Source organism: Bombus huntii, chromosome 10, assembly GCF_024542735.1.
Source record: "Bombus huntii isolate Logan2020A chromosome 10, iyBomHunt1.1, whole genome shotgun sequence".
NCBI classification, from domain to species: domain Eukaryota; kingdom Metazoa; phylum Arthropoda; class Insecta; order Hymenoptera; family Apidae; genus Bombus; species Bombus huntii.
Window position 1 is genome coordinate 11,287,947 of NC_066247.1, and position 1,153,433 is coordinate 12,441,379.

General features: G+C 35.4%; 61 protein-coding genes and 7 long non-coding RNA genes across 181 annotated transcripts in view; 32 read left to right on the forward strand and 36 right to left on the reverse strand.

Moving 5' to 3' along the window:
- Positions 1-355,612: 355,612 nt before the first annotated feature.
- LOC126870662 (dynein axonemal heavy chain 8) lies at positions 355,613-374,278 on the reverse strand. The gene is made up of 50 exons (XM_050628576.1): positions 373,858-374,278; positions 372,331-372,480; positions 372,076-372,239; positions 371,682-371,936; positions 371,355-371,595; positions 370,886-371,085; positions 370,629-370,800; positions 370,254-370,399; positions 369,841-369,979; positions 369,532-369,762; positions 369,258-369,463; positions 368,815-369,035; positions 368,329-368,614; positions 368,090-368,228; positions 367,788-368,008; positions 367,496-367,679; positions 367,296-367,436; positions 366,646-366,993; positions 366,304-366,517; positions 365,714-365,850; positions 365,442-365,640; positions 365,234-365,352; positions 364,828-365,164; positions 364,085-364,355; positions 363,808-364,008; positions 363,464-363,709; positions 362,871-363,189; positions 362,311-362,537; positions 362,022-362,244; positions 361,778-361,954; positions 361,535-361,702; positions 361,248-361,463; positions 361,029-361,166; positions 360,566-360,862; positions 360,339-360,494; positions 359,927-360,082; positions 359,722-359,857; positions 359,479-359,630; positions 359,160-359,413; positions 358,616-359,044; positions 358,258-358,534; positions 357,989-358,175; positions 357,666-357,927; positions 357,369-357,608; positions 357,126-357,293; positions 356,919-357,060; positions 356,666-356,855; positions 356,486-356,607; positions 356,261-356,422; positions 355,613-356,203 (listed from the first exon to the last, which is right to left on the reverse strand). Exons 1-50 carry the CDS (start codon positions 374,029-374,031, stop codon positions 356,078-356,080), a joined length of 10,266 nt encoding a protein of 3,421 aa, XP_050484533.1. The 5' UTR covers positions 374,032-374,278; the 3' UTR covers positions 355,613-356,077.
- Positions 374,279-376,419: 2,141 nt separating this feature from the next.
- LOC126870668 (dynein axonemal heavy chain 8-like) lies at positions 376,420-378,685 on the reverse strand. The gene is made up of 4 exons (XM_050628589.1): positions 378,429-378,685; positions 378,099-378,321; positions 377,852-378,003; positions 376,420-377,777 (listed from the first exon to the last, which is right to left on the reverse strand). Exons 1-4 carry the CDS (start codon positions 378,558-378,560, stop codon positions 377,550-377,552), a joined length of 735 nt encoding a protein of 244 aa, XP_050484546.1. The 5' UTR covers positions 378,561-378,685; the 3' UTR covers positions 376,420-377,549.
- Positions 378,686-378,919: 234 nt separating this feature from the next.
- LOC126870661 (intermembrane lipid transfer protein VPS13B) lies at positions 378,920-394,331 on the forward strand. Of its 2 annotated transcripts, none has more exons than XM_050628574.1 (32): positions 378,920-379,147; positions 379,460-379,749; positions 379,824-380,001; positions 380,078-380,156; positions 380,233-380,408; positions 380,482-380,585; positions 380,666-380,915; positions 380,997-381,184; positions 381,260-381,469; positions 381,547-381,685; positions 381,756-381,873; positions 381,984-382,126; positions 382,195-382,367; positions 382,454-382,630; positions 382,736-383,024; positions 383,093-383,255; positions 383,315-383,699; positions 383,827-383,962; positions 384,038-384,205; positions 384,282-384,505; positions 384,594-384,813; positions 384,876-385,080; positions 385,151-385,328; positions 385,384-387,504; positions 387,585-387,680; positions 387,773-391,334; positions 391,414-391,818; positions 391,904-392,080; positions 392,144-392,314; positions 392,384-392,577; positions 392,649-392,987; positions 393,078-394,331. In XM_050628574.1, the coding sequence occupies exons 2-32, from the start codon at positions 379,663-379,665 to the stop codon at positions 393,306-393,308; spliced, it is 11,286 nt and encodes a 3,761-aa protein (XP_050484531.1). In that variant the 5' UTR covers positions 378,920-379,147; positions 379,460-379,662; the 3' UTR covers positions 393,309-394,331. The 2 variants fall into 2 exon arrangements, with proteins under 2 accessions (XP_050484531.1, XP_050484532.1); XM_050628575.1 differs by having other exon boundaries at positions 383,836-383,962.
- Positions 394,332-395,147: 816 nt separating this feature from the next.
- LOC126870666 (H/ACA ribonucleoprotein complex subunit 2-like protein) lies at positions 395,148-396,407 on the forward strand. Its single transcript, XM_050628587.1, has 3 exons — positions 395,148-395,861; positions 395,941-396,013; positions 396,112-396,407. The coding sequence occupies exons 1-3, from the start codon at positions 395,693-395,695 to the stop codon at positions 396,341-396,343; spliced, it is 474 nt and encodes a 157-aa protein (XP_050484544.1). The 5' UTR covers positions 395,148-395,692; the 3' UTR covers positions 396,344-396,407.
- Positions 396,321-398,423, reverse strand: LOC126870664 (RING finger protein 37). Its single transcript, XM_050628583.1, has 2 exons — positions 397,804-398,423; positions 396,321-397,726 (listed from the first exon to the last, which is right to left on the reverse strand). Exons 1-2 carry the CDS (start codon positions 398,421-398,423, stop codon positions 396,859-396,861), a joined length of 1,488 nt encoding a protein of 495 aa, XP_050484540.1. The 3' UTR covers positions 396,321-396,858.
- A 22-nt stretch (positions 398,424-398,445) lies between these two features.
- Positions 398,446-399,416, forward strand: LOC126870667 (H/ACA ribonucleoprotein complex subunit 2-like protein). Its single transcript, XM_050628588.1, has 3 exons — positions 398,446-398,870; positions 398,950-399,022; positions 399,121-399,416. The coding sequence occupies exons 1-3, from the start codon at positions 398,702-398,704 to the stop codon at positions 399,350-399,352; spliced, it is 474 nt and encodes a 157-aa protein (XP_050484545.1). The 5' UTR covers positions 398,446-398,701; the 3' UTR covers positions 399,353-399,416.
- LOC126870663 (rho-related BTB domain-containing protein 1) lies at positions 399,264-420,015 on the reverse strand. 6 transcript variants are annotated; one of them, XM_050628577.1, is made up of 15 exons: positions 419,287-420,015; positions 410,026-410,389; positions 409,380-409,483; positions 408,730-408,927; positions 407,180-407,387; positions 406,824-407,066; positions 406,651-406,736; positions 406,190-406,316; positions 405,939-406,073; positions 405,451-405,474; positions 404,833-404,983; positions 404,591-404,721; positions 404,274-404,516; positions 404,042-404,190; positions 399,264-403,771 (listed from the first exon to the last, which is right to left on the reverse strand). In XM_050628577.1, the coding sequence occupies exons 2-15, from the start codon at positions 410,203-410,205 to the stop codon at positions 403,537-403,539; spliced, it is 2,214 nt and encodes a 737-aa protein (XP_050484534.1). In that variant the 5' UTR covers positions 410,206-410,389; positions 419,287-420,015; the 3' UTR covers positions 399,264-403,536. The 6 variants fall into 6 exon arrangements, with proteins under 6 accessions (XP_050484534.1, XP_050484537.1, XP_050484536.1 ...); XM_050628580.1 differs by lacking the exon at positions 419,287-420,015 and adding an exon at positions 416,658-417,580; XM_050628579.1 differs by lacking the exon at positions 419,287-420,015 and adding an exon at positions 416,077-416,217.
- LOC126870669 (uncharacterized) lies at positions 410,396-416,582 on the forward strand. 3 transcript variants are annotated; one of them, XR_007691387.1, is made up of 4 exons: positions 410,396-411,186; positions 412,198-415,379; positions 415,590-416,250; positions 416,376-416,582. It is a non-coding gene; the product is annotated as an uncharacterized LOC126870669 (long non-coding RNA). The 3 variants fall into 3 exon arrangements; XR_007691389.1 differs by having other exon boundaries at positions 412,475-415,379; XR_007691388.1 differs by lacking the exon at positions 410,396-411,186 and having other exon boundaries at positions 412,247-412,389; positions 412,475-415,379.
- A 140-nt stretch (positions 420,016-420,155) lies between the features above and the next one.
- On the reverse strand, positions 420,156-426,135 carry LOC126870665 (alpha-tocopherol transfer protein-like). 2 transcript variants are annotated; one of them, XM_050628585.1, is made up of 8 exons: positions 424,987-426,135; positions 424,829-424,892; positions 422,217-422,361; positions 421,875-422,034; positions 421,608-421,788; positions 421,279-421,464; positions 421,087-421,192; positions 420,156-420,824 (listed from the first exon to the last, which is right to left on the reverse strand). In XM_050628585.1, exons 3-8 carry the CDS (start codon positions 422,353-422,355, stop codon positions 420,664-420,666), a joined length of 933 nt encoding a protein of 310 aa, XP_050484542.1. In that variant the 5' UTR covers positions 422,356-422,361; positions 424,829-424,892; positions 424,987-426,135; the 3' UTR covers positions 420,156-420,663. The 2 variants fall into 2 exon arrangements, with proteins under 2 accessions (XP_050484542.1, XP_050484543.1); XM_050628586.1 differs by lacking the exon at positions 424,829-424,892.
- Positions 426,136-426,400: 265 nt separating this feature from the next.
- Positions 426,401-427,206, reverse strand: LOC126870565 (AAC-rich mRNA clone AAC11 protein-like). The gene is made up of 2 exons (XM_050628382.1): positions 426,932-427,206; positions 426,401-426,686 (listed from the first exon to the last, which is right to left on the reverse strand). Exons 1-2 carry the CDS (start codon positions 427,204-427,206, stop codon positions 426,401-426,403), a joined length of 561 nt encoding a protein of 186 aa, XP_050484339.1.
- A 3,841-nt stretch (positions 427,207-431,047) lies between these two features.
- On the reverse strand, positions 431,048-433,786 carry LOC126870020 (uncharacterized). The gene is made up of 2 exons (XM_050627316.1): positions 433,431-433,786; positions 431,048-433,024 (listed from the first exon to the last, which is right to left on the reverse strand). The coding sequence occupies exons 1-2, from the start codon at positions 433,784-433,786 to the stop codon at positions 432,667-432,669; spliced, it is 714 nt and encodes a 237-aa protein (XP_050483273.1). The 3' UTR covers positions 431,048-432,666.
- Positions 433,787-434,153: 367 nt separating this feature from the next.
- LOC126870019 (uncharacterized) lies at positions 434,154-436,475 on the forward strand. The gene has a single exon (XM_050627315.1). It carries the CDS (start codon positions 434,175-434,177, stop codon positions 434,931-434,933), a length of 759 nt encoding a protein of 252 aa, XP_050483272.1. The 5' UTR covers positions 434,154-434,174; the 3' UTR covers positions 434,934-436,475.
- A 1,980-nt stretch (positions 436,476-438,455) lies between these two features.
- LOC126870566 (zinc finger protein 713-like) lies at positions 438,456-440,000 on the reverse strand. Its single transcript, XM_050628383.1, has 2 exons — positions 439,307-440,000; positions 438,456-438,733 (listed from the first exon to the last, which is right to left on the reverse strand). Exons 1-2 carry the CDS (start codon positions 439,998-440,000, stop codon positions 438,456-438,458), a joined length of 972 nt encoding a protein of 323 aa, XP_050484340.1.
- A 7,941-nt stretch (positions 440,001-447,941) lies between these two features.
- LOC126870381 (zinc finger protein 717) lies at positions 447,942-452,099 on the reverse strand. 5 transcript variants are annotated; one of them, XR_007691311.1, is made up of 6 exons: positions 451,576-452,099; positions 451,336-451,493; positions 451,125-451,264; positions 450,280-451,052; positions 449,603-450,198; positions 447,942-449,517 (listed from the first exon to the last, which is right to left on the reverse strand). XR_007691311.1 is itself a non-coding variant. In XM_050628042.1 (6 exons), exons 1-6 carry the CDS (start codon positions 451,668-451,670, stop codon positions 449,504-449,506), a joined length of 1,287 nt encoding a protein of 428 aa, XP_050483999.1. In that variant the 5' UTR covers positions 451,671-452,099; the 3' UTR covers positions 447,942-449,503. The 5 variants fall into 5 exon arrangements, 4 of the variants coding, with proteins under 4 accessions (XP_050483999.1, XP_050483998.1, XP_050483997.1 ...); XM_050628042.1 differs by having other exon boundaries at positions 450,092-450,198; XM_050628041.1 differs by having other exon boundaries at positions 449,886-450,198.
- Positions 452,100-452,248: 149 nt separating this feature from the next.
- Positions 452,249-454,855, reverse strand: LOC126870379 (uncharacterized). Of its 2 annotated transcripts, none has more exons than XM_050628037.1 (8): positions 454,485-454,855; positions 454,112-454,409; positions 453,886-454,039; positions 453,654-453,796; positions 453,368-453,564; positions 452,901-453,285; positions 452,626-452,844; positions 452,249-452,547 (listed from the first exon to the last, which is right to left on the reverse strand). In XM_050628037.1, the coding sequence occupies exons 1-8, from the start codon at positions 454,569-454,571 to the stop codon at positions 452,387-452,389; spliced, it is 1,644 nt and encodes a 547-aa protein (XP_050483994.1). In that variant the 5' UTR covers positions 454,572-454,855; the 3' UTR covers positions 452,249-452,386. The 2 variants fall into 2 exon arrangements, with proteins under 2 accessions (XP_050483994.1, XP_050483995.1); XM_050628038.1 differs by having other exon boundaries at positions 454,112-454,381; positions 454,485-454,853.
- Positions 454,856-454,946: 91 nt separating this feature from the next.
- On the forward strand, positions 454,947-462,610 carry LOC126870376 (poly [ADP-ribose] polymerase tankyrase). Of its 3 annotated transcripts, none has more exons than XM_050628030.1 (12): positions 454,947-455,615; positions 456,204-456,406; positions 456,493-456,818; positions 456,907-457,160; positions 457,238-457,571; positions 457,676-457,806; positions 457,883-458,111; positions 458,192-458,577; positions 458,653-459,105; positions 459,212-459,738; positions 459,825-460,174; positions 460,272-462,610. In XM_050628030.1, exons 1-12 carry the CDS (start codon positions 455,423-455,425, stop codon positions 460,510-460,512), a joined length of 3,627 nt encoding a protein of 1,208 aa, XP_050483987.1. In that variant the 5' UTR covers positions 454,947-455,422; the 3' UTR covers positions 460,513-462,610. The 3 variants fall into 3 exon arrangements, with proteins under 3 accessions (XP_050483987.1, XP_050483988.1, XP_050483989.1); XM_050628031.1 differs by having other exon boundaries at positions 458,653-458,859; XM_050628032.1 differs by lacking the exons at positions 457,238-457,571; positions 457,676-457,806 and having other exon boundaries at positions 454,948-455,615.
- A 12,239-nt stretch (positions 462,611-474,849) lies between these two features.
- On the forward strand, positions 474,850-476,649 carry LOC126870567 (protein phosphatase 1 regulatory subunit 3C-B). Its single transcript, XM_050628384.1, has 3 exons — positions 474,850-475,080; positions 475,825-476,337; positions 476,608-476,649. Exons 1-3 carry the CDS (start codon positions 474,850-474,852, stop codon positions 476,647-476,649), a joined length of 786 nt encoding a protein of 261 aa, XP_050484341.1.
- A 255-nt stretch (positions 476,650-476,904) lies between these two features.
- Positions 476,905-491,737, forward strand: LOC126870387 (serine protease snake-like). Its single transcript, XM_050628053.1, has 7 exons — positions 476,905-477,253; positions 486,951-487,208; positions 488,287-488,550; positions 488,655-488,919; positions 489,261-489,526; positions 489,685-489,839; positions 491,527-491,737. Exons 2-7 carry the CDS (start codon positions 487,127-487,129, stop codon positions 491,695-491,697), a joined length of 1,203 nt encoding a protein of 400 aa, XP_050484010.1. The 5' UTR covers positions 476,905-477,253; positions 486,951-487,126; the 3' UTR covers positions 491,698-491,737.
- A 140-nt stretch (positions 491,738-491,877) lies between these two features.
- Positions 491,878-495,195, forward strand: LOC126870389 (uncharacterized). Its single transcript, XM_050628056.1, has 5 exons — positions 491,878-492,958; positions 493,056-493,252; positions 493,546-493,690; positions 493,760-494,006; positions 494,076-495,195. Exons 2-5 carry the CDS (start codon positions 493,234-493,236, stop codon positions 494,727-494,729), a joined length of 1,065 nt encoding a protein of 354 aa, XP_050484013.1. The 5' UTR covers positions 491,878-492,958; positions 493,056-493,233; the 3' UTR covers positions 494,730-495,195.
- On the reverse strand, positions 494,937-496,995 carry LOC126870388 (interleukin enhancer-binding factor 2). 2 transcript variants are annotated; one of them, XM_050628054.1, is made up of 4 exons: positions 496,851-496,995; positions 496,257-496,563; positions 495,615-496,179; positions 494,937-495,470 (listed from the first exon to the last, which is right to left on the reverse strand). In XM_050628054.1, the coding sequence occupies exons 2-4, from the start codon at positions 496,554-496,556 to the stop codon at positions 495,184-495,186; spliced, it is 1,152 nt and encodes a 383-aa protein (XP_050484011.1). In that variant the 5' UTR covers positions 496,557-496,563; positions 496,851-496,995; the 3' UTR covers positions 494,937-495,183. The 2 variants fall into 2 exon arrangements, with proteins under 2 accessions (XP_050484011.1, XP_050484012.1); XM_050628055.1 differs by lacking the exon at positions 496,851-496,995 and having other exon boundaries at positions 496,257-496,580.
- Positions 496,996-497,054: 59 nt separating this feature from the next.
- On the forward strand, positions 497,055-506,418 carry LOC126870375 (uncharacterized). Of its 4 annotated transcripts, none has more exons than XM_050628027.1 (11): positions 497,055-497,196; positions 497,655-497,717; positions 497,780-498,291; positions 498,379-498,446; positions 498,523-498,751; positions 498,822-498,947; positions 499,049-500,832; positions 500,899-503,925; positions 504,009-504,135; positions 505,790-505,935; positions 506,012-506,418. In XM_050628027.1, the coding sequence occupies exons 2-11, from the start codon at positions 497,656-497,658 to the stop codon at positions 506,213-506,215; spliced, it is 6,285 nt and encodes a 2,094-aa protein (XP_050483984.1). In that variant the 5' UTR covers positions 497,055-497,196; position 497,655; the 3' UTR covers positions 506,216-506,418. The 4 variants fall into 4 exon arrangements, with proteins under 4 accessions (XP_050483984.1, XP_050483983.1, XP_050483982.1 ...); XM_050628026.1 differs by having other exon boundaries at positions 497,064-497,219; XM_050628025.1 differs by having other exon boundaries at positions 497,068-497,717.
- On the forward strand, positions 506,312-509,730 carry LOC126870378 (ralA-binding protein 1). 2 transcript variants are annotated; one of them, XM_050628036.1, is made up of 9 exons: positions 506,312-506,460; positions 506,665-506,803; positions 507,346-507,615; positions 507,712-507,973; positions 508,051-508,231; positions 508,310-508,624; positions 508,710-509,064; positions 509,130-509,383; positions 509,448-509,730. In XM_050628036.1, exons 2-9 carry the CDS (start codon positions 506,785-506,787, stop codon positions 509,547-509,549), a joined length of 1,758 nt encoding a protein of 585 aa, XP_050483993.1. In that variant the 5' UTR covers positions 506,312-506,460; positions 506,665-506,784; the 3' UTR covers positions 509,550-509,730. The 2 variants fall into 2 exon arrangements, with proteins under 2 accessions (XP_050483993.1, XP_050483992.1); XM_050628035.1 differs by having other exon boundaries at positions 507,365-507,615.
- Positions 509,731-509,986: 256 nt separating this feature from the next.
- Positions 509,987-512,703, reverse strand: LOC126870382 (V-type proton ATPase subunit B). The gene is made up of 4 exons (XM_050628043.1): positions 512,533-512,703; positions 511,617-512,083; positions 510,848-511,513; positions 509,987-510,773 (listed from the first exon to the last, which is right to left on the reverse strand). Exons 1-4 carry the CDS (start codon positions 512,618-512,620, stop codon positions 510,507-510,509), a joined length of 1,488 nt encoding a protein of 495 aa, XP_050484000.1. The 5' UTR covers positions 512,621-512,703; the 3' UTR covers positions 509,987-510,506.
- Positions 512,704-513,503: 800 nt separating this feature from the next.
- On the forward strand, positions 513,504-518,681 carry LOC126870383 (4-hydroxybutyrate coenzyme A transferase-like). 3 transcript variants are annotated; one of them, XM_050628045.1, is made up of 7 exons: positions 513,817-513,963; positions 515,794-515,881; positions 516,612-516,764; positions 516,875-517,114; positions 517,195-517,599; positions 517,671-517,937; positions 518,006-518,681. In XM_050628045.1, the coding sequence occupies exons 2-7, from the start codon at positions 515,842-515,844 to the stop codon at positions 518,188-518,190; spliced, it is 1,290 nt and encodes a 429-aa protein (XP_050484002.1). In that variant the 5' UTR covers positions 513,817-513,963; positions 515,794-515,841; the 3' UTR covers positions 518,191-518,681. The 3 variants fall into 3 exon arrangements, with proteins under 3 accessions (XP_050484001.1, XP_050484002.1, XP_050484003.1); XM_050628044.1 differs by lacking the exon at positions 515,794-515,881 and having other exon boundaries at positions 513,504-513,963; XM_050628046.1 differs by lacking the exons at positions 513,817-513,963; positions 515,794-515,881 and adding an exon at positions 516,375-516,523.
- LOC126870391 (uncharacterized) lies at positions 515,768-516,348 on the reverse strand. The gene is made up of 2 exons (XR_007691317.1): positions 516,272-516,348; positions 515,768-516,161 (listed from the first exon to the last, which is right to left on the reverse strand). It is a non-coding gene; the product is annotated as an uncharacterized LOC126870391 (long non-coding RNA).
- A 134-nt stretch (positions 518,682-518,815) lies between the features above and the next one.
- On the forward strand, positions 518,816-521,115 carry LOC126870385 (4-hydroxybutyrate coenzyme A transferase-like). Its single transcript, XM_050628051.1, has 6 exons — positions 518,816-519,157; positions 519,256-519,408; positions 519,488-519,727; positions 519,800-520,204; positions 520,291-520,557; positions 520,698-521,115. The coding sequence occupies exons 1-6, from the start codon at positions 518,989-518,991 to the stop codon at positions 520,886-520,888; spliced, it is 1,425 nt and encodes a 474-aa protein (XP_050484008.1). The 5' UTR covers positions 518,816-518,988; the 3' UTR covers positions 520,889-521,115.
- LOC126870384 (TGF-beta-activated kinase 1 and MAP3K7-binding protein 1-like) lies at positions 521,094-523,236 on the reverse strand. 4 transcript variants are annotated; one of them, XM_050628047.1, is made up of 7 exons: positions 523,069-523,236; positions 522,919-522,998; positions 522,608-522,845; positions 522,382-522,514; positions 522,069-522,309; positions 521,735-521,991; positions 521,094-521,670 (listed from the first exon to the last, which is right to left on the reverse strand). In XM_050628047.1, exons 1-7 carry the CDS (start codon positions 523,098-523,100, stop codon positions 521,221-521,223), a joined length of 1,431 nt encoding a protein of 476 aa, XP_050484004.1. In that variant the 5' UTR covers positions 523,101-523,236; the 3' UTR covers positions 521,094-521,220. The 4 variants fall into 4 exon arrangements, with proteins under 4 accessions (XP_050484004.1, XP_050484007.1, XP_050484006.1 ...); XM_050628050.1 differs by having other exon boundaries at positions 522,935-522,993; positions 523,069-523,217; XM_050628049.1 differs by having other exon boundaries at positions 522,919-522,993; positions 523,069-523,217.
- A 38-nt stretch (positions 523,237-523,274) lies between these two features.
- Positions 523,275-525,983, forward strand: LOC126870386 (uncharacterized). Its single transcript, XM_050628052.1, has 5 exons — positions 523,275-523,775; positions 523,895-524,211; positions 524,430-524,804; positions 524,867-525,079; positions 525,152-525,983. Exons 2-5 carry the CDS (start codon positions 523,901-523,903, stop codon positions 525,666-525,668), a joined length of 1,416 nt encoding a protein of 471 aa, XP_050484009.1. The 5' UTR covers positions 523,275-523,775; positions 523,895-523,900; the 3' UTR covers positions 525,669-525,983.
- Positions 525,984-526,089: 106 nt separating this feature from the next.
- LOC126870390 (mediator of RNA polymerase II transcription subunit 28-like) lies at positions 526,090-530,928 on the forward strand. Its single transcript, XM_050628058.1, has 4 exons — positions 526,090-526,508; positions 526,622-526,976; positions 527,039-527,217; positions 528,983-530,928. Exons 1-4 carry the CDS (start codon positions 526,449-526,451, stop codon positions 529,199-529,201), a joined length of 813 nt encoding a protein of 270 aa, XP_050484015.1. The 5' UTR covers positions 526,090-526,448; the 3' UTR covers positions 529,202-530,928.
- On the reverse strand, positions 529,652-538,763 carry LOC126870377 (E3 ubiquitin-protein ligase COP1-like). 2 transcript variants are annotated; one of them, XM_050628034.1, is made up of 8 exons: positions 538,581-538,740; positions 538,098-538,213; positions 532,997-533,160; positions 532,725-532,899; positions 532,322-532,646; positions 531,999-532,267; positions 531,739-531,917; positions 529,652-531,662 (listed from the first exon to the last, which is right to left on the reverse strand). In XM_050628034.1, the coding sequence occupies exons 1-8, from the start codon at positions 538,662-538,664 to the stop codon at positions 531,436-531,438; spliced, it is 1,539 nt and encodes a 512-aa protein (XP_050483991.1). In that variant the 5' UTR covers positions 538,665-538,740; the 3' UTR covers positions 529,652-531,435. The 2 variants fall into 2 exon arrangements, with proteins under 2 accessions (XP_050483991.1, XP_050483990.1); XM_050628033.1 differs by lacking the exons at positions 529,652-531,662; positions 531,739-531,917; positions 531,999-532,267; ... (1 more) ...; positions 532,725-532,899; positions 532,997-533,160 and adding an exon at positions 534,686-537,544 and having other exon boundaries at positions 538,581-538,763.
- A 2,202-nt stretch (positions 538,764-540,965) lies between these two features.
- On the forward strand, positions 540,966-543,361 carry LOC126870364 (F-box/LRR-repeat protein 7). Of its 2 annotated transcripts, XM_050628012.1 has the most exons (4): positions 540,966-541,122; positions 541,209-541,330; positions 541,668-542,140; positions 542,228-543,361. In XM_050628012.1, exons 3-4 carry the CDS (start codon positions 541,681-541,683, stop codon positions 542,995-542,997), a joined length of 1,230 nt encoding a protein of 409 aa, XP_050483969.1. In that variant the 5' UTR covers positions 540,966-541,122; positions 541,209-541,330; positions 541,668-541,680; the 3' UTR covers positions 542,998-543,361. The 2 variants fall into 2 exon arrangements, with proteins under 2 accessions (XP_050483969.1, XP_050483968.1); XM_050628011.1 differs by having other exon boundaries at positions 540,967-541,122; positions 541,668-543,361.
- A 40-nt stretch (positions 543,362-543,401) lies between these two features.
- LOC126870369 (rhomboid-related protein 4-like) lies at positions 543,402-545,159 on the forward strand. Its single transcript, XM_050628019.1, has 2 exons — positions 543,402-544,035; positions 544,125-545,159. The coding sequence occupies exons 1-2, from the start codon at positions 543,913-543,915 to the stop codon at positions 544,743-544,745; spliced, it is 744 nt and encodes a 247-aa protein (XP_050483976.1). The 5' UTR covers positions 543,402-543,912; the 3' UTR covers positions 544,746-545,159.
- Positions 545,086-554,216, reverse strand: LOC126870354 (anaphase-promoting complex subunit 1). 3 transcript variants are annotated; one of them, XM_050627971.1, is made up of 21 exons: positions 553,178-554,216; positions 552,880-553,023; positions 552,488-552,805; positions 552,342-552,412; positions 552,149-552,261; positions 551,804-552,070; positions 551,325-551,718; positions 551,047-551,236; positions 550,562-550,967; positions 549,509-550,492; positions 549,188-549,438; positions 548,847-549,105; positions 548,273-548,776; positions 547,997-548,201; positions 547,613-547,933; positions 547,303-547,531; positions 547,012-547,217; positions 546,599-546,938; positions 545,775-546,423; positions 545,582-545,710; positions 545,086-545,507 (listed from the first exon to the last, which is right to left on the reverse strand). In XM_050627971.1, exons 1-21 carry the CDS (start codon positions 553,199-553,201, stop codon positions 545,422-545,424), a joined length of 6,090 nt encoding a protein of 2,029 aa, XP_050483928.1. In that variant the 5' UTR covers positions 553,202-554,216; the 3' UTR covers positions 545,086-545,421. The 3 variants fall into 3 exon arrangements, with proteins under 3 accessions (XP_050483928.1, XP_050483929.1, XP_050483930.1); XM_050627972.1 differs by lacking the exons at positions 552,149-552,261; positions 552,880-553,023; positions 553,178-554,216 and having other exon boundaries at positions 552,488-552,652; XM_050627973.1 differs by lacking the exons at positions 552,149-552,261; positions 552,342-552,412; positions 552,488-552,805; positions 552,880-553,023; positions 553,178-554,216 and having other exon boundaries at positions 551,325-551,404; positions 551,487-551,718; positions 551,804-551,952.
- Positions 554,217-554,363: 147 nt separating this feature from the next.
- On the reverse strand, positions 554,364-557,469 carry LOC126870367 (actin-related protein 1). Of its 2 annotated transcripts, none has more exons than XM_050628015.1 (7): positions 557,305-557,469; positions 556,916-556,980; positions 555,795-556,121; positions 555,397-555,706; positions 555,092-555,265; positions 554,924-554,986; positions 554,364-554,849 (listed from the first exon to the last, which is right to left on the reverse strand). In XM_050628015.1, the coding sequence occupies exons 1-7, from the start codon at positions 557,350-557,352 to the stop codon at positions 554,706-554,708; spliced, it is 1,131 nt and encodes a 376-aa protein (XP_050483972.1). In that variant the 5' UTR covers positions 557,353-557,469; the 3' UTR covers positions 554,364-554,705. The 2 variants fall into 2 exon arrangements, with proteins under 2 accessions (XP_050483972.1, XP_050483973.1); XM_050628016.1 differs by lacking the exon at positions 557,305-557,469 and adding an exon at positions 557,056-557,240.
- A 357-nt stretch (positions 557,470-557,826) lies between these two features.
- Positions 557,827-564,085, reverse strand: LOC126870356 (uncharacterized). 3 transcript variants are annotated; one of them, XM_050627978.1, is made up of 5 exons: positions 563,948-564,085; positions 561,266-561,382; positions 560,697-560,898; positions 560,383-560,573; positions 557,827-560,307 (listed from the first exon to the last, which is right to left on the reverse strand). In XM_050627978.1, the coding sequence occupies exons 2-5, from the start codon at positions 561,292-561,294 to the stop codon at positions 558,261-558,263; spliced, it is 2,469 nt and encodes an 822-aa protein (XP_050483935.1). In that variant the 5' UTR covers positions 561,295-561,382; positions 563,948-564,085; the 3' UTR covers positions 557,827-558,260. The 3 variants fall into 3 exon arrangements, with proteins under 3 accessions (XP_050483935.1, XP_050483936.1, XP_050483937.1); XM_050627979.1 differs by lacking the exon at positions 563,948-564,085 and having other exon boundaries at positions 561,007-561,382; XM_050627980.1 differs by lacking the exons at positions 561,266-561,382; positions 563,948-564,085 and having other exon boundaries at positions 560,383-560,542; positions 560,697-560,844.
- LOC126870363 (O-phosphoseryl-tRNA(Sec) selenium transferase) lies at positions 561,396-567,838 on the reverse strand. Of its 3 annotated transcripts, none has more exons than XM_050628010.1 (6): positions 567,690-567,838; positions 566,196-566,384; positions 565,820-566,093; positions 565,347-565,722; positions 564,766-565,262; positions 561,396-564,683 (listed from the first exon to the last, which is right to left on the reverse strand). In XM_050628010.1, the coding sequence occupies exons 2-6, from the start codon at positions 566,307-566,309 to the stop codon at positions 564,418-564,420; spliced, it is 1,527 nt and encodes a 508-aa protein (XP_050483967.1). In that variant the 5' UTR covers positions 566,310-566,384; positions 567,690-567,838; the 3' UTR covers positions 561,396-564,417. The 3 variants fall into 3 exon arrangements, with proteins under 3 accessions (XP_050483967.1, XP_050483965.1, XP_050483966.1); XM_050628008.1 differs by lacking the exon at positions 567,690-567,838 and adding an exon at positions 567,542-567,689; XM_050628009.1 differs by lacking the exon at positions 567,690-567,838 and adding an exon at positions 567,236-567,384.
- On the forward strand, positions 567,385-584,517 carry LOC126870360 (cytosolic purine 5'-nucleotidase). Of its 15 annotated transcripts, none has more exons than XM_050628004.1 (11): positions 577,301-577,770; positions 579,001-579,257; positions 579,358-579,484; positions 581,613-581,686; positions 581,810-582,023; positions 582,275-582,698; positions 582,773-582,929; positions 583,080-583,320; positions 583,395-583,632; positions 583,717-583,833; positions 583,930-584,517. In XM_050628004.1, the coding sequence occupies exons 3-11, from the start codon at positions 579,408-579,410 to the stop codon at positions 584,095-584,097; spliced, it is 1,710 nt and encodes a 569-aa protein (XP_050483961.1). In that variant the 5' UTR covers positions 577,301-577,770; positions 579,001-579,257; positions 579,358-579,407; the 3' UTR covers positions 584,098-584,517. The 15 variants fall into 15 exon arrangements, with proteins under 15 accessions (XP_050483948.1, XP_050483949.1, XP_050483955.1 ...); XM_050628005.1 differs by having other exon boundaries at positions 579,176-579,257; XM_050627991.1 differs by lacking the exons at positions 577,301-577,770; positions 579,001-579,257; positions 579,358-579,484 and adding exons at positions 567,385-567,666; positions 569,799-569,911.
- LOC126870372 (uncharacterized) lies at positions 571,951-572,836 on the reverse strand. Its single transcript, XR_007691309.1, has 4 exons — positions 572,720-572,836; positions 572,466-572,687; positions 572,166-572,364; positions 571,951-572,084 (listed from the first exon to the last, which is right to left on the reverse strand). It is a non-coding gene; the product is annotated as an uncharacterized LOC126870372 (long non-coding RNA).
- LOC126870374 (uncharacterized) lies at positions 574,223-575,294 on the forward strand. Its single transcript, XR_007691310.1, has 2 exons — positions 574,223-574,356; positions 574,566-575,294. It is a non-coding gene; the product is annotated as an uncharacterized LOC126870374 (long non-coding RNA).
- A 1,522-nt stretch (positions 584,518-586,039) lies between the features above and the next one.
- LOC126870370 (protein FRA10AC1) lies at positions 586,040-587,797 on the reverse strand. Its single transcript, XM_050628020.1, has 4 exons — positions 587,446-587,797; positions 586,988-587,153; positions 586,755-586,914; positions 586,040-586,683 (listed from the first exon to the last, which is right to left on the reverse strand). The coding sequence occupies exons 1-4, from the start codon at positions 587,550-587,552 to the stop codon at positions 586,385-586,387; spliced, it is 732 nt and encodes a 243-aa protein (XP_050483977.1). The 5' UTR covers positions 587,553-587,797; the 3' UTR covers positions 586,040-586,384.
- Positions 587,798-587,924: 127 nt separating this feature from the next.
- Positions 587,925-589,475, forward strand: LOC126870368 (hydroxymethylglutaryl-CoA lyase, mitochondrial). Its single transcript, XM_050628018.1, has one exon. It carries the CDS (start codon positions 588,187-588,189, stop codon positions 589,168-589,170), a length of 984 nt encoding a protein of 327 aa, XP_050483975.1. The 5' UTR covers positions 587,925-588,186; the 3' UTR covers positions 589,171-589,475.
- Positions 589,272-594,154, reverse strand: LOC126870359 (armadillo-like helical domain-containing protein 3). Of its 2 annotated transcripts, none has more exons than XM_050627990.1 (11): positions 594,007-594,154; positions 593,188-593,373; positions 591,788-592,073; positions 591,511-591,644; positions 591,216-591,426; positions 590,850-591,144; positions 590,548-590,765; positions 590,245-590,477; positions 590,051-590,177; positions 589,664-589,938; positions 589,272-589,600 (listed from the first exon to the last, which is right to left on the reverse strand). In XM_050627990.1, exons 2-11 carry the CDS (start codon positions 593,338-593,340, stop codon positions 589,508-589,510), a joined length of 2,025 nt encoding a protein of 674 aa, XP_050483947.1. In that variant the 5' UTR covers positions 593,341-593,373; positions 594,007-594,154; the 3' UTR covers positions 589,272-589,507. The 2 variants fall into 2 exon arrangements, with proteins under 2 accessions (XP_050483947.1, XP_050483946.1); XM_050627989.1 differs by lacking the exon at positions 594,007-594,154 and adding an exon at positions 593,691-593,905.
- Positions 591,979-593,191, forward strand: LOC126870371 (uncharacterized). 4 transcript variants are annotated; one of them, XM_050628021.1, is made up of 4 exons: positions 591,979-592,095; positions 592,180-592,375; positions 592,449-592,620; positions 592,706-593,191. In XM_050628021.1, exons 2-4 carry the CDS (start codon positions 592,343-592,345, stop codon positions 592,978-592,980), a joined length of 480 nt encoding a protein of 159 aa, XP_050483978.1. In that variant the 5' UTR covers positions 591,979-592,095; positions 592,180-592,342; the 3' UTR covers positions 592,981-593,191. The 4 variants fall into 4 exon arrangements, with proteins under 4 accessions (XP_050483978.1, XP_050483979.1, XP_050483981.1 ...); XM_050628022.1 differs by having other exon boundaries at positions 591,997-592,140; positions 592,297-592,375; XM_050628024.1 differs by having other exon boundaries at positions 592,081-592,375; positions 592,706-592,950; positions 593,016-593,191.
- On the forward strand, positions 594,101-596,570 carry LOC126870362 (sulfite oxidase, mitochondrial). The gene is made up of 7 exons (XM_050628007.1): positions 594,101-594,248; positions 594,412-595,038; positions 595,111-595,297; positions 595,380-595,505; positions 595,596-595,788; positions 595,861-596,061; positions 596,142-596,570. The coding sequence occupies exons 1-7, from the start codon at positions 594,208-594,210 to the stop codon at positions 596,444-596,446; spliced, it is 1,680 nt and encodes a 559-aa protein (XP_050483964.1). The 5' UTR covers positions 594,101-594,207; the 3' UTR covers positions 596,447-596,570.
- LOC126870366 (probable proline--tRNA ligase, mitochondrial) lies at positions 596,479-598,469 on the reverse strand. Of its 2 annotated transcripts, none has more exons than XM_050628014.1 (6): positions 598,323-598,469; positions 597,802-598,053; positions 597,453-597,714; positions 597,217-597,398; positions 596,937-597,149; positions 596,479-596,875 (listed from the first exon to the last, which is right to left on the reverse strand). In XM_050628014.1, exons 2-6 carry the CDS (start codon positions 598,009-598,011, stop codon positions 596,591-596,593), a joined length of 1,152 nt encoding a protein of 383 aa, XP_050483971.1. In that variant the 5' UTR covers positions 598,012-598,053; positions 598,323-598,469; the 3' UTR covers positions 596,479-596,590. The 2 variants fall into 2 exon arrangements, with proteins under 2 accessions (XP_050483971.1, XP_050483970.1); XM_050628013.1 differs by lacking the exon at positions 598,323-598,469 and adding an exon at positions 598,142-598,290.
- Positions 598,470-598,665: 196 nt separating this feature from the next.
- LOC126870355 (coiled-coil domain-containing protein 186) lies at positions 598,666-605,734 on the forward strand. 3 transcript variants are annotated; one of them, XM_050627977.1, is made up of 10 exons: positions 598,666-598,808; positions 598,937-599,140; positions 599,276-600,641; positions 600,721-600,991; positions 601,073-601,476; positions 601,559-602,097; positions 602,196-602,461; positions 602,827-602,850; positions 602,957-603,106; positions 603,177-605,734. In XM_050627977.1, the coding sequence occupies exons 1-10, from the start codon at positions 598,685-598,687 to the stop codon at positions 603,249-603,251; spliced, it is 3,423 nt and encodes a 1,140-aa protein (XP_050483934.1). In that variant the 5' UTR covers positions 598,666-598,684; the 3' UTR covers positions 603,252-605,734. The 3 variants fall into 3 exon arrangements, with proteins under 3 accessions (XP_050483934.1, XP_050483932.1, XP_050483933.1); XM_050627975.1 differs by having other exon boundaries at positions 598,937-600,641; XM_050627976.1 differs by lacking the exon at positions 602,827-602,850 and having other exon boundaries at positions 598,937-600,641.
- A 3,129-nt stretch (positions 605,735-608,863) lies between these two features.
- Positions 608,864-650,520, reverse strand: LOC126870357 (E3 ubiquitin-protein ligase RNF38). Of its 7 annotated transcripts, XM_050627983.1 has the most exons (11): positions 650,171-650,520; positions 625,121-625,293; positions 622,603-623,171; positions 619,343-619,544; positions 619,177-619,264; positions 618,459-618,544; positions 617,781-618,365; positions 617,246-617,446; positions 616,842-617,140; positions 616,186-616,489; positions 608,864-615,941 (listed from the first exon to the last, which is right to left on the reverse strand). In XM_050627983.1, exons 3-11 carry the CDS (start codon positions 622,836-622,838, stop codon positions 615,867-615,869), a joined length of 2,076 nt encoding a protein of 691 aa, XP_050483940.1. In that variant the 5' UTR covers positions 622,839-623,171; positions 625,121-625,293; positions 650,171-650,520; the 3' UTR covers positions 608,864-615,866. The 7 variants fall into 7 exon arrangements, with proteins under 7 accessions (XP_050483940.1, XP_050483941.1, XP_050483938.1 ...); XM_050627984.1 differs by lacking the exon at positions 625,121-625,293; XM_050627981.1 differs by having other exon boundaries at positions 622,603-625,293.
- A 1,094-nt stretch (positions 650,521-651,614) lies between these two features.
- Positions 651,615-657,393, forward strand: LOC126870671 (proline-rich nuclear receptor coactivator 2-like). Its single transcript, XM_050628593.1, has 2 exons — positions 651,615-652,524; positions 653,564-657,393. Exon 2 carries the CDS (start codon positions 653,619-653,621, stop codon positions 654,021-654,023), a length of 405 nt encoding a protein of 134 aa, XP_050484550.1. The 5' UTR covers positions 651,615-652,524; positions 653,564-653,618; the 3' UTR covers positions 654,024-657,393.
- Positions 657,394-668,845: 11,452 nt separating this feature from the next.
- On the reverse strand, positions 668,846-672,260 carry LOC126870670 (cytoplasmic dynein 2 intermediate chain 2-like). Of its 2 annotated transcripts, XM_050628592.1 has the most exons (10): positions 671,887-672,260; positions 671,651-671,767; positions 670,822-670,906; positions 670,546-670,758; positions 670,245-670,479; positions 669,960-670,161; positions 669,688-669,887; positions 669,473-669,615; positions 669,196-669,398; positions 668,846-669,078 (listed from the first exon to the last, which is right to left on the reverse strand). In XM_050628592.1, the coding sequence occupies exons 2-10, from the start codon at positions 671,668-671,670 to the stop codon at positions 669,009-669,011; spliced, it is 1,371 nt and encodes a 456-aa protein (XP_050484549.1). In that variant the 5' UTR covers positions 671,671-671,767; positions 671,887-672,260; the 3' UTR covers positions 668,846-669,008. The 2 variants fall into 2 exon arrangements, with proteins under 2 accessions (XP_050484549.1, XP_050484548.1); XM_050628591.1 differs by lacking the exons at positions 671,651-671,767; positions 671,887-672,260 and adding an exon at positions 670,987-671,430.
- A 594-nt stretch (positions 672,261-672,854) lies between these two features.
- Positions 672,855-688,636, forward strand: LOC126870672 (uncharacterized). 4 transcript variants are annotated; one of them, XR_007691391.1, is made up of 7 exons: positions 672,855-674,343; positions 674,417-674,709; positions 674,778-681,446; positions 681,531-681,752; positions 681,942-682,160; positions 682,714-688,008; positions 688,286-688,636. It is a non-coding gene; the product is annotated as an uncharacterized LOC126870672 (long non-coding RNA). The 4 variants fall into 4 exon arrangements; XR_007691392.1 differs by lacking the exon at positions 681,942-682,160 and having other exon boundaries at positions 672,856-674,343; positions 688,286-688,635; XR_007691393.1 differs by lacking the exons at positions 681,531-681,752; positions 681,942-682,160 and having other exon boundaries at positions 672,857-674,343; positions 674,778-681,483; positions 682,714-686,479; positions 686,581-688,008; positions 688,286-688,635.
- Positions 688,637-691,829: 3,193 nt separating this feature from the next.
- LOC126870151 (protein atonal-like) lies at positions 691,830-692,666 on the forward strand. Its single transcript, XM_050627615.1, has one exon. It carries the CDS (start codon positions 691,830-691,832, stop codon positions 692,664-692,666), a length of 837 nt encoding a protein of 278 aa, XP_050483572.1.
- Positions 692,667-697,864: 5,198 nt separating this feature from the next.
- On the reverse strand, positions 697,865-707,815 carry LOC126870679 (uncharacterized). Of its 4 annotated transcripts, none has more exons than XM_050628607.1 (12): positions 706,058-707,815; positions 705,684-705,841; positions 705,072-705,350; positions 704,761-704,917; positions 702,710-703,421; positions 702,241-702,473; positions 701,979-702,167; positions 701,125-701,686; positions 700,969-701,042; positions 700,798-700,877; positions 700,253-700,496; positions 697,865-700,110 (listed from the first exon to the last, which is right to left on the reverse strand). In XM_050628607.1, exons 1-12 carry the CDS (start codon positions 707,034-707,036, stop codon positions 698,168-698,170), a joined length of 5,610 nt encoding a protein of 1,869 aa, XP_050484564.1. In that variant the 5' UTR covers positions 707,037-707,815; the 3' UTR covers positions 697,865-698,167. The 4 variants fall into 4 exon arrangements, with proteins under 4 accessions (XP_050484564.1, XP_050484563.1, XP_050484566.1 ...); XM_050628606.1 differs by having other exon boundaries at positions 701,979-702,179; XM_050628609.1 differs by lacking the exon at positions 700,798-700,877 and having other exon boundaries at positions 700,253-700,531.
- A 266-nt stretch (positions 707,816-708,081) lies between these two features.
- Positions 708,082-711,352, reverse strand: LOC126870682 (putative metabolite transport protein YncC). The gene is made up of 8 exons (XM_050628612.1): positions 709,958-711,352; positions 709,711-709,832; positions 709,407-709,645; positions 709,039-709,220; positions 708,713-708,957; positions 708,474-708,633; positions 708,258-708,373; positions 708,082-708,200 (listed from the first exon to the last, which is right to left on the reverse strand). The coding sequence occupies exons 1-8, from the start codon at positions 710,140-710,142 to the stop codon at positions 708,142-708,144; spliced, it is 1,308 nt and encodes a 435-aa protein (XP_050484569.1). The 5' UTR covers positions 710,143-711,352; the 3' UTR covers positions 708,082-708,141.
- A 540-nt stretch (positions 711,353-711,892) lies between these two features.
- LOC126870685 (peroxiredoxin 1-like) lies at positions 711,893-714,296 on the reverse strand. Its single transcript, XM_050628628.1, has 4 exons — positions 714,148-714,296; positions 712,701-712,850; positions 712,303-712,611; positions 711,893-712,216 (listed from the first exon to the last, which is right to left on the reverse strand). Exons 2-4 carry the CDS (start codon positions 712,832-712,834, stop codon positions 712,072-712,074), a joined length of 588 nt encoding a protein of 195 aa, XP_050484585.1. The 5' UTR covers positions 712,835-712,850; positions 714,148-714,296; the 3' UTR covers positions 711,893-712,071.
- LOC126870683 (metaxin-1) lies at positions 714,292-723,140 on the forward strand. 20 transcript variants are annotated; one of them, XR_007691402.1, is made up of 7 exons: positions 715,467-715,785; positions 716,162-716,403; positions 716,495-716,660; positions 717,005-717,382; positions 717,464-717,485; positions 718,245-718,332; positions 718,400-718,733. XR_007691402.1 is itself a non-coding variant. In XM_050628613.1 (6 exons), exons 2-6 carry the CDS (start codon positions 715,708-715,710, stop codon positions 719,791-719,793), a joined length of 930 nt encoding a protein of 309 aa, XP_050484570.1. In that variant the 5' UTR covers positions 714,292-714,359; positions 715,634-715,707; the 3' UTR covers positions 719,794-719,976. The 20 variants fall into 20 exon arrangements, 14 of the variants coding, with proteins under 14 accessions (XP_050484570.1, XP_050484571.1, XP_050484573.1 ...); XR_007691401.1 differs by having other exon boundaries at positions 718,245-718,328; XM_050628613.1 differs by lacking the exons at positions 717,464-717,485; positions 718,245-718,332; positions 718,400-718,733 and adding exons at positions 714,292-714,359; positions 719,728-719,976 and having other exon boundaries at positions 715,634-715,785.
- On the reverse strand, positions 719,834-725,049 carry LOC126870681 (vacuolar protein sorting-associated protein 45). The gene is made up of 8 exons (XM_050628611.1): positions 724,745-725,049; positions 722,540-722,738; positions 721,926-722,075; positions 721,364-721,743; positions 720,899-721,171; positions 720,631-720,795; positions 720,321-720,550; positions 719,834-720,181 (listed from the first exon to the last, which is right to left on the reverse strand). The coding sequence occupies exons 1-8, from the start codon at positions 724,835-724,837 to the stop codon at positions 719,983-719,985; spliced, it is 1,689 nt and encodes a 562-aa protein (XP_050484568.1). The 5' UTR covers positions 724,838-725,049; the 3' UTR covers positions 719,834-719,982.
- Positions 725,050-725,617: 568 nt separating this feature from the next.
- Positions 725,618-737,745, forward strand: LOC126870453 (zinc transporter 1). Of its 5 annotated transcripts, none has more exons than XM_050628196.1 (10): positions 725,618-725,993; positions 729,715-729,909; positions 731,131-731,211; positions 734,548-734,738; positions 734,968-735,190; positions 735,252-735,513; positions 735,638-735,755; positions 736,019-736,234; positions 736,456-736,566; positions 736,632-737,057. In XM_050628196.1, exons 3-10 carry the CDS (start codon positions 731,139-731,141, stop codon positions 736,821-736,823), a joined length of 1,386 nt encoding a protein of 461 aa, XP_050484153.1. In that variant the 5' UTR covers positions 725,618-725,993; positions 729,715-729,909; positions 731,131-731,138; the 3' UTR covers positions 736,824-737,057. The 5 variants fall into 5 exon arrangements, with proteins under 5 accessions (XP_050484153.1, XP_050484152.1, XP_050484154.1 ...); XM_050628195.1 differs by lacking the exon at positions 736,632-737,057 and adding an exon at positions 737,288-737,745 and having other exon boundaries at positions 725,621-725,993; XM_050628197.1 differs by lacking the exons at positions 731,131-731,211; positions 736,632-737,057 and adding an exon at positions 737,288-737,745 and having other exon boundaries at positions 725,622-725,993.
- On the reverse strand, positions 727,891-729,502 carry LOC126870458 (uncharacterized). The gene is made up of 2 exons (XR_007691339.1): positions 728,429-729,502; positions 727,891-728,247 (listed from the first exon to the last, which is right to left on the reverse strand). It is a non-coding gene; the product is annotated as an uncharacterized LOC126870458 (long non-coding RNA).
- Positions 737,746-752,120: 14,375 nt separating the features above from the next.
- On the reverse strand, positions 752,121-946,667 carry LOC126870451 (uncharacterized). The gene is made up of 7 exons (XM_050628194.1): positions 946,176-946,667; positions 934,932-935,166; positions 798,034-798,347; positions 797,336-797,515; positions 766,452-766,624; positions 757,128-757,492; positions 752,121-756,323 (listed from the first exon to the last, which is right to left on the reverse strand). The coding sequence occupies exons 2-7, from the start codon at positions 935,164-935,166 to the stop codon at positions 756,112-756,114; spliced, it is 1,479 nt and encodes a 492-aa protein (XP_050484151.1). The 5' UTR covers positions 946,176-946,667; the 3' UTR covers positions 752,121-756,111.
- Positions 946,668-976,828: 30,161 nt separating this feature from the next.
- LOC126870568 (erythroid differentiation-related factor 1) lies at positions 976,829-981,442 on the reverse strand (the record flags this gene model as incomplete). The annotated part of the gene is made up of 8 exons (XM_050628385.1): positions 976,829-977,287; positions 977,369-977,660; positions 977,736-978,054; positions 978,116-978,492; positions 978,568-978,744; positions 978,820-979,617; positions 979,703-981,155; positions 981,392-981,442. Coding segments are annotated over 8 exons (3,609 nt in total), but the record flags the coding sequence as incomplete, so codon positions are not given.
- An 842-nt stretch (positions 981,443-982,284) lies between these two features.
- Positions 982,285-984,087, forward strand: LOC126870454 (arrestin homolog). Its single transcript, XM_050628201.1, has one exon. It carries the CDS (start codon positions 982,354-982,356, stop codon positions 983,488-983,490), a length of 1,137 nt encoding a protein of 378 aa, XP_050484158.1. The 5' UTR covers positions 982,285-982,353; the 3' UTR covers positions 983,491-984,087.
- A 1,639-nt stretch (positions 984,088-985,726) lies between these two features.
- On the forward strand, positions 985,727-1,060,736 carry LOC126870449 (uncharacterized). 17 transcript variants are annotated; one of them, XM_050628174.1, is made up of 22 exons: positions 985,732-986,008; positions 1,023,700-1,023,776; positions 1,023,834-1,025,591; positions 1,033,254-1,033,448; positions 1,035,367-1,035,477; positions 1,036,338-1,036,427; positions 1,036,684-1,036,770; positions 1,038,198-1,038,296; positions 1,040,480-1,040,548; positions 1,041,606-1,041,701; positions 1,042,541-1,042,775; positions 1,043,887-1,043,958; positions 1,044,753-1,044,915; positions 1,045,889-1,045,998; positions 1,046,928-1,047,103; positions 1,048,072-1,048,285; positions 1,048,572-1,048,693; positions 1,049,522-1,049,698; positions 1,053,501-1,053,815; positions 1,054,312-1,054,572; positions 1,059,713-1,059,846; positions 1,060,114-1,060,736. In XM_050628174.1, the coding sequence occupies exons 2-22, from the start codon at positions 1,023,741-1,023,743 to the stop codon at positions 1,060,295-1,060,297; spliced, it is 4,704 nt and encodes a 1,567-aa protein (XP_050484131.1). In that variant the 5' UTR covers positions 985,732-986,008; positions 1,023,700-1,023,740; the 3' UTR covers positions 1,060,298-1,060,736. The 17 variants fall into 17 exon arrangements, with proteins under 17 accessions (XP_050484139.1, XP_050484128.1, XP_050484140.1 ...); XM_050628173.1 differs by having other exon boundaries at positions 985,733-986,384; XM_050628170.1 differs by adding an exon at positions 986,079-986,384 and having other exon boundaries at positions 985,733-986,008; positions 1,023,700-1,025,591.
- Positions 999,959-1,067,505, reverse strand: LOC126870459 (uncharacterized). Of its 2 annotated transcripts, none has more exons than XR_007691341.1 (3): positions 1,067,369-1,067,505; positions 1,067,206-1,067,310; positions 999,959-1,002,815 (listed from the first exon to the last, which is right to left on the reverse strand). It is a non-coding gene; the product is annotated as an uncharacterized LOC126870459 (long non-coding RNA). The 2 variants fall into 2 exon arrangements; XR_007691340.1 differs by lacking the exon at positions 999,959-1,002,815 and adding an exon at positions 1,036,434-1,036,609.
- LOC126870456 (copper homeostasis protein cutC homolog) lies at positions 1,060,949-1,064,991 on the forward strand. Its single transcript, XM_050628203.1, has 3 exons — positions 1,060,949-1,061,833; positions 1,063,484-1,063,565; positions 1,063,845-1,064,991. The coding sequence occupies exon 3, from the start codon at positions 1,063,845-1,063,847 to the stop codon at positions 1,064,562-1,064,564; it is 720 nt and encodes a 239-aa protein (XP_050484160.1). The 5' UTR covers positions 1,060,949-1,061,833; positions 1,063,484-1,063,565; the 3' UTR covers positions 1,064,565-1,064,991.
- Positions 1,067,506-1,067,624: 119 nt separating the features above from the next.
- On the forward strand, positions 1,067,625-1,118,711 carry LOC126870450 (ABC transporter G family member 20). 5 transcript variants are annotated; one of them, XM_050628189.1, is made up of 15 exons: positions 1,067,625-1,068,108; positions 1,072,481-1,072,674; positions 1,104,265-1,104,507; positions 1,105,972-1,106,286; positions 1,106,821-1,106,928; positions 1,112,572-1,112,665; positions 1,114,298-1,114,465; positions 1,114,618-1,114,752; positions 1,114,850-1,114,995; positions 1,115,088-1,115,295; positions 1,115,385-1,115,562; positions 1,115,777-1,115,963; positions 1,116,035-1,116,300; positions 1,116,718-1,116,804; positions 1,117,468-1,118,711. In XM_050628189.1, the coding sequence occupies exons 2-15, from the start codon at positions 1,072,601-1,072,603 to the stop codon at positions 1,117,680-1,117,682; spliced, it is 2,424 nt and encodes an 807-aa protein (XP_050484146.1). In that variant the 5' UTR covers positions 1,067,625-1,068,108; positions 1,072,481-1,072,600; the 3' UTR covers positions 1,117,683-1,118,711. The 5 variants fall into 5 exon arrangements, with proteins under 5 accessions (XP_050484146.1, XP_050484149.1, XP_050484147.1 ...); XM_050628192.1 differs by lacking the exon at positions 1,067,625-1,068,108 and adding an exon at positions 1,068,140-1,068,448; XM_050628190.1 differs by lacking the exon at positions 1,067,625-1,068,108 and adding an exon at positions 1,068,479-1,068,496.
- Positions 1,118,631-1,120,706, reverse strand: LOC126870455 (retinol-binding protein pinta-like). Its single transcript, XM_050628202.1, has 5 exons — positions 1,120,378-1,120,706; positions 1,120,126-1,120,285; positions 1,119,512-1,119,617; positions 1,118,948-1,119,317; positions 1,118,631-1,118,868 (listed from the first exon to the last, which is right to left on the reverse strand). Exons 1-5 carry the CDS (start codon positions 1,120,529-1,120,531, stop codon positions 1,118,789-1,118,791), a joined length of 870 nt encoding a protein of 289 aa, XP_050484159.1. The 5' UTR covers positions 1,120,532-1,120,706; the 3' UTR covers positions 1,118,631-1,118,788.
- LOC126870457 (uncharacterized) lies at positions 1,120,578-1,124,135 on the reverse strand. Its single transcript, XM_050628204.1, has 3 exons — positions 1,122,171-1,124,135; positions 1,121,390-1,121,842; positions 1,120,578-1,121,297 (listed from the first exon to the last, which is right to left on the reverse strand). Exons 1-3 carry the CDS (start codon positions 1,122,249-1,122,251, stop codon positions 1,121,223-1,121,225), a joined length of 609 nt encoding a protein of 202 aa, XP_050484161.1. The 5' UTR covers positions 1,122,252-1,124,135; the 3' UTR covers positions 1,120,578-1,121,222.
- An 8,946-nt stretch (positions 1,124,136-1,133,081) lies between these two features.
- Positions 1,133,082-1,153,433, reverse strand: part of LOC126870659 (BCL2/adenovirus E1B 19 kDa protein-interacting protein 3) — a 22,200-nt gene continuing 1,848 nt past the window's right edge. The window contains exons 2-6 of the mRNA XM_050628571.1: positions 1,146,428-1,146,593; positions 1,144,837-1,144,924; positions 1,135,425-1,135,501; positions 1,134,895-1,135,050; positions 1,133,082-1,134,798 (exon numbers count right to left, since the gene is read on the reverse strand). Coding sequence (XP_050484528.1) covers positions 1,134,747-1,134,798; positions 1,134,895-1,135,050; positions 1,135,425-1,135,501; positions 1,144,837-1,144,924; positions 1,146,428-1,146,593 — 539 coding nt within the window. The 3' untranslated portion in view covers positions 1,133,082-1,134,746. The remainder of the gene's footprint in view (positions 1,134,799-1,134,894; positions 1,135,051-1,135,424; positions 1,135,502-1,144,836; positions 1,144,925-1,146,427; positions 1,146,594-1,153,433) is intronic.

Consider the following 1,153,433-nt stretch of genomic DNA (forward strand, 5'->3'; position numbering starts at 1 on the left):
AACGTATTACGTTATATGGTATAACGTTATAACGTATTACGTTATATGGTATAACGTTATAACGTATTACGTTATATGGTATAACGTTATAACGTATTATGTTATATGGTATAACGCTATAACGTATTACGTTATATGATATAACGTCATATGGTATAACGTTATAACGTATTACGATATATGGTATAACGTTATAACGTATTACGTTATGTGGTATAACGTTATAACGTATTACGTTATATGGTATTACGTCATATGGTATAACGTTATAACGTATTACGTTATATGGTATAACGTTATAACGTATTACGTTATATGGAATAACGTCATATGGTATAACGTTATAACGTATTACGTTATATGGTATAACGTTATAACGTATTACGTTATATGGTATAACGTTATAACGTATTACGTTATATGGTATAACGTTATAACGTATTATGTTATATGGTATAACGTTATAACGTATTACGTTATATGGTACAACGTCATATGGTATAACGTTATAACGTATTACGTTATTTGGTATAACGTTATAACGTATTACGTTATATGGTATAACGTTATAACGTATTACGTTATTTGGTATAACGTTATAACGTATTACGTTATATGGTATAACGTTATAACGTATTACGTTATATGGTATAACGTTATAACGTATTACGTTATATGGTACAACGTCATATGGTATAACGTTATAACGTATTACGTTATTTGGTATAACGTTATAACGTATTACGTTATATGGTATAACGTTATAACGTATTACGTTATATGGTATAACGTTATAACGTATTACGTTATATGGTATAACGTTATAACGTATTATGTTATATGGTATAACGCTATAACGTATTACGTTATATGATATAACGTCATATGGTATAACGTTATAACGTATTACGATATATGGTATAACGTTATAACGTATTACGTTATGTGGTATAACGTTATAACGTATTACGTTATATGGTATTACGTCATATGGTATAACGTTATAACGTATTACGTTATATGGTATAACGTTATAACGTATTACGTTATATGGAATAACGTCATATGGTATAACGTTATAACGTATTACGTTATATGATATAACGTCATATGGTATAACGTTATAACGTATTACGTTATATGGTATAACGTTATAACGTATTACGTTATATGGTATAACGTTGTAACGTATTACGTTATATGGTATAACGTTATAACGTATTACGTTATATGGTATTACGTCATATGGTATAACGTTATAACGTATTACGTTATTTGGTATAACGTTATAACGTATTACGTTATATGGTATAACGTTATAACGTATTACGTTATATGGTATAACGTTATAACTTATTACGTTATACGGTATAACGTTATAACGTATTACGTTATATGGTATTACGTCATATGGTATAACGTTATAACGTATTACGTTATTTGGTATAACGTTATAACGTATTACGTTATATGGTATAACGTTATAACGTATTACGTTATATGGTATAACGTTATAACATATCATGTTATATGGTATAACGTTATAACGTATTACGTTATATGGTATAACGCTATAACGTATTACGTTATATGGTATAACGCTATAACGTATTACGTTATAAGGTATAACGTTATAACGTATTACGTTATATGGTATTACGTCATATGGTATAACGTTATAACGTATTACTTTATATGGTATAACGCTATAACGTATTACGTTATATGGTATAACGTTATAACGTATTACGTTATATGGTATAACGTTATAACGTATTACGTTATATGGTATAACGTTATAACGTATTACGTTATATGGTATAACGTTATAACGTATTACGTTATATGGTATAACGCTATAACGTATTACGTTATATGGTATAACGCTATAACGTATTACGTTATAAGGTATAACGTTATAACGTATTACGTTATATGGTATTACGTCATATGGTATAACGTTATAACGTATTACTTTATATGGTATAACGCTATAACGTATTACGTTATATGGTATAACGTTATAACGTATTATGTTATATGGTATAACGCTATAACGTATTACGTTATATGATATAACGTCATATGGTATAACGTTATAACGTATTACGATATATGGTATAACGTTATAACGTATTACGTTATGTGGTATAACGTTATAACGTATTACGTTATATGGTATTACGTCATATGGTATAACGTTATAACGTATTACGTTATATGGTATAACGTTATAACGTATTACGTTATATGGAATAACGTCATATGGTATAACGTTATAACGTATTACGTTATATGGTATAACGTTATAACGTATTACGTTATATGGTATAACGTTATAACGTATTACGTTATATGGTATAACGTTATAACGTATTACGTTATATGGTATAACGTTATAACGTATTACGTTATTTGGTATAACGTTATAACGTATTACGTTATATGGTATAACGTTATAACGTATTACGTTATTTGGTATAACGTTATAACGTATTACGTTATATGGTATAACGTTATAACGTATTACGTTATATGGTATAACGTTATAACGTATTACGTTATATGGTACAACGTCATATGGTATAACGTTATAACGTATTACGTTATTTGGTATAACGTTATAACGTATTACGTTATATGGTATAACGTTATAACGTATTACGTTATATGGTATAACGTTATAACGTATTACGTTATATGGTATAACGTTATAACGTATTATGTTATATGGTATAACGCTATAACGTATTACGTTATATGATATAACGTCATATGGTATAACGTTATAACGTATTACGATATATGGTATAACGTTATAACGTATTACGTTATGTGGTATAACGTTATAACGTATTACGTTATATGGTATTACGTCATATGGTATAACGTTATAACGTATTACGTTATATGGTATAACGTTATAACGTATTACGTTATATGGAATAACGTCATATGGTATAACGTTATAACGTATTACGTTATATGATATAACGTCATATGGTATAACGTTATAACGTATTACGTTATATGGTATAACGTTATAACGTATTACGTTATATGGTATAACGTTGTAACGTATTACGTTATATGGTATAACGTTATAACGTATTACGTTATATGGTATTACGTCATATGGTATAACGTTATAACGTATTACGTTATTTGGTATAACGTTATAACGTATTACGTTATATGGTATAACGTTATAACGTATTACGTTATATGGTATAACGTTATAACTTATTACGTTATACGGTATAACGTTATAACGTATTACGTTATATGGTATTACGTCATATGGTATAACGTTATAACGTATTACGTTATTTGGTATAACGTTATAACGTATTACGTTATATGGTATAACGTTATAACGTATTACGTTATATGGTATAACGTTATAACATATCATGTTATATGGTATAACGTTATAACGTATTACGTTATATGGTATAACGCTATAACGTATTACGTTATATGGTATAACGCTATAACGTATTACGTTATAAGGTATAACGTTATAACGTATTACGTTATATGGTATTACGTCATATGGTATAACGTTATAACGTATTACTTTATATGGTATAACGCTATAACGTATTACGTTATATGGTATAACGTTATAACGTATTACGTTATATGGTATAACGTTATAACGTATTACGTTATATGGTATAACGTTATAACGTATTACGTTATATGGTATAACGTTATAACGTATTACGTTATATGGTATAACGCTATAACGTATTACGTTATATGGTATAACGCTATAACGTATTACGTTATAAGGTATAACGTTATAACGTATTACGTTATATGGTATTACGTCATATGGTATAACGTTATAACGTATTACTTTATATGGTATAACGCTATAACGTATTACGTTATATGGTATAACGTTATAACGTATTATGTTATATGGTATAACGCTATAACGTATTACGTTATATGATATAACGTCATATGGTATAACGTTATAACGTATTACGATATATGGTATAACGTTATAACGTATTACGTTATGTGGTATAACGTTATAACGTATTACGTTATATGGTATAACGTCATATGGTATAACGTTATAACGTATTACGTTATTTGGTATAACGTTATAACGTATTACGTTATATGGTATAACGTTATAACGTATTACGTTATATGGTATAACGTTATAACGTATTACGTTATATGGTATAACGTTATAACGTATTATGTTATATGGTATAACGCTATAACGTATTACGTTATATGATATAACGTCATATGGTATAACGTTATAACGTATTACGTTATATGGTATAACGTTATAACGTATTACGTTATGTGGTATAACGTTATAACGTATTACGTTATATGGTATTACGTCATATGGTATAACGTTATAGAGTATTACGTTATTTTTTATAACGTTATAACGTATTAAGTTATATGGTATAACGTTATAACGTATTACGTTATATGGTTTTACGTCATATGGTATAACGTTATAACGTATTACGTTATTTGGTATAACGTTATAACGTATTACGTTATACGGTATAACGTTATAACGTATTACGTTATATGGTATTACGTCATATGGTATAACGTTATAACGTATTACGTTATTTGGTATAACGTTATAACGTATTACGTTATATGGTATAACGTTATAACGTATTACGTTATATGGTAAAACGCTATAACGTATTACGTTATATGATATAACGTCATATGGTATAACGTTATAACGTATTACGTTATATGGTATAACGTTATAACGTATTACGTCATGTGGTATTACGTCATATGGTATAACGTGATTACGTATTACGTTATTTGGTATAACGTTATAACGTATTAGGTTATATGGTATAACGTTATAACGTATTACGTTATTTGGTATAACGTTATAACGTATTACGTTATATGGTATAACGTTATAACGTATTACGTTATATGGTATAACGCTATAACGTATTACGTTATATGATTTAACGTCATATGGTATAACGTTATAACGTATTACGTTATATGGTATAACGTTATAACGTATTACGTCATATGGTATTACGTCATATGGTATAACGTTATTACGTATTACGTTATTTGGTATAACGTTATAACGTATTACGTTATATGGTATAACGTTATAACGTATTACGTTATATGGTATAACGTTATAACGTATTACGTTATATGGTATAACGTTATAACGTATTACGTTATATGGTATAACGTTATAACGTATTACTTTATTTGGTATAACGTTATAACGTATTACGTTATATGGTATAACGTTATAACGTATTACGTTATTTGGTATAACGTTATAACGTATTACGTTATATGGTATAACGTTATAACGTATTACGTTATATGGTATAACGTTATAACGTATTACGTTATATGGTACAACGTCATATGGTATAACGTTATAACGTATTACGTTATTTGGTATAACGTTATAACGTATTACGTTATATGGTATAACGTTATAACGTATTACGTTATATGGTATAACGTTATAACGTATTACGTTATATGGTATAACGTTATAACGTATTATGTTATATGGTATAACGCTATAACGTATTACGTTATATGATATAACGTCATATGGTATAACGTTATAACGTATTACGATATATGGTATAACGTTATAACGTATTACGTTATGTGGTATAACGTTATAACGTATTACGTTATATGGTATTACGTCATATGGTATAACGTTATAACGTATTACGTTATATGGTATAACGTTATAACGTATTACGTTATATGGAATAACGTCATATGGTATAACGTTATAACGTATTACGTTATATGATATAACGTCATATGGTATAACGTTATAACGTATTACGTTATATGGTATAACGTTATAACGTATTACGTTATATGGTATAACGTTGTAACGTATTACGTTATATGGTATAACGTTATAACGTATTACGTTATATGGTATTACGTCATATGGTATAACGTTATAACGTATTACGTTATTTGGTATAACGTTATAACGTATTACGTTATATGGTATAACGTTATAACGTATTACGTTATATGGTATAACGTTATAACTTATTACGTTATACGGTATAACGTTATAACGTATTACGTTATATGGTATTACGTCATATGGTATAACGTTATAACGTATTACGTTATTTGGTATAACGTTATAACGTATTACGTTATATGGTATAACGTTATAACGTATTACGTTATATGGTATAACGTTATAACATATCATGTTATATGGTATAACGTTATAACGTATTACGTTATATGGTATAACGCTATAACGTATTACGTTATATGGTATAACGCTATAACGTATTACGTTATAAGGTATAACGTTATAACGTATTACGTTATATGGTATTACGTCATATGGTATAACGTTATAACGTATTACTTTATATGGTATAACGCTATAACGTATTACGTTATATGGTATAACGTTATAACGTATTACGTTATATGGTATAACGTTATAACGTATTACGTTATATGGTATAACGTTATAACGTATTACGTTATATGGTATAACGTTATAACGTATTACGTTATATGGTATAACGCTATAACGTATTACGTTATATGGTATAACGCTATAACGTATTACGTTATAAGGTATAACGTTATAACGTATTACGTTATATGGTATTACGTCATATGGTATAACGTTATAACGTATTACTTTATATGGTATAACGCTATAACGTATTACGTTATATGGTATAACGTTATAACGTATTATGTTATATGGTATAACGCTATAACGTATTACGTTATATGATATAACGTCATATGGTATAACGTTATAACGTATTACGATATATGGTATAACGTTATAACGTATTACGTTATGTGGTATAACGTTATAACGTATTACGTTATATGGTATTACGTCATATGGTATAACGTTATAACGTATTACGTTATATGGTATAACGTTATAACGTATTACGTTATATGGAATAACGTCATATGGTATAACGTTATAACGTATTACGTTATATGATATAACGTCATATGGTATAACGTTATAACGTATTACGTTATATGGTATAACGTTATAACGTATTACGTTATATGGTATAACGTTGTAACGTATTACGTTATATGGTATAACGTTATAACGTATTACGTTATATGGTATTACGTCATATGGTATAACGTTATAACGTATTACGTTATCTGGTATAACGTTATAACGTATTACGTTATATGGTATAACGTTATAACGTATTACGTTATATGGTATAACGTTATAACGTATTACGTTATATGGTATTACGTCATATGGTATAACGTTATAACGTATTACGTTATTTGGTATAACGTTATAACGTATTACGTTATATGGTATAACGTTATAACGTATTACGTTATATGGTATAACGTTTTAACATATCATGTTATATGGTATAACGTTATAACGTATTACGTTATATGGTATAACGCTATAACGTATTACGTTATATGGTATAACGCTATAACGTATTACGTTATAAGGTATAACGTTATAACGTATTACGTTATATGGTATTACGTCATATGGTATAACGTTATAACGTATTACTTTATATGGTATAACGCTATAACGTATTACGTTATATGGTATAACGTTATAACGTATTACGTTATATGGTATAACGTTATAACGTATTACGTTATATGGTATAACGTTATAACGTATTACGTTATATGGTATAACGTTATAACGTATTACGTTATATGGTATAACGTTATAACGTATTACGTTATAAGGTATAAAGTTATAACGTATTACGTTATATGGTATTACGTCATATGGTATAACGTTATATGGTATAACGCTATAACGTATTACGTTATAAGGTATAACGTTATAACGTATTACGTTATATGGTATTACGTCATATGGTATAACGTTATAACGTATTACTTTATATGGTATAACGCTATAACGTATTACGTTATATGGTATAACGTTATAATGTATTACGTTATATGGTATAACGTTATAACGTATTACGTTATATGGTATAACGTTATAACGTATTACGTTATATGGTATAACGTTATAACGTATTACGTTATATGGTATAACGCTATAACGTATTACGTTATATGGTATAACGCTATAACGTATTACGTTATAAGGTATAACGTTATAACGTATTACGTTATATGGTATTACGTCATATGGTATAACGTTATAACGTATTACTTTATATGGTATAACGCTATAACGTATTACGTTATATGGTATAACGTTATAACGTATTACGTTATATGGTATAACGTTATAACGTATTACGTTATTTGGTATAACGTTATAACGTATTACGTTATATGGTATAACGTTATAACGTATTACGTTATATGGTATAACGTTATAACGTATTACGTTATATGGTATAACGTTATAACGTATTATGTTATATGGTATAACGCTATAACGTATTACGTTATATGATATAACGTCATATGGTATAACGTTATAACGTATTACGATATATGGTATAACGTTATAACGTATTACGTTATGTGGTATAACGTTATAACGTATTACGTTATATGGTATTACGTCATATGGTATAACGTTATAACGTATTACGTTATATGGTATAACGTTATAACGTATTACGTTATATGGAATAACGTCATATGGTATAACGTTATAACGTATTACGTTATATGATATAACGTCATATGGTATAACGTTATAACGTATTACGTTATATGGTATAACGTTATAACGTATTACGTTATATGGTATAACGTTGTAACGTATTACGTTATATGGTATAACGTTATAACGTATTACGTTATATGGTATTACGTCATATGGTATAACGTTATAACGTATTACGTTATTTGGTATAACGTTATAACGTATTACGTTATATGGTATAACGTTATAACGTATTACGTTATATGGTATAACGTTATAACGTATTACGTTATATGGTATTACGTCATATGGTATAACGTTATAACGTATTACGTTATTTGGTATAACGTTATAACGTATTACGTTATATGGTATAACGTTATAACGTATTACGTTATATGGTATAACGTTTTAACATATCATGTTATATGGTATAACGTTATAACGTATTACGTTATATGGTATAACGCTATAACGTATTACGTTATATGGTATAACGCTATAACGTATTACGTTATAAGGTATAACGTTATAACGTATTACGTTATATGGTATTACGTCATATGGTATAACGTTATAACGTATTACTTTATATGGTATAACGCTATAACGTATTACGTTATATGGTATAACGTTATAACGTATTACGTTATATGGTATAACGTTATAACGTATTACGTTATATGGTATAACGTTATAACGTATTACGTTATATGGTATAACGTTATAACGTATTACGTTATATGGTATAACGTTATAACGTATTACGTTATAAGGTATAAAGTTATAACGTATTACGTTATATGGTATTACGTCATATGGTATAACGTTATAACGTATTACGTTATATGGTATAACGCTATAACGTATTACGTTATATGGTATAACGTTATAACGTATTACGTTATATGGTATAACGTTATAACGTATTACGTTATATGGTATAACGTTATAACGTATTACGTTATATGGTATAACGTTATAACGTATAACGTTATATGATATAACGTCATATCATATAACGTTACAACGTAATACGTCATATGGTATATCGTTATAACATATCATGTTATATGGTATAACGTTATAACGTATACGTTATATGGTATAACGCTATAACGTATTACGTTATATGATATAACGTCATATGGTATAGCGTTATAACGTATTACGTTATATGGTATAACGTTATAACGTATTACCTTATATGGTATAACGTTATAACGTATTACGTTATATGGTATAACGTTATAACGTATTACGTTATATGGTATAACGTTATAACGTATAACGTTATATGATATAACGTCATATCATATAACGTTACAACGTAATACGTCATATGGTATATCGTTATAACATATCATGTTATATGGTATAACGTTATAACGTATTACGTTATATGGTATAACATTATAACGTACTACGTTGTATGGTATAACGTTATGACGTATTACGTTATATGGAATAACGTCATATGGTATAACGTTATAACGTATAACGTTATATGATATAACGTCATATCATATAACGTTACAACGTAATACGTCATATGGTATATCGTTATAACATATCATGTTATATGGTATAACGTTATAACGTATTACGTTATATGGTATAACGCTATAACGTATTACGTTATATGATATAACGTCATTTGGTATAACGTTATAACGTATTACGTTATATGGTATAACGTTATAACGTATTACGATATATGGTAAAACGTTATAACGTATTACGTTATATGGTATAACGTTATAACGTATTACGTTATATGGTATAACGTTATAACGTATTACGTTATATGGTATAACGTTATAACGTATTACGTTATATGGTATTACGTCATATGGTATAACGTTATAACGTATTACGTTATTTGGTATAACGTTATAACGTATTACGTTATATGGTATAACATTATAACGTACTACGTTGTATGGTATAACGTTATGACGTATTACGTTATATGGAATAACGTCATATGGTATAACGTTATATGATATAACGTCATATCATATAACGTTACAACGTAATACGTCATATGGTATATCGTTATAACATATCATGTTATATGGTATAACGTTATAACGTATTACGTTATATGGTATAACGCTATAACGTATTACGTTATATGATATAACGTCATTTGGTATAACGTTATAACGTATTACGTTATATGGTATAACGTTATAACGTATTACCTTATATGGTATAACGTTATAACGTATAACGTTATATGATATAACGTCATATCATATAACGTTACAACGTAATACGTCATATGGTATATCGTTATAACATATCATGTTATATGGTATAACGTTATAACGTATTACGTTATATGGTATAACATTATAACGTACTACGTTGTATGGTATAACGTTATGACGTATTACGTTATATGGAATAACGTCATATGGTATAACGTTATATGATATAACGTCATATCATATAACGTTACAACGTAATACGTCATATGGTATATCGTTATAACATATCATGTTATATGGTATAACGTTATAACGTATTACGTTATATGGTATAACGTTATAACGTATTACGTTATATGGTATAACGTTATAACGTATTACGTTATATGGTATAACGTTATAACGTATTACGTTATATGGTATAACGTTATAACGTATAACGTTATATGATATAACGTCATATCATATAACGTTACAACGTAATACGTCATATGGTATATCGTTATAACATATCATGTTATATGGTATAACGTTATAACGTATACGTTATATGGTATAACGCTATAACGTATTACGTTATATGATATAACGTCATATGGTATAGCGTTATAACGTATTACGTTATATGGTATAACGTTATAACGTATTACCTTATATGGTATAACGTTATAACGTATTACGTTATATGGTATAACGTTATAACGTATTACGTTATATGGTATAACGTTATAACGTATAACGTTATATGATATAACGTCATATCATATAACGTTACAACGTAATACGTCATATGGTATATCGTTATAACATATCATGTTATATGGTATAACGTTATAACGTATTACGTTATATGGTATAACATTATAACGTACTACGTTGTATGGTATAACGTTATGACGTATTACGTTATATGGAATAACGTCATATGGTATAACGTTATAACGTATAACGTTATATGATATAACGTCATATCATATAACGTTACAACGTAATACGTCATATGGTATATCGTTATAACATATCATGTTATATGGTATAACGTTATAACGTATTACGTTATATGGTATAACGCTATAACGTATTACGTTATATGATATAACGTCATTTGGTATAACGTTATAACGTATTACGTTATATGGTATAACGTTATAACGTATTACGATATATGGTAAAACGTTATAACGTATTACGTTATATGGTATAACGTTATAACGTATTACGTTATATGGTATAACGTTATAACGTATTACGTTATATGGTATAACGTTATAACGTATTACGTTATATGGTATTACGTCATATGGTATAACGTTATAACGTATTACGTTATTTGGTATAACGTTATAACGTATTACGTTATATGGTATAACATTATAACGTACTACGTTGTATGGTATAACGTTATGACGTATTACGTTATATGGAATAACGTCATATGGTATAACGTTATATGATATAACGTCATATCATATAACGTTACAACGTAATACGTCATATGGTATATCGTTATAACATATCATGTTATATGGTATAACGTTATAACGTATTACGTTATATGGTATAACGCTATAACGTATTACGTTATATGATATAACGTCATTTGGTATAACGTTATAACGTATTACGTTATATGGTATAACGTTATAACGTATTACGATATATGGTAAAACGTTATAACGTATTACGTTATATGGTATAACGTTATAACGTATTACGTTATATGGTATTACGTCATATGGTATAACGTTATAACGTATTACGTTATTTGGTATAACGTTATAACGTATTACGTTATATGGTATAACGCTATAACGTATTACGTTATATGATATAACGTCATATGGTATAACGTTATAACGTAATACGTCATATGGTATATCGTTATAACATATCATGTTATATGGTATAACGGTATAACGTATTACGTTATATGGTAAAACGTTATAACGTATTACGTTATATGGTATAACGTTATTACGTATTATGTTATATGTTATAACGTTATAACGTATTACGTTATATGGTATGACGTTATAACGTATTACGTTATATGGTATAACGTTATTACGTATTACGTTATTTGTTATAACGTTATAACATATTACGTTATATGGTATGACGTTATAACGTATTACGTTATATGGTATAACGTTATAACGTATTACCTTATATGGTATAACGTTATAACGTATTACGTTATATGGTATAGCGTTATAACGTATTACTTTATATGGTATTACGCTATAACGTATTACGTTATATGATATAACGTCATATGGTATAACGTTATAACGTATTACGTTATGTGGTATAACGTTATAACGTATTACGTTATATGGTATAACGTTATAACGTATTACGTTATATGGTATACCGTTATAACGTATTACGTTATATGGTATTACGTCATATGGTATAACGTTATAACGTATTACGTTATTTGGTATAACGTTATAACGTATTACGTTATATGGTATAACATTATAACGTACTACGTTGTATGGTATAACGTTATGACGTATTACGTTATATGGAATAACGTCATATGGTATAACGTTATATGATATAACGTCATATCATATAACGTTACAACGTAATACGTCATATGGTATATCGTTATAACATATCATGTTATATGGTATAACGTTATAACGTATTACGTTATATGGTATAACGCTATAACGTATTACGTTATATGATATAACGTCATTTGGTATAACGTTATAACGTATTACGTTATATGGTATAACGTTATAACGTATTACGATATATGGTAAAACGTTATAACGTATTACGTTATATGGTATAACGTTATAACGTATTACGTTATATGGTATTACGTCATATGGTATAACGTTATAACGTATTACGTTATTTGGTATAACGTTATAACGTATTACGTTATATGGTATAACGCTATAACGTATTACGTTATATGATATAACGTCATATGGTATAACGTTATAACGTAATACGTCATATGGTATATCGTTATAACATATCATGTTATATGGTATAACGGTATAACGTATTACGTTATATGGTAAAACGTTATAACGTATTACGTTATATGGTATAACGTTATTACGTATTATGTTATATGTTATAACGTTATAACGTATTACGTTATATGGTATGACGTTATAACGTATTACGTTATATGGTATAACGTTATTACGTATTACGTTATTTGTTATAACGTTATAACATATTACGTTATATGGTATGACGTTATAACGTATTACGTTATATGGTATAACGTTATAACGTATTACCTTATATGGTATAACGTTATAACGTATTACGTTATATGGTATAGCGTTATAACGTATTACTTTATATGGTATTACGCTATAACGTATTACGTTATATGATATAACGTCATATGGTATAACGTTATAACGTATTACGTTATGTGGTATAACGTTATAACGTATTACGTTATATGGTATAACGTTATAACGTATTACGTTATATGGTATACCGTTATAACGTATTACGTTATATGGTATAAAGTTATAACGTATTACGTTATATGGTATTACGTCATATGGTATAACGTTATAACGTATTACGTTATATGGTATAACGCTATAACGTATTACGTTATATGGTATAACGTTATAACGTATTACGTTATATGGTATAACGTTATAACGTATTACGTTATATGGTATATCGCTATAACGTATTACGCTATATGGTATTACGCTATAACGTATTACGTTATATGATATAACGTCATATGGTCTAACGTTATAACGTATTACGTTATGTGGTATAACGTTATAACGTATTACGTTATATGGTATAACGTTATAACGTATTACGTTATATGGTATAACGTTATAACGTATTACGTTATATGGTATAAAGTTATAACTTATTACGTTATATGGTATTACGTCATATGGTATAACGTTATAACGTATTACGTTATATGGTATAACGCTATAACGTATTACGTTATATGATATAACGTCATATGGTATAACGTTATAACGTATTACGTTATATGGTATAACGTTATAACGTATTACGTTCTATGGTATAACGTTATAACGTATTACGTTATATGGTATAACGTTATAACGTATTACGTTATATGGTATATCGTTATAACGTATTACGTTATATGGTATTACGTCATATGGTATAACGTTATAACGTATTACGTTATTTGGTATAACGTTATAACGTATTACGTTATATGGCATAACGTTATAACGTATAACGTTATATGATATAACGTCATATCATATAACGTTATCACGTAATACGTCATATGGTATATCGTTATAACATATCATGTTATATGGTATAACGTTATAACGTATTACGTTATATGGTATAACGTTATAACATATTACGTTATATGGTATAACGTTATAACGTATTACGTTATATGGTATTACGTCATATGGTATAACGTTATTACGTATTACGTTATATGGTATAACGTTATAACGTATTACGTTATATGGTATTACGTCATATGGTATAACGTTATTACGTATTACGTTATATGGTATAACGTTATAACGTATTACGTTATATGGTATAACGTTATTACGTATTACGTTATATGGTATAACGTTATAACGTATTACGTTATATGGTATAAGGTTATTACGTCTTACGTTATATGTTATAACGTTATAACGTATTACGTTATATGGTATTACGTCATATGGTATAACGTTATTACGTATTACGTTATATGGTATAACGTTATAACGTATTACGTTATATGGTATTACGTTATTTGGTATAACGTTATAGCGTATTACGTTATATGGTATAACGTTATAACGTACTACGTTATATGGAGTAACGTCATATGGTATAACGTTATAACGTATTACGTTATATGATATAACGTCATATCATATAACGTTATAACGTAATACGTCATATGGTATATCGTTATAACATATCATGTTATATGGAATAACGTTATAACGAATTACGTTATATGGTATAACGTTATAACGTATTACGTTATATGGTATAACGTTATAACGTATTACGTTATATGGTGTAACGTTATAACGTATTACGTTATATGGTATAACGTTATAACGTATTACGTTATATGGTATAACGTTATAACGTGTTACGTTATATGGTATAACGTTATAACGTATAACGTTATATGATATAACGTCATATCATATAACGTTACAACGTAATACGTCATATGGTATATCGTTATAACATATCATGTTATATGGTATAACGTTATAACGTATTACGTTATATGGTATAACGCTATAACGTATTACGTTATATGATATAACGTCATATGGTATAACGTTATAACGTAATACGTCATATGGTATATCGTTATAACATATCATGTTATATGGTATAACGTTATAACGTATTACGTTATATGGTAAAACGTTATAACGTATTACGTTATATGGTATAACGTTATTACGTATTACGTTATTTGTTATAACGTTATAACGTATTACGTTATATGGTATGACGTTATAACGTATTACGTTATATGGTATAACGTTATAATGTATTACGTTATATGGTATAACGTTATAACGTATTACGTTATATGGTATATCGCTATAACGTATTACGCTATATGGTATTACGCTATAACGTATTACGTTATATGATATAACGTCATATGGTATAACGTTATAACGTATTACGTTATGTGGTATAACGTTATAACGTATTACGTTATATGGTATAACGTTATAACGTATTACGTTATATGGTATAACGTTATAACGTATTACGTTATATGGTATAAAGTTATAACTTATTACGTTATATGGTATTACGTCATATGGTATAACGTTATAACGTATTACGTTATATGGTATAACGCTATAACGTATTACGTTATATGGTATAACGTTATAACGTATTACGTTATATGGTATAACGTTATAACGTATTACGTTATATGGTATAACGTTATAACGTATTACGTTATATGGTATAACGTTATAACGTATTACGTTATATGGTATTACGTCATATGGTATAACGTTATAACGTATTATGTTATTTGGTATAACGTTATAACGTATTACGTTATATGGTATAACATTATAATGTACTACGTTGTATGGTATAACGTTATAACGTATAACGTTATATGATATAACGTCATATCATATAACGTTACAACGTAATACGTCATATGGTATATCGTTATAACATATCATGTTATATGGTATAACGTTATAATGTATTACGTTATATGGTATAACGCTATAACGTACTACGTTATATGATATAACGTCATATGGTATAACGTTATAACGTATTACGTTATATGGTATAACGTTATAACGTATTACGTTATATGGTATAACGTTATAACGTATTACGTTATATGGTATAACGTTATAACGTATTACGTTATATGGTATAACGTTATAACATATTACGTTATATGGTATAACGTTATAACGTATTACGTTATATGGTATTACGTCATATGGTATAACGTTATAACGTATTACGTTATTTGGTATAACGTTATAACGTATTACGTTATATGGTATAACGTTATAACGTATTACGTTATATGGTGTAACGATATAACGTATTACGTTATATGGTATAACGTTATAACGTATTACGTTATATGGCATAACGTTATAACGTATAACGTTATATGATATAACGTCATATCATATAACGTTATATGGTAATACGTCATATGGTATATCGTTATAACATATCATGTTATATGGTATAACGTTATAACGTATTACGTTATATGGTATAACGTTATAACGTATTACGTTATATGGTATTACGTCATATGGTATAACGTTATAACGTATTACGTTATTTGGTATAACGTTATAACGTATTACGTCATATGGTATAACGTTATAACGTATTACGTTATATGGTATAACGCTATAACGTATTACGTTATATGGTATAACGTTATAACGTATTTGTTATATGGTATAACGTTATAACGTATTACGTTATATGGTATAACGTTATAACGTGTTACGTTATATGGTATAACGTTATAACGTATAACGTTATATGATATAACGTCATATCATATAACGTTACAACGTAATACGTCATATGGTATATCGTTATAACATATCATGTTATATGGTATAACGTTATAACGTATTACGTTATATGGTATAACGCTATAACGTATTACGTTATGTGATATAACGTCAAATGGTATAACGTTATAACGTAATACGTCATATGGTATATCGTTATAACATATCATGTTATATGGTATAACGTTATAAAGTATTACGTTATATGGTAAAACGTTATAACGTATTACGTTATATGGTATAACGTTATTACGTATTACGTTATTTGTTATAACGTTATAACGTATTACGTTATATGGTATGACGTTATAACGTATTACGTTATATGGTATAACGTTATAACGTATTACGTTATATGGTATAACGTTATAACGTATTACGTTATATGGTATATCGCTATAACGTATTACGTTATATGGTATTACGCTATAACGTATTACGTTATATGATATAACGTCATATGGTATAACGTTATAACGTATTACGTTATGTGGTATAACGTTATAACGTATTACGTTATATGGTATAACGTTATAACGTATTACGTTATATGGTATAACGTTATAACGTATTACGTTATATGGTATAAAGTTATAACTTATTACGTTATATGGTATTACGTCATATGGTATAACGTTATAACGTATTACGTTATATGGTATAACGCTATAACGTATTACGTTATATGGTATAACGTTATAACGTATTACGTTATATGGTATAACGTTATAACGTATTACGTTATATGGTATAACGTTATAACGTATTACGTTATATGGTATTACGTCATATGGTATAACGTTATAACGTATTACGTTATTTGGTATAACGTTATAACGTATTACGTTATATGGTATAACATTATAATGTACTACGTTGTATGGTATAACGTTATAACGTATTACGTTATATGGAATAACGTCATATGGTATAACGTTATAACGTATAACGTTATATGATATAACGTCATATCATATAACGTTACAACGTAATACGTCATATGGTATATCGTTATAACATATCATGTTATATGGTATAACGTTATAATGTATTACGTTATTTGGTATAACGTTATAACGTATTACGTTATATGGCATAACGTTATAACGTATAACGTTATATGATATAACGTCATATCATATAACGTTATCACGTAATACGTCATATGGTATATCGTTATAACATATCATGTTATATGGTATAACGTTATAACGTATTACGTTATATGGTATAAGGTTATTACGTCTTACGTTATATGTTATAACGTTATAACGTATTACGTTATATGGTATGACGTTATAACGTATTACGTTATATGGTATAACGTTATAACGTATTACGTTATATGACATAACGTCATAACGTATTACGTTATATGGTATTACGTCATATGGTATAACGTTATAACGTATTACGTTATTTGGTATAACGTTATAGCGTATTACGTTATATGGTATAATGTTATAACGTACTACGTTATATGGAGTAACGTCATATGGTATAACGTTATAACGTATTACGTTATATGATATAACGTCATATCATATAACGTTATAACGTAATACGTCATATGGTATACCGTTATAACATATCATGTTATATGGAATAACGTTATAACGTATTACGTTATATGGTATAACGTTATAACGTATTACGTTATATGGTATAACGTTATAACGTATTACGTTATATGGTGTAACGTTATAACGTATTACGTTATATGGTATAACGTTATAACGTATTACGTTATATGGCATAACGTTATAACGTATAACGTTATATGATATAACGTCATATCATATAACGTTATATCGTAATACTTCATATGGTATATCGTTATAACATATCATGTTATATGGTATAACGTTATAACGTATTACGTTATATGGTATAACGTTATAACGTATTACGTTATATGGTATTACGTCATATGGTATAACGTTATAACGTATTACGTTATTTGGTATAACGTTATAACGTATTACGTTATATGGTATAACGCTATAACGTATTACGTTATATGATATAACGTCATATGGTATAACGTTATAACTTATTACGTTATATGGTATAACGTTATAACGTATTACGTTATATGGTATAACGTTATAACGTATTACGTTATATGGTATAACGTTATAACGTATTACGTTATATGGCATAACGTTATAACGTATAACGTTATATGATATAACGTCATATCATATAACGTTATATCGTAATACGTCATATGGTATATCGTTATAACATATCATAACGTATTACGTTATATGATATTACGTCATATGGTATAACGCTATAACGTATTACGTTATATGATATAACGTCATATGGTATAACGTTATAACGTATTACGTTATATGGCATGACGTTATAACGTATAACGTTATATGATATAACGTCATATCATATAACGTTATATCGTAATACGTCATATGGTATATCGTTATAACATATCATGTTATATGGTATAACGTTATAACGTATTACGTTATATGGTATAACGTTATTACGTATTACGTTATATGGTATAACGTTATTACGTATTACGTTATATGTTATAACGTTATAACGTATTACGTTATATGGTATGACGTTATAACGTATTACGTCATATGGTATAACGTTATAACGTATTACGTTATATGATATAACGTCATATCATATAACGTTATAACGAAATACGTCATATGGTATATCGTTATAACATATCATGTTATATGGTATAACGTTATAACGTATTACGTTATATGGTATAACGTTATAACGTATTACGTTATATGATATAACGTCATATCATATAACGTTATATCGTAATACGTCATATGGTATATCGTTATAACATATCATGTTATATGGTATAACGTTATAACGTATTACGTTATATGGTATAACGTTATTACGTATTACGTTATATGGTATAACGTTATTACGTATTACGTTATATGTTATAACGTTATAACGTATTACGTTATATGGTATGACGTTATAACGTATTACGTCATATGGTATAACGTTATAACGTATTACGTTATATGATATAACGTCATATCATATAACGTTATAACGAAATACGTCATATGGTATATCGTTATAACATATCATGTTATATGGTATAACGTTATAACGTATTACGTTATATGGTATAACGTTATAACGTATTACGTTATATGGTATAACGTTATAACGTATTACGTTATATGGTATTACGTCATATGGTATAACGTTATAACGTATTACGTTATATGGTATAACGTTATAACGTATTACGTTATATGGTATAACGTTATAACGTATTACGTTATATGGTATAACGTTATAACGTATTACGTTATATGGTATAACGCTATAACGTATTACGTTATATGATATAACGTCATATGGTATAACGTTATAACGTATTACTTTATATGGTATAACGTTATAACGTATTACGTTATATGGTATAACGTTATAACGTATTACGTTATATGGTATAACGTTATAACGTATTACGTTATATGGTATAACGTTATAACGTATTACGTTATATGGTATAACGTTATAACGTATGACGTTATATGATATAACGTCATATCATATAACGTTATAACGTAGTACGTCATATGGTATATCGTTATAACATATCATGTTATATGGTATAACGCTATAACGTATTACGTTATATGGTATAACGTTATAACGTATTACGTTATATGGTATAACGTTATAACGTATTACGTTATATGGTATAACGTTATAACGTATTACGTTATATGGTATAACGTTATAACGTATTACGTTATATGGTATAACGCTATAACGTATTACGTTATATGATATAACGTCATATGGTATAACGTTATAACGTATTACGTTATATGGTATAACGTTATAACGTATTACGTTATATGGTATAACGTTATAACGTATTACGTTATATGGAATTACGTCATATGGTATAACGTTATAACATATTACGTTATTTGGTATAACGTTATAACGTATTACGTTACATGGTATAACATTATAACGTATAACGTTATATGGTATAACGTTATTACGTATTACGTTATATGGTATAACGTTATAACGTATTACGTTATATCGTATAACATTATAACGTATTACGTTATATGGTATAACGTTATAACGTATTACGTTATATGGTATTACGTCATATGGTATAACGTTATTACGTATTACGTTATATGGTATAACGTTATAACGTATTACGTTATATGACATAACGTTATAACGTATTACGTTATATGGTATTACGTCATATGGTATAACGTTATAACGTATTACGTTATTTGGTATAACGTTATAGCGTATTACGTTATATGGTATAACGTTATAACGTACTACGTTATGTGGAGTAACGTCATATGGTATAACGTTATAACGTATTACGTTATATGATATAACGTCATATCATTTAACGTTATAACGTAATACGTCATATGGTATATCGTTATAACATATCATGTTATATATTATAACGTTATAACGTATTACGTTATATGGTATAACGTTATAACGCATTACGTTATATGGTATAACGTTATAACGTATTACGTTATATGGTATTACGCTATAACGTATTACGTTATATGATATAACGTCATATGGTATAACGTTATAACGTATGACGTTATATGGTATAACGTTATAACGTATTACGTTATATGGTATAACGTTATAACGTATTACATTATATGGTATAACGTTATAACGTATTACGTTATATGGTATTACGTCATATGGTATAACGTTATAACGTATTACGTTATATGGCATAACATTATAACGTACTACGTTATATGGTATAACGTTATAACGTATTACGTTATAAGGAATAACGTCATATGGTATAACGTTATAACGTATAACGTTATATGATATAACGTCATATCATATAACGTTACAACGTAATACGTCATATGGTATATCGTTATAACATATCATGTTATATGGTATAACGTTATAACGTATTACGTTATATGGTATAACGTTATAACGTATTACGTTATATGGTATAACGCTATTACGTATTACGTTATATGGTATAACGTTATAACGTATTACGTTATATGGTATAATGTTATAACGTATTACGTTATATGGTATTACGTCATATGGTATAACGTTATTACGTATTACGTTATATGGTATAACGTTATAACGTATTACGTTATAAGGTATAACGTTATTACGTATTACGTTATATGGGATAACATTATAACGTAATACGTTATATGGTATAACGTTACTACGTATTGCGTTATATGGTATAACGTTATAACGTATTACGTTATATGGTATAACGTTATAACGTATTACGTTATATGACATAACGTCATATGGTATATCGTTATAACATATCATGTTATATGGTATAACGTTATAACGTATTACGTTATATGGTATAACGTTATAACGTATTACGTCATATGGTATAACGTTATAACGTATTACGTTATATGGTATTACGTCATATGGTATAACGTTATAACGTATAACGTTATAGCGTATTACGTTATATGGTATAACGTTATAACGTACTACGTTATGTGGAGTAACGTCATATGGTATAACGTTATAACGTATTACGTTATATGATATAACGTCATATCATTTAACGTTATAACGTAATACGTCATATGGTATATCGTTATAACATATCATGTTATATGGTATAACGTTATAACGTATTACCTTATATGGTATAACGTTATAACGTATTACGTTATAAGGTATAACGTTATTACGTATTACGTTATATGGGATAACATTATAACGTAATACGTTATATGGTATAACGTTACTACGTATTGCGTTATATGGTATAACGTTATAACGTATTACGTTATATGGTATAACGTTATAACGTATTACGTTATATGACATAACGTCATATGGTATATCGTTATAACATATCATGTTATATGGTATAACGTTATAACGTATTACGTTATATGGTATAACGTTATAACGTATTACGTTATATGGTATAACGTTATAACGCATTACGTTATATGGTATAACGTTATAACGTATTACGTTATATGGTATAACGTTATAACGTATTACGTTATATGGTATAACGTTAAAACGTATTACGTTATATGGTATAACGTTATAACGTATTACGTTATATGGTATAACGTTATAACGTATTACGTTAAATGGTATTACGTCATATGGTATAACGTTATAACATATTACGTTATTTGGTATAACGTTATAACGTATTACGTTATATGGCATAACATTATAACGTACTACGTTATATGGTATAACGTTATAACGTATTACGTTATATGGAATAACGTCATATGGTATAACGTTATAACGTATAACGTTATATGATATAACGTCATATCATATAACGTTACAACGTAATACGTCATATGGTATATCGTTATAACATATCATGTTATATGGTATAACGTTATAACGTATTACGTTATATGGTATAACGTTATAACGTATTACGTTATATGGTATAACGCTATTACGTATTACGTTATATTATATAACGTCATATGGTATAGCGTTATAACGTATTACGTTATATGGTATTACGTCATATGGTATAACGTTATAACGTATTACGTTATATGGTATAACGTTGTAACGTATTACGTTATATGGTATAACGTTGTAACGTATTACGTTATATGGTATAACGTTATAACGTATTACGTTATATGGTACAACGTTATAACGTATTACGTTATATGGTATAACGTTATAACGTATTACGTTATATGGTATAACGTTACAACGTATTACGTTATATGGTATAACGTTATAACGTATTACGTTATATGGTATTACGTCATATGGTATAACGTTATAACGTATTACGTTATTTGGTATAACGTTATAACGTATTACGTTATATGGTATAACGTTATAACGTATTACGTTATATGGTACAACGTTATAACGTATTACGTTATATGGTATAACGTTATAACGTATTACGTTATATGGTATAACGTTACAACGTATTACGTTATATGGTATAACGTTATAACGTATTACGTTATATGGTATTACGTCATATGGTATAACGTTATAACGTATTACGTTATATGGTATAACGTTATAACGTATTACGTTATATGGTATTACGTCATATGGTATAACGTTATAACGTATTACGTTATTTGGTATAACGTTATAACGTATTACGATATATGGTATAACGTTATAACGTATTACGTTATATGGTATAACGTTATAATGTATTACGTTATAACGGATTACGTTATATGGTATAACGTTATAACGTATTACGTTATATGGTATAACGTTATAACGTATTACGTTATATGGTATAACGTTATAACGTATTACGTTATATGGTATTACGTCATATGGTATAACGTTATAACGTATTACGTTATTTGGTATAACGTTATAACGTATTACGTTATATGGTATAACGTTATAACGTATTACGTTATATGGTATAACGTTATTACGTATTACGTTATATGTTATAACGTTATAACGTATTACGTTATATGGTATGACGTTATAACGTATTACGTTATATGGTATAACGTTATAACGTATTACGATATATGATATAACGTCATATCACATAACGTTATAACGTAATACGTCATATGGTATATCGTTATAACATATCATGTTATATGGTATAACGTTATAACGTATTACGTTATATGGTATAACGTTATAACGTATTACGTTATATGGTATAACGTTATAATGTATTACGTTATATGGTATAACGTTATAACGTATTGCGTTATAAGGTATTACGCTATAACGTATTACGTTATATGATATAACGTCATATGGTATAACGTTATAACGTATTACGTTATATGGTATAACGTTATAACGTATTACGTTATATGGTATAACGTTACAACGTATTACGTTATATGGTATAACGTTATAACATATTACGTTATATGGTATTACGTCATATGGTATAACGTTATAACGTATTACGTTATATGGTATAACGTTATAACGTATTACGTTATATGGTATAACCTTATAACGTATTACGTTATATGGTATAACGTTATAACGTATTACGTTATATGGTATAACGCTATAACGTGTTACGTTATATGGTATTACGTCATATGGTATAACGTTATTACGTATTACGTTATATGGTATAAAGTTATAACGTATTACGTTATAAGCTATAACGTTATTACGTATTACGTTATATGGTATATCATTATAACGTATTACGTTATATGGTATAACGTTATAACGTATTACGTTATATGGTATAGCGCTATAACGTATTACGTTATATGATATAACGTCATATGGTATAACGTTATAACGTATTACGTTATATGGTATAACGTTATAACGTATTACGTTATATGGTATAACGTTATAACGTATTACGTTATATGGTATAGCTCTATAACGTATTACGTTATATGGTATAACGTTATAACGTATTACCTTATTTGGTATAACGTTATAGCGTATTACGTTATACGGTATAACGCTATAACGTATTACGTTATATGATATAACGTCATATGGTATAACGTTATAACGTATTACGTTATATGGTATAACATTATAACGTATTACGTCATATGGTATAACGTTATAACGTATTACGTTATTTGGTATAACGTTATAACGTATTACGTTATATGGAATAACGTTATAACGTATAACGTTATATGATATAACGTCATATGGTATAACGTTATAACGTATTACGTTATATGGTATAACGTTATATCGTATTACGTTATATGGTATAACGTTATAACATATTACGTTATATGGTATAACGCTATAACGTATTACGTTATATGATATAACGTCATATGGTATAACGTTATAACGTATTACGTTATATCTTATAACGTTATAACGTATTACGTTATATGGTATAACGTTATAACGTATTACGTTATATGGTATAACGTTATAACGTATTACGTTATATGGTATTACGCTATAATGTATTACGTTATATGATATAACGTCATATGGTATAACGTTATAACGTATTACGTTATATGGTATAACGTTATAACGTATTACGTTATATGGTATAACGTTATAACGTATTACGATATATGGTATAACGTTATAACGTATTACGTTATATGGTATTACGTCATATGGTATAACGTTATAACGTATTACGTTATATGGTATAACGTTATAACGTATTACGTTATATGGTATAACGTTATAACGTATTACGTTATATGGTATAACGTTATAACGTATTACGTTATATGGTATAACGCTACAACGTATTACGTTATATGGTATAACGTTATAACGTATTACGTTATATGGTATAACGCTATAACTTATTACGTTATATGATATAACGTCATATGGTACAACGTTATAACGTATTACGTTATATGGTATAACGTTATAACGTATTACGTCATATGGTATAACGTTATAACGTATTACGTTATATGACATAACGTCATATGGTATATCGTTATAACATATCATGTTATATGGTATAACGTTATAACGTATTACGTTATATGGTATAACGTTATAACGTATTACGTCATATGGTATAACGTTATAACGTATTACGTTATATGGTATTACGTCATATGGTATAACGTTATAACGTATTACGTTATTTGGTATAACGTTATAACGTATTACGTTATTTGGTATAACGTTATAATGTATTACGTTATATGGTATAACGTTATAACGTATTACGTTATATGGTATAACGTTATAATGTATTACGTTATATGGTATAACGTTATAACGTATTACGTTATATGGTATAACGTTATAACGTATTACGTTATATGGTATAATGTTATAACGTATTACGTTATATGGTATTACGTCATATGGTATAACGTTATTACGTATTACGTTATATGGTATAACGTTATAACGTATTACGTTATAAGGTATAACGTTATTACGTATTACGTTATATGGGATAACATTATAACGTAATACGTTATATGGTATAACGTTACTACGTATTGCGTTATATGGTATAACGTTATAACGTATTACGTTATATGGTATAACGTTATAACGTATTACGTTATATGACATAACGTCATATGGTATATCGTTATAACATATCATGTTATATGGTATAACGTTATAACGTATTACGTTATATGGTATAACGTTATAACGTATTACGTCATATGGTATAACGTTATAACGTATTACGTTATATGGTATTACGTCATATGGTATAACGTTATAACGTATAACGTTATAGCGTATTACGTTATATGGTATAACGTTATAACGTACTACGTTATGTGGAGTAACGTCATATGGTATAACGTTATAACGTATTACGTTATATGATATAACGTCATATCATTTAACGTTATAACGTAATACGTCATATGGTATATCGTTATAACATATCATGTTATATGGTATAACGTTATAACGTATTACGTTATATGGTATAACGTTATAACGCATTACGTTATATGGTATAACGTTATAACGTATTACGTTATATGGTATTACGCTATAACGTATTACGTTATATGATATAACGTCATATGGTATAACGTTATAACGTATGACGTTATATGGTATAACGTTATAACGTATTACGTTATATGGTATAACGTTATAACCCATTACGTTATATGGTATAACGTTATAACGTATTACGTTATATGGTATAACGTTATAACGTATTACGTTATATGGTATAACGTTAAAACGTATTACGTTATATGGTATAACGTTATAACGTATTACGTTATATGGTATAACGTTATAACGTATTACGTTAAATGGTATTACGTCATATGGTATAACGTTATAACATATTACGTTATTTGGTATAACGTTATAACGTATTACGTTATATGGCATAACATTATAACGTACTACGTTATATGGTATAACGTTATAACGTATTACGTTATATGGAATAACGTCATATGGTATAACGTTATAACGTATAACGTTATATGATATAACGTCATATCATATAACGTTACAACGTAATACGTCATATGGTATATCGTTATAACATATCAAGTTATATGGTATAACGTTATAACGTATTACGTTATATGGTATAACGTTATAACGTATTACGTTATATGGTATAACGCTATTACGTATTACGTTATATGATATAACGTCATATGGTATAGCGTTATAACGTATTACGTTATATGGCATTACGTCATATGGTATAACGTTATAACGTATTACGTTATATGGTATAACGTTGTAACGTATTACGTTATATGGTATAACGTTGTAACGTATTACGTTATATGGTATTACGTCATATGGTATAACGTTATAACGTATTACGTTATATGGTATAACGTTATAACGTATTACGTTATATGGTATTACGTCATATGGTATAACGTTATAACGTATTACGTTATTTGGTATAACGTTATAACGTATTACGTTATATGGTATAACGTTATAACGTATTACGTTATATGGTATAACGTTATAATGTATTACGTTATAACGGATTACGTTATATGGTATAACGTTATAACGTATTACGTTATATGGTATAACGTTATAACGTATTACGTTATATGGTATAACGTTATAACGTATTACGTTATATGGTATTACGTCATATGGTATAACGTTATAACGTATTACGTTATTTGGTATAACGTTATAACGTATTACGTTATATGGTATAACGTTATAACGTATTACGTTATATGGTATAACGCTATTACGTATTACGTTATATGATATAACGTCATATGGTATAGCGTTATAACGTATTACGTTATATGGTATTACGTCATATGGTATAACGTTATAACGTATTACGTTATATGGTATGACGTTGTAACGTATTACGTTATATGGTATAACGTTGTAACGTATTACGTTATATGGTATTACGTTATATGGTATAACATTATAACCTATTGCGTTATATGGTATAACGTTATAACGTATTACGTTATATGGTATTACGTCATATGGTATAACGTTATTACGTATTACGTTATATGGTATAACGTTATAACGTATTACGTTATATGGTATAGCGTTATTACGTATTACGTTATATGGTATAACATTATAACGTATTACGTTATATGGTATAACGTTATTACGTATTACGTTATATGGTATAACGTTATAACGTATTACGTTATATGGTATAACATTATAACCTATTACGTTATATGGTATAACGTTATAACGTATTACGTTATATGGTATTACGTCATATGGTATAACGTTATTAAGTATTACGCTATATGGTATAACGTTATAACGTATTACGTTATATGGTATAACGTTATTACGTATTACGTTGTATGGTATAACGTTATAACGTATTACGTTATATGGTATAACGTTATTACGTATTACGTTATATGTTATAACGTTATAACGTATTACGTTATATGGAATGACGTTATAACGTATTACGTTATATGGTATAACGTTATAACGTATAACGTTATAGCGTATTACGTTATATGGTATAACGTTATAACGTACTACGTTATGTGGAGTAACGTCATATGGTATAACGTTATAACGTATTACGTTATATGATATAACGTCATATCATTTAACGTTATAACGTAATACGTCATATGGTATATCGTTATAACATATCATGTTATATGGTATAACGTTATAACGTATTACGTTATATGGTATAACGTTATAACGCATTACGTTATATGGTATAACGTTATAACGTATTACGTTATATGGTATTACGCTATAACGTATTACGTTATATGATATAACGTCATATGGTATAACGTTATAACGTATGACGTTATATGGTATAACGTTATAACGTATTACGTTATATGGTATAACGTTATAACCCATTACGTTATATGGTATAACGTTATAACGTATTACGTTATATGGTATAACGTTATAACGTATTACGTTATATGGTATAACGTTAAAACGTATTACGTTATATGGTATAACGTTATAACGTATTACGTTATATGGTATAACGTTATAACGTATTACGTTAAATGGTATTACGTCATATGGTATAACGTTATAACATATTACGTTATTTGGTATAACGTTATAACGTATTACGTTATATGGCATAACATTATAACGTACTACGTTATATGGTATAACGTTATAACGTATTACGTTATATGGAATAACGTCATATGGTATAACGTTATAACGTATAACGTTATATGATATAACGTCATATCATATAACGTTACAACGTAATACGTCATATGGTATATCGTTATAACATATCAAGTTATATGGTATAACGTTATAACGTATTACGTTATATGGTATAACGTTATAACGTATTACGTTATATGGTATAACGCTATTACGTATTACGTTATATGATATAACGTCATATGGTATAGCGTTATAACGTATTACGTTATATGGCATTACGTCATATGGTATAACGTTATAACGTATTACGTTATATGGTATAACGTTGTAACGTATTACGTTATATGGTATAACGTTGTAACGTATTACGTTATATGGTATTACGTCATATGGTATAACGTTATAACGTATTACGTTATATGGTATAACGTTATAACGTATTACGTTATATGGTATTACGTCATATGGTATAACGTTATAACGTATTACGTTATTTGGTATAACGTTATAACGTATTACGTTATATGGTATAACGTTATAACGTATTACGTTATATGGTATAACGTTATAATGTATTACGTTATAACGGATTACGTTATATGGTATAACGTTATAACGTATTACGTTATATGGTATAACGTTATAACGTATTACGTTATATGGTATAACGTTATAACGTATTACGTTATATGGTATTACGTCATATGGTATAACGTTATAACGTATTACGTTATTTGGTATAACGTTATAACGTATTACGTTATATGGTATAACGTTATAACGTATTACGTTATATGGTATAACGCTATTACGTATTACGTTATATGATATAACGTCATATGGTATAGCGTTATAACGTATTACGTTATATGGTATTACGTCATATGGTATAACGTTATAACGTATTACGTTATATGGTATGACGTTGTAACGTATTACGTTATATGGTATAACGTTGTAACGTATTACGTTATATGGTATTACGTTATATGGTATAACATTATAACCTATTGCGTTATATGGTATAACGTTATAACGTATTACGTTATATGGTATTACGTCATATGGTATAACGTTATTACGTATTACGTTATATGGTATAACGTTATAACGTATTACGTTATATGGTATAGCGTTATTACGTATTACGTTATATGGTATAACATTATAACGTATTACGTTATATGGTATAACGTTATTACGTATTACGTTATATGGTATAACGTTATAACGTATTACGTTATATGGTATAACATTATAACCTATTACGTTATATGGTATAACGTTATAACGTATTACGTTATATGGTATTACGTCATATGGTATAACGTTATTAAGTATTACGCTATATGGTATAACGTTATAACGTATTACGTTATATGGTATAACGTTATTACGTATTACGTTGTATGGTATAACGTTATAACGTATTACGTTATATGGTATAACGTTATTACGTATTACGTTATATGTTATAACGTTATAACGTATTACGTTATATGGAATGACGTTATAACGTATTACGTTATATGGTATAACGTTATAACGTATTACGTTATATGACATAGCGTTATAACGTATTCAGTTATATGGTATTACGTCATATGGTATAACGTTATAACATATTACGTTATTTGGTATAACGTTATAACGTATTACGTTATATGGTATAACATTATAACGTATTACGTTATATGGTATAACGTTATTACGTATTACGTTATATGGTATAACGTTATAACGTATTACGTTATATGGAATAACGTTATAACCTATTACGTTATATGGTATAACGTTATAACGTATTACGTTATATGGTATTACGTCATATGGTATAACGTTATTAAGTATTACGTTATATGGTATAACGTTATAACGTATTTCGTTATATGGTATAACGTTATTACGTATTACGTTATATGGTATAACGTTATAACGTATTACGTTATATGGTATAACGTTATAACGTATTACGTTATATGGTATAACATTATAACCTATTGCGTTATATGGTACAACGTTATAACGTATTACGTTATATGGTATTACGTCATATGGTATAACGTTATTACGTATTACGTTATATGGTATAACGTTATAACGTATTACGTTATATGGTATAACGTTATAACGTACTACGTTATATGGAGTAACGTCATATGGTATAACGTTATAACGTATTACGTTATATGGTATGACGTTATAACGTATTACGTTATATGGTATAACGTTATAACGTATTACGTTATATGACATAACGTTATAACGTATTACGTTATATGGTATTACGTCATATGGTATAACGTTATAACGTATTACGTTATATGGTATAACATTATAACCTATTGCGTTATATGGTATAACGTTATAACGTATTACGTTATATGGTATTACGTCATATGGTATAACGTTATTACGTATTACGTTATATGGTATAACGTTATAACGTATTACGTTATAAGGTATAACGTTATTACGTATTACGTTATATGGTATAACATTATAACGTATTACGTTATATGGTATAACGTTATTACGTATTACGTTATATGGTATAACGTTATAACGTATTACGTTATATGGTATAACATTATAACCTATTACGTTATATGGTATAACGTTATAACGTATTACGTTATATGGTATTACGTCATATGGTATAACGTTATTAAGTATTACGCTATATGGTATAACGTTATAACGTATTACGTTATATGGTATTACGTCATATGGTATAACGTTATAACGTATTACGTTATTTGGTATAACGTTATAACGTATTACGTTATATGGTATAACGTTATAACGTATTACGTTATATGGTATAACGTTATAACGTAGTACGTTATATGGTATAACGCTATAACGTATTACGTTATATGATATAACGTCATATGGTATAACGTTATAAGGTATTACGTTATATGGTATAACGTTATAACGTATTACGTTATATGGTATAACCAAATAACGTATTACGTTATATGGTATAACGTTATAACGTATTACGTTATATGGTATAACGTTATAACGTGTTACATTATATGGTATTACGTCATATGGTATAAAGTTATAACGTATTACGTTATATGGTATAACGTTATAACGTATAACGTTATATGGTATAAAGTTATAACGTATTACGTTATATGGTATAACGCTATAACGTATTACGTTATATGGTATTACGTCATATGGTATAACGTTATAACGTATTACGTTATTTGGTATAACGTTATAACGTATTACGTTATATGGTATAACGTTATAACGTATTACGTTATATGGTATAACGTTATAACGTATTACGTTATATGGTATAACGTTATAACGTATTACGTTATATGGTATAACATTATAACCTATTGCGTTATATGGTACAACGTTATAACGTATTACGATATATGGTATTGAGTCATATGGTATAACGTTATTACGTATTACGTTATATGGTATAACGTTATAACGTATTACGTTATATGGTATAACGTTATAACGTACTACGTTATATGGAGTAACGTTATATGGTATAACGTTATAACGTATTACGTTATATGGTATGACGTTATAACGTATTACGTTATATGGTATGACGTTATAACGTATTACGTTATATGGTATAACGTTATAACGTATTACGTTATATGATATAACGTCATATGGTATAACGTTATAAGGTATTACGTTATATGGTATAACGTTATAACGTATTACGTTATATGGTATAACCAAATAACGTATTACGTTATATGGTATAACGTTATAACGTATTACGTTATATGGTATTACGTCATATGGTATAACGTTATAACGTATTACGTTATATGGTATAACGTTATAACGTAGTACGTTATATGGTATAACGCTATAACGTATTACGTTATATGATATAACGTCATATGGTATAACGTTATAAGGTATTACGTTATATGGTATAACGTTATAACGTATTACGTTATATGGTATAACCAAATAACGTATTACGTTATATGGTATAACGTTATAACGTATTACGTTATATGGTATAACGTTATAACGTGTTACATTATATGGTATTACGTCATATGGTATAAAGTTATAACGTATTACGTTATATGGTATAACGTTATAACGTATAACGTTATATGGTATAAAGTTATAACGTATTACGTTATATGGTATAACGCTATAACGTATTACGTTATATGGTATTACGTCATATGGTATAACGTTATAACGTATTACGTTATTTGGTATAACGTTATAACGTATTACGTTATATGGTATAACGTTATAACGTATTACGTTATATGGTATAACGTTATAACGTATTACGTTATATGGTATAACGTTATAACGTATTACGTTATATGGTATAACATTATAACCTATTGCGTTATATGGTACAACGTTATAACGTATTACGTTATATGGTATTACGTCATATGGTATAACGTTATTACGTATTACGTTATATGGTATAACGTTATAACGTATTACGTTATATGGTATAACGTTATAACGTACTACGTTATATGGAGTAACGTCATATGGTATAACGTTATAACGTATTACGTTATATGGTATGACGTTATAACGTATTACGTTATATGGTATAACGTTATAACGTATTACGTTATATGACATAACGTTATAACGTATTACGCTATATGGTATTACGTCATATGGTATAACGTTATAACGTATTACGTTATATGGTATAACATTATAACCTATTGCGTTATATGGTATAACGTTATAACGTATTACGTTATATGGTATTACGTCATATGGTATAACGTTATTACGTATTACGTTATATGGTATAACGTTATAACGTATTACGTTATATGGTATAATGTTATTACGTATTACGTTATATGGTATAACATTATAACGTATTACGTTATATGGTATAACGTTATTACGTATTACGTTATATGGTATAACGTTATAACGTATTACGTTATATGGTATAACATTATAACCTATTACGTTATATGGTATAACGTTATAACGTATTACGTTATATGACATAGCGTTATAACGTATTCAGTTATATGGTATTACGTCATATGGTATAACGTTATAACATATTACGTTATTTGGTATAACGTTATAACGTATTACGTTATATGGTATAACATTATAACGTATTACGTTATATGGTATAACGTTATTACGTATTACGTTATATGGTATAACGTTATAACGTATTACGTTATATGGAATAACGTTATAACCTATTACGTTATATGGTATAACGTTATAACGTATTACGTTATATGGTATTACGTCATATGGTATAACGTTATTAAGTATTACGTTATATGGTATAACGTTATAACGTATTTCGTTATATGGTATAACGTTATTACGTATTACGTTATATGGTATAACGTTATAACGTATTACGTTATATGGTTTAACGTTATTACGTATTACGTTATATGTTATAACGTTATAACGTATTACGTTATATGGTATGACGTTATAACGTATTACGTTATATGGTATAACGTTATAACGTATTACGTTATATGACATAACGTTATAACGTATTTAGTTATATGGTATTACGTCATATGGTATAACGTTATAACGTATTACGTTATATGATATTACGTCATATGGTATAACGTTATAACGTATTACGATATTTGGTATAACGTTATAACGTATTACGTTATATGACATAACGTTATAACGTATTTAGTTATATGGTATTACGTCATATGGTATAACGTTATAACGTATTACATTATATGATAATACGTCATATGGTATAACGTTATAACGTATTACGTTATATGGCATAACGTTATAACGTATTACGTTATATGGTATTACGTCGTATGGTATAACGTTATTACGTATTACGTTATATGGTATATCGTTATAACGTAATACGTCATATGGTATATCGTTATAACATATCATGTTATATGGTATAACGTTATAACGTATTACGTTATATGGTATAACGTTATAACGTATTACGTTATATGGTATAACGTTATAACGTATAACGTTATATGGTATAACGTTATAACGTATTACGTTATATGGTATTACGTCATATGGTATAACGTTATAACGTATTACGTTATTTGGTATAACGTTATAACGTATTACGTTATATGGTATAACGTTATAACGTATTACGTTATATGGTATAACGTTATAACGTAGTACGTTATATGGTATAACGCTATAACGTATTACGTTATATGATATAACGTCATATGGTATAACGTTATAAGGTATTACGTTATATGGTATAACGTTATAACGTATTACGTTATATGGTATAACCTTATAACGTATTACGTTATATGGTATAACGTTATAACGTATTACGTTATATGGTATAACGTTATAACGTGTTACATTATATGGTATTACGTCATATGGTATAACGTTATTACGTATTACGTTATATGGTATAAAGTTATAACGTATTACGTTATAAGCTATAACCTTATTACGTATTACGTTATATGGTATAACATTATAACGTATTACGTTATATGGTATAACGTTATAACGTATTACGTTATATGGTATAGCGCTATAACGTATTACGTTATATGATATAACGTCATATGGTATAACGTTATAACGTATTACGTTATATGGTATTACGTTATAACGTATTACGTTATATGGTATAACGTTATAACGTATTACGTTATATGGTATAACGTTATAACGTATTACGTTATATGGTATAACGTTATAACGTATTACGTTATATGGTATAACGTTATAACGTATTACGTTATAAGGTATTACGTCATATGGTATAACGTTATAACGTATTACGATATTTGGTATAACGTTATAACGTATTACGTTATATGGTATAACGTTATAACGTATTAGGTTATATGGTATAACGTTATTACGTATTACGTTATATGGTATAACATTATAACGTATTACGTTATATGGTATAACGTTATTACGTATTACGTTATATGGTATAACGTTATAACGTATTACGTTATATGGTATAACATTATAACCTATTACGTTATATGGTATAACGTTATAACGTATTACGTTATATGGTATTACGTCATATGGTATAACGTTATTAAGTATTACGTTATATGGTATAACGTTATAACGTATTACGTTATATGGTATAACGTTATTACGTATTACGTTATATGGTATAACGTTATAACGTATTACGTTATATGGTATAACGTTATTACGTATTACGTTATATGTTATAACGTTATAACGTATTACGTTATATGGAATGACGTTATAACGTATTACGTTATATGGTATAACGTTATAACGTATTACGTTATATGGAATAACGTTATAACCTATTACGTTATATGGTATAACGTTATAACGTATTACGTTATATGGTATTACGTCATATGGTATAACGTTATTAAGTATTACGTTATATGGTATAACGTTATAACGTATTTCGTTATATGGTATAACGTTATTACGTATTACGTTATATGGTATAACGTTATAACGTATTACGTTATATGGTATAACGTTATTACGTATTACGTCATATGGTATAACGTTATAACATATTACGTTATTTGGTATAACGTTATAACGTATTACGTTATATGGTATAACATTATAACGTATTACGTTATATGGTATAACGTTATTACGTATTACGTTATATGGTATAACGTTATAACGTATTACGTTATATGGAATAACGTTATAACCTATTACGTTATATGGTATAACGTTATAACGTATTACGTTATATGGTATTACGTCATATGGTATAACGTTATTAAGTATTACGTTATATGGTATAACGTTATAACGTATTTCGTTATATGGTATAACGTTATTACGTATTACGTTATATGGTATAACGTTATAACGTATTACGTTATATGGTTTAACGTTATTACGTATTACGTTATATGTTATAACGTTATAACGTATTACGTTATATGGTATGACGTTATAACGTATTACGTTATATGGTATAACGTTATAACGTATTACGTTATATGACATAACGTTATAACGTATTTAGTTATATGGTATTACGTCATATGGTATAACGTTATAACGTATTACGTTATATGATATTACGTCATATGGTATAACGTTATAACGTATTACGATATTTGGTATAACGTTATAACGTATTACGTTATATGACATAACGTTATAACGTATTTAGTTATATGGTATTACGTCATATGGTATAACGTTATAACGTATTACATTATATGATAATACGTCATATGGTATAACGTTATAACGTATTACGTTATATGGCATAACGTTATAACGTATTACGTTATATGGTATTACGTCGTATGGTATAACGTTATTACGTATTACGTTATATGGTATATCGTTATAACGTAATACGTCATATGGTATATCGTTATAACATATCATGTTATATGGTATAACGTTATAACGTATTACGTTATATGGTATAACGTTATAACGTATTACGTTATATGGTATAACGTTATAACGTATTACGTTATATGGTATAACGTTATAACGTATTACGTTATATGGTATTACGTCATATGGTATAACGTTATAACGTATTACGTTATTTGGTATAACGTTATAACGTATTACGTTATATGGTATAACGTTATAACGTATTACGTTATATGGTATAACGTTATAACGTAGTACGTTATATGGTATAACGCTATAACGTATTACGTTATATGATATAACGTCATATGGTATAACGTTATAAGGTATTACGTTATATGGTATAACGTTATAACGTATTACGTTATATGGTATAACCTTATAACGTATTACGTTATATGGTATAACGTTATAACGTATTACGTTATATGGTATAACGTTATAACGTGTTACATTATATGGTATTACGTCATATGGTATAACGTTATTACGTATTACGTTATATGGTATAAAGTTATAACGTATTACGTTATAAGCTATAACCTTATTACGTATTACGTTATATGGTATAACATTATAACGTATTACGTTATATGGTATAACGTTATAACGTATTACGTTATATGGTATAGCGCTATAACGTATTACGTTATATGATATAACGTCATATGGTATAACGTTATAACGTATTACGTTATATGGTATTACGTTATAACGTATTACGTTATATGGTATAACGTTATAACGTATTACGTTATATGGTATAACGTTATAACGTATTACGTTATAAGGTATAACGTTATAACGTATTACGTTATATGGTATAACGTTATAACGTATTACGTTATATGGTATAACGTTATAACGTATTACGTTATAAGGTATTACGTCATATGGTATAACGTTATAACGTATTACGATATTTGGTATAACGTTATAACGTATTACGTTATATGGTATGACGTTATAACGTATTAGGTTATATGGTATAACGTTATTACGTATTACGTTATATGGTATAACATTATAACGTATTACGTTATATGGTATAACGTTATTACGTATTACGTTATATGGTATAACGTTATAACGTATTACGTTATATGGTATAACATTATAACCTATTACGTTATATGGTATAACGTTATAACGTATTACGTTATATGGTATTACGTCATATGGTATAACGTTATTAAGTATTACGTTATATGGTATAACGTTATAACGTATTACGTTATATGGTATAACGTTATTACGTATTACGTTATATGGTATAACGTTATAACGTATTACGTTATATGGTATAACGTTATTACGTATTACGTTATATGTTATAACGTTATAACGTATTACGTTATATGGAATGACGTTATACCGTATTACGTTATATGGTATAACGTTATAACGTATTACGTTATATGACATAGCGTTATAACGTATTCAGTTATATGGTATTACGTCATATGGTATAACGTTATAACATATTACGTTATTTGGTATAACGTTATAACGTATTACGTTATATGGTATAACATTATAACGTATTACGTTATATGGTATAACGTTATTACGTATTACGTTATATGGTATAACGTTATAACGTATTACGTTATATGGAATAACGTTATAACCTATTACGTTATATGGTATAACGTTATAACGTATTACGTTATATGGTATTACGTCATATGGTATAACGTTATTAAGTATTACGTTATATGGTATAACGTTATAACGTATTTCGTTATATGGTATAACGTTATTACGTATTACGTTATATGGTATAACGTTATAACGTATTACGTTATATGGTATAACGTTATAACGTATTACGTTATATGGTATAACGTTATAACGTATTACGTTATATGGTATAACGTTATAACGTATTACGTTATAAGGTATTACGTCATATGGTATAACGTTATAACGTATTACGATATTTGGTATAACGTTATAACGTATTACGTTATATGGTATAACGTTATAACGTATTACGTTATATGGTATAACGTTATTACGTATTACGTTATATGGTATAACATTATAACGTATTACGTTATATGGTATAACGTTATTACGTATTACGTTATATGGTATAACGTTATAACGTATTACGTTATATGGTATAACATTATAACCTATTACGTTATATGGTATAACGTTATAACGTATTACGTTATATGGTATTACGTCATATGGTATAACGTTATTAAGTATTACGTTATATGGTATAACGTTATAACGTATTACGTTATATGGTATAACGTTATTACGTATTACGTTATATGGTATAACGTTATAACGTATTACGTTATATGGTATTACGTCATATGGTATAACGTTATTACGTATTACGTTATATGGTATAACGTTATAACGTATTACGTTATATGGTATAACGTTATTACGTATTACGTTATATGGTATAACATTATAACGTATTACGTTATATGGTATAACGTTATTACGTATTACGTTATATGGTATAACGTTATAACGTATTACGTTATATGGTATAACATTATAACCTATTACGATATATGGTATAACGTTATAACGTATTACGTTATATGGTATTACGTCATATGGTATAACGTTATTAAGTATTACGTTATATGGTATAACGTTATAACGTATTACGTTATATGGTATAACGTTATTACGTATTACGTTATATGGTATAACGTTATAACGTATTACGTTATATGGTATAACGTTATTACGTATTACGTTATATGTTATAACGTTATAACGTATTACGTTATATGGAATGACGTTATAACGTATTACGTTATATGGTATAACGTTATAACGTATTACGTTGTATGACATAGCGTTATAACGTATTCAGTTATATGGTATTACGTCATATGGTATAACGTTATAACATATTACGTTATTTGGTATAACGTTATAACGTATTACGTTATATGGTATAACATTATAACGTATTACGTTATATGGTATAACGTTATTACGTATTACGTTATATGGTATAACGTTATAACGTATTACGTTATATGGAATAACGTTATAACCTATTACGTTATATGGTATAACGTTATAACGTATTACGTTATATGGTATTACGTCATATGGTATAACGTTATTAAGTATTACGTTATATGGTATAACGTTATAACGTATTTCGTTATATGGTATAACGTTATTACGTATTACGTTATATGGTATAACGTTATAACGTATTACGTTATATGGTATAACGTTATTACGTATTACGTTATATGTTATAACGTTATAACGTATTACGTTATATGGTATGACGTTATAACGTATTACGTTATATGGTATAACGTTATAACGTATTACGTTATATGACATAACGTTATAACGTATTTAGTTATATGGTATTACGTCATATGGTATAACGTTATAACGTATTACGTTATATGATATTACGTCATATGGTATAACGTTATAACGTATTACGATATTTGGTATAACGTTATAACGTATTACGTTATATGACATAACGTTATAACGTATTTAGTTATATGGTATTACGTCATATGGTATAACGTTATAACGTATTACGTTATATGATATTACGTCATATGGTATAACGTTATAACGTATTATGTTATATGGCATAACGTTATAACGTATTACGTTATATGGTATTACGTCGTATGGTATAACGTTATTACGTATTACGTTATATGGTATATCGTTATAACGTAATACGTTATATGATATAACGTCATATGGTATAACGTTATAAGGTATTACGTTATATGGTATATCGTTATAACATATCATGTTACATGGTATAACGTTATAACGTATTACGTTATATGGTATAACGTTATAACGTATTACGTTATATGGTATAACGTTATAACGTATTACGTTATATGGTATAACGTTATAACGTATTACGTCATATGGTATAACGTTATTACGTATTACGTTATATGGTATAAAGTTATAACGTATTACGTTATAAGCTATAACCTTATTACGTATTACGTTATATGGTATAACATTATAACGTATTACGTTATATGGTATAACGTTATAACGTATTACGTTATATGGTATAGCGCTATAACGTATTACGTTATATGATATAACGTCATATGGTATAACGTTATAACGTATTACGTTATATGGTATTACGTTATAACGTATTACGTTATATGGTATAACGTTATAACGTATTACGTTATATGGTATAACGTTATAACGTATTACGTTATATGGTATAACGTTATTACGTATTACGTTATATGGTATAACATTATAACGTATTACGTTATATGGTATAACGTTATTACGTATTACGTTATATGGTATAACGTTATAACGTATTACGTTATATGGTATAACATTATAACCTATTACGTTATATGGTATAACGTTATAACGTATTACGTTATATGGTATTACGTCATATGGTATAACGTTATTAAGTATTACGTTATATGGTATAACGTTATAACGTATTACGTTATATGGTATAACGTTATTACGTATTACGTTATATGGTATAACGTTATAACGTATTACGTTATATGGTATAACGTTATTACGTATTACGTTATATGTTATAACGTTATAACGTATTACGTTATATGGAATGACGTTATAACGTATTACGTTATATGGTATAACGTTATAACGTATTACGTTATATGACATAGCGTTATAACGTATTCAGTTATATGGTATTACGTCATATGGTATAACGTTATAACATATTACGTTATTTGGTATAACGTTATAACGTATTACGTTATATGGTATAACATTATAACGTATTACGTTATATGGTATAACGTTATTACGTATTACGTTATATGGTATAACGTTATAACGTATTACGTTATATGGAATAACGTTATAACCTATTACGTTATATGGTATAACGTTATAACGTATTACGTTATATGGTATTACGTCATATGGTATAACGTTATTAAGTATTACGTTATATGGTATAACGTTATAACGTATTTCGTTATATGGTATAACGTTATTACGTATTACGTTATATGGTATAACGTTATAACGTATTACGTTATATGGTATAACGTTATAACGTATTACGTTATATGGTATAACGTTATAACGTATTACGTTATATGGTATAACGTTATAACGTATTACGTTATAAGGTATTACGTCATATGGTATAACGTTATAACGTATTACGATATTTGGTATAACGTTATAACGTATTACGTTATATGGTATAACGTTATAACGTATTACGTTATATGGTATAACGTTATTACGTATTACGTTATATGGTATAACGTTATTACGTATTACGTTATATGTTATAACGTTATAACGTATTACGTTATATGGTATGACGTTATAACGTATTACGTTATATGGTATAACGTTATAACGTATTACGTTATATGACATAACGTTATAACGTATTTAGTTATATGGTATTACGTCATATGGTATAACGTTATAACGTATTACGTTATATGATATTACGTCATATGGTATAACGTTATAACGTATTACGATATTTGGTATAACGTTATAACGTATTACGTTATATGACATAACGTTATAACGTATTTAGTTATATGGTATTACGTCATATGGTATAACGTTATAACGTATTACGTTATATGATATTACGTCATATGGTATAACGTTATAACGTATTATGTTATATGGCATAACGTTATAACGTATTACGTTATATGGTATTACGTCGTATGGTATAACGTTATTACGTATTACGTTATATGGTATATCGTTATAACGTAATACGTTATATGATATAACGTCATATGGTATAACGTTATAAGGTATTACGTTATATGGTATATCGTTATAACATATCATGTTACATGGTATAACGTTATAACGTATTACGTTATATGGTATAACGTTATAACGTATTACGTTATATGGTATAACGTTATAACGTATTACGTTATATGGTATAACGTTATAACGTATTACGTCATATGGTATAACGTTATTACGTATTACGTTATATGGTATAAAGTTATAACGTATTACGTTATAAGCTATAACCTTATTACGTATTACGTTATATGGTATAACATTATAACGTATTACGTTATATGGTATAACGTTATAACGTATTACGTTATATGGTATAGCGCTATAACGTATTACGTTATATGATATAACGTCATATGGTATAACGTTATAACGTATTACGTTATATGGTATTACGTTATAACGTATTACGTTATATGGTATAACGTTATAACGTATTACGTTATATGGTATAACGTTATAACGTATTACGTTATATGGTATAACGTTATTACGTATTACGTTATATGGTATAACATTATAACGTATTACGTTATATGGTATAACGTTATTACGTATTACGTTATATGGTATAACGTTATAACGTATTACGTTATATGGTATAACATTATAACCTATTACGTTATATGGTATAACGTTATAACGTATTACGTTATATGGTATTACGTCATATGGTATAACGTTATTAAGTATTACGTTATATGGTATAACGTTATAACGTATTACGTTATATGGTATAACGTTATTACGTATTACGTTATATGGTATAACGTTATAACGTATTACGTTATATGGTATAACGTTATTACGTATTACGTTATATGTTATAACGTTATAACGTATTACGTTATATGGAATGACGTTATAACGTATTACGTTATATGGTATAACGTTATAACGTATTACGTTATATGACATAGCGTTATAACGTATTCAGTTATATGGTATTACGTCATATGGTATAACGTTATAACATATTACGTTATTTGGTATAACGTTATAACGTATTACGTTATATGGTATAACATTATAACGTATTACGTTATATGGTATAACGTTATTACGTATTACGTTATATGGTATAACGTTATAACGTATTACGTTATATGGAATAACGTTATAACCTATTACGTTATATGGTATAACGTTATAACGTATTACGTTATATGGTATTACGTCATATGGTATAACGTTATTAAGTATTACGTTATATGGTATAACGTTATAACGTATTTCGTTATATGGTATAACGTTATTACGTATTACGTTATATGGTATAACGTTATAACGTATTACGTTATATGGTATAACGTTATAACGTATTACGTTATATGGTATAACGTTATAACGTATTACGTTATATGGTATAACGTTATAACGTATTACGTTATAAGGTATTACGTCATATGGTATAACGTTATAACGTATTACGATATTTGGTATAACGTTATAACGTATTACGTTATATGGTATAACGTTATAACGTATTACGTTATATGGTATAACGTTATTACGTATTACGTTATATGGTATAACATTATAACGTATTACGTTATATGGTATAACGTTATTACGTATTACGTTATATGGTATAACGTTATAACGTATTACGTTATATGGTATAACATTATAACCTATTACGTTATATGGTATAACGTTATAACGTATTACGTTATATGGTATTACGTCATATGGTATAACGTTATTAAGTATTACGTTATATGGTATAACGTTATAACGTATTACGTTATATGGTATAACGTTATTACGTATTACGTTATATGGTATAACGTTATAACGTATTACGTTATATGGTATTACGTCATATGGTATAACGTTATAACATATTACGTTATTTGGTATAACGTTATAACGTATTACGTTATATGGTATAACATTATAACGTATTACGTTATATGGTATAACGTTATTACGTATTACGTTATATGGTATAACGTTATAACGTATTACGTTATATGGAATAACGTTATAACCTATTACGTTATATGGTATAACGTTATAACGTATTACGTTATATGGTATTACGTCATATGGTATAACGTTATTAAGTATTACGTTATATGGTATAACGTTATAACGTATTTCGTTATATGGTATAACGTTATTACGTATTACGTTATATGGTATAACGTTATAACGTATTACGTTATATGGTATAACGTTATTACGTATTACGTTATATGTTATAACGTTATAACGTATTACGTTATATGGTATGACGTTATAACGTATTACGTTATATGGTATAACGTTATAACGTATTACGTTATATGACATAACGTTATAACGTATTTAGTTATATGGTATTACGTCATATGGTATAACGTTATAACGTATTACGTTATATGATATTACGTCATATGGTATAACGTTATAACGTATTACGATATTTGGTATAACGTTATAACGTATTACGTTATATGACATAACGTTATAACGTATTTAGTTATATGGTATTACGTCATATGGTATAACGTTATAACGTATTACGTTATATGATATTACGTCATATGGTATAACGTTATAACGTATTATGTTATATGGCATAACGTTATAACGTATTACGTTATATGGTATTACGTCGTATGGTATAACGTTATTACGTATTACGTTATATGGTATATCGTTATAACGTAATACGTTATATGATATAACGTCATATGGTATAACGTTATAAGGTATTACGTTATATGGTATATCGTTATAACATATCATGTTACATGGTATAACGTTATAACGTATTACGTTATATGGTATAACGTTATAACGTATTACGTTATATGGTATAACGTTATAACGTATTACGTTATATGGTATAACGTTATTACGTATTACGTTATATGGTATAACATTATAACGTATTACGTTATATGGTATAACGTTATTACGTATTACGTTATATGGTATAACGTTATAACGTATTACGTTATATGGTATAACATTATAACCTATTACGTTATATGGTATAACGTTATAACGTATTACGTTATATGGTATTACGTCATATGGTATAACGTTATTAAGTATTACGTTATATGGTATAACGTTATAACGTATTACGTTATATGGTATAACGTTATTACGTATTACGTTATATGGTATAACGTTATAACGTATTACGTTATATGGTATAACGTTATTACGTATTACGTTATATGTTATAACGTTATAACGTATTACGTTATATGGAATGACGTTATAACGTATTACGTTATATGGTATAACGTTATAACGTATTACGTTATATGACATAGCGTTATAACGTATTCAGTTATATGGTATTACGTCATATGGTATAACGTTATAACATATTACGTTATTTGGTATAACGTTATAACGTATTACGTTATATGGTATAACATTATAACGTATTACGTTATATGGTATAACGTTATTACGTATTACGTTATATGGTATAACGTTATAACGTATTACGTTATATGGAATAACGTTATAACCTATTACGTTATATGGTATAACGTTATAACGTATTACGTTATATGGTATTACGTCATATGGTATAACGTTATTAAGTATTACGTTATATGGTATAACGTTATAACGTATTTCGTTATATGGTATAACGTTATTACGTATTACGTTATATGGTATAACGTTATAACGTATTACGTTATATGGTATAACGTTATAACGTATTACGTTATATGGTATAACGTTATAACGTATTACGTTATATGGTATAACGTTATAACGTATTACGTTATAAGGTATTACGTCATATGGTATAACGTTATAACGTATTACGATATTTGGTATAACGTTATAACGTATTACGTTATATGGTATAACGTTATAACGTATTACGTTATATGGTATAACGTTATTACGTATTACGTTATATGGTATAACATTATAACGTATTACGTTATATGGTATAACGTTATTACGTATTACGTTATATGGTATAACGTTATAACGTATTACGTTATATGGTATAACATTATAACCTATTACGTTATATGGTATAACGTTATAACGTATTACGTTATATGGTATTACGTCATATGGTATAACGTTATTAAGTATTACGTTATATGGTATAACGTTATAACGTATTACGTTATATGGTATAACGTTATTACGTATTACGTTATATGGTATAACGTTATAACGTATTACGTTATATGGTATTACGTCATATGGTATAACGTTATAACATATTACGTTATTTGGTATAACGTTATAACGTATTACGTTATATGGTATAACATTATAACGTATTACGTTATATGGTATAACGTTATTACGTATTACGTTATATGGTATAACGTTATAACGTATTACGTTATATGGAATAACGTTATAACCTATTACGTTATATGGTATAACGTTATAACGTATTACGTTATATGGTATTACGTCATATGGTATAACGTTATTAAGTATTACGTTATATGGTATAACGTTATAACGTATTTCGTTATATGGTATAACGTTATTACGTATTACGTTATATGGTATAACGTTATAACGTATTACGTTATATGGTATAACGTTATTACGTATTACGTTATATGTTATAACGTTATAACGTATTACGTTATATGGTATGACGTTATAACGTATTACGTTATATGGTATAACGTTATAACGTATTACGTTATATGACATAACGTTATAACGTATTTAGTTATATGGTATTACGTCATATGGTATAACGTTATAACGTATTACGTTATATGATATTACGTCATATGGTATAACGTTATAACGTATTACGATATTTGGTATAACGTTATAACGTATTACGTTATATGACATAACGTTATAACGTATTTAGTTATATGGTATTACGTCATATGGTATAACGTTATAACGTATTACGTTATATGATATTACGTCATATGGTATAACGTTATAACGTATTATGTTATATGGCATAACGTTATAACGTATTACGTTATATGGTATTACGTCGTATGGTATAACGTTATTACGTATTACGTTATATGGTATATCGTTATAACGTAATACGTTATATGATATAACGTCATATGGTATAACGTTATAAGGTATTACGTTATATGGTATATCGTTATAACATATCATGTTACATGGTATAACGTTATAACGTATTACGTTATATGGTATAACGTTATAACGTATTACGTTATATGGTATAACGTTATAACGTATTACGTTATATGGTATAACGTTATAACGTATTACGTTATATGGTATAACGTTATAACGTATTACGTTATATGGTATTACGTTATAACGTATTACGTTATATGGTATAACGTTATAACGTATTACGTTATATGGTATAACGTTATAACGTATTACGTTATATGGTATAACGTTATAACGTATTACGTTGTATGGTATAACGTTATAACGTATTACGTTATATGGTATAACGTTATAACGTATTACGTTATAAGGTATTACGTTATTTGGTATAACGTTATAACGTATTACGTTATATGGCATAACGTTATTACGTATTACGTTATATGGTATAACGTTATTACGTATTACGTTATATGGTATAACGTTATAACGTATTACGTTATATGGCATAACGTTATTACGTATTACGTTATATGGTATAACATTATAACGTATTACGTTATATGGTATAACGTTATAACGTATTACGTTATATGGTATTACGTCATATGGTATAACGTTATTAAGTATTACGTTATATGGTATAACGTTATAACGTATTACGTTATATGGTATAACGTTATTACGTATTACGTTATATGGTATAACGTTATTACGTATTACGTTATATGGTATAACGTTATAACGTATTACGTTATATGGCATAACGTTATTACGTATTACGTTATATGGTATAACGTTATAACGTATTACGTTATATGGTATAACATTATAACCTATTACGATATATGGTATAACGTTATAACGTATTACGTTATATGGTATTACGTCATATGGTATAACGTTATTAAGTATTACGTTATATGGTATAACGTTATAACGTATTACGTTATATGGTATAACGTTATTACGTATTACGTTATATGGTATAACGTTATAACGTATTACGTTATATGGTATTACGTCATATGGTATAACGTTATTACGTATTACGTTATATGGTATAACGTTATAACGTATTACGTTATATGGTATAACGTTATTACGTATTACGTTATATGGTATAACATTATAACGTATTACGTTATATGGTATAACGTTATTACGTATTACGTTATATGGTATAACGTTATAACGTATTACGTTATATGGTATAACATTATAACCTATTACGTTATATGGTATAACGTTATAACGTATTACGTTATATGGTATTACGTCATATGGTATAACGTTATTAAGTATTACGTTATATGGTATAACGTTATAACGTATTACGTTATATGGTATAACGTTATTACGTATTACGTTATATGGTATAACGTTATAACGTATTACGTTATATGGTATAACGTTATTACGTATTACGTTATATGTTATAACGTTATAACGTATTACGTTATATGGAATGACGTTATAACGTATTACGTTATATGGTATAACGTTATAACGTATTACGTTATATGACATAGCGTTATAACGTATTCAGTTATATGGTATTACGTCATATGGTATAACGTTATAACATATTACGTTATTTGGTATAACGTTATAACGTATCACGTTATATGGTATAACATTATAACGTATTACGTTATATGGTATAACGTTATTACGTATTACGTTATATGGTATAACGTCATAACGTATTACGTTATATGGAATAACGTTATAACCTATTACGTTATATGGTATAACGTTATAACGTATTACGTTATATGGTATTACGTCATATGGTATAACGTTATTAAGTATTACGTTATATGGTATAACGTTATAACGTATTTCGTTATATGGTGTAACGTTATTACGTATTACGTTATATGGTATAACGTTATAACGTATTACGTTATATGGTATAACGTTATTACGTATTACGTTATATGTTATAACGTTATAACGTATTACGTTATATGGTATGACGTTATAACGTATTACGTTATATGGTATAACGTTATAACGTATTACGTTATATGACATAACGTTATAACGTATTTAGTTATATGGTATTACGTCATATGGTATAACGTTATAACGTATTACGTTATATGATATTACGTCATATGGTATAACGTTATAACGTATTACGTTATATGGCATAACGTTATAACGTATTACGTTATATGGTATAACGTTATTACGTATTACGTTATATGTTATAACGTTATAACGTATTACGTTATATGGTATGACGTTATAACGTATTACGTTATATGGTATAACGTTATAACGTATTACGTTATATGACATAACGTTATAACGTATTTAGTTATATGGTATTACGTCATATGGTATAACGTTATAACGTATTACGTTATATGATATTACGTCATATGGTATAACGTTATAACGTATTACGATATTTGGTATAACGTTATAACGTATTACGTTATATGACATAACGTTATAACGTATTTAGTTATATGGTATTACGTCATATGGTATAACGTTATAACGTATTACGTTATATGATATTACGTCATATGGTATAACGTTATAACGTATTACGTTATATGGCATAACGTTATAACGTATTACGTTATATGGTATTACGTCGTATGGTATAACGTTATTACGTATTACGTTATATGGTATATCGTTATAACGTAATACGTTATATGATATAACGTCATATGGTATAACGTTATAAGGTATTACGTTATATGGTATATCGTTATAACATATCATGTTACATGGTATAACGTTATAACGTATTACGTTATATGGTATAACGTTATAACGTATTACGTTATATGGTATAACGTTATAACGTATTACGTTATATGGTATAACGTTATAACGTATTACGTTATATGGTATTACGTCATATGGTATAACGTTATAACGTATTACGTTATTTGGTATAACGTTAAAACGTATTACGTTATATGGTATAACGTTATAACGTATTACGTTATATGGTATAACGTTATAACGTAGTACGTTATATGGTATAACGCTATAACGTATTACGTTATATGATATAACGTCATATGGTATAACGTTATAAGGTATTACGTTATATGGTATAACGTTATAACGTATTACGTTATATGGTATAACCTTATAACGTATTACGTTATATGGTATAACGTTATAACGTATTACGTTATATGGTATAACGTTATAACGTGTTACATTATATGGTATTACGTCATATGGTATAACGTTATTACGTATTACGTTATATGGTATAAAGTTATAACGTATTACGTTATAAGCTATAACCTTATTACGTATTACGTTATATGGTATAACATTATAACGTATTACGTTATATGGTATAACGTTATAACGTATTACGTTATATGGTATAGCGCTATAACGTATTACGTTATATGATATAACGTCATATGGTATAACGTTATAACGTATTTCGTTATATGGTATTACGTTATAACGTATTACGTTATATGGTATAACGTTATAACGTATTACGTTATATGGTATAACGTTATAACGTATTACGTTATATGGTATAACGTTATAACGTATTACGTTATATGGTATAACGTTATAACGTATTACGTTATATGGTATAACGTTATAACGTATTACGTTATAAGGTATTACGTCATATGGTATAACGTTATAACGTATTACGATATTTGGTATAACGTTATAACGTATTACGTTATATGGTATAACGTTATAACGTACTACGTTATATGGTATAACGTTATAACGTATTACGTTATATGGAATAACGTCATATGGTATAACGTTATAACGTATAACGTTATATGATATAACGTCATACCATATAACGTTATAACGTAATTCGTCATATGGTATATCGTTATAACATATCATGTTATATGGTATAACGTTATAACGTATTACGTTATATGGTATAACGTTATAACGTATTACGTTATATGGTATAACATTATAACCTATTGCGTTATATGGTATAACGTTATAACGTATTACGTTATATGGTATTACGTCATATGGTATAACGTTATTACGTATTACGTTATATGGTATAACGTTATAACGTATTACGTTATATGGTATAACGTTATTACGTATTACGTTATATGGTATAACGTTATAACTTATTACGTTATATGGTATAACGTTATTACGTATTACGTTATATGTTATAACGTTATAACGAATTACGTTATATGGTATGACGTTATAACGCATTACGTTATATGGTATAACGTTATAACGTATTACGTTATATGACATAACGTTATAACGTATTACGTTATATGGTATTACGTCATATGGTATAACGTTATAACGTATTACGTTATTTGGTATAACGTTGTAGCGTATTACGTTATATGGTATAACGTTATAACGTACTACGTTATATGGAGTAACGTCATATGGTATAACGTTATAACGTATTACGTTATATGATATAACGTCATATCATATATCGTTATAACGTAATACGTCATATGGTATATCGTTATAACATATAATGTTATATGGTATAACGTTATAACGTATTACGTTATATGGTATAACGTTATAACGTATTACCTTATTTGGTATAACGTTATAGCGTATTACGTTATACGGTATAACGCTATAACGTATTACGTTATATGATATAACGTCATATGGTATAACGTTATAACGTATTACGTTATATGGTATAACATTATAACGTATTACGTCATATGGTATAACGTTATAACGTATTACGTTATTTGGTATAACGTTATAACGTATTACGTTATATGGCATAACGTTATAACGTATAACGTTATATGATATAACGTCATATGGTATAACGTTATAACGTATTACGTTATATGGTATAACGTTATAACGTATTACGTTATATGGTATAACGTTATAACATATTACGTTATATGGTATAACGCTATAACGTATTACGTTATATGATATAACGTCATATGGTATAACGTTATAACGTATTACGTTATATGGTATAACGTTATAACGTATTACGTTATATGGTATAACGTTATAACGTATTACGTTATATGGTATAACGTTACAGCGTATTACGTTATATGGTATAACGTTATAACGTATTACGTTATATGGTATAACGTTATAGCGTATTACGTTATATGGTATAACGGTATAACGTACTACGTTATATGGAGTAACGTCATATGGTATAACGTTATAACGTATTACGTTATATGATATAACGTCATATCATATAACGTCATATCATATAACGTTATAACGTAATACGTCATATGGTATATCGTTATAATTATATCATGTTATATCGTATAACGTTATAACGTATTACGTTATATGGTATAAGGTTATAACGTATTACGTTATATGGTATAACGTTATAACGTATTACGTTATATGGTATAACGTTATAACGTATTACGATATATGGTATAACGTTATAACGTATCACGTTATATGGTATTACGTCATATGGTATAACGTTATAACGTATTACGTTATATGGTATAACGTTATAACGTATTACGTTATATGGTATAACGTTATAACGTATTACGTTATATGGTATAACGTTATAACGTATTACGTTATATGGTATAACGTTGTAACGTATTTCGTTATTTGGTATAACGTTATAACGTATTACGTTATATGGTATTACGTCATATGGTATAACGTTATAACATATTAAGTTATTTGGTATAACGTTATAACGTATTACGTTATATGGTATAACATTATAACGTATTACGTTATATGGTATAACGTTATTACGTATTACGTTATATGGTATAACGTTATAACGTATTACGATATATGGTATAACATTATAACCTATTACGTTATATGGTATAACGTTATAACGTATTACGTTATATGGTATTACGTCATATGGTATAACGTTATTAAGTATTACGTTATATGGTATAACGTTATAACGTATTACGTTATATGGTATAACGTTATTACGTATTACGTTATATGGTATAACGTTATAACGTATTACGTTATATGGTATAACGTTATTACGTATTACGTTATATGTTATAACGTTATAACGTATTACGTTATATGGAATGACGTTATAACGTATTACGTTTTATGGTATAACGTTATAACGTATTACGTTATATGACATAACGTTATAACGTATTTAGTTATATGGTATTAGGTCATATGGTATAACGTTATAACGTATTACGTTATATGGAATGACGTTATAACGTATTACGTTATATGGTATAACGTTATTACGTATTACGTTATATGGTATAACGTTATAACGTATTACGTTATATGGTATAACGTTATTACGTATTACGTTATATGTTATAACGTTATAACGTATTACGTTATATGGTATGACGTTATAACGTATTACGTTATATGGTATAACGTTATTACGTATTACGTTATATGGTATAACGTTATTACGTATTACGTTATATGTTATAACGTTATAACGTATTACGTTATATGGTATAACGCTATAACGTATTACGTTATATGGTATAACGTTATTACGTATTACGTTATATGGTATAACGTTATAACGTATTACGTTATATGGTATAACATTATAACCTATTACCTTATATGGTATAACGCTATAACGTATTACGTTATATGATATAACGTCATATGGTATAACGCTATGACGTATTACGTTATATGGTATAACGTTATTACGTATTACGTTATATGTTATAACGTTTTAACGTATTACGTTATATGGTATGACGTTATAACGTATTACGTTATATGGTATAACGTTATAACGTATTACGTTATATGATATAACGTCATATGGTATAACGTTATAACGTATTACGTTATATGGTATAACGTTATAACGTATTACGTTATATGGTATAACGTTATAACGTATTACGTTATATGGTATAACGTTATAACGTATTACGTTATATGGTATAACGTTATAACGTATTACGTTATATGGTATAACGTTATAACGTATTACGCTATATGGTATAACGCTATAACGTATTACGTTATATGATATAACGTCATATGGTATAACGCTATGACGTATTACGTTATATGGTATAACGTTATAACGTATAACGTTATATGATATAACGTTATAACGTATTACGTTATATGGAATAACGTCATATGGTATAACGTTATAACGTATAACGTTATATGATATAACGTCATACCATATAACGTTATAACGTAATACGTCATATGGTATATCGTTATAACATATCATGTTATATGGTATAACGTTATAACGTATTACGTTATATGGTATAACGTTATAACGTATTACGTTATATGGTATAACATTATAACCTATTACGTTATATGGTATAACGTAATAACGTATTACGTTATATGGTATTACGTCGTATGGTATAACGTTATTACGTATTACGTTATATGTTATAACGTTATAACGTATTACGTTATATGGTATAACGTTATAACGTATTACGTTATATGGTATAACGTTATTACGTATTACGTTATATGTTATAACGTTATAACGTATTACGTTATATGGTATGACGTTATAACGTATTACGTTATATGGTATAACGTTATTACGTATTACGTTATATGGTATAACGTTATAACGTATTACGTTATATGGTATAACATTATAACCTATTACCTTATATGGTATAACGTTATAACGTATTACGTTATATGGTATTACGTCATATGGTATAACGTTATTACGTATTAAGTTATATGGTATAACGTTATAACGTACTACGTTATATGGAGTAACGTCATATGGTATAACGTTATAACGTATTACGTTATATGATATAACGTTATAACGTATTACGTTATATGACATAACGTTATAACGTATTACGTTATATGGTATTACGTCATATGGTATAACGTTATAACGTATTACGTTATTTGGTATAACGTTATTACGTATTACGTTATATGGTATAACGTTATAACGTATTACGTTATATGGTATAACGTTATTACGTATTACGTTATATGGTATAACGTTATAACGTATTACGTTATATGGTATAACATTATAACCTATAACGTTATATGGTATAACGTTATAACGTATTACGTTATATGGTATAACGTTATTACGTATTACGTTATATGGTATAACGTTATAACGTATTACGTTATATGGTATAACGTTATAACGTATTACGTTATATGGTATAACGTTATAACGTATTACGTTATATGGTATAACGTTATAACGTATTACGTTATATGGTATAACGTTATAACGTATTACGCTATATGGTATAACGCTATAACGTATTACGTTATATGATATAACGTCATATGGTATAACGCTATGACGTATTACGTTATATGGTATAACGTTATAACGTATAACGTTATATGATATAACGTTATAACGTATTACGTTATATGGAATAACGTCATATGGTATAACGTTATAGCGTATTACGTTATATGGTATAACGGTATAACGTACTACGTTATATGGAGTAACGTCATATGGTATAACGTTATAACGTATTACGTTATATGATATAACGTCATATCATATAACGTCATATCATATAACGTTATAACGTAATACGTCATATGGTATATCGTTATAATTATATCATGTTATATGGTATAACGTTATAACGTATTACGTTATATGGTATAAGGTTATAACGTATTACGTTATATGGTATAACGTTATAACGTATTACGTTATATGGTATAACGTTATAACGTATTACGATATATGGTATAACGTTATAACGTATTACGTTATATGGTATTACGTCATATGGTATAACGTTATAACGTATTACGTTATATGGTATAACGTTATAACGTATTACGTTATATGGTATAACGTCATATGGTATAACGTTATAACATATTAAGTTATTTGGTATAACGTTATAACGTATTACGTTATATGGTATAACATTATAACGTATTACGTTATATGGTATAACGTTATTACGTATTACGTTATATGGTATAACGTTATAACGTATTACGATATATGGTATAACATTATAACCTATTACGTTATATGGTATAACGTTATAACGTATTACGTTATATGGTATTACGTCATATGGTATAACGTTATAACGTATTACGTTATATGGTATAACGTTATTACGTATTACGTTATATGGTATAACGTTATAACGTATTACGTTATATGGTATAACGTTATTACGTATTACGTTATATGTTATAACGTTATAACGTATTACGTTATATGGAATGACGTTATAACGTATTACGTTTTATGGTATAACGTTATAACGTATTACCTTATATGACATAACGTTATAACGTATTTAGTTATATGGTATTAGGTCATATGGTATAACGTTATAACGTATTACGTTATATGGAACGACGTTATAACGTATTACGTTATATGGTATAACGTTATTACGTATTACGTTATATGGTATAACGTTATAACGTATTACGTTATATGGTATAACGTTATTACGTATTACGTTATATGTTATAACGTTATAACGTATTACGTTATATGGTATGACGTTATAACGTATTACGTTATATGGTATAACGTTATTACGTATTACGTTATATGGTATAACGTTATAACGTATTACGTTATATGGTATAACATTATAACCTATTACCTTATATGGTATAACGTTATAACGTATTACGTTATATGGTATTACGTCATATGGTATAACGTTATTACGTATTACGTTATATGGTATAACGTTATAACGTACTACGTTATATGGAGTAACGTCATATGGTATAACGTTATAACGTATTACGTTATATGATATAACGTCATATCATATAACGTTATAACGTAATACGTCATATGGTATATCGTTATAACATATCGTGTTATATGGTATAACTTTATTACGTATTACGTTATATGTTATAACGTTATAACGTATTACGTTATATGGTATGACGTTATAACGTATTACGTTATATGGTATAACGTTATTACGTATTACGTTATATGGTATAACGTTATAACGTATTACGTTATATGGTATAACGTTATAACGTATTGCGTTATATGGGATAACGCTATTACGTATTACGTTATATGTTATAACGTTATAACGTATTACGTTATATGGTATGACGTTATAACGTATTACGTTATATGGTATAACGTTATAACGTATTACGCTATATGGTATTACGTCATATGGTATAACGTTATTACGTATTACGTTATATGGTATAACGTTATAACGTATTACGTTATATGGTATAACGTTATTACGTATTACGTTATATGGTGTAACGTTATAACGTATTACGTTATATGGTATAACGTTATTACGTATTACGTTATATGTTATAACGTTATAACGTATTACGTTATATGGTATGACGTTATAACGTATTACGTTATATGGTATAACGTTATAACGTATTACGCTATATGGTATAACGTTATAACGTATTACGTTATATGGTATAACGTTATAACGTATTACGTTATATGGTATAACGTTATAACGTATTACGCTATATGGTATAACGCTATAACGTATTACGTTATATGATATAACGTCATATGGTATAACGTTATAACGTATAACGTTATATGATATAACGTTATAACGTATTACGTTATATGGTATGACGTTATAACGTATTACGTTATATGGTATAACGTTATTACGTATTACGTTATATGGTATAACGTTATAACGTATTACGTTATATGGTATAACGTTATAACGTATTACGTTATATGGGATAACGCTATTACGTATTACGTTATATGTTATAACGTTATAACGTATTACGTTATATGGTATGACGTTATAACGTATTACGTTATATGGTATAACGTTATAACGTATTACGCTATATGGTATTACGTCATATGGTATAACGTTATTACGTATTACGTTATATGGTATAACGTTATAACGTATTACGTTATATGGTATAACGTTATTACGTATTACGTTATATGGTGTAACGTTATAACGTATTACGTTATATGGTATAACGTTATAACGTATTACGTTATATGGTATAACGTTATAACGTATTACGTTATATGGTATAACGTTATAACGTATTACGTTATATGGTATAACGTTATAACGTATTACGTTATATGGTATAACGTTATAACGTATTACGCTATATGGTATAACGCTATAACGTATTACGTTATATGATATAACGTCATATGGTATAACGTTATAACGTATAACGTTATATGATATAACGTTATAACGTATTACGTTATATGGAATAACGTCATATGGTATAACGTTATAACGTATAACGTTATATGATATAACGTCATACCATATAACGTTATAACGTAATACGTCATATGGTATATCGTTATAACATATCATGTTATATGGTATAACGTTATAACGTATTACGTTATATGGTACAACGTTATAACGTATTACGTTATATGGTATAACGTTATAACGTATTACGTTATATGGTATAACGTTATAACGTATTACGCTATATGGTATAACGTTATAACGTATTACGTTATATGGTATAACGTTATAACGTATTACGTTATATGGTATAACGTTATAACGTATTACGTTATATGGTATAACGTTATAACGTATTACGTTATATGGTATAACGTTATAACGTATTACGCTATATGGTATAACGCTATAACGTATTACGTTATATGATATAACGTCATATGGTATAACGCTATGACGTATTACGTTATATGGTATAACGTTATAACGTATAACGTTATATGATATAACGTTATAACGTATTACGTTATATGGAATAACGTCATATGGTATAACGTTATAACGTATAACGTTATATGATATAACGTCATACCATATAACGTTATAACGTAATACGTCATATGGTATATCGTTATAACATATCATGTTATATGGTATAACGTTATAACGTATTACGTTATATGGTATAACGTTATAACGTATTACGTTATATGGTATAACATTATAACCTATTACGTTATATGGTATAACGTTATAACGTATTACGTTATATGGTATTACGTCGTATGGTATAACGTTATTACGTATTACGTTATATGTTATAACGTTATAACGTATTACGTTATATGGTATAACGTTATAACGTATTACGTTATATGGTATAACGTTATTACGTATTACGTTATATGTTATAACGTTATAACGTATTACGTTATATGGTATGACGTTATAACGAATTACGTTATATGGTATAACGTTATTACGTATTACGTTATATGGTATAACGTTATAACGTATTACGTTATATGGTATAACGTTATAACGTATTACGTTATATGGGATAACGCTATTACGTATTACGTTATATGTTATAACGTTATAACGTATTACGTTATATGGTATGACGTTATAACGTATTACGTTATATGGTATAACGTTATAACGTATTACGTTATATGGTATAACGTTATAACGTATTACGTTATATGGTATGACGTTATAACGAATTACGTTATATGGTATAACGTTATTACGTATTACGTTATATGGTATAACGTTATAACGTATTACGTTATATGGTATAACGTTATAACGTATTACGTTATATGGGATAACGCTATTACGTATTACGTTATATGTTATAACGTTATAACGTATTACGTTATATGGTATGACGTTATAACGTATTACGTTATATGGTATAACGTTATAACGTATTACGTTATATGATATAACGTCATATGGTATAACGTTATAACGTATTACGTTATATGGTATAACGTTATAACGTATTACGTTATATGGTATAACGTTATAACGTATTACGTTATATGGTATAACGTTATAACGTATTACGTTATATGGTATAACGTTATAACGTATTACGTTATATGGTATAACGTTATAACGTATTACGCTATATGGTATAACGCTATAACGTATTACGTTATATGATATAACGTCATATGGTATAACGCTATGACGTATTACGTTATATGGTATAACGTTATAACGTATAACGTTATATGATATAACGTTATAACGTATTACGTTATATGGAATAACGTCATATGGTATAACGTTATAACGTATAACGTTATATGATATAACGTCATACCATATAACGTTATAACGTAATACGTCATATGGTATATCGTTATAACATATCATGTTATATGGTATAACGTTATAACGTATTACGTTATATGGTATAACGTTATAACGTATTACGTTATATGGTATAACATTATAACCTATTACGTTATATGGTATAACGTTATAACGTATTACGTTATATGGTATTACGTCGTATGGTATAACGTTATTACGTATTACGTTATATGTTATAACGTTATAACGTATTACGTTATATGGTATAACGTTATAACGTATTACGTTATATGGTATAACGTTATTACGTATTACGTTATATGTTATAACGTTATAACGTATTACGTTATATGGTATGACGTTATAACGTATTACGTTATATGGTATAACGTTATTACGTATTACGTTATATGGTATAACGTTATAACGTATTACGTTATATGGTATAACATTATAACCTATTACCTTATATGGTATAACGTTATAACGTATTACGTTATATGGTATTACGTCATATGGTATAACGTTATTACGTATTAAGTTATATGGTATAACGTTATAACGTACTACGTTATATCGAGTAACGTCATATGGTATAACGTTATAACGTATTACGTTATATGATATAACGTTATAACGTATTACGTTATATGACATAACGTTATAACGTATTACGTTATATGGTATTACGTCATATGGTATAACGTTATAACGTATTACGTTATTTGGTATAACGTTATTACGTATTACGTTATATGGTATAACGTTATAACGTATTACGTTATATGGTATAACGTTATTACGTATTACGTTATATGGTATAACGTTATAACGTATTACGTTATATGGTATAACATTATAACCTATAACGTTATATGGTATAACGTTATAACGTATTACGTTATATGGTATAACGTTATTACGTATTACGTTATATGGTATAACGTTATAACGTATTACGTTATATGGTATAACGTTATTACGTATTACGTTATATGTTATAACGTTATAACGTATTACGTTATATGGTATGACGTTATAACGTATTACGTTATATGGTATAACGTTATTACGTATTACGTTATATGGTATAACGTTATAACGTATTACTTTATATGGTATAACATTATAACCTATTCCCTTATATGGTATAACGTTATAACGTATTACGTTATATGGTATTACGTCATATGGTATAACGTTATTACGTATTACGCTATATGGTATAACGTTATAACGTACTACGTTATATGGAGTAACGTCATATGGTATAACGTTATAACGTATTACGTTATATGATATAACGTCATATCATATAACGTTATAACGTGATACGTCATATGGTATATCGTTATAACATATCATGTTATATGGTATAACGTTATTACGTATTACGTTATATGTTATAGCGTTATAACGTATTACGTTATATGGTATGACGTTATAACGAATTACGTTATATGGTATAACGTTATTACGTATTACGTTATATGGTATAACGTTATAACGTATTACGTTATATGGTATAACGTTATAACGTATTACGTTATATGGGATAACGCTATTACGTATTACGTTATATGTTATAACGTTATAACGTATTACGTTATATGGTATGACGTTATAACGTATTACGTTATATGGTATAACGTTATAACGTATTACGCTATATGGTGTTACGCCATATGGTATAACGTTATTACGTATTACGTTATATGGTATAACGTTATAACGTATTACGTTATATGGTATAACGTTATTACGTATTACTTTATATGGTGTAACGTTATAACGTATTACGTTATATGGTATAACGTTATTACGTATTACGTTATATGTTATAACGTTATAACGTATTACGTTATATGGTATGACGTTATAACGTATTACGTTATATGGTATAACGTTATAACGTATTACGCTATATGGTATAACGTTATAACGTATTACGTTATATGGTATAACGTTATAACGTATTACGTTATATGGTATAACGTTATAACGTATTACGCTATATGGTATAACGCTATAACGTATTACGTTATATGATATAACGTCATATGGTATAACGTTATAACGTATAACGTTATATGATATAACGTTATAACGTATTACGTTATATGGTATGACGTTATAACGTATTACGTTATATGGTATAACGTTATTACGTATTACGTTATATGGTATAACGTTATAACGTTTTACGTTATATGGTATAACGTTATAACGTATTACGTTATATGGGATAACGCTATTACGTATTACGTTATATGTTATAACGTTATAACGTATTACGTTATATGGTATGACGTTATAACGTATTACGTTATATGGTATAACGTTATAACGTATTACGCTATATGGTATTACGTCATATGGTATAACGTTATTACGTATTACGTTATATGGTATAACGTTATAACGTATTACGTTATATGGTATAACGTTATTACGTATTACGTTATATGGTGTAACGTTATAACGTATTACGTTATATGGTATAACGTTATAACGTATTACGTTATATGGTATAACGTTATAACGTATTACGTTATATGGTATAACGTTATAACGTATTACGTTATATGGTATAACGTTATAACGTATTACGTTATATGGTATAACGTTATAACGTATTACGCTATATGGTATAACGCTATAACGTATTACGTTATATGATATAACGTCATATGGTATAACGTTATAACGTATAACGTTATATGATATAACGTTATAACGTATTACGTTATATGGAATAACGTCATATGGTATAACGTTATAACGTATTACGTTATATGGTATAACGTTATAACGTATTACGTTATATGGTATAACGTTATAACGTATTACGTTATATGGTATAACGTTATAACGTATTACGTTATATGGTATAACGTTATAACGTATAACGTTATATGGTATAACGTTATAACGTATTACGTTATATTGTATAACGCTATAACGTATTACGTTAAATGATATAACGTCATATGGTATAACGTTATAACGTATTACGTTATATGGTATAACGTTATAACGTATTACGCTATATGGTATATCGCCATAACGTATTACGCTATATGGTATAACGTTATAACGTATTACGTTATATGGTATAACGTTATAACGTATTACGTTATATGGTATAACGTTATAACGTATTACGTTATATGGTATAACGTTATAACGTATTACGCTATATGGTATATCGCCATAACGTATTACGTTATATGGCATAACGTTATAACGTATTACGTTATATGGTATAACGTTATAACGTATTACGTTATATGGTATAACGTTATAACGTATTACGTTATATGGTATAACGTTATAACGTATAACGTTATATGGTATAACGTTATAACGTATTACGTTATATGGTATAACGTTATAACGTATTACGTTATATGGTATAACGTTATAACGTATTACGTTATATGGTATTACGTCATATGGTATAACGTTATAACATATTACATTATTTGGTATAACGTTATAACGTATTACGTTATATGGTATAACATTATAACGTACTACGTTATATGGTATAACGTTATAACGTATTACGTTATATGGAATAACGTCATATGGTATAACGTTATAACGTATAACGTTATATGATATAACGTCATATCATATAACGTTACAACGTAATACCTCATATGGTATATCGTTATAATATATCATGTTATATGGTATAACGTTATAACGTATTACGTTATATGGTATAACGTTATAGCGTATTACGTTATATGGTATAACGCTATAACGTATTACGTTATATGTTATAACGTCATATGGTATAACGTTATAACGTATTACGTTATATGGTATAACGTTATAACGTATTACGTTATTTGGTATAACGCTATAACGTATTACGTTATATGGTATAACGTTATAACGTATTACGTTATATGGTATAACGTTATAACGTATTACGTTATATGGTATAACGTTATAACGTATTACGTTATATGGTACAACGTTATAACGTATTACGTTATATGGTATAACGTTATAACGTATTACGTTATATGGTATAACGTTATAACGTATTACGTTATATGGTATAACGTTATAACGTATTACGTTATATGGTATTACGTCATATGGTATAACGTTATAACGTATTACGTTATTTGGTATAACGTTATAACGTATTACGTTATATGGTATAACGTTATAACGTATTACGTGATATGGTATAACGTTATTATGTATTACGTTATATGGTATAACGTTATAACGTATTACGTTATATGGTATAAGGTTATAACGTATTACGTTATATGACATAACGTCATATGGTATAACGTTATAACCTATTACGTTATATGGTATAACGTTATAACGTATTACGTTATATGGTATAACGTTATAACGTATTACGTTATATGGTATAACGTTATAACGTATTACGTTATATGGTATAACGTTATAACGTATTACGTTATATGGTATAACGTTATAACGTATTACGTTATGTGGTATAACGTTATTACGTATTACGTTATATGGTATAACGTTATAACGTATTACGTTATATGGTATAACGTTATTACGTATTACGTTATATGGTATAACGTTATTATGTATTACGTTATATGGTATAACGTTATAACGTATTACGTTATATGGTATAAGGTTATAACGTATTACGTTATATGACATAACGTCATATGGTATAACGTTATAACCTATTACGTTATATGGTATAACGTTATAACGTATTACGTTATATGGTATAACGTTGTAACGTATTACGTTATATGGTATAACGTTATAACGTATTACGTTATATGGTATAACGCTATAACGTATTACGTTATATGGTATAACGTCATTACGTATTCCGTTATATGGTATAACGTTATAACGTATTACGTTATATGGTATAACGTTATTACGTATTACGTTATATGGTATTACGTCATATGGTATAACGTTATAACGTATTACGTTATTTGGTATAACGTTATAACGTATTACGTTATATGGTATAACGTTATAATGTATTACGTTATATGGTATAACGTTATTATGTATTACGTTATATGGTATAACCTTATAAAGTATTACGTTATATGGTATAACGTTATAACGTATTACGTTATATGGTATAACGTTAAAACGTATTACGTTATATGGTATTACGTCATATGGTATAACGTTATTACGTATTACGTTATATGGTATAACGTTATAACGTATTACGTTATATGGTATAACGTTATAACGTATTACGTTATATGGTATAACGTTATAACGTATTACGTTATATGGTATTACGTCATATGGTATAACGTTATAACGTATTACGTTATTTGGTATAACGTTATAACGTATTACGTTATATGGTATAACGTTATAATGTATTACGTTATATGGTATAACGTTATTATGTATTACGTTATATGGTATAACCTTATAAAGTATTACGTTATATGGTATAACGTTATAACGTATTACGTTATATGGTATAACGTTAAAACGTATTACGTTATATGGTATTACGTCATATGGTATAACGTTATTACGTATTACGTTATATGGTACAAAGTTATAACGTATTACGTTATAAGGTATAACGTTATTACGTATTACGTTATATGGTATAACGTTATAACGTATTACGTTATATGGTATAACGTTATAACGTATTACGTTATATGGTATAGCGCTATAACGTATTACGTTATATGATATAACGTCATATGGTATAACGTTATAACGTACTACGTTATATGGTATAACGTTATAACGTATTACGTTATATGGTATAACGTTATGACGTATTACGTTATATGGTATAACGTTATAACGTATTACGTTATATGGCATAACGCTATAACGTATTACGTTATATGATATAACGTCATATGGTATAACGTTATAACGTATTACGTTATATGGTATAACGTTATAGCGTATAACGTTATATGGTATAACGTTATAACGTATTACGTTATATGGTATAACGCTATAACGTATTACGTTATATGATATAACGTCATATGGTATAACGTTATAACGTATTACGTTATATGGTATAACGTTATAACGTATTACGTTATATGGTATAACGTTATAACGTATTACGTTATATGGTATAACGTTATAACGTATTACGTTATGTGGTATAACGTTATTACGTATTACGTTATATGGTATAACGTTATAACGTATTACGTTATATGGTATAACGTTATTACGTATTACGTTATATGGTATAACGTTATTATGTATTACGTTATATGGTATAACGTTATAACGTATTACGTTATATGGTATAAGGTTATAACGTATTACGTTATATGACATAACGTCATATGGTATAACGTTATAACCTATTACGTTATATGGTATAACGTTATAACGTATTACGTTATATGGTATAACGTTGTAACGTATTACGTTATATGGTATAACGTTATAACGTATTACGTTATATGGTATAACGTTATAACGTATTACGTTATATGGTATAACGTCATTACGTATTCCGTTATATGGTATAACGTTATAACGTATTACGTTATATGGTATAACGTTATTACGTATTACGTTATATGGTATTACGTCATATGGTATAACGTTATAACGTATTACGTTATTTGGTATAACGTTATAACGTATTACGTTATATGGTATAACGTTATAATGTATTACGTTATATGGTATAACGTTATTATGTATTACGTTATATGGTATAACCTTATAAAGTATTACGTTATATGGTATAACGTTATAACGTATTACGTTATATGGTATAACGTTAAAACGTATTACGTTATATGGTATTACGTCATATGGTATAACGTTATTACGTATTACGTTATATGGTATAACGTTATAACGTATTACGTTATATGGTATAACGTTATAACGTATTACGTTATATGGTATAACGTTATAACGTATTACGTTATATGGTATTACGTCATATGGTATAACGTTATAACGTATTACGTTATTTGGTATAACGTTATAACGTATTACGTTATATGGTATAACGTTATAATGTATTACGTTATATGGTATAACGTTATTATGTATTACGTTATATGGTATAACCTTATAAAGTATTACGTTATATGGTATAACGTTATAACGTATTACGTTATATGGTATAACGTTAAAACGTATTACGTTATATGGTATTACGTCATATGGTATAACGTTATTACGTATTACGTTATATGGTACAAAGTTATAACGTATTACGTTATAAGGTATAACGTTATTACGTATTACGTTATATGGTATAACGTTATAACGTATTACGTTATATGGTATAACGTTATAACGTATTACGTTATATGGTATAGCGCTATAACGTATTACGTTACATGATATAACGTCATATGGTATAACGTTATAACGTATTACGTCATATGGTATAACGTTATAACGTATTACGTTATATGGTATAACGCTATAACGTATTACGTTACATGATATAACGTCATATGGTATAACGTTATAACGTATTACGTTATATGGTATAACGTTATAACATATTACGTTATATGATATAACGTCATATGGTATAACGTTATAACGTATTACGTTATATGGTATAACGTTATAACGTATTACGTTATATGGTATAACGTTATAACGTATTACGTTATATGGTATAACGTTATAACGTATTACGTTATATGGTATAACGTTATAACGTATTACGTTATATGGTATTACGTCATATGGTATAACGTTATAACATATTACGTTATTTGGTATAACGTTATAACGTATTACGTTATATGGTATAACATTATAACGTACTACGTTATATGGTATAACGTTATAACGTATTACGTTATATGGAATAACGTCATATGGTATAACGTTATAACGTATAACGTTATATGATATAACGTCATATCATATAACGTTACAACGTAATACCTCATATGGTATATCGTTATAATATATCATGTTATATGGTATAACGTTATAACGTATTACGTTATATGGTATAACGTTATAGCGTATTACGTTATATGGTATAACGCTATAACGTATTACGTTATATGTTATAACGTCATATGGTATAACGTTATAACGTATTACGTTATATGGTATAACGTTATAACGTATTACGTTATTTGGTATAACGCTATAACGTATTACGTTATATGGTATAACGTTATAACGTATTACGTTATATGGTATAACGTTATAACGTATTACGTTATATGGTACAACGTTATAACGTATTACGTTATATGGTACAACGTTATAACGTATTACGTTATATGGTACAACGTTATAACGTATTACGTTATATGGTATAACGTTATAACGTATTACGTTATATGGTATAACGTTATAACGTATTACGTTATATGGTATTACGTCATATGGTATAACGTTATAACGTATTACGTTATTTGGTATAACGTTATAACGTATTACGTTATATGGTATAACGTTATAACGTATTACGTGATATGGTATAACGTTATTATGTATTACGTTATATGGTATAACGTTATAACGTATTACGTTATATGGTATAAGGTTATAACGTATTACGTTATATGACATAACGTCATATGGTATAACGTTATAACCTATTACGTTATATGGTATAACGTTATAACGTATTACGTTATATGGTATAACGTTATAACGTATTACGTTATATGGTATAACGTTATAACGTATTACGTTATATGGTATAACGTTATAACGTATTACGTTATGTGGTATAACGTTATTACGTATTACGTTATATGGTATAACGTTATAACGTATTACGTTATATGGTATAACGTTATTACGTATTACGTTATATGGTATAACGTTATAACGTATTACGTTATGTGGTATAACGTTATTACGTATTACGTTATATGGTATAACGTTATAACGTATTACGTTATATGGTATAAGGTTATAACGTATTACGTTATATGACATAACGTCATATGGTATAACGTTATAACCTATTACGTTATATGGTATAACGTTATAACGTATTACGTTATATGGTATAACGTTGTAACGTATTACGTTATATGGTATAACGTTATAACGTATTACGTTATATGGTATAACGTTATAACGTATTACGTTATATGGTATAACGTCATTACGTATTCCGTTATATGGTATAACGTTATAACGTATTACGTTATATGGTATAACGTTATTACGTATTACGTTATATGGTATTACGTCATATGGTATAACGTTATAACGTATTACGTTATTTGGTATAACGTTATAACGTATTACGTTATATGGTATAACGTTATAATGTATTACGTTATATGGTATAACGTTATTATGTATTACGTTATATGGTATAACGTTATAACGTATTACGTTATATGGTATAACGTCATTACGTATTCCGTTATATGGTATAACGTTATAACGTATTACGTTATATGGTATAACGTTATTACGTATTACGTTATATGGTATTACGTCATATGGTATAACGTTATAACGTATTACGTTATTTGGTATAACGTTATAACGTATTACGTTATATGGTATAACGTTATAATGTATTACGTTATATGGTATAACGTTATTATGTATTACGTTATATGGTATAACCTTATAAAGTATTACGTTATATGGTATAACGTTATAACGTATTACGTTATATGGTATAACGTTAAAACGTATTACGTTATATGGTATTACGTCATATGGTATAACGTTATTACGTATTACGTTATATGGTATAACGTTATAACGTATTACGTTATATGGTATAACGTTATAACGTATTACGTTATATGGTATAACGTTATAACGTATTACGTTATATGGTATTACGTCATATGGTATAACGTTATAACGTATTACGTTATTTGGTATAACGTTATAACGTATTACGTTATATGGTATAACGTTATAATGTATTACGTTATATGGTGTAACGTTATTATGTATTACGTTATATGGTATAACCTTATAAAGTATTACGTTATATGGTATAACGTTATAACGTATTACGTTATATGGTATAACGTTAAAACGTATTACGTTATATGGTATTACGTCATATGGTATAACGTTATTACGTATTACGTTATATGGTACAAAGTTATAACGTATTACGTTATAAGGTATAACGTTATTACGTATTACGTTATATGGTATAACGTTATAACGTATTACGTTATATGGTATAACGTTATAACGTATTACGTTATATGGTATAGCGCTATAACGTATTACGTTACATGATATAACGTCATATGGTATAACGTTATAACGTATTACGTCATATGGTATAACGTTATAACGTATTACGTTATATGGTATAACGCTATAACGTATTACGTTACATGATATAACGTCATATGGTATAACGTTATAACGTATTACGTTATATGGTATAACGTTATAACATATTACGTTATATGATATAACGTCATATGGTATAACGTTATAACGTATTACGTTATATGGTATAACGTTATAACGTATTACGTTATATGGTATAACGTTATAACGTATTACGTTATATGGTATAACGTTATAACGTATTACGTTATATGGTATAACGTTATAACGTATTACGTTATATGGTATTACGTCATATGGTATAACGTTATAACATATTACGTTATTTGGTATAACGTTATAACGTATTACGTTATATGGTATAACATTATAACGTACTACGTTATATGGTATAACGTTATAACGTATTACGTTATATGGAATAACGTCATATGGTATAACGTTATAACGTATAACGTTATATGATATAACGTCATATCATATAACGTTACAACGTAATACCTCATATGGTATATCGTTATAATATATCATGTTATATGGTATAACGTTATAACGTATTACGTTATATGGTATAACGTTATAGCGTATTACGTTATATGGTATAACGCTATAACGTATTACGTTATATGTTATAACGTCATATGGTATAACGTTATAACGTATTACGTTATATGGTATAACGTTATAACGTATTACGTTATTTGGTATAACGCTATAACGTATTACGTTATATGGTATAACGTTATAACGTATTACGTTATATGGTATAACGTTATAACGTATTACGTTATATGGTACAACGTTATAACGTATTACGTTATATGGTACAACGTTATAACGTATTACGTTATATGGTACAACGTTATAACGTATTACGTTATATGGTATAACGTTATAACGTATTACGTTATATGGTATAACGTTATAACGTATTACGTTATATGGTATTACGTCATATGGTATAACGTTATAACGTATTACGTTATTTGGTATAACGTTATAACGTATTACGTTATATGGTATAACGTTATAACGTATTACGTGATATGGTATAACGTTATTATGTATTACGTTATATGGTATAACGTTATAACGTATTACGTTATATGGTATAAGGTTATAACGTATTACGTTATATGACATAACGTCATATGGTATAACGTTATAACCTATTACGTTATATGGTATAACGTTATAACGTATTACGTTATATGGTATAACGTTATAACGTATTACGTTATATGGTATAACGTTATAACGTATTACGTTATATGGTATAACGTTATAACGTATTACGTTATGTGGTATAACGTTATTACGTATTACGTTATATGGTATAACGTTATAACGTATTACGTTATATGGTATAACGTTATTACGTATTACGTTATATGGTATAACGTTATAACGTATTACGTTATGTGGTATAACGTTATTACGTATTACGTTATATGGTATAACGTTATAACGTATTACGTTATATGGTATAACGTTATAACGTATTACGTTATATGGTATTACGTCATATGGTATAACGTTATAACGTATTACGTTATTTGGTATAACGTTATAAAGTATTACGTTATATGGTATAACGTTATAATGTATTACGTTATATGGTATAACGTTATTATGTATTACGTTATATGGTATAACCTTATAAAGTATTACGTTATATGGTATAACGTTATAACGTATTACGTTATATGGTATAACGTTAAAACGTATTACGTTATATGGTATTACGTCATATGGTATAACGTTATTACGTATTACGTTATATGGTACAAAGTTATAACGTATTACGTTATAAGGTATAACGTTATTACGTATTACGTTATATGGTATAACGTTATAACGTATTACGTTATATGGTATAACGTTATAACGTATTACGTTATATGGTATAGCGCTATAACGTATTACGTTATATGATATAACGTCATATGGTATAACGTTATAACGTACTACGTTATATGGTATAACGTTATAACGTATTACGTTATATGGTATAACGTTATGACGTATTACGTTATATGATATAACGTTATAACGTATTACGTTATATGGCATAACGCTATAACGTATTACGTTATATGATATAAAGTCATATGGTATAACGTTATAACGTATTACGTTATATGGTATAACGTTATAACGTATAACGTTATATGGTATAACGTTATAACGTATTACGTTATATGGTATAACGCTATAACGTATTACGTTATATGATATAACGTCATATGGTATAACGTTATAACGTATTACGTTATATGGTATAACGTTATAACGTATTACGTTATATGGTATAACGTTATAACGTATTACGTTATATGGTATAACGTTATAACGTATTACGTTATATGGTATAACGTTATAACGTATTACGTTATATGGTATAACGTTATAACGTATTACGCTATATGGTATAACGCTATAACGTATTACGTTATATGGTATAACGTTATAATGTATTACGTTATATGGTATAACGCTATAACGTATTACGTTAAATGATATAACGTCATATGGTATAACGTTACAACATAATACGTCATATGGTATATCGTTATAACATATCATGTTATATGGCATAACGTTATAACGTATTACGTTATATGGTATAACGTTATAACGTATTACGTTATATGGTATAACGCTATAACGTATTACGTTATATGATATAACGTCATATGGTATAACGTTATAACGTATTACGTTATATGGTATAACGTTATAACATATTACGTTATATGATATAACGTCATATGGTATAACGTTATAACGTATTACGTTATATGGTATAACGTTATAACGTATTACGTTATATGGTATAACGTTATAACGTATTACGTTATATGGTATAACGTTATAACGTATTACGTTATATGGTATAACGTTATAACGTATTACGTTATATGGTATAACGTTATAACGTATTACGTTATATGGTATAACGTTATAACGTATTACGTTATATGGTATAACGTTATAACGTATAACGTTATATGGTATAACGTTATAACGTATTACGTTATATTGTATAACGCTATAACGTATTACGTTATATGATATAACGTCATATGGTATAACGTTATAACGTATTACGTTATATGGTATAACGTTATAACGTATTACGTTATATGGTATAACGTTATAACGTATTACGTTATATGGTATAACGTTATAACGTATTACGTTATATGGTATAACGTTATAACGTATTACGTTATATGGTATAACGTTATAACGTATTACGCTATATGGTATAACGTTATAACGTATTACGTTATATGGTATAACGTTATAACGTATTACGTTATATGGTATAACGTTATAACGTATTACGTTATATGGTATAACGTTATAACGTATTACGCTATATGGTATATCGCCATAACGTATTACGTTATATGGTATAACGTTATAATGTATTACGTTATATGGTATAACGCTATAACGTATTACGTTAAATGATATAACGTCAGATGGTATAACGTTATAACGTATTACGTTATATGGTATAACGTTATAACGTATTACGCTATATGGTATATCGCCATAACGTATTACGCTATATGGTATAACGTTATAACGTATTACGTTATATGGTATAACGTTATAACGTATTACGTTATATGGTATAACGTTATAACGTATTACGTTATATGGTATAACGTTATAACGTATTACGCTATATGGTATATCGCCATAACGTATTACGTTATATGGCATAACGTTATAACGTATTACGTTATATGGTATAACGTTATAACGTATTACGTTATATGGTATAACGTTATAACGTATTACGTTATATGGTATAACGTTATAACGTATTACGTTATATGGTATAACGTTATAACGTATTACGTTATATGGTATAACGTTATAACGTATTACGTTATATGGTATAACGTTATAACGTATTACGCTATATGGTATAACGTTATAACGTATTACGTTATATGGTATAACGTTATAACGTATTACGTTATATGGTATAACGTTATAACGTATTACGTTATATGGTATAACGTTATAACGTATTACGCTATATGGTATATCGCCATAACGTATTACGCTATATGGTATAACGTTATAACGCATTACGTTATATGGTATAACGTTATAACGTATTACGTTATATGGTATAACGTTATAACGTATTACGTTATATGGTATAACGTTATAACGTATTACGCTATATGGTATATCGCCATAACGTATTACGTTATATGGCATAACGTTATAACGTATTACGTTATATGGTATAACGTTATAACGTATTACGTTATATGGTATAACGTTATAACGTATTACGTTATATGGTATAACGTTATAACGTATTACGTTATTTGGTATAACGTTATAACGTATTACGTTATATGGTATAACGTTATAACGTATTACGTTATATGGTATAACGTTATAACGTATTACGTTATTTGGTATAACGTTATAACGTATTACGTTATATGGTATAACGTTATAACGTATTACGTTATATGGTATAACGTTATAACGTATTACGTTATATGGTATAACGTTATAACGTATTACGTTATATGGTATAACGTTATAACGTATTACGTTATATGGTATAACGCTATAACGTATTACGTTAAATGATATAACGTCATATGGTATAACGTTATAACGTATTACGTTATATGGTATAACGTTATAACGTATTACGTCATATGGTATAACGTTATAACGTATTACGTTATATGGTATAACGTTATAACGTATTACGTTATATGGTATAACGTTATAACGTATTACGTTATTTGGTATAACGTTATAACGTATTACGTTATATGGTATAACGTTATAACATATTACGTTATATGGTATAACGCTATAACGTATTACGTTATATGACATAACGTCATATGGTATAACGTTATAACGTATTAGGTTATATGGTATAACGTTATAACGTATTACGTTATATGGTATAACGTTATAACGTATTACGTTATATGGTATAACGTTATAACGTATTACGTTATAAGGTATAACGTTATTACGTATTACGTTATATGGTATAACGTTATAACGTATTACGTTATATGGTATAACGTTATAACATATTACGTTATATGGTATAGCGCTATAACGTATTACGTTATATTATATAACGTCATATGGTATAACGTTATAACGTATTACGTTATAACGTATTACGTTATTTGGTATAACGTTATAACGTATTACGTTATATGGTATAACGTTATAACGTATTACGTTATATGGTATAACGTTATAACGTATTACGTTATATGGTATAACGTTATAACGTATTACGTTATATGGTATAACGTTATAACGTATTACGTTATATGGTATAACGTCATAACGTATTACGTTATATGGTATAACGTTATAACGTATAACGTTATATGGTATAACGTTATAACGTATTACGTTATATGGTATAACGCTATAACGTATTACGTTATATGATATAACGTCATATGGTATAACGTTATAACGTATTACGTTATATGGTATAACGTTATAACGTATTACGTTATATGGTATAACGTTATAACGTATTACGTTATATGGTAAAACGTTATAACGTATTACGTTATATGGTATAACGTTATAACGTATTACGTTATATGGTATTAAGCTATAACGTATTACGTTATATGATATAACGTCATATGGTATAACGTTATAACGTATTACGTTATATGGTATAACGTTATAACGTATTACGTTATATGGTATAACGTTATAACGTATTACGTTATATGGCATAACGTTATAACGTATTACGTTATATGGTATTACGTCATATGGTATAACGTTATAACGTATTACATTATATGGTATAACGTTATAACGTATTACGTTATATGGTATAACGTTATAACGTATTACGTTATATGGTATAACGCTATAACGTATTACGTTATATGACATATCGTCATATGGTATAACGTTATAACGAATTACGTTATATGGTATAACGTTATAACGTATTACGTTATATGGTATAACGTTATAACGTATTACGTTATACGGTATAACGTTATAACTTATTACGTTATATGGTATTACGTCATATGGTATAACGTTATAACATATTACGTTATTTGGTATAACGTTATAACGTATTACGTTATATGGTATAACATTATAACGTACTACGTTATATGGTATAACGTTATAACGTATTACGTTATATGGAATAACGTCATATGGTATAACGTTATAACGTATAACGTTATATGATATAACGTCATATCATATAACGTTACAACGTAATACCTCATATGGTATATCGTTATAATATATCATGTTATATGGTATAACGTTATAACGTATTACGTTATATGGTATAACGTTATAGCGTATTACGTTATATGGTATAACGCTATAACGTATTACGTTATATGTTATAACGTCATATGGTATAACGTTATAACGTATTACGTTATATGGTATAACGTTATAACGTATTACGTTATTTGGTATAACGCTATAACTTATTACGTTATATGGTATAACGTTATAACGTATTACGTTATATGGTATAACGTTATAACGTATTACGTTATATGGTATAACGTTATAACGTATTACGTTATATGGTACAACGTTATAACGTATTACGTTATATGGTATAACGTTATAACGTATTACGTTATATGGTATTACGTCATATGGTATAACGTTATAACGTATTACGTTATTTGGTATAACGTTATAACGTATTACGTTATATGGTATAACGTTATAACGTATTACGTGATATGGTATAACGTTATTATGTATTACGTTATATGGTATAACGTTATAACGTATTACGTTATATGGTATAAGGTTATAACGTATTACGATATATGACATAACGTCATATGGTATAACGTTATATCCTATTACGTTATATGGTATAACGTTATAACGTATTACGTTATATGGTATAACGTTATAACGTATTACGTTATATGGTATAACGTTATAACGTATTACGTTATATGGTATAACGTTATAACGTATTACGTTATATGGTATAACGTTATAACGTATTACGTTATGTGGTATAACGTTATTACGTATTACGTTATATGGTATAACGTTATAACGTATTACGTTATATGGTATAACGTTATTACGTATTACGTTATATGGTATAACGTTATTATGTATTACGTTATATGGTATAACGTTATAACGTATTACGTTATATGGTATAAGGTTATAACGTATTACGTTATATGACATAACGTCATATGGTATAACGTTATAACCTATTACGTTATATGGTATAACGTTATAACGTATTACGTTATATGGTATAACGTTGTAACGTATTACGTTATATGGTATAACGTTACAACGTATTACGTTATATGGTATAACGTTATAACGTGTTACGTTATATGGTATAACGTCATTACGTATTCCGTTATATGGTATAACGTTATAACGTATTACGTTATATGGTATAACGTTATAACGTATTACGTTATATGGTATAACGTTATAACGTATTACGTTATATGGAATAACGTCATATGGTATAACGTTATAACGTAATACGTTATATGGTATAACGTTACTACGTATTACGTTATATGGTATAACGTTATAACGTATTACGTTATATGGTATAACGTTATAACGTATTACGTTATATGGTATAACGTTATAACGTATTACGTTATATGGAATAACGTCATATGGTATAACGTTATAACGTATTACGTTATATGATATAACGTCATATCATATAACGTTATAACGTAATACGTCATATGGTATATCGTTATAACATATCATGTTATATGGTATAACGTTATAACGTATTACGTTATATGGTATAACGTTATAACGTATTACGTTATATGGTATAACGTTATTACGTATTACGTTATATGTTATAACGTTATAACGTATTACGTTATATGGTATGACGTTATAACGTATTACGTTATGTGGTACAACGTTATAACGTATTACGTTATATGACATAACGTTATAACGTATTACGTTATATGGTATTACGTCATATGGTATAACGTTATAACGTATTACGTTATTTGGTATGACGTTATAACGTATTACGTTATATGGTATAACGTTATAACGTATTACGTTATATGGTATAACGTTATAACGTATTACGTTATATGGTATAACGTTATAACGTATTACGTTATATGGTATAACGTTATAACGTATTACGTTATATGGTATAACGTCATATGGTATAACGTTATAACGTATAACGTTATATGATATAACGTCATATCATATAACGTTACAACGTAATACGTCATATGGTGTATCGTTATAACATATCATATTATATGGTATAACGTTATAACGTATTACGTTATATGGTATAACGTTATAACGTATTACGTTATATGGTATAATGTTATAACGTATTACGTTATATGGTATTACGTCATATGGTATAACGTTATTACGTATTACGTTATATGGTATAACGTTATAACGTATTACGTTATATGATATAACGCTATAACGTATTACGTTATATGATATAACGTCATATGGTATAACGTTATAACGTATTACGTTATATGGTATAACGTTATAACGTATTACGTTATATGGTATAACGTTATAACGTATTACGTTATATGGTATAACGTTATAACGTATTACGTTATATGGTATAACGTTATAACGTATTACGTTATATGGTATAACGTTATAACGTATTACGCTATATGGTATAACGCTATAACGTATTACGTTATATGGTATAACGTTATAATGTATTACGTTATATGGTATAACGCTATAACGTATTACGTTAAATGATATAACGTCATATGGTATAACGTTATAACGTATTACGTTATATGGCATAACGTTATAACGTATTACGTTATATGGTATAACGTTATAACGTATTACGTTATATGGTATAACGTTATAACGTATTACGTTATATGGTATAACGTTATAGCGTATTACGTTATATGGTATAACGTTATTACGTATGACGTTATATGGTACAACGTTATAACGTATTACGTTATATGGTACAACGTTATAACGTATTACGTTATATGGTATAACGTTATAACGTATTACGTTATTTGGTATAACGTTATAACGTGTTACGTTATATGGTATAACGTCATTACGTATTCCGTTATATGGTATAACGTTATAACGTATTACGTTATATGGTATAACGTTATAACGTATTACGTTATATGGTATAACGTTATAACGTATTACGTTATATGGAATAACGTCATATGGTATAACGTTATAACGTAATACGTTATATGGTATAACGTTACTACGTATTACGTTATATGGTATAACGTTATAACGTATTACGTTATATGGTATAACGTTATAACGTATTACGTTATATGGTATAACGTTATAACGTATTACGTTATATGGAATAACGTCATATGGTATAACGTTATAACGTATTACGTTATATGATATAACGTCATATCATATAACGTTATAACGTAATACGTCATATGGTATATCGTTATAACATATCATGTTATATGGTATAACGTTATAACGTATTACGTTATATGGTATAACGTTATAACGTATTACGTTATATGGTATAACGTTATTACGTATTACGTTATATGTTATAACGTTATAACGTATTACGTTATATGGTATGACGTTATAACGTATTACGTTATGTGGTACAACGTTATAACGTATTACGTTATATGACATAACGTTATAACGTATTACGTTATATGGTATTACGTCATATGGTATAACGTTATAACGTATTACGTTATTTGGTATGACGTTATAACGTATTACGTTATATGGTATAACGTTATAACGTATTACGTTATATGGTATAACGTTATAACGTATTACGTTATATGGTATAACGTTATAACGTATTACGTTATATGGTATAACGTTATAACGTATTACGTTATATGGTATAACGTCATATGGTATAACGTTATAACGTATAACGTTATATGATATAACGTCATATCATATAACGTTACAACGTAATACGTCATATGGTGTATCGTTATAACATATCATATTATATGGTATAACGTTATAACGTATTACGTTATATGGTATAACGTTATAACGTATTACGTTATATGGTATAATGTTATAACGTATTACGTTATATGGTATTACGTCATATGGTATAACGTTATTACGTATTACGTTATATGGTATAACGTTATAACGTATTACGTTATATGATATAACGCTATAACGTATTACGTTATATGATATAACGTCATATGGTATAACGTTATAACGTATTACGTTATATGGTATAACGCTATAACGTATTACGTTATATGGTATAACGTTATAATGTATTACGTTATATGGTATAACGCTATAACGTATTACGTTAAATGATATAACGTCATATGGTATAACGTTATAACGTATTACGTTATATGGCATAACGTTATAACGTATTACGTTATATGGTATAACGTTATAACGTATTACGTTATATGGTATAACGTTATAACGTATTACGTTATATGGTATAACGTTATAGCGTATTACGTTATATGGTATAACGTTATAACGTATGACGTTATATGGTACAACGTTATAACGTATTACGTTATATGGTACAACGTTATAACGTATTACGTTATATGGTATAACGTTATAACGTATTACGTTATTTGGTATAACGTTATAACGTATTACGTTATATGGTATAACGTTATAACGTATTACGTTATATGGTATAACGCTATAACGTATTACGTTATATGACATAACGTCATATGGTATAACGTTATAACGTATTAGGTTATATGGTATAACGTTATAACGTATTACGTTATATGGTATAACGTTATAACGTATTACGTTATATGGTATAACGTTATAACGTATTACGTTATAAGGTATAACGTTATTACGTATTACGTTATATAGTATAACGTTATAACGTATTACGTTATATGGTATAACGTTATAACGTATTACGTTATATGGTATAGCGCTATAACGTACTACGTTATATGATATAACGTCATATGGTATAACGTTATAACGTATTACGTTATAACGTATTACGTTATTTGGTATAACGTTATAACGTATTACGTTATATGGTATAACGTTATAACGTATTACGTTATATGGTATAACGTTATAACGTATTACGTTATATGGTATAACGTTATAACGTATTACGTTATATGGTATAACGTTATAACGTATAACGTGATATGGTATAACGTTATAACGTATTACGTTATATGGTATAACGCTATAACGTATTACGTTATATGATATAACGTCATATGGTATAACGTTATAACGTATTACGTTATATGGTATAACGTTATAACGTATTACGTTATATGGTATAACGTTATGACGTATTACGTTATATGGTATAACGTTATAACGTATTACGTTATATGGTATAACGTTATTTCGTATTACGTTATATGTTATAACGTTATAACGTATTACGTTATTTGGTATAACGTTATTACGTATTACGTTATATGGTATAACGTTATAACGTATTACATTATATGGTATAACATTATAACCTATTACGTTATATGGTATAACGTTATAACGTATTACGTTATATGGTATTACGTCATATGGTATAACGTTATTACGTATTACGTTATATGGTATAACGTTATAACGTATTACGTTATATGGTATAACGTTTTTACGTATTACGTTATATGGTATAACGTTATAACGTATTACGTTATATGGTATAACGTTATTTCGTATTACGTTATATGTTATAACGTTTTAACGTATTACGTTATTTGGTATAACGTTATTACGTATTACGTTATATGGTATAACGTTATAACGTATTACATTATATGGTATAACATTATAACCTATTACGTTATATGGTATAACGTTATAACGTATTACGTTATATGGTATTACGTCATATCATATAACGTTACAACATAATACGTCATATGGTATATCGTTATAACATATCATGTTATATGGCATAACGTTATAACGTATTACGTTATATGGTATAACGTTATAACGTATTACGTTATGGTATAACGTTATAACGTATTACGTTATATGGTATTACGTCATATGGTATAACGTTATTACGTATTACGTTATATGGTATAACGCTATAACGTATTACGTTATATGGTATAACGTTATAACGTATTACGTTATATGGTATTAAGCTATAACGTATTACGATATATGATATAACGTCATATGGTATAACGTTATAACGTATTACGTTATATGGTATAACGTTATAACGTATTACGTTATATGGTATAACGTTATAACTTATTACGTTATATGGTATTACGTCATATGGTATAACGTTATAACATATTACGTTATTTGGTATAACGTTATAACGTATTACGTTATATGGTATAACATTATAACGTATTACGTTATATGGTATTACGTCATATGGTATAACGTTATTACGTATTACGTTATATGGTATAACGCTATAACGTATTACGTTATATGGTATAACGTTATAACGTATTACGTTATATGGTATAACGTTATAACGTATTACGTTATATGGTATAACGTTATAGCGTATTACGTTATATGGTATAACGCTATAACGTATTACGTTATATGTTATAACGTCATATGGTATAACGTTATAACGTATTACGTTATATGGTATAACGTTATAACGTATTACGTTATTTGGTATAACGCTATAACGTATTACGTTATATGGTATAACGTTATAACGTATTACGTTATATGGTATAACGTTATAACGTATTACGTTATATGGTATTACGTCATATGGTATAACGTTATAACGTATTACGTTATTTGGTATAACGTTATAACGTATTACGTAATATGGTATAACGTTATAACGTATTACGTGATATGGTATAACGTTATTATGTATTACGTTATATGGTATAACGTTATAACGTATTACGTTATATGGTATAAGGTTATAACGTATTACGTTATATGACATAACGTCATATGGTATAACGTTATAACCTATTACGTTATATGGTATAACGTTATAACGTATTACGTTATATGGTATAACGTTATAACGTATTACGTTATATGGTATAACGTTATAACGTATTACGTTATGTGGTATAACGTTATTACGTATTACGTTATATGGTATAACGTTATAACGTATTACGTTATATGGTATAACGTCATTACGTATTCCGTTATATGGTATAACGTTATAACGTATTACGTTATATGGTATAACGTTATTACGTATTACGTTATATGGTATAACGTTATAACGTATTACGTTATATGGTATAACGTTATAACGTATTACGTTATATGGAATAACGTCATATGGTATAACGTTATAACGTATTACGTTATATGATATAACGTCATATCATATAACGTTATAACGTAATACGTCATATGGTATACCGTTATAACATATCATGTTATATGGTATAACGTTATAACGTATTACGTTATATGGTATAACGTTATAACGTATTACGTTATATGGTATAACGTTATAACGTATTACGTTATATGGAATAACGTCATATGGTATAACGTTATAACGTATTACGTTATATGATATAACGTCATATCATATAACGTTATAACGTAATACGTCATATGGTATATCGTTATAACATATCATGTTATATGGTATAACGTTATAACGTATTACGTTATATGGTATAACGTTATAACGTATTACGTTATATGGTATAACGTTATTACGTATTACGTTATATGTTATAACGTTATAACGTATTACGTTATATGGTATGACGTTATAACGTATTACGTTATATGGTACAACGTTATAACGTATTACGTTATATGACATAACGTTATAACGTATTACGTTATATGGTATTACGTCATATGGTATAACGTTATAACGTATTACGTCATATGGTATAACGTTATAACGTATTACGTTATATGGTATAACGTTATAACGTATTACGTTATATGGTATAACGTTATAACGTATTACGTTATATGGTATAACGTTATAACGTATTACGTTATATGGTATAACGTTATAACGTATTACGTTATATGGTATAACGTTATAACGTATTACGTTATATGGTATAACGTCATATGGTATAACGTTATAACGTATAACGTTATATGATATAACGTCATATCATATAACGTTACAACGTAATACGTCATATGGTGTATCGTTATAACATATCATATTATATGGTATAACGCTATAACGTATTACGTTATATGGTATAACGTTATAACGTATTACGTTATATGGTATAATGTTATAACGTATTACGTTATATGGTATAACGTTATAACGTATTACGTTATATGGTATAACGTCATTACGTATTCCGTTATATGGTATAACGTTATAACGTATTACGTTATATGGTATAACGTTATTACGTATTACGTTATATGGTATAACGTTATAACGTATTACGTTATATGGTATAACGTTATAACGTATTACGTTATATGGAATAACGTCATATGGTATAACGTTATAACGTATTACGTTATATGATATAACGTCATATCATATAACGTTATAACGTAATACGTCATATGGTATACCGTTATAACATATCATGTTATATGGTATAACGTTATAACGTATTACGTTATATGGTATAACGTTATAACGTATTACGTTATATGGTATAACGTTATAACGTATTACGTTATATGGAATAACGTCATATGGTATTACGTTATAACGTATTACGTTATTTGGTATAACGTTATAACGTATTACGTTATATGGTATAACGTTATAACGTATTACGTGATATGGTATAACGTTATTATGTATTACGTTATATGGTATAACGTTATAACGTATTACGTTATATGGTATAAGGTTATAACGTATTACGTTATATGACATAACGTCATATGGTATAACGTTATAACCTATTACGTTATATGGTATAACGTTATAACGTATTACGTTATATGGTATAACGTTATAACGTATTACGTTATATGGTATAACGTTATAACGTATTACGTTATGTGGTATAACGTTATTACGTATTACGTTATATGGTATAACGTTATAACGTATTACGTTATATGGTATAACGTCATTACGTATTCCGTTATATGGTATAACGTTATAACGTATTACGTTATATGGTATAACGTTATTACGTATTACGTTATATGGTATAACGTTATAACGTATTACGTTATATGGTATAACGTTATAACGTATTACGTTATATGGAATAACGTCATATGGTATAACGTTATAACGTATTACGTTATATGATATAACGTCATATCATATAACGTTATAACGTAATACGTCATATGGTATACCGTTATAACATATCATGTTATATGGTATAACGTTATAACGTATTACGTTATATGGTATAACGTTATAACGTATTACGTTATATGGTATAACGTTATAACGTATTACGTTATATGGAATAACGTCATATGGTATAACGTTATAACGTAATACGTTATATGGTATAACGTTACTACGTATTACGTTATATGGTATAACGTTATAACGTATTACGTTATATGGTATAACGTTATAACGTATTACGTTATATGGTATAACGTTATAACGTATTACGTTATATGGAATAACGTCATATGGTATAACGTTATAACGTATTACGTTATATGATATAACGTCATATCATATAACGTTATAACGTAATACGTCATATGGTATATCGTTATAACATATCATGTTATATGGTATAACGTTATAACGTATTACGTTATATGGTATAACGTTATAACGTATTACGTTATATGGTATAACGTTATTACGTATTACGTTATATGTTATAACGTTATAACGTATTACGTTATATGGTATGACGTTATAACGTATTACGTTATATGGTACAACGTTATAACGTATTACGTTATATGACATAACGTTATAACGTATTACGTTATATGGTATTACGTCATATGGTATAACGTTATAACGTATTACGTTATATGGTATAACGTTATAACGTATTACGATATATGGTATAACGTTATAACGTATTACGTTATATGGTATAACGTTATAACGTATTACGTTATATGGTATAACGTTATAACGTATTACGTTATATGGTATAACGTTATAACGTATTACGTTATATGGTATAACGTCATATGGTATAACGTTATAACGTATAACGTTATATGATATAACGTCATATCATATAACGTTACAACGTAATACGTCATATGGTGTATCGTTATAACATATCATATTATATGGTATAACGTTATAACGTATTACGTTATATGGTATAACGTTATAACGTATTACGTTATATGGTATAATGTTATAACGTATTACGTTATATGGTATTACGTCATATGGTATAACGTTATTACGTATTACGTTATATGGTATAACGTTATAACGTATTACGTTATATGATATAACGCTATAACGTATTACGTTATATGATATAACGTCATATGGTATAACGTTATAACGTATTACGTTATATGGTATAACGTTATAACGTATTACGTTATATGGTATAACGTTATAACGTATTACGTTATATGGTATAACGTTATAACGTATTACGTTATATGGTATAACGTTATAACGTATTACGTTATATGGTATAACGTTATAACGTATTACGCTATATGGTATAACGCTATAACGTATTACGTTATATGGTATAACGTTATAATGTATTACGTTATATGGTATAACGCTATAACGTATTACGTTAAATGATATAACGTCATATGGTATAACGTTATAACGTATTACGTTATATGGCATAACGTTATAACGTATTACGTTATATGGTATAACGTTATAACGTATTACGTTATATGGTATAACGTTATAACGTATTACGTTATATGGTATAACGTTATAGCGTATTACGTTATATGGTATAACGTTATAACGTATTACGTTATATGGTACAACGTTATAACGTATTACGTTATATGGTATAACGTTATAACGTATTACGTTATATGGTATAACGTTATAACGTATTACGTTATTTGGTATAACGTTATAACGTATTACGTTATATGGTATAACGTTATAACGTATTACGTTATATGGTATAACGCTACAACGTATTACGTTATATGACATAACGTCATATGGTATAACGTTATAACGTATTAGGTTATATGGTATAACGTTATAACGTATTACGTTATATGGTATAACGTTATAACGTATTACGTTATATGGTATAACGTTATAACGTATTACGTTATAAGGTATAACGTTATTACGTATTACGTTATATGGTATAACGTTATAACGTATTACGTTATATGGTATAACGTTATAACGTATTACGTTATATGGTATAGCGCTATAACGTACTACGTTATATGATATAACGTCATATGGTATAACGTTATAACGTATTACGTTATAACGTATTACGTTATTTGGTATAACGTTATAACGTATTACGTTATATGGTATAACGTTATAACGTATTACGTTATATGGTATAACGTTATAACGTATTACGTTATATGGTATAACGTTATAACGTATTACGTTATATGGTATAACGTTATAACGTATAACGTGATATGGTATAACGTTATTTCGTATTACGTTATATGTTATAACGTTTTAACGTATTACGTTATTTGGTATAACGTTATTACGTATTACGTTATATGGTATAACGTTATAACGTATTACATTATATGGTATAACATTATAACCTATTACGTTATATGGTATAACGTTATAACGTATTACGTTATATGGTATTACGTCATATCATATAACGTTACAACATAATACGTCATATGGTATATCGTTATAACATATCATGTTATATGGCATAACGTTATAACGTATTACGTTATATGGTATAACGTTATAACGTATTACGTTATATGGTATAACGTTATAACGTATTACGTTATATGGTATTACGTCATATGGTATAACGTTATTACGTATTACGTTATATGGTATAACGCTATAACGTATTACGTTATATGGTATAACGTTATAACGTATTACGTTATATGGTATAACGTTATAACGTATTACGTTATATGGTATTACGTCATAAGGTATAACGTTATCACGTATTACGTTATTTGGTATAACGTTATAACGTATTACGTTATATGGTATAACGTTATAATGTATTACGTTATATGGTATAACGTTATTATGTATTACGTTATATGGTATAACATTATAAAGTATTACGTTATATGGTATAACGTTATAACGTATTACGTTATATGGTATAACGCTATAACGTATTACGTTATATGATATAACGTCATATGGTATAACGTTATAACGTATTACGTTATATGGTATAACGTTATAACGTATTACGTTATATGGTATAACGTTATAACGTATTACGTTATATGGTATTACGTCATATGGTATAACGTTATAACGTATTACGTTATTTGGTATAACGTTATAACGTATTACGTTATATGGTATAACGTTATAACGTATTACGTTATATGATATAACGCTATAACGTATTACGTTATATGATATAACGTCATATGGTATAACGTTATAACGTATTACGTTATATGGTATAACGTTATAACGTATTACGTTATATGGTATAACGTTATAACGTATTACGTTATATGGTATAACGTTATAACGTATTACGTTATATGGTATAACGTTATAACGTATTACGATATATGGTATAACGTTATAACGTATTACGCTATATGGTATAACGCTATAACGTATTACGTTATATGGTATAACGTTATAATGTATTACGTTATATGGTATAACGCTATAACGTATTACGTTAAATGATATAACGTCATATGGTATAACGTTATAACGTATTACGTTATATGGCATAACGTTATAACGTATTACGTTATATGGTATAACGTTATAACGTATTACGTTATATGGTATAACGTTATAACGTATTACGTTATATGGTATAACGTTATAGCGTATTACGTTATATGGTATAACGTTATAACGTATTACGTTATATGGTACAACGTTATAACGTATTACGTTATATGGTATAACGTTATAACGTATTACGTTATATGGTATAACGTTATAACGTATTACGTTATTTGGTATAACGTTATAACGTATTACGTTATATGGTATAACGTTATAACGTATTACGTTATATGGTATAACGCTATAACGTATTACGTTATCACGTATTACGTTATTTGGTATAACGTTATAACGTATTACGTTATATGGTATAACGTTATAATGTATTACGTTATATGGTATAACGTTATTATGTATTACGTTATATGGTATAACATTATAAAGTATTACGTTATATGGTATAACGTTATAACGTATTACGTTATATGGTATAACGTTATAACGTATTACGTTATATGGTATTACGTCATATGGTATAACGTTATTACGTATTACGTTATATGGTACAAAGTGATAACGTATTACGTTATAAGGTATAACGTTATTACGTATTACGTTATATGGTATAACGTTATAACGTATTACGTTATATGGCATAACGTTATAACGTATTACGTTATATGGTATAGCGCTATAACGTATTACGTTATATGATATAACGTCATATGTTATAACGTTATAACGTATTACGTTATATGGTATAACGTTATAACGTATTACGTTATTTGGTATAACGTTATAACGTATTACGTTATATGGTATAACGTTATAACGTATTACGTTATATGGTATAACGCTATAACGTATTACGTTATATGATATAACGTCATATGGTATAACGTTATAACGTATTACGTTATATGGTATAACGTTATAACGTATTACGTTATATGGTATAACGTTATAACGTATTACGTTATATGGTATTACGTCATATGGTATAACGTTATAACGTATTACGTTATTTGGTATAACGTTATAACGTATTACGTTATATGGTATAACGTTATAACGTATTACGTTATATGATATAACGCTATAACGTATTACGTTATATGATATAACGTCATATGGTATAACGTTATAACGTATTACGTTATATGGTATAACGTTATAACGTATTACGTTATATGGTATAACGTTATAACGTATTACGTTATATGGTATAACGTTATAACGTATTACGTTATATGGTATAACGTTATAACGTATTACGTTATATGGTATAACGTTATAACGTATTACGCTATATGGTATAACGCTATAACGTATTACGTTATATGGTATAACGTTATAATGTATTACGTTATATGGTATAACGCTATAACGTATTACGTTAAATGATATAACGTCATATGGTATAACGTTATAACGTATTACGTTATATGGCATAACGTTATAACGTATTACGTTATATGGTATAACGTTATAACGTATTACGTTATATGGTATAACGTTATAGCGTATTACGTTATATGGTATAACGTTATAACGTATTACGTTATATGGTACAACGTTATAAAGTATTACGTTATATGGTATAACGTTATAACGTATTACGTTATATGGTATAACGTTATAACGTATTACGTTATTTGGTATAACGTTATAACGTATTACGTTATATGGTATAACGTTATAACGTATTACGTTATATGGTATAACGCTATAACGTATTACGTTATATGACATAACGTCATATGGTATAACGTTATAACGTATTAGGTTATATGGTATAACGTTATAACGTATTACGTTATATGGTATAACGTTATAACGTATTACGTTATATGGTATAACGTTATAACGTATTACGTTATAAGGTATAACGTTATTACGTATTACGTTATATGGTATAACGTTATAACGTATTACGTTATATGGTATAACGTTATAACGTATTACGTTATATGGTATAGCGCTATAACGTACTACGTTATATGATATAACGTCATATGGTATAACGTTATAACGTATTACGTTATAACGTATTACGTTATTTGGTATAACGTTATAACGTATTACGTTATATGGTATAACGTTATAACGTATTACGTTATATGGTATAACGTTATAACGTATTACGTTATATGGTATAACGTTATAACGTATTACGTTATATGGTATAACGTTATAACGTATAACGTGATATGGTATAACGTTATAACGTATTACGTTATATGGTATAACGCTATAACGTATTACGTTATATGATATAACGTCATATGGTATAACGTTATAACGTATTACGTTATATGGTATAACGTTATAACGTATTACGTTATATGGTATAACGTTTTTACGTATTACGTTATATGGTATAACGTTATAACGTATTACGTTATATGGTATAACGTTATTTCGTATTACGTTATAACGTATTACGTTATATGGTATAACGTTATAGCGTATTACGTTATATGGTATAACGTTATAACGTATTACGTTATATGGTACAACGTTATAAAGTATTACGTTATATGGTATAACGTTATAACGTATTACGTTATATGGTATAACGTTATAACGTATTACGTTATATGGTATAGCGCTATAACGTACTACGTTATATGATATAACGTCATATGGTATAACGTTATAACGTATTACGTTATAACGTATTACGTTATTTGGTATAACGTTATAACGTATTACGTTATATGGTATAACGTTATAACGTATTACGTTATATGGTATAACGTTATAACGTATTACGTTATATGGTATAACGTTATAACGTATTACGTTATATGGTATAACGTTATAACGTATAACGTGATATGGTATAACATTATAACCTATTACGTTATATGGTATAACGTTATAACGTATTACGTTATATGGTATTACGTCATATGGTATAACGTTATTACGTATTACGTTATATGGTATAACGTTATAACGTATTACGTTATATGGTATAACGTTATAACGTATTACGTTATATGGTATTACGTCATATGGTATAACGTTATTACGTATTACGTTATATGGTATTACGTCATATGGTATAACGTTATAACGTATTACGTTATTTGGTATAACGCTATAGCGTATTACGTTATATGGTATAACGTTATAACGTACTACGTTATATGGAGTAACGTCATATGGTATAACGTTATAACGTATTACGTTATATGATATAACGTCATATCATATAACATTATAACGTAATACGTCATATGGTATATCGCTATAACATATCATGTTATATGGTATAACGTTATAACGTATTACGTTATATGGTAAAACGTTATAACGTATTACGTTATATGGTATAACGTTATAACGTATTTCGTTATATGACATAACGTTATAACGTATTACGTTATATGGTATTACGTCATATGGTATAACGTTATAACGTATTACGTTATTTGGTATAACGCAATAGCGTATTACGTTATATGGTATAACGTTATAACGTACTACGTTATATGGAGTAACGTCATATGGTATAACGTTATAACGTATTACGTTATATGATATAACGTCATATCATATAACGTTATAACGTAATACGTCATATGGTATATCGCTATAACATATCATGTTATATGGTATAACGTTATAACGTATTACGTTATATGGTAAAACGTTATAACGTATTACGTTATATGGTATAACGTTATAACGTATTACGTTATATGGTATTACGCTATAACGTATTACGTTATATGATATAACGTCATATGGTATAACGTTATAACGTATTACGTTATATGGTATAACGTTATAACGTATTACGTTATATGGTATAACGTTATAACGTATTACGTTATATGGTATTACGTCATATGGTATAACGTTATAACGTATTACGTTATATGGTATAACGTTATAACGTATTACGTTATATGGTATAACGTTATAACGTATTACATTATATGGTATAACGCTATAACGTATTACGTTATATGACATAACGTCATATGGTATAACGTTATAACGTATTACGTTATATGGTATAACGTTATAACGTATTACGTTATATGGTATAACGTTATAACGTATTACGTTATATGGTATAACGTTATAACGTATTACGTTATATGGTATTACGTCATATGGTATAACGTTATAACATATTACGTTATTTGGTATAACGTTATAACGTATTACGTTATATGGTATAACGTTATAACGTACTACGTTATATGGTATAACGTTATAACGTATTACGTTATATGGAATAACGTCATATGGTATAACGTTATAACGTATAACGTTATATGATATAACGTCATATCATATAACGTTACAACGTAATACCTCATATGGTATATCGTTATAACATATCATGTTATATGGTATAACGTTATAACGTATTACGTTATATAGTATAACGTTATAGCGTATTACGTTATATGGTATAACGCTATAACGTATTACGTTATATGTTATAACGTCATATGGTATAACGTTATAACGTATTACGTTATATGGTATAACGTTATAACGTATTACGTTATTTGGTATAACGCTATAACGTATTACGTTATATGGTATAACGTTATAACGTATTACGTTATATGGTATAACGTTATAACGTATTACGTTATATGGTATAACGTTATAACGTATTACGTTATATGGTATAACGTTATAACGTATTACGTTATATGGTATAACGTTATAACGTATTACGTTATATGGTATAACGTTATAACGTATTACGTTATATGGTATAACGTTATAACGTATTACGTGATATGGTATAACGTTATTATGTATTACGTTATATGGTATAACGTTATAACGTATTACGTTATATGGTATAAGGTTATAACGTATTACGTTATATGACATAACGTCATATGGTATAACGTTATAACCTATTACGTTATATGGTATAACGTTATAACGTATTACGTTATATGGTATAACGTTATAACGTATTACGTTATATGGTATAACGTTATAACGTATTACGTTATATGGTATAACGTTATAACGTATTACGTTATATGGTATAACGTTATAACGTATTACGTTATATGGTATAACGTTATTACGTATTACGTTATATGGTATAACGTTATAACGTATTACGTTATATGGTATAACGTTATTACGTATTACGTTATATGGTATAACGTTATAACGTATTACGTTATATGATATAACGTCATATCATATAACGTTATAACGTAATACGTCATATGGTATATCGTTATAACATATCATGTTATATGGTATAACGTTATAACGTATTACGTTATATGGTATAACGTTATAACGTATTACGTTATATGGTATAACGTTATAACGTATTACGTTATATGGAATAACGTCATATGGTATAACGTTATAACGTAATACGTTATATGGTATAACGTTACTACGTATTACGTTATATGGTATAACGTTATAACGTATTACGTTATATGGTATAACGTTGTAACGTATTACGTTATATGGTATAACGTTATAACGTATTACGTTATATGGAATAACGTCATATGGTATAACGTTATAACGTATTACGTTATATGATATAACGTCATATCATATAACGTTATAACGTAATACGTCATATGGTATATCGTTATAACATATCATGTTATATGGTATAACGTTATAACGTATTACGTTATATGGTATAACGTTATAACGTATTACGTTATATGGTATAACGTTATTACGTATTACGTTATATGTTATAACGTTATAACGTATTACGTTATATGGTATGACGTTATAACGTATTACGTTATATGGTACAACGTTATAACGTATTACGTTATATGACATAACGTTATAACGTATTACGTTATATGGTATTACGTCATATGGTATAACGTTATAACGTATTACGTTATTTGGTATAACGTTATAACGTATTACGTTATATGGTATAACGTTATAACGTATTACGTTATATGGTATAACGTTATAACGTATTACGTTATATGGTATAACGTTATAACGTATTACGTTATATGGTATAACGCTATAACGTATTACGTTATATGGTATAACGTCATATGGTATAACGTTATAACGTATAACGTTATATGATATAACGTCATATCATATAACGTTACAACGTAATACGTCATATGGTATATCGTTATAACATATCATGTTATATGGTATAACGTTATAACGTATTACGCTATATGGTATAACGTTATAACGTATTACGTTATATGGTATAATGTTATAACGTATTACGTTATATGGTATTACGTCATATGGTATAACGTTATTACGTATTACGTTATATGGTATAACGTTATAACGTATTACGTTATAAGGTATAACGTTATTACGTATTACGTTATATGGTATAACGTTATAACGTAATACGTTATATGGTATAACGTTACTACGTATTACGTTATATGGTATAACGTTATAACGTATTACGTTATATGGTATAACGTTATAACGTATTACGTTATATGACATAACGTCATATGGTATAACGTTATAACCTATTACGTTATATGGTATAACGTTATAACGTATTACGTTATATGGTATAACGTTATAACGTATTACGTTATATGGTATAACGTTATAACGTATTACGTTATATGGTATAACGTTATAACGTATTACGTTATATGGTATAACGTTATTACGTATTACGTTATAGGGTATAACGTTATAACGTATTACGTTATATGGTATAACGTTATTACGTATTACGTTATATGGTATAACGTTATAACGTATTACGTTATATGGTATAACGTTATAACGTATTACGTTATATGGAATAACGTCATATGGTATAACGTTATAACGTATTACGTTATATGATATAACGTCATATCATATAACGTTATAACGTAATACGTCATATGGTATATCGTTATAACCTATCATGTTATATGGTATAACGTTATAACGTATTACGTTATATGGTATAACGTTATAACGTATTACGTTATATGGTATAACGTTATAACGTATTACGTTATATGGAATAACGTCATATGGTATAACGTTATAACGTAATACGTTATATGGTATAACGTTACTACGTATTACGATATATGGTATAACGTTATAACGTATTACGTTATATGGTATAACGTTACTACGTATTACGATATATGGTATAACGTTATAACGTATTACGTTATATGGTATAACGTTATAACGTATTACGTTATATGGTATAACGTTATTACGTATTACGTTATATGTTATAACGTTATAACGTATTACGATATATGGTATGACGTTATAACGTATTACGTTATATGGTACAACGTTATAACGTATTACGTTATATGACATAACGTTATAACGTATTACGTTATATGGTATTACGCCATATGGTATAACGTTATAACGTATTACGTTATTTGGTATAACGTTATAACGTATTACGTTATATGGTATAACGTTATAACGTATTACGTTATATGGTATAACGTTATAACGTATTACGTTATATGGTATAACGTTATAACGTATTACGTTATATGGTATAACGTTATAACGTATTACGTTATATGGTATAACGTCATATGGTATAACGTTATAACGTATAACGTTATATGATATAACGTCATATCATATAACGTTACAACGTAATACGTCATATGGTATAGCGTTATAACATATCATGTTATATGGTATAACGTTATAACGTATTACGTTATATGGTATAACGTTATAACGTATTACGTTATATGGTATAATGTTATAACGTATTACGTTATATGGTATTACGTCATATGGTATAACGTTATTACGTATTACGTTATATGGTATAACGTTATAACGTATTACGTTATATGGTATAACGTTATAACGTATTACGTTATATGGTATAACGTTATAACGTATTACGTTATATGGTATAACGTTATAACGTATTACGTTATATGGTATAACGTTATAACGTATTACGCTATATGGTATAACGCTATAACGTATTACGTTATATGGTATAACGTTATAATGTATTACGTTATATGGTATAACGCTATAACGTATTACGTTAAATGATATAACGTCATATGGTATAACGTTACAACATAATACGTCATATGGTATATCGTTATAACATATCATGTTATATGGCATAACGTTATAACGTATTACGTTATATGGTATAACGTTATAACGTATTACGTTATATGGTATAACGCTATAACGTATTACGTTATATGATATAACGTCATATGGCATAACGTTATAACGTATTACGTTATATGGTATAACGTTATAACGTATTACGTTATATGATATAACGTCATATGGTATAACGTTATAACGTATTACGTTATATGGTATAACGTTATAACGTACTACGTTATATGGTATAACGTTATAACGTATTACGTTATATGGTATAACGTTATAACGTATTACGTTATATGGTATAACGTTATGACGTATTACGTTATATGGTATAACGTTATAACGTATTACGTTATATGGTATTACGTCATATGGTATAACGTTATAACGTAATACGTTATTTGGTATAACGTTAAAACGTATTACGTTATATGGTATAACGTTATAACGTATTACGTTATATGGTATAACGCTATAACGTATTACGTTATATGATATAACGTCATATGGTATAACGTTATAACGTATTACGTTATATGGTATAACGTTATAACGTATTACGTTATTTGGTATAACGTTATAACGTATTACGTTATATGGTATAACGTTATAACGTATTACGTTATATGGTATAACGTTATAACGTATTACGTTATATGGTATAACGTTATAACGTATTACGTTATATGGTATAACGTTATAACGTATTACGTTATATGGTATAACGCTATAACGTATTACGTTAAATGATATAACGTCATATGGTATAACGTTATAACGTATTACGTTATATGGTATAACGTTATAACGTATTACGTTATATGGTATAACGTTATAACGTATTACGTTATATGGTATAACGTTATAACGTATTACGTTATATGGTATAACGTTATAACGTATTACGTTATTTGGTATAACGTTATAACGTATTACCTTATATGGTATAACGTTATAACGTATTACGTTATATGGTATAACGTTATAACGTATTACGTTATATGGTATAACGTTATAACGTATTACGTTATATGGTATAACGTTATAACGTATTACGTTATATGGTATAACGTTATAACGTATTACGTTATATAGTATAACGCTATAACGTATTACGTTAAATGATATAACGTCATATGGCATAACGTTATAACGTATTACGTTATATGGTATAACGTTATAACGTATTACGTTATATGGTATAACGTTATAACGTATTACGTTATATGGTATAACGTTATAACGTATTACGTTATATGGTATTACGTCATATGGTATAACGTTATAACGTATTACGTTATTTGGTATAACGTTATAACGTATTACGTTATATGGTATAACGTTATAACGTATTACGTTATATGGTATAACGTTATAACGTATTACGTTATATGGTATTACGTCATATGGTATAACGTTATAACGTATTACGTTATTTGGTATAACGTTATAACGTATTACGTTATATGGTATAACGTAATAACGTATTACGTTATATGGTATAACGCTATAACGTATTACGTTATATGGTATAACGCTATAACGTATTACGTTATATGATGTAACGTCATATGGTATAACGTTATAACGTATTACGTTATAAGGTATACCGTTATAACGTACTACGTTATATGGTATAACGTTATAACGTATTACGTTATATGGTATTACGTCATATGGTATAACGTTATAACGTATTACGTTATATGGTATAACGTTATAACGTATTACGTTATACGGAATAACGTCATATGGTATAACGTTATAACGTATTACGTTATATGGTATAACGTTGTAACGTATTACGTTATATGGTATAACGTTATAACGTATTACGTTATATGGTATTACGTCATATGGTATAACGTTATAACGTATTACGTTATTTGGTATAACGTTATAACGTATTACGTTATATGGTATAACGTTATGACGTATTACGTTATATGGTATAACGTTATAACGTATTACGTTATATGGTATTACGTCATATGGTATAACGTTATAACGTATTACGTTATTTGGTATAACGTTATAACGTATTACGTTATATGGTATAACGTTATAACGTATTACGTTATATGGTATAACGCTATAACGTATTACGTTATATGGTATAACGCTATAACGTATTACGTTATATGATGTAACGTCATATGGTATAACGTTATAACGTATTACGTTATATGGTATACCGTTATAACGTACTACGTTATATGGTATAACGTTATAACGTATTACGTTATATGTTATTACGTCATTTGGTATAGCGTTATAACGTATTACGTTATATGGTATAACGTGATAACGTATTACGTTATACGGAATAACGTCATATGGTATAACGTTATAACGTATTACGCTATATGATATAACGTCATATGGTATAACGTTATAACGTATTACGTTATATGGTATAACGGTATAACGTATTACGTTATATGGTATAACGTTGTAACGTATTACGTTATATGGTATAACGTTATAACGTATTACGTTATATGGTATAACGTTATAACGTATTACGTTATATGGTATAACGCTATAACGTATTACGTTATATGATATAACGTCATATGGTATAACGATATAACGTATTACGTTATATGATATAACGTCATATGGTATAACGTTATAACGTATTACGTTATATGGTATAACGTTATAACGTATTACGTTATATGGTATAACGTTGTAACGTATTACGTTATATGGTATAACGTTATAACGTATTACGTTATATGGTATAACGTTATAACGTATTACGTTATATAGTATAACGCTATAACGTATTACGTTAAATGATATAACGTCATATGGCATAACGTTATAACGTATTACGTTATATGGTATAACGTTATAACGTATTACGTTATATGGTATAACGTTATAACGTATTACGTTATATGGTATAACGTTATAACGTATTACGTTATATGGTATTACGTCATATGGTATAACGTTATAACGTATTACGTTATTTGGTATAACGTTATAACGTATTACGTTATATGGTATAACGTTATAACGTATTACGTTATATGGTATAACGTTATAACGTATTACGTTATATGGTATTACGTCATATGGTATAACGTTATAACGTATTACGTTATTTGGTATAACGTTATAACGTATTACGTTATATGGTATAACGCTATAACGTATTACGTTATATGATGTAACGTCATATGGTATAACGTTATAACGTATTACGTTATAAGGTATACCGTTATAACGTACTACGTTATATGGTATAACGTTATAACGTATTACGTTATATGGTATTACGTCATATGGTATAACGTTATAACGTATTACGTTATATGGTATAACGTTATAACGTATTACGTTATACGGAATAACGTCATATGGTATAACGTTATAACGTATTACGTTATATGGTATAACGTTGTAACGTATTACGTTATATGGTATAACGTTATAACGTATTACGTTATATGGTATTACGTCATATGGTATAACGTTATAACGTATTACGTTATTTGGTATAACGTTATAACGTATTACGTTATATGGTATAACGTTATGACGTATTACGTTATATGGTATAACGTTATAACGTATTACGTTATATGGTATTACGTCATATGGTATAACGTTATAACGTATTACGTTATTTGGTATAACGTTATAACGTATTACGTTATATGGTATAACGTTATAACGTATTACGTTATATGGTATAACGCTATAACGTATTACGTTATATGGTATAACGCTATAACGTATTACGTTATATGATGTAACGTCATATGGTATAACGTTATAACGTATTACGTTATATGGTATACCGTTATAACGTACTACGTTATATGGTATAACGTTATAACGTATTACGTTATATGGTATTACGTCATTTGGTATAGCGTTATAACGTATTACGTTATATGGTATAACGTGATAACGTATTACGTTATACGGAATAACGTCATATGGTATAACGTTATAACGTATTACGCTATATGATATAACGTCATATGGTATAACGTTATAACGTATTACGTTATATGGTATAACGGTATAACGTATTACGTTATATGGTATAACGTTGTAACGTATTACGTTATATGGTATAACGTTATAACGTATTACGTTATATGGTATAACGTTATAACGTATTACGTTATATGGTATAACGCTATAACGTATTACGTTATATGATATAACGTCATATGGTATAACGATATAACGTATTACGTTATATGATATAACGTCATATGGTATAACGTTATAACGTATTACGTTATATGGTATAACGTTATAACGTATTACGTTATATGGTATAACGTTGTAACGTATTACGTTATATGGTATAACGTTATAACGTATTACGTTATATGGTATTACGTCATATGGTATAACGTTATAACGTATTACGTTATTTGGTATAACGTTATAACGTATTACGTTATATGGTATAACGTTATAACGTATTACGTTATATGGTATAACGTTATTACGTATTACGTTATATGGTATAACGTTATAACGTATTACGTTATATGGTATAACGTTATAACGTATTACGTTATATGGAATAACGTCATATGGTATAACGTTATAACGTATTACGTTATATGATATAACGTCATATCATATAACGTTATAACGTAATACGTCATATGGTATATCGTTATAACCTATCATGTTATATGGTATAACGTTATAACGTATTACGTTATATGGTATAACGTTATAACGTATTACGTTATATGGTATAACGTTATAACGTATTACGTTATATGGAATAACGTCATATGGTATAACGTTATAACGTAATACGTTATATGGTATAACGTTACTACGTATTACGATATATGGTATAACGTTATAACGTATTACGTTATATGGTATAACGTTACTACGTATTACGATATATGGTATAACGTTATAACGTATTACGTTATATGGTATAACGTTATAACGTATTACGTTATATGGTATAACGTTATTACGTATTACGTTATATGTTATAACGTTATAACGTATTACGATATATGGTATGACGTTATAACGTATTACGTTATATGGTACAACGTTATAACGTATTACGTTATATGACATAACGTTATAACGTATTACGTTATATGGTATTACGCCATATGGTATAACGTTATAACGTATTACGTTATTTGGTATAACGTTATAACGTATTACGTTATATGGTATAACGTTATAACGTATTACGTTATATGGTATAACGTTATAACGTATTACGTTATATGGTATAACGTTATAACGTATTACGTTATATGGTATAACGTTATAACGTATTACGTTATATGGTATAACGTTATAACGTATTACGTTATATGGTATAACGTTATAACGTATTACGTTATATGGTATAACGTTATAACGTATTACATTATATGGTATAACGCTATAACGTATTACGTTATATGATATAACGTCATATGGCATAACGTTATAACGTATTACGTTATATGGTATAACGTTATAACGTATTACGTTATATGATATAACGTCATATGGTATAACGTTATAACGTATTACGTTATATGGTATAACGTTATAACGTACTACGTTATATGGTATAACGCTATAACGTATTACGTTATATGGTATAACGTTATAACGTATTACGTTATATGGTATAACGTTATAACGTATTACGTTATATGGTATAACGTTATAACATATTACGTTATATGGTATAACGTTATAACGTATAACGTTATATGGTATAACGTTATAACGTATTACGTTATATGGTATAACGCTATAACGTATAACGTTATATGGTATTACGTCATATGGTATAACGTTATAACGTATTACGTTATTTGGTATAACGTTATAACGTATTACGTTATATGGTATAACGTTATAACGTATTACGTTATATGGTATAACGTTATAACGTATTACGTTATATGGTATAGCGCTATAACGTATTACGTTATATGATATAACGTCATATGGTATAACGTTATAACGTATTACGTTATATGGTATAACGTTATAACGTATTACGTTATATGGTATAACGTTATGACGTATTACGTTATATGGTATAACGTTATAACGTATTACGTTATATGGTATAACGTTATAACGTATTACGTTATATGGTATTACGTCATATGGTATAACGTTATTACGTATTACGTTATATGGTACAAAGTTATAACGTATTACGTTATAAGGTATAACGTTATTACGTATTACGTTATATGGTATAACGTTATAACGTATTACGTTATATGGTATAACGTTATAACGTATTACGTTATATGGTATAGCGCTATAACGTATTACGTTATATGATATAACGTCATATGTTATAACGTTATAACGTATTACGTTATATGGTATAACGTTATAACGTATTACGTTATATGGTATAACGTTATGACGTATTACGTTATATGGTATAACGTTATAACGTATTACGTTATATGGTATTACGTCATATGGTATAACGTTATAACGTAATACGTTATTTGGTATAACGTTATAACGTATTACGTTATATGGTATAACGTTATAACGTATTACGTTATATGGTATAACGCTATAACGTATTACGTTATATGATATAACGTCATATGGTATAACGTTATAACGTATTACGTTATATGGTATAACGTTATAACGTATTACGTTATTTGGTATAACGTTATAACGTATTACGTTATATGGTATAACGTTATAACGTATTACGTTATATGGTATAACGTTATAACGTATTACGTTATATGGTATAACGTTATAACGTATTACGTTATATGGTATAACGTTATAACGTATTACGTTATATGGTATAACGCTATAACGTATTACGTTAAATGATATAACGTCATATGGTATAACGTTATAACGTATTACGTTATATGGTATAACGTTATAACGTATTACGTTATATGGTATAACGTTATAACGTATTACGTTATATGGTATAACGTTATAACGTATTACGTTATATGGTATAACGTTATAACGTATTACGTTATATGGTATAACGTTATAACGTATTACGTTATTTGGTATAACGTTATAACGTATTACGTTATTTGGTATAACGTTATAACGTATTACCTTATATGGTATAACGTTATAACGTATTACGTTATATGGTATAACGTTATAACGTATTACGTTATATGGTATAACGTTATAACGTATTACGTTATATGGTATAACGTTATAACGTATTACGTTATATGGTATAACGCTATAACGTATTACGTTAAATGATATAACGTCATATGGTATAACGTTATAACGTATTACGTTATATGGTATAACGTTATAACGTATTACGTTATATGGTATAACGTTATAACGTATTACGTTATATGGTATTACGTCATATGGTATAACGTTATAACGTATTACGTTATTTGGTATAACGTTATAACGTATTACGTTATATGGTATAACGTAATAACGTATTACGTTATATGGTATAACGCTATAACGTATTACGTTATATGGTATAACGCTATAACGTATTACGTTATATGATGTAACGTCATATGGTATAACGTTATAACGTATTACGTTATAAGGTATACCGTTATAACGTACTACGTTATATGGTATAACGTTATAACGTATTACGTTATATGGTATTACGTCATATGGTATAACGTTATAACGTATTACGTTATATGGTATAACGTTATAACGTATTACGTTATACGGAATAACGTCATATGGTATAACGTTATAACGTATTACGTTATATGGTATAACGTTGTAACGTATTACGTTATATGGTATAACGTTATAACGTATTACGTTATATGGTATTACGTCATATGGTATAACGTTATAACGTATTACGTTATTTGGTATAACGTTATAACGTATTACGTTATATGGTATAACGTTATAACGTATTACGTTATATGGTATAACGTTATAACGTATTACGTTATATGGTATTACGTCATATGGTATAACGTTATAACGTATTACGTTATTTGGTATAACGTTATAACGTATTACGTTATATGGTATAACGTTATAACGTATTACGTTATATGGTATAACGCTATAACGTATTACGTTATATGGTATAACGCTATAACGTATTACGTTATATGATGTAACGTCATATGGTATAACGTTATAACGTATTACGTTATATGGTATACCGTTATAACGTACTACGTTATATGGTATAACGTTATAACGTATTACGTTATATGGTATTACGTCATATGGTATAACGTTATAACGTATTACGTTATATGGTATAACGTTATAACGTATTACGTTATACGGAATAACGTCATATGGTATAACGTTATAACGTATTACGCTATATGATATAACGTCATATGGTATAACGTTATAACGTATTACGTTATATGGTATAACGGTATAACGTATTACGTTATATGGTATAACGTTGTAACGTATTACGTTATATGGTATAACGTTATAACGTATTACGTTATATCGTATAACGTTATAACGTATTACGTTATATGGTATAACTTTATAACGTATTACGTTATATGGTATAACGCTATAACGTATTACGTTATATGATATAACGTCATATGGTATAACGATATAACGTATTACGTTATATGATATAACGTCATATGGTATAACGTTATAACGTATTACGTTATATGGTATAACGTTATAACGTATTACGTTATATGGTATAACGTTATAACGTATTACGTTATATGGTATAACGTTATTACGTATTACGTTATATGGTATAACGTTATAACGTATTACGTTATATGGTATAACGCTATAACGTATTACGTTATATGATATAACGTCATATGGTATAACGATATAACGTATTACGTTATATGATATAACGTCATATGGTATAACGTTATAACGTATTACGTTATATGGTATAACGTTATAACGTATTACGTTATATGGTATAACGTTGTAACGTATTACGTTATATGGTATAACGTTATAACGTATTACGTTATATGGTATTACGTCATATGGTATAACGTTATAACGTATTACGTTATTTGGTATAACGTTATAACGTATTACGTTATATGGTATAACGCTATAACGTATTACGTTAAATGATATAACGTCATATGGTATAACGTTATAACGTATTACGTTATATGGTATAACGTTATAACGTATTACGTTATATGGTATAACGTTATAACGTATTACGTTATATGGTATAACGTTATAACGTATTACGTTATATGGTATAACGTTATAACGTATTACGTTATTTGGTATAACGTTATAACGTATTACCTTATATGGTATAACGTTATAACGTATTACGTTATATGGTATAACGTTATAACGTATTACGTTATATGGTATAACGTTATAACGTATTACGTTATATGGTATAACGTTATAACGTATTACGTTATATGGTATAACGTTATAACGTATTACGTTATATAGTATAACGCTATAACGTATTACGTTAAATGATATAACGTCATATGGTATAACGTTATAACGTATTACGTTATATGGTATAACGTTATAACGTATTACGTTATATGGTATAACGTTATAACGTATTACGTTATATGGTATAACGTTATAACGTATTACGTTATATGGTATTACGTCATATGGTATAACGTTATAACGTATTACGTTATTTGGTATAACGTTATAACGTATTACGTTATATGGTATAACGTTATAACGTATTACGTTATATGGTATAACGTTATAACGTATTACGTTATATGGTATTACGTCATATGGTATAACGTTATAACGTATTACGTTATTTGGTATAACGTTATAACGTATTACGTTATATGGTATAACGTTATAACGTATTACGTTATATGGTATAACGTTATAACGTATTACGTTATATGGTATAACGCTATAACGTATTACGTTATATGATATAACGTCATATGGTATAACGATATAACGTATTACGTTATATGATATAACGTCATATGGTATAACGTTATAACGTATTACGTTATATGGTATAACGTTGTAACGTATTACGTTATATGGTATAACGTTGTAACGTATTACGTTATATGGTATTACGTCATATGGTATAACGTTATAACGTATTACGTTATTTGGTATAACGTTATAACGTATTACGTTATTTGGTATAACGTTATAACGTATTACGTTATATGGAATAACGTCATATGGTATAACGTTATAACGTATTACGTTATATGATATAACGTCATATCATATAACGTTATAACGTAATACGTCATATGGTATATCGTTATAACCTATCATGTTATATGGTATAACGTTATAACGTATTACGTTATATGGTATAACGTTATTACGTATTACGTTATATGGTATAACGTTATAACGTATTACGTTATATGGTATAACGTTATAACGTATTACGTTATATGGAATAACGTCATATGGTATAACGTTATAACGTATTACGTTATATGATATAACGTCATATCATATAACGTTATAACGTAATACGTCATATGGTATATCGTTATAACCTATCATGTTATATGGTATAACGTTATAACGTATTACGTTATATGGTATAACGTTATAACGTATTACGTTATATGGTATAACGTTATAACGTATTACGTTATATGGAATAACGTCATATGGTATAACGTTATAACGTAATACGTTATATGGTATAACGTTACTACGTATTACGATATATGGTATAACGTTATAACGTATTACGTTATATGGTATAACGTTACTACGTATTACGATATATGGTATAACGTTATAACGTATTACGTTATATGGTATAACGTTATAACGTATTACGTTATATGGTATAACGTTATTACGTATTACGTTATATGTTATAACGTTATAACGTATTACGATATATGGTATGACGTTATAACGTATTACGTTATATGGTACAACGTTATAACGTATTACGTTATATGACATAACGTTATAACGTATTACGTTATATGGTATTACGCCATATGGTATAACGTTATAACGTATTACGTTATTTGGTATAACGTTATAACGTATTACGTTATATGGTATAACGTTATAACGTATTACGTTATATGGTATAACGTTATAACGTATTACGTTATATGGTATAACGTTATAACGTATTACGTTATATGGTATAACGTTATAACGTATTACGTTATATGGTATAACGTCATATGGTATAACGTTATAACGTATAACGTTATATGATATAACGTCATATCATATAACGTTACAACGTAATACGTCATATGGTATAGCGTTATAACATATCATGTTATATGGTATAACGTTATAACGTATTACGTTATATGGTATAACGTTATAACGTATTTCGTTATATGGTATAACGTTATAACGTATAACGTTATATGGTATAACGTTATAACGTATTACGTTATATGGTATAACGCTATAACGTATTACGTTATATGCTATAACGTCATATGGTATAACGTTATAACGTATTACGTTATATGGTATAACGTTATAACGTATTACGTTATATGGTATAACGTTATAACGTATTACGTTATATGGTATAACGTTATAACGTATTACGTTATATGGTATAACGTTATAACGTATTACGTTATATGGTATAACGTTATAACGTATTACGTTATATGGTATAACGTTATAACGTATTACGTTATATGGTATAACGTTATAACGTATTACATTATATGGTATAACGCTATAACGTATTACGTTATATGATATAACGTCATATGGCATAACGTTATAACGTATTACGTTATATGGTATAACGTTATAACGTATTACGTTATATGATATAACGTCATATGGTATAACGTTATAACGTATTACGTTATATGGTATAACGTTATAACGTACTACGTTATATGGTATAACGTTATAACGTATTACGTTATATGGTATAACGTTATAACGTATTACGTTATATGGTATAACGTTATAACGTATTACGTTATATGGTATAACGTTATAACATATTACGTTATATGGTATAACGTTATAACGTATAACGTTATATGGTATAACGTTATAACGTATTACGTTATATGGTATAACGCTATAACGTATAACGTTATATGGTATTACGTCATATGGTATAACGTTATAACGTATTACGTTATTTGGTATAACGTTATAACGTATTACGTTATATGGTATAACGTTATAACGTATTACGTTATATGGTATAACGTTATAACGTATTACGTTATATGGTATAGCGCTATAACGTATTACGTTATATGATATAACGTCATATGGTATAACGTTATAACGTATTACGTTATATGGTATAACGTTATAACGTATTACGTTATATGGTATAACGTTATGACGTATTACGTTATATGGTATAACGTTATAACGTATTACGTTATATGGTATAACGTTATAACGTATTACGTTATATGGTATTACGTCATATGGTATAACGTTATTACGTATTACGTTATATGGTACAAAGTTATAACGTATTACGTTATAAGGTATAACGTTATTACGTATTACGTTATATGGTATAACGTTATAACGTATTACGTTATATGGTATAACGTTATAACGTATTACGTTATATGGTATAGCGCTATAACGTATTACGTTATATGATATAACGTCATATGTTATAACGTTATAACGTATTACGTTATATGGTATAACGTTATAACGTATTACGTTATATGGTATAACGTTATGACGTATTACGTTATATGGTATAACGTTATAACGTATTACGTTATATGGTATTACGTCATATGGTATAACGTTATAACGTAATACGTTATTTGGTATAACGTTATAACGTATTACGTTATATGGTATAACGTTATAACGTATTACGTTATATGGTATAACGCTATAACGTATTACGTTATATGATATAACGTCATATGGTATAACGTTATAACGTATTACGTTATATGGTATAACGTTATAACGTATTACGTTATTTGGTATAACGTTATAACGTATTACGTTATATGGTATAACGTTATAACGTATTACGTTATATGGTATAACGTTATAACGTATTACGTTATATGGTATAACGTTATAACGTATTACGTTATATGGTATAACGTTATAACGTATTACGTTATATGGTATAACGCTATAACGTATTACGTTAAATGATATAACGTCATATGGTATAACGTTATAACGTATTACGTTATATGGTATAACGTTATAACGTATTACGTTATATGGTATAACGTTATAACGTATTACGTTATATGGTATAACGTTATAACGTATTACGTTATATGGTATAACGTTATAACGTATTACGTTATATGGTATAACGTTATAACGTATTACGTTATTTGGTATAACGTTATAACGTATTACCTTATATGGTATAACGTTATAACGTATTACGTTATATGGTATAACGTTATAACGTATTACGTTATATGGTATAACGTTATAACGTATTACGTTATATGGTATAACGTTATAACGTATTACGTTATATGGTATAACGTTATAACGTATTACGTTATATAGTATAACGCTATAACGTATTACGTTAAATGATATAACGTCATATGGTATAACGTTATAACGTATTACGTTATATGGTATAACGTTATAACGTATTACGTTATATGGTATAACGTTATAACGTATTACGTTATATGGTATTACGTCATATGGTATAACGTTATAACGTATTACGTTATTTGGTATAACGTTATAACGTATTACGTTATATGGTATAACGCTATAACGTATTACGTTATATGGTATAACGCTATAACGTATTACGTTATATGATGTAACGTCATATGGTATAACGTTATAACGTATTACGTTATAAGGTATACCGTTATAACGTACTACGTTATATGGTATAACGTTATAACGTATTACGTTATATGGTATTACGTCATATGGTATAACGTTATAACGTATTACGTTATATGGTATAACGTTATAACGTATTACGTTATACGGAATAACGTCATATGGTATAACGTTATAACGTATTACGTTATATGGTATAACGTTGTAACGTATTACGTTATATGGTATAACGTTATAACGTATTACGTTATATGGTATTACGTCATATGGTATAACGTTATAACGTATTACGTTATTTGGTATAACGTTATAACGTATTACGTTATATGGTATAACGTTATAACGTATTACGTTATATGTTATAACGTTATAACGTATTACGTTATATGGTATTACGTCATATGGTATAACGTTATAACGTATTACGTTATTTGGTATAACGTTATAACGTATTACGTTATATGGTATAACGTTATAACGTATTACGTTATATGGTATAACGCTATAACGTATTACGTTATATGGTATAACGCTATAACGTATTACGTTATATGATGTAACGTCATATGGTATAACGTTATAACGTATTACGTTATATGGTATACCGTTATAACGTACTACGTTATATGGTATAACGTTATAACGTATTACGTTATATGGTATTACGTCATATGGTATAACGTTATAACGTATTACGTTATATGGTATAACGTTATAACGTATTACGTTATACGGAATAACGTCATATGGTATAACGTTATAACGTATTACGCTATATGATATAACGTCATATGGTATAACGTTATAACGTATTACGTTATATGGTATAACGGTATAACGTATTACGTTATATGGTATAACGTTGTAACGTATTACGTTATATGGTATAACGTTATAACGTATTACGTTATATCGTATAACGTTATAACGTATTACGTTATATGGTATAACTTTATAACGTATTACGTTATATGGTATAACGCTATAACGTATTACGTTATATGATATAACGTCATATGGTATAACGATATAACGTATTACGTTATATGATATAACGTCATATGGTATAACGTTATAACGTATTACGTTATATGGTATAACGTTATAACGTATTACGTTATATGGTATAACGTTATAACGTATTACGTTATATGGTATAACGTTATTACGTATTACGTTATATGGTATAACGTTATAACGTATTACGTTATATGGTATAACGCTATAACGTATTACGTTATATGATATAACGTCATATGGTATAACGATATAACGTATTACGTTATATGATATAACGTCATATGGTATAACGTTATTACGTATTACGTTATATGGTATAACGTTATAACGTATTACGTTATATGGTATAACGTTGTAACGTATTACGTTATATGGTATAACGTTATAACGTATTACGTTATATGGTATTACGTCATATGGTATAACGTTATAACGTATTACGTTATTTGGTATAACGTTATAACGTATTACGTTATATGGTATAACGTTATGACGTATTACGTTATATGGTATAACGTTATAACGTATTACGTTATATGGTATTACGTCATATGGTATAACGTTATAACGTATTACGTTATTTGGTATAACGTTATAACGTATTACGTTATATGGTATAACGTTATAACGTATTACGTTATATGGTATAACGCTATAACGTATTACGTTATATGGTATAACGCTATAACGTATTACGTTATATGATGTAACGTCATATGGTATAACGTTATAACGTATTACGTTATATGGTATACCGTTATAACGTACTACGTTATATGGTATAACGTTATAACGTATTACGTTATATGGTATTACGTCATTTGGTATAGCGTTATAACGTATTACGTTATATGGTATAACGTTATAACGTATTACGTTATACGGAATAACGTCATATGGTATAACGTTATAACGTATTACGCTATATGATATAACGTCATATGGTATAACGTTATAACGTATTACGTTATATGGTATAACGGTATAACGTATTACGTTATATGGTATAACGTTGTAACGTATTACGTTATATGGTATAACGTTATAACGTATTACGTTATATCGTATAACGTTATAACGTATTACGTTATATGGTATAACGTTATAACGTATTACGTTATATGGTATAACGCTATAACGTATTACGTTATATGATATAACGTCATATGGTATAACGATATAACGTATTACGTTATATGATATAACGTCATATGGTATAACGTTATAACGTATTACGTTATATGGTATAACGTTATAACGTATTACGTTATATGGTATAACGTTGTAACGTATTACGTTATATGGTATAACGTTATAACGTATTACGTTATATGGTATTACGTCATATGGTATAACGTTATAACGTATTACGTTATTTGGTATAACGTTATAACGTATTACGTTATATCGTATAACGTTATAACGTATTACGTTATATGGTATAACGTTATAACGTATTACGTTATATGGTATAACGCTATAACGTATTACGTTATATGATATAACGTCATATGGTATAACGATATAACGTATTACGTTATATGATATTACGTCATATGGTATAACGTTATAACGTATTACGTTATATGGTATAACGTTATAACGTATTACGTTATATGGTATAACGTTATAACGTATTACGTTATATGGTATAACGTTATTACGTATTACGTTATATGGTATAACGTTATAACGTATTACGTTATATGGTATAACGCTATAACGTATTACGTTATATGATATAACGTCATATGGTATAACGATATAACGTATTACGTTATATGATATAACGTCATATGGTATAACGTTATAACGTATTACGTTTTATGGTATAACGTTATAACGTATTACGTTATATGGTATAACGTTGTAACGTATTACGTTATATGGTATAACGTTATAACGTATTACGTTATATGGTATTACGTCATATGGTATAACGTTATAACGTATTACGTTATTTGGTATAACGTTATAACGTATTACGTTATATGGTATAACGTTATAACGTATTACGTTATATGGTATAACGTTATAACGTATTACGTTATATGGTATTACCTCATATGGTATAACGTTATAACGTATTACGTTATTTGGTATAACGTTATAACGTATTACGTTATATGGTATAACGTTATAACGTATTACGTTATATGGTATAACGCTATAACGTATTACGTTATATGGTATAACGCTATAACGTATTACGTTATATGATGTAACGTCATATGGTATAACGTTATAACGTATTACGTTATATGGTATACCGTTATAACGTACTACGTTATATGGTATAACGTTATAACGTATTACGTTATATGGTATTACGATATATGGTATAACGTTATAACGTATTACGTTATATGGTATAACGTTATAACGTATTACGTTATATGGTATAACGTTATTACGTATTACGTTATATGTTATAACGTTATAACGTATTACGATATATGGTATGACGTTATAACGTATTACGTTATATGGTACAACGTTATAACGTATTACGTTATATGACATAACGTTATAACGTATTACGTTATATGGTATTACGCCATATGGTATAACGTTATAACGTATTACGTTATTTGGTATAACGTTATAACGTATTACGTTATATGGTATAACGTTATAACGTATTACGTTATATGGTATAACGTTATAACGTATTACGTTATATGGTATAACGTTATAACGTATTACGTTATATGGTATAACGTTATAACGTATTACGTTATATGGTATAACGTCATATGGTATAACGTTATAACGTATAACGTTATATGATATAACGTCATATCATATAACGTTACAACGTAATACGTCATATGGTATAGCGTTATAACATATCATGTTATATGGTATAACGTTATAACGTATTACGTTATATGGTATAACGTTATAACGTATTTCGTTATATGGTATAACGTTATAACGTATAACGTTATATGGTATAACGTTATAACGTATTACGTTATATGGTATAACGCTATAACGTATTACGTTATATGCTATAACGTCATATGGTATAACGTTATAACGTATTACGTTATATGGTATAACGTTATAACGTATTACGTTATATGGTATAACGTTATAACGTATTACGTTATATGGTATAACGTTATAACGTATTACGTTATATGGTATAACGTTATAACGTATTACGTTATATGGTATAACGTTATAACGTATTACGTTATATGGTATAACGTTATAACGTATTACGTTATATGGTATAACGTTATAACGTATTACATTATATGGTATAACGCTATAACGTATTACGTTATATGATATAACGTCATATGGCATAACGTTATAACGTATTACGTTATATGGTATAACGTTATAACGTATTACGTTATATGATATAACGTCATATGGTATAACGTTATAACGTATTACGTTATATGGTATAACGTTATAACGTACTACGTTATATGGTATAACGTTATAACGTATTACGTTATATGGTATAACGTTATAACGTATTACGTTATATGGTATAACGTTATAACGTATTACGTTATATGGTATAACGTTATAACATATTACGTTATATGGTATAACGTTATAACGTATAACGTTATATGGTATAACGTTATAACGTATTACGTTATATGGTATAACGCTATAACGTATAACGTTATATGGTATTACGTCATATGGTATAACGTTATAACGTATTACGTTATTTGGTATAACGTTATAACGTATTACGTTATATGGTATAACGTTATAACGTATTACGTTATATGGTATAACGTTATAACGTATTACGTTATATGGTATAGCGCTATAACGTATTACGTTATATGATATAACGTCATATGGTATAACGTTATAACGTATTACGTTATATGGTATAACGTTATAACGTATTACGTTATATGGTATAACGTTATGACGTATTACGTTATATGGTATAACGTTATAACGTATTACGTTATATGGTATAACGTTATAACGTATTACGTTATGTGGTATTACGTCATATGGTATAACGTTATTACGTATTACGTTATATGGTACAAAGTTATAACGTATTACGTTATAAGGTATAACGTTATTACGTATTACGTTATATGGTATAACGTTATAACGTATTACGTTATATGGTATAACGTTATAACGTATTACGTTATATGGTATAGCGCTATAACGTATTACGTTATATGATATAACGTCATATGTTATAACGTTATAACGTATTACGTTATATGGTATAACGTTATAACGTATTACGTTATATGGTATAACGTTATGACGTATTACGTTATATGGTATAACGTTATAACGTATTACGTTATATGGTATTACGTCATATGGTATAACGTTATAACGTAATACGTTATTTGGTATAACGTTATAACGTATTACGTTATATGGTATAACGTTATAACGTATTACGTTATATGGTATAACGCTATAACGTATTACGTTATATGATATAACGTCATATGGTATAACGTTATAACGTATTACGTTATATGGTATAACGTTATAACGTATTACGTTATTTGGTATAACGTTATAACGTATTACGTTATATGGTATAACGTTATAACGTATTACGTTATATGGTATAACGTTATAACGTATTACGTTATATGGTATAACGTTATAACGTATTACGTTATATGGTATAACGTTATAACGTATTACGTTATTTGGTATAACGTTATAACGTATTACCTTATATGGTATAACGTTATAACGTATTACGTTATATGGTATAACGTTATAACGTATTACGTTATATGGTATAACGTTATAACGTATTACGTTATATGGTATAACGTTATAACGTATTACGTTATATGGTATAACGTTATAACGTATTACGTTATATAGTATAACGCTATAACGTATTACGTTAAATGATATAACGTCATATGGTATAACGTTATAACGTATTACGTTATATGGTATAACGTTATAACGTATTACGTTATATGGTATAACGTTATAACGTATTACGTTATATGGTATTACGTCATATGGTATAACGTTATAACGTATTACGTTATTTGGTATAACGTTATAACGTATTACGTTATATGGTATAACGTAATAACGTATTACGTTATATGGTATAACGCTATAACGTATTACGTTATATGGTATAACGCTATAACGTATTACGTTATATGATGTAACGTCATATGGTATAACGTTATAACGTATTACGTTATAAGGTATACCGTTATAACGTACTACGTTATATGGTATAACGTTATAACGTATTACGTTATATGGTATTACGTCATATGGTATAACGTTATAACGTATTACGTTATATGGTATGACGTTATAACGTATTACGTTATACGGAATAACGTCATATGGTATAACGTTATAACGTATTACGTTATATGGTATAACGTTGTAACGTATTACGTTATATGGTATAACGTTATAACGTATTACGTTATATGGTATTACGTCATATGGTATAACGTTATAACGTATTACGTTATTTGGTATAACGTTATAACGTATTACGTTATATGGTATAACGTTATAACGTATTACGTTATATGTTATAACGTTATAACGTATTACGTTATATGGTATTACGTCATATGGTATAACGTTATAACGTATTACGTTATTTGGTATAACGTTATAACGTATTACGTTATATGGTATAACGTTATAACGTATTACGTTATATGGTATAACGCTATAACGTATTACGTTATATGGTATAACGTTATGACGTATTACGTTATATGGTATAACGTTATAACGTATTACGTTATATGGTATTACGTCATATGGTATAACGTTATAACGTAATACGTTATTTGGTATAACGTTATAACGTATTACGTTATATGGTATAACGTTATAACGTATTACGTTATATGGTATAACGCTATAACGTATTACGTTATATGATATAACGTCATATGGTATAACGTTATAACGTATTACGTTATATGGTATTACGTCATATGGTATAACGTTATAACGTATTACGTTATTTGGTATAACGTTATAACGTATTACGTTATATGGTATAACGTTATAACGTATTACGTTATATGTTATAACGTTATAACGTATTACGTTATATGGTATTACGTCATATGGTATAACGTTATAACGTATTACGTTATTTGGTATAACGTTATAACGTATTACGTTATATGGTATAACGTTATAACGTATTACGTTATATGGTATAACGCTATAACGTATTACGTTATATGGTATAACGCTATAACGTATTACGTTATATGATGTAACGTCATATGGTATAACGTTATAACGTATTACGTTATATGGTATACCGTTATAACGTACTACGTTATATGGTATAACGTTATAACGTATTACGTTATATGGTATTACGTCATATGGTATAACGTTATAACGTATTACGTTATATGGTATAACGTTATAACGTATTACGTTATACGGAATAACGTCATATGGTATAACGTTATAACGTATTACGCTATATGATATAACGTCATATGGTATAACGTTATAACGTATTACGTTATATGGTATAACGGTATAACGTATTACGTTATATGGTATAACGTTGTAACGTATTACGTTATATGGTATAACGTTATAACGTATTACGTTATATCGTATAACGTTATAACGTATTACGTTATATGGTATAACTTTATAACGTATTACGTTATATGGTATAACGCTATAACGTATTACGTTATATGATATAACGTCATATGGTATAACGATATAACGTATTACGTTATATGATATAACGTCATATGGTATAACGTTATAACGTATTACGTTATATGGTATAACGTTATAACGTATTACGTTATATGGTATAACGTTATAACGTATTACGTTATATGGTATAACGTTATTACGTATTACGTTATATGGTATAACGTTATAACGTATTACGTTATATGGTATAACGCTATAACGTATTACGTTATATGATATAACGTCATATGGTATAACGATATAACGTATTACGTTATATGATATAACGTCATATGGTATAACGTTATTACGTATTACGTTATATGGTATAACGTTATAACGTATTACGTTATATGGTATAACGTTGTAACGTATTACGTTATATGGTATAACGTTATAACGTATTACGTTATATGGTATTACGTCATATGGTATAACGTTATAACGTATTACGTTATTTGGTATAACGTTATAACGTATTACGTTATATGGTATAACGTTATGACGTATTACGTTATATGGTATAACGTTATAACGTATTACGTTATATGGTATTACGTCATATGGTATAACGTTATAACGTATTACGTTATTTGGTATAACGTTATAACGTATTACGTTATATGGTATAACGTTATAACGTATTACGTTATATGGTATAACGCTATAACGTATTACGTTATATGGTATAACGCTATAACGTATTACGTTATATGATGTAACGTCATATGGTATAACGTTATAACGTATTACGTTATATGGTATACCGTTATAACGTACTACGTTATATGGTATAACGTTATAACGTATTACGTTATATGGTATTACGTCATTTGGTATAGCGTTATAACGTATTACGTTATATGGTATAACGTTATAACGTATTACGTTATACGGAATAACGTCATATGGTATAACGTTATAACGTATTACGCTATATGATATAACGTCATATGGTATAACGTTATAACGTATTACGTTATATGGTATAACGGTATAACGTATTACGTTATATGGTATAACGTTGTAACGTATTACGTTATATGGTATAACGTTATAACGTATTACGTTATATCGTATAACGTTATAACGTATTACGTTATATGGTATAACGTTATAACGTATTACGTTATATGGTATAACGCTATAACGTATTACGTTATATGATATAACGTCATATGGTATAACGATATAACGTATTACGTTATATGATATAACGTCATATGGTATAACGTTATAACGTATTACGTTATATGGTATAACGTTATAACGTATTACGTTATATGGTATAACGTTGTAACGTATTACGTTATATGGTATAACGTTATAACGTATTACGTTATATGGTATTACGTCATATGGTATAACGTTATAACGTATTACGTTATTTGGTATAACGTTATAACGTATTACGTTATATCGTATAACGTTATAACGTATTACGTTATATGGTATAACGTTATAACGTATTACGTTATATGGTATAACGCTATAACGTATTACGTTATATGATATAACGTCATATGGTATAACGATATAACGTATTACGTTATATGATATTACGTCATATGGTATAACGTTATAACGTATTACGTTATATGGTATAACGTTATAACGTATTACGTTATATGGTATAACGTTATAACGTATTACGTTATATGGTATAACGTTATTACGTATTACGTTATATGGTATAACGTTATAACGTATTACGTTATATGGTATAACGCTATAACGTATTACGTTATATGATATAACGTCATATGGTATAACGATATAACGTATTACGTTATATGATATAACGTCATATGGTATAACGTTATAACGTATTACGTTTTATGGTATAACGTTATAACGTATTACGTTATATGGTATAACGTTGTAACGTATTACGTTATATGGTATAACGTTATAACGTATTACGTTATATGGTATTACGTCATATGGTATAACGTTATAACGTATTACGTTATTTGGTATAACGTTATAACGTATTACGTTATATGGTATAACGTTATAACGTATTACGTTATATGGTATAACGTTATAACGTATTACGTTATATGGTATTACCTCATATGGTATAACGTTATAACGTATTACGTTATTTGGTATAACGTTATAACGTATTACGTTATATGGTATAACGTTATAACGTATTACGTTATATGGTATAACGCTATAACGTATTACGTTATATGGTATAACGCTATAACGTATTACGTTATATGATGTAACGTCATATGGTATAACGTTATAACGTATTACGTTATATGGTATACCGTTATAACGTACTACGTTATATGGTATAACGTTATAACGTATTACGTTATATGGTATTACGTCATATGGTATAACGTTATAACGTATTACGTTATATGGTATAACGTTATAACGTATTACGTTATACGGAATAACGTCATATGGTATAACGTTATAACGTATTACGTTATATGATATAACGTCATATGGTATAACGTTATAACGTATTACGTTATATGGTATAACGGTATAACGTATTACGTTATATGGTATAACGTTGTAACGTATTACGTTATATGGTATAACGTTATAACGTATTACGTTATATCGTATAACGTTATAACGTATTACGTTATATGGTATAACGTTATAACGTATTACGTTATATGGTATAACGCTATAACGTATTACGTTATATGATATAACGTCATATGGTATACCGTTATAACGTATTACGTTATATGGTATAACGTTATAACGTATTACGTTATATGGTATTACGTCATACGGTATAACGTTATAACGTATTACGTTATATGTTATAACGTTATAACGTATAACGTTATATGATATAACGTCATATCATATAACGTTATAACGTAATACGTCATACGATATATCGTTATAACATATCATGCTATATGGTATAACGTTATAACGTATTACGTTATATGGTATAACGTTATAACGTATTACGTTATATGGTATAACGTTATAACGTATTACGTTATATGGTATAACGTTATAACGTATTACGCTATATGGTATAACGCTATAACGTATTACGTTATATGATATAACGTCATATGGTATAACATTATAACGTATTACGTTATATGGTATAACGTTATAACGTATTACGTTATATGGTATAACGTTATAACGTATTACGTTATATGGTATTACGTCATATGGTATAACGTTATAACGTATTACGTTATTTGGTATAACGTTATAACGTATTACGTTATATGGTATAACGTTATAACGTATTACGTTATATGATATAACGTCATATGGTATAACGTTATAACGTATTACGTTATATGGTATTACGTCATATGGTATAACGTTATTACGTATTACGTTTTACGTAATAACGTTATAACGTTATTCGTTATATGGTATGACGTTATAACGTATTACGTTATATGGTATTACGTCATATGGTATAACGTTATAACGTATTACGTTGTTTGGTATAACGTTATAACTTATTACGTTATATGGTATGACGTTATAACGTATTACGTTATCTGGTATTACGTCATATGGTATAACGTTATAACGTATTACGTTATATGATATAACATCATATCATATAACGTTATAACGTAATACGTCATATGGTATATCGTTATAACATACCATGTTATATGGTATAACGTTATAACGTATTACGTTATATGTTATAACGTTATAACGTATTACGTTATATGGTATTACGTCATATGGTATAACGTTATAACGTATTACGTTATTTGGTATAACGTTATAACGTATTACGTTATATGGTATAACGTCATAACGTATTTCGTTATATGGGATAACGTCATAACGTATTACGTTATATGGTATAACGTCATAACGTATTACGTTATATGGTATAACGCCATAACGTATTACGTTATATGATATAACGTCATATGGTATAACGTTATAACGTATTACGTTATATGGTAGCACGTTATAACGTATTACGTTATATGGTATAACGTTATAACGTATTACGTTATATGGTATTGCGTCATATGGTATAACGTTATAACGTATTACGTTATTTGGTATAACGTTATAACGTATTACGTTATATGGTACAATGTTATAACGTATTACGTCATATGGTATTACGTCATATGGTATAACGTTATAACGTATTACGTTATGTGATATAACATCATATCATATAACGTTATAACGTAATACGTCATATGGTATATCGTTATAACATACCATGTTATATGGTATAACGTTATAACGTATTGCGTTATATGGTATAACGTTATAACGTATTACGTTATTTGGTATAACGTTATAACGTATTACGTCATAAGGTATAACGTTATAACGTATTACGTTATATGGTATAACGTTATAACGTATTACGTTATATGGTATAACGCTATAACGTATTACGTTATATGATATAACGTCATATGATATAACGTTATATCGTATTACGTTATATGTTATAACGTTATAACGTATTACGTTATATGGTATAACGTTATAACGTATTACGTTATATGGTATAACGTTATAACGTATTACGTTATATGGTATTGCGTCATATGGTATAACGTTATAACGTATTACGTTATATGGTAGCACGTTATAACGTATTACGTTATATGTTATAACGTTATAACGTATTACGTTATATGGTATAACGTTATAACGTATTACGTTATATGGTATTGCGTCATATGGTATAACGTTATAACGTATTACGTTATATGGTAGCACGTTATAACGTATTACGTTATATGTTATAACGTTATAACGTATTGCGTTATATGGTATAACGTTATAACGTATTACGTTATATGGTATTACGTCATATGGTATAACGTTATAACTATTACGTTATATGGTATAACGTTATAACGTATTACGTTATATGGTATAACGCTATAACGTATTACGTTATATGATATAACGTCATATGGTATAACGTTATAACGTATTACGTTATATGGTATAACGTTATAACGTATTACGTTATATGGTATAACGTTATAACGTATTACGTTATATGGTATTACATCATATGGTATAACGTTATAACGTATTACGTTATTTGGTATAACGTTATAACGTATTACGTTATATGGTATAACGTCATAACGTATTACGTTATATGGTATAACGTCATAACGTATTACGTTATATGGTATTACGTCATATGGTATAACGTTATAACGTATTACGTTATTTGGTATAACGTTATAACGTATTACGTTATATGGTATAACGTCATAACGTATTACGTTATATGGTATAACGTCATAACGTATTACGTTATATGGTATAACGTTATAACGTAATACGTCATATGGTATATCGTTGTAACGTATCATGTTATATGGTATAACGTTATAACGTATTACGTTATATGGTATAACGTTATAAAGTATTACGTTATGTGGTATAAAGTTATATCGTATTACGTTATATGGTATAACGTTATAACGTATTACGTAATATGGTATAACGTTATGACGTATTACGTTATATGGTGTAACGTTATAATGTATTACGTTATATGGTATTACGTCATATGGTATAACGTTATAACGTATTACGTTATTTGGTATAACGTTATAACGTATTACGTTATATGGTATAACGTTATAACGTATTACGTTATATGATATAACGTTATAACGTATTACGTTATAACGTATTACGTTATATGGTATAAGGTTATAACGTATTACGTTATATGGTATTACGTCATATGGTATAACGTTATAACGTATTACGTTATTTGGTATAACGTTATAACGTATTACGTCATAAGGTATAACGTTATAACGTATTACGTTATATGGTATAACGTTATAACGTATTACGTTATATGGTATAACGCTATAACGTATTACGTTATATGATATAACGTCATATGATATAACGTTATATCGTATTACGTTATATGTTATAACGTTATAACGTATTACGTTATATGGTATAACGTTATAACGTATTACGTTATATGGTATTACGTCATATGGTATAACGTTATAACGTATTACGTTATTTGGTATAACGTTATAACGTATTACGTTATATGGTATAACGTTATAACGTATTACGTCATATGGTATAACGTTATAACGTATTACGTCATATGGTATAACGTTATAACGTATAACGTTATATGGTATAACGTTATAACGTATTACGTTATATGGTATAACGTTATAACGTATTACGTTATATGGTATAACGTTATAACGTATTACGTTATATGGTATAACGTTATAACGTATTACGTTATATGGTATTACGTCATATGGTATAACGTTATAACGTATTACGATATTTGGTATAACGTTATAACGTATTACGTTATATGGTATAACGTTATAACGTACTACGTTATATGGTATAACGTTATAACGTATTACGTTATATGGAATAACGTCATATGGTATAACGTTATAACGTATTACGTTATATGATATAACGTCATATCATATAACGTTATAACGTAATACGTCATATGGTATATCGTTATAACATACCATGTTATATGGTATAACGTTATAACGTATTACGTTATATGGTATAACGTTATAGCGTATTACGTTATATGGTATACCGTTATAACGTATTACGTTATATGGTATAACGTTATAACGTATTACGTTATATGTTATAACGTTATAACGTATTACGTTATATGGTATAACGTTATAACGTATTACGTTCTATGGTATAACGTTATAACGTATTACGTTATATGGTATAACGTTATAACGTATTACGTTATATGGTATTACGTCATATGGTATAACGTTATAACGTATTACGATATTTGGTATAACGTTATAACGTATTACGTTATATGGTAAAACGTTATAACGTGCTACGTTAAATGGTATAACGTTATAACGTATTTCGTTATATGGAATAACGTCATATGGTATAACGTTATAACGTATTACGTTATATGATATAACATCATATCATATAACGTTATAACGTAATACGTCATATGGTATATCGTTATAACATACCATGTTATATGGTATAACGTTATAACGTATTACGTTATATGGTATAACGTTATAACGTATTACGTTATATGGTATAACGTTATAACGTATTACGTTATATGGTATGACGTTATAACGTATTACATTATATGGTATTACGTCATATGGTATATCGTTATAACGTATTTCGTTATATGGTATAACGTTATAACATATTACGTTATATGGTATAACGTTATAACGTATTACGTTATATGGTATTACGTCATATGGTATAACGTTATAACGTATTACGTTATTTGGTATAACGTTATAACGTATTACGTTATATGGTATAACGTTATAACGTATTACGTCATATGGTATAACGTTATAACGTATTACGTCATATGGTATAACGTTATAACGTATAACGTTATATGGTATAACGTTATAACGTATTACGTTATATGGTATTACGTCATATGGTATAACGTTATAACGTATTACGATATTTGGTATAACGTTATAACGTATTACGTTATATGGTATAACGTTATAACGTACTACGTTATATGGTATAACGTTATAACGTATTACGTTATATGGAATAACGTCATATGGTATAACGTTATAACGTATTACGTTATATGATATAACGTCATATCATATAACGTTATAACGTAATACGTCATATGGTATATCGTTATAACATACCATGTTATATGGTATAACGTTATAACGTATTACGTTATATGGTATAACGTTATAGCGTATTACGTTATATGGTATACCGTTATAACGTATTACGTTATATGGTATAACGTTATAACGTATTACGTTATATGTTATAACGTTATAACGTATTACGTTATATGGTATAACGTTATAACGTATTACGTTATATGGTATAACGTTATAACGTATTACGTTATATGGTATAACGTTATAACGTATTACGTTATATGGTATTACGTCATATGGTATAACGTTATAACGTATTACGATATTTGGTATAACGTTATAACGTATTACGTTATATGGTAAAACGTTATAACGTGCTACGTTAAATGGTATAACGTTATAACGTATTTCGTTATATGGAATAACGTCATATGGTATAACGTTATAACGTATTACGTTATATGATATAACATCATATCATATAACGTTATAACGTAATACGTCATATGGTATATCGTTATAACATACCATGTTATATGGTATAACGTTATAACGTATTACGTTATATGGTATAACGTTATAACGTATTACGTTATATGGTATAACGTTATAACGTATTACGTTATATGGTATAACGTTATAACGTATTACGTTATATGGTATTACGTCATATGGTATAACGTTATAACGTATTACGTTATTTGGTATAACGTTATAACGTATTACGTTATATGGTATAACGTCATAACGTATTACGTTATATGGTATAACGTCATAACGTATTACGTTATATGGTATTACGTCATATGGTATAACGTTATAACGTATTACGTTATATGGTATAACGTTATAACGTATTACGTTGTATGGTATAACGTTATAACGTATTACGTTATATGGTATTACGTCATATGGTATAACGTTATAACGTATTACGATATTTGGTATAACGTTATAAAGTATTACGTTATATGGTATAACGTTATAACGTACTACGTTATATGGTATAACGTTATAACGTATTACGTTATATGGAATAACGTCATATGGTATAACGTTATAACGTATTACGTTATATGGTATTACGTCATATGGTATAACGTTATAACTATTACGTTATATGGTATAACGTTATAACGTATTACGTTATATGGTATAACGCTATAACGTATTACGTTATATGATATAACGTCATATGGTATAACGTTATAACGTATTACGTTATATGGTATAACGTTATAACGTATTATGTTATATGGTATAACGTTATAACGTATTACGTTATATGGTATAACGTTGTAACGTATTACGTTATATGGTATTACATCATATGGTATAACGTTATAACGTATTACGTTATTTGGTATAACGTTATAACGTATTACGTTATATGGTATAACGTCATAACGTATTACGTTATATGGTATATCGTCATAACGTATTACGTTATATGGTATTACGTCATATGGTATAACGTTATAACGTATTACGTTATTTGGTATAACGTTATAACGTATTACGTTATATGGTATAACGTCATAACGTATTACGTTATATGGTATAGCGTTATAACGTATTACGTTATATGGTATTACGTCATATGGTATAACGTTATAACGTATTACGATATTTGGTATAACGTTATAAAGTATTACGTTATATGGTATAACGTTATAACGTACTACGTTATATGGTATAACGTTATAACGTATTACGTTATATGGAATAACGTCATATGGTATAACGTTATAACGTATTACGTTATATGGTATTACGTCATATGGTATAACGTTATAACTATTACGTTATATGGTATAACGTTATAACGTATTACGTTATATGGTATAACGCTATAACGTATTACGTTATATGATATAACGTCATATGGTATAACGTTATAACGTATTACGTTATATGGTATAACGTTATAACGTATTATGTTATATGGTATAACGTTATAACGTATTACGTTATATGGTATAACGTTGTAACGTATTACGTTATATGGTATTACATCATATGGTATAACGTTATAACGTATTACGTTATTTGGTATAACGTTATAACGTATTACGTTATATGGTATAACGTCATAACGTATTACGTTATATGGTATAACGTCATAACGTATTACGTTATATGGTATTACGTCATATGGTATAACGTTATAACGTATTACGTTATTTGGTATAACGTTATAACGTATTACGTTATATGGTATAACGTCATAACGTATTACGTTATATGGTATAACGCTATAACGTATTACGTTATATGATATAACGTCATATGGTATAACGTTATAACGTATTACGTTATATGGTATAACGTTATAACGTATTATGTTACATGGTATAACGTTATAACGTATTACGTTATATGGTATAACGTTGTAACGTATTACGTTATATGGTATTACATCATATGGTATAACGTTATAACGTATTACGTTATTTGGTATAACGTTATAACGTATTACGTTATATGGTATAACGTCATAACGTATTACTTTATATGGTATTACGTCATATGGTATAACGTTATAACGTATTACGTTATTTGGTATAATGTTATAACGTATTACGTTATATGGTATAACGTCATAACGTATTACGTTATATGGTATAACGTCATAACGTATTACGTTATGTGGTATAAAGTTATATCGTATTACGTTATATGGTATAACGTTATAACGTATTACGTTATATGGTATAACGTTATGACGTATTACGTTATATGGTGTAACGTTATAATGTATTACGTTATATGGTATTACGTCATATGGTATAACGTTATAACGTATTACGTTATTTGGTATAACGTTATAACGTATTACGTTATATGGTATAACGTTATAACGTATTACGTTATATGGTATAACGTTATAACGTATTACGTTATATGGTATAACGTTATAACGTATTACGTTATATGGTATTACGTCATATGGTATAACGTTATAACGTATTACGTTATTTGGTATAACGTTATAACGTATTACGTCATAAGGTATAACGTTATAACGTATTACGTTATATGGTATAACGTTATAACGTATTACGTTATATGGTATAACGCTATAACGTATTACGTTATATGATATAAAGTCATATGATATAACGTTATATCGTATTACGTTATATGTTATAACGTTATAACGTATTACGTTATATGGTATGACGTTATAACGTATTACATTATATGGTATTACGTCATATGGTATAATGTTATAACGTATTTCGTTATATGGTATAACGTTATAACATATTACGTTATATGGTATAACGTTATAACGTATTACGTTATATGGTATTACGTCATATGGTATAACGTTATAACGTATTACGTTATTTGGTATAACGTTATAACGTATTACGTTATATGGTATTACGTCATATGGTATAACGTTATAACGTATTACGTTATTTGGTATAACGTTATAACGTATTACGTTATATGGTATAACGTCATAACGTATTACGTTATATGGTATAACGTCATAACGTATTACGTTATATGGTATAACGTCATAACGTATTACGTTATATGGTATGACGTTATAACGTATTACGTTATATGGTATAACGTTATAACGTATTACGTTATATGGTATTACGTCATATGGTATAATGTTATAACGTATTTCGTTATATGGTATAACGTTATAACGTATTACGTTATATGGTATAACGTTATAACGTATTACGTTATATGGTATTACGTCATATGGTATAACGTTATAACGTATTACGTTATTTGGTATAACGTTATAACGTATTACGTTATATGGTATGACGTTATAACGTATTACATTATATGGTATTACGTCGTATGGTATAATGTTATAACGTATTTCGTTATATGGTATAACGTTATAACGTATTACGTTATATGGTATAACGTTATAACGTATTACGTTATATGGTATTACGTCATATGGTATAACGTTATAACTATTACGTTATATGGTATAACGTTATAACGTATTACGTTATATGGTATAACGCTATAACGTATTACGTTATATGATATAACGTCATATGGTATAACGTTATAACGTATTACGTTATATGGTATAACGTTATAACGTATTATGTTATATGGTATAACGTTATAACGTATTACGTTATATGGTATAACGTTGTAACGTATTACGTTATATGGTATTACATCATATGGTATAACGTTATAACGTATTACGTTATTTGGTATAACGTTATAACGTATTACGTTATATGGTATAACGTCATAACGTATTACGTTATATGGTATAACGTCATAACGTATTACGTTATATGGTATTACGTCATATGGTATAACGTTATAACGTATTACGTTATTTGGTATAACGTTATAACGTATTACGTTATATGGTATAACGTCATAACGTATTACGTTATATGGTATAACGCTATAACGTATTACGTTATATGATATAACGTCATATGGTATAACGTTATAACGTATTACGTTATATGGTATAACGTTATAACGTATTATGTTACATGGTATAACGTTATAACGTATTACGTTATATGGTATAACGTCATAACGTATTACGTTATGTGGTATAAAGTTATATCGTATTACGTTATATGGTATAACGTTATAACGTATTACGTTATATGGTATAACGTTATGACGTATTACGTTATATGGTGTAACGTTATAATGTATTACGTTATATGGTATTACGTCATATGGTATAACGTTATAACGTATTACGTTATTTGGTAAAACGTTATAACGTATTACGTTATATGGTATAACGTCATAACGTATTACTTTATATGGTATTACGTCATATGGTATAACGTTATAACGTATTACGTTATTTGGTATAACGTTATAACGTATTACGTTATATGGTATAACGTCATAACGTATTACGTTATATGGTATAACGTCATAACGTATTACGTTATGTGGTATAAAGTTATATCGTATTACGTTATATGGTATAACGTTATAACGTATTACGTTATATGGTATAACGTTATGACGTATTACGTTATATGGTGTAACGTTATAATGTATTACGTTATATGGTATTACGTCATATGGTATAACGTTATAACGTATTACGTTATTTGGTATAACGTTATAACGTATTACGTTATATGGTATAACGTTATAACGTATTACGTTATATGGTATAACGTTATAACGTATTACGTTATATGGTATAACGTTATAACGTATTACGTTATATGGTATTACGTCATATGGTATAACGTTATAACGTATTACGTTATTTGGTATAACGTTATAACGTATTACGTCATAAGGTATAACGTTATAACGTATTACGTTATATGGTATAACGTTATAACGTATTACGTTATATGGTATAACGCTATAACGTATTACGTTATATGATATAAAGTCATATGATATAACGTTATATCGTATTACGTTATATGTTATAACGTTATAACGTATTACGTTATATGGTATGACGTTATAACGTATTACATTATATGGTATTACGTCATATGGTATAATGTTATAACGTATTTCGTTATATGGTATAACGTTATAACATATTACGTTATATGGTATAACGTTATAACGTATTACGTTATATGGTATTACGTCATATGGTATAACGTTATAACGTATTACGTTATTTGGTATAACGTTATAACGTATTACGTTATATGGTATTACGTCATATGGTATAACGTTATAACGTATTACGTTATTTGGTATAACGTTATAACGTATTACGTTATATGGTATAACGTCATAACGTATTACGTTATATGGTATAACGTCATAACGTATTACGTTATATGGTATAACGTCATAACGTATTACGTTATATGGTATGACGTTATAACGTATTACGTTATATGGTATAACGTTATAACGTATTACGTTATATGGTATTACGTCATATGGTATAATGTTATAACGTATTTCGTTATATGGTATAACGTTATAACGTATTACGTTATATGGTATAACGTTATAACGTATTACGTTATATGGTATTACGTCATATGGTATAACGTTATAACGTATTACGTTATTTGGTATAACGTTATAACGTATTACGTTATATGGTATGACGTTATAACGTATTACATTATATGGTATTACGTCGTATGGTATAATGTTATAACGTATTTCGTTATATGGTATAACGTTATAACGTATTACGTTATATGGTATAACGTTATAACGTATTACGTTATATGGTATTACGTCATATGGTATAACGTTATAACTATTACGTTATATGGTATAACGTTATAACGTATTACGTTATATGGTATAACGCTATAACGTATTACGTTATATGATATAACGTCATATGGTATAACGTTATAACGTATTACGTTATATGGTATAACGTTATAACGTATTATGTTATATGGTATAACGTTATAACGTATTACGTTATATGGTATAACGTTGTAACGTATTACGTTATATGGTATTACATCATATGGTATAACGTTATAACGTATTACGTTATTTGGTATAACGTTATAACGTATTACGTTATATGGTATAACGTCATAACGTATTACGTTATATGGTATAACGTCATAACGTATTACGTTATATGGTATTACGTCATATGGTATAACGTTATAACGTATTACGTTATTTGGTATAACGTTATAACGTATTACGTTATATGGTATAACGTCATAACGTATTACGTTATATGGTATAACGCTATAACGTATTACGTTATATGATATAACGTCATATGGTATAACGTTATAACGTATTACGTTATATGGTATAACGTTATAACGTATTATGTTACATGGTATAACGTTATAACGTATTACGTTATATGGTATAACGTTATAACGTATTACGTTATATGGTATAACGTCATAACGTATTACGTTATATGGTATAACGTCATAACGTATTACGTTATGTGGTATAAAGTTATATCGTATTACGTTATATGGTATAACGTTATAACGTATTACGTTATTTGGTATAACGTTATAACGTATTACGTTATATGGTATAACGTCATAACGTATTACGTTATATGGTATAACGTCATAACGTATTACGTTATGTGGTATAAAGTTATATCGTATTACGTTATATGGTATAACGTTATAACGTATTACGTTATATGGTATAACGTTATGACGTATTACGTTATATGGTGTAACGTTATAATGTATTACGTTATATGGTATTACGTCATATGGTATAACGTTATAACGTATTACGTTATTTGGTAAAACGTTATAACGTATTACGTTATATGGTATAACGTCATAACGTATTACTTTATATGGTATTACGTCATATGGTATAACGTTATAACGTATTACGTTATTTGGTATAACGTTATAACGTATTACGTTATATGGTATAACGTCATAACGTATTACGTTATATGGTATAACGTCATAACGTATTACGTTATGTGGTATAAAGTTATATCGTATTACGTTATATGGTATAACGTTATAACGTATTACGTTATATGGTATAACGTTATGACGTATTACGTTATATGGTGTAACGTTATAATGTATTACGTTATATGGTATTACGTCATATGGTATAACGTTATAACGTATTACGTTATTTGGTATAACGTTATAACGTATTACGTTATATGGTATAACGTTATAACGTATTACGTTATATGGTATAACGTTATAACGTATTACGTTATATGGTATAACGTTATAACGTATTACGTTATATGGTATTACGTCATATGGTATAACGTTATAACGTATTACGTTATTTGGTATAACGTTATAACGTATTACGTCATAAGGTATAACGTTATAACGTATTACGTTATATGGTATAACGTTATAACGTATTACGTTATATGGTATAACGCTATAACGTATTACGTTATATGATATAAAGTCATATGATATAACGTTATATCGTATTACGTTATATGTTATAACGTTATAACGTATTACGTTATATGGTATAACGTTATAACGTATTACGTTATATGGTATAACGTTATAACGTATTACGTTATATGGTATTACGTCATATGGTATAACGTTATAACGTATTACGTTATTTGGTATAACGTTATAACGTATTACGTTATATGGTATGACGTTATAACGTATTACATTATATGGTATTACGTCATATGGTATAATGTTATAACGTATTTCGTTATATGGTATAACGTTATAACATATTACGTTATATGGTATAACGTTATAACGTATTACGTTATATGGTATTACGTCATATGGTATAACGTTATAACGTATTACGTTATTTGGTATAACGTTATAACGTATTACGTTATATGGTATTACGTCATATGGTATAACGTTATAACGTATTACGTTATTTGGTATAACGTTATAACGTATTACGTTATATGGTATAACGTCATAACGTATTACGTTATATGGTATAACGTCATAACGTATTACGTTATATGGTATAACGTCATAACGTATTACGTTATATGGTATGACGTTATAACGTATTACGTTATATGGTATAACGTTATAACGTATTACGTTATATGGTATTACGTCATATGGTATAATGTTATAACGTATTTCGTTATATGGTATAACGTTATAACGTATTACGTTATATGGTATAACGTTATAACGTATTACGTTATATGGTATTACGTCATATGGTATAACGTTATAACGTATTACGTTATTTGGTATAACGTTATAACGTATTACGTTATATGGTATGACGTTATAACGTATTACATTATATGGTATTACGTCATATGGTATAATGTTATAACGTATTTCGTTATATGGTATAACGTTATAACATATTACGTTATATGGTATAACGTTATAACGTATTACGTTATATGGTATTACGTCATATGGTATAACGTTATAACGTATTACGTTATTTGGTATAACGTTATAACGTATTACGTTATATGGTATTACGTCATATGGTATAACGTTATAACGTATTACGTTATTTGGTATAACGTTATAACGTATTACGTTATATGGTATGACGTTATAACGTATTACATTATATGGTATTACGTCATATGGTATAATGTTATAACGTATTTCGTTATATGGTATAACGTTATAACATATTACGTTATATGGTATAACGTTATAACGTATTACGTTATATGATATAACGTCATATGGTATAACGTTATAACGTATTACGTTATATGGTAGCACGTTATAACGTATTACGTTATATGGTATAACGTTATAACGTATTACGTTATATGGTATAACGTTATAACGTATTACGTTATATGGTATTACGTCATATGGTATAACGTTATAACGTATTACGTTATTTGGTATAACGTTATAACGTATTACGTTATATGGTATAACGTCATAAGTTATTACGTTATATGGTATAACGTCATAACGTATTACGTTATATGCTATTACGTCATATGGTATAACGTTATAACGTATTACGTTATTTGGTATAACGTTATAACGTATTACGTTATATGGTATAACGTCATAACGTATTACGTTATATGGTATAACGTCATAACGTATTACGTTATATGGTATAACGTTATAACGTATTACGTTATATGGTATTACGTCATATGGTATAACGTTATTACGTATTACGTTTTACGTAATAACGTTATAACGTTATTCGTTATATGGTATGACGTTATAACGTATTACGTTATATGGTATTACGTCATATGGTATAACGTTATAACGTATTACGTTATATGACATAACGTCATATGGTATAACGTTATAACGTATTACGTTATATGGTATAACGCTATAACGTATTACGTTATATGATATAAAGTCATATGATATAACGTTATATCGTATTACGTTATATGTTATAACGTTATAACGTATTACGTTATATGGTATAACGTTATAACGTATTACGTTATATGGTATAACGTTATAACGTATTACGTTATATGGTATTACGTCATATGGTATAACGTTATAACGTATTACGTTATTTGGTATAACGTTATAACGTATTACGTTATATGGTATGACGTTATAACGTATTACATTATATGGTATTACGTCATATGGTATAATGTTATAACGTATTTCGTTATATGGTATAACGTTATAACATATTACGTTATATGGTATAACGTTATAACGTATTACGTTATATGGTATTACGTCATATGGTATAACGTTATAACGTATTACGTTATTTGGTATAACGTTATAACGTATTACGTTATATGGTATTACGTCATATGGTATAACGTTATAACGTATTACGTTATTTGGTATAACGTTATAACGTATTACGTTATATGGTATAACGTCATAACGTATTACGTTATATGGTATAACGTCATAACGTATTACGTTATATGATATAACGTCATAACGTATTACGTTATATGGTATGACGTTATAACGTATTACGTTATATGGTATAACGTTATAACGTATTACGTTATATGGTATTACGTCATATGGTATAATGTTATAACGTATTTCGTTATATGGTATAACGTTATAACGTATTACGTTATATGGTATAACGTTATAACGTATTACGTTATATGGTATTACGTCATATGGTATAACGTTATAACGTATTACGTTATTTGGTATAACGTTATAACGTATTACGTTATATGGTATGACGTTATAACGTATTACATTATATGGTATTACGTCATATGGTATAATGTTATAACGTATTTCGTTATATGGTATAACGTTATAACATATTACGTTATATGGTATAACGTTATAACGTATTACGTTATATGGTATTACGTCATATGGTATAACGTTATAACGTATTACGTTATTTGGTATAACGTTATAACGTATTACGTTATATAGTATTACGTCATATGGTATAACGTTATAACGTATTACGTTATTTGGTATAACGTTATAACGTATTACGTTATATGGTATGACGTTATAACGTATTACATTATATGGTATTACGTCATATGGTATAATGTTATAACGTATTTCGTTATATGGTATAACGTTATAACATATTACGTTATATGGTATAACGTTATAACGTATTACGTTATATGATATAACGTCATATGGTATAACGTTATAACGTATTACGTTATATGGTAGCACGTTATAACGTATTACGTTATATGGTATAACGTTATAACGTATTACGTTATATGGTATTGCGTCATATGGTATAACGTTATAACGTATTACGTTATATGGTAGCACGTTATAACGTATTACGTTATATGTTATAACGTTATAACGTATTACGTTATATGGTATAACGTTATAACGTATTACGTTATATGGTATAACGTTATAACGTATTACGTTATATGGTATTACGTCATATGGTATAACGTTATAACGTATTACGTTATTTGGTATAACGTTATAACGTATTACGTTATATGGTATAACGTCATAACGTATTACGTTATATGGTATAACGTCATAACGTATTACGTTATATGGTATAACGTCATAACGTATTACGTTATATGGTATATCGTTATAACGTATTACGTTATATGGTATAACGTTATAACGTATTACGTTATATGGTATTACGTCATATGGTATAACGTTATATGGTATAACGTCATAACGTATTACGTTATATGCTATTACGTCATATGGTATAACGTTATAACGTATTACGTTATTTGGTATAACGTTATAACGTATTACGTTATATGGTATAACGTCATAACGTATTACGTTATATGGTATAACGTCATAACGTATTACGTTATATGGTATAACGTTATAACGTATTACGTTATATGGTATTACGTCATATGGTATAACGTTATAACGTATTACGATATTTGGTATAGAGTTATAAAGTATTACGTTATATGGTATAACATTATAACGTACTACGTTATATGGTATAACGTTATAACGTATTACGTTATATGGAATAACGTCATATGGTATAACGTTATAACGTATTACGTTATATGGTATTACGTCATATGGTATAACGTTATTACGTATTACGTTTTACGTAATAACGTTATAACGTTATTCGTTATATGGTATGACGTTATAACGTATTACGTTATATGGTATTACGTCATATGGTATAACGTTATAACGTATTACGTTATATGACATAACGTCATATGGTATAACGTTATAACGTATTACGTTATATGGTATAACGCTATAACGTATTACGTTATGTGATATAACGTCATATGGTATAACGTTATATCGTATTACGTAATATGTTATAACGTTATAACGTATTACGTTATATGGTATAACGTTATAACGTATTACGTTATATGGTATAATGTTATAACGTATTACGTTATATGGTATTACGTCATATGGTATAACGTTATAACGTATTACGTTATTTGGTATAACGTTATAACTTATTACGTTATACGGTATGACGTTATAACGTATTACGTTATCTGGTATTACGTCATATGGTATAACGTTATAACGTATTACGTTATATGATATAACATCATATCATATAACGTTATAACGTAATACGTCATATGGTATATCGTTATAACATACCATGTTATATGGTATAACGTTATAACGTATTACGTTATATGTTATAACGTTATAACGTATTACGTTATATGGTATTACGTCATATGGTATAACGTTATAACGTATTACGTTATTTGGTATAACGTTATAACGTATTACGTTATATGGTATAACGTCATAACGTATTACGTTATATGGTATAACGTCATAACGTATTACGTTATATGGTATAACGTCATAACGTATTACGTTATATGGTATAACGCTATAACGTATTACGTTATATGATATAACGTCATATGGTATAACGTTATAACGTATTACGTTACATGGTAGCACGTTATAACGTATTACGTCATATGGTATTACGTCATATGGTATAACGTTATAACGTATTACGTTATGTGATATAACATCATATCATATAACGTTATAACGTAATACGTCATATGGTATATCGTTATAACATACCATGTTATATGGTATAACGTTATAACGTATTGCGTTATATGGTATAACGTTATAACGTATTACGTTATATGGTATTACGTCATATGGTATAACGTTATAACTATTTCGTTATATGGTATAACGTTATAACGTATTACGTTATATGGTATAACGCTATAACGTATTACGTTATATGATATAACGTCATATGGTATAACGTTATAACGTATTACGTTATATGGTATAACGTTATAACGTATTACGTTATATGGTATAACGTTATAACGTATTACGTTATATGGTATAACGTTATAACGTATTACGTTATATGGTATTACATCATATGGTATAACGTTATAACGTATTACGTTATTTGGTATAACGTTATAACGTATTACGTTATATGGTATAACGTCATAACGTATTACGTTATATGGTATAACGTCATAACGTATTACGTTATATGGTATTACGTCATATGGTATAACGTTATAACGTATTACGTTATTTGGTATAACGTTATAACGTATTACGTTATATGGTATAACGTCATAACGTATTACGTTATATGGTATAACGTCATAACGTATTACGTTATATGGTATAACGTTATAACGTAATACGTCATATGGTATATCGTTGTAACATATCATGTTATATGGTATAACGTTATAACGTATTACGTTATATGGTATAACGTTATAACGTATTACGTTATGTGGTATAAAGTTATATCGTATTACGTTATATGGTATAACGTTATAACGTATTACGTTATATGGTATAACGTTATGACGTATTACGTTATATGGTGTAACGTTATAATGTATTACGTTATATGGTATTACGTCATATGGTATAACGTTATAACGTATTACGTTATTTGGTATAACGTTATAACGTATTACGTTATATGGTATAACGTTATAACGTATTACGTTATATGATATAACGTTATAACGTATTACGTTATAACGTATTACGTTATATGGTATAAGGTTATAACGTATTACGTTATATGGTATTACGTCATATGGTATAACGTTATAACGTATTACGTTATTTGGTATAACGTTATAACGTATTACGTCATAAGGTATAACGTTATAACGTATTACGTTATATGGTATAACGTTATAACGTATTACGTTATATGGTATAACGCTATAACGTATTACGTTATATGATATAACGTCATATGATATAACGTTATATCGTATTACGTTATATGTTATAACGTTATAACGTATTACGTTGTATGGTATAACGTTATAACGTATTACGTTATATGGTATAACGTTATAACGTATTACGTTATATGGTATTACGTCATATGGTATAACGTTATAACGTATTACGTTATATGGTATGACGTTATAACGTATTACATTATATGGTATTACGTCATATGGTATATCGTTATAACGTATTTCGTTATATGGTATAACGTTATAACATATTACGTTATATGGTATAACGTTATAACGTATTACGTTATATGGTATTACGTCATATGGTATAACGTTATAACGTATTACGTTATTTGGTATAACGTTATAACGTATTACGTTATATGGTATGACGTTATAACGTATTACATTATATGGTATTACGTCATATGGTATATCGTTATAACGTATTTCGTTATATGGTATAACGTTATAACATATTACGTTATATGGTATAACGTTATAACGTATTACGTTATATGGTATTACATCATATGGTATAACGTTATAACGTATTACGTTATTTGGTATAACGTTATAACGTATTACGTTATATGGTATTACGTCATATGGTATAACGTTATAACGTATTACGTTATTTGGTATAACGTTATAAGGTATTACGTTATATGGTATAACGTCATAACGTATTACGTTATATGGTATAACGTCATAACGTATTACGTTATATGGTATAACGTCATAACGTATTACGTTATATGGTATAACGCTATAACGTATTACGTTATATGATATAACGTCATATGGTATAACGTTATAACGTATTACGTTATATGGTAGCACGTTATAACGTATTACGTTATATGGTATAACGTTATAACGTATTACGTTATATGGTATTGCGTCATATGGTATAACGTTATAACGTATTACGTTATATGGTAGCACGTTATAACGTATTACGTTATATGTTATAACGTTATAACGTATTACGTTATATGGTATAACGTTATAACGTATTACGTTATATGGTATTACGTCATATGGTATAACGTTATAACGTATTACGTTATTTGGTATAACGTTATAACGTATTACGTTATATGGTATAACGTCATAACGTATTACGTTATATGGTATAACGTCATAACGTATTACGTTATATGGTATAACGCCATAACGTATTACGTTATATGGTATAACGTTATAACGTATTACGTTATAACGTATTACGTTATATGGTATAACGTTATAACGTATTACGTTATTTGGTATAACGTTATAACGTATTACGTCATAAGGTATAACGATATAACGTATTACGTTATATGGTATAACGTTATAACGTATTACGTTATATGGTATAACGCTATAACGTATTACGTTATATGATATAACGTCATATGATATAACGTTATATCGTATTACGTTATATGTTATAACGTTATAACGTATTACGTTATATGGTATAACGTTATAACGTATTACGTTATATGGTATAACGTTATAACGTATTACGTTATATGGTATTACGTCATATGGTATAACGTTATAACGTATTACGTTATTTGGTATAACGTTATAACGTATTACGTTATATGGTATGAAGTTATAACGTATTACATTATATGGTATTACGTCATATGGTATAACGTTATAACGTATTACGTTATATGACATAACGTCATATGGTATAACGTTATAACGTATTACGTTATATGGTATAACGCTATAACGTATTACGTTATGTGATATAACGTCATATGGTATAACGTTATATCGTATTACGTAATATGTTATAACGTTATAACGTATTACGTTATATGGTATAACGTTATAACGTATTACGTTATATGGTATAATGTTATAACGTATTACGTTATATGGTATTACGTCATATGGTATAACGTTATAACGTATTACGTTATTTGGTATAACGTTATAACGTATTACGTTATATGGTATGACGTTATAACGTATTACGTTATCTGGTATTACGTCATATGGTATAACGTTATAACGTATTACGTTATATGATATAACATCATATCATATAACGTTATAACGTAATACGTCATATGGTATATCGTTATAACATACCATGTTATATGGTATAACGTTATAACGTATTACGTTATATGTTATAACGTTATAACGTATTACGTTATATGGTATTACGTCATATGGTATAACGTTATAACGTATTACGTTATTTGGTATAACGTTATAACGTATTACGTTATATGGTATAACGTCATAACGTATTACGTTATATGGTATAACGTCATAACGTATTACGTTATATGGTATAACGTCATAACGTATTACGTTATATGGTATAACGCTATAACGTATTACGTTATATGATATAACGTCATATGGTATAACGTTATAACGTATTACGTTATATGGTAGCACGTTATAACGTATTACGTTATATGGTATAACGTTATAACGTATTACGTTATATGGTATTGCGTCATATGGTATAACGTTATAACGTATTACGTTATTTGGTATAACGTTATAACGTATTACGTTATATGGTACAATGTTATAACGTATTACGTCATATGGTATAACGTTATAACGTATTACGTTATATGGTATAACGTTATAACGTATTACGTTATATGGTATAACGTTATAACGTATTACGTTATATGGTATAACGTTATAACGTATTACGTTATATGGTAAAACGTTATAACGTATTACGTTATATGGTATTACGTCATATGGTATAACGTTATAACGTATTACGATATTTGGTATAACGTTATAACGTATTACGTTATATGGTATAACGTTATAACGTACTACGTTATATGGTATAACGTTATAACGTATTCCGTTATATGGAATAACGTCATATGGTATAACGTTATAACGTATTACGTTATATGGTATAACGTTATAACGTATTACGTTATATGGTATAACGTTATAACGTATTACGTTATATGGTATAACGTTATAACGTATTACGTTATATGGTATTACGTCATATGGTATAACGTTATAACGTATTACGATATTTGGTATAACGTTATAACGCATTACGTTATATGGTATAACGTTATAACGTATTACGTTATATGGTATTACGTCATATGGTATAACGTTATAACGTATTACGATATTTGGTATAACGTTATAACGTACTACGTTATATGGTATAACGTTATAACGTATTACGTCATATGGTATAACGTTATAACGTATTACGTTATATGGTATAACGTTATAACGTATTACGTTATATGGTATAACGTTATAACGTATTACGTTATATGGTATAACGTTATAACGTATTACGTTATATGGTATAACGTTATAACGTATTACGTTATATGGTATTACGTCATATGGTATAACGTTATAACGTATTACGATATTTGGTATAACGTTATAACGTATTACGTTATATGGTATAACGTTATAACGTACTACGTTATATGGTATAACGTTATAACGTATTACGTTATATGGAATAACGTCATATGGTATAACGTTATAACGTATTACGTTATATGATATAACGACATATCATATAACGTTATAACGTAATACGTCATATGGTATATCGTTATAACATACCATGTTATATGGTATAACGTTATAACGTATTACGTTATATGGTATAACGTTATAACGTATTACGTTATATGGTATACCGTTATAACGTATTACGTTATATGGTATAACGTTATAACGTATTACGTTATATGGTATAACGTTATAACGTATTACGTTATATGGTATAACGTTATAACGTATTACGTTATATGGTATAACGTTATAACGTATTACGTTATATGGTATAACGTTATAACGTATTACGTTATATGGTATTACGTCATATGGTATAACGTTATAACGTATTACGATATTTGGTATAACGTTATAACGTATTACGTTATATGGTAAAACGTTATAACGTGCTACGTTAAATGGTATAACGTTATAACGTATTACGTTATATGGAATAACGTCAAATGGTATAACGTTATAACGTATTACGTTATATGATATAACATCATATCATATAACGTTATAACGTAATACGTCATATGGTATATCGTTATAACATACCATGTTATATGGTATAACGTTATAACGTATTACGTTATATGGTATAACGTTATAACGTATTACGTTATATGGTATAACGTTATAACGTATTACGTTATATGGTATAACGTTATAACGTATTACGTTATATGGTATAACGTTATAACGTATTACGTTATATGGTATAACGTTATAACGTATTACGTTATATGGTATTACGTCATATGGTATAACGTTATAACGTATTACGTTATTTGGTATAACGTTATAACGTATTACGTTATATGGTATAACGTCATAACGTATTACGTTATATGGTATAACGTCATAACGTATTACGTTATATGGTATTACGTCATATGGTATAACGTTATAACGTATTACGTTATATGGTATAACGTTATAACGTATTACGTTATATGGTATAACGTTATAACGTATTACGTTATATGGTATAACGTTATAACGTATTACGTTATATGGTATTACGTCATATGGTATAACGTTATAACGTATTACGTTATTTGGTATAACGTTATAACGTATTACGTTATATGGTATAACGTTATAACGTATTACGTTATATGGTATAACGTTATAACGTATTACGTTATATGGTATAACGTTATAACGTATTACGTTATATGGTATTACGTCATATGGTATAACGTTATAACGTATTACGATATTTGGTATAACGTTATAACGTATTACGTTATATGGTATAACGTTATAACGTACTACGTTATATGGTATAACGTTATAACGTATTACGTTATATGGAATAACGTCATATGATATAACGTTATAACGCATTACGTTATATGATATAACGTTATAACGTATTACGTTATATGGTATTACGTCATATGGTATAACGTTATAACGTATTACGATATTTGGTATAACGTTATAACGTATTACGTTATATGGTATAACGTTATAACGTACTACGTTATATGGTATAACGTTATAACGTATTACGTTATATGGAATAACGTCATATGGTATAACGTTATAACGTATTACGTTATATGATATAACGTCATATCATATAACGTTATAACGTAATACGTCATATGGTATATCGTTATAACATACCATGTTATATGGTATAACGTTATAACGTATTACGTTATATGGTATAACGTTATAACGTATTACGTTATATGGTAGCACGTTATAACGTATTACGTTATATGGTATAACGTTATAACGTATTACGTTATATGGTATTACGTCATATGGTATAACGTTATAACGTATTACGTTATTTGGTATAACGTTATAACGTATGACGTTATATGGTATAACGTTATAACGTATTACGTTATATGGTATAACGTTATAACGTATTACGTTATATGGTATGACGTTATAACGTATTACGTTATATGGTATTACGTCATATGGTATAACGCTATAACGTATTACGTTATATGATATAACGTCATATGGTATAACGTTATAACGTATTACGTTATATGGTAGCACGTTATAACGTATTACGTTATATGGTATAACGTTATAACGTATTACGTTATATGGTATTACGTCATATGGTATAACGTTATAACGCATTACGTTATATGACATAACGTCATATGGTATAACGTTATAACGTATTACGTTATATGGTATAACGTTATAACGTATTACGTTATATGGTATAACGTTATAACGTATTACGTTATATGGTATAACGTTATAACGTATTACGTTATATGGTATAACGTTATAACGTATTACGTTATATGGTATTACGTCATATGGTATAACGTTATAACGTACTACGTTATATGGTATAACGTTATAACGTATTACGTTATATGGTATAACGTAATAACGTATTACGTTATATGGTATAAGGTCATAACGTATTACGTTATATGGTATAACGTTATAACGTATTACGTTATATGGTATAACGTTATAACGTATTACGTTATATGGTATTACGTCATATGGTATAACGTTATTACGTATTACGTTATATGTTATAACGTTATAACGTATTACGTTATATGGTATGACGTTATAACGTATTACGATATATGGTATTACGTCATATGGTATAACGTTATAACGTATTACGTTATATGACATAACGTCATATGGTATAACGTTATAACGTATTACGTTATATGGTATAACGTTATAACGTATTACGTTATATGGTATAACGTTATAACGTATTACGTTATATGGTATAACGTTATAACGTATTACGTTATATGTTATAACGTTATAACGTATTACGTTATATGGTATTACGTCATATGGTATAACGTTATAACGTACTACGTTATATGGTATAACGTTATAACGTATTACGTTATATGGAATAACGTCATATGATATAACGTTATAACGCATTACGTTATATGATATAACGTTATAACGTATTACGTTATATGGTATTACGTCATATGGTATAACGTTATAACGTATTACGATATTTGGTATAACGTTATAACGTATTACGTTATATGGTATAACGTTATAACGTACTACGTTATATGGTATAACGTTATAACGTATTACGTTATATGGAATAACGTCATATGGTATAACGTTATAACGTATTACGTTATATGATATAACGTCATATCATATAACGTTATAACGTAATACGTCATATGGTATATCGTTATAACATACCATGTTATATGGTATAACGTTATAACGTATTACGTTATATGGTATAACGTTATAACGTATTACGTTATATGGTATAACGTTATAACGTATTACGTTATATGGTATTACGTCATATGGTATAACGTTATAACGTATTACGTTATTTGGTATAACGTTATAACGTATTACGTTATATGGTATAACGTTATAACGTATTACGTTATATGGTATAGCGTTATAACCTATTACGTTATTTGGTATAACGCTATAACGTATTACGTTATATGGTATAACGCTATAACGTATTACGTTATATGATATAACGTCATATGGTATAACGTTATAACGTATTACGTTATTTGGTATAACGTTATAACGTATTACGTTATATGGTATAACGTTATAACGTATTACGTTATATGGTATAACGTTATAACGTATTACGTTATATGGTATAGCGTTATAACCTATTACGTTATATGGTATAACGCTATAACGTATTACGTTATATGGTATAACGCTATAACGTATTACGTTATATGATATAACGTCATATGGTATAACGTTATAACGTATTACGTTATATGTTATAACGTTATAACGTATTACGTTATATGGTATAACGTTATAACGTATTACGTTATATGGTATAACGTTATAACGTATTACGTTATATGGTATAACGTTATAACGTATTACGTTATATGGTAGCACGTTATAACGTATTACGTTATATGGTATAACGTTATAACGTATTACGTTATATGGTATTACGTCATATGGTATAACGTTATAACGTATTACGTTATTTGGTATAACGTTATAACGTATGACGTTATATGGTATAACGTTATAACGTATTACGTTATATGGTATAACGTTATAACGTATTACGTTATATGGTATGACGTTATAACGTATTACGTTATATGGTATTACGTCATATGGTATAACGCTATAACGTATTACGTTATATGATATAACGTCATATGGTATAACGTTATAACGTATTACGTTATATGGTAGCACGTTATAACGTATTACGTTATATGGTATAACGTTATAACGTATTACGTTATATGGTATTACGTCATATGGTATAACGTTATAACGCATTACGTTATTTGGTATAACGTTATAACGTATGACGTTATATGGTATAACGTTATAACGTATTACGTTATATGGTATAACGTTATAACGTATTACCTTATATGGTATAACGTTATAACGTATTACGTCATATGGTATAAGGTCATAACGTATTACGTTATATGGTATAACGTTATAACGTATTACGTTATATGGTATAACGTTATAACGTATTACGTTATATGGTATTACGTCATATGGTATAACGTTATAACGTATTACGTTATATGACATAACGTCATATGGTATAACGTTATAACGTATTACGTTATATGGTATAACGTTATAACGTATTACGTTATATGGTATAACGTTATAACGTATTACGTTATATGGTATTACGTCATATGGTATAACGTTATAACGTATAACGTTATATGATATAACGTCATATCATATAATGTTATAACGTAATACGTCATATGGTATATCGTTATAACATATCATGTTATATGGTATAACGTTATAACGTATTACGTTATATGACATAACGTCATATGGTATAACGTTATAACGTATTACGTTATATGGTATAACGTTATAATGTATTACGTTGTATGGTGTAACGTTATAACGTATTACGTTATATGGTATAACGTTATAACGTATTACGTTATATGGTATTACGTCATATGGTGTAACGTTATAACGTATTACGTTATATGGTATAACGTTATAACGTATTATGTTATATGATATAAGGTCATATGGTATAACGTTATAACGTATTACGTTATATGGTATAACGTTATAACGTATTACGTTATATGGTATAACGTTATAACGTATTACGTTATATGGTATAACGTTATAACGTATTACGTTATATGGTATAACGTCATATGGTATAACGTTATAACGTATTACGTTATATGGTATAACGTTATAACGTATTACGTTATATGACATAACGTCATATGGTATAACGTTATAACGTATTACGTTATATGGTATAACGTTATAACGTATTACGTTATATGGTATAACGTTATAACGTATTACGTTATATGGTATTACGTCATATGGTATAACGTTATAACGTATTACGTTATTTGGTATAACGTTATAACGTATTACGTTATATGATATAACGTCTCTATCATATAACGATATAACGTAATACGTCATATGGTATATCGTTATATCATATCATGATATATGGTATAACGTTATAACTTATTACGTTATATGGTATTACGATATAACGTATTACGTTATATGGTATAACGTTATTACGTATTACGTTATATGTTATAACGTTATAACGTATTAGGTTATACGGTATAACGTTATAACGTATTACGTTATATGATATAACGTTATAACGTATTACGTTATATGGTATTACGTCATATGGTATAACGTTATTACGTATTACGTTATATGTTATAACGTTATAACGTATTACATTATATGGTATGACGTTATAACGTATTACGTTATATGGTATAACGTCCTATGTTATAACGTTATAACGTATTACGTTATATGGTATAACGTCATATGGTATAACGTTATAACGTATTACGTTATATGATATAACGTCATATGGTATAACGTTATAACGTATTACGTTATAAAGTATAACGTTATAACGTATTACGTTATATGGTATAACGTTATAACGTATTACGTTATATGGTATAACGCTATAACGTATTACGTTATATGATATAACGTCATATGGTATAACGTTATAACGTATTACGTTATATGGTATAACGTTATAACGTATTATGTTATATGATATAAGGTCATATGGTATAACGTTATAACGTATTACGTTATATGGTATAACGTTATAACGTATTACGTTATATGGTATTACGTCATATGGTATAACGTCAAATGGTATAACGTCATATGGTATAACGTTATAACGTATTACGTTATATGGTATAACGTTATAACGTATTACGTTATATGGTATAACGTTATAACGTATTACGTTATATGGTATAACGTTATAATGTATTACGTCATATGGTATAACGTTATAACGTATTACGTTATATGGTATAACGTTATAAGGTGTTACGTTATATGGTATAACGTCATATGGTATAACGTCATATGGTATAACGTTATAACGTATTACGTTATATGGTATAACGTTATAACGTATTACGTTATATGACATAACGTCATATGGTATAACGTTATAACGTATTACGTTATATGGTATAACGTTATAACGTATTACGTTATATGGTATAACGTTATAACGTATTACGTTATATGGTATAACGTCATATGGTATAACGTTATAACGTATTACGTTATATGGTATAACGTTATAAAGTATTACGTTATATGACATAACGTCATATGGTATAACGTTATAACGTATTACGTTATATGGTATAACGTTATAACGTATTACGTTATATGGTATAACGTTATAACGTATTACGTTATATGGTATTACGTCATATGGTATATCGTTATAACGTATTACGTTATTTGGTATAACGTTATAACGTATTACGTTATATGATATAACGTCTCTATCATATAACGATATAACGTAATACGTCATATGGTATATCGTTATATCATATCATGATATATGGTATAACGTTATAACTTATTACGTTATATGGTATTACGATATAACGTATTACGTTATATGGTATAACGTTATTACGTATTACGTTATATGTTATAACGTTATAACGTATTAGGTTATACGGTATAACGTTATAACGTATTACGTTATATGATATAACGTTATAACGTATTACGTTATATGGTATTACGTCATATGGTATAACGTTATTACGTATTACGTTATATGTTATAACGTTATAACGTATTACATTATATGGTATGACGTTATAACGTATTACGTTATATGGTATAACGTCCTATGTTATAACGTTATAACGTATTACGTTATATGGTATAACGTCATATGGTATAACGTTATAACGTATTACGTTATATGATATAACGTCATATGGTATAACGTTATAACGTATTACGTTATAAAGTATAACGTTATAACGTATTACGTTATATGGTATAACGTTATAACGTATTACGTTATATGGTATAACGCTATAACGTATTACGTTATATGATATAACGTCATATGGTATAACGTTATAACGTATTACGTTATATGGTATAACGTTATAACGTATTATGTTATATGATATAAGGTCATATGGTATAACGTTATAACGTATTACGTTATATGGTATAACGTTATAACGTATTACGTTATATGGTATTACGTCATATGGTATAACGTCAAATGGTATAACGTCATATGGTATAACGTCATATGGTATAACGTTATAACGTATTACGTTATATGGTATAACGTTATAACGTATTACGTTATATGGTATAACGTTATAACGTATTACGTTATATGGTATAACGTTATAATGTATTACGTCATATGGTATAACGTTATAACGTATTACGTTATATGGTATAACGTTATAACGTGTTACGTTATATGGTATAACGTCATATGGTATAACGTCATATGGTATAACGTCATATGATATAACGTCATATGGTATAACGTTATAACGTATTACGTTATATGATATAACGTCATATGGTATAACGTTATAACGTATTACGTTATATGGTATAACGTTATAACGTATTACGTTATATGGTATAACGTTATTACATATTACGTTATATGTTATAACGTTATAACGTATTACGTTATATGGTATAACGTTATAACGTATTACGTTATATGGTATAACGTCATATGGTATAACGTCATATGGTATAACGTTATAACGTATTACGTTATATGATATAACGTCATATGGTATAATGTTATAACGTATTACGTTATATGGTATAACTTTATAACGTATTACGTTATATGGTATAACGTTATTACGTATTACGTTATATGTTATAACGTTATAACGTATTACGTTATATGGTATAACGTTATAACGTATTACGTTATATGGTATAACGTTATAACGTATTACGTTATATGGTATAACGTCATATGGTATAACGTTATAACGTATTACGTTATATAGTATTACGTCATATGGTATAACGTTATAACGTATTACTTTATATGGTGCAACGTTATAACGTTTTACGTTATATGCTATAACGTCCTATGGTATAACGTTATAACGTATTACGTTATATGCTATAACGTCCTATGGTATAACGTTATAACGTATTACGTTATATGGTATAACGTCATATGGTATAACGTTATAACGTATTACATTATATGATATAACATCATATGGAATAACGTTATAACGTATTACGTTATAAAGTATAACGTTATAACGTATTACGTTATATGGTATAACGTTATAACGTATTACGTTATATGGTGTAATGTTATAACGTTATAACGTATTACGTTATATGGTATAACGTTGTTACGTATTACGTTATATGTTATAACGTTATAACGTATTACGTTTTATGGTATAACGTCATATGGTAAAACGTTATAAGGTATTACGTTATATGGTATAACGTTATAACGTATTACGTTAGAAGGTACAACGTTATAACGTATTACGTTTTATGGTATAACGTCATATAGCATAACGTTATAACGTATTACGCTATATGGTACAACGTTATAACGTATTACGTTATATGGTCTAACGTTATAACGTATTACGATATATGGTATGACGTTATAACTTATTACGTTATATGGTACAACGTCATATGGTATAACGTTATAACGTATTACGTTATAACGTATAACGTCATATCGTATAACGTTATATCGTATTACGTCATATGGTATTACGTCATATGGTATAACGTTATAACGTATTACGTTATATGGTATAACGTTATAACGTATTACGTTATATGGTATTACGTCATATGGTATAACGTTAGAACGTATTACGTTATTTGGTATAACGTTATAACGTATTACGTTATATGGTATAACGTCATAGCGTATTACGTTATATGGTATAACGTCATAACGTATTACGTTATATGGTATAACGTTATAACGTATTACGTTATATGGTATTACGTCATATGGTATAACGCTATAACGTATTACGTTATATGGTAGCACGTTATAACGTATTACGTTATATGGTATAACGTTATAACGTATTACGTTATATGGTATTACGTCATATGGTATAACGTTATAACGTATTACGTTATTTGGTATAACGTTATAACGTATTACGTTATATGGTATAACGTTATAACGTATTACGTTATATGGTATAACGTCATAACGTATTACGTTATATGGTATAACGTCATAACGTATTCCGTTATATGGTATAACGTTATAACGTATTACGTTATATGGTATAACGTTATAACGTATTACGTTATATGGTATTACGTCATATGGTATAACGTTATTACGTATTACGTTATATGTTATAACGTCATATGGTATAACGTTATAACGTATTACGTTATATGGTAGCACGTTATAACGTATTACGTTATATGGTATAACGTTATAACGTATTACGTTATATGGTATAACGTTATAACGTATTACGTTATATGGTATTACGTCATATGGTATAACGTTATAACGTATTACGTTATTTGGTATAACGTTATAACGTATTACGTTATATGGTATAACGTTATAACGTATTACGTTATATGGTATAACGTCATAACGTATTACGTTATATGGTATAACGTCATAACGTATTACGTTATATGGTATAACGTCATAACGTATTCCGTTATATGGTATAACGTCATAACGTATTCCGTTATATGGTATAACGTTATAACGTATTACGTTATATGGTATAACGTTATAACGTATTACGTTATATGGTATTACGTCATATGGTATAACGTTATAACGTATTACGTTATATGGTATAACGTTATAACGTATTACGTTATATGGTATAACGTTATAACGTATTACGTTATATGGTATAACGTTGTAACGTATTACGTTATATGGTATAACGTTGTAACGTATTACGTTATATGGTATAACGTTATAACGTATTACGTTATATGGTATTACGTCATATGGTATAACGTTATAACGTATTACGTTATATGGTATAACGTTATAACGTATTACGTTATATGGTATAACGTTATAACGTATTACGTTATATGGTATAACGTTATAACGTATTACGTTATATGGTATAACGTTATAACGTATTACGTTATATGGTATAACGTTATAACGTATTACGTTATATGGTATTACGTCATATGGTATAACGTTATAACGTATTACGTTATTTGGTATAACGTTATAACGTATTACGTTATATGGTATGACGTTATAACGTATTACGTTATATGGTATTACGTCATATGGTATAACGTTATAACGTATTACATTATATGATATAACATCATATGGAATAACGTTATAACGTATTACGTTATAAAGTATAACGTTATAACGTATTACGTTATATGGTATAACGTTATAACGTATTACGTTATATGGTGTAATGTTATAACGTTATAACGTATTACGTTATATGGTATAACGTTGTTACGTATTACGTTATATGTTATAACGTTATAACGTATTACGTTTTATGGTATAACGTCATATGGTAAAACGTTATAAGGTATTACGTTATATGGTATAACGTTATAACGTATTACGTTAGAAGGTACAACGTTATAACGTATTACGTTTTATGGTATAACGTCATATAGCATAACGTTATAACGTATTACGCTATATGGTACAACGTTATAACGTATTACGTTATATGGTCTAACGTTATAACGTATTACGATATATGGTATGACGTTATAACTTATTACGTTATATGGTACAACGTCATATGGTATAACGTTATAACGTATTACGTTATAACGTATAACGTCATATCGTATAACGTTATATCGTATTACGTCATATGGTATTACGTCATATGGTATAACGTTATAACGTATTACGTTATATGGTATAACGTTATAACGTATTACGTTATATGGTATTACGTCATATGGTATAACGTTATAACGTATTACGTTATTTGGTATAACGTTATAACGTATTACGTTATATGGTATAACGTCATAGCGTATTACGTTATATGGTATAACGTCATAACGTATTACGTTATATGGTATAACGTTATAACGTATTACGTTATATGGTATTACGTCATATGGTATAACGCTATAACGTATTACGTTATATGGTAGCACGTTATAACGTATTACGTTATATGGTATAACGTTATAACGTATTACGTTATATGGTATTACGTCATATGGTATAACGTTATAACGTATTACGTTATTTGGTATAACGTTATAACGTATTACGTTATATGGTATAACGTTATAACGTATTACGTTATATGGTATAACGTCATAACGTATTACGTTATATGGTATAACGTCATAACGTATTCCGTTATATGGTATAACGTTATAACGTATTACGTTATATGGTATAACGTTATAACGTATTACGTTATATGGTATTACGTCATATGGTATAACGTTATTACGTATTACGTTATATGTTATAACGTCATATGGTATAACGTTATAACGTATTACGTTATATGGTAGCACGTTATAACGTATTACGTTATATGGTATAACGTTATAACGTATTACGTTATATGGTATAACGTTATAACGTATTACGTTATATGGTATTACGTCATATGGTATAACGTTATAACGTATTACGTTATTTGGTATAACGTTATAACGTATTACGTTATATGGTATAACGTTATAACGTATTACGTTATATGGTATAACGTCATAACGTATTACGTTATATGGTATAACGTCATAACGTATTACGTTATATGGTATAACGTCATAACGTATTCCGTTATATGGTATAACGTCATAACGTATTCCGTTATATGGTATAACGTTATAACGTATTACGTTATATGGTATAACGTTATAACGTATTACGTTATATGGTATTACGTCATATGGTATAACGTTATAACGTATTACGTTATATGGTATAACGTTATAACGTATTACGTTATATGGTATAACGTTATAACGTATTACGTTATATGGTATAACGTTGTAACGTATTACGTTATATGGTATAACGTTGTAACGTATTACGTTATATGGTATAACGTTATAACGTATTACGTTATATGGTATTACGTCATATGGTATAACGTTATAACGTATTACGTTATATGGTATAACGTTATAACGTATTACGTTATATGGTATAACGTTATAACGTATTACGTTATATGGTATAACGTTATAACGTATTACGTTATATGGTATAACGTTATAACGTATTACGTTATATGGTATAACGTTATAACGTATTACGTTATATGGTATTACGTCATATGGTATAACGTTATAACGTATTACGTTATTTGGTATAACGTTATAACGTATTACGTTATATGGTATGACGTTATAACGTATTACGTTATATGGTATTACGTCATATGGTATAACGTTATAACGTATTACGTTATATGGTATAACGTTATAACGTATTACGTTGTATGATATAACGTTGTAACGTATTACGTTATATGGTATAACGTTGTAACGTATTACGTTATATGGTATAACGTTGTAACGTATTACGTTATTTGGTATAACGTTATAACGTATTACGTTATATGGTATAACGTTATAACGTATTACGATATTTGGTATAACGTTATAACGTATTACGTTATTTGGTATAACGTTATAACGTATTACGTTATATGGTATGACGTTATAACGTATTACGTTATATGGTATTACGTCATATGGTATAACGTTATAACGTATTACGTTATATGGTATTAAGTTATAACGTATTACGTTGTATGGTATAACGTTATAACGTATTACGTTATATGGTATTACGTCATATGGTATAACGTTATAACGTATTGCGTTATTTGGTATAACGTTATAACGTATTACGTTATATGGTATAACGTTATAACGTATTACGTTATATGGTATAACGTTATAACGTATTACGTTATATGGTATAACGTCATAACGTATTACGTTATATGGTATAACGTTACAACGTATTACGTTATATGGTATAACGTCATAACGTATTACGTTATATGGTATAACGTCATAACGTATTACGTTATATGGTATAGCGTCATAACGTATTACGTTATATGGTATAACGTTATAACGTATTACGTTATATGGTATAACGTAATAACGTATTACGTTATATGGTATTACGTCATATGGTATAACGTTATGACGTATTACGTTATTTGGTATAACGTTATAACGTATTACGTTATATGGTATGACGTTATAACGTATTACGTTATCTGGTATTACGTCATATGGTATAGCGTTATAACGTATTTCGTTATATGGTATAACGTTATAACGTATTACGTTATATGGTATAACGTTATAACGTATTACGTTATATGGTATTACGTCATATGGTATAACGTTATAACGTATTACGTTATTTGGTATAACGTTATAACGTATTACGTTATATGGTATAACGTCATAAGGTATTACGTTATATGGTACAACGTCATAACGTATTACGTTATATGGTATAACGTTATAACGTATTACGTTATATGGTATAACGTTATAACGTATTACGTTATATGGTATTACGTCATATGGTATAACGTTATAACGTATTACGTTATATGGTAGCACGTTATAACGTATTACGTTATATGGTATAACGTTATAACGTATTACGTTATATGGTATTACGTCATATGGTATAACGTTATAACGTATTACGTTATATGGTATGACGTTATAACGTATTACGTTATATGGTATTACGTCATATGGTATAACGTTATAACGTATTACGTTATATGGCATAACGTTATAATGTATTACGTTATATGGTATAACGTTATAACGTATTACGTTATATGGTATTACGTCATATGGTATAACGTTATAACGTATTACGTTATATGGTATTACGTCATGTGGTATAACGTTATAACGTATTACGTTATTTGGTATAACGTTATAACGTATTACGTTATATGGTATAACGTTATAACGTATTACGATATTTGGTATAACGTTATAACGTATTACGTTATATGGTATAACGTTATAACGTACTACGTTATATGGTATAACGTTATAACGTATTACGTTATATGGAATAACGTTATAACGTACTACGTTATATGGTATAACGTTATAACGTATTACGTTATATGGAATAACGTCATATGGTATAACGTTATAACGTATTACGTTATATGATATAACGTCATATCATATAACGTTATAACGTAATACGTCATATGGTATATCGTTATAACATATCATGTTATATGGTATAACGCTATAACGTATTACGTTATATGGTATAACGTTATAACGTATTACGTTATATGGTATAACGTTATAACGTATTACGTTATATGGTATTACGTCATATGGTATAACGTTATAACGTATTACGTTATTTGGTATAACGTTATAACGTATTACGTTATATGATATAACGTCTCTATCATATAACGATATAACGTAATACGTCATATGGTATATCGTTATATCATATCATGTTGTATGGTATAACGTTATAACTTATTACGTTATATGGTATTACGATATAACGTATTACGTTATAGGGTATAACGTTATTACGTATTACGTTATATGTTATAACGTTATAACGTATTAGGTTATACGGTATAACGTTATAACGTATTACGTTATATGATATAACGTTATAACGTATTACGTTATATGGTATTACGTCATATGGTATAACGTTATTACGTATTACGTTATATGTTATAACGTTATAACGTATTACATTATATGGTATGACGTTATAACGTATTACGTTATATGGTATAACGTCCTATGTTATAACGTTATAACGTATTACGTTATATGGTATAACGTCATATGGTATAACGTTATAACGTATTACGTTATATGATATAACGTCATATGGTATAACGTTATAACGTATTACGTTATAAAGTATAACGTTATAACGTATTACGTTATATGGTATAACTTTATAACGTATTACGTTATATGGTATAACGCTATAACGTATTACGTTATATGATATAACGTCATATGGTATAACGTTATAACGTATTACGTTATATGGCATAACGTTATAACGTATTACGTTATATGATATAAGGTCATATGGTATAACGTTATAACGTATTACGTTATATGGTATAACGTTATAACGTATTACGTTATATGGTATTACGTCATATGGTATAACGTCATATGGTATAACGTCATATGGTATAACGTCATATGGTATAACGTTATAACGTATTACGTTATATGGTATAACGTTATAACGTATTACGTTATATGATATAACGTCATATGGTATAACGTTATAACGTATTACGTTATATGGTATAACGTTATAACGTATTACGTTATATGATATAAGGTCATATGGTATAACGTCATAACGTATTACGTTATATGGTATAACGTTATAACGTATTACGTTATATGGTATTACGTCATATGGTATAACGTCATATGGTATAACGTCATATGGTATAACGTCATATGGTATAACGTTATAACGTATTACGTTATATGGTATAACGTTATAACGTATTACGTTATATGGTATAACGTTATAACGTATTACGCTATATGGTATAACGTTATAATGTATTACGTCATATGGTATAACGTTATAACGTATTACGTTATATGGTATAACGTTATAACGTGTTACGTTATATGGTATAACGTCATATGGTATAACGTCATATGGTATAACGTCATATGGTATAACGTCATATGATATAACGTCATATGGTATAACGTTATAACGTATTACGTTATATGATATAACGTCATATGGTATAACGTTATAACGTATTACGTTATATGGTATAACGTTATAACGTATTACGTTATATGGTATAACGTTATTACATATTACGTTATATGTTATAACGTTATAACGTATTACGTTATATGGTATAACGTTATAACGTATTACGTTATATGGTATAACGTCATATGGTATAACGTCATATGGTATAACGTTATAACGTATTACGTTATATGATATAACGTCATATGGTATAATGTTATAACGTATTACGTTATATGGTATAACTTTATAACGTATTACGTTATATGGTATAACGTTATTACGTATTACGTTATATGTTATAACGTTATAACGTATTACGTTATATGGTATAACGTTATAACGTATTACGTTATATGGTATAACGTTATAACGTATTACGTTATATGGTATAACGTCATATGGTATAACGTTATAACGTATTACGTTATATAGTATTACGTCATATGGTATAACGTTATAACGTATTACTTTATATGGTGCAACGTTATAACGTTTTACGTTATATGCTATAACGTCCTATGGTATAACGTTATAAGGTATTACGTTATATGCTATAACGTCCTATGGTATAACGTTATAACGTATTACGTTATATGGTATAACGTCATATGGTATAACGTTATAACGTATTACATTATATGATATAACATCATATGGTATAACGTTATAACGTATTACGTTATAAAGTATAACGTTATAACGTATTACGTTATATGGTATAACGTTATAACGTATTACGTTTTATGGTATAACGTCATATAGCATAACGTTATAACGTATTACGCTATATGGTACAACGTTATAACGTATTACGTTATATGGTCTAACGTTATAACGTATTACGATATATGGTATGACGTTATAACTTATTACGTTATAAGGTACAACGTCATATGGTATAACGTTATAACGTATTACGTTATAACGTATAACGTCATATCGTATAACGTTATAACGTATTACGTCATATGGTATTACGTCATATGGTATAACGTTATAACGTATTACGTTATATGGTATAACGTTATAACGTATTACGTTATATGGTATTACGTCATATGGTATAACGTTATAACGTATTACGTTATTTCGTATAACGTTATAACGTATTACGTTATATGGTATAACGTCATAGCGTATTACGTTATATGGTATAACGTCATAACGTATTACGTTATATGGTATAACGTTATAACGTATTACGTTATATGGTATAACGTTATAACGTATTACGTTATATGGTATTACGTCATATGGTATAACGCTATAACGTATTACGTTATATGGTAGCACGTTATAACGTATTACGTTATATGGTATAAAGTTATAACGTATTACGTTATATGGTATTACGTCATATGGTATAACGTTATAACGTATTACGTTATTTGGTATAACGTTATAACGTATTACGTTATATGGTATAACGTTATAACGTATTACGTTATATGGTATAACGTCATAACGTATTACGTTATATGGTATAACGTCATAACGTATTCCGTTATATGGTATAGCGTTATAACGTATTACGTTATATGGTATAACGTTATAACGTATTACGTTATATGATATAACGTCATATCATATAACGTTATAACGTAATACGTCATATGGTATATCGTTATAACATATCATGTTATATGGTATAACGTTATAACGTATTACGTTATATGGTATAACGTTATAACGTATTACGTTATATGGTATAACGTTATAACGTATTACGTTATATGGTATTACGTCATATGGTATAACGTTATAACGTATTACGTTATTTGGTATAACGTTATAACGTATTACGTTATATGATATAACGTCTCTATCATATAACGATATAACGTAATACGTCATATGGTATATCGTTATATCATATCATGATGTATGGTATAACGTTATAACTTATTACGTTATATGGTATTACGATATAACGTATTACGTTATAGGGTATAACGTTATTACGTATTACGTTATATGTTATAACGTTATAACGTATTAGGTTATACGGTATAACGTTATAACGTATTACGTTATATGATATAACGTTATAACGTATTACGTTATATGGTATTACGTCATATGGTATAACGTTATTACGTATTACGTTATATGTTATAACGTTATAACGTATTACATTATATGGTATGACGTTATAACGTATTACGTTATATGGTATAACGTCTTATGTTATAACGTTATAACGTATTACGTTATATGGTATAACGTCATATGGTATAACGTTATAACGTATTACGTTATATGATATAACGTCATATGGTATAACGTTATAACGTATTACGTTATAAAGTATAACGTTATAACGTATTACGTTATATGGTATAACTTTATAACGTATTACGTTATATGGTATAACGCTATAACGTATTACGTTATATGATATAACGTCATATGGTATAACGTTATAACGTATTACGTTATATGGTATAACGTTATAACGTATTACGTTATATGATATAAGGTCATATGGTATAACGTTATAACGTATTACGTTATATGGTATAACGTTATAACGTATTACGTTATATGGTATTACGTCATATGGTATAACGTCATATGGTATAACGTCATATGGTATAACGTCATATGGTATAACGTTATAACGTATTACGTTATATGGTATAACGTTATAACGTATTACGTTATATGATATAACGTCATATGGTATAACGTTATAACGTATTACGTTATATGGTATAACGTTATAACGTATTACGTTATATGATATAAGGTCATATGGTATAACGTCATAACGTATTACGTTATATGGTATAACGTTATAACGTATTACGTTATATGGTATTACGTCATATGGTATAACGTCATATGGTATAACGTCATATGGTATAACGTCATATGGTATAACGTTATAACGTATTACGTTATATGGTATAACGTTATAACGTATTACGTTATATGGTATAACGTTATAACGTATTACGTTATATGGTATAACGTTATAATGTATTACGTCATATGGTATAACGTTATAACGTATTACGTTATATGGTATAACGTTATAACGTGTTACGTTATATGGTATAACGTCATATGGTATAACGTCATATGGTATAACGTCATATGGTATAACGTCATATGATATAACGTCATATGGTATAACGTTATAACGTATTACGTTATATGATATAACGTCATATGGTATAACGTTATAACGTATTACGTTATATGGTATAACGTTATAACGTATTACGTTATATGGTATAACGTTATTACATATTACGTTATATGTTATAACGTTATAACGTATTACGTTATATGGTATAACGTTATAACGTATTACGTTATATGGTATAACGTCATATGGTATAACGTTATAACGTATTACGTTATATGATATAACGTCATATGGTATAATGTTATAACGTATTACGTTATATGGTATAACTTTATAACGTATTACGTTATATGGTATAACGTTATTACGTATTACGTTATATGTTATAACGTTATAACGTATTACGTTATATGGTATAACGTTATAACGTATTACGTTATATGGTATAACGTTATAACGTATTACGTTATATGGTATAACGTCATATGGTATAACGTTATAACGTATTACGTTATATAGTATTACGTCATATGGTATAACGTTATAACGTATTACTTTATATGGTGCAACGTTATAACGTTTTACGTTATATGCTATAACGTCCTATGGTATAACGTTATAAGGTATTACGTTATATGCTATAACGTCCTATGGTATAACGTTATAACGTATTACGTTATATGGTATAACGTCATATGGTATAACGTTATAACGTATTACATTATATGATATAACATCATATGGTATAACGTTATAACGTATTACGTTATAAAGTATAACGTTATAACGTATTACGTTATATGGTATAACGTTATAACGTATTACGTTTTATGGTATAACGTCATATAGCATAACGTTATAACGTATTACGCTATATGGTACAACGTTATAACGTATTACGTTATATGGTCTAACGTTATAACGTATTACGATATATGGTATGACGTTATAACTTATTACGTTATAAGGTACAACGTCATATGGTATAACGTTATAACGTATTACGTTATAACGTATAACGTCATATCGTATAACGTTATAACGTATTACGTCATATGGTATTACGTCATATGGTATAACGTTATAACGTATTACGTTATATGGTATAACGTTATAACGTATTACGTTATATGGTATTACGTCATATGGTATAACGTTATAACGTATTACGTTATTTCGTATAACGTTATAACGTATTACGTTATATGGTATAACGTCAAAGCGTATTACGTTATATGGTATAACGTCATAACGTATTACGTTATATGGTATAACGTTATAACGTATTACGTTATATGGTATAACGTTATAACGTATTACGTTATATGGTATTACGTCATATGGTATAACGCTATAACGTATTACGTTATATGGTAGCACGTTATAACGTATTACGTTATATGGTATAAAGTTATAACGTATTACGTTATATGGTATTACGTCATATGGTATAACGTTATAACGTATTACGTTATTTGGTATAACGTTATAACGTATTACGTTATATGGTATAACGTTATAACGTATTACGTTATATGGTATAACGTCATAACGTATTACGTTATATGGTATAACGTCATAACGTATTCCGTTATATGGTATAACGTTATAACGTATTACGTTATATGGTATTACGTCATATGGTATAACGTTATAACGTATTACGTTATATGGTAGCACGTTATAACGTATTACGTTATATGGTATAACGTTATAACGTATTACGTTATATGGTATTACGTCATATGGTATAACGTTATAACGTATTACGTTATTTGGTATAACGTTATAACGTATTACGTTATATGGTATAACGTTATAACGTATTACGTTATATGGTATAACGTCATAACGTATTACGTTATATGGTATAACGTCATAACGTATTACGTTATATGGTATAACGTCATAACGTATTCCGTTATATGGTATAACGTCATAACGTATTCCGTTATATGGTATAACGTTATAACGTATTACGTTATATGGTATAACGTTATAACGTATTACGTTATATGGTATTACGTCATATGGTATAACGTTATAACGTATTACGTTATATGGTATAACGTTATAACGTATTACGTTATATGGTATAACGTTATAACGTATTACGTTATTTGGTATAACGTTATAACGTATTACGTCATATGGTATAACGTTATAACGTATTACGTTATATGGTATTACGTCATGTGGTATAACGTTATAACGTATTACGTTATTTGGTATAACGTTATAACGTATTACGTTATATGGTATAACGTTATAACGCATTACGATATTTGGTATAACGTTATAACGTATTACGTTATATGGTATAACGTTATAACGTACTACGTTATATGGTATAACGTTATAACGTATTACGTTATATGGAATAACGTCATATGGTATAACGTTATAACGTATTACGTTATATGATATAACGTCATATCATATAACGTTATAACGTAATACGTCATATGGTATATCGTTATAACATACCATGTTATATGGTATAACGTTATAACGTATTACGTTATATGGTATAACGTTATAACGTATTACGTTATATGGTATAACGTTATAACGTATTACGTTATATGGTATAACGTTATAACATATTACGTTATATGGTATTACGTCATATGGTATAACGTTATAACGTATTACGTTATTTGGTATAACGTTATAACGTATTACGTTATATGGTATAACGTTATAACGTATTACGATATTTGGTATAACGTTATAACGTATTACGTTATATGTTATAACGTTATAACGTATTACATTATATGGTATGACGTTATAACGTATTACGTTATATGGTATAACGTCCTATGTTATAACGTTATAACGTATTACGTTATATGATATAACGTCATATGGTATAACGTTATAACGTACTACGTTATATGGTATAACGTTATAACGTATTACGTTATATGGAATAACGTTATAACGTACTACGTTATATGGTATAACGTTATAACGTATTACGTTATATGGAATAACGTCATATGGTATAACGTTATAACGTATTACGTTATATGATATAACGTCATATCATATAACGTTATAACGTAATACGTCATATGGTATATCGTTATAACATATCATGTTATATGGTATAACGTTATAACGTATTACGTTATATGGTATAACGTTATAACGTATTACGTTATATGGTATTACGTCATATGGTATAACGTTATAACGTATTACGTTATTTGGTATAACGTTATAACGTATTACGTTATATGATATAACGTCTCTATCATATAACGATATAACGTAATACGTCATATGGTATATCGTTATATCATATCATGATGTATGGTATAACGTTATAACTTATTACGTTATATGGTATTACGATATAACGTATTACGTTATAGGGTATAACGTTATTACGTATTACGTTATATGTTATAACGTTATAACGTATTAGGTTATACGGTATAACGTTATAACGTATTACGTTATATGATATAACGTTATAACGTATTATGTTATATGGTATTACGTCATATGGTATAACGTTATTACGTATTACGTTATATGTTATAACGTTATAACGTATTACATTATATGGTATGACGTTATAACGTATTACGTTATATGGTATAACGTCCTATGTTATAACGTTATAACGTATTACGTTATATGGTATAACGTCATATGGTATAACGTTATAACGTATTACGTTATATGATATAACGTCATATGGTATAACGTTATAACGTATTACGTTATAAAGTATAACGTTATAACGTATTACGTTATATGGTATAACTTTATAACGTATTACGTTATATGGTATAACGCTATAACGTATTACGTTATATGATATAACGTCATATGGTATAACGTTATAACGTATTACGTTATATGGTATAACGTTATAACGTATTACGTTATATGATATAAGGTCATATGGTATAACGATATAACGTATTACGTTATATGGTATAACGTTATAACGTATTACGTTATATGGTATTACGTCATATGGTATAACGTCATATGGTATAACGTCATATGGTATAACGTCATATGGTATAACGTTATAACGTATTACGTTATATGGTATAACGTTATAACGTATTACGTTATATGATATAACGTCATATGGTATAACGTTATAACGTATTACGTTATATGGTATAACGTTATAACGTATTACGTTATATGATATAAGGTCATATGGTATAACGTCATAACGTATTACGTTATATGGTATAACGTTATAACGTATTACGTTATATGGTATTACGTCATATGGTATAACGTCATATGGTATAACGTCATATGGTATAACGTCATATGGTATAACGTTATAACGTATTACGTTATATGGTATAACGTTATAACGTATTACGTTATATGGTATAACGTTATAACGTATTACGTTATATGGTATAACGTTATAATGTATTACGTCATATGGTATAACGTTATAACGTATTACGTTATATGGTATAACGTTATAACGTGTTACGTTATATGGTATAACGTCATATGGTATAACGTCATATGGTATAACGTCATATGGTATAACGTCATATGATATAACGTCATATGGTATAACGTTATAACGTATTACGTTATATGATATAACGTCATATGGTATAACGTTATAACGTATTACGTTATATGGTATAACGTTATAACGTATTACGTTATATGGTATAACGTTATTACATATTACGTTATATGTTATAACGTTATAACGTATTACGTTATATGGTATAACGTTATAACGTATTACGTTATATGGTATAACGTCATATGGTATAACGTCATATGGTATAACGTTATAACGTATTACGTTATATGATATAACGTCATATGGTATAATGTTATAACGTATTACGTTATATGGTATAACTTTATAACGTATTACGTTATATGGTATAACGTTATTACGTATTACGTTATATGTTATAACGTTATAACGTATTACGTTATATGGTATAACGTTATAACGTATTACGTTATATGGTATAACGTTATAACGTATTACGTTATATGGTATAACGTCATATGGTATAACGTTATAACGTATTACGTTATATAGTATTACGTCATATGGTATAACGTTATAACGTATTACTTTATATGGTGCAACGTTATAACGTTTTACGTTATATGCTATAACGTCCTATGGTATAACGTTATAAGGTATTACGTTATATGCTATAACGTCAAATGGTATAACGTTATAACGTATTACGTTATATGGTATAACGTCATATGGTATAACGTTATAACGTATTACATTATATGATATAACATCATATGGTATAACGTTATAACGTATTACGTTATAAAGTATAACGTTATAACGTATTACGTTATATGGTATAACGTTATAACGTATTACGTTTTATGGTATAACGTCATATAGCATAACGTTATAACGTATTACGCTATATGGTACAACGTTATAACGTATTACGTTATATGGTCTAACGTTATAACGTATTACGATATATGGTATGACGTTATAACTTATTACGTTATAAGGTACAACGTCATATGGTATAACGTTATAACGTATTACGTTATAACGTATAACGTCATATCGTATAACGTTATAACGTATTACGTCATATGGTATTACGTCATATGGTATAACGTTATAACGTATTACGTTATATGGTATAACGTTATAACGTATTACGTTATATGGTATTACGTCATATGGTATAACGTTATAACGTATTACGTTATTTCGTATAACGTTATAACGTATTACGTTATATGGTATAACGTCATAGCGTATTACGTTATATGGTATAACGTCATAACGTATTACGTTATATGGTATAACGTTATAACGTATTACGTTATATGGTATAACGTTATAACGTATTACGTTATATGGTATTACGTCATATGGTATAACGCTATAACGTATTACGTTATATGGTAGCACGTTATAACGTATTACGTTATATGGTATAAAGTTATAACGTATTACGTTATATGGTATTACGTCATATGGTATAACGTTATAACGTATTACGTTATTTGGTATAACGTTATAACGTATTACGTTATATGGTATAACGTTATAACGTATTACGTTATATGGTATAACGTCATAACGTATTACGTTATATGGTATAACGTCATAACGTATTACGTTATATGGTATAACGTCATAACGTATTCCGTTATATGGTATAACGTCATAACGTATTCCGTTATATGGTATAACGTTATAACGTATTACGTTATATGGTATAACGTTATAACGTATTACGTTATATGGTATTACGTCATATGGTATAACGTTATAACGTATTACGTTATATGGTATAACGTTATAACGTATTACGTTATATGGTATAACGTTATAACGTATTACGTTATTTGGTATAACGTTATAACGTATTACGTCATATGGTATAACGTTACAACGTATTACGTTATATGGTATTACGTCATGTGGTATAACGTTATAACGTATTACGTTATTTGGTATAACGTTATAACGTATTACGTTATATGGTATAACGTTATAACGCATTACGATATTTGGTATAACGTTATAACGTATTACGTTATATGGTATAACGTTATAACGTACTACGTTATATGGTATAACGTTATAACGTATTACGTTATATGGAATAACGTCATATGGTATAACGTTATAACGTATTACGTTATATGATATAACGTCATATCATATAACGTTATAACGTAATACGTCATATGGTATATCGTTATAACATACCATGTTATATGGTATAACGTTATAACGTATTACGTTATATGGTATAACGTTATAACGTATTACGTTATATGGTATAACGTTATAACGTATTACGTTATATGGTATAACGTTATAACATATTACGTTATATGGTATTACGTCATATGGTATAACGTTATAACGTATTACGTTATTTGGTATAACGTTATAACGTATTACGTTATATGGTATAACGTTATAACGTATTACGATATTTGGTATAACGTTATAACGTATTACGTTATATGGTATAACGTTATAACGTACTACGTTATATGGTATAACGTTATAACGTATTACGTTATATGGAATAACGTCATATGGTATAACGTTATAACGTATTACGTTATATGATATAACGTCATATCATATAACGTTATAACGTAATACGTCATATGGTATATCGTTATAACATACCATGTTATATGGTATAACGTTATAACGTATTACGTTATATGATATAACGTTATAACGTATTACGTTATATGGTATAACGTTGTAACGTATTACGTTATATGGTATAACGTTGTAACGTATTACGTTATATGGTATAACGTTATAACGTATTACGTTATATGGTATAACGTTATAACGTATTACGTTATATGGTATTACGTCATATGGTATAACGTTATAACGTATTACGTTATTTGGTATAACGTTATAACGTATTACGTTATATGGTATGACGTTATAACGTATTACGTTATATGGTATTACGTCATATGGTATAACGTTATAACGTATTACGTTATATGGTATAACGTTATAACGTATTACGTTGTATGATATAACGTTGTAACGTATTACGTTATATGGTATAACGTTGTAACGTATTACGTTATATGGTATAACGTTGTAACGTATTACGTTATTTGGTATAACGTTATAACGTATTACGTTATATGGTATAACGTTATAACGTATTACGATATTTGGTATAACGTTATAACGTATTACGTTATATGGTATAACGTTATAACGTACTACGTTATATGGTATAACGTTATAACGTATTACGTTATATGGAATAACGTCATATGGTATAACGCTATAACGTATTACGTTATATGATATAACGTCATATGGTATAACGTTATATCGTATTACGTTATATGTTATAACGTTATAACGTATTACGTTATATGGTATAACGTTATAACGTATTACGTTATATGGTATAACGTTATAACGTATTACGTTATATGGTATAACGTTATAACGTACTACGTTATATGGTATAACGTTATAACGTATTACGTTATATGGAATAACGTCATATGGTATAACGTTATAACGTATTACGTCATATGGTATAACGTTATATCGTATTACGTTATATGTTATAACGTTATAACGTATTACGTTATATGGTATAACGTTATAACGTATTACGTTATATGGTATAACGTTATAACGTATTACGTTATATGGTATTACGTCATATGGTATAACGTTATAACGTATTACGTTATTTGGTATAACGTTATAACGTATTACGTTATATGGTATAACGTTATAACGTATTACGTTATATGGTATAACGTTATAACGTATTACGTTATATGGTATAACGTTACAACGTATTACGTTATATGGTATAACGTCATATCGTATTACGTTATATGGTATAACGTCATAACGTATTACGTTATATGGTATAACGTCATAACGTATTACGTTATATGGTATAACGTTATAACGTATTACGTTATATGGTATAACGTTATAACGTATTACGTTATATGGTATTACGTCATATGGTATAACGTTATAACGTATTACGTTATTTGGTATAACGTTATAACGTATTACGTTATATGGTATGACGTTATAACGTATTACGTTATCTGGTATTACGTCATATGGTATAGCGTTATAATGTATTACGTTATATGGTATAACGTTATAACGTATTACGTTATATGGTATAACGTTATAACGTATTACGTTATATGGTATTACGTCATATGGTATAACGTTATAACGTATTACGTTATTTGGTATAACGTTATAACGTATTACGTTATATGGTATAACGTCATAACGTATTACGTTATATGGTATAACGTCATAACGTATTACGTTATATGGTATAACGTTATAACGTATTACGTTATATGGTATAACGTTATAACGTATTACGTTATATGGTATTACGTCATATGGTATAACGTTATAACGTATTACGTTATATGGTAGCACGCTATAACGTATTACGTTATATGGTATAACGTTATAACGTATTACGTTATATGGTATTACGTCATATGGTATAACGTTATAACGTATTACGTTATTTGGTATAACGTTATAACGTATTACGTTATATGGTATAACGTTATAACGTATTACGTTATATGGTATGACGTCATAACGTATTACGTTATATGGTATAACGTCATAACGTATTCCGTTATATGGTATAACGTTATAACGTATTACGTTATATGGTATAACGTTATAACGTATTACGTTATATGGTATTACGTCATATGGTATAACGTTATTACGTATTACGTTATATGTTATAACGTTATAACGTATTACGTTATATGGTATGACGTTATAACGTATTACGTTATATGGTATTACGTCATATGGTATAACGTTATAACGTATTACGTTATTTGGTATAACGTTATAACGTATTACGTTATATGGTATTACGTTATATGGTATAACGTCATAACGTATTACGTTATATGGTATAACGTCATAACGTATTCCGTTATATGGTATAACGTCATAACGTATTCCGTTATATGGTATAACGTCATATGGTATAACGTTATAACGTATTACGTTATATGATATAACGTCATATCATATAACGTTATAACGTAATACGTCATATGGTATATCGTTATAACATACCATGTTATATGGTATAACGTTATAACGTATTACGTTATATGGTATAACGTTATAACGTATTACGTTATATGGTATAACGTTATAACGTATTACGTTATATGGTATAACGTTATAACATATTACGTTATATGGTATTACGTCATATGGTATAACGTTATAACGTATTACGTTATTTGGTATAACGTCATAACGTATTCCGTTATATGGTATAACGTTATAACGTATTACGTTATATGGTATAACGTTATAACGTATTACGTTATATGGTATTACGTCATATGGTATAACGTTATAACGTATTACGTTATATGGTATAACGTTATAACGTATTACGTTATATGGTATTACGTCATATGGTATAACGCTATAACGTATTACGTTATATGGTAGCACGTTATAACGTATTACGTTATATGGTATAACGTTATAACGTATTACGTTATATGGTATTACGTCATATGGTATAACGTTATAACGTATTACGTTATTTGGTATAACGTTATAACGTATTACGTTATATGGTATAACGTTATAACGTATTACGTTATATGGTATAACGTCATAACGTGTTACGTTATATGGTATAACGTCATAACGTATTCCGTTATATGGTATAACGTTATAACGTATTACGTTATATGGTATAACGTTATAACGTATTACGTTATATGGTATTACGTCATATGGTATAACGTTATTACGTATTACGTTATATGTTATAACGTTATAACGTATTACGTTATATGGTATTACGTCATATGGTATAACGTTATAACGTATTACGTTATATGGTAGCACGTTATAACGTATTACGTTATATGGTATAACGTTATAACGTACTACGTTATATGGTATAACGTTATAACGTATTACGTTATATGGAATAACGTCATATGGTATAACGTTATAACGTATTACGTTATACGATATAACGTCATATCATATAACGTTATAACGTAATACGTCATATGGTATATCGTTATAACATACCATGTTATATGGTGTAACGTTATAACGTATTACGTTATATGGTATAACGTTGTAACGTATTACGTTATATGGTATAACGTTATAACGTATAACGTTATATGGTATTACGTCATAACGTATTACGTTATATGGTATAACGTCATAACGTATTACGTTATATGGTATAACGTTATAACGTATTACGTTATATGGTATAACGTTATAACGTATTACGTTATATGGTATTACGTCATATGGTATAACGTTATAACGTATTACGTTATTTGGTATAACGTTATAACGTATTACGTTATATGGTATGACGTTATAACGTATTACGTTATCTGGTATTACGTCATATGGTATAGCGTTATAACGTATTTCGTTATATGGTATAACGTTATAACGTATTACGTTATATGGTATAACGTTATAACGTATTACGTTATATGGTATTACGTCATAATGTATAACGTTATAACGTATTACGTTATTTGGTATAACGTTATAACGTATTACGTTATATAGTATAACGTCATAACGTATTACGTTATATGGTATAACGTCATAACGTATTACGTTATATGGTATAACGTTATAACGTATTACGTTATATGGTATAACGTTATAACCTATTACGTTATATGGTATTACGTCATATGGTATAACGTTATAACTTATTACGTTATATGGTAGCACGTTATAACGTATTACGTTATATGGTATAACGTTATAACGTATTACGTTATATGGTATTACGTCATATGGTATAACGTTATAACGTATTACGTTATTTGGTATAACGTTATAACGTATTACGTTATATGGTATAACGTTATAACGTATTACGTTATATGGTATGACGTCATAACGTATTACGTTATATGGTATAACGTCATAACGTATTCCGTTATATGGTATAACGTTATAACGTATTACGTTATATGGTATAACGTTATAACGTATTGCGTTATATGGTATTACGTCATATGGTATAACGTTATTACGTATTACGTTATATGTTATAACGTTATAACGTATTACGTTATATGGTATGACGTTATAACGTATTACGTTATATGGTATAACGTCATAACGTATTACGTTATATGGTATAACGTTATAACGTATTACGTTGTATGGTATAACGTTATAACGTATTACGTTATATGGTATTACGTCATATGGTATAACGTTATAACGTATTACGTTATTTGGTATAACGTTATAACGTATTACGTTATATGGTATAACGTCATAACGTATTACGTTATATGGTATAACGTTATAACGTATTACGTTATATGGTATTACGTCATATGGTATAACGTTATTACGTATTACGTTATATGTTATAACGTTATAACGTATTACGTTATATGGTATGACGTTATAACGTATTACGTTATATGGTATAACGTCATAACGTATTACGTTATATGGTATAACGTTATAACGTATTACGTTGTATGGTATAACGTTATAACGTATTACGTTATATGGTATTACGTCATATGGTATAACGTTATAACGTATTACGTTATTTGGTATAACGTTATAACGTATTACGTTATATGGTATAACGTCATAACGTATTACGTTATATGGTATAACGTCATAACGTATTACGTCATATGGTATAACGTTATAACGTATTACGTTATATGGTATTACGTCATATGGTATAACGTTATTACGTATTGCGTTTTATGTAATAACGTTATAACGTAATTCGTTATATGGTATGACGTTATAACGTATTACGTTATATGGTATTACGTCATATGGTATAACGTTATAACGTATTACGTTATATGGTATAATTTTATAACGTATTACGTTATATGGTATTACGTCATATGGTATAACGTTATAACGTATTACGTTATTTGGTATAACGTTATAACGTATTACGTTATATGGTATGACGTTATAACGTATTACGTTATCTGGTATTACGTCATATGGTATAACGTTATAACGTATTTCGTTATATGGTATAACGTTATAACGTATTACGTTATATGGTATAACGTTATAACGTATTACGTTATATGGTATTACGTCATATGGTATAACGTTATAACGTATTACGTTATTTGGTATAACGTTATAACGTATTACGTTATATGGTATAACGTCATAACGTATTACGTTATATGGTATAACGTCATAACGTATTCCGTTATATGGTATAACGTTATAACGTATTCCGTTATATGGTATAACGTTATAACGTATTACGTTATATGGTATAACGTTATAACGTATTACGTTATATGGTATTACGTTATAACGTATTACGTTATTTGGTATAACGTTATAACGTATTACGCTATATGGTATAACGTTATAACGTACTACGTTATATGGTATAACGTTATAACGTATTACGTTATATGGAATAACGTCATATGGTATAACGTTATAACGTATTACGTTATATGATATAACGTCATATCATATAACGTTATAACGTAATACGTCATATGGTATATCGTTATAACATACTATGTTATATGGTATAACGTTATAACGTATTTTTTATATGGTATAACGTTATAACGTATTACGTTATATGGTATAACGTTATAACGTATTACGTTATATGGTATAACGTTATAACATATTACGTTATATGGTATTACGTCATATGGTATAACGTTATAACGTATTACGTTATTTGGTATAACGTTATAACGTATTACGTTATATGGTATAACGTTATAACGTATTACGATATTTGGTATAACGTTATAACGTATTACGTTATATGGTATAACGTTATAACGTACTACGTTATATGGTATAACTTTATAACGTATTACGTTATATGGAATAACGTCATATGGTATAACGTTACAACGTATTACGTTATATGATATAACGTCATATCATATAACGTTATAACGTAATACGTCATATGGTATATCGTTATAACATACCATGTTATATGGTATAACGTTATAACGTATTACGTTATATGGTATAACGTTGTAACGTATTACGTTATATGGTATAACGTTGTAACGTATTACGTTATATGGTATAACGGTGTAACGTATTACGTTATATGGTATAACGTTGTAACGTATTACGTTATATGGTATTACGTCATATGGTATAACGTTATAACGTATTACGTTATTTGGTATAACGTTATAACGTATTACGTTATATGGTATGACGTTATAACGTATTACGTTATATGGTATTACGTCATATGGTATAACGTTATAACGTATTACGTTATATGGTATAACGTTATAACGTATTACGTTGTATGGTATAACGTTGTAACGTATTACGTTATATGGTATAACGTTGTAACGTATTACGTTATATGGTATAACGTTGTAACGTATTACGTTATTTGGTATAACGTTATAACGTATTACGTTATATGGTATAACGTTATAACGTATTACGATATTTGGTATAACGTTATAACGTATTACGTTATATGGTATAACGTTATAACGTACTACGTTATATGGTATAACGTTATAACGTATTACGTTATATGGAATAACGTCATATGGTATAACGCTATAACGTATTACGTTATATGATATAACGTCATATGGTATAACGTTATATCGTATTACGTTATATGTTATAACGTTATAACGTATTACGTAATATGGTATAACGTTATAACGTATTACGTTATATGGTATAACGTTATAACGTATTACGTTATATGGTATTACGTCATATGGTATAACGTTATAACGTATTACGTTATTTGGTATAACGTTATAACGTATTACGTTATATGGTATTACGTCATATGGTATAACGTTATAACGTATTACGTTATATGGTATAACGTTATAACGTATTACGTTGTATGGTATAACGTTATAACGTATTACGTTATATGGTATTACGTCATATGGTATAACGTTATAACGTATTACGTTATTTGGTATAACGTTATAACGTATTACGTTATATGGCATAACGTTATAACGTATTACGTTATATGGTATAACGTTATATCGTATTACGTTATATGGTATAACGTTATAACGTATTACGTTATATGGTATAACGTTACAACGTATTACGTTATATGGTATAACGTCATAACGTATTACGTTATATGGTATAACGTCATAACGTATTACGTTATATGGTATAACGTTATAACGTATTACGTTATGTGGTATAACGTTATAACGTATTACGTTATATGGTATTACGTCATATGTTATAACGTTATAACGTATTACGTTATATGGTATAACGTTATAACGTATTACGTTATATGGTATAACGTTATAACGTATTACGTTATATGGTATTACGTCATATGGTATAACGTTATAACGTATTACGTTATTTGGTATAACGTTATAACGTATTACGTTATATGGTATGACGTTATAACGTATTACGTTATCTGGTATTACGTCATATGGTATAACGTTATAACGTATTTCGTTATATGGTATAACGTTATAACGTATTACGTTATATGGTATAACGTTATAACGTATTACGTTATATGGTATTACGTCATATGGTATAACGTTATAACGTATTACGTTATTTGGTATAACGTTATAACGTATTACGTTATATGGTATAACGTCATAACGTATTACGTTATATGGTATAACGTCATAACGTATTACGTTATATGGTATAACGTTATAACGTATTACGTTATATGGTATAACGTCATAACGTATTACGTTATATGGTATAACGTCATAACGTATTACGTTATATGGTATAACGTTATAACGTATTACGTTATATGGTATAACGTCATAACGTATTACGTTATATGGTATTACGTCATATGGTATAACGTTATAACGTATTACGTTACATGGTATTACGTCATGTGGTATAACGTTATAACGTATTACGTTATTTGGTATAACGTTATAACGTATTACGTTATATGGTATAACGTTATAACGTATTACGATATTTGGTATAACGTTATAACGTATTACGTTATATGGTATAACGTTATAACGTACTACGTTATATGGTATAACGTTATAACGTATTACGTTATATGGAATAACGTCATATGGTATAACGTTATAACGTATTACGTTATATGATATAACGTCATATCATATAACGTTATAACGCAATACGTCATATGGTATACCGTTATAACATACCATGTTATATGGTATAACGTTATAACGTATTACGTTATATGGTATAACGTTATAACGTATTACGTTATATGGTATAACGTTATAACGTATTACGTTATATGGTATAACGTTATAACGTATTACGTTATATGGTATAACGCTATAACGTATTACGTTATATGATATAACGTCATATGGTATAACGTTATATCGTATTACGTTATATGTTATAACGTTATAACGTATTACGTTATATGGTATAACGTTATAACGTATTACGTTATATGGTATAACGTTACAACGTATTACGTTATATGATATAACGTCATATCATATAACGTTATAACGCAATACGTCATATGGTATACCGTTATAACATACCATGTTATTTGGTATAACGTTATAACGTATTACGTTATATGCTATGACGTTATAACGTATTACGTTATATGGTATTACGTCATATGGTATAACGTTATAACGTATTACGTTATATGGTATAACGTCATAACGTATTACGTTATATGGTATAACGTTATAACGTATTACGTTATATGGTATTACGTCATATGGTATAACGTTATAACGTATTACGTTATTTGGTATAACGTTATAACGTATTACGTTATATGGTATAACGTTATAACGTATTACGTTATATGGTATAACGTTATATCGTATTACGTTATATGGTATAACGTTATAACGTATTACGTTATATGGTATAACGTTACAACGTATTACGTTATATGGTATAACGTCATAACGTATTACGTTATATGGTATAACGTCATAACGTATTACGTTATATGGTATAACGTTATAACGTATTACGTTATGTGGTATAACGTTATAACGTATTACGTTATATGGTATTACGTCATATGTTATAACGTTATAACGTATTACGTTATATGGTATAACGTTATAACGTATTACGTTATATGGTATAACGTTATAACGTATTACGTTATATGGTATTACGTCATATGGTATAACGTTATAACGTATTACGTTATTTGGTATAACGTTGTAACTTATTACGTTATATGGTATGACGTTATAACGTATTACGTTATTTGGTATAACGTTATAACGTATTACTTTATATGGTATGACGTTATAACGGATTACGTTATATGGTATTACGTCATATGGTATAACGTTATAACGTATTACGTTATATGGTATAACGTCATAACGTATTACGTTATATGGTATAACGTTATAACGTATTACGTTATATGGTATTACGTCATATGGTAGCACGTTATAACGTATTACGTTATATGGTATAACGTTATAACGTATTACGTTATATGGTATAACGTTATAACGTATTACGTTACATGGTATAACGTTATAACGTATTACGTTATATGGTATAACGTTATAACGTATTACGTTATATGGTATAACGTTATAACGTATTGCGTTATATGGTATAACGTTATAACGTATTACGTTATATGGTATAACGCTATAACGTATTACGTTATATGATATAACGTCATATGGTATAACGTTATATCGTATTACGTTATATGTTATAACGTTATAACGTATTACGTTATATGGTATAACGTTATAACGTATTACGTTATATGGTATAACGTTACAACGTATTACGTTATATGGTATTACGTCATATGGTATAACGTTATAACGTATTACGTTATTTGGTATAACGTTATAACGTATTACGTTATATGGTATAACGTTATAACGTATTACGTTATATGGTATAACGTTATAACGTATTACGTTATATGGTATAACGTTATATCGTATTACGTTATATGTTATAACGTTATATCGTATTACGTTATATGTTATAACGTTATAACGTATTACGTTATATGGTATAACGTTATAACGTATTACGTTATATGGTATAACGTTACAACGTATTACGTTATATGGTATTACGTCATATGGTATAACGTTATAACGTATTACGTTATTTGGTATAACGTTATAACGTATTACGTTATATGGTATGATGTTATAACGTATTACGTTATATGGTATTACGTCATATGGTATAACGTTATAACGTATTACGTTATATGGTATTACGTCATATGGTATAACGTTATAACGTATTACGTTATTTGGTATAACGTTATAACGTATTACGTTATATGGTATAACGTCATAACGTATTACGTTATATGGTATAACGTCATAACGGATTACGTTATATGGTATAACGTTATAACGTATTACGTTATATGGTATAACGTTATAACGTATTACGTTATATGGTATTACGTCATATGGTATAACGTTATAACGTATTACGTTATATGGTAGCACGTTATAACGTATTACGTTATATGGTATAACGTTATAACGTATTACGTTATATGCTATTACGTCATATGGTATAACGTTACAACGTATTACGTTATTTGGTATAACGTTATAACGTATTACGTTATATGGTATAACGTTATAACGTATTACGTAATATGGTATAACGTCATAACGTATTACGTTATATGGTATAACGTCATAACGTATTCCGTTATATGGTATAACGTTATAACGTATTACGTTATATGGTATAACGTTATAACGTATTACGTTATATGGTATTACGTCATATGGTATAACGTTATAACGTATTACGTTATATGGCATAACGTTATAACGTATTACGTTATATGGTATAACGTTATAACGTATTACGTTATATGGTATTACGTCATATGGTATAACGTTATAACGTATTACGTTATATGGTATTACGTCATGTGGTATAACGTTATAACGTATTACGTTATTTGGTATAACGTTATAACGTATTACGTTATATGGTATAACGTTATAACGTATTACGATATTTGGTATAACGTTATAACGTATTACGTTATATGGTATAACGTTATAACGTACTACGTTATATGGTATAACGTTATAACGTATTACGTTATATGGAATAACGTCATATGGTATAACGTTATAACGTATTACGTTATATGATATAACGTCATATCATATAACGTTATAACGTAATACGTCATATGGTATATCGTTATAACATACCATGTTATATGGTATAACGTTATAACGTATTACGTTATATGGTATAACGTTATAACGTATTACGTTATATGGTATAACGTTATAACGTATTACGTTATATGGTATAACGTTATAACATATTACGTTATATGGTATTACGTCATATGGTATAACGTTATAACGTATTACGTTATTTGGTATAACGTTATAACGTATTACGTTATATGGTATAACGTTATAACGTACTACGTTATATGGTATAACGTTATAACGTATTACGTTATATGGAATAACGTCATATGGTATAACGTTATAACGTATTACGTTATATGATATAACGTCATATCATATAACGTTATAACGCAATACGTCATATGGTATACCGTTATAACATACCATGTTATATGGTATAACGTTATAACGTATTACGTTATATGGTATAACGTTATAACGTATTACGTTATATGGTATAACGTTATAACGTATTACGTTATATGGTATAACGTTATAACGTATTACGTTATATGGTATAACGATATAACGTATTACGTTATATGATATAACGTCATATGGTATAACGTTATATCGTATTACGTTATATGTTATAACGTTATAACGTATTACGTTATATGGTATAACGTTATAACGTATTACGTTATATGGTATAACGTTACAACGTATTACGTTATATGATATAACGTCATATCATATAACGTTATAACGCAATACGTCATATGGTATACCGTTATAACATACCATGTTATTTGGTATAACGTTATAACGTATTACGTTATATGCTATGACGTTATAACGTATTACGTTATATGGTATTACGTCATATGGTATAACGTTATAACGTATTACGTTATATGGTATAACGTCATAACGTATTACGTTATATGGTATAACGTTATAACGTATTACGTTATATGGTATTACGTCATATGGTATAACGTTATAACGTATTACGTTATTTGGTATAACGTTATAACGTATTACGTTATATGGTATAACGTTATAACGTATTACGTTATATGGTATAACGTTATATCGTATTACGTTATATGGTATAACGTTATAACGTATTACGTTATATGGTATAACGTTACAACGTATTACGTTATATGGTATAACGTCATAACGTATTACGTTATATGGTATAACGTCATAACGTATTACGTTATATGGTATAACGTTATAACGTATTACGTTATGTGGTATAACGTTATAACGTATTACGTTATATGGTATTACGTCATATGTTATAACGTTATAACGTATTACGTTATATGGTATAACGTTATAACGTATTACGTTATATGGTATAACGTTATAACGTATTACGTTATATGGTATTACGTCATATGGTATAACGTTATAACGTATTACGTTATTTGGTATAACGTTGTAACTTATTACGTTATATGGTATGACGTTATAACGTATTACGTTATTTGGTATAACGTTATAACGTATTACGTTATATGGTATGACGTTATAACGGATTACGTTATATGGTATTACGTCATATGGTATAACGTTATAACGTATTACGTTATATGATATAACGTCATAACGTATTACGTTATATGGTATAACGTTATAACGTATTACGTTATATGGTATTACGTCATATGGTAGCACGTTATAACGTATTACGTTATATGGTATAACGTTATAACGTATTACGTTATATGGTATAACGTTATAACGTATTACGTTATATGGTATAACGTTATAACGTATTACGTTATATGGTATAACGTTATAACGTATTACGTTATATGGTATAACGTTATAACGTATTACGTTATATGGTATAACATTATAACGTATTACGTTATATGGTATAACGCTATAACGTATTACGTTATATGATATAACGTCATATGGTATAACGTTATATCGTATTACGTTATATGTTATAACGTTATAACGTATTACGTTATATGGTATAACGTTATAACGTATTACGTTATATGGTATAACGTTACAACGTATTACGTTATATGGTATTACGTCATATGGTATAACGTTATAACGTATTACGTTATTTGGTATAACGTTATAACGTATTACGTTATATGGTATAACGTTATAACGTATTACGTTATATGGTATAACGTTATAACGTATTACGTTATATGGTATAACGTTATATCGTATTACGTTATATGTTATAACGTTATATCGTATTACGTTATATGGTATAACGTTATAACGTATTACGTTATATGGTATAACGTTATAACGTATTACGTTATATGGTATAACGTTATAACGTATTACGTTATATGGTATAACGTCATAACGTATTACGTTATATGGTATAACGTCATAACGTATTACGTTATATGGTATAACGTTATAACGTATTACGTTATATGGTATAACGTTATAACGTATTACGTTATATGGTATAACGTCATAACGTATTACGTTATATGGTATAACGTTATAACGTATTACGTTATATGGTATTACGTCATATGGTATAACGTTATAACGTATTACGTTATTTGCTATAACGTTATAACGTATTACGTTATATGGTATAACGTTATAACGTATTACGTTATATGGTATAACGTTATAACGTATTACGTTATATGGTATAACGTTATAACGTATTACGTTATATGGTATAACGTTATAACGTATTACGTTATATGGTATAACGTCATAACGTATTACGTTATATGGTATAACGTCATAACGTATTACGTTATATGGTATAACGTTATAACGTATTACGTTATATGGTATAACGTTATAACGTATTACGTTATATGGTATTACGTCATATGGAATAACGTTATAACGTATTACGTTATTTGGTATAACGTTATAACGTATTACGTTATATGGTATAACGTTATAACGTACTACGTTATATGGTATAACGTTATAACGTATTACGTTATATGGAATAACGTCATATGGTATAACGTTATAACGTATTACGTTATATGATATAACGTCATATCATATAACGTTATAACGTAATACGTCATATGGTATATCGTTATAACATACTATGTTATATGGTATAACGTTATAACGTATTACGTTATATGGTATAACGTTATAACGTATTACGTTATATGGTATAACGTTATAACGTATTACGTTATATGGTATAACGTTATAACATATTACGTTATATGGTATTACGTCATATGGTATAACGTTATAACGTATTACGTTATTTGGTATAACGTTATAACGTATTACGTTATATGGTATAACGTTATAACGTATTACGATATTTGGTATAACGTTATAACGTATTACGTTATATGGTATAACGTTATAACGTACTACGTTATATGGTATAACGTTATAACGTATTACGTTATATGGAATAACGTCATATGGTATAACGTTATAACGTATTACGTTATATGATATAACGTCATATCATATAACGTTATAACGTAATACGTCATATGGTATATCGTTATAACATACCATGTTATATGGTATAACGTTATAACGTATTACGTTATATGGTATAACGTTATAACGTATTACGTTATATGGTATAACGTTGTAACGTATTACGTTATATGGTATAACGTTGTAACGTATTACGTTATATGGTATAACGTTGTAACGTATTACGTTATATGGTATAACGTTGTAACGTATTACGTTATATGGTATAACGTTGTAACGTATTACGTTATATGGTATAACGTTATAACGTATTACGTTATATGGTATAACGTTATAACGTATTACGTTATATGGTATTACGTCATATGGTATAACGTTATAACGTATTACGTTATTTGGTATAACGTTATAACGTATTACGTTATATGGTATGACGTTATAACGTATTACGTTATATGGTATTACGTCATATGGTATAACGTTATAACGTATTACGTTATATGGTATAACGTTATAACGTATTACGTTGTATGGTATAACGTTGTAACGTATTACGTTGTATGGTATAACGTTGTAACGTATTACGTTATATGGTATAACGTTGTAACGTATTACGTTATTTGGTATAACGTTATAACGTATTACGTTATATGGTATAACGTTATAACGTATTACGTTATATGGTATTACGTCATATGGTATAACGTTATAACGTATTACGTTATTTGGTATAACGTTATAACGTATTACGTTATATGGTATGACGTTATAACGTATTACGTTATATGGTATTACGTCATATGGTATAACGTTATAACGTATTACGTTATATGGTATTACGTCATATGGTATAACGTTATAACGTATTACGTTATTTGGTATAACGTTATAACGTATTACGTTATATGGTATAACGTCATAACGTATTACGTTATATGGTATAACGTCATAACGTATTACGTTATATGGTATAACGTTATAACGTATTACGTTATATGGTATAACGTTATAACGTATTACGTTATATGGTATTACGTCATATGGTATAACGTTATAACGTATTACGTTATATGGTAGCACGTTATAACGTATTACGTTATATGGTATAACGTTATAACGTATTACGTTATATGCTATTACGTCATATGGTATAACGTTACAACGTATTACGTTATTTGGTATAACGTTATAACGTATTACGTTATATGGTATAACGTTATAACGTATTACGTAATATGGTATAACGTCATAACGTATTACGTTATATGGTATAACGTCATAACGTATTCCGTTATATGGTATAACGTTATAACGTATTACGTTATATGGTATAACGTTATAACGTATTACGTTATATGGTATTACGTCATATGGTATAACGTTATAACGTATTACGTTATATGGCATAACGTTATAACGTATTACGTTATATGGTATAACGTTGTAACGTATTACGTTATATGGTATTACGTCATATGGTATAACGTTATAACGTATTACGTTATATGGTATTACGTCATGTGGTATAACGTTATAACGTATTACGTTATTTGGTATAACGTTATAACGTATTACGTTATATGGTATAACGTTATAACGTATTACGATATTTGGTATAACGTTATAACGTATTACGTTATATGGTATAACGTTATAACGTACTACGTTATATGGTATAACGTTATAACGTATTACGTTATATGGAATAACGTCATATGGTATAACGTTATAACGTATTACGTTATATGATATAACGTCATATCATATAACGTTATAACGTAATACGTCATATGGTATATCGTTATAACATACCATGTTATATGGTATAACGTTATAACGTATTACGTTATATGGTATAACGTTATAACGTATTACGTTATATGGTATAACGTTATAACGTATTACGTTATATGGTATAACGTTATAACGTATTACGTTATATGGTATTACGTCATATGGTATAACGTTATAACGTATTACGTTATTTGGTATAACGTTATAACGTATTACGTTATATGGTATAACGTTATAACGTACTACGTTATATGGTATAACGTTATAACGTATTACGTTATATGGAATAACGTCATATGGTATAACGTATTACGTTATATGATATAACGTCATATCATATAACGTTATAACGCAATACGTCATATGGTATACCGTTATAACATACCATGTTATATGGTATAACGTTATAACGTATTACGTTATATGGTATAACGTTATAACGTATTACGTTATATGGTATAACGTTATAACGTATTACGTTATATGGTATTACGTCATATGGTATAACGTTATAACGTATTACGTTATATGGCATAACGTTATAACGTATTACGTTATATGGTATAACGTTGTAACGTATTACGTTATATGGTATTACGTCATATGGTATAACGTTATAACGTATTACGTTATATGGTATTACGTCATGTGGTATAACGTTATAACGTATTACGTTATTTGGTATAACGTTATAACGTATTACGTTATATGGTATAACGTTATAACGTATTCCGTTATATGGTATAACGTTATAACGTATTACGTTATATGGTATAACGTTATAACGTATTACGTTATATGGTATTACGTCATATGGTATAACGTTATAACGTATTACGTTATATGGCATAACGTTATAACGTATTACGTTATATGGTATAACGTTGTAACGTATTACGTTATATGGTATTACGTCATATGGTATAACGTTATAACGTATTACGTTATATGGTATTACGTCATGTGGTATAACGTTATAACGTATTACGTTATTTGGTATAACGTTATAACGTATTACGTTATATGGTATAACGTTATAACGTATTACGATATTTGGTATAACGTTATAACGTATTACGTTATATGGTATAACGTTATAACGTACTACGTTATATGGTATAACGTTATAACGTATTACGTTATATGGAATAACGTCATATGGTATAACGTTATAACGTATTACGTTATATGATATAACGTCATATCATATAACGTTATAACGTAATACGTCATATGGTATATCGTTATAACATACCATGTTATATGGTATAACGTTATAACGTATTACGTTATATGGTATAACGTTATAACGTATTACGTTATATGGTATAACGTTATAACGTATTACGTTATATGGTATAACGTTATAACGTATTACGTTATATGGTATTACGTCATATGGTATAACGTTATAACGTATTACGTTATTTGGTATAACGTTATAACGTATTACGTTATATGGTATAACGTTATAACGTACTACGTTATATGGTATAACGTTATAACGTATTACGTTATATGGAATAACGTCATATGGTATAACGTTATAACGTATTACGTTATATGATATAACGTCATATCATATAACGTTATAACGCAATACGTCATATGGTATACCGTTATAACATACCATGTTATATGGTATAACGTTATAACGTATTACGTTATATGGTATAACGTTATAACGTATTACGTTATATGGTATAACGTTATAACGTATTACGTTATATGGTATAACGTTATAACGTATTACGTTATATGGTATAACGTTACAACGTATTACGTTATATGATATAACGTCATATCATATAACGTTATAACGCAATACGTCATATGGTATACCGTTATAACATACCATGTTATTTGGTATAACGTTATAACGTATTACGTTATATGCTATGACGTTATAACGTATTACGTTATATGGTATTACGTCATATGGTATAACGTTATAACGTATTACGTTATATGGTATAACGTCATAACGTATTACGTTATATGGTATAACGTTATAACGTATTACGTTATATGGTATTACGTCATATGGTATAACGTTATAACGTATTACGTTATTTGGTATAACGTTATAACGTATTACGTTATATGGTATAACGTTATAACGTATTACGTTATATGGTATAACGTTATATCGTATTACGTTATATGGTATAACGTTATAACGTATTACGTTATATGGTATAACGTTACAACGTATTACGTTATATGGTATAACGTCATAACGTATTACGTTATATGGTATAACGTCATAACGTATTACGTTATATGGTATAACGTTATAACGTATTACGTTATGTGGTATAACGTTATAACGTATTACGTTATATGGTATTACGTCATATGTTATAACGTTATAACGTATTACGTTATATGGTATAACGTTATAACGTATTACGTTATATGGTATAACGTTATAACGTATTACGTTATATGGTATTACGTCATATGGTATAACGTTATAACGTATTACGTTATTTGGTATAACGTTGTAACTTATTACGTTATATGGTATGACGTTATAACGTATTACGTTATTTGGTATAACGTTATAACGTATTACGTTATATGGTATGACGTTATAACGGATTACGTTATATGGTATTACGTCATATGGTATAACGTTATAACGTATTACGTTATATGGTATAACGTCATAACGTATTACGTTATATGGTATAACGTTATAACGTATTACGTTATATGGTATTACGTCATATGGTAGCACGTTATAACGTATTACGTTATATGGTATAACGTTATAACGTATTACGTTATATGGTATAACGTTATAACGTATTACGTTATATGGTATAACGTTATAACGTATTACGTTATATGGTATAACGTTATAACGTATTACGTTATATGGTATAACGTTATAACGTATTACGTTATATGGTATAACGTTATAACGTATTACGTTATATGGTATAACGCTATAACGTATTACGTTATATGATATAACGTCATATGGTATAACGTTATATCGTATTACGTTATATGTTATAACGTTATAACGTATTACGTTATATGGTATAACGTTATAACGTATTACGTTATATGGTATAACGTTACAACGTATTACGTTATATGGTATTACGTCATATGGTATAACGTTATAACGTATTACGTTATTTGGTATAACGTTATAACGTATTACGTTATATGGTATAACGTTATAACGTATTACGTTATATGGTATTACGTCATGTGGTATAACGTTATAACGTATTACGTTATTTGGTATAACGTTATAACGTATTACGTTATATGGTATAACGTTATAACGTATTCCGTTATATGGTATAACGTTATAACGTATTACGTTATATGGTATAACGTTATAACGTATTACGTTATATGGTATTACGTCATATGGTATAACGTTATAACGTATTACGTTATATGGCATAACGTTATAACGTATTACGTTATATGGTATAACGTTGTAACGTATTACGTTATATGGTATTACGTCATATGGTATAACGTTATAACGTATTACGTTATATGGTATTACGTCATGTGGTATAACGTTATAACGTATTACGTTATTTGGTATAACGTTATAACGTATTACGTTATATGGTATAACGTTATAACGTATTACGATATTTGGTATAACGTTATAACGTATTACGTTATATGGTATAACGTTATAACGTACTACGTTATATGGTATAACGTTATAACGTATTACGTTATATGGAATAACGTCATATGGTATAACGTTATAACGTATTACGTTATATGATATAACGTCATATCATATAACGTTATAACGTAATACGTCATATGGTATATCGTTATAACATACCATGTTATATGGTATAACGTTATAACGTATTACGTTATATGGTATAACGTTATAACGTATTACGTTATATGGTATAACGTTATAACGTATTACGTTATATGGTATAACGTTATAACGTATTACGTTATATGGTATTACGTCATATGGTATAACGTTATAACGTATTACGTTATTTGGTATAACGTTATAACGTATTACGTTATATGGTATAACGTTATAACGTACTACGTTATATGGTATAACGTTATAACGTATTACGTTATATGGAATAACGTCATATGGTATAACGTTATAACGTATTACGTTATATGATATAACGTCATATCATATAACGTTATAACGCAATACGTCATATGGTATACCGTTATAACATACCATGTTATATGGTATAACGTTATAACGTATTACGTTATATGGTATAACGTTATAACGTATTACGTTATATGGTATAACGTTATAACGTATTACGTTATATGGTATAACGTTATAACGTATTACGTTATATGGTATAACGTTACAACGTATTACGTTATATGATATAACGTCATATCATATAACGTTATAACGCAATACGTCATATGGTATACCGTTATAACATACCATGTTATTTGGTATAACGTTATAACGTATTACGTTATATGCTATGACGTTATAACGTATTACGTTATATGGTATTACGTCATATGGTATAACGTTATAACGTATTACGTTATATGGTATAACGTCATAACGTATTACGTTATATGGTATAACGTTATAACGTATTACGTTATATGGTATTACGTCATATGGTATAACGTTATAACGTATTACGTTATTTGGTATAACGTTATAACGTATTACGTTATATGGTATAACGTTATAACGTATTACGTTATATGGTATAACGTTATATCGTATTACGTTATATGGTATAACGTTATAACGTATTACGTTATATGGTATAACGTTACAACGTATTACGTTATATGGTATAACGTCATAACGTATTACGTTATATGGTATAACGTCATAACGTATTACGTTATATGGTATAACGTTATAACGTATTACGTTATGTGGTATAACGTTATAACGTATTACGTTATATGGTATTACGTCATATGTTATAACGTTATAACGTATTACGTTATATGGTATAACGTTATAACGTATTACGTTATATGGTATAACGTTATAACGTATTACGTTATATGGTATTACGTCATATGGTATAACGTTATAACGTATTACGTTATTTGGTATAACGTTGTAACTTATTACGTTATATGGTATGACGTTATAACGTATTACGTTATTTGGTATAACGTTATAACGTATTACGTTATATGGTATGACGTTATAACGGATTACGTTATATGGTATTACGTCATATGGTATAACGTTATAACGTATTACGTTATATGGTATAACGTCATAACGTATTACGTTATATGGTATAACGTTATAACGTATTACGTTATATGGTATTACGTCATATGGTAGCACGTTATAACGTATTACGTTATATGGTATAACGTTATAACGTATTACGTTATATGGTATAACGTTATAACGTATTACGTTATATGGTATAACGTTATAACGTATTACGTTATATGGTATAACGTTATAACGTATTACGTTATATGGTATAACGTTATAACGTATTACGTTATATGGTATAACGTTATAACGTATTACGTTATATGGTATAACGCTATAACGTATTACGTTATATGATATAACGTCATATGGTATAACGTTATATCGTATTACGTTATATGTTATAACGTTATAACGTATTACGTTATATGGTATAACGTTATAACGTATTACGTTATATGGTATAACGTTACAACGTATTACGTTATATGGTATTACGTCATATGGTATAACGTTATAACGTATTACGTTATTTGGTATAACGTTATAACGTATTACGTTATATGGTATAACGTTATAACGTATTACGTTATATGGTATAACGTTATAACGTATTACGTTATATGGTATAACGTTATATCGTATTACGTTATATGTTATAACGTTATATCGTATTACGTTATATGGTATAACGTTATAACGTATTACGTTATATGGTATAACGTTATAACGTATTACGTTATATGGTATAACGTTATAACGTATTACGTTATATGGTATAACGTCATAACGTATTACGTTATATGGTATAACGTCATAACGTATTACGTTATATGGTATAATGTTATAACGTATTACGTTATATGGTATAACGTTATAACGTATTACGTTATATGGTATAACGTCATAACGTATTACGTTATATGGAATAACGTTATAACGTATTACGTTATATGGTATTACGTCATATGGTATAACGTTATAACGTATTACGTTATTTGCTATAACGTTATAACGTATTACGTTATATGGTATAACGTTATAACGTATTACGTTATATGGTATAACGTTATAACGTATTACGTTATATGGTATAACGTTATAACGTATTACGTTATATGGTATAACGTTATAACGTATTACGTTATATGGTATAACGTCATAACGTATTACGTTATATGGTATAACGTCATAACGTATTACGTTATATGGTATAACGTTATAACGTATTACGTTATATGGTATAACGTTATAACGTATTACGTTATATGGTATAACGTTATAACGTATTACGTTATATGGTATTACGTCATATGGTAGCACGTTATAACGTATTACGTTATATGGTATAACGTTATAACGTATTACGTTATATGGTATAACGTTATAACGTATTACGTTATATGGTATAACGTTATAACGTATTACGTTATATGGTATAACGTTATAACGTATTACGTTATATGGTATAACGTTATAACGTATTACGTTATATGGTATAACATTATAACGTATTACGTTATATGGTATAACGCTATAACGTATTACGTTATATGATATAACGTCATATGGTATAACGTTATATCGTATTACGTTATATGTTATAACGTTATAACGTATTACGTTATATGGTATAACGTTATAACGTATTACGTTATATGGTATAACGTTACAACGTATTACGTTATATGGTATTACGTCATATGGTATAACGTTATAACGTATTACGTTATTTGGTATAACGTTATAACGTATTACGTTATATGGTATAACGTTATAAGGTATTACGTTATATGGTATAACGTTATAACGTATTACGTTATATGGTATAACGTTATAACGTATTACGTTATATGGTATAACGTTATATCGTATTACGTTATATGTTATAACGTTATATCGTATTACGTTATATGGTATAACGTTATAACGTATTACGTTATATGGTATAACGTTATAACGTATTACGTTATATGGTATAACGTTATAACGTATTACGTTATATGGTATAACGTCATAACGTATTACGTTATATGGTATAACGTTATAACGTATTACGTTATATGGTATAACGTTATAACGTATTACGTTATATGGTATAACGTTATATCGTATTACGTTATATGTTATAACGTTATATCGTATTACGTTATATGGTATAACGTTATAACGTATTACGTTATATTGTATAACGTTATAACGTATTACGTTATATGGTATTACGTCATATGGTATAACGTTATAACGTATTACGTTATTTGGTATAACGTTATAACGTATTACGTTATATGGTATGACGTTATAACGTATTACGTTATATGGTATTACGTCATATGGTATAACGTTATATCGTATTACGTTATATGTTATAACGTTATATCGTATTACGTTATATGTTATAACGTTATATCGTATTACGTTATATGGTATAACGTTATAACGTATTACGTTATATGGTATAACGTTATAACGTATTACGTTATATGGTATAACGTTATATCGTATTACGTTATATGTTATAACGTTATATCGTATTACGTTATATGGTATAACGTTATAACGTATTACGTTATATGGTATAACGTTATAACGTATTACGTTATATGGTATAACGTTATAACGTATTACGTTATATGGTATAACGTCATAACGTATTACGTTATATGGTATAACGTTATAACGTATTACGTTATATGGTATAACGTTATAACGTATTACGTTATATGGTATAACGTTATAACGTATTACGTTATATGGTATAACGTTATAACGTATTACGTTATATGGTATAACGTTATAACGTATTACGTTATATGGTATAACGTTATAACGTATTACGTTATATGGTATAACGTCATAACGTATTACGTTATATGGTATAACGTCATAACGTATTACGTTATATGGTATAACGTTATAACGTATTACGTTATATGGTATAACGTTATAACGTATTACGTTATATGGTATAACGTTATAACGTATTACGTTATATGGTATTACGTCATATGGTAGCACGTTATAACGTATTACGTTATATGGTATAACGTTATAACGTATTACGTTATATGGTATAACGTTATAACGTATTACGTTATATGGTATAACGTTATAACGTATTACGTTATATGGTATAACGTTATAACGTATTACGTTATATGGTATAACGTTATAACGTATTACGTTATATGGTATAACATTATAACGTATTACGTTATATGGTATAACGCTATAACGTATTACGTTATATGATATAACGTCATATGGTATAACGTTATATCGTATTACGTTATATGTTATAACGTTATAACGTATTACGTTATATGGTATAACGTTATAACGTATTACGTTATATGGTATAACGTTACAACGTATTACGTTATATGGTATTACGTCATATGGTATAACGTTATAACGTATTACGTTATTTGGTATAACGTTATAACGTATTACGTTATATGGTATAACGTTATAAGGTATTACGTTATATGGTATAACGTTATAACGTATTACGTTATATGGTATAACGTTATAACGTATTACGTTATATGGTATAACGTTATATCGTATTACGTTATATGTTATAACGTTATATCGTATTACGTTATATGGTATAACGTTATAACGTATTACGTTATATGGTATAACGTTATAACGTATTACGTTATATGGTATAACGTTATAACGTATTACGTTATATGGTATAACGTCATAACGTATTACGTTATATGGTATAACGTTATAACGTATTACGTTATATGGTATAACGTTATAACGTATTACGTTATATGGTATAACGTTATATCGTATTACGTTATATGTTATAACGTTATATCGTATTACGTTATATGGTATAACGTTATAACGTATTACGTTATATTGTATAACGTTATAACGTATTACGTTATATGGTATTACGTCATATGGTATAACGTTATAACGTATTACGTTATTTGGTATAACGTTATAACGTATTACGTTATATGGTATGACGTTATAACGTATTACGTTATATGGTATTACGTCATATGGTATAACGTTATAACGTATTACGTTATATGGTATAACGTTATAACGTATTACGTTATATGGTATAACGTTATAACGTATTACGTTGTATGGTATAACGTTATAACGTATTACGTTATATGGTATTACGTCATATGGTATAACGTTATAACGTATTACGTTATTTGGTATAACGTTATAACGTATTACGTTATATGGCATAACGTTATAACGTATTACGTTATATGGTATAACGTTATATCGTATTACGTTATATGGTATAACGTTATAACGTATTACGTTATATGGTATAACGTTACAACGTATTACGTTATATGGTATAACGTCATAACGTATTACGTTATATGGTATAACGTCATAACGTATTACGTTATATGGTATAACGTTATAACGTATTACGTTATGTGGTATAACGTTATAACGTATTACGTTATATGGTATTACGTCATATGTTATAAGGTTATAACGTATTACGTTATATGGTATAACGTTATAACGTATTACGTTATATGGTATAACGTTATAACGTATTACGTTATATGGTATTACGTCATATGGTATAACGTTATAACGTATTACGTTATTTGGTATAACGTTATAACGTATTACGTTATACGGTATGACGTTATAACGTATTACGTTATCTGATATTACGTCATATGGTATAACGTTATAACGTATTTCGTTATATGGTATAACGTTATAACGTATTACGTTATATGGTATAACGTTATAACGTATTACGTTATATGGTATTACGTCATATGGTATAACGTTATAACGTATTACGTTATTTGGTATAACGTTATAACGTATTACGTTATATGGTATAACGTCATAACGTATTACGTTATATGGTATAACGTCATAACGTATTACGTTATATGGTATAACGCTATAACGTATTACGTTATATGGTATAACGTTATAACGTATTACGTTATATGGTATTACGTCATATGGTATAACGTTATAACGTATTACGTTATATGGTAGCACGTTATAACGTATTACGTTATATGGTATAACGTTATAACGTATTACGTTATATGGTATAACGTTATAACGTATTACGTTATTTGGTATAACGTTATAACGTATTACGTTATATGGAATAACGTCATATGGTATAACGTTACAACGTATTACGTTATATGATATAACGTCATATCATATAACGTTATAACGTAATACGTCATATGGTATATCGTTATAACATACCATGTTATATGGTATAACGTTATAACGTATTACGTTATATGGTATAACGTTGTAACGTATTACGTTATATGGTATAACGTTGTAACGTATTACGTTATATGGTATAACGTTGTAACGTATTACGTTATATGGTATAACGTTGTAACGTATTACGTTATATGGTATTACGTCATATGGTATAACGTTATAACGTATTACGTTATTTGGTATAACGTTATAACGTATTACGTTATATGGTATGACGTTATAACGTATTACGTTATATGGTATTACGTCATATGGTATAACGTCATAACGTATTACGTTATATGGTATAACGTCATAACGTATTACGTTATATGGTATAACGTTATAACGTATTACGTTATATGGTATAACGTTATAACATATTACGTTATATGGTATTACGTCATATGGTATAACGTTATAACGTATTACGTTATTTGGTATAACGTTATAACGTATTACGTTATATGGTATAACGTTATAACGTACTACGTTATATGGTATAACGTTATAACGTATTACGTTATATGGAATAACGTCATATGGTATAACGTTATAACGTATTACGTTATATGATATAACGTCATATCATATAACGTTATAACGTAATACGTCATATGGTATATCGTTATAACATGCTATGTTATATGGTATAACGTTATAACGTATTTTTTATATGGTATAACGTTATAACGTATTACGTTATATGGTATAACGTTATAACGTATTACGTTATATGGTATAACGTTATAACATATTACGTTATATGGTATTACGTCATATGGTATAACGTTATAACGTATTACGTTATTTGGTATAACGTTATAACGTATTACGTTATATGGTATAACGTTATAACGTATTACGATATTTGGTATAACGTTATAACGTATTACGTTATATGGTATAACGTTATAACGTACTACGTTATATGGTATAACGTTATAACGTATTACGTTATATGGAATAACGTCATATGGTATAACGTTACAACGTATTACGTTATATGATATAACGTCATATCATATAACGTTATAACGTAATACGTCATATGGTATATCGTTATAACATACCATGTTATATGGTATAACGTTATAACGTATTACGTTATATGGTATAACGTTGTAACGTATTACGTTATATGGTATAACGTTGTAACGTATTACGTTATATGGTATAACGTTGTAACGTATTACGTTATATGGTATAACGTTATAACGTATTACGTTATATGGTATTACGTCATATGGTATAACGTTATAACGTATTACGTTATTTGGTATAACGTTATAACGTATTACGTTATATGGTATGACGTTATAACGTATTACGTTATATGGTATTACGTCATATGGTATAACGTTATAACGTATTACGTTATATGGTATAACGTTATAACGTATTACGTTGTATGGTATAACGTTATAACGTATTACGTTGTATGGTATAACGTTGTAACGTATTACGTTATATGGTATAACGTTGTAACGTATTACGTTATTTGGTATAACGTTATAACGTATTACGTTATATGGTATAACGTTATAACGTATTACGATATTTGGTATAACGTTATAACGTATTACGTTATATGGTATAACGTTATAACGTACTACGTTATATGGTATAACGTTATAACGTATTACGTTATATGGAATAACGTCATATGGTATAACGCTATAACGTATTACGTTATATGATATAACGTCATATGGTATAACGTTATATCGTATTACGTTATATGGTATAACGTCATAACGTATTACGTTATATGGTATAACGTCATAACGTATTACGTTATATGGTATAACGTTATAACGTATTACGTTATGTGGTATAACGTTATAACGTATTACGTTATATGGTATTACGTCATATGTTATAAGGTTATAACGTATTACGTTATATGGTATAACGTTATAACGTATTACGTTATATGGTATAACGTTATAACGTATTACGTTATATGGTATTACGTCATATGGTATAACGTTATAACGTATTACGTTATTTGGTATAACGTTATAACGTATTACGTTATATGGTATGACGTTATAACGTATTACGTTATCTGGTATTACGTCATATGGTATAACGTTATAACGTATTTCGTTATATGGTATAACGTTATAACGTATTACGTTATATGGTATAACGTTATAACGTATTACGTTATATGGTATTACGTCATATGGTATAACGTTATAACGTATTACGTCATTTGGTATAACGTTATAACGTATTACGTTATATGGTATAACGTCATAACGTATTACGTTATATGGTATAACGTCATAACGTATTACGTTATATGGTATAACGTTATAACGTATTACGTTATATGGTATAACGTTATAACGTATTACGTTATATGGTATTACGTCATATGGTATAACGTTATAACGTATTACGTTATATGGTAGCACGTTATAACGTATTACGTTATATGGTATAACGTTATAACGTATTACGTTATATGGTATAACGTTATAACGTATTACGTTATATGGTATAACGTTATAACGTATTACGTTATATGGTATAACGTTATAACGTATTACGTTATATGGTATAACGTTATAACGTATTACGTTATATGGTATTACGTCATATGGTATAACGTTATAACGTATTACGTTATTTGGTATAACGTTATAACGTATTACGTTATATGGTATAACGTTATAACGTATTACGTTATATGGTATAACGTCATAACGTATTACGTTATATGGTATAACGTCATAACGTATTACGTTATATGGTATAACGTTATAACGTATTACGTTATATGGTATAACGTTATAACGTATTACGTTATATGGTATAACGCTATAACGTATTACGTTATATGGTATTACGTCATATGGTATAACGTTATAACGTATTACGTTATTTGGTATAACGTTATAACGTATTACGTTATATGGTATGACGTTATAACGTATTACGTTATATGGTATAACGTTATAACATATTACGTTATATGGTATTACGTCATATGGTATAACGTTATAACGTATTACGTTATTTGGTATAACGTTATAACGTATTACGCTATATGGTATAACGTTATAACGTACTACGTTATATGGTATAACGTTATAACGTATTACGTTATATGGAATAACGTCATATGGTATAACGTTATAACGTATTACGTTATATGATATAACGTCATATCATATAACGTTATAACGTAATACGTCATATGGTATATCGTTATAACATACTATGTTATATGGTATTACGTCATATGGTATAACGTTATAACGTATTACGTTATTTGGTATAACGTTATAACGTATTACGCTATATGGTATAACGTTATAACGTACTACGTTATATGGTATAACGTTATAACGTATTACGTTATATGGAATAACGTCATATGGTATAACGTTATAACGTATTACGTTATATGATATAACGTCATATCATATAACGTTATAACGTAATACGTCATATGGTATATCGTTATAACATACTATGTTATATGGTATAACGTTATAACGTATTTTTTATATGGTATAACGTTATAACGTATTACGTTATATGGTATAACGTTATAACGTATTACGTTATATGGTATAACGTTATAACATATTACGTTATATGGTATTACGTCATATGGTATAACTTTATAACGTATTACGTTATTTGGTATAACGTTATAACGTATTACGTTATATGGTATAACGTTATAACGTATTACGATATTTGGTATAACGTTATAACGTATTACGTTATATGGTATAACGTTATAACGTACTACGTTATATGGTATAACTTTATAACGTATTACGTTATATGGAATAACGTCATATGGTATAACGTTACAACGTATTACGTTATATGATATAACGTCATATCATATAACGTTATAACGTAATACGTCATATGGTATATCGTTATAACATACCATGTTATATGGTATAACGTTATAACGTATTACGTTATATGGTATAACGTTGTAACGTATTACGTTATATGGTATAACGTTATAACGTATTACGTTGTATGGTATAACGTTGTAACGTATTACGTTATATGGTATAACGTTGTAACGTATTACGTTATTTGGTATAACGTTATAACGTATTACGTTATATGGTATAACGTTATAACGTATTACGATATTTGGTATAACGTTATAACGTATTACGTTATATGGTATAACGTTATAACGTACTACGTTATATGGTATAACGTTATAACGTATTACGTTATATGGAATAACGTCATATGGTATAACGCTATAACGTATTACGTTATATGATATAACGTCATATGGTATAACGTTATATCGTATTACGTTATATGGTATAACGTCATAACGTATTACGTTATATGGTATAACGTCATAACGTATTACGTTATATGGTATAACGTTATAACGTATTACGTTATGTGGTATAACGTTATAACGTATTACGTTATATGGTATTACGTCATATGTTATAAGGTTATAACGTATTACGTTATATGGTATAACGTTATAACGTATTACGTTATATGGTATAACGTTATAACGTATTACGTTATATGGTATTACGTCATATGGTATAACGTTATAACGTATTACGTTATTTGGTATAACGTTATAACGTATTACGTTATATGGTATAACGTTATAACGTATTACGTTATATGGTATTACGTCATATGGTATAACGTTATAACGTATTACGTTATATGGTATAACGTTATAACGTATTACGTTATATGGTATTACGTCATATGGTATAACGTTATAACGTATTACGTTATATGGTAGCACGTTATAACGTATTACGTTATATGGTGTTTCGATCATTCGCGGAGAGACGCGATCGCGAGATATCACGTCAACGAGAGTTGTAAGTTCTCGTTACGATTAAACAATCGACGCCACGAACTGATCGATTCCCTTATTTCGATTATGATAATAAGGGTAGTTTAATGAAATTTCACAAAATTAACACAACTAAATTAATGTTTATTGCAACAACTTATTAACTAGAAAGATATAAATGGAACAACAAAAAGAAAATGTGACTACGTAATGCGCGATATAAGATGTGTGTTGACCGTTTGGCTTCTCGAAATGTTCTGATTTTTTCTGGAAGGCGACCCCCACTACCTTCGGATCACGCCACATTCTTTTACGCCAGATAAAATAACGGCCACGAATCGACGTTTCTGGAGGTCGCCCTGCTTAATGAACCATGCGCTTGCCACTACAATGTTTGTTTTGCCGGGCAGCCGCGACGATCCGTCTGCGACATTATAGTGCCGCGACCGACAGTTAAGAATATAATCTATGGCAAGCCGCATGGCGTAACATATGGTATAACGTTATAACGTATTACGTTATATGGTATAACGTTATAACGTATTACGTTATATGGTATAACGTTATAACGTATTACGTTATATGGTATAACGTTATAACGTATTACGTTATATGGTATAACGTTATAACGTATTACGTTATATGGTATTACGTCATATGGTATAACGTTATAACGTATTACGTTATTTGGTATAACGTTATAACGTATTACGTTATATGGTATAACGTTATAACGTATTACGTTATATGGTATAACGTCATAACGTATTACGTTATATGGTATAACGTCATAACGTATTACGTTATATGGTATAACGTTATAACGTATTACGTTATATGGTATAACGTTATAACGTATTACGTTATATGGTATAACGCTATAACGTATTACGTTATATGGTATTACGTCATATGGTATAACGTTATAACGTATTACGTTATTTGGTATAACGTTATAACGTATTACGTTATATGGTATGACGTTATAACGTATTACGTTATATGGTATAACGTTATAACATATTACGTTATATGGTATTACGTCATATGGTATAACGTTATAACGTATTACGTTATTTGGTATAACGTTATAACGTATTACGCTATATGGTATGACGTTATAACGTATTACGTTATATGGTATTACGTCATATGGTATAACGTTATAACGTATTACGTTATATGGTATAACGTTATAACGTATTACGTTGTATGGTATAACGTTGTAACGTATTACGTTATATGGTATAACGTTGTAACGTATTACGTTATATGGTATAACGTTGTAACGTATTACGTTATTTGGTATAACGTTATAACGTATTACGTTATATGGTATAACGTTATAACGTATTACGATATTTGGTATAACGTTATAACGTATTACGTTATATGGTATAACGTTATAACGTACTACGTTATATGGTATAACGTTATAACGTATTACGTTATATGGAATAACGTCATATGGTATAACGCTATAACGTATTACGTTATATGATATAACGTCATATGGTATAACGTTATATCGTATTACGTTATATGTTATAACGTTATAACGTATTACGTAATATGGTATAACGTTATAACGTATTACGTTATATGGTATAACGTTATAACGTATTACGTTATATGGTATTACGTCATATGGTATAACGTTATAACGTATTACGTTATTTGGTATAACGTTATAACGTATTACGTTATATGGTATTACGTCATATGGTATAACGTTATAACGTATTACGTTATATGGTATAACGTTATAACGTATTACGTTGTATGGTATAACGTTATAACGTATTACGTTATATGGTATTACGTCATATGGTATAACGTTATAACGTATTACGTTATTTGGTATAACGTTATAACGTATTACGTTATATGGCATAACGTTATAACGTATTACGTTATATGGTATAACGTTATATCGTATTACGTTATATGGTATAACGTTATAACGTATTACGTTATATGGTATAACGTTACAACGTATTACGTTATATGGTATAACGTCATAACGTATTACGTTATATGGTATAACGTCATAACGTATTACGTTATATGGTATAACGTTATAACGTATTACGTTATGTGGTATAACGTTATAACGTATTACGTTATATGGTATTACGTCATATGTTATAACGTTATAACGTATTACGTTATATGGTATAACGTTATAACGTATTACGTTATATGGTATAACGTTATAACGTATTACGTTATATGGTATTACGTCATATGGTATAACGTTATAACGTATTACGTTATTTGGTATAACGTTATAACGTATTACGTTATATGGTATGACGTTATAACGTATTACGTTATCTGGTATTACGTCATATGGTATAACGTTATAACGTATTTCGTTATATGGTATAACGTTATAACGTATTACGTTATATGGTATAACGTTATAACGTATTACGTTATATGGTATTACGTCATATGGTATAACGTTATAACGTATTACGTTATTTGGTATAACGTTATAACGTATTACGTTATATGGTATAACGTCATAACGTATTACGTTATATGGTATAACGTCATAACGTATTACGTTATATGGTATAACGTTATAACGTATTACGTTATATGGTATAACGTCATAACGTATTACGTTATATGGTATAACGTCATAACGTATTACGTTATATGGTATAACGTTATAACGTATTACGTTATATGGTATAACGTCATAACGTATTACGTTATATGGTATTACGTCATATGGTATAACGTTATAACGTATTACGTTATATGGTATTACGTCATGTGGTATAACGTTATAACGTATTACGTTATATGGAATAACGTCATATGGTATAACGTTATAACGTATTACGTTATATGATATAACGTCATATCATATAACGTTATAACGCAATACGTCATATGGTATACCGTTATAACATACCATGTTATATGGTATAACGTTATAACGTATTACGTTATATGGTATAACGTTATAACGTATTACGTTATATGGTATAACGTTATAACGTATTACGTTATATGGTATAACGTTATAACGTATTACGTTATATGGTATAACGCTATAACGTATTACGTTATATGATATAACGTCATATGGTATAACGTTATATCGTATTACGTTATATGTTATAACGTTATAACGTATTACGTTATATGGTATAACGTTATAACGTATTACGTTATATGGTATAACGTTACAACGTATTACGTTATATGATATAACGTCATATCATATAACGTTATAACGCAATACGTCATATGGTATACCGTTATAACATACCATGTTATTTGGTATAACGTTATAACGTATTACGTTATATGCTATGACGTTATAACGTATTACGTTATATGGTATTACGTCATATGGTATAACGTTATAACGTATTACGTTATATGGTATAACGTCATAACGTATTACGTTATATGGTATAACGTTATAACGTATTACGTTATATGGTATTACGTCATATGGTATAACGTTATAACGTATTACGTTATTTGGTATAACGTTATAACGTATTACGTTATATGGTATAACGTTATAACGTATTACGTTATATGGTATAACGTTATATCGTATTACGTTATATGGTATAACGTTATAACGTATTACGTTATATGGTATAACGTTACAACGTATTACGTTATATGGTATAACGTCATAACGTATTACGTTATATGGTATAACGTCATAACGTATTACGTTATATGGTATAACGTTATAACGTATTACGTTATGTGGTATAACGTTATAACGTATTACGTTATATGGTATTACGTCATATGTTATAACGTTATAACGTATTACGTTATATGGTATAACGTTATAACGTATTACGTTATATGGTATAACGTTATAACGTATTACGTTATATGGTATTACGTCATATGGTATAACGTTATAACGTATTACGTTATTTGGTATAACGTTGTAACTTATTACGTTATATGGTATGACGTTATAACGTATTACGTTATTTGGTATAACGTTATAACGTATTACGTTATATGGTATGACGTTATAACGGATTACGTTATATGGTATTACGTCATATGGTATAACGTTATAACGTATTACGTTATATGGTATAACGTCATAACGTATTACGTTATATGGTATAACGTTATAACGTATTACGTTATATGGTATTACGTCATATGGTAGCACGTTATAACGTATTACGTTATATGGTATAACGTTATAACGTATTACGTTATATGGTATAACGTTATAACGTATTACGTTACATGGTATAACGTTATAACGTATTACGTTATATGGTATAACGTTATAACGTATTACGTTATATGGTATAACGTTATAACGTATTACGTTATATGGTATAACGTTATAACGTATTACGTTATATGGTATAACGCTATAACGTATTACGTTATATGATATAACGTCATATGGTATAACGTTATATCGTATTACGTTATATGTTATAACGTTATAACGTATTACGTTATATGGTATAACGTTATAACGTATTACGTTATATGGTATAACGTTACAACGTATTACGTTATATGGTATTACGTCATATGGTATAACGTTATAACGTATTACGTTATTTGGTATAACGTTATAACGTATTACGTTATATGGTATAACGTTATAACGTATTACGTTATATGGTATAACGTTATAACGTATTACGTTATATGGTATAACGTTATATCGTATTACGTTATATGTTATAACGTTATATCGTATTACGTTATATGTTATAACGTTATAACGTATTACGTTATATGGTATAACGTTATAACGTATTACGTTATATGGTATAACGTTACAACGTATTACGTTATATGGTATTACGTCATATGGTATAACGTTATAACGTATTACGTTATTTGGTATAACGTTATAACGTATTACGTTATATGGTATGATGTTATAACGTATTACGTTATATGGTATTACGTCATATGGTATAACGTTATAACGTATTACGTTATATGGTATTACGTCATATGGTATAACGTTATAACGTATTACGTTATTTGGTATAACGTTATAACGTATTACGTTATATGGTATAACGTCATAACGTATTACGTTATATGGTATAACGTCATAACGTATTACGTTATATGGTATAACGTTATAACGTATTACGTTATATGGTATAACGTTATAACGTATTACGTTATATGGTATTACGTCATATGGTATAACGTTATAACGTATTACGTTATATGGTAGCACGTTATAACGTATTACGTTATATGGTATAACGTTATAACGTATTACGTTATATGCTATTACGTCATATGGTATAACGTTACAACGTATTACGTTATTTGGTATAACGTTATAACGTATTACGTTATATGGTATAACGTTATAACGTATTACGTAATATGGTATAACGTCATAACGTATTACGTTATATGGTATAACGTCATAACGTATTCCGTTATATGGTATAACGTTATAACGTATTACGTTATATGGTATAACGTTATAACGTATTACGTTATATGGTATTACGTCATATGGTATAACGTTATAACGTATTACGTTATATGGCATAACGTTATAACGTATTACGTTATATGGTATAACGTTATAACGTATTACGTTATATGGTATTACGTCATATGGTATAACGTTATAACGTATTACGTTATATGGTATTACGTCATGTGGTATAACGTTATAACGTATTACGTTATTTGGTATAACGTTATAACGTATTACGTTATATGGTATAACGTTATAACGTATTACGATATTTGGTATAACGTTATAACGTATTACGTTATATGGTATAACGTTATAACGTACTACGTTATATGGTATAACGTTATAACGTATTACGTTATATGGAATAACGTCATATGGTATAACGTTATAACGTATTACGTTATATGATATAACGTCATATCATATAACGTTATAACGTAATACGTCATATGGTATATCGTTATAACATACCATGTTATATGGTATAACGTTATAACGTATTACGTTATATGGTATAACGTTATAACGTATTACGTTATATGGTATAACGTTATAACGTATTACGTTATATGGTATAACGTTATAACATATTACGTTATATGGTATTACGTCATATGGTATAACGTTATAACGTATTACGTTATTTGGTATAACGTTATAACGTATTACGTTATATGGTATAACGTTATAACGTACTACGTTATATGGTATAACGTTATAACGTATTACGTTATATGGAATAACGTCATATGGTATAACGTTATAACGTATTACGTTATATGATATAACGTCATATCATATAACGTTATAACGCAATACGTCATATGGTATACCGTTATAACATACCATGTTATATGGTATAACGTTATAACGTATTACGTTATATGGTATAACGTTATAACGTATTACGTTATATGGTATAACGTTATAACGTATTACGTTATATGGTATAACGTTATAACGTATTACGTTATATGGTATAACGCTATAACGTATTACGTTATATGATATAACGTCATATGGTATAACGTTATATCGTATTACGTTATATGTTATAACGTTATAACGTATTACGTTATATGGTATAACGTTATAACGTATTACGTTATATGGTATAACGTTACAACGTATTACGTTATATGATATAACGTCATATCATATAACGTTATAACGCAATACGTCATATGGTATACCGTTATAACATACCATGTTATTTGGTATAACGTTATAACGTATTACGTTATATGCTATGACGTTATAACGTATTACGTTATATGGTATTACGTCATATGGTATAACGTTATAACGTATTACGTTATATGGTATAACGTCATAACGTATTACGTTATATGGTATAACGTTATAACGTATTACGTTATATGGTATTACGTCATATGGTATAACGTTATAACGTATTACGTTATTTGGTATAACGTTATAACGTATTACGTTATATGGTATAACGTTATAACGTATTACGTTATATGGTATAACGTTATATCGTATTACGTTATATGGTATAACGTTATAACGTATTACGTTATATGGTATAACGTTACAACGTATTACGTTATATGGTATAACGTCATAACGTATTACGTTATATGGTATAACGTCATAACGTATTACGTTATATGGTATAACGTTATAACGTATTACGTTATGTGGTATAACGTTATAACGTATTACGTTATATGGTATTACGTCATATGTTATAACGTTATAACGTATTACGTTATATGGTATAACGTTATAACGTATTACGTTATATGGTATAACGTTATAACGTATTACGTTATATGGTATTACGTCATATGGTATAACGTTATAACGTATTACGTTATTTGGTATAACGTTGTAACTTATTACGTTATATGGTATGACGTTATAACGTATTACGTTATTTGGTATAACGTTATAACGTATTACGTTATATGGTATGACGTTATAACGGATTACGTTATATGGTATTACGTCATATGGTATAACGTTATAACGTATTACGTTATATGGTATAACGTCATAACGTATTACGTTATATGGTATAACGTTATAACGTATTACGTTATATGGTATTACGTCATATGGTAGCACGTTATAACGTATTACGTTATATGGTATAACGTTATAACGTATTACGTTATATGGTATAACGTTATAACGTATTACGTTATATGGTATAACGTTATAACGTATTACGTTATATGGTATAACGTTATAACGTATTACGTTATATGGTATAACGTTATAACGTATTACGTTATATGGTATAACATTATAACGTATTACGTTATATGGTATAACGCTATAACGTATTACGTTATATGATATAACGTCATATGGTATAACGTTATATCGTATTACGTTATATGTTATAACGTTATAACGTATTACGTTATATGGTATAACGTTATATCGTATTACGTTATATGTTATAACGTTATATCGTATTACGTTATATGGTATAACGTTATAACGTATTACGTTATATGGTATAACGTTATAACGTATTACGTTATATGGTATAACGTTATAACGTATTACGTTATATGGTATAACGTCATAACGTATTACGTTATATGGTATAACGTCATAACGTATTACGTTATATGGTATAACGTTATAACGTATTACGTTATATGGTATAACGTTATAACGTATTACGTTATATGGTATAACGTCATAACGTATTACGTTATATGGTATAACGTTATAACGTATTACGTTATATGGTATTACGTCATATGGTATAACGTTATAACGTATTACGTTATTTGCTATAACGCTATAACGTATTACGTTATATGGTATAACGTTATAACGTATTACGTTATATGGTATAACGTTATAACGTATTACGTTATATGGTATAACGTTATAACGTATTACGTTATATGGTATAACGTTATAACGTATTACGTTATATGGTATAACGTCATAACGTATTACGTTATATGGTATAACGTTATAACGTATTACGTTATATGGTATAACGTTATAACGTATTACGTTATATGGTATTACGTCATATGGAATAACGTTATAACGTATTACGTTATTTGGTATAACGTTATAACGTATTACGTTATATGGTATAACGTTATAACGTACTACGTTATATGGTATAACGTTATAACGTATTACGTTATATGGAATAACGTCATATGGTATAACGTTATAACGTATTACGTTATATGATATAACGTCATATCATATAACGTTATAACGTAATACGTCATATGGTATATCGTTATAACATACTATGTTATATGGTATAACGTTATAACGTATTACGTTATATGGTATAACGTTATAACGTATTACGTTATATGGTATAACGTTATAACGTATTACGTTATATGGTATAACGTTATAACATATTACGTTATATGGTATTACGTCATATGGTATAACGTTATAACGTATTACGTTATTTGGTATAACGTTATAACGTATTACGATATTTGGTATAACGTTATAACGTATTACGTTATATGGTATAACGTTATAACGTACTACGTTATATGGTATAACGTTATAACGTATTACGTTATATGGAATAACGTCATATGGTATAACGTTATAACGTATTACGTTATATGATATAACGTCATATCATATAACGTTATAACGTAATACGTCATATGGTATATCGTTATAACATACCATGTTATATGGTATAACGTTATAACGTATTACGTTATATGGTATAACGTTATAACGTATTACGTTATATGGTATAACGTTGTAACGTATTACGTTATATGGTATAACGTTGTAACGTATTACGTTATATGGTATAACGTTGTAACGTATTACGTTATATGGTATAACGTTGTAACGTATTACGTTATATGGTATAACGTTATAACGTATTACGTTATATGGTATAACGTTATAACGTATTACGTTATATGGTATTACGTCATATGGTATAACGTTATAACGTATTACGTTATTTGGTATAACGTTATAACGTATTACGTTATATGGTATGACGTTATAACGTATTACGTTATATGGTATTACGTCATATGGTATAACGTTATAACGTATTATGTTATATGGTATAACGTTATAACGTATTACGTTGTATGGTATAACGTTGTAACGTATTACGTTGTATGGTATAACGTTGTAACGTATTACGTTATATGGTATAACGTTGTAACGTATTACGTTATTTGGTATAACGTTATAACGTATTACGTTATATGGTATAACGTTATAACGTATTACGTTATATGGTATTACGTCATATGGTATAACGTTATAACGTATTACGTTATTTGGTATAACGTTATAACGTATTACGTTATATGGTATGACGTTATAACGTATTACGTTATATGGTATTACGTCATATGGTATAACGTTATAACGTATTACGTTATATGGTATTACGTCATATGGTATAACGTTATAACGTATTACGTTATTTGGTATAACGTTATAACGTATTACGTTATATGGTATAACGTCATAACGTATTACGTTATATGGTATAACGTCATAACGTATTACGTTATATGGTATAACGTTATAACGTATTACGTTATATGGTATAACGTTATAACGTATTACGTTATATGGTATTACGTCATATGGTATAACGTTATAACGTATTACGTTATATGGTAGCACGTTATAACGTATTACGTTATATGGTATAACGTTATAACGTATTACGTTATATGCTATTACGTCATATGGTATAACGTTACAACGTATTACGTTATTTGGTATAACGTTATAACGTATTACGTTATATGGTATAACGTTATAACGTATTACGTAATATGGTATAACGTCATAACGTATTACGTTATATGGTATAACGTCATAACGTATTCCGTTATATGGTATAACGTTATAACGTATTACGTTATATGGTATAACGTTATAACGTATTACGTTATATGGTATTACGTCATATGGTATAACGTTATAACGTATTACGTTATATGGCATAACGTTATAACGTATTACGTTATATGGTATAACGTTGTAACGTATTACGTTATATGGTATTACGTCATATGGTATAACGTTATAACGTATTACGTTATATGGTATTACGTCATGTGGTATAACGTTATAACGTATTACGTTATTTGGTATAACGTTATAACGTATTACGTTATATGGTATAACGTTATAACGTATTACGATATTTGGTATAACGTTATAACGTATTACGTTATATGGTACAACGTTATAACGTACTACGTTATATGGTATAACGTTATAACGTATTACGTTATATGGAATAACGTCATATGGTATAACGTTATAACGTATTACGTTATATGATATAACGTCATATCATATAACGTTATAACGTAATACGTCATATGGTATATCGTTATAACATACCATGTTATATGGTATAACGTTATAACGTATTACGTTATATGGTATAACGTTATAACGTATTACGTTATATGGTATAACGTTATAACGTATTACGTTATATGGTATAACGTTATAACATATTACGTTATATGGTATTACGTCATATGGTATAACGTTATAACGTATTACGTTATTTGGTATAACGTTATAACGTATTACGTTATATGGTATAACGTTATAACGTACTACGTTATATGGTATAACGTTATAACGTATTACGTTATATGGAATAACGTCATATGGTATAACGTTATAACGTATTACGTTATATGATATAACGTCATATCATATAACGTTATAACGCAATACGTCATATGGTATACCGTTATAACATACCATGTTATATGGTATAACGTTATAACGTATTACGTTATATGGTATAACGTTATAACGTATTACGTTATATGGTATAACGTTATAACGTATTACGTTATATGGTATAACGTTATAACGTATTACGTTATATGGTATAACGCTATAACGTATTACGTTATATGATATAACGTCATATGGTATAACGTTATATCGTATTACGTTATATGTTATAACGTTATAACGTATTACGTTATATGGTATAACGTTATAACGTATTACGTTATATGGTATAACGTTACAACGTATTACGTTATATGATATAACGTCATATCATATAACGTTATAACGCAATACGTCATATGGTATACCGTTATAACATACCATGTTATTTGGTATAACGTTATAACGTATTACGTTATATGCTATGACGTTATAACGTATTACGTTATATGGTATTACGTCATATGGTATAACGTTATAACGTATTACGTTATATGGTATAACGTCATAACGTATTACGTTATATGGTATAACGTTATAACGTATTACGTTATATGGTATTACGTCATATGGTATAACGTTATAACCTATTACGTTATTTGGTATAACGTTATAACGTATTACGTTATATGGTATAACGTTATAACGTATTACGTTATATGGTATAACGTTATATCGTATTACGTTATATGGTATAACGTTATAACGTATTACGTTATATGGTATAACGTTACAACGTATTACGTTATATGGTATAACGTCATGACGTATTACGTTATATGGTATAACGTCATAACGTATTACGTTATATGGTATAACGTTATAACGTATTACGTTATGTGGTATAACGTTATAACGTATTACGTTATATGGTATTACGTCATATGTTATAACGTTATAACGTATTACGTTATATGGTATAACGTTATAACGTATTACGTTATATGGTATAACGTTATAACGTATTACGTTATATGGTATTACGTCATATGGTATAACGTTATAACGTATTACGTTATTTGGTATAACGTTGTAACTTATTACGTTATATGGTATGACGTTATAACGTATTACGTTATATGGTATAACGTTATAACGTATTACGTTATATGGTATAACGTTATAACGTATTACGTTATATGGTATAACGTTATAACGTATTACGTTATATGGTATAACGTCATAACGTATTACGTTATATGGTATAACGTCATAACGTATTACGTTATATGGTATAACGTTATAACGTATTACGTTATATGGTATAACGTTATAACGTATTACGTTATATGGTATAACGTTATAACGTATTACGTTATATGGTATTACGTCATATGGTAGCACGTTATAACGTATTACGTTATATGGTATAACGTTATAACGTATTACGTTATATGGTATAACGTTATAACGTATTACGTTATATGGTATAACGTTATAACGTATTACGTTATATGGTATAACGTTATAACGTATTACGTTATATGGTATAACGTTATAACGTATTACGTTATATGGTATAACATTATAACGTATTACGTTATATGGTATAACGCTATAACGTATTACGTTATATGATATAACGTCATATGGTATAACGTTATATCGTATTACGTTATATGTTATAACGTTATAACGTATTACGTTATATGGTATAACGTTATAACGTATTACGTTATATGGTATAACGTTACAACGTATTACGTTATATGGTATTACGTCATATGGTATAACGTTATAACGTATTACGTTATTTGGTATAACGTTATAACGTATTACGTTATATGGTATAACGTTATAACGTATTACGTTATATGGTATAACGTTATAACGTATTACGTTATACGGTATAACGTTATATCGTATTACGTTATATGTTATAACGTTATATCGTATTACGTTATATGGTATAACGTTATAACGTATTACGTTATATGGTATAACGTTATAACGTATTACGTTATATGGTATAACGTTATAACGTATTACGTTATATGGTATAACGTCATAACGTATTACGTTATATGGTATAACGTCATAACGTATTACGTTATATGGTATAACGTTATAACGTATTACGTTATATGGTATAACGTTATAACGTATTACGTTATATGGTATAACGTCATAACGTATTACGTTATATGGTATAACGTTATAACGTATTACGTTATATGGTATTACGTCATATGGTATAACGTTATAACGTATTACGTTATTTGCTATAACGTTATAACGTATTACGTTATATGGTATAACGTTATAACGTATTACGTTATATGGTATAACGTTATAACGTATTACGTTATATGGTATAACGTTATAACGTATTACGTTATATGGTATAACGTTATAACGTATTACGTTATATGGTATAACGTCATAACGTATTACGTTATATGGTATAACGTCATAACGTATTACGTTATATGGTATAACGTTATAACGTATTACGTTATATGGTATAACGTTATAACGTATTACGTTATATGGTATTACGTCATATGGAATAACGTTATAACGTATTACGTTATTTGGTATAACGTTATAACGTATTACGTTATATGGTATAACGTTATAACGTACTACGTTATATGGTATAACGTTATAACGTATTACGTTATATGGAATAACGTCATATGGTATAACGTTATAACGTATTACGTTATATGATATAACGTCATATCATATAACGTTATAACGTAATACGTCATATGGTATATCGTTATAACATACTATGTTATATGGTATAACGTTATAACGTATTACGTTATATGGTATAACGTTATAACGTATTACGTTATATGGTATAACGTTATAACGTATTACGTTATATGGTATAACGTTATAACATATTACGTTATATGGTATTACGTCATATGGTATAACGTTATAACGTATTACGTTATTTGGTATAACGTTATAACGTATTACGTTATATGGTATAACGTTATAACGTATTACGATATTTGGTATAACGTTATAACGTATTACGTTATATGGTATAACGTTATAACGTACTACGTTATATGGTATAACGTTATACCGTATTACGTTATATGGAATAACGTCATATGGTATAACGTTATAACGTATTACGTTATATGATATAACGTCATATCATATAACGTTATAACGTAATACGTCATATGGTATATCGTTATAACATACCATGTTATATGGTATAACGTTATAACGTATTACGTTATATGGTATAACGTTATAACGTATTACGTTATATGGTATAACGTTGTAACGTATTACGTTATATGGTATAACGTTGTAACGTATTACGTTATATGGTATAACGTTGTAACGTATTACGTTATATGGTATAACGTTGTAACGTATTACGTTATATGGTATAACGTTATAACGTATTACGTTATATGGTATTACGTCATATGGTATAACGTTATAACGTATTACGTTATTTGGTATAACGTTATAACGTATTACGTTATATGGTATGACGTTATAACGTATTACGTTATATGGTATTACGTCATATGGTATAACGTTATAACGTATTACGTTATATGGTATAACGTTATAACGTATTACGTTGTATGGTATAACGTTGTAACGTATTACGTTGTATGGTATAACGTTGTAACGTATTACGTTATATGGTATAACGTTGTAACGTATTACGTTATTTGGTATAACGTTATAACGTATTACGCTATATGGTATAACGTTATAACGTATTACGATATTTGGTATAACGTTATAACGTATTACGTTATATGGTATAACGTTATAACGTACTACGTTATATGGTATAACGTTATAACGTATTACGTTATATGGAATAACGTCATATGGTATAACGCTATAACGTATTACGTTATATGATATAACGTCATATGGTATAACGTTATATCGTATTACGTTATATGTTATAACGTTATAACGTATTACGTTATATGGTATAACGTTATAACGTATTACGTTATATGGTATAACGTTATAACGTATTACGTTATATGGTATTACGTCATATGGTATAACGTTATAACGTATTACGTTATTTGGTATAACGTTATAACGTATTACGTTATATGGTATGACGTTATAATGTATTACGTTATATGGTATTACGTCATATGGTATAACGTTATAACGTATTACGTTATATGGTATAACGTTATAACGTATTACGTTATATGGTATAACGTTATAACGTATTACGTTATATGGTATAACGTTGTAACGTATTACGTTATATGGTATTACGTCATATGGTATAACGTTATAACGTATTACGTTATTTGGTATAACGTTATAACGTATTACGTTATATGGTATAACGTTATAACGTATTACGATATTTGGTATAACGTTATAACGTATTACGTTATATGGTATAACGTTATAACGTATTACGTTATATGGTATAACGTTATAACGTATTACGTTATATGGTATTACGTCATATGGTATAACGTTATAACGTATTACGTTATTTGGTATAACGTTGTAACTTATTACGTTATATGGTATGACGTTATAACGTATTACGTTATTTGGTATAACGTTATAACGTATTACGTTATATGGTATGACGTTATAACGGATTACGTTATATGGTATTACGTCATATGGTATAACGTTATAACGTATTACGTTATATGGTATAACGTCATAACGTATTACGTTATATGGTATAACGTTATAACGTATTACGTTATATGGTATTACGTCATATGGTATAACGTTATAACGTATTACGTTATTTGGTATAACGTTATAACGTATTACGTTATATGGTATAACGTTATAACGTATTACGTTATATGGTATAACGTTATATCGTATTACGTTATATGGTATAACGTTACAACGTATTACGGTATATGGTATAACGTTACAACGTATTACGTTATATGGTATAACGTCATAACGTATTACGTTATATGGTATAACGTCATAACGTATTACGTTATATGGTATAACGTTATAACGTATTACGGTATATGGTATAACGTTATAACGTATTACGTTATATGGTATTACGTCATATGGTATAACGTTATAACGTATTACGTTATATGGTAGCACGTTATAACGTATTACGTTATATGGTATAACGTTATAACGTATTACGTTATATGGTATAACGTTATAACGTATTACGTTATATGGTATAACGTTATAACGTATTACGTTATATGGTATAACGTTATAACGTATTACGTTATATGGTATAACGTTATAACGTATTACGTTATATGGTATAACGTTATAACGTATTACGTTATATGGTATAACGCTATAACGTATTACGTTATATGATATAACGTCATATGGTATAACGTTATATCGTATTACGTTATATGTTATAACGTTATAACGTATTACGTTATATGGTATAACGTTATAACGTATTACGTTATATGGTATAACGTTACAACGTATTACGTTATATGGTATTACGTCATATGGTATAACGTTATAACGTATTACGTTATTTGGTATAACGTTATAACGTATTACGTTATATGGTATAACGTTATAACGTATTACGTTATATGGTATAACGTTATAACGTATTACGTTATATGGTATAACGTTATATCGTATTACGTTATATGTTATAACGTTATATCGTATTACGTTATATGTTATAACGTTATAACGTATTACGTTATATGGTATAACGTTATAACGTATTACGTTATATGGTATAACGTTACAACGTATTACGTTATATGGTATTACGTCATATGGTATAACGTTATAACGTATTACGTTATTTGGTATAACGTTATAACGTATTACGTTATATGGTATGACGTTATAACGTATTACGTTATATGGTATTACGTCATATGGTATAACGTTATAACGTATTACGTTATATGGTATAACGTTATAACGTATTACGTTATATGGTATAACGTTATAACGTATTACGTTATATGGTATTACGTCATATGGTATAACGTTATAACGTATTACGTTATTTGCTATAACGTTATAACGTATTACGTTATATGGTATAACGTTATAACGTATTACGTTATATGGTATAACGTTATAACGTATTACGTTATATGGTATAACGTTATAACGTATTACGTTATATGGTATAACGTTATAACGTATTACGTTATATGGTATAACGTCATAACGTATTACGTTATATGGTATAACGTCATAACGTATTACGTTATATGGTATAACGTTATAACGTATTACGTTATATGGTATAACGTTATAACGTATTACGTTATATGGTATTACGTCATATGGTATAACGTTATAACGTATTACGGTATTTGGTATAACGTTATAACGTATTACGTTATATGGTATAACGTTATAACGTACTACGTTATATGGTATAACGTTATAACGTATTACGTTATATGGAATAACGTCATATGGTATAACGTTATAACGTATTACGTTATATGATATAACGTCATATCATATAACGTTATAACGTAATACGTCATATGGTATATCGTTATAACATACTATGTTATATGGTATAACGTTATAACGTATTTTTTATATGGTATAACGTTATAACGTATTACGTTATATGGTATAACGTTATAACGTATTACGTTATATGGTATAACGTTATAACATATTACGTTATATGGTATTACGTCATATGGTATAACGTTATAACGTATTACATTATTTGGTATAACGTTATAACGTATTACGTTATATGGTATAACGTTATAACGTATTACGATATTTGGTATAACGTTATAACGTATTACGTTATATGGTATAACGTTATAACGTACTACGTTATATGGTATAACGTTATAACGTATTACGTTATATGGAATAACGTCATATGGTATAACGTTATAACGTATTACGTTATATGATATAACGTCATATCATATAACGTTATAACGTAATACGTCATATGGTATATCGTTATAACATACCATGTTATATGGTATAACGTTATAACGTATTACGTTATATGGTATAACGTTATAACGTATTACGTTATATGGTATAACGTTGTAACGTATTACGTTATATGGTATAACGTTGTAACGTATTACGTTATATGGTATAACGTTGTAACGTATTACGTTATATGGTATAACGTTGTAACGTATTACGTTATATGGTATTACGTCATATGGTATAACGTTATAACGTATTACGTTATTTGGTATAACGTTATAACGTATTACGTTATATGGTATGACGTTATAACGTATTACGTTATATGGTATTACGTCATATGGTATAACGTTATAACGTATTACGTTATATGGTATAACGTTATAACGTATTACGTTGTATGGTATAACGTTGTAACGTATTACGTTGTATGGTATAACGTTGTAACGTATTACGTTATATGGTATAACGTTGTAACGTATTACGTTATTTGGTATAACGTTATAACGTATTACGCTATATGGTATAACGTTATAACGTATTACGATATTTGGTATAACGTTATAACGTACTACGTTATATGGTATAAAGTTATAACGTACTACGTTATATGGTATAACGTTATAACGTATTACGTTATATGGAATAACGTCATATGGTATAACGCTATAACGTATTACGTTATATGATATAACGTCATATGGTATAACGTTATATCGTATTACGTTATATGTTATAACGTTATAACGTATTACGTTATATGGTATAACGTTATAACGTATTACGTTATATGGTATAACGTTATAACGTATTACGTTATATGGTATTACGTCATATGGTATAACGTTATAACGTATTACGTTATTTGGTATAACGTTATAACGTATTACGTTATATGGTATGACGTTATAACGTATTACGTTATATGGTATTACGTCATATGGTATAACGTTATAACGTATTACGTTATATGGTATAACGTTATAACGTATTACGTTGTATGGTATAACGTTATAACGTATTACGTTATATGGTATTACGTCATATGGTATAACGTTATAACGTATTACGTTATTTGGTATAACGTTATAACGTATTACGTTATATGGTATAACGTTATAACGTATTACGTTATATGGTATAACGTTATATCGTATTACGTTATATGGTATAACGTTATAACGTATTACGTTATATGGTATAACGTTACAACGTATTACGTTATATGGTATAACGTCATAACGTATTACGTTATATGGTATAACGTTATAACGTATTACGTTATATGGTATTACGTCATATGGTATAACGTTATAACGTATTACGTTATTTGGTATAACGTTATAACGTATTACGTTATATGGTATAACGTTATAACGTATTACGTTATATGGTATAACGTTATATCGTATTACGTTATATGGTATAACGTTATAACGTATTACGTTATATGGTATAACGTTACAACGTATTACGTTATATGGTATAACGTCATAACGTATTACGTTATATGGTATAACGTTATAACGTATTACGTTATATGGTATAACGTTATATCGTATTACGTTATATGGTATAACGTTATAACGTATTACGTTATATGGTATAACGTTACAACGTATTACGTTATATGGTATAACGTCATAACGTATTACGTTATATGGTATAACGTTATAACGTATTACGTTATATGGTATTACGTCATATGGTATAACGTTATAACGTATTACGTTATTTGGTATAACGTTATAACGTATTACGTTATATGGTATAACGTTATAACGTATTACGTTATATGGTATAACGTTATATCGTATTACGTTATATGGTATAACGTTATAACGTATTACGTTATATGGTATAACGTTACAACGTATTACGTTATATGGTATAACGTCATAACGTATTACGTTATATGGTATAACGTTATAACGTATTACGTTATATGGTATTACGTCATATGGTATAACGTTATAACGTATTACGTTATATGGTAGCACGTTATAACGTATTACGTTATATGGTATAACGTTATAACGTATTACGTTATATGGTATAACGTTATAACGTATTACGTTATATGGTATAACGTTATAACGCATTACGTTATATGGTATAACGTTATAACGTATTACGTTATATGGTATAACGTTATAACGTATTACGTTATATGGTATAACGTTATAACGTATTACGTTATATGGTATAACGCTATAACGTATTACGTTATATGATATAACGTCATATGGTATAACGTTATATCGTATTACGTTATATGTTATAACGTTATAACGTATTACGTTATATGGTATAACGTTATAACGTATTACGTTATATGGTATAACGTTACAACGTATTACGTTATATGGTATTACGTCATATGGTATAACGTTATAACGTATTACGTTATTTGGTATAACGTTATAACGTATTACGTTATATGGTATAACGTTATAACGTATTACGTTATATGGTATAACGTTATAACGTATTACGTTATATGGTATAACGTTATATCGTATTACGTTATATGTTATAACGTTATATCGTATTACGTTATATGTTATAACGTTATAACGTATTACGTTATATGGTATAACGTTATAACGTATTACGTTATATGGTATAACGTTACAACGTATTACGTTATATGGTATTACGTCATATGGTATAACGTTATAACGTATTACGTTATTTGGTATAACGTTATAACGTATTACGTTATATGGTATGACGTTATAACGTATTACGTTATATGGTATTACGTCATATGGTATAACGTTATAACGTATTACGTTATATGGTATAACGTTATAACGTATTACGTTATATGGTATAACGTTATGACGTATTACGTTATATGGTATTACGTCATATGGTATAACGTTATAACGTATTACGTTATTTGCTATAACGTTATAACGTATTACGTTATATGGTATAACGTTATAACGTATTACGTTATATGGTATAACGTTATAACGTATTACGTTATATGGTATAACGTTATAACGTATTACGTTATATGGTATAACGTTATAACGTATTACGTTATATGGTATAACGTCATAACGTATTACGTTATATGGTATAACGTCATAACGTATTACGTTATATGGTATAACGTTATAACGTATTACGTTATATGGTATAACGTTATAACGTATTACGTTATATGGTATTACGTCATATGGTATAACGTTATAACGTATTACGTTATTTGGTATAACGTTATAACGTATTACGTTATATGGTATAACGTTATAACGTACTACGTTATATGGTATAACGTTATAACGTATTACGTTATATGGAATAACGTCATATGGTATAACGTTATAACGTATTACGTTATATGATATAACGTCATATCATATAACGTTATAACGTAATACGTCATATGGTATATCGTTATAACATACTATGTTATATGGTATAACGTTATAACGTATTTTTTATATGGTATAACGTTATAACGTATTACGTTATATGGTATAACGTTATAACGTATTACGTTATATGGTATAACGTTATAACATATTACGTTATATGGTATTACGTCATATGGTATAACGTTATAACGTATTACGTTATTTGGTATAACGTTATAACGTATTACGTTATATGGTATAACGTTATAACGTATTACGATATTTGGTATAACGTTATAACGTATTACGTTATATGGTATAACGTTATAACGTACTACGTTATATGGTATAACGTTATAACGTATTACGTTATATGGAATAACGTCATATGGTATAACGTTATAACGTATTACGTTATATGATATAACGTCATATCATATAACGTTATAACGTAATACGTCATATGGTATATCGTTATAACATACCATGTTATATGGTATAACGTTATAACGTATTACGTTTTATGGTATAACGTTGTAACGTATTACGTTATATGGTATAACGTTGTAACGTATTACGTTATATGGAATAACGTCATATGGTATAACGCTATAACGTATTACGTTATATGATATAACGTCATATGGTATAACGTTATATCGTATTACGTTATATGGTATAACGTTATAACGTATTACGTTGTATGGTATAACGTTGTAACGTATTACGTTGTATGGTATAACGTTGTAACGTATTACGTTATATGGTATAACGTTGTAACGTATTACGTTATTTGGTATAACGTTATAACGTATTACGCTATATGGTATAACGTTATAACGTATTACGATATTTGGTATAACGTTATAACGTATTACGTTATATGGTATAACGTTATAACGTACTACGTTATATGGTATAACGTTATAACGTATTACGTTATATGGAATAACGTCATATGGTATAACGCTATAACGTATTACGTTATATGATATAACGTCATATGGTATAACGTTATATCGTATTACGTTATATGTTATAACGTTATAACATATTACGTTATATGGTATAACGTTATAACGTATTACGTTATATGGTATAACGTTATAACGTATTACGTTATATGGTATTACGTCATATGGTATAACGTTATAACGTATTACGTTATTTGGTATAACGTTATAACGTATTACGTTATATGGTATGACGTTATAACGTATTACGTTATATGGTATTACGTCATATGGTATAACGTTATAACGTATTACGTTATATGGTATAACGTTATAACGTATTACGTTGTATGGTATAACGTCATAACGTATTACGTTATATGGTATTACGTCATATGGTATAACGTTATAACGTATTACGTTATTTGGTATAACGTTATAACGTATTACGTTATATGGTATAACGTTATAACGTATTACGTTATATGGTATAACGTTATATCGTATTACGTTATATGGTATAACGTTATAACGTATTACGTTATATGGTATAACGTTACAACGTATTACGTTATATGGTATAACGTCATAACGTATTACGTTATATGGTATAACGTCATAACGTATTACGTTATATGGTATAACGTTATAACGTATTACGTTATGTGGTATAACGTTATAACGTATTACGTTATATGGTATTACGTCATATGTTATAACGTTATAACGTATTACGTTATATGGTATAACGTTATAACGTATTACGTTATATGGTATAACGTTATAACGTATTACGTTATATGGTATTACGTCATATGGTATAACGTTATAACGTATTACGTTATTTGGTATAACGTTATAACGTATTACGTTATATGGTATGACGTTATAACGTATTACGTTATCTGGTATTACGTCATATGGTATAACGTTATAACGTATTTCGTTATATGGTATAACGTTATAACGTATTACGTTATATGGTATAACGTTATAACGTATTACGTTATATGGTATTACGTCATATGGTATAACGTTATAACGTATTACGTTATTTGGTATAACGTTATAACGTATTACCTTATATGGTATAACGTCATAACGTATTACGTTATATGGTATAACGTCATAACGTATTACGTTATATGGTATAACGTTATAACGTATTACGTTATATGGTATAACGTTATAAAGTATTACGTTATATGGTATTACGTCATATGGTATAACGTTATAACGTATTACGTTATATGGTAGCACGTTATAACGTATTACGTTATATGGTATAACGTTTTAACGTATTACGTTATATGCTATTACGTCATATGGTATAACGTTATAACGTATTACGTTATTTGGTATAACGTTATAACGTATTACGTTATATGGTATAACGTTATAACGTATTACGTTATATGGTATAACGTCATAACGTATTACGTTATATGGTATAACGTCATAACGTATTCCGTTATATGGTATAACGTTATAACGTATTACGTTATATGGTATAACGTTATAACGTATTACGTTATATGGTATTACGTCATATGGTATAACGTTATTACGTATTACGTTATATGTTATAACGTTATAACGTATTACGTTATATGGTATAACGTTATAACGTATTACGTTATATGGTATTACGTCATATGGTATAACGTTATAACGTATTACGTTATATGGAATAACGTCATATGGTATAACGTTATAACGTATTACGTTATATGATATAACGTCATATCATATAACGTTATAACGTAATACGTCATATGGTATATCGATATAACATACCATGTTATATGGTATAACGTTATAACGTATTACGTTATATGGTATAACGTTATAACGTATTACGTTATATGGTATAACGTTGTAACGTATTACGTTATATGGTATAACGTTGTAACGTATTACGTTATATGGTAGCACGTTATAACGTATTACGTTATATGGTATAACGTTATAACGTATTACGTTATATGGTATTGCGTCATATGGTATAACGTTATAACGTATTACGTTATTTGGCATAACGCTATAACGTATTACGTTATATGGTATAACGTTATAACGTATTACGTCATATGGTATAACGTTATAACGTATTACGTTATATGGTATAACGCTATAACGTATTACGTTATATGGTATAACGTTATAACGTATTACGTTATATGGTATAACGTTATAACGTATTACGTTATATGATATAACATCATATCATATAACGTTATAACGTAATACGTCATATGGTATATCGTTATAACATACCATGTCATATGGTATAACGTTATAACGTATTACGTTATATGGTATAACGTTATAACGTATTACGTTATATGGTATAACGTCATAACGTATTACGTTATATGGTATAACGTTATAACGTATACGTTATATGGTATTACGTCATATGGTATAACGTTATAACGTATTACGTTATTTGGTATAACGTTATAACGTATTACGTTATATGGTATAACGTCATAACGTATTACGTTATATGGTATAACGTCATAACGTATTACGTTATATGGTATTACGTCATAAGCTATAACGTTATAACGTATTACGTTATTTGGTATAACGTTATAACGTATTACGTTATATGGTATAACGTCATAAAGTATTACGTTATATGGTATAACGTCATAACGTATTACGTTATATGGTATAACGTTATAACGTATTACGTTATATGGTATTACGTCATATGGTATAACGTTATAACGTATTACGATATTTGGTATAACGTTATAAAGTATTACGTTATATGGTATAACGTTATAACGTACTACGTTATATGGTATAACGTTATAAAGTATTACGTTATATGGAATAACGTCATATGGTGTAACGTTATAACGTATTAAGTTATATGGTATTACGTCATATGGTATAACGTTATTACGTATTACGTTTTATGTAATAACGTTATAACGTAATTCGTTATATGGTATGACGTTATAACGTATTACGTTATATGGTATTACGTCATATGGTATAACGTTATAACGTATTACGTTATTTGGTATAACGTTATAACGTATTACGTTATATGGTATAACGTTATAACGTATTACGATATTTGGTATAACGTTATGACGTATTACGTTATATGGTATAACGTTATAACGTACTACGTTATATGGTATAACGTTATAACGTATAACGTTATATGGAATAACGTCATATGGTATAACGTTATAACGTATTACGTTATATGGTATTACGTCATATGGTATAACGTTATAACGTATTACGTTATTTGGTATAACGTTATAACGTATTACGTTATATGGTATAACGTTATAACGTACTACGTTATATGGCATAACGTTATAACGTATTACGTTATATGGAATAACGTCATATGGTATAACGTTATATCGTATTACGTTATATGATATAACGTCATATCATATAACGTTATAACGTAATACGTCATATGGTATATCGTTATAACATACCATGTTATATGGTATAACGTTATAACGTATTACGTTATATGGTATAACGTTATAACGTATTACGTTATATGGTATAACGTTGTAACGTATTACGTTATATGGTATAACGTTATAACGTATTACGTTATATGGTATTACGTCATATGGTATAACGTTATTACGTATTACGTTATATGTTATAACGTTATAACGTATTACGTTATATGGCATAACGTTATAACGTATTACGTTATATGGTATAACGTTATAACGTATTACGATATATGGTATTACGTCATATGGTATAACGTTATAAGGTATTACGTTATATGGTATTACGTCATATGGTATAACGTTATAACGTATTACGTTATTTGGTATAACGTTATAACGTATTACGTTATATGGTATAACGTTATAACGTATTACGATATTTGGTATAACGTTATAACGTATTACGTTATATGGTATAACGTTATAACGTACTACGTTATATGGTATAACGTTATAACGTATTACGTTATATGGAATAACGTCATATGGTATAACGTTATAACGTATTACGCTATATCGTATTACGTCATATGGTATAACGTTATTACGTATTACGTTTTATGTAATAACGTTATAACGTAATTCGTTATATGGTATGACGTTATAACGTATTACGTTATATGGTATTACGTCATATGGTATAACGTTATAACGTATTACGTTATTTGGTATAACGTTATAACGTATTACGTTATATGGTATAACGTTATAACGTATTACGATATTTGGTATAACGTTATAACGTATTACGTTATATGGTATAACGTTATAACGTACTACGTTATATGGTATAACGTTATAACGTATTACGTTATATGGAATAACGTCATATGGTATAACGTTATAACGTATTACGTTATATGGTATTACGTCATATGGTATAACGTTATAACGTATTACGTTATTTGGTATAAGGTTATAACGTATTACGTTATATGGTATAACGTTCTAACGTATTACGTTATATGGTATAGCGTTATAACGTATTACGTTATATGGTATAACGCTATAACGTATTACGTTATATGATATAACGTCATATGGTATAACGTTATAACGTATTACGTTATATGGTAGCACGTTATAACGTATTACGTTATATGGTATAACGTTATAACGTATTACGTTATATTGTATTGCGTCATATGGTATAACGTTATAACGTATTACGTTATTTGGTATAAGGTTATAACGTATTACGTTATATGGTATAACGTTCTAACGTATTACGTTATATGGTATAGCGTTATAACGTATTACGTTATATGGTATAACGCTATAACGTATTACGTTATATGATATAACATCATATGGTATAACGTTATAACGTATTACGTTATATGGTAGCACGTTATAACGTATTACGTTATATGGTATAACGTTATAACGTATTACGTTATATGGTATTGCGTCATATGGTATAACGTTATAACGTATTACGTTATTTGGTATAACGTTATAACGTATTACGTAATATGGTATAACGTTATAACGTATTACGTCATATGGTATAACGTTATAACGTATTACGTTATATGGTATAACGTTATAACGTATTACGTTATATGGTATAACGTTATAACGTATTACGTTATATGGTATAACGTTATAACGTATTACGTTATATGGTATTACGTCATATGGTATAACGTTATAACGTATTACGTTATTTGGTATAACGTTATAACGTATTACGTTATAAGGTATGACGTTATAACGTATTACGTTATATGGTATAACGTTATAACGTATTACGTTATATGGTATAGCGTTATAACGTATTACGTTATATGGTATAACGCTATAACGTATTACGTTATATGATATAACGTCATATGGTATAACGTTATAACGTATTACGTTATATGGTAGCACGTTATAACGTATTACGTTATATGGCATAACGTTATAACGTATTACGTTATATGGTATTGCGTCATATGGTATAACGTTATAACGTATTACGTTATTTGGTATAACGTTATAACGTATTACGTTATATGGTATAACGTTATAACGTATTACGTTATATGGTATAACGTCATAACGTATTACGTTATATGGTATAACGTCATAACGTATTACGTTATATGGTATAACGTCATAACGTATTACGTTATATGGTATAACGTTATAACGTATTACGTTATATGGTATAACGTTATAACGTATTACGTTATATGGTATTACGTCATATGGTATAACGTTATAACGTATTACGTTATATGGTATTACGTCATATGGTATAACGTTATAACGTATTACGTTATATGGTATAACGTTATAACGTATTACGTTATATCTTATTACGTCATATGGTATAACGTTATAACGTATTACGTTATATGGTATAACGTTATAACGTATTACGTTATATGGTATAACGTTATAACGTATTACGTTATATGGTATTACGTCATATGGTATAACGTTATAACGTATTACGATATTTGGTATAACGTTATAACGTATTACGTTATATGGTATATCGTTATAACATACCATGTCATATGGTATAACGTTATAACGTATTACGTTATATGGTATAACGTCATAACGTATTACGTTATATGGTATAACGTTATAACGTATACGTTATATGGTATTACGTCATATGGTATAACGTTATAACTTATTACGTTATTTGGTATAACGTTATAACGTATTACGTTATATGGTATAACGTTATAACGTATTACGTTATATGGTATTGCGTCATATGGTATAACGTTATAACGTATTACGTTATATGGTATATCGTTATAACATACCATGTCATATGGTATAATGTTATAACGTATTACGTTATATGGTATAACGCTATAACGTATTACGTTATATGATATAACGTCATATGGTATAACGTTATAACGTATTACGTTATATGGTAGCACGTTATAACGTATTACGTTATATGGTATAACGTTATAACGTATTACGTTATATGGTATTGCGTCATATGGTATAACGTTATAACGTATTACGTTATTTGGCATAACGTTATAACGTATTACGTTATATGGTATAACGTTATAACGTATTACGTCATATGGTATAACGTTATAACGTATTACGTTATATGGTATAACGCTATAACGTATTACGTTATATGGTATAACGTTATAACGTATTACGTTATATGGTATAACGTTATAACGTATTACGTTATATGATATAACATCATATCATATAACGTTATAACGTAATACGTCATATGGTATATCGTTATAACATACCATGTCATATGGTATAACGTTATAACGTATTACGTTATATGGTATAACGTTATAACGTATTACGTTATATGGTATAACGTCATAACGTATTACGTTATATGGTATAACGTTATAACGTATACGTTATATGGTATTACGTCATATGGTATAACGTTATAACGTATTACGTTATTTGGTATAACGTTATAACGTATTACGTTATATGGTATAACGTCATAACGTATTACGTTATATGGTATAACGTCATAACGTATTACGTTATATGGTATTACGTCATATGCTATAACGTTATAACGTATTACGTTATTTGGTATAACGTTATAACGTATTACGTTATATGGTATAACGTCATAAAGTATTACGTTATATGGTATAACGTCATAACGTATTACGTTATATGGTATAACGTTATAACGTATTACGTTATATGGTATTACGTCATATGGTATAACGTTATAACGTATTACGATATTTGGTATAACGTTATAAAGTATTACGTTATATGGTATAACGTTATAACGTACTACGTTATATGGTATAACGTTATAACGTATTACGTTATATGGAATAACGTCATATGGTATAACGTTATAACGTATTACGTTATATGGTATTACGTCATATGGTATAACGTTATTACGTATTACGTTTTATGTAATAACGTTATAACGTAATTCGTTATATGGTATGACGTTATAACGTATTACGTTATATGGTATTACGTCATGTGGTATAACGTTATAACGTATTACGTTATTTGGTATAACGTTATAACGTATTACGTTATATGGTATAACGTTATAACGTATTACGATATTTGGTATAACGTTATAACGTATTACGTTATATGGTATAACGTTATAACGTACTACGTTATATGGTATAACGTTATAACGTATTACGTTATATGGAATAACGTCATATCGTATAACGTTATAACGTATTACGTTATATGGTATTACGTCATATGGTATAACGTTATAACGTATTACGTTATTTGGTATAACGTTATAACGTATTACGTTATATGCTATAACGTTATAACGTATTACGATATTTGGTATAACGTTATAACGTATTACGTTATATGGTATAACGTTATAACGTACTACGTTATATGGCATAACGTTATAACGTATTACGTTATATGGAATAACGTCATATGGTATAACGTTATATCGTATTACGTTATATGATATAACGTCATATCATATAACGTTATAACGTAATACGTCATATGGTATATCGTTATAACATACCATGTTATATGGTATAACGTTATAACGTATTACGTTATATGGTATAACGTTATAACGTATTACGTTATATGGTATAACGTTGTAACGTATTACGTTATATGGTATAACGTTATAACGTATTACGTTATATGGTATTACGTCATATGGTATAACGTTATTACGTATTACGTTATATGTTATAACGTTATAACGTATTACGTTATATGGCATAACGTTATAACGTATTACGTTATATGGTATAACGTTATAACGTATTACGATATATGGTATTACGTCATATGGTATAACGTTATAAGGTATTACGTTATATGGTATTACGTCATATGGTATAACGTTATAACGTATTACGTTATTTGGTATAACGTTATAACGTATTACGTTATATGGTATAACGTTATAACGTATTACGATATTTGGTATAACGTTATAACGTATTACGTTATATGGTATAACGTTATAACGTACTACGTTATATGGTATAACGTTATAACGTATTACGTTATATGGAATAACGTCATATGGTATAACGTTATAACGTATTACGTTATATGGTATTACGTCATATGGTATAACGTTATTACGTATTACGTTTTATGTAATAACGTTATAACGTAATTCGTTATATGGTATGACGTTATAACGTATTACGTTATATGGTATTACGTCATATGGTATAACGTTATAACGTATTACGTTATTTGGTATAACGTTATAACGTATTGCGTTATATGGTATAACGTTATAACGTATTACGATATTTGGTATAACGTTATAACGTATTACGTTATATGGTATAACGTTATAACGTACTACGTTATATGGTATAACGTTATAACGTATTACGTTATATGGAATAACGTCATATGGTATAACGTTATAACGTATTACGTTATATGGTATTACGTCATATGGTATAACGTTATAACGTATTACGTTATTTGGTATAACGTTATAACGTATTACGTTATATGGTATAACGTTATATCGTACTACGTTATATGGTATAACGTTATAACGTATTACGTTATATGGAATAACGTCATATGGTATAACGTTATAACGTATTACGTTATATGGTATTACGTCATATGGTATAACGTTATAACGTATTACGTTATTTGGTATAACGTTATAACGTATTACGTTATATGGTATAACGTTATAACGTATTACGATATTTGGTATAACGTTATAACGTATTACGTTATATGGTATAACGTTATAACGTATTACGTTATATGGTAGCACGTTATAACGTATTACGTTATATGGTATAACGTTATAACGTATTACGTTATATGGTATTGCGTCATATGGTATAACGTTATAACGTATTACGTTATTTGGTATAACGTTATAACGTATTACGTTATATGGTATAACGTTATAACGTATTACGTCATATGGTATAACGTTATAACGTATTACGTTATATGGTATAACGCTATAACGTATTGCGTTATATGGTATAACGTTATAACGTATTACGTTATATGGTATAACGTTATAACGTATTACGTTATATGATATAACATCATATCATATAACGTTATAACGTAATACATCATATGGTATATCGTTATAACATACCATGTCATATGGTATAACGTTATAACGTATTACGTTATATGGTATAACGTTATAACGTATTACGTTATATGGTATAACGTCATAACGTATTACGTTATATGGTATAACGTTATAACGTATACGTTATATGGTATTACGTCATATGGTATAACGTTATAACGTATTACGTTATTTGGTATAACGTTATAACGTATTACGTTATATGGTATAACGTCATAACGTATTACGTTATATGGTATAACGTCATAACGTATTACGTTATATGGTATTACGTCATATGCTATAACGTTATAACGTATTACGTTATTTGGTATAACGTTATAACGTATTACGTTATATGGTATAACGTCATAAAGTATTACGTTATATGGTATAACGTCATAACGTATTACGTTATATGGTATAACGTTATAACGTATTACGTTATATGATATTACGTCATATGGTATAACGTTATAGCGTATTACGATATTTGGTATAACGTTATAAAGTATTACGTTATATGATATAACGTTATAACGTACTACGTTATATGGTATAACGTTATAACGTATTACGTTATATGGAATAACGTCATATGGTATAACGTTATAACGTATTACGTTATATGGTATTACGTCATATGGTATAACGTTATTACGTATTACGTTTCATGTAATAACGTTATAACGTAATTCGTTATATGGTATGACGTTATAACGTATTACGTTATATGGTATTACGTCATATGGTATAACGTTATAACGTATTACGTTATTTGGTATAACGTTATAACGTATTACGTTATATGGTATAACGTTATAACGTATTACGATATTTGGTATAACGTTATAACGTATTACGTTATATGGTATAACGTTATAACGTACTACGTTATATGGTATAACGTTATAACGTATTACGTTATATGGAATAACGTCATATGGTATAACGTTATAACGTATTACGTTATATGGTATTACGTCATATGGTATAACGTTATAACGTATTACGTTATTTGGTATAACGTTATAACGTATTACGTTATATGGTATAACGTTATAACGTATTACGATATTTGGTATAACGTTATAACGTATTACGTTATATGGAATAACGTTATAACGTACTACGTTATATGGCATAACGTTATAACGTATTACGTTATATGGAATAACGTCATATGGTATAACGTTATAACGTATTACGTTATATGATATAACGTCATATCATATAACGTTATAACGTAATACGTCATATGGTATATCGTTATAACATACCATGTTATATGGTATAACGTTATAACGTATTACGTTATATGGTATAACGTTATAACGTATTACGTTATATGGTATAACGTTGTAACGTATTACGTTATATGGTATAACGTTATAACGTATTACGTTATATGGTATTACGTCATATGGTATAACGTTATTACGTATTACGTTATATGTTATAACGTTATAACGTATTACGTTATATGGCATAACGTTATAACGTATTACGTTATATGGTATAACGTTATAACGTATTACGATATATGGTATTACGTCATATGGTATAACGTTATAACGTATTACGTTATATGGTATTACGTCATATGGTATAACGTTATAACGTATTACGTTATTTGGTATAACGTTATAACGTATTACGTTATATGGTATATCGTTATAACGTATTACGATATTTGGTATAACGTTATAACGTATTACGTTATATGGTATAACGTTATAACGTACTACGTTATATGGTATAACGTTATAACGTATTACGTTATATGGAATAACGTCATATGGTATAACGTTATAACGTATTACGTTATATGATATAACGTCATACCATATAACGTTATAACGTAATACGTCATATGGTATATCGTTATAACATACCATGTTATATGGTATAACGTTATAACGTATTACGTTATATAGTATAAGGTTATAACGTATTACGTTATATGGTATAACGTTATAACGTATTACGTTATATGGTATAACGTTATAACGTATTACGTTATATGGTATTACGTCATATGGTATAACGTTATAACGTATTACGTTATTTGGTATAACGTTATAACGTATTACGTTATATGGTATAACGTTATAACGTATTACGATATTTGGTATAACGTTATAACGTATTACGTTATATGGTATAACGTTATAACGTACTACGTTATATGGCATAACGTTATAACGTATTACGTTATATGGTATAACGTTATAACGTACTACGTTATATGGCATAACGTTATAACGTATTACGTTATATGGAACAACGTCATATGCTATAACGTTATAACGTATTACGTTATATGATATAACGTCATATCATATAACGTTATAACGTAATACGTCATATGGTATATCGTTATAACATACCATGTTATATGGTATAACGTTATAACGTATTACGTTATATGGTATAACGTTATAACGTATTACGTTATATGGTATAACGTTGTAACGTATTACGTTATTTGGAATAACGTTAATACGTATTACGTTATATGGTATGACGTTATAACGTATTTCGTTATATGGTATTACGTCATATGGTATAACGTTATAACGTATTTCGTTATATGGTATAACGTTATAACGTATTACGTTATATGGTATAACGTTATAACGTATTACGTTATATGGTATTACGTCATATGGTATAACGATATAACGTATTACGTTATTTGGTATAACGTTATAACGTATTACGTTAAATGGAATAACGTCATATGGTACAACGTTATAACGTATTACGTTATATGATATAACGTCATATCATATAACGTTATAACGTAATACGTCATATGGTATATCGTTATAACATACCATGTTATATGGTATAACGTTATAACGTATTACGTTATGTGGAATAACGTCATATGGTATAACGTTATAACGTATTACGTTATATGGTATTACGTCATATGGTATAACGTTATTACGTATTACGTTTCATGTAATAACGTTATAACGTAATTCGTTATATGGTATGACGTTATAACGTATTACGTTATATGGTATTACGTCATATGGTAGCACGTTATAACGTATTACGTTATATGGTATAACGTTATAACGTATTACGTTATATGGTATTGCGTCATATGGTATAACGTTATAACGTATTACGTTATTTGGTATAACGTTGAAACGTATTACGTTATATGGTATAACGTTATAACGTATTACGTCATATGATATAACGTTATAACTTATTACGTTATATGGTATAACGTTATAACGTATTACGTTATATGGTATAACGGTATAACGTATTACGTTATATGGTATAACGTTATAACGTATTACGTTATATGGTATTACGTCATATGGTATAACGTTATAACGTATTACATTATTTGGTATAACGTTATAACGTATTACGTTATATGGTATGACGTTATAACGTATTACGTTATATGGTATAACGTTATAACGTATTACGTTATATGGTATAGCGTTATAACGTATTACGTTATATGGTATAACGCTATAACGTATTACGTTATATGATATAACGTCATATGGTATAACGTTATAACGTATTACGTTATATGGTAGCACGTTATAACGTATTACGTTATATGGCATAACGTTATAACGTATTACGTTATATGGTATAAGGTTATAACGTATTACGTTATATGGTATAACGTTATAACGTATTACGTTATATGGTATAACGTTATAACGTATTACGTTATATGGTATTACGTCATATGGTATAACGTTATAACGTATTACGTTATTTGGTATAACGTTATAACGTATTACGTTATATGGTATAACGTTATAACGTATTACGATATTTGGTATAACGTTATAACGTATTACGTTATATGGTATAACGTTATAACGTACTACGTTATATGGCATAACGTTATAACGTATTACGTTATATGGAATAACGTCATATGGTATAACGTTATAACGTATTACGTTATATGATATAACGTCATATCATATAACGTTATAACGCAACACGTCATATGGTATAACGTTATAACATACCATGTTATATGGTATAACGTTATAACGTATTACGTTATATGGTATAACGTTATAACGTATTACGTTATATGGTATAACGTTGTAACGTATTACGTTATATGGTATTACGTCATATGGTATAACGTTATAACGTATTACGTTATTTGGTATAACGTTATAACGTATTACGTTATATGGTATAACGTTATAACGTATTACGTTATATGGTATTACGTCATATGGTATAACGTTATAACGTATTACGTTATTTGGTATAACGTTATAACGTATTACGTTATATGGTATAACGTTATAACGTATTACGATATATGGTATAACGTCATAACGTATTACGTTATATGGTATAACGTCATAACGTATTACGTTATATGGTATAACGTTATAACGTATTACGTTATATGGTATTACGTCATATGGTATAACGTTATAACGTATTACGTTATATGGCATAACGTTATAACGTATTACGTTATATGGTATAACGTTATAACGTATTACGTTATATGGTATTACGTCATATGGTATAACGTTATAACGTATTACGTTATATGGTATTACGTCATATGGTATAACGTTATAACGTATTACGTTATTTGGTATAACGTTATAACGTATTACGTTATATGGTATAACGTTATAACGTATTACGATATTTGGTATAACGTTATAACGTATTACGTTATATGGTATAACATTATAACGTACTACGTTATATGGTATAACGTTATAACGTATTACGTTATATGGAATAACGTCATATGGTATAACGTTATAACGTATTACGTTATATGATATAACGTCATATCATATAACGTTATAACGTAATACGTCATATGGTATATCGTTATAACATACCATGTTATATGGTATAACGTTATAACGTATTACGTTATATGGTATAAGGTTAGAACGTATTACGTTATATGGTATAACGTTATAACGTATTACGTTATATGGTATAACGTTATAACGTATTACGTTATATGGTATTACGTCATATGGTATAACGTTATAACGTATTACGTTATTTGGTATAACGTTATAACGTATTACGTTATATGGTATAACGTTATAACGTATTACGATATTTGGTATAACGTTATAACGTATTACGTTATATGGTATAACGTTATAACGTATTACGTTATATGGTATTACGTCATATGGTATAACATTATTACGTATTACGTTATATGTTATAACGTTATAACGTATTACGTTATATGGTATAACGTTATAACGTACTACGTTATATGGTATAACGTTATAACGTATTACGTTATATGGAATAACGTCATATGGTATAACGTTATAACGTATTACGTTATATGATATAACGTCATATCATATAACGTTATAACGTAATACGTCATATGGTATATCGTTATAACATACCATGTTATATGGTATAACGTTATAACGTATTACGTTATATGGTATAAGGTTAGAACGTATTACGTTATATGGTATAACGTTATAACTTATTACGTTATATGGTATAACGTTATAACGTATTACGTTATATGGTATTACGTCATATGGTATAACGTTATAACGTATTACGTTATTTGGTATAACGTTATAACGTATTACGTTAAATGGTATAACGTTATAACGTATTACGATATTTGGTATAACGTTATAACGTATTACGTTATATGGTATAACGTTATAACGTACTACGTTATATGGCATAACGTTATAACGTATTACGTTATATGGAATAACGTTATGTGGTATAAAGTTATAACGTATTACGTTATATGATATAACGTCATATCATATAACGTTATAACGTAATACGTCATATGGTATATCGTTATAACATACCATGTTATATGGTATAACGTTATAACGTATTACGTTATATGGTATAACGTTATAACGTATTACGTTATATGGCATAACGTTGTAACGTATTACGTTATATGGTATAACGTTATAACGTATTACGTTATATGGTATTACGTCATATGGTATAACGTTATTACGTATTACGTTATATGTTATAACGTTATAACGTATTACGTTATATGGCATAACGTTATAACGTATTACGTTATATGGTATAACGTTTTAACGTATTACGATATATGGTATTACGTCATATGGTATAACGTTATAACGTATTACGTTATATGGTATTACGTCATATGGTATAACGTTATAACGTATTACGTTATTTGGTATAACGTTATAACGTATTACGTTATATGGTATAACGTTATAACGTATTACGATATTTGGTATAACGTTATAACGTATTACGTTATATGGTATAACGTTATAACGTACTACGTTATATGGTATAACGTTATAACGTATTACGTTATATGGAATAACGTCATATGGTATAACGTTATAACGTATTACGTTATATGATATAACGTCATATCATATAACGTTATAACGTAATACGTCATATGGTATATCGTTATAACATACCATGTTATATGGTATAACGTTATAACGTATTACGTTATATGGTATAAGGTTATAACGTATTACGTTATATGGTATAACGTTATAACGTATTACGTTATATGGTATAACGTTGTAACGTATTACGTTATATGGTATTACGTCATATGGTATAACGTTATAACGTATTACGTTATTTGGTATAACGTTATAACGTATTACGTTATATGGTATAACGTTATAACGTATTACGATATTTGGTATAACGTTATAACGTATTACGTTATATGGTATAACGTTATAACGTACTACGTTATATGGCATAACGTTATAACGTATTACGTTATATGGAATAACGTCATATGGTATAACGTTATAACGTATTACGTTATATGATATAACGTCATATCATATAACGTTATAAAGTAATACGTCATATGGTATATCGTTATAACATACCATGTTATATGGTATAACGTTATAACGTATTACGTTATATGGTATAACGTTATAACGTATTACGTTATATGGTATAACGTTGTAACGTATTACGTTATATGGTATAACGTTATAACGTATTACGTTATATGGTATAACGTTATAACGTATTACGTTATATGGTATTACGTCATATGGTATAACGTTATAACGTGTTACGTTATTTGGTATAACGTTATAACGTATTACGTTATATGGTATAACGTTATAACGTATTACGTTATATGGTATTACGTCATATGGTATAACGTTATAACGTATTACGTTATTTGGTATAACGTTATAACGTATTACGTTATATGGTATAACGTTATAACGTATTACGTTATATGGTATTAAGTCATATGGTATAACGTTATAACGTATTACGTTATTTGGTATAACGTTATAACGTATTACGTTATATGGTATGACGTTATAACGTATTACGTTATATGGTATTACGTCATATGGTATAACGTTATAACGTATTTCGTTATATGGTATAACGTTATAACGTATTACGTTATATGGTATAACGTTATAACGTATTACGTTATATGGTATAACGTTATAACGTATTACGTTATATGGTATAACGTTATAACGTATTACGTTATATGGTATAGCGTTATAACCTATTACGTTATATGGTATAACGCTATAACGTATTACGTTATATGGTATAACGCTATAACGTATTACGTTATATGATATAACGTCATATGGTATAACGTTATAACGTATTACGTTATATGATATAACGTCATATCATATAACGTTATAACGTAATACGTCATATGGTATATCGTTATAACATACCATGTTATATGGTATAACGTTATAACGTATTACGTTATATGGTATAACGTTATAACGTATTACGTTATATGGTATTACGTCATATGGTATAACGTTATAACGTATTACGTTATTTGGTATAACGTTATAACGTATTACGTTATATGGTATAACGTTATAACGTATTACGTTATATGGTATAGCGTTATAACCTATTACGTTATATGGTATAACGCTATAACGTACTACGTTATATGGTATAACGCTATAACGTATTACGTTATATGATATAACGTCATATGGTATAACGTTATAACGTATTACGTTATTTGGTATAACGTTATAACGTATTACGTTATATGGTATAACGTTATAACGTATTACGTTATATGGTATAACGTTATAACGTATTACGTTATATGGTATAGCGTTATATCCTATTACGTTATATGGTATAACGCTATAACGTATTACGTTATATGGTATAACGCTATAACGTATTACGTTATATGATATAACGTCATATGGTATAACGTTATAACGTATTACGTTATATGGTATAACGTTATAACGTATTACGTTATATGGTATAACGTTATACCGTATTACGTTATATGGTATTACGTCATATGGTATAACGTTATAACGTATTACGTTATATGACATAACGTCTTATGGTATAACGTTATAACGTATTACGTTATATGGTATAACGCTATAACGTATTACGTTATATGACATAACGTCATATGCTATAACGTTATATCGTATTACGTCATATGGTATAACGTTATAACGTATTACGTTATATGGTATTACGTCATATGGTATAACGTTATAACGTATTACGTTATTTGGTATAACGTTATAACGTATTACGTTATATGGTATAACGTTATAACGTATTACGATATTTGGTATAACGTTATAACGTATTACGTTATATGGTATAACGTTATAACGTACTACGTTATATGGTATAACGTTATAACGTATTACGTTATATGGAATAACGTCATATGGTATAACGTTATAACGTATTACGTTATATGATATAACGTCATATCATATAACGTTATAACGTAATACGTCATATGGTATATCGTTATAACATACCATGTTATATGGTATAACGTTATAACGTATTACGTTATATGGTATAAGGTTATAACGTATTACGTTATATGGTATAACGTTATAACGTATTACGTTATATGGTATAACGTTGTAACGTATTACGTTATATGGTATTACGTCATATGGTATAACGTTATAACGTATTACGTTATTTGGTATAACGTTATAACGTATTACGTTATATGGTATAACGTTATAACGTATTACGATATTTGGTATAACGTTATAACGTATTACGTTATATGGTATAACGTTATAACGTACTACGTTATATGGCATAACGTTACAACGTATTACGTTATATGGAATAACGTCATATGGTATAACGTTATAACGTATTACGTTATATGATATAACGTCATATCATATAACGTTATAAAGTAATACGTCATATGGTATATCGTTATAACATACCATGTTATATGGTATAACGTTATAACGTATTACGTTATATGGTATAACGTTATAACGTATTACGTTATATGGTATAACGTTATAACGTATTACGTTATATGGTATAACGTTGTAACGTATTACGTTATATGGTATAACGTTGTAACGTATTACGTTATATGGTATAACGTTATAACGTATTACGTTATATGGTATTACGTCATATGGTATAACGTTATAACGTGTTACGTTATTTGGTATAACGTTATAACGTATTACGTTATATGGTATAACGTTATAACGTATTACGTTATATGGTATTACGTCATATGGTATAACGTTATAACGTATTACGTTATTTGGTATAACGTTATAACGTATTACGTTATATGGTATAACGTTATAACGTATTACGTTATACGGTATAACGTTATAACGTATTACGTTATATGGTATTAAGTCATATGGTATAACGTTATAACGTATTACGTTATTTGGTATAACGTTATAACGTATTACGTTATATGGTATAACGTTATAACGTATTACGTTATATGGTATTACGTCATATGGTATAACGTTATAACGTATTACGTTATTTGGTATAACGTTATAACGTATTACGTTAAATGGAATAACGTCATATGGTATAACGTTATAACGTATTACGTTATATGATATAACGTCATATCATATAACGTTATAACGTAATACGTCATATGGTATATCGTTATAACATACCATGTTATATGGTATAACGTTATAACGTATTACGTTATATGGTATAACGTTATAACGTATTACGTTATATGGTATTACGTCATATGGTATAACGTTATAACGTATTACGTTATTTTGTATAACGTTATAACGTATTACGTTATATGGTATAGCGTTATAACCTATTACGTTATATGGTATAACGCTATAACGTATTACGTTATATGGTATAACGTTATAACGTATTACGTTATATGATATAACGTCATATGGTATAACGTTATAACGTATTACGTTATTTGGTATAACGTTATAACGTATTACGTTATATGGTATAACGTTATAACGTATTACGTTATATGGTATAACGTTATAACGTATTACGTTATATGGTATAGCGTTATAACCTATTACGTTATATGGTATAACGCTATAACGTATTACGTTATATGGTATAACGCTATAACGTATTACGTTATATGATATAACGTCATATGGTATAACGTTATAACGTATTACGTTATATGGTATAACGTTATAACGTATTACGTTATATGGTATAACGTTATACCGTATTACGTTATATGGTATTACGTCATATGGTATAACGTTATAACGTATTACGTTATATGACATAACGTCATATGGTATAACGTAATAACGTATTACGTTATATGTTATAACGCTATAACGTATTACGTTATATGACATAACGTCATATGCTATAACGTTATATCGTATTACGTTATATGTTATAACGTTATAACGTATTACGTTATATGGTATAACGTTATAACGTATTACGTTATATGGTATAGCGTTATAACCTATTACGTTATATGGTATAACGCTATAACGTATTACGTTATATGGTATAACGCTATAACGTATTACGTTATATGATATAACGTCATATCATATAACGTTATAACGTAACACGTCATATGGTATATCGTTATAACATACCATGTTATATGGTATAACGTTATAACGTATTACGTTATATGGTATAACGTTATAACGTATTACGTTATATGGTATAACGTTGTAACGTATTACGTTATATGGTATAACGTTATAACGTATTACGTTATATGGTATTACGTCATATGGTATAACGTTATAACGTATTACGTTATTTGGTATAACGTTATAACGTATTACGTTATATGGTATAACGTTATAACGTATTACGTTATATGGTATTACGTCATATGGTATAACGTTATAACGTATTACGTTATATGACATAACGTCATATGGTATAACGTTATAACGTATTACGTTATATGGTATAACGCTATAACGTATTACGTTATATGACATAACGTCATATGCTATAACGTTATATCGTATTACGTTGTATGTTATAACGTTATAACGTATTACGTTATATGGTATAACGTTATAACGTATTACGTTATATGGTATAACGTTATAACGTATTACGTTATATGGTATAACGTTATAACGTACTATGTTATATGGCATAACGTTATAACGTATTACGTTATATGGTATTACGTCATATGGTATAACGTTATAACGTATTACGTTATTTGGTATAACGTTATAACGTATTACGTTATATGGTATTACGTCATACGGTATAACGTTATAACGTATTACGTTATTTGGTATAACGTTATAACGTATTACGTTATATGGTATAACGTTATAACGTATTACGTTATATGGTATAACGTCATAACGTATTACGTTATATGGTATAACGTCATAACGTATTACGTTATATGGTATAACGTTATAACGTATTACGTTATATGGTATAACGTTATAACGTATTACGTTATATGGTATTACGTCATATGGTATAACGTTATTACGTATTACGTTATATGTTATAACGTTATAACGTATTACGTTATATGGTATGACGTTATAACGTATTACGTTATATGGTATTACGTCATATGGTATAACGTTATAACGTATTACGTTATATGGCAAAACGTTATAACGTATTACGTTATATGGTATAACGTTATAACGTATTACGTTATATGGTATTACGTCATATGGTATAACGTTATAACGTATTACGTTATATGGTATTACGTCATATGGTATAACGTTATAACGTATTACGTTATTTGGTATAACGTTATAACGTATTACGTTATATGGTATAACGTTATAACGTATTACGATATTTGGTATAACGTTATAACGTATTACGTTATATGGTATAACGTTATAACGTACTACGTTATATGGTATAACGTTATAACGTATTACGTTATATGGAATAACGTCATATGGTATAACGTTATAACGTATTACGTTATATGATATAACGTCATATCATATAACGTTATAACGTAATACGTCATATGGTATATCGTTATAACATACCATGTTATATGGTATAACGTTATAACGTATTACGTTATATGGTATAAGGTTAGAACGTATTACGTTATATGGTATAACGTTATAACGTATTACGTTATATGGTATAACGTTATAACGTATTACGTTATATGGTATTACGTCATATGGTATAACGTTATAACGTATTACGTTATTTGGTATAACGTTATAACGTATTACGTTATATGGAATAACGTTATAACGTATTACGATATTTGGTATAACGTTATAACGTATTACGTTATATGGTATAACGTTATAACGTATTACGTTATTTGGTATAACGTTATAACGTATTACGTTATATGGTATGACGTTATAACGTATTACGTTATATGGTATTACGTCATATGGTATAACGTTATAACGTATTTCGTTATATGGTATAACGTTATAACGTATTACGTTATATGGTATAACGTTATAACGTATTACGTTATATGGTATTACGTCATATGGTATAACGTTATAACGTATTACGTTATTTGGTATAACGTTATAACGTATTACGTTAAATGGAATAACGTCATATGGTATAACGTTATAACGTATTACGTTATATGATATAACGTCATATCATATAACGTTATAACGTAATACGTCATATGGTATATCGTTATAACATACCATGTTATATGGTATAACGTTATAACGTATTACGTTATATGGTATAACGTTATAACGTATTACGTTATATGGTATTACGTCATATGGTATAACGTTATAACGTATTACGTTATTTGGTATAACGTTATAACGTATTACGTTATATGGTATAACGTTATAACGTATTACGTTATATGGTATATCGTTATAACGTATTACGTTATATGGTATTACGTCATATGGTATAAAATTATAACGTATTACGTTATTTGGTATAACGTTATAACGTATTACGCTATATGGTATAACGCTATAACGTATTACGTTATATGGTATAACGCTATAACGTATTACGTTATATGATATAACGTCATATGGTATAACGTTATAACGTATTACGTTATTTGGTATAACGTTATAACGTATTACGTTATATGGTATAACGTTATAACGTATTACGTTATATGGTATAACGTTATAACGTATTACGTTATATGGTATAGCGTTATAACCTATTACGTTATATGGTATAACGCTATAACGTATTACGTTATATGGTATAACGCTATAACGTATTACGTTATATGATATAACGTCATATGGTATAACGTTATAACGTATTACGTTATATGGTATAACGTTATAACGTATTACGTTATATGGTATAACGTCATATGGTATAACGTTATAACGTATTACGTTATATAGTATTACGTCATATGGTATAACGTTATAACGTATTACCTTATATGGTGCAACGTTATAACGTTTTACGTTATATGCTATAACGTCCTATGGTATAACGTTATAACGTATTACGTTATATGGTATAACGTTATAACGTATTACGTTATATGGTATAACGTTGTAACGTATTACGTTATATGGTATAACGTTATAACGTATTACGTTATATGGTATTACGTCATACGGTATAACGTTATTACGTATTACGTTATATGTTATAACGTTATAACGTATTACGTTATATGGCATAACGTTATAACGTATTACGTTATATGGTATAACGTTATAACGTATTACGTTATATGGAATAACGTCATATGGTATAACGTTATAACGTATTACGTTATATGATATAACGTCATATCATATAACGTTATAACGTAATACGTCATATGGTATATCGTTATAACATACCATGTTATATGGTATAACGTTATAACGTATTACGTTATATGGTATAACGTTATAACGTATTACGTTATATGGTATAACGTTGTAACGTATTACGTTATATGGTATAACGTTATAACGTATTACGTTATATGGTATAACGTTATAACGTATTACGTTATATGGTATTACGTCATATGGTATAACGTTATAACGTGTTACGTTATTTGGTATAACGTTATAACGTATTACGTTATATGGTATAACGTTATAACGTATTACGTTATATGGTATTACGTCATATGGTATAACGTTATAACGTATTACGTTATATGACATAACGTCATATGGTATAACGTTATATCGTATTACGTTATATGTTATAACGTTATAACGTATTACGTTATATGGTATGACGTTATAACGTATTACGTTATATGGTATTACGTCATATGGTATAACGTTATATCGTATTACGTTATATGTTATAACGTTATAACGTATTACGTTATATGGTATGACGTTATAACGTATTACGTTATATGGTATTACGTCATATGGTATAACGTTATAACGTATTTCGTTATATGGTATAACGTTATAACGTATTACGTTATATGGTATAACGTTATAACGTATTAAGTCATATGGTATAACGTTATAACGTATTACGTTATTTGGTATAACGTTATAACGTATTACGTTATATGGTATAACGTTATAACGTATTACGTTATATGGTATAACGTTATAACGTATTACGTTATATGGTATAGCGTTATAACCTATTACGTTATATGGTATAACGTTATAACGTATTACGTTATATGGTATTACGTCATATGGTATAACGTTATAACGTATTACGTTATTTGGTATAACGTTATAACGTATTACGTTAAATGGAATAACGTCATATGGTATAACGTTATAACGTATTACGTTATATGATATAACGTCATATCATATAACGTTATAACGTAATACGTCATATGGTATATCGTTATAACATACCATGTTATATGGTATAACGTTATAACGTATTACGTTATATGGTATAACGTTATAACGTATTACGTTATATGGTATTACGTCATATGGTATAACGTTATAACGTATTACGTTATTTGGTATAACGTTATAACGTATTACGTTATATGGTATAACGTTATAACGTATTACGTTATATGGTATAACGTTATAACGTATTACGTTATATGGTATTACGTCATATGGTATAACGTTATAACGTATTACGTTATTTGGTATAACGTTATAACGTATTACGTTATATGGTATAACGTTATAACGTATTACGTTATATGGTATAACGTTATAACGTATTACGTTATATGGTATAGCGTTATAACCTATTACGTTATATGGTATAACGCTATAACGTATTACGTTATATGGTATAACGCTATAACGTATTACGTTATATGATATAACGTCATATGGTACAACGTTATAACGTATTACGTTATTTGGTATAACGTTATAACGTATTACGTTATATGGTATAACGTTATAACGTATTACGTTATATGGTATAACGTTATAACGTATTACGTTATATGGTATAGCGTTATAACCTATTACGTTATATGGTATAACGCTATAACGTATTACGTTATATGGTATAACGCTATAACGTATTACGTTATATGATATAACGTCATATGGTATAACGTTATAACGTATTACGTTATATGGTATAACGTTATAACGTATTACGTTATATGGTATAACGTCATATGGTATAACGTTATAACGTATTACGTTATATAGTATTACGTCATATGGTATAACGTTATAACGTATTACCTCATATGGTGCAACGTTATAACGTTCTACGTTATATGCTATAACGTCCTATGGTATAACGTTATAACGTATTACGTTATATGCTATAACGTCCTATGGTATAACGTTATAACGTATTACGTTATATGGTATAACGTCATATGGTATAACGTTATAACGTATTACATTATATGATATAACATCATATGGTATAACGTTATAACGTATTACGTTATAAAGTATAACGTTATAACGTATTACGTTATATGGTATAACGTTATAACGTATTACGTTATATGGTGTAATGTTATAACGTTATAACGTATTACGTTATATGGTATAACGTTGTTACGTATTACGTTATATGTTATAACGTTATAACGTATTACGTTTTATGGTATAACGTTATATGGTAAAACGTTATAAGGTATTACGTTACATGGTATAACGTTATAACGTATTACGTTATATGGTATAACGTTATAACGTATTACGTTATATGGTATAACGTTGTAACGTATTACGTTATATGGTATAACGTTATAACGTATTACGTTATATGGTATTACGTCATATGGTATAACGTTATTACGTATTACGTTATATGTTATAACGTTATAACGTATTACGTTATATGGCATAACGTTATAACGTATTACGTTATATGGTATAACGTTATAACGTATTACGATATATGGTATTACGTCATATGGTATAACGTTATAACGTATTACGTTATATGGTATTACGTCATATGGTATAACGTTATAACGTATTACGTTATTTGGTATAACGTTATAACGTATTACGTTATATGGTATAACGTTATAACGTATTACGATATTTGTTATAACGTTATAACGTATTACGTTATATGGTATAACGTTATAACGTACTACGTTATATGGTATAACGTTATAACGTATTACGTTATATGGAATAACGTCATATGGTATAACGTTATAACGTATTACGTTATATGATATAACGTCATATCATATAACGTTATAACGTAATACGTCATATGGTATATCGTTATAACATACCATGTTATATGGTATAACGTTATAACGTATTACGTTATATGGTATAAGGTTATAACGTATTACGTTATATGGTATGACGTTATAACGTATTACGTTATATGGTATAACGTTATAACGTATTACGTTATATGGTATTACGTCATATGGTATAACGTTATAACGTATTACGTTATTTGGTATAACGTTATAACGTATTACGTTATATGGTATAACGTTATAACGTATTACGATATTTGGTATAACGTTATAACGTATTACGTTATATGGTATAACGTTATAACGTACTACGTTATATGGCATAACGTTATAACGTATTACGTTATATGGAATAACGTCATATGGTATAACGTTATAACGTATTACGTTATATGATATAACGTCATATCATATAACGTTATAACGTAATACGTCATATGGTATATCGTTATAACATACCATGTTATATGGTATAACGTTATAACGTATTACGTTATATGGTATAACGTTATAACGTATTACGTTATATGGTATAACGTTGTAACGTATTACGTTATATGGTATAACGTTGTAACGTATTACGTTATATGGTATAACGTTATAACGTATTACGTTATATGGTATAACGTTATAACGTATTACGTTATATGGTATAACGTTATAACGTATTACGTTATATGGTATTAAGTCATATGGTATAACGTTATAACGTATTACGTTATTTGGTATAACGTTGTAACGTATTACGTTATATGGTATAACGTTATAACGTATTACGTTATATGGTATAACGTTATAACGTATTACGTTACATGGTATAACGTTATAACGTATTACGTTATATGGTATAACGTTATAACGTATTACGTTATATGGTATTACGTCATATGGTATAACGTTATAACGTATTACATTATTTGGTATAACGTTATAACGTATTACGTTATATGGTATAACGTTATAACGTATTACGTTATATGGTATAACGTTATAACGTATTACGTTATATGGTATAGCGTTATAACCTATTACGTTATATGGTATAACGCTATAACGTATTACGTTATATGGTATAATGCTATAACGTATTACGTTATATGATATAACGTCATATGGTATAACGTTATAACGTATTACGTTATTTGGTATAACGTTATAACGTATTACGTTATATGGTATAACGTTATAACGTATTACGTTATATGGTATAACGTTATAGCGTATTACGTTATATGGTATAGCGTTATAACCTATTACGTTATATGGTATAACGCTATAACGTATTACGTTATATGGTATAACGCTATAACGTATTACGTTATATGATATAACGTCATATGGTATAACGTTATAACGTATTACGTTATATAGTATTACGTCATATGGTATAACGTTATAACGTATTACTTTATATGGTGCAACGTTATAACGTTTTACGTTATATGCTATAACGTCCTATGGTATAACGTTATAACGTATTACGTTATATGCTATAACGTCCTATGGTATAACGTTATAACTTATTACGTTATATGGTATAACGTCATATGGTATAACGTTATAACGTATTACATTATATGATATAACATCATATGGTATAACGTTATAACGTATTACGTTATAAAGTATAACGTTATAACGTATTACGTTATATGGTATAACGTTATAACGTATTACGTTATATGGTGTAATGTTATAACGTTATAACGTATTACGTTATATGGTATAACGTTGTTACGTATTACGTTATATGTTATAACGTTATAACGTATTACGTTTTATGGTATAACGTCATATGGTAAAACGTTATAAGGTATTACGTTATATGGTATAACGTTATAACGTATTACGTTAGAAGGTACAACGTTATAACGTATTACGTTTTATGGTATAACGTCATATAGCATAACGTTATAACGTATTACGCTATATGGTACAACGTTATAACGTATTACGTTATATGGTCTAACGTTATAACGTATTACGATATATGGTATGACATTATAACTTATTACGTTATATGGTACAACGTCATATGGTATAACGTTATAACGTATTACGTTATAACGTATAACGTCATATCGTATAACGTTATAACGTATTACGTCATATGGTATTACGTCATATGGTATAACGTTATAACGTATTACGTTATATGGTGTAACGTTATAACGTATTACGTTATATGGTATAACGTTATAACGTATTACGTTATATGGTATAACGTTATAACGTATTACGTTATATGGTATAACGTTATAACGTATTACGTTATATGGTATAACGTTATAACGTATTACGTTATATGGTATTACGTCATATGGTATAACGTTATAACGTATTACGTTATATGGCGTAACGTTATAACATATTACATTATATGCTATAACGTCCTATGGTATATCGTTATAATGTATTACGTTATATGCTATAACGTTATATGGTGTAACGTTATAACGTATTGCGTTTGATGGTATAACGTTATAACGTATTACGTTATATGGTATAACGTTATACCGTATTACGTTATATGGTATAACGTTATAACGTATTACGTTATGTAGTATAACGTTATAACGTATTGCGTTATATAGTGTAACGTTATAATGCACTACGTATATAGTGTAATGTTTTATTTCATAACTTTTTAACGTATTACTTTTTATAGTATTACGTTATATATAGGACAACGTTATAACGTATTACGTTATATAGCATGAATCTTGCTCCCTCGAATCTGCCATAAAACAGTAGCCACGACAACGTTTCTAGGATCAGTCTTTGGATTCTTCGACTCGTTTCGATCGTTGTCATAGCCTTCCCGAAACTAGGAGACCGCAGAAGACGTCCGATGGTGGCACGCCGCTAATTGTCGCTCGACTCTCCGAATCGGACAGTTGGCATTCCCTGGGTTGGCGTTCGTGAGTATCTTTGGGAGGGGAGTGAGATGGTTTGGCACGGGGAATTCCAGGAGAGTCTGGTTTGACCGGGCACGTCGACTTTGCGACGGCAACGAAGTCTCGATAATCCGTCCCGAGAGCGTTCGAGGTCGATCGAGACTGACGTTCCCGCGCTGGCATCCGTCGCCTGACTTTCCACTCCGGGGACACAATGCCGCTTTAATATCTTACGGGAGAGTCGAGTCCGCGTGTGACACTGACGCGAGACGACTCAGAGATCTCGAGAACGCTCGGTCGGTCGAAAGAACTGCTCGGAAATGAAATTTAATGGCGACTCTCTTGGCTGATTCGTTGAACCGATTTTCTCCGAAGGTAGAACGTGTCGTGGTGAATTTCGCCATTTTCGACTGACAGCTGATTTATTAATCATTGACAGGGTCTTTGCGATCTTTTAATAGAAACCATCGTTTCTATTTGCAGACGTTTGCTTATTTCATAGTGAATTTTGCTTCGTTTCGGGCTACCTAATTATTGGTCGCGATGATCGTTAGGTTCTTCGTCGGCACCGTTCGCAATTTAATCGTACAGGATTTTTCGTTATACGATCTATCGGTTTTATATTTTGAGCTGCAATTAGTCTACATGTACGACATCGTTCGTTCTGTAACATCGCTTGCGATCCTCGATCTGTCAGAGTCGTATCACCCTGAAGCAAACGCAAATCGCTTACCGGCGCGATCGAAGTAAAGAACGAGCCGCTCCCTTCGAAAATCGCTTACTCCAGAAACGAATCTATATCCTTATTCTGTGGACACCCAGTATGAATATGCCGGATAATCCGCAGTATCCGCGCAAACACTGCCGCCTATAATCTCTGCACATGTGAGCATTACACGCGTATGCATACCGGTAGCACGTGCACGCATAGCATGTTAATGCATCTAAATATTGGGACAGCCGAATCCTGGACCCATCGACCCAAACAAACGATGCGACAGAATTCGATCGCGCATTGCCAAGGTATCGCGATTTAGATTGCATTTTTATATTAGCTCAAGTTAGGTAAAGTAGCGTTACAACGAGAGGGATGCGAATCGCAAGGGAGAAGAATTTCGAGATAGACGATAGTGGAAGCTGGATCGGAGAAATTTTTCTTTTTTCTTTTTTAGAATGCTATAAAAACTATATTTTTTTCAACAACTACGCTTCGGCTTTGTTTCGTTCTTCAGCGAAGATAGTGAAGCGTGATGGGGAATGTCACTGCATCCAATTTATGCCTTAATTTTCTCGCTGTATGACGAAGTCCATTATAGCAGCAAGAAAGAAGGATAAAAGATCGAGACTATCTATATGTAGATGAAGAACGAAAGTCGAGCAGTCGGAAACGGACTCGGTAACCACGCTGATAGAAGTTTATGACACGGCTGATCAATGGAGTTTACTGATGGAATAAATCGACGAGAAAAGAACGAAGTGGGAGGTAAAGTTACGATCGGATTCTCCATATGCGAGCCGTTTGTTATTCGATGGCTGGTTGATATCGATTACGAAAGTTTCCATTGGAACGAACAAGTCGATTTCCTGATACCTTGCTTCTAAGATGATTTTCCTATCCGAGAATTGGTAAAGTGTGAGAAAGAGTCTTTGCCTACGAATCTTTAAACAAGAGATCCCTAGGACGGACAGTGAAATTGAAATGAAACGAGCACATCGTTCAGAATTTCACAGAGCATGAAAATATTATTATAAGAAATTCGTTAAATCTTCCAAGTTACGTAAACCTGTCTTCTCTTGAACTTAATTAATAATGCAATTAAAAAGATGATATTTTTAAAAACCGAAATATACGATCGGATCAAAATTCATAAAATTTTAATTCGAGCCGTTTTAATTTTCAGTTGGCCAATTAAAAGGCCACGGAAAAACTAATGTTTTCTTTCTAAACCTAATTCTATCGCAATTTAGGATAGTATTAACAGCGATTCTGATAAAGCAGGAGCGATATGCAATATTTATGAGCTTGCACTCGATACTATGATGAGTCACGGGCGATCGAGCATGGAAGCCGAGTCAGCTTTACAAATTTCCCGTATACTCGTTGAGTTTTCAATTCCTCTTTGCACGTGATCGGCCACAAATCTCGATGACTCGCCGATGCGTATAACTTGATGAATGCATTCTTTTTCCGCCATTATTTCACAACGCTCGCGCCCATTGTTATCACCGTTATGTATATAGAACGAACAAAAATGTGTGGTAATTCGTGGCCGAAGCAATCAATGAGACGACGAGGACTTTCGGCCCGGCTCAAAAATTCATTTCGATCGGTTTGATCGTGCCATTTATTCTTCTTTTATCGCCTCGTCATCCCGTCACCTCGCAGCTTCGTCACGATACATGGACGTATGTCGAAGCGTAGTGGTCGCGTTCGGCGTACGATTGATTTCAGGACAAATTTTACAGCACGGACCCGTGAATTTAACGTTCAACGATGAATATTTACAATATTTTATCGACCTGTGAAACCGTAAAGCAAGTAATAACAGTTCGTCGAAAATAAAAATAAAAATCGTAAGCGCCTGCGATCGACGTTGTTCAAAGATTACGAGCATTATAACGGTAGCGTCGCCGACAATACAGTCGTTTGAAAATCATACGAGTCTCTCGCAAGCCAAACTGACCAACTCTGCTTTCTCTTCTACGACTCTTTCTTCTAAATTACGATTGTTTAAAAATCACGGGTCACACACACACAAAATCACAGCTTGAAATATACATCCGCCTAATTCTTCGAACATATTTCTTTCTGAAATTAACCCGATTAACCCACTATCCTAAACCGATCAACTTTCGAGGCTCGTAATCGTTTCAAAACCGGAACGATGGCTGAAAACATAATTTTGCTTGGTATCGATCTCGCACAAAGGTAGGGTAATGTAATCCGTTCAATGCGTCGCCGAATCTGAATTGAATGCGAATAGAGAGAACGAAATGTATTCCGCACGGTTCGCCCCACGCGGATTTCGCGGGATAATGGTATCAAGACGAATTCAATGAAGAAAGCCTACCGTCTCCGTTATTAAGAAACCCACGGGATCCCCTCGACACAACAAATATCTAAACCCGAGGATTGCCTGGTTGACGATACGCGTTTCACGGATCGATGGAACGTGAAAAATAGATGTTCCGTGTAACCTTTTCACTGCTTCCATATCCAACGCTGAACCGAGTCCGTGCCGAATGCACCAAGATTTTCGTCGACAATGAATTAGGATTATCGAGGGTCGTAATGGAAATAGATACAAGACGCTGCTTGGATATCTCGAGATGTACAATGGGATCAAGGCTGCGAAACATGGACCGCTACATGGGAGGATGATGATCTTTGTTGTGGCAAGCAATATTGAAATTTCCAATAATTTTGTACTCGATTATTAGGAACCGGCGATACGGCTATTAATTGAGATTTTTCCTTTCGACCAAACAGTTTTACGATTAACACGTTTTCCGTGAAAATATTTAGAAGACAAAATGGTTTTTTTCCAAATTTTGTTCCTTTTATTTTTACGAAGCGTAACGTTCTCCTTTTTTTCATTTTTATCTTATTTATTCGGTTTTGTCCCGACGTGACATAAAACTGTCCGGAACAGAATGTCGGTGGCCCGTTATGTTTAATCGCATATTTATGCGTGCTACGTTTCACAGGGAAGAAGCGGAATTAATTTCAACGGGTGGTGACCGGTGTTGAAGAAAAACCGACGTGAAAAATAATTATTAAGGGAGCGAAACGTGGTTGAAATCTGTTTTGGACTCTCTATCTGAATTACAAAGAACGATGTTTCCCTCGTCGTAACCCTGCAACCTCTCCTTTTTCCTTCTTTTCTTCCATTTGCTGTGATGCTGTTTACGCACTGAATATAATTTTCATACCGGTAAACGTTTACTTGTAGCACCGTTTGGCGACAAGGTGAAACGAGCGTTTGAAGAAACCGAATAATTAACGAGAAAAGTTCGCGTACCTCTCGCGAGGAGACTTCTACGTCGAGTACTAAGTGTTTCTTTCCGAGGATTATAAATAAAGTTATTCGTATTTGTTCGATACTACATCTCGGATTTCCGAGGTTTAAGATAAACTTGGATATCGCGTAAAACTCGTATACCTATCCTAAACCCATCTGCGATTCTAACTGCGATCCTAATTTAACCCGCAGCCCAACCTAAATCTATTAAACCGAGAAATCCAGGTTAATTTCGCAGTCACCTGATAAAGAGGAGCAAGGGAACAAACACCGTTGGCGTCGTGTCGAGTCTCGTTCTCCCTTTCGTGGCATAAAACAAGGAATTACGTCATATGCATAAAGCGGAAGATTAAATCGAATTGATGGAAAATCGATATTACGAACGGGTGAAAGAGGGAAAAGAATGCGGCTGTGTCGAAACTGTTATCGTACAATGCCGCCTGTGTAGGGGAACAAGAAAAGCGGAAGCGCGATTCAATCGACCATCGAATATGAAGAGAAATGTATCGTGTCCTTTTAGTAAACCGAATTAACTAGATTTTTGCGGTAGTTTTAACGCGCCGAATGGATTATACGGGTGTTTCGCGTGTATTTCGTTTCGAGCCAACGACGAAGGATATAAAAGGAAACGGTGAATGACTTCTGCTGACGCTGACAAATTCATTGGATGCGTGTGCATACGTGTTTATTCTAGTCGGGGAACGGGTATTTCTCAAACAACAGCTAGACAGATTTGTTTGTCAAGATATTTATCTGAGATATCCTACTGTTTTCTCTTCGGGCTACTGATATCGTTCATAGGCTACTCAACGGTGAGACATCTGGATTTACGAGTTTGCAAAAGATGAATAATTGTCGAGAACTTATCGAATCGAATTAGCAAATAAGAAATAACAAGTAGAAACTGTAAACGTTGCTTATAAATTACTTATTCAGCGAATAAAACTTTTGACGCAGTTGTTGAAATAATACGTAACACGTTCTCCTCCACAACTGAGCGTGGACAACCTTCAAGGACAACAAGGAGTAAAAGCGCCATTACGCTACTACAGCAAAAATCCCTGCGTAATAAATACGTAAGAAAATAATGAAAAGTAGGTAGTCGAACGAACGACTGAATCCCGTATCAACCGTCATAACGGATAATACTCCGCACTTTGCCGTGTATTTAAATTTCTCTGAAACAACCTGCTCAATTATCGTGCCAATATGCGAAGACCAAACCTCTCGAGCACGTAATAAAAAAAAAAGAGGAGAAGACGGTATAATCGAATGGAAACGCAAGCATCGAACCGGAAATTCAAGCAGAAAGAACAGTGTCGCGTCGGATAAAACGTAACTAATTAATTAACGTAGCAGCTCGGCGTGACGATCAATTATATAACGTGCAGCGTGACTTTTCGTGGCAGACAATAAGCCGGTGGATACATCCCCGAGCCATGGGGACAAAAGCCAGCGACAAAAGAAGACGGTCTATCCACTCGCGACTTCCGCTATTTTCCAAGTGCAAATCCGAGAAAGGCAACGCGACGAATGAGCACGGATATAACGAAGAAAAATTAAACAATGAAATACAAGAACGCCGGTAAGTCTGACAGAAGCGGTCGTTGGAAAAAAAAGGGCTTGAGAAAAGGCAAAGGGAAGGAAAGAAAAGAAAATAACCGGAGGATAAAAGGAAGAAAGGAAGAAACTAGGATCATCCGGGACAGGAAAATAGAACGGGAGATGAAAAGACAATGGATGGGTTGGTCGGCAGGACTGTGATAAGAGAGACAGAAAGGGGTAAGAGAACAGCTAGGTCAGACCGCTTATAATTAACGTTAGTTTATTCGGAAACCATGCCGTTACGACAATGACCACGGAACTCGATAAACTCCTGCTGCGATTGTTTAACGAAGAATTTCGACGAACGAAGCTCGAGTTTCCACGCACCGGGTAGAACGTTAAATGTAACCTTTTCGGGCTGGATATGCATAGAGGCGCTTGAGAAAATCTAACGATGTCTTTCCGATTCACAACTTGAACGTCCCATTCCTGGGAAAGGAATAAAATTTGAAATAAAGCGACCACTCGACGAGCAATCTAGAGAAACTTAGATGATAGACAATGAAATTATAGATTGTGCGATAATTTTAAAAGTTAAAAAGCACGACTAACTTTGATTATCAAAATTTTGGCTTACGTTTGTTTCAACTGATGTTCCGCGTTACAAGGTACACACCGTGTCTGACTGTAGACGGACCATTATCATTAGCGCGCCTATCCCATTTTCTCCATTCGCACGTCCAATCCTATCTTGTTACATTTACCAGCTGTTATCGGGTGTTGTTTACGAACGTACAAATAACAACAGTGTATCCTTTTACAAAACTGGTATCCACTACGAAAAATCGTCCTTTTTTTTGTATTCGAAAGGAAACTTCACAAATTTTAACAAAAATTCAGCTCTACCTCTCTTTTCGAACTTCATCTCGCAAATATTTAGTTACGATCGCCCGCGCGTTCGAAGAATCAACGTACATTAACTCGAAAAATTACACCGACGCTATCGCATTTATTTATCATTCCTATAAAAATATCGACGACAACGAATTCGATCTTCCCAATCTTTCGTGTCGACGAGTGTTGCGACACTAGCGAAATGAAACGAGGGGACGAAACCCCGTGTGAAGGAAAGAATCCGTGTGAACCGACAGTATGAAAGAAATACTCGACGAGGGAGGGGTTACTTGAGGGCCGTTAGGGAATTGTCAAGCATCCTGGATATTGGCCCTAATAATGGGACATTCTCGTAAATGCTTGTTCGCGCTCGCCCCGAAAACCCTCCACGGCGTTTCTCTTCTTCTTTCCTTTGGCCCGTTCTTCGGTCGTGTAACACGACCATCCTTCTCAACCCGTCTCGTTAGATGCCTGACAGAGGATAAAGATATCTCCTGCTGACACAATTAAAGCGACACGTGTAGGCCGCGATTTTCATTCGTGTCGATGGTTCGACGTGGAAAACAAGCCAATTCGCGAGCGTAACGAGTGTCACGTTTATTATTTATGAAGAAACGAAGGCAGATAACTGACGCTCCGTAACGAGGGGCGTTTATGATGGTCGACGTGGATGTAAACTAAAACTTGACAAGTTCTTGTAAATTATTGCTGAAGCATTCGAGCCGTTTACCTTAAAATCTTCTTTAGCGAGTCCATAAACCACTTTTGTTCTCCTCTCTAAAATTCAAAAATCAAAGTCGATAGGAAACACGTGCATTGCGTTGATACAACTCACTCTGAAGTTAATAAGCCCAGGAGACTATAGTCTGTCGTCGTACCACGGTACACAACGATATTAAAATTGCAATTTAAAACGAAGCCAGGCGTCGTCGACCGAGAATCTGTTCCTAAACGACACCCATCGTGACAAGTCGAAACAAAATTTCGTACATCCGACCGTGCACATCGCTCGAGTATAGTTGGTGCTCCCTTAATTATTTAAACGACGAAGACGTTTTCGTCTGGAGCCGTTAAATGCTCGATAAATCGCGTTGTCACGCGTCACGGTAACGCTTGATCGTTCGCGGATGATTAACAATGGCGTAAATTTCGCAGGAATGCGAGCGAGCCCGAAGATAATCCCGAGCCGCGTAACGAACCAAGATCTCGTAGCCGGCAAATCGGATTTCCGCAAGAGATAGCGGAGTGGAGACAATTGGCGAAACGCTGTTCAAGTTAATATAACAGAATAAAGAGGTTTGGTTCTACGGCTTTACCGACGTTCGAGCACGAAATATAGTCAGATCGATGATTATTTTAATGGCAAACCTCGTTGTTCCAACGTTCTGTTCAATTATGGAACATGGTAATAATTGCACAAAAGGCAGGATTCTCTTTGTATCGAAATGTTTGAAAGATTTGTGGCAAAATTGAATAAAAACTTGAGGTGCCATTGCGTTTAATAATACATATACTTAACGATAGGGAAAGATGCGATGGAAGTTAGAAAATGATATTTTGTTTTATCAATGTCGGATGGTTAATCGCTGTATTTAATGCCTCGTCGTAAAGTTAAATCTCATTGAAAATATTCCGAGTTTAAAGTATAATATACACGTGTATAGGTATAATTGCATATCCAATTTCGAAAAGCTGTTTCACTCGATCAACGGTTTTTAAACTCCATGGCAAGTTCATCGTCCATATAATTAGAAGCAGGCGGATAATTAAACGTTAATAAAACCATAAACCTCGGTGATATGCAAAAATATGGAGCAAGCCTCGAGAAACACACTTGCATGGGAAAATACAGCCAATTAAGCAAAGATCATCGAGCAGGACTTTAATAGTAATCTATACGGTTTAACGCGTTAAAGACTAAACTGTGAAATAACGCGTGAAAGTTACGTAAACGTAACTTTATTGTGAAATCCGTGCAAATAAAGCAATACGCGCATCGTTTTATCATGAGTTATATTCGTCTGCATTTGAATGGGTAATTCGAAGAAATTGCTCGAATAAACCAGAATCGCAAAAATAAATTTTCGTGATTTAACTGTGATAGTTAACTTGAACGACACCTCGCAATGAAATCGTCGCAAAACGAAGGAACAAAAAATATTCGCACAATTTTCACGCTTGTCTAGCAGAAAATTCAAACACCTCTCCTATTATTTCGCAAACATCGTGTCGCTGACCAATTCTAGAAAAACAAAATAAAAAAAAAAACACGATATTGTAAGTAAACTGTACTACGCAAATTGTAGAACATTTCGTTTGAACCCGCTACAAACTGCAACCCCTCGGCCACTCGACGAACAAACGGTGTCACTTCTTGAAAATACGCACGGTGGTAACACAATGCGCGGCTCCCATCGACGCTCGACGATCTCTCGAAGCTCGAACGCCGCTTTGTTCGACGAATTAACGCGGGACTCGCGCTGCTACCTGCAACAAATTAAAACCAGTTCAAACGCGAGACGTGGTTGCTTGCAACGATGTGCGCGGCGGTTGGTCTTCGTTTCCTCGAGGAAACGACGAGACGCGAGAACCGTAGAGCTCGTGAACCGGTGTCTGCTGTGGCGCCGTGTCGAACCCATTAGCAGCCGTATTACGTATTCTCCTTGTAGGAAGCACGGCGATAAGCCTCGTTAACGTAACGATCGTAACTGCAAATAGTTTCCCGATAAAGACATCATGGATGGCTAATAACGAGGCGGTGAGAAACAGACGGGTGAGGAATTTAAAATGATACAGGCAGTTTTCGAAATCGAAGAAGAGTCGATTCCCCCTGTACGGCTAACATCGAAGATGTAGAGTGAAATTTTTTCACGCCGAGCTGGCGTTTGAGAAAAATTCCTAAACGCCATAAAACTCTCTAATCACGGAATTACGTTTCGATGTAGAATAATCTCCAAACTGCCACGGTAAAACTAATCTTTCAAGTATCGATCAGTAAATTTGCAACAAACCTTAAAGTCAGATTACAGATTCGATTTAGAGAGCTTGGCGTGGCGAAACTGGAATCGGGCACCGTGTCACCGATTCGTCCGGATTAAAGCGCGATCAACCGAACTGTTCGCGACACTTTCGCGATAAGTAATTAAGCGGAAACGACATTTTAACTAACGTTTCGCTAGGTACTCGAACGCTCGACGTTCGATTATACGGATCAGTCGATATACATCCAGGCTATTGCCGTGACAAGAAATAATTAACGGAATTATAAACGTAACTGCGGTGTATTATTGCATCTAGGCAGTCACTTATCGCAATCGTCCATCTCTGCTATCGTACGAACGTTAATACGGGACCGCCCACGAATTTCAGGTAATCCTCGCGTTGACGACAATCACGGTTATGACGATGATAATGATGATTCAACCACGATTATTTATGATTCGTTTCGTTTACAACCATTGACAAATATTTGTTCGTTCTGGTGCGAGATTCGCTCGATTTTCCGCATTTTGAATGACGATGATAAGGTGGATCTTTAATTAACGGTGTAATTATTTGAATAGGCGATCGGGGAAATCTACTATACGAAATAAAATAAAAAGGTGAAGTCAAGAAGAGAAACGACAGAAAAGTGAGCTAATTACCGAAATTCCTCGTCCATTCAATTTAATCTTCCTTGCTTTTTTTCGACAGGATTTCGATTAATCTAACCACGCGGACGATAAAAACCGAGCGTTACGACGGCGGCAATTATGTTCCGGCGCGTTATAATTAACGATCGCCTGCGAAACGATGAAACAGAATTTCCGCGAACGAGCGAGGATGAAACTCGGCCCTTCCGCGAAGGAGAACGCCAACGAATCGCATAAATTAAAATAGACCGACGTTCAGTTAACCGGTGGCTAAAGCACTCCCGTCGACCATTTCGCGTAATCTAAATTGTCTAATTAATCACCGACCGTAGGAGAAAGCTCGCTCGCGATCGACCGGCGACCTGCGTTCGATGCTAATGAAATTTTTGAAGCGAGCAACACGCTCGTCTAGCTAACTGTGAAACATCGACTAATTAAAACGATCGACGTAGGAAGAGTCTGCAACTAGCTGCGCCAGTAGCAACCTCTATTGCGCTTCAATGTGTTTTATGATAGTGCATACTGTTTCGCTGAGTCGCGGATATATCGCAATAAGACAATGTCAGATCGATATCCATGTACTTGCATTTTATATTGCCGAGTTAGATTATTTCAAGTTTATTTAACATGTATTATGAAATGTATTATGACTGGCTATACGAGTTTTCTATAGTACGTTGTCAAATACTTTTGTAGGTGTGTCTCTTCGTGATAATTAAATTGTTAAAAAGGCAGAAATATTTAATATATCAACGTAGGTTAATAGAGTGTATATTTCTGTGTTGATAAATCAAATAAGTTTGCATGAAAATGATGGTTGAAAATTAGTTAAGACGTTGAATATTAATTACGTACCCGATGAAATTGAGAGCATTGTAGAAAAGAAGAATGGAGGTCGATCAGTTTGGCCTCGTACAAAAGCACAAGAAGCAATGCCATTCCCAGACTATCGTTCAAGGAATCTCAAAGTGGCAAAAACATTTTGCTGCCGAACATTGTGTACGCGTAAACAAAGTGCGAAATCCGACGTGTCGCAAGGAATTCGAAGAATTCGACGAGGGTGACGCGAATCATCGAGAATATTGACTGGAAATCCCAAGCGTAATTGAAAGCTTTCGCGAGGACGTCGAAAACTGGGAAGTGTCGGAAAAAGTCTCGAAGAAATATTTTTCTTCCCCGCTCGTGGCGCTCGTATGGCGCGAGACACACGATTCTTCGTCGCTTTAAAACGCCGGGAATAGTGGCGAAACTCGGTAGACGGGGCAGCGACCAGAGGGTAGAAAAGAAAAGTAAAAAAAGAAGTCCATAAATAATCCGGACTGGTTTCGACAGTCGTACCCCGTGGCTCATTCGTTATCTGTATATCACATTCGGCACAGAACTGTTCATTAATAAAGGAAATATTTCGATGTCTACGTTATGTCACCGCCTTTCTCTCGCTATTCGCGAAGACAAAGGAAGTTTACGAGATAAAACCGATATACCGTTTACAAATGTTATACTATATGTAATGTATTGTATACGATAAATATTATTCGTCGGTACAATAAACAAATATCAATAGCTAATGTAAATTTTCGTTTAGTCGTTCCAAGTAAATATTTCATTATTTCAGTTGTATTCTTGATGGACACAAGGTAAATATCCTATTATTGAAATTTTCATTCACAATTGGTCAAATATTTCATTTCTGTCAAACAGATGTTTAACTGTATTAATGTAAATCGTTGGCATTAAGTAACGATAATTATTAAAATATTATGCTTCAACTATGTATAAAAATAAATGAAATTACCTTTTATTCTCGTATAAAAACTCTGCTCTATAATAACAAAAAGTTATTACTCGTAAGGGGACCGGGAATTCTTACGCAAATTCGTATTTTTAAAAGAGAAAGAAAGCTTACTTTAGAAACATTATGTTAGCATTAATTAAGATCGTCAACGTTTACTGTGTTCGAATTGCGTACCAACACGAAAATTCATCGACAGTGGTTGATATAGATGCTTACACCGAGCAGCAAGATTTTCCCACGTGAAAAGTGGCGGACGGAAAGAGTCACTCAGAAACGATGAATCATGATCGCTTTTTCCCCCGACAAGCGGGTTAGCGCGACAAAAAACGTGTCAAACGCAGTTCATTTCATAATTTCAAAAGCTTCCTCTCCTGGCTCCGAGGTGAGGCCGTTGACGCAGAGGCGTCTTCTACGAAGGATCCACGAACTTCCATCCTTTTTTCTTCAAAGAAAAATTTTCAGCTACTTTTCTAAGCACCTACCTTTCACGCTTCTCTCGACCCTCTTAACTATATATATAGTGCCTGATTAATACGTAAAAGTGTATCTAACGCAGAACTCCAAAAGTATTTACTTTCGTTCGGTATGCTTCTCGAAATATTTTCAATAATAATTTAGAATTAAAATATACCTATATACATATATATATGTATATAGGTATATTTTAATTATATATTTTAGGTATATTTTAATATATATATATATATATATATATATTAAAATATACCTATAATATATAAATATACCTAAAATATATAATTAAAATATAAATATACCTTTATATATATATAAAGAGAAACTTCATAATGAATTTTCCCTTGCAGTTAACAACAATCGAAATATGCATGCAAATACCAAATTCTGGATTGTTTCACATTTCCTTCGACCAGTTGATCGGCTACGAATTTTCCTGGCTCGCCAGGATTGAAAATACTGTGAACTAAAACACGGTAAACTACAAACAAAGCAGGATATGTACGAGGAAACAACGCAAACCATCCATAAGCGACTACGCGAAATAACGTTAAATTCAAAATCGAGGGGAGTTAGCGCCCTATTAAATTCTCATGAATTCCTCTACGCGGTTTTTCTATGGAAAAAAAAGCGACGAGGTAAAACAGAAAAGAAAAGAGAAACGCGCGCAGCAACGAAGTCCGGTTTCGTTTTCCCAGTGACCTCCGGTCGAAGAAACGCGCAAGTAGTAAACGAAGCTGGAATCTGTGAAACAGAAGAAGGAGGAAAGAATGTAGAAGAGAAGAACGTAGAAACCTGTCTCGAAAAAATAGAGTATTCTTCGAGAGTAGACCGATTCCATCTTCGCTATCTACTTCGCTGTGCCCGATGGAATTTTCAAAAGAGACTCGAAGTGTTCTCACCTTGAAACGTACGAGCAATTTTTGCCAGCGATACGGCCATAACGAGAATCGAGAGTAGGATACATTTTCGCACCGTCAGCTCGACAGATCGCCGCTTAAAAATTCGAAACACAACGATCGAGAAGGCGTTCCATCCGTTTCCGATATAGATCGCTCTTTGCATACGCGCTCTTCTGGAAAAGTCGCTCTATAGCGCTGCAGCTCTTGGCGAATAACACGCGCATACCACATGGGGCCACATACATGCTTCTCTCTTGGATGCCTCGATTCTTTTGTAAAATTTCCACGTAGCGCCGCTACGGAAACCGATAGCTGGTATTCGGATACCAATGAATGGCGTTGAAAAGGCAGGATGCTGCCTCTATGTTTGTGAAATTGCAGGGAACTCGGACGGATTTCAAATGCGGCCTTTCTAGAAAGTTTTTCTAACGGATATCGTATTATCTACACTTTGCTTAGAATATATTATCTATCCTTTACATTACACGATGTAATATATTTGCGTTACATTCTGTTACATCCATCTTATATCTATCTATTTGTTAGAATCCTTGGAATTATCTCGTTTAAATAAGCCTGCACATCTGAAACATCTGATTTAAACGACAATCATATAACATGGTAGAGACGTCGACGATTGTTCTACAATTTTCTTGAACTTCTTTAAGACCTTGGAACAGCGAAAAGATCGAATTTGCGTATAAACGATCAAATTCGATCGTAGAAAGTTAATATTAGGATTTTACCTCGGCTATGAACGTAGAAAGTATTGCCGCTATGAACGTTTCTAAGATGAAGAAGGAAGAATTAACGAGTCACAATTATTGTTACAGGTTGCATGGGATTTTCAACGTTTATTTATTTGTGCAATGTAATTTGTTGATTGTAGCCGGGGAGATGTTACAAAGTCGTGGTTCGTTAAGGGATTTATGTAATTATTTCCTCGGTGGAGATGATAAAACTGAATTCCAGCTTAAGAAATACCAGTGAAATTATAAAATATATGGAAAGTACGAAGGTTGCATTTGGGATGTGAAATCGAGAGGAACTTCTGTATTGGGAAATGGGGCCGCAGCATCTCCATCTCTACCATAGAGAACTCGCCGCCACCTATTTCAATACCTGTTCCCGTCGCGACGAGCTTCATGCACTGGGTGTTCCGTTTGTTCCAAAGATACAATACAATCTACACACTGCAGAAGCGAATCGCGTTAATAAACTTCACAATTTAATAATCATTTACGTAAAATCACATAGAAGATATTACGATCAATTGTATTCATTTTCCTTAATTTTTTCAAGTACTAAACGTGTTACAGGGTATGGAAAAAATGTGTTTTCGTTATCCGAAATTATGTAAAAACATCGTGTGAAATGGAAAAATGCTACGTACCTGATTTTAAGATAAAAGAAAGATATCGACACGAGCGAGACGCTGATCTCAAAAGAATTAAATATTAAAGGAAACCGAGCTATTTGTGGAGATATGAAAATTTGAAGTATTATTAATAATAAAGAAGTTGCTGGAACAAAGAACGGAAACAGGACACCCTGTAGAAATAGAAGAAAAGACCGGCTCGTTCGCGAGCCGGGAAGCGCGTGAGCTTCTTTCACGTGCTTTGATCCCTCGGTAAATTTCCAGCGGCGCAAGATGAAGAAACCAATGGAAAGGAATTGAAGAGGAGCCCCGTTGAAATTTGTGCCGGCCGGATAAGTACGCCTTAACCATTTCAGGGAAATTTCATATCCAGACCGATTCCTACTGCAGTCTACGTTGCGCGCTACTTCTATCTAGCTTTAATGAATATTTATGGACCAACCAATAGATCAAGATTAAAACTAGTAGAATTATTACCGCGATCGAAGTAGCGATATTTAAAGTTAAGATCGCAACGAATCACGCGCTTAACTCTAACTTTGGATACATATACCTAGGAACGTTTTATGAACGTGTTACGACGATGAATATTTCTTGTATTATCAGCACATCGTTAATTTCTATGCTTTAACAGCGTTCCACGTATCGTATCGTTATGACAAATCGACAAAAGTGGACAGATACTTATGAACGATAGTGTACATTCACCGAAGATGATGACAGAGAAGTGACGTTTATTTTGGTCTGCTATGTAGAAAATGTAATTATACTATAGCGATCCGTGGGCGATACGATTACTCGTTAACAACGATTGTAAACCCGAGTCGAGCGTACTCGTTCTAATGGAATTTACATTACGGATCGCGACTACTGAAAATGACGCGCCTGGATAAATGGATCGATCAACAAGTCAGCAACGATTTTGGTTATTAATCAACTAAATTGAATTTGTAGAGTCGATGATACGAAATATTTAATTAAATTAATATTTTATCGCGTTTCCTCCATTAATATTCCACGGTGCAGGCTAAACAAAAGGAGGTAGAGAGAATGCAGGTAGACAAAAGGATCTTATTATAAAGCTCCAGCAGGAAGAGGATTATTTGAAGATAACGCGTCAAGTAACTCAAAACTAGCTCGATATTTCTACAAATTTTAAGAATCGGTCATAAATCTTTAATGTCGAATAAAACAATATCTGCTGGAATTTTCGAACAAATGTAACACCGCCGGTGCACGCGTGTATTTAACGTAACAGCTGAAAAAATTAAAGATTTACGATGGAAGCCGAACAAGGTTGATGCGGACTGAAGTTAATTAAAGTTAAAAGACACTGGTAGCAGAATAAAAGTAAAGTCGAACGAAGGTAAAAAGAATTTCAACTTCAACTGTGGATGTTATTCTGACGAGGGTTGAGAACATGGTTGAAAGTACAGCGTTAGGGTTGAGATCTCGACGATGGTAGCGGTACATTATCAGCATATGAATTTCCATCTAAAAGTCACGCACACAAAGCAAAGGTTCGCATTTCAATGGCGTCCTTCTTGTAAAGATTTCTCGTTCCTAGCTTACGCATAATGCCTCCTTATTCTCAGCAGCCATTCCAAATTTTGCATAATCGGCTTTCTATAAGAATATTACTTTCCCCCGACCTCGCTAAGAATTTTCTTAATTTTAAGCAAAGTCCTCGCTCTCGAAAAATCTATCTCCTACAACTTCTTCGCGTCACCTCTTAACCTATACCGACATAAACTCATTTCCCTATTAAGTAAACTAATATCGTGGGAAGTACTTAAATAAAAGTATTCTTATATTGCGAGTTGTAGGAAGATTTTTCTGATCGATTATATATTCCATGATTATTAAACGAAAAGTCGTTGTACCTCGTCTCAATTGCCAAAAAAGAAACCTTGAACGAGCGTGTAATGCTATGGTCGACGCGTATCCAATGCGGGAAAAAGACCGAGAGACGTCGCCGCGCCGGTGCAGCTGCAGAGGCGTGAAAAAAAATTGATACTAACAAGATTACGAATTTTTAGCTGGCGATGAGAGTTCGTTCGTGTGCCGGTCACGCGCGAATTTAATTCTGGCACAGTTTCTGACCGGTCCGGGGATATTTTTGCAAAAATAAAATGAAATAAAGCCGGTGCTGCGCCAGGAAACCTACTGCGAACGTGGCGTCCAAGTGTGCACGCCGACAACCCTAATTGCGCTACGTGTCGGTTAGTGTGTGTCGAGCATTTAAGTCGCCACACTGCTCTATCCAATCGGCAACTTTTCGAATTACGTCGCCGTCCTGCCGTCGACGTACGAACAACTTTTCTAGAGATCGTCCCTCTTGACTCCGTGAGTCGATTTGCGCCTGTGGCTGCAACTTTTTGCCACGATCGATGACCAACTTTGTTTCAAGGCCTGACACGTTCAATTCGAGTTGTCGACGATCCGATTATTTTATTATTTTACTTCATCGATGCTAAGTTCCAACACCTGTGGGAGAAGAAAGTTTTTACGTATAACGATAGTTTTCTTACAGTTGGCTATAAATGTAACTTTGATAACGATGTGGTCCTCGATATAGATATCAAAAAACTGTTAAAAACTAATTTCCGCGTCGCCCTTTCAAAGCTTCCAAATTTTTATATTCTCCGTTTCCCATTTGACGGACATTTATGGGCAAGTTACACGCGCTTCGATTACATCAACGAAACCGAATCTTCAGGAACGATTCTTAAATATTTACAGCTGAACAGTATCCTAAGTAAATCTATAAAACAATAAATTCTGATAATCAATAAAATTACTAAATTAGTAATAATAATTAATTAGCTAGTGCACTTGCTTTAGATTAACGCAACCCGTTTTCATCTTATATTTCAACTTCGATCGCGGTTCGATAAACTAATTTCATAGTGTCTCTAAAAATGTCAAATAAGACGAATCGATCGAACGATTGTTCTTTCTTTGCAAAACGAATCCGAATAATGTGCTTTCAATGTACGTGCATTGACAACGGTAATTCGACCATACTCCGCAAACGATTAAAATGAAACGGCCACGATTTAAACGGACGACCTCGCAAATATTCCATCTTTATCGCGGAGTAAGATCGGAGTAACAAACCAGGTTTTCCTCATAGTCGGAATCACGTAGCGGCAATAATATCATACGATCTAATAAAGTTTCGCCTAACAACACGATTAAAGCTCGCGTCAGCGATCTTAATTCTCCAACGGGTTCACTTTCGTTTTCGCTACTACCGGAAGCTACTACCCCTTTTCCTTCCTTCCTTCCTTCCTTCCTTCCTTCCGCATCTTCTTTTTCTTTTTTTTTCCTCCCTCTCCAACTACGAAGAACACTTAATTTTATTCACCTCGACCCTCGGAACGCCTACTTGTCACGTACTACAGCGAGTAGAAGCCGGGGACCTACATTCTCCGAGTTGAACTCCCGAGGCGCTGGAACTTGCAAGTCCCCTTGCTCGGTGAATCGTGTCGCGTAAACGCGGCGCACGTACGGGAAAACACGGGATGCTTCGAATTTCGAGGCTACGGCTTTTCCGCGTACTTTCAAAGTTTCGATCGTAGATCGAACGCGTGCTGGATTCGTACAAGTTGGATTTTAATAAATTCGGCTATGCGCGTGTACGTGACGTATTTAGAAATTAAAGATTGCGGAACCTTTAGAATTTATAGTTGCGACCCCAACTAAAATTTGTCCAATACGATCTTCGAAGGATCGTCCTCGTTAGTAACTCAGATTCGCTCGATCTTCCAAAACGAAGTAACCCATAAGAAGGTCGCCAAACGTTAAAATATCTTTGGAACGTTCAATTACAGTTTGGAATATTGCAAAAGCTGCAACAAAGGAAAATTTGTTTCCTACAATTGTGAGAATTGACGATATTTGTGGGCGCGTGGGCCACTGACCGGAATATGACGCAGATATAGAACGCTGACGAACAACGGTTCCACGTCTCCCGTAACTGGCCAGTCTTTCGAATGGGCGCACGAGAAGATCGATTTAAGCCCGATAGCAATAATGAGGTAATAACGCCAGCGAGAGGCGGCGAAGTCTCGAGCAGATATTTCATGGATTTTCATAGAGAATCTCCGACGCCAATTTCGCCGTCGGATCTCGATTCTAAGGAGATCGAGGCACTTTTGGAGAGGCACAATTCTCTCTTCCTCTCTCTATCTCTCTCTGTCTCTCTGTTCCCTCCCCCTTGCGCCTCTCTATCTATTTCTTCCCCTTCGATTCTCCGCGCTTCTATCAAGAGAGATGCAACTATAAGGTGGCAATCGCATGATAATCAGTGTCGCGTCGTTATTGGAAATCCGATCTCCTTGCCAAATTGCACGCCAAATCGATTACGTGCACGGCACCGAATGTTGAATTTTCTTCACGTACCACGCGGCCCACGCAGCCACGTACTCTATTCCTTTCTATTCCGTGCCAGTGTTTACTAACGCGCACCCTGGGATTCTGGCACCTCTCGCGACGTCCTCAAGAGCGTCGGTACGAATGCGAAAAATTTGTCCACGGCTGCAGGGAAGGCAATAAAGCGTATTGGAAATCGAAGAGAGGAAACTGGATATTTAAAGGTATAGCGGTAACAGCGCAATGACCGATTACGCGTGTTGGGATTAACACAGAACTTCGTTCCTAAAGCGAACTGTTTACTTTTTAAGCGTAAGATTGGCGAGTAAATTGAGAGGAAAATTGTGGACGCCTAGTGACTCGTAAAATTATTTGAACATTTATTTATTATAGAAAACTTTTATGCGTGTACCGTGTGCGTTATATATAACATGTAGAAATTTCATTAACGGTATAACGATACGCGACTATCGCGATTATATTAATAAAGTTTGAACCAAAACCATTGAATTGTATGTAACTTTTACGTTTCGGCAAAATGTTCCAAAAGGTACAATTCAGTTATTTTGCTATGTATATTCCGTTTCTTCCTATACACTTTCGTTACCGGATTAGTAACTTTTTCATTCCAGTTCCGTAGAAAGTGGAGAACTGGCGGGTCTGATTTGCACACGAACTGCTCTACTCCTTCGTCGCTGTTGGAACGTTGCGCTCCTAATTCCTCTTTAAGTGGTCGTGATTTTGCGCAACTTCAATTCCTCCCGAATGATGAAAACTACGCTTCTATGACTCATATTAACTTCCGAGGAGATTTTGTCGCATTCCCAACCTAATCCTAATCTATGCAAAATTTCAGTGGTTTTTCTTTCAGTGGACCGCATTTCTTTCGCGTTCGTTGTATGATCTACCGAAGAAACGGTAAACAGAGTATCGCGTGAAGTGGAACGCGTTTCAGACACATCTATTCCAACTGTCACGCCGTTGCGTCTGAATAAGAGAGACTATGCAGATGCGCTACTCCGGTTAATATTTAAACGACCCTCGTGTTATCATAGAAAGTGTCTGCAAGTACTTTCGAGAGCCTGTGTACAGATTAAATAAATTAAATTTAATCGATTCGCTTAAATAAAAAGATTCTGAAAGAACAACCGAGATCTCAGGGTCTCCGTGAATTTTTCTCAACAGAAAATAGAATTTCTTCTCGCTTATAATGCGTGTTACGCGAGATTATGAGCGCACGTTGCGTGAAATTCGCAGGGTCCATTGATCGATCCCAGCCCACACGGATAAAATTACACGATGCCTCTGCTCGGAACGTAGATCGAACCATCGATTTTTACGGACGAGGCATGGAAATATCATTTCGTGTCGACCGGTTCCGCTCGCTCGTGTTTACGCGCCACTGGTCAAGGCTTTAAAGTGCCTGAGTTACGCGTTTCTCTTCTTTGCGAATCCACGTGGCGTGGAAAGAAGAAAAACTCGGATCGAGAAGAGGTCGGAAACCGGAAGAAGATCACTGGGACGAACGCGGGTGAAGACCTCTTTTACCTTAGTCGAGCATATATTATTCATACATACTTTGCATATATAGACGACCTGCAGAAGCTAGAGCTCGGTAAAAATTCCCGAGTTTAATCAGTTTTGATCGATGGAGAAACTGAATCCAACGACTGGAGGTTACGAGTAAAAACAAAAAATACTTTTATCTATGTGCGTGTGTGCGCGCGTGTAATTTATGGAGCATAGGGAACGCGATTTGCAGAAGGGAATAGAAGTTATTGGTCGGCATCAAGAGTTTTCAGAATTCTCGGTGGTACAGCGATATGCCTAGCGGTAGACCTAAGTAGTCTCGGAGACGTAGTATTTTAGGCGGTTGTTCGAGTTTAGGTGCCACTTTCCTGTACGATATTTCAGAGTCTCGTCTGAGTTAGGGACCATATTGTGACTCTAACGCTGAGAGACTCGCTCTAAGAATTCTCCAGATGCTGTGTACTCGTTGCGCCATAACATAACTACGATATCTGATGGAGAGTGTCTCCCGTGCCTGTTTCGACGACAATTTTCCACCCTTAAATATAAACGATTGCCGATAAACGAGCGTTTAAACGTAAAACAAATTCAAAAGCGTCGAACCGATGAATTGAAATACGCCTAATGCGTATCGCGTAAACTTCGTCGCGTTGCATTTTATTTAGGAAAAAAAAACCCTGACCTCGGTGTGAAAGACATAATCGACGTAAATGAAAATCAGCGGAATTAAAAAAGCAATTCCTCGTATCGAAAAATATAATCGATTTAACGTAAAACGAAACATCGGGAGTGCAATCGCCGATAAATTCACAGTCGGCAGCATCAAGTAGAAACAGGACGAAAATCGGGTTCGACGAGAGGATGAGAAACGTCGTCCGCGGAGCAACAATAAATATCGACGCTATTTCGAAATTGTCACCGTATCTTCGACAAAGAGGGAGAGAGTGGAGACAGGAGATCTTCGAGGATCCCGGACAAATACGTCGGATGAATCGATTTCGCCGGCAAGCGAACGCATTTAACACCGGTGCTTCCCGAAGAATGCTTATTTCCGGCGTGGAATGATCGCGAGTCAGCAATCGGGCAACCGTGGAGTCCAGGATAGATAAATCGACGGATCTTTTCGATAGTTTCGCTCCATGGGAAACCGTTGTAACCCCCTACCCTCGTGGAAGTGGGATCGCGAGCGCAGCTCGACGCTGCAACTTTACTGCGCCGCGCAGTGGCGGCGTGACGTAGCCATAAATAACGCCGAAATAGCGTGTCCAACGTCCGACCAATAAATCTAGATATAACCTCGGAGGATAAAATAAAGTTATGGGCACGGTTCATGCACTGATACAAACCGATAGTTTACCCTGCTTTGACTGCTGCAAGTAGTCGCTTCGAGCCGACTTTCGTCTTCCTTTCTTCTTGCATTCTCGCATTCTCTTCTCTTGCTCGTACGTACTATGCGAACAGATAAGAAGATAACCGAGGTTACGGTTACGTACATAGGTAACATCTAACCTCTTTGTCTCTACGGAATATTAAACCTTTCTGATCGGAATCCTCTCGAAATCGAAATAAAAAGGAACGCGCAAACAATTTCCTCGGAGCCACCCCTATTCAAATCAATCGCAGCCTAGTTGCTCTCCAAGTTGAACGAGACACACCCTTTTAACAAGGCGGCACGTCGCCGCATACCAGGAACATCAGAAAACGTTCAAAACCAGGCACCTTCGATAAAATCGTTAGCGGGTCGGCCTCGCTAACGGTCGCGCGTGTACAGCAAGCACGATTAAAGAATAAACCCTCGCTCCTATAGTAGAATAGCGTGCATTGAAAACTCGAAGCCTCTCGCACCCGCCAAGAGCTTGCTCCTCCATCCCATCCCCTCTCGTTCTCGTCCTACGCTCTTTGCTTCCGTTCCACACGCCCCTCTTTCACTCTTTTCTCTCGCAACCCCCTTGGTTCTGCCAAGCTCCGGCGCTAACAACAAGCACGAATCGACGTTCGCCGTGTTTTCATGTAAACACAAGACCTCTCGAAACGACTTTGAGACCGCTTGCGGGCCGGGGCAACAGCCGCGCGCGCGCCACCCTATCTACGTAAAAAAGCTACCCTCTCCACCTTCGTACATGGACACACCCACGTTTCGTACACAGTGGCATGTGTCACAGATTGTGTATCGCGAAGTTACGTGTCTGGGTATTCGCGAAATCGAGTTTATGCACGCGTGTCAACGTAATAATACGTTTTCGCGTACGGTAGACGCAACATGGTAAACGAGGCTGTCAACGTAAAGAACTCGTAAGGAATTCCACCGAATGTAGAAAATATAGCAATTGTCAGTTCTTGGGTGTACATTTTGATAAGTAAATAATATCGAGAATGAGGCAGCGTTATCCGCGAATTTTATTTCCGTCTGATACGTATACGCAAATTTATTGTCAAAGGATTGGAGAGACGCGATCTTGAAACGAGTACTAGAACTTGGAACAACAAGTATGTATGTTTCGTGGAAACAAATTACGAGAGACATTATTACAAATCTCGAGTTGCAAGCAATTTCAAGAAACTCTAAACTTCGCAATTATCCGACTGTAGCAGTCTTCCTTAATAAATATGAAATCACTTCAATCTCCTGGCAACTGGAAGGAACTTCTCCTTGTATCGTTACTTACGAAAGGGCGAAATTAATCTTCCAATAAAATAAAACCACGTAATCCGCTAATAGGGTCAATCGAGAAAGACTTCAATGAAAAAGTATCGGATAATTTTCATGTAGCAGGTGGAAGCGCAATAACGTGGACGTGTTTCGTGACCGATTAACCACGGCATGCATATTCATTTAAAGGGGACGTGTCAGGAGGCAGCGGAAGAATGTATCGAACATTTCGCGGATCCAATGAACAGTAACGCAACGTTACACATCTATGAATCTCCGTGTAAATCGTGTAAATCGGATCGTATAAACTATCGCGACTCGTGTATACGGCGCACGTGAAAACGATACGACCGTTTGCATTCCCTGGCAAAGGATACGGACGCAAGGACAATGGGCGTAACACAGATGTTTCGTAACTAATTAAAATGTGCTCGTTGCACAACGCGTCCCTGGAATAACCGAGAAATTGGAAAAATAGAAGCATCGCGATGATGAAACTCGTAAGAGAAAACAGCACGAAATTACGGTATTTAGGAAAATTTTTAAGTTTTAAGTCGTCACTTCGAATGATTAGACCACAGATTATTATGCAAATTCATATTTTTCGCGAAATCTCGCTAACCTAACCTAACTTACCTCGGCTCTCGGCAAGTGGAATCCAAGTAGTATTAGACTATACATAGCCAGACAGTCCATCGAAACTATGAACAAGAGAAACGTAAATAGCATTAGGCAGTGCGCAGTTAGACGGCATATATAAATTACTAGCAAACAAAATCCAAGTGGTTGTAGACCTTACCTAGTCAGATAATTTATATAAACTGTCAATAAACAGAATTCAAGCGGTATCAGGCTGTATATAGTCGGGCAGACTGTGCATTGCAGAATCAGCCAACGAAATTTAAGTAGCATAAGTCCGTGTATAATTAGACAACCTGCATAAACCGTTGATACAAACCATCTGTGTGTACCTAACCAAAATGTAATTGTAAGCATTATTAGGTCACGTATTCGCCCTTTAAATCTTATCTCCTTTATCACCTGCTTCAATATCTATTACTTAACTCTGCGCATAACTAAGCGAATATAATAAAATCGAAGGAAAAGAATAATGTGGTAAAAAAACAGCTTTAAAATCCTCGGAAGCAAGGCGACATTCATATCGATTTATCGTCCGCGATAAAACATCTCCACTAGGATATTCTCCGGTGTAGGATCGTTCACCGAGCCAATAAAATCTCGATAACGTAATCGACTGTTTGCAACATCAGGAGCAGAACTAACGATAGGAAGAAAAGAAAGAACAAAGGAACGGGGAATGCGAGTGGGAAGAAAAGGTTCTTTCTTCGCGACGATTTCGGGGGAACAAGGATCGAGGGGAGAGGAGAATGGAAGACTTTGTAGGGCAGTCTCTCTTCCTTCAGGGACTGTGCCCCTCGTAAAACGTCAAATTATCGAACGAAGTTCCAGTCGGTCTTTCGCGCTGAACAACCTTTCGTGGCCTCTCCTGGGACGCCATAGCTCCTCTTGTCGACGGTGTCCATCAGAGGCGATGGCCACGGGTCGAAAGGTCCCTTCTGGGACCGTGTCTCTTTGTACAGCCGATGTGTTTCGCTTGGCCGTTGTTACGTGACCGGAGACTTCGATAACGATTCGTGTAATCGATGTAAAAATTTGTTGCTCCTTGCTTGAAATTTGTAAGAGGCAATTTAGAAATTGAGCTGCTCGATGGCATCGAATTGGAGAGCAGTCGAATCGTTTCGTATAGATATTTATTTAAAACAACGCTTCTTCGAGTTTCTCCATTCGCGAGCACATTTTGCCCGGAAATATTGTACGCAAGCCCAGTTGTATACGTGCAAAGTTACGTAAAATAAATATGCAAATAAAACATTAATCGATAATAAATTAAACGAGTTTAATTTCAAACAATTCTTTGGTATATTTATAACTTTATCACTTATTGCTATTTACTCGGACAAAATTAAATTTGCATATCGACGAGATAAACGTATTTGTTTATTTTTGCGTAAAGAATTAATCTCTCGTCTGAATGTTCGTTGTAACAGTTTTTTAGAGTTCATCGATACTTTGATTCTGTAATTGTCGATGATGAAAACGCCGTTTCACAATAGAACCGTGGTATAAAGTGTCATGAGAATGTTTGAGATCGTTTTAGAAATCGTTGGGAATTTTTTCCTAATTGCAAGCAGAGCTTTAATTAATAACGCGATTAATTCTTAAGTCGATTAATAACACGCTGAATTCTTCTTGATCCTTTAATGACAGATTGTCATTTCTCATTTCGCTGGTACGTGGCAGTTGCAAAAATATTCACGACCCCATAATTCTGTTACGCGATCCCATATGAGGTGACGATTACATGACACGATGAATACATTTATTCTACTCGAATATTTTATCGGCGCAATAATTCTTCCTTATTCGTAACAGATTACTCTCTACTCGAACAATTTGTTATAGAAATAATGGAGCGTGTAACTCAACATTTTTATTAACTGTTCATTTTTAACTAGTTTTGCAATTTTAATTCGAACGAATTACTTTGTCCGCAATTGTTGTCATATAGAAATCGCGTATTGATAAACATAATTTTTTTCCAAGTATTAGCTTAGAGAGCAGATAGCAATCGGATTAAAATTTCGCGTTAAATAGTGAGTTAGAAATTGAGTTAGGATTACATTAAGTTACCGCTAGATTGTGTTATGCCAAGTTTAACTAGGGATCAGTTTTCAATTAGATCCATATCAAGCTTGGATTCGAATATATGAGATTGAGTTAGGTCTATATCACATGCAGATGAGGTTACAGTAACCTGTCCAATGTACCTAGGTGCTAAATTAAAGCGTCAAGTTGCGGCATCGATTATAGTAACAGCCCGGATTATATTACACGTATATAACGTTGCGCTCCCTTTTAAGCGGAGATTGAATCAAACAACGCGTTATGCGAATTGCAGCAATAAAGCGCAAGAGAACGAGGATACCGAAAAGGCCAACGAAAGAAGTAATGACGAGGTTACCAGGAAAGGTACTTGGACGATAAGAAAGCAACCTAGAGACGCTGATAGGAATGAATAACGGTATCGTAAAAAGAGGAAAAAGACAAGAGGGAATAAGAAAACAGAAAAACAAAAAGCTTAATAAAAGTCTGTGTAGTAAATCGCCATTCCTTTACGAAACTGATGCGTGGGAGATCTCTGAAAGGCGAGCATTTCTCAGCAACACAGAGAAGCAAAACAGAGAGAAATCGCTGTTTTAATTCGTTGTCTCCCTCGAAAGTCGACGAACTGTTTAAAATTAAATATATCAGAAAAACCGAAAACTAGGGCGATGTGTGCGAACTAGAAACTCGAATACGAAGCAATCGAGTTTCCGCTGTAATTAAAACGGAAAGGGGATTCGATCTCAAGTAAATCGTCCAGATCAATCTAGACGTATGCAAGAGTAATGCAAGTGCTGCGAGGAATAACTGGCGAAAGAATTTTTTTTATTTTGAAAGACCAGAAGGTCGCGGAGATGCTAGGCGCGGAAAGAAGGGAAGTGGTTAACGAAGCGGCTGATTTGATAACAAGTCCAGAATTCCACGAAGACCCTGTTGACCCAGAAACGTCGAATGCTTAAAGGGAAATATCGAATCGGAATGTAGCAGAGGATGAAAAATGCGCGCTTAATGCGTTGACGTCAACGTTCTCGGCCAACCATTCTTTATATCTGCGGCTGGAATGAACAGGTTCGCCTTTTCTCCCGAGATTTTTGCCCACGAAAAATGATACTTTTATCTTACAGACACGGATGATATTAAATTTCCTGCTACTCTTATTAGCAGATAATCGCTCGTAACAGTGAGCGAATGAAAAATGTGTAGAACGCATAACCAATCCTATCTTCATGTATTACGATAATCTTAATCGTCCGTTTAGACATAAATTAATTTAACGGAAATTTGCGTAAATCACGGTCTAATGATTTGTGCCCAGAAAGCTATCAATTTTGGTCGTTCGTTCGTAAAAATCCATATAAATTAATTGCTTGCGTTTTACAAATTTCGTAAGATCCACGTTGTCTTATCATCTATTCGTGTGAAATTGCGCTCGTTTCTTTCTCCTGGCCGAATAATTCGCCAGGCTGTTCGTTAGTTGCATCGTTCGTAACGACCTCCGTTTGTTCCATTTCACTGGACGGTAGGGGGAGAGAGGAGATTTTCAGGGTGGAAAAAAAGTCGCGGACTAGCGGTGTTTCGTTGAAGTGACGACATAAGAGGCACCTCGTGAACCTTACGATGTCACTAATTATACGAGCTCGTGTTCTACGCCAGATGAAGGGAAGAAAGAACGGTCGGGACAAAAATTTAATTACAACGGCCTTGTTTAGCGCCCAATCTTCTACCCTCGACTAACCACCGGGAGAAAAACGAAACTGCCTCGCCTCGTGACACGAAATACGGTTAATTTCTATCTAGTTTATTCGTCCACTAGTTTATCCATTTTTAATTTTGATTTCCAACAAAATAGTTTCAAACAGCCGAGTGCTGTCAGAATCCGCGTTTTAGAAACACAAGATAGCCGGAAGAAATAAGAAAAAATTCGGATAATGGCGAACGAGGACACGTCGAACAAGTGATCGGAAGGAGGCTTAACAGCTAATTCCGGTCGCCTAATTGCTAAATCGAGTTACTAATTCCCAGGCACGTCAGTTAGTTACAGCCATTCAGAGACTTCAATTGTTCCCAGCTGGCCGGAGAGTTTAATCGCGCGTAGTTACTCACTCAGTTACTTACAGACACTTCAGCTATTCGCGGGCTGCGAAATCGCTAGCAGTTAAAGCTACTTCGAAATCAATTTGTTACAAAGAGTCCCTCGCCAGACTTACAACCATCGGACACGATCGCGTATCCACTTTCGGGATAGATTTTCTATAATCCTGGCTTTAGAAACTAGAATCCATTTAACGTTAGAATTACTAACAAGTACTCGCAAGGAAATAATTCAGGCGTAATTCAGCCTGCAGTTTCGTAATTTATACAGAGCGCAGATCTCGAGCGGAAAGCGTACATAATATCACGCGTATCGATCGATATTATAATTAGGCAGTCGCGTGCTTTCGACGAATCAAACGGACAAACAGCGTTGATTCGATAGCCACATACTTGCTAAAGTTAAGAGCAAAGATTAGGATGCACTCACCGATACGCAGACTCTCTGTCGATCACTGTACCTGATGGACCTGACACGATGATTCTCTTCTTGCGTGTATACGTCTCATATCTGAAAAGAGAACTTGATTGAATAAAAAGTAACCGATTAACATCTGTAGAATCGATCCCACTTCGGAAGTAAGGATGGTGGAAACTTAATAGTTTCCTAACTTAATAGATTTAAGAAATAATAGATTTTAAGTAAATAGATTTTAAGTAAATTGGAATAAAAGGTCGTGTAACACAGAATGTGAGAAAAAGTGCAGAAAAGTCTGAAATAATATAATACATAGTCACCTTCTAAGATATTGGAAATTTTATGAGACAAAAGGTCAAACCACCACCACCCCTCGATTTTCAAGCACGAAACCAATAGATTTAAATCTGCGATATATCGTGCATATAACGCTTAATGCAACTTTTCTGAACGAAAGAGACTCACCCTCCGGGATTCCATTAATCGAAAGGAAACGCAACGAAAGTTTTCAGCCAGCTTGCAGCTATCGTTTTGCAGCCACGTGTACAAATCGTCGAACATGGTAGTGGAAAAATGACTGCGCAGCGTTTCATGAGCGTACGCTACAAAGTTTCTCAGGGAAAGGAGAGCATTGTTCGTCGACTTTATCGACACCGTTATAAACAAATTTCAAACGAGATTTCAGGACAGGAGGCGAGCATAGGATATAATCGTGTTCCGCGGGTAACTTTCTTAACGAGAGATTATTTACAAACGACCGCGAAACCAATGACGAAGCTTTTCACTCGCGCAATTTCCTCAATTCCCTTGCCCTTAATTGGCCTTTCGTTTTGCACCAAATTCAAGAATCTTGGGTCTTTAAGTAAGTTAAGTTGAGAAGGTATAAATTAGAATTCTGCGAGATTCTCAGGTACCCTTTAATGGGTTTGTTGAAAATTCTGCAGAATTTCTAGAGGATATGAAACATTGCTTGCATATGAGATCAGTCGTCTACGTCAAAATTTTCTGGAATTGTCGTTGTTCGAATATGAAGCGCTACGATGCTTTCTGGAATTTTATGAAAACTGATGTTTTACGAAGATATAAAGAGTTACGACAAAAAGCGTCAACCCCAAAACCCGTGAAAACAATTTATGCCCCTATTTACGCATCATTCGTTCAGTTGACGAAATTCTTACGTCTAAACCCTCTACTCTTTTGACATCGGGAGCCAGAACAACTAATAACCGCGTCCTTGAGGCTTAAAAAAATGTCCATCACTATCTAACATAAAATTCGATAAGCAAAGTTCTCAAATCTTCGGATTTTCAACGTCTTTTCAAAGATCTTTGCGTTTCCACTCGAAGTAAGACGCAGAGCGATAACTGTACTTTTTAACGAAGTTTAACCGCGATGGCTGTGCTACGAAGTGTGTTACCTCGAGCTTTACAATTGCACAGGCACCGGTTAGATAAATTTTCCACGCAACGTTGATACCTCTAACCTCGCATTAACGTATCACCCAAGGATTAGTCGTGTCCTCTTAATTCGGCGGTAGAGGAACGTACCAGGGGTTCGTAGGATACGAGGAAACTCTAAGCTTCGCCAGTTTGCGGTTAATAATAAACCTCCTGGCATTATGCCAACTGTAACGATGGTAGTCGCACGCACTCTAACGTCGCATCGTAAAGCACACCTTTACACGTACACACCCTACAAATTTACGAGCCTCCTAGGAAGGTGTGTTTGTTATTAAACAATAAACGGCCGGGTAAACCATCCAACTGGCGATTTATTTATTAATTTTTTTATTATCGTTGGTTCTTTATTTTTACTATCTTTTTTCTTCCTTTTTTACGAGGTAAATAATATGGAATGAATGGAGCTGCCGCGGTGAAAGATTTGTCAGGATGGGATTAACGAATGGAAACGAAAGATCACCGGTGATATGGTTTTGGATTTTCTGTTTGTACATGCGGTCCTCGTGGAAATTGATGATAACGTTCGAAACTATAGCTCGCCATTGTTTCATATTATTATCGTTGAAACTTACTATTATTAAACTACACCGATTAATTGGAAGATCGAGCCTTCCATGTTTGAACCGATCCTTCCTCTGGAAAATTAATCCACTATAGCGTCACTTTCATAACATTGATAATTGTTGTGTCATATCGTTTTAACCAACTACGCTCGTAACAATCGTAATGGAATTTCAAAATGTTCCGCGTAACTCGCATAAAAGATATCTGCGAGCATTGGAATAATTGCATGAACCTGCGTGTATCGTTACACGGTTCATTAAGATTTTGCTTGTATTTTATTCCGTCACCCGTGGCGGTAATTTATACGGCTTTAAAGAGTCGAAAGTCTGAAAAACGAAAAGACGAAGGAGGACAAAGACAGCGGCTGACACACGTCGCTTTATCTCAAGCGGTGAAACGTCTGCCGTGTGCGGTGTGCAGTCGCTTCAATTTCTCAAAGCTATAACGCGAGACCATCCTGTCGTGTTTCGGAAAGAGCGAAAGAAACGAGAGACGCAGGGAGAGAAAAGGGAAGTCTGGAAACGGTGTTAATTGCCGGACTTCATCGGCAGTTTAGCTGTCGGCGAAAACGTGGTCGTTTCCCCTCGCCGAAAACCGAGATAAATTCATGGATCTGGCTACGAGATGCTTTGACACGGCGCTTCATTGACACCGAAAGCTGTTTGCGTACCACGAGATCGTGCGCCTTTCTTTCAAACGTATCGTGCCGAACAAACGGTGAATTTTCGCTCCAAGCAACGCCGTTATCCAATGATAACGAAAGATCAAGGACTGATCGTGTAATTTTCGAATTAATTTTCCTGATTCGGTTTCGTTACTTCCGTTTGTCGCAAATACATTCTACGAGTCAAAGTTGGAAAGATAAGGGAAAGATTACAGCGTCTCATAGCGAGCTATAAGCGTTTGAAACGATAAGGTGTACATAAGAATAAAGTGGAAAGAGTTGTTGAGAAATAATTTGAAACGATTTGGAAGGAAATTCGGTAGTGCAGTTTCACGAGGTGGAAATGACAAGTGGAGAAAAATTGTTGGCTGTCGGACGCAGCTATAAAAGACTTCCGGTGTTTAAAATACAAATAGTCGCACGGGTGGCTTTATGAAACCGCGGTGGCGGCGGTGGCAATATCGTCGACGAGTCTCCTAACGAAATATTGTTTCCAACGGCGGAGCGGTTCCAGTTGTTTGTTTAGAATTACCGAACGGGAATAAGTAAATATCGAGCGAACCACTCCAATCACAGTTCGTCACGGTGTTTACGGTGTTCTGAATATTTGAATGAATCGTGACCAGGCAGAGAAACGGAAACCAGCTAGCGTAAATCACGTCTTGAGCAACTGATACCGCAAAACAACTCCATATACCCTGATAAACTGGCGATGAAGCTGGTAGAATAGGTAGTTGGTGGTCAGGTGCGACTATTCCACTTCGATCGCAGTCCGAATTGTCTACCCTTTCGATCGTGAAATATTGGTTAATCGATCGTACAAATCCGATAAAACAAGTTATATAGGCTCACGAGGATGTTCGAACATTTATAGAAACCTTCGACGAATATACTACACGTGTTATAGGAAACATTTCCGAAAGTTCATTTCTATTTCCTGGTAGCTTGAAAAATGCCACGGAAAAAGAAAGGGAGAAAGGCAATCGAACCCTGTCCCCATAATTATCGAACCGCAAGCTAAATGTCGCTAATCCCTTCTACACGGTGTCCTCGTCTAACCAGCTAGAATCGCTCGAGGACTCGTTGGTAATCAGCGTTTCAACCAGAGAGGCGAGCATTCGTGGTCTGTCCGCGTGGGAGAGCAGAAATCAGGAACAAAAGCTGTTAACAGGTCGAGGGCGATGAGAGAAGAGGACGCGGGCGCGTGTCGATGATCAGCCCCAGCCGAAGAGCTGATTTCTCTGAAACGTAGGTGTCGATGGATCCTGGTGAACAAAAGGGACCTAACGACAGACAGGTCGCACGCACATGCGTTAACGAGATGACACAATACAAAAATGGCGACAAGAACGACGCGACATAGCGGGACATCACGAGAGAGAGAGAGAGAGATGGGGTGGTTGCAACCCCTCTGTGATAGGAGTTGTGACGCGAGCCCGATACGAATTCGCTTTTCAACGAGCGCCAATATAAAGACGTGGGTCGCTTTCGCGTTTCTCGACACGAAGCTGGAGGCAGCTGTGGCTCTTTCTACGCGACGCACAAGCAGAAAACAGAACGGTAGCTCATTAGCGGTAACAGGCATCCGAGCAAGAGAGGAAGCTCGTTATCCATAGATACACAAACCTCGGCTACGTACGTACGAAGCTTCTTCGTAATATACGTAGCGTACGAGCCAACTTCGCTGTCTGCGAGCCTTCTGCCTGTCTGTTTCGTCCGACCCTCGTCCTCCTGTCGACGAGCTTCCTCTTCCTACTCGTTTTGCCCACGCAGCCTCGCTATCCAGCCTTCTTCTTTTTCCTTCCACGTCCACGAGTCTCTCCCGCCTCACAGTCACTGTCTTGCGTCTTTGTTCGCGTCGAAGAAGCGTGTCGTCAGAGATGTTTCAACTGAAAAGTCGTTTATATTTTCTGGGACGTAGGTGGCGTGATTTTCGAAGCTAAGTCGGAGATGTTAGATTGAAGAGTTGGCGCGATGAAAGTTCCGGTGGCTTTTGAGTTAGCTTGAAAATAGAGATTTCTAGTTTATAAACGACTCGATTGAAAGAGTTATTTTGATCGAAGCTCTATAACGTAATATATCGACTAGTTTTCATCGAAACTTTCTGACAACGCATATGCATTCTATCTTCTTCTTGTAAGATAGAGTTTCTTACACCCGAGTACTTTTCTCCTTGGTGCTTCACACACGAGATATCCCAAGTGGTCGTATCGAAAGGAAGAAACGCATATGTTGGCTTTGTAATTCAACAGGATATTTTTCTCTTGGCCAGGACGTGACCGTTCTTCCGCCCTTCTTGTCCGCGTCCATTCCCTCTACAAAGTAGATGTTAGCTCTCCTTTAATTCCCTCAACGATAGCCGTGCAATTTATTTCGATCGTTGGTACCGGCCACCTGGTCGAGTACTTCCTCCTGTTCGTCAATATCCTCGCCCGTAAATCGATTTGGACAGTCGAGCACGCGCTCGTCTCGTTATTTGCAACTATCGTCTAATTGTTCGGACAACGTCTTCGCGCCTATCTGTTAACTTTCCTTCGCGAAAATATCTTTACGAACCTATTACGAAATACCAGAGGAACGATCACTGCAAATTAGAAATCTAATCCACGCTATCCGATGTACGAGTTATGGGACCGGTCAGGTTGGTCAGTCGGTGCAAGAACGTTTTCATCGGATCAGCCGTGTATTTAGCAGGAAAACCATCGGGATCCGATCGAATGCGCCGCTGTCACAACCCTCTGACGTTACTCGGCGTAACCCGAGGAATGTTCGTTCCTAGTAATGCAATAACTGTGGCATCACGATGCCAGGATACCACGAACGGCTGACATTCAGATTGGTCGCCAGCCCCGACCAGTAAACTCGAAAGCATTCGCACGAATCGATAGATCGACTGCCGTGGAAAAACCAGTCGTCAATTAAAAATACTTCGATATGCACTTAGTATCTAGCTGTGTTACGTTGAAAAAACCGACGGAAAAATGGTGGGAATCGCAGGATCGAAATGTTCAACCAAAAAATAAAAGAGAACGTGAAAAATATTCCGAAACGATCATATCATGGAATTTCCACCCTGTTTTTAATTTGAACAAAACCGAAGATGGAAATATCTTTCACGCGTGGAAATTTAAATAGATTTATACGGATTGCTTGTGGATACCGTTTGGCCGTATAAGCTACGATACTCCTTAGATTTCTCCTTTGATTTACTCTTTAGATATATCCTCTAACACTACCTAGTTCTGTACTTGTCACTCAATCACGGGCGAAAAATCGCAGTGTCTCCGCTATAAATTTCATGCGTTTCCTGTTTCTTTATTTCTCCTTCCAGCTTTTTTCTTTCCTATTTAGTTTCTCGAATATATCACAGTCCCCTCGATGAGTTATACGTTCTGGGAAGAAGGGTTGGCCGTGACTCGAGAAAGTAGTCGAAAGACGGAAGGACTTTGGCCGCTTGCGAGCCCCTTAACTCTACTTTGCGACTTCTTTCCTTTATCGTCTGTACGCGGAATTTAACTCGAACGGATTTCAGGACCAGATCAGCTCGAGCGTGTGATCGTTGATATAAGGGCTAGCTCCGTACGCTGAATACTTTGTTTCAATGTCGAAACACGACGGCCAGACAAAAATACAGAAAGAGTTCGAGACTAGTGGTAAATAAACGTATTCGTCGTTTAGTTAAAACATAAGCGAAGATCTAACCGAGACGTCGCTAGAAAATATAACTCATCTTGAAATTTGAATAGAAATGCATGTAAAATTATTTATTTTATATCGTTCTTGAAACGTATCATTCCCGAAATTCGCATCAGCGATCGTTCTACCAACGAGTATTTTAAAAATCGAAATTTTCCCGTATCATGAAGCTTCGACATTTTAATCTTTATTAATGCTAAATATTCTGTTCGCTGCAATTCACGACAGATGACAGGAATCGATCTTCCTCTGCGACCTCAATTATGCCGCGTCACTGTACGTGAGAATTCCACTTAAGTGCAGGGGACTATCGTTGTAGGATCTTGCGCGTATTGACATGTCGGTTAACGATGGTGGTTAATCAAAGCGGCCCACCGCCATTGTGTCTGGCGACAGCGCGATTATGTCGCGTTTCGATAATTGCTGTCTTAGCTTATATCGTAACTAATTATCCTAATATCACGTTACACCGTTCTATACATTAGGTTCACTTCCGTTACCGCGTAACATCGTCTCACCAATAAGTCGACTAATCAATGATCCCGATTAATGGTTAAACTATGCTCTCCAATCGACGGCTAAATTCTATTCCCTGCTAACCGTTGTTGCTTTCCGTGACCGACACTCTCGTCTGCTATCGTCGTCCCTTGCATTATTCATAAAAGCTACCATATTAAATATTCATGTTCGTTCAATTTCCGATTTATTCCCCTCGCCTGATTATTCGCCCATCTGGTGCATTTTTGACGAGCTCCCGGCTCGGTTATATTTATTTTCCAGAGAGACGATTTTCAGTAATAGGAGGTCGTCTGTTTCTACGAATTTAAGGCTACAGATTTCATTTTTTTTTTTCTTCTCTTCGCGGCAACACCATTAAACGAAATTCTTTGGTTGATTTATGCGACTTTGAGGGCGGAGGTAGCGACGCGGAACGACTGTACGGCAAGCTGAAATTCTGTAAAGGTGCGACACGATTGTTTCGTTCCGTTACACTCGCAATTTCTCTACGCTTCGACGCCGTTCTAAGTACTTTACGGCAGCTTCTACATAAGGTCATCATCGCCTATCAAAGTCACATTTACTCAGTGCTTAAACCAAAATGCAACGGCGAGAAGTAAGAGCTGCAGGTAAAGCACAAAGGTAGCAAGCTCGTAATCTCTAGCACCGAGAAACGATTCCCGATAAAAGAGCATATTTCTCGTGAAAGGGCGACCGAATAAAATTTCGAATAAAAAATTTACGGGTCGAACGGCGTATCGCGATATTCGATCGCGAGTCGCGCCCCTTTCGAAAAAGAAAGAAGAAAAAGCAAAGAGAAAGGGGGGGGGGATCGATTCGAATCGGCGCTGTAAAACGCGGCGCTCTTTCACCCCGCAAGTTATACGATCCACCTCGTCTCTGTGGCGAACAAAAAGGGATGGAATAAAGAAAAGAAAGAAAAGGAAAATTAATTCGTGGACACTGTTGTAAAATCGAGTGGAACGTAAACTCTCGGTGGTTGAAGCGGTGTTCGCAGCCATCTGTGCTTTACGTTTCCTATGCACGAACGTTCTTAAAAAATTTCGATCGTGCATCGAACAACAACACCGCTTTCCTTAGTTAAGTCGTCTTATCTAGCATTTTCCATTCTTCGAAATATAACGCACGCGCTTCAAAAGCAAGACGCGACGCAAGACAAAATAATTCAGTGCCATACTAGAAATGGGAAGAGATTGAGTACCGCTTCGAATAAAAAAGATGGACGAACATGGAGCCGTAGCACGCCTCCACACACCATTTATGCCGAATACATATTTTAGCGGCAACCTGATTCCCGATTAATAGATTTCACCGATTGCAGCACCGATCAAAGCCGGAGTACGTTAATTAACTCGTTAATATTGATCAGCCGTTACCAAAATGCAACATCCTGTAATCTGTACGTCTCTAAACTTAAAATTCACTATGGGAGGAGGAGTTTTGAATAAATTCTATCTTGGAAACTTCGATGGATTATTGAACGAGTTGGAGCGTTTGTTTGAGAACATGGTTTCCAAAATTTCATTGCAGAGAGAAATTACCAGTGAAAGCAGAATTTATTTGAAATGTTCCACGTTAGTGACTTATTCATCGGACAGTTCTATTTCTGCGACTCCATGCAAAAACATAATCGTTAATTCACCACATGTACCATAGTCGTAATATATTCGATAGCATTGCCAATTACGTTGTTTCTATTAGTACCATTATCGATGATTTTGCCTGCATCGTAAGACACCGAGGAATAAATAAAATTCAATGGCAAAATTATTTTCAAATTTAGTGTCGCTGCAGGTTCGCTACTGACGTCACGCTATAGTAACAAACAGACGATGTCGCTAGGATCGCTAATATTCCTACGTCTATCTGCGATTAACCGAACGATCTCGTTTCGAAAATTCAATCTCTACCGCGTGATGAACGTCTCTGCCTCGGTTCGTCAGAGTTCGCAATTCCTGTAGCGAGAGAAAACGGAGCACGAAGTCAGAGTACAACTGGCCAAGATCCAGGGGCGAATTTCGTACGCCAGACTGGCGAGTCGCTACCCTGTCGTCGTACGGTGTATTGTTCGCGTCCTCGGCGACGATCGCACGCTGGTAGAGAGAAGAAGCCGGAGGAAGCTGTTGGTGGCACGGGAGCATAGATTATCCGCGGGCTGACAGGCAGTCCGGAAATTACTCGTTTCGACGCGACGAGCAGAGAATTCAAAGTCGGTCTCCTTCCTTATTTGTTTATTTCACGTGTCGTGAACTGGTTGTTGGCCGGTTGGGTCAACGCCAGCCACGGTATTGCTTCATAAATCCTCCCCGAGGAACCCGTGCATCATCTAACTCCGTGTCGCAAATAGCGTCGACCATGTACCAATAATCGGACGTGTCCCCGGCGATTTATAGTTGCACAGTGTCCATGTGCGAGTGAGTCTCGTCGATCGATTAACAGAATCGCGATTTCTACGAGAGACGTTATAAAAATTGGAACTTGGTTACAACTTGATATAAACAGGCTAGCGAAAGTATTCCAGTATTTGTAGACACCTTTTATGAAAATATTGGAATTGGTGATAGTAGTACATGTGATCATAGTAATATATATATATATATATATATGTCGGAGATGAAAGGGAAGCCGAAGCCTTTCCTTGGAAATTTTGGGAACATCCTCTAGTACTCTAGCCTAGATTTTATCATAGCTGTAATTGTTCGAGATTTGTGATAGCGAGATTGGGTTCGAGGTGACAATTGGTCGCCGAACGTAGCCACGGTCACGGGATGGACGGTCTGGAGTGGTTGTATGGGTTTTCCGAGAAATGTGGTTGTGGCGGCATGCGGCCTCGGGAGCGGGCCTAGCCACGTGTGATGTTGCCTCGGAGGTGCCGATACAATGGGACATACATTGTATTAATAATCAAACTCAAGGCAGAAACTGCCTAGCAACGGCGTTTGGAACTTCCTCGATGCTTCCAACGAGTGTGTATCAAACTTCAGGCAGAGACTCTATTATTCGTCAAACTTACTATTCATTAGACTTATTATTTGTTAAGCTTTGTGATTATCTTGTATATACGTGTAAATATAATCTCGGCTTTGTGAAACGATGGCTAATTCACGTGAAGAGTTGTTACGCGCCCAAAATTCCAATCATAACCCGACATATATATGATTGAAGGCATGGTTAGAGTTAGGTTAAAGTTAAGGTTAGAGTTAGGTTAAAGTTAAGGTTAGGGTTAGTGCTAGGATGATCCGCGTTGTCTGTCTACTTTTTCTCCGTCCGAAACTTCGCGTATTTTTGGATACGCGTTTGGCGGGAGCACCATTGCCTGGGGAAGTTGGCGATGTAACGGCATTTCCTTAGGGCCCGGACAGAGGATCGTGACGTGACCGATCGTAGTCGCCTGGTCTCGCGTCGTCGAACCCTTTGGGAAATCCAGGGTTTATAACACCAGCCATTTGCTATTGAGACCGTTGTGAAATACTCTAATGAATCGTGCCCCGAAGAAAGTTATTTGTTGGGAACTAGCGGTTTTCTCCAAAGTAGTTTTACTGCTTCTTGGATGACAATTTCTTCTTTGACGGCAGTACTAGTCACTACATAATTATAGTAGCTTATCGTTGCGAAGAAAAATCTATGGCTCGCTCGCGCGAACTTATGTCATGCGAATATATTAGCACGAAGCTGGACAGTTCGTGGAATTGGAAATGGGATTGAAAATGGGCCCAGGAAAAATGTAGGGGAAAATTATTTCAAACGTGACGGAATTACCATACTTGACACTCAATTCCGAGCGTATCCTTGAGGGAAATTTTACTTAGTTAAGTCGGCTTTGGGTTAGATTCGGGTTAGGTGGAACTAGAGATGGAAACACGAAGAAACGTGAATGGAAATGAAAACGAGACGATGACGTTCCACAAGGAAGAGAAAGGTCTAGGCTTTCTCCGGAAAGATTACCTCGAATCTTTTTTGCGTCGCTATCACGGAAAATCATCAGGAAAACATGAAACATTCGCTGACACAATTTGCAAAAATTTATAATAAAAAACATACAATAACTTTGAAATCTCTCATGTTCTCTTCTATTTTCATTTTTAATACGAATAAAGTCTATCCACCTTCTCGCCATAACAAGCTAAATTTACCGATTTATTAATATCATCGAATCGCTAACTAAAACGACAGAATTACGATGATCGAATCCCGGTGATTAACGTTATCTAAAATCATCATCGGCCAACCATCCTGAACGCACGGTAACATTAATACCTGACAGCGTTAACGAAGAACGGATAGAATCACCGGAATATCCTACGGATCGCGTTACTCAGCCAGGAACAATACTCGATCGGCGTAAACTCGCCATTATGCCAATTACAAACAGCTCTTGGTAACTAGATCGGAGATCGTGGAGTAATTCGAGATACCGCGTTTGCAAACCGATTACCGTCGCTATTCCAGGTGATTGATGCAATTCTAGATGTTTTCATGCTCGTTTTCGTTAAGCTGCGATGCACAGAATCAAACTACAACGACACCATCCGATTTTCATTGTCCTCGTTTCGTAGCAAACGTATCTTTGTATTTAAAAGCCAAAAAGAAAAAAAACCCTGAAAGATTATATCCTAAAATTTATATAATTCGAAGGAAGTACCTTTTATATGTTGCGTTTACAACTTGAATTCTGTTTGGAAATTTTAATAGGTTTGCACTAATCGTTTGTAGAAAGTGGACGATTACATTGAGTCTAATATTACTGCAGTTCTGCTTACCGATAGCGTCCATGGTGTGCCTGACTGTACAGCGTCTAATGCTACTTAAAGTCTACTTCTTGATGCCATTTATAGAGATGGTACCTGATTATACATACTTGATATTACTTAGGGTTGCTATGTACAGTGTTTTCTATGTGCCGATGATTTACATGACAACTGTCCAACTATAAACAGCCTAATACTACTTATAATATCGCACCTGCAAAATCGATCACAGGAAGATTGCAACGATTTCCTCTGGTTTTGATAGTTCTCGCTCGGTACGGAGGATATTCTCGTGTTGAAAAAACTAAAAAATATCGTCGATATGTCGGCGTTTGTTTTGTCATAGCTCGAGGACTATCGAGCTTTCGACAAACCTGTGACGATATACAGAATTGGATGTATGAAACGTCGATCCTTGTCATTTAGAAAAATCTTTCTGTAGTCGACAGGTCATAGTTTGTCGATGAAAGATAAAGAATAATTGACCTATAGATTCAAATTTAGTAAAGTGCCAGAGAACGATGGAAGACATGTTTGAAGACTACAGGGAAAGGCTATGACGAATCTAATTTCCTACTTTGCACAGAAAAGTAGTTTCAATTAAAAAAAGAATCAGTACCTTGTCAATCGTTTGCATGCTACTAAAATTCTCTTTTTATTCAGTTTCTCGACTAATAATTTCTTTGATCTCTCACGAAACTTTGTCAAGTTACCAGCTACTTTTACAACATTAACATCTTCCGACGTGATAGATAGTTTAATCACAGAGCAACGTTCAAATCAGAAAATCAACAAAGACGCACTTATGCCTTTTCCTGTGATCTTCGCTTTACAACGTGTCGTGTTCCTTCGTCGTCTCTGGGTAACGAGGCTTGAAATATGCAAATGATAAACGCAACAAACGACAAACACCGATCGTATAGCCTCGAACAAGTCAAACTTAAATACAAAAACGAAACTACGTAACTGTGGATTACGTTCCACTATAATTCCGTATTGGAGACTTTATCGGTAAGCCGAAAGAAGTAGCGTAATGACTGGTTGCTGAAAGAAACGATCGACATACGTCGAGTCGCTGTGGCGTTCGCATCTTTCAAGCCTCGTTACCAAAACACAAAGCGAAAACGGAACATAAAATATTCTTGCATCGTTCTAAAGCACCTATTGGTTTTAATTGTTTATTAACGAACCACTCTCCGTTTCGCAACGCTAAAAGGCAGTAGTAAAGGGACATACATAATAAGTTATGCCGTATAACGTAAACAGACACTCGTAAACAACAGAAATCGACGCAAAACCGTCTTTAAAGCTTTTCCATCCGCGTTCTTCATCCGCCTGGGCCGTATGTGTGGCGCAGCGAACGCAAACTATTCGTGAATAATTACTACGAGATAAAACGAATTGAAACGCTTTTTAATCAGAATTAAGTGGAGGGTGCGGCCATATTTACCGTGGGCCGAGTTGCGCGCGTTAATTAGACTTGATTAAATTCAGGATCAGCGGTTCTAATTTGTAACAAAAATACTGTCCGCCGTCTAGGCAGGGTTAATTAAGTAAACTAACGCGACACTACGACTAGAACGAAGCGTCGAGAATGCGTGCCATTCAAAACGTTGTCTATTTCGAATGCACGAATAGAGTACGGTATATAGGAGGTGCTTTTTAATAGAAAACTAAGGGAAAACGGACAATGAACGCGCGGACAGGGGAGGATAGTAGCTTCCTTCTGGCGCATAAATCTTCCTGGCTTAACTTTATCGGCGTCACGGAGCAGGCTTCCGCCAGGAAGAGGGTCGCGCCCTCTGAACAACCAGGCTAAATTAAAAGAAAGGATTCGAATGAGACCGCGGCCGGCGAAAGTAATCACTTTATCTGTAGCCGCCACTCTGCCCGGGTCTCGCTAATCTCGGTCCTCGTTTTAAGGCCGAATCGTCTGCCACGGGTCTACCTCCTCCATTTCCCGAATCTCGTTTCCATATTCGCCCATTCGACTACTCTTCGCAAATGTGTCATGAGACATCCAGTGCAGCCGAACATTCGGTCAAGACAAATGGACCGACTCGCTTCCGATTTTACAAACGTGCTTTACGGGGTAAACAGAATTTATGGGAATCTTTGGAGAGCGAGTAACCGAGAAAAAGTGGAGTTTCCACTGATTTTGGAGATTGGATCGAATCTTTGAATCTGTGATCTTTTCGTATTAACCGCTACGTTTTAAAAGAAACCAATTAATTTTAACGAGTATCGGTTAACTTTGAACTAAGCTGTATTTTGTTAAAAATAAGAATATAAGTCACGTTATCAAACAGCCCGTTGTTCGTTTAAGATTTAACAAATAACTCGGAAGATCGTCATACCCAAATGTCAAAGTAGCAACGAAGCACTCGGAGTATCTTTGACGATTCCTTTCAAATCCATTCCGTTTCGCCTAAAACTCTCCCGCGTTTTACCGTCAAACAGTGGTCTCTGACAAATTTCTCTCGTGCTTTCCTCCTGAAATCCGTTTCAAGTAACTGTTCGAAAGTAAAATAGTACCTGACGATATGGTAACGACACAGGTAGGTTTGCTTAATTCCCACACGAAGGCAAGACCGCCGAGAGAGCCTGGCGGACAATCGTTGGAACGACGTCGTAAACTTCTTTTTCCACGTGACTGTCGGTCATTACGGTGTAACGACACCGATCCTAGTTTGCAAATCATTCTTTCCGCCTCGATTCCACGGCGCAGTAAAATCCAGACACTCGCTGCGGCTGGCATATCAACTATTTGTTATCCTAGCGAAATAACGAGCTGATACGCGAGCTCGCATAAACACGACTCCGCGGCTGCGGCTGCGGCTGCGGCTGACAACGCGTTCCCGAGCTTTATCTGTCACTGCTATATACGCTACACTATTTTCAGTACACGTGTAATCGTTGCACACGAACAATTACGCGAGTGTTCCTCCAACTAAACACCATGTTTGTTAAACTTTCGTCGACTGGTTGTTCCATCGGAATACCGAATACTAGATTTCGATACTGCCTCTGTACTCGTACATGTGTACTGTACCGTTCACTCTGATCGTTTGCTGTAACGATATTTCAATTTGGCCACTGTGTGGGGATCAATGACGAATTGAAAATTCGTAAAATTAGAAGACTGCAAATTTTAATTGCCTGCTACAACACGTAGCAACGATGTATTTTACTATTTAACATATCCAACTTTGCTATCTAATGCTGTATAATATACTGGACAAGCTTAGGATTAGTATGAATATAGATATATATATATATATATATGTCGGAGATGAAAGGAAAACCGGAGCCTTCCCTTTGCAATTTTGAGGAAGCCTTCTAATGCTTTAGCCTAGATTTTATCATAACTGTAATTAAGCAATTGTCATTTGTAATTGTTTGATATTTGTGAAAAGCGAAAGTGGGTTCGAGGTGACAACTGGTCGCCGAACGTAGCCACGGTCACGGGATAAACGTTTTGCCTGACGAAGGTGTGGATCGGTTGTATTGTTCTCCCTAGAAATCACATAGAATTGTACTTTAGAGATGTCGATATAATGGGACACACGTTGTATTAGGAATCAATCTCCAGACAGAAACTGCCTAGCAACGGCGTTTGGATCTTTCTCGATGTTTCCAAAGAGTATACAATAAACTTTTGACAGAAATTGCCTAGCAACAACGATTGGAACCTTCTCGATGCCTCCAGCGAGCATATAACAAACAAATGCAGTCGTATAGCGAAAAAGATTTTCATCAGATATTCATTCGTGTGATCGCCTTGGTAAGTGATACATCGAGCAATTTACCGAGTGTCTCAGCAATCGTATTTTTGTGTTTAAAATTATTCTACGCATAGTAAAGAGTTATCCCGTTGACCGTGGATTCGTTTGAACCCCGGAACATTGTTAATAGCGTTAATTAAATTCATTATTCGTAAAACCTATCAATCGTTAATCTCATTATTCGTTAAATTTATTATTCGTAAGACATATTATTCGTTCCTCTTATTGTTCGTTAAACTTATTATTCTTTAATCTAATTATTAGTTAAACTTATCGTTTGTTAATCTTATCATTTATTAAACTCATTATTCATAATATTTTGTAAAATCTTGTTTATTCGCGTAAATATATTCTCTGTTTCGTAAAACAATGGCTAATTCAAACGAAGAATCATTACGCGCCTTAAATCCTAATGATAACCCGACATATATATATATGTCAGAGAAGAGTCAGGAACAGGGTTGTGGGCGTTTGATAGACCTCCCTTGGAGTTGGCCATCGTTGTGTGATAACGAAGACGCGGCCTGATGCTATGAGTAGGGACACTACCGACTCGACAATCAACAGCGGTGATGGGGCACTTGCGATGTGAGCGACGGCGGCCTTAGGTCCGGTAACGAATCCGCGGTCAACGGGAGGAGAGATAGACTGACACCGACTCGAACGTGTACTACTCACGGATCAAGCGGTGTTGGTCCCTTCGTCGATGAGATCTCCCGAAGGAATGAATGTTCGTCCCAACGTAACCACCGAGACAACCTCTGGTAGTGTATCTAGGTACGCCAGCTCCTCCGATCGGCGTCGCTGTCGATTGGTCGATTTGGGACAAAAGCTGCCTGTCCGTTTGCAAAAATCTTAATTGCCGAAAACCCAGGTTTTATAGCGGGTCTCCAGGTTGGCTGGGCTTGTGCTGTGTACGTGCCTCTATATCTGGTATTCATTGTCCGAAGGGACTGTTGGAATGTTTTACTGTCAAGTACCTCTATGGGTGTTTCTTTTAATGAGGGTTATACTGTAACTCCGCTCCTTTGTTGGACGGAACGCCCGTTGACCGCGGCTACGTTCGGCGACTGGTGGTCGCCTTAAGCCCAAGTTTATTATCACAAATCGGAAACAAGTACAATTGGGCAGGATGACGGCAAATTGTTTAATTACGACTGTAAACTTTAATTGCAATTTTACGGATTTTCCCGAAGTTCCAGAGGGACGGCTCCGGCGTCCTTTCGTCTCCGACATATAGATAGATAGTAGAATATATTATTTCTAGATGTTGTAAGAAGCAATTAAAATTTGCAGTCTTCCGATTCCACGAAAAAATAGTAACAACTTCTTATTTCCAGTTCATCAGCGTATATGTATATACCGTTACATACACTCGTTGTTTAAATAACACGGCACGGTTGATTGATCGATAATACAGTCGCTACCTCCGTGTAAATTTAACGTCATTTCGGAACGTCATCGAGGAACTCGATGAAGAGGACAAGAGATCGCAAGAAGCTGAAGCACAGCCGAGAAGAAATTGGAAGTCGATGTATCGTGACCTGATCGCAATTAAAGCTCGATCGAGGGACGTAAAAAGAGTCGTTGGGAACGCGTCCACTTTCACCGTGAACGGTGGTGGAATTCGAGCACATAAAGGCAAGGAGAGGGGCGGTGAAAAACAACTTGGCCGCGTAATTAAATTCTCGAATGGGCGGGGCGAAGTTGCGCTTTAAATTCGCCCGCGTCCTCATTTTCGCGTAATTATCGGAAGAACCGTGCGCCTTCCCGTAATTAATCCAGCAATAATCGTCCAGGAAATTCGTAAACATCGTATCGCGCGTTTATGCGAAACAAACGAAAAGCAAACGCTAATGACGTCGTCGCCCAGAGCATGAGCAATTTATTTTAAATTCCGACCAAATGGACGTTTCCATTCGTAACGACAATGAACGCGTTCTCCTTGTTTATTTCCCTTCGCGCTTAACTTAAATTTTTGTCTAGAATCTGTATATTTAATCGGCATAGCTATCGTTACCACAAACTCCGCCTCCAAACAACGAAACAAATTCATTTGACAAATTAAAGGCGGATATTCTAATTCTACGTCCGACGTTCGAAAATATGGAAAAGAATTCTCTGCCAAACGTAGTACGCTACAGATACCGGGAAAACGAGATTCACGCGGCAGATCGATCATTTGTCAGTTCGATCGAGCATAAACGCGCAAAGAGCCAACCCCTAGCCGCTCCTATATTTCTCGTTTCATTCCGAAAGAAGAAAAACAACAACTACCGATAATGATTCGATTAGCAACGACGGATGAAAGGAGAATAACAGTTTCTGGAATTTTGTAAGATTTGAAATGTAAAAAGTAGAATGTAGAAAGGGGACGAAGAAAAGGGAAAAGGTGGCGTGACATCATTTACGAAGGTCGACGTCACGTTGCAGGGTAAAGATTCTATAGAAAAGCTCGAGCGAGCTGTTGACACGCCAGCCTATTACGGACTGGCAGCTTTTATCCGACAAAAGAGGGCATTTAGGCGGTGAAATTGTAAATTCAATTTCCTGCAAACATCCGCCTCTGTCCCACCTAGTCGTGTATTTTTTACAAGACTGAATTATTTTTCTTTTCACCGGCAAATTTTCCAACGTCTTTTTCTTATACTACGCCAGCCTTCTCGTTGGCTTTGTTTCTTCCTTTTTCGCATTCATATCGATGTTTGTAAGGTTAATGTTGAGAATTTTGGATCTTAATAGCCGAAATAATGGTATAGAAACACTAAATTTACACTCAGAATTTATATTAGAATAATTATATATTTATTTGATAAACGATTTCAAACATATTCATCAATACACACTTGCACGCGTCTCAGAAGTTTCTTCCATACCGACTATTGTTAACCGACTGAACAGTTTACATTTCTTTGTTTTCGAGACGCCGCGCACACACATACTTCCACACACTGATATTCACATACAAGTATTACTATTACGCAGCTAACCTTGTCTAGCACATAAAATTATACATATCTCAATAGTTAAATTTTCGAATTTAATACAGCTGTTTTAGATCAAAGATTAAATAGTTATTTGGAGATACTATTTGGTTTTACAGAAGACTTTTTAGAAATATTTTGTAAAATCGGTAATATAAGAGCAACGGATAAGCGAAACGCAAATTTTCGACAAAATATTGTTACGCTATCGTACCAGATACTAGCAATTTTTCAACAAAACAAAAATCTTCCTCGTTACATCCAAACCACTCACACATCTCGAGCTTACCTCGAGGAAAAATATAAAACTGCGCGTCAAGCGTGCCTCGGTGCAACACAGAATGCTCTTCGACCAGATACGACTATTGTTCTTCGGAGTTCTTACTCCAACTCGTTCTGACCCAGTTCGCTAACAACGAGACAGCTTGTGTAGGCAGGGCTCGATTCTGGCCAGGTGCACCCACCGGTGTTAACTTTTTGTCCGACGCTCGAAATTTCCCGTATTCGAGAAAATGTAAAAACCGTTAGCTACCTGGAACCACCTTAGCCCGTAAAAGATCACGAAAGGGCTGATATGGACGTCCTTAAAGTTTTTGCTTGTTAATTTGCGAAACTGGGTCGTGCGAAACTAAAGCAATTTCGAATTTTCAAATTTAATCTTAAATTTACCGAAAAAATATTCATGAAAAAGTTTGCAGAGTGTTGGGAAAATAAATAGATATATAAAAGACACCACTATAGAGTAAAATTTCGAAATTTACTTTTTCCGTAAATTCCCAATAGTCGATATCTTGCCAAAAATTCGTATTATCACTGTCCGAATAAATTTCAAAAACATCCACAGTTACCTATACTCGCAAATTCTAATATCTCATACGAGAACATAAATCAATCAAAAATCATGCGCATCGTCCGCTCAATTACAAGTTCTCTTCCGATATTCACCTATTTGTTAAATAGACAGTACATTTATATTATATGTGTGAGAGTGAGGGAGCAAAGAGCGAGCAGACATGTATGCACCCCCTGCCTAGAGTGTATGTGAGCGTCGCAGGACGTCCAGGTCTGAATTGAGACAAAGGAGCGATTAGAAGAAAACGAATAAGCAAGCGAGTGTGTTGTCGAGTCCTGCAGAGAGTCCTTCCTACATGTAGAGCTAAATTTAGATAATTTGTAAATAAATTTTAACTTGTTGTTCTCTCCAAATCCTCTCTATACTTTAACGCCATTAAAGAGTCTCTTAAAACAAACATTCACGCTAGAAATTGCAATAATAATTTCCATCATCCTGAACGTTGTTCCATTCGTCCGATCGAGTTTCAAAATCTCCGGTCGTTTCTTCTTTCTCGTCGTACATAAACCGATAGGAAATGATAAGGAAACTGAGGGTAAATAGGATAAGCAAGACTTTGGAGATATTTTGCGCCATACTGTAAGTCGACGAAAATATCACGGCGGACGGTAGAGAGAAAATTTTCGAGATTTGGGAAGAATCGAAGACAAGACGAGACCCTCGCTGTGAAATTAAACGAGCGCTTTCGCAGGACGTAAATTGTTTACCAGAGGCTGCCAAGGGATTCCGTCGGAACTAACTCACCCCTGTTGCCAGGACGAAAATTCGCGCCTCTTGAATATATTCATGATTCCGCCCGGTTGAAATCACGAGGCCGACAGCGCCGCTTTAAAATCGCGTTCGAACGACCGAGTGACGAAGCGGACGCCGGCTGACTGCGAATTTTATGCACGATGGCTAGGCTGTCGGTGTTGGCCTGGCAACCTACGGGAATTTGTATTCCCGTGGGGAAAGGGCGAAGGTTGAGAGTCGTCTCGTGCGATGGTACAGGCGGGAAATTTGTTCGACCTACGTGGGGTGGCGAGCGGGTTGCTTTTGAATTTCGTTGGCTTTCGAACGGAGATTGATAAGGTTCCAGATACGATTAGGTTTCGAATATGTGATGTCAAATTTGAGGGCGGGTATCCAGGATTTTGTTAGGTCTACGAGAAGCGTCGAGGCGTTGCTTAGCATCGCAAATGCACCGAGTTTGAATTAGATTGACACCGAATTGCATTTCGTTTGGTAATAAGCTGCCGTACGTACGGAATACGTAATACCGAAGCGTGTAATCAGCCGAGTTACAATAAGCGGGAACGATCGGTGCAGAGTTACAAGTATAGCACGGCATTAGGTTCATCGAAAGATTTTGTAGTTTTTTTTTTCTTTTTCGCGCTTTCCACATCGAAATGTCTAACAACCCTCTGGTGCACGAGCTTTCTCGATTTACCGGCATTAAATTTGTTTGATAGAATAAGATAATAAATTTAATTAAATAATAATCAGTTAATATTTAAATTTACTTAGAACAGAATATAGAGCAACGGTAAGAATAAATGTGATCGCGTATATTTTATTAGATAGATAATTTATTATTGGAAGATATTCTGGCTTGAATATATAAAGTCGATAGCTAGAATAAGCAAACTATTAAACTTGTCGCTATGAATAATTTGTAGGTTAACGATTAAGTGGTTATATTAATCTTTAATATAACATCTATCATCGTTTATGATTGTCTTCCATAAATCTGACAATTTATTCTATCGCTACAAAATTTATTAAATTTCTTTTATTAAAATATTTTTGCAATACGCTTACTTCTATTCGCCTTGTAACTTTAAATAATCAAAAATAAATCATCCGACGTTCCAAACACGAGAATCTTTTTCGGAAATCCTTAACAAAAAGAAACTTCGAAAAAGATTGGCTTCTCCAAACTTGCTACCCCGTTACCAAATGCCAATTTCCAAAACGAATAGCTCTACGCAGTCGCAGTTAAAAAAAAAGAAAAGAAAAACAAAATAAATCTATTCGAACAAAGTTCTGGCCAAAATTCGAGATACTTCTTTACGACTGCGTGAGATCAACGTATTGAAACTGCAGCAGTGATCCGCACCACGAAACAAGATCTCCATTTATCGTCGTAAAACCGCGAAACGGATCAGCCTGCAGATTTTACGCGTTTCTGATGCGGTACCATATTCAATGATCATCATGCAATCTCCAACAGACACCAGGTCGTTCCTCGTAACAGCTTGAACCCCTTCTTCTTCTTCTTCTTCTTCTTCTGGTTAGGAGCAGTTCGCTGGAAGTTCTTACTTCCAGCTCGAGTCACGTCGAAAGAAGGACGGATTTTATGCATGTCGTCGTTCTGTTCGAGATTTCGTGACTTAAACCGTGAACAAGTTAGCGGCGGGCCGACGAAAACAAGCGACCGCCTGTAAACAGAAGTTGCAAAAATGGAACGTCCAAGTATTTCCACGCTTATCGTTCCCTTTCTAGCTATATGTACTCGCCTGCTGAATTCGTTACGACGCGATGTTGCAAAATACGAAAGGCCCTCCGTTTCTATTTTCTCGAAAACCACATACAGCGGTGACCTCCTTTGTTTTATCCTCTCACCTTTATCACGAAATTTCGAGGAATCGTGTTTTAACGATAAACGATACTTGGAGCCGTCGACTATCGACTTCCCAAACGTTGGCTCAAGCACGCTACCCAAGTCCTTACCGAATCGTCGGTCATAAATTACGGTAAAGCTAACTAACGACGAGCTATCTGCCATTATATCGGCACGAAAGTGCGTTGCCGCTAACATACATACCAGTATATTCGAAACTTATCCTTAGAATGCATTATTCGCGCGTCAAACAATTAATCAATTAATTAAATGCACGGAGAATTTGAAAAGAAATTGAGTAAGATTTGCTGAAACTAAAGGAAAGAGCATTTGTGTAAAATTTTTTGGGGGGAGACACTTGGACGAAAAGTTGTAAAAACTTTCCCCATCCCTATCCTTGATCTTTGGTATTGCCTGGGTTCCTCGGAGGACGCATAAATTTGTTTGCTACCAGAACGTGTAACTCCGGAGGTTCTACTAACGTTCCGCGGACGAAGACGATCGAAAACAAGCGAGTCAGACTGGCCGAAGAATCGAAAAGGAAAGATGCCAGCGAAAGCCTAACTTGTATCTCGTTTGACTTTCGTTTTAACGAACTCGACGGCTGACTGCTAGCTTAATTGCCCGTTTCTTGCAATCTGGAAAGGTTCTCGCGAACAGTCAGAGTGTCTAGGAAATTTGTAGGCCATCCATCGAAAGGCGTTCCCTCTTAAATGGAGCAAAAACGGAGGGTCTCGCACGAACGAAAGCAAACATCAATTCGCGCTGGCACTAGAACCCGAAGGCGAAACGAATCGCCATGAAAGTCGTAGGGAATAGAATTGTCTGGAGGGCTAGCGTCGTCCCTTCATCCTCTTGTCTAGACCTTCCGGCCGATGTTTCTACAGTCTTTGTCAAAACTGAATGACCGATATCGAAAATAATCGTGGAATCGTAATTTTATCCCTGCAAATTGCATGACAGACTCTTTTTACTACTTAAGAAAGTATATTGAAAATATTATATACGATTAGGTTATAACCATATTTTGGGAAGTGGAAATGACACGGTGGATGGAGATTTCTTAGAAATTTTGGGTGCAAGAACTATTCCGTTCTTTCTGAATCTTTATGAAGCTAATGAGATATTATTTGGAAATCGGATAAGCTAAGTTATTCCACTATTGCCTGACATTAAGCTCTCGCAAGATCACGACGTAGATTCAGCGTTAGGCTCCTTACAAACGGTTCAAAAGCTCTAATTAAGATAAGGCAAGTTACTACGTTATCGGCTATTAGATCTAGATTTCTCGTGAAATCGCGTTTGGCTATTAATCGTATGGGATGAATTAATTTATTAATCGGTAAATTTAGGGACTAACATACTGAACAATTGGAAGGAGACACGCTACATTATAAAATATTATAAAATAGTCTTTTGCGTAACACCTGAAAAATATTCATTCCCCAAAGAAATTAAACTTTTACTTCGACCTGTATCACAAAAATCAGTTGAAACTTTCTCTTAACGAAATTTTACTTTTCGCAAATGTTTTCCAAGATTGCTGAGCTTTCGTTTGTTCTAAGACACCCTGTACTCCCTACCGGATTCTTCCCCGTATTACTCACCCCTTGGCTCTAGACCCCAGGCCACTATTCCCAAAACTTCTTACATGACTTTTTCCGCCCTTTCATCGAGTTTCGTATATTTCGCTGATCAAGATAGGCGTGGCTTTGTTTTTCACCACGCTTATGTCCTTAGGAAACTCGATATTGTCTAGATAACGAGGTTATTCGATCTCTGGTGTCTTTATCGTCGATATGTCCATGTTTCCCTCGAAATGTGGCGGGATATAAATTAGCTGGATATCGTCGTGAGAATGTTATCGGTGATAAATTCATGAAACTCGATGATAGAAACGAGCGTAATCTATGGTCGGAGAAAAGATCGGAAGAGAGGAGGGAAATGGTCTGCAACGAAAATAATCGATCGAACGTAGAAACTGAACCTCTTGCGAGAATTCTAGAAATAAATTAAAACAGAGATTACTACGTAAATGGAACGATTTGTATCTAGTTATTATTACGTTAACGTTGTCTTTGCAATTGGATTCCGCTACGAAGAGAAAAACGGAGATGAGAAAAATTATGAAAACGAAGAATTCCACGACAACATCGATCGCAGATATCGAATTAACGAAAAGGTCTGAAGCTTATATTCTATTGCTACAATAAAGAGAACTAAGTGAGATCGATCGACTTCATTTTGGTTGGCAAAGTTTCGACGGGATATCAAAATCGACCGCTTACTGCCAGTCAGTCTTGCAACTCGACTATCGTAGATCTCGGCCATACCGGAATAACTTTGCACTTTCGTTACCGCCTTTTCTCTTATCGACCAAACATAAATTCTCTCATCCCCGGCGGAACAATAATAGCGACCGAACCGAGACCGCGTCACCGTTTCTACCACAGACACTCTAAACAGATTCGTATCTGCCGCTAAAAACGCAAACAGTCGTTTTTCATCGGAGAAACGTATTCCTCGAGAACCACCGCCCCCTTTTCTACCGTATATTTTACCAAACAGCAGAATCGATGATCCGACTTGCTCTGCAAATCGTTTGGATCTTATTCCGACCCTAACGCGTATCTTCTAGGCTTCTTCATGTTTATTTAACGTCTGTTCCATTCCTTTTCCTTCTATACGTTTGGTGACATTAATTCGCGATAGTTTTCATTGTATCTTTCAAAACGACGCTTTAATTGAAAAAAAGAAAAAGGATCTTAAGGTGCCTACCTACTGTCGTCTCACAACAGATTAATGAAAATTTAACAGAAGGCGAAGGGATCAACTTGAAGTATCATCCGCTCCAACTATTTTAAGTCTTCTTGCTCATCGGCTGTTCGCGCATTTAAATATTCTGCAGAATGCATCGTTCGAATCCATCCTTTCCTTTCTCTGCTTCTCGCGAAGATGCTACTTCTTCGAGGCGTAACTCGGCAGAATTCGCAAAGAGGCTCGCGATTTAGAATTTAGTTAAGCGACTAAGTGCTCACTTATGGAAACGCTATGTACACGAGGAGAATAGAGAAGAACGTAATTGCGAGGAGTACACGACTCGTAGATTAACGGATGAAAAGAAGGTATCGGGTCTTGGTAAACACAGCTGCCGGAGGAAAATTAATTTTTCTTGCAAGTCAAGAAAAAAAATTGAATTAACGGAGTTCGACGTTAAATAAGTATAAACTGCGATAGGTTCGATTCCTTTGCCTTCGATTATATAAATATAAAAATGTATAAACGTTGAACAATCAATTAATAACAGCACACGACTCTTCTCTTCCACTTCCTCGATCGAAAATACGTCAAGTAGGAGGAAGGAAATATCGTCGATGTATAAATGCACGAACCTCGTCGAATCATTGCTGTTTATCGCGGTGTCGATACTTCTCTACACACAGTGTCTCGTCGTAAATCGAAGAAAAGCGCCTTCGCGATATCCCGGTATTCGTTCGACTTCCGGCAGGCGTGCTAGTGTGTGCGTGCGTCGAGAAAATTACGCGTTCAATTTAGTAAAGTGGTGCCCTACTAGGTGCCTACGAATTACATGTTCCAAAGAAAAACAAAACGCCGATCGATAACGACCCTATATAGAAACGTTCTTCGAAATTCCTTAATTCAAGACGATACACTGTACGAAAGCGAGGAGAGCGGAAGGAAAAGGAGAGAATAAAAACAAAAAACAAAAAGAGACGTAAGTGGAGAGAAGCTGTTGAATGCTCGTTAATTGACACGATCCTGCTTCTACGGAGTGAGGAGACGAGAATTTTCCAGCGAAGACGAGTCGCCGACGATTTATTGCACAAGCGAAACAAATTTTACCCGGGCGAATCAGCCGTTCGATGGATTATTTCACCCCCTGGCAATTTCGAATGGATCGTGAACGAATAAAAAAAAGAAAACGCTGGAAAAAGAAGAAAAGGTAAAAGACAAAAAGAAGGACGGGGCAGAGGGAAAAAAGGGATGTACAATGGCTCAATCACAGCGACAGGAGAGTTATCGCGCCTGCAGAAGAGAAAATTAACCGTGATTTAATAGCGAGAATTTTCGGATTCACCGCCATCCTCGTGTAACTCGTTTCAAACGTTCTCTCCCTCTCTCTCTCTTTCTCTCTCTCTCTCTCTCTCCCTCTCTTTCTCCCTTTATCGCTGCTGCGCTCTGCTCTTTCGGTATCAAATTCAACGTGTCGCAGAGCGATTCGAGCGGAACACGCCGGGTAGCCTGATTTTCCTGATGAGTTCAGACGCCGTCGGTGAAATTAATTTCGCTTCATTTCGCGCCGGCTTGAAATTCGGTGGGAGAATAAACGACGCCAACGGGCCGAGCGTGGAAAAAATAAGAAGGGAAGTAGGAACAGAGATGCTTGAAGATATCCGGCGCGATCATCGAGCGTGCGTAAGACGTCTTTGAACGCGATTATTATACTGGATGGCGTTGGATTTATCGCATCGTCGAGCCCAACGATTTTATGAATTATCTTTTATCTTTCATTGGAACAATTCGATACAAAGATTCAGAAATAAAGTTCGAAGATATATCATCGTCATCGCTCTAACATTCCTAACGATAATTTCCAACATATTTACTCATTGGTAAACGTAAGTAATAAATTGCAAATAAATAATAAATAAACGTAATAGATCCGCAATTAGATAGGTCCAAGACTTGATATCGCTGTTCTCTTATCAAAGACAGCTCGTTCGAGAATCGCTTTTTCCCAACTTACGATCGCTTTACAATCGCATTCTCATTCGACGTTCGACGCTCTGAATTGCATGGTATTTTCCGCCGCTCAATACAGGAGCAAATGCGCGGCTTGTCGCCTTCCGGCGAAAGCGATTTCATCGCGCTACATCTAGAGGATGCGATTAAAAGTGTTCCGATCCTCGCGCTATGAATATTACTATTCTATGCTATTCGAATCTCCTGTATCTCTTTAATCGTACGAGAAACTCGTACTCTTCCTTGTTTTTCTCATAGAAACCTAAGTCTGTACCATACAGTTTACACCGTAAGACCTTTTCGAAGGATGCTCGTTTCAATGAGCACCGCGTGCTTCTAAAATTTGCCACCAACTATCTGAAACAGTATGTACAACTTATGGAGGAATATTTCGTATCGCGAAAGCCACGCTCTAATTGGTCCTTCAAATCCTGCCACAATAATCAATGGAAGATGGAGCGGAAGTTGTTAGGACCGCGTAGAAACGATGTTCGTTCCGTAGCTCAAAGCTTCGACCGCGCCGACGAAAGTTCTCTCATTCGGTCTACGTAGTTGCGAGTTTCAGTATCAAGCAATTTTCGAGATGTTCCATTCAGTTACACGATAGGAAATTCGTCCCGAGAAATTAAGAAAGTTAGCGACTCGTTTAACGATGGAGGACAACAAGCTTGGGGTAGCTACCCCTCGGATACGTCATGCTTCCTGTGATTCATTCCACGTTAATCTGTCAGTCGTGATACGATGACCTCGCCCACTCTCTTTCTACTATAGGATTCGTCGGTACAAGCGCGTGGGACGCATCTCAATCTCCAAATGGACGTATCTTGCAAGAAGTTTTATCATTTATTAATATTAATATAAACTAATTAAATTTTAATAACGACACGTCCGATTAAGTCATTGACTGTTTTTACTTCAACGGCGAATAAAACGTGTTACGTATAGCATCGTGCGTAAGTATTTTTGTATCTGCCCTTTTTATTTTATTTTAGGATATGACGTATATTTTATGAAAATATTTTTCACATAGTCGAACGATAACGTACAAAAAGCCTTGGTATTCACTTACTAATTAGTTAGGTGCAATTATTTAATTAGGCTATATGGAATCGTCTATCGTGCTGTGCTATTTTCATATTATATCGTGAAGACTCGTTGATATCGTGGAAATGAAATTGAGAAATTAAACAAGAGAACAACGCTTTTTGTACTCGGCCAAGGCATTTGTGGCCGTTTAATTGTTTTTCACGCTACTTGTACGTCAGTGTCTTCTAATAAAGCATCGCACGGTTCGAAAATGAAAATGCGAAACCTCGCGTAAATTGCATTTTGTAAAATTGTATAGAGAGAAAACAATCTCATGGTACGAAACCGTAGTTAATACTTACGTGATCCAAAGCACTGAAAACAGTGAGAATATTAAATTACACCCGCATTTTTCTCCTGTCCTGTTGAAAATATCACAGGTATAAAGTCAAACACAATCTACGGTATTTCTCGTATCCCTGGGCTGTGAACAACAAATTTTCCATTTATTTTTACAGCATGCTAACAATTTTGCAATTCTTTCGTTCTAAAAAAAAAAAGAAAAAAAAATACCCTGTAACCGTAAACGTTTATTCTTTGTACAACATTTCGCTTGAATATATAATGCGACACGAAATATTTAGACCACTGAAAGCAACTGGTCCGTACCGTTATGAATAAATTTGACAGTACTCGTTACGTTTTGGTGCAAAACGTACAAATAAACATGTATTCTCGCATAACGATATATTTAACCACGTGGATTCTGAATCTCTAAATTTTAGAAAACTGTATAGAACACATACAACGAACATACGACAAAGGATAAATCAAATATCCGGAATACACAAAGCACGCGATATAATATCTAAAAAACGAGACAAATCTCCGTTTAGACTGCATTTTCTCCGCTTACAATCGATAAAAATATCATAAAAGTCAGGATTCGCCCAATTTTTCATTTTTAATCTACCAATGAAAAAATCACAAATCACAAATGGATTACATCCGATTACGAGTCACGAATCAAGAAAAGAACAACACCGATAAAAACGATTTACGAAGCAAATCGTGTAGGCAAGCAAATCCCCGATCGACCCTGTCCTCGATCGTTTGTTTCACCGTGGTCGCCATCAAAATATCATCGTAGACGGCAGTTTTAAAAATATACAAGTGGTGATCCGTTAGCGGGCCGCGTGAACCAACTTTCCGAAGCTGGGCGAATTTTTCTGCAGCGAGGTATCAGCCACGTGAGAACCAGGCCAGACGATGTGAACACCTTTTTGCCAGCGCAAAATGATAACGTTCCTGTGGCTCTTTTCCGCTCTGTTGCCACGGAAACGGACGAGAAAAGAGGCTTCCTTCGGTCTACGAACCAACTGGAAGATGGGACGCAATTAAAAGCACGATTAGCCTCGTTTGAATCGTTGCGTTTTTATCCGGAGAAAGCACACGTTTCCGTGTACTAGCACGTGGCAATTATCGAAAAGTGATTTTTAAGATCTGTTTAAAAGAAGTTAGTTTTTTCTGCGCGAAAGACTGAACGGATGAAAAAACCGGTTCTTGGTTAATTACTGATTCAGATTGACTTTGAATAGCGAATGATACTTCGTTCCGTGTAACTCGTTTAAGAAATATTTTCTTTAGGTCGAACGTGGTAATTAGTTAGAGTTGTATAGATAAGAGGATGTAACATCAAACGACGTATATGTGAGTATTATCGAGTCATAAACCTCCAACTTTCTCACTGAAATTATCGTAAAATATAGATATTTCAATTAAATTTCTGTACATGTTGATCTTCTATGAATTAAAAAATATTTTGCGATATTGAATATACGTGCATGTGTTTTTTGAATTAAAGAGAATATTTACTTTGTGGCTATAATAGCCAATGAGTTAGAGACATAATAATAATACAAATTCTTTAATTACGTAGATCAGCGTTTATGATTTTCAAGATGACAAAAATTGTGCCGGAAAATTTCATAATATAATATATTCATCCTGTACCTCTGACCTATCGAATTATTCACGTTCAATAGGCGCAAAAAGCATCAATTACTCGAAACAAAACAATTCGAAGAAAAAAGAAAATTTGCAGCCTTATCGCGCATCGAGAGATCGGTTTTGCTCTGGCAATTAATTTCCACTTAGCCACGCTAGCTTTTAACCGGTTCCTCGTCCCGTTTTTACGGCATTAGCGCCATAGGGAACCGACATAAGTGGCCGTGTAAACGATTGCACCGAAGGGGGTGTGGAAACGGCAGATAATGACCCAGGCAACGTTACGCGGCGAGTTAATTGGCGAAAGTTCAACATTCATACGGAATAAAATAAAAGACTGGAGAAGAAGAATTTAAGAAGAGAAAAAGGTAGAAAGAGTGAATTACGGTAAATAGAAGGAATTAAGGTACGTGTCTCTATAATTATAATTGTCTTAGTCTCGATTTATTAGCCGTGCATGTAAATGTTATCTCGAAAGCGATAAACGTGAAATATCCTCCTCTAACGAAATCGTCCAAACATTCTTCATCCCAGACTCGTGTCAGTATGAAAACCTAACGAATAATTAGTAAAAAAATCGTTTTAAAAATTCCAATACTCCTGTAAGTACTCGCCCCATTAACCGTAAACCAAAGTCACAGAGTCGCATTCTCTGGCATTTCATGACTTTTCCTTCGTCCGTAGTTTTCAGAAGACAATAGACGTTACGTGTAAAGTATGCGTGGTCGTGGTAGGGGTAAAAGGCAAACTCGAAGCGAGGAGAAGATAGAAAACTAGAGGAGCGTGAAAAAAGGAGAAAATGGACCGAGTTAAAGATGGACGAGATCGTCGTAGGGTGGTCGAGAGGTGGAAGAAGACCCGAAGAAAGGCGAGGGGGACGTGGACGCGGAAGACGAAATAGGGTTTTCGTAGATAGTAAGTGGCGACTCTATTATTGCACTTACATTCTATTACCGAGGACCAGCACTCCGTAGTTGGCTAGCAACGGCAAGCGACGAGTGCACGAAGGGTCCGCTTGCTGCCAGCATGGATGGCTACCCTATTCCAAAGTTAAACTCCACCTTCCGCCATTACGAGTCGAGTAAAGCTGTTTATAGCGTTTAGCAGCAGATGCTGCACTCGTAACAGCTTGCAAATGAAAACGATCTCGCTTGCTCGCCCCCGAAAACCCGTTTGGTGCCGTCGTCGAAAGAGAAAGAAAGAAGAATAAGAGGAAAAGAAAGGGGATGGGCGAAACTCGGGACGAGTGAAACGCTACGCCTCATCGCGAATCTCGGATAGGTGCGATGACTTATGACTAGACAACGTTTTATTTATTTCAGTCGCTAGAAATATTGAACGTACAAGGAACTGTACGATACCAAAATTTTATTATCAGATTAGAGCTTTGATCTGTTAACTACGACACGTGTTCCGATAACGTGGTTTTATCGTAACTGTGAAACTAAAAGTTCTTTCCTTACCGTCAGCTTTGTTCCTAATTTTTCCTTTGCGCGTACACGGACTACGATTACAGTATCTCGACGCAAGGAAAAGTAGTTTCGAGTAATTGCCACGGATGTTTAACGCATGTTCGAAGCACACGCGGCCATTAGACCTGCAATATGGTATTGTTCGCGCATCTCGACCGTAAAGGCGTTGTTTACGCGACGATAACGACGCTAATCGTTGCGGATGATGGTCGAGACGTCTTCTCACGAAGGGGAGAAAATAAAAGAAACAGGTGTTCGTTAGCATGGTTCGATAAAAAAAAAAAGAAGGAAAAAGGGACGAAAGAAGAAAAAGTACCGCGAGTCTGTTATTAACGATCGTTAACGAAACAATCGTTAACGTGTCACACGAGCACGCCACTTTTCACCGGTTCACTTTTGTGAATTCAATGTCTCGTTAGACCGGAAACTCGAGTTCCTGGAGTGAAGAACTAATCCATTAACAAGGAAGCAAACTAGGTTCATCAAAGAAATTACAAACATAGGAGAAATTGATCGATGTATTCATGGTATTGGTACTTTTTATTAACTTTTGTATACTCTAACTTGGACATATTAAATTGATTTATCCCAGTTGCATGGCTCAACGATATTATATTTATAAATTATAACTTACTTAGGAAAGTCGTCAGTATCCAATAATTTAAAACAATGTCTGACTTACATGTGAAGTTTCAATAAAAATAGATGGATTCCACTAGTCGATTAATCGATCCGCAAACGAATTTGGAAAGACTCCTCACGATGATAAAGGACTCTTAAACTTCTTGGAGTAACTCGATCGAACCACTTGGAGAATAGTAGCTTGTCTCTTTTAATATCTGTCGTGTTCGAAATCGTTCTTGATTAAATTCAAGGAAGACAAGTAGAACGTACATTAATTCCTCTGATATGTAGATCAATTACTTTGTAGGTAGTTCGAGTATGGAACGATTACTTCATCTAGCTGTGACAGTAGTTGTTTAAAGAATGTCGTTTTCGCGGCAAAAACGAAACATTCTCGACGCTTTTGACGTGCTCGTCGATCAATGCATCTGAGTCCAAACTATCAGTTTCGTATCTTCCGAGCGTCTGTATCAAAGTACTTTAATCCTGTGTTCCTTATATATACTCAATGCATAAAATTCACAATGAAATTTCTTTCGATCTTTCAACGATGCAACAACCATAATTCCTAACGTCCAACGTTCACAAACCTAACCCTAACCACACTATGAGTTTTCCCAAATTTCCCCATAATTCATAATTAATTTAATTTAAGTCAAAGAGTAATTCCTTGCATTAAACGATACTTCAACGATAAAACGCTACAACAAGAATTCCGTGGCACGGTATGTCGAACGAAAGTTGAACGGAACAATCTAACGAGGCGATCCGCGTGTTTGTTCGCTGCAATTTTAACGACAACAATTGTACCGATAATACAGTGTCTGGCAATCTCGCGGGCGAGCGGTCGCGAGCTAGCCTGCATGATTTATCGGTCAGGAAATTGACAATTAGCTACGGACCGATCGATGCGGCCAGAGCTTTTGGCAAGAAGCGTGTGCTGGACGGCTCGCTGTAATTTAATACCGCGGATAGTCGAACCAGATTGAGACTGACATCGGAGGAACCACTGGTGACAATCGCGATCACAATTTCCATCGCCAGAGGCGAGGGAATCGAACGAAAAAGAAACGTTCGAACATGAAGAAAAATTTGTTTCGCTATGTTTATCATCTAAACAAAGATATACGCGATACATCCGTACATAGATTTGTACAATTTTTATAAAAAGGCATCATTTGACCATCTTGATTGTTTGTTCCAATAATTTAAATTGTCGCAACGATGATCAGAAATTCACGAGAATATCACAGACGAGCCAGATCTAGCGAACCTCGTCTCGTCGTAAGTATTTCTATTCTCCTTATTCACTTACCTACATCAACTTTAGCGATTTTCTGCTCATTCGACGACATTTCTAATGGTTCGGGTTTGTCGAAGGTTGGCTGGTAGTCGCATAAAGACTCTCTGCTTCTTGTCGCGAAGAGAAAGGGATATAATATCGCGCTATGACGTTGCTATAGCTCCGTTTTAACTGTTAGTTTTTCGCTACTTCGACAAGGTGCTCTCTAACCGGCTTCCCCGTTCTTTCTCCTCGATCCACCTCTGTTTCCAAGTCGACGTTTACGCGCGCACAAACTCATTCGCCGGTCGTCTTTTATATTACGAGCAGCTGCTTTATAACCGAACTTATTTGTCCTTCAGGGAAAACTCTTTTGTTCTACGTCCTTTGTCTCTCTGCTTTATTGACTTGTCTCCTTGTTGTCGCCCGCGACATTTTCGCCTTAATGGCGAACGGATAAAGATTAGACGTTGGTCCTGTTGAGACAACAATACTCCGTCGATACGGGCGGACGACCGACGCTATCGACGAACCGTTTACCACGACAACAAAGCCAAAAATGGAGCACCTGCTTTGTTTTTTAATAACGAGAAGCAACTTTGTTTCGTAAAGATCGCTCGCTCGATAGATGAGTAATTTTAGTGTAACAAGGATCGTTTTTCTCGGCGGAATTTGAACTTTTCGTTAGTCTTTGTTAATCCATCGTGCACTAGACGCGTGTCCTGCTGGAAGAGAGTAACGTAATGAGAATCGAAGCGCGTTTCAACGAACAAGCTACCGCGAATAAAGCGTTTTTACGAGCGTTCTATAAACTGTTAAGATTGGAAATTTAATATTACTTAATACTATACTATTAATACTATGCTACTTCGTTCTAAACGATACTTTACACGAAGAAGTACCAGAGAACCTGAACAAAAATGACACGCGTACAGTAATCGCGACTCCTATCATCTTCGAAACTCAATTACTAAAAACCAAAACGAGATACAGCATACGTTTACTGGACAAACGTGTTGTTCTGGATACGTTCTATCATCCGTATCGCTCGCCGCTTTCATGATTTCACCACATATCGAAGCTTGCCACACAAAAGCGCCATACCCTGTGCATCCCATATACAACGCTGATTAATTTTCGTTGTCGCGTTTCGAATTTTCGCGCTGCGCCCCTCGTAAATATCCATCGGCACAGGAGCTCGTGCTAGGTGTATTAAAAAACGCTTTCGTCGTAAATATCGCGCGCTTTCGAGCGCGTAGTCGTGTCTGTGAACGATAGAAAGAATAACGGTCGTGGCGTGCGGAGATGCCGGGTCCTCTCTCACCCACTTCCTCTTTCTCTCTCCTCCTCTATTCTTCTCGCTCCCTCTCGCGTGCAATGAAAAGTTGAGATTTCGAGTACGTTTGACGGGGAGATATTTTTCGGCCAGCCAAGAGATCAACGGAACGGATAGACGGTGGGAAAGGGACGGGGCGTGAAAGTTGGACGACTCGTTACAACTTTTTAATGGCAGTGAGATTAGTTTTTAAACGACTTTCCGCGTAGTTGGAGAAATTTTCATGATACCCGAGAACATTCTTCAGCGGTTCTCGACGTGTGATGACGCGCACCGGATGAACGACGCGAAGCCGTGAGTCTCGCGCTTTTATCCTCGGCCAATTACACGGCACTCCTTCTGCAAGATATAAGGCAGGTGAACGCAAACATCGTGTCGCTGCTATTGTTGTTGTGTTTTTCTTTCGATGGATTCAAAGAAGATTTTTTTTCGTCAAGAAAAGTAGATCCTCTGACTCGGAAATATTCTAGAAATTTTATAAGATTCTTAATTCTCTGCTATTTTACGTAAGCTGCGAAGCACAAATCTGATAAAGATTTTCTCGACGCTAAAACCGAGATGATCGCGTTGAATTCTATAATGAGATCTATACAAGCTATGAAATCCCCAACGTATCGAAATTCTATAACGTAGCCTCTTCGTAAAACCGTAGAGACAATTCGGTCGGATCGCGCGATTAACACAAACAAGCTTCAGAAACAGATACGTAATAGGCAGAGAATAAAAGAAAAAGAAGTGGGGAAAAATGATCGGTCTGGTTCATTGATCGCGATATCGTTTCCGATCGCGACTACAAAGAAAGACGGGATTTAATTCGTTCCGGCGAAACGAATCCTACAGATTCCTATCAAATAAACGCGTATACGGATAAAAATCGCAGTTCGAGTAATTATATTGAATCAGCTTAGCGGAGGAAGCCGCCAAGCATTCCTTCCTTTTCCCTTTCCTCTTTTGACTATCTGAACGCCAGCCAGGGGCTGAGCAGGCGAAATTAATTGGAAAAGAGGAGTCAAACGAAGAGCGAAATTGGTAACGCGTCAAAGCACTTTTGAATAACGTTTTCGAGGGCTTTTCGCAGATAGAATGCTCGCGCGGTCGTTAATCAAACCGTAAATCCGTGCCGATATTAATACGTTTGGCGCTGGCCTGAGTAAATTTTATATACGAGATATTAAAACGCGGCAACGAAACGTTCGATCTCATCACCGTGACTTTAAACGACGAGTCGATCGTTCCGAGTATTCCAGTCCTATTACCGCAACTTCCTTTTACGTTCCATACGTATACACGGTACTTTGCTCAGTTATCGATTGTAAACGCGCAATTTATTTTTGTTTTGATCGATTGTTTACAATCGTATCAGCCGTTATAATAGGTTATTAGCAACTCGCGATAAATTAAGATTTCCTTCGGTTCGACGTAGAGGTCGTGCAACCTCGTATTTCATAGTCCACTTGATCCAAATTAATGCTTCACGTTTTACAAATATACGACAATGTATATCTTCTGCGCAGAACCACGCATTAGCGACACGAACATCTATAAATATCGAAACGCACCCACCATTGAGCTTTCTCCAGTTCCGTCGCGTGTTTTTCCGTTCCGAGCATTTAAAGTATCTACGAAACTCTGTCGCGAGTCTGTCGACTACCCCGAACGACCAAACACACCCTATTCACCCTTTCGAAAAATCCCTCGCAAACCGAATCCCAGGCTACATAAGTAACACGAAACGTTCTCCATGCAGATGTATCCAGTGGAGGAGGAAACTTATGCAACATGCATCGATCGCGATGCAGAAGCGAACTTTTTTGAAAGGAACGGCCCACTGAATTCTGGTTCCGAGACGAGTTCGCGTGATTATTCGAAACGGAGCATCGGTCCTCCCCTTGTAACTGCTTCATACGAATTTCTATCTGCTTTTCCCTGTTTTATTTTCTATATTTATTCTCCCTATTCGTTCTTTCTCTCTCGTTTCTCGTTTTCCCCTTCTGGTAAGCATCGACGAGAGATTCCTTTGGATTACTCTATCAAATAAGAAGCTCAGGGTCTTTGAAGGTGGAAGATGCTTTCACCGCCGATCCAACGTTGAATAACGGCAGCGTTAAATAAATTTTTGTCGACGCCGAGTAGATACGTTTGGATTCAATATCTTTTCAGATGCGCGAGCTGATGAAAACACGAGCGGAATATTGTTCTCCGTTTTCGTCGCGTTTCACCTCGGCCCTTCCTCTTCGGACGGTACGCGAATATTTTCTTCGTTTTCTCAGCCAACAGGGCCGACAGCCCTGACGGCGAGATATTTTTAGCGACACGTACACGCGTGTTTCTTTCCGCTTGGATCCGCTGCTGCTCTCGCTGTTAACGCTCGCCTTATGACTTTTTTATGGGTGCTCGCGGTGCTGCCAGGTATTTGTTTGGAGAACAGCCCGGCACGCAGTGAAAAATTGCTCGAATGTCCCCCATAATTTTAATGCTGATGTTTTTCTTTTCATCTTGCTTCCCCTCGTTTTCAGTTCGTATATTATTTAAGTGTTTTTCAATTTCTCTTTCGATTAACTTTTTCGTATTGTTTTGTGAATTATTTAGGACCGCAGAGCTGATTTAACTTTTGGTGTCGTTTTAAAAAATTACTCCATATCTATGGATGTATTTTTACACTTTCGTAATCAATAACACATTTATACGTTGTCATCGTTCTACCACGTTAATTCTTAAAAATTGAAAGAATCTCGTTTCGTGTTTCTATATTACCTGCCTACGTACGATATGTAATTACACGTAATTTTATATAATCACAGAGATTTTACAAGTTGGACACTGGGAAGTTACTTTCTAAATAACGAAGGAATGATAGAGAATGTATATCGATGGTTAATTCACGATGCTTTCCTACAATTTCAAGCGAAATCTTTGATTAAAAGAAACGAAGAGATCAAATATCTCGAAAGTCCTTTAGATCCATTAAATTATAAATTTCTATCATAGTTTAAGCAATTTAGTAAGTGGAGGATGATTGTCTATTGCGCCGGGAGTTGTCGATAGTTCTGAAACAATTTAAAACTCCAGTCGACCTCGACACGGGTCATCGATACTCTGTGAGCTGAGGTCCCACGAGATCTCCGATTCAGAAGTAATTTAATAATAGTTGAGGAGATAGAGCGAGAAGTAACCAGATACGAGAAGTATCTTGTACAAGATGCTCGATGGAATTTGTTGGCTTTAAAAAGAGTCTCAACAGCATTGCAAGCTGTACGAGTTATTGCAACCGCATTAATCTTCTATTCCAACGACCACATTTAATATAAATTAATCGTTGCATTACTAAATTTTCTTTACGATAAAGTTACAATTAATAAACGAATAAACGAATCGATCGGAGCTAGGAAAATTTATACGTTCTTATGAATTCTCTGAAATTAAAGACTTTCGAACTCGGTTAAGATTACATGAATTATACTTTAATCGTAATTTAGCCCGTATCGATAAAAAGTAGGACAACGTAGTCAACTATAAGAACGTGGCTGCATCAGTCGATATTACTACACGGTTCTTTAATTTAAGACCTCGTTATATCGTTATATCGTAAAGGCTACTATAACAATGTCCCAGAGGCGCGCTAAAAACCGCGTTAACGCGGTCCCAGGGGAATTAAGCGAACCCCCACGGACAAACGATGGAACCGGATCCATTTATATGTGTTAAGACGTCTTAGCTTTCTTAAGGGAAGTTTTAACGAGCGTAACCAAGGAGTTTCGTTGGCCGTACTGGGACCTCCTGAAACTTTTAATCTTGATCAACCGCGGCCACGATCGAGGCTCACGCCTTTTTACGACTACTACCTGACCGGCTGCCTTGAAGATCTAATTTCATCGTTCAAATTAACCCTTTCGTTTTTAAATTATTTAACAACTACGTCGAGGATGGTAATGCTATTCGTTTATAGGAAATTTAAGAGTACGAAAATGCACAGAATAATATTCGATGTCCGGAGAACTTATTCGTTTCGCCGATTTGCTTAAAATTTTGAACCGAAGAAAGGAAAAGAGTGACAATGATTCCACTTTCCCCTCTTTTAATCGATCTTCTCGTACTTTCTACTCGAACGCTATATCCCAGGCAAAGTATAAGGAAATGTAGCGCGCCAAACCAAGCAACGTAGAGTCCTTTGCCTCGGTGATCGAAAGCTTCTGTTGCGCCTCGTGCAACACTGTAAAAAGGACTCTTGTAAACGGACTGGGAAAGACGACGAGGCTTGGCGATAAGGTCGATACGCTGGGAAAGAACGTAAAAAGCGTCGAATAGGTCGGTTACATTGACGAAAGCCACGGAAGTTGCGAACAAATATCGCGATCGGACGCCTTCGACTACTCATCGCGAATAGTTTGAAAGTGGGTGAAAGAGGATGTATGCGATCCGGGAGGCTGTTTTATTATGAAGCGTTCCGTATACGCGTGCGTCACCGGCTATGCGGCGATAATAATGTTACAGGCACGCCGGAGGGATCAGCGTTAAAATTTAAAGCATTATAACCGGTTTATCGATCGTTAGCAGTGCCGGGTTAGCAGACCGCGTGAAATTTACTGGAAATTTATCCGGCCCTCGTATCGAAGTCACGTATAATATTTGCTCAGATACGGTTCCGTGTATCGACGACGTAGTGGCCCGGCAATTTACCTTGAATGTCGGCCAATTAAAGTTTCAGCCGATCGATTCTGTCCAGAAGAGGCGGGGAGCAAAGGATTCCCCATGGAAATTGTTCGGCGTGGAAGATCGCTCTTCTTCGTCTCGCACGTGGAAAAACGTTTGAACCGACGATTCGTCGTCTTTACGTGGCTTTCGTTCTTTTTCTTTCGCAAAATTTTCGATTTTAATCTGTTCCACGTTAAGAGGAATTTAGAGAAGATATCGTTGTGTTTTCAATTCCACGAGGACTCACCGTGCCGAAAAAGCTTGGCGTTTGAAGCAACCCGGTAAACGCCAGGCTATAGCCGCATAACCGGTGGTATAACGAAACAAAAAATATAGCGGGCATGAAGGGGGAAAAAGGAGAAGAAGAAGAGGGCAATAAAAACTTCGAGGAATGTTTAATGACGCGGCTAGAAGGGAGAGAGTGAGAAGGTGAAAGAGAGAGGGAGAATGGGGTGGGTGGGAGGCATTCGTTTAATTTGTTCGAAACTTCGGCTAAGTGTTTAATTAGTTAACTTTGCACACTGCCGCGGCCCCAGGTACGCAAACACTTAGTAGGTAAATTACAGGGCCAGCCATTCCATAACTTTCCGACATCCACGACTCTAGTAAGTATACACCGCATAGCAATATCATTCGTTGCTACCAGCTAATAATACGTGGTTGCTTCGACGGTACACACCCTTTAAACTTCGTACCAACTCCCACGAAACTTACCATCTCTCCGTGATCCTTCTTTCCGCGTTAAATATCACTCATCCGTCGCCATGGAAAACGAAGAAACAGAGAGGCGAATAAAGAAATTAGAAGGAAAATATCGGTTTGAAGAACGGATACGAGAACGCATTTCGACGCGATATCAGTTACCAGTTAATTAAGCAACCAAGGACCAAGTCGAGTAATTTACCGCGAAAGAGTTTACGGACCATTCGGGAGATCTAACGCACGTGGCTGGCTTGTGCTCTGAATCGCAATGAACCTGTGGTCCTTTGCCCATTTCGAGTTTTAATATTCACCGTGGCACGGTCGTTCGAAATAACAGCTCGGTGTCGCTTAGTAATTTTACGATTCAACAACAATTCATAAAGTGGGAGAATCTGTCGCGCGAATTAATGGCTGACGCTAATAAGCTTATCTTAGAATAGATCTCGCAATGAGCAACAGACCTTGCCATCTTCTTAACACTATTACGAACATGTTATTTATTATATAGGTAAATACACGCTCCGTGAATCCTTACAAATTCCAATAATCTTCCAACCCGACCCATGTCCTGCAATGTCGCGGCGGACCATTGTCGGCTTAAACGCGAAGCCTATTGTCTCAAAACTCGTTTATCTGGCCGCGACAATACTCGGGCTCAAGAACTACGCTTCGCGTAGTGGAGAAGCCTAGCGGAAGCTTCACGACCATTATCCTACGCGGTTAAATTCAAGCAAACAGCCCGTCAATACAGCAGCCATTGGTTTCCAAAGAGTGAAAACTTGGCCTAGTCGAGTCGAGTAGTAACGGTACACGTGTACGTTCGCGCATAGCAGCTCGAGATATATACAGGGTGTCTCGGTGATCGTGATACAATACATTCTGTGCATGAAGATACAGATGCGAAGTGACGTAACCCCATTCTAGCCAGACAGAGAGAAGGAGGACATGGAGCGTAGAGCGAAAAGGAAGGCGGTACACGTCAGAAGCATTACCGATTGTCGACATGCAACTGTTGAGAAACTCGATTTCACCCTCTCCTCTCTTACCCCCGCTTAGCCGTCTCCACCCTCTCACCCAGCGGGGAGCAACGCATCCGCAACTGAAATAACAAGCAGCGAGTTAATTTCTCGCGTAACTTCTCCTCTCGCGATATCTACACTCTGCTACTTCTGACAGTGTTGCCGAGGGTTGGGGTTGGAGGGGGGTGAGACGTCATCGGGGCGCCTCCACGCCGATCCCCTGCTCAACGAATCCTCCAACGATAACCGGGAATATTATTGAAAATCTAAAGTTTCCTTGCCAGTGGAAAGTTGATAAAGATACCGCGGTAACGCGATATTTGTTTGCTTCTCAAAACTTTCGAATTAATATTTAAAAATTCTTACGTGAATTTTCATCGATCGTTTGAAAACATCGAAACGTTTACAGTTCGAAAATTTTAGGAAACTTTTTTATGCTTAAACGAAACTCGGTTAGTGCGTAGAAAACGAAATCTTGTTTGGCGAAAATCGTGTACTAACATACAATTGAAAGCGTTCAGCGATGAATGGTACGTCATGAAACTTTACGTATCAAAACGAATAAAAGATGTAGAGTAAAGTTTTTTTTAAACCAGCCATTGTTTTCCGGAAAATTGAACGATACCATAGAGAACAAAGTTGTTTTACATGACAGAACGGATGAAAAACGTAGAACATAAATTTTTTCGTACGATCATTTGCTTTCTAGAAAATTGTTCTGATAGAATCGTTCTTCCTTTCGTTGTAAATCAACCTATATATTTACTGTTTCATTTTTAGTTGTATTTTCCATATTCACCATACCAAATCCTCGCATTAAAATATATTATTCCTTGTTTCTTCATTGTCCTACACACATAGATAGAACGAAGAATGAAAAATATTTATCATTACGTCGCTTACTATAAGACAGTCTCGCCGCGATCAACATTGTCTCTTCCCTTTCGAACCCTATCGTAAAATCCTTACGAAACTAAAAATTGATTAACAATTGCGCGTTAATCGCCGTGTTCGAGAAGCAAACACACTCTCGGTATCCTCTCACACATGCAACTTGCGAGCGATTTCGAATTCCAAAGAGCAACACAGACTCGCATTACGCGTCCAGCGTTCCACCCTCCCTCTGCTTCAACCCCCGCTGCACAAAGAAGCTACCAACAATTCCCTCGGAACCGAGCACAGAACCAACCCTCGACGTTCGACCAAGCCTGCATTAATCACCGCGCACTTCGCCGAGAAGCCGCATTAATTACATACAATACGCAGCTACGTGGAATTTGCATAGGACGTGCTAGCCTCTAATTAATAGTATGTAAATCGGTGTTCCGTGGCCGCGCGTCTTCGGCCTCATCGCCATGACTTCGACGATTAATCGAGCGAATAGAAAACGTAGAGAGAAAGGAACGCGATCGCGAGACGATTTCGAAACTTCGTTCGTAGCTCTCCGAACGTTTGCTCGATGAATGAATCGTGGTCTCTTTGTGGCGCGCGAGCCGCGCGATCCAACGCTGGCGACGTTAATTAATTGCCCGAGTGAAATGTTAATTAAAACGGAAATTAGTATCGCGCGTAACGCGCGTTCTTGCGGTTCCCACCGATGCGAGCCGGCCGCGTTCGGTCGAATTTACGGCGTCCCGCGATACCGCCGAATACGCTGTACCGTCGGTCTCGTTTTATTGTTAAATAAACGGACAATAAATGCAAATGCCATAAGATACCAGTGTGCAAACTAGCTTACTCCACACGCAGGATGAAAACCAAAGTTTTCATGCGGTTTTGATGACTGTTATTATGTACTGACCAAAGGAGTGGGTTTTCATGTACGAAAAGGATTCAAATAATGGAGTATAATTAAATCTTCGCATGTTCGTTCTATGCACCATCCAATTTGTTAAGATAATCTGCAAAAAAATGCGTGAACGAAAAGTTTACAGAAAAAGTAAAATATTCTAAAACACACTAGACGGTGTCGAGTTCCCTACGTAATATTCGATACCAACGAACGACTGGAATATTAATCGAGACAGAAGTTACCATTATCGAATAAAATGTATCGCTATACTCTGTAAATTCACAGGCGAATGTATTTTTAGCGATAGCCGTAATTCGATCGGCGCACTTACAAAATAGGACCGATCGAAAAGTAGTGGTCGATATCGCGAACGACGCAGTTGGAATATTTTGTAGGAAATCAGGTGTGCGAGAGTATTCACGGGGATTTTCATAGCGATAGACACTTATCGGCATGTGAACACGCGCCGCGAGGACATGCGAGCGCATAATTCGCCGGGTGTTACACGGCATTTCCGCGAGAACCGGTGAAGTTGTGACAATTACAGTACAGCTTTTTACGACTAGTCGCGATAAAAGCAACTGTTGTATCGGGTGTCCTATTTGACTTGTTCGTTCCAGCCGGTTTTGTTCTCGTGAAAATACTGGAACATGGCTATTGCTGTTTATGGCTATTTAAAACGATCGTAAAATACGCATCAAGTGTCGTAAATAAAGAGTCATCATGATTTATATATTAAAAGGTATAAAAAGATAGGGAGAATTTTGAAAGGAAAGGAAAATGAGAAAAAAGGCCAAATAAGTGAAATTGGTAAAAACGGTCTGTATATGGTCAAACGCGTTAAACACGTGTGGAGTGGTATCTACCTGTGTAAAAAGGAGGTAGTTTATTGGAACATTTCTCCCACAGCTGTGCATCACGTACATTTTTATAAGAGTATTACGAAAAAGTTTTTAGCGAGATTTTACGTAGACGGTTTACAGGCAGACATTATTACGGTATAACTATGTATTTAACTTCACACATATTGTCAGACATTCGCTGATAAATTGTCAGTAAATCGGCATTTTTCTTTTCTAAGAGAAATTTTCTACCGTTCCTTACTTCTCTCGTTTCATTTAAATTATATCGATAATTTAAATCATCGTGGAAACTTAACCGTATAAAGTTCACGAAACTCGACGAATATTTCGCTTAAAATTACGCAATAAGTACTCGATGAATTACAAATGGAATTACAAATGTCCAGATGATCGCGCGATTACCCGATTTTCGCAGAATTTCCACTTTAATCCGCTACGTTTGCTTCAAAAGCCAGTCAGAGCGCTCGAACCATCCTAATTAAGGAAAACAGCCGACATGAAACGTAGAATCGACCGCAAGGCATGGATTCCGTTATAATCCACCATATCGCATCGATACTCCTTAAACTGAACTAACATTTTTATCGACCACCTCGATCATATTCGCGCCGCGTGATCCTCTGCTCGCGTTCGTTTCGCCGTCATTTCTCCGTGAAAAATTTCGCACGGCGACGTACGTGACCCATATGCACGTGGCACAATGAAAAGTAAACGGACCGAAGCGTGGACGAGCTAGCGTCGAGTGCGCAGCGACGCAGAAGAACCGCCGGAAGTGTGTTAAGTGACGCTCTTGACAGGTGTAAATAACGGACAAGCCGACGTATTCAGAATAGTAACCGCGAAACTGCGATCACGCGACTCTGTCCGAGACCGAAAATCCTCGCTCGAAGCGATGCCTGGGCTAAGAATGCGTAAATAAAGTCTGTTTCCTGGCTCGACGCGCCATTTCCATGAGAATACCCAGAATGGAAAATAGCTCACCTTCGTGTTACGTGTGTAGAAAAATCTAACATGAATTCAACGTTGAATTTGCAACGGCAATCGGAAGAAATAGTAATATATTTGGTACAGGCACAGGCTATTCTTATTGATTCCTCCTATTAATATTGGAGCACCATGGGTGTTAGAGAGATTATTTCTCTACGTATTATTTTATTAAATTAAAAGTTTTCAAAATGTTAAAGCGTTTATCGCGTGTGACAGTTTGCAGAATGAACGATACACTAAATAACGTTGTGAGTAGCCTGAGCTTATTTGATCGATACAGTCGTGAGGTGGTCTGTGTTGTCTCTGATGATTGTAGCTGCTGGCTGAAGATGTCGCTAGACTACGGGGGTACTGCTATTTTTCTTCTAATTTAGATGCGTGGAAGAAAAATAGGACTACGGGCGCCGGGATTCGAACCCGGGGGTCCCGAACGTTCGTAACCTAAGGCGTTAACCACTGCGCTACCATCGTCCGGGAGAAGTTAGTGTCGAGTGGCGGTATTTGTTGTCGAGTGCCGCCACAGTCGTATTAAAACAAGATAAGATACCACTCGCCGGTATTCCACGCCACAAACGTTCAAACATTAGCACGCAATCCATGCTTCTTAAAACTGTGAACGAAAAAACACGTATTATAGCAACGCCCATCCAAAATTAAACGATAAAACAGCGTAGAAAACGCATAGGGATAAACTCAGGCAGCTGCGCTTCCCAGAAAATTCTTAACTCGAACAAACGATCGACTTAATAAGGACAAGAAAGAGAAATCTCTAGTCTCTGCGTGGATGCTTTAAACAGAACGAAGGTAAGCAAGTTCGAGAATATTCGACTGTGAAACTTTCATGATTCCAAAGAGCGGGTCCGCGTGACTACAACCAAAGTTTATAGCAACACGAGTAGAAGACGGACAAATAGAAAACGCCGGCGGGTCTAAAACGCGAGACGGTCACCTTTAAACGCTGATACGTCAGTTAGACATTTTCCGAGTGGTGTGTTGCTTACTCTCGGTAAGCCGATGGCGGAACTCAACCCCGTGTCCTAGGAGGGTGTTTTAATTAACCCGTGCGCAAATATTTATTTATTTGCCGAGGTTAGAAGTCAGGACGTGGCGTAACACGATCAACTTCAAAAGTTACATGGAAATGGATACGGATCGATGGTGCGGAAACGTGATATACAGAGTACAAATAAAAAAATTGAATTCGAGACAGCGATGAAAACAGTTCGCGTACAAAAATGTTGTTTGAAGCTGATTTTTCTCGTTATACGCGGCAGTACTTTACGTTTATTTTAAATATACGCAACTTGGACGAAAGTATTCGAAGATTCGTAGACGCTTTTACGGATGTACGTATTGCGCGTACTGTACGAAACAATGTACTGTCTCGTTGGAACCGATACGAGACTACCATAACTGTATTAGCGAAGTTTAAAACAAATCAGAAAATACATGTGACATATTACAAGATGTCTCGAAAATGTATATGACAAGTACGAGATGCTTGGGCAGCATCCACTTCTTATTTACACCTTGTAGACAGAAGTTAAGGAGAATAGAACTGCGAGGAAAGAATAGACGTAAAGGGTAAGTGTAAAAGGTCGAAAAGAAAGGATAATCGCAATAACAAGCAAATTTTCGCGGTAATGGTTTAATTAATCGCTTCGAACAATGCGAATTTTCGATAGGAGTTTATGAATCAAGCGTACATGCATACACAGAGGTGCATCAGGTTGTACAACTATCGGAAAATCGCTCGTTAACCTAGCCCCTTTGACGGTAAACCGATTAGTCGACAAAACAGCGAGTATTTAACTTGGAATTGTTCGGAACAATTACAATGGAAACGTGGGACGTTTACACGCGCCGGTTAAGTGATACGAGCACCGGTTTGCTGGTTTCGTGCCCTAGAACTCGATGAATCGCCAGGTGAAACTGTGCAAAGGATTAAATAAATATTTGGCAAGAAGTTACTCGTCATTCTGGTATTTAACTGTGAATAATTGCTTAATCGATATTACATTAAAACGAGATAAAAATGATTTATACGTGCAAGTCGGTCGATGATAGACATCCGAGTGTTTTATTCGATATAGATCTAAAGAGAGAAAGTTATTTATTCATCAACTGATTCCATTGACAGGATGATTATGAACGCATCTGCCGGTAAACGATAGAAGCTTAACAGTTGGAAACTTATTCGAGTCGGTCTGCAGGGAATATTTCAGAGCGAGGCAATACGGCCGTTCGGAATAATCCAATATCATCCGACGTGATCCAGCTTGACAGGACGCAGCTGGGTAAAAATCGCGGAATGTCGTTCGCGTCGAGAAAACATTGGACCGCGCTGGCCTGGTTTTTTACCCTAAAACGAAATCCAGGCTGCTCGATTTCGTGCTTTAAACATTCGCTTCTCTGATCATACGACTTTCATAGAACGTACGGCATGGTAATCGACGGATTTAATCTCGCGAAACAGGAATCAGAGCGACAGCGGACATCGAGTTCGTCAGGGAATCGATGAATAAAAGAGCGCGTGCAATCGAGGTGCAAATTTTCTCGCGAATACCGTCGCGACGTATCCTGTTCGACGAAACAATCACGACGAAACGCGACGTACCCATCGTTGTACGTTTCGACAGATGTTTCACGCAGTACCTGTCTAAAAGTACTTTGATGATTCTATCTTGTATCGATATTATTCCTCTCGCTTTTCTTTTATATTTTATCGTATCTCCTTACATGCTTTAAAAAAGAAGCATCCGCGTTTCTATCTTCGATCATCCATCTTTCAGCACCGTTAAACCATCCCTTAGAAAAAACCATGGTCCAGCGGGTTAATCGGGCAGAAAAATCGCTGGTGAGTTCCCATGGACTCCGACCAATCATCCTCGCCCTACAAAAGCTGTAGAAAAGGGAACGATGACCTTAACAGTGGTTCAACGAGGAATAGTATTCACCGATCTCACGAACCGTGGACTTTCGTCGAGCCCGTGAATCACGTTCATCCCCTTCTGGAATCGACGCGTACGCGCGACGTTTCCACATTTCACCGGAATCGATCCGTAGTCTTTCTCTATCACCAGGTCCGAGTTCTACACCGCGATCTTATTTCATCCCCGTCGAGGGCGCCGTTAACATTTAACGGTCGGTTAATGCGACGTCGCATCCTGACGTCGATCCCGGTCCTTAACCAGCGGGAGGAAAATGGGAGAGGACGTGTGCACGGGCCAGGAAATATCTCGCAACGTGCAGGCAACCGTCCTATATAACCATCGTCGAAAGGCTATACGTTAAACATTATTCGAAAGAGCGAACGTTCTGACCCTGCGTACAGGTCGATTCTAAGAGAGAAGAATTCCGAATGGGCCAATAAAAGCTGTCGGGATGGAGCACGATGATAGCGTCGCGATTTCCTCTCGGTTCATGGCTCTGGCAAGTTGAGTACTCCGATCGACGAGGGAACACACTATACGAAGCTGAGGCGCGATAATTTTATTTAAGAGGTTCTGAGGATTCGCTGAAGCTTGGTAATTTTAATTAGGTTTCGCTTTCCTGTGTATACGTATACGTACTCGTTTGTAGGTATTAGAACGAAGAATGAAACGAATGCGAATAATCGCTGAGAACATTTAGGAAGTTTGTTTTCGCATCGAATAACGTAACCGTAAGAGCCTCGAGGAGATGTCTAAGTGATTTTAACACGAGTTGTGAAGGCACGGTTCTGGTAAACCTGGATCGATCGGTTGTACCCTGGAATTACCAAAGTAACAGAATTAAAAGGCATGATCTATTCGCCACTGTAAACTGTTTCCGTTTTTTCTCCCCTTCTCTCCCGTTCCATCGATGAGCCTGCGTGCAAAAAAGGCGACCAACGCCAAGAACGGACGTAGTTTGAAAACAAAACGTCTTACGCCAACGCTATTAATACAACTTGCCCTTGTTTGTATCGACGCTATCGCGAAGTCTGACAAAGTATAGTAAAATTTATCAATTTCTCGGTACACAGACGACTGCGAATTATAAACAAAAAGCGTCGCAATGCCTTTGATGTGCGTCGCGTTTCAAACACCATAAAACCCGTCCTCAAAAAACCTTCTCAAATTTCGAATCCCCGCGGCAGCAGATTCCAATGCAACATTCTGCAGCGGATTTCAGTGTGTCAACGAAATATAATGCCCGATACGCGCGTAAACGACACACGGAAATGGAGGATCGTTAAAAACGTGGCACGGAGGGTGAAAGGGAAAAAAAGACGAGCAAGCCGCGTTAAAATTTCACGTCACTGTGGGGACAAACTATTCCATGTCGAGCGAAAGCAACGACGAATCCGCTTACGCAGAGTTCCATGCATTTCTCTCACTATCGTAATGCGAAAACGATTTCAGACGCGTGTGCACGGAGTTCCACGCGTTCCAGTTCACTCCGACCGCATCCGTGTCTGCGTATGTCCCAGCTGCTTTTCCGTCTTTTTAACACCCACGAAAATACAATATTAATTCTTTATCCGCCCCGACGGTCTACCTCCCCTCGACCACGAACAATACTCGTGGTTCCGCGTCCAAAACAGCTATTACGCGAATAAACACGCGAGAGAGCGCGTCTGAATTCGTTCTTTTGTTCCACCGATGTGCGCGTTTATTTTGCGTCATTTCGTTTTCAAGCATTTTTGCGATCTCGACATCGCTGTCTTTGGTAGCTGTAATTCTCGTTGCAGAAATTTTCTTGCCTCAATTACGTTGAAAATTAACGCAAATGACGAGGATGTTAATATTATTTTTGAAAGCTCATTGCTTAATGCCCTTTGCTTATTCGCTCGTATCCAACACACTGGTCTTCTATAAAGAAATGGTTTCAATTTGCGTCCGAACGGAGACTGACAGTTTCCACCGGGTTTAGTTAAACGATATTCACACTGACGGTAAATCAACAAGCGACAGTCAAAGACGACACGCAAAATAACAAAGGCGGGAGATGTAAATCTATCGGTTAATCGCGTAGTTGTGAAAACCTTTGTTCCTGTGAGCGGACAATTTTTCCAACAGCGGGTACGCTAAAATGATAAACAGCGTGGTTGTAACTATGCGAGTGAGATACGTGTAAATTCGTGCGCGATCGCGCATATCGTCGACTATTCGATAAATACATCGTAAAATCATGAAAAAGTGAACCGTAAAGCCGAATATTGCGGATGGCCGACGAACCTTTTTCCAATGATGTTTCCCACCCTCGCGTATAGGCGCACGCAATTAACGCGGGGAAGAGATGAAAATTAAATACAAATATTGACGGAGCGACGAAGTTGCGTAACGTGACGACAACGTGTTACGTACACATACTGTGTATGTTTCATAGAATTCGTCAAAATACCTGAACGATTTTTGCATCCCAGTGAAACACGATTTACGCTCGAGAACTGATACGGTTGAGTATCGTCAACGTGTTTCCGCTTACAAAAGCATCTACCTGCTACAACTGTACAAACGTTCGGCTACGAAAACTTTCCCGCGTGGAAAGCACAAAAACACGAGATTCGAATGTTGGAAAACTCGTGTTGGATATTATTGATCGAAGCAATGTCCGAAAGAAATGCTAAGTAGATATCGTAAGGTCTTCCTCGAGTACTGTACAAAATCTACTTGCTATACGTTATACGTTAATGTTTTAATACATACGATAAATACACAAAATTATTAGAACAAAATATAGATATAGTTAATACTTCCTGAAAAATCGTAGAGATTATATTTCGTTAAATGTTAGTATCAGAATGATACTTGGGATTGTCGGGAGGTGTTTTAAATAAATATACCTGATATTGAATCAGACATTGCGCAAGATACTGATACAAAGATAGATTCGTATCTTATTGTCTTAATATACAGAATTATTACTTGTTGAGTAGAAAACCCATATAGGAAACGATAACCGTATTAAATAGGAATAGGAATAGAGAGGAAGAGAGTGAAAATAGAGATTCGCGAGTGTCAAAGGCTGAATAAAAGTTCCTGCGTCCGCTTTGACGTCCTGTTACGCTACGTATTGATTATTACTTGCAATTCGCGTGTCGCCCTTTGAAATGACCGAACGCGTTCGATTGATACTGGATGAAGGGGATTAAAAACAAAAGAAGAGAAGAGAAAAAATGGATTAGTATTTCGTTACTATCATTCCATGAAAACAGTTCCGGACCGGTTGTGAGAACGCCTCGTGATCAATTGTTCCATACAACTAGTATTGTTCAGTCGAAGGATAATGCATATAAATGGAGAAATAACAGGAAGTAACTATCGTAATACTCTTCTCGTTCTGTTCATCATGCTTTGGATATTGAAAACTCTGTTTAATAATTTTTTAGTAAGTACAAAAAAAAGTATCAAAAGTAAAAAGCAAGTATCTTATGTACAATACTTGGATAAGTAATATAGTATGTATCTAAATATTTGGACAAGAGACTCTTAATATGTAACACGACGTTTTACGAAAGAAATTTTGAGTGAGAAAGAAATTTATATCGGATTTAGTTTTTCTTCTATTTACCTACCTTTTTATTTATTTATTTATTTCTTCTTTCTTCTCCCTTCATATACTTTTTAGCCTTTTATAGATAACACAATCCCAAGAACGATTATTGAACGAAATTTTGAAATATATTCGTGTTCTTTGCGTTTTGGACACTTATTTGTAACACAAATACGAATAGACATTAAAAGATAAGATTTTCGTAGAAAACAAAGAAACTGAGAAATTAAAAATTGTTGAAGCGATAAACGTGGAATTAATACAAAATAGTAGAAGTTCCGAAACAGTGAATATCCAAGTGGAAGATAAAGTCTCGCTGGTTAGGGGAAGAAGTCCGAGAAACAAAGGAAGATAACTTTTGGTCCCTTCTGACCCGGCTATTTATCATCCTGGATTTCTTACGGGGCAACGCGTAAGAAAAAGATGCGTCGTCCTTTCTTCCGCGAATTTGATTAATGAATTCAATTTCCCTGTGCCAAGGATAGCTCCGAAAATATTCAACTCAAACAACGTTCAAAACACGCGTGTAATCCCATTCTACGTACTTAACATTCCATGTTTCCTCCGTGAAAGCTTCAATATCTGACCAAATACGATGTAACCCTCTGCTTTTTAGAAATTCTTACCCCATGTAACATCCCCTGCTCGTTCTCGTACATCGTTCTCCTCGATCCTTTATTACGTTATCGCTCGTCTTTCTCGAGAATCACCGTATAAAATATTTTCATATTCCTCTTTTTTTACAATTTACATAAGAAGTGTGTATCAAGCATGGCTGGTTCGAACGAAAACGTTGTGTCCAAAAGTTCTTATAAATATTCGGAGGAACGTACATGTATTGTACACGTGTACGCGTAGATTATATAATCAAGGATTAAAGTCTTGTAATCGTTGTAAAGTCAGAGAAGATCAAACGTTACATTCCTGAGATATAAAATATTCCTATTTCATCTATAATATCCTGCACACATATATACGAACCTCTTCGTAACATATCGCCGATGTTATCGAGGCCTGTCGATTCGTTTTTTTTTTCTTTTGCGGTACACCGGATCAAGTATGAGATAGCGGTGAGCTAAGCCTTTACAACAATAGCCATAGCAGCGACTTTTTCAATCCTGAAGAACTATGATCGCCGCCGATACTCCTTCCCTCTCCTTCTCCTGTGTTTATTTTTCCTTTCTTTTTTTTTTTTCGTCGGCAACAGAAGCTTGCGTTGCGTCATCGTTAGCGAACGATCTCTTGTCTCTCGTTAACAACGAGAAAAATTATCTTTCCCAACGGTCCGGTGCGTCGATGGCGCGCAACGCTCCCTTTCCGACTAGTCTTCTCGTTATTTTTACATTCCGATGGATAACGTCAGACGCCGGAAATTGATACCACCGTCTGTCCCGCCTAATGAACTGTCTAAGAACCAGTTATGCTCGACTTGTTTGTTTCGTGCTCCGCTTCCTTTCAACCAGCGTCTCCCATTCGTTTTAGGGATGCAATAGTTTTTTATCGAAGCCAAGGTATAGAGAGATATCTCGCGAGCTGTAGTATCTCCTACTATGATTCCTTTTCGGTTAATTAACTGTGTAGTGAAACAACCGTATACGGTTCTATGAATAAAGAACGTCAGACTATAATATTCTGAAATCAAGGTTTGTCTGTCATCGCTGAACCTTCGCCATCTCAGGCGAATTTTATTAACTTTAGAGGTTGAACATTTTTTATCGACGAATAGAGATACAGGAAAACTTCTGACAAACTTCTGATCATTTCTCTACGAATATAATTTTCATCTGATTGGTATTTATTCGTTACTGCTGAGCCTCCCTATGCGAATTTGAGGGCTAAGAGGAATTGGAACGCGTTTGACGAACCGTCTGCTTGTCTAACATCGGTTGAGGGTGCCTCTTTGGCACCGAATTCAGGGAGATCGTGCCAATTAACGTGTAATCTGCGAAGAACGGACGGGGACGAGTTACGAGTTACGCACTTTAACGCGTGATATTGCGGATATCGCTGGCACACCGTACGTCCTTCAGGGATTAGCCAGCTTCCGTATCTAGTATTTAGTATTTATAGATACAACTGATATAGATATTTCCCATATTTAATAGAATTATATTTAATATATAAAATTATATTTAAAATAGATTATACAGATAAAAGAAGAATTTCTAAACGAGTTATGTCTCATATCATCATATACGATATGAAGGAAATATAGAATTGTATCGAGAGAATTTCCAACATTTTCGAAATTTTCCGTCAGGTTCATACTGAACGCGATGTAAGTCCTTCTTGAACCTAACCGCAAGAATATTACCTTATCACGGACTGGCTCTGGCTGCAGGCTATAAAGTGTTTTCATTATTTTTAGACTGACGTTTCATCGCCATTTCTGCCAACTTCATCAGAGCTCGGTAAAGGCATCGTGGATAAGCTGACTGATACAGACACAGTAGCTACGTTGGTAGAACGCTGTCCCATAAATAACAAACCAAGCTTATATTCGCAAAAATTGCGAAGCCATGAAATCCTCTCTTCTAAACGAAGCGTTTATCATTCGTGACTTTAACGATTAAAAGATTCAACTCACGCGTAATACAAAAATTTGTTTAATATTCGATCATTGATATATCATTCATCGATATAGATATAATAAATCTCTCGATCTTCAAACTCAAGGAATTTCAAACTCGTCACGCGTCTTTCAAGCCAACGTACTTTCTCCGCTCATGCTCTATTCTTCATAAAATCGCAACGACAGTCACAGATTTCTTCCTAAAATCGCAACGACCATGCATACACGTACACGCACGCTGCCGTTTATTAAAGACAATGTATTTCACGACACATTAACATATTATACCGAGCAGTCGGCGTGTTCGCACAAAAAGCATGTTTGCTCGTCAGCTTTATCAGACGTTAAGCTCGCTCCTCTTTGTGTGTCAACTTAATGCCACTTCAGCTCCGAAGAAACCCTTCAGCGTGCTCGCTATACCACTCAACTTTCCTTTTCTTCCACTACCTATTCTTCCATCCCGATCCTTCTTCTTTTCTACCTCTTTACTCCAACATCGAATCTTTCAACCCTCTTTCCCTCGTGATCCATAACGCTTCGTCTCGCTTCGAGACTTTCACGAATCTTCTCCTTCTTCTTCTTCTTCTTCTTCTTATTCGTCTTTCTTCGGATGATTTCCTGTCGTTAGGCTGGTTAGAGTTGATATACAAATAATGGAAAACTCGTCTACACCCACCCTATATAATAATGGAAAAGTTTGCAGCAAGAAGAAGGCAGCTTCGATTTTCAAATGTTGCAAATATTTTGAAGAGAGAAAAATATACATAGGTTCCACGTTCGATAGTACAAAAGCTTACCATCGCTATGGTATTGGTTACTATTTTGGAAAATATAAACGGTAGCTACGTCTTGTTTCTCTTTTACTCGGTTGAAGTTTCAAGTATGGTAGATTTATCTTCCTTAAAAAGATATTTTTTACAAGCAGTAAGTCTGAGAAGAAGCGCTTCTGTATGTATTTAAGATGTTTGAGTTTGACTTTAAGAAAGTATTTATCCTCCCTTAAGAGGAGTCTTTATGAAAGTGAAGTATCGTACAACGAGAAATATTGCAAGCAACTGAGATTGACTTTACGAATACAGCTTTTTCTCAGATCCTAGGATCAAATATATCTACGTGCGTATATAACGAAACGAAATGTTTCAAAATAGAAATAAAATATTCTGTACGTGGGAAAAATTTAGATTTAACGTATTTGGTACTGCAAATTTACAAAGAAATTCAACCGACGCTAATAAAAGGAATGGAGAAATATTTAGTATAAAAATTACGCATACTCGTACTGTATCAATTTTAAGCTTTCTATTATTCACCACTGATACGTCATACATACGTGATGCGTGGTAGCAAACGTGTTAACGTACTGATATGGGATTGTACGCGTTTCATCAAAGGAAGGTAATGATATGCCAGTCCGCGATATAACACGCTCGTAACCGCTACACTTTTTACGAGCAATAACTCGATCCACGAAGCTCATTTGTCGAGCAAACGACGCGAGCTGTACGTCGAGCAAGCTTACATATTTCCTATACTCTTTAAATTCTCCTCTACGTCGTGATAACGATTTAAAATGATCGAAAAATGTAAATTGCCAGAAACAAGTATTCTATAGCCAACAGTTAATACCTTCTTTAAGATCGAATTTTTCTTAAGCTATTGAACAAACTTGTTTCTACAAAGATTATTTTTCTACCTACATTTTTCAATTTATACAGTTGATCGATGTTTTTTCCGACCGAATCGTTCGAGAGAATAACATTTTACATGTATCAACCTATCATTAGAAATTAGAACGTAATGAAACGGTCTAAATACCTAATGGACAAAAATGTTCGTTTCGTCGTCTTTCATCGCCACCTACTCGATCGACTCGTACGTTCGAAACATCCTGAAACATCCTATTTATTTGCACGGTGACAAAAGAGAAAGGGACGGAAGTTTATGCCGCATTGTCGTAAACAAGAGACGGTTGATTTACTACCGTCTCCTCGTCTGCATTTCTTGCGGACAGTCACATATTTCAAACGGGGTGCAATTTACGCACCTTTTATTTGTCCTGGGATAGGTCGCGAGAGTGAGCGAAACCTTGGAACAACCGGACGGGCCGGATAAGCGGAAAAACGTTGAGAAATTAGACGGCCGCATCTCTCTGGCATCTCTGCCACCGGCACATAGGCAGTGACATTCCTGGGGCGATTTCTTCCGTGAAAGGACGATTGATACTTGGCGAAAGTGGTTAACCGGATAGAACGAACATTCTGTCGCGACATCTTCGCAATTAAACGTAAAAACTGATTATTCAAATCGCTCAACGCTTTAATCGCTATCGTGATTTTCTGTCTTCCGGAAACAATATACTATTTCGTAGTATGATATTTCTTAGGATATTCTGTTGTAATACGATGAAATTTTAAAGTTACATTAAAGTTACTCGATAGATTGAAATTAAAGCAAAGTACGGGACGTGCGTAGCGAAATGTTTAACGTGACATTTTATTTCCGGCAACGAGGGAACGTATCGTAACATTTCCGTGTCGTTGTCTTGCGCGTCGTTTTTCTCTCCGTAAAACGGACGATATTTTTTCTTTGCCTTTTTACCTCTAGCAACTACTTTATAGACAAATGTTTGCACAACGTTTAAACGTGGACACGTTAAAAACATCAACATCCAAAAATCCAGTGTTAAAAAACAGCATTCGTCACCCGACGTAATTTAATTCCGGATAAATTCGCGAGCCATCAGGGCGTCTGTTTGCCGCGCGTTGTTGTGAATTCACGGCAGTCAGACTCGTGAGAAGGATTCATCGTTTGTTACGGGAATCGAGAGCCCGGCCACCGGAAGACCCGATGCTAGCCAGATTCCAGGTTACGTTACCATGACCATAAATTCATGGAAAGAGAAAGGAAGTCGGAGATCTCCGGTATTCTTTCGATTCTGTAAATTGCCACTTCGATTCGTCTCGATTCTTCGCTATTAGGTTCGATATTAGGTTCCTGCATATGACGTTCTTCGTTTCAAATAAAACAGCTTTTGTCACGCGCAGTTTCATCGAAACATCATGGCTAGAGCGAGATACGGCCGGCGGGGCAGAGAACGGGTAACCTGACGGCGACCAGGTCCGCAGGGTGTGAGCGTCAAGGGTGGGTGTCAAGGGGATGGGTGGGCCGTAGAGAGAGGAGTGCTCGGGATGCGTCTGTGAAATTCAACCAAGCTGTTCCGCTGGTAATAATGGACGAGAGGCAAGCGTTGAAATGCAAATTAGAGAGCGAGTCGCGGACAGCTTGATACATGTGCGGGGATTGTGGTTTCGCGCGACGCGCACCGCCGCCTATATTCGCGGAATAAAGGAGTTTGTTTTGGAGTTTTGCACGCGGCAGGGGAGGCTACAGGGCATTATATAACGTCACGCAATGCACGTTACCGTTACCCATCCCTCTGGCTGTCTCACCTGCGCCCACGGTGCGTGTTATATCCAGACCCCGGATACCAGAGAAAAGCCCAGTTATCATCCTTTCGTCCCGTCCACGAGCCTGGCTTTCTGGAAATGACCGTTGATCGCCGGTTCTCTCCTCTACACACCCCCTTTCCTCGTTCGCGAAACCCGTCCTTTGCCGCTGGACCGCGTTCAACGTGACAAAACGCGCAATTTCCATGACCGTTCCGCTGATAATGTAACGTTTCGGGGCAAACAGCGAGCGAGAGAGACGGATGCGCGGAAATGAAAACGGCTGCGAGGGTAATACGCCGAGCCACTGCCTGCCGCCTCGTCGTGCTTCGTGTTCGCACAGGGTCGCTGTTTCTTCTGTATTTACAGTGGCTCGCGGGTGTATTTCCATAATTATCAGAAACAACTTTCACGTTATGTAAAACGTGTACGTTATGTAAAATATCTAGTGCGGCAACGAAACACGACTGTCGCGACTATATCGATGAAATTTGAAATCAATTTGCTTACCACGCGCGTTCGTTTCCAGTATACCTATATTATAGTTTATCTTTTTAACATTTAAACTTCTGCTACGTATAATGGCCGTTATCCAATGTCAAATACCATACAGCACAATAGGTATTTTAGTAATATAATTTCAATTCACCATTTACTAGCTCCGCGCGAATGTATTGGATACTACCGCTTCTACTTAACAATTTACAATTAATTTCTACGGGTTAACGAAATTTATATGTGTCTACGGAATTAACGGAAATTTATTAAAATATCTGAATACCTATGGAGAATAGCGTATATACGATATTACGCTACTATGCAACGTTTTCATTCGATCCCTATCTTTTCATGCTCGCGTTTATCGCGTCTACTCCCCAGTTATTTGGAATTTCGTTCTTCTTGGAATGCGATCGTCGTCCTGCCGGGGCAATTCTTGTTTCTTGCCACGTCGCCGTCCATTAGATCGCGACTGCTACTTCCGTTAGTGTCTGTTGGCTTGTTTTGCTACAGCCCAGACGGTCTCTCGTAGTTCCCTGCAATTATGAATATCCGGCTCTGTCGTGTCCCATTGGAAAACGAACACGGATGAAATTGATATCGCGAGCTCGTATCGATTCAACGAAATTTTTTTCTCTTTTTTTTCTTGTACCGTTTTTTTTTTTTCTTTTTTCATAGAACGATCTGGATGCAAAGAATATTATTTGGTTGTATATAGCTCGAATTTGGTGAAATTTCGTTCTATCGACAATTATTATTCGAGCGAAACTCTCTCGTTTCAGAAACGATGTTTATTACGCGACGATATTTATTCTTGGTATAAATCATGGTCACTGCGTCATACCTTTTTATTTTTTGATATAAAATTCCACCACCACGAAGCTTTATTCGCATTTTATGAAAGTCCATCCGGAATTTTTCTTTTTCGGCGGAAAACGCCTTCCTGGCTTCGTTGCAGTCTCGCAAATCACTCGAGAATCTCTTGTTACCCCCCTTTCGTGACAAAATGTCGTTATGTTTCGTTAATAAGGCGAATTTGTAAAGAGACGTTCGTTGAAAAAACCGATGACTAAGAGATCGTGCAACCAGAAACCTCAAAAATACGTAGACGAGACACGGATAAATTTCTTAATTTAGCGGGCAATAGTTTTAGGTCCTATCTCGGTTGTCTAAAATTTCAAGAAATTACGTTTCGAAACAGTTCCAAGTAGAATATAATTGTATTTAAATTTTATCCCAAATTAATGGTAAATTACCGTTTCCAAAACATTATATGTGCTCTGAATTGATTTGTTATACAATAACCTGATATTTTACCTAGCGAGTAATAATTTGACGAAAAATTAGATAAATTCATCGAATCGTGTTCAAAGCTTTCTCTAATTATCCCTAGTCTGTTCCAATTATAGGGATCATCGGGCTATGCAATTTCATGCGATATGTTCAATCGATAGTCAGAACTTGGCGTATAATTCGTTGCCACTGGTTAATCGTGACAGTTCATCTAGCTTTCGGGATCGATTAATTAACAGCAGGGCAATTAGATGCCATGAAAAGGAACGATTGGCGTCCTCGACGAATTATGCTTCCTTCTCAGGTAGCGTTGCTAATTTGATAAAAAGTTTTGCTCGGTTGGCAATGTCGGCTGAGGATCGCAGTTTGAGAGAAATCGATCAACTCGCTGCAAAGTTGAAGCACATTGCAAAATTAAATACGTTGTTCGGCTATAAATTAAATGCGTCTGCGAACGAAATTTTATTACAGTTAACACGCTCTTCCAACAATAACATTTCTCAAACTGTCTACAAACTTCAACGAACCACAAATAACAAACAAGAATTAAATTTTCATAAACACGCTAAACTATTCTCAAAAAAATTCCAACTTTCTTAAAAATCTAACCAGGGAAATTCGTTCTATGGAATAAAACCCTGGCAAATCCTTCTTCAAAACGTCTGAAACTGTCTAGAAATTTTACGAAATCCTGAAAATATCGACGAGGAATTAGATCTGCTTAACTCTACGCGTTAGTCCATTTGGAGAAAGATTCGATCCAAGCCAACAAAACTTATGAAATCTGAACATAGAAACTCGTTGTACGAAGTAAAATTCTGGCAAATCTTCCCTTAGGATGTCTCAAACTATCTACGAAATACATCGTACCGCAACTATATTGGAAAAGAATTAAAATTCTTTAACGCTATAGTTTAATCCGCCCTGAAAAAATGTCGCACCCCCTTAGGCAGAAATCTAAACGTAGGAACTGATTGAACATCGCGTACGCGGACTTGTTGGTCGCTTCGCGAGCTGCGGTAGTTCGATTCCGCTTCTTTTCATGCGAAGCAGAGGGCTGGCGAGGATTATCGCGTTGTCCGGCTTCGGGGATGCAATTTCAGTGGAATTCTCGTCGACCCCGCGGCCAACTCGCCGGAGATAATCCGAAAAAGCGGAAACGGCTCGGAAGTTCGAGGTCGTGGTATGGTTTTCGAAACGGGCAGGGGATGAAAGAGGGCGAGAGAGGATTGTCTGTAACGAAGCCCATCGGTACAGTGAAAAACGAGCACACGCGTCGTGGAAAATCGCAGGGACCTCTTGTCACCGGATATCGGCTGCAACAAAATCGATTTCACGCCCACGATGTCGCGTGCAACAAGTGTTCAAAGAGGATAGGAGTAGGCGAAGGGCAAAATAAAGGGGCAAGAGGAAAAAAAAGAGAGAATAGTAGGGAGAAACTCGCAAAACGCACCTTCGATGCGCTTTGTTCCGTGCTTGTCTGCTCGAAATTCGACGATTTTCCGGCAGACTTCTCCAACTAAGAGAGTCGAAAACGCGTCAATACCGAAAATATATTCTCTTAACTACTTTCATCGCTTTAACGTTATATAGATACTCGAGTCTCTCCTTGTTTCCGTTTTACGTATTACGATCAATCTTCACGTCTGACTTTGCGAACGTAATCCCACAAGAAATAAAACTTTTTTTCGTTATATCGATTAAAATTATAACAGCGTGATAGAAATTTTTTACGTTAAAATTGCAAAATTAGATCCAACTAAAAGATTCCTCGAACACGCACAAATATAAAAACTGAGATACTTTGACACCTAGAAATAAGAATACGTAATTTCTTAATCTCGCATATCAGATTGTATCGGTATAATCGTTAAACGATCGTTGATGATCATGCATATATCGTGCGATAATTGAAACGATATAGAACAATGTATATTCGTTCCATTCTTTGGAATTATTTAATCTGTATATAAAAATAGATAAATAGAGAGAGAGAGAGAGAGAGAGAGAGAGAGTGAATTTGTATTCGAGTAATTTATAAAACACTCTTTGTATCTCAAGAAATTTCCAAACTTTCGAAAATCAGCTTCCACTTAATACCGTTCTCTTCGGAGTGGCCGAACAAAGTTTCAATAAATCAAACCCCGAAAACGAGGACAAGCCTTTTCGTCTCTTTCAACATGAAAATTCTGTTCAACGAAGAAACAATGGACGCATTTGCCGTACACGGGACCGATAGCAGGTAATTCGGTCCCGGTACATCGTCTACCATCGTCGACTATCCTCAAACCCTTGTAGGTACACTCGAAAAGCGTGGTCCGTTGTAGATAGACGGAAGGGCTCGACTTGGTGCCACGCTAGGGATATCAATCGATGTCACGCAAAGTGTGTGCGCTTGTAAATTAATTGGCCACCTGTGGATAGAGGTGACTCGAGGTAGCCATCGTTTTCCTTGTCCGTCGCGGAGATCGGATTCTAATCGGATTAGTTGCCACCCATGTTGTAACTAGTCCACGAAGCGACATCGGATATCTTATCAACGTGATGAGACATGTAGCCGTGGTTTGAACGTTATTGATCATCGTAGAAACCCTTCGATCGACGCATCGTAAGACGAAAGATGCATAGTATATCCAAAACTTGTAAGTCTCTAAACGTTGATGAAGACTGCGTTTATAAAAACATTCGAATAATATAGCAGATTATCGCAAAAGTGTTTTCCTTCTTTACAAACACGTCTTTTGCAACGATGCATCCTTATACAAACACGAAACACGATCTGCGAAACGTTGTGTTCTTTGTTCTAATAGAACAGATCATACGCAATTCAATAAAATAATGTAAAACAAGAAACGTCCGCGTCTATCATTTCCTTATAAAACGAAAGAAACTTTTGCAACGATCTAATATATTTGAACGCGAACTTGATATTTAAAATGTATAAAATAAATTTCTAAGTAGTATTAATTTTTATCCCATAATTTGTTATTAAAATCAACCACGACGCATCGTAAACTGATGCAACGGTGCCTTTCGCGCTACGTGACCTATAAAGAGTTGAAAAATTGCATCGACGAAAACGATGCCAACCATGCTTATTTGTATTCGTCGATTTGCATTCGTTGCGAGGGTTTGAGAGCTCGTTACGGCAGCGCGAACGTATCGCGAGGATATCGTATTTATCTAACACGTGCTCGGAAGACGCGTTCGTGCTGTGCAGGAGGCTCGATTTCAATATCAGGGGATAGAGGCCCGGTTAGAGATACAGAAGATTCCTCGAAATTAATATAGAACTCGTTTGTATGCAACGAAAGGAATACGAGCAGCTGGATGTAACGAACCTTCGCCGTGGCCTCTTAAGAACGACTCGTTACGCAGTCGTTAAATTATCAGCAAGGTGTTAAATAGGAATTTAATATTCGAAAGTTTAACAGATCCTCGGTAAAAATTCTCCTCCGAGTTAGTTCTTTATTGCGTTCGAGGCATCGAAGAAGTTGAATAATAGCAGATATCGTTGATATAAAAAAGAAAGTGTATGAAGAATATTCGCTTAGGTACTCGTGTATTCGGTTTCTAAAGTTAGAAAAATTTAAAAACTAGAATCGATTGGTTTAACAGCCGAGCTCGATTATTACAACGATTTTCGTTCATACAACGTGAGATTAGCGCTACCCTATCCTAACGGCGCTATTGTCAAACTCGCTTTCAACGGCCGCCATCGTACACGCACTCAAAGAAAGGAACAAAAGTGGAGAATCAGGCCAAACAGGTCGACGAAACTGCAACGCGCGGAAGGCGTATCCACCGTGCTTCCTTCGTTAAAGAGTGGCGTGTGGAAGCTTTTGTAAGCCGACCAACGATCGTCGTCGACTCGGAAAGGAAAGCACGTGTCAAAGGCGCGTTCACGGTTGTCTTCGTCTGCCCGTTGTCGTCATCCGCCAAGAGAAAATTGCGACGCTCGGTGAAAATGAGATGGTAGCGAACAAATGTACAAACGAGACAGAGAATAAATAGGAGAAAAGTCGAAAGAACGCAGGACGAGTAAAACTAGCGAAAGAAATCGTGAACTAACGAAGAAAAAGATAGAGAAAGAATGCAAAAGCAAGAAGAGAAGCTGGTTCCAAGCTCGAGAAGGGTAGCACAATGGAACCATATAACACTGTCCACGATGCGGACCATTAGCGGCATATATTCGAATGCACGCTCCCTCTGGCTCGTATGCATTAAATGAACAGTCTAGTGCGCACCAGGATAGGTGCAAACGCGCAAGAGGCAAACGTTTTCCCACGGCACCCTACCTGATATTGCACCTACTGGTATATATGCCGATATCGAGGGTAACGTTGCTACCAGTTGCAAAATTATTCCATGTGCCGTGGCCGCATCGAAACTTCGAATATCGCTGACAGGGAGAAAGAGAGAGAAAGGGTGGTTGGAATGAGCGGTGAGTTTATACGGTAGACGAGTTGAATAGAAACGCTCGCTGCGAGATGCAACGATAGAGAGTAACGCATTCATTCGGTTCGCCATCGGACTACACCGGTTCCTGTTCCGACTTTTGTGATTGATAACGAACGAGGCGAGGGTGAAAAAGATTCGCAGTGACCAGGTTACGGCGAGAGTTTACGAGAATCGAGATTTTTCTTACTTGTTTCTTCTTAACGCTAGAATTACCTTCGATAAACTTCTTAAATGGCCTTTTTGCGACGAATGTTGCGGGATAATGGCAGTTAGAAGGTTGGCTATCGTGATAAGAAAAGAAAATAGTAGTTCGAAGATGCCATTTATTATGCAACAAGCTAATATTTTAAAAAAAGGATACGAGAAAATCCTCTTACAAAATCGATTTCTTCGGTAAGTAAGTTTCATGTACTAAAGGTTCAACAATCTCGTGAAGGATCTAAAGGTTACATAAACCAACAGGTGAATATCCATTTAAGTTTAGCTAATCACGATATAACCGTTGCTGCAGACAAATGCATTATATAGATAGATTTTTGAAAGGATCCAAGTAATCAAGGAACTCGTTTATTCCAACAGCACAGTCACGTTCTGAAAGTGTTCTCCGTGTTACGGTGAATCGAACTACACGCGGAGTGAAAAAATTCATTCGACCTATCAAAGCAGAAACGAACAGTCGTCGATGGGTGGTTCGCCTTCGCTTCCTGAATCAGTCTATTCTGATTCCTAAAAAGTGAATGCTAGCTAAATTACAGCGTCGGTTAATCTCGGCTCGTTTCGTATGCAGGACCGACGCCGTACCCCTTCCCAACCTTCTCCCGCTGCTCTTTTCTACACACTGTTGGCCAGCCAGCCAATTAGCGTTATCCGCGAGAAAAACTTTGCGAGTTCAACCCTGTTTTTCTTATGATACGCTTTGCAAATTTTCGAGATGAAGATAAGTGGATGAATAAACAGTTTACCAACTGTGACTAGATCGTATTTGCTTGTTAATTTGATGGGCGTAGAAAAGGATTCGAGATTGGAAGAAGTAAATTATTAGGTTTAGGTTAGGTATGGTGAATTAATTTCATTTCATCGTATCGCGTATCGAGTTAAATAAATTATTACAACGTAATTCGCTCGTAATTCTTTCCGATTTTGTGTCTCGAACTTGTAGCGGCACATGAGTCAGAGGACGATGCGAATCGAGAGCGACTCATGTTGTTTTGCCACGGGACATTGACACCGTCTTAACGCACGAAACGTAACGATAAACAAACTCCGGACAAAACGATATAAATAATATAAATATAATATAATAATATATAATATAAATAAACGAATACGATCTTTAGAACAACCAGTATCGAGCATTCTTATGAGCGAACGTAAACATTGCCTTGTAAACGCATATCGAGCAACACTGAACGAACGACGATTAACTCTATACTGCGAATAAGTTTAAATACATTTGACTATACAAAGTATTAACTCGTCTTATCGGTATATACACCAACACGTTTAACCGTCCACCACAAACTAATTCAATTTTCTGCCATGAAAGATACAAATAACATGCTGATTGATCTCTATCCTCGAGCTACTAGCCATTGAAACCAACTTATCCACGCATATTATAAATAATACCATTACGTCTGCGGGCGTCTTTCGTTGTACAAAACGATTCCTCGAATCCTTAAACACGAAGTTTCGAAACTTAAAGCAAATATCCTGTAGCGAGGCGAGCCCACATCGTGTCCGTATACTTGCGGATTAGAATCCATGACAGTATCAACAACGTGGAATACAATCGTTTACGCACGCGGTCCAACAATCTATTTACCCGAGTCTGAAGCATACTCCGACCGTCCACGTGACATAATCTGCAGCTCCGTTGCGAGTTATCGAGTTCATCCATACCCAAGTTCGATCAACGCCGGCTTAACTATTTAGAATCTCCAACCGTAGTTCTGGGATTTGCTTTGACGAACCAGTGTAGAACATCCGCGTCTGACGACGAATTCGAACCAGTCCACTGTTCGTGGCATGCATTGTGCGACCTATGCATGCATGCACGATGTTTGCACTGCTTGGTCGCCACGATTATTGTCCAGCGCTGTTTGGCCGTGTGTACGTACCAGCGGAAAACTGGAAACCTCTCTCGAATCGGATTCGAGAAGTTCTATGTCTATATCGTGAAGCAGAGTGCGGAACTCGCTCGAGAGCCGCTTTCTAATGTTCGTGGCGGCTGTATTTGGTGTGTGTGAGGAAGTTTCGAACGATAGCTTCCTGCGCTAGACAGAGAACGACCGGAAAAGTGGTCGTCCCGCATACGTAAGTTTGCCAAGATTTATGGCGCACGCGAGACGACTGCCCGAGAAAAAGATAAGACTCGAACGAGATACGAGTGCGACGGAAGAAAGCGCCACGGACACTGGCATTACTCGACTTATTTACCGGAGATGTTTGCAACCGGAGAAGGTGGGTCCAGCGAACGTCGTCGAACGAAACAAGCAATCGCTTTGAATTAGGAAATCTGCAGCTGTTTGTGAAAATAAAAGATCGTTAAACTCGTTAAAGACAACTGCTGTATCCGCGCGACATCGATAACGCACGAAAGACTACATTATTTAATCGTGTAGATTAAAGAAGAAGAAAAATTGAAATTTCTCCTTAGACGTTAGACGTCGATGCAGGTATCGATCATTTCGAACAAGAAGATTACGAATTACGAATTACCGTAGGAACAAACACCAACGAGGATTATTGGATCCGGGGAATTTAATTGATTCAAAACACGGTATGGCACAACTCGCATACGGATCTATTGACCGCGCATAATCTAGCCAAACCCATCCATTCCAATTCGTATTCCAACATGTTTCCATTCAATTTCGAGTTCGTCGCTTACGAGAAGTCTAATTTGAAAATCAACCGTGTCTTAGGCTAACACGCGTACTTCCGTCGGTTACCGGTTGCGACGACAATGCAACCGCGGTCCGTAAGCCAGGATTACGGACCTGGACTTGTTCTACGACACAATATCAATCATGTTCTGTTAGTTAAAGTTCGTCGTTCGAGTCACCAACGTAACGCAAACCGCACCAGGTAAGTAAAATTAATATTCCCTGGCTAGCGTGTGACGAGGCTGCGACCAACTTGTACACAATTTCCATCAAATGGAATTTCTATGTGTTTCCGTGAACATTTAATAAGCGACAATGCTTCAGGAAATGTAGATACTGACTATGTCTATGCGTAAAGCACACACTAAGGATAGAATTGACATGATCCGTGATTGTATGAAATTTCGTTTCATTAGCTCACGTTCAGAGATGCCAACCTCGAAAAAAATCGCCATGTTTCCTAAACTCTCCGCGATTTGCCAAGTATAGCAGTAACAATATCAATAGTATAGTGATGTTAATAAGGAAGATCAGTAAGATCTTATTATATAAAGTGTTTATTTACAACGACAGATTCAAATAAATGGAATTTTACCGTATATTAAATACAAAATTGCATACAGACATTATTAAATAAAATAACGAAAGTCGTGATATTGAATACTTCAACGTAATTTTATATTACAGAGTAGTGTGTGTAAAAACATATGAAATTTACATGTTTAATAAATAATTATTGAGTAACCATAAATAATTGGTATATGCTTAGAATTAGGTTAGGAAAATGTATAAGTCGATACAAAATAATAAATTTTATATTAATTATATTAATAATAATAATTACATCTTCTATTTAACTACTACGTATAAAATCAGTGCCAACGCAGTGTCTTCCGCACTGATGAGTGATTACGAATGGAATTTAACTCTTCATGTCCTCTCAAAGTCAAGGAATCAAAGCGTGTTCATGGATTCGAGGAAGCACGTGCAATCAAATCAAAGGCAAAGAGATCTACTCATCCAATCATGCGTGCTACGATCGGTAAGTCGTATGATTTGGTTCCTTTGGTAATGAGTTCAATGTTCAAATATGATTATTCGAGCTCAGATACGAACTTAAGCTCGTACGAGTTCTACGACATTCGCGCAATCTTCAATGGCTAACATTTAATATATGTTTATTGAAAGATATCTCTAAACTAGTATGTAGATCTGATAAAGTTTTAAAGTTTGAAAGCTTTATCCTTGTCTTAATTAATTTCAATGCATTGTCATAACTTATAGTATTCTCTGATTTTGAAAAATAATTAATAAAGTTAATCGAGAATCAAACATAACACGGTTAAATGTTCTTGACGATTTTTTACATGCTGTACTCTATTCCCTTTAAATTACGAAGAGTACATATTTTACGAATAGATAATACTAACTTATGTTGTAATAATGTTTTAATCATTTATATTTTAATAACAATCATTACTCTCGCCAGCATATATGTATTATAGATGGAATCCTCACTACTTCTTTATTGTCAAATAGTTTTACATCTTCTGGCGCTCGATAACGTAAATCACAATTACTCGTGAATCAAATATAATATGTTTTTCCTCCCATATATGTACTTTTAACCAAAATATGGAAAGTGGCGACAGCTAGCGTAGTTCTTGCGAAATAACTAACGACACTTATTGATTCACGCATTTGAATTTATCCCTGTGTTTTAGAATAATATATATACAAATACGCCATTATGGAAATTGTTAGATATGAGAACAATTGTGAATACGAGTATCTTACTTCTACAATTAGGATAATCTTAGATTCTTTAAATCGAAGCATCTATATCCGTACAAACACATGATAAAATAGATTGAAATAAGAAAGCGTGGCAAAGTCAACTCACCAGAAACGATGAAACGATGATTTCTATGATGAAAGGGACGTTGTTTAATTGGTCTTTTGTTCCGCGAGATTCTTTTCCTTCCTGCAAATACGCCAGGATTTCTAAAAATCGATACGCGAACCATACGCTACAGCAAGATATTTCAGGTAACAAAAGCAATTCAGACTATTCCCCGTGGCAAATGAGGCGCCTCCTGATTAACACACATTGGCTCAATTACACGGGTTAGTCGAGGGAACACGAAATTGCCTGCTATTAACAGAGGCACGAGGGTGGATAGAGACACGAGATATATCGAGCGGATTACACGATGATACTTTGAAAACCGACGAATGCAATCGGATGCACGCGGAAAAAATTTCTCGAATTAGCACCTTTTCGCACTCGCGTAACACGTATGCTATCGTACACACATACAACGATTGCGAACGAATGTAACATTTATAACCGTACATAACACTTTTTGAATATCCGCTTGTATCTCATAATTTCATTGAATAAAACGGAAACAAACAGAACAGTTGCAACACAAACGTTATAAAATTGAGATACTTTTAAAAACTACGGTATTTTACGATTATATTATAAATCAAACGGAGGCCACTACACATTGCGTCGTATTAATTACACGTCCGACACGATACTGTTTCAAGATTTTCAAATATGAAAGGTGCTACGTGATTGGTCGAAAGGTGAGAGATGCGCAGTTCAACATAATTTTGAATCTGTAATAATATAAAACTAAATAAATGCAAAATAAATGGGGAATATTAGAAAATTTTAATACATTTACTAATTTTCTATTTATGAAAAATAGTTAAATGTTTACTATAGAAATAAATCATATTTTATATACCCATCTACATTTGATTGATAATATATATTAATATGTAATTGGTTATCGTTTCCTAAAGCAATAATTGGCGCCAATTACAAATACGATAAAATAATAAAATTTAAATTCATATGCAGATTGCAAATAAATTTAATTTCAAACTATTTCTTGTTGACAATACAGATTAAAATCACGATATTAAAAATACAATAAGTAAAACGTATTAGTGGAAACAAATAACAAACTTTCAATTGTAATATTAGTTCTTGCCGCGCGAGAAATGTCGTAAACATCTGCCGCGAGTACTAATAACTGTTTTACTTTTGTCTCAATTAATTTTCTTCATATTTTATTGCACCTCATTATATCGTTAATTTATTGTTTAATGTAATATCGAAAAAAAATGTCGAAAACCAGCGAACTCAAGGAGTGCCTTCATTACGATTTAAAGTGACGGTAATTCACTAGCCATTTTGAGTTTGAAAATTTTCAACGATTCGAAAGTTTCCAACATTTTTATTCGTTACACTGTTCACGGAAGTTTCTCGAATAAATCAATGAAAATCCACAATTTACGCGCGCGCTCGCGCACGTTTCAGAAAATTTAGAACACGAGGTGCCACCACGAGTTTTCAAGACTCGACATGGATAAATTCCCAGCGGTAATTCTTTTAACAATGATAATTATGAGACGACTTCGATCAAATGTAAAAGGTAAGTATTAATCATACCTACAATAGCTTAACAAAATATTTGTGCATTTACTGTAGAAAATTTTTATGTATGTACTGTATGGGTTATATAAAACATTTTGAAATTTTATTTCCACTGTAATGAGACACAACTATCATGATTGTACTGCTAAAATCTGAAATTAGTCTGAAATGTATATAGAATTTATATTTTCCCGTCAGATTCCTTATTTATAGTTTCTGGTAGTTTTTAAAATCAAATAATTATAAGAAGTATTGTCCAATAACAAATATCACATAAATCTCATAGAATCATTTGCATCATATTATATATTCTCTTGAAGCATGTTAATTTAAGAAAAGAGATACAAATACTTTTATTTTATATCACATAATAGAGCTACCCCGCGCAAGATCCAGAATTCTGGTGGTCTGCTTGTTTGCAACCAAAGTGGTGTAACCAATAGCACGTAGGTTCTTTGTGGTTTTTTATACACTGGACACTGTGAATATTAAAAGATAATTAATAAGTTTAAAGGTTTTAGTACAAATATATCTACCTGATATAATTTTGGATCTTTATCAGGAATATTATATAAAGCAAAGATGTGAATGACAGGCATTAATACATATAGAACTTTATTTGCTGATTCACACAGTCTATTATTCCTTCTATCCCAACCAGCCCCTTCAAGAAATAGTCCATATATATAAACTCCCTCCTAGTACATAAAACAGTTGTTATTCATTAATGTATATATGATTTCACAAGATGATTAACATACTTGAGGTGCAACTTTAATTTCTTCTGCTGTATACCGTAAAACTTCATTATGTAAAGTTACATTATCCAATGCCCATCCTTTGTGAGCTCTTGTTACTTCTTGCCTCATTGCAGTTAGAAATCCTATGTAATTAAAGTTTAATTATTTGCAATTAAATTTCATTTGTAAATTATTATGTACCTTGAGGATTGAAAAATCCAGTCATCCAGAATTTGGCAGGTCTGTCAGTGTGCAACCAAGTAGAAAATTGTTTATTTCTGTCCAGTAGTTCAGTATACCAAAAACCAAGAGAGGTAGATTCCCATGATTTTGCTTTCCATGCTTTTGGTACTCTAGCATCATATATATTATCAAGAGCATCTCTCAATTCCTAAACATTATTTGCATGAGATGAATTTATAATGTTTAGTGTGGAATTAATAAAAAAAATTACCTCGCTCATTATAATAACACCTTCTATAGCAAGTAAAAGATCTTTTAAAATAACGTCCACTAATGTAATAACTACTTGTATTCTATCAATTTCTTGTTTCAGAAAAATAGTCATTGGTGCAGTGGCACCCAATATTCGCAATCTATAAAGTAATATCTCTGAATTAGTTGATGGAAACAATCATTTAGAAATATTATTGAGGTATACCTCTGTTTTACTTCAAATGGATCATAACTTGGTGGCAATTTCTTTAACATTTCCTTTGCTTGTCTAGATACAATTACTTCCCTAGATTCACCACCACCTACACCTGCTTCCTTTGGTTGTACAGATATTATAGTATCTAAAACAGCTTGTGTAGTATTACCTTGATATCTGCAGCATTATAAATTCCTCATAAATTCCTTTCAATACAGTTACAGCAGGAATATTGGGAGAAAATGTTCTTACGTAATGTTTGCATTAAGATGCAAACCATAAACTTGTGGTGGATCTATGGAACTCATTTCATCAATTACTTTCAGGTAGTCTGTAACTTGTTTGTAAACTAAAACAGGGTATCCTTTGTAGAATACAAAGTCCTCTGAAAAAATTGCATCTAAAAACCATAATTTTGCAAATGTGTTCAACAACCTTTTGTCATAATCATCCGTAACACGACCTCCATACTGCACCTCTCCTATCATGTATCTAAAATTGTTTTTTCATTTAAAATTATTTTTAAAAGAAATTTTTCTCTTGTATTACCTTATCGTGTGCCAACTTATTCCTTGTTTTACATCAAAATCACTCAAATGATTGTTAATGAACATGCAGGATGCCAGCCAATCTGATAGATTAAATTCATATGGTATGTTCCAACCAAGAGGTCCAAATTTTCTTCTCTCTTGCACAATAGTATGTAAAAACGATACTGTGTATATAATTGGTATATATTGTGGAGCATCACATTGATCTAACATTTCTTGACTCATTCCACTATATGTGGCAAGCAAACCTGCTCTCACACCTAACATGAAGGATGAAGGAAAATGTAGAAACAAGAAATTAGAGAATTATTCTTTCTTTACCTTGTGGAGGCTCATAAGTGTATTTTATGGACATTTGCAAAAGAGATATTGGAAAGTCCTTGTGTGGTTCTGTAGTAATCCATATACGAAAATTTGGATGTGGTTCCTCCATTTCCAAAATGAAGTTAACTAATTCTTGCATATAGTCCAAACCTAAGTGACAATTTTGACACAATGCCCAGTAACCCTATAAATTACTATATTAATGCATCACACATTAATACCTGTATTTTCACTTAATCTCTCTTAAATTTTTCATAAAAACTAACTTCAGTGCTTGCACTTTGAATCAATTTTCTTGCATGAACTTCTTGTCCTTGTCCCATTGAGATACTTTTACACATAATCTCCAATTTTTTAGCAAGGTGTTCTATACTGGGTGTAGGATCAGAACCCATACTCAAGAAGCAAATCATGGGAGTATTTGGTCTTGATTCACTGTGCATTACATCCAAAAGAGTAATTACAGGCTCTGCATATCTTTCTCCTAATGAAGTTGATATGTATTTTCTTGATTGTGATAGTGTTCTATCAATACACCATGCCCTAAAAATTTATTAAATACATTACGTACGATACTTTTTAATCTGTATACATGAAACTAAATTGAATGATCATTAGGACAACCTAATTAACAATAAACGTCGAAAAGTATCTAAACTGTTATAACCATCAGGTATCACTTCTTCCTCCGGAGTAGGTTTATCAAACCATTGCTTCCAAACCTTTTCAGAAGCTGGTACTTGAGAAGGAATGTATTGAAATTGTCTTAAGGCAGAAAGTGCAATCAAATTTAACCAGGTAACATCTGTAATCCATTTGCAAGGTTTTGGTGCAACAGTGTTTAAGTCCAAGGCTGCACCACCTTTGATAAAATACTGGAACTCATCGTGAGAAATAACATCACGTTGTAAATCAATCTTTAACGTCATCAATAAGATGAACATGTATTTATGAATTTCGTAAAGACCTCTTGCTTTGTACTTGAAGATTTCATATGTGAGGTATTCAATAATGAAATTGATTCTACGTTGATTAACTGGACTCTTCTCAGATCTAAATCGATCGAATAATTTTGTATTCAACTTTAATAATTCCTCACAAATTAAAGTATATTTGAAAAAATATATATATTTTTTAAATTAAATTAAATTATACTATATACGTATACCTTTCCATAGAAAGGTCGAAACGTTCTAAGAATTGAACGAGCGACGTTTGATACATGCAATTAACCAAAGACATATCGCAAATTAAAAAGTACAAAACACTGCCACGTGTTGCTACTGGTCGAAATTCTTCTCGAGCTAAATCGATTCTTAATTCTGTATCCTTTGCGATGCTTAACTGCTCGTTTATCTCGGCAGCTGTTTGTTTCGTGATATTTAGTACAGACATTAGTTCTACGTCTTCTATCAAAGGTCCCTGAAGACGAACAAAATATGATACACTTATTAACATTTACAAGTAAAGTAAAATAAGATACATACTTCTACGGTCGTCAATTTTTGTAGAAGATTAGCTTCTAATTCTTTGATCTTTCTATTATTCGCAGTTACATTTGCTATCAACTGTGTTTTTTCGTTTTCAAGTTCCTTTCTCTCTGTTAGGATTACTCTTCCTAATAACTGATCTTCCAATCCTGCGAATTTATATGCAAATTTATTTAGAAAATTGATAAATACATGTACATTATATTACATTATATCTAATTATTTATATTTGAAAATTACCCTTTATAGTGACAGTAAAATCGATTATAGCAGTACGTGCAAATATTTCTGGCGTATACGATGGATTGGGTAACTTCGTAGTAATATAAAGTCTAAAATCCTTATGAATATCCACTTCTTTATCGCCTAACTTTACCTATAAAAATTATCGATATATATTTATGTCCAAACCATTTCTAAAACAATTTGAATGCAAGTGCTTTACCTTCAAAGAAGTTCCTATCTTTATAAAGTTCTTTTCCAGCAAATTGTCCAAAACAGGATCCAATTCTTCTCCTACGTCGACGATTAACAATGGACGACCCAGAGAAACACAATCTTCCAAATAATTTCTAAAATATTTATGTGTGAGTAACGTTGCCTAAAATCAAACATCAAAATGCGTTAACATTCTACAGTAAGTAAATTAACAAATCATTTCAAGATTAGGATATTCATGTATTTTAGAAAAAAAATTCACTTTATCAGTTACTGATAATAGAAACATTTTTTGAAACACACAAATTAGGATGAATTTTAGCGAAATCAAATACATACGTTCATCGAAATTGAATTTTTCGAACAATCTAATAATTAATCAAATGTGAAAGGGTTAACATAGAAAAAGAAAGTTTCACCTGCAATTGAAATTCTTCTTCTTTCTTCATGATCCATGCTTTACCTTGTAGCTGAGGATCGATTAAGAGGGGATATCTGGTTGCTTGCGTTACTATAATTCCATTCTGAATGGACAAATCGTCCGTTGGAAGACCTTGCAAACTCCACTCTCCAATCTTTAAAATATCGATGCCATACTCTAACGACATTCTATAATTAACACATGTTAAGTTAATTTTTCACTTACAGTAGCAGTATCAGTCAAAGTAGCCGTAATATTTATTACGAGGGAAATCGGAATCTTTCGGGCTTGGATAAAATCAAACCATTGTCTCTGCAATAGAGTCCTGAATTCTTGATTGAAGGGCCCGCAATATGATAAGAAACCTATTAGAATCAATACATCGCCGACTAGACGATCTATTTCCGATTTAAAGATAGCAATTTGCTCCGTCCATCTTATTCTTTCGCCAGAAAGTCCCTCGATCATTGCTGTGGCTGTGTCTGTCTTCGCTTGACATATTTCTGCTAAATCGACTATTTTCTGAAGAGATAAATTTTATTTAAGAAACACACAAATTACGAGAAAGGAAGGAAAAAACAGAAAAGAGGGGGAAAAATAGAAAAAATATACGTGCTAAAAGGGAAGATCAAAAGGAAAGATAAATCATAAAAGTTCTTGGAGTATATATATTTTAAATATAAATTACTTGACGTTCTTCCATCACAGCATCGAACTCTTGTTGTACCACTTTCAAATCTTCGTCTTTCTCTCTCAAGACACTTTCAGCTTCCATTAAGTTTCGATTCGCTTTCTCGTATTTACTTTCTTGCACAGCCAAATTCGCCTGTGAATTAAAAATTCTTTATAGAGATTTTGTTTCTTTCGTCTTAATGATTTGAATTAAAAGTGAGTAAGAAGTAAGTACTTTTAGTGGAAGAACATCTTTATTTATTCCGTAGAATGTAACCATTGAGATGGTCCACTGAATGAGACCAGCAACGTTTCCGCAAGCTTGCTTCGCAGCTTCATAAGTATACAAATGATAATTTAAGTATGGTCGCATTAAGTCGACGGTTTCGGCGTTGATATTATCCTTTGGGAAATTTTGCAAATTGTATAAAAATCTAGTATCAGCCATCACCTGTAATACGTAAAGTAATAAAGAATTTATATGTATTAAATAATGAAATAATGGAATAACGATGGAAATACTTTTAAAGCTTCAGACCACGAAGGAGTTAAAAATTGTCGTTCGTAATCAGGTTTAACTGGTTCCAATCTTCTTCCAAACAGTATTAACACGCAATCCATAATAAGAGTAATTAAATATGGTGGTTTTCCTAGTTTTCTTACTGTGGCAATGTCAGCAGCTTTTATAGTCTGAAATATATCACAAAATTGTCATTTAAAACCTAAAGTATCTAATTAATTTAAATTTATATAAAAGGAACCAACTTGCAAGGCAGCCTCTGCTTCCAATAAAGCAGGCTCCGCAGCTTTCAATTTCTGTTCTGCTGCCGCTTTTTCTTTCGCGATCACTTTCAAGATAGTTTCTGCTTCGTCCTTAGAAACCTGCACTTGTGCTTTCACCGCTTCCGCTTCGCTCTTCTTTTCATTCACAGTAACTAAAATCTACAAAATAATAATTTTATTATTAAATTTTATTAAAGTTTTATAATTAATATAAAAATATACGAACAGCTTCGACTTGCACATTCTTCTCAGCGATTTCTTGTTGATTTTGTTCCAAAACTTTACGCAATTCATCGACTTGGCCTGCAGCATCGATTAACTTACTTAAACCACTGCTCATACGATACGAGAGGATATTAATATTATCCAAACGTTGTTTGTAAAGTACTTTATATCCGCTTAGGAATGTTAAAAATGATTTTGGTGTTACGTATACTTCTCTTCGGAATCTATTCAGAAAAAGGATTATGTATATCTATATGAAAATGAATTAAGATTAATTTACATAACATTACCTATCGAAATATTGTGTGCAAACGTCATTCACATCATGATGTATATCTCCCATAACTTCCATCAACTGTTGTTTTATCTCTGCACTACACATTACTTTATATTTTTTTAAGAAATGATCACTGACTTCGTACAAAGCATCTTTTGGCCATCTCCAGAACCAGTTCATGGTGCAACCGGATATAAGACCAGGGAATTTCAGTGCTCGTGATCTGAACTTCTCACCAACCTGCAATTCAAATAGGAATACACTTTTTATCAAACACACAAATGGTATTCTTTCTTTAATTAACCCTTTAATAGTATAGTCCAAAAATAGTAAAATAAATTTCACATTTTAATCGTCATCGTACCTAATACAATTATTAATATCTATTTCTTCTAAGAAGTTGAAAGCTTTGTATCTCATACCAGAAAAGACAGGAAATCCTGACAGTAACGAAACAATTATCTTTTAACTCGTTCATTCTGAATTCTTTGTTATTTTGTTATATTGTTAGAATGTTAATAAGTTTTACGGTTTCATTATATTTTACATGAATTTATAGATTAAATCACTCACTGGTGAAAAACACAAGATCACATGTAACTGATCTCTCGCACGTGACAGGAAATAATCGTAAAGATTATCAGGAGTGGGTGGACGCCTTGGATCATCCTTCTTCATCATAGGCGTCACCGTCGTCAAAATCTCATCAAGTTCATCTGCTGGAAATAGATTTGCAACTTCACCAACGCTCAAGATATTATTAATATATTCCAGAAAAGCTTCCTCCTTTATGTCATTATCGGTAAATATGAACGTTTGTCCTTTGCTTCCTACACCAGCTGCACTATACACTTTTCGTAAATCCTCCAATAAGCTTGTAACACTATAACTCCTAGACAGAAACAATAATAGACAAGGATAAGATAGTAAAAATACCACGATTCATCATGGTGTAGTCATGAGCAGTATGAACATACTTGCTGGTGTATCAGAATATCTGATTTCTCTCGTACAATAATTTACCGATTAATAAGATTAGCAATTAAATTAGTAGTCTGTAAATTATACTTATACTTATAGACTGTAAATTTGTTTGATTAATTCAGTTGTACAAGAGGACCCTAGTCTGAAAATCATTTAGAAATTCTTTTGCTGCGATTACATACCTGGTTAACGTAATTTGATAGAAACTAAAACCAGCAATAAAAGAGGCCAGCCGAGTCAGACTCTGTTTGCCTGATCCTCCAACACCTACTAGCATCGCGTTACTTCGAGGAACACCTAGGATTCTCGATATTCGAATCAGATGCACCAAAGCATCGTGAAAGAATACTAGATCCAGGTGCATCCCCCGAATGTATTCGTTGAATTGATCCATGTTTTGTCGAACTTTCGCAATCACATCCTCATAACTATAAAGAGATTTTCATTTTGTTAACATTCGAATCCTTGATTAGTGTCATTGGAGTAAGCTGAACTGGTGAATTAAGTTTTTTAAGTAAAATTGAACCTTGGAATCTCTTCGTAAATCTTTGGCGCCTCGAAGACGAAGTCTTCCGGTTCATCTCCAGTAGGTTCCGGCGGTTCGCGTAGAAAGTTCACGAAATATGTTTCGACTGGTATATAGAAATTAAAATCAGAACCCAACATTTTCTCCGCAGTTTTTCTTAATGTACTTTTGAACCACTGGGTGTCCTCGTTATTCGTAAATCTAATAGCAATAAAGAATATAATTATGTCTGTAGTTTATTGAAAAAACTTTTCGGTTTACTCGTATGATAACCAACCGATCTGCAATCACTCGAGTACATTCGTGTTCCCAAAGCTTTAATAGTCTGCTTCTAGAATCACATTCAGCTCTTTCTATTCTGAGAATGCCTTCCCATATTCGTGACAAGTCTCTTAAATTAAAAATATAGTGGAACTTCGCTGGCGTTGGTAACATTTTACTTTTAGTCTGCTGCCATAGAACTCTCGTCAAAGGTATTAATTTTGGCAGAAAGCTTACAATATTCTCGTCGAATCTAGTACTACAGAAATATCCTTGTCCAATACTTCCTAAACATTTTTTCAAAACATTTATTAACCTGGTAATTTCCTAACCAAAGCTTCGATAATTACAGAATCAATAATTAATAAAGAGAAATTAATTAATCCCAGTTTAGTAAATCTACGTATTTGTAAATTATAAACGTGGTATCGTTTATTTTTAATAGGAATGATACGATGCACTGAAACAAAAATTACAAATAAAGAAATTATTTATAAATCTCTTGTCTTTGTATGCGTCGTGTCATTTCCATCAAAAATAAACTGTCTTGTAATTTAAATTTGTCGATGTAATCTACGCAATGTAACCTTGCCATTATCGTTATTACATTTATATTGCATATTATAATTAAATATTACCGAGTTATTACAAGAAAAGAAAATAACGATTTACATGGAACGTAGAAATTCATTAATAGCTGTTTTAATGCTTAATTGGAACATCTGTTTATATATTATTTCGCTAATTATATGCTCTTACTGAAAATCGTGTCCATAGATTTGTTGGATGGTAATGTACAGTTAAAAATATTGAATTGTCTCTTGAGCCGTGGTGGAATATCGTTTCTACCGCCGCCAGGGTGGATCATAGCTGCTAACAACTGAATATCCTGTATAATGCAGAAATCGCCTGGCTTATCCAGGGAATAAAATCCTTTATACTCCATCAGTTGACGAACTATCTCGTTTGTAATTTGATCACCCCATTCGTTTATCTCAGGCATATTTATATCGTCGATGAAAATGGTCATTTTCCGACCACCTGGCGGTCCGTAAGTGGTACCCACCCTTTTCTCGACGTAGCTCTCAAACACTCGCTACGAATCGTATTCCGTTACTTCGTAACTTATCGTCTATACTAATTTTCCGAATTTCGAGTTAATTACCTGAACCATATTAGGGGTTGATGCAGAAGAAAAACTAAAAGATTTGAATAGGTGTTCTTCTGGATCGTAATGGGACATGAAGCTTTTGATCATGACTGTTTTCGCCGTTCCTTGCTCTCCTATGATTAGTAGAGTCGTTTAATAGTTAATGATTAATAAATTACTAATCTCTTAAAAAGCAAGCTTGCGACAGTGATGTGATTGATACCTATTAGCAGCACTGCTTTTCCTTGTTTTGCAATGATATCGATCAAAAATAAGGTTCTTGCATTATCTATGTTAGGGACTAAAATAGTGTAATATTTTAAAACTTCGTCCGAAGGATAGATAAATTCTGGGACCTTTTCGGACCAATGAATCCACTGGCCATCGTCTGACACCAGATATTCAAAGATAGTTTCATCTTCCTACGATAACCATTATTTCACGGTATAATTATGCTTGTTTCCATATCAATTAATCCCATGTGCATAGTACTACCTTGCATTTTGGCCAATTACATTTCGATTGATGATTAAGTAGGAACTCCTGCAATGCGTTACGTTCGTCTAATTCCAATACCGCTCCCAGACTCCACATTAGCGAGAATAGGAATATCTTTTCGATGTGATACTCTGGTAGTGTTCCTGAATCACGTACATTTCAATTAAATCCCTTCATGTAACAAACTACACTTGCAAAGGTGTGTAAAAGTTTTCAGTCCGATAGATTTTTCAATTACATGTAATTGTCGAATTTTACAAAACCAGTTTGTTAGTTGACAAACCTATCTTATTAACTTTATCTTCAAATTTCTTAATTTATGAATTACAAATTAGTCGAAGATGGTTCTGATAGAAAAAGATTCGATGTAATGCAAGCAATAAAATTAAAAAAAATAAAGATAGTAATATACATAATACATACATAGTAAATAGTTAAATATATTATTGCTATGTTTTTAATAGATATTTAATTTGAATTTATAACCTACCAACCCCATAAAAAAGTGTCAGTTTTAATTATTAATTGGTTATTACTTTTTAACTTTTGATTAAATTCAAATATTGTTCTTACTCTGATATGATAATAGTATATGGATAAAAAATACGTACTAGCCGTATCTTTATTTGTACCAAGCAAACCATCCAATAGATCGATACATTGCCTTATATAAAGAGCTTCCAGGAGATGCATTGTTGTCGGAAGCTTCGTTTGAACGAAGGTATGAGCATCGTTGTAAATTTTATTAAAGAAATTATTCAACACTTCTACTTGTGCAGGCGGTTGTGTCTTGAACCACCCCTGAGTATTAACAAAAAGATATTGAATACTGTTACATCTTAAAACGCAGCCGAAAGTATGTATCAACAACAAAGCTGTTGAAAGCTTAGATACAAGAAATAGTAAGAAATATGTAGTTTTGAAATTACTTGTAGAATGGGGGTCCATTTTAGAACAGAAGCGCTTATAAACACCATTCCCATGCGGGATATCGTGGCTGGCGATGCATTATCGACATTATCTGGCTCAAAGACCAATTTAGTGTTCGACGCCATAATTATACGATCGCCATTCGCTAAAGTCAATGTCTTATTATCATCCAGCACCGAATTTAAGTTCTCAATCCATACAGCATCCACAGGGCCATCCAAGACCATCCATAAATTTTCTGTTTTCTTCGTCTGTGTCGATCTTCTCCATATAGTAGAGAAAATTCCATCTGTCCAATCATTTGTCGCTACATCCAGTCTACCAAACATCTGAGACGCGGTTATGGCCTAAGGAAATTGTTTCGTTACCAAATTTAGTTCACTTGCTGCAAATTACTTACTAAACACACCAATGCATTGTTCATAGAATATTCTCGACTATTTTATTTTATAAGATTTTTTTCAACTTCTTAATATATTATGTATATTATGTAATTCATCGATTAGAATAGTGGTAGAATTTATCAAAAATACGTGCAATGATAATCCGCTGTTGCACGAGTAGCTTATTCAGAATCTTATTTAGACATTAACGAAAAAATTGATTGATCAATTAGTAATTAAAGGTCGGTGTAAAGGAAGACGCTAACTTTGGGATTCATTCTGACTTCTTTATGGGGCATGCCCATTTCTGTTAAAGCTTTCATAAGAGCCCACATGCACATGGTTTTCCCGGATCCTGTTGGTCCGAGCACCATCAAACCATGACGAACCAAAGACGTTTCGTATAACTAGAGATATAAGGAGTATTATTATCTCGAATAGCTCGATGTTCAATTGCCAAGTTTACTTGAATTGTTTTCAAATTCCACTCTGCATGATTCATTATGCCAAGAGCGGCAGTTGCATTTGCAATTGCTTTCTGCAGGTCCTTGTATGTTTGAACTCTGAGTTTGATTCCTGGGAACATATCTTCGATGAGAGACATAAACAAGGGTTCGTCTTCGTCTACCAACTTTGATAGATTCATGTCTCTGCAATATCACAGTGAAGATAGAACTTTGTTATTGTATGATAAAGGCCAGAGGTTTGATTTCCATTGGAACATTTTCCAGTATCAGCAACTGATGGATTTGTTTTACCTTAAAACTCTCATTAAGGTAGTCTCTTCAGAATCGGTGGGATTCGCTCGTTTCTGCGCACCAAGAGTTCGCAAACAGGATAAAATGTTTCTCAGACCGAAATCATAATGCACTTGTTTGCTTAATTGTTCTTCGCATAGTTTGTACAAAGTAAAAAATTTTCGTGCTAGTAAAAGGTTCTCCTTAAAGCCACAGGCTGCTAATTTTACACGCATAATAATCTAAACGAACGAATAATCATCAATGCAATAATTTATATCGAACATTTATATTATAGCTGTATCATTTTTACGTGATAATACTTGTCTATCGGGAACCATCATAGCAACGCTTCTAAATTGTATCTTTAAATTTTCTGGCAACTCTTGGCGACCAGCGTAGCCAGGATTCATAGTAATGAAGATCCCAAACTCGTAGTTTAATTTGTATACTTCACCGTCACTGTATGATACATATATTTCCTTAGTAATTTAAATTATAAAATTACTTAAAACAGAAACTGTACTTGAAACTCTATAATCTGATTGATATTACAGAATACCTAAAAAGGAAACTTGTTTTTCTTTCCCTTCTTGTTGTGAGTACGATCGCTATTTGCTGAGCAGCGACGGATAGAACCGGCAAATCGATGCGATTAAACTCGTCGAAACAGCCCCACGCTCCGGCCATGGCTAATCCTTTAAATATTCTGCCCAAACCGCGGAAATCCATTTGGTCCGAGCAATTAAATACCACCACGTACTTTCCAAGGGCTTTCCCCATATCCTTTGTGGTTTCTGTTTTGCCAGTCCCAGCTGGTCCCGCTGGTGCACCTCCAAAATTCATACCTGGAGTACCAAGTTTAAAAAATTATTGATAATAATTGAAAATTAGAACAGGCTCGACATACTTAGAGAAGAAGTATTCTTCTATAATTTAAGAATGACGATATCCCTTATTAAAAACTCATATTTGTATAATTGCGACAAAGGAAAATAGTTATTAATTAAAGAGACTTGCTTCACCTGCACTTTAACGATAGTCTTACCTACAGCTTGAGCTAACGTTATGTAGCATCTGTCGGTAAGAGGCGTAATGGCGAGTCGATCAGTGCAACCTAGAAACTCATTCTGATAAACAAAATCTATGTCTGTGATTTTTATAGGAACATCTTCTGTTTCGGTATCGTAATAATATCTACACTGCTTCAACCACTCGAAGTCGTGCACATTGCGAACTCTCATCTGACACATTTCGTCGAATATGTCTCTGGAAAATTCGTGAAGATATTTATCGGCTCATTTCTCCAGTACACGAATAGTGGGTTATATTATTCATGATATTTTAATGTTCAATATTTTCGATACAAAAGAATATAATAGAAAAGAAAAACAAGGTGTAAAATACTATAAAATAAATTCTTAATTTTCTTCGAAAATTCCAATCATAGTTTTAATTTTCTCGTAATATGGGACACGACGATAGACACACCTCTGATGCACATGAATAGTAATCAAGGCCTCGTATTTTGCTCTCGCGTATTTCGACAAATCCTTAACAGTCACTTCAATGAGACTGTTTAATAATTCGAGGAACCATTGATTCGTTCGCTTCATTATGGTTCTGTCTCGTCTTACTGTATTGAGAGCTATTTCAGAGTTGCGAGTCCATAAAACTTGCAAGACTAATAGGCCTACCTGTTAAGATGTAGTATAATTTACAATCGAGAAAAACAGGAAAATTATCCAAATAATCGAAATTTTACTTGTAAAATCGAATTGTCTATCAATTGTATAACGTCAAACTCTTCGTAGGTGAGAGCTTGCAGCCCTTGGGAGATTACACTGCCAACTGAGAATTGATGAACCGCTAACAAAGTGTTCAACCAGTTCTCTACACCCCCTGAACATATAACATCCTTCTCCATTAGTACCTTCTCGCCTTCGCGCGAATACATAGCTACAATCCTCTCATACTCTTTTTCGTGAAACTCTAACTGTAATTGTAGAAATCTAAATTGTATCTATGAATCTAATTGTAGGAAGAAGGGAAAATAGTCTGACAGTTTCGTTACTCTTGCTGTGTTGTCGAAGAAACCATCGAGATATTTCTGTATGGTATGGCAATCTGCTGCTTGACCAAGTATTTCCAACAAGGTGGGATCTGATATGAAGCAAAATCTTGGAAATACGCTTCGTTTTGTTTCCAAGTATCTGTATAAGTATCATATATTATTTTATTTTAATTAATTTAAGTCATGTTAACCCTGCTGCATTCTTTAGACCATGTTTAACCAGATCGTATTGTTATATTGTTAGAAAATTTCTTGAATTTGGGAAAAATGTGCAGGCGTCTGAATTTTATGCTAAAAAGATTATGCGGGAAAGATCGATTTTTCAATCGAAACTGAGAATGGTAATTGAAAGATAAAAGATTTTAGAAACGAAGCTGGGTTAATAATAGAGGTGTTCGAATCAGATTTGTTACCCGCTGAGAGACTTCTGACACGATTCCAGCTGTTCCAATAAATGTGGCAAGAATTGTCCCATTGTTTCGTCTCCTGTGCATGTTTCCACTGCGTTCACGTTTTCACGTGCTCGATACATTATCTTCACCCAAGCTTTATCGATATTCTAGAATATTTAAAATGTAATTTACGATTTTCTGATTTTTGGAATTTAACCCTTAGGAAGTATCAACCAATGTGAATTTTGTTTTAATACCATCGTCCAGACTTGACTTTATTGATGTCTAAAATAGAGAGGATCGATGTCTAAAATGTATTAGAGTGAAATTTCAAACATAATAGCATGGACGTGATTTTCTTCGATAATAGCTTTTAAAGATGAATTGATTACTTACATTGAAACGTTTCGCCTCTGCTGGGAGTTGTTTCGATATATCACCGCCAATGAACACCGCTTCTAAATAAGCCCATAAATTCTGTACAGTCAACCATTTTGCTAAAATTTCGGAGGTGTTGCTGAGCTTATTTTGCCACAATTGTATGTCCTTTTTGAAATACGCATTATATCTAAATTATATCATATAGATTGTAGTAATATTATTGACTCGAGATTAAATATTTTTTCGTCTAATTTAAACAATCGATTAAATACCGATTTGCCAGGAGTGAACTGATGATCATTAAACTGTCTTCCAGTTGAGATATTATCTCGATCGTTTCTGTGCCTTTTAAAAGTAATTCTCCTCTTTGCTTAAACGTGGAGAACTGTAAATCTACGGTAGCCCATTCTGCTATAATTTGATTCAGTTTACTCTCTATATCTTGCTCCTTCACCGCGCTTATGCATATATCCTACGAAAAATTAAAAATTCTATTAATTATCGTTATGATTATTACCATCGTCTTATTAAATCATTCTATCATCTTTCTATTAAATATTTCATATAATATAATAGAATTCTCATCATAAAAAATTGTATTGCTTTAAACATAGCTCTCAGAAATCTTCTATTTATGAAATGACCTAATTACGTAAATAATTCTGTAATATACATGTAATACATAATAAATAGTAATTAATTAGGAGAGATAGATATTACGTGTTTCGATTGAAATCATACCTCAACTTCATCTTTGTACTTCAACAAAGGTGCCTGCATCACGCTAGCCAAAGTAAAAGTCTCCGACTCGACGTCAAAGTGGTATTTGCACAACTTCGACATTCTTTCCCAGTGTCTTTCTTGCATCGCTTTATTAGCCATCATCTCTAACAATGGGCAAGTCTCGTTGAAGTCATCGATCTTCTTCTTCAGCTCGATATAAGCTGGCCAGTCTCTCATAGCCTTTGGTAATCGCCGACATCTAACATAAAATTGTAAAGTCAAGTTACGTGCTGTGCTTACATAACAATGAACAAAATATCAAGAAATAGTAGAACTTGTAGCGACCTGTTCTGAAAATCGGCTAATTCAGTCATTATAGATTCGATATCGATGTCTGACCAAGGTATCTCGTAGTAACCGTCGATCGTTCGTATCACTTGCAAATACAAGGAGTATAACTTCTGCAGTAAATTAATTTCCCTCTTCCTTTGATGAAGAGCAGGGTAGTCTGTTATTTCAATGCCGAATAAACTTTCCCCGCTACTGTAAGTTTCGTACTTCTCCCATAACTCTTCGAGAAGAGCTTGAAAGAATATGAGCCTAGAAAAATCAAATAAGAATAATAAAGCAGTTATGAACCGGGAATGATATTTACGTTTCTATTTATTTAGCGCTAGAACTACCGATCTTTGATATAATTATATTCTAATTACAATAATCTATTATTCATAAATAATACCGATCACTAGCTTCTTTAGCCGGTATTCCCTCAACCATAGGACCATTCAGCTCAAAATCGAGATCAAAATGAATTACTTGTTGCTTAAATATCGCAACACCATCCGTCAGTTCCTTTTTCAATGGCTCTTGCATTTCGCATATCTTTGTTTGTACCTGTTTCGCCTTATAATATCGAACAATTCATTATTCAAAATATTATCGCGTAATAACATGAACGATATGCGATGAATGATAATTTTTCATAAATTATTACCGTGTTCAACATGTTTGTAAAATTGTACCGTAAACTGTCCACAATATCCTGTTCCTCCTTCGAAATAGAGATGTTGAACCTCCCCATTAACGTATACGTTTCCTCGATCAAGATCAATTCTATATCCAACGATATGAAATCGTCTCGTATCTCACTCAAACATTTCATTGCAATCCTCACGTCTTCCAGGTCCTTTATTTCTCTGACCAGTACCTTATTCTTTTCATTTATATATTCGGTGATCCTTTTTAATTTCTCTTTATAAGTCGCAGATAACTTCTGTCCCAATGACGTCTTCCATGCGCGTGCTTCCACTAGAAATGCTAATTTCAGTTTGTCTAAAAATTCAAATTTCCCATAAATACATAAAGATCCGCTATCTATTCGTCGCCAAACAAGAAAAATGACGAAAAATATATTAGATTATTACCCATGCTAATTTCTATAGGCCCAACTACGTGTTTCTTTGGCAGATTTTGAATTTCAGCGACTAAATTGTCATACTCCACGAACTTTTCTTTGATCACCTGAGTGATGGGCTCGGAATCGACGAAATTTTGAACGATATTGTCCCTGTTTTCGGACCATATGTAGGAATACTGCAAGTAGATCTACTCGAAAAATGATTTAAATAACTCAAATTGAGTCACATGTGTCATCCTTTGCAGCTGTATGTATACACATACAGACATCTCTCGAATAACTTGATCAATCGCTTTCACGATATTAAAATGTGTTATTCGAGACTCAGGATACGTGCAAATTTCACGTATACAGAAATTTCCGAGAGTTTTCTCGAACTTTTAACATGTTATTTAATATCGATGTAGCTCAGATGTTATGCGAGATTTGCTTGTATATTTAAAATTGGATGAAAAGAAAAATAGTAGTACATTGGCAATTTCATCGACGTCTTGCTTCATGGCGAAAATTGCACCTTGCAGGCTCATTACGCTACGAACTATCTCTTTATGATCTGATATGATCTGATAATAATTCTTCCCAGAATCTACAATGTCTCCTATATGAATAAGTCATTAATGTATATACGGTTATAAACATCGAAGAGTCTGTTGCAATAAAGAAGTATTAAATTAAAAAAAGAAAGTAACAGCAAATATGCAGCTTTGTTAAATGATGATACTATCACGATCATCGTTAATGATGTTTTCAATTCGCTATTTTCGTTTCTTCCGCGAAAAACAAACCTTGGAAATTTGTTACGATACTTCCAGACTTTAGACTAGTAGCATAACGCTGTCCCCATGCTGTAATTCGTTTGTGATTCTCCAATAAACTAATTACTAATTTTCCAAAATAATACTGCAACTCTTCTATTGGGGGTACTATCACGATGTTTGGTATTTGCAAGACAAATGTTGTTAAAAGTATCGGTGATTTCTGATTCGATTCGTTATCTTCCATCAAATGGCTGTAGGTATAAAAAACAGAACACAGGTCATTTTTTAGTAACGTTATCTCATCAGCAAATTATAGATGCAATCGAATGAACCTTATATTAGTGACTTTTCTCTTTAATAATTCGAGGGAGTTCTTGGTGCATTTTACTAAGGCTTCTACGAGTTTATTATGGAAATAAGCAAATAATTCCATGCAATCATTGTGCACCTTGTTTATATGGACTTTACGTGTTCTCTCGATAGGGGCAAAACCTACGATTAGTTGATAGATATGGATCATTATATTTGCGAATCATACAAGATGTTTAACCCCTTAATATGACGTTTTTTACGTTCTACACAGATTACATGCCTGTAGTACTAAAATTTTACTGTAACATTATGTAGATTGTATTTAATCTCTTATGAGATGAGATCTTTTTATCGGAAAACTTTCCGTCTTAAATTAATATTTATTTTAACACAATGTTCGCTATCCTGTTCTTCTTCTTAAATCTTTTAGACGAAATGCGCAAATAAAAACACAATAATTAAAATTTGCAAATTGTTGCAACATGTGCAGCGGAATACAACAGAAGTATTAAAGGATTAATTATGTAATAAGGTAATTAAAATTAATCAAAAATGGACACCTGGCTCATATTTTCCCTTTGTCAATTTCGTTTGTGAGATATGCCTTTGTATTTTATCCGGATCCATCCAATTATATTTAACATCCTGAACAGTCTCGTCGATTATAAAATCCATAAACTTGTTAATAATAGCCGTAACAGCTTTCTCTGCTGCTGATGATTTAATTTCCAAATCAGCCGCTACTGTAAGCCCATAGGCGATATTATCGTCTAATAATTGTGTAGGAGTCTTTGCATGGTCATCGAGTTGTAGTAAAACAGCTTCTGATATGGATTCGAAAACTTCGTCAACCCTTGCTTCTTTCATGTCTTTTATCTCTTTAACAAAAATCTGCACCGATGTAAGCGAGTGCCTTATTTCGTCACATACTTCGCCAATGTTTAAGGACGTCCATGTAATTACCGATAGACAAGGTTGAAAGGCAATCTCGAGATTAACGAGAACGATTTTTATCAAAGTCAAAAACAATATTGGTATTGTTCGTCTGAAACGTAGGAGAAAAATCTGGGATGTAAGATCGTTTCCTATTATATATATAAATATTCTTATATCTAGTACAGATTAAATGTTTTTCACTGCTTTTTATTTTCTATTTATTATACAGAGTATATTTTATCGGTATAATCAAAGAGAAAATGTTATATAAAATCAAGCCATTTAAAGCTTCATTAAAAATTTATAATGGAAATATAACGATTAGATGATGACCTAATAGTCAGCAGAGTACCTCTCTTTCGAGGCAGTGTACCTTAATGTATTATTTTCATCAACCAACTGTTTCACAGTTTCATACGACGAGGAGATTTTATCTTTACAAAATGTTATTATCTGTATAAAATCTGGCACTTCCAAATCAAACCTAGCCATGTGTTCTGATTCGCGTATCACCTCTATGATGTACGAATCGAAATTCAAATGATACTTATTCGTATCTGGATGTCTTATTATCAAGGGCGAAGCCAATGCCAATCGAACCTATCGATTGAAACATTTAGTAATTTAATCATAATTTTATTCATCTTATCATATTCGACGATTATACTTACAATTTCCGAAGAATCATACCATGATTTGTGATATATCATTTCATAGTGTATAAAGACACTGATCAAGGCATTGTAAATTTTAATGCATCTCTGCATGTGATCGTGGCTAATTACTCTTCTACATTCTTTATATATTTCCATCGGGCTTTCGATACGTCTGAAAAGCTGTCGAATCCATAAAATACGACCAGCAATAGGTGGAACGTTTCGTGGTATCGGAGGATCCGATCTGTCTTCGTTGTATCTATCTCGTACATCCTCGATTTCTTTTTGAAACAACCCTGTAAGTTCTAAATACTTTCTGTCGATTCTCAGATGCTTAAACTTCAATTTTTGGAATCTATACAAATCGTATATTTGTGATGTAATAACGATTAACACTAACTTAGATTATAATGCAATATGTGAAATTTTTCTTCGTATTTTTATTAAAAATTGTAAATTTTTTGCCATACTTTATTGTCTTAATGATTAGCATAAATCAAATTAAAGATATTGCCAGCTCTATTGACATGGATATACCATTTGTCCCATAATGATAAGATCAACCAAAAATTTTCAATTTTGATACGCTATGTTATATAAAATGATACCTTGCCACTACTCTCAAAGCTTCCGTTATGTTTGGCGTTTCCGACACGCTTTTATAGAAGAAGTTCCTTAATTCTATCTCTGTCTCTGCCACGTTTTTCTTGTAGTTATCGTAATCAGAATCAAAATATGGTTTTCTATGATTTAATGGATCATAATCTTTAGACGAAATTTCCTGAAAGAAACTCGAGAATTTGTTTGCGAATACGTCTATTCCCTCTATTGCAGAATTATAAAGAATTAGATACGTTAAAGTTGTTTGCAAAACATCCATGATCTGAAATATATTTAATTTACTTTTAATGATTTTGCTCAAAATGATAGGATTATATTATAGGATTTTAATATAATATATAGTAGGATTTAAATATTTTATCACTGACTTTTATTATTCTCGCTTTGAAGGTATTAAATTTTCCGAAAACATACATTTCAGATACTTCGAAAGGTTTTTCATCGGCAGATTCTCTCACCTCTTTGCACATTTCATTGTAATATTCATAGTATTTTTCACACAGTTTAATGCAATCCTATAATAAAAAGATTTTGTAGTAAATCGATTTACTTAGAATTTTTTTAAATTAATATTTGCCTTTATCTTGGATATCATGACTGATTTAGCATCGTTCCAAACATTTATTTTGCCATCCTCTGTTAAGTATGCTTTGCACGCTAAAATCATTTGATTCGTCATCTGGAAAATTGATAATCAAATCGTTGGAATTTTATAGAATATATGGAGATACACATTTTCATTTTTATTATGTTTCTACGATGGTACTTTTACAAAAACTGCTGTGATCATTCGGCTGCTATTAAAGAATCGAGAAGTAGCGTATATCATTCGTATAACATACATGAGAGGGGGTAAATATTCTCCCATTTTTGTTGGATCAAGCCTGTACAAAGGTTGAGTAAATTTTTCTAGTGCATACAAATATTTTACATTATCTTGTGCGAGAATTTGGATCATTTGAACGTGTTTTTCCAACAATTTCCATTTCTGTGTATCAAATCTGAATTAATTTCTAAGCTTTAAATAAAAAAGGATATCTTGTAATTAAACATACTTTTATATGTTTCGATCTTATTTTTTTTAAAAAATCTATATATTTTTGGGTAAATGGAGATTTAATGTGTTCAATAATTGATGAAAAACGAGCTAACAATCTTCTCCAGTAACTGAGTTCTGCATTTGGACCCATTGTTTCTGTTTCTCTACGTAATTGTTGACTCTGAACAATGGCCTATATATCCAAATACATATAATTTTTTAGTGGATTAAAATAAAATGCTACACTCATAAACTTTACCCGTTCCATACTTTTCATCCATAATTTAAGATTATTTTCTATAGCTTCTATAGCTTCTGGGTTAGTAAGACTTTGTTTATTATTTTCTGGCAATTCTATATACTTATGATAGGCCTCCCAATCGGTGTAAAATTTTATTGTATTTTCTAAATCTATTTTAGTCACTAAACAAAATATAGAAATAGTAGTTTCATTGTATAGATATAGATATGACTTTAAATGATTATGAGTTGTACTCTCTTACTGCTTAGAAATTCACAAAAGTCTCTAAAATCACAAATAAAATTGTTCACAACTTTGTCACCAGTTTCACATTTTGACAATTCACCCCATACTTTATTAGCAATTATTGCTGGTAAATTTAGCCTTAAAATTAAATCTGATATGGCTGCAAGTGCACTTCGAGATACTGGGTCAACTTCTGCATATGCATAATATGCTTCCTGTTCAAGAATTCAAATTGAGAATACATTATAATGTACAGAAATAGTTTTGCACAACCATACTGAAAACCTACTTCATGAAGATGCTTTGTTTCAAAATCAATGTCTGATTTCAATCTATAAACTATAACACATTTGCCAGAAAGTTGTTCTGTAGAACCATCAGTAACACAACAACGTATTACTTCAGTTTCACGCTCATATTGTGGATTCCATCTTCCTGATTCTATTTTTTTTTTTTATATATGTATATATATATTGATTATATATTCAGATTAAAATTTAGAAAAATATGTATAATAAAAGAATAATTTATGATACCAAATGGAGGTGGTTCCATTGGTTGATAGTGTATAAGAATTGCACGCTTTCCATCTTTAAGGAAGAAACTATCAAGAACATTGATATATTCGTCTTTATCAATGATTCCTTCTTCTAAAGTATCTGGATCTACATTTAAAATAAAAGCAGCAACTTCCAAGACCTGTCTATGGGTTGCTTTAAGCAATGCTTGTCTAGCATTTCGATTCTCCTTAAATTTGGCCTATTTATACAATAAAATAATAAAATTTAAATGAAATAGTCTACTAAATAATATTTATATTTTCTAGTAAAATTGACAATTTGTAGTAGTTTGTATGCTTTACATACAAGTCGTTCTTTTAAACTTTCAGTAGGTAATTCTTCTAAACCGACTCTTCTTTTTAATAATTCAGCAATGCGACGATCAATCGCAGGTTTTGTATAATCTCGAGCTGCAAAATATGCAGTTATGTGTGCCATTATCTTAACACATGACAAAAAGTCTCGTTACATTTGGTATAAAGTGAACATCAAAGTATGTGTAAAAATTTGAATAAAGGGGAAAAAGCAATTTTTATCGGGTGTATAAAAAAATGTCTGGATATATAGAAATTATGCAAAATTGTAAATTTAAAATAAGAAATATGAGGACTTATGTATTATCGAAAGATAAGAAAATTCATTTTAGTATATTTTTCTTTTATTTATTTATGTTAATATAAATTTCGTGAAGTTTTCGTAGATAATTATGCACAAATAAATAAGCAATTTAAAATTTCATTCGGAGATGCGCATTCAAAACAATAAGCATGCGCATTAGAGTTACTGTGCACATGCAGTTGCAGTGCACGTCAAATTAGAAAGGTTACAGCAGACAGCATAAATAAAACTATATCTACAAGGAATAATATTACGATCAAAAACAGTCAATTGTAAATCATTCAAAGTGGCATTGCTTCTTTTTCTATTAAATTAAAATTTCATTACGAAATATGCAAGATATGTATTTTTAAAATATATTTTTATACTTGAATTTAATGCATGGCCAACTGCCGATGTTTAATAAGGTTAATATGTATTTTCTTCACACTTAATAATAGCATATTATAATATTCGTCTTCGTATTAATATGAAAGAAGAATAAAATATGTTTTTCAAAGCGACTATTGATTCTGTTAACCCTATTTCACTTTCCTCATAAAAATGTTCAAAATTCAATTGCTTTAAGAATGAAAATGTATTGTTAGTAGATTTGTCAAATATTTGTATTAAACTTTCTTTGCTATTTATATTGTATTTCTATATATATTGAATCTATGTTAAAGTTAATAATTATCTATATTTTACTTTTAATCTTTAAATAATTTTACCATTTCCAGATAAACTTTTGCATTTTTAAATATTATAAGTGGTCAAATATTCATTTTTTCTTATTATTATACCTGTTACTTCTACCAATATATTTGGTAAGCGTATTTAATCAATTGACGGACTAAAAAAATAAATTATTAGAGAGTTTTAGATTTACATAAATTTATTAAACCTACAAGAGTATGTGGAATGTATTGAGTTATCAATCACAATGTTCAAATTGGAATCATATATAACACCAGTGATTCTCAGTTATGTTGAAAAGTATGTGAAAAATTTTAAACCAGAACAATCTCAGGTATGTATATATGTTTTACATAATAATGAGTCTATATTTATTTTCTTCGCGTGTGTTTATTATCTCATTTTCAGGTTTCCTTATGGGGTGGTGATGCATCATTTCAAAACCTTGATCTACGACTAGAAGTTTTGGAAGAACAACTAAATCTTCCCTTTGTTTTTGTTAGTGGTCATATACATGAATTACTTATTCATGTTCCTTGGGTAAAAATTACTTCAGAGCCAATTGTGATTACCATTAATACAATAGGTAAGTATTGGATAACATGATTGACACTCGTTACAAAACTGAATACATAGAAGTGAAACTTTAATCTTTATTTCAGAATGCATTTTAAAATTAAAAGATGATAATAAAGTGGAGACCAATCCTACCACCTTACAGAGGAGGCAAGAGATACCGCAGTAAGCAACCTATTATTATTACTAAAACCACATATTGTGTTATAATCATTCGTATTTGTTACTATTTAATTTCTAGGGAAGAAGCTCCCCCTGGATACATAAAAAGCATAGTAACAAAAGTTGTAAATAACATAACAATTAATTGTAATAATTTAATTCTAAAATATGTGGAAGAAGATATTGTTCTTAGTGTCAATGTCAGATTTTTAAGCATGCAAACTGTTGATAACAAATGGGAACCAGCATTTACAGGTATATATTCCATATTATGTTTCTAAGAGTTTCTAGCAGTATATTTTAAATACATACACATGTTTCCTTTCAGATGTTAACACATATGAAGTTATGCTTAGGAAAGTTATTACTATTCAAGATTTAACATTATGTTTAGATAAAATGGATGCATCTGGGAAAATAGAAATATATCAGGTATTAACTACTTATTACAATTGACTGAAAATTTTGAGCAATAAGATAAGAATATAAAAATATCCTATTTTGTAATTTAGGATCCTGTCCTATATCGATGTTCGGTTATAATACGTTTAATCATAAACTACCATAGTAATACTGCAAGAAAAGCTTCAATTACACGATTAGATCTTCATTGCCAAAAAATGGAATTCAGTATAACAGAGCAACAAGTACCAATGTTACTTAGATTAGCTGCCTTAATAATGGCTTTGCAAACAAAGCAATTTCCATCTAGTAAAGAAAAATCGTTAATTTCTGTAGAAGAAAGGGAGGACAGTATACAAGGTTTTGTTTCATTTTACTCCATACAAGATACAGCTATATGATATCATTTCTATATACATACTTCGGTATTTAATATTATAGATGATACAGATCATGTGAGTGGAACTGCTGCAGACAGTACAGGATGGGGTGGATGGGCTTGGAACATGGTGTCATCTTTGTTACCTATTGATTGGGAAAATGACTGGTCTACAGAGCAGCAAATGGCTTATTCTGGACATACCATTCATTTAGGCGTATATGTACAAGATGCGACTTTAACTTTTAAGGTATTTATCTACAATAAGATAAGCGGGGAAAATAAAATATAAGTAAATAATTTTTATTTTTTCTTACGTATATAGACAGTTGAAAATGTTAAAGAACAATTGTTTTATAAATCCCGTAAACTTCGGTATAAATCGTTTTTAACATTGCGATTAAATGGTGTGGTAGTGGATACATTGCTCCAAGGAATTGCAATGACTAGTTTTCAAATTGGAATGGGTTGCATACGCGTATATCCAAGAGGAAGTTGTAGTTGTGGTCATCTTGAAGTAGTCGATGGGGCACAAGTAATATTTTATACTATAACTTCTAAGTATATTTTATTCAAACTGCAACGAATAATATAATAAATTATCTTGTTTAGCCACCTTTGTATTTAGTAGCTGGCAAGTTTAATACTCGGTACTTAAAAGATTCATTATTTGATGATGAATCAGTGGAGAATAAAGGAAGAAAACGGGAATATAAACAAGGAATATATTATTATCTATGTACAGCTTCAGGTAATAAAACTTTGAATCTATATTCATAATTTTAGATTTTATAATAAATAGTTTTATAAAACATGCATAGAGGAGCGGTTAATAGAACGATGTCCCGCATTCTCCATGGATTACGTTCATTGCACCGAATTGCCAGATGACATAACACCTGAAAAACTGGCAGAGTTTGGGTCTAATTTTGAATATAGGTAACTGAGTTCTCTCTCTCTCTCTCTCTCTCTCTCTCTCTCTCTCTCTCTCTCTCTCTCTCTCAGAAAATTAGAAAAATGTAATATAAATACTTATAATTCTTTTTCAGTAATTTCCACGAACGTAGAGTAATGAGATATATTATAGGCGACTTAACTATTAGATTATGTTCGGGTGTTTTTCATCGTATTGAAACAATAAAACAAGCTGCTGCAAATTATGATTACAATCCTTATCTGGTTACAAAACTAGGTATATATTCAATTACAATTATATGAAAAAAAAAACTTGTTTAGAAAATTATCATGTATAAATTGCAGATCCACTCGTAGATGAACTCCCCCCAGTTACATTGGAAGAATATGAAGCATTAAGAGAAAATGTATCTATGGTTGAGACAAAATTGATAATAGTTAAAGCCTCACTTCAATTGCAATTGGCAGATCATTCTATTACTGGACTTCCACGACAACGAAAGATAGTTGAAAGTCGAGTAAGTACTAAGTGGTCTAATATATATAAACATAATAAATAATTTTTATGTTACTATTATTTATTCCTTTCATATTATTTTGTTAGACGACGCCTTTAACACCTGCTCTTACAGACGATCCCTTCATGAGTATTGAATGCGATGAAGCGATAGTAACTATACTTCAACCTTTATATCCATTTAGGCTTGCAGCTTGTGCATCCAAACAGACTGATCTTCCAACTGAAATGTTTAATCAGTGTCATAAGATTATTACATTGCAGGTAATGGAGAAGTTACTTCAATATATGCGCGATTATTTTTCTTTTCTTCTTTTCTTTTTTATTTTATTTGTATATAATTGTATAATAAAATACGCGTTTAACTAGGTAAATGGAACCAGAAGTCAACTTTATTTGACGAAAAATTGCCATACATCAATAATAATGCCCTACTCCATCGAATGTGAAATCAAGAAATTATTGTATCCGCAGTATTGGAAAAATGTCGATTTAATACATGAAATATACGCGGTACATATTGACAGCATTACAGTTACTGGAACAAAGGCAAAGCTAATGGCTGCTGTATCTATCTTAACTTCAATTTTTGACGCTGGTGATACAACTAATCCTCTTGTTTGTTCCTCTTTATTCAATGATGCTTGTCAAGAAACAAGTATGTACTATACTACCATATCAATTGATCAATAACTTTTTAAACATTATATATCACAAACATTTCAGACCCTGTATATCTAGAATTGTTACTGGAAAACGTAAATTGCAAAAAGTTGTCATCTTTGGTTACAATATCAAATGAATTAAATATAAGTTCGGTAAAAATGTTTGCACTCAATGAGTCACAGCAAGCCTTTATATTTTCAGGACCAGAAAGTAATATTTACTGGTTAGTATCCTTTAAATATTCTGGTTATAAATAAATTGATAATATCTTTTATATTTTAGTGATGTAGAAAACAAATCATTACTAACGGTTGTAATACAGTTTCCGCAAAGTATTGAAAGACAAACGCATCCACCTTTGATTTCACTTCAAATGGCAGATATCAGGGCTTCACTTGATCCATTACTTTTTAAATGGCTAGAATATCGTGTTACGTATTATAATTTAGGTACCTTATGTACCACTCGACCCGAAATCCAACAGTTTGAAGGTGCGTCATCAGATACTGGTACAAAGAAAAAAACATTTCCCAGTTTACACGAAAGTGTACATAGCTCCTCAGACAAAGAAAAACGAAAATCCGTCATAGCCACGGAAAAGTCAAAAACTGTACAAAATGATGAAATGCAAAAAAAACACGATTCTAAATCCGAAAATGGAAGACAGGTACATTGCTTATTATTTCGGTTGATAATGACAAAGTTTCAAGTAACGTCCAATAAACATTAACGTCTTTTTTTATTAATTATTTGCATAATGTTTTTATTAGTTAGAAAGAATTAATCTATGATAGAACTTACAGAATTTGGGAATATTGGCCAGATTAGCAGAAATGTATCCATGGTGGTGTGGTCTTGTGTTAAGTGGATGTGTTGGACATATTGTTATTTACATACCATCAATCACAATGAGTGGTATTGGTGCATATGGTAAATATATATACAAGCTTTATAAAATTAGATATTTGTATATTTTATAATATTAATCTTCATTAATCAATTTAGGTATAGAAGAAGCCAAAGACAAAGCATTAAAAAGCGATAATAAGTTACAGATATTGATCATAAAATTACCTTCTCTTCTCGTTCATTCATCTAATATAAATTTTGAATTACTCGCACCTTACCTTCAGGAATTACCTGTTAAATTACCGAAATCAATGTGGACGAATAGTAAGTAATAAACAATACATCAAAAAACATTATTTGATTTCACAGTGATGATCACATTCACAGTGATTTATTTCAGAATTGCAAAGTTTCCCATGGACATTAAGCCTTGTTGATTTCCATTGTTACATGTTACAACAACAGACACAAAAAAACTTTATTAAAAAAGTATCAGTAAATGCTACAGTTGCTCTTACAACAAAAATCGTAACATCTCCATCTGGAGGAAGTACTTTAGCTGCTTTGGGTGTCTGTGTTCACATTGATAATTCTCCTATTATTGTTTCGATCTCTGAAGAACAGGTATAAAATCATTTTATCCGATACTCGCGAAAGACATAAAATATTGGCATATTATTATACAACTGTATGAATTAAATATTCACTTTAGGTAGTTTTCACGAGTAAAATCATCTCGAGTATTTTAAACGCTTTGCAAATTACAACTAGTAATAATAAAAGTGTTATAGCTAGTACTCAAATAAATACCGAAGCACAAGTAGTTCTTCCTATTGTACCACAAACTCCATCTACACCAACACAATTACTATATCCCGAAGATACAACTACAAACTCGACTCTTTCAACTTCAAAAGATGAGAGTACACCAGGTACATTATAAATAAGCGTATATTTAAGTGTACCTTTATATATAATATCGTGTATTTTGTAGACTCCGATGAATTAGTTTTGACAGCATGGATTCAATGGACTATAACAAAAATTGCGATTAAATTATACGTCACGGAGAAAGAGACTTTATCTTCACTAAAATTAGTACTTGAATTGGAAGATATTATTACTTCTTTAGACTTGCAACCTATTTATTTTAAGCTAAAAAATAAAGTTACAACAGCCACTATATTTCATTATACAAGGTACACCATTACGTGGAAAAATACTTCATACAATTTTATATAACAAATGCTAAAATCTATGTTTTAATAGACCACTGAATTCACCAACTTGGGATATCGGTGAGTATGTAGGTGCGGTTCTTTGTGGAAGAGAAGACAGTTTAGAAAAAGGTGACGATTCTGGCTTTTTAAGTTTTACCCTCACTAGAGCAAAATCGGGGAATGTTCACACACGATGGGGTACTTATAAACGGCATAAGAGTCAGAAGGTATTTAACATTTAAAACAAATAATATTTTGATTATATCTGATTTTTCTTTGCAGTTTCAGAAAGACATAATAACAGAAACAACTTTATCTGCTAATAGTTATATTTCCGAAGTAGTTATAAAAATACAAATGGTGGACATAATTTTACCGCTTACCATAGTTAGTAAATATATGCAATTAATAAAACCTTTTACGGGTCTCTACCAATCTGTTGAAAAAGATATAATGGAAACTTCTGAACAAAATGTAACAACACGCTTAAACAGCATTACTAGTCTTGATAATGAAATGTTACCATTAATATATCTGGACTTTAAAGGACTTAGACTGATGCTACCAGTTTCAAACATAACAAAATTCAAACCCCAACATGATTTATTAATGATTCAATTGGACGGAATTCGTATCACACCCCATGCAGAAAATCCGATTTGCAGAACACCTTTAAGATTAGATATATATCAACTCGCAGCTCAAGCAAATATTTTAAGTATACCAGGTTCTGCTGTAGAAGATCGACAATATCAGATTAATATAAAAAGTGTATGTGCCCATACAACTACTTGGAAGAATTATCAAATGACTATAAATAAGAAAATGTCCCAATCATATTTATATACCATGAACGAAAATCCTGCGTTGGAATGGAATAAACTTGGACATGGAAGTAGTTTAGAGCGGCAGTTCTCTACACTTCCGCTGTTATCGAAATTCGATTTGTGCTTAATCATTGCACCGCCGGTTCTATTTAAACCAGATATTACAGTATGTGGAAGTGCAATTGAAGTAAATTGTATCACAGATATTGAAGTAACAATAAATTTAGACCAGATTCAGTTGATTTCAATCTTAAATAATGAATTAAAAAATTTATTATTGAAAGATTTTGAACGACATAAAAGTGCAAATACATATATCAGTACATCACAGAAACCTCTTTCGACTGCCGGGAGTATTAAACAAATTACTTGGATAAAACAATCTTGTGATGACATAGACGTTGATGTCACCAAGGATAGCGGTATAGACTTTGAAACATCTAGCATAAATTCCACAATCGTTGGCAAACCAATATCTGCAGATACTTCAATACTTTTACCATTTGAATTTCTGGTGAACTGTGGAAAAATAACATTCGTGTTGTATGATATTCATCAAGCAGTCACAGAGTATGAAGTAGACATAAATGAAGTTGAAGAAGATGAGGGTGAAAGTCAGAAACAACCGCTTTTTTACATAATGGTTAATCAACCGAATATTTATTTTTCACAACAGCATCCATCGCAAAAAGTGCAAGTATCTTGTTTCGATATAACAATGGCACTTGGGGACAAGGACAAACAAGAATTAATTTCAATACCAACTGAAAAGGATTTTAAAGTTTTTATGATTGAAACAAAAAATGGAGATTTACATCCAGATACAGGCATTCCCCCATCTTTTATAACAATAAAATACGAAAAAACTATAGGGAAGAATCCACAATTTTTTATAGATGTAGGTAGACCTACAAAAATTTATTTCTCTTTATCGAGGCTAAATCAGATATATATTATAAAAAGTAAGATATTGTCATGCTTTATAAAAGAGTATGAAACAATATCAGAACAACATGACAATATGAAAATATCTCCAACAATGAAATTAAAAAAATTAAATTGGCCTGATATGAATATATGCACAAAACAAGTTGTAGTATCCCTTAAAACCGATTCCGGCGCCGAAATAATAACTAGTTTAGCTTCGTTATCCGGAAATATTTCATCTCTTCTTAGACCTGATAGAATATATTCTAACACATCTGTAGACTCCTTTATCATATCTGCAATTCTTAATGGAAACATAAAAGTACTCTTGAATCCATGGTGCTGTAATATTACAGTGTGTTTGCTTTGGGAGACTTGGTTAAATGTCGATTCTATTCCTCAAATACAAATACAAGCAGACAGTGATAGTCTCCATTTAGATTTTGGACCAGAACAAATAAAAATTATAAAAAATGTTATCGATGATCTCCAACTACTATTAAATGAATTGACAAGATCATCTTCGACATGTAGAAGTAATGAGAAACAAATTGTTCTATCAACTGAACAACATTATAAGGATGATCTCAAAGCAGGTGCATTCCAATTTGTGAATGGAAATGTAGATGAATTACCATTCCCATATCAAGTAAGTTTCATATCATATGCTTCTTCAGTAGAATCTTTAAAGAGATATTTAATATTTTGTCCTATTATTTAACTCATCAGGTTATTTTCTTCACTTATCCCCAACAATCAATGGCTTGGAGGTATCCTCAACCAAGAACATTAACTAAAATACATATATCTCCAGTTCCATTTGAAGTAAGCAGAACAAAACATTTTTTTTCACAAGAGTAATATTTTAAACAGACAGGATTTAGTTTAATCTTTAAACAATTTTTTTATATTTTTAGACACTAGATTCTGATATTGGGTACGTCGATAAAGTACTGTGCGCTCTTGAATATTGGAGCGACTGTCACATGTCCTATCAGCGATATGCCGACTTCTACCTATCAGAAACAGATTCCTATCGTTTAGAGCTTCCTGAAAAAGCACCAGCAAGAGCAGTGGCTTGTATATGGCGCGTAGTTCTACTATCAAACAATAATCGACCTTTTTCCAAAACCATAATCTCAGCCCGGATTCTTGCAGCTTGTTTACGCATCGATTCGTATTTCAATTCTTCAATTATACCTAACATACAAGCTGCACTTAATATTGGCACTATTCATGTATCTATGTACAATCACGTTAGTACAATTACGTATAACAATTTACAATCACCTTTGAAGAATTATACTTTAAAAGGTACAATACCCGAAACGCAATGTTTTATGACCTTTGAACATAAAGGAGCTATACTCGTACTTAATAGATGGATTGACGGCTCAGTGCTCATTGATATTAGCGGAATATTTGGAGTACATATACTAGATTATGGTCATTTAACCATGCAAGAAATACTAGATCCTTTAGAAGCAAGATTGCAATTATCGCTATCTGACAAAACGGATGTATCCTTCACATGCAGTCCATTTGCGTTAAAGTTGAGTCCAACAATAGCTCATACACTTGTGGTTTCGATGCATTTATGGTATGCATCTTTAGAAGAAGAAAATAAAACCACTATTCTATTCACACGCTATGTAATAGCTAACGATAGCAATGTGCCTATCCTCTTTGGTCAAAGTGGTACAGGAGACAACATATTATTGGAAAGTAGGCAATGTATCTTTTACTCATGGAGAAATATTGGCAACAAAATGTTACGAATAGCAATAGAAGAAAATATTTGGTTATGGAGCAAATCATTTTCTGTTGGTGTAGATGGAATTCAAGCCGTTGAATTCAGTAATTCTGTTACAAAAGCGTCAGCATTCGTAAGCGTTACGTCACTTTCAGCTACACAAAAGCTTATAATATTTTCTGGTCAACTTGTAATTTCAAATCAGTTAATAGACAATTTCGAAATGAGATTAGTCAAGTACGAAGCTGACGTGGGATCAAAGGTGACTGTATTAAAAGATATTTATTCCGTTTCTGGTAAAACTCGACCACCATCAGTTATACTTGATGGAAACAAGAAAATGGCAATACGTCTACGATTTACCAATGTTCCAAATTTATCTTGGACAGGAGATATACCTCTTCAACCAAATGCCAAGTGGGGGCAACCATGGCTTGTTAAAGTTCCATTACAAGAACGTGGCCAATTTTTAAGCATTTGGGTGCGGATAATAACGCAAATAATTCAAGATAAGACCAAAGTATTAGCTGTACTTAGCCCACTTTACATGATTCGCTCGCATTTACCAGTGCCAGCTAGGGTACAAATGGATACACCTTCGTTGAAAATATCTTTATGCACAATGGTAAATGGTCGGGGTGAAAGACAGCAACTATACTGTCCTGGAACGTTTGAACATTTCCACCAACTAACATTTCAATTAGAAACCGGAGTTTCTACATCTAATCCGTATGTGCCATTATCGTACAGTTCTGTAGATCAAAGGAAATTCTTTAGAAGACCGGAAGTCGAAGATATCGATAGCATCTTGCAAGATCTTGAAAATCAGAAAGATAAAACGGAATGGCCATTCCAAGGAGATGAGTTTGAGGAATGGATATCTGCTGAACAACCACAAACACACGTACAAGTGAAATACCAAGATGCTGGATTAGTTTCGAGTACTTTATTATTAGAATTGCAGCCTTGGTGTTTTATGTTAAATTCCATGGGCTGTCATTTATCTCTTGTATCAGAAGACATCGAACTTTGCCAGATTCCTCACTATGGAATCGTAACACCACCAAAATTGGAAGGCACATTTCACTTGTGTGTCGGTATCGGTGATACGTTCTACACATCCCAAGCATTACAGCTAGATCGACCTGATTGGAGTCAAAGTTTCTATATGCCTCGAATTGGTGGACTCATCCCTGCCACAGGAAACATTAAATCATGTGTTGACTGCGGCTCAAGTGTCTCACTCATGAGCATTAATTCGAGTATGCACGAAGATATGCGTCTTGTGCGTATAATGAGTAGCCACGTTATTAGTAATTTAACATCTCAAGAGTTATGCATAGCAACATTGGCGGTACACGAAGATGCAACCAGACTTGAATTGCCCAATGATCTTACTCCTTATAGCCTTAATATTTCACCATCTGAAGATCAAAAACAAGGTATTCCGATTACACAGTGGTATACATTATACATGGAAGACATTGTAGAACCTCTTGTACTATATATATCTTTGAGCGTAGGGCACAAATGGTCTTGTCCAATTCGAGTTGACCAGGGTATGAGTCGTAAATGTGTTGCTATACCAAATGGCTCTAGCACCATGCCTGTAGTCATTACAATACAGGAAGATAGGGGTACAATGTACATAATGATTCATATGGATTATCATCCTCAATTATTGATTGAGAACACCTGTGCTTTTAAAATCCTATTGGGTCAAGCTAATGAAACAGCAGAAGGGATAATACCAGATGCATTGCACTTTACATGGATTTGTGAAATAGAAAGCAATGCAACAAGTCATTATTCCATTCCATCTATCAGTAACAGACTACCTGATGCATCAGTTACTAATGTATCGAATATACTTCTGTTTTCTGCTGTAACGAACAATTATAATGACCAGATTATCAGAAATAAAGAATTGCGATGGTCAAGAGGTATAAATTTATCCGCCATATCCAGTGCACCAGTGGATCAGTATGTACGACTACCATCCTATGGAGATGTAAAGTTAATCATGCAGAATCGTTGTTACACTACCTATATTAATATTGTTCCAATATCTCAAGTGGAAGTGTCTGCAAGGGACATCAGAAGTCGACTTTTACGAAAAGAAAGCGAAATGAAAGATATGGTGGCGATGCATGATAAATTTACTTCTGATCCAGATGGTCAGCCAGTCATAAATGTACAGAGTTCTGAGAGCTCGACTTCGGTAACAACCTTCTTCTCGGCACAAGACGAAACTATAGCTACAGAAACTAAAACTTCTTCACAGCTAAATTTAAGACAGTTAATAACTGATATAGAAAATGTAAAAGCTAACGTAAATGATGATACAAAGGATACTGAGGATTCTAAAGAAGGGTCTGCGACCATTTGTCTCCGAGGAGTTACCATTATCATCATGCATGATATGAATGAAAATGCTCAAAAGATTGAAGTGGCCAGCTTGTCTATGACCGATGTTATAGTCGCTATTAATGCAAGATCTAAAATTGTAAATTTACGTGCTTTCATAGGAGATCTACAGTTAGATAATCAGCTATTTGATCAAGGGGGTTTCGATTTTCCAGTAGTACTAATCAGTCAAAGTCCGCTTATGATGAAAGAAACAACATTTTATACAAGCAGTTGTTTAATGAATAAGATAGAACAAATAAGAGAAAATTCGTTGATTGCGATTGATTATATACTAGAAAATCAAGGGCAATTAAAAGGTATTTAATATTTTTAAATGTGTTTAATAAACTCTTTTCTATTCTACAAATATTAATTTTTTCTTAATAATGTTTTCAGCATCAAAAGATCTTCATATAAAAATTGCACCAATCAGTGCTTACATTGAAGATACATACATAACACAATTATTAAATTATGCAACTTCGATGGCACCACCTCGATTTTTGCTACCAGATGACATGAAAAAGACAAGAACACTAGTTTCAACTATTGGAGTATACATTCCTGATTACATAATGGTTTACGCTAGAATATTAAGCGCCCCATTAAGATTACAAAATTTAAAGATAGATCCGGTATCTATCTTATTAAGTGTTCATACCTCTGTACGTTTATACGTGGCTTTAGACCATTCTCCTTTATATTTTGGTACTTTTGAAAAGAAAAATATTTTAACTACACCTTATAGACTTGGCAATGCTCTCACAATGCATTACTTATCTGGTGCTATATTCGGAGCAGGTATGAAAGTAATATTATTCAAATTTCTTAATATTATATTACTTTTTAATTTATATTATAGTATATTAAAATATTCGTGCCTTAGGTTGGGTAGTAGGATCATTAGAAATATTAGGTTCTCCTGGCAGCTTAGCACAAGCTCTTGGTTCAGGACTTAGAGATTTTATTTCCCTTCCATTCCAAGGCCTGTTGCAAGGACCATGGGGTTTTATCGTTGGAATAACGCATGGTTCTGCCAGTTTGATGAGACATGTTACAGCAGGTATTAATGAATACAAACATCTATCATAACTACAAAATTCACTTATAATTTTATATTACACAGGTACGTTAAACTCTGTAACGAAACTAGCATCTAGCGTAGCACGAAATTTGGATCGTTTAACGCTCGATGAGGAACATCTTCAGCGGCAAGAAGAATCTAGAAGAATGCGTCCTCAAGGAATGGCACAAGGACTATACCAAGGATTGACAGGACTTGGAATGAGTCTTCTTGGTACATATATAGCTATATTTCTTTTTGATTCAGTACTTCATGTTGTTTAATTTCTTCTTTAATTTTTAGCCGCAGTTGCGGGTTTGGCACATCATCCTTTGCAACAAGTTTGGTCAGGAGAAATAACAACCAAAAGTATCGTGACTGGCGTTGGACTTGGACTAGTTGGAGTAGTTACGAAACCTTTAAGTGGGGCTGCAGAACTAGTTGCATTGACAGGACAAGGATTACTTCAAGGAGCTGGCTGGAATTCTTTGCCTTCGGTGAATAATTTCACGGAATTTATTTTAGACGTTATTAATGAAATTAATTGATAATAAATACACCTTTACAGCCTCGACAACGACCAGTAGTCCAATACACGTCCGGAAATAATAATGCAATTATTAGATATGCCTGGTGGTTGTTACCCTTACTTGAAAATAATCACGGGAATATCCTGCATGTTACTAATGCAGATTACGTGATCCAACAAGGCAGTAGTCGTGCTATAACGTTAGTTCTAACACGGCATGCGTTATTATTAGTTAATACAGCTGAAGATAACGTAGAACGGATATATTTATTGAAAGATCTAACGAGTGCTGATCATCATTTGGAATCAACAATATGTTTGTACTGCTCTCCTGAGACAACACAAACTAATAGATCTATATCTCCAGCGCCATACGAGGTATGATATATTTTTATATTTATATTAGGTATATATATTTTTCTATTACATAATTAGGTATAATATTTATATTTAAAATTTTTCTTATAGATGGATCGAGAAATGCGAGCACGAGTGGCGGAATATGTACGAACCAGTAGTACTGGTTTAGCTAGCGTTTCTACAAATAGCGATGTACAGTCCGATATTTTTGAGAATACTACTCCCAATTCTGATCGTACACTTACATTTTACGTTTCTCCAGACTCACGTAACTATCTATTATCATTGTTTAACATTGCTAAACGACAGAGTCAAGGTAGCGGATTTACAGTGTTATAATGAATAAATAGAGTATCTTAGAGTATTTTCTTTACTCAGAAGTAGAAACAGTGATTGACGCTTATAAAACACGAAAAGTGATAAAATAGTATTATGCCTTCGATTTAGAAATTTTTTGAAAAATGTATGTCCGAAACAAATCCGAATTATGCGATATCTATATGTACATATCTCTGGTAACATTTTTTATCTTATTCTGGATAATGGACTTAAATTTATGAATTTTATTTCGTAAAAATATCCTATAATGTGTCGCACATTATAGGATATGCACAAGAAATATTCTTACATAAGAAATGCTTTTTCAATTTTTATATGAAAATTTGTATCATGAAAAATTCTTCACAAACTTTGTTTATTAAATAACGTATATAATGTACATATCGTAGAAAAATCATGAAAGTATGTGTGCAAATTTAAGTATGGTGGATACATTTTCATTAATATACAGATTAATCCAGCTAAATGAGATCATCTAAATATCTGCCTTATTTATTGTTGTATAAAAAGCTTCTTAGGACAAAGTATTTTAAGTATCACACGCAACAGTGGAAATAGGTCTTTTTATAATCATTTTTTTTTTTTTTTAATGGAACTTCAAGAGCATCAGTATCTTTTTCAATAAAATCATATATATATATTTATTTGTCGATATCCTTGTAGAGCGCAAAAAGACAAATCTAACGACCTTAAGAACCATATATAAACATATATACATACAAAATTTGAAGCCTTATCCAAATTTTTGTATGTCTGTACTTATGTTTAATCGACAGCTGACAAAACTTTAAAAATCCAAATTTTTGCTTCCTAAATAAAATTTTTTAACTTTCAAGAATTCAAATGAAAGTTTAGGGAGTAAGGAATTAATTCAGATTAGTTTTATGTAAATATTCTCCCTGGTTTAAACAAGTTTAAAAATCTATTAATTGGTGGACAATGAAACACTATAACCATCTAACGGTAAAATGATGAAACTAATCTCTATCACGAAATTAAAAAATAAAATTTTTCGATCTATAAGGTGAATTTTTGAACTGTTCAAAAATTGAATCAAAGCTTTAATTCTCAAAAATCTTGTCTGTATAATATTATTCTGATTTCCTACATAATTATTAATTACATGTAAATTAATAACTGTTAACATTGGTACAAACTGATACAGTGCTGTAGTTTAAACATAATAACGTCATCTATCAGTTAAAGATTTTACTTATTAGTACCACCAGAGAGGACTATATTCAAAATATGGTATTTTGTATTAATTGCATGTAATTCATTAATTATGTAGGAAACCGGAATAATATTGTACAAAGAAGGTTTCGAACTGAAGTTTACAGGGTACAATAAGATATTTCATATCTTATATATTTATTAAAAGTAATCATTACATATTATTTACATATTACATTAATCGTACACAATATATTCCAACAAGTTAATTTATTTAAATAAAATGCATTACGTTAATAATAATAAGTTCATTACACAATTCATTCATAAATCCGTTCTATTTCATTATTTTTATAAGGCATGCTACAAGATGTACATTGGTTATTTTCAATCGATGTTAAGACATTTCTACATAGAACATGCTTGGGTTTTATATTCAGCATTTTCAGACCTTTCCATAGATTCAGCTAAGCAAGATTGTCGAACCATAAAGTAGAAATACTGGCTATAGTATCTTTACCACAACGTGGTGACACTGTTCCCCATACTTCTATCTTACCTAATGCAGGTATTGAATTCTTTGTTTTACATATACAAATTCTTAAACTATTTATGCATGTTGTTAAGTATTGCAGGAAGGATTTTTGTAAAACATTTCAAAAAATTTGTTGGTGCAGGAATTGTTCATATTTACTTGGACAAAACAATAATCCAGCGTGCGTGGTGTCTAAAAATTCAGTACCTACATATGTTATAAATACATATGTTACATATAAAAGTAACGTCGATATTTATAGGAGGCTTGATACAAGCATATGCTAAAAATCCTTTATCAGTACCAGTTATTAAATTGGTGACTTCATATCCTTCTGTGCTAACAGTACTGCATTGAATTTCTGGTCTTAAACGAGGATCACAGAAGTTGAAAAGCATTTTTATACTTTAAAAATACATATAACAACATGCTTTAAAGATTTTCTATTAACACAAGGCAAATTCCATTTTTGTTTTGAAAATAGCGTGACCTCTACTGTTGTCACAATGTACTTTATGGTTAGTTTAGTCTGTAAGTACCGAAGGTTAGTCTGTATGTATCGAAGCTTAGTCTGTTAGTACCGAAGGTTAGTCTCTAACCTCTAAGTGAGTGTAAGGGCACGTGGGTAAGGTATAGTAAACTTTCGAACGGGAAATCGTTATTATTATTGCAAAATATGGAGCAAATAACAATAAAAGAGGAAATTGACGATAGTGTGAGAGAAACAGAGACTGGTGATAATACAGAACTTAAATACGAAGAAAAATTAAAATACACAAGCCTTATAGCTAAACCCATGGCCCCAAAAAAATTAACCAAAAAAATTTATAAGTGTATTAAAAAAGGTATTTTTATAAAACAGTTGAATAGTAAAACATTTTTGTGAAGCATGTATATTTATGATTTGTAATATAACAATTTCAGCTGCAAAGCATAAATCTTATCTTCGAAATGGTTTGAAGGATGTTCAGAAGCATCTTCGCAAAGGAGAACAAGGGTAAAAATAAATTTTTATTTATAACTGTAATTAGATTTTCTGATAATTTTAATGATCAAAAGACTTTTTATTTGAAAGTATTTGTGTATTTTTATTAGATTGGTAGTCTTTGCTGGAGACGTATTTCCAATAGAAATCATGTGTCACTTACCAATTGTATGCGAAGACAAAAATATCCCATACTGCTACACACCTTCGAGACAAGACATTGGTGCTGCTATGGGTGTGAAAAGAGGCAGTCTTATGGTACTTATTAAGGAACATGAAGAATATAAAGAACTTTATGATGAAATAAAAACTGCGATGGTAACATTATCAACGCCACTATAGATATATATTTAACCATTTGTATTTTTAATCACTTTGTAAATAGAAGAGATTCATATATCCTTAAGAGAGAGAAGAGTATTGTATCAGAGACTGTAATTTTTTATACAAATATCTTTCATTATTATGATGTAACCTATTTATTATATAGATGGCAAGTTTTTTAACACAAATCACTGTATGATAAAAGAATCTAAAAAAGAAATAGAAACAAAACTTTTCTAATTTAAACCCTTCCCGTGCCAGTTAGTTCGTCGAAACAGACCAGACAACGGGCAAAAAAACAGTTTACAAGCTCGGCTTGTTATATTTATGTTTGGCCCAAGTATCCGGTCGCGAATCAGTTAAAGATTTTACTTATTAGTGCCACCAGGGAGGACTATATTCAAAATATGGTATTTTGTATTAATTGCATGTAATTCATTAATTAATGTTACATTAATTGTGCATATATTCCAACAAGTTAATTTATTTAAATAAAATGCATTACGTTAGTAATAATAAGTTCATTACACAATTCATTCATAAATCCGTTCTATTTCATTATTTTTATAAGGCATGCTACAAGATGTACATTGGTTATTTTCAATCGATGTTAAGACATTTCTACATAGAACATGTTTACATGGAAGCTGGTAAAAAATGCCATTAGGGCAACAGGAACACGTAATTAATTTCGAATTTGTCTCGTTCTTTTTTGGAATGTTATTAAAACGTTTTAAATTAGGTACTGCTATATTAATATCGAAATCTGTTTCATTATCAACAGTTAGATCCACTATATCAATAGAATTATTTTTTTGTTCCCCTTCTGTGTTTTTAGACAGAGGTATAGTTGAAGTATAGGAATCGGCAGTCACTCTTTTCTTTGCTGGTTTAGTTAAAGCAGAAACAGTTCGTTTTTGGGACATTATAACAACTGGCAATTTATGACAAAGTTTTTTCTCTGCTTTTACAGAACTTACTATAGAGCAATGAAACTTTGGCTTACTATTGTTTGGAACTTGAATTATATTTCTTTTTAACAAATAATTAGGAACTTCCTTTACCGTTTTATCTGTTACATTCCCATCAGAGGGCAATGCACGACCTAGCACTCTTGGTAATTTTTTTATTTCTTCATTATTGCAATTTTCAAGCAAAAACCTGTCTATCCTTATTTTTAAAGCACTTGCTATAACAGGTTTACGATTTTCACTAAATGGTAAACCAGTAAAAGGATCAGTCAATCTCCTTCCCCATATTGCTTCAGTTTCCTCGTGTTTCAGTAATGTAGTTTGGTCAATTATTTTTCCGCTTGGCAAGAGAATTGGCTGTGTCATGATTTCGTAAGTAATGGCATCTAAAAAACTTTCTGGAACTTGTAGATTTGTTTCCAATATTTCCCTGAAGCAAGTATAAAAGATATATAATGTTAATAAATAATATAATTTATATATACTAGCAAATAATTTCATATTTACTTATTATCTGTATCAGTAACAGGTGTTTTATATTCAGCATTTTCAGACCTTTCCACAGATTCAGCTAAGCAAGATTGTTTGAACCATAAAGCAGAAATACTGGCTATAGTATCTTTACCACAACGTGGTGACACTGTTCCCCATACTTCTATCTTACCTAATGCAGGTACTGAATTCTTTGTTTTACATATACAAATTCTTAAGCTATTTATGCATGTTGTTAAGTATTGCAGGGAGGATTTTGTAAAACATTTCAAAAAATTTGCTGGTGCAGGAATTGATTCATGTTTACTTGGACAAAACAATAATCCAGTGTGCGTGGTGTCTAAAAATTCAGTGCCTAGTAAACTGTACGGTACACTGGCATCGTTACTAGTCTTAGCATATAATTGAAAACCTGATGACTTTTGAGAGCCAACTTGTGGCCAAATTAAAATGTGATTAATACGTATGTTACATATAAAAGTAACGTCGATATTTATAGGAGGCTTGATACAAGCATATGCTAAAAATCCTTTATCAGTACCAGTTATTAAATTGGTGACTTCATATCCTTCTGTGCTAACAGTACTGCATTGAATTTCTGGTCTTAAACGAGGATCACAGAAGTTGAAAAGCATTTTTATACTTTAAAAATACATATAACAACATGCTTTAAAGATTTTCTATTAACACAAGGCAAATTCCATTTTTGTTTTGAAAATAGCGTGACCTCTACTGTTGTCACAATGTACTTTATGGTTAGTTTAGTCTGTAAGTACCGAAGGTTAGTCTGTATGTATCGAAGCTTAGTCTGTTAGTACCGAAGGTTAGTCTCTAACCTCTAAGTGAGTGTAAGGGCACGTGGGTAAGGTATAGTAAACTTTCGAACGGGAAATCGTTATTATTATTGCAAAATATGGAGCAAATAACAATAAAAGAGGAAATTGACGATAGTGTGAGAGAAACAGAGACTGGTGATAATACAGAACTTAAATACGAAGAAAAATTAAAATACACAAGCCTTATAGCTAAACCCATGGCCCCAAAAAAATTAACCAAAAAAATTTATAAGTGTATTAAAAAAGGTATTTTTATAAAACAGTTGAATAGTAAAACATTTTTGTGAAGCATGTATATTTATGATTTGTAATATAACAATTTCAGCTGCAAAGCATAAATCTTATCTTCGAAATGGTTTGAAGGATGTTCAGAAGCATCTTCGCAAAGGAGAACAAGGGTAAAAATAAATTTTTATTTATAACTGTAATTAGATTTTCTGATAATTTTAATGATCAAAAGACTTTTTATTTGAAAGTATTTGTGTATTTTTATTAGATTGGTAGTCTTTGCTGGAGACGTATTTCCAATAGAAATCATGTGTCACTTACCAATTGTATGCGAAGACAAAAATATCCCATACTGCTACACACCTTCGAGACAAGACATTGGTGCTGCTATGGGTGTGAAAAGAGGCAGTCTTATGGTACTTATTAAGGAACATGAAGAATATAAAGAACTTTATGATGAAATAAAAACTGCGATGGTAACATTATCAACGCCACTATAGATATATATTTAACCATTTGTATTTTTAATCACTTTGTAAATAGAAGAGATTCATATATCCTTAAGAGAGAGAAGAGTATTGTATCAGAGACTGTAATTTTTTATACAAATATCTTTCATTATTATGATGTAACCTATTTATTATATAGATGGCAAGTTTTTAACACAAATCACTGTATGATAAAAGAATCAAAAAAGAGATAGAAATAAAACTTTTCTAATTTAACCCCTTCCCGTGCCAGTTATTTCGACGAAACAGACCAGACTGATGCTCGTAAACAGAAACTAACATTCAGTCACGATCGTAACGGGCAAAGAAACAGTTCGCGAGCTCGTCTTGTTATGTTTACGTTTGGTCCAAGTATCTGGTCGCGAGTCAGGCTCGTGATATTCATGTTTGGGCCAAAATCTTCATTGCGACTCTGAGTCGCTACAGTACGGGAAGGGGTTAATGTAACATTTTTTAATTTGGAGATTAGACATTACATTTTTGTGCCTCAATGAAAAGGGTATATAATTGTTTGAAATACAGTTCTAAAAAATCTCAATTTTAGTTAAAAATTAAATTTATTTGTCGCCTGTGCATTTTTGAAAATAGAATATTAAAATTTAGCTTAAGATAAAAATCATATTTCTCGAAGCGGTATGGATATATATGTATATACAGCTATACTTTTATCTTAGACGAGTAAAATGAAATCTGCCATAGATGTCATTATTTCGATTAACGCTCATCAAGATATCCGAAAATCAATATGGATTGTCAACTGAGACCTTCGAATAATCGCTTTACTTCTTTAGTTTCTCTGTGATCCTCAAAATATCATTTAACGTAATATTTAAAGGTAATTACAAAACTTGATGTTTGTCAAAGTTCGATAGCATTATCCATTTGCCGTTCATCATATATTTGTTAAATCCTGACATGTTCAAATATTGAGTGTTTAAATTTGAAAATATGTTTATGAATATAAAGATTGAAAATAACTCATTAATCGTAAGATATAATCAAAGCAATAGAAAAGTTAAATATGCGAAATAGTTACAAATGTGAAACGTAAATCGTGCTGGGGCGAATTAATTTTAATATAGAAATATTAATAATTAGTCATAAGATTTGACTTGTATGTTTTGAAAAAATTTATACGTTTGACGTTCATTAATACAGAACGTTATAATATGAAATGTTCAAAATTACTTTATGATTTCTTAATCGATATCTAGGCTTAAATTCTTAATCCGACCAAATACTGACGATTCCGACGAATCGATTACAGTAATGCTTTGTTAATTGGCCTGATACATATATTTTAACTATGTACTATATAGAGACACTCCACGGTGTCATTTCTAAGAATTGGTGGAGATAGCTATAGCCAGTTAACCAGACACTACTGTAAGATTCAAAACAGAGGTCGCAATCACAATAATCTTCCTCGGCGTAGGATCGAAGGCTTTGCGAGCGTGGTAAGTTGAAAATTAAAAATAAGAAAAACGAAACGAATATGTAAATACTTTGAGAAATTGAGAAATTTTTACTTTGAAGGAAATGATAATAGAAAATAATCCTTGTTTATCAACGTAAATTAAGTTTACGTTAAACTGTACATTTACAATTGTCACATTTAGAGTTTTAAATGCCCGCAAATGCCTTGTACGCATGGAAAAACATTTAATAGAAATTTAAGGTGAATTCTAGCTAAAATGCATTTGAAAATTATAATTTCCTGATCCCCTATCGCTCTACATGTAACTGTATTCCTTATTCCTACGATTACTGATTTCAGTACAAAATATACACTTAGGAGCGACGAAGGATAACATTGACATTAAAATTGACATAGCGTACAAATGGGACGCTATTCTCACCCTCGCCTCGCCGGAACAGATATATTATCTTTGCGTGTACATTGTTTCCGTTAATTTCTCTCAGATCAGGCAGTAATACATCTTGTGACTGTATATATGTTTAATTTTACTTCTTCCTCAACTTCTTTCAAATATCTAGATTGAAATTGTTTAATTCGAATAACCAGTCAAAGAACCCTCATTGTCACGCGTGGTTACATAAATGTTTATTTAGATACAGTACTGTCTTGTTAATTGGCTGGAATTCTGCCTTATTAACTGGTCATTGCTATCCCCACCATTCCTTGGAAGTTTCTTCTAGGAGCGAAATTCTAATTTTTTAATAAACGGCCAGTTAACAAGATAGTACCGTATATGATATACATACATAATGTAAAATTACAATTCTCCGTCTATATTTTGTTTCTCCCTTTTTGTTCCTTCCCATTCGCTCACTCATTCGAACATACTTTCATTGCACGATGATGTATGAAAAAATCGATTGAACGATGATCACGGCAAAGGATGATCTAACAAGTATTAAATTATTTGTGATATCGACCGCTAATAATACAAGTTGCTTCATATCTAAACGAGGATTTATATACGTGATTGATGACCCACTTTGACGATACATAATTACGTTTCTTCGGCGTACGAGAATCAATTTGTGCCTTACAAAGTACAAGTCGCTAAGAAAATATATAATATACGCGAGGACTCACTCTTACACAGAGATACATTCGAACGGACCATCGCTCTATACCTTACGAATGTTACGATATACGTAATTATAATCGTTACGAATTAATTATCAATTCATCCCCATTTTCTCTCGTTATTTATCCTATTAAATTATTCTTACCAATGTGATCGTAATTTATAATTCTAGCAGTAACCCATTACCGTGATCGATATGTCGCAGTTTTTTTATTGGACGATCCAACTTTATGTCGATTGAACTGCATGCACCCCCATTACTTAATAGTAATCGACGATTGACGAGAATAGCTATTTCATTTAGCCGTAAATCGTTACAAAATAGTACAAATACGAGAGGACTTCTCGCACTCGAAGAAACCGTAATCTCGTCGAACGGAAACTCAAGAGATGAAGCGTCGTCGGATGCTGTACAAACAATGTAAAAATCCGCATCGATTTATTATTAATAGTTACTTATTCCTTATAGAACTATGTGTATCCCTTAGTATAGTCACGCTCTACTATGGACTAAAGCTATTGCTCGTTTTCTTCAGTCTAACACGCATCGATAAAATTACGACGAATCTTAATCGTCTCTTGAAAATTTCATTTTTTTCCTTCAGTGGCTCGATTTAAAAAATTTTCCAGCCCTTTTCCTCTTGCCCTTCTTTTTTTGTAGAATTAAATTGTAATTTGAGGCGGAGGGAAGCTGGAAATTACAATAATTATCGAAGTAAATACTGTTCAAGATTTCCCAGTATTTAGACGCACAACGATTCGGTAGAAAATGCAATTCGGTTTTCTATGCGTCCTGAAATTTACCATGAAATTAATGTAGAAATTTTGGTTTAGGAATATACAGAAATCATGAACAATATTAACTAGAGAAATATGAAAAAATCTCAAGGGTGTTAAGAACCACCGAAGTAACTCTTGTATAAAAATCACTTGTTACGTGATTAAAGTAGATGAGCAATCTGAAACATTCACGTTCTCCATAGAAAAACGTGCCGTGCTCATTGACGGACAATTGGATGCAAGACATTCTTCAACTTATATCGTGATTTATCTTTTTCACTGTAATTCATATTTACGGATACGATCAAAAAGACGTTAAAACATGTCCCAGGTGATCGACATCACCCTATTTTAGGGTCGCTGTGGCAGCAACGACGAGTCGTCAACAAAAGGCACCATCTTGTTTTATTTGCTTATAAACGACGGACGCCCGTGTGAAATTCTAAAAGAATCGACAGCATAGAATTTGTTTTAAATACACTTCTTAAATGACAATACGAATGTTGGATTCATTTCCGTTGAAGTTGTACAAAAGATACGATCGCACCAATTCATATATCGTTTTTTTCTCAGACTGGACACTTTTTTCCAAGACAAAGAAAAACAGGAAGAAGAACCAAGAAATTCATTCTCATTACGTACGGCTGGTAAAGGACTGGATGACTTATATCCGGATTTTTTCATAGGCATCTTCGAGTGTGCATAAATCGTGTTTAACGTTCCTTAAGTATAAATCTGTAGCAGTATCAAAATAGTAAAAATGGTGCATATGAAGACCATGAGCACGGGTAGGACCAGAATGAATCGGACTGAGCGGCGTAAGCCGCTAGGCTCTTGTCATACAACCTGTTCACCTGACTCTATAGAGTCGAATAGGGGTCGTTCAGCTTGCGGATCGTTGTTCGCCGACGATGCTGTACCTCCACCACCGTTCGAACTTTCTCTCCTGGTTTTGCTCGTACCAGAGAAGCATAAGCAACCGGACTGATTGCGATTTCTCTTCAACGTCGGCTTATTTTCGCGGTCACGTTCCGCCAAACATTTTTGGTAGTAATCGTAGTCTTTTAAATACCTGTTGAGTAAATGATTAATTAATTTTTATTTTTATTAGATTAGCAATTTCGTTTTGTCACAGATACGACTATGTATGACTAAACTTTAATAGATGCACAGGAAAAAATATATATTAATTTGATCAATATGTGTTCATAACTCATCCAGAACGATTGTAATTGAAATAAAATTGCTGTGCAACTAAAGTTCTTTTTAGTCTTAAAATTCTGCGCTTCGAAGAGTTAAATAATTAAACGCTAATTTTAGATTCTATATGTAAAATACGGACCATACTGGAGGCCATCGATGCTCGTTCAAATATTCCTGGTTCTCCGGATGCAGAAGGCGTACGCTTCGCGGAGACATTTTGCACAACTTGTTGTAATTGACGCACAAGTGGTTCATACACCAGTCAGCTAGTTGATCGGCATTATGCAACTGCGACATGCAAGTTGACGAGTAAGCTATCAGAAGATGTTAGATTCATCGATCATGTACAGGTCATTGAAGAAACAGCTGACCTTGCACGGTTCCAGCAGTCTCAGACAGTTCTCCACGGCCTCGTTTCCCTCGTTCTGAGACAATCTCCCGAGATCTTCGATCACTCTGCTCTCGACCAAGTTCACCAGTCGTTGCAAACAAAGACGATTTGCCAATTCTAAGAGGTTCAAGCACCTGGCAGAGGAAATTGCTGGCACTTCATCCGTATAGAGATAGCAGAGTAGTTTGTGGAACGTGTACTCGCGTACACCGGGAAACACTATCTGTTCATCGAATGTTATTGTAATTTTATTGTGATAAAATATTTTTGAAAAAGCTTCAGGAGACTGATATTTACCACTTTTGCGCTACTTTCGCGGAAATCTCCGGAGAACATGGCCTTCATTACATCACATCGGGCAGTGAGTATCGCTTTGTGGGCTGGAACACTTCCATCGTCTAGTTCAAATATCACATCAGCGAAGAGTCCTAAAAGAAATCATATTTTGTCATCGAAAATGAGAAAAAATTATTTTAAATTAATTTTTAATATTATTAGACTGCAGATGTTTTGCTTATTATATTTCATTAATACGGTACCTTGTTCTAGACAAATGTCTTCCAAACGTTGCCTCACCACTTGCTTATACCTATTATTAAGATCATTATTAAATTGATCTCTTGTTTGTAAAGTCCCAAGCACCATCAATAATTGCGGAAGCTCCAAGAATTCCGCCGCTTGTCTAATCTCCTATATGTGAAACAAAGAGGAATGAATCGATATTCCTATGTAATAGAAAAATAAGCATGAAATGAGAGTTTTAGAATCCATTTTTACATTGTCAGCTGAAAAAAAGTTGATAATGTTTTTCATGCACCTGTGACCGATGAAACCTCAATTGTTTAATGATCCTCGTATTTAAAAATATGTATTTTCAAATCCTTTGCATAAATTATGCATAATACTTTATGAGTCATTGGATACTACTGTATAGAAATTATATTTTCCTTACTTAATGTCTTTATCAAGGCTTTTTTTAGAAAAGAAACATGCTAAAATGATGATAAATGTGACAGTGACCTAACAAATTGACTTTAGGAATCGGTGAATCGATATTTTCCATTTAGCTAAATATCTCTACGTTGTGCGTGCGTGTAATATGTGTTCGTGTGGATATGTATGCTTGTGTCAGCAAACGTATTTCACATTGTACTAACCAGTAGAAGCCCGATAGGAGCTGTCTGAAAGAATAGAGCCGCGTTAGTTCCCGCATACCGAACTCGTGTTTAAACTTTAAACTTACTATTTGCATAAAGTATTCCTTCGACAAAAAAATACATTTACTCTACGGTTTAACTCCGATCCAAAATAATATAACCTACTACTGGGTATACAAATATTACATAATTACTCTATTTACATAATTTTCTGGAATTCCTAGTATCGACCTAATTTCCTAAAAAATATTAACCAGTTGCTTCGAAAGCTGTTCAGATAGGTTTACCTTTAGTACATTTATATCATAAGAAATACACGCATAAGATTTATTTATCAATTACTATATATATTAAGTTATTTTTTTAATGCAATAATGGCATCGAAAGGAAAATGGATGTATAAAAGCTATTATATCAACTAAAAAAAGAATGTTAGATGGCCCACGGGTGTACCTGCCCGCACAGGTAATTGTACCGACGCAACGTACTTGTAGATCGTGATACCGTTTATCCAAGCTGCCCATGTAAATGAATTGCAAGCACTGCTGCATCGCCTGGGGTGTAATTAGTTTAGACAGCGTCACCACGGTCGTTGGTTGCTGCATTCCATTTGTATTTTCAGTCTATAATTTAATTGAACAGAAAAAGGAAACTAATTAGGATCTTATTATTATGTAACTCGAATAAACAAATTCTTATTAATTTATTTACTTTGGTTTTCATATTTATAGAGACTTACCAAGCATACACGGATGTTCTGGAAGGCAGGATGATTAAGTTCTCTAGTAGCTCCAGGTGGTTTCTTTTGGTTGTCCACCGTGGGCAGTACTTGGAAGCTTGAACGTCGCTTCAGTTGTTCCCAAACTCTACAATATGATTTTCACAATTTGGTTAATTGTGTATAACGTCATTGCAATACCATATAAGAGGCTTGGAAATTTATAAAATTTAGGAAATTATTCAAGATAAGTTATCAACTATCGAGTATCACTATGCGATATTATATGATAGGTATTAATAATCCTTTTTTGAGTGAATAATATATGGAATAATACTTGCTATGTTTTTAAAAGTTATTATTAAAATACAAATATAAAGCTAACAATCTGTTTTTAAATATTAGAATGAATAATAGACAATTAAAAATTTCCAGACAATAATGTATATTATAATTTGAACAGATTTGTTCAATGAACTCACTTTGCAGGTTTTGATTGATCGATACGAATGAGGCATTCGGTGTCATCGTTGAAGTCACCGACCGTTGCTTCGCCGAATGTACTCACCTTAATACAATTTTTTTTAGAAATGTTTGCAAGTAAAATATAAACAATAATTTAAAAAATAAGAGGATAATAAGAAACAGAGAATACCATGCTAGATTCGCTAGAGCTTCGAGGTGTTTGTTCCTGAACGAGTTCCATAGAGAAAAGTCGATGGAACGCGGGCGATGCTGCGGCTAAAAGACACCTGTGAGCGGAAAACGTGCAGTTTCCGGCTATCAAAGTCACGTCAGTGTGAACTGGTTTTGTCCACAACGTTTTCATGTTTTCTTCGTAAGTGCTTGTCGCCAGACACACTTCCGGTGGTACAGGTTTTGGTGGACAAAACGGTGCCTGAAATATAATATGCTCTATTAATTTAAATAAATTAAATTATCTTCTGTTAAATTAATCTTTTTCCAAACTGGTTTTTTTAATAAACATGTGAATTTTCTAGGAAAGCTTACCTGAAGAAGAGGCCTTTGCACCCTCTTCAAGTTCGTCATCCAAAATCGTTGTTGGCGACGCGCGATTAAGGCAGCGCGTATCGAATTCTCGAAGACTTCGTTAACACCGTAATATGTAAAGACGCTAGTCTCATAATAGCAAACACCAAGCTCACGTGCAACAGCTCGAGCTTGATCAGGCATTACCAGATCGCTCTTCCTCGTGGCTCTGAAAATCAATTTATCAAAATATTAAATTAATACATTGTAAATTTATAATAGATTTATAAATTTATAATGATATACAAGTACTAATAATAATATTCAAATAGCTTAATTTTTATACAATATTATACAAATTAATACAATCTGAAGCTAAAAGGATGTTACTCGTAAAGTTATCTTTATATAATAGGATTCTGCAAAACGATCGTAAAAAAGATACTGAAAGTCACGATGAACTTTGAAAATCCCTTGGGAGTCTCCAATATGTCAAGGCTCGGAATCCTGTTCTATATCGCGTGGCACATCGAAATAAAATATTCTCCGCTATACCGTCAAGCAATATAGGTGCAAAAATTCAGTATAAATGCGGTATTTCATCGATTAAATATCCTAACGTGAGTAACTTCTCCACCTGCGAATTTACAATTCTGTTAAAACTGGTATACATATTCATATATAGCTACTACTCTACTTAGGTCACAGAAAGATGTCAATCCTATATTAGCTTAACCATATAAACCAGTGTTTCCCAACTTACAGTTTTCCTTCGTGTTTACGTATAAAAAGGCATTTTTAATAAAATAAAAAATACACTAAAAGCATATTTTCCAGAATATTGTTCCAAAGTGACTGGAGCCTCTCAGAAGCCTTCTATCAGGAATCTATTGACTCTACGATCCGTCACGCTTAAAATTTTTTAGTGGCTAAAATTTTTTAGTCATTTTCTCAAGTTTTTAATAATGTGATTAATTTAAAATTAATACTATAGATATCAATAGTAATTTTTTTCAATTACTTTTGACAAGAACATCGTAGAAATTTCCTACAATAAGATATTACAAATTTTCTTTTAAATTTCTCAACTTTATGGAAGCTATAGTGATCCTAAACTTTTGGTCAGTAGTATAATATTAGCATACCAAAAGATGGTTACTCAAGATCTCAAAATGTGCCTTTTCGTACCCGTCGGTAATCTGGCTATCGATAAACCATGCAGGATCCCTTAAGGACCCCTCTTACTCAAGAACGTCGATCGTTGCATTTTACTATGCTAAGAATTGAACAGAACTCGTTGGCTGCGGTGGTCTGCGTTGATAATATCCTCGAGATGGCGGAGAAAGGATAGTTTCTATTTGATAAGAGGCGCAAAGGAGTCGACCGATCGGTAAAGAGTCTACGAGGCATTCGCGGAATCAATACTTTGACATACTTCGTCAAAGAGGCTGTCGTTGCATTTAAACGAGCTCCAATATAGGGTGAAGAAGTTGATTCAGGAAAGGGTGTGTTGCTTCTAAATGTGGAAAAGAGGAGACTGACTATATGTAGTTGAAGGAACAATATCGTACCTCACGAACGGACTGCGGTCGCGGAAATAGCTCAGATACGTCTCATCTCGGTACATGTAACGTAGATCGTTCTTGCAGCCCACTAACAGTACCGGAGTCTGTGGGCAGAATCGTCGTATTTCCGGATACCACATCGCCTTGCAGTTCCGTAGAGATACGGGATTTGTTATAGAGAAACATAGTAGCACAACGTCCGATCTAATTTTAAACATACGTAGAGATTAATTGTTTGATCTTTGAAAAGTTAAATATACTAATCGTGTATTCTTGTATTAAAATTATGAAGTTTCAGGAGATTTATGGTTGATCAGTACTGGCCTCTAAGTGGTTCGCGTAGAAATAATAAAAAGGAGAGAAGAATAATTACAGCGTGTAAATGATAGACCACGTATAAAAAATTGATATCAAAATATATGAAATTATTTTCTTAGAGGAATAAGAGGTAAATTCTATACTAAATATGACGGCAAACGGGATAAGTGTTAAAATAATTTATATTAGTTTTTAGAGCTATCGTAAGATAAAGCTAAAATTGTAAGTGGCAACTTTACTACGATCGAAGAAGATACAAGAATATTCTGTTTGTGCGTTAAATGGTACGCTAAACACAGTGGAAATTTATGAGAAGATTTATTTGACGATTATCTTACCTGCCGTACGCGAAACGTCGATCCTTCTCGTGGTCGCCAAACGTGTCCCAAAGTCGCAGGGAAACATTCACGTTATCGACTACTTCCCAGGAACGTTCTAGGACCTAGAAAATGGACGCAAGTTGAAGTCTTTTATCTTAGTTACATTTTTACATTTAACGACTGATCTACAGTGTGCGGGAAACAAAATATGAGACTTTGAGATAAATTCGTCAAACAGTCCATTGAGCAAAGACCAAAGACGCAATAACGTTCCTCAAAAGCGATCAGACGAAACTGGCCAAACCAGAAATCTACGCAGAGATCACGATGAAAGTGAAAATACAGTACAGGTATTTGAACGCCTCTTAAGTGACCTGAGGGTAAGCACCGATGTAAACATTTCGTCCCAACTTAAGAATTTTCAACTTCGACATTTACTGCTCGTTAAACGCTACATCGCGTGCGAAGCGTTTTGCGTTGTCTTTTTAAAATTAAAACAATGATTACTACTAACAAATTGGAGGCCACGATTCACAAATTCTACCAAACCCAATCTACATGGAAGATAGAAATTACAACCAACGAACGATATCGCATCTAATCTCTACTAAAGTTAGACACTACGACTCAGCGAAGAACATCGAACGCTACTCCATGAACTCACGTCCTTGTAGATTCTATACTGGTCGATGGCCCAGACGGTGGGCACGTGAGTCGTCAAGAGTTGCGACAGCGACACGTGTTTGTTGCAGGCTCTCGCACAGATCAGCCTGGTCTTTCCAACTGCCGTATCGCCGACGACCACGCACTTGACCAGTTCCTGATGCGGCTGCTCATTGTCCATCACCGACAATCTCCCCTGTTCATCCAATATGCCCTCCTCTCACGTGCCAGGTCGTCCGAAATCGCGATTTCCTCCGTTGCTACCGTTTCGTCAGTCGAATGGCACAATGTCCACATTCGATCTTCACCGTGAAAGATGACGCCGCGTTGATCCTGGCGGTCTGTTCCCCTTAACGATGCTGAAACTGAAATCGTAAAGGAAAATCGTAACCATACGACTGGTCAATGGATCCACGCACGCGGTGTCCTTGGAAGAATTCTAGAAATGATCTAATCGTTGCTTGGAAATTGCAAGGAAAAGAATGGTGCAGGCATGAGGGGAAAGGTGCGAGGTTTCACGTGAGAATAAACTTGGTACCGGTTACGTCGCGTGTCAGACTGAATTCTACTTGTAATGCACCGCGCGCTTTCAGTGCGTTTGATCTTTCATTCGACGCGGGTTCTCTGTGATCAGATTCTTCTTTTAGTCAGTTAAAAATTGTACCATAGCTTCTAAGAAAAAGATGTTCCTTCGACAAAACACAAGCTAAGGATCTGTAATACTCGAACGACGAAGCTCAACATTTTGAACAGTTCGATACACGATATGTTTCTTGATCGAAAGTTAAAAAGACGCTGATAACGATGCAGACAACGGTGCAGACACGATGTCGATCGGTCACGTAGGCGTAGGTATTTTAAGCTTACGTGCAACGTTCAGACGTCCAGGCACCGTAAATATACATGTATACGCAGAATGCCTATTGATTTGACCCCGTAAGCGGCTTCTCTATATTTAGTATCGAACGTTCGTAACTTCAACCTCAACCCCGCCTATCACCTTAACCCTGAACCAAGCCATGGACACTAACTAGGAATTCTCACGTTCATACGAGCTTCAACAACAGGATGACACCGTCGTTGATCGTGTCAGCCTCTTTTAAACGAACTTCGAAGTTTCGTTTTATCTGGTTTGCACCGAATTTCACCAAAACTTACCAGAGTATGTATTTATATCGGAGCACCAAAGTCAAATATTTTCTAAGCAATGCGTGACGTTTATTTCGGATATGTGGATATCAATTTGAACGTCGAAATCGTTAGATTTGTTAATTCACGAGATCGTTGAGTCAATCGAGTGTTGGTTTCCTTCGTTACGTTTGAGAAGGTGTTCTTTCTGATATCAATGTTGAATCAAGGATTTTCTTCTTTCGTGCTATCAATCATTCTTTCGAAATAAACGCTTTTTATACATATATTCGATCGAATAGAAAATCAGATTGAAATCAGACATAAAAAGTGCATCAAAAAAGTAGAGAAACTGCGTTTACCAGTGAAACAATTACTATCGCATGACAGGTGAGACAATCGCATGACGCGAGAAACAACTTTATCCCATCCTTGACTAGACTATAAAATCGTATTTCAAGCGGACACGTCGATAATCGGTGCTAGGTGACAGCGTCTATACGTGTATGCAGAACAATCAGAATGAGTCACAACGTGAAAGTCGAAACTGTGGCCCGCTCGATACATTGGCCCGTGCCGAGCGCCTCTTCCTTTCGTGATCCGACTCTGTGAATGAATTTACTCCGACAATAAGAATCTCATTTTACCCATCAAACGTCGCCGAGGAATCGATTGCTGAGAAGACAAAATATCTCTCACGTTCACACAGACGTAGGAAAATTCGCTACTTAATTTGCAAATTCATTTAAAATCTATTTTTAAGCTTTAATTGGGATATTAATATCGGTATGCTCTCGTTTCGATACAGAGCTAAAACGATTTTTTTTAGACAAATGCTGAACCTTTAAATTAATTTTCTTTTGCTCGTATCTCTACCTATTCTAATCGTTGAAGTGAACGACGTACATACGACGAGATTCTCAGAAACCAAATCAATCAACTCTACTTCTTCTAAGTTTCTAATTTCTTAATTATTTCTCGAAAAACTCAACCTTGTCCTATTAATTAAGTTAAGATAATGAAATACAAATCATATTGTGTAAAGGATTAAATGTGAATACCGAGGGGTTTGAGCGTTTCGAGAGAGCAGTTTGGCGGACTATTTCTCCGACAAGAAGTAATTTTGCTCGGCCATCGCACGCTAGCCAAGCCTTTGCAGTCAAGGAACTTTCCAAGAAATTTCTTTCACCGCGGGAGAGGAAAGAAGAAAAAAGAAAAGGAGATGAAGTTTGGAAGGGTCGGACGATCGATAATCGCGGAACGTTCGCGAATCGCATGATTACTTATACATCGACAATTAAACGTCGTTTCCTCTGTTGCAGCTCGTGAATTGTCGTCGACTTTTTACAAGGTCTTATCGATTTGCGATGCTTGACGTGGCACACGAAGATTTCCACTGTTTGTGGTGAATTACCGAGCGACCGGAAACGATCAACGATTCGTAGGGCGAAGAGGATACTCGATGCCGCTGCACTTGAACTTATCGCGCGATCGTTAACGCGACCTAGAAATAGGTGCATTGATTTTCACGTCGACTTATCCAGACATTCTAATTATTAATAGACTGCAAATATCCACGCATCTACGCGAAATATGAACGTGCAAGGATATACAAAATATGCAAATATTGATCGGATCGTTATAGCATTTCTGACATCAGTGAAATCTGTCGTCTCGTAAGATCACCATTGTAAATGAAAGTACATAGCATATTTAAAAAATCATCGTTTTTAACGTATATTTGTTGAACTTTTCAAAGGAAATAATATGAATTTTGTCAAGCTTCCAATTGATCGAACGTAGATTTCCTGATAATAAATTACACGATAATATTCTCGTCGAGAATTACTTGAATTTTTGTGTAACTTAGTTTGCATCGAGATGTGCGTTTTACGATTCCCCGAAGTACTAACTTCCTATTACTTTCAGTCTTCTATATTACTGATTAAAATTTGTTTACGAGTGTCATTAGTTCGCGAACGCTACTATTCTACTCGTTCTCGTTTCATCTCAGCAGGGTGAACGTTAATTTCGACGGTTCATTCACGACGAAGAGCACTTCGGGTATTACGCGACGGCTTTGAATGAAACTTCGCAACTAGGTCGAGACTCGGAAGGTATCAGAAAATGATTTCGTCCGAAAAGCATTTAAACTCTCGAATACCTTCGATACTTAGAGAAACTGACAATTCCCTTTCTAGACAGGTAGAGTAAATTGAAGATAGGGTTGTGTAGCCGTCATTGTTTCATAAAACGAAAGAAAAATTCGTGACAAATCTTTCAACACGTCTTTCATTCTTCCTCGATAAAAAACGAACCTAAAACTTGATTTATTATGAATTACAATTCTAGGGAATTGATATCTCTTTGTCTTCTTTACTCTCATTTTTCTTTTAAAAATATAAATTTTATTTGATTAATTAAACTTAAGTAAACCTATTAATTCGTTTAAGTAACGAAAGCTTAGCATATTTAGATTTAACTAATTGGTATTTAAATAAGTTCGTTAAAAAATTGATGTATATCTTTATATCCGTCTGAATGATTTGTAGCCTACAAATTTATTTATAGTCTATCTTCAACTTCCTCTTAAGAAGTTCAATTTCCATTCAGTATTCATCTACAGAAACGTCTATTTCTTCAAACTAGACTCTACAAATTTTTCTTTCGTGAGTATCGTATTGACTTTAACCCACGATTACAATAACTATGCTAATTTTCGTCTTATTCGAGCGATTTTATCGAGACCCGGTCGATGAAATGCCTAAACGTAAACGCCAAGGTGACATGGACACGTATTGCGTGTGGAAGATCCGTTGACGCATTGCAGAAGAACAAAATTATCGGGAGAGGTCAGCAAAACGACCGAGAAAAAGGTAGAACAGTGCATAAAAAAGGAATGTTAAAAAGATAAAAAAGAAAGACAAAAATGGTGGCGCATTTGAACCGACGGAGAACAGCATTCGTCCCTGCTCGGCCGGTAAATCAATTTCGTCGAAGGACGATCTAAGAGTGCGAGAATTGCGGCGGGGTCAACGAGCCACGCAGCGGCCACATTAATTAAGTAAACGCTGCTCCTATTGCCGACCTCTTTCAGCGGCTAATCGCTTTCGACGCTCGTGCGATTATGTTCACTACGAATATCCAGAAATTCATTTCTGACGCCGTTTGTTTTTTATATTTCATAAATTGGATGATAGTTGGTTAATAATTCAGAGCTTTTGTGTCATCGGTTTTCCAGGATAACGAAAGTAAACCTTCCTAAAAACGTAAAAACGTGAATTTGCATAAGTATCTGTAGTCTAGTAGTATTGAATGTCTATATTAAATACTATTTAGAAAATACGATTGTTCTAATTTTTTGCTAAACATTCTTAATGTTTATTAAAGAACGATGTTTATCAATTCTTACTTCCCCGTTTTTCTTTCTGTTGCCGCTATTGCCCATACCTCTGCAGGCTTCAAAGATATACAACGTAATAGATATTATTTAATTCTTATTTGTTGGTTTTATACCAACAGGAAATTGAATTGTATGCATACATTCATGCGTGCATAGTATACGTATCAAATGTAAACTGAAATAAGTATATGTAAATAAATCTTACATCCAAACATATTTATTTGCCTATTAATAAAATATAATCAATCACGAAATGTCAAGGAATAATAGAAATCTTATGCTCACATAAGATTAAAAAAAAAGAATCATGGAAGAAAATTAATTGTTGAATTTAAAAACAATTAATCAAAAGAGATTAAAGTGGTAATAGTAACACAGATACTATTTTTCTACATCAATCATTTTATTCCAATTGAAAGTATTGTTAAAATTTCACATTTCTTTCGGCATGGAACGTGTTAACCGGAAGTCACTAACTATAAGTATTCCCATCAGCTGTTGACGAACAGTGTGGGGCCTGTGTTACAATTTACTTTCAGAATATCGTCATTCTTGCAATTTTTATATATTAAAAGATGAAATTAGATAATCATATAGAGAGCATATAATATAACGAGGAAAAATTCATATGTGATCACTTGGAGCAGTATTACGCCAGGGACACGGGCTGCACGGCTGCACGGCTGCACGCAGTGTGGTCTCTTACATAAGTTAGAACAGAGGTTAGAAAGAGAAGCATAGAGAATACGTTCGACCGATATGAATAGTTGACACGATGTTTTCACTTGACACCGGTTTTCGTTAGAAAACGAAGCTCTGTCTGCGTAAGTAATCCTTTAAAAATTTTCATAAACGATCAAATAGATAGTTAACTATTAACGATCAATGGTGCGTTCATTAAACCAATGAGGATTGAACAATTAAACGTCATCGCGATATACAAATTTAAAATTGTATCACTTACCAAGTTAGAAGATGGTTGATTTATTTGACAAACGATTCTCAAATCTGGCAGTGTTCTTTTTTATCTTTAGGTCTTCGGAAGTACACTCACTACCAATTCAACATGAAGAAATCGAGAACGATGTTTTGTCAACGATCACCAATTCAATTAATACGAAGATTAACGCTGGTTCCCTTAAACACGTTGAAACGCGAAAACACGCGAAAATATTGAAACGCGAGGAAAGTTAACAGGCTGAACCATCTACGTCCGCAACGTATACGTATATTGACAGCTACGTAGACGAAACGAGTCTCATAAATGCACGAAATCACGTCTACTCGCACGCACTGTGATACTCAGATCGGATAGTGTCTTCGTTGATAGAAGACGAATCCATAAACTCGCGTTTCACAAACGTACAGCGAGATTCTGCGAGACGAAATGAAACAACTAGCTGAACGAAATGACAAAAGTGAGGTTACGTAGGTCCAGACTCGATGACACGAGTTATCGAGACGCAGTCTGATAGTCGATGACTTGTACAACAGATTTCTCTCCTTTCTTCTTGTTCCTACCGTCTCTCGGATCGTGACAATGGACTAGAAGCTGCAGCGGCACGCTGCACACCCAGGACGCACCACGCAAGTTCCAGCTGACGTCCTGGCGAATCGAAGAAGTGGGGAGGGAACGGAGCAGTCAAGTGTGGTGGACAGCCCTCATGGACTTAGATCGGCCCTCGCGGCTCAAAGGTTCGTTACGCTTATCGCTTCTCTCGATATTGCCAATTCATCCGATAGTAACAGTTTGTGACAACAACAATTCTTTTTTATATTTGATATCTTGGAACTTTGTCGGACATCTTTCAATTTTTTAGGAGAAGCATAAGTGGAAAAGCAGGATTAGGGATTATTTGGTTATGTTTTGCAACCCTTTGACTATCATTGGTACCTGTACGTGATAGAAGTCAATGCTTATAGAAGGTTAAAGATAATCACTCGCTAGATATTAATAATACACCTATAAATGCCTGTACTGTACTCCAACTGTTCTTTTTTTCCTAACAAACGAATATATTCCTATATTACTGATTTTATTTTTGGTATATGCAGAATGTAAAATGTGAAATATTAAAACAAAAGATATTGTGAATTCGTACACAGTGATTACTACCGCATTGAGCACCTCTCGTCTTCAAACACGTCGGATCAAAAGGTTACTTGAAAAATCAAGAAAATGAATGAACTTAAATTACTCAAAATAAATGAAACCAAATGGAAAAACTATACACAGCTGTTCAATGACAGTTTCTTCTATGGATCGAAAGCGCGGTCGCGAAACTAGACCATGTTAAACCGCCTAGATATGCGTCCCGTCGTCCCGACAATGCACGTGTACTCGTTCAGAGGTACACAAGCAGCTCGATTGTCGACAGCGAACTCGTTGTACCTCCAAGCTTCGAACGCCGCGAATCAGCAGGAGGAAGAGGGAATCACCAACGCCACAGGAAGGGAGAATCACCGAGACAGGAAAGGAGGAGAATGTAAGCTTCGGCAAGAGTTGGAACAAGAGAAAACGATCAGCAGTCAGCCAACCGCGTGAGACTGAATGAACTCGTCTCTGACCCCGACATGCCCTGCCTCGTTCCCGAGCGACGACAACCCCAGTCTACCACCTCTTCGCCTCTTCCTCCATTTCGCAATGCCTGTTTTATCGCGAGAGATTTTTCATGTTTACCGTTGATTATGGTCAGAGCTTAATTATTCTAACTATTAAGAAAGTTTGAATTTGATGGAGATTTAGAATTTAATATTTGGAATTTGCTTTGATCCATTTTATCCAATTTGAAATCCAACATTGCTTTTAGAATACTTAGAATACTCAAAATTTTCTGATCATTTTATTCCTCTTTTTAAATTGCAAGTATTCTTGCCTTCTAAGTGATCCAGCCTTTCTTCAAAGAAATTATTCTCAAATAATTTAGTTTCACAACATGACGTTCTGCACGATTATTTTTCTGTTGCAAATTAACCGCATCGCCCAATATTTCTTTCATCTTTCTTTTTACCAGCCTAATTGTACCAAGTAGGATTTCTTAGGAAAATCATATCATAGAATCTAGAGCTTTTATATCGACGAGTCAGTAGTTTTGATGCGGATTAGAGAGATGGAGGAGCGTTTGTCTTTGATCATCGAAATCGCAGGACTTCGATAAAGGGATATCGCAAAAGGGATATAGTCGGTGGATTACGCAAAACAGAAGTCGAGACGGGGAAATAAAGCGCGTCGAGACGGCGACACCTCGTCCACGCGCATGCCAGCCTCGCTCGTGACGTCAGAGAGCGAAAAATCAATCCACCCTGTACAGTGCGGCAGGACAGGGACGTTGTATATCTGGCCGCCATGGTCACCGTCATTGAATTAGCCGAATTAATTGTAGTTCGCCTAATCGATCGCCCTTGGGCTAATTTGCAATTTTAGAATTCTGTCGATCGTTGATATCTTGGAATGTGACGAATGTTTTGCTTTCTTGAAATGAGTTTTCAGGGAGAAAGAAGTAGAGGTGTAGATAGCTATAGATTGAAATTTTTTAGAGCCTCAGAGATGGAGGTAGAGGATATTAATATACGAAATGTGGCTGGGATTGCTTGAACTGAAAAATGGAAAGAAAGAGGCGGGAGACCTAGTTGTTACGCGGCTCGACTTGGCAAGAAGTCCCACAAGGAAGTTGTATAAAAGATTGGAGTAGTATTCTAGTTTGAGTTTGTAAACTCATTTATGGAAGTACTGAGATGAAATTGGAATCTAAGAAGAGTTTAGGAGAAGTATGAATACATAATATACTCAATAATGAATGAAGATGACTATGATTGAATGTACATAAATGTAGAATATTGTAATATCAAAGTTACTATAGATATTTAAAATTTCAATATAAGAATTGAACATGCTACATTTTAATGATTACGATGTTCCAACTACTTTGAAATACTTGAACATTTTTCTACTATACTATGAAATTGAAATTAATCAATAATTTCGTCTTGTTCAAATAATTTCTTTTAATTTTAAGAATAAACAGATCCAGATTAAAAAGATAATAAGATGCTATAGGTAGAGCTTGCACGTCGTGAAACGTTTCGTTACGCAATCCATTCAAACAGCACCATTTAATCGATTAATTAATTGTCCGTTCCACCTCGTTAAGATCACGTATGCTGGTGTAATTGAAATAATGCTTATGCAATGCAAGACGTTACTTCGGAAGATAGGGACGCCGATCGTTTTCCCATAATGCACAAATGAATCCCAGGTTGCGCGATATACAAGTTAACAAACGCTGGAAAACGTATTTCAACGAGTTTTATTAATTGCAGAATACTTTATTCTGATCCAATCGCGATGCACCTTCCCACAGTAATCGAATCGACATACTGACGTCGGATATCTCAACGACCAATGACTCAGAGGTAACGCGTTTTATATCTTTTTGTTCTATTCTAGGATATTTAAAAAAATATAAATCAGCAATTCTATGGTTAAGCAAATATATAAATTCACAAATGTGACAACTGTCTAATTGGATCTAAAAAAAATCAAAGGTAGATTTTCAGCGTAAAGTTTTTCGAAAATTTTCAATAATAGTTCTTAGAGAGTTTTGAAAGCTAAAATATATACATATATATTATATGATATCTTTTTGTATTTTTCAAAAAGACATTTTTTTGTTTTTTAATTTCTCTGCGCCTTATAGATTTCCTATCCTCTCTATATTCTAAATTACTCACCTGTTATCCACGTTTCCGACTAGTTCCTACTGTCGATCTCGGGAAAGCAAACTGTTTTATGCGTTCCTGGCAAACGAAGCTGCACCTTCACATGATAATTAATAAAGACTGTTTTTCTTTCGCGCCGTAGATGGTGTGTTCGCGAGACCTGACGCGATCGTGTCTCAGCTACGAGCAAACAATCCGTAAGATTGCAACCGAAAGGGATTTCTGCATTGATGTTGTCCCGTGCCTCGGCTTGGACCACCATTAGCTCATCAAGTCCGTTAAACGGACACGAAAGAAGGCAGAGACGCCGAACGAGGCGGACTTAAGTGTCTGGAGCTGTTCGTGCAATTGTTAAGTAACAATTTAAACCGTGTATAGACTGATGAGCACAACGACTTGGTGCACGCTGCAACGCATTAATATCTGACTGCCGTCGTGTCAGATCACTAGAGCATTCATCTTGCAATTTAATTTAGAATTTGTTAAGATAATTGGAGTTATTGGTATATTAATTGATCATTTGTCCCTATAATTAAATTATTAGATGCCATTGTTAGATAATAGGTATTGGAATATTAATTAATTATTTACTGACAATCGATTGTGTAGAATAATTTTTGGCATATATGGAAACAGAAAATTTGAAACTTGTGTCAGTAGTACCTTAGCTTTTCTACAATTTTATTGCAAACGATATTGAGTAGTCTGATGTGCATCAACCAGTTGCGTTTCACTTAGCAATCTGTGTTCTGCATTGGGCTATCATCCAATATCTTTGCAACAATGTTATTGCTATTCATAATAATACGTGCTACGGCAGTAATTGGCAATTCCAAAAAGAATTCCATATAATTTGATTTCTACTATAGAATTTTTATCTCTTTTGTAATTCTGTTTAAATATGTTTGTTGAATTCCAAAGTTCAGTGCATTTTTTAGATAGTACAATATACCTCTGAAAGAAATTCCATATAAAATATTTATGTAAAAAAATAGTTTATTGTTAATATTGAGTAAACGTTACAAAATAGCAGAACAGTATATTTTTGATGCATTAATGATAAAATTATTCGATTAATCATCTCAAACATTATTTCAAACGTTATTTCTATAAGATAAGCAATATCAATTTCTACTGAAACAAAAATATACCAACTGGAACATGTTCCAAAGTTTGGAAGGGTCCTGTGGCGCTATCTGAGTTAGAACTTTCGAAGCGTTCTCACCAAGTCTAGTTTAAAAATCGAACAAGTTCCAAACTGTTCGTTTAGACGTAAAACATAGTCTTTGTTATAAAAAACAACCTTAAATACAATACAATATTAGATTGAAAATAAGGTACAAACGAGAAAATAATCATAGAGAAAGTTAATTTTTGATTCGAGAGATCTTAATCAATATTTAATTGTCTGAAAGAACCCTGTAATCCATCCAGTTCTGCCAGAAGTCTTGATTTAGATTCTGGAACTCTGGCTTTTTCGTTTGTTCGGCTAAGCTTTTCTTCTCGCAAAAACCAATCTCTGTTTTTCTCAATTTTCTTTTTCCACGCGTCTGAAAAAAGAGAGAAGGAACCACTTTTAGAAAAATTACTAAATTATAAAATTGAGATTACTAAAAATTTAAAATTTGTATAGAGATTTGTTTATTCTATAAATATCCCAACGAATATTTTATTTCAAATTCCTACTTTAAATACCTCTACGTATTGTCTGCATTTTGTACATTTTTACTTGTCTAAATTTCCGTGAACACCTGCGATCTAATCATAACAAATTTCCAAGAAATTTGTAAAAAGTGAAGATCTTTCACGAACCATTTAATTCATCCAGAGTGCCTGCTTTCCCACCCCACTCGTTTGGAAGTATATCCTTGTCCATGTAAGGGTACAATTCCTCACCACCACCGGTATGAATGCAAAACTTAAAAACGAAGAATGCATTCGTATTATAATATAAAATAATATCGTGATCTATGAAAATCAAAGCAATTTTTAGCGATCATTTACTTTCTGTACAAGTCGATCCTTTAATAGAGGGTAAAATATATTTAGAATACTTTCAATGAAAGCAGGCGCGTGAAGGAAGTGGACTCTATGCAGTCTTAATGGCATGCTATCTTGCACTGCCAACATCGACTTCCGGACGATGCTCTGCGTTGGACTGCACTTCGTAAAATGAATCATGCTGAATCCCTAATCGAAAATTTAAAGACTTAAATAAATCAAAAGATAAAAAGAAAACTAAACAATGAAATATCGTATAATACAATTTTCATGAAATGATTTTTTATTTATAAAATAGAATACTGTATAATGTTAATTTGATGAGATAATACCTCGAGATCGATAACCATAATGTTTGATAGACAACGTTCTTCCATTAAACGAGTATCCAGAACCATAAGAATCCTCCTGGAGATAGCTTGGATAGAAAACCTCTCTGTACTAGTGTCTTTTAATCGCAAGATAGTTACGCGGTGTCCTTCGTCGGTTAATGATGGTAAGACGAAATAATTGCTAATGGTAAATTGGTAAAATATTGAGTTAATCTTGGGGGAAGTTAGAAAAAATTAAATTCCAAATCAAATAATTGAATTAGTTACATTGCTTCGCAGCATTCTTGAATTTCTCGCGCAAACGGATCTCGAACCGCGAAAAATTCTGGAATCGCTGTACGTACGCTGAAATATCTCTCCAAAATCATCTTGCATCGCTCTATGCTATTTTTGCAACCAAATAGGAATCTTTCAAGCCTCGCATCGTCTGTGATCAAGCAATTTTCAAATTAAAATTTAGATCTTTAAATCTTCAGTCTTTAAATCTAAATAATTTGTGATCTTTAGAGAGATTTATAATCACGGACGAAGGAAATGCCTTTTCAATAACATTTTTCTCAAAATGACATCTTTCCTTGCTTCATTTAAAGTATACAAATAAAATCAGACCCATATGATTAGGTAGATGAGGTTGTTTCGACAGCCACTCGCGTATGGCAGCCACATCGCGTTTCTTCACTTCCGGATCCGTTGGAACCGCCTCGTTTATCCGTTTCTGTTGTTCTACAGTCGGTGGTAGCAACGTCATCGCGTGCTACAATAAAACAAATTCATTTTCATTCGCCTCAAACAGAAATCTCGAATCTTGACTATGTTATCGTAAATCGCGTTAAAACTTGACTAAGTCCGAATTCCATGGAACGTTATCTGTTTTCACTTGTGCACGCAATTTTCACGCGGAGGAAACGGTTTATCTCGGGAACAACACATTAACAATCGATATTGACATTCGTCACGCTCTTTCGACTAGTATATTTGCGCATAAAGTGCAGAACTCATTGTGGCCCCTTCGATCCTACACGAAATTTAAGCTCTGTTTCTGTCCTCGAAACATTAAATCTCGTTAGATTATGTAAAATTATTATATTCGACAGAGTCCTTGACTAACTAATACGGCATTTAATAAGCTTTCAATTATAAAGACTTGCTAAATTATAGTGGGACTGAGAATCCTTGATTTCACTCAAGACCTGGGCCCGGACTTGGACTTTCAATTAGCATGATTATGTCGTAAACATCAGAAATGAATATCCATGACTGTTTTTGCCAGTTTAAAAGCATGTCGTTCTTAACTGCACAGCATAGTTCCAAGAATATTTTCAAGTACTTTATTTTTGTTCTTACTTTGCCTCTAGTGATTCTAACGTTTTCTAATATTTCCAATGTACCGAACACTTAAATATAATAGCAAATACTTAACACTTTGAATATACTCGATATCTTGAACGAAGTATCGTTGAATCGAGAAATAATAATCACAAATAACGCGAAATGCATGTTCATAAATTTTTTAAACTTTCTAGAATTCTAGCAAAAAGGGAGAGAGAGAATATTTGTTTTATGTAATGTCAGTGTCTTCTCATACTTTGGACACCGAAACTTCTAATGCATGGTCAAATTAAGAAACGTGAACCTTGAAAAAAAGGAAACGAAACACATTTCAGAAGAATTTCCTTAACTTTCCATTTTTATCTTGATCTCTATCCAATCGTTTTTTCTAAATCATCCAAATCAAAGAAGCATTTACAAGACTTTTGAAATTTTAATTACCTTTATCTTCAGCTGAATATTTTTATCAATTAATTTTAATGTTTCCTAGTGTCGCGAACATGACGAAGAAGGAGGAAATTGCACGCGATTTCTGATCTTGTCGATTAAAGAAACCATCGAATCGCGAAGGTGAAACGATCGTCCGGAGGAACACCTGACAACGCGAGAAAAAGAAAAAAGAAATTCGACGTGATCGGAATTAGACATTGCCGGTGAATTGCATCATTATCGAATCTTGGGTGTAGCCAATTTTTTCTTTTCGTAACTCGATCGGAGAAAGCTGCCACGAAATCGAGTGCCATGTCGTCGAAGATCGCTCGAACGTGAGCAAAATTAGTTAGATCGACGTAAAAATTGGAAAAGTCGTAAATCAGTGGAAGAGAAAGTGTGATCGAAGTAAACAACGAAAAGAAGGCAATTGTAGGTGCATTCTCGATCGACGAATTCGATTCTTCCACATCATCTTATTCGTTCCTTCTTCCATTTGGTTACAATTCGACAGCGAATGTTTACTTTTTAAAAAAATCTCATGTTCGCCCATATTTCATATTTTTCACATCTTTATCTCGTAGGAAACTTTTTATTCGTTCGTATTTCAGCTTTTTCATATTTTTATCTTTATCTGTATTTTTAGGAGAACGAAAATAACGAGATATCCGTGAGCAATGCTTCGGATATTTTACTTATTTTTGCATACCTGCATACGCCTTCCATATTATCGCATCTTTGACTTTTCTTCCATAAATTGATAAACATACACGGATAATTACGATTATTGAAAAAAAAAACTGCTGTTCTTCTCGGCTAAAATTTTATTTATGTTTATTCATCTTTGTTTTTCTTCTCCTATCCTCGCTCATACTCGCTTCTTTCGTTATTGGTATTTTAAAGAAGACTTCAATAGAATATGTTTCTTAGCTCTTTGAATTCATTTCACACAAAAATCTCTAATTCTGTTACTTTCAACCGATAATTCCATTTTAAATACTAGAGGAGGTAACAGAGGATTCAAAAGAATAGTTTTACATTCGTGACCACGGATCCTTCGGAACCAATCGACTTTAACCAAATCAGTAAAAATGTATCGAGTAAGACGAATCGATATTTCTTTGCAAAAGGATATTTCTGGTTAAACTCCCATTAGCTCGATTGGATAAGAGAACATTCGACCACGTATTTATGTGGTCGAGCGTTGGAAGCTGGTATGCATGGGAAGCGTACGAGTTTGCAGTTGAAAAGTGATTAAATCAAAGTTCTATTGATTCGATATTTCTTTTCTCGTGGTTCCTTGAACCTGATCGCTTATACTCGATAATTTAATGAGATAATAGATATTGTTCCCCATTAGACAAAGATAAAATTATATATCCCTTTCAGAATTAGTACCACACGTTCATCGATTCTAATTTTACTTCAATTTTAAATTACACATAGCTAAAATTGATTTTTACCTTTTTGTATTCTCCTAACGCGGGAAATAATTTCTTTTCGTAATTCACTCGCTTGTAATAGAAACTGCAATAGAAATCAAACCAATTTTTTCGGTGATAATAAAAGTACAAAGTTTAAAAACAAATTGGAAGTATTTTGACCTTGTAGTTTTACTTACCAAACTACTCTCCAAATGGAATAAATCGTTCCACAAATTATCACACCGAATTTTAGATAGCAAATGTCATAAGTGTTGTTTCAATACGAGATCCAAAATTTCCACTAAGCTATGTTCAACCTGTGGAAGTCGACAAGATACTGCGATATCTGTGTAGAGAAGAGCAATTTCTTTAGTCTGGCCCACGTGTTCCCCACCTTCGTAAAATACAGGAAGCGCAATCGGGCAACGTGGTTCACATGGAAAAGAAATTAGACGCTGAATTTTCTCTTTTTTCTTATCGTCTCGAGATTCACTGTGTATGCGAAACATTTGAAACGGAAACTATATAAACTAACCATTACGCGATCGGTTTTCGCGTCGTGAGTAACGAAAAAGAAAATTGTCTCACGGAGAGAAATTTTGAATTTTTTAAAGCTCTAGCTCCTCCCACATTTTTCTTTTTATCTTTGTTAACGTTACAATTTCTAAAAATTTATTCGCGAAATCTTGCTATAGTTAAGGAAATAATTATTTCCTATTTTCATTTAAGACTTCCTAAGTATTAGAAATAGTCTTCCAATCTTTTCCTGAAACTTTCTTGAAATTCATAAAAATTTGTTATATCGCACGATGACGAAAAGATCGTTTATTCTCGACGTTTGTGTACAAATTTCTTGAGAATATCGTAAAAATATACAATCGTAAAAATACAAACCACGATCGTTCGAACCATCGAGAGACAACATGTCAGTCGCCGGAAGTTTGCAGTGTTCGACGGCCCAAAAAATTGGAAATCTTACTAGCCTTTAAATGTCAACGAAAATGTAAAATCGTCGAAGTGAAAATATTGAGACATCTGGCGAAATGTTTGATGGTCTTTCTGTATGCGATACCATTTGCATGGCTTGCATCTGGTGCTGTCTATTCTCAAAGTGGTAAAAGTATCGCATTCTTACATTGATTTAACCTCGAATAAACATCGATTAATCGTATTACAGCTTCCCAAATTCTATCAGCCTCAAGGAAGTCGATTCTAGTGAACGCTGCAGTTGGAAAAATCCCAGTAAGACAGGAAAGATGTCACGACTTGTTCAGTGCTGTTTGAGCTTTACGGAATCTCTAATACGCTATAAATCTTGCAGAGGAAACAACTGTTTCAACGACGTTCAGAAGAATTATAAATATCGAGTATCCATAAATGAAGATCCGTCAGAAGATTTATAGCGTCGATAGGATTTGTTAAAATCCTTTATCGTTACGATAAAGTAAAAATAAAAATCTCGTTAAGATCAAATATTTATTCCAAATATATAAGATAGTTAATAGGAAATGTTTCAAATAATTTATAAATACCGTCCATATGCTCGTGATTATAACAGAATGTAAACTGATAATAATATATGAGAAATCTGCTAGATTTATTTTACAAAATTCAATTATACTGTTCCTGAGGCGTGTATTCAGATATAGATTGATGGTCAAATTGCGATTCCATCAGATTCGAAATCGGTACTTTCTTCTCTTCCGCGTTTTGCTTAGCATTAAGATCTTTCATGGCCATTTTCGTGGCAATAAGATCAGCGTCATTGTCTAAAATCTGGACGATCTTTTGTACCGTTGAATATTCCATCACCACCGCCGATTTTGGATCGTTCGTAGTCTGCGACGCTTCTGACATTCTCGCTCTATCTTCGAGCTCCCAATTTCCTATCATTTCCCTGAAATGTAACCAGTTGTATCTTTTTGTCTCTCGTCTTTTACGGTATAAAATCTATGATTAATAATTTTGGAATAATCGTAATTTACTAATTTTAGTAGAGTCGGTAAAGTTTCTAAAATCTCTAAGATCACGAAAGAAATTCTAGCGAAATCCTGATAAAATTTCGAACAGCCGACCCAGAAAAGTTCCTTACTAATTCAAGCTTCTAATTTCCCTAACAGAATTCTAACAAATATTCTTTACATGGACGACAGTCGTTCGTCGCTAGGTGTCTTGCTTCTCGACAGATACTTCGATTTCAATTTGTGCTTCGAGTTCTTCCTGTTCTTATTCTCACGGTTCATCGTTGAATTCGATTTGCTGCGACTGACTGAATTTACAAGGTTATCCTGTTTCGAGTGTACAGGTTTTTTCGACGGATTACTGTTTTTGGACGAATTATTGTTCTTTGACGAATTGTTGTTCTTTGACGGATTATTCTTCGACTTGGACGGATTCCACTTGGTGCTCTGTGACATGGGATCTTTCTTGAAACAGCAACGATGAGTTCGATATTGCCACCTGCCGAACACGCGTGCATTAAGAGAGAAGCAAGAAGCGAAAAAGCTTATGATATTTTGTTTACCATAATGCGCAAGTTGTGACAGTGGAGCTGAACATAAAGAAACAATTTAATACTGTCAGTACGATCAGTGGTTCCAACATGATAGGGACTCGGAATCGAGTTTGAGAATTTTTAACAACGCCAATGACGATGATGATTGAGACGAATCGTGAATTTGGAAACAGCCGTCGATCGAAAGACACTGAAGTTACAGATTCTGTTTGCTTCGAAAATAAATGACGAACGATTAACTCGATGTAACGATATGAACAAGCATCTTTTTGATTCAGCTTCGACACGCATTAATACCATGAGAATAATTTTCTCATCTTTGTTAAATTAGAAATTTGAAAATTTCTTGCACCGATAGCGTAAGATCGTCGAAACTGAAGCTTTCGGATGTAGACCGTGTCTTTACTTCCAGTTAACTTCTATCAATTTTTCCTTAGCATAGCAAATTTCCTGCGATTCCATTCCACTCCAAACTTCCGCCCTACGATTAAAACTTATTGAACAACAGTTGGACGATATCTTGTTCGAAAAGATCTCGACATCCGTCCAAAAATCTCAACCTCAATAACCACACCAGATTCATCCCAGGACAATCAGCCGTCTCTCTGACGAACTGTGTTAAACTCGTTCCAAGAGGAGTAGCTCAATTTGTCCCAGATTCTCGTACACGTTGGCTGCATATCTCGCATAGTCCCGGATAGGTAATGGTCCCGGAAGAGGGGAAGCCAAGTGAGAAATCCGCGCAGGAAGCGTGTACAGATTACAGTAGCTGTCGACAGGGGTAGCAAACGAGTGATCCAACCCCGCAGTGATGCGATCCTCTTCTCTGTGGGGGTCTTTCAGCCATTTCTTTCGTCAAGACCAAGCACAATGGCCGCGGTAACCGCAATATAAAAACGAAATCTATGCGTCCCTGTAGAGACGCATCTGTGCGACGAGATCTATAATGATGATATTACGTTTCGTGAATGACTGGATGTCGGTGACTTTTCGTTGCGGTTCCGAATAAAATAGGCGCGGACCACCCGAGGAGAAATCACACGTTTTCCACTACCTGCCATGCGTGCATTTAGCTGTCTATTATGAGCCCTGCATATATATTATTTATTTATTCTCAGACGTATTAGGAATTGGAGTTTACGGGTGGCAGGGAGATATCGATAGGGGAGGTTTGAGAGAAAATTGAAGGGAAATTGTATTATCAGGTGGGAATAGAGATTATAGTGGATGATCGACAATGAGTATAGTAACGAAGGAAATGCGTCGAATTACGTACAAATTACGAGAGAGAATTAAAGGATGAAATATATATTTTTTTTTTAATAATACCAGGAACGCTGTTATTTTTCAGCACGACCAGCCGTGTGAAAATCCTCGATTATAACATTCCATGAAATATTACCAGTCTTTGACATCGGACGTGTTTTCTAGAAGAAGTCGTGAAGATTCTTTTCTATCCGTAGAAGCGATTCGTCCTACGTATAATATCTTGGTCACTTGTCGTTCCATTCATCGGTGACCACATAGACCTTTCTTTGCCATCGATTCCCGCTGGAAAAGACGTATACTTTTGCATCGCCGTGATCGTACGTGTCACGCTATTTTCCGTACATCGAGAGCGTCGTTCTTCTCGTAGCCCGTCTAATTTATCGACCAAAGCTTTTGTTAGACCGATAGACCACACAGAGAGATCGACACTTTTATGAACTTCCACGACGATCGCGATTGTAAAGTCTCCACCACTCTTATTTTTCACTCCTCCGCACTTTCTCGTTTAATTCTCTTCGCGCGGATCACCAAAGGCTGATTTACCGTTTAAAATTGTTCATTTTTACAGGAACACACACATGTTGGAATAAAATGTATCGGAAATATTAAAATAGGATTGCGATAGAAATATTCTTCGAAACTAATCTCGTTTTATGTCTCTATTAGGAAGACTTTTAATATTTCAAGAAGGACAATGCCATTTTCTCTTATATTTTCGCCGAATTTAAGCAACTTTCTGACGATCATGGAACATGATACGGTCGAAAATAGACGGTGGGAAGCTGTTTCAATCAAAGATATTCACAGTCATTAGGAAACTCGTTGATTATCGCATCGGGAGTATTTCAAGACGTAAGAAATTTATGGGAGATACATTGAAACAATTTTCAGAGGCCTGAAATAGCCTTCAAACGCACTGTCCTAGATCAGGTATATTCCGTGGAAGTTTCGTTACCTTCAGACGGAACGCTTTTTCTGAGCGTGGCCGTTTTAATCCTTGACTACTGATTTATTTTCACAGCGAGTAGCTCCTCCCTGAAAACCACTTAACAGTTGATTCGTCGACGTCGGCTATTTGTTCGGTTGACATATAATTACCAGCAAAACGTCAGTTATGGTTGTACAATCCTATTCTGTCTCAACTTGCAACATCGCAAAAGCTACAGCATCTAATTGTTAACAAGTTGACTAGAAAACAACCCTTAGTTACGTCCTCTGAAATCAAGCCACAACGAATTTGGTATCCTGTTAGGACAGTTACCGTAAAATAAATTGTCGTTCTACTAAGAAGTTAAGGTAATTAGGGTAACTATTGGGTAACCAGTTAAGAAGTATATTCTTAAGAACAATATTCTAATAGCAATACAGTAGAGCCGAATAATAGTCGTGCAAAATATGGTATGGTAATAGAAGAATAAATTGAGAAAATAAAGAAAATCTTGGGAAACTTTTGCAGAATAGCTTTTTAGTAAAGTTTGCTTTCGGTAAATATAATATCTTCAAATATAACATCTAGTAAAGCTAAAAATTGAGAAGAGCCTCGTGAGAGTCATTACAAAGTTTCTTTTAAGAATCGCAAGAGCTTCGATCACCTTGCGATGTCATTTTCCTTCAATTGTAAAAAATCCCTTCGTATATTATTTTTAACAATTATAGAATCTCTATCAGAGTCTAAATTTGAAATTTGAAAATTGATAAACTGCGTACAAGTTTCGCCGTGAAATGCACAAAAGCTTCGACCATCCTGAAGAACATCTTCTTCTACTAAGTTACTCTTTAGAAGTTTAGCACAACCACTTTTCCACCTAAACTCAGAGGAGCCACGGATTCTTCTCGGTTTCCCTCGTTTTTTCATCATAACCTCGAATCGACCCCGAAAAATCTTCGAACCGATTCTCACGATTGAAAAAGTCGGGAGTCAGGTGCTCGTCTGAATGGACCTCGACTTGGACGCCATTCACTCTTTTTCCAAGCAGCAGAAATAGCCACCCGCCCACCAGAGCCCCGTTTCTAGTGTCAGAGAATTAAGAAAAAAATACGGGGACCCGCAGACAATGAAGAACACCGAATGAAGACGATATTTCAGCGTAACATCGTGGATATCATGGGAAGGATATTCCATTCGATGAAAAATGAAACGATCCACGTTGTTCCCAAAGAACGATTATGGGCGTAACTGAAGGATCTTCTGTCGATTCTTTGAGCATAGATAGCTGCTACGATATAGAGGAATTTTAATTTAAAACATCGAGCGACGAATTGATAAAATAAAGAAAAAGATTTGCCTTTTAATTGATCTCTATTCACAGCTTGCTCAAGCTTAAAAATTCTTAACGTTTTTTCGAGAACTACTTACTATCTTCTTTCGATGTTAGAACAATTCTTAATACTGTCTAATATTAGAACAATCGTTTTTCGTGCAATTAGACTATCTTCTAATGTTAGAAAAATTATTCCATGTAGTATCTCGGAGGTCTAAAGATTTGTTTGTACATGTTACAAAAGATTCTTAAACTTACGTGGGACCGTGCGAAAGTTCTTCATTCTATTACCGAAGTCTTTCCAATTATCTTTTCACCCTAAAATTCCCTCCCTCGAGAAGTTTCCTTTCTATTCGTTGAAGAGATTCGTCCCACGTATAATATCTTGGCCACTTGTCGTTCCATTCATCGGTGACCGCAGACTTTTCTTTACGACAGACTGCCACTGGAACAGACGTTCGCTCTTCCACCTACCGACGCGATCATACGTGTCACGCTATTTTTCGTACATCGGGAGCACGTCCTTCTCGTTGTTCGTCTAATTTATTGACCAGAACTTTTGTTAGACTAGCCGACCACACGGATAGAACGACTGCGTTTATAAACAGCCACGACGATCGCGATTATGGACACGCCACGCTTTTCTTTCTTATTCCTCCATACCTTTTCGTTTAATTTTCTCCGCGTTATCGAGTCTTGTTCAACGAAAGAATTATTATTTGTTTGAGATTTCGTAGAAATTGAGAATTTTTCTGCCGTTGGAAATATAGAAAAATTGCAAACATCAGATCGTCGAGAAGATTATCAAAAATTCGATATTATTGTTACTCTTATGTAATTAACGCACATGCATCGTTATTAGCTCGGCACAGATACCAAGAAACCAAAGACCTCCGTAAAAATGATCAAGAAATTCCAAATTACAATAATATTCTAAAAATGTCAAGTTATCCGATTCACCGAAATTTCCCGTTATCACAGCGTGCAATCAGAAGAATCATTAAAAAATACCATCCTATATTCCTCTGAGAAACTTGTCAATGCTACGCTACGCAGAATACCCGTTGTCATTCGCAATGATCGTTGTGAAGTAACAATTACAAAAGGAAGGAAGGCGTTAGAGGCAATTACAAGGATCATCCCAACGTTAATTCGAATGGTTCACAATAAGGTCCCAGGAGAGGCGTCGCATCATCGATCGTCCTCATTGACGATTCCTCGTTGACGATCCAAGGACCTCTTCGGGAAAGCGGAGCATCGAGGACGATTCATTCGGCCGTAACGAAACAATTTTCTACAGATGCTTCTGCTATAGATGAACGAGGAAGGAGGCACGCTGACTCGCACACTTTTACGCATCACAGACCTGTTCTTACATTTTTGCGAACTTCATTGAGGAACCCTGTCTGCAAGTTCATTCAGAAATCGTTCGGTAGTCTCGGCGTAAATACGTAGAATGACGATGTACCTGCGAGTTCGTTGTAACAATGACTCGGTAAGTGTTGACAATGCTAATACCGAGGCTTTTTAGGTAGTAAAATTGTTAGTAGTATTTTCAATAATTCCAAGGCGACTTTCTGTGGCTTCTAGATGTTCGATGATATTTTAGAAGTTGTCTCACTTTTTAAATTTTGACGATGTAACAATGATTTTTATGATTCTGGAGAAAACTTCTCTTAGATCTTTACAAGGAAGAGGACGAGCTTTTTTAATTCTTTAAAATTGTTTTCTCCTTAAATGTATTTTACTATGCGAAACAGCGTGGCCTTTATTTACTTCTCTACGTGCTTTGAATTTTTTCAAACGATGAAACGTTTCTTACAGATTCTAAATTATTTTTTTCCCATCTTCCCCCGTTTTTTAATTTTTCTTAATTTTGTTTTTGACATCGTCTTCGCTGTATCATGTTCGTTTTGCGTAAAATCAACGTTTCGGGTCGGTTGTTGATATTTCAGTATCGGTTCTTCCGGAGGTGGTGCCGGTGGTGTCGGTGGTTTAGGCGTTCTCAACTCGAGTTCTACGTTTCTTCTCGGTTGATCAACGGAAATACCCTTCTTTTTCACTTTTAACATGAACACGTTCTCGTTTCCTTCGGTCACGCGATCCGTATGGACTTCCTGGGCATCGGAACCATCGAGAACAGGGTAAATAGTGAACGTCCTGCACTGATTATTCGTGTTTGGACCTCCCCTACATTGGCCAACCTGCGTGACATTAGCGTTTGTTATACTATATTTCTATCTATTCTTCGATTTTACATCTTTATACTTGTTGCATTGTTTTACATTTGTACTTTATACTTGTTTACATTCTTTATACTTGTGCAAAAAATCGGTCTTAAATTCGTACATAATTATACATGTACCTTGAATATTATAGCCAATAGTATTTTGTTACCTATCACGTATTCCAAATGATACGATAATTCACTCGTACGCAAAGTAACAATTTATCTGTTTCTTCCAATTCAAATCTTTGTAGAAAGATCATACACGATATACGTATAATCAATATTTTTCAGTTCATCGTATACAAAACTAATAACCGAGTGTTTAATTCTATATTTCAATTTTATATTTAATATTTTCTATGTAACCTTTGTACCTCGTAAGAAATGGCTTGAGGCTTGGTATCTTCCTCGTCTATTTTCGCAGCAGCGTTCTTCGACTCGACACGGAACAGGATCCGATTGTTGTCAGTCCTCTTCAATATTTTCGGCCCTTGGGTGCTCGTCGGCCTCTGTATTTCTATCACGTCGCAATCGCACGGAGGATCCCAACCTTTCAACTTTTTCGATTTTCCCTTTTCTCTTTCCATACGAATTATCAAATGATTTCCAATCACCGCAGTCCCAATTTCTCGGTAATATCTTGCAGAAGGATCGTATTTCGGTTTCGAGGGTGGACATTCCGGTGGGCAGGGTACAGGAGGCATAGGTGGGCAGGCATACATCTCTGATTTCGATAAACAAATTTAATAACGACAGGCTAAGTAACTCGGCAAACCGGAAGATCTATTTTAAGGCATAAATATCTGACACTTGTAATTTGTAATTTAGATATTAGTTACTTTTTATAGGTATTTTTGAGAAGGATGGGGTTAATAAATGTTCTGACAGATTAAAATGGACTAAAAAATCGATTTTTATTGCAACTAGTTCAAGACATTGGAGAAATCGGACACGTTCATAATATTCGACCGATCCATCCATCCTCCGTTCTCATTAACCAAACTCGTGAATTAACTCTCCCCCATGTAAACCCTGTGTTCTAACCTTCTTCTTTTTCCTCTTCCTTCTCTATCTTCTTGCAACAAGCACGAATTATACGAATTGTAAAATATGATGCTGGCGACTTACAAATGTGGATGTCCCCCGTCAGATAAGAAGCCACCGTGTTCACCCTGTTGCGAATCCTCCGCTGTTGGAAGAAGAGTGGCCAAGCATAAAAGTCCTGCAGATTGTCCCGAGAGTATGTGTTGCAGCAAGCGTTCGTTGAGACCCGTTACTTCTGAATCGAAAATCGAAAAACCTCCACCGTGTTGTCCCACGATGCCGTCTGATTCCAAAGAATTTGAAAGACCTTGTAAGCTTCGTTCAGAGATCGCGGAGAGGGGATTGCCTTACAAGGAGATGGAAGTTACTATCAATGATAATAGATTGGTGATTAGAACTCAGAAAGAGGAGGTGAAACAACAATACGATCCTCCGTGCGATTGTGTCGAGGAGTCTCGGCCTGTTGCGATGGTCACCGACGAAATTGATCAACCTCCGGCTGCAGGAAGCAGAACGGTTACTCTGTATCCACGAGCGAAGAAATCCGACGAAAAGGTGACGGAAAAAGCGTGCGATCAGGAAGAAACTACCGACAAGACCGCTAAGGCGGAAAATCCAAATATATTTATATTCAAAGTGAAGAAGAAGAGTAACAACGGTGACAGGACGTTTAATATCGATTTGGAGTTTAAGACACCGAGACCTTGGTCGATGAAGAAGAGAGCGGAGTACGAGATGAAGTTAATGAAACTTGTGGAGAAGACTCCCACGGAGAAAACAGATACGAAGATGAGTATTTCGAGGAAGAGGAAAAAGAAGAAGTGAATTTACCTGAGGCCATTCTCAACCGTTTACGACAGATAGATAGAATAAAACAGATTAAAATACCAAATAGATTAAAATAAATAAAATGGCGCAGAGAAAATAAATCGCAATTAACTAAAATATATAAGCTGCAACCGTTGACTCTGTACGTCTCTTCTTTTCTTATTTTTCACGAAATATTCTTCTACAACGGCCTCGCTAACGTTCCTCTTTGAAAACGGTCAACCAAACGACCCGATATCCGTCGTGCGTGATCTCTGTGATCGCGAACGATCCATATATCAGCGAGTCAACGCGCCCCAGGAGTCGTGCACTGTATGGAGCACGGGGGTAGTCGTCGATGGCCACCTGAAAGCGCCGGGCGACGAGGCCTCGACGTCTATTAGGGGCTAAACGATTCTTAAACGGGAAAAGGAACGCATCGAGTGTCAGAGACGTAACAATGACTTGGGTAAACATTCCGATATACAGGACCACCCGGGGAGCGAGATGCACGTCAGTGGCTATGAATCGAGCGAATACGAATGACGGTAAAGATCGAATGCTTCTTGGACTGCGAAGGAATCGCTGAAACTGAGAAAATTTGGCAGTTGATAATTTTTAAAAATCTGCAAGCAAGAAGTGAGAGAGTCAGAAGCATTTCTTATTAGAAAATATCGTTTTAACTTTATTACATCGTTCGGATTATCGTTGACGAATCGAGCCACGTTTCGATATCGTTGAATATTTTTTAAGGAAATAATTCAGAGATTATGGCATGAAAAAATTAAATTAGGCAACGAGAAGAAAAAGTAGTAAGTGTCTTTGATCGTTGTACTCGCAATTAGTTTTCAATGGAAAACTGAAACGAATTGCACGTGAAACGTGAGCAAGTGTTGCTCCGTTCGCGAGTCGTCGAAACGGAATCAATGGTGTCTTCGCACCGGGTGTTCTTCCTGTTCCCTCGGTCTTCTTTCGATAATCGTATCTCATATCCATGGGGTGTCGAGTAAAGAATACAAACTTTTGAATAGCGTTCCCGATGTTGTTGAGTAATAGCATTTGCCAGAAATCGAGATCAAATCGTTTCTTCGTCCCAACATACGCGCAAATTGTGTTATTTCTTCAGACCATGTTAAAAGAAAATATCTTATCTTTACTTTTTAGGTAGTAACGTAGGAGGATATCCTGTCGTCATAGTTGAAGTATAAATTAAACGATGAATTCTTGTCGCAGATTATTAATCATACGATTAATTTATTACGATATTCGGATATGAAAAATGTAAATATAAACATCAGAAGGAAGCAAAGGAAAGCTCGAGTTTCAATCAGCATTGTGAAATAAATCCATTTTGGGCTTATTTAGGGCTTGTTTTGGAGTCAAGTATCTACAAATGACGTTGAAGACACGCCTTCCGAAATTCTGACGTTACAATCGAAGCATCACAGGTTCTGTGGTAATCCGAGATTAAGGACCATAAAATCGGATTACAGGTAATCTGACTTACGTTCAACCAAACGCTCAACACCATAAAATCGAGACCTCGTCTCTCCAGGCAGCGAAATTACATTTCGTATCATTGTGAATATTTATGTGTAACGAATACCGAAGAAGAAGGAACAGTAAATAAATAAAAGACTGATTTATACAAGGTGAAAAAAATTAAGAACCTATGTTGTCGTATTTCAGTAAATGAGTAGGTAGGTGTCGACGAGCTCGAAGACACGTCTCAGCGGGGATGCTGCTACCCGACACACAACCAGAAATCCGCATGTTCTCGTATAAAAGCGCAGTCCTAAGCTGACTGGATTTTCTCATCTCACGTAAATCAAATTTTCGTGCAAATTTTTTGTTATAACGAGTCTTGAGGTTGCGCCAACTATATAACGTTACAACGCGATATAAATTTACGACGAAAGTGTACATTAAAACAACAATATCGTTACGTAGGAAAGAATTCTATTGGAATTTTTTGACAATACGCAGTACGATTCGTAGCAACAGTGCAGATTAACGTACTTCAGGTGTTCCTTAACGTCGATGTAGATATAATTTCTGAAATATAGCGTCGCGTATAAAATTTTCTCTGCCCCACGATTCGTTAAACGATCAACGATTCCGCCGTAGACGTAATCTAATAGCCGCGCAATAATCTCCTCGGAAGGGAAACTAATTGAATTCGGGTTTTTTTCTTCGCCACAATCTGGCCAACTACCCTTCGCGGTTGCTCACCCCACAATCGACCGAAACATTTACGTATGCGGCCACGAACCGTCGCGTAAGAACGTATTGCAACGAAAACGATGGTGAACAAAAAAAAAACGGAAGAAGGGCAGGGATAGACTTACACGCGGTAACCGACCCTTCCGGAAAGCAAAAGGGAGCAACCCTCGTTCTCCCTTGTACCAGCCCTTCTTCGCCAGTCACCCTATAACATGAATGAGATTTTTCTACCCTTCGAACTGGATTTTCGTGCAGCCATCTTAAATTTAATTGTCGAGAAAATGGTGGTGTCGATACTCGACGCCTTTGATCCTTAACGTTTCGTATTTATTAAACGCTTACTTTTAAATTTATTTGTAAATACTTATTTGCGAATAGATATTGGCCCTTAATCCTTCATCTACGTTTGTATTTTCACTGTAAGCTCTGAGATTGCTTGGCCATTTTATTTATTAAAAATCACTGTGTCATATAGAATTTGTTTGTTAATTGTCTTTTATATTTGGATGCATAGTAAGAGGGAGTAAAATTCTTCAGAGATTTTAATGGGAGTAAATAACAATTCAAGTTGCTCCGAGAGGCGAGTGATACGTAAACAAGAATTTTGTTTTAGCATAAGAACGAAGATCGTCGTTCGTTACAGTCTCCTATTTTGATTTGAAAATTGGCAATCATAACGACTGGACTATCATTGATATCGATATCGTAAAACGCAATAACACAGTGATAGAATATTCTACACGCGTAATTATAATAGATTTATACGAATTCTAGGTAAAACTGGAAACCATGAAGTTTTAGAGAGACTTAATAATTTACCAACAAATAATAAAACAGGAAAAATAGTTTATAAATTTTGTCTAAGATTATCAAAAATCGAGAACTCGATTAGAAATCTCTTTACCGTTTGTTAAACGTTACGTATGCCGACTCAGTACGTTATAAGTTGAATCGATTAAGGAACGTGTAAATTTGACAAGAATAAAATTGAAAATTATCAATTAAAGAAACAGATAACAATTTATTCGTCATAAATATATGTATAAATAATTATAAGCTCTTTTATAAACTCTCTTACAAATTTATAATGTATGTACATTCGACTAGCAGCATAGATTCGCTAAGGTGTTATAAAGGATATTGTATAAAAAATATAGTACGATTTATAAAACAAACTTGATAAATGATTCTTGAAAAAGATCAAGAATCATTCTATCAAGATAACAACCATTATTCAATATCCGTATAACATCTATACATTATATACATTATATTTATGCTTTATAATAATTAAAGTAGTCGTTAGGAATAAATATGTCATGTTGGAAAATTGTAATGTGGAAATAGAAGTCCTTGAGATGACAGTATGTGGCCCGGTGTAAACATTCCCAATGTAGCCGCCGACAATCTATAATCTCGATTTTCATGTGTCCTCATGTGTTTCTTCAGATGATCCTTTCTTCCGAAACTTTTTCCGCAAACGAGACAGGCGTGCGGTCGAAGTCCGGTATGAATCCTCTTGTGTCTTGTTAGCTCCTCGTTTCTCGTAAATGCTTTACCACAATTTTCAACATCACACTTAAACGGCCTTTCTCCTGCAATTAGAAAATATTTTCTTTTAGAAATTGTTTTTATACGATGTCAAGAATTGGAAGAATTTAAAAGAGGATTATAGGAAAAAAGAGAAACACGACGACTCGCGTTTGAAAGTTTGAATACTTAGATCATATTTGGACCCTGAACGATTTCGATACTCGAACGTTTGGAAATTTGAATTATTTCCATATCCGAATATATTTGAAAATATGGAAATTTAGATATATGAAAATTCATAAATTTCGAGACTAAAGTTTCGATACGTTGCACGATTTAACGATCTAAGACTTTGAAACTCCAAAACATCGAAAGATTAATGTACTTCGACGTTTTGAAACACTGAAATATCGAAAGCTCGAGAGTGCAAAAATTCGACAGTTTAAAAGTTTCTAGGACTAAAGTATATCCTCTAATCGCAAAAACAACCACAACACTTCGATTAAAGTTTACTTAAGAAGCGACCTAGAAGTTTATCCTATCCTTAAACGACGGGATATCAGACTATTTATAGATAACCGGTAGGTAAATATATTATGAAATTTCCGGGTGTATAAATATATTAAGAAGCTTACCGGTATGTATTCTGATGTGTCCCTTGAGCTGTCCGTTATTGCTAAACGCGACGTTACAGTGTTCGCATCTAAACCTTTTGGAACGCAATTTCCTCGGTTCCTTTGCCTGTCGCTGCAAGATCTGGACGGTACGGTCCATAGTCTCTGCATTGAGATTGCCTCGAACATCGTACGAAGGTTGAAACGCGCTGAGAAACTGCGTTTTTCTAATATCTATCCAAGGTGGATAGGCTATTCCCATCTGAGGCGGTAACCGCGCACTCATCATCACAGCATCGAACGAAGTTGAGTGCGGTAAATTAAATTTGCGGAACGAATTCCAGCTGTACATCGGATGGGAAACAGGATCTACTATGTGATGAACCGGAGACGTTAGATGATCCACTGTGCGCAACGAATTATCGTTTAGCGGATGAACAACCTTTGATGTCAGTTGTTCTTCACTGGGTCCAGAGCCACCAGAGTTTTCAGGCAAATGAAGAGAAGAAACTCCGATTTCCGAGGAACTGGCTTCGATCGCTTTACCACGGATCATAAAGATGTTGTAACACCCTTTTTCTTCTTTTCCTTCACAAGCAACGACGATGTCACGGCCATCATCATGACCGACTGGTACCTCGATCTGTTTCGAGTAGTCCCGCGTATCTAAGTTGCTCCAGGGCCGAAACAATCTTGCGCTGAATTCGTCGCACATGTTGGAGAATTTGAAAGTGGTCTTCGATAAAAAGTTCTTCGATCTCCGCAGTAACAATGCTTCTTCGATGGTATGTGACTTTACGTAACGCCTGGACGATGCTCAAGTTTCATCACTGGAGAAATCGTCAATATTTATCCATGAACTTCTTGCAACTTGCACTTTCGAAGCACGATATCCCAAGGACGACTGTTAGATCTGACAGCGTTCACCCCACGGTAATATAGCAACGTCGTGTGCCCACCCTCCACTCCGGATTGGATGGTTTCATTATAAAAGGTAACTTGCCCCACTCACGAGGGTGAGGGAGAAAGGGACACACGCTTCTCCACTAAGGGCGAAGGTAGGCTTTAGAGGGGCCGATCGAGGGCTATGAGATACGCAGCCCCTTTTGTCGGAAATTAATCGGTCGCCACGGCCACGGACTCTTGCCCTTTTGACAAAATCAACCGATCGAAAGGACGAGGAGATAGAGAAAGAAAGAGAAATCGAGTTCGGCGAATCAACAGGAATTGCATTGTCGATTCGCAGCTCTGCATGCTCGACGCCTATCTTTACCTTTGTGCCTTATACCTTTAGTTTTAGATATGTCATGTATTTCGTCGCGGACTGCTTTGTTTTTGATCTATCATGATTGTTGATTGAAATTAACGTATGTGACTTTACAATATTCAATCGAGAGGATTATATTAAAATTGTATATTTATCGAAATTTCGAAAGAAAAATTTCATATTTTATCGAATGCAAAAGAAATTTGTTGCAATTCATTTGCAGAAATTTCTTTTGACGATACCTATCGCCTATCGATGAATAATTGTAAAGTACAAGAAACATGACAATCTTTTCATGATAATATGATGTAAAAGAAAGACTGCTACATACTTTTTTAATATTTGACTGCGATTTTAGGAAAATCGAATCGAAGTAAATAGAAATAATTAATAATTTTTATGAATAAGATACATGAGAAGGACATATGTAAAATGTATTAGAACGTAAAATTGAACAATTGTTGTAGTCCTTATGTATAATAAAAACATATATGCTTGACAAAAATGTAATCTAGACAAATTTTTGTCTAAATAGTATAATATATACTAAAGTAAATCATAAAATAAATTAGACATAGTTAAGTTAGTTGAACGAAATATCATTGTCTAACCCTTCACCACTACCTCATAGAAGTACGACATCTAATGAATAAAACGAAAATAAGCATACACGAATAACCAAACATAAAAATACACTCCAAACAAAAGAATCATAGCTAAAATTAGCAAGTTTATCGCACTCATTTCAACTGCAATACCCCAGACCAGAAGTACGTTAGTAAAACGTTCAAATAGAAAATCCGCAAAAGATACTTTCATACAAAATTGTCACTTCAAATTACGTCCAAAATCATAAACTCTGATATTCATAAACAAAAGTAAACCGATAAAAGGATTAGATCAAGATCATCGCAAGAAAATTTTGTATATTCGAAACTACGAAGGATCGCGAGACTCCGAAGCTCTGAAATTCCGATTCTTTGAGAGTCTAAAACGCAGAAGAGATCTAAACTCTGAAAAAAATTTGAAACGTGTGAAAAATTTGAAGGGTGGCACTTTGAAGCAATTAAACTTTAAAAAATTGGAAATTCGGGCACATGGAAGCTACGATACCTCGCGTTAAACACCGCAATTAGAAAATCTAGAAACGTCAAAGGCTTATTATAACATCTCGCATGATAATTCTCTTCGAATTGTTTCTCTCAACGTTCGATATCGAATCCGAGTGCCGTGGACGCGTGACAGGAAGCAACGATAAATTGTTTATACGTCCGATGAAATGGAACCGGCGAGAAGGTACTTTAGACACAATGAAACAGGACAGTCGGCTCTGCTATGGGATAGTCGTGTTCTCTATGGGATGGTATTCTGCAAAAGTTACGAGGGTGGAGCTGCGCAAAAGTGCGTCTTTGATTTATTGTAACACTCCAAGTTAAGCTACCCTTCGCGAGAACGGGCCACAGGCCATACATAGGTTGCCGTCTATTTTCCCTCCGATATGCTTTATCTATCTCTGTTACACTTGCAGCAAGTTTGTCCTTCTGTTCGAAACGATACTCCTGTACAAAACCGACTTCAGGGATTTTCCGCGACCGTTCCGCTACCGATTCCACGACACGATGTTTATAACGTCAAGTACGTGATATTTCGGATTGCGTAAATACGACGTCGTTATATAGATCGACATATAGATAAATCGAGGAAAAAAACGAGCACGGTTTTTAAAAGATTCGAGTCGGCGAGAGGAAATGTACGTGTGTAAGGAAATTCAAAACGGCGAAGGGAATTTTCTTCGTCGAGGAAGAGCGTTGAGCAAATGCGAAGATCGTTAATTCGTTGCCGATTTATAAAACGAATATGAGAAATTTTTCCATTACTAATCAGGTAGCATTTAGAAGAATTTCTATGATAAATATCTGTAGACGATCAGAGAGGATTTAACCGGTTAACTACGTTAGGAGTTCAGTTTCAAAAATCGCTTACGGGGTGCGCGATGATAAAGTACACGAAACAATTAAGGGAATAGCCGATGATTAAAGAACAAAAGGAAATTACGATTAGTATTACGGTACGTTTATTATTTTCGTTAACGAATAATCGGTAACGATATTATTACCGTCACGAATAGGATCGAATTAAATAATAATAAAAAGACAGATGTTTACATATAGGACGAAAGCGAGATCGTTTCGATCGTTTAGATAAGACTTAGAATAGTTGCGAATGGATACAACGAATAATAGCTAGTTGAGGGAGAAAGAGATTGATTTAACGAAAATATTAAACACTGTTTCAGTAAGAGGATCTGTCATCTGAAATTTTTAATAGCAGCATAGTGTCAAGAGTTTAATCGTTACAAAAATAGCGAAACATTCAAAGGTAGTACGATAATCCGGAGACATTAGTACGATTAGAACAATGATTAGAATAGCTATTGAAAACGCTGTGAATGTTTTAAAAACATCGAAAAAGGAATGAAATCCGTGAAAGTTCGTAACTGCATTTTGCTAATTATATCTACCTGGCGGACTTACAGATAGCTGACTTGTGGCGAAAATTCAATTTTTCGTTGAATATTAAGAAAGCAATCAAAGAAGACGCTAACGACAGGAAATATGCCAAATAAAAGCTACGCAAAGTTCGCTGAGAGTTCTTCGAAGCTGAGAAATTCTAAAAAGGATTATTTCGGAAATGCTCTTGATATTGCTTGCAAGAATACGCTCAAAGAAATACCGGAAAAGCGACTGGCAATATTTACCCAGGCCTTTTTCGCTAGGAAAACGTAAACGTTCTGTCGCGATTTTGATGGATCGGCCGATCGAACGAGAATTCTCTAAGAATCCCTCGATCCGTCTTACTTTACAACCTGAACGTCATAACAACGACTCGTAACCAAGCGGAAAAGCCTTCAAGCCATTTCATCGAAAAATTTGTTCTTCGTTTCCGTTTCCATCCGATTTTCACTGATCAATCTGCATCGCCTGATCGCGCTACCCGCGCAAACAAATTCGCTTGGCAATAACAACTTTCTTCCTATCCTCAACAGATACGTATACGTATACGTACATTTCTATAATCGCTTTTGTCGAATTTAAATTTCTTAGAAGAACGTTCGAAAGTATAGGAACGTTTATTTATCGCTTAACCGGAATAAATGGCAATATTTTATTGTCATTTTATGTTTTATCGTCATTTTAGTTATTTCGTTACGACTTAATTCTGTGTTATAGCAGTCGCACATAATCCGAGTTCGACGAGTATACTCGTCTTCCCTTACATTTTGCAACGCATTTTAGGTACACGCCATTCGAAGCTTTCAAAGTGATCGCAATAGCAAACTAGCTGATGATAAACTCGACGAACTTAAAGTAATAATAAAATAGCTTTTGCAACGATGATAGTAACGATAATAAATATAACGATAGTCAATAGAAATATTTTATTTCAATAGCTGGAACATACATGAGAAGGGAGTTTTATGACTGAATATCTCAGTTTCCTCGTTCCCGAGAAGTTCGCATTATAATTGGCGCAGGTTACAGTTGTCGATAATTAAGGAGATGTTGACAGTTAAACAATCCAGAAATTTTAAGACGGGTAAGTAAGCTTTGTCCTTTTGCTCGTAATATCTAACAAGTAGTTCCCTTGTTCGAATGTCACCATGTTTCGAATGTGTTAGCGGTAAATGAACAGCTCACGGCATGGAAGCTGTTTTTATCATCGGTGAACGTCTGTTCGAATTTGATTTTCAACGATTTTCGAGTTAGAAACTTTCTAGTACACATTATAGAAATTCAAATTACCTGAAACACGATTTGATCAACATGAAACTCATAAAAGTATCGATGAATCTGAAATCTTGATTAATTTACTTTCTTACTTCGTTGTAAGATCGGTCAACTTCGAGTTTGTAGAAGTTACGCTTGAACTTTGGAGGATCTTCGTTTTAATACGCTCACGAATATCTTTCTGACTTGACCTAATAAATTTTTTATGGAAGTTTTGCGAGTAAATGAAAAAAGTCAATCGCTCGATAAACAGAAAAAACTTTGCATCAGGCCGCGTGCCTCGTCGGATCTTCTTGTACCGCTGTCACGAGCACATGACCGATCGATCGGTATAGAATTTTATCCCAATTTTTCGAAACTGCGATCTCTGCGCAAAAAAACAAACATGTTTTCGAGGTGGAACGATAGACGTGGACCACACGTGGGCGATTAAACTTGACCGATTATCCTCCGATTGTCCTCGAACAATATGAAACTAAATTTCTGACTAGCTACGATGACCATCGATCATCTACACCTTTTTATTCTAGATCATGCTAGACGCGTACCCTCAGAACTATTTTAGATCAATGAATACCTACAAAAGTGATGTACAAAAACTTTGTAAAAATAAGTGGACGATATAGCTTGAAGAAAAAGAAATCACACGCACACAACGCGAAACGTTCAAGATTTGAAACTGAAGAACTTGGAAAGTATCGATCACGATCTTACCTACACGCGTTTCTCTTTACACAAAGTTAATTTAACGTTTCGACTACTCGAATCTTTATACGCCGATCTTCGATCGATTCTTCCAACTTGCAAGTTTCACGTTCCAATTTTCCACGCTAACATGATCTCACGTCCATGCGATGTAATGACACGAATAAAACCAAAAGGATCGTCCTGCTGTAAATTGCCCGATTACCTTCGTTCTCCGTAACCTGCATAGCTAAAATGAAATTGTTTAATAATCGAAACAATGATTTTCAGTCGCGTAAAACGCACGTGCTCTTTCACCGAGCAACGACAAAGAAAACTTGTCGTTGCGGTAAGGGGAAATAGAAAAAGAAAGAAGAAGGGAAGAATGGGAGAGAGATGCGGTATAAATCATAGACGGGTACTACCAACGATGAATCCTGTTGGATTCATCCACGTGGAAGGGGCATAATCAAATTTCGAGCCGCCATGCAAGGGGCGGCGACTGTGCGGTTGTGCACACTTTCGAAGCTTTTCTGTTCACCAGGGAGGGTGGGACCCGTTCGAGGGCTATTATGGGGTTTGCCACGACTTCAACCCTCGTGAAGGTCATCCGAGCGTATAGCGAGCCCAGGATTGCGCACGACGTAACGCGTCACGCCGTTCGACTTGCCATCGACTTGCCGTGTGAATTTGATCAACCGAGCCTTCTACCGAATCTCTCTTATCGCAATCAAATTCTTTGTTATACGACCATAAGGTTACGAACGTTTGAATTTCAAGCCGCGCAATCTTAACTCAGCCTCTGAGGATAAGCGTATGGCCTGAATTGTCGCGTATTTTTACAGCGATTGGAAAAGATTCGAAAGGCCGCTCGAAAAGTTCGTTTCGATTTACATCTCCATATGTAGGTACCATTTTGTTCCACAACTTTTCTCCGTCTTTCGTGTAACTTGAATATTTCACCCTTGCAGAACCTGTCAGGTTTTTCGGTGAAAAACTTTTCAATATGATTTTTCATGTCGAGTAAATTCCTTGAAACTCGGAACGAACTTTCCGAGCAACATTTAACGAGCCTAATATTTTATCAAAAGTGAACGAGCATAGTTTTAAAGATACTTCTAGTAACGTCTCTTAGCGTGACACGCTTGAAAATAATTCTTCAGAGTGTAGACTAAGCAAAGTTTCTTATTTTATAAAGTTCCTTAAAAATCGGAACGAACTTTCCGAGCGACCAATGTTATAATATATTGATAACGATTCCGTATTGCTCAAGCGTGTAATGAAAAAGCACGTTCATAACGGTTTGTTTATAGCATTGTTTATAGCTTTATAGGATACCGCAGCAAATTTCGTAAGACGCGAATTCGAGAATAGCCGAAGCGCCGCAACAGTAAACCTTGCATACATTGCGGTCATCGCAATGGCAGGGATTCGACTTTCAATAGGTCAACGCCTCGACTTTCCCCGCAACAGAATCAAACAAAGAATATCCGCAAAGTTGCCAAGCCTCTGTCGATCCTCTTTGATCGCAGTTTATCTCGTCAGCCATTAATCAAAAGGGCCAGGAACTTCCACGCGAGTGATTCCTTCATTGAAGAGAGAACACGGGATAGATAGATCCTATAAAAGATCGTTCTGCCAGATGGCCCGTGCCCGCAACTCACAGAGAGAGTGTTTCCGTCATCCTGTCTCTTCTTTTCATTTTTGTTCTCTTCGTCGATTTTTCTCCTCCTTCGTTCATATTATATCCATGGTGCGACGTCTTTCGTAGTTTTCTGCCGTAAAAACGCGCGTCCTTACACGTCCTGCGGTTTCTACCTTGTAAATACTTGTAGAATATCGCTTCTCTTATTATTCTTTCTCTCTGTTTTATAGTTTATCATTGCGAGTCATTACATAATCTATGTACATAGTTTATCATTACATAATTTGATATTAAAATGTTGGAATTAATTCAAAAGCAATTGGACTCGATACAATTAATATTCCCATTATAAAAAGTAATGAAAAATTGTAACAGGATGGATATAACAAAATTTAGAATTTAATATTAAATTGAAAATTCATAAATTTATATGTGTATGAGAAGAATATCTTACAATTATTGGTATCAAAATAAACGATATTAAAATTAAAGGAGTTTCTTTGTTCAGGCTACTAAACGTAGACCTTATAGATGCTAATATTGAACAATACATCTTGAAATTCATCTGATCAATAATATAAATCATCGATTTCAATAATTTCTTATACCTTCGTTTTTTCAGTTCCAGAAAGAGAATTAAAAAAGATACAACAGTATAGAAAAATGATCAATTACGAAAGAAAACTCATCGCGATTGTTAAAAGTGATACCAAGAAAAGCGTGGACGCAGCTGCATCGCGATATCGGCACTTTGATGCCGCATAAACGACGTCCATTGAACAATCGGGAAACATCGTTCCAACTGTGAATACCAGTCGCCACGACATGACTTTGAATTAGCATGTTTGACGGCCGAGCAACCCTTTGCCCAAGAATAGTTGACGAAACGTGGCAAGCAAATTTAACACCGGGACGTCTCTTTTCAAAGTTTCTTCTTTGACGCCTTTGCGAAAATAGAACCGCGTGAAAATACGCGACGAATCGATCATCGTGTCGATGATTTTAAAATTTCGCGATAGGAGTAGCGGAAAATTTGCGGGTAGCCTCGGAAATTAAGTATTTACAAAATATACGCATGTGCATAATCATTTGGACTGTACAATTGAAATTATTGTACTTGGAATATAGCGCAGGATTTAATATAATTTCTGGAAATGAGAATTTTTCAATTTCAGTTTTTAAATTTTTGATTCTTCGACAATCTTCCAATCTTTAAATTTTACACCTTTGAATTTTTAAATTTTGCAGATAGGTTAAATAAAACTTCGTATATTTTACTTTGTCAAGGGGACTATTTATTTGATAATAATAGATATCAAAGATTAATTCATTCCATACACTTGTTACAGTATCTGAGGATTTCTTTATTTTACATTAATTTTCTCATATTCTATAGTTCCTCTACATAAACTTGCTTCTAATAATTAACAAAAGTAACGTTCAATATATTTTGGACAGTAAGAGATTAAAATGTACTTCGTGCCCCTTCTCTATATAAAATTCTTTAGTCGTCCACGGGAAATCACGCAATTCGTTACGCGACAACCTTCCACGTCCCTAATTTTCACGGAACCTCTAGGTAGAAATACATACAGGCAGGATTTACTGTTTAGCTACCGTGGAAAACCATGGCGAATTTATAGAGTGTTTTTCTTTATTTCGATGATACCTGGTCGGCTGTCATCCCACATTATGCCAATGACAAAGCGTTACTAAATACGTGGACATACATATATCTCTATCTTTTAATACGAATTAAAATACATCGACACTCTCTTTTCTATCAGTAATTCAAATAAATACAATTTCAAACTGTTTCTTTTGTCAATTACAAATCTTCCTGTCTTATTTTATTTTATTTCTTTTACAACTCGACTGATATATAAGAAAACTCCGATAATTATAGAACAAGATAGTCATATAAAATAGGCCTCGCTTTAAAAAACATATTACCACTAATGTATACGGAATAATCAAACTCAATACTCACTATGTCGAAAACAATTTCTCTCGCCACGAATCTGCATGCGAGTCAATGCGTGAATTATACAGTTCCTTGACATAAGTAGAGACGCGATCTACGTTACCGGGAACTAGCTAACAGAAAGTACTTGACTCGAGAAAAGTCAAAGGTTGACAATAGGGGAACAGGAGCCACGCCCAAGTGCCGATGACCGAGCGCGACAAAACGATCCGATTTTGCTCGGGACGCGAAGAAAACAGCGGCAGCTTATGAACAGAGGTAGCAAGGTGTTGGCTAGGGTACAAGCAGCTTTCCTTTTTCCACGAGTAAATTTGACGTTAGCCAAATAAACACATTGAGGCCGGCTACGTTTGAAGTGGTTCCCGTTGACAGGATGACCGTGAACATCGAGCCGATTGTTCCGCCATGGATAGTCGGCTCCCTTTCAAGATCGGCTCGTTTGCCCTCGTTTCCTTCTCTCTCTTCCTCCTCCGCCATTGCACCGTCGTTGCCAATGATTGTTGAATGTTTCTTTTGGAAAGATCAGGAATCAAGATCAGTCTACGCGCCTCATTCCGTCGGCCTCGAGCACAACGGAACGCTTCAAAGAAATCCGCTTGCTATTATTTTCATTCTTCGGCCAAACTTTGCAGTGATTTCAAGACACATTGACGTCAAGAGTAATGTTCGTCTTCGACAGTCGTCGCTAAATTGTACAATCCCGCTTCGTGTTCACGATGAAACATTTTTTCTTCTTTTCTTGTTGCAGTGATGGAATTTGATCTTGGTATTAAATCCGCTTTTCCTTCTAGGACGTTCGTATATTGTACATTCTTTTTTAAAAAAAGCGGTCGCCGTGTTATAGCTACGTTTATGTTACGGACACTGAAATAAAACCCAATTGATTATTTGAAAAAAAGAGAAGCGGGAATTGCTACTGAAGAATTTAATAATCCTTTTATAAACATACTTAATATCTTTTCTCTGCCTCATCATTGGCTACAAAAGTCTATTAGATAAAACAACTTTGTACACGTTATACAAAGGTTTCCACGTATAGGAACCTTACCGATATCATATCACCATAAACATCAAAATACACGAAAACGATGATATTCGATCTCTAACACAACCGGAAACCGAAATTAAATTAGATTCGCGCAATTTCATAAATTAAATACAACTTACGATTCACCGTGCGTTTTTAAATGTATTTTTAAGGTAGTTCTGTTAATAAAAGTTTTGGAACATACGGGACAAGAATGTGCACGGGACAGGTGGTACTTTAAATGTTCGTTGAGTTGTATGCTCGTTTTAAATAGTTTTTTACAGATATTACACTTGTGCTCTTCCTCACTATCTTTTTCCAAATGAGTTCTAGTATGTTTATCAACTTCACCGACGTTATCAAATTCCATCGAACATACTCTACAACTGAATTTTACAGCTCGAAGAATACCTATTTGGCTACCAGTTAACGGATTAGGTACTGGAAAAACATTGTTGGTACTATCACCAATATTGCACCTTAGTCCCTCTTTCTTTTTATGGGAATTTATATGATTCCTATAAAAATATTCCCACATTAGAATCCACGTTAGATATTATAGTGTTTTATTGATATACATTTATAATCACAGATGCTACCTGTAGGCTTGTTCATTTCTAAAAGTAATGTTACAACTAATACAACGATGTTCTCGTTGAGATATTTGCTGTGTCAAAGATGGTGCAGTCACTTGCAGAATTGTGTTTTGTAATTGTATAGTAGGATGAACGATTAGATAATGTTGCCTCACATCTTCCTTAAGTTCAAACGTTTCTGTACACTGATGACACTTATATGGATGCAATGGATCGGTACTGACATGTAATCTTATATGCTTATCATAAGTCACTTGTGAGCTACATTCAGTTTGGCACATATCACATACGAAATGAGTTTTAGTATGAAGATATAGAGATTGTGAAGATGAAAAAGTTTGATAACATATGGTACAAATATTTCTCTCCACTTGGTCATCACTTTGTTTCATTACGTAATATTTATCACAGTATTCACATTGAAATGCTGGCTTTGAATCATAAATTGACTTTTTCAATTTACATCCACCTTCTTTACAAATTTCTTTTTTCCTAACTTTTTCTAGAGACTGATTTCCTTGATTAATATTATACATATTCTCTGAGAATTGTTGGCTTCCCTTTGTTAGCTGTGCCAGCATTCTGAGTTTTTTTGATCTTGGACATGGCTTCCCATATATTTTATCTATTTGTATCGTTAAACGATACAGCTTCTTTTCTATTGCCACTTTCTGATACAATTCTGGTTTAATATCAACAGATTCATTTCTCATATCATCTGATATCTCATGATCAGAACATATGTCCATTTTCTCTTCTCCATTCATTTTATCATTCTAAAACACCATAGTTCTTTAATAAAATATTAAGCACAGCAAATAAAACAAGAAAATAATAAAATTGTTTACATTTTCTAATTGATTACAAGGACTTTGTGGCGGAGTCACTGGGCTATGAGAATCGCTATCCAATTTCTTCTGCTTTACTGATGGAATTGTAGGCGATCTGCACCTGGGTTCATCTTCGGCTTTGCGTTTTCTTTGGCCTTCTATAACAGAAATATTTTTAAGAATACTAATACCGAATCAAATTAAAGAATCTTGCTACAGCTATACTTACCATCTAATTTGCTAAAAATAGTTGGGACAGCATTAGAAATTAATTCCATTGAATCAGTAAAGCATGTTTTATCAAAGTGCAACTCACAGAGGTAGAGCATCTTATCACTTTCAGTATTTTCATTCAATTTACAGTTCTTAAACCATTCATTCCTTCGACTGAAAATATCAAATAACGAACATAAATGTTATGCATCACAAGCATGGAGCAATTATAAACAATCAAATAACAAATACTCACTCAGTTTCTTGAGGAAAACAAAACAGTAAAATATCTTTACCGTCAATTTTCGTATTTTCATTTGAAAGACAACCGTGTGCTTTGCAAGATAACATTGTATTAGTGAAAAAGATATTCTTAACAAATACAAACTTTCATAAAAACTGAATGGTAAGTGTAGACAAGTAAAATTGCACACAAACAAATCCTAACCTAAAATCTGAAAATTTTTTGCGAGTACTAATAACTAGTATTCAAAGTTAAATTTAATAAAAACGATAAGGGATAAGTGATGTATAATAATCCAAAAGCAGTTGCATTTAAAGTAAGATAGTTATACTATACAATACAGGCGGCTACAGATTAATTGATACAATGAAATTTAACCAATCACGTTCTTCCTATGTTGCATGGCATAGTTTATATATGTACGTCAATTGGTATCGTATTACATGTATATAATATATGGTAATATGCAACTGGTCTCCCTAAATATGCATGGGAGAGTATGTAAGGATAAACATGTATGTGAAGTTACACGAATCTATCTAAAAAGGAAAGCCTATAAAAAGGAATTGATATGTATCTTGTAACAGAGACAAATGGTATTCTTATCTCTATATATACACGTTTTACTTCAGTATTCTAAGCAGTGTTGAAATTATTAAACCAAGAAAAACAAATTGTTGTGAAAATAGATTTTTCATTAATTTAATTTGAAATGTACATATATATTATACAACAAATACATTATTTCCAATTACTTTGGTGTTTACTTTTTCTCAAATTGCATGGCATCCTTGTAATGTGGAACTATTAATTGTAAGTTGAATTAAGATTTAGACATGGAAACTACAACATCCGCAATTTTACAAGAAAGATCAAAAATATCTTTAATTGCAGCATCTATATTTATCTCTTGTGTGTTTGGAATTTGAATGCTAGATTTTTTTGGTGTTATATTTCTATTTGGAGTAGATGCTGCATTATTATCTGAAAAGATATGTAAAATTTTTATGCTTAAATATACTAACATATTAGCTTTTTTTCTTTGAGAACATTATTACAAACTTTTCAAATAATTCTTTTTTCTATCACTAGTGGAAAATAATCTAGAATATTTTGGAGAAACACTGAGTCTATTAACAGAGGTTGTTTTGTATACTAATTGTTTTTGCGGAGATTCCCAGCTTGGTGTGACACTCTCCAGGCTATCATTAACTTGATATCTTGTTGATCTTTCAAATGGAATATTGCATTTGTGTCTTTTAAACAAGTATTTATATTTCCCTAAAAATAATTTTTTAAATATTAAAGTTTATTATTTATCTGATAAGAAACCTTACCTTGTATTGGAGAGATCAATATTTGATTTGCTATCTTTTCTTCCCATATATAGTCAGTACATAAATTAAGTTCTGGTGAATTTAAAATTGTGTCTAAACCCATAAAATTTAATATATCTTCATCTAATGTATAATTTATGGTTTTTTTTTGTAAACTATGCTGTACATCGTATAAGTTGTTAGAAACTTGTTTCATAAGTTCTTCAAATGACTCTTCTAGAGATTTAACTGTTTTACAATGCTGTATTATTTCTTTATCACAATTTAATATATCTGATGACTTATCCACTTTTAAATAATATTTTATTTGTTTTAGCATTTGATCAAATATTGATAATAGGATTTTAAATACTAAACATTTTTTTATGTATAATCCAGTACCAAGCTTTAAATTAAATGCATTATAAATTATTTAGATAACTTTCTAATCCTTATGTGAAATATACTTTAATTTTTATATTTTTTACCTGGATATTGTTACTTGAATACAACAAAAGTGTTTTACTATTTATTTTTTGAAGATTTCTCCCATCAAGGAATATGCAGTTTACACATAAATTTGAAATTAAATTTTGTAATGTGCTACTAAAAGTCTCTAGCTTTTTAAGCTTCAAATATTTTTGGTTTAAAAATTTAATATTTTGAGCAACACTTCTCTTCCATGCTGAAAATTTATAAATTCGTAGATATTACAATTTAGTTTTAAAATTAGCTTAATTATTAGTATAAAATGTTATAATATCAAATACAAACAATTTATAATTTCTGTATCATCAATATCCATTAATCGCTTTGCAATTAATGAATTTACTGGAAGCTTAGATATTAATTTCTCTATGTTACTTTTTACTTCAAAAATAGCAGTCTGTATTTTTATTAACTCAATAGCGTTACACCTAAAAAAAACAAAGTTTTTATCTAACATATATGTCTTGAGATTTTTATAATATTTTTGAGATATAAAATAAAGATATATATATTTTACCGCATGTACTGTTCAAAGGATTTCAAACTTAATTTTGTGTTTTCATGAAATTTAGAAATAGTATTATCCTTCTCTATATTTTTAATGGTAAAATATGTTTGAACTATGTGCTTACTATCACCAATATTAGGAGCTTGTAATAATTCAATTTGACCTACACAGAATTAATCATCAATGTATTAGCAAATATGAATGATATTAACTTATGTCGAAAATAAAAATTTACATGTTTTACTAATGTAAGCTTTTAAGCTAATTTCTGATATTTTCCACATAAGAATTAAAATCTTTTTTCCCCCTGCTTGTAGCAAATGAGACATAAGTACTGATGGAAAATTTATATCTGGATTCTCATTTGCTAAAATTGCAAAATATTCTCTTATTTCCATACGGTATCTTTTCTCATCCATCTTATTCAGAATTGGCCATGTAACCATTTTTTTAAATCGTTTTGCATTATGCACAGATAAGAGATAATGGGAAATGTGAATAAAACCTGTGGTATTTGGTTTGTCAAACATTCCCTATACATTGTATTATATAAAAAATACTAGTATTATTGGTAGTTATATAAATAGGTTTCATTTTCCTAATAATACCTTTTTAAAGTGTATTGTACACTCATAGGATGCAGGTACAACTTGCATAAGTAAAAAGACATTTTTATAAAACGATTCATTAATCATACTGTACTATTTTTTTAATTATATTATTTTATAACTGTACATACAACATACTACTGTTATCATAAATTAAACATATATAAGTTGTATTCCAAAGGCATTCCAAAGACATACAAAAAAAATATTTGTGTACAAAATATGGATTCCTTATACATATATATATATACACACACACAAATATATATTGTTAGTTTATCAGAAGACTGACAACTAAAGAAAGTAATTATACAATCTTTAATAAATGTTATTTTATTGCGTATTTCTTACTATTATATATTATTATATACTACTATATATATATATACATATATATAAGAAGAAAATTACAAAAAGGATTTTGAATCATAATATTGTCTTTGTTAAATAATATAATTTTATCAAAGAATTATAACATCCCTATTCTAGAGAATAATAGATTTCTATTTTATATAACGAGAGAAGACTATGAGTATCTTTATTCATTAATTTCTTATATCATTAATACTATTATAATACTAAATATACAGAGAAGGAATATTACATTTTTAAACATTATAAACAGTTTTCAAGAAATACCATCATGGATAAAAAAATATTTAATTTCGTAATGCCTTAAGTTTTCTTTGAATGTACTTTTGGGTACTGAGGCCCTTTCTTGCATCTAGATCCAACAGTACAATTATGTACTAATTACTAATACTAATGTACTTCATGCTATGGGACTTTTAAAAAATGATCACTTCTGGGTGTAAGGCGGCGCCACTAGATTGTACCATAGCAACTCATCTCGGTGTCGTCGTGAAAGCTTTCAACACTATGAGCCATACACAGTGAAGTGTATCTGTCGGATAGTGGCGTGAAAATGGCGGTGTAAAATGGCAGGACGTAGATCGACGTTGACAAATGCCGATTCCCTATCGGGATCTGGAAACACCGATCCTCTTAGGGAACTGTTCGAAGCATGTAAAACCGGAGACCTTGCAAGGGTAAAGGCGTTGGTTACACCGAAGACGGTCAATGCTCGAGACACTGCCGGACGCAAGTCCACCCCTCTGCATTTTGCAGCTGGTAAGCATCATTTTTGCACCAGCTTTTCTTGCTCTTTTGCATTGATAAAATCCAATATGCAACTTGGAATTTCCTTCGATTCATAGCCTCCGATTGAAACCATAAGATTTCGTTGTCATGTCGCGGACTTAAAACAATTCGAACACTTAGTTCTCAATGTTGTCATATTACCATTTGAATAATTCTTTCGAAATCGAATATATTTATAATGAAATTTAAATATATTTTGTAGTATAAAAGAACTAAAATAATTATTGTTGGACACAAACTCATATTTTCTACATTTCGCAAATGAAGAACATAATCTTTGTACCAAGTTTTCTTATCCTTCTACATTGATAATATCTAATATATAGTTTAGAATTTTCCTTATTACATCACTTATGATTGGCAACGTACGATTTCATCGTTACATTAAAAGTTAAAACAATTAGAACACTTAGTTTACAATGTTGTCATTTTATAATTTAAATAATGTTATTTGAAATAATGGAAGATAAACATATTTTTTATAAGAAGAAAAGACTGAGAAAATTGTTGTTGTTAATATTGTGTTTCTAATGTTTATTTTTTATTGTTAATATACAGGTTATGGTAGGATAGATGTAGTAGAATTCTTGCTGTCTGCTGGGGCATCCATTCAAGCACGTGACGATGGAGGTCTACATCCCTTGCATAATGCTTGTTCTTTTGGACATTCTGATGTTGTAAGACTGCTCTTAGAAGCAGGGGCTAATCCAAACACTAGAGACAATTGGAATTATACACCTTTACATGAAGCTGCAATTAAAGTATAATTTTATTCCATTCGATTTACTAATTTTCATTTAATTTCAAGACAATTTTATTAAATCTAATATACTGATTATTCTAATAGGGTAAAATAGACGTGTGTATTGCTCTGCTACAACATGGAGCAGATGCCAATATAAGAAATACAGAAGGGAAAACGGCATTAGAATTGGCAGATCCTGCAACTAAACCAGTATTAACAGGAGAATATAAGAAGGATGAATTATTAGAAGCAGCAAGATCTGGAAATGAGGAGCGTCTTTTACAACTTCTGAATCCTTTAAATGTAAATTGTCATGCGAGTGATGGCAGAAGATCTACTCCATTGCATTTAGCTGCTGGATACAATAGGTCAAGACTGGTGCAAATTTTATTGCAAAATGGTGCAGATGTGCATGCAAAAGATAAAGGGTAAATTTCTCTTTAACTCCAGCATTATCTAATGTAATTATTAAAAGTTGACATATGAAATAATTCGTTTCCAATGATTATGTTATAGAGGTCTTGTACCACTTCACAATGCTTGTTCGTATGGTCACTTTGAAGTGACTGAAGCACTTCTTAAACACGGTGCAGCAGTTAATGCCAGCGATTTGTGGGCATTTACTCCGCTACATGAAGCTGCTAGCAAATCCAGAGTTGAGGTGTGCTCGTTGCTTTTAAGCGAGGGCGCCGATCCGACTCAATTAAACTGCCACAGTAAAAGCGCCATTGACGTAGCCCCGACATTGGAATTACAAGAAAGATTGACATGTATGTTTCCTATGTCGATAGTACTCTTCTAGAAAAGCACACAGAACATGGTTTTGTTAGATACACTTTAATTGTAGACGAATACAAGGGACACTGCCTCTTGGATGCCTGCAGGCAGGCAGATCTTACTAAATTAAAAAAGTACCTGTCCCAAGAAGTTGTAAACTTTAAACACCCATACACTGGGGATACACCACTGCACTATGCCGTTGCATCTCCTTATCCCAAGAGAAAACAAGTAATAGAATCTTTAATTAGGAAAAATGCTGCCTTAAATGAGAAAAATAAAGACTATCTTACACCTCTTCATGTTGCTACTGATCATTCTCATTATGATGCAATGGATGTGCTACTTAGACATAATGCAAAAGTCAATGCTTTAGATGGATTAGGGCAAACTGCACTACACAGGTACTGTGAATTGTCTAGAACATTTAAAGTTTTTTTATTTCTTCATTTTATGATGAGAAAATATATGATTCTCTTACTTAAAAAAAATATTATTGCATAAACAGGTGTGTTAGAGAAGACAATGTGCAAGCTTGCAGAATATTGTTATCATACAATGTTGATCCATCTATAGTATCACTTCAGGGCTATACTGCAGCACAAATAGCTGCAGAAAATGTCCTTAAAATATTACAAGGTTCGAAACTAATTCACTACAGATACCAAATATTTTCCACCTGAAGAATGTTTCTATTCTCATTTTTATTTTACAGATCCACCGAGTGGGACAGACGACGCGGAAGCGCAGCTATTAGAAGCGAGTAAATCTGGCGACTTAGCGGCAGTAGAAAGAATTTTACGGACGAATCCATTGGCTGTTAATTGTCGAGATTTAGATGGTCGGCATTCCACACCGCTGCATTTTGCAGCGGGATTTAATAGAGTGCCTGTAGTTGAATATTTATTGGCACATGGAGCAGATGTACACGCCAAAGATAAAGGGTTAGTAGTTCGTTATACAATTTATTATATAGTTATTTAAACACAATAATCAAAGAAAGTATTTAATTTTATATATTTAGTGGACTCGTTCCTTTACACAATGCCTGCTCTTATGGTCATTATGAAGTAACGGAATTGTTGGTAAAACATGGTGCATCTGTAAATGTTGCGGATTTGTGGAAATTCACTCCACTTCATGAAGCTGCAGCTAAAGGAAAATATGAAATAGTTCGCCTGTTATTGAGACACGGTGCAGATGCCACTAAAAAGAACCGAGACGGTGCAACACCTTTAGATTTAGTAAGAGATGATGATCAAGACGTAGCCGATTTATTACGAGGGAATAGTGCACTTTTAGATGCAGCAAAAAAAGGAAATTTAGCAAGAGTACAGCGACTTGTTACACAAGATAATATTAATTGTAGGGATGCACAAGGTCGTAATAGTACTCCATTACATTTAGCCGGTAAGTCTCTTAATTTTTATCTTCCTTTTTTTTGTATTGATTCACGCAATATAACCTGCTAATACCTTAATACAGCGGGATACAACAATATGGACGTAGCCGAGTTTTTGCTTGAACGTGGAGCAGACGTAAATGCTCAAGATAAAGGAGGATTGATACCTTTGCACAATGCTTCAAGTTACGGTCATTTAGATATTGCCGCATTACTCATCAAATATAATACCGTAGTAAACGCTACTGACAAATGGGGCTTTACACCACTTCACGAAGCAGCACAGAAAGGTAGGACACAGCTATGTGCCCTTTTATTGGCACATGGCGCGGATCCTTTCTCGAAAAATCAAGAAGGACAAACTCCTTTGGACCTAGCTTGCGCTGACGATGTAAGATGCTTATTGCAAGATGCTATGGCTTCACAGCAAGTAGTACCGTCAATACCGTCTGGTAACAGTGGCGTCGGAGTTGCCATTAACTTAAATAGTAATGGTAATAATACTATTAACAGTAGGCCACCCAGTATCGTTGCGGGTAAATGTATTTCAATGATACATCTACAATTACAAATATATTTGTATGTTTATATATATATATATGCGTGTGTATATACGTGTGTATATCATTGAAATTTGTTCAGTTCCAGTTACACCACCACCACCACTTACTCAAGAAACCGTCATTATGCCTTCTGGAACAGCTATGACTCTATGCGTACCACTTGCTAGACCATCTTCTTGTTTAAGTCCAATGCCGCCATCTGAGACGTGTTCTGAAAGAGATTCCAAAGATTCTAAAGATAATTCGAATATTACGACTGTAGCCGGTTTTCTTCAGAGCCTTGGTTTAGAACATTTATTAGAATTGTTCGAACGTGAACAAATTACGTTAGATATATTAGCGGAGATGGGTCACGAAGATCTGAAACAAGTTGGGGTATCCGCGTATGGTTATAGACATAAATTAATCAAAGGCATGGAAAAACTTTTAAATACAACTGCCGGTACTCCGTGGCAACCGACTATTACACCGGGGACGTTATTAGTAGACTTATTAGCTGAGGATAAAGAATTTCTAGCTGTTGAGGAAGAAATGCAAAGCACTATTAGACAACATAGAGATAATGGCCATTCTGGTGGTATATTTTCTCGATATAACATAATTAGGGTAGGTTTGTTATACGTGATTGTAAAATATATACTCGAATAATAGCTAACAATTTTAATAATTCATTTATGATTTTTCTAAAATAGATACAAAAAGTGCAAAATCGTAAATTATGGGAACGTTACGCGCATAGAAGACAAGAAGTTGCTGAGGAAGTTGGTGCAGCCGCGCCTTCTTCTCCGAGTACTGGATCCAGGACTACTCCTGGATCGAGCTTGCCACAGGCGAACGAGAGGATGTTATTTCATGGTAGTCCATTTATTAATGCGATCGTTCAGAAGGGTTTCGATGAACGACATGCGTATATCGGCGGTATGTTCGGCGCCGGAATTTATTTTGCGGAGCACAGTAGTAAAAGTAATCAATATGTGTATGGAATATGTGGAGGTACTGGATGTCCTGCTCATAAAGACCGAAGTTGTTACATTTGTCATAGGTAAGCATATAGAAACGAATAAATTTTGAACTTTAAATTATTCTAAAATCATTATTATTATTCCTTACACTTGTAATATTATGTATATCATTTACAGACATTTATTACTCTGTCGTGTCACACTGGGAAAATCATTTTTGCAATTTTCCGCGATGAAAATGGCTCACGCACCGCCAGGACACCATAGTGTAATGGGTAGGCCGTCCCAAGGTGGTTTAGCTTTCCCCGAATATGTTGTCTATAGAGGCGAACAAGCATATCCGGAATATCTTATCACGTACCAAATCGCGAGACCTCAGCAAGAAAGTGGTGGAAATGAGAGTGTCGAAGAACGGTGATCAGAAGAGTCTAGCCCAGCGGCAAGGTTTCGAAGTCTTTGTTGCTGTCAGAGACCTCGAACGTGTAACACTCTGTCTTGAATCTGGTTGAAACAAATTACGATTTCGTTTTGGAATCAATTCTTCCATTTTTTATCTTCTTTAGCTGAAGTAGGAAAGGGTTGTTCGAATGAATCTACAATACAGTGATAGATAAATTTTATCGATATATAAGTATATATATCGGATCTATTCGTTCAACGTTGAAAAGAAAGAAGACAATTGATAGGACATTTAATTTTTAGCATTTATTTTGTGATAATATACTGGTCTAATTAGACCACGCAATCGTATACATGCCTGATTATTGATGTATATTGACTGCAGTGTACATATATCAGTATGGATTAGAATATATCGAAGACCAGCATGATTTTTTATGTAAATTTAGGTGTCGATGAACGTGTTTATCTTTATATTCATACGTACGAAACGATGTTTCAATCATCACATCTAATTGTCGATTGATTGCAGCGTGATGTAAAATATCTTTAAAAAAATCGTATAAATTTGGTGAAAAAGAAAAGCATAGTATTTCTATATCTTTGTCAATTTCAAAGTAAATAATTGTGCTGGTTAAAGCAATTACTTCAATTACATGCGTTATGGGTAAAGTCCGTGAGCAAATATTTAATTTGTAAATAACTAGAAATACGTTGTAAGTCATCATAATATAATCATGAGCACAATCTGCGGATTAAAGTCAATTTGTTATTGACAAAGTTCTGAAAAGGTATATCTTCCTAATATAAAGATCAATTTATCGAATCGAATCTCACAAATGATTCCGTTCATGGTAGATTAATTAAAATGATTAATACAACGAATGGTATTATATTTAGTATTCGTATCGTTCGCACATAAATCTTCGTTTTATCGTATAAAATTCAATTCAAACTTTCACATAAAACTAAAGTTTGGACTTTACCTATAACATGTATATACGTAAGCGAGTATTTTATATATTCGGTTGATATTTCGGACACAGAATAAATTCACTCGTGTTGTCGACATTATCAACAGGGTTCCTATAAGCTCGTAGCAATTTCAAATACTGTACATAAATATACATTTTATTGTACGTATATCTATTTTTCTCCACGATATACTTCGATTACATTCTTTTATCGTGTTTTTATTACTCTTCTATGTATAAGTTTGGATTCTTTTCTCAGGTGATGAACAATATATGTTACACTTTTATTTGTCAAATTACACAACGAAGCCACTCTTTTCTTGTACGTCTATAGCCGTGTAAACATTAAAATTACGAGTAAAAAGTCGACAAATATTTTAATGTGAATCGTATAAACTAATTAATATATCATAATTTTGTATATTTTATTCTATTATATAAAAAAAAGAAAGAATATCAAACAAGATGAACTTAATGTTCTGTAAACAAAAAACTATTTTCATTATTATTTAATGAAATTGCTAAAGAGATCTCTTTAGATAATAGGGATAACCGCGCTTCAATTAATTCACGATATTATTCATACACATATGCGTTCAATATGGAGATCACATCTCTTAATACTAATGGAAAAAAGAAGTATGCGAATTTACAATTGTACGTATGTGAAGTACAAGAAAACAGATGTTTTTACGATATCCGAACATGCTCTTAATAATTATTTAGGTGACGGTTTTTATTTATGGGTGTATATATCGAATATATGTGTTCGTTAAATAAGTGCTCAAGAAACTGATGCAACAAATCAACATTTGTTAATTCTGCGCTCTTACACGAAGACACGAAGTAATCAATTATTGTAAACTAACACACGAAAAAATTCTGTCCTTGTATTTACTGTATTCGACAGTCGACAACGTATTCAATTTCTATGCTTTGACTGTAAGAAGATAGACTGATTCTAAGAAAGAAAAAAATCGTTTTACTGTTACATCCGATTTTACACTTTCATTTCTTCGTTTTTTGCCTTACTACTGATTTCATAATTTAAAAAAAGTACGTACATCAATGTTCCAATAAACGTAACTAGACGATAGCAATATGCGAAAGAAAAATAATGAAATATAAAAAATTAATACTTTTTCTTCGTGCACTAATTTCTTAATATTTTGTCGTGTTCTTAGCTATATTAGATTTTCGTTTGTAATCTTTCGTTGTTAATGACAATGGATTTAACGGAGCAAGCTAGAGTATAATAGAAAGTTTTACATTGAAGAAATGCGACAGTGTCGTATTACCAAAGGAGCTCATTTATATCTCCGTTTATCCATGTCTCAGACAATGATGAAGAAGCAAACGACTCTGTTTCATTTCTACGACGTACAGTCGTTACATAATTCGTATTTTTTCACAAATTATACGTCATCGATGCTGTTACATTACTGAGAAAATGGGGTATTACTAGTTTTTCTATTTTATTAAACCGAGTAATTTTCAAGCTTTCATACTTATTCTTATCAAAAATATTGTAAATTACTTATTACAAATTTTATGGGGTGGTCAATCATAATCCTAGTTTATTTTATGATTTATGGTTTTTGGGTATTTATGACCTTTGCAATCAATCCTCTATTATAAAAGATGCCTTAAAGAAATTTAAATATGGCGGCCAAATAGTGAACTGGCTCTACTTTATAGAACCGAGAATCTTATCTAAAAGTAAACAGAACGTACTATGATAAACCAATTCCTTAATATGTATTATATTTTTGTCGTATATTTTTCTAAGTAATATAAGTGTTACATATATAAATATTTTTTCGCAACGCTAATTTCCGACTTTATTGTAAATTCAACTTCAAACAAAAGTATTATACGTACATATGTATATCACATAATTATCAAATCTAAAACTTTTCTATGATATTTCTATGATACAGAATAACAAAATCCGATTATATATTAGTTTTCTATAATTTACAACATTACATTTGAAGATATATTCTAAAAAATGATTGTACAAAAGAACACGTGAAGTTTTCGTTGGCAAGGTTTATAATACGATCGTAAAGGAAAGTTATTTTTAAGTAAAAATTTTAAGATATCAATTACAGTGATAAGAGAAGGGGATTAAATCTTTTCACCAATAGTTCCGAATTTGTTAACTTTGCTTACACTCCATAATTGAAAACGTATTGTGTATCATGCGAACGAAGGTATCACGTGTTCTTGTGGGTCGGGACGCTATCTAATACATTTGGATATCATAAAGTGGAACAGTCACGCAGGATTTCTTGTTATCAAAATAACTTCCAAATTTTATTTTCAGAGAATATTTGGACGAGGTACGATAAAAGTTCAGGTAAAAACCGGTATTGCTCGATAATCGACATTGCTATCCCGCTCTACGAAGTGACTCTGTCACCCGGCAGCGTAAGAATGCAAGCACGTGGATTTAGGAGCGTTCTGATTCGTAGTTTCGTCGAAATCACGTGAAGGCCACGAGGCTGAGTCGGCGCATGCGCAGTGAGGGAACACCGGCTCGTCAGAGACGTGCCGTCGGATGACACTATGACACTCACGCCGCGCCGGTGCTTTCAGATTTTAGACTTGGAGGCAGTCGGAAAGTGTAGGTTAGATTGCGCGATTCGCGACCGTCACTACCGCTGTTAAAGGAACCTAATCATCCTCTTAAGTCAACTTAAGTGTCCCAACTATTAATCTCACGGAAGTAAATCCGTAAGTGTCACCCCATACACATAACAAGAGAATTATGCGAAATTCGTGACATTCGAGAAGTTGGCACGAACGATGCACTGCATCGTTTTCGCCACGTGAAAATCTTTACGCTGGTAATTAGTATATACATATCCATTTGCATCTCGTGTAAATTTCGACACTTTGCGACTCACTTCTCCTGTTTGCGCTCGAAGAAATTAAATACCTAGCGAGACAAAAAAGTCTACCGGCGTATTACGATGTGCTCATTTCACACGTTTTAAAGAGATCTATATATTGCGTTATACTTACGTCTCGAAGATCCTTTTGTCATTAACGATCTCAAAAAATAGACAATGTGACAATATCTGGGAAGAGTATGTAGAAAATTGTGAAGTTCAAAAGAAGAACTGAGGCGTGAAAAATTAAGAGGACAATCTGGTTCTTTGGTTTCATTCCAATCTTAAGTAGTACTATTCTTCAGTCCAAAAAATACGTAAGTAGTATCTTCGTTATTCCATTATAATTTTTTACAATTTTTTTATTTCGTATTGTTGATAGCACAGTGTTTCATTTATAATTCAACACATTCACGACCATTGATTTTAGCAAAATCTTGAAGTATAAAACCATAAAATTCTGTAATTAAAAGAAAAGCAAAGATTTGAAAAGTTTTTCGCTATGTAACTATTATTAATTAAAGTCAATATAAGAAATTCTCCTTTCTTCAGAGTCACTAACAATTGACCCACATGAAAAACCATATAAAACCATAATACAATCAACGGTCGTTAATGTATTAACATGGATCAAATGGATCAAATAACAATTTGTATCAAATCATCTTCTATCTCCATTGAAAGAAAAACGTAAAAAGCACTCCTGTGTAACCTGCGGAATTAATTGATTCGTACCGCGGTCGATGCCACATGAGAATGGAAACATTCGGCTGCGCATTGACTACGATTTCTTATGTAACAGAAGCGCGTAGGATTATACAATTGATTATAATATGCAGCACTATGCAACTAGAAAATTTCGATAAAATTTGTTTGTAGTTGCGTTCTGTAATAGTAAGCACATAATAGTGTATTATCATTCGCGAGAAGCAAACCACTTTGTTTACAAACAAACTGTGAGATAACATTCGTTGGAAGTGCGTAATGAATGTCACGTAGAAAAGAGTTTATCTGGTTAGCATTATTATCTCGCTTATGTATCACATATATCACATATATCGCTCTAAATTTACCCATCAGAACCATATTAGATGCGCGAAATGTATGTACACTGCTCAGCGAAACACGTGCGCGTGATAATCGACCTGAAAAATTTCTGATATGCATTTGTATTTGCATTATACGTAGGAGAGACGAGAGCGCCAGAAAGCGCGATTACGGGTCTACATTTCAAAGAAATGCTTTTATCGTGTTAATAAAGAAAGGAAAGTGACACGACTGATTAGCGGTTATGGTTGGGAAGAACATTATTAGCAACGTTTATTGTTTAATGTCCGCCGTTTTGAATGACGCGAAAGAGGGATCGATTAACTGGCTCCTGACCTCACGACGACGGAAACAATAAATAAATATTGCTCGCGATTTTTATTCCACTGCTTTTTTTTTATACATTACTGATTATAATTGTGTTTTTAATACTCGATTCCAGATTAGTTATTTAAAAAATCAAGTACTTTTAAAAAATACGAACTTTGACTCTATATCTGACTGACGTAGTGTATATTCTGTCAACCTAAACAGTGCTAATCAATTTAATGTTTATATTATGACCTATTGTTCAAATTTTGTTCAATGTAATATTATACATATATTTATATACATTTTATCCTTGTTTTAAATTAAAAAACATCATTGTGAGGTGATTGGTAGGTGATAGTGCATTTAAGGAACTACTCTTGGTGTTTAACGAACAACAATTTATTAACAAACGATTTAATAGACAGAGTCAACAAATAACAATTAACAGATATGATCAACAAATAACTGGTAACAAAAACTAACAATTAATACCAAGGGTTCAATCGACGCGTTTGCTACGCAATGGTACTGTGGACTTATTCATTTCATGGCTCGAGACAGACTGTCCTTTTGTTCCAGATCGAACGGATCCTTCCCTTCGTTGCCCATCGATATCCCCACTAGCGTGCGTTCATTAGATGTACCGCGGCGGCTGGCGCGTGTATGCTCTTCCGAGAATTCGGCGGAAGAAGCGTAAGGATATCGATGGCACATTGGGCACGTCGGTGTTGCGCTTTGATAGCGTAGCGCTTTGTATCGCGAAGCCGTTGGAAAGTTCCGTGGCACGTGCTGCCACAATTGTATTAATTTTGAAAAATGAAAATGTCTTAAAACAATTTAAATATAATAACGTAACGAAAGTAGTGACTCGCAAGGATCGCGTTCGAGGTTTGTTAGCCGATTTCTTCTCGTAACCGGCTTGACTGCTCTCTTAAAATGCATTTTGTTCGTTTTTACGTACGCATGCCCGCGTGCTTAGTGCCCCCGCACCAAGTACTCGTGTTTTCCGGTCACTCGTCTCTCCTTGGACGCCTACCCGGGAGACAGTTGTATGAACACAAGACGAATTGTTTGCACGTATTATTCCCACGCGTATACCACGACACCATGCATTTCCGGAGAAAGTGGAGAGAAATGTTGCAATTTGTATCCACTGCCTTTTAACCAGTAAAAAACAAAAATCAGAAAATCGACAAAATTGTACTTATCATGCATTTTCCTCCTGTAATCTTCATATTGAAATCCGTTAAACGATTACATTGCATTATAGGTGATAATGAATAATAGAATTCCTGGTAACAGAATTATATATAGATATATCGAAAATAACCTCTATGCGAGATAGTTATCTTCTTTTCATATTTTCAAAATGTAGGAATATGAACTTGTACGGTTGATAAGGTTGAGAGGAAGTAGTATGCACCGCGGTGAATGTACGATAGAGTTTGTCGCCCCTCTGATGCTTATGTAACACTTGATCGTTTTAAAAGCGTACGCTATTTACTTTTAGGAGTCAGGTTAGCGTAGGTACTATTGTGTCACGTATTAACTTTACGTGTTCCCTTCTACTTTATATGTATTTAATGACGAAAGTATCTCGAATTGTGGTAGATCAGTGCTATTCTTTGAATATGATGTTTTTAAATTCGACATTAGTGTTACAAAATTAATTGTGCTATTTAGATGTTGAAATTCAGTTTTGAAGTGGAGTACCGGCTTGATAAGAAATACATCAGATTGCAGATGAAGATACTTACATATTTACGTACGCATTATTGTTGCATTACGTTATGTTATTTATGCATCGACATTATTGTATCAGTTTTTCACGGTTTATTGTTCCACATATAAATCAGCAAGAGTCAAAAGGCTATCTTCGCTTAAACGAATCTCAATGTTTCTCAAATATAATTGTATTCTGAACGTGGCATGACCTTATCGACCGTATAAATTTAGGTTTATTGTTGCCTTGTACGAATCTTAATCGTCAATCGTGATATCTTACACATCCCTAAATTTTACATGGTCCCTAAATTTTATCGATTAGGAAAGACAATGTGACCCAGTCGTCATACTTTGTGAGAATATCTGTACAATTTATCGCGCAATTCAATGACATTTGCTTTATCGATAAAATCGAATTCCTGGTGACTCTCGAAGGTACAATTGAAAAGAATTCAGATCGATGGTAAATCGATCATCGATCGATCGTGGACTATCATTCATCACAAGAGAATGTTACGCCGCGCGAATATAAAGAATAGCTAAACAAAACGTTGAAATAAATTTGTAATTTAAAAGTTTCAGAACTCAGGGATTTGAACATTCGAGAATTTACGAATTTAGAGATTTAAAAATCTGAGACTTTCATCTATAATATATATGAAATATCATCTATAATATATAATTCTAATTATCAAACTAAAAAATTTGACAATTCGAAAGTTTGAGGATTCAGAAAGCTGAAAAATTACGAACTCAAGCTATAAATAATTCTCGTTATAGATAACGCACGTGTATTCGAACTGTTCATGCCCAGCTAGCATTGGCGTCAGATCCAATTATCTCGGCACGCGGTTTTCCCTTTTTTTATCGTTATAGAAAAGCATCTCGCGAAATCTACGCGCGAGTATAACGTGCGCCTCTTCTTTATGGTTTCGGCCACTAAACTTTGTCCGGTAAAATTCCGTACTTGAGGGTGTACAGGCGGCAAGGATATGTCGGTTATCAGGCTGCTTCGAACCAGAAACGCGACGGTGATAACAGCCAGAGGACCGACCTCAACGGCGCCTTCGATCGCTGAAATATACCGATTCCCGAGAACTTTTGCGGTCTGAGAATCTCAGCGTTTTCAGCCAGTAGCTTGTAACAGATTAGTAGCGCCAATGATGAATTGGCTGATAAGATTTTTAGAAATACATACTCTTTAAGCACGCGGTCAGATCATGACCTAGATAGTAAAAACGCACGTGATGTTGTATGAAAGTTTTATGGACTATTTCATTATTCTAACTGTGTTTTACTAGTTTTTAGATTACCAAAAGACTCTCACGTGTCTATTTGTTTAATGTATTAAGTATTATTAAGTTTATTTTTTTCATTTCTTAAATTATATTTTTCTTTTCTTCGCGGTCGTTAATATCTTTTGATCCTGACCTTGACTGTCAATTTTTTTCCTGTTGTGTGATCGTAGCGTCAGATAGTGATTTATTGTGCGTGTTCTTTAATCGCTCAAGGATCAGTAGGATTAGCGCATATTTCTTTCTCAAGGCTGTTCTTTAATGATACACAGCCGTAACTCGTGATAGAAGCTGATGCTATAAAAAGAAGATATTCAAATTTTGCCAACTCTACCGATTTGTAGATACGGTTCTTGACTCCTTTTTTCCTCTCTCTCTCTCTTTTACTTGTATTATGTACACGTAAAGGTGAACCGGTTGCGAAGAATCTTTCCCTCCGATCGAATGTTTACATTTCATAAAAGCAAACAATTCTTATAAATTTCTATCTTTAAAAGCGGCATCTTTTTTTTAATCAATTTATCGAATTCTCTTATGCACGAAAAAATTATTATGTTGACGAAAAAATTCGTAACAAAAAGATAGGCCAAATATCGAATGTATTTTCAATAATAATCAGTTTTAGCAGTCTCTGTTTTTGTATATAGCTGTTGTCTCATTATCATAGGTCAGGCATTCTCAGAGATCCCATTCTCTGGAATCATTAAGGTTTCGCCATTGTACATTCTTTCCTCTTTTTCCTCCTCTCCCTTTCTTTCGCTCTCTATCTTTACGTATATTCAGGTCCACGTTATCGATCTATTGTGCAACGAGACGATTTGCATAATTGGCGCCGATATATTATTAAAAGGGTACATATGCAAATGTTAAAGTAACAAGTTGCTATCAACAGAAATTATTTGCTTACTCGATTGTTTCTCTCGTTATCAGCGTCGGTATTACTTTGCGTTAACGTAACGCTTGATGACACTATTAACATAGTTCTTAGGCTGGTATAAACATTTTGCACACAAATTAATTAGGCGGCTCGGTTAATTAACAGTCAAGTAAGTACGTTACAATGAAGTTGAATTAATGTCAAAGTTTTATCTGGCGAGCGTTAACTTGTTGCAGGCCGATAAACAGAATCATACAATGTTTTTCAAACAGTAGACATTTTTGTCTCAATATTCTATTAAATATATCGTTACAGCGTTAGAAGTCTCATGTTATTTCCGATTTTAACTCGTAGATACGTATTTTGATGCCATTTTGCTGAAACTGCAAACGTTTCATACGTTGTTTAGCAATTTATTAATTAAGTAATTATATGCTGATTAATTATCTCATAAAAGGGTTTATCATTGGTCATGTTATCGGTGACCGATGTTTCTGACTTAATAATTTTATGAAATTCCTGTCTCCTATGATAAGTCAAGGACTCGTATACTTCCCAGCTTTATCGGATTAGTCGTAGTCTAATTCCACACGTGACTCACAATAACCCACGACCTTCTTTTATCTCTGCCGATTGATAGCAAATTAACAATAGAAGCGAGTTTCATTATAACTGAAACGATCGTATTGAAATACGTTACTTTTTGCATCGGCTGGCTCGTTAGATAACGTCCTCTCAATATAAATTCCGCGTAATCGTTCTCACAGAGGATTGAAAATAATATTTTATCAATATTAATGACTGAGAAACGTGTATGCCTTGCAGTGGTTCTTCGTTTGTTCTAACGACAATCTATATGTCGTTGCATCGTTAATTCCTATGCAAAAGTATTTGTATAAACTCATTGGCAAATAATATATACATCTTTCATTTTAATATACTTTAAGTGGGATAAATACGGCTGGATCAATAACACATGCACAGTGCACTGTAGTTCAAAAGCAGCGCATTGGTAACCAATGACTACACATGAACAATTCGAGTTTCTTCAGATTAAATACGACACTAAATAAACACAACATGTAAAAAAGACATAGTTAAACATAGTTCAGGTTTCCTTTCGATCCATTAGACGGTTATTTTAAGCAATCGTTAGCCGGTGACCAAACGTCACAAGCTAAGATCATTTGTATACACACGTGTATCTAACAGCTAGCTTTCACGTAGCTCACCCTATAGACCGTTTACGACTATGTATTATTCGCTATACATTCATAGGTCGATAAAATAACTTCGTAGAGTCAATAGAACACCGTATTTTCCTTTTCCTCGAAAATGCATTTGAGTTTACATTAGTTGTCTTTTAGACTTTTCACTACAAGGTATATCATGATGTACTCGCGCGTGGTTCTCGCTAACTGGCTTTTTGGCTGTATCATGTTCGATATAATAAATCGTTTCTCAGTTGGTAAATTATCGATGAGATAGATTTATAGATTACTGGTAAGATTTGATAACAAAATTATTACGAATGTCTAGTAAGACGTTAAAACGTTATCTGGTCAGTCACCGAAGGAGTTATATTTCCCAGAAATCGCGAACAATGGCTAGATAACGAAGCAGAATCTCAACCAGTTAACATAGTACCTACTGTATCATAGAATTCAGACAATTGGACTTGTTCCAAGGGCGGAACACGTCTCGTTGCATGTAGCGTTTTGAAGATGCGCCACGCTAATTTTAATCGCGGTCTACCCGAAATAGCATTACGACTGCGCACTTTTCCTTCTCGAGACACGAAATGTGAACATACTTTATTCATGACAACACCATTCGTCCAAATTTACTGACCTTTTAATGCCATCCGATCGAACATGTCGAATTGCTATTTATATATAAAACCAGTCTAACGGCGTTTACCCCGGTGGTAGGCACGGAATACTTATCAATGGTAGAAAAAAGGAATGTACATACAAAATAGTCAAACTAAGAGACTGTCTGGACTGGATTAAGAGACGTTGGACGTAATTCGCTTATTACAATATAAACTCCCAACAGCGAATTATGAAATATTATAATGCGATGCATCGCCTCCAGCATGACTATCGATTATTATCTAGTCGAGCCTGTATTTTTCATCTACTTTTTCTTCTACAAAAATAGATGATTTTTTACCAATTCTGTATATTTCATCATTGAGCGTATAGTTACTTCACGCAATTGTTGCATCATTCTGTGATCTTTCACGTACTCCTTATAAACATTACTGATTTAACGCGTACGATTTTTTTTCATCATAAAAATATAAAGACCTATACAAGAGAAAGACACGACACGTAATCTTTTCCGTTTTCAATACGGGAGCATCGTTTTAATCCAATACCTTACCAAACAATTACATATTATCAAAAGGATCTTCTTATTACATTTCCTTGTAGCGTTCTCTTGCAAAATACTTACATCAAAAATATTGATCTGAAAAGTTATTGATCATCGCATTTTAGACATCATATTTCGTGTATACTTATCGATCTTCCCTGTAATCTTCATGTTTGTTGTCTGTGATGTTGTCTTCTATAAATCGATAATAGCATTTCATAGGTTTCAGATCTGCCACGAAAACATGTTGCGCCTCCAACGCGCATTTTTATGGATTTTTTCCTTAGTAGTCGGAATGGTAATTACGGAATTGGCGGTAATCGCTTCCAATCGGTATCGAGAACAGCGACGTGGTTCCCTAGTGTATCGAGGACACGCAAGTTTATCAGCGAGAATTAAGATTTTGCGCTTGAAAAATTCGTATCGCCATATTTCGGCTTCTATGTGATAAAGAAAACGAAGCAATCATTCTAATTAATTTGGACGTTTCTGTGTCATCAGGTTGAAATAAATAAAATACACATGTACATAGTTAATTTTGATAAATGCATAATAAGATTAAACAGATAGATAGATATTTCATCGATCTAAAATTCGAGTCGATGTTTCCCGAAGATCAACCTCTTTTTACATCATTGTCGAAGTATCTCGAGTTTTCCAAAGTATCTAGATCTTTCGATGTATTACTTGAAGTAAAAGTATCGTATCGCGTCTCAGGATTGTTCAAATAGTTTCGCAAGCCACGATAACTGTAAATTACAAGAAATTCTATTTGTTCGAAAATTCTTACATAAACGGAGACTTTCGTCGTGTCGAGAGCATAGATCGCATGAAATCTAAATATGGAAAGTTTCTCGTCTAGCTGTTCGTACGCCGTACGAACTTTTTTTCTTAAATTAATCAGTTATCAGCAAAACAACAATTATTGTGCAACGATTTATAGGAGTTTGACACTCAATGACAACTGGAAATTTTATCCCGGAACATTGAAAATATATTGTTGTTTATATATTTGCGGCATAAGCCTTATATCGACGAAAAATAAAATAAAATTAAAAAATCATCATAACACGCGCGTTGCAACCGTTGTAGAAAGTGTCACCAAGTGGGGCATATACAGTAAATGAGATAAGAGATTGTCAGTCTTTTTTCTCCCTTCTTTTTCAAAGTTACTTTTCTTATACCACAGCGCTCGACCCTGGCGCCTCGTTAGCGTAATGATAAACAATGCTTAAGGAACGTATACTTTAACCTCGACCTTTTGTTATTTATGACGCCAGTGGACAATATTGTACGTCATATTGCGTTTAAATTATTTCCTTTTTATTTCAATTGCCAGTAATTCTTTGCTAGCACTTTCTTCAAATTAATCGTGGCTACGTAATATTTCTTAAAAAGATATTAGAAATTGCAATTATTGCTATTATTATTATTATTATTATTATTGTTATTATTATTATTATTATTATTGATACTGCTAGAAATTAAACGTATTCGTGAATGGAAGATATACGATAACCCTATTGTTGTGACATTTGGTAGAGATAGAGAAAATTTACCAGAAATAGAAATAGGAGACAAGACGCGATAAGTTTATATAGTTGAAACTCGAAACATCAGATTTACGACATTGCTATAACGCTTCTTAGTTGTGCACGCGTACTTGCTTGGTTCCGGTCTGGTACGTGTCGAGTCTGGTTCGAGAGCGAGTCTCGAGGGACGAGAGAAGAGACTATTGCTACATTTAAAAGTCGTAATTCCACTCCGGGAGTAACATGACCACTATGTGTCTACCCTGTCGCGCAAAATACTCCACTGTGATGGAGTTGTATAAAATTTTCAGTCTGTGTTATTCTTTCGTATAGAAACAACTGAATTATCATATCTCGATTCCATTAATTAAGTATCAATAATAAAATAGCTGAGCTATTCAGCGAAAGCAAGGAATATCTTTGATGTTGCATCTGACTGACGGCTTTAATCGATTACCAACGCAAGTTTCGAATTCGAATTCTATAAATTATTCCATGACACGGTGATATTTCTTTCTCTCTTTCTTTTTTCTTTTTTTTGTAGAGTATTTTGCAAGGCAAGATACAGTTTCGATAGGTAGGTGAACTTTGTTTCCTTTCTTCTATATCTTTCTCTAAGATTCGCTTACGTCTATCTGTAAATATTTGTCGAACAATTTCGGATTTAGACGAGATTGTCTGATAAATCATGACGCATGACGATTCACGTGATTCGAACACACGGTCTTGTAATATTGTTGGCGAAATTTTTGGCAGTGAACGGCGCACGTTCCTTGCTATTAAAGATTTGGCGATTTGATCATTCATGCAACACGAATTCCAGTTTCGACAGAGTGCTCGGCAAAAGCTTTCTGCGATGTGAAATTGGATCCCATTCTCCAACTCGCGACCGAAAAACTTTTCGATGAACGAATACGACAACGATCTTAATTTTCAAGTAATCTATTATCAGAGAGTGTTATATGCTAATTTAGAAAGTCGATATTAACACGTGCCGTACATATTTAGATCGTAGATACGAAAGGGAAATTTTTAATAACGTGTTGTTAACGTTGAGTAAGAAATGGATGTAATTGTTATTTATGTGAAAATTTTCAGTAAACATTTTTGTATTTTACTTGAGCGAATATTCGGTAAAAATTTTGGTAGAAATAAATTTAAAAAGTTAGATCATTTAATTTATTTCATCTGCTATCATGCAATGTGTTTGCGGATCGGGTCAATTAAAAATATTCTAAAAGATAATCCAAAGTAGAAAATATTTCAATGTTCTAAAGAACAAACAATTCTTTTCCAGATCTAAATGTGTTCCATAGCGATGCCTGCTGAGCTACTTCTGGGGCATAGTCCTCCAGTGTACAGCTCGCTTCTGTACAGTCCCTTGGTAGCACCGACGATTGCCAGCAGATCGGTGCCACCTAGAATAAGGCCATGCTTGTCATCTGGTTCCTTGGCCATAGATAGCATTCGCAACAGCAACGATGGCGGTAGTAATAAGCAGAAGAAGAGGGTAGTGTTTGCCGATGATCGTGGCCGTCCTCTTACTCAGGTACTCGTTCTTAATTCCTATCTTGTACTAATTGTGAAAGGAAATAAAATAATCCTGTCTGTAACGCAAGCTTTACTTGACTTCCTACTTGTCTTTGAACTTTCTCGCGATATATATTTTCTTGTCTTTTATATCTTTGCAAACCAATTATTTTCCAATTTTTATTAATATTATATATACAGGGTGGTTGGTAATTAGTGGTACAAGCGGAAAGCGAGTGAAAAAAATTAAAAAAAATTTTTTTTTTTAATTTTTTTAAAAATCTATAGCGAGATCCGTTATAACGAGACGTGATAAAGTGCACGCGTACCGAGCGAAAATTCAAAGTCGATTTTCTCGAAAACAAAGCCTCAAACGAAAAATTTTTATTCTATATTTTCGACTTCTGTTTTCGCGTAGAATCACCCCCTCTCCGCTTGTACCAGCAGTTACCAACCACCCTGTATATAAAATATAATAGAGAAAATTTTAACAACCTAATTTTTAAAATATTTTTTTATACTATGAAACTTGTACACGGTCTCGTTTTGTTCATTCGACGTTAATAAAGCATTAATCAAATTTTATCTTCACGATTCGAGTGGCGGAAACTTAATAATTTATTGTTAGCTAATTTAACTTTACTCCTCTAGTAATATTATTCATGTATATTACAAATTGTTTAGAAGATACAATATTTTATATTTTGGAAAATCTACGTGTCTGCTACTGATACTTCATGTGCTTCTGTTATGTGATTTTTAGGTTCGAGTGATGTCGGAGCCCAGCAACGTACCTCCTCTGTGGAGTACCACTTACCTGGCTGGACTAACTGGACGATTTTTAAATTCGAAAATTGAGAATGATCAATTTACAGAACTCGTGTCACCTTGGCAAGTAACTTTCCCCCAGCCAGCTAGCGATTACCTCGCCTTTCGCCAGAAACTTGATCAGGAGAATGTCAGCCTGGAAAACGTGATAGTGAAAGAAACAGATCAGTGTCTAGTGGGTACCATCAAGGTACGTAATCTGGCGTATGACAAGGAAGTCGTGGTCAGGGCGAGCAATGACTCCTGGAAGACACACGAGGACGTTCATTGCACCTACGTCGAACAACCTGGTTCGCCCGCGCTGATCTTATACGACACTTTCCGCTTTCGATTAACTCTACCGTTAAAATCGAATATGATAGAATTCTGTGTACGATATCGTACTGATGGAAAGGAATACTGGGACAACAACGATGGAAAGAACTTCATCGTCCGCAAAAAATTGGAGGTATGTATATCTAATTTTTTAAATTTTTATAAAAATGTAAATCTACATTAGCGATCACAAGTATTAAGATACAACTTTCGTTTATTAGTAAATTCTAAAAAATTTTATTTTATTTAGTACTTTACGTATGAAATAACAGATTCATAATAAAACAGATTCATAAAAACCATTCAATTTGAATGTTCTAAAACTTATAGCCAACAGTGTAGATTCCTTTCCTATGTCACTTATTATATTATTAATTACTTTATAACAAATATATGATTCAAGGCTATTAGAGAGTACATAGCTCGTATCACAACTAGACCATAGTGCACTCTACTATGTAAACAGTACATGAGCTACAGTAAACGAATATAGTATGTAAAAAACACTTTGCACGTCGCAGCCACGAGCACCTGCCAAACGGTACGATATCCTGACGACAACCTGCGAGGGCTTCTCGAGCAACGGCATGCGAGACAGCATATCTCGAATCACAGACGCGACTAGGGTGAACGTGCGTACGTGGAGTGAGTTCGCGTCCTGGCAGCATCTCGCGAACGACGCTCCATACTGGTGAATTTTCGTCACTGGTCACAAACGATGTACGAAAGTCGTACGAATTCTTCCAGTCTGCTTGGTTTAATGATCACGAGACGCAGATCATGCGAGACGAGGGGGAAAAACGCATGTAACACACGTGACATACACAAAACGGTCGTACGAATTACGTGTCTATCTATATGAGAGCGCGTAGTATACACGAGCACCAGGAACAAGAGAACGGAGAAGAGAACAATGGTAAAAGGAGGGAAGCGATGGACTACAACTGAGATCAAATTGTGGAAGGACATGCTTGCATAGAAGGGAGAGAATCGGAGGTTGATAGCGCGGAACAAGCGAGAAAGGAGGCACTAGTCGCATTACATATATGGTAAGTTGATCTTGTACACCTTACTGTACATGTATAATGATTCTCCAACGATTTGTGTACGATATTTGACTAATTTTGCGAGTGAAAATTCTTTATTCGTGAATTTTCCTTAATAGGGAAGCAAGATCAGAAACACAGTCAGTTCTGTAAGCTCGAAATCTACTTGTTATTAATGAAGATACAGAAGATAGATAATAGACCAATTGATTAGCGATAAACAATAGATCGATTCATTGACAATTTATTAATACCAGAAGATAACGTGAAACTTTCGCAAAGTCACGTTGAGAGAACAAGTGTAAGATAACTTATAGAACTAACAATACACGTGTACAGGTCACGCGCGTATTTTTATAAAGGCGTCCTTGCGTGTGTTTCGAAAGAGAATCGAAGGAGAAGGAAAGGGAAACGAGCGACAATGCCACTGGCCCCGCAATCAGCATAATTCTGCGATTCGAGCCGTGAATAGCGTGTCGGAGATCATTTCTAAAGCCTAAACTGTCTTGAAAATTTGTGAAGAATTAGCATGCCGCGTTAGCATGTATCTTTTCTCCGTCCTTGCACTCACAGCATATATACGCTTAAAACTTTCTCTCTATAAATAACAATCTGGCGTGGTGCGACGATAACAACCGCGACCGGCGAGTCGCCTGACTCTAATCGCCTTAACTAAAGGTTGTTACCACGCGTGACAAGATACATTCATTTCTTCGTCCTCGCTTCATTTCCTCTTCTTCTCGTTCGTTAAGTCAATTTTATACACGGTCACACCAGACTTATTCAAGGTGGTATTAGATACTGGTGATAGTCATAGAAAATATATCAGTTTTCATAGTTAGAAGGGATACGAATATTTGTAAGTTAATGTTTTGAAGGAGTAGATCATAAAATAGTTACTAAATGCAATGGTACAATACAGTTACTCTGTGTACTAAATTATGAATATTTCTATGAACTAGCAATATTCTTTATTATAGTATTTTTTAAATAGATTCAGTATACATACTTGGTTATCTGAAATTTAGTGTAGGCAAATGTGAAAGTCCCTTTAAGTCGTAAGTTCCACAAGCGGAGGACACTTGCCTCGTCGAGTGCGAATGAACTTCTTTCAGGTCACACGAATTCAATCAAAGATACTGTTATCAACAAATTTGCCGCAGTTAATCCGTACTAATTTAAAAACATCGACCATAATTTAGTGATCAAGTGTTAATTCGCCGTTTATTTTCTTACGCGTGTATAATCATTACGTAAATATGTATAACATCAAAGTCATAGGGTAAATACGAGCAAGCTCTTACACGCTCTACTTTATTGGTAAAGTTTTCCCATCAACGCCTTAATAGTACTCATAGTTCTTCCGTGTTCCTTTCTAAGTATTTCACCAAGGCGACAATTTAAGAGTGCCTTGGAACACTTTATACATTGCGAATTATTTCACGGTCAAAAGAATCGGCAGCCGAATCCTTGGCCTACTGCCAGCTGTCCGACAAAGGCGAACACATTCTACATACGTATTAGCATAAAGTAGTCTGTAACATTGGAAATATACCTCCCTGATTCATGTGAATCTTTCAAGTAGACTGGACGTAAACGCGAGACAAAATGTTGCTGTGTTCAACTTAGCCGGAGACCTGCAAGAAAACTTGCGAAATCTGAGCCCTGTTCCCGCATATTAACCTACTTCACTTTATAGTTAAATCGGTCCATAACGTCGAGTCGGTTTTTGCGAACAGGTGACGTCGAACAATAAATTAAAAGATCGTTACCGTTTCGCCAACGAATCAAAATAACCCAGTGACCACTATAAAAAAATTTAGTTCAAGGCTCGAAAGCAAAAACACGCGTTTCTTAAAATACTGTTAAAAATTCTAGCAACTATAAATTATTTGTTCTAAAAGCCGTCTCTCCATCTTCCCGTATTCGAATTTGCTCTTTAGGTACATACCTAAATACCTGTTAGGTTGTCCTAAAAGTTTCATCAACATTTCTTGTTTTATATTATTTTATCGAATTAAGTATGATCCATTTTGTTTCAATAGAAAAATGTTGTGCATTTATTATTCCCTTATAAAACGGAAGAAACTTTTGGGACAACCTAATACGATGTAAATGCAAGCTAATACACACTTGCACCGGTTGAGGCGCGGTTGAGAAGTGGTGGCACAGGATCATATACCGTATCGGCTTCACGTTGCATTGTAGTCATGCCATACCACGCCTCGTAAGCTTTGTAAAAACTTTAAGACGTCTAGACGCGTGGGTTGACTGGATAATCTCGACCGAATTGTTGTTCGCACTACATTTACTTTTTCGAAGGCGTGCGTTTTTGCGAACGCGGTCGATACCTAATTTCAATATAGATATTTTACCATAAAAATCTCAATAGAAACTATAATTATTCAACAAGCCACTTGAAAAATTACGAGTAATTAAGCATGTACTCTGTCACGAATTTGTTACTTATCCGTCGAAAATGAACGGTACAGATAAGGACATAATTTATTGATAATGCAACTTAATTACGTCACTGATAAATATTCCGACCTTTGTCATAACGGAGACATAACTACAAACATCTGCATATGCTCAAGTAAACAAAGCACTTAAATCATAAAGATTTATAAGGATTCTAAAAACAAACTCGGATATAAGCATTAAATTTGCCTGTTTTTGTATATCTACATACATTTGCAACGGAAAACACATTGCCTATCATATTTTTGTATCGCATTTGTCACATAAACAATATTATCGAAATCAACAAATTTATCCAATGTTTTAAAGTCAGCAACGTAAGTCAGAGAAGCTAAAATAACAATCGTCATCGAGTGTCGCAGGCCTACCGTAGCGGTGACCTTTACACTGCATGACTCGTTGAACAATTCATTATGAAGCTAACAGTCTTGTTTGACTACAGTTCTTGTTTCCTCTCGTTTCAGATTGCAACGTGCAGAACAGACAATACATAGAAACACACAGAATAACCGTGCGAGAGAGACAATTCATAGGCTAAGTGTTTGCCGAACGTATTCGAAGATCAGGAATCAAGATATGATGGATGTTCGTTCCAAAGTTTCCCCAAGCTCTGTATCAATTTGGAGATCGTCAATACGTCTTCTTCACGATCGTCATCTTCCTTCTCCTCCTCTTCCTCTTTCCTGGAACTTGGCTACCATCAGCCGAGGATGTCCGTCAAGATAAGTTTCCACCTTCGAGTTGACCAAATCTCGCTGGTCTCGTCCGTTCCTCTTTCTCTCTTAATAACCACTCCCTTTTCGCGTATCCTTTCTTATTTTCTCTCTAACTTTTTTCTGTATAATACTCTCGTTTCTTTGAACTCACATCAATTGTTGTACGAATTTACGAGATTCTTTTAATGAGGTTTTTCTCTTTAGTTGGGGTGAATCGAGGGGCTTTAAATAAATAACGCAAGATATAACGAAGAGCGTAGCTTAGAAAAAGGATGATAAGTTCTAAGAAATTAAAAAGACGAAACTAGATGCGCGCTTAGCGGTTTTGAATGGAATGGTGGTCACAATCGTGCGCGCTATCTTGAACAGTCGATACGCAATAGTTTTCTTATACTGTTTGTCTCGAAACTTCTATTCGAAATTAACGTTATTATTTTTCTGTGGAAAAGTTTCGATATCGCGTGATACGTTCCAGTCCTAACCGCTTAAAATGGGAAAGTAACTATGAAGAAATAGTAATTTGCGCGAGCGCGACTCCAAAGTTGACCAGTTCTAGATCGTTGTCATAGCATACGTAAGAGCGTAATTTCGAGAAAGAGAAAAAGATCAGTTGCTTCTTTTCTGATCCGGGAATAATATTTTTTCTTTATTGTTTGACCGGTGCTAGCTACTGTCTCTTTATCTCTACTCTCTTTTTTATTGGAACGATTCATGATAATAACTATAAAGAGACCAAAGTTACGCAACCTTGTTCGTATTAATCCTGTATTGCTTGTTATCGTTCGATAAATTGGTATCAGTTACCACGCGTATAGAATACTCTCGTAACGTGTCGCGCCTTCTGCACGACAAATTACCCAACGATTAGCACGTCGATACTCGTATATACTCTTTCCTTATAAAATATCTTTAATCCCATATACATATACGTTTTCGTGTAATTGTGTATATGTCTTTATATATCTATAGGTTCTTTTTTATCTTCTTTTGTACTCTTGTTGGGACGCTGTCGATATTCAATCGTACGTTTCACGAACATTTAAAGAATAATATCGCAAGCAAATTTTGTTTCAAGACACGAAACTCAATTAAAAAATTCTGATCTCGACAATTTTGTGATGTATGCGCCATTGCGAAAGCATAAATGCGTCCTTACAATTGGAATCGAAGCTGTTACTCGCGTATACGTGCATATATAAAGTACAGTTACAGAAAAAAAGGAAAGAATTCGTCTGGAGGCAATATACGACTAAAGATATATTATTCCGTTCGTGTAGGTCTATGGCATGGTTTGATATCGAGAAAAACATGTATGTTCCATGAATCGCGTCCCGCATCAATGTTTCTTCACCTGGCTCTCAGAACGAATTCTTTTCGCGCACGTGTAACCTTACACTCAGCTACGAAATTCAATCTATATTCTTTCTTACTTTCTTCTCTATTATTTTTCATGAAGTACAAATCAATAGACTATATTATTATTATTACCGATACCATCATTGCTATCTCTACTATTAGGCACATATATCGTTATTACGATCGCATGACAAGAAACATATATACATATATATATATACATCATATGCATGCCAACGTAACACATATGCACTACGTACGACTGGTTCGTGCGTAGGAAAGAAAAACAAAACATAATTTGCAATCTTTTTGACTTTTATGCCCCAAGCATAACACCCAGAGAAACAAGTATTCAGGAAACGAGATTTTCTTTGCAGGGACGTCGTGTGGCATGATGATGACAGTACATCTTCTTCAGTTCGTGTGAAGAGACGGACTGCGGGATTGGACGATCGTGAAATCGCAAAGAGTGAGGCCGTCGAGTTTGTAGAATAACGTTGCGTGCAATTAGAAATACCTCTGACAAACTGGCAACTACTGGCTTTAATTCAACTTGCACGTGATGATCATCTTTTAGTCGATTTCTTCCTGGCTATCGACATCGACCTGCCCCTTCCGCAGGACTTCGTTCTCGATATCGCCTTCCATATGGAGCACAATGGTGTCGGAGTGTTTTATTAGACATTATATATCAGATCTTGACAATGATTATTGTTCTTCAAACACATATTCTTCTGTTGTTTATTCTTTTCTCTTAACGTCGTTATAATATCCTCTTCACTTCTTCATGTATCTGGGTCGCGTGACTCTTTGAGGTTTTATCGTTTGCCTTCGTATTAGGTCCTTAATATACACTTACAAGTTGTACCTTGTATTTTCTGATACATATATATATAGAGAGAGAGAGATTTTTTATATTTGTTAATTCTTCCTAGAGTTTTAAATGATTGGTTGTGAATGTATAGTATGAAACGATTCCTAAAGAGTCGGTGACTTCTTTGTGAACATTTTTCTCTTTTTTCTTTTTTTTTATTAGTAACATAGTTAATGATCGATCTATAGGAGGGCAACCAGAAACGATGACTGGAGACGAATCTTCCGTATATGTGATATAAAAAAGAAAATCATGGATAGGATGCCATTGTAAAAATGTATGTTTGCAGATCTACTTGTGCCCAAAGTGTTCACTGACGAATCAATTCCTTTTTGTACTTAACTGATCGGTCACAAATTCGTCTTGTCTGATATGATACTCACTTTATTGACACGTTTTTTTTATTTTCTGTAAGCAGAAATTACGGCAAATAGGCTGCCAACAAGTAAAATCCAGTAGAAAGGCAAGAACATCTCTTTTCTACTTTGTAATAAGAAGCAACTCTTCATAGCTCTCGACAATCTGTGTTTTATGCATATAAACAAAATTCACTACTTTTATTTAATCATTAATCTAATATTTTGTTAATTCCAGTGAGGCAAAGGGAAAATTAAGCACAGACTACTTATACATTACTGTTCCTCGTTGTACCTGTAACCCCTCAAGAATTAGCCCCCCTCCCTTAACTCTTCTTTTTGTACTATATCTTGTACTTGATTCATTCCAGATATTGTACATAAACGATTGCCAATTAATAAAAATTAAGTCACGGAAGAATATATCGAACGACTGAATATAGGAAAATCGATGAAGGTGAAGTTTTTTTTCACATATACATATAATATATAAATAATTATATGTTAAGTTTTATGCAGCTATATTAAATGGGATTAAACCAAGCAAAATACATTTACCAATACTCTACAAAGTGCAGTTAGAGCTTTTCCCGTTTTCTGTATATATATTTATTGAACGATCGCTATATTATATATGTATGAATAGCAACACAGAGATAAAGCTCAGTGAGTTCGACGAACCGTGATGATACGCCGTGTTTAATTCGCGTTTAGTCCGATAGAGCTCAGAAGAATGTCGCGAGGATATCTCTGTCGCAATCAAATTGTATAGGCGTTTGCGTTTGCGTATTGCGTTCATATTTCATGAAAATTGCAACTTCTTTCATGGGAGCACTCTCATAGCCTGAGGTAATTTAAGCTCGTATAATTTTCTTTCATAAACTGTCGGTACAAACGAATTCTGTTTCAGCGTTCGTGTACCTGATCTTCGAGTACTCCTGTGAAAGAACTTGAAGAAGTGTCCTTCGTCTACGTAAATAAGCTTTTATTGCTTAAATTCTTACCATAGTTAAAACTCCAAGTTGAGTTTTTAACTATGCTAGAAAGTTAATATTACGAAAAAGTATCCATGAATAAATAGAAAGTTCATGTTTCAACACGCTAATGCATTCGACCCACTAGATACATCAATTGCCAAGATATATATATATATATAAACCAGAGTTATCCTAGCAACATTACATTATAGTGTAATTAATTTATATTAAATATCGCGCATACGGTTGTCCGTTTTTGATGAAAAGTGTATAGAACTGGTTAAAACTCGTTCTACCTACCGCACCATCTCAAAATTAGTTATATACACGTACATTATAAGGAAAATGATTAAGGAATGCATGCATGTGAAACACATACGCTGTAACATATAGAAAAAATGTACAATTTCCTCTTGAGAGCCGTAAGACTGATAACTTAACACGGATACACAGAGACTGTACATATAATAATTTTTGCAAGACACAGGTTTGAGTTTCGATACAATTTGCATTGCAGATATACGATGCGCTTCTTGCAATCTATATATATATATATATACACATAGATCCTATGTACACAAGCTGTTTGTTTTTCATGGATAACGCGTAAACCGGTTAGACGATAATTTTTTCGAAACTCTCCTCTCTGTCGCGGTAGATGTAGCGTTGAGTTCGCTTATGAAAATTTGTTCAAACTTTTATATATATATATTATTCTTTTGCGTAGGAAACATATGAACACGATATAGTGTGCAGCGTATCATTATATATGTAATTATTTTCAAACGCTATATCACATTATATTTTTGTTTCGTTTCGTTTAGATAGAATATATGTTCCTCTTTTAGTTTATTTTATTAATATTTGGTATTCGTAACTCGAAATTAGATTTTTATCGCGTATTGTTATTATTATGGTTATCGATTATTCGTCAATATTACTTTTATTATAAATGATTGATGCCGCGACTGCGCAAATTGACTATTTGAAAAAATGGACATACTAGATTTTTTATTGTATAGCATAAGATGCTTTATATATACATATATATCAGATATTGAATTGTAAATATGCTATCGTGTTATGTATATGAATACACGATATTTAGAAATAAAATATTTTTAAGCCGGCATCGCTGCGTACTGTGAAATTTATTATTTGTATATTTCAGCTGAAAGAGAAATGTAATAGTAATTATATCCTCGAAATGGAAGGTACTATAAGCTAAATAGATAGCCGTGAAAAATTGTTATTTAATGATTTGTATTGGATTAAAATATACTGTAAAATTTACTATCGCTTTTTATTATTTTTCCCAATACTGATGTTTAGGAACGTATGGATACAAAAATAGAAGCAAAAATAAATTTTTTCGTGTAAAGCAGACGATACGGCTTCTTTGGTTGACTATTTAAAATTGCTCACGAACAAAGCTGTCGATGATTAAAAATGACTTTCTCTGCGTAATCACAATGTTCTATCGTCATTGTTTTCCAGGTATCGTGTTTTATTTATGTTCATTCCCAGCTACTTGTTATGCATTATCGGTAGAGGCGTGCGAAAAAATATCGCTTAGGGTCGGATCGAGTTGTCAAAAATATTTTGTAATTTGATATTGTCGGGATTCCCGAGAATTTTGAGATTCTCGAGAAAGTCGGGTCCTCGACAATTTTAAAATTATATAGGCGAGAATATACAGCAAAAATAACAATAAAACATGTGTTAGATATAACATTTTATCATAAAATATAATTTGCTTTATAATTTCATAATTCTCGAGAATCCCGACAATCTAGAATTACGAGACACGTTTCCAGTATTTTCGGGTTCCCGCACAGCTCTAACTACCAATCATTTACTAATAAAATTATCATATTTCATTCCTACAAAAATATATTAAGTTCTATTATAAGAATTAGGTTTAGAAGAAAATAACTATCTTTTTATTTAAGAAAATAGTAGATCTATAAAATAAACAATTTGTGAATCCAAACGTCGAATTTTCTTCGGTTAGCAGATTAAGTATTATGTAACATATATTAAATATATATTAATGATAAAAGAATAATCCTTTATTAATATTACATTATATACAGCATTTTAGATATAGATTAGATTAGATTGGATTAACATCTTTTAATATTATTGCACTGAACACATTTGCGCCTTTTGTATATGTACATTTCCTATATTATTCGTGGTGTAATTATATCAGTAATGCACTTGTTTCAAATGTGTCGTCTGCAAAAGCAATTAAAACTGGACATAACACGCGCGATCACAGTTTCCTTCAAAGAAGTTGCCACACGAGTTAAAAATGAAGAATGATTATTGCATTAGCGACGTACGACGCGTATATGATATTATGTCCCGCTCAAAATGATTCATTTTAATTACAAAGTTATGGATGAACCGGGTTACAATATCGACAATCGTCCTTTACCGATCATTCTTCCCAATCATCATAATTACATACATCTAGTGATAGAATATCATGGCACGATTAAATTAATTTTCAAAAGCCAATACGCAATAATAAAACCGACGTTTGTGCTTGTCAAACAGTATAGAACTATTTTGTTATTTCGCACGCTTCTCAGATATCCGAATTTTTAAACTGTAAGTTAGATCAACAAGGATCTTCTAAATTGATAGGAAAACTCTAGATATTAACAGAAGCAATATTTCAGTAGCAAATATATATAAATAGACAATTTTTAATAGACAATTCAACATTCTGACGATTCCACAAAGTAGAAGCGAGTAGAATTTTGTAGAATTCACATACCGTTACCGTTTGTAAATCGTGCAACGGGTTCGGATATTTTTACTACGAACTGAAAATATTCCTAGTATCGTTGATCATCTTATATTAAAACGAAATTTATCGAATACGAAGATTTTAGTTTACCTCGTTTAACCAGTTTGTGAACTTTTCAGTATGCATTCGAGAAGGATTATGGATCGTTTGCTCGTCCCACTACCAACTATGATAGAGATATGGAGGGGCATACAAAAACGACGGACAAAGGAAGACCCGAAGCAGTCATCGAATGGAGACAAGCGTAGAATTCGAAGGCTACGAAGTAGAATAAGATTGTGCGCAAAGTACGACGATGCGATTATCAGCGCGAACATCGATAATATTTTTCTCAGTTCTTTTGTGTTGTTCGATATCCTGTAATGCACAGTACGAAGGTAAAAAGATGCTTTCTCTCAGACAGCAAAACGAAAGATTATTAAGATTAGATCGATAAAAATAAAAGGATATAACAATAAAAGCTTATTACACAGCGATTCACGAAAATATTCAAATATTTACCATAGAAAACTTATGAACGTATTATGCGAGTTATGCGAAACTTTTTGAGATTTCATTGTGATCAGATTTGAGACCAATCTGAAAAATATAAGGAAAGTATATAAAAAAGATATCCTCGTAAGTAAGTCTTTATTCAAACATTTTAAACATAATTGTGATAAAGATGATTTCGTTAAATAATGTGCAAATTATGCAGTAACCTGTATAAAGTTTAATATAAAACATGCAATAATTATTCTATAATTTCTATATGCATTCTCAGGTTCATTTCAATTTTTACCAATATAATCATAATAATTATATCACATTACAGTTCTAATGAAGTGATAAATATTCGTGACATGTCTCTATATATATTTTCGTGAACCGCTGTATGCTATTTCTATATATCGCGCTTCAGTGATATTTATAATATAACATTTGAACGTAAAACATTTAAGAAATGTTTAAACCGACTTATTGTTATCGTTTTGTTGTGACTGGAAGCTTAAACATCATTAACACAATGCTAGAACAGTCGTATAATTCAGAAGATTTTAACGACGATAAAGAGCCTCGAATATTAATTAAAAGCGGAAGAAGGTTCTGTCAGGTCACGAGTATAAATATACTTGTACATTTATTTGAGAAACTGTTTTAGCTGCGTATAATTACGAATAAAGATTATGAGAAAGTAAGAAGAATATGGAATAACATTTTTACGTAGCTTAGTTCTTGAGAAAATCAAGTTTGATTATTTTTAATTAACTTAGTAACATATGGAAAACTTTATTCTATATTTTCCTCTTATTTTTTCATAAGGAAGCATCTCATGCTCTCTTGTACATTGTTGTTCGACCGAGCCCTGTAGGTAAATACAGATAATGTTGTATATGTAGTTAAAGTCATTAAATTTTCTCGGACACAAACAGGATGTTTTCGTCTTTTTTATCTAACATTCATAATTATTTTCAGGCGATTCATGCACTATCGATGGTACTCCAGGTATTTGTATAGTCCTCTCTCCAGCGAATTGTCCATCGGTTTATCAAGATTTATTGAAAGGGAAACCTCCATCTAGTTTATGTGGATACAAAAATTTTCATCCGGTCGTGTGTTGTCCAAAAAACACGCCTACGACTACTTCTTCAAATACAATCACAAGCACAATTAAAACCACAACCCCGACTACAACAGATCGAGGATCAGTCGTTACTAAAGGAGCCAAGGCCAAAGCAAGTAGGTGTTCTTCCCTAAAATTTGTTCAATTTTATTAAAGAATTAAATTTATCATTTTCAAGAAACTTAATTTCTTCGACTCTTTTAAAACTCGTGTGTTTTAGTGTGTGAAAAATACGCCAAATCCGTGTATCAGCTCGTACCTTCGCCAACTTTAACAATTGACAACCCACTAATCAACATATCTGTATGCGCGATTAAAACTCGTAAGCTGATCGTCGGTGGTACAAAGGCTGAACCAAAGGAATTCCCGCATATGGCTGCGATTGGATTTGATACCGACGATGGTATCGATTGGCAATGCGGAGGCACGCTAATTTCGGAAAGATTCGTTCTAACCGCTGCACATTGTACCTACAGTATGTACGGGTAGGAATTTCAAATTGTATTCAAGTCATCCAAGCTTCGACACCTTAAAATTCAATCTTGAACTTTCGCATGGAATAATCGAACTTGTTGTATCTCATGAGATATCGTTAATCTTTAATATAGTAACGGAAGAATGACGATATATCATGTACTTTAGACCCAACAAGAAAAAGTATTAAAAACGAGAATAATGCGAATATCATTACGATAGAGTTATTTACGGTAGAATAAGTCAGCGAGAAGATAATATATAAGGACTAATAAAATAAACAACAAAATAACTCCCAGGAATAAAATAATATGTGCATGCCATTTAATTATTAAGATGTAATTCTTTATAGAGGTAGAGCACGCTGGGTACGATTAGGTGACTTAAACCTCGAGAGAACGGATGATGACGCGAGACCGCAAAATTACCTTATTATTGAACGGATAAAACATAATAAGTACCAGAGTCGATTCGCATATCATGATATCGCGCTACTAAAATTAGAAAAAGACGTGGAATTTAACGCGTGGATAAGACCCAGTTGCTTACCATACTCTTTGCCGGATATTGGTACCGATGGTAAAGCAACTGCATCCGGATGGGGAAGAGTTGATTTTCGTAAGTACGATAGATCAAGGAATCTTTATTTACTTCAACTTTTTAATAATGTAATTTAAGAAAGCCTTCATTCTGAATTCTTAGCCGTTTTATTACACCGTTAAAGGTTTAATAAAATAACGTTCGATCTTTAATTTCAATCTTTAATTTTTTCCTAGTTGAGGACCCATCAAAAGATTTATTGAAAGTTACCATTAATTTGATAGCTCAACCGGTATGCAACAGATCATTCGTGTACGAAAGTAAATTCATACGTGGTATTATGGATGAGTGGCAAATTTGTGCCGGTGAAGTCGGAAAAGACACCTGTCAGGTAAAGATATATTAAAATTATATTTCAGAAATTTATATCTATACCGCGGATATTTATACAAATTCAAATTTTTATTTGTATCGTTAACGAAGTAAAACTTAAATAGAACCTTAAATAGATTCCTTCATCCTTTAAAAATATTTATATTTTCGATATTTCCTATATTCTTGCATATTATGTATTGCATGATATTCTATTCCATATATTTGAGTATATTTAAATTTTTCATAAATGCATAAACATTCGCAATCTATGTATTTACAACGAATCACACGAGTATTCGTATCCTCATAATTATCGAATTCGACGATTTATTTAGACAGGTAACATTTTTATTATTTTTCTTGCGGATTACAAAGGATATGACGTCTTTGGTTTGTTTTTGCCACTATATATTCCTATCTTATATTCGCAATTAGTCATTATCATATTACATATCATATTTCCGCTCCCTATTCATGATTTAACACAAAACAGCCATCTTTTATTACCTACATTATACCATATCCTTAATACTAATTAATGACTATCTACATATATTGCCTAAATCTAAACTTGTTAACTTAGTCTATAATAAACTACTATCCTACTATGCCTTCTAACCCAATTAAATCTTTAAAATTTAATATTAACAGAACAAATTAACCACTAATTAATATTAATCTGTCTCTTCTTCGTCCTCTCGTTCCTCTCCTTTTTCTCTTGTATATTCTAACAGCTCCATTCATTTTTCTCCCTCTTCTTCTTCTCCTAGAATCCTTCTAACGTGAGCTACGATATAGGTAACATCGGCAGCATCAGTTGATCGGTAACATTGGCAACGTCAGTTGGTCGATAACATTGGCAACAACAGTTGGTCGATAACTTTGGCAACATCAGTTGGTCGATAACTTTGGCAACGTCAGTTGGTCGATAACATTGACTACATCAGTTGGTTGATAACATTCTCTTTCTTCCGCTTTCTTTCAACCCGTACAACTTACAATTTTTATCCTCCTTGCTCATTCAATATTTGCCTTCTTTCATTTCATTACCAAATCTAAACTTGGCCAGCCCTCTCATCCTTTTTTCGCTCCACCCTTGTACCAACCTGTAACCTGTAACCACCCTTGAAACCTCCTCTCCTTTTATCCATCTATACTATTTATTATATCTTAATTTCTCTATCCTTTGCCATCTCTTTCTTTCTTAGACTTCTCTATTCGCCCTTTCTAATTCCTCGTAATATCCTGTCTTCTCTTCGTCATCTACTGTGGTACTCTACATCTCTTGTTAACATACAATAAATCCTCTCATTTCCTTTTTCCATCCTCCCCTTATTTTGGTCCCAACAACTTTTCCTCTATTTTCTTTCTAACATTCTTTTGGAAGCTCCACACCTTCTTCCTATCTTTGCTTAATTTGCTCTCCACGCTGCCTTCCCTGCTCGTGTCCTCATCAGATCCGCCTGGAGCTCTTTAATCACATATCTTGGCGTCCGTCAGTCCACCCCCAACGTTCATCACAAAAATCTTTTATGCATTCTTTCAATCTCTCTTTTCTCTTAATTCGATGATTTATTTAAATTTCCATTTGTGTAATAATAAATTACTATTTTTCGATAAACGATATATCAATTAAAAAGGCCTAATAATTACACTATATATATACTTTACATTCTTCATAAAAATATTTATTCTATGTACAGGGTGACAGTGGGGGCCCTCTCGTCATCTTCAACAATGATTACGATTGCATGTACAGCGTAATCGGTATAACAAGCATTGGAAAACCTTGTGGTCTCTCTGATCCTGGTATATATACTCGCGTTTATCATTATATTTCGTGGATAGAGAGCAAAGTTTGGCCAGACTCGTGACACAGAAATACAATGAATATAATAATACTTTTATGTTAAATTGTCTCTATATTTTATCCTTTTATTTCATGATTTATGCTTTACACCCCAATTTTGGGCCAAAGGTTCCCTCCTGTTCCCGAGAAAAAATCGATTTAAAACATTTTTCGAGAAAGTCACGTATGAGAGGAGCCAATTGACAGATTTCCCTTACACATCATGTTCTTCTTATACAAACCTTCGATTTTGGGCCCAAAATTTCTGCCGGTTCCCAACAAATAAGTTTTCAAAATATTCTCGGAAAAAAATCATGTCAGGAGAACGTTTGACGAATACTTAAGTATTACAAGGAAACTTGTAAGGAGAAAAGACCCGAAATCGCTCCAACAAGCTTCTCCTGGTACTACACTTTTCTGAACAAATTTTATGATTGAATTCCTGGGCAACCAGAAGGAATTTTCAGCCCAAAATTGGGAATTTGTATTATAGCCCAAAAATATACCAAATAACATGAATATTAGAAAATTTTCAAACATGGATTTATATTTCTTTTTCCATATGGTCTTCGTATCATTTTATCTTAGGAATTTAGAATGCAATATGAAAGGCGACATTATTCGTGGATCATCTTGATAATTATATACATAAGTAATATAAATGATAAATAATATTTATTTTATATGCAACACAATAGTGGCGAGTCACTAATTATTCGTAACGACATGATCAACATGTACACTTTAATCAGAATGACAAATTTAAAGAAGCTTTGGATTGGCATTACTTCCATACATTAGCGTTTGTAATTATGTATCACAGATAAAGGATATAGGGTAACCAAACTTTTAATAAATACATTTTATACATTTTTAATTCTATATTTTAGTTTTACGAATTTAATAAATTTTGTTATACATACATATGAAGGCCGCAGGCGGTAAGACGTATTTCTTATTTTTTACACAGAATAGTTTTAAAATTTAGTACGTCGCCAATCAATCTCGTATTGCTAAAACTGTCTGTATATTTATGTTTTATATATATATATATTTATTGATTATATATTAAAATTAAAAAATCAATAAAAGTATATTTATTGTGTTTTTCTCTTGTGATCTTTGTATTGGAAGCGAAAATTTTAAAGAATATTCGGCATCGATCTTTAGACGCGCAAGCGCCAACCGGCAGATTTACCTAGTTTTCGTGACACCGTGTACGCGTGCGGTCGAAACCGAGGTGATCATCTATTTTCGTTTTCATCCAGAATTCCGAAGCTGCCGAGGTAAGGATCGTTGTTTTACAAATTCGCGACATAATGCAGCTGTTGCATAACATAAATGAAAGAACCAACACTTAACGTGAACGTATGTACTATCAAGGTTAAAAACCAATTGCACTGTGTTACTCCCAGTCTGAACGTAAATGACACCAGTACCACCTGTACCAGAGAAAAATATTCGTCAATTAAGAATTCGTGATTTACATTTGTCGACACATATACAAACACAAAACACATAAAAATGTTTAAGATATGTAAATTTCGTTCTGTATCGTTAGATGGATGATATTCAATTAGGTATGTCGTATTAATATGTTTCTGATTCATATATATAATTACATATATTCAGTTGAAGTATTAAACATATCGCACATGTATTTCAGAAGTAACGCAACTCAACAAATTTTTTAGGAAAGCGAGTAACTGTTTGTAGGCTTATAGAAAAATAATTAGCCCTTGTAATTCATCTTTAACGTGTGTTCTTCTAACATAGGGCTGGATTATTTGGAGTTACGACGCTTAGGAAATACATATGCGATATATTAAAAAGTAATTGTATAAGCGAAAGAGATATTATGTACGTAGCACAGATTCAATGTCTGCCATTCTCGACGCATGTGGAAATGATACTGGATCCCCCTCGATATCAAAGGCTGAGGATAATCTATCCAACAGCGACGGACCACTGATTAAAGGCTGCATTCGTCAAAATAGTTGCAGTAGCGTTCACATAAGGTATAAATGAACATTTCATATTGATAATCGAATTCGTAACACTTATAACAACAATGATAATACTTTTAGTTCCGAAAACATTAATCGAACAACAATCGTGTCATCCTATACCATGTCGGCATCCAACGAGAAGTTGATAAAACGACGGTATTGTTTGTGGACCTTAACTTTTATCCTAGCGATAATTGGACTTTGTAACCTTTTTCTCAACATCACCGTAATCGCTGTCCTACGAATCAGTCAAGGAATGGAAGCAATGGAAGTGATACCTGACGAGAATCTTGTAAAGTTTTATGGGAAAACCGACTTGGACAGGGTCAGATATTCTAGTATACCAGAAATATTCTTGTAAAATTGTAATTAACGATATGTATTGCATTCGTAGGTATGCTTACAATCAGGTGTTTGTCAGAGTTACGGAGACGAGCCGATGGAAATATCCGGTAACGAAGCTGGTGTGCAAATACGCGTGAATGTGAATAACCATCGAACAGACGATGAAACGCTTGCTAAAGTAACGATTTTGTCGAACGGTACCACTATGTCAAAAGTAGAATCTTTCGAAGTGAAAGACCCCAGAACCGGCACTATTTATTTCACTACCGATTTCCCCAATTTCGGATTACCTGCAGGAGTGAAGAAAATCGATGTAAAAATCGCAGAAACGCACAGAATCACGTCACCAGTTAACGAAAGTCTTACCGTAAATTCGGATGATCAAATTTCTATGCAAGGCGCAGAAGGCGCTAGCATGGAAAGCAAAGATATCGTCTGGAGCGCGGATACAGATATTTTTTTGAGAAGCGTCAACGGAAGCATTATCCTTGATGCCAAAGATGGTGTCTCTATCGATGTAGAAAACATACCAGTTGCACCACTGTTTCTACAAAATCCATCTGGTCATGAACAATATAAAGTTTGCATTTGCATGCCACAAGGGAAACTCTTCAAAGTAGCAGTTCGTGCTGGTGTGAGCAGTCGATCAGTAAATTGTGCTCGTATCAATCGAACTCCGGAAAACGATCCTTGCTTGCGATAGGTTCGGAGCACCTAGCTTTTATTGCGATCTTTTTAACATATCTAACACTGCCAAGTGTACGAAATTGAAAAGGCAATAGCTAATTTGCTATTTAAATTATCAAATATTAGTGAAATATTTGAAATAAATTAAGAAAAATATGTTTCCATATGAATCAATTTAGAAAACATTGTAGGGACTTAGATCATGCATTATACTAATAATAGATAAATATAATTCGGATTTTATTTGAAATGTCATATACAAGTCCATACATTTTCATCACGTAAAATTATCGGCACTAGTCGTTAATAAAAAATCATACATTCTTGAAATTCGTATGCAATACTGAATACATTAACTTTTGTATCAGATGATCAAGATCATGAATACATCATTATAGAAAATAGTACACAACTTTTGCCCTATAGTAGCAAGGACATTAAATGAAAACACAACTACAATGAATAAAAAACTAAGCACTCTCTGTTATCATCTCTTCATTACATTCTTCCATATCTTCTTGCTGCTCTTGTTCTGTAGGAGGTTCATATGCTTTGTCTAAAGGACTAGCAACTACACCACCTGCCCATACACTCATCTCTACAGCAAGTTTATTAGTGCCCTCAAGTAATGGCCTGTAGCCTCCATGAGCTAACACACGTAATAATGTCTGGGCTGTAAGACATACCAAATCTTGTTGTTCTAATGTCATAGCTGTATGTACACGTATATTGCCACCCTCGCATGGATCGGAAATACCTTAATGAAACCATGATAAAATGTTATATATAGAGTTTATAGAATATTATTTCATTAATATATAGTGAAAATACTTGTAAATATGATGTAAGTCAGAAGGCAAAAGACAAGAATTATGATAAGTAATAATACAATGAATGTTACCAGCAGAGCCTGGAAGAAAGAGTCCAGAAGCAAGTAATTGAAGTACTCTTTTATATGCCTGATTTATTGGTAATGCTTGTCTACTAGGATTATTCATTATAGCATTGTGTGCCAATAAATCTAACATCCAAGGAGATAATGGCTCTAGACCTTCAAATCTACTTCTCAAATCTCTAAGTAATCTTATTAGAACTTTTATACTGGAATGGTGAGCATTCTCCTCAAACCACCGAGAATGTCTGATTGCAGCAAGATGGCCTTGACATATCTTTACATCTAAATGCTGGTCTGACTCTAATTTTCTCAAGTTCTGATGTAGAGTAGTAATCAATACACGCACTGTGGCTTCATTATTAGCAATATCAAAGCCACGCTCTGTGTGAGTCAGTCTGAAAATTTCTTTGGGATTAACACTCTTCAAGTCATTATTAACTTTTGTACCAAGTGCTTCAACTGCTGTCTTAGTAGGTAATGTTTTAAGAATCACAACAATATCAGCTACATTATGACCCTTGATCATTGTTCCCTTTTTAAAGCTACCTACTTGTCTCACTTCTTCCAATTGCTATAAAACATTACTTTCATTGAATAAATAAAAATTACAAAATATGTAGTTAGATTATACAAAGAATTCATATTTACACAAGCTTCAAAACTGCCTGGAGCAACTATTAAATTATCCAGTACAGTCTGTAGTTTAGTCACTAGATTTAAAATGGAAGTTTGTTCCTTTGGTGTAGGGCACATATCTGTATTCTTTTTTAACAGTGCCATTTGAAAATCTGACTCATCTGGTGCGGGTTTAACACGAGGAAATGCAGCTTCGCACAAAGTATAATCAAATGGATGGCGTGGAAGGAATTGTTTCCTAGGAAACCCCATTCCACGTCCCATACCACCTCTACCTCCTCTAATCATTCCACCTCGACCACCTCGTACCATATTATGTCTAAACATAGGAATAAAATCATTCAAAAGTATTCCAGAAACATTTATTACAATATATTAACATTTTGAAAAATGTCGATTTATCGATAAGAAGTTGTTTAAGTCATTTATGGATCTACAAGTCGAATGGATAAATTAGTGTGACATAAATTAGTAACATAAATGAATTAATATAATAATTAAAATAAAAGAAATAACCTAACCACTTTTTCGTAATATAAACTAAATTCTAACTCAGCAATAATTATCTAAAGTTTGGGTTTTTATGATAAAATGTGTTACACTTACCAAAAAATAGAAATATAAGTTTAAAATAACGTTATTTTATACTTTTATCAGTAAAATTTCAATTTTTCAATTACATTAACATACGACACTTAGAGTAGCCGCAAACCAAGCAACATTGAATATATTGAAATCTTCATTATAAACTTAGTATACCAAGATACTCTACTCTAATGTTATACGAGCAATATCTTTGGCGCCATCTAACTAAAATGTTTCTGTACATTTCTTTGAATAATAGCAGATAATAACAAATAAATAAATAGAAAGTTATAAAATATTACTTTGTAAGAAATATATAAAAACAATATTTGAAAATGCTAGATGGAAATTACACATAAAATGTATAGTTAAGTTGGTTTCAAGACAATGGTGATAATTGCTTAATATATCTCATTTTTTACACAATTTATATTTCTTCTCGTATCTCCTATCTTTTTTGTGTAACATTATTGAATAATTATTAAATGTAATTTTAGTACTTGTGAAATATCATTTATTTGCATTAATTAATAGGCAACCAAAACTTTTTATAGTGTATGCAATGTGTGAAATAAATTTAAAAAATTCCATACACAAATTTATACCAAGAAACGATTATAACAAAATTTTAATTATATATACTATATGTAATTTGTAACTGTAGACATGTTCATTCCAAATCAAATATCACACATCAGATCAACACCAAACATCCATCATACATCCCACAAATTTACAAGTATAATAGTAACACGACTCAAATGTAACTGAGAAAATAAGTAATATACTCTTTAATTATTATTGTCCTTTGCTTCATTTGGCCAGAATGTCCAAAATTTCCCTGAGGTCAAAAACAACCAGCTCACGACTAAGATTAAATCGTAGAAGGTATACATGAAACATTCCTCATAAATATTACAATAATACAATATCAACTTTTTATTATACAGAAAGCAACATGCAAAGAAACTCATTTTGAAACCTTACGACTTTTGTTGTTCAGTTGATAATGTTGATCCATTAGCGCAATATGACAGGCTAAGATCACTTTATAGATCACCATTGATGTCTCTACAAACAATAACTGAAAGCCCAACTTTGAAACTGCGAACAGAATTTACTAACTATATGGAACGTAAATTGAGAAGGAAAAGCCTTAAAAACAAGCAATTTGATATAGGAGATCATAGACACAAAAATAAGAAAAATTTGCAAATTTCAGAAAGACTAAGGAAGTTATATAAAGCAAAGAAATTACATAAACAACATAAATTAGAAGATACTGATGATGATTTTGAATTTGAAGATTTACATGATAAAAAAGTTACGTCTCTTCTTCAAAGACCATTGCAATGGTATTTAGAAGATGAAATTATTGGAGCAAAAGATATTTTATGGGAACAAAAACAAAGAGCATACAATGAAAAAATGAATAAAAATGTTGAAATTGGAAAGCAAAAAAGTAAATATTTTAATTTTAATTTATTTAATAATCTTATAATTTCATTAGTGTAATAAAATCTTAAGATATTATGATTTCCCTTTCTAGCAGAAAATATGTTAAAACAACAAACAGACAAGTATCCACGATGGTATCAAGATTTTTCTATTAACCAAGTATGATATTCATCTTTCATTGATCAACTATAGTATTAAACCACGATTAAAATATAAAATACTTCCAAATCTATAGATTAAAAATTTAAGGATGTTACAATGTATAATGCAGAAAGATTGTGAAGAAATGGTAACAGGACGTACTCAAAGAACTCTTATATCAATTGGAATTATATCTACATTTTTTACACTTACGTCAGATGTTATTAAAAAATTGCAAGAATCTTGTAACTGCAATGTAATCGAATTTTTAAGAGAAATTTATAAGATATTAACTGGAAATTATTTTGAAGAGGAAGGATACAGTATGCTGTATTTTCATACTCTAAATCTTTTTATTACATCTTTACTTTAAATTTTATTTTTAAATTTTAGAAAACTTTTATGATTGTAATGAAAGAATAATTTTATCAGCGATTGCATTCCTGACTTTACCAGAAGCTATTATAGAGCTTCACAAACGTTTACCCTCTGTAACAATGTCAGAATTACCACCAAAACGTAACTTTTTCTATATTATATAAATTTATGTATTATTATATTTTAACATGTTACTATGTAATGTTATTAATTTATTATTCTATTACATATCATTTATATAGCTATTCCACCAACATTACCAATAAGGCAGAAGATGAAATCGCCTTATAAAGAAAAACTTTTTATACGAACAGATTGGGCAACTTTTTACAATCGCTTACAAGATTGGCAAGAGCAACATCGATTAATACCAATTCCGAATATAATATTACCTCCTAAAAATTGCCTTTTAAATAATTATTCCAGTGCAAAAGTTAATGCTTATTACGAAGGAAACAAACACGGTAAAGTACAAAACGTTTCGGAAAATTATCAGTTAATTCAGATTAAAAATAATCCTTCTGTTCAAACAAAGCAACCACATAATATTTCTACCAAAACAAATCAGGAAAGAGATACCTCCATTAGTACAAAACAGAAAAAATATACTTTTATTGATACGAAACAAAAGGATGATGTACCAGACAGAATTAGGAGGAATAATCCATCTGATAATTCTCCATACTCTTTTGAATTAAATCAAGATCAACATAATTCTGTAGCGAACGAACTTACAGAAAATAACGAAAATGAAAAATTTAAGAGCATAATAGGTAACGCAATCAGTACAAAACGGAGAATACCGCATAACTCACAAATATCTACTGGCCTTAATGTTCCATCCTTATATGGTGAAAATAGATTATTTGATTTTACAATCAATGGAATTAGCGAAAAACCAGGGCCTATAGAATATAAAATATGTGGAGTTTTACAACCACCTCAATCAAATAAAAAATCTTGGCTTGGCGAGAAACATGCACATTACATAATATCTGGTGCTTCAGATGAACCACCAACTTGCCCTGTAACGTATGAAATGACTGGTGTTGCAAATGTAACACCCACTAACAGCAACGAGAGATTCTTTGCAGTATTGAAACTTGGAGATGGAGCTAAAAAGATTTATCCAAGTGGAAGGCAGAATTTATCTCGTCATTGGCAAGAATGGCTGCAAAATGTGGATGAAGAATTTCGGAAAATAGAAAGAGAGGCAAACAAAATGATAAAAAATATAGAAGCTATAACAAAATTAGTATTTCCAGGACCAACATGTGACAGTTGTTGTTCCTGTAGACAAACTAGAAAATCATACTTAAAAGCAAAAGAAACGAAAGCGCCTTATTTTGTAATAGATACTATAACCGAAGACGACAATAAAAAAAAATATATTGTAGGATCAATGGCAATGCATTCTCCTGCACTAACACCTCCAGAATCAACCGTGAATTTATTAGAAGTTATAGCTTCGGAAGATGTCCTTACTGACAACCTTATAATAAGTGGTGTCACAAATGAAACAGGTGAAACACAGTATTTTATTACTGGTTCTCAGAAAGAAGTAATACGCATGCCAGCACGAGTTATAGAACGTCCACCACCTAGACCGCTTAGGAATGTTCCACCTTGTATATGTGCAATTCAACAAATATTTACTAAAGGCTTGTTTCCAAATGTAAGCCATGATAATATACCATGGACAAAAGAGGAAGGTTTGTGTTTTGGAAAAAAGTTTAGACCCCAAGAATCTCCTGCATATTCCTGTAAAAAGTATCCAGGTAATAAGTCATGTAGAAGAAGTCCATTTACACATGACATAAATAGATTAAAAAGAAGAGTTGAAATGGCAAAACAAAAGCAAGGAGATGAAGCTACAGGGAAGAAGAAAATGTATAGTATCGCAGATTTTCAACCATGTGGGGATGAACATGGTATGAATATTTGCGGTGGACCTTGGAATGCTTTGCATACTCTAACATCAGAAGAACTAAAAGAACAGGAAAGATTACGGAAAGAAATATTAAGAGTAGGTTTTATTTTTGTAAACTTATTATGAAAATTACAATAATATAATATAAAATTCATTATTCAGGGTCCTTCATGTGGAAAAAGACCTGGACAAGCTGTCTGTGAAGGTCCTTTTGGAGAACGAATACCATTAAAACCACAGCAAATATTTATAGAAGAAGAAATTCCAGGAGAAGATATTGAAGAAGAAGAAGAAGAAGAAGTAGAAGGAGAGGAATTAATAAAGCCTCCTCCAGTTGAGGTAAAAGGAAAAGAAAAGGAACGCGACAAGAAGTGTCACATGAGTCCAGAAGCTATAGAAGCTAGAAGACAAAGGGTAGTAGAGAAAAAGGTTAAAAAATTTGTTCCTGATCCGAGCTATCCTGGTTACGATGATCCGTGGAATATATTTCGTACAGCACCATCGGAAAAAGAATCTGAAACTGATTTTAAAAAGTTATTAAAACTTAGTTCTCCAAAACCACCAGGTACGGCTGTACAATCTAAAACATTGATGGACGAAATTGGAAAATCTGCACTACATGAAGATATTTCTAAATCAGAGATAAGAAAAGATCACCCAATTGTAAAAGAGTCAAAAAAAATATCTCCTACACATTCTGCACGAAATACGTCAGAACAAATTTCGAAAAAACGAAATCGAGAAAAATTAAAAAGCGAAGAAAAAATAAGTGAAAAAGGATTTAAAAAATCTGATAAGAAAGGATTTAAAAAAAGCCAGGAAAGAACGATTGAGACAAAATCAAAAAAACTGGATAAAAATGTGATTAGAAAAAGCGAGGAAAGTAAAAAGAAATACAATCAAGTAACGAAACGTGATACAACAAAGGATAAGGTACAAGATCAAAGTACTCCAAAATTAGTAAAAGATAAATACGATCAAAAGTTGAATATGAAATCTATAGGAAATCCTTCACTTCCTAAATATTTGGAAAAACTAAGCGATGGATCAAATCCGAAAAAATCTAATATTGGTAAAGAAACATCTGCCATTAAGTCTCAACAAAACATGCGTAATGTAAGTGAGGTTGATAAACGACATAAGAAAAGAATGAGTTCAAAGAAATCAAATCACAGATCTATTACATCATCAAACATAAAAAAGAAAACGATAAGTAAACAGTTGAGTACGAGAAAATCGGTAAGACGAGATAAAAAGAAAGATGTGATTAATCAAGATGTAGATCCTGAAACAATTTATAGGAACAAGATAAATGAATTGAAAAATATGATGAAATCTTCTGAACTGTATCCATATAATATAAAACCAGCAGAGATCCCAGATGATTCTCCAGCAAAATGTCAACTAGAATACGAAGATTCAGAAACTACGATTGACACTGTACAAGTTGAAGAAGATGCAGATATACAATTACCAACCAAAGGTCCTTGTGGTTGGAGGACAAAGTCAGAACAGCAATTACCAACAAAGAAAACTTTGATATATCTGACTGATCCAGATTATCCTCCAGAAACAGTACCAGTAAGGTCAGGTGGAAAACCATGTGTTTGTCGGGACAATAGGGCAAAAAAGAAAATATTATTATATAATATCGGAGGACTCATAGGTGGAAAGAAAAATGGCGAAGAAAAGAAGTTATTAAGAAAGAAGAAAAACGAAGACAAAAAGATGCAAGTTATTGATGGGGTCATTTATTATACTCCACCACCAAGTCCTCGTAGAAGCAATGAATATGTACCCGAATATGATCTTTATGAATCTCCATATGATATGTGTCTTACGCAACGTAAAGACCGAAGTCTTAAATTTCTCGATCAATATGGTAGACCGAAAATATCTGAAGTTTCAAAAAATAGAGAATCTTGCGGTTGTAACGAATACGTAGAAACGTATGGTATTCAAACTATAAATGAAAATGAAGGAAAAGCTCAATTGTTGAAAGAACTTGAATCTAAAGACAAGTTAATAACCGCGAAACCACCGAAAGACCGCTGGAATCTGGCGCTTAAAGATGTAGGCTTGATAGATTATTTCACACGATGCAGAGACAGTTTGCCTTGTTGGCTGAGATGTGCCAAATTTAATAAAGTTGGCTGTCCTATATCATATAGAGAACTTAAAACAAAACGACCAGTATGTGAATGTAAGTATGAAAGAAAAATACTCGAACATAAGGAGGAAAAAGTGAAATGGAAGCAGCGTCAAAAACGATTAAAGTCTTTGAAAAAGCAACCATATGTGAACATAGCTGACATTTCGAAACTATTGATACCAAATACAAAATTAATGATATCAGACGTAAAAAGAATTCCAAGAGAAGATGAATACATAGACGATATTAAATATTGTATAACTGGAGTTGCCGAAAACTATGACCATTTACCACCTAAACAAATAGTAGGTGGTATCCATATGGTTACACCTATTCAGACACCTGAACCAAGCGAACATGAGATATCATGTGTTTGTTTGCATCGACATTGGTCGCCTATGAAGATTACTCCTGGTCCATTACCAAAACCTGAAGAAATTTTACTTGCTGAAAAGAAATACAGACAAGAAGCTGTGAAAGAAGCGTTCCGCCAAATTTATGCTCCTCAATCAGCATATCACATACATGATGATCATAGTTGCAAAGAAAAATGTGGTGGATATCTTGAAATGGAAAATGACAAAAATACAGGAAAAGACAAACAAGTTGTGCAGGATAACAGTCGTTATATAGCATCTTATTTACAAAAACCTACTAGTATCAAAGGCAAATTAACAAATTCCGCTCGACATATTAAATCAAATATTGATGATCTTCAAGTTAAAACAGAGATTAAAAATTTACCAATGCAGAAATTCTCTGAAACTAAAGCAAGAAGTTTGCATAAAGAAAATAAAGATACAAATGTGGCAGGGCAAAAGACTTTTGAAAGTAAAGTAAAGAGTTCACGTAAAGAAGATAGAGACTTCAAGATTGAAAGAAGAGATCAGAAATATGTAAATGTTCCTCAGAAACAAACTAGAGGCGATATTCAAAATGATCCTATTGAATTAAATGTAGAGAATATAGATATTTGGGATAAAGAAACTGAAGAAGATTCTGATGATTCTAAATGTTATTTAATGGCTATAGTGAAGGTAAAATATATAATTTTATTTTTTATACTTTGTATTTATTTGGATGATATATTATAATTTTTCAAATTTTTAAATGCGGTCAGATCGAATTAAAAAAAATGGCGGCAGAAGGATTTCTGTTTGCAAAACTACCCAAGTGTTTTTTAATGCCACAGTTGCAATATTGGTTGATGTATAGAAAAGGGCTCAGTTTTAGTGATGCGGCTAAAAGTAAGTAAAGTATTTTCACGTAATGTGTCATATGCATATTATATTATAATATTCATATAATATTATAGGATTATTTATTCAGAAATATTAGAAATTAGGATTTCCAATGATTTCTATTCTGTATGATAAATTTATTAATAGATGGATCTATTTATAGTGAATTAAACAGGAGACGATGATTATTTAACGTGAACTAAATACAATAATGTGATATAACTAGGCAACTAAATTGATAATTCACAACTCACAACTAATGGTTTATAACTCATAACAACTCGGCAACTCTGTCTCAACTGAACTCTCCCAACTCAACTTTCTCAACTCAACTCTCGACTCGCAACTAACTAACTCCTCACAACTCGAGTCTCAATTAACGAATCCTCACAACTCGACTCTTAATTAACGACTGCCGATTAATTTGTCTTTCTCCCTTAAGCATCCCTTTGTCGTCTTCTCATACCTTCACCACATATTCGTACATAACGCGATCATAGTCACTACACATTCTTTCGCGTAACTATTCGATTGAAGGACCGACGACACCGACGATGGGCCGCTTGGTCCATCGAAGTTTCCTGACCCTTTCGGCCTGTCGGCACTTAGGCTTTCTCGCAACATTGTCTATAGTTCACCCGATGTTTCTTAGGCAATCTGTCCACGATACTACGATAATATATAAATCTTTATAGGAGAATATTATTAGTAGTAATAGTAATACATTATTGATTTAAGTGGTGTATTACTGCATTCTGATAATTGTACTATTAAACCTTTGCACTCGAGGACTTTTCGGTCGGGCGTAGCTGCTATTCCGGATAATTTAGCGTATACGTGACGCGTGTCTTACAGCTAGCGTAAAATGATTAATTTTATATACAAATTAACTTACAAAAACATTATATTCTAATAATTTATCTATATTTACATTTTTGAAAATATGATTTGGTAATATTAATTTCTGTTTTTTTTTTGTATGATAATTTATAAAGCACTCAGCAAGATGCATTCTTGAATATAATTCATCTCAATCAAGATCAAGTTCTGAATCATGTTCATCTTTATTTGAGCTAATTTTACTTCCGAAAACCATTTTTTTAGGGTTTCTAAACTATAATACTTTTGTCATGATCATCGAATCCGAACTAACGTTGCAGACGTTGTCAGAACCATAGTTTCGGAGAGATATGGGATTAAATATTTTATCTTCATTTTAAAGATTTTAAAGAGCTAAGGAACCAATTTACAAACCAATATTGCACTCTCATCAATTTGAGATTTTGAAATCTAGTATAAACAGGAACTGTCGTCTCTCGCTCGCCACTGGACTTGCAGCACGGAACGCCGTGGTGACCGAGAGTCGCCTCTCGTGTGCAAAGGGTTAAGAGCTTAGTAGTGGTCAGTAATAACCTGGGAATAAACTACTTGCTGGTCTTATTAGTAAATGACTGAGTAGTACTGGAACTATATATAACTATATATTGAGATCAAATCATTACTGGAGAAGAACTCACAACCAGCAGTTTTGGGTACTTCTTTAGTATTATACCTTTCAATAATTTGCACTAGTTTTTTTCTGTAAGAGATATTTCTTGTAAATGTCTGGAACCATAGCTTCAAAGCAAAGAATAAAAATTTCCTGTTATAATGTTTTTAGACAAATCAATACGCAACAGTATTAAAATGTGGAACACGCTAGATATGGGAGCCGCTAAATCTAAAATTACTGTACCATCGTTGAAAATGACAAAAATTCAACTTAGAAAATTAACTTATGATGATGCGCAAGAAATAAAAACAAAGGTTCCCTTTAACACAGTATAGATACAAAAAAGTGTTTAATTTCATTATCTATATCAAATATTTTATTCGTTTATAGATCGCACTGAAAAAAGCTATATTCTATAGTCGAGTTCGTAAAGAACGCGTTTTATATTCACGATCGATGTGGAATTCGATGGAGTATGGAAAATTTCCTTCGGTATCGTTCAAGCAAGCGTATTTTACTTATATGGCTAGCAAAGAAGGCGATGGTTACGTTTTTAAACCGTGGCTACCTTCAGAAGTACACGAAATGAATTAAAGAAAATAAAATAAAAATATTCGCAGAAATTCATATTTAAATAATCGATCTGAATGGTCGAGTAATTTTTGGACAATCGAGAAGAAGAGCTCGAACGAAATAATCGATACTTACGATGCTTAGATTTTTAAGTCTGTTATAGCATCGTAAGTACTAGAGAATGGATTTCGAAAGTCCAGATGTAGAAAAAGAATTTCCTGGGTTATACGCTTCGGAATCAGCGAAAAAAAGTAACGAAAGCGATTGTACGTATTACCGTTTATCGAATTATCTAATTTCCTTCGCATGACAGTTATTTTAACAGATAGGTTATGCATCTGTCATAAAGCTCGCTAGTCAAACAGCGAATATTTTTTCTGAACAAATATGTTTTAATTAAGTGCTTAAAAATACTGTATTTATATTTCGAATAATTAGTTGTCATCTGTACATATGTATATATTTTCCAGTTAGTGACGAAGGTGGACATGAAAAACATTCTAAAAAAGAACTTCTTAGCGGTAAACGAAAAGAAAAGAAAGATCGAAAGGATCGAGGATATGCCACCTTAGAGGGTGAAAGTTCCCCTGATGAAGATCAGGAAACAAAGTAATGTTTTTCTACGAAGTTCTTTACAATTTATAGACATTAATTGATTTATGTTAATCTTACTTCCATGTTGTTTTGTTTATTTAACTACAAATGCTCATTAAGCCACTGATTTCATATTTACATAGCGTTCCCTGTAATGAAAGATATTGGGGTATAAATTAGTATCATCAAGTTATTTTAATTTTCACATATTGTTGGCACTGATATCTTAATTAAGCATCATATTAATCTAAAATTAGTTGTATTGATTGGACTGTTTATGTGTCTGCTTAGTTACCATTTTAAATATAATCATCCTGAAATGGAAAACAGACTTGTCACAAATATTTACGATTTGATATTGTTGATTATTTTAGTCTTTATTTCTATAGTAAATATATACTTTATTGTGAAAGTATTAGTCCTATACATACAAAGAAGTGATGGGTAGATTATAAATTCAAAGGAAAAATAAAAAAATTAAATATTAGATTTTATAATGCATAAAGTAAATGTACCTTTTCATATATTATATACAGCTACTTTATTACTTGAATTAGCATATGCTTTAACTCACAGAAGTCCTTCAAAGTCAAAAAAAACCAAAGCTTTCAAATTTCCATCAAAGAAAGAAAAACGTGAAAAATCCAGAGAAAAAGAGGGTAAAGAGAAGGATGGTGAAAAGGAAAAAGACAAAAAGAAAAAGGACAAGGATGAGAAAGATATAGAGAAAGAGAAACGTAAAGAGAAAGAAAAGGATAAAGCAAAGCAAAAATTAAAAGATCGTAAAAAAGGAAAGCACACAGGGGAGGATGGCTTGGATATTGGGGGTAAGACATGTATATGTATTCTTTAAAATTATTTGATAGTAACTTTAATTAACTTTGACTGATGGTAATTTCACTAATCTTTGATCATCAATGTAGAGGAGCAACCAATATTTGGTGTTAGCCTGCATTTAGCAGTGGAAAGAAGTCGTTGTCATGATGGTGTTGAACTACCTTTAATTGTAAGAGACTGCATTGATTTTATAGAAGAACATGGAATGAATGTGGAGGGTTTGTATAAAGTACCAGGAGTGAAATCAAAAGTTCAATATTTAAAAAAATTATACAACCATAGAGAACCAGTAAATTTATCTGAATTTGAACCTACAGTAGCCACAAGCTTATTGATATTGTTCCTTAGGTTTGTATTTCACAATATTAGATGTAAACGAATATCTGAAAATAAAAAAATGTAAAACTAAAATTTTGATAATACAGGGAGCTACCAGAGCCTGTTCTAGAGAGTAGTGAAATGATATCAAGGTTTGAACAAGCAGCGTCTACAAAAGATGTTGCTCAAAGGGAAGCACAACTAATACACTTAACTCAACAGCTTCCTAAGTGTAATAAAGTTCTTCTCGCATGGGTCATACTACACTTAGATCATGTTACAGCACGAGTATGTTGAAAACAAAAAAACAAAAAAGTTAGGGCATAAAATCTATATGTATCTATTTTACATAAAACTGCATTACAGGAAAAAACAACTAAAATGAATGCTCAAACCATCTCAATGACTTTAAGTCCTGTATTACAAATGAGTCATAGGCTATTATTAGCTTTGTTATTTCATTGCAAAGCTCTTTTTCCAAACGTACAATTAATAAAATATGTGCCGCCACTTTCGTCTGGTAGCGTTAATCTTCCAGATTCTGTAGAAAGTATAGCAGCTGAATTATCTAAACAAGAATCGTTACTCTCGCAAATACACATGCAAATGAACGCAGGTTTTGTTACAAAATCGCGCGAGGAACAATTATGGGAAGTACAACGTATGATAACGCAGTTAAAGGTCCGATTTTACTATTCTTTAATTTAAACAAGTGTATATGAAGAAATGATTGCATCACATATAAATTTTTATTTATTCGTTTTAGAGGAAATATAAAACGGTGCAAAAAATGGAAGGTGCAGCGCAAAAAAGTTTAGATGAAGAGGTAAAATCAAATGACGAAACTGTAGTAGAATTAAATGTACAAAAAACAAAAGCAGAAGAGGAAGACGTAGAACATGTGAAATCAGAAGTTCAAGCAACATCTACTTTAGCATTAAAAAAGAATAATAAGGCACATATTTCAGAAGACAATAAAGAACCAACAAGTACAAATATTACTCAAAATGAACGAAATGTTTATACACATGACAAGGATATTGTTGACTCTGGCGAGGCATCTACACTTGCATCACAGTTTAATGAACAGGAAAATACTTCATCTAGAATAAATGAAAATGGTACAGACGATGATTAAAATTAGTTTAGAATGTGTATAATTTATTATTTTAATTATATTATTCAGTTTCAGCAGTGGAGCCTGAGCCTGAAAATGCTATTGACAAATTAAGAGAGAGTTTAATTTATGAAGAATTATTAAATATGCAAGCATTACTAAAATCGCGAATAAATCAAGAAAGAAATGAAATTAAACGTTTAATGGAAATGTTAACGGAACGTGGTCCAGAAAAGAAAAAACCAAAGGAAAGAATACATTCGCCGAATGAAGCAGAGATGACAGCTATGATTCAATTAGTCAAAGAAAATCAGTTACTCGAGGTAATTATGAGAAATTTGTAATTTACTCTCTCGGTTTTAAATTAGTAATCTATTCATATTTTAGAAAAAGATGACTACTTTAATTCGCAGTATCATAGAAGAAAAGGATGCCTGTATAGAACTTCGTGTTCAATTAGCAGTTCATCAATTAGCAGCTAAAACCTGACCATTAATTATAAAATAATATTTTTAATTCATCAAAGGAAACATTACACAGATTTTAAAAATATGTAACATGATGTTTTGCACAGAATGAACATATATAGTTTATAAGATGTTACTACAACCATGTTTTCTTGATTCATTCTATTCTCTTGTAAAATAATAAAAAACATATTGAACATGAACATGTGTTTTGTACTTAACATAAAAAATTCTTGTTTATACATATTCTATTCTTGTATATTATTAACACGTATTTGCATTGAATATGATAATTATATATAACAAACAAATGCACATACTTTTATATTTATATCGTTTTATATATTCATTTAAAATAAGTATACTATGTATTTTATACAATCTTAAAATAACAAAGATACTTGTAAAGTGTGGACTAAGCAAACCTTGTGCGCAAAAGATTGAATATTTCGATCAACATTAAATAACATTTAATATTTATTTCTTTTAATTGAGTAATAACATTTCTACAGATGACAACTTGATATTGGAATGTAGGACCGAAAAATATAAAGTGTTATACAATCATATTTCTTTTTCTATGTTAATACTGAATAATATATTACACTTTACACAATCACTTCTCATAAGTGATTATTCGCACAAAACACAATACATTGTTAAAATTTGATTTCAACGATATAGAGTTAACGTTAAATCGTACAACGGGGTTCTGACCTTTTAGATTTAAGTTCTGCACCAATACATATTTGCCATTATTGTCCAGCCATTTAATTTATCAAAACATACTAATTTCAATTTTATTTGAGGTTTGATTAACAAAAATACTGTAATTTTAACAATATGTATTTTCGAAATTTTTATAAATACTTAATTCTTTTTCGATTCAATTATAAAAAGGTCAGACCTTTTTCCATCTTTTTCATTTACAACTTTTTTTATGGAATTTAGAAGAGGAAAAATTTAATCATTGGAGAAATTAATGACGCGAGTCTCTTGGATAAAATTCAGCGAGAATGTTAGTAGGAATTCGTTTCAGCATCTCCTTAGGGAAGATACGTAATAATTGCCAACCAATATCCAGTGATTCAAAGACTGTACGATTTTCGTAACTTCCCTGAGAAATGAAGTTCTTCTCGAACTTTGAAAGGAACTCTAAATATAGTAAATCATCTGGTGTTAAAGCTTCTTCACCAACAACAGCTTTCATAGCTTGTACATCTTTTCCAATGGCGTAACATGCATACTAAAATAAAATTATTTTAAAAAATTAGTAATATTTTTATTTACTAAAAACCATATGTAAGGTATAAAACTTACCAATTGATTAGACACGTCAGAATGATCTTTTCGCGTCCACCCTTCACCAATAGCGGATTTCATAAGACGAGACAATGAAGGAAGTACATTAACAGGTGGATAAATTTGTCTATTATGAAGTTGACGATCAACATATATTTGTCCCTCAGTAATATATCCAGTTAAATCAGGAATAGGGTGAGTAATATCGTCGTTTGGCATAGTTAGAATTGGAATCTGAGTGATGGAACCATTACGACCTTCTACTCTACCAGCTCGTTCATATATAGTTGCTAAATCGGTATACATGTAACCGGGAAAACCACGTCGTCCTGGAACTTCTTCACGAGCAGCTGATACTTCTCGTAGAGCCTCTGCATAAGAGGACATATCAGTAAGTATGACTAAAACATGTTTTTCGCATTGATAAGCCAAAAATTCAGCTGCAGTCAGAGCCAGACGTGGAGTAATGATTCTTTCAATAGTAGGATCATTAGCCAAATTCAAGAAGAGGCATACATTCTCCATAGAACCATTCTCTTCGAAATCTTGCTTGAAGAAACGAGCAGTTTCCATGTTCACACCCATAGCAGCGAATACAATAGCAAAGTTGTCTTCATGAGAGTCTAAAACTGACTTCCCAGGTAATTTTACAAGACCAGCTTGACGACAAATTTGTGCAGCAATCTGTATAAAGTTCAATTATATCAGTTGTAATAACTTCAACTTCATATATATAATAACTAAATTTATATAATGTATAATTATATAGTAGTATAAATTTAAATACCTCATTGTGTGGTAAACCTGCGGCAGAGAAAATAGGGATCTTCTGTCCACGAGCAATAGAATTCATAACATCAATAGCAGAGATGCCAGTTTGAATCATTTCTTTAGGATAGATACGTGACCATGGATTAATTGGTTGACCTTCAATGTCCAAGAAATCTTCCGCAAGAATAGGAGGGCCTTTGTCAATTGGTTTTCCAGATCCATTAAAGACACGGCCCAGCATATCTTCGGACACAGGGGTCCGAAGAGTGTCACCAGTAAATTCACAATGAGTATTTTTTGCATCAATGCCAGAAGTACCCTCAAATACCTGAACAACAGCTTTAGACCCAGATACTTCCAATACTTGACCAGATCTCATGGATCCATCAGCAAGCTTCAATTGAACAATTTCTGCAAACTTTGGGAATTTAACTTCATCCAATATTACCAATGGCCCATTTACACCTGACACAGTTTTGTATGCTGTAAAAATAAAAAAAGAACTTATTATTTTTTTAGTTTAGTACATTTCACATATATATTTGAAATATAATGAAGATCTAGTGTTCAGTACGAAATCTCATTTAAACAAATGTGTATTTCGTATAGAGTTGATATATATTATACAAAAATTTTGTTGAATTATTATATCTGTGCTTGTATGTATAGTCACATGATACACATCTCGACACGCATAAAGAACTTGTTTCAATTTCGAATTAATCTACTAAAGTTAAATACATGGTCATTCAAAATATTCTTATGCATCTGAATAATTTTTTCTCATTTATTGTAATTAAAATCCAAACATATTCAGAATCAGCTGACTACTGGCAAATCGATCTGCTGCTACGCCCAGTTTACGTCGAACACTTTGCGTTTCGCGAAATTTTCTATTTCTGGATTTTGGTAAAATAAACGTATTTACTTACTAAGCCGTGGCTGTGAAATAAAATCTCTTGAAATAGCTAAAACATGTTCCTTAGTGGCTTGACGTTCCCCAATACTTTTCGAATACATTTTGACGAGTGAATTTTCTTGGTATGTTACGTCGGTCAAACAGCAGAAGGTACTGCTGCTACTATTTCGATGAAGGAAGACGGACTAAATATTAAGGGTGGGGATAACTTCAAAAATCCTATGTAAACTAACTAAAATGTTACCAATATTTTTTCTAAAATTAATCAAATACATCAACACGAGTAAAGAACAAATTTTTTATTAATTATGAGGGCTTTTAAACGAGGAAATTTTCCATTTAAATTAATTTTACTTTGATAAATTGATAGGTATAATAAATAGCAAGTATCTGACAAAGATAGAAGCAATGGCACGTGCGATCACGTGGCTTATACTAAGTAATTCAGTGAATATTTATTAATAACAAAACTTGTAAAAATATGTGTTATAAATAAATATACCATAAAAAAAATATTAAGCGATATTTGTGAAGAAAGATCGTAAACTTTTATTAGATATATGTACATTCTTTGGATTATGTACTATTCGCTACATGTTATAGCGGTTTATTCAATTGTGAATACTTTAATGGAAATCTTAATATTTAATAATTCATCTCAGAAAGATTAGTATTAAAGAGAGACAGAAAGAGTTTTATATACATTTTTCTTATTTTAATTCTGGATCTTTTATTTATATACTTCAATTTTTCAAATGAGTAACATTTTATCAAATACATTTCAATAAGTATTACAAATATAAAATCCATAAAACTATCAGGCAGAAAAAAATTGTCGTAAACATGTTATTTAAAATTTCTTCATATATTTTGATAAAAGATATAGTGTCCATTTTTAATTAGACAAGATGTTATAAAATTTGTATATTTCTAGTCTTGACCCAATTCATTATGTATACATAATGGTACTGCTTTTAGTTGCGGACCTGACAGCAACAATTTCGCGCCGAGAAAGTGCGAGTGTGCAGTGAGACACGGTGGCGGCTGGTTCGAGGATATATACGTGAATCTAAAAAGGTCGATTCGTTGAAGCTAATGTTCTAAGAGATTTTTTAACATTATTTTTTTAAGTACTCAAATTTTGTATATCATTGTATAATCGATCTATAGAAATAAGTTTCTATCGTTGTTCCAATCGACACTGTGTACTCGTGCTTCACTGACAGGAAAATACTATACTGAACCATGGCGGCTCTTAAACGAATAGTCAGTCTATCTAAAAGTCTTAAAACGATGACGACTACGTCTCGTTTGTGCTGTCCCCAAACATCGAAGAAGACCTATTTTACGTACGTGAACGAACCCTCTATGCCAATATTAGACAAGGAACCGTGCTGGCTCAAAACTGCCGATGAAGCGATCGAGAAAGCAGAATTAGATTCTGGTAATTACTATTCCTCGTAATACATTACGTGTACGTTAATACATTAGATATTTTGTTTCATTATTTAATTCCCTTTTTAAAGCCATATTGTTTAATGAAAAAATTATATTTTTCGAAAACTAACCTCAAAGTATTGTAAGAGTAAATCCAAATGTCAACGATTTTTTTGACATAATTATTTGTTTATCTTATCTATAAAAAAAAGAATGTATTTTTCAGATTTATATATTTGTTTCCGAAGAAGAGTAAATGTCAAAGCAAATTTTCAATACTGATCTTAATCTTATCTTTCTGTTTAAGTAAATAGTAATTTATACCAAATTATGTCGAGTTTTATTCTTATCTGAAATCTTTTATATTACTAGTGATTTTATCAGGTTCGTTTTATCAGGTTATAAATTTAAACATTATCTCATGTCTAAATAACACATCGACTTTAGTAATTATCTATTACTCTTATGCTCTTATTGGTTGTCATATTCGTGTTTGTATATAAAACATTTCTTCAAAATATTATTCTTATAATGGATTATAAGATTTACAACACCAAATTACATACATTACATGCATTAAAATCAACTGCGAATATTCTTTTTTAAATTCAGTCCTTTTTCCAAAAGGTTGTTTATGCTCAAATTATACCGTCTTAATATAAGAAGGTAATATATTTGTTATGTTTAAGACTAATGTATAAGTATAAGTTAAAATTTTATATGAATGTTTCATTTACGAACTCTTCAACGAACGCTTCATACCAGCGTTTCAAGGGTCATCTAAGCAGATTAATACTGACGTATTTGATAGCTGTCAGATTATATAGGGAGAGAGATAGAAAGAGACAGAGCTCATGTTTTACATCCATTACCGATCAGAAATTTTCAACGATTCTATCGATTAATCAATCGATTGTAATTAAACATTCCCACATTGAAAGTTTTATTATTTTATGGAACGTCATCAAAATTACAGTATGAAAAATGAAAAACATGATTTTTATGTGATGTACATACTACATACATATGTACATATGTATATGTTATACGTAGACTTCTTTTTCTTTCTTTTTTTTTTATACGTGGGGAAATCGTCATAGACACCCCCCCCCCCTCCCGCTCTTCTGGGAAGCGGCAGGGTAGTGTCGGACTTTACCGACTAAAACCCCAAGGTGGACCGCCTGACGCTCAGGTGGGATGCCCCGGGATCTCTTTCGAATTACTGCCGGAGCACTCCTGCGTCTTCTCCTGTCTGAGTCAGTCGTTCCTTGGTTAGTTCGGGCATTGAGAGGGACCATCCCTCTCAACGCTATCCCCTGGGCCGTCGTGCAAGTCTGAGGAGATCCAGATCCTCCTCGGCGTGTCGGCCTATGATCACCTAGGGCAGCGTAGAGCCGTCATTCGGCGCGGAACCTTGCAAGGGTGGGATGTTATACGTAGACTGCGAATATTTATGCAATTCAGATATTGTACGAAATAAAATTGAAATGTAATATACGAAAATATGTTACAATAATGAGATCTTTAATATTTAAACATTATTATTATAACTTAAAATTGAATAACTTATAAGCATTTTTGCTATATTAGCGGCAGTTAGTCAATAACTTTTATCACTTAAAATTGATTCGACCTATAGTTCGGTATAATGAGAATATAACTTCATTATCATTATTTATGTTGTTCTAAAGCTGGAATTTCTCTGGAGTTTCTCTGGAATTTTCACTTCAACATAATTTCTTATCCGACATTTCCTGTTATTTACCTTTACAAGAACTTTATACAGCAGTTATAAAAAGTAGTATAAAAAATAATTTATCCATTGTATTTATTATAGCATTTACATACGTTCATGCGACTAAAAATTTGATATTATGGAAATAAAATGAAGAATCTGATAAAAAACGCGTCATTGAAAGCAAAGGGTATGTGTAAATATCTTCTTTAACCACTGTATATATAATACCATATACATATCATATGTAGCCTGTTAATATTAATAGTTAATACGCTTGTTTATAGAGTTACAATTGTCAAGTATAGAACATCATATAAAATGATGACCTCGACACGCATATTCATCAAGCAAATATGCATTTTGATCGGCGAACATTATTAGTTTTGATGAAGCGCGCAATTACGCATAGATCAAATTTCATCTATTGTACTTGCGGATCTAGTTTTCATTTATAAAATCTTAATCATCTATAAATTGCGTAGAATAAAAAATTGTATTATCAAAATTTGAAAAAATACTTATCAATATCATTCCTATTTATAACCCGGAAGTTATTACATAATCAAAATATACGTACACAGTAAGCCCATATGATGTTCAATTTACATAAATTACGATAGCAAATTTTTATCAGGATAACTATGACTCTTTTCTCAAGACGGAAGAATGCTAGATAAATCATTTACAAACGACTGTCATCTTTGAACTACTACAATAAATGTTATTATTTACACCTATAGATATTCACAGTACTATAGAAGCATAATTGTATTCTATAGCGAATAGAACATTGAAATAGAATACGTCGTGTATGCACATTTATACATATGTATGTATGCTCTTAGCAGCGACTGAATTAGAAGTGTTTACTACTCCCAGTCCAAGCAGGCTTAATACAGCCTCTTTATATTTTTCAGATCAACTCGTATTTGTCCAAGGTGCAGCAGCTACACCCACTGAACTGTTAAGGGCGATGACTGAATATGGTGCCCGATGTGACGTGAGAAATGTACGACTGTTTCACATGCATCTTGAGGGTGAGGCATCGTTCGCTAAGCCAGAAAATGCAAGTAAGTGATATTATGATTTCTTTCGCGTTATTCGATCCAATATAATAAATCGAAACAAAAATCATATTGTTAAGAATATTTGATTACATATTATAGCGCTTTGTATGCAGAGCATTTCAGATCTATCAGCTTCTTCATTGGAGGCAACGTGAGACCAGCTGTTCAAACGGGTCACGCCGACTGCATTCCAATTTTCTTGCATGAGATCCCACGAGTATTTAATGAAGGATATATAAAACCAGATATTGCCCTTATCCACGTTACTCCACCTGATCACCATGGATATTGCTCACTTGGTACTAGCGTAGATTGTGTACGATCTGCTGTGAGCAATTCTACACGCATCGTAGGTAAATTTTCGAATCTTCTCAAACTCACTCGACATACTAGAATTGTCCTATGATTAATTCTTCTTCTTCGTTATCTACAGCTTTAGTGAACAAATATATGCCAAGAACATTTGGCGATGCTATAATTCATGTCAGCCATTTGGATTTCGCTGTGGAGCATCACAAACCACTTCCGGTGCATCCCGTGAAGCCGCCGTCGAAAGAGGAACAACAAATCGGTAAATATATCGCCGAAAATTTAGTAATAGACGGGGCCACATTGCAAATGGGTATCGGAAGCATACCAGACGCGGTTCTGTCGCTTCTGACGAGTCACCAAAATCTTGGAATTCATAGTGAAATGTTTAGCGATGGTGTAGTAGAGTTAGTGAAAAAGGGATGTATAACGAATAATCGCAAAACAATGCACAAAGGTAGAATCGTCGGTTCGTTCTGTGTTGGATCAGAGAAGTTGTACGATTTTATGAACAATAATCCCTTTATAGGTAGGTATATTTTATACTGTCTTCTTTTTGTAATGAACATGGACAAACATACCACTTGATGGATTTTATAGAAATGTTGGCAGTGGATTACGTGAACGATCCAAAAATAGTAGCCAAACAACCGAATATGACGGCTATTAATTCGTGTATAGAAGTTGATATTACTGGTCAAATTTGCTCTGATAGCATTGGAACTAGGATGTATTCTGGATTCGGAGGACAATTAGATTTCATTATGGGTGCCGCTCTTAGCGAAGACCGTCAAGGAAAGCCTATCATTGCATTACAATCAGTTACCTCGAAGGGTGAAAGTAAAATTCAACCCGTCTTAAAGTCAGGTATGTAATTATTATTATTAAGTATTCTTGTTTCGACCAAGACCTCTACTTTTGTTGTTCGTTGTAAGGTGCTGGTGTTGTTACAAACAGAGCAGTTGCACGATACGTGGTCACGGAATATGGAATTGCCAGTTTATTCGGTAAAAGTCTTCAACAACGATCATATGAACTAATTCAAATCGCCCATCCCGATCACAGAGAAGCGTTAGAAAAAGCGGCATTTGCACGTTTAAAAGTGATGCCAGCGCCATAAGCAGATTGAAAACAATATTCGAAGGATTTGTTTTAATAGCATTTCGTGATAGGTGTTTCTCATAAGCATAAACATTTGTATGCATCGACGAAAGTTATGATAAATTACATCATGATTTTTTAAATTTATGTCATCTTGTTAAAAGAACGGTAAAATGAACTTAAGAAAAGAAGTATCAAAAATAGAATTTCAACATCACGTTATAGCGAATTGCATTGTGAATATTTATGTAAAGACTTTCATTTTAGACAAAAGTCAAAAACATTCGTCTAAGAAATAGGAATAAAAAAACTTTTACTTTAACCGGGTATTTAACTTTAAAAGTACAATCGAAATGTGGTTGATGAGAACCAAGATAGTATATAATAATAACGAATAATTTTTACACGAAATTTGAAGACGTTCCTGTGTAAATTAACGTTATTGTAATTGAGAGTACATAACATTTGAAACAATAAATTAAAAATAAAATAAATATAGAATATATATTATTTCGTTGTAATTATTTCCATCTGTACTGAATAAAGCATAAAACGAAAATGTTTGTTTGAATGTATATCGAGAAAATTGAAAAATCGAATACCGATAAATCCGACATTCAAATACTAATCGTGGAGATGGTAACGGATCTAATGTGATTTGACGTAAACTGACATTTAAGATTAAAGAAATTCTTTAGATTATGTGTCATCCAAATTTCGACGTAATTGCCGTATATACTCTACTGCATCAACAAGCTTTAGCAAATTTTAATCGTTTATATATTTTTTGACGTCTCATATATTTTCTTTTATCAAAATGTTTGGACTTAATTTTCGTCGAAATTTGGAGTCAACATTTAACAAAATTTTACCGACAAAACCCTTTAATATGTGTGGCGTGAGGCATATACGAGAACCTTTACAACCTTTAAAACGATGTCCACGATGGGTTTGCGTAGAAGATGCAGTGAAAATTATCAATTCAGGTATTTAATATTGTATGATTATCTTTCTTCCATACTTAAACAGGTTTATATAAATATTATTTTATGACTAGACATACATTAAATTCATGTTATTTCAGAGCATCTTGTTTTTATACAAGGAGGTGCAGCAACGCCTAATGAATTAATACGTGCTATGACTGAACATGGTGTTTGCAATAATTTACGTGGAGTACGATTAATACATATGGGTCTTGAGGGTGATGCACCATTTGGCAGTCCTGAATTTGAGAGTGCAGTATTTTATAACTTAAAATATTAGACATAATCGCTACACTCTATTATGTTCATAAAAATATAATTATCTTTCAGAACATTTTAGATCTGTAAGCTTTTACATCAGTGCTAATCTTAGAGAGGCTGTTAATGAAGGCAGAGCAGATTATATTCCAATATTTCTTCACGAAGTACCAAAACTTTTTTACGAGAAGAGAATTATTCCAGATGTTGCATTAATTCAAGTCAGTGTCCCAGATGCTCGTGGTTTTTGTTCTTTAGGTGTAAGCGTGGATTGTACGCGTGCTGCGATTAGTTCAGCCAAAGTTATTATTGGTTAGTAAGCATTTGGCAATAGATAACTGCTACATTTGAATAACAATAAAAATTTCTTTTTTCTTCATTCAGCTCAAGTTAATGAACATATGCCAAGATCATTTGGGGATACTGCTATTCATTCTAGTCATATTGATTGGGCTGTCAAATATGACTGTCCTTTACCATGCGTAGCTAGTACTCCACCAAATGAGATTGAGCAAGAAATTGGCAAGATAATTGCACAAAGGTTAATAGATGATGGAGCAACCTTACAACTTGGGATTGGTAACATACCTGATGCTATTCTCTGTTCTCTTGGTAATCATAAAGACTTGGGAGTGCATACAGAAATACTTGGTGATACAATGGTAGATTTAGCAGAACGAGGAAATATTTCAAACAAAATGAAAATAAAGCATAGAGGACGTACAGTCAGTTCTCTGGCAATTGGTACGAAAAGAGTATATGACTTCTTACATAACAATCCATTTGTAGGTGTGTACCTCGTCATTTTTTTAAATTATTAATATATACAAATTTCTTAATTTTGCAAATAACAAAGTATTTATGCGTTTATGTAGAAATGCTTGCAATTAATTACGTAAACGATCCTCGAGTAATATTACAACAACCTAAAATGACAGCTATTAATTCTTGTATAGAAATGGATATTACTGGTCAAATATGTTCAGATAGTTTAGGTTGTAAAATGTACTCTGGATTTGGTGGCCAACTTGATTTTACTCGAGGTGCGGCATTGGGCCAGGATGGTCGAGGAAAAGCCATAATTGCGTTCCCTTCAGTAACAAGTAAAGGAGAAAGTAAAATTCAGCCAGTAATCAAACTTGGTATGAAAACGAATTTTATATCAACCACTTATGAAAAACAATCATTTATTTAGACTAAAATGATTGTTTAATATAATAGTTTGTAAATACAAAAGAGTCATATCGTCATCATGTAAATACGATCGAAATCTGTTTCATAGGAGGTGGTATCGTGGTAACGAGAGCACATGCACACTACATAGTTACTGAGCATGGTATAGCAAATCTTTTTGGTAAAACGTTACGTCAAAGAGCAAATGCATTGATTCAAATTGCTCATCCTGATCATAGAGAATGTCTCGAAAAAGCTGCGTTTGAAAGACTTAAATCTAATCCAACGAAATATTTATAATTTATATGTAAAAATTATATAGCTTATAAAATTTTGTAATACCATTTAATGCTCATTGCACATAGAAAAGGTTTTTTACCTTAATGTTTGTGTTACAAAATTTTTGCGTGAATGTCTTTTTTGCATAGAAAAAAAATGAAATGAGCAACAAAGACTTATAATTGTTATCATGAAATTTGTTTTTACGAATCACTCGTTATACACATACAATTTGAATAAATAATTTATTTATTTCTAATTCTTATTTAAAAGACAAAGTAATATTTACGTATATATATATACATATAAATGTGATTTTTTAATTTATAGATATAGCGCACACTTAATATTTCTCAAAAATTGATACCTTCTGGTAATGTTCCTTCTCGCCGTCTCTTTTCAACATTTTCATAGTATTCAGAAAAATTAACATAAGGCTTAATTCTAGAGTTTTTGTTTGTCGATTTTGCACCAGAAGGATACATATCTGATGTTGATGAAGTTTCAGTTGTTGAAAAATCGGAATTTTCTTCTGTAACGCTTGTACTTGAATACTCGTTCTCTAGCATTGTTGTAATCTGAGCAGATTCTACAATTGGGTTAAATCTGACTGATTGATTAGTTGGACTTTTCAATGCATGAGGAAGCGGGAAATTAAAATTTCGTACGAGAAGAGTTATATCATCTCGTTTACCAGTTGTTACTGTACTTTGTAAATTACTCATATTAATGTCATGATGAATTCTTACAACTTTATCTACAACAGCTTGAGCAACACCTGTTAAAGTGGACTGTACCTGAAACTGAAATTTATTTTGTGAGAATAAAAATATATTACTGTATGTATGATCAATAATTATTTCACACCTCTTGAACTGCAAAATTAATTAATTTTATATTAACTTGATCAACTCCAGTTACTTCCTCTAATGATTTATATAGACCACGAGACATAAGCAATAAAAATTTACAGGAGTCATCAAGTTCTATGCCACCATGAATTTCTGGTTCTGCAATGACAGGTTCTGCTGTGGCAGATGCTAATTCTTCAAATTCTCTGTACCCCCCTTTGACAAGATAGTTCCCAAGACAACGTGTAGTTTCCTGATTTCCAATACGAGATCCTTTAACATAAATTATTATTAAATACCCCAAAAATTGAAGAATTATATTGAAATTAAATATGGTTTTTAAAAATTACCTTGCCTTATAGAATCAATATCCAATTCTAAATGAGACAATCTTAACAATTCATCTTCATTCCTTAAGTCATGATCTACACTTAGTTGTACAACTCTTAACACTTGATTAGCATCTGTTTTGCATAATAAAGCTCTACTGTCGCCAACATTAGCAACATATAATTTTCCACGATATATAAGAGCTACAACTGCACTAGTTCCTGCTGATAGCTCACAATTTAAAGCATTTAACTTATCAACCTAATAAAATCTTAAGCTGTAAACAATATTTCATATTTTCAAAATTCGTATAATATAATATACTTAACCAACCAAATGCGGAAACTTTTGATAAGTTTCATAGGAGTTTAATCCATCGGGTATATCAAATTGCAAACTGGTCCTTTCAGCCAAAAGGTCTCCAATAGAATCTAAATATCCTCTTTCCACAGCTATAAACGCCTGTCTATATTAATATATTCCACAACTTTACTTTTCTTACAAAAATGTAATAGCCATAATTTACAATCTTCATTACAGCTATACTTTACTTTATTACCTAAGAACCTCTTTAACTTCTTCATCTGTTGATTTACCATTTAATTGTCCAAGTAATATCTCTGCAGCCATTCGCTGCATAGCAAAATTTGCAACTTTTGTGCCTTCATGCCCATCAAATACTCCATAAAGGAACGTTGAATCGTCATAGCGACAGTGAAAGCTACGATCTTCAAATGGATGTTCCTCCTGTCTATACCCATCCTCACGATAAATTATATTCGTAGAAAATCCTACACCTAATAAAATATTTGGAAGGTATAAACATCAAACAAGACCGTTTCTAGGTTATGTTATTGAACTTTTACACACCAGATTGTTTACATACTGGCAAATCATCCGTCCAACTATACTGAGTATCCTGAAAAGGTATCAAATTAGGGCGTTCTGCCCTAGTTGGCATTGTTAAAGAAGATGAAGTAACTTCAACAAAAATTTCAATTGATATACATGTGGACTTACGTTTCTAACATATCGACTGCATATCGATTCATATCGACTAAATATATCGAAAAATCCACAACAATCGATTAAATTAATTTAAATCAAATATTTCAGAAGGCAATACTTCTATTATTCTTCAATTACTATATTTTATTTAAAGCTTTTATTATCTATATTAGTTAATCCATGGTTATCTCTCTCTCTATATATATATATATATATATGCGTCTAATATAACGACACATTTATATAATGTACATACAAGTTATTAAATAAAATTATATGTATATGTACACATAAAATTTTATTATTGCCTTACGAAATGGATTATTTCAATTTTTTCTTTTCCTTCATATTCCGATAAGTTTATCTTTTATTTCCTATGTATTATCACAGACGAATATGTATTATTTTGTATTTTGTAAAAGTTTTAGTTTTTTAGACAACAGGAATATACCATAAAAAACAAAAGCAACTCTTATTACGAACTTTTATCCTACCTGCCAAATTATATGACGTCTCGACCAATTAATAGTAAAAATTTTAGTAATTAATAAACAATTAAATTAATCGACATTGAATATGTGACAATTTTTAATCGCATCGTAATGAATCACGATTACTAGTCTTACAAAATACTTGGTAGTATGAAGATGTAAAAGGCGCTTTTCAAAATATCAACCAAAGTAACATTTATTAACAGAAGGAAATAAATTATTCAACAGGTTATTGCACACGGAGTATTCTAACGGAAATATTTTTCTGTGTTTTTCGTTGTACAAAAAGTACAACGAATGTGATATTAATATTAATATTTAATATTTTTTACTTTTAATTTATAAAGGAGAAAATGAGTCGACGGCCTCAGTTAACAAAAACTGAACAACTTCGTCAGGCCAGAACTGCATCACTTGTAAGAGATATCGAACTAAGGGAAGATGCAGCATCCAGACACCAAAGAGACTCATTCAAAGTACGCAGGCGGATGGTTAGACCTGAGCCAAAAAAAGTAGACTTCAGTAAACCAGGAATGACTAAAGCAATGCTAGCTAGAGTAAAACATGCTCAGAAATTTAAAGAAGAATATGAACGTAAGCAAGAATCAGTTACATCAGTTCGAACACCTAAAAGGACACCTGCACCAATAGGAGGTGATGCCAGGTCGCGATGATAGTTAAATTTGATTGTAACAAACAACATGATATTTGTCAGATGGATAACAAGTTCCTCTCTCTTTAATTTGAATTATGTTTCTCATATCATATTTGTTTCATAAAATATTAAATAATATAACAAAAAATGAATTAACTAATTCTGCAATTTCCATTACCATATATTTAATGTATAAAATTATTATGTATAAAATTACTTCAAATTAGGATGGGCAGGGAAAGAACACCAGGTAGAAAGACTCAGCGTATAACACCAGCTACAACTCCTCGAAGAGGAGTCTCACCATCTAGAAGAGAATTTGAAACTGTAGCCAGTCGTTTACCTTCTCCCATAAAAACTCCAAAGACACCAAGATTACCTGCAAAAGCTCTACCTAGAAAAACTACTGAATTAGCTAAAATGATGAATGCTGATATAATTCAGGCTGATCCAATTGGTGAAGGAATAATTAGTAATATTGTGATACCTCCTGGAATAGTGAGCGAAGATCGTACTACCATTGTTAATATATCACAACCACCTGTGGATCCTGAATCAAAAATAGTATCACAAGTGGCTAATCGTTCGATTCAAGTGATCAGGTGATTTCATAAAATTCTTTTCCTTCTGATAATGATAACATGACATATTTCATCATTGATAGTGAAACTCTTGATGAACAAGATGCTGCTGAATCTGCAGCGGTACAAAATAGACTAACAGAATTACAACAAGCTAGAAGAGATTTTGTTATTGCAGTTGCAAATGTTGGTGGAAATGCTCTTCATCTTGAAGATGAAAGTCGTCCCACCACTGTTCTTGATTCTACTCGTATATCCCCTGTACATCAACCCACTCCACAAAAAAAGATTATACGGTAATATTTCAAATAGAGCACAGTTAAATAAAACTCTTATAGCTATTACACCTAATAATGGTATTTCTATAGAGTCCCTGAGTTAGAGGACCTTGAATATACTATCGATCACCCAGATATTATTGCTGCGCGTGAATATATGCAAAAATTTAAAGCTGACATGGAAGCAAGAGAAGCAGCTAAAAGAATGGAAGAAGAATTTGAAAGAATGGCAGCAGCAGAACATATGTCAGATGAATTAGATTTAGATATTCCTTTTGAAGAAGAAATTTACCAAGAGAGAGATATCTCTTGGGAAGAAGATGAAGGTGGCATGGCTATGCCTCGTCCATCTAGAATAAAAGCTCAAATTTCTCCTATTCCTAGACAACAAAGACCTTATCAATATGAACCCTTTGAGCCAGAACAATTAGAAAAATTCTTTGATGTTCAAACTTATCCACCTTGCCCACAATGTGGGCCACCACCAGGTAGGGAACACTTACATCCTGACTTGTGGGAATTGGAAGACCCATGGTACAAAAGACCTCCAGAACCTGATATGCCAGACTTAATAGAGTTTGAAGAATCTGACCTAATACGTTTCTAAAGTTTACCATATACAATTTTTTATAACAATTTGTTGTAAAATATTGATATCTAATATAATGTATAACTATTACACACATGTAAATAATAATAATAGTGATAATTATTTTTTAATAATGCAATGTGTAATCACCAAAATTTCATATTTAACAAAAGCTGTTAAACATAAAATTTTTTATTAATTAAAAAATGAAAGTCATTCATAAATTTATGTTTGTGTAATATTATTTATATATACATAAAATAGGTTTTTATTGCTTGTATTTTTCAACTAAATTTATGCAAAACCGATGTTGTAAATTTATTGATAAATATAGCTAACCATCGATAACCAATAAAATACTTATAAAAAAGTGAAAAATATAATATGTAATGAAATTACTGATGATCGAAATCGAGATATATCGATTATCGCGTACTTGAAATGTTACTTTAACTTGCATTGACTAACGTGGTAGATGTAAATACACGGTAAACAAGTGCATAAGATGAGTGATCGACAAATTTAGTAACATGTTTCGTTACTCTCACTATTTCGATTTAAAATTGAAAAAATTATCAAGAACTTTCTGTGCCGAATGTAATATTTATTAACAGTTGTGCGTGAAATTTTATTTAATTATGGAGTTCTATTATTATATTTATTTGCTTGACACATGTGCATATCTATCGTGGACTTCTTAATTGTACATATTTCAAATATTTATAATGGACGTACCCTAAAAATTAATTAATTATAATTGACAATAAATTATATTTATATATAAGTACTACGAGTATAATGGCGACACCCACTAACGGTAACGGTAATCTCATCGACGAATTTGAGGAAGCATTTCAGGTATGATATAAGTAGTATGTTTTAATATAATTTTTTAAAACGATATTTTGGCAAAATTACAGATTTGTTTTTTCTTTCATTTGTTTTGTTTTAACATAAAATACACTTTGCAGCAATGTTTGGGTATATTAATAACGAAAGACGAAGGGTTAGGAAACAATGGAATTGGAGTGTCAGGTGGTTTGACTGTGGATAAAGAAGAAGCACGTAGTGAAGTTGAACAAGTCACGCTAAGATTTATAGATCTGGCAAGACAGATGGAAGCTTTCTTTCTGCAGAAACGTTTTTTGTTGTCTGCATTGAAACCAGAATTAGTAATAAAAGAAGATATCAATGATCTTAGACTAGAATTAGCACGTAAAGAAGATCTCATAAAAAAGCATTATGAAAAAATTACAGTATGGCAGAATTTATTAGCAGATCTACAAGGCTGGGCAAAGTCTCCAGCTCAAGGTCCAGCACCTAATGGTAAGAATCATAAAAAAATGTTAAGGAATGATAATATAGTAAATAATTTTAACGTACTTTAGGTTTACCAAATGGTACTCAAACTGGACAGAACCAACAAAGTGCCAATGGAGGTGGAAATGCAACGATGCAACAACAACAGCAAATATTACAGCATCAGCAGCAACTCCAACAGCAACAACAACAGTTGCAACATCTACAACAACATCAAATGCAACAGCAACAACTTCATCAGCAACAGGTATTTAAGTAATACCGTTACGAGCAAAGCTGAAACTCCTGTATTCAGGCAGCTGTCTAAAATTAGCGTTGAAAAATTTTTTTTAAAATATCACATGCAATTTAGAAAGAAAAAATGTGCGGCAGCGAAAATTGTATATTTACAGAAAGCTACTTTTGCTGTAGCAGTTATAGTTAGAAGTTACATCTTAAATCATCAGTCTTTAAGATCTGTCTCACTTTAGTTGTAAAAAGAATTCAAACATTATCAATACTGTAAATTATTGAATTTGTTTATACAAAGTATTGCAGTTACACATACACGTATATCACAAGCTTATTTATACTCACCGTAATGTTCTCATTTCAAAATGGTATATTTATTATTACTAGATTTCTATATTATTTGTTACAATTTAAAACTGAATGAATATTAATGTTGGATGATTGTATGTATCTGTGTGTATGCATGTGTGTGTGAATGATAAAATGTATATAAATAGATTAAATTATAAAGTAATCTTTTTGTGATTGAAATACTTATCAGAATTTTAGAAACTATTTTTGCTCCTTTTTTTTTTGAAGTAACAGCTATTCAGGACACAAAACCATTCAGTCCTATTGCACAAAGGCAACGTGTACCAGTGTTGCATATAATCAGTGCCTTATATAATTCCTATCGACAGAAATGTAATATGTAAGAACTAAAAACTTGAAGTGCTTTTAGTAGCTGCGATATAAAATTACAAAAACATAAATTTCATTTATAAGAAAGGAAAGTACTAAATAGATACACTTACATAAATATGTTGTAAAATGGTGCCAAAATAATTGCTATTAAAATGTGTACAAATATTTAGCCAAAAACTGATATAATAAATCTGATAATGGCAATAATAAAAGAAAAATAAGCATATTACTTTTGCTTAACATTAATAGCACACCTAATAATCCCTACTACCTTTAAACATATTAGGAACAGGTAGTGATACTTCAAAAGTATATCATTTCATAATTATTCAAAATTAAACTATATACCCCACAAATATGTACACATCTGTTTATATATTTTCTTTCATATAACATAGTATAATTATTTATGTCACATATTGAAAATTGTTATAAATTTGACATATTTTTCAATATTTATAAATTTCCTTGTTTATAATACAATGAATATCTTCTGCATGTAAACATGTATGCATGTATTTTGCATCAATGTAAGAGCTACCAAGGAAAGACATAAAAACTTAATTTATAGTAAATTATGAAAATTACATGTCAAAAAATTTATTTTATTTATTCTTAAAAATTTTATGAATTGACATGTACTTTTTTAATATAATGTTTAGACATGGTATTGAATTAAAATATTGCAGCTATTCATAAAAGCGAAAAAAGATTATGCCATTTTACTTATGTTTTTACATGCAAGTAGATGTTTGCAGAATAAATCTCTATTCATGGCAAAAAACATTGTGCTTTCTTTCATTTCCCTAATTACTGTTCCTAATACATCCTACTGGCTTGTAAGGATCGGAACTCTTAATTTCACTATAGACTTACATATTCAAGTATATTGCATGTGTGTTTCATTTGTGTACAGCATTTCTAAGATTTTCATCTTTTAATCATTTCACTGCTATCTTTGATCCTCCTAAATGCTTAGTTTTTATTTAGCATCATTTTCTATGATACAATAAAATTTATGTTCAAAAAATTGTTTATATCAAATGTATATTGATAAGAATATAATGATAGAATATATATGTGACGTAAAATTGCAGGTACAACAAGGGTCTGGTGCACCTCCCACATCGGGTCTTCAAGGAGTTGGGGTCTCAGTTGGACAACAAGGAATGTTCATGACACAAGGGGGAGTAAGTGTGACTGGTACACGGGGTGGATTTCCCGTCGCAGGTGTAGGAAGTAGTGCTCTCCAGGGTCCTCTCGCTTTCCTGGAAAAGACAACGAGCAATATAGGAATGCCCGAAAGGCGGAGTTGACGCGGAAGGGGGAGGGGCCGGGGTCGGGGTCGAGGAAAAGGCCGAGGAAGAGGACGAGGCGGAGGAGGCAGTTTACCTCCGCCACCACCACTTCTCGATACTTCGGACCCGTCGTCGTATGCTGCTGCTGCCGCAGTTGCAGCTGCTGCGGCAGCGCCCCTTCCCTCTCCACAGCAGCAGCCTCCATCTTGTACATGAATATATTTATAACAAATTAATTTGTTATTGTAAGATATCGTTCCTATAACTAAAATTATTGCGGTCGCAGAAAATTGTTTTCGATCATATAGGTTTATACTATCTTTAGTAAAAGGGCAGAGCGCTTTGTTAAGTTAATGTTTAGTACGCAATTTTATAATATGGTTATATAAATATGTACATTAAAAAATATGCGTGATGCATCTTAATTAATTATTTAGAAAAAACAGGATTTTAATTAAAAAATGATAATTAAATAATGCCAGTTTTATTAAATCGTATATCAGTATAAATAATGAACATATAATACCATTCAGTTATTTCTGGAAAAATATTTTGTGTTCATTCTGTAAATTGCTGATTTTTCACTTTGGTATTTTATATTTTCTCTTTATGTAATAATAACTGGAAAATTACATAAAGAACATATGATGTATTCACGAAATAAAATAATCAGTACATATGTCCTTTTAAACTGTTCAAGGGGATGAGCAGCAGAAACTGTACATAAGAAAATTGCAATGGTCAAAGCGTTAACATAAATTTTACATGTACATAAAATTAGAAGTACGACTTTTCATACAATAAGTCATATTGTATTTTATTATATTAAGTTCAAATAGTTATTAACACCCTTACAAATTACGTGTAACAGTTTACACGATATTGATCAAAATTATGTATTTTAAATGCAACACAAATAAAGTATAAATTGCCCAAAATTTAATATACCTCCCATAGATATATCTCTATTATATTAAGCTATACTTTGTACAAATTTAGTATATTGTATTCTATTCTATACGACGTCGTACAATCAGACTTTTTTGATATTGTTAAATCTTTCCTATTCCTTTATTGATAGTCACTGACACTGTCTTTAATTGTTTCAGTAAATGTAACACACCTTATATAATGAGAATAAAGCGAGCTGTACAAAAGAAGATTCACCATATTTGTACTAGGTATTGCTGTACTGTAAAGATATAATTCTGTACACAAATACAATGACTACGAATTTTATAAATGGCATGTGATTCGATTTTCTTATACAACGTTATTCACTTAAGTTGGGACCCGCGTTCGCGAGAACATATGAGAATGGCAACATTATATATATACACTTACTATTACAATCAAATGTTGTTCGCCACCTATGAGCTGTTGTTAGAAGTATAATTAGGCGAGAGACAATGCGGTTTGGTAATCGCCGAAGGATTTCAAATTTGGCGTTACAATAAGGAGAAGACGATCGCTGTCTGATTTTTAATTGTTCTGCTGTCGAATATAAGAATAAAGTGAGTGATTAAGATACAACAAAACACCTTACGGAATTCATATTTAGACTGAGTATTTAAAAAAAATAGAAATCAATTAAACTTTCACAGCAATGCCTGAATTGGAAGTTATTTATGTTAGATGAAACTGATGGCAGATGAATACAATTTTAAGTAAAAAAATTACATTTCAGTTAAATTTCAGGTGAGCATAATTAGAAATATCAGCATACCAAAAAAAAAAAAAAAGAATTGATTATATGTGGGACAGAAGCGAATACGCTTGCTTGCTTCGAAGTTTTCGGGGACGCGTAGAGACATGAAATTGTCAGACAAAAATGCGACACTTGCTTTCTCAGCGACCGTCTTTATTGTAATGTCAAATTTAAAGTACTTCTAGCAACAGCTTGTAGATTGCGAGCGATATTTGACTGTAGTAGTAAACGTATATGTTACACTGTTACCATTCTCATATGTTCTCACGAACGCGGGTTCCAAGATAAGTGGATAACTCTGTACATTCCGATGCATGTACTTAATTCGTTGTATCGACTTTAGTCATTTTGTATAAATGTCAGAATGTCAAACGGGAGGTAAGCGTGGATAAAATATATGTATATATATAATATTGTGTATATGTGTATGTATATATAGAACAAAGTTATATATACATATATATACATGCGTGTATACATATATGTATACGTATATATAAAAATAGATAAACTTGCATCATACAACTTAAAATAGTTGTAAATTTTAACACAATGCCTGCAAAAACTGGATCAGCGTGCGGGTCGGACGACCTGCCATTCCAGCTGGTACATATGGTAACTTATCAGGTCCAGGGCCCATTACTCCTGCAATATCTAAATGCATCCATGGTGTATTGTTCGAGATAAATTCATGTAGGAAAGCAGCGGCTGTACATGAACCACCACCTTTCGTTCTCGCAACATTTCTTATATCAGCTGATTTAACTTTTTCTGCAATTGATACCATATTATTCGATATATTACTCTTCAAAGTTAAAGATATTGATTAATTGAATTATTTTCTTACTTGTCATTTCATCTGTGAAATGCTGCCAAAGTGGAAATCTCCATACTCTATCACCAGTAAGAGTGCCTGCATTTCTTAGTTTTTCAAACAGTGAACTATTGTTTGTGAAAACTCCAGTTGCTGCTCCTCCTAAAGCAATTCTCATTGCACCAGTTAGTGTTGCAAGATCCAAGATAAAACTGTATATGAAAAGTATTTAATAAGAATATCTATACTACTGTATCAGTTGTTATATATTTCCTAATTGATGCAACAGTTACCTTGGATTAAATTCTTGAGCATAACAAAGTGCATCCGCAAGAATAAGTCTGCCTTCCGCATCGGTGTTATCTACGATAATACTCTTCCCGTTCATTGCAACTACAACATCTCCTGGTTTAGTTGCAGTTCCAGATGGCAAATTTTCAGTAAGTGGTATCAAACCAATAAGATTCAATTTTAATTTAAGTTCAGCAGCAGCTCGAATAGCAGCTACTACACATGCAGCACCAGTCATATCAGCACGCATTTCGTCCATATCAGCTGGAGGCTAAAGTTATATAATATTATTTACATTAAATATATTAATTTACAATTACTTTACCTTAAGACTGATACCGCCAGCATCGAAAGTAACACCTTTTCCAACAAACGCAATTGGTTGGGAATTATCATCAGCACCTTTGTAGCAAATTTCAACGAACTTCGGTGGCTCACAACTACCGTGAGATACGCTAAGGAAAGAACCCATCTTTTTCTGTTCTGCCCATTCTTTATTATGAACTTTTACGGTAATTCCTAATTTAGTGAGAAGTGTCTGTACTTCTTCCGAAAATATTGTAGGTGTCATTAAATTGGCTGGTGTATCCGCTAAATGGCGTGCCCAATTTTGAGCCTGAGCTTTAATACTCCCAATACGCCACTGTTCCCTTAAAAAAATAATTTTCTTTACACTACCATAATATAAATAAATATATAAAAAGAAAAAGAAAGAATGTATTACTTACTCTCCTTCTTGACCATATAATGAAACTTTTGGAAGAATTTTCTGTTTTTCCTTATTTTTTGAGCCTTGATAGAACCATGTTGATAATGTAGCTCCTTCTGCTGCAGCCTCAGCATCTCCTAATGTTTCTAGATGTATGTCTTTTATTTCAACCGCATCCAATGCACGACATCCAGCTAATGTAGCATTATAACATTATTATTAAAGTATAATGAAAAGGATGTTCCTATTACTCTATGTAAACACATTGATTTTTATATAAAGAATATTTACCTGCTGCAGCTATACGTATGTTTTCTTTTCCCTCATGTATTTCTTCAAGCTGATTAATGCCAAGATTCTTTTTTCCAAGACCAACAACTGCAATTCCAACGTAATCCTTCTCATCCAAACCCCAAAATATTCTAGCATGACCTTTGGGAATTTTTGGACCTGCTCTGAAGTGGTACAAGTATTGAAATATTATTTAAAATTATTTATCCAATAAAATATATATTATTAAGACAAGAGGGGGAATGTATATATGAAATTAAAAAAATTTTTGAAGGACATACTGAGACACAAGTTCATGAATTTATTTCTTACAATAATTCTAGGCATCTTGGACATCTATTAGCACATGCTAGAGCATCTGCAATTTTAAAATACAATCTGAAAATATACTATTCTTTACATATATGTATATATATATATATACATATATATATAAATGTGTGTGTGTGTATGTGTGTGTGTATATATATATATATCCTAGAACATAGTCCTTTAAAATTATTCTAATGTCTCTAATAATCGTTCTAATTATTAATTGGATTAAAATTACAATTATTTTTCACGATATTATAACTATGTATTAACTCACAACTATATTCTCTGATCTATGGTGGAGACAATTGATTTGCACTCATAATACATTAATGGTAGGCATGACAATCATTTCCAATGTGTTTTGATATTAATAAGAATTTACAACAGTAAAGAATTATCTTTGAATATAATGCAGTACAGTGTAACACTATGTTCTTATTACCAAAATTTGATTCTTCATTTATGTATATATACAGATTTAAGTATGTAGATTTTCCATGGGGTTTCATATTTGTAACATCGTTTGCTTAAATATTATTATGTAAATTGTAAAGAAACTATTAAAAATTGACACATTGATATTTAGAAATATGAGCCATGTTATAGATTTACTTAAAACATACTATTCAGAGCTAAGTAAAATAACATTTAATAGAAAATAAATTTTTCTTCTTTCTTCAATAGAATTATTACATCAAATAATTGGTATTATTTTTGGTGGAAGTTATCATTAATTGTAACTATGTATAATTTATTTATTTCTAAAATAATGAACATGCCTTTATAATTAAAAAATATTAACAATCTACTACTTTTCATCATAAATTCTGTCTTTCCTTAGCTCTGATACTAATATATAAAAACAGTGATTGTAACACTGATAGTAGGAACTTAATGCAATTCAAGCACATTTACTACTTCCTTACTGATGTGATGTTCTTGGCACACATTAAATTGAATTGAACAGATAGTATTAACATTGTTTGTGATATCAACTTATACATTTCTACTGTTCTGAATTTAATAACCTATTAGGCTACTTTGGCAAGATTTATTATAAGAATCTCACTGCATGTGATCAAAATTACATTTTTATGTGACGATTATTATAAGCGATTTAAAATATTTTTCCTTTTTACATATCATTACAAGTCACAAAAATATTTTCCACATCGTAAATTGTTTAGAATAATGAAATTTTATATTTTATTTAACATTCATAAATCATATTTATCAAGCTAAAAAAATCTATATTAAATATTAGATAACTTATAAGATTTAATTATAAACAAATATTATTACTATATAAGATTAATTATGGCCAAAAACAAAAAATGAAAAAATACGGTTAATAATAATATAATGGTAATGAAATTCATCTAATAAAAATGTTTTATTACATTAGAATTGTGCTAATAATTACTGTGCAAATACATTAATTTAAGGAAATATAAAACATAACTAAATTATATAATGTTTTAGAAGGCCATTTTCTATAATAAAAATTATTAGATGCACGCGTATATCATTAATATATTTATATGAACTATTTAATATTAAAATTCAGTCTATTGTTAAAATATATATCTAAACTGCAAAACAATTAAATAAGTGTAATACAAGTGACAGTACCCATATGTTTAATAAAAATATAATGAGAGAAAAGTATTTGTGCTGCTTGATATTCAGAGTATTACTTTCTCAAATAAGTCAGTCTCTAACAATTTCTATATGTAGAAGTTTTCTCGATTTTGCTTACAACAAATTACTATAACATTTAGAATAAATTTCCACTTCTCGTTGTTATTTGTGTCTGAGCACTTAATCGAATAAATTTCAAAATATATATATATATATCTGCTAAAGATCATAGAACTCATAATTAATTTTAAATTAGTTCTAATATTTTAATAGTCCCTTGAGAATTTGCAGCTACCACAACATTGGACATTTGTTTCCAACAAACTGCAGACACAAATTCATTCAGATCTTCTTCTCTTCTTTCTTGTATTTCTAATATACTTCGAACAGCATCAAATTTATATGAGAACAATTGTTTGGAAAGTCCTTTGTAGTACACATAAAGTGCATTATTTTCTGATCCACATGCTACATAATCACCGTCGGTAGTAAGACCTATAAAATTCTTCTCGTTTACATGTCCGACGAATGAACGTAGACAATGTGGATTATTGATATTCCACATTTTTAATTGCGAATCCGTGCTTGCTGATACTATTTCTTCTTTGTTAATGAATTTAACATATGAAACAGCTTTACGGTGGCCTTTAAAAATACAGAGTGCTTCCTTCATATTACGTAAATCATAATAATGGACACAATGGTCTGCAGATCCAAATGCCAAGTGACATGAACTACGTGGGTTAAATTTTACACAACACACATTAGCTTTTGCTTCTAAAGAAGCCACGGAATGATCATTGTTCAAAGACCATAACTTCACTCTAGCATCATCTGACCCTGATGCTATAAGTTTAGTATCTACATCATTAAAATCAACAGACCAACATCTCTTTTCATGTTCTTGAAATGTTTTGGTTCTCTGACAAGTTGCAGCATCCCATACTGTTACAATTCCTTCATAATCAGATGATGCTAGCATTCCTTTATGAAAGGAATTCCATGAAACACATGATATTTTGGAGCTAGATACCATTTCAACACAGGGGTAATGTATATCTACAGTGTCTCTTATTACAGCACTATAATCAAATACTTTTATACGTTTTGTAACTCCAGCTATAGCAAAAAATTCATTATCTTTATCAAATTCAATGCTTGAAACAATAGTGGAATTATTAAAAATATCTGACGAATAATTCAAAGTCGCTAATGGACGTAATGCTTTATATCTAGAGAATTTAACAAGGTTTTCTCTAAAAACATCAAGTCCTGAACTAGTACCTTGCCATGAATCACTTTGACTGTGAGATTTATGCCCAAGGAGTAGTTCCTTAGCACGAGAATCGAAATAGCATTGAACAAAATCATCAAAATGAGCATGCATCCTCTTTCTACGTACAGCTAAAGTAGATCCTACTGCATAATCATTTTGTTTTTTACTTCCTGTAGGATTAATAAAGGTTTCGCTTCCAACAACACTTGCTTTTTCATTTGGTTTTACCATGTTTGAATCAATTATATCTATAAGACCAATCATTTCTTTTCTTATAGCTGATACCTGTGCAGTATCATTCTCACTGGATTTTTTCAAATCTTCTACTTTAGGACATTTATTTTGAACATCTCTTAGAATATTCTCAACTTCTTCCATATCCTTCTTAATCAATGCTATCTCTTTTTGTAACTGATTCTTTTGTTCTTCTTTTTGCTGCAATAAATGCTTCAAAAATTCATGTAACAATTTATTTTGTGCTGTACATGTTTCTGCTTCCAGTAAATGTTTTCTTTGTGTTAGTACTTCTAGCATTACATTTACATCTGGTAATGTTAGATTAGCACTTTCTGCAGCTATAATATCTCTTAAACCATCATGTGGTGGTACAGGTAAATCTGTACCTACTACTCTGTGTCTACCATCAGCTGCATAAGAAGATCCTAATTCAGCAAGGCCCTTAATTCTAGTTTTATATTTTGATATCAATTCATGTAATAGAAAGTTTGGAAAAATATCTTGTTGAGTTAACGCATAGCTACACTTTGGACAACGGCCATTGGCTTCCAAAGACTTTATTATACAACGATAACAAAATGTATGACCACAACGTGTGATATGAGCTTCATCAATTACTTCAAGACAAATAGGACATAGATAATCATTATTTTTATCTTCAAGTGTACCACTAATTCTATGAAGAACATTTGCTGAGTGATTCTGTTTACTCATTCTACCACTACATTCACCTATACCTCCGCTGCTTCCAGGAATATCATTTCCCAAATTACTATCATTGATAGCTGACATCTTTTTCCTCAATTGAATAATATTTCTTAGAATACATTTAATTATTTTCAGATACATCTGGTAATTTTAATCTGCTTTTTTAAATCTCATACTTTTTAAAGTTTTGTATGAGCTCTTCCAATAGATGATTTTACTTGATTAATAACCGATCTATAGAAATAATTGCTTTACAAATAATATACTGTTAAAATTTTTTATATAACAAAATATGTGTCTGGTAACTCCTTCTGTGCAGCGAGTTTTGCTTCATATCATGCGTACAATATCGTCTCTCAGTCTAGTCTCTCCTGAAACAATGAAAATAATGCCAGTGAGCTCATAAGACATAAATTTCATTTAAATTCAATTTTGTTAAAAGAAAATACTTTATGTAAACTTTTCAAAAGAACAAAGGAAAAGCAATTCTGAATATTATATATAAAAGCTCAGGCAGCATTATGACAATTGTTTCAGGCTGGAACTATGAATAAAAGATTTAATATTCATTAATGTTAATCCATATGATATGCAAAACAAAACTATAGAAATAATAATATGTAAAACTATACTTTGCATGGTCACTTATCATAAATCAATGTCATTTACTATTTACATTTGATTTATCATGAATTGATAAAAGTACTTGCTTGATTTGAAGGAAAGTGGTTCAATCTTAGGTATACGGTACTTATACCTGAATTATGGACACACATCTATGATCTGGTTTCACATATTATATGAAAAAAAAATATGTTTAGTAAAAAGAATATTAACACAGATTTTTACATAAATATGTGATACAAAAAGATCTGATTACGGTACAAAATATGTTACAGATCGTTAATAAAATTTTCAACTTACAACAAAATATGTTTTTGCAGTTTTCCATTAACTAGTTCATCATATTTAGCCGCTGTGGGAGTCAATGAAACGTTGTTTTCATCTTCTGCTTCGTATAGACCGAGCACCAATCCTTTCTGTTGGAAATTTAGATATCAGAAATTAAGTATCGAAGTATAGAAACCTTAGAATACGACACAGTACATATATCGAATCATAGCCTCACAAAACAAATTCATTCGTTCTCCTCTCGGAAAGTTTTCTTTCGATAAGAAAAGAAAAAAGCGAAAGGAGAAAATTTATAATACATTTTTCAATAAAACTATTAATAACTTGTATATCTCAATCAAGTATTTCTCCCACTTCTCCTTCTACGATGTTGAATACCAAACTGAAAATTCCTCGTTTCGGCAATTTCTTCGTAAAATAGACACATATCACTTATCTAATGAAATAATAGCAACGAATACTATTCGATTAAGGAATAAATAACATTATAATTACCTTCATGTTCGAAATGCAAGATAAGAAACGTAACTGCGAATTTCCGTATTGTAGACCCTTACCCCTGATAAGAGACAATGCCATAATTTGTTCAAGAGAGCACTTAGGTGTGATATATATACGTATGACTATATATATATATATATATATCTGTGTGTACATATGCGAATGTATGTGTATGCATGAACGTGTACACACTGTGCTAGAAAGATACGATATCTATATAGATATCTTGGTCACTTATGTTATAGATTCGCGACTCTAATGCCTCGTGTAGCATTCTCGTGTGGCGACACCAACTTCCGTTTAGTCATCTCACCTAAAAGTTTGCTCCGCTAAAAGATAAAATAGCCAAGCGATTTCTGTTTCCAAGAAACAATCTGCAATTCTATTGCATAGCAAAATGTTTTTTTTTCTTCTTCTTTTTGAGCTATCGAACAATTAATGTTAAATTAGATATTTTGTATAATTTAATTATCAGATATATATCCTTAATTTTATTCAAATTCATATTTTTACGAACTAAAAAAATGAGGATTTATTTCATGTACTAAATATTATGAGTATTTTATTTCGGATATTTATATATTTTTGCATATTATGTGCATTATACGATTTTTTGCATTTTTAAAGTTATATTATTAAACATTTGTAATAAACATTTGCATATAAGTCGCTTAAATTGACCGTATATACATTTATTTAAATTATTAAATCCCGCGTGGATTTACAAAATAAGCTTTCTACTTATCGTGTAATGCAAATTACTAACTATATACATATAATTGAAGACAAAATGTAATAAGTATTATTGAACTATTAGGACAAACAACTTCTTGTTATTCAGTAGATAAAGTCTTGCAATCAGCACTATTATTTAAAACAGATATATTACATTATCTTTACTCATTTTTTATATAGCAAAAATTTCCAAGGACTACAAACAAATAAATATTTTAAATACATTCAAATGAGTTCAAATGATTCAGTGGATTTGGAAAATTATTTCTTCCAACTTTATATTTATTTTTCTATAAATACTCCGTCTTTAGCGGATTTCTATAAGCTATAAGCTATAAGCTTATAACATAAAAGCTATAAGCTTTTATGTTATTCTTTAAAAAACTTTCTACTACTTCCAATAGTTTGGTGTGTGTTTTATCAAATACATTCTTTTTACATTTTGAATTAATAATATAAATCAAAATGTTTTTTGTAATGATTTTAATAAAGAATTAAATAAATCAAACCAATTGATAGAATTTACTTCTATATATTGAAATCTTTTTTTGTGTTCATAACTTGTTCCACATTCCAAATATTTTCTCATATTTATTTAATGCTTTTGCTTTAGTAGTAACAAATTATGCAAAATTATGCCTTCAAAGATTGATAAGTAGAGTTTAAACACATATTATGTTTAAAACTGGTTATTGTCGCATAGGAATTCAAATTTGAAACTAATACCAAGTACATATATATTACATATAGCTTTGAATATGGTAATACATTCATAAAGATAAAGTTTGTTAAACGAGGCTATGTTTAATCTAAGAAAATCTAACTAAAAACTGCAATAAAAATTTATTTATTAAATTATTCAGAATCTGATGAATTATAATTTGCAAAAAATAATACAACAATTTTGTTCGCGTTTCATTAAATACGTTAATCTATATAAGACATGGTATCTACGTTGTTCATTTTTTATACATTACATTTTTATAAATAATGAATCAGTCTGAATGAAAAGCAGCTGGTAACTTTTCTTGCTCCTAATTCTTTAATCTTTCGCTAATCTTCTAAACTTCTTTTTTTGACTTCATCTTCGAAGTTACTTTTGTTCTTTACGGTCTTTGACATAACTACATTAGCTGAAGTATTAGCCATTTTGATAAAATGTTTATAGTTAAATTAATTTTAACTTTATAACAAACAATTATTGAAAGTAACCTATACGTACAATAAAATTATGTAATTTATAGTATGTACTATATTTAAAGCATGGTCGTACACATGTCGCACAGGCATGTATGATGTATACACAGTATACAATCGTGTATAAAATTATAAATGTTCAAGGCGGATTTACAAAATTGAATTGCGAAATTAAACCTATTAAACCTACGATGATTATGTGATGTTTTCTTTCAATACAATTTTGTAATTATATTGCATACATATTTTATAAAAATTGTAATATACATTTCATATACAATTATAACAAATTAATTTAATTGTACAATTTCACATTTATAATGGTACATATTTTGTACATTCTTATTTTATTTTATATTGTGATTTGTTTAAAAGAAGTGAAGTATAGAAATGTAAAGGAAAGTACAAATTATTATAAACTGCAAATAATAAAAATTTATATTCAATTTTCACTGTATAAAAAAATGTTTAATATCATAAAATTGATTGATGAAAATAACCCTAAGAAGGTCTATTTAAAAAGTGGGGATTTATCGACAATATTGGGGCCTTATAAATAAGCATATTTTGAAATTAACATTTTAGCTGCGATTTGTAATTCTGAGTATGTAATTAAGTAATTTTAAAGTTCAGGTATTAATTAATATTTCAAAAAATATTAATATGTTGTAATTTTATTATATGAAATAGCTACGATCTCCAGCTGGTTCAAGAATTGGAATATAAGATCAAAATGGAGGCAGTGCCAAATAGATCGATATTGTTCCGCAATGTTACGTATTGTTGCTAATTTTTCTATTTGTCGCACAATAGTAAGTAAATATTTTTTTTAATTTGCTCAGCCCTAAATTATGATATTTAATTTGCTTAATAAGCTAATTAATTGGCTATCCATATACCCGCGAAATTTAAGTCCCAATACTATATATAAAGCTATTTTTTTCATTTCTAAAACTTATTTTCATTTTTTACCAATGTATTTTTTCTGAAGTCTTATTTAGAAGTGTAAATATTATTAAAATATATATAGAATATAGATTCAAAAATAATATTAAAATAACAAAACATAAAGAAATTATGATATAATTTTAATTAACTTCTTTGATCTCTATGCACTTTGAAGAAACGTTTTTATTTCTTTTAATTCAGAATAGAGCATGGAATGGATGGATCATGTCCACTTCTCCTTCCATCCTTTGGGGAAAAGGACAGCTCTGAAAGAGAAACTCCATATTCATCCCAAAAGGTTGGTCTATACAGACCAACATCAGATGCAATTGACCTAGGATATCATACATTAGATAACAATGTTTGCCGTTCTACGTCTTCATCAGCAGTTATATCAGTTCCAATTAGACAACAAATTTTATTACAACAGAAGTGCATTTATGTCGTGGATTTGTGTCAACTGGATGATACTTTATTATTAAAGATATTTAGTTGGCTTGGTACCAGAGATCTATGCTCTGTTGCTCAAACTTGCAGGCGTCTTTGGGAAATAGCATGGCATCCATCTCTTTGGAAAGAAGTAGAAATACGTTATCCCCAAAATGCAACAGCTGCTTTGAATGCCTTAACCAGACGAGGATGCCACACTTATATCCGTCGTCTGATGCTCGAAGGTGCTGTTGGCTTAGCTGGGATTTTTGCCCAATTATCATTTTTAAGTTTAACTTCATTAGTTTTACGACATTCCCGACGTGTTACAGACACAAATGTGACAGCTATCTTAGATAATTGCATACATCTAAAGGAATTGGACTTAACAGGATGTGTCAGCGTAACAAGAGCGTGTAGTCGAATAACAACGTTACAGTTACAATCATTAGATCTCAGTGATTGTCATGGTATTGAAGATTCTGGCTTGGTATTGACACTGTCTCGCATGCCACATCTTGTTTGTTTATATTTACGACGATGTGTGCGTATAACTGATGCCAGTCTTATAGCGATTGCTTCCTATTGTTGCAATTTGCGTCAATTATCTGTCTCTGATTGCGTAAAAATCACAGATTATGGAGTACGCGAATTGGCAGCACGTCTTGGTCCATCTTTACGTTACTTTTCAGTGGGAAAATGTGATCGCGTGTCAGACGCTGGTCTGTTGGTTGTTGCTAGACACTGTTACAAATTGAGGTATTTAAATGCCCGTGGCTGTGAAGCACTTAGTGATAGTGCTACGTTAGCTTTGGCACGTGGATGTCCGCGTTTAAGAGCGCTTGATATAGGGAAATGTGATATTGGTGATGCAACTCTTGAAGCCCTTTCTACTGGATGTCCAAATTTGAAAAAATTATCTTTATGTGGTTGTGAGCGTGTCACAGATGCTGGATTAGAAGCATTAGCATATTACGTACGAGGATTGAGGCAGCTCAATATTGGCGAATGCCCGAGGGTTACATGGGTTGGATACCGAGCAGTAAAACGTTATTGCCGTAGATGCATCATAGAACACACAAATCCTGGTTTTTCAAGCTGATTGAGTCTTCTAAACCATTCTTTATTAATCTTATTTACAACCTATTTATTAACCATACTTATCTTAGTACTTATTTAGATACTAATTTGTAAAAAAAGTGGCTGACCAGCTATATATATATATAAATATATATATACACACACACATATATACATATATATTATGTTTCACGTGTTTATATATTATATATATATATATATATATATATATATGTATGCATTAGGCATATATATTATGCGGTTTGTAATATGCGAAAACAAATTTTTTGCTATTTATTGATTTTATAACTTAATACACGGAAATTAATAGCAAAGTTTCATGTAATTTGTATATTTATTTTATAAATAAAAGCCTTTTAAACAAATTTTACAAAATTGAGAAAAGTATGCTGAAACCTCTCCATCAACGAAGTTTGGAATAATTATGATTCACAGAATTCTGATTGCAAAGAGCTGTTGCTAATTCAAAACCAGAAAGTTCATCATAAAGATCATACAACTGACGTAAAGTTCACAATTAGAAAAAACAAGAAAGCTTCTTGGTTTGACCTCTTATCTTCACAATTTATTTATTCGTGAAATTTACAAATTTTTCCAGTTCGTGCTGAATAATGTTGAATAAGCTAAACTTCTTGACGGCCTAACGTAATAAACGTTTGTCAAAGTGCTGTATTTGATTTTAATAAAATCATTGCACTATAGTTATAACAACAAATTATAATTGGTAATTATGAAGCATAAATGTTACGTGATACAGTAGAAATATTTTATACGGTAAAATTTTTATCCATTTCGCTTTTATGTGTTGTAACTTATGTGAAACATAACCTATATAAAAAACAACAAATTGTTTTGAGCTTTATGATCCAAGTTATAAACGAAAGAACATTTCACATTCGTAAATTAATACAACGTCATGAGACCTATTCAAAGGAGACAACAGGGTTTACAATACGGCATTTATTTGCTATGTATGCAAGCTCTAAACTATGGTATTGATAAAATTCCACCAGCTACTTTAATTACAATTATCGCACAGGTGAATAAATAATAATGTAATCTCTACATGAATGAAGTTGATAAATCAAAGTAATTATTATTTTATACAAAAAAGTAATCATTTTACAGGTTTTACTATATGTTGGTTTGATAAAAGTTCCATGGAATGCAGAGGAAGTATGCATATCAGCAATAAAAGTATTTAAATACCATGATTGGAATTCTTTCTTAATATCAAACTTTGAACATGGTTCAGATATGCACTTGTATTATAATATGGTATCTTTGATCTTGAAAGGTTCATATTTAGAACCTATGTATGGAACAATAAATTTTGTCATGCTATTAGCTATTCTTTCGTTTGGATGCAGTACTATGTATACAGGATTAGGCTATGCTTTAATGCAGTTAACAGGGGATTATGGATATTATACACAATGTGCTATTGGTTTCTCTGCTATTTTATTTGCATTAAAAGTAATTGTAGTTTGTGAAGAGTATGATAGAATTCAGGATGTTGGAGGATTTAGAGTTTCCAGTAAAATTGCTGTTTGGGTTGAACTAATTTTAATTCATCTGTTAGTTCCACAATCTTCATTTATAGGACATCTTGGGGGTATTTTAGTTGGTTGTTTATATTGTTATACTTTTATTGGTGAAATAGTTGATAACATGATATATGGCATAACTGGTACTCCTATTATACATGAAGAACAATTTTATAGAAGACGTAGTTCATTATTCAGGTAAATTGAAACTGTTATAAATTTCAAATGACAAGAGATATTAAATTATTATTATCAAGAACTCCAATGTTTATCTTAAAAAAATTCACCTAAAAGATTGTATAACTGGATATTGATTGACTGATACAACTTAAGTACCAAACAGCACATGCTTCCAACTTACACAAATCGTTGAATATATATATATATTTATGGATATTAAAACAGAATATTTTCTTTAATTGTATAAGTTTTCTTTTCAATCTAATGTCTGTTCAATAGTTTCTCCAGGCCGTAATAAAAAGAATATTAAAATTATTTACAAATTACATATATACATATACACATATAAAAAACTGTCAAGCTATATTTTAAATTGTTTAATATTGTAAATAATATTTATTACAATAGATAGAATAATAAATTAATTTTCTGTTAATTATATTGTTATCTTATTAACACTTTGTTTATACGAATTTGGATTGTATATATTTTTATGCATTTTATGATACATGAGAAAGAATTACATATGCAACAAAATTTAGTTCATGTATAACAGGTTATAAAAATTATCAGTCTACAATCTCCGTATATCTTTTCAATATATATATAATGAATTATAAACATAAGTTAATTTAATGATCAATTTTTTTTCCAAATATTTTATATAAAACTTGTATCAATTATTCACAGTAACACAATTAGCTGGATTTTAATATTTTATATAATTTGTACCATGTTACATTAGGTATTTTAGATTTTGCTTCTGTGTTTAATAATGATGCCACTAAAAATATATTGAGGTTAATCATAACAAATATAAATCAGCATAGAAATATATCAGTAAACAGGTAAACTTACAGATTGTCTGGTAATCCATTTTATATGGAATGTCATAAAATACGAAATATGTGCACATTCTTTGCAATAATGGTATATTTTCCTCAATGTTTCCACTTGTTAAATAAGACTTTATATAAGGTGTTAATTCTACAAAAAAATTGTTAAATATTGAAAAAATATACATTTAATATTAAAAACATATAGTACTTACCACGTTCCCAGCTATCCATAATATATGAAATGTTTTGTTTAATTGCAAGTATACTTTCTGTACCAAGCACAGGATTTTTGCTTTCTATGTAAGACTTTTTTAACATTTGAGATGAAACAAGTTTTATTTGCCATATGGAGAAGCTGTTTGGTTCTTTTTCAATAATTTCCATACTTTTTATTAAATTCACCCATAAAGGAAGGAGACTCACTTTATCTTTTATTACACATTCATACACAATTATAGCAAATGTGTGTAGAAACTGTTTTTCGAACTCTGTCATTTCGGAATGTTGTCCGTCATATTTACAGAAAGAATTTGCATCTTTTGAACAAGATAACGTTTCTACAATTTCCATTTTTTCATTAGAAGAATCTGATTGCTCATTCCAACTACCACTTATTCTTTCAGATGTGTTGCTCAAGCTTTGTGATAGGTACCCAGAACTATTTTTAGCTAAACTACCACAAGATTGCATCTTGAAGCTAATCTCAGTTTTAGTTTTATTTTGTTTGGGCCATTGTAAAAAACATTTTACTATATTTAAAATAGTTTTATCATTTGTAAAAGAAGTTACACATTCAGGACGAGCAGCCCACGCGATAACATTTTCTGTTGTTAAAGTTTGAGCAATTAAACTTCTAAAACCCTGAAACATATTTAGAAAAAAGATAATATTAAATGTTAATATGTTTATATACTTATATTTATGTACTATATGATGTAATCCAGAAGCCATCCTAAGTTGAGAAGCAAGGATTACAATAAATAATAAAGTAATAGTAATACTTTTAATTTGATATGAAGGACCAAAAGATAATTACATGAGGATCCTCTATATATGGTAAACAACCAGCTCTCTGTTTAACATCTAACGTTTCACACTTTTTGAGCATATTCTCAAGTTGTTGCCAGTTATGATCTTTTACAAAAATGATTTCCCAATATCGATCGTCTTTTAGTTCAATTTTTTTAATAGTACACAATTGTGGCAGTAAGCATGGTGCTTGAAGTATTAAATCTTGTCCATCGCCATCTTTTTCAGATTCGAATGTTAAATGCACTGTTGCATAGCAGTACTGACCACTATCAATATCTCTAGGTAAAATTACACGTGGTTCAGCAGCCAATACATATAAATGTCGTAGAGCTTGTAAATGATACCTAATAATTAGTAAGAATAATTATTAAGGTAAGAAGTCAATTTTTATAAATAAGCTATTATTCTATTATTAACCTGTTATCATTACTATGTGTTGGGAATTTTGGAAAAAGGGAAATTATAAGAGCAGCTACTGCACTAGGACTATTAGAAAGAGTATATTTCCCTCCTCCAAGAAAAAGTAGACCAAGAGCCATATGTGTTGCTAAATGAGATCCATATGTAACAACATTACTCGCAGGGCCCACACGAGTTCTTATGTGTCGACATATTCTCATAATCTATGCAATTTAGTATAAATAAGTTAACAAACACAAAAACATTACATAATTCATTAATGACTAATAATTCACGTATTAAATTTACCTCTAAGTTCCCTGTTCCAGCCATTACAACAGCAGCAGAAAGTAGGGTAACATTTAAACAAGTTTCAATGGTTGATTTTCCTGCTAGTTCGGCAATAGTTTTATGTGATAATGCCGTAAACATCTGAGCATAATTATATAAAGTTTTAAAAGCATTTCTATTGGCAGTCCCTGCAAATTTTAAACCCAAAGCCATACAGGCACCCGCAATTATATTGCAGTAAGCTTGGCTGTATTTTAATTAACATTAATTAGTATAAGGAAGATATTACGTTAATCTTATTAAATACAAGTATATTCTATATACTAACTTCATGGTTTCCAAATCTACATTCTGCCCTATTTCAGAAGTTGGTTTTTGTAATCTGTATTTATAAACAATGTTAGGAACGTGACTAGAAACCCAGGATTTGGTTGGTTCAATTTCATTCCAAAGAATAAGTGATTTTGCTAATATTCTTAATAGTAAGAAATCAGGTCGTACAAAATCTAATAAATATTGAGTATCAGGCGCTTGCATCCACTCTGCTACTGCTTTATTTCCTGTATCGAAATACATAAGACCTAGAGCTATAGTTGCTCCAGGACTTGTCACATCAATATTTATGGAATCACCTTCTCGTATTTGATAACTGAAATTATAAGAAAAAAGAAAAATATAAAATGTTTTACAAAATTAAATACAAAATGTTTACCTAGGTGATTTATATTTGTCTTTTTGTGCTCCTGTAAAAGGTCTAACATGTCCTCCAACCATGTAATAATGTAAAGTGTCTGGTATATTAGCTAAATCTGGCCCACCTCCACATCCTAATACTACCAAACCTAATGCAAGACCTGCTGCTAAAGAATAAGATTCTCGATCTATACAGTTTTTCATTTCAGGTCCTGGAGGTCTGCCTTTAAATAATTTAATTAATTTGGTAAAGTCATATACAACTACATGTTATAATTTTATATTGAATAGTTACCAATCTCTGATAATAAAGCATGTGAAATATGCCTATGAGCAGTTCCTTGGTACACTAAACCAACTCCCATCAATGCAGCAACCTGAACATTCTGTGGAACGTTTAATTCAATACTTGTCGGAGGTAACAGAGTTTCCACATGAAGAGATAATAATTTAGTCATAGAAACATTCATTGTACCACGGTGAGTTGCTGACAATCCTAATAGAAGTCCAACATTGGTAGCCTCATGACATTCAACTAAGTACTCATACATGCTATAAGGTGCTAAATTCTTCAAATGACCATTTAGACCAAGTGCCATTAAGAATCCCGAATGTTCAATACCAAATTCGCCCTGTTGTTGCTTATTATATACTATCCATGTAGAATCGATATTAGATGCATCTGGATGAATACGTAGACCTGCAGCTACACCATTATGAAATAATGGCCATAAATTCATATTTGGTGGGACATCTATGTGAGCTAGTTCTACAGTTGTTCCACGAGGAGGTGCTTTTCCTATACATATAAGGACATTTTACGATTGTTAAAAATTTTTAGAAATACGAATGCTATTGTTGGTTCGTACCAGTCAAGCAAAGTCGAGGAATTGGTAACTGCTCTGTAATAATAGGAGTTGAAGTTCTGAGTGTAAACATGCCTCTAGCTACTGGAAGTGCCATCGTTCTTGTGCATAGTGCATGTAAATGTTTCTCCTGTTCTTCTATAAATTCATGGTCACTTACATCTGGCCTCTGAACTATCGCTATCCTTACCGGTTTTGACGAATTTAGAAGTTTTCGAACTTCTGCTATTCTATGATCTTTGTTAAATCTCAACTTTAATACCTATATAACATCATAATTAATATGTGTAACAAGTAATACCTCCCGAATACATTTCGTATTTATAAATATTATCTAAACATACAGCATCATCAAATTCCATCCCATCATCTTGTTCAGGATCTTTAATCGAATAATTTTTTCCTTCATTTTCTAAGTGATTTAATACAGATGATTTTAAATGTTCGCCCAATGCAGATAAATCTTGTCGATCAACTAATTCGTACACTTGCATTGGCCAATTTGATGGAGGACGTTCTCTACACCTGTACATTATATCTTTTAACAGCAATGATATACCAGGAGGTAATGTTTCAAGATCTTTTTTGTTCATGCCTGAGAATAGAATATTTCAACTTTTAATTCATGATTAAAAATAGTGATATTTGAAGTATTAAAAACTTACCTAATTCATGATATAGTAATACTATTCTATCTATCGCAGAACATTCAATATTTTTACATATTTCTTTTTCGAATTTATTTCCGCTTTCTTGAAAATCTATACGACTTCCAACTGGTATTATATGCTTTATAAATCTATCGATTTCTAGCACAATAGGTTTATTTTCATTTGCTATGAGTGCTATTAAATAAATTATATTTTTCGTCTTTAAATTTACTTGACTTAAATAAGGGAATGGCGTCACTTCCATTCCATTTAACAAATTATTTAACGTTTCAAATATGTTTGGTGGTTTTAATGGAATATAATTCGGCATAGTAATCTTCTGCAAATCTGCTTCTTTCATTTGAGACACTGCATTTTTTAAGTAATAGACAGATTGAAAATCAAGAAAATAATGATGAGCATATACATCGAATTTTAAATCCAAGCTTAATTGGTACAATAATTGTGCAAGCAGATGTAAACTTTCTGACATTACACAATTCAGCTTCAATTCTTCATATAAAAGATGTAAAGAAAGAAGGACGAGCGGAAAATACGGAAATAAAATAGACTGCGTATTTATTTTTCCTGTATTGTTTGATTCTATAATATGTGGCACAGATGTTTGAATTATATTAGACGTTTTTTGTAGGCCAAGTATATTTGAAATAAAAATTTTAGAACTTCCATTTTTCATAAAATTCGTCATGTATTTCCAATCATCATTTGAACCAGAATTATTTGTTTTTTGTTTCTTTGATACTACTATAGGACTATTGCGTTCATTGAGTTGATCTTTTTCATTCTTCTGAATTAATTGTAACTTTTCTACTTCATATCCTAATAATGTAAATAAAACTACAAGAAAAAGATACCATTCCTGTTCTGATGAAAAATCTTGAGGTCCAGGAGCATTTCGTGCCCCATACCATTTTACCAATAATTGCATTGCTAAATCTTTTTGTAAAACACTTCTTAACGTTTGTAAACATTTAGTTACTGTAAAAAATGTAGAAAAAAATAATTTGCTATTAAATCAAATATAATTATAAACATATGTATGCTTACCCAAGGGAGAGGTACTAGATGTTGGTAACGTTATTCGAAAATAATTTTTACTCCCGTATTCTAAAGTAATCTTATTTCCGACAGCTTCTTTTAAAACAAGAAAATTATTCTCTATCAAAGAATTCTCTAACAAAATAGGTGGTCTTGCACAGTTACCACCTACAGGACTTAACAAGTGTAATCCTTCTTCAAATTTAATATCGTGAGAAGCAGCACAGTTTTGTGAAATTAACGAACTTCGTCGTGGAAATGGAGAACCTAATTTATGATTGATATTAGATAAAAAATAGTTATATCCGGTTAAATTTGGAAGTATTCCTGTTACATGTAATTTTCCAATACAAGTCACTCCTGAATATAATACCACTGCATTTGATAGATCCATTATCGCTATTATATGTAAACTCTGAAATATAAAATGGTACGTCTTATATTTTTATTCTAATAACTAAATATTATATTACGAAATGTTAGTAAGTACTGACTGGTATATTAACAGCACCCTTAGCTACAATGTTTGTTACCATGCCGAAAATAATTTGTTGTTGTTTATTTGTTTTCTCAAGCCTTACTAAAGAAAGTTGAGATCTATGTGGAACTAAGTAACATAAATAGTTCTGCCCCACGAAATCTGATGACAAAAAAACCTTTGACGCTCGACTGGACATAACATCCCTTAAAAAAATATTAATGTTTTACTGTTTGAACACACTAGAAAATATGAAAAAAATTTACAAGATTTATATGAAAATATTATATATACTTTGGAATTCCAACATTCTCAGTCCATACATGATCAAGACATATTTCTGGGTATAAAGGTTTACTTGGTGAAATAACGTCCTGTAATTGTATGTTACTACAGCTACCAAAAGGACTATTTTGTGTCTGATTTAATACAGAAGCCATTACTGTTTGATGCAACCTTGTATGATGAATGATAGAATTTGCAGGTGCTCCGAGTAATGGTGAGAAAGCAGAATGGGTAGGAGATTGACAACGTGAAATAGTTGCCATTGGACTCTGAGATCTTGAATGCTGCTGTTGTTGTTGAGATGGCGATGGACCTCCTGAGCATGTAGTAGTATAAGATGTTCGAGAACCAAATGGACTATTTGACATTCCTAATCCTATATTAAATTGCGGATTTGGTACCCCTAAAACGCAGATACGTATATTTTAAATGAAAATTCTAATTTTTCCAAATTAAACGATTTCTCTATGCGATTGTATTGTGTTTACCAAATATACTTAAGTGTCCCTTATTTGTACTTTTATTACAGGAAAGATTACTCCCAATGTTTAAAGGTGAAGCACTTGCAGATTGATTAAACATACTAGGAGTAGTATCACTATTTCCACAAACCATTTGACACTCTTCTGTTGAAGCTTTACGTATTTTATATACAGAATGTAACCCAGTCTTTGTATCATATATCACAGCCAAAGATGGTTCAGAACTAGTAAATACAATTTGTTGATTTGAATCATACATGTATGATATGTTTCCTATAAATCAAATCATATATTAATTATATTCTTTGACCTAAAGTATTATAGAAAAATTTGTAAAATTTATAATAATACCATGCTTAATAAGTACGGGACAAATTTCATCTAAAGGATGTGTAAGAGAAAATACCACTGGCAAATTTGTGTCATTATGTAGTTGTAATCTATTTCTTTCCAATGATGTATATCTACAAACATTGATCATAATATTATTCATGCACGTTTAGAACTGTTATTATACAAGCATTTTAAAGATCAAAAAATATACCTTGTTTCTGATATGGGAACTTGTGTTTTTTCCAACAAAATTCCATACCTTGTTGACCACACAGCAGATACCTAAATTATAAGATAAAAAATCTATAATGTAATTATAAGTCTTTAATTAAATATCATATTTAATTAAAATATTACCTGAAATTGTAAACTAGATACATAATCTTCTCCAAGATTGGTAAATACTTTAAGAGTATATGAATCAATTAAACAAATACATTCTATCGTTTTATCAGAATTATCTTCTTCATCTGTCTCTTTTCCTCTTGCTAAATGATCAGGTATATTAGTATGAAATTTACACCATAGTGCATGTTTAATGTCTGTTTCACAAGTATATGTTGTTTCTAATATCTTTGCAGTTTGATTGCCCTTTGAATGAATTGCAATTTTGCCTGAACAATATAATTCTTCTTCACCACATGTATCATTTTCACGCACAATCCAAAATTCCTTCTACATGTATATAATTGATGTATTAGAAGCTTTAAATATTCATTAATGCGAATAAAACCATTATATATACTTACTGGCAATGTATCTGAAATGTTTACTTCACTAAATTTTTGTAGCAAAATACTTTCTCCTTCAACTGTTTGATTGTTTAATAGTTGTTGATTAGTCACTGATTCAGGATGTCGTAAAATTATTTGTCTTCCACCAGGAATATATTCCTTTGTGTTACAGAGTTAGAATCATAATTTTTCAATATATTAATATATCAGTTTAGATTGAAAAAAATGTTCAATTTTAATAGAAAACAATACCTTACACAATTTAATTATATGTTTATTAATTATATTATAACCTAAAAAACATTTGACTTACCACCGGTTCTGAGGCGGCAATCATCTTTTCCTTAGTTTCATCCAGATTTGCAGAATCTAATTATTAAGAATTAGGTAAATAATATGATAGTATTTATTTTAGATTGTTTCTTAGAATTATTTGAAAATATTTGTGCAAATACAATGTTGCTAAACGTTGCGTCACTATGGACGTCGCCATATTCGAATATATATAAGTACATAACTACATAAACTTCATGCTATAATATATTGGATAAATATTTAACATAGAATTATATTTACTTAATAATGTACTTCCTTTATCTAAATGATAGAATCCTTTTGCGCTAATAATAACTAATTTAATCTTTTTATTATAAATTATATAATTATACATTTGATTATAAATTATAGTTAAGTTGTTAAAGTAAACAATATAAATATTACAATATTAATTTTACAATACTGATTATTAATTATAATTTATGATAAATAAAATATAGCTTTTAAAATAACTTAATTAATAAGTTAAATTATGTAAAAAATGATAACAATATCCAACAATCATGAAAATAATTATTACAATTATAAAAATGTTCTTATACATAAGTGAGTAAGAAGTAAATAATAAGATCTCAAACAACTAACTGACGTTCAATAATTCTATTATCGTTAGAAAAATATACAAACTCAAATATAAATATTTCTGGTACCTTCATAATAAAATTACTATTAAATATTTTCAAATTTTTAATATTTGCGGTTTTAATATATTGCAATTTTTTTATTGCATATGAAATTGTGGAATTTGCCATTGTTACCGCTTGATTATAAAATTTGACATAATCAGCATATTTGTAAAGAGTTTATAGATTTATTTTACCAAAGCATACATATTTACAAATACTTTGCAAACTTGTTACTAGAGATAGAAATTACATTATCTTCTTTATAACGATTATTTGGTTAACCAAAGCATTTCATTTATGTTTTAATAGAATAGTCTATTATTTTATTGTATTAAATATAATAAAATTATAAATAGTATAAAAACAAATATAATAACTTAGAAAGATGGTACTTTTATAAAAGAAGAGATTTTCATTCAAATCTACAAGTAATATAGTGTTTACTTTTACAAGTAAATTTATCTTGAAAAGTTAAAATGTATCTAGCATTGGAAATTTTTATGTACATTTCCAAGGAATCTTAATAAATAGATATCATTTAAAAATATAATAAAACTTTTATTTTAAAACTATGACTAAATAAATATTTGCATATTAAAAGTTTTACATAAACTTTCGAAGTATAAAATAAATCATATTACACTGTTTTTGCATTACGTTTCTTTTTAATTCGTTAAATACGACATTTTATGATCCCTTGGAATATATTTTCATTAAAAAAGAACAGTTAAAGCAACAGTTTCTTAAAATTGCAGTATTAAAAGCATTCAAAGAGCATGGTAAATACGGTACATGTCGATTTTTGTGCCGACTGTGCCATTATTTATGTGTTGTACTTAAATTATTTGACATAACATCATAAATCTTCCTAAATTAAGTTCAAAATGTTTTACGATGAATTGCTCTAATACCATCCTCTTCATATTCTCTTTTACTAACCCACATCTTCTTGAAAGTATCTAAAGAAGCTAAAATAGAACCTCCAATCCAAGTACTATATAATCGTTCTTGAGGAGCTGATATCTATATTAAAATTTAAACATTCTTAACAAAAGAATATCGAGTTGCAAATAGTGTTTATTGCACGTTATACATACCCTAATTTTTATATCTTTCGGTGCCATTTTACGAATCTCGGATAGTAATCTATCACCAAATCCCTAACATACAAGATACACATATTTGATGTTTATAAAATTTAATTTGATATGTATTAATATGTATATATTAATACATGAAAAATATTTCATTAATTTTATACTTACGCGGAATAATGTAGATCCTCCTGATAAGACAATGTTTTGGAATAATACCTTTCTTAGATCTAAATCAGATTTCTGAATGGAATATGTTAATACTTCATGAAGTCCTTCACATTCTTCTCCAATTAAGTCTGGTCTAAAGAGCACTTCAGGAGCTCTAAACCGTGCTGGTCCAATCTATTGCAAATAAATACCATACTCTGCATACATTACATAATAAAATTTTTCATATAAATTTAAAATATATTGATATACACATAAATTGTATAAGTAACAACTAATTTTAAAGAAACAACATATATTATTACCTCTAAGTAACTTCCATCAGGCAATATATATTGGAATTTTTCTGTTTCAATAGTTTCTTCTTTTTGAGGGTTACTAGCAAGATAGCATGCTCTTTCTTTAATTGTTCTAACAATTTCAAATTCTGCTGTAGTTCTGAAATTAATACCCTCTTTACGTAGAAGAAGCCGGAGGTGCCTTGTGACATCACGTCCTGCTATATCAACTCTCATAATACTATGAGGCATAGCAAAACCTTCATAAATAGGTACTGCATGTGTGACACCATCTCCAGCATCTAAAACTACTCCTGTAGTCCGCCCTGTGGCATATCTTTAAATTGAATTTAAATAATGAGAATGTTATTAACCGTTTAATGATATTGTACAAAAAATACAGTTTATTAAAACTGAATACCTACAGACTAAGAACAGCTTGCATTGAAACAAACAAAGCTGGAACATTGAATGTATCAAAGAATATTTCTGCAGCTTTTTCCCTATTTTTTCTTGGATTAAGCGGTGCTTCTGTTAACAAAACTGGATGTTCTTCACTAAATGTTGCTAATTGATCTTTACTATAAACATAAGACCAAATTCTTTCCATGTCATTCCAATCTGTAACAACTCCATGTTCCATTGGATAACGAAGAGATAAAAGACCACGATGTTCCTCTGCTATTGGGCCCACAAAAAGATCTCCTTCTAAAGCACCAGCCATAACCCGTACGTGTTTGGGTCTGCCAATACTGCAAAAAATTATTAATATATGCAGGGTGTTTCAGAACACATGGACATAACTTCACTTAAATGAACGCATATTGAATTCAACACATTAAAATAACAAAAACAGTTCATATAAACATATGACCCTGTTTCTGAGTTACAGCCAAATTTCTGTTTTCCAAAAATTCTTTTGATAGACTAAGTTCTTTATTTGTTTACAAATAACATTCAATATATTATGTACGATCTTATAAATATTCTACAACACTCTGTATTATGTAAACATTCCCTTTTAATGTTCCCAAATCAATTCAATCGTATCATTCATAATAGCAGTATATCTATTGAGTGCCTATATTTTATAACATCGACAATAATGGCAAATTATACAAATACAGAAATGGCAGATAAACATTTAATGTATGACCTTGCAGAATGCTGTGCTGAGACATCTATAAGCTTGTATTCATGCCAAAAGTGGTTATTTTGTGCAATTTCTGTAAAGTCAGGTAAATAATTGATATAATACAAGTATGGCTGTATCGTGGAAACAAGATCATATCGAGCCATGTTGATATGAGCTTTTTTTCTTATTCTGAAGTGTTAAATCCATCAGTGAAGTTGTGCCCACATATTCTGAAACACCTTGTATAATTAACACAGTACATTAGGCAAACTAAAAAACTATAGAACAATATAAATCTTGAGAACTCAAAATACTTGAAATTATCTTACAATCTACTGCCTGTCAATAACCTCCAAGCAAACAGAAAGCTGTCAAGAATATTAATTAAGTGGTAGCAGAAGATTTACTTACTAGTTTGGAAATCTGCATTTTGGTATCTGATCGCCAGCAAATCCTGCTTTAATTACACCAGAACCCTAAAAAAGGAAATAAAAAGATCATTATAACATTATCATTGAATATCATTATCGATTTTAAACTACAAAAATTACTGTATTTCTATTAGGTCACCAGTTTTATTAGATATAACCTATTTGTATAATAAAATATTAATAACAGAAATGACACGAAAAAATGTAAGAAGATCACATAATATATCACAATATTCATAGCTTTAAAGAAAAAGAGAAAAATTTTGAGCGTTGCTTAGGAGCCGACATTATGGTAGAATTGAATTTGACACACTGATTTAAAGAACGTAAAATTATTTGAAGACTTAGATATTTTGATATATTGCTTACATTATCGATAACTACGGGTTGATTAATTATCACATCGTACGGTTCCATAGTTATCTAAAAAATCGTACTATTTTATGTAAGAACTTTGGAAATTCACAACTGTAACCCCACAGTTGCACACCTATTCTCTGGTGAGTTTTGGAGAGAGTTATTGACAGCTTAGCGAAATAAAATTACTTGTTACTAGTCACAAACAGGTTTGCCAATTGTTCATTCAATTTTTCTGACAAGTTTCAAAATACATATTTAAATGTGATCATTCTTATCGATTACTTATCGTAAATCACATATATATATATATATAAATCTTATTAAATATTTGTTAAGATATATAATGTATACAACAAAAATATTAAAAATAATTAAGTATACATATTTTTTTTATAAAGGCGTATATTAAATATTCATAAAATAATTTCTGTTTCATTTAGTCATAGCCAACATTGAAGAATGTTTTATTTGATTATTCCTTATTGGGATATTATAAGATAATAATTATAAATAAAATATAAAAATCAAATATAATCTACATAAGAACCAAAAATGTATTTTAATACTTATTAACTTAAATTATAATCACTATATTGTAGAAGTAATTAGGGAGTTAATCTAAAAATATGTAAATTGTTTATGTTATTTAAGATCTCTATTAAAATAGATTTCGTACATAATTAATTTTACGTGATTACAATACTTGTAGATAAGAGTTCTGTACTATTGTTATTTCTTAAAATTTATGTCTCCATTTAATCAGTATCATTCTATTATATAAAAAAGTATACATTCCTATAAATGTTTATGATAATTTACAGATATTATCACATTTTTATGCATAACAACAAAATAGCCAATATTCACAGCATTTACCGTATATGAATATCAGCAATATCTTTTGATTCTGCTTGTAGTCAAATGATATACTTATAGATGAAACTATTTACAATACGAATCTATGATTAATAAATTTCTGCCATAAGTAATAAAACTAGAGATGTCCAACCAGTGAATGGATGACTACCTTTTGCTTCTCCATGAACATCTCCATAATTTTCCCATACGTATCCAGTTTTCTTATATTGCTTAATAACGTTTTGTATTAAATTCTTTCTTAAATTCTGATAAATTTTTCTCGCTTTGTCTTGATATGGACCTTCAATGTTAGAATAGTAGTGCGTTGCTCGTACTGTCAAATAATTCAAATTCATCCAAATAGCTCCTCTCCAGTAAGGACCATCGTGTTCAGTATTATATTCCATGTAAAGCGGTGATATCTTTGCGAGTGATCGTAAGCCATATTTAGTCCACAATAGGTCAGGATTGGTTAAATCCTGTAGTACTTTGCCTAACTGTGGAGAACTGGGATTAATAATTTGTAAAATAAATGGAAATAACGAGACATATCCGAAAGAAGAATCAATGTATCTTAGAGTTGGATCTTCCATTACAACTCGTATTGTTTCCGACGGTTGTAGATGTGATCTTGAAGACGGAGTTACTTTTCGTAGAATTACTTTATCTGTATGCAATCCGAAATCAGCATACGTTTGTGTACTTGGTGACCAATGTAGCTTATTTAATAAACTATTATCAGATAAGTACTGATAGGTCTCTTGATATTTATTATTAGAGTGACTTAACATTTCGCTGATCTGATGCATAATATCAGCTGCAAATGCAATCCAGCAACGTAAATCGACATGTCGTTCATCGACATTTGGATGAGAAGCTCTTGGATAATCATCTAATCCAGATGTGAGCGTTTTTGGATTTAATTCTTTATTAGTTGTTCCATCTCTACCTCTCCATCTATACGTACTTGATATATCTCCAATTTGCGTAGTATTAAACCAATTAAACCATGTCTGAAGACGAGGGTACAAATTATCAAAAAATTGGAAATGTTTTTCTAATATCTCTTCTTTTTTGTGCTTAAGTATAAAATGCAATGTTAAAAAAAATGTAGGTGGATTTGCATTTGTATTTATTTGAGTTACGAACTCTTCTGGAACTTTCGCTAGAGCTTCTTGACCCAAAATCATTTCTCTCGGAATCCATCCTTCGACGTTCATTAAGTCGAACCAATGATTTATAATATCTAGTTCGATTTCTAAATCCCAAACTGATATAAGCAAGCCATGAAAACCTTCGTCCCATAGAAATCCTCGTGGAAAGAAGCTTCTACTAGGTACAGCAGTATATAAAGGTGCTTTCCAGTAAGGCACAGGACCTTTAGTATATTGACTTTGGACTTGTGAACTTCCATAGAAGTAGCCTATAGAGCCTATCATATTCGATAGCGTCATTTTTGCAAATTTAATTTCTTCTTCTGTATAACCCTTCGACTTTAATTTAAACACCTTCTCAAACTTGTCATCAAATAATTTTCGGTGTGTTTCTAAAGTACGGTCATAATTTTGACCAATTAATTTGTTGACTCTGTTAATAAAACTACCTGATTCATAACTAATTTCAATTTCAAAAGGAATTTTCCCTGTTATTTGTGTTGCAATAAAATTTGCATCTCTTCTTTTTCCATCTACCGATAATGGTATTTGTTCACCTGCTAGAACTATGTATTCCTTTGATGATCCTTTATGAAATGCTATCCTTAGATTTTGGAGAACTGTTTCTTTCAAGGCATTTAAGCCAGGAGCAACAGTTGCTAGAAAAGAATGCTCCTCTACAGTTCCATGTATCATATTAAGATTTATAGTAAACGAACCTAAACCTTGAGTATTTCCCTCTACACCTGTTAACTGTTTTTCATCGCCAAGATTAACTTTAATCCATCCTTTAACATTCTCTTCAATGGCAGTATAGAAAAGTAATGAAATTTCTTCACCATCTCGTATCTTATCCTTAGAAGTTACAGAAATTCTTGCAGTCCAATCTCCACCATGTTTACCACCAGGTCTTTTAACAAATGTAGTAGTTAAAATAGCTGAATTATCCACTATTTCTTGAACACCAAATGTTCTTCCATCATGCTCCATCCATGCATATCTAAATACAAATTAAATAACAACTATTATACAAAAAGTTGTCAAAATAGCATTGAATGAAATAAATTTTATTCACCTATCTAGTCTATCACTTTGTTCACACCAATGTCTAAGGCCACTTCTATCCTGACGCAATAAATGTGGGAAATACCACATCAATCCTGTTATTAAAGAATGTGGATCTCGAGTTTTTAATCCAAAATAAACACCTGATCTATAGGTACCCCAATATCTGTCTGCAACATCCAATCCAGAGGCTGTAACTAGCTATTTTTCATAAGTAAATAATACCATTATTAGTTTTGATAGAATTTTTGTATGAAAGTAAAAATATTTTTAATAACTTAGTTGAAACAAAATAATAAATAAAAATAAAAGTATACAACATACCTTTTTTACATCATATGGAGTATTCACTCTTGTTTCTAAGTATCCTCTATAACTGAACCAAATAGCAACAGCAATGCATAAAACCATAACTGAAATGTTCAATATGGACATTTTAAATTTACTTTCTTTTTTTGAAATAACAGATTTAGGTTTTGATTTTGTAAATTTATCTTGTATTTTATTTTTTGCCATTCTATGTACCCTGAAATAAATCATAAATATTATTTTCTGGTATTTCCATGTTTATAATTTCATGGATTTGCAAACATAAATCATTAAAAAGATAATATGAAAACGTGATAATAAATACCTTAATGAACAATAAATGTGTTTTATTGTAACAACAATAATTTCTATTGATATAAAACAGCAGTGAAATTAAACAATAAATTAATTCTCAATTCATCCCTATACTCGGTATATTTGAATTCTTACAGGTTATATTTAATGATTGCTTTATTAGATACTAAATAAAAATTGGAATATAAAACACACTTATGTATTAAAAAATCCTGTGCAAAAAAGTAAAACTACAGTGCTCCCAAGTTACATCATTTATTTTTACCGACCTTATCAGTGAATGATAAAAGCATTCCATACATATTTGAAAATAATGTCACAGCACGTATAGTCATCTGAGGTTGTACCTGGTAATACCATTGACTCGTCTGTGGTAATACTATGAACTGAATAAAACAATTCTGTTTAACATTTTTACTTTTATTTACCCAATAGTTGCATATTTTACAAATAAAGCATTCCTATATATACCTTTGATTAGTAGTACATATTTATGTATATACTACCAAATTGGTGTACGTTGTTTAAATTTTCAAATGGAAATATATATTTAAATAAGTAAGTTAAATGCAATTCTTTTATAAGTAGAGTTGATGTCTTTTAATTTCCATTTGAACTTTAACCAAGTACAGTAAGTGTAAAATGATTATTTAGATAATACAACATAATTAAGTAAATACATATGTATCTATCATGATCAGGAAAATGTAACATTGGGATTAGCGGTTTCTTGTATATAATTCAAGACGTGTATAATTTGTTTACATTTAGTATCTCCAATATCTTATATGTATATATATATTTATTTTTAAAAATGTTAAAACAATTATGTATATACAATATCAGCAATATATAGATTTTTCCTTGAATATTAAGAGTAAACAACAAAATATTCCCTCTCAAAATTGTAACACAAATGAAATTGTGAATAATTAATTTTTCCCTTAATTTACAACATATATTAGGTAAAATATTTCACAGCCAATAGTACACATTAACTGCAATAAACTTAAAAATGTAGCAAGTGGGACATACTCAATAAGTTTTACATAATTTCGTTTGTAATACTTTGTTTTGATAGTGAGACACTTTTAGTAAATAATATGTCTGTTGTGTCTGTTTAAAAATATGATTTGTTTCTTTCTTACAATGACTGACCAAAATTGAAAGGTATAGATACAAAAATAATTAAAATATATTGATAAAGTAGGACCTTAAAAATCGTTGTTTCATGTAAAAGGCAGGTTTTGTAATATGTATATATGAGCTGGCCTTTTTGATATAAAATTATAATATATAAAACTAATGAAATAAAATAATGCATATACTACAACTAATATTAAAGTACATAATACAGAAATGAGAAACATCTGTATGTACATATATAGGAATTTCATTAGCATAAAGTACAATACTAAAATACAATGTACTATTCTATAATGTATATCTTCTTATAATCTTTATTATGTTATCTTTGTTTATCGATAATTTTATAATGATAATATATCCTATAGTAGCATATATGATTCACCTCGAATAACATTTTTTATAACATTTCATTAATTCAGAAATTATCCATTTTCCTGAAATTATTCAAAATTCATTTATGAGTTAACAAATATAATAAATATACTAAGTACAATAACACTGTATCAATTTTCTACCTTTGATCTTTTTCTGTGGATTTAACAACCTATATAATCTGACAATTAATTTTGTACATTATATTGCTTTCTTCTGAGTTAATATTAATATATTACCAACAAACATTATATTATATTATTCAAAAATATACAACAAGTGGCTAAATAGTAAGATTTTGCAACTATTAAAATACATATTATAGTTTATAAACCTTTAAAATAAAAGTCAACAATAAACAATTTTTAAATATAAATAATATTGTAAACATCGATATTTTAAAAATAATTATCAGAATCATCTAAATGCTTCAAACTTGTTTTTTAATTTTTGATATTTTCTCTGATTTTATTAAATATTGTACTAAATATTAATTGACTTATCTTACTATATTTGAAGGAATATGCATATTGACATATCAAAAGATAACACTGTCAAAATAATTTATCCAAAGGTGAATCTTCAAATACATGCCTTTTTTAAATGTGCATATACAAGTTATTATGTGCAATACAAATGCACACAAAAATTTGTATAGACATTTAGAAAATGATTGTGTTTAGTAATATAATATGCTGTTTAAATTTACTTATATTCATTACTTCTTTAAAAATATTGAAAAGGTAATACTGTTGTTTTGTGCAAAACATTACATTTGATAATAATAAAGTTTAGATATTATTAGTACAGGAAATTATAATGTAATCTACAAATGAACATTCACAAAATAAATAACAAAAAGAGTTTAAAATCATAAATAGCATGTTTATATCTGTATTCAATTTATACAGGTTGTGGAGTATCTTTTTCTCATATATAGTGCTTCTAATTTTTGTACACACTTTCTATAATAGTGTGATTAAGCAAATACTGTATCTACTATAAATCTCTCTTAGTAATAACATGTCCTTTTTCTATGATCATTGATAGAATTATATTATTTCTAAGTGAAAAGAAGTGAATTTTTTTAATAGTATTTTAATATTCTAGCACAAATAAATTACGCAAAAGAATGCTAACTGGTGATTTTAAATTTAAAATATGAAGTTGTAATTGCTTTAAAACATACAAATGATCAGTATAAGGATATTAAACTAATTTTAATGGGATTACAGTTGGTAATTTGTGGAATAATGGATTTAAGCAGAAATATGCTTTTACAGAAAATTAATTTTGTATTGCAATAATATTCCAAAAGATAAACAACAGATATTTATAAGATATATGAGACATGCTTTGTTTAAAAAGTAACTGCATATATATTGTAACATAGAACAAGTATAACAGATATTCTTATGGCCAGCGCTTACCAGTTAATATCTTTTAATGAATGTGTAGAATACACTAACTTTTCTTCCTCCTCGAATATTAGCTTAGATATTCCGATGTTAATATTGTTTGAACTCTCTTGCTTTATTTCATGACAATTGACACTGTTACAACGCAAATGGACAGACGAATCAGCACATTTTGCTGTTGCGTATCTCTTTAGAATATATTTTTGTTATAAAATATTATTTTTTTTATTTTAAACATGTAAATAAATATCTGAGAAGTAATTTAACTTAATCTAGAGAAATAAAATTATATATTAAATACAAATATTTCAATACAAATTTTGAGTAACTACATTATAGGAATATTAAGTATTACAGTTAAAAATAAAAATGTAAAACGTTCCTCAGAAATATGCAACATGTGTTAATTGTAAGTAATAATTTACTTAATGTATGTTTAAATTAATGTATTGATTCGACTGGCCAGTTGCGTTGATTACGGTTCATTTTCTCAAACTATCCTTACTACTTGTACGGCTAGTTGAAGCTGTACTTGATTCTCCAGGACCTCCAGTACCTACTGCATCTCCATTAATACTGGATCCAGCAAGAGATGCTGTCGGTGTAACTGGAGCTGAACGCCTCCTTACTTTTGTCAAAGCTTTATCTAATCGTTGTATAAACATGTCCACATCTGATTTCTTCATACCTAAAGCTGCAGCAGCAGTTAAGTATGGTACTGGATAATTACTATTATGAGCTCCCCAACCTAATTTAAATTAAATGAATGAAAAATATAATGAATTTGAAAGTGTCATTAAAATATACTAGACACACTTTTGTTCACATACCTTCAAACTTATATGAAACAATATGCTTAGTTTCTGTTGTTGTTATTACTCTTGTACCACTAACATTGCGGAGAAATAACATCAAACCTAACATTGTAACTTGTTTATTATCATGCTGATGACTTAAACACTGAAGAGTCATTCCCATTGATATATGATTTCCTTTAGTGTCTAGCAATCTTTCATCATGTCTGGCTGCTAACTTGCCAAGTTCTTCCTTTAAATATGAATACATTTCTTTACGTTGTGTTATTAATTGTTTGTAACCCGCCATTCCTAAGCTTAGTAATGTTATCATTACATCCATAATAGAGCTGGCACTTGCACGACCTGGGTACATTTTTGATATGCGATCTAACAGATTTTTGTCAAAAGAGCCAATAATTGCACCACCAACTGGTACTAGAAAGTTTTTATCTGTGCTTTGAACGAAAGCATCGACGCGGCCCTTACGTGATGCTTCTTGAATCAAATGCATACATCTCGTACTCTGTAAGCTATTGACAAAGTATAATGTAACATCTGTTCAAATATAATATGTTTAAAATGCTATAGTACATATATAATATACATAAACATACCCATATGCATTATTTACTAAATGTGGAATGTTATATTGAGTACAAAGCGCTGCAATAGAATCAATAGAATCACATGCCCTGGGTGCAAAGCAACTAGTTGTTGTTAGCACACAAGCAGCACTTTCACCTAAAGCTGCCATTTGAGATTCAAGTCTTTGCATATCTGTCTTTAATTCATCTCCAACTATCTTGGTTTCAATAACAATCGGTTCTAATCCAGCTGTGATTATTGATTTAAAGCTTGATTTTTGATCAATTCTAGGCCACAGGACATACTTGGCTCGTGGTCTATCCTGTTTAAATGTTAACATACATAATACCAAGCTCATGCCTGTAGCCATTGGTGATAGAAAACAACCTGCTATGCTTTTTACACCTGCAATGAAAAAATATTTAATATAGCACTTAGATAACAAAAATTTTAAGAGCTTTAATAAAATTGAGCAACCTTAATTTAAAATTATTTATCTTACCCATATATCGAATGACTTCAAGTACTAAAGCATTTGTTAATTTATACATTAGGCTACTTCCTGCAGCTTTTGGTTGTACTTCTTCTAAATCACTTGATCTTCCTATGCCATGACCCATTCGAAAATGTCGCCTTGCAACAATGTTCGATACGATTCTTGCTTCACGTTCTCCAACACTACAATTGGAAGGAAAATTGTTGCTGTCCATTTGTGACAGATCTGAGAGAAAAGCTTCTATTGTTACATCATCCCAACCCTCTTCTGGCCATTTTTGCTATTTTGAAATAATTTATATTAGTAATTAAATGATATAATACAATTATATTAATATATTAGTAATTAAATGATATCGGCAAAATATTAATTGAAATCTTACATGTTCGATGAAGTGTCTTATAAGATTTTCACGTGCTTTTTTTGCATTTAAACCTTGTTGTACATAGGTTGAAGGAATAAGTCTTTCAGCTAAACTGAATGCCTGATTATTCATCTTCTTAATTTATTTAATTCTTTCACACACTTAGGCCAGAAATATTAGAAAGTTTGATGTCTTAGCACAGCATTGCTTTTAATAATTAATATCAAATGATTAGAATAATTATTAATTTACAGATAATATGAACATGAAATGCTCATCATACAACACAAAAAAATGATATAACTTTATATAAAAATATTCTTCTATGGTATTCAAATGCATAAACATTTAATACAAAATTATATTATACTTAAATAAAAGATATTGCTCCATGAATGATTTTTATGTAAATAGAAGGTGCAACAATGTTGATGGTATTATAGAAAAGAAAACAAAGTTTCCATATAAAAATGAAATTTATTAAAATGTCAAATATATGGGTACAAAAAATCATACATTACATATTATAACATGCAAAAGCTAATTACAAATCAAAAAGATATGTATGCAACTTAAAAAAATATATAAAATCACATTTGTATATCAATAAATATTCGTAACTATATTTCAGAAAAAAATACAGTGCGAAAATATAATATTACATAATTTCATAGAATATGAATAAAAATTAATTAAATAGCGAAAAATCATTAAGTAACCATAAACATCAGTATCACATAAAATCAAAGAACGAACGCGCTGTTGTTTATTTAAACGAATCTAACAAAATACAACAAATTCAACATCGATATAAAGGTTATGTACTTTTATTATGTATGGATTAAAACACTATTCACAAAAAAAATGAGAAAAGAATAAATAGTTACAATATCTGAAGTTCTGTTAAAAGCTAGCAAACAATAAATAAAAAGAAGGTTGATTCGAATGACACAGTTTCGTGGAACGGTGTAATAAACGATATATCATAGAATAAGAAAATGGGTTGGGCTACGATGAATATTCGTGTGCTGGCGGTGCACTTGATGATCATGCACTACCTGACGCATTCCAAAGACTCCGAGCCGTAATATTTCATACGCGCATTTAACGGAACTTGAATTGAGCAAATATACACACGACCTGTGTCGCCGTGGTCATCGGGAATTGTCAGCAGACGACAGGTTGTTAGAGGTTATGTCGTGTCGAGGTCACCTAAATCGGATTAATTTTACGCAATAAGAGAGGATGCAACGTAATTGTTTGGCCACAGGGGACTCAGGACTGCGTTTTAATTGTCATTAGTTACACGATGTGTACCGCGGACGCGTGGAGAATAGCAAAATTTACGAATTACGGAATTTTACCTCGAATTATGGCGTTCAGGCGACAGCGGACGGACGGGTTACGCACGGCGCTACGAACGAATTCGTTCGCCGCCTTTACAGGTCAAAGTGATTCGCATACAACTTACAACTCAACTATCCGGCAGGTGCATCATTTACTGATAATTACCTTGTTACCTCCTTCCCATTGAAAAATCATCGATCATCACATGCTGATACGAAAAATGGAAACGTAGCGCAGAATCAGCGATTTTTTAAGTATGTAGTGTAATTTTATCAACTTTCTTATAATAATTTAAAAAATTGTTTAAAAATTCATTCGCAAATAGTTCTTTAAAATTATCTTAATGTCTATTAATTGGTCTTCCCTTTTTTTAGAAAAATATTTATGTTGCTTTTCTTTATTTAGTGATTGTAATACTTTATGCATATATAATCTACGTAAAATGAAAATAGGTTGTTGTAATATTATCAGCATAAAAATAGTATTAAAATATTACCTTGCACAAAATTACTTTATTGCATTTAAATCCTTTTTACTTAACGTTTGCATTTATATTTGGAAACTTTATATTTTTATAGTAACTTTATAATCTTTTATAATTTTTTGTTAAAATCTCGTAATAAATCTGTTACAATTTTACATAAACCTTCAAATCTATCGATGTAGCGTCATTAAATATTTATGACATACGCACGCATGCATGTACACACACACGCGCACACGTACATATAGTTGTTCTCATGAATATTACGATGATATTACGTAATCACTTTCTTTCATATACGTCAATTAACAAAGATTTTCATTATTAATAGACGCTACGGAATACTAAAATCTTAACTATTTTCATCTCAACTGAACCTCTGAATCTCATCTCTGAATATTGCACATCTTGCAATTTGAATTAAATCTATTACATTGTAAATCGTATATCGTATCCATTGTCAAATTATTCACTATATAAAGAAGAAATTACTTTATTATAAATTGCAATGCATTTTCAATGTATCTCATCTATTTCTAATATTTCAGTTTAAATGAATTTTAGGCACATGTGTCATGAATAGGTTACGGATATGTTTATGTAAATTCATATATCTATGAATATAATTGAAGAAATAGAGCCTAAACAAAGATTTCTTATGTCAAATATTATAATGATATAATATTTTAAATATTACAATATATACTATGGTAAAATTACGAGTATACATAGTCTTTGAATATGTATTTTTCATAAATACTAAATACATAAATATCCGTGGTCTAGTAATAATATTTAGTAGATGAATCAAACCTTTCATAGATTGTTTCTATTGTTCATAAAATATAAATTAATTTTTTAAATATCCAGTCTAATTATAACGAGTACTATACTTTGTTATATATTTTTGCATATTATGTACATTTTTGCACGTTGAAATTTCCTATAAATGTATAAACATATGCAGTCTTATCATGAATATATGAGTAGCCGAAACCAGCATAGGAATAGTTTGATTTTCTGCATTGGCATACCTGCCTACACGTTAACCCTATTCAGTGAATAGATCTTATAGTTTGCGGTGAGGTTCGCATTGTGGTGATAGTGTGGAATTGGTATTCGAATGACAGGTTGTCGTGCTGTGTGTTAGTATTCAAGTTAAGTAACAAGAATATTTCAAAATTATTCTGTGTCTGTATTTATATAAAACATTGAATATAGCACTGAAAATTTCGAGCTTATTAGGTACGTTCTCTTTAAACTTCCGATAACGAATTCAATTGGCGGATACTTGATATCAATGGCTGAATAATTTTTTATCATTTTTCCGAATAACATTATTTTGCGACAATTTGTTTCTGGCTTTTATATCGATTAAACAATTTAGCAGGTGACAATTTGATATTTTAAAATAATATCATTGCAACTGATAATTATCATTGTTTCGTGACATGATTATTTTATTGTTATTTTCTGCTTTATAACTATTTGCAGTTTTTGCTGTTTACAATTTGCTTAAAAGTATATCTTTTGTATAACACGCAAATGTTTACTGTTATTAAAAAGAAATTTTAATTATGATATGTTTGGATTAATTTCATTTTTAAACATGTTTTTAATTATTGAATGATACAGTGATACAATAATAATTCTGATGATATGTTAAGTCATAGTTTTTAAAATAATATTTTGCATAAAAATCTGTCGTGGTAAAAGATTATCATGTGCGAAAATATTTAGAAATTTATTTTATCGATAAATTGACAAATTTTTTTTTTCTATCTTTCTAGTTAATCATGGAATTGGAGAATTGTAATTCGCACGGGGATCATGTTCCTACTACACCTCAACACGAAAATGATCCCAGTGGAAATAAAAAGTGGTATCGACAAGCTAGTCAAAGGTTAGTGATTAATATCTCGTTAACTGTATCTGACAAACGTTTAAAATTCGCTGAAGCTTGATTAAAAAATTGATAAAACAGAGTAATGTTTTGAAAAATATTAATAGAATAATAATTTTCTATCTAAATTTAATTCTTAATAATAAAAGATTATTTTCACTCCATAATTACTATCTATATACGTATATTTAATGTTTTTAAATTTGTTTATTTTATCGTATATTTTACTTATTGGAAAGCATTATTGGTGTAAATATACCACATTTTTACGTCGTTATAAGAAATTTAATTATTTTCAATAGACTAAATTATTGTTCAATTATTTTGGGCAGTGTATCATTAAATGCATACGCAATATGCCCATGAAACATATGTCGAATTCACTATCGTATAATCGTTAATATTTTATAATAAATGAAGTGCTTTATTATACTGAGAAAATTTATTTATTTATGGGAAACATAAAGGTGTAAAAATGCACATGATATGTAAAAATATATAAAATATTCAAGATAATTACAATATGTAACTGATGAAATGAATGTGTATTTAGTTTTTATTCTTTTTAATTATATGTATTCATAGAAATATGAATTTGCACGAACATCTGCAGTCCACTTATTATTATCTCAGACGAGCCACCCGACTCTAAGGCACAAAATTTTACGGTATTCACAAGATCGCCAAGGCCGTACCAACAGCCTACGCATTATCAGAGGCGGCTCGATCATATTACGCGAAAATAACTGGTTTAACTTTATATATTTCCATCATGATTGTGAGTGATTTTATGGTCTTGAAAAAGTAAACTTCTGCACTTTCGCCGTTGTACCATAGTTTTTCACATTTGAACGATTACAGTTTATGTTTTGATGCTCGTTTGATCAGAATTACTCAAGAAAATCGCGTGTGATATTTTTCTATACACTTCCTTCATCCATGCTGTCGAGACTTACATAGATAACGACTGTCAAAACATCTTACTGATAACAGTATATTTCCTATTCTGTCATAAAGACTTGTGTTTTTAATCATTAGCAAGGAGGTAATATATTTCAAGATTAAAAAGCTTTTCTATCGCTTTTTATCTGTCCCGAGTTATTTGGTTCCGTGGATTAAGAATCCATCTTATTTCAAATTCGAGTTTTATTATAGAGATATTCAAGATTATTTTATACTTCAATTCCATATTAATCTTTATTCATTTATCTTCTTTTTTTTATTATTGTTTCTGAAATCAGGGGATCATCTTTGCTTTAAATCCGTAAATGTTACTTTCCAGTTATTTATTTTCTTTTCTATTGTTTCCATTATTTCATTTTTATATACAAGGTTATCTTTTTAATTGGCCGAGTTCTTTCCAACATATTTTGGCAAGTTTCTTTCTAAGACGCATATGGTCTGTCATCGGTTGTATTAAATTTATATCTGGAATTTCAAATCGTTGTTAACTTTATATGACCTAATATATAACGCAGATTACGCTGCAATTTATAAAATACGCATCATAATGAATGAGTGTTATATAAAGAGTGATACAAAAAATAAAAATTCAAGTGATAAATTATTAAAATTGTAATGTTACCATCATCCTCTCTCATAAAATAAAAATCCATTTTTCCAGAAAATTTATATTTTCTCTTTCATTCATGAGACTGTAAAGGATATTTTGGTTTAATTGATTCTTGATTATATCAAATTTCTCTGTGTACTTTTCCTTCTAATCTATCATCGTCACGCGAATGACCCCTGCAGCCTTCTTATCGTCGTTGCTATTCTCGCCATATTTTCGTGTTGTTTGCTCGCGTGTAACTCGATTTGAGAATTTTCATTGAACTCAGTACGTCGTTGTCATTCGCGTTGGTAAGTTAATGAGCCGCGTAAATAACTCTGGATTTCATTCTCTGTCTCTTTCTCTTTTCCTGCGTTCTCTTTTCGGAACGTTCTATGATCGATTTTCCAACCGTTCAGTTTCAATCGATCTGTTATGAGCTGTGAAAATGTGGACGTGCTGATTACGCCAGGCAGAACTGGTAATTCTTCTTCTATTTCTATTTGTTCCTTTTATCAAGCTTACACGCATGGCGCGCCGTACTGTGCGTTTTTATCGAACAATAAAGTACAATACGCTATTAATATGCTAACGAAACGTGTTTAACTGGCGAAAAGTTAACTGAAAATTAGATTTCGTGAACTTTGTTAATAATCACGGATTAAATACTTTTTATGATATTTTTCACACAATTTTACTCACGTGACGATGTTTCTTCGACCAGTAACCAGCATTCGAATGTTCTGAAGCAGGGTGCAAAGTTCGATTCCCGGATGAGTCAAACATCTTTTACGAAGAATCCTTTTATCGATCAGTGTTTGGCTCCCCTTTAAATCACGGTATAGAAATGACCAAGAACAATTGTAGCGAACAAGACCTGGATAACTACAATGAGAGTGTCCTACGAACAGATAAGCGTGAATTAGGTCACAGGTAAATTTCTTTTCATATTTTATCATATCTACTTTACGATTGTGGTATCTCTTATAATTCATTACTCACCTGTGATTACATTACTTTCGAAAAATATTCATTACCAAATTTTATTAGTAGATAGAATATTAATCATTTTCAATGTCAGCGATGATAATTTCAGAAATGTGTGTGTTTGGAGATTTTATAGATTTAATTTATTGATGAAGTTTTTAATCATTTTTGAGAGACCAGATTTGAGTGTCGTGTTTCCCCTCGCCCCTCCCTTTCTCTCTCTCTCTCTCTCTCTCTCTCTCTCTCTCTCTCTCTCTCTCTCTCTCTACTATGACAATAATGCGCGCGCGCGTATCTGCAACGATCTGCATCTCGTCGTACAATTCCTGCAAGATGATTTAAAAGATGGACTGCTAATTTTTAAAGCATTCGATTCTTACCCGAACGTATCTATACACTAATTTTTACGTAAATATGGAAAACTTCTTTGTTCAATGCAGATGATGCAATGCTCGAGAGCATACAAGAATTTATAATACCTCTATAAATTTGAATAAAAAGAAATTATGTATATAGTACCTTTATTCCATAACTGGATAAAATTTGTATCGACGATACATGATCAGAATTATCAAAATATGATGTGATAAGAATTATTTATCTTTATTTATGCAGACTTTGTTTCTTAAACATCCAAATATGAGCGTAGTAAATACTATTTATGTATGCTATCCGTCTAGATATCTATGATAATAAGCTAAAAACAAATTCCATCGTACCATTAGCCGATATCTTTCCGAATGCAAGATGGAAACGCTAAACATATTGCAAAATACGATATTTCGCAATGCCCCTCCATGCCTCATTAAGTCAGTCCGGTGTGGCCTGTTCTTTTATCTCAGTTCGAATGCCACGTTCCACCTACGGAAATTTCCTCTAGTCAGAGTTCTTCGCTTAACTTCTAAAAAATTACATCACTCGACTTAATTCGATATTTCATCGATTATTTCGTTTCAGGTCTTAGGATTTGAAACTTCCGCAAAGTGCAGATCTTATAATAAGACTTCGACCTCGACTAGGTTACAGAAGTGGAACTCTGATCTCGATTCAGTTTGCTCGTCTCCTTCGATCGTTCAAATACTCTTCTTCTTTGTACCGTGTGTTATGTGCCATTCACAACGTGCTTCAAGCTTCTGAGCGCCTCGGGTAGAGAAATTTGAAAAAGAAATTCGAAGAGCATAGCTATATGTAATACGTGCCTATTCTCACGTTGCGGCTATCTTGAGACAAAGAGGCAACCGTCCTCTTTCTTGTATCGTGACTTATGCGAGTTCTTCGACCATATTACGTACCATATTTAGGAGAGAGAGGTCTTATGCATTTTTCATAACCAGGTCAAATATATGCACGAGCGTTTCTTTGATACATAAAAATATGTTCCGTGTTCCATGTGTACTACGCAGTTTATTCATGCCAATGTTATAGGTAGTATACGCGTCGAAGTGCGTTAAGCTTCATTCATTTAGGATTCAATATGTTCTAATAGATCCTAAGTATATCGCATTAAGGGTGCAATCTATTTAAAAAATCTTCACTAAGACATGATATACGTTAATTGTAATTTTTACTACAATATTAATTAGTAATAATTACTATAATGTCGCAACGCCGTACATGTATGTCATATTATCAGGTGCAAGTCGTTGTTCGAACAAAGCAAAATGCGACTGAGAAATGCGCTTTTAGTTATGTTTAGAATTTAATTTTAGCTGGCACATCTAACTAAATAAGTAGACGAACGCGTGCACGCGTGCACGATCGAAACAGAGATCTTAAATTCGACCCGTGTGAAATTGCTTTTTTCAATAAGAATAATAGAAGCTTGCATTGTGATGTTTCACTCGTTAATCAATTTTCTTTCTTATCAGTGATATATCGAATCATTCAATGAAGAAAAATTATCAAGGTGCGTTTCGTTATCATATTTTTTGTTGACATTCTTTTTTTTTTTAATCTGTTTGTGGAAATAGAATTTTCAGAAATTCTTAAGCAATTTTCTCGACACAACGATTTAAGTACATGATATTTTCTTTGAAACATTCAGTGGAAGGAGCTTATTCTATTCTATATTACATTCAGTGTTAAAATCTTTTTTTTTTCTTAATTTGTTCCTAGAAGTTCAATTTTCCAACGATTCATAAGTATTTTAACTGCAGTGTTTCGTACTTCTGCTCATATAAAAGACGAAGGTTTAAATAATTTTACAGTATAATAATAGTAATATAGTATATTAATCTTTTATCAAAGGTATGTTTGCAATAAACATCTTGTAATTCCTATGTGCATCCCCAATGTTTCATTTTATTAATTAAATTTTACTGTTTGATACTCGCGATATGTTATAATGGTAAAATAATATTTTAAAGAATTTCGTATAAAATACATAATATATTCATATACATTATTTTATGATAAGTGTCCAGATACTTTCGTGAGTTACTCTACATGATGTTGTACATTTTGTGTCGATAAAGTGATGAAGTGAAAACATCTATTACTCAAAACGCAAATGTATTATATTATGTAACATATATATATATATACATAATACCTGGCGCGTAAAATGTTTCATTTGCATTGGAATGTAGTAAAACTTAAAAACAAAGTATCTAAGAAAAGAGGTGTTTTCTCTCTTTATGCGTTATTCGTATCTATTTAAAAACATAATTTCCTTTAATAAGAAATTTGTCCCGCCTTTACGAGGAATTTCTTGTCTAGATTTTGAATTTTCTAAATTGATTAGTCACATCATTTTCGTTCGTTAACTCTGTGGTGATGGTGCAGACAGTGAATAAGTAGAGTGAAAGTGTGAACGATGCATAGCTTAGCAGAAACACATATAGGTACGTGGATCCTTGTACAATGCTTGACCGACTTAACCGAAAGTCGATAATGTGAAACAACCGGCAAAAGAAATTCACATTAGAACAATTAAAATCTGCGTTGAATTACATTGACCTTAAACCTTCATGGTGGTCGAGAATTGAAGGGTTCATCGCATAAACAATGAGATATTATATTTTCCAATCTTTCTAATAATAACACATTTTATAGAAATATAGATGTTAGACTCACAACATAGTCGGATTAATATTATAAAAAATAATCGATATAAGTAATTAATTAATGTGTAATATTTAATGTACGTAATGTAATATATTTAATGCGATAAGCAGTTGCGTAATATAATGAATATTTCATTAAAAAACGGGTAAAAATAAAAAATTTTCTCTTCTGGAAAAAGACAAAAATTGATGAAATATGAATTCTTCAATTGACTCACAAGAATAACAATCTTCGATTTTAGTCGTTCTAGAAACGATGCAACATGTTTTCCCATTATTTCGAATAACATATTTCTTCATCTTATGAAACACACGAGAAATTCATTTCCTACGATATTCTTCAGCTACGATGATTAACCAGTTGGAATTTCTCAATTACGACGCTGTAGTCCGTATACAATGCTTTATCTATAGTATACAGGATGCTTTATCTAGAGTATACAATCTGACTATACAATCGATGAGTAACTGAAAGACTTCCCCGAAACGTAGTAACAATTAGTGCACTTATCTATGTGTGTGTATATATATATATATATATATATATATATATATATATATATATATATATATATATATACATACATACACATATATATAGCGAGGATAAGATAGATCGGAAGTTTCAATAAAATGTAGGTTGCATGGTAAAGGTCGGGTCTAGATCAGTAACGAAGTAGCTCCTATATACTATGATCAACCAGGCTAACGTGACTCATGATGCATGGGTACTGGGTACGGTGATGGATGAATGTACGACGTACTGTTTTGTATAGTCGTTGAGTAAGATTGTGTTTGAAAAAAGTTAAGCATGTATTTTGAATGCAGAAATATTATAATGTGTACATATCATAACACGTTCCATAAAAATGGTTTAACATAAGGTGATGATAGTCATAAATGATTGTTTGACGACAAACTCATATATGTTATTAAAAAATTCATTTTTTTTTAGAAATTAAATAACGTTTCACATTTTAAGTAATTTTTAATAAAGGAGGTTTTACAGTGTATTGAAAGAAGGCATAAAAGATTCAATTGGTAAGGATATTTCACGTACGGATTATTTGTACGTGTTTTGAATTAGTCAAGAGATGAAATTTTTCTAAAAACTAGCCGTCAAGAAAGTTCTAGGTTTTTGATCGTGCTGGTACTCGCTGTACTCTAAGCTGTGATGCTCGGATCATCCTGCTTTTTGAGTTACATTTATAGATTTACTCCATAAAGTATAAATGATAGTATAGAAATGCAATAAATCTTGTTATACAGCATTGCGACACTCAGCAAGATAAAACAAGCATTCCTCATTAAATCTCACGTTAATTCCACATGCACAATAACGTCTATAAATTAACAGAATTGTAGGAGAATTTCATGACTGATAAATATGTAAAAATTCTGTAAAATATTTAAAAAGTGATGAATGAAACGCGAAAAATATATTACTCTGAAAAATTGTTAAAATTCTTTTATTCTATCATATTTTGAAATTTATAATGAATTTCTTTTATTTATTTAAGCTTCGAAACATCGGATCATGACGAAAATTTTGTTTCTTATATTGTAAAATATAGGCGATACAGACGATGCAGCGTGTATATTAACAAACCAATAATTAATTAAGCGAAAACAATATTATTGAGATAAGTATTATTAATTACGTAATAACGATAGATGGTAGTTCATAGTTGTGTATTAAGATAGTTACTATTCATAGTTATTCCCAAATACCGGGCATCAGTATGAGGCAACATACATATGTTAATACCGAGTGTGACCATGAAATTTTAATTGCAACGATATTCATTCCTATTTTAAGTGTTTCGTTATACCTACTCTACTGTTAAAGAGATCTTCATGTCTTACTAGAACGACAACAAGTGAGGTGTGCGTCCGGATTTTTGTCCGGAAGTCGATGAATCAATTGCTATCTGCGCGTATTAACTGGTAACTCGGCAAGTCAAGGTTCAGTTAACGTTCTATCATCGTGCGGATCGGATCGTAGTTTTTAGCCACGCGATTCTCACGTGTATTATCAGACCTACACTTTTCTTTTTATCAATTACTGTGATCATCATTTCCGTGCCTTTACGCGTGTAACATTTTTAGGAAAAGAACAGTGGTCTTTAAATTAGTGAAATCTTTCTAAAAAGAAAAAGATTGATTAAATAAAATCAGTGGATCAATAAAATTGCTAAATAATTACGACAATAATTAAGCTGAATTATCTTTCAAGTACAAACTTCAGTGATACGGTAAAGCCAACTGAAAATTGTGCATGTCAGAAACTCTTAATATTATCTACGTTAAAGCTAGATTAATTAAAAAAATGAATATAATATGACGTAATGTGGACTTAAGATATATTCTTGGTTATCAAAATTGTATTAAACGATAATTAAAGCCTCTTTTTATCAAGTAACGAAACTTTAATTTCTTTTTTCTTCAGAGTTAGTATACGTGACACATGCATCACTCATAATGTATACGATCTGGTTTTCTCGTTTCTTATTGCCACCGAATTTCGAATCGAACATTTTGTTATCCGTTATATACATGATCCGGATACATTATTAAGATTGCTTCGAATAAAACTAATTAAAGGGTAATTTTCATTCCGATTTAACAGTCAAATTGCTCACTAAGAGTTCCTTAACGAATATTTATCACGTCATATATGCATTCCTAAGTTTGATCTGAATGGAACCTTTGATCTTCTTGAAAAGGCACATTTAACCGAGATAATGCGGATAAATAGCGTTCATAAAGTTCGCCGCTTTTATAAATACCACTTCTTGGAATAATGCATTCATCGCGCCAGTGATAACATAAATTACATGTCTCAAGCGTAATTATACAAGATTGTTTACAATTAATTATTATTTTTATGTCGACTATACTACCGTTTCAAAGTATCCGAATGTTTAATGATTTGCTACAAGATGTATTTCAGTGATAGAATTGAGGCTAAATTTTACGCAATGATTTTATTCTTTATAATCATTATTATCATTCGAAAGAAATGAAATTCCAAAAATCATTCTTTGAATTTGAATCCATAATAAATTATCTAAAACAAAATCCATGATAATTTATTTCGAATATTCGATGATTATGTCGTAGGATATATATTTTTGAATTATTTTGCCATCTTTCTTGATATTCGTATCAACATACTGATGATTCGATCATTTTTCTACCATAATTCGTAGTGCAGGGAAAGTCAGTAAAATTCTATAGCTCAAAAAACGGATTAAGAATAGAGATCAAGAGTAGTAAAATTGCAGTGAAGACTTAACGAAGTATTCAACATAATTTTATTATTACTATTGATTTCTGTCTTGTTTTGAGCCATAGAATCTTCCTAACTTCAATTATAACACGAGTTTCATTTGTACACCCACGATGTATTCTTGTTCATTGAAGTGTTGCATTATTTTTCTTATGGAAAACCGGTTGTTTGGAATAACTTATTACCTTTCCAGTAAATGAATTTTCATAGGAATAATGAAATGCAATGGATCCTTTGTTCTCTGTAATTTAACAATAGACATAATCGTCACTATACCTAATACAATTTTACAACCTCTTAAATTCTACAACTGTATCGATTGTATGAAAAAATTAATTCCGTTACAAATAATCAAACACCTTTAATAGCAGTGTTGTTTCACAAATAACACATAAACGCGTCATGACTAGAAAGGAAGCCGATGTCTCGCGATAAACTTACGAAACGAAGGTGATATGTCTTGTTTTCGATTTAACTTCGTTAAACTTCACACGTATGTTCATTTTTTACCGATTCCCATTCTATCGAAGCTGTTATTACCGACTAACAGGTACGCATATCGATCACGAGGTGCTGATGATTATTTGAAAATAGGAAAAAATGTGGCTGAAGGATGTGCATGACGACGCCTTACTGGCTGCGAATTTCGTGAACTCGCGACGCAGCGTCCAAAACGAGTAAGTTCCTCGTTTTTCTCTTGTGTTAGAAATTTGTCCGTTGTCAAGATCAGTCTATAAGCTATCATCTATATCGTTGACGTAAGGGGTATAATAACATACAACTACTATTAGTAATTTACGAATAAATGTTGAGTATTATTAATATACACCAGTGTCGATTTTTATTCGCTTTTAACGTACCTCATCCAATGTTACATTGAACATTCATCATGTTTAGTGCTCCTGATAATTTCTAAAGTATCATTCTATCAAATGAACTTTAGTTATTACAAGTGGGAACTAGGCACACTTTGATATAACTTAATTAAGAGGGTAATTCATCTCAGACTCGTGAAAATTATCGGTATCATTGACAACTTTCGAAGTGAGAAGTTATAAAGTAAATCATAATTGTATTTGTAGTCATTTACTGTACATATTAACATTACAACGATAACTCTTTAACAAAGTGACTACGCTTATTCCACAATATTATTTCTCAATATGTGTTTTTATGATTATCATCCAGCTAGGCTGTACGATTGTTACAATACGATATATATCAGAATATAAAAGCAAAACATTTTTATCTACTATTCTATTATTAACCAAAAAACAGATACAAATATTTAAAAATATTTATTTTTGTGAAAATCGTGTAATAATATTCGTAAGTCCAATTAAACCACGTTTGGTCACATTATACAACTTCAACGCAACCATTTTATTGGAGTATTTTATTGGAGTTTATTGGGCAGTATTTATATTCTTGATAATATGTATCATAGATTTATTTTATAATTTTCCTCCGGAAATGTTGTCGAACATAGACATAATTATCACGTATCCGGGATGAATGTACTTTACTCTCATTGATATTAACAGTATTTAATATAGATCGAAAATACATAATTCAAATCGATCTAGTAACATTATTATCCATTTTTTGTTATTAAACAGACTTTATGTAATCGAAAGGTTTCGATTCAAAGAATCGAAATGCGTATATTTTGCATAAATTATGTAAAAAATATCGAAGCAAAAACAAGTTGCGTTACTTCGTTAACCTTTATCATCGATTTAATAAATTATTTTTCACTGTAATTAAGTGCACCGTCGTTGAAGTTGTGAATCTTATATAAATAGATACGATTATCGATCGGATAACATCAATCACTATTTTTTAAAATTGAGTTGATGGATATAATAAATCTTTTCTCGTCTTACTTATTCAACACTTCGTCCCCTATCCTTTCTTGCATATATTTTTATAATTCTTTTGCAAATCTCTAGTAAATACTGTGTCTTTAAAGTGTATAAGATAGTCTTTATTAACAATTAAATTTTCCATAAATTTATATTTGTTATGTACTATGAAGAAAGTTAGTTTTACATTATTTTTTATGTCAAGCGTATATTTTCTTCGTAATTTTTATACAACGCAAGAATATTTGCAATCAATAAAAGCAGAATCTTTGTTAAAATACTTGCAAAGAGTAGAGATTTGATAACATATACAGAATTGACTAATATTGAAAGGTCGGTGACGAAATTCTTTTTTATTTTAAATTAAAAAAGAAAAAGAAAAAGAAAAAAGAAAACGTTTCTATACCACAACGATAATAACAATTGAAATGCATTATTCATAGCCTCCAAATAAATCTTTTTCTGTATGTTCGTGTTAAGAGAGCGCAGAATATTTCATTAATACAAAAGCTTTTATTCAAAACAAACATGAATGATTCAGAAGATAAAATAGATGCAGCGAGGAGAATTAGCGATTCCGATATAGTGAGAATTCCACGCATGTCAATTTATTCAGATGAATTAGTTGCTACTTCAGAAATCTTTCTTAAGGCTCGGGAAATTGCTGTAAACAGGTTTGATGTAATTCTAAATAAAAAATAAAGTCAATTTCGAAGAAATTCGATTTTCCAAATAATTTTTTTTAAATTAAAGATTTAAGGAAGAAGCTTCGTTCTTCTAAGCTCTGATATATCATTTTTATAATTCACAACTGTGACATACTAATAAAAAATATATTTTTCATATCTTCATAAATGAATGCTTTAATTCATTAAATGTGATCACGCAGAAAATAAAAAAACGAGCGATTAAAATTTATTACCATTTACTTTTGTTGCAGAATTTTTGTGAATCGTAGCCTTCATTTAGAAAATATCAAGTTCTATGGATTCGACATGGATTACACGTTAGCAGGTAAATAAAAACGTATATTATTTCTTTTATAATAATCGGATTTAAGGAAATATAATTTAAAAAATTATAAACGTATTTTTGTTACGTTGTAATATTATTAAAATATTATTTGAAATATTTCAGAATACAAGTCGCCACAGTATGAACAACTGGGTTTTACACTATTGAAAGATCGTCTAGTGTCCCTGGGATATCCACAGGAAATTAAAGCATTCGAATATGATCCCAGTTTCCCGGTGCGGGGACTTTGGTTCGATACTCTTTATGGGAACCTCCTTAAAGTGGATGCCTATGGAAACATCCTAGTTTGCGTTCATGGTTTTGAATTTTTGAAACAGTAAGTCCTAACACACAGCTTATTTGTTAACTGAGGATTATATACATATAAATATGACATATAACATAACTTGATATTGTTACGAACGTTTTATTTTGGATATTTTATATATCTTAGCGTATTATGTACATTCTTTGTATTTTTCCATCTTCAAATTTACTATAAAGTGTATAAAAGTCCACAGTCTAGTTATTTGTAATTTGAAAAAGTAAACGTAAATTATTTAATACATTTTTCTTCGTATGTTTTAGTTCACAAGTATACGAACTTTATCCGAATAAATTTTTACAATTAGACGAGTCCAGGGTATACGTGCTCAATACATTGTTCAATCTTCCTGAGACATATTTATTAGCCTGTTTGATAGACTTTTTCACGAATTCGCCGCAATACACGCGAGAAAAGACAGGGGTAAAAGAGGGAGAGCTTACAATGAGCTTTAAAAGCATATTCCAAGATGTACGAAACGCTGTAGATTGGATACACCTTCACGGTAATTTAAAAACGAAAACTATCGAGAATTTGGACGAATACGTGAAGAAAGACAAGAGACTGCCGATGTTTCTTAATAGAATCAGAGAAAGTGGAGCAAAAATATTTCTTTTAACGAATAGCGACTATGTCTTTACTGATAAAATTATGACTTATCTTTTCGATTTTCCACATGGTGCAAAGGTATTTAATTTTAATTTATAAAAGTCTATTTTTTAATAAGCATAAGTTATTTTAAAAAGTTAATTCTTTCAAAGCCTGACGAACCGCATAGAAATTGGAAAACGTATTTTGATACTATCGTAGTAGATGCTAGGAAACCATTATTTTTTGGTGAGGGTACTATTTTGCGGCAAGTAGATACCAAAACTGGAGCTCTGAAACTTGGGACACACAAGGGCCCACTTCATACAGGTATTTGATAAAATATATTTTTATAAAATATGAAGAATTATTTTTATTTAATATATATTAAATTAACGCTATTAAATTAATTAATATATCTTATAAATTAATATTTCAATCTGATAAAAAAATTATAATAAAACGTTTTATGTAAAACAGGAGAAGTTTACTCAGGAGGTTCCTGTGATGTATTCACGGAATTGATAGGTGCAAAGGGTAAAGACGTATTATATGTTGGTGATCATATCTTCGGTGATATATTGAAGAGTAAAAAAATCAGAGGATGGCGAACATTCTTAATAGTGCCTGAACTGGTGCAAGAGCTTCATGTTTGGACGGACAAATGTCAATTATTTGCCGAGTTACAGAATTTAGACGTCATGCTAGGAGAAATGTACAAGTAAGAAAAAATTACTGTAATTAAGATTATAACAATTTTTATGAATCATAATTTCATTCCTTTTTTCTGTACAGAAATTTAGATAGCAGCACGAAAGAAAAACCTGATATTTCCAAGTTGCGAGCATCTATAAGGGACGTCACGCACAAAATGGATTTATCTTATGGAATGATGGGTTCATTATTCCGCAGTGGAAGTAGGCAAACCTTTTTCAGTAGTCAAGTAGTAAGGTATGCTGATCTTTATGCAGCAACCTTTTTGAACCTCATTTATTATCCATTTTCATACATGTTTCGAGCTCCTGCTATGTTGGTAAGTTAATTAAGACCTTTTATTTATTACTGTAAAATTTTTCAACTTTTATTTGATTGAATGTTTCTATTTCATATTATTAAGATGCCTCACGAGAGTACAGTTGCTCATGAACAGAGATTTGTTATGGAAACGCCAATGATTAGTCGATCTCGGACATTCAAACTTACTGATGAAGAAGAAGAAGAAAATAAACCTACTGTATGTGTTGAAAAGTTTGCTTTTTATTTTAATATTATTTATATATATATATATATGCAGAACACAATTTAAAGTGATTATGTTACTAATTATTAGAAAACTTTGTACGTGGATTGTCCGAATAATCAAATACCACACCCAAGGCCAGAAACTCCACGTAATGTGACGCATACCCACGATGAAGATTGTAGTGATGAAGACAGTGATTCTCAGAAACAAGCAAACCATATAAGATCGTGTACAAGGAATTCTAATTGTAAATGAATTACTTTCACTGACATTTCATTTGGTTACATTTTATTCTTGCATTCTTTTTTTGACCATTTACTGATATCACTAAAGGATTTAGTAGAATCTTGCTATATAAATATCTATGTTTAAAAATCTTGATCAAATCTATTAAAATTAATCAATAATAGATCTCATTCCTTTGTTTGCATGAAAAAAATTATTGTAATTGCATTAAGTTTCCATCACATTCATAAAATACATATTCCCGAATGATTATAAAATATAATATTAATATATATAAAGGGTAAGAGTAAAAAACGAGGAATGTTAATTTTTCTTAATTTTCCATTTTATAACACATTGTTCTGATTTAATAGTTTTGTAGCCCTAGTTCTCATAAAATTATAATGTTCAAAATGTCTCCATAAAATAGCATTAAAAATTTGATGTGCTGGCTAAAAACAGAGAATATTTACTCTATACTGGAATGAAACATGGATAAAAATGATGAATATTTTATTAATTATTCTTTTTTATGGTTTTTAAGTAAGATAGAAACTTAATTTTATGAACAATCCAGTTAAATTCATTGAACATTGTTCCTTCTCTAGTGGACTAAAATACTAAAACTTAATTTTTTCAATAAAGTTATTTTGTGACATTCCTCGTTTCTTCCCCTTATCATTATGGAAACTAAATTTTTTTTATTATCATACAAAATACGAGTCAAGAAGTTACGAAATATAAATTATTATAGATATCAGTGTAAATTAGTTTACACATATATATTTTTTCGTTGATTTAATTCAATATTTATTTAAATATATGTAAAATAGTACAAGGTATAACAAAAAGATTTAGGTACTCATATACAAGTTCATAAGTTAGTACAGTTGAACCTCGTTTGTTCGAACATGTCGGAGTACATAACAGTTCGGATAACCAAACAGTCCCACTAATAGACGTTCGCACGTATATTCGTTATAAGAGTAAGTGTTTATATGTATTATGAAATTACGCTCGACCGTAGTTCGGATAATTGGGGTTCAGCATTAACTTCTTTGAATAAACGAAGTTCTACTGTATATTGTATATTGGACTAGAACCTATTCAAACATAATATAGTTATTCATCTATTTATATCAATAACGTATTTTTTATAAAGGACAATAGAATTGATGTTTTATTGATTATTAACAACACAATAACGTTTTTTGATTGTATGTTATTTTCAACATGAATGATTCTCGCACAAGAAATTGGCGTTTATAGAGATGTTAAATAGATACAATATTGAAGGAATATATCCTAATATTGAATTTTTCTAGTAATGTGTGTACTGTATGTTTTATAAGTTCAACCTTATACGATATAATTATAAACTCGTTATGTATTGTATATAAGTGTTGTAATTATTGAAAATAGTGTAAGTTTGAGTAGTAGGCTAGCCTTTTTACATGAGATTTCAATTATACAAAAAGAATGATATAGTAAAATCTAAAGTAAAAAAATTGACTTGAACTGTTATTCATTTTTTGCTGTATAAATTGAATGCATATAAAATGTGCTTTTATTTTTTTTGTATCTATATAGATGTATAACTTTATTACCATCAAACAAACAAAATTTAGAAGTACAAGATTACTAAACTGTTTTACAAAAGATAAATCCCCATATTCATTATATACATATATACGAATCAAAGAACAATATAATTTGTACAACTTATAAATATTATAAACTAGAAACTTCAGTTTATGCTTTCATTTGCAAATTTCAATCGATGTAATTTATGAAATGATTTGTATTATGTACAAAAATGGAAGTTTTACTCTTTTCTCAATGAAATAGCATATATCAATAATAATGAAAGAAATAAAAATTGTGCATTAAAATTATTTAAATCTTATGGCTAACTCAAAAATTTACTTTATTGTCAATAATGTATGTGGTTGTTGAAAATATTTGACTGCAATAAAAATAAATAGTTGTATTTATTATACAATATACACATATATGTATATATATACACATTATTACCTGTGGTGCTAGATTTTTTTCACAACAAGGTTTTGTTGTAAATGTAAGTAAAAAATAACAACAGTTATCTAAGTGTGTAAAAGTTAAAAAATATGTACTAAGTTTTGTTATCATGCAATATAAGGATAGAACATGAGTTACGCATCAATCAAAATAAAGATACAATAACTGCAAATGTTATATTTATTTGAACATGACTCGTGTTGTGTATAGAAATTATCGTATTTTTTTAAACATTATTCGTAACAGATGATTTTATAAGAAACTTTAATTTTGTTTCTCACATTAGCAAATCTGCTAGATATTCTTCAAATTCCTCCTCTCTTGTTTTTTCCAGATTTTCAATTGGTTTTTCTTTCCAAATTTTAGATTCATCTTCATCTTTTTCTGTATCATCAATTGATTTCCCAACATTACTTGTACCTTCATCCTCTTCAATTTTAATTGGAACTGTTGATGTACTAGGTATACTACTGGGTGTTTCAGTATTTGTACCTAATCTCTTTAATGTTTTATGTTTCTTTGCTTCACGTTTTTGAGATCTATAATTCAACCTTATAGAACATTCAGGGCACAGTCCTTAAAGTGCATATCAATGATAAGCCTGTATTCCAAATGTAACAACTTAAACAAACTATAAAACGACTTACTTAATTTGACAAGAGCATTTTTTTTCTGACCATGCTCTATGTAACCAAAATTTACTTCCCAAGATTTAAGGTCCTCCTTTTCTTTACATTTTTTATTTCCACATTCAAACTGTCCCTTACCAACGATAACTTCCTTCTCTGTTCTCCATCTTAAGGCAACCTATTTAATATTGACCTCCAGGATTTAATTTCAGAATACTTCATTATATATTGAAATGTATATTATAATCTACCTTATTTTGTTTGTAATATGTTAAGTCAGCTATACAGTATTCTTTAAACAATTTGTCATAATATTTCTTTGCCAAACGAGCACCCCATGTTTCTGGTTCATTATCTTGATCCCACAGAAATTTATGGTTTTCTCTAATAACGTCATAGTCAGTCTTATCTCGGGACCTCGAAACACAGGCCGAAACGTCAAGAACTGCTTGTTTTAGAGTTTACAAAGCTTTCATTTTTTTTAATTGTTTATTTCTATGTAATGCACATTTCTTTTAAATACCCTTCTAATATTAATATTTATAACATTTGGTAAAAATGCTTTTTTTACCAAACTTTCATATTTTGAATAAACGTAAGTTAACTTTAACTTACTAATTATGAAACGCCAATTTAATATATTAATAATACAATATGGTTATGATATCAAGTTATAACATATGAAAACCAATTAAAAAATTTAACATACGTATCCCGTTTCAAAGATGACACTGAACCTCCGTACAATGTGAAATAATCATTTATAAGTTTTTTGTGTCTGTCATAAGCTGACAAATAGGCATAAGCTGGAAACATGTTTCTTCTTAGCACAGACTGATTTTATTTCTAGTTCGATGTGTAACGATGAAGTATTAGTTAAAATGTACACGACACTACACGACACATATCAATCAAAAAAAATAAATGATAAGAAGAACAAATATTATTCCACTAAACATAAATATACAATTCACGTTCTCTTTTCAGAAAATACGTTGATATCAAAGATATTTGAAATTACTTAGATATATAGTACATACACATGTCTTTCTTACACTATTACGAAGTACTTTTAAAAATGGCGTCGCAGTGGAGAGTAGCGCCATTATAACAGATTCAACAATGAGAACAACAGAAATTCTATATATTTATAAATAAAAATTCCCAGAAATTTGAACACTATTTTATTGTGCGTTCTATATTATTTTAATACAACTTTGACTTGTTTTGTATTTTAATATTTCACGTAATTGAACATTAATTAAAGTAATTCAATGTTACGAATTTACATCACTTTATTATCATAACATTTTTTTATCGGCACATTTTATCACTCTATATTGAGCAATGTATTGTGGATATTTTTCACTGCATATCAAATACATTTCTCTTAAGTATAGTATTGTATTTCTTTTATAAGGAAAAGAAAATAAAAGTAGAATATACTAATATGTACATTTTTAAATTAATGATGTTTAAAATTATCAGTAAGAATAATGTAAGTAATTTTTCTGTAAAAAAGATGAGATCAATTAGTAACTTTGTAAAAGTAGTTGAAGTTGGACCTCGAGATGGATTACAAAATGAAAGAAATATTGTCCCAACCGAAGTCAAAGTTGAGTTCATTAACAAACTATCAGAAAGTGGATTAAAGAATATAGAAGTTACCAGTTTTGTGTCTCCAAAATGGGTTCCCCAAATGGCAGACAATGCAGAGGTGTACCAAAAGATTAATAAGAAACCAGATATTTCTTATTCAGCATTAGTACCAAACATAAAAGGCTTGAAAGCTGCATTGGAAGTAAATGTAAAAGAAATAGCTATCTTTTTGGCTGCATCTGAAACTTTTTCAAGGAAGAATATCAACTGTTCCATTGATGATAGTATGAAAAAAGCTAGTGCAGTTATTGAAGAAGCCTTAAAATATGATATTAAAGTCAGAGGATATATATCATGTATCATTGGTTGCCCTTACGAAGGTCAAATTCAAGCAACAGTTGTAGCCAATTTAGCTACATTCATGTTACAATGTGGATGCTATGAAATTTCTTTAGGAGATACTATTGGTGTAGGATCACCTAACAAAATAAACAATGTATTACATGAATTGGGATATGTATCAAATGACATGCATGAATTTGCAATTCATTGTCATGATACTTACGGACAGGCACTAGTAAACATTTATGCTAGCCTTGAACATGGAATAAGAATTTTTGACTCATCTGTAGCTGGTCTAGGAGGTTGTCCATATGCAGTTGGAGCCTCTGGAAATATTGCTACGGAAGATCTACTCTATCTTTTACATGGACAAGGTTTAGAAACTGGAATAAATCTTAATGAAATAGTAAAAATAGGAGAATTTATCAGTAGTCAGCTTCAAAGACAAAATCAATCCAAAGCAGGTATTGCGATTCTAGCAAAAAAATGTTAAGACTGTAACTGTTTTAATAATACCTTGAAAAAAAAAAAAAAAATAGCAGAATAACGAAGAAAATGAATCTGTGAAGAAAAGCATGGATAGTAATGGAAGGATTCTATCTTATACTTATTAAATTTTAATGATCTTTTTTAATCTTGTATACACAATCCATAGAAATATGGCGCAACGATTGAACACACTATGATGTGTTACTTTCGCAACTAGCTATACATTCTTTGTGATATTAAGAACATACATATAAAGCTGATTTTATTAAAAAAAATACATTATAATACATGACAACGGAATGACACACAGTATTTGATTCACGTTTTACATAGAACCTATGTTACGAAATATTCGATAGTTCTTGTAATATAGCCTGTGTGTCTAATGTACTCAAATCTATCGATCCTCGAGTATCAATTACAACTCCAGTTACCTAAAAAATAATCATGTCATGACAAAACATTTAGAATCATAATTTTATTTAATTGGGCATTACCATTTCCTCAAAGAATGCAACATGATTAGGTTTCTCAGAATATCTTTCATATTGATCTAAATTATCTTGCAATTTTAAAGTAAGGCTATCATAATTTTGTATTATGATAGCTAAAATTTGTTGTTCTGTTGGAGTGGACAAACTTTCACTAGCTAACCACGCTGCTATTTTTGGTGGGAAATGATTTACTATGTCTCTCATATTCACCAAACAATTTGTCAATTTTAATGCATGTTCTTTATACTCATAAGATTCGCTTGTTGAATAACGGAGAGCTTGAACATATAAATAAAGTATTTTTATTATTAACTATTATATGACTAAAACAATAAAAAATATGAGTTTAAATTAAATTAAAGTAATATGAAAGATTTGTTTAATATATACCCATTGCATTCAAATTTGTGAAAATAAGCCTCATTCGTATTATTTCATAAAATAATTCGTCATAACTGCTAGGGGAGGATAAGAATGTATCTCCGTACGTAATAAACAAATTTAAAATATTCACAACCTAAAAAAATCAAATTCATTTTTTAAATTTATACTTGATACGAAAATTAAATAAATCATTAATTTACCTGAATAGCTAATGGAAAAATATTCATTTTCTTAATAAGGTGGCTTTCATGAGTGGTTAAAAATTTGAGTAAATTAATTAGTGCAGTCCAAAGATCTCTCCATTGATATCCAAGCCTAACTCTACATCTTTTTTGGTAACAAAGCAACCTCTGTAGAACTCCAATACATTGATGATAAAGTTCCAATGGAAATTTTTTCATCATATGCGATGTAACAAATTCGACAAGTAAATCTACAATATTGTGATAATTATTTAAACGATTCAAACTTTAGTACTAGATACATATGACAATTATAAATACCAAGTAAGGTAGCTGCTAATGGTTGTGCTGGTGCTGCTTTATCTTGTATCTTTCTATGATGCATCGGTACTCGATGGAGTTGTACTCTAAATGCCAAATTTGCATCATGCATTAAACTGTTTGCATATTGATCCTCGGCAATACAACTTAATATGAGGAAGCACAATTTAACGTTATTCATTATTGCCTCTGTTCTGATCACCTGCATAACTATTGAACTGAAAAAATTCAAGTTTCTTACAATAAAAAATACAACATATTTGCGCGTATTATTCTTTTTACAGCAATACTATGCTCCTCACCAATACTGTAAGAATGTGGCCAGCAAATTAAATGGCTGCGCCATCACGTCAGATAGTTGTGTTCCGGGAGCTACCGCATTTGGTCCCAATGTATTATTTGGAGAAGGTGGTGCACTAGTATCACTTTGTGTATATGCCAAAGTTGTTACAAAATTACGATTTAAATGTGTTGCTTCATAAAGTGCTAATAACAATGCATTATTTGCACGGACTTGTTGCGTTTTCGCTTCTTCTTCTCCAACGAACATACTTCCGACTATACTGGTTAAGGAAGATAACCAGGATGCTTGTATTTCTATATAACATGATTCTTATTAATACATTTATAGTAAATGATTTGAAAATATAATTATGAATGTTCTATACCTGCTCTTTGTTGAACAAACTGTCTGCAAAAGTCCATCAATGAACTTGATATAACTTGCCCATAGCCATTAAGAGCTAATTCATCATCCAAAATCGATAACTTAACAATATAAGGATTTGCCCTTTCATGCTTTCTATAATTGACTAGAAGTGTTAAAAGCAATACTGCGTCATGTCCGTGACGGCTTCTAGCTGTTGTATCTCTTAAAAGCTATATAAAGAAAAATAGAAAATATTAATGCTTAATAGGAATCATTGTCAACAATTATAGTAGTCATACTAAAGTAACACCTACTTGAACCAGAGATTCAAAAACACTATTAAGCATAACATATTCCAACAAAGTGTTCTGACTAACATTGTCCATGCCAGTTACAATAATTAACAACAATTTCAAGCACAAAGCTTTTAAACTATCAGGGTATTCACCTAGAATCATGGAAAATTTTAATAATCGGTTTGTTTCTTTTGAAAAACTGTAGATTATTTAAATGTTAAATGTATATTTGAATCTTTGATTTCTTAACATAAATGAATTAGTAATTACCTATTATGTATTAAAATGCATATACCTGTTAAGAAATTATTACAATGTTGCATTAATGTTGTCATCCTCTGTTCTGCAGAATCAAATCCTACTAAGATATCTATTAAATTAAATCCACAATCACCTTGACTAGCTTTTTTATACATGGACTGAATAACAGCTGCTAAAGTTTGTAAAGCATATACAACTCTGAAAGGATGTTCATCAACTAATGTATCTACACAATGGCAGACTAAAGCATTTAAGTTTTCTCTGCTTGCATTTAACTGTTCTGCAGTCATATGTAAAATTTCACTTTCAATATGTGGAACCTAAAAATATAGGAAGGAACATGTATTGTTAAAACAATTAAATACTGAATGTGAATTTAACCACAAGGTACTTAATATAATGATTCATTTGTTTTTTCTTTGACAGAAAGGATTCATCAGAAAATTTGTTGTAAACAAGAAGTACTAAAGATTTTCATTTTATTTGATTTACTTAAAAACTTTTTTCCACTGAAAGAATGATCTTCCAAACTTATGATTCCAGTATTTAAAAACTAACTCTTGGTTGTATAAATGTGTCTTAATACATCATGTTTGGTAAATTTGTTACAAAATTAATACAAGTGAGTGTAAATGCATGTTACAAATGTATATCTATAATTGAACAATATTGTTTGTATTTATTTAATGTTATAGTCATTGCCAACATGGGAAGTAACTAAATATTATGGGAGAGTATGTATATATCAATTAAAATGTTTAAAATATAGAGTTCAAACAAGTGAAGCATGGTTTAATTTCAAATGCAAATTTATGCCAGGTAGTTTGCATAAAGAAATAGAATGTGAGGATTATGTTGAACCCAAAGGTACATGTTAAAAATCAGAAATACATATTTTATTTTTTTCATAAAATTATCGATTTATAAACAATAACTACAAATAAATTTTTAGTTAACAATAAGTCTAAACAACAGAAAGAACAACCAAAAGTGTCATCTGAGAGAGAATCACAAGATAAAGTTCAATATAATGCAAAGGATCATAAAAGCGTACCAACTTCACTCAAGGAATTAAAAGATAATTACATTATTGATGAATTAATAGATTCAAAAAAGAAAAAGCAAGGAAAGAAAAGATGTCAAGAAAATAACAAATATCCTATACATGAAGATTATGTGACAAAGAAAGAAAGAAAAGTACAATTTAATTATAATCTTTACTATTAATGAATTCTTCTTTTAATAAAAAATTTTAATTGCAGGTAAAACGTGCTCAATGATTTTCATGGTAGATTAGAAGAATTTTTAGTTTGGAACCTCTGCAACATTCTCTCAAAATTATAAAAAAGTTTCAGAAATGTTTATCTTTTATTAATTGTATTTGTATATAATATTAAATAATGTTTAATATTTGAAAATAATGAAGATACTGACCATAGGTTTTATTAAGAACAATTCATTCCAAAAATTTGGATGAGCTAGTGTTAAATCCTCTCCTTTGAAAAAGCTTTCATAAATAGGTACAAGTTTTCCTTTATGTTGGCGTTTGGAGCCAGAACCGCTCCGTTTTCTCATAGCCATTGCCATAATTGATTATTCAATTTTTATCATTTCCTTTACCTAAAAAAATACATTGATTTCAATAATAATTATATTCAGAATTTATACAATCTTACAAATTTTAAATACATTGTTTTATATAATAATATATTGCTTTATTTAAAATTCGTAAATTCTTATCTTTCAATACACCTATACACCATACACCATACCTATAACCTCTATACTGAATTTTCAATGATTTTAAATGAATAAATAATACTTTGATAGATACAACATCTTTCAGATAAAAATATTTATGTAATCGCACGTTTTAAAATTGTAAAAATATATAACAATAAAAATCTTGGGAAGAGGGACATCAAGTATTTACTTACTAATAAAGCAGATAACTTCTTGATGTCATATAAGTAATTTCTGTATTATTTGAAAAGGCAGTACTAAAAGTATGTCTTTTTATGTATGTTTTAACTATTATTCTTGTTTATATAATTTTTGAAGGGTTTCATTGAGACGAGACTCTAAGTACTGAAAATGAAATAATGACGCAAATAATTACGAAAACATCCATGCACAAGAATGACAGGGAGCCATCATGGAATAAAAATTTGATATATACATAACATACACATCATGAACATATGTCCATGATACACATTATACTTGTTGTGATATCTCCGTTCGAAAACTTACATCTTAAAGATAAAATCAAGTTCATATATACATAATGATTTGCTTATATAAATCATTAACATATGGTTCCTTAACATACGATTAAATACGTAATCCATTATTACACACATATGTATACACGATTCATCTAATTTATGAGAAAATCTTCTGGTACTATTTGCATACTGTTGTGTCAACTATAAAATATAAAAATTTCGAACTATGATTTTACATTCGAGGATTTTAAATCATCTAAGAAATAGGTTCTTATTACTTTGAATTTCATTGTTATATTTTATAGTGATATAATAATATTTATATGTTAAGAATATTAATAATTCTATATAAATAAATAATAAACTAAAATTATCTTATTTTATAATGAAATAAAATATATAAATGTGATAAAAATATTAATTATTTTAGACCATTGTCACCAGCGACAAGTGTTTATATCCAGTACTATCTTGAACCATTTAGGCAATACTCATCTTATAAAGAACAGTATATTAAACAAAATAGAGTCAAATATAGTTCTTATGCAAAATATGCAGCATATATTACTGTTGCCACATCTATATTAGGTTTACATTATTACGTATTTTATAAAAAAGCTCAAGCTTTGGATAAGAAACCTACTTTATGTGGAGAGTTTAGAGCAGATTTAAAGACATACAATCTAGAAGAAGTAGGCAAACATGATAATAAACAAAATGGGATTTGGGTAACATTTAAACAAGGAGTATATGACATAACAGATTTTATTGAAAAACATCCAGGTGGTCCTTCTAAAATAATAATGGCAGCTGGCAGTTCAATCGAACCATTTTGGGCAATTTTTGCTAACCATAATACAGAAGAAATATATGAGCTCCTTGAATCAATGAGAATTGGAAACATATCTAAAGATGATGCAGCCTCTAATGCAATTAATGAAAATGATCCATATTCAAAAGAACCCATAAGGCACAAAGTTTTAAAGATAAATGGACAGAAACCCTTTTGTGCTGAACCACCACCTTCTTTATTGATAGAAAGTTTCATTACACCAATGTAAATTTGAATATAATTTTTAGAAATTTTATGTGTACAAAAATTTACTTTTAAAATATTATTTCATTTTAGGGAAACATTTTATGTAAGAAATCATCTTCCTGTTCCTGAAATAGACTTGAAGACTTATAGTTTAGAATTAGCTATAGAAGAAGTAATAAAAAAGACTTTCAAATTTGAAGACATAAAGAAATATCCCAAGTACACAATAACAAGCGCTATAATGTGTGGAGGAAATAGAAGATCAGAAATGGCACAAGTGAGTTGATATATTCTCCCTCTTTTAAAAAAGTATTTTTATATTTTTTATTACTCATTATATTTTTTTTAATTTATCACAGGAAAGACAATTGAGAGGACTTAGTTGGGGTGTAGGTGCTGTTGGTAATGCTACATGGACTGGTACAAGGCTATGTGATGTATTGAAAGATTTAGGAATTAATGAGGATAATTACAACCATATACAGGTATTAATGTATAAACGAAAAAGAGAGGTTTTTTAAATATTAAAAGTTATAAAAAAATATTTAGACATATAAATAATTTCATGGAACAAGTTTGAAGGGTATGACTTAGATCCTTCTGGTACACCATATGGTGCAAGTATACCCATTAGCAAAGCTATGGACCCTAGAGCAGATATAATTTTAGCTTATGAAATGAATGGGCAACCAATACCAAGAGATCATGGTTTTCCTGTTAGAGTAATTGTGCCAGGTGTTGTGGGTGCTAGGAATGTAAAATGGCTTGGTACTGAGTAATAAATATTATAATCAAACAATTTAATTAATAATTTTGTAAGCCTTTCTGTAATTTTTATAGCCAGAATAATTGTTTCAAAAGAAGAAAGCCCATCACAATGGCAACAAGGTGACTATAAAGGTTTCTCTCCCAGTACTGATTGGGATAATGTAGATTTTTCTAAGGCACCTGCTATACAGGAAATGCCTGTGATTTCTGCAATTTGCAAACCAGAACATGCAGAAACAATCAAAGTGGTAAATGGAAAGATAAATGTGAAGGGTAAAGTATAGTTTTTAAGATTTCACTTATCTTTACAACACTAATATTATAATTATACCTTGACCAAAACGTTTTTGCAGGATATGCTTGGTCGGGAGGGGGTCGAAAAATCATCCGGGTTGACATAACAAATAACCAAGGTAAAACTTGGTATACGGCTGATTTAAATGCAGAAGATAAGAACGCTAAAGAAGGTCGATATTGGAGCTGGACATTGTGGAGTATAGATCTTCCTGTTAAAGAGGGAAGTAAAGAAATAGAAATTTGGGCAAAAGCTGTAGATGCGTCATATAATGTCCAACCGGAAAGTTTCAAAAATATCTGGAATTTACGAGGTTTTCTTTGTAATGCATATCACAGAGTTAAAGTTAAATTAGAACACTAGAGTTACTTAGAGAACTTATAATAACAACTCAATATAGTTAAAATTTTTGTATTTAGTGAGAAATAAATAACAATTTCTTTTCACTACAGAACATGTGTTTTTAATATATGCACTTGTTACAATAGTACAATGTATTTCATATTTTTAAATTTTTATACCTTCTTTATTGAAATAACTACATATGTCATTCAAAGGTATTTGACAATTTGTCGAACTATTTATATCATGAATTTCAATCAAAGGTGGAGATTGTATTGCGGATTTACCAATTATAACAACATATGAGAATCCTGTTATGCGGGCGTGCATAAGACGATTACCAATACTTAAGTGTGTTCTATCATCAAGTATAATATCAGTATTTAATGGAGTTAAAACCTCTATTATGTCTTTCACATATTGTAATGCGCTTTCTTCCTTGCTACCTACCTGTAAATTATAATGAGTTTTTAGTATTTATTGTTTATAAAAAATATTGTATAGTGTATACCTTTGGTGGTATAATGCAAATAGTATATGGTGCTAAATTTTTTGGCCATCGTAATTCTTCTTTGGTAGATAATAATTCAGTTATGACTGTAAAAATACGACTCAAACCAAGTCCATAACAACCCATTACTAAGGGTTTTATTTCCTTGTTTACCCTCAATGTTACATTTAAAGGTATTGTATACTTTGTATCTAATAGAAATGTATGTCCCACCTTGAATAAAAATTAATCATTTATTACAGAATCTTAGATTAGTTCAAAAATTAATTTTTCCCATTACCTCAGCAGTTTTATTTTGCTCAAATACACTCCCACATTCTGGACATTGTGATTCCTTGCACATTACTTTATTAATGCTGTACTGACAAGGTAAGCATGTATAAACATTATCTTCACCAATACTACTTATATAATGATATTCATGAGACATTGAACCTCCAATTGTTCCTGGATCACCAATAGCTGCAAATATGAATAATATTAATAAAAGAAACATGAAATTGCATTATTTATTACCTTTTACATATGTTATTCCTATTTTCTTAAATATATTCTCATAAGCTTCACATACTAGTGCATATGTTTCTTTTGCTCTGTCCAAATCTATATCAAACGTGTACAAATCTTTCATGATAAATTCTCTACTTCTCAAGAATCCCAATTTTGGTTTTATTTCGTCCCTCCATTTGTTAGAAATTTGATATAATCTTAAGGGAAACCTTTTTGGTGATAATGATCCTACTGATGACACCATAAAACAAATTGCTTCTTCATGTGTCTTTAGAGACATGAAAAATTTATTGAATTATTTTTTATTCTTCAACTTATTGATCTACTATCTGATATCTTCAATAATAATACATACTGGACTGAGTATATATTCCTTCTGAGATCTGTCTCGTAATTTGAAGAATTCATTCATATTATCATCAAACCTATTTGATTTTCTCCATAACTGTGTGGATGTTAAAGCTGGAAGTAATAATTTTTGAGCTCCAATCTTTTCCATTTCGGTATCAACGAGTGCTATTAATTTATTTAAAACGCGTAAGCCTAAGGGTAGAAATGCATACATTCCATTGGCAATTTGTTTGATCAACCCATATTTAACTAAGTTCTGCAATTAATGATATAAAAAATATACATTATAATTAATAAATATCGAACAATACAAATAAAGACAAACGATGAAATAGAAAGAGTACTTCGTAGCTTTTCGAAGAGAGATTTGTTTTTTTATTGGTGGCGATCGTAGATGTACTCGGTTGAAATAAATGCGATAATTTGTTTATATTACGAATCGGTAAACTTGACATGTTGAAATAGTTTTGGATAAAATATTGTAGCTAAATGCACACACAATACACTAGAATAAGTGTATCTTACCAACTGGTCTCTGATTTTACGCCCTACACATTCGCATCAACTACATACATTCGCGTCAACTACACATATTCTTGGTCGATGTTTTTAGGTCCAGTGATATACGGTTCGTGGATACACTAATCATGTTCGTAATAATGGTTAGAAAATTAGAAACAGACTAAACAATCTAAAGAATGACAGATAGATTCTCTCAAAGTTTTCAACTTTTAGGTTATTTTCTTTGATTTTAATTTCTTTCTCCACGATTGTTGCTTAATGCTGTAATCGCAAGTTTGTTGTCAGTTTGAGAAAATTTCTCAACTTCTATAGTTTTCGTCAGAAAATGTAACACAACGAAATAGGGTCAAGTTGATCCGAAACAAATGGAATTTACAGTTGGTGAAATGGAGGGAAAGAAATTGGAATTATCTTTCCAGGACAAAATCTTTTCTGAAAATGTCAATCAGGCTGATTCCAGTGTAAAATCAGATGTTTCGATTGCAGAAGGTACGATTTGAGGAGTTCTGTTTAACGAAAATTTAATATAAATTATTTTTCGAGTTGCTTAAATAAAAATATTTCAAATGGCAACTGTTTAAAATTTTTAATATTGCTTCTTTGATTAACATTTTTAGATATTAATCCTATAACTCAACAAGATATAAAAATACATGAAGAAACAATGCCAATTCATGAGGAGCTTGTACAAGACAGCACTGATGAAATTAGAGGAGATTCAGTATTAATAAAGAACAGTGATGAAAAGAAATATCAATTGATAGAGAGAAACAATATTGACACAACTGTAAAAAGTTCCACTTCTTTAAGTAATTTCACAAGTGAGTTTATAAAATGTCAAACATCTGTTGATACAATCCTTTCACAAGAAAAGTGTCTTCAGAAATCATCTTCCTGTAATGATATTAAATTATCTTCAACGACATTATATGATACACTGTTATGTACATCTTCAGATACAATTTCTAATCATAATGTAAGGTCTATATCACCAAATACAATATGTAATGATGAAGAAGAAATAATTTTTAACAATAAATTGTATATGGAGGAACATGAAACAAAATCGTTGAAAAATATTGTTGGTGTAGACACACATGAAAACTGTGAAGTTAAAGAAAATATTGGAGAAACGGAAGAAGTATATCATCCTAATGCAAATGGAAAATTACTAGTAAATAATGGTCAAGCTCCAAGAAGTTTAGTTAAATATGAAAAGAATTTTAATGAAGAACAAAAGCTATGTGAAATTATCAAGGATACTAAGATACAGAGCAATGTAATATCTAGACCAACTTTGGTCGATGATAGCAGATTGGTGAAAATTTCACTGCCAACAAATCCAATTAATATAATGCAATCAAATGCTCAGTTTCTAAACAAAAGTCGTAACTTTTTAAATTTTATTACAGAAAAATCTACAAACATCATGGAAAAAGCACTGTTACCACAACATATAGCAATGAGATATAATTCAGTAATGAAATCTGTAGATAATATTTGTAATGAGAAAAGGTATACAGAAGAATCTTCTGGCATGGAATCCTCTTTGACAGGATCAGCATTCAATAATACATCAGATTCGTTTTTAAAAACAAAAAGTATTTCTTATGTAACAAAAGGTCAAATGGATGTGCAAACTGTAGAAGATGAATATGTAAAAAATGATGAAAATAAAAACACTTTCATGTTAAGTTCGAATGAAACTATAAGTGGAAATATTGAACAAAATAGTAAATATTTAATTACAAATGAATACATCTTTGATCAAAATAATGTCATTGATCATTCCCCTAAATTAAAAGATTCAAAACAGTCAGAATCCTCTTCCATCAGTAACAATGTTAATAAAACAAATGATAATGTACTTTGTGCAAATACAAGTAGGAATCACAATCTTAATTTTGTGGTATTAAATCCTGGAGGCAACAATATAGAGGAAGCTATTACTGATACAATATATAAAAAAGGAGAAGCAAGTGCTGATTTTGAAGAATCAAAACAGAGTTTGTTGCAACATCCAGTTTATCTTACTTTATTAAAAGACTACGCAGATTTAAAATCTAAGCACTTGAAGCTACAGGAAAAAGTTGAACACCTGGAAGAAAGGAATCGAATTTTGGAAGCAGAAAACAAAGGAGAGATCTTTTCTGTGCAAATAGAAACATTAGAAAAGACAATAAACAGACTTACACTTGAATTGCACACATCATTAGAAGCACAGGAAATGTATAAAAAAGAGTACAGTGCTGCAAATAAAGAAAGGGAAAGCATGGTAATGAAATACGCAGTTAGTGAGAAACAACTTATTGATACACAAAGGTACATCAAATTTGTATAGCTTTTATCAATATATTTTATAATTATTTAATATCTCCATTTTTTATCTTACTGTCATTAGGGCGAAGGAATCTGCAGAACGTAAAGTAAAAGAAATGACAATGCAACAAGAGACACTGCATAGTAAACTACGAGAAATGCAAGGGGAACGAGGTAGAATATGTAATATTCTAACTGGAAAACATCGCGAGGTAACTGATCTTCAGAGAGAAGTTGAAAAATTAAAGGAAGATGTAAAGATGAGGGATATAAAGTTACAATGGACTCAGAACAAATTGAAAACAGAAATGGATTTGCAGAAGGAAACTCAACAAAAATTAGACAAAGCCACGGTAATAACGCTAAGGGAAGGTAGTTTATTGTTTTGTATGTAATTTTATATCAGTTTTGTTTTTTTTTTTCTTTTTTTGTAGATCAGGATCAACGAAATGAAGGAAGAATGCGAACAAGTCCGCAAAGAAACACAAGAAACAATGCGAAAATTTCAACAATCGGAAGAGAATAAAGCAGTTACATTAGATCAGCAATTAAAGGAACAACAGGCACGTTTAATTTTAGAAAGACACGTTACTGAGGATAAAGAAATGTTGAGGGTTCAATTACAAAAGGAAGTAGATACATTGAAACACAGACAACAAGTTCTAATTGAAGAAAACAACATGCTCAGTTTAAAGATACAGGATGTTGAAAAAAACCGCTTAAATTATGAAAGTAATCTGAATAATTTGAAAATTATAACAGATCAACGTCAAAAAGAAATTACAGAACTACTAAGTAAAGTATCTGAGTTAGAATCATTGAAGACTCAGCTTCAACAGTGGGTATCAATCTTTTAAAGTTATGATTTTAGCTTGTTTTATGTTTATCTTATTAGTAATTTGTTTCTCTTTTTAACATAGCAAAAATCAATACTTAGCATCAACGGAAGTAGAGATCCAACATTTACGTTTGGCTAATGAAGAATTACAGGCTGATATGTCTGCGTGCCAACAGAAAGAAGCAGAGATGCTGGACTTCACGCAAAAATTGACTGATAAAAATGTACGGCTACAATCGGAGTTTACAGCCATTGAAGCCAAAGCAAAACAATTAGAACAAGAGCATGGACCATTATATCAAAGTATAAGTGAATTAACTGATAAAGTAAAAGCACTGGAAGAAAATCTTGCTCGAGAAAAGAAAGCGAGAATCGAAGAAAGTGAAGTTTTAGAAAGGTGTCTTATGGAACAAACGCAGGCAGCGAAAAATCTTGCTCAGCAATTGGAAGATAGTCAAGGAGAAAATGCGGTGTTAAAGAGGAAACAACAACTAAGTATGAAGGAAATGACGCGTGAACTTCAACAGTGTCGGAAAAAATTAGATGCGTTCGAAACATCAATACCTTATAATTCGTTGAGTGTTGCATCTAGAACTGGATCAAATATTTCATTAAATACAGGTTTTTAAATACGAGATTTAAATATTTATACATGTTTTGACATGTTATTGTGTTGATATTTATTATTATTGTTACTTTATTTTTTATTATTATTGTAGGAGATGCTTTAAATGGTGCCTTATCCGATAACAGTATCAATGGTGACCAAAGTATACAGCCTACAGAGCCTAGTAGACAATTGTTAATAGATCGTATTATAAAGTTACAAGAGAGTAATGCTAGAAAAGCAGAAAAAATTGATTTTTTTGAGGAACACACTCGAATATTAGTTGAAGAATTGCAGAAGAAAAAGAAAATCATACAAACTTATATTTTACATGAGAATATTGGTGCCATGGGTGGCAATGAGAGAGATAAATATAAGGTAAATTTCATCTTTAGACTTTTGAATCTTATAGATGCAGTGGAACTCCATTTATATGAACGAAATTTTAGTAGTGCCTGATTAACTGAACTTTAGCTATGTGGCACACTCTCATATTTTGTGGTATATTCTCACATTATTATGTATTTAAGAACAAATGTTTTGTGGAATCTTTTTATATGAACATGAATTCTTATTAACTGTATGAAAAATCATAGTGAACAAAAATAGGGCATTTCCTATTATATGAACGACCTGATTATGTGGACTAATTTGTTCCCAACAGGTTTATATAAACGGAGTTATACTACATTATAAATATTATGAATTTTATATTATATTATATTTCACTTTTTATGTACAAGCATATCAAGAGTAGGAGAAATGCAGTAAGTTTAACAAGAAAAATTTAAACTATCATTGTAACTTTCGTGGTAATTTATAAATCTAAATAATTATAAGTTTCGTTTAGTTTTAATTGTTATTGAATTACAGGCTGAATTAGCAAGACATGGAGGAATAATGGCCTCTGTCTACAATCAACGAGTCTCGGATGATAATATGACTCTTGAATTATCATTAGAAATAAATCAAAAACTCCAAGCGGTTCTCGAAGATGCATTATTTAAGAATATTACTCTAAAGGTAAACGTAAAAATGTAAAACATATATCTATAAATGAACTTGTTATTCTAACTCATTGTTATCCTTTTAGGATAACATCGATACTCTCGGTGAAGAAATAGCAAGGTTAACGATGCAGAACCAACAAAGGCAAAATACACACTAAAAGTATATTAGGACAACATACTTGTACTTATATTGTAAAGATAACGAAATATCAAATGCATGTGTTACAAACGCGGAGATAGGCAAATTATCGATTAAGAAACTTGGTATATATATACATATACTAATATTAACTTTAATGTCTTATACTGAATATACATAAAGTTACATTTTTTTCTATAAAATACACATAAAAAGTCATCATTTTAAGTAAAATTAATCTTTCACAATAATTTGAAAGATATATTCTTTTTCAATTCAAAATGGATATAATAATTTCGTGATTACTTTTTCATCCGAATGTTTTTAATGTATTTTTTTATGTATTATATAGTAGTTTTTATCATATACATATTGTAAAAAAGGAACTTTGGTATATTATTTTAGTTCCTTTGTTATTTAACTGATAGTTGATTTCCATTATAACTGGTATTGTGTTTCAGTATCAAAAAAACAGCTTTATTATATCTAGTCAAAAATATTGATACTTAAAAGAATTCATTAAAGTGTTAAATGCAGAATATAGGATATTTTTGATAAATATTGGCATTGTATTATAACGTGTAAAAATAATTTGTTCTTCACACGAACCCCTGTTTATTTACTTAATTATTCTATACAAATTTCCGATTTTTAAAGAACATTCCATATCGTTGATATCATTAAGAATTTGTAATACATGCCAATGAAAATGTTTAGTAAGAACTTATTAATATTGTATTAGTTTTATGTATGTATAATACATTTAATTTATTAAATAAGTATGTTACAGTAGTAATTAAGGATTATATATATTATATCTGATGTAAAAATTGTAAACCTCTATAGAAAAAAAATATGACATGGTATTGTATAAAATAATTAAAAAAATATTCCAATTTATTCTAAATGGACAAATTTGAAATTCCTTGTAAATTATTTTCATTTTAATATCATAAAGAATGATTCACTTACCGTATGTGTATCCCTTACTTATCATAAACGAATACATATCAAACATATAAAAATAATAATCGAAAAACTTACATAATATAATTTTTATAAATTTATTCGCAATAAACCATAAGAACATAAAGATCCCGTATTACACGAAATATGTTAGAAGAAAAAGATTCTAATTATTTCTAATGCAATAATTTTACAATAATAATAATAAAAAAAGATTTGAATGAAGTAGGTTTGTTCACACATTTAATGACAACCTGTACTACATAATATAAAGTATTTGATTATAACAAGGCGAAGCAGACCTTGTGATTTTATAATTATATTTTTATAATTATATTTTTCTTGTATTTTTTCATTTTCTTTTCTTGTTGTCAGATAATTATGAAACTATTATATTACTTTTACTCCATCTAATAAGAGGAACACACCTATTACTTCATAGCGTTCTTTTTTTCGAGAAGTACCTCCCGTTATTTGCCATATATATAAGACACATTTTATTCCTTCGGACAAATAATTCTGTTTTTAAACTTGTGTTTTGTTCTCCCTTGTTCTTTACTCTCTTCTTTAATGGCATCTTCATTCTGTATATACATTATGCACAGCACTTATAATTTTACAAAGCATTTTGCTACCGAAATTTACAATCGAGTAAGTAAATTACCATTTAAATTGCGATTTAATCAAAAGTAAGTGTATATGTTTAGTTCTTACGTATCTCGCGTGTACATAGTACATTTGTATGTGCTTATGCGTTTGCACGTGTGTACCTGTGTGTCTATATATATATAACAATCACATATGTATATGTATATATATATGTAATGAATATTGCTTTTTGTACATCGTATCGTGGTATGTATACACATGTACGTGAACTTACGTGCCACATTTCACCTTATTCTAAGGATCATCTTACTCTGAAGAATCACTGATTAATTCGCAGTTTGGACAATCTCAAGCGATGATTTACAAAAACGTTATGAATATATAACAATGATGCTCTGTTTTGTCCAACTACTAACACGGCTCCGTTCATTAGCCACGGTACGATTATCGTTTCGCAAATTAGCAAACAGTGTCACAATTTAATCGGAATACATACACGTGAATTTGATTGCGACTACTAGGGCGAAAAATAATTTGTTGCTCTTTTAGCTTCTTACGACTTGACCTGAAAATAATCATATTTTCCGCGGTATTTAACAAATTTCTACACGGTTTATTTCAATTAATCCTCTCTCTTGAATCGAATAACACTACATTTGTCGTTTTACAATGCCTTGTGGTTTTGGTACCTTTTAACAGCTACGAAATCCTTTTTCCTTTTTGTATAGAGTTTATGAAACAACATAATCAAAAATAAATTTTAATTTTAAAATCGATTTACGACATTGATCCAGTTGATTCATATAAATATGTACTTACAATTCAATTTAAATTCATAATCGATATAAATCAAGCTTTGAGACAGATGAAGATCGTTAAAGAAGGTGTGAATGATTTGTATGTAAAGTGTTTAACAAAACTGAATACCAGCTAGACACGATTCAAAACGGCATATTTGACATCTAAAATATCTTGAAAATATTTTTGAAACTAATATTTTCGATGTAAATATTTTTTCAGAATCCTATAACTAAATTTAATGAAAAGATAAATTTGATAATATGTAATTGGTTTACAAGGTATTTAATTTTAAAATTGCTCTCGTATGAAGATCATAAGGAAGAAACATAAGTACATTTTTGTTGACGTTTTTATTTTTATGGCATTTAATAGTTAAAAAGATATATTTTAACATAAAATAGCTAAAAACAGAGAGTATCTCTTAGGTTCAGAGATATAGTTAATAATATTTTGTAAAAGCTAAATTTGTAATTGTTAACAGAAATATTATTTTAATATTCTAACAAACAATATTTTTAACATTATAAAAAGCATGAAAAAATCATGTTTAGCCTAAAAGTCGAATAAAAAGACACTTTTGGATTAATTTAATATCGTACTGAATTTTAAAATTGCTACCCCGTTAAAAACTGGGAAATGTATCTGATTTGTCGTTTCTTGTTCTGTGGTCTTCATATAAAAATAACAAAATGTAACTTATCATGTCCTTTGTCTGCCTTCGTCTGGTTTAAAATACCTGTTTCGATAAACAACACAAGAAACACTCCAAATTATTAACCGTTGCCCGTTGCCCGTTGCTCATTGCTGTTCCACCAGATCGATCGTATATACTTGCAGCTCTCCTAACCTTTAAAAAGAATAGAAAGAGTTTCCGTACTTTTAGCCGTCGTAACGCAAGATTTCGAAATTCCCCCACGTAAATTTGCCACCCTTAAAGCACGCCGGCTCTCGAGCGCGTTAATTTTGCCAGGCGAATTGATTTTGACCCTGCCATGGCTATAGCCGTTCGCTCTCGCAGTCGCAGCCCGTTCCTGCATTAACTCTGCCCAGTTAGATCGAAGTTGCGAACCGCCAAGAGGGAGAGCCCCGGGATCAGCAAGAGGAACGAGAGCCAGAGAACGAGGGAGGGAACAAGAGAGATACGTGGTTTAAAGGGAACGTGTTAGCTATATGAGCTTTAGAGAGGTTATGGCTGCACGATGGAGGCGGGGTGAAAGAGAAAAGAAACAAAACGTACAGGTCGAATGGAAATGAAAAAAAGAACTTACTTAAAAGAACTTAGAAAAAGAGAAATATGTTTTACTAGGACCAAATGCAGTCACAACGATAAAATCAAGAATTGAAAAAGAAGAATAAAGGAGATCTTAGAGGAAAAATTTAAAGGAGAACATAGAAGATAGGTATCTTGGACCTAGGAATATAGAGACCTAGCATGGAAATTATTGTAGAATAGGTCTATCGAGGAAATTGTGCCTAATTTTTATTAGAAACTGTTTGTAATGCACGTAGGTGTATACATTTATCATTTATTACAAAACACTGAATATAAACAGTGAAAGCGAAAGATGCTTTATTTTTTTTATTTGAAACGTAAAACATAAATTACTTTATACTCAAATCTTTTCTTTCAAATTTTATAAATTTTAATAGTATTATGATCTAACAGCAATTTTTTAGAAAGGATTTAAACTTTTAGGCATTCGTGTTAATCTGTGACTAATGCCCTTGATAATTTGCGATACAGAATACGCAATTAATTAAGAAGTAACTAATTAAGTATGATTAGAAACCCACTTAGGTGAGTTTTATTCCCACCTAAATACTTACTAAGCTATATTTCGATTTTATATTCCATGATAAGAAGAGACTCAAGAATTAAACAAGGAAGACGACATTGGTGAATGTAGCGGACAAAAGGAACAGAGCGAAATAGAAAATAAAGAAAAGCGAAAGACAAAATAAAAGATTAACAGAGCGAGAGCACGTAAAAACGATAGAGTGGAGGAATGAAAATGCAAACAGATAGAGACAAGGTGGGAGAAGGAAAACAGAGAAAAGTAATGGCATGTGAGAGATAGAGAGAACACGCAGAGAGGTTTGTGTTCTAAAGCCTACAACCCACCCCCTATAAATTCAGCCAGGGGGCTTTCCATTAAAGGGAAACTGTCATTGCGGGAGTGTTTCTGTCGAGCAACTTAAAGTTGGATGGAACGTTCCAACCTAACCTATAGGGTCACGAAGATATGAGCATATCTCGCTTTAAAGCAAGTCGAATTCTATCGCATCTCGCACAGACCCTCATGGATTACCCCCATCTTCTTCGTGCAATTTCTCCTTCTTTTTCTCATCTTTCTTTCTTTTTGTTGCTCTTTTCTCTCGTTACCCTTGCGACCCTCGTGTAGAGACGCGTCTCTGACGCTTGCGAATCGCACGAACACCGAGGGTGTCGAGAACGCTGCAGGGATCCTCGTCGATGGGAATGGCATCGTCGCAAATTAGAGGCTACTCCCTTTGGCTGAGGCAATGCTGTATTATGGGATTCTGCGACATGATCAAGGGGGGCCTGGTAACCACGGCAGCGTTACGGATCGATCAGTAATACCGCGATCGATAACGCGTCTCCGCAACGTTCAACCGAAGTCGATGGAATATTATGCCAGCGAGAATGAACCGTTACGAGTTTAGGACTTAGAACTAAATTTCGTTTTAGAGCAGCCAATTAAAATTTTTGGCCCACTGTTTCTCCTTCGATAGCACTTGTCTGGTGGAAGTAAAAAATGCCACTTTCTAATTTAGCGAAGCATGGGTTCAAACCTTATACTATCTGTAAATATGGATATTTTACGACTTATTTTGACGAAAACGTACAGGTATGGATACGTTTCTCATTCTGAAAGACTTTTTTAACACTCTAGTCGACGTAACTTGGTCCCGAAACTTTTTTTACCACATTACTGTGTTGACTGTGTAGTGTATAAAAGAGAAAAAAAGATAAACGTGTACGGATATGGTTTGGCGTATCGACCGAGGTTCGCAATTTACAAGAGGAGAAACTACGTACTTGTTCGCTTGGAAATTCTGCCGATACACTCGAACCGCATAATGCGATGTTAGAGCAAATCAATTATGACCGCAGTTAACGATTCATGGAAATTACATATGACAAATACCAAGGATATGTTGATGAATGAATAGACTCATGAACGGAGAAAAGAAATTCATTCGGAGCATAACGTGAAAAAAAAGGTCGTGTAATCTCATAATAATAATGATCGATAATATTTCAATAATAATAATAATAATATTAACATTAATAATAATAAGTATAATAATAATAATAATAATAATAATAATGATAATAATAATAATAATAATAATAATAATAATAATGATGATAATAATAATAATGATAATGATAATGAAAGTGATAGTAGACGATAGCGATAGTAGTAGCAGCAGTATCCGTATTAATAATATATAATGTTTGGCATCGTTATCTTCGCGTCTGTACAATAGTTTACTGATACTCAGCTCGCTTCGATGTTTTTTAATCATCGAAGCTTTTCCCCATTTCTGATTTGTATACAGAAGTTCGTGTCGCATTTTGGTTATTTAACAATATGCTCCTCCGATATTAGCGATATTACAATGTATTTATCGATAAATTTAATGAACCGATACGGTAAGTTAATAATAACATAATAATAATAATGCTAATGGTAATGATATATAATAATAACTAATAACAACAATAACTAACGAACAAATTAAATATTGCAGTACAATTAAAAAACGTTAAATCGAGTTTGTATAAAAGCGTCTAACGCATTTCTGGTATATACGTATATGTTAACAAAGAAGTAGTGGTATCAGCAGCAGCAGCAGCAGCAGTTGCAGCGGCGATATATTCAATTCTACGAATAAAATATATAAAAATTGTTACACAAGTTCACGCTGCCGAGGACAACGTCTCGAACCATCCCAATTATTACACGCTATTTATTTTATTAACAGAGCGAGAAATCTACTTAGCCACGCCAATAAATGAGAAAAATGAAGAAGAAATAATAGAAGAAGGAGCGAAGGGAGGGATGTTAATGTATTTTTTAAGTGTGATATAGTTATTTGTGGTACATCATGTATAGGAGCGAAAAAGAATCTTTATTGTTAGACGATATTGATTTTCAACGAGATTTATAATCTTAACGCGTCGTTGAAGAAGACATATAAAATGCTTCTAGCCACGTGCTTCTTGCAAATGATAACATATAGAAATTAATATTAATAAATAAGAAGGAAAACAGAGAGGAAAATCTTTCCCATAAAAAATTAGAAAACTTAATATGTATATCATAGTAAGTAGGAATTAATATAATTAATTTTTATTTCTTAAATTAAGCGCGTTCCAAATTCTTTTCAATATGCTGGTTCATTTCAGATATCTCCATGTTAGTTAATTGTATACGCTACCCATAAGTTTGGAAAAACGAACAAACGTACGATAAGAGAGCACCACTCGCAGGAGGGAATACTTTCCCGTCGTGAAGAAAAAAAAAAGGAAACGAGAAACAAATTATTCTAAACTAATGGCATGCTTGTACTATATGTCGTGAAGTGATTCAGTGAACGTATTGTGCTTCTTCATCGTTGTCTCAAAGGAGCTGCTAAATGAAACGAATGGTAAACCGCAAACAATGAAGTTATGCGTTCGTACATTTTGAATGCGAAATATCAATGTATTTTTCTCTTTCTATAGATCGTTTGATTTATTGCTGTTTCTCCGGATTTATCGACAATTCGAAACAAGACGTCAGGTCACTGGATATGGTTTTCGGTTTGGATTACGACGTTCTTTAAAAATGATATTTTGATTCATGAAACGTCGTCTGCTGTTCGGCCAACCGTGCGAAAACTGCTATACGTACTTATGATTCTCGGGTAACACGAATCTATCATTGTTATAATACTGCATCGAATTCGTTGACTTTTCCAAAATAATATAGAAGAAAAAAAGAAAAAGCAAGACAAATAGAAATTCGTTTTAAACAGTAACGCGAAAGGCGAAACAAGGGGAAGAAGAAGAGGCCGAAATCGATCGTTGTTACTTCAGCGAGGGCTTTCACGCCGCTGCGTCCAGTACACATTCGGCTTTTAGAAGATGAATTCTTCAACGGCGGCCTTCGATATGCATAAATCAGTTGAACGCGCAGCTGGCCTCAGCAACGCCGACGCAACAGTCGAGTTAACGCGCAACTTCAATATTACGCGTTTTAAAGCCAGCTACTTTCTTCATCCTCCAAGTAATTGAGACTCGAAGCAACGTATTGCACGTTCTTCCTTTGTTTTCTTTTTTTTTTTTTTTTTCTTTCTGCGATTTCAACACGTGATACGTGTCTAATGTACAGTATGTATAAACGAATACATGTTTCTCTTTCTATATACAAATGATATAAGGGTTTATATCGTTTATATCTAAAAGCAACTTGGGCGAACTCATACGTCGGAACAATTACTTTTGGTACTGTTTCGTGACCGGTTCTTCGAACATGCATTCAAATAAAATTCTTATCATCTCTTTCTCTTTTTATGCTCTGTATTATTAAAAAATCGCCTCTCGGTAATTAACGAGAAAACAAAGCTTCATAGAGCATTTTCTTCGAATTGAATTTAACTATTGGCGTTAAGACGATACAGGACGTTCCAGGAACCGATCATAGGTTTTTCTGCTGCGACTGGTACACTAGGATTCAGGGTGTGTTTAAGGTACGCATTATGGATTTCGTTATGCTACCTTAGTCTAAGCGTATCAAGGGACGGAGCGTTGGACGGGCCAAGGTTACTACAGCCGAAAGTCGACATTATCGGCGATTTAAAAGCCGAAAGAAAATAAGAGAAACTCATCTCTACAGAAACAGCGATTACAACAAGTATGGTTTAATTCTGATACTATTCCATATTATTCCTACAACGTTTGGTTATATCTTCTCCCAGTTGAAATTTTATACACATACACGGATTGTACAGATTTAATGTTTAACGCCGTATTTATAATATAATATTTAATAAGTAAGATAAACAGACTCCGAATGATGGATGCTTTTTCAGATTATAACATTACGAAAAATCGAACGAAGTAATAGTTCAAAATTTGGAAGTAATATAGGATAGAATGGAAAATATTCTTAATCCCTTGATAGGGATGATTTCTTCGGCATTAGCTCCTTCCAATCGAACGCTCGTCCCTTTTGACAACCTCACACTCACTCTCTCTTTCTCTCTCTCTCTCTCTCTCTCTCTCTCTCTCTCTTCATCTCGTTTTCACTCTCATGGTCTTAAACTAGTAAAAAAATGTGAGCCTTTCTTCCTATTTCCTCTCCTTCCCGGGTGTAAAATGCGACAAAGAGGGCGAGCGTGCGAGACGCGTGGATATACGATGGAGAAAAGTGATATGTGTTCTCTTATAACGCATCTAGGAAAAACCAACGCTCTTTCATTTGTCTTTACCTTCCTTACTCTTCTTTCTTTTTCCTTCTCTTTCCATTTTGAATATACACACAGCAACACGAACACACACACGCACACGAGTTTTTGATATTGTGTTCGATAATGAGCTGGGTTTACGCGACGCGCTACATAGATGCAAATGACGCGGATGGGAAAAAAGCGCGCGATTGATAGAAACGAAACGCAGTTTGAACAAGAGGTGGTTGTAACCGGTAAGGAAATCGACTTTTGATTTGCGTCGCTTCGTTCGACATCCGCTGCCGCACAAAGCCGCTTTCCCCTCTATATTTATATACGAGTATGTATATAATTTTACATACATATTTCGATTGTTATATAGGTATTATTTTTGCTTTTTAAGCGACAGAGAATATACGATTACTGATTTCAATTCTCTGTCCGAGAAAATTGACAAGAAGATAGAAGCTTGAGTGGTGGAATAATGAAACGAATAGCGGAGGAGCGAGATGTCGGCAACCTCGAGCAGGCCTACTAATTTTAAACGAGCTGTTGCTTGTTTCCGACCCACGTCACTTGCATCTGGTAACTTTTCGCGAACGCAGCCTTAGACCTGTACAAAGCTACTAAAAAGTACATGTTTTACGTATATGCGTTTGCACGGACGAGTTTCGTTTATGGATAAATCGAACTGTTTATCGTGTTCATCTGAGAACGAATTACAGATCAGCGGATTTAGATAATATCGATAATCTAACGTATCAATATTATTCGAACAAACTTGTATAAAATTTAAAAATCAAAATTATAGAATATTAAAATAAATCGAGAAACTCCTTTGCAGTATCGAATTCTAAGTGGAATATTTCAAAATTTAACAAAAACGATATTCAAACGATTTTTTTAATGTTGAAGCGCTATTGATGTTCTATTTTATAATAAACTATACGCAGATGCACAACGACGAAGCATTTCGATTCATCAGACACGTTTGTCACCACATGGTTTTGTTTTTGTGCTTTATGTCGTTCCACTCTTTTCTTTTACATTTGTTTCTCTGAAATAACGAACATGATTCGCGTCGATTCGGCTTTCCTTTATGATAATAACCCATATCTCTTCCCTTCGTCGACTTTTCGCATGAGAACTCCCATAGTCTTTTTCCCGATACACGGTCAGTAAAGTAAAGGCACGCGATAAAAAATGGAAGGATAAGGTCAAAGAGGTACGAACATGATCGCGGTGTTATGCGTTTTTCCGCCTTTCGATTACGTTTGATGATGTCCGACCGTTACCTTTCACTGTACGACACACCACGTGATTTTCATCTCATCGATCGATTACATTAAAAACTAACTAACGCAAAAAACCGAGAACAAATAGAATTTTCAATTAATATAATTATTTATCAACTACTTACTATGTATATCTTTAGAAAAAGAACGAACTCTTAAAGAATACAAGAAGAAAAAAAAGAATTAACTTCGGAAAATTTTTACTAATCTAAAACAAATCGATTACAAGTAAATTTTATTATAGATTATTATAGCAATTGCGTAAGAAACTTTTTACATAACAATTTCATTTAACTATAAAGCGCAACAGAAATTTGCTAATTGATCATACTTGTGCAAGTATGAAGAGCCTCATGAATAACAAGAAAGATTATTTCAAATTTTCCGATAACAAAAGCGCTCTCTTTCCACGTGGTATCGCTCAGTTGAGATTAATATGAAAGCCCTTTACGAAAAACCTTGGGAACGTACGTTTTTCTCAAAAACGAATCAATCTTTCATTTATTTTTAAATACGTGTCTAATCCAATAGTATTCTAATTCATAAACTCTGTTTTTTTCTCTGTTAGAGACTTCTAAATACAAGTTATCTTATTTCTTTTTATATACCAGGTAAATCTTAATCTGTAATTTAGTTAATTACGGTTAATATTCGTGGAAATTCGAAAAATCGCGGTTAACTCGTTTTTTCTCTTTTTCTTCTATCCAGCGGTTTTTCTTTCTCTGTCTCCCTTCCTCTCTCTCTCTCTCTCTCTTTTTTTGGTTTTCTTAGCGTACGTACGTTTATTGTTTATGAGATGTGTGTATAAAAAAATATGAATCGTTTCATTTCTTCTATTTAGAGGTAGATACACAGGAAACAGAAGCAGTGTTCTTATCTTTTTTTTTTTTTGTTCAGTTTTGTATCTTCTTTACGCAGCTTTCTTTCCTTTTTTTTTTGCATGAAAACTATTGCTGAAGAGCCTTTTCTTTAATCTTCGTCACGTTTCGAACAATATTTGATCCATTTACCTTTCCTTCCCCCTCCCCCCGTTAATTCTACGTTCTACGATAGCCTGTGAATCAGTAATAGTATTAGGGAAACTTATCTTTCGGGCGAAAGAAAACGATCCGCGACGAAGTGAGTACAATGGAAAACGGATCTGCTACCTTTTGTGTTCCTCAAAACGAACATCGAATGTTTCGCCAGATTATTTACAAAATATTTACGTCATCTGACAAAATAATTTAATAATTTTTCTTTTTTTTATCTACAATCCCTAGTCGCTATAGAAAAACACTTACGAGTTCGACGTGACAAAAGAGTGATTATCCGATCTACGTAAAAAGACACGTAAAGCATATATATATATATATAGGTTAGAAAGATCGAATCTTTTCTTTCCTCTAATCGGTTTACTCCACATAATGATATATCTTAACTTGTTTGCCGCGAGAAAAAGAAAAGAAAAGAATGTTCACGCTACATTTGGTTATGTGCCCAAAGAGAAAAAATACAAAAAAAATTACTTACAAAATCAAATTGGCTGTAGTGTATGTCTCATTGTGATAGGAGCGCGTTTATGCGAGTATATATGTACAATTCGTAGGATTAAAAATACAACTATCACTATAATAATAATAATAATATTAATAATAATAATAATAATAATAATAATAATAATAATAATAATAATAATAATAATAATAATAATAATAATAATAATAATAATAATAATAATAATAATAATATTAATAATAATAATAATAATAATAATAGTAGTAGTAGTACTCGTGATAGTAATAAAAACTGGAACGTTAATGGAAAGTAGCGATTATAGTTTTGCGTATTACGTAAGTAATTATGTACAGAATAAACTTCACAATTTGACGAAGTAATAATATGAAAAGGAAAAAACAACAAACGAGCATTAAACACGATTAAACTCGAAGCGCATCGATGAAACAAAACGAATACATTAAGTCAGACTTTAATCTTGACCTGAAATGCTTGATAGCTTTTAACAAATCTCCGAAATTTCCTTCATTGCTTTCAATCTTGATTGATTTGCTCATTACTTGTTATTATACACTCTTTCTTTCTCAAACCTGTCAGACTTGTCTATTCTCGAGAAAAAATAATGGAATAAACGCAGAGACGTTAATTCGCATTGTAAAAATGTTGCATGCTGCAATTTTAAATCGTGTACTTTTATTGCGTGTGTGTGGTCCATTTCTCGACACCAAACACCCTGACAACATACCCTGAATTTTACTATGTTTTTTTTATCCCCCTTATATTTTTTTTTTGTTTTCCGTGTTTCATTCATTCCCAATCCTCTCCTCTTCGCAAAATCGAGGTGATCAACCGTGACATACTAACGACTCGGTCAGAGAAAAGGCGAGAAATGCTTGTCAACAGAAATTTGCACAAACCAGCAACGTGATCGCTGGAAGCTCTGTGCTGAGTAGCGTCCCTGAGATCCGTGACAGTTGGCGCTAGTGTACTTGAGCGGCTTGGCGTCAGTCGCTACCGGTCCCGCTGTTTCCAAAGTATTCTCCGGCATCCCCGCGACATATTGGACACGTTCGATTTGACTGTAATTAAAAAATTAATAAATTATGGTCATTAATTGAAATTTAATTTAGGCAAGTCTCAAGCCTCAAATAATATTCTTAGTTTATAGATGATTATATAATAATTAATTTCAGGAAGCTCTTCAACTGTTAGTTTAGTATGTAATAGAACGAATTGACGATCCACCACAAAAGTATCAGCCTCGATGTATATAGTGGATCGCTAATGGTCTATATAGAATCGTATTATTCTCAATAAACTTACTTTAAGCCACTTGTCGATGCATTTAGAATGGAATTCGTGCGAGCACGGTAGAACACGCAGTGACTGCAGAGCTTCAAAGTCGCACATGCAGACCACGCAGTTGGTTTGGTCTCCTTGGTGTGTTTCCGCGTTGAATTTATACGAGGGTAACTGCTCCACTTCAGCCCGAGTCAATCCTCGTGGCTTAGCCTCTCCTAGTCTCTCTGCCAAAGAGAGCAGTGCTTCGTAATTTTCGGTCGCTGAGTCCGGCGAGGATAGTTCCGCCTGACTGTACGGAGATAATGGTGGATTGCTGAGCATTGCACTGTAAATTGCAAAATTTTGTAAATTAAACGAACTCGTCATAAATGAGGTTGAATCATGACTATTCATAGTAGATTTTTTACAAATCTTATAATAATTCTTTTCTATTTGTTTAGTCCATATTTTTTATTAATAGCAATAGAATGTAGGTGTACATTCATATTTTTGCGATTGCAACTAAAAAAATGGAACCCGAGAGCATTATATCTTGGATGTATATATATAAAACTAAAGGTCATTTAGCATTAATGAAGTACAACGGGGATTTTTTTCACTCATAGACATGAAGATGTCTATGTATTTCCTTGGGCAGCGCCGATTGGTATCAATAGTAACGACAAAGTGATACTTACAAGAAGTGTAACAGGAATCCTGAATAAGTAGCCGGTGCTATCGGAGGCGTACCTCTCCATCTACTCGACCTTGGTCGTCTGAGCGTGTGAACGTTGGACGGTGTGCGCCGAGTTCTGGTTTGAATCATTTCCAATTGACTGTTCCTCGTTTCTGATAAGAATATAGGAGTAGGAGTAGGAGTGGTAACTTGAGTTAGAGCTGGCGGTGAATACGAGTGTGGTAATGGTAATGGGGCACCGGCTGTAGCTCCCACTCTATGATGATGATGGGACTCTATTAACTCTAATTCAACTTCTCGCTGTAACAAAAAAAAAAAATGAAAAACGTTAGATAAATGTTTTCTCTTAGTAATGATAAAATATCCTGTATACTATAATAATTTGTCTTAACTGGTGAATCGTACCTGTTGGGAAAGTTGATGGTGCGCAGTGTAATGAGTAGTATGGACGGGTGGAGGAGGCGCGTGAGCGTGATGAAGAGCCGCTACAGGACCTCCGGTTGGTGTTGGGTATCCTCTGGATGCAGCGCCAACTATTGAACCGACCAGGCTGTGGCCTGGGTGGGTCGGATGAGCCGCTGAATAGTGACTATGATGGTGGGTAACCTGGGGAAATATAAATTTATCTATTATAATATTCTAAGTATCTCAAACTCTTTTAGGAATTTATTTAATTAATTAATTAATTAAAATTTCAATTAAATGTTTAGATTTATATATATAATATATATAATTACTCAAATTTTATATACATATAAATTTAGTATCTTAACTAGAAATACCATAAAAAGTAAAATTTTTTAAACGCAACAAAATTTACGTTATAAGATCATACAGAAGGAATATGATGTCATATTTATAGAGGATTAGTTCCTGAATTTGTTCAAGATTATTGACTATTATAAAATTAGTTGCGATATTGATTTTATAAAACATTTACCTGACACGAATGTGCGAACGCGTGTGCTCCGGTCGGTGTGTATATGCCGTGCAGCTGGCATGGGATCCTGTAACCTGTCGCCTGAGGATGCCAGAGTGGTTCCCCGCTAACGGCAACCCCCAAACCGGAAACACCGACTTGCCCGACGTCCACGACCACAGGGCCGTTTGCTCCTTGCGCGGGATGGTGTCCCGTACCAGGTGGATGATGGGGATGCGTCTGATGCGCGTTATGCATATTATGATGCGAATTATGTATATTATGGTGCGAAATGTTGTGATGAGAATTGTGAATCCCATGGTGGGAGTTATGAATGGGCGGATGAGGGGTATGACCGGGCACGAAAGGGTAAGACAAGCCGAACGAGTCTGTGTATCGTTGATAACGATTTCTGATAGTTGGACTGCCGCGTGTCGACATATGATTTCGAGGTGATCGCCTCTGGGGCGCCGTTGAGAACTCCCATGGCGGCGGAGTAGTGTGCAATGACGGTGTAGGCGAGGGTGGCGTAGTTTCACGAACTTCTATTCCGGAAACGGCACCGTTGCGGGATATTCGACGGCGTTTCCTCGAAGGAGATTCACTCTAAAATTATACCGATATCGATCTTGCATTGAAAGTAAAAAATTGTGATGGAACGATCGAACAGAAATTTTGGTAAAGTGCACAGACGTATACCTTTCTACCATCGTCTTGACTAGGCTGTCTGTAATATGGCGGCGATGGCTGGATTTGTACAGGACTCAGAGGCAGTTGGTTTGTCGCTGAAATAAAGATACAAGAAATAACCTCTCATTCACTTTCAGCCATAGGGTCAAAGAAGCTATGTATATGTATACAATGGTCGTACACTAAATCAAAAATCTATAAACAGCACACTACCTAACAGTCAGAAGTAATAAGACACCTACCAGTTACATCTATTAGGAGATTCTAATAAATTTTATTTCATTTAATATTTCGTATCATGAGTAGAATACAGATTTATAATAAATAGACTACGGACGTTTATGCATTTGTGAGAAATTGAAATGTGTAAAAATGCACAGAACATACATAACATAACAAAATAGTACCCCTTACGACATTTAGTTGTTGAAATTTCACACATACTTCTCCTTAGATTTTATTTCCTTAGTTGCATCATATGAATACGAATTTACATAAACATTCGCAGTTTAATAATAGGATAACTAAGAGATAAAAACATAGAAATTCGATCTGTACTAAATATCAACATGTGTGGCAATATTTACTGGTATTATTAATGTATACATGCATATATGTGTGTATACATTACTTTATATGTGCATACTATCATATATGCATGTATAGTATAGTATAGCATATATAATAATATATGTTTGTACAATGTATCTCGAAAGTCTAAAGATACCTTGAGAACTTCTACGATATTCCATATCGACGCCGCTAGCTCCAAGACCTGGACTCATGTTCAATAATGGACCACGCATTGCGTTCTCCTGCGAGTACATATATCTTTTAAGAAAGAAAACACACAGATACTGACTCGTAGATAGTACAGAAGGAGGGGTACTTACTTGCCCGCAAATGTTAATGTGCAACGGTGGAGAATTGGCCGGTGGGCCCACGGACTCTTGTGGAAAGTGAGCCGGTGGACCTCTTGATTGCGGACTGTGCTGCGGGGGCGGTTTGTACCCCACGCTAGACCCGCCTACGTTCCCGTGATACGAAACTTCCTTGCCGTTTGGCCCGGAAGACGTACCGACGCCAGGACAATCCCTAAATACATAGAGAATTGTTAGCGATTATATTAGAAAGGACGACGAGTGTCGACGTTACCATGAAATCGAGGTGTTTGGCATCACATTGCATAAGACACTGGTGCATAAGATTCTGCAGAACTTTTGGAAACAATATTTTTTGAAAAGTTTCAGAGACTATATCTGTGTAAAATTCTATATCAGATTCAAAATAAATAATAAATAACAATTAATTCGTAATAGATCGGAATTACAATTTATTAGATCTAGATCTTTTCTTAGATTTATTAGATTCAATTTGAAAATTGAAATAGAAAAATGTAAAGATCGTAGCAGAGTTAATGCAGATAATGAGGATTATTCAGAACTTATAGTAGTTAACAATTCCAGTAGTTCCACAGAAATTCTTATAGATCGTTTAGAATCATTGAATTACATTACATTGAATTACAAGTACTTTCACCGTAACGTCGATATACGCATAACTTGGAGTTCATTTTTCCTCCTTGAACACGATTTACGTCAACTCTTGATCATTCACGTGTATCGATCTATCGAACAATTAATACGAGTGCTACTGATCGGACGATTCCTTAATATATGACACAATTTGATGTAATAATAAACATGATTTTCTTCTATTGTAGAATATAGAATATTACTATGGTGACGACAACGCACCTGCTGTATCAATCTTAATACTAGAACTATCAGAGTCATCAAAATAACAAATTACAATTCTTTATAGAAATTTCATAAATTTTTCTCGTAGATTTGCGAAGAATTGGATTTGCATTTTTACAGATTTCAATGAGTTTTTATAAATTATAAGAAGCAATATTTGATTTTAAAATATATTTTTTATGTAACTGCCATTTTGATCTTTCGACATATACAAGGTTTATATTTTAGTCAACGGTATCTGTAATGCTAATACGTTTACAGATTTAAAATAAAACAGTGTTCGTTTGACTAGATACGAAACGAGAATAATATTATTGTTAGTAACGCGTAGCTGAATAAATTCCATATTATGGCGTGTTTACATGAATCGTGTACGATATCCATAAAATAGCGATATGGGACGAATCCATTGTAAAACGTAGTCTTACTTTTACGGAAGCTTTTAGACGAGATAGTAACAAACAAAAAAAAAAAAAAAAAAACACACGTGACAACCAAGTACACGCAATACGAAGAAATGAACTGTATATCGTCAATTTGCTGGAAAAGTAATATATTAAAATAATCGTGTCACTTTTCAAACAAGTTGACAATACTTATAATTATTTAAAAAATAGTTGACATTCGGTGGCATGCTAAACAAGATAACCAGTGAAGAGAAGATTTAAACATGATATGTAGAGTACAGAGAAAATAGAGACGAGGAGAATGAAGAAGAAAATAATAATTCAAACAAGAACAAGCATTCGTTATGGCACAGAAAAAGATCATAGTTACATATTCTGTTAACGAATGCTAAAGATTGTTATTGATCTGTATATACATAATACCTTCAAGGTCGCGTGCTGTATGGTGTCTCATGCAGCTATGAACAGTTTCATTACAAACTCGCGAAATATAAATTTTGCAGGAAAGATATCATATTGAACAAAAATAATTAGCCGCGCGATATATTCTTACGAGTGTATTTAATCGTGCCATATATTTAGTTGTGTGAACATGTGTCATGTTTACATATCGTCGATTTACTACAAGAATAACACATAAAAAGACTGTCAATTTCGAGATATTTATAAAATTAGCTGAGCGATTATTTAGCTCTTTATTAGAGTACGAGTATCATAATTACGTAAAGATCAATGTGCCAATTTGTAAAAGAAAGCAAATATTCTCATTATTGAGTATTATAATATGTAATTAATAACTTTCTATTTTAAACTTTAAAGTTTACTTCTACTATTTATTAGTGTCACTCTTTTAGCAAATCGGTATGTATTCATCCTTCTATATTACATACGTACAACATGTGTGTATGTACAGGAGCAGTATCACAAAATCATCTCAATGGAACAAGCTAACATCTGTATTTTTCGCATGCACACGTGTGTTTATGTGTCGCGTGGTTCATAGACTAGAAATACCGTGTTTCCAACTCGCGGAATGTTAATCACAGTAACAAACTCGAAAGACAAGTCCCGAAATTCGATGAGATCGAGAGGAAAAGAAAAACGAAAGTTTCAACGGACTGACGGACACTAAACCGTGCATGTGAAAACGAAAAAGCACCACGATTGCATCTGTAGCGTCGCAACTCGAGGACAACGTTATGCGCGTTTATTATCGTCGATTAGAATGGTCGACTCTTCAATGTCGGTTACTCTGAAAATTAAATACACACTTACTAGGCGTAACGCGTAACTCGAACAGAAAACTTTCGCGACAATCACTCCCTTCCATATCGATCATTCATGTTGGTAAATGCGAAAACCTATCGACGAATGTTCGATTCTCGATCGATCGATAGCGTAACAAAGTGACCTTCTCAAGAATTACACCGATGTATACGTAATTCTCGACGTTACGAACAGTTATGTAACCATGTAGGCAAATAAAAAAAGTCTAGCGATAACAAATCGTAACACTTTCGATTACTTCGTAAAGTGTAGTTTCGTATACGAATGGGTTGCGCAGCATCATACGATGCTAACTCTGAAAAGACTCTATCGCATCTTCTCGAGAATTTTTAACTTGGCTGTAGAGTCGACTGTGGAGTCATCAACCCCGCGAAATTTTAAACCGTCTGTACAGAGTAAAGTATAAAATAACTTTAGAATATCGAACTTTTGTTTAGTTTTCTAACATTATGAAATGCCTTATATGTAGTAGATAGTCGCACGAACATAGTACAGAATAAAATAACAATTACGTGTACGAAAATCTAAAGAAAAATATCTTTCACAAAAACCTAAAGAAAAAGCAGAAGAATGTTTGCAAAATATGAAGTTTATGTAGAAACGTAACATGTAAAGAAAAAAAAGAATGATATTGCAAAATTTGTGATATAAGAGAATATGCACAGAAGGTGCACCAGGTTCGTTATTGCAATGATATACCCGTTATGGAAGCGTGGTGGTGGACATTGTCGATACGGGTATTCCTTGTTGCCGGTGTATTGCTGAGGTATCTGGGCGTGCTGAGGGTGCTGATTATGAGGGTGCCATCCACCGCGGGCGTGAGGGGGCGCTGGGGGTCGAGAGTGGGGCCCTGCCGGGGTGCCAGCAGTTACTACGGCCCTATAACGTCCCTGCATGCCCAAGCCGCGATGCTGATGACTCCCAGGGCCGTTCATTCCCTCCCCCTTTGCTCTGTCTCGTTTCGATCCTATTATTCTACCCTTTCGTTCTCTTTCTTCCTTTTCCGTCACTCTTACTTTTCCTTTTTTCTTTTTCTTTTCGTTTTCTCTCTTTCACAACGAGAGCCACACGGTATCGCTCCACCTCTTTTTTTTCTCCCTGCTGGTTTCGTTTTCGTGGTTGAAACGGGAGGACACGACACGGCAAGGCGGAGGAGGTTAACCTCGCCTCGTGATTTTGCCCGACCTCGTACACGTTTCTGGCCCCCTTCAGTTCGAAACGTGCACGCCGCACGTTAACTCCTCCGACTCCGGCTATCGAGAGAGAACCTGGCGAGATATTCGAACGTTACACGGCGAGAAGAGGCTAGATGATCGAGAGGCGATTTCCACCTCGCGCGCCGTTCTTTCGAAATGTCGAGAGAACATCCGAGCTCGCCGCCATGTTCGAGTGTTGCTCGAAACGCCAGAGACGACGCCGCTGATCTCAGGAGCCCCGTACTTTTGTCGCGTCGCGTACTTGTTTTTGAAGAGAAATGCAATTGCGAATTTTTTCTATCTCCTTAATGTTGTAAGCATAACGTAAATATAAATGAGATGTAAGATTATGAAAGAAAGAAAAAAAATATGTCATTTTCGATAGGTAGTGTGAAGACGAACAAGCGGCGACGTGATCTAAATATGTATGATATCGCGGAATGATTTTTGGTCACGTACAAAGTAGTAACAGCCGATAATAAGAACATAGAATGTGTCTTAGAAACAAACATACCATGCAGTAATACACTGTGATAATTGTATATAAGAATAAAGAAAATGTATAGATATATAATATATATATATATATACTAGAGGAATTATTAATTGTTTTACTGAAGCTACATCTGGCGTATCTCGCGGAGTTCGCGACTGAAATAGTTCAATTATAATTAACGATAGAAACACGGCGATTTCTATTTCGAAACATCATCTTTGTTAAACTACGTGCTCGTATTTGTTGGCAAAGTTTGAGTGAACATTCGCATGCTTTTTCCGGGCAACTAGAGCTCTGAGTGGCGACGAGTTCGGATACGTTTCCGGTTGAGAAAAAAAATCTCCCCGCCACCTACTGGTCCAGAATCGAATTTCAGGGGTTCAATGATTCAAGGAAGATAATATTAATTACGTTCCAATGAATTCAAGCAATTCGATATAATACAGCAGTACAGGTTTAAAAGACGCTTTCAAACTTTAATTATTTCAGTTAAGGTTCTGAACTGTTAACTTTCGATTCTGGTCCAGATTGCGTCATTTAATATCTATGTAACAAAGCTAAAAATAATTTTATGTCTTTCTTATGCTTAGTTTAATCTTTGTTACTGTTTTGTGTGTTCAATTTATTTCTTTACAAAAACCACGATCTCGTTGATCTTAATTTCTCTCTTATTTTTTTAAACTTTCATTTTACTCGTTTACTTGTTTAATTTTTTTCTTTTTTTTTTTTGTGAAAGAATAATACTGCCATTGATGTTTGTTTCTCTCGCTCGCCGTTAGCAAACGTTCACGCTCTCGTCATCGTGCTCGCGTATCCCGTCATGAAAAGGAGCGAATCGCGGTTTGCGTTTGCAACGTATGCAAATCACGCTTAATAATTCCGTAGGAATATTTATGAAATCACCGTTCGTCGATTTTATTGCTCGTTTATGCACATGTTGACGTCGTCGTCGAAATCCAAGAAAAGAGATAAGAGGGAAAAGAGGGGCAGAGAAAGAAAAAAAGAATTGCGGGATTCGATGCGAAGATGAAAATTGATAATCATTGAAATTTAAATTATCATTTGTTAACCTCTGTTTGGTCTAGCGATGCACGAGCGACGTTATACTACTAGCTTGATTTTATACAGGGTGTTTCAAAATCTTGGTTCCTTTTTTCACTTGCCATGAGATTATTTTAAGATTATTCCGTATTTTTATTAATTTTGCTACTTCGCGAGAAAAAAAGATCGTTGAGTATAATCGTTAATTAACTAAACGATAAATGTACTTTGTTCTCAGTAAAACTAGACTCAAATTTTAGTGCATTAATGTCTTCTTTACAAAATCATGCCAAATTAGAAAATATGTCTTTGTTACTAGTAACTAATAAAAAAATAATTTTATATATAAACGAAAAGTGGACAAAATTCAGTTTTGGAGGGGTTAATATATCAATGTAGCGTTAAATTTTGAAACATCCTGTAGATTCGGAGTTCGTTAAAGTTACGACAGGTCCAGATGCGTTAAACGTTGACGATCAACGACCAAGTCATTGCCTCCTTCGAGACCACGACGTCCTCTTCTCTCGTTCTCCTGTCGTTCATCAATTCAATCAGCCTGAGCATACGTTCTGAAGGAAAAAATGTGTTCGTCGAAATCGCTCCTCTTCGATGGGCCGTCGACACGCGAGCCACGTTCTGACGTTCTAGCGTGAAAAGCTACAGGAGCATACGAAACAGACGGTGACAAATTCATCAAGCATACAAAGCTACCTAACATACTACAATAATTAAGAATCATTAATTAGCTATTTTTTAGTTGTCCATGAAGCAGTGGAAATTTTAAAAAAGGAGATTAAATTCATTTGATAAGTAAATACTGGAAGCAGAATAGCGTAAAAAAAGAAGGAGAAGCATTTCATGCAAAGAGCACAGAGGATGCACAATAGTTAACAGACGTGGATTTCTGGTGATAGATACATGATTCTATGATAGCAATGGTACCGATCAATCCATTAAGGAACAAACTGTAAAATAATTTTTAAAAGTTACGCAATATTATTGGGAAATGTATGAATAACTATATATTATACATAGCTTTATCTGCATAACAAAATATTGACATAATTGTGGCTCTTCGGATTTAAAATCTAAAGTAACAATATACCGTTTCAACGACATACGAACAATATATTAGAATTTAAAATGAAAATAGTTTATTCTTAGATTGGCAATTTTTATCCATTTATGAGAAATTTGAAGATGGAAGAATGCACATAATATGGAAAAATATACAAAATATATCAAGTATTGCGTGAAATTGTAGCATGTTCATTCCCGTTCAAAAGATTCAAGCATGCTACACGATTTAAAAAAAAAAAAAAAAAGAGAACAACGAGTTCTTTTAAATAAGTACAACATTAACCACTAATGGCTTTTATCTTATAATATTTTCGACGTGTTAATCGTTGCATATATCGTTACAAGAATCATCGAAGTTCGCAAAACTCGAAAAAAATGCGTTTCTTTTCGTCGAAAGAAGATATTTCATGGGATCGAGAGGCAATTTGGGTGGCAGCGTCCTATGACGCTGTCTAGAGGTACCATTTTCTGGTTCCTTTGTGTACCCACGGCACATCGTCGTCATTTTTTTCTTTCGATTTCTCGTCTCCTCGTGAAGAAACCCAGAGAGGAATGAGAGACCCAGGGTCCTGACCACGAAGTCCGAAGAAACGATTAAATGAACCGGAATATCCAGGCCCCGTTGCTTTGGGCCAACCTCTCTCTTTGCTTTTGTGCAGGCCATGGCCCCGCACAGCCCAAGCAAAATAAAAATATATGCGTATCCTGGACGACTGGAAATAAGCCTCCGATTGTAGCAAATTTTCGACCTGGGCAAGGATACCATTCCTTCTTCTGGAGTTCTACGTTCTATAAAAAGATTCTCGCCGATGGTAGATGAGATTTTTATGCAAGTCCAACATAACATAGGAATACGCTTTTTTACTGAAAATTCTCATTGTACTCAAATACATGGGTTTTTGCTTCTTGTCTTTCGAAATAAAGTTTCGATACCGTGGTTTTCTATATCGAAAATTCTCATTTACAGGATTTAAGATTCTCATTGAAGTCGAGATATAGGAGATTTGTTGGAACGATGTTAAGTATGAAATTAAGTATTATCAAGACACTGAGACTGAAGAGGATAGTTTTGTTGGACGTGCATCACAGTGGACATGGAGTCTCTTCGCTTTCCTGGGCCTGATGGCACATGTTCTCCTTGCGTTAGCGCTCATGGAACTTCTGTTATACGAGTGGACGGGAAATGTCGCGATAGCTAACGATTACTTGGTTATACGATGGTGGAATTGATGTTCTTGGCATGGAATTTATGTCAACACTGGCTGGTTAGGTGATGGTAAAGTTTACGCTATACAATATGGCGGTTGAAGTGCATGTAATTCTCGCTCGCGCGTTTTCAATGTTTTTATATTGAGAGAAGAAAATTTAATAGAACGGTTCATTTTATACGGAGTATATAATTGGATAGATAGTGTTTAAAGAAATTTTTATCATGTCGTCGAAGAAGGACCATATTTCTTAAGAGTTCAAACGAATACCTCAAAGATGGTAATTTCTTTCTTTTTTTTAATAATTTAAAGTTGGAGTATATTATTTGCAAATTTTGCGAAACGTAATTCTATTTAGACTAATGTTTGTCGAACTTAATATATTTTAAAAATATTTCTGAAATAAAAATTTATGTTACACGTGAAGTAATTTTTTAAATGTAAATTCCGAAAGATCTATAAATAAATTTCCTTGTATTTTTTCGACAGGATAGTAGAAAGGACCTTGCAATGGGGTATTTAAAGATATACTACAACTCAAAATAAATATTTAACCGAGGAAGGTAGACGATGCATTAAACTGTAAATAAAAATGAATAATGGAATTATCTGTTGGTCGGGCAGAATTTTTAGCAACAACCGTCGATCTTGGTATCGAGAGAGTAGATGGGTTGCACAAGGGCGCCAGGTGAACGTGCCATATGTCACGCGGGGAGATAAGAGTATCTAATACAAGATAGCGAACAAATACGTTTAATTTTTGTCTGATCTTTTAATTCTTATTAACAACCGAAATTCGTGAAATAGTTAATCCAAGAGGAAAACAAAGTAACTCTCCGCTTTAATAACAGCAAATTCAAAATTTTCCTTATGGAGTAACGAAGAATCTTTCAGAAGATAAAGTAATAAAAAAGGAAAATTTTGCAATTTATATATCCCTTACTAAACCAATATTTAATAACTACAGTTATAAGATCATAAGATAATTGTATATTATTTTACAAGAAAAAAAAGCATCTATTCCATAAATGATTACTCCACGAAATAATTAAAAAAACATTTTCATATTTTGAATCATCCTGTATCGACCATTCGTTCCAAAATTAAAATATTTATTTCATATTTTACATAAAATTACACAAAAATGTCGTTTTATCGCTATTAAGTAATTATTTATTATTTATTGCGGCAGATATCTTTCTTTTTATCTACTACACTGGCATTTATTCCTTCCTTTAAAGGGATAACGGTGCACGTGCACCGGTGAGCAGTTACTGTAAATGTACCATATGCTGGATATTTACTATGTCTTGGGTGTTGTATATCATTAACAGAGGTAAGGCAATGGGCGAAGTAACGTAACAGGTGCTATTAAACGCTACTTAACGTCTAATACGTCTCTTTGACGCAATAATAAGAACGTCTCGGTGGCTTTGTACCTGGCGATGGCAGAGGTCCATTTTCGTCAGACGAGGAGGGACGGCGCTTATGGTTCGAACAAAGGATGTAACCTTCGACGTTCCAGTACTCGGATGTTGATTCAATTTCAACAAATTTTTTATAGAGATCCTAATTCGGCCTTGCTTCGAAGAGTAATTCCCCTTCGTATATCACAGATTGTAACTTAAAAATCTGCCGATATTTGATTTATTAAATTCGTTAAACTCTTTAAAATTGCCATACGAATTTTTTAAATTACAGTTTACGTTTTTAAACATTCCGATCTTTGATATATGCATGAAATTGCAGTTGAACTGCGGTTGGTTCCCTTAAAATTGGCAATCACAGTTCAAAATTTCCAACGTTAGTGTCTGGTCGCTGAAACCTCGTACACGTACGTTAGTGCTGGTGGATCTGATCGAGAGAGGCCAGAGCTCCTGGTGATGTGGCGATGTGCGCGTCTGCGAGAAACCCGTTTACCTTTAAACTCCTCTCTCGTAGTAGCGACTCTATCGAGACGCGGCCGACGCAAAAACCGTCTGAGACGAGGACGAAGGAATCGCGGCGAGAAACGCGTACACCGTTCCGGACGGCGCGGCGACGTGATCAAAAGCTGGCGTGAACGGGGTCACGATACCCGGACCATCACGATTCCATGGAATTCTAATGGATTTTACCTTTTAATCGACGGTCCGAAGATTTAAGTATTCTTAAAAATTTAGGTTTGTAGGATACACGTAAACGTCGTTTCATATTTTCCTAACACGAATTTTAGGTTTTAATATTTTTCTTTTTTTTTTATGAAAGGTATAAAAGACGAGATAAAGAAATTTAGGTACTTTGGAAAATTTTATTTCTGCGTTTAATTATCGAATCGGAGGCGTAGACAGTTTTTTAAATTTACTTTTCAAGTTTAGAATACGCACAAATTCTAGGTGATATTTTTTCTACGACAAATTTTAACATTTGATCATCGAATTACAGAGGTTTAGGTATTTTCACGCAACATCTACGAACGTGGGTGTATATATGTACACTGTATGTAGGATACAGTAATTTTCTAATAATTTCTAAACTTCGTCGCGTTTCCTATAAGCGTTGTAATACCTATAAACGTAGGTGTATGTACATCGAAGTCGTCTAGTTTACTGTCAAAACACCTGTTCTTTTCGCGACACGTGTAACAGCATAAAGTGAATCTTCGTCCATTTCGAAAACGGTTGGAAGTTTGAAGGTTACCTCGATATCATATCAAGCGTTAAAAGTGTTATGGCCGATAACTTACAAGCACATTTTTCTTATATTTGGAAATAGGAGACTGTTGTCGTAAGGATTTTCATTTTCCATTTCTTTGAATCGTCCATTTCGAAGCTTCCATATGTCTTTTCTAATTTTGTATCCAATGACGCTATGTTAGGGATTCTTCAGAGGCCTGTCTATTCGAGAACCTAAACTCGCAATTTTCTAGGAATTATTCTCCGTTTCAAAATTCTCAACTCGGCGGCACTTTGCCACACACAACCAAAATATCCAATAAATGAAAAAAGATTCAAGAAGAAGAAAAAGAAGAAGAAGAATAAAAAGACATCAAAGACTGAAAACTCAAGCCAAACCACCTGTACTAAAAACCGCAAGACTGCAAGAGATTCATTCTCCATTTCATAACTCTCAACTCGATGCATTTTTTTAGCAACCTGGTCGAACCACGACGAGCGGCTGATGCCGGAGCGAGCAAGCCAACCAGTTCCGGGCGAGCAAAGTTGCAACGTAGGAACCAAAGCCTCCCACGATTATATTCTCGACCGAAAACTCCGAGGCTGATGATCAAGGCGGATGGAAGACGTTGGCCAGTGTCGACGAGGGTATGTATAAAGGCTGGAATTTATGCCGCTCGAGAAGACGGCAGCTGCGTTTTCGATTTTTCCACCAGCTGTTGGCACGGTGTCTCACGGGCAGGGCCGTAGACCTTCGTTCGTCCACTCGAATAGCCCTTAAAAAGCCGAAACGTACAAAAGGTGGTCCCTAGGGCGGTGGCAGTACAGGTCGAGACCTTGTTCCCTCTTTTTATCATTCTCCCTCTTCTCTACATATCACCCTTTTTTCTCCTTCTACGTGCTTGGTTCCTGTTCGTTCGTATCGAGAGAAAATGCTTTTGGTGCACCTTCAGGAGTCCTCGAGGAATCAGGGAACTCAACGAGAGAGAGAGAGAGAGAGAGAGAGGAACACCAAGGAGCTTGAGCTGCTCTCTATCGATCCAGGCCGCCTCGTATCACGAAACTGGCTGGCACCCTGGAGAGAGCGACCAAGAGACGAAAGGGAGGGAAGACGAAGCGAACGAACGAGGAATAGAGAGGAAGAGGGATAGAGAAATTTCCACTTCGCTCTCCTCAAAGGATGCACGGGATGGACTCGGTGGATTTTCTGTTTTCTATCGAACTTTCTTTGCGGAGCAATTCTCTTTTCTCGTTATTGTTCCGGCTGATTGTTATTCCAACGTTTTACGTATCGTAATACATTCGATCGTGTATTTTATATATTAGCTGAGGCGTTCTACTCTGAGAAACAGATTGGCAGATCGAAACGTGTAGAGTCATTCTTGATGATTCGTTAAATTTTGTTTTATCGTCGACTGAGCTACGTTATTAACATATTTGATCGTTTAGTTTCTGATGAATTACACCCATCAGGTGTTCTCTTGTTAGAATCGAAAAATTAAGAAAAAGATAGAGTTTATCGATACCTTCTCGATCATTTTTCCTATGATAAAAACAGAACGAACGTATGGAAAACGCGTATTAATTGGACGTAGCGTAGAGATAACTTTGATCAAGTACACGTGTTGTTCCAAAGAACGTATAGTTAAAGTTTCATTTCGAAAAAAGGGACATTTGATATGAAGCGATCTAATAGATACAGAGGTGTACAGTTTGTTCGATGCACGGATTTATGGCAACATGGCCGCTATTGATTGAACTGGAAACGATCAGACAACTCTCTCACTCTCACTCACGCTCTCTCTCTCTCTCTCTCTCTCTCTCTCTCTCTCTCTCTCTCTCTCTCTGTGGAGTTGATAGTGAATGGACTGGTCGAAAACGAGTTTTATTTCGATGTTGCTTTGCATCTTGTAGGGCCAATGATTTGTTATGTTATTTATTATGTTATGAGAAATTACAAGTACCGGTGGAGGAAAAGAGTATTCGGTAACCTAGTCTAGAGTAGTATAGGGTAGTAAATCGGAATTAACTCTTTCATGGTACGATCCACGATTCACGATCATACACGTATATAATTGTCGAAATTTATTACACGTAAAACAACTAAAAGACAAGCGTACAGTTAATAAAGATCGAAGTACATACTTGACCTGCAACCCTTTCACGATATAATAAAAGCAAGAAAATGACGAACGAACGATTTCAAATATAACTGTTTTTTTTATCAATAAAATTTCTACGATTTCTGACGCTATGTACAAGAAGACATACATATACATATATACTTGTAGTATTTTATCTATAATAAATTTCAATTCTTTATATGCAGATTGGATCGTTGATGATATGAACAAAGAGAGACTCAGAGATTTTTATTTTTGGTGAAAAAGGTTTCAAACGCTTGACTCGATGAAAGTTTACGTAATATAGCAGAGACTCGATAGGTATTTTATAAACTCCACACGTATATTTTGTAAGCATAAAACAATAAAAAGTAAGGTAAGCTTGGATATAAATCGAAATGTCAAAAAAATATATTTGCCTATGGCGAATTATTAACAACGTACAATAAGATTCAATGTGTGTGACATTTATGACATTGTATTACGTTTGTCGATTCCCTCGAGTATCCATCGCTCTTAAATCGTTCGTTCCACCATTCTTTGTTTTATTTCGTTATTTTATACCTGCACGTAAATGAGTCAAGTAGAAAATTGCAAAGCTTCCTAACGACTATAATACCAACGCTATAGAGAAGTAATTATAACTTATAAAGTCATTCAAATCGCGTTTTGAGAAACCGAGTAACTCGGTAAACGATAACACTGAAAGTGAAGTCTCTAGAATTTTCTATTTCCGTAAAAAGAAAAAAAAAAAGAAAAATACAATGGAGTTGGTTTCGATGCGTTCGATGAAGTTCTTTCGCTTTCGAACGAAGATAAGACGAACAGATAGCAGAGGCGAACGATTGTGAAGCGGCAACGATCGACCAGCAGCCTTCGAGAAGAAACGAGGATGCGTTAAAATATTCAAGGTCCACTCTGGGTAAAGAACATTCGACTTCTGGAGGATGGTGCGTTTCCTCGCGATGCAAGAGACCTAACGAGCTTCCGGAGAACGAATAACGTTCGTTTCAGTCTGAATAATTTCGACTTTCGATAGAGTTATTTCGATTCTTATTACGTGAAATATTATTATTGTGGATTGGGGTCGATCAAACAATGATGCGATGTATTTTCAGTAATATTTTAAGAGCTTTGTCATTTTGTTCAAATATCGCGAATTTTACCGTAACATTATACGAAAGATATATTTTAGAAAAAATAAAAAGAAATTTCTGGATAAAATTAGATTTGGTTAGAAAAATCTGTATGCTTTCAAAGATTAAAATATAATTTAATAAATTGCCGTAATAAATTGTCGAAGAGAACTCTTGTGAAGAAAAGATTCGACGTCCTCTGATTAAAAAAAAAAAAAAAAAAAGTAGTATGATATATCCTATGGGTGGGATAATCTGATTAGAATGTAATAAAAATGGAGAATAGTGATTTTTCGTGATATTAGAGTTTATCTTTCTCGACGATGGAATTTATAGTTTGGTTTTCTAGTTAACGCGTAAGGTGATTAACGTGCTATTTGGGACACCCTGTATATTTACATTTGGAGCGCACCCAGCATCACGAGTGTGACTCGTTATCACCTCTGGACTGTGTTTTCCACGCGACAAGTGTAACTCGTAAGACACAGGGGGTTAATTTGATACAAGCGCGTACTATGATGCAACCCCTAATAAGAGAGATGCGAAAACCAACTGTACTACGTATCGATAAATAACGAGATCATTGAAATAATCGAGCTTAGATACCAGCGAAAGCTTACCGGACTGTTCCCTCGACCGTTGTAAAAAGAAGGCGAATTTTTCTTCTTAGCTTTTCTAAAAATATTATATGTATGTACCGCGTGCACACAATACCATATTTCACGACCATAATTCAATAGTAAATGAGATTAAAGAAATCTTATGGAGAAATCTTATACGTAGAAATAATCCTGTAGAAATCTTCAAGAAACTCTTCGAATACATCTTCAGGTTCCAAAAACAGGCCACAATTTGATCGTAATCTTATATCAGAAATATAGTTCAACTTGTACTAAACTTCGAATTTAATTATCACATGGAACATTATGTAATTATAGTTTCATATAAGATATACCTTAGTATTAAGCTGTTAATAATTCGATTCATACCGAACCACGAAATATACTTCCATAAATTCAAGCAATTTTGTTATATTAAAACTATGCCAGTGAAATGGACGCGAAAACAAAACACAGTATCCAGTACAGGCGCAAATAAAATTCTTAAAGGATTAACAAACCTTCCTCGGATGGCTCATTTCATTTTCTCACCACGCCACACCAACCTTCTAAAACATCTTATATTCTCACTTCGTACTAAGCTTCTCGAATAAACTCCCTCTTCTTAACCTTCTTCCATTTATTCCGTTAGTTTCTACGCTCAAATAATCCATGTACACATATAAACCGTAAAATGCCTTCCAGAACGATACTAAAAAAATAAAACAATGCTAAAAAACGACGTATGTTTAGCTGCTTTTTCATCGGAATAATTTCAACGATTCATCAAAATAGTCTCGTTATTATAAATAACGCGCGTTATACATTGAATATTTTAGAGACTTTTGCGTACTGTCCACGTTCTGTATAGTTTCCCCACAAGCACCTAAAGACCCGCACTCCACCGACAGGATTTGATTTTTAAATTTAGGATTGTTCAGCAGATTGGAAGAAAATTTGAATTTGGCTGACACAACTGTATCGAAATTTAATCGACCACCGTTGCTCTGTATTCGGGGAATGTTCGTTCTTCGCTCGAACCTTTTCCTCGTAGATCACGACGACGATCAGCGACGCTTTAATTTATGCGTACGTACGTACGGTAACAGGTACCTACGTTTAGCCCTGCTGAACTGGACCTACTGGTTCGAAATAAACAAATGGAATTAAAAGCAACAATCCGGAAACGGGAGCCTGTTCTGCCTCTATCGTACGGTATTATACCGTGGCCTTCGTAGTTGTGCATCGGCATTTGTTTATGCGAGCACAACGATCAGGACCATGGACGAAAAACTGGCGTACACATTCGTACACGCCATGCTGCCCCTGGTCTCTTATTGTTAGTCGATGTTCGCAAACACAGGCAAACCGATGACTAACGAGTCCATATTCGCCTGTTTCGCTTTGAGAAATTAGCCGCATGACTTGTTCGTGTGACTCCAACGACCATGGTTTTATATTTCTGACTTTTTTCGCTTTCCGTTGAATCATCGCGATTCGATTTGTAACTGCTGCGTGCTAGTCGTCGATAATATACGAAAAAGTTTCGAATTTTTGTAGTAGGTTAACGCGAAGGGAATCTTGCTTCGAGCGTAGACAGACGGAAGGTATACAGAACAGGTTGAAGCACGAAATTCTTCGCGAGAAAAGCGAGTAGAAAATGCAGCAGCGAGTCTTTTCTCTTGGCAACTGCCGCTTTTGACATAATGGGGTTTGAAAGCGCGTGGCTGCGCGCCCTATATCACTACACGCCAAAGCCAGTGTGCTACACGCCAGTTTTGAGGTTAATTTTCTCTGCTATGGAAGATTCTACGAGAATACAAAAACCATCTTATCAAAATCTTATCAAAGGCATATTAAACAAACAAATCGAGCCCTACTCGCGTAAATAACAAACCTACCCACTGTACGTGTAATATTCTATACGAGGCATAATTCGTCGATATAAAAGCGGTTAACGAACCTCTATTAACCGTGTCACCCATGATCCCAGCCAATTTAGCCAGTAAACTCGTAAAACGCGTGCACGCGCCCGCATATGGCGTCGAGGGCAGGCGTTTGCTGGGCTTAGGAGTATTTTATCCACCGTTTTTCGTCCCCGCGGGTTTTTCTTCGCGAAACCGACGCAAGGCAACAGCGGAGGAGTTCTCAGAGCCGAAGAGAGAGAGAGAGAGAGAGAGAGAGAGAGCCCGTATGCGTCACCGTGCCCGCATACCGCAGCGGCGAATTACAACCATCCCTCCTCGCCACTACACCTCCTCTAACGTCCCCTGTAATGATGGATATTGTGGCCAGTCCCCGAGGGAACTCGATCTTTCGACGATCCACAATCGTATCCAGGTAAGGAGGAGAGATTAGAAGAGAGACTTGGAAAACCGCCTCTTCGCATGATGTTTTATAGGGGGATGAGAAAATGGCTAAGCAAAGGTACGTAGATCTGATCTTTTCTATTTCCTATAAACTCGATACAACCATAAAAATAGTTACACGTATAAACCGAAACTATTGTATCTTATATTAAAATCGAAATAAGACTCTGGTCATCGAGCTGTAAACTGTATCAACAAAGAGGTCCAAATTACTTAAAAAATCTACTTTTAATCATCTGAAGGGATGGATTGTAGATATTTTATGTCGATAAAACAAACAAAAGTGTATATGCATATATATAAATTTTACAATACATATATATCACAATGTGAAACGGTGGGATAACAGAGAACAGTATTTAAGTATGTACAATGTATCAAATGGGTTTCAAGACCTTTTAGTAGCTTTGAAAAGATTCTTATTTTTGTACGTAGCTCGTACGTTTGAAAGTAAAGAATTAAACGAGGGTGTTGCGTAAGCTCAGAATATAAATGCGAAAGTATTAAATTTAAGGGATAGAGGGATTGGTATTAGGGTGCAATACGGAATATATGTTTATTAGACGGCTATAAAATAGTAGTAAAATTGCTGTTTTTGTCTAAAGATTTTAAAATACGTCCCTTTGAACAAATTTTAGATACAATATGGTATAGCTAATAAAAGATTGGAAGTGGCCTGTCTTTCCTCTATGTCTGACGGTGACGAACCACTTTAACTATCATAGCGGTACACGTTTTGCAAATTACAATTGTCTGTTTATTTTCTAAAAGATCAAATTACCGATAGAATTTTATAATACAGTATATTATGTTCTGTGTAGTACTGTGAATTTTAAAGATATCTTATAGTTATATATATATATATATATATATATATATATATATATATATATATATATATATATATATATATCTTTAAAATTCACAGTACTACACAGATATATATATATATAGTTAAATTCAGTATGCACCTATATGGAAATAAACTTCAAAGAGAAAAGATTATGAACTGTGAATCGAAGAATTACATCGAACGTACGTATCTGATGTACGTAGCCTAGTAAAGTTCTGAATAGTCGATTTCTCAACTCTAGACTATACTTCGTCTGATAAAAAAATCAAGATTATATGCCTTGTATCGCGTATACAAGTATCACTGAATCTATCCTCGTCCGAACTTTGTGTTTCCAATTTCCGATTAAAAATAAGGTTTGAGAACGATCGACAAAGTTGAAAAAGAAGCTCCGGAATCCATGATTTATTTAAACAATTCCATATCGACGCATCCAGAGAAGCTTGATCGAAACACGAAACGCTAATGGCTGACTCGATCGCAACTTTTTATCGCGTTATTGACAAATACCACGGTATCTCTATCTGCCAGTGGAAGAACGATGATGCAAACGAATTTCTTGTACAAGAACTCACGCACGTATCCCAAAGAGAAATACAATACGCACGATACAACAAATAATCTGAATATCGCGATTTAATTCGTTAAAGAAAAGCATCAAATGGAAATATTTGCAATCGTCCGAAGAAAATTACAACAGATTTCAATGGATCAAGCTGTTACGTTCGTAAGGCTGTAATAATTATCAACGCTGGTAGGAATTTTTCTATACTAAAATTAGGAAATATTACAATTGAACGAAGAAAAATAAAATTAAAGAAGATGAATACAACGTACAACAGGAAAAAATGAAAAACTTTGTAGGAACCGACTTGGAGAGATTTCGAGGTAAAGAAATCTCGTACGCGGCAAAAGATCTCGAGCAAATCGCGATGCACGTTGTTGTATACAGCTCCCTTTGCAACCAAAAGAAATCTAGAGTACTTATTTTTGAACGTGACGCATTGACAAAAGACGATCCTGCAAGATCTTCGATGACAATACTACGACGCGTAGAAATACACGAACTGCTACATTTCCATATCGATGCGAATATGTGGCCGTGGAAGGCTGGTGTATTAACCTAGCCTTGTTGCTTCTTGAATATACATAATAAAAAGATGCCGAGATATTTCATTACGATAATTTTACGATCGTCTTAAGGATTTGATAAATTCAGTCTTTAAGTACAAGTTATAGTTATACTGTACAATTGTAGTAGTTATATCGTACAATTATTATTTATGTATATATCGTTCGTAATCATTGTATTATAATAAACAATGAGTTCTCTTTTTCTCTAACGAAGTATTAACAATTGTATCATTACTATAGGATGTTCATGATTCTGTTACGTATTTAGTTATATATATATATAGCTTCTTTGTTTCGATGGTAACACGAATAAAAAAATTTGAAATTTGCTTTCGTTCGATAGAAGGCTTACATTCTGTTTCTATATTTATCATGTGAAACGGTATATTTGTAAGTTCATCAGTTTCGCGTCAGAGAGCAAAATTATTACTTATAAACCTGGCCTTAATTTTACAACACTCGCTCATCTTCGGTAATTTTGCGACGCTTCGAGTGCAAGCTTGTACTGCTTTCGCGAATAGTGGCATATCTTGTGTTAAGTCAGCCTCGTAACGTCGTTCGAATGACTCACGAAGATTTCTTTGTAAGCGTTAAAACGCTTCTACTTTAAAGTTTACATTTTTTAAGTTGCGCCGCTATCGGAATAAAGCAGCGATATATATTCTAGTGACGTAAATTTTTAAAAATTGATCGCGGACGCGAAGAAAATTTGAACACAAATGTTTGTTATACGAAATCTATCCAAGTTCAATATACAACTCGCTACGACATTTGATCGATCAACATTTTCCTTTGCAACGAAGCATTACCTTGCGAAATCGTTTTTTGTTTCCTTCAATGCCATGATATCTTTTACGTCTTTCTGCATATTCTTATCAAGAGTATGGACAGAGTTTTATCAAAGGATATTTCGAAGCTGTTTTACAAGATACTCGATCGAATTCGAATATTCTATTCGTATTCTACGTTTATACCGTTATGACATTCGTTTGTTCATTATTTAAATTCCATTTGCCTTTAATCGAACTCCATTACAATTTCTATCACGTTCTCCGCTGCGTTCTATCGGTCATTTTCTAGCCCATTGCATTTTTCTGACACTGAAAGATGTCTCAAGTTCGAGCAACGTACGAAAGGATTGTTTTATTTCTATTCTCGAAGATTTCTTCGTTTCCTTAGATGAATTTGCATAAACATCGCCGTCATTAATTGTCTATAAATTAAATTTTATGTTGAAAAGTCTACTATAGTTTAGAGTTAGAAAAAGACTTGTTAATTAATTATTTGCATTAATTTTCTCCCACATACACGCAAAACATATTTCTTCCTTAAAGATTTATTCAAATTCCAAGATACAATTTCACCGCGATTCATCTTCACGTAATTTAAACTATCATTCGTTAGTTGCTCTATCGCTTTTTCAATTCTTTGTTCTCAAATCAAATTTGCACATACCACAACTACGAAGCTCGCAAATTACTTAGACTCCATCCTATTCTTCACTCTTAATCCTTCCCTCAAATTGAAATCTACAACTCTATATATAATATCCTAATTTCTTTCTTTACAATGTCAGCTATTAATAATTTTCATCCTTATAACCATCTTATATCAATTACTTTAATTTTTTACTTTGCCTATTTTCTATCTTCTAGTTGTAAACGCGAATCTACAATCCCATAATATTCTAACTTATTTCTCTACGATGTAAAATACTAGTTACGCAAATTTTTCAATTTCACTTTTCCAATACTTTGTAATTAAATCCTATTTCTATTCGCCGGTATTCGATCAAAATGGAAGAAATCAGAAAGAAAAGAAAAGGGAAATCCTCAACAAACCGTATACGTATAGATCTGTATATAAACGACCATTTCACGGATTTATATCGACGATTTCATCAGCTTTCCACAGAAGAACACGCATTCTTCCCCGAACGTTCGATCCGCTTCGAGGATCGAAAGACGTCACGTCATCGGCAAGATTAATAATACGTCACGAACAACGACTATACACGTCACTTTCACGAAAAACAAGACCGCGAGGTACATAGAAAGACCCGTATCGCGGTCCAACGACCGCGTTCAAGGGAATTTCTCGATTTCCGCAGGGTCGCCATCGAAAATGAGGAACAATGGAGAGCTATGACTCTGGCCGAGGCTTGTTCAAGTTGTTGAAATTTCTTACTTTCGAAAGATATAAAATCCGTCAGAAACGCTTACAAACATGGAAGATTAAAAGATTACGGACACAAAACAGTACGGAAAGGTTGAAAGGTTCTTCTCCATTGACAAACAGCAACGGTAGAAATATAAGAAGTTCTTAGACTTGGTCGTGTACTGAAGCATAAGCTCGAGTAAAATATTTGAACAATATAAATGACCTGGACTGTCATAAAGACGGTCGAGTAACGGAAACCTCCGAAAAAGCATTCAACAAATATCTAATTAAAGTAATATAATAGTTAAGTTCAAGAATTCTTACTGGTTATGTACCATTTAATCCTCAGATAGATTTTAGTACACACAGCATGACCGTCCTCGCACCATAATTAAACCCTCTACATCTATACTTTTCACTCGAATAAGTACCAGAAAGAAAATCAATAGAAAATTCCATAATAATTTCAACGAACATTTCTTATATTACCAACAGCTGCATCAATAAACTGTTTACTACTGTAATGTTTGATTTCTAAACCTACCAAATGCTATATTTCCATCAAATGTAGTATAGTGCATTTATGTATAATATAATAAACTGTATACCTTGAAGAAGCATGAAAAATCTATAGAATTCTACAATAATTATAACTAACAATCTTTATAGTTCAATATTTATGTCAACCAAATTTTTACTATCGTAAGGGTTGATTTCCAACCCTCCTACCAATTGCCATGTTCCCATCATTCGCAATACAGTACTTATATATAGTACAATTCCATAGAAGGGACCCTTCCAACTAAGGATATACGAAGGTACCGTTCGGTGTACGGGCGAAGTGCACTTCCTGAAAAAAACCCAGGTGGACCTGCTGCCTTTCTTCAGGTACCACCTGCCTCTGGCTGGTTTCAGTCCCTCGCAACAAGTCTTGAACTCCTCACATACATCGTTTTCCTGAACATATTCTCAGGCAGATAACAGCAAGATGGTAGGCTGGCTTAGCTGGTTGATTTCGAAACGAGAATACGCGAGCCGTAATTCCATGCAATTCGCAAAGAAAACGAAGCTTTCGGTTCCAACGACGTTTTACGGAAAGCGGCGACCGGAAACGGTGCCCGCACGGATGTAACGAAACATCGAGCTACACGATGCATCGCGTGACGTCTTGAGAAATTCTGATGATTCACTGTGTTCCTCGGTTTTGTACAATATATATATTTTTTTTAATTATATTCAGAATATAACATTGAACAACTTCTTTGCTTTCGTTGTATTATAGGTATCTATAGTAATTTGATTAATAATAATAATAACAATAACCGTTTTGACTGTTTTTAGGAAAAAGTTCAAGTATATTCTAGAAATATTTAATTGATTAAGTAATTTTAGTTCTGAAAATATCTCTGAAAAAGTTCCAGCGTTTCGTATAAATTTTAGTACAGAGTAGATAGAGTTTTGAACATTTTTATAAGATAATTCGTCCTGTAATTTTGCTCTTTACGATTGGTTTTACGAATGATGAATTTTAAACTGAATTATTAAGAATTTTGCAGTTTTTGGAAATAACTTGCAGTTTATTATCTAACATATAACTATATATAATGTATAGATACAATAGAAATAGAAAAAGATGATTGATGTAGAAATGTCTAAAGTTAATTCTACAGCGAATTATATTTTCCATAGAATATAGATGTATGTTCTAAATTTTAAGGCTTTCCAGAGATCTCCGCCTACATGCAATTTGAAGGACTGCGAACTGTTAAATGAAATTTCAAAACTTTCCCTTATTACCTCAAATACATATTCCAAATCTGTAGTACGTACCAAACATTAAAGTTAATTATTGCTATATCTACTTTAAATCTAAATTTAAAGTTAATAAATTTTCTTTGAAATTACTGAGAAGGAATGAAATAAAATTACGTAAAGAAGATTAAAACTTTTTATTGGGATTGTGAAATATGTATTCTGAAGATAAAAAAAATTAAGGTAAACGAGGCTTAAGTCAATTTTGCCTCGTTTCCGGAAATTAATGTTTGAAACGTGATATATTCCATGTAACTAAATTTTTATTATCTTTTAAATTATATATTATTTTACTCTTCTCTCTGATATGTATTTATCTAATTAAAAGGAAGCTTTCATTATCAATATTTTCTGTATAACAATGTTAATTTCATGTACGAATAATACATTTCTTATGAAATGATTGAAAACGAATAAATTACTTAAAAATGTAACTTTAATTTATGGTAATAGATTTTAAGACAAACGTAAAATAAGATATACAATAGAGTTTCGAGTTCAAGGTGGTTGCAACGTAACCAGTGACCAAAGCAAACTGATGAGCTAAACAAAACGTTTCTACGTCGAAGCAGCAAACATAACCTTACATTTCTTGAAAAATAGGGAGAAAAGAAGAATAGTATAAAACTATTGTAACAATAATTCAATTTATTCATTATATTCTATTTCTGATTCTCTACTATGAATAAAGAAATAAATTGCCTAACTTCAGGGCAAACGGTTAGAACACAATCGTCTTCTTCGTCCCCAAAAAACAGAAAATTTTGGTCAAGATATCAAAGCATATCTTTCAACGACCATAAAACGTTATTATTATTTAAATGTGACATTTCATTTTTTAAGTTACTTGTCCGCTTCCTATGGCATTTCAAATAAATAATCATAGTATCTTTTATTCGTTAAGAAATATACTTTAACATTGTGCACAAATTCGTCGTTTCTGAATAGAGTAAGAAATGGCCCTTTTCTGCAATTCTCCTTCTCTCGGTTACTAAAACGAACACGAAACGCCACAGTAAAAAGATTCTAATCTAGCGAATACGACGACATACGAAACAGAAGAGAAAGAGCGACACGAAAAGACAATAAGTGGAAGAAAGAAAAATATTGTTTATCGCATTGGTGTCACATTTCTCTCTTGGTAGATGCTGGATGGGCAGACTATCGTTCAATAAAATCTTTCTCGAAGAAAACGAAAAGAAAAAATCTCCAAAGAAAGGCATAGAGAAAAATATAGGCACAGAAAACGTATCTATGCTATCGATTAAAATTATTATCAATATTACGTATTTTAGTAATTAACATCTTTATATTATTATTTCGATAATATTACGCAACAAGATTTTTTTCCAAACGTTAGATAGAACGACTTCTATACGCTCAAAATTACGCTATTCGATGGTTACAGGCTACAGCTTCGACAATATGTTTCGTGATAATTTCGTTCGCCACGAGGACCTAACTATCTAAATCGCGGTTGTTTTTCATTAGTGGGAAAAATGATTACGATTCCTTCAGCGAATCATTTTCAGAGATGACGGAAATACCCCGGGCTGGAATATAGTCGTAACTAACCTTTCAGCTCCATGTCAGTCGACAACGCACACGATCAGTTCGATTCAGTGCTTGGTTTATCGGCAGAAATAAGGACGATCGCCAACAACGTCAATTTCCTCGATTTTAACAGAATACGACTTTAAATTCTGTTGTGTGTACAGTCAACCGGATATCGAACGAAATTTAAATCGTTATCTGCCATCTGACAGGAGAAGAAAATACATAACCTCAAAATAACTGCGATTATCTATGTAGCATCGTATCGTATCAGTATAATAAGGAAAAGATCGCGTTAAAAACTGTTAAAATTGTTAAATTTCTTTGTCACATAAACATTTTTTCATAAATAATAACGATATGTCAATTTTAAGAAAATTTCCATACAAGTTTAATTTTGGCATGTGTACGATGTTTAGGATAGTATTAAATTCCTAAATCACAATTTTATCCTTTAATTGTACTAAGAGAAACGAGCTATACATGGGTACAAGTGCGAAGGTAGCCTTAAATACAGTGTATCACTTGTATCGGTGTTTCTCCGTAACGTTTTTACTGCAATACAAAGCGCGAGACCTTGACGTACGAAGACAAGACAGTCGGCAAAATAGCTTGCCACTAGACCTTAGATATATGAAAAATACGTAAGTACTTATTTATCGTCACACGGGTATATACGTAAGTATCCACGTAGTCGTGCGAAAGATAGTAACCGCACGATTTTCCCTATTAAAGTCCCTGTTTGCTCGCTCCGAACGCGTGACGAGCATGAGTCGCTAGAGAAGCATTGACGTAGCCGAGAAAGAATCGAGCGAAACGATCGGAGCAGATAACAGCGGAAAAGGAAAAGGTGGTCTGACAGCGCTTATCTATCAGATTAAAAAGCAGCGGTATACATTGTTCCGTAAATCGCTTGCAAGTCGTGTGTACAGAGAAAAGCGTTTCCGGTGTAGGTTCTACGAGATACGAAATGCCCGCCGGAGGGCGTATCGATTCGAACAAAACATTTGTGTCCAAGTACAGTGATGCTCTCGCTAACTGGCCACAGGTCAAGATCTTATCTGGTCAGTTATCAAGGCAGGTACATGCATATATGTATCACTAGAAAAAGTCTAGTATCTTTCTTTCCTGTTAAACCTGAGTCAAATTACATGTACAATCGTGCCTTGTGAACTGACTGTAGTTATCCCCACCAATCAGAACTGACTTAATGAAAGGAATCGTTGATGTCACCTATATATGTAAAATAAACAAATGTGCCAAATATTAGTATCTTAATCGTAGTTGAAGAAATCAGTTCCAAGAAGTGGTGGAGGTAGCGACGGTCAGTTAAAAAGAGAGAATTCTGAACAGCTAACGCGACGTTATTGTATACGTTTCCGAGCGTGTCCTAGTATGTCTAGTAGTAACTGTTCCAAGGCTTACGTTTTTTCTACTAAGGCTGTATCTGAGATATAATAGAGACGAACGTTAGTAATCGGGAGAAAAACAGTGGAAGGAAGTTTTTCCTACCGTATGGGGTAACACTCCCGCGTCGCTGTCATGCTTCGATGTCACCGTTGCTGTGTTCGAGCGTTCGAAAGCAGAGACCACGATGATAGTATCAGACGCACGTATACACTGTGACACCGTAAAAGGCACACGATGTATGCACGCACGCGCGCACTGTCGAAACACACACGCACGTACGTAAAGCAACCACCACCGCTTGTGACACACACGAAACATATAACTTGAACCGTTCGTGGCGCGCGACAGACTGAGGCGAAACGCGGCTCGCGCTAGACTAGAAGGGGAGTTGGCCGCGTGGTGGGAAGAATTGGCGGTGGTGGGGGAGACCAGCCGCATGAATGTACGCCACGACAAAGGGGCCCCGCACTTTCGCTTTGCGGCGATACGGTCGATACGTGCTCTCTCGACCACGTGATAAGAGTTTACTTTTTCCTTTATTTTGATTTATCTGTATTCGTGAACGAAGAAGATTACGATATTAAATATTAGCAAAGGGATACTGATCGATTTATTATCTTAAAAGACTAACGGTACAAACGGGGTTCCAAGAGAATTAAATTGTGAAGCAATTGTATTATTCGCAGAAATTCAGTATAATCGCAGAAGATAGCATGTAGACAATATGTTTTGAGTAATTATTTGTACGATATGTCCATAAAGAAATGTAAGGTTGCTTACGCGCGATTAAAATCAATCGAGAATCAATGAAGGTACGAATCCGACCAGCTATTGTGTCTAGCAAACGTGTAACTTTTCCTATTCGATGGAAAAGAGCGCAAACATGCTTGGAATTGCGAATTTCATACCACGTAACCAATGCACACTCGTATACATAATGATACTATCGATCGACATTAAATGTAAAACTGTACAGCAATTGTATTAGTAGGTAAGTAGATTGAGTCCCTACGTATAATTTACGCATTGCTCACTGTGATCGTGAATCATATCGATACATCATACATCAGTTGATTTGTTAAGAAAGAATAGAAATAAAAAAGGGAAAATTACTCATCCACGTATAGCGAATGGATACACGTATGTACATCCCTGGGTCCTACAGGGTTTAATATCGTGAAGGGTAGTCGAGAGGAAGGAAGATAGGGACGACCCTAAAGCGAGGGAGTGCTGATGCTAAAGCCGCGAGCATGAAGGGACCTTCAAATAAAAAAAAAGATAGGACCTACTGAGCAAGCGAGCGAACAAGAGAGAGAGAAAGAAAAGGAAAGAGAATCCGGTCCCCCTTCTTTCGAGACCAGGGAAAGGCCGCACCCACGCAGTTCTTGAAGATCATGTTGGGTCCCCGCTGGCACAGCCCTGAGCGTGTAAGTAAACACGCCAAAGTTCTAGTACTTGAACATGGAGCGAACATTTTCCACAAGGTTGGATATCCCTCGTGAAACACGAATGCTGGCCACTCATGTAAATTCATAGAAAGCCTTTCAATTCAACCATTATGGGAAACGAAATAATACACGCAATAAGAACAGAATATATATTGGAAATTGTAAAGAAAAAAGTTTCGAGATTGTAAATTGATAGGTTAAGTCGAGATAGGTTATTTTCATGTAAGAAGCGCGAAAAACGTAGAACGAATAAATTGTTACTCCAACCTTATAACATTGCATAATATCGACGAAGTTGCGCTACGTTTTTACTGTGCAACATCTTCACCTTGCCTTTAAGGCAAATTCACATTTGCCTGTGTCATAACAGTTATATTATAACAATACTTGAACGTAAGATAATCAGAATGCACATGCTTGGCTAGCGAGTTGGTCGCTTAGGTTAAGCCAAAGTCAACACGTGGCAACGCCGCGCTACAGCTGTCATACACGTCACGCATCGAGTCAAAGCTCAACTTATTCTACATAAGTGTTTTATAAGAGTTGGTCGAGGAGAGATCTGTCCCTCCCGTTACGCGATACGAAACGAAAACGACTATGACTGGGAAGAAGTTGCACGCTCTCTGTCCGACTTTTTGATCGGTAGGAAAAATCATTTCTCCGTTAAAGGACAGCATTGTGCGGTCAGAGTACATACTACTGGCTCTGTGTTTGGGGCTACCCAGCGTTACCTCGTAACATTCTCATGCCATCAACTTCCCTCTCCCGAAATCCCAGACGGGAAAGTGAGTTTCGGAACATGATTGTTAATTTTACGTAACGTACGACTCGGTTGCTCACTAGGAACAAGTTTCCCCTCCTGCTTTTACCCAGATCTCCGTTCGATATCCAACTTGAATTTTCTCGACTGTAATTTCTCGATGAATAAAAAAGCGAGGTTATGTGCCTCTTTTGAATTTCCCGCTACAATTCTCACGCTCTCCGTGAGCATAATCTTCGTTCTCTCTCTCTCTCTCTTTCTCTCTCTTTGTTGTTGAAACAAGTTGCGGTACAGACTGCGACGGTGTTTTCGAAAAACAAACGAACGTTATCTCGGCGCAGCGATGTTAACCTTTCAACGAAGGCACCAAACAGACCAGGAGCCAGTGAAGAAATAAAGAGGGATTGACAACGAAAGAAAGGATGGAGGGATAGGGTTAGTCTGTATCAACTGTGCACCCTTATCAATTGGAAAATTGGTGTGTGCAGTGGGAGCGGAAGAGGAGGGGATTCGACAACGTTCAACTCGATTTGGTGGGGGAAGAACGATTAGGTTTACGCGCCTGCTAGGGGCGTACATATCAAAGGGTCGACGTAGGGGCTACTGTACACAGGGAATATTAGTTCAGATACAATTTTCGTTCTTGTACTTTCATCAACTTCGCCTTTCGAAGAATCCTTTAAAGTCAGAAATTATTTTAACGACTTGCATTGTCTATGCACCCTTGCCGAATTAGGAATTTCGTAGCGGCCAAACTTGGTGGCGAAAGGGAAGGGGAGTTCGGTACAAAAAGCAGGGGCGTATCCAAGGAATAGGATGAGAGGATCTTTGTGTGCACGTTGTGAGAGAAACCGAAAGAACCAGCAAGTGAATCAGCGAGAAAGAGTACGGAGAGGGACGAACGCCAGTAAGGAACGGAAGAAGAGCGACTCAGGCGTCTAGGGCGCATGCGTCACTCATCGTGGGCGTCGGGAATGTGTTGACACGAGAACTTGAGAGAACGCCGTAGCCCTAATGCCACGACGCGACGGCCCGTGTTATCGTCGATACGGTTCCCATACTGCGGGTCCGCCCCGTCCTCGCAAAATCTGGGTCTTTCATCCTGACGAAATCGGGTCTCTGTCGGCGTCAACTCTCTACGGGGATTGATGATTCAGAAATTACTGTGCAAATGATAAACAGAACAAATAGAAATGAGCTAGACATGAATTGGAGACGTTTTCTAATCTTCACCTGTGAATTGTTATATACATATATCATTCGAACATACATATATCTCTTATTCGAATTAATATCTGTCTTGACATATTCAATTATTCACTTGTAATTTCTTGTGGAACATTATTGAAGAAGTATTCACTGTAGAATGCTTATAAATTTTCATTGAAGCTTTTTTTCTCTCGCTTCTAGAAACCTATTTTTCAGGGAACTTTTATCCGATGTTTAAAAGCTTGTATAAGTATAGAGTTAGCCGCGTAGCTACAGGGAATGATGTTCTCCACGCAGTAAATTTATATTGGACTATAATCAAATAAGCTGGCCGCAGAAGATATCCATATGTCTAAATTATCATCGGTTTCACGATGCTTTAAATATATCGCGCGACAATGTTCAATAGGATATGACGTGTAAAATAATTTTTAGGTTAACATCTAACTATTTATTTTAGTATCCTAGTTTTATTTATTATAGAAAAAATATATTATTTAACACTGAAATTAATAAAATTGTAATTGCATGTAATATATTTCAGTCACCAACGTACCAAGTTTCATGTATGTGTAGAATCTGTTAGAAGAAATGTTGCAAAATCCTATGCATTTATGAGCGGACCTTACGGAACAGTAAGAAAATCATGATTGTTGCTTATAACTTTTGGCTATCTGAGTAAACGAAGAAAACGCACTTTAATTTTTACATATATCTACATGTTGTCATGAAAATTAAAAAGTTTTAAATATATTCGTTTCTCGGTAAAGTTCGTTTAATGTAACGAGAAAATTGCAATTTGATTTCGCGTTTTTGTTAAAAACACATGAATGAAGAAAGCGTCATTATTATGATGTTGGTATTGTTATATTGTATCATTATACGTGCGTATATTGGTCGAAGCTACGAAGTTTCACTATCAACTATGCATGGAAAACTAGTGTTGCTTCATATGTACATATAAACTAAGCGAATAATCAATTGCATGTCACATGCGTTTAAATTCAAAAGACAGGCAGTTTCCTATGAGAAATCGATGATAATCATAACAATTTTTGTAACTATAATACATAGAGATGCAATAATAAGAAAAGATTTCGTTTCTATACGTTCTCCAGTTTTGACGATGCGCCTGTCGCTTTCTGATCTGTACTTATTAGCAATAAAGGTACGTATATGGGGTACAACGTACCATGGCTATGTTGCGCAAGTATAACGAAACAGCGAAGCTCAGTTTAAGAAATTTAAGAAGAAAGCTTTTGCTACGTACTCGTACTTTCACGTATAAGTGATATACGCACATATACAAACAAACTTGCGTCCCATGTGTACAGATACACGTTCGGTATGATCATACATGTAGCATGTTAATATATACACATATCTGAATATGAACGGGATAAAGGAAAAAGAAGGTGGATTAAACATGGAGGGACGTAATGGCAGAAAAATTGAAAAAATCTATATCATAGGTGCATATCAGTGCAAACAAACGTAATATATATATCTATACATAGTTTCATATGTATAATTATATGTATATATTTATATATATATATTAATATATTATACATATATTAATTATCTTTCCATGTGCACGTAAGGGACACGTTTCCACGCTTTGTGTGCATCCTCTGTTTACGAAGGGCACTTATTGAAAATTGAAGGTGGTATACCACAATGAAAGCCAAATACGAAACCGAGCGAACAAAGAACGCTGGGCAAATGCGTATATCGAATGGTGGGAGACGTAGAAAGGATAACGCGAAAGGAAATCTAAAGGGGGAGGATTATCACGGTGGACTGCTACAGAAAAATTTTTCGGATAGGGAAAGTTAAGAAAAATTATATATATGTATGTGTATTCAGTCATCGGAGAAACGCATTTGGGAAATCTACGAAAAAGCAATGGGAAATGTCTGGGAACAGCACACCGTCCGGGGGTGAAATAAAGACAGGGGTCGAGCGAGCGAGAGAAATAGAGAGAGACAGCGCGCATCCAAATTTCGGAGGGAAAACTCCTACCTTTTACTGGGATAATCTGGGATTTTCAGAGCGATGTCATAGCAGAGTACGTTGGTTGCGCTAGGCGAAACCGACGGTCGGCGATGGCCGTGCAGCTCACCACTGAGAACACTGAGGTCGCTCCATGTCTCTCACTCGACCCAAGCCACGACCCCGCCCATTATGGGCCTACTGATATTCTCGAGGCCGTATGTTAAACCATAAACCACCAAATACGTTCATATGTTTAATTAATCTCGCCCGTAAACCACCAAAAATATTGTATGATATTCCGCGTAGCAATATCTACGTCGTAAGATTATCAGCGTTCTTGGCCACTGACGTCAAGTCAAACGCTTTCACGAACTTCGCTTATTTCGCCGTAGGTTAATGGCGGCACCACTTGCTTGCCTCATAGTGGTCGCGTTGTTATCCATCAATATCGACAGAGAAAAGACTCGACTAAGTAGTATAGTTTCGTCGCATTCTAATTCATGATAATTTTATTCTATTTTCTCTTTTCATTTAATACCGCTTATCTTTGAAACTTTGACCAATAATTCACAACAAATTTCCATTAATATTATAAAAATAAGTTTGCTTTTTTTTCCTTAATGTTTGAGCATTTGCACTTTGTATAAGCGTGCTGTCAATGTATACAAATATGTACAGATACATGTAGACTTTGGTAAGTTTAAAAACATGTCTACGGTGGGAGAACACGCTAATCGCTTTCCGCACCATCCACCTCTATAGACTATTTCTTCTTCAGTTCTTGCGTCGTAATGTTTTATAACTTACTTCAGATTCCATCGGATTCCATCTAAAGACTACATGTATTTTTCATTTTTTGAGATTACATATATGTATAGAAAGACATTGCAATTTAAAGATTTTGCATTATTTAACATTACTTTTAAATTCTACTATAATTTTTAAAAAATTCAAATCATAAGCGTAAGTTGTGGAGAAATGGTTTGAAACTGTAGTTACTGACATTATCATCCACTTTTTTATGTACACCTTTCCCTACGTGTTTCTTTAAGTATTTTTCCGAACGTTTCAAGGTGTAGAACGTTACATTTTGTGATTTTCCATTCATCTTTGCTAAAGATGATCTGATAAACAAAGAGAGAAACAATAAAGGGTGTAAAATCATTCCTTAAATTCAGTATCGTGAGCTGTCGTGGTCGTGTTTCGCTGTATTCCACCAATCGGCATGCCCTACCTTCCGATCGTTATATACAAATTAGTTTATTTAGTAATTTCAATATAAAATATGCCAAACGCTAATAGTATCCTACTTCAAAAAATTCATAGATATTTTTAATGTTAAGAGGGCTTTTAATTTTTAATTTTGTAAAGATTTCAAAGGGAACCCAATGACTCATACGAAAAAAGCCGAAACAACCCGAGACAGAAACCACGCGATTGGATAGATGAGATCACGTGACGCTATAAAATATTGGTCCAGACGACTGGTGGGGGATATTCATAATCCTTAAGTTTCGCTCGTATCTTCATAAAGATAAGAGAGAGAACGGGAGAAGGATCGTGCTTACGAGCACATAGTTTACGAGTTCGAACGCAGTACACATCCGGTTTCAGCGAGTGTTTGGTGTGAATTGACGAAATGATAAATATGAGCTTAAAAGTGAGACAAAGGGAGAGAGAGGAAAGAAAAAAAATCGTAAAAAGAGAGGCAGAAATTTAACAAGCGTTGCTGAACACGGATATGATAAAATATCAGTTTTTAAAATAGAATAAACGTGGTTTGAGTGCGTGACATATGCAGAACATACGAGATATTGCTGATAAAAGTTAATTTCATGTTTTACGAACATATGTGTACATGCGCATGCGCGTTGCGAAGGTACGAATACGTAGAATTTCGCTGTCGAACGGTGATCGTATTGTGAAAAATCCGTGCGGAATAGCGAAAACAAACAACTCGTGTCCGCCATCTTGTGCCTCTCCAGCTACGTTAAAAAAAGGAAGTGAGAGTGTGAGAGAGAGGGAGAGAAAGAGAGGAAGGAAGAGAGAGAAAGAGTGAGTGAGTGAGAATTCCGGGGAGCGACGCGTGTGATTTTTATTTGGTGAGGAAGAAAAAAAGTGTAAGCAGAGGTGACCAACGGTCACCGAATGTGGTCAAATTCGCAAAATACACGAATAGAGAGGACTGCGAGAGAACTCGAAGTAAAAGAGGCGAGGTAGCATTGTGCTCAGAAGGAGGTTCGTAGGGTACCCCACCATTTATTCCCCCTTCCCTTTTGCCCTGAATCCCGAGATTATTGCGCAGTTAGAAAATTCATTGAATATAAAGACCGCCGAAAACTTGGTTGCATCTTTAGAAAGTAGCCCGCGGACATCGTATGGTAAGTCTTTTGATATAACTCCAAAATTAATTACTCTTCGCCCCCTTCTATGTTTGCTGTTGTAATTTCAATGCAATGTGTTTGATTTTATTTTCTTGTTTTTATTTGATTTTGATTTTACTTACTTTTTTATATTTGTTATATTTACATATATTTATATTTGTTATATATATCTTTATTTATTATAACAATAATAATAAAACCAACTTTTGTAACAACTTCTTGGCTTACAATAATGTCGAGTCACATTCGTAGCGTAGGTTAACAAGCTATATACAATGAAAGGAAACTGTATTTATATCGAAGTTTAAGATACTTTGTGCCGCGTCAATTTTATTATCGATATATTATGTGGAATCACACAAGCAATGTGTTTATTATATTATATATTTAGTAAATAAATTTTTCATAAAATTTTTATTAAAGAAAAAAGCCTAATATATAGAATATCGTAATGTATACACATCATAATTTAGCGTCAGATATTGTCAGAAAATGTTTGATATTTTTGTTTCCTTTTAGAACCAAAATAGTTCGAACGGAAAGTCCAGAACCGGCGCAGAACGTGTTAATTTTAATTCTAAACTACAAGTCTAATTTATAGAATTGTACAAATTCAGTATATAATATTTCAGTTTTATTTTAAATATGACATTGAGACAGTAATCATCTGATGTCAATGTATATGTACAGAAATATATTTTTTTACACAAAAAATGGTAAGACAAGGAGTTAAACAGTGTTGTGTTTTATGTATGTTACTTTTATCATCGATCAGTATGGGGTCAGACTTATAGCAGTTGCGTATTGAATTTGAGTAAAACATGTTTCATATTGCTTGGTGATGAAATTTTAATATCTTCGAATGACGCATGCCAAATTGTTTTGCCATAAAATAAAATCAAATATTTTCTTATCTTCTTTTCAAAACACTGCATGTTGACGTAATCATATGCTGATAAATGTTAAAAATATCGAATTCACGATTAATAACATTTTTTGAAGTGTTAGAAAGCTAAAAGTGTAATTAATTTTGTAGACGGGTTGGTTGACTTCGTGAGTGATAGAAAGGACGAAAGTATTATAAAGAAGCCATGACGAATTCGGTACCAAAATTGAAGAACAAAGTAGACCGGCAGGGTTCGCCGAATGTCGGTGTGGAACGATATCATCACCGTTCAAGTGCAATCAAATCGTCAACATTTTTCCACAACAGTGGAAGATCTCATGGCAGAAATTCAACCGGCAGACTAACCTGCAGCCCACACGGTTTGTCAAAGGGTTCGAGAACTTCGCCGTTGCGATGTGATTACAGTCCGCGCGGCAGTCCAACAAACAGTTTCTATGCGGGTGCAAAGTTTTCTGAACCGCCATCTCCTGCGAGCCTTCCGAAACCACCGAGCCATTGGACTACGAGACTGATGAGCAGTTGTCAACAATCCGACAGGAGTTGCGATATTTCAAAGCATCTGAAGATGATACTAAACGTCCAAGCCTGATACCTAAAGACCAACAAACCGCTAAAAATGGTTACCAGCTCCTAAAAGCAAAGAGACAGGTACGATATTATCGTTCCCCTACTCTTGAATTTAAGGATGTATTTTTTCTCTTGTATGTGATGTCAAGCTGTACGTTTTAAACATAACAAACAAAAAAACAGAAGTGTTTATAACTGCGCGATAACACAATCTCTTAAGAACGATACGCGATTAATATTGCAACAAGAAAAACAGGGCACCAGCGTCTTCAGTTTCATGGTATCAGATGCTGAGGAGATGAAGAAAAAACAAACCAGGATTCGTTGTTTAAAACTATACAAAACATATAAACATTGAGTATGAAAGACGCAGGTGCGTCTGCCGTGAACCATGATTCAAGTATATGGTAACTTGTAACAATTCTATTATGCGCCGTCTATGAAGATATAAACGTATGTATTTTAGATTATTATTATATATGATTAACTTGCAGAGACGCATACACATACACAAATACATAAACACTATTATATTATCTGTTTGACGAAATGGTACGAAGACATAGGCAAAGCTGCATTAGCTATTTTTAAAAACAATAGCTATATACTCTTTATTTTTCTTTTTTTTTTTTTTTTGTTTAAATCAAAATTGCTACATCCTAGCACTGTTGATTATTGACAGTATGTTTTATTCTTTTTTCAATTGCAACCCGGAATTCTTTCCAAAATAGTTATTTAAATCTTTACACAAGATGTATGCTAATTGCTTTTTTCCCTCATTGAAAGATACTTTATATTTACAACATAAGTGGTAAACTTTAAGTATTATATATATTCATCTACTGCTCTTTAGCATAAACCTAAGTATCGATTAAGTGTATATCAGACTAATTATTATTCCTATGTAACTGCTTGCCTCCCAGGTTCAGTTAAGTTGTCAATAGTTTTGGTAGAATCCAATGTTCAATGAATCATAAGGACATAATCAAATTATCCTTGAAAGATTTACCAGAGCAAAATTTGTTGGTTTCTATTTATCTTCTTTTACTATCGAAGGTATTCTTACTCGTTTTGCAGCTTTGCAATAGTTCTGCAAAGCATTACATAAGATTTAAGTGACGTGTTTCCAGCGTGCATACAGATGAGATCCCATAATTCATCAATGAAAAAATGGGATTAAATTGTGTGAATGAACGATAGTGAAAATAATCTGATATATGCTTGATGAATGTTTATTAGTTTTTGTTCTCCATTTTTCAGTAAATTCGAGATTAAGCAATGCTTCTGCTTAAGTTAACAAAATTTTTATGAAGGTTTTCTTTAAGTGACAAATTTAATTTTTATCTAATATAAAAAATGTGGTCAGAAGCTTGTCATAAGATTTCATTATAAAGTGATTTTATTTAAATTTGGAATTGGATATCGTTTATTATTTAATACTGAAATTATGAGTTAACAAAATTTTTTGGTTCAGTTCTAAACATATATATTTCAAAAGTAAAATTTTTGCTAATTTTATACTGTTATAAATGATTTTTTTCTTTCTAACGTTGCACTCGTTACATGACAAAGATAGTAACAATAATTTTTAATTTTTCTTGCATTTTTCTTTCTTTTTATTTTTTTTTTTTTTTTTTTTTTTTACCTAAAATACGATCATATATTTAATCAAGTAGACTGACCAAATTATTTGAAGTGGTGTTTTAACTAATACGTTTTTTTCTTTTTATCTAAAAGAAGGCACTATTTTTCTTTTTTTTTTTCTTTTCTTAAATTACGTTAGTTTCATTTTTTCTTTGGTAATTACTTTCTTTCTTCTTTCATAAGTTTAATTTTTAAGGTGAATTACGAAGATAGGTTTCGGTATATGTACATGCAGATCTCAAGAAAAAGCTACTGAGTGAATCCATGCGTGTGAATGTATATATCTTGCGTGAAGGAGTGAGAGAGAAAGAGAGAAAAGATGGCAAAAATGTGCAATCTCGAACTTTCAATTACTTTCTCCATCTTCGTAGTCTCGTAAGGCAAAACAAATTTTTAATCGTATCTATAGCATCTAACAGCGGTATGTCTCACGGAATGATTGACAGAAATTTTGATGTAAAATCGAGAAGAGTTTCATGGGTTTTCGAATTTACTAACGATACTCAATGAACACTGTCTCGATTCGTTCTCTTTTTCCTTTTTGGGAATCGTCGCTGTGTAGCGGTTCGCAGAAAGCGAAAGGGAGTTGCAGTTCCGAGAAAAAGGGAAGGAAAGAATTATATTAATCAACATCCGTCTTCATTCCTCTTACTTTCATAAGAATTCGATTATTTAGTTAGATTAGTTTCTTTGAATTCGTCTCCCTTTCTTAGAAATCGTATTTGTTCAAGGTTCTTTGGCAGTTTCAAATTTCTGTTCGTCTAAGTTTCCATAGAGAAAAATAGTTTTTTTATGATAGCACATGTGTGATAAGATAAGAGCTTGAAGATAAACGATGGTCGCCATACTTGTTGCTAAATAGTTTCTGCTCTCGACGGAAGAGGAATTGTCGCAATTGGTCAGATGAAAAAACAATTTAAAATACAGAGATAGGATCACATCGATAGAGAATCGTTCTTATCGCATACATAGTTTTGTTATTAACAATATACGCATAAGTTCCAGATTTTTTAAGTAAATGGGTTTCTATCGAGGGTCTTCGCTAAAAGAAATGCTCCTCCACGTTCGTTTGGTGTTTTTGATTCGAAGGAGGAAGTACAACGATCTGTCTCAAACTGCTAGGAGATTTCAGTATTTGTCCAGTGATTATTATTTTATTAATCGGCTTTAAATTGTATATGTATAATTATATTAGGTGTGGTATTTGAAAGTTAATTGTAAATACGTGCCAGGATTCGAATGGAAAATTTTCAAATTCGGTACGAGTTTTTCTTAAGACCTCATTGGGCGTGAAGTAAAACGAATTAAGCACTGCCGTCCTATGAGAGATCGATCGAATCATCATCCCGCTTTGAGCATACGAGGATTATTGCACAGACGCGCATCGTTTGTGAATGGTGTAAATAGACAGACGAGGGCTGATAAAGAAGTTGTAAATTTCAAGCAACATCTGTAAATGTACTGTAAAAAAAAAAGAAAAAAAAATGGGAGGGATTAGTGTACATACGGCGAAACAGAATGCAGACGGACGATGTGCATTATGTATATCTCATATACATAAAGGGTAAATTAATCGAAATATCTCGGTAATAACGGCGTTTTGTTCCGTTCCGATTGAGAGCAAAAGGCTTAAAAAGAGTTTGAAACTTTAAGTAACAGCAATATGCGTAATTACCTGCTCGAGTCTCGGAGAAGTGCAAAAAATAGTCAGTATGTGCAAAAGTGAAACAAAAAAAAAATACAGAAAACGTAAAAAAAAAAAGTAAACAGTTGAAGGTTGCCAGACTCGGTTCAAGCGATCTTTAAGGCGAACGAAATATAGTGGAAGAAGAAAGGGCGCTATTGCGTGGTAAAAGTGAGAGAAAATATATTAAAGAGGAAGAAACGGCGTCTGAGAAAAGAAGCGACGCCAAAGAAAAAAGGGCACGAATTACAAAGTGAATAATCAACCAATAATATTAATTTAAAAGATGATAAGAAATTAGCTGTGATGATGACTCTATAGGTACTACTAATTTTTAATTGGTAATTGATCAACATATATATATATACACACACACATACATATATATATATTATATATATATATATTATATATTATATGTATATGATTAAACGATAAGGTGGGATAATTTAAGGAACGTGCAAGTACGATGAATATACGAAAACAAGATAATTACCGCCTTTTTCGAGAGAGAAAAACGCAAATGCCGAAACGAGAGAAATATGAAACACACATACACACTGTGTGCGAGTTGTATATCAAGTCGGGAGGATAAGAGAACATAAGTGGGAGAAGGAACATGTTTTTCTTTGTCATAAAATGCGGGGTTTGCCGCGCACTCCGACTTACTGCTATTAATTATCCAAAAAACTTAGTAATTAGCGATGTACGTATGCGCGATCGTGGAACACAAATAAGAGTAAAACAAAACAATGCTCGAAAGCATAATGCAAAAAGGGAAATAGAAAAGTAATGAAGAAATTAAAATGTAGGGTGCAATGTTTTCGTGACAAGAGCAAAGAAATTAATATTATTTAGGAACTCTTTCGAGTACGTCCATCTTGTGTGTCGTAATCCACCTTCGTGACTTTAAGATGAGAATATAGCTAGTAGTTCTAATTATAAGAGCCAACGAGAACTTGGGTCGTTTCGAAAAATGGGATCGAGGTCGGGCGGGAATTTTATGTTCGAACGCGTTTCCGGTCGGAGAGACGCGAGAACGTAGCTAGATACGCTTCTTTCCGTTTGAGGTTTACGCGAATATTTTCTACGCGATGAATTTAAAACGTACAGTTTAAACGAAAAGAAGTTGCAAGCGTTTTTTTATTTTTCGTTTTCAATTCGTTTTCATTTTCATGACAAATGGTAAAAGTAGGGCAAGAAATGTTGATAACAACACGAATAATACGAGACGATCCATTCTCGACCGGCATTTATTGTGATATTGTAACGTACAAAATCGTTCGTCGCGTGTTACACGAAAAATCGAAGAATAATCAATAAGACAAAATTAAGATTCTCGTGAATGCTTTATGGATGTATCACGTGTTCATTTTGTAAAACAAGTTGCAGAAGATACCACTCTTAGTGAAAATTTTAGGAGTCTGTTTCTTGAGTTAGGTTATAGCTAATAATTTTAATGTCAAAGACATTATAGTCTTATTATACTTATTTGTAAGGATAAAATAGTACCTCCAGATATATATCTAACGAGATTTGTGCAAAAAAGGAGCTTGAGTTGGACCAGTTTAGGTTAACAGTTTATCTCTAATTATCCTTATTTTTCCAGGAATCTTCTATGAAATTCGGTTTCTGTATATATCGTACTATTAGGTTACTAAAAAAACTTTGCAATGAATATTCACGAGCAAAAGTTTTGTAGGAAGTAGACGACCGTCATTCCTTATATGTTCACGCGAGTGGCATCATTGACTTCCCATATACACCGTGATGCATCCGTCGACGAACATCATGTGACATACGAATGCACGTAGAAAATGGCTACGTGCCCTCGCATGTCCTGTTTCAATCTATACACGTGTATATCTTTATATCTTTTGAATAATTTCTTTTGCTGGTCTCTTTTGGAAAAAGGAAAGGGGTTAACCGTAACTAATAATTCTAATTCTACTTTAATTTCGCATAACTTTAATGTAGAGACACTAAACGTTATGGGAAGGAAAAAGTATAATTATTGTATAGAAAAAGGAAACGTATCGAAATGGTATATTTGTTCGTTCCTTTGATCAGTTTCTTGAAAGAAATATTTTTTTGATTCGTCATTGCATCGGACTAGGTGTGTTATATCTTTTCTGGATGTGTAAATTAGCTTTTGAGCTTCCATGAAAACCGTCTCTTCGATGTGTTATTAGATTCTTCAGTGACACATAACGAGGAGAAGCACTCATCCGGATTCTTCCGATCCAAATTTCGTTTATTTTTTCTTTTCTTTTTCCAGCTAAATAGCGAATTCTTACGTAATTCTGGTTGTGGTTTCTTTAGAAGGTTCTTTTGCGCGTTCAACGAGTATATATTTAAATATTATTGATTCATTAGGCAAATAATTGGTTACTTTCCGAAAAATGAATGTTACATTTTTCTTCTTTTTTCCATATTTTTCTTTTTTAAAAATTAAGTTTTAATCAGATTAATAAAGCTGTGCTCTTTTTCTCTTTTCTTTTTCTTTTCTTTTTTTTTTTTTTTTTTTTAAATTACAAGTGTGTGTAATTTTAGGTTAATGACTTCAGGAAGAACATATCAATCGCTTGCTACTTATTCTATTTCCACGGTTCATGATTTACTTTGTTCTATGTAGCTTTAGAAGTAATTCGTTCCCATGGGTGTGCGTATGTTTTTGGTTTAGGGTGAAATTTTATGTCCGTACATGGAAAGATCTTTTTCTATTCATGTTTTAGAGTTCTCTTCTTTCTTTTTGTCATGTGTATCTGAAAAATTCTCACGTGCGAAAGTGATGTTAAAGAGCAGACGAAAAAAATGAATCGATACGAATTTTTGCATATCCGTACTACTTCTCGTTAGGGAAAGAATACCGGCGAACCATTCTTAAAAAAGAAAATTCGTAACTAAAACAATGAATCGAGGGGAAAAAATGAGAATGAACCCGCTTATCGGAATAATTAAAGAAGAAACATATAAAAGAAAACAAAATGGAACCAACGTCTTCGAACGACAACGTCAAACAATAAGAAAAACGAACGATGAAGTCGTGTGTCGCGCATCGAATCCTTTTAACCTCAAAAGTATTTTGTCACGAGGTGAGTTCGAAGCGCGACATCGTTTACCAATATACGATGTAATATCGTTTTAAAAAATTGATCTTTTATGCAAGAGAGTGAAAAATCAACAGCTCATCGATTTCATACGAAGCACTGATCATTATACAGGGACACAAAACACAGCCACACGAAACACTATGTCGATTAATTAATTAAGCCTTAAATTTAGAATTAAGTTGAGAGGTGTGATGAAAAACCAGAGATAGGAAGAAAAAAGGGAGAGAGAGGGAGAAAAATGAAAGAAAGCTCTGTCTTTTTGAAGCGCCATGATCAATGACTATATATTTGAATCAATATATTTTAAACACATGCATGATTTTAGTCGGTAAATCAATCGATGTTATTATTCTGATCTAAATCGTTCCTCCTTTTCTCTTTCGTTTCAACTTCGTACATATATCGTATTCGGGGATTGTTCGTGTTTCATTTACAATTTTTACATCATTTTCGTTGAAAGAATCGTCAAAATTCGAGGCGTGCGCTTTGATCTCAACCGTTCTTGCGAAAGAAACACTTTCTTTTCGTTTTATTTCGATACCAAGGGAATCTAGTGGTCGTAGAATCACGCGGAAATCATTCGACATCAATCATTTTCATTCGCTGTTCGATAGTAAAGGATTGGTAGGTTAAGTGTCGCTTTGCATTCGAATAGAGTTGCATCGAATTCGAGGCGACACTCTCTTCGATGTCACCGAATGATAACGAAAGAAAAGAAATAAAGATCACATTAACTGCGTGATTCTACGACACGTATTTATATATCGATCGAAAAAAAAAGACATTTTCGAAGAGCTAGACCATTGTTAAGGAGAGTACGATTTTTACCTACGGTAGCAAGGAGAAGTTTCTCGTAATCTATCGATTGTTTACTCGTGTAAATTCCATAACGCATCTCTGACGAGCCTGTCGATGACAATATTTTTTATCCTTCTTCCTGCTGCTGCTCGTGAAAGTCCAGCCGTGCGTCAGCGCGATGCCTGACTACAAAACATATATAACCTTGTTCTTTCTTTTGTTTTCTTCTCTCGTATCTTATTTCAGGAAATTAGCTCGAAGAAAATATATAATCGCAAAAATCACGAGGATCATGGTATAAACGACGCAAAACAAATAGCATAAAATTATTACGTATTATGATAGAACAAGTATCAGTATCGTTCTGACGTGCGGCTATACTATTAAATAGTAGGGGAAACGGATTGGTCGCAATGGCGGCGAGTAAAGGAAAAACGCACTGACTATTTTAGCGAATCGAGATTCGACCATGTACCTTGATATATACCTTGAGCGTGTTTTCAGAAAGTATGTGTGCGTCGGTGATACCGTGAGAAAGAGCTAGAATGCAAGTGTGTGCGTGTATGCGAGCGTGCCAAAAGAAAAATTGTGTGAGTTTAAGAACGTGCGAGACAGAATAAATATAAATATATATATATTAAATATATTATATACGAAACAGGAGGGAGAGACTCTCGCTCTTGAAGAAGAAAAGAAACGGACGCGTTTTATCCTGTGCGTTGTCAACGCGAACATCGTTTATGGTTATAAGCATTCGAACGATTCGTAAAACGAATAATTTAAACAAAGAGAAGAAACGATGAAAAAATCATAAAAAGAATTTAGCTGGAAGAACGCGTCCGTTTAACTTCTCTCGATTTCTCGCACGTGCAGAGCGATTCGTGCGTCATTGTGCGGTCGATACTAAGGAGAAAGCAAAGAAACACACACATATTAGCATATAACCGCGTGTGTGTGTAGTTTGAAGAAAGAAGCATTTAGAAAGATAATCATGCCATCGCCCGCACGTGCGCGACAATAATTTTTCCTACGTATAACCGGTGTGCGAAGTGACTTTAGTTTCTTTCTTCTCTTTTTTGTTTCAAGGGGAGTAACGTTTGCGCGGTAAATTCTGAAATTTTGCAAGATAACAATTTCCTGCATAGGAAATAAAATTGTATGCTGCTCGTATAGATACGTTTCGAATCTAGTCAATTGCTAAATTAATAGGACTACTAGATGTCCATTCCATGTTTGATCGGCGGCCATCTTGAGTCGTAGACCTAGTTTCCATGCTGCTCAGATCATCACCACCGTAACTACCAGTAAATTTTAACTGTAAGAGTAGATCGACTCTATGTATTATAATTTGATGTTGTTTAATCGATTGACTGCCTTTTTTTATTTTAATGAGTTTTACAGCTGTACTATGATCAGTATTGTTTTAGTTTATTATAAAAATTTAAGTAATTTGATGTAGTGACAGCTGCTCTTATAGCTGAGTTATCGTTATGCAAATTATGCAGCAGTCTCTCTATCATGTTTTGAATGAAATTTACAAGCGATCTAAATTTTTGAAGAAGGAGGATTTTGATTTTTTCCTTTCTTTTTCCAAAATTTTTATGCTTAGAAAGCATATAAGAATAAAGAAGGTCTAACGAAAATGACCTTTCTTTATCGCGCAGATGTTTCTCCTCCTTTTAAGAGTTGCGTCCTACAAACCATGTGGCATTTCTTCTTCGAATGATTTCTCTTACCTTCTTTTTTCTTTCTTTTTTTTTTTGTCCTTTCGTAAGCTTACAATTTTACAACCGAGCATCGCTGTACAGAGCATTGTTCTACGAAACTCTGGTCTGCTTTAAACCGAATGAAACTGTAGAAGTATTTAAAAAAAAAAAAGCTAAAGCGAACGAGGTAGACTTGTACGGTGCACCAAAGGGCACTATCCATTCGAGGAAGCTTGTACTTAAGGAACGACAGGTCTTTGTTCATTCGTGTTCACGAGAAATCTAAGATTCTCTCGTGTTACCTTTTTTCGAATTCATCTTCTTGATAACAGCATTAAAAGATATATTTTGAATGTAGAAAAAAAAAAGAAAGTGCTACAAGCATAAAAAAGAAAAGAAGCGAAAAATCGATGAACTATATCGATTATCAACCTGTCGTCTTCGAGAGTATAAGCTTCGCGAGTCCGGTAAGATTATACAAAAAACAAAAAAAACACAGAAGATCAGAACTTTTGTTCTGTCGTTCCCCAACGAAATAGTGGCGACGAGTTTATCGTTAGACAGTAAATTATATAGGTATAAGTAAACTTTACCGAGTCGCGATTTCTGCGATACAAGACGATAAGATTAAACGAAGTTAAGAAACAAAAGATGGATAAGAGTCGTATGAACGATGCAGGGATAGAAACGACGTAAGATAACGATGTATAAAATGATGAAATCATGGAATTTCCCATTCGTGTCTCTTTAATAAAACTCCGTCGCGGACACGATGCAATTTGCTGTCAAGTTTTAGGGTACATAAGAAAATAGAGGTTATATAATATATATATATCTATTATTGTACGTAAAACACGCAGAAGCAGTACGTTTAAGATTCGAATCGTGCGCATACATAAGAAACACTGTATTATAAAAATATCGTAATAAGAGTGACCGTTTCGCGAATAACAAGTTTTTTTGGAGGAAGACCGATCGATGAAAAAGAAAAGCGGATCTAGGCGAAAGAAAGGGAAAAAAGATAAGATCCGCAAGCAATTGTATATAAATGTGTGAAGCGAAATTCGATCGTGCGAGCCATGGCGAGCGCGTGAAAGAGAATATTTTGTTATGTAAAAAAAAAAAAACGACTGAGATGAAGCAGAAGAAGAAAGAGAGGTTCATTTTTGGGATACAATATGGCTGCAGCATATTTTCGAACGCACGTTTCGAGTTATCGTCTGATCGATATACATATGAATCTTTTTTGCGGCCTCAAGCTTGTAGAGAAGAATAAAGCAATGAAGACGAAGAAGAAGAAGAAGAAGAATGGTAGGAAAGAAGAATGGTGGCAACAAGAAGTAAAATGAACGGCGTCGTTACGCGCAGGAACGAGATTTCTTTATCATTCCAACAGATGGACTTATTAACTTGGTCACTTTCATATTTAAAAAGTAAGAAGAATCATAAAGAAAAGTACATTCCGGTTCACAATAAATCGCCGATTTTTCTCAAAATGGCGTGTACGATTTACCAACAAATCATACGCACCATGGTATATATTATACCAAAGAGGAGAGAGAATCTCGACTGGACGCAACTCCTGTCGAATTTTTATTTCTTCGAACGAATGAAAGTAAAAGGTGAAGATCGAGAGAGGACCAAGAAGAAAAAAGAAGAAAGAAATAAAATCGTGGCGAGGGGATAACGGGAAACTTAACGATTGCGCGATCGACCAGAATAGATAAGGATTATCGATTGGCCACCTTTCGACGCGCATCCCGTTGTTTCCTTGGCGAAACAATCGTCTCGTGTTTGCGCGTCCGACGTGAAAACCAGGGCTGTTATTTGTAACGAGGCAACAGAAGAAGAAAACATCAGGATATTACCTACACGAGAGGCAGGTTCTCGTGCAGGTAAAGAAAAGACTCGAAATTTTTTCGATGATATAATAAATAATTAATAATCGTCCACTATGAGGTTCGACAGAGGAACAATTATTTTTTGCCGTTTTTTCTCCTATCAGAGAAAGAAACATCTCGTGGTTTCATTGCTAGAGCGATGGACCAGCTACGACACAGCGAGATGATTATTGTGAACGGCGATGATGATAATATAATGATTGATCCTCCAGGAAAGCTAAGAGAAACTGAAACAGATAGCCAGTAAGTACTTGGAGAACAATATGGCGAAGGAATATATATCCAAGTCGTACCTAAAGCGTAATCATTTATATATCGTAGTTTTGGTACTGTTATTCGAGTATGTATACACGCGTTTTTTTTTCGAAGAAAATGTGGTAGACGCGTGACCAATGGAAGAGGAGGAGGAGAAGGATGAAGTACGAAGAAGATAAAAAAGGAAAAGGTTGTCGACGATAATAAGATGATAGAGAGAAGAAGAAGAAGAAGAAGAAGAAGAAGAAGAAGAAGAAGAAGAAGCGTAGGTAGCAGCATTATGAAATGGAAGATTAATCACGAGTAAAAGGGGAACTATAATAGTCTTTCAAGATTGATTATTATTGATGAAGAAGAAGCGAGAAAGTGGATTTGAACGAGATTGGAGCGAATGTAAGAGGATTTCTAAAAAACCATCAGAAAAAATGTCTTTTTGAGAACAAAAAGCGCCAAAAAAATCAATGTATACAACCAGTGAAGAGTATGCGTGAGAAACAGTGCGAGTGGAAAGAATGATTGAGGATAAAAGTAAGGAAGTATCAACGCAAGGCAAGTTTACAGAGGACAGTAATGAATGCAGATGATATCAAGAGACAAAGCAAAATGTACACGTGGAATTGAAAGTGTTGGTGTGCAATAGTCGTCGAGGAAGGTCAAGATCAAGCCGAGAAGATCTAAAAACAGAAGAAGAAAAAGAAAAAGAAAAAGATTCTTGAATCCTCTTCCGTCTAGAGACAAGGATTTGATGTGAGGATCTTTTTTGTAGAAAGTTTTGAAGCAGAAATTTCTGAGGGGATTCGTGAGATAAAAGTCAGAATTGACTTTATTTGAAAAGTATTTCAATGCAGCACAAATACAGGCATACACACTACACACACAGAAGCATACATACATATACATGCATATAGTTCATTCATATACACACATATGTACATAAGAAGAAAATGAAAGAAGCAGAACTAAGGGTTTAACGTCAGAAAAAATGCGCGCTTATGTGAGTCACGTGTGTAAAATTCGAATTGAATGAACACTGGACGCACATTTATTACTACCACCGCTACTATCTGTATATCACGCGGTATATGTTAACGAGAGTAAACGCAAAAGTGCGAGAACCTTCGAGAGAATGAATGTGAAGATACATTGAAATGAACGAGGAAACAAGCTGACAAGTGACGGAACGCCTGAAAATTTTTTCAGTAACCGAAAACCTGTATACTGTTTTACCAGACTTCAGAAGACGAATATATACATACACACGTGTATACAAAAACATGCCACGAATTGAAGCTTCTTTGATCTCCATCTATCGTATGAATGGATCTGCTCCTTCGAAAGAAAAAAAATCAGAAGAACAGAAATAGAGCAACAAGAGAAAATTTTTAACGTTTCCTGGTATCGTAGACAATCCTGTCTTTCTACCTATTCTTTTCTTTTCTATTTTTTCCCCTTAATTTCTTTCGCTTTCATCGTCCTTTCCTTTTGATAATGACGAAGAACTACCGGCCGAAAGTGTATGCAGCAAAGAAGCGCTCAGCTTTGTTCTCCAATACTCTTCGACGATAATATTACTAATCCTATTCTAATACCTTATACTATACACACATTGCGCATATCCCGTCCACATTTCCTCTTTAATATTCTTTTTTCTTTAGGGCCCTTTTCAGGGCCCGCAAACGTTTCATTCATGGAGTAACTATTTCTCGGGCAAACTAAACATCGACAAACAATCCGTCCTTTTCAGGATGAAAATTTAAGAAAATCCTTTTTATGAGGAACATTTAAAACCGTTCTTTTCAGAACGAAAATTAAAAACCGTTCTTTTCAGAACGAAAATTAAAAACCGTTCTTTTCAGAACGAAAATTAAAAACCGTTCTTTTCAGAACGAAAATTAAAAACCGTTCTTTTCAGAACGAAAATTAAAAACCGTTCTTTTCAGAACGAAAATTAAAAACCGTTCTTTTCAGAACGAAAATTAAAAACCGTTATTTTCAGGAGAAAATGCCATACTTTTCAGGAAAAACCCCTAAAAGTATGGATGAAAACATTTATTAGCAGTTTGTTTTTTATTTTATTGCAATGTTGTTGGATTTTACTTGGATTTATAACTGTGTTGGGTATGTATATCCATTAACATAATGTTTGTAGATTAATTGTATTTTAATTATAGCATCCGGTAAAGTATTGTTCAACGTATTTGCATAAATATCGAAGAAGGTCATGGAAGAGATCCGCTATAGAACGTTCAGGAAGTCTAAGTGTGTCACGTATGAATAGAAAAGCGAATAAGTTTTACGATTTCTTTGGTTTCTTCGTCATACATTTCATTATGAAATAAATGTGTTGAAATAATCCTTAAGCGCTTTACTACTTCTAAACAGAGAGTTATATACTTATTTATATGATTCAACTTCTTGGGAAATTAGTCATAAGACGTATCTCTTTACGTGATATGCAATAGAAATGAAATAGTACAAATTCATATCTAAATGTAAGATCTAGCAGTTTTAAATTTGTTACTGTGCATTTCGCTATATCTCCATGACTCACCAAAAATTAATCATGACCTGAGCAATTGCAATCTATGAGCACTTAATAGAGATTTCATAATTTAAATTTGTTGTACATATGTAAAATACGAAAGAATTATAAGTCATTTTATGAACAAGACGTCTTAAAAATAAGAAATTTGATTCCGATATAATTTTCAGATACAAATCAAGTTTGTTCTACTTCTCTGTGTGACATTCTTTCTATTTATCTAATTTCTACATTTCTATCTAATGAAGCTACAAAATGACAAGAATTTAAATGAAACAAGATAGCCCATTGAAGATACAGGCAAGAGGAATTATATTTGTTTGTATTTATTTAGCCGAATTGATGTTTCTTTCTTTGTAGTGAAACATGATTATTTTTTATTTTCTTCACTTCATTTTTTTATTATAGCATACTCTTTCTCCTATGTCAGATATTTTTAAATCTGATTGTGTATACATACTTTGAACTTACGTGCCAAAATGATTCATGTCTTTTATTTTTCCATATGAAAGATACAAATAAGAAGATTTACACGATTACGCACAGTTTGTACTTAGTCGTGTTGAGTTAGGCAGGTTTTGAAAGTTCATGGTTACAGGTAGTTGTGACATCAGATATTTGGATGAATCAGCAAGATAAAAGGTAATGGTACTTAAAAGAAACGTAAATAATTATGAAATAAATTGTCGAGCGAATTCAAGTATTTATTTGGTTGTTATATAGTATTAATAAATATATGTTTATATAATGTGGAAGTATTCATTTATTTACTCCAATTTACAATCGTAAACAATTCAGAGAATTGTTTATTTCCCCATAAATTATCGAAAAATGTTACTATAGCATAAATAGAAAAAGAGTAAATTTATACGAGAATTTAAAAAACTGCATTATATTTGATACACTTTATGATTAAATCTGCAAATTAAAATATTTTAGTTTCGTTGTGTTTTGAATTGCTGCCGTCTTAAATATTAACTCATAATCGGACATAATCGTGGCATTATTGCTTCTTTCATACATTTTCGCAATAAATTTGTCAAGTTATTTTTACTCAACGAAGTCTAGTTTAAAATACATGTTAAGTTATTTAAATCATAGAATATCTGATGTAGTAATCATATGCTATTAATATCGTGCCTAATTTTGTTGTATGTTATTATATTTATTAGGAAGAGGAAGTCGAAAATAGAACAGTGTATATTGAAAACGTGTGCGTGCGTGACTGCCTTTTATTATAAAAGTAATATATGCTGTTACACAATAAATATATACATGTTTTTATATGGATTACAAAATAATAACATTGATAATACAATGAATACATAAAAAAGCAATTTTATAATGCATATTATTTAATATCTTTACAATAATTGCCTTGGGATTTTCCAAATTTCTATAGTTCCTTGTGTGTCACCAATGGCTACCATATTTCTATAAAACAAGTATTACAAACAATATAATGCAAATTACATATTATTACAAATCATATATTATTGATGCATACTTCAAATTTACACATACATATGTATATGTACTACGAATGCTTACTTTCTTAAATTCACACGTAAGCAGCTAGTGTTTTGCCTATCAGTGGTCTCAAAATTTATATTTGTCACAGATTTTCCACCAGTGACGTTATACAGTCTAATCTCCGAGCCAGCACCATAAGTTGCGAATATGTCTTGATTCCCGAGCATCCATGCTAAACCCACGATTGTATTTTCACAAGAAATCGACCTCAAGTTCGTATGCTAGATTATATAAAGGTTTTAATCTGTTATGGCGTTCAAAGTACAAAAATAAACTCTAACGATAAAATTATTACCTCTTCAAAGTGATATATACGAATTTCTTTGTCAGTGCCAGCAGTGACGAAAAGATTACGTATCGGGGAACATTTAATGCACGTAATACTACCTTCGTGCCTTTCATACTCGTCTACCACAGGATCCATTAGAGTTTCATCGTCTAAAATTAAAAATTGATTATTACTTTCATAGAATAAAATAAAATTTAAGAATTTATTAGAAAAATCCATACCTTCGATAGGAGCAACACGATCTAAGCTACATTTGTATATTCCACCGCATAAGGTACCCACGATAAAAAATATGGGATCTCTGGACGAAAAATCGAAGGCAGTAATACATAATCCGGATTCCATAGCGCGTTCACGTGTGCCACCTGCGCTACGTGGCCTTGAGTTTTCTATTGGATTATATTCTTTGGTTAATTTCAGTCTAAAAACATACAACATATGTGATTATAAATAAATGTTTGTAAAAACTTGTTGATAGTATTAAAATAATTACCGTTTATATTCACGGGCAACTGTAAAATTGGCCATCATCTTGTGGATGAAAATATATCCATCTTTGCTGGAGCTCACAAGCAAGGACACATCATTTATAGTTCTTGCTTTCCAGTACACTTGAGACACACAATCCCCATGGGTACAAATTGTTGTTGGTGCCACTGATACATTGTCTCTTAAGTTCCATACAAGAACATCACCTTGGTATAAATAATATTTACAATTAGTTCTTAGCTTATAAATAACATGTTTTTTCTAGAAATTTTACAATTAAGTAAACTACCATTGAATAAACCAGCAGCTATAATGGATGGTTCAGTTGGATGATAAGCCAACGTTGTTATACAGGCATTTGTTTCCAGTATTTTATTTGGATTATCTATGAAACTACCCTCCTTTGTTTGATTGTACAATTGCATTTTAGATAGATGGTCACACCATGTTTCATGGTAAGGAATACCAAAAGAAACTGCCAATGTTCCTCCTCCAATACTCCAACTCATATCACTTACTTTCATCTAAAAATATTATTAAATAACACAAGGGAATGAAAGAAATTAATAACTATAAAAGACAACAAATGCCTGAGAATCAGATTCAGTGCTATGAATTTTTTGCAGAAGCTGTGTGCTTGTCAGTAAATCTTCATCAATTTTTGGTTCATAATCTTCAAATGCATTGGTTCCATAAGATTCATCTAATGCTTCCAATATACAAGGCGTAACTCTATTTAAAAATTGGGCCAGTCTTTCATAGTTCACTTCTGGCTTCTTCTTCTCTTCGGTTATAGTTTGAGTCTAAACAATGCAAAAATATTAAAACCAAATTTAGCCATATTTTTAAGATATGTTTACAAATACCTCGACAGTTCTTGTTTCGACGGTTTGCACGGGATTCTGATTATAAACAATTTCTGTTGTTTGAACGTTCGTAGATTGATGCGATCTGCCAAATATTAAACAATTAAAACGAATAAAAAAATTTTGATCATATAAATGAAAGAATACGAAATTTTAGGCACGTACTTCGTAGTAGATAATTGTGAGTTGAAACTCACTGCTTCGAGTGAACGATTAGTGAACATTATTATGTATATTGTTAGAAATATTATGTTGTTGCAAAGTTAGTATTTTAAATAGTGTATGAAGTTGTTTATTAAATTACTAAGTATTTTATAAGATCCAAGAGAAAATAAAAACATTCAGTAGAGAGCATACGTGTGAATTTACAAATGTGAATCAGCTGATGGATATCATAGCGCCATCTGAATGCAACTATTACAAATAAAAATTGATGCATAGGCGGTAAAGAAGCAAATTAAAATTGCCATCTAAGGAACAATTAAAATATTACTAACCGGCTTGTAACATTGTATGTATGTATGTAACATTTTATACATATACATGTGATTTTAGATACATGCGATCAACAATCACGACTGTTTTGGTTCTCTACGTGAATCAACTGCAATACCATAATAATTTCTAAATGCAACATATAAAGATTCAATGTATAGATAGATTACCGTAATTTAAAGATATCTTTTCAAAACCTATGACAAAGCACATCTTTCCTTCTTTCCTTAAACTAAGCGTATTATTATTTTATTGCGGATCGTTATAGTCGGACACTCGAATGTCGCTCATGGTTCGTTCGGAACCTTTCTCTAGTATCAATCTGTAAAAATACCTCGACAGGTAAATACGCATTTCTTCTAAAGGTCTGCGCTTATTCTGGTTCTTTGCAATTGCATTAAGTTGCACTTCGAGACAGTCGAATAAAAATTTGCATGAACGTCCTCCCGTACTGCAACAATATGTTAGTCAAAGAACTGTAGGATAAAAATGTATTATTCATCGCGTATGGTTCCTTTACATATTTGAAACGAACAAAGCCATACCAGGAGTCTTTTTTATTGAACATACCGGTTTTATCTGCAATAAATACTTCGAAGCTTGGTGCATAAAAGCGGTTTGTGGTAGCACCATCAAAAATGGTAATCGCGCGACAGTCTGTCGCCGCAATTTAGAATAGCATAGATTTATATGAAGTAATTCACACGTTATTGCCCTTTCTGTCTAGTACCGCTCGTATGTCTGTCCTTGTCGCACAGTGTCGTCCTCTCTGTCTAGCGCCGCTTGTATCTCCGTCCTTGTCGCACGATATTGCGCTCCTTACACAAGAACATTTACCTCCTTGTTCAAACGTAAGCTATGTGTTACCATCTATTCTCACATACTGCAAGTTGATGTTGTTCTGTCTTCAATTGATGGTAGCACATGATTTAGTCATAGACAAGAAGCGCATTTATGTACGACAAAGACAGATATATGTACCGTGCTGCACAACGAGAACGCTACTGTGCGGCAAGGATAACGATACTGAACAACAGGGACAGATATATATGTTGTATTAGACGAAGAGATCCATACTTGATACGATATTTGATCATACTCGAGTTCGATCAATTGGTTGATGAATTCCGTGAATTTGATCAGGCGCGATCAATTAACAGAGAACGTATTTTCGATATGAGGCGACGGCTAAAACAGAACTGCTATAACGTTGACAGTCAATAAGGTAGGAGTACGCGATGTTGGTAGCGACACGAGCGCGGCTAGTAAAGTACGTATTTGAAACTACGAATTCAATTTTATCGTGTAATAAAATAAGATAAAGTAAATTATTTATATGAGAAATAACATTATATTATTAGTAATAGTTAATTGTTACGGTTCTCATTGTGTTAGCAATGAAATATAGATAAAACTACTACTATTTGTTCATTCGATTCCATAATCTTTACGTTATTTTATCTATTTCTATAATGCGTTGATACATTTATCATCTTTAAGTGAGTACATTGAAGATTACGCGCTTAACAAAATTAAATTTAGAACGATGTAAATATAGAGATACATGTGTTTACGTTTATAGATTATTGAAACTTATACGATATAATCTTTTATTCGTTCATAAAAAATTATAATTTATGATTACGATAAAATTACCAACGGAAAGTAACTCAAAAGTAGAAATACAGATATTTAAAGATTTTAAAAAGAAGACACACGCAAGCATACGGATATTACGATAGTGTGATGTAGACATCTAAAATGAATAATAAAGACGAGCTCTATAGATATCTTGCTCGTCACGTAGTACGAAAAATTCATGGATGTATATGGAGGCTGTGGTAATTGGGCTCGAGCAAATAAGCAATTACTATGTTTTGGCTTGGCAAATATTATAATAACGGGCTAGAGGGGTTAACCAGGTTATCTGGAATATGATCATCGGTTCAGGCGTTTTAGAGAGCGCCAAAACCGGCACCAGCCTGCTGCTCACTTTTATTTCCTTTTTTAATATAGTTGTTTACTCAAGGGAGCTTCGTTACTACCTCCATCAAAACTATGCAAAACTATATTCTTCGTTAATTTATATGTTTTATCTCGTAATCATAAAATCACCGAGGAAATTAGAAATTTCGTTGTTTTTGTATTAAAATACAGATAAATTAAGAATTTCCATTAATTATTTTTATTTCATTTTATGTAACATCTTTTTCTTATTTTTAATTGTACAATATGCTAACATCGTTTGGCAGGACAAAAATAAAACATCCTATATATTAATTTCGAATAAATCGGTATTTTCGGAAATGTACCGGAAGTTACGACCGATGTGTTTAATGCGACTTTAATACCACTTCGGGTTTTCCGCCTATTTTCAGTTTCCTGTCGGCGTTTTCGTTTTATTTGCCTTGCGGTGCAATTAGCGGTTTGCCGATTTTCTTTTTGATGGTTAAGCTTATGCATTGCCCTGTGTTTTCGGCATTCTCTAATGTTCCGTGAAATTCTATATCGTTAAATAAGTATACACCTTATTTCCTACTCGTTTTTCACAATTTACTTTTTCAATAATACACGATCTATCCGTGAAACGTTGCGTTACACCACATAATAAGTATATATTTTTAAGCACGATATCTTTGAAACCCGTGGAGGAAGGAACTTCGAACGGGTGCTCTTCCACCGAAACTCAAAGGACATTCGCTCGAATAATTTTACTTCCTCCGTCGTATGAATTCGTACGAGTTCCCTCGAGCCTTGGTATACACAAAACTAGGAAAATGAAGTATTGGATCATCCTGGCGATTCCATGTTTCTAACTTCTATGGTTGACTTTGTGATAAATAGCCTGAACTTCGTTCTTGACAAATGAGATCGATTTCACTGCCAACGAAATATATTGTCCGTGAATGTAATACTTTTGATAAGAGCGTAAACTTGCTGAATACAACAGAGTACGAACATACCGATGGATGGATCAAAGCATGTTTGTTTATAACAAGAAATTTTTAATCGACATATAACGATTTGGTTTGTAGATTTCTGAAATATTTCCAATTTCGTGATCGTAATTTGTTAATAATTAGATATTGTTTGTATTTAGGGTGAAAAAGATTTCTCTCGCTGGCCAACTGGTCCCAGGTGTGTACACTGGGAGCGTGGCAGACGCGTGCTTCTCCCCTCTTTAACCTCAGCCGAACGCAGTTGCTTTTACATGCTTCTTCATTCTTCCTATGTATGTATATATTAATATATGTACTATAAAATAATTTAAAATAAATATCACACAGCCTGGGAAATTTCATCTATATTTCAAGAGGTTATGAAATCTTTGTAGAAGAAACAGATCCTGAAAGTTATCTGAGATACGAAAACGTTTATTTCACAGACAGATAGGTTAATATCGTTTTCCTGTATATTATTTTTCTATTATATAGTTTAGCCTTTAGATATTTATCTTTTAGATGCAACGTGGATGGAACAAATCAAATTAAAGTACGAAGGAAAAATAGCGTATACTTAGTATCTATTAAACACAGATAAACATAGATCTTTACGATCCAAGTCGCTTTAAGGTTAAATAGAAACGCATAAATCATGGAAGAGACAAAAAGTGAAGAAATTTACACCTTCATAATGCAAATTAATAGCTCTTCCAAGCATTGCTATCGAAGAGAATAATGAGCCTTGTTTTAGACAATTAAGAGAAGAAGAACGTAGAAACTGGCCACGTAAGATTTGCATTTGAGAAAGGTGGTAATTATTTGCAACGGAATAACGCAATTATCAAATTGACCCTCGCACCCTCACATAATTACTCGCGACTTCAGGATTTAAGTGGATAATCATTGGGAATTGGCGAACTGTTCGTTGAACGTTGAAATTTGGCAAGCGTCAGAATGTGGGGCGCCTGGTCGTCAATGCGTACCATGTAATTTATGTTGAATGTATGTATACATCTCACGTGGATACTGGCGGTAGATTTTAACGCTGAATTTCGAATTTATTTTGCGTGAATTTTTCACGATAATCTGTTTCCGCATAAAAATTTCAACCTATCGTAATACGATAATCGTGTCGTGCTTCAATTGCGAAAAGAACAATCGTGTTCCTAGTTAAATTTCTTTATGTTAGTCAAAGAATTAGATTCGTTTAATTTCCTTTATATTTATACGGAAATCTTCTAACGTGTGTATTTTCTACAGGTATCCCTTGCTTTCAAATCTTTACGTATATTTTAATTACACCTATACGTAATTTCAAGACACGTGTACATTTTTCACTTTCAAGATGTTATTTAATATTAATTGGTCGTTATTAAAACAAAGTATCAGAGATTAAGGTTACCGATGAGCGAAAATTGACAGAGTTGGTGTAGTGGCAGCAACCTAACAGTAGGAGGAAAATGAAATTTTACTCTCAATCAGAGAGCCACTCGATCACACAGGAGGGTGCCATATTGTTACGTTCTAACCATTCTCTCTTCTTCTTTATTTCTTTTTTCTTCCATAATCTTTTCCTCTGGTTTGGATCAACTGTTGTTTTACGAGGACTCTTTAGCCTCGGCAGACGGCCCATTGTATCGCTTATTTCAATGCGCGGATTGTTTTCAAAAAGAAAGCACGATTGTTTCATCTTTTTCTTTTTTTTTTTTAGCTTCCTCCTCTTTGATGTTCTGCTATTTACCGATAGTAGCGTATCGAATGTACGGCTATTAAGAGTCTATGAAATTGTTAATGATAGTTTTAGAAAGGTAATGCACGAAATCCTAACTTTCAGCGAGAATCGTAAGACACCTTGTTCTTTAACATCTTGCGAGACAGTTGCGCGATGGTCATTTCTGAAATTTTTTCAATTTCTGCTGTTTGTCGTTTACGTTTCGAGATATTCTTCAACGAAACGATGGTACAAATCGTTTTTGCCTGTCGTAATACGAATCGCTGGAATGGTTCGGGCCACCATGATTTCGAAGCTATTTTCTACGTGGGTCGTTCGAGGCTTCTGGAAATCAATTTTTCCCCTCTGGCGCCAATTAACCAGAATTTTCTCAACTTCGACGTAGGTCCTTTGGCGCATGGTAGTTTCAAACTTTAACTTTGGGTAAGTTAATCGCTCCTTCCGTTTTTCTTTTTCCTCGCTTCAGTTCAGCCAATATAATTTGTCGAATTCATTCTCATGTCCACGTGATCTATTATCGTATCAAGGACGAAAAAACGCATTAAAACAATGCATTTTCTCTTTGGTTATTTCGTACTTGAAATATTTTTGAAATAAATGCTTCGTTTACTTTTATTTTTCATATTATCTTTTATTTTCCAAAGTCTGCTTGAATAGATATAGCAGAGTAATGATATCATAAATCTTAATGAAGCAAAGTTATTAGTAGACACATTCGTAGAAGCATCGTGAATTTATCTGAAGTTTCTAATTTGGCCTTCCATTCAATACGATGGGAAGAATATAATCGGCTTATATACATTTAGTTGACTAAATCCAGGAAAATGTGCCTACTATCTTTTTCTCCTTCTACCTATTTATCTCCTTTTGAACAAATTGATGCACAGTCGTCGCGACGAGACGAAAGTTGCACAAAAGCTTAAATCACGATAGACCGTGGATACCGGCTAGTTAGGAGAGTTTTGATGAATCCTAATCTTGTGAAATATATGCGTGAATAACGAGCCACGACGGCCATGGTGCGTTTGAATTAAAACATATTATCCTTGTCTATCCTACCGACTAATATCTACTAAATGGCGACTAATACCAATCCTATTCATACGGATGATATGCTTCAATGTGACGTTTACTTTTATATACTAGAATGTCATAATCTGACGCCATCCACGCAGCTTCATCATCTTTTAACATATTTAGTATCAGACAGTTAACGTTTAACAGATCAGAGACTCGAGCGAAATCTTTGTAAAACGGAAGAATTCCTTTCTTTTTTCAATTCGATTATTCCTTCCATGCTCTGTTTAACGTTAACTAATTAGAATATAATTGGAATATTTATATAACTTGACTTAATTTAATTTAACTTAATTTATATAACTTAAACGCGATCGTAGTATATGATACGGTAAAAGATAAAAAAGCAAAAGTGTTGGTAGTTCGGTTTCAGTCGAAAGTCGTGGGAACCGTTTTGATAGAATAGGAGAACGGACGACGTAGGAAGGTAGGAGAAGGAAACGAAGAATCTTGGTGGAAGATACAAAAGGGAAAAGAGAAGAAAGGGAAGGAAGGTAAAGCCGAGCAAAGTTTGAACGATGGGATGAGATCGTTGGTTCTGATTCCAAGCAAAAATTCGTGATACAATGCGAGCGTTTTCATTCCAAATAACGTAAATTCAATGTATATCCTGTTTTATTTACGAACTTCGATTAACGACATATCGTTGTATTTAACTACTTGTTCTCTACAACCTGCTTACTCGCAACGTTAAATAAAATTATAATTACAATAAAATTACAGTTGTTTATTCGGAGAAGCATAGAAATTTCAAATAATAATCACAAAATTGTACGATTATAACGTTATAACAGAATTCCTGTCCAACTTACTAAATACTACGATATAATTTTCGATCGCGTCGAATTATAAATATTTTTCTATCAACGTTCACTCTCTCTCTCTCTTTCACTTTCATAGTTATTTTCATTACTCGTAGATACATCGCTTGTCCAGATACTTTTACTTGTTGCATTTTAAATACAGGAAACCGCTTATGCAACGATCGCAATGTTCAAGAAACGACGAATACCGTGTACGTCTTTAGATCTGTTGTGTTCTCGTCATCAGCAAGACCTTTCGATGCGCGATAATTGGAGTCCCGAGAGGAAAGTATTCTTTCTCGTTCCTTGTCGGCTGTAGTTGTTCGTAGTAATTTAGCAGGTAGCGGGACCGCACGTTTCTACGTGGCCATGTTCACCCTCTGTCCTCGGCTCTCTCTTGGACGCCCTCCAACACCCTTTCTACCCATTCCGCGTGTATTTAAAAGCGTTTAAGGGTGCCCTCCAATCTCAAGTGCTCTTCGCCGGATACACAATGGTTCTTGCGTATTATTTGTTGGTGAAATAACATGCTGTCAGTTATGGGGGATATGCTAAATATATAGGGTACGGCTAGAAATTCGAAGGAGAATCGATCGAACTCGTCCTGGTGCTCGAGTGTTGTGCTTCGAGTCACGTTGAACCGGCGCGTTCACGTTTCAGAAGATTTTTATATCGAACGATTCTTTCAAGAGAATCCGCATCAACATGGCTATGGTTGCATTTCGGGCACACGTATTCATGGATCACAGATTCGAACTTTTCTCTTCCTCTTCGTCTTTATTCTTAAGTTGTCAATTCGCATCGTCGAGAAGATACGGAAGATTCTGTCGATCTTCCGATTTCTTTATTTTCTTTCCCGGTATTTAACGATAAAATGAATTCGAAGTAGCAAGGTAAGAGTTTTTCTCTTGGTAAAAGGAATTCGATTTATTTTTATTTTAATGACTATACGTGTTCTTCTATTTTAGCGATTTGCAATTTATTCATTTGTATACTTTTGCTGCACAGGCTATGATAGATACGTATATGGACGTCTAAACGGCTGATCAAACGCCGATCAAGAATTTCGCAGTTATAAATTTACTCATGCTCAAGGTTAATCAGTCTTCCGAAAACAAACAGTTCCGCCTCTTCGTTAATTCGTGCATGCTCTCGAAACGATAATCAAATAACGCCGAATCGATCGGACACAGGATACACGTAATTAAAGAGTATGTAATTATGGACTTTATCGAAGACGAGCGGTATTAAGTTATTAGTTATTAATTGCTTTATTAGATTAAGCGACCGAAGATGCGTCGAGAGGCGGAGAATCGGTGGTATAAATTCGCCGTAATCGTTTCCTTCCTCCGCCTTTAAATCGATTAATAGTACAAATAGAAACAATAAATCATATTTTAGTAGAATACCAATTAATTCCTATAGATTGAAATAAACTTTACTATAACAAAAAAAAATATATATATATATGTATATATAATAATAATTTAAGTTTACAACTAATAAGCTCAACTAAATAATTTTTATTTTGAGAATTTTTACGACGAGTTTAGTTTTGTAAAATATTAATTCAGTAAAAAATCCGCATAACTAAGTTCACTCGAGCAAGCTTTTGAATTACGAATGACTTAATCTTTAATACTTTAACTGACAGCCAAAATATACGCAGTTAGTTACTATTACCAACCTTTTTCTTGTTTTATACAATTTCCGTACGCAATAAGAGGGAACCGTATCTTGTTAAAGTCCAATCCAGTTAACATTACGGCCTGGTCTGCTATCATCAGATTACAATGTAAAGATACTAAAGGTGGTAAAACGCTGACAGGGTCACGAAACGTGTATTGTGAATTCCTTTAGAGTCGTAACGAGTTGCAAGCGTGGGCGGACGTAAGTGCGAGACACGTTTCACCTTCTACTCTGACGGGATAATTTTCTCTTCTGGCTTATCCCTTCTTCACCGTCCATATCATTCGTTCATCCTTCCAGAGGCATCGTATAAAAGTAGGTAGTCTGATTGCCTAAACCGACGTTTTATTTTTACTACAACTCCGATTCGTTTCTCTCGGCGATAATAACGATCGAACGCCGATTATGTGCGTGAACAATTATTGATCGCGTTTCTGTCTATCGGCCAGCGTCAAATTGTATCGAATCTTTCACAGAATTCTTCCGTTTCCTTTCAATATCTTCGAAACGTGCATTTATTTTAGAAATCATAAATGTAAGTAAGATCGTCGAATAAACGTTACGTCTCTGTTGTTACCAACACGAAAATGTTATTTGATTTGTGGCCGAGAAAGAGTCGTTCGTCTGTAATAAGCGTACCGCCTCTTCCTCAATATATTTGTCTTGATGGCTCAATGCGCACGTGACCGCTCGAGAGCGGCATGACTTTACAATACGACCCTCGAAACGGTTATAGCTGTACCAGCGATGAGAACGTAAAAGGCTGTAAAAACATTCTGGTAACCGGTAGAATAATTCGAAAAGCAGAATGAACGACGATCGCGTACAATTAAACGTCCCGTTTTACTTCGTTACACGCCTCTTGTCCGCCAACGTTGGCTTTCAGGCGCAACAAGTAAACGCGTTCGATGTAGACAAAATTCAGGAAACAACTCTCAGTTCTGTACTTTTGTTTCATTTTATAGGAAAAAGAAGTTGCGAAAGGGCGACTATTTTTTTTCTTTCTTCTCTCCTATGATTTCACTTTTCTTTTCCTTTTTTTCTTTTCTTTTCCTTCGATAAAAAGCGCATAACTGGTATCAGATGCTTGCGGGACGCTTGCGAGGCGTGTAATTCTTTCGTGTTACACGCAGACGATTTCACCGCAGTCATCCGCTCCTCGTCCGTGTGTCGTTTTAGTAAGTAGCGGTAAGCTTGTCGGTCCGAGATGGTCCGAAGATAGGATCAAAAGAGGTGAGAGGACCACCCGGTCTATTTAGAATATGAAGAACCATGACATTGGTGTCAGATGTCTCATCGAGAATGTTGACACCTGTAAGCGCTGTTGGAACATTGGAATCAGTGGCAGGTTGTGCGTTAATTTTAACGCACCATGGTAATAGCAGCTGGAACACGACTGTCGATAGAATACGTTCGATATTTACCACTTTCCACATTTACGATTTTTCCACTTTTTCGTTCAATCGCGTAAGAATTATATTTTACGACAATTTTTATCTTATGAATTTATTACAATTATTTACAATTGAACAAAAAAATAACGGAGCCAGAAATTCTTAGTGGTTCAAAAAGTGGTTCTAGATACAGATAAGACATCGTTAAAAATTAGTGGAAATCGTTATCGTCTCCAGAAATTAATCAGTGAGAAAGATCGTTCGAAATGGTGTTACAAATAAATCGCCCTATTAGAATCGCGTGGAACTTCGTACGAAGACGATAACAATCGCTACGAGCTTTCGAGGCTATGCTTTCCGTGAATAAAGCAGAAACTTACTAATGAAGAAGGAGCAAAAGTACAACTAAGGCGAAGCTTAGTAAATCTTATCGCGAACCGTCATCCTCTCATTGACTATGCATTCCCAGAGGAAAGCCGTGAATTTTGCCTCGGTATGTTTCAGCTAACTGGAATATCTCACTAGAAGAGGTAGGTGCCACTAAATTTCCTTAAACCTTTTTTCCTCTTTTTTCAAGATTCGGTTCTGATGCCGTTGACAATCTGATCGTACCTATTCCCACGAGAAAAACAGAGATAAAAGTAGAAAAAATGGAAGAAAAAAGAACGCGCGTAGTGCGGTAGAAGAAAAAGGAAAGGTAGAAGCTTGTAATCGTTTGCCGATCTTCGCAGTGTTGTCTCAGAAATGCTCTTCGCACCTATTTTAACGCGCATGTATTATCGAGAGATTGGATCAGCAGGTATTTATTTTTCGAACAAAAACTTCCAACGACAGTTCCCGGTTTCTCGTCTAGCATTTTTTCACTGATTCGCATCTCGAGTTATTTGTCGTGTAGGAAAAAAACGTGTTGGAAACGAAACGTATAATGAATTGGCGGCAGGTTGGTTTTAATCGGAAATTACACCGGTTTTTGTTCGATCTGTTACAGGTTACCGAATATCGAACGAATCAAATTACGAATCGATATGATAAACACCAGATACATTTGCCCGATACATTTTTCATCTAAATCCGTTCTAATAAATTTGACGAATGTTTAAAAAGAACTTTTGTTCGATCGAAAGATCCATACCGCGCAGCGCACTTGTTCAAAGTCTTACGGATATTTGTTTCCGGTATATAAATTATAATACTAAATCGATATAAGGTAAGAACGGAAATTTAAGCAGTTCTCACGAATTAACGAGTAATTCACGATAACGTCTGACGAGACTATCCAAAAACAGCGCCGCCCACATCCGGAGGAGGCATATACTGTTAGTGATGGTGGTGCGATCAGGTTGATCAGTGATCGGTGTAACGCGTCCGTCGGCTTTACCTACTTAACTCGCATTTATCCAGAGTGATCTGAACCTTTATCGTAAATTGGGTCGTCCTTATAAATTCTGTCCGACTTTATAATTTTCGGATAAATATGACTTATGATCGAACAGCGTGCGAACTGGCACATGCACAATGCGAACGAAAAGAGTAGAAAATTATACTTAATAAAATTACATACTCTCGTACAGTTTGTAATATCTAATGCTTGTAACGTATTATTCGATATGCATTAGGCTTGCGTAACATTAACATCATCGTGTATATTATGCACGAATATCTCGCGTATCGCGTTTCGATTACCACGTAATACCTATAGTCTTATTTTTTATTCATATATTTTTACGTTCGTTTAGGTTTATTTTATTTATCCTTTTCAGGTTCTCGATACATCGAAATCGAATCGAACCGCTTTTGATCTTCGAATTAACGTGGTGGACGGACGAATGATAGCGTGATTTGGCATAATCACGAGCATTAGTAGTGAAAATATAGTTGCACCTATTACGAGGATTTGCAGGTAAAGGGTAGTGAGAAGGTGGGCCAACAGGGCAGGGTGAATAAGGCGCTCGAGCCTACGCGGGTCGCTTTTTCGAGGGAGGACGAGCCATATGGGGAGCATACGGTAAGCAGGCTGCTGCACCCGCTGCCTCGAGGGTTTAATCTACCTACCGTCCGCCAAATTACCATCCGAGGAAATCGTGTATCCTCGAAAGATCGCTGTGACGACGTTTCCGTTATTACTGACTTTACTGCATAAGAATGGGTATCACGAGGCCCATTAGTTTAGCAAAAGAACACTCGACTTTATTTCTACTTATCAATACGCTATATGTCCATCGATGGATTTAAAATTTGTTTACAGGCGAAATAAAGTCCGATCCGTTCTTGTAAAATACGGCAAAAGATAAGAAATACCGTGTTCCGTCGTCGTTGTTGTCTTTATATTATGGTTCTGTGTAAAGACTTGACTTTTTTAATTCGATTCTTTCGGTTTTCGTCGAAGAAAAGCAGACACTGTCTAGTAGACATTCCCGGGTTTTGTCTCTCGCTTGCCAACTGTCCCAGGTGTACGTGTCTGAGGATGAAGGCAAAAGGCCCAAGAAGACTCGAGGCGTGTGGCTGGCGCGTGCTGCTAGTCCCCGATTCCGTTTCCCCGCCCTTAAGTTGCTTCCGATCGTTGTCTGCCATAATCAGCATCACCACTGCCGCCGCCACCACCACCTCAACAGCTACGGTCACGCTTTTTAAATACGCGAAGCGAGCTTTCATGCCTTCGTACCCTCGGAAATCGTATCATATTTCCTCCCTTCTTTTCTTATTTCGTTCTTATTTTCTTCGTTCTCCAAGCCTTATTATTCGTCATAATCACAATTGCCCGTTTATTTCGTTCGTAAAATCTATTAAACAATTTTTTTTGGTTTTATATCAAAGATGTTTCGATCGAATGCTTACGTTCTACACGTCGATATTCGTTGACATATTTCTTGGAATATTAGTTTGATAGATTTTATGGGAAAAGTGAATGGAATAAACCGATGGTAAGGGAAATAGAATCGTCGTTGATCGCTTTGACGAAACTGTTTATATATAACAGAAGTGGAAATTTGTGTTATTCGTGCTCGAACATTATTATGGAAATTTGAAATGTAAGTTGTTTGTTCCTTTCGGCGGTAAATTTGCATAAACACGGTGATTTTCGAACCAACCAGAAGATGATATAACGCTAATTTGCAACTTTTAACTATTCACTTTTCACCGTCACGAATATTTTTCTCTTCTAAGCTATTCTAACCGAAATACCTTGTTTAACGTAAAATTCGTTATCGTCGCGAATTAATTAAAAATATCCCGATACACGTAACTATCGTAGTAACGTCTATCGATATAATAATATTCGTATGGAAAGGTAAAGCCTTTTGTCAATTTTCACAAACAGACCTGCCATTGTGAAGCGTTGTTAGGTAAAATGGATTTCTTAAAATATTGTGGGAAAAAAGAAAATAGGAGGAATAGACGGCGAAGAAAAGAGAAGAAAGGTACACGTTTTAAGTACTAATTTGTAACATTCTGAAAGTTTGCAAGAATGAATTGTATGGCACGCGAGGCTATACGCCAACGTTTTTTTCCATCTGACACGGTAGATTATTGGCAAGAGCGGCTTCTTTGATAATTCCTAAGGCGCGTTAGCATTTCTATGGCGTTGAATTGCTTTGGTCCGTTTTACTGAAGCGCCAAAAATCGTTGGTATCGCGTCACCATTGTGTTACGTTTGTTGGACACGTTGGCCTGTTTAACCATTTATCTCGTCATTGACGTTAATCAGAGCGATTTCGGCTTCGGCAGAGATCTTCTGCAAGGATCCATATAATTTGGTTTGTCACGCTTATACGTAATATGATCGATGCACGTGTACATGCGAACAGAGTATCCTATATTCCTATTTATCGATACAAATATACCAAGAAATTATTCCAATTAATTTCCTAATAATCTGTTCGATAACGAATTTATCCTAGTCACTCGCTTTTCTTCTTTTCTTCGTCGACGTTTCCCAAATTTTTAATACGTTTTTAATCGCCGATTCTTCCTTGCTACTTAATCTTCTACTAAAAACCGTGACTGCCCTTCGGTATAATTATTAAGTATTCTCCAAAACCTGGAAACCAGGTTACCCATCGCAACGATTTTAATCTAAAAACGAGGGTTTTATGGGCTCAGATGAAGCTGGGCATAGATATATGCTACGGAAATAGATACCATGAAATCCCATAGGATCCAAATAGCGTTCCCTTTGCGTTTTACCTACGTTTAGGGTTAAAATCCGTTTTTAGGGAAGGAAATTTGACAAACAGTCGAAGGGGCGGTAACGTGAAAATATATTTTTCTATAAACTTTTGTTTCTTTCGAATGGTCCGATCTGGTTCACCCGCGCGATAGTGGGCATTCTATGTAATTCTATAGTAATATGCTGATATTGTTTAGAGTAATTTTCTTAATATATTATTCCGATCGTATCGATAGAATATATTTTAATAATGTTATTGAAATCTATGTAAATTTCAGTCTATCATAATTTTATAATTTTCATACTGGACAAAATTATATATAATAAAAGATTAAGTAATTAAAATTGATCGTAACACACTTTACTGCTATTATGCGAATCTAACGTAACATAAATGCGATAATCTTAGGTAATAAACGGTGCATTCCATTCATCTCGTATCGAATCTTTGAAAACTACTGTAAAGTAATGTTTTTATATTCAGGACCACACAGGTAGCCGAGGCATATTAACTTCTGCATGCAGATTCTACCAACAATCAATGGTAACGCTATATTCAATTTTTATACTGAATATTAAGCAGCATCGTATCATGTTACCGGTAACTGCTTCAATCCTTATCCGAATTTTATATTCTCACGATCAAAGTTGGCAAAGACAATTACGATGTTCTCAATCATATTTATCAATTTGAAATTATCGACCATATTCGAAATTACAATGTCGATTTCTATGTATTACTATATCGTTTAAACAAATAGACACAAGGTTCTCGTTTATACGTAATATGTATAGTCTTTGCTCCACTACTCTGTATTTTCTTTTTCTTTCTTCTTCTTTTTTTTTCGCTCAGAGATTCAACGGAGATCAGGTATCCGGCGCGTAGAAAAATTTTAACGCGTTTACGACTGACCGTCACGGCGGAAAATCCTTTGAAACATCGACTGTCGTAATTACGAGCGACTTATAACAGTATGGTAACCCCTTCATTTGTGAACTATGATAAACTGTTGCTCATCTACGGTTCCGAGATTTGCCTCCATGATTTATGCTAATACAATGGACCTACCTCAAAGTATCTTCTACTAAACGCTCTATTAGGCTTAAGTTAATTACGAGACTACCTTCTTGTGGGTTGGCTCGATGCGATCGTTACCATATTACGATACATATATTACGCCCTTAACGATGCCAACCGCTTTTGCATTAAATTTGGACAAGCGACGATCACAAAAAGCATAGAAGTTTTTTTCTTTGTTACTGTCAACGCGTTTATATCTGTTGAGGTTGACTGATAGAGGAAGTGGATGAATTTGTAATAGACAAATATATTGAAATAAGTATAGCTATAAGTACAGGTATAGCGTACGCTGATACTGATCCTCGCCTTTTCAGCGTTACAATACAATAGAACTTGTAATGGAAAAATATATTGAAATAAGTATAGGTATAAGTACAGGTATAGAGTACACCGATCCTGATCCTCACCTTTTCAGTGTTGCAATACAATAGAATTATGATAGGGAGCACGTTGATATATTTATAGCCTAGGACATCAGCAAGAAGTTAATCTTGGTGTGTACCTCTAGCTGAAGGCTACAAGAGACAACAATAGAAATCTACTTATAGCTCCTTTTGTTTCTAGACCTTGTAACCCAAAACAAAATTTATATTCAAGGGCACAATAATATGGACCTCTCCTTACTTTCAATGTTTTCACTAAATCCTATTCTCTTCGTAACAGCGATCTCCAGATTACGGGTATACAAAAGAAAAGGTTTAAGGGTTTTCTTCAAGTAATTACTACAACAATATCATTCAAGGGATAACGGCAAAAAGTATCGCTATTTTTCTATCACAATATTTAAAATATTGCCTTCTAAAATATTATTTACGAGATGAGTTATAGATTACCATAGAAGTAGCTAAAGTTAAGATATGTAAATTTAATACGTAGAACATTTTGACCACCAACGAATCTATTGTTGTCTTGCGACCACGATTATGGACAATAACTTCATTTTCTTCTGGCTCCAGGTTCTGTTACTTGTCGGCGTTTGAACATACCGACACGCCGCCTAGTTATTTGAGCACCCTCCGATATACCATTTCCAGAGCGTAATCGCTAATCACTCGTCAGATTTCAAAGAAAGGGACAAAGTCACAAATAAAGACTAGTTTCGAACGTTACTTCGGTTTTGGGATGCGCCGCTTCGACCACCGAAGCTCTATATAACTACGCTTGTTGGCTGATTTTACGGTTTCTACGAAACTACGTTCCCTCTCCAAGGAAATCGCAATTTTCGTCCTTTAACAAAATTTAGAACGTTCTTATGCAAGCGTTACTTAATACCATATGCTCAATATACGCGTTTAGATACACGCGCGCTACCGATGACAAATTTTCAAGCGCTAACGTTATCAAGACATCCACCATTTGCCATTAGCGCCGATGTTTCTTTCAAGAATCAAAGTTTCGTCCTTTAACAATCGTAATATTTCTAAATCTTCCGTCATGGTGTAATTTCAAAACGGAGTATCTGCGAAAAGAACGAGAGGCGATCGATAGCAACCTCGAAGAGAGGAATGTGAATTTTCGGATGAAAAGTTTTCCAAATTATCGCGTAAATTATCGAATATTACCCACGGACGCGCGTGAACATTGTTAAATATCTGACAGAATTTGTAAAAATTGTAAAAGCCAGATCTTCGAAGTTTACCGTTTCTTAGATGAAACAGGAGGATGCGGTTTTCATCTCGCCTTTCAAGGAGTAAGCCGGGCGGTTCATAATAGTCGATGATGCTTAAACACGAATAGCGGCGGGACGACGTCGGGCCAGCCTGGAAGGACAAAATGAGGAATTCGAAAGCGGAACCGGATAATGTGGTAATTGTATTCTGGGAATCAGTTCGGCACGCACTCCTTAACAAGCTTCGACGCGGCTCCCCTGTCTGGTTCTAGACACGGCAAGTTGAACAGCATAGACGAACGGTCAGTTCGTTGTGGTATACAATACTCGGATCTATCTTTTTGATAGCGCGTGATTTCTTTTCGGAAGCACAGGTGTCAGAGTCACGGCTGTCACGTCCGAGCTGATCAATTATCATCAAGAGCTCGTTTTGCTAACACGACTCGCTAACTTGTCATCTGTCATGATTTTCAGGAAACGGTTATTGCGATTCAAGGATATGAAAAATATACCAATTATGGATTCTGTTTTTTTAACAATTCTATTTTCATGCGGTAGCGCCTGTTGACTATCTTTAATCGTAGAAAAATGGATCGATCGATGTTATCACGACGACTTTGTTTTCTACATTCCTAACTCTGCTCGTAATACGATAGATAAGATTTCAACATAAACTTGAGACCTATTGGGAAATTGACATTGTTACAGCAAGATAAAATAATCGTTACGATGATGTAATAGAATACAATAACAGGGCGATAAGCGAATGAAATAAATGTTAAAAATTATAGATAAGTGTGTCTATGTAATGAATTTATTAATATCGAATAATAAATCATTCCACGATCTTTCTTCTCAAATTTTTATCCCAGAATTTCAGCTCAGAAATCGATCAATCGTTCTGGCCAATTTCGAACGTGAATACTCCTCTCGATGAATTATTAATAAGACGGAAAATGTTAAGAAACGAAAGGGAAAATGGGAGGAGAAGAATAGCGAATGAGATGAAACAAATGATAATTAGTCGATCTCCAAGCCTGCATTCCTCGTTATTTAGCCTGTCTGCGAAAGTTTACATCTCTATTTCCAAATACATATTCATTGAATATATCTATGTGTATTCTATATAGATATCGTTCAGAGTCAACTTCGTGGAGGGTCAGACGAATAGCGTCATACGGTGCTCTCATAAATTACCACTAGTCGGATAACATGTTATTTGCCACTGAGCTCACAAATGAGTGCACTTTGTATTTAATTACTCGACTCACGCCCAGGGCGCATCCTCATGACGGGCCTACCTCAGATCATTTTTACCCAAGGAATATCCCTTCTGTCGATCCATTTTTCCTTTCTCACACTTTCTTCTCTTCCCTCCTCTTCGCTTACTACCTTATCGAATCTTCACCTCGTTTCCTTTTTTTTTTTTTTATATATCTTTTTTCCATATTTTATTCCTCGTAAGCAATATGATTAATCGCAGCAATTAATAATTACGTTCTTTAGTTCTACCGAAGAATGGTATTTTACGATGTATTTCGTCTCTAGAAATACTTTTTGTAGTATTTTTATTCTTAACTTTTGTCGATTATTTCTTCTTCCTCGCGGAGTAACAATTGGCGATGTTATTTATTTAACGAGTCTCTTCGTTCGTTTTTCGTTCGACCAAGGGTAATTAATAGAAAAATCGAGAATTCTTTGGCAAGATTTTGACAAGCAAAGACAGGATGAGTGGGTTGAACTGATGCACCGACGGGGTGAGCAGGTAAGCAAAAAGGTGAAAACAAAAGGCAGAAGGCAGAGGTAATGCTGTTGGTGAATAGAGTAAGGATAGACACAGACAAGCGTACATTTCGTAGCCCTAATTATTGGTTCCGTCCCAGTTCCGTTCTGGAACAAGAATATAATAAATGGAAGCAATCAATTTTTAAATTACATCCCAATTCGACGGAAGAATATTCTCGCGTGAAAATGGCGAAGATAGTTAGATGTAAAAAAGAATGTATTCTGCATCGATTAATTTTAATTATATACATTTTTATGTTAATTTTCTCGTAAACACGTTGAGGCACTTGATGCCTGACAAAAGACTTTATGTTATATTAGGTTGTCCGAAAAGTGTCTTTCTTTTACAGACACGTCTATTACAACGATGTATCTTTATACAAACATGAAACCTAATCTGTCGAACGTTGTGATATTTATCTTGATAGAACAAAAATCATACGTAATTCGATAAAATAATATAAAATGGAAAATATTGTGCATCCATTATTTCCTTATAAAACGAAAGAAACTTTGCGGACGACCTAATATCGTATTCAACACCGCGTTAGGGTAACATTTCGTCTGCATCTTCTTCCAATCAATTTACAAGATCGAATTCTGTTTCGTAAGAGCGCCAACGTGGCGATAACATGTTTCTCTTACAATTGCCTTTACGGTAAGTTATGCTAATGAAGAGAAGTTACGGAAGTTACGCTGACCTTGAAAGACGATGTTTCCCGTTAGTAAAAAAGTTGAGAGGTCTCCGATCGCGTGGTTGTTCTCGTTAAAAGTACGAAAAGTACCAAAGGTTTTCGAGCAAAGGATTATCGTGTCGCTACTTAGGAAGAATTTTAAGGCAATGACGGGACGATCCCGAAATCCAAGACGGCTGTGTCCGAAGGGAATGACAGAGATCGGGTTGCTTCGGACCACCTTCGTGCTCGCCGCAAACTTTATCCTACCTGTTTTCGCTAATTGAGCGAGTAAAAATGTAACTGGACCTTACGCCCCTGAGGTATTTGCACCCTTTTGAAGATACGATCCGTTCTTTTCCCAAGATTTTGCGCTGGACCGCGTTCCTCGTTCCACAATCGCTTCAACCGATCGGTTTACCCGGTCAGATTGCTTAAACGTGTACTCCAAATTACCATTATTTATTTAAATAACTTGGTATTATTCACACGGAATAATATTCCGTCATTTTCTTATCTGATTCTCCACTTGCCCTTACGTTTCGTCAAAAAATAGCATTGTACGGTTCATACAAGTATATTCATCGAAGTATAGATCATACTGCGACACGTATTAAATTATCCGAGTATATTATTAAATTATCCGAGTATTCGTTGATCCTCAACATCGAAATACGTGTGAATCCTCTACAACGAGAATTGAACAGAAAAATATGTAACTTAATATAGTAGCAACGAAATCGATAATATTTAAAAATACTAGGGGACATAATATAACTGGTAAATCACATTGCGTCGTCAAGGATCGAATCTCGTTACATTAAGCATGTTTTATTATTATTATTATTCGTTGAATATCATTTTTCGTGTGTTCGAACGCCACTTTTTAATACCATCGCAAATTATCAACCAGGTATCTCAATAACAGATAATTTCGGTGCATCGTGATCAAAGAGACTCTCGCGTCTGTGTTTACCGTGAATCCTAAGTAAATGATATAAACTTGTACGTGATATGCATTGAATGGAGTCCGTATATGATCACGCACGCACTTACATATGTATTAGTATTAATACATACGTATGTCACCGAAGGGCCAGGTAATAGCCGTGCGATTTTATACGTGATCGTATAGGATGGAGGCGCCGATGCCACCTGTTACGCTAGCCGTTCGCATACTCGGGGCTGGTTGGCTTTACCTCACCGCAGAAATGGTGGGGACCGACGGCGAGTTTTCATTGGTCAGGCGGCACGTGCTGCACGAGGGTGCCTCGCTCCAAAAACGCATAAATCCCCCGGCGGTGTACCAGCCGACTTTAGAATCACCCCGACAGCGGAGTCGGCGTGCGTGCATCATAAACTGCTCTATAGAATCACATACACGCACATCGTAATCAATAAAAAGAGCTTGTTTCGTAACTGGTGTTTCCGTGAAAATACAGTGGAAATTCAGTGAAGACATCGCACAGAGTAAGAGGCTCACTTATCGACCCTACCGATCCAGTGAGGAGTTTCCATTTCCAAATTCTGTGTTCTATTTCGATTCAGAAATTGCCGGCATGGAACTGCAGGAGATGTTTCGATACGGATATATGTTCCCACCGAGAGAGGACGAGGTCGTATCCTGCACGTATCTGGATTTACCGAGCTACGCTTATTCCAAGAGCAAGTCTGATCTTCCACCAGTAAGCAGCATCAGCATACCGCAGTGCATCGTGTACGACGGAAATCGCAGCGATGGCTGGCACACGCCGAGTCCAACCGCAAGTTTACGATCGGTTAGTCCTGCCACAACTTTGTCTGTGTCGTCAGAGCCTGACACGATAAGTACTCCGGTTACGTACCGTTTATTAGGCTCGATGGAGGAACTGAACAAGAGGTACGCTACGAAGAGGAGCCTCGCTACGATCAACAGCGAGGCAACGCAACACGCTATGAACATGATCGATCTGACGGAGGAAGTAAACAGTATGGACGCGGATACCGATGGAACCGCGGATCCTGAGGCTGAAACGGAGCACGAAAAGGCGCAATCGTCTCGAGGCAGTGTCATCAGCAACTCCAGCAGTTTCTCAGACAGAATCGTAGACGCTGACAGCGAGGACGATGCCGAAATGAGCGACAGTCCCGATCACATAGGATCCGAGATCGATGGAAACGGGAACAATCGAAACGTGGTGAGAAGGAGAGGTAAATACGTTAGCTCGACGATCGTGAGGAAACGCAGACTGGCGGCGAACGCCAGAGAACGGAGAAGAATGCAGAACCTGAATAAAGCGTTCGATAGATTGAGAGCGTATCTTCCGTCTTTGGGTAACGACCGGCAGCTCTCGAAATACGAAACGCTTCAAATGGCACAGTCTTACATCACGGCATTGTACGATTTGTTGCAATAACATTTTTTCCTCTTTTTCTTTTTTTTTTTTTTTTTTTTTTAAGATTTCGCTGAAGATCGTGTTAGTCAACGAACTGGTAAAGTCGGTCGTTGAAATTGAACGAAAGTGTTTAGTGGAATTAACCGGAGGACCGAAATAGTTGAATTTTGGCTTGTGTATAGAAAAGATGTTTCGTCCAAATGTACGAGATATGAATTGCGTTTACATTGTTTAGTCGAATTATAGGAATTGTGTTTGAAACGTAGGAACGATCCATTATCATTTTCTTGTAGATATTTACAGCTGTAATTACAGAATATCATTTCAGTTATCCGATGATTCTTATAACTGCGTACCATTCACTCGTTTATCTTTTGTAAAACGATATTGGCCATCGTCTTATAGTTTATATTTTTTAATATTATTATCGTAATATTTATCATGCGAAACGTAACGATGCGAGAAAGGTTTAGACACGCATTCCCAAGATTTCTGTAAATACTAGAAACTTTGTAAATTTTGTAAAGTAACGATATTTTAATGGATAAATCGTTAACTCGATATTGTATTATAAAGGCGCACCAAGTTACGTACTTATAATTTATTGTATTATAAATATTACTGCGCTCTTTGAGACTGAAACTGCATGTGTTGAAAAATATAATTATTTTATACATTCTCGTAGTTTTCGAATATCCTTCCCTCGCCAATTTCGTTAAGCGAAGTCTTACAATTCGAAGTCTTATAAGAGGACCTCGCAAGTTTAGCTTAAACTCCAAACTCCAAAGAGACTTCGATGTTCTCTTCGAGGCGTAGTAGAACGTTCTTTCGCCTCTATAAACGTCTACTCTTCGAACTTTCCTTACTCGACTGTTTTAAGAGTCGCGCAATGGAATAAAGTTTCCTTGTAATTGCTTGAATCGGGTTTAATTTCGTTGAACGAACAAAGTTGTATCATAAGGGATGAAAAGTATATTCGGGGCGAAAGAAAAACAGCATCGTCATCGGTGGTCTGGTCGTCATACGAAACCCACGCGACGCGTCGGTGCCCGGTTTCATTGCAATTTGAGAACCTGCAGCCTCCTTTCTTTAACGATGACTCTTCTTTTTTATTTATCTTTTCGCTCTTTTCACCTTCGATTCTTTGCTATCGTCATCGCACTTTGCTCCATTTCTTTCCACTACTGTTTTCCACGTAAAAGCATTTAATTATTAGATAGATAGCCAAGGTCACATCTTTTGCGAAGAGCAATAGAATAATTCACCTACGTGCTTTTAATTCGCTGGAGAAGAATTGCTTTCGTTGCCTAGAGAAACGAAAATCTCGTTTACCTTTACCATTTCTTTTACCATTTTATGCCCAACGTTTGATATTTTGTGAAAAATATGGGCGCGCGACCAGCATCCGTATAAACATTGTCTAGCATGTTCGACGTCGAATAAACTATAATTAACACGGTGCAGAGAGAAGAAGGATGGAACATGACATCATCCTGGTGATTAGCACTACATATTTGGTTAGCGTAAACGTTAGAAGGGCGATGTTGCGTGAACCCTCGTTGTACGGAAACTGGAAAATTTGTCGAACATGAGTATACAAACAACGCGTATTTTTTTTTTTTTACGTAAAAAGTAGAAAGATACACGAAACGGTGGTAAAATACACTGTGCTCGAAAGGACTCTAATATAACGCTTTTATCGTGTAACAGCTTCTTCTCGTTGACGTTTTTCTTCGTCAGATAATACTACGAGGTTTAAAGAAATTGAAATATTTATAAGCACTGCATTTTGTATTTACTTTATATCACTCTGACTGTTTTTATTTCCTCCCTCTCCTTCGTCCTTGATGGATGAAAATTTACATTTGTATCGCATTTGTACAATTCTCACTGCAAATGTTCGATACAGTTCCGAAAGCGAAGAACTTCATTAAGTCTTTCGTAAAAACGTGAAAAAAGAAGAATCGTTTTACGATTGGATTATCGAACGATACGTAAAGATCCCATAAAAATTCGAATGGATGTCGCGTGGCGATGTTGACTTGTCTCGCGAGGCCCTTCTCGTACACGTTCTCATGCCAGCGGACGAGGATTCGTACTCTCGAGGGCCGGCTTCCTCGAGATTCCTCGGAAACTTGATAAAAATCGCGCGACATCTTCCTTGGCGGTTAGGGGTTGGGGTATCCTCGGTCAGGCCTTCGTAAAGAAAAAAAATGAAGCTCACGAATAAAAGAAAGGAAGGAATCTCTTAGACGAGAGAACGTAAATATTGTTCAAAGCAATTAATTCTCCGGCAGACTACCACCTTCGCTTTGTCAGAAGGGTTTGCCTTGACAAAGAAGAGGAAGCTGGAACCGCCAGCAGTGACCAGTGGCCACTGTCATCAAAATACTCGATGGGGTTGGGGAGGAAGCTGACTGAGGTAAAGGGAAGGGGTAAAACGGAGGATAAAAGACAAACGCCGCCGCGTTGTCGTTGTCTGATCGTGGAGATTGCTTTATTTGAGTACATTTAGCGTAGAGATCTCGAAACCCTGCCGAATATTTTGTCGTAGCCGCTACCACATGCAACCACCCGTCTTTGCCAAGGAAGCCGGGCCAGAGGCGTAACGCATTAAGCATTAAAATAATGTAATCTGCCGGCTGAAATCAGGCGATAAATATAATCGGCTGGCGGAAATTTGTCGGGTGACGAGCACTCCGCTGTGTATATTCGCTGCACCGGTGTGTACCTTCGCTGTATCAAGATTAATTACACGTATTCTCCAACTATGGAGAAAGGCAGTATGTATCAAATCAACTCTCGACAAATTGAGACGAAATTTTACTACCGAACCTGCGCTGTCAAGCGTCACATTTTACATCTTTTTATATGTCATAGGAATTTCTATATTTAATCTAGGAATTTAATTTATTTATATTTAATTTAATGGTATTATAAAATTCAAGTTTATCGATATTACAGAAAGAGAAACATAATCTACTTATATTTCTATTCGATGAAATCAGAATTGAGACACAAAAATGAAGCAAGCTTCGTGCTTATAGACACAAACGCATGGCTGTTTATGCTATTCGCCATACGAAAATCGCGTCGAATATAAACTGGTGCGCATAAATCAATGACGTCCCATCAGCGACAGTCGCTTCAACTCATTCGCGTGACAAACTTGTGCAACTCAGTCCATACGTCCAATATAAAAGTTGCAGATGCATGATTTATTCAGGAGATCGGTCCTCTTTACAAGGCAATATCAAAATATTCATCGGTTTACAATGAGAGGTAAAGCTGCATATATGAATTCGAAAGGCAAAGAAAGAGTAAGAGACAAGCACCAGTCGAGAAAATAAATATGAAATCAAATTTCCTGAAATTGAGGAAAGAAAATTTAATATAATCACAAATTGCATATTATCTTTCAAATTTTAGCCTATTGTTAGATGTACAATTTCTCATGGATCCGAAGGAGGATCAATGTTAACAATAAGCCGAATTGTTCGATAAGAAGAGGATCGTATTGGAATATTTCTGTTATATTCTTGAAAGGTGTCGATACAATATCTGTTTAATGTTTCGAACCTTGGTGCGTGCTCTCGCGAATGCTTCCGGATTATAAGCGCAGGTAAAAGGTGTGGTCGATCCTGCTGGATGCAACGAAAAACACGACCGCCCATTGTGAGGGATTCGATGATCCTGCGAGCTTGACGTCCAGCTCGTAAATCGGTAAAAGATCCCCTACCTGTGATCAGGATGTCGGAATAAGAACAGGCTATCTGCTATATTACGTTTCTGACTTTTCCCAAGTTGTTTTCCAAGACACATTCTTCTTACATATTCCATTGCTAAAACGCGCACACACGTGTATATATTTATATGTATATGTATATACTGGTAACAATTTTTCTTCTTTGAAATATCTTTAGAAAGCTCGTTGCTTTGTCGTGATATTTTTACACCTTTAAAGGGTTAAAACAGTCTATCATAAAGTGTATCGTTTATGTTTTTCTTGCCAGTCTCATTTCTTTTTCAAAAGATTACTTGTTTTTAGACTGCAGATATTTTTGACGTTTGGATAGATTTTATAAAAAATGAATAACAAGGTGAGACTTGAAAACTTGCTTTTAGATTTTAATTGTATATTATCATTTCGCGTTACTAAAAAAACAGAAAACGAAAACTCTTCAGTTGCAGGAAGAAAACAGATATCCCATGATCTGGGTCGGCTTAAACTCGTTATAAATCAAAACTCTTCCCAAGGTAGTCCTATTCTTGAGCGGCACGATAGCACAATGGCAACGGCACACAATCACAGAGAACGAAACGAAATGCGCTCGCTCAACCGATTTGTTTGTTCGACCGCCTCGTGATCGAGTGAAATCCGCTTAATGCGATCGAAGAGTTTTCGCGTTCGTGAGAGGTATCACGGGTATGAAAACACGTGAAAGGATCGTTCGAAGCTCCGAAGCGGGTGCGAGGGTTAAACAGAAAACAGGACGGGAAAGTTAAAAAGGGAGGGCAAGGGAAAGAAAAGGGGCAGCATTGGACGCACACGACACGAGCTTACTTTTAGTTTCTGTGCACCACTCGAAACTACCCCAGGGGTATTAATTTCATTTTATCAAACAACGATAATACTTGGAACGACCCTCCGTTTTTGTTTGCTCTTACTCTTCAATTACGCGCGATACGTATACGTTTGAGTTTTTAAGATGGTGAAAGTTCTCATAGGAAAAAGTATTTTATTTGTTCGGGGTTGCTGCGAGTTAGATTAAATCCGACGGTAATTAATTACCACTTTATGCGTATCTTGCTTGAAATTAATTTATAGTATAGATTACTTTACGAATAGAAAGTTACAAGTAACGTTGCCTAATAGGCTTAAAGGGAAACATAATGTCGAGCATTTTTTAAATAGGTGAATACTGCAGGAAATAAATTTAACGAATAATATTTACCAAAAGTTACTTGTTTTTTTTAAATATATTTAATTACACATTTATACGAACAAATTTTTTATATTTTTGTTCCTTCTATCTAATACACTGTGACGTAGCAATTCTGGTATAATTTCTTTGCTATGATTTTATATAAATGGGTTAATGTTACGATGCTTTATAACATTTAAATCTTGTCTAACGTATACTGTACTTTTAGTACTATGACTATCCATCAACGGTATTTAATACAGGCTACTATTCGAATGATCAACTATTTAAACGTTCTATTATCACTAACACCGTATATTTTCTTTATTAGTTTCACGTGATACTGTTATTACATGTGTTATCATTTTCTGTATAATACTATGGAAAAGAAGACATAACTATTGACACGAAATAAGTGATACTTTAAAAGTTAGAAGGCAGTAAAAGTGTCGCAAAAGTTGAAACTTGATTTGAATTATTTATGGTATTGTAAAATAATCGCTATAAGAAAGGATGACTATCCTATCCGAAAAATTCTTTTCTTCAAACAATCGTCTGTCTTCCTACTAATTGGAAAATTAAATTTAGAAGCCACGATTATTCATTTTTCTTACTTCTCCCTACACTTTCCTGTTTGGAAGTCTTCTCACGATCGCTGGATTCCCAGCACTTATCAAAATCGTTTCGAACGTCGATTAACAAACTTTGTCTGCACAATTTCGAAATAGTGCTCATATTCTCCTCCTGTATATCCTTGCCGCGTATCAATCGTGTAAATTTAAATTTGTTAACAATTTTTGCAAACGATCCTAAGGGCTGTTGCTGCTTCGAGATCGACCTTGGAAGAGACTCACATCCACGACTAGCTTCCGTGAGACGCACGAAAGTATCCGGATCAACGTTTATCATTCCGGCACTGGCAGATTTTACACGATCAGGACGAGAAACTGGACTGTTCGACAACTCATTCGCATTGTATTCGTTTATAAATTGTTCAACCTTTTTCCCATTCGTTGCTTCCTCTTGTGCACCACGATTGTCTGATGCCTCGTTCGACAATGAGTTCAGCGTATGATTTACATCCGATACACTTTCGTTCGTCACCTTCTCTTGATTTTCCGAGATCTGTTCGTAATGATGAGGAAACGTTCTCGAAGAAACTTGATGTTTGGTCGATGGAGATTCTAGCACGGAATGACAAAGCGGACCACCGCGACGCGACAAGAAATCTTCCTTCGCACGACGTACCCTTAACGAGTGCGATTCTAGAGACGTATCTTCGGAAATCGTGTTCGTTCGACCGTCTCTTCTCGCTACCACGTTGGACAGAATCGTCAATTTATGAATAAGATCGGAAGACTGCGGATCGAATTTCGAGGAAGACGCATCTTTGATCTTCTCGTCAACCTGGGTCTTCAAACTGGGCAAGCTAATTCCGAAAGAGGCTTGATTTTGCTGTTCGCCTGGCTTTGCTTGCACCGAGACGTCTGCTCGTTGACTCTTCTGTACGGCGGCTTGTTTAGACTCGCCATTTCTTCCTGGCAATTCGGTCGACGAAGCTCTATCTCGCTTCGTTTCTCTTGGAAACACGTTACTTTCGCTGATCGACGATTTTCTCGAGCTCTCCACGGATTTGCATCGTTCGAAGGTTGGTTTCTCGATAGATGCCCGTTCCTCCTTGCCATTTCCTTCGACCTTCGTTTCCTTGGCTTCGCGATCCTTCGAGGATGGGCGAAGAGGCCAAGGCAACGAAAGGGACATCCTCAAAAGTGCATCTTGACGAGTTACTTTAGGGGATCCTGATCTGGATTTGCTTTTGCTTTTCCTTGTAAATACCTGATCGTTCTCGGAAGTGTCCTCCTTTTTAGCCGAATGCTCTTCCGAGCGTCGAAACGGAGAGAATATTATACGTTTCGTCCTAATGAAAACGTTTCGTGTCGGTGAGCTGGAAACTTGCTTTTTAACATTCGCTTCTTGATTAGTCGGAACGTAATGATCGCTGCTTGATCGACGACTGCTCTCGGAATTCTCAATTGTAGCACGTTCCACCGGGGTTTTCGAGGATTTTGTTTTTTCGACGCAGCCTGTACTAGCTGTGGGCACGACTATCTTGTTCAAAGTTTCCTCATTGATGATGATTCTCTCGAAACAACGTTCCTCGCGGCTTGGCGCGACCGTGTAAGCAGTTGTTTCGATGGTCGGTTCGCGACGACATTCGCGTGTACAAGAATTTGTACTCGATGACTGTGAAGACGTCGAAACATTTTCGATATTACGATACTCTCGCCATTTTTTTCTCTCGACCGATCGTGCGTTCGTTGTAGCGTCTATCGTACAATCTTGTTTCTCACGGTTTGAATACTCGACGAATGATTTGGTGGATTTATAGTTGTTTAAGTGTAATTTCGTTTCTGATGTATCATGACCGATATCTAATTCTTCCTCGACTATACCATAATTTTCTTCGATTTTCTTTAAACTGTCGTCCCTCCGATTGGCGTAAAAAAGATCTACTTCACGCGTGGTAGGCTTGACTTCATCTAAGAGTAATTATGATATTTTTATTTCTGATTCGAACCTTTTTACCACGCTTACAGAATTTCTTAAAATACGAGACACGAATAAATTGCGCATTAAATTACAAATGTTAATTATTGTATTTATTAACTAATTAGAACGTACCTAATTCACAAGCGTTCGGTGTTTTTGGTAAACTTAAGGTCGTTTCTTTTTTACAATTCGCCATTGACTGCATATTCGTTAAAGAGCAACGAGAAGGATCGCTGGTTGCCAGGATTATTTCCTCGTATTCGTTGTTGGGCTTATTCGTTGTTTCAGCACCGTCTTTTCCACTATTGCCGCTCTCATCCTTTCCTACCGCTTGGTTATCAGATCGTTGCTCGTGCTCCTTTTCGCTCGATAACTCCTGGTTGTACCGACAGGTCGATACTTTTGATTGCGCTATGATAAAACTTTATTCTGAAGACAATGATCTTTCTTTCGTCGTTACTTTCATTTTTTTACTTTCCCTTGAAGAATCGGTTCGAACATTAGAAACAAACTAAGATTTTTTAAACAAATTAATCTTCGAGCTTTCACATTAAATTTTCTCTAAGTTGTATTTACACATTTGTCACCAATTGTAAGGAAAACAAGTAACAAAATAAAATAAAAAATATTTTGAAGGCAGAATGATAAACTGCGCTATAAAATTTCACAAAATCTACCATTGTTTCTTTTATGCCTGCACCAAAAATAGAACGATTTCCAAGATTCCATTCACGGATAGTTTTGTTTTCGTTCGTTTCTAGAACGGAAAACAAGGTATTCTTTACTTGGCTTTCGTCATAAACCTCAGAACCTATCAGAAGCTTCGTTAATTACCTTATTAAACTTACCATCAGATACATGCTTCTCCACGTCTCTTCCAATTGCTTCTTCATCGACGGATGATGTTACAGGAACATCTTCTCTAAAAATGGAAAAATTTGTGAAGGCGTAATTCATTTCTTCATACAGTAGGTTCTTGCAGAACAAACGTTGATTTTATATACCTTTCGAAATTAACGCGACTTTGATCTTCTATTTTCTTTTCTTCTTTTATAACGTTAGATTCTGTATCCTCATCTGTCGAACAAATCGAACTACTTGATTTGACAGAATCTTTGTCCAACTCTTCTTTAATACCAGACATCTGCTTTTTACTCGTTGAACTTGTGGAGAACCAATGCTCTGACTCTTCATTGTTCGGGCAGATTTTTTCATTATTCCAAGATTTCGTCATTTCAGATTGTTCCAGACTCAGACTGTCTTCGCTCGAGAAACTTTTCCTTTGATTCCACTTGTTAGATTTCCAAAGATTGTGATCAGAATTTTCCTCGATCTCGATCAAAAATACCGGGGATGGTTCGTGACTGGAAGTGACTGTACCGAGTGGTACGGCGATACTAGTGGTTTCGCTCGCTGCAACCGAGTATACCGGTGTTTGATGAGGTTGCACCCTCTCCAGGGGACTTGCAGTTTCCTCGATAACGTCTTCGATGTCTACGATCATCGCCTCCGGTTCGGAGTCATCCATTATATCTTCGGCTACGTCCTCTGTTCTCCGAGAATCGACTGAGAAAATGAAATTTTGAAATTATAAACGAGGATATTAACAGGCTACGCCTGTTTTCACACTAGAATTACCAATGACAAGTATATAAAAATATTCATGCATATGTACGTAACGTAAAGGAAAATCTTTATTCGCATACTTCACCAAAAATCATTCGAATTCCTAAAAATGCACCGCCATAAATTTATAAAATTTCTGTGAATAATTATAAATTGTACATTTTGATTACTTTGGTAGTTCTAGTGTTAACACGGCTGTTGAAACGAAACAACTATAAATGATAATACTTACTAGTATCTGGCAAGATATCGACGCGATCCAAATCTTTCAATCTATTCGTGAGATGATCCAATGACTGTAAGCTGTTCGAACGACGTACAAAAAATGCAGTTTGATCAGTTTTCTCGATCATGGCGCCGACAGATTTCGATCTCTTCAAACAGCCGCCTTTCAACAATACCGGTTCGTTGCTTCTAGCTTCTAAATAATTACCTATTCAAACGATCATGTGGAGAAAACTGTTCTATCTGTGATTGATGAATTAAAATCTTACTTGTGGCTGAATTCGTTGATGTTTCGATAGTCGATCGTCTCAGAGAAGGTATATAACCGGGTCCTAGGAGGCGGAAGGTCGAGGATGTGGGCGATATTCCACGATACCGTTCCCAATCGTATAGTTTTCTTGTGAATTCTCGTGAAATACCTTCGAATCGGTAGGATCCGACAGACGTTCGTACGAAAACTTCGTTGCTATCGTTTAGACTCTGTGTTCCATCGGCATATGATCTTAAATAAAATATACACATTAGTAAGATGCGTGTCACTGCCAGGCTGTTCGATTTCGTGTGAACATGAAAATTAGTAGATTTACAAATTTTTGTGAATATTTCTTCAATTATTGGTATTACTGTTATTATTTTTAATTGGAATGTTAGAAGAAAAGAGTAGAGTAGAATTTCTATTTACGGTTAGTTCACTGTTAATGTCAATCTTAATAAATAAAACATGTATTTGCGTTATACCTTGAATCTGCATCAAAACACTCTTCCAACTGTTGAGCGTCACACCCCCGTCTCTCTTTAATCGTATTATTATTAAAAAATGATAGTAACCTTTCTAGAACGAAAAATTCGGTTTCATCTATGCCAGACGCGATTCTATGTTGATGCGATTTCGATCGTATCGAGTATTGGGAATCATTATTGCCAGTCTCGTTCGTTCTCTTCGAATTTTCTATTTTTCGTGGAAAATCATCGCAGAGCTGAGACTTCCCGTCGTTAGCGATGTCTCCACATTCACTGTTAACTTGCGGGGTTGCGATCTCTCTATTTCTGTGCTCAGTTTTCGAAGGAGATCTCCAAAGTTGCCAGTCGGTCAAACGACGTCGTTTGATCCTCTGTTGTTCGAAAGGAGCACTTCCTCGTCGTACTTTCTTTGCGCGTTTCCAGTCCTGCAGCTTCTTCCTAAATTCAGGAGCTAATCTTTCTTCAGATAATAAACTTTCACGGGGACTTGGCAAACTGGGCGAAATTTCACGAACTTCTTTCGTGGCAACGCGAGGTGGAAGATTTTTTAAACGTTCCCATTCGATCAGTTTTTGGTGGAATTCGGTTCCCAGTTTTTCCCTAAGAGCTCGGTAATCTCGTCGTGTGTCCACTTGCGCGTTCGACGGTGTTGCCTTCTCGACATTTTCCACGCTGTCGTTATGACTACAGCCGATTGATGCTTCCAGTCCTGGTGAGTAAGAAAAAGAATTGTTATCGACGTTGAATTTTAGTGCGATCAATCATAGAAGTGCTCGTTAATTAATTAATTGATGAAAAACAACATTTATCTGACCCTAGTGATTCGTTGATTGGCAAAAGTTTATAATAAATTGTTCTCTACCAATCTCGTCAAATATAAATAAAGCAATACTTTGTATTATTACTGTTTATATCGATTATCAGAACTACTACGAACTTTTCGATCGTTCCAATATAAAAAATCGTCTTCTTTTGTCGCACGGAGATCGGCTGTTTGATTACTTTCTATTTGTGAATTTGGCATGTTGGTCGCAAAATTTATTGTCCCTGTCATTCGTAGAATCCATACCAATATTATCAAATATTCTGTACAGGGTAAGCAATGCAGCAAGACACTATGTAAAAGACCGCAAGACGTTAAAAAGGAAACGATATTATCGAAATGTAAAAAATATCAAGAGGATCTTGCTAAATGCCCAAAAATATCTAAGGAACAGCGATGTTGTAAGAAACTGTTTGCAAAACCTCCGCCAAAAGTAATAAATGCGTACGTTATTCTATCACATTAACACAATGATCCTCGACAACGATTTGTAACTTACATTTCAGTGCAAAGAAAGAAGCGTCGTGGATGTTTATCAGAAAGCGTATGAGAACGTTACGAAACAGTCCAACGCTATTTTGAATAACATTCAAAACGAATCAAAATCTATGTTCGTCCAGTTAACGAAAGACATAGAACTGTCGAAAAATAACGAGCAGGTATTGGTGAGTGGAATTTTGCACGACATTAAGAAAACGCTTCAGAAGTTGCTCGCGGTGGATCCATCGTTTGGTTCTATGAAACGCAAATCTGCTATGTCGCTGAATCACGAGGTTCGCCAGGCTTTCGAGAACGTGGAATACGATGTCGTACCCCGAATAAAACGAATAAAAGTAAATATCGAGTGTTTAGAGCGCGACGTATTGGTTTGCATCGATCGTGCCAAATCTCTGATACTCTCCTGTCGCAAATGCAAAACTCCGCAAGCGTTGGCCAAATGCATCGAAGAAAACGCAGTCTACGCGGAGAAGATATTAGACAAAACGTCTCAGAACGCGCAAACTGGTTTGGATAAAATCGAATCGTTGCAACGTGGAATTTTGGAATATCACAAGGCGTCGTTAACGAATGTTTCGCAAACGTGTCGCAAAAAGGGCGAAGCATTTTTGGAACACCTAAACAATTGTGTCACTGCTGCTAAAAACGAACAGAAACGACGATCATCGTGAAGCTGGTCCTCTTAGAAAGAAATATCATTGTATGAATAGGTAAATTATTAAATTACCGTCTTGAAAAAGCATCTGTCTGGAAACGACGTTGATGAAATTCGATGAGATGCTTGAAGTTGAATTCGTTAGAAACGCTCGTCTGACTTTGTTCCATTTGGAGTCTGATCTCTGTGCTTTTGAGGGAAGAATCGCTGATTCTCCACCATATGATCGCTGTTACATTATAATAAAAACGTGTGAAGTTTAAAAAGTTAATTAATCAAAATTAACTAAATCAATAATTAAGGTAAATAATTCGTGGACAAAATGTATCTTCGAAATATAAGAAGGGATTAATTTTTCATTTATAAAGGAAGACAATATTAACCTGCCGTTTAAAATCCTTGTTTATAGACAGGTCTCGGTATGTCTTCCTGGGCTGTGGAGAATTTCCGGCAGAGGTGTTTGTATTAAAAAAGAGTGGTGAGTTTGATTCCGGGGAAGATATGTATCTGTTGTCCTCATCGTGTGAAGGTATCGTAATAGTTAAAGTTGGCGTTGATCTCTTTGATGTCGATTCCGTATCTTTTTCGTCTATTTTATTCGACGATAACGTCGCGTGATCGTTATCCGATGTAATCCGAATTAATGGTTTTCCTTGTCCGATCTAGTTTTGTATAAAAATTTTATTTTGATAATAGAAAGATTTATATCGAGTAAATATTTTATAGAAAAGCGAATCATGATTTAAACTATATTATACTTTCGTATCTGTCGTTATCAATACGATAACAGCTAATGATTTTTGTTCGAGTAAAATTCATTTGTGAGAATTGATGTACGAGAGTAAATTTTACGTTCGTAAATGCATATATCGCAAAGACAAAGTGCGTGGAAAATAAAAGTTAGCGGATATTTAGCTAATTAAACTGCATCCAAATGTGTAAAGATAATAGACAATAAAATATAATTTAATAAATGACAATAACATTTTATTTACCTCATTTGTTAGACCCGTTTCATTAACTTGCAAAGTGTCCAGTATAAGGATATTATCATCGAGAGATTTGCTATGCCAATTTCCATAATCTGCCTTTTTATTAGGTTTTCTCTTTAAGGATTGGTAATCTAAATGATTTAAAGCACTTTTCTGCGAACCTATAAAAATTTAACGAATTACGAAAAAACATGAACATACGATCATCTATCAAGACCGAGTTTTAAAATTTGTCTGAGTGATTTAGTTACAAATGATCCTCACGTCTTTCATTTAAATGATTAATTTGCAAAAAGATAATATTCGACAAACCGTAATGGCAAAAATATTTGTAACGAATACATATATATGTAAACAAGAGTTTACGAATTTCGTACAATCATAAAATCCTTCGTTGAACGAAGATGGAGATGAAGTTCCACCAAAGAGCGTGCCTGTGTTACAAGGTTCGTTAACGGGTGACGAAGTGGCCGTATTGTTCGATTCCTTAACTTCAACATCTGGATTTCTGTGATATTTAGTCGTTGGAGTGGAGGGAGAGGCGGTGGTCGTCGATGACGTACTCGTTGTCATCGATGGATCTATTACTTCCGTATCGTTCGTATAAGCCCTTTCCCACTTGAAAGCAGCTTTAACCCTGGTCCACTTTGAAACTTTCGGTGCGCTCCCAGAAATTTCATCTGTCGACGTTTGCTTGTCGATGTCGAATTTATTTCTCGTTTGTCTCGACGAGGACGATCGAATGTTCCGCTTTTGAAATGGCGAATCTCTGCAATTCGATAACATAGCGTCTAACAAGGATTCTGCGAATCCAGTATCCTCCTCGCAAACGTTGATCGTCGCGTCCTTGTCTCGCTCGAAAGCATTTTCCAACTTCTGATTGGCATTACGGAGTACTTTCAGTCGCTCTAAATTCCTGACGCGTCTAAAAAATTTGGAATTGCGATCCCTGAGCTCGAGAATTTCCTCGGCGAAAGCATACAGACGATCCAACTGCTCGAAGGCGTCTTCCGCGTAAAGACTTGAAATAGCCATTGCAGACATAGCAGAATTTCTCGAAGGACACTCCGAGGTTTGACCTTCGAACGGCAACGTCCCGAAATCCGTCAAGTAGGCGATTATGTCTTCGTCTTCATCGACGTTTCGACTCTGTCCTACTTCCGCCTGATTTCGTGTATTTTGCAGACGCCATAGGCTCGCCCATGGATCCGGTGGAGGTACAGGTAAATCACTCTCATCCACTTTGTGTTTGGCTTTGAATGTCTTTTGTTCGTTAACGTGGCTCGTGCATGGTCGACCGATATTTCTTTCGGTCTTTTGACCACTGTGATCAGTAAACTTCTCATTATCCACCATTTGGCTAGTTTTATCTAATACGTTTACCAACGCGTTTTACATGTGCGTTTTACGCTGTTCGCTCTCTCTCTCTCTCTCTCTCTCTCTCTCTTTCTCTTTCTCGAGTTTGTCAATTGAATTATTAATATTCTAAATATATCTGAGTAATCTAATTTTAGAATACATCTTTTTTCATGGACATTATAGGCGTAGCACCGAATCGAATTTAGACACCTCTGGTAACAAAGTTTGGCATATTTAGAAATTGTAACATTTATTTAATTTGAAATTAACACAATACAGAATGACAGTCACTGCTGAAGTATTTAACTATAATGTCTTTTATCTTCGAAGCTGAAGTCAAGGTAACGGGGACGAACAATGAACAGCACCAAATTTTGTATCACTCTTTCGTTACACATCAGTAACAATTTACTTGTTTGATCCTCTATCGTTGATCCAACACGAAGTAAGCACACGACCGATGGTATTTTACCGTACGTTTAATTATTAATGAAACCGATGTTATTACGAATATTCGTGTTAAGGGATATCGCTAGGTCTTGCGGCGAATATCTCGAAGGTTCGCGGTGGGAATGCATTTTTTACGTTTGGCGGCGTCAAGAGAGCCGCGGAAGAAGCGGCCTGAAATCGCAACAACGTCCTCGCGTGATTATTTTCGGTAGCGAGCATTCGGCATTCGTATTTACAACGAATACAAGAGCGTATTCGTGACGATGAGGCTTTCCACCACGTTCGAAGAGCATGCGCGAGAGCATGTCCACGATAACCACGTAAAAGAGACGGTCTTCCTGTTCTCGTCGAAAATAGACGGTGGAAAGACTATGGCGTATACTCTCGAACAGCCGCCCACGTTTGTATTTATATGCGTCTGCATGCCCTGTACATGCCAATACAACTATTTTTTGCTACATTTTTACCGCCATATTTTTTATTATATTTTCTACCATACTAATTTGCCTAATTCTCATGTACTATAGAAACATTTATGACTGCTATCGAAATATGAATAACGATCTGCTCTGTTTTTTACAACATAACTATAGTTAGACATAGAGAATTATTTATAATTTATCGAGATTATAAAAATATGAACATTAAGAAGTTATTCTTGCATCGGTAATCGGGTTAGGTCAGGCATTCGTGACCCTGCAACAGCAGCACCTGAAACCATTAACTCGTTAAATTCGTTCAATATTTTTAATCACCAAGTTTACTTACTCAACAAAATTCCTGACATAATGTAGATACTAGTAAGACACTGTATATTTAGAAAGAGTTTAGTAAAACTACCAACCAAGTATGGAAATATTCTGGATAAACCGATAATCGTACCCCTGAAATTATACTAAATTCACTAAAAATTTCATATATCTTTGTATACGTTACTAACAAAAAAAATATGCGTCTAATCACAGAAACTGTTTCATAATTAACCTTACGCCGGTAAAATAATTTTCCAGTAAAAGTATCGAAGTTGTCGTACGACCAATCGCGTAAGCTGCTAGTATGATCAATGAAAGAACGATTTGTACTATATTATGAACTGTAAATAATAAACCAAGACACGCGGCTGTTCCCACTAATCCTGAAAGTACTAAAAAATAAAATCGAAAAGATTTGGCCTTAATGATATAGCAACGTTAGAATGAAAAGTATACTAACGATACGCTTACCTAGAAATATTTTTCTACCAATAACATCGATGCCAATTAGCAACAAAATTTCTCCTAATATGTAGCTCAAAGATAGATAGAAAAGAATTCTGAAACGATCCGTGTCTATTTCTTGACAATTGTGCAAAAATCCTAATGCCAAGTTCTCTATATCGACAACGCATGTAGAATTCTTCTTTGCTGATTTGTTAAAGTTTTCTGTTTCTTGAAACAATTGCGTATTCCAAAGAGCAACCCAAATGATTCTAGTTATTGTAATCATATTATCACAACAAATGATAAAGCGTGTTTAATGCGATTACGTTTAATAGAAAACGATATGTTACCCTGGAAATTGTAAAAGGTTGATACAAAGTCCTAATATCGTGGTACATTTAAATGGTGTGCTGCATATCTTGCGGATTCGTTTGCGTGTTTTTATATAGAATTTCCACACTATTTTACTCACATTTCCTGTATCTTCTTCATCTTCCTCGTCTGGTCGAACACAATTGTCTAAAGTACGTAACTGGAATAATAAAATGTATTACTGTATATTATATATTTCAGTCGTTGAAATTTTATATAAAAGGTTTGCAGCTTGAAAATGGTTGTAATGTTCCAATATTTTAGCAGTGTTATTATCTGAAATTTGACTCACAGAAAAATTGTACTTATAAAAAGAGAAAAATGACTTAATATAAGATAATCGTACTGTATAAGTATCGGCATGCTTCGAATTATTAATTGCATAGATCTGCCGTAATACAGTTAACGCTTCTTCGTACCGACGCCGATAAAGCAAGTATCTAGGACTTGCCGGTAATAAACTAGTCGCACATGCCATGATCAGATTTGGTATACCTCCTAATCCTATAAGGACTCGCCAAGAATTTGGTCGAAATTTTTTGTTTTGTAATCGCACGATCGAAGGCATCAATAGCCATGACAATCCTATTTTCAATTACCATAAAACGTTTAATGACTTTAGGACTTTCGTACTCCTTTATAATCTTTACCTAAAGCAGACACATAACCAATAACTCCTAATACATCCAAAGCAACTAAACAAAAGCCTCTTCGTTTCATGGGCAAAAATTCGATTACATATACTCTTAAAACCACGTTATTACCGGCTAATCTAAAAAAATATACATTGTTATACATATGTAACGAGCAGATATTTTCAGCTTTACGTGTATATATACCTCACTTATTATGCATGACAATTACACATGTGATTTCATAGATAGTAATTGGACTTACCCCAGTCCAAGTACAAATATTGAAAGGTATATTAGGAAAGTAGTTTGCGCAAAGGATAAACTGATAGTGGCGCAAAACACAGCGATCATAGTGGCGGGAATCGATCCTTTACGTCCACTTGCATCGATTATTATTCCGAATACAAATGCTCCTACAGCCATTCCTATACACAATCTTATTTTCATCAAATATTATAAATTATCTAAATATACAATATTTTATAATTTATTTTAAATATATTTTATTTGGAAACGTAAAGACACAAAGTAAAAAGATTTATAACATCATTGAATTAGGATCAATGAGGTTTTAAAACGGTCTCTGCTAACCAGTTATTTTTCATTCTACCAAGGAGATTACAGGGTTTATGTAACCAGTAATTGCCTGATATGTGATCAGATTATTTTCCGCTTATTGTTAAAGTAATGGCAAGAGAACCTCGCTTGATTAGTTATACTAGAGGAGAAATTTGGTTAGTTGGTACAACTCTGGTTATACTATCATTGTAATTTATATTAACATATAATTGACCTGTGACGTCATTACTAGTTACTAATATTGTTAAAAAGATAGTAAGAAAGAACCCCTTTCATGATCACTTTCATGATCATCTAAGATTTCTTCATTATTTCTCAACATCGACAAATTCTATCTACTAAGCAATATGCTTTTTTAATCATTGTTTCATAATCTCTTTTTTTATCTTGCTTAACTTATGAGATTTCTTTATCTTTGTTTTTACGGCAGCAGAGGAACTAAATAGCGTTGAAACCATATTTCACCTTATTCAATTGTATATAATTTTGATTTACTTGTATTTACATACGTAAATTTTTGTTGATAATTAACAATTATCAGTTGGTCATATTCTTGTAAGAAATGCATAAACTAATAAGCCACATTTGTATAATCTATCGATATATATATATATATATATGTATATGTACCTAAAGTTAACATAGCATACACAGTAGTCACTTGGCTTGTATTTAGGCTTAAATCACATGCCATAAATGGGATTATAACTAAAATAATTGGAAGAACGCAAGCTTCTGCAAATGCACACATACCACATAATCCAACAATAAAGCAATGACAAAGCCCACATCCTGTAATTAAATATCAAATTTTATGAACATAGTTATAATGTTTTAATATTTTATTCCATACTCGTCCATAGTCGTTGAATAAAAAGATTTCTCTCTTTTTCTGTGCCTTGAGTTCTTAAGCTAGCCTTGAATTTACTAACCATTCTAATGAATCATTTTCTAATTTTACGTTGCTCATTTTCTAGTGTTACGTTGCAGCCGATAAAAAGAATTCAATAACTTATAATAAAGAGATGTTGAAGTAGTGTAATTTCAAAAAATATTGTACTATTATAATAGAAAGTATCATACATTCTCTCTATATTTTAAGATTAAAGATAATTTCAAAACATTATTATTGAATTCGTCATTTTGTAGGCTATGATATAATACTAAATACATTTATATCAAAAACATCTTAATATTCTGAAAAATATGATATGAAAAAGTGAAATATTTTTATTCAGTGCTCCATCAAGAATATATTTCGCAAATTATGTATTGATCAGTTTTTAACATAGTAAATGAATGAATTATTTAAATTTCTTAACCTGCTTTAGCAATAACCTTTTCACAGTCATTAGTCATCATATATTATAGAATTTGGCAGATACTGATTTACAGAATTCCATTTGCTACACTGAGAAGTTATTGAGACATACATTTATCATCTTATCGTAATAACATCAATTCAGTAATTTCAAATTCATACTCTCAAAATTAAGTTGCTAACAAAAACTATTTAATAATTGAAAATAACAATCTTCACTTTGAAGACACAATTATACACATAGAAACATTAAACAAAAATAATGGAGAATATTAAATAAATAATTTAAGCACACAATATATGAAATACATTTATTGTAGGGAATGAAAATAGTTCATATTGAAAATATAATTAGCATTGATATTTAAATAATATCCTATTCATTACAAAATAATCTACTGATTTTTAGTACGGATAAAGTATTATACACAAATGACAGTTTTAATAATATGTAGGAATCTTTTTAATTGGTGCATTTATGTATCTTTGAAATATTCCTTAGAAGCAGCCACATCAGGCTTCATAGTCTTCTTTCCTGGTTTCCAGCCAGCAGGACATACTTCTCCATGTTTATCAGTATACTGGAATGCTTGAACTAAACGCAGAGTCTCATCAACAGATCTACAAATACATGAATTTGTTATGTAGAGCAGCATTCAAAACTATATGTTATATATTAAAACATTATTTTATCATATCAATTTTACCTGCCAACTGGTAAATCATTAATAGTAACTTGACGTAGCTTTTGCTTGTCATCTATGATAAAGAGACCACGGAATGGAACTCCACTTTCTTCATCAAGCACGCCATAATCGCGTGCAATTTTAGTGCTTTTGTCAGCAAGAAGGGGAATGTTCATTTCACCAAGACCACCCTGTTTACGTGGTGTATTTACCCATGCCAAGTGACTGAAGTGAGAATCAGTAGATGCAGCAATGAGTTTACAACCAATTTTCTCAAATTCTTCGGCACGATCAGAAAAGGCAATGATTTCAGTTGGGCAAACAAATGTACTGTAAAACAAATGATCACATATCAGTATATGATATGTTAAACTATACATATAATGCCAAATATAAAAATTATAAAATAATATATTTACAAATCTAATGGATAGAAGAACAATACAACATATTTCCCTTTGTAATCAGAAAGGGAAATTTCTTTAAATTCTCCCTTTACAACTGCAGTACCATGGAAAGCAGGAGCAGGTTTCTGAAGAGCTGGGACTGGCATGATGGGTTTTGAATTACTGCAACAAAAAGAAGATTTTTACCAATAAGATTGAAATTACTTGATGAAGCAAATTGTAGAACTTTGTTGAGCTTGTAAAAAAAAGAAAGTTTATCTGTATAGTAGCTTGTTATAAACAAATTATATATATATAACAATTATTTCTTTATATGAAATATATGAAGAATACAAATATTCATAAAATTGTAAATATTCGTATGTTAAACCTTTTATCATACAAATAACCAGATTATCATACAAATAGTATATAAATTATCTTTAACCTTCAAGTTCCAAATTTCATAACATTATCATAATCGAATTTATCTTACCTATAAAGAAGAGTAACGAATTTTTTCCGTTATATCTTTAACCTTCGGCTTATCGCTGTTACATAAATCCTAATTCTCTTTTTTGTTATCTAAATATTACGTATAAATTTGTTAAAAAATAAGAGAAAAAATATACTTCGTAATATTTCGCATTTTTTATGAAATTAATATATAAATGATTTTAGAAAATGAAATATCAAAAATTATTACTAATTAATGTATTTGAAAATTAGCTGAATAATAGCAGATGAATAACATGATTGATTACTGAAAGCAATGAATCTTCTAGAACTGATGAAATAATAGACCGGTAAGGTCAAGCATTTCAAATTACAAAAAATATAAAAACAATAATTATAAAGATGTTTTATAAAATGTTAAAAATTAGCACAATTATGTAAAATAGTCTATATTAGATATTTATATCCGAAAGAAAACTTTATTTCAATTATGCTGACTGTCCAGATTTAAACGTAAAAGATTAAAGATTTATTTTGCAAGTATAAAATTTTTCCCATACTTATGCAAGTACCACACAATCATCGACCTTCGAAATACATATTGTAGCACATATTTCATATAATACAATTAAATATTATCTGTGAAATTAATGAATTGATTTCTAGTAGTAACGTCGATATTCAGGCTTTCTACAATATCTTTTTTGTGCGATTATGGACCATCGAGAACCTTCCGAAGGAAGAAACAGAATATATGCATCTTCGCAAAAAGAAATCAAATACAAACGATTTTAATCTAAGTTTAATAGAATAATAAAATATAATTCTTATTTTAATGCTTATCTATAAATATTTGTAATATTTAACAATTATTAAATTTACGCTTACAAATATTGTTAAAATATTTATAAAAACAACTGAATAACGATTGAAAGTATTCCAAAATGAACTAAATATAAATACTACCTTAAAATAACAATTGCGTACAATTATAATTTTTCGCTTTGTGATAAAGTCTACTTACTTTGTATTTTATACGTAAGATCGAGTGAACTTTCTCGCTTCCAAAGAAGTATGGGAATAGTAATCGGTTCCAGTAGAATGTACGTAGTAATATTTGCAACCGCAATCGAAGAAGACTATATGCGCCATCTGTAGTATGTACATAGCGCCATCTAAGTTTTCATGCCGGTGCGGTTTATTCTTTAAAGAAATATCAGTCTTCTTTTTTAATAGGTATTATTAAATATCATTTATATATAATACTTGCAAACAAAAAGAATACAAGCTCTAATTTCAACAAATGTACATTTCTTATTATTTAAAAATAAATATTAGAAATGATTAGCGACTAATACTACTAACTGATTTACTAATCTAATAGTGAGCAATTTGTTCAATACCTGCGATTTTGTTTAAACTTGAATATGTAAAGAAAGCTACTTGAATAAGCAAGATATCATAAAAAAGAGTTACGTACAACAATTATGAATACTATTAATTGTACTTTAGAACTAAACCTAACCTATCCTCAATCTAGAAAAAATCCCAAAAAATTTCATCATTTTTGCTTACTAGAGTTAAATATAATGCTAAACCATTTCTCAATAACTCAAACCGGTTTGGATGAATAGTCGTATTAATTCGGCCATTGTGTGGCGGTTGACCAGCATTCCGCTGCTTTACCTAACTGAGATCCAACGAATTTATTCAGTTATTCTTTAAAGGGACTAAGCAGAGAAATGCTGTCTGACCGCCTCACGGTGACCGACTTAATACTAGTAATAACCCAACCCAGTTTGTAAACTATGGTCGAGCGTCGGTTATATGTACAGACAAAAGTTGTTGAAAGTATTGAGCTTTATGACATATTTCAAAATCGATGAAATGTATCGACATATTTCAAACTGAATCACAAAATAAAAATAGCGAAATTTTCTAGGATTTTTGTTAGATTGGAATTAGGTTTAGGTTTAGTTCTAAAGTAAGAATAAATACTTATAATTGTTTAAGATACCTTTTTGTGATATTTTGCTCATTTAAATAGCCCTTTTTAATATATTAAAGTTTGAAAAAATCGAAGATACTACCCAAATCGCTAATTATTACGCTATTTCTTTGTAACAGAAATACCTATAGATGTCTTTCAGTGAAAATTTAGTTTTCATTTCATAAATTAGTAACATATGTATATATAATAATAATAATAATAATAATAATAATAATAATTATTATTATTATTATTATTAATAATTATTATTATTATTATTATTAAATACTATTAATAATTAATAATAATTATTATATTAATCTATATATGTAACATATACTTTTATATGTAACAATATATATAATGTGTATATATATAAATATTCGTACAAATAAATAAGTAAATTTGAGTTAATCTTCTTTTGTTGATTTCACAAATTAATTCATTGATTATTTTCTGAGAAATACACTAAATCTTACATCTGGTTTAATAACGACAAAAATCTTTGTTTACTGTATAGTGAAAAGAAGCACGTGTGATTATTGTGTACTTTAATTTATGAAATAAGTGATTAATTTTTTTTATTTTTTGACAATGGACACGTTTGAATTAACTATTTGGAAAGGTGATTGGGGTTTACCGTCAGTTGACACGGAATGTTTGCAGGTTTTGGTATGTAATTTGTGTATAGGTTATAATATATTCTCATTGTCACAAAACGTTATGGAATATTTTAATTACTCTTATATCTTGTAAACAGGATGAATGGTAATTTCAGTATTTTAATAAACAATATGTGTGTTACCTAATTTTTCATTATTTGAGTACTGCTTATAAATATGTATTGAGCGTCTGGTCCGCGTGCTTGTTGACATATTTACGATCATATTCCATAAAATACTTCTCGCCAGCTGCTCATAACAAAAACCATAATGGTTCAATAAGATAATTTGAACTTACTTTAGTTTTTTAATAATTTGTTCTTATTATCATTTATCAGTCATGGATTTCTATATGTTGATCGGTACTATATTTCTTATTTTTCTAGGTTTATGCCAAATTTAATGATATACCTTTGAAAATTAATGCAACTAGTAATCCATTTAATGGCAACTTACCTATACTAAAAACTAATGATGGTACATTTAATGAAACCAAGGATATAATAGAATATTTTAGAGGAAAGAATTATAATACAGAACAGAATTTAAGTCGAAAAGAATGTGCAAAAATTATGGCTTATAATACAATGTTGAAAGAAAAATTATTCCCAGCATTGCAGTTCATTTGGTATGTACATTCTCTTATTACAAGGCAAGAGTATGTGAAATAAAATTCAATGGAATTGTATGAATTAAAAACGAAATATTATTACCTTTAGGTGGATAGACGAGAAAAATGTGAATGAATTAATAAGACCATGGTATTGTAAAACACTGCCCTTTCCATTAAATTTTTACTATCCAGGAAAATTTGAACGACAAGCTCGAGCTATGCTTGAAACTTTGTATCCTGTAGAAGATAATATAAGCGTCATAGAAAATAAGGTAGTTAGATAAATTAAGTAGACTGATTTCACAAATGATAATACTAACATTTTACTCATAATATTAAAATTTAATAACTGAATTTAATATACTTACATATACATTAATATTTTAATATAAATCTGCATATTTGTGGTAGTTATTCTCTACTACTCCTAATATTTATAGTAATAAATATTAAGTTGTTGCATAAAATCAATTTCCAATAAATTCAAATAATTTTTTAACTCAAATACAAATTATTGAATTTAATATATTTTTCTCAATTGTATATGTCTTTGTTAATTACTTAAAGTACAGGATTTTTCATCTTATATATAATTCTGGTATTATATGTGTAATAGGTTTATTCTGAAGCACAGAAATGTTTGACACTGCTATCCACAAGTCTTGGGGATTCAGTATATTTTCTGGGTGAAGAACCTACTCTATTGGATGCTATTGTATATTCTTACTTAGCACCATTGCTCAAAGCTCCTTTACCAAATCCAGCATTACAAAACCATTTAAAAGCCTGCACAAACCTAATGTCGTACATATCCCGCATATCGGAAAGATATTTTTCGAACGAATGTTGCGAATATAAGACCAAAGAAAATGATCAAAGTATAAAAAAATATGCGCAAAATGAATTCCCTAACAAGAGACGAAATCAGTTCTTTGCTGGATTTTTTGCTACTTTGGTGATGGCAACTTACGCATTTTCAACTGGAATATTAGAGGTAAATACTTTTGATGCAATACAGTGAATAACATAGATAGCAATAATTTCTTTACAAATTCAGTAGATATTTGTGTTTTAGCGGTAATGATTTGCATAATACAGTAAGTATATATAGTTTTCGTATTGTCATAGATCGTTAATGAATTATAATTTATAAACAATTTTTATTTATGATGAAATTTTACGCTGCTTATTTTTTTCGTATACGTTTCTTCAAACAAAGATTAGTGTTTACTTCTAAAACGTAATCATAATACTTACATTAATTATGTATAGCTAAGGGTTAGCTATAGGGGTGGCATACATGTGGTATTCGTCATAATGACGATCATGATTTCCTAAACATTACCGATAATCTGACAGAAAAATTTTCTTAAGAAAAATTACTTAACGTTGAATCGACACAATCAATAAATCGAATATAACAAATTCTAAAAAGCGCTTTTTCAATTAGAAAGTCAGACACACTTACTTTTTTAAATAACATAATATAATTTTTTATAGCCAGTGTTGTAAATTTCATGTAGTGGACCACTTATTGATTAATAAAGATAAATGCATATACATATGTAAAATAAGTAATATATCTACAGCATTTAGCTTATTCAAAACAAAAGTATAAGAAAGTGCCGACCATAATACACAGTGATGTCGAATATAATAAGCGCTAATAATAGTCAGAAAGTTAACTATAATTACAATAATTACTGCACCAATTTCACATGACTTTCAGATCTAATGTGCCAATAGTATATATGTTTATACAGTATGACTTACATTTATGAAACTATGAAATTAATTATTAGGAGGAATATGCGCTGAGAGAATGGAATATACTTATGTTTATTTTAATAATATAGTGGTACATACGCATCCTGCATGGAGCCAAAACGCACGTTTAGACTAGCGTATCTTATTTATGTGGTTGGCTCATGGCATAATATGCAAGTACATATATCGTATTAGTTCGTATAAGATCATAGTCTATTTCGTAATTAAAATTATGGAATTCTAGGATATAAAAGGAGCGGCATTTTGAAATTCTACATGCAATTCCTAAAATTAATATAGAACATTGCGATCGGATTCACGTACATTTTGAATCATTTCGTACTTTGTATTGTGTCAGTCATTATAATCTACGGGTTACATTCCCTTTTAAACGTACTGTCGAATCATCGTATTCGGATATTCAGTAAGTGCCTAAGAACATCCCGCGTCACTCATACGTAAAACTGAGCAAGAATCATCGCTAAATCGAGGCTTTATAATTCTTGTAACTTAGATTATTTCAAGTTACATTGTAGTTTTGATTCTTTGTTAGAATATACTCGTATTGTTAAGTTTAATTCGTATCATTTCTTTCAAAACCCAGCCTGTAGTTATTAGGCGGTTAACCAATGGATATTTCGTATTGATACATCTTTGTGGCTCAAGGTAAGTAAGTACTTACTTTGCCGCTGTAATTATGTGTGCATTTTGGTCGATTTATATTAATAATGCATGAATGTTATAAAAATACGTAAATTAATAGCGAACTAATTATCAAAAGCAATATTTACTATCTATAGAATTAAAAGATACATGTATATCGTATGAAACATTTTTTATGAAAAGTATTTGATAGGTAACTTAAGAGAAGCTTCTATAAACCAAAATAAGACGAAAATACAAAATTGCATTTGGGGTTGTCGTTTCTTAATTACTGAAATTTAAAAATTAATTAAAATATTCTTGAGATTCAGTAAACTTCCACGAACAAATTATTAAATACAGCTTAGAAGACATTTATATATATATATATATAAGAAATAAATTATGATGTATTTATAAAACGTTTTCAAATAATACTCTATATTTTAATTATACTTATAAATTTTAAAAATTTGATACAAGTAAGATATTTACACTTTTCCTGTTTATAAGTAAGATGATACATACATATTTAAAGTTCTCTAAATAAATTACATTCTATTTATTTGAACGATTATAATAAATTACTATTTTAAGACATGCAATATTTAGTAAAAATAAGTATATTTTATTGTAAAAATGATTTTAGAAATGGAAGCTGGTAAGAATTCCTCTGAAACATATAAGGGAATAAAATATCAGAAGTTCTATATTCATGGATTTGAGTTTAAGATAAGAAGAAGTTGCACGTATGTAAAATAAGGCCAAATTTTAATTAATCATGTAAATATTTTGATTCATTTTCATCACTTATACAACTAAGTGCAATAGAAATCAGAGATATTCTGTCCAGCAGATTGTAATGTGTAATTTTAATTATTGACATTTATGTCATGTTAACGTTAGAAACATACGAAATATATGTTAAAGGTACCGGTAAAGGAGAATGAAATTGCAAACGTACCTGTTCAAGATGCTATTATCTACGATGAATAAAATGAAGAAATTGGGAAAATTATTTCATTGGAAACACAAGTTTTACTTAACATTAATATAATTTCCTATCTTTTTAATACTACAATTTGTTCTTAATGTTGTTATCAGTGGAATATGATTGTAACCATTATAAATAATCCCAAATTATATAAATAAATACTTAAAACCAAATTATGTACAAATAATGTTTCAATTGTTATTATTTTTGTATCGCGATAAAATGCCTGAAGTAGCTTGTTGAATCTCCTCTAAGAAACTTGTAGAATTATGGATAGTAGTGCCACCTAAAATAATTTTTATCCCAGGATTTTGTTTATTTAAATTATGGACTGTTAAACTTTCTTCATATGTTGTTCCTCCGATCATAAAAACGATGATATCTTGTGGCCTGTAGAATAACAAATACACAGTTACTAATATGCACAATAGTGCGCGCACACATATACACACAAATTCCTAATTATAAATTTATTAATTAATTTTCTATTCTGAATTCCATAAAATATACATACATACATACAATTTACCTTTTTGACATCATTGTATTTCCAAGATATGGAAATGTTTGCAAACTTAGCTTTCCTTTTATTAAATCCTCAAGTGTTTCATTCAGTAATGGCGTATGTTGGGTATAAATATTATCTACTCCACTTAAACCTTTGAATAACTTTTTAGTAATCTTGGCTACTGCTTCTCGATCAAATAAGTTATTTTGCCTCGCATTAATTCCACTATATTCTAATATGTTGTATACTAGCTGCAATATCATTTTGAAATTGTAATAAATTCGAAGCTTATACCAAACTCACGAATAAAAGTCTATTCATTTTCATATACCTTCAAAAATTTTTCCGAAACACCTCTGTTTTTTAATAAGTTCAATAAACCATTGATATCATTACTTGCATATTTCTCATAATGAAGCGCATAAAGCATGACCAATCTCACAGCATCAATTTCTCGTATTTGTTGATTATTAATAAGCTCCCTTATTTTTTGTAGCTTTGATAGTAAAGAAAAACGTATAATTATTTATTGTTAAATAACCCTTACAAAAGCATAATAATTTGCAAGCACAATTAACAACTTGTTAAATTTACTACACCTGCATAGAATGGTCATTTTGACAACTAAGTTCCTGTTCTAATTCCGATACTTGCAGTAAATGATGTTTTTCCACAAGAGAAGATAGTTCGCCAACTACTGTCACATGCTTTGATACCGTACCAGATAACTTTTTAAATAACGGATAAGTTTCGACGAAATTTTTCATATCGGCTATGCTTTCTACTTTCTGGTGTTTCTTAGCTTTCTTTTGAAATTCATCCATCAATTCTTTTATTGTTTGCCCAATTTCGCCAAAGTTAAGATATAAATTCTGTTCAAAAATATTTCTGTTTTAAATATAAATTATACTAATAATAATTAGAAAATTATTATTATACATATAGCGGAATCCCATATAACGCGAAATGTACCTTTAGTTGAACGTATATAAGGAATCCTATTATATGTATCTATATACACATATATAAAATCATCAATAAAACGATAATAGGCATAGTCTTACACTTGCATAAAATTCATCATGTTCTGCACTAAGAACAACTTCTTTTAATTCCTTCGAGATACCCTTCACATGTGATAAATTAACACGATTGTTGTTAATAGTTAATAATTCATGAACCATTGCTTGATAAGTCCACTGATTTAATAAGGGTGTAACAGGATCATCTCTTCGATCAACTATTAATAAAATCGGACTAGAATCCTGTCTAAATTCGAACGAATTCGATTCTTTACTTAATACTTCGCGTATTTTTTCTGATAATCTCTTTGCCATCTCAGAACTATTTTGATAACGTATATAAGGACATCTTTTAATTGATAATAAGACTGAAATTAAGCCTAGGACGGTTCTGTGTAGATGTACTGGATTCCATAGCAAGCCTTAGAAAAACAAATTATTTTTATTTTATCTTTTTATATTTTTCGCTCTCTTTTTTGCTTTCATCATTACATTACACCAGTTTGGTGTAATATTTATTATCAAAAACTTTATAATAGATTTCTTAATCATTTTTTCACGTAACGATTCTCAATTAATTAATTAGTTATAAAAAATTCGGTACCTTGCGAGCATGTATTAATCCCAAGTGAAAACAAATGCGGACTGATAGCTAAATAATCTGCGTAATATTCATGAACTTCTCTTACTACTTCTTGTTCATCACTTTCAGCTAGAAGTTTGATATCAGCCTTTGCGATAATATTACTGAAATCTAAATAACAATATAGTGATTATAGCCTAATAGTTGATTGATATAATTATTATTAGCATTTTACAATTTCAAAATAATTGGGAATTATGGAAATAATAACAAGTAATCTCCTCTCTTTTCACCTATCTATATTTAGTTACAGGTCATCTAAAGTAATATGATATACAGATTAGCACTTTGTACAGAAATAAGGTCAAAACACAAAACGCTATCGTTAAACAATACGAGAAATACATGCATAGAACAGTAGATATTAAAAAAATTTACTATCTAAAAATCAAAAAGTACTATAATAAATCAAGAACAAATCATTTTTGCATTATGTTAATTTTAACAAGTGCTATATAAATACTGTGGTACATAATTTTAAGTTAAATAAATAAGTTTGGTATATTTTAGTCTGATACATTTTAGAATACTGGAATACTGAATTTAAGGATGCAAAATTTTTTGTAATTACTTACAAATATAGTATGTGCCATATTTGGGACACCTTAATTCGTTGCAGAGGTATTCGATATTTTCTTTGGTTGGTCTTATGAAAACTATACATTTCAAATGCTTTAATCCTTCGTTACGAACATTTGTGTCAATCCTTTCGAATAAATAAACTTCTTTAAGAAATATTTCCGACTGACTATATAGTAAACTCACGATACTTGTCTGGAAATATACAAATTATAAACTTTCCTTTGAATTTATATATGTATCTGTTTTTACGTAACTCGGTTATCTTGGGTATCATCAATTACTTAATTACTAATAAATCATTGTAAGATTGCTTTAATCAGATTGTTAAGATTTTTTGGATTAGAATGATACCACGATATTTAAATTATTTTCTACTTGTTGTAGACATTCTGCTATATTTCACATGCTTTTCCTATATCTTGTTCTCATCCTCTGCGTCTTTATTGCAGGAGGAGTCGAAATCAGATAATAGCGGCTAATTCAGGAAAACTCGCCTGTCCGACTATTTAGTAAAGCTCGGTTCCGAATTGTGACTATTTAAGCGACCAATGTATTTTATTATATTATATTTGTAATAAAGACATGAAACAATTATCAAGTGAAAATATCTCAAACCAAATTATCTGCTAGTCATTGAAATTGAGGAAATTAAGTCAAATTTATGAATATTCAAACAAGGATTTTAATCTTTAAAAAATTGGAGCTTCCATTGTTAATTTAAATTTTAACGTATTTACATGCAGTAGTAAAGTTACAATACAGAGGAAACTATATGATTAGATAAACGTTGAAGATCTCTTACTAATTACAGGATATAGACTGCACTGTAAATAAAAATTACACAGTTCAAGCATATATTTTGGCTAATGTATACTTCAAATTTAATAGACAAGAATATGAATAAATAATGTTATTTAAGTATATTAAAGATCAAAATCCAGTTTAAATTCTACATCAAATGTTCTGTCTTTAACATATTTTTTATATGGTGGACTGAGAATCATAGTGACCCAGGTCAGTCTACTCCTGCTTCTCATAAGATGCTGTTTTATTATGCACTTTAAGTTAGATTTTGTTTAAGCTGAATGTTGGTTGTTTATTACAGCATTCATTCATTGTAGTATATATAGAAATATGTGAATCTTCTAATATTTATATTGATATATACATTTAAGGGAATTCCACTCCAGGCAAAGTTATCATTTGATACAAATAACATATAGATAATAAAAATAATCAATTTACTTAACTATATTATCTCTGCATGTTAATGTCACAATTAATGTCATAAATAAAATTTTTCTAACAAGAGTCATGAATAATCTAACATTTAAAGAAGGGGTAAGTTGCAATCGTTCCAGCATTTGTTGTAATACCGCAATGTTATTAATAAAAGCTATTTATTGCTATGTTTTTTAATTGTGATATTGTTTGCCACATATTCCACCTTGATTTAATATACATGATGAGTTATATTTTATATAAAATTAAAAAGAATATTTCTCCTTATTACTGTTATTATATATTTATCAATATTATTCATAAACTGCAGATGTTCAACAAATTTAAAATAAATAAAAATATATAAAATCAACATATCTACAAATATACGCATATAGATCTCAACCATTATCAAAGAATTTATAGACAAAAAAAGAGAAAATGCATGATGTTTTACTCAAATAGTAAAATAGATAAATCATAACAATATTTAACATAACAGCAGTTTTATAATTAACTAACATTATCTCAATAAAAATTTAAAGTAATGATCAAAATCTTATAATCTAATCGCTATAAATTTCATTTCTTAGAAGTATGTCAATGAAAATGTTCATAGTTCGATGCTATCATAGAAGTTTAAGATTTGTTTATATGTACATAAGATTTATTTATAGGTCTAGAATTATTTATATAAAGAAAAAATTCCACGAAGGAATTTATATCAATTAAAATTAATATTAATAGAAATCAAAGTACTATAAGATTCAATAAGTATAAAAAAAAAGAAAGAGAATTCAATACAATTGTCGTAACTTTAACAATTTACATTTTTCATTTTTTATAAACAATAATACAATGTATTTTATCAATTGCATACATAAGATATAAAAGTTCATAATTTAAGTTGTTTCATGTAATTATATTTCAGTTTGTAATTTTTAAATATTATTTATTATACAAAATCTTGGATTTACCGTTTGTTTATCCATCAAAAGAACTTTCATGCCAGGTCCACTTTCTTCTGTCATACGAGTAATATAAAATTTTAATGCAGTAATTAAATTCATTTTATCTTAATTTTGTTTATCTGTCTGTAACTAACAATTACATCTTGTCAATTGATAATAATTATGTATTTAATCTGCATATATTACAGATTATGAAAAGCATACACTTCCCAAATGTAAACACCACCTACTATCACTGGTCCAAAAATTTACTTTGAGAAGACCAAGATAAGACATATGTAGTAGAATTACGGAACTGAAACTGGAACTAAAATTACGAAATGGAAGGTACATAGGGAATTAGTACACTAACTAGGGAATAAATGTTGAATCAGTTTTCTTCTCTGTAATTTTCAGAAACATTTGTGTATTACTAAATATTTTAATATCTAAGAAACTGAATTTCTTGTTTGTCAATATATTATATATGTAAAAAATATTAAAATCTTTATACAATTATTCGGTTCATTTTTATTCTAGTTATCATAACTTAAACGTATTAATTGATATTTTACGCGCAATATACAAGAAAGATATAAATTATATCTTTTTAACCATCTCTTGGTATTGTTTTATCTATGGTATAAGAAATCTCAAATTTCAAAACATAAGTTACGATATTTGAAATAAATAAAGTGTTTACGCAATTAAGAAACATATACTTTGTGAATTAATTTTTGACTTAATTCTAAACGAATAAATTTGGTCTTGGTAGAATTTTTTATGTCATTCTGCAGTCTATAAATTTGAAAAAATATATATATATGCTTAAAAACAATAGCAAGGGAAGTTTACCTTCTATACATAGTATATAAACATAGATTAAAGAAGAAACAACTCAGTTCATTTTTGCTAGTCAATTTCAGTACATAATGTATCATTATGGCTACTGTTGGTAGTTTCAAAAAAGTATAGTGATATTTGATTATCTATCTTTATTGTTACTTTGTTAGTGGTTTTGTAACGTAACGTTATACAAGAATTTTGTTAAACTGGGATTAAATGTGAATGTTTTGTACACTTTAGTTTTTTAAAAATGAATTGAGATAGTTAGTGTTTTGGAGTATTTAAAAAAAATCTAATGTCAGTTTTTATTAGTTCTTGTACTCGTGAATACACATCAGTACTGTGTAACATGTCCATAAACAGTTCGTGTTGGTGTTACTCGATGCAATTTTGATACATTATAGCAAGAATTATAATATTTTATTATAAAGTAAGTACAACTATTGTGTTTATAACATTGTGTTTATAATATTTATAATGAATCTCATAAGAATGGAGCAAATAACGTTGTTATTAACTTATGAAGTATTTAAATGTTGTTTCTAAATATTGTTTTACGAGTATTCTCTTTAAATATATGTAATAATATTTTTTGTTGTTGAATAAGGTTGTGTTCTAAAGATTATAAATTTTATTATTATTATTAAATGTGTAAAACAGATTGATATGTTACGTTAATAACATAATAAAACATATTCATTATTAATTTTTGTGATTATATTTACTATCATGTTTGTAATATATAGTGGCAATCATCAACATTCGTAAAATAAAAACTCTTTTACAAAATATAATTTCAAATGTTACAATAAAGGCTATACTTAATTTCTTATAAATTTTATAATATATATGTTCTATTTATGTGGAGAGACAGAATATATTAAAACAACTATTAATTCACATAATGCATAAAATATTTGAGAATTTTTGTTGATCTTATTATTTTGATGTTTTTCTTATGAAAGTTTAACATTATTACTAAAACATTTGTACAATTAAATATAATTCATTATTAATAAATTATATAAAACAATAATATTATCAAATGATTCAAAAATACTATTGATAAAAAGTATTACATGTGACATAGTATTAATAGCCAAATCTGTTTACCTATATTGTAATCATCACAAGGGCCAAATTAATCAAAGAAATCATATACTGCCATTGAACCATTTTGTTAAAAATGATGTTAAAGAACCATTAGTTTTCACACTGATTCTATTGATTTTATTTACAGTGTGTTTACATTTGACGGTCAGATAGAAAGTAAATAGCATGTTATTAACAAAGAAACATGAATTAATCTTTATCTAACCTAGATAAGATGAAGTACCTAACTTTATGTCCTTAAATGTTTTTTTATTAATAACATGTTTTTAATACAACTAGTCTAGGCGATCTTATTTAGTTGTATAATGTCAAAATAATGATCGTTCGTTACCATGTATTTGCAAGGTACTTTAATAATCTGTTGATCTTCTTTATCTTAAACTACATTGTAATTGTGTATTTATGTTACTTGAAACTAACATTTTAATATACACGTAAAAATAAATAGTAAATAATCTAAGAACGATATTAACATACAAGCATGAATATTAAGCAAGTTACACAAAAACATTTTGTGTATACAGAATGCTCATTGTGATCTAACATATAAATTGTGGTCTAAACAATGTGTTTGATATTTTTGCAGTTTTTGAGAAAAATTGCCTCAACTATAAATTTATGGTTGTTTATGTCAAGTGTACAAGATCTGTTTTAGATAGGACATTTCATGATTCACCACGATCATTCTAGAAATGTATTGCTACTTTTTTGCACTGTACATTATAAAAAGTTGGAGTTATAGCCTTCATTTTTCCGGAATGAGTGTAATGTAGGTTTGTTGAATCCAATGTTAGTGTAAATCATATGTGTGCCTTGTTTAATTTACGGTTTTAGTCATCACATTCTTATTCAGAATATAACAAAGTAGAACATACAAGAAATATCACAATGTACAAAATATTAATACCTCAATTTACTAAGACATTGATAGATATTTTTATTGATATTCCGTGTTGAAAAATCCAGAACTGTGATCCTTTCATGATAACAAGAATGAATTTGAAAGTGTCATTTGTTATCTGTACTTATCACCAGAAAAGTGACAATATTTTCATGTAGTTACGAACCACTCAATGACATCATCTTATGGCATCATGTATATAGGTACTTATGTATAACATTGATATCAAAACTAGTTCTTGTTAATTTGCTGAAATGAGAAGATATATCACACATCTATTATATTTTTGGTAGTAGAACTGTGTTGCTATTAGTTATTGAGATGTATTAAAAATATTAAAATTAATAAAATAGTTTATAATTTATTTATAATTTATAATTTATAAATAATTACATTGTATACTAAGTATTGTAATTAAAAGAAGAGTTTATTTTTATATCTAAAATATTGAAGAATTGAAAAGTATTGCATTTCAACATGAAAAATAGTTTCTAGAAAATGTTATGTTGGTATCTTTTTATAACATAAATATTATCAACAAGACTCCAAATGTTCACAAAGGACTGTATTTTAATTGTTGCATCCCCATAAATGGGGTCGGGGCTCTCTCAAGGGGGGATCAGTCAAGCGAGTAATTTTTTCCTTTTCAAGATCTGTGTCACCTTCACATCTGTAAGACAATATTAAATTAATGATAAAAAATGTTTAATTTTTATTTTTTTGTTAACAAAGAATCGTTCAATATCTTGATAACATCTTTCTGATTAAAATAAGATCAAACCCGATATTATCATAAAATTTGGTTACATTAATTTAATTTGTCAAATTGTCAACGAAATAAGTATAAAGACCTTGAAGAGTTGTGTTTACCAATCGTACTTGCTGGCTGTTCCGTAGCAGATATATTGGATTCACAATTGGCCAGAACTATTTGCCAGCAGTTCACGATCAATTCGCGAGCTGCTACAGACTATTCATAAACAGAAATATCATTGTATTCATACTAGAGCTGACAATTCGCGAGCCAGATACGAGCAGATCTTTGGCGAGTAAATCTTCAGATGTAACGCCTAGCTGCGGTGTTCGCTGACGAGTTCGTCATACGTTATTTGTTGCTCACAAAAGTATCCTTTCACTGCCGATGAACTCAGCATTGAGTAGTCTTTACTGTATTATGTCAAGTATAGTATTGCCTCGTTAATAGACGCATTTCTTGCTTCGTTAATAGATGCAGAGTTAACCCCACCATTAGCCGAAACTGATTCGCCAGAGCGAGCGTCTTTGTTATCTCTTACGCGTCATCGGCGATATCTCGGTTAACGACGGGTGATAATAAGAAAAACACAATTTCCATGTCTTTTGTTTTAAAATTATTCTATTATTTTAATCAGACTTCTGAGATTTTTCTCCAAATTTTCAATATTAGGACATCTCATATTTTATTTATTTATTTATTTATTTTTTTTTATTATTGCTTAGTCCGTGCCTTTCGGCTTTGGACGAACTTTCGGTTTTACATCTCTTATGTCTATTTCTCTTCTTATATGTCTACCTCCCCTCTTTTCCACTCTATTCTATTGCACTCCCTTAATTATTCTATCTCTAAAAACTAAAACTATAAACTATAAACTACAAATTAGCAACTAATGACTAAAAACTATTGCAACTTTGGTTTTAGCCTCCTTGCTGTGCATCCTTCCTGTCGTTTGCCCTTTTCTTCTCTCCTCTCATGTAGGACATCTCATAAAAAATGCCAAGTTTCTTTTATATTTATGGCAGATCATCGATACCAGCAGTTTATATTTCCTACTGATTTTTCAATGTTCGACAATGTTTTATGAAGTTCCTTTAGATCCCTGCCACGATCCGATTAAAGATGGCACACGAGTTAGACGAGTTAGGAGAGAAGAGTATATACTAATACCTCTGAAGATTTTTTCGGATAAATCGTATGAAATCATTTTTCTATTTTCTGTACAATATCTTTCCTAGACGCTTTAGGTACCAATGAACGATAGAATGATTCGAGCTAAGTTTCTCGATCAGTTCTTTGAGACTCTAACAATTAAATTTTGTTTAGCTGTTCCATGTCACTGTATCCTTATTGAATTCCATCGGTCTTCCTTCACTTTTCCAGATTTTACAATTTACTCTAACTTTCCATCCCGATTCAACGAGGTTTAGATCAGTGAGATGGAGATGGCGACCATACGAGATGTTATAAAGTTAATCTCTAAAAGAATCTTACACTAAGGAGACTTCTTTAAAGAGTACACTCCTATTGGTACCCTAGACGTATTCTATAATTTGAATAAATAGGGTGTTAAAGCTGGTAAGTAAAATATTAATCAATCAAAATTATTCTCTTCCTCTCCCTTTTTGTTATTAATATTACCATAATCTAGACTAAAAATAACCATATATATTTCGCCAATTAACTGCTTGTTTCATCGATTGCGTTTTAGTTCCTTGCCTTAATTGGTGCTTGGCATATTTGTTGTTCATTTGTCCAATTTCGCATGATTTCACGAGCGTTTCACAGATATTGTAACTTATGTTTCTTGCAGTTTCTTTCACATGCTTTCCTTTGTAGAGGAAGAGGTTTTGCTTTTAGTTCCTATCTACCAGATCCCATAAATGTTTAGTAGAATCAATGTCTGACAATTGGAGCAGCCATAGAATCTTCAATATTGTCCTCTTATTCCTGTTACGTATAGTTCTTTTCAACACAATTTGGAACTATACCTCGGAGCACTGATAAACAAGTTGGCCCACCAATTTCTCTTCGAAGATAGAACATATGCCTTTAAAAGTTGAACTTCTTTCTTTTTGAGTTCTATTCGAAGAATATCAACTCTTGTACAAAGCCTCTTTAAGTCGTCTTCGTTCGCCAAATTCTCCTTACTCGAAAATCCTAACTCGAAAATAAGACAATATCTTCCTAGCTTATCTGGATATTAATGCAGAAATTGTTATTTCAACTAAGACTGATGGCTTTTGTATTCTTAGCCAGAGTCTTAGCCCAACGATAACGACAGTTTTGTTTTGTAAGAAACCCAGTTCTCTTAGTAAACTTCTGGGGTTTGTTCTATGTGTTTCGAAGCAATGTTTTTGATATTTGGAGATTTTTACTTGTAGTCATTATAATATCGTCTGTGATTATGAAACATTGGGAATGTGGCAACGTTTAGGTTTGAATTTTATAAGGCTCTTCTTAATATTTCTTAGCAATCAGACGAAGATCCATTAACACTACTCCAACATATATCTCATGTTAAGATAGTTTCTTAAAACTTATATTCGCCTGTTCTGTGTTCGATACCAGCACAAATTATTATCGATTAAACGCTGGTTGATGAAATCGTTCCATATGCTGGATATTAATGTTACGTGGTTATCGATCGATTAGATCTGAAACCATTTTGGTAATTCGCGATAATGTTATATTTTTTAAGTATCATCGCAATCTTTTATATTTTTTCAATTAATTCGTATAAGTATTACGTAAGTACGATGGGCCGGTAACTGTATGTGAGATGTTTTTCTTTTCCAGGTTTCAAAATGGGTATTACAATGGCTTCATGTCATTTGTTTGGGAAATGTTGCTCCATATACACTTATATAGCTTCAGCAGGTATTTTCATGCTTTTTCTGGTACATAATTTTTTAATTTTTTTTTCTATTTCGTTCGGATCTGGACTTGATATGTTGCATAGATCTAGACTTGAGATTAATTCGTATAATTGTTTTTAATAATTGCCTGTAAGTTCGATGCCATTGTTGTCCATCTATTTCCTGTTTTACCTTGAGGACATCTCGGTCAAAATTTCAATTGCTCTAGTTCTTGACGAAAGTATGAGCAGGAAGGCTAGTGACTTGTTGTAAATCTGATATAACATTGTTTCTTTTATTTCGAATGTTGGACATGTTGTATATATAATCCTTTATTTTACTGAAACGTCCATGCTTTTGTCTGGACGTGCTCTATTTGCTTTACTTGATTATTTTGCAATATATCATTCCTAATCTCTCGTACTCCATTTGATTGTTTATGTGTTATGCTTAATATACATACAAGTGTATATGTATATATATATATACGTACAATAATATACATACAAGTTATACGTGTATTTAATGTCTTTAATTACGGTTTTATGTTTTTCGTTCTACCATGGAGGATTCTTTTTTACTTTCAGTCGTCGTTAGGAATCCTTCTATAATTGTTTTTCTTTAAATTCGTTCGGATTGTATACCGTGTTATCCTTAATGACGACTAAGCTTTGTTTACTTTTTTTTTTATGGCTTTAATTACTTCGCTTAGTACTTTTTGAATATTTAGTGTGGAGCGTGTAGCGATAAATTAGTGCTAAGCTTTAGATTTTAACGGTTGATGATATTTTAATAATTAAAAGTTGGAGAACGAAGTTTCGTTTGATATTGGAACAAAAAGAAGAGGAGGATTATTCTAAAGCTGGTGGCTTAAGATATTTCATCGAATTTATTCGCGATATTCGTCCGCTTCGTTTGCCCACTTTATATTCATTCTTCCTTCACAAAGTACACGTATTAATTATAAAATATGACTGTGAGCGTGGTGAATGCGCGTGATGTAACAAACAAAAATGTTACTATCGGTGGGAGATTTAGTGGAAAGAAATTTTTACATCTCGTTGATAACCGTGTTGTGATCTTTCGTTCTTTTATGACTGTACGAATTTTTATTTCGTTGGAAATATTTACCGTTGCCAAAAAATATAACGAAATTCTTATGAATATGTTCTTTTCTGTTCCCTTGGCATTGTATTATGTGTCTGTTATCCCTGGTTAAGTGGTATGTTAGTACTAAAAGTTGTTACATATAAGTTCTTGACCTAAAGTAAACAGGACTCAATTAAATGATAGGAATCAGTTACTACAGTGAAATACTTTCAGACCATTGCTGATAGTAAAGTTGGACAGAAAGATAAATAACATTAAACGACTAAAATAGCTTTATTATTCACAAGTGTTTTTCCTTGTCGCACAATATACGGCGAAAATTGTAGACTGAAGAGAACCGTGTAGATTGTACATATATCTTCCTATATATCTCTGCATATTACATTGAAGTTTTATTGCGAGGAATTACGTACGAAATCTACACATACACTACTTTTGTGAAGTTACAATCAATGTTACTATACAGTGTCAGGTGTGAAGGACGATTGTTATTATGCGTTCACAAAAGTATTTACATACTCTCTTGTGCTTAGTTGTACTTACGCGTGCTCTCGTGTACGTATTAGTATTAGGTCGTCCGAAAAGTATCTTTCTTTTACAGATCCGTCTTTTATAACGATGCATCTTTATACAAATAAGAAACCTAATCTGTCGAACGTTGTGATCTTTATTTTGATAGGACAAAGTGGATCATACGTAATTCGATAAAATAATATAAAACGAAAAATATTGTGCATCCATTATTTCCTTATAAACGAAAGAAGCTTTTCGGACGATTTAATATTTCGAAATAATTAATAATTCAGTGATTTTTTTCGCGATTATAAAATTTTATTAACGAGTTGCTTGTACTTCAGGGTGAGTTACATCTGATAATGATTTGTGATCAGAACGCGTAAAAAAACTGGTTCCGGATACGTCCGGATTGTAGTTTTACGCGCTAATCTAGATAGAAATAACAATCAAGATTTGCAGAGTTGTTAACCAGCCTACCTATGCACCTTAAAATTTTTCCTAGATGTCGCCATTTCAGATAAGGGATAAAAGCGCAACCTTGTGCTCACGAAGATAAGAATGAACATTAGGTCTACCAGTGTTTGCGTCGCGTCGTCTTATTCTTTTCTAATGATTGGATTTCCATCAATTTTAGGGAACGATAGGAGCATTTATAGGAGTTTCAAGGAACTAGAAAATCAGAAGCTAGTTCGCGTGAGTCGAAATCAAACCTTGTTATTCCAAGCCCATATAGCGTGTTCCGAACCTGTTAAATAAAATTGTTGTACGAAGTACACAGGTGTTTTTCACCGCGTAACGACGTTTCTTCAGGACCACGTGTATTTATTCAACATTTTTTAGACGACACGTCAATAACACTAAGGCAACATCTCTGCTTTCAACATGATGTCGCTGCTCCTCGTTATGACGTACTAATTTGGAATCTGTTAATAATAATAAGAGGTTATTAATAAATTTCACGAGAAATAAATTGATCGTGGCGGGTCAATTACCAAAACATTTTTTCCAAGAATAACATATATATATATATATAACATAAATATACCGCAAACGTTTGTCCTTAATAATGTTACATTGGTGATCACGTTGGAGGATAAACTGCGTGAAAAATTGTTAATTAATTCTTATTATCATAACTCGTTTTCGAAGAGTGAAATATAATTACATTTGACGAAACATAGCTGATCTTTTTACCTCGTTAAAATTATATTCAACACGGGATAAAAATTTGTCGTTGGTATCCACTGCTGAGTGTAACGTAATAGTATGCAATATTTGTAAGGGACGTTTTGATGAAATTTTAGTTATGGAAGACCTTTCAACCGATAAAATTCTGTGGAAAGTATCGTCGATGCGCAGAATGCCTATTTCTTGCTGATTTCTAATCGGTAATAAATTTTGTAAAACGAATATACTCGATAAATTAAGTATTGCAAGAACGCATTAATATTACGATCAAAGTATATTTTTAATGATATCCAAAGAAGAAAGCAAATTGGAAAAATAGAGTTGTTTATGAATTTCGAAAATACAGTTTTTACATTTTCTCAATTGTCACACTTTGTATATTTAAAATCTTGTGTTTTTTCCTTTATTCTGTATTTACTATATGTTTTTCTAGATTGAACTTTTGACACAAAGAAGTTAGGTTAATAATCGTGCAATAATTCTCATTGTATACAATTTTATATTGTTTAGTTATTTTTCTATAAAATTGAAATATTATTTTTAGGTACCAACGTTACTATGGGTCGTTACACAGGAAAGAAATGTCGTTTATTAACGATGTTATGGCTCACCGGTCTATTTTTCCTAGTCGAAATAGTTGTGGGCTACCTAACAAACTGTATGGCTTTGATAGCTGACAGTTTTCATATGTTGTCTGATGTAGCAGCTTTGGTCGTTGCATTTCTTTCCGTCAAGGTAGGTAGAACAAGATAAATATCAAGTAATTGTATCGACATAAATAAATATCAAGTAATTGTTCAGCAAGAATTTATTTGGCATCATAATTCGCTAATTTGTAATTAACATTATAAAGCTCATCGCAGTTATAAATTTTATATCTTGTGTTTCCTCAAATCCTTTCCTTTGATTATTTTTCTGAATATATTTTGAGAACATTATTTTAGAAATTCCGTCCTGTTTACAGATGTCACCAAAGAAATGGTCCAAAAACACATTTGGTTGGGCCAGAGCTGAAGTTTTAGGAGCTTTAGTCAACGCCGTTTTTTTAGTCGCATTGTGTTTCAGTATTACCGTGGAGGCGTGTAAAAGATTTATCGAAGTAGAAGAAATACATGAAGCGAAATTGCTTGTAGGGGTTGGAGCACTTGGATTATTAGTGAATATTATTGGATTATGTCTCTTTCATGGTAAATGTTATTAAGAAATTAATATTTGTTCTTACATGTAGTTATATAATTCTGGTTGCAGAACATAGGAGTTCTCATGCACATTCGCATGGCATATCTCGAAGTCACAACCGATTGAGTACTCTAGTAGGAACGGATGACAATGAAAATGATGATAGTTATAGGCCATCGACGCCACAAGTCAAAAGGACACACGGCCATGTACACGATGCGAGTCAAATGAATATGCGCGGTGTGTTTCTTCATGTACTCTCGGATGCACTAGGATCTGTGATTGTGATAGTTTCTGCTTTAATTGTTTGGCTGACAGAATGGAAATATAGGTAAATATTGCATAAATTACCTAACATATCCTATAATATAAATCGTATACTAATGTACAGATTTATTTCTATTTAACGATCTAATATCTTCGGTAGTACTCTTAATGTTTGTTTCTTTTTACAGATTTTACATTGATCCAGCTCTCTCGCTCTTAATAGTTATTCTTATTTTACAATCGGTATGGCCATTACTCCAAGAATCTGCACTGATTTTATTGCAGACTGTACCGACACATATTCAGGTAATTTGAATCATTCTAGATTCTATAATTTCTAGATAATATACGAGAAGTAATAAGAATAGTATCAGTAGTAATATCCGTTACCGAGATTTTCTATTAACATGTACAAATTTCTATAAACAGATCTATATCAAATAAAAAGGTTTTTATTATTTTTATTAGCGAATTTTTTAGCTAATTGATCGTTGATTAATTTTTATGGTGTAATTTTAATTTTCATACTGTTTAGCCGTAACAAATCTAAACAGAATATGTTATTTTAGGTGGATGCCATTCAGCAACGTTTACTAGAAAACGTAGACGGTGTTTTGGCTGTACATGAATTCCATGTGTGGCAGTTAGCTGGTGATCGTATTATCGCTTCAGCGCATATAAAATGCAGAAATCTGTCAGAATATATGAAAATAGCTGAGCAAGTGAAAGAATTTTTTCATAACGAGGGCATACATTCTACGACAATTCAACCTGAATTTATTGATGTAAGTAATTTGTATCGTACATATAAGTATTACGTATTAGTGATTAATACAGCAAGTGATATATTTAATTTGACGTTCTTTATACTATTGTATCAACATGAGTGTATATTCTACATAAAAATTGGATAAATGTAGGATTTTAGTGGTAACAAAATAACGAAACTACAAAAAGATATAAAATATATTGATAATTGATTGAGGAACTATTATTGATATTCTAGTACCACTCTAACAGCGAGGTCAAGGAAACACCGACCGAAGATTGTGTACTAGATTGTCCAAAGACTGACAAGCCTTGTAATCATGCAACATGCTGTGGTCCTTCTAAACAGGTATGTGCTTTCTGTTTTTCGATGTACCTTCGGTTGATTTAAAATCTATCCCTTCGCTTCTGCAGTCTAATTGGAAGAGAGATACAAATTCCCGCTCTGCCTGCCCTAAATCAAAATGTCTTGGACAATGCGTAGAAGCTATTAGATCAGATTCAAATACAGTTATAGGTAACTGTTATTTGTTGTTTATGTTTGATTATTCCAGCGTTATGCAATTAATAACATACAGCCAAATGGTAATTGTTTATTCGAGATAGTGAAACCTTTTTGTTTCTTATTGGACTGGAACAAAGTCATTCTTGAAAGTGTAATATTATGTAACGTTAAGTGCAAGAATATCTATAAATATTGAGAAACAAGCTTTTAATATAAGCACTAATAAGTTTGATAGAAAAGTTTTAATTATTTATATCTTCTTCTTTTTTGCTTCTACTTGGTCATCCAAAAACTTACCGTCACCTTCTAAAATAATTATGCATTCAGAAAAATATCAATAGGCTTAATATAATTTCCCCTTTTTATAAAATGAAACATGATATACGATTTATTTATTTCGTATATGTATATACATATGGCATAGCATTAGATGGAGTGGGTTTCCAAACTCCCAGATACTTACTATGTTTTGATATATTTTGAATCGAATGTTATAATCTTTAAATTAAAGATTATAGGTATACTTTCTTGTAATAAATGTGGATATAATCTATGTTTCTTACAGGGTCGTGAAACTCCATCACCTGGAGAAACACCGTACATGTGCAGACAACGAAACAGTCTTGCACGTTCCACTGGTTCAATAGGAGGAACCGAACAGCAGGAAGTAAATGAGATGGAACGCGGACATTTGTTATCACTGCCCGCTTCACATCACTCCGTCCAACTTCCACATTCACATGTTAATACACCGGTTGTCTAAGTTATCGTCATATTCTCGAATATCTACCTCTGTAACACAATCTGCGGCGCGTTACAATGTTATTATAAAAATTCAATAAAGTAATATACATACTATGTTTTATGGCTATTAAAGTCAACAGTAAATTTTCATTGCTTTTTATTATCTATGTATGTAACTATTATCTTAAGTTTTATAAAGTTTGATATAATAAGTTTGATGTGTGGTATTTGTACAATTACTGATGGATTAGAAACAAAAATAAATAATGTTGGCCGTAATTCTACGAGCCTGTTCTAGTCACCATATAAAATTCTACTAGATTAACGAAAGATAAATAAATTATTCGAAGACTATTTAATTAAAGCGTTTTTACACTCTAAGGTGCAGACCATTACTGCTGACTTCACACCAGGTTCGTCTGTATACTCAAGCATCATCGGCGTAATGACAACTTTGGATCCGTGGCGACGAGATTTATAGAATGATTCATATACCCTTGATTTTTACAAAAAGTCATTTCTTCATCAAAATGTACGTGCCTTTTATCAATTAGAGACAAAACATTAAAAATTTCTCATTGTTATTTTGTCTAAATTTTCAGAGTTCGTTGTCCTTTACTAGAGACATTTCAATTTCGCGCCAATTACTTTGCAAGAAACGCGCCACGCCGCCTCAGCCAATCAGAAAGCAGCTAGGCAACTTTAGGCGGGATGACAAATTACTGTAGTGTCGAAAAGCGTGATGTCAAGACGTATTACCGTGTTTGAACAGCAAGATTTCAACTACAAAGTGCTCTCTTTTTTTACGTTTATTTAGTCATTTACGTTTATTTAATTTACGTTTATTTATTTATTTAAATTACGTAATTTACGTTTATTTATAACGAATTTATAACGAAATTAAACAGTGTCTCGAACTTTTCGTAATCGGTTTTCGTTAGCCTCTTATTTCACTGTTAGACCATCACCAATACCTTGTATTGCAATATTTTGAGACAAAATTTGAGTTTGATTGTTTCTTCATTGTAATATAATCGGTTTTAGGTTTATTAACGTTTATTTTGAATCTTTGGTTTTCTTCTGCAGATTATTGATTGATTGCGGATATTACTTCAAACAATGGAGATATATGGACGTTATGGCAATTAATAATAGTCTAGTGGAAAGTTTTTCATGCAGATTTGATGATGTCTGATTTTTTATAATTGAAGCAGATGTACATACGTAAGTAAAATTGCTATTTCGTCTTTTCTATTATTTACTTAATGTGCCATGGATAATAAGCATTCAATACATAATTGACATACGCATATTATTTAATAGTAAATCCTCCTTTCGCGATCTAGTCTAGTGGAAATAGTCTAGTGGAAAGTTTTTCATGCAGATTTGATGATGTCTGATTTTTTATAATTGAGGCAGATGTACATACGTAAGTAAAATTGCTATTTCGTCTTTTCTATTATTTACTTAATGTGCCATGGATAATAAGCATTCAATACATAATTGACATACGCATATTATTTAATAGTAAATCCTCCTTTCGCCATCTAGATCCCTCTGGGATTAGCTGTTTCAGAATTCGTCACTACCTGACTCTCGACATACTGTTTTCTCTTCAAGCGTGTATCTAGCCACTCTTTTAATCGTGTTACCCACTAAATATTCCTTTCTAAATTTCGTTCACTCTGGACTACAATAGTATTAGGTTAGTATTACTCGACATGGTGGAGATCGTATCGAATTAAATCAGTTTTGCGATATGTGTGAGTGGAAAGAAAGGTAACGCAGTTGTTGAAGAGAATTCGAGTAATCAGAGAATATAGATATCATTCTTGGTCTATCGTAATACCGAGCTTATCGGTATAGCTAGCTGCAGTACTTTCTAGATCCGTACTTTCCGTGTAAGAGCATTTTGCGATAGGACAAAGTACTCTTAGCAAAGATCAATGACTAGAACTTTTGGAAATAGAGATCGATAGAAGTTTTCTACCGATAAGAGCAACGTCTACCACCATAAACCATAGACGAGATGTCTGTGCACAAAGGATGATATCTCTAAAGCGTATTTATTAGCGACGACGTATTTTTAAAGATAACCAGAACAAGTTAGTCCGATGCTATTCAGGACAATTTATGACAAGTAGTTGGACTGCGTGTAACCAATGTAAGTGCGAGTAAGGATGTGTAGATGCTCAACAATAGCTATTGTAAAAACTAAACTTTGCGTCTTTGCTGTCTTGCTGCCTATATAACTTAAAACTGTAGCGGGGTTTTTAACAAACACAGTTTAAATTCGAAAAGGCTAACTCGGATAAAGTTTACGGAGATATGGATGATTCGATGGTTAAAAGTTTAGGAAAGTATCGGTGGCTTAAACAGAAATATTGTTTTGAAAAAGGTGGAACTACGTTCGTTAGGATTGCGAGAAACAGCACGGACTTTACCTGGAACTTGGAAGTTGCATATATGTTAGAATGATTCAGGCAAGCAATATTTTGTACTCTAACATGAAAAATATTTAATATATTTATACGTTATATGGTTATTTTTAAAACTTAAAAATTTGCCAGCCGTCGAGTAATTAAAGGAAACGAAGTAGGGAAGACTGAACAAAATGTAGTTGGATTCTTGATGAAGGATGGGTAACTTTTAATCAGAACGAAGCTGGATTAAGCAGATAACTCGCTTAGCTGATCTATTAGAGGACAAAGTGATTAAGCGGAGTTTTACGATCTGAGCGAAGTTGAGATCGTGAAAAAAGTATCATTCGTCGCTTGGCACATAAAGTGCAGAAGCGTAAAATTTGCTTAGTTATCTGGCCAGCCATAAAGTTGTAAAGTTGCGGTCTATAGCGACCTTTATCTTGGTTCGGCCTGATTCGCCGTCATTCCAGCCTCGATAAAAAAGACTGACGGCCGAATGCAACTTTCACCCCTTTATCCTGGCTCGTGGTTCACCCGGATGATCCAGTCGTTTCTGCTCGACTTCTAGTTAGCGAGGAAAGTTTACGCTGTTGGTCGAGAGTTTGCATGGAAATTACATTTTGCTTGCTGAGAATCGAGCTAAATGAAATTTGATCGCGAACAGGATAGCCAACGGGGTTAACTACGCGTCCTGCGTGTTGAATATGGAAACGACGACATGATTTATACGGAAGATACGTCGACGTTACTTTTCCAGTCTCTTCAACTGTTCTTTCGAGGTAATCGAGTACATAACTAGATCTTGATAACCGTTGAACGAACAATATTGTAAAGAAGGAAGTTCAACAGCGATCACTGTATATGTAGAAATGCACTGCGACTGTCTTGGGCGAGACAACTTGATGTCCGATATATAGACGGTCACGGCAGTTCATTTATTTTGGCTCGGTATGGAATTCGTGAAATATATAGAACGTATTTGCATTGTAAGAGCGCGTTATTTTTGTTCGCTGACCGATGTGAAATGAGTGTACGATAGGAAAAGGTATAGAGAGACGATGTCCAACTACGGTGGCTCGTAAAAGTATTTCATACTTATAGAAACTTTTTGTAGATATATTAATTATATACACTGCAGAAAACATTTTGAAACAGCAGCGTAACGAGGCTCCACCACTATGATTAAATTGGTAAAATTCGAAACCAGTCTGAAAATTTATATACGCAAAAATATTCGAACATTCATAGAAATCTCTCACGAATGTATTAAGTGTGTCTTTGGATCGAATTTCTTTTTAGTTATGTTGTATCAAAGTACACCGCTTTAACCATTAAATAACATAAAAATCAGAAAATCAAGAAAACCGTACATATTTTCCCCTGTGATATTCAAACGTATATTTTCGGTAAGTTTCATTGAAATTTCAAACAGTATCATGCGACACGTATAATGCATTCATAAAAATGATTTATGGTAAGTGTTCAAATACTTCCGTGTGTCGCAGTAATTCCACGCAGCTTTAATATTTAGTCTGCAACATCATTGCACTCGTCAGGTCACTCGATTCATTTATGTAATGACCACCAATCAAGGGTCAATCGATTGATTTATATAAGGTTTGGTTTACTAATGACTAGTGGCAACCTGGTGGATACCTCGTATCTCTGTTCAACTAGAGATTTGGTTTACGCAAGGGATAAGTCGTGGTAGGGGAAAGAGCTGTTGGTAGGAGCTCGCCGTAAAATCAGAGGGGATGGGTTAAAGCCAGGGAAGGGTATCTTGCGGAAATTCGATGCTAATGAAGGAAATTGCGTAGATGCCAAACCAGTATCTCTCGTCCTTCTCGTCGTCTAGCACCCTCCTACAAAGTGGTAGTAACGAATTTCTGTCCTGTCTCATGCCTACGACTCGTGTCTTCGAGCTCGCTAATTTTCTATTTACTAACTTGCTATGTACTAAATGTTATTTCCCCTCATATAATTTCCCAGACTTGTTCGTATATTTTCTTGGAACGGTATAACGTCTATGTAACAACGTAACGTCTAAATAACTGTTAGTATAACGCTTGGTAGTTGTGACAAAATTTGCTACAAACTAGGTGAATTATTATTAACATAGTAGATGCTACGAAGCTTTCGCGTTTATATTATACTTTGCAGCTAGATTTATATTTCTTTTTTAAAATATATTCCATGATAAACTACTGGTAGATTAGAGGGAAGAAAAGGCCTGAAAGTATTATCGATTATTTATGGTGTACTATACACAGCAATGTTTTATGGGATAATCGAAGAACATCGGGAAAAATTCAGGATAGGAGGATTATCACCCAATAGAATTGAGAGAGGAGGGCTTGCTTCGGTCCCTTTCATGTTATCTCTATCTCGTCAGAGATGTCTCTCTTATTTAAATGAGTTGCCAATGCGAGCAGGAATAGGGCGGTACGTCTTGCAAGGGCTGTGGCTTTGTCATGTCGATTCTCTAGGGTAGAACAGAAGGAGGGAAAACGGCCGGGAACATCTTTCTAAGAACGTAATCGACGAATTATTTACGTTTCCCAACCGTTTTTACTGCTTCGATGCCCATGTACGATGCTTTTGCTTTATAGATGTCGATGAAAATTTTAACCCTTGTCTCTTATATCTCATCTCTCCTCCAACATTTTATGTCCCAATCTGGCTTTAGTTTCAATCCAGAAACAACTTTTAATGTTCCACGGTAACGTGATTTCCTTTAATGACAGAGCTTTTACCTCTTTCAAGTCTGACCTTCTTTCGCCTCGCGTTGAAAATATATTTTTCGTCCACTGTGTCGTTCATATTAATAATAAAAACACAGTTTCCCTAACGTTTTTACGAAGAAAACACAATATATTAAAACTTTCTTATTTTTATTTATCTTTTATCGTCACATCCCTTGGTAAGGTATCAGTGACTGCAGTTACATGTATCCTGCAAATATATATAAATGTTAACGTTTATACGTTTAGTTTGGTACAGTTGTCTCAATTAGTTAGTTAGCGTTATTATTTAACAAGTAATTAGCTATCCAGCTAATTGCCACGGTCTGTACGATTCCACACACGATGCAAAAGTTCTATTTCCTTTAAGAAACTTAGAGTCTTTCACATTGTGTTCTGTTAGAAGAATGCACGGAAGTTTAAGGCTGTTTTACCAAAGACAGACGCGTTTATCGTTAAATTAATTAGCAATTCATTTACGATATTCGTAATATCATAAAGATGAGAGCAGAATTTCTCTTTTGATGTAAAATGCCAGCCATCTTCCGCGTACACAAAAATGGAAAATAACGCGTCAAATGTACCATGAGAGTTAATAACGTGGAATTTACACGTTTTAAAATTCAATTCCGTGTTATCGAGTGTCTGGCAGCGTTTGGAATGTTTGCCGCGAGCCCACCGAAAGTACACACAGGGAACAAGTTGACGATAAGAGCGAAACTCGGTCATGCTTCGGCTTATTCTTAGCCGTTGCGCTCGCGGACAATTTCCTACGATGATATTTCTCGAGACAGGAAGCGGTCGGAAATGAAAGTGTCCGCGTTGGGAATATTTAAAGCGCGTTCGTTTACGCGTGTGCCGGAAAATCAGCGAGGGTGACTCGCCACCGGACGAACCAGATTCTTTCCTCGGGGTTTCGTTAAAATTTGACAGGAAACAGCCGAATCTACCGTAAGTTTTAATTAATCGCGCTAGACGACGTAGTTTCCATGGCGAACGCCACCAGCCCATTGTAATTTACATCGTTCATTGTAATTTACATTGCTCGTTCCGAGATCCCGTTTTGGCTTGCTCACCTTTCGCTATATCGTATCCTGGCAACGGTTCCCCTCGTTTCTTTCCGCGGTTGCGTGAAACTGCATTCGACTACGAGGAAAAGTTGTTTCTGCCGAGTTTCTTTTCTTGTCTGGCCTTCCTGGGACATCGTAAGTCCTTTTACTCGTCGCTGTAATCCATTGATTCTCGTCATGGTCGCTATCTTCAACTCGCTTCGCAAGTTCGAGGTCGTTCGACCAGCGTTTTATTTTATTCGAGATGATGCGTTCATTAAATCCGTTCGATAAACGTCTGCTTCCATTCTTCTTCGTTATTGTGGTTCTACAGATATAACGTTAACAACATATCGGATAACGCTGCGGTAGATACAAGGGAAAGTCTGAACTACGTGTATCCGTTGCAATTACTGTAATGGAAGTTTGTTAAGCGCGTGAGCGGGTTGCATGTATTATCCACAGATGAAGAATGGTTGGTTCGTAATCGCTAGATTGGCCAGGTTTATGCAAATTCGTATCTTTAGCGAGATAAAGCAGCGGAATTTAAACAGGGATTTCTGCCGCTCGATAAATATTTTAGCGAATATTTTCCTTTGAACATTTACACGGATATCATCGAATCTCTGGGCGAAGAACGCAACGCTTCAATCACACTCTTTTCGGTTACATCGTAGAGAGATTGTTTCACAGATTGAGAGGTAGAGGTCTAGTGATCGAACGGGCTATGGCCTGAATAGTGTTCGATACTTCTCATTTCGAGAGGCAATCGGCTATTTGCATCTTTATGGGATGTTATGGCCCACAGCCGCCTGTCCGTAAACGTGTGTACGCGCCATTCGCTCGTTCGAGGCGTGTTATTCGTGGGTTAAGCGTGCACGCCGATGAAACGCAGCCGAGTCACGCAGAATAACCCGTAGTCCGGATTCCACGAGTGGTTACATAACGCGCTTTTGCCGGCTGCGAAAGGGAAAAAAGAAAGGAAAAAAAGAACGGCTAACGTTCCAGCCTCTCGGCTCGTTGCTTTTTCCCCTTTTTCTTTCTCGTCTTTTTTTGTCTTTCGTTACTGCTGTTTTCTCGTTCGATGGTATTTTCCAGCCATTCGATCCGTTGTACGTGTGTGTGTGTGTGTGTATGGGCGCGTGCGTGTGCGTGTATCCGGACAGAGAGAAAAGGGGAGAAAGGGAAAAAGAGAAAAATAATTTCGATTTCATTTCCGGCCATGCTTTCCCTTTCTCTCTCATTCCGCGTGTCATCGCTCGTTGTTCGCTTTCGTTCTCGTTTCCTTCTTTCATCTCCCATCCTCCAACTCGTTGGATCACGTTGATTAAGGGGCTGCTGAAGGGTTATCGAGACTAAAGGGTGGCGCGTCTCGACGATGTTCACGGAGAGGATCTATTATAATCAAAGATAGTAGAAACACTGCCGAGAATAACACTGTAACGGTCAATTGGTCTTCAATTGATTCGATGAATTAATAAAACTCGATTAGCGTCGCGTTTGCGTAATCTTTTAAGTACCTTGTTTAAGTAGCTTTACATATATGATGCAACGGTGCGAGACACGAAGACCTGACAGCAGTTAGAAACACGTGAAAGCTGTGTTACCCGTGATTTCATTTCGTCGTAATGAATTTTAATAAGCTGAATTTCGTGCGGTCGAAAGATACGTACAAGCTGATACCTTGCGAAAAAGTAACAAAATGGACAGGAAATAACATCTTTTCGTTCGCTTAGTTTTCGTGAAAATCGAGTTTGAAAATGTATCGAGTATACTCGAACGTATAATAGTTAATTCTGAATTGGACATGGCAAACTAATCGAAAAGAGATTATTCTACGTGTGGAAATAAGTCGAAAATGTAGAATAAAATGTATTATTGAAGTTTGATTATGAAAAAACGAATTCCTTCGTCTTTTGCACGACTACTACCCATTTATTGCACTAAATCAACGCTATGAACCGATCTAGAAAAAAATTTAGCTCGGTTCATTTTTGCTCTTACTGCCTCAAAGATATCTATATTTGACTGTGCTGACATTTGGTTTAATCGGTTTCAGCTTTCAACGATTAATAAAGCTCGAGAAAACAAAGTAATCACGAGTTCGACTAGGTGTTGAAGCTTTTTAGTCGAAGAGTAAAGGTAGGAAGATGCTGACACGACAATAAATCCTGTCTAGCAGGAAGATGGAAAAAGAAAGAGAAAGATCAGAGAGAAGTTGGTCTGATATTCAGCTTTTCGCTGATCGGGCCGCATTAATGCACCGACTGCGCTAGACAGACTACATACAGGCTTCGCTGCATCCCAGAGGGTCTATCACACTTTCGATTTCCTCTTCCGGCCGACGCTATGCACGGCACACGACAAAGCCAGCCTTTGTCGTTTACTCATCCGCAGTACCTGCCGATTCAACGAATTTCCGTCGATTCTGCGCCTCGACATATTGATCACTGCCACGACTGTGAAACACACAACCGTGAATTCGTTTCTCTATCTTACACGCGTCAATTTCATCATCCAACCTTCTGTTCTTTCGTTTAATTCCCGTATGACGTGTCTAAGAACGTTAGGTTGGCGAATAAGCTTCTGCTGGTTAAAAACGTAAAACAAAGTGAAAGGTTAGCGTTTAGGTAACGACGTCAAATTTAACTTGTCTCCTAGCATATTTCACTCGTCCGGAAAAATGACCAAATAATTGGAAACGGTATAGTAACTAGCGGCGTAGACGGTTTGAAACATCGTAGAAAGTTTGAAAGCCGCAAAGTCAGGCTGAATGTCGGGTCTGTCGGTGCGGTGATAAAAGTTACACCGGTACAGGGTCGATTCAATTACCCTAACGAATCCATTAATTAAAAGTTAAATCGAGTGTATTTTCGTCCGTGTACGTGCGACCGCGTTTCGGTTCATTATTCACGAGGGCCGATATTACTTTCAACCGGGCTGTCAAATTAATCCCTGCTTGTCACCGAGAAGCTTTGGCTCGACTGGTAACAGGATGGCTGGAAGTCGAAGCGATTTCCTTTGCGATTGTCACCTCCGTTCGCGCGATATTCAATATGCGCGGGTATATTGCGTGTTTGCGAAATACCTTGCAACTGTTTACGGCTCTTCGAGTATCTTATGAATTTCCTATAAGGACGACGTATTACGGCGGAACGCGACACACACGTGCGTTTATGTACACGCGAGCGGCTGAAATATCTATCGGAATATTTCTACGTAGGGGGTAGACGGTTACGTCGATTGGAAAGTTTACCGAGGACGATGGTAAAATGACGAGGTTGGAACGACGTGGAAGATTATCGAAGGGAATTCAGGCCACTGCTTGCGATTCGATTCGTATTTTCTTGCGAGAGGAAAGATGCAAATATTTGAAGGAAGACGCGTTCAGACAAACGTACAGTCGAGTCCATTCGATTGCACTGCAGTCTCGAAATTTTCTATTTCCTATTTTTTCAGAATTCCTTGCTATCTTTGCTTTATTTTATTTTCTTCCTTCGATATTCGCAATATTATCTTACCAGGTAGTATCATGAGAATTATTAACATTTCAAAATTAACTTACTTCCTGGTCGTTCCACGTTTTTTCATAAATTCTGCCATTTTTCGCTCTCCCTTTACGTCACTTTCGTAACACTGAAATTTCGATTGAATATTATTAAACGCAAAGTCTTTAACTTTGTCGGATTCTTCTCTCTGATAGATCAGCTTGTTGATTTCTGACCCGGTTTGTCTAGTCTTCGAAAGGCATTCGCGAACGAACCCGAGGAATGCAAAGTCTAACTACAACAGAACAGGTAGCGACAACGGGGTCTGGTATATTTGCGTTATCGTTAGTCGTTAGCTGACTTACTTGCAATGCTGCAACACCAATGGAGAGAACGACAAGGAACCTAACCACGTAAACGTACCATAAAACATGAACGAGTTGCTCGTTGTGTGCACGAACGAAGCTGCTGCAAAGACTAATCCTAATCTATGGAAGCTTCGACGTTGGTGCTTTGGAACGTCTTACCGGAAGCTTGGTCTACAGTGTAGCCTTTCGTTGATCTTAGCTTTCGAAAAACTATCGTTTCTCCCATATTTATTCTTTTTCTTCGTCTTACGTATGGTTTCTACCTCACAGTTTCCGAGTATCGAGAGTCTTGTACGGTTTACTGGATCGTGACTAGCAACCCAAAGAGTTACTAACTGATTGAAGGTAGTCTAGAATCTTGAGGAATTTGCTGGGAACTTCGGGATCAAGATCTACTGGCTTGAATAATATATCGCCCATGCTTTCTCGTATTTCCGTTCTAAATAATCAAACACGAGTTGCATAATTGCCTAGTGCATTGCAATTTATCAGCAACTCTTACAATTTCACCAATAATATTAATTCAGTTATGCACGAGAATTTCTTCCGATTGAATTTATTTGTATGAACGAAAAATCGTAGATAAATGGAAAAATTGGTAAACTTCTATCGTATAAATTCTTCGTCCCTCGATGAATTCGGATAAGTTGAGTTCCACCATACGTACACCGAGATGTCTGACCATTACGAGGCTAAACTACTTGGACGAGCGGCAGGTCGTTTTATATCAGAAAGATGAGATTTTCTTTGTTGGATAAACGGCGTAGCGGTTTCCCTGGTTCGAAAACACCACACCGAAGGGAACGTTGGTGGCGAAGGTGGGAGCTGGAAAATGAGAGATTCAGCAGGGCAGGAAGTAACCTTGCCGGATAGTTACACACCGTGTGATTGAGAGCAGCGAGACCTCTGGGCATTGTTTAGAACAATGTGATCGTAACAGATGCACGCTGCTAACAGAGGAACGCAGTCATGTACAGTTTTGTTTGCAGACTAAACATTGATTCTCACGTTCCTTCCGCCCGGTTCAAGTAGAACGAACCGATATATCCGCGCCATTTACAATCCCCGCTGTTAATTTTACTTTTAGTTTATACTAACCTGAATTTCTACTACGTTTGGACAGAACGTGCTATGTAATAGAAATTTCTTTTCCCGCTGTTCTTGTTCTCTGATTATTATTAAACTAAGTTATTATTAGATTAAGGAGTGTTTTCTTAAAAAACAAACTTCTCAGTAATTCAACTGTTATTTTTATCCCGCTTTTGAAAAGCAGCCGTATTTGAACTTTCTTCGATGTATGAACGTATTCCAAGAGAAAAGGGCGGGTTTCTTTGATTATACGAACCCTCAAAGCGGACGTCCCCTCGTCGAATTTCGGCGACAGGAAAGGGCGGAGCGAAAGCGAGTCGGCACGACGACGTAATGTATGTTCGGGCAATTTTCTCGGTGATATTCCCCTGGATTTATGGGTTATTAATTTTATGAACCCCGGGACTGTCTTAGCCTCTAACCAGGCGCACGTGTTCCACTAACAATATCTCACTTACAACGGACTACGAGCGATCTGCCGTGCGACCAGATACGCCTTACACGTCTTCTCCCATTATATTATCGTCATCTCTCCGCTCTTCACGCTCAATTATCTCTCATTTGAACCGCGGTTTTACCGGTCTCTTCCATGAACATATACACGGTCGATGTGCACGAGTACCGACATGACGAGAATCGTTTTAATTGCTACAGTGTCTGGAGTCGGTGGGAAACTGGCTGGCATTCATTTCGACTTGCTCCGAATTACTTGAAACGCGCGACAGAAGCTGCGGATCTTCCGAGATATTAGTTTGGCTGGTAAATTTTGACGACTAGAGTAAGATTGAAATGCTTCGAGAATCTTGGTGATATATCTTTGGTTCTTGAGAGACGACGTAGATTACATCAGAACGTGGAAAGCTTCAGAATCGCTCTTTATTATTTTTGCGCCAGCGGTGAACGAGCACACTTTCTGCTTTCATGAACGAATACGGGGATGCTTGATATTATTTTAAATCCGTTCTTTTACCTTTTAAAAAGAGATTAATTTAGCCTGGCTGCATTCTTCCGGCCAATTATGTTTCTCCGATGGTCTAAAAATATTTCAGGTTAGAACGAAGTAGAAAAAAAATTCCTTCATGGTCTCTGGTTTCAATTTTATCGACCAACGACCCAGCTACAGTACCGATTAATATTTTCGTTAATTACATTTCCAAATGAAGGAAAATGTTTCTTCATCGTTATCGTTGCAGAGTGTTTCTGTTTCATTAACTTTCGAAGAGCGGCCAGTATAAATCCTTGACTGGAACCGTGTTCTCTCAACGAACCAGCAAGAAGCACGAGAACCAACGAACTTTCGCGCCTATTTTCTTTAAGTTTCTCTAATAAAGCTACGCTTATTTCTTGGCGAAAGATCGACCAAAGTAAGATAAACACGATAACGAGAGAAGCTTCGTTTCAATCGGCATTTCAAGTCCTCCAGATCGTACAACTATCTTTGTTTCTCTTCTCGAGGTCCAAGCTTGATTAATTGAAACGTTAATATAATTAATCCACGGCTCGTCTCTCCAAGATGGGAGCAAGAAAGAGAGAGAGAGAGAGAGAGAGTATCTTTGGACTAAGACTCGCTCGTTTGGAAACGTTTACGCGTCGAGGGTTGGTCTAACAAGCCAGAAGACACCCACTGGTCCTTTGATTTATCTCGTTTAAACATTTGCACTGTCGAGTTTGGAACTTCCCTCAGGTACCGGCGAACAATAGGCTCGTGGATTTTGACGAATAGAATTCAGCGACCTGATTTATTCTGAGTTTTAAACCATCTTGCATCGAGACGATCTTTTGGGACCTGACACGTTGATAGTTGGCGCAAAGAAAATTTTGAAAATTTTTCTTACGATCGCCGTCGTTCAAACAATTTATTCGTTCGTTCACTCTTTTTGTATCCGTTACTCGCTGCATTATTTGTAAAAGTATTTCTACAAAATTTGTGTATTAAGAAAATCTAGGAGCAAACTATATTGTACAGAGTCCAACCAAATAACGTCAATTCCGGACTGGACAAGACTAAATAGTCGACAGAAGGTCATTCTGCGTGTGAAAATAAGTCGAAAACGTACAATCAAATTTTCCACGAGACGTTTTGTTTGAACTTGAAAAGAAAGTTTGGAAATTTATCACACGCGTGTACCAGGCCTATTCTTAACTAAACACGTTCAAACTATTTTCTTGAAGCCCCAAATAGGAAAATGTTATTCTACGAAAATATTTCCTTGAAATATAATTATTTCTCGCCATGATGTCGCTCTCACAGACAATTCCACTCTTTTTCTTGGTTATACGATATCGTATACAGACGGTCTCTTTGAAAAGCACTCCACGATTAATTTCTCTTCCCCGGGAATAAATACTACGTTCGAGTAAGCAACGGCAAAAAGTCTGGAGCGAAAGAAACGGGCGACATTAATGCGATTAACTGTACGCGAAGAGATAAAGAAGGGTTCGGTAAAGTGCGGCTGAATGGGTAAAAGGGGGACGAGGTTGGATTTCGTGCAGCATCATTGCACTCGGCTCGTCCTCGAAAGTCGAGGGTCGAGCAAAGGGCGGCTGCGGGTTTGCCTCCACCCTCTTATCTGACTGTGGGGTTCCAAGATCCGTACGCCTTGTAGGTATTGTATTCTGGCTACCTGTCCTTCGTACTCGTCTTTCTCCCAGCAAACCGCACCGCGTCCTTTATTTTCGGGTAATGTTGCGTGATAACAACCAACGGTGGCAGCTTTCTCTACCCTCCGACTCTGGAATTGCTCCGCCGGGACGATTATTAATATTGTCGGTTGGCTTGCGAAGAGGGATCGGATCGTTAACAGAAAGCGTTCTATCTACGAGGTTTCGCTTGCTGATTTTTCGAGGGAACAATGGCTGAACCGTGGCTTCTCTTCCGCCAGTATAAACGTATACACTACCTCCTGTGCGCAAGGTACATGAGGTGCATATATCGCATGTGGCGCGATTCGATCAAAGGACCGATATTTTTGTTGCATTTTCATTTTACGATCGAAGAATGTTTCTCTACCGTTACGTTTTTTACCTCTTGCTACAATAACTGCCATCAAATGGTCCGTTAAATTTAATCCTTTCCATCTTCTCTTACTTCTCTGTAAGAAAAATATAACGCGTTAACATTGGAATCGGTTTTACAGAACGTAGGAAAAGAATGAATTTATCGTTTCATTAGTTGATAACATTCTGTACGCAACGTACGGAAGATTAAATTAAAACAAGGCAAACGTCGCTCTAGTTTGTTTGTCTGCAACGACTGGTTGATTGCGACAGCAAACAATTTTACGGAGGATCGAACGAAACCTATGACATTTCAATCGTTCGTTCATGGAATTCGATTATACTTAGACGGTTATCGGTTTCGTAGCGAATCTTACAGATGGAGGAGACCAGAGCAGGATACGAAAATCGTACGACCATTCCTGAAATAATAGCTACTTTATTACGATACGAATACCATTCATCATACGTCACAAGTGAAAAATATCGTTCGAACGGATTTTATCGACAGATTTTATTATGTAATATAAACTTATGTGTTATACATTGCTACATATTCTTGCTTAACGGCTAGTCCTATCGGCTAGGTCCTTAGAGGCTAGAATGCACAGTGACTTGTACAGAATCATCCTCCTTCCTTCCCTTCGGTCGGTCTCTCATTGATTTGTCATTGTCTTCCGTGAGCCGCTCACGCGTTAGGGAGAAGAGAGAAAGAGAGGAGAAGCGTTTATGCGTCTGCGACAGGTTTGAAGAAGAGAGAGAGGAAGAAAAATGACACAGACACGCTTGTGGGTATAAAGATGGAGGACAACGGAAGATTCAAGAGGAGGATGGGCAGGAAAAAGTTTTTCGAGGGGAAACGCAAAGGGGTTGGCAAGTGGGAAATACAGGAAAGGATAAGATATACATTTACACGAGCGTTTTCTTTGGTAACGTCTCCTCTCCTTGTTATCTCGCGCTTTTATTTCTTAGGCAAAGTACGGCTACTCCTTCTCTCTCTCAGTGTCGTTGAAACTTTCGTTAAGAAAGCGTCCCCTCGAGCGTTTAGTTTATAAAACGTTCATCCCCTTTCTCTTAATGCTGCTAAAACTGCGACGGCTTGGTCCTTCTTCCCGGTTGAAATAAAAGGCCCTCCCTTTCGTCGGTTCTATCGTAATGCGCGTATTGTACCGCGAGAAATTTTACAGTCCACCGAACAACTTTCTCGTTCCGTGGATATAAGCGAAACCTTGCTCCTGTTTATCTCGCGTATTATTACGCGTATCTTGCGTAGTCGAAATTGGCTACGAATTTCGACCGTTTTTTTTTTTTGTACTCTATCGATTCTTTCTTTTTTATTCTATTTTCATTCGGACATTCCATAAGTAATTCCGTGCCTGTACACGGAGACTACAGGGAGGGAGGAACGGTGCGACAAGTGTATTCTATTTTGCAACTTGGTTTTGAAACTAAACGTATGATTTTCTATACCATTTAATTTTTCAAATTAATTGTGATCGTTGATCGTATCATGAAAATATTGGAAATATTACGATATTTCTTGCTTTAATAATTGTGCTATATACATTCAGGAAACTTCGTCGATTCATCGGTTATTTTTGTGGAATACGCTTCTACATCTAACAGATCGTTTTCGTTTTTCGACTAATTGCGAGTTCCGGCGATTGATAAGGGACGATATTACTTGTGGAATAACCTGATAGATCAATAGCGAAATGTTTCTTTTAGAATTCTATTTTTACAGAACGAGTCGATGAAATTCAAACGAATACGGTTACGTCGTTCTTTTCCCTCGTTTCCAACCCTTTACCACGTTTGATCGTTTTAATTACTCGAAACGATAGTTGACTACGCACGACAGGGTGTCCCTCGACGGATAGCGCGCCGCATAATTGCAGCGTTGCCCGTTACGAAATAACATTACGTGAGGAGGACAAGCCGTTGCGCGTGCAGCCCTTGACGGGCGTCGTAATACCAGAGCCTATTAATTAACAAATTACGATTAAACGTTAGTTATTAATTATTATCGTTAAATTTACGCCTAAGATATAATACACTCACCTAAGTATGTACCTGATGATATCTTTTTTTTTTATAAAAATTTCCCTATCACGCCATGAGAACGAATACCGTAACATTGGCGCGGGGGAAAGATCTTTCGCGGAACGAACCTTCTTTCATTTTCTCTCGTTATTTTTCTCTCGCGTTCTCCCTTTTCTCTCTTTGTAAATCTCTTACGAATTCGACAGGGCGAGATGAGCGTCGTAAGATGTTGTTGCATGTGTCGATATCGATCCGTCGAAGAGCGTACTTTCAACCCCTTAACCGAGTGTTTAATCATTTTATAGCGATAATAGAGACCGAAGCACGCGGGTATTTGCTATTTTCATATACACCATTTCCCAAGTAGAAACGTTGGAAGAGGGGCTCGGATCGATAAATTCTTGCACCGTTCAAATGAAAACGCGAACACCACTCCAACGAGAAGTGCACTCGGTTAAAAGGTTAATAGAACCGTAGCAGCAGCGAAGCGATGCAAACGCGGAAATATACAACGTCGTCCATAAATTCGAGAGCGCAACTATCGATTTCACTTTGCTCGATACACACACGTATAAGTAATAGATGCTTTTTTCCTGATTATAAGTTACAAGATGCAGGTCCTCTCTTAAAAAAATTCAAACGTAGCATCTCCATAATCCCCTCGATGTTCCCTTCACCCTGAACTACTGGCGCTGGCGTAGAATCAATAGACGCTTTCAGGTTCCGAGATACGTGTCCCGGACACGAATCGCGAAGAAATGCAAAGCTAGTTTCGAATGGTAGGATATCCGGCGACCGGTTACTAAGTCCCTCTAAGACCGTCGATCGACACGCGAACCACCCGTTGGATTTCTACCGAGAAACTTTCTCATCCACCGGCTTCTTCGTTCGTCACACGTACACACGCGATACACATACACATACACACAGAAACTAGCACATACATACTGGAGACGGTGTTCCATCGTGCAAGACCAGTGGACTAATTGCGTTCAACGCCTTAGCCGCTCGGGGAATTGCCGGCAATTTTTCGAACCTTCGGAAAACTCTGTACTTCCCTCGTTTCCTTCTTCTTCTCCTTTTTTTCTCGTTTTTTTCGGTCGTTGCCAAACCACGAGACTGGATCGCGTCGACGGGATATCCGACAACGGTGGGAACTGGGACGCCCGTATCCGAGTTTCAGCGGATCGCGTTCGGGAATTCGCTTTATCCTGCCAGGATAATCCGTAAACCGGCTCGAATTCTCGTGGAATTTCACAGTTCGAATCGCGACAACCTTTATCTCGTTTCCGATCGGCCGAGTCCACGAATGATAAACGCGTACGCCTCGACGTTTCAACAAGGACAGATGTGGTCTCCGACAAAAAGAGTCGTTCCTCCCTTCTCGTTCGTTCTTCCGCGAGTCGAAGTTTGAAAACGCGTTGCGACGATTATCGTCGCGTGTCGATATAACGCTGGGCCGACCGGCAGTTAAACCAAGAAGCAAACTAGATCGAGATACGAATTTTCCGTGCTCCAGCCTAACGCAGAAAATATCGCGTAGGAAACGCGACGTCGATTGGCGATCGATCGACGTCGTATTGAAAAGCGTCCGTGCACGAGAATCGTCGAAAATTAAGCGCCATTCTACGCTCCAACGATCCCTCTTAACTCGTTCGTGTTGCATTTTTATACCTTCGTCCTTTCGGCCCCTTTTCAACGGAGTTTCCAAACGCTCTATCCAGAAAATATGTCGATCCGACCGAGGGTCGAACACGAACGAGTTTTATGCAGAGCAGGAAACTCGGTTTGTAGGCCAAGGTTCAGAACGATGTTTCTTCTCATTACAGAGATACAAGGATAGCGTGTACGCGAGAGCGAGCTGAAAAAGCGACATAGCGATAGAACGCTGCACAGAAATCCCTCGTTTTCTTGTCTAATAACGCATTCACATTCGTACGATAAATACGTAAGTGCAACACCGAGCAAACCAACTGCATCAGTGTGCATTGTGCGTGCCTTGCTCGACAAAGACAGAAGGTGTTTCCTTGCGTAGCCTTTCTCATTCTATTCCCATGTCGCGTCCGTTTACACGCTAACGCACGACTCGCCTACTTCTCTATCTTTGTATCTCTATTCCTCCGACACGCGGTACGATTCTCATTTTTTTTTCTCGTTACGTTTGATATTTAGCTGCCGATAAACAAATAATTATTGACTCGATCGATCGATAAACGATCGATCGTGATATTATCGACGCCGTCTCTGCCCGTGCGAAATCTTTGGTGCTACGACTACGATAACGTTATTGACGCAATCTAGCGGACCGCTAACGATCCAGCCGTGTTCGTCTATTTCGTCGAGACCCATTGGGTCCCTCGAATCCTCCCTTTCGGATCGTTCAGGGTAAATCATCTCGAGTCGACGGCTTCGTCGTTCACGGGATCGTTTCACCGACGACCACACGACTACCATTGATAGCTGTCCACGATGGATTTGCCGTCGGGGCAAGGGCTCGCGCTGCCGCACCACTTGGTCTCTTTCAGAGGCGGACACGCTGATCCGCCACGGCGTGGCTTTATCGTGATCTTCCGCGTCCTCTGCGTCTCTCCTACGCCGCAGCTACGACTACAGGCGCTCCATGGACCCCATTCTCCGACCTTGCAATCCCTCGGAGGACCTGCGATCATCGAACAACGCCATTAATCATCTTGCAATCGTCTTGATTAAATGGAAACTGGGTTTGTCGTGGAAATTAGTTGGTCGGAAATGGGAATTTGCAAATTTATTCATTTAAGAGACATTTGTCAGTGTTTGCCAAGGAAATGACTCATCAGATGGCTAGAAAATCTATTTACGCGTTAAAGTTTAGCATGTCAGATTACGTATGCATCGTTTCGTACGAATATGAAAATTCGATGCTGTGAAAATGAAACGTAACGAAGAAAAAGACTCGAATATATTCGACGAGATAAAGTAAGATCGCGATATAAAAATCTATGGACTGAAATAGCTGTGGATGAAATAGTTTCGCGAAAAATCGTAGAGCGAAGGATTAAATGAACGAGCGTAATTGACAACCGAGGCATTAAAACACAATGCGCGCTTGTGTCCATTTATGACGAGCTTTGTCGCTAGTTTTAAATAAATTCAAGTCGTCAGAAAACAAGCGTTAGACCGGTATTTACACGCAACAGAAGAGGCGAAACGAAACGGAAAATATAAAAAGATAATCGACGCGGCGACAAAGACCGCGATTCTAAATGCAGCGAGTCAGAGTGGCGCGAAAGAGAACGTTCTTTGAGCATCTGCGCGGAACACATCGTTGTTAAGCTCTGTTTTATCATTAATTTCTACAAATGAAAAGATCGCATCAACGTGGTCGAGTCATTGTTGGCACGAACCGTGTCACGTCGCTTTTGAAGCAGCGGAGAAAGGTTTTCAACGAGAAGCTGAATACACAGCACCAAGATCTTCTACTCACGCGTTCTCAAGCGTTTTCCTTTAGACGTTAGTCGATGATGTTTCATTCTGAGCCTGTGCTGACGTTGGGTCGTGATGTCGGTGGAATTCCACGAATGACCGAGACTGTTGCCGCTAGTCGCGTTTGCCATTTTCCTCTGAATATCCTCGAAGATTTGTGCCTTCTGCGCTTCCGCTGTTTGTTTGTACTTTTGATAGTAAGGCCAGCCGATCTTTCCATCGACTTTCGAAAGTTTCGGTGGAGGTGTCGCATTGAATCTGGGTCTTTGTAACGCATATGACGAAGCTATGCTGTCCATGATCGCTGCTTTATTGTCTCGCGGAAGCTCGGTTATCATCTGACCACTTCCGGTCGTCGTCCAATATCTGTAATATACGAGAATCGATCGTTTTATCCGAAAACTCTATGGAATTTTTTCTATAGATTCTTATAATTTATCGTTAATAAACTACGGATACTTTGGCAGATTCGTATCTTTGTAAAGACGATTAGAAAAATGAGATCTGCACAGAGATTTGTTTCATCTATTAAATTAATTCAAGGTTCTTACGAATTCTACGAAATTCTATGGAATTACATACGAAAGTATATATGCCGTTTCGATATACTAATTTTGTGGAATACTTAATTCGCTTATGTATGTTATAACCTATTTTTCCGAAAGAAAAAGATTCAAACAGAAGAAACGCACGTTTAAAAATATTTTTCCTCCACCTCGTGGCGTTATATAAATTCACAATTTCGAAACTTGCTTATATTTCAAAAAGTTGTGCCTTCGAAAAAGCTACTAATTTTTCTATTGCGTTACTCTTTCGTCATCCCGCGTTTCAGTTCCAAGTCGGTGGCAACGAAGGTATTAATTATGTCGTGGTTTAACTTCGATAATTAACCGACGAGCTTTTCTGTGATGCAACGCCGCCCGAAAAGTGCCGCGTTCTACACCAACGGACGAAAGAAAAGTTTATACGCATCCAAATTCCCACAAACTTCTTCCATCGCGTTCCAGTACGAGATCTGTTCAAACAACCGCGATGCTCGCCGCGTATCAAAACGCATCGGTCGCCACCCGGTCGCTTTCCCACGAGGAGGAAAATTATCGGGAACGGCGTGTCCACGTAGTCAGTCCATCGGTCGTTGCTTGGATTTCTAGATGCGGAGTTTGCCGAAGCGTGGGAGGTGCGGCCCACTCGAAAACAATTTCGAGAGTTGATTTACGAATGCCGTGTCTACGTTTGTACGCGACGAGAGCCTTAGTCCGGAGGAAAAACAGACAGAGAGAGAGAGAGAGAGAGAGAGAGAGAGAAGAGGAAGAACGGAGCAAATAGGTGTCGAGAGAAAAGAGAAGAAGCGGGATTTCTGTTTCACAAACCGAAACTTATTCATCCCGCTTTGCTCGTTCCCCTATCCTTCTACTCTGCGCTCTGGAATTTTCGATCTTCTCGTGTTTCTTAGTATTAGACGATGTCGGTCTTGGGAGAGCTCGAGTTTCCCGACGAGCAACCTAGAACTGAAAATCATCGACGAAACGAGTTCTCCTCATCGACCAGAGTAGACGGTGCAATCTCACTCGCCGATGGTTGCCCATTCGGAAAATAGACCTAACCCGAGAAGTTTAAGTCCACCGCGTAGCTTTTTCCAATTTACGAGGATCAGGTAGACAGGCAGGCTGACGCGCTCCTGTGTACGTTTTTAATTTATTTCCCTAGCATTTGCATGATTTCAATTTCGTGCGACAATTCCGCCGTGGAGACACTCGCCAGGCCTCGGGATACACCGGCGAATTGGCTCTCGCGAACGGTTCTCGTGGCAAAATCTCGCTTGAGAATTTTGTTTTGTCGGTTTATTCCTTCTCTGATCGTTCGTCGTGAGTTACGAGTCGTTCGCTCGGCAGAGGCTCGAAAATAACCGGAGATTCGCCTTTTGAGGCGAGCACTTCGACGCAGCGCAGTCCTTGGAGGATCGATCGAGACGCGATTTTCTCGGTCGACGAGTCGCGACGTCTCGACGAAGCGATCGTGTCGTGAAAATGAATTTTTCACACGACGTACGTCGCCAGATAACTATTTCGATAAAAGCACCGCTGCTCGTCGTGGGAAAAAGGAAGATTCCGCGAAGCTCATTTGCGCCGTCCTTGCTATTAATGGTCTCGTTAATATTCAAATTTATTAACGTCGTCGTTATTCGCTTTGCGCGATTATTTATAGTCACGGTGGATCTGGCGCGACTATTTTTCACGTCTTTTTTCGCCTAATCTCCGCCGAGCATCGCAGTACACCGAAGGTTGTGAAAAAAGAACTTGTCGCGATACACAGTGAGAAAATAAGACTAGCGTTTCGTCAGAATTAAATTACTCCCCCGTTCTCCTCCGCTCTGGTGGAAAAGGCACGAGCAAACGAAGAGGAAAATACTCGAAAATTTCGCGGTATTTATCGACATTAACCGGCATCGAAGCACGATCCATCCTTTCGTTTTTCCGAGAATCGTTTCATCCGCGCGACTTAGCGTTGACCCAGTTCTCGCTAATTTCTCGCCGGTTATAACATTTTTAATGTGTTGCCGCACGATAATCTTACCCTCTGTCTTAATTGCCGTGCACATTAAACCGTGGGATGTAAGAAGCCGTGCCGAGAAGCTTTTGGCATAGAAGCATCCCGAGAGCGGCGATAATTTTGCATTTTCTTGGAAAAACCAGCTAACGTCAACAATGAAGCTTTCGTGGCTCGTTAGGCTTAGGAAGTTTCTCTTCTTTTATTTCAAGGCGAAATAGGCTACGAAAGAACAGTTATTTTTTATCGTGTGATGGATGTAAGGTGTAATTTTCTATCGTAAAACTGCGAATATTCGTGCAAATCAGCATTATTGCAAACATCAGCGTGTAACGACGATCAAAAAGTGACAAAATGTCTGAAGATCGCACAACTGGTACGAAAAAAGGAAAAGGAAAAAAATGATGGAAAATTTCAACACGCAACGAACGTCGAATTTAAAAGTGGAACGTAAAATTTGTTCTCGTTTAAACTGGCTACAAATGCGCAAACATCTACGGTCAACTTATCGTTCCAATCATTCTCGTTTTATATCAACGATGATAGTAATGTTCTGGGATTTTTAGTTGGAAAATTAATTCCATGATCGCGACTTTGATGTAGAAAAGCAAGATTGTAAACAGCGTGAGCGTTTCACGTAGGATCCGCGAAACGAAATTACAGCCGGTGGCTGGGATGCGCAACAGCCTGTTCGGAAGTTTGAATCGACCGTTTGATAGGAAAATTGGCCGATGTAGCCAGGGGAGCGTTTTCGAAAACTCGATGGGCGATTTGCTCGCGTAAACGGAAAGGTCAATTAAGCGTAACGTCACCTTCGCGGGTAATTGAAAATATATTTACGAAAGCGCGTTATTATATCTGAATTTGCAATTCAGATAGCTCATTACCGCGCACAGCCGGAGCTTGACAATTTTAAAATGCAAATGCTCACGGAGGCATAAATTCGCGTCCGCCAGCCGACGCTAAATTCCGGTTTCTGCTGCTTTCGACGACTCTGCAAAAAATATGAGGACGTTCGGTGGATATGTCGAGGAAAGTAGTCCATCGCGAAGCTTACAGAATTTTTTCTTTTAGAACGAGCCATCGACGAATCGTTGTTTGCTGTTTCGTTCGAATATTTACATCTTTTTGTTTTTTTTCCATCTTTTTCTATTGAAATTGCAGCGATAATTCGTACGTGGCGTAACACGCTACGGAATTAATGTTAATTCTGCGAAAAAGCGGAATACGTTTGATAACAGAAACGGATACGATATTCGCGATATTTGATTTGCTGCATCGTCAAAGAACACTCATCACGAGTAATAATTAATCGTAATCTGATCGAACATTCGCAGGAAAGCTGGATCTTCTTTACGAAGTAATTGAGTTTCATTCTGCATTCATGGAAAAAGAGCAACCCTTCTGATTTAAAAAAGGTCTCTCTCTCTCTCCCTCTTTCTCTCTGGGAACTGAATATATAAACCTGTTTGTTTATGTTGGATCTTCGAATACGAGGAGCGTCAAGCCGGGAGAACCGTCGGTGCCTGAAATTTTTTTCAATCATCACAGCTGCCACGCGCGGTTCGTTCGTTATCATGTTTTTATTTATTTCTATGATATTTATTTTACGGTGGATTTATTTATGCGATTTAGAAAAGTAGTTGGACATTTACCTTGGAAAACTCTTACGCCTACATTATGCGTGTTTCATAGAACTTGGTGAAACTTCATTAACGATATAACGAGACACGACTGTTCTTGTTATCCTGATAAAGTTTCGAACAAATCCGAAAATCTACGTAAAAGTTACAAGACATTTAACGTTATTGACGGTAAATTCGCTTAAAATACATTTACCAAAAGCTACGTTTCTCAATTCGTTTCACCAATACCATCACTGTCGTATCCAATTACGGTAGCGAGGAAATTTCGAACTATTTTATTTTAATAACGCGCATAAATTTCCATATCCGCAAAGACATTTTTACAATAACCGTTCAAATTCTACGAATCGTTGCATCTATCCGTGACATCGTTTTAAAGTTGCCTCGTTTCCTCCCCACCCGAAAGCAATAAAAATTCCACATCCACGTTTGACCTAATTTAAATATCTTCCCAAAATCGTCCAACATTCCGCAACTATCATTCGTTCCAAGAATTTCTCGCAGAGTGGCAAAATTCCTCGATCGCAGTAACTGCAACGTTCCCTCGGAAGATAAGTGCGATCGAGTCTGCAATTATCGCGCTTTTCGTAGTCTTACAAACGATCTATCGAATCGGGGCAGGGAAAAGTACGTATCAATAAGGACGGAAGTCGACGAAACGCAAGAACGTCCGAGATTCGATCGCACACGGTGCTATCTGGCCACTCTGGCTTCGAGTGCCGATCGTCGTTTCTGGTAATCGGCCTCGTACCCTCGGGCTTGAACTGCCGGCCTTTCAACCGTATCCCGACAATCATCGTAATCTGCATCTTCGTCTATTTTTCTCTCGTCTCTGTTTTCATCAGCGTCTATTCTTCCATTCGATTGGAAACCGTGCGTACACGTCGTTACTTTATTACCAGCGAAATGTAGATATGGAGAATCGGTTAGTCGACGAGTTACTATTCGCTTTCCACTTGGAATCTAGTTCGAGAGGAGCGTAACGAGTGGAGATCCGGACAAGTAACGTTTGATCAGGATCGAACTAGAGAAGCTTTAAGCGTACCTACTGTGTATATTTTGGTTTAAGCGCATCGCTAATGCCAATCTATTTCTCTGTAAAAATAAAAACTGTAAAATATCTGAGATTCGTTCCGGTGACGCTGTACAGTACCGCTAAAAGCTTGGAATACGTTTTATCTTTACCAAAGCTTCAGAGTTTAACGCGGTTTGCGAACTTTCAACTACGTGCATTTTACAGTACAAATTTCAAAATACGTAGTATCTCATACGGCGGATAATACAGCGGATTGTCGTATAAAGTATTCAGTTAGATGATATTCCTTCGTATCGTCTAACGATTACTTCATTTTTTCTAGTTTCGAATACTTTGTTAAGTATTGAGATATGTATAATTTTGTGTGCTAGACTAGATCGACCGCGTAGTAGTGATACATGTATGTGAATATGAGTGTGTGGAAGTATGTGTGTGCGCGGCGTCTCGAAAACAAAGGAATGTATACTGTTCAGTTAAGAGTCTGGTATGGAGGAAGGTGAGACGCGTGCAATGTGTATCGATGAATATCTTTGAAATCGTTTATCAAATAAATCTATAACTATTTTAATATAAATGCTAAGTGTAAACTTAGTGTTCCTTTACCATTATTTCGGCAATTAAGATCCAAAATTATCAACATTAAGAAACCGTTTAAATGCGTTGCACGGAAATTAAGCACTTTAAAGAGATTCAAATACGAATAGAAAGATGATTCTTTTTGTTAAACTGTGTCCGATTCAGAAATCTACTTAACGCTTTATTTTACGATCTCGCTATACTTTCCTCACCTACCATAGATCGCTTGGAATTCGTCATTCTAATAATCGGCAGGATCTTCTTTTTCGCGATTACGTTTGAAAAAGGAAAGTGGGTCACTCGAGTGAATGATATTGTACGCAGTATTATTCAATATAGCCTCGTAGTTGGCCAGCGACACACTTCTTTTTCAACGTCCAGCGACATTGTTCGGGGTAGCCGACGTCTATAGAAATGTTTCTAAAGCTGTTTCCTCGATGAGCTGTTGCACCTGTCGTGACAGCTTCTCTATGGAACTTGTCATTAACGTTCTGTACACGCAGAAACACGCGCTCAAATAAAATACGCGAGACCGCGGCTCTTAAAATATGATTCGGCAATTTCGGTATTTTCGTCACGAGACTAGCGAGACGAAAGGACAGCTTTCTCGACCGATCGATTAAACTGCTAAAAAATATTGGTTCAAGATCGGTGATCGATTTTTCACAGCGTAGATTGAAAAGTTTCGAGGCTGTGCAGTACGGTATAAGCTTGATCAGGCGTTTCACGTTTTCGAGGCATCGAATCCAAGGTAGTTGCGTATATGCCGGAAAAAAGTAAATTCGTCTGCACGTTGTTCCAATTTGGTTAAAAGTTTCGCACCCGAAGCAACGTATTTTACGCTTGTCGTTGGTCTGCAGTGACGTTGGTCGCAGGTATCACACTGTTTCGACGAGGGGAGCTGAAACAATTGCCCGCAGCTCGGCTGAAAAATTTATTCCACCGATCGATACAGCGTTTTCCTCCCAATAACGTTTGTATCGCGATTCCCTGGTTTATTGATTCCAGTCGATCTAATTGTCGAATTCTTGCTGTTTTGAGATTTCCAGAATATGTGGACACATGGTGGACGAAGGGTGTTGAACTGCTGACATAGACGCGAAGGATATAGACATTTTCCAATCTGTAGATCTAAACGATACGGTGTGACAGAAAAAGGGAAAGTCAGTTACCGTCTGTCAACCGATTAACAGGTATTGATACGTCCTCACTGTCACGAAGGATTTGAGTGTCTATCACAGATTATTTCGAATTTAGAATAATTATTTTAGAATTAAACGTTCTTCGAACCAAGTTGTCTGCCCACTTATACCTTTCGTCTCGAATAATTTACACGTTAAAAATCGTACAGGTGAAAATTCGACGAATATCCTTACCAAGTTTAAGCTAATACGAGAAGATTATTCTGCTATTCCGATTATTCGTGACAGTCGATAACAGAATTTTCATATTTTTATTACAAATCTCCTCTAACTTTCTTAGTTGATAATGTATTTAAAAGAATAAAATTTAACAAATACTATCGACCCGCGAAATTCAAATCCTGGAAGAAGGAAACTTAAATACGCATCGACCTAGCGATTTAAAAAACGGAACATGGACCTCTGCTTTCGTAAAAATGAAATTTCATCGACTTTAATCGATAATTTCCACGTCGAACGTTATGTCGAGTGGTCGCTATTCGATTCGACAAGACGAAAGACTCTAGCCGTGCCTGTCGTACGGAGACCTTGATTCGATAAAAATTGCTATCCCCGAAAAAGGGACGGTAGAGGGAACGAAAGATCGGAAAGGAAAGCGAAGATGGAGGAGAGTGGAAGCGGGGTAAAGTATAGGGGAAAGTATAAAGTAAGGGAAAAGTTACGACGAGATCGTTCGTTTCGAGATGATCGTGTCGGCGGACTGGCCCGGGCCGGATATTACGACGATAAGGGCACTCTACTTTGTACTGGGAGTATCGCAGAAATTGCCACTAAGAATCTGCCAAGTCCGCGAAAAGTAATATCGTTATCGAGCATCAGATGTCAAATGTATACGCTGACCCAAGAGAATCGACGGCCGGAAGCGCGTCTGATTCGCGGTCGTCTCTTATTGCATTTTCATGGGTTTCGTTTTACGGCGGATAAATAGTATCCGCAAGAATAATATCCGGCATAGGAGATGGAAGTTGGCGGTCGTGTGTTAAACGGATCGCGCGAAAATATACGATACTTATGGTCTGTCTGTTACGAAATAGTTTCACAAGCGTGTGCACCGTCTTCGTAAATCGATACGAGAATGTTTCGCACGTGCACTTGGATAAATTCGTTCGCCACTCTATTTTAGTTTCGCTTTTAAATGGTATCGTACAAATGAAAATACATTTACTTTTGGGTGGTCGTAAGGTGGAAAATCCATTTAGCAGGGAAAAACCGTGCGTCGTATTTATCTTTGTAATTAATTCGAGAGATTACTTTCTATCATATCGATGCGTTTGATAAAACAGAAACTCGTTATCAGATACGTCTGGAAATTATCGAATATCGCGGTTAGAATTACGACTCGCAGATTAGAACTTGAGAACAAAGTTACGAGGATGTTTATGATTTCCAGTGTGCTTCGAGACTTTGCAGTTACACGTTATAGTGTCTATAGCTTTCGTTTCGCGTTGCACGAGTTCGTCGAGTGTTAACGCACGCATTCCGGATAAAGCAGGGCAGCGAAACGTGGGTGTTGCCGGTCGATCGCGCTTTCCGTGTTTACACAGCGCAATTACTCTAATTCAGGAAGCGCCTAGAGAAATACCAGGTCAGATTTCTCAATGGGGTTAAAAGGGAGGTTGAAGTGAAAAATTTGCCCAACTTTCAGGAAAGTTTTTCAAATGCCTGCGCTACGTGAGAAAGTAGAGGGAAATAACGATTCTGCGTGCATTTCTCGTTGCACAAAGCCAGCTCGCCAGCGGGATTGCAGAGATGGGAAAAGATGAACTTCCTCTATGAAACTGGCCCAGCTTGATCGTAAAAGTTAAAGAGAGAAATAGAGCGAAAAACGAAAAGTGGAAAGGAAGGCCAAAGGATTTCGTAATGATACGAACAAGAACGAGAGGTAGAGCGGAATCGCAGTTACAAAAGCCAGAAGAACGTAAGATAGATATTATCTATGAAGAACCTTGGAAAGGTTAAGAAACCACCTTGCCACTCTACTTTTTCTCTACGATGTACCATTCTAAGTTCTCCCATCCTGTCTCGACACCGTCACACGTTTGTTAGTCGACCAGATCCGACTGTTCTTTGTGCGAGTATCAAACTTGCCTGTCATATTTTCGTACCTTTTAACGTTGGTACGTCTGTCGATATTGTTTCGCGACCAACTAGATTCTCTTGTCCGACTCTATCGCCAACTATATGCTCGAAGGATTTTCATTGTCGTCACGAAATTTTGAAATTGTCCCTCGTGTTTCGTATTTCCTGGTCCCTTGCTATTCGCGTTGCTAAGACAATTCGAGAAGAGGAATTCGATAAAAACGAACGAGCGAGCGTACCTGTATCTCTGAGTGTCCATTTCCTTCCGTTCCTCGGCGATGGCCTCGTTCAGGTCCCTGTTCGGGTCGATCCCCCTAGGGGTCGGACTGTTCGCTGGTAGATTGTCGTTGCTGACGAACTCCACCTCGACGTCGTCTTCGTGATAAGTTTCGGTTAGCGTGTACTCTCGCAGCTGTAACACACGAAGAACGCGGTGAGTACGAAGAACGTCCTGAGATACGATTACGTGGAATTAATACCAAGCCACGTTCTTTCCACGAACGTGAATTTATAATATCAACTAGCGTATTTCGATCACCTGTATCAATTCACGAAGAAGAAAAGCGAGAAAATTAATCTTTTCCAAATTAAGCTTGTCATTTGTATCTTCATGATCGCGTATACCCCGTATTACGTAGCAAATTGTAAAGCAGAGTAGACACAGAGCTTTGCTGCTATTTCTTCGAAAGCGGTTTCGTAATAAATTTGAGACACGGTCAGATATACGAGAATATGGTTACAGTGCCACTGAAGCAACCGTTGGTAGCTGGTGCAACTAGCGCGCTATGTTGCTTCGTTATCGGTTCAGAAATTCGTATCGACGCAACGGGATCCAATAGCCGGATTCAAGTTGGGTTCAGCGTCAAACTTGGGCATTCTCGGGCGACAAAGCTCGTTTAAATTACCCGATAATAACGTCGGGTAATAGCTACGCGAAATAAACGGAACACGAATGGCGAATTGCTCAACGTTTTATAAACGTACTTGAAATTCCATTTCGCATACGTTATAGAGAAATTGGCAAACTCGATAGGTATATGGTGGAATACTTCTGAATTGAATATCTACGTTCGATACGATTAATACGCGTGTGCTGAGTATCGGTAACGAGAATGGCAGATTTTCACGAACGTTACACGATCTCGATACGAGACAATGCCTTGGCGTCCGATTCATTCGGATTCACGAGTACGTATGAAACTCAATTTCGCGCGTCGGTCGCGGAAATGCTTGGCCAACGTTGTCGAATGAAATTTTCAAACGCGACAATCCAACCGAGCCACCAGTCTCGAACTGCGTCGAGTTTCCACTCCGTGATTAGTTCTCTGCCGCGGAGGATATCCCGAGGGACGTACATCGACGAAGTATCGGGTCCACAGTCGCGATTGATCAGGTCGATCGGTTCAACCGGATTAAAGGGAACGAGACTTTATGGCGGTTCCGTGGGCTCGTGCCTTCATTCTGCTTCCACGTTTTTGCTCTGCCATTCTCCGTGGCTCGTCCGCGCTTTCTTTTTCATTCAGCGGGAGAAAGGCGAGCAGGATGACAGGCTGCTTTTGTCGAATGTATACCGGAAGCCGGCCAAAAAGCGGGCAAAAGTTCGCTATGGTTATCGAGGTGAACGCACGCCGTGAACAGGATAAAAGACGGTACCTGGCACGCCGATAGCTTTGAATATTTTTCTCTATCTTATCGGAACGCCTTCGATATCCTACTAGGGCTGATAGATATGGGACAGAGTATTCTTGCTACGTGTTTCCCTACGTGGAAGCGAGTAGACATCCGATTTTATGAAATATTTCTGGGTTTTTGTGCTGCTGGAAAATGGCAATTCGATAAGGCTGATATCTCTCGCGATACAGCGAAACTTCTAAATTAAAGCGTCGTCGTGGAATCGGATTTCTTTGTCGGTTATTTTCTTCCATTTAGAACATCGCTACGTAATATCGTTACGCGAAGATATCAGATTATATACAATTGAAATATTTTTGGGCCAATTGGGTTTTGAGTTTTGTTCCAGGGGAAGTTAAAGAGTGAAAGAAAGAAGGTATAAACGTTTCAAGACATCTTCGAAGAAAAACGAATTTCAATTCTACGATATCGTGAGATTGTAAGCGTGGAACCTGGAAGTTAATGTAACACGATATACGCTAATTGCGCGTGTCCAGGTGACGCGTAGATTAAATGAATTAACTTTATCGGAAAAGGGCAATTAGAGCCGTATCGTATTCTAGAGCGTGGTAAGATAATTACACACTGATAAGGTCTTGTCAACGAGCGACAGAAAAGGATCAAATATAATAGCGACGAAACCTGTTCTTTTATCTCCTTCACGAGTTTTCGAGGGTAATACGATGTGGAAGTTGCAGCTTCCTCTGGAACCTACCCACTGTCGAAGCTTTGAAACTGGGCCGAGCGCTAATTAAGGTCTAATTAATTGTTTCACGTACGGTGGCAACTTCCAATTATGGTTTCCAATCGATTATCAGCGTCTGTGGCAAAAGTACCGGGTTCCTATCGAACGAAACACGAACGCTAATAGCGAAAAAGGAAAAGAAGAAGAAGAGAAGGACAAAACGAAGGGAAAAGAATTTCACGGTCCTCGGGAATAGACGAATCTATCAGATTGTTCAAACAACTATTAAGATACGTGTAATTTTGTGTGCTAGACTAGACTAGCCGCGTAGCAGTGACACACATATATGAGTATGCGTGCACAGCGTCTCGTAAAACGTGTGAATGTAACTGTTTCGTTGGTAGTGTGGTAAAGAAGATGATGAGACAAAGAGAGTGCTGAGACGCGTGCAAATATGTATCGACGAATATCTTGTAAATCGCGTATTGAATAAATCTCAGACTATTTTGATATCGATTCTAAGTGTAATTTGAGTGTTCCTATATATTTATTTCGACGATTAAGATCCACAATTCTCAATAATCACATACAAGCTACATAGAGGGGTTAGGTGATCAACGGAGCATCGACCGATAAAAATATTTAATAATCCGACAAGGATTATTTACGGGACCCTTATCATAACGTAGAATATATGGATTCGTTATAGCTCGTAGTTTCAAACAAGATAACGAAGGGTTTAACAAGTCTTTCAACGATTTTGCAGCTTTATCCGAGTTTCCGCGCGTATACTAATGCTTGCGAACGGAAGTACGCTTCGTTGATTAAATATGTAGATCTTATGCGAACTTATAAGACAGCTCGATAGTTGAAAAGAGACTAGACCGAAACAGGAACGAGGAGACCAGTCCGTTTTCCTTCCTCTAATACGCTTCTCAAGGTACTTCCTAGGATCAGCCAGTTTCTCCTTGTAAAACGAGGCCGCTCGATTAGTAATAATCTCTAATTAACATCGTTGTTGAAAAGACGATCGTCTAATTAATCGGTAACGAGGCTCAAGTAGGTCGTCAGACTCGCGTAGTTTTGCAGTAAGAGCGCCAACTTTCTCTTCCTGGATATCTCATACTCGGCGGAAAAGAATCTAATAAAGCGTTATGCTCGGGGTCGCCAATAACGTTAGGTACTCGAGAACGCGTTCTGAACAAACCCCTTCCGTAAACTCAGGGAACACACGTTACCAGAGTTCTACTTTCTCTGGAAATATGTACGTAACGGAATGTGGATCGCAGCCGTGAAAATTTCCAATTTCACTGGATAACTCGCCCGCATAGATAATGGCCGGGATCCTATGATCGAGTTCGCTAGCTATCCATTATCCCAGTTCACCGAGTCTTTTGAAATCCGAATACACACGCGCGACTCGACCCACGCAAACAAGTACCATCGACTGGTTCCAGTTGTTTCGCACCCGTTGTATGCGAGCTGCGTGCATCGTTTTTACAGTCGAGAGCGACTATGACACAAATTCGTCGTCGAAAGTTGCATCACGCGTAAATCTCTTTAGGACTCGACGTCGAATTAACGCGACGTAATGTAAACGTGACGGGAGTCGCTCGCCTGCGACGACCCTTAACCTCGCAGGTGAATAAAGAACGGAACAAAGAACTTGTTCCACCTTTGTCTCGTTCGACCAAAACACCAGTACACTGCCAGGTAGTAACGAACAGTAGAAAAAGAGAGAAACTGTACTTCTCGACCGGTTCTTCTTTATTCGCGCGAATTTGGTAGACAGAAGCAAAGCATAGACGAAAGTTGGCTGCGCTTTCTTGTTACGAGACCGAATCTCCTCTCTTTCGCCCGTGCTTTTCTTTTTCCCTGTTACGGTCGGAAGTGAACGAGGTTCGACGGACCGAAAGGCTAAGGGTGGCTGGTCAGGGAGAAAGAGAAGCCGCGAATGGAGGTTGTGGCTGGTGGCACCGGGTCGCAACCAACCGAAACGTACCTATCTGTACGACTGAGAAAATTACCTTGTATATACATTGCATGGCTCGCTGTAATATCGGCCAGAAGCGTGTGTACGCTTCTTTTTCTATATGCAATTCTCCCTATGCTTTGCACACACCGATGCTCTCTTTTGCCTTTTTACGCGTTTCGCTCTCTCGCTTGTTTATTTCGATCCACCGCCTTCTTCGTCTCTTTCTCTCGTCGCGTGATCCTTTCGTCTCTTTGGAGGAACGACGTGACAATAAATGCACGGGATTCTTTCAGCGCAGCTGTTTGTAAGTGGAGACGGCTCGACGCCAGGGAAACCAGTCGATTCACGCTTATTGTAAGTCGAATACCTTTTTTTTAATTACGAAATGAGGGAGTAACGCGCGTGAAAATTCTCGAGAGAAAGACTCGTTAGCTATCGGATTTTGTGGAATGTCGTGGAACTCATCTACGGAACGTAAGGAAAAATACGTTTGAATTTTTTCACGAAGCATTTGCAACTTTTTTTTGTCTTTCATATACGAACAATTTTAGTGTCCAATTTATCAGTGAATTACTAAAACCGTGTCTTTTTTCATTAGGCTCATCGAGGTATCTGAAACAATACTAATTTCCACTTTCTTGAGAAATATCGTTCTCAGAAGTAGCAGTTATATTTTACCTGTTAGGTACATCCTTAATCCTTTCCTTCGTACCGAATTTTTTTAACTATGTTATATCAAAGTACAGCCGAACGACCGAATAATATCAAAACACGAAGCAAAATGTAACGCGTGCATAAACAGAGGGTGGTTGCTGTATCCTGCGTTTGAACGGAACCGGTTGATCCGTGAGAGCGAGGAGGAAAGAACGAAAAATAGCGTGGACACAGAGCGAAATAGACAGAGTAAAAAGAATCGAAGAGGATAAAGCGCGTGGAGTATAAATTTCTCGCGTATTTACGAGCGGTACATTTACGCGTTCATTAGCTCGGGGCTTCGGTGAACGAGAGTAGCGGAGGAACTGGTAACGTAGAGGGCAGAGAGCAAGGGGTTGGTTAGCTTCGGGGCGTAAACACAAATTTGAAAATTTTCTCCCCTCCTGGGTCCCGTGCAAACGACACTTCCTCGTTCATTAACGCTCCGTGTCGCGCGAAACCTAATCTACACGAATATACATCGGCTACACAAAAACGGTCACGCAAAACCAATGGATCGTGCAGGTGGCCTCGGCTCATCCTGTTGTAACAAACGAGAGAGAGAAAGCGTAACGTTGTACCGCTATTTACCCCTCGGCAACTCGAACAACTCGCATAAATTTCGACGATCAGTTTTTGGGTCGGCGGCCGCCCAGCGAATGACCCTTCCACGTGCTACTTTCTCGTTGTAACCTTCTCGTTGTTGCTGCTTTTTCAGCTGCCGACGAGCACCGGAGATGTGAGAGATTGGAATGCAAATTGCTTTGCTCCCAGTCCTCTTTATCCGAATTTCGCGATATTTGCTTTAGCCAGATTCGTGGTTCCAGCCTTTTCTTCTTTCTCTTTTAATCAAGCCCGAGACACGGTTATTTGGTTGAAATTTTCTCGAACCGTGTTTTAAGACGGCTGTTGTTCGAACGTACCGAGACATCTTCGAGTCGAAACGAGATCTATCGATCATCGTGGCTGTTTCTTATCGATCGAAGCGTTCTCTTAATCGAAGGGTTCGCAGTACTAAGAAAACTTCCATCGTAGTTATTGGAAGAGAAAGAAAAGCTTAAAGATATACCTAAAGATTGTTGCCAGTTCAGGTTTGTTCTATATATGAAAAATGCTAAACACCAGCCACTGATGGATTTATAAACCTTTTTTTAGCAGGTTGCCTTTTCGAATCGGAGCTAACTTGTTTATTATCGCTCACGAACCATTTAATCGTTGGTATACGAAACAAGTAAAATCCAATGGCTTCCATATTCCGCTCTTCCCTTCGCTTTACGAGAGCTTCCGACACTCGACGATATTTTTTTGTTCATGAGATTCGCGAAAGCAAAGTTGAATTTTTCTTCGCGCAGCGTACACTTGGAGATTTCAGCACTCGAACGCACTCATAAAGTTCCACTTCTCGATATTTGCTTCTATCGTATGGACGTGCGCGAAGTCCATTGAATGGACACAGAAATTCCATATGAACCGCGATGCAGATACGATGTTTGGTATGCGCACTATGGCGCTCCTAAGGGTAATTCTCGAAGCTGTGCTCGGTTTCGGATTTTGCGGGTGAGAACGTTTCGTTTGTTTTAACACCGTGTTCCGGAAATTTGTAATAAACGTGCAACACGTGACCACTCTTCGCTCGATGAATTTTCAATGCACGCTGAATCTGCAGCCATGCCAGGGTTTACGTAATAATACTATTACTAGGCATTTATACGGGTTGTACGAACTGCTCAAATAGAGGGAATTCTGTAATATTATAAATTATGCAGTTTACGTGCCCTATTGTCTCTACTAGAACGAATTAATAATTTGTTGCCGAGCAAAAACGAAAACCACTTTTGTGCCTGTAGGATTCTGTTTAATTTGGCGATAGTCTACCGTTTTGTTTATCGCGTCATTAAGCGTCCCAGGGATAAATCCTTTATGTATATCAATGTTATTGTGCCAGCCTCTAGTACGCTCTTAGTCTCGTTCATTCTCCTATTGTAGGAATTTTTATTATAACCGCTAACCATAACCATTTTTAATATACATACGCAGCATACAGAAGGGTGGATGATAAGAATATAGAACAGTTTCGACCGCGAAATAAAACTGTCGTAGCTTTTAAAATATACAATACGATATAGTGCAAGATAAAACGGTACGAAAAAATGATTCAAAAGCATGATATTAAATACAATAGAATTAAATATACAATTTTCTTTGCAATCTTTATACGAACATGAAACCTAATCTGTCAAACGTTGCGGTCTTTGTCTTAACAGAAGAAAATGGATCGCACGTAATTCAATAAAGCAATATGAAACAAGTAATACGAAGAATCGTGCATCTGTTATTTCTATATAAAACGAAAGAAACTTTTGAGACAAGCTAATAGTCGTAGCACTCAAAATCCAGTCGTTCGCACTAAACAATCACGCGAAATGCCCGTACCAACGCTATCAACCAATCGTATATCCACGTACCCTTCATTTGAACGATATCCCTTTGAAAGGGCCACCCTTTTTTAAGCACGAACGAATGCTCGTGAATTTTCATTTTTCCCTTTTCGCAAACAACCCTTTTCTGCTTGTCCGACCGCGAATTTCCATCTGCCTCGAACAGTCCCGCGTTTCAGAATCTGACTACGGGGGTGAGAGGGTGTGCGTGAATCAAGCTCATGGTACGCGGTAACACGAGTTTCGGCAGTGTTATTACTTCCGGAACAGGGGCGTAACGGCGTTGCGGCCGGGTATCGCGCTCCTCGAAAGGTGGTTTGCTCTGCTCGAACGACGAAGGTGCATGTCGCTGGATCACGTGATCCTGGGTTGCGCTTCGAGAATTCAAAATTAGACGATGACGCACGTGTGTAACGTAGAGGCCAAACTCGTCTTTTCCCGAGCTTTCTCTGCATCTCTCCGGAACTTCCTCTCTCTGTCTCTGTCTTTCTCTCTCTTTCTCTATCTCCGGATGAACTACCACCGTATCCTCTGCTGGTTCGTCCAACAACTGTTTGCGTCGTCGTCAACCAGAAACTTACTCGCTTATAAAGGTATCTGTAACGAATTTTGCCAACCGCATTCCCAGACATTTATTTACACGGGCAAAAACTTCGTTTTCGTAGAAACTGCTTCTACCATTGACTTTATAATAGTTGCATGGTTGATGAGAAAGGGAACTTCGTAGCAAGTAAACAGAAGCTTATTAAGTACTGTAGTTAGATGATTTTCCCGAGTGTTGAAGGGAGAAAGAGCGTATTTCAGCTACGTTTTATCATCTTAACCTACTTGCCATGATAACGGTTTTTTATATTCATTAACAGACTTTTTACGCGCTTATGAGAAATTTGGAAGCGAAAAGATGAGCAGAATGGAAATAATTTATAAAAATGTATAAAGTATCCAGAGTATAGTAGTTTCTATAACATTTAGTAAGTAAATAACAATTTCAGTAATAACATTAATAATAATTCGTTATTTTATATATATTAGGTTATCCGAAAAATTTCTTTCGTTTCATAAGGAAATAATAGACGCACAATGTTTTTTGTTTTATATTAGTTAATGGAATTATGCACGAACATAATAATAGAAATATAACGAAATGGATCATACCTAATTCAATAAAATAATATAAAACAGAAATCGTTGTTCATTTATTATCACCTTATTAAACGAAAGAAACTTTTCGGACAACCTAATACATATTATTTAATTCTATTTTATTATTTTTATTATTAATAATTATATACATTATGTATATTATATATATTGGACAGGAAAGCTCCCATTAATATACAAGATAAAAATGAATAAAAAGAAGCATATAATGCATAATACACGGTACACGTGTATAGCGGACGTATATACGAAATCAAGATCAATAGTTATTATCCAGAGCTTTGTGGATTTGCATTTAAAAAAAATGGATAGAACCTGTGAACAAATTCAAATCAACACTGAGAGCATTTGCGATTTCACAAACTCGATAAATGCGGTCAGATAAAGAGAAATTTGAGTTATATCTGTAACAGGACTGCCAGATTCTGAGCGATTTTACAGCTGCGTACAGGTTGATAAATTTTAAAGGCTGAAAATAACAGAGCGAACCACTGATTACAGTAAATCGACGGAGGCTCTTCGAGTTTCCAAAGACTTGAGAGTTAAGGTCAGTGATTGCCATTCTCAGTCCCAGCCTGTACGCCGCAAAGCGACGTTGAAATCTTCTAAGTTGCATGTTTAAAATTATATTCATAAAAATGCGAATTTGTATAGAAATCCGTAGTTTGCCCATGAAAATTGCCAGTAAGGCTTTGATACATCATGCGTCATGTACATCATCTATTACGACCAGACTATATTTGTTAGTAATATGAATTTATTAGTCGCTCGATATTGGCGTGATCTAGCAGCAGTGACTTTCACCAGAACCGTCTCCAATGGGACGGTCCGAATTTGTATGGTTCTCGTGGCGGTTTCAACCAGGCCGAATAGTTGGCTGATTGACTTGCAAAGTTGAAACGTTTTCGATCAGGCTAATCGTGTTATCCGCGGAACGAGAGTTATTTCCCATATTCGTGGGAGTTGGATGCAAGTCGATACACACGTAACGATGCTCCAACTTTGTTAGTGCTTGGAACATAATGTAACTACACACGGGGGCTTATACAAGTTTCCGGTTTTGGTACTGCAACGTGTATCTTACAACAAGTACCTTAACTATCGAAGAATTGCACAAAGAACGAAAAGAATGCAAAGAGTTCGTATTTTACAGATTGAAACCCTTCGCACTGGTTGGTGGTTTCAAAGGTTTTGGTAGTCGGATTTTTAACTTGCCGTAAGCTGCTTAGTTGTTAAGGAATTAAGCAAAGAACGAGAGGAATGCAAAGAGAATTCGTATTTTAGAGATCGAAGCTTTTTCGTGTTGGTCGATGCTTTGAAAGAGGAGTTTCGCCTGTGTTCCCTCGTGTAAGTAATAGTTACGTATGGTGTCAAGTTTTACACAATTTTACACGAAATGACCAGTAAATGGTTACACGAGCGTTTCGAATTTTATGATAGCCGTTGCTGTAAAATTATCTTTCCGTATGTGTTAATTTTCGCGCAATCGCGCATTAACACGCTCGTCTGGCGTTACGCACAACGCTTTCGTCACGCAACGATAATGGCTCGTTATTATCGATAAATATTTGAGTGTTTTTACTGATAATTGCAATAACCAAGTGCTGCAGTCGATGATCGAGTTCGATGACGCAGAGTAATCGAAATAATAAAGACGAGTTTCGTGAATGTTGTTAAGCCCTTTCACGCTATTCTACGTGTCAATGAAATTTCCAGATACTTCGTGTAACATATACGCTATATACACAGAAATGTTTATGGTAATCGTTCGTATATTTTCGTCAGGTATAATATGTCCATAATAAACTAAATATCGAAGTCTCCAAAAAACAGGAAATATTTTCATCCGTGTCGTAAACTTTAGAACGCGCCGTGCTAAACAAATGTCGATTCGATTCGTCTTCATTCGTTTGTGCTTGCATCGACTGTAGATCCGTTACGAAACTTCGAATCGAATACGTCGAAATTGCATGGAACGCAGTCTCTCAAAAGTTTTCATTCGATTTCGCGCCGATGATTCTGCCAACGGATAAGTAGACGATCGTACGACCGAGTTCTCCAGGGAAATGTAAAAATAAGGAGTTTTTATAAGCCGGAAGCATAAATCCATCAAGTAACTGGATGTCGTAAAAAATTTTTATACGATCTCTCCACTCTTCGCTAATCCGGTTCGCTTCGTTTAGAAAACGACGTTGCATTAGCGCAATCAACCTCGCTGCTCTTCATTTGCATAATTCCTCGCCGCTTCTCGCGATGGGCTTTCACTTCGAAAATGAATTTTTCTCCGAGAATCAACTTCCCAAGAAATTTCACTGGTACACAAAGTTCCGTGCACGTGGCTCTGGGACCAACTCGAGCGCATTTTTTTCACAGCTTGTGTCATGTATCGTAGATTTCTTTTTTACCACGCCATTTAACTTCTATTCTCTTTGACAAGTGGCCCTATTTACCGTTTCGACGGAAGAACTAATTTTGTAAGAGGAGACGATCGATGTTAAGCAACCTATTTAGCGATGCAATATATTACGTTGCTCGTGATTGTCCGAGAATTTCGGTTGATTTGTAGCAACGGTGTTCGAATTTGATCAGAGCGTGCGGATTAATAACGAATTAATAATTAGAAACAGCAATTGCTACCCTTTCATCGAATCGGTGTAAATTTAGATTATCCAGTTGAAAGACGGTAATAATATATTTGAGATAGTTAAATAATTTTATTTAGATTACCATTGCAAGTTCTCTAGAATTTGACAATTAAATCAAATTTAACGTGCAATGTAAAATACTGGAATTTTATATAATACCTAGAAAATTTGTAGAATGCGCGCCGTTTTCGTCTAAAGCATGAAACGTCCGTGCTACTTTAATATATTTTATAGCTTTTTTCCTAGGCATTGTATATACCTAAAGAATACATAGTACGGGAAGTAATATTTAGACAAAGTATGAGAAGGGAGTTATGAAAAAGCCTTTAGAAAAAGAAGTAAAATGCAAAGTAAAGCACCAGATTTTCTTACTGGAAGAAAAGGACGGTAATTGTGCATAAAAAGGTACACTTCGCTGATTTCGACGAAATTCAAGTATGTTGTAAAATTCAACATTCCGAACAACTTTTTCCTACACATATAACCGCCGCTTGGTCTCAGTCTCCGAGGTATTCGGGAAACGCCGTCACTACCACCGTCACACCGAATTCTACGTATAATTATGTACGTCCGTGACAGCGTATGCGTTAGTATCGGTCGTCGTTCGTCTTATGGCGTTCGGATAATATATTTTCACATTACATTACATTTATAGATTTTTAAAGCGTTTTACGCATTGTCGGTATTGAGATATGTATAATTTTATGTGCTAGACTAGGTTAGCTGCGTAGTAGTAATACTTGTATGTGAATATCAATGTGTGGAAGTATGTGTGTCGCGGCGTTTCGAAAACAAATGAATGTAAACTGTTCAGTCGGTTAACAGCCGGGTATGGAAGTGTTGAGACGCGTGCAAGTATCGACGAATATCTTTGAAATCGTTTAACGAATAAATATATAATTATTCTGATATAAATTCTAAGTGTAAATTTAATGTTCCTATACCATTATTTCGGCTATTAATATCCAAAATTCTCAACAGTCGGTAACGTATATATTGCGTTAAAAATAAGTACGTGTCGGCGTACTGCGGAACAGTAGTACAGACGATTGAATGATTCACGATAGACGGGCAATTCCGAGGTCTATCGAGGCGAGTTAATCGATCGAAACAACTCACGTGGCGAACACGATTATTCGAGAAATGTTTTTTTTGCCCCTCTGGCAGAGGTTTTCACCGAAGGAAAAAAAGGTTCGTGATTCGGTTACAACGGCGGCGACTGTGATCGGAAAGTTCGATCACGAACGTGAGCGCAAGGGACGGAGGGTAGAACAGCTGGTGGAAAATTTAGTTTGCGAATAACTCGAATAACTCGCATAAATTTCCCCGTTCGGTTTTTGGACACGCTCGTCGGTCATCTGACATTAACAATTTCTATTCCGAACTTGCACCGGTCACGAGCTTTAGTTTTCCAACTGGAAAATGCGATATGCAGTCGAAATGAGACGAACGATTCGACGAATATGCCTCTATAGAGTCGATGCACGTGCGATCGTGTGCTGCAGATAACTAGTTTCAACAAAACTTTCGCCTAGCTAGGCTCATTGATTTTGATTTTAAGCTCTTTGATCCAAAGTTAGTCCAAACTCTGGAGGAAACATAATATTTCCACGAGATAAAAACGCGGAATTTCCATTTAATATCTTAAAGAGCCTTTTAATTCAGAGTATCGCTTTTTAGGCTTATTTCATATTCGTTATGAAAGAAAAATTCTGCAACATTTTTTGGCATCAGCTTCTCCATACTTGTTTCTCCATGTTTCTATTTACGTTTTGAAGGAATTTTGGCTCGTAACATCGCAATATTCTAATATTCGTATTAATATGAAGTGGAAGTAGAACGTTAAAGTTTCGCGGCTTCTGCCTTTTGAATACCACCGGTTTGTGGCAAAAACGTGATAACTTTTCTTTTTTAATTGCGTCTGCGGATTAAATCATTCTTTCCTTTGTTTCTTTCGGCCTGGCGGAACGGTTAATGCGGCTTGAGCGTCGATGAGATTTTTCCTTTTCGATGCAAATCCTCGTCGGCTCTCTCGAATATAAACGTTTGGTTACACTGTCGCTGATAATTAAACGAAAATTGTCATTGCATAAACTTTCTTTCTGAAACTTGCAGAAACTTTTCAGCTGTATCAGCTACTCCATATCAAGCTTAATAATTTATATAATTTATACTTTTTACGCCACTGTTATAATAATTACTCCGCAACCTTGCACGAATATAACATTTTAATCGATTAGTAGTTTCGTTCATAATTTAGATAAATTGTCGCGTTTCGTACGAAATCAGTAGGTGACATATTTATGAACGATTGTTTATTCGCAACAGTTCATCCAGTCGAATAGATGTTCTTGCCTCGGATAGAATCTGGTAGAGGCCAGCAGCTGGGCGGACGATTAGTCGAACCATCAGGCGGAAGTATCTTTGGCTGGGCAAGTTGAGCGTCGGAAACATGTAACACGTGCAGAGGGAGAAAGAGAGAGAGAGAGAGAGAACGAGTCGCGTGGGCGGGTTAGGTTTTCGAAGGAAGTGCATACGCGAATCTGCAGACAGACTGCAATGCCGAGGGGGATCTCGTCCGAAGAGGAATGGCGGTCGCAGGACACTCGGTGGACCTGGGTGACCACAGATTTATGAGGACCGGGTTCACCATTACGACGAGAATTTCGAATGTTTTGCGGCATTACCAGTGGAAAATAGTGTGCTTGAGCGCGTCGCCGGTTTAATTACTTTCGCGGATAATTGATTCGAAAATAACGTCCGTCTGCGGCTACCGAGTGGCCAACGATGAAACAGTACAAAGCAACTGGAAACGCTTTACGGAAGGATACAACGAGAAAATGACAGATTTTCGTATAACACAGTGCGTTTTTACCTGTTTACACACTATGGATACGATAGGTTGGATGGTTTTCCGTGATTTTGAGAGACGACACTGGGTAGAAGACACTTGAAAGGATCAACGAAAGAATTGAGAAACTATAACGAATTAAAACGCGGATGAAATTATGTTATTTCATTAGTAGTTTAAAATAAGGAAATATAAATGTTTCCTTATTTTCATTATGTTGTTAGTTGAAAGCTACGCGTCATGCTTCTGAGAATTCACGGCCAGCTAGCAAGACGAGGCTTGGAAGGTTTAGTGGCCAGCGACCGAGGAAGAGTGGGAGGAATATTACTGGTCGTCAGTTGACGAAACAAGTGGAGAATATTTATACAGATTGATTATCCTTGGAGTGGCACGCGATTATTTCGAGAACTTGTGGAAATATTTTATGGATTTGCTATATGTGTATTTTTGAAAGGAGATTTGGACAATTTGGAATTCTTTTGATGCTTCTATTTTTTTTTTTACCCCATTCTGAATCTATGTTTTTTCTCGTTTCCATTTTTCGAAGAGTTTTCGTGGATTTAGGGCGATGCGAAAGTGACGAAGTACGGTGGATCCGATTTGGAAACTTTCGAATGCTCTTGATACTTTTTCTTGTTTTTTCTTCCTGTATTCGTTTATAGTCAAAACTACGGATCTAGGGTTTCCTGGTTTCCATTTTCCGCAGATTTTTCACGGATTTAGCGTGGTATAAAGCTGACGAAGTACGGTGGATTCAATATGAGAACTACGGGGAAAGAATACGGTAAGTCACGTTTCTTGCTTCATTTTGCGGCGGAGCAGTTTTAAAATTCAGTATTTATTTTTTTCCACCTATATTCGTTTATACATTTGGTTATCCGCAATTTTCGTTTAGTCTGGTTTCCTCTTATTATTACCATACTCGCGTGTCAAGCAACAGTTCGACGTCCAACTGTTCGTTTCATCTGCCGCGATAAAGGTTTCGCTGAATTTTTTTGCCAACGGGCGAGCCGATTTCACGAAACGCCGTCGATTCGGTAGAACGGGCGAGAACAACGCGATCACCGCCCGTAATAACGAAAACAGAGAATGGTAGCGAACGATCGAAGCCGCCCGTGTAATTACATTGATGCCGGTGGAATAATTGAACGACGCTCGATCGATTAGAATGACAACGTGAAACTAGCAACGCCACAACACGTCGAGTATTATGAACATACACGCGAGTCAGTTTCATTCTCTGGAAGTCCGTTCTACTGATCAACGAGTTTGTCATTATCAATGCACGTAAATAGCGGTTGCAGATCTTTTTATTCGCAAGAATTTAATGCTTCGGGTATATGCAAGGCAGAGCGTCGATTTTATTTGTCGATGTTCGAGCCGGGATTCGCCGATGTACGCGATCCAACTGCTTCACTTTTTCCCGTTTTGCTCGTTTATCGTTCATCGGTACGGTTTTTACTCCGCGATGTATCGATGCAATAAAAAACTGGCTGCGTGTTTCTGGTATTTAAATGCACCGGATTTTTCTCCTGCGATAAGTTCAACGCACCAACACTTAATGACTTGGGTTCGCTAGATGGATATCTGGCTTTTTACATATTCTTCCCTGCTATTTCATAGCGTACACATCGTATAATGCACACGTATACGTGTACGTATCCGTTGTGAGCGATACATAAAAGTAGATAAGTCGCGTTCTGACCAGACAAAGCAGTAAATCTCTGACAGATAAGTACATACGTATATAAAAAAGAAATGCATATATTCGTAAGTAAGAAATACGAACGTGGAGCAAAGTGATATACTTGTCGATTATGATAGATACTATACAAACACTGGTATACATTTACAACGATCACACGTGGTCTGTATAAATAATAAGGAATATTTTATTTTCATAGTTCGCTATTTGTAAATTAACATGTTTAAAGGAAAGATAGCGGCAGCGCAGCGTAGGGTAAATTGCCTCGCAATTTGTTCACCAGGGGGGCAAAGAAGAGGATCGAGTATCGTTATGTCAATCGCGCTCGTCTATTGTATTTGTTCAAAACCAATAACTCGCTGCGAGGCTCTTTTCGAGTGCATCCACGTGCAGCTGTGCCGCGAACGTGTCCCGAGCTGACTCGCCGAGAGAAACGTGACAGCGCAAACCTAGCCTAGTGGCCGTGGTTTCCGTCCTGACCAAATCCGCGGTTCGTTCTGCACGATCTATCCCGATAATTTCGCCATCTTTCATCGTAATCGAACTACCAACGATTTGCGAATTTCGTAACCTACGTGAAATCAAAGCGACTGTATAAAATCCGCTAGCGAGAAACGATCCTTCGTTTAGGGGAAACTGTGACCAATTTATCGCTACAAGCGTTTGTATTCGACTATTATTACGTATACCACCATGGCCATAAATATATTTAATTGGCATATTACGATTAACACGATAGGAGCGGAGTCTGAGAATCGGGTTCGATAATTCGTTCATTAAACTGGATTCTCGCACGTGATGCCATGATAATGACGCATCTCATTCATCACGACCGTTCAATTACCAAAGCATAAACAAGCCGTTTCTTTTCATTTCATTGGTTCGCGCCAAAGTGGAACGGTGAACGCGATAGACAGGTGTTCGAATGCAATTTGCAGGAGTCGAAAAACGGTGTGGACCAAGAGAATTCCTCACATTCGACCGCGTGGAAATGCTTTGTGCGACCCGGTCGTGTTTCGTTAACGGCCGGCCCAGCGGGTTAGCGCAATTAATTCTCGAGAGTTTATTAAAAATAATTGCAAAAGTAATTGCTCGCCGCCGCGGGGACCTCGAGCTTTTTATTCTTTTTTCTATTCTCGCATCGTCGTCTGTTCTGCGTGTATATTCCCGCCTGCCTTCCAATGGATATCCAAATTAACCGTTTCGATTATGCACGATTCACGATCGTTCGCGCGATCAGATACTAAGAAAACGCGAGCAGAGAGAAAAGAAAATGTATCGTCGGCTGTATCCGTATTTTAATCCGAGGACGAAAGTGACGCAACGCAGGCGTACGAATCTATCCGGCCAGCCCTTGAATAATTAATACGTTCTAATTAATCACAGGCTCTCGGGACGCGTCGTAAAAAACGTAGACAACGAAGGAGAGAGGTCTCGTTGGAGAAAACGGGGACGCCAGGAGGCGCGATGCAATTAGCCGAGTGGCTATTCACCGACTTGTTAACTCGTAATGAACTGGATACGTACATACTAATTAAAGTAGCTACATCGTAACGTTATCGATGAGCGATCGCGTGGCCTGTATTTCCCAAAATTTTGTAACCGTCAGGCTAATCGTAGAGTACGCGGCCGGTTAATTACTTCGTTCATAACGCGATACGATAGTTGCATAGAGCAACGAGGCGAAAGCCGCGTTGTATACAAACCTCTGATCTCGTTAAATCGGTCGCTTCGTGCTTTTCGCTCGCACCCGTTCCTCGCAATAATCGTTAATCGCGCCCCTCTGTCCAGTTTCACGTTAGCATACGCGAACCGTGTAATTCATTTCGACTCGCAGCCGGAGATAGGTTTCAGGGCAATACTGTTCTTTACGCCGTTAATAAAGAACGTCAGGACGCTTCTCGACGCGGACGCAAGCTGGAATTACGGTGCAGTCGTGAGTGCACGCGCGATGTCTCGTCGCAGGGAAAAAAAAAGGAATAGATATCGTTCGTTTTTGTCGCGCGTAACGAGCCTGACCGATCGATATGACGGTTTTTCGCCGAGGGTAAAGAGAGGAACAGAGGATACAGGATGCTGCGAGCGTACACGCGTTCGGCCGACATTAAACGGATTTATCCGGCGTAAAATCTATAATCCTGGCAGCGATAATTACCGCTACAGTCGTCGCAGTAATTTAATAATTCGCGGTAATTTCGTGTCGTTTACTTCCGCGCTAGAAATTCTGGCGGGGGGTGTCCTCGTGCTGGCCTCCGTCGCTGGTTAATACGATCGACGGCCAGGGAATCGTGACAAATTGCGACCGGCCAGCCGATTCGATATCCGATCGAACATCGGTCGCTGAATTTTCGGGAATCGAGAACCTCGAAAACCAACCCCACTTCTCTCTCTCTCTCTCTCCCTCTCTCTCTCTCTCTCTCTCTCGATACGCGCTGCTCTTCTCTCCTCCGCAGGGAATTTACAGATTGCCATGGTGGTGCAGAGTGTTCGCGAAATCCCTACCTATTTCACTGGAATAGAGGGGTCTGCGACGTGCAATTATACGGCCAGAGATACGCATGGGATACCGCAGCGGAGAGTGTGTATTAAGTCGATTCTTTTTTGTGGGCTACACGCGACAAGATTTACTGGTCGCGTTATTATCGTCTGTGTTAATGAGCCACGACATCCTTTACTCTTGCCCCCTGCAATCTCGTTATTTCCTGGATTTTATTAAGATAAGACGAGGCGGAGATGTTATTGCTGTTGTCGCTGCAGTATTATAGCACGGGAAGGGTAATGTCCAACCGAGGATGATAGTATTTGCGGAATAACCAATTGACAAATCGATGCAACCTTTAGCAACTTTGATCATCGACGCTATAAACAACGATACGGTAGAATCTCGATTATCGGGTTAACGTTATCGCGTGTTACATAGTATTCGATTAACGGATTAATAAAGTGATGGATTATCGGTGACCATCGAGGACAAATTCAGGGATGATGTTCTGTTAGGAAGACTAGAGAACGGGGAAGCTCACGTCCGTCTAATCACATTCTTTTAAAAGAATATCATACTTTATGCAATTTCGCACCAAATTCAAGTGTGCACAATTATTCAAAAACACAAAGAAACCCGTGTCACGTTTTGTTATCAAGCTACAACCTTGCTGCATAATTAGCCAGCCTTTTGAAAGCAGTTTGCTCGCCAGATCAATTTTACAAGATCGTTTCTCGCGTTGCCTTCGTTAGCGTGCGAAAGGTGGCAGTTCGTAATACTCGATTACGAATGCATAAGCGCGAAGGGCAAACATTTGCGCGAAGGTGCATCCGCGGAATTGCGTTTCGTTGTTACTCTCGTTTAAACTAGCTCGCTGTGCCGCAGCAACACGGCCAGGTTCAGCCACGTGTTTTAGTACCGCGACAAATCGATACTGGGTCCAGCGCGAACGCTGGAACTTCTCCTCCGCGAGACTTCTTTTCTCTCGAATGCTCATCTTTATTAGCCCGTTACACGTCGAATAGTTTCCACGAGCACCTCGTAAACCGCCAACTTAATTTTACACCGAAACTTTTCCGCTCAGCCTGTAATTAGAAGCCCGGTGGCCCGGGCGTTAAACGTGCCCGCTTCGTTTTATCCTCAGTCCGTGTGCACGCCGCTATTGGCTCGATGATATTTTACCGGCTATGCCCCGCCGACGAACGATCGATATTTCTTCGGATTATCGCGTTAGCGTTCGCGTTCCACGGTGAACAAACTGCGGATTACCTTCCTTCGAGGCCGTGCATCGTTGATCAATTTCGCTATAGCGGCTAATCAATTCCAGCAGGATCTCCCGGCAACGTTTAAACCGACGACGAGCAGGATTTCGTTTCAGGACGAGCTCGACAGAGCGAAGGAATTCGATTATCCTGTTATTGATATCGATACCTTCATAAGGCAGACTGCGCGGCGTAACTCGATTTCTGCTCGACTAGCAGAAAAACGCCCCATCGTGTAACGCGGTCTTGAGACTTTTTCTCCTGTGCGAGACTCGATCGGTAGAAAATACGGCGGAAAATAGCTCCGAGATCCGATGGAAAGTCGATCGTGTGATTTAATCAACGTTCCGATTGCCGAATGAAATTTTCAGCGATCCTTTCTCTCCTCGTCTGGCCGTCTCTCCGGAACGTTTTCCAGTCCCAACCGATTCCACTTGACTTTGAATTCTCTGATAAACCGGAAGAAGGGTATGAAAACGAGCACGGCTATGCGGCCACGAGTAATTAAAGTACCGATCGTTCGCTTGATTATCGCGATTTTATAATTACCGTTGAGCCACGGGCCGGTCGTTTTACGTTGGCAAGAGGCACGTATAGGTGGCCGACCGCATCGCTTGCATCACCACCGACCACCGCGAGCCGCTGGTTAATCCGTCGATAATCGGACAAGCGTGACAAACCAATGCCGGGGCAGACTCGGCCTGTCCATGCGATAGAGACGGGGACAGCGATATGGTCAATGAAGAAGCCGCAACACGAGTGCCAGGAAAAATGACCAAATTTTGTGCCGGGTCAGGCCGATGGAATTGGAAAGAAGGTGAAATTAGCGATAGAAGTCGATCGAGAGATTGCTGCTAATTAAATAGCTAAAAAAGTTGGCTTTTCATATTTCGTTTTGAAAATGCTGTAGCTAGCGATAGAGTGGACAGGCTGTGAATGTCGATATTAAATGCCAAAAAGAATTTGGTTTTGATATTTGTAAATAAAATTCGATGAGAGTGGGAAGAGAAATTTATGTGAATCTTCTTTTGGTTAAATCGATAGAATCGAAAGAAAGACGAGATTAGAGATGAAAAAGTCTGTCGATCTTTGTACAAGAAATTGCTAGACTTTGATATTTAGAATGAACTAGTCTCGTCTAGTGGGACGAATGGATCGGTTACTTTGACTTTTAACGAGAACATTATTATTTGAAGTAGTCTCAGGTGTTCTCGTAAGTGGTTCGATCGAGGGCACTTGGAGCTCGTTATAATTATGTTATACGACTAATTCGACAAGACTTTGTTAATTTGTAGGGTTTGGTATCGATCCACCGAGAATCAAAGACATCGACGACAACGCGCGATCGACGAGGAATCGGAAGTCTGACGCGTTTAATCACGAGTAATTGACGAGCCAAGTTACTTTGTGCGATGGTTTATTAATCTGAAAATATTAGATGGTACGAAATTTTTGCCATTGAAGAAATTTTCCGCGAATCGCGTTCGTCGGGAGATTATCCCGGATCCAGTCGGATTTAAAACGCGATTTCAGGCGTTCATCGATATTAGGAGGATTGGCTTTCGAAGTTCTACATTTACGGTTTGATGAACTCGTCGGTCTGCTCGCTGATTAAACGTGAATTTTACAATAATTTCTTTGCTCGCCGATTCGTTACGATGGAACAAATTTTGTCATTGTAGAAGCTATCAGCGAGACTAAATATAATTAACGCTGCTTATCGTTAAAAGACGCGAGCGAAATGGTATTCCATTTCCGTTTTTCGAATAAAGGGCGACTGATCGGATTAATCGATACCGTGGAAAAGCAAAACAACGACTCGCGAAAGAATAGAACAGTGTTTGTCGGCCGGACTGCAGTTCGTTGCAAAACGAAGCAAACTTTTAACAGTTTGTTCCGGCGTTGCGAGCGGTACAGCTGCAGCTGAACGATAAAAAGCTCCTGTGGATACACGTCGGCTCGCTATTCCGATTTCCGGGGTTTCGAAGCCTCAACTCCGTGGGATACATACGTTTCGCTCTTTACGAACCGTAGTATCCAACGAAATAGAACAACATTCTGCTGATTCCACAAATTTTTTCTCCGTTAGAGTTACGCGAGTTGTCCCGCTCGTATTTCACAAGCTCGTGTGAATGTGAAATTCCACAAGGGGCGAAACGCATCAATACGTTTCCGTGGTTTCTAAATATAATAAACTGGATATCACGCGCTGCTATGTCGCGATGATCGTACGCTGGTTTTTAGAAAATCAAAATTTACGAAACGCAGAGAGAAAAAAAATGTGGTCGAGGTCTGACTTCAATCGTTCCGATTCCACTGTAATTTTAAAGCGAAAGGAATTTAGTCGCTGCGGTACGGTTAAGTAGTAGAGGAGCGCACATGGTCAGACACAGCAGTAGACTCCTAGAACTAGCGTTCTACTTTTGGAAATTTTTAATATCGTTAACGACGCAACTTGGAACTTTCATTTTTTTAATGTCGACGGAGTATACCGAGTGTTCGTAAATTTTGTAGTCGAAGTTGTATAACACGACGGTGTTCAGGTAAACGAAAGCTCTTCAGCGACAAGACGTTAGGTTAAAATGTCGGGAAACGACAGATATAATAAGTCAAATTACGACACTCTGAGACACGACGAGATTACTTCTAGCCCTTGGTAATAAAACCACGAACTCTTTCGTCCTCAAACTTTAACGAGAGAAGGAGGACGTGTCGTGAAAGCGTGTCTTTGCGAATATTGCGACGAATCTCGAATTTTCAAGGGAGGAGCCCTTTGATCCCCTCGAAAACGACCGCGTGCTTATGAAATATTTATCGTCGTTTATTAATCACAAGTATCCCTTTGTGTTCGATACCTTTCTTTCGTAAGATTCTTCGTCTCATTTTCGTTCTTTGTCGAATCTTTCACTTTATGCATAGGCTCGCGAAAGAATCCCGTTGTGGCAGAAATTTTTCATCGATATATTACAAACGTTACAAGACATCGAAGATCGAGACACACCACGGATTATTCCATCGTTCGAGTACATACGCTTACGCTAACTAACCTGTACCTTCCACGTACACTTTCACATTTGTTTGAAACTTCACCAACGTAATAAAATGTCAAAATGTTTCGTATAAAACACGCGACGTATTCGTAAAAGATTTCTACAAGTAAGTTGCAATACTTTCGTCGTGCCAGTGAATATTCGTATCGAGAGATTGTATTGGTCGTTTCAGAACTCTTTTCAAGCAACCTTCTAAAAAAGCAGAAGAAATACTTTCACGAGGATATTTCGCGTTTGTCTACGGTGGTAGAAAGGAGCGGTGAAATGCATTTTCTACGCCCGCCTCTCCACCTGGCGACGAAAGAAAGTCGCGGCGCACTGACTTTCCAACCGGTTGGAAAGCGTCGGCAGTGGATGAAAAAGCGGCCGCGGGAAATAAATCTTTGACCGGGTTTCGCGGGGGAGAAGCCCATAACGTGTCACCAGTTATAAATTCTTACGTTTCCGCCGCAGTTTGAAATAGTGGTGGTGAACGGAAGGGAGTTCGCGGTCCTCTGTCACTGCACCCTCTTTCGGCTTCTTGCGTACCCGTTTTCCACCTTCGAGCACCGCCTCCATGGGAATTGAGATTTCATCTTTCTTTATACCTCAGCCGAACCAACTTTCTTCCCGCGAATTTTTTCCACATCTCCATCTTCCCATCGATCGATCGTTCCAAAGGTTAACCTTCCTTTCGATAGAAAGATAAATTATCTTTGTTTCTGTTAGTTGATCGATTATTATCAACTATCGTCAAGTAATTAGCATCGTCGGAATTATCATCGTTTCTTGGAACGGACACGATTTTCATTGACACGAGTTTACAATTTGTAATACATATTCGATATTAAACGATTATCGTGAAATATGAAAAAATGTACAGAAAGCACATAATACGCGAGACTATACGAAACAAAACCAAAATAAAGCAGTAGTCGCTGTAATATTTGGCAGGTAAAACAAATCGACATTCAGGTCTTAGATTTTTAACGTGCATAAAAATCCGCAGTTCATCGATTTTCGGTGTTATTACGAAGATGCATTTTATTTCCTTCGTGCAGGATATTTCTATCACGATCCGCAGTTTCATCCGTCTTCTTTGAAAAATCGCTCTACAGCTATGAGAAATCTTAATTCTTCTCGGATAGATCCGGCATCTCGTGCAACTTTCCAGTTAGTTCTCGAAATGACGAGCGATCTTTTGATAGCGCTTAGATCCCGTTTGAACGAGCTTGCCGAGGAACACCCAAGTTTCTTCGCTTTTCGTCCGAATGTTTTTTTCACCTAGATAGAACGTGTTCGATTACGAGATGGAACACGACTCTCTGGATGCGTTCGATTCTCTCTGCGAAGGAAATTCGTATTTCGACGAGATATCTACTTGAGTCTGTTCGATGTAAGATTTCAACGACGCGACGACTCATTATTCACGGATACGTCGCTGAAGCTCCTCGAGAATATAGCGTACGCGTTCTTAGCCGCCTTTTATTATATTCACCATCGATGGAATTCTTCGGAAATTGGCCTGGAAAATAAGATTCTCGCTGAGGATGGGCGGTGCTCCGATATTTTCACGCGAGGCACACACTTTTCCTGCCATTCACCCGGCCAAATCTAATATACCTGCTTATTTACGTACCTATGCGAGAAGGCGAAATAATAACGAGCCCTTTCACGGCCCTCGAAAAGCACCCAAGTCGAGACTCTTTCGACGCGAGAACGTCGCTGTTTACTTCAAAATTGCGTGCTCGGAATACCTACTATGCTTCATATCCTCTGCTCTTTCACATGCACGCACACGTGTATACAGATTGTTGCACGTGACCAAATCAGGCTACACTATCGGCTAAGACCAAGAGGTAACGCTGCATTTTTAGTTATGAAATGGTGTAACCTTCCTTTTCAAATATAAAAATCTGCGTGTTGTATGTTATTCAAAGTTTCCTTTGGATAACCTCCGCCTACGGCGATCGTATTCCTTTTTTAAGTTCAATAATATTTTGTATAAGTTGTCTCTCCCGATCGCAGCTGTGTCATCCATCCAAACGAGCTGAACATTGTGTTTCCTTTGCAACCGAGAGATGGCAAATTTTCTACACATAAATTTTTCTTTTTCATCAATTTCGATTACATCGACGCGTAAGTTTGCTCTTCCTTCTGGAAAACTTGTTTCTTGCCACTTACAGTCTTTTCTTTCTACAAGCACTGTGCGATCATTCGCAGCGCTGTACATTACATCAAAAACCATTTAATTTTACCGAATGAAATGTTGCTCTATCTTCTGGCTCGTCTCCTAGTTCTATCTACTCTTGTGCACGCGCTTTCTCCTCGCTGGAATCGAATCCCCGTGGGGTTTCGAGCGAGGAACACTTTGACCGGAACAAAACATCTCGTCCGGTATTACGCGGCCGAGGGAAAAATATCGTTTGAACCCTTTTTTATTTTCTGGTTGCGCGCATCCTTTTAGTCGAATCGATCGGAAGCTGGTCGATCGAAAGCGGACACGATGGTCCGAGCATTTCTTCTTAGCTGGATACGATCGTTCGGGGCAGATCGTGCGAGGAAAATTGTGAGCGAAAAGTTGGGAAGATGCCAAAATGGAAAGGTGAATCGGGATCGAGGACGTCGAAGGATCTTCGCGGACGGATATGGATTGATAGTCGGAAGACGAGAAGCATCGATACGCTTATCTTTGTGGAACAGACTTCACGATTGCGATACGCGTCGAACAAACAGTCTCGTCGATAAACAGCCGCATCGAGATTCTAGGGGCGAGCCGAGTCGCTGTCCTCTCTCGCGTTCATCTTCGAAACAACGTTGCTTATCTCGACAGCATCGCGTTGACACTGGGATACCAGAGTCGAATTGGCCACGGGGGTCGCTAACGATTATCCCAATTGCCTCGGCCTTAATCCGAATAATCCACCCTCGTATATATTCGCCCCGCCTTTGTCCATAACTCTTCTTTAATTCAAATTAGTCGACGAAGACTGTTCCTGGTTGGTTTGTTAACACGAGCGTCGAAGTTACGAACGTTCTACAGGAACGTGGTTCGACGCAACGAGAAAATTCTCGAGCACCTACGACGTGTTCTTTCGTTGCGAAAGCACAGGTAGACGAAAGTTTCTCTCGGGCATTCATAATTAACAGGTATTCACGGGGCAAGAGAGGTTAGTGGAGAGAGTCGATTCGAATTAATTCGCAGCCTGATCTCGTCCCTCGAATCCCCCGTGCTGAGGAGACAAATTACTCCGTAGCAGAAGGGAGTAATCGAGAACAGCCGAGATAATCGACCGGCTATGAATAGTTGGTAATTACGTAAAGTACGCGCGAACATCGAAATATGCGGCTGTATGCGTTCGTGTCACGGTTAACCAAGCCCTATTGCTTTCAGCCAACTTGGGATAATCCGGTCGGCGCCGCTTTGCCAACTAACTCTCTCCCTTTATCTTCCACCGGTGATACTAACTCACTGGTTACGAACGATAACGAGCCTCGCGAGGTACCAGCCAGTACTCCGGGGAACAATTATAATCGGCAACGATCGACATGTTCGATGCGTTATCGAGTGCTTGCTTAATTTAAACTCTTCGATTTTTCATCCCTCGCGTTAGAACACCGAGATAAACTCGTGACGTGGATTACGAATCAAAGGTTATCAGGATGATCTGTACTTATATCGAGCTTGTAACCCGACTCGTTGTGATTCGAGTTACATACTCGAACATCTTACAACGAATTTATTTAAGATTTTGAAAAACAACGTAAAGCTTCTATTCTATTCGTAAAGTTCTTCTATTTCCCCGTATCCTAAGCATAAATAAAATAACGCTAGAAACGTAGGAACGAAAGGAAACGGATAAGAAACAAGACTATAGGAATTTTAAACTAAATTAAACTTGGTATAAGAACTCGTGCTATTAATGCGCTCGCTGTTGTATATACGGAAAAAAAATTACAAGCCAGGGGATTAATTTCGTTAGACCGCCCTTTACTCGACGAACAAACACCAAGTTCTGTTCAAACACGTTGGCAAATTATTATTTACTTTTGACGATTCTACGCAGCGCCGAATTAAATAGTCGCAGAGTGCAGGCTGTGTAACAAACGAGACTGTACGAATAATAAATAGAGAACGGAGGAGAAAACAGCGCGGAGAGCTGGCAATCCTCTAATACTAATGTGCCGTAACTGTGTTTCCGATGTTCTCCAGTTCCCGCGAACGCCACTTTAATATTCCGTCCGAGGCATTAAACGGCACGAGAGAAAACAAACGCGCGAGCGACTATGGCCACTTTGTTAGGCTAATATCGTCGCATTACACCGAGCCAACTTAATTGGCATAAATGATAACGCAGGTTTTCTCGGCCGAATCCACGGTCCCTGAGCGTATCGCGGCTGATTCTCAACCACGATGCTCGCTATTTATGCCGCCAGCTCTTACGATATTAATATTCAGAACGTTGTACACACGCGTCCCAGCAACTGGGTCATGGAGAATGAATCCGCGCGAACATTAGGCAAAATCTCCAATTATCCTTTCTACGAGGTATTTTAAACAGCTGAATTCAAACTTCGCAGGCACGTGATATTTTTCGAAACGAGTAGAACAACTTTAATAAGATTATTTATACGAACTTTCCGAGGAAAGTACGCGTGATACGAATTCACCGATTGTTTTCGCCACTCGTGATCTTTCTTCTTCGTTTTCGGTGTCCGCGTTTAGACGAGTAGATTCGATGAAAGAAATTAAAATATGCACGGAACACGTGTATTTTACTCGTTGAATATCTTTCCCGACAATATTCGGTTATTTCAGCGAAAGAGTTTAACGACTACACTGCGAGCTTGCAAAGTACGATTCCAACGATTTATAGTACGTCGTATGTATACGTCTCTACTGAGATGCATGAAAATATGAAATAACGCGGAAGGTTTCGTTAATCCCGTACGTTCTTTCAATTTCGTTCGGAAATAATTTAGCAACTGCCAGCTGTTCCACTCATCTTCTTCCACGTTTCAATCAGCACAGACGACGCGGATTTATACAACGATTCGTAATCGTTGCAGAGTATTCGCCGACCAATCGAACCGGCACAGAGTGGCGCGTTTTCCATCCTGTCCGAGGACATAAACATTATCGATCCTAGGAATCGGTACACGGCAATGGAGGTCGTCGCGATACGGGGCGAACATTACGCTGCGCGTTCCAATTTCCAGCTTAATGGAGTACCTAAGATGCTCGGTCGTAATGGAACCGTTTCTCCGGTCGTTCTATTTCTTTTTTCTCTCTTCCTCTTTTTTTCTATCGTCGTAACACAGAGTACGCGTCGTCGTTGCCCATTAACCGTAATGGTGGCCGCGAATTACAGGCAAAAGAGCGGTGAATTAACGTTGTACGGTTCGGTGATTGCGTACAGGCTCGATAAACGCGCGAAATGATTGTCTGTCTGGTAGAGTGGCGGAAAGAGCGCGGCCAAGCTTAATCAGCTGTAAATTACGTCGTGGCGCCGGCGACTGGTGACATCGTTGGCCGACAAACCGCGGTTCGCTGTGAAAAAGTGCCCGATAGGACGTCGAACCGGTTTTCTGAAAAATGATACGACCAGCATCGACGTCCGTTGAATTTACCACGGTTGGTTAAAACACACGTACAAACGAAAAACAGGTCGAGGTAGATCGCATTAGCTGGCAGGGTGAGTTACGCGTTAACGGAGAATTTTATAGGCAATGGAACACAGTATCTTTGCTAATGAGCATAGGTGTATCGTATAATCCAGGTAAGCTACCCTCGATACAGGCAGATTCGTGGTAGTCGAGTTATCCAGAGGCTGCGGATGTTTATACTTTTATGGGGCATTTAAACGTGCGAAATCACACAGAACACGCATAGTACGCAAGATTGTAGAAAGTATTCTAGATAAGGTAGCGTCTAGTTACGTATGAATATTTTAATTGTGTTACCTTTAGAAGAAAAAAGGAGACAAGGTAATTAAACTAGGTTGGTTTCGACATTGGAATAAAATGATAATTAAATAGAAAAGTGCATGGCAATGTAACGTAACGAAATACGAGTCACAAGTTACCGATCAAATTTCAAAAGTTGAAAATCAAAACCATCGCGAACATTGGTAACTCGAAACGGGTAAATTCCGATACGATTAATTACAAAGTAACGGAGTTCTACATGCCCAGGAAAATTTTTAAAAATTGCCCGATTCGTCCAAAAGAAGATCGTGCCAAGAAGATAGAGGGCGGAAGAAAGATCTCGCCCACGAATATGTATTTTCTGCGCACATTTCGAGAAACCGGACAAATTGTTGGAGCAGATGCTCGTTGAAACAGCTGACGAGGCATCTTCCAGGAAACAAGTTAGCCTGGATTACGCGAAGGTGGCAAGTAGAGAATGGGATGGAAGGGAGTGGAAAAATGGCGAGGAATAGCGACGGGTCTATGGGATTAGCGAGGAAAGTTTGATAATTATACGGTAAGCGGGTCAGGCTTTCCTCCTCGGTAAGAGGAATCGCATGAACGGAGGACAGGGGACAGCGACTGTCGCGATGGTGAAAGCGACTTGTCACTAGCTGAGACGAAGATCCTACGAGGTAGGGATGCGAATGGGCGAGCAGCAGTCACGACCAAAAAGGAAGTTGGAGAGAAAGGAGGACAGGAAGTCGGGAAGACATAATTAGCAAGTTTAACACGAGTCGCTGTCTCTCGAATCTCGTTACCGCCGCTGTCGCTTTTCGTTCGAACATCGTGGCGCAAGAGAATCGAGTCCTCCTCGAGATGAAGTCACCAAGAGGAAAAAGAAGTTTCTTCCGGATGGCTGAAATTCGCGGAAGTAGCAGCTGGCCAGTGAGCAGAAGTTGCCGAGAATCTCGACGAGGCCGTAGCAAATAAATATCGACGAGGTTTCCAGTTCCAGCCTCTTTTGCTAGATTAACAATGGTGATGTCGAGGCTTTGGCGAGTTAGGAATTTTCGTGACAGAGAAGCATACGGACGCATAGGTAGAAAAGTTCCGCACGATGAATTAGTGGAAACCACGCAACAACGGTTTAAGTAAGATAGATGATGCAGGAGATATGACCCGTATAACACAGACCACGTTTATATATCAAATTTACCGGTTCAAGTATAAGAGATAACTTTTTAAAGGTATTCATTTTTCTCCAAGTATATTAACGAGATATGCAGTGGCTCGTGAAAGTATTTAAACACTTACACGAGGATCGGTCAAATATTAACCGGACTAAGCGTGGTACATAGCGTCTTCATAGTGTCGTTTATTCAGATGGACATTGCGTGGGAGTTTAAATAGACGTGGCTTGAAGACGCGGTGTTCTACTTATCGTTTCTTCGATAGATAACGCGATGAACGAGAAAGCAGTACCGGCTTCCGTTTGTGACAACGCACGATTATTTAAATTTTTAACCATTCAGGTCACAAAACCCATTGAAATTTTGCATAGGTGGCGACTGACTGTTTGGGGATGAAAAATTATCAGGAATCCAAGCGTTTGCGTGGTATAAATCATTTTCTAGTGGACGTCGATGGACGTTTAAAACACATGGCATCCAAGATAAGTGTAACGTGAGCGAACGTCGAAGCTGTTCGGGAACTGATCGAGCATGATCGACGCATAACAAACGACGAAATTTGCTCGAAAGTTAACATTAGTTATAGAAGCGTGGTTTCCATCGTTCGCAAGCAGTTAAAATTCCGCAGAATCACGGCCACTTAAAGAGGCATTAGGAGCACAATGTTCCAACAGCAACGAAGAAGTAGAGCAATTTGTGCGCAATTAGCTTCTGACTCAGCCCTCTACTTTCTACGAAAATAGTATAAAAAAATGAGCAATCCGCTGGCAAAAGTATATAGAGAGAAACGGAACATATATAGAAAAGTAACTCGATTGTTCTTTTTAAAGCATTCTACCGAAGTAAAAAGTTCCGATTTATATCTAATTGACCCTTGTAGACATTTTTTATACAGAGAATGGCTCGAAACTCGATCAATATGATAAAAATTTCAAGCGAATCTGAAAATGTATACAGAAGTTATATCATATTTATCGCAAGCAAACACTTCGCAGAGATCGTCGAAATATTTCGACTAGTCGTCGTATTAAAATAAATCGTAATATACAGGGTGGTTGGTAACTGGTGGTACAAGCGGAAAGGGGGTGATTCTACGCGAAAAAAGAAGTCGAAAATATAGAACAAAAAATTTTTTTTTTAATTTTTCCATCGAGACAACGATCTACAGTGAGATCCGTTATAACGAGACGTGAAAAATTTTTATTCTATATTTTCGACTTCTTTTTTCGCGTAGAATCACCCCCTTTCCGCTTGTACCGCCAGTTACCAACCACCCTGTATATAGTACGCGTTAGCGACACGTTATTCTAAAGTTAAATGGCACATATTCCCTCCAGTTGAATACAACAATCGACCAAAACCCATTGCCAAGTAACCGATCGAACGATAATGATCGCATTCACGAAAGAAAGCGGCCAGTTACCTTGGTGAAGGTGAGGGTGGCTATCGGTGGTAGACGAGGTAGATTCGGATAATAAAAGCTTCCCGCGGGATGTGCCGGGTACCGTGACGTGATCCTGTAGGCGATTCCTTGGGGTTGCGTCGGCCAGTTGGCAGCCGTGAATGTGAACCCGTTATCGGTTCCACCGTCCAGCGGATCCAGCTGAAAAAAGAGAGACGAACATAGACGATGAGTCGGCCTTTCAATGGGCCTCTGCTGGATTTTAATGAGATGGCACAGAGGAGCCGTATGCTTCGGATCGGTCGGAATTCCTCGCTGTTGAAATGGAACGCGACCTATATATTTTTTTTCTCCGATAGTCCAGCCTTCATCGTGCTCACGATCATCTTATTTTTTTTCTCTCTCGAAACCTTTTGGCAGCCAAACTACCAGTCGCTTTAACGAACGAAAGATCGCTAATACGGCGCATCCAGTATCCGAATGGTAAAAAAGTTAAAAAGGCTAGCTTTTGTTCGATAGACCAGTGCTTCGACGAGGATGAATGCAAAATCCGGCCGAGGCTTCGATGTAATTTTCCATATGTTGCGCGCGGCCTAATTCGAGCCGTCGTTATTAAAGCGCGTCCGATTGAAATTGTTGGCTGGCCGTTGTGGAGAAAGCAAGCCGATATATTTCTACTGTACATGTCGAAATCAATGATCCCTGTCGACGATAATTACCTCAACGGTTACTGTGTCGACCCAATTACCCTCGACGCACAGTTGGAAGGAATCGACCCCAACGAACCAGTCGGGGCTGGGGTTTATACGAGCCATGATGCTTATTAGAGTGTGATTTCCATCCAAAAATGCTCTCGCGATACTTGTTCCCTCTCCTTGTGGCACTGGAGGGCCCGTGAACGAGTGAAGACTGTTTGGCGAGTCTCCATCCGCGTCCATTCCATCCGTTCTTCCCGTTTCCACGTACAATCTTATTCCACTAGAAAGCCTTTCTCCTAATCTGTACAGCGTATAGGTAGAGTCGTGTGTTCGACCTGTAACAGAAAACAGGAAAGATATATTTAACGACATTATCGGATTCCGACCATCGCGTGTTTGCTCCAGCTTTGCCGTGAAGTTACTGGGTTCTTTGATCAACGTGGAGTTAATTAACGAAATAACGGACAGTTAATTGACAGAGTACGGCAATTAAACGCATCGTCCTTGATACGCGAATATCGACGGTTTTTCCTTTTTTCTTTTTATGAAACACATCGGTCAGTCTGTGGCGAACGTGGAGGACCGGACTAAACGGTTATAGGGATCGTTAACAGCAACCCTTCCGACGAAATGGTGAAATTTACACGAGACAGCGAATTTATGGTCAATGAACGCGTCCGTCGACAAAGCTACTGATTCGCGTTTGGGTCTGACGTATTCAAAATTTCCGCTGCTGCTAGTTTCAAAGCCGATATACAAGCCGCACGAAACGTTGGTATTTTTATTTCACGGAAGAAGAAAAAATAGCAAAATCAAAAAGCGAATCGGGCAATCGAGATTTTCTGGATCCCATGCCGCCACGAGTTTCTCATTGATCGACGTCGATAAAAATTCCCCGGCGTGAATTCGTACTCGACACGTGGACGAAATAAGATAAGAACATATCGTAAAGCATAATAAAATATAAAAGCCGTGCTCGGCATGCCGGGCACGTAGCTTCTTTGCGGAACTCGTGCGCGAAAACAGGAAGGCGTTTCTCATCTCAGGTTGAGCCGAGGCGTCGACTATAAGTTCTCGTTTTATCAAGAATTCGACAACACAGGTAGCAGCGGTAGGATTCTTAGAATACGGACGATGATTCCGAAGAGCGTTCGTCTCTTTTTTCTTCTTTGCGCAGAAAGGCTTTAATGTGTTCCAGAGCATTTGAATATCTTTCACAGATGAGAATGCCACTATTCGAAATGTTTTAGCGAATAACTCGCAACAAAAATGCACAAACTCTTTGATTTATTTTAGGGATTTGAAATTCATATTGAAGGTTTTTAATTTTTATAGAGATTTTTGGATTACTCCTGACCGAACGAACAGAATTTATAAAATTTCTAAATCCGAAAGCTAAACGTTCCTTTCAAATTCTCAAAACTTGATATTTCCGTTACAATAATTTTTGTAATACGAGATATTTCGTTAAACTATAATTCTACGATGATTCTACTAGACGATCTGCATTTTTCAAAAATCGCTAAAGCACTTTCACGTCCACGGAGTTAGAAAGCGTTCGTTGACCAATATACAAGACGTCATTCCGAACAAATGTTTCGCGTAACGTAGTGGAAATAAAGCGTAGAAGAATGTCGTTTGTCTGCGAGTAGAAAGCTGTTTGCACGTCTGCTGATACGTCACGGTGATAGATCAAGTTTCGAGACTTTACCTCTTTCGTGACAATCATCGGTCCGAGTCGCGCCACTTTAACGACCATCAACAGATATTTTTAAGACGATATATTTCGTTGATCCTGTCGCGTGTAACAAACTTTAAATCCTGTGTCGGAAGTGCAGCCTTCGATGGTTAAGTAGGGACGGAAGGATTGAACTTGGAATGCTCCTAGTTGGAAGTTGAACGTGGAAGGATTAACGTCATCGTTCTATTCAACTTCCTCATTTCCAAGTACCGGAGCTTTAATTGAGATCGAGTTTGAGAACAACGAAACACCACGTTGTTCTGCCAATGGTATCGTTAAAGCTCATTCCCGGAAGAGGCAGCCTGCTGTTTAATGGAATATAATTTTTCAGCTCGAAGAACTTTCGATTACAAGCGTTCGTAATTCAATCCCTTGGTCTGGCAAACTTCGCGGCGTCGACGATTTCCAGTCGCAAAGAGGATTAACGAAATCTTGATGTAAGGAGCCCAGGAACAGAAATTTCAGAGAATCATTAGGCGCTTGGAGAAAGGTAGAACTTTCCACAGTGAACGACAGGCTCGAACGATAGAGTTTGCTCGCTGGGATCGGTGTGTCAGCGAGTACGTATGAAAAATAGTTGTCAAATATCGTCGATAACTTTCGAATGACGAATATGTCAATTCGATCGCTGTACATTTTATTTATATACTTTGCTTTACGTCGTAAAAATATCAATTGAGAAATACCACAGGAAGTCATAAACTGGTTGAATCATTTTACAATTTTTCGCAAAAGTTGTACGATTTTCATTGAAATGGGAAATAAACGGACTATACCACGACTGAATAAAAGTTTACCGTATTATTTGTAAATAGATAATTTAATTTATAGACAGATAATTCGATCGTTAAAAAGGGTGGTCCGTTTCTCTCTGAATTATTCTACAAGCGAATACATTTAATGCAAAAGCAAAGCATCGTCGTGTACAACAGTCGCTCCAAAAAATTCTCGTGTACACAGGCGAATCACGTGCTCCAGTTTGAGAAACGCTGCCGCGAACCTATTAAAGCTCGTAGACACACGTATAATCGACGACATAAACGTTATTCAAATGGCCGGTGTGTACACCGTCGGGCATTGCGATTCAGGATCACAGACCGTCATTAAAATTCATGAGGACCGTCCGTGTAATTTCGTTTTTACGTGCCCGTACGCATTAATACGGCCCGGAATCGAACCGATTCTTCGATTTCAACCATTTTCGAGGTAGACGAACGATAGTTTTCCCGGCGTGGAAGGACGCCGCGGCGATCACGCGGACGACGCCGGGAAAAAGTCGGCGTTTTCAGCATGCGTTTTCAATTTGTCAAGCTATCCGACAAAACGGCACTGTGGTTGCGGTTTCTCCGTCTGGTTGGTTAAAATTTGCTTTTCAAAGGGTACTCTGACCCCTTCTACCATCTGTCGCACACGCTGCCACCCTTAATCCTATCGAGTTCCAGAGTGACTTAATTAGTTGCAAAATTAGCGAAAACCACGGGAGGTATGGCCCGTACGCCGGAAGTTGTTCGCGGTTGTTACGCGGAAACCTATCGAAAGGGGAATTTGGATCTTAGTCGCAGAACCTTGGGAGCATTGCATCAAATAGATCGAAGTTATTTAACTTTTGAATTTTCGATAATTGGAAACGCTACCATTTTCCACGCGATAGCGTCGCAACACTTTGTCTAGCACCGCGTGGGATTCGAGTTGAGGAATCAATCGATGCCAGCGTTGGTACAGATAAGAAAAGATAAAAATAAGCGATCTGGAAGCAACCAACAAGAAACAATGAGCTTCTCGATAGAAAAGGAGCAAAGGAAAATAAAGATTAGTCGGAGGATCCTTGGACTTCGATCGGGATATCGGTGGATGCGAATACTTGCTCGAATATTCATCGATTCGGTTGTTTATCTCCGCGATCACGTATGCGCGATGAATAAATCGATGGCGAGGCTGGACTGCGAAGCAAGCCTTCGTCAGGAAAGCGAATCGCCAGAGGATGCACATTTTTTGTTTTAACTGCGAGATGTTCGTTAGTGACGTATCCCGTTTCCGTGCGTATCATTGAATTTTATAACGTTACTAGAAAAAACAGATACCACGTTTATTCCACGCTTCATAAATTTCAGATTATTTCCCGTTTCCCCGTTGCCGCGTCTCTTCATTGTTCGCGGTCCCGATGAAAACGATTACGCAGTTTGTTTTATTCCTTTCTGCTTTTTATGCTCCAGCCTGGAGAGTTTATTTTGCTGGAAAAAATAAAAAAAAAAATATCGTTTATCCTGGGAAGCGAGCCAGTCGTGTCAACGTGTCGCTCGAATTGTTCCGTTCATTAGATTAATTAATAACGTCGTTTGGCCATTATTCCCCTCTACCGACCATTTTTTCGCTCTTGTATCTTTTTCCCCCCTGCTTCTACCCCACATCTCGGGCGAATATAATTTTCTCATAAATGAACACAGATACTTTCTTTTTTTTCTATATTCCCGATAGTAAACAATTTCCATTTTTTAATCGAAGCTTCGAAGCGAACAATCGTATTAACAAGCTAATTACCCTGGCAGCGGGTGTTTGTTTCTATCCACTGAATTCTACGTATCGTTAGGAGTTTTCCGCCAGTCCAACAAGACTCTACACTCTGGCATGAATATTTTACCAGTTATTCGTTATTAGATCGTCGTTTTTTTATGCAAATTCACACTTTGCAGAAAATAATTAAGAGCCTAGAAGTTTATTAGGAAATTGTTTCGTTTACCAAATGTTACAAGAAGCGTTGTATTTTACACGCTTTATACATTCTTCCTTATCACGTGCATTTTGAGAAATTCCGCACCTTTAAATTTCCTATAAGCACGTCAAAATCTGGTCTATTCGTTATCTATATAAATCTTCGCTCTCGCGATCCAACTTTCAGCCGCCGAAGTTTCTACATGCTGGCGGAGGCGGCTGGCAGTCGAATACGCACATTATTCGGCAATTCCTACGGCTGGGAAAGGCTCGCGGCTCCCTAAAGAAGTAAGAAATTTGATTAAGTTCCCTACGGCGTTCGAATTCAAAGGAACCACGACGTACGCTGGATTCAGGCTCTGCGCTGCGGGGCTTTTCGCTCTAAATCCATCAGACCAGGCGAGTCAACGTGCCAAGAACAAAGCTGCTTTCACCGTTGGCTCGCGGGAATTCCACTACCCTCGATCTGACCCGAACAATGCTAGTCGTTGACAATACCGAACCTTTTTAATTAGTAGCTGTGTCGGTGCACGCGCTCAGGCCCTTTCGTTTTCACCCAGCTCCCGATATCGAGAGCGTGGAACAACGGAGTCCGCTCTGACAAATCGTCCGTGGGACATTTTCCAGGCCAGAACCATTTGTCTTCGACCGAATCGGCCCCGCCATCGGCTCGTTCGACGATTATGCATTCCGGCTGCACACGACAAAGAAATTTATATCTCACGGCCGTGGAATTTCCCCGAGTCCCGATGTTGCACGCGAGCCATTATCATTCAATACGATCTTGCTGCATTTTACACCTTCAACGTGCTTTTTGTTTCATAACATATTTATCGATCGGGTGCTTCCACAGATCGATACTAAATTGATGCGGTGTTTTGAACGAATGAAAAAGATTTATGCGAATCTACGGTGGAAAATGGTTTATTACGGAGTCATGAGAGATGGAAGAATAATTGTTCCTTAAGTAACGCTGTATGTAATCGACGACAATTAACAACTGATACTTGACAGAGTATCTGTCTATTGAGAAGCAATTTTTTATTAAATCTTTTTTAAATTTTCCGTCAACTAGCGTATGTCCACAACATTCTAGGGCAAACTGGCACATTTTTGTCAACGTCTAATTTTCCTTACTGTCTTTTGCTGTAAACAATATTCAGAAAGTTGTGCGATACCTACTGCAACTTCTTCTACATTATTGTATAATAAATATTGCATTGCATTGTATTCGTTTCAGCCCGATGACCTAGAAATTAGACTTGGTCTTGTCCTATATTCTACGATCAATTTTTGCACGAAACGTTTAATAGATTTCTTAGGAAAAATAAAAGTTCGCTTCGAAGAAAGGAACGCAGGCCATCTACGAGGGATGAAATCTTCTTTATTTATACACATATCAGTCTTGCTATAATAGACTTTTTATGAAAAAGGATTCTTTCATTCCCTATAACTGCACGATAAATCATTTTCAAATATGCGTCCGTATGAACCTTTTTCATTCCATTTAACCTTCAGAATATGCTGCAATAATTTATCATTAACTTGTTAAATCAGTCCACATAGATTCTTGCTTTCGTATCATTTCTAGATCTATGAGTTCCTGTCTAAACGATGAAGTACACCGACATATGGCATAAACAAGCGGCAAGTTTACGACCAGCTCGATTTTTCAATCGAAGAGACGCGGGTTTTCGGCGAAAGTGGGGCATAATAAACGATCGTGCGAATGGTCCAGACGAAGTTGCGGAAAATTGGGACGCGTCTGGCCGCCAGTCGACAAATTCTGTTGAGCTTTTACGAATAGCTGAGGAAAGTCACATCCGTTAGCCGGTTGGTCCGCCGACAAAGTCCCAGGGAGAACAAGTTCCCTCTTACTGGTGCCGTGATATCTCGTCCGCGCGAAAGGAAACTCTGCCTTATCCGGCCTCGACTACAACAAACTCTCGGTTCAGCCGTCTTGCAGGAACTTAATGGACCTCCGTAGAACCTCTCGTTTCCGGCACAGATGCCAAACTATCGAGGATAATACCGACAAATCCGCACACACGTGTAGGCGCGTTCAATGGCGAACGGAATGTGTTCGATCGACCCTTAACGTGCGTTTACATCAAGGGAATAAATGCTCGTTCTTCCTGCACTCTAGTTAAACGAAAGCGTGAACGAGCATTTGTTCGTCAGATGGGAAATCGAACATCCGAATGCTCTATAACTGCCACACACACATATCTATATATATATGTCGGAGATGAAAGAACATCGAGGCCTTTCTTTTGCAATTTTTGGGAACATACCCGATACTTTAGTATAGACTTTTTATTATAGCTGTACTTAAATAATGAAACTTAGAAGTAGTTGTTTATGATTTAATCCGATTATGTTTGCCCGAGATTTGTGACAGTAGACTCGGGCTCAAAGCGACATATCTGGTCGCCAAACGTAGCCACGGTCACGGGATGGACGTTTTTACCTAACAGAGGTATGAAGTAGTCGTATAGCTCTCCTTAAAAATATAGTTGACCCGAGGGGTACAGAGAGATACAGAGCGGGGCATATAAGTGTAGTTCCACTTGGATCGAGACCAGTAAGTTGAGTTCTACTTGTACTGTGGACAAGTAAGTTTAGTTACACTTGAACTGTGGACAAGTAAGTTCAGTTCGACTTAGACTTTGGAAGAAAGCGCATTTGCTGTCCCGTCGACCGCATATTCGTTATTGAACCTAAGATTATTATCATTAGCATCTCGAGTATCTAATCGCCACGGTTACTTGTCAAATTCTGCAATAATCATATTTATACCATTAACTATCATCTATATTGTATAACAACAATGGCTAATTCAAATGAACATTCGTTAAACGTCCCTAACTCCAAATTAGAACTCGACATATATATATATATATATATATATATATATGGGCGTAGGTTCGAATCCCACTTCTGATGTCGGGTTGACGTTAGACTTAGGGGCGTGTAACGCATAGAGTTTGACAATTAACCGTGGTGATTAGACACTCTAGATGTTCAAGACAATGTTCTTAGGTTCAATAACGAATCCACGGTCAACGGGGAAACTCTTTGTTCATTAGAATATATTTTGAAACACAAAGTGACGTTAGCTGTGACGCTCGGTATCATTCTGACTGGCAAGACGATGTCAGTAAACTCTCTAAGATGATCACAAGAATAAAAGACTGATGATATTGACCGGGGATATCAACAAAATTTCAGGTGCCGTTACAAGGCAGACCCGCGTAGAGCCGACATTGCTCCTGCCCGGGGCTTGTTTGTTAATACAACGTGTGTGTACAAGGTAAAAACGTTCATCCCGTGACCGTGGCTTCGTTCGGCGACCAGTTGTGCCACTTTGAGCCCAAGTCTACTGTCACAAATCTCGGGCAAACATAATCAGATCGTATCACAACTACTTCTAAGTTCTATTATTTAAGTACAGCTATAACAAATAGTTTAGACCAAAGTATTGGGGATCTTTCCAAAATTCCAAAAGAAAGGCCCGATGTCCCTTCATCTCCGACATATATATTTCTTTTCCTATTTCGTCAGGCGCACTGACTACTTTTCCTTGGATCGCCGAAGAAAAAAACGACGATAGGAATATAGTAGATTTTTCGATGCAAATCAGTTTACGAACAGATTGTTCGGTGGCGATTTACGTTGGACGAGCACGAGCAAACTGTTGTTGCTCGTTTGATCTAAACGGATCTTTAGACGATTGTTACTGAAATTTTCACGTAGGTTCGCCGATACGAGGCTCGTTAATAATCGAAGACTGCCCCTGTGTAAGTGGGTAATCGATACGATGAATGTTGCACGAGGATCGATCAGAAATTGAATCGTGTTTATGGAACACGCCCTCGAGTTTAATCAAACGTTGCGTTAAATAAATTGCGTGTCTGTCGCGAGGAGGTTCGTGGTTATGAATTGTTGAAGCTGTCAGACGGTCGATAATTGACTTCCAGTTACTCGTTTAATTGCTTATGGATAGCAGATGTTCTATATATAGCGGTAGCTTACTTCCACATTATCGATTGGTACATATATTAAAAAATTAGTTGGTCTGATCCTTTTAGAATGTTAACTTTCTACGACAATTATATTTAGCAGATAGTTATTCGCGATGTAATCGTAATTATAAATTTTCGCAATTGATAACATGTAAGTAACGTACTTTGAACGGGATAACGGGATAAAACCAGATTCGGTTTATAAGATTGTCAAGTGTCGACGGAATCTCAGGGAAGAGAAAACGAGCGACGAAAGACACGTTGAAAGGGTCAGACGAAGAAACATCGTAGGCAGTGAACCATAGCTGAGAATCTCTGCACTCGGTGATCCAACTTAATAGAACTTTCGTAACAAGTCGATGCTAACTTGCTGCAACCGCGAGTTGTCTATATAGCACATGTTACCGCGTTTCCATGTGGAGAGCCTGGCCAGTGTCTTAGCTCTGCTGGCAGTCGCTTGAAACGCGAGTAACCGAGACGTGTTCCCAGAGAAGTGGATAACCCAATTTTCTCGGGTTGCTTTTGTTGCACAGGGAGTGCTGACGTCGTTTCGCGTGCACATCGGGCCAAAACCTCTGGTCGCTGACCTTTCCTTGTTTTGACGCTACGATTCACCGACGATTTCCCGCGAACCGTCCCACTGTGTAGACTGCTACCTTTCGCGAGATCAAAATTTTAACCGGTTGCTTCCGAAGGGATTCTGTTATCGAATTTCCCACGCAATGGCTTCGTATTTTTCTATTCCAGAAAGATTAGTATAATTTAAGCGCTGTACTGGAAAACTACAAAGCGATCGAAAATTTTCTACTATCTGCAATTTGAAACGTAGCGAAAGAAACGCTCTTTGGTTTACATTTGTTCCCAAATTTTACGCGAATCAATCGAAGATGCACCAGAATATAGAACGGAGTATTTCGATTCTAACACGATGTATTCAGAAATACGGGATATTTCAATTTTCTTTTGAAATTTGGAATTCACCGAAGGATAGGAATTTGGTAACGACTGGATGGAACAACATCGTTTCCAGTGACACTTTCGAGCTTGAAAATTACACGACGAAAGGATTAGGGGGCGTCGTCGAGGGAGGAAATGAAAATTCACTTGGCCAGATTCCACGGGAAACGAGTGATTATTGGACAAGTAACCGAACGGTACGTCACACAGAGAGTGGAGGACCGGTGGATTTCCTGGAGTCGAGGGGTCGCACGAGATATAATTGGATTACTAATGAATTTATCGGGAACGGCAATTAGTTTGCATCGAGCCGGCCGATCGATATCGTCGCCCAAGGAAAAACAAACTCGAACACGTGCTGGCTACTGTACTGGTCGCAACTACTATGGTAATGTACATAATGATCAAACGTCGCTTGCTCTACGCTATCGGCGATTGATATTAGGTACATTTTGCGTCAAAGAGGGTGCGGTCGAAGGTGTGTCTAGTTAGTCTGTATATTTAGTCGCGTTATGCAATTTTTTACGTCGGTAGTTTTTACCGTTAAACGAAAAGAGAACGTTTCAACGTTCCTTCGATCTTTTAAAAATATCTTTTATTCCGTCATACTCGCAAATGCTCGAGTCATATAATCGTCTGATTGTAAATCCACGAGCGTATCGGTGAAATAATCGAAGCGGCAATATACGGGTTGGCGCAAAGCTGCCAGAGAGACGGGACAAACCGCGAGAAGATAGGCAAAGTGACGTTACAATGAAGTATTAACGCGCTCGTGCACGCGTTAACGTGGACCGCAAACATCAGCAAACAGCCTAGCAGAGGCAGAGGGAGAGGGTTGTGTCCCCGAACGTTCGAAGGCATCAACGAAACGCGGCGTAATGCAGTTAACCGGCCGTCGGATTTATTGGGAACAATAACTAATTTGCCGTAAAGCCGCATAAATTATGAATGCCGCCGCTCTCCATTTCCCGATAACTCGGCTCGACCCTCGTCCCTTTCGATTCTCTCCCCTTCCGTCTGACCCGCACTCTATTTCCCCTTTTTTCTCTCTCTGATATCTCTTGATGTATGGCTCACAGCGTTTTATTTACCAACATAGACGCGTAGTTTTTCCAATTCCATATAGGAGAAATATTTGATATTTATGACACACAGAAATTGTCTTTTGACAAGTTTCGATCGTAATTTGCAGATAGTATAGTATCGTTTTTTTAATATCAGGATGATTTGTGACGCGACATGCAGGTGTTAACTGTTAGTAATAGTACTAATATACATACATACGTACGTAGCGTCTACGATCTGTGAATAAATAACCGTACTTGGCAAAAGCTGTCTGTCGGAGTTACAGGAACGTTAATGAATTAAGAATTATGCATCGGTAATTTCTCGTGTCGAAGCTCGTTGGAAACGTCTGCATCGAAATGTACAGATGTATTTACAGTACTCGTGGAAGAGATTCGTCGATGCTGTCATCGACGGACGAAGCGAATACGCACGAGAGAGAAATTCAATTTAATCGTAAGCGATGAATTTTTTGTAGCGTAAGATTTACATTTACAGCGAGATAAGGATTGTTCACGATCCTAAGGAGCGCTGATAATCGTTCAACTTCTAACCTACGAACAAAGGTGTACGACGCATCGGCTGAAACAATTACGTGAACCTTTATCGAGTCTTAATATTTCTCACCGTCACGTTGCCTGCGATACGCTTAACAAGAAACAAACGAACCGAAGAGAGACAATGGTCGGCAATTCCGAGGATTCTTAATACGCGATACGCTCTCAAATGAACATCCACTAACCACGAAATACCGTGCTACGATGCCGAAAACTATGCAACGCGCTTGATAGTTCGTTGAAGCGTCTCGACTTGGCCTCTCGACGTTGCCACGTCGATGGATGACACAAAATTCGAGGACGAGGCCGGAGCAGGATCGTTCAGGGCTGCAGTCGGCGAAACGAGTGTTTCGAAGCCGTGCAAACAAACGGCGCTCTAACGAACTAGCGTGTTCGCGCCAAGTACCGTGTTCCGGCACAATGTACCGTGAAACGTTTAAATGGCACGCATTAGCCGCGGTGACGCTTCCTCCCGGTCATTTCGCAGGATTTCGAAGCTGAAACGTAACCGGCCGGTAATGCCAGCGGATTGTTCGTCTGCGCTGGCCACTTTTGCCCTAATACTCCCGCAACCGCGTCCCTTCCCCTTCTTGTCTCGTTCCTGTTAGAGGGGAAAGCCAAACGTTCGCGGTCACTGGAAGAGCATGTTCTTTTCGGGATTCGCCATGGCAAATTTGCCGCGTTCATTGTCCAAGGATTAGCTGGCGTGAAATTTCCAATCGACGTTCCTTCGTCTCGTCATGCACGGGATCCTATTCGCAGCACTTTCGACGATCGTATTTTGAGAGCGTTTCATCCGTAGAAAACCGCGGAGAGATCCTTCCAACAGCCTGTGCCCGGCGAATCGAGCTTGTACACGATATTACATGGCCCGCGAGCGAGCATGTCCATTTATATTCAGGTGCACGCCATCCGCGAATAACTCCTATTCCCTGGCGTTGGCGCACGTGAGCGGCCATTTCCTCGTGCGTGAAGCTTTCCATTCATGGTGGCTGTGTGCGCGATTGACGCGTTTCGAGGACACGCGCGCACCTCTGTAACGTCTAGCGTCGCTCGTTCGCTTTTCGCGCAACAAAGTATCGGGTAGACGTGGTACGGCGAGAAGTTGTTGGAGAATTTGCATAGACAAGATCGTGGATAGCTTGCGATACTCAATTTCCGTGAAGCTGGATGATCTTGAAGCTCGTTAAGGCGAGGGAGACTCTAACGAAGAATCAATGGAAGACTCTTGAGTGACGAGTGTAAGAGGAGTCGTCGTAAGCTTGTTGCACCGTGCGTGTTTCTCCATTCAAGGTCTTCCATTGAACAACACTCCAACATACATACAACTCGACGCTATCGAACCAGCTGAAGCGAGAACGAAGGGTGAAAGAGGGGGGAGGGGGAAGATCGGGAACACTTGACATTTTTGCAATCAACCCGACCGTTTGAAAATGAACTCCATCCGGAGGGGCTAATAAATGCTTGGCTGGCTCGTAGCACGCGCACAGGGTGTTACGCGGAGCGAAGAGACTCGAGGGTCGTAAAAGGTGTCGGTGAGAGGTTTCGATAGTTGTAGATTAACGATCGAAAAGAGAGCCATTGTACGTCCCAATCGATAACCGACTTTTAATCGTCGACCTTCGGAATATACGATCATCTCCTCGACATTTGCTTCGTTACTGCTAAATCCGCAGCTTCGTAAATCGACTATTATTTTACCTTTTACGTAATACGATAAACCGAGAGCGATATAAAAGCATCGTGTAATTTAGCGTTTCGTACTGGTCGAGTAACGGGTGTCGCGGAAATTAAGCAAACGATGCAGGTTCGTTTGACCCGACGCGACGCGTAAATTTCGTACTCGCCTGAGAAGCTTCGACGGAAGGGGTCAGAAGTCGCGAGCACTTCGTTAGCACAGCTTTTCAAGCTGAAAGTCAAACAGCGTCGCGGCAGGATTACGACGCTTCGTTACCCTGTCCGCCCTGAAGAAGGATACTGTCTCGTCCTTCGTCCATGGAAAGATCAACTTCTCCGAGACAAAAAGCCAACCCGTCTATCCTCGTTCCGTTTCGAGGGCCGCGTTATCGTCAACGAACGACGGACAGCTCGATGGATGACAAAATGGCTTCGCAAATAATGGATCCACGCAAGTTGTTACATGAGACAGGGCCGAAACTCGATACACTTTGTGCGTAGCGAGTGGCGACAACGCCTAAGGACACAGTTTTCTCTTTCCCTTGCTTCCCCATATACATCGTGGTCGTCGCGACTCGTGCCACGAACGAAACCAGGAAAACCTACTATGCTGGAACTACAAATAGGACGAAAATTGAGGATGTCGAAATTACGTTGAAAGCTTCATCTTTAAGAAAACCGACGTTGAAAATCTGTCAAGTGTTTGTGAATTTGACCGATTCTCGATCGTACAAGAATGTAGGATCTTTACTACAATTAGTTTATTTACAATAAATGGATTAGCCCCTTAACCTACGATTTACGTTCGAGAATTTTGGGCCGAAAACGTAAACAAGCTATTATATGTTATATTTGGCCCGATCATCGTACTACAGTTAAACAGATGTTGAAACAGGAAACGATGGTTGTTTAACGTGAACTAATCACAATAACGTATTATAATTAAGACGACTAGATAATTATTTTGCAACTCTCGTCACCACGGATCAACCCCCTTCCGACAACGCTAGCAACACTATCTCGATAACGCAATTCGCACTCTTTGGCTTCTCAACTCACAATATTTGACTTCTCAATCCACAATGCAGTTAATTCGTTTATGTCCCTAAGCAACCCCTTGTCTTTTGTGTTAGTCTCATATCTTGTGTTTTAGCCATGCACACGCTTCGCAACCGCTTGTTTATAATTCGCCCGATACCCCGCAGACCCCTCGTCCACGATACTACAAGAACATCGAAAGAATATATTATTCTATATATAAAAATAAGTTAAAAAAGTTCTTCTTGACTTTCAAATTCTCGTTGGCAAAGAAATAGAGTTCGATCATACGTGTTCGAGCAACGAATTATGGCTCTCCCTACAATTATGGCACAGGGTAAATCAGAAATTTACATTCTCGTTAAGAAGGTTGTTTATTCGAGTTATACGATCGATTTTTAAACGCTTCTTATATCATTGGCGTTGAAAAAGTTGGAACTGAAGGGAAGGAGGCACGATTGTTGCAGCAATTCCTAATTCCATATTCAAAATGGCGTTCGAAAATAATCGTGGCAGCTTCGCTCGTAGCCGGTCGACGAAGCGCGGCGGCTAATAAAATGCAAATTCGATTCAATATCGCGCAAGGTTTTTCGCCCGACCAGAATTTCGAACTCTTTTGTTAAGAGAAAGGCGACCGCGTGAAATTACGTTAGCACGGCAGCCGCGAGAGCTTTCGTTTTCGTGGCGAATTTTTCCTCGCTAAGAGACGCCAGATCGTGCCCGCGATTCGTCAAGATTTCCCTCCATCTCGGCCAGATAACGGTGCCGAGTTTTTCTGGGTCAAGTGTACTTCCGCTGTGACGAAGGAAATGAAGGTTCTTGCAAGTCGTATCCGGCACTGGTTATTTTCCAGGCAACACTTACGAAACTCGAGCAGTTTCGTCGACTATTTCTCTCCCTTGGCCTTATTAATTATTATTTTTAATTAGATCAACCGAATTGTCCTCTTAAACTCGACCTATTCCAAGCTGTGTGACTTTCTTCTGATCGTAATACGGAGTGGGGCGATAATCGCAGCACAATCGGCCAACGAAGGATTTTACGTGAAAAAATAAGTCGAAAATATGGAATAACATTTTTTTCGCACGACGTTTTGTTTCTAAGAAAATTGAGTTTGAAAATTTGCGAAGTACGCATTAACTCGTCCGAGTACCGACTAAATTTGAGTAAACGATAAACAGAAGGTTTGCTACACATGTAAAAATCAGTCGAAAACGTAACATAAAATTTGAAACTTTTTCCTTTATGGCTTCAATTTCAAGAAAGTTCAAACATGTTTAATACACGTTCAAATTTATTTCCCTGGAAAATGAAGCATCTTATGAGAAATTCTTATTCTACTTTTTTGATTTACTTTCAAACGTAGTTTAAACCTTGGTTTAAAACCGTCGATTATTTACTCTTGTTCAGTACGGAACAGGCCAAGTTAAGGTATATTTGTCGAATCTTTAAAGTCGATTTTCTCGAAGACCGAGTCTCGGATAAATAAATGTTATATCGAGTAACTTTTCTCATTTATTCGCGTGGAATCACCCCCTTCTCGATTGTACTACAATTACCATTGCATTCTGCATGTAATAATCGTGGTGTGGTTAAGCTTATCTCAGACCACATTTTCATACTGATACTTTTGTAGTTCGACTTTATCGTTACGTTTCTGTTATACGATATCATTGAGAATTCTCAGAAACTTGAGGTATTATACATTTTTCTCCAAGAATTCCTGCTTTCTTCGGCGTTGCGACTTTTCCCTCTTAGTATCTGTTGTGCAACTGTTTAAATTACCGCAGTTTCCTGTTCAAGGAAAGCTTTTTTCTGTTGCTGGGACTCTCGTTTGATACCTTTGCTCTGCATTCCTCTTTCTACCAGAATTTTTTCTTCGCGTAGTTGTATAACTTGGTGGAATTTATTTATTTTTTTTTCTTTTTGACTATTGCATTTTACATATTCCTTCCGATCGTTGTACAGTACTGTAATATCGTGATATAATGTGTTTACAAAGAGTGGACAATAGAGATGTTAATCAGACAGAAAAAGACGATTGTTGTTCAACCTGAACTATTCACGCCAAACGTACAGAAAACAGCGCAATCCACACTCTCTCGGCAACGCCACTCGCAACCTCTGTCTCCGCTCAGCTCGCACTCGGCTCCTCGACTCGCACTCTGCTTTTCGACTAACGCTCTGGCCGTTGCCGCATTCTATTGTCTATTGCTGGGCCCACCGCACACGTGTTCTACAGACGCTCGTAGCCAGGGTCACGTAGGTCCTTTCGACTATTTACCTATTTACCTGAAGGACCCGGTAATGCATCGATGGAGCCGACAGCGCCTCGGCTCTCGCGACATTGTCTGTAGTTAGCTCGACGTTTCTTGGGCCCTTCTTCCCGATACTACAGTACTGTACCTTCAGTCTTACTTTCTGTCCACTGTTCTTTATATCGCATACTGTTTCAATATTCTTGTGAATTGTCTTGTTTTTATTATTGAAATTCCATGTTTTAATATCCCGAGTTATCAGTCGTTGGAAATTCTCCTTTAGCGTTCTGTGCACACTGCTGTTTTATTGATATAATGGAATTCCTTCGTTCATTATTGTACGCTGCTTTCTCTTTTGGCATTCTCGGATAGCCGTGTATATCGATGGAATTTCTTTTCTGCCGTCTTTGCATGCTTCTCGCTGGACTTTTTCATTCCTCGAAATGATTGAATTTTCCTCGTTACTAGAATTCCTGATAGAATCTTTTCTCTTAGAAAATTCCTTCTTCGCATGCTGCCTTGTTTAAGGTTTCAATCTTATCACAGTGCAGCTATCTTCGAAACAACGACCGTGCAATGATACGTTAGTTCCTATTATCGATCGGGAATGGTTAATGTCCAGGAAAATAATGAACCGTAAAGGAACCACCAGAAACGCCCGATACAGGTCAGATAGCTGTCAGCAACCATTTTGGAGAAAGTGACCACTAGCGACCATTGGTCAACCACTGGGTAGTCGCTGTCCATATCAAGTATTCGACCACGGGATAGTCGATAAAGCAAGCCAGAATCGAACATTTTCGTAGTCGCAGGAAATCGAAAATTCAGCAATTGCATTGGAAAATTCATCTTGAAAAATCTACAGTCGCCCACGCTTTTACGAACCTCGATATTTGAAACAGTAATTGTCGTATTTTTTTTTTAATTTCATATAGACTTACTTCTTACGTTACGTAGTTTCGTCTACTCTTTTCAACTTTACGTGAATTATAATCGATAATATCGTATCGATATACCCGTCATTAACTGCAAAATCCCTTTCCAGAGAATTAAAGGCGATCTTCTGTTTGCCAAATCGATATATCGAGTCGGCTTTTCATCACGAAATAAAGGATAGGGTTTATTTAATATAGTCATCGCAGTTTGCGTTACGGTGTACCTATCCATTGGCGAATATACGCCTTTTGTTTCCATCGCGTCGTATCGCGGATATTATACGAAAGTTTGGCTTCCCTGCATGTGCCAGTGAAAGGATGGCATACGTCGCGCATAACGATAACGAAAAAGGTATAACTAAAATTCGTACTCCTGCAGAAACGTCCTGTAAACAGAAATTTTTGTTTCTTTATCTCGATGAATTTTACAATCAATTCTCATTGAGAATTATAAGTAAATTTTTCTGGCGTGGTACTATATCGTGTTTAATAAGTGTTTATCGCGTTTTTGATTCTAGTTGAATCTAGTGCTTAAATCTAAAGGGTAACGTCTTTTTAGCCTGCGGATCTGATCCGTCGTGTCAAGTAATTGAGTTACTAGTGGGTTTTTGTGATTGTTAATTCTTATGTTATATCTATTACTCAATTTGGATATTTCTTCTTTGACTGAAAACAGAAATTTGAAAAAAAAGAAAAAGATTCTTAACGAATAAACAGCGGGCGTCTGTGGCAATTGAAATGTTTACGAACGCAACTGAACAGATACAACCTACGCAGAGATTTGTTTGATCGAATATTAATTTATAAATGTTACGAAGATTACTATATCGTATTTCCGATGTATTTTATATGTGTTCGCATGTTTCAGTTGTTGACAAACGGATAAAGATTCGTAGTCTATCAATGACCAAGGAAAATTAAAGTTTCGTCCTAGAGAAAAGGAACGGAAGACGACAGATTGAAAGAAAATGCGATCGATAATAGGAAACGAAATCGTAGCTGAAGAAAATGCTGGGAACATCGAGCACATTTTTCGGTTCGTTCGAGCACAGACAATGGCCGATTGATAAAGTTAGCCGAGAATACGCTGGCGAATGCAATCGGTTGATAGTTGCAGCGAGTGAGTGCTCGCACAATGGATTAAAATGATATTGTCGAGACTGGACATTCGAGTAAGTTTTATATATGACGCGTCTGTGAATATTCAGCGAATATTCGGTGCTTGGTGGCACAACTTGCCTTTTCGCTTCGTCAATAATCTCCGAGATAATCAGATTTACATTTAGCCTCTTTACGGTCGCTGGTAAAATCGAAATAATTCCTCATGATGTCGGTTCGGTGCAGTAAAACATTTTCATTTTTCCTATTTTTGAACATTTCCAACATCCATCTCATTCATCGCGTTTTTGATAAATTGAAACACGTTCGTACGAGACTCGCGGCTGAAACACAGGTTCCAACAACGAAGGTAAATACTATGAAAAAATATACGTTTGCCTCGATCACGAATAATGAAAAAATTCGCATGTTTTTGGGTTATCGGTAAAATCGAGTGGCCACTCCGCGTTCATCCATCAATATCGCGTTTTATTGGATTTCAAGGTAATCAGAAATACCTGATAAACATTTCTCCTCGTCCGACTATCGATAGGAATTCCCGTTTCGATGTAAAGAGAACAGGAACACGATACATCGCGTTTCCTATTTTTAACAGGCAAGCAGTTTTAAGATTCATTTACCTTGTCTATCGATCTCGTATTACGAAAGCTGTTTCCATATTCGTTTTCGCCACTAAACACGCGTCTTTCATTCTAAAGTTTCGAAGATATCTTTCTTCTCATAATATCGCAATACCGAAGATTATTAAAATACATCTCCTCTTAAGAATTACATCTTTCACTTCTATAAAACTTCGTCGATTTATCAGATTATTTGTAAGACACTCGTATCTTTCGTTGTATCTTTGGATTATCTTCGTTCTCAATTACGTCGTATTAAAATTTACCGTTTAATCGTAAAGCGATAAAAAGGATCAAAGAATCGACAAAAACGTACCTATCGTGATCTTCGTGTTTCGAGATATTTTTCGTGAAAAAGGAGAACGAAGAAGTTTTCGATAATTACGCAACGGTAGCGTTGAACGGTCAGTTTCGTGCGACTCGGTCAGTTTGGCGCCTCGTATTTATAGGCTGACCCAATCTCACGGCGAAATTGTAAAACAAGCTGAGCAGACAGAGAGAAAAGACGAGGAGGAGCAAAGAGGTCGCGCTAGCCTCGAGCCACGGCTTTTCGCGAATGCGTCGTCGTGTTTCTAGGGTTCGTTTTTCCCAGCCAGTGTCCGACAGCGACAAAATTAACGCGCAGAGGTGAGTAACCGTCGCTTTTGGCAACCAGCATTTTTGTATTCGTCATTCAGACCGGGTCTCAACAGGGTATTACGCGACGAAAGGGGCCGACAAATTGGAGTACTCTTCTTCGTGTCTATTTATCTCTTTAAATCGCGAATTCTTTCAACGAATATACAGCGGCTTGCGAAAAGCTTCTGAACACTTATGGAAACATCTTACGAATACGTCAGGTGTGTTATCTCGACAATTTTGAAGTTTCATTAACAGCGCGATAACAAAGCTTTGAAACAAATCTGGAAATGTACATAGAAATTACAAGATATTGATAAAATTACTTGATCAGTATTGACTGATATAATTGTATTCGTAATACGAAGAAGCCTCGATATTCAGCGAGACTGTCTCTAACATTCTGTAGGATTTTTTTATTTATTTAGAATGGATTAAACAGGAAACGATTGTTATTTAACGTGAACTAAATACGGTAATGTGCCATAACTAAGACAACTAAATAGTTAATTTACAACTCTCGTCGCGGTTCCAACGCTCTCTTTCATGCGGGCCACCCTTCTCGACAACACTTTCCGCTGACAACATTCTCTCCGACAACGCTGACCACACTCTCTGACTTCTCAACTCATGGTTGCCTGTTAATTCGTCTTAAACATCCCTCTGTCTTTTCTAATAACGCCACCACGCAAAATAGGTCTTTTCTCCGCGTAACTATTCGACCGAAGGATCGATGACACATTGATGGGCCTGTCATCACTTAGGCTTTCTCGCAACATTATTTATGGTTCACCCGATATTTCTTAGACCATTTGTCCACGATACTACAATTCATTATACGTATTTAAGATAGCTACTCGTACCGTATACCGACGTTTTACTAAATGTCTCGCAATTTTTGTATACATTTCCAGATAGCTCTCAAGTTTTATCAATCCGATCGCGCCACTCTTATTACAATTACTCAATTTCCAGATCTTCCTAATACGAAGATATTTTTCTTCTCGCATTTCTACTTACGACGTTTCTTAAAATCACGAATAAATATGGGACAACCTAAGAACGCGGCGGAGAACGAAAAAGAAGGAAACGAATGAACTCGCAGCACGCGCATCGTGCGAAGAAAGTGTCGCCTGGAATAAGCGACCGTAGTTGGAGTGCCCAATGAGATCGAAAGTCGATAATTTATCACTTTCGACAACGACGACGTCGCGAGGAAGGAATCACGGATCGTGTTGTCTCGTTGGAAACGAGCAAACGTAAATAGTCGGGTCCGTTTCGATCGACGTTATACCGCCTTATCTCGAGGGATAAGCCGAATGCCGTTTAACGATCGTGCCGAAACGACGGCCACTTTCCAACGACGAACGATTCGATGGCCGAAAGAAATCCTTCGACTACGCTTCCACGAACCCGACGTCCAATTAATCGACCGATTACCTTCGTTCCTTATTTACCTTATTTACTCGCGATCAAACTATGAAGCGTTCATCCTTGATCGTTCGTCGTGTTTGGCCTCGTGGTTTCGCGTCGTTTCGACGTCGGCCACGAGAAACCGGCGTCGAACTAGGTCACTTCGTTATCTTGGCTAAATCCCGAATGCGAGAAACCGTGATTTATCTTCGATAATTGAATTGGAGGGGAAGCTGCGGATTTATCCTCGCTGTACCTACATATTTCGTTAGCTAATTGGAAGAAGTAGAATTTCAACGGCAGATCGAATTTCGTTTGTCGCGTCCGACTCATTATTTCCCATCGATGGAAACACTTTTTCAAACGTTTCACGGCGTACGAGGTGTACGTATCCTGCTTTCGATCGATTCTACGCACGTCACAACAGAGACCTCAAAGAAACTTCCACCGATCGATGAATTATCCTCGGACGTGTTTGCCCGGATCAAACGCGTTACTAGGTTAGCCAATCGTGCGCGATACCCAAGCTAGACATCCAATTATGCATTCTGTTTTCTTAGTTTCGCGGTGGCAGTCGGATCGCGCCTTTGATCCCCTGCAACGAACAACACCGTGAAGAGTCTCTTTTGAATCGAATAAATTTCTTCCGCAGCTTCGATCCGGCATTCTAAGCGACCAACGGAATAATTTATCGTTCATCGATCTAAAAGCAGCAAGTCGCTTAAACGTCTTTTACCTACACGCGGCTTGCAATTAGAAAAACGCACGCAAATCCGTGGAGTTTGCGGATTTGTTTGTTAGACATTAGGCCAGTGCGCCTGGAGAACGCATCGAGTCCTATTTCATACTCTGTTCTCTCGACACCAGCTCGTTGGACAATCGTTGGTGTATATCGACGAGTGCTTTCGCCAGAACTAATGCCACAGGGAATTTCATGTTTCCTCTCGTACCTCTTGGACAAGCATCGGGACAAAGACAGGGTCGGATTATCCATTGGCATTGCCAGGCGAAGCTCGTGCCTGCGTCTCAAAAGAGCCTCTGATTCCACTGAAAGCCTCGATCCCTCTCGCGAGAACCCATTTGCGAAATGATTTTGCAGTATCGCCATTCGCCCGACCTCGCTTGTTATATGCCAGTTACGTGATTAACCCAAGTCATAGGCTGTGCACCGCGTTATCGTGGCCGTCATTTGTACGTGCGCTAGTTGCTTTTTGCGAGACAGCGAGCGTCTGCGGACCCGAGGTCTTTCACCTTTTTACCTTTATCTCTGTCGTGCACCGGCCTCCGACTGCTTTTTCGTTTGACTTTGAAAGCGAGCAAATGGAGCGGCAGATAGTTTCTTTTCGCTGTAACGCGGCTGATCGCTCGCGAATCCTTTTGATCGCAGCCCTTTCTGTCTTCGTTTCCGTTTCCAAACAAATTTTCGCCGACGAATCGATTCGAACGAGAGAGCGCACGTTCCTTGGAAAACACGTCGCCATCGTGATCGATCCGGTTTCTCTTCGATCGACACCTTTATCCTTCACACCTTGGAATTTTCGGTTTCATCCGTTCGCCATTGCACGAAACGATAAGATTGAAAAGATTTTACACGGACCAGAAATGGCAAAAACGGGTCGGCCTACTATGCTATACGTCTCTGTGTATTTGTCAGAGAGCTTTCGGGATAACGAGACCAAGCTCCCTCCGCCCTAAAACGACCCAATTCTCCGGCGGAACTGTCGATAGAGAGCGGAGGAAGGTCAGAAGACGGGACACGTAATGGCGGCATCGACCCAGCAGAAATGCTCGGATCGCGAGAAGAAGCTGCCGTGTGTGGAAGCTTTATGACTGTCTCTGTTCTCTTTGGTTTTTTTTTTTTATGGAAATATACTTTATGACATCTGGAAACTTCTCTCTCTTCGGAAGGTTTCGCACTAAAAAAGTTACTGATTTGGATATGTCTTCGGACAATGTTGAAAGCTCACCTTCCGTGCTCTTCTCTCTCTCCGTCGTTAAATTTCTGTTTTGCAAAACTAATCCTTTTCAGCAGTCTTCTTTTTTTAAAGTAGTTGTTAAACGGTCTTTGTGGCACGGTTACACGCTAGCTTTGCGGCGAAATTCACGACGCAACGCTATTTTAATAAAAATAATCTTTCCACCGTGTGTACGAAGATGTTCGTGACTGACAACAGTTATTTCTCAGAAAGAAAGGAATAAAGCAACCATATTTCTTTTACCTTAATACATTCTTCCATCAAGAAATTAATTTTCACTCACCATCATTTTTTACACAATCCTTTCCTTTCGGCGAGAGCTCTCTTATCGATTCCCTCTACTTCGTTCTTCTTCGGAAGGTACGGGTCTTCAAGACACCTTTGCTTGATTCAATTTCCTTCATCCGCAGGCTGCAGTGCATGCATCCTTTTTCTCTTCTCCGGTGTTCCTCTTCGTTTGCTTGTTCCCAACGTGGCAGCGTGACTTTACGTGTTTTTTTCTCTCCTTTGAACTCCCAGATGTGTTTTCACTCTCTATCTCTCTCTTTTCCCCTTTTTTCCCACTCTACCCGACCCTTTATTCCCCCTTTCCCTCTCCGCCGTCGTTATTCCTGTTCACCGACGAGTTTACCTCGCGTCCCAACCCTCGTTACGTTTGCCTCTATCCCTTTTGATGCATTATTCAAGGAAATTATTCTACACAAATCAGCCGCGTTCCTCAATTGGCGGACGCTAATGGCGATTAAGATCGTGCAGCAAGTTTTTCGCAACGAAAGACATACTTTCGTGGTAGGAAATTGTCTAAACCAACGGATGATTAATCGCCGCGAGAAACAAGCCAACTATCGGTCAATGTTGGACTAATTAAGCAACGGATTACTGTATTTAACGAGTTTCTGAGATTAAGTCCCGGAATTATGTAATTAAACTCCTCCCACGTATCAATTTCTTCGACCGATCGATCAAATGACAAAAAGTTGTGCCCTCTTAATCAATCATCTTACGTCTCGTAAAACGACCACAAGCTTTTTCCAACGTTGCTCTATTTCACGAGCCTTTCAATTTATAGAATACGGTCGCAATGATCGAGCAACGCGTCTCGTTGTGGCTGTCGGAAAGTTCGTCGTCGTGGCGGCAAAGCCAGGAAAGCGAGTTCAGAAACGACGCGGCCGGCATTCATGGATCATCAGCGACTCGCTCGAACGTATGGCATGGCCAACAAATGGTCTCCATTTTCCTGCGATATGTATTCGTCGGTCGAAACGTCAACATCACTCCGGCAGTCATAGTTCGAGCCGGACAACCGGAAAAGCGGTTTCAATTTGTCGATCACGATGGCCGCCTGTGCACGTCTATCGATTAACCGAGATATTTAACGTATCAATGTTTCCCGTTCTGGCAACGCGGCTGTCGCTTTTTATAGTTCTTCCCTCTACGGCGAAAGTACGGTGAAAGTAATTTCGAATTTTTATGAAATGGCGTTCCTTTGAAATTGACGTACGATAAGGAAATATTGGCGTCTAAGATATCTAGTCGCTGTAAATTTAATTTCGATTCCGCCTTTGTAGAATTTTTTATCATTCACAATGGAACTAACCAGCTTCGAAAGTCTACGAGCTTCTACGAGCACAGTATAGTAGAAAATGAACGATTTTCGCTAAGGAACTACGAATCATCCGCTGCGTTCGTCGATCCATCGTGTGTTTCTCAGACGAAAATGTAAAGAGATAAATTATGATTGCTCGGACGAACAGAAGATGGAAGCATATAGCTGATTCGAACAACAGCAATAACCGGTAGCTTTTTCTCTGGGAATTTCATTACCATGACCGATACGGTTATTTCAATATAGTTGACTAGGGGATCTTGAACAAAGCAATTGATATTGCGGTATGCGTACCGAGCTTCGACACAAGCGCTTTTCAATTAAGCACTTCATCGCGCTCGCTGCCCGATAAACCGAAGCACCGGCCATTTCGTTCTCGTCCGCCACGAATTTTTCCACCGCTTCTCGATAAACACTTACTCGGCTGCGGTCCGTGTATATCCGTGAAAGTCTCGAATTATTTTCCGGCTAGGAAATTAATAAACCGAGAACAATTTCGGATACCTCTTTCCTCCTCTCCTTTTCCTCGTTTTTCTTCGCTCGATTATTGAAAGTTAAAAGATCAACATCACTTTTACGAGAGTTCCGCTCGCGGAACGTAAATATTCGCACAACGTTCCTTCCTAGTTACCAGAGTCGTTTCCACGGCCCCTAACTTTTTACAATGGACGAGTTCCTTCGGTCCGTTTAAAATTCTCGTTAAAATATCTCGCCGAGATTTTCGTGTTGAATAGTCCGGCGATAGATCGATATCGATAATTAACAGCAGTGGTAAAGGTAACATTTCGGTTGGAATTTTACGACGAACGTTAACCGTGTTTTACGTCTCTTATTCTAGACGTTATTTGGCTACTTTTCCACTTTGATCTTTCTTTCACGCAGAGAATGTAAAATAAGAAAAGAGATTACGAGACTACACGAACGAAGAAGAGCGTGGAATTGATTAATCATAAAACGACGAACGTTCTGCTGATCTTATCATTAATTCGAGATTAAGTTTGACGAAAGAGACTTTGTAGGGTAACGGTATTCCAAGCTAACGGGTTTCTTCAAAATCTTGGCTCGGCTTCTTGGCTCCTATGGAATATCTCGTGGTTACAAATTTTTATCACTTTTACCATAATCCATTTGCGTACCGTTCGAACGAATTTCCACTTAAAAGCAAATAATATTCAGAATAAATCGGGATAAATCTCAGGATAAATAATAAATCCGACGTTCGACTTGTCGAGGGCACTTGCGACTCAACTTGCGATATCAGTCGAAGATTACTATTTCCGGTGGCGGTTTCATTGACAAATATCAAGTTTCAATGAATCGTAATTCAATGAACGATCGTGCAGTGCGCCTATTGTGGACAGGCAACGAGCGGGCGCGTCTACGGTGAGCCGTTGTTAAGCTCGATAACACTTCGTAGCGTTTCGCGAGGTCAACAGACGCATCACGAGCATTGTGCGCGTGCCTCCTTCAAACTAATGAGACTACGTCGACTCGAGCCCATTAGCATCCATGATGGGCCGTGTGCTTGACGGAGCGTTCGTCTGAATAGCAAAAGTCGGTTGTATCGAGAGTAGGCGGAAGTTGGCTGCGTCTATAGTAATTACTCGACAGCCAGTCTCGTCAAATTATCGAAGAAACTATAACCAAGTCTCGTCGCGTATCGTCGTCGCCGATTTTTTCGCCTTAAAACAACGTATTCGCGATAGATGAAACGCAAACGTACTATTTACTTTTGACATTAAATCGACCATTTGATTCGATCGCAGTTCAAACACACTGTTTTTCATTTTTTCCAACGTTTCCTGACTTCTGATTTTCTCGAATTTTACGATTACAAAAAAGATCATCGAATTTCCATGGTATAGGATTTTTGAAGGTCGTGACGATGGACGAGGTCGCGTTTGGAGGTTATGGTCGCATGGACGTTATGAGCGGTCTAACGAACGTAATTTCGAAATCAATGAAATCGTACTCCAGCGAGCGAAGGTCTTTTCATTGGTCGCAAACAGCAATAGCGGGGCAAACATTCGACCAAGTGGCCGATCGTGTGTAATTCGGTAGCCGTGTCGCAATACGCCCGATGAATCGGCTGGCCGGAACAGAGGCCAGCAGCCCTGGTCGAGTGCAACTCGCTGCGATACACAACTGGGGTAATCAATCTTTTGTTCGCACGTTAACGAGAACCGTGGAAAGAGAGACCACGGATGCAGGTAGGTTCCGAGCAGGGACGCGTATCAGTTGGAATTTTCGAAAAAATAGGAATTCGACCATGCGTACGGGCGCGTTTCAGACAGCCCAATTTCCTAGCAGGATAAATAAAAAATAAGTATGAACAGATTTATCAGAATGTTAACCTTTCCAAGTTCATCGTGCACGAAGAGTATTATCGTTTCATCCTATATGAATTTTAATTTTCTTTCGATATTATCGTTCCGTAATACAGAACATTAATTCGCGATAATATTGTTTCGAGCTGACAGGAGAAAAAAAAACTGACGAGTACATTTTAAATATCGCTTACTTGCTTTCACGTAACATTTGCTCGACTGTGTTAATTTTTTAATTTAAAAGAGATATACCGTTACTTCACCACGATAGCCTTTAAGCGTTTTATTTGAACAGTTTTACCGTCACAAGAAACGGTATCGATTAGCCGATAACGAATGCGGATTATCAACGAGGAGAACGCGTGAAAAGGTATCACGTTTTACGAATACACGATGAAAACGTCGATGCGAAGAAAGTCTCGCGAGAGATTATTGAAATTTCCCGACGTGTCGACTGCTTGTCGGCCTTTCTTCCGGTTGTAAGCTGTAAACGACGACAGTATGAAGCGACTCGACGCGACGCGAGAGGGTCGATAGTCGAGTTACGAAGTAAATTGAAACCGCAACGACAAAGCCGACCTGCCAGCTCGTCACGTTTGTTTCCCCCGGACTCGAGTAATTTTCCAGCCTCTTCCTTCTTTTTTTCCACCGTTCCGCGAGCAACGGAGGCGAAACTCAATTACCGTTCAATTTTTTCCGAATTTTTTATTCGCGCGCTCATTATCGGACCTATATACTCTACCTTATCCTTCCGCGTCACGTCGCTTGATTATGTCCCCTTTGAGCAATTTTCCCTGTATTTCCGAAATTCGCGCCTCTGAAAACATTATCGTTTCTCTTTCCGGCATTGCACTTCGCCTCTCAACTTCACCGTGTTACCTAATATCAGCGAAAACTCGTCGAACGTTCGTTAAGGCCGCGATTCATAAATTTCACTGCTACGAATTGGAAATTACAACGGCGGAGCCGTTCGTTTGATCGAAGATAATCGCTCGACGAGAGCAAAGTTCGAATCATGGGCGCCACGCAGCATGGCTGGGCAAATTTTGCTCTTCGCCACAGCCACAGCTTTATCATTCGTTTCTCTTCTGGCCAGGCGACCACGTCGCAATACATCATTTCTCCGACGTTTCTCGTGCACGAATATAAACGAACACTTTCCTCTCGGCCATACAGCAAGCTAAACGTACACATACAGCCACATTGTGAGCCGCGTACATCTATCGTTCGGTACAAACGTTCTATTCCTTCGCATTGTTCGCCGCCTATGTATCGTTAGCAAGGGTTGATACACGAGTGGACGAGGTACAGGATACTCGGAGGGAATGTCGTTTTCCTCGATACCTTCCTACCTACGTCGTATCGCGTAGACATCCTGTTTACTTGGCTACTCTTTTCCCTCGAATTAATCCCGATACGCCTGTCGAGCAATAAAGTTTCATAAGGTCCGAGGGACATGGTTGATCATAAGGTGAAGGTTTCTCTTCGAAGAAGCGGGAAAATACACGCTGACCGTAAGTAAGTTCGTTTATGGCAAACACGACGCAAAGAAAACGGTATATTTCGAGATAAATTAGAAAAAATAACGCTCGCTGTATTATCATTTTTCTCTAGTCGACTTTGAAATTTATCAATGTGGTTTCTCAGTGCTTGTGTATTATAGTTCGTGGTTAATCTCGACCGATCTTTCAGTATGCAAAAATTTACCGTGTAAGTTTCGAAATTTATGTGTGTAAATTTATGAATGGTGCTTCTTCAGCGTTTTGTCTGTGATCTAATCAAAACATGACGGTAAATAGTTTTACTCATAAACGACAGCGAATAAAGCGCGCATTAACGTTGTATTTCCTTTTTACCTTATCTCGATGAAACGAGGCATTCGATTCTCGATTCGAGATTTCGACTCTAAATTAAAACCACATATATCAATACGACACAGATACATATTTTCCACGTATTATATGGAATTATCTTGCTGATTATAATGATCAGCCTGTATAATGATCCCGTTTGAATAACGAAAGAGAATTCTTTGACGATTTTTAAATATATCGCGAGTAATGCATGTTTTCAGCTGATCAAACGAAATAGTTCTGTAGCAATGAGTAATTGGAACGGCCGGCTGCATAAACAGTCGAAAATGGGTCGGTCGGCTTCAATAATTGATATTGCTTTATTGCGTGAGGTTGGAGAAGCGCAGGATTTTTCGCAGCAACTCCGTGCCGGCAAACGTTCGAGTGTTTGATTTGCAGATTACTCGGCAGCGGCCTCGGACCGCCGCGAGAATCAGGACAGTTTACTGTGTCACGGATCTTCCATCAAGGCGAGTAAACTGTACCACAGTTACACGGCGATCTCCGTTTCTGTTTCTTTCCGGCGCCCTGGCAAATCTAGTGTTAAACTGAAATAGTTGAAAGATCTTTATTTCTATGAGGTTTGATAACTGCGCTTATTTTAAAGGCCGACGTAGGAATAAAGAAACTTTAGTTTTAACTTTTTAAGAAAGATTCATAACGAACGATAGAAAACGACGCGTCAAGTTCCTCCAAAACCAATGTTATTTATCGAGTTTTTAAAACCTGTCTTGGTCTCTAAAAAGAAAAAAAAATACATTTTTATACTCAAAAGTTAACAAATCAATTTGTACGTGAAAGTGGAAGGTTTCAGTTTTAAAACAATATATAAAGTGATTTACAGAAGGAAACAAATATTCGTTTGAAAAAAAAAAAAAAAAAAAGAAAAGCGAGTTGAGTTTGTCGAAAAAAAGTTGAAAAAAAGAAAATCGATACAACGAGGTGGAACATTTCGTACTGAACGGCATAAAGAAGATATACGAGATAGCATATAGAAGATGCTCGCTGATCCAATTGGCACGTTCTCGTGTCTGACTATAAACGCCCTTATCTACTGCGGCGCTTCGAAATCATTCGATACTTGTGTTTTGAAACTTACAAAATTTCACTAATAGTACCAATTGAAACGTGCAAGAGGATCAGAGGAATCAGGTGTACACGATCGCTTGATTCGCTCGTGAACAGCAAAATCGATTCCCATCCACGTGCACCGGGTCGAACGCGAAAACCAGTCCGAGGTACGGCTGTCGCACGGAAATTTTTCGCGAAACATCTGCCAGACACGCGAGAGCACACCGCATTAATTCCGGGCGAGCGGATCGATTGGCCCCGACCTGTCACGGCGAATTAACAGACTTCAAATCGAACCGTTTTGGACGCGAGCCTGAAACCGCCGGATTTTTGCGCGGTCGAAAAAACACCGTTCGATTCCCGCAGGAAGGCTGGGGCTGGTTCCGGTTCCCCGGTCAGCCCCCCGAAAGGAATTTCTGACGAGAAACTCGAGTATTTTTTTTCTCCCCGCGTAACCCCGAAATATCAGCCAACGTTGCAACACGGCTCGTTTTTCCTCTCGGCGTGGAATCTCTGCCAAGAATTTCGCCGGATTATAAAAGTTCGCTTTTCGAGTTATTTGGGGAATTTGCACGGACGCGGGTCCATGGCTGCTTTTGTTGCGTGTCCCTCCATCCATGCACGCGTGTACGGCGCGACTGTAACGCGAAACGTCAGACTAGATATTTGAAAACGAGAAACCATTTGTCTAGCCGCCACTCGTTCTTTTCTTTTCATTGTCAACCAGGGTTATGTGTATGAATTTATCGGATCACTTTTCTCAATGGTAGAAACAACAGCGAAAAAGTATATCGCGTTAGCTTAGAAATTGACGTTGTACGAGCGTTTGCAAGTCTTTGTATCTTTATAGAAACTTTATGTAACGATTTCAATCATTTCTCACGAACTATATTCGCTCGTATCACGCGCCCTCTCGCGTATCTCTCATTCTGATTTCTTTCGATACGAGTTTGCTATCTGATTCGTCGGTAGCTTCGGTGTTAAGAAAACATCAAAGATAGAATCTTTCACGAAATAACGCGAAATCTTCGCGACTATGACGATCGTGGTACGCGTGTGTAGCACGTATCGTACTGTATGTTGGTAGGTATATTTCGAGAATCGATCGGTTGAATCTGCATGGAGTGACAAATAGCGGAAAAAATGTCGCTAGTGGGTACAAAATTAGATACGTGAAAGGATTTGTTATATTCGATTGGTAATTTATCTATGGAAGGGACGTTCGGTGCATCGGCATCTAATGGTACTGTCTGGTTTTCCCCATAATCAAACGACGATGCCAGTTATAGTGGCTGTTAACGATAGAAGCATTAGCAACTTTTGCTGACAATCCGAGTGTCGCACAGCCTACAAAATGTGATTGCATCGAATTACAACAAGCGTTCGCGTCAGATACGCTCGACTTTTCTTCTTTTCTCAAACGAAGAATTTCAATTAAACTCTCTACAAGACGAAATCTGATGTTTCGCAACGCTTTGGAATTCGTTCTCTGTATTTGTTAATTTTAAATTCCATTTTCCGTCCGTGTATCCCTTGGCATCCAGCAATCTCTCTCGATCGCGGTCATTCGAAATAAAAGAAATCGACCAGAAATTCCTCCGCTATTTTCCAATGGTAGCCGGTTAAAAAGAAATCGATTAAAACCGGACAGAATTAATCGTCCCCGCTGTCCCCTTTCTCCCTGTCTCGCGTCCAACGAGAAGGAATCGACTAAATGGATTCCGAGATTACAACGGGGCAATTCGCGACTCATAAATTCGCTCCACGAGATGAATAATGCAACGTTGATTGACAACGACCGGCAACAGGATCACGAGGATTGATTCGGCAGAGGGAGAGGATTATCGTATTCGCGTCACCCTATCCTCGAGGAGATCACGAGTTACAAGGGTGAAGCCGATTCACAGATTTTTCAGAACCCTTTCTAGATGGTCCTCGTCGAGGGGAACGACTCTTCGAATCCTCGAATCTGATACAGGTTCATCCTCCGGCTAGTTAACTCACAGACGATGCAGCTGTATCGATAACATCGAACGAGCACGAGCGGCTTTATCGTCAGAATTAGTATTCGAAGTAACTTTTATAGTACGAAAGCGTTTAAACGTATGTATCATAGAGAGTTTTCGCAATGCGCCGTGTGTGTTGTATAAAATATTTTGAAATTTTATCGGCGCTATAAGGAGACATTTTATTTTCTACGTATCCTTCGATCGTTGACTCGATACTGTACGCGTGGAGAAGAATACGTGAGATAATTTGTATGCTGAAGATGCGTTTAAAAAATTGAGCGTGCAGGATCATTTTTCTCAGGCTGCTTCTGGCCGACGTCCCTTTGATACGGACGCTTGTCTCGTTGGGATATTTATGATTAATGCTGCCAGCTGGCTGAAAAGCGGATACTCTCCTCGTTAAAAGCAAACATAGAGTTCGGATGTCAGAATCGTAATGCAACTTCATATTTCCAAAGGCAATTTTCCCGCGTATAAAAGGCTCGTTTAATTTAACCTCAATTCTATCAGACCTGTTCAGTAAGTAATTTCGTCTCTCGTTTTAAATTTCGAGTTTGCAAGATAAAATCAGCCGGTAACAGCGAATAATATATCGTTCCATTAAAATAAAATCGCCATGGCAATCTCGCGCAACAATCAAGCAGAACCTGCTGAAAAGAAAACGTTTCGTTGAAAAATAACGCTACGAGCGGATACTTTTTCCAGCCACTGTATTTACCATACGTTTTACCAACGTAAAATAAATTGCCAAAACGATTAATCTTATTAAAATGACAAAAGAATACGTTTACGAGGCTTCGTAGTATCTTCGAACTCCGTACGACCGCACCAAACTGCTATAAATCACGCGGAAGAAGCGGCCGCGCAGTAGATCGAGTCAACGTCTGATCGAACGTGTTGCCGGCGGTTGACGCGAAAGATCGAGCCGAGCCGCAGGATTACTTCCGGTCGGGCAAATTAAATTCCGTCACGAGGAGCACGAAGCTTCTGCGTGGCCGTGGCTACGAAATGAAATCGAAGACGAGACCTTCGACCTCCAATTTGTCGCTACATTCTCATCGACCGTTTCGACAGACACTGATTTATGTCGACGGCTCTCTTCTTTCCCCGGTATGGACAGTCGTCGCAACGATATATCACTGGACGACCCTTCTTTCGGTTCACCGACGTTCTCAGCGTGTGTCGCTCCACTTTCGCACTACGTTCGACGATGTAATCGATCGTCCATCGATATCGATCGTTTTCCAGCTCAAGTCGAATAGCAATACGGAGCATTGTACTATGATTCTGAATGTTTTACATATTTTTGCATATCGTCGTGTGTATGTGTCTGAGACAACAGAGAGGCACAAACATAATTTTTCGAAGACTTCCGGGATTCTCACCGAGCGCGAACCCGTGTTGAAGCCTAACAAGGGTGTGGTCCAAGGAATCACCGAATTAATTTTGCATAGTTTTTGGAAAACGAAGTAGCTGCAGCTCCATTCGTCCAGAAAATACTTCTGAACTTTAGGAGGAGCCAGCGTCTCCTGCGAGAGTCCAAGAAAAACACATCGTTTAGAGAATAAAAAGGGGTTTCTCGCAGACTCCTCTAACAAGTTGCCAAAGAACAACGATTCAAGTATTTTATATATCGTCACAGTTTTAGATCTTCCACGAATGCATAAGTATCTGTCAAACCATTATAAAAAGAAAAAGAAAAGAAACAGATCAACGCAGACAGGTTGATGGACGATCTAGCAATTAAATTAATTAAGTGTTCCGATAGTTTCGAGAGGTAGCGTATTATTTGTAATTTCAGACGTTTGTGGGTTACCCGAGAAGCAGTTAACTTCTCTGTTTTGAGCACTCTTAACCCAGATAAACGTAGACGATGCATTGTCACAGTTGTTATTTTTCAGCAAGTTGCAAACAACAGTTCCCTGGGAACGTCAGGGAATTGCTGGAAATGCAGATCGCGGGAAACTCGGTACCCAGCCATGTGTAATGTAATATTGCGCAAGTTCGCGGAAGTTTCGGTAAAGAGAAGCTTCCCTTGACACGTGAGACTAGACAGTTGAATATCACATGCGGTGCCGCAATGTTCTCTAATGTCGACATCGGACTGGTTGCCTCGCCGCGAAGAAAGCTGACGTCTTTCTTGCTTTTCGTCCATTTTCAAACGAAGATAAGAAAGTTTCTCGTATGTCCGTTCGATGTTACTACGTAGACGGGTGTTGCCACGTTTCTTAAACCAATTTCATATTTTCTACGGAACGCTTAACGAATCGAGGCGTTGAAATGGCAAATGAGAGACACAGAAGGAAAAATTTCTAACAGAGAGAAGAATGTATTTATTAATTCTGTCGTTTATATCGGTTATCAACACTCGATGAATCGTAGAGTTAACGCGTAGACGATAGAAATAGCGGATGATTTACAATATAAATAAAAATCGCATTTACGTCATTTATCATTTCACCGCGATAAACTTTCGGCATTTATCATCTCTATAAATTTAAAGGGAAGATAAATGGCAAAAGATGTAACGGATCGATTGAATTTATCTAATATTTTCATATCGTACACGCATCTTTCTGAATTAAATTTCTACTTGAAATTTACGATCAGACACGTATAGCACTTGAAGGAAGTGAACAACTATTTGATGAACTTTAAGCAGGTTTAAATATCGTCTATCCCGATCAAATTTTTAACACGTTGCGCACGCTTTCTCGACAGAAATTGAACTGCAATTGGAAATTCCTTGCATCTTTTTCGAATAGTCACGTAAAAACAACCGCGAAACGATCGATAGTCGACATAACCGATATCCGTAATTGTTAATTGCATCAGGCTGCTGCTGTTGCTGTTGCTGTCGGAAATCGTACGCGAACGCATTAATTCCATTTATGTAATTAATATGCCGGTCTCGACGCAACGGGTCGATCGGTCCTCGTCGCAATTAACGATAATGCAGCGTATGTCAAATCGAATATGTTATTATAAAATTGTTAGTGTTACGATATCGTTCGACTCGATGCGTCCAACATCGATTTATCGCGCGGTTGTGACTCTCGACGAATTTTTTACGATTCGCTACGAAAGAGTGTGTTGTCGAACTTTCTACGTTACACGTTGGCAAGCACGATATTTACGCTTAATTAATAACTGGGTTACTCGGCTATCCTGGGTGTTCACTTTAATATTTGCCCCTATAAATCAGACACGGAATTTCAATTACATTGTCCGCAATCGACGATACGTTGTGGTTTCGTCGATAATGTACATTTTAATTAATTAACCGATTAATTAACAAATTACTCATTCCTTCTTTAATTCTTTTAAATTTAACGCTCCTACATAAGACAGTTCTCGAAATATAAACAATTTTCAATCGTATTATCCGACTTGAAGAAACTGTTGCGAATTGCAATTCAAATTAATTCTGCGATATATATGTAGATACAAAATTGTCAAAGAAGAGGTAAAAGTAGTAGACTGGAAGCGACGGAAATATCAACGTGCGATAGATTTTTATTTGCCGATGCTGGCGACGAGACTCGAGCTCGACGTAAAAGAAATCGTAATTTTTAACGCGTCTCGTTTATTCAAACCTCAACACGATTGATACTTTCAGGCAACGAAAGCACGCACGTCGATCTGTAATAGCGGAGACCAGTCTCGCAGGTCACGTTTGAATTTTTCCACACACGTGGCGCGACACTGGCTGGCCTCCTCGGTCATAAAAGAGCGAACGAAGCAATTGAAAACTCCAGCCGCGGTTTATAGGCATCCCCCTGTATATTTCAGAAGGCCGCGTTGCGTCCGTCGCGTCCACCATCTTTTTTTCTCTCGCCAATGTTCGTCTACAGGGTGTACCTAGTAGAAAACAAAAGAACGTTTCTTTATTTTTTTATTCTCCTCTGTTTGTACCACCGCAATTCCTATTCAACCTGAGTGCCATCTAATTCACGCCGTGCAGACCACCCTGCAAAGTTTCCTGCTTTTTCAGCTACCAGAAATTCCCTTGGAAATTTCCTACCAGAGAAGATATTGGCCTGTTCGGACGGTTCATCGCCCTTTTCACCGTCCGTGTATTCTATCGCGTATCTCTCGAGATTGGATAGCTAATCGTTTATTACGAACTTCCAGACAAGCGAAACATCGAATTGAGACAAACAACGATCCTGCTTGGATATTAAATGTAACGATTGGTGGCCACAGGGGAGAAATCAAGCCAACTTCTTATATTCTCCGCTGCTGTAGACCTAACTCAAAACTAAAGTGGATTATATTCATCAGGAGATTGAACCAATTGCTTTGGAAAACGTAAGAAATATGTGAAGATGTTACGATAAAAACGTCAGTGATGGGCTGTGCGTTTGCAAAACGGTAATAGCCGTTTCGACGTCATTGTTTACGCATAATTGGAATTGTTCGATAAATTATTCATAAGAAAATGTACAGTTTATCTGGAAACACGTAAATATCTCGAAAGCTACCGATGATGTAAAAAAAATGTTTCAAACAATATATATATATATTTTAAAACAAATGTCATGCTACACAGAAATATATTGTTTTCGCGACGTCCTGCATGGAAATGTATTGCCTGTAATTTTCTTCCCCTCTACGAACTTTCAGAGTAACTCAATATTTTACAGACACACTGTATACGACACAGTCGCGTTTATGGGGAAACGCACGAGGGCTGAGGATACCCAGCACGGGTGCCTATTCGTATGCGCATCGATATACGAATTCGCATGGTAATGCGAGCGGGGAGGTCGCCAAGCACCCTCCAGGCGCGTACAATTCTTTGTTCGTCTCCTGTTCACCGAGCTTTTGCGTCGAACCGCGCAAAGGGTCGTCCCCTTTTGTGGGAAACATCCTGGAGCTACCATCGTCGTGTCTATCCATCATCGTGTCCGATAGAAACGTGTCTCTAACTATGATTTTGCCGCCGGCCAAACAAGCGAGTCGCGAGTCCAGGCGATTGCGATATTCGTGCAATTGCAAGCGTGGTGCGTTGAAACGCGAAAAAGGCCGGAAGTCACGTTGAAAGAAAACGAGGTCGCGCTCCATTTCCTACTCCACCACATTTAAGCTTTGTTTCCGACGCAAAGAATTATCGACGCTTTACGCGCGTCTGTTAAAGAGAGTTTTTATATAATGTGCCTTTGAAGATGATAACGCGTTAAGAATAGCATAATTGTAACGCGTCAAGGACCAACTGCCTTAGACGTCTGTCGCGTCATCGAATTTATGTTACGATTAGAAGCAGCACCTCCAATGTAGTGGTTTTTTCAGCAATTGAAATAAACAGCCTTCTCCCATTTTAAAATTCAGAATATCAATTTAGCTATACTAATTGTTTAATATCGTCGTTGTAGTACAATTCGGAACTTTATGAATATCGACGAACAAAATATTTGTTCCTTTCATGAGAAAACGTTCATTTTTACTTCTTACAAGTTCTATACAACCTAAAACTTGTATTTTTTTTTATCTGTCCTCATCGGAACTTACAGTGTGAGAATATTTTAAAAATGGTGGTTCTTACCACGGTACACGTTTTAACTAGAAGCTATCGAAATATTCCACAACTCCTTCGGTCCTTTTATCAGACTCTCTTCTTCGCTTCATTTTTCATTTTCAAGGTGCTACTAAATGATATAAAATCTACTTGTTAGAATTTAATCTTGGAATTAGGATTAATATTCTGTGGAAGACACAATGTTTGTGTTGAAATAATACAATGTGATATTTATTAAACAATTATTTCGAGAGTTATAAATGTGCGTTCTGGAATGTAGACAGTTGGCTAGTTATTCACAGACTGGCTTAGTGACCCATGGCCCTTGAAAAGGTTTAGAGCCCCACTCTCTATGCAGCAATGAGTGTGACCTGTGTGGGTATCTGTGTGGCGTCACATGTGGCACAGAACCTTCTAGTAGCTTCTCGACGTGCCCATCTAGAATGTTCCATCCATATCCTCACGCTTCTTCCGGCGTTTTTTGAAAAAGCATGCACGTGCTAACTGCCGTGGTGCATCTCACGAACGCACGCTAGTGGGGATGGCGCTGGGCAACGAACGGAAGAATCCGTATGATCAAACACTCTATCCGCATGCGACTGATATCGTTGTATTCCAACACTACTATACTTGGATCTAATTAACTGCTATATAAACGTTAGGATAGATACATTAGTATGCAAATATCATTTTCGCAATACAGTTACGAATTCCTTTTGCATGTAAAACAAATAATAACGATATTCTCATATACCATGACAATTTCCTGCACAAAATTAATTCGCGTGAAAAGTCGCGAACATTCTCGAAAAAGCAATCACGTAAAAGATTCGCCAACAAAGGGATACGCTCTCGCTTCCACCGAGAAGATATCACAGAAGCCAGTCATCTCCTCGAAGAAGATCAAGGTAAGCTTAAGACTTAGCTCTGCTCTTCATCCACACTAGACCAGTCTTTCGAATGATAATTAACCAACTGTTTGAACCGGTTTCAAAGAAACCCGAGTCCTCTAATTTTGCATAATCCTCCGAGGACAATTGAATTACATATTCGCCGAAGGGACGGGGGTGGTTTGTTTCGAGGCTGAAGGAGAAGAAAAACAAGAAACGAAAGGGAATTCCAACGGGAATGTGATCAAAACTTGCCGCGCCGGCGCTAATGACGCGTTTCTTTCTGCGAGTCTCGGGGGAATCTCGAGTCACTACGGGGGGGAAACAAGCGCAAGTTTTAAGGAACTCTCCGTGCTCCCTTGGCGCGCCAACTTCGCGAGCAAATACCCCGGAAAGGAACGGAGGGAAAAGGAAAGGAACGTGGAGGAACGTGGAAGAACGTGGAGGAACGTCGAGAGGGCGTCGATTAGAAGACGCACACAGCTACGAAGCGCAAGATACTTGTTCGAGAGGATGGTTCTAGCTCGTTTGTATCGTATTTCAACGAACAGTCCGACGATTCTTTTATTCTTTCGCGGAACACAAGGTCCCATCCCTAGTTTCGCAGGCTCAGAGACGAATTAAAAGGAAATCTGCGCCCCGTGCAGCTGGCTTACTTACATCACCGCGGAATTGTTTGCTTGCACAAATTGGTTTGTTCGGCGTCGAATTCCCCTCGTCCAATCCCATTTACGTGGAGGCAGACGACGAGGAGATGCTACGCGCGTTTCCTCCTCCCGATCGTTCCAGGTGAATTCTTAGAGGTGGAATGTCAGACTACGAGAAATATCGCAACCACCTGCCGCCCCTTTCTTGGAAGGCGAAGTGTCTTTTCCTTTCTCATTCCCTTTCCCACGATGAAGCAACAAATTTCAATAAAGGAACGTCGTGAATCGATGACATTGGTTTAGAAATTTCAACAAATTTTTTTCAGCTTAAACCAATGTCTTAATGGTTATTAATTATAGCAGCGTGGTTCGATCCGGCGCAGATCTCCATAAAATAGCGTTATAAGTTTCTTCGTGCACATTTGAAAAAAAGAAACATTTTTAAAAGTGTAACGATATATTCAACATTGTTATTTAATCCTTAAGCTTCGTTCAGTTATTGTCAAGCGTTTGTATAGATTTTCTTTTAATTTCGTGCAAATGTAAACTTTGACGAATGGCAGCCGAGTCGACAGTAGAGTAACGTAAAACTAAAATTGGACCGTCGTTTTACACAGAGAAATGTTCGCCACGGAGAAGCGTGCGTTTCGTTGTTGGATATCTTGTAAAATATTAGCGTTTGCGGCAAATATGTAAATACTTGGGGTTAGATACCCGCAGGAGAACGTTACACAGGGAATTCTTGACAGCATTCTGAAATTAGAGACACGAATTAATTGTAAACCACGCGCTTAACTCGTGTGCAACTTCGGTCAGAGTAGCATTGGATTATTCTACTAGTCGAGTTACTCCATTTACTCCAGTCTTTTTCTATTCGCGATAAATTTCTGCCTCCTGATTAAAGTAATTGTTAGCGGAGCGTTGGATCCATCAAGGATGTGCAACGAATCGTAAATATAGAAGCAAAGCGAAGCGAGTCATTTGTAAATTGACTCGCCGGCTGTTTATGCAGCGGACAAGCGGCCAACTAGACATCCTGTCCACCCTTAACCCGATCCAGGTCCTGGACATCCTCAGGCAACAACCCCTTAGCGTTAATGGTTTTCCATGCTGGCTCGACTCCTGTTTCGTTCACCACTCTACAAACTTCTGTCTCGAAATGTCTCTTCTATGTCTGCACTGTGTGCCCATTAATGGCGGTCAACGCACTCGCGCACGCGTTCGTACGATTAATAAATCCAATTAGTTTCGTTTAAGTTGACCATTCGATAATTGGGAACACAGCGCGGCGCGCGGTTTTTAAACTCGTGGCGCAGTAATTATATCTTTATGGAGAGGGAATAATTCAGATATTTTCTCGTGTTATCGTATTCAGAATTTCATCTGGATTTTCGTGCGATTGTACTGCGAGCATTAGATACCGCCATTCGTAAATCATAAAACGATCATCAAACACATAGTACACACGTAGGATAGGCATAAATTGATATTTCAATTACAAAATGACATTGAATTACACGAATAATCAGATCGTACTTTTTCTTGAAGATTTTGTTACAGATTTATTTCATTAAAGCGTACGTTTTGTTGAAATAATTACTTCAAGAAAAACTCTACATCTTTACTTTTGTATATCCGTGACCGCTATTACGAAGAGAATAGAATTTAGTGAGCCAAAAAATTCGAAATAACGAGAGGCCCATATTATTCTGCCCTTGAATATAAATTATATTTTGGGTTACAAGGTTTAGAAACAAAAGAGCTATAAGTAGATTTCTATTGCTGTTTCTTGCAGCCTTCAGCTAGAGCTACGAGGTTAACTTTTTGCTAATGTCCTTTGCTATAAATATTTACATGAATGTGCTCCCTATCATAGCTTCTTCTATCGTATCGTAACACTGCAACAGTGAGAATCTGGATCAATATACACTGTACACTAATACTTATACCTTTGTTTATTTCAATATATTTTTCTATTACAAATTCATCCATTCGTCATTCTATCAGGCAACCTCGACATGTTTAAAGCTAAAGTTATATCCCACGACTTACGACTAATTCGAGTTTCACTTTGGCGTCGAAATTACTCGATAGCTTGCCACCCTTCCAAAGATAATACATATAAAATCCCTATAAATTGTTTAATAGAAATATGTACGTATCGATGAACTATTATCGGTTCGGTATTCTAGGAGGGTTCTGCAGGATATCCGAATACATTTTCCGGTCAATTTTCGACGCATCTGGAAGTCGGGGTAAACTACTAGACTGAAACGAGGGAAACGAAGAGGAAAGAGATCCGCCGCTGATCAGTGCACGAGAGATCGGCTCGTTTTTCCCGCGGGAACCATCCAGATATCCCTCGTTGCACGCTCCTTCTCCTGCTTCTCATCTGATCTCGCCGATTCCAGCTTCTTCGAGCAGTTTGCGTCTAATACTGATCCTCGATGCTGTAATTCCTGGCTGCTCCTTCCGGTTCCTATTGTTCCATCGAGTTCCTTGCTATCTCTTTTCTCTTTCTACGGATTATGTTTTTCAATCGAGCGAAAATTGACGTTGGAAATTCGAAATTTAATTAGTGGCGCGTCGCCTGCGCCTCGTAAAGCAGTTCGTGTTACGGTTACTTGTTCTTGTTGGAAAAAAGTCGGCGATATATTGTAACATGGCATAGAAAAAGTATCGCACAGAACGTTACATGATCGTTCAAAGGAATTCGCGTTACCGGAACTCAGTATTCCGGAAATCATCGAGTGAAATTAAGACGCGATATTTGCCTCAAGATAGAGAGAAAATCCTCCAAATAAAATAACTAAATCTTTAGAAGTTTGAATCTATCGGCAGTATGTCTGACAGTAATTGAGAAATAAAGATACGCTGATTTGGATTTACGATGGTAAAAAATCGCCAAATATTAATAAACCAATGGTAAGTGAAAAAAGCGCGTAACACTTTCTTTATATTAAGCAGCAAAAAGATGACAAAGGTAATCGATTTCGTGGCACATACTCCGATCTTCGTTTCACGTTCTCATACAAAACGACGAGTATCGTTCGCCAAGCCTACTGTCTTCAAGCGATCGAAGAACAAAGAGAGCCGCCAAAAACGTCAGACACGCGTCCCCGACTTCCGGTTCATGCATCACGCATCGTCCACCGTTTCCTGTCGTCCTTTCACGGTGAAATCACTCACGGATTAACAAGAATCTCCTCTTCCTCTCTTTCCATTTCTTTATTGCTTCGCGCTCTTCTTCCTCGAGCAATTCCAAGGACGATTCGGTTACCCTCAGCTTCCGGTTTCCTGGCGCGACGGATTTACGACGGAAGGTCGAGCTCGTTTTCTATCGTTAGCCAACCACCGAAGCATCCGCCGCCGAATGGAAAAGTTTCTTCTTTTCTCCTGCCCTTGAGCCTTTCCATGTTTCGCAGCGGGGATGGTTCGGGTTGGCAGACGTCCGTGAACTTTGTCTACCTGACATTGTAGAACCTACGACTGTGCTTCGGGTGACTGTTTCAAATTACCTCTCAGGCCTGCTGTTTCTACCTTCTCCGGTTATCTCACTTATAACTCCACGTTTCTGTGTATTCTAGCCGCTCTTTTATTTTGCATGTCAACTTTCTCTTGACACGCGTGTAAAGGATTTTGTAGGATGGAATTCTTCGCAACTTCGAACCGAATAATCGTAACAGAAAATTCGCTGCTGTAGAAATAACGCGATTTTCAGATTTTTAAAATAGGAAGAAAATATTAGGAAATGTAAAAATTCTGGTCGAGTTGATTGCGTTTTAATTCAGGATGCCGTACACCGCTGTTCCGAACACTTTCGGAAAACCAGATAAACTTGGACAATTAATACAAAAGAATACAACAATTCTACAGCCTAATCTATATCTATAATGGAATCTGTAGCTCTAGTTACCTTTGTAACGCCCTATACATCTTCACTTCGGTTATACACTAGACGAACACTGAGCCAAACCGTGTCCAAGCAACATATCTCGTATTTCTCGTTCGTTTTTCTCACGAAACACCACGATATTTATTGCACTCGCGAGACAATTCTTGGCCACGCGATATCGCCACCTTCTTATCGCAGAGATCGTTGCTTACAATTACTTCGTGGCATCGATTTAGCTTCGTCCGGGCCACGAGGGTTGCTTGTTTTCGCATCGAAATGGAGATTAATTTCTCGACGATCTCGTGGCATGATGGTTCCTAGCGAGCCGCTAAATTTGACAGTAGCTACGAGTCGGCTCTCCGATTAACCGAAAGCGACGAGCGCTAATACAATGGCACGGTGCAAGGCGAAACATCGTTTTCCAGAGGTTCGTAATTATCGAGCCTACTACCTATACGTCGACGGTTAGTCGATAAACTCAGCTCGCCATCTTACGAATGCTTTCCCATTCGTTGTACAATTAAATATTGTCTTCTCTATCCAATTCATCTTCCCATCTTTCGGGAATCAAAACGGAATTCTTCATCAACGACGATCGTCTGCGTGGTAGGGGTCGTTCGTGAATGTGTTAATTAGTTCCTTTGTTTTTCGTTTTCGTCGCGTGTCTTGCCAGAGTAATGGACGAGTCTGAGCTTCTCTATTCGAAGATAAATAAGCCGAAAGAGTTGCTGCGAATTGTCCATCATACGTACCATCTGCATTAATTCTTTGTCATTTTAATTACCTTTGCGAAACAGCCATCACGCGTCACCCTGCCAAACGTCACTACCAAAGAACGATCTCTATAAAGCTTTCGCTCTACATAGCCAAAGTGTCAAGCAGCGGCGAGGAATTCCCTCGACAGAAACATCGAATCGCCATCGACTCCAGCGAGCTTGGGTCAGCTCCTACAACGTCCAAAAATATGACGAATAACGAATGTGAAAGCAACACCCAGCCTTTTTTGTGGTAGCCGAAAGTTCATCGTAGCGGGTGGCAAAATGGACGCGTGTAACACCTTTTTCTGATCGATTTCCAGGCGTTTCCGGTCAGTTGGCCGGCCGGTCACCGTTGAACGACGCGATCCCCGGGGAACGTGAGAGGCGACGGAGCGAAAACCGAGGACCAAACCCACTCTCCCTTCTTGCTTTCGTCCCTCGTTTTCAACGCGCGTTCCTTATAGCCGAACGACAGGCGACCCGTCGAGCTTCCAGTCAAAGCCCTGTCGCGTTGGGCTTTGACTTCTCGAGGTTGCACCGGAACTTTAAACGGCGGCATACGCAGCCGACTCTTCAAACGCACCCTTTCCTTTCCAGCCCCTTTTCCGGCTGCTGGAAAATTAACCCGAGCCCCGGCTATTTTTAAGTCGGCCAAACGGCCCTCTGTCGACGCGTTGCAACCCTTTGCACGCGCACCAACGCGGCCCGATTTTCATCGTTTCTCCTTGCCACCCCCGTGCACAGACGCGCCGCGTAATTAATATCCAACCGGCTGAGCGACTACGGCCATCCCCTGCCCCTCTCAGCTCCTTTGCGACCGGATTCCGCGTCCTTTTTCTCGCGATTCAGGTGCGATCCAACGCGTGTTTCCACCTATCTGGTCTTCCATACAGATCGCGAGGAATATCAATTTCTAACTATTGTTGTTATCGTTTGTGAGAAAACGCGAAGATTCGAGAATCAGGGATGATTAGGGTAGTTTTCTTTTTAGAGAGAGCGTGTAAAATCGCTGACCGTGATTTATCGCAATGATCGCAGAATCTCGATCACAATCGTGACTTCATTTCATTACATGATCGCGATATCTTCATGTCGAGTGAATTTGCCTACTGTGGTCGTAACTCTTGATCTTGATCGAATTATTTGAATATTATATTATGAAATACTGCAACGTGGTTTGCATAGAAATATCTCTAGCAAATTTACATTATTCGATATTAGAAATGAAAAATAATTCAATCTTCTTTTCCTCGTCTCATATCGGTACCTTGAAATATTATATTCGTCGTAATATGCGTCTGATAACGTTAATATTAAATATACAGGTTGTGCGATGCGTACAAAGAATATTTATGCTCTCCACTAATCAGACGCGATCGCGATAAACCATAAATCAGGCCATTTCTCCCATTATATCCACATACATCCAGAGTACAATATAGGTAAATTGCAGATGTTATGTAAATTAATATTTTTACAAACAGAGTTAAAGAAATAGAACCAGGACAAAGACTTGTTTCACCCTCTAAGTTTTGTAATATTTTAGACAATAATTTAAAAAAAAAGTCAAATAAAGCCTTTAATCTTTATAATTAATTTTACCGCAGCTCTAATCTTGCCATGTTTCCACAAAATTAATATCCCTCAAACAGAGGATGCTTTTTTCTCGCCCTAGGAATTTTATGAAAGAACTAGAGGAAAGGTAGATATCGTTCCTTGGCGGGCAAGGCCGAGGGGACGAAAAACTGCGTCCGGTAAATGGAACGTTTATCTGGACATTGACCAGTCCGGCTTCCCTCTCGAGTGCCATTTTAAGGGACACGAAATAATCTCTGGCCACAGTTCTGGCCGGTGGATCGAACAGTTTTTCAGAGGGGCGATCACCAGTGGAAGGTTCGCTCATTACGCGTAATCTGACGAAAGTCGTCATTAATCTTCGTCCCTTCGGCTCTTTCGCTCTTCTTCGAGGGACGCTTCTTTCGGCGGAAACGCGATCCGATCGAGACGTCGTGAACGGTTATCGCGGCGTCCACTTTCACCATGAAACCTAATTAATCCTGTTATAATCACTGTCGCCTTGTTATTACACTCTAAAGTTTGTTTTCTTCACTGTCCACGTCCACTATCGTCTTACGAACAAAAAGATCCGATCTTTGAGTAATTGGAGGTTTCTGTTTTTTAACGAACTCGCGCGAGTCTCGACTATCCGTCAATTTTCTTTTTATTATCATTTCTCTCGATTTTCAATCAACTTTTCATCGTTGCCAAGGAGATTTATAATTTCTCCGATAGGGACATTCGATAAATCGTTGTTGCGACATTGTGTGCAATTAATCGCTCGATAAAATGTAAGTAACGACGATAATAATTTATTACCATTCTTAGATTCTTTGCGTAGACAAAATAAAAGAACGTAAACGTAAGTCCAGCTAGCTGATTGCTTCAGTTTAAAGAGCATGGAAACGATTCTTAGCCTCGTTTAATCAACAGACCGACGCTTATTCAGAAATAATTACCAGCTTAAAGGTAGGGTAAATTAGATGAAATTTTCAACGACACGATCGAACGTTGCATTATATTTCATGAGAATCGGAGAACTAATTAATTAAGCACTATTGTTAGCTGGTACAAAGACAGTCGAATAATAGAGAAATCAATACTTATTGGATACGAAGATCGCAACAGACTGCTACTGTTCGCTGATATAATTGCAATTAACACTGCCAGCTATTACAGGTTCGTGATTATATAAACGTATACCGACGTCCTTGTAACAATAGGACCCTCTGCATCTTCAACGGTAACCGTCTTTGTGCTGATTAACAATAAGCATCCTGGCAATTACAACTGAAACGTGGATTACATCGGCGACCTAGCCTATTCCTAGCTTTCAGATGTTCCGTTGTTCCCGTCAACTGTATCGCGTATCGTCTATAATTGTTTAGAAATAAGGATATTCCCTTGGCGATAGTAGCTAGCCATTCAATTAATCGAAATTTTCGATATTTTCAATGTTTCAGCGAAGTGGAGCAACGGGTAGCACAGTGGGAAAAGTGAAATTTCACGTGATCCAAATTCAATATCCAAGGATCACACTTCGTCGAACAATTTATTCGAATCTGAAGAATGAATTCCAATTCGTTCCAGTTCGTACGCCGTTAATCGGTGTTCCACGATTAATCACCGTTAGCTAATTAACGAGTCGTTGGAGTAATTAAGACCGGATTGCACGGGATGTTCATCAGTCGGGAACGTCATTATTTACGGGGTCAGCTTGAATCGGCTAACTTCATCCAGCTAAGTATCAGTCGAAATTGCCGCGGTAACCGGCGGCTGCTGTTACTTCAATCTGCATAACAATTGGCCAAGCATCGTGAGGTTGCTTCTCTGTTCCTCCCTCTCTACCCCTAAAGGGGGTGGCGGCGGACGAATAAATTATTTGGCCTTGACTCTCGGCGCGCGGGAACGCCGATGAAAATTTATGACGACATGTTCCGCGGACAGAAGGGGCGAAAAAGGGGGATGGAAACAGCGCTGTGACGCGAGCAGACGAGTTGGAATTTATGGGGAAAAAAGGATCCCCTGGAAAGGAAAAGATCGCGAGTCTGTTCGGACGTGCGCGTGGTTCATCCTCTTGCATTTTGCGTCCCGGCGAGTTTCTATAAAAAATTCATTCGCTTGTCGTCACGGTAGAGGCTGAGAATTCTTTATAGGCGTTGCTTCCTTTGAGATTGAAACTGTCGCGGTCGACAGGCCTTTGCGAAATATCGCTTGGATTAAGGATGTTTACAGAGGAAATAGCATTAACGAAGAGAATAACGAAGTGGCATCGATGTCAAAGGGCCGTTAATAGCAGTGGTTGATTTGGCGACTGGCCGGATCTTGCAGCGAAATTTGCATGTCGTGCGCTGACTGTAGAAACTCTTGAAGGATCACCTTTATAAATAGACTTCTAGCCATTTGCAATGGCGAAGAAAAGAGCACGATGAGAGGAGAGCCGCTCGAAACGTATTTTTACTCTTGAAAGCAGTCCACGAGAACGACGATGGAATACGAGAAGAGACACAGCCCCAGCACCAGTGACAAACGAATACATAGACGAATAGGACGAGGAAAATACAAGGCCGCCAACAACGAGACTGAGACAAGAGCAAAGAGCGTGAATCGGCTCAAGAAAGAAGTATCCTCGGCGCTGCGGGATTTCAAAACGAGTTTTGTTTGTCGATTGTCAATTCCCGCTAAGTGATTCATGGCAGTCTGCTTCCTGTTGCATCGTTCCCTTCCTATCTATTCGCGCTTTACCATCGATTTTCAATCCAAAATTTCTTTCGTCCCCTTCTCCATCCATCTTTGTCTTCATTTAGATACTTCATCCTTTACATTCCACGTTTAATATTCCTTTGTTTCTTTTCAGTTGTCTTTTCAGTTGTTTTTTCATTCTGAAAATTTGCACTTCTTCTTCGAATAGTAGCTCGTCGAAGTTTGATTTGTAGCATCCGTAAGTTTTCAATCCAAAATTTCTTTCGTCTCCTTCTCTATCCATCTTTGTCTTCATTTAGATACTTCATCCTTTACATTCCACGTTTAATGTTCCTTTGTTTCTTTTCGGTTGTCTTTTCAGTTGTCTTTTCATTCTGGAAATTTGCAGTTCCTCTTCGAATCGTACCTCGTCGAAATTTGATTTGTAGCATCCGTAAGTCTGCACTTACTTGTCGCTTTTTCATATTCGTCTCTCTTCTTTGGAATTTTAAATCCTCTGTGTACTTTCTTTTCGCTATTCCACATTCACGTACCTCTGCTACTGGTTAAATATTTACAGTAACTCTTTTATTTGTAGCTGCGTGTAAATGTTTTGCTCGTTTCGATACCGATATGAAGTTAATGCCACGGATATCGATGATTATTTTTCTGAATTGTCGATAAATTTTCGGTTTTTACATCAAAGCTTCTACAGAGCTACCACCATTAAAATTTTTGCTATCTTTGTTATGAGTTTCAAATAAATACTAAATATCGATAAAACAAATATCGATGGTAATCTTCTCCGCTTTGATAAGCGTTTAATTATACCATTTCCTAAAAAAAAACAAACTTCTCGACTATCTTTTCTTCTGCATTCTTCAAACTCTTTTAAATTCTCGAAATGTACGGAACGCACGGTGTTTCCTTATTAATTTTTTAGATCCGCGCAACGCGTAAACTTACCAACGTATAACGTGTATTGTCTTACGACGACGAGAAATGTCTCGCGACTCGAAATTCTTCGAGCGGCTCTTTAACGATCCTTCCTCTTCGCTAATTCCTCTTCGTTTGGCTGATTCCGGGCCTGCGGGTTTCCCCTTCAGCCGATGGATCGTGGGTGCACGTCGAACGCACATAACCCTTGATCCGACAGGGGAGCCAGCTAGTTGCCGCGCTCCGTCTGAGCCGCGGATCCTTCGACAGGCTTTGTAACAGAATCATTAACAGCGACCGAGTGTGTACACACTGGCGTGCGTTTAGTTTCTAATCGAGATCTTCGAGCGGGGAATTAACGCGGTCCTTGATCTGCCTCTCTGCAATTGCTCCATGAAAATGGAATTCGGCGTCTGTAAGCCTGATAGGTCGTTGTCAAGAATGATAGCACGTGAAAGACGAGGTACTTTCGGAAGTACTAGACTGGTGCATACGAAACGTTTGAATTTCAATTTGACGAGCGCATAGCATCCATTAAACGTTGATCGTTGAGTGAGTTTTTCTTTCGCAAGGTAAATCGCTCAACTGTATTCTTTTTCTTTCTACTTGACTGCATAATTAGCGTCAAATTTTTCCAAGTATAAGGAATCTTACGTTTTAAAATAAATTTTGAAAAACAGCTTTGTCAGGACTACTACGTTTCTCTGCTGTAGATGTTAAAAGAATGTGTAACACTTTCGCTGTAAATGTTTTCTAATTTCAGGTCCAATAGTTCAAACATAGAATAACGAAGCTAAGCAGAAATGCATTGAATCGTGTGCAAGCTACTTTCATTAAATACACGCTATGACATTTACGATATTATAAATGAACTATACGGAATTTAAGTTTTATTTAAAATAAAAAATTTCTTTATACGCAGCATGCATGAAACCTAATAATGCATTCTCGTGTCTGGTCACGAGTGTTTCTATCTCCCGCGGCACTTTAAAACTGACAGCGATATTTCTTGCCCCGAGCGGAGGGACGTCTGACCAAGTTCGTCCCATTCTACTTAAACGTGTCTTCCTGTAGCTGCAAGTTTCCAATCGCTCGATGTTTGGAAATTACAGCTATCGTTAATCATTTATCGCTGCAAACAGAGTATGTATAACGCAGATTTTCGTGCTTTAGAGGCAGAAAAATGTACAGCACAAAACTGAATGAGAAAACGCGATCCTCGCCACGATTTCTTATCAAACCTTGCCCCGAGCAAGCTATACATCTAATCCCAACCTTCTCCATCTTCTCAGTTCCGATATTAACGACGTGCAATCGAACCAAGTAAGATGCCAGCCGAAAATTTACAGACCCGAGAATAGAAGAGAAAGAGGGTTGCCCTGGTCTCGAGGATAGGCAAAAAGAGTTGGCGTTTTATCGTCGACGAGTTCCACCAGCGGCTATGCTTTTCAGGTCAAAGAAGAAGAACAGGGTGTATAGTCGGATGTTTTTTTCAAAGCAAGAACCAGGATTTTCTTCTTATCAGAGAAAAACGATATAGAACGAATCGATTTTCTCTTATAGAAGATATCTCGTTGTTTCAGCTGTGCTCGATGATTGTTTTGAAATTGTCCGACCGAACTAGTGGCTATTGATGGCATTTTGATCGACTCGACAGTGTTGGAAAGTGGGCAGCTATTGGGAGCTCTCAAGGGATGGAATGCACCTGGTGCAGGCTTTCTGGCTCGTTCAACTGTGATACAGACTGGAACTCGTATCGTGGAAGAAAATAATGCGCTGGAAATTCGAAGTTTAAAGGGAGACCTTTGTAATAGCAATAAATACAGATTTTGGTCATTGAATCGCGATCGCTTAGAACTTCCAATAATGTTTAACTGTTCTCGCGAAGTTGAAAGGCGCGAGCCAACTCTAGCAGCGAAGCTTCTCAATTACTAACACATTGTACAGAAATGTTATTTTATGTTAAACATGTTTTTAAAACGTTACAAATTCCTTTTGTTTGCCAAGACCAAAGCAAATGATCGAGATATAAAAATTCCAGTATCACTAGCAGCAGTGTTAAGGAACATTTCATGCGTTTAAGCTACAATTGTAATATAATAAATAAATCTGAATAAAAGTTGGGATATCTTTAAAAGTGGATTCGCTATATTTTCCCTATGTGGCTTTCGCATTTTGCCATTAACAAGGTGAAAATGAAGCATCGAAAGAAAGAGGTGATTTAACGAACCGTAAAAATGTAAAAATGGTAATAATTTGATAAATTTCATTGTAGTGGGACAGAGAAAAGATAAATGGAAGAAAGTCGCGACTAGTCCGAGTCTTTTTGCCGAAGCCACGATGACTCCGCACTTAATACCTTTAATATCGGCTTTTATTAAAAGCCTGAGGGGTGACGTTGAATCGGGAGGAGGAAACGAGTGAACGACGGCAGAGCGCGAGTTTAATAAAAGCGAAACAAGCGCGGTCGGGCTAGCCAACCGGCGGACAGGAATATTTGCCGAAGAAATAATTACAGCTCGACCCTTGCTGCGAGATCTTACGAGGGCACGTGTCACGTTCTGCGTACGTCGAATGGGAAATCGCGCGAGCATTTACGGTTCTTGGATCCTTGCGAAATTCTTTTTTCACGGCTGATCCTGCAGATCCTGGATCAACGATGGAGCCCTTAGAAAAGAACCCGCTTTCTTAGCTGAATTTCAAGAAGAAACTCGAATGAAGAGTCTTGGGAATTCGTGATTCATCTTTGTTTGCATGGGGACGATGGATATCTTGATTTAAGAGCGAAAAACACTCGCGGTACTCCGAAAAACACTGGATTATCCAACGAAGAAAAATGTTCCGTTTCTAGGAATTAAGAGAAGGATAATTTTTGGGTTATTTTTATTCTACAGTCGTGACACGAACGCTATTACGACACGCAAAAGTCTTCGAAAAATATTTCGCTTTCGGTAGAAAAATATTTTTACGGTCTAACAATCTCACAAAAATCTATCAGAATAAGCCATAAAGGAGCAACCTCGTCAATGATATTTCACGATTCACCCCCATATATAATATAACATATCGTCAGATAGAAACGTATAATATTTCTAACGTCTAATTGCCGTTACAAAACCATTTTCCTTCGCAAATATCCAGATTGGAAAGCCCGGAAATTAATGTGCAGCATCACGGGATCCATACGCTGTTCGTACGAAAATTTTAACGATTCGATCGTAGAAATACGATCCTCTTATTCCATTACATTTTTTCCAATATAAGTTTTTCCCTGTAGATTTGCCTGGATACTACGTACATATGATTTTTGCGTCGACCAATATCCGGATCGACAGGAATAATTCCCTCGCAAGCACAGTTGCGATATAAATTTTTTGAGATTTGTATTCGGTACGGTGCGCGCCGCGGGAAGGTCGATAGGCGATCGTAAATCAGAACTCGACGGGGAGTTTGAGAAATCTGTGAAAGGGCGGGTAGGTCAGACCGCGGAAGCGAGATTCCCTTTGATTTTCTCCAAAGACGTTGCTCGTTGCGGTTCCTCGGTAAAAAGAGCACGCCGAAAAGCTTCGAAAGTAAAGCTGCTAGCCTTTCCATATTTTTTTCTTCTTCCTCTTCCTTCGTTTCCCGTCACTTGGCTATTTATCCCGACGAGGATAGCACAACATCGCTCATTTATATCCAAACTATCGAGAAGCAAAGCCGAGACTTAAGGAGAAATCGGGATATATACGTACGTCTAACTTCGCTTCTTGTTTCTATATTTCTTTTCGTGGATCACCAAGTTTACTTTGTTTCAATACGTTTGAGACTGGTTTGCGTATTTCGACAAGGTTTCCACATCGGAATTTTCGTTTCTTACTTCATTCCATAGCAAACTGCTGTTTTACGTCTATGCTACAATTTACTTCTTTAACTTTAATGACTTTTCTAGTTGCAATGCGAGAATTCCAACGAATGGAAATAATAACACGCTATTACCAGTCAGAGTTTTTCGAAAAAATGATATACGGTATCGTATTGGCCATAGACGACTGTAAAGCTATCTCCTCTTTCGTCTTTTTCTAATACATTTCAAGAGAAACGTCGTGCAATAATAGCACTGTGTGAACGCTCTGTATAACAAATTATAGTTATAGTTAATTCGAAACATAATTTCCGGAACCAACATTTTGAAGTCTCGAATCAGTATCGATTACGGGCAAGTCATATTTTTCAGTATTACGAGCCCATCGATATCAGTCGTCAATTTCCCAAAACTTTCTCCACAACGTTCCTACTGCGTGACTTCGTATGTCTGACTACTTTTCCAATACTACTGTATGGCGCTATTACGGCAAATAGATCGAATCATGCCGGGGAACAGAATTCAATAACCGTATCAAATTCCTGGTATTGTTAATAACCTCGACAAACGTTGGAAACTGAGTTTTTAGCCCCGGGAAAGCTAACAAAGAAAGTCATTAACAGCCCCGCAACGTCAAAAGGTAACAGCGAAGAAGGCGTAAAAAGGTACAAAAGTCGCCGCTTCTACCCAGCGTCACCTCTAATTCGATCAATTAAAAAATTACACTGGTACGCAATTAAGAACACCTAGGACGGACCGGTTCGCCAAGACCAAGGTAACCAATTACAAGGCGCTACGTAGACGGTGCCCTCTAACTGTTTGCCCTCTCAGGGCTTGCCATTTTGATGGAGCACTTAATCGAAATTGAGGGGGATGTACTTTGGTATGTATCCATTAGGAGGGACCGTGAGGTAGATCGTCCGCTCTCCTCTCCTCTCCTTATGACGCTTGGTCCTGCCCCCTCCCCCTTTCCCAGCATCCATCACCAGGGGAATTATGTACATCCAATAATTCAAAATCACAGGCAACGCATTAGGGCTTCAGGTTGCCGCGGTGAGTATAGCCGTGCGCGGCCAACTCGACAAAACTAATTTAAACTTCTGATCCGAGGCCAACGACGACGCCGTCTCCATGATTTTGATAGTTCGCTTAATCGAAAATCCGGCCGGGGACTTTGACGTTCCGCCTGGCGAGTCAGCTTTCGCTTTCAATGGATTGGTTCAGCTGTTGCCTGTTTTTTGTTTCGACGAGTCCTAGCGCTATCGAAGTGCAAGGTAGTTAGATAGTTCGAGGGTCAGCGTTTACAATTGGCTAAGACTGCGTTTACAGAGTTGGTGGTTGGATTAGGCTTGTCGTTAAGTTAGGTTTATTAGGTGGCAGGTAATTATTTGATAATAATTTAGTCTGATAAATAAAAATGGATTTTTTAATAATCGTCTGGGCCTGGTATTTTGGATCTTTGGAAAAGTGAGAATTTTTGTCGATAGGAGGAAGAATGAGCCGAAGGTGGATGGCGTTTAAATGAACAAAACGGATTCAATGAGACGAGAATGATGGATGGAGCCTGCTTCGGTATTCGTTGACTTGGAACCCTCGAATCGAGCTCGCGTAACTCGGTATTCGGTAAATTTGCTACGCTTTATATTTGACGCGTTCAACTGCAGCCCTTCGACCTTTCCCTCTTTATGGCCTAATGGTCCCTTGAATGAGCTTCAAATTTGGTGTCCCTTCCGATTCAACGTGATAGAATTTAATACACTAAATCCAATAGTCTCGCATTTAGCTTCTCTCTTCTACTTAAATGGAATTAGACGTTGCTTAATTTAATTCCTCTCAACCCTTATGTCAACAAGGAAAATATTCACGCTTGTTTAACGTCTTCCTTCCGTACATTATACATACAATTAGTTTCGTTTGTTCTATTTGTATAGCGAGGTAAAATTATATCGCAAATATTTGTACAACTTACGTTGAATAATATGCTTCAAGTTCTTAGGTGTAACATCGTTTGTTTTAGTTTATATTCAAGGAGTAAAAGCTTGTAACTCAACGTACCGGCAAATTGTTAAAGGAAAAGCAAAAATAAGCGTGTTTCGTAACATAACGGTTAAGGAAATCTCTTTGTATACGCAGTGTTCGTTATCAAGGCAAACGGACGTTGCTTTCAAGGCAACTTATCTCGACGTTAAAGTACGCGTTCCAACGTAACGGGAAAAACTTTAAACGGCTGCGAGCCTTGGTTCGCAAGACAGCTTAATTAGCGCGTACTAAGAATGCGTCGCGATATGTAATCGCGTAATGAACTTAACGAAACTAATTTAAAGTTGTAATCGAAGCGGCGCGGCATGCGCGCGCGTGAAACGCCGTTGCGTCCTCTGGTTCATTCGCGATTTCGATGGCCTGCTCTTAATCGAAATTCAAGGGATGTGCTTCGGTATGCATCCATTAGGAGGGTCTATTCGGATAGGGGTCGCGTAATCCGCAGCTAATCGTCTTAACTTACGGCTGCCGAATTCGAGGCCTCGGAATCGATGCGTTATCGTCCATCGTCAAATCGTCACCTTGACACCCTCTTCACGAGTTCCATTAGACCCAAAGCTTTTCCCACCATCACTGGGAACTTCTACTTGTTGAGCTTACGTTATACAGCTCCGGTAAAAATGTTTCATCCGTCGTTCTACTTTCACTTACGTCGAATAATCTGGATTTGAAAATTTCGTTGTTGATCCGAATTCTACGAGTATCAATGGTAATCTGTTTTATCCCTACAGATTTCTGGTTAAAGGATTTTCTAAGGAATTCTAAGCTGAGTTCTTGGAATCTGCGAATCCGCTTTTCCATCGTTTATTTTTATATTAAAGAAAGTGTTATTGAGATATGTGGACTTTTGTGTGCTATGTTATTTAGATTATCCGCGTAGTAATAACACACATATATGAGTATGAGCGTGTGGGAATATGTGCGTGCACAGTATCTCGTAAAACGGATGAATGCAACTGTTCCGTTGGTAGTGTAGTATAGAAGATAGCGAGACAAAGAGAGTGCTAATGTACATCGACGAATATCTTGTAAGTCACATATTAAATAAATCTGAAACTATTTTGATGTTAATTGTAAGTGTAATCTAAGTGTTCCTATGCATTTATTTCGGCGATTAAGGTCCATAATTCTCAACAAGTGTTTTTCACGATAACAGAGTTGTAAGTTAATTTGCCTTTAAATTCTTGGAACACGCGAAATCTACGAAGCACGTAGCGATTCTAATCTTTTGGTCGGTAACATACCTTACAATATGATAGGAAAGCAGCGCTAGCGAAAGCGAAGGAACAGCTTTTTGAGAAAGATTTATGCAACCTTTACGTTCTGCGTCTACATTTTTCTTTGAGCGTTTCTCTTTGAGCCTTTGAGTCGCATCGTCGATTCTCGCATCGAGATTTTCCTACGTACTAAAAGGTTCTCTGGCCACGGTGAAGTAACGCGTTACGTAAAGTAAGGTTAAAGCAGAAGCTGCGTTGCGATCGATTCGCACACGTGAAATTAACTGTACGTCCAACGCCGTGGGTGCGCGTACGCGCCAACTTCGACATCTAGTCGATGCCAGGTAACAGATGAGGCCTCTTCCTCCGCTGCGTCTCGAGCGACAACACCGGAACGACGCGACGCCGGCGTCGTCTACATCGGCAGTCAAAGGTGCAAAGGACCTCTCGTCGTCGTCGGCGGCGACGACGACGCGTCGTCAGTCATCGCTGTTAACGGTTCAGCTAGGATTTTCACGCTATGAAGATCACTCAGAATGTCAAATTACGCGACGTCAACCTCGTCAACGGCTGTTTCTACTTTCCTTCGAGTTGGCAGCCATTGCAATTTCACGGTTGATAAATTAGTTAAAAGCTGTTTCTTCGCTGTAATTTATATAGCGTAGAGTCGCTTCTAGACGAATTTTCTACGTCTGATAGAGAATAGATAAGTAATTAAATTTGCCCAGAAGAGTGCCAGACCAAGCACTACGTTATTCTATTTAACACTTTGCCTCAAGGTAGATTCACTAGGAAGACAGTTTCAACAACTAATAGCGAATAGGCAAGTTTCTGCTTAATATTATCGTCGAATTTCTCGTTATTAAATTTCTGGCACAGAGTGTCTGATCAAATATCGTTCTATTCCACTGAACGCTTCGTTCCAACGTATATTCACTGTGAAAGCTATTTTCGATGGCAGATAAGGAATGGATAAGCATCTGCTGTTGGACTTACTGGTTTGGCACATGATTAAATAATCCACGTGTGCTGTCTGACTATACACTGACCTATTACGCTTAACGCTTCGCCTAGACGCAGAGTCGCTGTCAAAGGAATTTCCAACGATAGACAGCGAGCAGATACGTATCTATTGCTCGTGCCAGGCTGATGTCCAGCAAGCATACACAGCATTTCGTATTATTAAATTTCTCGAAAGCTCAACCAAATACCGTCCAATTCTACTTAACGCCGTGCCTCGAGGGCAGAAAGGAAAAAGCAGACCGCGTCCGTTGATCCCAATGAAGCTTCTACTCTCCTCGGGCTCTTGCAGTAGCACAGAAGTTTCAAGCATCTACCCAATTCCCACGGATGTAGGACAAAGCCTTGTCTTCCAGACCGCGAACCAGCCGCACCACGGAAATCATACCATCGATCTACTAGCATCTGAAAGTACAGCCAAGAGACGATCAGTTTTTACTCAGTGATTGCAGCGAATGTTCCATTCGAGCTTCCAGATTAATAGCGAAGACGCGGAGATATCTAACAGTGTGAGAGACGGGCAGATAATAAATTTATCCGTTCAAGTAGTATGATAGGGAGGATTATTCGGCAGTCTAACGTTCGCCGGTTCGAGCGCCAAGGTTCTAGTTTGCCCATGGGTTTGATGTCTCCAGGGAAGCCTCCTTTCGAGCGATTGGAGTGTACCTAGCGGTTTCCAGTTGAATGCAGTCTCTTTGATGAAGTACCGCGGGATACCGACGGTCGTTTGCCAGGATTACGATAATCACGAACAAAGTCCGAACTTCCGTGCACTTGCTCCAACCGTGGGCGCTTTCTCTGTCTGTCAATATTTTATCCGAGAAATTTAATATCCGACGGCACGAATCTCGTCTTTTCTTTTTCCTATTAATACTTCTTTCTGATTGTCTGCCGGACGATATTAAAATTAAAATCCAAGTATCCCCGTTTCAATTTATTTATCGGATATTCAAGGAAGGCGCAGCTTCATCCTATAAATCGTCGATTCGTTTCTTACATCTTCAGTTCGTAAGCGAACTCCGTTGGATCTGTTTTAGACGATAAGCGATTCCATCTTCTTTATGCATTTCTTCGATCTCTCGTTCGCCAACGTATCGATCGTGGCTGCAAGATTTATTCCACGATGTGAAGATCATCGAAAAGACAATCAACATCGTCCACTTTCAACTGATTTATCGAACACTCCAAGCAAACGGTATCCTCTTCTTAAAAATAAAAGTCACCGAGTGACAATTAGGTATTTTTCAAATCTCAATCCTTAACGAATCCCATTAAATCCACCAAAATTAAATCTACCGAAATTAAATCTACCAAAATTAAATTTACCAACGTTATTTCGATTTTCCGCTTACGAATCTGTCGATTTTATAATCGTGATTCGTTAGCCGATTCACCAATGACTTTGTTTTATTGATTCTCGAATTACGGGGCCATATCTTTTATAGATGTCTGTGATTTTCTGTATGCGAACCTATCGATAGCTGTCCAAGGTTCGTTGAAGGGTGCGAAAAGTGGCGACGCATCAGGATCGGAAGCGGCGTTCGCATGATCGCGCGGAATCCAACGCGAAGCCGTGCACGATAGCCGCCTAAGGCGCGTCGGGGATCAGGTCCATGTATAATTTAAGCTCCGTGTATCAATCGCCGAAGGGCGAGCACGGCTGGAGAAGCAATTCACGAGAAGGGAGAGAGGAGTGAATATCGGAGGTAGAATGGGTGACTGGCTGGAGTCGGAGGCCTAGGGGATGATTTCCCGATGGGCTTGGACCGACAAGACGCCGTGGATGCTTAACCTGCCCTATACAGGGTGTTTCGCCAGTAAATACTCGCGTCTTGCCACGTGAAATTGCTTGAGCAAATTTGAACGAAGTTAGAAGATTAGAATATTATATCAACTTATTCAATTAGCACTACAGCAATACTTTATAGACGGAGAAAGATATCAAATATAAATACGAATAAGAATTTGTATGTATCGGGTAAATGAAATTAAACGTACGTATTTAATACGCAATTTTCAAGTTCATCAATTCTTTTGCAATGTATGCCGGCAGAATGTAGTGCTGGATAAATAACATACAATTTCAGCCTAGCGAAACGTAAAATTAAATCAGGATTAATGTTATTAGTCGAACAAAATTATCTAATTCCAATTGATCAATTCCGCAAATTAATTCAAACATATTTAAAACAGAGTATTTAGGCAATTACGCAAAGAGCAAATTAATCGTAATTTATCGGCGGCTTCAAAGACAAAACAACAGAGGCGAATGGAGCTTTTGTGCGCAATTCGATAGTTAATCGTGCATGACGACGTAGTTTGCATACGAGCCAGCATGTAAATCGACCCTATTTCGGATTCCACTATCGTAGCCGGTTTTTCATAAACATCGATCGCCCGGCCGGAAGATAATCTCACCGAGGGAGTACTCGCGTAATTTGTAGCATCGCACACCCTCGAAATCGTCCGTACGTACGTAATACGTATATTGCAAATCGCCGATTAGATACAACTGGAGGGTATCGATCGAGCGGAACGCGCGCGTGCTCGAGTGTCAGACCACGCGCGGCCACGTCGGGCGTCCTGCTACGCTCGACCAATTTGCGGTTTCGCCTCTTTTCGTGGCCGAGTGCCTTCGATCGTTTCCACCAGTCTCTCTCTACTGTCCCGTTGTCAAAATTATTATATCGGCTGTCTATTTCGCGACCGAACCTACATATCCACCACGAAATATTAAATTACGTTATTTCCAACGTTCCCTTCGAACATGGATCTTCCATTACAAACAGAAGAAATGGAAGATATACGGTCTTCTATCGCATAATTTTTGACGCTACGCGAGATCTTAATCGTTGAACAGCGCGTTGTTCGTTTCACAAGGTCGAACGAAAGAATTCGACCACGTACATGCATTCATCGTTTGAAAATCCAAAAACTAGAAGGAACTCTTACCTTCTACACCAGAAATCTCAAATTTTCAATCACCTAATATATCCTAAACGCTCTGGCAAAGGTTCCCCTTCGGTGAAATCAAAGGAGGCGAGTCCCTCGAACGATATCCAACATCAAACAGGAGTCAACTGAGCTCTCCACCCCGCAACGACGAAACTAATCACGTGCTGTTAGTTGTTACGTAAAAAAGATCCCCGGCCTCGAGTTCACGGCTCCCGCTAATTACCATAGGCCCGTTAGGGTAAAGCGACGACCCTATTCCTCTTTTCTGGAGGCTGTGTATCGTTGGTCGAAGGGTCGAACGCATGTGTTTGTACGCTATCGTCCATAAGTCACGGCACACTTATTATTAGTACACTTGGGATAGGCATAAATGAGCGTTGGGAAGCGAACAAAAGCGGAGTTGTTTATTAACCGCGTGAAATTTAACGCAAAGATTACGAGGCAATATATTTTTATAAAATTAATATTTCGTTTCATTAATCGAATTTCCATTACTTCCCGCTACGTATGGAGCAGCTGTACTTTTTTAAGAAACTACTCGTCTTTTTTGACAACGAGTTCCTTCGGGATCTCACAAATATTCGATCTTTTATCACCGAAAATTTATGTAGAAACGGAAAACAAACGATCGCGATACCGTGCCATATTTAGGGAATGGTGCAAATGCAATTGAATATTCCAGTTATTCTTCAACATCGTCCCGTAGATAAACGTAATCTTTTTAATCGGTCAATCCAACTTTCCTTCTCCAATAAGAGGCAAATACTTTCCTCGAACGTAACATCTAGGTATTTGACGAAAATTCATCGTCAATAATAATCCTTCCAATGTTACCAAATATAATACAGAATATACCTAGCGGCAGAAACGTAACGAACTAACATACGTAACGCTAAATCCTATCCTTTGAAGATTCTATCAAAGATCTATTTTACGAAAGCTCATGCTTAAAACTAGCAAATATACCGTGAGACTTATAAGCAAGACTGTACGCAAGTGTCGTCGTGGAGTCGAGTCTTTACATGGGTCTCTGTGTGTTCCATGAGGACGCCTCTGCTTCTGGGTTCTCGGTGGCAATTTACCAATTGGCTTTATTAAATTCTGCCACCTCCAATATGGCCGGCCGACACAGGTAACTCGATCTACTTCGTCTACTACATGAGAGAGAGAGAGAGAGAGAGAGAGAGAGAACGTCGAGAGGCGGGTTCCCCTCGCGACAAACTGCTTCCGATTCTCGCCAAGACTCGCCACGACGACGCTCCAGGATCGCAGAGGAAACTTATTACTCGGGCTCGATCGACTCCCTCATGAATAACATTAGGCGGCGTCATTATAAACGGATATAGCTGGGATCGCGAGAATTTCGGGAAATGGAGTTTCCTCGGTGGAGAGATTGCAGTTGGAATTGGCCGCGCACTGGATACGGGACGCTGGAGATTCGGCGAAAAAGACGCTGGGTTTCTTGTTCTGTTGAGATATCGACGTGGTGTTTATTTTATGTTTCCTCGTAGTATATTTCGCTTCTCGATTCTTTGCTTCTGTTTCGGATCAGTATCGTGGATTTGTGTTTACCCAATATTGAGCGTTATAAAAGGATTCGTGCCTTTGTGACATTATAGTAAAAAGAGAACCGTGCTGATTCTTCGTGATTCCTAGTGCTGTATTTTGGTTATTTGATAGTCTTATTATAGATGTGCCGACTAGTATTACTGCGTTCTTCCTTTACTGTCGTTGGTATAACTTTAACATTTTTTAATATGTAGTGTACTTACTTGTAGGTACATTACTGTATGTAGCATAATCACGACAGAAAATATTAAAAATAATAATTAGTATTTATGAAATAAGTACCAATTAACTAGGAATTTTAATCTTTGTTCCTTAAGTTTGTGATAACAAAAGACTCTTCAAGACAGAAACAGGACGCAGTAAAATAAATATAATGAACGTTAAAAAATTCTCTCCTTGGGTTCGTGATATCAAACGAGGCTAAATTTGATGCATTTTGTTTGTCCGCAAACGACGATTGATCGACCGACAATCTTTATAAACGAAGATAGACCACCAGCTTCTCTATCTTTCAGACATTTCTTAGAATTTGTACGATAATTAAATGAATCAGCGGGAAAACAATTTTCCAATAACTGCACAGACTGCAATTCGCAATGTAAATGTCGGTTAAATTGTTAAATAACCAGAACAACGAGCAGACGAGAGGAAAAAAGTGGACCAAGTTTCAGAAATAGGCAGATGATTTCATCAAGACTCGGCTGTTCTTCGCGATCGTGTTCCACGAATAACCGAGTCTTTAAACGACAGACGATTCCTGGCTCGTTGCACGAATCCACGAACCCCGTCGGTTTCTTGGAAATTATTTACGCGGGGGTGGAAGCCTCTAAGGGGCGGAACGAATCGGTGCCGCGGGACCGCTGAATCTCCTCGCGAAATTTCGAGCCTGGCGCGCGGAACTAACAGTAGACGAAGAATCTTGGGAATCCCATAGGCGTTCGACGATGCACGCCGATTTCAGGGGCCAATGAACGATCTATTCCCTTGGCAGAGGGTTGCTGTCATCCACGGCGAATCGGGTTAAAAATCGCGTTAACACGGTTGCGGGGATACGTTTACGTTCGTCGATGCGATTAGGTGATTAGCTCGGAAGAAGCGCGTCGAATATTCAGAAAATATGGCATCTAATCGAGACTGAAGAAAATCAGAAAAATTGGTACGAAGATATTTGAAGAGTTTTGAGCGAATTTGATTAGTGGACAGTTTTTATCGAAACTTCTTGTCCTCTTTATCGATTTTTCCTCTCGTTTCTTTTACTTCTTTTGTGCAGATAAATTGAAAGACACGTTGAGACTCTATTTCTTTCAGGTAACGTTCGTAAAAGTCTGAATTTCCATGAACATCCTATTTACAACATAGAACAATGAACTTCCTATAATAGCAACGATCACGTTCTACCTAAGAGTTTCAGTTATGCTGTTAGCCTTTAATAAACTAACTGCAACAAGACAACCATCAAACTGTATTTACACAACAATGCCGTCTAGCCATTAAATGCCGCCATAGCGATGGACATTTAGGTAACATCCCTGATCCCATGATACCCTAAAGCGTACTACGTATAGAAGCCAGTTTCGTGTCTGAATTACAATTATAATTCGTATTCGCATAACCATTCAAAAATATTCCACACATTGTTCCATTTGCCACGTACAGCGAGCAGAACAGGCTACACAATCTTCGACAATTCTTCTATTTTGAACAAATAGAATCCACTGGATGATAATTCTCAATTTCGAATCCCTCTCCTCATCCATCTAACGTTGCCAGCTGACATACCATTATCTATCACACACAATAACGCGTGGAGGCTGGATGGATCGGCTTTAAAGCCACATATCCTCGTTATTATTGCCAGCGAACAATTCGCCTTGGTGGTAGGCTCGGGGAAATCAGGATCGAATCTTCCGGACCAATCGCAATACCCATTAACGTGCTGGAACTCGGAGAGGATGGCGATGATCGCGGTGATGGCGGTCGCGTTGCGGTCATCGACGACCAATCGCGCTCCCGGCGTCCCCCGCACTCGTGTCCTCGGCAAAATCCAAGGGACTATCGGCCAGATGGACGAGGGTCGCCCGTGACCCTTGCCGAATCCCGGCTTTCCGTCCTTGCGAATTTATTACTCTGCCTAACCCTCTTGCGAGAGGGTTGCGCGCGAATCGTTTGAAAATTCCCGCGCTTTCTTCGATTTGTCAATTTTTCAGAGATCTTCTAGCGAAAAATATAACGATAAAATTAACGCTGATTTACATATTGTGTACAAAATCGCGGAAATTTATATCTCGTATTGTTTTATCACGAACATCGCTTAATCCAATAGAAAAATCGCGATGCGACGCGTAATAGCGTGCCGCGACGAAATGAATTACAATGCGAGAATATTAAGTACCGATCGATCGAATACGTCTGTTTTGAAGATTATGGAAATTGGACTAACTGCGTCCTGTGTGTAATCGATATTCCAAATGTGGCTAACGACCCATCATTTTCTTGGTTTTGCTGCGATGTATTGGTCCATAAATATTGATAACAGTAACGGTTAATATTATGTTAGTCTGTAGGTGAATAGCTTCTGTGGTTTTCCTTTCCCACTAAATATAGATCATAACCAGTTACTTATTGGTTATATGTTGTACGTCACGTTGTGCAGCTTTCCTTTTCTTTCTTTGCGTCGAATATTAAAGTGTATAATAAATTAACAATCTTCTAACACGCTGATATGAAACTTCGCGTCGCAAATTTAACGGAAATGTATTCGTCTTGCTCGCTGCTACTGAAACGTACATATTGAAATGTAGCTTCTCCTCGGGAGCAGCACAGACATCTATGTTTCATGAACATCTTTAATTTAACTAAGAATAGAATTTTAATCTCGTGGCTGGACTGTTTCATTTATTTTATTCAGTACTGCTAATTAATGATCGAGTATGTTATCCATATTTCACGAGTTCGCGGTGTATTAAGATAGAGTTAGAAAAGTTGAGCGATCCAACAATAGCGGATATTGCATAGCGTCTCTCGTTAACCCACTTTTTCTCCCAAAATACAACCATCCATCCGTGACTCACGCACCGATGCCACGTATACATCATCATCTCCGACTTCTCTCGCAATTTCTTACGTTTCTTCTTAATACGCCGACAGCTCAAAGTTGACCGCCGAGTTGGCGTTACACGTGAATCGACGAGTTTTAAAAAACAGAATTTCAATTACGACAAGGCCATTGACTTCGTTCGATCCAGCGATCGATGCGACGAATTTCTAAAGTGAGCCGAGATCGCAGTTTCTCGTTAAACGATAACCGTTTTCTTCGTGAAAAGTGGGATATGACGTAAAGTCTGCGGCTGTACAATGGACGTGACCACTGAAAAGCAGCCTGAAAAGAGCACAATGTAGCAATGGAGGCGGAGGCGACGCGACGAATCGTTTGTTTCGAAGCTGCCACACTTTTTTTCCACGTGAAATATCACTCGCTTCGACATTCGTTCCTGAATAACCGCGTCAAACGCACATCCGCTTGGAGATACGCGTTTCTACCGGTTCTACTCCGCTTTGGGACCAGCCGACACTCACGACCAATCATCGGTTTATCGAAGGCTTCATAGACGAATCCTTCGAAAATTCAATGGCAAATGTCGCTTATTGTACATTCTTTAGCTTCTCGAATTTTTAAAAATATTCCACAATATAAAATATTTTACGAAATGTCAAATCAAAAAACGTGGAAAATTTTTCATCTTTTAATATAATAGCTTTTATCGGATAAGTGGTATTAATATAGCTTTTGTTACGTAACAATAAAGTGACTTATTATTTACGTAATGAAGCAGGGCTAATCACGAATTCTAAATCAGCGATAATCCAGCAATGGATAATTCTGGCGATTCGCTCTTGCAAGAATTAGTTCCCAGCGTTTACTTTCGACTATTTTTCATATGTTTTCAACAGAGAGGTAAGTTCCAGGTATATTCAATTGCCACTCGAAGAATGTCCGATCCATGAACTTTTGAGTGGACCTATTCGAGAGATTTTTCGACACCCTCCCACTTTGTGAGACACGTGTGAAACGTAAAACAAAAATCTCTCCACCTTGGAGTCTCTTGATTGGGTTCTATTTTTGGAAACGTTTCGACCATCGACTTTCTAGATAACTGTGGCAAAAAATCGAGTGCCTACTGTGAACGATTGTGGCTATGGCCAGTCGTAAACCATGATGCCTGCAAATACTTTTTGCGTGACGGACTAACTGATGAGAGGCGAGGATAGGAGGGTTCGCTTCAAAGAACGAGACGCTAGCAAACGGACCATCGTCAGTGGTTTTTACCTCGATGGCACTTGGCGTCTTCCAAGTATATAGCTCGTCTCAAAAGCTTCGCTTTGCTTTAAAGAAAAACACATCGATCTCAATTTTCCACCATTCTCGTCTTCACGTCTGTCGAATGTTTCGTCGATGTTGGATTTCCGAATATGTTAGTTACTTCGATCGATAGAAGAAACTTGCGTCGAAACGAACTTATTTGACACACACAAAAAGAAAGGACAAATACCGTGATTCGTCAGTCTCTCCCTTAAAAATCATTTCTCTTTTAGAATTTCCAAAATCGTCGACATTCTTTTTTAAGTAGGTCCAATCGTAGGTACATCGATCGATCGATAGCTGTAGAATCACCGAAAAATTTCCAATACACAGGTCCGTGGTTCAAGATACAACACGACAAAATCTATTTGAGAATATACGATACAAAATCAAGCAATTAAACTGATCGCAAATAGGGTTATTAGGTCATTCTTGTAATTCCATTTTATCGTATCCACCGTTGTACCCTTTTTCGAAAAAGAAAAGGATAAATGTTTTTTCCATACGATTTCGAACATAGCGGTTCTTTTTCCAGTTTGCCATGTTGACCGCGATACGTAAGAGTTGAAATTTTTCGGTCAGTTTTATGCTGTATTTACGAACTCGAGATAAACGAGTCGAGCTCGGTCGATTCCACCGATAAGTTGAGCTTTGTAAACGCGTTTCAAACGTATCCAATTAACCGATCGAAGATGGAAGAAAAAAGAATTTCAACCAGAGAGAAGTTTATTGGATCGGCGCAAAAAGTGGAACAAACGCGGAGTGGTCGCGAAACGAGTGGAATAATTTCTTTTCCCAATTCGTTGCCGGTACGTTTTCATAGTTTCTCGAAAGGGCGGTTCGCTTAGCGTAGCGATATCTGAATAGAGTTATGAAAGCCGCGTGCCGTGGCCCAAAGAGAAGATGTGAAAGGTCCGCGACAGTTTTCAGCATCTCGGCGCGCCGGTCCTTTTGAAACGTTCTGTAACTCTTCAACTATCCACAAGGCCCGAGAGTCTCGCGTATCGTTGCCGCGCCACTCGTACCGCCACTTCAACTCTTCAGCCGTGGCGAGGCGTGGGCTTAAAGCACCATCCAAAGAAAATATTAGGGTCGCCTGTCACCCCCGTATGAGCTCTCGAGCATCCCCGACGTTCGCCTTAAGCATCGGTGTCGCGAGCATTTACATGCCTCCGTCCACCCTCTCCCCACTCTCTGTGCCACCCCTCAGTGGCATTTCTTCCGGCCTCTTTTCGTTCTGTCTTTTAAAGCTGACGGAGGATCAGCTCGTAACCGAAACTCAACTCCAGCGACAAACTGTAATTGAAAAGTTCGAGGGTCGCGGAATTCTCTTGGGAGATTTGTCCTCTTATCTCGGGGATTTCTGGATGATGTTCTTTTGATGATATTAAGGAACGTATGGGAATGTGTATGGACAAAGTTGAAATGTAAACGGCGAGATAAAGATGTAAATAAGGAAAGTTGAAGTCCAAAGGATCAGATAGAACTGAAAACGCACCAAGTTGAAATGTATACGACGCGATGGAAGTTTAAATAAACTGCCAGTGTAAATAACAGGATGTAAATCCAAATAAACAACATCGAAATGTAAACAACGGGATGGAGGTGCGTACTTTTTGCAGCCACGATATGGTTCACCAAAAACGTTCCACCGTTCTGTTACAAGCTATACGTGAAGGAGCGTATACCAAAGAGATCAAGATCATCTGCCTGATAGAGCGCCAAATTGTCCTCGTCGGAAACAAGTGCAAAGTTGAAATATAAGAGACAAGATGAACAAACAATTCGATGAACAAACACGAAATGTAAACAACGCGATGGAGATGCATTACCTTCTGCAGCCACGATATGGTTGACAAAGGGCGCTCGTCGATTCTATTACAAGCTATATATAAGGGAACATATACTAAGGAGAGCGTGGTTCTATTGTTCCATCTATCTAATAGAGTTCGAAATTGTCGTCGTCAAAAGCAAGTGCAAACAAGAAGCCTTCGTACAGAGAATCGCCGATCCAGATGTTGCCGACTGTTTACCAGTCGGAAGAAAGGGTTTGGGTCCGCAGAATCGGCGGAAATTTCGGTCGGTAGTCGTTCCGGCCGTTGGATTGTTTGATTTATCGCGGACTATGCGAAAACAAGGGTCCTGCCAATATTAATCGGCCGATAGTTCGCTTGATTCGCCAGCAACCACCCGGCACTTTGTTTGTGCCCGAAATCGTTGGAGATCGGCAGTTTCGCAAGTGGGTCACAGGTAACGCGACCGACGTTCTCTTGTAATTTCCTACGTCGAAATCGAGGATCTGGTATTAACTGATGCTGTGCCGATGCGATATCCAGCCAAAATGGAGTCTCACACGCTTGGCTGCTCGACCATTCACCCCCGCTACTAGATCGCTAAACCTTCCAATCTGACCTCTTCGACTTTACTGGCTCCTGTCTTTCCGCTCTTATCCCGCTATTTCCTTTTTTTTTCGTCGTTTTGCGCGGAGGATAGGGATTTTCAGTTCGTGGATACAGAAGAATCGTATTACTCGACACGTAATTATTCCTTTGGGTCTGAAGCAGTACCACCATCTAATACACCATTTCTGCGAGCATTGTTCTCTTTGCTTCGACGTTCGTACGATTGTTGGAATTTAAGGAACGAGGATAGAGCCGCGATATAATCTTCTTCGAGAGAAATTCCTTTTAATCCTAAATTGATATTGTTCGATCGTAGATGAGCAGGATCGTTCCGATCGTATCGTTTAATTTTGTTTCCTACCGTATACGCATCGTACTTAATCGCTTCTATCTTATAAAATATAGAATGCCAATGAAAATTTAACAACCTGATCCAAAATATTCCGATGGTTTATAATCCAGCGTTAGCGCATCTGAAGATTAATATAAACGTTCGATATAATATATCATACGATATAAATATTTCAGAGAAGCCCGTGTCTCTGCATCAAATAGACACGACCTCCGTACATTGTAACGAATAAAACATCTTTAAAATCGCGATATCCAATCTTACCGTTCGTTTCAAGAATATTTCTCGAAACTTCAATGATACGCCTAACCAAGAACATCGAAGAAGCTATAAGAAGTCTATAGAAATATAATACGGTGTTCTTTAGGTCCTCGTAACGTCGATCACCGTTTCCATTTCCTGATCACGTTACTTAATTCCTAACACAATGCCTACAAGAGATTCTCGGGGAAGCAGCCACCGTTAGCCGGATGAAACTGCCGCGATTTCTGCTCGGTACGTCTGACAAAGTAACGACCGTTCCCGCCATATCCTGCGAGGCAATATTGCCCCAAGCACTTTCCGATATCGATTAATGGTTTAATTCTGCTACACTGCCAGCCAACCGGGTATGAAAGTTATCGGGCCTGTACAGATCAACGCGGCCAAAGGGACACTGCCTCTTTTCCGGTTTGATTAAATAATTAACCGATCGTTTTTATACCTTTCTCCCAACAGTTAGCACCCTGTGACCGTTTCTCTGATAAAACACACGAGTCAGTGCGGCATCTCTGAAGAGATCCTTCGATAGGCACAAGGGTTTACGTTTCATTTACAGTGGCGAACAGGAGCGTCTTACGTCACTGGATGTTATGTCAAAGAAAATCTTCGAAAATATCGCCATCTATGCTTTCTTGTTCTCGACATGGTGTGAAATTATATCCGGAATTAGTAGAACTACTGACCTACTGACTAGGAAGTATTTGTCGTCAGAGCTGATAGAAGCACAGAATTTGTATCGAAGAAATTAGAACGAAGGATACGTAAATGTCTTTCTGTTAGAAATCTAAAAAATTTTTATTAAAAATCAGTTCATAGTGTCGTAAATGTAGATACGTATAGTCGTGTTTCCATATCGATGAAAGTCAACGTCGGAATTGTCAACACCAAGCATTTTTAACAATTCCAGAAATAAGAGTCAGCAGTTCGTCATTTTGACAAGTTTAATGGCACGGAATTTAATTTCTAGCGTTGTAAGGTAATATTTTTCGAGAACACGCGAGATTAGGGTAGAGTCATAAGATCTTCGAGTGCTAATAGGTCGATCGCTGTAGCCAATTCTCTCGGCAGTAACTTTACATTAGCAACGAGTCGAAGTCAGATTTAATTAGCAAAGTCGGGCAAAATACATTCGCCGGGAGAACGTGAAGGGAACGTGAGAGTAAACTTCCAGGTATGACCATGGAATTGCAGCCAATTTTCTAGGATGACAGCCTTTGCTCTGGCTAACCTTAGCCTGACTGTAACCTGACCATTACTACTGCACTCTCAGCTAAACGTTGTATAATTACTAATACAGCTATATTACGTTTGCCCATCTTATTATTCCTATACGGCTCTTCCGTAGCATATACATTCTCCGTTGTGGTGGAAGTTAATTGTCGCTTCAAATTAAGCTTTTAATGGATACTTGGCGATGGAAATCGAATGTGCTCTGTAACGGGTCACATTTAATCAGTGATGAGTTTAAATCAATTCGAAGCTCGAAATGATTCCCATCGCACATAATAATTTTCCTATATAACAATTATTAATTACTAGATTATTATATACGATACATAAATCAGCTACGATACATAAATTTAACGTGTATTACACGAGTAGAGATTTTTCATAAAAAATGCAAAAAATGCTCCTTTTTAAATTAGATTTAGAGGTTTACGCAGAATCATAAACGTTTTCCTCCAAAATATCGAATACTTTTTCTTCAAATATTAGCCAAAATAATCACGTTTGTATAGATCCAAAGCGATCTAGGACTCTGTAGACAGAAAATTGTGTACACGTCTAAACCAGGCCTCTTGTTTCCTTCCAAGTCACAAAAATTTCTTTATACCCGTTTAAAGTCCATAATCCCGCGACCATGGTAGTTGCAAACTTGTTGAACGAACCTGTTTCTCGCTGAGAAATGGTTCGACGCAACTCTTTCACCGTGAATCACGACGAGTCATCGATTCACCGTAAAATGAACCCGGTGGCGGATCGATGAACGCCGCGCTAGAATATTGTCCGATCAAAGTCTGGCAACGACTACTGCGAGTTACATGGAAACAGGAGGATCGAACGCGAGGTCTCCGGTCGACCAAGCTCATAAATGTTATCCAGCCAGTTGAAAGACCTTCGTGGCACGAGAGGAATTCACCGTTTAACTGCAGCGAAGGGCTGCGCGAGGAAAGTCGTACATCACCGGCTGCGTGCCAAAACTTCCAGACGAAAATTAGGTCGCGGCGATTTCGTTACTTTGTCTGGGAACGAGCCGTAGCTAACTTAGTCATACGCAGCTCTCGTGTATGGTATTTTTCAGCTGTGCAGCTTGCAAGTTGAGTTCTGGCAATGACAATGCGTTATAATTATCTCGTAATTACTTCGTGCATTGAAATAGTTTGTTTAACTGTGAAAAGTGAATGTGTATGGCGTCCTCTCGATTCTTCGTACCGAATTCAATGGAGAAAGATACCATGTACTGTGACAAAAATATGTAAAAACGTTGGCGAGAAATGTGTCTTCAAGAATGGAACGAAAAATTCAGTGTCTTGAGTAGAAAACATAAAAGATACAATGTGCGAGTGTACGAGGAAAATGGGCAAATCACACGCGTAAACTCGGAAACACCTTAACACGATGCACGCAGCAGTGTGTAGCTAGTGTGCTGGAAATAATTTAGGGAAACAGAATTTTTCCAGCCACTCGAAAAGCGCTCGGTCAAGAAGAGATGTGTTTTCCGGAAGATATCAAGAATACTCGCGCGTACGATGAAATATTCGCGAAGCAAGCAGCGAACCAGCCGATTTTTCGTCTTGGCATCGCGATCTCGAGTGCATGGAAACGAGAACGCAGCCACCTCGTGAAATATTTTCTCAGCGCGCGTGGCCCAAAGTTTACCGATGCCAGCCACTTCGAAGAACATCCAGCCGCCCTTTAGGGACGTCGTAAAACCAGCCAACATTAGTTACACCGCCGAAATATAAAGAATGTATAGGTTATATTGTCCTTTTGCTCGCTTTAGATGGCCAGAATGGCTTCGTCGTAAAGAGTACGAGTTCTTGTACGCGATAAAAGGTAAACGAAAACGAACATCTTGGAATTATCGACTAAAAGATCGATCGAACGACTGATACCGAAGAAAATGTTGATTTTTCCGTTAATATTATGATATTCTATAGCGTTGGGAAAGGAAGAAACAAGGATAGAAGAAAAGGAAGCCGACTGTCGACATAGGTGCAAGTTATACAGTGGCGGATAAAAGTTTATAAAATAAGAAGTGTAAAAAGACGCCATAATCTCATTAAATGGATTTACGTATAATAAGAACAATCAATAAATACAGTATGTATACATAGAATAAATGTTACCAATGTGATAAAGAATTTTTAGTAGTAACAAGATTTTGCTGAAATTTATAATGCATTAACTTTTAATTTTATTTTATCCGTCGCTGTATACATTCTATATGCGTGTGAACAGCGCGGTATTCAAATATCATTAAAAACAATGTACAAATAAAATATACATAAATCTGGCACAATGTTCGTAAACTAGTAGTAGTAGCATACAGTAACTTGAAGGATAGTTTTACAAAGGATATTTCCCAGCACCTCAAGAAATCTGGTCCTCTCTAATGGCATTTAGCGAACGCAGTGTCGAACATGGTGCGGCTCGCGAACGAGCACCTTGTTGCATTCCGTGCACACGTAGCCACATATCAAAATGGAGGAAGGGCGGGTTCGGTATGCTAGGGTGGCGTTTAATTTAATCGCCGCCGGAGATTCCGACGAGGTCAGAAATTATCCGCGGCTGTCGCACCATCCCGTCAGTTTCCTTCGTCATCTTGCAAAGCAATGCGATCCTTCCGCTAAAGTTTCCGGATGGATGCAGCTGCGATTACCACCGCGACATCGTTCTCGCGAAGAACGAAAGTTTCCTTCCTCGTTTGCTAGGCATCCTTCTTCCATATACGTAAATATACGCATAGTCAGTCGCGCAAGTTTAAATACGGCTATCTAATTTTGTTTATCTAACGTATCAGAGAAACTGAAACTTGCATTTTCTCACAAAATTATTTACATCTGTGTAATTTTATTACGTTAGTTATATATTATATAGTAGCGTAATTTCATCTCTTGAAATATTAAATGTCTTCTCATTCGTTGGCCAAAAACGAGATAAAAATAACAAATTTGGAAACTGCAGCGACGCTAATAGAAAAACGACAAGCTTAATAAGACCCCGGGCATTGAACAACGAAGAAAACAGCCTTAAAATGAAGAAATTAAGAGTTTTAATTGAAACATTTATTGTAAACAGTATAAACTTTCGAAGCGAAAATGCTTGTCATGGATTCAACAGAAGTTTGTTGTTAGATACGGAGCAAAATATTCTCCGAACGATCATCTAGATTCGACCATTAGATTTCACCTACCAACCATCCCTTTTGAACTTCCAATCAATTCCATTGATTCCTTTTGTAAAGAGGATCAGTCGATTGGATTGTCGGACTACGAAGCAGAATTCGAAGCCGGATCTTGCTTCCAGCAATCGAACTATCCAGGCCATCGAGCTTTTCTTCCCCCTTCTAACGATCAAAAATCACTTCTACCATACCCATATGGTTAAACCAATTTATTCTTCTCTCTCTTCTTCCTAACATCTGCTTTCTTTTGTGTCACTTGTTTGATTAGTTTCTCGATCGGTAATTTAGACAAGGGAATAATTTAATTGAAATAAGATTTACCGTGTCTCCTCTTTGGTGTCAAGGTGCATTGCGAGCTTCCTCGAAGTTTCTCTACTCCAAGTCTTTAATCATGCACGTCTCATCTTCTCAGTTGGTGTTGTGCCTTTCCTGATCCTGTTAAATAGTCCCTTTATCATCACTAACGCAAGCTCTCCTTTCGATAGACCATTCTCGTTATCACGAAGACCTAACGATTACTCTACAGGTGTCACAGTTCGTCCTCTCTCGTACGCGCAGAAAGATACGGCGCTCGAATTTTTCTTGTCGATTCTCGAAACTAATATTTAAAATCATCGAGTCTGTCTTATGGACGAGAACATGTGTATAATTTGCCCCCTGTGCATCTAACTCTTGCCCCCGGCCTCCTAAAAAAATCTGGTTTCAGCCTACAGATTGAACGAATGCAAATGCAATTATTATCGGTAATTGCGCAGGGCCAAGGATTTGGCGAGTAAATTGGGTTCGTCTGATTCCCAAGCGAACCGAGGAACGATTCATTTTTGTCAGAGAAGAGGCAAAACTCTCTGAAATTCGAGGGAAAAGGCAGCGTCGAGTTCCAAGCGGGAAACGCGTCCCGCCAGCGGTAAGACCTAATTCAGCGGAAGTTAAATAATTTAATAGTTCGTTTGCTGACGGTGCCACGCGGTCCCTCGGCGTAGCCAGCCTTTTGTTTATAGGTCAGCCCGAACTTGCCCGGTACGACAAAATTTTGACGCGTTTTACTCAGGCTAAATTCCTTATTTTATATGAAACCAAGAAAGGAAAAGAGTAAATGACCGGAGTGGGTTGCAAGGAGGATGAAAGCAAAGGGGAGAGTTGAAATCGTTAATTTCAAACGCGGAAATTATGCCGGTTTTACACCGGCTGCGCACGTTTTAACGGCCAAAGAAACAAGCCTTGTTTCCGGACTAGCGATTCCATCAACGTTCTCTCCTTGGCGCCCGAAACCCGAAGAAATTAAACCGCTGCAGCCCGAACGCGTTTCTTTGTCTCGTTTTCAGCTTGCACGCTCGATTATTCCTCCACTGGCTGCTCGACGAATTTTCTTCGTTCGTAATTTTGACCGCGCAGAGAAACGTTCGCGAGAATGTGATTCCACGAACAATCGTGTAATTAACTCTACGTCTGGATCATTTTCGTTAAATCATTACCAATGACGGAAGTCGCTTACGGTTACCGATGATCATTATGGATCATTTATGAATAACATAAATTACAGTATAATCTGGTTCCCTGGTCTTACGTAACATTAAGTTGTTCGGAATGTGTCTTTCTTTTACAGACACGTCTTTTACAATAACGCGTTCTTGTACAAACATGAAACCTAATCTGTCGAACGTTGTGATCTGTAGTTTGATAGAACAGAATGGATCATATGTAATTCGATAAAATAATATAAAACGGAAAATGTTGTGCATCCATTATTTCCTTATAAAACAAAACGAATAATACTTGCATCGACGAGACATATCCTGCTATTCGTATTTATTGCAATTGCTTACAATAAGAAAACGAAATAAAAATTGTAAAAGATATAAACTGCTATGTATACCCTAATTCTTTGATTTTATACTAAAAATATTCTTCCGGAGTACCAAGTCGCGCGTGTTACACACATACGCGAGCTCCTTTAATCGTCGGAGCATAATCCCAAAGGAAGCGATCCGATGGAGCGGCTAAAGCTTCACCGTGAAAGAAGTCTCAAGAAAACTCTGCATAATTCACGGTCGAGTGGTCGACAGCCACTTTGACGTCGCTAAATCCCCTCGCTCGTTTTCCTACGAGCCTCCGGACCAGCCTTAATTTGTCTCGCAGAGCACGTTGCGCGCCTCAAACGCCACTTTTCCGCTCGAGCGGCTCGCGCGCCGTGCCAAGAACACCCTAACGCGCCCTAGAGATCTCCATGAGGAAATCCGTTCGAGTTGGCACCGCTGCCCTCTCGCAGAGCGACGAAGAGGACACCACAGTGGAAACAGATCGAGCTCCGACTCGTGCACGCGACAGGAACTTTCCAATTGTCAAAGAATCCTACCGTTAGCTTGGAAATCTAAGACGAGAAGTCAGGTTGGGCTGGAAAAATCAGTGTGCGTCCAGAAGATCCAAGAAACGATCGCACGAAGATTGCAGGCTGGCAAACGTGAGAAAGGGCATTATGTTCTATCGGAGAAATTTGTAAGTTGCAAAGCAAGCTAAGTTTAGTCTGCCCTAAACAAAAAGAGAAAAAAGAAGAAAAAGGGAAAAAAGAAAATCAGGCGGCGATGGTCGGAAGTCTGGAACAAAGGAAAAGGAGACACGGCATTTCTGCGAGCTAGAGGCACGGAGATTGCATCGGAGAAGTTCCACCGAGCGGACAGGTGATCGAAGTCTCGAGGTCTTGCAAACAATGGCGATGAAGCTGGACAAGCTAGACAAAAGAACAACGAAGAGAAATTAGACCAGAGGAAATCTGGGAAGCCGAAGGAAACGATGCTTTGGAGGGAAACCGACGGAGAATCTGGAAGACCGATCGAAATCTCTTCAGATAGAATGGGATTGAAGGAAGATGACCGTCGAACGATTTCTTGGCAGGGACGAGAAGGGAAGAGAAATGGTTAGAGAGGGGGCAAAGGAAGGAAGGAAGGAAGGAAGGAACGGTGCTGCAGCGAGTTATGAGACTGTATTTATCCCGGCTTAACCTACGACCGATCTAGCTGAACCATTCGAGACACCGGACTCGCTTAGGTCGAGCGAGGATAAGAGCAAGAGCCATGCGCTTCGAATCACGACCAAAAGGGATGGAAAGCTCCGGTTACGCTCGAAACTAGTCCGGAACTAACCGTTCGTATAAATTTGTGGGGATTCGCTCGCGTTCGAGTGTAAGAGAGATATGGCCTCGACCGTGACCACCCAGAACCAGTGTCCTGTCGCTTTCCTCCGTTTCGCGCGTCGACTCCCGCGCGCGGATGCGAGTTCCGCTGCGGTGATTTGTTCGATCGCGGTTTCGCCAAACTTTATTTTCCTGTTTTATCACCGACAGCGTTTCGCTTCGTTCTGTTTTAGATAGATTTTACTAACACGACAGGCTAAAGGAACTCCAAGCTTTAGATCTTTGGTCACGCGTTGATTTTGTGTCTGCGACTGTGTCTTGTACTGGGTGGTTCTGATGTTTATGAGATTAACGTTATATATACAGTATGATCGTTTTAAATGTTTCAGACGAAAGTCGTATGGTATCAAAGGGGACATAATCCGGAGCGATTAGTTTTCTTGTGGATAACTAGACAGAAGTCGTATGATGGTGGTATAGGTTGATATTTCAATGGAAACAAGCAGTTCTAAATACAATGATTGATCCCTCTGGATATTCCCTACAAGCAAGCATTAACCTATTTATGTCGAAAAATTATTGCTTTACAAGATATTTTAACTTTAATTTATCAAATTTGACGTATGAGAGACAAACGTATTCTACGTACATAACGTATGTGATTTAAAGTAATGATTTTTGACATAAATAGGTTAATGCTTTTAATTATGGAATATCCAGATCGATTACTATATTTAAAATTATTCCATATAAAAACTATTCCATTTAAAACTTGTATAACTTTTACCTGACCACTTACAAAGAAGACTAATTACGTCAAATTACGTTTCCTTTGGTATCTTACAACTTTTATCTGAAACATTTTTCCTCGTTTTTCATATTTACAGAAATAATTGCGCGCATACGTTTGAAACGGACATACTGTACGTTTCAAGCGTTAGAAACGTGATTGAAAATGATATTCAAGATGATTTAACCGGAACAAATTGCACACAGTGGCTACAGAAGATATTTGTGTATAGCCTTATTTTTTAATAGAGCGTTTTTTAAATCAAATACTACACTTCATTCAAAGTATCAAATTTGTAGAGTATCGAATTTTTGTACTTCGATGAAAGTGCCATTAAATGGTACGAAATGTAATACGCTTGAATCTCGACGACCAGTGCGCACATCCTAGTTCAGAGATCAAACGTAACAATTTGACAAATCCAACAAACATCATAAACGATTGTATCAATTGGGTATTTGAAACTCTGTTTCATCATTTCTACGTTTCAAATTTATTTCCAGCCGATTTATTCTTTTCGATAATATTCGCTTAATAGATTCTTTACGAGAAGGGAATTTAGGAAATAGCAGCAATGGCATCTTTGTAATATTTTTATTTTATGAACTCGAGGTTAAAGTTCTTGTAATACATTGACAGAAGTCTATCAAATGCTATGGATTTTAAGTTAAATAAAAGTATTCAGTTTCATTGAAATTATATTCTTTAAAGCAGCAGTCTATTAAAAGCAGCAAGAACTTTCACGGTAACTTAATCTAAATGATAGTTTCAACAAAGAAAATCGAGAAACTCGTACTCGGTTAAATTTCCTCTAAAACAGGGCCTCCTATATTTCACGGAAAATCACAAAGACAGCCTAGCTGTGAGATAAACAACTTGGATAATAATATGCGTGCGCACGTTCTCCTCGTAACTCGAGATACACGCGCGCAAAGGACAGTGTGGCGGTTGTTTGTCAGCCGATCGATCCTAATTATCAAGAATTATAATTTCATGAACAAGGCCATTCACCAGTCGCTAGTCGCTCGATAACGGTCAGCCTACAAGATCGCTAGAACTTTAATAGCTCAGCATTCCGTTGATCTAGTTACCTCGAAGCAGGCTATTAACAACTTCGCTGATTCACCTGCGTTCTCCCTTCAATCCCTTTCTGTGATTTTCGAATCGCAGACAATTGGCACGCATTTTTTTTTACACAAACAGTAATAAAACAGTATTTATGAACCCTGTTATACAATTAAAAATAGAGTTAATCAGTTTGGCTTTTCAGAAGGTTTCTTTTCTATGGCCATGCGAAACTATCACCAACTGATACGAAATTTCATATAAATAGATCTAATTAATTAGTACGTAATTGCTATAACAATACATTTGATACGATGATTTAGCAATACTTACCGGGGCCACTATTTACCATCGAGGATCCGATTATAAATAGAAACGACGTACATGTCTCATTCAGAAATTATGGGTTATTAATTTTCCAATTGCATCGAGTTCCATTAGACGGAAAAATCCTATTCCAAATGGATCTGGTCCAATTACACAAAACTAAAGCTTATTTTCGTTAATTACCCGCGTGATTTATTCATGGCTGTCCACGTTGACTCTAAAGACCATTCCCCTGGACTTCCATCCGTTTCCATCTGTTCCCGTCGATTCTAGTCAGCTCCATGGGGAAAATCTGCGCCAGCACGTCAGTCGTGGGATGGGAACTGATCGGGAAGGGACGATGGCAACGTATTTCTACTAAAATGGGTAGGGACGAAGGTTATGGTGAGAGTGGATCCGGTCCGATCGGCAGCAATTTTGCTAATTTCGCTGAATTACGCAAAGCGGTTGGAGAACGAGCCCCCTTCAGTCTCGTTACGCGGCCACTCGATAACGTTATCGATATCGACACTGTCGCGATAACACACTGCGCGACTCGTTCAACCCTTTTGTCCGTCTCGCTTTTGTAACGAGCGCGAACAAAACGCTTGTACGGGGCAGAGGGCTGATCTGTGCCTATATAGGGAGGGAAATGATCGTAAAAGGGTGACCTTTCGCGTTCGATACGACAAAATTAACAGCCAAAGGGTGCAACTAAAGACCAGCTTGAAAAACCCATGTTCGTTGCAATACGCGCTGACTAACGACCAACGCGTTCACCCTGAGGACTCGTGTTCGACCACGTCTGTAAGCAAACCTATTAATACGGACAACAAAGCCTAATTATATCAAAGGTTCCGAGTTAGACGCGGCAAGTGAATCATTTAGGTAATCGCCGTTACATTTGCGACCACTTAGCAGCGTTGTTAATAATTTCCTACTTTAGTAATCTTTCCTGCTTTTATTTGGCGTGTCTTTTATTTCGAAGTTGCAAGATATTTACTGCAAACACGTATTTGGTAAACAGTTAGTATATGGCACGAAGCTATCTTAGGCATGGAAGAATAAATGTTAAAGATGCTTATTAACTTTTTGCATTTTATTTCAATTTCGTTACAAACATGAAGGAAAAAACAAATTAACTTAAATACCAGTTTTATTCTCACCATTGTTGTATTTTGTAATTTTTTAGTGTATGATATATCTTGAAACAATTTCCAGGATGCAATCCTAGTTTTCTTTCACACGTTTCACAAAAAAAGCTGGGACTGAAAGAACGTCGAGTGGAACTCGACAAAGAATCTCCTGAGATAAAAACTGATGACGAGTCACATTCGACATAGCAGTGCAAAGGGTTAATGTAACGAATAACTGAACGTTTATATCTTTCTGTGAAATATTTATTGTTGTGATTTGTGTGTGGTCTACTTGCATTAAATATCTTGTAGTTTCTACGGACATTTTCAAATTTGTTTCAAATTTTGCTAATATAATTATGTCATTCGTGTCTCGTTATTGTACCAACGAGACTTGAAAATGTCTCGCGTAACGTACATGACAGAATCATGAACATTTGTGCAAACGTTTAGATAATTTTCTCAGCTACTGTATAAATACCGAGGAAGAAACAGAAGAAATGAAATTATTCGTTGATTTTCTCGCGTCAGGTGTCACCTTCTGTTCGACATTGTCGGCAAACCGTAGCGGAAACAATGCTTCTTCTTCCATGACGTCCACCCACTCCTAGTTTCCCATCAGATCGTTAAATTGTCAGAGATATCGAGGAGAAGGATGAACGCGTTTTCCGGGATCGAGAGGTGGCGATCGCGGAGAGGAACCGGGTCAGAAATAGAGGCGAATCGAGAGCGAAAATAACTCGAAGTCGTAATCCTCTGGCGCCATGAGTCACCGTCAAACTATTATTCGCTTCGGAAGAACTCGCGTTTGGATCGAGTCACGGCTCGTCTGACGAAATAAGGCATCGGTTTAAAAATCGTCCGGCGATTTCAGTTTTCACGTTCCGTTCGTCATCCTTTAAATAAACGATCGAGCTGGAGGGTCCAAGTATCTCGATGATAATTTTTGGAAGACGAATAAGCTCCCGCGTTCGGAGTTTCGCCAATGTTATCGCGATAATCGTATTTCACTACGATACGAATGAGATTTCAAAATGTTACGATCAATAACGGTTCGACATAGCACGTGTAATATATACATACATAGTGGTAAGCGTTTAAATATTTTTTCGAGCCATTGTATCGTTCGACGCGGATAAAAGGTTTAGGAAGACACTCGGAAGTTGATCGGTTCGTTAGAGTCGCGAAATATTCAGCGAAAAACCTAGTGAAAACTAGTGGCCTCGTTTTTCATCGTAGCTCTACCGACTTCTCCGTTGGCGAGCTTTTAAATACTTCAGCGGACTAAAAGCATCGGGAATGAGACGCCATGAAAACCTTGTTTCTCGATGCAGTTTCCGAACTTTGACTCGGTTTCTTGAAACTTCTAATTACTCTTTTGGTAATTACTCTGCATTAAATATTACTTTATATTTAATAATTACCCTAATTACTTTACCGATATATCTTCTGATATATCTATGATTACATGTAACAGAACATAGGTTGTAATTAGCGATCAAAATAAGCAGGAAATCGTAAAACAATATAAGCTGGAAAGTAGTGTTTTGTTAATTCTACCAAGAATTGGGATTTCATTCGATCAATTATCGGGAATACACTTCTAACAAATAGGAAACTTGCATACCCGATACAATTATTCGATTACTTTACTTCACGAGCATTAGGAAACTTGGTAATTTGAACTTACGTTATCGGGAAAACCATTAATCGAATCCGGATTTTGTTTCTGCAAGTCAAAGATCCGAAGTAGACACAGTAGAAAACTTACCTGCAACAGTTAAAGAAAGACAATAGATTAATAATTATGTGTAAGTTTTAGAATTTCTTCGTCTGACGACAAATTGGAAATCAATGAGAAAAAAAAGGGCCAGAACAATCAGACGTGTTCGTTCGAAATCTGTATCCGATCATAAACCACGTATATAGAGCTCTTAATCGCGTTAATCCGTCGAAATGTCTCTTCTGATGGGCGAACATCGGATTTCGACGAGTATCGAAGACACTCGTGATAATTGAAAACGTCCAAAGGACGAAGGAAAAACGTACGTTCCAAAGGAGAGTTTGCGATCGAGCAACTGCACACTGCCGCGCAGTGATCAACGATCTGCAGCCAAACTCGAGGACGCTAAAGGATCGGAAGACTTGATAATTGATTAACGTTCCAGTTTCCTTTGTGGTTTCTTTCCGCGATGAACCGTTCGAGGAGAACCGTGAACGAAAGAGAGAGAGAACGATGTGTTGCCGTTTTATGTAGTTCAAAGGATGCAAGTGAAACGACCTCCTCTGCTTTCCGGTTGAGGATACACCGTCCCGAGTTGCGCGATGCAACCCAACCGCAAAGAATGCATTTTATGCAATCTCCGCTCGCTTTTAACATTATCAATCGTTAGCATTCGCGGGCAAAGACTGTTACCGTGTTTGCCTGGCTGCTATTTGAAGCTTTGTGGGTCCTCTTCTGCACTGCAAGAGTTCATCGTTTCATTTTTATTTTCCCCCGTTTTTGTTTCTCTTTTTTCTGAATACTTACACGAGCAAGGACATTAATTAACTGGCCAGCATTGTGCTTCGTTATTTGATCATCGTTAACCCCGCGTAGCTTAACGTGGGGGACTGAGTTAGAAGCAAAAGAGACGATGTATTAGGTTGTCCGAAAAGTATCTTTTTTTTACAGACGCCTCTTTTACAACGACGCATCTTCATACAAACATGAAACCTAATCTGTCGAACGTTGTGATCTTTATCTTGATAGAACAAAATGGATCATACGTAATTCGATAAAATAATATAAAACGGAAGATGTTGTGCATCCATTATTTCCTTATAAAACGAAAGAAACATTTCGGACGACCTAATAGATGAAGAAAGGCGAAAAGAGTGTTTCGTCCAGGATCTGCTAGAGGACTGATCGGTAAGACTATCCGATAGGCTGCCACCTTAGACGCCAGGACAGGATAGGCTGCTGGAAAGTTATATTTTTCAGAGTCGCTAGAAATACCGGCACTTTGATGGTACTTACATATCCCCTCGTTAATTTCCTCGTCAATTTATAGATATAGTTTAACGAAGTGTATCGTATACTGTTTCTTACCAATCGGTCAAAGTGTCCGGATATTTACGTACGGTAGTATACGTGGACATTTTTACATGCCCCACCCATTGTTTGGAATTAATCATGAGCTATTATACAAGTTCGTATACGTATGAACGCGAACACGAGTATTTTCCCCGCGAAATAATATACAGGCGTAGTTGCAAGTGACCACAACTTAACCGTCATGGGGGCTCTACGCAGCATCTTTTTTCATCCGGTCCAATTACGAGCCCTATTCGTTCACGGGGACGTAATTGCGTCGCCTGGACCTCGGGAAAATTCGAACCCATATTTCTACGTCCCCTTTTTTTTTCACGCGACGACTTAAACCTACGTTTATTGGACTCTTTCTTATTGAATCAACCTGCGTCCAAGATAAGCAGAGCACTGAAACGCTCGCTGTCCAATTATTGCCACGATCACAATAAACGCTCGTAAATAATTTCGAAAAACGGAGAGCTTCGCTTCGTGGAATGCTCATTACTTGGAAGTAGTTAATTTCGAGGGATTTTCGAGATCCTCGGTGGTGGTTACCCCTTGATTCGTAAGTTACTCTAGAGGAGAACCAACCTCTTGGCAAGGGGTGAAAGTGCATCAGGGAGAAATCTTCAGGATAGGGATCGGACCAAGTAGTTTTTTTCATCGATCCAGGTTCCGTAGATATCGGCCTGTGAGATCTCCCGTCTAATTGCCAAAGAAACGTTCTATCCGTTAAACCGTCTGACACCCTAATTGCCTTCAGCTGGGGAATCTTTCCTGGCTGGATTTTCTTTTTAAGTCGCCGATCTCTAACGTCGAATCGAATACCGTGTTCTGTCTGGAATTGTGCTTAAAAACAAGATCAAAGCGACGGTGGTCATTCTTTCCTTCTCTTTCTTCTTTCTTCTTCACGTCATCCTTGTGCTTGTTGTTTTTCTTCTTTTCTTCCGCGTTCTTCTTTCGCTCGTTGCGTCCCCCCTTTTTCCCTCTGTTTTTCTCCCACAGCTATTTCTTCTTCCCCTTCTTGTTTTCCTTCCTTCTCCGCCGTTCTTTCCTTTGCTCCCTCGCTTTTTCTCCACTTCACGTTTCTCCTCTAATTACAAGATCTTTCATACAAATACTTTCGTAAGCCAAAGTTCAGACTGTGAAACAAGATACGCCGGCGTAACACATTATCTCCGACAATAGTTGGAATTTTTACAGCGGGAAGCACGTTAATCGAGATGTTAACGGGGACAAGGTAGAAAAGATCGTTTTTCGATTCGAGATAATAGACCGCTTAACCGGCCAGAATTGTTCCCGTAATTATATCTGCGCGTTTCTTGCGAAGCGAGCCAGTAACCGGGTCTAACCCGCGGACCTCGAAAGGGTAATTTACCGTGGACCGTCTGTCGCGAATTACTTTCCCAGGGAACGAGTTGTCTCTTTACTCTTTCCTGGATCATCTCCAGCCACCTGGAAACTAACCGTGAAAGCGCATGCAACTAGAACACCGCGCCCGTTTTCTCGTTAAAAATCGTTCCCCCTTTAACAAAAACAGACCCAATTTCCTCGCTGGAGAACAGCTACTTCATCCTTTGTTCCTTCCTTCGCTGATTTCAGCGGAATTATCCCATAGAAGTAGGTCTGTGTTTGATCATTACCCGGCGAGAAGGAGATTTCGAATTCGCTTATACCTTTAAAAAAATTTTTAATTGCAAGGTACGGTCGATCGAGAGAAGAAGCAGAAAACGGAAGCTGACTATACAGATTGCAACCATGACTGATAAAAGAAGTATGACTGTACGCGAAAAGAAAAAAACAATTAAACCGAAAATATAGAAGGAGACTTTTCGTACTGTTTCACCATCTACAGACAATTTTTATTATTTATTATTTACCATTATTTAATCAGAAATGAACCAAATTCGATCGTGTTTAAAAAATGTTCAAGTACGATTTTCTCGAAAACGAAGCACCGTGCGCAAAATGTTGCTCTGTACTTTAAAGTTTTCACGTAAAATCACCTGTCTGTGAATCGCGCCATGATCACTCGGGTACCTTGTACAGAAGGATAGAGTGGTGCGTTCGATTTTACGAAACAAACAAGCTGCTCGTATTTTTCACCTCGCTCCCGCTTTCTCGTCAGGACCAAGTTTTGTCGTGTCCCGAGTCGATGAATAATTCATTTCATTCGGCCAGATTACGCGCACCGTGAAACTGCAACAGGAGCGCCACGGCAGACAGGGAGGATGGACCGAGCCGTGCAATCGTCGCGCTTTACGAATACGCTTCTAATTGCTTCTTCCTACGTGGCGAATTTTCACGGCTGTGCAAACAACGAGGAAGAGGAAGACGCGTCGGTGCGGAAGTTGGGGTGCGCCTCAAACGCGACTCACGGCGCGACGATGGTTGCGTAACGATCATTACGAAGGAAACTTTCATTGCTAGGATTTTAGCCTTCCACGCGCAATTCTTAATCTTTTCATGCGCTTATTTCTTAGTTTACTTTCCTCTCTGCGTGAACAATCGAGATTTAAGAATTCGGATTTACCTAACTAAATTTACGTAAATAAAATGTTTGCTGCTAACATTCGACTTTTCTTTACTTTTAATATTTCTAGATAATTATTCTCCCTTCTATCTTTTATTCCAGGCAAGCGTGAGAGCTTCGACCGTTTGGATCAACAACGTTTCGTAGGCAAATCGTGCAACGCTGACATGTTTAGGATGTTCGCGGCATTAGACTCACAATTTCCTGCAGATGAGGTAAAAAGAAGGAAGAAAGTAGGAAGGTTGAGGGAAGGGCACGAACGAATTGGTTCGAGAGGCTCTCTAGGAGAGAGTGCAGAAATCAATAGCGACCGCGACGAGGCACGCCAGCATGCGGCGAATTGTACGCGAATTCTGAACAATGGCTATTGATTGCGCGAAAGAAATTGGTGAGTGTCGAATATTCCATCAGAAAACAGTCGATCATCGAACGACATGAATGCCCGTGATTTCACAACTCTTCCATGCTTTCATCGATCCACAGTATTATATGTTCGCCACTAACGAGTAACTCGAAGAATACGCCTTAATCCCTTGCTGTTTAATATCGTATTCATCGCAGGTATTTCAGCTTTTCGCTTAATAAGATCGTGGATTATCAAGTAGAAATTGCGCGTAATATTTCAAGGCCCTTTAATACGATACTAATATTCCGAGTGTTAAGCGGACTTTACAAATGTACATATAACGACTCATGAAACTATTTGAACATTTTCCATAAAATATTTCGCAATTTCATTGTCGCTGTAACGTGATACGATCATCAGGATTATACTGCTAACATTTGAAACTCGTCCGAAGATGTATGCAGTATGTATTGTATTTAGTCTTAAAGAAAGAATAATAATTGGACGAAGCGATCAATGAATGGGCGATCAGTTACGTACGTTTCTACTGTATTCGGCTTGCACAAGCCGGGCCGTACACGCGCGGCTCATACTACTGAACGAGTTCGATATACTCTTGCGCTGTTACTGTTGATACTGTTTTCAAAAATTAGATGTGTCGATAATTGTGGATCTTAATCGCCGAAATAAAAGTAAAGGAAGACTAAGGTTACACTTAGAATCATATTAAAATAGTTTTAGATTTATTTAATAAGCGATCTCCAGGATCTTCGTCGATATACATTTGCACGCGTCTCAGCACTTTCTTCGTCTCACCATCTTCCATACCACACTGTCAACGGAACAGTTACATTCATCTGTTCTTCGAGACGCCGCGCACACACATACTTTCACACACTCATATTCACATACGTGTGTCACTACTACGCGGCCAATCTAGTCTAGCAGACAGAATTATACATATTTCAATAAAATGTTAATTATATCACCTAGGTAATAAGAATTGAGAAACACGTAAATGTAAAAAGTGATGAGTATCGGTTTGATTTTTGACGGATTAATAAAAATCAACGTTAATCTTGCCAAGCGTGCTTGTACGCTTTCAGTAATAGTAAAAGCAACAGACTTAAAAAAGCAAGCTGAAAGATTTTATCGTTTTGACAGGTTCGGTGCAGGCGTAGCGTTAAAACGACAAACTTAGCTCGCTACATCTTCGGGAATCTGCCGATAATAGTATCGCGACTTACAACATGGAACAGTCCTCGAGCCACAAATCCAATCATTTCTCCATGCCTTCCCACGGACGAATTCGAACTTATCTTATCCGCAATATCGATCCATCTAGCTTCGAGGTCGTCTGAAAGAAATCGTGGCGCAACTCTAGAAGACGTCGTTCGGGGGACTCCATTGTTCCCTCGTCCTTTACCAAAAAATATCCCGGGACCATCCCAGGAGACGGATTATTTCTTCGCAGAAGCAGCATACGCATTTCGAACGTGTCTATCAATCTCCCTGTTGGTTCGACGGCGGCGACGATGAAGGGAACACGAACCGTGGCTGCGTATGTGTTGCCTGACAATTATTATAAAAAATGACGACGGGCTGCAGGTGTCTTCTCGATGGATACGCTGTCCTTTCGCGTCAATCCGAATTCGCGTAGTTCCAAATTTTCCGGATAAAGGAAGTTCCCCCTCATCGCGAGTAGCGACGAGCACAAATTTCGATGGCTAAGGTCGGGGTTCAGCATTGTTAGAATTATTTCGAATAAATACTTATTTCAGTCGAATATTTCCTTTTTTAATTATTGAGATATGTGTAATTTTGTGTGCTACACTAAATTAGCCGCGTAGTAGTGACACACATATATGAGTATGAGTGTGTGGAAGTATGTACGTGCACAGTGTCTCGTAAAACAGGTGAATGCAAATGTGTATCGACGAAGATCTTGTAAATCGCGTATTAAATAAATCTGGAACTATTTTTATATCAATTCTAAGTGTAATCTAAGTGTCCCTATACGTTTATTTCGGCGACTAAGATCCACGATTCTCAACATTAATTTACGAGTTTAACGTCGCATCGACTGCTAGATTATTAGCGACGCCATAAGAAGCGTTTTCTGTTTTCTTTGCGATATTCTGTTGAATAAATTGCTTGCTCTTAAAAAGTTGAATGGGTCGTGGCTTTTCTTTTGTCATCCAATTTGTCTGTGGCGAGGGATTTCAATGTGTGCTTCTTCCGGACTGTAGCATATTCCATCCAGTGCAGAATGATTGCCTGTCGGTGTTATGGTTATGATCAAAGCGTTGAATATTTTATCCGTATAACAATTACTATTTATTCGTGACAAACGATTCTCTCTATTTATTCAAACAATAATACGAACGATCGTTTGTTCGCGTTTAATCTCGTAAGAGCTAACAAACTTGTAAGTACAACGAACGAGTGGCTATATTTTACGAGTAACGCTCAAATCTGCAGAAATAAATCTTGAACGTTGTATCTGGTTTGGATTTGTAATTACGTATCGAGCTTGATGCCATCGCTAGTCGCGGATGCTTTTAAAAGTTCGCGACCATTCGTGGAAACGAGAGAAAGTTCCCAGGGAAAGAACGATCGATCTGACCCGGTCAATCCGTTGGAAAATTCCGTGCTACACTTTTCCAAACGATTTTCCGACCAGTAGTATAAAGTAAGCTTTATAACGTTAAAAGCTACTTCGGTGCGACGATATCGCCAAACTATTTCATATTATTTTAGTAATTTACTTCCTTCCGTAGGAAAACGTACCGATCTTTCTGTCTCGTAGAAATATTCCATTCTTTTGTTCAAATACGTACAGTAACTTAGGAAAGTATTCGAGCGCCTGTAGAAACCTTTCGTGGATGTATCACGCGCGTTATTATTATCAGCGTAACGAGACACGAGTAATAATTTGGACTTTCAAAATGTTTGATACGACACAAACAACATATGCGTAAAAGTTTTTTCATGATGAGTATCCAAATACCGCTATGAGTCATTGTGAACGAGTCTCTATGGTATTTATCGTCGATCGATGCACAATGGCGGATTAAATAAACGAAGGAATAAAGGGACACTGTAAAGAGAGGGAAGGGGCAGGGTAAAAATGATTACACAGAGGCGTGTTTCACCGCGTGTCTATCGCACTGTTCCTCTATTCGAAATATGTTTGTCCTTCGGCTGTTTTCGCTGTCTCCGTTTCCCTTTGTCCGCGTTCGTTTCGTTTTATGCTTCGATCGTTGTAATTATCTCGACATTCTGGCCAGAGCCAGCCTCTGATAATAATGGTACTATGGATCAGGGGCGAGAGGGGATTGGGTCAGGGGACGATGATTTAAAATGGAAAATTCAAACCGAGCCAACGGACCAAAGCCTATGACGCTTGTAACCTTATTAATACGCTCGACGAAGCGATTTTCATTAAGCTAATCCGAAAATATATGAGAGCAGCGCGACGAATAAAGCGCGAAATTGTCGGTGCCACCGATGGGACAAGGGTCGACGTACCGTGGAAAGAGCGAGAGGGTTTGGAATGAAATATACAAAACGGGAAATCAAATTCGCGTTGCAAGCTCGCGGCTGTCGTCTCCTGGATAAACTGTTCCATAAACAAGCGAATCGACACGACATTGTGTTTCGGGAAAGCTACAGTACGCCATAGATTTTGTTTCGAGGACCGGATTGCCCTGTTACCGGCGCTGCGAGCCGTTTAAAAAAATACTGCTACGTCGTCGAATGATATTTACAAAAAGCTAGTCTGTTGTTGCTACACAAAAATTCCACGGCAGAATAACAGTTCATTTTTTCTCGTTCCCTTCTTCCAGGTGATATCTGTATGCAGAATGTTTCCAGATATAGACTGTAAGCTTGTTTTTATTTATTGCCAAAAAGTAAATGTTACCTGTCCATAATTAGAACAGAGCACTGTTTCTTTTATTTCTTATGTATTTTTTCTTCGGGCGATTTATGCTTTCGATCGATCTTCGAAATTTTTCGAAAAATCTTTCCACGTAAATCGCGTTTTCGTAAATTCCACTGGCTGTTACAATTCCGTAGAATCATATTGAAATAACGACCCCGGTTCTTCTTTATTCCTTTTCGTTTATATTTCGTTCCAGCTACAAACAGAATGCGGTATGGCGCACCAGGTGGTGCCGGTTGTTCCGTGGTCGTTGTAAACAACCAAAATTCGTGATACAACTGCTATGGTAATTTTCTACAATCCCGCGACACGTGATTTTCGATGGAACAAAAGTCCAAGTTGAAAGTGAACAAAGAGGGAAATGGAAAAGCTTGGATTAAAAGGGAACGAAGCGACGAGTTTCCCTGGCCGCCTATTATTCTCGCGTAAACGAGTGGAATTTGTCGATCTGTTCGCAGATTTCGAATTCTGTCCGCGGATGCAGTTGCTGTATTCGACGAAAATTTTCAGCCAACTGGGAAAACCGAGAAACAGTTAGGTTAAGGGTTAAGGATTAAGGGTGAAAAAAAGATGGAGGGAGAATCTTCAGGGATGCGTGAGACGTTTTCGCTTAAGGAGATCACGGAGGAGGTTTTCCACGAGGGTTGAAGCTAGTCTGCCAGTTGGAAAACAGTGGTGCGAACGAGGGAAAAACGAGCCCCTGTTCCCCTTGGATTTCTACCAATGGCTTTAACCCCGCTGTGTTCTGTAGATTATTTTCCACCGAGTCGTATTTTCTATCATCGGGAAACCTCTTTTTACGGGGAATGTAAGAGAATCGTTATATCGTTATATATATGTGGTTTGCTGTTTCAATCGTATGCTAAACATATTCTTAAAACGTTAAAAATATATTTGAGATTGACATATAAAAAATTGGCGAATCACAGGGTTAAGAGAAAAACGTGGGTGATAAGTTTCGTCCAACACGAATATTGCCTCATTTTCCCAAAAAATTCCAAAAAACTTAGATTGAGGTTAGGTACTCGGTACTTTTTCAATTTAAATATTCTGAACGTTGGTTAGAATCGATATGCCGGAAATATTTTTTGATTAGCCTCCGAATCGAACGAGCAAACATAATTTGCTTGGTTTGAGGCCCGAGGCAGACACGGAGGCCTCGTTATTTACTTCGTTTCAACTTTCAAGATTTTTTACCATCGATGCCGAAGGAAGATCGTAAATAAAAGAATCGCCACGGGACGACTGACTTCTTTATTGTACGTTCTTCAATTAAAGAAGCCCGAGAGGCTGACCCTCCACCGTCCAGGGTAAATTTATTTGTCAGTTAAAGGCACCAGAACCGACCAATTACGAAGGGAACACGTCGATTGGCTTACCAACACCGATTCCAACCACCCCCCTCGTGAAAATATTACGGAATCGACCAGCGTCGAGTCTTTCCTTTCGTCGAATACCGGCCCAGCCTCGATTGTTGCGGATACAGGGGCAATTTGTTCGACTTTTATCGGCTATTTCGACTCGATTTATAGTCCTCCATAGTTGATGGACTCGACCCTTGTTATTCGAAAAAGGGAACATGGATTTTAATTCGCTCTTTCAAGTCCGCGCTTCATGGCTACGTGGAATCACTTTCGAGGCGCGAAAATAGAACTAGGTAAGTCGCGTTCCTAATGATCATTAACACCTTTTCCTCCGTCCATGTATTCTCACGTCTATTCCTTAATTTCGTTACACAGACGATATTACGATTAATATTATCCGACGATGATAGATATTCGATCTTCGAGAAACAAAAGACTTACTTTTATAAGTTTGCTCGTCCCAAGAATATGACAAATAATTCTACGAATTTTCTTAAGGTAAATTTACGAAGTAGCGTTTGTAACATCGTCGCTTTCCTGTACGTTCCAATTTACTGAATTCCACCTGTCATAGTATATTTTATGGGATAAAGAAATATTACAAGATTCTTCCTCAAGGTAGAAACAAACGCATGGATATAAACCGATCGAGTTCCTCGAGATCGAGAAACCTCATAGCGAAGAGGGTGAATTCGACTTTCGAGCGTCTTTATCGGCATTACGAGGTTTTCCGCGGCGGGGCCAAGACGGCGGAACGATAAATTTCGCCCCGGTGATTAATTGAATCTCGAAAGTAACGTCTGATACCGTGGCACGGGGAAGGGAGAGCCACTTAACGATCCCCGCCCCGCGCTCCGGCCTCAGGGTTTGAATATTCCAAGCTTTCATTAATTGACCAAGATATCCGCGTGCAGATTAAATTGGCCCGTGGCAGCCAGGCCGCGCGCGCGAGAAAGTGAATTGCAAATCTCATAAACCCGACTGAGTAGAGGGGTGGCCGGTGTCCCGAGATGGAAATTATCTTCATTCGAGGTCGACCGGCCTAGCGGCTCGTTAGATTTCACCCTTATCTGCTATTCTCTGTTCCCCACACGGTGACTAAATTGTCTCTTACGAATCTTGAGAAACCGGAGAGATTTAACCTGTTAACCGAGTCGTTTCATAATTATAAGAAACTTTCATAATCGGTAGAATCAATTGTTATTACAGCGATAATAATTATTATAATATTAGCAGCAATTGAATCGTTTAGAAGATACGCTGATCAACTGCGCTTAAGTGAAATGAATAGAACGACAATTATATACGTTACTTCTCTTTTTAATTTTCCTTAAAATTTACAGTCTCTCGCGCTACCGTCTTACGACGAATAAATGTGCAAAGATAAGATTGCTTCGTTCAGATATAAAACACTTACATTGGATAAGCTAATCTCGAAAAACGAAACGTCGTATGAAATTTACTTTATATTTTCGATTTATTTTTTCTTTCTTTTCTTACGTAGAGTCGCCTCTCTTGCCAATCGCGCTGTAATTATCAAGACTCCCTGCATAATATAGCGCGAACATAATGGAAGTAGCACGAGAAAGTAGACGTCAAGTATCTGTCTCGATTAGTCACCCTGGTCGATCGTAAATTAATTAGGGGAGGATCGTAAATTAATTAAACGCGAAACGTTGGGCGAGGAAGAACTCGAGACGTTCCAAGTCGTTAATAACGCGTGTCCGCGAGATCTTCGCGACTTTAACTTGAACAATGGAAGCTATACAGGAACGACGTAACCGCAACAGAATCATCTCCTCGTCTAGAGACTTAATTTTGCGGATAATGAACCGACTACAGAGGGAACCGAATCGCAACTTCATCCACTGGTTCCTTAATTCGATTACAGCTGTACATTTGTCAGAGGGGAAATAATTTATCAGCCACGAGATTTTGTTGGCGGTGGAATGCCGCGAAAAAAGGGAAGTGGGGCGGATCAAGAGTCGAGCGAAGAATACGGCGCGCCGGAAACCACCGTACCACCTCCTGCTCCGCTAGCGTTCTAAGAATGCCGAGAATTTTTAAGCGGACGAGATAACTTCTTATTACGAGCCTCTTCCCTTGTTATTATTTCAACTTCTACCTGGCTCGTGCCAAACGGCTCTGTTTAAGAATCAACTTGCAGCGCTGCTTCTTCTTCATTCTACGTTACTTGGTCGAATGTAATTTATAGGAATACTCCTGTCTCGATAAGATGTTGCCATTATGCGAATCTCGTCTCGTTGTAAATTACCAGACAACGTAATTTACTTTCGTCTGTGTGTCATTATTACTGTAGGTATTTTGTGCGTGTATTTCGATACATCTAACTGTATATCACGATATACGGTATAAGAATAATAACGTAGAAAATATTAGTTTTTCTGTTTCTACAACTCAACCGTAAGAATTCTTTTTTCTTTCGCTGTATCGTACATTCCAGCTCAGCTCCAACATTTCTCCTGTGCTCTACATCCACCTGTACCTATGTACGTGTGTATGAAACCTTTACGGAACTCTTTTTTAATTAAACGCAACAGAATATTTTATAATCTTGTAAAAACAGGTTGGAACAATTCATCGTTGGAAAAGACGAGAAATTCTTCGATACACACAGAGTTCCTAACGAAATTTCATTTCATAAGAATTATCAAAGTATCGTCGTGAATTTCTGCAACAACAAAGTATTCAACTTTCTAACGATAAATGGCAGGAAATACAAGTAGGATAGGTTGCTGCTAAACCACCAAATAAGCAGGTGAAAATAAAAAGGGGGTGTGGGATCGGAAGCGGTGTGGCGTTTCCTGATGGCGAATGGCTGCCGAAAGGGCGGCTATCATTGAAAAGCGGTAACAATCGGCCGACGACGGAAACGGACGTGACGTCAACAAGCGTACAATTTGCTTGACGATGCGGAATTGCTCGCGCATTGGTATCCTCCAACGGCGTATTCATTCTCGCCTCCGATCCATACCGGTCTCGAATTCTCGAATTAACCTCTATTCGACGTTGTTACGATCTCGCTCTCTTCGTCCAACACTCGTGCAATGAAACACGAATCGTGGAATTTACGCGACAATACTGCACGAGCATGGTTTGACCATCGTGCTATGACGCGAAGATTTCGTGCCATCGTGAATAGCACATTCCATCATGTGCTCGCTACACTCGTCTATAGTGTTTCTTTTGTTGAGAATTGTGGATTTCAATTGCCGAAATAAAAGTAAAGGAACTGTTAGAATTTAATCTTGGAATTAGGACTAATATTCTGTGGAAGACACAATGTTTATGTTGAAATAATACAATGTGATATTTATTAAACAATTATTTCGAGAGTTATAAATGTGCGTTCTGGAATGTAGACAGTTGGCTAGTTATTCACAGACTGGCTTAGTGACCCATGGCCCTTGAAAAGGTTTAGAGCCCCACTCTCTATGCGGTAATGAGTGTGACCTGTGTGGGTGTCTGTGTGGCGTCACATGTGGCACAGAACCTTCTAGTAGCTTCTCGACGTGCCCATCTAGAATGTTCCATCCATATCCTCACGCTTCTTCCGGCGTCTTTTGAAAAAGCATGCACGTGCTAACTGCCGTGGTGCATCTCACGAACGCACGCAGGTGGGGATGGCGCTGGGCAACGAATGGAAGAATCTGTACGATCAAACACTCTATCCGCATGCCACTGATATCGTTGCATTCCAACAGGAACACTAAGGTTACACTTAGAATTCATATTAAAATAGTTTTAGGTTTATTTAATAAACGATTTTCAGGATCTTCGTCGATATACATTTGCACGCGTCTTAGCACTCTGTTTGTTTCACCATCTTCCATACCACACCGCTGACGGAACAATTACATTTATCTGTTTTTCGAGACGCCACAAACATAGATACTTCCACACACTCATATTCACATATGCGTACTACGCGGCCAGTCTTGTCTAGCACGCAAAATTATACATATTTCAATATCTTTTATGAAAGTTTCTTGCTGTTTCGGTTTCTTCTGGTGGTAGAGGGGAACGCGACCGACGAGACGGGGAGATTCGATGGACCGGGCAAAATGTCCGAATGAGGACATTAAGAGGAGCTTAAGAGGAGCTTAAGAGGAGTGAAATTTTCCACGTTTGGCAGATTGGTACAGATATGAGAATTTCGTAAGCCTGAAGCGGCACTCGACGACAAAGTGTATTACCGAAGCGTAAGTGCCGACAAGCCTAATGAACCATCGATATCCTTACGATCCTTCCGTCGAATATTTGGAAGAAGGTGTACGTGGCAATGATCGCGGATGCTTAACGAACGCGTGCGTAATGGGGATATTAAGAGGCGATAAAAAGAAACGAATCGGATTAAGAAAACAGTTGAGTTGTGACCGAGAGGCGAGATTGATCAGTCGAAACAGAGAGTCGTACGTAAAAAGTCAAAAAGGAGAATTGTTAAGAAATATACTGTTAAGCACCGCCAAGTATTTTTTTTGGCACCCTACACGTCCTACACAATCCACCTCAAGCCCATATGGATTGCGTGCACTTCGAGATTCTTGTCGAGTTAATCTACTTGAAGTCGATTTCGATGTAGATGGTAATACGAAGGAAACGATATTTTATTAAAACGTTGTTTCTGTGTTCCTATCGTTCTTATCGTTCTTTCCTATTGAGTTTCAAACGAATAAATCCAATCTATTGATATAATCGGTAGTTTATAAAATCAAACGATTTTCTGTAAAAAAAAAACCGCGTTAAAACATTCCAGAAATCGTCGACTGAAGTTAACATTTCCTTAGAAGGAGACTCAATTTCCTTCGAACAATTTAACGTTTTCAAGGAAATACATAATACCCAGAACGTCTTCCATCATGAAGGTTCTATAATTCCACGTCGTATCGCCATCTATCGAACGATAATTCCACGGAAATGAAATGGAGAAGCAAAGCACAAGGGACGTTCGTGGAGGGACGATAATCGCAAGGATTCGTCGTAATATTCGAAATCCAGGGGAAACTCCAGGCTGAGCGTGATTTTCCGAAAATCCACGGATCCCGGCTGTGCCGCGAATAAACTCGATTCGGAACGACGCGGATTTGCGCACGTTGCAACTGGCCTCTTGACAAATCTCGCGCGCGAAAACCGAATCGCGATCGCGGTCCCCGAGTAATCCCGATGTGTAAGCCGCGATTAAATTTGTTTATCGTGGCCGTCGCGTTGCCAGCCGAATACCAACCGACCGTCTAACTAACATCGTTAGGGAGAAAGAGAATGTGCCCTGTAAATCAGTTCGATTTTAGTTCCATCGGATTCTAGCGAACGAATTTAAGTCGTCGTATCGGACGTTTAGCGAATCTTCTTAATTTGCCTTTTTTAACCTCTCGCGAGTACAACTTATATTTTCGTAAAAAGAAAGAAGGTGTGTTCGACATTTTTTTCATTTTCATTTTTCACACACGATGGTATTTTCTATATATTTTTGCCGCTGATTCGCAAGGCGAGGAGAATCGTAAACACATCCATTTTCGAAATTGAACCCCTCCGTTGGGTAGCCATTATTATGCTGTTCGATTTCACCCGGAAGCCGCTTTCAGACCCCGTAGTATATCCCTTGTGTTCCGTGCAAAGGCCTTTTCCTCCGCCTTCGACGTTTCAACAGACGCGGCAACCACGTTTCATTTCTTCCGTCGACTTTTCTTCGAGTCTCGTTTTTCGGTCGCGCTCTACGCAACAGACCAAATGGAAACGCCACCAACCTATCGGGCTTTTTCAATCTATCTCTTGGTTTTTAAGTCACGCCTCGTGCCCCCGGTATCGACGAGACGTTCCGTGGATTCGATATTTACGAGACGTTGCGGTGTATCGACTCGATCCCCGATCAAACTACTCGCGTGAAATTTAGAAAATTCTTCCGTGCCTTGTTACCCATCTCTTTTAACACAATTACATAATCTTCGATTGTTTGGTCAGTTGAAAATGATTCTTCGATTCGTTTCTACAAACGATATCTTCCCGTCTTTCTTTCTATCCGTAGGACGTAGATCGTCTAATGGTATTATGTTCTTCGCGACGTAGTATGTTCTACTTTATAAGTACAAGGCGTGCTTTTTAATACGCGCCTTTTCCAATAATGTTCGCATTTTATTCCAGTTCTCGTCATTTTTATAAATAAAAATTAGACAAATAAATGGCGTGAATCACGCCGGTTCAAACGTGTTAACATATAAAAGATATTTGACAGAAAAATCCATAATCGAACAGTAAGAATTTTGATCTTTACATATTGGAAACTTACAGCTAATCGTGACGATACTAATTTAAATGGACTCGCAAGTGCAATAGCAACGTACCGAGCCTTTCCACTTAACTAAGCCGATTTCCAACGATCTTTTAATTGCGATACGTTCACCACGGCGAATTCCAAGCAACTCAACGATATATATAAGCTCGCGTAAGAGAACCGGGTTACGTAAACACGAGTCCACAGGCATTTTACCGGCATTTAACCGTGCGAAGTAAAGTATCGTCTTCGTCCTTCGCCTTCTACGTTCGACGCTCGTACCCTTCTCCCTTACACAACCTTCGAACGAAACGCACTGCTGTGAGAAATCTCGAGGATCTTCGGAATATTGCGCTGCCCTTCGGATTATACAGAGTCCGAGATAAGGAAGTGAAATTAAACGGCAGACGCGGTGTCTGTTTCCTGCGGGATTTCGAGATGCACCGCGGGAGCCGGTTGCGATCTCGTTTCACCTCGGAATCCACTCTGCTTCTGCGTATCAACTCTCATCGTCTGGACCAAGTTGTCTCGAGTCGGTAATAAGGCGCTACCGACTCGTTTGCCTTTTCTTTTCTTACTTTTTATTTCAACCCAGTCCTCGAGATTGCTATCTCGCCCCTCTTGGCTCATCGAGACTTCCGGTCGATGTTTTTTTTCTATCTAGATTTCCATGTTGCAAGAATTTCTCTAAAGTAAAGGGAGAAGATTCGCTTGGAACGGGCTCGTTGATCCTCACGTTGTACCGAGAGAATATCGCTATCAAGGATTTCGATTTTGAATTATCAGGTGGTTGGAACGATTGAGAATGTAAAAGCCATTGTAATAAGGAGGCAGCTCTATTTCTCAGTAATTCGAATAAATCAGCAAGAGTGAACGCAGCAGCATCCATGTAATTATAGACGTTCTTCCTTTCAGAGCTCGAATAGTTTTAGTTGCATACTGTTTCGAATTGGTTTCCGAATAGTTTTGCGACATAAATGTACGTATGCAGTTTCGAGTTAGTATTCTTAAAGTTTTAGAATATCTTAGTGACGAAATACAATTTCCACCTCGCCATACCTTCTTTTATCATGGCCGTTATTAGTCACACATCAATCTACGTGTGCAAATATTTCTATTGAGATACGTATAATTTTATGTGCTAGACAAGATTGACCGCGTAGTAGTGATACATGTATGTGAATATGAGTATGTGGAAGTATGTATGTGCGTGGCGTCTCGAAAACAAAGGAATGTAAACTGTTTAGTTAAGAGTCTGGTATGGAAGAAGATGTGACGCGTGCAATGTGTATCGATGAATATCTTTGAAATCGTTTATCAAATAAATATATAACTATTTGAATATAAATTCTAAGTGTAAATTTAATGTTCCTATATCATTATTTCGGCGATTAAGATCGAAAATTCGCAACAGTTTCCAAAAGCGATCATTCAAAGATCATCCATAGATCGTTTGAAGCTAACAGAAGAAACAGGAAGAATATTCGAGTGATCGAAGTAAAATTGTCGAGGTCTTTGAAAAGAACGGTTTTTAAAGGATGATCCAATCGAGCCAAGGCGAAATGAAATTCTCTGGTTCCCGTGAACGCCGCGTAATCGAGGTATCCGTCACAATAACGACCAGGACAGTTTCACCCCACGAAGAAACGCATTTTTCGAGAGATTCGGTCTTGAAAAAAGGCAGAAACACAACTGGGGGAGGAGGTGGGAGGAAAGAAGCAGACGGGAAGAGACGTCGAAAAATTCCAAGGCCGCGTTCCTCTTCTCGTCGAGCACGCGGAAATATCTTCGCGGAGTTCGCTCAAGAGGCGAAAAAGGAAACCGGCCGAGACCGAGGCCGACGACGGGGTGAAAAGTAAAAGGGAGAAAGCTGCAGCCGGAGCCAATCAACGTCCACGTCGAGTTTTTCCGACAGACGCATCCAGCCCCGGACTACGGTAGAGATAACGTAATAAGGAATAATTTTATTTGCGTCTATATATCGTCACGTCCGAACGCCGACATCCACGTGTCTAATTTTATTTCACGCGGCAGAGTTTCGCGTGTCCTTTTCCACGTCGATTGTGCTGCTATAAATGCGTAAGAGTGGCCGAAGGAAAGCTAATTTCTAGGAAATTGGTAAAATTTCTGAAAATTGAAGGGACAGAGGTATTGCTGGTGGGGAAGATATAGCAAATAAAATCAACAAGAAATTAAAGTTTACGCGTCTCGACCGTGGAAATAAATCGGACATATTTTTTGCAGAAGCGGTTGTTGAAGTGGTAATTCACATTTAAATATATATATTGGGTACATATTAGGTGATCATATAAAAAATCACATTTTCCTGAGTTTTATACTACCGGAGTTTTATAAAACCGAAATGGAATTTTTGATCTTAATCCCGAAATAAAAGTAAAGGAACACTAAGATTACACTTAGAATTCATATTACAATATTTTTGGATTTATTTAATAAATGATTTGCAGGATCTTCGTCGATAATATATTTGCACGCGTCTCAGCACTCACTTTGTCTCGCCATCTTCTATACCACACCGCTAACGGAACAGTTGCATTCATCTGTTTTTCGAGACGCTGTGCACACACATACTTCCTACACTCGTATTCACATACGTGTGTCACTACTACGCGGCTAATCTAGTTCTAGCACACAAAATTATATATATTTCAATAGGAATATTTCACTAAACGAGACGAAACATCTTAAGAATATAAGGAGAAGCTGATCGACCACGTTGATAAATTTCAAAACATCTGCTTTCGGAATAATCGGAGGCTCGTTAGAACGGGACCGTAGAATAGAAGTCAAAGACAAAGCTTCCTAATAAAATCTACTACCCAGAGTTTACGATTATAGATTACCATGAAGTCGGAGGGGTCGTAAACGAGTCGGCTAACAAGTTTCCAACTAAATTCCAGACGATACAACAATCATGAACGCATCGAGTAAGACCGAGGGGAAACAGTGTCTGGCGGAGGTAAGGAAATAACACGATACTCGCAAGAACAAGCTCGCCATTTCCGCTCGGTGGACCCATTAACGTTCCGTTGTATAAGAAGGAGAAGAGGAAGAAGAAGAAGCCTTGGAACGAGTGGTAGGAAGCCGGTAAAAGCGACGAAATGCGAAATTAACTGGGAACTCTTCGTTCTCGGGTCGGTGGGTAAGTCGGCAGAAGGGCGAGGGGGAGGGGGGGGAGGTCTTGGCCGAGGGGGTGGCAACGTAGGGGCGGGAAGAAGTCACTTTGAAAGTCAAATAAAGTTTTAAATTCTTAAACACTTTATTGCGCTGGCCATTTAAATTTGAATATCATTCGATTACGCTGCCACCTTGGCTGCTTCTGCCAGCCAGAACACCGCATTCAAATTTATTCTCCCTTTTCTCGGCCCTCGCTGACCTCCGACACTTCTTCTGCCGGTAGTTTTGTCGCCGATCGGGAAAAAGGAAGCCATCTCCTCGTAAAATGGTATTACGTCTATGGGATACCCAGTTTGTAAGATCGTCAAGTTCGAATTAGTTTATGCTTTTACGATCGTTGCTTATCGGATTTAACAGTATAGAATTCTAATCGGCATTAAATTCAAGAAGGAACATCAACGTCCGCTGCGCGATAATACTCGTATCACGATCGCTGGTTGGTTCGATACATATCGTTCGAAACATATCGCTTTGTTTTATCGCGTTTGTGTACGATCTTGCGCGAGAGAACGCGCTTAGGGTTATGGGAAAGAGTGGGCGATCCTGGGACGATAGTTTGCGTTTGGGGAAAGGGTTGGTTAAGGGTAAACTCGGGGAACAAGTTTGCCCCGGTATTTTCCTTCCGATTTGTTCGCAAACACGCGGCACGTTTCATCCAACTTCCGTTCAAAACATTTACTCGTAACGGTCGAAAATATTTTCTTGAATTTTCATCGAGGAATACTTAAAACCTTCTCGTTTTCGTTTCTTCCAAAGTCCCTTCTAGAATCGTCGATTCTCGTTTTTAATTTCGCGCCACAGCTAACGGGAAAGCTCGTCCGAGGGGAAATACCGAACGAAATGTTTCCGGGATTGTAGTAAAACTGGACTAGCGGATGACAAGCTTTAAGGCGAACTGGCTCGGATGGAAGTGCGTTAACTTTTGCGACACGACGCTCGATCGATCGATCGCGATCAGTCGTTAAATTTTCATCGGCTTCCGAGAAATGTGTCGGTACAAAATAAAAATGCGCGGGCAACGAGCTAAAAAGACCCCAAAAAAGGGGAAGAAAAAAACACAGATGAGAACAGAGATGAAAAATATATTTTCCCGTAGGGTAAATATCGCGATTCGAGAGGTGGCCGGTTTCCAACTTTCGTTTAGAATCGTATTGTTTCGATACACGCCTGTCGAACATCGTTGCTCGAAAACTCGAAAAATGTTACGGATGCTGTGTCACGCACCATCTGCTTCAGATATTTCAAATTCGTTACGGAAAGAAAGAAATACGAGACGATAGCGACGAGATCAAATTCCATATACATAAAAATATATCCGGATTTATCCGGAAATACGATAATAATCTTTACAAACAGACAAATGTCGGCCGATCGTGGTTTCGCGCTCGAAACACATTAAGAGAGGAAGAAAGGGAACAGAACGAAATGCTCGCCATTCTGACTCTTTCTACCACGCTGAAATTCCCTTCTATGAAATCTAAATAGCATAACAGATGAAATTGCAGGACGAACGTCATACGTTACACCGTATCTGCATTTCAAATGACCTGGCCGTCGAGAAAGTTTTTAACGGAATCAGCGTAATGCGGTGAAAAAAAAGAAGATCGGAGCGGAGGCATCCGGCTCTCGAAATGGATTGCCAGGCAAGCAAACCGCGGTCCGTTTTTAATCCGTTTTTCTCGTACGACGCACCCCGTTACGATAGTACCGGACGCGAGACAACGTTTCGGTTTTTCGTTTTTTTACTTTTCCGTCCGCGCCAACACACCGTCGACTTACGTTCCATGCCACGCGGATATTTTTGCCGACGACGCGGAATTTTTAAAAACGCCGCAAACCGTGTGCCATCCTTCCCCCGCTCGTTTGCACGCTGCGCGAATATATTACGACACACCGCACTGCCAGGAAAAACAGCTGCTCCTTTTCGCGCAATCTTCGTCGCATGATAAATTGTCGTCGAGTAACCAAGAGCGCAGAAGTACATTCTCATCGATCAGTAGTAACGTCATAATTGTATTTCACCAAAAACTGGACAAATTAACGGTAAATTAACGACTGCGAGGCAAAACTTACCGTTTTAAAAGGAGCTGTTAATTCGTCAGTCTTACGTACCTGCTACCTAATACTTGAGACGGCTGGTTTAACAGAAGTTAAGCCTAAGTTACGTCAAGCTAACGCAAACTATCTCGGGTCAAACGGAAAATCTTTCGATCGTCGATCAACGCGTGAAATTCTGAAATGTTCTACAGCCGTCAGCTCGAATATTATTCGAGATTCTTAAAGATTTGTAATCTCCTATTCCAGAAAATTGATACCGGTACCCAACCCTCTTCATCTTTTCTTCCGTCTGTCTACGTTTATTAACAACGGCGAGAAGAGAAAAAAGAATATACAACGGTGGCCTGGCCGTTGTTCCGAGCAGACACGGCCGGGTAATTCCTGTTGAAATGCAAATGCGTTTTGAGTAATGCAATTTTCGTGGTTACGTAAGGTGTCCCGGGGACGCAGGCGCCGCGAGAATTCCGCGAAAATAATCCCGCAACGCTGTATAAATAGAGTCGGCCCGTTCCATAACGAAATTTTCAATTACGCATTTGAAGAACCCCACTGGATTCTGATTTCGTCCTATTTCGCACCACCACCCTCCCTCCTCTCTTCCCCCTTCCTTTCATTCTTTTCAACCCTAAACGCAAACCAGCGTCTTTAACGAAATTCGATTGCGAGCAATTTTTCAGGTTAAATAACCCTACAATTGTTTATTAGCGATGCCACAATCAAGTTACGTCTCGTCAGAAATAAACAAGCGTCCGAACGCTTTCGAACGATAGCGTAGTTACGCGGTATTTCATCTTTCCGTTACCATCCTCATATTCCACTGTTCGCTCTTGTTGTTTTCGTAGCTTTTCTGGACTGTACGTGAAATATACCCGGTGGCCAGCCTCCAGCCAGAGCCGCTTCTGTCTCCGCCAAATTAGATTTGCCAAAAAATAACCCACTATTTTCGACTCTTCGTACGCGTTCTCCTGCCTTCTTCGACCTTTTTTTTCCTTACTCCACCCCCTTCATGAGCTTGTTAGGCGGAACTGCGACAAACGAATCCTCGTACGCGTACCTTGTCGACCTTCTCAAGCACGTTCCACCAGGACGCAAGGGAAAATTGGCCTCCCTTCGAATGCAAACGATCGAACCTTCTCTCCCTTAGGGAGCTTTCCGGAGTTCCGAACGATGTATATTTTTTCACCTCGGCAAAACAGCCCCGAGGACACGGAATTTGGCGGTAGCGTAGAAACGTGGAAATCAGGTAACGAAGTTTAAGTTAAAATCGACGCAGATTCCGAAGCTGCTCGCTTTAAATTCGACATTTTCTTTTAAGACCGACGTTATCAAAGCCGAGACTTATCGAACCGAAACCGATGTGCCTTATCAACTTTTATCTATCTCCGTATTTATACAAATTTTCAGTTGAAAGATAAGCCAGGTAACGAGTTAATCGCACAACCTACCCAGCTCTTATCCTGTTTCCACGATTTTAATTATCAATCTAACTGCGTGTTTCTTTAACTACCGTCTCTGGAATTAACGCTATCCCTGGAATTTCCTGTTAGAACAGCAAACAGGATTAGCGCGATTCTTAAGTTGTAGTCGAGGTATACGATCGCGGAAGGAACAGTCCGAAGCAGGAAACGAGGGAAGAGCAGGAAAGAGGAAGGAGCACAGCGTGTAAAACAGATATGGCAAGTTTGAAGAGAGAACCTACGCTTGATTAAGCCGAAGATATCAGCGGGGCGAATACGAAGGGTGCAAAGGATGCAGAATCGTGCGCAAGTCGTATGCTCAGCGAGAAGGGATGCAATTGAAAGAACGCACCCTCGCGCTGCCCGGAAGAGAAAAGCTGTCCAAGCATCGAGACACCGCGAGGGGACTTCTTCTATTCGTCTGATGTTTGCTCCGCTCTTTTGTTCCCTTTTCGTCTATATGTAGCGAGGGTTGAAGGAAGATAGAGGACTTTGGCACCGAATGGCTTCTTGTCGAACGCTTTTGGGACGATGCAATGGATCCGCTGGATACAAACCGAGGGGAATTCGAAAGTAAACAAGGGATATGAGTATGGAATTAAACGATCGTCGCGATCTTCGTCGAGTGCCTTCGTCGTGTCTTTCAGAAGTGGGCTGCGATTCTGGAAAGATGGAGGGTGAATCAGAGCGAACGAAGAAACAAAAATTTCAAGAGAATCGAGCGAGTACGTTATACTTGGAAAAGAAGCGGAGTATAACATTTTTCCCCACATTTGATTTTCGATTGATTTCGATTCTCGAAACAGATCGGTTCTGATTATTGTAACGAGTGTTCTATACGAAAAGAAGAAATCAAGGATGACTGAAACGATTGGTACGAGAACCTCCTTGGCGATAATTGGAGCAGGGATTTTCAAGAGAATTCAGTTGTAGAAGGAATTAAAGGTTCGGTCAAGAGAATCGAATCGATTCCTTTTCCGGTTGAATCTCGTTTTAGATACACTTTCTCTGCACAAACGCGTTGCATCCCGGTGAGATTATAAAATAAAACAGTCCAACGCGAATCTTAGAAAAAGACGAGCAGACCATTCTCTTGCTCGCTTCAGCGTTTCTCAACCTTTCTTAAGTTCCCACCCGCTATTACAGCAATCGGATAATCCACAACAAACTTATATTTGCGTTGCACAATTCATTTAACAACTTCTGCGCTGCAAAGTTAATAAATGTTGGTGCTTGAATTCGCTCATAGCTCTCAATCTCACTTACAAAAAACGTGAAAATAGTGCAAGTTTTGAGTAATTTAAATTCCATGACCAAAGACTATAATTTAAATTTAACGTATCGCTAATATTTGAAAAAGTCTTTCAATAAATTGCACGACCTCTTTGAAGGTCGCCACCCACAGATTGGAAACCCAGTTTCTAGCTATTTGAGCGCGTACGAGCGTCTCTTTTTCGATTCCTCGTCCTCCTTCCATGTCGGAGACGACGAAATCTCGCGTTTTCTCTCGGCGACAGGTCGAACTCGGCTGTTCTAGTTGGAAGTTCCATTACGTCTCGGGCGGAATAAGGCGGAGCAAAAAAAGAAAGAAAAAGAAAGAAAGAAAAAAAACGAAGAGAAAAAGGGAAGCAGGTGTACAAAGGGTAGGAACAGGACGTGTATATTCGTGCTCGCGACTAGAAAGAGCATCTTCTTCGAGGGGGTCGACTCTTCGCGCCTGTTCGCGGTCGATGTTCTTGTCTAACCGTTCCGTTTCCTTGCCTCGAGTGCCATTCCCCGTGTTGTTGACTTAGTTAAGAAACGAATCTCGAGCTGGCGTCGCTGGCGAGTTTCTTAAGGGGCAACACGGTTGCTGAGTTTAATTCGACGCGACACGATTTTCTTCCAGACAAGACTCGCACTTCGTTTCGAGTACCGGAAACCGAATGCTACTTTTATATTTTAAAAGATGCTTCGTACACTAGACATTAGCAAAGTTGGTATAAAAGTACAGCTTTTTATGATTGGAAAGTTCTTTCTATCCTCAAGTAGGATAAATTGGAATGATATCGTCTATATATAAGATGGACTATGTGTATAACTTTTAAAATACTGTTTGGATGTTACGATTACCAGCTTATTAGGTTGTCCGAAAAGTGTCTTTCTTTTACAGACCCGACTTTTACAACAACGCATCTTTATACAAAAGATGAAACCTGATCTGTCGAACGTTGTGATCTATTTCCTTATAAAACGAAAGGAACTTTTCGGACGGCCTAATACTCAATTCTATCGTTAGTCATAAAAGTATCCGGTTACTAAAAATTCTATGTTATTGTCAATTGTAAATTCCGTATTGCTGTTATTCTCGCTATTGTCAAATTTAAATAGTATCGTTAAACTGTATAAATGACCATGTACTTGTGAACAAAAATATAATAAACAAACGTTTGGTAATAAGGGAATATTCTTCTTAATCGTACGGTAGAAATGGCTTAACGTAAAAGTAACATTCTGGACTTGATACCATGTAAAGGTGACGAGGTGCAGATTTCCCGGGACCAGGATGGAAACGTGTTACCACTGTAGATCGATGAGAGGGAGAAGAGCCGCCATGAAGCACGGAAGAGTCGAACGTGGAACGCATGGATGGCTCGGGGTGCGAACAACAGTCGGAAACCAGATGGAAAGGCAGAAATGAGCAGGGCGGAGTGTAACACCGGTACCTTTTATTAGCAATATCCTACGGATCGATAAGCATAAAATTCATAACGGCATTTCCCGCCAACATAACGCCGATCCTACGATATTTCCCTCCGGTACTGCGTACCGATAGGTCGTCCCGTTGTCCCTGCTTTATTTTCTCCTTCATCCGCTTTATTTCCCTTTCTTTACGCGATATTACGTATTACGGTCCATAACTGCGACGCGTCTGTCATTTCGTTCATGAATTATTTTCAAGAGCATATTAGGGACAACGTGTTATAGTTAATTTCGCAACAGCTGTTCTTGTGACAAAAATGGCCAGCACGGTTAGTCTCGCACTCGGTTCTATGCATTTCTTCGCTTTAACGACTTTATCATTTAATTAGAAATAAATTTAGTGAAATTAAAGTGCTTGTAATAAGAACTGTCATTGTTTACGCTCGTCTTCTTTCGAAGAAGTAAAGGAATGGTATCTAGTATCGAAAGAATCGATAAACCTTCATCGAGGGAAGGACGTCATCAACAGGAAGACCCCTAAAAGCTTTCAGACATCTATGGACCCAAAGCGAGATCGATCCCTTCGTCATTTTTTCATGCTGTTCGCAGCTTGCCGATATTTTGATTTACTCGCTTTCGAAAGCATGTGTGGGGAAAATCTCGACTTACGCAAACCCTTACGAAACCCTTCCCGTGTTTGTCGCTTTTACGGGATACGGCCACGATGTCTCCAATCATGGTGGGCCAACGAGGAACGAATCCAGGAAGCTGTCTCGTCGACCAGGCTTCCGGGACTTTGCGAAGGCTCAACGAGAACTTCCGTAAGCTTTGCTGGATCGATAAAGAGTTTCCATCGTTCGAAAATGAAAAAGGCGAATGATACACACGATCGAGCGTCTCTGAGAATTTCCCCCTACATCTTCAATTTTTCGTGATTTGATGAATTTGTTTTTATAAACTCTCGTCTATACATGTAAGGATACTTGAATTCTTTTGCACAATAATTTACTAGCTGATGAGTTTATTAATAACGATTAATAATCTGAATAATATCAAAAGTGAACTTACGAGTGATAAATCTATGATGCAGAATTCTATTGCACAAACATTTTATATCAAACGAAATAGTTAGCACAGTTCGTAAGACGCATTCGTAAATTTTTGTTTCGTTAAGGAAATGTTAATTAAATCTGAATAACGAAACAATGCGTTTTATAATAACGAAACGCTATCGTCTATTTTCATTACGTTTGCTTCATAACTTACAACGACCAACCGCTTATCGTCGTAAAAGTAAAGAAAGAAAACAGTAATGTTGACGTTACTGAGATCGAATTAATAATTCAACGTGTAGATGAGGGGAAACCAAAGATGAAAAGAGACGATAGAAATGGAAAAAAAAGGACGAAGCGTAATCGAACGTGATAAAAAATAAACGAGCTCGCACTTCGATCGCAGCAGTCGGCCTGAATTATGAAATCTGAGAAGGGAGCGGGGATGAAAGGGAGTAGGAGCTTACGTACTTTTACGATGCATGAAAATACCATGAAGCTGCTACTGACATTGCCAGAAAATGTTCCCAGCTGCGGGAGTAAAGAGGGATAGGACTTTAGGAGGCGCAGAGTCCACAAGCAAAAAAAAAAAAGAGAGAGAAAAAGATAACACCGATGGAAAAACTCGGAGGTAAAATTTTCGTAGAGAAGGTGACAGGAATGAATCCGAAGTCGATTTTTCCCGGTAACCTCGACGAAGCCCGAGCAGAATTCAAATCCACCGAAATAGTCCGACTCTACTCTTCGAGCAGCTTCCACCGAACGGAATTCTAATCCAGCCAATGGTTCGTTTTTCTTCGAGGACTACCAATAATCCCATCCAGTGGAATTCAAATCCACCTTTCTTTCGGGAAACCAGCGGACTACCTGGCGAATTTCGACCTTCTTTCATAGTCGTTTGTCCTTGATCGCGTGTCATTCGCCAGTATCTCCAATTTGGTCAAAGAAATTGTTTGATTAAAAGGAAACCACTATTTTTGCAGATTATTATTGTGAAAAGGAGAATTGAATATCGAATATGACTGATAGAATATTTCTCTTTCTCTTCGTTTTTAAATATAATTTATCCATTTTATATTTAATGGACAAAAAACTGACAGTGATGCAACAAATCCCGCTGCATCGAAAGATAAAGCATTGGACAGAAGGAAAATTTTGCTAACAAGTCTGATGGCACGTGCCCCAAGCATCGACGTCATCCGAAGCTAAAATTATTCCTTCCGAGTGCTCGTGCTTATGGTCTATTCGTTAAAGGGTCTCTTCGCAACGAGATCTCTCGGCCTATTCTCTCTATCTCTTCGTTCGGGTCTTCATATAACCGAAGACGGAGAAGATAGAGAAGGGACGAGTCGTACTTAAGTGGAGCCTAGAAGAGACGTGGATACCTAACCTGAGCTTATTATACATAAACGAGGTCCTCTTAACCGTGCACTCGACCCAGTGAGCACAACGACGACGACGACGACGACGACGACGACGACGACGACGACGACGACGAAGACGATGAAGATGATAAGGTCTGTGGACCAGAGGGAAAACTGTTCGTCAGAGTGGAAACGAAATTCGAGTGCGTGGCAGGGCTCACGGATTCGTTAGCCCGGTAAGTTTCTTGCTTCCTTCTTTCACGCGTCCTTGTGAATTCGCGAAACTGTGCAACCGGTGCTAGGTTATAAGTGAATACGCGCGTGTAATTGCTGTGAACTGGGTGAAACGAGGCTAGTATTTCTGAGGGAAGATACTTTCGCAAGGAGATTCAAGGCGTGCGTCTTAATTCGCCTACATAATTGATTACTCTGTAAATGTTATAATAAATACAGTGGCGTGTGAATACATTTAACGGCCATTCTACGTAAGAACTCATCAGGAATGAAAATTACGTATCCTACGTAGAAATTATGAATTGCCAGGTTGCTACAATTTCCTAGCGGCATCAGTACCTGTTGAACCATAAAATTCCATTATAAATAGATCCACAAATCGTATTATAGTAATTGTAACGAACCTACATATTTTTCCAAACTTAAGTGTAATATACTCTGTATTACAATATTATACTACTCAAAATTTTTCTCCAGAGAGTTAAACACGTTCCACCTACACAAATCCACCAAGCCCATTATTATTCTCCTTATTATTATTCTCAAAACCAAACGTTTCTAATTAAGGAGAGCGCATCTAGGCCCAATCAACGCGAACTAGGCGAGACAGCATATTCAATAGGTTTATCGATAGCGGTCTTGGTGGATTCAACTGCGCTGTCTCTTACGACGAAATCTGGCCGACTGTCTCAGGAGATGTCTAGGTTTCCAAGCAAAGGAGAGACTTGGCCACTATACCAAGCGTAGGCTAACGAGAGACGTGGGTTTCCAACGTTATAGTTAAGAGATAATGCTTAATCGATACTGACAAGAAGGGGCGGTATTATCGTCAGTGTGCTATGCGTTGGACAGAGATACGAAGAGAATGGAAGATGCCAGGCTGCGGTAGTGTTGCATCTCCTGATGCATGTAACCAATTTCGAACCGCACGCGCCATAACCATATCTGCACGCAGCCAACTATGCACAGCTCTTGGATCCTCTCTATGTATTAATTCCGCCTGCACATCTGTGCAAAACCTCTCCTTCCTCCTTTCTCTCTCTCTCTCTCCCTCTCCCTCTCTTTGTTCCTAGAAGGCTTCTCCCGCGACGATCCTCGTAACTTTACATCAACAACACCAGTGTACGCGGTACTTTACGCTACCAACATGGCTCCCGTATCCCTCGAGGTTGCGGCCAACGACTACGGTCCCGTTGATCTTAGCCTCGTGGAAATCGCCGTGATTCTTGCTGCGAGATCTTTCGAGCTACCCGTGATCTATCGCACGGCTAGAAACACAGGCTGTTGCGATAACGTTTCGTGGATCCTTCAAGGAACAAGTTGTTGCTCTTGACTAATCGTATGGCTGTCTCAAATTACCGGCACCGTTCGTTGTTTTAGACAGTGTTTCACTCGCGAGTCTCGTGAATCTTCGGTCGTTTAGTCCTCCTAATCGACCGATATCGAGGAACGTTCGAACGAGCAACGCAACAATAAAAATTCTGATTCGACGACATATTTGTGATTCTGCTGGTTTCGCTCGCGCTATTGGTACGTATTTACTCGTTAATTGGCACCCTACTCTTATTACTACTTCAAGTTTCCGAGTATAAACCGTTTTCCAGCATTGCAGCTAGCTTTTTCAGGAGATCCAATAACACGTTGAAACTGTAATATTGTGGTAATTGGTTACCCTATATGCTAACCCTATATGTGTTTTCATCACGAAACGGTAATCGCTAAACTGTGGATGTTGGCAGAATATTTGAGTATGAATTTGCATAAATATCCTATAGCGAACAATTGAAAAGATCTTCTTTTGATTTTCTAAACATAGACGACATATTCTGAAATGCGATCGTCTGAACGAATAACAAAAATACGTGCATTTTAAAAATTTTATCGATAGAATATGATCGTCGAACCGATCATAATCTGCGTCCATTCCATCGATCTCTTTTCCAGACTCGAACGACAGATACAATATACTTGGGAATTCTTCCTAGTATCCTCGGAACATTACGTAGCCACAATGGCTATCGCAATAGCTGTTAACCCGGACGTTAGCGAATATATCAAGTACGATACTGTACGATGGCGCGGACACTATTAACCCTAGTGTATCTAGTGCATTTTGGATAAGTTAAGTTCGCAAGTACCTCGTAACCGGACAAATAACGCGTCGTTAAACAGTAAAGGTGCGAGCTAGTCGAGGTTTAGCAAAACGCTATTACGACCAGAGCCATTTGTATAAATTTCCTCGGAAGATAGAATTTACCGAATCGTTGTAATAATTTCGTTTATTTTCTGCTCCTCCCCCCGACCCTCCTTTTCGATTTCTCTTTTATATTTTTCGCGGTTCGTTTATTTCCTGTTTTTCTTCTCTTTTTTATTTTCCTTTTATCATATGCCTTCACCGACTAGCCGAATTTAAACCTACGTTCTACTCGACTATTCTCGCAGTCTAACGACTTTCTCAACGATCCTCTGCGCGGAACTCCATGGTGCCCTCTTCAACCAGCATCCCACGCGTGCTTCTTCACCCCTGTCGGTGAAATAGTTCGACGTCGGCGTCGTGTTCCACGAATAGTGTACTGTACGCTAACTAGACGACTGTCGTCGAGAGAACTTTGAATTAGCTCGCTATTAGGCGGCTTGGCCCTCGCGGATCGTCTGGGCCAATTAGCTGCTCGGCCATCTAGTCGAAATAGCGCATCTCGTTCCGTTTATTCCAGTTTATTTTTAATGCATTTGTGGTTGGTAGTTTTACGACGAATCTTAAGGCAAAAGTCCTTCGTTACGACTCCTCGTCTATAACTGCGATTTTATTCGCGTTCAGGATTAATTCGCGAAAAGCGATCGCTGTAAAAAAGCGAAGATGGCGATAAAAGAGGGAAGACTTCCGATGAAAAGAGAAGAAATTAGTGGAAGCCACGGGATTTCAGCTCACGACCTCTCTCATTGGTCGTTCGCTTCGTCGCATCCTCGAGCAGGTTGCAGTGGCACTCTCGGCCAACCACAAACGCGTGCCCGGCTGTAAAATTATAATAAATATCCAGCCGAAAACGAGCGGTGGTCGTTTATAGGAGAAGTTATCTAATAAAACGGGAAACGGTAGCCACGACGCGGAGGGAAGCGGAACGCGTCATTGCCGTGGTAATTCGCTCACAATTTTGGTCACGTTGCTATGGTATAGTACACGGTGAATTTACGGTCGTGTGACCCCTGTATAATTTTCCAGCGATCCGCGTCGATCCGTTGATTGCCGAGTTTACCATTTATCGTTTATCGTTTCGCCAAGTTTATCCCTGGAAAGTCGGTTAGGATTTCGCGAAATTGCGGTCAATTTTGATGGCACACTCGAAGAAAGTAGAAACTGAGAAATAGTCGACAGAGGAAGAGAATCGTCGTTTCCGGGCAACGATTGTGGAACGATGAAAGGAGTAAAAATGCTATGGAGTAATACGCGGTGGCGAATTCCGCAGATACTTGGGTAACGTTCTCGCATTTTTCCGGTTATCGTAAAAAATTTACTTAGAAAAAAATTTACGTAGAACGTGCGAGACAGGAGGAAGTTACTCTAATAGAAATATTTCTCGGTTTCATTAGTTACTCGTCCGATAATATCGAGTGGCGGTCGTTTAGCATTTTAGCGATAATATTTGAAACTGATTAACGGTTCTATTGAGGTTTTATATATCTCGGAATAGAGGGAGAGCAAATCCGTGGATCGATGTATTATAGAAATTCTTTATTCAGAAATGTTAGAAATTAGCATTTCCAATGGTTTCTATTATATATGATAATGTATTGATAAATGAATTTATTACAGTGGATTAAACAGAAAACGATGATTATTTAACCTGAACTTAATACAATAATGTGATGTGACCACTCTCGATTAACGACTCTCGACTCTTGACTCTTCAGTGGCTAACTAAATATCAACTGCTGCGGTGTTGAAATATGTTGAAGTGGTTACCACTTCTAAGAAAACTCTACATTTGGTCTTTTTTAGTTTTCTCAAGCACTGAAGCCATCGACAGCGCGTAGACAAAAGACTGCGACGAAGTCAGGCCATAAACAGTAGACAGGCGACGTTGGCTTCGGGGTTTTCAGTTATTAGGTAACACAGCTAGCGTGCGGATCTGGACCAGCTCAAATTATATTTTTACTTATTACACTTCTATTTAAATATATTTTCTACCTTACAATTTATCCACGTGTTTTCTCTGTTTACACACCGAATAACCTCAACAAAATATATTGAAGCTTTCCTACCCTTTCGACTTGTCGGCATTTGCGCCTTATCGTCGACATTGTCTGTATGTCGTCGATCTTTCCGCGGTACTATAATAGAGACCAAAGAAGCCGCTGTAAAGAGAATCGTTGTGCCAAAAACTAAACACCTAGAGAAGTTTTCCTAGAAATTCCTAGAACTTCAACAAGTTCGACAAATTGTCTTTAATTCTACAGATTTTATTCAATTTTGACGCATCATTGACAAGGTTTGAAATAAGAAATTTATGTTTTTATGTAATTGCTTTTCGTCGTACATTTTCCACGTTCACATATCGTTAACACAAATCGACCAAAGTGTCCACGTGCTTACTGGTGACGTTAGGTGATTAAATTCAGTGCACGGTAACAAAACGTTGGAAGATTTTACGCTGGTCGATCAAGATATTCCAAGGAGCCCGAAAATATCAAGCCGTGCCTAGTTTTAGTGCGAGATACACGAATAGTCGCGAGATCACTTTACGCGAAATAACCTTTCTGCGGACGAGGGATCGACCCAGATTCCTCTTATCTTGGAATTCGTCATCGTCTTGGAATATTGCGGTTGGCAATTAAGATATTCCAAGGTGGCGTGAAAAACGAAGACGCTTTAACTCGCTAAGATATAAAAAAAGAAAAAATGAAAACCAGGGCGATTAATCCTTTGCTGCAGCGTTGACCCAGATTCTTCTTTCATATCTAAACGCCTTGAGCATCTAATTAATTCCGCCAATTTTCAGGCAGCTTAAAAAAGACAGCAACACGATCTACCTCTATTCGATTAAGGGATTAAAGGAAGCCTTGAAAGAATACGCGGCGTTCTTTGCACGTCCATTGACCGCGCGTAAAGAAATAAAAAATAAAAACACAGAGCCGAATAGACAGAGCGGAGCTGAATGGTAGCGTTGATGCAACGTTTAATTGACAAACTGGGACGGTATGGTCAAAGACGAACTCTTCTGCTCTAGAGCTGTATATCCATAATTGGAAGAGCTTCATCGAACGTTTCGTTTTGAGAGGGCGCTTTTGACCCAAGATATACACAAGAAACAGCTACCTGAGAAAAGGGGCACTGGAACCTTTAAAGGGTTACTGGTGCATTAACTGCCTTTGGAACTCATCTCGACGACGACGTTGTGTACCGTTCGCATTATCCATCGAGACGAGGACGACATCGACGACACAGGAGGAGAAGGACGGGACGTCACGTAAGCCGATTTACTCGCGCAAATCAGAGACGATACTCGGTCGAGTTTCGTCCGCTCGAGATTCTCCCAGCTGGAATGTTCCTGAATCCCTCTTCGCGCTTTAATTCCCATTTTTTCAATTAACAGTAAAACGTAAAGAAACCGGGTTCCCTCCGAGCATTTGTCTGGAAATTAATTTATTCTGCTCAGTTTTTACTTTTATTTGTACGTGCAAGAAATCGATAACGCTGAACTATATGACAGTATTTGTGTATCAATTTTAAAAACTGCGATACGCGGGTCCCATACAATTTCTTAATGGAACACGCGACACAGACAGGCTTGACAAATCAAAGAAACGTAGCTTTAGAACCGAGTCGAAGCAACAGGTCCGAAAGCAAATAAAAAATCATTATCAAGAATGATTCGTGCAAGCGCTATTCGAAACTTCGTATCAGAATTCTATGGTTGTTACGGAATATCTAATCTCTGTTTCGTTCAATCTGTCAAACTCCATGAATTTTCCATAAGCCGGAACGCACGTTCGTACGTTATAGTTTCGACGACGGGCGTAATCTCGGGCGTAATAGCAGCGCGAGAAATAACAGAGATGACGAAATTTCATTAGTAGCGACACGCGAATACTTGGAAGATGTGAATTGCGAACCAAGAGACGATGCGTACATTAGCGATAGGATCAAGTTCAACGTGTATTTGCAAGTTTGAATGAAATTCGGCAAGGTTCGCTGCAGGTATATCATATTGATACATAAATTGCTCGCTGTGATTATCTTTCACGCTTGTTACTTTTCCAGCAAAAGCCTTGCAACTTTACATACATTTTCAGATTTCTTTCTAATTTTATCAATAATTCCATGACAATCGTCACTCATTGCAGTAACAATACGGAACTTTTCGTCCAATGCGCATACCATATTCGTGAAAAGTTGTCCACAAGCGTTCGCCTACGCTACTCGAGCCTATCTCTAGCTTTCATCGATATCGCGATCGATTATCGTGCTCTATACGGGGTAGAGCGCGAGCAACAACTGGAAACAGAACGGAGAAGGCATTAACGTCGCGATTTAAGCTACTTAGACGCCCGTGGAAATTCGATGCTGATGAACCGAGTTGCGTTCCTAGCGACAGACTCTGGCTCGTGTTTCCAATTATGGACCGAAGGAAACCATTGCGTTGTTTAAACTCGACTTTGATACTCTTTGTAACTCGAAAGAGCCACGCTGGTTACCCTTTAAACCAGAGAATAAAGGGAATACCTGTGGGGTTTCGTTATTGTGATTATGATATCGAATTCTGGACCGCGTCTACTCCTCTCTATTTGCCTTGCTTGCCGACTCTCTACGCGTATAATGTGTAGGGTGGTCTGCTTGGATGCCAAATCTCCCTTAGGAATTTCGATACGAAACATGTACTGCATATTTAGCATCCTGTTCGATATTTCATATTGCTTCTTCCAATTCGAACATAGTAAAAACGACGGTTCTCATATACAATAGCTTATTATATCGTGATTTTTCATTCGTTTAATCGACTTTTCCGATGATTGAGAGTTTACTGGTGTCATACCTAATCTCCTTCTGTCATGGAAACACCCATGGTGTTTGTAGATTTCGGACGTAATAGTAGCGCGAGAAATAACAAAGATGAGGAAATTTCATTAGTAGCGACAATGGAATGGAGAGAAAAGATAATTTTATAAAAAAATATGCCGCGAAAGAAGAAATGATTTTCAGTTAACATTATATGACCTTGCATGAAACTCTGAATACTTACGTCCCTCAAAACGTCTCAAATTAGGGAAAAGTTGTGCAGTGTACTGACTGGCATACGGTACTGACCAACAAAATTAGTTGTGGAAACGAGCGAATATAACAATTCTGTGTAACATATTTCGGAGCCACGTTGTTTATTCCGTTGTTTTCGTTTTTCTGACAGGTTAGACGAATATGTTGATATTTCGACTGTTAAGAACTATTTTCTAGAAATATTTTATTCCTCGAGTAAGTAAATGATTACTTTCCTACTACTTTTCCTGCAGCCCCAGTTCTGCAATTTTCTTCGTATATTACATGCATTATAATCTAAAGCGTTTGCACGTGTTTATCGTCCACTAGCGTCCAGTACTTTTATCGTCCACTGCTAACAATCAGCCGTCGACCAGTGCAGACCAATGTCTTTTATGTGTAAATTTAATCTGTTAGCGATTGAAATTGAATTAGCAGACGTTCATTTAATCTTTTTCCTACCTCTTCTCGTGGCAAAATGTCTGAAATTCTAAAGCAGGGAGGAGGAAAATGGACAGAGGAGAACATGAATGCGGCTTTGAAGCTATTCCTCGAAGATAAAATGACCCAGAGACAGACTTTGAATGAGACCGTGGCTGCTCAGGCTTTCAATGTTCCAAAAAGGACGAATGTGAAGGCTTGGCACACACCGAATGCACACAGACCATGAAAATATCAATTATTTTGCTTGTGATATATGTAAAAATAAAATTTGGACAAAAATGTGTATCCTAACGTCCAACTGTCTTTTTTTAAATATTATTAATTATTCAGACCGAAAAATCTATTAATTAGATCGGCACTACAAATTACAATATTTTTACTCTTGCAAATTATCAATTCTTATTATCGAATTTCACAAAATTAATTTCCCTCTTCTTGTTAACTTTCATTCGTACTACAAACCCGTTTATTACAATTTTGATTTTTCTCGACTCTGGCCCAAGAATAACAAAAAATCCTATTCTCTCTCTCTCTCTCTCTCTCTTCTACTTGTCTGGTTTCTCGAAACATGTAAACTTCAATTTCTAACCATTTTTATCATCTCGCTATTCTACTATTTGTATCATCTTTCCCACACCCAGATGTTTTCAAGGGACTATGAAATCTTCAAAGGACGTGACGCCAGTCACCGACGGAATATTCGCAGGTTCGTTTATGCCGGTAGTAACTTAATCAACTCTCACGGTCGTGTAGCTCCATCAAAAATGCACCCTTCCAGGAAACCCTTTGGCGCGTGGCGCTCGGGTGTCGATATACAAATTTCGAGGATGAATTCGTCGTAATGAGAGCATCGTTCCTTGCATATTTTACGGGTGGAAAAGCATCGTGAGCCATAGCTACGATGCAAGCAAGATAGACATAGCGGGCAGCCGCGTGATGTGATGAGAGAGGAATTCGCGAAGGGTGAAGTGACTCGGGGGATGCTGGCATGCCTCTGTACATAAATACAGAGTAGCGCGATACCTATCAACAATTCATCGCTATTATTACAGCCTCTCTAACGACACTCGGTGCAACGACTACGAAGTTCCTCTTGCCACTTGGGAGAAACAGAAAGAGGGAGGGAGGAACAAAGGGAAAACACGTGACAGCTGCTACCACCGGAGAAGAGATCTACTCGATGAACGGCGTACGAGATCCAGCAGCAACCATCACCGGCCTCTAATCTACATCTTTAATGACATAGTTTATCGCGCAAGTTTCCTCGCAAGTTTTCCAAAGTAACTCGGAAACGAATCCCGTTTTCAAACCCCCGGAGTAAAGGGAGTACATTTGACCCTTCTATTATTTACGCCACGGATGGTAGGCAAATCTGTGCGAGTCTCTTTTTAGGGTTGAAAACCAGCCACCCTTTGGAAAGTTCATCCAAAACCGCCCTTTGAAATTCAACAGTCAATGGCGCACACGCTCCTCGCAGGAATTATACGTTATATTCCCTCTGAAATTGAAGGGTTCAGCAAGCCTTTTCAGTGTAGTACACGAACTTCCCGAGTATGGATACATTATGTGTTTCACAGGGAACGATTCACATTTTGAAAATGTGTAGCGGATGAGTAGGAGTTCGCGTATTTGTACGGATCAAGGGAATTGTTAGGGTTTAAATAAATGTTGGTTATGTCGGACACTATTATTTAATTGACGAAAAGAAATTAGAAAATAAAAACGACTACACCTGATTAAGATGAAAAATTATTTCTCATGGAACGTTGAACCTGAGCCATCATACCGAAGGAGGAATATATCGAAAATACTAATTTTATTATTACCGTTTTATATACTTATTAAATATATATTTATTTTACTCTAATCTACCTTTCTCCCAGTAAAGGATTTTGTCACTGTATCGCTGTAATTTTTAATGTTCGCGATCCGCAAATTACACGAATTAACAACGAAACTGGGACTGGTACAAATACGAGAGATTAACACTTTAAATTGCAACAGATAATATCGAACGCGCCATGCTTCTTACGATAATCCCTTCCGGGGTATTTGTATTCGAATGTTTATTCCGCGAGCCGGCATTTTCGACCACGCAATTACGCGCCGCAAATTTAATTTAATTAAATCTGTAATTTACGCGTCGACGATTAATACGTAGCCACGAAACGATTCCCCGACTTACATAGGAGCTTTCATTCCCGATCGAAATTTATCGTACCATGCTCCCCTCTCCGGTAAGTTTGCCATTTAATTATTTACATCAACTCAATATATACGATAAAATAAGATCAATGCCGTCATCGCGATATTCAAACGTACATTTCCTTATTTTAAAATAAACTCTTCGGTCTTTCATGTTATTGCCAAAAGAAAAGAAAAAAAATTAATTAACGTAACCAGCACTGGATGATCCTCGAATGGACAACGAATTTCGCGTAATTAACGAGCCTTCTTTTCGATTCTCAAGTCCGAAATCGATACGGGTTACAAGTGGACGAGGCAAAGCAATTTGGGCATTTTCCCGATCAAACGTAAGCCTCTTAACATCGTTGTACCATTTCCTGCCACTTAGTAGCGACATTAAATTCAACGAACCGATTCACTGAATTTTCTTTCCCTTTTTTCTCTTCTATTTCTTTTTTCCTTCTTTTTTCACATTTCGTCGTTCGTCAACTTGACGATGCCTCGAGTATATCGATAAGCCGAGTCGAAAGCGAGCGAATAAAAGTCCGATATCGGACACGGATTCCAGTAAAAACGAATCCATCTCGTGGATTTCAACTTCTAATTTATTTAGGTCGCGCTCTCCTACCTTTTTCTCATTGCGCGAAGAGCGTGTTTTTCGAAATCGAATCGATCAGATTCGCACCACTTTCTCCATCATTCAAAGTGCAAGGGATAGAAGAACGACCGACGCGAACGTCGACATTTTACAGTTGGAAACTTCCGATAATTCTGGGACGCGTGGGAGCCGTGGGATAGTTTCCCGAATAAATTCACCAGCAGAAATTTTATCGGCGCTTTTTGGCCCGCATACTAAGACGAAACTCCCGTTAGGTTTTCGAATTATCATGCCCTGAACACCTGCAAACTTTATCCAAATCCTTCTACCTATAAGAGGATGTTTTTAGCCCTGGGCTGTCTATTACTGGGTCGTTTCAGCAGCCAACTTTCCACGAAACGAGAGAACCAGGGGAGAACGTTAAGTACAAGATTCCATTTTGTAATTTTTAACGAAGTAATAATACAGTTTCGTGACATTTCTCAATCGCCTGTAAAGCTTCATTTTATCGGTAAACTAAGAAATCGATCGAGGAAGCGTGACATTAGAGAATTTTTCTTTTTTCTCGTTTTCGAAATTGTTCATTTACTTTAACGTTTGCTATTCACCAAAATCACAAATTATACACGTGTAATTTCGTTAATTATCCAATGAAGCAATGCCATAAAAGATAACCGAAAAATTCACCTATCAAAAATAATTCGATCATCTTCGGCTACGAGTCAAAACGTTCGAAAACAAAATAATTTAACCAGACGATTCGTTCAACGCATCCGTTGTATAATACGAAATTCTCGGTATCACCGAGACTTTGACGAATTTTCAACTGTTCATCTTATCCTGCTAACTAGCCGCTAAAGAAACGATCCATTCCAGAGACGAAACACAAAAAGACGAAGAAGAGAGGGACTAACGAGGGACGCCGTTTCCTTCGAGAAAAGAGGGAAGATCGAGGTGACAATTAACGCGAAAATATCGGACTAGCCTCTCTTTGTTTCCGCATTCAAATCGTCGTAGTTATTCAACGGGGATACGATGCCAACGTGGTGATTTCGACTAATGGGCCATGCTCCGGATACAATTTCTAGTGCTTGGCTGACCTGACCTCGCCTCGGTTGAAACACCTTGCCGCATGTCCCTCTAGCGAGACAGAAGCGGACCAGGAACAGATGCGCCATAATTTATGTGCCGTTGCTCGGTGCAATAATATTTTCATGCAAATTCTCCTGTCGGTCCACTGACATCTTCCAAGTCTACACAAGATCCTTGGATATTTAAGTAATTTCTCTGTCGTTGGAAAATGCCCCTCTTACTTCTTAATGTGGTGGAATTAAAATGCTACTTGAAATCGTTACTGTCGCCAAACTCGAACAATTATAATTTATCCGTCTTCTTTCTTTTTCTTCTTTCTCCTTCTTTTTTCTTTCAATTTTCCACAAAACGAAATGACTGCTTTAAAACGTTCGACCGAATATGTATCGCAACTTTTGAAAACGATGCAACCAGAATTGTACGAGAACAAGAATTGCGAGTTTCTGGTCTTCGAGAAACTCTCGCAATTGTTAGAACGGTCGATTTGTTTCAATTCGACGATCGATTACGGCAAACAAAACGTTCGGTGTGTCAATTTATTCGTACGACGAAGAGACTTTAACTCGCAGACGACGAAGCGGATTATCGAGAGCAACGAGAAGCATAGCGGAACAGGAACGTAGTGGCGACAGAAGCTGATTTGCATGATAGACGTTGCGGCCGGTAATTAGCCAAAATTACTAAGCGGTCTCGACAATCGCGCTCCGACATTCGATTTTAATATCTCCCTGTATCGCGACCTGCTCGGTTCCCGGCCTCGCCTTGGAAAAATGTTTGCCATGCGCGAGTGCAGCTCGTTCAATTCTTATGCAAATGTTCCGTTGCGATCCCATCTGAGAGAGCAATCTTTGTCTCGCGCTGTGAATTTCAGCGTGCACACTACGGGAACCGTGCATTAAACTTTTCTCACTCCGGCACTTTCCTCTTTAAATCTTCGATCCCGAAACCGCGGTGCCTTAACAGCTTTCCGATCGATATTCATTTTCAAGTAACACCGACGAACATTACCGCGATGTTTCGTCGCTAGAACATCCTGTCCCGCGAGGAACGTTAATAAACATAACAAGAATGTTAGAACGTAAAGAGTAATAGGAATATTATCGCTGAAACAAAGATATCGTAGAGTGTTTTATTAGAGTCATTCGATGATCCGTTACGTGACTGAACCGCTGGAAGCTATTTTAGAGGCTGGTCTCTGTGTTTATTATTCTCTCTTGCCAGGGTTTCTAGACGATGGCGATAATTCGATTAAGGTTGCACCAACAGATTTCATATGTTTATTCAACAGCGGTTTATCGCTGTATCATAGACCGAGGCTTCTTGCAGATATTATTCCTCAACTCTGAGATTCGCGTAGAATAAACACAAGTAAACCGAAGCAAATAAGCTATCAACCCTCCTTCTCTGTAACGCCAACTTCATTGAAAAGTTACGCGCCACTTATCGATATTTTTTAACGCCTCAATTACGAAAATAAAATTTCACTTGAAAATATCGTTTCCGCAAACTTCTATCGCGTTCGTTCGTGCCGAAATAAGAGTAAAAGATTGGAATTTCTTCTCTCATAATCGGACAAAATTTCTGTCGCAGAACCTTTAACGCATTTCACCGTTTCGAATATTTCTCGGAACTACAAACAAATAAACGCTTCGGTCGTAGACCTTAATAACCGTAAACTTAATTCACACGAAATTAGCCGGTTGCTTGACTAATTTCGCACAAGTCTGGACGACACGATGGGGGCCAATCGCTAGAAAGGAGAAAGTTGGACGATAACGTGGGCCACATTCGAGGCACGTAGCGAACAGACTATTTGAGCCACGGGGATCAAACTCGATCCCAGAAGCGTGGGACGATCTTCCTCTGCGAAAGGAAGGCGAAAGAGGCGAGGGACGGAAGGATGGATCCTGGAGAAATTCTCGCACGAGCCGCGAAAACCGGGCCGCTTTATAACGCTACATTAACCGGCAATCTTCTCGCCTGCTGCACCAAGGGGATGGTATCCGTCTTGGCTCTCTCCGGGGCCGAACGACGGGCTACGTCGATAAAACTTTTAATTGCTCTCGCGTCGCCAGCAGAGGAAAAGAGAAGGAAAGTTTCATGGAACGACCCATCATTTGTGAAACTTGTCTTTTCGATCGGCGTGATGCAACCTTTCGTTTCTGAATGAGTTACGCCCAATTAACACGGTTTAAACATTACGTAAATCGACTCAGAATTGGTAATCGTGTTGCGATGAAAATCGATCATTTTTTTATTTAAATAAACAAGAAGATCTTTAATCTCATGTAAAGATATCGCATCTCAACAGTTTATTGTGAAAACTACAGAAGTCCATTGGTCGTCATTGGTCGTCACGCTATCGCGAAAAAAGTCAAAGATCCCCTTTATCGCTGAAAAATTTCTTATTTCGCTATATTCGTATAAGGCTGTAGCAAGAGAATGTACTTGTAGCGAGTAAATCGAATGTAATTGATGCGACTCAGCGGCTATGAAAATCGATCGAGTATTATAAAGAGAAAATTGAGAAATTTCTCTTTCTTCGAATAAACACCAAAAATTCCTACCGTCGAGTAGAAATATAACACCGAACGGGCTACTACGAAGAAAAATCTTTTCAACTTGCGTCTATGCGCACCGGAATAACGCTAAGAAAGTTCCAACCGTTTCTCCACCTTGGTCGCGGTCATTCTCTACTTTCCCTCTTCCGTTTCCTATTACTCGCTGGCAATTCGTCTCAAGACAGCGTGCTCGGCCAGCTTTTGAAACAAACGAGGCTGCACCGAGCCCCTGCAGTCAACCATTCAACGAGGCTACCAGTGAAAGTGGTTTTCAGAGGCAGCAGCTCGCAAACACGAGCGCTTGGCTCGTGGAAGTTTTAAAAGAAATATTAAGCAAAAGCCAAGTTGGTCCCGAAGTCGAAGGCAAGGAAGTTGAGTTATCGAACCACTTTGCATAATTTAAGCTTGCCCGCTCTTGCCCTCGCGATTCCTATTCCCCTCTCCCATCCATCGCAATTTCTAGCTTAGCTTTTCCAGGCTTTGTTATTGGTTAATAAGAAGCCGCTGCTCAGACGGCGAAAGATCGTGTTCCGATGTTACAGGTTTGTTCGTCCGCACCTGGCTCCGCCGTCTCGACGCAACCCCTCGCAATTTATTCATGAAATCGTGCGCGGGACTCCGGCGAGAAACACGGGCAAACGCCGCCAGGAAAAGTCAGTCGCTTTCCAAGTAACGGCGAAACGTCTCGCGAGGCTTTCCCCTCTTGGTTTTATAGTTTTTCTATTTCCATGCTGTAAATAACGAAATCTCGCTGTTGCGTAAATCGAATAGCAAGGATTAATCTCGAGTCGTGACAGGCGATGTTGCTTCGAATTTTCAAACGCGAAAGGCACTGTAACGGGAGGGAAATGTTGCACGACACACGGGATTGCAAGAAGCTCGGCTAATCCTCGAGGAGAAACCTCGAAGAGATTTGCGGAGAATGTTAACGACCCTACCGAAACTCGTGCTTGCAAGACTCACAGGAAGATGTTAATCGCGAATTTTAGTGGACCTTCGAGTACGGTCAGTGTACCGGAGCTTGTGCAGGGAAGGGTCTAATTAAAACTCCCCGTTTGACTTAAGATTTTCAGTTGCGTATACAGAAAGGATCCAGGGGTTGGTTTGAAAGGAAAGTGCAATATAGAAGACACAACTGTGAACCTGTTAAGATAAACCTCGTACCTCGAAAATTATCCAATTCTTTTGGGGTAAACTCCTTCGAGTGTTTACAGTGTGAAAAGTAAAGAAAACTTAACTATCAGGTTGTTGGGGATGAAATAGGCGAGTTTTGAAAGAAAGTCCAGTTTCGTGCGATTATGAAATTGATGATTCCATACGAAGATTACAGGGCAACGGTCTAACGAAGGACGCTGTGTTCTTTTAAAACTACACGCAGGAACGTAATAAGAAGCCAATGAAGTAGATATATGGACGAGTCTGGAGGGATCGTGCTTTGCTTACGATCGTACTTTAATTTTACGACTCGTTTACGAACCGTCTGTTGGAAACTGGCTGTACGAAACGATCGGCATCAACATTACAAGCATCGTGTACACCCTCTATCGATTGCACGTAAGTCTAGGTGTTTAACTTTCAAAGTAAATTCTCGATGTAGCGTGTTACGAACCGCTGGTTGGTCGGTACGTGAAAACAGCTTCGGCAAATGGAGCAAGTCCAGCTTTATACTTGTTAGCGGTATCGCCGAAGATTCCAAAGAGTATTTGCAGTTAGGCGACTTACTTTGCTCGTTTGTTTCTATGCGACTCAAACTCGCAAGATCTTTTCGCAAGATCACCAGTCGCGTTTTAAACAAACGTATCGCGCACGGATACGTACAGTGGTGACTCACAAACGCCAGATCTTCTTGACAACAGTCGCGTTTTCAAGAAACGTATCGCACACGGATGAGTACAGTGGCGACTCACACGTGCCAGATCTTTTTGACAACAGTCGCGTTTTCAAGAAACGTATCGCACACGGATGAGTACAGTGGCGACTCACATACGCCAGATCCTTTTGACAATAGTCACGTTTTCAAGAAACGTATCGCACACGGATACGTACGTGTTTGAACATTTACAACAGAGAACGTCTATGTGTATATTGTGTGAAGTGCGAGTTGAAAGCGATATAGAGTTATACTAGTGCGATTACAGATCTTTTAACACACAGCGATATATAGAATGTTTTCAAATTGGTGATATATAACCCGAAACATTTGAGGGGAAAAATATTCCTGTAAATACAGTCGATAAATTTTCAAAAATGTACGTACGGATGCATATAGAATGGAATAGTACGTATTCAGAGGCGTATATACGATTTGGACTTTTCCTTTTGAAACAAACTATAATGGTACACGTTTTGCTCGACGGAAGAAACGACACGGTATGAAGTTCGAAGGATAGACGAAATCGGATATGAATAATCCGCGTGACGCGAAGTGCGACATTTTGTTTTTCCTTCCCTGTAAATTTTCGCTCCGATGCCGAAACGCAGCTAGTGTTACGATCGATTCTCGGATTACGTACTTTCGTATTTACTCGACTGTGTTACTGGTTTTCGCGATTAAGCGTCGTTTTCCAATGCTTATATATTTTTCTATTTGAATACGCTATTTTTCTCTCCTTTCAACAGCGAACACACAACGCCCTCTCACGTCCAATCATCCCATTCCTCCCTTATCTCTAGGATCTTCTTTTTTGTTTGCTACATAGATTTCCCTCTTTCCTTTCCCTTGCGAGCGACTCGTCCACTTATTCGCCCTTTCTTCTCACATCTCGCAAGTTTTGTAGATTTTGGAAAATAATCTATGCGTGCCATTTCGTTGCAACAGAGAATTTTTCCTCTTCGATTGTGTCATCACAGGCAAACTTTGACTTTCTTCAGCCCCCTAAAATTTTCTTTTTCCCTTCAACGCGTTACTATAGCTTCGAAGCCTCGAGAAACCGATCCTTTAACTAGTAATCTATACATTGGTTCGGCAACTAAGTGATTGCGGATTTTGTCAATACCACCTAGTGACAAAATCCGCAATTACTTAGTTGCTAACCCAATATAATCGAAGAACTTCGTGAAATTCTAACCAACACCTTTGTACATTGGTAACTAGTGTAACAAATATCGTCACAGGTATAGCCACACCTGAACCCTTATTCTCCCTATTTCGCTCTCGATTTTGTCGCTGTCTCTTCGATAGTTTATGATGTTCTTTTTTTTTTTTACTTATATTATACAAACTGATAGTTGGTACCATTTTATTCGACCTGCTGGTACACGTACGCTGCGCTATATATTTTCGCCTGACAACTAGCTTTCCAATTTGCCGAGATTGCCGGGCGAAATGCCGGGGCAAATTGCAATAATTGGCGGCACCGTGCGAACATTGAAACGTAATTTTTATTTCTCTCTCTCTCTCTTTCCCTCTCTGGCAAATTACTTTCCCAGTATGTCCGTGCTCGGAGCACGCCGGTGCCCGGGGAAAACAGAGTGGAAAATTTTTAACGCTGCCCAGTCTGTCTCCCCGTCGATATCAACGAATCGAACCGGTAGCGACGCGGATGGGCAGATAACCTGGTTAATCGCCGATACGAAATTCTATCCGTGTGCCGCTAAATCGTCGCTGAGAGTCTACTTTGCGTCATCGTGAATGATTATATACCTTGCGAGTGAGAACACAGAGAAGCAAGCGCGTGTAAAAATTTGCCAAGAAATTGGCTAGAAATGGAAACTCTTAGGAAACTGTTACGCGTTGAATCGACTTTAAACGAGGAAAGACATTCGAGAGCAGCGACAAGACATTCTAAAGCGAACGAAGCCTATAACGGTAATGGAAGAGCACGCCGGATGAAACGAGTAAAACGGTAGAACCATCAAATGGTCGAACGGAGAAAGGTATTTGAATAATTTCACAGGAAATTAGCGTTTGACACCGGTTGCTCTTTCACCTTTGAACCATGCCGGGCGTACCAGAAATTCACAAACGGATTCGGATTTACGGGCAAAGTGCGGCAAATTCTATAAAATCATGGGGCATCTACGAAATTACACATTCCATGGGATATGCTGACGCGAAACCGGATACCCTTGAACGTTCCTCCGCGACGTTCCTTCTCCGATACCCTCACTCTGTGATTTCAGCGACATTCGAGGCTCTGTGATCAGCATCTTCTTTATTTTCAAATGTTTTACGAAACATCCAAAAATTACGTAACAAGAAGCATGATAAAAAGCGAAAGAACCACAGACACTGTTCGGACCTGAAAGAAACGTTGGGAATCAATTATGCGAAACCCCGTATAGTCGTCGATCGATCGTTTTATGACAAATTCATATATTTTGTACGAATAGAAAATTCCAAGCGATCAATCGATGTTTCCCTAACAATCTGAACCACCGATTGCCACGTTCTGTACACCGTCAGATGTCCAATACTCACGAAGAGCAGTGTACGAACGAGCGTAACGTATCACGCAACACAATTTCTCCATCTCCTTCTCGACTTTTATTCCGCGAATCCACCCGGAAGAAACCGCACTCTCGCTCCCCTGTATCATCAACGATTATTTTCCATCGCCTAGTTCCATCTTCCTTCGCTTTCATTTACGATTACTCTCGCCGTACCCGTGCTGAAATCGCGTGAAGAACGTTCCATAGTCGAACAAATCACGCGTAGTTCAGGAGAGACAAAAGGAGAAAAAGAAAAGGACCAATAAGAAGGCGAGACGAAAGCGCGGCAAATAAATTGAACAGAAAAGGAAGGTGAGACGCGCGCATAAGGAAAGAGGGTAAATAAGTGGCGGGGGTGGATAGAAGGAGACATCAAGGAGGAGATAAAACGAACAGAGGGGTGCAGCCAGTGCACGACAATGCGTAGTCGAAGCGGTGAGCTTGAGGGTTCGCGTTTATTAAATCAACAAAAGCCCCACGGGGGATGGTTTTCAGACGCGAGCAGTACATCCGCTACAGAAAGCTTTCCGTCGTACTCGCCTCCTACTCTTTATCTCTCTATTTATTTATCTGCCTCTATCCTGCCACTCCAGCTCACCGCCCATTGCGGCTTGTAGGTTGCCTGTACTCGCGATAATGACACCAGGGGAAAGTCCATATTCAAGGGAGATACATGCAGAGGGTGGTTTTGTTTCGCAGAACATCGCGTAGTAGGTAAAACGCGACTAATTTTAAAGCAAATCGACGGAGCTACACGGATCAAACTACAAATTAGACGGAACGTTGATCGTCTTTGAGAGATTTGCAAGTTGTTCGTTCCCGGCTTTGTCCAGTTTTATCTGTTGTGTGAATATGCCGAATTCTCGTTGGTGCACGAGTCTCTCTCTCTCTCTCTCTCTCCGTAGCCTTTTAAAGATCTACGATCTACAATATCTGTCTACGATAGATGTTCTAAGCTCATCGTTTCGCATGCTCAAAGTGAAACGTCTGTTCCGACTCCGCGATTCTGAAAAATCTATGGATCGAGAGGTATCGACGAATCAATCGTTCGTACCGTAGCGCACTTTGGTCTTTGAAATCTAGGATCATCTCTTTACGTGTATTTATACTAATTTCCTTGAAAATTTTGTTATTGATTGAATGTTTATAAGACTGACTTCGATAGTAATGTTCTTTGTTTCAAGAAATATTTGGTTAAAGAATTTTGTTAAGTAATAACATTCGGAGTTGAATTTCTGTTCGATTCTTGGAATCTATGGAATTAATACATTGAATTTCCTACTAATCTTGTTGCCAATTCGTTTCAGATTTCCACATGCTACACTTCGGATTTCAATGGTAATTTTCTTCATCCGATTGTAAGTAGAATCTTGATTACACGATTCTCTAAAGTAACACAATTCTAAAGCCATCTCCTCTTCTTTTAAATTATTCGAATTTATGCGACGTATAACGGCGCCACATTTTTTCGTCAGTAGTATATTTTTCTGCGAAATGTCAGAGATCACGGAAACAGTGAAATTCCGTCAATGAAGCAATTAGAAAAAATAACGAGCATTTTGCGTCTAGTGCAACCGCTTCGCGCAGCCGCAAATTATTCGTGGCGTCGTCGATGAATCGTCCCGAATGTGTTTACACCGCGCAATCAAAGCGAATCGATAGAGCTCGCGCGCGTAAACAAATTTCAATTTCAATTCCGCGCGACATTCTTGGAGGAAACGCGACACGCGTGCCGTGATCGAATTCGACGTTCTAAAACACAGCTTTTTGATTAAAATCGATCGGCTCGGTCGAGTCACACGACCTATACAGTAAGAAAGGATTAATTAAGCGAGTAAAACATTTGAGTTTTTACTCAACGCTATTAGACTAAGAAGGGATTGATTAAAATTAAGTTTCGATACTTTGACTTTGGTCTTTGAAATAAACGCGACGAGAAGTTGGTCTTGGCTCGTAGAATTTCTCTCGTTATTATCGCCAAAGGAAACAAACGAGGCGTTGCAAACGGGAAAGCGGACACGACGTAAACGACGTGGATCGAGATGGTCTAAAAAGATGAATCGACCGCAAAGCGAGCCGATCGGGACAAGAAGACCGGGGCTTAATGCGTCTGACGTTCGAGGAGACTCGTTAAGACGGATGGAACGAGCCAGATGGGATCCTTATTATCGGCTAAAAATATTGGAACGCCTTTATTGCGCAGTCACCTTGCGTTATTATCGTTTCAACCTATTATGCTCTGAATTATTTTATTCTATACTACCATCTTTATTCTAAATCCTTCAAAACTGCATGTATATGTTATACGTAGATATTTTTCATAATTAGTATAACGCAACAAACGAATTTAAGTTAAGACAAACAACGTTTACAAACGAGTTTTAACACTAGAACCACCGATAGTTAACACAAAGCTATTTCTACCAAAACCAGTGAAAATGGCTGGTCTTTAAAAAATACGTAATAATAGAATATTTTTATATTTATTGATTTATTGCTTTCTTACAGAAGGAATTCCATGTTATGTAGTACATTTTTGGTATTATTAATCCATCTGGGATCATGATCGCTAAACGAGGGTTGACACATTTATAAAATTGTAGAACCAGTCATTTTGATTGGTGTGATATATTTAGTGTTAGTATCTAGCGATCTAGCGATCGATCCGGAATTTTCCTGATAACTGATATCGTCATATTGAATGATACGCGGTAAAAATTTTAAAAACGTGTGGCAAGTTGTAGAAAACGAGAGAACTGGTTAATTGGGGTTCGATAAACAGATTGCAGGACCCTTTTACACTTTGATAAGTACCAGTCATTTGATATAAGTAGCCTTGATACAAAATTATTTTGAACTAGAATACATAAAAAACAAAATAAAATTCATTATATTATTCTTTTGGTTATCGTTGCGAAAATCATTACATCATTGCGGGAAAAAAATATAACATGAAGTAATGAAGAGAAATTTCGGGGCATAAAGATAATTCTTTTATCAAAAGATTCCAAAGAATCTAAATTAAATATCAAAATTACATTGGTACGTTTCAAGCAAACTTCGCTCTTCGCTTCATATACGAAGAAACGCTTGTCGCGGCGAAGAAATCAACGCGAGGCTGGTTGCTCGATTAAAGAAATCAGCGATGCTTGTTAACCAGGGCGAAGAAGAAGGAGGAAGCGGGAGCAACAGAAAGTGTAAGAAGAAGTGGACAACAAGCGGCGCGCAATTACGAAACAGCTAGATGCTCCGGAAAGATGTAGCGCTTTGATACGAGCCGACGACGAGAGGAACGCTGCTATTCATATTACCTGGAATTTCAATTCCAAGGACCCTGCACGCTTCGCTTTAATTAACTACGAGGCCTAATAAACGTGTGCACGGCCGGTTGCGTTTGAAGACCAAGGTTTTTCATTCGCCAGTCGACCAACGCACTAGAAACGCAAGAGGACAGCAGGGACGAGTCGTGACATCGCGAGAAAAGGAACGAATCGCGAAGAATACCAGGGCGACAGGCAAAGAACCCTTTTCGAAAGCTCTTTTTGCTTTTTGCATCGCGATACGAGACACGTGAGAATTTCACTAAAGGAAAAAGGATGCTCGAGGAATCATTCCATCGACACTGAAAACACGGAGCTCGAGAAGAACCGGAGACTTGTAGTTCCGTGGAAGGATCGCACTTTGACCTCCACGTGCCGCAAAAATATCAGTTTTATTCCGAAAATCGTGCCTTTAGTAAGAAAATTCTTCGAACAAAAACCCATTATCTTTTTTTTTTTTATAAAATAAAAATATTAAGTAGCATCGTTAATTTTGGAATAGAAGACGAGTTCGGTATTGTTATAATAACGTGCGTCGTTTCAATTATCTGATACAAAATGAATATAACTTGTTTTTGAACTGTGATCTAGAACTTCATCGCTGATACGTAACACAACGATACAAATATGTTTCTACGTAATCGGTTTTGTCAAATCCAGCCGCAATATCGTGGTGACTAATTCGTGGGCCACCCTGTATACGATTACGACCAGAGATGTATCTACTCATAGAAACAGGAAGAGGGTCGTGGAATGTCGTGGACTAAAAATTGCCCGGTGATGTTTTTCCCGCCCACGGCACTTGTCACGCGTTTAGTACTTTCGATTCTCGAGTAGAAGAGCTCGAGACCGACTACAGAACGCGCACAACTATAATATATCTCGCCGCGTAGTATTCTCCAATTGCAAGTAGACACCTTGTCGGACAGTCCTTACCATAAACTAAAAAGCAATTATTCCAACGACCCGCGAGAACGATCAATTTTCTCGATAGAAAACAGGAAGAAAAACGGCTATAATACAGCTCGTCTCGAATTGCAAGTAGAATCGGATGCTACCTTGGCAGACAGTCTGTATCGTATATCGAGAAACAATTAGTCTAACTATCTATGAGCATGATCAATTAAAAGAAGCAGCAACAATAACACCTGGTCGTGGAGTATTCTCCAACTGTAAGTAGAATCGGACGACACCATTCGTCACACAGTTTTTACCATATATCGAAAAACAATTATTCTAACGATCTACGGGCGTGATCAATTTTGTCGATAAAGGAAAGTAAGGCTAAAAAAAAAAAAAAGAGAAAGAACAGGCCGGTTCGTTAGATCGAAATATTTTACACAGGCGAGAAAAACGAGGGTCTCGGTGAAAATTAAACGGGAGAGACGAGCGCGCAACACACGGATATATCAGCGTCGCGAAACGCGCCGCTAAGTGCATCATTTTTTCCCGATTCTGTTGCTTTTCAGCGTCGATTCGAGCGCAGCTGGTACACGAGAAAGGAGAGACGAGGAAACGGGAGCAAAACGAGAAGCCCGACTCTCTCGGTTCAGGCTAAAAATACCTCTCCTCTTTACCTACGGCTCCTTCGCTCTCGGGCACACCCTGAGTCTCTCTCGTTCTTTCTATGTGTCTCTTTCCACTGACTCGCTACTCGACTCTTCGCTCTATCCACCCGTCTCTGTCCTTCCGCTTCGCGCTAGCTCCAAACCGTCGCTCCCCGGCTATAAATAAAAAAAAAAAAAAAAAAAATAACGAGAACACCGTGCGCGCTGCGGGTGTCTCGAGAGAAGAATAATTAGAAGCGGCCCTTGGTGCGTCCACAGAAGAGAAAACTCCTCGGTCTAAAGCGTTCTCCCTCCTCTCCTTAGCCTCTGTATTTTCTTCTCTACGTTCTCTTCCATCGTGTGTCTAGATTTTCTCGCGTCGTCAAAGATTTCTTCGATCCGGAAACCCGCGTGAATATGCGATGAGCCTTTTTGCCAGCTAGAATTCAACCACTCGAGAATTCCGCCGCCAGGCGTGTGCAGCGGATTAACGAGACAACGATTTTTGGATTTTCCTGCATATGACTCTGACTGGCTGATGGAAAATGGAGTAGGTATTGCGCGAATGCTAAGTTGTAGAAGATTGACGCGGAAAATGTAAAATAAATGTGATCTAATAACGATCTGGTAACAAGAGCGATTTAGAAAACAAAGATTCTCTCGCGTCTGCAATGTCTGGAATGAAATTATTTCTTCCAAGCTGATAGCTATCGATCGAACGCACCCCGATAAAAGAATCCAACGATCTCTCGATTAAATAAACGCTAGCCACGGAAACGCTAGATCGGAGGGATGTTTTATTAATTTCTGTACAGAGGAACTTGGGCGTTCGCGACTCGCGTATTTCTGGCAACGACAATTTCCTGAATTCGCTTCGACGAAATATCTCGACTAATGCGAGAGCCGGCCTCTATCTAACCAAGACAATATCCCAAGAAATACAGCAATAGTCTACGTGACTGTCGATATTTCCAACCCGATCGCTACATTACAGACACGCGGTAACGTTCTTATCATTTCCACCTCAACCAGCGTGAAGATACCACCGTCGTACGGAAGGACATATTCTTCCGCGATAGAAGACAAAGGAAAAAACAAATAAAATTGCAGGGAATACAAACGAGAAGTTGGAACACGTTAAAACCAATCGAAGAAAACGAGGAGAAGAAAAAGAAAGATTAGGAATGGAAAAATCGAATTAAATCTAGCAGGCTAGGGATTGCAGGGAGGAAAACAACGCGAACGTCGGTGCCGATTTTACGATTTCTCGGGTAGCAAGGGGGTGAAAGAAAACGAGAGGAGAAAGAAAAGAGCAACCCCCATTGTGGAGGTGGAGTCGAAGGTCGAGAGATGGAACCGACGATCTGGATGCGAATTCCATTCCATTAGTCGCCCGTTAACGATCGAACGTGCCCGTTCGTCTGTATACGCAGGATATATCCTGGAAAGGTTTTCTCGTCGAGTTTCTGCGGAATGCGGAAAGCAGGGAGAGAGAGAGAGAACGAGAACCTTCCTTGATAGCTAAAAATGCCCGTCGTACGACGAATCGTCGTAAAGGATTTTCGATTACGTTTTGTAGCCGTGTTCGCAACGACTTCGAGTTTCGTTTCCCTTCCCTTTCTTTTTATCCTTCGCAACCTCTTCGATGTTTATCGCTAGTCGCGTCCTACCGCTAGTACCTTCTATTTTCTCTTCTGTCTGTCCGCAAGGGAAAATGTGACACAGTTCCAGCTTCCTTTCCGGAAGTTTCTTTTAATTGCTTTTGTAATGCCAGGAAACGAAGAGAAAATAGGCCTCGCTTTGATCGTACGCTTGGAGAATGGAGAGACAGTAGTTGTGGACGCTCGTGGTCAGACACGCCGAATCGTAGTTGCAACAATGTAGCGAACGTTGACTGTATACCGTTGAATGCGATTTTATACAGCCAGGATGAAACTAAATCTGGTCGCTCTTCTTCGTGAATAAATTATTAGGCTGAGCGCAAAAAATTGAAGCAGAATTATTAAGCGTGAAGATGTATAATTAATTTGTTGTTTTGTCGGAAACGGAAAGATAAAAATGTGAAATCGATCGACAGCGTGTACAATATATATTTTATTCTTGCATAAAGAAACAGACAATATCATTTATTATGTTTTTCACTCGTCATCTTCATTTGTAACCAAATATCCGAACGGAAGTACACGTATGTATGAGCATACTTATCAACAGAAAAATTCCTACGCGAGTAACGACCTTCTATTTTTGCCTCACTCTGAAATTCATAATACCCGCCACGCTACGCAAAAGCCGCAGCAATTTTTCAACCCGTTGTACGAGCATCGCAGCGATTCTTAACCGCGTTACACGGCGGTTTAGCCTGCTCGACAACGACGGAGAAGACACGGAGTCAGACGGTCGAATTTCCGCGTAAAATTGACGAGTCGTCTTAACGAATACAAGCGGCAAATTCGGCGGATGACACGGCAACTTTCCGCGAAACGCTCGTATCCGTTCGAGGGTGGAAATTCGACGAGCTCTAACGATTCACGAGTTCTTTCTGCGAGCGTAAAACAAAATGCCACGCGCATTCGCATTCCTCGCATATCCTCGCTTTTTCTCTTTTCAGTTTTCTTTGCCGCGCTCCTCTCGCTTTCGTGACCCTTGGCTCGCTTCATCCCCCGTATTCCAAACCCTAGACGTTTACCCAGCGTGAATACGAGGACGATCTTTAAAGTGAAATTGAATTTCCCCGAACGCCGCGTGCCTTTCTAATTCGAATTTGACGTTTCCCTTCGCGAACCAACGTGCTTCGCGGATTTATTCGACCCTCGATTTCCTACCCGCCCGCCACGCTTACCAAACCACCCTCGATTTCGTTGGATGGTGCGTGGTGGCCACAGCCACGAATCGAAAGTGCGAAACCGCGCGCAGTTACGAGGCGCCAGGAAAATTTATAGACCGTCAGGGAGTCACGACACCTGTTCCCGCGCTCGCATTACCATCTGAAATATTCCTCTTGTTTATGGACCGACTACAACGCCCTTCCGCCCCCTGGATCGCGCTACCAACCAACACAAAGACGAGAATTTCTTTCTCGACGGTGGATTGTGTCGCGATTGAAACAGTCTCGTTGAATTTTACAACGTGTGAGTGTTATAGGTATCCGTGGGTGGAATTCTGGGGAATTAAAGCGAATAGAAGAAACAGGTATTTGGAGATTTATTTAACGTATTGTTAGGAAAATTTTATGTAATCTGTCGTTCGATATGATTATTGTTGCGAAAATTTCACCTGATTTGTTATTCGATAACTGCTTGTTGTTGGGGAAATATTGTGTAACTTGGCATTCGATATACGCGATATAATCTTGCAAGTTAGAAAATAAGAGAACGTGGAGACTAGATTATAAAGGTATTTATAGTCGACACATTTGTTGAATAAATTGTGTTGTATAATGGTTATAAAAAGCTACTTGAATAAAAATTCTTCAAAAATTATTTTAAAGAAAAGGATAGCGTAGAAGATGTTGCAACGATAGAAGATAAAATATACACAGCGATATTAATATAATATTATGAAAATTAATTTTTAAGTCTATCTTGCGTTTCTTTTTCTAAAAAAAAAAAAAAAAGAATATATAATGGTTTTAGAAAATCCGAAATAAGCGTGGTAGATGAAGCGGTGTTGTTACGAGATTCGGTATATCAAGCGACAGAGGAAAGCTCCGACATCGTTGGAAACGACGACATACGCGTCGACGTCCGATAATTTCCAACTTCTCCAATTATCGTTTCTCACGTCGGCTGGGAAAGGAGGTCGAAGAGAATAAACCTCGGAAATGGCGTGTTCCGCTGGCTGACGTTGCTCGAAATGCGCCACGGCTCAGAAATAAGTATTCGCCGATCATCGAAACCGTGCGGAACGAATTTCCAGAAGTCTCGACGTCGAGATGATTCTACGAATTTTCTCGAATCTCGACTAAAGTTCGAACGTCTTCGTTCGTTAATTGATTCTTCCAAGAATGGTATTCTTGCTAATAGAATCGCGTTCAAATTCTTTCCTTCGTTTTGTACCGCGTTGTATTCTTTTGCAATGCGACAACACGAAGAATTTAGAACGAACAATTTAAAAATTAATTAATTCTCTATCGTGGAAATTTCACGTTAAAATAATTTATAATAACACAATCGGGACATTCCTTAATTCATTACGTACCAGTGGAATAACGTGTAAAAGTTGGATAAACGCAACGTTATTAAAAAAACTACAAATACAGTAAATTATTATTTCGTCGAGTTACAAAAAATGTATCAATTAAAAAGAATATTACAGAAGCCCGTTAAACAAATAGAAGGAACACAAAGTATTTGCATAATTTAAAAATGTAAATTGAATACGTAAATAATAAGTTTATCGTATAAATATCATAAAACATCTTCTATTCTTTTTGATTTCATAAAATTTGTAATATTATATTTGACAGCTTGGCAGAACTGTCTTTGCGCTACGCTATGAAAATGTTAATACGAATCTTTCATAGACTACGTGGACGTGGAGAAATATTTTGGAATATCCGTTAGAAAACACGTTTAAATTGACTCACCGATTAGTTTGCCGAACTGCGCCGGTGGTTTCCATTCTGGATAATGTCGTGGAAATCGCGCCCTCGACCAGTAAGTCCTTAAAGTGACTTTGTACAGCGCCAGTTTATCCTGTTTGTCCTCTCTTTCCTGTCTATCCTGAGCGAACGATCCACATTGGGCGACCACGAACAGCAGCCGCGTTCCTAGCAGCAGCAACAGCAGCGTCGACCACTGCAGCCACGTCCCGTGAAACATCTATCAACACCATAAAGACAATATCAAACACTCGTTACGATACATCGAGAATTACTAAGAAAACTTACTAAAAACTACCCATTTCCCACGCCAGCACTAACTAAATGCTTCATAACGTTCGATAAAAAAAAAAAGGAGCATGGACGAGCATACGCGCGCAGAATCACACGGTCGCAAAGTCCGACGTACGATGTAAATTTCAAGCGGCTTTCAATCCCGACGATCTTTCGATCGGAGGCCGGATCAATCGACGCGTTTCTCGCAATTACACCGTAGCGAACGAATTGTCCACGCGTCCCGGGCGTATAGATATATTGCTACGCACGAGAAAATTCTACGTGAAATTCACGCAGGATGTTGATTCCGGTGGAACCTTGTACAGAGAAACTCGTCATCGATCACAAATATCCTTCGTTATTGCAAAACCAAGCAACGTTTCACGAGAGAAAGAGAGATAATTTCACGTCATTAACCAAACTACAAATAATAATTACGGCAGCTTGTTTCGCTCTTAATTGCAATATCTAGGGGTTTGCGGAGAGAGCAACACGATGATATTCGTTCGTGCGATAAAGCTACGTGGCATCACAAAGGCGGGAAAAGGATGGATGCAAACCAAAAATCGGCCGTTACACGGTACACGAGCAAATGTAACCGGGGCTTTTTCGGTGAGCTTGCGTTGCTGCTTTAATAATGAACACCTACGGAATCGTCTCGTTCAACGAACGGGGCACATTGTATAGGTGGCATGATTGCACGTACGCGCGGGAAAACGTTTTGGAATCGGCGATGCTATCGCAGGCCGGTATGCAGCGATGCGGCCGCGGTGTTTACATATGCAGATTCGCGAGTGTACTCAAAATTCAAATCGCATTCGAATCGCTTCCGATCGCTCGTCGCCGCTGCTACTCGTCCAAATTTCACGACGTGTGATTTTCCGCCGGTCCACGCCACCCTACACTACCTTGCTGTAAATACTCGTGGATTTTCCAGTAATTACCCTCTTGTACACAGGCGAAAACATTCGGACACTTGTAGATACGTTTTACACGCACGTGTATGTTATTCGTGGTATACGAAATATTTTAAACATTCATCAACATCGTAACGAGAGCAAACTGTCGTAATCATATCGGCAAAGTTTAGTACCGTTCAACATGAAAATGTAGGTAGAAACTGCGAGATATTTAGTGCAAGTATACATCTCGCAGAAATCACTGAAATATTTAAACAATCGGTTATCCGTTGTGATAATGAATCTCGATATTCGCTGAAACCACGTTTAACGTTTATTACGCTTAAGATAATTCTATACTAATTGATGCTGCTAATTCTTTTTACTAAATAACGATACGATTTTTTTGGAAATAATTTTTTACTAAACACACGTATGAACGATCGTCGCTCTTGGTCCAAAGCACAACTTTCTTCGTACATCCGTTGAATCATTGAAAAATAAGCGTTGTCAAACGCTAGCAGCAAGAAAAATAAAAATATAAAATAAAAAGAAGGCTACGTGGAACTTTTTCAAAGAGATTCGAGGACTACTCTACGTTGTCTTTTTCAGTTTAGTTCTTCAGAAAGATTTTATACAGTAGCAGAGCTAAAAGTTAGGTGAGAACGCGTTCGCGTTTGTCAGCAACGTGAAGAAATAGCCGGATGAAACGGAACATCCATAGTTTCACTAGGAGGAGAGACATCATTTACGCGTTGATCGTGTCACAGGCGTTTCCATGCGGTTAGTATAGCGAAGTTGATAGAAAATCGAATAATCCTGCCAATTAAAAAGCCTGCCCTGTTTGCAAAGTAATTTCTTTTTCGAAGTGCTAAAGCGCGATTTGGGCGTTCACAGCACGGACATCATGTTAAAGTATTCAAAATACACGAATACACTGTCAGAAGCAGAATCGCGAATATTCCGACAATGTGAAAATATGCAGTAACGTTTACGAGTGAATAAACGTCGATGGAAATTTCAATCGCGCGTTCGGAAATTTCTCGAAAATATTTTAATTTCCTAAACCGGAACAGTAATTACAATTTCCTGTTTCAGGCGTTTCTTTCTTTTTTTTCTTTTTTTTTTATTTCACTTTATGAGTCAAAGTAACAACGAGGTCGCTGAAAATTTGCGAAATAGAGCGTCATGGTTGATACGATTATTATAAATAGAAGATGAAAAGATGAACGAACAACGGACAATTTATCCATGGTTTTCCATGTTTAATTACCGAAAAAAAGCATATCGTCCTGTTTGCATTTCACTCGCAAAACTTTTTCAATCTCGCGCCATAGCATACGTTGCTTAAAACATCGTAATCAAATCGCGATTAAATAACTCTCGTAAGACTACTAAAACCAAATAGAATGCTAATCTCGACACAAATTTTACGTTTGGAACGCTTTCAAAAAACCGTCTGATATAAACCAAGAGGAAAATCTTTGTATCTCGTTTAACGGTAGGATCAAGTATAATGCGCGCTTGCATAGTGTCTCACGAAAGTCTATTCGAATTATTACGTGTATTTAAAGAACATGAATATTTCCATATTTTATGGAATTTATTTTATCGAATAAAATACGTTAACTAGGGACAAAATTTATTTCAGTTTAACGAGAAAGAGATTACATTTTGCTAAAATTCATAATAAAATAATCTTCTTACAATTCAAATATCAAATATAAAAATCAATTACAGGACGCATATAGTAATTATCAAAAGCGTTATAAAACTTTACCAACAATCCAGTGCGAAATAAAATAAAATTCGTCAGAGTTTTCCAATAAATGTAACGAGCAGATGCTGCAATACTTATGGTCGATGTGCGACGATGTATATCGGATTTTAAATATCGAAATACTCGATTTGAAGCAATTATAAGATTTCCTTGAAAAACAGGAAAACAAACTACGTGTACAGGATTTCAAGCGGATCTCGGAGTCGGATGGTTCGTATTAAAAACCGACAAAATCTTTCTATCTGTCGGTCGTGCAAGTAGCAAAAGTTTGAAACGAGTCGGTTGGCGTGTTAATTCGCTTCACAAACACAAATAAACCGAGTGACCGAGCGGCTGGCGTATTAACACAACTCGTTAACGAACCGCATACATTCGAAAGTTCCACCACGTTTTCCCGACAACCAGTTGCCAAATCAGAGGAAACTAAGTAATTACTTTCTCACTAAGAAACTAAAATAAAACTGACGCGGTCCTCGATGCTATCTAGAGACGTCTCTATCTACGCGTTTGTCCACTGCCAGAGGCAACTTTTTCTAGAGCAACTTGTCTCTGGAAGTGTGTACACGCGAGATTTGATTTTTTCCAGACAAATTTTTTGTTAACAAGAAACGCAATAATACGTTAATAATAATATGATTTTCGTTGTGCGTTTTTATTTAACCAACGATTTCGTTTCTTATTATTAGGTCGTCCGAAAAGTTCCTTTCGTTTTATAAGGAAATAATGGAAGCACAACATTTCTCGTTTTATATTATTTTATCGAATCACGTATGATCCATTTTGTTCTATCAAACTAAAGATCACAACGTTCGACAGATTAGGTTTAATGTTTGTAGAGAGATGCGTTGTTGTAAAAGACGTGTCTCTGTACAAGAAAGACACTTTTTCGACAACCTAATACGTTAAGGTATAAGAATATATGTTATAAATATATAGCTTATAAAAATTAACAATTTTTGGATGGTTTTACAGTCAGTGTATTGTATTGAAAACTATAATAAAGTAACAATGACATTGAAACCTCTGTATCCACGAGGGTGTAATCTAAACAACATCGATATCACGAAAAAAAAAATGAATTTCGTTTTACGTTAACGGGGAATAAAACTAAAATGGTGTAAAATCACGAGGCTAACGGTTCACCGAGTTCCAAACGGATTCCACGTTATTAAAAATATTCATTGAACATTAATTAACCGGCTAATAGAGGAACAAAAATGATAATGAAACTCTCCCAGCGGGACGCAAATTAAATGCACCTTGCCGTGTCGCGGAAAAATCCGGCTGCTCTGATAAATCGAACGATAATCGTTATGCGGGCACGCTGATTAAAAATAATTTCTTCTCCGCGGGATATGAATTATAAAAGTCTTCTCCTGGTACAAAGAAAAAATGCATTTAAGTATTAGCTTGGTATATATGAAGTGTCGTTTATTCAAATAAAAGTTGAACCGCGCACGGTTCATTTCTTTCAAACATCATTTAGTTGATCAAAGTAATTTGATTCAACGCAATCTCCCAACGACTAACTAGTTCCATTATTTCAGATTTATAAAAATTATCAATTACAGAATTAAAAAAAGTTACTCGAACGAATAATTCTTTGCGTGTTAGTTCTCCTTTATTTAAAATTTTCAGTAGTATGAATCGTACATGTACAGACACGATACAAATAGCGCACGAAGATCACGCGAGAAGAACACGATAAGCTCGTTCTTGTCGATTTTTTTATTTTAATGTCTCTCTGAGATCAAACCCGAGAATGTTAGTATGAATTTTTATCGTTAAAATGTACATATGTGATCGTTAATTTTAAACATTTATTTAATATTACTTCATTATTCCCTCAAGAACTTATGAAACTTATTTTTTTTCTGTTCATCAGTTTTAAAAATGAAATGACATTTATATGATTTATCTCGAGCTCGGAAATGCAAAACCTGATTTAACATTAACTGGCAAAGTGTCTGAAAAATTAAAAATTAACATTTGTTTTGGAAATTCAGAAGAGATGCTCTTGCTTCTGCGTTATTTGTACATCTGGGAACATTTTCGTGTCAGGATAAACGAAAGTACGAGGACGTTATTTCACCAGCGGAGTCGTACGTCGTTTACTGTCACCGGACAAAGAGATTCCCACGACTGCGGACTCTTGCTACAGAGATCCACCTAACCGAAAACTACCCTCTTTCTCACGCTTTCGTCTTTCTCATCGGCTCGCTTTCCTCTCCCTAGTATTTTTTCCTCACATTTCATTGCGTCTCATTACCCTGTACCGTTGGAATATTCCGTAGCGCGAACGTTGCTGCACGAGAGCCGGATTTCGCTTACGTGTCGGACCGTTTGTCTGTCGACACCATTGACCCAATTTCTGGCCCTTAACTTATATCAAAGAAGAACGTTCGAGAAAACGCACGAAAAATCCGAGGGACGAAAACAGCTCCCCGTTCGAATTTATCATCCAACATTTGTCTTTAATTCAATCCGAAGACGATTGTTTGGTTCGCTTGTTTCAATCTGAATCAGCGTCAAGGGGAACATCGAATATCGAATAATCACGATATTAGGAAATTTATTTTGCTAACAGACGACGAATAACACGCCGAAGAACATTGGTACGATTTCTTTTATAGTCATATTCATCTTTTATTTATACTTCCTTTTTGTTTATAAATATTATAATCACAGTAGCTTACAAAAGTAATTGAACATTTACTATAGACAATTTTTAACTCTTTGAAATTCCATTAGTACAGTAACGAGGTATGATAATCATAATTATACTGGACGAATTAACAATCAATCTGGAAATGTATGAAATATGTAAAAGTACCGTTGCAACAATCCATAGTTTTGAAATATTCAAGGATAAATAAATAGCAGAATACCATAATTGCTTTTCTATAACAGCCAGAAGGTATAATTAATCATGTTTCTTGCCTGTAATATCCATATATTTTAATACAAAATGTTGCTTAAGCTTATGAAGATCAATAGCTAAAATCACGAAATTATCAAATAACAGGGATATTACTGTGGGATATTACGTTAATTCAAATAGGCGTATCTGGTCAAAAGCTGGAGTAAGATGGCTCCTAATATTTAACAGCCAGACAAAGTTGCAGATCCGTCCTTTTCACTTAACACGACAACGCTGTACCTGTATATGTCATGGACGTAAATAACTAAACGTTTAAACGCTGTAAAACTCAAGATAAACTCAACGAAGGAGAGTTACACTGATGGAAGTCACAGACGATTCTTCTACCAGAGTATCACTCGGTTCTCGTCGCGGGAATTGTTCTCTGGCGTGCAATCGAAAACTAATCCCACGGTTAATCGCGCAAATCGAGGAGGAAATCTCGCGTGTGCGCGATACCACGCGATTACCTTGGCGAACAAACGAACCGATGGTCCCGCGGCCGCCAAGTTCAGAGTTTTCTAGTAAGCAACAAGTTGTCGTGAACACGATTACTTGTTGGCTCGTAAATAATGAAAAGCAGCTGCAACGTCTCTCTCTCTCTTTCTCTTTCAACGTTGGCCGCGAGCAGATTTTACATAAATTTAAACGATGGTTCTGTGCTCCAGGACAGCGCGGGGCTCTGTATGCGCGCGGACTTCCGGGAGACGACGGTGCTTTTCTACCAACGAATAAAACGAAAAATTCTGGCACAATTCTGGCACCATTCTGTCGGTCATAAAACGATCGAGACTACGTGTATTCGTACGGTCTTCGGAACACGATATTTCAGCTTGGCCGCAAGCTTATGCATCGTCAGCGCTGATTTATGCGATCTTTTCAAAAAACGCGATAGTAAAAGTGAAATCGTGAACCAATATATCCGAGATATCTTGGAAAAGGGAGCATCTGGTTTTCATAACTGGACAGCTTATTTGCTTGTCAAGCTATAGATAAGATACAAAAGATTCTTCTAAATTGGACCATTAGAGATACCATCGTACATTTTTTAAATTATTTACGTCTTTGATTTCTATATTTTTATATTCACTTTTAATATATCATTTTACAATACGAGTCGGTGTTTCGAACGAAGAATTCAAATTTCCTACGATTTATCGATTTCATAAGAAAATATTAGCCATTGCTTTTGATTATCGTTTTCCGATTAATTCGTGTATCTTGGTAATATTCGTTCTTTGGTAACAATCGTAATATATATCGTTAATAAAAATCTACCTAAGTATCCATATACTTATAGGCCACGGTGTAGTTCATCCAGAAACATTCCGAACATTTCTAAACACGTGTTCCCCGACAAACAGCAGTCACATCAGAGTAAAACTAGAATAGGAAAAAAAAGAAGAGAAAGAAGAAGAAGAAGAGGGAGAAGAAGGGTCAAGACCGAGGATGGGTTATGCTTTCCAGCAAAGTTAACGACTCGTCGAAAGAAAAGGGGAAACAAGTTCTACCTCCTCTCGTGTACTTTTAAAACACACCCCCGTCCAAGTGGAAGAGGTCGAAATCGGTCTGCTTCGTTCGTCCGCGTCGCAAACCGAACTTTTGTAACAGATTCTAGGGATGAAGCTCTCAAGGAATCCGATTGAAATTGAATATCCAGAGAGAGAGAGAGAGAGAGAGAGACAGAGAGAAAGAGCAACTTCGTCTTCCTCGCTGTTCCTTTCACTTCTCGCTTCCGGTTCCCGCACCCTCATCGACGTCTCACTTTATTATTGCCTCGACTACATGGCAGACGAGCCAGTGGATGGTTGGTTATTCTCTCCCTTCGTTGTAAATCCTGCTTCGAGCAGTAAGTCTAACCGAAAAACTTTTTCGAGCTTTTTATTCAAACATTATTTAAAGCGATGCCGCGCAGCAAGAAGTATCGTTGCTTCCTTCGACTCTCGAAGAATTCCGAGACAAATTGAAACGTTTCTTTCCGAAGAAGAAGTTATCTTTCCGCCAAACCCTTTCGTATTAGGAAAGTTTCGGTCTACAAATTGTAAGGAGACAAATTTTCACGATTGTTATATGCGATTATAAGAGTTAGAGATGTCTGTCGGTTTCAGTTAGCCCTCCGTGGTTTTTGCAACATTATTCGCTAATTATTCGCTAATTATTCGACTAATTTACTATACGAACGAGTATTTTTTGCCGGCTGAATTTTTCGAATTTCTATGAGTTTGTAAGAGCTCTATGAATGACCGTACGTAATTGTTCATAATGAGATATAATATCGTTGATAGAAAAAATGAAAAGACGTAGGTGAGTGAACGTACGTGAATAATCATGGAAGGCCGGCTGAATGAATTAACAATGATAACAATTAATTAATACATTCTCGATAATTAAATGGGGAAATGGTAATGAGAGCCGCAACGGAGAGTTGCATTCCGGCGAATATATTATAATTTCCAATAGGGAAATAATTGATTGAGAATCGATTAATAATCATGTTAACGTGAAATCGAACGCCTGCAGTATATCTCTTGAAAAATATCGAGATGGATGGTTTGATTGTTGAACGCGTATTAAAGTTATAAGCTTGCCATATCTCTAATGTTGTTATTTCCACGATAAAATGATCGATCGTTGTTCAGAAGCATTAACAATCGCGTTAACCTGGCGCTACTCGTAGAAAACGTTCAAACTCGACTCCGAGCTTTCCGTTCGATTAATCAACTTTCATCTCGTCAAATTCTCAATTTCTCTGCTACTTTTCTACGATACGTACGTGTACAGGGTGTCCTAGAGTGTAACAACCAAAGCTTATCATTTATATGTTCTATAGAAATAGAAGTTAGGTTTATTAAAACCAGTTTGGTGTTGTAAGACTTTTAAGTGGCAGTATGTCAAGTCATTAATACACGTAATGATTCGATATCAATAGCTGATTCGTGCATCGAAACAAAGAGAAATCAAAATTGATCTCTATGAAGTATATACTTGTACTATATTTTCTGACTTTTATATACAGTTTCAGATTCATTTTAAACTTTATCAATACAATCACGATACGAGAGTCTCGTTACAATGCCAATGAAATTTCGAAATGTTTCGTATAACACGCGTAAAATATCCATAAGAAATTCTTCAGGCGCACCAATACTTCCGTGAGCAACTACACTCGCAAAGTTTGGCTGTTAAATCCCTCGACACCCTATATCGACACAATATGCCAGGTTCCTGAAACCACTCGTGTTCCTTTTTGGAGTATCAAAGCTCGATAATCGTCTAAAGCCTACGTAACCAACGATCAACGTTCGTTTTTCCATGAACAATCGAGAAACATTTCGCGACATTGTTGTGTATTCGAACGATTTAAAGGGTGAAAAACTGGGGCAATTACGCCTGCAGCGGTATGAAAATTATTACGAAAACAAACTTTCGCTCTCCGAACTTTCGAAAACGAGGCTAGGAAAAAGAAGAATGTTGTTCGAAGCTGGACTACCCAGCAATTACGAGGAAAAAAGTCGAAAATTGCAAGTAAAGCTATCGTACCGTTAATGATTTTTTTCGTTTTTTTTTTTTTTAAGATTGTTCGATTCTCTTTTATTGAATTTCGAACCGTAAGCGCCTCATACGCGACGATAATACGGTAACTATAGAGTTTATTGACAGAGGCATGCACGTAGGACGCCCCATTTGGAACGTAATTGTTTCAGGTTACAAACCTCCGGCAACAAATCCACAAATCTACCGCAGAACATCACGCGCACCCGTACACTTCCGCTATTCGCTCGTGTTTCATCTAATGATATTCATTACTGGGGCTATCCTTTTTCTCAAGTTAGTTGCTTTTTACTTTCACGCGTGTATCGATCGATTTAGAGACAATAAATGACGTATATTTCATAGCTATAAATAGACCCACTAAAATCGCTAAAATATTCATTTTTATTTTTAACGCATATCTTTTTGTAACGTCCTGTATAAATCTGCGCGAATTTGTATGGAATTTAACTTTCGAGCCTAAAATTTAAATATATTATAATTCATTAGCATTGAATGGACGTACGGTAGAGGTCTGTAATAAAATAATATATAACGAATAGTTTTTACTGAAATTTCAAATTTTTATTTTTATATTATGCGGTAGAATAAATGTTGGAAAATTAAATAAATGGTAAGGATATATATTTAACCCGAGAATCAAATAAAAGATGGTTTTCTTAAAACGTGACTTAAAATATTCTTTTACTGTGGTTTTCGTGTGTAACAACCTAGCACATATTACGTAAAGCTCCCATTGACGTAATAGAACGCATTGTTTGTGGAAGACGACCAAAAGAATCGAGAGTCATAAAAAGCGTATCGGTTTTTATTTTTGCGATCACATAGTCTCCATTACGCATATTCGAATGTATCCTACCTCTGTAGTACGTTAAATATTACGCAACGAACTACGTGTTGACTAGTCGATAAAAACAACCAGATTTCCCGTGTTACTGTGAAAATAAAGAAACAGCGAGAATACACACACCCCTCAATGATCCTTGAGTATAACCGAGTTGAACGAAATTCGGATATCAACAATCCGTATACCAACATAAGTATCTCAGATCGTAATTTCTATAATGTTATTTATGTCTTTGTGTTACAAGTAAACTGCGAATGTTCGTATAGATACATATTTTTATGAACAGAACTAAAGAAATGGAATTTAATCGAATAAATATTCGCACAAATTCGTATTTCCAGATAGAGACTCGTTTCAACCACTAAATATCGTAACGAGTACTTTATCATGGATATTTTATATAAAATATAAGCATACGCAATGAAATCTGGCTGATTATATGACTCAAAATAAGGTGAAAATCAAAGATAAGAATATTGCATTGTAAGCTTCGTTTTAAAAAAATCGAACGCTAAAACTTCCTAAGTATACGTGAATTTAATTAATTTTTCATAGACAATTGGAAAAAGGTTATATTACATGTAAACATAAATCAAACATATAAAATAAAATCGTCCTCTTTAAGATTTCACTTATGATAAGTAACTTGCATCTGAGTGTATTTAATTAAAAATATTATACACGTAATCGACGAATTTTTAAATTATATTCTTTCGAAACGAAACATCCAACGTAATTCTAATATTCCTGATTTCCATCTTATTTACTCTCATATCACAAATTACGGTCTGCCGATATGTATCTGCATACCATCTATATTCTACGCGTATTTTTATGAATACATAACCTACAAAGTTCTAAATGCATGACACCCCGTCCCCTTGCCCAGCCACCTTCACTCTAATTCCCACTCTTGCAATTCCTTCTAATAAAGGATTTATCATTTGACTCTTACCTTATTCGTGATGCTTGACGTTTCTTCGGCTCGTTGCTGCCTCCCTCCTTCCGAGAAGGACAACCAGTGTCAGTGGTGAAGAACGTGGCGAGAACACAACTCACATATCACACACAGGCATCGTGGGGAAACTCGTGGTCGGAAGGATTACCCGTGAAAGGGATTGTTTTCGTTGATAAAACGAACGTGGTACGGAGGGGGGGACACGTAATGGCGCGAAATCGTTTTTCAGACCGTTAAACGTTCCACCGCGGAATTCACGCGAGTTTCCGGGCGTGCGACAACGAAAGCCGGAGAGAGAAATAGATATATCGAGGGAGAGGCGGCGCACAGACACGGCAAGCGCACGAATTTGGTCGCGCGTACGAGCCACGAGAAGGAAAAGGGAAGGAGAGCTTCTCACGTTTCACGACACGGCTCACGCACGGGTCACTGACAGCATCGAACACGATGCTCTTAGCTCGAGGGTTGCCGCGGTACTGCGAGCACCGCGCCACTCGGCGCTTGACTCGTGCATCGCGTAGCTGCTTCTTTACAGTCGAGCGCTCCAATTGGCCGAGACGTTCGCGCCGCGCGCTACCATTGGTGGATTCGAAGCCGCGCACGCGTCCTACTTCCACTTGAAACTTAGCACGACGCGGTGGAGAATCAGGCAGATAAATAATATCCTCGTTTTTTTAATAAAGAACACAATGGCTGTATTAACGATTCATGTCACTGCATAAAAGATGCGCGCCTTTCTTTGCTCAGTTTGCGAACGTAACACGGACAGAGCTCAGTTATGCAAAATGAAATTGCGACTCTGTCTGCGGTAATTGTAAACGTTTCTATAGCGGCACGCCACTACATTCGAGAGTGTAATTTCCCAGACACAATTATAATACTAGTTGCCACCCAACCCTTTTATTGTTGACGCTGTTCTATTCGGGCACACCCTGTTAAATTTACTCTCTTTGATTTATGTGTATAGATTAAATGTAACAAAATAAAATTAACTAATGACTTCTTATTATTTCAAATGCAATGTACCTACTATAGAAGGAACGTACTTTGCTGTCGTGCTTCTGTTTTCAATTCTCTTTGGCTTACGCTAAATTGAATATTATGAAATTAATGTAACTAATAATTTTTTATTATTTTGAATGCCTCTATCCAGTATTTTAATAAAAGTAAGAGAAATCTAATTTCTATAATAATTGCTTAAAGGAAAATAGGGTTTGTTATATCCGTTATCTAAAAATTATTTCACTATTTTGTACCATGATTTTTGTTACGATGAAATTAGAGTAGAGAAAACACGAGTCAAAAGCACGGAGCGGAAACGGAAGAGGGGATTGACACACACGAAAAAGGAAGAGTGGTAATTCGACGAAGGTTCGCTTTCGTTTCGCACGTTTTTGCTGAAATTACAAGATCGATGTTACAAACCCAAAGAATCGGATAACGTTGGTAGCATTGTTTAACGGAACACCCGGTTGCCTCGATCGTTTTTCACAGGGCTACTTAACCGAAATTACTCGATACGACATAGATGAGTGGCAAGAAAGAGGAACGATCATGAGTCGAGAACGACGCTGTGCACGTAATCTTGATTTGCGAGTGTTTCGTGATACCAATCGATGATAAGGCTTCCTAACGATGATCGAGTTCGGTTGTTCGAAACCAATTCATCGTTTTGTAGCTGATCGTAAATATAACTTACTGCTATGTAATCGTGTGGAAGATTGAATATGCAAAACAATATACAGGGTAGGTGAAAACGAACATAAATTCCTTCAAGAAAGTGTCGTGAAAATATCTTAACCAAAGTTCGCGGACAAAGGATATTTGTTTTACTCTCATCGATTTTATTCTTTCGAACGGATGTTGGAAAGAAAATTTCCGGAAGAAAATTTAGAAAGTTAGCATGAAACAACGCTGGCTGTTCTTCTTTACTAACGGAGAATTCAAAGAGAAGAGGAAGAGGAAGAGGAAAGGGGAAAAAGTCGTCGAACGGTTCACGTGACTTTGAACCGTGAGGATGCACTTGCACAGTTGAAAGAGAAACTTTCGTTTGCTCGATATTTCTCTTTTTCCTTGTGCCAACCATCGTTTTTTTCACTTCTTCTACTTTTTCCTTCTTTTTTAAATGAGAATCAACCATTCGACCTGGCCTCATTAATTCTTTTCTTCCTGCCCAGGAAAAACTTGTATCCACGACTCGCGTCTCTGGCTGTTTCTTCTCCGTTATCTGTCCGTTGGTCCTCTCATTTTTCATTCGTCGCTCGGAGAAAAGTGCACTTTAGCCGTGTCACCTGTAGACAAAGATACAAAGGAATATTCCGTGCGTCTGCGAATATCACGTAGCTGGGCCACTAGAATATTTTATGCCGTAGCATGAGTGCATGTCACTGCTCTCAGACCCGTGTTTGTACCCTGACCGAGCACGTGGAACGTTCTATCTATCCGCAGAGAAGTGCACAACGACGAACCAAACAGCTGAGACGCGCGATGCAACTGATGTGAATTGATGCACTTATGTAAAAATGTCTCAATAATTTGCAAGTTACATGGCCTAGAAAATTCAAACGGATTTCGATCCTATCTTCGATGGGCTAGCAACGGGCCCATGCACGTCGCAAATAGATTCAAACCATGTATGAGTACTTGGGGAAATAAAAAATGTATTATCAAACAAAGGTCGCAAAAGAAAAACACGATAAATAGATTTTTGGCGTGATTGCCGGATTTCAGATTTTACAGGAAACACCGCAATACGTTTAGTGTTTCATCGTGACATTTTATCAATCGTTCGTTCTCTGCTCTTTGTTGAAACCATAAAATAAAGATTTAAATCGGTATTCGCTTATATTGTATTCGCTTTCAAAAGGTAAAATCCTGTTTTTCGTACAAGCATAATATTCAACAATAGGTTCTCAAAAAGCAACCATTCAGCGAAGGAGAAGTGGATATTTACTTTAAATTGTTTACTTCAAAGCTTGTTGAGTGAAAATAAACACTTTCAGTTAACAATGGCTCCTTCGGTAATTCCGGGAACGATAACGCGCTCGAACGCTCGCAGAGCATGAGTATTAATGAGATCCAAGGAAATATAATTGTTTAAACAAGCTGGCTGTTGTTTCTCTTGCTCTCTGTATCGAACCGCCCGATATACACCTCAGTTCGAATTATTTACAAACGCATCTAGTTCTCTGTAATCTGCACGTGCAATTAAACCCAACGACATTGCATACAAACGCATTCGAGACAAAACTCTAGATGTAATTGAAGAACGAAAGACACGCGTCAACGCATACTTTTGCGCTTTGTTTCTTCCAATAAAACGTATTTGCAATGGCAGTCGTGATAAATTAAAATTCAAATAAAAAATTAAATTCGTTATTTTATAACTAAATTGCGTATGTTTATGCAAATTTATACTTTTAGAGATATAAGTAGAGAAATGGAATCTAAAGAAAGATTTCAGGCGTATACTATAGTATAAAATACTACAATACGAATACCTATCATGCCCTAGATACGTCACATATTTTTGTATAATCTGTACGTTTTTTGTGTTTTTGCATTTATAAATTTTCCATGAATTTTCATGAATTCGTATCTAACTACATTTCCAATTCCATCCCTCGTTTTTTCACAAAATAGTAAGCAGACCGACCAGCATCATTCGCAGACAGATTACTTAGGCTGTAGGACAAACTTTATCACCTGGTTGGACGATAGCCGGCTTATCGAATTTCGTTGGAATGATGGATTATTGGTCGCGAAGCACGAAATTCATCTTGAACGAGTATCCCATGGTACGCGATGAATTATCGATACATACTCGAGACATACTCGCAGGTATCTCCAATGTTGCGCCTATATCGTTCTTTAGTGATAGATGAGCCGATCCTAAACCGAACGATATCCTTGAAAACTCGACGATCGACCAATCAAGACAACCGATAACGCGACTCACTCAACGACCAATTCGCCTCCATTCTGTTACCCCGACGTTCGAAGCCTGTTGTAAACGAGAAATCCGTCCTTGCGATTCTATAACAGCCATGATCCTCTTATTACAACATTTATTCCATTATATCCCACTTCCCCTGTATTGATAAATTTTTATATTTTTAGTTTCGAATTATTTTCGTTTAGCCAGTCTTAAAGTATCAGAAAACAGTAAATATTGTTAATAAGAGTTATTAATAATAAGAAACCACACAACATTAACTACTTTAATCTCCACGACTAATTAAACTAATCTCCATTTGTTATTTTCACTTTTCCTTCATCCCACACGTGCGAGTACCTTCAACTGCCTAACAACCTTTACCAACCCCTTTTCCCAAGAATCCGTTACTCCATCCACGAAGAAGACAATGAACCTACCGTAATATTGGTTCATTGTCCCCTTATTAGCAAAGCGATGTCGCAGCAGTTTTCCCGATGAAATTACGTAGCCCCTACGAAGGTACACGTTGGCCAGTCATAATTTTCTTCCGCGCAATTGGCCGCCTCGCGTTATATCCCTGTTTCCGTCCAGCGGACCTTTTCCACGGCTGCCACCTGCGAGAATATCCCCTTTTTCCACCTCCCTCTACGACCTCGTCCTCTCGTACCTTTCACCCTCGAGGGAAAGTCAATGTCAATGCTGGCTTCGTTCAACCCTCGACCCCTTCTCGTCTGTTCGTCGGTTTCTCGAGGTCATAGCCGCTTCCTCCGGCTGCTTTCCAAGAATTATAAGGAAAAAGTTGACAAGAGGTCGGAATGGTTTTCATCAGCGACGTGTTTTTCAGAATCATGGCGAGGAACACGTTTTTCCACGCCGAGGAAGAATCCTGTGCGCACGAATGGCTACGGAAATCGTTTCTTTCGCGAGCAGACGCTAGAACGTGCGAGCGGAATACGCAAAGGGTCGATTTTAATTGTTCCGCTCGTGAAGCAAGCCGACCGAGTGAATCGATGCGCGTTGTTTCATTCGACTTCAATTACCATCGAAGCATGTTTGAGAAGATTAAAAGGATAAGATGAGAGTGGAGATTTTGGCTATTTTTTGTAGCGAATAATTGAATTCCGATTGTCAGAGAAATCATTTATCTTGTTTCTTAGACTTTCTCAGAACTTAAACTATTACAATCTTTTGCAATGTTTATACGTGAATTGAAAGCTCCTTATAACTTATATAAATAGCTATAAAACAGTACAAATCATCTATACAACGATATAATTCGAAACCTGTATTCTGATTTTATAATAAATAATTTAATTCATTAGTTTCATGAAAAATTGCATAGTTTTGCCTTCTCAAGGTTGTATTCGAAACCGGTTTCTAATATCAAAGTTAAAGAATTGATTTTTATTCACGAAACGTCGTTTTCCAAATCACTGCACTAGCTAGGCCGATTATTGCTCGATCGATCAGATAATTAAACGTTAAACATTTTCTTAACAAAGAGATACGCCACGTAGTTCGATCGTTGGACGGCTCGCGAACGAGACATCGATCAATCGTTACCGATTAATCATCGACGTTAATGGATGACTGGTAAACGCGTAGCGCCACAGGAACCGATGGAATCGTTAACGTGTCCCCCGACAAAGGAATACGTCGATAAGCTCGAAGGCACTGGCGCGTTAACAGGGGTTAAGTGCTATTAAAAGCTAGTCGCGTTAAAAACCCTGTAAGATAGAACAAGAAGAAACACGGCGCCTCGTGTTCCGCTTCCTGTCTGCGCTAGCTAACCGGAAACTCGAAAACAATTGTTTCTCGATGAAGGATGTTACACATTCCAGTAGCGATCAAAGTTTGATAATGATTTCACGCTAGAATAGAATTAAAATTAGCTACACTAGTATTAGAAAAATATATATACAATATACGACGTACTCGCTCTAGCTATTCTCTTGATTTTGCTTTTTTTATTCCTATTGCTAACCTTTGTTTTATCGATAATATCAATAATCAAACACTCCAGTCACATACTACCTTTTTTGCTTTTATCCAAACAATTCAATTTCCTAGAGAATAAACGATTACTTACTTTACTTTGGTATTTGATTGTATGTGACGTATGAGACGGTATAAAGAATTCTAAATTGCAAGTAAAATTACGAAAAAGAATTTTTTTTGATATAATTACTTTTCCCTACTTTCGGATGTATGAAGTTAATCGATGAGCGACTTGAACAAAAAAATGCTTATGTCGTTTGTTAAACAATAAACGCCACTAGCCGGCCACTAGCAGCAAGTAATTCAGGCGCCTTCAAAGTGGAATCGCTTTTGAATGGAACAATCGTTGGAGAAGCAAAGGATGCTCGAGAATGAGGCGGCGACGAGCGAAGAAGCGGCGTTCTCGTGGCAGAGTCGATCGAAACTTCTTCCAAGATTCCAATTCCCCGCGGCAAAGTGGCCTTTTCTGGCCCAATGGCGATGGAAAAAGTTTATTCAGCGAATTAACAGACCAGCGTGTTCACTAGTCTAGGTAAATATCGAGCTGATCTCCCGAGCGAGTTCTCTGGGAAAAGCTTGTCCACCAAGATACGCCCGTTTCTCTCGTTTCGCTGATAAAATGTAGCAACGGACTAAATGAGTCCCGCGGACGCATAACGCTTTTGCTTTTGATAAAATGTAATCTCACACTTGTATTGTCTGGCTGGCTGTCCCTTAATTTGCGCCATATTGTGCGTCTTTGCTGCGGGATATCGTGGTCCCTTTCAGGGGATGAATGGATTTTAATTCTAGGTAACAACCTTCGTTCTGACGAATACGAATACGTCAGAGTAAATTCAAATTTGTACGTAGATTTTGATTGCATTTCTGTTTTCAGGGATTTCATTCGTCAAAATGACAGTTCGTCGGATCGTGAAACGATCGTACGAAAATAAAAGCGTTCGAAAATTTGAAAAACGCAGTGTGCTATATCCCGATCAGTGATAGCCATTAAGGTCGAGCAACTTGTTATCTGCGTGAAACACTGATCGTTCGTGTTTGGTCATAAAAGTCAACCACCAACTACACTAGCAAATTTCAATGACAACAGCCCTGAATAGTCACTCTTAATCGTCAATCAGATGTATTTATTTGTATATTGCGCGCTAAAAACGTGCCAGGGCTATTCGTTCGTGTCGATAATTTCGAACAAGAGTGGGATCGATTTCCCCTATTTCACCATGGCCATAGCAGTGTGTTGATCGCGTCGCATCCCATGCGTGCATAGACGATCGAGCCAAGCGATCGCGGTTCTTTCTATCTGCGAAATTGAATTCACCGGGGCAAACTCTATTCAGATCCCTACTACGGCCACCTACGCGATCTAACCCCGTTCGAGGAGGTCACGACCCTCTACAGAATGTCCTACACTCGGCGTCAACTTTTTGTCCAGACACGATCCCCTTTCAGGTTTTATCATTCGTAATGAAACGATTTCAAATCGAACGGGACAAATTACAATCGACGCCGAGTGAAACCGAAACGTTCTAACTGAAATTCGAACGAAGCAAACGATCTTCTCTCGAAAATATTTTCTTGCATTCGTTTCTGGCTTCTGTTATATCGCAATTACGAGGAAGGAAGTTGTTTGATGAGCAGCCAGATTTTCGAAAGCGAACGAATGGCAGTTTCTTCATCAAGAGGCGCTGCACGCGGAAAATCTGCGCCCTCGATTCTTCGTGTTGAACTTTCACCACGATCCACCGTAAGAACGGAGATCGCGAATTGTTCCGCGGTTAATATCTTACTTCTGGCTCCGCAGGTCTCTATGCGTGATGCAACAATGAGCAACTGTAAGCTGAAAGAGTCCTCTTATGACCGGAATTCCACCCTTTGTATGACTTTCTCTCTTTCAGCGGCGAAAGCCGCCTAAGTGGCTTCCCAGTGACTTTCTTTCGCTTGTGTTTCAAATATGCGCCCTTCCGCCTTTGCAGTCCCACTTCTTCCCATTCTTCTCCTCTTCCTTTTCTCTTCGTACTTGTAATTTTCCTCCTCCTTTTTTTCTTCTCTTTTATTTTCGAAACAACGGCGTGTACTACGTCGATGATTTCTCGACGATAGAGCCGCGACGTGAATTACATGGTTATGACGAAAGCTACAAATACATGCGAGTTCCTCTTCATTTGCGGCGCATTCTGGCAAAAAGCAGGCCAAAGTTTCGATTGTCGGACAGCAACCAGGTCGAGGTGCCCGTGGGAAGGATCATTAACGCGAGCGCAGCGCTACGGACTTGGAGAATCGATGCGAAACGTGTCAGCTCGTTATTCGTTTCCTTCGCCATCCACGATGGTCCATATACAAAATTTAATAACTCGATTGGATAAAAAGTAGTATCTGAAATAAAAACTCGTTACGTTATTTCATGTTCATCGTGTTTTTCCCTACTCAAGGACTTCGTTCGTTATTTGTTCCAGAGTACGATCGCGAAACGACGATCTTAAGATGGATGCTTCGTTAACGGTTGACGAGGCGATTAAAAAAGATAATCCAAGGAAAATCATCCGGTGATTTGTCTCTTTTCAATTTCGTCGCTTTAAACGTTTCCTGCGATGAAGATTTACAGCTAGAGGGGCGGAAAAAATTCGCAACCAACGACGAGAAAATTAAAGCGCAAAAGTATGCGAGATAATGGAGCGCAGTACGGGGGAGACTCTGTTCGCCTCTTTTTCGTTAGTTTTTAATGCTTAGCGAATCGCCGTCGGAGAACAATGAAACATTTCTCCGGTGTCGCATAGATACTTCTTTGTCGGGCATGGGACTGCTTTTAAAGCTTTTATGGAGGACAGGTACTTCGGCCTGGCGAGCATCATCCCTCCTGTATATCTACGGAGACACAGAGGCCACCGCAAAACACAACCTCGATTCACGAACAGTGTTCGTTGCCTTCCGGTGTACATTCAACCGCAACGATGCTTTCAACTTACCGAGGAAAAATATCCCACGCATCCGTGAACTATTCGTCGAGAGTCCATGGGTTTTGACCGACGAAACTTCACGATCGATACTCAATTTCGTAGAATTCACATGGAAAAATTACGATTTCTACGTCTCTTTTCTTATCACGATCGGAGTTCGACCATTCTACCGTGTCTGACTGCGATCGTCAGTTTCTACTGTGTACGCTCTATGCGCGTATCGCTACTGTTCATAAATATTAGGATATTTTGGTGGATTCGTGATAATATTAGACAAACGTTCCAATAGGATAGTATCATAATATTTTATCAGTAAAATTTCCTTTGTTTTGTTATCAAACTTGTTCCGGCTATCTAAAAGAATCTATCAGTGTCCGTAATGTTTATAATCTATAATTCGTGAAAATTTCACTGGTAATATTACCTTAATCGTACAGGAATGGAGTTGCTACTATATTATACGAATCGCCCGTTTCTGTCGCTTTAATCAAATTTTATCGACAATATCGGGTAAACACCTTAATATACAACTCTTTTTTCAAAAAATTTTGTTTTTAAAGGAATGATTTTCTGGTTGTATAATAATACGTATCTGTTTTCGATTCTAGTGCTATATCTTACGTTTCTGATACAACGAGAAGCTAAGAAAGGAGCCAAACATAAGGTACGAAGCGAACAACAAAAATAAAAAACGAAACAAAAGCGAAAACGTGATTGTGTTTATTAACACAAGAAACAGTTGATTGCGGGTATCTCGCACGGGCATTCGGATTAAAGAATTAATCGTCCACGATAGAATCCTAGTATTTTGTTAATCGAAACTCCACTATAAAGACTCGTGAATTGCTCGTTTTTATCGTGCTAATACATCCAGCATTTAGGATTAATTTCATCGCGTTACAATGTTCCATCATACACGACTGTAACAATCACAAGCAGCAATACAGATCCTCTGTCCATAATCCGGTGATTAAATTATACCACGTCAGAGACAAACGAACATTCAAATACTTTCGAACTGCAGTACACATAATTCCTGTCCGGATGTATCGAGCAAATAAATAGAAATAACGCGTTTAACGTCCGGAACAATTGATTCAGCTTCGAAATCAGAGCGGTTCGTTTGCCTTTCGAGGATACGGCTCGCTTCCATTACGATATTCCGCACACGCGCTGAAAATGGATTAAACAAACACCCTGTGTTTTAATATTTACGTTGGAATGGGTCGAAATGGCTCTCGTCGCCAGGGACGATTGTTATGAGAATACAGATATCGGGACGACGTTCATTATCGCGGCCGGTTGTACACGCCAAGTTAACGGAGCAGCCACGGCCTCGAACCCTCAGTGATGAAACATGGAAAAACTCACCCCTAACGGGCGGTTTCGAGCCAGCGCCCAACACAGACCACCCCGTGAGCGCCGACACGAGCTGCGAAAATATTAAAGCGACGCATCCCCGACTAGTGTCAGAGCCTAGATATAATTCAGCACAATATTACGCTGCCGGTACGCGTAAAAGAAGGCTGGCCGGACTGATCGTGTGGCACCCCTACCTACATTTTACAACGTCTTTTATTAACACGCCAGTATGAAACAAGTTATTGTCTGTTCAGTTACACGCCTTATCGTAAAAAAGTCCCGATGAAAATGGGGGTAGACTCGAGTTAAAAGAGGTAAAAGTCAGAGGATGGGAAAAAATAAGAATATTGAGATTATGTGACAATAAGAATTCGCTTAACGCGAATCACCAATATACGTAGCTTAGAAAGCTTGAACGAGGGTTGTTGTACATCTCGCAGCACAAGTTATGAACAGACACCACAAAAATATACTCAGAACAATTGTTCATACGTGCACCGAAAGTCCGTCGATATTTTCGACTTAATTCTTAATTAACTTTTCGCTACAGTATTCAAGAGGGATTCAAGGTATTTAAATGGAACGATAGCTTCTACGTGAAATTTGCTACGAACATATCGGATTTCAGACTCAAACTTTTCATTTATAGTCCTCGTACAATTTAGCCCGTTTGGATTTTGAACGACCCTTTATATATATTAGATGATGATAATTAAAACTTACTCGAGACCCGTTATCATTTGTCTGCTTTCATCTTCATCAAAAAACGATCTGTCGAGGCCGACGACCAGCCTTAACAAGGTAAACCAAGTGAATTCGAGATGGATCGGCTCCAAAAAGGACGAATAGGGGCAGAGCTTTCCCTCGATAGCATAGTCACGAAACTTTCATCGAATCAGGAAAATTATAATTCTCGTAAGTGCTGGCTTGGGAGAGGCAAAGAGGAAAAGAAGAAGAAGAAAAAGAAGAAGAAGAAACCGAAGGATTTCTGTCTTGGTTATACGAAGCGAATTTCAACCCTGACAAGCAGACACGTCTGGGTATGTGTATTTCGTGCGATGTCTCGCGATCTTACCTCGATCCTCGAACCTTTTCATTCTCGACCGTTCTTCTCGTGACGGGACGAAATTGGAACGAACCATCGAAGATGTTCGTTGTTCCAGTCATCATCCGTTTTCTTTGCTCGAATAAATCTCGAGGACGAACAGAGAGGGCAGAAAGAGAGGCCTCTGATTTCCGTGAGAGAATCTTTTTAAATAGATTTCCACCAGTCGAGGATCAAACGAAGGACATTTTTCTGGGCGAATATAACTTGAAATAATTTGGATTAATCGTAAGGATATTTCGTGTTTATCGGTAGATTGTGAATCTGATCTACCAACGATGACAACCAAACCTTCATCGACCGAAGAGTATAAGATAATCGCATAGGGAATGAAGAAGCAACAACACGCATCTCGTTTTGGATGGAACTCGGAGAATTCCAAGAAACTATCTAAAAGGGCTAAAAGATCGTTATTGTGAACGGCTTAATAACGAGATGGAGGTTATAAAGTTATTGTTTTTCGAATAAGGTTCGACAACGACGATTGCCATTATCGCGATCGAATGAAAAAGTTTCGCGCAACGAACGCGAGAGAGAAGGAAGGAAAGGAGTAGGTTAAAGGAAGAAGAATAGAGCCCGGTTGCGGATAGCCGAAGAATCCACGGATCGCGCCCTGTCGGATCGTTTAATCTCTCGAGAGAATCTGCTCCTGGAATCGTGGAATTTCAGCTGAATTAAGTACAGATTCATCGAGAACGATCTTTCATCGCGGTGACACCTATTACGAAGGCATCGCTGGAAATAGAGGATGATAAATCGACGATCTTCTTCCTATCTTCGTCCTTTGCACGTCGAGTGTCCATTGAAACTGCGTCCAATTAAAAGAGATTCAATTTTTGCGTAACGTCGGAAGGACTGTGTCGAGATCTCTTCACGCAGATCTCTCGTTTCTCTTCGTTTGTCGCCAAGTCTCAAACCGTGCAAAAGGGAGAAGAACGAAAGGGTGCGTGTGCTTGACGGTCCCCTTATGCAATGGTTCCTCGTTTAACGAGGGGTTTCGCGTGGCATTCGTAATCAAGTCGCTTGGAACGAACGAATTTTAATGACCTCGGTGAAATTGAAACATTTTGACGAGAAACGTTGCGTGAAACGTTCATCTAGTTAAATAGTAACATTTTGGAGAACGCGAATTGAAGACCAGAGTACTGTGCAAAAGTCAGGCGCATCCATCTCGATGAAGATAACGCGAGTAAAGTATAGACACAGAATGCAATTAAACGTGTGAAAATTCGCGCGATATATTCATAAAATGTTTCTATAAATGTTCGATGTTGAAGCACTTTTGTGAGAACTGAATCATTTCACGCTGGTTGTAAAGACAAGATGTCCTTGATCATATCGCCGTTCCATCTCCCAGAAGAGGAAACTCTAAATAAAGCCTCTTTAACAAGCTACTTTAGTCTGCTTTAAATTACGTCATGAAAACTAAATAAATAACGCTATAATGTAGGAAATAATGCTTATTATACGGTACTCGAGTCAATCGGAAGATCGCTTCCGCGGACGGTATTAAGGAATTAATCGAGTATCAGGATTGCAAGGAATCTGCCACACTTAATGCGATAACAGCATTATTCTGCTTCTTAACCCTCTATTTCCGAGGAGAAATATGAAAATCAAAGTAAGATCCACTTTCATTTCTCCGTTTTCTCTCTGGTATTTACAACGACCGGGATTACCATGGACAATTCTATTTCGCTATAGCTTCCCATTTTACGATGCCGGTCGTAAAAGAACAGCTGGATATATTCATGGATCACTATGCTAGGCGTCGAGACGTCGTAAAATGTTAAAAGAATCTTTAGATCTCGGAAGAATCTCGAACTCTGACGTCTTATCCCTTAATTAATCGATTTGCTTTCAACTTTACGACACAAATTCTTTCCAAAGCTATCCAAGATAATACGCGAGGAAATTTTAAACGTCGCTTGAATGGCATCGATCAACCGCGATTAATTTTATGAATTTACACGGCCAAAATAAAAATATCCGTGTTTCGAGGATAGTTTAAAATCATTTTCCACAGATATTGTAAGCCTAACTTCATCGAAAGCACTGTATTCGCCCATGAACAAATAAGAAAATATCTTACGAACGTTTAGTCGTTAAACGTTGATCGAATATCAAGGCATCTTTATAGCTCGGATATAATTTCTTCGTGCGCGTCTGATCGTCAAACGTCGAAGACTCGAGTAATCTTCTTTTATAAAATTACCGTTACTGCCAGTTCTGTTCCTCTTCACTCGCAAATAAACACTCGAAAAAGCTACCAGACTACGTTACTCGATGCTCGGGAAGGAAAAGACACGTGGAAGGATTGAAGCACTTTCTTCTTCCGCGGAAAGCGAACCGCGAGCAGTGAAGTCGCGACGGAAAGCAAGAAACAGGAGAAACACAGGGAGTACTCTACGAGGCCGAGGTTAACTAACCGCGCCGTTGCTGAAAGCTTGCATATTTTACGACGTCATCAGAGGCTGCCGTTGAGCTTGCTCCGAGGCAGATTCGCTTGAGAGAAGGGTTTACAGTTAAGGTTGGTTATAATGTCTTTGACACAACGCGATGACGGAAGAAGATAGCTGGGACGAGGGAACGGTAGCTGAGACGAGGAAAGACCGATCTGTCGTGCCGGAAGAACGCATTTCTCAAGAGCGACGAAGGAAGTAGTATTACCAGGATGTGGCCAGCCAGTCATCGGCTGACAGATTGGTCCTCGAAATTAATTAGAAACTCACCTTGACGATGATTAATTATTAGTCAACCTAAACGTACCCTATAAGGGGGTCTGGTACGAAGTTTCGTAATGAATATCGGTGGCACGTAAGTTCCGCGCTTCTTTGCTGCATGGGAGGTTTCCGAGAAAATGTAAAAGTGATCAAAGAACGATTCGAATATAATCTGAACCTACCTCCATTAACTCCTTGAGAGTTAATAGCGTTCACAATTCGCGATATCAACTGATCGACACCTAGTTAGGAATTCGCAACAACTGTATCGTTCGATGATAATCGCATAAGTAAAATTTTAAGCAAATCCGAAGACGTATACGTAGAAGCTACAGGATATTTGCTGTAGGTTTATATTTCATAAAGATCACGAAAGTATTTAACAAATCAATTAACCGTCGAGAACATCGACAAGTACCATACTTAACACTTATGTGCATAAAATTGCTATTCATGTTATATGCTAAACATCTTGTAACCTCTACATATACTTTCCCACTGCTCTCAAATTTACCGATATTATCATGACAGCCGTGCATCGCTATAGTGACGGTGAAATCTCGAAATGTTTTACGTAACACATAATAATAATACGTAATATATATATATGTCGGAGATGAAAGGAAAACCGGAGCCTTCCCTTTGCAATTTTGAGGAAGCCTTCTAATGCTTTAGCCTAGATTTTATCATAACTGTAATTAAGCAATTGTCATTTGTAATTGTTTGATATTTGTGAAAACGAAAGTGGGTTCGAGGTGACAACTGGTCGCCGAACGTAGCCACGGTCACGGGATAAACGTTTTGCCTGACGAAGGTGTGGATCGGTTGTATTGTTCTCTCTAGAAATCACATAGAATTGTACTTTAGAGATGTCGATATAATGGGACACACGTTGTATTAGGAATCAATCTCCAGACAGAAACTGCCTAGTAACGGCGTTTGGATCTTTCTCGATGTTTCCAAAGAGTATACAACAAACTTTTGACAGAAATTGCCTAGCAACGATTGGAACCTTCTCGATGTTTCCAGCGAGCATATAACAAACAAATGCAATCGTATAGCGAAAAAGATTTTCATCAGATATTCATTCGTGTGATCGCCTTGGTAAGTGATACATCGAGCAATTTACCGAGTGTCTCAGCAATCGTATTTTTGTGTTTAAAATTATTCTACGCATAGTAAAGAGTTATCCCGTTGACCGTGGATTCGTTTGAACCCCGGAACATTGTTAATAGCGTTAATTAAATTCATTATTCGTAAAACCTATCAATCGTTAATCTCATTATTCGTTAAATTTATTATTCGTAAGACATATTATTCGTTCCTCTTATTGTTCGTTAAACTTATTATTCTTTAATCTAATTATTAGTTAAACTTATCGTTTGTTAATCTTATCATTTATTAAACTCATTATTCATAATATTTTTGTAAAATCTTGTTTATTCGCGTAAATATTTTCTCTGTTTCGTAAAACAATGGCTAATTCAAACGAAGAATCATTACGCGCCTTAAATCCTAATGATTACCCGACATGTATATAACATAAATAATATACATTTTGTATGGTATGCTATGGTACGGTATGTTCATATACTTTCACGATACACTGCACATTGTACATCCGTAACGAGAACGAAGGAACGAAAGAGGGTCTTTTTTGCGACGAGCGTATTCCAACGAAGACGAAGGTCGTATCGCGTTTAAATTGAAATCGAAAGAAGGAGCGTGGCCTAAGTGCATGGAGACGACAGTAAGAAAATGAGGCAGTGTGACAGAGAAGGAAAGACGAAAACTATTATAGAAAGAACGCAACGAGCACGAGGAAAAAGAGAATTGTAGCTAATTCGAACTAGCTTCTCGTCTCTTCTCATAGCTCGCGATTCTTTTTTCCTATATCGCTCGCGTTTTCCACCTGTTCTTCTTGGCCTGCAATTTCTTTGATGCACGCTCTCTTCCCGCCTGTTTGTCGTCCGCTTGTATTTCTCCGAGCATTATCTTGACTCGCGGTTGGGCCCGATTAAACATTAAACGGGAGAACGTGGACTGTTTCCGAGGGAAAAGTTCCGGGAGCAGAAGGGACGAGTACCGTCGTCGGTGGTCCAGGCAAGAGTATACTACCTGACAAGAGAGAAGAGAAGGTTGAATGTAAACGAATGGTAGACAGAGAACAAGGCAAGTTGGTGAAAACTCGAAAGACACACTTAGGAACACCATCTATCAGCGCTTCGTGCTGCCTTCTATTTACTCCGCTCCTCTAGAGCAATATAATGTTATAAAAGTTCGACGAACAGTCTTGATGACTTTTATCGCGATTTAGTCGTGGAACGGAAGTGGAGGAATCCAGGACTTCAGGGTGTCGTCTTAGGAAATTTTGGAAACGAGTAAACTAAAGACACTGTGAGATAAATTAGAAACATTAAACATTGTGATATGCGATGCGTATATTTTCTAAACGTTCGTTATTGCTCGCCTGAGTATTCGAATCCTTTGATCGATTTCTAGCAACGATATCTGAATTTACACGATCACTCATCGTCGTCAAATTCATCATCTCAAGTGTAGTCATTTGAATTAGCGAAAGAATTTTAGACGTCGATCGAAGCTACTCATACGGAACCTCATCCATCTCATTGAACTTGACATACACAATATTCAAGAACGATAAACGATCTTAAAAACTTCCCTTAGAAAATGGAATAAACAACGACTAAAATCTACAAGGAGGAACAGGAGATTAGAGCAGACCAATTTCGAAATTCGGTCGTTGTAATTAAAAATTGGCGAACACGGTGGATCCTTTTGTGGCGTCTCGGGAAAAGATAACGATTTAGAGCGTTCCGCGTGGAAGCAGCGATAACTGGGGCGTGAATAGCGGCAGAAATTATCAGAGCACGAATACCAGAAGCAAACCTGGCTGGTATTAGTGAAAATGAAAGAGCTCTCGTCAGAGAGGCCCCGACATCATTTTCATAATAAAATCCCTGCCAGGACATCAAAGAGCTCAGGTACGCCTGAAATAATTTGCGATTGCCTTCGGTAACTCTTACTACCATCGATCGTTCCACTCTTTCTACCGTGTCGATGGTAATAACGAGAGGAGGGGAATTTTTTTCTATCAACTCTTTAACTAGACGAAATTACGATGAAATTAGCAACTTGCTGTATAATTGGATTAATCGGAACTTTTGAAATAAGTTCGTGCTTCAGAAACTATCACTAGTAACGATCGTTATATCAGGAAACCACGCTTCTAAGGAACCTTTACTTTCGCTCGTAAAAATCTTCATCGCCAAACGTACCCGTCTTCGTTAGCACCGGTCGATCAATTTGCTCAGCTATTGTCTCGCGTAGCCGAACAGTTTTCCGTGATCTTGACTATACACGTCAAGTTTGATGAAATTATTTGAATGTCCCCTTTTCTGTACGCGCTGTGTAATTATCAAAGATAAATTTCCTCAGGTAAGAAGGCACGACGTAAGTGTCGACGAGCGAGATTTCACGCGGCTGATCGTAACAGTTGTGGGGGAAAGCGAACGCGTCTGGCCAGAAAGCAGGTTGAATTTATCACGCGGCTCCTCGTGGCTGACCATACGCGTATGTTAACTACTGAATGATAGAGCGGCAGGGAGACGAGCGGGAAAAAAGGAAGAACGAGCGTTGTTATAACGACGATGCGTTATCGGATGAGACGTGTTTGTTCCGGAGTTTGGCGCCATTCGAACGGTTCCGGATCAATATCTAAGATAATTGACTGCGTTCATAAAAATCTTCCACAAACATGCATAGTCTAATAATAATAATAACGATAACGATAACGATAACGATAACGATAACGATAACGATAACGATAACGATAACGATAACGATAACGATAACGATAACGATAACGATAACGATAACGATAACGATAACGATAACGATAACGATAACGATAACGATAACGATAACGATAACGATAACGATAACGATAACGATAACGATAACGATAACGATAACGATAACGATAACGATAACGATAACGATAACGATAACGATAACGATAACGATAACTATAACGATAACGATAACGATAACGATAACGATAACGATAACGATAACGATAACGATAACGATAACGATAACGATAACGATAACGATAACGATAACTATAACTATAACGATAACGATAACGATAACGATAACTATAACGATAACGATAACGATAACGATAACGATAACGATAACGATAACGATAACGATAACGATAACGATAACGATAACGATAACGATAACGATAACGATAACGATAACGATAACGATAACGATAACGATAACGATAACGATAACGATAACGATAACGATAACGATAACGATAACGATAACGATAACGATAACTATAACGATAACGATAACGATAACTATAACGATAACGATAACGATAACTATAACGATAACGATAACGATAACGATAACGATAACGATAACGATAACGATAACGATAACGATAACGATAACGATAACGATAACGATAACGATAACGATAACGATAACGATAACTATAACTATAACGATAACGATAACGATAACGATAACGATAACGATAACGATAACTATAACTATAACTATAACGATAACTATAACGATAACTATAACGATAACTATAACGATAACTATAACGATAACTATAACGATAACTATAACGATAACGATAACGATAACGATAACGATAACGATAACGATAACGATAACGATAACGATAACGATAACGATAACGATAACGATAACGATAACGATAACGATAACGATAACGATAACGATAACGATAACGATAACGATAACGATAACAATAACAATAATAATAATAATAATAATAATAATGACTGTGAGATTTAACAGAATTTATGCGAATAGAGTGCGTAGAGTGCGTAGTGAGTGCATAGATGATAACATTCTCTTTATACAACATCGAATATTATTATGAAAATGGGAGCAAAAGGAAGAGGTCGGAAGATTATTTCGTTCGACGCGCTAATTCCCGATCGCGGCCGCTTGTCGGCTCTTATTTAGCACCCCATAAGTTTAATAATTATAAAGCAGTTAGAATGAGCTGGGGTGAGGGAAGGAAGAGGGAGTTCACGGTCGGCCGAATGTAAATGCGTTTGAATGTCAGCCTGGTGGAATAATTTAGTTAGGCGGCCTCTCATTCGGGACATTGTACGAATGGCTGGTAACCGCAACCAACCGGTCCCGCCCCGTGTTTTCTCTCTACGATCACGAATTACCCCGGAAACCGGAAACTCCTTGCCCCCTTGTCCCGTTTATTCATTCAATCGGCCCACGCTTGATTTTTGCCAATATCTCGTAGGAACGCGCGCGTATCGGCGGAGAAGTCATCGATTTCGCGAAATTACGACGATCGATCGTACATTAGCATCGTTGAACATCTATCAAGGACCGCGTCTACAAGACGACGAATGTTTCGATCGTCGTTATTCCTCAATTTCGTCGTCTTGAATTTCCTTGTTACGTACACAGAGGCAAATGAAGGTTCAAATGGATACGTTATGAATTTTAATAGCTTTTGTAGTAAAAGTTTTCTACCACATTGGTGACAGTCACCAATGTGTTCTGTAGTATCATAATCTGCAGAGTGTCCGATGACCTTTTTACGGCCACATAGCTGTTTCGAAACGCTATACACATCGAAAATACACCTGAAAGAAGCTTTTCCGCTTTTGGACTGTTGCGCGCTTCCTGTGCAACGATAGTTTTTATTATTCTGTGTTGCAACGAACTATACATTTAACGAAGTCGGTACTTTCCTATTAAAATTCTATTGCAGCATGTACGACATCTAGAAAATGTCTCGATCACTGGCGAACGATATAGATTATGGTGGCAATGAACTAGAGAAAAGAAGTACAAATTCGAGAGTCAAACTACTAACTTAGGCGAATAAAGACTACCAACTCTGCTGGGTACTCCAACAATTAAGAGACTTAGTGACGTAGAAACTTTGAATTTATGTGCATAATCGTTTCGATAAGTACTACCAGAAAGTTTAAAATGGAAAGCTCAAATTTTTTTTATCCAAACTTTGTCTCCACGCTGATCACTGACATTCGATTACACGACACTGGGACTACAGAATTTTTAATGTATGTACTATTAGTTAACATTCTAATTCAAATGATCATAATGCCTTTATTCTGGAATTTTGCAATCGCAAAAAAGAACATTCCGTGCAATCGATGTATCTAAAAAGATACGCGTTTATTTTTAAAAATAATACGTCTGCATTTCTAGGTTCATCGTTGCCTTTTCTACATTATAAAAAACAGTATTTTACGCTCGAAATATATCGATGTCAATGAATCAACCGACGAATCTTTCTCTTTTTTCTCGCTCATACTTCGTGTCGAATCGACTTTATAAATTTAGTGATAACCTGTATAATCACGTTTCTATTTAATCCTCCGCTTGCAACCTTATTTTTACGTTTTGCGTTTATTTTTACGACGTCACCTGTGTACTGAGTCGTTTAAATCCATGCAATAGTTCTTTTTAGGTGTTCCTGTTTTAAAAGCTTCCCCAAAAATTCTTGAATGCTCTTCCAAGTTTCCAGAATATCATCCAATAGTTTTTACTGCCACGGGTTACCATATTTTTTTTTTTTTTAATAAAACAATATTTAAACAAAGATACAAGGAAAATAAAAAATTAGAATAAAGACGAAAAACGATACCAACTATTTCGATGCATTCGAAATAACAATTCGAAATTTTGGTAACAATTTTAGGAAATAATTCACATGGGAAAGGAAACACGAGATAGGATAAACCAAGGTTCAAAGAATATAGGTGACGCGGGTCAAAAAACGGGATAAAGATGCGGCTTCGCTATAGAATAAAATATTTATACAAGAAATGTACACATCATAAAGAATACGTTATAGCTGGTGTTGGAATAAAAGGAAGCCCAGAAATCCATATACAACGAAAGATACCTTGGAGAAACCAAGGAGGTAGAGAACAGTAGTAATAGTGAACGGAATGTATATTCCGGTGGATGTTATTTCAAAGTTGTTCCACGTGGCGTTTCGAAGGACTGGCCTCGGCGATAGATTGATGAGAGGAGAGTGTGCGGTATCGCGGCAATTAGCGAGGACCCGGGCCAGCACATTTATCCTCGTTACCGGGGATATTAAGTAATAAGAAAGAATAAAGATCCTGGTCGACGATATTGCCGGGGCACGCTTGTACGTGACCGTCGGTATCCAGTTGGTCGCTTTCGTCGATCTGATATACGGCAACGTGCTAAACGAGAAATAATTGCTGCCACTGGAGGAAAAAAAAACTGGTCGAGAGGATTCCCGTTCTCCACGCGCGACGTATCGTCGGAAATTGCGTCCTTTCGAATGTTTACCGAACCTTGGAGAAGCTGTAAGTCAATTCTTACCCGATTTTCGTCGAACGAAGATCATCCGAAGTGTTTAAATATTTTCCATGTCATAAATATTTGTCACTTTCGTCTTTGTCTTTGGTAGAATTGAGAGGCGCGAGGAAATTCAACTAGCAAAGCTCGTCAATTGCAAAAGTGTTGTATCAAGATGGTGAATATGAGATGTAGTGGTTCTTCGAAGTTTCGAATTTAACGCGCTATTACGAGGAACGAAATGTCTGCGTGTGCTTCTAATTCGACCAGAAACTGTCAAATACAGTGTGCTTGAAAGAGGAATGTTTTCTCCATAATATAGTGAGAAATGAACGAAGAAACGTAGATTTTGCGAAGAATCAGGCGACTTACGTAGAAGGAGGAAAGGAGGCTGAGTTATAAACGTGGATATCGAAGCGAATCCACTAGGCACGACAAACACGACGGTGAATACAAGATGGATAAGGCATTCGATCGATGCAAGTACGGTTTAAATGTACTCGATTTCAGAATGATTTCGTGAGAAGATAGCTGTGAAATTGATCGTCACGGCATTCCTAAAATCCGGAGTTTTGTAATAGATAAATCAAATATAACGTTTTAAAAAATACGGATATATACCAGCGAGTTGTTCGACAAGTTCGTGCGTTCAAGGTGATTTACGATACTGTGTATTGGAAAATAGATTTATTTTCAATAAAATATATATGCTCCCGTTCTGTTCAGTAACCCCTTTCTATTATTCTGATACAACAGTTTGAGGATTCTATCATTTAGATTTTCATAAAACGTTTTTGCGTCCTCGCACATGTTGTATCAGTATCTAAAAATCTCAACACGGAACAAAGGGCAACGTATCATTAAAGACACGATCGAAGCCCGGAGAGGCAGAAATACGTCAGCTAATCTTAATAAAATTTTGAAATTTAAAAGAAACGTAACGTTACACGCGATCGCTGCTTTGTGCGTCGTTTCGACGCGCCCTTGCGTTATGTCTGTCCTCGTCAGAAAAATTCGAAATTCTTCGTCGTCGAAGACGGGGTAACATCGAGTCGCATTATCGGTAGCACGGGTTGAAAACGCGGGAACGTTTCCTCCTCGGCCTTTTATCGCGACAGAAACATTCCCAAGAGAGATATTCGTGGTAGATAGGCGCGCAAATAGACGGATGGGCAACTGTACAACTACGGAGAACGAAAAAGCAACTATACGACCTCGTTCGGGTTATTAATTAATTCCAGTTTCCCCAGGCTTGGAAATTAGAATTTGTTGGTCGGGTCCGGGCAAGTACGGTAATGGGTTCAACCCGAAGGAACCTCCTTAGGGATGAGGACTTTCTCGTATTTTCTCATCGACCAGTTAGCCTCGCATTGGTAATAGATTTATATTAATGAATTTCATGGATTTCCGTCCCAGTTACGGCTCCTTTATCGTGTATCGCTAATTTAATCCTTAATTGGAATCGTTGCGTCATAGATGTCTGCTACCAGGCTGCTGCGTTAGATCTAGACGAGTTTGAGATAGAGTATTTCATTTTAAGCTATTAATCTTAAACTTAATTTTTATTCCTGTACCTTATATGTACTCCTGTACCTTACCTGTATCTGTACCTTACGTATAGTTAATTGCGGTTAAGCCAGCAACGATCCGATAGCAGTCGAGGTATCTTGATACCCGTGTTATTTGTATCTCTTAATTCTGTAAGCGATCTCATTTTAAACTATTAAACTTAAACTTAATTTTTATTCCTGTACCTTATATGTACTCTTGTACCTTACCTGTATCTGTACCTTACGTATAGTTAATTGCGGTTAAGCCAGCAACGATGCGATAGCAGTCGAGGTATCTTGATACCCGTGTTATTTGTATCTCTTAATTCTGTAAGCGATCTTCGTTATAAAGTAACCATATTGCTTTCCCTCTGACCAAATTACTCGTTTCACGATGTCTCCAGCCTTCATACCTGATCCTTCTCGTCTTCCTCAAATCACGTTCCGTCGCGATAAAATACGTTGACGTTCCCTTGAGCAAACAGATTTTCACGTTGCTTGATATAAATCGGAATCTAGCCGACCGGACGTGCTAAAATAGGGACCAAGAACAAAGCTTCTTAATCCTACATTGTAAATCGAAAATTCGGCCACGTTCCAATAAAAGCAACTACAACTGCAAGGAACTGTACCGTCATTGATCCTTCCGCAAATACACAGCGTAGAAAGAATTATCACGATGCTGTCGATCTGCAACTTTGGAACAAAGAATTAAAATTTGATATATTAAGAAGCACGAGAATGTGTTTTGTTTCGTTTCACGGATTCGTATAGATTTTTAAGCGATTCGTTTAAAAGACCATATTTTGGGAAGCAAGTTACTTCCAATGTACAATGTACCGTTTTGTTCAATGACCTCTGACCAGTATTCTACTAATTTTAGAATCCCATTCTTTCGAAACGTTTTTAAATTTTCACACGTAAGTGTCAAGACGTCTTTTAAAGACGTCGTCCAAAGAATTAAATCTTTCCCACTTAAGGAATTCTATAAAACAATTTTCAATATGAATTATCAAATCTTCCCAAATCTTTTTCACTTTCCATAAATAAATGAAATGGCAATGCCTCTGCCACGCTCGTGATTCGATTACTGCTCATAAAAGCTTTGATTCGTTCGAATATCAAAGTAATTATAGATAAATTTTCGAAACCTGCAAGTATGCTCAGTTTTCACGGACCACGAAGCGAAGATAAATCGCGGGACGAAGGAAACGATGGAACTTGCTGTTGGTAAGGACACGCGCGTTTAAGACACGGACGCGAAATTACAAGTGCAATTAGCTAGGGGACGTCCGAAAGTTCGCTCGGACGATCCTTCTTTAGACGGCGACGGAGCTTTTAAGTTTATTAAAAAGCCACGTTCCTGATTCAACGATGAGATTCCCGGCGTATAAATATCCCAGGCATCGGGCCGAGCAAATAGAATCCCCGATTTTACGTTCCCTCCGCGTTTACATTGCGAGCTTTACGGTCTCGCCGCGGTAATCTTCCAAGTTTTACCTCGAAATGGTACACAGCGGCTGCGGCAATCCCGAGACTAGAGGCATAAATCATTCGCCCCGATGTACTCGTTAAAAACGCGTTAGATTTCGGTATCGAGAACTTGCTACTACCGTGGCTTCCTTATCTCCTGCAAGATTGCTTCGAGATATCTTGCGCAATACCTATCTTTCATCGGCTTTTTATTCTTCTGTTTTTGTTATTCTGGATTATTTGGGCCACGTATAGTATTGCAGCACTTACGAGACCTTTTATGAATAGATATATTGTGTGTATGTGTGTGTGTGTTACATTTTGAAATTTCATTAGAGCTATAACGAAATACGATTATCGTAGTTGTATCGGTAAAGTTTGAAACAAGTATAGAGATGTGTATAAAGATTATGTTGCCACAATAAGCGTTCAAACAGTTTGGTACTTGTAGTTGTTACTCTAGTTGCGACTCTTTTACGATATTAATCTGCTTCTACATCGATTCGTTGTTTTAAGAAATACATAAATTATATGGAAGTTGAAAGAATAAATTGTACGCGAGTAAAAACATTAGCATCGATCGAAAATAATATATCAAAAGATGCAGAAAATGATCTCGAGCGTTCGTTAAATGTGAAACAGACTGTAACATCCGAAATTGTAACTCAAACAACTCGTTCCTTATTGACACCGTTCCGTTCACCGCAAACACTCGACTAGCCACGCGAAGCTCCAGGATGACCCACGAAATTGAATTGCAAATCCATCTTGGATGATCGATACACCCTAGGTTCCGGTCGTTCGTCCGTAACTTTTCCAGCATCGGCGAATTTCGACGGATTAGGCGACGTGTCCTTCTCGCCCTCCTCCACAGAACAGGGTGATCTTTAAAACCAGCCACGTAGCGTCTGTTTGTTCAAACTTCCGCCGCATATGAAACCTAGGTCATCCTATATTGCTCGATTCTCGCGTCTCGTAACATGATTGCCTAGCGATCGATTCGATATTTCACAGCTTGTTGTACATATACATATGTTGATTCTAAGTATCAGGACATCAGCTGATACGTTTTGCATAACAATTTACAACCATTACGAAAATAAGCGATCGGCTAGAATTTTGTATTTGTATAAAATAACGATCGAAATTGTATGGTAAGGAAACTATTTGACAGAATTTTGGTATTTTGGAAAATAATGAATTAACCATTTAATACATACACGCAACCGATTGAAGGAGGAGCGCGTCCACGCCACAAATCTTTCTACTTCTTCTTTTCTTCTTTTTCTTCTTCCGTCATTTCCATAAAAACCATATTGGAACGCTGATAAAAAGCGCTCATCGATAATGAAACAATTGAAAACGATGGAAATTGTATAGTAAGAAAATTATTTGAAAGAATTTTGGTATTCTGAAAACTAATAAATTAACCATTTAATACATACACGCAACCGATTGAAGGAGGAGCGCGTCCACGCCACAAATCTTTCTACTTCTTCTTTTCTTCTTTTTCTTCTTCCGTCATTTCCATAAAAACCATATTGGAACGCCGATAAAAAAACGTTCATCGATAATGAAACAATTGAAAACGTTGAAATTCTAGAATAAAATTTACATTCTCCTTTAACGAGTTTCTTTTAACAGGAAAACTATTAAAACGTAACGAAGCGTATTTTAAATTGCTTCTTGTACAGTTTTTGATTTAAATTAACAACGGCCGATCCTATCTCTGTCGTCCAAGCGAACAACGAACGGTGAAATCGATCGATCAGGATAACGGAGGTAAGGAATCCTGTTTACAGAAATCGTGGTTGTTCCCGTGACTCGACGGGATGAGTTCTGGCAGCTGTTCGGTCACCAAGAGCTGATTATCGACAGTCACGGAATAACTCCGGCGAGCAAATATAATTCACGCCGGTGTTTGCATACCCGGTAATTTATTATCGGTCCCATGAACACGCTGGGCATTCGGGAACAGGAATATGCACGTGATTATTTATGACACTCGCGATGTGCACCGAAACACAGCACGCGTTCGCTTTGTAACCTTCCACAACGACTCCGGACCCGAACTCCAATCTACACAGGATATATAATTAAAACTTGGCGAATAAATATTTCCTGGCTCCATTCCTGGCATATTCTGCTTGGAATCCTATAGAATATTATAGGGATTGTAAGATCGTTTGCGTTTGGAAGTATCGTTATATACTTAAGTGTTACTTGTACTTTGTTATTATCCTCTTTTCGTTTTTTCTTCTCATTTTCTCAGTTTTTCTCATTTGCAATATCGTTCGATCGTTCCTTCTACGGCTGAAGTGCCGTATTTCCTTAAGTATAAGTCCTTAATTCTCAAACTTACTACATTTACGTTTATCTTTAATCGTACCCGTGACTTTCTCCCATCTTTTAAAATTGGTTCTTTATAAAATGTACATTTCTCCAAGTCCACTTTCAGAGTGTAGTAATTACATAATTAAAAAGGAAGACGACAGTTGGTTGATATGTACTGATCGTCGTCTCGAGCTAAGAGTCCAGTTCAAGGGAACTATCAATGACGAGTTCGAATCGTTGCGACGTCGCTCTGCCCAAGTGGAGGAACGCGTTCGAGCGAGGGGACGAAAAGAATGCAAACGCGGTTGGGACAGAAAGGCACCGACCATAATTGATATAACCAGATAAGAGGCTCGAAGGAGATAGGAACGCGGCTTGAATTCGAACGGCTCGAAGACACGTGAAAGCGAGAAGGAGTCGGGGCACGAACGGAAGGAGAGAGGAGGGGGAAGCATCCTCGCGGAATTCTCTCTTTGTTCGAGCCGAAATTCCATCGGTCGCCGCAAAGAAAAGGCAGCCGACTTCGGACGAGCCTAGACTGTCAACCGGTATTTTTTCCTTTTCTTTCACGTCTGACGGATTCATTATGTAATTCGCGTAATGGCGGCCTCCTCGAGCCACCCCTTCTCAAGACGTCTCGGAATTCAATTGTTTCAAAGTCGTGGAAACTGCGACGATGGGGACCGAAGAGGGTGAGAAAAGAAAGCTTTTTCTCTCTTTCTCCTATGTCACTTTCTTCTTCCCTCCATCCCTCTCCTATACAGGTTGGTCAAAAATAAGTGAGCAATGTGTATATATATAAATTACGTATATCTCATATATATATAGCATGCGATTTTAGCCATCAAGGCTATGAAGAACTATAAATAATTTAGTTTTAGGAATACATACGTTGATAACTGATCAATAAATCAGCTGACAAACCTTCCTCTCTATTTTACTCGTATCTCAGTCTCAGACGAATGAACGAAATTAGAACCTAATTTGTGGAACCTCGTTTGTACGAACAAGTTGGTGCTGACTAATATCGCGCTAAAATGTATTAGTACTATGTTTTTTGATGGATAATTTAAACGTATAGTCGGATGATTCCATAAAAGGCTAACGTTGCTTCTAACGATTACCTAATCGTTAATTTGTACACTTTGATCAAATTTACATACCGTCGCTATAAATCGAGCGTCCGAACACCTGCAAGCAAATATTACCTTCTTCTTTTAACACCCTGCATGTGTGAGCGTTTCACGTGTGTAAGTGCGCCCTCCGCAAGTGAGTGTTCAAACTGGCGCAAAAGATGCCGTCTATGGCAGAGACCAAGCTATACGAGAGCCAGCGACCAGAGAAAATAATACCCAGACCTCTCTCCCACGGCGACCTTTCAAAGCGGCTACTCTACTTGGCAATTTCGTTTATTGCGTAGTTTGCAAGAGACTGCGTATCGCCGTGGTTAAATCCGGAAAGAACTATCCTCTTTCTTTTTTCTTTGCTTTCCCTCGTTTTTCCAAGTTTGGCCTTTCTTGGCTTTGTAACGTGTCTACGCTCACGGTTTATTAAATCCGACTTTCTACCATCACTGTTCGCGCATTCAAGTCCTTTTTGTTTATTTAATGACGCATTCTCCATTGAGAGAGAAAAATCGTAGTCCTTTGCTGCTATGTTCTGTAGTTTTCTTTCACCACGTTGCTGCATCTTCGCTCCATTGATAGTAAAGCGTGGCCAATTTGAAGTTCAAGATGTAGAAATAATCATATGGAATTGTTAACTATTTCTACTTAGTTGTTTATTTAGTAACTTGTTCTTCGTTGACAATGAGAGAGGAAGATTCTACTTCTTTCTTCTTTTATCCTGTCTTCTCCCCATCATCAGATTGCTTCATCTTCACTTGGTCACGAATAGTCTGTGTTCAAAGTTAAAAACGCAAAAACAACCAATAGTACACTTAGCTACTTCTTCAGATGGAAACTTCATACTCATCGATCAAGGACTTCAGCAAGTGGTTCTAGAAGTGGACTATCGACTTCCGGGTAGTCGGAAAGTCCTCGACCGAAGGAAGATCATAGGCAGATATAGAAGAGAAGAACGATGGTATATAGGACGTTCGATTATCCTTTGGCGAATTTTTTCACGAATTAATATTTGCACCATCGAAAGAATCCATGGCGAACTACTCGATGGAGCAGAGCAAATAACAGACCAAGTTGCAAACACACGGTGTGAATTTAATCCCGAGAAACGCGACATCTCCGCGGAAACGCGGTTCGGCGACAGTTGTTGAAAAAAAGAAAATGCTTCCGCAGCGGAGTCAGACCCGACCGTCTTGCAACTCGGCTGGAAATACGAGCGTGGATATTGGATACGTCCAGGGAAAAATGCGGATACAACCGTGGGGAAGCGAGCCGACCCTTGATTTTGAAATTTTTCAATGCCGCCCCGGGCTACTTTTCAGATTGTTTATTAAAGGCGTGCCCGAACTTCCTCCCCGGTAGAAGCTGGTTATTTAGTGATACGTTGCCAACCTCAGGTGTATAGGGTGATCCTTTCAAATCGTACCCTTGCATGTATTTGATAATCACAGTGTAGAATATGGAAGTCAACGCGCATAAAAGTTAACCTCTTACCTCATATTATCGTATTATACTCGCGATACAGATTTTGGCTACGATTTAACAAAGGCAAATTGTGTTCGTAACAGACATTAGTTTCAACTTTAAGTATATTATATCTGTAAAAGTTATTTGGTAAATTGGTTATTTGGTAGTTATTTGTTAAATAATATAGTATTACTTTGCCTACCTTTGATCAAATTTCATTTTTACGTATTTCTTATAAATATGTTGGTGTTTAAAATTTAACTTAACGGTCACCCTATATATATAAGAGCCTAAAAGTTGCGAGCATAAAATTGAAGAACTTTTATCTCAGTTTCAAGATAATCTTCTACTAACCAAAATATTATATATTAATGTTTATTAACTTTAGACTTATCGAAATTTCTGGTCCAAAATGGTGGACGGCAAATGAAGCAGGGTAGATGTAAAACGTCAAATGACATCCTTGGGACGTTGTAAGAGGAAGCAGTTGTCGAGAAACGTCCGGCGCCGTAGCGGAAGGTCTGGAGGATAAAATGAAAAGGTCAGACCACGGATATCCGGAGGGGACGATGCAACACTGGGGAATTGGACAGGAAAAAAGATAAAGAGGAAGGAATCGAGACAACCTTTCTTTACGCTTCTTTGTTTTGTCTTTGACACATCTTCTTACCCCATCTCCTTAAGAGGGTACAAATCCGGTCGAACATGAGGTGCAAGTGACAGCTGGAATTGTTATACGCCAACAGCTGAACACTGTTCGATTCTCGAAGAAACAACAGGGTCAAATGTTTCTGCGACTTCCTCAAAATTAATAGACAAGCATGTAATTGTTTAAAACGTCACGTCGTTCGATCTATGGACGTGCTAAAACGAAGTTATGCGCCATCTGTGAGCGATTTATTGAACTAGAAGTGTGTCTCATTCAAATTGGGAATGAGAATATATTTTATAATGGCTATAAAAAGTATTAACGCGTCATTATAGGTTACATTTACGTACTAAATAATTAGGTTCGAGTATATTAAACTTCGTATCATTTAGTAGCATTTTCAGTTTATGAAAATTCTTAAAACTGATTCAATCGGTGTGTCAAATTATAAAAACCAAATGTGCAACCTCACAAAAATATTCTTTATTGAGAAATGAAGGTGCCACTATTTTTTGTAATCATTATAGTGTGTACGGAGGTTCACTGAAAATCAGTCGAAAATATGATTCGTATAAGCTTTTTATTTCTCGCTTATAAATCATATATAAATAAAAGCTTCCATCTCACTATGTACACACTAGAATAAAAAAAGTCTCTATCTTATACAAGAGTTAAAGAACGTTACCCTCATTAAGGCTTTATCTCGCAAATGAAATAACGACCAGCGTCAATGACCAAATTACGAAGGACCTTTTAGAGGGCCAGGAGAATCGATAATTCAATGTCGACCAAATTCCATCGATCTCGGGGAAATTCGTTGGTTGAAACTTATAAATTATTTTTAAACTGGCACACAAACAATATATACAATTAACCATTCAAGTTTCTATAGGTGGTAACATCTTTTCCAGCTCCCGTAAAAGTTGTACAATATGCTGTATTAACTTGAAACCAGACATCGTGACCGGCCGTAATGTTTTACTGTAACACTGTTTGTACAAATTGGTAAATGTTTCTGACCTGAAACGTATAGATAAATAAGGTATATTTTATGTCAATATGAAAAATATATTAAAGCAATATGTATCTAAGCAAACGTACTCTTTTTTGCTACTATTGCTATTCTTAGTAACGAATAATTTCGTCAAAGATCGCAAGATAAATTGTAATCGCTGTTCCAACAATACCACTAGACTTTCTTCATCCTCTATCAATTTCTGTTCATCAGTCGGTTTTCCTTCTTCGATACTTTCTTTCCCTATCTTATTGCTAATAGCATTCTGCTTCTGAGAATTGTTTCTATCGCATAATATATCGATAATGGGTCTACATTGTAGAATTAACTGAAGACCATTCTGATATGCTTTTAATTTATTGTTAAAGGTTGTGGCACCTGAAATATGATGTTAATTAATGAAAAGAGAAATTAAAAACTATCTATTAAATTAAATTGAAGATAAATGCGTACAACGCGCTTGATGTTCAGCTAAAGCAACTCTTTCCATCTGCACCGTCAGAAACTCCGTAGTTTGCTCCAAAGCTAATAAAAGCTTCGCAGCTTTATCGTAATACAGCTTGCAAAGTTGCAAGCTTGTTTTTCTTTTAATATTGTCCGCATCCGGTTCATATTCTCTGTACACACGATGATATAACGATGCAAGTCGATGTTGAATTATTGCAGCGCGAAATTGATATACTGGTTGCCTTGGCCCGGCAGTTTCAATATCACAATGCTTCAGAGCTTTCTGTAGGACATCGACGACCTCCCGTTCTAATTCTTCTTCAGTCTAAAATTGCGATCAAATGTATGTAACAAAATGTTTCTATTAATGATATAAATGAACATACTTTGCATCCAGTTGTAGGATAATCCTGTAATAATGTAGCCATAGTGAACAAAGTAGTGGACAGATCCCATGTAATAGTATCCCAAATTACAGGGTTTGACTTCTTCGAACCTAAAACTTGCAAGGCTTTCTGATAACTTGCAAGCGCTTTATTATAAAAGTGACGTTCTTGAGTGTTCTGTTTAACGTGCATATGTGCGCAAAGTCGCATAAGTCTTCCGGTATTTGAATGTAAAAGTGCTAAATTTGCTTCGTCATGGACAGTTTCGAATGCTTTCACGCCTGCTTCCAAATGAGTTAGCGACCGTGTAAGTAGCGTTGTTACCCCTTCCGAAGAGGTTGATGTTTCGTCCGCTAAATTCTCTTGTTGGTACCGCGCTGGAAAGGTATATCATGGTTTAACATCCAAGCAAGTACCTTCAACAAATACAATATCATGCAAAAAATACTTACTTCCAGCTTGATTCATGTAAAGTACACCTAACTCATTATGAATGTTTCCTAATCGCCTTAAGAGATTGTTTCTATCCATATCCATCAGTTCTAATGACAATGCTTTCTCGTAGCACTTATAAGATGCTACTAAGGTAGACTCTAAACTTTCTAAACGTTGCGGCAATAATTCAATATCTATAAATCAAAGTATTTTAAATAGAGAACTTATAACAAGATAGTCTTTTGTATATTTTTTAGCTATGAACATACTCATATCTACATCTTCCATTCTATATATCTCCTCGACAATGCTTTCTTCAATTTCGTTCTTCATCTCGTAATCTCTCCTGTGTTTCTCGACATTACACCAGTCTTGTACAGCCATAAAACAACAGTCTCCAGCACGTCCCAATAAATAGCTTATTGATTTATCGTTCCGTATATCACAAAATATTTCCAACATCTTCTGACAACGTAGGACTGCTAACATATATCTTAACGATGCTCCGTAATTTCTATTGGCATATTCATTTTCAGCGAGCACGGCAAAAATCAACGAAGCCTTTTCGTATAATAATGTCTTTAAATGAACGTTCCAACTTATATTATCACTTTTTTGAGGTGCCTGCCATGTAGGTAAGGTTTCATTTTTAAGCTTACATAACAGTGCTTTTGGTCCGTTCTCGTGAGAGTCCATTTTTGAAATAATTTTTTCAAGTTTCCTCACCTTCTTTTGCTTAGATTTCTTTTTATGCATAGGACTATTGTTTACTGAACTCACTTCGACGTCAACTTCTTTCTTATCTTCTTTCAAGGAAATATAAGGCATAGGAATTGCCTGGAAAGGTTTAGCCATATTTAAATGATTCTCTTCGTATACTCTTTTCTTCTTTTCTTCTTCCTCCTCTTTCTTCCGTTCATCTTCAGAATTATCTTCGATCGGAAAATACTGTAGACATTCGAGTCCGTGATAAACGTGATCTAGAGCGGCTAAACATCTTTCTTCGATGGTGCCCGAAATTGGTGGTGGTTTATATTTAGGTTCTTCGCATTCTGCATGCTCTTTAACTAAAAGAATATATATATATATTATTTAATTGACTTGTTTATATATTAAAGATATCGAAGTACTTAAAATATATTTTTGACTTACTATTAGCTAATGTTAAAGACTTAATTGCAGCTTCTTCGATTTCGTCCGTTAAATCCTTCTCGTTCTCGTTGTTTATACTGGATTCACTTTGCGTATCCTCTTCATCACTCTGATCTGACAACGCAGGACTAGCAGGATCGGTATCAGATGGTATATACAAATCAGATAGCATAAAATGTGCAGATGTTACAATCTGTGGGTACTTTTCTTTAGTCAATAGTTGTATGCAATTTCTTAATAACATTCTAATAGTACCCTGCTGCCTACGATAATCAGAAGAGTATTTCATGTTACGGGCTACTCTATATAGTAACATAGCAACAGGTACAGTAAATGGATTCTGACCCTTTTCATCCGACACATCATTACATAAAGAAGTTAAGTCATACAACTTTACAACATCGTCGTCTTTGCCTTTGAACAACCAGTAAGTATGCCCAGCCTTGGTTGAATTGTTCTTTAAGAAACTTAAAATATTCTGCGCTACATCTCGGATAACTTTAGGACTGAACTTAGAGTGATCTAAATTAGGAAGATCTTCTGTTTTAATTAATTCATACTTTTGTACAATACCATCCAAATGATAACACATTACCACTTCTGGTACATTACACATCAAATTGTCCAGCCAATAATCTATACCAGTTAATACATTAATAGGTTTAGTCATATCTCTTAATCTGAGGCTTATACATGGGTGAGTTTGCCCTCCAAATATCGGCATATCAGTACCAATTAGCATCTGTATGTTCTCGAAAGTCCAGACGATATTTCTCGCAAAATTATGATTATAATTCGGATCTGGGACTTTTTCTTCCTGAGAAGGTTCTGGCAAGCATGGCTTCAATGTTTTCACAGGTAACTGTGGCTTAGTATGTTGCTCTTTGCTGTCTGCTACTACTATCGAGCGATATAAAAATTTGGATACTAGGTTCCTCTGTTGCAAAGTATTTCTACTGTTTGTCTTATGAAACAGACGCTTTTCTTTATCTCCCAGATTCTGGAAAATATGCTCGTAAAAAAATTTCTTTAACCATTCCCAGTCGTTTTCCGCTTGTCTAAGTAAGTACTTGTGAATATCAAAGTCATCTAGCAACAAAGTGTTCTCTATTCTGTGTACCACCATCGATATGACTCCATGGTTGTAAGGCAATTTCAGCAGTTTCTTTATATTCTCCGCGTCCGACACAACATCAACTTCCCCTACACAATCAGGGAACATGTGTGCCATACGAAAACTGGAAAATCCAGAGGTCTGAGACCATACACTCTGCAGGCCGTAACTTTCTGCAGAACTGCTGAGCCAGTTGCTCGGTGGCAAATTTAAGTCTGTGTTGCATTGTAATTGAGCATAAGTTGCTGGTGTTTGGACGACCGAGTATTTTACAACGGCGGTTGACTTGACTGGTTTTTTGGATGAATCAGATGGTATGGCCACAGGCATAGGCTCGACCTACAATTAAATGTTTGACGAATACGTTACATTAAAATTCCAATATCACATTTGTACTTAATGAATTTATCGGCAACTTGATTCTACGATAGACAACATTGCTAACGTATTCTGTGTTGTTTGCGAATAGTATCGTTACGAAGTCCCTTTAGTATAGGATAAAAGAAAACTCGTAATAAAATAACTAAGCCAAAATAAAGTAGCTAACGTTACTGATGGAACGAGATATCACTTACCGTATCAAGCTTGGTATTCGTACTTTCTGACATTTTTAATTTCGAATAGTGTCACTCGCGTCTCTCAAAACTTGTCGCTCTGTTCTAAAATTTCTAGAAGGAACCAGAGTGTATCAGATCGAAACCTCGATCACTCGCCTAACGTACAACCACTGAGTATGCGGTATATGCAGGGACGTCACGACGATTTAGAAACAGCTTTCTACTTTATCAATTTTGTTCTGCATTACCGGCTAAAAAAGAGTGGATCAAGAAATGATTAATATTTTCTGTGTTCCCATGGTAACGTATTAGCATTAAAAATGAAAATTATGTATTGATAAATAGTAAATCAACTGATATAATTATACAACTACAATCATTAAATTTTTCCGCACGATAAAAGCATAGAATGGGATATTCAAATCATGAAATAAATTTTCCCATCTCTTTTGCGAAAATAAAGAAGGATTTGAAAGTTAAAAGCAAGAAAAAGTGAGTAACACAAATACAAGAAATATGAGAAATATGAAGCGATAAAAGAATCTAATAATTCGCAAAACATGTGCATCCATCCATCGTCTTTTCTCATAAGTGGTTTATACCACAACATTTATTTCCGATTCTCGTACGTAAAGAAGGGTTTTAAGCAGCAAGACACAATAGGCAGATTATACGTAACGACAAAACGAAGCCCGCGAAAATCAGCGTGTCAGAAGCATGGCGTGTTCCTACGTCGAAGAAACAACGCACCCCTATCCCCTCTGGCATAGAACTGGGAAAAAAATATCGCGAAACGGTTAGGATCGACGCGTGCAAAAAGGCACGGTTTATCCGCGACGCTGAGCGGATTCGGAAGCCCTGAAAAATCTTGACGTCACTGGTACCGCGTTCCTATATAAGACCGGCGACCACTACCCTCTCAAATCAGTCGACAACGGTGGTGATAAGATCGGAGGATACTTCGTTGCGCTCACGCAGACATGGTGGTGAACTTCAAGGTGTTCAAGAAATGCTCGCCAAACGGCAAAATTTCATTGTACCTGGGCAAACGAGACTACATCGACTATCTATCCGGAATCGAGCCAGTAGACGGCGTGATTCTTCTGGACCAAAACTACGTGGACACAGGTAGGAAAATATGGGGACAGCTGGTGTGCAGCTTTCGCTACGGTCGGGAAGAGGACGAGGTGATGGGCTTGAACTTCCAAAAGGATCTGTATCTGATCTCGGAACAGGTGTTCCCAACGACCAAGAAAACGGAGGATAGCCTGACCAGGCTACAGGATCGACTGCTCCGAAAACTAGGACCAAACGCAATTCCGTTTACCTTCAAGTTCCCCCAGACTGCTCCGTCCAGCGTAATTCTGCAATCAGGAGAAGATGAAACAGGTGAACCTTGTGGAGTGACATACTATGTCAAGATCTACTCTGGGGACACGGAGACCGATATTACTCATAAGAGAAGCACGATAACTATGGGCATCAGGAAGATTCAGTACGCACCGACGAAGCAAGGTCGACAGCCTTGCACCGTGGTACGAAAGGATTTCTTACTCAGCCCTGGCGATCTAGAACTCGAGGTGACCCTGGACAAACAGCTGTACCATCACGGAGAGAGAATAGCCGTGAACGTATGTGTGAGGAACAACAGCAACAAGGTGGTGAAGAAGATCAAAGCGCTGGTACAGCAGGGTATCGACGTGGTGATTTTCCAAAATGGCCAGTTCAGAACGGTGATTGACGCGATAGAGACGCAGGACGGCTGTCCCATTAGCCCTGGCTCCAATTTAACCAAAGTTCTATATCTGAAACCAGAATTGGAGAACAACAAGCATCGTAGAGGCATCGCTTTGGATGGAGGGTTGAAGAAGGAAGAAAGCGAACTCGCATCAAGCACTTTGCTCGTTTCACCCGATGTCCGTGATTCCTTTGGCATTGTAGTTTCTTACGCTGTCAAGGTGAAGCTGTATTTAGGTGCACTGAGCGGAGAGCTCTCCGCGGAGCTGCCGTTCATTCTGATGCGACCGAAGCCCGTGGACCGGATCAAGGTGGTAAATGCGGACAACTTGGAGGTGGAGGACACTACGGAGGAGAAGGTGAAGCCGATCAGCAGTTAGAAAAACGATACACGTGACCGAGGAGCAGTGGGTGCATCAGACACTCGCTGGCTAACGTTCAACCAGAGAATCTCAACTTGCACGGTGGAACCACTTAATCCTGAGATACTAACATATTCTGTTCTTTGTATTGTTTTATCAAATATCAGAATTCAATTGTTTCTATAGTCCGATGTCGTATTTAGACGCTCGAGAGGTTTCCAGAGGGTACTAATTACCGTCATTGGAAGCAATAAGTTATCATATATAATTGAACTAGAGATCAGGGACGGAGTATATTCGAGGCACGACGAGGCTTTCTTTTTTTTTTTTTTTTTTTTTTTTTTTAGGGTGAAAGAACGATCGGAGGATGATAGTCTGATTAACGATGATATCTTGGCAAGTGTTAAAACGAACGGTCCGACATACTTGAAGTAGGTTAATGATTCTAGGAATCCGATGCTATCGATCACCACTGCGAGCTAAACGAAAGCGAATCGTCCGACGAGAAACTCGTTTCTAGCAAAATTGCATGCAGATCTCACCCGTAGCCATCGTTTGTACAATAGCGTCCTATAATTATCCAATTCTATGAAATAAAGAATATATGCGACAAAACCAGCGTTCCGTCTCTTTCTCAGCTTCCTTCGGCGCTACATTTTATACTTTTAATGTCATTCGATAACTGTAGAAAAGGGAATAACAAGCCGAGTCCATAAAAGTAAAAGCCAACATATAGGAACGTGTAGCAGCTGGAGCAAAACGAATCAGTAATTAGTCGTATAAGTAGCAAACTCGCAGATTTAACTTACGATCTTCGGCAAATAAAATACACGCAGTTAAATACCGCCTTGCAAGAAGTAACTGGCAACGGAGTTATCGTAATGCTGTCAAGTATCATCGTAGCGGAGTAACAGAGATAAAATAGAGAAAGCCCGGTGAATTTCAAAGTTTATCTTGGTCAGTCAGCTTCTTACGAGAGTAATAAAGAGTCAAGCCGCGAGACGTAGACAGTTTTTCGCGCCTGCTTTTCCGCGTTTCCTTTCTCCGCCAAGAGGATCGGTGCCGGATCGCGATATCAGGCAACAATGCGTCGTATCCTTATCATTATCGAATAGCCTCTCGTTAATATCTCGCAGCCACGATCAATCAGCCACGATCAATCAGCCACGATCAATCAGCCACGTTAACGATAGATAACGCTATTCGTTGTTATTCGTAGCAACCACCGACGTGCAGAGTCTCGCGAAATAATTTGATCGTTCGTCGTAGAAAACTTTTACTTTTAGACGCGTCTCGTAACAACGATAACGAAACTTTTCGCTGTGTCTCGTATAACGCGCGTAACATATTCGTAAAAGACGCGTACGAGCAGCTTTCACGAGCCTATCTATTCGTTGGAGCTTATGACTTCATCGGCGTAAGAACGCGTATTCCATTCAACAAGTACTTCGTTGTTTCTTCTGCGATCGTTTCGAAAAATTGACGTCGCGTCGGTGGATTGGAGAATAACGCAGAGAGAATAACGCGAAGGGAATACGAATCGATAGAATCGGTATGTCGTTATGCAATCGTTGGTTATCGCGAAAATATAGCGGAAGACAAGGTCGAGTATGTTAGATGACGCAACGAAGAGGAAGGTTTGGCCTGGAAAAATAATACGGTTGGCGTGTTCTGCGTCTGGAAACGCGACCACGATCGATCGGCACACCCGAAGAATTATCCGCAATTTCGGTCGCGTCGAGATGGTTACATAGAGAAAGACAGAGCGTACTACGGAGAACAAAGGTGAGGAAGAAAAAAGTTGGAAGGAGGACGAAGGGAGTGTATTTTGGGTGGAAGGTTGCAGGTATAGCTGGCCGCGACAAATCGAAAGGCACGACTCTCGCGATCCTACGATTCTCGCGGTGGAAGGTCCTGGCGAAGGGCAGAGCGCCGTCTCGGCGATGCCACCCTGTGTATAGGTGCGTGGTGGGCGTTGGAGGAGCAGAGAGCCAGCTATCGACTGAGAAACGCGAACCTAACCCGAACCTTTCGCATAAAAGAGATAAAGCTACTCGAGACGGAGGTTACACGGAGAGGGAGGGCATCGACGATCGAGAGAGACGGCGAGCAGATAAAATTAGAAAGAGAGGCTAGAAAAATGGAGGGACGGCGAAAAGGGGAGAGAGTGAAAATCGAAGAAGAACGAAAACGAACGGCAGAGTGTCGCGCAGCGAGAACAGAGAAGACGAAGGCAGGCAAGAAGGAGAAACGTGGAAACGGAGCAAAGAAAGAGAAGAGAGGGAGATATAGAGAGGCTAGGCAACGCGACGAGAAGCACCGAGTGATCGAAGGAGGAACGAAGCGAGGCTTTGGTGGGACGTCGCGAGAAACGAGGAGTAAAGAGAGCGATAAAGAAAGAAGGAACGAGTGGTGGTGCATCGAGAAAGAGAAGGAGAGAATAGTAGGGGATTCGGTCGGTCGGCAGGCTTGGCTGGTGCGTCAGTCAGGCTCGAGACACCCGCGAGAACGGAGCGGTGGTTGCCTCCCTTATTCGGTACGTACATTCAATGTGTCCCCTCCATCACCCCCTGCCTACCTAACAGGAGTCTCGTCTATCGAGGCAGTGTCGCGCAGAGTGTCGTACGAGGAGTATATTGGTCCGCCTGTTCGCATCCCTTCTTCGCAGACCGGTGTTTCGTATTTTCTATTCGCAACCCCCCACCCCCACCGTGTTTCGATTTGTGCCGCGTACGAACCAAATTCATCGGTGGAGCTACGTACCAGAGAGACCGGCCAACGATCGAAACAGCGTGAAAGGAAAGCAGGAGTTGCCGCAGGAAGGAATCGGAGGAGTTTCTGCCGATAAGACCGGCCAAGAATCCCCTAGAAAGAAGCGAAGATAGTGGCGGATACGCTACGCTAGCGGTCGAGTGAGTATTACAGCTCGCGGAGCCTTCACTCTGCCCTCTTCTCTTTGCCCCTGTCCTCTCGTTCCGGTTCGATCAGCTCTTCTTTATCGGTTCTCTTGCGCGCGTCCATAATCTCTGTCGTACGATCGACCATACGAGGAAAACGCGTGTCGCGTGTATCTTTCTGCTTGACCTGTGTCTTGTGTCACGCGCAACAGACACCGGCGAAAATTCACCGATACGCGACGAGTTTCTCTTCTCCCGCGGCAGACGGTGGCATTGATTTCCTCCTCCCGTTCTCTCGCGCCGGCCGCTCGCCCTTCCCTTCCCAACGTGTACGCACGATCGCAATCTCTCAGCCCTTAAAATCGAACGAAATTCAAGCGAATGCGTACTTGCAGATTCTCGTAAATCGATCGATGCGTATGTGGTATGTCGTGGCTGTCGAAAGTCCAAACCAAAAGTCGAAGAAAGAAAAAAAAGAGCATCGTGTACGTAGAAGGATGGGTGGGTGGGGAGGCTGTCGTTATTCTCCGAACCCCGAACATTTGGCTCGAAAAGGAACGCAGGGTGCGCGTTTTGGTGCACGAAACGTTGCCGGAGGTCGAAGAACGTTTGTTTGCACAGTTCAAGAAGGACTCGTCGATTCTTCGCGTTTGTGGCGTGGCCGGGACGAAAAGCGCGCAAGCGGAGGAACGAGTTTCTCCGGCACGCTGCAGCGTAATTTCACGCGAAACTCTGGCAACCTTGAACGCTGCTGGAACTGTCGGTTCGAGGCTGGTCCCGACAGTGTTCAGGGGCGTCGAAACGCGGCCAGAGGTTTTAAGAGTACGATCACGAATCGCGGTGTACCTCGAAACGTCGAATTCCGGTATCGAGCGACCAAAAAACCACCATGTTCCTTGTTCGGGTCGCAGCTCCATTGTCGACTCGTTTGTAATAACGTAGTTTCCATACGAGAAGCGACGTGATTAAGATATCTCTATTTATAAACAGATCACCGTTTATTTACACGGTTAGAAACCATGGTTGTTCCGTCTTCTCGCACGCGTCTCTGTTTACCAGTGCTGTAAAAGCAAGAGTGTTTGCTTTGAACGAGCGTTTAAATAGAAAGAGAAGACACGGTGGATCCGAAAGGAGCAAAAGTCTCGGATAAAATTTCGGATTTCGCAGGAAATCGTGCCTTTTGGGAAAATGTTCTCCTAATAGGTAGACGTTCTCTGTATTTGTGGGTCGTAGAGATAAAATTTCATTCGGTTGTTCGGAAAGTTGATAGTGTTTTTACTGTTCGGTCTGCTGCAAAAGTAAGTATCTAATCCCATAGTCGAATAGAAGGTTTTCATCGTCCTGATTCAGTGATCAACGAGTGTAGCTGCTACTGTACCTAATAACTGCAATTTTTTCTCCCATACGTAGACGTTAAAGCGATACTTTGCTGCTCCAAAACTGGTGCTCGACCACGAAACTCGAAATTTTCTTCGCACTTTCCGATATTTTCGTGGGAAGACCCATTCGATCACGTACTCGAAGGCTTGTTTGTTCACGTACAGCGATAACAAATATCGCTCGGATGCATTTGCTCGATCCGATACGTTTCGTTTAACTCGACCACTCGTTCAGGTATAATACGTGTCCGCGCTTATCGTTTGGCTCGAACGCGAGCCTGGAAATCGAGAAGCACGAATCGTCGACCTCGAACGGCCATGCTTTCATACGGTATTAGTCACACGTAGCCGGCCGATGAATATTTCAACGTTACAGCCTGCAAACACCGTTTGCCCATGCAAACACGCATTCCGCGTGTCGCTTTTTCGTTGCGAAACGCCGCCTCTAATCCCGCGATATCCTCTCGGTAGGCAGAATAACGAAACACGGTGATCCATGGCGGTTCTAGCGACTGCACCCGCATCGATTTCACTCGAGTCGGACACTTTTCCTGCTTCGAAGCCGGGAGTCACCTCGAACTATTGTCCCAGTTGCTGTCAAATGGCTTCTGTTACAACTTAACGAGTCAGTCGTCGGAGAAAGCAACGTGTCGTGTAAAAGCATCGCGGAAAAATTCGATTTTCGCCTGGCTCATTGGCTTTCTTTCATCTTCACGAACCCATTAGCGAAGAGATTAACCATCAACGTGTTTCTTCCTATTCTTTCTATTTTATTTTATCGAGAATCCTATTAAGAAGGATTGGCGGTGACGAATTTTCACCAACTGCGTTCATTGTTCTTACCGAGTGACGATTACCACGCGTTAGCATTGCAAATGTGTTTCGCGAACGATTGAATATCGTATCGCTATCTAGAGTTACTGTATGCTAAACCAGAAGTAGAAATACTTTGTTGAAAGACACCGATCAAATTCTTTGCTTTGACAAAGTGTCTACCGATCGAATAATTTTCCGTATCGATATCAGGGAAAAATTGAATAAGGGAATATTTTATCCTTCTACGATGTATCAAAGTAAATTATTTTACGATGTTTCTACTTTAATAGATATTGTAAATTCTAACAGTCGATCAACTTTGTTTAAATGCAACTCGTCAAATTTAGAAACATTGGCACTCTTCGACGCTTCTTGATCGAGTTTCCTTGCATTAATACGTTAATTTATCCTGCGCTCGCTCGTCGAAGAGATGCAACTTTTCCAAGGTAACGGAATTCCAAGCCAACGTTTTTCTTCAAACTCCGTAAACTTGGTAAAACACGTACCGATTCCAGAATTTTGATCAATAGCGTAGCCGCGTGCTCGTGAAATATTTTCGTACACGTCCGAAACAGGATCGTTGAATTTATGGCTCCTATTGGATACTGCGCGTGCTGAAAACGTAGCTCCTCGACTGGTAGGTGGCAGACAAGGGTGTAGCCGGTCGAGTCCTGGCCCGATGCATTCGCGATCCTTCCGTTTCTCCTGCTCTCTCCGTGTCCTTCGCCACGTTATAACGCGCTCGTGACTCGTCCAAGACCCAAGACCCGAACGACGATCGTCCCCTCTCTCTCTTCCCTTCCTTTTCTCTGGCTGGTTTGGTCGCAAATTTTCCCTAGGATGCTCGCGACAGATGAAAGTACACCAGGGACTAGATAGAGGCTGAATTATCGGATTCACCGCGGGAGCAGCTGCTATCGATAGATTGAATATGAATTATTGAACGCTCGCGGCTGGAACGTCGAGTTCTCCAAAGCGATCGAGGGAACCCGTCGAGAGAACGTCCCCGGCCGATCTAGCCACTTTCGCGTCGCGGACGATCACCTGGAGCGCACTCGAACCTATCGAACACGGTCGAGGCCCTCTCGGTCGAGTCAGCTATTGCAGCAGGCAACTGATTTTTCTTGTCGATATCGGATGGGTTCGAACGTGCTTTAAAAGGCTGTGTGGCTGTTTTAGGGCTACTGATGTATTCTTTCGCCGTTGGATTAAGTTTGCTTAGGTTTGGACAGGTGCGGTTAGATTCGATCGCAAGCTGCAAGTATAAAATGACGAGATTCTGCGATTAAGATAAGGCAAGAATTTCGATCGATGCTGATGGTTGCTCCGTAGTTGAGAACTGATTTTCCTTCTGGCATTTTTCAACGTAAAAGCGTATTCTTAAAATTGGTGGAGTGTCTGTTAACGCGGTTGATGTTAGGACACGCTGTCCTTTATCAAAATACGAAATAATAAGATTCTGCAATTAAAAGAGCAAGAATTTGAAACGTTTGCTCTCGAGTGCTATGGCGATTATATCGTGTTGATGTAATTATCGATCATCATCGAATAGATACGAGAATCGCAATCACAATGATAATTACTCTTTAAGTCGACTTACCTCGATCATAGAAGACAGTTTAGTCAGAGTTTCAATCATAATGATTCGAAAGTTCCTTCATCGGTCGATGAACTAAGCTGGAACAACGTAATCGATCAACGAAAGATGTAATTTGCAACGCGTGTAAGTAGAAACAGGCGATCGTCCTATCGTCTCTGTGAAGCACTCTTCTGTTAGCTTTCAGCGAACGTAAGAGCGTGGAGAGTCATACGGATAAACATCCTAATCGCGGAAGTCGTCTCGCGTCGTCTTGCAAAGGGGAATTTTCACGAAGGAGAGCCTTGCGTGGGCGATTATGCCTGGTGAAAAGCGAGAGGGAGCCCAAAACAACTCGTTCGTTTTCGACTTTCATTTTCCACGAGACTCGTTTCTCCGAAAGAATTGAAATGTCAAAGAGACCGAGAGAAAGACAGTGCTGCCTTTGTTCGTAGTCGACGTCGACTCCCATAAAAACAGGGTGAAAGAGGGTGAAAAACAACATTGTTGGATTTTTTAAGCCTTCTTCAGCACGCTAACTTAAATAAGTAGATATATTAGTCGATAGATTGTTGTTCGAGGGGATCTTACAAATTAATTAATTAGAAAGTTATCTTTCTCGGATATTTCATGGTATTCTCTAATAATCGCGTCTGTCGAGTAAAATTTCTCACAGTTACACGAGAAAACCTATTAGTACCGGCAATTTGTGGATTCGTATCTCGTAAATTTCGCTATTGATATTAGTTTAATTTCGCTAGAGAGTCCGGCCAGCGAATCGGATATTCGTCTGGCTTGCGTGCTTAAATAGCGATAAATAAACGACAACTGCGTTCATTTTCGCCGACGAATTATGGATGTACGTACGCTTATGCATGTCGCGAGGAAGCTAGACAAGGCGCGAGCGTGCAACTCGAACTCGTCGGTTCCCAGCGGAATCATGAAAGTATAATAAGGCATCCTCCGGTTTCTGCGAACCAGACTTTCATCCGATCGGACCATTATCTTGCATTAGACTGTTCGATGTTAATTGTAAACAGACAGACACGAGGATGTGGAAGAAACGCAACGTTGCAGATTACAAGGAAACGATCCGAGCAATCGCGATGATCTTTCCCAGGAATCTAGCCCAGAAGATTGCCTCTTGTTCCTGGCGTGTGTAGGAGGATTTATACGAAACCGGCGTTCTTCCAGAGAAGAATATCGAGAAGGATTCTATTACGGTGGCAGGTTGGTCAGAAGAGCGTGTATTTATATTTTTACGAGATGCTGGATACCTTTATTCTTCGTTAAATAAGAAATTTTATGATTCGCAAGGTGCAAGTTATCGGTGCAAATAAATTTCGTTGATTTTCTAAAATTTGGAAGCGACACACCGGAAAATCAACTGCAAAAATGCTGATGGCGATAGCAATGGTCGGTTAAAAAGGCGAAACTCCAATCAATTAACGCGACGCTGTTACGTCTTGTGTTCGAACGAAAAAATCCAAGTAGAAGCTAAGAAGAAAAAGAAGAAGAACAGAAGATCTCTGCTGGTGAAATAACTCTGTACGATGACGTTTCTCGAATATTGAATCACTTTCGCGCGAATCATCGGAACCGCGGCCCCGAGCCAGGTCGTCTTACGTTGCGGCGAGAAATGGAAATAAAAATGCAGCGTGTCGTGACGAACGGAGGTTGTGAATCATCGACGCTAAAATAGAACGACGCGGAGCCAGCACTGAAATCAGCCCGATAAAAAGCTTCAACAACAATGCCTGGGCTATTGGCATCGATGCGGATTGCTCGACTGCTTACGTCCGTGAAAGTAACGCGTCGATAGCGAGTCGAACGAACGAACGGGAAGAAGGGACATGGTGCTCCTAGGTAACAGTAAAAGGCTACCACGATACACTTTCCTTCGTGAGATCAGCCGTTCCGCGATCCAAGCTTCTTAGCGCTCCTTTATTCTCGATTCCGTGATCTGCAGAACGTAATTGTATATTTAAAAAGGATTTCTAACGAACACACAAAAGCAGACTTTTACTTTTTCAAACGCGTGAGGGCAAAAACCGAACAATTTCTCGGTAATTACATTATCGTTGAGAGTCTAGTAACTAAGCTACACGTACGTAATTAATTAATTAAGTAATCGATTATATATGCGTTGGTAGCAACTTGCGCGTTAAACCTGGCTTTCCCGAACGATGATTAACGAACATACGATCACTGCGGCAATAATTTCCATTTTTCAGAGCAAAGTCCGAGGGTCGTGTAATTTGCGGAAATTACGAAACGACCTCGAGAAATCAGCCACGAAATAATTGAGCGTTATCTGCACTTTACGTTGCCGTAGTATTCGCGCTAGATACCTCGCTGCGATGAACACGCATTGGAACCTTCCAGGGAGGAAAAAATGTGAGACTGACACGTATATGCGTCGCATTATGTTCACGGCCATGGCCCATAGATTTCGACGGTCGATAAGAATGGAATGTTTGGAGGAAAATGTGACGAGTGAAACGACAAACCATCTGTGACCGAAACGCTTATACCGCAAGCCAGGGTTTCCTCTGATCGTGAGAGTTATAATTGCGTTACCATGGAAAACTTCGATCCATCGGGTATCGACCACGAGTTGTTGAAAGATTGCTTGCTGATAATGTTAATGTTAGAACCATCAACGATACTTCTAAAACTTTGATTTTAAAAATGAAGCTTCGTTTTCGAGAGAATTGGGTTTAAAAACTTGTAAAGTACACGTGAATTTGATTCACTTTCTACGAATGGATGACTGACAGAAAGTTGTTCTACTTGCGAGAATCAATCAAAAACGTACAACAAAAATTTGACGTTTAATCTCCTGAGAGATATCGAGGCAAAAAATGGTTTCAGAGGTAGTTTTCAATCAATGACTACATGCGTGTACATTATTTCTCTTACTTTTAAAGCAATACGACATAATTATCTACTTCCGACTCTGGTAGATTTGTTCTTGCAAAGCTTAAGCCCTCGTATTTAAAAGAATAAATTTTTTAAAACGATTCTTTATTAAAAAATAAAATTCTTTCTACATATCCGACTTATTTTCGCGTATAGAATAACCTCCTCTATTGAGTTACACCACGAGCGCTGCCACGCCCTGTATAATGCAAGGGAGAAACACACCCTTATCTATGTATGTACTTTACAGAGAAGCCACCTAAACCGGTAAAACTACACCGTTAAAAGATCTATGAAATTTCTATGAAAATTTATATTCTACGAGAATTCTATAGAATCTCAATGAGAAATTACGATCGTTTCGATACTCTGATGGTTTTATCGGTATCAGAGAAAGAGTAAACGTTCCAGTGAATGATAGCTTGTTCGATAAAATATTTATATACCGATAGCTTGTTAAAACTCGAGTAGAGTAATTTCATTTGATAAAAGAATATCGTCTGTAAAAAATACGAATTAATCTATTCTATTCACTGCGACAGTTTTACCATTGCTAAGAGGAAACAACCTTTACGAAAATTAGCCCTTTCTAGATTACTAAACGAGCCAAACGCGGAGTAATTCCACTAGATGGGAAATATTTCGTGAAAAATACTATTGTTAATGATCCTATTCGAAGTAAGGAAGTAAGAGGATAGCGAATGGGCGTGGCCCAGGATCGCGACTTATCTCTTGAAGTATTATATATGCTTGAAAGCTGAGGCAAACGGTGCTACTTAAGAGTTAATATATCGATGGGAACGTAATCGCGACTCGAGGAAGGAAAGTCTACCAGTTGGTTGTGGAATCGCCTTTTCTTCTTGTGTTCAGAACGGTACATTCGCGGAAAAGGTCAGACATATGTAGAAGGTGGAGCAACAACGTTACCGACAAGATCTGCCTCGATTCACGCGATCCCTGTATCCAATTACTCGACAAGAAGGATTTTTATTATTCTTATAAACGATCGGCGATTCGAAAGAAAAGGGAAAGGTAAAAACCAACGGTGATATTCTTCGAGGGATAAATTGGAATTTTCCACGAAGGAAGGACGGCACGATGTTGATTCTTAATAAATTACTTCGCTCTTACTGTTTCCTCTTAGCTCGCGTCTTCTTTCTATTTGTCTTATTTTCTTTTTTTTTTTCTTTCGTGTAATTTGCCACGGAAGCGTTAATGTACCGCCCACATGCACGCGCGAGACCATTTAAATTACTGCCGACGAAACGACTGGAAGAGTACCGCGTCTCGCCCTGCAATTATTCTCCAAGTGTTACTCTCGTCGACTCGGTTCGTATCTTTCTCAACTCTTTCCGAGGAATTCTCTATAACCTGTTGTTATACGCGATTCTCTGTTAACACGAATTCAAAGATACGATAGAGCAGTGTTTCCTCTAATTTTCTTTTGCTAGCAATGTCCTTTTATTATATAATTCGTTATACGATAACTGGCGAAATTTATTTTTATTTAATCCTGTTGTTCTTTCAGCTTGTTCTTCGCGTTTGTATTCGGATATATATTTTTTTTTTTATAAATTTGAGATATGCACGTGTTATAATAATATGTAAGAGACAGTTTCTCACAGAATTGCAATTACTTTTATCTCAGTGCGATATTTCTGTCTCACAGTGCCATAATTCGAAGCTGCTTTCGTAACGTTTTCGATCGTTAAACGAACACTACTGCATAGCTGTCATGGAAGTGAAATCATTCATAGATGCTCGTCGACTTCTTAAAATTATCCCCGGTTCGAGGAACGAGATAAATCTATGTCTCAGCTATCGATGCATCGACACGAACGTTCGTACCTCAGTACACGTTAACGTTATCCTTTTAATCGTTCACGATCGCTCGCTATTGTAATCATCGATCGGTTGGAATCAACGAACCCATACGCAGAGATGGATGCTGCAAGCGGAGAAAGTGACTGGTTGACACGGTATTCTTCCTCCAGATCCCCGGTCGATCCCATGGATGGATATCAAAGATTTATGCAAATTATCACGTCAAAGCCGTACACTGCTCGTGACATGCTTGCATCCGACTAAACACGGCTCTGATCGTCGCTGATAAAAAGCCTCGCGTACTACAGAGAAGCTGGATTTTTAAGAAAATCCTCGAGAAGAGCCTACTGGCCTACATCGACAGCTGAGCAAGGATTAGAAACGATCGAACGAAGATCTCGTTTCACGATAGATCGTATTAGCTTACGATTTCATATATTGATCAAGAATTAATTTAAGCCAAGAGTTTGACAGATACAACTAAGAGATAATCAACGATACTAACTGGTCGAATTTTTCGGCGAAACTGTTCGAAATACAACTTTGTCAAGATTCTTGCAACGCTTTTCTTCCGCTAATAACATCGGTACGTGTTGAGACAAAAGTGGAGTGTTAAGTAAAGAGAGAAATGATGGCGTGTTGATTAAGATTAGAATTAATCAGCGCGTTCGTGGAATCGAGGAAGCAAAGCACGAAGCAAGGAGACCAAACAAGCCGACAATTTATAAAAATCCATATTCCTGGTTTCCTTGTTAGTAGCAGAAATATGGTTTTGTGTCTTGTGCGTCGACGAAAGCTAGAAGGAATTTGTGGTTTAGGTGGTCACCGAGCCAAGCGCCTTGCCTTATCTCTGTCCTCCATTAGATCTACCGTTCCATGAGTCGTTGCACGAATCGGTAGAAATATCGTTCTCTGGAAACACGAATTTATATGAATTCATATGGATTTGCGAACTCCAAGTCCGAATAAAATTCAATGTCCAAGTTTCGTAGGTTTTCCTACTTTCTATACGTACTATAATATATACTGTTCACTATATCGTATATAGTGTGTGCTGTGGATCAGACAGCTGTTCGAGGGCGGCTTGATCTTTTTTCAAAAGCTTATTGAAGCACATGCTGCGGGCAGAGGCGCGCCATGTGCCTCGTATCCTTCTGTGGCTCGTTTCAATCTCGATTATCTTCTCTTCGAAATTCCTTTCGAATTCCCAACGTCGATTTTTCACAACGAAAGACTCGCTCCTTTTCGTAAACATATATAAGATAAATAAAGTCTAAAATAGATAACGTAATAAAAGAAATAACGTCCGAAGAGAGAAACTCTCGTTTCGATCTCGATAATCTTCACATTTCTTATCGTTGATTTTCCACGATGAAAGATTCGCAAGTTCGTGGAAGCGCTTTAAAGAGAAATAGCGTTGAATGTTTAAAGGAAAGACAAACGTGCTTTAAATCGTTAAGTCGTTTGGCAAACGTACGATTGTTCGATAAAATAGGCGAGACAAGTTGCGCATGGCGCCAATGTTGTGCAGAGAGCTGTCAATTGACGGGACGACACTGACAATTCTGACTTCCTGTTCTTAAGCTACACGTGTCTCTGTAGTTGCATTCTCGCGATGACGAAGCGATCGTGTTATTTAATCGTTTGCAACTATCGATAAACGAATCGATTGAGTTTAGAACATTGGCCATCGTTAACGGCCCTTGTCGTTTATTCGTCTTATGATATTCAACGTATGGATTTTTATTGGAAAGCGAATATTCTGGAAAACTTTAGTTGACGTCTTTACGCGCTATACGATCTATTTCGTAGGATTCAAATTAGCTTGAAATTGGAACAACATGTAGAACAAATTTTGTGGCGCGAGTAATGTTACGGAGATTTCGTGGATGAATGAAGGAAGGTAAGAGGCAAAACCATAAACCTGTAAATTTTAACTTTTTCAGTAAAAGAGTTCGATTATTTTTAGATGGAAATATATTGCCCAATACTGCGAGCTTCGCTCGTCGTCAGAATTATCCGATTATTCCAAACTTAATTCTGATTTTTCGTAATAATCCAACGAATCGCACACTCGTGATATCAACGTAAGAAGAACAACATACTTGGACGTAGCTGCAAAGAGCTTCCAGAAACATAGGACCAGTCTTACTCAACTACGACACAATGAAACGAACGAATCCAATATTGGTAGGTGGCGAAACGAAGATATCGGAGTTCCCCTAATCACATTATAGTTTCGTATGGCTTCTGAGCTGCCCAGATACCAACTGGATACCTTAAACTATTTAAAATCGCTGAACTCGTTCTCCATTTCGACGACCACATTTTTAACAGGGTTACTTTGAAAACGGAAAAACGAACAACGAGAACAAAAATGCCTAAGAAAAAAAAGACTTTTCGTTTTAGAAGCACGAATAACGCATTCCGAATGGATCATCCCGTGGTCTCTTCCGGCTGACAGTCGGTCTATTTTCCTTGGGTGCATAGTGCCACCCAATGTTCACTCGATATATTTGTTCGACCAGCTAAAGGAGAGGGTACCTGTGCTCACGGCACGGGGTGACTCAGCTCGTATATATTTCGGCGGGTCGAGTGGTTCTCGTCAGAAGGAAGTATTTCGCGCTGAGTCAACCACGAAATCCCGAAACTGCATGCACCGGGTGGTCGTCGCAGCTCAGAGCCCTCGTTTCGTCAACGGTTGTCCGAGATTTTATCGCCGTCTGCTCGAAAATGAATAGAATAGAACAGAGCCGTACAATCTAGGAAAACGAATTTAATCAATTAATTACAGTTAGTCTCGCGGTTATGTCTGTAGGATCTTGGTGTTGGCCAAACATTGTGAGAACACGTTCTCATCGTGTTGCAACATACGTTTGAAATTCGTCGTGATCCAATTCTGCGAGAATCTTAACGTTATAATTTAGTCTTTCTCATCGCTTTACATTTTATAGTTTGAGATCACGGAATTTTTCTTGTATGAATGTTTGTCGTTAGTGGTCGACGAAAATCGTCGATCAGCAATGAAACTTAAGAAAGCACGAAGCCGATCATAGTCGTCGTAGCATTGAAATGTCATAGCATTGAAGCGCAAGCCTTTGCCGCTGTAGGCTACGGACGAGCAGGATTAACGAACGACGGTGTAAACTCGCGAAGGATCGCGTTCCAACGAGAATAGCGGAGAAAGAGGAAAACGTAATCGCTTGTTCGCCAGTGGCAGGCAACCAAAAGCTGTTCCGTGACGATCTATTCTAAGCTTGGATCGTTCCAAAACAGGAACAGGTCCAATTTCTGTCGTCGCTTGATGTTCTCGTAGCTCGAGCTATGCTCGTAAAATTTCAAAAACTGCGACGTGCACGTTCCGATGGATTTGAACCGACACGTTCTAAGATTGTAATTTCACGCAAAATAATTGGAACCGGTTGGATCGTGTAAACAGTTGATTTTAACTGCCCCGTACGACGCTTAAAAATGCTTTTCAACGATAGAAAGAATTTATTTACCCGAAAGTTAATTTACTCGCATCCATTCGACCGTACGCTTCAACTTCACGAACGTTTCGACCCTGTAGATTCTATATCGGGAAATTAAGAAATTCTGTATTTCCAGAAAGACTCAAAGGGAATTAAAAGTACACCCACGCGAAGGTTGTCTGTTTTCTTTGCCTTTGCTCGGTTGAAAAACGACGTAAGAACCGCGGGAGGCGGCCGGTTACTGAAATTTAAGGTTATTTCGAACGTTCGTTAAGCTCGGAACGATCCTCTTCGGTAGATTCGTAGGCAGCGAGCGACGGGATGCCGGTCGTTTTGCATGCCCGCATAGATCGAAAGCGTCTGTTCGCGTGGAAAGATCCACCATCCAGATAAAATCGCAGGAAGATACGGTTTCTCGTCACGACACCAGCTTCTCGAAGAGTAGAAAGGCGGCTCTTGGCTGGGATCACCTATTAGCCGAGCGGAGATTCATGGATGCTGCATTATTCATAAGGGAAGACACTTTGCAGCCTTTTTTCTTCTCGACCAACCGCGGAATAGTAGCTAATTTAAAACGTACGACAATTTGTGCGTTGTCCGCGTGTAGGTAAATCATCGAACGTCGATTTCGTGAGATCAGCACCGTTCGATCGTCCTTTAAATCTTTCCATGGACGCTAAGAATTGCTTTCTTCCATGCGTGAAAGTCAGAGTGTATTGGTAACGTGGAAATATATAAATTACGAATGTGTAAAGTTTTTCGTCGAATGATATTTATTACGCGTTAATTTCAAGCTTGAAGCCAATTGAATACGCGTTCGGGTCTATATTAACTATTTCTTGTGGAACAGATTGACCCAGAATGAATGAAGAACCGCATAACCTTCGATTTCGAGACACTGTGTAGTCTGCTGAGCCAGAAATCCGACTACCAGAAGCCCAACTAGTATTCCTCGTGAGTCACGCGAGCATTCCGCAGAATCCATCGAAGCGACCGGCCGGAAACGTGACGCGACCTGCCAACGAATCACGAAAAATTGTGCAGGTTGACGTTTATGAAAATCCGTTGGTTCGAAACGTGTTACTACTTGTCCCTCGGCAACATCATACTTTCACGCTATAGCAATTAATCCTTCCAACTATTTCTGACTAATATCGATAAAAAGAAACGTTCTTCGGTTCTTATCTGATGAAACTTTCTTCCATCCTCTACCGTTTCGAAGCTTCGAACAAATTGTCTGAAACGTTCTATACGCATATTCCTAATCCTCTTTAACGAAATTTAAACGTATAAATCGCTAACTCTGTCTGCAGCTAATAAGCGTATGATCGCTTCTAGTCGTTAACTCGTCGTTACTTTGGAGATTCGTTGAAATCTACGCTATCGCCACGAATTTACCAAAGTGTCTAGTTACTTACGAGTGTCAATGTACGTGACTAACGACGACGTTAGCGGAGCTACGTTTCGTTCGAGTAAACCAAAGGAAATAAGCGAAGAATAAACGAAACTAAAAAAACACCTGGCGGTCTAAAAGCGTCATTAATTCTCGTTGGACGAGGACGAATCGTTAATGGTCGTCGATAACGTATGAATCGGCAGGATTACTCTGTTTGTATGTTGACTGGTTCGTCGAATGCGAGAATCTCCTGGCAATAAGTCACATCGAGTTGCGATCATTCATCGAGAATAACCGTTCACCCGTTCGTGATCTCCTCTCTCGAATTTCACCCGATGGAGCCTACTTGCGGAGATGCCTGGTCCTGACTTGACGTCGGTAAACACGCGAAGTTAGAAGCTGGTAGCCTTGAACGAGGCTCGATCTGCCGCGAAAGCAACGACGTGCTCCGCCACATACTCGTGATACACTACCGTTCATAAGTATTCCAGACTTTTGAATACTCGCGCACTTACTGCAAATACTATAGAAAATATTATAGAAAAATATTATAGAAAACATCTTCAACTTTCTGTAATGTCAGGTAGCCAAATAATTATGGCAGTATACGTTCAAACGAATGTTTCTGATTCCTTTGGATGTGTTATTTCGTATTCTTGCAGTTTGTCTGCTAATGTTTGATGATCGTGATAATAATCAATTTAACGACAAGTCGGATGGTCTTGACGAACACTACGTTTCCTCGATATTAGGGTTTTCGAATAATAGAAATACGTACTTCTCTAGTTATTCGACGTCTAAATACTTATGAACGATAGTGTACATCCTGACGCATCGTACACGATCCATCGCTTTCTCGATCTTCGACGAGAGGACGTATGATGACTTTGAAGATAATTATTTTCAGCAGGAAATTTAATTAAATTTTTTCTACGTTTTAACGATACGGTGGCCGATAAGAAGTTTAAGGAAAATTAAAAGTGGCGAAACAAGTTCCATTGGAATTGATACGGTGGTGAGTTATGGATACATTCGTCCGGCTTTCTATCCCGTGGAAGAAGACTAGAACACCCAGTTGTCTCAATTTCTATTCGATTTACAAGCAATCTTCGTCCCAGGGTATAATTTCAGACGCTCGAAACGACGATACCCAGTGAAAGCCGAACGAGAAAGGATTCTACATTGCGAATGTGGAATTTTTTTTTTATGTGCGAATGAAACGACCGGGTTACGTAGCCTAAGTTAACCACCGACAGAGTCTTCTCAAAATACGGTAGAGCTAAAATAGGAGAATAAAATGTCTGGTACTTTGGTATTAAATTTCATTTATTTAAATAGAGATGAAGCGTATTGTCAGTTTGTTTTAGTACTCCAGAGTTCTATATATTTCTTACCGTTGAATTAGCTAAGTTTTTTAACTCAAATAAACCTCTAGCGTTACATTCTCTTTGTGCCTGAAATACCTCCAACGGTTCAGCGTAATCAACATTTTCGCTTGTTATTTCACTTCGTAAAAGTTTACGTCTGCATCTTGTTCGTCACTCATAAAGGATACTCAACATCTAACAACAGAACAAAGGAAAGAAACCAATACCAATGCGTTCATTCGTCGTTCGAGTTCCAAATCTCTCGATAGCAATAATTACTTTCTTCAGGATATACCGACGTATTTCTGTTCTTGTTACATCGAGGTGGTCGTTGAAACGAATCGAAGAATCGTATTACGCGATACAAACTGTATATCAGAGTATAGACATTAAAGTATTCGGATCATTCATGGATCATCGATTCATGGGGAAAAAATGCAGAGAATCGAACGACGGGGAGGCGAATTCCTCGATTCGAGAAACGTTGTCCCAGGAACGTTCCTCCACGGCGCGGTCGCACCTTGGTGCGTTCGGAGAATCGCAGAAAGGTGGCTGGCATCGGTTCAAAGCGACGTAATCGGCCGGTTGCGTCGCTGCTTATTCGGAATCCCGGATAGAGGATACCGTAAAACGGCGTGCACACGCTTTATTACATCTGCTGTGCGTAAATTTAGGCACACGGAATCACGAGGCTGCTACGCGTCTCGGTTCGCCACGCTTTAACCCATTAACCACTTGGCTAAACGCGTACCGACTTCTCTCCAAGAATTAGCTATCGCTTGTAATTTAATTCGAAACTCTAATTTTATTAAAAATTCTATTATACTTTCTTCTCCACGTGTATTTTAAATTTATGCTCTATTTTTAACGCTCGATAACTATTTTAGTGGGTAGCGTGCATTGTTTTCCACGAATCTTTACAGGATTTAAAAGAGATAAAACGTGTTTACCAAGAGTAACATTTTTATATAGATGGTAACACGAAATCTCCTTATAAACGATAACGAGTATCAAATTATGCGCATAGGTTAGATGTTCGTAAGATTATGAACGCTTAGTAACCAAATATCCATGTATGTAACCACTGTATGGGGATAAGTGGTCGCTAATGACTCCATTGTTAACGTGACCACTTTAAAATAAACTCGTACAAAAAGAAATATCGTTAGGGAGCAACGAGTTAATTTATAACGACGTTGTCTTCGGGTCGAGGTCTACGTGTCTGGATTTTCCAAAATCATGTTCGACTCGTTCAATCGCTTATTCTTTATTTTCGTGGCGAACCAAGCCCACATCCATTCAAAATATTCCAGTCACTATCGTTCGTTCATTATGCGTCTTTTACGTACGCTTTATTACTTCGTGTACTTAAAATTCCTGCGACCTAAAGCGTTTCTTAAAGACATCCGGACGCACCGCTAATTACATACCTGGCCAACGTTTGCCTTTATGCGCGCTGCTCGTAACATTTTCCCGACTGCTTAATATCCACTTTCTAATTGATACGATATTTAAGAGCTTACTGCAAATTCTTACCTCAGATCTAAGCGTTTAAACTGCTAATTGGGTCACACCTTAACGAGAAACTGCAATCGCTTTAGTGGTATTTCCCTTCAAGAGCTTGTTCACCCAAACATAATCCGATCCAGCTTGATCTCTTCTGGCAAATTTTGGACATCGAGTCAAGATTAATCTGGAAAAATATTACGTTTCTAAAATGTATCCCTATTTCGTAAAGGAGATGCTGGAAAGCTGAAAAAGCTCGAGTTGAGAAAAGTCGTTAATCCGCGTAATTGCACGAAAAACTTCTGCTATCACGAAATGTAAAGTAAGATGTCTGTAAAAGAACGACGATACTTAACGCGATCCAGAACTCAAAGCGTCAAAGCGCGAATAATAAATCGTCGTATAAACATCGCAACTTGCACGTTTCAAGTCTTATCTCGAGCAAGTACTTCTGAGTGAAAAGCAACGATCGAGATCATAAATCGAGGCAAGATCATAAAGCTGGCCACAAAGACGCTTTTCAGTCGATCGATCGAGTTGCACCGCGGTCGAAAGATAATTTCTTTTTTCATCCGTTTCTTTCTTCGGCAGGCGACACTCTCGAATCGAGCAGCTCCCTCGCATTCCTCGGTTCGATTCACCAGCCTCGGAGATCGTTGCCTCGTTCACGGCCGCCCGATTCCTCGGGCTGCGTTTCGATAGAGCGCAAGTACGTGGCTGTCCGGAGAATCCGTTGCGCATACGTATGCACGCGCTCGCGCATGTGCTCCATCAAGCGATTACGAGACCGCGGAAGCAGCCTCGAAGAATGCTGGTCCCAGCGAATAATCAGCCTTGTTTAACGCGATTCCTCAGAAAGATACGACCTAAATTCAATGGAGAACTTCTCGCATGGAATTTCACGAGCGGTCGATGAATAGAAATTTTCTAGAGTAGAAGTTTCCTTTTCCGATAGAACGGCTCGCACGTATCTCGACGATTTATCGATTTTATCCTTCGATCTTCACTCTCTTCGGCTAATTTTTTATTTCTATCGTGAATTATCGTACATATTATTTGGTCGTATCTTGTAGCAGGTCGATATCAAAATTGGTAGAAATTCTTCACGATTAAATTTTATCAGTGCAGCGTGTCAACTTTAAAATACTTGCTGATTTATCGATCTTATCTTTGGATCTTTATTCCCTTCCGCTAACTTCTCAACGTTTATCGAGAATTATCGAATTATTTTATCGTATCGTGCTTGGCATATGAGTCATCCTCTTTACACTGTTCACTTTTAAACGCTTGATTTCCCTCGATGAGTCATTATTTTATTTCGTTAATTTCCTAGTTTTCTAGAGAATTATCAAATTATATTCGTCGTGTCGTGCATCAGATCCATAGCAAAATTCAAAGGAACTATTCTTCATGGATAATCAAACCTCTCCTCCTTCAGGATACACCGAAGATTTACTTAAATCACTCGTTGGCTCGTCTCATTACCCGGGGAATATCATTTTCCGCGGCTGTGGCTCCGCTCAACAATCAGGATATTCATCCAACGGATTGTTCTCCTCCGGCCTCTCAATTAATCCCGGCGCGGCAAGATGCTTCGTTCGACTCGTCTTTTTCCCAGGAATTTGCGTCGCCTCGGTTCCCTCGCGGTCGATCAGCAACATTTTTAACAAGCTTCCCGTTCCACGGTCCCCTGCAATCGGTTCGATGCCGCAAACTAACGTTACTATCGATTCCGATTAACTCATATTTATTTAGAGCCACGTCGATGATTCACCTCGTGGGAATCGATCGAGTTTCAAAAGAGATCGATGGTTCTGTTTTATACTTTGCCAACGTTACTATGCGTACGAATAGGTCGCAGAGTTCCTTCGTTGACAGCGAGGCCGGTCAGTCTCAGGAGACTGCGGATATTCGTGAGATGAAATAATAAAATTACGAAGATAATTAGAAAAATGGAATTCAGCTGGGGAATTATTTTACGAATATTAATTAGAACGAGTATTATTCCCTAAAAATTTCGTATATTTTTCTACGTCACGTGCGTTCTGTATATATCTGCACCTTCAAATTTTTAATAGCTGAAGAACAGGCCCAAGCGTAGTCACGATATCGTCCAAATCACGAAACATCGACTGGTACAAAGATAATAGAGTTAACGAGCTATAGAGCCGAAGCTATGAACATAGAATGAAATTTTCCATGTGCGAAATATGGAAAGAAGAGTTTATACTTTGCCGTTTCCAACATACTGAGATAGCGATTAATATTTCCAGCTTTTCTACTTGCGAATGAAATACTGTTAATCATAAGTAGGCTATGAATGTTAGTGCAAACTCCTACTTTTACAAACACAATCTAGAAACGCAGCAGAAGTAGAAATTTATCGCATTCGAAGCGTTTTAGATAATTTTTATAATAATAAATTATGACAACAACGCTAATAACAGAAAAATTGCAGCGCTTTAAATTCCTCATCCGTGCATAAAGATTCACAGTCTAGTTGTAAATTATTATCTTTTACATCGTGCAGAATCTTAAAACAGAATATACTTTTCCAAGCGGACCTACAGGCTTATATTACGTTTTAATGATTTAATTTAGACCTCGTTGCATCCTATCTCATACCGTACACCGAGATAGTATGCACAATTTTTAAAGCACTTTTAATAATAATTAACAAAAAAATATTTCAAACGAAAGTTACCCTTTTCTGAACCACCTACAAATTGAACCAGTTACAATTTCCAAAAAGTTCTCCTTTCTCTAACAATTCACAGTCACACAGCCAAAAAATTCTGCCAAATGTCCAAATTGGACAAATTGTGAATGTAAACAACTAAATAAAAACAAAAAATTCACAGTCATCTTGTCTTTTTTAAACGGCACGGCGTATCTTTGATTTTATAGAATCATAGCCAATACCAAGTAGAATTCAACCATCTGTAATACTATGATCTTCGAACGAAGCAATTTGTAGCTGATTCGAAACAGGTGAACTTTCGTTCGAAACGTTTTCTAGTTACATAATAATGATTAGAAATACTTCAAAAATCGTGCACGTCGTTTCATCGAACACCCAGCACATCGAAGACCTGTTTAACGTAACCAGTGCCAGTGTTCCGTTCGCAAGGTTCAAGCGTTCGAGTACAGACGCGATGTTATTTACTTTTGTCGACGATCGTTGCGCGAGTAGTTGGCGAGCAGTTTCGCTTAACGCGCTGGCGGCATTGTCGTTCATCGGCCACACGAATCATGCGTTTACGAGCATGTTCGGGTGTCAAGACACGGCCAGCGAACTGCGTTCCATGTTGAAAACAAGGAGACTTAAACGAGTTGGGCGGAGGAAACGAGAGACTTCCGTTGCAGGTTTACTTTGGCTGAAAGCAGTACGGTTCGGTCCGTATTCTTCGAACCGGACGATGAACAAGTTCTATTAAAGAAAACACGATGATATTAATCGGAATATGACCGTGAAATCAATCTATGCATCATAGACGTTGATCGTTAGAGATCGAAGTTCGTTCACACCGTTGATTTACGATCGTTCTCGACGGCGATTACGTGCGTTACGCAAGCGTTAAAGCAAGAATATTGAATTGTCTGAACCGTTTGCGCCAACGTCCGCCAGTTAAACGACTAGATGACTCGTGTCTTTGAAAATTCTCATAGTTAATAGCGTGCTCTCTGTTCGAAGTAAATGTAGCATTAAGGGAGGCAAAAGAATCGAAAGCAGAACGCTCGTAAAAAGTTACGCGGCTCGACCCAGATTTCGCTTCGTTCTCGCGGAACAAAGGGGTATAAATCAATTTTAAGCGTGTACGATTAAAATTTCACGGAAACTAACTGGACGCGAAGCGGGATCTTGAAATTATCGTGTCGCGTGGGTCAGCGCGCGTCTTATCGACGATAACCCCGCGAAGTTGCAACGAAGTAATCCACCGGTGTGTCGTTTCACTTCCTGCAGTGGTCTTCTTCTCTGATTCGCGTGCAATATCGACGCTTATGAAAGACGATTGGAAGTAACGCGGCTGAAATTACTTGGAATTTAAACGGAAAGATTCGATAGAAAGTTTCCTTATAAATAAAAATTTCTTCTTTCGATGCAATTAATTCCAGTTCGCTCGATTCTACCGCAAGTGCGTAAGAAATAAGATATTTTTACATGGCAAAAACCGAAGGAATTCGGAGAGCAATGGCTGGCTAAACAGAGAAAACGTAACGAACTCATTCACTGCGCTATAACTAAATACTAGACCGTAATTACTCATCTAATTGGAGCGTTGATTTTGATACAACTTATTACACCGCGGAGCTGAAATTTATTAAATCAGGAAAATATCATAGAACGGTATTTCGCGAATCTCTTTTTCTAACGGAATCGAGGCGGGTGCGAATTTCAAACGGGATAAAGTTGGTAGCGATGTGGAATGGCGAAGAGAAGATGCCGGTTTAATTGGTGTGGCGATTGCGAATCGCCGCCTTTCAAACGATTCCAAGCTGCGTGCACGCGATACGCGCGCAATTCATCGTTTTACTGTTACAATCAGCGTCGTCGATCGCAATTGATTCACAAAGAACGCTGCCGCGTTTCGATCGAGTCGCGTTCCACGTTACCTTCCGTTTTTTTCTTGTCTCGTGTATCGTTTCAGTTCACGTGGAAACATCGTAGAAGAGTACACTACGCAAGAGCAAAATACGTTAACCTCGTACACAACAGCAGTCAAATTACTACAAGAACGTATCACAAAAATAGAAAAGTGGCTGCAAGGTAAACAAATGAAAGCAAACCCCGATAAATGCAACCATATTACATTCACACTGCGAAAACAGAAATCACCAAACATTATACTAAACGGCACACACATACCGCAAACAAGGTAAGTCAAATACCTAGGACTCCACCTAGAAACACAACTCACGTGGAAACAGCATACTAAATCAATAATAAACAAAATACAGACAACAAGGAGACAAATGCATTGGCTAACAGGTCGAAAATCCAAATTAAGCATAGAAAATAAATTAAAAATATACAAAACGATCATAAAACGGAATATCACGTACGGAATATCACTATGGGGGACAGCAGCAATGAGCCATATAAACAAAATAGAGACAGTACAAGCTAGAATTCTTAGAACAATAGTAAACGTCCCATGGTACGTTAGAAACGAGGATATACGGAAGGACCTGGGAATACCAACGATCAAAGAGGAAATTAGCAGATACGCAGGAAAATATAAAGAAAGAATAGGAACACGCCCAAACCGGCTAGCTGTGGAAACGGTCAACACCTCAAACATGGATAGAAGACTGAAAAGGAAACACCCAGCAGACCTCACGAAGGACACAACCTAACAAACACGAAGATGGTATCCCGCTGGAGGTAGCCACCCACATAATAATCAAACAGCTAAAAAAATTCTACCAAATGTCCAAACCGGACAAATTATGAATGTAAAGAATTAAATAAAAAAAAAAAAACCTCGTACACCGCATACGTCTTCAGATTTAGAAGCTAAAATGCCAAATGTCGTGCGTGCTATTCACCGGATATGAAATAATTTCGTTACGGTGAAGTCGATGCTCTAGAAATCTTTAGAAACTGATTAAAAGAAGAAAATTCTCCGAACAAGTATTCACGATATATCGATTAAACGACTCTTGTTCTCTAAAAATATGTTTTTGTGTCGTTCACGTGTCGAAATATGGGATTACGCTGGTTTTGCATCACTTGATACAACCTCGGTCGTCGTTCGACGACTTTATTATTAGCCGGTCTCCAATTAGCTCTAACTTGAATGCTCTTCTAATTTTAAAACGTCATTGACTTCACATGGATATATCGATTCATCGAATCAACAATTCTTGTACTTTGCACTTGCGAGATTGAAATTTCCTACAGAGCGAAATCAAATGGAAAAGACAGAAAAAGACGAGGAACAGAGGCAAGGCAATTAGCAACAACTTTCGATATTTGTATTAGAACAAATCGATTTACACCGCATGACCAGTTCGTAATTCACGTCGCCGACTTTTTACTACGCTCCGTTTTCTCCTCGACGTGCGTGTTACAGTTCTGCTCGGTCGCGTTGTACGATCGTTTTATTTTCTTCCGATGGATTCTGTAACCTTCGGCCCTCGTGTAACGTACCGTGAATGGAAAAGTTACGTCAAATGATGCGATTGTCGTAACGAGAGGAATGTAGGCGAGAGAAGATCGCGAACCTGTTCCATCGAGACGAGCTCGGAGAATTTGCAGATTCATCGGAACGATAGACGGTGAGGACGGCGAGCGAAACGTTTCCGGTGTATCGTCCCACGCGCGCGCGATTCGTTTTTATGATTCTTAAATAACCGCGTGGGATCTTACGGTGATACGAACGCGTCAAATTTCTACCCTATACGAAGCTGATTCTATCGTCCCGAGTAATTGCAAGACCCATAAGGGTGGCGTATCCCAGTTATTTCCAACGCTGCAAACTTTTTACGTTCTTTGATTAATCCTGCCACATTATATTGTTATATCTGTGTTTGTATAATCTTGTGATTCTGTCGTAACGTTATCGACACAACGTTCTTTTCGATTAACTTTAGACACGGCCATTATCGCGCAACTAAATCGATGTTGTTAGCATGACAAAATCGCTTCTGTTCGATCCTCTCGGTGTGAACGGATCATCAATCGATACCACGAACAACGTATCTGAAGAGTTACAATTTCTTACAATGACTCCGAGTTTGGAAGTAACGAAACTCGAAGATCCTGACATATCGGGTTGCCTTGCACCGATGTTCTCTTTCCTCCGTCAGCCGAATTGCAGAACGCTCACGACTCGTCCTCGCAAATCTAATTTTACACCAAGCTACGATTTCCACGCATTACAAGCCTAATGAGAGACGGCGGAGCAAACAGGGAAATTCCAGCGCAGTGTTTACGTCGTTGATAAATCACCGTCTCGACAAACGAGTCGCGCGATCATTAACCCGCTCCGATATTAATAATCCTTCCTGCCATGTCCTGTAACTCGGCCACTAGCCGAAGGAAAATGCAAGGTTAATGATCTTTGCGCGGAAAATCCTCCGTATCCGCTTTTAGCGTTCTTCCTAGATGCTTCACGATTAACCGAAACTTGTTTCATCGCCATCTTCAAAGTACACGGGCATCGCGTGCAATATTTCCATATCATCTTGCTTTTTCTTCCAGTCGTATGAATATTTTATCGAATATTTTATAATAATTAATTTGCCGATTAAACGGCACCTATTACGATCAAACTAATCTATTCCACAAGCTTAAAGTAATAGAGACATTTGCATATTTCAGATCGGATATTCTCCCATCTGAGGAGTTGAATTTTGCGGAACAGCTTGGTACGACGCGAAATGTTTTAGTTTCATGGCACTTTTCGAGTAATACAAATCGCTCGTGCGTGACAGTTATCGAGTATCGCGTTGTATCCCTTTTAGATTATTACATTTACGCAAGCAAAAAAAACGGCTTCTCCACAAAGTCCTGCATTGATTTCGTTCGATCGTATCGCGGTTTCGATCGACGAGATTCGCCAGACAAACAAGTTGTCAAGTCGCGCGAAACGAAGGACGATGAAGAGGCCGAAAGACAAGTGGGTGAACGCCGCGAAGTTTTTCGCCTCGATACTGAATCGAACTGTTGTATACAGAAGGCATCTGCGAGAACGTCGAGTAGTACTCGGCATCCGGCTGGTTCTGGCCATCGAGAAATCGAGGACAGGCGGCTATTTATATTTATATGGGCAGCTATTTAGCCGAACGCTGAAATCGGCCGGCTGGCAAGAGTTGGCAGCCGCGGGAAAATTCTCAGCGTCGCCTCGCTTTCCATACAAAGCTTTCGTCGAGCTCTTTTTGCATCGATTTCGCGCGCGTATCAACCGTCCGCCTTCGCGGCCCTTTTTTCGCGAGAACCGCTAATGCCACTTCCCTTCGTCGTCTCGCTGAAACGCTGGAGAATTTTAAGTGCGAGTAAACGCAGGTATCCTGTTTCGGAATTGAATAGAATTCGTGAGATTTCACGGAGAATCGCTTAACGGTTTAGACGTTTCCATAGAAATTGAAGAGTAAACGAAGCTTGGAAGAATGAAGAATTCTATGGAATTCCATGTAGGGTACACTGCTTTTCATATGTATTAGGACGTCTGTCAATTTCATAGCTTGAAACGTTGTAAGAATAATGTACGTCGAAAACGATTAACCAAATCGTGATTCGATACTTATTCGGACATTTAGTGAAATTTCGAAATCGTTTGGTTTATTATTTCTAGCTTGAGAAAAATCTAACTACGTCTAACTACGATATTTGTTTTAGTATATTAAAGCTAAATTACTATTATCACAACTATTAAAGAAGTGCTAGAAATTTATTCAATTATTTATTTTTAGAATTTTAGAATTTTGAAATAGTGCTCGAACATCCTAATCGCTGTACGTAAAACTATTTGAAAAAATTGCAGTTACATAGTGACTTGTAATAATTAATTTGCCGATTAAACGGCACCTATAACGACCAAACGAATTTATTTTACAAACTTAAGGTAATAAAGACATTTGCATATTTTAGATCGGATATTCTTCCATCTGAGAACTTGAACTTTACGGAACAGCTTGCTGTGACGCGAAATGTTTTAGTTTCAAGTGCACTTATCGTGAAACACTTTACGGCGGATTCTTAAGTGCAACGCTAGTCCGAATATCTCGCTTCATTAAATCCCCTAGCGGTGTAACGATCGCGTTTTGCTTGGATGGACGTAGTTACGATCGTGCGCGCATTCTTCGCCAGTGTTCCGGGGAAATGAGTTCCGGCCTGGCGTTTCCTAGTCCTCCGAGTTCCGGCGGTTTAATCGATTCGCCTTTTTCAGCCCGCGAAGAAAGTAATTTGCTCGATTTGGAGAAACAAACGTAGCGCTGATTTGCATAATCGTGCGACTTTGAGCCAAACCAACCGCAATCCCCGAAAAGTTCCAGGAGTTTCGACGAAGCTTAATAAAACACTGAACATTCTGAGAAATTGAAATTGATCGGATGCCATTGAGAAGACTAATAGAAAATGACAGAAAAATTCGCGACGTTTTCAGTTGAAACGTCGTAAAAAGACACAAGCTGACACAAAGCTCGAGATTAAAACATTTTGTGACAGTGTACAGCCCCTGATACGCGATCCAGATTGTTAGAGATACGATTAATTGGTTAGAATTATTTTTTCGTACTAAATAAGAATTCGGAATACGAAGGATAGATTGGAGAAATGGCGTAAATCAAAAACAATAATATTTATAGTACCATCTTCTTTCTCTACTTTCCAATATATGAAATTGATGGATGTTGCTTTTGAACAGCTGATTTGTTACGAAGTTTTGTCAAACGACGGAAAATACCAAGTTTGATGGAAGAACGAACAAGAAAGGACTGACAAGGCAACGTGTTGCAGCCAGTAGGAGGATAATCGAGCGTCACGCACAAATGCAACGCAACGCTGACTTTCTCGTCGACCATGTGAACTGCAGCTGCAGAACGGAACACGTGGTCACCCGTTGTGTTCTCTCTCCATGCGGATCTCGCCGATGAAAATAAATATTCCTTCTAGTCCTGGCGCAGGCTAGCCACCGAACAGAGAGTACGTTGCAACATCTGATAACACAGCGCAAAGAACCGATCTTTCCTGCGTAAATTGCCATTTTGCACGACTGAAAAAGCAACGGGCCGACAAAGGTTGCGGCAAACGTGCCAGGCGAAATTACGCGATCCAACGAAACGGTCGACGATACTTTCACGCCTTCCAACTACGAAATAACCGTGTTTCAAACGCCAATGACACCGTACTCTATATCGTAGAAACCTGTACAAGATCGTATAGCAAGGTTAAACGTATATCGTGTTCATCGAATTCTATTTCGCTTATTTTACCTTCACTACGAAAACGCGTTTGTTTGGCTAAGCGAAATTTTCATTTCGCGATTTCTTTCATAAATTCGAAATAATCGCAGATGAAATTCAAAATTTCATCGATCATAGACCAACAGCCTTGAATATACAGTTTCGTACGGATTGCCTATATTGTAGAGAGATCGGAATCACCGTTTTGCAAGGCGAAGTTTTCATCGAGTGGAACGAGTTCGAGGGAGAGCAGTTGTCGGAGTCGTAAAAGGTGGATGAGGAGCGTGTAAAAAGAGACGAAGGAATCCGAGGATCGCGTGTTCCCGGGGTTCTCGGTCGAAGCCGGAGAAGCAGGTTAATTTTCCCGGGGCTTCCGGTGACCTTGGCTACCGGTGCACTTACGAAGAAAGAAACCGAGAGGCAAACTCTCTCATTCATTGTGTTGCAGGGTAGCGAAGAGGATAATCGGGGGAGCGAGCACTCGGTCATCCTCATCGTTCTCGCCGGAATGCCGCAAATACCGATTCCCCGCAGGTCGTTCACCCGCCCTCCGCGACTCCACTCTCTCCTCGTCCCTGTTTGCTCGCCTCAGCCTCGTAGAAAACCGAGAACTCGTTCTATAATCGTGTTCCTTTCCAAAAATTCACCCCACGTCTTTGGATAAATTACCAGGTTCTTTTTGCAAAATGTTAACTGATGCGTTTAGCCGTTTGATTTATCATCCTCCTCGCGGATATGTACATTCGTGTATAACCACGCGATGTTATAAAATAAAGCCAGAAGTTCATTGGACGATACTTTACAAAGGAATAGAAATAATAATTTAAGCGATTATTCCATTGATTATAATTTTCTTCGGCTTCGATATCGATCGAAATGCGAGAGGCGTCGCAGAGGATCGTGCGATGAGGATTTTCAGGTCTGAGATTTTGAAAAGAACCGGTAGATCATGGTGATCCTCGTGTTTTTCAGGATTATGAGAAAACAACGAGAGTAGGGAAGGAAGGCGTGGAAAGCGAAATCGAGTCCATCGGCCTGTTTTAATTGCGGTTACCTGGTTCCCTTGCGGTTCCCGGTGAATCTCGGTTTCGAGACGGGGATCGGAGGTCTCTCATTGTGAAACGAAATTAACATCGATATCGCGATCGAAAAAGCTTGTTTTTAATTGTAATCGCAGCATTAGCGGCAGATATTTGCACGTTTATTGGCCTGCTAGCTGTAGGTTATGGTAGTTGGAAGAGAACCCACGGGGAAGCCACTCTCTGCGGGGCTGGGTCGTCGAAAAATACGAGAGTCCATTAAATGCAAATACAGCGATTCCAGCAAGCGGTGGCCCACGAAATTTACGTATCAAAAGAGGAAGAACAGGTCGATTCGGTAGTTTGGTGAGAAAGAGAAACAGGAAACAGGTTCGAGATTAGCCACCTTTTTCAGAGGCGAGAAATATCTGAAAGTTTCTCAATTATCCGTGTAAATCTCCACCCACGATAGCAACGATCAGGCCTTTTTCGATACTGACGGATATATAATCTCCTCGCTCGATGCTTGGTGGATTAAAACGAGATAGCGATTCGATATTGTATGTACGCATCGAATTTCGTTAAATTTACCGTACATAATACAAATTTACAATGTAAAGTAAAATTTGCCAAACGTTATTTTCGTGGTATCCATGAAACCCACGTTTCAACTATAATATTGTACACAAAACAGGCTACAGAAAATTGTATACGCGTATATATTAAACTTTACTAACTTCGATATACACAACATAATTTTCCGGTATAATATCGAATTAATTGAACGTTATTTTTAATATAAATTCGAATTGTGGTATAAATTTTTAATCGATTTAGCCTGCGACAAATTCTGGTCTAAATTTAAATGCTGGAACGGTAGCTTTTCAGCGAAAGAAATCGATAGTTCCACGACCTGGAAATAACAGTCGGCATTCCAGCGCCTAATTCTGGACAAAAATCGTAAAATCCTTTCGCTCTCGTCAACATCCCCCTCGAGAAAACAAAGAAGCTGGATGAAATCGATGGATGCGAAAGCAGAGTCTCGCGGGAATTTCTCCGCTTCGTTCTCGTTAAGAACAGTTTGCTGACCTGACGCAGGCATATGGAGGAATCGGGGAAGGCGTACACGCTGACGTCTGCCGTCTGCCAAGGCAATTGTCGAACGACAAGGCCCCGTCTGCTTTCTTGGTAGCTCGCGCGACAGTTCGCGATCATTGTTGCGCGATTATTAATCACGATAACGAACAGCGTGGCCGTAGGATAAATTTGTCACGCTTCTGCGAAACAACGTTCCGTCTTCATTAAGCCTCCCGCCTCTTCCTACTGCTCTCTCGACCGTAACTTGCCAACAAACAATGTACAGCACTTGGCTACTGTAGCTTTGGGAAGACGGGAAAATGGAAATTTTGGATGGTTGAAAATTTGTCAAAATCGCTTCACTCGAATTAATTATATGAGCAGCAAGCGGTCAATTTACATGCAATGGTTGGAGAAAGTATCGGCGCATCGTTGTACTTATTATAATTAATTATAATTAATACTACTTATAATACCAATTATAGTTAACACGCTATGAATGGTACGCCAGTTTTATAAGGTTTGACCATGGCACAACGATGAATTTTTTATTAAGCGATATATATAACGTTGAAACATTACACAAGAGATATGTTACGGTGTATAATCATCATTAATGAATTTATCTCAATGAGGTCATCGGTAACCCCCATGGCGCTGTAGTGCAATTTCGCTCGATTCACTTATTTTTTGCGATTATCGATTATCTCATATTATTTCTTCGCGTTGCTAAATAAGTGTTCTATGTTGTTACGTCCGGGACTTGTTACTGCCATAAATCATAATCCATCCCTTGGTTATACTTATTCGGACAATAATCCTAAAGAACCGTCACAAGATTTAGCAATTTTTATTTTACTGTCAAGCATTATTGTTCGTTAAGATAAAACACGGAAAAAGCGGGTTTTTTCCATGTTCGACAGCCACTGGTAGGGGGGGGGGCGCGTAATAGATCTATATTTCATGTATAAATAAACCTATTTTTATATGTTCTACACCGCATTAATTTCGTCACACCATTGCAGTAACGATGGTAATAATAAAAAATGTATAACTATTGACATTTGTTCAAATTATGTATTTCTACTAATCTTGGTGCGCCGGTCATCGGTGACCCCCACGGCGCCACGGCCAAGTCGAGTGCCGGTGACCCCCGTGGCATACAACGTGTTAATTAAGTTTAAACGTATCATTTACTAATGTTTCGAAGGATCGCAAAAGTTTGATGCTACATAAGTGAAGTGTGTAGCGCTTGATAAAAGAAATGCTTCGTTGGAAAGTAATGGTAGAAGAAACTACGGAAGCTTTGCCTCTTTAGAAACGTTTAACCGAGTTGCCAGAAAATTCCTGACACAAGGAATCAAGCGTTTATCTATAAACTGTACCGAAATAATTTCCGCCCTTTCTTGCGTCCCTTGTTCTCGTTTTCCACACAATGAACAGACGACCATCGTAAGAACGTGTCGAATGCAACGTTACGGGTTTCGAATGACTTTTGCCCGGGGGAAACAGATGGAAAGAGTCACTTTCCTGCGGCTTACTAGGATGACAAATGGTGCCTTTGAAACCACGCTCTTTGGCACATTTCCATCGGTTCGATGTTTTCTACCGCGCGTTTCCTTCGCTTCCCACGTTCTTTCTCATTTTCACTCGATACTATGCCATCGATAAAATATCACCAGCGAACATATTCAAGATTTGTTTAACAACTATCGAATGAAAGATACGCGCGTTTCGATAACAAGTGTCATTTTCTCGTCGCCGATTCGTCGCTGGAATTTTGTTCGCGTCGCAAAGGAACAAATTAATTATTCGAAGGGGCGAGACGAAGCGCAACCTGCGCCCAGATTTATATAAAACCAATGGAAAGCTCGCACGGCAGCAGCGGGACTAACGAAAACCGTTTGGCGTTGAGTCAAGTATTTGGAGAATGAAGAAACGCTTAGGGTCGTGGTAAAAATGGCGCAGGAATGTAAACGGCCATATTTTCCATGCACGCGCTCGAATAAACATCACTCGACGACAGGTGTAAATAACTATGAAATCATTCGTTTTATTATTCACAGATTCCACGTTTCATCTTGATATTATTAACGCACCGCTGGTGAAATACTATTGCACCAGCATTGCAACGTTACATTTCTAATTTCTCTGTTACCTGCGCGCATTTCTATTGATCTTAAATCAAAACTGTAAGCGATCGATACGGTTGTTCGTTGCTCACTATATTATCTCATATGCTCGAGATTTTGCAATCGTAAAAGGGGAAAAGAGGAAGACTGTACCTTGTTAGTCATCGACCCTCACAATGAAGAATTAATTTTAGCCACACGCGGAACGAGTGTGCAGCAGAGTTCCGCTTTAATCGATTATCGCGTTGTAAATAAAACGTCAACCATGACTTTCATATTTTAGCAGATGCAAGTCAAGTTGATTCGACTTCTCGTAAATCTGAAATTTTGTTCAATTTCCCTATCCAAGTATGCGATTGATATTTAATTCTTAAAAGACGCGATATAAATAATAGTAAATCGGAAGGTAAATTTAATAGATATAAATAATAATTCCAACATTGTCACCGCTCCACTTTATAATTTCTTAATCAACGTGGCTCTGTCTGAATGGTTCGTACCGTGACAAATCGATTTTAACGATCGTGTGTGGAAGAAGAGTTGGAAGAAAGATTCGTTGAAAGAGCACAGGAAAGAGTGGGGCCCATCAGTGACAGAAAACCAGGCGTGACCTCTGGTTCGCGCGAGCGTAAAACGAAGAAACACCTCTCTGGCTGGCCAGAAGAAAAGAATAAGACAGGAACAAAGCGTAACTACTAGGAGAATAGACGAGAGGAGGAAGCACCCGTGAGTAACACCGGTTAAGTATACGAGGCTGTGAGCGCGCTTGTAAAAGTACGACGCGGCGTTTAATTTCGGCTTTCCTCGCGCCGAAAATATTCGCGCCACTTTCCGCGCCGGCATAGCTTCGCAGCTAACAGGCATTCCTACGGGGACTGGTGTCAGTTACCTAATTATAGTTGCATAGAAATCTGTAAGGGGACACCGCGACAGATCGGGCCGCGCCTTCAGCAACTCGGGTTGCAGTGAAAACGTGCAACAGACGCCCGCGCGCACGCACGCACGCGGAAGATTCTTTGCGTGCACGCTTGCGTGCGTGCGCCGCCGCAACTTCCGGATAAACCTCGAGACTCCCGTTCCCAGTATTTTCCTTTATTTTCCGACCAATTCTTTTCTCCTTTTTCCTCTCGCAAATGGAAAATCTGTTTCGCTAATCTCAGCTTTTCGATGACGAGGAACGCCAATCGTTCTTTTCCAAATAATCGCATATACGAAGCACGGATGTTTATAAATTACGTTCGATGTCTTTCATGGAAGATGAAATTTCGATTTTCAAGTTCCATACGTTTCTTAAGGATTCTCTCTCAGAGATATCACTTCGTTCGATTTTCAAGTATTATACAATGTACGTCGGTAGGATTCGTCCCTGTCGAACATTGAAAAAGTATTACGAACTGCAGCGGAGGCATTCGATCAGGCTCGATCGAACCTCGTTACACTTACCAGCCACTTACATTGTTTAGAATCTAATCTTCGCCAAGAATGCACGAATCCAACCATTTCAATCGTAGCTCTAAAAGATTCGACGTTGATTAATGCCTGGCATTAACCAACTAGGTCTACTATTCCTGAAAGCAATCGTACAGAGAGATTTCAATTGGCTATATTTCCGAACACTATAAACCATCATTTAGGGTCAATAGAGCGGTCATGGCGCAACAATTTCGCCAGTGTATATCCGTCGAGGACTTACGAGCGCCCCGCTGTCTCATCCGCAATTGCAACGATTTGATTCGAATTTGGTGTAATACCCGGAAAGAGATTTACATGGTCCTCGACTCGAACTATCGTACGATTCTATTTCGACCGATAGTTTCAGAAATACAGAAGAAGGGATCGTGGACAAGAGGCGTGGACTCGAATCGAGGAAGCAAAGTTTCCATTATCGATTACGTCTTTGCCGGTCTCGAGTGCGGTCCATGTGCGGTTATAACCCATGGAACGACACACGGTTATTCGACGACACCGGTAATCGATCCCTTTCACTTGTCACATCAATTCGCGTTACATAAATTCAACGATTAACACGCATTAATCGGACCTCGTTTACCGAACTTTCTTCGAATAATATTTTATTTATCTTTTACCGTAATTACGATAGCTGCCTGACAGCGTTCACACGTTTATCAAAAATTGAACTCTGTCGCGTCTTTTGTTTCACTCTCGATCGAATTGTATTCTTTTATCGTCATAAGATTTCTTAATGGATAACCGATACGGCGATCGTTTCATCACCGAGACGGAAACGTTTAGGAATTCGTAAAAAAACAGATACTTTGTAAAATAGAAATTCTTACGCAAGTCTAAAGGGATAGACACGAATTGGGTGAAAATGATATCACGGTGGAAAATCGATAAACGCACAGGATACGCAAATTGACGCAATTATCGAGGCTGTTGCAACAGTGCAAGTGGGTGCACGAGACAAAAGCACACCCTCGCGTACGTTCACTCGCCGTTGGCTTCGGCACGTACTACGCGTCCGGAATGATTGTGCAAATACTACATGATACTGCAATTTACGGGTGAACCTTGCGCTTTCGTTTGGACGGGCTCCGGTGCTCTCGCCGTCTCGCGAATCATCGTCGTAAAGTCGTGGTTTAATTACGAGACGCTGGAAACCTCTTCCCTTTCTGAATTCAAGAAATCGTGACTAAGGAACGAAGGAGAACAACCCTTGCTGCGTGAACGTTGCCATCAATTTTCTTCGGATTTTATTCCCTGGGAAACCTTTCGTAAATCGCTTCTCACACAAATGGAAAATCATTTACTCGCATCAAGCGAGTCGAGTCTATAGGAAGCAAAACGAATAGTATCAAAATACAGACAGAGTTTTAGAATATTCGTTTGTTCGTTTATTTCTCCTTCGGTTTGCTACAGACTAACGATCATAAAATTATTCGCTTTTGGTATTATTCATTGTTTAGCAGTATTTAAAGTTCACTTTAATTTATTGAAATTCGTAGATTAGTAGCTCGATGATGTAGAATTTATGAAACATAGATAGACGCGACGATTTCATCGCGAACGAGTCTGGTTTATCATGGTGCACGGCGGACGTGGTTGAAAAGGAATCGACGAAGGTGGAACGACACGGGAACGTCGCGTGAATCGAAACGAAAAGTGGCGCTGTCGCTTTCGTTCGCGACCGCTTTTGGGCAGAGGATTTCCCGGCTGCGGCGACGAGTCTCGTGGCGTGCGAGCGTCGTTGAATCGCGGTAGTGTGTCATTCTAAAAATAGAGGATAGGTTGAAACGAGAGAGTTAGCCACGATCCGGGAGAAAGAGAGAAGGGATCTCCTATAGTCCCGGTCGTGAACCCGAAGAACGACCTCGGAGAAACGCCGGCCAACGAGAGGGACGAGAGAGAAAAGAAGAGACTGGATCGAGCGAAAGAGATCGAGAAAGCGGGAGAAAAAGATTGACGAACGGATAGAAAGGGTAGGGAAGAAAGAGAATACGAGCGAACCTAGAAGGAGAAAACGAAAACGAAGAGAAAGAAGAAGAGGAGGAGGAGGAGGAGGAGGAGGAGGAGGAGGAGGAGGAGGAAGAGGTGGAGGAGGAGGAGGAGGAGGAGGAGGAGGAAGAGGAGGTGGAGGAGGAGGAGGAGGAGGAGGAGAGGGAGAAAGATCGAATTAAAGAGACAGCGCGCGAAAGATTTGAGAAGCACGACGACCACGGACTTGAAAACGTTCTGCGCGCTTTTAAATATCACGTTGTGCCGTGGAGCATGGAAAAACTGGTGAACGCGCATGCGCGCTACAGGGACGCCGAAGCACGGGCGCATGCGCGCTTCGAACCACTTTCTAATTTTACTGCGGCGCGACTTAGTTTATGTTAGAGTCAACCCGACCGTTCTCTTTCTCTGTTTATAAATCGTGCTCTGCTCGGGCCACGATATGCTGGAATTTGTCAAGCAATTTTTGACGGTAGTTTGCTTGGATTGTTTTCTCGGTAGGGATAAAGGATAAAATTAATCCGTTAATCGGTGAACATAAATCAACTCGATCGAATCATTGCTAGTCTCTCGAATACGACTTTCTTGAAATATTCCCCATCTTCTTACGCGACGTTACACCTTTCTTAAAAGTACATATATTGTACCATAGAGTAGAAATTGCGCGAATTTGTACGGATTTGTCGAAGAAGAAGCAGGTTCGCGCGTACGAATAAGTCGATCGTATAACGAGAGTCCACTTTTCAATTCTGTCCGCTATTTACGAATTTCGTTTAGCGAGTAAGAGTTCGCGTTCGTATAAGCGAATCGCACTGAAACATTTGCTTATAAATACAGACCCGTGTGCGGCATCGATAAAATCGTGCAATGATACACGCCAATGTTACGATATATCGACGTGGAAGAGACAGTTAGGAATTCCTTAACGACCACTTTAAATCAATATACATATAGTTCCGCGTCGTTTCGCTGCGTGATTCGCTAAAAACATCCACGCGACGCAGCCACCAACCGGAATAATAATTGTGGCTATTAAAAAGACGTTTAGAAGCTGTTTCATTATACTTCGTCCGATCATCACACTCGACTAATTCGTAGTTGATATAATTTACCGTATCTTATTCTTACGACTCGCGTCTTATTCTTTCTAATTCCAACCACAAGCCTGACCCACGGCAACTTTAACGAGCCAAAGAACATCGATTAACGCTCGTTTCGGTGGCCATAAATTTTTGCGCGAAATACTCCCGGAATAAACTGCACGTGACGAATTTAGAAACGTGTGCAACAAGAAGACGTGACGCAAACAGAGTCTTTCAGAGCCTTTAAAGGTGCGTTCTCACCGATGAACAATCTGTTGCCAGTTTGTCATGTGTTTGCATACTGTTCAAGGATATGTTCGTGGAACGTGATTCTTTGAAGCGTCTAAAGTTCTTTCGAGTATGGTCTAGTAGATACAAAGTCATTAAAGCGTTAATAACTTTAACGTGTACCGATACGTATACCAACGACCTAACGTCGTCCCAAGATGAATTTAAAATTCGAGAACGTATCTTACCATCCTAGGAAATAGCTCGCTGTACAGTGCTTGTACGTATCGTTTAGCGATATTTAACAAAGGACTGAAACAGTCCTATTATATTTTGAGTTGTAAAAAATTCTTTTCTTTCGGCGATCTTATTCTACTGGTATCTAGCGCGTCATTTACTTTTAGTATCAATTTTTGCGAAAATTTCAAAATCGAAGCTTGAAATGTAGCAAACCGAAAGCTCTAGCAAATTGGCGCGGCCAGTGCGATATTTGTTGTTTCACGATGGCTCGCAAAAGTCTTTCAATTTGCGAAACAACACGATTCCAGGAAGCAGCCAGCGTGGTATCCTTGAGCAGTTTCAGATTTCATTTTCGAAATAAGTTCGGTCGCTATGGCATAAATACGCGAACGCACGGAATAGCTAATAATAGGAGGATTCAACTTGGCAGCCAACGCGGCAGCGCTGCAACCGCTTCCTGAGTTCCATACGGCCGCATCTTCCGTTAATTTCGATGCACGCGCACCGAGAGGACACCACGGAAATTAAAGCCAAAGGGAGGAGTGGTCTCTCTGGTTAGCATCCCTGCGGTCGTACGAAGTGGCGCGAATTACGCGGCGTCTCTCCCAGAAGGACAGCGGATCTCGTTGTTCACCGAATTCGGAGCAATCTAAGAATAGAGCGTGCCTTCTCTTCTCTGCTACGACCTACCATCTCCGGTTTGCCCTCGCATATTTTCGTAATCGTCAGATCGCGAATGTTTATACCAAGAGGAACACATCCAAATCCACGGATATATTAATAACCTTCACTGGCTTTTAAAGGACGATCCAACGCGTAAGAAATCATACACAGTGCCGGAAGAGATTACTTCAGAACGATTACACGAATGATAAACAAAAACACAGCCTTTGAGAAAAGGTGTGCAAATCAATTCGGTCTTTCATAATTACGATATTTCGAGTAACTGTTTCGAGAAAGGAAATTTGTCTTGTTACTTTTCCGCGGCATTGTACGTACGACGCAATTTTTTAGCGATATGCAACAAATTTTGGCGCGTCTGCTTTCGCGTCCAAAATAAAAACGATCGTCGTGTAATCTAACTCTGTCGTGGAATTAAACGAATCTCTCTTCCTAGTCGTCCCTGGAATAAGACCAGGAAAATCGTTGGTCCAGAAATACCCAGTGACCTTCTTCCGAATGGCTCGCAAAGGAGGCACGAAACTGCGCAACGTCGATCGGTTATCCAGTTGTACGGACAGGAGGTAATTCGACGAGAAAGAGCGCGCGAATTACCAAACAGAACATTAATCTGTTATTTACGTCGCGTAAATCAATGGCGAGTCACGATGCGAGGGCGCGGAGTTTCTCTCGAATTCTCGTCGTTAATTTCCTGACCGAGGTCGAACTCGTTGTCCCGTCGTGAAGTCGACGAACAACGAACGCGTTTCTTCGGCCGTTCACTTTATGGGGCTACTAAAGCAAGCTTTGCCTTCGCATAACCATAAAACCACCGCTGCCGCTTCGACCGGCATATTCAGCGTTCACAGGTCACTCGCGATTTCCTTCGCGATCTCCCTTTATCTCGTTCTCTATTTCCTCCGCGCACAGTAGCTACGAAAAATATTTGTACGTATCTTTATCTTCCATTGATTCTACGTGCGATCCTCATACTCGCACGAAAATACCAGTGAACGATACGAAATTTAATATACGCAGAGCTAATTAATTAATTAATTAAATATTATGAGAAATGTAACGGTGCGTTTAATAATTTTTCTAGTCGCCATAAAACACTGCGTGCGTATTCGACGTGTGATATTTCATAAAGGACAGAAATGACGTGTATCTTTGCTTATCTTCAAATTCGTAGCCAATTTTGTTGAATTGCAAATTTCCATAAACATGTGCGGCGTAATAATAGCGATAATACAATTTTGTGATTGCAGGTGTCCACGGTGCGACTGTCCGACGATCCAGGCGCACCATAATGGCGGAGGTGGCGACCAAGAAGTCGATCAATGTCGTAAGTAGCAAAAAGAGCGAGGTGTGTAGTGTTCAATCTAACAACGGTTTGATCCAGTTGGATAACTTAACCGCGAGTAACAAGCAACTAATCTCGTTGTGTGACAACAACGACGACGAGGACGACCTAATCCTGACTAACAACACGCGTAACGAGTTGGACACAGACGACAAGAGTCTTCAAGAATTAATCGAGAGCGAGCTAGCCTTGAGAATTTGCTCCAGCACCGAAGAGGAGGCCGGTATCGAATCGGACGAGCAACAAGAAACGATGAACCAGCCAGAAGCGGTCAAGAGGATCGTCTTGGATATACATCAGGAGGAGGACGTCCTCGACGTAAACGCGAAATTCATCGTGGCGGAAACGGAACATTCCGCGTTGGTGGACAAGTCGTACAGTTATCAAAACGGTCACATGTCACCGGAGACTAAAATTTCGAATTCTTCGTACGAGGAAAACGTGAAGCCAGAACCGATCACGGTAGGTTTCCGGGACGAGGAGGAGCAGCAGCAGCAGGAGGAACAGGCGTTCGACGAGCAGTCGGAAGTTGGCAGCACGATATTGGTCGAAGAAACAACGACTCGTGAGATCGATCAGCTGGCGCGTGACACGTCCAACGATGGCAAATTCCCGCAAAACGAGGACGACGAAGACCCGCGTCCAAATTATCCCGTCCTTCGACCCACGGAGGCCACCGAGAGGCTATCGGAAGTGACGACTACGACCCAGGAATCCTTCGAGTCACCTTACGAACACGAGCAAGACCAGGTAACCAGAACCGTGTCTGCGAGTTACGTGGACAAGTACCAACAGGAGCAAGAGGTTCAGGGTATGATCTTCGAATCCATGGAAGCAGATATCGTGAAAGACGCTGTAACGATGGAAGAGAGCCGTTCGCGGAAGAGAGACACGACAGACACGTGGTCAGAGCAGACGATCGATACGGAGGATCGACAAACTGGTCAGTTTTCTGATAATTTCGATCAGTCCTTGTGTCAGGAGGACGTAGAGCCTCGTACCACCGAAGAATTCGCCAAAGAAACCGTACCGGAGAATAAGAAATTAGCTGATACTTTCGAGCTTGCAGACACTGAGCGTGACAAGGAAAGGGAGGAGGTGAAAGAGTTCTCGGTGGACAAGGAGTCGAAGGTATCGGCGAACGATAAATCTTCCTCCTCGATGGAGGAGAAAATTCCCGAAGATGTCGAGGAACTATCCGTTCCAGGGAAGCTGATCGAGGAATCGGAAGAAGAGGCCCGTGGCACGCCGACGATGCAGTTCAGAAGCTTCGACGACGTAACATTGAGTCACTCGGAAAGCTCGGCAGATGCAGCTAGTACTCAGGAGTTCCTGGACACGGAACGTCGAGTGCTAAGCGAAGAAAATTGCGACCAATATCTTCAAGAAGATATTCAGGCTCGCGAGACCCTGTCGACTGAAAAGATCGATCCTCCGATTGGGAATTTGCTGGAGGAGGAGGAGGAGGAGGAGGAGGAGGAGGAGGAGGAGGGGGAAGGGCAAATTAAGGAGGAAGAAACGAAAGAGGAAGCAAACGATAACATGGACGAGCAAAACGCGATAACGGAATCGTCCAGCGAACTGTCCGTATCGGAACCCACTTTCATCGAGAAAACAGAAGTGGTGATATCCGAAAGCAGCGTGAAGATAGTCTCCGAGACGCAGTGCCTCGAGATCGACAACGACGCGGAACCAGTCAACGAGGAACAACTTCGGAACCACGAGCTCGAGTCACCGGTTCGCGCACCTCTTGCAACCCCCGACGACGAGACCAGCGACGTTTCTAACGTGGGTGACGTAAGTGTTGCTTCGTTTGCGACTAATCAACCACACGGATCTTTGTTAAGACGTAAGAGCGAGCTACATTAAAGGTAGGACGCGCTTGACAGTTTGAAACGTTGAGAGTTCTATCAACCCTTCTAACTTTTCTGACAAAACGCTTGATACTCGTTCGTACGGAGGATGTTGTTTAATCGACGATGAGATTGCAGAGATTCGTTTCATATAATTCCAGTGGTTACGCTATAAAGCTTAGAAAGATGTTTTTTTTTTTTTTCAAATATTTTTCTCACCTTTGTAGCACACACTCTTTCGGTTCATATCGAAAAATCTATGCGATTTTATCGTCAACTAAATGGTATCTCCTATATTATATTATATAATACATTAGAAGGAATGATTCCGTTGTTATTATTTGACGTTGAGTGATGTGTGTCGTGTTTCACTGACCAAATAACGTGGCCGATACGATTACGCGAAGAATTTTAGCAAAAGTAAAAGTTGGATTGAATTTCGAGCAAAAGGTCAGCATGCAGCTTGAGAGTAATTGATATTTAGCCTTTTTTCGTTGGATAAATGGCGCGGAATGTTGAGAGAGAACATTTTATTAGGTCGAATTTAAGGTAGAAAATCGGTAGACACAGCTTGAGAGTAATTGGCCGACTACGTTGTTTCCGGCAAAGCTATATCGTAGCGAACCGATGGTACCAACGCGTCGCTTTGCAAAGAGGCAGTGTTATTCGCGTTCCTGCCGAGTGTTGAGTAATTCTTGCAAACGAGCCATTCCGCTTTTCCTGTCGGTACACCGCGGCACTAATTACACCGTTGCTTCTGCTCCCACGCATATTTCGTGGCGGTGATAATTAATCTCGTTAACCAGGTAAGCTGACGTTCCGTTCGATTCACCATAAAACTCTTCGCTCTTGACTTCTTTATTCTTTTTTTTTTTCTTCTTTTTTGTTTTACTTTTTTCCTGAAAGCTAAAGGAAAAACAAATACAGAAATGAAAAGGAAACGTTGAAGCGGCAAGGCGTTGTAGCGTAAACGTTGGTGCGTTTAATTAAATAACAAAGGCCTAATTGGCTCGTTGACACGGAGCAACGATGCGTAACCACTTTCATTCTCCGTTATTTCTCTTCATTGACACCGGCGAAGAATACGACACGCGAGCCTGCGCTCCTTTATTCCACGACGTGGTCCAGTGAGAGTATGGACGAATGTAGTTCACGGCTATGAACGGAATTACGACTAGCTGGTAACGCGAACCGAAACTCCACAAGCCGGCAATTAAATCGCGTTTGATACGCGGCATAAATCAGGTTCCTGACAAGTATCGAAACTCGCGGCCTACCTAGTGAAGACGAGCAATCGTGCAACGAATTTGGTAACACGTAATCCTAGTTAAACAGAATAATTTCGCTGAATAATTATAACAATTCCATCTTGCTATCCGCTCGTAAACAGAGCTGGGTATCTTCGTGGGCATCGCTTGCTATTTTCAAAAACAGTGCCATTTCCAGTTGTGAGATTATCCTCGCCAAGTAGCGTAATTTTATTCGTATCTAGCGTTTGTCTGGCTCGCAGATAAATCAGAATCGACTTTTCAGATTTGATTTCTAGATCCTCGGACGACAACTGTCAACAAACCTATGGTACTTTCGTTAGATCTGAAATGTCAGGATATTTCTTGCTTGCAATCATAAATTTCGCTTTTACGATTCACTTTTACGAACAGCGAGATAAAAATTATCGGGGCTTTTACTTTCGAAAGAGCATCGACTGTACCGAAGAAGAAAGCGTACAGCCGTGTTTCGACCAAACTCGTTGTATGTCCGAAATTAATTAGCGAGTGCAGGGCTCCGGAAATAACGTTGCGTGTTGGTGGAACGAGAAACAACGAGTTGAATGTACCTCGACGACACGAATAGAAGCGACAACGATAATTCACGGGCTTCACGTGAACAGATGAACGCGTACCGGAAGCAATCCGCTCGTTTATCAAGACGACGCTACGAAACCGAGTTATCAGACAGCCGGTTCAACGACTACCGCCCATGCCGTGTAACCTATTCCGCTAGGAACGAACTCGACCGAGATCGAGGCCGTGACAAACTTTTAAATCGAATTCAGACAAATTCCAGTTAAAAGTTTCGACCGAGTTTTATAAAGCGGAGCTTTTTTCATGTTTTGCGTGAAAATTCCGTGACAGTGGCCGCGAAATTTCGAAGCTCGTAATAAACTCTGAAATCGAATTTAGATGAAAATGTTCGACAGTTGAATAGTTTTAGAGCTGAAATTTAGAAATCTCAGTTTTTTTTTAACGTCGTTGAACTTTCAAACTTGGAGTACTTAAATTAGGGCAACGAGCGTTTCGACGTTATTTTCGAAGGTAAATTCTCTGCGTAACTTTTTGGGATTTTCCAACGTCAAACTTTCGATAATTCGTCGTTGCGAGTGTCCGAATTAAATTTAAACGAAAATCTTCGCTTAAAAGTTGCTACATCGAAATTTAAAGACCGCGGCGGCTCTCGTACGTTGAACTTTCAAGGTCGCAACTCTCAGACACCGAGCTACCAAGGTCGGATCTTTTCCATACGCACAACTTCCATGATTTCCACACTCGATCAAGATCACGATTTACTTCCTATATGTCAGGCGACCAAAGCTTCCAGTTATCGCTATTCGAATACCGGTTTTCTCGATCACGTGTCACGAAACGACTCCCCCACACACACACTGACATACGCGTAGATACGCGTGAAACGTAGCCGAGTGACGTTCAAAAAACCAAACGAACGCGTTACATCAAAAGCACGATGAAGAGTAGATCGAGGTCGATCTTGGACGAAGAACCGCCGGCCAATCCTGAGACTCTGTTTACTGTTGGATCGGCTTGCTACCTTTCGTTCTGCTATTCTGAACACCGTCTGCTCCCCTCGTGTTTCACCTGGCCACCCATACGCGGCCAACCGTCTCCCCGTGTCCGGTGGAAACGGCCAATCGCGGAAATCCAACGTATCCCCACGGTTTCCTCCTCGCTATCCACGCTTTGGAGAGCACCGAGTTTTCTGAACCTGGTCAGGTTCTTCCAAACGTTGCCAGACAGCTTCAGAGTTGTGGATCTAGCGGTCACTCAAACGTCTCGATCCTCGGTGCGAATCTCCACGAGGATGATCTTCGGTCAGGTAGGACTTGGGTCAACTCGCTACGAGGTCATCCAACGAAAATCACTGGCTATACTTTTCCACTTCTTCGTCTATTTCAATCTCTTTAACATCTTTTAAGCGTCTCTCTTGTCTGTTCGAGTATTTTTACACTACCTTTGCTTATCGCATAAATTCGATCTATCGTCGGATAGAACTTGCGATTCACGGACCAATACGCGCGAAACTTGTTCAGATAGTTTCATATAGCTGTATAATAGAACATCTAATCGTGTATCTACTTTTTTGTCTCTTCGTCTTTTTCAACTTTTTCAATCTTCGACATTCTCTTCTTGTAAATTCAATCTCGATTTAAGCGCAACTCGAAGTCCTGCAATTTCCTCATCCCACAATTACGTATTCTTTTTCTGTCTCTCTTATCTGTTTGAATTTTGTTCTGGCAAAAAGTACGCTTGATCCTCGCACAAATCCAATCTGCCAATACTTAGCCGGACTTTTGTTACCGAAAGGAGAGATCTATCGTTGGTTTAATTGCATCCTCGAGTGATTTATCCCGCGGTTACTGTTTTATCAGGCGCGGCCACGCTCTTCCTGAACGTTTCCCGTTTGCATAGAATTTTTCTGATCGGTATCGCGACGTCTGTCTGCCCGAGCTAGCGCTAAGGGAGCCCCGGCCCCAGGGCGCTCCACGAACACGTTCCCCTTCTCTTTGCATTCCCTTGCACTCTCTTCTTCCCTCTCGTCTGTTCCTTGTGGTTCTTCCGTCAGCTTTCGTCGACCTCGTTACCAAGGTAGACGCGCGTCGTCGTCCTCAGCGACTAGCCGGTCTTCGTCCAGGAAGAATCGTCCGATTTCTTCGAAATTTTCCAAAGTTTTTGACAAAAATGATCGAAATTGTTACTACTGGTGTTTGTGGTGATCTTTGAAGCTCGTTTAACGAACGTTTATCTTTTACTTTCTAAATCGAACGAATTTGAATTGCTCGGTGGTCGCGAGAAAGTGAGGCAGATTAGGATCGGCGTGAAAGAAACTCGCGCGAAGGAAGCAACGATTTTCCACGGTACGTGCGAACGTTTTTTTCCTTCTGAAAATTACCTCGCATCTTCGCTACTCTTAACGAGAAAATAGCCGGTGTGTTGGTCGAATGATCGCGTGCTGGGACGATCGGAAGGGACCGAAGATCGAGAGATTCCAGCCAAAAATTGTGAAAGTGAATCGGAAGTCTCCGAATTAGAAAGTCTCGAGGTTTACGAAAGTCCGTCGCTGTTCCCGCTCACCGTGACCATCTTATTATTCATCGAATTTGCCGATCACGCGAGGCTTGCCTTTTTTCCATTTTTATTCTCGGCGTTCGATCCTCGAGAAAACGAGGAAGATATTAACCTGTAGCTGCAGGAAGATTTAAGCGTATCGTCGCGAATACAACATTATACATTTCACTTTTTAAATCATCGTCGTACGTAACTCGATCGTTCAACGACTTGGCACATCCAATGTCTTCGTCGTCGCAAAATATTTCCCTGCTTAATAAAAATATTTTCGTACTTTGCGTGCACTTTTAGAATTAAACGTAGAGATAGTTCCGACGAGGAATTATTTCATGTATCGAATTTTAAAATTGCTTTCCCATAAACGACAAGAAATTCGATCATGTTTTTCACCCGTGATCTTTCTATTTATATTTCTATGTATATATGTATGTGAATCATTAACACTCGCGTGACGTTACCGCATCGTCATCAGTCATCACAGTGCTAATTAAGAGATACAGTCAGTGTCCGGGAAACGTTGGCGCGCGATTTTCCAAAGATCTTTGGCGGTTGCGTTCGGCGTGAACGCCGCGTAATCGTCGGCGGAATCGAGTTTGCGAGAGTTACGTGACCGTGTAATTACGTGTGTCGTGTCGAAGCGACGCTCTCAACGAAGCATCGCGTCGATCAGCGTCGTCTAATAAGAGGATCGCGATAAAGTTATCACCGGGGAAGCGGAGAACGCGCCACGATCGTCGTAACTAATTTCACGTCAGGATCTCTTCATTAAGCTCACCGGGAGCAACCAGAGCAAAAGGAATCGTCGAGGTTCGCCTTGCTACTTTCGCTGTTCGCGTAATTAACAATCGTGCGCGATTAAACGCTGCGTTGATCGAGATTGAGATTCGAAGGAGCGGTTTGCGTGGAACGGGGTATTATCGCGAGGAATTTGTATATGGCCAGTTCTTCGCAAGTCTGGATCGTTCTTAATTTACAAATCGAGATGCTACAGCCTCTTTAAGAATTATTTATGGGATGTTCGACGAGACAGAAGATGAAGATTTCACAGAGATTTTATCGGATCGGAACGGACAGTCGGAGAAATGATCGCGAGAAATTTGTACGTCGAGTGAGGTTAATAGATCGTACGATTTTAATTTTAACTAATCTCGCATACGTAACAGTGTTTATTTGTTATCTTGGTTTCGAATATTAGTTTCCATCTGTTTAGATATCGTTTTTGAAAGTAAAACGCAACGCTTCGCGGACGAATTTCCATATTTAAATCGGTTCTGACAGTTCGACAGAGAAACAACTACATACGAGAGACTATCAAACGTTGAAGTGATTTTGTCTTTCCGATTAAAGGATCGATGAAAAGGAACCGTGGGAACGTTTCAAGCGGCATGAATCGATTAATCAGGATGTTTGAAAAGTTGTTAAATTATACTCCTATATATCTTTCTTTCAATTAGCAGTTCGCAATTCGAATATCTGTTTAAAAAAGATTTGTAGTAGATTTAAAAAACAGAAGAAGAGAACGCCGGACAAATCTTACGCAGCAGATGTTAATCGTGTGGAAAGTGTGCGATGTTTACTAACATCTTGTTTAAGATCGCGTTCTGATCTGATCCGCTCGGCTCCATCTATGAATATTTATCAGCGATTTAATTGCTGTACCGCCAGTCGCGTCAATTAAAACAGGGTTCCTTAAAATCACCATAAAACGTAGTCTTCGTAAATTGCATGGTTGGACTCGGACGATTTCCTTATCGATTTACCGAGAGGACAGTGGCGAGCTACGGGCGAGAGAACCGGAAATTCATTAGACACAACGACCGCGAACACAAATCGCCGTGAGAAGATCAGCGTTGCATTTAAAACGTTAGTAAATGTGTCGTTTACTTATCTTCGAAACTATGGCAGTCACAGTTTATAGAATCTTTCCATCGAGTTCACTCTATTTCAATTACGTTATTCGATAAGCGTACGTCCCGAGAGAAGAATATTTGCCACGTAATAGCGCGAAGCGTAAACGTAAACTTCAAGACGCAAATGCGATCCGCTTTTGATAAAATGTGGCTATCCGACAATCCTTTCTTTCCATTTTAATACGCCTACCTCGTTGTCACGTTAATTTTAACATCTCTTTCTAACCAAAATATCGTCAAATCGCGTACGAAATAAATTTGACGTTCCAACGAGTTTCTACAGAATGTTTCTCGCAGAGAAGATTTTGTCAGTTCCAGCGTTTCCTAAGGTTCGTGCACCTGTTTCACGATTCGCTTGTTAGACAGTAAAATCGCTCTGTTGCGCGATTCGTATCTAGCCGATCGTTAATATCTAGTTAACTCGACCATTCGCTCTTCCTCGACGAGTTTGCTCATTGATCGCGATGCAACGCACATTGCTGCGCGTCGTATACGTCTAAGAGAATACATTAAGAATTTTACGGGGAAAAAAATCTACCACGATATGTCTCCATATATCCTCGTTACGATTCGTAATAATATTCAAAATTCCAGAGATATCGGCAGGAGCGTCGATACTATCGTCGATCATGATAAACTATCTGAAATCGAAGGAAAGCGGTTTCCACGAATGTGCGTGCTGTTACACTTACGCTCGATCCACTTTCCAAGATTAGCTATTTTTCGAGCCTCGAAATTATACCGGGTGCCGCTTTTCCGCTATGCAAATTAGTAGGCCATCAGACTACCGATTAAAATCCGATGCAATTTGCTCGATTTTTAGAAAAAAAAAGAGAAGCTCCTCGATCGCTGTTCGGTTTACGACTATTGATCAGAAATTCGTTTATTTATAAACTTTCGAAAGAATAACAGGATCGAATTACCGCGCGAGTATATATCAGTATCGTCGGAACATCGTTATTAACGATACTACTTTCGATATTTCGTAACTTTCGAGTTTCTCCCTCCGGATGCGCGTCGATGGAAGACGCACGAAGGAACACGCAGGATATCATTAGGGGGACTGTTGGAGCGACATCCTCTAATTTAGCCGAGATTACAGATTACGCGAGGTTTTTATCCGCTGGAGGACGCGTATTAAGAGAAAACCAAGACGATGCGTGGATAGAGGCAGAAGAAGTTAAGTTAACACGATCGTTCTACTCGAATACGGATACAGACGTAGATCTCGATATGAATTTCGATACGCGTACGATTGTGAACGCAGCCAATAGGAATTTCATCGGTAATCCTGCCGATAAAGCAATAAAAATCTGTTTCTGCCTGTTAACACAGAGCGAAAGCCGAGAGGAAACGATAACAACGAGCACGAGCGTGGTAACCTCGCCGGGCACGAAGGTTGGCACCAAGACGAAGAAGAAGAAGATCGAGGGCGTCGCCGGTAACGATGCCTCGCCGAATCTCACTCCTCGCACAAAGAAGACCAAAAAGAGCAAGAAGAACGAGCTTGAAAAGGAGAACATCTCTGTGGTGAGTGAACGCACCGAAGCGTGTTCCTTAAATTTTCTACAACATCGTACAGCCATCTACAAAGTGTTAAAAAAGAGTGAACGTTTGATAGAAATTTATAACGCGAACTCTACGCGAACTTTTCCGACAATCCAATAAACTAGCAGTTGTCGTGGATCAGCGAGTCGGCTCTATATCTCGCTCGTACTTTATATTTCTCACGTACCGAGGAAGCAAATAACGATAGAATTTCGGCCATTGAATTTCGTTTCTTTCATTCGTCTCGTTCAGCTTTCTTTCTTTTTTTTTTTTTTTTTTCTTTTTGTTAACACCTCGTGTTCGCGAATCGCAAACGAGAAGAGTCGTGCGCTCGCGAGCATGTTCTTCCTGCGGACAAGAAAAGGTGCCAGCCGGATGTCGAGACGATCGAATCGAGACCGAGGAACCCGCGACTGACGAAGAAACCCGGTAGAAACACATTATGTGCATGAACCGTTATGTCGTGTTAATTAGCGACGTCGAAGAAGCATCCACGTCGATAGACGATGGTCTTGGCAGAAACCGGAAGAGCCTGTTTAATCCTTATTTGCATGCTTCCGATTCCGAGCAATAGTTTCCAGGCTTTTCACTTTAACCGACACCGAGAACGGTACCTCTACTTCTCCATTTACGTTTTCTATTTACGTTTTCCATTTACATTTCTCGCTTGCATCGGTCTATCTTTCCACGCAACGGCATTCTTAAGAGACGAATTTCTTTTTCGAGCATTCGGTAAGAATTTTCCCGTAAGAGCAGCCTTTTCAGTATCCTTTTGTCGCAAGTTTCTGAGTAATTTTATTCGTCCACGGAAAAGTTCCCCTCCAAGTCGAAAAACAACTTGCTAGTTGTCCACGGACAAAGAACATGGACTGTCTGGAAAGAAGTTTCGGTAGAAGTTCCTTCTAAAAGGAAAGCTCCTCGGAAGTTGAACATTTCCGGAGATCGATATTTAAAGTTCCGCCTCTTCTTTGCTTTCTGATAAAGTCTGCATTTTTTCCAATAGTTCTCAACGCTGACGAGAACTTCTCCAACTATGGAATGCCGAAAGGGGAATACCACGCCTGATCCTCCTAACCGTCTACGTATAGCAGATGGAAACGATATAACGTAGTTTTAAGCGAAAACTTTGACCGACTGATAATTTATATCACACCGTATATACGTTATATCTTGTTACTTATACAGGGTGGTTGGAAACTGGCGGTACAAGCGGAAAGGGGGTGATTCTACGCGAAAAAAGAAGTCGAAAATATAGAATAAACATTTTTTTTTTTAATTTTTTTAAAAATCTACAGTGAGATCCGTTATAACGAGACGTGATAAAGTGCACGCGACCGAGCGAAAATTCAAAGTCGATTTTCTCGAAAGCAAAGTCTCAAACGAAAAATTTTTATTATATATTTTCGACTTCTTTTTTCGCGTAAAATCACCCCCTTTCCGCTTGTACCACCAGTTACCAACCACCCTGTATATCGTAGTTGTTATTCGTACGTGTATATGCTATATTTTGATTTAATAACAATACTCGCATTAGTAAAAATGAATTCGTAATCGTGAAAGGTGCTACGCTTTGGAAAATTGACCTATCTACAAATATCTGAACTACTTATCGCGGTAGTATTAGGTTGTCGGAAAAGTTTCTTTCGTTTTATAAGGAAATAATAGACGCACAATGTTTTTTGTTTATTGAATTATGCACGAACATAATAATAGAAATATAACGAAATAGATCATACCTAATTCGATAAAATAATATAAAACAGAAATTGTTTTATCATCTTATGAAATGAAAGAAACTTTTCGAACAATCTAATAAATACGTTGTATCGTTTCTGTCTACTATACGATAATGTATAACCGTATTGCATGTACAGTGTGCGCGTGTTTGTCTGTTTGTTAGAATTCTAACTTGCAAGAGCCGAGCATGCACCCCGGTCCCCGGCAGACGAACCCGGAAACCTTTGATTTCTCCGACGAAGACGATCTATCGAACGTGAACGTGAAATCTCTGGTAAGTTTCGTCGGCCAGAAACTTAAGACCGTAAAGTCTCAAACACTTTCCACGCGAGCGCGTAAAGTGGCTGCAATTTTTCCTCGTCGCACAGTCGGTCGCGATCCGATAAATCGTCCGTGATCGGATTCGATTCAACCCGTGGTTGCCCGTTACACGAGGCACGATCGACGTAAATTCGCCACGTGGCTCGCGTGTCCCGTTCACGCGACCGGCCAAAGAGGAATTCGTCTCGCGTGCGTCCACTCTTTCTTCGTATCTTTTTTTCTCCTTCGTCCGGTGATCGTCCGAGCGAGGAAACGCGGTCCCAAGTGGAAAAACCGTAAACTGGACGAGGTACTTTTACGATTTCTTCGAGATCGAGATCGACGTATAGCGACGAAGAACGTCTGTTTTTAGAACCGGTCTTAGAAACGGAGACCGTAACTGTCGATCAAATTAAGAAAGTTGAAATATGAAAATTCGTAGTTTAATTTATTGCCGATACATAGTCGAGGAGCAACAAAGATTAATCTTGTATAAATTTGTCGATAAGTATTTATTCGCATAATAGTAGCATTGATTTATTGATCCTATCGAAAAGTACAAAGAGAACGCTTCGGGCGTTCTCTGATATAGAAACAGCAGAGGTAGAGAAATTGCTAATCAATTCCTTTGTTAAATTGTTACTCGTAAATTATCCTGCATGTATAGCGAATGTAACGATGTAATCACCCACGAGTATCGTGATATATCGAGGTTTCTCTGCAATGACGATAGTAGAAGTCCGATCGAAATAGCCCAAGTAGACTATGAATCACCGTATATCCAGTCGCATGTGATTAGCTTTGTACCCTGTGCATTGTATTTTGTGCATGCAGACACAGAATTATGTATCGGAGGCGACTCGAAACGAGCAAGATCGATGTACGAAGGAAAAGATCGCGACTGGCGTGTCGATCAAACAGTTGGTAAGTATGGAAAAAAAAACCATAATTAAGCCACTTACTTTTAGTCTTTCTAATTTTTCGTACGTATCTTCTAATCGACTATTTTATGTCGCGTGATTGACAATTAGCGTCGTTTATCAGATTTACTCGTTGTCACTCTTTTAACGGCCGTCTTCTTATATAACGAACGCTTGTTCGCGCGGCTGAAACGACAAAAGAAAACCGCTTTAATGGCTGTCGAATTACACTTTGTCAGTTGTTATTTTGTCACTAACAGTGTCGTAGCTTTGGCGACATCTCGAACATGAGCGACGGCGATCAGACTGCGTACGGGAAAACCAATCACGCCATGGACACCGAAGAGGTTTGTATATTTAATCATCTTGCCACCCATTTTCGCGTTTCAATTTTCGTTATTTCTAGCTAAGATGTTATAAATGATCCGTAAGCGACTATTTTAAGAGGGTAGTTCATCCCTGGCGAGTGGAAATTGTAGTTAGCCCGCGGGTATTTATCGCGTAAATTTCTATGCAAATCTCATTTACAGAATTAAGACGGCGGCATCTATGTAGAAAACCGTAGAATCTGTTGGATACCACAGACGATTAAATATTATATCGATCGAAATTCTCACGAATGCGTAAATATTCGCAAACTAAGTCGAATTCGATATGCGCGATGAACAATTTCAAATAAACTTTCGACTCGCTTCGCGTATCATCTCGCGTATTCTGTGTGAACTACTCCCTTAAGTAATACACTTGGAAGAGAGCAGCATTAACCCTCGACACAGACTCTAATTGCCTAAAAATATTCGCGGCACGTATGGAAAATAACCCGTTGCCACTTGTCAGGTGTTTCCTTCGCTTTGTTAACCTCCGACTAACGGAACGACGGAAGGCGAGCCTGAACGAGATGGTGTGGGTAATTTGAAAAGATGATTCGGTATCCGAGAGAAGAACCTTCGTAGTCGAGGGTTAACGAGCATGTAACGAGAACCTATGGTCAATTTCGCAACGATAGATCGACAAAGTTCTTCATGTTTTTTTTTTTGTCTTCCCTGAAAAATCGCTATATAGCATAAGTCCTAATTTTTGAGTTCGTTTTTTTTTTTTTTTTGGCTGGCCGCGTCGATGGAAAAGTAGAAACGTTGAATCGGTTCAATTCGCTCTCGAGCTAATTGGAGTTGTTCGCGAGCATGTTGCTCGGCATTCGATGTTTCGTGGTACGACAGAGGAATGACAGCCCTATTAACAGTTATTACTGCATGAGCTACTTCGAACTTCCGTTATTTCGCTTCGCGATGTGTGGCAATAGGATTAACCGAACGACAAACAAATAATTTATCCTGATTATCGTAACAGCATACTAATCGCATAACGAGTGCGAGCTTTGTGACGTTCGTTAAAATCTCTCTGTCTCTTTAATCCTGAAAAACTTTCGTAACATATCGTTATCGTGGATGATATTTCGCCTTTGTACGTTTGTATCTCTTTCGGAATGTAATAACGTCGAACAGATGTTATAACACGTTTTGTTAGAAGAAAAATGGAAAGGTTACCGTTTGGTTAACACCGCAAATAATATTGCGATGTTATCGTTACAAGATGGCAATATCGAAGCAAAACTCTGTCGCGTGATAACGTTTCGAAGTTGAATTTATAAAAATTGGAAAATACACGGACCAGAAGGTCTTCCGAGATAAATAAGTTCACGAAGCTCGCCACTCCGCGAAACTATCCGCAACTCGCTGCTAATCTGACTTCCCATTGACGCTCCCAACGATCGTAGAAAGCAAGGTCGCTGGGTGATCTGCGAGTATGCGAGAAGGGTTACTCGAAGTTCACCAAAGACGCGCTAGTCTTCACCGGGGTGTCGGTCAAGGCCCTCGTAAGTACCTTTCGTGAACCTGTTGGACGACATCGGGGACTGCTGGAATGTTTCATCTTTGCTATTCTCGTCGAACAAAAAGAACACAAAGGAGAAAAAGTAGAAAAACGACCTGATACCGCGTACACATATAGAACAATTATCTTCAATTGTTAAAATCTTCGATCTATGAAAATCCTCTGCGATAAACGTTCAAATATTTTCATGTGCCTCTATACGATGAGTACAAAGAATAACGTCGCTACAGTCCGACGTTTAATTTTCTTTTTTACGATTTCGTAATTATAATCTTATCGTAGAATCATCGTATACTCGTCTTGTGCCAAAAATAAGCAACTCGTAGAAAGGATGGATCGAAGAATTTCCCGAGTGCACGTGAGCGATTCGCTCGAGTACGCCGCGCCGCGCCGCGCCGTCGTCGAAGATGCCGAAGCGTTTTGCCGTGCAGTCGGTCGCCGTAACGCCGCGAATGCTGTCTCTCCATTTAAGGGAGGGCCGGCTTTGATAATAACCTACTACTCATTTGCCCCACTTTGTGCAGCCAGCAATGGCCGAGAATCGAGGTCTTACGAGTTTTTCGCCGCGTGTATCCGTCGTTTATCGGTTATCCGGTTACGGATTTCGAGACGAGTGACATAATTCCTTGGCATCGTAGCCTCCGCTGCACATACTCAGTGAAATCGTCTCAGTTCCGACTCGTTCTATCGCTCTTTCCTTTTTTCTTCTTTTTTTTTTTAACGAGCACGAAGAAGCCTGTTTTTTAATTTTTTCATCGATCTCTATCATCTTTTCTTTTCTTTTTTTTTTTTCAATAATTTACAATTATCGGCTACGTAACAGTGCGTATCGACACAATTGGCGGAGAAACTTTGAAATTTCAATTTGCATAGATCCGGCCGGAGAACGGATGAAAAAGACGTATTCGCGTCGTGTCGGAGAAAGCATCGGGCCGGGTCCGTGCCAAAAAGAAAGGCTATTCGAGCGAAGCTCAAGCCCGGGAAACAATTCCAGCTGTCTCCGTGGTTCGCCCCTCTCGTTTCTTTTCTTCTTCTCTCTCCTTCGTCCTCTTTTCTTTCTCTTTGGCGATGCAGCGGTTGGCGACGATTTTGTATCGACCAATTGGCGACCGACAACCTTTTAAGGCGCTTCTCTGCCAATTCGGTCACGTTAGCGCGTACCCAGCGCTGTGGTTTGTTTATCAGTTAACGATTCTCTTGCTCGACTGGAAATTTAGTTAACACAGGCCTGTGGTACGCTAAGATTTCGCCTGCGAGCTGGCTCAGTCTAATTCCTTCGGTTAACGCTTTTTCTCCAATAGGAGAATATTCTATGGATCTTCTATGTACCGAACGATGCAACGGTAAAGGTAAAAGAAAAGTCGAAGATCCGATACGAGTTTAAAATCTACCAGTTTCGATGGAGCTTGGTAGATCGCGGTCGTTTCCTTTTATATTTTCGCGAAGACGATTAAAAATACGAAAACACAGTTGGAGAATCGTTTTACGCGATAAACGCTGCAAAAGGTATTACACTGGAACATTACACGCGATCTGCGAATATCACCTGCGACGCGTGCATTTCTGCGCTTTCGCGTTTCCCGTGAACGCATAAAAGTCCGCGGTGTAAACGTAAATCAGAACTGTCTCTATAAGTTGACAATCAGCTGAGTATGTTATAAAATTCTCGCGTCTTTTCAAACAACATTTTTCAAACGCGAAAATCTACATCTACGCTACTTTTGTATCGATGTGTGTATACTTACCTGTTTCCTACCACGCTTCAAGAATAAAATCTTCGAAAGCAAATACAATGTAAAAGATAAAAGAAGGAGACGTCGCGAAGAGCAAAGAAAGAAGCAGAAAGAAAAACAGAAAATATCTCGAAAAGTAAAGAATTGAAAGAGATAACAATAGGAAGCGTGGTGGAAGGTAAACAGCTGTAGAATATTAGCTCAAGTAATTCGCCTTGCGTCTGGCAAGCAAAAAAAGAAAGGGGAGAGGGAATTCCAGAGACCGCCAACCGCTGAATCTCTCCAACTCTAGAACGAAGGTAGCGCTTCGAATATTTACCACACGACACTAACCCGCAGCCCGTGCTGTTTCTTTCTTTTTGTTCGGTGCCTTCCCCGGCCCCGGAATGCATGAAACCTTAATCGAAAACTTACGAAACCGACCTCGGGACAGAGGGCTTCCTACTGTAGTTTGGCAAACTTAACGAGCGAGGGTAAGGACACGGATCGACCGAAGCTCGAGGTAAGACCCCCGAAACACATAACCACAAATACGGTCGATTCGCACCAAGGTTTTATCTATCCTCACTTTTCTTCTTATTCTCCAACGCTTCTCGCCTGCCACGCCGTTCTTCGAACGCAGCTTCATTTCTCAGCATCCATCTATTATTATTTCTCCGCCAAATGTTTGACAAACAAGTTTTGCTTCTACTTTTGATCACTTCGTTGAACAAGATCGTAGTGCCCCTTACAAATTGCTCGAGTCTATCTGGTAATTCGATTGAAACGAAAGTTTTGTTTCGTTCGGTTTATCATTTTATATCAGTTTGTTATTCGACGTAGCGCTAATACGTAGTAGACATTGTAAAAATTAGATGTTTCTGCGATTTTCGTTTCAATCTGCTGGATCTGCAAACGATTGGACGATTCCTTAGGCTACTTCCACACGGAGATACGTGGATCGTGATACGCGTATGATACAGATGGCACGTGTATTAGCTTTGGAGGCGTCGAACAACGGAATGCGATTTCGGTTAATCTATGTCACGCTGTATGCTGTATAAATAAACGTGACAAATAACGTTGCGCGGAAAAAGAACGCGATTCGACGCTGTCGTAGTTCAATTTTTTTATTATTCGAATATTTCTGACGGTAACTGTAGCAGCCTCTCGTATTTTACTTTCGCGTCGTAGCTTGTCTCCGTGTGAAACTACCTTTAGTCCTCTCGTTCTGTACCGTTTGGGAAGCTTTTTGGAGCGCACCCAACACTCGCACGAAGCGTCCTAGTTTTACCACGTAATAAGAACGTTCACCGTGGGCACGATTTATCTTTGAAAATTCGCATATCCTTTAAATTCGCAGAAAACTGAAACTATTCGCATAAAGCAAATGAAATAAAGGAAACTCCGCTTATACTTTCCTCCGATCAGCGAGACACGCTTTCATGCTCACGCTGAACAAGCTTCGGACTAGATCGAAGCGCGCACACATTCACGAGGTGTTCTCCCTCGACGACAAGACCAGGGCTGAAGGCTTTCGAGCACTTCTCGTTTGACGCGTGCACTGTTTGTGTTTACAGAAGTCGAGCTTCAATAAATTCGACGCCCTCAGCAAGAAGACGGTGCTGCATGTGCGTTCGATCGACGCGGGCAAAGTGCAACAGCAGCTGAACGCCGTAAGCTCCCGCACTCTCTCTCTCTCTCTCTCTCTCTCTCTTCCTCTGGATACTTTAACATTGACGTACTTAACCCTTCAGCCGCGAAGAGCGCGTAAATAGCCTTCCTGTTTCGAGCTGTTGGCGTGGAATCGATCGTTTCAGCTCGTCCACTTTTCCTCTCATAGCCGAGCAAACACAAAGGAGCTGATCGGTCGAAAAGAAAATCCCGGCTGAAGGATTAACCTTTTAATTATAAAAAGCTACCACTGTCTTCTTCGAAATATTAGTTTGTCACAGGAAGTTACGGCATCCGGTGCTATTAATATACGAGTACACACTGGCTACATCTTTCTTTCATCTTCGTCTTAAAGGAAGATCTTTATCGTCGGCTTAACCAAAGTGTAGATAATCGAAGGGGTAATATTTAGATCGTACTTGCTAGAAGAGGTGAAAATTTATCGATCTCGTATCGAAAAGTACAAAAGTTTCTTACCGCGAATATCTGTGGTTCAGTTTACGATAAGTCCGAACAAGTACTTGATCTTTGTTTAGTCTCTGTTGGTTTACTCGAATTATTGCAAAATTGTTGCTTTAATAACGCGTAATGACGCGATACGCTTCTCAGAAATGATATAACGCAGAGCATAAAGATGTAAATATCCTCTTTAAAGACTGTGGTATCGCGTTCGAGTTGTCAACTCGTTCCCGCAATCTGCCAGTTTGCTCGGATCCGATCGGAGTAATTGGGACAAGGAAAACAGGCCGGTTAAAGGGAACGAGATGATGATACGGGTGAAAAATAAAAGAGCGAGGAAAAAGTGGAGGATCGGTAAAGGAATAATGGAATTTGACGGCAGGTGGGTCAAAACGGCGACACGAATCCCAATTGCCGTAGCTGCGGCAAGGTCGTCTTCCAAATGGAACAGACAAAGGCCGAGGGTCTAGTTTGGCACAAGAATTGCTTCCGGTGCGTGCAGTGTAGCAAGCAGCTTAACGTGGACAATTACGAGAGCCACGAGAGCACGCTTTACTGTAAGCCACACTTCAAGGAACTCTTCCAACCGAAACCGGTTGAAGAGTCCGACGAGCCTGGTAAGTCGATCACACCACACCGTTTACGCCACGTTCACCTCAAGCTCTGCTAGTCGTAGGCGGAACTCGCCTTAAAATAGCCTCCGATCTAATCTCCGCGAATCTTTCTCGTCGCTTTGATATCACCGCCTTTTCTCGCTGGAAATCACCACTACGTGACAATTTCTTTCTTCTCTCTTCTTAATACGTACCTCTTTTTTTTCGTTGCACTCGTGACACAAACGTTGGATTTAAAAATCGTAACAGACAGATTCTTACGATGTGTCGACGCTGTAGACTTTAAAGATTCGCGAGGTTAACCCTTCAACAGCAAGTAAATATACGATACGGTGCTACAAATACCACCGCTATATACATATATAGATACCTATAGTTAAAGAAGAAATATCCAAATCCAGTAATAGATATAACATAAGAATTAACAACCACCAAAACCCACTAGTTACTCAATTACGTGACACGACGGATCAGATCCGCAGGCTAAAAAGACATTACCCTCTAGATTTTTAAACATTAGATTCAGCTAGAATCAAACATACGATAATCATTTATTACTCGCGTTATAGTACCACGCTAGAATAATTTACTTATAATTCCCAATGAGAATTGATTGTAAATTACTTCCAAATAAAAAAAAATTTCATATCGTAGGAAAATCACACGGGAACAATTATTATTATTAAATTATAATTATTATTAACAGTTATTTATTTCCAAGTGGTTCGTTCTAAATTCTTGGTTACTTTGTTATCGCGCTGTCAAAGGATTGAAAGAACAGGAACGAACGAGATCTGTTTTTCCAATTTTCCATAGAGAATAACGAAGCGATAGATTACGCGTCGTAAAATAAATAACAATGAGAAAAAAATGGAGGGTTTGCCTTTGGTCGAAGGAAATACGATCGACGTTACGGACGAATGGGTGAAATAAACTCTCGTATATCGTGCGCGGCACCCAACGCTCAGGTCCCCCTCTTTAACGTAGTCACTGAAAATTGCTCTCCTTCCCCTCTATTCTCCCGTTCCTCCAGTCGTTTCCTCCCTCTATATAATTACACGTAAATGCAGAGAGATCGTTAATGCAACAAAGAGATGTCTTGTGAACTTCGTAGTGCGACCTCGAAAGCCGGAGCTGATCATACGGGAGAACGAGCCGAAAGAGCTGCCGCCTGATGTGGTCAGAGGTAATAGTTCTGACTGGTGGTAGTGTGCGACCAAGCGACGACTAAAGTCGTCCAAGAGTGGATTTTCTAACAGTTGCCTAACCGTTTTGCAGATTGCACCCATTTTAATACCGCTGATTTATCGTTAACAACGACATACGCATTTGTATTATCATAATTTTTTATTTTGTTTTTCTTCTTTCATACCCTAATCGGTTTTTTGGTTTGATTAATTCTTCATTTCGTTGTGGAGTGCGAGGATGCTGTAACGTCGAGTAGCGAGACAAAATCATCGTTGCATGACGACGATCTCGAGTCCGCGGTGGAACAATCGTAAAAAAATACTTAATGCGAGTATCAAGCGAATTCGTAATTAGGATACGTTCTCGTATCTCTCTTATCGCGTCTTTATCTTAATAACAGAAACGTTGCCTTTCCATACGAGAATTCCTTAACATTGAAACTATTAAGATTTAAATTATTAGCTGCGAATGCGTTACGAGACACGTATGATCGAGAAATAAGAGTTGTTTCTCAAGCACAGCGGACACGAGATCGTCGTGAACCGATTCACTCCGTTCCCAAACGACTAACTCGCTCGGTAAAACCTCTTTAGAGCGAACTCAACGATTTTATCACAGCTTGACTAGACTCCCGAACGCATTCAGAGAACAGAGTCGCCTACCGGGCCATTAGAAATCATAACTATCGCATCGACAACAGCGTATCATCGATCTACGCGATATATAGTGGCGGGATTACCGTCTTACGAGAATATCGGACGAAAGAAAAATATTATTTAATCTCCGTTACAGCCTCAGACAAACCGGACCTGGGTCTCGAGGAGTTGTCGAGCCTGAACGTGAAGTCCCGGTTTCAAGTGTTCGAGAAGGCCGGTACGGAGACCAACGAGATCGAAAGGTCGCCGTCGCAGATCGCTGTCAAGAGGTCTCCCAGTATCTTAAGCAAGCTCGCCAAGTGAGTAATCCATCGTTTCGGTAGAGTCACCTACGTTATTCAGCTCGTCGTATCGTTCTCCTGGCCTCACTCTCTCCTCTCTTGTTCCAACGGCCATATACGATGGCATCGTGGGTCGAGGAGATGGTTCTCAGCCGTGACACAGATTCGTTTCCACCAGTTGGACACAACGAGGACTCTGTGACTCCAGCCACTCGACGTTTTTCTCGGAACGCTGATAATCTTTTAACTTATCATCCTTCTTTTTAATCGAATTCTTCTTTTTCATTTATTTCGCGTTTCCAACTTTTTACTTTACGATTCGTTTCGATAGCAAGTTGGTAGACGAGGCTATTTACAACCGTAGCATTGCGTCGGATATAAAGTACGTAAAAATATTACCCGTAGCTTGAAGGATCGATGGTTCAACGATGAAAATACGTGCAGCGTTGCAGCTTTTTAAATATCCTTTAACATGGCCTTTCTCATTCTCGTTTAGAAGCAACAGTCGGAAAGAATTTCTCCATGCAATTTGTCCCTCGCTAAAGAATCGAAACTGATTAAAAAATTAAAGCTGATACTGGAAACGCGTGCCATCCGTATCGTAAATGCGACTCGATGTTCCAATAGACTAAGAAGAAAGAAACGACGTAGCTCGTTAACCGAAGAAAGTATCGCAAACACGAAAGACTGGCGATTAAGTAACGCGATGAAATATCAAACGTACTAAATATCTGCTAAATATCTGCATCGCTGGAGAATGTGCAAGCGCAGACTTTACGAACATAAAATAGTAGGGCGAACGATGAATTTGCTTAACGCACCCGTGATTGCGACAAGATCGTGTTTGATCGATCAGCGATCTTTTCTCGTGGCCATAAGCCAGTGCATAAAAGAACATCGTGAACAGGCACGTGTGTCGGCGTTGCTCGTGCGCCAGGCAATTAAAATTCGTCGGAATGTTTGTGACTACTTTGTACGTCTTTTTGTCCAGATTCCAAGCCAAGGGCATGGATATCGGAGTAGCGGACGAATCTCTGAATGGGATCCCTTACGAAGAGTCGAGCGAGAGCGAGGAGGATGAAGAAGCGGAGGAAACGGAGGGTGAGGAAACGAAGAAACATTTAATTGAAATCGAGACTTTACGTAGTCCGATGTTTCCAGCTCTTCTCTCAGGCCTTTCCCCTCTCTCACTGCGTTCCCTTTGCTCTGATTGAAGGCTGCCGTATTTCCGCGAGAGAGGCAGCTCTTTTTGCAAGCTTTCTCCTTGTACTCGATGGGAATAGCGTCATCGGAAAAGCTTCGCGTAGCGGTTTGACAGCTACGAAATAACGTTTTATCGTCAAGTGCTATAAGCGATTTTCCGTAAGATCGAGCGAATTAAATTCGGTCCGTGGAAGAATTCCTTAGCTGATTAAATTATTTTCTTTATACGATCTTTCCTTCCTTCACCGTCTTGTTCTTTGCTCGATAATACGACCTTTGCTAAACTCTTTATCGAATTTGAAAAACGTTTCTGTTCGTGTCTACGATATTGGAATATTTACCACGCTATTAACGTCAGAATTATTAATTGCTCCGGTATTTGGAAATTTCCAATCGCTTGAACGAATTTAACGAATCCAAATTAGTCAAACAACGTCGAACAATCCTGAAAGTATAACGAATAATCTTTTCCCTTGAATGAAAAGTTCCAACTACGACGACGAATTACAACTTCGAATTATAAGTTGGAATCGTAACAGAGAATTATAACTAGAAATTATAATTTCGAATTAGAACGTCGAATTGTAACTTGGAATTATAACATCAAATTATAGCATCGAGTTACAACCTCAAACGTACAAGTTTCAATCGTAACACTGAATTATCATTTATTGTACCATTGCAATGTTAAAACGACGAACTACAACTTTCGATCGCAGTCTTCGAATGACGACATCAAAGTATACCTTGGAGTTGTAACGTCGAACAATAGCGTGCGATTAATTCCAAATGGAAGCGTAACTTCTCAAATTATTCGTGTTTCACAGAGCTGGACAACGAGATCGTGAAGGCGAAACGCGCGACCCGCGAGCGTCCCATCAGCTTCACAAAAATGGACGACATAAAGAATCGCTGGGAGACGACCAGTCAGCAAGGGAGACGCGAAGTTCAGCGAGAGGCGAGGAAGGAGGAGATCGCTGGAATTCGTTCGAGATTGTTCATGGTAAAATCGCGTTCGTTTTCGGGCTCGTTGAACCGTTAGCATTCGTTTAATTCCGCGTTTCGAGGAAGAAACGATGAGCGCGGGGCGTTCGACATCGTTTCCAGAGCATCTAAATCGCCGGCGATGTAGTGCGGGGGTAATGGCATCGAGCCCATTAGACGTAGACGCAGAAAAACTTGGAGAGAAGGAAATGTAGCGCACGCATTCTCTCTTTACAACGAGCTTTGACGCCGAGTAACATGTGCACTGTAACGATTACGGAGGAACGCATCGCGACTGCGAATGATTTTGCTCGTTTGGTCGGTTGCTCGATCAACCATCGTGGATCCGATATTTTCGAGACAAAGCGCAACGACTTAACCTGGCAACCTGGCGATCGATTGACGAGAAGTCGTAGAAGCTGGTAATTAATTAACGAGAGGATCGGAAAGATATAACAGCGAGGTAGGAAAAGGAACAGGAAACTAGCGATCGATGGAGAAAGAGAACATGGAAATAACGATTTGGTGGTCGGTTGATAAAGAAAACGTAAAAATGATAATAATAAAGTGGGAATAATAATCGATCGAACAACGAGAAAAACGTAGAAAGGACAAGTTAACGAGGAACTGATAGAAAAAAGGTAGAAAGTAAAAATTGACAATTTTTTTCCATATAAGGAAAGAAGGTATCGCTCGTAAGTAATCGAACGCTTTGATAGGTTTGTACGAATCGTTGGTGAAACGTACGAATCGAAACGCGTAAATTGTTACTATCTATTTCTAAACGCGCGAGAAAATCGTTTATCAACGCGTAATTCCCACTCGCGATCCTGTAATTGCGTTACGCGTTGCCAAAAATACGCAAGTGTCCGGACAATTTTGAACAGTACTATAATATATCTTTGTGGAAAGATTTATCATCGTCTCGGAGAAACGAGATCAAAGGGTATTTCGTGTAGCTAACGGAAGACTCGATTTCTGTTGCAGGGCAAACAGGGTAAAATGAAGGAGATGTATCAGCAAGCGGTAGCCGGAAGCGAACGCGTGACGAAGATCAATGCGGCCGAAGAGATCCAACACTCGACCCACGCTCGTTCCATCAAAGAACGATTCGAACGAGGCGAGCCCATCGCTGCGTCCGACGACGAGACGGACAGCAAACCGAAACCGGAGAAGGCTGACGAGGAAGTGATCGCAGCAGGTGCATTTTGCCCCGCGAACCAACGTATATTTAGAACCCGTTAAATGTAATTAGCCACATGGATCGGCGGTCGAAAACTGCCAGCGGCGACTGACCGCTGAATTTGCTACCATGTGCGCTAGAAAGATCGTACCTAGAGCGTGCTCTCAAGATAGATATCGTATAGGTCGTATAAGTGGAAGTGCACTAGCTCTAGGCATCTTCTTTACTCTGTATCTGTTATTTGCTCTTGCAAACCGATACTTTGCGAACACTGTTTCGAGATAAATCGATCGATGTTACACAGGGATCAGCAGGAAGTCTCGGTCGCTGTTCCTCGAACTGGACGCCACGGCGGCGAAGACTGGGCGACCGGTGACTCCGGTGAATCCGAAGACACCGGCCGAAGCCCCACGACGTGCCAGAGACGTAAGTTCTCCTTTTATTTGTTTCTATACGTCGATCAACTGTGTTAACACGTTCGAGACCGATGGTATAGTATTATACATATGCCATGCAATATCTCGTCGCAATGACCGACGACCAACGTACGTACGCGCGTTATCTGTATTCTTCGCGTCTTCAGTTAATTCTCGGACAATTACGAGCGTAGATAACGTTCATACCTATAACGCGCGTGTTATATAACTTTCTCATTTTTGAAATAAATATCCTTAGTTATTGCACGTTTGTCTTTTTAGAATTTTAACCGAGAAACGCTATTTCGCTCGGATGATACGCATGATACGTCCAATGAACGTTCGACGTCAAAATTATTGCGGAAACCCGACGACATACCTGTACAGTGTGTGTCACGACGTATTTCTAAATAAAAATTGTCTAAAACGTGATTTTTGTATTCTTATATTGATCAACTTCGCGTATTTTTTTTATCACAAACGTAGAAAAGCTTTCGGTCATTCGGGAGAGTATCGCTCAAAGTCATATCAGTCTCGAATGTGTTAAAATTCCCGAATTTTTATCTCGCTCTTGTTTCGACGAACAAGAAAACTTTTAACGTTACGAAGGCCGGCTATTTCCGTAGAACAGAATATGTTTTCTCATAATCGTAGAGATGTTCGTTAATTTGAAACATCTTATCCTTACGTGGTAAGTTGGAAAATGTTTCTCCAACTTTGCAAGAGCGTTAAGTAGCGTAATCGATTTTCGATGTTGTACGTTTGCCGATGGTGGGGAGGAGCGCGCATTTCGAATTTATGATCGACAAGGTTAACGGTTTGAAATCTCCGAACGAAGGCATTCATGGGACGACAAGTCTCGGATGACGTGGTGCGCAGCTCGGACACCACCGAGGAAGTTCAGGTGGAGACCTCGGACATTTCGAATAAATTCAAATTTTTCGAGTCCTACAAGGAACCGGAAAAACAACGCAAGCAGTTCCGAATTACCCCTCCGCGCGATGGTCAAGTTAAGGTTCGAGGCTATTCTCGAGTGCAAAGTGTTCTTGATCGAAGAGTGTGTCTTAACGTTCTAACGAAGATTGCGTTGAGTGAAAAGCAACTCTAATTCTTATCAACCCTTTCAACGCTGAGCTCATACGTCGTTACATACGAATTTTATTTATTCGTCGAATGTCGAGGCTTGCGGCAAAATTTTCTCTGTAGAAACATTTCGATTATTTAAAACGTTTAAATTAACTATCGCCGCTCGAATTCATCTACGTGAAATTATATCGTATCGTATAAACGAAAAGCCACAGGTAGAAGATCAGAGAGCGTTTATTCGCGAACCGCAGTTGTATAAACTGCTTGTCCCCGGACAGGTTCGCGTAAAAAGCTGATCGAGTTCTACCGTATAATTACCGCGATGACACACATTTTTTAACGATTACGTGTTCACCGTTTTAAAAGCTGACATACGAAGAATACGCGTTACTTTTGTTCCAAATCGTTCGACGCTGTTATCGCAACGCGTTTGCCACGACGTTTTAACTCACAGTGAAAGGGTTAACATAATTCTAGCGTGTGATTTTTTCCATTCGAAGACTAATAATCCCCGTAACGTAACTCAACAGCTTATCGCATGGAATCTCTCCACCTCGATAAAAATCGCGTTGCATGGATAATCACCGACGTAATCACCGTCTATATCTCCGAATTCCTTAAATCATCGAACCGTAGTCACTCGACCAATCGCTTCCCACTTGTCGATGTAAAATCGCGACAAGAATTACCTGGCGTATTCGTCCGCGTTCACGCAACGTATCTCGCGTGAAAAATATTTCACTTTCTCGAGCTTATCGATCTTTCTTCCAACTATTAACGGCGGAATCGTAGTTAAGGAGATCGGTCCTTGATAAAAGAGGCCGAGGAAGCTCGTGAAAGCTCGGAGCCCGCGAATACAACGTACAGTGCCACTTGATTCCATGGCTGTCCTTGAACCCCCTCGAGTGGTCAGCAGCCATACTTTTACCGTTAGTATTCCTACATCCTTCCATTCGTGAAGAGAGAGAACAGACCGATGTAGAGGCGAGCACACCACCGTGTGGCCCTCCCAGTAACTCACGAAGGGGGAACACAGTAAGAGCCGTGCGTCCTCTTCGTGTGAACGGCATAGCAACCGCCGACACGCTGCTGCCAGTTCGGAGTTTGCCGGGGCCAACGAAACAAAAGGTTCCCTCGTGACGTCTCTCTCTTCGTCTCTTCGTTTCGATTTCCCATTTTTTCCCTCGTTCGCGTCGCCGTCGCCGTGGAAGCTGCATTTTCCCGGTATTGCTCCGCCGTCCCAGGGACAACGAAAATTAAAAGTGAGTAAAATCATCGCGTTACGTCCGATAGAACGACGAAATATTGCTGCACGACTTGTAGAACGTACGCGTGAACGGATGGATACGCTGTGGCGCACGGAGATATTCGAATGCTTCTAGAAAGATTTTATACGAATGCATCGTGTGTGTTTTACGAAACATTTTGGAACTCTGTGAGCTGTAAGAAGGTACCGTTATCGCGATTACGTTAGCAAAGAAATTTGAAAATGTATCTCGCAGGTTACGAGATATCTGGCGTAAATACGCGTTTAACGTAGTGAAATTATCTAAATGGTCGATTATCTACCGTATTAACGATCCACGATATTCGGTAATTAGACTTCTTAGAGCTATGCATTTACCATGGCTGTTGAAATTAGCCGATGAAATTGTTAAATGTTTTGCATAACGCGCGTATTATACCCGTAAAAGTTTCCTGTGCTAAGCGTTCTCGTATATTTTTACGAGCCGCTATACGTCTCTCGTGCTTCAACTCTGTTAAACCCGCTTTTTACACGGTTAGTTTTTATGTTTCGACGTCCCGTGGTCCAAGGCCACTCGGGATAGGCAAGCGAACAGGAAGAGGCGGTTAAATATTCTCCGGCTCTCGTTTTGCGCTGTTTTATACGTGTTACAACTTACTCGTCGCTAGTATCTCGTAACGCGACACAGCGCGATCAAGAAGAATTTCTGAAAAATCGTTTTTCGGAGCTAAGAAACGCTGTTCACCGGGTATATTCGTTCGTCGTCCGACTCTCGTTTTTGCGCTGTTTTATAAATGGTAATGGGATTTGTTGTTGGAACTTGGTAATGGAACGGGAAGTGATTAAGAAGAACTCGCGGAAGAAGGCTGTTTGTGGAATGGCGATATCAATCATCGAGTTTTCCGATGGATCTTGGGAAAAGTTGAGACAAACGTTGAGTTGAACGAAGCGTGTGCGATCGGTGGTAGCCAAATTGCCGGTGTTCGCTGACCGATAGCATGAAATATTGAAAAAATACATGATCGGTGTAGAAAATTGCCCGCTTTCTCGAATCCACTTATCCGCAATAACGGTACAAACACTGTCGATATAGTTAACGTGCAATGCAAATGCATACGCTTTCCTTTTGAACAGAACTATCGATCGGTTTGCGAAAGAAAGACTTTCTTCTTTTTCGTTCGCCTCGTGGCCTGCGCTTTTAGTCGGCCACTGGTAGAATACAAAGGAGCGCGTCAAAGAATCTATAGAAAACACACGTAGACATTGTATATCTCGGTCGAATCAGTGTGAAAACAAACGAGATCGTTTAAAGCGAAATGTCTCCTTAATTACACACCGTGTTATTGAATCTTCCCGTACGAAGCGATAAAAATGTTGCTCTTTAATTGTCGTCATTGTCCGTGTTATCTCGCGTGAGGCAATAAATGAATGGAACGAAAGGCGAAATAAATCACCTTCTCAACGCGATGCTCCATCTTGTTTTAAATAAAAAGTAGCGAAACGTCATTAATAAAGATTCGTACGGGGCAACTCGAACTAATTAGCTTTCTCCCGGCGTAAACCTATAAATCTGCGATCGTTGCACGGTGAAACCTTACTCTTGTTCACGTTTTGCATCGGTTGTAACTACAACGAAAGATACGTGGTCGGTGCGACTATTCTCTTCTTTTTTTTTCTTTCTTTATTCTCGCAACATTCTATCTCGCAACTCTGGTATTTTCCTGGTCGACGTGTCTGGCAGGTAATATCCCGTGAAACACGTTCCTCCGCGAATCGTGTGCATCGTAGGGACGGCCAACAGAACCCAGTCGATTCTGCATTGTCATCGCGTCTTCAGCTTACCTGCTGCTCAGGTAGAAATCCAACGGAGACGCTGTACACGTATAAAACCATTCGAGCTGACTCAGAGGTGCTGCGATTCGTGGAAAGAAATACCTTTATTCCCTTGATTTCCTGCCTAGCCTCGCGTGTTCTCGCTTTAACCAACCACTTGAATAGCCAATAACAATCGAACGCAAGTAATAGCAATTGCAGTCGTATCTCGTGTTTATTCATGGGCGACACGTTTCTTTCTGTTGATTTCTAAAGTTAGACAAGAATTAACCATCGGTGTATTAACCCTTTGTGGTTTGAATTGCATTTTTGGAATTTTCCCTTATTTCGATTATAATCGATGAACCAGTTTTCTACGCATTCTTTAGATAATTCGCAGTTTTTTTTTTTTTTTTTTTTTTTTTTAATATAAATTTCAACGTGGAATCTTCTGAGGAAGAATAGCTACACCTACGATTAGTTGCTACTATCAAATGGTCGTTGTTCGTGATCCAGCACTTTTGCACGCTACTGTGCGTTAACATATTTTTATCGAATCGAATTGCAAGGTAAAAAAGATAGCGTCGAGTTCGGTTCAACATGGAACCACAGAACCACAGAAACTTAAGATCTTTGTGTTTTCTCAACGTTTATAAAAGATTCGTTTCGACAGATGGACTCCCCGGAACGTGAGATCTATCGTGACCCGGACGTAGTCAGAGCTGAAGACAGGGTAAACGAAGTGGTGCACACGGACACCGCCAGAAAGATGCTGTCGATCTTCCGGCAAATGGAAGAGAACGCGTGCAAGAAAGAGCTTCCAAATGGACCCAAACCTTTGAAGCGTTTCACACCACCACCAGAGGACAAATACGCAAAACCAACAGCCTCAGACTCCGAAGAGGTAGAGGACGAAGATGGTGACGAGTCTGAAGGCGAAGACAGCACCGAGGAAAGGGATCCAAACTACGTACGAGCTTCCGACAAGGTTCGTATACGGTATACACGGATAGGTGTCATTGTTCTCGAACGCAATAAATGGTAGCGTTTATTAACACGAAGTCAAGGTACCCGGTCCTTGAGATTCCTGCGTTATGAATATGCACGAAGAATCGTGGGAAGAGTGGCTGTAAGGCGTCTGATAGCGACGCAGATATGCAGATGAAGGACACCTGTCGCTGCCTTCCGAGTAACGTGAAATTACATTAACAGAGGCATCGTGAATCTATCGCGAGAATCTTGTCCATTTCTAAAGAATGTCGTCTAGAAAATCTTAATAGAGACGCAAAAACGAGAAAGGATTTTCTGTTAGATTAATCGACAAGTTATCGTCGGATTGTGTTCGGACGTTTAAAAGTGTCTTTAAAAAGAAAAAAGAAAAACTTGCAAAAATCTAAAAGAAAGATAAATATATCGAGCTAAATTAATTAACGAGATACCACAGGCATCGTTATACGTAGAAATTATGGAAACACGTATTTCAGGTAGAAGACGAGTTTCTGAAGCAAGCACAGAACGCAGCCCGCGCAAAAACCTTGTGCGCGAAATTCGAGCATTGGGAAGAAACGGACGGAAAGACGACGTCGAGTAATCAACATATCGCAGAGATGGAAATTGCTCAAAACACCACCGGAGAACAGCAGAGCATAGAGTCTGCCAGCAGTCTGAGAGCCCGTTTCGAGTCGCTCGGCTCGCAAACGAACGAGTCGCCGCGCACACCGAAGGTCAAAGTCAATCGATTCGTGGTGAGTACTCTTTCGTAGCAACTACTTCGTTCATATCCATTCATCCTCATCCGAGCAGCTCATTGATCGAGACTCGAATGACAGCTCTGGAATTTTTTTCTCTCTTTTGGTGTATCAAAAATATCCATTTGATTTCCAATCGCACTGCATATAATAGAAACCACTTTTTTTTTCTTCTTCTCCTGTGTGTTCGATGTATAATTTTCTTTTTTTTTTTTTTTCATTATCTTTTGAGTGTGAAGCGTGGCTCGTTTATCGCATGGTGTGCCTTGATAATCGTTGTTTAACCCTTGGAAGCTATCATAGGTAAAATTTTACAGCCGGTAGGAAGTTTGTTTGAAAATATTATCGCCACGCAATAAAAACGTCACGACGTTATTCTGTTTGTAATTATTAGACTGCCAAGTTTTATACAAATGTAGCTGTAGACGCGAGTTTCTTCGATGATAGCTCTTAAGGGTCGATTCTCTCAATTTTGTACAAAACCTTGGTATATTTTTTATTTTCTCTTGCCAATGTATGCGCAAAATGTGTGAATTTTCTATCAAAGCACGATCTACTTGCCCTGCGACGACAGCAACATAATGCTATTTATGTTTAGTTACGATATTTTTATTTTTAATTTCTTCCTACGACGAGTAACTTTGTATGGGTCGTTGTAATATAACTGTACGCCCAACGAATTTATCAACTATAGTAATTACTGAAATGTCCAGCGATAGAAATAACCTGTTTCGTTTTATATCTCGTGAAATATTTGATGATTCTTTGAGCGTACGCAAGATATACCGTACACTGTTCAAAAACAGTTAGAGGATCGTTTTTCCTCTCGCTCATTTATACATCTTTTTTATCGACTAACTAAATCTATTAATCACATCGTTAATCAAAAACTTCTATGATCATAAAATTAGAAATTGATAAAACTGAGCAAAGAACGAGATTGAAACGTACGTAACGATTCGAAAGCAACTCGTCTTCCGTTAATAGCTTAAAATCAATCTCTGTCTACAGAGATCGTATCGATGAAGCGTTCGTTCAGGGAAATTCTCCATCTGTATCCAATTATCCATCTGTATTCTATTAATCGATATAGTAAAACTGTTCGTAATATCCTCTAATCAGCTTGAGCAGTGTATCACGAATTTCAGTAGTTACACGAACTAACGCGAGCCGCTGACAAAAGCATCTAAAAGAGGAAACATAGAAACTGGACCTCGGCAAGCCAAAAAAAAAAAAAGAGCATAATAATTATTCCTCGCAAGAATGGTAACCGCACTAAACAAAACAAATTCTACACAGCATGACTAGTTAGCGTGATACCTGTGAAGTGTGCCGATGTGTCTGGTAATTTTGGTCTTGAGATTGCCGCCTGCAAAGTGTTGACCAAGCTTTCATTCGACTATGATCTAGTGATACTATTCTCTGTTGAACGCGAACAGTAAATGGTGGAGCGGAAATGGAGGATCGATACGGCCCAAGAGGATGGACCGAGGAGCCTGAGAAAAATGGAGCGAATAGAATTAAAGGATACGCGAAACAAGCACACGATTACACACACAATGTGGATCACGAATTCGTAGAAATCTTGCGCTGCAATGGAAAAATGACAGTCGACAGCTTCGTTGTTCGGATCATTGTGCGATTTTTACGTTTTTTTAGAAGTCTTTTTCTAACAAAGCGTTCTGTTAGTGAATCTAGCGTAGATTGTATCATATTGTATCGTATTATCGCGAGAGGCAACGAACGAAAGATATCGGATACGTCGAGCACACCGCGTGCGTTAAAAGAAAAACCTAGGCCTGGCGAAGTAATTTAAGCGGATCAATCGATGGAATTGAAACTCGTAATTATTTTAAGCGTCGCCTGTGTTCCGTAGTTACCTGTGCGCTCCGATCCATGTGCTCGACGTGTCCATGAAATAATTCACGATCGTTTTAACGCTCTCGCTAACTCGTTTCCCCGCCGCATGAACGTGTCGTTGCCACTCGGTTACCAAGTGGCATTCTTCCAGTCAACCTTTTACACGAAACGATATACTTTTCGACGGATATACGAAAGTTTGTACGACAGAAATATGTACGTGGCCAGTGATATTCTATCTTCGATGCAGGTAGAGGCGAGAACAATAGCAACGAAACATTTATATATTTCGTATCGCGTGCCAAACGGAGGTTGGAATTGCATCGTTAGATCAGTTGTTGCTAGTCCATTTTTAAACGAATGATCGAAGCGTAGCATTTATTGATCTTATAAGGAAACGATAAGTATCGATTTTAGCCGCTAGTTTCTCATTGATTTTGCACTTTGCCGATGTTCATGTACAGTTGTAAGCGATAGCTTACGTGTCGTAAGGAACTTTGTTTCAACGTTGTTTTAGGAAATCACAAATGGGTGCCAAATTTATTCAAACGACGGCTATTTCTATCTTGTCTACCTGCATCGTTTAGATTTTCCACGCTTAACCGACATTCTCATTTTTTGCCAGTGCCAAGAGAAAATCAGAGGCGATAGGATAAGAAAGTCGAAGACCTTAGGAAAGAGGGCCTTTGAGAATCGTAACGAACACTTTTCATGACATTTTGGGAAAGATATCTGTGCCGTTTCATCGCGTGTACTGTATCAGTGCGATCTAAGTTTCGAATGAAACGCGGTAAGCAGCCAATTCGCAACAGGAAACCTGCAAATACAAATTCGAAGCATCGAATCGAGAGATTAAGATTGCACCGTAGAATCAAGATCCGAGCTAGACTTATTTAGAATCTACGAGCTTTTCGACTGCTTTACAGAGTTTCGAGTCTTTTTACAGCATGTCGCGCGGTAGATTGTCATCGCTATCTACCGATAGAAATGATCAGAGAACGAAAAAACTAATCACCGACTCATCGTTGCCTGGAACTCGACGGATCTTCTCACTGATACGTCCCAAAAAATCGTAATATCGTTTTTACAAAGATAAATTTACATTATATATACATTTGTACGTATTTATGCGACAAAAGTTTAGTATAATACGATTAGCTGCCTGCGAGTCCTTTTGCATAATCGAACCAACGTTATTCTTACAATTTGTCGAGCTACAAGTAATAAATTTCCAATATGAATAAATTTTCTTAAATCGATGACGTTATTCCACCAAATTCGATCATCGAAGAAACATTTCATACGCATATACATAATATAGTAGTATTACGTTTCGTAATAAACTAAATGAAATATTACAGGTGAATTTCGCTAGCTAGAAATCATCCGATTATCAGAAAATAGTCAAATCGTAAAAAACAAATCCACGATCTACGACTCTCTTCTCTTATCCATCGATGCTATTGGTTAAATAAAAAAGTGTTGTGCAAAGGGACTCTAATGATCGAACGCTTGCATTCAAAGGGTTCACGTACTATTGCGAAGGTTCCAAAATTGGTGAAGAATTTTCCAGATTTTCCAGTGCAACGAGAGAATCTGAAAAATCGAACGTCAGAGCTTCGTTCCTTACGTAAGAGATAAACCGACCTCGAGTCTCACACGAACGTTATCGAATAGGCTTTTTATATAATTTTTATAATGTTCGGTCGATGAACGATACTAGGGAGCCTCGTCGTAGCCGTTAGGGTTAGGGTCTTCTACGATGGCATTACGCGACGAAGGTAAAAAAGAAAGAGAAGAAAGAAAAAAGAAAGAAAGAAAGAAGGAAAGAGAGGGCAAATATTAATTCCTTCACCATTGCCAACGCGGGCGCACAGTACGCATTCATATACGTATACATATAAATATATATATGTTTATCATAGAAGAACGACGTGTATCGAATCCCCCATGATCTATTTAGACGAGCGCACCCCATTCAGAAGGAGAAAGGGAACAGCCCCTGAAATTGATTTCGATCGCGTTGGGAACGAGACGTTGGCACATGGCGTTTCATTCGTCGATATTCTAATGGTATTTTCTGGATGAAATTGCGTTTAAGTTAGTCTGTTAACCAGGCCATTCTTTGACCAGTAACTCGTATAATTAAACGTTGACAAATACGAATCAATTGCAATAGGATCGGCTTTAATCTTTGCACGAATGTAAATATTATATATTTTATTTTGAACAAAAACGAAGCAACAAGTAAAAACGTAAGGAAAGATTGTTGATTCAAACGACGAATTAATTCGTCTTCCTCGGTTAACAGGTTATCGATCTCGGTAGACTGGCGAGAAATGACGGTGGAAACAGGGCTTAATTTTCTAATTCTTGGTTCGCGCGTACGCCACAGGAATTGCAACGAGAGAGAATGAAAGCGCGAGAGAGAATGCGAGAGAGAAAACGGCGAATTAACAGTGAAAACCGAATCGAAGTACAATTTCGGGGTTCTCTCGAAACCTATTCCTTTTTCTTCCTACGTCAATCAGAGGATGTCGAAGGAGGTGCAATGTTTTAGAGGCATTAGCGAACTTTTTTTAAATCAAAAACAAACTTAAGTATTATAATAGAGAGAACAAGATCGAAAAGGTATATATATTCTCTACGCGACTTGGTATCTCCTATCCTTCGTTGATGATATATCGATCGAGGGATTCTCTTAATCGACGATGAAATTTAAGTGCAATAATTTTAAGGGTTGTCGAGAACGAAAACACGCAATTGTTTGTTGTTAATCGGCGAGAGAAATATTTATGTAAGCAATTAGTTAATCGATCGATCGCTTAATTCTTTCACGGCCTACTATGCGATGATTTTCACGTGTAGACTTTCGTTGCGTCTTTGGATTGTATAATTTTTAGCGAGGTATCATATTCTTGTTCTTTACCTTTCACGTGTAACAATTTATTACGACCATATTACAAATGATAAATAAAAAAGGCACATCCTGAAATGAAAATACGTATGGTGTGAATTGCGTGATAGAAATCGGAACACTTTCACAGATATTCTATATAAAAGGCGCAGTGCAATGTATACCTAAGTTCTTTCAGTTTCATCTATCAACGACAGTCGGCCTTTGGAATTCTTCTTATCGAAGATCTCTTTCGAAAACGTAATAACGATCACATGCACATGTTCATCTCTTTTCCTCATTAATCCATCACACACTTCTCATCCAGCACTTTTTTGTTCACCACTCATTTTGCTTTCTTCCAATCTAAAATCGACGCAGGAGATTCAAGCGAGCTGTACGGACGTGTGCGAGAGCTGCGAAAAGAAAGTGTACCCCCTAGAAAAAGTGGAGACAAATAACAAAATATTTCACAAACAGTGCTTCCGGTGTCAGCAGTGCAATTGTGTGCTAAGGTAACGTTTGCAATCTTCGCTGAAACTTATTCCCTTTTCTCCCTGTAACCAACCTAACCTCCCCTCCACCGTCTCTGTTCTCTCTTCCTTCAGCACCAACCGATATATTACAAATGCCATTATATCATCTGTAAGACGTTAAAAAAACAAGAGGCTGTATTTGCAAGATATGATTTCTAGAATCGTATCTTATAAATATCGCCCATTTTTTTTTAACACCCTGTATAGCTGGAACAAGGAAAATAAACGATCGTTTTTTCCATACAGGATGGACACGTTCACCTTAAATAATGGTAAACTCTACTGCATCCCGCACTTCAAGCAGCTGTTCATCACACGAGGAAACTACGACGAAGGTTTCGGCGTGGATCCACACAAGAATAAATGGACGACCAGCTCGAGCAATCCGACGAGTCCATCGCCGATCGCCGTTTCGAACGGCGATCTTTGATTTCTCGCGGATTCTCGCATGTTGTAATTAAAAGAAGAAGGGAGAAAACGATGAAATAAAAGCCCTCGGCGGCTATGAAACTGCTGTTTATGCGAACGAAGCAAGATCCGAATTGGTCGGGCAGCAGCAGAGAAAGATCCGTGGATACTTGAATTTTCCAAAGACAACTGCCGCATCAACTTGCGAGTCGATCAAACTGACCGCGAATCGTTTTTAGATTCCTTTCGAATTATGTAACTAATCGCGCCCTAATCACGTTATTAATCGACAAGACTCGCGACGAAGATTTCATTTCGTCTATCGTCCTCCCTATTTCCTTGCTGTCATTTTTAAGTATTTTATTTTTTAGACTTGTAGACTCCCCTATTTGCCAATGCCCTATTTTAAATTCCGCTTAAATATTTGTTACATTTATTAAAATTATTATTATTATTATTAATATTATTATTATTTTTTACTTGTATAACTCTTGGTATTATTTTATTATATATGTTGTATAATACAGAATTTCATTGCGCTTTATAAAATATCGCGATCATTCATTCACCTTTTGAAGATTTTTGAAACGGTTTTTCATACATCGTGCTCCTTTCGTATATATAGCGAAGGTAAGTATTTTGTATAACAAATTGATATATTGGAGAAATTATTGCCCAAGATTTTGGAAAATTTCTTTAATTTTGACAAGCGATAGAATATTGCAACTACTGAAGAAGCACGAAGAACGAATCCTCCAGAACCCAAGCAATCTGGTATTAATATTCCACGTGAAAAATCAAAAAGTACCTCCTTAAGTAGAACATAATTCCTAATATTACGTATTTAAGACAGCAATTAGTATTATTTTAATAGTACATATTATTAATCATTTAAATTAGTACGTTCAGTATTTTTGTTTCAAACTGGTGTATTTTATTAATCGCAGAAATCCTTGCCGCATTCTTAACTACGTTCTAGTAAATAAATCAATACTATATTGGGATAAGAATTTTTAGAAATATTTCACGGCATTGCACGCAGCTATCCTTTTAGGAGAAGGCGTTTCAGAGATCATTGGACAGACAGGCGAATGGCCAATAAATATATTGCCCCACGAGCTTACCCGCCTTTTATCTCATTTCATTTCCTGGAAATGCCCTGAGGCACCTTTTTCTTTTACGTACTTTTACATCTTAACATTAATTACTTATCGTATGTCTCCTTTTATTTCCGTCTATTCTCCCGAGCTGACAGGAAGAGAAATACTCTATTCATTATCTTTCACGATTACGTAACGTTGCAAATAATGCGGTGCATCTCTGCAGATGGCGTAATAGTCGTATCAATGACGCATCGCTAGCAATCGTTACCATCCACGTGTATTAATTATTCGCATCTTTGTGTTTTTCTTTCGTTTATCTCAATTTATTAAGTATCGCGCTTCTTAAAGCAGATGATCAGAGAATCTGTGTAATTTCAATATCAATCTTTCGTGATAAATAATACGATGTTATTTTCAAAATAAGACAACTGTCACAGTGATATCAGAGAGGAAATGTGAGTGCTCGTGTTTATGATTCTGGTACTGCCCAGACTGGTACTGCCCTCAGCGGTCAGATGTTGGAAGTGTTCCACGGTAGCATATACAAGAACCTACTTAGTTCTACTACAAAGTATACTCGCTGTGATTCCACGCTACAAGAGCCTATTTCATTGTATGATTCTACGGAAAAGTTCATACTTTTCCATCCGAGATAGACAAGTATGAGAATAATAAAATGGCGCAATAATTACACTTAGTTACCTCAGAAAGAGAAATTAATTGTTTATTACATCTTTTTTAGGGGAAAAAGATAATATTTCCTACCAAACGATAATAAATCAGAGGAATGACGCAATAACTTTAATATATTCTCTATACAGGATAAGTTTTTAGGTTTAATATTAAATTTATTTCCCTCGCGATAATGTTGTTGTTATAATTAAAAATAAATTTCATTTTAAAAGTAATTTCAGTAGTTGATAGGCTACGAATAATATATCTGAGGTGATGTATCTGCAGAAAAAGAACCTCTCGGTAATTGCATAGTCGTCATCATCACTGGGTTGATCGAATGTTGTGATCGTTTGGGGTTGTTTGGCATTTGCAAGTGTTCCGCAGACTAATAAAACCAGTTAGCTCGAAGAATCATCCACTATTGTGGGAAAAAGCTATTGAAACGAGTGCTAACAACTAGAAATAACAAGTAAACTAGCAATAATGAGAATCAACTAGAGATGACAAGCAAGTATTTGCTTTGTTACGACTACGTATCACGAGTACAGTGATGATGAGTGACATTCAAGAACGCTGTTTATGAACATGCTCTTGCACATTTAAGTAAACTTTTATGACTGCTACTCGCGAACACTGGTAGTTAAAATTTCCGAACCCCAATCAACATCGTAATAGTGTCCGGAAAGGTAAATCCACAATGTCCACAATGGAAATATCCGCCGTGGGATATGTGGGATAGTGGGAACGTGCTCTGTAATCTCAACAGTCCTGAGAGCTGTTCGCGAACTGGAAACGAACAGAGGATTTCCACTGGAGAATTTGTACGGGAACAGTTCACAAACTCCAGTGTTCGACCAGTGGGAACCGACCTCAAAGATGACAACTAGCAACTACCAACGATGACGATTAACGTAAAGACGCTTCGCTGTATTCTAAAGTTACCACATTGCATTTCCATAATAAATAAAACAAAAGAAAGTTTGAGTTTTGAGTAAAAAATCTCAGCTTGTCGCAGATCTTTACATGTTGCCGAATGTTTCGACTCTCAGTCCCTCCATCTCTTTCATTCTTGTTTAAAAAGAGAGATTTTCGTTTCTTGTTTAAAAAGATTATAATAAACAATTTCTCTTTCTCAGGCATTCCTTAATTATCGCGTGATTTTGTTATTCTCATACCTATCTATCTTGGATAGAAAAGTATGAACAGTTCCATAGAACCGTACAACGAAATAAGCTCTTGTAGCGTGGAGCCACACAGCTAGTATACCTCGTTTATGATGGAATTGAATAGGTTCTTGTATATGCTAGCGCGGAACACTTTCAACACTTGGCTGCGTGGTAATGGCAGCACCTATACCGTGGAACTACTAGAACAATAAGCGTGAGCATTCTAATTTTCTCTCGGTTGTTATCATTGTTTATTTCGAACAGAGAGTACCAAAGTACAACCAGCTAGTTACTTTCTTCGTCGTACCCTCTAGCGGGAAATTGGCAACGCTTTCAAACAGGAACAGTAAGCATGCACCATGATTGTTTAATCCATTCAAGACCCATTAATTATTTCTTCACATTATATTTCCAACTTCTTAATTTTTAAAGTTCCTAAATTTAAAATTTACGAATTCTCACGTGCTCAGATTTTCTAATTATCAAATTTTTAAGTTCTCAAATTTTTTCATTTGTTATTGTGCAGTAATATTGTATTTTCACATATTATTTCATTGCTTGGTCGTTGATGGATTAAATAACAGCTCTTTCTACGTATCCTTTTGCAACACAATCGACGTTTTAGATGGAAATCTGCATCGATTCTATAGAATCGGCGAAAAACGCGATCAGAGGTGGTGCAACGAGACTCGAAGTTTGCTCTGCCCTTTCCGAGGGTGGTTTAACGCCCACTCCTGGCTTTATTCGATTACTCAAAACCATTTCACCGTTACCACTCTACGCTATGCTTCGAACACGTTCTGGAAACTTTATATACACGAAGGAAGAAATGGATGTTATGCTACTGGATTTAGAACTATTGAAAGAACACGGTGCTAGTGGATTCGTTTTTGGTGCATTGACACCAGACAACGAAATTGATGTAAAATCTTGTCAGGACATTCTTTCTGCTGCTCGACCATTACCAGTAACCTTTCATCGAGCCTTCGACGAAGTCAACGACCCCTCAAAATCCTTGCAAATTTTAATAAACCTCGGTTTTAAAAAGGTTCTGACTTCTGGCCAGAAGGATACTGCCGAGGAGGGGTTAGAATTGATACAGAAGCTCGTTCAAGAGGCTCAAAATAAAATTATTGTGATGCCAGGTTCTGGTATTACTAAAGATAATATCTTAAAAATAAAAGTGGCATCTGGAGCGGAAGAGTTTCATGCATCTGCTAGAAAGATGATAACTTCGCATGGTACAAATAGAGTTAAAATTGGCGCTAATAAAGAAACTTGTATCATGATGACTGACAAGGAAATGGTAGAAGAAATGGTTCGAACTATTTCAGTTGTTTTTTGAATATGATTTTGATGATTTCCATGATTTTATCAACACTTTCGACAATTCTACTTGTCAAAAACACTAATAAATAATAGTTCATAATAAACGAATATTTATCAAAAAATTTTTACAACTTTATATTAGACAAAAAGATGTTTCAAATTGTCTGAATTTCAATCTCAATAAAAATTGATAAAATGTTGAATCATGTTTGAACGTAAATTGCAATATCTATTGTTCCGTAAAGTACGAAATCGAGAAAAAATACGACGATATGAGTTACGCAGATACACTAACTTTAAAGCGGCATAAAAGGCACGAAAAAGTGCGCGCAATAGCAAAATTAAATTAATAATGTAAGTTATATAAATAAATACTTGTATGAAAAAATGATTGAAATGCTAGTATTGTGATTTTATAAAAATATAATTTCCTATCTCGATTAGACACTGTAATATCAACACAAATATCCTTAAAATGCAAACGTATTCTTCTGCACAATAAGTTCAGCAGATGTCAGCGTTTAAATCGTAATGGTTTCACAGTACATAGAATAAGTAGAATCTATGTTACGCGTTGGAAATTATGTATGAGAAAGGATTACCTTATTCTGTCGCGAAGAATAGAGAACAATCATTCGATGATTCAGAACCTTTGAAATTATCTCGACGTCCTTCTTTATGCATGCAGAAAGTTAACTCGGAGTCTACATTTCATCATAGTTTCTCTTTAAAAATTAATTTTTAAATAATCATTACTCTAATATCAGTCTAGTATTTCAATAATATATGCTCTACTATAAACTGTACGTATGCACATTGATATTAATTGTTAGTATACTATTAAACATGAAATTTGAATTCTCCAAACCCCATAAACACTATCAAGGTCCTCTTGCATAATTGAATTAGTATCATTAGTAAGATATTACAAGTTACAGGTCACATGTTACCAACACTATTAAATTTCCTTGCATAATCACAATAAGCTTGGTAATAAAATAAACGAAATTGTACATCACAATTACAAGTCATCTGATTGTTCTATATCAGCCATTTTTATTTTTACGTTCCAATTGTACAAATACCCTTGTCCTTCGCTGTACGTAAATTACTTCATTTATATTTTCCAAAAATATTACATTTCCCATTGATATGGTAATGTCCAATTAATATCCTATAATATTACAACTTTTACCTTATTTTATCGTTTAATCCTTAATGAGTTAACATTTCGATCGGTCTCAACAAAAATTATGCGTTCGACTTGAAGTGGCCACTTGCATAGTATCATAATGGCGGGTTTTCATAGATCGCTCAAGAGACACGAGTGTTGCAAGCGATGCAATAATTTCGCGACGAATATCTTTGCGACTAATTTCGAATTGCAAAGATTTGCGCAACAGGTCGGTGCATAAGGGGTCCTCGCATGCGGAAGATGACGGCACTAGCGACCAACTGCAGACCGTGCACTTTCGATTTACGGGGCAACGTGAAGAATAGTGCGTACATGCACGCACACTTCCATTAGGTCTGTGGAATCGAAAGCTACTTGACACGTATATACGTGTAAAAAAACACACACGAGCACAGAATCGATGTATACGTTCGTAACGCATTTACGGTTTCGTGGTGCAATCACAAACATACTTGATTGTGTGTACGCGCGCGCGCGTTGCCATCAGTGAACGGGAATTTGAAAATAACCTCGGAAGGTAGAAACGATCGAGAGGGAAACACTTATTTCAAAACCTAACGTTAATGTCCAGTTTCGCAAGAAATTTCTGTTTTTTATGTACATTACTAACCATCTTTCAATGCTCATCGATATAGAGAAATGTCACAAGATTGATTATTAATTGGATAATGTGTCGACAATAGAAAATAGGATTTCCTTTCTATGCAGATTTCCATGAATTCTTCGAAATTTATCGACGTAAAAGAAATACGAGACTAAATGTAAGATTAATTATTAATCGAATAATTTATCAATGCTACGAGATTGGCTAATACTAAAACTACCATACTTCTTAAAGTATAAAACTTGTATCGAAAAAGATATTACGATCTTGTTATGAGTATAACTTGTAGAACTTGTTATGAGTATATGTACTATGTGTATTCTATAAAACGCTTTTCACTTTTCTTTCATTCTTTGATAAGACACACCCATCATTGTTACATTATATATATGGGGTTACATTGATAAAGTCTGAAACAGATGTAAAAATGTATATAGAAGCTACAAGATATTTAGTGCAAATACATATTTTTCAGAGATCATAAAAGTATTTAAACTATCCATTATTCAATATATTAGTTAGCCTCAATATTCAGCGAGGATATTTATAATTTTTTACTAATTACTTATATACATTTTCAGATTGGCCTCAAATTTTATCAATATAATCATGATACCAATGTCTCGTTACATGTATAAAACGAACAAGTGTATAACATGATGTTATCGATAAAAGTTTTCTATGGTGAGTATTCGAATATTACACTTTCACGAACCATTGTACACAAAAACTACATAGTGCAAATAATGATTTATAAAAACTGTACCGCTCTAAATTCACAAAATTCCTACGAAGGTTATATAATCAACCGCTCTGATAGTTCCACTATAAAAGAAACAATTAAACTTTGTCACTTACCGAAAACCAAATGGCGCGCAATGACAAATCAGCCATTCAATCTGCCGTTCGAATGATCTCCAGTATTGTTCACTTACAGACAGGATCACCGTCGATCCGAAAGTCCTATGCAAATGAATAATCAAGTAATCGATCGTTTAAAGTTGATATACAAGTTTCTTACCTGCGGAAGCGGTAAAGAAAAACACGATCATTGGAATCTGGCACGAAGGATCAAGGGGTCGAGATTTTTTAGCAATGTTGCCAACTGCTTCGTCGCCCATAAGTTGACCAGTGGGGAGCGTATGTATTTACCGGCAAGTGGCAGACGCGCGCGCATACCCCTGTAAGGTGCGTCGGCCTAGAGAATGTGTGTTGGTACGTGAACGCTCGACTGCCGGTGGCTGTGCGTTATTGCTCAACTGGACTCGTCTCTCAGTGCGAGAAAGACGTTCAAACCGTTCGGGCGTCCTCATCCGTGCATTCAAACCTCGTCCTTCCTTCTCCGTGAACTGCCACGGTGCATATCTCGTTTTGATTCCCTTTGTCTCATCTCGCGACGGTTCATCCGTTCCCCTCATGTAACCTAGAAATACACGGAGGAATATCCGAACACGGTCCGCAGACGCATTTTCGCAACTTGCATTGGAATGCAAGGTTATTTTCGTATCACTGAATGTGTGACAAGTGTGAAAAATATACAGCAACTTTGCATCAATATCAATTTTCTCACTTACGTGCGAAGACACCTGATTTGATTCACGTTGTGAACAGACATGTTCAAAAGTAACAACATCGTTTTATCGTATATGTGTTATCAAGAATTGGCAAGGACCTGAAATACACACACAATTATACTTATTCGACGTACGTTAAAGTATTTGTCAAGATATAAATCAGGCGCGGAGACACGATATCGCCAAGGTAACTTTGCCAACATTTTAAAATAGGTGCATCACACAATGTAATACTGTGCTGCAGAAATCGCGCGAGAAACTCATGTCATCCGTTCGATTCTATGAAAGCATCCAGTTGCAAGAGTAACCATGTATTATATTTCGATTCTCGAAGTTTCTGACAAAATGTATATATGCACTTGCTGTATTGTATATAGTACTTCCTCTTTAACATGTAAAAAAGCCAGTGGTTGCAATGTATCACCGATTTCATGCGTGTTACGATGTAGACGCGTGCTCGGTCTTATGAAATCAAAGAGGTGACGAGTGAAGTCGGGGAAGTGTAACGAGGAAGCAATGGAAAAGCTGTACGGGTATTAAATTCTCAATTCACCATATGTGCAATCTCGTTAGTTGTATGTATATATCTGACAGTTTGAAATGTAGAAATTTACATAATATTTCACAAAACCCTTTATAGTTGACCTACTTTCATTCGAGGCTAGTAAATGAAAGCATACGTTCTTTTAAAAATACGTTCTTTCTGCTCCAAATAAAACCATCGCTTATATCAAACTGTATGATACACTTCTCTATGAGCCAAGTTATATGTTGCACGTGTCTGTCGTATATATGTACAAGTTGTATATCTGGTACAATAATACATTATATATATAGATATCTATCTTCGATATTAATGGAAAGCAAATCAGCAACTACCATTTGATTTAATTTGAAAATACAAACCAGGTGTCTATTCGAATTGACCTTTTTATTTATTATTATTATTATATTTCTCAGCTTAGTACATATACAGTATATTTCAAAAGTGTGAAAATCACCTGCCACATGATCACACGTGGTCAGCTGAATTTTTTGGATGGCCTAGAAAAATATTTTTAAAAGATGCGAAAGCCTCTTATAATATTGCCTGGCATTCGTGACACGCATTATGGCTTTGATTCAACGAAAGTAGGTTATATTCGTAAATGTCATTTTTAATTCGAACTACTATCTTAGCTAGAGAAAGATTTTTCGATCCCTTAATTAAAAATTATCAAATAACAATTTCATATGATATCTCGATATTTTGGACTTAATAAAGTACAAAAATAGCGGGATATTAACGATTACTTTAGCTGCTAAGAAAGATCATAAGACAAAGGTTTAATCTCGATGAGAGTATCTCGATGTGTACTTTCGATTTTTTTATATACGACACGAGCAACCCAAATAAGACTTGAATAACCCAAGTTACGTGTGTAGCACGAGAGGTGCATTTCTATCGAGTATTTTAGTCATTCGTATCGTTTATCCACGTTGCGCTGGACAAACCAAGAGAGGCGATAGCAAATCCCTCGGAACCGTTCACGGTCTCTAACGGTACTATTTTTTTCTTTGCGAATAACTGGTCAATGATCGCACAGATCAACAGAGAGAACGGATCATGGTATCGACTTTGACGAAATCTCGACTTTTACCAGTTTTACATAAGACGTAAGAAGTAACGGAAGGGAATTTGCCGAACGGTACGGAATAGCAATTAGAACTCGTCGAATGACGCACGCGCAACACTTTCACATAACACGAACACGTAAACTGTAGAAAAACGCCGCATCACATGGTCCACGCGTAACTGGAGCGACATCTTTTCTAGATTTTCGTAATCTAGATACTTAAGTATAACTCGTAAACCGCAGCAAACATTATATTTTATTAAATTATTAACGTTATATTTTATTAAATATCATATTTTATTAAATATCATATTTTATTAAAACGAACTTGTTAACCTTACGCAGTTTTATTTCAACTCCCATCGTTCATACAGCTACTCTTTGTCCTGAAAACACAAGTTGTTAACCTGACTCGATAGCCAATTACTCTCTTTATATTGCGAACACGCATCGTCGTCCCGAGAAGACCGGGTTCCGCAGCTGCGTTCGCGATTTAAAAAAGATTCAGACGAATTTATTATACAGGAAGTCGAATCGTTTCGAGAATTCGTTCCCCTATTTACATGTCTCCGTTCCATCGGATAAAAACCTCCTTAATTATACACAGTATTCGCGTCATCGCAATTTACCATTATTCTAACAATGAATTATTGCAACGAATTAGCAAACTTAGAACATTAAACAGAAGATTTGTATTCAAATCGCAACAAGTGCAAATAATCCGGTTATTTTATGAGCCATTTCAATGGACAGATACTTTTTGTTTCCTTAAATTATCTTCCAACTTCTTATCTCCCATTTTTTGTTTGTAAATTGTCTTTTAATCGCTCTGCCATTAATCTGCTATTTTATATTATAATACTGCTATTAATCTTGCTACGTTCTAGAATCGTATTGGTTTCTCGTTAGGATTACGTGTTAAAGATTTTAAAACGTAAATTACAAATATTAAAATACGAAAAATAGTAGAATACGATCTTCTTACTTTGCATAGTTTTGAGAATAAAATCGTGACTGCATAGAGTGAACGAAATCTCGATGAAATGAAACTAATTAATGGAGTAGGTGGATGCAACACGTTGAATACCAAACGAAATTAACATCGACCGCATCCAGCGATCATTTTGGTGGCACTTCCGCTTAGATCGACGGAGCTCCACTTTCTTGCGCGGTCAACGACGCGAACGCCGCTCGTGGACACAATAGGACGATTATCTGAACAGTTAGACAATCCAGTTGCACGAGAAGAAATAGAATTCGAAGACAATCCTTCTGCTTTAATTTCGAAGAAGATGTCAATGGAATTGCTGTACCTATCCGGTATTTATTAAATCTCCATGAATTTCCATGAATAATTATACACAATCTCGGTACAGCTACTTGCATATCGATAAATAACAACAGAATTAATGTTCAAATCTCCGTACGGTACCAATTAAATGAATCGCATGTTGAAAAATTATCAGGCTGAGGTCTTGATTCATAATTTCCGTCGTTTTTAGATCGAAGATCCGTCTGGGGTTTCACGATTCAGTGATAACGATCTCGATCGTCCAACAGCATAACGAAATTCCTACCTCGAAAGATTTGCTCGATGAATTTTTGGAATATTTTCGACCCAATCAAAGATCTTGCAATTCTCTTTTGCTATCTTTCATTCGAATGCCGATTTTTCCATTTCAGTAACCTCGGAGGTCGACATTTGCCGATCCTTGCATAAGAGATCATCTCCTTTTTTTCTTAACCTTGACATCAATCTCATAATTAATGGCCTGGCCGATACTCGTTCACGAGGAGAAACAATATTTAGTTTGATTAATAATTCAAACAGCAATGTCATTGTTGGAACGAAGTTACAAGTTATTCGTTGAGGAGCGACGAAGAGAAGATTCCGTGACAGTAGCGCGCCAAGGAAAATGCATATACTATTCTTAGATCGTCATATTTTCTATCCCATTGACAAATTATTATACAGCACGCTTTCTTCGTAATGATCTAAGGCACACGACGTTGCTCGCAGGATACGTAGTCGCTGTAAAACAGTTTCACTTTCCGCCATTGTCACGAATGGGCACGCGGCTCGTTCTACGGGGCCTATGCATCCTTCGAAGAAACGGATCGCTTTTCTGGGTCTGCGAAAGCGTGGAGAAATAGTATTGGTTTCTAAACACAATTTAGAGATCGGTACACCTTGGCTAAAAGAACCGGCGTTTAGGTTTCTCTCGCTGGGGAAAAATCTTTCCATCCGGTTGGAACTTATTCTTGAAAAAGATGTCGTAAATGTGGTAACCATCCTGACGGTGGAGATAAATCTCGCGAAAGATTCATTTACGTTGAAATTATCAACTCGATGAGTGTGAAAATGTTGTAAAGATTATTGGCGAGTCATAATCGTCATTCGATAATCGCGATGTGTATACTCTTGATTTTGATCTCACGAAATATCAAACGTCGTCGAATATATTTTCGTTTAAATTGTAATTAGAAGTTTATGAAAATGTTTTAAAAATGCTTAGTAAATCGTCTTCACCGTTCGATAATAAAATTGTACATATTGGCGCATAATTGCGCATGGTTCTTAATTCAAGATATATTGCGCGTTCATTTGCATTTAAATTGTGTATTCGTAGTTCACGTCTTAAGATGTCTTAAAGATTTGGATAAATCATTCTCATAGTCAAAAATCAAAATAAGTATACATTACTACCCTATTAACAGCTTTGCATTGCAAATTACACGGAAATATTTGAAAAGGCGTTGGCGTATGCTTGCAAAGCACGTACTGTGACGTCAATCTATTTTTATGTTATTATCATTCTTATTTTTGACGAGAATTGAAAAAACAAAGGTTAGACCTATTCTCTAAAAAAGGAAATCTCCAAGTACAAAGTCCATATTAATATCATTCTCCCGTATTAATCAAACCTATTCAATTGTTTTCAGTGTGCCGTTAAAGCGTGTGACAAAGAGGATGCGTCGTCATTGAAAAATCTTAGCAAGAGATACCTTTTGCAAGGTCTTCAACCAATTTGTACGGAAGTCACAAAAAGAACGCTGATCAAGATGGAGGATAAAAGCGACCCAAAAGCGAGAGAAAAGATCAAGAAGATGTTCAGCTGGAGCGACGGACTGACCCCGTGAGTAGCACGTTTGAAATTTGTTTGTACTTGCTTCCACTTTTACTTTGCTTTCGTCTATCGGAGAAACCAGCCACGGCTTCATTCTGTACTCGACTCTCCTGCGATTATATTGGTCACCGTAACAATTATGCAAATTATATTTGATATTGCTACGACGAACAATGTACAGAGTAACATACTGGCATTCTTAATCCTTAAAAACTGACATAGGTGAAAGTTCACTGGAGTGTACAACACGATATAAATTCAAATTCAAAAGAAACGTAGATTACAATTACCCCGCTATTTTTCGTATCCGTTTTGTGCGATATTACATTACGTGTTTTGTATAAACGAATAATACTAAATAATATACTAAGAGATAGAAATTAAACAGCAATGGGCTGAACTTATCGTTATGTCAAGATTCAAAGCTGAAGTTATCTTAACACGAAGAGTATAGTCAGGAATAAAAAGCTGGAAATGTAGGTATTAATTAAAGTGAATTTAAAGAAAGTCGTGTTAAATCAATTAACTAGGATGAATTGCAAAGTAAATGTTTAGTATTTCCATACAATAGCACAGCATTAAAAGTATAACGAGATATCTTCAAGAATAATAGAAGGTAATGCTCGTTAGTATCGTAATTTAGACATCATAAAAAGCACACGTGTTTCTACGATAAAGCCATGATCATGGTTTTGTAATCTGTTGCAAGAACGTGAGCGTTGCATGAAATCCACCAATTCGACTGAATACATATAGCTATTTTATGGTAACTTACATTCCAGTTTTCTGTTGATCCTAATACGGACGAATCAGGTTTTTCTTTGTGAATCATTAGCTTACAGATAGTTATATTTACGCAAACTTATATTATACGAAGAATACCGAGCAGGTACAAGCTAAAGCAGCCAGGGACCAAAAACGACAGGTATTTCTGAATCTAATAAAAATTCCCCAAGAAAATATAAAAGGTAATAACCCAAAAACCACAATATATATTCGATATATGCTTTTTCTCGAAAAGATCATCCATCTATTCGTTGTATTCTAACTCTAATTCTAATTCTCATGGTAATTGAAAGAATTCTAAAGAAAATGGAAGATAAAGTACGATCTATTTCTTCGACGTGTGTTCGAAAACTTGGTCGTGTACTTTTCGATCGATTGGAAATTTTTCCTCATAAATCGGCGGAACGATGTAGAAAAGTGTAACGAAAAGACAAAGGAAGAGAGAAAGAGGATACCGTTTTCCAGAAATATTCAACGAGAGAGAAAAGCGATGGAACGATTCGGAAAAGTCGGCCAACGAACGACGCAGCAGGCGCGAGGCAAATTTTGCAAGAGCCACTGCGCGCTGGTACGAGACCACTTCGCTTCGCGACGGAGTTCGCAATCGCGCGTGAAAGTGGCTGACGAGTAGCTGCAAGTATCGGTGAATAGACCTGTCCGCTCGTGGTTCGTTCGTTTTATCGTTACACAGTGAAAGGGTAAAATGTAGGCAAAACACACGAACGATCGCGACCGACGCATCCTCGATACGACGCTGTGTCAGATCGACCTGACACCGATCTCTCCTTCGTAGAGAATCTTCCATCGTGAACTCTTCAACGGAATTATTTTCCACGAAATCCATTCTTTCAACCTATTTTCCTGGAAGAAACGAGAGGCTCGTAACGAAGATAATCTTTGTACGCGTTTGTCTTTTTTGTCCGAGAAAACGAAATAATACTCTGATACTGATAGTTTTGTCTCGTAATAAAATATTGATCGCGTCATACGATCGCTGTAAGCGTAATTAGAAGAACTATGCTTGGTTCAATTGTGAAATTGTGAAAATCTTGATAAGATTCGTTTTGATTAGAGGCATTTCATTTTCATTCGATGATAAAGATAATGAGTTCGATTCAAAAGTTCGACGAACATCGTTTTTACCGTGAGCTGCTCGACTTTGTTATTTGATTTATTATCAAATAGAATTATCGTTCTAACGAGCAACAGTAGCATCGTTAAGTAAAAGTAAATTGACGAGTTACGCTTGTACGATGAATCGCAATTAGCGGCAGGTCGTTGTGTAATATATTTTGAACTAGATATAGTCTGCGTTAGTACGGAACGTCTTTCACATTGAAAATTATCAGATTCAAGTGCTCGAGCTAAAAAAGTAAAAAAAAAGGGTTATATGTAGATCAACAAGCTGACTCAGTTATTATTGAGAAAGAATTGGATTCGTTAATGATGGTAGAAATAAATGAATCACTTACGCGGTATATTGCGTCATTAAATTTCAAAGTGCGTAATCATTTTAAATCGGATGATTCATTTATTTAAAAAACTGTTAAATGCAAATTACGTTTTGCTGTTCCCTTACGTACCGATTCTTGTTGCGAGAATCAGAAGGAAAGGAAGTCTGAAGACACCTCGAGAGATGGCACCACGCTTACCATTTGTGTTACGTGACGAAAGACAAGGGAAATTAGCATAATTCAACGAGACACGGGCGTCTCGTTTGCATGAAAACGAGCATCGACTAATAATTATTAAAGAGACAATATACGTTGCCCGATGACTCGGCATCGGCGCATTACATAAGTATAATTTCATTTTTTACGCGATCAATTATAATAGCTGCGACAATTTTTTCACCCTCCTTTTTATTGAAAATAAAACGAGAACAACACCAACAACATATTTAACGATAAATACGTAAAGTAGGTGCTATTAAATAGTAAAAAAAAAAACAAAAGACGTTAACAAAGAAGCGTCATTGAAGTCATAGCGTGTAATTATTTTTTTTTTTTTAGAATGGCAAATGTAGTAACGATAAATGGTATAACGATAAAACTGTTTATTAGAAAATCGAGAAGGAAAACGAGGAATAAAATGTCTCTATCGAGGAATAAAGAAAAGAAAAATTAGTAAGCTCGTCTAAAACTGATAACTCGACGAAACGATTGTTATTCGCGCATCTCGTAAAATATTATCGCAATAATTGTTAACGCGATAAACACGCGCGACGCGTGCCACGCTTCGACGTTCGTTTCAAAACGAACGAACGCTCGTTGAATGCATTTATCGATAGCGCAATTAAAATACGAAATCTTCTTGCTTCTTCACACTCAAACATCTTTCCTTCGCTCGTCTTCCTTTTTAATGCAAATTCTTCTTTATGATATTGATTCAGTAAAATATTCAACGTCACGTTCGTTTGTGGAATTTTAATCGCCACAAAGTTGTCGCGAGAAGATTCTCGAAATAAATTATAGTAAGGAGAAAGATTGAAAAACGACGACGTTCTTTATATTATAGAATTCTATGGATATTTATCGCGAATGATATCACGCTTGCACTTTTTTAACACAACTTGCCAACGTTATATAAGTTTTGTGGAATTTGATAAAAACAATTTATCGTCAAAATATACTGTAATATACCGGACCTGTCACGATTATATTTAATCGTATTAAAATCTGATAAACATGTTGTTTATTACACTTCCTACGAAAGTTCCAGCTGATGCCTGACGTTATCCGACGAATCCTAACGTAGTCACTTTCTCTAATAATCGATTCTCAAAATCTACGTGATATTTTTCCAACAATTCTTAAATCTTTTCGTTCAAAGTTAACAAACGTTTGATATTTCTATACCTCGTCTATCATTGCGAACAGCGAATGTACGTTGGTTCGCTAGGAACGTAACAGGGAACTAAAAAGAAGTAAATTTTTGGCGAAATCGATTCGCATAAACAGAAAGTTTAAAGTAGAATTTGCCACTGAAATATTTTCTTATTCGTTTTATTCCACACACACGTGCGTTATATGTATGTACATATATATGATATCGCGATACTTTATTTCATTTAAGTTTCAAGAATTTCTAACGAAATACCGTTTATGTAACTTATCGAACATTGTTTATCAAACATCGTTCGATTCATCAACGATACGATGTATTGTTGTAGACGAATAAAATTACTATTACTATTAAGAGTTATAAACTAGTCGTTCTGACCAATTTAATAGTTTTAGCGTTAAAGAAAGGATTACGAGGATTTTTAAGTTACGACATTCTTCCTGTTAAATATCACGATAATGATAAATGAAACGACACCTGCCTTATAAAAAAATAATTCAAACTTCTAGTCCATTTTTATAAATATCTCGAAATTTTCAGTTTCTCAGACATACGTATCACTCTTCCAGCGATCCAACGATATGTAACGATACGAGCTTCGGCAAGCAAACGGTGCAATCTAGCTATTTGTTTCTCCTCGATACGATGATCGTTTGGATTCATCGAGACAAGACACGCGAGCGGTTAATTGAAAATCACCGAGTTCTATCGACGGAATTGCAGTTAGGCCACCGAAAAGTAGCACAAGGCTACGAAACGAAGAGGCTCGTACAAAGGGAAAACCCCTGTCTTTCAGTGGCTGATGCACGATCATCGATGTATCAACGTTTGAACGCTCTTCCTGGCGTTTACGTAACACAGCAGCCGGACTGACCGCTTTCACATCTATACCATACCTTTGGCCGCATTTAGCGACCCGCTTCGATAATGTCCCGTAGCGGTTTCTCAAGTCTGGCCCGTCCTTCTTTCCCAGAACGGTTATTTCAGGGTTAAATTCACCGATCTGCTTACCCAATAGACTTTTGACTTGTCGCGTCGTCTTCGGCCTTCGAACTCTGGCTCGCTAGTCCCTTAACATTGAAAATCGTTCCATCGTTACACGTGGTTCGTAGCGTTTTGTAATTAATCTTTCCAATTTGCAAATGGTATCCGACGAACGGATTCAGGACTTTTCTACAAATTCCTATTCTTCACGAATACGTCTAAATTACCATTTTTACGTGTTACGTACATTTTGGCACATTTACATTTCTCACGACTGAGAATCGTATTTGCTTCTCGCGATTACAGTAAACAAATTCCACGCACGCTGTTTTCAGTCTCTGAGGGTATCATTATCGTGTTTATTCAATTCTAGTGCGTCTAACAGCAGCCCACGTACGCACATGGATCGCGTGATCCCTCTGAATCCGATAAAATTCAACTGTACGAAACGTTGCCTATTTACAAGGAATCAGAAACGAGATATTTGACGCCACGAAAACGAATACAGGTGGGTCGAATTCTACCTCATAAAGGCTGCTATAGGTGAAATTTCACTGCACGGGAATTCTGTTTTTCTATTTTCCTATTATTCTCTGTTTTTATTTTCTCTATATTATTATTTTCTGTTTCTATTATTTGCAAGCATTGTTTGTAAGTTAGCAAACGATAGCGCTTCTACTTCCCATCTAACGTCGATTAATAGGAGCAAATTTATGGAAAATCGAGCACCTGATTCGATCTTACGTAAGGCGTCTAGGAAATAGAAAAGAAAAATAGATAAAATTCGACCTCGTTGTACACACGAAACGCGACAACGGCGATCGACGAGTGCACGCGCACCGATCCACACTTTCGCTTTTACTCGAAGAAGCCCGCGAAGGTGGCTGACACTAACTCGACACGAGACCTTGCAAAGACCTTCCCCTCCATCTTGGATTAACCTGCCATCGATAAGAAGAAGATGTGTCTGCGTTGAACGAACTACGCATACCGAATAAACTGCAACTGCCTTGTCCACTTTGCATCGAACCGTGACATTAACGGATACACTTTTCCACATATCTGTTACGTCACACTGATTATGTACATCGTAGGATACTCATTTACGCGTCTACTTAACTTATTTAGCGAATAAACAGAAAATTTCTCTAGGTAATATCGGCTTACGATAGACGATATCGGTAATTACCGATTTTATTAGTAAAATCTCGTTATCGAAAGAATCGATTATTAAAGAACAGATGAATGGGAAATTTAAGACAGTCTCTGGTGAAAACGATCGAAGAGTAATGACACTAGTCGAGTAAAAAATGTAGAAAGTTATCAAACTGATATTTCGATAACTTAATGGATCGGACAGAATCGTATTTCATCTACTTTTGGCCAAATGGCCCGGTTCCTGCTAGTAATGACAGTTATGTAAAATAATGCTGTCTGATTATCGTCTCCCTTTTTCCAGTCGGTAGGTATTTTTATCAACTCGATTCTCGGTCGATGATGGAAACCGACGAATTCTCGCATCTGATGGCCGACGGATCGAAGAACGGTAAATCGCTTTCACTTTTCGGGGTAGCTGAGTCGACACGGGAAAATGACAGATCGTTTTTGCTTTTATGCGATTACTCTTATAGCCTTTAACATCGGTACACTTGGGTAATTATGGTAATTAGCGTGGAAGATCGGGGCTAAAGGCTGCTACTTTGAGAAAACATAAGAAACAACTGGAAAACGCCGCAGCTGTTCTTTTCGCTATTGACTAATTTAATGTTAAACTTGTTATGTTACAGAATCTTAAGCTTTATATTTGATACATCCCGATAGGTTTCTCATAACAAGTCATTTATTTCTGGCATCTTGGGGTAGATAAAAGATACATCTTTCAATAAAATGAAACGCCATTTTACGAATAATCTTTATCTTTGAAGATTCGAATCGACAAAGTTTTACCTTCGACAACTTTTATCGTGAAAAATTGTATCATCCAGCGACGAACTATTAATCAGCTTTCTACATTCTACAAACAGTAATCTAATAAGCTAATGATGGTCTAATAATTAGGTACATGAATCATCGATTTAATATTTTAAACCTAATTAATTAATTAGCCTTCGAGAGGGACGAAATAATATCATCGTACGACTTGTCAGAATCACAACGTAGGAGATTCTTTTTTATTTTTATTTCTTATGCGTTTAGCACGAGCCCATTTTTTTTTTTGCAAAGAACACACCGAATACATTCTCCTTTGGGCTGAAATTTGAAATAAATCTTTAATCTCAGTCCTAAATCTAAAAGGTTAGTCCTAAATCTAAATCGCTGAGGCCTAAGCATATTCGACAATCCCTCGAACCACATAAACAGGCTAAAATTTGTAAACGACGGTTGCAACAAAGAGAGAAAGAAACCAACCAAGAGGAACCAAAAAGGTTTCTTATTTCATGAAAATTTGTAGAATATTCTGTAACGTGTAATTTCTGTAGCATAGAACGGTTTCTATCAGAAATTGCTGGAATATTTTCTCAGTCAGTGGGTCTTTAAGAAAATGTGTATGCAAAAATACGAGTAAAGAAGAAGGAACAATCGTTACTCTGTACTTTTCCCTACCGATATATTCTAAAAATATCACGAATTTCGTGGGCGGCATTTCAACAGCGTAAATTCCTTAAATAACACAAACTGAAAGCTCGCGATCTGACTCGTGGTACCAAAGAACGTTCCCTATTGTTAAATTTTTATTATTGTTATTATTTTTCTTCTATTATTAAAGTTTTCCTAATGTTAACGACAACATTTTCATCGTACGATCGTCGATCTCTGGCCTCGCGATTTCTCAGTACTTGCAAGTGAATACGAAATTTCGTGACATTTAGAGCAATTTATGTCAACCGATCCCGAGTGTAAAAATTTGAAACTAAAGCCTTAAATGCCTTAAGTCGAAAGGAAAATCGATACGACGAGCATTACGCTATAACATTACAATATTCCTAATTTATGTATAAATGTATAATATAAACATACGTTGGACTGGCATTTTATAGTCTCATCGGATAAATACAATGCAACGAGGCTTGCTGCGTATGTTCAAAGGTGTCGGCAATTCGTAGAATCATGGCAGCAATTTTCGAGAGAAAAAAGATGCATAATTTCCTGTTATTTAATCAGGCCTACATTACGTCAGGAACTGTAGCCGTGTTACGCAATGCTGGGGAAAGTGCAAACCGTCTTGACCACTATTACGCTTGCTATTTCTCGATATGGAAAGAAATTGTTTGTTGATCGCCATTGGCAATCTCGGCTAAACTTTGCCGACTAATTAAACGATTTATTCGCTATCCTATAGTTTATACTAACAAAACGAAACGTTGTTCGATGGAGCGTGACGGTTCCGATCGCCTTTCGAATGGTCAACGATTATGTCGCACGAAATTTCTAGGGAAAGATTTCTCTAACGAAGAATTCAATTCGAAAATCGTTAGGTGGCAGAGGTTCGAATAATTTCTCTGTCAAACACAGTGAATCGAATGTGAACCGATTGCCTTGACTGTGTAATTTCTGGTTAATGAAAATACAGACTCTAATATGGTACGATAGAACGTAGTGTCTCATGAATACATTTACATGATTGTGCTGAACGTAATTGCGAGCAAAGTGAATTACCGTCTCATGAAATCGTGACGCAAGACATTTCATTGAATCGATGAAAACAAAAAGAAGAAAATGTGATCTGCAAAGAGTAGAACATTTTTCATCGAGTTTCGCGGCTTGTCGAAGAATAAATTGAAACGCTTGAGAGATCGATCGTTGATGATATTCGTTTCAAGTAGAGTTTCTTGGCTTCTTTAGAGACAAATGTCGTATTTATATTTATCTCGATATCAGATCGTTGAGCGTTTTTGCTTAGTTGAAAAATGAGATTACAAGCAAAGAAAATAAATATGCGATGAAATAGTGAATTTACCGTAAATCACTCGCACGTATTCGCGAAAACGATCATGTGGTAATTTATCGGTGAAAATAACGATGATTTGACTATTCTATTATTCGAAATTTCACGTTATAGAAGGCAATATTTTTGAAATTACGAACAAGGTGGCAACGCAAACGTTTACCCTGGAAAGCAAACAAAACGACAATGTTACGCCTGTAACTTGTTTTTCTCCTGTGCTCTGCCCACTTTTATAAAAAGATATCTGAAAAATTCCTTTGGATACTAAAAGAACGAATAACTGAGGACATTTACAATAGCGCGAAAGTGAAAAAAAATTGTATTGAGTAATGGAAAAGGCTGCACGTGAATAACACCACAATGGATAATCGACAACGACTAAGTACAAAGTTGAATCAACATTAACTGAAAGACTTGTGACGCTATTATATGGTAGTTTGTTTGTCGTAATTAATTTTTGTCTATTTGCCGACGCAAGAAATAGCATAAAATCGTATGAACGTGATAAAGAATCGTCGAGAATTTTGCAAGTATAATATCTGGAATCGTTACAAGCGTCTTTGTTCGTAATACGCGACAAGATGATTCCGTATTTTGCCAGACGTTTAAACGCGTTGACGCGAGGAGACGTTTTGCATGAAAAATTGCTCTCAATTGCCTCGCCTCCGCGATGACTCTGTTTCGCGAAACTCTACGGTTCATCCATAATTGTAAAACATATGCTGTCGCGATTTTCGTTTGCGTAAATTAAACATTTAAATCGACTTCTCGACGAATGCATGATGTATTAAATCGTTGTAGACAGAAATTAACCCTTTGCATTCCGAATTTTATTTCAATTTCGTTAGTAACAGCTCCCAACGCTTGAAATTTTAAATTAATTAAATTAATTGAAATTTACTTTAACTAAGAAACAAGACAATTTAAATAAATAAAGGAAGAAAGAAATTCACTTAAATTCCAAGTTTTATTCACACTATTGTTGTATCTTGTCATTTTTAAGCGTGTTATATATCTTGAAACAATTTCCAGGATGCAATCCTGCTTTTCTTTCGCACGTTTCACAAAAATAGGTGGACATTGAAGAATTTCAAGTGGAACTCGACAAAGGAGCTCCTGAGATAAAAACTGATATCGAGTCATACTTGACATAGGAGTGCAAAGGGTTAATGGTATTCGACGAACAAGGTTATTTTTAGAAACGTGACACGAGAGTTCAGCGTGACTATTATACTTTCAATCGATGATTCATTAGTATAATTACTATTGTATTTTATATCACAACGATGACAATCGAACAATAATAGGTTTGTCTCGATTAATTAGTGGAAATCATCGTGTCTATTACGTCCTGACTCACAAAGGTATCTGGTCCATTAACCAGCCAGTGATTTTTTCGCCTAATTGTATAAGATTCGTCTGATAGTGATAGGACAAGTACAGAGAAAGAATGTAGTAACCTAGAAGTACTTGGACGATCAACTTCTTCACCGTCGCCGATCACCAACTGCAACATGCGTTTCTTGCCGAAACACATACGTATACTCGGAAGCTGTACGATGCTTGCGTACAAGCAAGCTTGCTCGTACAAAAAGTTTAAAGTGCACGAAAATTAGTAGATTGTAAATTGGTAGATGAATCTGCAAAACGATCGGCCCAAGATTCTGGTAATGATGTTTTCACTATATATATAGTATACCATTTATTCGTCCAACATCTTCGTCGAAAATATTCTCTGTGAAAAAGAAAAAAAACAAAAACAAAAAATTAAATCGGTACGAAATGTCGTTTCGCCGAAGATTTTACTTCATAAATATCATAGATTAAATTAAATAAAAATATCAATACACGCGAGATTATATTTGGAAAGGTGATACGTAGGTTGCTGGAGATATCGACGAGCGATTCGATACGGAGAATAGTAATTGCCAAATCGACAGATCTTCTTCATCGATCGCAGGGACAAGCACGATATACCATTGTATACCGTGGCATATTTCTTCGTATTGTTTTTGTATCGTTTCTTAGTCTAGATTTTCCTTCAAAGTGCACCTTATTCTTGTCTACAAGAATAGCATTTGCTGCGGTGTAAGGGAAACAACAAAAAGAAGAAAAGGAGAATTAGCATGGAAGTAGTCAGAGAAATTGAACGATCAAGCGATCCAAGAAAGGGGCTAATGACGGATACCATCGGCGTAGATTAATTGGCAGGAGCACGCGTGAACGAAAATGCGGGACGGTCGAAGGACGACAGGTAGAGGGAAGGTGAGCTCGCGACGGAAGAAAGAAAGCCGATCAGTCGAACGAGGACAGACCTCGTGATTGGATGTTGGAGTGGAGGAGCACGACAACGGTGTGTGAGAGCGAGAGAGAGGGAGAGAAGGACGCAGGTCGGCTCGTTAAGTGGCGAGTGAGCTCGATTTTACTCGCTTCTGACCGCTTCAGTCTCGCGTCAGGACTCGAAAGGTGCGGAGGGCACGACGATCCTGCCACAGTACTAGGCATCCTCTCCAGCTGACACGTCCTCGCGGCTCAAATCGATCTCATAGATCAACGTCCAGTGTAGAACGTGCAATTATATATGTGCCTCTCAGTCTTGATACAACTTCGTTGTGTTGTGTGTTGGTGACTTTTTCTTCAATTTTTCTCCGATTTTCCTACCTTCTTCTTATACATGGTCGCAAAGATCTACCATACGAATTCGCTTATGCGCGCCTGATAATACCTAGTTGTAAAACGTCGGTGACATCTGGCCAGGATTACACCTACAGGATACTCTGCCCGAGATACGCCAAGAAATAATACATCGAGAGAAGAAGGCACTACGAGATCGTGGCCAAGTTCGATCCAAGGTATGACATTTGGATTTTTCGCGTCTCACAAGTTTATTCGATTGGAACTCGAACAAATTTGATCTATCACGGAACAACGAAATTAACCGTGAGCTTTCCCGCGACACGATCGCGTCGCGTCGAGCTCGTTTGGCAAAAAATGAACGAATTCGAGGTCGCGTAAGGTGACCATTAGTCGAACGTCCGGCGCCCCTTCGCTTCCGTTGAAAAGTGAGAAAACGCGTGGACTTTGGCAAAGCCGGATTCGCCGCAGGAAATTCGAAAGCGATGATGGCAAAATCGCGATCTTAACCAATCACGATCGATCCCCACATAAACCATAGTGAATTTCATGGATTGTTCGGTGATTCGATTTCACGTGCATACGTTTCTTCTAAGTTTCTTCTATTATTCGACTGTTACGTATCCATCGTTGTATGATACGATGAAAAAACGATAGATCATCGACTTATCCGATAATCCTTACTTTCACGCTAGTTACGAAGGTAGAGGAAAAGTAAAAAGCGGCGAGATCGGCGACTGATTCGTTTTTCCACGATCATGAAATTATCACCCGTGGAGCAACGTTATTTTCTACGTTTCGGCTCTGAGAAATTTCATTCTACTGTTTTCTCTGTAATTACAAGTATACAGCCGTGTTCACATCCTGCTCGTTCGAACAATCGCGTAAACCAACGTTCAATTATCGAATTGATCGAGATCCACGATTAGCCGATTACCGTAGTTTACTTTTTCACAGCGTAGCACAAGAATATCGAATATGGTGTTATGAAATTTATGTTTTAAACATCGTGAATTATTGAAATATACGTTATTACGTATGTATACACATCGAAGCTGATAGAGGAGGAAGAAATGGCAAATTTATTACTATCCGTTGCTTGAAATCCAGAGATGAAACAATCTGTTACATATACATCTATGCGTACGAAATTTTTTTTTAATATTAATGATATTTTTAAAATATTCGCAAAACGACCATCCTGATATTTCATGTGAATATGATTTTGCAACCAAAGAAACAAATTTCAAAATAAAAGAGCTGAAAATGCAAAGTCTTGATAGGTCCAAAGGTATGGTTGACGAAGTTCTATAGAAAAGAAAAAGACAACTATCGAGACAAAAAATATTTTAATATTACGACAAAGCAATCTTTAATACTTCAAATAATGAGTTTTGAAAAAACATTTTTAACTCCAACATCGAATAAGGAAACAATTTTTCCAACATATCGTATTTTATCCCGTTACTATAAAAACCGAGAAATGTAAATTCTTATCTACAGTCTTCGTTCATTAATATTCATCTGTTCTGAAAACCTGAATATAGAGTGCGTATCCGATACTATTAGAAATCGAAGACATCGTAAGAATAAAAAAACAATTACGTAGTTTCCAAATTATTCGTTCTTAGTCCTTCCTCGTTTTATTACACCGTCAGAAATGATCGTTTCTCATAATTTTACTAGCATTCAAAGTGACTCAGCGGTTTCCTCGTACGCACGAAATAGAAAGTTATATGAAAGAATTGCAGCATTTTGACAATCCTGGAATGCACACGCAGTGAAATCGAACGCATTCCCACGTTACTTCGCACGCGTATTTTCCTACAATTTTCTTTCTTCGCCTCGTATATGTTCGAACTCACAAATCCTGCGTGTTCTACGGACCAACGTAGAAGAATCAGCGTCGGAAACTCGTATCTCAGCGTATAAAACCTATCACGCGATTGTCTGCAAGCGACTTCTTGCTGCTTTAATCGACGAAGAATGCGGCAAATGTACCTTCGTCGAGGCGAATCGAATTTCGATCTCGACTAATTTAAAATTCCAGAAAAAAGAGAATTTTTCGTATCAAAGTTGACGATCGAATGCTAAATAGGAATTTCGCGGTATCTGTCGATCAAGATCGAGGAAGGAATGCGTAGAACGCAGAAGGTGCAGCGTCTTTTGTTCTCTTTATGATTCATACACGAGGTTCACGCAAGATGAATCTTTCGCCGTGTAACGCGAACAAGTTCAACGACGATGTTCTCATTGTCAGATAAAAGACAAATGGTGTGTGGGAAAAGTTAATTATCGTTTCGTTGTAGAAAGAAAACGCAGAATAGTAGCTAGAGAGATATACTTGTCGACTTGTATACTTGTTGACTATAAAATGTCTAAAACGATGCGGCTGTCGTGATCGAAGAATCGTCGTCGCTATGAATTTGCCTTAAGAATGAAAATTATGACGTTTGATACCATATGTGTGTTTTTGCTCTTAAGATTACTAATCTTTCGTTGTTCATCTTCTTCGAGAGAAAATTCCTCTCACATTCGCCTGATGCCTATGATTCGAATCGGATTGAAGCGCCAGTTAACTAGATCGTATAAATCTAGGTTCCTCGTAATCCCATGCAACGTGAAATCGAGAGTAGATCGGTGACCTAAAATCTCGGCGGTTTGTCGAATCGAAGAGAAAACGAAACTCGTGAAATACACGATCGAGCGCCGGCTCTCTCGCCAAATGACGATAAATTCCGCGGGAGAACGAATTTCGTGCGTTCGATGGAACGATTAATCGCTATCCGGAACGATTCTAGAAAGTAAAACGAGTTGGTCAAACGCGTAGCCAAACAGCAGCAACGCGACAAAGTCCGACTAAAAGTCAACTAGAAACAGGCAAGGAGCTGTTGAAAATCTCCGAGCGATAGCTTCGAGTATGCGATAAGTAGATTCGAACGTTGACCAAACAAATTTAAATCTTCTACGAATATCTCGAAGATGACAAGAAAAAAAAAAAGAAGACGAAAAATTACGCACTTCGGTACGTGAAAGTATCACACGACACGTAACGATATAATCGTACAAATTTTCTGTGATAAGCGTTCGAATAATTTCCCGAGCCACCGTACGACGATTACGAAAAATAACAGCATCGCAGTTCCGTTTAAAATCAAGTTACATCGTAAGATTTTATTCACGAATATTTTAGTAATACGTAATTTTATAGTTATATTTCAAACATATTCTACGACGAGTATTCAAATCCTCGCGTGAGTCATCGTTTCTTATAACGGTATGCGAACCTTATACGATGAGTTTTGGGTATTAAATTCAATTGGAATTTATCGGTCCCATCGCTACTCACAGATGGATGAAACAGCATGGATGGACAACCTCGTTACTTTTCGGGCCACGTTCGGCATCGTGACGCGCACGCCATCGTTGTGTAATTTCGTGTTATCGTAAACGTAATCCCCGCCCGATGGAAAACCGTCCTACTCGCTTGCGCAATCGCATAATTTTACGAAGGACCGACGAATATTGTGTAACGAAGGAACGAAAAGATCAGCGAATCGAGACGTACGTATGTTTTCCCGTGACGATTCCGATTGCGCGACGCGTTTCGTCTCATAAGCGAAATTGTAGCTGCTGTGCGGGCGTCGAAGTCACTCACGATCAGTAAGTAAACGCGACGTTACGTCGGTAATGAGCGAGAGTGTCATTTTCTTTAAAATCGTCGGAAAGTGGACGGTAGTAATGAGTAGACTGCGGATGTTTATTCAAATTCAAGTATTTGTGAATACCAAGCAGGTGGTGTTTGTCTAGAATATAAAATATTATAACTATTACCATTTTATAGAATTTTCCATATTGTACGTACGGATATTAAGTGTATTTTCACATCTGTCTTTCCGTATCTTTCGTCTATCTTTCAAACATATAAAAAACGTTCAAAGTATAGTACGCTCGTTATAATATTCAAAGAGCGAAACAAATCTTTATTCAGGTCTCATTTCATTGACCGTGTTCGTAAAATGTGAATTTGCATGAAGATTCGCAGTCTAATAACGAGTGAAAGTGTCGTTTTCTTTAAAGTCGCCGATCTTCGCTGTGCAGTTTCATTTTTGAAGACGAAGAGGCTCGAATCGAATTTCTTCTAATATTCTAATTAATAAATCCAAAGGACAGTACTGTCAGTGAAAGTAATAAATTCTCTTCGTATTCTTCCATTATTTTGATGTTTCGTTGTCTGAACAAGGTCGATGAACGACGATGCGTCGATTTGCTATCGATTAATTCTCGTGCGAATTTCATTGGACAATCTTTCAGTATCGCGATAACTCCACGGGTTATATCGGGTTATCGTTTCGTCGATCGAAGCATCGAAATCACCGATAGACGCCTGCTGCGGATTTTCACGTCGTGTCGATAATTGACTGGCATTCCCGCGGGCTGCATTCGAATAGCAAGATTAAACAGCGCCGCGAAACTGTACAAAGGTTCCGTGTAACAAAGACTGTTATACGTGTCTGCTAGGTTCGTCAAAGACTACCCGATCTTTATAGTCTTGTTCAACTTCTGTTCTAATTTCATTCGGTTTCTACAAATTGAAATTCGAAATTTCTCTTGGCTTAGCCACCAGTGTTATCAATTCTACGTAGTCGCGTATCGGAGCAGATCGAATCTCCCCTCTCGACGGATGAAAGTCTTCTTGCTTGTTATTAAAAAGCGTGGCTTGGCTATCCAGGTTTCCATGCGCAAGAATTTTGTGGGGCATTGTTCTTTTCTCTGTAGAAATCTTGATCGTACTAATCTCTATTACTCCGCCTTGCCGCTTCTTAATTATCCCATTGATAAATCTGAACTTCTTTCAGTCTATCGTCTTTACGAAGAAACTATATTTCTTGCCACCTCGAGGCAATCCTCATCGGCGTTCTTATTCTTCATGGTGAAACAAATATACGTATAACATGTAGCAAATAGTATGATACACGGTAGGTAGGTAGGTATATCCAAGTACTGTATAGTATGCAAATAAATAAAATTGAGAAGATGTCAGCGCTCTTGTTCCTCGTAATCGAGAGATGCGTGTAACGATACGGCCATAGTATTGCAAATAAAACAGAGTATATTTCCACGAATGATTGAAATTGGGAAAAAATAGAAACTAAACGTTCGTTGCTCGTAATCGAAGAAGAAATTCGTGTTTCAACGAAAGTTAATGCACTGCGCACAATAGAGCAGCGAGTAAAAGCGTAAATCCGCGGCGGGCAGTCGACTTTCCTCGACAGAGCACCAATTACAATTAGGTACGAGGCCGCGAAAAAAAGAAATGCTTATTCCAACGATTTTACTAAGTATGTCGGCCGGCTACTGGAGAAGCAAATCGAAACGTCATCATAAAGTGGTTACGCAGTCGTTCGGCTACGTTCCCCTAACATGGTAAGCTTGCGTTACAAATAACAAAATCAACGCGAATATTTCGTACGATTAATAACAATGAACCGCGGTGAAATCGATGATCTTCGTTTCCTTGCTCCCTTTTTCTTTGTTTTCCCATAGGCAGTCACGAAAACCAATCTGCCGCACGATTCCTATAACATTATTAACTTTTACTTGCCCCGCAGCCGTCCAATGCTTTCTCTTCTCATTTTCTCGATCGTAGGTCCACTGATTTTCTCATCTCTCCGCGTGATGTACACGATTTCAAAATCGCGTAATCTCAGGTTGATGAACTGTGGCGAACAGAAAGTCAAGTAACCTTGAAGATCGAACCATTTCATTCTTTAAAGTGTCTTTTGGTACGTTCGAAGAACGTCAAAGTTGCGCGTAATGTTACTTATCGCTGTAAAAGCTACGCAAAAGTTGCGACGAATTTAACGTTGCATCGCTTTTGATCACGAAACTTTTCGTCATTTTGTTTCTAAACCAGGCACCGATGAATTCGAGATTTCTATTGTCGTTAATCAAATCAGGAGATCAAATTTCTTAAAGCGACTTTTATTTATAGCGATTCGATCTTGCCATTTAACTACCTTAAAGTGGCGGCGAATTGGCGCAAGCACTTTTTGTCTCAACGAAAGTGCGTACACATATTAATATCGCAAAGAAGAGAAACAAACACTTGCATATTTCGAATAATTGTAAAAATAAGAAGCCCGAATAACCAGCGATTTTAACTAGTTCGATAGTTGCTATATTAATGCAATGTCGCTTAAAATTTATATTAGAATTGATCGAATTAGCAGAAAATCGAATAACCCGAAGATCGATCGTTTAATTTCTTAACCTGATTTTTATTCAAACGTATTCGATCTTTTACGCGACATAATTTCGTTAAGCGACATCTTAATATCTATCGAAGAACTTCAATGATCCATAAAATGAATATCTCGGTCTAAAATCTAGTTAAACCAATGAAGAGTTCCGTTGCCTCGTTTTTAACATTATTAAATTACTAGCGATACTCTTCAAGTATCAATCTACAAATCACATTACGGCTAATCAGGTCGCTGATATACGATTTATTAACGACAATCGTCACGAGCTACATGAATCATGGTCGCTATAATCGCGCTGATCGACGAACAGTGGCAGTCGTCGGGTTCTAAAGTGCAATTGTTCTCCATAATCGGACTGGTTTGAACGACGCGGTTCAACCTGTTACCACGGCTGCAGATTGTTTCGTGATAAGTCACGATTTATTCATCGACACCCTTTGACCGCTCTTTCGATAGAAACACTCTACTGTCTCGTTTCTTTCTACGCTTTTCTTAAGAAGACGTTAGTCGCATCACAAGCTTCTTTACGAATTAGCATAGAATCGAATATTTCTCGCAGCATACTAAATTATTTGAAAACGTTTGAACTTGAACAAAAGAAGTTACGTGGTATTTTGGACGCGTGTTTCAAGTTAATTATCGTTGGTTTTTTACATTTTTAGTAAGAAATACTTGGGCTATGTTCATCGATTGTTTATATAATTTTTGTATTTAATTATGTACACTCAACTTTGACGATATCGATGGCCATTCGAAAAATTTCTTCCGTGTTGTTGATTTCATTCCCGTGGAATAACGCAAACTAGGTGTCATTCGGTTTGGTTGAGTTTCTACTCGTCGTATTCTTATAACGAGGATCAAAGTACATCTGCCTCTCAAACGATAAATCGACGAGTTCGCGGAGGAAGTTGAAACACTGTTGCTGCCGTCTTATCGCGTAACATCTTGCCTTTCTTACGTGATTTGCGCGTTTTACTACGTACGGAGACAAGAAAAACTCGGGCAAAAACATGTTTGCTTGATAGTCATGTCTCGTAGAAGGCTTTATGAAAAATAGCGTTGTATAACTAATAAAATGTGGACGATTGGCATTCAATAAGCGAGAAACAGAGGAAAATTTTGGTTAACTATAACGATAGCGTAAAAAGCAACCTTGTACTTTGTATTCGTCGATTCAAATATCTTTTACTCTATCGCATTCTTTTCTATCGTTCGACGAGTCTCTCGAGAAGACGTTTCAAGAAAAATATCAAAGAAGCTATTTTTACTTTCAACGAGACGTTTTCGTCTCAACGGTACCGTAACAATTGAAAATTCTCAGTTTTCTTCCCGAATCACGGAATTCATCGGGTAACGATCGGATAAAAATCGTAAAAATTGGAATTTACATTGGTCAAAATATTCAACTGCTTATGTTGGAAATCTCTACTTTCGTCCAAGATTCGTTTAACGAATCATGCGTTCCGAAAGATCCAGTAGCACGGAACTGCAGTTGCAAGACACGAAAATCAGATCGAAGGGAAACTCGATTGCGAAAGAGAAGCGACGAAGGTCAGGTATTTAACGAACAGCGAATTGTTTGTCGAAGACTCGCGCTTATCATGAGAGTCACGCTCGAAATCGACGTCGATGACGGATCGGCCAGATGTCACTTCGAAATTGAGTCAAGGTGAAGGCTGACGGTTCGATTATGAAAAAAAAGGAAAGAACAAGAAAGGGGTTGGAACCTCGAAATGGCGAAGCGTACGATGCGTTCGACTCACAAGGCCGATCGATATATGGGACGTACGTGCGCGAATGTCGCGACCAATCGATAATATACGCGCGTTGCCACACGCACATGCCACGTGTTATCGTCGTATTAGATAACTAACATTTTTTATACGCTACTGTTGCATTAGACGCGTAATAGACAATCGTAAGATGTCGTGATTAGGATGAAGTTTATTTGTCGCATAGATAAACAAGCAAAATCCGTTTTTAATATTCCAGTATTTCCATTGATTAAGAAATCTGGGTTTCTTTATTCCAACATCTTACATTTGCTGATTTTATGTTGTAACTTTTTTGAAATTTATTCGGTAAACTGCAACGCTCGAAGGTCGGACAATCAACATGGCAACACCATATTTGATATTTTTCTGACTTTAATACGTGCAAGAGAAAATAAAGTAGAATTTCTCTTGTCCAAACACTCGTTATCCGAATGTTCTATTATCCGAACATAGCATTTCCCAGCAAATTTCCCTTTTTCGGATATGTAAGCTCGTGCATGTTGTATAATTTTCTTTGTTCGATCGAGTGGATCCTGATTATAACAATTTGGTATGAAATTAACAACTATCGAAACAACATACGACATAATTAAAAAAGCTCGAAAGCTGTGTAAATGGAGCAAAATTTAGCAAAGATACATAACGTGGAAAAAGTGTGACGATCAGAGACATCGGAAAACGTCATATCGAAAATTATCTAAAGCGCGTAGATTGCTCGGACGCTGGCAACAATAGAAAAACTGTAAATGTACTGACGTAAAGGTAATAATGAGGATATTATATGTGGAAATTATATTAATGGAAACAGCGTACAACAATTTATACACACGTAAGTGGTAATAGGCATGCGTGTTCTCGCGTCAAAGTATTCGTGCCATTCGAAAAAAAAGTTTCGACGATTCAAAGTACGAAAAGAATATAACTACGCAATTACTTAGGTTGAAGAAATTGTGTGACTTAGCAACCAAGAAGATCTATAAGTACTTAAAGAATCTGTCAATTGGATAATCGTAATCTGTATTTGAATAAATGAAATTTCACATAAGAAACTGATTCTTCTATTATCCGAAAATTCCATTATCCGAACGATTTTGTCTCCTTGTTAGTTCGGATAACGCAGCATCTGCCGTATTTGATGCGACATAATCGAAAAAGGGAATAACAGAAAGTAAAAAGGGAAAGGGATTCGAGCCGGAAAGAATAAAAATTTTAAAAATTAATCGGTAAATTTCACGAAGAATTCGGAAAAGAAACTAAAGGGCGTGAAAGTGTTAATAATAAAGTTCAAAGAGGAAATAAAATTCCAATTTGAATCGCGATCATATTCTACACGTTGCTTCGTGTCGTTTCATACGATTTAACGCGTCGTTGAGAAATCACTGGAGCTCGTTGATCTGTCTCGATTTTCGCTGACTTACGCAGTCTTCCAGCGCTGCTTCTTATCCTTGCCATAAATATACTACGATGATTAAGTTGAAGCACTGTCTGGTAACGAAGGTACGGCGAATTGCTTGCGGTAAATTTATTATTACCGTCGTTACTTGCAAGGATATAGCAAAAAGTACAAAATCTCAAGCAATTTGAATGTACGTGCATTCGATGCATCGAATGACGCTTGGATGCACGGCACTTTATTTTCGAAAAATTAATCGAAAAATTGTTCTTGGTGCGGTCATTTCTTACGCTTTAAATGTTTTTACTGCAATTTTCCCCCGTAAAATTATAAAAATACCAAGGATGATAATTAAGAATAATCAAAGATTTAATGAAATAAATTGTAGAACTTTAATATGAAAAAAATACATTACGTCAATATTAAAACAATTTATAAAGTGAAATATAAAAAAAGACTCGTCGACCAAAGCAAGGGAATACTGGAAAGAAGAGGGGGGAAAAAGATGCAGAATAAGACATGTAATAGAAGAATGTGAAATAACGGGAGGACCAAAAGACATAGGAAAGACGCTAAACGAGACTGGAGAATGTTTAGCAGAACTAAAAGCAATAATAGAGAAAAGAAGGGCAAACGACAAGAAGGAGGCACAACAAGGAGGCTAAAGACCAAAGTTGCAATAGTTTTTAGTCATTAGTTGATAATTTATAGTTCTTAATGCTTAGTTTTTAGAGGTAGAATAAGCAAGGTAGTGCGATAGAATAGAGTGGAAAAGAGGGGAGGTAGACATATAAGAAGAGAATTAAATGTAAGATATGTAAAACCGAAAGTTCGTCCAAAACCGAAAGGCACGGACGAAACAATAATAATAATAATAATAAAAAAAGACTTGTCAAAGAAATCCTTTTGGGGATTATTTTACCATCAACTTAAATCATCGAACGTACGTACAGCCGACTCGTTGGAGATTTCGCAGTGCTTGTTACGTCTACTTGTTATTAATTCGCTAAATTATCTATTTACCCGATCGTATTCTCATTAAAATTATGCACATGTTAAGCACGAACTCCAGTCATCTCGAATAAATCCAGATTATTACGCTTGTTTATACAAGTGTTGTGACATTTTTACGAGAAAAGATATCTCTATTCTCACTATTCCTAAAAGTTTAAGGAAACGAATGGCCGTAATCCTTAGAAATTAATTATTCTCGTTAGTAAGAAATGAATCTCTGTACACACTGTATATTTTTACGACTAAAGATAAAGATTTGCTTCATTTGCTCGATATCATAACGACTAAGGTATTTTCCTTTTGATATTTTTCGTATTATACGCTCGCAAACTTTGAAATTTCCTACAAACGCATAAACAGCCGCGATCAAATTCGTCGTATTTCACACGTCAAATATCAATTTTTCAAATTGAATAATTTGCCATAGATATTATCCAAGTACGTGTAATTAAGAATTTATCACCCCTGAAGACACGAAGCGAAACAAAAGGCCGTAACAAGATAGAAACGCGTGTGCAAATTCGCATACGTGATAATAATTTTTCTTTTTTTTTCCTATTATTAATGCCGATTAGATGGTATCGCCGGAACGACTATTGCATGACGATGCACGGCTTCGAATACAGTTATGAAATAACCGGGTGTGCGGTAATACCATTAGAGACGCTGCTGTAACAATGACGATTAGGAAACACGTCCAACATTAAATTAACGGTAATTAATAATTCGCATTTTGCCATGAAAACAGGTCACGATGATAATACGCTACCGCGTATAAGCGTTTACACACTTTTAAATTACCGGATATACAGTGACCGCGAACGTACCCCAACCCTTACCGCAGAATCACGTGAAACACTTTGTAATTTTATTAGCTCTCTAACGAGATACGTGAATGTAAGTATACTGTATATTTAAAAAGTAGTCTATATAAAATAGATATAACCATATAAAACATCTGTCACTGACGAGACAGCATCTCGAAGTGTACGTCGACGCTCAAAGACCGTCGCAAACAGGGATTAATCCTGGGATAATAGCGACTTTTACCCTGACGATCTCCTCGCGTACCTCCGATCCGTAGGTTCGCGATACTCAAAGCACACACGCGAGCGAGAGGATAAAAACAAGACCCGACATCGTGCCTTCTATCCTAGAAATTTGAATACGAAATTATCAAAACTATTCGGAAATTGTGCGAAAGTTCGAGTCTTAAAACGTCCGTAAATGTCTACGATATCGCGAAACCGCATCGATGACGACGACAAAGACGATCGGTGAAAGAAGAAGCGAGCGAAAGCTTTCGAGAAAGCACGAACAGAGAAATGGGAGGAGCGCAGAATCGACGCTTGGATCATCGACCATGGCCCAGAACACGAAGACTCACGTGGCCAGGTCTTTCCACACGCGTCCTCGCGGTACGTCGTCCCTTGGAATGCCAGTTTACGCAATTGCTCGCGTCGAGACATCTCTTCGATTTTCGAATACTAAACGCCATTATCTATATACGATAGCGCTTGGCCGTTGATCGTAATACGAATCTGTCCGGTCGCTGCAACGATTCGTTCTATGCGATTAACGAAGTGGAACGAACGACGAGCCTCGAGAAGCTAAATGCAACATCTCGAGTGCTAGAAAGTTGCATATAATGTTCATAGCGTTAATGAGATGCACAGCGGCTACAACTACCGTTCGTCGTGGTTGTTAGACTTTGACACATTCGAAGACGAAGAGAATACGTGACGCGACAGCGATGCGCGCGTCACCTCGGAACGACGGTAGATCAAGTAATCTAACCGTAAATTAGTTCAGGCTGCTCGGTCTGACTACTACGGCCATTATCTACTTGCGTGTCTGCTTTGCCGAATGTCACGTTCCTGCCTCGTTGATCGACGCGCACGTATCGTCCTCTAAAATCAACAATTGCGTATTAACGTAATAATCCTTTTTATCGACTCTCGAATAAAGAAGACTGGGTCGATCTTGATATTTCACGCTTAATCGTCACGATCGTTACGTTACGCACAGATAGAGAGCCTTTTTCGTTCTACTTTACCGCTATAAAACGAAATAGTCAACGCTCGTAACGATAACGATCGAGCTTTTACGATCGTACAAGGATTAAGTATTTTTAGTAAAAAAGTGAAGCGTATCTGAGATAGTTCGTAATCGAACAACAGACCATTAAACACGCGAATATTAGCGAAAAGTCCGATACTTATCTCGTTGCTTAACCCTCCCAAGAAATTGAATAACAACGAGCCGTACACTTTTACGGCTTGAGTAACATTTTCCCAGCCGCGAAACATTTCTCCTTTCTATTTAATTTCTGCCAGAGCCTCCGATTCTCTGTCTTCCCTCTTGGCAAATTCCTGGCTGCTAATTATCGCACGTTCGCCCAGCGTTACCGTGCTTTAAAACGCTACTCGCTGGCAGCGTGTGCGATATGCAGCGGCTCTTCGATGCTTATGGAAATCTTCTATCGATATATTATATTTTTTCAATTTCACTAGCACCGTAATAAAACGCAATTATCAGTCTTGATATTCATTTTTCTTTCTTTCGTTTCATAAGGTGATAATAGATGAACAACAATTTCTGTTTTATATTGTTTTATTGAACTAGGTATGATCCATTCCGTCGTATTTCTATTATTATGCTCGTGCATAATTCTATAAACTAATATAAAACAAAAAAGATTGTGCGTCTATTATTTCCTTATAAAACGAAAGAAACTTTTCGGACAACCTAATATTATTATATATTTTACACAGATCACACAGACAGACCGTCGATTATCAATTACATTGAAATAAATGTAACGTACGAATAAATATGCTCGGTGAAACATCGTTGACACTTATTATGTGTTTAAGACGCTATATATTAATTTCTTTCTAAATATATGTTCGCCGTTTACGTATCTTAACTTGCACGTATATTCTTAAATTGGCTTCAAGTTTTACGTACATAGTCGTATCCTATTATGGCGTTAATAAAATCTGAAAATGCTTTATATAACATAATATGTACATAAAAGGTTTCTATGGTAAGTGTTCAAATACTTTCGTGAGCTACTGTATGCACACGCGTGTCGATAACCGTTTCCTCGATGGATCGCCTCGTCGACTTCCTCTCGTCTCGAAGGAAGTTACGTGAAACGTCGAAAGCGTTCGTGTACCTGCGCGATTCCAACCAATGCGCAAAATGCAGATAATAAAGTCACGTCTCGACATCCCGACAAAAGGTACGCTACGATAATTGCGTACGATCATGTGTATCGTGATATTCCTCGAGTGCATTCTTGGAATAATCATCCACGGTTATCTTGTATTGCGTCACTTGAAGTAGCTGTCCGACAAGAAATTTCACGATGTTGGTCGTTCGGATAACGAGGCAATTTGTTTACAAAGGAAAGACAAATTATGAAATTTGAGCGATTTCAGCGACCTATCTATATTCGTCTATGTCTCTCGAGAGACTTTTACTTCTCGTTTCCGTTTATTGCGTTCCAACCTTCTAAAACAACGTATCCGCTATATCGCAGAACTCTCGCAAGCGCATCCGCGATTATGTCGCTTCGATCCTTATACGAGTTGAAAAAATACGGCCAGTTTTACATACCAAAGTATCTGCGTATCTTATTAAGAATACGTTTTACGTATTCTGCACGTACGTCGTGAACGTAAAAGATTTTTATCGTAAAAAATGTTCATCGACAGAACGAAGTTTGTGCGTTAATGAACTGGACGATTCAAGAGCGGAGGTAACAAAGTCACGTCTGAACACTTGGAGAAACGTGAGGAATGCTACGATAATTACGAAGAATTATAAGCATCGCGACATGTATTCATCGAACGATCATCTTTGTGTTACCTTGTGTCATATCCACTGTTTGTCGTTCGATGACATTTCAGTGGCACGTTCGGCATTGCCTGCTTCGACGATCATCGGTCACTGTCGAAGATAGGCTACTAAAAGTCATAGAAACGTCTTCGCGTCAGTTGCTTTCTTCTTCGGGTCGATGTCTACTCACGAGAGACGTTACGAAACGGTTTGTTGGCTTTTCCTCGTTCGCCAGCACGTGCAATTCCTCGAGCTGGCCGTCTCTCGTAATTTAACCACATTGGAAATCGACTAAATTCGCGAGAAAGCAGTATCGCTGATTTATTTATTGGCCGTTCGACGGCCGATCGTTTCTAAGTAGATTGGCATCATTTTACGATCACACATTTACAGTTTTACAGATTAAAGAAAACATGATTGAACAACGTTACGCAACGATCAACATAGACTACATATCGCTTTATTATTCTACGACTCATCGTGTATTTATGCGTAAATACTTTTTTTCATCGTGTGGTTCAACAAACACTTTTTTTCATGACGCTTTATGTAAACGCACAAATGAACGTATCGTGTGTGCAAGCTCGTACTCTTGCAAATAATAAAAATATCTTCAACATAATCTTCGTGCATGCGGTGGTGCGCAATACGATCTTGTTTCCTGCGATCTCCACGATCTTGTCAATGGTCGATTGAAATCGTCGATCAAAGATTTGTCGAATGTATCCGAATAACAAGTCCTTGAATCTCAGTGTCTTGCATCAATTTTCTTAAAGCACGTGTATATAACTCGCGATGATATTTGAATGAAATTTTCAATTCTTCCTTCGCTTCGGTGATTTTCGTGTCGATACGCGATTCCTATCAGCGCCAACATATTCGTCGTTTATTAACCGATAATATAACTCGCGATGGTTACTTGTATCTCAAGGTATCTAAATATTCCTTCATCTTCGATCTTAAAGGATTGATAACGTATAGGTATATGTGTGTATATGCACGCGTCCCTAAATACAATCGTGTAATTCCAGATCGTTTTAATCCGTCGTGAGATCTAAAATTTCATGGAATAACGACGAACAAATCAATTATTCCATATCCCGTAAGAAACAAGATCGTTCAGTCCGAATTATTCCTCAGTTTGTTACATCATCGAAGAATATTTTGCGTCCAGATGTAACTAAATCTGCCACTATTTTCTATTTCTATTTTCTATTTCATTTCTATTTTCTATCTTCAAATGCAAAATTTCATCGAATAACGTGCAACAGCTCGATTACTCTGTATGAAAAAAGCAAGATCGTGCAATTTGAATTTCTCGTCAGTTTATTACGCCATGAAAGAACGCTTTGTCTCTAAGCGTGACTATCTGATGGAACTTACTCTGGTCTATTTTAAGATCCAAAATTTCACTGTTTTAACGACGAATAACTTTGTCCGTGCGAATCTGTCTTAACCGATTTTAACCGCAAAAGGAAGAAAAATTGTGCGAGCACTAGGTTCGCGAAGCAAGCATCTCTCGCAAATCCGGAGAAAACGTCAACGGAATCGTGGAGAAATGTTTGCACGGCCTTGGTCGGCGATACGTTTCAGAGAAACGGGTTATATACATTTCGCCGGTGTAAACGACATATTATCGCCGCATGCCGGTGAACAGGTATCTACGTCGATACTCGTTGCCCAATGAACCGGCGAGCGTAAGCGAAAAGAAAGCCGCTTTCTTACGTAAGCCGGTTTACTCGCTCTTTCTAAACGATCCTGACTGACCCAAGTCCGTCGCTACGCACGTAAGCCGTCTAACGCGGATCTCGCATCTTAGGGCTTCTTCCAGCTGCCTATTCCTCTTAGTTTCAATTTTATAATAGAATTTAATTTTAACGGGAAAATGCGTTTCCCGTTAAAAGTTTCCTTGGAGAATCTGAAAGCGGAGGGAATTGCCGAAAGAGAGAATGGTACGCGTAATTTGGAATTGCTATTAAGGCAACTTGCGCGTAATAAACCTTAGACAATATGTTCTACTTGGTACTTTCCCATTTTTCGAGATGTATTTTGTTGAGATTTGTGGATCTTAATCGCCGAAATAAAAGTAAAGGAACACTAAGGTTACACTTAGAATTCATATTAAAATAGTTTTAGATTTATTTAATAAACGATTTCCAGGATCTTCGTCGATATACATTTGCACGCGTCTCGGCACTCTCTTTGTCTCGTCATCTTCCATACCATACTGTCAACGAAACAGTTACATTCATCTGTTTTTCGAGACATCGCGCACACACATGCTTCCACGCACACATATTCACGTACGTGCGTCACTACTACGCGGTCAATCTAGTCTAGCACACAAAATTATACATATTTCAATATATTTAAATACCAAAGATTCCCGTGTTGTTTCTTGTCTCTCAAGCGAAATTACGTTGTACAAACTGTCACGAAAGAAATATTTTAAATCGAATGAGAAAAAGAAATGACAGAAATACACGGAAGACTTTTTTCATTGTGTAGAATGTTTCGAAATGGTAGATGGAATATTTTAACATCTGTTTAAAATCTGTTGGAAAATGAATAACGTTCGAAAGGGACCAGAGACCGTGAACTCGAAGCGCGAAAATGTCGGAGCAGAGCATCGAAGAAACGGAGCTCGCAATTTTTAATTACACTCCTCGTCAAAAAGATAACCCAGGTGTGTTATCTTTAATTTCTCAATGACGCGTGTAAAGTTTTTCGTCTGTAACGTACAATATCAAAACATTATGAGCTGAGAATATGCGGTTCGTTGAAAGTAATTAAAAATATTATGAGATTTAGCGTGTAGCAAAGAAAAACTAATCGATACTAAGATCGAAATGATAACACGCTCTGTTAATATGTTTAGAAATTGCTCAGTCAACGAGTAAAGATTACAGTACAGTATTATATAAATTTGTAAGTATGTGAGACGCGGAAAAAAATTAAACGAGTCTGAAAAAGAGCAAATTCTTGACCTAAACAGCAACAGTTATCAGTAACAAAAATATCGAAAGTAATAATAAGAAATCGTAAAGTAATACACAATTTTTTAAAAAATGTCGAAGATCATGGCAAGAAGAAAAGTACTGGTCGGCCGTCATCGTTATCCGATCGTGATAAGCGAGCAATTTTGCGTATAGCTTCCAACTCGCGGTTAACAACGAAGCAAATAATGGAAAAATCTGGTGTTAGTGCCAGTGTTTCAAGTGTTCATCGAGTTCTGCTATCCTGCAAACATATTAAGAGGCTAAAATTGAAAAAGAAACTTTCGTTAACAACGAAACACAAAGTAGAACGTTTACGCTTTGCAGAAGAAAGAATGCATTGGAAAAAGAAACGGAGAAGGGTACTATTTTCAGATGAAAAAGATTCGACTTGGATGGTCCTGATGGGTTAAAATATTATTTTCATGACACAAGAAAAGAGACAATGTCAGCAATTCGACGACAAATGGGATGGTTTGGGCAGGCATCGGTTATTTCGGCAAGACAAGTATCAAATTCATCGTTGGGAGAATGAATAGTGTCCGATACATAAATTTAATCAAAGAACAAATAAATAATCATGCAGAATGCATTTCTGGACCTGATTAAATCTTTCAACGAGATAATGCACCTGTACACACATCAAGATTGGTCTAATCATATTTTAATGAAAATAATATATCTATTTTGCCGTGGTCTGCACGCTCTCCGGAACTTAATATTATTGAAAATTGCTGGGCAGAACTTGTTCACGGCGTATACGCGAATGGAAAGCAGTATCAACACGTAGAAGAATTAAAAAATGCAATTGTACGCGAATAGCAATATAAGTCAAAATTATATCGAGAAATTATATAAATCGATACCAAATCGTACAATAGAAGTGATAGAAAATAAAAAAGGATGTACCCATTATCAAACAAGTATATATGTTTGATAAGTAATTATTGTTAGTTACAATTTTTATGTTGATTATTATTTTCTTATTGTACATGTGTTATCATTTCGTTCTTAAAATAAAACAATTTTCTTTTTGTTACACACTAAACCTTATAATATTTTTAATTATTTTCAACGAACCGCATATCCTGAGCTTCATATCATACGTTACAGACGAAAAACTTTGCACGCGTCATTGAGAAATTAAAGATAGCACACCTGGTTTATCTTTTTGACGAGAAGTGTAGTTTCAAGTTGTAACTCGCGTGTAACACGCTTTTTTTGCGAACGATGAATTACGGAACCTCGGCCAGTCTAGCGGAATAATTTGTTTGAGAAGAACGTCGGATTTTCCTAGGAGAATCGCGAGCTGGAGAGGAACGTCGCGATAGAATGTCGGACTAATGAGACGCGTAATTCGATGGTCGATTAATCTGCACGCGAGCCTACTAATCGCCACATAGTCGGTTTTTCTTTGCTTCGAGACTTTCCTGTGACTCGTTCCATTCTTTTCTCTGCATTCAATGATTTCTTTATAAATTACCCAGACGATCCTCGAGAACACCTTCGAGCAGACGCTTTTACGACACGACCGTGACTCGACCCTGCACTGTTCGTGACTCGATTACGAATCTATCCCAAATTTACGTAATTTCGAATCGTCCAGATTCCTTTTCTCGCACAACAGCGGCTCGATCGATGCGTCATTTTTATCTCGAACGAATCTTGCCGACACGATCTTTCGTAAATCGAAAACTTTTGCTCGGAAGCCAAAAGACCAACGAGAAAATCGATCGTTTTCCATCGAAGGGTCTGCAGCACTAACTTTGTCGAGTCACACTCGACGTTCTTTCATGTCCATCTTTTTTCGTGAAACGTGCGAAAGAAAAGCAGAATTGCATCCTGGAAATTGTTTCACGATATATCATACGCTTAAGAATTAGAAAATACAGCAATAGTGTGAATAAAACTGGTATTTAAGTGAATTTCTTTCTTCCTTTGTTTATTTAAATCGTCTTATTTTTTAGTTAAAGCAAATTTCAAATAAAACGCTTAAAAGCGTAGGAAGCTGCTACTAACGAAATTGAAATAAAATTCAAAACTCAAAGGGTTAAGGAGGCAGCTACGGCATTTAAATTGCATTCAGAGGTGCAAAACTTTGATACTACGAATGTTAGTCGAATACCAATTTGTGGCGAGTTTTAAAAAGCGATTTGATTTTGATGGATTTTGAGTCGGTTTTCATCGCTTTACTCAAATCACTGGAAAATAGAGTTGGCTCCTTGTTGCGGCTATCTCTTCTTTAATTTTTCATCTTTCTTTGAAGAACAGACGAACGTAACTATATTAATCAAGTTCGTGCAGTTGATTATTGCGTTATCTGCGACAAAAGCTTCTAACTTCGGTATCGTTCCAATGTTCTTTAAACTTCGTCGTTGCTGTTCCTTTGAACGCAACTTCCTTGAAATTGATTTTGGAATATTCATGACGTTAAACGCAAATCGTACAAATATCAAGCGTTTGAAAATTTGCTTCTCGAACTCGATTGAGAAACTATTATATAGTGGCAATAATTTGCAAAAATGTGGATACATTTACGTAGAACGTTGAGTGGAAAAACTTTGGACCCTGGTTCGTACGTTTCTTTGCTCGGAAGTTGAAGTGCACGTCATCGCATAAGCTAACAATTCGAGGTTTCATCTGTCATGCACAATTAGTATGATTTGCGTCATAAATGATCCGATTTGCGTGCTATCGCCTTTAAAATACATACTTTTTCACCTGCGTTACTTGCATCATTATGAACGATTAATTTGTTTCTTCGAATGCAGAAAATCTAAACGGACATGAAAATATTGAAAATAATCAAGGAATCGTTACCGTAAATTTAGAAGATATACAGAAATACGATATAGAAATACAAGAAATATTGAGAATAGAAAGTTGGAGGAACTTTGGTTTGCCGAAAGATATTTTTGATTTATCGTTTATGTTTGTCCAAGCAAAGTGAAACTTTGTATTATGTTTAATTTATCGTTACGTTGGTCTCAATTATATGTCATTGGTCAAACTGGAAAGCGAGAGTACGATAAATAAATAATAAAATAAATAAGTCAAAAAAAATGTATGCTGCAATATGTAAATTATCAGAAATTTTGTCTTCTTTTTATTTCAGTGACGCAACAGCGGGAGGTGACGGTGGTCTAATAAACGCGAACAATATGCAGAACAATACAGACACCGGCGTGGACATGACGATACCACCGAATCCGGCATTGGCCACGCCAGGCTTGAACAATCCGGCGTGGAACCGACAGCAAGCAGTGAGCGTAAGAAACGCCTTCAAAAGTTACGGAAACAGTAAAAATCCAAACCACATCCTGCAAAATCTCAACATGACCGTACCCAAGGGATCCATGTAAGTAAGAGTAAAAAAAAAAGTATCTGATCTTTTAAAAAATTCACTTGGAACTTGGATCGCTTCCTCGAAATTACAGCGTACACCTGTAAACGATCGTGGCAATTTTACAAATAATTTCACCGAACAATAAGCTTTCGTTCTTATCTGCCTACGCATTCAAAGTCGATCTGATTTCCTAAAGGCGTAATTGTCGGTTTGAATTGTCGGTGAAAGCGATCGGGATACTACGACCAATAGCTAGAACTTATCGATATTAGAAAATCTTTTCCACACTCGACGTACCATATGATATTGAATTATTTATTCATCGAGCTGAGAAACTTTGCAAAAAAAGACTAGTAACAGGTAATCCTTGATTGCGTTAATTGCTGCAACCGTGACGAAATCGGTGCAACCTCGACTCATAGAATTTCATGTCGCGATCTATGAATATATAAACTATAAAATTGCTTCTATTCGCAGTTCGCGCCACTATACACAGTTTACGAGTTATTGACTGAGTTATCGAACGATAAACCCAGTTGCATCTGGCTATTTTCTACATTTTCTTCTCCAGATCGATGAAGAAAAGTTGGACGATCGACAGAGCAAATTTTTCGCAAAAATTCTGACAGCACAATAACGAAGAACGAATTTGTTAGAGAAGAATCTTAAACGAAAGGCAGCTTTCTTAGAAAGCAACGGCCAAAGATAATCAACGGAACGTGACCATCTCTCGTTAACGTTCGACGTTCCTCGTGCCGTTCTCTTCGGTGTAAAATTGGTTCCGCTCCAGTAGAGAATTCTATTTGTATACGGAAACTCGGGCGAGAATTTCTAATCGAGTTCAAAGTTTCCGGGATAAAACAAATTCGCGAAATCGTCGTTGCGTAATTTCATTACGCACGCTGGCCATTATCTTGGCTACTATTACGAATATCGGCCTTTATGCCAAGGAAGCATGTAACTGGCGGCCGATTACGCGAACCAACTCGCCTAAGAAATCGTCACGCCGATCTCGCCATTAGACAGAGCCGTACTGTACGCGTTAGCGACTCTTCCAATGACACGCCTGCTCATAGCAAATCGATCTGTTTGCGAAACAGATAAGCGCAGGTTTTTGTGGTGATTCCAAGAAACGAGAATCTTCGAATGACTTTGCTATTGGCTGAACTCGTGTAAAGAACTAAAAAACAAATAAAACGCGTTTTTTTTATCGTAATTAGAATGCGGATGTTTACGCAATGAACTATAATTTGCGTATATTACATATTTCTTCGTATTATATACATCTCACGCACGTTTCCATTTTCAAGCTTCCTATAGACCTGTACGAAAAAACTTATCGAACTCGCCACTGTGTAACGCGATATAACAGAATTTTCTCGTTCGCCCAATTTTTCGTTTTGAAGTCTTGATATGGATTTTTCCTTTGATCTGGTCCTAATTTATACCTTTCGTCGTCCTGTTTCTCCGAATCAGTTACGGACTCCTCGGTGCCAGTGGATGCGGGAAAACCACGCTGCTCTCTTGCATCGTTGGTCGAAGAAAATTGAACGCCGGAGAGATATGGGTTCTCGGTGGTAAACCGGGCACCAAAGGATCAGGAGTTCCTGGAAGAAGAGTCGGCTATATGCCACAGGAGATTGCTCTCTACGGTGAATTCAGTATTCGAGAAACCATGATGTACTTTGGTTGGATATTCGGCATGTGCACCGAGGAGATTCAAGAGAGACTTCGATTCCTTTTGCAATTTCTGGATCTACCCACGCAGAACCGATTGGTGAAGAATCTCAGGTAAGTGTAATTAATTTCAATCGATACATCGGCTGTTCACGGATCGAAACGATTATCTAAACGACTAGCTTGGTTTTCTGGAATCTTTGAAATTTTAGCGCCAAAGCACCTGATCGACGATGCTTAATAGAAACGTTGATCGTTTCTAAATATCGTCGATTTGAATCAAAAGAACTTGACTAGAGTCGATCGAGGTAATCTATCAATTTGGAAGAAGCTTGTAATGAATTTATTCAATAGAACCGCATTATCGTGTGTCATCCTCCTTGTAAACTACCGATTCTTTTCTCTTCGCCTGGATGCTGACACCATCTCCTCGACCTTTCATAGTCTCGTTTCTCCGGCTGCTTCTACGACTTGCTTGCCGATAATAACAACGCAAATACGAATAATTCCTGTACACGACGCACACGATGCGTCGTCAGTTTCGGATCGGTTCAACGAGTTCTTTCATTTTCCTTACGTCCAAAGTGGACACTTGTGAAATCGTCCAACTTTCCATTTGCCAACGACGGAATTGTTTTCTGATTGCAGCGGTGGCCAACAGCGTCGAGTATCCTTCGCGGTTGCTCTGATGCACGACCCGGAGCTCTTGATCCTCGATGAGCCAACAGTAGGTGTGGATCCACTTTTGCGACAAAGGTGAGTGTCTGACGACGTACAAGCTAAATCGGAAGAAGACGTCCATCAAAAACTCGTTCCTCTCAGCGTATATCGAGAGAGTATGTTGTATTTGAGTGGTTCTGTTCGTTCGAACGACAGAGCTTTCGCAAGTCCATAATTTATATCAGTAGCGGGAACAAGAATCCGACAATCGAGGTTCGCTTCGCAGGATTTGAACGCTCGTTCAGAATACCGTTATAGTGCTACTATACTTAGGCGATTATTTTATAATCTGTATCAGTAACGGGATCAAGTACATCGCGTATTTGTGAATTCCAATCAAATCCAATAGCCAAGGCTCGCCTCACAGGTTTTGTATTAGGTGATCCCATAAGTTCGTGCCGTTTTTCGAGCGGTTATATATGTTATTTTTTTTTAAACACCTATGAATCGTTGTCTTAGGTATTTTCAGAACATTTGACATCTCTTGAACTGTCAAACTTTGTGATTTTTCAACAAGATCCCGAATTTTATCTTCGTTTGTCTGAGGAGGACGCCCGGAGCGTTCCTCGTCTTCTAAACAGAAATTCCCAGCTCTAAAACGTTGGAACCACTTCCTACAGGTGCGAGATGAAAGCGCATTTTCTCCGTAAACAGCACATATGTTTTTCGTGGCAATTGTTACAGAACTTCCTTTCCGAAATTCATATAACATGAGATGTCGAAAATGGATACGCATTTCACTCATGATTTTTTACCGTTAGAAGTCACTGTGTTCACTATATTACGATCTTACACCCACGAAAATCTGCTCTAGCCTGTTCTCGATCAGCTAAGCTCAAGTGCATTGGTCCCTTATCGCCGTATGTAATCGACACATGAAGTGTATACACAAAAGTCGGCACGAACTTATGGGATGACCTAATATATCCATTCTGAGTACTGCTATAGTAATCACTACCATAAGGTACAGTAGGAGGTCGTTGAGGTGATTGCGCATAATCTACGCACTACTGATCTTTGTACAAGTTCATATATTTGAGAATGTAATTCAAAAGGTACAACTTCCATAGAAAATCGTTTTATCTACCAGATAGAGATTATAGAGAGTTTTAAATATTTATATGTCGGAGATGAAAGAACATCGGGATTTCCCGTCCGGAATGTTGGAAAAAAACCCCAATACCCTAGTCCAGACTTTTACTATAGCTACACTTCAGTAATAAAAATAAGAAATAGTTTTAATGTTCCAATCTGGCTTTATGACGACGGGTTCGGGCTCGAAGTGACATAGCGAGGTCACTGGACGTAGCCACGGTCACGAGAGGGACGTGTACCTGACAGAGGTATGGAATGATTACATGGCTCTCCTTAAAAACAAAGATTGACCCGAGAGGTGGGGACAGGAATATATAAAGGCAGTTTCATTTGGATTACGAGTTAGTTAGTTAGTTAGTTGTTGGACGAATTGCTGATTGAGTTATCGAGAAGTTACCCGAATCGTGTATTACGTTGATACTCATCCTCCCGTGGATTCGTCGTCGAACCTGAATTCGTTATCACCAGCATCTCGACCATCCTATCGCCGCTATTACTCATAGCCTCTTGTAGCGTTCACATTCGTACCAATAAACATTAGCTACATCCGCGATGGTAAATTGAGTAAAGTTTCATCGAACGCCCCCAAAATTCCAACCCTAATCCGACATATATATATTAAATACGTAAAAATGTATAATATTATATTCAGATATATCAAATTCATGTTAAAAATATTTTTGCACACAGTGCGCATTCAGTTTCGTGAAAGTGAATTCGTAAAAATCTGCCAATCGCTAAATCGAGCTTTCAACCGAAAGATACCCGAGGCCAAAGACCCAATGACGAATAAAAGTCAGGCGATACGCGGTAAAACCAGATTCGCGTGTCTGGGAATTCTCCGAACGTAAAAGGTCTTGGAAGGTCGAAATGCGTGGAAAGATCAGGGAATAAACAGGAATGTTATCCTCGTCGATTAGGATAAAATAACAAGAGTAAATAGAACGTAACAGGAGAGCTATAACGTTGCCAGATACGCTTCTAAGATTCACTTTTAAGTGAAAGTACCATTTGCCTGGCCGAAATTAGAAGCAGAGGTGACTGAACGCAGACTTTTGCATCTGAACGATCTTTTGTTTCCACGTGCCAATTGCCACGGGAAACATGAACGCCCCTGGAACTAATTTCCACGCAATCTCCTTAAATATCTGTTCTCTCGGGAGATTACGCTTCTTAAACCGCGTACAATATTCAGCCGAACGAAAATTTCTATTAACGCGTAACGATTTGCAAAGGATTAATTTAAAAGGATTAATCTAAATACGCGTGAATTTTTCTGTACCGTTTTCTAGGATAATTCTCCGCTTTGGAGTTTAAATTTAATATAGAACGATAGTTGCGTCAGAGAAGCTCGTTACGCAAATTGGACGTACAAAAGGGGTTCGTGTAATTCAAAAAAGATAGTTTCTCACAGCCATGCAGATTCAATTTCTTCGAATTTCGTAAAATTGTTCGACTTGGCTGGAAGAAGAAGTAGCAACGCGAAATATATTGCACGCGTTCTCGACATTCTCTCTCGTGAGTGAAATGTGAATTCGATACAATTCGACAATGTTAACCGACTAAAAGAGATGACAAATAAAATGTTGCATCTCAATGGGTTAAAGAAATTTAAGCGTTTCTGCCACTGTGATAAACTAATTCGTGGTAATAATTGTTATTAAACAACAGCAAATTATTAGAATCATAGTCAATTGATAAATATATAAATAAATAGATTTTAAACAATTTTTTAATCGATTCCGATTCGTGCAGTCTACTTCCATAAAATATCTACTATTCTAATATATTTTTCTGTCTCGATAAACTAACGTATAAAGCATCGTACTTGTGTTTCTCGCACAATGTTACGTTCAAGCAACTTTTATACGTTATCTCGCTGCTCAAGTCCTCGCTGAGCTAACGAGGAAAATTCACGGCGCGTCATGGTCTGCCAAGAAGCCGTCGGCTGTAGCGATAAATATCCAGAAAGGAACATTAAAGAGCAGAGAAACGATTCCGTCCAGGCAAACGAATTTCGTTCGCGTTATGAAATGGCGGTGACAGGCCACTTTTCAATTACCATCGCTAAGAACGTGGAAAAGTACACTGGCTCCGTTTTACTACCGACCACCACTCTCACCAACATCGACCATATTCGTAATTTACATTCTCAGCGATATTTTACGATGCTCGATATACTTTCATATACGTGAAACTATATTGCATGATCTTGTTAGCCCCGGGCTGAAAGGATTCTCACTTTCGTTGTAAAATTTCGCTGTAAAATTACGCTATCGTTCGGACGTAGCCGAACGCTTCTCACAAACTTTGCTCTGGTTATGACATTACGATCCAGTGAAACGATAATGCGTTTATTTTTCATAATCGTCACAGCTACGTACGTAGTTTTAAGAGCCGATATCTTTAAGAATCGAACGTATCCAGGCAATTAGTTGTCTCTGACAAAATGAATTTTAATTAGAAAATCGCGGATAAGTCGTAGCGCAACGATCTTCTTCGTCCGAGTGATCGTAGCTAGGTGCAACGTTATACGACAGTTGATTAAATTTGTTGTCGAAAGTCAAAATGCTATAACAAAATTAGAGTCGTAATTGCCATAGCCTATGGAAATGTTTTCTTATTCGAGAAACTTTTCTTTCTCGGAAGAGTGTAAAATATTGCTTCTAATTAATAATTCATCATTCGTTTGAGCACTGGTAAATTTACATATCGTTGATATAAATTGTCCGCAGTGTCCAAATACTTATAAGAGACAACTTATTTACACCAGGTAGAATTTATTTACGATGAAAGCGCTGAAACGCGGGGAACGTGTTAATCTACTTCGAGGCTTTCACGTGTCGTAACTCCAAAAATTTCGCAATCTATGCACATACGAGCATAATCAACTTAATAACGTTGCTAATCTGTTTAAAAAAATAGGAAATTGAAACGAAGCATAATCGACCGCTTTCCTGCACATTGCGACGACACAGATTACATGGAATTTTTCATGCATAATAGCATCGAAGATTTACGAGTGATTCGTTCTGCTTAGAAACATAGAGACGATCGTAGATACAAATTTCTAATCTTAATGGAAAATTTGTATTCTACAGCCAACTTCGAACTCTTACGAATTTGGACAAACGAAACTACGTATCTACAACGATTAACAAAAATACGTAGTTTTATTTCGAAGAGCCAACGTTTAAGGCAAAGCATTTATTTAAACAAAGAGCAGATGATTAGTCTGTTGATAGAAACTGAAACTTATCGACGCACCACGTCGACTAAATCTTCTCTGCTGTCGTCACAATTTATCGTACCTCGTCCCTGTGCGAGCAAATCTTTCGCGGAAGCTTAAAGTTCGACCAAGATCCTCGTAAATTTCCAGCAGATGCGTCGTTCAACTACCTCGTTTAGAGAAAAAGACCTCGGCCAACTACCGTGAACGTTGGCGTTGCTCGCATCTTCCGATAGTTCCGTCCAATCTGCCTGTTCTTTTTCCAGTAGAACAGCAAACGACGACAAATAGAAGGACTAATTAGCGGCGAGAAAGTTCGCAAAGCGATTATGCTCGGCTGCAAGGCGAATGTCGTTTCCCTGGATCAACAGGAATACTCGTCATCACTGGCATTTACGAGCTCTTCGCGATCGTTTCTCGAAATTCAAGCGCTTGTGTGTAACGAACGACAGAGAAGAGATCCTCTTCCGCGCTTTCTCATAGGAACGTAATAGCTTGATTAATCGGCGAATTAGTTCTCTCTCTGGTGGCTTGCTAAAACGTACGCTGAAATTTAGTCCACACTCACCGAAAGTTTCCTTTGCTTGTCCGACGAAGCGAACGTCGATCATTTTCTAACGTAACATAATGGAACGAAGAAAAGCGAATAACGATGTAATTGCGATTAGATAAAGTAATTATCAAACGATTGCTTATAGTCGTAATTAAATAAACTATCGGATAATTGCTTGTATTTGTAAATGGATAAACTAATTATCAGATAATTAATTAACGCTCTGATTTTTAATTGCGAATATCCTCCGGCAACTCCAACTTATTCTCATCGTACTTCGACTTGCAAGTTCTTAAGTGTCCGATTTGAAATACTGCAATGACGTGTAAATAATAATATTAAAGTCATTCGAGACGATCTTATTTATTCATCTCAGAAGTAATATAATTTTGATCGCGATATTTATGTTAATTATATTTGAGTAATGTGTGGAATTTTTGAGAACATTCATTGGGCGTGTAAACCGAATTTCTGCGTTCACAGGTCTCACAGTACTCACTGAGGAGTATTATTATTATTATTATTTTATTAGTATTATTATTTTTATTCGTAAACAATTACCGATAACGAGCCAAAAATATATTTGGAGTAGAGCGTTGCACATCGGTGGTACTTGAGAGACACACTTGGAGCGTTAAGTGTTAAGTAATTGATATTCTTCTGATAGCAGAAGAGCGCAGAAGTTGGTTTTTAGAAAATAGCTTCCGCCATTAAGATCCTATAAAACGAATCGATCGCTAATTCCTTTGTATTCATGTCGCGTATTATGATTCTTGCGACTACTACGTGTTCTCTGTTACAGCATCTGGAACCACTTGGTCCAAATCACGAAGGATGGTTTCAAGACCGTCATCATAACCACACACTACATCGAGGAGGCCCGACAGGCACACACTGTACGTCAAAACTTACGTAATACGATCGTTGCTACGTAATAAAAATATTCGGAGCACAATATCGGTGCATACGTGGGAATACAAATCGCAATGCAACTGGAGTCGTTGCCAAACAAAATCGTCCGACGATTACGATAATGATCGCATATTAAAATTGCGCAATCTTCTGGTTTCCTTTCGACGATCTTTAAGTGACGACATTTTTAAGTGAAAAAAAGGAGAGAGGAAAATTTTGCAGAAACCTAAACTAGTAAAATTTTATAAATATCTGCTACAAATTATTAGAAATCGAGCAAATTGTGTTAATTGATATGGGTTTGAGGTTATCAATTAATCGATCTACGCAGATTCGATTTTCTCCAATATATTTTTCCGCCTCGTACAACACGTCTTAACACACAGAATACACTCGGTCAATTAACACGTGGTCGACTTCTAAGACAAAAGAGCGTCGTTAGAAGTCGTACCAACTTAGCTTGTAGTAACTAGCGATCATACCAACCTAACATTTCTCAACAAATTGAAGGGAAAGAAGAAACTCGCGGAAAGCGGGAAAGATGCTTTGGAAACTTGAGAGTGTAATTTGAAATTAATTTCCGCAAAATTCTGGTACGTTGAATTTTATAGTTGGCGCTTTATAGCTCGTGTATTCTTAAAAAATTCCGCAATTATTTCTATAAGGATAAAGAAAAAATTGACGTAGTACGATGTCTATCCAATGGCTACTTAATTAATAGCTTAATTAATAGCCGATTCGTTTGAACATTATGTAAATTACAAGCCTATTTGCTTTTGACATCCTTTGATCGCTAATTCTCGACATCGTTAAAAAATCTCGTATTACATTTTCAAACAGATAGCTACATCACTTCGTTTATAATTTATGCAAAGAAGAAATATCCATCAAGATTTGCCAAAGTTCAATATAAAATATCCTATTCCCGCTGTTCGAATAAAGAATTTCAATGAAATCATTTGCAATGATAATTATAGCAAGTCCTAAGACTTTTGTCGCTGTTTTACGTAACTCTCTTTGGCTTCACCTTAAAATAAGATTCAATCGAAACGCTGCGATTACCAAGTATAAAATATAATAAATAAAAATACACTTTCGGTTTGGTTCGGGGCGAGGGTAACACGCGGACGGAGAGCTTTGTGGAAAAAGGGAAGTGCGAAGGGAAAAAGGAGAAGGAAGCACAAAGTGACGCGAAGAAGGGAAAATAAAGGATGAGAATACGAGGAAAAAGTGAAAGAAAAGCGAAAAGAAGTCAGGAACGAGAGAGAGGTAAGAATTAGAAAAACTAGAGGAGAAGAGGTTGGGAAGGCAAAAGCGCGGCAAATAAAGTAAGGAAAAGACAGATGGCGTTAAACAGAGTAAGACCAAGGAACGCGGGTAAAGCGGGAGATAAGGCAGATTTCAGAAACACATTGGATAATAAATAAAAATAACAATGATCGGTTGATAAATCGTACGTTACAAATTTTGTACATTTTTGCATATTCGAATTTTCTGAGAATGCACAGACTCTGTTATTAAAAATTGCAAACGACTTATGCATTTCGAGGAAATTCGACTTTGTTCGAAGAGGAGGCAAAGTCATACAAGTATCTGTAAAAATTCTCTCTCAACAGATCGGATTGATGAGGAGCGGTCGCTTGCTAGCCGAGGAATCACCCAGGGCTCTCCTCACAATGTTCAACTGCACTTCTCTCGAAGAAGCTTTCCTGAAACTATCGCGACAGGAAGGACAGAACAGCCAACCACCAGCAGAATTAAATATCACGAATAATATTAGTCTGGTAAGAAAAACGAGATCGTACGTCACTAAAATATTACTCATGACATCACCTAAAATATTTGCTATACGAAAAAAGATATTATATTTCTTAAAACAAAGACCTTCAAATTTCACGGAAAACGCAAAGAATTAATCTTGACCACGTATTTGCAGGCATCTCTGAACTGGGGCAAGAAGAACGAGCCGGTGTACGTGACGGAAGAGTCAGGCGTCGTTGGCTTAAACTTCCACCAAAGTAAAGAGGTCCTCATTCATGACTCGACGAATGGTATCGGAAACCACTACGATGTAAGAGCACTTCTGCTTGTCTGCAGTATCTACGATATTTGAAGCAAATTTCTAGGACTTCCTTGAATCGCGTGTCTTCTTTTTTTCTATGAAATAGATAAACGGAAGGCCGCTATCCGCAATGAAGAACTCGTCGTTTATTAACGATTGCTCTGACATAAGGGAGTGCTACGGTATAACGAACAGTGGCAAAATGAAAGCGTTATTGCAGAAGAACTTTTTGCGTATGTGGAGAAATGTGGGGTAAGTTTTTCTTGCCTTACATGGGATAAAGACAACGCTATATTCTGCTCTTTGTTAGATGAAGATAATAAAACTGTCTTTTATATTCACAGAGTGATGCTGTTCATTTTTGCGCTGCCAGTAATGCAAGTAGTCCTATTTTGTTTAGCAATTGGTAGGGATCCAAAAGATTTGAAAATAGCGATAGTCAATCACGAAATGGTCTATGGAAACGAATCTTGTCCGACAACGGAGGATTGTAACTTTTCGCATCTTAGTTGTCGATATCTAAAATTTCTGGACGAAGATATGATAACTATAGTAAGATATATATATATGTATATATATATAATAGAGAGTGACTTTGTAGTTTTAATTTGCAGTTACTAAAAAGAACATTTATGTTTTAGAAATATTATCCTGATCCGGAATCAGCCAGAGATGCAGTTCGCGATGGAGACGCTTGGGGAACTCTGTATTTTACAGAGAACTTCACCGACGCTCTTGTTGCGAGAATGGCCTTGGGAAGAGAAGCTGACGAGGAGACGTTAGATCAAAGCGAGATCAGAGTCTGGCTGGATATGTCCAGTAAGTTTTCGAGTCATTAGAACAATATGCAGCACTATTCGTGTTTCAAGAGCTATATTTTATATCAATGTGAATTTAGTATTAATCACAATTTTCTTGAATATATCGCTTCTGAAATACAAAATGAAAAATATAGCTAGCCAGAAACTTTTGCATATCGCTCTGTTTCCCCAAATTTTAAGACGTAACCAATTACTACGATTTATTATTGCAGATCAACAAATAGGTTTGATGTTAGCCAGAGAATTTCAATATTCGTACAGAGACTTTGCCCAAGATCTTCTATCAGCCTGCAAACAGAACACAAAGCTAGGCGACGTACCGATTCAGTTTAAGGATCCAATTTATGGCTCTAAAGAGCCCAGTTTCACCGATTTCGTAGCACCAGGAGTAATTTTAACGTAAGTAAAAATCAATATACCTCGTTGTTAATTTTATCATGAAGATCATCGTCAGAATGCTTTTCTTGCAGTATTGTCTTCTTCTTGGCTGTGGCTCTCACTTCTTCTGTTTTAATCATCGAGAGAATGGAGGGTCTTTTGGATAGAAGCTGGGTAGCTGGAGTTACACCGGCAGAGGTTCTTTTCTCTCATGTGATTACACAATTCGTGGTGATGTGCGGACAAACTGCATTGGTACTCATCTTCATGCTCGCTGTCTTTGATGTTGAATGTCAAGGACAACTCGGCTGGGTGATCGTATTGACGATTCTTCAGGGCCTTTGTGGCATGTGCTTCGGTAAGTTCAAAATCCATACTTGATTCTTGAAATTTCTGTGTACAACGATCAACCATTAGGTAACAAATGCTGAATTAATGCTGACTCGTGCAGACATTTCATTCCAAGATTTATTACTTTCTACAAGTATTATATTATTAAAATAAAATATTCGATATTTATGACAATGATTCAACCTCTACTAGACGAAGGTTAAAGATGGATTTGTACAAATTTTGTTCGCTATTTGCTCAAATAAAAGTAAGTTTATACGACCTAATCTGAGAGGATTATTCACATCCTAAAATCGTTCTTGTATTTCATTTTCTATTTCAACATTGTCTGTCTGACGAAACATATTGATCGACTTTTCCTTAAGATAAGTTAACGGAACAAATTAGAGGAAAGACTCATTTATGTTTTTCTTCTTGTTTCTAGGGTTTGTAATTTCAGCGATTTGCGAACTTGAAAGGAATGCAATCCAGCTGGCTTTGGGTAGTTTCTATCCAACGCTTCTATTAAGCGGTACGTATGTTATATAAATTGAAAGCATGTAATGCACAAGATAAAAACAAGTAAAGTAAAAAGATATAGTCAATGATGCAATGAAATGTTTTTTTCGAACTGCGGAACCTCTTGTCACAGTGAAAAGCACAACATTTCCGTTAGAAAATTTCTTAATGTAAAAAACACACGAATTTAGCAACGATCATTGTGATCAAGTGTCAGCTAGTAAAAGTGAAAGTTATTCGCATTCTTAATTATGTTCCACTTGAAGATGCTCGGTTCGTACATTTAAGAAACATACAGTTGCGCGACATTAACCCAACCGAGAATATTATTGTAATATATAAGAATAATCAACGTATGTTGGACTTTGACTGGACAATAATTAAAGATTAATTCACCGTTACTAGACTGCGAATATTTGTGCAAATTCATATTTTTATGTTATATAATAGAAAATAGATCCTTGCTAGAAAATTGATATACCTACTAAATATTGCGAGCACTATAATTTAAATATTTATACATCTTCATGCATTCTGTTTGTATGTGGAACTTCGAAATTTCCATGCATAAACATCCACAGTTTATTCATTCCAAGAAACTACTTCCCTTATATTTACCATCGTATCAATTAATTTACATCCAATATGTAATGTTGATTTATTTGCCGAATTTTAGGTGTAATTTGGCCGATAGAAGGTATGCCGAAGTTTCTTCGAGTCCTAGCTCAGTGTCTTCCACTGACAATGGCAACGACATCACTACGTGCAATGCTGACACGTGGCTGGTCCATGTCGGAATCGGATGTTTATTTCGGCTTCATCGCAACCATCGTCTGGATAGTCCTCTTCCTCACGATAAGCATAGTGGTACTGAGGCTCAAGCGCGGATAAGACTTGATCGTAGCATTTTCATATCGTTATTACCACGTGAAAGAGAGAAATCAAGCTAACGACACGTTGGTTCGACTCGAGCAACCACAGTCAGCCATCGCGTCGGTGGAAACTCGAAGCGAGGAAAGATCACTTCAACAGCTTCCTCGAGACGATCTCGTAGTACCCTCTGTGCGTGAATCTTCAGATATATGTGATGCTATTTGTGCGCTTGGTATCTTTTACGTGTGAATCAGGAACGAATGACTGTATATCTGATCCTTAGGGATTTCTTCTCTTTTATCCTCTCTTTTTATCCTTCTTTTTTTAATTCAACGTCTGTAATATAACATTTATTCGCACGACGATGCATTTTACTATAGATATCCACAAGTATTCATCGTCTCGTTTAAATTCACCTATTAAGAGAAAATATGCTGTACAGATTGCTTGGCGATGAATGAGACGATCTTTACTTAAATCCAATACAATGTGCCCTGGTATTTGTCGTAAATTTGTTGTAAGTGGTTAAGTTAACAAATAGCAAATTAGATATAGGACAGTTTTACTTGCCCATGACTTAAATGTATGTTTTATTTATCTTCTGACGTCAAGAGGAATTGTGTAGTTAAACGGGAAACGGAGAAAGCGTTTCTCTAAGCGTGGAATGGAAATACGTTTCGTATATCACGAGAGGAATATATGAAATAATGTATAAAAGCAAACTTTGACCGAGATAATTACCGGATGGATATATATATATAATTAGAATAATTAATATGCGCTAGTGTGCTTAGTGGTTCTAAGATACGAAATATGTACCATATTGTAGAATGTAAATTATAGCAATTATATTTTATACTTTATCGATCTTCTTGATTATTCGTGTTTTAGAGAAACGGTTACTTTGAATAAAATTATTCTGCAAGGAATACATAGGAAGCATGTTTTAGAACAAAAGAACAGAAGCACTGTATATTTCCGTTTTCCGTTCTCTATTTTCTGTTTAAAAATCATTTACAAAAAAAATAAAAAATATTTCAAGATGTCTATCACGTAGTTCTTTATTAACCATCTGAACAATTGCATGTGCAATCCCTCGTTATTGCAAATTAGTCTCAATCTAGTTACTTAATCAACGTCAATTTGTATTTTTCTTGCTCGGCGAACCATTCTCCGTTCTCTATAACCGTACGCTTCCAATACTCTGAAATGTAATTAAACTGGCACAATTATCATTCACCTTATCTACCTACATACGAAGACCTTATCAAATAAAAGTATACCACTTAGTTCCTTCACTGTTCCATTCATACCGCCATATTCCTTTGGCAACATATTCACTGGCAAAGTTTCGTATAACTTTAATTTATCACGTGCATGAACATGTACTCTTTGTTTCAACTTTGTAGTCATAAAGCTTCTGAAAACGTTTAAGACTGTATTTATGAATTTGTGAGTATTGATAAAATCCAACGAGTAAATTCTAACAGGATAGCAGCCCTGCCATGCGTGAACTAGATTTTTAATAACACTCGGTGGTAATTGAAATACATGCTCATATGTAATTCCACTTATATCCAAGATAGCCGTTATACCGTGAATCGTTACGGATTCGTGGTCTCGTAAAGCTAGATCCAAAATCATTAACGATGCCTGAAAAAAGAAAAGTTATTTTATTGTTTCACAAAATAAATTAATTTTGGATTTCGTTCCTGTATACAAAGCAAAAATTTCGTTCGCGATTATACCTACGAATTTAGCAAAATTATCAAATGCAACTACTTCGTTATTTCATTTGCAAGCTGCAATTCCGCTCTACGATCACTAATATTCAATGTCTTTTATACCTTCAACATGTCTGACATTTTGTGTCTATTAGGAGAATGTGCTGCAGCACGTATTATCACAACCATTCTGCCCTCGTTATCTAATTTTCTTAAAGGCAAAAACACCCTGAAAAATTAAGCTTAAAAAGGAACAATTTTTCTTACATACAAAGTGCATTTTTTAATTATATTATGGAAATCGCACGTTAAACATGTACGTGTAAAAAATATTGCAAAGAAATGATTTTAGAAGTACATACATATTACATTGTTAGTAATGTTTGAAGTAAGTATGGCTGACATGCAGAATTGAAACTGAAACAATAGTCGATTTATCATACTGTTACGATTTATCATACTCAGATAAGGTATCAACATCGGCATTATACCCAACCTCGAGCTTACGAAAAGATACTCACAATTTATAACGCTAAATGTGACCAAAAAGGCTAGAGATATCGATAACATAAATATTAAGCATTGTTTTCACTATATTTAATTTTTAGAAATAGCAATATTCAAGAAAGTCGAGACGCTATTGAAATATATTAATTTCCTAGATATTATTTAAAAGTATGTAAAAATCATTAATGAAGATATATAAAAATATATTTAAATATTTTTATAGACATTACCCCAAATCAAAGAGTTCTTGCAACTCTGGTAGAAATGGATCCCTGTTGCTATACCATTCTGGAAGATTCGCCCTCTGCTTATAATAATTCCATAATTTAGATTTTGTCTTCTCGATATTAAATTTGCATGCCCTCAAGAAACGTAGAATGAAAAAGTCATCTATGAAAATATAAAATGCATATTTCCTTAATAGCAAAGTAATAAAAAGAAAGAGAAGTTAATGGTGAATGTTTAAAACGAATGATGAATACCAGTAGGTGCGTGTAAATCTTCATTCTCCGTTATCCATTGCCTTATTTCAGCAATTTTAATTGGTCTGGTTTCGTCTGTTTCATTCAAATTAGCCGCCATATACGCTTTCTCCTCCGTAGATAGTTGACAAGTATATTCATTTAACGTCGACATAATATTACATCAATTATTTGTCATTCGCCAGTAAAGACACCAAGAATTAGATTTTGTTTAATACTCTTTTTCGCATTTAAACAAACATCTTCAATATTAACATATATGTCACAAATAGAAGCAAGAGAGAACAAATATCGCAAATGCGCGATCTGCCGACATCGAACGTCGGTAGAGATCTAAACGATCTATAGCGCAAGTACAAAATAAATTGGAGACATCTATCGGAGTGTTTGCGATATCTGCACGTACGATTGAAAATATGTTTGTGCACTGAATCACTGATTACTGACCATTGGCCAAGGACAGGATAAATTGACATCACAGACGAAGCAAACTCGTCTGTGCCAGTAACACAGATAAGATTCGGTATGTACCATACTGAATCGGTAACATTGCATTTGACACGAAAATGGTGAAGTGAAAATAGTAATGATAATGGAGATTCATGAGACACGAAAAAGCATTATATATCACGCCTATTTTGCAACTCATCTGTAACAGAACTTTGCTTGTTGACTCAGTCCTAATAAATTTTTAAATACATTCTAAATGTTTAAAATATATACTAATCAAAATGAAGAACGTAATTTACGTTCTAATCAAAATGTATTTATTTTTGACACATCGAACTGATATAAATGTAAATGTTTTTCATGTGTATACATATACTGACATCACGTCACGAATTTTAATTATTTTTGTTTTCCCCGTTATTCTGAACCATACGCGGTTGCACCATAGTTTCCACAAGAAATATTTCTTTCTATATTACAAAAAAATTATTTTTAACAATCATAAAGTTCGATTAGCACCGATGGTAGTAGCACAGATGAAATTGTAATAGTTTAACCATACCTCGGTAATCTTAAGTAAAAGCTGCTGCAGTTGGTTGTATTTCTTTTCAAAGCTCTTGATTGGTTGTTTTTTTTCAGAATTATTCTGGAATTCTACGAGCGTCTTGTTTCGTTCCAAAAACTTTTCAACTCTTTGATAATAATCTTTCAAAAGGATCTTCAACTTCGAATATATCGAAAACAAAATATTTATGAGAGATCCATCCATTATTAACATGCGCAAAATTAACATTTCCATATTAGCGAGAATATTCCTTCGATATGCAATACTATCAAAATTGTGAAAATATTCTTCGAAGACTACAAAATCTTCGTCATTTTCATATCCTCCCATCTCTATGTCCAAATATTCCATTTCATCGGCATCTTCTATATCTTCATCATCATTATCATCCAGAACGTCACTATCGTACACTATCAAATCCTCCATATTCTCCTTTAATTGTGTCTTATACTAAATTTAAGAAGTATTCAAGGATTATTTAATAACTAGAGTATAACTAGAATAACTGCGAATATTTTTATGAATATAATTAAAAATTCATGTTTTCATGAATGGAATTAAAAAAATGGAATTTAGTTAAAGAATGGCTTATTCATTTTATTATATTATTCTTATCTTATTTATAGTAAATATTATAACAGGTACCATCTTTTATATTTTTTAATCTTCTACAAATGTACAAAAATTCGCAATTCATTAATACTATTAATACATTTTATTTCAAAGGACATCATAAACCAGTAACACGAATGCACGTTATTTTATATCTTAAACTTACTCGAGAGTAGCGATCTATAACGAATAGCATCTTCTTGTATTCGCACGAATGTCTTTTCAAACATACGTGCAATTCTTCCATTGTAAAGATATATCCTTTTCCTTCCTTTAATAATCTCTCAAGAAATGTTTCCTTACGTAATAACTACAGACACGCAAATTGATTTTCGATGTAGAAGAATCGATAGAAAAAGATTTTATATAGGGTATCCTAGTAATAATCATGATACAATCGACAAACGATACTGCATGGCAAAATAAGTAGAAAATATAGAATAAAATTTGTTTATGTGGCACTTCATTTTCATTAAAATCGAATTTGAAAATTTATTTATAATAGTGTATAATATTCGCTTGTAGCATATGTAAATTTGGTTAATTAATTACTGGATACTAGTAAACAATTAACAAAAGATTATTCTATATGCAGAAACAAGTAAGAAATGTAGAATAAAATTTTTCCATCTAAGATATCGTTTTTAAAAAACTACATTTGAACAGGTTTAGTTAAGAATACATAAATTAAATAATATCATAGTGATACATAATATTATTATATTATAACTTAAGTTATCATAGTCTGAGCTAATTATCATTGCATGATAGATTGTACGCACGAAAATTACAATAATGAAAAAAGAAGTTAAGAATTTATCTGGTACACGTGTACTTGATAAATTTTCAAAGTTGATTTTGATTTGATTTTTTCAAATTCTCACACCTCACACAGAATAACCTCATGTCGATTATTTATTCTTGTCCAACGAAGAACAGGTCAAATCCGAGTATACTTGATAAATTTTCAAATTCGATTTTCTTAAAAACGGTGGGCCGTGAAGATAACTTATCCTATATTTCCGACGTGTTTTCCACATAAAATTACTCCCTCGCCTATTATACCATGATATACTGTGACAGTCTGTATATAGCGTACTTACTACCTTTTTACTTGTCATTCTAACAAGTAAGATATGGCAACTTTCGTTAATATTCTTAGACACCAGCGCTAAGTGCACACAGTTTTTATCCTAGAGTCAAATATTTTATAAAACTAAACAAAACCCAAATTCCATTGTAAGCTTTTTAAATTACACTTGAACTGAAAGTAACTTAAACATATACAAAACAAGATTTCGATTTTCTCAGAATGTTTCATACACTATTCACAACTGAAACAATTGACAGCTAACAAAATCTATCTTCGTCTGCTGTCGAACGGTTAACTGAATTTCTGTTTACAATTTTGTAACGTGACATTAACAGTCGGATAAGACGATTTGGCCAACAACGGTCCACGAATATGAAGATCAAACCGATGTTAGTAAAGTGTCTTAGTTCCTTTTCCTATTACTCGTAAGTTAATCCTCTAAACATAGTAAATTTTTCTGTCGTATAGAAATTGGTTAATTTATATGATCAGATTAATCTTAGAATTTATAATCTTAAGAAACATTGTGATGCCTAGCGATTATATGTACATAACAACGTGTAATCAATTGTATTTGAATAGAAATGTATCGAAACGGTTAATATACACGTGATTATTAAGTTTTAGACTATGTACTGAATTGATTATGATAGTTTTAATTGATATAATCTGTATATAAAAAATAAAACTTATAGATCAAGTCGAAGACAAATAGATATTAAATTGATTTTAGTAGTACTTGTTAAATTATGCGTAATGTGCCATTAAAGTAAATGATTATAAATTACCTTCTGTACGGAAAATTTCCTAATATGGTGTAATTTTCACAATATCGATGAAAATCTGATGATTACCGTAAACAGTGACTTTTAACCGACAAAAATGAGTTTGTTCCTGTCGGTATGTATCACTGACGTAGTTCAATATGATATCGATAGATGGTATTCGTTCATTTTGGCGGTAAATTACCGCTTTCGTTTTAAATTCGAAGTAAAGTTTAAATTTACTAAAAAAATGCGTTTATTGATTTATTAAATATTAGTACTTATTGCTAAGAAGATAATATTTTTGTTAGCTACAGATTAGTACTAGTGCACTTCCCTTTATTGTCAAGTCGTGCTTTCTTCCTTTTCTCTGTTTCCTAATATGGAAGTTTAAAAAATTTATAAAATATTCAAAAAGATAAATTTTTGAAAATAATAACAATATTAATTACAAAATATTTGAATTTAGAATGAAAAATTTACCTCTGTTTTACGCAATATTTCTCGTTGAAACTTGTTAAACTTGCGCCGAATCATATCGAACGATTTTTTCTCAGATTTTAGTAATGCTTTCATCGATTTATCAGTATAATGCAATAAATAGGCATTTCTTTCACTATAGTCTCGAAAACCGGATTCCAATTTCGATTTCATTTCAAGATGTTGATTGGATAACGTGACAATTTCACGACGAGCTTGATCGACTTCTTCTTCTAAATTGATTAACACTTTTTGATAACACGAAATATCTCGCTCGATCGTTCTTTCGATTTCATATATTGTTTTGATCTCCTCTGGACTTTCTAATTTCATCATCTGTCGAATTTGCTGATGTTTGCTAAGTTTATCACGTGCATCGTCTAAATTTCTCTTTGCCTAACGAATAATTTCGAAGAATTAACCATTTCAAATCTTTGGAGAAAATTTGTTTAAACATTGATAGTAAACTGCAATATACCTGGAAATATTTATCAACCATGTTTGTAAATCTTTGTCGAACAACGGCAAGAGTCCTTTCGTTTCTATCAAATATTTCCTTCATTTTTGCATATTTTAGTTCCTCTTTTAAGAAAGAGTCAAATAAACGTCGAACCTTTTTTCAATATATGTAAATTAGTGACACATTCAAATGGTTCGAAGAAATGTAGTATAATAAAGTCTAACCGTCATAATATTCTCGCTATTAATTTTCAGAATTTGTTTAGACATTGCTGAATGTTTGTATTCTAGACTTTTGTCGGGAGAGAGTACATCTGCGTAGGGGCCTAAAGTCACGCCTATCGCTATTCAACGTTAAATTTTAGTTTTCTTATGAATATTCTTTAAAATTATATTAGCCGAGTAAGTGTTGGCTTACTAGATTTATCTAAACTACCAACTCTTTCTTCTAACTTTTTCGTATCTTCTTCAGTTTTAAAATCTTCTGCGGAACTCCTAACTCGTTTCCGTTTACTGACTTCATCTTCGGATAATTCAATTTCCTGTAAGTATTTCAATATACATATCACGGATGAGCTATAAAAAAAAATTTATTAATAGACTACGGATTTGAAATTTGAAAAAGTGTGAAGATGCGCACATCATGTTTTTGTGTGTTTGTCGTGTCGTGTGTTTTCATTTCTTTAGTTATATTTAAAAACTATAAATTGTTGCATAAATATTCGCAATCTCATTAATCTCATAATCAAACCTTAAGTAGACTTTCTGCTGAGGTAGCTTCCGCTATACTTTTCACTAAACCCTCGTACATCTCCTTTAACTTGTCAACTTCAACTTCCTTGACGCTTAATCTAACAATTCAATCATTTAGAAATCGAACCGAAAATTATCCCATAGATAACACAGATCATGCAACCTGTTATATAGATCCTTGATATTCTTTAGCAATACTTGAGCCTGAGACACACTAAACAACGTAAAATCCGAAATCTTGCCGTTTAAAAATAGAAGAATACTCCGATTGATCTGTTCCATCCGGGCCTTCGAGATATTCATGAATGCTTCTTGATGCAGAAGCATATCGTTCAACATCAGTTCCTTCTTCAACGCATTAACGTCCTCTCGGAGCCTATGCACTATCAAATCTGATTGATGTTTAATATCTTCTTTTATTCTGACCGGTTTTAATCTTGCAATTTTAGCAGTGAATTTTAAAGTCGACAATGTGATGTCAAGATCTTCTCTTGTGATCCGAATGTGAGATATCAACCTATTTTAATTACATTATATACCGCGGCTTGAAATTTATGATACAAATGAAATTTTCATTACCGAATTATAGAAGAGACCAAAAGAGTATTTCCCAAAATCTTCAGCAAATTACTGGAGCGTATTACGTTAACGACGGATGATCTTGATCTTCCTACATACGAAAAGAATTGCTCGAGCTCAGTCTTCATTAAATTCGCCACACCTATATCCACGGCCGGTTTCCCACAATTATTTCTTCCCACTGTTCCTGTGCCAGCTGCTTCCACGATATGTACCTAACGTTTTAATTAAATTCCTAATTAATCATTAAAGACTATCGTCAGATTAAAAGTTTACATCGTGCGAAAATTTTATCTCAATACTACAGGATAATTGGATTCGATCGAACTTATTGATATCTAAAATGGAAAAATGCAAATACAGTGAAATTTCATCGATAATATCGCGATTTCCTTCTACGATGACTTTCGAAGCTTAAAGCGAGATTAACGAGCAAACGTTTCAAGTTCTACGATTCTCAATGCCTCGATTCGTAAAGTTTGTAGACGGATCACGAGTCGAACAATTACTTTGGCTGTGGTTACAATGCCCCAGGATGTAATTAGGCTCGTGTTAGACACGTGAAAGGTAATCACAGACGTGGCTAAATGAGACGCCGGATAAGCCGATTCTTTCGCAATCGATCTTCTGACTTCCCCTTCGAAAATTCTCTTCAAACCTTCTTTTTCGTTATCCATGCACACCACGGAGATATCCTGGAATTTTTCTCACTAAAATTCTATCGGACGTCTCGTCGCATTTTTTCGTAAAATATTTTATAACACCTTGAAGGGTTCTCGATCGTTTATCTTGACTTTATTGTTATCCGTGTCAGAGACCAGTAAATCTCTCGCCTCTTTCCCGTACAACTCGACAAAGCTGACACGGTACTCTATCTTGCTGACTTCCGTTCTGTTCGCTTTTTCAGCGAACATTCGGGACAGAAGTCGAGTGACCAGGCCTCTGTGCTGAGAAAACGAATGTCATCACTGTGTTTGCACAATTGATGAACTCATAGCAAAAACGGTCCTCGTCTAGATTTCTCTTCTTCGGGAAAGAGAAAGAATATTCTAGGATCTTTAATTTCTTTCTTTTAAATTCGTCATATTTAAAATTACGTAAAAAGTCATGAACTTTGAGAAGAATTGTTTTTGTTAAGAGCTCCTTAAAATCGAAAATACAAAATATTCGACATAATCGTACTTCCCAGTTGTTTCTCAGACCGCTCATGGTGAAACTCTTTCCTGAACCACTTTGTCCGTAGCCCATCAAAATACAGCTCACTCCGTCTAAAATTCTGAAATTGCGGTTCTTCGACTATATATTATATATACTTCCTATTTATAATCGATACCGTTTAAGACTTCCGTTGTTTGAAAAATTATTAACTCGATGATCTATAACGGAAGTCTCGAGCAGCACTAACCAGAAGGTAACACAGTGACTCGTGAAAGTGTTGGAACACTAACAGAAACATTATTTTAACGTATCATGTATCTTATATGTCAATCAAATTCGAAGATGGTATCCCACTGGGGGTAGCCATCCACATGTTATATTACTATATCACTAAGCTATAATATTTTACCAAATGTCCTACTGGACAAATTGCAAAATGTAAATAAATAAATAAAAAAAAAAATGTATCTTATATAAAAGACTTTTATGACACGTATACATGATACGACTATCATGATCATCAAACTAGTAATTTATATGCAATTTCATACTTTTTTTTAAAAGATAATTACAAAAATGGTGTTTAAGTAGAAGGTTGTTTTGCTTATTAAATATGTCGGAGATGAAAGAACATCGGGATTTTCCGTCCGGAATGTTGGAAAAAAACCCCAATACTCTAGTCCAGACTTTTACTATAGCTGCACTTAAGTAATAAAAATAAGAAATAGTTTTAATGTTCCAATCTGACTTTATGACGATGGGTTCGGGCTCGAAGTGACATAGCGGGTCACTAGACGTAGCCACGGTCACGGGAGGGACGTGTAACTAACAGAGGTATGAAATGATTATATGGCTCTCCTTAAAAACAAAGTGTATTTTCGCGAGGAGAGACGTCAACGGGAGTCGTAAATTCCCGTTACGATTATAGCAATCGACACCACGAGTTGATCGATCCCCTGATTTCGGTTAAGATAATAGGGGTGATTCAGTTAACACTGATAACACTGTGATTCACAGAATTATAAGTTTTTATTTCCAACAGTCAATTTACACTGTTGAGTAGATATAATTCCTAGATGACAACTTGTCGCCCGAAGGTAAGATAGATATGCACGCTAGAGCAAGGCTCTTATAATTTAACTTCGTATGTAGCACTAGAGGACACTTAATAGAGGAAGTGAGTGTTCGTGCTTAGACTTAGACGTCAGGCGTTAGATTTGTACTTAGTTGTTGACTTTTCTAGCGGTGTAGAAGAATTAAAGTTGAGTGACGATGCTGTGTCGGAGGAAAGCTAGCGATGGGTGTGTCTATCGCACGGGACCATCGGATTTGATCATGACATTTTTGATCAGGAAGTGAGGGCAGTATACATTGCTTCTGATTGAATAAACGAGGGTTGGTGGATTAGGAAGGTCTTGGCCGCCCTCGATAGAAAGTTGGTAGTAGGAAGCATCCAAACCTGCCCCCAGGTCACCATCAACAATGCAACAGTTCCTAGTAGGGACTCAGTCCGATACCTGGGCATGACCCTGGACAGGAGACTAACGTGGAAGAAACACATCTCAGATAAAACGAAGCAACTAAAGGACAAACTAAAAAAACTCTATTGGCTCACGGGCCGACGCTCCAAACTAAACATACAGAATAAAATTACCCTCTACAAGACCGTAATAAAACCTGTCTGGACCTACGGAATCCAACTATGGGGAACAGCAAGTAATTCCAACATCGAAATACTACAACGCTTCCAATCGAAAACGCTAAGATCCTTAATAGACGCACCTTGGTATGTTACCAACGAAACCATCCATCGCGACCTCAAGATACCCACAGTCAAAGAGGAAATAGCAAAATATAGCGACAGATATAGCAAAAGAGTCAACAAACACCGAAACCCCCTAATCACTGGACTACTTGACACGACGAACCAGATTCGCAGGCTGAAGAGGCACTACCCGCTAGACCTAAACGCTAGATTCATTTAGTTATCCAAATTAAGCATATGCACTTACTTATAACATTTATAAATTATACCTATCTATAATAAGTATTAACTTATTGTAAATAAACAGCCATGTCACTGCGCCACGCCAGAAAAATTATTGAAAATTCTCAACGCGAGAATTGATTGTAATTTCAACAAATAAATAAAAAAAAAAAAAGTAGGAAGCATCGTACGTGAGAAAAACTAACTTTCCCTTGTCAAACCGTAGTAGACCGTAGTCTTTAGAAATGATTCGCAAGAAGATATTTGTTGGGTCTGAAGGACCTTAGCTAGCAAATTACTGGGATTTACGATGGGTCCTTAAGACTATTGAGGGTACGTCGTAAGGATAAGCGGACATCTGGTGTCCGGCTGGCCCGCAGTGTATGGCCTGGTCTAGGTATACGGTCGCTCGACGTAACGCAAAGGTTGACCCGAGAAGTGGGGACAGGAGTATATAAGGGCAGTTTCTTTTGGACTACGGGTGAGTTAGTTTCTTAGTTGGACGAATTGCTGATTGAGTGAGTTATCGAGAAGTTACCCGAATCGAGTATTACGTTGATACTTGTCCTCCCGTGGACCATGGATTTGTCATCGAACCTGAATTCGTTGTTACCATCATCTCGACCATCCTATCGCCATTACTCATAGCCTCTTGTAGTGTCCTCATTTGTACCGATAAACATTAGCTACATCCGCGACGGTAAAGTAAGTAAAGTTCATCAAACGCCCCATAATACCAACTTGACTCCGACAAATATTATAAGGATTTTACCTTTTATGTGTTTTTATGAAACACACGTAATATATTCACGAAATGATTCTATGATAAGTGTCTAAATACTAAAAAGTGTCGATTTCTACATAGTGGAAGCATCAACTGGTGGATCAAGTCATCCAGGTGAGTCCATTTTACCCCGATTTTGGAGCCGAGTGTTCACTAATTAAAGAGTCTTGAGATTTTCTGGCAAAAGAACGATTAATATAGTCATAATGCGAGAAATGAGAAATATTTGTACATCTCAACTCTTGTCCGTTGCCGGTGTTAGTGGTTTTACATTAGAAATAAATTCGTCATGTCCTCACTGATAGTTATTTTAAAATATGATATCGCGATTGATCGTGAAATTTTAAGGCAAGGTTTTGACATAATATTACACAAAATAGCCTCGCTATGTGTAAGACAAATAATTCTGAATATTCTAATTTCTTCCTTGCTACAATTCTTTTTAAAATCGTCAAAGCGTTTGCCACAGAGATCCCCAGAGGTAGTCGCATGCCAGGTCTTCTGTGCCATTTGATCCTTTTTCTGGTTGTGGTGACATAAGAAACCATTTGGTAGGAGTGATCTGTACCACACTTTTCTTCATTGTATTCAACAGCGGCTGGTGATTTTAATGTTGCGAACAAACGAAACGAGAGATCATTCTTGAGATTTCTTTGAAAACACGTATGGCAGCCAACGTGTCATTCGTACGTTGTTGTTTATTTGGACGATGTTCTAATCATTGCCTACTCCATGGATCAAGTTCTAGAAACATTGTACACCGTATTAAATATCCTCGTAAATGTCGAATTTTCTTCTAATTTTTCTAAATGTTCTTTCCCAAACACGTCGGTACTCTATTTGGGACATGTAATTCATAACGGAAAAGTCCGCCCCAATCCGGGTAAAATACAAACCTTGAGTCCTTTACCTGAACCAACGACCGTCACACAGCATAGACAGTTCATAGGTTTAGCCTATTATTTCCGAAAATTCGTCCCTAAATCTTCGCAGGGAATGAAACCCTTGTACGCACTTACTTCCGGTAATAAAAACATAACTTGGACGGATAGGCATGAAAAAAATAAGGCAAAAGGTAATTTCCGTCCAGACCGACGCGCCGGTGTTAATGGTATTTGACCCGACCTATCCGATAGAACTTCATACAGACGCTAGTTCGGATGGATATGAGGCTATTTTAATGCATAAGACGGAAGAAAAAAATAGAGTAATAGAATATTACAGTATAAGGACTAGCCCTGCGGAATCTAAGTATCATTCATGTGGACTGAAGACGGTAGCAGTTGTTAAACACTGTTAAACATTTTCGCCACTAATTACATGAAAGAGAATTTCTTGTTGTCACTGGTTGCAATTCCTTGAAGGCATCTAATAATAAGGTGATACTTACTTACTTACAAACTTTTAATTTTGACATTGTGTATCGAGAAGGTAAACGAATGGCTCACGTAGATTTCTTTCCGCGGAATCCCATAGACATTGATCATAATATAATTAACGAAGTCAAGGAAAAGAAATTAATCTGACCGAAATCTCAGAAGCTTGGCTTTTAACAGAATAACGTCGGGATCCACAAATTTCAGAAATCGTCACTAAATTGCAAAATGATGAGCTCGCGGAAGATGTCGCAAATGCGTATGAATTACGATCTGGTACCCTTTATCGTAAAATACAAAGAAAAGGCAGGACTCTCTCCTTGCCCATTGTCCCAAGAGATTTTATGTGGTCCGTTATTAACCATGCGCAACAGTCAATTATGCACTTAGGTTGGGAAACTGTACGAGTATTATTGGTTCGAAGGAATGGCGAAATATGTTCGTAAATTCGTTGAAAACTGTCATGCTTGTCGAGTTTTGAAGGCTAGTTCAGGTAAAATACCAGCTGAACTACATCCTATTCCTAAGGCCAGCATACCATACCTTGGCATACAGTTCACATGGACCTAACGGGCAAACTAAGCAGTAAAAGTGATTCGAAATAATATGTCATTGTTTTTTTTAGTTGCGTAAGGACGAATTGCTGATTGAGTTATCAAGAAGTTACCCGAATCGAGTATTACGTTCATACTTGTCCTCCCGTGGACCATGGATTTGTCATCGAACCTGAATTCGTTGTTACCATCATCTCGACCATCCTATCGCCATTACTCATAGCCTCTTGTAGTGCCCCCATTTGTACCGATAAATATTAGCTACATCCGCGACGGTAAAGTAAGTAAAGGTTCATCGAACTCCCCAAAATGCCAACTTGACTCCGACAAATATTATAAGGATTTTACCTTTTATGCGTTTTTATGAAACACACGTAATATATTCACAAAATGATTCTATGATAAGTGTCTAAATACTTTCATGAGCCGCTGTACATCTTTCTTTACTTTGGCGCGAGGTCTTCGGTTGTAACATGGTAAACCTCTTCTTGCGAAGAGTCACAAAATATTCCATCTGTTTGAAAGCACCAGTAAGTTGGTTTCTTCGAAACGGCTATTCTATTTGGTTGCATTTCTTGTAGACACCGTACGTAGACCTTCTGCATCGAGTCAGGAAGAAATTGTTCCTTTCTAATATCCAATTATCGAAGAGAATAGTCATATCTCAGGTGGAAGAGAAATTTCATTACCTTGCGTCCCATGTCGATTCTCACGCACGATTTACACGGTCTCTCAACTGGAAGAATTCTGATGAAAATCTTCATGTTTTTCTCGTTAACATTCGCATCATCGTAATCCGTCATACTCAAGAGAAAGCTATTCGTTTGAGGCTATTGCGTTACGATTATTTTGTTGATGGTGCGAAGTTATGAATGATTAAAGGCTTTCTTCTGGACATTCATTTTTTCGGGGAATTTCTATTTTTTTTTTTTTGTTGCCGTAACATTTTGTAGAGTCGATTGGTGTATCCCTAACGAATGGAGGGTAATTGATGACATATTGTGACAGATACTTAAAAAAAAAAAACCGATAATAACATATGCTTGTGTAATTTTAGTTTTGTGGATTTTCGAAAACAATAATTTGCATGTAGAATATATAGAATTATATTGAAAATACAAAAGACCTGCAATTCTAATTTCTACTTACATTGATTACGTATTATTCTTATAATATACAGCATCTTACACTTAATACATATGTATATATGTATATTTATATCATATTCTGTGAAAAACGTTATATCGGAAAATCGTCAACGTGATACGATTAATATCGAGTCTTTTATTTCGTAATAGTCGAATACAAATCACACATTGTGCTATTGCGCAAAGCGACTCGTATATTAACTATACGAAAAAATTGTAACTTTCTTTAACACATAAAATTATAAATTAATAATATGCTTATCTTTCAATGAAATAAAAACTCAAAACCTCCTAAAGAGCTTGGAGTACGAAAGTTACAGACGAGTTCTTCGATTACAAATGAATTTATCGAATCATACAATATTACACTTTACCTTATTTTGTATTCTTTTTTTATCATTTTTACTAATTATCATCATTTTTCAAAAATCCTTATCCATTGTTAAATATCAAATTATTTATGCCGTGTAAAATTTCCGTCAGGTATTCAAAACACACATTATACATACCTAAAATCAAAGAAATACCAATCAACAAGTGATTGTATTCAAATAATCAATTCGGCATTTAATTGGTAACGAATCGATAATTAAAAACTAAGAATATGTTGTATTATACTCTTTCTTATACACCATCTTTAGAATCTTAACTTTACAAAATCAAAAGGTATGAGAATCGGACGATAATTATTAACTTTTCTCAATTACTTAAGCAACTTATCATACGTTATTAAAACTTATAAGTCGCTGCTTGCAATTTTGTAAAAAAATGAATTTCCATTAATTAAATACAACGCCTACTTTTTCTATCACATTGTACTCCGAAATAAATAGCAAAAGACACTTTTTCGAATTCATCCCAACAATAAAGGTATTCGATGTATCAACACAAAACTCAATACAGTAGGGCATTCGTAATCTAAACGGAGGTGTAACTGTTACTATGTGTACATTGTTCTCTCACTGCAAAAAGCCTCCCTGCTTTTTCTTTTGTTTCATAGATTAATTTTCTTGGATCATTTTTATACATAAAACGATAAATCTCTTCTTGCGCAAACATTCTGTATTATGTTCTTCTCTCTTTCTCTCTCTCTCTCTCTCTCTTTCAAATCTTTATTTTTTGTTCAATTAACGACTAATAATTATTATTATCGATAAATACTACCCAGGCTATACCTATAGACTATCACTGATAGAAACGCATTACAAACGGTATAAAATGGACATTCATCACCTTCTCAACAACACTAAATATATAAATCATATTATAATTTTTTTTCTTTTCTTTGTATCTTTTTCTTTTTTTTATCGTTCTCTTGTTTAATTATATAATCGCATATGACTTACACTTTGCACAATAATACGGCGTTTCAATAAGTATACCGTTAAGTTTTTTTCGGACAAGGAAGAATAGAATAAAAAGTGCTAATATTAAATTGTGGTAATCGAAACAATATGTTGCGTGTTTCGTTAGGCTCAATCGACCCTTTATCTCTTGGCATTTCAGTCTTTCTAGCGGCTCCACATAAACGACAATCCATTACTCCGTTTTCTTGCAAACTCTAGCGCAGCAATCCTGACTCTTGCGCCCCTGACTGTTCTTTTCTTTCATTCAATGGTTACGCTGGACGTTATCGATCCTCGCCTGGACAACCAAACCCTGAAATAACGGTACATCGTTTTAAAAGTGTTCCATTTATCTATCCTTACTTTTAGGGAAAAGATCTAGATATATGCTTTAGAAAGTTTCTCTTACCCCAGGCCAGCTCCAACCAAGACAGAAAGAATGTTTGTGATAAAAAGAGTATAAAGGACCTCTTTTGAGAACAACCCAACCTTGCCCACTTTTGTCGTACGAATGCTGTAAGATTTCTTTTTATTCACTCCCTGAGGATGCTTGAACTTCCAGTCTCTGTAGTAAAAAAAAAAGAATCGATAAGCAACCTGCTGCATGATCGAATGTCCCGTGTCACTCAAGTATTAATTAACAATGTAACTTTAACAATGTAACCCGAGAATGACTCGAGTCAGCAATCAAATATAATACTACAAGCTTTACATCTTAAACATCACTATATCTAAACTATGTATTTCCTATGAAATTATTTAATTTATTAATACTTTTATTTATTATTTATTTCTTATGAAATTATTTATAACCGTATATTCTTCTTATCATACTCTTAAATGCAGGAAACCTCAAAGATAAACAGATAAATCGTTCATTCTGAATTCTTCGCTATTTCATTACACTGTCAAAGAGTCAAAAGTAGAATATTTTCTTACTTCGGTGGTGCTTGATCTGGACGCGAGCTCCATTCGTAAATCCAATCGGTGTTCTTCTCCAAAAGCTCAGCGGCTTCCTGCGCAGAGAAAAAGGAACGAACGATATTTAAAAGATTTGCTAAATCTTTTGGTCGTACGAAAAAAGAGCTTCATTATCTGGCTTCGCTACGAGTTGTCCCAGTAATCCCTGGTAATCCGATTTAGAAGTGTTTAAGCAATACAGACAAATGAATCCTCTATCGTATGATGAAATTGAAGATACTCGCGGCTTCTACGTTGACCGTCAATTGAAGCCGAGGATCAGTTTACCAAACGAGAATCTTCACACGAGCAACATAATGCCAGATGTTTAGTTTTCCACTACGCAACGTGTCTAACTCAAAAATCACCAAGATCAGACTTGTATCTGTGTATGAGAACTCGTTAACCGCTGTAAATCAATCACGCTTTCCTTGCACAAGCGGATCAAAATACTTTTGCTTCACAGTCGCAGTGAATCATTATCGTGGAAATGAAAAAGTAGATTATATTTATCGAACGATCGTTGTCAATGACCCTACGAGAAAATAAACAACAAGGGATAAACAGCGACAAGTGTTAAAGTACGGTTATCGATGATTTTTATTTGAAGATAAGAACCTTTTCGGGAATGACAGAAGACCTTGAGGGATCAAGTAACTATCATCTGCATACACATATTACAGAATAGAACATTCTCAGATTCATACATTCGTATCTGTCGCCGAGAGAACCTGTTTCATAAAATACGACTTACTGCTAACAGTATGACCTAATTTTAAATTACCCGAAATACAACGTCGAAGATAATTTAGAAGACAAAAAGACCTCCAAAGAATACCAAATTGCTGGATAAATTACTAAATATAATGTTCGGTTTTTCCCAGAGTGTCGTAAATAACTTGGTAGTTGATACGATATTAAATATCAATGTAAAAAAAAGGCACAAAAGTGTCGTCTTATCGTAAAACTCGGGGACTTGAATAATTTTAGCTTCAATTAAAAATGTTTATCCAAGAGTAAATAAAATTATAGAATTACTGAAACATATAAGGGGAAATAAAAGTGGAAGAAGTACTTGTGTCACGATTCACATTTCAGTGAAATACTTATACATCTCTTATCTGTGAATGACTCGAAGAATAGCCAAGGATAACTTGCCAGGCAATCAGCCAATCACGTCACGAGCGCAACTGTCGTATCGCTATATTACGATATACATATGTATACTATAATGCGTATCAAACAAGGCGTGCGACTGTTTGTAAACAATTCAGCTACTTTAAAAAGGAAAGTGATTTGCGCATTCATTCGAATGAATCATGCAATAAAGTGGATGACACTTGAATTACTATCGATATAATTATGTTGTGGCAAAATATATAATTATATATGATTCATTGTGGCAATAAGTTACGGTAATTATGCAAAAAAGTGGCCTCGCGAATTTTTATAGACTTGAAGTATATTATTAACGATACTCTTTTCAGTAATCTTTTCGTATATCTATGTACATATGTCCCCCGCTCGTCTTTACATGACAAGTCATGTACAAATGTATATTAGGTTTCTAATGTTTGGAATAGATTTAGGTTAGGTTTAGATTAGCTTCAGTTCGAGTTAAAAACGAGTACTTTAATTCAAGACTAACGGCGATCGGATTGATAGTATATCCTAACCTAACCCATATAATACGATAATTTAAATACATATGCGACTTCTGAAATTCAGAGATGCTCATCCCATATCTACATCCATATTTGCTCGCTCGAATAAACGTCGGACAAATATTGTCACAATTTGTTCGAACATAGAGTGACTCATGAAAATATTTAAACACTTACTACACAAATTTTTTATGCATGCGTGTCATATGAAATTACAAAATATTGAGACATACAGCAACGACGAAAACTAGATATTTCAATACTAGATAATAATAGATATTTTGCGTTTGTTATCCATGATCCAAACTCCAAATTATCCAAATGTTTTGCCAAGTTCGTCAACGAGTTCGCTAAGCATCTTCTATTCTATTTCTCGAAATAGTGTTTTAGGTAATGCGTAATAAATCTTGAATGTGAATAAGCGCGACTCATCCTAACCAGATTTACGCTCAAAGACATTGTTTTTTGAAGACACATAGTTTTGAATTCTCGTGAACGTGCTAACAGAAAAATCTAAGAACACGTAGCATACTTCTAAATCACTTTTATTAGTGTTCTGTCCTTCTATTGGACTAATTTAGAACGCAGAATTATTCGTAGAATCTTCGCGTTGATCTTTTTATTGCCTCACAAAAAAAAAACACAATTTACTTCACAAGACATAAAACTATCGTGAACCGGGCCAAATTTAGTAAACGACGCAGTGACTATTTTAGAGATTAAAATAGAATCCAGATAGAGAAATGATTAAATACGAGGTTAACTGGCGAGTTCAACGCACTTGGAATAAACATTGCAATGTGCAAGCGAACCAAGGACTTATAACTAGGTTACGACTCACGAGGAACGACCTTAAAAGGGTCTTCGTCGGGTGATTTCATCGAGAAATAATCGCATGGCACAAGCAATCGGAACTGTTTATCTTCCCACGCATGACTTGAGCTAGATCGACGAATCAACCAATAGCTAATAATACTTCAGGGCTTCAGGACAACGATTTTGCGTAATAAAAGACTGCATGTATTTTTATAGTAGTTGTATATACTTACGGTATATAAGGTGACACATTAATTTGAAAATTTGGGCATATACAATGCATTGTTTCTTATTTCAATGTGTATGTGATATGTATTTTTACTAACTGTATTATATTTGTCTTAACGTACAATAAAGGTAATAAAAAAATAACAGTAGGGAAACGTTCTCCAATCCATAGCTTTGAAAGTGTAATAATGAATTTTGTTATTAAATTACATCAGGTACCTAAATATTTATGAACGATAATATACATATGAAAATAAACTGAACCAAAATAAATTTCATTTTATTTACATCCATAAGTGGCTGGCAGCCCCCGTGCTGCTTAGACGAATATGAGCCGCTATACTCTTTGGTATTCAGGTCATTCGTAAAGAAGTGGCAACGAAAGATATTCCTGCTGAACATCGCTTCTCCAATTTCATTCTCGCATACATAAATACTTAATCGCTAAAAATTAAGAACATGATTCAAGCGGAAAACCCCGTTTCATTGTTCCGACATTTGTAGAATCCTCAACGTCTTACTATATCGAGTGTAAATTAATGTATTTCGATCCCCCTGCTGTAACACGTTGAATATTATGGGGGTTTTATTGGCGACTGGCATTAGACTTGTTACTGAAGCTATGAAGTAAAGGAAAACATGGCTGGCCACGAGCGAATTAATCGAAATATATAAATTAAATAATAGTTTGTAATATTTTTAACGTCGCAGTAATAATGTAAACTACTATAAAACGCAAACAATTTTATTCTTTAATTTAAAAAAATTAAATTAAATTAATTTTTTCTACATTTAAATTAATCAAGTAGCCACTCGTAAAGCTTCTGATAATTTCAATCTACAATGAAGACTAACTTAACAAAAAAAAAAATTCAAGCAACTGCGCATCAAACTTCATTCGACACTACAATTGATGTACAAGTTCGAGACGGTAAAAGGATCAATACGAACGTACGATACGGTCGAAGAAAAAGCAGGCCATGCGTGCTTCGTGTCCTCTTTGTATGGCAGTTGGCTCGGCCAAATTCGAGGAATTCATTCGATATTACGCAGCAACGTTATGCCGGAACGGTTTCGGATTGGTTTACAGACAGACCACTAACCACTGACCAGCGACGTTGAAAAGCGATCTACGCTTTATCTCGGTCTTTTCTAGTTGCAATTGCCCATAAGTTTCTTCGGCGTGTCCCTTACTTCCCTTTGGCGGACGTAATAACAGGGAATTACGTCCACTACTGGCGTGTTTCGGATTCATTCAACGAGGAAACCCCTAGCTACCGACGACATTTCACTGTGTAGCTTTGCAGTGCTGGCTCGAGAGGGTCAATGACGAGCTACGCTTTCTGTATATAGCTCCATTATTCTATTCTGTCTCGAGACTATGCTACGTGCAATTTCAGAGTCTAATAAGAACGAGCTAGCAGTTCTTCGTTTAAATGTAACACAACAGGTAGTCATGGAAAAAAGTTCAATGTGTATTTTACAGATTAATTCCACTAACAAGTTGATTTTGGGTGGATCGCGTTAAATATTAAAATATTTACTTATCGTGAATCTTCGGATGAATGATTCAACGTCGATTCAGCTGAAAATCGCGAGAGGATTACTGTTTCCGTTTAACTTCTCCCAGCTCGTAGTCTACATCAAATGAAGCTTAAAGTGCTTATCAATCAACTCTCGACAGCAAATCACTTTGAATAATCTTCGAGTGGATATTGGCCCATAGAAAATTTAGAAAGTCGATGTTTACATCTATTGGCAACGTATATATTTGATCTTATCAGCAACGAGAACATATATCTTTGCAAGGTGTCAAAATGAACGCTGCATGTTTATCGAAATCAATTTTTTCTTTGTCGTTAAACACAAAAGATATCAGAAATCATTTGCATTGATATATATAACCGATGCATTGTCGTGAACGTGACGGGGATCACATACGTGGCAATATTTTATGCGATCGTGCAAGATGGCATACGTGACAGTTGGCACGGTCCTTATCCCTCCTCTCCAATCGCCTTCTTATAATTGATCGCCTTTGTGCTGACTAATCTGCTGTATATCGCAATCTGGATTAATTTGTCACTGTCGATTAGAACATTGTTAAGAGGAGTAAAATCCGGCTCATCCTCGACAGCGTGAAAAAAACAGAGCGTCCTACTTTTTTTTAGATACACGATGAAAGTCGCTTTATTTCGAACGTCGAAATCAAACATCTACTTTATTACCTTTTTTTCTAATGTACATATATCGTGCCAACAGAACGTGCAAAATGGTAGTAGAATCCGAGAAACACAATCCTGAATTCGATAACTACCGTTCAACTCTCGCGACCTTAACACTAACGATGTTTTCTTCTTTTTCTCCTTTTTTTTTTTTTTTTCTTTAGTATCGAATACCACATAGAAAACTTCTCTCGTTTAAGCTCGTCTCACACGATATTAGTTTTTTTGCCAATATTTCAAGAAAATGTTGGAGAAAGAACGTCACTGAAATAGTCGATCAACGACTTACAGAGCTTGGGAATGGTTCTCTTGAAATTAATCGTGACAACCGGGGCAATCTCTTGGGAATCAAACCGGAATCTAATTCGTCCTCCATTAAAAATTATCCTGCGAAAACCTTGGAAGTCGATGGAAAACGATCGAATATCATGCGGTGCCATCAGACTGCGGATACTTGTGCATTTGTTGGAAATTTAAATATTCAAGATCGTGCAGAATACATAACGAATGCAAGAATTATAATATTTAGAGGATGAAACCAAGAATAAATTATTTTTAAATTTCTTACGTAAAATGTCATTGAGAAGGACTACGGTTATTTAAACTAGAAAAATGAATTCTTACGGTAGATACAACTTGTTTAATTTGGCTTAAAATGATTATCATGTCTGGTTATAACTATAAAGATTTGAATTTGCATTCTCGGTTTAAGCATGACGAAATTGTTGGTATTCCAACATAGCATGAGAAGAGTTATTTCGCGAAACAGGGTGACTGGATAGAAAGATGGTTTTTATTAGCAAGCGAAACGGATATACTGCTCGCGCACGATAAACGAGAGTAGAAATATAAATAAACTACGGCTGTGGAACATGCGTGGTTCAGCAGCCGGATTGGTATGTTGAAATAACACTTGCTATTTTATGTTAGGCATTAATATCTAAACAAATACTTACAATACTGTTCCATTTTATGGAATTACATACACAGAAATTTTACACTTTTTAGAATTTCATTTTAAAAACGATTGACAAAGTTAGATAAAAATCGTACTGTTCGGAAATGTAATTTCTCTTGGAAATGACTTGCAAGTAAAACACATCGACACACCGACAAGGCACAAGTGTAACAGATTCTAGAGAAGTTTTTATCGCATGTTCTCCTTTTCGCGTCAAGTTTCCGTATTATATTTCCTGAGAATTCGCGAATGCTAACTTTCTACGCAATTATTTTGCGAACAATCGAATATATGTATATATATGGAAGCTTACTTAACGAAGTGCTAATAAGAAACTTGGGACTTTTAATCTTTCGAAGCGCTTTCATTATAACATAAATTCTCTGCAACAGAATTTCAACATCGAACTTCATCCTCTAGGAATTTTTATTTTTGTCGAAAAGAGTTCAGAAATTTTACTTAATGGGCAGTTATGTAATTTAAGAGAGACAGTCAGAATTTACCTCATATGTAAATACTATTTCTTTCCCTATGTTATATCTAAAATAAAATTAATAAATCAACTAAAAGGATTTGAACCCAATATTTGAAACCTAACCTAACCTAATTATTATGCCTAACTATTTGAAACCAATATCTTTTAACTTTGTTACAAAGTAATTTTTCCTACGTTGTTTCTAAAACGAAAATAACGTAATAATTGGAAGTATTCGTCATTTAAAATTTCTATTCGTTTATTTCGATTGCAAGTCAAATATGCTGAAACCTGTTCGACGCTACATACGATAGATCATCATTGAGCATTTCTCTAATACGTAATCGTTCGCTTATATACCTGTATTTATCGCATTCCACGGAACAGCGCGAATGCGCTCGGTTGGAATGAGCATAACGGCTGTTCGACTTAATCCAATAGAAGCGTAATGCATCGTACATCGGCTACGTATATCGAGTGTCTCTCTTCTTACTCCTCGTGTTTTTCTCGTTCGCTAACTCACCGTGAAGTGGAACCCGTTTCTCGAATGCAATACACACCGCGTGAGAGGACCGGTTTCTGCCCAAGATGAGACACGTAAGCGTAACCGTAGAGAACGCCGCCGATTCGCTCGTTCGTGATCGCGTGATCTGTCCGCGGTAACAGCGGAACACGCGCGTTACATCAATAAACACAAACTCAGGTGAACGAACTAGCACAGCAAAGCGGTATACTTCTGCGTTCTTTCTTTGGTAAAACCGTGGAACTTTTTACGCGTTTAGTTCATCGGGCTGATTCCACTTGACTTCGCTCCATATTAGAGTTTCGTGTAATATCTCATTAAATTGTTTGAACGCTTACAACAAAAATTTCAAAACAGGAAATTATGAATTACTCGATCTTTGCATAGACGCTGAATCATTGAATAAACATATAATTACTGTTCTATCACGATACGAAAGAGTAATGGATACAAAAGCAACGCGTGCATTGCAGAAGCTCGCTATTCAAGCTGAAGACACAAAAAGAAATTATATAATTTAAAAATAAAAAAAAAGAAATAGTTAGCACGGTGTTATAACGTATTTCAATTCCCACAAATTTCATGAAATTATAGCATTTAGATAAAAAAAAAATAACAGCCTAAATCATATTCGATCTACGCAGCAAATAATAGCTACAAAAATGGCAGAACAGCTTTTAGAACTGTTTTAGAATATTTCAAAAGCAACGATTTTTTACGTGCGTCACTCTTCCAGTTAAACTGGCGATATGCTTTCTATGCGCTCCTCGTGTCTCTCCTTTAAAAGCAAAGTAGGATCGATAACGACACGATGAAAAGTTTGCCAAGGTTCCCAACGGAGGCACATAGAAACATACGTAGTTGCGAAAGTACGAAACTATAACCGGTGCCTCGAATCCGGGTATCCTTGGGGGTATCTGTAAGTGGATTACGATACTAGGTGCAAAACGCTTGCCTATGATTACGAATAATGCGCAATTTGTCGAGTCTCGATTCAGCGACTCAGTATCAATCAACAGAGGTATGTTTTCTTCAATTTCCTTTCCCTCTATTATTTTTCTCGTCGCTGCGAATATCAAGGTCGTTCTTTCACCTTGATTTTATCGCTTGCCAACACGATCGTTGATAGAAATAAAACGAAGATGAACGAATCAACACGCTGAGAGATCGTGAAACTCGGCGAGGAGAACAACAGGAGACGAAAAAGACTGTCGCATCGGAGATAAGACGTACAGAGCCTGGAAAACAGAAGCTTCTGAAGATATTCTATTTTTAATGCGTTATCTAAACGGTTGAATCGAGAAACCGAGGATTCTCAAAGAAGACTCGAGAACACAGCTTAGCTTTTCAAGACCTTGTCTCTACAAAGAGAGACGGTGGAACATAAAGGAGGAGAGCTTGCGTTAAAAACACGGTCGGGCAACTGACTCATGAAAAATCCTCGCCTCTCGCGACTCGTTATCGACCTAACTCATTTTGCCCTTGTCTCGTACCGATTGTTTTTGTCATTATTCTCATCGTCGACGCCGTATTTTTCCACCATCTTACTTCACTGATAACCTCACTGACTTCCCTCCTCAAGGACGAATTAGCGAGCATACCTGTCAATTAACAATGTTTTTCCAACGAGTTGCGCGGTAGTTCGAAAAATATAGCAAAGATAAGGTGTAATTAGCTGTTCTTTCACGAGGACTCCTTACCGACGTGAATAAATAAGTCGTCGGCACACAAACCATCAATAAAAGAGCTTCGCTGCAGTTATCGTGCTGATTTGAATATAGACTTGTCTAATCGCTAGATAGAGCTTTATTGGTTTTCATATCGGGCAGATACATAGAATTTGAACGAACGAAATAATAAACATGTAAATGGCTTGAAATTGTCTATACATATTGCGTTCTATAGTTGAGAAATTCAGTGAAAAATAAATATATCTTTTTCGAAGATGAGGTAAGTTTTCTCAAAACCATCGGCTTTAGCACTTTCTCGTTAAACTCTTCAATTACGTCTCGCAGTTTCGTCGATGCGAAACAGGCTCGGTATTCACCGCACACGAAGACATCGCGGTTTTCCACGAACTCGCATAAAGCACCTCGCGTGTTCTATGACCCACAATGCACGCTAAAAGAGTCGTTGATCCGTAGACCTTATATGGAAAGTGTAGCCCCTGTTTTGTTTCGTTCGATAAAACCAGTTGCACAGGTCTCCATTTCGAAGTACATACTTCACTTAGGCATGCGCCATAGAGAAAATGGTGTAACAATTACACGATCTCTTTTACGTGACTTTTCGCTCGTGCTATATTATTCTTAAAACGATATATATTGAATATTACGTACCAAGGTTTAGATGTATAATTGGCTGTTGAATAAAGATTACTCGAGTCGATTCCACGATGAATGTAGTTTGATAAATTGAACGAACGAAATACGAATACGTAAAATCCTATGTGATGGTGAACCACACAGGCACACGGTATTAGAAATCGATTATGAAACTGACCTTGTTGCAGCAGTAATTTATATAGACTCCTTTGAGCTCATCTTCGGTAGATAATTCTGTGTTCGGACTGTTCGGAGGACTCTTTGGGCTGTAAGAAAAGATTTCACAAATTTTACACATTTTTTTATTACTTATAGAGCATTCAAAATATTGTTGCGCTCCGAGATTTTGATTGAACAGATTTCGGTTAAGAAGTTTTAACAGCAAACCAGATCCATAAATTTGCAGAATTGAATTTTTGTTTATCCCGTGAAAAAAATTGTTTCTTTATCAGTTACGAAAAATAGATTTTCATGTGCAATAGATTAACATTATAGAGCAGATTTCCCGAAAATGGACATATATTTTTGCTTAATTGATTAATGATTTACTAAAGTATTAAAGTAGAGATGTTACTAAAAATTTATTTCATGATTTTTATGAAAGTTACTGATGTCGTGTATTCGCAATATTGAACGTGAAAAAATTAAATACAACAAACAGCGTTATTCAGATAAAAAATTAGAGAAATAATAAGAAACTTCTTGGCTCATTTCGACTTCGATTTTCTTATCGGTAATATAACTCGATGTACACTAATGTAAAACACTCGATTATACGACCTCCGCATCGTATCATGTTTTTTTTTTTCTATATTTCACACGGAACTACAAATGATAATAGATGAGCTTATCGAATATTTGCGACACGCTTCAAATTAAACGTCGCAAATAGTAAAGATTAAGAATACAAGCAACACGCTAACGTTTGAACGTATTTGAACGTATGTTTATTTCTAACAAAGATATGATTTGATTAGAAACTTCCTGATTTTATTTGTATCGCGGCTATAAAGCGGATATAAATCCACCGCGTATTCATTCTGAGCCTAAAAATACTGTTAAATCATTTAAAAAGTCTTAACGTGGAAATTTCTGACGTCGCAGACATCAGAGAAAAATCGTACAAAAGATTTGGAAAATTCGTTTGTACGCCAGGTCAGAGTCACGATGAAAGCGCGGCTGTTTGCCTTTTCCTCTTTCAGCCTATAGTCCTTGAGACGTTCCAACGCCTACGAGCACAAAGAAACTGGCCAGAAAAAGATTTCTCCCTCGCTTTCTTCGGAACCGGCATCTGACTCATGTTTTTCTTTTTTCCTTTCTTCCTCGGCTGCATCGTACTTGTACACGATGAACAAGATAAACCAGGCTTGTTCTAATGACCCTTTTCGAGGATCCAAGCGCAGGCTGTTGGGATTTGTCGTCTCAGAAAAAGAGATTCGTAACACGATAGAGTTTCGGAGCATATTAGGAACAACACGAATTTTAGACATCTTGAGCAACGTTTCGGAGTTTTTAGATTAAATTTAATCGAATTACAAATTTGCTTGATTCCTATATCGAATGGTATTCATCAGATTAGATTAGATATTGATGGCTGGAATGGAAAAATTTGAATGATCAATTTTCGGAAGTTGCTTTCAAACGCCTCGCGATAAATTGTAACAGAAATTTTTGCTTCAGTTCTAATTTACATTACATTGCGTCTGGCGATTATAAAATATAAATAGGCAGAAATATCCGCAATCTAGTAATAAAGTAAATAATTTTACCTATCTCTCGGCGTGCCTTTACGGGAAGATGCCAAAGAATGCCTAGCGGACGAAGGCAGAGAATCCCTTTGCGCTTCCCTAAGAAGTCGCAAATATTCTTCTCCGCCACTACTGAACGGTAACGGTGTTACCCTGTCGGGCACGGGAGTCAATTCCACCCATGACTCTGTAAAAGGACAAATAAAAATCATGAAATAAATCCGTATGACAGGTATGAAAATTTTGATGGCACTTCGCTTTACCATATTATATACCAAATCGCTTTACCAAATGAGCTAGAATTATTTTTGAAAAACGATACCAAATTGCATAAAAATAAAAATGATAGAAAGACAACGAGTTGAATTTCAAATATTCCCGATTAATCTTAAATTAAATAAAAAGATCTCTTTTCCATTTGAAATATTGAGTTTGTTTCATATATTTTTGCCGGTAAAGGATTCTTGCCTACTAAACATACGAACAGTCGTGCCTCTATATCGATCTTCAAAGACGATATTTCCTTGTTGCGTAGTTATTTGTTGACATAATAACGTTCGTTTGCACGATACACGATACATTCGTTGAAACAGTATCAAAGTCTGAAAACAGGATACTTAGCGTTGAATCGTATGTTTCGATCGAAACCCGCACGCTAACAGTAAAAACAAAGGAAACAGGATTTCCTGGTAAAAGTGGGAACAAGTCTAACATATCCTAGTTGATACAGTATTTATAGAAACGTAAAACGCGATGAAGCGATAATATTTGTCGAAGAATCATCGACTCGATTACCAAGGAGGTTGACGGCCAAGGTTCGTTAGCTTTGACGTTCCCTACGTATACGCATGTATATACATATATAGAGCGTTTTGCGTCATTACAGAACACGATACATGAATGACTTAACACAGTCATAATACAAAATTTATCTTGTATTTCCGGAGAAAAACGTGGAATTTATTATCAATTATTCTGGATATCGGCGAGTCTTTGATATCTTCCGGGTGCAATTTCTTTGTTTGCAAATCTAACAGTGATCCCGTGATAGAAAGCCACGGACAAGTTCTAGGATCGTGTGTGGACTATCGTTCGAAAGTATTTAGGTGCTCGTTTCTCTTCGACAGGATACGTGCGTAATTTAACTTTTACTCATTGGACCATTAAAGACCATGACGATACCAAAACTGGATTATTTGATTTTGGAATCTTTTTATTTAACTTAATTTTATTACCAATTTCTATTACGAAGAACATTTTACGAGTAATAACGTAGATGTGCACCTACTCCAGCGAACGTGACTGAACGCAAATAAACGATGAAATATATTTTTAAAACGCAAAATATTTTTAAACGCATGAAAAGACTGCACGTTATCTTTCTCTCGCTTTTGAAGTTGGCAATGTTAGACTTTTCCTTCGCGTTTGCAATTTTAACACTTTAACTTATCTTCGACACAAATTCTGCAATCAAAATTGTATTTATTAAATACCTTCGTAAGGAACATAGGATAAGAATCGTAGAATTCGAAAGTTCAAGCACGGTAATTAAACGAACGACAAAACAGAAGCTTATCGATATAATCATGATAGTCGCGTTTCATTAGAATGCTATTAACATTTCAAAATGTTTTATATAACTAAATATGCAGATAAAGATTTTCTATGCTAAGTGGCTGGACACTTTCGTGAGTCATTAGAAATACGTTTCCTCTTCCACGTTTCCCATTTAGTTTCTACGCGATTAGCTGACAATGTTACGTGCACGATGGAATAAAGAAATATTCTCGTGTGGTCTGTACATTTTCCAATTAGTGAATCATCATCACTCCTTTGCTCCTTATCTATAACTCAAATAAGAAAATAAGAAATAAAAACGGGAATTATATTTACACATGAATTATATACGTCGATACGATATGCAGCGTTCCAATTCTTAGACAATGCAATTTCGAGACGCTTCTATGTATTCAAAGAAAATTATCGAATCGCGATATTCGATACAAGATAAAAGTTTCTTGGTCCGAGAATCGCAATTTTCACAAAAGTGAAATCTACGTTCGATCGTTCGATAGATTTCGTAACGCCAAGCGTCTCTGTCCTATTTTTTTTATTCATCTTCTTTTTCAAACATACAGCGATGAACGAGAATACGTATTGGGTTGGCAACTAAGTGATTGCGGATTTTGTCAATACCACCAAATTTTGTCATTTTGTCCGCAATTACTTAGTTGCCAACCTAATATTAACGCGTCGAATTTAGTAAGTCGATATTTGGCCAACATTTTTGTTCTTCGCTATGCATCCGCTTTAAAACCGCTTAACGGGTCGTCTATTTGAATTTCAAGGAACAGTGAATTCTCCTCAGCATCCGCATTTCCGCATACGCCAATTAAGCGAATTACAGGAACGCCTCTTGAATAACGCAACCGCTTCACGTAATGGTAGACAATTACAGTGAAATACCGATTCAATTGATCGTCGAAATAAATCATATATTGAACGATTTTCATATAGGTATAATTGATGTTTCGTTGAAATTATCAAGGAAATTGCTGAAATTTAGCAAAGTTGCACGATATAGAGTATTCTAAGTCATTATCTCCAATGAAATATAACGCATTGCAAATCTTGTGTGAAAACAAGAGAAATTCTATACGCTTCAAATTACAACATTGCTCTATGTGAACCAGAATTCACAATAACGAGGAACCTCTTATTCTACTAAATTATGTTTCTACATAACATAAAAAAAGGCTTTCAATAAATTATTATTACACTATGAACGTTCTAAAAATGAATAGCAAAGATAGTAGAATAGTAGAATCTTATGTTCTCTATCATATGGCGTAAAACTTTCATCCAATTAGTTATAAATCGGAAATTAGAAAGGAGAAACTGAACGTTCATTTGCATTGTATTAATGAACTCTTAAAACTCAAATATCTGTTAAATCAATACGAGAAGTAAAAATATAAATCATACAGCAAAATCTTGCTCATCCGTTCTCATTTGTTCGTCTTATCTGAATGTGGGTTTGCTATAGAAAAATCATCCACAAAATTTAATTTTTCAATCAACGTGTAAATCAAAACGACAGTAAATGGACTCAGATTTTTAAACAGCTGATTTAATTATCAGGTTAAAAAAGTGCGGCAAGCTGGCGGTCATCGAATGACATCATTTACTACTCTGTTTTGTTAACTTTGCGCCAGGCGTGTGTGGTAACGCGATAAATCGTGGCATACATAAACGCGTACAAGTATAAACCCAATGTAAGCATAATCCGTTTTATCATCAATGTCAAATATGCATAACGATAACTTTGTGTACAACGAAAGCTTTTGCATTCGGTATATACACCAAATTTAACCGACGATGGCTTCTCTTATCGTCTTTTATTCCGCAACGTTCACACGTTCTCGTTCGCTTGAAACGTCAATACGATTGTAATTAATTGGAATTAAATTTTTATGTGTAAACAGAGAGAAAGAGAGAGAGAGGGGGGGGAGGGAGGAAATGACGATTAAACCGTGTTATAAGAATAAGGTGGATTTGGAAGAAATAAAGAACTGTCGTTATGTATATACTCGTGATCTGGTCCGAATAAATATGAGCAGATTGTGGCAGCTGGTCGAGTTATCGAACTTCATTAGACACCAGATTCGAGCGAAATATGGCAAGTTGAGTGGACTACGAGCAAAAAAGAAGAAAAAATTGGATAAGAAGCGTCGCTCGGCTGTCGCAGAATGTGATTAACTTATTTTTTTCAACCTCTGATACTGCAATTCAGTTACCAATGCGATTGAGAACGATCGATAGCTTCATCAAGAATTTCTACCACACTGAACGTGATTAAAGGGACTGCTGCAAACTTTGTTTCTCACAAATTTAGGTGAGAAGTGGGAACCAACAAGAACCAATTCAAAATCAAACTACATTTTAACGCATTACAAATTCATAGTCAAGTAATATTAGAGATAAACTTCTGCACTTTTGAATATCAAATCTACATCTTTCTTTTTCTTTCAATAAATACATTTAAATATTGTAGCCAACTGCTTATTACCGCAAACGCTTCAATTGAGAACCATCGATAGTTTCATGCAGAACTTTTGGAAAACTTTGGAAAGCTTCCCTTTAAGGGACAAGTATCAGATATAGAAACAGCAACGAAGGCGGTGAAACGATCAAATTCGTTTTACAAGACGTATCATAAAGGAGCTCCTCTGTTTAATCGAAATAAATAAGCACGTGCAAAGCAAGGTCACACGTGTTGACTTAGCGAATGCATCGCGATGATTTTACAGAATGTACCGCGCAAAAAAGAATAACGTGGTTCTGCTCCGCCTCTCTTCTCGATATTTTCCTGCGCAAATACATTCACTTACGAAGAATATTAATAGTAATCATAATATGTGATAAAACATGTAAATCATCTGACTATGTTACAATAACTCTGAATAACTTTTTCTAGAAACGTTACTCAAGTGTTCGAACAACGTAATCGTTGGACAAAACTCTCAAAAAAAATTCTCAATATGGTTATATAATTCTTCGTATCTACGTTTTCAGACATCTGGTAATTTCAATGCGTTTATTACCCTGTATCTTTTGCTGTTTGATAATTTTGATATCGGAAAGGAATGAAATTTCTGCAATTTCATGTACCAAAAATGGTTGAAAAATGCAGCAACGAGCGTGTTTGTATTGTATTGTATTACGAAAGGTTTTATTTCTATTGTATTTTATATATTTATATACATAAAACTTAAAGATATATTTCTTGTAAATCCAACAAATTGCTTTATAAAAAATTTCATTTTTATAATATAATAATATTTAAATTTATTTAATTTAATTTAAAAATACATTTGTTGTAAATTTCACAATAGTTTAAAGTATCATAAATATAAAAAACCTTTCAAATTTGTATCTCGGGGAATAATTACAAATTGAATTAAACAGAATCGAGTGTAAGGTCTTTCCCTATCTGTATGCTCGCTATTGTATAGCAACGATGGCAAAAGATGCATGAATGACCGAAAGAAGACACCTGTTAACGTACTCCGAGCAACCAATTTACAAAACACTGGGATATTTTTTGTCAACAAACGTCGACGATAAGGTTCACAAGCTGCTGCTTGAAGTTAAAGCACGATAAGCAAATGCAACTCTTTGACGTAGTCGTTTACTTATGCATTCGATTATCGACTTTATACCCCGACGTTTTATTCTTAAGCTCTATACATTCACGTCATAAAACAATCAGTCATGCTATTTTCTTCAAATAATGTTAAAAAAATAAAGATAAGATAATTAGGTGAGATAGTGAATTAATTCTTTTCCGGATGGATCTGCACGGGCAACCGCATTAGTCATCAAATGGTGCGCGCGCAGCTTAATGTTTGTTAGCGCGCAACCCACTCGACGCGGTAATATTCAACTTGAGAAATATCGTTTAAAAAGACTCATTCGATTCTGGGACGACTGGTGTTTAATATCGTTCTTCGACTTCCGTAAGACGAGTGAACGTTTAATTAAGAGTAGCTGATGGCTTCCGACTTGTGCCTTATCTGCCTACTCATTCTACCAACTTAATTTGTTTCTCCCTATTAGATTGAGACAATGGTAAAGAACTAATATAGAAATAGAAATATATAAAGAATGGCAATTTTGATTTGTTATTTAATCTGATATCATTATTGAAATTAAAAAATGCATTTTTTGTATATCGAGGTATAAAATTGTTGTTCGCATCGTGTACATATCTATAATAAAGCAATGCAAGGGTTAACACTGAACACTAATGACAAAGCCGCGACATGAACCTTTCAAAATGACGGGTTTCAGTTTCTCTTTCTTTGTCTATGGACATTTGATACTTTTGTCAAATTAATATCAAATTTCATTGAAATTAAAGTTATATGTAATATTTATTGTGTAATATAACAAAATAAATAAATAAACAAATGTATATATATACACAATAAGATACTCATTTAAGTTTTAAGCTCTGTAATTAAGAGGATTTCCATGAATATTCCATATTCCAACATTTCATGACAGCTCTCCCTTTAACGTCTGGTGAACTCGTATTAAAAGTAAAGACTGTTATTCTAGTAAGAAAATCACAGAATAAAATCGACTAGTATAGAGTGAATTAATATGTCGACAACGTGTCAATTTATATGAAACATAAACGACAAAAGGGTTCCGATAGTAACCAGACGAACGCACGAAAATGGCCAGGAAGCGTCACGTGCCACGAAATCACGGCGGGTAGGTGGCCTTAATGAATTAAATTAAAGTCCACCAACGAGCGTTATGGTTAAAAATAGAACCGAACGTGACCCCCTTTCATCGGTCCGTCATTTTAATCAAACGTCCAAAGTCAAACGACGCTACATACGAACAGACCCTTAGTTTCGACTACAAATCTCCTTCAGGCTGTGTTCGAAAGAAAACTTGATGCACGGGGTGCAATAATGCTTATTATTTTCACAATTAACAATGAACCTTTATATATGGATGAATAAAAGATCCATTTGTAAGCACGTTTATTCGTGAATGAATAAATTTGCATTAGATTGTCTCAAATACTCTTTTGTTGAATTATTGTTTGACTCTAAATTTCACATAAAATGATATCTATTAGATTTACAGATATCTGTTAGAATAATATTTTTCATAGTAATCTAAAACGAAATTTAATTCGATAGTAAAAAAATAAAAAAAATTCCACAATAACGTTAAAAAAGCGTAAGAATCATATTTCTAACAATGTACGAGTTAAAATAAGAGACAAACTAATCGACGGATGTCCTACCTAAACGATCCTATCTGACAGCCCTACCTAGGACCTTCAGTCACGCTCACCACTGTAGGGACAATGCGCTCGTGAGCTGAGTCGCGTTCCAGAACGTTACTGTTAATGTTAGGTTAGCTTTTAACGCAGGTCAACCTTCTTCAAGGAAAGTGGCATCGAACGGCTGACGTCACTTAGCTGCGTTCCTGAGGAATATCA

What these genes read in the sequence shown, in the direction of transcription:
- LOC126870662 (XM_050628576.1), bottom strand. Translation starts at nt 374,031, where the DNA reads ATGATCCATATCTATCAACTAATCGTAGGTTTTGCCCCTATCGAGAGA. An exon ending in TGATGGTTCCCGATAGACAA is followed by an intron (nt 368,009 to 368,089) that starts GTATTATCACGT and finishes TCGTTCGTTTAG; the next exon opens with ATTATTATGCGTGTAAAATT. An exon ending in ATTTACGAAGAGATTCCAAG is followed by an intron (nt 363,710 to 363,807) that starts GTTCAATTTTAC and finishes ATCTCTTTATAG; the next exon opens with TTATGAGGATGTGATTGCGA.
- LOC126870668 (XM_050628589.1), bottom strand. Translation starts at nt 378,560, where the DNA reads ATGGCACACATAACTGCATATTTTGCAGCTCGAGATTATACAAAACCT. An exon ending in AATGGAACCACCTCCATTTG is followed by an intron (nt 378,004 to 378,098) that starts GTATCATAAATT and finishes AAAAAAAAATAG; the next exon opens with AATCAGGAAGATGGAATCCA. An exon ending in AAACAAAGCATCTTCATGAA is followed by an intron (nt 377,778 to 377,851) that starts GTAGGTTTTCAG and finishes ATTCTTGAACAG; the next exon opens with GAAGCATATTATGCATATGC.
- LOC126870661 (XM_050628574.1), top strand. Translation starts at nt 379,663, where the DNA reads ATGTTCAAATTGGAATCATATATAACACCAGTGATTCTCAGTTATGTT. An exon ending in ATGCGACTTTAACTTTTAAG is followed by an intron (nt 381,185 to 381,259) that starts GTATTTATCTAC and finishes TTACGTATATAG; the next exon opens with ACAGTTGAAAATGTTAAAGA. An exon ending in GCTGGAATTCTTTGCCTTCG is followed by an intron (nt 392,578 to 392,648) that starts GTGAATAATTTC and finishes ACACCTTTACAG; the next exon opens with CCTCGACAACGACCAGTAGT.
- LOC126870666 (XM_050628587.1), top strand. Translation starts at nt 395,693, where the DNA reads ATGGAGCAAATAACAATAAAAGAGGAAATTGACGATAGTGTGAGAGAA. An exon ending in TTATAAGTGTATTAAAAAAG is followed by an intron (nt 395,862 to 395,940) that starts GTATTTTTATAA and finishes TAACAATTTCAG; the next exon opens with CTGCAAAGCATAAATCTTAT. An exon ending in CTTCGCAAAGGAGAACAAGG is followed by an intron (nt 396,014 to 396,111) that starts GTAAAAATAAAT and finishes TATTTTTATTAG; the next exon opens with ATTGGTAGTCTTTGCTGGAG.
- LOC126870664 (XM_050628583.1), bottom strand. Translation starts at nt 398,423, where the DNA reads ATGCTTTTCAACTTCTGTGATCCTCGTTTAAGACCAGAAATTCAATGC. An exon ending in GTTACTGATACAGATAATAA is followed by an intron (nt 397,727 to 397,803) that starts GTAAATATGAAA and finishes TACTTGCTTCAG; the next exon opens with GGAAATATTGGAAACAAATC.
- LOC126870667 (XM_050628588.1), top strand. Translation starts at nt 398,702, where the DNA reads ATGGAGCAAATAACAATAAAAGAGGAAATTGACGATAGTGTGAGAGAA. An exon ending in TTATAAGTGTATTAAAAAAG is followed by an intron (nt 398,871 to 398,949) that starts GTATTTTTATAA and finishes TAACAATTTCAG; the next exon opens with CTGCAAAGCATAAATCTTAT. An exon ending in CTTCGCAAAGGAGAACAAGG is followed by an intron (nt 399,023 to 399,120) that starts GTAAAAATAAAT and finishes TATTTTTATTAG; the next exon opens with ATTGGTAGTCTTTGCTGGAG.
- LOC126870663 (XM_050628577.1), bottom strand. Translation starts at nt 410,205, where the DNA reads ATGGACAATGAGCAGCCGCATCAGGAACTGGTCAAGTGCGTGGTCGTC. An exon ending in AGTATAGAATCTACAAGGAC is followed by an intron (nt 409,484 to 410,025) that starts GTGAGTTCATGG and finishes TCCATTTTCTAG; the next exon opens with GTCCTAGAACGTTCCTGGGA. An exon ending in TGCAAAGGCCTCTTCTTCAG is followed by an intron (nt 407,067 to 407,179) that starts GTAAGCTTTCCT and finishes ATTATATTTCAG; the next exon opens with GCACCGTTTTGTCCACCAAA.
- LOC126870665 (XM_050628586.1), bottom strand. Translation starts at nt 422,355, where the DNA reads ATGACGTTGCTACCACCGACTGTAGAACAACAGAAACGGATAAACGAG. An exon ending in TCATCTACCTAATCATATGG is followed by an intron (nt 422,035 to 422,216) that starts GTCTGATTTTAT and finishes GCTTGATCACAG; the next exon opens with ACGATGCGAGGCTTGAAAGA. An exon ending in CAAGAATGCTGCGAAGCAAT is followed by an intron (nt 421,789 to 421,874) that starts GTAACTAATTCA and finishes ATTTACCATTAG; the next exon opens with CAATTATTTCGTCTTACCAT.
- LOC126870565 (XM_050628382.1), bottom strand. Translation starts at nt 427,206, where the DNA reads ATGTCACAGAGCACCAAGTGGAATCCGTCCAAGTCGAAGAATAATCCG. An exon ending in GACGAACGACTGTCGTCCAT is followed by an intron (nt 426,687 to 426,931) that starts GTAAAGAATATT and finishes GTTACATTTCAG; the next exon opens with GGAAATGATAGGAAATTGGG.
- LOC126870020 (XM_050627316.1), bottom strand. Translation starts at nt 433,786, where the DNA reads ATGTATGCCTGCCCACCTATGCCTCCTGTACCCTGCCCACCGGAATGT. An exon ending in ATTTCTTACGAGGTACAAAG is followed by an intron (nt 433,025 to 433,430) that starts GTTACATAGAAA and finishes TGGCCAATGTAG; the next exon opens with GGGAGGTCCAAACACGAATA.
- LOC126870019 (XM_050627315.1), top strand. Translation starts at nt 434,175, where the DNA reads ATGATGCTGGCGACTTACAAATGTGGATGTCCCCCGTCAGATAAGAAG.
- LOC126870566 (XM_050628383.1), bottom strand. Translation starts at nt 440,000, where the DNA reads ATGTGCGACGAATTCAGCGCAAGATTGTTTCGGCCCTGGAGCAACTTA. An exon ending in ACACATCAGAATACATACCG is followed by an intron (nt 438,734 to 439,306) that starts GTAAGCTTCTTA and finishes TTCTAATTGCAG; the next exon opens with GAGAAAGGCCGTTTAAGTGT.
- LOC126870381 (XM_050628039.1), bottom strand. Translation starts at nt 451,670, where the DNA reads ATGTTATCTTGCAAAGCACACGGTTGTCTTTCAAATGAAAATACGAAA. An exon ending in TATTTTTAGCAAATTAGATG is followed by an intron (nt 451,265 to 451,335) that starts GTAAGTATAGCT and finishes TTTCTGTTATAG; the next exon opens with AAGGCCAAAGAAAACGCAAA. An exon ending in CTTGTAATCAATTAGAAAAT is followed by an intron (nt 451,053 to 451,124) that starts GTAAACAATTTT and finishes ATGGTGTTTTAG; the next exon opens with AATGATAAAATGAATGGAGA.
- LOC126870379 (XM_050628037.1), bottom strand. Translation starts at nt 454,571, where the DNA reads ATGATTAATGAATCGTTTTATAAAAATGTCTTTTTACTTATGCAAGTT. An exon ending in ATTCAAGTAACAATATCCAG is followed by an intron (nt 453,286 to 453,367) that starts GTAAAAAATATA and finishes TTTAATTTAAAG; the next exon opens with CTTGGTACTGGATTATACAT. An exon ending in ATTGATCTCTCCAATACAAG is followed by an intron (nt 452,845 to 452,900) that starts GTAAGGTTTCTT and finishes AATTATTTTTAG; the next exon opens with GGAAATATAAATACTTGTTT.
- LOC126870376 (XM_050628030.1), top strand. Translation starts at nt 455,423, where the DNA reads ATGGCAGGACGTAGATCGACGTTGACAAATGCCGATTCCCTATCGGGA. An exon ending in CCCTCTGCATTTTGCAGCTG is followed by an intron (nt 455,616 to 456,203) that starts GTAAGCATCATT and finishes GTTAATATACAG; the next exon opens with GTTATGGTAGGATAGATGTA. An exon ending in GTGCATGCAAAAGATAAAGG is followed by an intron (nt 456,819 to 456,906) that starts GTAAATTTCTCT and finishes ATTATGTTATAG; the next exon opens with AGGTCTTGTACCACTTCACA.
- LOC126870567 (XM_050628384.1), top strand. Translation starts at nt 474,850, where the DNA reads ATGCCTGCTGAGCTACTTCTGGGGCATAGTCCTCCAGTGTACAGCTCG. An exon ending in GTGGCCGTCCTCTTACTCAG is followed by an intron (nt 475,081 to 475,824) that starts GTACTCGTTCTT and finishes TGTGATTTTTAG; the next exon opens with GTTCGAGTGATGTCGGAGCC. An exon ending in TCGTCCGCAAAAAATTGGAG is followed by an intron (nt 476,338 to 476,607) that starts GTATGTATATCT and finishes ATATGATTCAAG; the next exon opens with GCTATTAGAGAGTACATAGC.
- LOC126870387 (XM_050628053.1), top strand. Translation starts at nt 487,127, where the DNA reads ATGCGATTATCAGCGCGAACATCGATAATATTTTTCTCAGTTCTTTTG. An exon ending in AGGAGCCAAGGCCAAAGCAA is followed by an intron (nt 488,551 to 488,654) that starts GTAGGTGTTCTT and finishes CGTGTGTTTTAG; the next exon opens with TGTGTGAAAAATACGCCAAA. An exon ending in TCGGAAAAGACACCTGTCAG is followed by an intron (nt 489,840 to 491,526) that starts GTAAAGATATAT and finishes TTCTATGTACAG; the next exon opens with GGTGACAGTGGGGGCCCTCT.
- LOC126870389 (XM_050628056.1), top strand. An exon ending in TGCAGTAGCGTTCACATAAG is followed by an intron (nt 493,691 to 493,759) that starts GTATAAATGAAC and finishes TAATACTTTTAG; the next exon opens with TTCCGAAAACATTAATCGAA. An exon ending in GGAAAACCGACTTGGACAGG is followed by an intron (nt 494,007 to 494,075) that starts GTCAGATATTCT and finishes TTGCATTCGTAG; the next exon opens with GTATGCTTACAATCAGGTGT.
- LOC126870388 (XM_050628055.1), bottom strand. Translation starts at nt 496,571, where the DNA reads ATGTTTAGACATAATATGGTACGAGGTGGTCGAGGTGGAATGATTAGA. An exon ending in CAGGCAGTTTTGAAGCTTGT is followed by an intron (nt 496,180 to 496,256) that starts GTAAATATGAAT and finishes AATGTTTTATAG; the next exon opens with CAATTGGAAGAAGTGAGACA. An exon ending in CTTTCTTCCAGGCTCTGCTG is followed by an intron (nt 495,471 to 495,614) that starts GTAACATTCATT and finishes GGTTTCATTAAG; the next exon opens with GTATTTCCGATCCATGCGAG.
- LOC126870375 (XM_050628027.1), top strand. Translation starts at nt 497,656, where the DNA reads ATGTCCAAAATTTCCCTGAGGTCAAAAACAACCAGCTCACGACTAAGA. An exon ending in AAGATTTTTCTATTAACCAA is followed by an intron (nt 498,447 to 498,522) that starts GTATGATATTCA and finishes CCAAATCTATAG; the next exon opens with ATTAAAAATTTAAGGATGTT. An exon ending in ATTTAATGGCTATAGTGAAG is followed by an intron (nt 503,926 to 504,008) that starts GTAAAATATATA and finishes AAATGCGGTCAG; the next exon opens with ATCGAATTAAAAAAAATGGC.
- LOC126870378 (XM_050628035.1), top strand. Translation starts at nt 506,376, where the DNA reads ATGGATTTCGAAAGTCCAGATGTAGAAAAAGAATTTCCTGGGTTATAC. An exon ending in TAGATCATGTTACAGCACGA is followed by an intron (nt 508,232 to 508,309) that starts GTATGTTGAAAA and finishes ACTGCATTACAG; the next exon opens with GAAAAAACAACTAAAATGAA. An exon ending in GTATGATAACGCAGTTAAAG is followed by an intron (nt 508,625 to 508,709) that starts GTCCGATTTTAC and finishes TATTCGTTTTAG; the next exon opens with AGGAAATATAAAACGGTGCA.
- LOC126870382 (XM_050628043.1), bottom strand. Translation starts at nt 512,620, where the DNA reads ATGTATTCGAAAAGTATTGGGGAACGTCAAGCCACTAAGGAACATGTT. An exon ending in TATTTCACAGCCACGGCTTA is followed by an intron (nt 512,084 to 512,532) that starts GTAAGTAAATAC and finishes TTATTTTTACAG; the next exon opens with CATACAAAACTGTGTCAGGT. An exon ending in CTGACGTGTCTAATCAATTG is followed by an intron (nt 510,774 to 510,847) that starts GTAAGTTTTATA and finishes ATTTTATTTTAG; the next exon opens with TATGCATGTTACGCCATTGG.
- LOC126870383 (XM_050628044.1), top strand. Translation starts at nt 513,765, where the DNA reads ATGGCGGCTCTTAAACGAATAGTCAGTCTATCTAAAAGTCTTAAAACG. An exon ending in GAAAGCAGAATTAGATTCTG is followed by an intron (nt 513,964 to 516,611) that starts GTAATTACTATT and finishes TATATTTTTCAG; the next exon opens with ATCAACTCGTATTTGTCCAA. An exon ending in CGCTAAGCCAGAAAATGCAA is followed by an intron (nt 516,765 to 516,874) that starts GTAAGTGATATT and finishes CTTTGTATGCAG; the next exon opens with AGCATTTCAGATCTATCAGC.
- LOC126870385 (XM_050628051.1), top strand. Translation starts at nt 518,989, where the DNA reads ATGTTTGGACTTAATTTTCGTCGAAATTTGGAGTCAACATTTAACAAA. An exon ending in TGGCAGTCCTGAATTTGAGA is followed by an intron (nt 519,409 to 519,487) that starts GTGCAGTATTTT and finishes ATTATCTTTCAG; the next exon opens with AACATTTTAGATCTGTAAGC. An exon ending in TTCAGCCAAAGTTATTATTG is followed by an intron (nt 519,728 to 519,799) that starts GTTAGTAAGCAT and finishes TTCTTCATTCAG; the next exon opens with CTCAAGTTAATGAACATATG.
- LOC126870384 (XM_050628047.1), bottom strand. Translation starts at nt 523,100, where the DNA reads ATGAATCGATATGCAGTCGATATGTTAGAAAC. An exon ending in GCCAGTATGTAAACAATCTG is followed by an intron (nt 522,846 to 522,918) that starts GTGTGTAAAAGT and finishes ATATTTTATTAG; the next exon opens with GTGTAGGATTTTCTACGAAT. An exon ending in TATTGATTCTATAAGGCAAG is followed by an intron (nt 521,992 to 522,068) that starts GTAATTTTTAAA and finishes TTTATGTTAAAG; the next exon opens with GATCTCGTATTGGAAATCAG.
- LOC126870386 (XM_050628052.1), top strand. Translation starts at nt 523,901, where the DNA reads ATGAGTCGACGGCCTCAGTTAACAAAAACTGAACAACTTCGTCAGGCC. An exon ending in CCAATAGGAGGTGATGCCAG is followed by an intron (nt 524,212 to 524,429) that starts GTCGCGATGATA and finishes ACTTCAAATTAG; the next exon opens with GATGGGCAGGGAAAGAACAC. An exon ending in CCACAAAAAAAGATTATACG is followed by an intron (nt 525,080 to 525,151) that starts GTAATATTTCAA and finishes GTATTTCTATAG; the next exon opens with AGTCCCTGAGTTAGAGGACC.
- LOC126870390 (XM_050628058.1), top strand. Translation starts at nt 526,449, where the DNA reads ATGGCGACACCCACTAACGGTAACGGTAATCTCATCGACGAATTTGAG. An exon ending in AATTTGAGGAAGCATTTCAG is followed by an intron (nt 526,509 to 526,621) that starts GTATGATATAAG and finishes TACACTTTGCAG; the next exon opens with CAATGTTTGGGTATATTAAT. An exon ending in TCAAGGTCCAGCACCTAATG is followed by an intron (nt 526,977 to 527,038) that starts GTAAGAATCATA and finishes AACGTACTTTAG; the next exon opens with GTTTACCAAATGGTACTCAA.
- LOC126870377 (XM_050628033.1), bottom strand. Translation starts at nt 537,314, where the DNA reads ATGTATCTGAAAATAATTAAATGTATTCTAAGAAATATTATTCAATTG.
- LOC126870364 (XM_050628011.1), top strand. Translation starts at nt 541,681, where the DNA reads ATGGATGGATCATGTCCACTTCTCCTTCCATCCTTTGGGGAAAAGGAC.
- LOC126870369 (XM_050628019.1), top strand. Translation starts at nt 543,913, where the DNA reads ATGAGACCTATTCAAAGGAGACAACAGGGTTTACAATACGGCATTTAT. An exon ending in TAATTACAATTATCGCACAG is followed by an intron (nt 544,036 to 544,124) that starts GTGAATAAATAA and finishes ATCATTTTACAG; the next exon opens with GTTTTACTATATGTTGGTTT.
- LOC126870354 (XM_050627971.1), bottom strand. Translation starts at nt 553,201, where the DNA reads ATGATTGCCGCCTCAGAACCGGTG. An exon ending in GTAGATTTGGAAACCATGAA is followed by an intron (nt 547,532 to 547,612) that starts GTTAGTATATAG and finishes ATTAAAATACAG; the next exon opens with CCAAGCTTACTGCAATATAA. An exon ending in CATATATAGAGGATCCTCAT is followed by an intron (nt 546,424 to 546,598) that starts GTAATTATCTTT and finishes AATATGTTTCAG; the next exon opens with GGTTTTAGAAGTTTAATTGC.
- LOC126870367 (XM_050628015.1), bottom strand. Translation starts at nt 557,352, where the DNA reads ATGGAACCGTACGATGTGATAATTAATCAACCCGTAGTTATCGATAAT. An exon ending in CTGATGGAAGTTACTTAGAG is followed by an intron (nt 555,266 to 555,396) that starts GTAATAATATAT and finishes TATTTGCAATAG; the next exon opens with ATTGGACCAGCACGGTTTAG. An exon ending in GAGGATCTACATTATTCCGC is followed by an intron (nt 554,987 to 555,091) that starts GTAAGTATAAAA and finishes CTTGTATGTTAG; the next exon opens with GGATTTGGTGATAGATTACT.
- LOC126870356 (XM_050627978.1), bottom strand. Translation starts at nt 561,294, where the DNA reads ATGGAATGCTTTTATCATTCACTGATAAG. An exon ending in TTTTATCATTCACTGATAAG is followed by an intron (nt 560,899 to 561,265) that starts GTCGGTAAAAAT and finishes GATTTATTTCAG; the next exon opens with GGTACATAGAATGGCAAAAA. An exon ending in CTCCATATGATGTAAAAAAG is followed by an intron (nt 560,574 to 560,696) that starts GTATGTTGTATA and finishes TATGAAAAATAG; the next exon opens with CTAGTTACAGCCTCTGGATT.
- LOC126870363 (XM_050628010.1), bottom strand. Translation starts at nt 566,309, where the DNA reads ATGAATAATCAGGCATTCAGTTTAGCTGAAAGACTTATTCCTTCAACC. An exon ending in TAAGACACTTCATCGAACAT is followed by an intron (nt 566,094 to 566,195) that starts GTAAGATTTCAA and finishes ATTTCAAAATAG; the next exon opens with CAAAAATGGCCAGAAGAGGG. An exon ending in TTAGTAAATAATGCATATGG is followed by an intron (nt 565,263 to 565,346) that starts GTATGTTTATGT and finishes CTTTGTCAATAG; the next exon opens with CTTACAGAGTACGAGATGTA.
- LOC126870360 (XM_050627991.1), top strand. Translation starts at nt 567,487, where the DNA reads ATGTGTACCGCGGACGCGTGGAGAATAGCAAAATTTACGAATTACGGA. An exon ending in GGTTTTGAATTTTTGAAACA is followed by an intron (nt 582,024 to 582,274) that starts GTAAGTCCTAAC and finishes CGTATGTTTTAG; the next exon opens with TTCACAAGTATACGAACTTT. An exon ending in CAAGGGCCCACTTCATACAG is followed by an intron (nt 582,930 to 583,079) that starts GTATTTGATAAA and finishes TATGTAAAACAG; the next exon opens with GAGAAGTTTACTCAGGAGGT.
- LOC126870370 (XM_050628020.1), bottom strand. Translation starts at nt 587,552, where the DNA reads ATGTTTCCAGCTTATGCCTATTTGTCAGCTTATGACAGACACAAAAAA. An exon ending in CATATTACAAACAAAATAAG is followed by an intron (nt 586,915 to 586,987) that starts GTAGATTATAAT and finishes AATATTAAATAG; the next exon opens with GTTGCCTTAAGATGGAGAAC. An exon ending in AAATGCTCTTGTCAAATTAA is followed by an intron (nt 586,684 to 586,754) that starts GTAAGTCGTTTT and finishes ATGCACTTTAAG; the next exon opens with GACTGTGCCCTGAATGTTCT.
- LOC126870368 (XM_050628018.1), top strand. Translation starts at nt 588,187, where the DNA reads ATGTACATTTTTAAATTAATGATGTTTAAAATTATCAGTAAGAATAAT.
- LOC126870371 (XM_050628021.1), top strand. Translation starts at nt 592,343, where the DNA reads ATGTTTGGTAAATTTGTTACAAAATTAATACAA. An exon ending in TTGTTACAAAATTAATACAA is followed by an intron (nt 592,376 to 592,448) that starts GTGAGTGTAAAT and finishes TTAATGTTATAG; the next exon opens with TCATTGCCAACATGGGAAGT. An exon ending in GGATTATGTTGAACCCAAAG is followed by an intron (nt 592,621 to 592,705) that starts GTACATGTTAAA and finishes ATAAATTTTTAG; the next exon opens with TTAACAATAAGTCTAAACAA.
- LOC126870359 (XM_050627990.1), bottom strand. Translation starts at nt 593,340, where the DNA reads ATGGCAATGGCTATGAGAAAACGGAGCGGTTCTGGCTCCAAACGCCAA. An exon ending in TTTTTGAATCTCTGGTTCAA is followed by an intron (nt 591,427 to 591,510) that starts GTAGGTGTTACT and finishes TTCTTTATATAG; the next exon opens with CTTTTAAGAGATACAACAGC. An exon ending in CACAAATTTGAATGCAATGG is followed by an intron (nt 589,939 to 590,050) that starts GTATATATTAAA and finishes TATATGTTCAAG; the next exon opens with CTCTCCGTTATTCAACAAGC.
- LOC126870362 (XM_050628007.1), top strand. Translation starts at nt 594,208, where the DNA reads ATGATTTTACATTCGAGGATTTTAAATCATCTAAGAAATAG. An exon ending in GAAGATCAGAAATGGCACAA is followed by an intron (nt 595,298 to 595,379) that starts GTGAGTTGATAT and finishes AATTTATCACAG; the next exon opens with GAAAGACAATTGAGAGGACT. An exon ending in ATAATTACAACCATATACAG is followed by an intron (nt 595,506 to 595,595) that starts GTATTAATGTAT and finishes TCATGGAACAAG; the next exon opens with TTTGAAGGGTATGACTTAGA.
- LOC126870366 (XM_050628013.1), bottom strand. Translation starts at nt 598,252, where the DNA reads ATGTCAAGTTTACCGATTCGTAATATAAACAAATTATCGCATTTATTT. An exon ending in TCTCTTCGAAAAGCTACGAA is followed by an intron (nt 598,054 to 598,141) that starts GTACTCTTTCTA and finishes CATTAATTGCAG; the next exon opens with AACTTAGTTAAATATGGGTT. An exon ending in AGCAAAATAAAACTGCTGAG is followed by an intron (nt 597,150 to 597,216) that starts GTAATGGGAAAA and finishes TTTTTATTCAAG; the next exon opens with GTGGGACATACATTTCTATT.
- LOC126870355 (XM_050627975.1), top strand. Translation starts at nt 598,685, where the DNA reads ATGGAATTTACAGTTGGTGAAATGGAGGGAAAGAAATTGGAATTATCT. An exon ending in TTGAAGACTCAGCTTCAACA is followed by an intron (nt 601,477 to 601,558) that starts GTGGGTATCAAT and finishes TTTTTAACATAG; the next exon opens with CAAAAATCAATACTTAGCAT. An exon ending in AAATATTTCATTAAATACAG is followed by an intron (nt 602,098 to 602,195) that starts GTTTTTAAATAC and finishes TTATTATTGTAG; the next exon opens with GAGATGCTTTAAATGGTGCC.
- LOC126870357 (XM_050627984.1), bottom strand. Translation starts at nt 622,838, where the DNA reads ATGAACGGCCCTGGGAGTCATCAGCATCGCGGCTTGGGCATGCAGGGA. An exon ending in CGTTCGCACATTCGTGTCAG is followed by an intron (nt 617,447 to 617,780) that starts GTAAATGTTTTA and finishes ATATTTCCCCAG; the next exon opens with GTTACCCACCATCATAGTCA. An exon ending in GGATTCCTGTTACACTTCTT is followed by an intron (nt 616,490 to 616,841) that starts GTAAGTATCACT and finishes TGCAATTTACAG; the next exon opens with TGCAATGCTCAGCAATCCAC.
- LOC126870671 (XM_050628593.1), top strand. Translation starts at nt 653,619, where the DNA reads ATGACGAATTCGGTACCAAAATTGAAGAACAAAGTAGACCGGCAGGGT.
- LOC126870670 (XM_050628591.1), bottom strand. Translation starts at nt 671,045, where the DNA reads ATGTTCACTAATCGTTCACTCGAAGCAGTGAGTTTCAACTCACAATTA. An exon ending in TCACAATTATCTACTACGAA is followed by an intron (nt 670,907 to 670,986) that starts GTACGTGCCTAA and finishes AATATTTGGCAG; the next exon opens with ATCGCATCAATCTACGAACG. An exon ending in GCACTGAATCTGATTCTCAG is followed by an intron (nt 670,480 to 670,545) that starts GCATTTGTTGTC and finishes TAATATTTTTAG; the next exon opens with ATGAAAGTAAGTGATATGAG.
- LOC126870151 (XM_050627615.1), top strand. Translation starts at nt 691,830, where the DNA reads ATGGAACTGCAGGAGATGTTTCGATACGGATATATGTTCCCACCGAGA.
- LOC126870679 (XM_050628606.1), bottom strand. Translation starts at nt 707,036, where the DNA reads ATGGTGGATAATGAGAAGTTTACTGATCACAGTGGTCAAAAGACCGAA. An exon ending in ACAAGGATTTTAAACGGCAG is followed by an intron (nt 704,918 to 705,071) that starts GTTAATATTGTC and finishes ATAATGTAACAG; the next exon opens with CGATCATATGGTGGAGAATC. An exon ending in TGTTTTGATGCAGATTCAAG is followed by an intron (nt 702,474 to 702,709) that starts GTATAACGCAAA and finishes ATTTTATTTAAG; the next exon opens with ATCATATGCCGATGGAACAC.
- LOC126870682 (XM_050628612.1), bottom strand. Translation starts at nt 710,142, where the DNA reads ATGAAAATAAGATTGTGTATAGGAATGGCTGTAGGAGCATTTGTATTC. An exon ending in ATATTTGTACTTGGACTGGG is followed by an intron (nt 709,833 to 709,957) that starts GTAAGTCCAATT and finishes ATATTTTTTTAG; the next exon opens with ATTAGCCGGTAATAACGTGG. An exon ending in AACCTTTTACAATTTCCAGG is followed by an intron (nt 708,958 to 709,038) that starts GTAACATATCGT and finishes TACAATAACTAG; the next exon opens with AATCATTTGGGTTGCTCTTT.
- LOC126870685 (XM_050628628.1), bottom strand. Translation starts at nt 712,834, where the DNA reads ATGCCAGTCCCAGCTCTTCAGAAACCTGCTCCTGCTTTCCATGGTACT. An exon ending in TTCTTCTATCCATTAGATTT is followed by an intron (nt 712,612 to 712,700) that starts GTAAATATATTA and finishes TTTGTTTTACAG; the next exon opens with TACATTTGTTTGCCCAACTG. An exon ending in AATGATTTACCAGTTGGCAG is followed by an intron (nt 712,217 to 712,302) that starts GTAAAATTGATA and finishes ATGTATTTGTAG; the next exon opens with ATCTGTTGATGAGACTCTGC.
- LOC126870683 (XM_050628613.1), top strand. Translation starts at nt 715,708, where the DNA reads ATGGACACGTTTGAATTAACTATTTGGAAAGGTGATTGGGGTTTACCG. An exon ending in CCAGCATTGCAGTTCATTTG is followed by an intron (nt 716,404 to 716,494) that starts GTATGTACATTC and finishes TATTACCTTTAG; the next exon opens with GTGGATAGACGAGAAAAATG. An exon ending in TAAGCGTCATAGAAAATAAG is followed by an intron (nt 716,661 to 717,004) that starts GTAGTTAGATAA and finishes TATGTGTAATAG; the next exon opens with GTTTATTCTGAAGCACAGAA.
- LOC126870681 (XM_050628611.1), bottom strand. Translation starts at nt 724,837, where the DNA reads ATGAATTTAATTACTGCATTAAAATTTTATATTACTCGTATGACAGAA. An exon ending in TTTTGATGGATAAACAAACG is followed by an intron (nt 722,739 to 724,744) that starts GTAAATCCAAGA and finishes GTATATTTCCAG; the next exon opens with ACAAGTATCGTGAGTTTACT. An exon ending in AAAATGACCATTCTATGCAG is followed by an intron (nt 720,796 to 720,898) that starts GTGTAGTAAATT and finishes TTACTATCAAAG; the next exon opens with CTACAAAAAATAAGGGAGCT.
- LOC126870453 (XM_050628195.1), top strand. Translation starts at nt 731,139, where the DNA reads ATGGGTATTACAATGGCTTCATGTCATTTGTTTGGGAAATGTTGCTCC. An exon ending in TGGATTATGTCTCTTTCATG is followed by an intron (nt 735,191 to 735,251) that starts GTAAATGTTATT and finishes TTCTGGTTGCAG; the next exon opens with AACATAGGAGTTCTCATGCA. An exon ending in CTGTACCGACACATATTCAG is followed by an intron (nt 735,756 to 736,018) that starts GTAATTTGAATC and finishes ATGTTATTTTAG; the next exon opens with GTGGATGCCATTCAGCAACG.
- LOC126870451 (XM_050628194.1), bottom strand. Translation starts at nt 935,166, where the DNA reads ATGTTTCACGGGACGTGGCTGCAGTGGTCGACGCTGCTGTTGCTGCTG. An exon ending in TCGACACAGTAACCGTTGAG is followed by an intron (nt 797,516 to 798,033) that starts GTAATTATCGTC and finishes CTCTTTTTTCAG; the next exon opens with CTGGATCCGCTGGACGGTGG. An exon ending in CCACCCTCACCTTCACCAAG is followed by an intron (nt 766,625 to 797,335) that starts GTAACTGGCCGC and finishes CGTGTGTTACAG; the next exon opens with CTGCGAGAGTACACGCTAAC.
- LOC126870454 (XM_050628201.1), top strand. Translation starts at nt 982,354, where the DNA reads ATGGTGGTGAACTTCAAGGTGTTCAAGAAATGCTCGCCAAACGGCAAA.
- LOC126870449 (XM_050628171.1), top strand. Translation starts at nt 1,023,741, where the DNA reads ATGGCGGAGGTGGCGACCAAGAAGTCGATCAATGTCGTAAGTAGCAAA. An exon ending in ACGCCATGGACACCGAAGAG is followed by an intron (nt 1,036,771 to 1,038,197) that starts GTTTGTATATTT and finishes CAACGATCGTAG; the next exon opens with AAAGCAAGGTCGCTGGGTGA. An exon ending in ATCTTAAGCAAGCTCGCCAA is followed by an intron (nt 1,044,916 to 1,045,888) that starts GTGAGTAATCCA and finishes CTTTTTGTCCAG; the next exon opens with ATTCCAAGCCAAGGGCATGG.
- LOC126870456 (XM_050628203.1), top strand. Translation starts at nt 1,063,845, where the DNA reads ATGGAAATCTGCATCGATTCTATAGAATCGGCGAAAAACGCGATCAGA.
- LOC126870450 (XM_050628189.1), top strand. Translation starts at nt 1,072,601, where the DNA reads ATGGAGGATAAAAGCGACCCAAAAGCGAGAGAAAAGATCAAGAAGATG. An exon ending in TGGAGCGACGGACTGACCCC is followed by an intron (nt 1,072,675 to 1,104,264) that starts GTGAGTAGCACG and finishes TTTTTATTTCAG; the next exon opens with TGACGCAACAGCGGGAGGTG. An exon ending in GATCCACTTTTGCGACAAAG is followed by an intron (nt 1,106,929 to 1,112,571) that starts GTGAGTGTCTGA and finishes TCTCTGTTACAG; the next exon opens with CATCTGGAACCACTTGGTCC.
- LOC126870455 (XM_050628202.1), bottom strand. Translation starts at nt 1,120,531, where the DNA reads ATGTCGACGTTAAATGAATATACTTGTCAACTATCTACGGAGGAGAAA. An exon ending in AGATTTACACGCACCTACTG is followed by an intron (nt 1,120,286 to 1,120,377) that starts GTATTCATCATT and finishes ATATTTTCATAG; the next exon opens with ATGACTTTTTCATTCTACGT. An exon ending in AAATGTCAGACATGTTGAAG is followed by an intron (nt 1,119,318 to 1,119,511) that starts GTATAAAAGACA and finishes TTCTTTTTTCAG; the next exon opens with GCATCGTTAATGATTTTGGA.
- LOC126870457 (XM_050628204.1), bottom strand. Translation starts at nt 1,122,251, where the DNA reads ATGGAAGAATTGCACGTATGTTTGAAAAGACATTCGTGCGAATACAAG. An exon ending in TTATAGATCGCTACTCTCGA is followed by an intron (nt 1,121,843 to 1,122,170) that starts GTAAGTTTAAGA and finishes TCTTAAATTTAG; the next exon opens with TATAAGACACAATTAAAGGA. An exon ending in TTTTACTTAAGATTACCGAG is followed by an intron (nt 1,121,298 to 1,121,389) that starts GTATGGTTAAAC and finishes TTTGTAATATAG; the next exon opens with AAAGAAATATTTCTTGTGGA.